This window comes from Ambystoma mexicanum, chromosome 4p, assembly GCF_040938575.1.
Source record: "Ambystoma mexicanum isolate Mex_15411 chromosome 4p, UKY_AmexF1_1, whole genome shotgun sequence".
Classification (NCBI taxonomy): Eukaryota; Metazoa; Chordata; class Amphibia; order Caudata; family Ambystomatidae; genus Ambystoma; species Ambystoma mexicanum.
Genome location: NC_090927.1, coordinates 42,600,810 through 43,687,612, shown reverse-complemented (window position 1 = coordinate 43,687,612; position 1,086,803 = coordinate 42,600,810). Strand labels below are relative to the sequence as shown.

Below are 1,086,803 nucleotides of genomic sequence, written 5' to 3'. Positions count from 1 at the left end.
CCAGTAGTGTGGGTTGGGACCAGACAGTCCCAATCCTCTTCCTAGGCACTAGTACACGTGACATGCTGGAGCCTGCGAAAGTTGCGGTTTTCACGGAGGCTGCATGCCCAAATAAGGAATTCCCGGGTCTACTCGACCTGTGGGAATGCAAAGGGACAAAATGGCCAAAGGACAGAACAAAAGACTTCCTGAACACCCATTTTCGGCACTGGCCACAGTCTTAACCATCCGTGATATGGTTCCTTAAAAAGAAATCAAAATACTATAAATGTAAACCTCTGCCACCAGTCCATCCTAGGCAAACTTGTCCAATCACCAACAAATCCTTAGAGTGTATCTAGTGTAAGGAAGGCATGGTATCAAACAGTAAAACAGACACAAGTGATCACAGTTCAAGGGTGTTTATTGAACTTCAATTGGGTTTGAAAAACGCCTATCTAATCCTAAATCTTAAGATGGGAGCAAGCTACGACCATCAAATAATAATAACACAGTCCTAGTGGTGTCTTGTCAAAATAAAAGGGCCTATACTAATAAACCTATTGCCAATCCTTACTTCTAAATACAAATAGTGTGGGAAACAATGTTATGCAAAAGAAAAGTATTCAAGAAATGATATGTCAGGATATTCAAGCTGTTGGCTTTCCTTCCCCACGTTTTCAACACGGGACAAGGTGGCACACTCAAGCTTAGCACAGTCTATGGCTTCTCTAGCACGAGGATGCAGTTCAAATCTTAGTATCAGGGCCTTCAGTGCCAAAGTCTCCTTGCCATTCAAAGTCTCTTACTACAAAGGGCCTGATATGACAAACAAACATTCAAAAGTTCCTTTCTCCTTATGATTCTCATGTATAATTTCTTGGGTGATTTCCGATTCACCCCGGGACCACCTCCTCCGGGCTCAGTACCAGTTTAACACAAAACCTTCAATTGGTCTCCCTCTGCCGGGCTCGGACCAAATTCACGTACTTTTCCAAACTTTCTCCATTTCATCAAAATCAAAGACTTTCGACTGTGCGCAGGATTTTGCTTGACTCGTCGCAGGACCACTTCGATTCACATTTATTGGTTCTTTTTCAATAGGTCTCCCTCCGCCGGGCTCTGACCAAATTTATCTACTGTTATTAATTTTCAACTGAATACCTTACAGAGACCTTCGATTGAGTACCCACGCAGTGCCGGACCACTTTGTCAAAGGTATTGTAGCTTGCATTAAAGTTCAATCACTCATCAGCAGTTTAAATTCACGTGCGTCTCTTATCACACATGTTTTAACAATATTCATTCCAGCACTCGCCATACAATGTTGTTGCTTGCAACCTTGGCTTCAACAAGGATCAACCTTGTACTGGTCTCCCCAACTCACGGGTTGTGTTGACCTCACTGATGCTCCTTTGTTCTTGGAGCCAAGGGCGGTACCACAAGGGCTGGCGATTGTTCCCACCTTGATTACCGACGCAGCAGGGCCCGGTGTCTCCGACACACAATGCAGGATTCTTTAGCCTGGTTTCCTGGTCTTGCGCTTTCTATTCACGAGGTCTCTGTAAAATAATGGTTCCTTGTCAAAAAGGTCAAGGGAATTTCCCTCCTTGCGATCACTTTTGGTTTTGCCATCTTTCCCCTCATTCTCAGCTGCCGTCTCGAAACTGCTGTTTCCTCGTGTGCTTTGCCTCGCTCAGAGTGTGCTCTCGTGCTCCACCTTTTATCCGTGTGGGGAAGTGTAATGGAAGTCAGGTGCGAGTGATTGTTGATAATTGCCTGACCTCCTCTGAACATAGTATTGAGACATGTCAGGTGCACAGCTCGAGTGTTAGTCTGATTTCCCTTATAGCAGGCTGCCCGTGAGAAAGTGTTTATGTTGTAAAAGGAGGGGGTGGGGGGGTTGAGTGCCTATATATGCTACCGGGTAGGATGGGCTAAAGGTATTATAGGGAAGGGGATACGGCATCGCATCATCCAGTGTCCCACTACCCGAATAGCCCTCACCCAGGTGATCTTCCTGCAATGGCCCACCCCCAGGAACTGGATCCAAAAGCAATGGCTGTATCCTGGCCACCTGGATGACAGATCTCCAGGGACTAGTGGGTGAGACACCTTCTGGTTTCTCACACTAGGGCCATAAAACAAAATGACCCCTATGCTCGGTACTGTAAATTACTTGGCACATAGATATAAAGTTACCAAGAAATGGCAACATAGTCAAAGACTAAGGGAAACATAGTGTCCCAGTACTGACAGTCTGAATGATCCCATGTTCTACCAACAGTATTAGGAAAAGAGCGAATGAACCACTCCGTCCAAGGGTACTCAGAAAGCTTTGAGTCAAGAGACAAACCCAATCAAGCCCCTTTTTCCATCAATGGGGTGAGGTCTATGAAAAACATGATGCAACCCTTTAAGCCCATGGAACAGAGAATAGGAATCCAATTTTTCCCCTGACCTCTCAAGCCATTTCACCTGTCCGAAGGAATGTTGAAGGCAACACTTATTATCTGTTTTGCCCTCAGGATTATTTACTACAGGGAAGGGACAATGGCTTAATCTCCTTGCAAAAAAGAGTAAGATATCCCCTGGGCTGGTCCTTCTATATTTTACTCTGCAAGGAAGGCAAAGTGAAATGTTAACCACGTTTTCTTCCAAAACAAATTAACCCTCGTTTTTCATGAACTTCTCCACAAACCCCATCAAAATCTACAGGGGGGACAGGGTAGGGATCCTAGTATATAGAAACCCCTTGGCAAATATCCAGAGAGAACCTAATATATGAGACCTTGGGAAAAAATATCATCTAATGAAACATCAGGAGGAGGCCTAGAGAACCCTTCTAGAGAAAAGAAAATCTCAGAACCCCATCCTTACTATTCAAAGGGAAACATATGGGCCGAGCAAATGAGAGAGGAGGTAAGAAACCCAAATGGGAGGATGCAAGGAGAACCCTATATTGACAATGAGGAACAAAATCTAGAGAACAATGCTTTCCTCAGAATTTCTTTTAGCCCCCTGAGTAAGGCGAGGAGTGGGTCAACATCCACTGTATCTCTAGATGAATCAGAAGCCTCTCATTTAGAACAATGCTTATTTTGTGGAGAGTGGGGACATATTATGGAGATCTGCCCTGAAAATATAGAGGAAGAGTTGATGGCAGTTCAAGAAAGAGAAAGGAGAAAACTCTTAGAATCATCTACCACGCAAGCCCCGACCAACCGGGAAAGAGTTGGGAGCCTAAGCAGTAACAATCTTTATATAGTGGAGGAGGAGACCAACCCGGATTATATTTTGGAATGCTTGGACCAGCAGTCTGGGCATTCCACAAGGAAATCTCCAAGGCATAGGGGAAGGGTATGTGAGAAACCTGAGGGTATTCTCCCAATTAGACCCTGGGAATCCCTTATTCAGATGGCCAGGGAAGGGCTGGTGTTCTCTGATCCCAACCCTGGGGGTGGACGAGCGAGAGAGGATCAACTGGGTAGGGGAGCCAGGGGGACTCCCCCTGCGCGGGTGAATGCCCCTGGTGAAACACAGTATTATATTGGGGACGATGAGGACCTAGTCCCTGAGGATTTTATAGGGTTTTCCAAATCAACCTCCCTTTCACCCAATGAATCTCCCTTACCAAAATTCAACAACCCTTCTGCATCTGGTAAACCTATTAGGAACCCAAACCCTGTTGCAGTGGGAAACACCATCTCCCAGGATCACTATTTTCCTGTTGCCTACTTGAGTACTCCCAGTTATTCTTCTCCTTGTCTCTCTAATAATTATTTCCCGAACTCTCAGTCTGCTTTGACAAAACACTACAGTTCCCACAATCCTCCATATTCATTTCACGACAATAATCCCGGTCATTGCCTCAACAGATTTCCAAACTATTATTTTATGGATTTTTCCCATTCATTTCACAAATCCTACCATTCTCACCCTTCCGAGATTACCAACCCCCCCTAGGACGAGGGCTAATTAACTACGAGGTACAAATAAATCCCATGGGAATACGAGGGCTATAATTCCCTATGAAACCCACCAGGTTATCCCAGTTTTGAGGCCAGGCAAGGTCAGGCAATTGTCAAGAACTACATACACCTGACTACACTTTTGCTTCCCCATGGGGATAAAATACAGAGCACAAGAGGACACTCTGAGCAAGGTCAAACGCATGAGAAAGCAGCTATTCCAGGACAGCAGTACAAACGGAGAAAGGCGGTGAGACCTGAAAGGACGATGAGAAGGAAATTGCCCTTGCCCTTTTCAAACCAGACCCGCAGAGCCTCAGAGAAGGGAAACGTAAAACCGGGAATTGCAGCTGGCGAATGGTGCGAAGGATGTCAGCGGTACATGGGACCCTCACACACTGATAGCCATGGCGGGGAGCAGCGGTTGCCATCGTGGTACCATCCTTGACACCAAAGGCAGGAGACGCCAACAGAGATCGGCACAGCTGGTGAGTCAGATAGAGCTGATAATAGATCTGACTCAAGATTAAAAAGAGCAACATTGTATGAAGAAAGAAGACTAAAGCACAAAGGTCTTTTGTAAGCAAAATAGCTATCAGTTGGAGTGGTCCTAACAAGGAGAATGTGTTGAAATGAGAAACCGAAGTGGTCATACGAGTGTAAAGCCAAACCCCTTGTACAGTCGAAAGTCTTTGGTTGTTGTTTAAACTACAAGTATCAGGAGGCCCTGGGGGAGGCCGGCGTGTGTTGGTCATACAAGGGTCAAGCCAAAACCCTTGTACAATCGAAAGTCCTTGGCACGTTGCAGTACTCTTTGAGCAATATGAAAGTGTAAACCCGACTAAGGAAAATGTAAAACTGGCGTTTGAGTCTGGATGAGGGTAACGCTGTGTGATATTTTAAATACGTACTTGCCAGAAAAATAACAGAGTGACCCAGCGAGATGTGAACGCCCTTTTGAAGTAGGAAACCGGTGAAGGAAGGTCTGAGCCGGGATGAGGGGGACCTAACTAAACTAGATGGTTGTTTAAAAAGACATTGAGACTTTTGAATACTACAAATGAAGAGAGTGTGATTGAAAGGCAAATGTGAACCCGAATGAGGGATGTCCACAGTGAGTTGTTGGTCTGAGCCCGAATGAGGGAGGCTAACGTTGAGAGAAGGATAGGAGCCCGGCCGAGGGGGATCCAAGGGTGAAGAGTAATCGTCCGATATGAAGATTAGTAGAAGGAACTTTTGTTTTCTTGTTTATGGCATATCAGGCTTCTAAAGCAAGAGACTTTGCATGAAAGAGATTTGGACACAGAAGGTCCTGATGAAGATAAAAGGAACTGTAACCTCGTGCTGGGAAAGCCCATGAGTGTGCTGTGCTCAAGGGTCCCGCCTTGTCCCGTGCTTACAAACGTGGGGAAGGGAGACCACGACCATAACATACTGACTTCTTATTTTGTGAACACTTCTTTCTTTTCTTGTCAACACTATCCCACACTATTTTGTAGCATAGCAGTAAGGATTGGCAATAGGTTTTCTTAGTGCAGGCCCTTTTTATTTGACTACAATCCACTTAGACAGTATTCTTATTATTGATGGTCGAAGCTTGCTCCCATCTTAGATTTAAGTTTAAATTAGGTGTTTATCTCACACCCTTGAACTGTGATCACTTGTGTCTGTCTAGCTTTGCTACCATGCCTTCCTTACAGTCCCCTCTGGCATACAGGATACAGTAAAAAATCAGGTATTCCCTCCTTATGTTATGACTTCCCGGTGGTGTGTGGTATGTTGACAAGTTATTGTGCAAGCCCAGTACAGGTTCCTAAATCCTGAACCTTTGTCATCCCTGCAGCTCTTGAGTCAGGGATCCAGAGTGCCACTAGGAAAGGGGGCGCAGCCATTTAGACGGCCCTGCACAGTGTCAATTTTCCTGTACGTTCTATTAGTAGGCAGGGGGTTTACAGCGTGTCAGAAGTGCCCTCTTTCCATGGTTCCCAGGGACACCTCAAGCAACTGAGAACCGACACGAACCAGACAGATTGTGAGACCCTCCTTATCCTTCTGAACCATGGAAGATATAGGAAAAGAATTGATCAACGCATTACAGAAGTTACATGCGGAGGTCCACACCGCTAGACAAGGAAAGTGTAGTGCTGTTCCAGACATGACAGGCCTCCAAGCAAAGGATGATTAACAGTTCTCTGGAAAGAGTACAGGGGTGGAAAACCCATGTGGAATGGCCCCGAGGCGTTGCCATTCCCCGGGCACGTCTTCCTCTAGGGGTGACGGCAAGTCAGTTATATCGCCTGCAGTATTGCAAGCACCAGGGTTGGGTCCTAACATACCTACTCCTCCCATTCCCACTAAATATGGAGGAGATCCCAGAGACTTTAAGGCTTTTTGCTCCCAATACCAGATTCACTACCTCAAAAGACCTGCCTTATGTCGCACTGATCAAGCCAGGATAGCCTTTGTGCTACTGAATTTAGAAAAAAACAGCCTTTGCATGGGCTACCCCATTCATAGACAACAATGATCCTATCCTGTTCAACTATACTGCCTTTCATGATGCCTTTCGTGCCATGTTCGATCGCCAATATGCCCCTCAAGTCATTAGGAATACTTTTATTGAAATCCGGGAGGGGAAGAGGGATCTTTTGTCCTACACAGCCTGCTTTAGAAACATGGCAGCCCAAACGTTATGGGCTGAAGAAATACAAAGAACAAAGAACCCTCTTTAACAAAGGACTGAGAGATGAATTAAAAGACGATGCGAGCCAAGTTGTAAACACTCCTGAAACCATTTCCGTCTATATCTCCTTGGTTGTTCAGATGGATCAGAGGATGGGGAGAGAAGTGGTGAAAGGAGGTGTTCTGAATACCAGCGTCCTTTCCCTAGATCCGAATCCGAAAGAACCCTCCCTCACACGGACTCCGAACCCATGCAAATTGGGGGTACCAGAGGTCCCTTAAGTAGCGAAGAAAAGGAAAAACATAGGAAGATGAATTTTTGTTTCTACTCAAGGGATAGCGGGCATTCAGTATGTTTGTGTCCCAACGTGGGCCCTTTATGAAGGGAAACAAACCAGCTCATTGAATAGAAGGAAGTCTTTGACGACTCCCCAAAACAACTTCCATGTAACCGCTCCCTCTCGGTACCCAACCAGGCACCCCACCGCAATCCCGGACCGAGCAGTGGGGTACATTCCATGTCTTTCTTGATAGCGGTGTCACCGGGAACTTCATTGATTCAGCCATTGATTCACCCTTTGCCCAGCAACATCACATACCATTGTGTAAGAAACTGCTCCTGAACCAGCGTTTACGGTTGACGGGTCTTTGCTAATTTCTGGACCCATAACCCATGAAACGATTCACCTTACCCTAACTTGTGCTCCTACACACCAGGAACCTCTTTCCTTTGATGTCATCACCACCCCAACATCCAAATAATTATTGATATACCCTGGTTGCAACATACCAACCCACTTATCGACTGGACAAACCATATGCTTCAGTTCCACTCCTCCTCGTCAAAAAGGCTTTCTCGTTCCATTAAACTGGTGCAAAGCCCAGGACCCATTTTGATACCAAAAATGCAAACAAGTGAGCACTGCACCGGCCTTGTGATTGCCGAATTGAACGAGTCCCTGGAGCTCAGATACCATGCAGATGGACATATGCATTATCCAAACAAGAAAATCTGATACTCAAAAAATACATAGAAGAGAACCTACAGAAAGTGTTTATTAGGCACTCCACATCACCGGCCTATGCGCCAATATTCTTTATACCTACAAAAGATGATGACGAACTGTGCCCATGTCTAGATTATCGCCAGTTAAAGGCGATCACTATTGAAAAAAACACCTTTTGCTGCCACTTATTCAGACACTCTTGGACTAAGCGGGGCATAGTCATCTATACACAAAACTAGATCTACGAGGGGCCTACAACCGGGTAAAGGTCTTCCCTGGGGAAGAGTGGAAGACCGCCTTTCGCACTCCTTTCGGGCATTACGAGTATCTAGTGATGCCCTTTGGCCTCTGTAATGCCCCTGCTGCTTTTCAGTATTTTCCCGATTACATTTTCCGAGATAGTCTCACAGTGTATACATAGTCATCTATCTGGACAAAATCCTGGTTTATTCTGCAACCTATTCTGAACATGTAGTACATGCCAAGAGGTACTACGTCGTCTCTTAAAGCATCAATTGTATGCCAAACTTTTGAAATTCAGCTTTCACCAGGATCCTATTGCATACCTAGGCTATATACTGTCCCCAGGTGGGATAGAAATGGATCCACAGAAGATCAACGGCTTCTTGGAATGGCCTAAACCCAGGAGTATTAAGGAACTGCAACGGTTCCTGGGTTTCGCCAGCTTTCACTGACACTTCATTCCTCAGTTGTCTTCCTTGTTGCTACCCTTGATGCGCCTTCTAAAAAAGGACCCCGGAGATTCGGAAGGCATTCCAACAGCTTAAGAAACTGTTTACCACAGCCCCAATTTTACATTTACAGGATCCCAGTCAACTGTACACAGTCGAAGCTGATGCATCCGATCATGCCCTAGGTGAACTCCTCCTGCAAAAAGAACAACTCACCTCACCCATGCATCCCCTTGCTTATCATTCACGAACCCGGTCTCCGGCCGAGAGAAACTACAGTATCTTTGAAAAAACTGTTGGCTATCAAGAAGTCCTTTCTGACATGGCGACATCTGCTAGAAGGAGCAAGACATCCCATTAACGTCATCACGGATCGTCGAAGCTTGGAATTCCTTGAGACGGCCAGAGCTATGAATCAGCAGCAGAAAAGCTGGATCAACTTTTTTGCACGCTTTGATTTTACGGTGACCTATAAACCCGGGCAGCTGAACACGAAGGCTGAGGCCTTGTCCAGGATGTTCAACGAACTAGTACAGTAAGAAGTAGGACTCCCGTTCATCACACCTGACAAGATTGTTTCAACCCTCCACCCTTCTCTTCCTGCATGGAACACAACACTCTGGCTTCTCTACACTAGGAGAAAGACAACTTCCTGAGGGACTCGTCCAAATGTACTGATACAAATGGGTTACTGAATAAGGTTGGATGTCTGTGGTTACCCACACTAGAAAGTCAACTACACGCCTTGCAATGGAGTCATGATGTGCCAGGTGCTGGACATTTCAGCGTATACAAGACACAAAAGAAACTGGAAAGATACGTATGGTGGAAAACCATGAGACGGGACATAGCCAACTATGTTCAAGGATGTACAACATGTGCTATTGCACAAACCCCCATGGGCAAGCTAGTAGGCTTACTTCATCCATTGCCTATTCCTAAAAGACTGTGGCACACATGTTACATGGACTTTATCACAGACTTACCTTTGATGGAAGGCAGCACAGTGATTTCGACAGTTATCGATTCATTCACCAAGATGGGACACTTAATCGCCCTTCCCAAGGCCCCAATGGCTCCTTTTCTAGCCCAGACATTTGTGCAGCACGTTTTTCGACTCCATGGGATACCTAGTTTTATTATGTCAGACAGGGGGATGCAGTTAATCTCGCAATTCTAGAAGACATTGAGCAGACTATTGGGCATCGATTTGCACTTCTCTTCTGATTATCACTCCTAGAGCGATGGTCAAACAGAGAGGTCGAATCAAACGCTAGGACAGTACCTCTGTTGTTCCATGAGTGAATATTCTGGGGATTGGGTTTCTTTGTTGCCCCTGGCCAAATATGCTTACACCGACGCAATACACTTCCATCCAAGAAACCCCTTTCCATGTTTCCTTTGGATTTCATCCAAATTCCTTGTCAATGCATATTCATCCGGGCACTACAGTTCCCTCGGCTACTGCTCTGATGAGGAACCTCCAGGAAGGAATGGCTCGTGCCAAAAGGTATTTTGAACAGGCGCAGGCTACTTCTAAATGGTTTGCTACTAGGAAAAGGAAGCAGAGTCCCATGTACCAGGTGGGGGGGATCAGGTCTGGTTGTCTACTCGCAACATACACATTCTCTCTTCTGTTCATAAACTCAAACCATGTTATATAGGCCCTTTTCCTATAGCCCGGGTAGCCAACCCAATTTCCTTTCAGCTCACCTTGCCACACACATAAAATCCATCCCGTCTTTCATGTCTCTTTGCTCATGCCAGTGTCCCAGTCTCAGAATCATCCGGATCGTACCCCTCCTAAGCCTTCTGCGGTTGGCACTGATGAGGTCTATGAAATCAGTCAGGTTCTAGATGCCCGACAGGTCCGGTGTTCAGTGGAATACTTGGTGCATTGGAAGGGATACGGACCAGAGGAGAGATCATTGGTTTGAGCGTGTGATATTATCGCACCTTGTGTGTTGTGCTTGTTTCATGGCTTGCATCCTGGTAAACCCAGTTGGCGGACCAGATTGTTTCCAAGTGGGGGGGCCTAGAAGGGGACATGTTGTTAGGGTTCGCCCCCGGACTGCACCCTAACTTCCTGGTTGCCTATGGCAACTAACGTTGACATGTCGGTACCAGGGTGCATTGAGGTGTGCATCTGCTTAGTTAGGTGGAAGGGTAACTTGGCTGAGGTCAGGGATGATTTCCACTCTTGTACCTATGTGCTTCAAGGTATGATTCCCACTTCCAAGATGGCCGCAATGGTAGCAATACTCCTAACACTGTAACTTGATACCCAATATGGCCACTGAGCGTCCAGTACCAAAGCTCAAGTTACGTTCTAGCTCTGATCTGGGAAGCACGCTGCGATGCGCCCCCAAGTCTTTCATTATATAGTCGCCGGAAAAGCAGAGCATGTTGTCTCGCAAGCTACTTGATGTCACATACGGGTCTGCGGTTCCAGTCCACAAGTATTCTTAGATATTGAGGCGATTTGGGTGGATTAGAGTTCCGGTCCTTATTAGCAGCTTGGAACTCCCAAGTCTGTGTTTGGTTCAAGTGTCCCCTCTGGCATATGGGATACAGTTTATTGTTTTACACGTGTGGTGTAGCAGCTTGAAGTTCCCAAGTAATTTCTTCTTCCGAGACTAGGGGTTTTATACTGAACTTTGTTTTGTGCTGCAGTGAAACATCCAAGGAGATATTCTCCTGACTTTACTCTTCATTTCTGTGAGAAGAACAGAACTGGCACCCTGGAAGGTTCTAGCCTGACACAGCAAAAGATCAGGTATTCCCTCCTTATGTTATGACTTCCCGTTGGTGTGTGGTATGTTGACAAGTTATTGATCAAAGCCCAGTACAGGTTCCTAAATCCTGCACCTTTGTTACCCCTGCAGCTCCTGAGTCAGGGATCTGAAGTGCTACTAGGAAAGGGGGCACAGATATTAAGACGCCTCTGCACAGTGTCAATCACCTGTTTTCTGGTATGTTGTATTAGGATGAAGGGGGTTTACAGCGTGTCAGAGGTGCCTGTTTTCCATGGTTCCCAAGGACCCTTCTAGCGACTGAGAACCGGCACGATCTGGACAGAAATGGATAGCCAGTGTAGTAAACGCTGTGCGCTGTGTGTTCCTATGGTGATTGAGTACTAAGAGCCCTTTCTGCTGCCTACTTCTATCATCGGATAACTGAAGTCTTTCTACTAGCTTCACTACCGGCACGCCGCGGTCTGAGGGGCTGGATTGAAATAGCCTCAGACACGCGGTTTGTGTTGTGTTCCCATGATCCAGCTGACCCCGCGGAGACGAAGAACATGAAGATACGGAAGCAGGCATTTACAATTCTACGTTGGTCTAGACATATGTTAACTTATATGTAAGAACTTTTAAATTTCCACCGAGCTGAGCTGTATCTAGCAGTCCCAGGGAAAGTGTTTAATCCTGCTTTGAACATTCTAATCCAGATCAACTATCACAGCGTTGGGAATGTGTTCTCATAATCCTTGCTGTTCTTAAACCGCCAGAGTCTTCTGCGAGTGGTTCTACTACGATAGTTCCATAGACTGTTGCCCTGCGGTTTTCCTTTGTCTAAACTGCCGGATTGAGGGGTAAACCAAAGAGACCCTTATCATTGGTCGTGGCCCGGCCCTAGGTTGCCTATAGACAACTAATGCTGAAATAAATTACTCAGTCACACAGTGCTTGGGATGCCATTTGTATTATGACCACAGAACTCCCGTTATAACTTGAGGAAAGGCAGCGAGATAGCACCGGACACGTCTCCCCAAGTAATGGCCAATGAAGGGGGGAAAAGAACTACAGAGAAGAGAAATACTAACTTACAACTAGTGACTATCCCACCATTCTTTCCGGGTCCCCACGGGACCACAGAGCCACCTGAGCTGGAAGTAAATATTGAGGCACCTGAAGCGGAGAGGGTGCCACTTGAGACCTCTAACTATGAGGACATCGATAATAACTCTCTCTTTGATCTTTGCCTCTCCATACAGCAAAGTATGGCTACGGCAGCCGAAGGACAGCTTAGACCAGGGACTGAGGCTGTGCCAGTCGAGGCGCAGGTCTTAAGATCTGCTGGGAATTCACCACAGCCAACGGCCACCTCCGGCCTCTCTGCATCGCCCAATCTTGTCTTAGACTCGCAGGGAGCGGTTCAGGTCAAAGCATCAGTTCTAAAAGACTCTCCCATAAACACTCGATCCATCATGATGTCCACGCAATTCGCCATGAAGATCCTTTTGAAACTTTGTGGGAAGATTCATGAAACACAATATCAAATCAGGAAGGTAAACACCCCCTCCAAAGAGGACACAGCTACTGCAGAGGGAGATCCTAGTGTGATTGAGGAGATGGGGGCTGGGAATGAGAATAATGACCTATTGGAAAACTCAACCACATTTTTCTCAAGAAAACAGCGTCGCTTAGCTAGAAGAGCGGCAGCCCGCAAAAACAACAATGACAAGGCGGCCTCACCACCCCTAATCATAACTCCTGCAAAGAAAACTAAGAAGGCATGCAAAAAAGCTGCACAGAACAGAAAACGTCGAACTAAGGGAATGGACAGTTTGACCAGCTGGGTAATTGCTGATAAAACAGTGGAAAGTGCCAATGACCTGCTAGACGACAGTGACAACAATAATGCATCCCTGCTGTCACAGCCTGATCTGGATAATAGCGATATATCCTCTACTCCCAGGCACCATCCACGGCCTGCAGGTAAAACCAAATCCATCCCACTGGCACTTCCATCAGCGAAACACCCAAGCCAGGATAATAATTTGGTTAGCAAGATATGCACTATTAAAAATTTGAACCAAAAAAGCAGGAACACATGCTTGACCAGAACAGCATTCTTGGGGCGCCTCCATTTGATCCCAAAATTGCGGGTATTAGTATCTGATGATTTCTCTTTTGTGGAACCACTCAAATGAATGAATCCTAATGTCTCTGCGATCCATTGCAAATATGCAACCACGATTGAGATGATGCGTAACTTCCAGTCACAATTTAGGGAGGGGGGCACTGAGATGGACGTGGATCCGGAGAAGGAAGATCCTATTCTATCCTTAACAGCTGGAGGAGCACTTCAAGGTTGGAATGGCCCAGTAATTCCCCATTCCAGGAACCCGGACCCGGCACCCGGTATGGGGGTAGCCATGCCGCTAAAAGCGGCATGGCTACCTCCATACTCGTAATGAGGCCCTATGTCTTCACAAATACAACTTTGGCTATGGGGTGGGGGACTTCTGCATAAGCACCAACACTTGGAGTGATCATGAGGCGATAAATTAAGGCTGGACCTTGACCGTATACAACTAAATACCAATTATTTGGGTGAGATGGAAGTAAACCATAGTGGCAACAGATTAAAATGGTCCGACAATAACAATATGAAGGCCAAATGTGCCACAGCCCCCTCGGAGAGACCCGATATTCATAACTTTCAAGAAATGACCAAGAATGATATTGAAGATTGGATTCAGTCCTTCTCAGGCATATATGCTAGGGGTAAGGCATCCCCTCTATTTAAAAGTAGCAAGGGACGTAGCCCTTATGACAAAGCCATTCAAAAGCCAAACGCACACTTAGACGAGATCTGCGTAGGCTAGGTAATATGCATTTACCGATAGAGCCTCTCCTTAAGCAGAGGCAAGCTCTTAAAAATACCCATTGCAATTGGGTGAAAAGGTGGCGCTGGAGCTGCAATAATTTGTCCTGTCAAAATATGGCCACAACTCTTACTTCTGGTAACACAGCCAGGATTTGGGATATTCTCGGGGAAGCTAAGGGGAACGCTAACCATAATACGATTAACCCTATTAAGAGTTGTGAATGGATAAAATATTTGGGGGAACGCAATATCTGTACTTTGACAACTGTACCTGCCAGTTGTGAATGCATGCTGCTTGGAACAGTAATAAATATTACCGACGAGGACATATAAAGGAAAATTAAGACCATGAAATCTTCCCGGGCCCAAATGGTTTGGCTAATGTGGTGCTACGGCATAATTCCTATTTTTGGTCCTCCATACTTAAAATTCTATTTGACAAATTGCTTAGGGAAGGCAAAATTCCCTCTTCTTGGCAGCCTGATAATTATCGGTTACTATCGATGCTAGACTCCACTAGGAAGCTGTTTGCTTCCTTTCTGCATAAAAAACTGCAGCACTGGGTTGAGCACGAAAACAAACTGGACAAATTCCAGAGTGGTTTTGTGCAGGGTACTCTATGATCCATAATCTTCTCTTACTGGACCACTTAGTCGAGCAGGCTCAGATGGCAAATAGACCTCCCTTATATGCAATCTTTGTCGATTTCAAAGCGGCGTTTCGACACAGTTAAGAGAGAATTGTTGTGGAACAAACTGGATCTCCTAGGTTGCCTTCCGGGCCTAATATATTTCTTGAAATTATTACACAGCAATAACACAGTCTCACATAGGCTTGATAATAATGGCACAATGACCCCCCCCGTGATTCAAAATGTGGGAGTGAAAAAAGGGTGCGTAACTGCGCCTATTCTTTACAATCTTTTCGCCTCCAATCTTCCGGACTACCTAGCTTTGATTAAAGCTTGTCTCCCTAAAATCGGTGACACCCACTGTCGGGTCCTGGCATACGCTGACGGCCTGGTCTTGTTAGACCATACATTTAATGGTGTGCAGCGTATGGTCCGTGGCCTGTGGGAATATGCAGAGAAAAATGGTCTTGTCATTAATGAAGATAAAACCCAAATCATGCTGTTCTCATCTAAGCAAGTGGCAAGACGTAGACTGTATATTCAAAATACTTCTATACTCCAATGTATACTTGGGCATAGAGTTTGAAACCAAAAAGAGTTATAAAATCTGTATTGAGAACCAGAGAAGAAAGGCGACACAGCTTACCGCATTCATCAATCAATTTGCCAAGAAAAGGGCAGGCTATTCCTTACTGGGCATCAGGGTATCACTACATATTATCCCCACCAGAAATATCGCCATATATATGGTTGTCTGGAACGGCCATGGGCAATATTTTTGGGGGGGATACATTTTGGGGTTCTTGGGAGCAGGGGTTGCGGGGGTGTCCCCCGCTCCTTTAAAAATAATGCAGGGGTTGCGGGGGTGTCCCCCGCAGGTTCCATGCCTTAATATCGCCGCAGAAATATGGCGATATTTTTGTATGGCAATATTTTTGCAGGGATATTAACACGTGGAACCGCATCAGGCAACTATATACACAATGCCTGATTCCGGCAGTCATTTATGGGTTGGTTAGCCTTATGGAAATCGATCTTGAGTGGTTACAACCTATAGAGGCCAAATTCTGGAGAAAGCTATTGAGTCTACCAAATTGTATCCCTATGGCAATCCTGAGACTAGAACTTGGCCTACACTCACTCAAATCCATGCTGATGAAGAAAAGAGCCGTTCCTGACTTAAAACTGGTGAGCGGCACTTCTAATCTGCTACTAAACACCATGGGCACTATGCTACGGAGATCAGAAATCAAGTTGCGCCTCAGTAGAGGAATCGCCTCTCTTTTTAAGGAAATAGGGTGGACTCCCACTGGGGGAACAGATAGCTCTAACTTGCACCATCGCCAAATCAAACATCTTGATCTGTGGGACTGGTGTGAACACTTCAAGCACCTGGGAACTCTCAAAAGCAGATTATACACCTATAATAAGATGCCCATTTATCTTGCACTAAAGAACTGAGGAGATTCATCTTACCCATGCAAATGTATAGGCTCCCAGTGCTGAGCGTAGTGGGACCTGCTACGGCCCTGCCCGTAGTGGAACGTTCATGCCGGACATGTGGTAAGAGTTGTGAACATGAGACGATTAGACATGTTCTTACTAGGTGAGGTAACCTGAAGATGGTTTATTTGAAATACCCTAGCAAATTTGTCCACTACCAAGATTCAATAAATAGCTCAACTTTCTGGAAGACCTGTATAAACTCGCAAAACAGGACCAAGCTCATTGCTCTCTTTAGGGCATGGAAGGTGGTAGAGACCCACCCGAACGAGATCTAGAATAGTTACTCATAGTCCTGAATTAAATGGAACATGTCTGTCGCACAGGATTAACTATCCAGTTGATGGATGCTGCTGTGTGCTAAATAATACTCTTACCACCATTAAAAATGCAAAGTTTGTGAAATGCAAATTTAAGCCTGTGAATGATTGTGTTTATCATCGAGACTATGCAGCTCGTGGGCCACTGAATTTGGCTGGGTCGCGTTGATCCTTCAATTGAATTGTACTATATTACTATTATTAATGACTTTCTATTTATTCCTTATTCTTTACTATCTGTTGTATTTACTATAATGTCGGTTTATGCGTTGGTAGTTATAAACCTTTATATCTGAGATGGGACATTAACATTAATTGTGTAAGGTTAATTATGTGTGCGTACAGTCATGATTATATGTACTGTATGATTTATGAATTCTATGAATTGTATAAATTGTAGTCAATATTAGGATGTTTAAATCTTTTATTTATGGTTCATAGTCAAAACATCGAAACACACACAAAAGGTCGAAAGTCAAAACATTGAAAAAAAAGGTCGAAAAAAAGTCGCATTTTTTTAATAAAGTTTTTTATTCAAAATGGGGGGGTTCCCCCCAAGCCCCCCTTTTTTTTACCTTTTTTCTTTTACTTTCTACTTTCGAGAGCCAAAAAATAACTATAAATAAAAATAGAAAAATTAATCGACTTTTTTTTCGACATTTTGTTTGACATTTTTGTTATTCGACCTTTTGTTTTCGACTTTTTGACCAACCACCTTTGTTTATATGTGTAAAGTTTTATTTTAAAACTTAAACACATTAATTAAATAAATAAATAGCAAGTGCAGTACAAAGGGACTAAGAAGGAGGAGGTGAGGTGGAGACTGCAGATGGATTGGCTAGTTCCTTATAGATTTTGAAGAGTGCAGCCGTGAAGTTAGAGACTCCAGAGATACGGGCCTGGATGGGGGCCCTCTTCTTAGAGTGTTCAGAGAGATGATATTTCCTTTGGAGTAGGTGGCAATTCAGTTTGTTAGAGGATGAGCCTGAGGTCTGCCATTTCTGTTCACCAACTCTATACTTGCTTTTCAGAGCGGCTAGATCAGAGTCATACCAACTGTTAAGCTTGGAGGCGGGTTTCAGGCGGATCCTCATGACAGGGGCCTGAATGTCAAGAGTGTTGGTGATAACTAGAGGAAGGTTGGCAAGGACAGAGCAGGTGGGAGAATCAAGAGGAAGAGAAGGAGGAGGGATTAAGGGGGAGGCAAATGCAGCAGGTGACACTCGTTTCATCGGTCTGATGACTGCAAAGGAGGCGAGCAGGGTTGGTGGAGGCTCAGTGAGGGGGCCAAGAGGTCCCAGATGAGAGGAGAGGAGAGAGTGATCAGACCAGGAGAGCGGGGTAGTGAGAGCGTTGGAGAGCGGGAGATCAGCTAGGATAAAGGCATCAAGGGTGTGTCTGGCAGAGTGGATAGGGCTGAAGGGGAGAATAGTGAGGAAGTGAGAGGTACAGAGATCGTGGAAGAGAGAAGACGCAAGAACAGTGGAGTCAAGGTGGATGTTGAAGTCTCGAAGGAGGAGTTTAGAGGTAGAGGTCAGAAGAGAGGAGGTGAAGTCGGCTCTTACAATATATTATACAAGGGGCCTCATTACGAGGCGGGCGGCATGGGATTACCGGCACCGGTAAGGGCACCGGTGGCGGTAATCCCTTACCGCCCCTACTACGAGTTCCCTTTGCCGGTCCTCCCTTAACGCCTGCTTTTTCCAGGAGTTAAGAACGGGACCCGCAAAGGGACTCTGGAGCTAATAACGGTACCGCAATTTGCGGTACCGTTATTAGCGCCTTCCCCATTCCCACTGAGCCCTATGGGGGCGCAAATGGGAATGGGGAAGGGCCCTGGTGAATGGGGAATTACCGGTCCCGACAACCTTGGAATGGACCGGTGATTGCTCCATTCACCAGGGCGGAGTCGGAACGAGTTTGGAGGCAGCCATGGCGCTAAAAGCGCCATGGCTACCTCCAACCTCATAATGAGGCCCAAGGTATTAAAAGGGAATGACAGTGTGTGGTTATGTCTTATAGAAACAAAATACCCCCTACCATACATACAAAGGATATTTCAAGGCACCTTGAAGTTCTGTGACCCCCCAGGGCTCCAATCTTACACCCTGGCTCTTTAACGTCTATCTCGCCCCGTTTGCTCACCTTATTTCCACTTTCTCCCTTCACTTCCAGTATTATGCAGATGACACACAACTCTTCTTCAGACTGTTGTCTGATCCTCTCTTTACTTCCTCGATCATTCCTGACTGCCTATCTGCTATCCAGTCCTGGCGTGCCTCTAATGATCTCTGCCTCAATGCCAGCAACACCGAGATCCTTCCTATTGGGACTCTGGCTCCTTCTTTCTTCCCCTCATTGTGGCCGCCCTCTATAGGCTCTCCCCCTTCTCCCTCATCGAAGCCAGAAACCTTGGAGTCATATTGGACTCCTCTCTCTCCTTCCTTCCCCATATCCTGGACCTTGCCAAGAAGGCTCACTTTAAACTCCACCTCCTCAGAGGTATTTTTCCTTTCCTCACTTTTCCCCAGAAGCTCAATGTACCTAGAGCTCTGATACTATTCAGGCTGGACTACTGCAATAGGCTTTTCCTTAATCTGCCCTCTTCCTCTCTCCACCCCCTCCAGCTTACCCAGAATAGGATTTCGAGACTTATCCTTGGCCTGAAACCCACAGACCGCATCTCCCCAACCCTAAAATCTCTCCACTGGCTCCTGGTTGCTGAAGGGTCAAATTCAAATCCCTCTGCATCAACCATAAGGCTGTCTGGGGCCGGCGTCTCAAGTTTTATGGTTCCCCTGAGGTTTCTGGATCTTCTTCTGCCTCCTCAGTAGCTACTTCCTTCTTGATTCCACATTCTTTCCTTTCTTCTTCTGGAAGAGATAAGGGTGGGCTCCCCCGGAGGATACTGTGCCTTAGTTGCTGTTTGCCAGGTAGTGGGGGACTTTGGGGAGCCGGGCACCAGCCCAGGGAAAAGCCAAGAGGCATAAAAACCCTGGTCGTGGTGGTATGCTGGTGGATGGCGGACTTGAATGATGGACGTGACCTCTTCTTATTCCCTTGACTGTAGTGTTCCGGAGGAAAGGCAGGTGCCCAAGGTTCAGACCGAGGAGTTAGTAGAAGAGGTAAGGGAGACAGAAGGATCAAAGGATAAGGGCATACGCTGTGAAGAAATTCCAGGCAAGTATGGTACAACTGCGGAGCCCACAGGGTAGTGGTGGAGACAACAGAATACACAACAGCTGATTTCACGTGTGTCACGGCACACAAGGCGAAAATGGAAGGGAAGTATCCCTTGAAGCCGAGAACGGCTAAGCAACGAAAAAGCCACGGAGCGGCAATGAGGCAGTTACTAAAGCCGCGGACGGCAATGAGGCAGTAGCTAAAGCCAAGGGCGACAAGGATACAAACCGTTAGTAGCAGAGCGGCAAAGGAAGCAATGCAGTGTAAGCCAAAAGGGTCGGCGAATGCAGAGCGCACACAAAGCAGCAGGCTAAGTACAAGGAGGGCTAGGGAAAAGACAGGGACAGAGAGCGAGACAAAACGAAGCGTCTTACCCAGGAGAGGATGAGGGTTGCAACGCCCCGGGCCGGTGGCTCCTTCCCAGTATATTCAGGCGGCGGCCATGTTGGTCTGATAAATTAGACCGCTAATGCACGTTTGGATAGCAACGTGCAAGGAAGGTCAATGGATTCTCCACTTGTTCCAGAATTTCCAAGGCTGCCGCATGATAGAGGGACCACACGGTCTACAACTTGCTCTTACTAAATACTCTCCCTCCAGATCATTACGTTCTTCCGGCTCAAACTCTCCTCATGTCAAGCGCTTTGCTAAGCAGCCAGCTGGTGGCCGATCTCTTTCCTCGGCTGGCTCTCTCCTCTGGAGCAGCCCCACCTTCCGCTCTGTCTTGAGCCGGATCGCCTCAATTTCCAGAAACTCCTCAAGACTTTCCTCTACGTCTTCTCCTTCCCCCTTTCCCTCCCATACTAAACCCCACAGTCGCTGAGATTGGTGGCCTGAACCCTTATGTGTCCTTCTGGGTCCTGGCCTTCCGTCCAATCTTCACAGCCTCCTCCCTCCCCCCAGAACTTGCCTTTGGACACCCACTAGCCTGTGTTACCCTACAGGCCTGCCCTTATGGATTGCCAGTGACCGCCCTCCAAGTGAGCTCTACCAGGCACTTACTGTTGCTTGCAATTGACTCTCTAGTACTCCCTTCTCTGTGGTACCCCCAGCACTTACCCCCCCCTTCCCTGTCCCTTCTCTCTCTCTGCACTTGCACAATTCGAATGCTCACAAAGCCTAGTCGGACCACGTCTGTCTTTGTTAATCAGTGTTATTTGTCTTTTTTCCCCCTGTTCCCTCCCCTTTACCCTGTGGGTGCTTTGAAACACAATTTCTTGATGTATAGCGCCTTACAAATGCACAATAAATAAAATAAAATAAAGGAACATGGCCACTATTTGGTCACTAAACTCCTCGATGACTTATCCTTATAAAGTATGGTTAGGGGGTAAATTATTGCATATATTATTCCATATTTGTTTTATTTACTTATTTATTTATTTATTTATTTGCATTTGTAAAGCACCTAAGCCCAAAGGCATCAAGGCGGTGTTGCGAACCAGTTACACGGTACATGTACTTGGTGGAAATAACATACAACTGTAGAGAAGGAGCCAAGTACCCCACCTCAACCGACCCGCCCATTTCATCGATAGATTGGAAGCCGAAGTATGAGACGTACACAGAACAGATGAATCGACAAAGAGCAGAGTATGGACTTAGTCCAGTACCATTGAAAGGTCCAGTACCTAAGAGGATCTGGGAGCCAAGGTTTCCATTAAGAAAACCATGCCTGCATCCAATAAAATATGATGATCATTTGAATGAAATACCTGAAGAAGCAGCGCCAATACAAGGCAAGGATGAATGCTAATGTTCTTTACCATTGCCAGTATATGATATGTGAAGCTGAAATGATGAACACAGAAGATGCAGTGACTAGAGAATGCGAATATTCTATAAGACATCAAGAAAGTATCAAGGATAAGTGACATCTTGGGATCAAGGTGAAGATGCTTATGCCACAAGACTGATGGAGATATCAAGTTGTTTTATACGTGTACAGACACAGAAGAAATGCAAGAAGCAAAGTAATTGTGAAGCTAGCTCAAAGCTTCTAGTTTAATAGACTGCGGCAAGCGCCAAACAAATGTATACATATAGGAATAACAGAACTGTGGATGGTCTTCCATTACGTGTTATAGCAGGCTGGACATTGCAAAAGGCCTCAATTTAGTGTGTCGCAGTAAAAAAGCAGAAATTGAACTACGAGTGAACTTCAGAGAGGCAAGGCTGAATGAGCCAAGAAATTAAAGTCTTATCAAACTGGAGCAAACTGACTTTGGATACAAATCGTGTGAAAGAACAAACACTCCTGTCCAGAAGGCACGAACATAACAAGTAAGACGTCAGAGGTCTATTGGAAAATAATATTAAATACACAAATAAGCTTGAATGTTGTGGTCTCTAGTCACATGGAAGCATTAAGTTGGATGAACAAGATGATCACACCTACGCAGTGAGGCAGACTGTGTGCCTGACTCCTTAATTTTCGCAGAGCTAAGAACAAGTCCAAGGCCAACTTCAAACACACTAATTGACAGTGAACTACTGAAGTGATGATGTATTAGGATGATGGGTGGTGGGAGCAAGGTTAAGGCGAACCCATCAGCACATGCATGGCCAGTCTGTGTGCTGCTAACGTAATTGGAAAAACACCGTAGAGTGTAGAGTGCCAACCAATTGTAGAAGAACTGCGTATTCAGGGGTCCTCTAGTTATGTAACCAATGGGACGCCGAGTATTTAGTGATGTTCATAGTGGTAACTTTTAGAGGGAGGGCTTAGTTGCCCCACCTGATGCTAAGTAACCAATTATATCTTATACTTTGTTTTAGACTAGTATGCATCATATACTTAGATATCCATTAATAGCCTATCCATGTTACTCAGGTTTTTGTAGTTTGCCACATAGGTCAGACGTCAATGGTGACGAATTTTGTGCATACAGTCTCAGCTTTTTATGAAATACGTTGAGTTGAAGATCGAGCGATTTCGTTGATGTTCGTTATGCTCCCTGTTTTAGAGAATTGATATTAAAACAGTCTTCCTGTTTGTCAACTTTCTGAGTTGGCTCTATTATTCTTCGATGTATGAGTAAGGCCTGCATCCCCATCCAACTCAAGGGTAATTGCTACTCATCAAAGGAGCTGGGCTATCCAGTTCACTTGGTAGCAGAGAGAGGATGGCTTAAGAGCCATCGGTCTGAGTAAACTTTTGAGTCTCAGAAATATCGGACGTCCATTGACATTCGGCTGAAAGAACCTGAAGTTCCCCGTAGATAGCGGCTGGTGTAAAAAACCAAAAAGTGTCTTGCAAGGCCAAGGTGTGACAGGTCCCTTATTTTCAAATAGAAACCCCTCCCACGTCTACGCGAAGCCGATCGGTCGGAAGGTTAAAGAAGGTGGTGAAAACTGAAAAAGGCGGACGATCCAGAGGCTCGGAAGCGGAAAAGATGATATCGGTGAGTAAAAAGCTGAGCAAGATGACAAAAGGAGTGGGAAATGAATGAAAAAAAGAGTAATGGAGGGAGGCGGGATAAAAATATAACGTAAGAGTAAAAGTATAATACAAAGGGGACTGAGAAATGTATTCGGAGTGTGACCGAGTAATATGTAAATAGCGAAAAAGCCACGATTAAGAGGATTTGCCCTGACCTGCACCTTAAAGGGTGTATCAGAAGAAGTTTGAACCCAGCGCCCGTTACGAGACACTAGGACACGAAACCGGTTAAAGACGTTTTAAAAAGGGGTAACTTAAACACCAATCGGAGGATTTCTTTTTTTTAGAGGGCTAATGAGTATTGAGAGGTGAAACAGAGGAAATGTATGTAACCAGTGATGTCTGTCTGTTTGTTTTATGTAATTTAATGAACGATGACGTCATTGTCATTATTGTCATCAGTGGAAAAAAGTTATTTGATTGATTAGAATTGAACCTGATGGTTGTTTTTGAGCAAGATTAAAGTAACAATTGTGGATTGTGGGATTGGAGCTTGCGACCATTGGTGCTTGCTCATATTATGTTATTTTTATGAAACGTGTCTTTTTAAATCCATGATTAAAATTAACGAGTGTCACAAGAAGGAAGAAACAGACGAGTTGAGAATTGAGGATGTTACTCCACTTGTGCACCTGTCAAACTCATACTCAGACACAGGGCTTATATCTGAATCCTCACCTGAGGTATCGGAGAGCTGCACCTGCTGTTTCTTTCTTCCTTTGCCCTTTGTGTTAGTTTTCTTTTGTAGAGGTAAGGTCTGCCGCGGGACGACGCCAAGGTGGTCTGTGAGTAGCCAGACAACCGATGGCCCCAGTCCCGCAGCAGCCAGGAAGGGGAAAAAAGCCTGTACGGCACAAAATAAAGCCTCGAGGATGGTCCGATGGTAGGCAGCCAAATGGTAACCCTGAAGCAGGATTCGAGCCAGTCACATCCAGAGGAAAAGGTAATTCGGCAAAAGAGACTGATGTCAATGTCCGGGAATCGGTGAGGAAAAGCAGACTCGTAGCAGAGAGCAGCGATACCAGAGGAGAGGAGGGCTGCTGCCAGAGGAACGAGCAGAAGGCTGAACAGACCGCAGGTGAGCAGTAAAGGGAGAGAGGGAAGAGGGATCCAGTGAGTAAGCTCAATCAAAGAAGGGGTGGACTGGAAACGAATAGTAAGGAGGTCCGTAGGCAAAGAGAAAGAGCCAGCACGGACACAGAGGAAAAGGGGAAAAAGATAGAGCGAGCGGAGAGAGGAGAGAGAGAGTGTGACGAGGAAAGCGAGACCATGCCAGCAGAGAGACGCAAGAAGGAATAAGCAAGGAAAGGCAGCAAAATGCCAAAAAGGGAAATTCACTGGAGCGTACACAACAAAGCAGAAAGACAAACACAGTTGCAACGCGGCGGCCGTCGGGAGTGGGAGGGCTAAGCGCTCCCAGCGGCAGCCATGTTGAAACAGAGCGTTCTAAGGCACTGCATCCTCCATCGGTCCCAGGTTCTCCAAAGGGGTGAGCGCATGACAGAACCTCTGCAAGCAATTGCCGAAGCATGCACCTAAGTTGAAACAATACAGTGCAGAATGGGTTAAAGGAACTGCAGACAAAGGGCCTCATTACACGGATGGCTGTGGACCAAGGTGCTAATAGCACCTTGGTCCATGCCGGTAAAATACCGGCACCGCCTTGGTGGAAAGGGGAATTACCGCCCTATTCCAAGGTTGGTGGGGCGGTAATTCCCCCTTCCCCCATTGCCCTTCCCCATTCCCATTTTTGCCCCATAGGGCATAATGGGAATGGGGAAGGTGCTAATTACGGCACCGCAAATTGCGGTACCGTAATTAGCTCCCTGGTCCCTTTGCGGGTTGGTTTTTAACGCCTGCAAAAAGCAGGCGTTAAATTCCCCAACCCGCAAAGGGACCTCGTAGTAAGGCGGTAAGGTTTTACCGGTACCGGTACAATACCGGTACCGGTAAACCCTTACCACCATCCGTGTAATGAGGCCCTAGGTAGTTTAGAGCTTTGGAAGATGTATCAAATAGAGCAGGAAGAACCACCTGCTGTAGACTGGATACTTAATGTATGCAGAGAGGGGGGTGAGGAGCCCACTGCTCCCCACACCCTAATCGAAATAAAAGACGACAGCAAGAAAGACAATGGGTTATACCCATTGAGGGAGCTCAAAGCATCGGCAGGGTATAGTAACCCAGCGTATGAGTCACCTGTGCAAAGCAGTGACGAAGGAACAGAGAAAAATATTGAAAAAGATGTAATCTCTAAGGTCCTGAAGGACAAGGAGAGACGCGATAAGGAGAGAAGTGATCAGGCAAGTATGAACACATCTCTAGATATAGGAAGAGAGATGAAGCGATGGAAGGGAGAAAGAGACAAGGCTGATGAGATAGCGTTTTTACAGAACAAATGGATGGGTGGTCAGATTTTGCTTAAACTCGATGGTAAAGGCATTGAGGATGAAGACAACGGGAAGATCAAGACGGGCAAGATAAAGATAAGGAAAGGAGAGGAGCGACTGAAAGACGAAGCGAAGGAGCAAAAAGGAAGGATAGGCAAAGACTAGAGCAGTTATATAGAGAAAACAGGATAGAGCAGAAGAACAAAGAAAACGCGATAACAAACAGAGGGCGATCGAGGAACAGGAGAGGTTAGAGCAAAAAAGAATAGAAGCAGAGGTTAAGAGATAAGAGACTGCAAAGACGAAAAGATGAGGAGATCCGTAGGGCAAATGAAAGAAGGGACGTGAAGAAAAAGGAAGAAGAAAGAGTCAGAGAGGAAGCAAGGAAACAAAGAGAATTTGATGATGATATAGAAATAAAAAGAAGGCAGAGAGCATGCGAACTCGATTGCCTAGAAAAGGAGATAAGAAATCCTGAACCAGAAGTAGCATGGCATGAAATAGAGGAATTTTCCCAGAACAGTGATTAGCAGGCCCATCTAGAGTAAATCTGGAAGACGAGTTTGACTCTAGGAGCATTGGTGAAACAATTGATAAAATATATCATGACATGAAGGCACAGTCCAGTTCAAAGGGGAAGGGAAACAATGATCGACTCGAGAGGACTCAGTTATATGAAATAGAGGGAACCTCATGTAACACGAGGCTGAAGGGACTGTCTTTAGATAGACTGATCCTAAATAGGGATGACGAGGAGAGAAGTTGCATGTGTTGGGCACAGGAAATGCCAGACAAAGAAATAAATATCTTCCTTTGGGGAAAGATAAGGAATGTGTGCAGTTCTATAAAAAGTCTCTCGATGGAAAAGGAAGTTAGATGGTCAGACTTAAACGTACCCGGAACCGGGACATCAGAGGTACTAATACAATTGGATTCACCTAAGGGGCAACTCCACGATGAGAGGGAGTCGCAGCCTTAAGTAAGTAGACTGAGAACGCTACCAGGTAGAAGGCGATGAAGTAACATCATCCCTGCACCAGATAGAAAGGCGATAAGAAATGAAAATGAGTTTGGGGCGTCACAGTTTCCCTTGTTAGAAAAAGGAGGGGCCAGACCACAGTATATACCATGGCTCCAGATGGACAAGGATAATTTGAGGCGCTAAGTTCCCATTTTGACTTTGGGTGCTGGGAAATGGATACATGAGCTAGAAAAAAAGACGAGTGGGAACACGTTGGCTATAGGGGACATTAAAGGTCTTTTAATCGCCATACTTGGTGAAAGAGCTGATGATATATGGACAAGAGCAGGTTATGCTGGTGTGTCTAGAGTCAACACTGCTCATGACGGAGCGCCATTCAATAATTGCAGGGCAGCAGTCTGGAAAGCGCTTCGAGTACTATATCCAGACACATCTGATATGGGAGCTATAATGACGAAAAAAGATGAAAGACGGAGATGATCCGCTTGTTTACATTCAGAATTTTCAAGAAGACTGGAGCCTATAAATGCGTGAATCTTAGGGGAAATCTATCCCTGTGTTTTATCATATATTGTGCCATGGGTTGCCAGATCCTGTACAGAATCAGCTTAAGAAGTTGGTGTGTATAGAACCCAAACCGTGGTCAGAGATTTAGCTGACCATCGCACACTATTGTAGGCTCTTACAGGAAAAGAATCGCAAAAAAGATGATGTTCGGAAAGGCGAGGAAGCAAAATTAGTGCAGAATAAACTGTCTAAATATGCAATTGAAGGGTCAATGTTGACGAGTGTAGATAGATCGAATTCGCAGTACATTACAAATATGCCGCAGGTGAATAACCAAATGCAGTTTGATCAGAATAATAATGGGTTTACTCCACAAGGAAGGGGCGGATTTCGAGGAAGAGGTTTTCAGAATAAGCAAGGAAGTTGGCAAAATAATCGGGGAAACTTTCAAAATAACCAAGGTGGGTTTCAAAATATACAGAATGGTGGTCAGAACATGCATGATGGACAGATTAGGAGGCCACCTACATGTTGGACCTGTGGGATGACGGAGCATTTTGCTTGTGGGTGTAGAAGTCAAGGGTTTGTACAAAACAACCAATTTTCAAGAGGGGGAATTTGAACCCGCCAGCGTATTCACAGCAGTATTATGATGGGTTTGCTCAGGATGAAATGATGGAGCAGCAGCAAGCGCTGAGAATGCAGCAAGGCTTGCAGACCCAGCAAGTACCAGTGGCTCCAACCCAAGGCCAATCACAACACACACCCATGCAGATTCAGCAGAGCACAAGTACAAGACAGATAACGACACCTAGAATAGGGAGTGTCACTGTCAGGGGAGGGAATTAGTTTACAGGTACAGGAATGAGGCTGTATCCACACTGGGAGACTTGATGTGTTCAGTCCTATCCGTGATGCCGAATCCTTACGAGGAACCAAGGGTAGACGTTACTATAGGGGTAAAAATGTTTCATTCTTAGTAGACACAGGTGCAAAACACTCATGTATACTTGAGGGAACGTTTTTAATGTCCGGCGATGCCATGAACACTCGGGGATTCTCAGGAGCTACAAGCAAAGTTCCTTTTATAAAAGAATTACCAGTCTCTATAGGAGAATGTGATATGAAAGTGCCTTTGCTATATTCAAGGCAGACACCTGTTAACATATTAGGACGGGATTTGATGTCAAAGCTCAATATGACGATCTCGTTTACTGACAAAGGTATAATATGCTCAACACCAGGAATCCATTGTTTAAACGTATGCAAAGTTATTCGAGCCTTTACAGGACAAATTGCTATGAGAGCAGTACCGTTAGAACCAGAGGTTTTTCATTATGGAGTATGGGTTCTGTTGACATGCCCAATACCTGATGAATGTATGTTGAGACCAAAGATACCTATGCGTGAAGAGGAAGGGAGAGCGTTTCCTTTAAAATTACAAGGAGCCATAGAGCGAGGAGAAATGGTTTTGCTTGATGGAAATGATGACGAAGCAAGACAATGGTGTGCAGTAATCGCCATTGGAGAAGGTTACAGATTGACTGACATCACTGATGAAGACCTATTTGGTGATCATCTGATGATGAAACAATATATGAGATGAGTATTACTTATTGGGTGAAGGTAATCAAACGAGAGGTGTCGCAGAAAATAATTATAGCACAAAAACATCCTGAATATTTCGATGAAGACATGGCAAAAGTACCAGCTTCATTGTGGACCACAGGCCCCTATGACGTAGGCCTGTTAAAGGGGGGTCAGAGAAGTGAAGATTAAACTGAAACCAGGAGCAATTTGACCTTGAGCAGGAATTTTTAAGACAATTTGCCGCTATGATGATCAGGGCATTTTAGTGATGGCTGAGTCACCATGTAACACTGCCGTTTATCCTAATAAAAAAATCTAAAGGGGGGTCTTGGAGACTAATTCAAGATTTAAGGCTGATAAACCAGATTGTAGAAACTGAGTTTCCCCTAGTCCCGACCCCTTCTACGATTCTATGTAATATACCTGTTGGAGCACGATATTTCACAGTGATTGACTTAAAAATGCATTTTTCTCAATCCCATTGCACAAAGACTTGCAGGATCTGACCTCATTTACGTTCAGACAAACACAATTGAAAAGCACTCGTTTGCCTCAGGGGTACTGTGAGTCCCCATCAATTTTCAATAGAGTCCTGCAGATGGACTTGAGCAATATTGGGTTGAAAAGTGTTGTCCTGCAATATGTGGATGACATTATAGTTTGCAGCACTTCAGAGGAAGAGTGCAGACGCGATTCTGTTCAGCTCGTGGTAATACTTGCTGAGAAAGGATATAAAGTTGACAAAGAAAAGTTACAGTATTGTCAACAACAAGTACTGTACATTGGCCAGTTGATTTCACATGAAGGAAAGAAGGTCGCACCTGAAAGAGCTGAGGCCATTTTGAAAACTACAAAGCCACACACGATAAAGCAAATGCAGAGATTCTTGGTATTGTGTAACTATGTTAGAGCATGGGTTTTTGACTATAGCTCATATAGAAGGCCCTTATTACAGGCCTCAAAGAAAGCACAGGCAACACAGGAAAACATTATGTGGACTGGGGAAATGGAGGAAGCATTTGAAGAGCTGAAAAAAGCAATTTGCACAGCTGCAGTTTTAGGGATTCCTAATTATGCTGAGGAATTTTTCTTGTTCTCGCATACAGATAGCACTGTTATGACAGCAGTCCTCACACAGAGAACTATGTTAGGGTACAAGCCCCTTGCATATTACAGTGGGATTCTAGACCCAGTAATGAGGGATCACTTCCCATGCAAACAGTCTTTGGCTGCCGCCGCGTTCGCCATAGAGAAAGCTTCAAGCATAGTAATGGGATGCTCTATGACGTTATTTGTAGAACACGCGCTATTTGGCCATTTCAGAGAAACCTAAAGGCACGCTGACTTCTCAAAGGGCTTCTGCCTACGGGGTTGTCATATCGAATCCAGCAATCAAAATAGTTTGATGTAGAGTAGTGAATCCTGCCATGTTTGTAGCTGAACCACTGGCAGAGGATGAGCATGCACATGATTGTTTGAACTATGAAGAGTGCTATGATGAGATTCCGAGGATAAAAGAGAATGCCTTGACAGGTGGAGAAATTGTTTTCATTGACGGTTCTTCGAGAATCGATCAAAATGATGGGCAGAGATATACAGGTGCCACTGTGGTAAAACACACAGCCAATGGAGAGTTTCAGACATTGGTAAGTGCACAACTACCGTCTCACTACTCAGCACAGGCTGCAGAATCAGTGGCGCTGATAGACGCGCTCGAGAATCATGCAGACCAGGAAGTAACCGTGTACAGTGACTCCACCTATGTGACGTCGACGGTGCCCGCAGGGCTGGCACGTTTGAAAAGGAAGGGCTACCTCTGAGCGGGTGGCATGCCATTGCAGAACGCCGCTTTATTGGATGGGCTTATTATGGCACTGCAACTCCCAGTAGCCATTGCGGTCGTTAAATGCGCAGCTCACACTAAAAGAGCAGATTTTGGGCCTCATTACACGGATGGCGGTAAGGATTTACCGGTACCGGTAAAATACCGGTACCGGTAAATCCTTACCGCCCTACTACGAGGTCCCTTTGCGGGTTGGGGGATTTAACGCCTGCTTTTTGCAGGCGTTAAAAACCAACCCGCAAAGGGACCAGGGAGCTAATTACGGTACCGCAATTTGCGGTACCGTAATTAGCGCCTTCCCCATTCCCATTGTGCCCTATGGGCCAAAAATGGGAATGGGGAAGGGCAATGGTGGAAGGGGGAATTACCGCCCCGCCAACCTTGGAATGGGGCGGTAATTCCCCTTTCCACCAAGGCGGTGCCGGTATTTTACCGGCATGAACCGGTTCTCCACCATCCGTGTAATGAGGCCCTTTATCTCACGCGGAAACCAAGCAGCAGACCATGAAGTGAAAATCGCTGCATGTTCAGAAGATATAATGACCTTTGAAACACCCGAGGTTAAAGAAAGAATGGTTGTGTTGATGAATGTGACTGAAAAATAGTGATTTGTCAAGAACACAGTTAATGGAAATTCAGGGGGAAGCACCCCAAGATGAGAAGGACTTGTGGACAAGAGGAGGGTGTTCTTTAAACCCCTCTGAAGCATTGTGGTGACAAGACAGCACTGGTAAACCGGTGATGCCTGTAGTCTTATCAAGGGTGGCGCTGGAACAGCTACACTACCCTGCGCACATAACTAGAGAGAATCTTGCTGCAACTATTGCTGAAGATTGGTTTGTACCAAATCTCTTAGAGCATGTCGCATTCTTTATGACAAATTGTATAGTCTGTCAACAGTTTACTGTTGGGCATACACTGCGCACAGCTAGGGGGGGTCATTCCAAGACCCATTGGCCCCTTTCAGCATTTGCATATCAACTATGTCGATATCATTCACTTATGCAATGGCTACAGATATATAATTGTTGTAGTCTGTCCTTTCTCAAGGTGGATTGCAGCAGGTCCCTGCACACACCCAGATTCTACCTCTGCAGCTAAATTTCTAGTACGAGAAGTGTTTCCCAGATGGGGAGTGTGCGAAGTGATGAGATCAGATAATGGCCCGCACTTTGTTAATCATACATTCCAGCAGATCAGCTTGTTGCTTGGTATAAAGCAGAAGTTTACCTCGGCTTATCATCCGCAAGGAAATGGGATCTGTGAGAAGCTCAATGGCTTGCTTAAAGAAAGGATAGCCAAGTTGAAGCTTACTCTGAAGAAAGAGTGGTCGCATTGCCTACCACTGGCATTGTATGCTTTAAGGAACCAACCAGGTTCTGACCACCATCTCACCCCTCACAAAATTGTAACTGGAAGGCGGATGAGAACAACCCTAATGCCTCCATCTAGAGTTAGAAGTGATGCTCATCAGACCGCAGACTTATTTGGGATGGAGATACAAGAATATTTGAACTGTATGACTTCCAGTATTTCTGTCATTTCAGGACAGCTGCAGAGACAAGGGTGCAGGGCAGTACAGAACACAGAAGGAGATGCTTCAACAAATCAATCTGAAAAGTTATGCCTTCCAAAATTATTTGCTGGAGATGCGGTCCTAGTTCGTAACCATACGAGAAAAAGGTGGGATGAAACTCGCTTTTGTGGTCCTTTCATTGTAGAAGACATCACGCCATCTGCTGTCAAAGTGCAAGGCAGGAGTGCTTCTGGGAGACATCAAAATCTTCACTAGAGAAACTCTTCTGCTCTCCGTACCCCACCGCGAGACAAGAGAAGCAAGTACAAGCACGTGCAGATTAGATCTATGACGAGGAAGAAGGATGCAGAAGCTGACAAATAAATAGAGAAAAAACTTTGCTGGACTGTGGCTTGGTTCCAGATACTATTTTTAAGCCATTTTTGAAAGAGTTAAGAAAAGCTGATTTGGACACTCTGGGGTCATTACGAGTTTGGAGGTAGCCATGGCGCTAATAACCCGGGTCCGGGCTCACTGAATGGGGACTTACCGGGTCATACCAACCTTGGAGGACCCGGTAAGTCCCCATTCAGTAAACCATTCCCCATTCCCATTTGAGCCCATATAGGCCTCAATGGGAATGGGGAAGGAGCCAATAACGGGCCCGCTAATAGCGGGCCAGTTATTTGCTCCAAGGTCCCTTAACGGGTCCCGCTAAGAACGGCTGATCAGACCAGCCGTTCCTGCTGGGACCCGCTAAGGGACCTCGGAATATGGCGGTAGGGGCTTAACGACACCGCCATCCTTAACGGTGCTGTTAAGCCCCTACCACCATACTCGTAATTACCCCCTCTGTGCTGTTATTTCAGGTGTTTGTTTAAAGCCAAAGAGGAGCTTGTTAAAGACTTTGGACTGAGGCATGCTTAAGCCTTGATAAGAAGAGAAATATGCCAAACTTTGATTGAGGCTTTGATAATTGGAAGCGAGTGCAGTATACTGATTCCTTTTATACCGAGTTCCTGTTTGGATTCATTTATGGTGCTACCCAATGACAACGTTCGGGAAGTCATTCTTGCTTATTTTGAGATCGTATTGTGTGTCTTTCCTTCACTGGTGGGGAGAACTAGTAGCGTTTCAGATTTTTTGCAAGATCCTAAAAATAGCCCTATCATAAAAAGACTGCTTGCAGTTATTACTGAACAGATGTTGCAACTACCATAGTTCAGTGGAAGTAGCACAGATGCCCCTCTCAACTGATGCAATTCGCAGACTTGTCATAAGAGTTTTCTTTCGTCTAATTGAAGAATATCCACACCTCGTTGGTCGGCGCACAGATGTGCGTATCCTTCATAAGGGATTCTAGAAACACTGCAAGATTGAATGAGATCTGGGAAGGAATTGTAATACAAGCAAGGGAATACTCCAAGAGAACCCACAAGACAGTGGTGTGAAACTTTCCTTCGAGGGACAGATCAAAGGATTTTCTTTTTGTGTCTTAAAAAAGTTAATCATGACGTGTGGACTTAAGCAGATTTGAGGAATTGACTGGGAGCTTGTGCACGTCGTAAAACGAGTTTAAATATTGGGAGCCGTTTTCTACGTGCTAAAGACATTTCTAAGTCGCATGATAAAAAACTGGTTCCAGAGAGGAGGTCAAGAGATTGTTCCTAACATTTAATAAGTAAACAAGTGAAGCAAGGAAGAAATTGCCGAAGCAAAACAACTGTTTTGAGAAAGTGTACAATACTGATGTATTAAAAAAGAATACTTTTTCTTCCTTAGGTGATATGATGGGAGGCATGAACAGGAACATAGTTATGCCTGATATGGAAAGAGGTTTACTATGTCCACAAAATAGATGTTTCACAACCTATTTGTGCTTCATTTATGGTTGTATGTTATTCATAATTATATTACTCCCACTCACGGTTCGCACATCCTACTATCTAGACATACATGGAGCTAAGACTCAAGTGACTGTTCCTAAGAAAGAGGAAGAAGTTATTGTGGCAACTACTAGGTACCCGAGTTATTCCTGTTCCAAAGAAAGACGACCAGTTATGCAAGGTTGAGATAAGTACCATTAGTAATCACTCAAATACAAGGAAGGTTATAGAAATCTTGATTGAACACAAAAAACAGGCTTGGCCAGATGTGCAAGTCAAAGATTTGCCAGATAAAGTGCCTACACTGATGTTGCATGGAGACATACCTGATTCCGTGATACCAGACCCAAAGATAACTCCCAGAAAGCAGACATATACGGAGCTTCTGCAAGGCTTTTTTATGCCTAAACAGATAACTGAGCAAGTGAGACATTCTGAATTTCCTCCCGTTCAAGGAACATTGATAGATGTAGCCCGTCCATTGATAAATGTGCCTATTATTGATCCAGAAAAAAGAGGTTATGCTGGGATGCTTCATGATATGATTGTAGAAGGTCACGTGAAGAAAAACAGAAATAAAAGAAATACTCAAGAAGATGATTTCGAGCTAAATGACTATCTGGACAGTACAGCTAATTTGGAAAATAACATTTGGTACCAGCATATCAAAGAAGTAGGAAGAAGGACCTTGGACGAGGAATGCTTTGTGTGTGCACGCTTGCCATACAGTATGGGAAAATCTAAAATCTTCATAGCTATTGAAATAGACGTCCAGAACATTGTCTTTTACATATAGCACTTTGCAAAACCAGAGGCCAGTTTATGGTTCGAGATGCCTACCTCAAATGGGCAACTTAATGGACAGATCCAGATGAAGATGACTATGTGCAAGATACAAAGACAAGAAACAGAGCCCACACAAAGAATCATGTGATCAGATATGAAAAGCCTGGAGTAAAAGGAGCTGAAATCAGATGGGAGGTCAACAAGAAGCTTGACAGTCCAGGAAAAACTGAGGAAAACATCAAGCATTGGAAGAACAGATGCCAAATGCAGATATGGGGATCTGTGTTGTCTCCAGACGGAAGGGAAGAAGGAGTGGTTATTTGCAGAGCATGGATGGTGTATGATACGTCCTGAATCGATTGTTTGGAATGTGCAGGTGGAATGTAAGCCCCTGTGGAAAAGCATTGCCAAGCTACTGACATGGGTCGAAGACAGAGAAGGGCCCTTGCAAATAGTACCATTGGAATATTCAAAGTTGCGCTTCAGAAATAATGGCACTAGAAAAGTTGGGGAGAATCAGAGCTGTAACAGAATCTTTGATGCACCAAGAATGAACATTGGCACTGCAGTAATCATGGATCATTATTGGGCTTGTGGAGCCAGAGCTTACATCAGATTGCCTGCAGACTGGGGAGGAATATGCACAATGGTGAAAGTCCATGTTCCAGCTTTAGTGATTCCAAAAAGTGATTTGCACATTGACAATTTCCCGAAAGCAGATGCTCACCTGAGGAAGAGGCGATCTGTGGAACTGATTAAGAGAATGAAGAGAGAAAATTAATTCTCAGCTAAGTCAATAGAAGCTTTTGATGCCATACCATATGAGCATAGGCTGTTTAGCCAGACCTCATCTGTGTTTTCACTGATCTTTATGCCAAGTAGCCAGGTTTGAGCAAATACTCTAAGTGGCTTTACCTTACCAGGTGGGAATTGCTGCAGACAATTAACACTACAATAAAGGGATTCAGCGCAATCAGAGAAGAGATGAGAGCCATAAGACTGATGACTCTTCAGAACAGATACGTTCTTGATATGATTACAGCAATGGATGGAGGTGTTTGTGCAAAAATCGGATAATCATGTTGCACATTTATACCCTCCCACGATGACGAGAATGGAACCTTGATGAACGTCAAAAGCATGCTGACAATGTTGACGAAGCTCCATGTTCAGATGATAGATGAAGACATTATTGATGACAGCTGGTTTCGAGCACTCTTCTCTTGGGTTCCGCAATGGATGGCAGACATGTTCAAGTTCCTTTGAGCCCTGATCGTGTTGATATTGCTTGGATTTTGTGTGATCAAGATGATAATCTCACAATGTAAGAAGACAGCAAAGAAAGCAATAGGAATGAAGATCATGATCGATGTTGAAAAAGGATGGGAGCCCAAAGATCTGACAGATGAAGGGATCAGAGACTTTGTGAAAACTAGCATTCATGCACCTGAAGGAACAAAGTCCTGTATCCGAAGAAAATTGATCTATTGCAGTCCAAGTGGACAATGTCAACTCATGACATGGAATAAAGATGAGCATGTGAAAACAGCAGGATGCCTGAAGGGAGTCATAAAGATATGGGCCCCAAAGAAACTATCTTTCAGGCCAAGATGTTTTGATGCAAAGAATGATGCAAAGGTGGTCGATGAATCGCCCAAACGGGGGAGTGCAGAGAAGGAGCCAAGTACCCCTACCTGAACCGAACCGCCCATTTCATCTATAGATTGGAATCCGAAGAATGAGACGTATACAGAACAGTTGAATCGACAAAGAGCAGAGTATGGACTCAGTCCAGTACCATTGAAAGGTCCAGTACCTAAGAGGATCTGGGAGCCAAGGTTTACATTAAGAAAACCATACCCGCATCCAAGAAAATATGATGATCTTTTGAATGAAATACCTGAAGAAGCAGAGCCAATCCAAGGCAAGGATGAATGGTAATGTTCTTTACCATTGCCAGTATATGCTTTGTGAAGCTGAAATGATGAACACAGAAGATGCAGTGACTAGAGAATGTGAATATTCTATAAGGCATCAAGAAAGTATCAAGGATAAGTGACATCTTGGGATCAAGGTGAAGATGCTTATGCCACAAGACTGATGGAGATATCAAGTTGTTTTATACGTGTACAGACACAGAAGAAATGCAAGAAGCAAAGTAATCGTGAAGCTAGCTCAAAGCTTATAGTTTAATAGACTGCAGCAAGCGCCAAACAAATGTATACATATAGGAATAACAGAACTGTGAATGGTCTTCCATTACGTGTTATAGCAGGCTGGACATTGCAAAAGGCCTCAATTTAGTGTGTCGCAGTAAAAAAGCAGAAATTGAACGAGTGAACTTCAGAAAGGCAAGGCTGAACGAGCCAAGAAATTAAAGTCTTACCAAAATGGAGCAAACTGACTTTGGATACAAATCGTGTGAAAGAACAAACACTCCTGTCCAGAAGGCACAAACATTACAAGTAAGACTTGAGAGGTCTATTGGAAAATAATATTAAATACACAAATAAGCTTGAATGTTGTGGTCTCTAGTCACATGGAAGCATTAAGTTGGATGAACAAGATGATCACACCTACGCAGTGAGGCAGACTGTGTGCCTGACTCCTTAATTTTCGCAGAGCTAAGAACAAGTCCAAGGCTAACTTCAAACACACTAATTGCCAGTGAACTACTGAGGTGATGATGGATTGGGATGCTGGGTGGTGGGAGCAAGGTTAAGGCGAACCCATCTATCTTACTACATTCGCATACCAGTTATAGAGTACGATTAAATAAGGAGGGTGCTCTTACTGAACCTTTCCATCTAAAATTGGGTTGAAACAGGGCTGCACACTGGCGGCTGTCTTATTTAACCTATATATATGTGATGTAGAGGATTGTTGGGCTAATGAAATTATCTACCCGATTAAGCTAGGATGTCTTAAAATCAATTATATTGGCTTTGCGGATGATATCTTAATTTTAGACAAAACCCCCTTTGGTCTACAAAATAAGATTAATGCGTTTAATAACTTTGCTGTCTCTCATAACTTAAGAGTAAATCATTCTAAATCATCGATTATTGTATTATGTGATGGGAAAAAAAAACAGTGCTCTTATAATTGGTCGATTGATGGAAGATATATCGAAATAGCATCTGAGATCAAATATCTGGGTTATCCTTTGACTGATGATTTTTCCAAATCCTGGTGGCGGGAAAAAATACACACTAGAACCAAACCATTGATATCTCAAATGCGTATAATTATGGCAAAATATTGTGAATTTTCACTTTTGCCTATTATACAGTTTTATCTCCTAAAAATTGAACCAATAATTATTTACCTAACTGACATATGCCTATATGAGGTCGATGATATATTGGATACAGTTCAAGGGACAATATGGAAAAAGGTACTTGGCCTGCCTCTTGCTATACCGAATGACATCGTTCGACATGAATTAGGCCTCTTACCACTATCTGCCAAAAGAAACCTGCGATTGTTGAACAATTATGCTAAAATACTTGACCCTCCGAGCAATTCTCTTTATGTAGACCTAAAAAACCTGCTGGAAATAGGGAATGTGAGATCAATAAATGTTTATGCGGAAAAAATGAATGATCTAATGTCAATACTGGGAATTCTAAAAGAAGACTTAATATTGGGACTACCAAGTTGTAAACGAAAATTGCACTTATTTTATTGGTGCTGTCAAGCAGACAGAATAGGGCGTTATAGTTCTTATTATGAATATGCCCAGTATAGAAGAAAGTGGGGGGAGAGGTCGAAATATATTACACAATTTCCATCCTCTGTTGCTCGAAGGTTATATCTTCGCTTCAAACTTAACTTGTATCATACCAATGAAAAGTTATATCAATGGGGGAAATGTGATGTAAAGTTCATGTCTGGCTCATGTCGATTCTGCAATAATTCAAAGGTTTTGGAGACTCTAAAACATCTAGTAATATATTGTACATTTTTTGAAGACCTACGTCAAGACAGGTTTGCTAATTTTTTGGATTCTGGTATAATTCTATCTCGTGAAGTACTATGGCAAAAATGTATGAATGGCAATAGTACCAAACTTATTATTAGACTAACACAGATTTTAACAAATATTGATATTAAATTAAATGAACTAAATTGTGATATGTAAAAAGAGAAGGGGAACAGAATGCATATAAGCTTTAAAGGATATTAATTGTTCTAAATTATTGTTTTATATGTGTAACAGTAATTTATAGGAAACTTACTGATTAATGTGTGATTCTTTTCAAATTGTTTTTATTATATGATAAATTATGTACCAAATTTGTAAAGGTTTTTTACCATATACAAATAAAAATAAAAAAAAATAAAAATAAGGCGAACCCATCAGCACATGCATGGCCAGTCTGTGTGCTGCTAACATAATTGGAAAAACACTGTAGAGGGTAGAGTGCCAACCAATTGTAGAAGACCTGTGTATTCAGGGGTCCTATAGTTATGTAACCAATGGGATGTTGAGTATTTAGTGACATTCATAGTGGTCACTTTTAGAGGGAGGGCTTAGTTGCCCCACCTGATGCTAAGTAACCAATTATATCTTATACTTTTTTAGACTAGTATGGATCATATATTTAGATATCCATGAATGGCCTATCCCAGTTACTCTTAGTTTTTGTAGTTTGACACGTACGTCAGACGTCAACGGTGATGAATTTTGTGCATTAAGTCTCCGCTTTTTATTAAATACGTTGAGTTGAAGATCGAGCAATTTCATTGATGTTTGTTATGCTCCCTGTTTTAGAGAATTGATATTAAAACAGTCTTCCTGTTTGTCAACTTTCTGAGTCGCCTCTATTATTCGACGTATGAGTAAGGTCTGCATCCCCATCCATCTCAAGGGTAATTGCTACTCATCAAAGGAGCTGGGCTATCCAGTTCACAACTATCCAAAAGCAGGTAAATGTGGAGCAAGTACGAGTCTCTTCACTCCCAATGTCTGAGGTCAGTCAAGGCAAAGACTAGGCGAAAAGCCAAGTTTTAAGGGCTTCCCTGAACGCCCAATGAGAGTTTTCTACTCTTAGCATGGGTGGGTGGTGATGGGGAGCCAGCGAGATCGCTGCTACTGGGAAACTAGCACCTCGTCCTCTGATACGTTTGAACTTCGGCAGTGTGATACAGTGGATATGGGTAGACCTTACTGGCCTAGTATGGTTGGTTCTGACGTTTTTCTGGGCCAGATACTCGGGGTGCTGTGTTCAGGAGGCATTTGTTAGTAATGGTAAGGATTTTGAAGTTAATCCTTTCCTTGGTTGGCCTCCAGTGTGCTTTCTTTCTTGCTGCGGAAATATGATCCTTTTGGAGATGTTGAGTGCAGAGCGAAGCACATTGTTTTGGATTAGCAGCATTTTACAGATATTTTCTTAGATGTGCCTGCAAAGAGGACATTGTAATAGGTATTGCTCCAGTATTGAACGTGCGCTGGTGAGGCAACTAGTCGGTATCAGGAATTGTCTGGCTGCGTTAAGAAGTTTGGCTGTGTATGTCGCTGAGGAGGCAATTGAATTGATTTGTTTTGTGAAAGAGAGGGTGGCATCTAAGTGGGCTCCCAGGGTTTTCATGGACGCTGAGATCGGGATTTTAATGCCATCGGTCAAGAACGAGGAGTATTGGGGGGAGAGTTTCTTTAGCATATCTTGAGATCCCCACCACAAGGATCTCAGTTATATTGTAGTTTAGACAAAGATGGTTCTCAGCCATCCAGGTTTGTATGGTTGAGTAGATTTTGTTGATGTTCATAGGATCCTGACAGGGAGAGGAGGATTTGGCTGCATAGAATATATGTAATTGTAATTGCATAGAATTTATTGCACATCATCCACACTATAAAAAGTATATATAGCTTGTTACAGAGAGTTTGTTCCATGATATTCTGGTCATATGCAGGATTACAGTAGAAGGCTATTGGTATCCCCAAGGATGGAGACTGAGGGAAGGAGTGCTTTCTTTGTCTGAGACACAAGAATAAGACATTAGTGGCCCGTCAAGAAGTTAAGGCAGGAGCATTTAGTCACAGAAAGTTTCGCCCCCAATGGCCATTTGCAAACATGGCCATTTTAATCGTACTTGATGTATACTGATCTGGAAAGACGCAGGGCTGAGTCTGCCGCAGATTGCTGGAGTCAGAGATCTACAGGATGCACACAAATCACAACTTGCTGCGCTATCTAGACCAGTGCGTTTACAGGGTTGCCAGAAAAGGAAACCCATGTCTAGCCAAAATGGAGTTTGGAACCCAACCTGCACCTAGATTTTCTGTGTAAAATGATTCCTATTCATCTAACACCACTTATTTAGGATTGTATATATAAAACTAAAAGAACATTTGACTGTTGACATAAAGTACATCTGCCACCCTCTGCGAGGACTCATCCCGCGAGGTCTCTTGCCCCACGAGATTGCATGTGAAGCGCGCAAAGGAACATAGAAGCGCTAGACGTGGAGCGGACAGCAAGGGCTACAGTTGTGCCCTAGCCCTCCTCCTGAGGTGAGGCCTGAAGCCTCCATCAAGCACCCACACACACCCTGGTGCTGTGGACCCCAATAAAGAGCGTGAATAGTCGTGCCTCCTCCTGAGGTGAGGCCTGAAGCATCCATCAAGCACCCACACACACCCTGGTGCTGTGGACCCCAATAAAGAGCGTGAATAGTCGTGCCTCCTCCTGAGGTGAGGCCTGAAGCATCCATCAAGCACCCACACACACCCTGGTGCTGTGGACCCCAATAAAGAGCGTGAATAGTCGTGCCTCCTCCTGAGGTGAGGCCTGAAGCCTCCATCAAGCACCCACACACACCCTGGTGCTGTGGACCCCAATAAAGAGCGTGATCCATGGCTGCTAGATGGAGCCTCGTGGGAGCTCCTGTAAATAAGTGAAGACAATAAGCCAGAGACTGTTACATCAGAGTGCAGTGAAGCCAACTATTCACTGACCTATCGAGGACTTAGCTGGGAGCACAGCCATGCCTCAGCATGCTGCAGGGGGCACATAGCACTCCTTCTCTTCCTTCATCCTGGTGCCCTGTGCTCATTCCCACGTCAAGCTGCCCTCCCCTCGTGGGAATAAACACATCTTTAGAGGGGGCTTTATTTATCCACTTCAACAGCTGTGCAAAGGGCCACATGTGTTTCCAGTTAAGTGATGCCGTTTTGCAGCGCCTCCCCTGCCCCACCCCGCCCCACTGGAGGCTGGGGGGGGGGGGGCACCTGCTCCCCGGAGCTGCGCTGAATCTAAACGGGGCTCGACGTTCTAACCCTTCAGCCCTTTAAAATGAAGACCAACTAGAGTTCCACTGCACCAAGCGCCAACCCGCACACGTTTCTTGGGCGCCGCGATTGAGCGGGAAATGGCGCAATCTGGCAACGCCGCGTTTATCTGTTTACGTCGCGACGCGCTGGTACTCGCCTGGCGGTTATGATGATCCGCGTTCTAGTACCGGCCGGGCGGTATCTCGGCGCGTGCGCACGCCCTTCAAGTTCCGGTTCCGTCACCGAGAGCGTGCGCAGATGTCACCAGTGAATGGATTAGGATTTGTCACTCAGAGCCTGCGCAGAGGCCATCAGTGAATGGACTAGTATTCTCTCTGAGAACTTGCGCAGATGTCACCCGTGAATAGACTAGTATTATCACTCAGGGCATGCGCAGATGCCATCAGTGAATGGAATAGTATTCTCTCTGAGAACTTGCGCAGATGTCACCCGTGAATAGACTAGTATTATCACTCAGGGCATGCACAGATGCCATCAGTGAATGGAATAGTATTCTCGCTGAGAACGTGCGCAGATGTCACCAGTGAATAGACTAGTATTATCACTCAGGACATGCGCAGAGCCATCAGTGAATTGATTAGTATTCTCTCTGAGAGCATGCGCAGAGAACAACAGTGAATGGATTAGAACTGTCTCTGAGAACACGCATTACCTCCACGTCCACTCTTCCTCGTCCCAGTACTTACTTCATGAGGCACCCGCCTCCGACACAGGACCTTCTTCTATTTCTTTAAATCCCTATAACTCCTCCCCCACATCCATGTCACTCAGTTTAAATTTTTCCTGCCTCCGGCAGGTTGGACTTTTTCTTCCCGGTGCGGGGCACCAGGGAGCACCGATTGCTGGCCCCCTGGGGGGGGCTGTGTGGCGGGGCCCTCGGCTCCCTCAGGTGCGGCACTGCTCCTGGGCCCCCTGCGGGGCTTGGGGTCACAGTTGAGCTGGATTGCCTCGCTCGGTTCTTTGCTGGGCTCCGGACCGCAGCGTGAGCATTGTGTCCCGGGTCCTGCACGGCCCGGGGGAAGGTAAGGAGAGGGGAGGACTGGGCTTGGTGTTTTTCCCCTCTCCTCCTGTTTTGGCCATCTTGATTCGACTTGGCAGTGTGGGCTAGCCTTCCCTTTTGTTGTGAGGCCTCTCTGCTTCTTGTTGTGGGGTGACAGTGGCAGAGAGTCTTTGGGAGTGCGGGGGCTCTGTTCTGTCGCGGGCATGTCACATACCACCCGCTCCTCAGACACACACAGCACAGGATGCACCGGATGTTGGCTGCATTATCTGGGGGAAGGTAAGGAGAGGGGAGGACTGTGCCAGATGTTTTCCCCTCTCTTGCTGGTATGGCCATTTTGACTCCTTCAACATGCCATTTTCCTCATGCTTTGTGTGCACATCTTTATTGGAAATGATGGCAAGCACTTGGCAGTATGGGCTAAGCCTTCCCTTTTGTTGTGAGGCCTCTCTGCTTCTTGTCGTGGGGTGACTGTGACAGAGTATTTGAAAGTGCGGGGGCTCTGTTCTGTCGCAGGCATGCCACATACCACCCGCTCCTCAGAGACACACGGCCCAGGATGCACCGGATGTCAGCTGCATTCTCTGGGGGAAGGTAAGGAGAGGGGAGGACTGTGCTTGATGTTTTCCCCTCTCTTGCTGGTATGGCCATCTTGACTCCTTTGAAAGGCCGTTACCTCGTGCTCTGTGTACACATCTTTATTGGAAATGATGGCAAGCACTTGGCAGTATGGGCTAGCCTTCCTTTTTTGTTGTGAGGACTCTCTCTGCTTCTTGTCGTGGGGTGACTGTGACAGAGTATTTGAAAGTGCGGGGCTCTGTTCTGTCACAGGCATGTCACATACCACCCGCTCCTCAGACACACACAGCCCAGTATGCACCGGATGTTGGCTGCATTCCTTGCGTGCTGCCTGTGAATACGGCGCAGATTTTGGACACATCTGCAAGCGGCCGGAAGGGTACCGGCCTGGTATAGTCTACACTTCGGGTTCGAGTCTCAGCGGTGCTGACTCGGTCCTTCATCCTTCCTAGACCGATGCATTGGAACGATTTAGAGCATGGGGCTACCAGCTACTGGATACAGGGCTCAAGCCACCTCTCAGTCATGTGGTGTGTTAGTGGTGTGTTTGGGTCTGTGCTAGCTATGGACGCAGACTCCTTGTCCTGTCCTCTTCCTCTAAACTGCGCAAGGGAAAGTCAAAGGAGTTGATTTGCTTTTCCCTTGTCCGGCATGGGATTATGGAAAATGATCATGGAAGTAACGGCCATGCAGGGGGTTCCCAGTGTCTCTTCTTTTAGGCCCTAGGTCCTCCGGTGCTGACGTGTTGCTTTCACGCCTCCTCTCAGACTTGTGGGAAGTGATAGGGCACATGGTGGCACATGTCTGTGCTTAGAGGGGTTCTCAGAGCCCCTGGTGCCGGTGGAGGGGGATGTCACTTCAGTGGGTTTTCCAGTATAGGCATACCTCAGGTAGGGGGTTGCCTTTGATGTCGGCTATCCGGGATGGATTGCTTTGCCCCGCTTTGTGACAGTACTCTGCCCTTTTGACGCCAGCCTGGTGGCTCCTCTGTCGGCTGAGGGGGCCATAGTCTGCTTGACTTCTGGCCTGTCCAGTATCTTCCTTTTGATAGGTCAAATCTTTTTGTGGGCTGACAAGCATGCTGTTATATTGTGGCGCAGGCCTGTTTCAACGTCCTGTGATTTCCCTCTGGTGCAAGTGCAGTAACTGGCGGTTTTCCCTGGCTCCTCGTCTCTATCTTCTCGGAGGTGTATGAGACCGGTGGGGTTCGGCTTCCTGGGTAATGGGCTCCTTCTGGAGGGGGTATCAGTTGCCGTTCCTGTCTCCTCCTGTCCAGGTTTGCATGGTTAGGACTTTGGTACCCAGCTCACGGTCCAAGTAGTTGGCCATGGGATCCGTTCTCTCCGAACGGTTGTTGTGGGTTACCGTCTTGCGCGTTCCTCTCCCTGTTCAGGGTCAAGTTTTCTACTTGCGGGTGTTCCTGGTCCCTATGCCTTCTAGGATGTGTCACCTGCTTATGGGTCTCAAGACCCTGCACTGCTTGTCCGGACGTCTGGGGAGAGCGTACTCTGGATGTTGTGCAGGGGGGGCGCTTGCTGGCTGTTCTGGGCTGGGTTCTCAGAAGGCAGTATGTCTCGACTCACCTGTTGCTGAAGTTACGGGGCACGTGGCGTCTTGCATGTTTTCCAGTTCCTTGAGCCTGTCTTCGGTTACGTCTCCTGGTGTCTTATACTCTCTCCCACTGGCTCCCGACATCTCGGCTTTCGTAGTTTTGTTTTCAGTGTCCCCAGCGCTGCGAGTGTCCCTGCTATGGTGGCGGGGGGTTTCAGGTCTACAGGCTGAGGTGTGCATGGTCCTTCCTCCTGTGACCTCTCCTACTACCAACACCAGCAGAAAGGGTATACATTGGGGGTCCTCTCAGCTCAAGGGTTGTGAGATCTGGGGAGAGCCGGTGATCATCCAATTGGCAAGAGTTGTGCCATTGTGCAAGCTCTGGTGTACTTCGAGGAGTTGCTGGACGGTCGGCGGTTTTTGGTCCGATCGGACAATACGACGGCCTTGGCATATGTGAACTGCAAAAGGGGTTCCGGCTGTTCCTTGAATGCTCTGGCAGCGCTGATAGGCACCTGGGAGGAATCTCATCTGTTGTATCTGCTGGCCTCACGTATCAGAAGGGTGGACAATGTTCAAGCGGATCTTCTCAGATGCCGGTTTTCACTCCTCTGCAGAACTGGTCCTGTTGGCCCAGGTCTTTGCGGTGACCTGTGTCAGATTAGGGTCCTTGGTTCTAGACCTGTTTGCATCCCCGGCCTCAGCAGAAGTTCCCCTCTTCTGCTCTCGGTTTCAGGTTGAGGGGATTGGGGGATGGACGCCCTCTCTGTACAGTGGCCTTGGGGTTTTCCTTTATGCCTTTCCGCCTATTCCCCTTCTGCCCCGGGTGGTTTGGCGCATCTGAGTGTCCAGGGTGACTGTGTTGTTGTTAGCTCTGTTCTGGTGCCGCCGGAGTTGGCTCCCCTCTCTGTTGGAGCTTCGTTCCTAGGAACCTTGACTGGTTCCGAGGTGGCCGTGTCCCCTTCAAGGGGATCTGCGGTTAGAATTCCACCGGATGCAATGGGCGGTGTGGCTATTGCTCAGTCTAGGTTGATATCTCAGGGGGTCTCAGATCCTGTAGTTGAGTCCAAATGGATGCTATTAGACCCTCCACTCTGAAGGTGTTAGGCAGACATTGGGGCCATTTCCGAGACTGGTATGGGCAGTCTGGGATCCCTCCCCTGCGTTCTGGCCTCTGCTATCCTTCGGTTCCTCCAGGAGGGGTTTTGACAGGGGCCTGGCAGTTTTTCCAGGCTTCGCTCTCAGCGGGCCTCCATGAAATTCCTTTTGAGGGACTCTGACGGTCACTTGGATGGGGAGGTGTTGGTGGGGAAGTTGATTCAGGGTTTTTCTTCTTCCCTTCCTTGTGCTGATAAAGGGTTTTCCTTTTGGGATCTCCCTCTTGTATTACGGTTCCTTCACGGGCCTCCTTTTGAGCCCATTTCCGAGATTGATATCAAACATCTTACACTGAAATCTGCTTTTCTTATTGCCCTCACTTCTGCCCGTAGGCTTGGGGAGATTGGGGCTCTCTTATGTCACGCTCCTTTCCTGAGGGTGCTGCCAGACTCGGTGGTGCTGGGGTGTGGTCCGAAGTTTCTCCCTTAAATTGTCTCTCGGGTTTCACACCTCTCAGGGTCTGGTTCTCCCTGTCTTCTTTCATGATCCAAGAACGCCGGAGGAGGTGGCTTGGCTTAACATTATGTCCGGCGGGACGTGTTAGAGTATTTGGCTTGGTTTGCTTTTTCCACCAATCTGATAGTCTTCTGATTGCTTGTGGTCTGGCTGGGGCTGGGCATAACGCATCTGTGGTTTCCATTTTCCGGTGGTTCCGGGTTGTGATCTCTAGGGCCTATGTGGCTTCTGGCCTGCCTGTGCCTGCGCACAATCAGGGGCGGTCTACCAGGGGTTTCGCGGCTTCCTGGCCCGATGTAAGGAGGGTTTTTCTCTGCAAGAGATTTGTATGGCTGCCGCCTTGGCTGGTCTAGGCATTTTTCATCAATCGCTATGGGTTGAGTTTCTCCCACTCGGGGGTTGGTTCCTTCGTGGTTGGAGTTTTTGTCTGTGGGGATGTGATTTAAGAGTTATTGTGGGTGTGTTTTGCTGCACTGTTTTTGGCTCTGTCTCATTGGGACCTTTTCCCCGTTGATGCTTTGGTATACCTCATGAAGTAAGTACTGGGACGAGGAAGAGTGGACGTGGAGGTAATGCTCTGATTACTTACCGGTAATCTTCATTACTCCTAGTCCTACTCTTCCTCGTCACAGTACTGACGACCCTCCTCACCCTCCCTGCGGGGAAGGTCCCATGCTCCGGCTTGGTAATATGAAACTGAGTGACATGGATGTGGGGGAGGAGTTATAGGGATTTAAAGAAATAGAAGAAGGTCCTGTGTCGGAGGCGGGTGCCTCATGAAGTAAGTACTGTGACGAGGAAGAGTAGGACTAGGAGTAATGAAGATTACCGGTAAGTAATCAGAGCATTGATGGCACCAGCGAATGGATTCGTGTTTTTTTTCCAGAGCATGCGCAGATGCCAACCCTCACGCCTCATCTTGTTCTAAGAGCATGCGCAGATGTCACAAGTCAATGGTGTTATGTTTTTTCTCAATGCGTGCACAAATGCCTCCGGTGAATGGCCAGCGGCTTTCAGAGCATGCGCAGATGTCACCAGCGAATGGGCAACAGCTGTAAGAGCATGCGCAAATGTCAGCAGCGAATGGTAACTGGCTTTAAGAGCATGCGCAGATGTCACCGGCGAATGGGCACCGGCTTTAAGAGCATGCGCAGATGTCACCGACGAATGGGTAGTGGCTTTAAGAGCATGCGCAGATGTCACCGGCGAATGGGCAGCGGCTTTAAGAGCATGCGCAGATGTCACCGGCGAATGGGCAGCGGCTTTAAGAGCATGCGCAGATGTCACCGGCGAATGGACGTGATTTCTCTCAGAGCATTCGCACATGTGCAGCCTGACGATTCTTACAATTGGAATTTCTTAAGTTTAATGTACATGAACAGACTATATTGAAAGGTATGTACTATCACACATATACGCACAGGTTCCAGTGGTGGAAATGGAAAAAATGTGGTGGGGGATCCCACAACACGAGGGAAGGGGTGGGGGATGAGTTTTCGGGGGCGGGGCGGTGCCTGAGGGGGCGTGGTCTAGAGGGGGCGGGGCTCGACTGGACACCCAGCAATGCTGGAATACTTTAACAAAAAAAAAAAAAAGAAAAGTGCCCGCGACGGCATCATTGCCTTTTACCACCGGCTTTGGCACTGGTGTGTAATGTGTAGTAGTTGCTCGTGCTTCCGCGAGCTCTTGTCTAAGGTTCTAGAAGTAGAATGTTGAGGTGTTGATGTTCGGGGGGTGGCGGTTGGTTTGGGGAGAGAAAGGAGCAGGGAAGAGATGATGTACGGAGTTCGGGTTTGAGAAATAAATACGTAAATAACTTACCTGTGGAGGTCTCGTTATTACACTGGCGACGAGGATCTTCAAACCCGACCCACGCGCCTTGCCAGCCGTACATCATCAGGAGCCTCAGCTGGTTTTCGGGGCTGCGCTCCCGGACGTGGTCGAGCGCGGCCTCCGACGTGAAACGTGTCAGCTGGCCAGCGCTACCTTGCTTTCAGCGGCCGGCCGAGCCGCGCTCCCGGAGGAGGTCGAGCGCGGCGCATGGCACGGAGTGCAGCCGTGCTTGAGGCTGAGCGGCTGCTGTCACGACGAAGAAGATCCTGCCGAGCCGCGCTCCCGGAGGAGGTCGAGCGCGGCTTGAAGGAGGGTGAGGTCGAGCCGTGCCGTGGACAAAGGGACTGAGAAGCAGTATAGGTGAGAGGCGGACCCTGGGAGGGGGCACAGCCCGGCGCTCTTCATAGCGGGAAGGCGCTGAAAGTACTCGAGGTCCTGCTGTTCGACTCCGCCCACTATATGACAAAGTGAGCGGAAGGCTTCCTGTTTAAAAGGGGTGTGGCTGCAATACCTGAACTGCAAGGAGAGGAGGTTAACTCTTTGTGTGCAGACATTAAAGGAACTGCAATTTTTGATACCATATTTTCAAGAGGAGGGAAGTGACTAGAGCCTGCCTGTGTAACATTATTCTGCAAACCATACCACCTATTTTCTGTAAAAAGGGTTTGGTGTGGAGTATTATCTTAATAGTGTGCCTAGTGGGACAAGGTGTATGTTTTAGCACCTTATTGTTCACGGAAGTGCGCAGAGAATTTCACTAATTTCATAGCATTGACCCCTGTCATTGGCTATGTCGGTGCCCGTGACCATGCAGCACAGCAATGCCCGTCCTCCCCCAGCCTTTCTCCCCAATCCGGGGGAGCCCCCCATTGCATGGGAGCTTTGGGTGGACACTTTTAAGGTATACCTCAGAGCGTCAGGTGGTTCCAGGATGTCTGATAAGGAAGCGACCCTACTCAATTGCCTTGGTACGGAGGGTTTGAGGGTGTTCAGACACCTTCCGGGCCAGGATGTTTTGGCTTTGTCTTCAGGAGAAGGAGATGGTGAAGGGGGGCAGGCAGTGATTTTGGCATTTGAGACTGCTCTTAAAAAACTTGAGACACGTTTTGGCAAAAGAGCTAAGATTGTGCTTGAGAGGTATCATTTCTTTTCAAGGGCACAAGGTCCTGGCGAGAACATTGATTCGTATGTGACGGCACTGCGCACCCTCATTTCTACTTGTAAGTTCACGGGCATGGCAGAAGAATACATTCGTGACCAGATCATGATGAGAACTAGTGACTCAAAAGTTAGGGAGAGGTTGTGGACAGAGAAGGATCCTCCGTTGGAGAAAGTAATAGAAATAGCCCGTGCCCTGGAGGAGTCAAGGAAGAGTGTCAAAGAAGTGACGGAAAAGGCGGACATTGTACACATGGTTCAGCCACGCAAGAATGAAGAAAGTCGAGCCAGGGACAAGGATCAAAGAGTCACGCCAAATAGCAGAGAATTCTGCAAGAAATGTGGTTGGAGGGGTCATGTTGCTGGTGCTAGGGAATGTCCTGCTTCTGCCGTTGTGTGCAGAAAATGCAAGGGAAGAGGACATTTTGCCCGCATGTGTAAGGCTATACCACAGAAGGAAGTGGTGCGGATGGTGGACCCCGAAGAAGATGATAGTAATGTAACGGTTGTAGGATATGTTAGTCCCTCTGTTAGGGCGGATGTGCTTCCAAAAGAAGGTGCACTGTTGAGTGTGGGACCGTCGAAAAAAAGTGCGTGGGCTACTCTTAATGTGAATGGATTTCCCCTCAATGTGTTGGTTGACACGGGTTCTCCATACACTATGATTTCTCCTGAGATGTATAAATCTAAGTTCCATAAGGAGGTGTCTAGTCTTAACCCGTCTGATATTAATCCTTGTGCGTATGGCCGTGTTCCAATTAAAGTATTGGGATATGAGTGGGTTGAAATTGAATTTCATGGCCGAAAAACCAGAGGAAAACTGTATGTAGCTTGTAAGGGTGATCCGGTTATTGGGTGGGAGGAGCAGGCTGCCCTGGAGATGGAGATTCGACCTGGCAAAGCTGTCCCGGTTTTGTGCGTAAGCAAGGAAAGAGAAGGTAGTTTGAGTGAAGGAAGTGTGTTGACAGCCGATAATCTCCAAAAGAAATTTCCGTCAGTTTTCTCCTCCGTCCTGGGCAAGTTGCGAGGTTTCTCACACAAGATCGTGCTCAAGAGGAATGCTGTTCCCGTTGTGCACAGAGTTAGGCGTGTACCCATCATGGCACGTGAAGGTCTCCAGACAGAACTTAAAAAGCTGATGGAAGCTGGTGTAATAGAGGAGGTAGAGTCATCAGAGTGGTTAGCCCCGGTTGTATTGGCACGTAAATCCGATGGTGGTATGAGGATGTGTGTTGATCTAAGAGATTTAAATTCAAGTATCTGGATAGACAGGCATCCCTTACCGAATATACAGGAAATGCTTTCACTTGTGGGAGGGGCATCTTGTTTCTCCACCTTAGATTTGTCATCTGCCTATCACCAGGTGGATTTGCACATAGAATCACGACCTCTTACATCGTTCATTACGCCATTTGGAGCTTTCCGTTTCCGGCGTATGCCATTTGGTTTGGCATCCGCCTCCGCTGTTTTCCAGCGGGTGATGCAAAAGTTGTTTTGCGGAGTGGATGGTGTGGAATATTTCCAGGACGATATCTTGGTGTGGGGCAGGTCACGTGAGGAACACAATGAAAGGATTCTACGAGTTTTGGGCATTTTGGAGAAGAGTGGTTTGACGGTCAAATTAAGTAAGTGTAAGATAGGGGTGGAGAGTGTGACTTATTTAGGACACACGCTGGATGCCAAGGGGATACATCCCAAGGCTGAGTTGGTGAAGGCGTTATGTGAAGTATCTCCACCCACCAGTAAGGACCAATTACGGTCGTTTTTGGGATTGGCTGAATATTATAGTAGGTTTATTCCCACGTACTCCGACAAAACAGTGGCCATGAGAGCGTTGCTCAAAAAGGGCGTACGTTTTGAGTGGTCAGGGTCATGCCAACTAGAATTTGAAGGCTTGAAGGCTCAAGTGGACCAGGCTCCATCGTTAGCTTCCTTTTCTCCATCTAGGAAGACGGTTTTGACAGTGGATGCTAGTGAGTATGGGGTAGGGGCAGTTCTTGAACAGTGTTTTGATGGATCGTACGGCCCCATTGCTTTTGCGTCTAGGGTTCTTAGTGAAGCAGAACGTAGATATGCTGTCATAGAGAGGGAGGCCTTGGCAGCTGTCTGGGCATCCAAACATTTTAGAACATTCTTGTGGGGAGTAGAATACACATTACGCACCGATCATAAACCCCTAGTGCATGTTTTGACATCTAAGGGTTTGTTCCAGGCATCGTCTAGAGTGATGCGCTGGATGGCAGACATGAGTGAGTATAATTTTAAGGTGGAGTACTTACCTGGCACTAAAAATATGGTTGCAGATGGTCTATCTCGTTTTCCCCGGCATGATGTAAGTGCGGAAAACTCAAAACAGGCTGTGATGAGTGATGAATATGTGTTGGTGGCCAAGGTGTTTCCGGCAGTAAATGAGCAGGAATGGGGTAGAGAATGTGCGATGGACCCTGTGTTGAACAACATCAAGGCTGCTCTTACTACCGGTGCAGGCAAGGATGAATTGGACAAGTCGTTCGGACAAGTATGGACAGAGCTGTCTGAAGGTCCGTGGGGCATTGCCAGGGGTACCAGGTTAATACCACCTGAATCTCTTAAGGCCAAGTTGGTGGAGTTGGCTCATGAAGGGCATATCGGGAGATCTATGACGAAAAGAAGGCTGAGAGAAGGGTATTGGTGGCCCAAGATGGATGAGGAGGTTGAGAAGGTAGTTAAGGATTGTATGGCTTGTTCAGTCAGTGATAAAAGTAAGACAACGTCGCCCCAACCCGTACAGCCTGTGGAAGTGCCGCAAGACGTGTGGTCAAAAGTGGCAGTAGACATTATGGGTCCCATGGACACTTTGGGTGGAGGTTTCAGATATTTTGTGGTGTTAGTGGACTATACCTCTAGGTGGGTGGAGGCCACGGCCTTGTCCTCGGTCACCACTGAGAAGGTGATTGACTTCTTGTCAGCAGTGTTTGACAGGGAAGGGGTTCCGGCTGGAATAGTCTCCGATAATGGTCCCCAATTTGTATCAGTCGCCATGCAAGAGTTCTTCTCCAAACTAGGAATTCGTCACCATAAAGTGGCTTTGTACAATCCAGAGGCCAATGGATTAGTTGAACGGATGAACAGGTTTGTGAAAGGGGCAGTTCAGTTGGCCATCGCAAATGGTCTGCCGTGGTGCAGTGTGGTGACTGAAGCTCTAAAAGCCTATAGGGTTACCCCTTCATCCTTTACTGGAGTGTCTCCTTTTGAGTGAATGAGAGGGAGAAAACCAGGATCTAAACTAAGGGTGGCCGCTCTTGGGGGTGGTGTACAAAGTTGCATCAACATGCAGGAAGTTCTTGACAAAGTGCGTGTTAAACAATCCAGTTTTTGGGAATCTCAGCTTAAAAAAAAGAAACCCCTGCGTGTACAAATTGGTGATCTTGTAGTGGTGAAAAATCCAAGATTTGTAGCCAAGGGTTTGTCCAAATTTATGAATCCAAGTGTTGTGACCAAAGTAGGTCATGGATACGTTAAATTGCAAGATGGTACCAGATGGAGTTTGAGGAGGGTGGTCCTTGTTAAGGGAAAGCTGGCGGGTACTAAGGAACCGTGTTGTGAGGGAGGTGGTGATACAATAGGAGTTGATCCAGAATGTGCCTCTGAGGATGTGGTTCCCCTAGAGAGGGATAAGGATATGGCTGTTCATGGGCAGGATGCTCGGGTGGGGCATGGAAGTAGGCAGGTGTCTGCCTCGGAAAGTGATGATGTCGTGCCATTAGAAGGAGCACATTGTGCTAAGTGGAAGGATGTATATTCTGAGTGTGATTCTGATAAAGGTGCTTTTGGTTTGACTGGTGTGGATGCAAGGGTTGCAGAGGAGTTGTCAGTGATTGCATCAGATAATGCAGGTTTAGTTCCACACGGAAGGGGACTGTGTGAAGACTCTGCCCTTGCGGAATCCTCCAACAAAGTGAATAATCGCCCAAACCGAATGAAGAATATTCCAGCGAAATACAAGGATTTTGTTTTAGAATTTGCAGATGATTAATGCTTGGACTGTAATTAATTATCAATATTCCATATAGATATATATATACCTCTTATTGCATATTAAGGATTCTTCCTGTCCAACCTTTGCCTTACCTATGTTCATAATTAATGAATGTTCATTATTGAGGTTTACAGGGGGAGATGTGTAGTAGTTGCTCGTGCTTCCGCGAGCTCTTGTCTAAGGTTCTAGAAGTAGAATGTTGAGGTGTTGATGTTCGGGGGGTGGCGGTTGGTTTGGGGAGAGAAAGGAGCAGGGAAGAGATGATGTACGGAGTTCGGGTTTGAGAAATAAATACGTAAATAACTTACCTGTGGAGGTCTCGTTATTACATAATGCACAATGCTCGCTACATGTACAACTGAAAGGAATCACTTGTACATCTAGTGAACATTCTGCATTACACAACAGTGCCAAAGCCGCAATAAAAGGCAATGCTGCCGTCGCGGGCGTGTTTTTTTTTTTGTTGTTGTATTCCAACGCTGTTCATGGGCTTGGGCGGCTGACTCTGGCCGGATCCCAAGATCCGGCTCCATATCTGGTGCCGGATCTCAGATCCGCTGAGAGCCGGCCCAAAGACCAGCATTGATTACCCACAGTACTTACCTCATGAGGCCCCTGCCTCTGACACAGGACTTCTTTTATTTCGGCTTGGCGGCTCCTATTTTGTTTGATCCACATGCTCCGGAGGTGGGTGGGCTCCGCCTCTGGTGCTGCAAGCAGTGTTGCCATAGGAATTAATTGTTGTTATTCCTATCGGTTGTTGTTCTTTCTGGCCTCTATTTGAAAGTGGGAGAGGCACGTTGGCAATTGTTTGTATGTCGAGCCTTGGTTCAGTGTGCAGAGGGCTTTGGGGGTGAAGCAGGCTTCCTATGGTCACTGTTTTTGGAAATACTCGACATGGATAAACATTCTGCAAAGAGCAGGCATCTGGTCCTGTCTTCTTCTTCTTCTTCATCATCGTAGAAGACTGTGGTATCCTGGTATGATTGTAGCTAGTGCTTGTGTGTGAAAGGGCCTCATAGAATGTTAAAGTGGAGCAGAGAGTGTTGGAGGCATGGGGGTTCCAGAGAGTGTCGGTTGGCACTTGGAGATAGACTGGGAACCAGGGCAGAGGCTTATTACTTACTCTCCTACCTTTCATTGACTATGCTATGTAACCAAGAAGAATAAAGCCTGTTTCCTTTTACACTTACCTGAGTCAGCCTGGTTCCTGATCCATGTCATCCCTGACTCAGATACATCATTTGGCGACAAGGATTATGCTAAAAGAACCCTGGAGTTGGTAGGAGTGTGAAGGAGAGATGCAGATGAAGAAGCCTGATGCCAGGCTACCAGTGGTGAAAAGCGCTGCCATGGTAAGCTGGTGGAGAAGCCCTAGCCCATACAGGGGTCAGGAGACCTGCATTTTGTTTTGGCATCAGGAGATGGAAGAAGCCCTGAGCCCATTCAGGGGGCAGGAAGAAGCCCTAAGCCCATTCAGGGGGCAGGAGATCTGCGTTTGGCACTACAATTTGACAGAAGATGGTGGCAGAAGAAGGTTTGCCACTTGTGAGCAGTTTGGCATTTTGCTCAAGATACGAGCGTCGTTGAGCTCCTGATGTGCAGAGCCTCCTTGGACCTGTAGTCCGTTTAAGACTACAATGCAGTTTAAGGTACTGAGAAAAAATATATATATATATATATTTGTATTTGTGGCATTTTCGGTGGGTCTCAGGGGGCTGTGGGTGGCGCGCGCCCATGCAAGCCCCCCCTGCTTTCCAGCCAGTGCCGTTGGCTGGAACGCGCAAGTGTTGCCCTGTACCATTGTCTCCCCATGCTCAGAGATATGTATTTGCGTGTTTCGAGTGGAGGCCGCTTTAGAGGAAAGGTCCTCGCGACGTTGGAGAGCGTGATGACGTTCTCTTTGAGGAACTGTGAAGCTGAAGGAAGACTGGAACGGAGAGGTTTACTGCATTACTCCTGGAGTAAAGTTGCTGGTGTTCGCATGGTTCAAGGAGTTCAGCGGACAGGTGCTGTTACACGGACATTTTGCGGCGGTGAAAACATTTTAACATGGAGATTTTATTTCGAGTGCATCTCGTCAGCCGGAAGTGCACATCGGAGCTATGGAGTGTGTTTGGTTTATCTTACGGGTTGAAAACGTTCAAAGATCTGAAACGCTGCAACATCTACGGACGAAGAGCAGGTACTTTGTTTACTCTAAGGTTCACGCCTGGAGTTTCATAGACAGCTGGTGTTATCCTACGGACTGGAGCAACCCGCATATTTGACAGACTAATGCTGGGCACAGTGCCGTGTGAAGCTAATTTAGTGGCTTGTGCTTGGGGGCTGACGGCATATTGACTAGCCGTGCACTTTGTTTATGTTGAATTATTAACCAGAGCAGTGGATGCAAGAGATGACTTTCTGCTGCAACATTTGGGAAACGAAGCATGTCGAGAAAGGAACATGTGTTTATTTTACAGGTGGACATTTGTATTTAATGCTGCAGTGTAATGAATGTTATGGGAATAATAATGGTTTTTTTTTTTAGAAATGTATGCCGTACTACGGGCTTGTGGAGGTGAAATGAAGTAATGTAGACGTAAATGCAATTTTGGTATGCATGAGTGTTAATGTGCAGCGGGTGTTGTAGATGAAAACAGGTGATAAGTGCATTTTAGGAAAATTTGCACGGTTTAAAACAAGAACTGCACATCATTTATTTTGTGAATGATTTAATGTTTTGTAAGAGTACAATTATGCAAAGGAGAGAAAGATTTAAATGTCCACAATATTGGTTTTGCAGATTATGCAATTTTCAAGGATGTTGTTATATTTTGAAGTTTATTCACATTATGAGTTCATTGGGGATTCACAATACACATTGTGATTTGCGCCTCCAGCATGATGACTGATCACCACCATGGCTGGTGGTGCAACACATCCTGTTTTAGGAGATGTAGAAGTGTTAAAATGCGCATTTATGAGGAGTATGTATGTTTAGAGGACAGTGTGTTTGGAGTTGCGTTGAGTTCTGCGTGTGTGAGCGCAATGTGTGGAAATCATGTAAGTGAGTGACGTATGTGTGTGCACATGAGGTGGCATGTGTGTAGTAGTATGTGTATACATGTGATGGGAGCACGTGGTAGTGGACTTGGAGTTTAGCACGTGTAGTGGAGTTGTAGTTGTTGGAGTTACATGTATTTTGTGAAGTGGCTTTCACATGCCGGCCGGGTGTGTTTGCCTGTATGTTGTAAAACCTTTTGTAGTAACCTCAATTTTTTTTTTTTTTGGGGGGGGGAATTTGGACACACTTGTTATAGTAGTGCTCCAGTTGAGGTTAACCATTCAGTAGGGTAGATATTTAGACACCAGGGCATGGGGCCCATTTTTTTGGTAGTTTGGGGTCATTATATGCATTTTGCATGGGAGTTTTGGGCAGGAGGCCCATTTTGTAGGTATGTGCGTTAAAGGTGACCGCACATGGTGGTGTCTGCTAGGAGTAGTTAGACTCCTAGAATGTTGTCTGTAATGCCAGGTGGTGCAGGGTGAGTTTGCTTGTTTAGCACGCCAGTTGATTTTTATGTCTAATGGTTTTTGGAGTGGCACACAGTTTGTATGTAGGTCAGTGTTAGAATTTTTGACTGTGGTTAAATTCATTTGGGTTGTAGTTGTGGTCGGTGGAGGACCAGTTTAACCACGCACTGACAAATTTGAATTGTTAACATTTTTTAACATCAATGTTTATTACATTTTAGTGGGGGATGTGGAATTTAGCATGACATATTTTGTTGTGCTTTAATAAGAATTCCAGCATTTTTTTCATCCTATGCATACAGTTTATTCCATCTTTGTAACGGTTGTGTTACTATTATTTTGCATGGTTTTTACCGTGTTTGGGTTTACGCACCATTTTTCTTCCTTTCTATGGTTGCGTTTTGTGGTTTTTGTGGTCTTTGTCTAGTTAGTCTTCTTGCTTTAATTTTCATCCCTTTCTATGTTTTCTTTAGGGGAGAAGGGATAAGGTGTTGAGGCGTGTTTGTTTTGGATACTGTTGGTTTTGTTGTTGTTTGCATGTTAAGATGTTTGTTAGGCCAATTGTGTATGCTTGTTGGGCTACACTATATTTTGGAAGGTATGTCGGTCTCGTTGAGACATGGTTTTTGCTCAGGTGTGGCAGACTTGAGGCCAGGAGTGGCAGTTCTAGCAAAAGGTGGTAGGTTAGGAGGGTTTATGATGAAAGTTTAGTTTTTATTGTCCATGTGGCAAGGTATGCGCTCGGTGGTGGCAGCACTGGGACCTCGGTGTGGCAGGCCGGGGTAGGAGGTGTTTTTGTTTGTTTTGATTGTGGTCCTAACATGATGGTGAGGGTGTTCTGTTTCTTGTGGTTTATTTGTTGGGGAGGGGGCTGTGTGGTATCCTGGTATGATTGTAGCTAGTGCTTGTGTATGAAAGGGCCTCATAGAATGTTAAAGTGGAGCTGAGAGTGTTGGAGGCATGGGGGTTCCAGAGAGTGTCGGTTGGCACTTGGAGATAGACTGGGAACCAGGGCAGAGGCTTATTACTTACTCTCCTACCTTTCATTGACTATGCTATGTAACCAAGAAGAATAAAGCCTGTTTCCTTTTACACTTACCTGAGTCAGCCTGGTTCCTGCTCCATGTCATCCCTGACTCAGATACATCAAAGACTTAAGCGTATTTCCCTGACCAGAAAGGAGTTGAAGAAGCTACTTAAGTATCATAGAGGGAGTCGAAACACATACTCATGGACACAAGCGCAGGCGTCTGTCTTCCTCATACTCCTCTTCTTCTAGCACTGAGTCATCAGCCTCTTCATGTGCATCATCGGCAGATGCAGAAGGGAAGTATCTAGACAGAGAGGGAGTGGAGGAGGTGCTTGCTCAAGTTGGGGATTGCATGGGTTTTTCGGAGCCCCTGGTACCGGTGGAGGGGGCCGACCCTTCTATTCACCAGTATAGGCATACCCCTAGGAAGGGTTTGCCATTGGTTTCCGATATCCAGGATAAAATCCTTTGGGAATGGCATGACCCGGAGAAGATTGCAATGCCCCGCTTCATGTCCAAACTTTACCCATTGAAGGGCAAGACTTTGCTGTCTGATCCAGTTGAGGTCTACGATATCCTCGCCAGGCTGGTGGGTCGCTCCTCTATGTCGGCCGAGGAGGCGGCCGTCCGGGATCCAGTGGACCACTGAGTTAATTCCGGCCTTAAGAAGGTTCATGCAGGGGCGCATCTGGCCCGTCGAGCAAATATCTACGGTTCCTACACGGCTGAAACAGTGCTGAATGGTTTCAGGAAGTTGAAGAAGGCTGTCAATGAAGGCTCTGATTGTGCCCCTTTTCCTACAGACATGCAGAGACAGGTTGAACTTTTGGCCGATCTGCCTTTTGATGGGGTGCATGGTTCAGCCATGGCCATGGGGGCTAGTATTTCTGCCCGGAGGCATTTGCACCTGAGAGACTGGAAGACTGGTGGGTCTCAGAAGGCGGCTGCCCTGAAACTTCCTTTCTCTGGGTCCTGGCTTTTTGTAGATTCCCTTGAGAATAAGGTGCACAAAGTTTTTAGGGCAGACAAACATGCTGACAAACTTCGACGCAAGCCTCCTTCAAGGGCCAACAAGTCTTCCTCTGGTGCTGGTCCAGTGACCAGTAGGTCTTTTCCTGGCTCCTCATCACATTGTTTTCGGAGAGCTAGGGCGGGTCGGGGTCCTCCATGCTCTTCGCGTCCTGGGCCGGCACCTAAGTCCTGACGGTTTGGAATTGCAGGTGGGTGGGCGGCTCTGGCAGTTTTTTCCAGTATGGGAAAGGTGGTGTTCCGACTCATGGGTTCTGGACACAGTGCAAAGGGGCTATCAAGTGCATTTCCTGTCTCCTCCTGTCCAGCATTGCATGGTTCAGACTGTGGTTCCCAGGTCTCGGCTCAAGAGTTTGGCCAAGGATACCGCTCTCTCCGAATTATTGTTAAAGGCGGCCATCATACTCATTCCTCTCCCTGTTCAGGGTCAGGAGTTCTACTCGTGGGTGTTCCTGGTCCCCAAACCTTCGGGCAAGTATCATCTAATTCTGGACCTCAAAGCCCCGAACTGCTTCATCCAGAAGGAACACTTCAAAATGGAGACTTTACAGAAAATTCTTCCAATGTTATTCAAGGGAGATTGAATGACATCTCTGGATCTCCACGATGCTTATTACCACGTGGCTCTCCATCCCTGGCACATGAAGGTCTTCCGCTTTGCAGTGGGATCCCGACATTTTCAGTTCAGAGTTCTCCCGTTCGGACTGCGATCAGACGCCAGAGTAGTCACCAAGCTGGTGGCTCCCCTGGTGGCGCACTTACATCTGTGGGGCATTCAGATATTTCCCTAACTGGACGATTGGTTGATCAAAGCGTCCTGCCGGCAGACTGTCATGTCTCATCTCCGATTGGTCTGCCAGGCATTACAGGACTGGGTTTCCTGGTGAACTGGCAGAAGTCTCAACTGGAGGCTTCTCAGAATCTAGTTTTCATTGGTGCACACGTTTGCACCAGGATGGGGAGGGTGTTCCTGTCCCTGGAGAGGGTCCGTCGCTTGCTGGCTGTTCTGGGCAGGGTTCTCAGGAGGCAGTTTGTCCCAGCTCGCCTATTGCTGAAATTGCAGGGGCACATGGCTTTTTGCGTGTTTCTAGTTCCCTGGACCCGTCTTCATTTACGCACCGGGGTGTCTTACCTTCTCTCCCACTGGCTCCCGACATCGCAAGCATTCGAGGCTTTGATTCTGGTGTCCCCAGCGCTGCAGGTCTCCCTGCAGTGGTGGTTTGGGGTTCTGAAACTACAGGCTGGGGCGTCCCCGATCATTCCTCCTTTGACCAGACTTACTACTGATGCCAGTGGAAGGGGTTGGGGGCTACGTTGGGGGTCCTCTCTGCTCAGGGGTTGTGGGATACGGAGGAGAGCCATCAAACATCCAATTGGCGAGAGTTGTGTGCCATTCTCCGGGCTCTGGTGTACTTCAGGAGGTTGCTGGTAGGACGGGCAGTTTTGGTCCGGACGGACAATACGACAGGTTTGGCTTATGTCAACCGCCAATGAGGTTCCGGCCGCTCCTTGAATGCCCTGGCAGCTCAGATAGGTGCTTGGGGGGAATCTCATCTGGTGTACCTGGTGGCCTCACATATCAGGGGGCTGGACAATGTTCCAGCAGATCTTCTCAGCCGCCGGTTTCCCTCCTCGGTGGAACTGGTCCTGTCGACCCAGGTCTTTGCAGAGATCTGTGTCAGGTTAGGGACCCCTGTTCTGGACCTGTTTGCATCTTTGGCCTCAGCGAAAGTTCCCCTTTTCTGCTCACGTTTTCAGGCAGATGGTGCGTGGGGGGTGGACGCCCTCTCTGTGCAGTGGCCTCAAGGTCTCCTTTATGCTTTTCCACCAATTCCTCTTCTGCCTCGGGTGGTTCAGCGCATCAGAGTGTCCAGGGTGACTGTATTGCTGTTGGCTCTGTTCTGGCCCCGCCGGAGTTGGTTCCCCTCTCTGTTGGAGCTTCGGTCCCAGGAGCCTTGGCTGGTTCCGAAGTGGTCTTCTCCCCTTCTAGGGGATCTGCGGTTGGGGGTCTGCCAGATACAATGGGCAGTGTGGCTATTGTGCAGGCTAGGCTGATATCTCAGGGGTTCTCTGGTCCTGTGGTAGAGTCCATAATGAATGCTCTTAGACCCTCCACTCTGAAGGCTTACGGCAGACATTGGAGCCATTTCCGGGACTGGTGTGGGCGGTGTGGGATCCCTCCCCTATGTTCTGGCCTCCCTTCTATCCTTCAATTCCTACGGCATGGGTTTGACAAGAGCCTGGCGGTTTCCACGCTTCGCTCTCAGTGGGCCTCCATAAAATTCCTTTTGGGGGACTCTGATGGGCTCTTGGATGGGGAGGTGTTGGTGGTAGGCATGAAACGGTATACCGGTATTAATACCGTGCTCAATGCCATTCTTATTTAATTATCGTTACTTCGTTTTCAACGGTTTACTGATTATGTAAACCTTTGCAAATGAATTAACAGTAATTAAATAAGAATTGAGACTGAACTGAAGCCTTCTTTTTAATAGATGTGCGGCATGCCCACAGTGTTCTGTGCACTGCAGTCTGTGTTCACAATGCGCAGAGTGCATTGCAGGGGGCACGGGCAGCCACACTGGATTCTGTCATCTCGGAGGCCGAGCCTGGGTGTGGAGGCAGAGTCTGCCCGGGCTGCCATGCCCTACAGCACCAGCGCACGTTGGAGGAGTAGTCAAACTGCCAGAGAGACAGTTACACGTGTAGGCAGCAGCGCTCCGTAGAGCCCATTTTAATTAAAGTGCTCAGTCCTGTCCCACCAGTGTGCCCTGCCCACTGCCAGCCAGTAGTACTACCCATAAGTGGGGACTGGGGAAACTGAGCCATCACGGCCCGCTGCAGCCCCACTGATTGCAAGCAAAGAAGATTCGAGTCACTTGTGAGTCGTGACTCACGACAGAAAACAGAAAGCTGATCGGCGGGTGCACCAGAGCACTGTAGTAATTGTAGTTGTGCGCCACACGGGCATTGGAGCCCTGCAGGTATGTCATTTGACATGTACAACAAAGGTTACAGAAATGAAGAAAAAGGCTCCTATTCCAAGGAGATTTTTTTTTTTTTGTAAAGCCAATCATGGATATGCAGCAGTCCTCCATTCAAGCACCGTTAATCCTCCTGGTGACTCTGCCTGCCTGTAGGCATTGCAAGTGGATATCTTCTATTCAGAGTAGATAAACACTTCTTTACACTATTCGCACAACTACAATAACACTTTTTAAAACTCAATTTGCGTTGCAGTAATCGTGTGCGATTTATGTCTGAAAAAGTGAAATATGTATTTCATACCGCATCTGCAGTCACTGACAATCAAGGTCCTGGAATCAATCCTTAGTCACAATAAAAAGAAGACGTTTGTTTGGAAGAGTAAGCCATCCCAAATGTCACTTGTAATTTCACTAAAGCACCCAACAGAGCGCTTTAGTGAAAGCTCCATTTGTGCATAGATATGCCTATGCCACTCAATTAAAAAGAAACTTTAAATGGTGTTTGGCCCCTTTGGAAATGTTATAACTTCACCTCGAAAAACTATCTGTCATGATCTCCTTTGGCTGACAGCAAGTTTACAAGTGAATCAGCAGACATTCTCCCCTTCATCGCGATTTCCCTAATGTATTGTGGAAAGGCTATCTCAAGCATTTCCACTCTGACGCCAGTATTTCCCTTTGCTCTCCTGGATTATCTAAGCAGGTATGTGAATGCTCGCTGGTGTGTGGCCTATACCTATTAGGGTACACTGCTTGCAATCAATTGCACGAGTGCGAACATGCGCATTATTATGATCTGCTTTGCGCAATAAACACCTTGTTTTACACAATTCGCACTCGTGTGCGATTTGCGTCTGAAAATGTTTTATTGTAGCTGTGTGAATTGTGTAAAACGAGGTGTTTATTGCACAAAGCAGATCATATTAATCCGCATTTTCGCATTACAGAGATGGAGGAGAAGTGCTGATGGCAAGCACCGTGTTTCTTTTCAATGAAAGCATGAAATGAAATTTAAAATCAGTTAATTGACTGCAGCCAGGCCCGATGCTTTAGCAATCCCCTTCCCCATCGATAGCCTTGCTTGCACTTGCAAACTGCAGGGTGCTGTGGTCTGCAAGGGGCCAGGACTTCCTATTTCTCTAACCATTCTATTAGACTTTTATAAAGGTTGTATAATTGTTTGCGACAATGGACAGTTAAATTGGACCACCAGGATACCTCTTTACTGAGTTTAACTAAAATAAATGTATGTTAAGAAGAACTAAGGCAACTTCTTGGTGGCGTCTCTTGTTTGCGTTGTGTGTCTTGGTGACAATGTGTGACTTTTCCTCGCAAAAGTATTACTTATGATAATGGTGAAACACACGTGTGTGCTGTACCGTGATAACCACGGTATACCGTCATTTTACATGAAGGTTATCATACTGTCGAAAAATCAATACTGTGACATCCCTAGTTGGTGGGAAAGTTGCTCCGGGGGTTTTCTTCTTCCCGTTTTGTACTTATAAGGGGCTTCCACCTTGGGATCTCCCTCTTGTCTATAAGGTCCTTCAGGGGCCTCCTTTTGAGCCCATTTCCAAGATTGATATGTAAACATCTAACGCTGAAGACTGCCTTTCTTATTGCCATCACTTCTGCCCGTTGGCTTGGGGAGATTGGGGCTCTGTTATGTCACTCCCCTTTCCTGAGGGTTCTGCCGAACTCGGTGGTGCTGAGGTGTGATCCGAAGTTTCTCCCTAAAGTTGTTTCTTGGTTTCACACATCAGGATCTGGTTCTCCCTGCCTTTTTTCAGAATTCACAAATGCCAGAGGAAGTGGCTTGGCATAACATTGATGTGCGGTGGGCGGTGTTGGAGTATTTGGCTAGGACTGCCCCTTTCCGCCACTCTGACAGTCTTCTGATTACTTTTGGCCTGGCAGGGGCTGGGCGTAAGGCATCTGTAGGGTCCATTAGCCGATGGATTTGTGTTGTGGTCTCCATGGCCTATGTGGCTTCTGGCCTGCCTGTGCCTGCGCACGTTCAGGGGCAGTCCACCAGAGGTTTGGCAGCCTCATGGGCCAATGCAAGGGGGTTTCTCTACAGGAGATTTGTAGGGCTGCCACTTGGGCTGATCAGAGCACCTTCATCAACCACTATAGGTTGAATGTCTCCCACTCAGGGGTTGGTTCCTTCGGGGTTGGAGTTTTGTCTGTGGGGATGTCAATTTGGAGTTATTAAAGATTTGTGTTTCTGCACTGTTTTGACTCTGTCTCTCATTGGGACCTTTTCCCCGTTGCTGCTTTGGTATACCTCATGAGGTAAGTACTGGGAAGAGGAAGAGTGGACCTGGAGATAATGCTCTGATTACTTACCGGTATCTTCATTACTCCTAGTCCTACGCTTCCTCGTCACAGTACCGAGGACCCTCCTCACCCTCCCTGCGTGGAAGGTCCCATCCTACGGCTTGGTAATATGAAACTAAGTGACGTGGGTGTGGGGGAGGAGTTATAGAAATAAAAAGAAATAGAAGAAGTCCTGTGTCGGAGACAGGGGCCTCATGAGGTAAGTACTGTGACGAGGAAGAGTAGGACTAGGAGCAATGACAATTACCGGTAAGTAAACCATGCATTTTTTTGTCTGATTTGAGGAGAAGATCTACGAACAGCGCACAATTCATACTTGCAGTCAGTGTTATCGGCATGTGTACCGCCTCAGGCCCGTGAAACACCCGCCCTGGTACAGAGGACACACACACACACACACACATGGTGCTACCTCCTTTTGTATAAGGGTAAAACATAACTGAACACTTTAACATTCGACATCAGTGAAACAACAGTTGGCATGGCACAAAACAATCCAAGTGCATTATTATTTAACTGACACCCATTAGCATAACGTAGTCAACAACACAGTCATCAAACCGAGAGGGCATCTGTAGTAGCCTGTCAATGATGACGCTTGGCTTGAGGGTTGTTGTGACGAGTGGCCCAATGTTGAGGGCGTGAGTGGTTCCGTGCATTGCAGTACGAGGAAGCGTCATGACACCGCCATGATGCTCCTCTAATAAATGGGCCTCGGCTGGCACGTTCGAGTCAGTGCAGCCAAGACCCAGGAAGTGGCAACTTGTGCCTGTGTCCCTTTACTGGGTGTGGATTGCTACGGGATCGTGGCCTGTGTGGGTTTGGCCCGGCCGGGGAGCCCCCACGGCTGAGGTCGGCAAGTGCTGGGTGCCCCCAGTGGAATCCATCGGTCCGGTGATCCGGACCTAGTGGGGTGATCCCGGCGAGCTGCGTGCTGCAGCTTGACTGTCGGTTTCGGGTGCTCCCCGCACATGCTGTGGCCCGCCACAGAGACCAGGGGTGGGCTGCCACATTGGCAATGCGGACAACGGCAGTGGACGGGTCGCCAGGTGCCTCTCTGGAGAAGGCACAAGAACGAGAAGCCATGTGGGCAGAGGCGGCGTCGGCCGCGGAGGGTGGTCCAGGGCCTGTGTTGCGCCTGGTGCCTGAGACGGCAGGTGCCGTGTGAGGAGCCTTGGTGCGGCATTGGCCGCGCGTGCGTGCATGCATGCATGCATGCATGCATGCATGCATGCGTGTGTGCGTGTGTGCGTGTGTGTGTGTGTGTGTGTGTGTGTGTGTCAGTCAGTCACATGGAGAGAGCCGCACCTGAACAAAGAAAAGGCGGCAGAGTTTAGCTGGGCCTGGGCCCGCACCGGTGAGCGCACAGAGGGCTCTGATTGGTCCTCGCGCGCGGACCGAACAGCATCAGAGGATCCTGGTGAGGGGTCCGCAGCGGAGGATGGGCCCATCGACACCCAGACCTGGCAAAGAGAAAAAAGAAACGGAAAGCGGATTTCGAGGCCTCTGCAGCAGCCCGAGAAGGGGGCGTGGCCTCAACATCGCAAGCCCCAGAGACAAAGGAAAGGGGCGTGGCCGACTGAACCGGGCCACGGCGGTGAATGAAAGCGAACATCAGGCTGCTGGCCCTGCAAAGAGGGTTCAAGGGATAGCCCGAGGATAATGGGCCAAAAGGAAAGGTGGAGAGGAAAACAACATCTGTCCTTTTTCCTTTCCACAACAGTCAACCAATAAGGCGGAGGAAGGCCTTTCCTTTGGGAGGCCTGCGAGCCCTGTGCTCGGAGCGCACAAGTGATCTTCAACCTCTCCAGGGTTTTCTGCCCTGGCCCCAGGCATTATCAAGAGTAGCAGCTCCTCAAGGAGTGCTTGTGCGCCCTAGATACATTCTACTCGATTCAGCACGCAGGCTCATCAGCGGTGAGTACCACCTGTACCACATAGTAGATGAGGAGAATGAGGTAGTGTGCCGGCCGGGTGGTCAGATGGCGCCACTGCCCCCCTTCGATGTCGTGGGTGCCCCTGCCAGCTTGGGGCCCAGGTGGACAGCCTGTGTGGAGAACCTGGAGCTGTACTTCGAGGCGGTGGTAATCAAGGACAGAGCTAAACGCCCAACCCTCCTGTACTGTGCCGGACTGGACGTCCAGAGGCTATTCAGGACCCTACAGCCCGCGAACCAGTCCTATGGCACAGCCATCACAGCCCTGAATGAGTACTTCAGGCCCATGGTGTGCCACAGCTCGAGTGTTGGGTGCTCCCGGCACATGCTTTGGCCCGCCTCGGAAACCTGGGAAGGGCGGCCACAGTTGAGTTCAGGTGCCTTTATTGTACCTTCACACGTAACACTGTTAACACATAACAATACTCCTTCAACATAATCTCAGCAACTCTTAACGTAGGTAATAATGTTCTGCTGGTAATTCAAGTGCTCAGGATGTATTATGGTCTAGAAGCAGGGGGTTGTGTGGGAGAGCGTGTGGCAGCTTGCTGCTCTGCGGCTTACCATTCTCCGAATGCCTTGTGCGGGAGCTGCTGCTCGTTATCTTGCGGCACCTCTCACAAGACTCTCTCTCTCTGGGACCTCTTGAGGTCCTTTACTCTACATATCTCCTTTTGTTGGACAAAGTTGGTTTTACCCCATCACGTAGTCAGTGTACCTTCCTGGTCTTCTTTCTCTCTGTGGTCGGCTGTTCTCTGCATTCTCTTGTTGTGGTGTTGCAGCCCTTTCGCTGATTCTCTCTTGCCTCAACGCATTCCTTCTGGGATGGTTTCCACTTGCGAGGGTGTCCCTGCGTCCTTCATCTCTGCTTGTCCTGACTGTTCTCCCGTGATCGGGTTCTCTTTGACTAGTATCGCCTCTTGACTTCTGTGTACTTGTGTTTCGGGGTTGTGTGCTACTCCTGTCCCCCTTTCGTACAGTGCTACTCTTTCTAGGTTCCACCGCTTGCCATCTTGGGTGCATACATGGTTTGTCCCCCGTTGCACTACTTTCAACGGTCTGCTGAACTTGAACCCCGTCTCTGGATCTCTGTGCATCATTTTAATTTTTATGAGATCTCCATCTCGGACTGTGCTTTGTTGTGGCTTTCTCCTCTCGTCGCTATATCTCTTCATGTTTTCTTTGCTCTTTTTAACTTGCCATACTAATTCTTCCATGTCCACCCTTTCATCCTCTGTCACGCTTACCAACCATGGCGGGACCAGGGTAGAGGCCGCCTTGCGTCCTCTGAGGAGATGGAACTGCAATGCTCCCTTGATGAATCTGTTGGTGCGTTCCACCAACCCATTAACTTGTGGGTGGTACAAAGCTGCTTTAAATTGACTGATATTGTTTTCCTTCAGACAATTGTCCATCTCTCTGGATATGAGTTGCACGCTATTGTCGGTGGCCAGTTCTCTGGGTAATCCTTATCTCTGGAAGATGTTTTTAAGGAACTGGATCACTGTGGCTGTGGTTATGTTGGGTACAAATGTAACCTCTACCCACTTCGATAAATAGTCCACCAGCACTATGCCGTACTTGCTTTCATGTTCCATGAGTTCCAACAGGCCTATAAAGTCCAATCCAATTTTTGCCACACTCCATCGGGCACTTCTGTGGGGTGTAGTGGCACTTGCCTTACTTTGAGTCATTTGTCACTATTTACACACTTGTGACACCTCTCAGTCATGGTTCTTTATTTCCAAGTCCATGCCTGGCCACCAATACGCTTCCCTTACTCTCCTTCTCGTCATGTTGTTTCCAAGATGGCCGGTGTGGGCTCTGCATATGATGGTTCGTCTCATGGCTATGGGTGGAATCACTTGGTCGCCTCTCATGAGCATCCCTTCATTCTCAAATATCTCATCTGACACTTTCCAGTAGGGACGCAAACCTTCTGGGATTGACATCTCATCGGGCCACCCTTTTCTGACCCACTCTGTGATCTTTGTTTGTTTGTTTGTTTATTAATTTGTATGGCACACCTGACCCAAAGATAGCTGGGCGCAACAGAGAACAGAGTACATGGATACTTTAAGCTTAGTTACAGAGTAAGGCACAAGGGTACATGAATAAGTAAAAGCATTGCAAATAAGTAATAGAACAAATCAAATGAAAGAATATACATATGTACAAACAGAGAGGTTAGAGTTGGGCCAGAAATCAGAGGCTGAGGTGGTTCGCGGTTAGTCTTGGGAGTCATTGGAATGTAGCCATTTGAGAATATTACATCTAAAACTGTAATAGGATTGATATGTTCTAACATCAAGCGGCAGAGCGTTCCAATACTGGGCTGCCTTAACCGGGAAGCTGCTGCCTCCTGTTTTTTTTAGCCTGAATCTCAGTATCTGTAGGCAGTAAGAGTTGGCAGCTCTGGTGGGGCGGGTTGATGTTCTTCTCACTATTCTCTCTCCCAGGTAAGGGGAGCTGTGTTATTGAGGCATTTGTAGGGTAGTTAAGCTATTTTAAGTGAGGTCCTGTCGCTAATTTTTAGCCACTTTTGTTCTCTTCTTATATTAGAGATGTGTTCTCTAGTAGGTAAGTTGAGGGCAGTTCTAAGGGCATTATTTTGCAAAATGTGCATTTTATCAATGATGTGTTTGTTGGCTCCCAGATACAGGGCATTACAATAGTTGAGTTTGGAAAGCATTAAGGCGCTGGCAAGGATGATGCAGCTTGCTTGTGTTAGGAAAGCTCGGTATGCCCTAATGAGCTTGCAGGTATAGGAGGGTGTTAGGCAGAATCCAGTGCAGTTCCCTTAGGGAGCACTACACCAGATTAGGACTACAGGTGAGAGCAATAAATCCCCTTTGGTATCAGTCTGTACCACAAAGATTTAGTTGGTAGCTGTGGTTGAGCTGTCAGACCAATCTCAAGAGGGAGATGAGCAGTATTCAGGGTTTACACATTAGGCCTACAGTACTATGGCACAAGGAAACACTGACCAAAGCTTTGTAGTTAAAAAGTATATATATATTTATTTTATACACTTCTAAGAAAGTACATGTATCACAAGTATCAAGCAAGTTAAATTAAGTCAAGGAAAAATATACACACTCCCTATATAAATTGTAGACCAAGTGAACCAGAGTGAAAACTGAGCAAAACGGCTCAGTGAAAACTACACACAAGGGATCCTCTAACAATTCCTCACAAGGGAGGGAGAGCACAAGCTATTCAGAAATAGTTTCTTATACACCCTAACAACACTTCCCATCAGTTGTGAACCAGTTCAGCAAGACAGTGCATCAGTGTAAGCAAGACTTAAAATTAAAACTGAGCAAAATGCCATTTCACAATGATTATGCAGTGGGAAGAAGGAGTGGTTATAAGAAAGGGGTGCACCACACAGTTCGAATGGAGAATCAATCTTGAGAAGGCAGATCTAACAAATATGAACAGAGTCAGTAGGCCTGTGCCAGAGTTAGTGGTACAGGGCAAGGGCCCAGGAGCACAAATGTTTTCGTCGCTGCAGTCAAGTCTTTGGTTAACGATGTTGAAAAGGTGGATGCAGAAAGCGAAAGACAATGTTAGGAGAGAGGGTTGGCCAACCCAACAGGTAGGTAAAGGATTTAAAACACCTTTAGCACTACCGCGAGGAAACGGCGGCCTGGCGGAGCAATGTACCATAATATAAAGAAGTGGCTCCTGTGGTGGCGGTTGTTCTTGGGAGTTCCCGCAATTCGGTTGATCCAGCAGAGGAAGAGAGGCTCTCGTTGTGGAGGAAGGTTCACGTTACTGCACTACCCCGGGATGAAACCAGCCGCGGTGCTGCCCGACGAATAAAAGGTACGCTCCTTTAAATCGCGGTCCGGGTGGACTGGTGCCTGGCTATCTGGCCTCCGAGTACAGGGAACAGGAGATTCGACCAAGGCAGGTCCGGGAAGGCGATGGAAAACTGGTTGGCCCCACCAGCTCAAGGGAAGAAGGCTCTTGCAGATGAAGATCTTCTCTCGTCGTGTGGAGAAAAGAGGTAAGACGCTGCAGCAGGGCTTCACCGGTGGTTCAGTCATTGCAGATGTCTTTGGCGTCTCTCCTCATAGGCTTCTTAGTTCCAGTGGCAACGTCTTGCTCTTCCAGTCCTCAGGACCCTGCTTTTATGCAAAAAGAGCCCCATTCATACAGCCTAGCTGTCACTCACACAGTGGAGTGGTCATCTTGGCGGGAGACCCTCCAGCCTATCAGGATAGCGTGCAACATGGGTTGCGGAGGCAACCCTGTCCAGGGGTCCTACTCCCCCTCCCACACAATGGACCCACCCCAGACTCAGTGGCGCCGGAAGGGGGGCTTCTGGGCAGAAGCCCGCCAAACGGACTAACAAAGGATCCCCGACCTGGGTTAGGATTGTAGAGAAAGACACGAGAAAGAAGTTATATTAAAGTTCTGGCAAATAAAACCTACCGGAGCAAAGTTAATACTAAAATGCACCGGCGGTATGTTAGAGGCTGTCAGAAAAACTGGTAGCCTCGAACAATGGGAAAATCCCATAGGAAAATATTTGCGGTTGAATATTTATGGTAGTAACCACTGCCACCAGCCAGAAACCTTTGAGAGGGGTACTGTAGGGTACACTCTCGAAAATGAACATAGGGGAAAAACTATTAACCCCTTCCAGTACCTCCATAGTAAGATGGTTTGTACTGGTTTAGTTCATAGGATTTGACTAGTAAAGTCAATGGGGACTTTACATGCCCTGGGAGACAGTAGTCAGTCCCAGGGTATGGAGTCTATGTTTGGGGGTCGCTGTGACACCCCTGTGTCACTGCACTGAGGGTGCTGTGTAACACATGTGAATAAAGATGGTTCTTATGGGGTTGAGAAAATCCCATAAGCATTAAACACAAAAATAGCCTCGAACACACATAGCAAAACTGCCTAAGAGTGGGAAAAAGAGTCTCACTCTTAGCAGGTAAAAAGAAATAAACACAAATCCAGCAAAGCTGCTGGAGGACTCTATAGGTAAGGGAAATTAGCCATAGAATGAGAATTCTCCCTAACGGAGGTGGAGCATGCTAGGGAATTAACCTGTTTCTTCAGCGTCAGGGTGGAGTCAAGGTGAAAGCCTAATGTTTTCACTACTTTGGCTACTGTAATTGTGTTCCTGTCAATGTTGAAAGCAGAGTAGTTAGAGCTAAGTTTCTTTAGGTCAGCAGCAGAGCCGAGGAGCAGGATTTCAGTTTTGTCATCATTCAGGCAGAGGCCGTGATTGGCCATCCATGCCTGAATGATGAGGTATATTTAATTTACCTCTGAGACAAAATTGCCCGAAAGGGGTATGAGGATCTGGATGTCAACTGCATAGTTAGTGTAGGTGACACCCAGTCTGTCCAATTTGTCAAATAGGGGCTAAGTAAATATATTATACATAGTCGGCGAGACGCAAGATATTTGGGGGAAGCCACAGGGTATTTTGATGGGGTCTGCTGATGCCGATGTAGAGAAAACTCTCATAGTTCGGTTGTCCAGAAATGATTGGACCCAGGCTATAGCCTCACTTGAAAAAAAGTGGGCCGCCGATGCCAAGTGTTCGCACAATACTGTGTGGTCCACCAGGTCAAAGGCCGCTGACAGGTCAAGGAGGAGTAGCATGGCAGTATTTCCCTTGTCGTTGAGCTAGTCAATTTGGGTCTTGAGATCAATTAAGGCTGTCTCTGTGCCATGTGGAGGTCTGAACCCAGATTGGCGGACACCTATGAGTTGATTAGATTCAAGATAACGCTGAATTTGTAAATAGGCTACTCTGTCTATTACCTTGTGAAGAAAAGGTACTGTGGTAATGGGCCTATAGTTGGTGGGGATAGAAGGATCTAAGGTATGTTTCTTGAGAAGAGGTAAAACCCATGACTCTTTTAAGTTACTTGGTACAGTATTAGTAGAGAAGGAGGCATTCATCCGTTTGGTTATAAAGGGGGCTAGGTACCTTACTGCATCCTTAATTAGTTGGGCCGGGCAGGTGTCACCCTTACAGTTGGAAGGCTTAAGGGATGTAATAATGTTTTCAGTTTCCTGGATGGAAATTCTGGCGAATTTGAAAGGATGTGGGCTAGGGGTGTTAGTGGTGGGGCTGGGGAGTGGCCTCTCATAAGGAGGTAGAGAGGCTTTTTGTTGGAGATTGTAGTTTGAAGTGTTGTACTTTTATTAGCTAGGGCATGTTGGATGCTGGTGCACCATTGTTTGTCTTTGGGTGTATTGTCAGGGTGGGTTACAGGGGATTCCAATTCCCTTAGGATAGCAAATCGTTCCTTGGTGTTAGAACTTGCATTAGAAATCCCCTTGTTGAAAAGGTCTTTTTTAGTGGGTAGGATTTCTTTTTGTAATTGTTGGCAAAGTTTTTAGGTTGCAATTTGTTTTCTTCAGAAGGGGTGTGTCGCCATTGAGATTCTAATTTCCTTTTTTGCATTCTTAGTTCTTTTAGGTGAGGGATGAACCAGGCATTGAGGTGAGCTTGTTGTTTGCTTTTGTGTGACTTCACAGGTGCAATAGTATCTAGGGCTTTATTCATAGCATTGTTGTAGCTTTCCACAAGGAGTTTAGGATCTAAGTTGTTGGGGAGAGCATTGATGGTGGGGAGTAGGAGTGGCAGGAGGTTATCTGGTGTCATATATTTATTTTAGCTCTGGTGGGTAGGGGAGGAGCCATGGCTTTATCTTTGGTAATCTGTTTGTCTAGAGTTAAGGAGAAGTCGATTAAGTAGTGGACTGTCCAGTGTTGCGGGGAAATTTTATTGATAGTGGTATCACAGTTCAAAGTGGCAAACCAGTCGAGGGTCCTTCCTTTGTTGTGCATAGGGGTGAGGACTTTTTGGGTTAGGCCATGTTCAGCTAGCATGGTGGCTATAGATTGGGCTGGTTTATCTTCGGGGTCATTGAAACCTAAGTTAAGATCTCATAGTAATAAGAGTTGTGATGAGTCTTTACTATTATTAGTTATGAGGCTGGATAGGTCCTCCTCGAAGGTACCGATGGGGCCAGGTGGCCTTTGTTGTGGTTTCATCTTTGGCTGCTTCTTCTACCAGTGTTTCTCGCTCATTTCAAACAATTCTCTGCTCCTCAGGTCTGTGAGTGACGCAACAATGCATTAGTCTTGTAGAAAACTGGTTTCTTTACCTTTGCGCTGCGCGAGTCTGGACATGCAGTCTGCTTGTGCATTCTTCCATCCCGCAATGTGCTGTATTTCGTATGTATATTCCTGCAGCTTGTCGGCAATGCGAGCAAGTCGCGGTGTCGCTGTGCGGGTACCTCCCAGGCTTAGTAAGTGCACTTGGGGTTTGTGATCGGTCACCAGCCGAAAATGTGTACCCCATGCGTATGTGCGGAAGTAATCTACTGCCCATGCACATGCTAATATTTCCTTTTCGATGGTGGAGTAGCTTTTGTTCTGATTGTGAGAGGGCTTTTGACGCAAAGGCGAGAATGTGTTCTTCATCCCCCTTTTATTTTGCGTGAGCGTCGCTACTATACCGTATGCGCTGGCATCTGTGGTAATCATTGTCTTCCATTGGGGATTGAAAGGTTGCAAGCTGGGTGCATGCATTATTCCCTCTTTGACATCTTCAAATGGTTTGGTTTGTTCTGCTTCCCAGTGGTACTCTGCTCCTTTCTTGAGTAACTCTCTCATGGGAGCAGTGGTCTCTGAGAAGTTCGGCACAAATTTTGCGTAGTATTCTGATAGACCCAAGAATTATCTCAGCTCTTCTTTGCTGGTTGGGGGGGTGCCTTCACTATGGCTTGCAGTAAGTCTTTCTTGAGACTGATGCCTGCCTTGGATATGGTATATCCTAGGTATTCTACTTCATCCGCCTGCAGTACACATATGTTGTAGCGTAGCCGCACCCCTGCTTCTTGTAATTTCGCCAACACTTTGCGGAGAGCTGCGTCATGTGTCGCCATGTCTTCTGCGTATATTAAAATGTCATCCTGGAAGTAGGAGACATTTCCAATGTTTTTCAGGAGGGAGTCCATCATGCGCTGGAATGCAGAAGCCGCCGAGGACAACCTGAATGGCATTCTGGTAAATTGATATGTTCCAAATGGTGTGATGAACGCCGGAGGGTCTGCATTCTCGATGCAAAGTGATTTGGTGGTAGGCATCCCTCATGTCTAATTTTGAGAATATTTTGGCCACTTTCCTGAGCAAGATCAGTTTGTTTATACTCGGTAAGGGATAACTGTCCGCCACCACCTCCAGATTTAAGCTGCGCAAGTCAATGCAAATACGTAAATCGCCTGTATGCTGTTTCTTTATAAGGACCACCGGGCTGAGCCATTCAGATGATTCTACTGTCTCTATGGTTCCTTCCGACAGCATCTTGTTGAGCTTTTCTTGCAGCCCAACTCTCGCCGTTGCCGGCACGGGTCTTACCCTTTGTTTGACTGGTATGGCCCCTTGTTTAAGTTTTATCTTGTGCACATAGTTTTTAATGCGGCCGGGCGTGTCTGAAAATAATAGCGGGAATTCTTCTTTGCTGATTGAGCTGCCATTTTTGTTTATGGACAGGACTTTTTCCTCCACGCTGGAGTCGAGCCTTATTTGCAGTTTGGCTTGGTCATCCCAGCCTAACACTGGTGGTCTGTTTTCTGCCAGATACACTTTTGTTTTGATGGCTCTGTTCTTGAATTCTACAGTGGGTTTGACATACTGCAACAGATTTATGCTGGCACCTCCATACACTGTGGGACTGACGTTCATTTTGTAGGCTTCTACTATTGTTCTTCCCACCATGCTTTTGTACAACTTAAGGGTAGTATGGTGAGGTCGGAACCCGAGTCCGCCATCACTCTTGCTTCATGACCATTAACTTTGATGGTACAGTGGGGCTTTTCTCTCCGCCTCGTGCCGCTATTCACCATGAGAACTGTGGCGCATGCTTCATCATCTGAGTAGGCCTCATCCCTGCTTTCTTTGCTCTGTTTTGCTGTCACATTTTTCTTAGCTCTCCACGTGCACACCAACACGAAGTGTCCATACTTTTGAACACTCTTTACTCCTTGCCAGGCATTCTCTGCTGTTGGCTAAGTGGTTTGTGCTGGTGCACCTGTGGCACTTCAACGGTTTGCGTTTCACTGCTTTGTCTTCCCAGGCTTCTCGTTGTCTCTTCTGCCCCTGGATTGCACCCACTGTAGTTCGGGTGATTGTGCAGCAGTTCCCCATTCTTTTCGCCTGCAGGACGTTTCTTCTACTGCCCTGCCAATCTGGATTGCTTTGTCTAACACAATTTCTTTTTCAAGAATACATTTATCTTGTACCTTTCTGTTGTTTGTGTGGACGATGAGCATGTCGCATATTCTTTCCTCAGACGTTGTTCCAAATGCGCATAACGCAGCCAGTTCTCTTAGCTTGACTACGTAGTCGTCCACGGGTTCTGCCGGCTCTTGCTTCCTGCTGTAGAGTCTGATTCTGTGTAGTACTACATTTTCTTTATATGAGAATCTCTTGGCTATTCGCCTTTTTCTTGATAGACGTCATCACCTTCTCCCGTCAGGGTCTCTGGGTGCAGGCCTGCAAAAGTTCTTTGTCCTTCCACGGCCAGCACGTTTAATAGCATGGACTTCTTGCGCGCTGCTGAATAGCCTGTTCCACCCATTGCTTCCAGATACATTTGAAATAAAGGCTCCCATTGGAGCCACGGAATGGCTGAATAGCCTGGGACTTACAGGAACAGTGGTGGTGGCGTTGCTCCTTGCATCGTGGTGCAGCTGGGCCGATCCCATGCCTCGTCGCCAATTATGTAGTGGCCTGTCAATGATGAAGCTAGGCTTGAGGGTTGTGTTCACGTGCCTTTATTTTACCTTTACACATAACACTATTAACACATAACAATACTCCGTCAACATAACCTCAACAACTCTTAATGTCGGTAATAATGTTCTGCTGGTAATTCCTGTGCTCATGATGTATTATGGTCTAGAAGCAGGAGGTTGTGTGGGAGAGCGTGTGGCAGCTTGCTACTCTGCGGCTTGCCACGCTCCGAATGCCTTGGGCGGGACCTGCCGCTCATTATCTTGCGGTACCTATCACGGGACTCTCTCTCTGGGACCTCTTAAAGTTGTTTACTCTACAGCATCTTTCTCCCTTCGCACTGAGGATAGGGGACACCCTCGACCTTCATTGCCCTCACCTACCGCCTCAGGCAATGGAGCTTCCCCCACCCTCCTGAAGAAACTTGTGTTCCTGGTCACCGTTCCCCGCTCATCCGCAGCAGTGTCATTGACCCCTTTACCTTGACCACCTCCATGGGGTGGGGTTCATAGGTGAGGGACAGTTTGCCTTCTGTATGTCTATTTCTCACCAGCACTTCATCTCCTACCACCAGGTCATTGGGTTGCAGGTTTCTCCTCACATTCTCACGCTAATTTCTTGACCTTCTTTCTTCGAACACGCTTGCATCATCAGTTTCCCTGGGACTCCTTCCCCCCTTCTCGATGATGATGCTCCTAGGGCACCTTCGAAACAGTGCTTCCCCCGGTGTCACTCCCGTTGAACTGTGAGGTGTCAACCTGTACTCTCGTGGGAACTGATAGAGGGCTCGTTTCAGGCACTGCCCTTGCCCCTGGCAATCCTAAATACCTTATTAAGCGCATGCATGAAGTGTACCACTTCTCTGTTGGTGTAACGCTCACCTGATTCTCGCAGAGGCGCCGGTCTTGACTGGGCAACTACCGTATCTTCAAAGGTGATGTGCAGCACCCGATTGGCTCTTTGGGCTGGACCTCTGTGCCCTGTATGCCTGACGTGCAGAGTAAGATGTCTGCAGATAGAAAATACGGGGTTAATGAACTGGGGTTATTGGGGTGTCCCTATCTCTTTCCTCTTCTCCTCTCCTGTAGACCCCCACAGGTTAACGCTCTCACCTTAGGTAAGTGAATGCCGAGCTCTCCATCTGCCTCGGGGCAGGGTGCTGTAGCCAGTTTCTTCACTGGATAGGTAGCGCAGGCCTCTTGACTTCAGAGGACTGCTGTCCGTCATTTACTGCACGAACGGTAAGTTTCGAGTAACTCAAATGTCTTTAAAGTCTTTAATAATGATGTCTCTTGTTTTGCAGGGTTCCGGCGATGGCGGATGACGGGCTGAAGTGAGTTGAAGATGGAGCCCGTGTGATGAATAGAAGCGCCTGGAAGCACGTAAGTAAGCGCTTGTTGCCAGCTTCACAAAGCGCTCTAACTGTCTTTTTATTTTGCAGGTACAAGTTCGGAGCGGCTGCAGGGTGCCGGGATACCCACTGGGTTAGATGTGGAAAGGAGTGATGGCACGTGAGTATTAAAGTTCCCCAATGTCTTTAAACGCACTTTGTTTTGTCTTTCAGATGCGAGATGCAGCGCCGACGGCCTCCGGAGCGTGCGAAGAGTTGGTAAGCTTTTGTCTTTCAGATGCCGGAATGCAGTGTGAAGACCTCCGGAGCGCACGAAGAGTAGGTAAGCCTTTGCCTTTCAGATGCCGGAATGCTAACCTGTTCTTTCTTGTCTTTATAGGTGTTGCTGAAGACTGGATTCAGGATGGTAAGCCTTTTTCCTTAGGCCCAGGACCGGATGCAGAAGACACGATGAGCGTTCTGCTGCAGAGGGTGCAGAATAACGCAAAGCAAGATTCATCCACCGGGTGTGGTTTAAATAGTAAGCAGCATGGTCTGCTGCAGGTAAGTCCACCCAAGCATTATGAGCCCGGCGCTTCCAGCGCTGGGACTGGGCATATTTATGAGCCTGGTGCCAATGGCGCCAGGACTGGGTCCAAAAGGTCCCAATTGGGACTGGTTGGCACTCGGAACCTGGGTTATGGATCTGCTTCCAAGGGAGTTGGGAAAACCTTGACCTTTTGGAAGCAGAGATCATGACAGTACCCCCCCTCAAGGCCCCTCCCAAACCGGGCTTCTCCGGGGGTTTTGGCTTGTCAGGAAATTTTCGGTGAAATCTTTTGATTAGGCGAGGAGCGTGGACATCTTCAGCAGGTTCCCAGGATCTCTCTTGGGGGCCGTAGCCTTTCCAGTCAATTAGGTAGAATAGTTTAGATTTGGAGATCTTGGAGTCCAGAATGCTTTTGACTTCAAACTCGAGTTCTCCATCAACTAGGATAGGTTTTGGAGATTTGGTTAGTCGGGTTTGAGGTTGCACGGGTTTTAATAGAGAGACGTGGAAGACCAGATGTATCTTCATGTGCGGGGGCAAGTCCAACTTGACCGCTACTGGGTTTACTATGGTAGTGATGGAATAGGGACCAAGGTATCTTGGGTTGAATGTGCGTGGCCCTTTTAGAGATAGATATCTGGTGGATAACCAGACTTGATCCCCTACTTGATAGTGAGGGGCTTCCTTCCGATGTTGATCTGCTCCTTTCTTGTATTGTTCTTTAGCCCTTTGAAGGTGAGAAACAGCTTCCTTAAAGGCTTGGGTGATTGTAGAATGCAGGTAGTCTACTGCTGGTGTTTCAAGATCTTGGAGGGGATCCAACTCCGAGGTTCGAGGGTGACTGCCGTACAAAAGAAAAAACGGGGTTTTCCCAGTTCCCGAATGGACAGAGTTATTGTAGGCATACTCGGCTATCCAAAGGATAGCTTTCCAAGTTTTTTCAGTTTGTTGCAGCATGCAGCGTAAATAGTGTTCCAGAGTTTGATTGGTCCTCTCGGTTTGTCCGTCGGTCTGAGGGTGGTGACTGGTCGATAGTCTCGACCGACAGCAACTTCGCCAAAAATGAGAAATAAATTGACTACCTCGATCCGAAATTAGAACCGAAGGAAAACCGTGCAGTCGGACGATGTTTTCGAGAAATTCTCGGGCCAGAGTTGCTGCTGTTGGCAAGCCTTTGAGCGGAATGAAATGCGCCATCTTGGAGAATAAGTCCACGATTACTAGAATCTTATTGTATCCGGAGCATGGAGGTAGATCGGTGATGAAGTCCATAGAAAGCGTATGCCAAGGGCGAGGTGGGATGTCAATAGGGCGTAAGAGGCCTGCTGGTCTTTCCTTTTGACTCTTGTTTTGGGCGCATACTCCACAGGACATTATAAAGTCTCTGATATCTTTTTTCCAAGACGGCCACCAGAAGTAGCGCTTGATCTTTTCTGAGGTCTTGGCTATACCGGGATGACCTTCCATTAAAGAGTCGTGATAACAAGAGATTACTTTTTTCTGTAAATCTGTGCTGGGTAGGTATAATCGTTCTTGGAAATACAATAAGTTGTCCTTTACTGCAAAGTCCTTTCCCTGCAGATGCCAATTCTGTATGTCTGCTGGAGTTACAAGTTGCCTGGCTTTATCCTTAACTTCCTCTATGGATTCTGTGGTGATTACACCCAGAATTCTTTGTTCGGGAATGATTGGTACAGGTTTAGGGTTGATCAAGTGTTCTTCCACTCCCATCCGAGAAAGGGCATCGGCTTTACCGTTCTTGGTACCAGGTCGATAGGTAATTATGAAGTCAAACTCGGCAAAGAATAATGCCCAACGGAGTTGTCTAGAGGATTGGGCTTTTGCGGTTTTCAAATATTGCAGGTTTCGGTGATCCGTAATCACAGTAACGGTGTGTCGGGCCCCCAGCAGATAATGCCGCCAAGCCTTAAAGGCAGACTTGATAGCCAGAAGTTCCTTGTCAGTAATCGTGTAATTGACTTCAGGAGGCGAGAATTTGTGGGACCAAAATGCCACGGGATGCAACTGATTGGTTACCGGGTCCTTTTGTGATAGAACTGCCCCCATGGCAAGGCTTGAAGCATCAGTTTCCACGATATAGGGGAGTTCGGGGCGAGGGTGTTTTAAGATTGGTGCAGAGATAAATTTAGTCTTCAAATCCTGGAAAGCTTGTTCCGCCTCGGTAGACCATTCAAAACGTTTGTTTTTCTTTAACAAGGCAGTGATGGGCTGGACTATTCGAGAGAACTCGGGGATAAACCTGCGGTAAAAGTTAGCGAAGCCTAACATGCTTTGCACACCTTTTACGGAGGATGGTGATGGTCATTTGAGAACTGCATCGACCTTCTTTGAATCCATACGCACTCCGCCAGGTGATAATATGAATCCCAAGAATTCAACTTCAGTCACGTTGAAAACACATTTTTCCAACTTAGCGAAAAGTTTGTGTTGACGCAATCTTTCGAGGACCATTTTCACATGTTTCCGATGTTCAGTTTCCGATGAAGAATAAACGAGAATGTCGTCGATGTAAACAACAACACACACATCTATGAGCTCTCTGAGGACATCGTTCATAAAATATTGAAAGGCGGCCGGGGCATTGCAAAGTCCGAAGGGCATCCCTGATATTCAAATAGCCCATACTTGGTGCGGAAGGCCGTCTTCCATTCATCGCCCTCTTTTACTTGTACCAAGTGGTAAGCTCCTCTAAGATCCAGCTTTGTATATATGCATGCTTTTCTGACTTGGTCCAGGAGTTCAGGGATCAAAGGTAACGGATATCTATTCTTAACGGTGATCTGGTTCAGGGAGCGATAATCGATACAAGTTCTAAGGTCTCCTTCCTTTTTTGGAACGAAGAACAAAGCTGAAGAGGCAGGGGACTTGGAGGGACGAATAAACCCATTTGCCAGGTATTGATCCAGGTATTGTCGAAGGTGAAGGTTCTCAGGCTCGGTGAGGGCATAAATTCTACTACAAGGAGGAGTAGATCCAGGTATCAGGTCTATCTGGCAGTCATAAGACCTATGAGGAGGTAGAGAGTTAGCCTGCTCCTTCCGGAAAACATCTTGGTATTCTAGGTATTCGGGAGGTAACTGGGGAGTCTCTGAAGAAATTGCTGCCAGTGCAACACCAGGTGGAGGGTGACACGTAGAGACACATTCTGGAAACTGGACCGTTCTTGCTCGCCAATCGATCAGAGGATTGTGTTTCTCTAACCAAGGTATTCCTAGAATAATCTGGAACTGAGGGGCCTTGATCACATCGAACACGATCTTCTCATGGTGTCCATCTTGACTTACTAGCGTCACCTCTTGAGTGGTGTGCGTTACTGGCCCGGAGGCTATCTCCGTACCATCCACCATAGTAATGACGTCCTTTACAGCCTTGGGACAAAGAGTTAGATTCATCCTCAAAACCATTTCATGATCCACATAATTGCCGATGGCACCGCTGTCGACGTAAGCTTCAATTGCATGTAATCGACCCGGATTATCAGGGCTAATGAGGACCATAGGTATCACGAAATGCGAGGTCACGGAACTGGTTTTCACGCTCGGCAAGAGGACCTCTATTCTTGTCGGGCGAGGTCGTTTCCCTGCTAAGAGTTTGTAACTGTGGTAACTGCAGCTCCTACTGCCTTCTTGGCAGGTTTCACCGGACAGTCTCGAAGAAAGTGCCCTCAGTTTCCGCAATATAGGCATAATTGCAACTGTTTTCTCCTTTCCCGCTCCCTTTGTGTTAGAGGACCTTATAGACCCCCTATTTGCATGGGTTCCCCGGAGTCTACTCCTTTGGAAGGAGTTGGCGGTTTGGAAAATACTCGAGCATCAAACTTGGAACGATCGGCCTTCCTGTTCTGCAGTCTGTGATCTATTTGAACGACCAAGTCTATATAATCCGAACAGTCTTGTGGGGGATTCACTACTTGGGCTAAAACGTCTTTGAGCTCTCCACGTAGACCTCTATAAAACAGCGTAATCCTTTTGTCCTCAGGCCATTGAGTTTCCACTATTAGTCTATTGAAAGATGCAATATAAGCCAAAAGGTCTTGATTACCCTGTCGCAACGAAAGAAGCTCATTGTCCAAGGCCTGCCCCTGTGCATGTCTTGCGAACAGTTTTTCCATACTAAGCTGAAAGGCTTGAAAATCATGGAGAACCGGATCATCTTGATTAACTAGAGGGATCGGCCAGTCTGCCGCATTGCCACTAAGGTACGAAAGTACAAAAGCTACTTTAGCTTGATCAGTTGGAAAGGCTGCTGGCCGGCATAAGAAGTGCAACCGGCACTGATTGATAAATACCGCAAACCTCTTTGGGTCACCAGAAAATCGTTCGGGCGGAGCCAGAGGTACATTCCCAGGTAGGTTGATCTGCACTGGATTCATAGAGGATGTTGAAGGAAGATTTGCCCCTGATGCGGGTAACGGGGTCTGTCCGGCTTGTGACTGTAGCAATTGTCTAGCAAGATCATCTGTTCTCTCCTTGGAAATAATTAGTTCCCTTCTTAGAGCGTTCGTTTCCTGACGAGCTGCATGCACTTCTGCCCTTAGTTCCCCAAGTAACCGGGCTAGGTGGTCAGTATCCGAGGTTTCCATAGCGCCTGGGCGAGAGTTTTGCGGTAGGCTTTGCGTTCTGTAACGCTCACCTGATTCTCGCAGAGGCGCCGGTCTTGACTGGGCGACTACCGTATCTTCAAAGGTGATGTGCAGCACCCGATTGGCTCTTTGGGCTGGACCTCTGTGCCCTGTATGCCTGACGTGCAGAGTAAGATGTCTGCAGATAGAAAATACGGGGTTAATGAACTGGGGTTATTGGGGTGTCCCTATCTCTTTCCTCTTCTCCTCTCCTGTAGACCCCCACAGGTTAACGCTCTCACCTTAGGTAAGTGAATGCCGAGCTCTCCATCTGCCTCGGGGCAGGGTGCTGTAGCCAGTTTCTTCACTGGATAGGTAGCGCAGGCCTCTTGACTTCAGAGGACTGCTGTCCGTCGTTTACTGCACGAACGGTAAGTTTCGAGTAACTCAAATGTCTTTAAAGTCTTTAATAATGATGTCTCTTGTTTTGCAGGGTTCCGGCGATGGCGGATGACGGGCTGAAGTGAGTTGAAGATGGAGCCCGTGTGATGAATAGAAGCGCCTGGAAGCACGTAAGTAAGCGCTTGTTGCCAGCTTCACAAAGCGCTCTAACTGTCTTTTTATTTTGCAGGTACAAGTTCGGAGCGGCTGCAGGGTGCCGGGATACCCACTGGGTTAGATGTGGAAAGGAGTGATGGCACGTGAGTATTAAAGTTCCCCAATGTCTTTAAACGCACCTTGTTTTGTCTTTCAGATGCGAGATGCAGCGCCGACGGCCTCCGGAGCGTGCAAAGAGTTGGTAAGCTTTTGTCTTTCAGATGCCGGAATGCAGTGTGAAGACCTCCGGAGCGCACGAAGAGTAGGTAAGCCTTTGCCTTTCAGATGCCGGAATGCTAACCTGTTCTTTCTTGTCTTTATAGGTGTTGCTGAAGACTGGATTCAGGATGGTAAGCCTTTTTCCTTAGGCCCAGGACCGGATGCAGAAGACACGATGAGCGTTCTGCTGCAGAGGGTGCAGAATAACGCAAAGCAAGATTCATCCACCGGGTGTGGTTTAAATAGCCTCCTGTAGTGCTTAGGTGTCTCCTTCCACAGCCACGCCTAAGTAAGAAAAGAGTTCCTGGTAAAAAAAGAGTTCCTGCCTTCCAGAAGAGTTCCAGTGTTCTGAATCTAGGGAGTGGCTCCAGCCCCACCCAACAGGAAAAGTAGTTCCAAACAGAAGAGGATCAGAGGCTCAACTGGCAGGCAAGTAAGCAGCATGGTCTGCTGCAGGTAAGTCCACCCAAGCATTATGAGCCCGGCGCTTCCAGCGCTGGGACTGGGCATATTTATGAGCCTGGTGCCAATGGCGCCAGGACTGGGTCCAAAAGGTCCCAATTGGGACTGGTTGGCACTCGGAACCTGGGTTATGGATCTGCTTCCAAGGGAGTTGGGAAAACCCTGACCTTTTGGAAGCAGAGATCATGACAGTTGGTCCTTGGCCATACTGGGGATATCTATGTAGAAAATCTGCAAAACGTTCTCCCTGAAATGGCGGGCTATTGTCTGAGCATATTTCTCTGGGTTGCGAAAACCTTCTCCACGGCTGGCAGTATGTGGTCGAATGAGGTGGAGTCCACCACCTTTGGGTATCTTGACCACTGGTCGATGAACACAAAAAAAATGGGAGGCCCACCATGTGGAACCAAAGTCAATGTGTAGTGTGTCCCATGGTTGATCACTCCTCGGCATGGACTATGTGGGGTTCAAGGTTTATGGCGCCGCAGCCTGGTACCACACACACGCTTGCACAAACTTGTCCACGTAGCTTTCCAGGTTCAGGAATGACACTTTTAGCCTCAGCCTGGCCTTGGTCTTGTAGGAGCTCTGGTGCCCATGGTGAACCAGTCCTATGACTCGCAGGATCACTGCCATCGGGAACAACATCCTGTCACCTCTCAGCAGGAGTCCCCAGTCCGTAAACATAGTTTGTGGCGCACTCTCCAGAATTGTTTGAGTTCCATCCTGGATCCTTGCATTCTCTTGTTTAGGCCCATCCAGATATTTTTCCACTCCCCATTTTGCATCACTGCTTGGATGATACCAAAACACTCGTCCTGATTGGAGGCTTCCGTTATCTCTTGTACCGATAGCAAGATAGGCGTGGACGTCTCTGTCAGATCAGTGAACCTTAACAGGATAAAGCGCCTGGTGATCGAAGAGGAGCTGTTGTACCCGTAGTGCAGTAATATATTCTTCCCACCAATGTAACACTCAGTTGTGCATAAAAACAGTCTGAGCGCTCAATTGGTTGAAAGATGTTTGAAGAAGGAACAGGACACTCTGGAACTCCGGGTGACTGCAAGTTTCTTCCAGATATGTGGCAATTGTACAGGACACACTGGGAGCTCACTGGTCGTCAGTAGGATAAGATGCAGTACATATCCGACAGGAAAACGACAGTAGGAAGGAACTAAACAGTTTCTGTAATGATACAAGAACGTACATAAGGAAAAGAAAAGCATAAGAGCCAATAACAGAAAAATGAACACTAAATGAAAATTCTTACATGTATATCCGTATGAAGGACTGCAACGAGGAAGATGTGATGAATAAGATCCAAACGGCTCCAAAAGGAATGTCCGAGAAGAACACAGTCTCAAAGATGCTGAAGGTTTCTTGAGTCCGGTGCAAACCTATTCCCGCCGGCACGAGTACGCCTAGAAAGTTCAGCGAGGTCCCAAAAGTGCTATAGGCAGTCTCTAGTCCAGCACTTGTTTCCTATTCCCGCCGGCACGCATACGCCTAAGGTGAGAGATCCTTCTTCTGAGAGACGTAAGTAGAACAATCCAAGTGTTCCGGTTCAAAACCAGGTAAGCAGACAAAATGAAGCAAGAGACATGAATCGAAGTCAAAAAGAAGTCTGGGTCGTAGCAGCTGTTCGTAGCAGTACCGTGGGCAAGACAAGAGGAATCCAATGGACAGGCAAGAGGTCGAGAAGGAGCAAGATCAGAAGTACCGTGGGCAAGACAAGAGCAATTCCAATAGACAGGCAAGAGGTCGAGAAAGGACAAGATCCAAATAACAAGCGCCACTGTAGAATTCCGAGGAAAACAATCAGAAGCACCGAAACGGCAAACGGGGCGGACTTAAATATGCGTGGCCACAACGCGAGAGTCACGTGACCGGGAAACCGGAGCAACACGTGACTGCAGACGTACTCGCGGCCAACGTCGCCATGGCAACCCCCCAATGCCTTTGAAACAAACCTTTAAAGGAATGGAAGCGATTGCTGCTGTTCCTAGCTATTTTGACTCTCGAAAGTCCGCCTGGTAAGCGGGAACTTGCAGTAGAAGTTGGTGTTCTGACAGTCTCTACTATCAGGTTCACATGTTCGTCCGCTTCGGCTGCCTCCCGGTGCCCACTTTGTTCATTGGGGTGCCCTGATAGGTAGTCCGCTGCATTGTGGGATGCTGGGCAGTATGTCAGCTTCACCCCGTATTCTATTAGCGCCAACATCCATCTTTTAATGCGTGGTGGAGGCTCAGACGATGACCCGGCCAGAATAGGTAACAGTGGCTTGTGGTCAGTTATTACTGCGACCAGCATTCCTAGTATGTATAGTCGGAAATGGCGGCAGCCCCACATTACCTCTAATGCCTCCCTTTCAATTTGGGAGGACCGCTGCTCGGTGTCAAAGAAGGCTTTGCTCGCATATACCACTGGCCTCCCTTTTCCCGCAGTCACGCAGTGTCATAACTGCTCGCAGGCCAAAAGGGCTGGTGTCAACTATGATTTCTGATTCTTGACAGGGGTCGGGAAACGTCATGGCCCATCCTTCGTAAGTGCCTTCTTGATGTTTTTGAAGGCCTGTTCCAGCAGGTCCACCTACTCGCTGTGTCTTATCTGCTTAGGTTCCTCAAGAGTTCAGACATCGTTGCTAGATTTAGAATGAAATGCCCGCAGTAGGTAACGATCCAGAGGAAACATATGTATTTCTTACACGTTTCACAGGGCAGGGGTCTTGCATCCTGTATGTCTTGTATCTTCCTGGGGTCAGGTGATATTCCTCCTTCGTGAAACACAAATCCAAAAAATTCAATTCGGCGTGCAGGAACTCATATTTTTCTTGGTGCAGTGTGAGTCCTAGTTGCTTTATACCCTGCAACGTCTTTTCCAGCCTCACCATGTGTTCCACCTCAGATCCTGCAAACACTAGAATGTCATTGCTTATATTAATCACTCCTTCCTGGCCTGCTAGTGCCCCACTGATGACATTCTGGAACACTTGGCCGCAGACGACACCCCGAAGCTGAGTTGTTTATATTGGTACAGACCTCTGTGTGTCATGAAGGTGGTTATATATCTGGATTCGGGGTGGAGGGCCAGCTGGTGGTATCCAGCCCTCAAATCTAATTTGGAGAACACTCTGGCCCCTTGATGTTCCCCTACTACGTCATACACCATGAGGGTCAGGTGTCTTTCCAGCTTGATCGCCTGGTTTGGGAGCCTCATGTACACGCATAAGCGCTCCGACCCCAGCTGTTTCAGTTTTCGCGCCACCGCGATCGGGGATAATCACAGTGTGTGGCCACCCGCCTTTTCAATTATGTCTAGTTTCGCCAGCTGGTCCAGTTCTTTGTCCACCTGTTCTCACAAGTGGAAAGGTATCCGTCTATGTTTCATTACTACTGAGCAGACATACCAATCAATGTGTAGTTTTACCAGTTCTCCAGTCATCTTCCCAATCCCTTCAAAAATATCCTGGAAACTTTGGAGCATTGTGTTGATGTCCTCCCTGTACACTCCATAAGCAAAACTTACAATGCCTACTGTTTCCGCTGCAGCTGGAAAAGGTATCCTTGCTGATATCTGTGACGAAGAACAGTGCCTTTATGGAACATCTGTCATGCTGAACTTTGGAGACGAAAAGCCCTTTTAGAGGTATGGGACATGTACCCCCAAAAGTGAATATTTTTTGCTTTGGCTGCTGTTAGTGTTGATGGGTCTGGTAGCGCCTCATAGTGCCCTTGTGCCTTCACATTACTGGGGCACCTGTGTCTACGAGCACTGGAGTTTCTGCCCCGTTCACACTGACTGTGCATCTTGGTTGTCTTCTTTTTTTCCTTGTACTGCACTTATACTGGAAATTAAGAATATTTCATCGTCTTCTTCTTCCTCTTCGGCGATGTCCTGAACCGTTAGATCCACTTCTTGGGCTATCTGTACCACGCTTTGCGGCCGTCTCTGCGCACCAGTGCTTGGTTTAACAGGGCCCTGGGACTATGACTGGTGTGGGGTCTTTGCACATCCTGGCAAAATGTCCTGGCACTCCACATCGTCCACATGTTCTTCTTTTTGCTGGGCAATGTCCTAGGAGGGAGGTCATATCTGCACCTTGGGCATGGTGAGTGTGACTCTTCTCATCTCTGTTTTCCTGGGGAACTGTTCTGATCTTGGTGATCCGCCTTGATGGTCGTGCAGCTATAAACTACCTCCGTCCCCAAGTACCGCTCGAGCAGGTAAAGAATACTGCCCTAGCAATCTTTGAGGCCACAGGTGATGAGTGGCGAGTGGCGTCGTCAATCAGACACCGGAAGGGCCCCTGAGTGCTGTAAGGCAAAGGTTAGGATCAGGAATACTATGAACAATAATGGCAGTGCAAGCAAACAAGGAAAAAATGGCAAAGCTTACCCTGGGGATGACAGGACAGGTAGTAAGCCTGAATAGACAACGAGGGAAGACCGACAGCAGGCTGGGATGTACAGCACTTCCTCCAACTCACACCGGTAGCCAGAGCGTGACCAGATAGCAAGTCCATCCAAGGTCCAGGTGGTGAACCCCAAATGACTCAGGAGACAAAACGTGATCGCCAGGAGCGTGGGTAGAAGATCGCCAAAACAGAAGGGTAATCCAGAGCAATTCCAGGGCCAGAAAAAGGGTGGTCAAGAGTTCCAAGGGTCCAGAAGATGCATCGAAACAAAAAGGGCAATCCAAGACAAGTCCAAGTAACGGTCTGTGGTCGAGATCCAAGTGTATCAAGAAGAACGAGGGTAGTGCCGAACAGGTCTCTGGTGGAAACAGCTGTGAAGCACTGAGTGTTTCCTCTCAGCTCTTTTTGAAGGAAAGGTAGATCACGTGACAGGGCACGTGACCGCACAGGAGCGTCACGTGATGGACGGACGCCATCAGTGATTGGTGTTCGTCCGATGTGGACGCCAGCGTCGGCTACAGGCGATCCCGTGACCAGTCACGTGATCGTCTGAGCGAGACGCGATCAGGTTCCCCCGTGCGCGAAAACTGGAGCCGCCGACGCCGGCGCCGTCGGGCATGTATGAGACGCCATGGCATGCGCCAGCACGGAAATGGGCGGAATGAGGTGGTTCTGCCCCCTCGGACATCCCGCCTGCCGTGTCTTCCCCGTTGGTGTGGGTGGTGGGTATGGGAACGAATGGTGCCTGGTGAGTGACGGGAGGAGGGCAGGACCGGGGACGTGACAGGAACCATGTCTTCTTCATTGGTGTAGCCCCTTGCTGGATTCCTACTACACACACTTCTTCAACCTTGAGAGTGCGAAACACTGCGTCCATCTTCAAGGCTCTGACTTCTGCCAATTCATATGACCGTCCCATCTCGAGAATAAGGGCCAAAGTCAGATCAGGCTCTCTCAACACCTGTCTCCTCAGTTTACCGGACGGGCAACCTTGGATCAGCTGCTGGCGAACCATGCTGTCCTCATTGTCCCAGGCACATATCACAGCCAGATGTCGGAGGCGCCCATAAAATTTATCCTGCTATTTATTCTCTTTCTGTTTCGCCACACACATTTGAATGGGGACTTACCGGTCCCGCCAAGGTCAGACTAGACCGGTGAGTCCCCATTGCACCAAACCGGACACGGTACTATTATTGGTGGCAGTCATGGCGCAAATAGCGCCATGACTACCACCAATCTCGGAATGAGGGCCAGAGTCTTAAGGTGCTGAAAAGCAGCTTCTGAAGTAAATGCAAACACAACTCCCTTCTTGAGTAAGGTAGTGATGGGTAGAACCACCTCTGAAAAATTTGGTATGAATCGCCTGTAAAAATTGTCAGGCCCAAAAACCTCTGCACCTCCTTGATGTTAGTGGGTTGAGGCCAATTGAGAATAGCCTTAACCTTTTCTGGGTCCATCTTGACCCCTTCAGAGGTAAGTATGAATCCTAGATAGGAAACATATGAAACTTTAAAGAGACATTTTTCTGGTTTGGCGTACAGATGGTGTTTCTGAAGTCAGTGAAGTACCTCCTTAACCTGTCTGCGGTGATCAGAGAGCAAGGGGGAGAAAATGAGGATGTCGTCGAGATATACCACCATCGACACAAATAACAAATACGCAAATATTTTGTCAACGAGCATCTAAAAGAACGCTGGGGTATTGACAAGCCCAAAGGGCATCACTTGGTATTCGTACGACCCTAGTGGTGTCCTGAAGGCTGTTTTCCACTCAACCCCTTCCTTTATCCTTAGCAGATGATAAGCTCCCCTGAGATCCAATTTAGTAAAGAATTTAGATCCTTGGCCAGCTTCCAGGATATCCCTAATCAGAGGCATTGGATATCGATCCCTGATGGTAAATTGATTAAGCCCTCAGTAGTCTATGCAGGGTCTTAATTCAGCAGAGCCCTTCTTGGAGACAAAAAACAAAGACGTCCCTCCTGGGGACTTGGATTCTCTAATAAAACCATTTTGGAGGTTGGCATTGAGGTGTTCCTTGAGGGCTTCTTTTTCAGGTATGGACAGAGGATACATCCTTCCAAACAGAATCTGTGCGTCCTCCTTGAGGTCGATACTGCAGGCTTCCCATCTGTGAGGTGGCAGGAGGCACGGTAGCCTGTCCTCGAAGACCTCCGAAAAGACCTGATACTGGACTGGTACCGATGAGACAGTCTTCTTAGAGAAGTCGACCTGTTCACCAGGCTGAGCATATGTTTTAGAATTTCCCAGGCATCTTTGGTTACAATAGGAGGAAGCAAAGCGCAAAGTATTGGCTCTCCAGTCAATCTTGGGGTTATGACGCCGCAGCCAAGGGATTCCCAGTATGACTGGGAAGTGGGCGGCTCATATGATATCGAAGATCAGAACTTCCTTATGGTCTCCTAAGACGATTTGGACAGGATGAGTTTCCAAAATGATGGGACCTGAAGATAAGGGTGTGCCATCCACTCCTTCCACCGGTATGGGCTTCTTCTTTTCCTGGAGGGGAATCTTATTCTCTCTTGCTCAAGAAATATCCACAAAGATTCCTGCTGCGTCACAGTCAAGCATGGCTAAGGTTTCCAGAAACCATAAATGATATCGAAAATACCATGAGACAACTGTTTTCATCTTCAGCTAATGACTGGGTGTTGCTGCAGGGGGCTGAGCGCTCCTCCCCGTTACTTCCCCTGCGTAGGAACGGGGTTGAGCATTTCCCTGATGCCGAAGTGGTACTTCAGGGCAAGTGCGTAACTAATGTTTAACTGAACCACAGTAGGCACAAAGACCCATCTCTCGTCTTCTCTTCCTCTCCTCAGAAGTTAGAGGGCCCCTTGTGGCACCGATCTGCATAGGTTCGTCAGGAGATACCTTTTCCCTTGGAGGAAGAGGCAAGGAGGGTAACGGAGAGTAGTTGCGTCCTCTTCTTCTTTCATGTCTTCTTTAAGTCAACCTAAACTGGATCTGTAAGGCAGCTGTAACTAGTTCCTGGAACGAGACTGGGCGGGAGATAAGGGCAAGTTCGTTCTTAATTTCTTCATGTAATCCCCTTCTAAATAGTGTCTGCTGTGCTGAGTCAGGCCACCCAGAATTGGATGACAATCTTAGAAACGTACGACTGAACATCTTGTGATCCTTGTCGGATATCCACCATGGCTTCAAAAGAGGAATACTGCACCTATGGACGGTCAAACCGGCTCTTGAAATTTAGCACAAATTGAGCATAGTTGGTCAAAGAAGGATCAGAATTGGTTACTAAAGGTGTCGCCCAGGCAAGAGCATTACCTACAAGATTGGCTACCAAAAATCCTACTTTGGACCTATCAGTCTCATAAGCACGTGGACGAAAAGAAAAATATACTTGACAAGCATCCAAAAATTCTTTGAGGAGTTTCGGATTCCCATCAAATTTCCCAAAGGGAAATGGTAGAGGAGGGAGGTCTCCACGAGTGTCGTGCCACTTGTTGACGAGGTGCTTTCGGCCTTGAGTGACTGAACTTCAACCTGTAGCCCCTGGATGGCAACCCGTAGCCCCTGGATGGTATTTACCAATTCCTGGTATTGTTCCAGTGAAGCCATGGATTCTGGTGGGCGTTGTATGCTGTCAAGACTAGAAAATCCTTCCCTTTCCCCCTCCCCACCTGACTCTTCCAGGGTGCTTTCGTAGGTTTCGGAATTCTTCTTTCTTCGAGACTTCTTAGTCTCCTTGAGCCTCTTATCCTTTTTTTGATGTAAATAAGGGCAAGCTCCTTCGAAGGCCACCTTGACCTGTTTGGGTTCCCAGGTCATGGAGAAACCCGAGGAGCAAGCCCCCAAAAGTCCAGGGAAAAAGCCCTGATGGCAGAGAAAACCCTGTTGTTGTTGTTAAGACTGACATGCAGTAGAACTTGTAAGTATTAGTCCTCATAATCTTGAACTATGTTTGAGAGCAGCAAGAATCCCACGAATCTGTGGAGAGTGGTAATCGAACAAACAAGTCCATAAAAGTCCTCTTGAACTGATCGTAACGAATACAATTGGAAGAGCTCAACTGAACAATGGACCATCCTAATGAAATCCAGGTAAGTATGGAATCCAAAACATAGGGTAGAATAAGGAGCTAAGAAGTAGCTATTAAAGAAAAGTGATACAGACATAGAAGACAGAAAAGATAGGTAAAAAAAACCTTAGCCGAAGTGTCAAGAAGCAAAGGCAGATCGAAACAAGGAAGTAGTAAGAAATCAGAGAGATAAGCGCTAGGAAAGAGTGAGCCGAAGAAGGATTGAAGAAAGTACCGCGAGAGGGAGCGGTAAGGAAAGGTGCACTGACAACTGGAGCTGGACCAGGTGCCGAGTAAATTCAGAAGACTTGTAATGTAGTTACGAGTGGGAGAGAGTACGAAGGAAACAACTAAACGGAATTAAGGTAAGGAAGAATAAGATAACCGCTAAGGTGCGGAAAGGCAAACAGACAGCACCGCAAGGCGCGGAACAATGAGAGAGAGAGAAACCGAAGTAAACAAATAGACGAAGAATGCCAAACCAATAGAATCTCCTAAAAGGTTGAAATATAGTAGAATAAGCACGAAGAAAGACAGAGGGGCAAAGCAAACAAGGTAGAAAGAAATTCGAGCTACAAGGGCTTGTACAACAGGAGCGAAGTACAAGCGAAGCGCTATTGTCATGGCTAGGTACTTGGGACGTTCCGAGCGTACATACAGGCACGGTTCTGTCAGCAGCAAACCATCACATAAATCAGGCTACAAACAAAGTGTCCGTAATGTACTGTCTACGATTAGACGTGCCTTGCAGCATAGGGGGATCCGGAGGACGTACTTCTCTGATAACTGGAGGTTGCCATGGAAGCTCAGTAGAGCATTGCTAAGGGGAAGGATCCAACGTTCAGTACGTCTATGGCAGGGTCATGTGTCCGCTTCTACTTAGTCCCGCCTTTGCTACCCCTCTTTGCTTCTGATTAGCACTTTTGGCTTTGCTTCTGAAGTTACGAGATTCCTTGTTTCCTGTACATCCTTGCCTTCTTGGAATTGCCCTTTTCAGTTCAATCTGCTTTGGTTTCCATTCCGCTTCTGCTGTGTCTGTCCTCCTCCGAACTGCATTCTTGGCAATTCATTTTTTGTACCTTCTGTTGTTTGCCTAACCTACGACCCAGACTACCAAAAAATTGGACTCCGCTCCTGTTTTCTCCACGGCTACGTTCTTTGATTGACACAGCTACGACCCGGACTGCAAATTGGACTCCGCTCTTGTTTTCTCCACGGCTACGTTCTTTGCTCGCCACGGCTACGAAACGGACTACAATTGGACTCCACTTCTGATTTTCTCCACAGCTACGTTTTTTGCTCACCGCGTCCAAAGACCCGGAATGCTTGTGACCTCATCTCTGCATAGCTCCACGGCTTCATACCTTGCTCGCCAGCTTCACGACCCTACACATTGGTGTGGGGTGCCTCGTTTCTTGACCTTGGGTGCTGCCACAACCCTGCAAGATCATCGGAATTCCTTAGATGTCACACACGGACTAGAGACTTCCTTTATGTGTGTGTTAGGCGTCCGCATTTCGTCGGGGCAGCATGTGGGACTCACTAGGTGTACACGTGCCAGTGGGAATAGTCTGTTTGGGATTGTCTTACTATTCACGAACCTTGCTTCATTCTATGGACTTCACAAAAATCAAGGGTCACTCCTGGTAAGACACGTCTCCTTTGCCCTTGCTTTCCTATTCTTTTGGTATACTTCTGATAGTGACTGCTCCTGTGTTTCCCTTACAGAGTATTTACACGGTTACTGTGCACTTGTTGGATCTCAGGAATTATTGGGTTTTCAGCTATCCTTGCACAGGTTAGTGGGTTCTCGACTTTATCATTGTTTGAATCCGTATGGGTGTCACTTAGCACTAACCTTGCATATTTTCCTTTGCAGCCACTGTCGTCTCGGGGGTATCCAATCTTTCAATTAATTGATCTTTCTGCATGTTATTTAGTACATCCAAAGGGTTACATTAGTGGGAAGAATTCTTCTTCACAACGAGGTCAAGTTTTGGAAGGAGAATTCTGACAGCTAGTTACCAAAAGACGGATACAACACGCAGAGAAACAGGAAGTGTCCATAGAAATAGAGGCGCCGGCCATTTTAGGGGAAGACTAGACCTCCAACTTTGGTCCCGTTTACAGTCATACTAACACATCCTCCACCGGCTCCAGCATTTCCACTGCCAGTGCATGACAATAAGTCTTGAATTCGCGGATGGCAAATAGTGTGATGGATGTCAGCGGTACGTGGAACCCTTCCACACTGATTGCCAGGGTGGAGAAATGAGGTTGCCATAGTGGTACCATCCTTGACTCCAGTGGCAAAAGAAACACCAATGAGTTCAGCACAGCCGGTGAGTCGGAAGAACCTGATAGGAGCCGGACTGTGTGAAGATTAAGGTTGCAGTGGGAACATTGAAGACGAACAGAGGTCTTTTTGTGCATGTACTTGGTACCAGAGATAGAAGGGGCCGGCGCCATGGGGCGCTCATTCGGAGGTCTCTGGTTGGTACCCCTGTCCTGAACAAAGAGACTGTGTTAAATGAAAAAAAGGTATGGAACCTACAAATACCAAGAGGCCATTGGGAAGGCCGAGGGGAGGTGGTCATACAAGGGTCCAGCCAATCCCCTTGTACAATCGAAGGTTCTTGACACGTTGTTAAAGTATTAAGGATTGTGAAACAGGTGTTTGCACCCGGCTGAGGGGACAAACTGTGATTTTTGTGAAGCACCCACTGGCAATAATAACAGAGTGACCCAGCGAGACGTGATCACCATTCGGAAGTCTTTGTTTAACAGTGGCAAGTGTGGGGAAGGTCTGAGCCCAGATGAGGGGGACCTAAGGGTAAAGGGAAATCATCTGATGTGAAGAATAGCAGAAGGAACCTTTGTATTGTCATTTGTGTTACATTAGGCCCTCTGACACAAGAGACTTTGCATGAAAGAAACTTGGACACAGAAGGTCCTGATATAGTGGAAAAGGACTGTAAACTTGTGCCAGAGAAGCCCAGGAGTGTGCTGTGCTCAAGAGTCACGCCTAGTCCCATTCTAAAACCGTGGGGAAGGGAGACCCCTGCCATAGCATCCCGATTTATCCTTATGTGAACACTTCTTTAGGCGTTTACCTCACCCATTTTTACAGTTCACTAAACACCCTTGAACTGTGATCCCTTGTGTCTGTCTTATTTTGATACCATGCCTTCCTTACATATGGTGTCATGGGCAGGATCTGACTCAATTGAAACTAATTGGGGAACCCTACAATTTTTAAAAACTCAGTCACCGTGCTTCTAGCCCCTCAGTTGCCATGAAGGCTATTGCAGTTGCCAAGGGAGGCTGTTATACCCCCTAAGAAAAGAGAGATGATTCCTACCAATTTGGTTTTGATACCCCCTCCGGGGTGTTACATAAGATTTGCCCCAAAATCTGGCCTAGTGTGGAATTTCGGTATAGATGTTTTAGCAGGCGTCATTGATCCCGACTTCCGGTGAGATGTAAAGGTTCCCTTACAGAATCATGGTGAAATCCCATTTGAAGTATGTCGTGGGTAGCAAATTGCCCAAGGAATTTTGGAAAGAGCTCTGTTTCCTCAGTTTAAAGAAAGTGAACCAGACAAAACAGAAAGAGGTACATTAGGTACATTAGGCTTTGGGGAAGTTGATAAACCGGTTATCATCGAAGAAAGGAAGGGAGAAGAGCCTACCATCTATCCGAACTAGCGCTCACCCAGCGAAATGATCTAGCTCTCGCTGAACCTTCCTTACAAGCTATTCTGGAAGGAGAAGGTATAGAGAACAGAACCCCCTTTTTCTTCTTAAAGCAGGGGTTGCTATATAGAAAATAAACATCTGCAGAAGGCTTAGTGAAGACGCAGGTAGTAGTCCCCAAGTCCCACCGAAAGGTTGTACTAGAGATTGCGCATTCCAATCTTACTGACGGGCACTTAAGACAATCTAAAACCCAGACACATATCAGTGGAAGTGTTATTGTCCAGGTATCCACACCGATATCTGTTACGCTCACCTGGTATCCATGGGGGCGCCACACGATACTGGATGGATGTCTAAGTGCTATCCCGGACCCCTCTCTGCTTGGTTATCTCTGCTTGGGTAGCGCCTATAACAGGAGAATGGAGAGTTAAGATACTGGTTCTGTGATGGGTGGACTCCCACCTCCCTCTGGTCCAAATCCCCTCCCTTGGGGTTATTGCTCACCTTAGGTTTTTGTGCTTTGAACTCTCCGCCTTGCGTCTCTGTGCAGGGGCGCGTGGTTGGTGCGGGCGTTCCGTGGACCTAGTTACTTCACTGGTCCGTGTGCCCTTATGTCGGTTCCAGACCGGCTGTGACTCCGACTCTGCTTGCTGTCTTCCAGGTGAGTTATAATGTCTTTTCCGTCTTTATTCTATGTCTTTCTTTCCCTCTGTGTTCTCTGTCTTCTCGGCGTCTTGCTCCACTATGCTGTTCCCTAACAATGTCTCTTTTTGTTTTCACAGGGATGGTGGCGATCTCTGAGTTGCCGCGCCGATGGTGAAGACCACAGTGAGTTATTGATGCGCAGAGCGCTGCGCTGTTTATTGGTGTTAATTGCTAACCTGTGTTCTCTTCTCTTTGTACAGGTTGCAGTGATGTACCGGAGTGATGAGCGATCGAAGCGCTGCTTGCCCAGGTAAGTGCTTTGTTAATGCTGACCTTGTTCCTTCTCCCTTGCAGGTTGCAGTGAAACTCGGAGATGAGCGAGCTAAGAGAAGCGAAAAGTGCTGCCAGGACTCGCTGCTTGCCCAGGTGAGAATTGTTATTAATGCTGTCCTTGTTTCTTTACCTTTGCAGGTTGCGGCGAACTCCGGAGATGGGCGAGGGAAGTGAAGTGCAGGATGGATTCAAGACCGGTTACTTCACAGATAAGTGTTCTTGCTCGCTAATGCTGTTCTTGTTCTTCCAGGTTATTGATGGAATCCGGATCTAGGGCTTCAGGATCGGGCTGCCGGAGAAGCAGATGAGCAGGAGCTGGGCACGGTGAGCGTTACGCTGCAGGACTGCAGAATAACACAAAGCATGTTCTGCTGTTTGGGTGTGGTTTAAATAGCCCAGTTAAATTAGTTCCAGGCCAAGTAGTTCCAGGCCCGGTGATACCCAAAACGCTACACCGCATGGCTTGGTTCTAAAGAACTGAGCTGTTTAATAGGCCTCCGTGTTGGATTAAGGTCCAAAACTGGTAATGCTTTATTCCTGATAATGAGCCTGGCGCCAAAGGTGCCAGGTCTGACTCCATGTATGTTTCTGATGGAGTTTTAAGGCCCTCGGGGCCAGTGTGAAGGGCTTTAGCCCCACTGCTGCCAGGGGGCTGTTATACCTGAGGGTCAGGGGCATGGATCGTGACAATATCAAAACCTTTGTCCAGACGTGTGACATTTGCCAAACAACCAGCATGCACATCCCATTACATGCCCTTCTGAGTCCCTTACCAATCATAGAAGTCCCTTTCTCAAGAATCGGGATGGACATTATTGGATCTTTAGAAACATCCAGGATTAGGCAACAAGTATGTCCTTGTGATTATTGACTATGCCACCAGATAACCCGAAGCATTCCCAATGCGAAACAATACCACACAACAAATCCTTAAACACCTCTTACTGTGTTTCTCCAGGGTCAGCTTTCCCAAAGAAATACTAACTGATCAAGGGTCAAATTTTATGAGCAAGCTCATGACAGAAGTTAAAGAGCTGCTCCACCACCTTACTAACGTCTGTGTACCATCTCCAAACCGATGGTTTGGTAGAAAGGTTCAATAAAACACTGAAATGAATCCTGCGGAAATTGGTAGACAAGAACGGGAAAGACTGGGACTGAATGATCCCTTGGGCACTATTTGCAGTAAGGAAAACCCCTCAGGCCTCTACAGGATTCTCTCCTTTCGAATTACTGTATGGTAGGAAGCCTAGAGATGTCCTGGACATGCTCCGGGAAACCTGGGAATAACGAGAAGAGACACCCATTCCTATCGCGCAAACCATCAATAGAATGCAAGAACATATGAGGCTTTTTCAAGATCTAGTCTGTACTCATATGAAAAAAGCCCAGAGCCAGCAAAAATCCACTTATGACAGGAAAGTGAGTTTAAGGTCATTTTCCATATGGCAAAAAATACTGGTCCTCTTAACCACCTGTGAGAACAAGCGTGTCTCTAAATGGCATGGGCCCTACGAAATATTACAACAAACAGGAACCTGTACTTATAAAGTCACCAAACCGAACAGGAAACAGAGGGTCCATCTATGTCACATACACCTCTTAAAAGAGTGGAAAGGGAATCTGTCAGCCAACCATGCCAAAGAACTATCCTGTTTGGTTCCAGAAGAAATAGACAGCTTCAAATTAATTCCCCTAGAGCTATCTATTCAACAACAAGAAGATGTAAAAGATGTAATTATATCATTTCCCAATGTGTTTTCAGAAAAACCAGGAAGAGAAAGGGCACCTACCACAATATAAGAACAACTAAGGGAAAAGTGTTTCATTTGAAGCCATATAGGCTCCCGAAAGCCGTAAACAGATAGTAGTGGAGGAGGTAAATGAAATGCTGGAAGCAAATATCATCGAGCCCTCTTCGAGCCCATGGTTGTCCCCTACCCTGTTAGTCACTAAACCTGACCGTTCCTGGACATTTTGTATAGACTTCCATCAGGTAAATGCCATGTCTGATTTTGATGCCTACCCCAACCCAGGCTTTGATGACCTGATTGATAAGCTCGAAGCAGCCACCTTTCTATCCGCCTTAGACCTAACGAAAGGGTACTGACATGTCCCAGTATATGGGCCAGATAAAGAGAAAACGGCTTTCTCAACGCCCCTAAGACTGTTTCAATTCAAAGTCCTCCCTTTCGGCTTACATTGCACGCCCGCCACTTTCCAACACCTCATGGATAAAATCTTGCAGCAGAGTTTGTCATTTACAGTAAAACTTGGTTAGACCATGGCCCTCATTACAAGTCCGGCGCTGGACCATGGTGCTATTAGCACCATGGTCCATGCCGGAGTGCGGCATGGCGGATGGCGGAATTACCGCCCCATTCCAAGGTGAGTGGGGCGGTAATTCCCCATTCACCATTTGCCCTTCCCCATTCCCATTTTTGCCCCATAGGGCATAATGGGGATGGGGAAGGCGCTAATTAGGGCACCGTAAATTACGGTGCCATAATTAGCACCAAGGTCGCTTAGCGCCTTGGACTTTAACACCTGCAAAAAGCAGGCGTTAAAGTGTGAATCAGGCATTAAGGGTTAACGGTGCCGATGGCGCCGTTAAACCCTTAACGCCTGACTTGTAATGAGGGCCCATCTCTTCCATCTTTATACTATTATGAAAGTCCTCAGAGAGGTTGGCCTAACTGCTAATACATCAAAATGCAGACTGGCCCAATCAGCCATGAAATACCTTGGCTTCTTTGTAAGGAATGCAAATGTACAGAATGAAACAGTGAAAGCTGTCCTAGATACACCAACATCCAAAACTAAGAGAGCTCTGAGAGCCTTTCTAGAGCTAATAGGATATTGGAGCCCAGATGAGGGGGACCCAAGGGTGAAGGGAAATCACCTATGTGAAGATTAGCAGAAGGAACTTTTGTTTTGTCATTTGTGTTACATCAGGCCCTCTGACACAAGAGACTTTGCATGAAAGAGACTTAGGGCCTCATTACACGGAAGGCGGTGGTCCAGGGTGCTATTAGCACCCTGGACCATGCCGGTAAAATACCGGCACCGCCTTGGCGGAAAGGGGATTTACCGCCCCATTCCAAGGTTGGAGGGGCGGTAAATCCCCTTTCCGCCATTGCCCTTCCCCATTCCCATTTCTGCCCCATAGGGCTCTATGGGTCTGGGGAAGGCGCTAATTACGGCACCGCAATTTTGCGGTGCCGTAATTAGCTCCGAGGTCCCTTAGCGGGTTGGTATTTAACGCCTGCAAAAAGCAGGCGTTAAAACTCCAACCCGCTAAGGGACCCCGTAGTACGGCGGTAAGGGTTAACGGTCACCGTTGCCATTAACGGTGACCGTTAACCCTTACCGCCGTCCGTGTAATGAGGCCCTTAGACACTAAAGGTCCTGATATAGTGGAAAAGAACCGTAAACTTGCAGAGATGCCCAGGAGTTTGCTGTGCTCAAGAGTCTTACCTGGTGCCATGCTAAAACCATAGGGAAGGGAGACCCCGGCCAAAGTATCCTGACTGATCATTTTGTGAACACTTCTTTCTTTTCTTTCTAACATTATCCCACACTCTTACTTAGTAACTTAGTGGTAAGGATTGGCAATAGGTTTTTTAGTATAGGCCCTTTTTATTTGACTAGACTCCGCTAGGACTTTATGATTATTATTTGATGGTAGTAGCTTGCTCACATCTTAGATTAAGGTTTAGATTAGTAGTTTACCTCACCCATTTTTACAATTTAATAAACACCTTTGAACTGTGATCACTTGTGTCTGTCCAGGGAGCCGGTTCTCTCTAGTCCTGGGGAAGTCAAGGGGGTGGCATCACCTCTGGGAGGTGGACCAACAACGACTTTAAGACCGTCAGCCACAGGCCTTTGCATAGCCATGCAGGCCAACCTGAAAAAAGCAAAGAGCAAACCGCCCGTGACCCCGGGAAGAAACGAACATGTGTTCCCAAGTCAAGCAAGGTAACAGGAACTGCGGTGAAACACAGGCAGTGTCTGGGGAGGACTGAGAGTCAAATATTCCTCAGGAGTGAACGCTCTCATCACAGTAGTGATATCCAAGGAACCCAGAGTCACATACTCCTTGGGAGTGAACTCCCTCATCACATTAGTGATACCCAAAGAATTAAGAGTCAAGTATGCCCCGGGAGTGAACTCCCTCGTCACACTAGTGATATCCAAAGAACAAAGAGTCAACTATTCCTTGGTAGTGAACTTCCTCGTCACAGTAGAAATACCCAAGGAACCCACAGTCACGTACTCCTCGGGAGTGAACTCCCTCGTCACAGTAGTAATACCCAAAGAACCAAGAGTCAAATATTCCGCTGGAGTGAACTCACTCGTCACAACAATGATACCAAAAGAACCAAGAGACAAGTATTCCTCCGAAGTGAGCTCCCTCATCCCAGTGAGAATTATAATATATGTGAGAGAACCCAGAAGGATAAAGAACTGTCTGAAAGTAATTTACCAAGCAAAGTATTGATAACCAGGAGGAGAGTAAATAAAGCATTGACACTAGTGTTGGAAAGTCCCTGGGTGGAACTAAAGAGGCTTTTCAAAGCGTGTGAGAAGAATCGCCAAGGCCCAGTTGATGGAACTTTTCCAGATGTGCCACAAGAAGGGAGTCATTCTCCTGGTCTGAGTCTGATTGGTAAATCAGGCCCTAAGGCAAAAGACTACTGTTGAGTTAACCTGAGACTGACGTACTTCACCAGGAGAAGGAAGTCATTTGCCTGGTAGTTAAAGAATAACTTTACTGAGTGCGTATTGGTTTACTTTCTTAGTGGCAGGGATAGAGTAGTTGGTGTGGGCTGAGAATGGTATTTAAGTTTATTTTGGCTCGCATCCTGACAAGCACCCAAATATTCCAGTTTGAGGTAGGGAAACCGGCCACCTTCTAAAAGTAGGGAGAGATAGGTTTCCTACTTCATGGTATAAAAGTCTATAAACAAAATGATATCACCTCTTCAGCGTCCTTACTCGATCTCGCCAGTGTCACCACACTCCTTTCTTGTCAGTTTATTGTCAGGTTTCTTTTCATCTGCTTCTCACCCTTGAGTTCTTGGACCCTCTAAGATCAGGTTTGAAAAGGGTCTGGACACACACCTGCACATCTGGCACAAAGATTCACCTCTCGGGCCTGGCTATGACATCAGGAGCCTTTGCAACCTATGACCACCCACGAGTGAAGAGTACCTCAAAAAGCTAGGCTTCTCTTGCCATCTCCCCCTCAAATGGGTTTGCCACTATTTCACCTCTCGCTCTGTCTTCCTCCTTGACTGTGCTTAATGTTCTGCAACTGTCTTGTTCCTAAATTCCTCTCTGCTGTTCTCTTTCCTCCTTCCTCCCGACTTTCTCTTCTCTTTTCACCTACACTCCTCCAACTTCTACAAAATGACTTTGTTGTCTTCTAGAGTAGGGACTCTAATCTTCTTCTCTCTTATTGATGGTCTTGCCTTACTCATCCTTACTCCAATCCTTCTCCTTTCTAGTCCAATCATCCTCTTAATGATATTCCTTAATGGTATTCATGTCTCCCTCTGAAAATTCTCAGATGTCGTCTTTTTTCCTCTAACACACCTTCTTATCCTCCTTCAAATCCCTTCCAAACTTCTCCCTCTCTTCACCTTATTCTCCTTCCAAGGTCCTCCAGCATTCCTCCATAGACTCCTTCTATCCTCTTTTCAAACCCATCTAGCCATCTAGACATCTTTATTACTCTTCCAGCATCCTACCAATCCTTTCCATCCTTCATCCTTTGTCCACTTCCAACCTCCTATCGAACTACTCCAGCCTTTCCCCCATCACCTCCCCCCTTCACCTCCTTCCAAACTCCTTAGAATCTCCTGCAGTCCTCCTCCTCTTCCAGCCTCCTTCAATATCATTTCATTTTCCCACATCAACACATTATCATTAGTCTACATCTAATGAGCCCTGGACATTCTTCACAAGCCTGGCATTTATTACTTCAACATTTATTAAAGGCATCCATAATTTGTGGTTACATTTACATTTTGGGAGAATGTACTGTAGGAAACCTGAGGGTATTATCCCAAGTAGACCTCAACAATCCCTAATTCAGGTGGCCAGTGAAGTGCTGGCGCTTTCAGATCCCAAACCTGGGAGCGGACGAGTGAGTGAGGATCACCTGGGTAGAGGACCCCGGCTTATGCTCAGGGTAATACCCCAGGTGAGACACGGAACTATACCAGGGACGAAGGCGAGGAGGACGAAGTCCCTGAGGATTTTGTACATTGTTCCACATCTACCTCCCTTCCACCCAAAGAATTTCCCTTTCCGACCCAGACCCGCGAAGGCTCCCAGAAAGGAATCATAAGACCGCAAACAATAGCCAACGTGTGTTGCAGCAGATGCCAACGGTACATGGAGCATGCCAACGCTGATAAGTGGGACAGAAAGAGACGTGTGCTACCATGGTACCGTCCTTGACTCCAAATTCAAAAAAAGCCAAGCAGTTCATCACAGCTGGTGAGTCGAGGGGAGAACCGATAAGAAACCTAACTGTGTTGAATGAAAGTGGCAAAAGACAAGTTAAGAGAAGTTTCAAAGAACTAATAACGTCTTAGCGGAAACCAGCTGCAGAGGGATCCAGCACCACGTGGGTGCTCATTGAGAGACTTTGGTTTGATTCCCCGTTTTGTTGAAACTACCCATACCAGAAGGCCTTAGGAGAGCTGCGAGGAAGAGGTCAAAGTGGTCATACAGGGGTCTAGCAAAATCCCCTGTACAGCTGAAAGTCTTTGACAGGTACATAACTGGAAAGCTAAGGGAGAGGAATCCTGCATAGTGAGCAAGCGAAAGAACCGTATGAATGGCAACAGTGAACCCGACAGAGGGATGCTGATATAAACGTGGAAAATCCTGATGCCTCAAGGAACATTCTGTTGACAAAGAGTGAACCCGACACAGGGATGTCCACAGTGAACTGTTTAAAAAGACATTAAGATTTGTGAATGCCATAGGTGAAATTGATCTGGGGAAAGCCGTAGTGAAGCGACAGAGGAAGGTTAATATCTGAGAAGGGTCTGAGCCCGGAAGAGGGGGATTTAGGGGTGAAAAGCCATCACCCACCGACACGTGAATGTAACGGATGAAATTGTAGTGAACCCGACGGAGGGAGGCAAACATCCAAGAAGAGTCTGTTCAATACAAGCCATAGTGTACCCGATAGAAGGAGGCTGATATTCGACAGGGGTCTGAGCCCAGAAGAGGGGGACCCAGGGGTGAAGAATCACACCAAGTGCAATCAGAAAGGAATGTTTTGTTTGTTATTTTGAACCTACCAGGCCCTCCGAAGCAAGTTACATAACCACCGAAGGTCCTGATATCGCCAGGAACTGTTTTAGGATTTGAGCCCAGAAGAAGAGGATACAGGGGTGAAAAGTCATCACCCAACATGCATACGGAAGGTAACTTGTTGTTTGTTATTTTGACTAGATCAGATCCTCGAAGGCAAGAGACTTTTTGTAGAAAAGAGACTTAACCACCGGAGGTCCTGATACCTGAGAATGGAACTGTCGCCTCGTACGGGAAAGCTCGAGCATGTGCTGTGCTCCAGAGACCTGCCTTGTCCCGTGCTCAAAATGTGGGAAGGAAGACCCCCGGCTACCGTGTCATGACTTATCATTTGTGAACACTTCTTTCTTTTTATGAGCACTATCCCACACTCTTTCTTGTATTTAGTTGTAAGGATTGGCAATATTTGTTTTTTAGTATAGGCTCTTTTTATTTGACAAGACGTCACTAGGACTGGCTTATTATTATTTGATGGTCATAGCTTGCTAACATCTTAGATTTAGGTTTAGATTAGGCGTTTTTCCAACCTACCTATACAGTTTAATAAACACCCTTGAAATTGATCACTTGTGTCTGTCTTTACTGTTGCCACCATGAGTTCCTTACAGTACCCGTGACCTTAAAAGAGCAGATTTAGCTAATATAAATTTGGGAAAAGGTGGTTTTCAGGATGATCACAGAACACACTGCCAAACCTTTCAAACTTGTATAGAACTGGAATTAGGCCCGGGGGGATAGCTCAGGAGCAACATGTTTGTTTTGGAAACAAGACCATGCATAGCAACACAGGTTCACATCCCTGACTCACACTTAGAACCCCAACCCAGGTATTAAGTGTGTTATAATAAAATGTATAATCACATACATATTGTTTACACACAAGTCCCTCGACTGACTATATAGTTGGTGAATAACCACAGGCTCACTTTGATGTTGGTTGATGTAGATACATAATTACTTGCACATATTGGGCCTCATTACAACCTTGGTGCTAAGTGCACCAACTTTACCACCATGGTGTAAACTCCGTTTACACCATGGTGGATGGCGGATTTACCGCCCCATTCCAAGGTGAGTGGGGCGGTAAATCCCCATTTCCCATTTTCCCTTCCCCATTCCCATTTTTGCCCCATAGGGCATAATGGGAGTGGGGAAGGCGCTAATTACGCCGCCGTAAATTACGGCGGCGTAATTAGCACCATGGCAGGTTAGAGCCATGGATTTTAACGCCTGCTAAAAGCAGGCGTTAAAATCAGAATCAGGCGTTAAGGGTTAACGGTGGCGTTAACCCTTAACGCCTGAGTTGTAATGAGGCCCATTGTCCTGCCAGCACACTATAAAACTTTGTGAGATGTTTTGATTGAGTTTGTTTTAATTCTGGACACACATGATGCCGCCATTTTTGAACTGTGGTGAATATATAAATGTGTGCATCTGGCTATATGCAATCATAGTTGTAAAACAGAATTTTAGACTTGCATTATTTTGCATTCTGAGACCTGTAGTATCCCATTCAGGATGTGGAAATAAAGCCACAGAGAGATTATTTTCACTTACAGTGTTTCAAGGATGTATATATTGTCAGGTTACATTACTATGTGATCTGTGTATTTTGCAAGAAGTCACTATAACACAGTATTATAGTAGTCCTTGGAAGCCAACACCTAAATATGTGTACCATTGAAAGCTCAGAAAGTATGGGTTAAAGTAATTAAATTGCAGAGTGGGTTAACATCTTCGCTACACTGCTTAACTAAAGCATGCGGTCACGGTGAAATAGTTTTATCTCACTGTGATTTAACTGCAAAAATTGGAGTCCTTGGAATTGATTAGGTTCACACTATTGAAAAAAGACTCCCTTACAAAGATGAAATGATTTTTGGGGCAAAATGGTGTCCCCTTGTGCTCCTCTGTTAGTGGCCCCTTACTCTGTCACCAGAATGGTGTTATTATTGCACGGGCCCTCGCTCAGTCGCATATCACTTGATTTGACAGGGAGATGTGTAGTATCACCAGCCAGAAGTGCACTAGGGACACTAGTATGGTGAACTGACCATGGCAGAACCAACAATAATGTCCACCCGTTGCTGCCAATCACCGAAGTCGCTAGAGCTGTGCGGCCTACTTCCCCACAGGAGAATAAGCCAAGCTCACTGAAATGCCCTGCAATGCAATATTGCGTCTTGCATAGCACAACTTCTGGCCTTTATCACTATTTCTTATGGATTCATGAAATGCTAGAGGTACTTCTTGCATAGCACAATTTCTGGCATTTATCACTATTTCTTATGGATTCATGAAATGCTAGAGGTACTTCTTGCATAGCACAACTTCTGGCATTTATCACTATTTCTTATGGGTTCATGAAATGCTAGAGGTACTTCTTGCATAGCACAACTTCTGGCATTTATCGCTATTTCTTATGGATTCATGAAATGCTAGAGGTACGTCTAGCATAGCACAACTTCTGGCATTTATCACTATTTCTTATGGATTCATGATATGCAAGAGGTGCGTCGGTGACTTAACACAGAACCGGGGGGAGGAGATGAGAAAGTTGCTTTGTTGAAATGTTGATAAGTGCAGATCTGAAAACATTGGGGTTTCTATGGCATGTAAGTTTTCGTTATTTTGTGAGCTGCCTGGAGCAGTGGTGACTACACTCCAGGTTGCTAATGTAAATTGTGTGGTCTGTGGTGTCTGTCAGAGTGATGGTTAAGAAGTGTGGAGAGTTGTGTTGGTCTATCTATAGAAGTTGGTGTGATGTAAAGAGTGATTTAGTGTAGACATGTGCCCACAGGTGTGGCACATTCCATTGTGTAACCCATACTGTTTAGATATTTGAGTTGTGTGGGAAGTAGAATAATTTGAAGTGGTTGCAATTACCATATCTTGCCGAACAAAGCACTAAATAGGGACAACTTTTTTCACTTTGCAAATATCACAGTTGGTTACATTTATTTGTTTATATCTTTGCAAAACATACTTTCTGCAGCATTTGTGCCTTGTTACGCTCTATTATATGATGTTTGGCTAAGTGCTCCTCTTACCGGTGACACTATGCCATGGCCCAAATTCAGTGCCCGCAGTTTCTATTCATTTGCCCCAGACCTCCCTTCTGTCACTCAGTCTTACATGGGATTGGCGAAATGCAGATGGACATGCACCATGAACTAGCGATTTAAAAAGTTAACCACATCACAACAATGTGCATTTTGTTTTGGGGCTATGTCACTAGTACAATGTGCTTTAAATTGTATATTTTGTGGCTAATTTTACACTAGTTATCAGAACAGGAAGGGTGCCCATATAATTAGGTTTGCCTTTGTCCAGACAGATCTGAACGTAGCCCCTGCCCCACCATTTTAAGAGATAATCTCCTTCCTAGCCCCCTGAAGTTGTTGCTCCGCTGGCCGCAGACATGTAGGAATAGCCCTTTCATCTCAAAAAGCTCAGCACTGTTGTATCTGAATAAAGGGATGCAGCCCCTTTAAGGGAAGAAACACACCAGAGCGGGAAGAGGGCGGAAGGGGAGGGACACGGGAGGGAGTGGGACAGTTGGGATATGTAAGTGAATAAAGAAGGTTGACATCAACCATGGCTCTGCGTATCATTGGTGAGAGCGTGGACGGTTGAATGAGGTGACCAGCCCATAACAACTGGCGACGAGGCAGCCGTGCCCCCACGGCGTGCATCAAGACGGGCCATTCTGCCCAGCAGTACAGCTGTGTCGAGGAGTTCTACGCGACCAGCAGCGAGGAGGAGCACACACGTGCCCAGCAGAGAAGGAAGTGCAACCGCACACCGGATGACAGAGAACCGCGTGTGCGCGTTGCAGGCATCCAGAAGACCGAAGGCGTTTATTCCGGTGTTAGGGAGAATTCTCTGTAAAGGCTAATTTCCCAAACCTAGTGAGTCCCCCAGCAGCTTTGCTGGATTTTTGGGGTTTATTTTTTTCTGCTGCTAAGAGTGAGACTCTTTTTTTCCCACTCTTAGACATGATTTGAGATATCTTTTGACTTTGTAATGTGTTTTATGGGCTATGGGGTCTTTTACTCCATAGAGTTTCATGTATTTTTGGTAAGTGTGTTACACAGCACCCTCAGTGCAGTAACACAGGGGTGTCATAGTGACCCCCAAACATAGACTCCATACCCTGGGACTGACTACTGTCTCCCAGGGCATGTAAAGTCACCATTGACTTTACTAGTCTTAAATTGTGAGCAGAACCATTACAAACCATCATATTGTGGAAGTACTGGTAGGGGTGATTAGATTGCCCCTGGGTCTGTTTTTCGAGGGGGCCCTGTGCAGTCCCCCCTCGTCGAGTTTCTGGCTGGTGGCAGTGGTCACCACGCGGAATATTCCACCAGAATATTTCCTATGGGATTTTCCCATTCATTTTAAACGCACCACTTTTTTGGTGCAATGTTAAAGATACCGACGGGTTATTTATTTAATATTTATTCCCCGGTTGGGTCTTTTTGCCAGGACTCGGTTTTAAAATGGCGTTTGTGTTCGCCTCTGTAACTCCAACCCAAGTCGAGCCCTTTGTTCCACTTTTTTGCGGGCTTCTGCACAGAAGCCTCCAAAAGTGGTGCCACTCTGTCTGGGTCTACAGGATGTGTGGGAGGGGGGTTTAGATACCCTGAACCGAGTTGCCTCGGCAACTCAAGTCACACTCTTGTGTGATTGGCCCAGTGGTGAGCTGCCCGGCTCACCACTTAGCATGTTTGAGTGACAGCTAGGACTGATGAATGGGGGTTTTCTGCATAAAAGTAGGGCTTTGGGGACTGGAACTTCAGAAGTCGCCACAGGACCAAAGAATCCGAAGAGGGAGAAGCTGAGCTGACCTGCAACGACGACACCACCGGTGGAGCCCTGCTGAACCGTCTCACCACTTCCCAACGACAGAGAAGATCTTCATACTGGAGAGTCTTCTTCCTCTGAACTGGTGGGGATAACCAGTTCGCCCTCTTTTTGCCTTCCCGGATTGTCTCATGGTTGAATCGCCCGTGCCAAGCACCCCGGCGGCCGGATAACCACGCTTCAACACTACCGCGAATAAAAGGGTAGTACCTTTTAACCGGGAAACTCTGCGGCTGGTTTCTTCCCTGGCAGTGCAACGACCTCCAGCTTTCCTCCACGTCGAGACCTTCTCTTCCCCTGGACGAAGCACATTCCGCCTTGCTCTCTCCAAGAGTTGGCCTGGCCTATGAACTTTCTTGCTCCAACAGTAGACTCTGCCTTTTCTGACGTGCTGTGGTTCTTTTTAAAGTGTTGGTATTGTGTACTTTCCTAATTCTGCCTTTTCCCTCCCTTTTTAACTAACTTATTGGAGTGCCATCTTAGGTTAAGGGCTCACCTCTGTCTGCAAATAAGTGGTGTTTTAACTAAGACTTGTTCAATAAGTAATCAGGGATGTATATATATTGATAGTGACTGTGTTTGAACTTGCTTGCCATATTAGTGTTAGAGTATTTTACAAGTGTGTTTTTAAATAAATAATTATATATTTTTATACCAAAGTTCTGGTCAGTGTTTGCTTGTGGTACTGTATCTCTGTACCTATTTTGTATACTCTATATACTGTTTAACTCTTCTTGAGAGAAGTCTGGCTGCTCAGCCACAGCTACCAGGTAAATCTGGGTGGTACAGACTGCTACCAATTGGGTTTACTGTGTGGTCCCTAAGGGAACTGCACAGGTGGCTGCCTAACACTGGTGTACAGGGGTGGGATTTGTATTGAGTATACATTTTAATGTGCTTAAAGGTACCTTAGTGCAACTAACCACAAAGCTTAGCACTAAAAAGTTTATTTTCTAACCTGTCAACTATGGAAAGTTATAGTCAAGAGTCCCTTGCTACAAAAACTGCTGATTGTTTAAGAGTTTTCTGTAAGCATAAGAATCTCCTGACTAAAAGCAAGAAAATGGAGCTAATAGAAAGGTTGTTAGCAAACCAAAGTCTGGATGGTGGTTCAGAGGAACCTACCACTCCAGCAAATGTAGATAACAGTAATGATATTGATATTGATCCAAGTATTGATAATCTTGAGTCAGAAGCAGAAGAGGAGGGTGAGGATGATGTAGTTGTCCCCCTAGGCTTCTACCTGCTCTGCCAGCTGTACCTACTGGACCTTTGCCAGGTCCCACATTTAGTCCTCAATATCTGGAACTAGAGAAACTGAAACTTGAATTGGAGTTTAAGAAACTTAATACTCAAGCAGAACAAAGACACCAATAACTGAATCAAGAACTAAGGCTCAGGGAAATGGAGCTCAAGCATGAGCTAGAGATGAAGAAATTGTCTGTTGAAAATGCTTCTCTCTCCGGATTCTCTAGGAGTTCCAGTTCCAAAAGACCCCGGATGCCTAAAGAGCTTGTGGGTATGTATGAGCCTAAGATGGATGTGTTGGATTGGTTGAGTTTGTTTGAGTATAATCATGGGCTCCAGAACATCACCGGAAATGAGTTACTTTCCTGGTTGTTCTCTAGGCTCCCCCCTGTTGCAACTGATATAGTAATGGAGTTGGGGGAGGAGGATAAGAAGGATTATGAATGTGTGAAGCTAGCTTTGATACCTAGAATTGGGAAGACCCCTTCCCAGTACCTTAAGAGGTTTACAACCCTCAAAAAGCATGATGGTACCCCTTGGGCTACCTGGGTGAGTGAAAGTTTGAAGAACTTAGAGGGATGGATTAAGGGTTACAAGGTGAACACTTATGAGGGAATGAAGAATCTTGTGATGTTGGAGTCAATTTATGATGCCTGCTCTCCTGAGCTCAGACAGCACTTGGCTGGTTCAAAGGAATTAGATTCCAGAAAACTAGCTAAGGCTGCTGACTTGTGGGTTGCCAACAGGGCTACTCACAAGGACTCTGGGGTAACTCAGAAAAAGGATGAGGGGAAACAGCCAAAAAGGACTCCAAAGAGAATTCTAATAATTCCAATCCCAAAGAGGGCCCCAAACAAAACAATAAGGGTAAGCCACAAGGGAAACCGAATTAGGCTAGTGTACCTTCTGGTGCCAAACCAGAAGGAGGTCAGAGCAAGCCTCCATTCCAGAAAGCATTTGGAAAATGCTATGTTTGTAGCTCGCCTGACCATGTGAAAGGGGATCCCAGATGCAAGGGTAAACCTTCAGGCGTCCACACTGTCTCCTTAGCCTTCGCTCCAGAGGAGGAAGTACAGATGGCCAGTGGAAACTTTCTGTTACTACCTGATGAACCCATTGGAGTCTCAGCTAGTGTTTCTTTAGTGTCTCTGGGGTTGTGGGAACAACAGAATTTAGATCTATATAATTCTATCCCGGATAATACTAAAGAGTATTATAAGGACAGTGTCCAGGTGAATGGTCAGGAGACTCCTGCCATTAGGGACACTGGGGCCAGCATAACTGTGGTGGATAAATCATTTTTTCAGGCAGTGGATGTTGCTAAGGCATACAAACGCCTCACCAAGTTAGCTGGAGGGCCTGTGCAGATGCTTCCCCAGTTACCAGTTCTCATCCAGTGTAATGAGATGACTGTGAAGATACCTGTCAGCATACAAAGTGAGGTACCAGGAAGGGTTCTGTTGGGAAATGACCTGAAGACTCTTGGAGTAGTGTCACATACCCCCAGACCGCCTAGTAAAAGGTTACAGGAGCTCACCAGACCTGCAAGGGAGAGAACCATGAGAGGTACTCCCAAGGAGATGATGAAGAAGGATATCACTCCTACTCCACTGGAGTTACAACTTGCTATCTATGAACAACAAGAAGCGAAGGGGAAACCCAAGACTTCTAGGAAACAGCCAGCAGCAAGCACTCCAGTGCTTTCAACAAGGACTTCCCCTAGGTTGTCCAAAGTTACACCTGTAACTCCACCTCCAGCTGAGGCTCAGAGGGAGGTACAACCCTGTATGGTTGAGCTAGACTCTGAAGAGGAGCTAGTGGAAGGCCAAGAACCCATTGGAGATCTGGAGCCTGTTGACCATCCTGAGCTGCAGTCTTTGCTGGCAGAAGGTGGACCCAGCAGGGCAGACTTCAGTAAGGGACAGAGAGAATGTCCAACTCTGGAAGGTCTTCGCCAACAGGCAGCTTCTCAGGCGGATGGGCAAGAGCCTGGGAAGTATAGGTTGCACTAGGAAGATGGCCTCTTCTACAGTGAACCGACTGAGTCTGCACCTGGAGACTACAAGCGGCTTGTAGTACCTCAAGAAAACAGACAACAGTTCTTGCCAATGGCCCATGAGATTCCTTTGGCTGGACACTTGAGTTTCAAGAAGACCAAGGAAAGGCTCTCACTCTACTTTTATTGGCCAAAGATGGGGGCTGAGGTAGATAGGTTTTGCAAGAGCTGCCACACCTGCCAAACCTCTGGTAAGGTTGGGTCCAAGAATGTGGCACCTTTAGTGCCTCTCCCAGTAGTGGGCGTCCCATTTGAGAGGGTAGGCATTGACATTGTTGGTCCCCTTGAACCTCCAACCTCCTCAGGCAACAGGTTTATCCATGCTACTAGGTACCTGAGGCAATTCCTATGAGGACTGTTACAGCTCAGGCTGTGGCTAAGGCCCTCCTTGGTATTTTTTACCAGTGTTGAGTTTCCTAAGGAAGTAATCTCTGACAGGGGGTCACATTTTATGTCCCACTACATGAAAGCCATGTGGAAAACCTATGAAGTTACTTACAAGTTCTCTACCGCCTACCACCCTCAGACAAACAGATTGGTAGAAAGGTTCAACAGAACCATGAAGAGCATGATAGGTGCTTTGGAAGATCCCCTTAAAAGAAAGTGGGACCTTCTAGTGCCATGCCTTCTCTTTGCTTATAGAGAAGTCCCTCAGGAGGGAGTAGGTTATTCTCCCTTTGAACTTCTTTATGGCCATCCAGTCAGAGGTCCATTGGCCCTGATTAAGGAGGGGTTGGAGAGTGCTCCTTCCCCCAAGCCAGTCAGAGTGACTGACTATGTGATAGGTCTCCGGAGGAGAATGTCACACATGATGGCAGAAGCTAGTGATAACCTAAAAGCTGGGCAAGCTTTGGTCAAGCATTGGCATGATCAAAAGGCTAACATGGTTGAGTTCACTCAAGACCAGCTAGTTCTAGTTATGATCCCAACAAGGCAGAGGGCCTTGCAAGATAAATGGATGGGACCCTTCAAGGTTGTGGGAAAACTTGGAGAGGTGAACTATCTGGTGGACTTGGGCAATCCCAAGGAGGCGCCCAGAGTCTTCCACACCAACTGACTAAAGGCGTATGTCTCCAGGCCTGAAATAGGAGCCTTGCTTCTAGCTTCAACAGAAGAGGAAGAAGAGAGAGTGAAGCTCTCCCTGATCTCCTCAGAGGCTTACCCTTGGATGAAAAGATTGAAGGAGTAAATCTCTCTTCAAACCTGACACCTGAGCAACAAGAGGAGTGCAAATCTATGTTAAATCAGTTTGCCTCCTTGTCACTTTCACCAGGCTTGACCCCTTGGGGCCAGCATGATATACTCACTGGTGACTGTCTGCCAGTCAAAAGCAGAGGATATCGAATGTCAGAAAATGTAAGGAACCACATCAAAGGGGAGGTCAAGAAGATGCTTGATCGCGGGGTAATAGAGCCCTCTACTAGTCCATGGTCTGGCCCAGTTGTGTTAGTACCAAAGGCAGAATCCAAAGAATTGAGATTCTGTGTGGATTATAGAGCTCTTAATGCAGTCAACAAGACTGATGCCCATCCTTTGCCAAGGACAGATGAGTTGGTGGTTAGACTTGGTTCAGCCAAGTTCCTCAGCACATTTGATCTTACGTCAGGCTATTGGCAAATAGCCCTGACAGACCATGCCTAGGAGAAAACTGCATTTTCTAACCCAGTTGTTTTGTACCAATTTAAGGTTATGCGTTTTGGACTGAAGAATGCACCTGCAACATTCCAAAGGATGGTAAATCAGGTTCTGGCTGGGATGGAGGACCTCTACATTGCAGTATTCAGCCAATCCCGGGAAGAGCATGTTAACCACCTAGGACATGTTTTGCAGGCTCTTGGACAGGCCAATCTGACCATAAAGGCAAGTAAATGCCAGATTGGTCAGAGTAAGGTGGTCTACCTTGGGCATGAGGTAGGAGGTGGAGAAATAAGGCCTTTGCTCAGTAAGATTGAAGCTGTGCAAAATTGGGCAACACCTACTACTCAAACCCATGTGAGAGCCTTCCTAGGCCTCACTGGGTATTACAGGAATTTCTTAGAGAACTATGGGACCATAGCTTCTCCACTGAATGTAATCTCCTCTCCAAAATTCCCTAAGAAGGTCAAATGGAATGAGGAGTGCAATCAGGCCTTTGAAAACCTGAAGAAAGCTCTTTGCCAAGCACCAGTATTGAGAGCTCCTGACTATCACCAAACTTTCATTGTGCAGACAGATGCTTCTAATGTAGGTATAGGTGCAGTCCTTAGCCAACTGGATGAGAAAGGTAGGGAGCACCCCATTTGTTTCATCAGCAGAAAGCTGAACGATCCTGAGACAAGGTGGGTAACAATTGAAAGAGAATGTTTTGCTACTGTGTGGGCACTGAAGAAGTTTAGGCCATACTTGTATGGTTCTACTTTTGTCATTCAGACTGACCACCAACCCTTGAGATGGTTGATGCAAATGAAGGGGGAAAACCCAAAACTATTGAGATGGTCAATCTGCCTTCAAGGGTTTGATTTCACCATTGAGCACAGGTCAGGGTGTCACCACCAAAATGCTGATGGTCTCTCTAGGATGTATGTCATCGACTAGAGGAATGAGATTCATCCAGGAGTGGATTAAATGCTCCTGTCCCTTAGTCTGGGGGTGGGGGCGAGTGTTAGGGAGAATTCTCTGTTAAGGCTAATTTCCCAGACCTAGTGAGTCCCCCAGCAGCTTTGCTGGATTTTTGGGGTTTATTTTTTTCTCCTGATAAGAGTGAGACTCTTTTATTCCCACTCTTAGACATGATTTGAGATATCCTTTGACTTTGTAATGTGTTTTATGGGCTATGGGGTCTTTCACTCCATAGGGTTTCATGTATTTCTGGTAGGTGTGTTACACAGCACCCTCAGTGCAGTAACGCAGGGGTGTCATAGTGACCCCCAAACATAGACTCCATACCCTGGGACTGACTACTGTCTCCCAGGGCATGTAAAGTCACCATTGACTTTACTAGTCTTAAATTGTGAACAGAACCAGTACAAACCATCGTATTGTGGAAGTACTGGCAGGGATAATTAGGATGCCCCTACGTCTGTTTTTTGAGGGGGCACTGTGCAGTCCCCCCTTGTCGAGTTTCTGGCTGGTGGCAGTGGTTACCACGCGAAATATTCCACCGGAATATTTCCTATGGGATTTTCCCATTCATTTTAAACGCACCACTTTTTTGGTGCAATGTTAAAGATACCGCTGGGTTATTTATTTAATATTTATTCCCCGGTTGGGTCTTTTTGCCAGGACTCGGTTTTAAAATGGTGTTTGTGTTCCACTCTGTAACTCCAACCCAAGTTGAGCCCTTTGTTCCACTTTTTGGCAGGTTTCTGCACAGAAGCCTCCAAAAGGGGTGCCACTCTGTCTGGGTCTACAGGATGTGTGGGAGGGGGTTTATGCACCCTGGACCGAGTTGCCTCGGCAACTCAAGTCGCACTCTTGTGTGATTGGCCCAGTGGTGAGCCACCCGGCTCACCACTTAGCATGTTTGAGTGACAGCTAGGACTGATGAATGGGGTTTTCTGCATAAAAGCAGGGCTTTGGGGACTGGAACTTCAGAAGTTGCCACAGGACCAAAGAATCCGAAGAGGGAGAAGCTGAGCTGACCTGCAATGACGACACCACCGCTGGAGCCCTGCTGAACCTTCTCACCACTTCCCAACGACAGAGAAGATCTTCATCCCGGAGAGTCATCTTCCTCTGAACTGGTGGGGATAACCAGTTCGCCCTCTTTTCGCCTTCCTGGATCGTCTCATGGTCGAATCGCCCGTGCCAAGCACCCCGGCGGCCGGATAACCACGCTTCACCACTACCGCAAATAAAAGGGTAGTACCTTTTAACCGGGAAACTCTGCGGCTGGTTTCTTCCCTGGCAGTGCAACGACCTCCAGCTTTCCTCCACGTCGAGGACTTCTCTTCCCCTGGACAAAGCGCTGACTTGCACCCGCTGTCAGGAACAACTGCCCCCGCTGGAGCTTTCTCACCATTTCAGGTACTGTGTCCCGCCTGGTCTCCCTTGCAAAAGACTGGTCAAGGTGTCCCGTAAATCCTTGACTCTCTATCCTGGGGTGACTTGGGACCTGCTAACTAACTTTTTCTGAACTGATCCAACCCTTTTTTAAAGTATTATTCAACTGTGTGATCTTGGACACATTTCGCCTTGCTCTCTCCAAGAGTGGGCCTGGCCTATTAACTTTCTTGCTCTAACAGTAGACTCTGCCTTTTCTGACATGCTGTGGTTCTTTTTAAAGTGTTGGCATTGTGTACTTTCCTAATTCTGCCTTTTCCCTCCCTTTTTAACTACCTTATTGGAGTGCCATCTTAGGTTAAGCACTCACCTCTGTCTGCAAATAAGTGGTGTTTTAACTAAGACTTGTTCAATAAGTAATCAGGGATGTATATATATTGATAGTGACTGTGTTTGAACTTGCTTGCCATATTAGTGTTAGAGTATTTTACAAGTGTGTTTTTAAATAAATAATTATATACTTTTATACCAAAGCTTTGGTCAGTGTTTGCTTGTGGTACTGTATCTCTGTACCTATTTTGTATACTCTATATACTGTCTAACTCTTCTTGAGAGAAGTCTGGCTGCTCATCCACAGCTACCACGTAAATCTGGGTGGTACAGACTGCTACCAATTGGGTTTACTGCCAACACCTGTAGTCCTAAGCCTTTTGCAGTGGTCCCTAAGGGAACTGCACAGGTTTCTGCCTAACATCCGGCCGCCCACGCCGGCAAGAAAAAGAAGGAAGTGCCCAGCAGATCATGCCATAGCACGAAGGAGGGGCCGCAGGACTGTGAGCCCAGCAGTGGAAAGAGTGGCCGCTGGACCGCGAGCCCAGCAGCAGAGGGAGGGGCACCGAACCGCAAACTCAGCAGCGGAAGAGCTGTCGGTGGATCACGGGTCCAGCAGCAGGAGACAGCGTTGCTGGAACGTAGACAGGAGAACAGGACCTACCGAGCAATGGACACGCAGCATAGGGAAGTGTCGCCGGTGATCCAAGTGCCAGCAGCAGAGGAGGAATGACATAGGAAGGGGCACCGCAAGCCCAGACAAACTGCGGAATGAAAGCTGAAGCCAGGTAATGACCCGCGACCCACTACGCACAAAAGAGGTGCATGCATAAAATCCTAGAGCGCAACAATAAATGCTCCATTTGCAATACGCAACGTGCGCACCCCGCCACGACCCACCAACCCGCAAATAGAACGCTGCCAGCAGACACTGGACCAATGACACCCAAGGCCCCCTGACTCAGTCATAAACAAGAGAAGAAATAAGTCAAGCCCTGAGTTAGAAAATAAGCCTCTCAAACCACAAGGCTCTCAGCACCCAACCCACAAAGACTGTGATACCGCACGAATCAAGAGTCAATCATCACACAAGGGGATTATAATAAAACGCTCTTTGAACACTGCTAACAGCTGCAACTAACTTGGGCACAATCATGACCGATCAAGCACAAGCTGCAGCAGTTGCAGGTGCTCCCACAGCTGCCACCGCCAGCCTCGCGTCACATGCCAGCCTCATGAGGAGACCATGCCCACTCAACCCCAACCCACACCATGACCAGGGTCAACGATGGGAAGAATGGGTCGAAGAATTCCAAGACTTTGTCGGTGCCATTGGCACCCAAGACCCTCCCAACAAAATAAGCATTTTCACAAATGTAGCGGGAAGGGAAATTAAAAACATAATACGCACGATTCCCCCGCAAGACCGCACCACTTATTCACGCCTTCTGGAAGCCATCAACGAGAAACTTATAATAACACCCAATCGTGACTATGAACGCTATACCTTCAATCAGTGTGCCCAACTTCCCCACAAATCCATCGGCGAGTTCGTCGTCCGCCTTCAAAGAAAAATCATAAAATGTGATTTCGCCAACTTCCATGATGACGAGGCCATCAGACTGCGCATAATAGAGGGATGCATCTCATCAATGTTCAGAAAACACCTTCTGAAGAAGACCCTTTCCCTAAAAGAAGTACTAGACCTAGCCAGGGTGAATGAAAGAATAGACGTCCATGCCGCAGCCATAGCAAACCCCAAAAAGGGAGACATCATTGCAGCCATAACCCCAGACACCCGATACCCGAATGCCCAAGGTAAACAAACTTCCAGATATACCACAAAGCGAACGCAAAGTGATCGACAATGCTATCTCTGTGTGTTCGAACACCCACACAGAGGACCATGCCCCGCGATTGGCCAACGATGCATGTGGTGTGGATAAGAAAACCACTTTCAAGCCATGTGCAAGGAACAACTCCCCGAGACGAGCCCAATCCACCAACAGAATGCTGGTCGCCTCCCAGAGTCACACAGAGAACAACATGACCAACGCCCCGGCGAAAGCGGAGTGACATGCCCCACAAACACCCACCAACGCCCAAACACAGTGAGGGCACTGGAAGGACTACAAATCGAACCCAACAGGAAAGCTCAGGAACGCTACGATTTACGCCACTATGACCCAATATAAATGACTGCTCAAAAGAGAACGTACACAAGGGAACACCCACCACTTCATGAACAAGAAAGCCACGGCCAACCTTTCCCACTGGATATCGACCCATATGATAACTCTCCACCAAGATATCCTCAAGACGAAGTGCAACAACTCCAATACCTAAAAGATGGATATGACAGGGAATATGTCCGACTCCTCAGCGTCAAGATTGAGGACACGCCAGCCCCCAGGGTCACGATACAAATGGGAGACACCAGAAACCAATTTATCGTTAACACCGGGGCGACAGTGAATATTATGAATGAGGAACTATACCATGAGATAGCAGCCCTCTACCCCCTGCGGAAATCAAGAACCCACAGCTTCCAATGGGGAGCAGCCCTTCCCATGACGTCCAAAGGACAATTTCAATGTGACCTGACGCACCGTGACCTCACGACAACCACCACAATACACGTCATAAGGAGTCCCTCCATAGGACGCTGCCTTCTCAGCTACAGTACGGCCAGGGCCCTGGCACTCATCCACCTGCAATACGGACAAACTGAAATAATAAAGGGACGCCGTCAGAATGTGGTGCCATTATGTCCATAACATGCCGACCCCTCACTAAAGAGGACCTCAAAGCTCGATTTCCCAAATTGTTTGAAGGGGTAGGAATGCTCAAAGTCTCGGTCGTTAAGCTGCACATCGACCCCAAAGTCATGCCGGTGCCACAACAGCCCCGCAAAGTGGGTTTCCACCTCCAAGCCCAAGTCTCAAAAGAAATCCAACTCCTCCTCCTCAATGACATCATCAAAAAAGCGGAAGGACCAACACCATGGGTATCCCCCATAGTAATAGTGCCCAAGGACAAGGGACGTCTATACATATGCGTTGATATGTGCATCCCCAAAACCACCATTCAAAGGGAGAGACACCCAGGACCAAGCTTGGAGGAAATGCTCATCAGGCTGAACCAAGCGACGCACTTTTGAAAACTAGACCTCAATCAGGGCTACCACCAGCTTGTCATAGACCCCGCTTCAAGAGCAATCACCACCTTTGCGACACACGAAGGGCTGTTTAGATATAAACGGATCAACTTCGGCATATCTTCCGCCGCAGAAATCTTTCAAGAGACAATCAGACGCCTAATATCATCCGAGGTGAATGCCCTAAACTATAGCGATGACATCCTGATCTTCGGGAAGGATCAAGAACAACATGACAGGACACTCATGGCAGTCTGCAAAGTCCGAGCGCGACATCAATAAAACCAGCCTCAGATTCTTTGGGCATATATTCTCAAACAAAGGCATAAGAGCTGACCCAGACAAGATAAAAGCGATCACTGACATTCAAGCTCCCACAACAACTGCGGAACTACGCTCGTTCCTAGGGATGGCAGGATATTGTGCACGTTACCTCCAAAACTACGCCACAATTACCGACCCACTCCGAGCCCTCCTCAAGAAGGACAAGCCATTCCACTGGGACTCACAGTGCCAGACGGTATTCTCAAACATCAAAGAAAGCCTCGCCAACCATCGCCAGCTAGCATACTTCCACCCGGAGTGGTAGACCGTCATCACAGTTGATGCCAGTCCAGTCGGCCTAGGAGCCATCCTAGCCCAAACAGACACCAAGGACAACGCACGATTGTCACAGTTCACCCTAGTAAGGGACCATCAAGCGCTCCTCTCGCTATTTGGCAACCCCAAGACAAAAATGCCTCCCCGAATAGAGCGCTGGGGGATAAGGTTACAAGAATATGATTATGTGATCCACAAGCCTGGAGGAGAAGCCAACCCTGCAGACTGCCTGTCAAGACACCCACTGATGAGAAATGATGTCTCCCTAGCTCATGAGGCCGAAGAATACATCTCATACCTATCCTCCAACACCATGCCACCAACAATCTCAACAGCAATCTTTGCAGACCGAAGCAAAGTCGACGCGACAATCAAAGCCGCCATATGTCTTACCCGCTCCAACAAATGGTGGGAATCCCAGGAAAGAAGAAACAGGGGGGTGGGGGCGGACAAGAAAGACCTAGACCACCTGACCAAAATACACTCGGAACTGGTGGCCACCAACCAAGACATACTGCTATGAGGAAACAGGCTAGTGGCTCCAAAAGACCTACGGAAGACACTAGTAGCTACACTAGTAGCAATAGCTCACAAAGGCCACAGAGGGATTGACAATACAAAAAAGATCCTAAGAAACCACATCTGGTTCCCCTACATGGATACCATAGTAGAAGACATGCTGGCACACTGCAGACCCTGCCAACTAGCAGCAAAGAAATCATCCCGAGCCCCTTACAATACTTCCAGAGAGGCCCTGGCAAAAGGTTGCAATGGACTTTTAGGGACCCCTGGAAGAAGGTGGATACCTGCTCGTAGTCTTCGACGAATTCTCAAGATTTCCTTTCATCAAACAAACACCGTCGACATCATTCCGTGAAACAGCACCCATCATAGATGAACTCTTCAGTGAATGGGCCATCCCCAACATCGTCAAGACAGACAACGGGTCTCCGTTCCAAGGACACGAATTCGCCAAACTAGCAGACCATCTCGGTTTCCATCACCAGAAGGTCACACCACTCTGGCCCCAAGCCAATGGAATGGTGGAATGGTTCATGGCCACTATACAACTAACCAGATAGAAAACCCTAGCTGAGCAAGTATCTTAATCACAGGCCATCTGCGGCATGCTCAGAAGTTACAGAAACATACCGCACGATGCGACGGGGAAAATGCCAGCAGAACTAATGGTGAGATACCGACCCCGAACGCACATCCCCCAGTGGGACAACTACATACCAGAAGAAGACGCAGCCATAAGGGAATGAGATGCCGTGAAGAAAAGGAAAGCCAAAGAGTGGGCCGACAAAAAGAGGAATGCAAAAGACCCCCAGCTCGAAGTAGGACAAACAGTCCTAGTGCGAAAAAACCAGAGGAGGGAAACGGACACCCGATATGACCCGGAACCTCGGATCATCACGGCTGTAAAAGGACCCATGATAACAGAGACAGGAGAACCAGGGGAGATAACTCGGAATGCGTCATTCTTCAAAAGATTGTATCTCGACGATCAAGAGACATCAGAAGTGGTCATTGAGGACCCAGGGCATGAAGAAGACGCGAACCCCCCGGTTGAAGCAATTGGTGAACCCAAAGAGTCTCCAGGCAGACCCCACAGGACAGTGAGGAGACCGGTGAGACTCATTGAACAAATATGACCCCGGCTTTCATGTTAAGCACGGGGGAGGTGTTGTATATGAATAAAGGGACGCAGCCCCTTAAAGGGAAGAAACACACCAGAGCGGAAAGAGGTCAGAAGGGGAGGGACACGGGAGGGAGAGGGACAGTTGGGATATGTAAGTGAATAAAGAAGGTTGACATCAACCATGGCTCCGCATATCATTGGTGAGAGCGTGGACGGTTGAATGAGGTTACCAGCTCATAACAAGCACGCCTTCAATGCTGTTTGATGTACAAATGTTGTGTGCATGATGCATTCCTTTGTGAAATGAGGACTGCAAGCCGATGAGTTTATCACAAAGGCTACTCGGATGGTGTCTAAGTCTTGAACTTATTAAGACGCGAAGGACAGTTTAATAAGTTCTCAGGTTTTCCTATGTCAGCTGTGAAATAATAAACCATTTCTGGCTTTTAGGCTCATAACAAAGAAAAAAGGTATTCCTAAAAAGGAAATGTCTGCATTCATGTATGAGTGACTGTGTTGGTGTGTGTTAGTGTGTGCGTGTCCGGGGCAAAGGTACAGTTTGTGAGCACTGAGAGAGCTGGATACAGCACAGGCATATACTGAGACAGACTACATATTTGATTTTGGCATACATTGTCGAGACAGTCTTTTTCTGGGCACTAACAGCATGAACATGTGTTTTTAAAGGGGTGATAATAGAATGTATTGTTGCAAACAGCCTCATTGCTTTTTATGGACCAAAAGGGGTGCAGAAGGCATTATCAGGGTTGGGTAGAACCTGCTTGATAGTGGTGCAATGCTGGCATATATTATTTTGAGAGCCCTTTTGTTTTTTCTCGAGGGATAGGCTACATCAACATCAGCCACAAAATGCTTGCATGTTCTATTGGTGACCTGTGTTGCCCTGCAGAGCGCAGTGTTAATTATACATCGGGCCTCATTATGAGTTTTCCGGTCCGGCAACAATGGTACCGGTAAGCTTGCTGGTACTGTTGTTTCCTGACCGGCAAACTATGAGTTCTGCGAGCGGGTGCCTTTCCCCCCCTTCCAGGTCCGAACTGGCGGGAGGAAAGCCACCCGCTCGCAGACCTTGACGGATGCACGTGCACTGTTGCACACAGTGCCGGTCCATCCGTCCTCCCCATTCCCATTGAGTCCATGAGTTGTATTCAATGTTTGATGAAGCACATCCATTTGAAACTACTACACAGCTTGGAGTGATCCAAAGATCTTATAGAGGTAATGGGAAGCACCCTTAATAAATTCAATAATGAGCAGTCAGATTTGAAAGGGGTGCTATATCAACTGTCCAAAATGTGTAACCAACATGGATCTCATAATGACAAATGTAGCAGGCTTGTAGTCTTCCCAGATTGTATTGACGTTTTTTTGTACGTTTTGAAATTGTTCTTTAAATTTGTGAGAATATAAGATTGATCATCTATGTAATGACTGTGCCATGGCCCAAGCTAATAAAAGGAGCCCCTGCAGGCATGTGCAGCAGAACGCTTGCAGACATAACCGTGCTGTCTCCGTCTCTCATTCTGGGCCTGCAGGCCTACACCATGTGACATTGGTCCTGCGGCCCTGGCCTGCAGGCCCACACTGTGTGATCATGATCCTGCGTCCCTGCTGATCTAGACCAGCCTTGTGCCCTGGGTCCAGCCCAGGCACCCACAATCCAGGATGTTACCGTCATCCAATGGGCTCTGGCACCCAGTCTGTGTCCCACAGCCTCACAGGGCCCTGCTCTGCAACTACCTATAAGACCGCCTCCGGCCCCACAATAATCTACACATTTATTTTAGAATACGTGTTTTATGACATCTGAGTGCATAATGTACTAAGGTTGCCTTGGAAGACCAAAACATGGGCCACAAAGTATTGGCTAGTTTCAAGCACTTCATGAACACGTATCCTTTACAACGAAAGAAAGACCTCCGTGCAGCAATGAAGCGTAATGACGTAATCGCACAAATGATGTCATACCGACACCACACTATGATATGCTTGAAAGAGAGTGTTTTGCTATTGTGTGGGCTCTGAAGAGGTTTAGGCCATACTTGTATGGTTTTACTTTTGTTATTCAGACTGACCACCAACCCTTGAGATGGTTAATGCAAATGAAAGGGGAAAACCCAAAACTATTGAGATGGTCAATCTGCCTTCAAGGGTTTGATTTCACCATTGAGCACAGGTCAGGGTGTCACCACCAAAATTCTGATGGTCTCTCTAGGATGTTTGTAACCAACTAGAGGTATGAGACTCATCCAGGAGTGGATTCAATCCTCCTGTCCCTTTGTCTGGGGGGCGGGGGCGAGTGTTAGGGAGAATTCTCTTAAAAAGCAAATTTCCCAAACCTAGTGAGTTCCCCAGCAGCTTTGCTGGATTTTTGGGGTTTGTTTTTTTCTCCTGCTAAGAGTGAGACTCTTTTACTCCCACTCTTAGGCATGATTTGAGGTATGTCTTTGACTTGCTATGTGCTTATGGGCTATGGGGTTTCTTTTTACTCCATAGGGTATCATCTGTTTTTCTGTATGTGTGGTACACAGCACCCTCAGTGCAGTACCACCGGGGTGTCACAGTGACCCCCAAACATAGACTCCATACCTTGGGACTGACTACTGTCTCGCAGGGCATGTAATGTCACCATTGGCTTTACTAGTCCACAAATGTGAACAGAACCAGTACAAACCATCATATTGTGGAAGTACTGGTAAGGGGTAATTTGATTGCCCCTGGGTCTGTTTTCGAGGGGGCACTGTCCCGTCCCCCCTCGTCGAGTTTCTGGCTGGTGGCAGTGGTTACCACGCGTAATATTCCACCGGAATATTCTCTATGGGATTTTGTCACCACCAAAATGCTGATGGTCTCTCTAGGATGTTTGTAACCAACTAGAGGTATGAGACTCATCCAGGAGTGGATTCTGTCCCTTTGTTTGGGGGGCGGGGGCGAGTGTTAGGGAGAATTCTCTTAAAAAGCAAATTTCCCAAACCTAGTGAGTTCCCCAGCAGCTTTGCTGGATTTTTGGGGTTTGTTTTTTTCTCCTGCTAAGAGTGAGACTCTTTTACTCCCACTCTTAGCCATGATTTGAGGTATGTCTTTGACTTGCTAAGTGCTTATGGGCTATGGGGTTTCTTTTTACTCCATAGGGTATCATCTGTTTTTCTGTATGTGTGGTACACAGCACCCTCAGTGCAGTACCACCGGGGTGTCACAGTGACCCCCAAACATAGACTCCATACCTTGGGACTGACTACTGTCTCGCAGGGCATGTAAAGTCACCATTGGCTTTACTAGTCCACAAATGTGAACAGAACCAGTACAAACCATCATATTGTGGAAGTACTGGTAAGGGGTAATTTGATTGCCCCTGGGTCTGTTTTCGAGGGGGCACTGTCCCGTCCCCCCTCGTCGAGTTTCTGGCTGGTGGCAGTGGTTACCACGCGAAATATTCCACCGGAATATTCTCTATGGGATTTTGTCACCACCAAAATGCTGATGGTCTCTCTAGGATGTTTGTAACCAACTAGAGGTATGAGACTCATCCAGGAGTGGATTCTGTCCCTTTGTCTGGGGGGCGGGGGCGAGTGTTAGGGAGAATTCTCTTAAAAAGCAAATTTCCCAAACCTAGTGAGTTCCCCAGCAGCTTTGCTGGATTTTTGGGGTTTGTTTTTTTCTCCTGCTAAGAGTGAGACTCTTTTACTCCCACTCTTAGGCATGATTTGAGGTATGTCTTTGACTTGCTATGTGCTTATGGGCTATGGAGTTTCTTTTTACTCCATAGGGTATCATCTGTTTTTCTGTATGTGTGGTACACAGCACCCTCAGTGCAGTACCACCGGGGTGTCACAGTGACCCCCAAACATAGACTCCATACCCTGGGACTGACTACTGTCTCGCAGGGCATGTAAAGTCACCATTGGCTTTACTAGTCCACAAATGTGAACAGAACCAGTACAAACCATCATATTGTGGAAGTACTGGTAAGGGGTAATTCGATTGCCCCTGGGTCTGTTTTTCGAGGGGGCACTGTCCTGTCCCCCCTCGTCGAGTTTCTGGCTGGTGGCAGTGGTTACCACGCGAAATATTCGACCAGAATATTCTCTATGGGATTTTCCCATTGATTTTAAACGCACCACTTTTTGGTGCAATGTTAAAGATACCGCCAGTTTATTTAATATTAAATCACCGGTTGGGTCTTTTTGCCAGAACTCAAACCTAAAATGGCGTTTGTGTTCGTCTCTGTAACTCTGACCAAGGTCGAGCCCTTTGTTCCACTTTTTGGCGGGCTTCTCCACAGAAGCCCTCCAAACAGTGCCACTCTGTCTGGGTTCCACAGGAGGGGTGGATGGGGGGAATAGGCACCCTGGACTGCGTGGCCTCGGCAACCCAAGTCGCACTCTACTCTGATTGGCCCAGTGGTGAGCCGCCCGGCTCACCACTTAGCATGTGTGATTGACAGCTAGGCTGATGAATGGGGGTTTTTCTGCATAAAAGCAGGGCCTTTGGGACTGGAACTTCAGACGTCGCCACAGGACCTAAGAATCTGAAGAGGGAAGAAGCTGAGCCACCTGCAACCCGACGACACCACCGGTGAAGCTGTCACTCGCCGCGTTCCTTCATGGCGTCTCTGGCCAAGGACCCGGGTTTACCATAGCCGAGCGCATAGCGCGGTCTAGTCTTTTCCCTTGGCTCATGCTTCCTATTTAGGCCCTGCCTTCTTTCAGCGCTTCGCAACCCTTTCCGTCAGCTGTTCTCTTCGCTGCCGCTGTTGTGAACGCTCTCCTTCTCTCTAGTTCTGCTCAGCCTCCTCTTTTCTGGTTTTCTCTCTTGTACTCTGCTTCCCTTCCTCCTTCCGTTCCCCTTGGCGCCTTGCCCAGCATTGCTTACCTCTCTCCTCTCCCGGTCGGCTTTGCATCCTGTAGCCGGTATTTCCTCTCGAGCAACTTCCCACGGAGCTCAGCTTCCATCAGGACTCCGGTGCCTGCAGCAGGGGTTTTTTCTGCCGCTTGCGGCTTTTTCCCCTAGTTGTCCCTCCCGGGACTGGAGTCCCAGCGGGTTGTCTTTACCTGGCCTCCGCTGTGGCTTCGTCTCGTGGGAGACGCGGTCGACCTACAAAGAGAGGAAAAGACTACTGGGCCCGGAGATCCATCAGTCCAGACTGCAGCGACCACACAGGTGAGGAGGAGGGGGAGGAAGAGACGAATACTACAGGGGCCATCAACCCGAAGCCTGACAGTTTGCAACGCCCACAATCTACAATGGCCACCCCTGAGCAGGTACAGGAACTGGTGGCAGTGGTCCAGAATCTCTCATTGGAGATGCAAAATATGAAAGCCGAGAACACCCTTATGAAACAGCTGATAGCCTCCCGGGAGCCACCTTCCATAGATCTGCCTCCCATGGCTCTCTCTTCGGGCAAGTTCGAGGGCTCACCGAAAAGGCTGAGAGAGTTTCTAGACGCCTGCACAGTATATTTTACTTTCAGGCCCCGCTCCTATACCTCCGACCAGGCCAAGGTCGGCTTTATGATTTCTAATATGTCAGGTAATGCCCTAGTCTGGGCCACTCCTCTGGTAACCAGTTCTGATCCTGTGCTACAGGACTATGGGGCCTTTTTGGGACTTCTCAAGAGTACTTTTGAAAGGCCTGAAGTTGCCATGTCAGCAGGGGAAGACCTGCTGGATGTTCCACAGGGATCCTCTGACGTGCAGTCATATATTTCAATGTTTAAAAGGCTGGCCTTGGAGACTGGCTGGTCGGAACAGTCTCAGATAATTTTGTTCCGACGAGGTCTTAGAGAAGATCTCAAAGACGAATTGGCCCGCTCTCCTCGCCCCGAATCACTAGCTGCTTTAATGACAGCTGCCCTTCAGATTGAATTTCGTATGATTGAAAGAAGACAAGAGAAACGACGAAGCCGATCTTTCTTCCCTGGGGGACCCCCTCCTCCTCCTACTTCATCCAAACAAACTGAAGAACCTATGCAGATAGGTGCTACACGACGCTCTCTTACTCCCGAAGAAAGGAAGAAAAGGAGGGAGCAAGGCCTATGTGCTTATTGTGGATCAGACCGACACTCTGTGAGGAATTGTCCTGAATTATCTTCCAAACAGTCGGAAAACGAACACCCTTGATCCTAGAAGGGACGGGATGTCGAGGGGTGCTGTATAGTCCCTATGTTACCATGTCAATCGGATCATCTGACTCCTCCCAAGATTCTCGCCTCATGGTCATCACTGTACAAATTACCATCGGGGAGAACCAGATTGAGGCTTTGGCTCTCCTGGACTGTGGAGCCGCCAGAAACTTTGCTGACACTCTATGGGTTAATCAAGTGGGAGCTAAGCGCATAGACCGACTGGAGGGTCAGAAGGTGGAGGGCGTGGACGGCAAACCCCTGAGCTCTGGCCTTATTACCCAATCTACAGAACCATTATTGCTCACCATCCACCAACACTCTGAGAGTATAACATTTGACATCATTCGAGCAGCTCATGTCCCTCTCATTTTGGGTATTCCTTGGCTCTGCCAGCATAATCCCTACATTGATTGGGCCTCCAACCGTCTAGATTTCTCCTCTACCTACTGCCAAAGACAGTGATTGCAGGGCGTCAATTACCAAACAGTGAGGACGTATTCTAGTAAGCCTGCTGCTACAGTTGGAGTCCATACAATTTCGCAGATCCTGGAGGATTTCGATGCAGTCTTTGCTGACTCTTCTCCTTTGGAGTTACCCCCCCACAGACCTGAAGATTGTCCCATAGACTTGACACCTAATGCTTTGGTACCCTTCGGTAAGATGTTTGCGCTATCGGTGAAGGAGAAGGATGTCTTGAGGAAATATTTGGATGACAATCTTTGTAACAGTCTCATCTGGCCGTCTAAATCACGTGCTGGAGCCCCACTGTTTTTTATTCCCAAGAGGGGTTCCATGGATCTGCGACCGTGTATCGACTACAGAGGTCTAAATAAAGTAACTAAGAAGGACCGCTACCCCATGCCTCTGATCCCAGATATACTAGCTGCCGTCCAAGGTGCTACAATATTCTCCAAATTAGACCTACGGAACGCCTACCACCTTCTCCGCATTAAGAAGGGGGACGAATGGAAGACTGCATTCAGAACACCTTTTGGCCTCTTCGAATACCATGTAATGCCATTTGGGCTTGTAAATGCACCGGCTGTCTTCCAAAGATTTATGGACCGCATGTTCTCCGACCTCTTGTTTATTTCAGTGGTTGTGTATCTCGACGATATCTTGGTCTTTTCCAATAACTTGCTTGACCATACCAAACATCTTACCGAAGTGCTGACTCGACTCAAATGTAACCATATTTTGGCTAAGAGAGAGAAATGCCTTTTTGGGGTCTCTTCTGTTCCCTATCTGGGATTTATTCTGTCACCTCATGGGATACAGATGGATAAGAGCAAGGTAGATGCCATCCTTCACTGGCCGGCCCCTACCTCAGTAAAGGAAGTACAGAGATTCTTGGGACTAGCCAACTTTTACCGGCGGTTCATAGCAAGTTTTTCGAACACTGTTTTACCCATTACCAGCCTGTTGAAGAAATCCTCCGGACCGTTCACTTGGAATTCAAAGGCTGAGGATAGTTTTCGTCGTCTCAAGGAGCAGTTCTGCCAAGCACCGATTCTACGGCAGCCTGATCAGACTAAGCAATTTATTCTAGAAACCGCTGCTTCGTCCGCCGCCATAGGGGCAGTTCTTCTTCAAGATCACCAAGGCGTAGAACATCCGGTGGCCTATCTGTCAAAGACGCTTACCGAGAGTCAGCGCAACTATTCTGTTATAGAGAAAGAACTATTAGCTATGAAAAAGGCATGTGAGGAATGGAGACATCTGCTCCAAGGTAACACCTATCCTTTTATCATAAGAACCGATCACAAAAACCTACAGGTGCTACAATCTATGGATCGTATTAACTCCAGACATGCCCGTTGGGCACATTTCTTTTCTCAATATGATTTTCTAATTACTTACATACCTGGAAGTCAAAACACATTGGCTGATGCCCTCTCCAGGAAGACGTACGGCTCTAAGCATCTCACCGGCTCTCTGGAGAAGATGTTTCCTAGAAACAAGATCGTGAGCACACTTTCTTCTTTCTTGCAGCAAGTCAAGGAAGCAACAGTTGGTCACCAAGAACCGTTTGGCCTAATCAAGAGGGATGGTTTGATGTTTAAGGGACACCAGCTGTGGATACCTTCTAAGGAACTTCAAAACAAGGTCCTTTCGTGGTGCCATGATCACGAAACAGCCGGACACAGGGGGCAAACTAACACTCTGGAGCTAGTCCAAAGGACTTTCTACTGGCCCCATCTTATTAAGGATGTCAGGCGATTCGTTCAGACCTGCGCCATTTATAAACAAAGCAAATGTTGTACTCAAAAACCGGTGGGCCTATTGCAACAGGAAGAAGTGCCTACTCATCCCTGGAGCCATATTTCAACTGACTTTATTGTGGATCTACTGCTCTCACAAGGCTGTTCCTGCATCCTTGTTAATATAGACTTTCACCAAAATGGCTTATTTTTCACCACTCTCGGGCCTGCCCACTGCAGAAACCATGGCTCAGGTTTTCGTCAGGGACATTTTTCGTCTTCACGGTCTCCCGGACAAGATAGTGTCGGACCGCGGGAGCCAATTTGTGTCCCGGTTCTGGAAGTCCTTATGTAAAAATCTAGGCATCGAGAGGGCTTTGTCATCAGGTTACCACCCGCAGACGAACCGGCAAACAGAGGCTAAATTCGACTCTGGAACAATATCTGCGGTCTTATATCAATGCGAAACAAGATAATTGGGTGGCTTTGCTGCCCACAGCCGAATTTGCATATAATAATTCCAAGCATTCGGCCATTAAGATGTCGCCTTTCTTCTGTTCCTATGGTTATCACCCTCGTTCTATAATCCCTCGCTCGCCTGTCCACTCCTCACTGCCACACGTGGAAGATGTGTTGTCTCGGCTGAAGGAAGCCCAGAGAACAGCTTCATTAAGCTTATCTGAGAGTCTCCAGGGGTACAAAAAACAAGCTCATAGGCACCGTCGGGATGTCCCCGATTGGAAGGTGGGCTCCAAAGTGTGGCTTTCCACCAAATTCCTCCCACGCTGGTCTCGCCCCTCCAAACTATCTCCACGGTTCTTGGGCCCCTTTTCTATCGCAGCCAGAATAAACCCAGTGACCTTTCGCCTTAACTTACCTCCTTCCTTGAAGCGGGTTCACCCTGTTTTTCATGCCTCCTTATTGAGGAGTGCGGATAATTCCCGGGTTGGCCGTACCTCTCCCGTTCCTGTACCCGGGAACATTAACAAGGAATATGAGGTCTCAAGCATTCGAGATTCCAGGTATCACAGGGGTCGCTTAGAATACCTTGTCCATTGGAAGAGTTACTCCAGTGCTGAAGACTCCTGGGAGCCTGTCTCTCATATCCACGCCCCCATCCTCCTCCGGAGGTTTCATAGGGGGCATCCAGGGAAGCCCGGGGGATCTCAGTATGGGGGGGCATACTGTCACGCGCCGCGTTTCTTCCTGGCGTCTCTGGCCAAGGACCCGGGTTTACCATAGCCGAGCGCATAGCGCGGTCTAGTCTTTTCCCTTGGCTCATGCTTCCTATTTAGGCCCCGCCTTCTTTCAGCACTTCGCATTGCAACCCTTTCCGTCAGCTGTTCTCTTCGCTGCCGCTGTTGTGAACGCTCTCCTTCTCTCTAGTTCTGCTCAGCCTCCTCTTTTCTGGTTTTCTCTCTTGTACTCTGCTTCCCTTCCTCCTTCTGTGCCCCTTGGCGCCTTGCCCAGCATTGCTTACCTCTCTCCTCTCCCGGTCGGCTTCGCATCCTGTAGCCGGTATTTCCTCTCGAGCAACTTCCCACGGAGCTCAGCTTCCATCAGGACTCCGGTGCCTGCAGCAGGGGTTTTTTCTGCCGCTTGCGGCTTTTTCCCCTAGTTGTCCCTCCCGGGACTGGAGTCCCAGCGGGGTGTCTTTACCTGGCCTCCGCTGTGGCTTTGTCTCGTGGGAGACGCGGTCGACCTACAAAGAGAGGAAAAGACTACTGGACCCAGAGATCCATCAGTCCAGACAGCATCGACCACACAGGTGAGGAGGAGGGGGAGGAAGAGACGAATACTAGAGGGGCCATCGACCCGAAGCCTGACAGAAGCCCTGCTGCAGCTACCTCACCACTTTCCCGACGACAAGAGAAGATCTTCTGCTGGAGAGTCTTCTCCCTTTGAGCTGGTAGGACCAACCAGTTGCCCTTTTTCGTTTCCAAAGACGTTACTTGGTCGAATCGCCCGTGCCAAGCACCCCGGCGGCCGGATGGCTAAGCTCACCACTTTGACCGCAAATAAAAGGACTGCACCTTTTAATCGGAACTCCGGGGCTGGTTTCATCCCTGTGCAGTGCAACGACTCCAAGTTTCCTCCTCGATGAGATCTTCTCTTCCCCTGGTCGGAAACCTGAACTTCAACCACTGCCAGGAACGACTGCCCCCGCTGGAGCTTCCTTTCTCTACAAGGTACTGTGTCCTACCTGTCCTCCCTTTCTACAGATTGCTAAAGGTGACCCTTAAATCCTTTGCTTCTAAACTGGGTTGGCTCCAGGCCTTCTAACTATATCTTTTGACTCGCCCCAACCTCTTTTGAACACACTGCAAAGACTTTCAGTGCACTTTAAACCGTGTGATCCTGGGCACATTTCGCTTTGCTCCATTTAAAGTGGGCCTGGCCTATGAACTTTGGCTCTACAGTATAACCTGCCTTTCTCCCCTTGCTCTGAACTCTTAAAAGTGTTGGTAACTGTTTTATTCTATGCTTTGCCTTTTCTCTCCTTTTTTAACCTAAACTATTGGAGTGCCATCTACGTTAAGCGGTCACTTCTGTCTTACCAAATAGTGTGCTTTAACCCTGACTTGTCTGATAGTTATCAAGGGAAGTGTGTATATTTTCCATGACTGTGTTTTAACTTGCTTTTGATTTGGAGTGCTGGTATATGCCTGAAAGTGTGTTTTAAATAAATAACTCTATACTTATTATACAAGCTCTGGTCAGTGTTTGTTTGTTCTACTGTGTTTTGGCCCTATTGTGTATACTCTGCATACTGCCCTACTCTTCTCGAGAGAAGTCTGATTGCTCAGCCACAGCTACCAGGTAAATCTGGGTGGTGCAGACTGCTACCAATTGGGTTTACTGCTTAGTCCTGTAGTATTAGGGCCTCATTACACGGATGGCGGTGAACCATGGCGTTATTGGCGCCATGGTTCATGCCGGTAAAATACTGGCACCGCCTTGGTGGAAAGGGGAATTACCGCCCTATTCCAAGGTTGGCGGGGCGGTAATTCCCCCTTCCACCATTGCCCTTCCCCATTCCCATTTTTGCCCCATAGGGCTCTATGGGAATGGGGAAGGCGCTAATTACGGTACCGCAAATTGCGGTACCGTAATTAGCTCCCTGGTCCCTTTGTGGGTTGGTTTTTACCACCTGCAAGAAGCAGGCGTTAAATTCCCCAACCCGCAAAGGGACCTCGTAGTAAGGCGGTAAGGATTTACTGGTACCGGTAAAATACCGGTACCAGTAAACCCTTACCGCCATCCGTGTAATGAGCCCCTTCATCTTTTTGCAGTGTTCCCTAAGGGAAGTGCACAGGATTTTGCCTAACATCCAGTAAAATTGTCTGCCTGCTGTGCAAGATGAGGAAAGTTTGTACCATACAACCGTTTTGGTTTTGGCACATTTTGGTGGCATAGCCACCAAAATATCGCCAAAACCCTTGCTACAGAGAAGAGAGAGTGTAAATGGGTGATGGAAACGTAACTTTGTGGTTGGCATGACAATTGAAAATGCTGTGGCATGACCAGCCGACACACTGTTATTTCTCATTCATTACACTGATGTAATCCAATAGTGGCTTGCTTTAACTAATTTTCTCCCAATCAGGAGTCCTGTACCATGTCACGTGTCTGTGTCACTTTCATAGTTGGGGCGCGCAGTGATCTTTCTTTTCACAGGCAGGAGTTGGTCTATATTTGGGCTACTTTCTTTGCCCCATTGGGCTGTATGTAGGTTTTTGTTCTGTATACTGTTACCGTACAAGCAATTCTTTTTTGGAGAGCCGCAGTACCACTGACAACATATAAATGTTGTAATACGAAATCCCAATGTGATTTCCAATGACGACATTGTATGTTGTCAATGGAACTGCACTTCTCCAATCTCAATGGTATTTCTTATGAGTACATCTGTATGTTTTCAGTGGTACTGCACATCTGCAATAAAATAAGTTGTGAGGACCTCTGTAAGTTGTAGTTCATTGGAGAGTTGCAGTACCACTGACATTACACAGGTGTCATTGTAAGAAATAACTTTGAGATCATACCTACAATATAGGACAACTACGACCAAAGGCTGCAGTTATACATACAACCAACAGATTTCACTCCCCCATCGTGCTGTCCCTCTTCCCTATCTTGCGCTTTTGCTCTTTCCCACTTGGACTATTGCTGCTTTATCCCCTTGTGCTATTGCTCCCACTTGTGATACCCCTCGTCCTCCCCTTGCGCTTTCCCACCTTGTGCCGTCGCTCCTCCCCAAATCGCATTGTTGTTGCTTCCCACTCTAACAGTCTGTCTGCCAACCATTATGCTGTCAATCCTTCAAATGTTGTACAATGATCCTGTGCAGTGTCGATGGCCTAGCTTTCATCTATTGTGTTTCCATTTATTTCTTTTTCATCCGCCCACAGTGCTTCTCTCACCCACTGGTGCTGTCATTCCTTCCCTATTGTAATAAAGTGCAAACGTAAAAACGATTGGCTTTTGGCAATACTTGTTTTACAGTTAAACACGGCCAGGCCCTAACAGAATTGATGTGTCCGCTGCATACTTGCTTCCTTGTGTAATATTAAATGTACTTTTGTGTTGTTTCTATTGCTTAGAATTTGCTCCGTAAATGCGATGCTTTGTCCAGAATGTAGTTAAGAGGCGCCCACCCTAAGATCTAGGCACTGGTGAACGGAGCACTCCCTCTCACGTAAAACTCATCTTCCGCACTATATTGCCTGCCCAGGCCGCCGCAGCTAAGCGGGTCTATGCGCTAGTGATGGATGGTCTGTGATGGACAGTGTCCAACCACCCAGAGTGCCCATATATCAGTATCTCACTCCTGTCTGTCTTCTTCTTGCTGATAGATTTTATCCATCAGCAGTGATTGTTGGATACCGAGGCTTGATCCTCATTGCTCCATCTTCTCAGATTGAGGATCTACTCGTGGGATATAATTTGTCTTGTTCTGTGTGTACTTGTCACAGTAGGGCTAGTTTCCCAAGGTCTTCTCCCCTCTGTCTTCTTCTTGCTGATAGTTTTTATCCATCAGCAGTGATTGTTGGATACCGAGGCTTGAGCCTCATTACTCCATCTTCTCGGGTTGAGTATTTAGTCGTGGGTTATAATTTGTCTTGGTCCGTGTAGACTTGTCAGAGTAGGGCTAGTTTCCCAGTCTCTTCTCCCCTCTGTCTTCTTGCTGATAGATTTTATCCATCAGCAGTGATTGTTGGATACCGAGGCTTGAGCCTCATTGCTCCATCTTCTCAGATTGAGTATTTAGTCTTGGGTTATAATTTGTCTTGGTCTGGGTGGATTTGTCAGAGTAGGGCTGGCTTCAACCAGGGTCTTCTCCCCTCTGTCTTCTTCTTGCTGATAGTGATTGTTGGATACCGAGGCTTGAGCCTCATTGCTCCATCTTCTCAGATTGAGTATTTAGTCTTGGGTTATAATTTGTCTTGGTCCGTGTAGACTTGTCAGAGTAGGGCTAGTTTCCCAGGCTCTTCTCCCCTCTGTCTTCTTGCTGATAGATTTTATCCATCAGCAGTGATTGTTGGATACCGAGGCTTGAGCCTCATTGCTCCATCTTCTCGGCTTGAGTATTTAGTCGTGGGTTAGAATTTGTCTTGGTCCGTGTGGACTTGTCACAGTAGGGCTTGTTTCCCAGGGTCTTCTCCCCTCTGTCTTCTTCTTGGTGATAGATTTTATCCATCAGCAGTGATTGTTGGATACTGAGGCTTGAGCCTCATTGCTCCATCTTCTCGGGTTGAGTATTTAGTCGTGGGTTAGAATTTGTCTTGGTCCGTGTGGACTTGTCACAGTAGGGCTGGTTTCCCAGGGTCTTCTCCCCTCTGTCTTCTTGCTGATAGATTTTATCCATCAGCAGTGATTGTTGGATACTGAGGCTTGAGCATCATTGCTCCATCTTCTCGGGTTGAGTATTTAGTTTTGGGTTAGACTTTGTCTTGGTCTGTGTGGACTTGTCACAGTAGGGCTGGCTTCACAGGGTCTTCTCCCCTCTGTCTTCTTGCTGATAGATTTTATCCATCAGCAGTGATTGTTGGATACTGAGGCTTGAGCCTCATTGCTCCATCTTCTCGGGTTGAGTATTTAGTTTTGGGTTAGACTTTGTCTTGGTCTGTGTAGACTTGTCACAGTAGGGCTGGCTTCACAGGGTCTTCTCCCCTCTGTCTTCTTCTTGGTGATAGATTTTATCCATCAGCAGTCATTGTTGGATACTGAGGCTTGAGCCTCATTGCTCCATGACTCAGATTGAGTATTTAGTCGTGGGTTAGAATTTGTCTTGGTCTGTGTGGACTTGTCACAGTAGGGCTGGCTTCCCAGGGTCTTCTCCCCTCTGTCTTCTTCTTGCTGATAGATTTTATCCATCAGCAGTGATTGTTGGATACCGAGGCTTGAGCCTCATTGCTCCATTTTATCAGATTGAGTATTTAGTCTTGGGTTATAATTTGTCTTGGTCCGTGTGGACTTGTCACAGTAGGGCTGGCTTCCCAGGGTCTTCTCCCCTCTGTCTTCTTCTTGCTGATAGATTTTATCCATCAGCAGTGATTGTTGGATACCAAGGCTTGAGCCTCATTACTCCATCTTCTCGGGTTGAGTATTTAGTTTTGGGTTAGAATTTGTCTTGGTCTGTGTGGACTTGTCACAGTAGGGCTGGCTTCCCAGGGTCTTCGCCCCTCTGTCTTCTTCTTGCTGATAGTGATTGTTGGATACCAAGGCTTGAGCCTCATTGCTCCATGACTCAGATTGAGTATTTAGTCGTGGGTTAGAATTTGTCTTGGTCTGTGTGGACTTGTCACAGTAGGGCTGGCTTCCCAGGGTCTTCTCCCCTCTGTCTTCTTCTTGCTGATAGTGATTGTTGGATACCAAGGCTTGAGCCTCATTGCTCCATGACTCAGATTGAGTATTTAGTCGTGGGTTAGAATTTGTCTTGGTCTGTGTGGACTTGTCACAGTAGGGCTGGCTTCACAGGGTCTTCTCCCCTCTGTCTTCTTCTTGGTGATAGATTTTATCCATCAGCAGTCATTGTTGGATACTGAGGCTTGAGCCTCATTGCTCCATGACTCAGATTGAGTATTTAGTCGTGGGTTAGAATTTGTCTTGGTCTGTGTGGACTTGTCACAGTAGGGCTGGCTTCCCAGGGTCTTCTCCCCTCTGTCTTCTTCTTGCTGATAGATTTTATCCATCAGCAGTGATTGTTGGATACCGAGGCTTGAGCCTCATTGCTCCATTTTATCAGATTGAGTATTTAGTCTTGGGTTATAATTTGTCTTGGTCCGTGTGGACTTGTCACAGTAGGGCTGGCTTCCCAGGGTCTTCTCCCCTCTGTCTTCTTCTTGCTGATAGATTTTATCCATCAGCAGTGATTGTTGGATACCAAGGCTTGAGCCTCATTACTCCATCTTCTCGGGTTGAGTATTTAGTTTTGGGTTAGAATTTGTCTTGGTCTGTGTGGACTTGTCACAGTAGGGCTGGCTTCCCAGGGTCTTCTCCCCTCTGTCTTCTTCTTGCTGATAGTGATTGTTGGATACCAAGGCTTGAGCCTCATTGCTCCATGACTCAGATTGAGTATTTAGTCGTGGGTTAGAATTTGTCTTGGTCTGTGTGGACTTGTCACAGTAGGGCTGGCTTCCCAGGGTCTTCTCCCCTCTGTCTTCTTCTTGCTGATAGTGATTGTTGGATACCAAGGCTTGAGCCTCATTGCTCCATGACTCAGATTGAGTATTTAGTCGTGGGTTAGAATTTGTCTTGGTCTGTGTGGACTTGTCACAGTAGGGCTGGCTTTCCAGGGTCTTCTCCCCTCTGTCTTCTTCTTGCTGATAGTGATTGTTGGATACCAAGGCTTGAGCCTCATTGCTCCATGACTCAGATTGAGTATTTAGTTTTGGGTTATAATTTGTCTTGCTCTGTGTGGACTTGTCACAGTAGGGCTGGCTTCACAGGGTCTTCTCCCCTCTGTCTTCTTCTTGGTGATAGATTTTATCCATCAGCAGTCATTGTTGGATACTGAGGCTTGAGCCTCATTGCTCCATGACTCAGATTGAGTATTTAGTTTTGGGTTATAATTTGTCTTGGTCTGTGTGGACTTGTCACAGTAGGGCTGGCTTCACAGGGTCTTCTCAGATCTGCCCGTTCCTGTTTATTGCTAGATTTGAGCCAATCAGTCACGGGGTGTTAATAGAGCTGCGCTGCGCATGCGCCAACATAGTGCCGCTACTTTTACCATTTCACAACAGCAGATGTGCGCATGCGTGCTACGTACACTTGGTGCATCTGCGCATGCTCAGAGAAGGAAGGCGTATCTACGCAGGACCCGAAATACAAAAAAGCCGAAGCTGCGACACCGCCAGAGGGACAGAGGGGCCCCAGGGCTCGCGGGGCTACCAGGTAAATAAACGCACGGGCTCGGGTAGCTCAGCGAGTCACCGCTCGTGATGTGTGTGGAACCTGCGGGTCCCCGGTTCGATCCCCCGCCGGGGACTCAGCTGTTCACCTTTCCCGCTCTTTATACCGCAGGAGGCCTTGCTCTGGCCGAGCATGAGGTGGCTCTCATTCCCATCTGGGGGAAATAGTTCTATCACGTTAGAATGAGGTCCCCTGTGTACAGTCTGGGCAATGGGCTCGTGCCCTGTCCAGATATCTGGCCTGATCCCGGGACAGGGCCTGCCTCAGCCCAGCCTTGCTGGGGGCTCAGAGAAATATGCCGCAGTGCATTCTGGTACTTGGAGTCTCTCAGGTGTGGGTGGGGGAGGGCATGCAGAGTTTCTGGTGAGGAGCCCTGCTGATTTGGACGCTGCCACTGCACCTTCATTCTATGGCTGCTGGGCCTTTTAATATTTTGAACACTCAAAAGGCAGGACATGGCGCGTCGTGCAGATGGTGGAGCGTTTGGCATCTGGCATTCCTGAACTGATCTGAACAACCTTTTTTAGACCGGGACCTTCTACGCACCGAAGTGGTGAGTGCGGATATTTTATTCGGCCGACAAGTGAATGGTATTGAGGAAGTAGGGCAGGGAAAATAAAGTGGGGCGGTGGACTGTGCTTGCCATTTGGGGCCTTTCCACTCCCCCACCCGCTGCCTCTTTTGTACCTTTCTTATTTTCTCCCACTCCGCGTACTTGCATATGAACATGGCGCCACCGACCGCATTCCACGCGGCATCAAGCAATCGGCCCAAATACTCCTCTGCTACTTTGTGAAGTTACATCGAACAGTTACCCCACGAAAAACCGGCCCCGCTGCACAGGTAAGCGACCTACACAGGCCTAATGCCGCCAGAAGAGACCACCCTCCAGACTGCACACATTCAACTGATCTCAATATCACCACACCTAATGTTAGGATGCAGCTACCATCAGGCAATTGCATCAGCTGCTCACATATTGAGTGCACCCAAGCACTCTATGATTCCCTACTCTCTCGAATGACCTGAACTACGGTCCCCGAGGGCGTTCAACCCACAGGCGCTTTGAGGTCATACCAATGATATATAGAGCGCTATATCAATGCCAAATAACATAACACGTCAAAGCTGCACACGCTATTGTGTTTTCTCTGACAAGCAGCCCACATTTTCCTCACACCAACGGGTCATTCAGACAAGTCAAATGTGTGCAAAAGTCCCTCAGCGAGCCACGCTAAGCAGCGACACCAGACTTAGGGGAAAAAGACCAGCGTTCTCAATGCAATAAAAAGCATGTTACAAGCTGCAAATAGAAGAAGGAAAACAAACCAAGCAAGGCTTACAATGGACAAGCTCTGACTGAAAATAAAGGCATTTTTTGAAAAGGCACAGTCCACCAATCCAGCTGTCCAAGAAGGCTCCACTTTCGAAGCACTTACTGGAAAAGGCACCAACGTTTCAATTGACAACAATGGCTCCCTTTAAAAGCTCTGCCATGGAGTAGGCAGGAATTTCGATGGCTGCGCCGGACTTTGTATATGATAACATTCTCCCCTCAAATCTCGATCGCCTGACCTGGAATATCTATTAATTACCTCCTAAGTCCTTGTGTAGTGACTTTGAGGAAGAATCGCTGGCAGTGGAAGTCCTGCCGCTGCATGGTTCATATAATTCTGGCACCCCTGCTCAGGCTTTGATAGGGGTACTGGAATAAAAAATGGATGCATTATTTATGCTAAGTTCAAAGATGGCGATGGAGCAACACCTTTTTAAAGGAAGTCATAGCCAATGTGAGCGACATGATTCAGGGATAAGCGCAGATCACTCTGTTATGGCTATCCAGCAGGCGGAGCAGCTCCCTCTTCCCACTGGTACCAATACAGTGACTCCTGAGTTTACTGAGCCCAATTTGACACTCGGGATGGCAAGCATGGGTGCTGCGCAGTTAATGTCATCCCTCAGTGGGAGGGGCTTCAGCAAGATACGGCTTACGTGGTGGCGGACTCGGAGAGTGTGGCCTTGGAGGCAATCTGTGCCAGAATTTCACTTCTCAACATCTCCCCTAGCCCTTCTCCCTCTCAGAGATCCAAACGGTGTAAATGCAGAGTGGCCCCTAACAGGGGCACTCCAAGAGAGAATCGGAAGTCTAAGTAGCAAAATAAAAATGGGGTCCACTCATGTCACCATATCAAAGGAAAGGACCAAGACTGTGACGAAGGCTGTGGGAAATGGCGAGGTGAGGCGGGTCCGCTTACAGGGCCAGTTGGGTAGGTGGCTTGGCCAGACTCCCCAGGCATCTGAACCCCAATCGAGATCAGGGCTCTTAGTCCCCCTCAGCCCCCTTGAGTCGGAAGTGGCATTCAATCCTCACCATTATCTGACCGAGCCAAATCTTTAGGTCATATGTCGGTACTTAACCCGAACACTGCGATTCCATCTACAGTACGCCCTCCCTGTAAATCTCAGAGTCGCTGGCAACCCTTTTATGCCATCTATTCTTTCCTGCAATTGCCAGAAGCTTACCTCTAGGGGAACCCAAAATAATCTGAGGGCAACAAAGGACGCACAACTAATGGACCCAACATCTTGGTGGCGAATTCCCAGACGAAAAACAAAAGGAGGCCCAAAGAGAGACGACTGGTTGGCTCGGCTGGAAACGTTGAGACTTAAGCCCCTTGTCACCAGGGTGCATAATTCGGGCTCCACCTGGTTCACTGATTTTTATTTTGTTGAGACAAAGCCTACAGCCCATAGCCCCTTCCTGAATCGTACTTGGCTGCTGGAGTTACTTCACCTGATCCCAGACCTCTGCACCATTTTAGCAAAGGACATACACAAACTACAATAGCTTTCCATTGAAAGTGTTGTGAATTGGGCACTAGTTACATTCATATCCCCAATAGTGATGGGGCGTATTTGTAGCAATGCCGTGGCCCTCCAACAGCTGGGGTTCGACATCTTTGTATTCCTCCCTTTTGCCCAAAATACTGCTCCAACTGTCTCCTTCCACTCAGCCTAAAAGTAAACGGGCCCTGATGAGGCAACATGGGAAAGGGGTGCAGGTACCCCAGCGGTCTGGATGACCACCCCAGCCCCTCTACCGGAGTATGATATTACCTTCCTGCTATTATGGAATAACAGGGGGTATAAATTGTTCCTCAATAATCCAGAGTCACTAGCAGCCCTAATGAGTGTGCAATGCTTCTGTTAACAAGAGACGTGGTTGAGTACTCCTTTTGTTTTGGATGGTTACACAGTAATATTCCGTCCTTCACCCACCCCACCCCTTAAGAGGGTGACCTAAAGGCAGATTGGGTATTGGGGCCAGGGCGGCTCTCAACGGTTTTGCATATCTTCCTGCCAGGCCAAGTGGAATCTTCCTGGCTGTGTGTACGAAAGATTTTGAGGGCGGCCACGTCCCCATACTAGTAGCCTGCGGTGACACATCGGCAGAATTAGTTGAAGTGATGGTGGATACCTTCTGAAATTGGTATTGCCAGTTTCCGAGGGGCTCCATCTTTTAGGAGGTTTTAATATTGATTGTCTGCCGCACCTGCGAGAAACTAAGAGGGGTGGAAAGAAGGGAAGTGTGAGCGCCAAGTCAAGGGAATGGACAAGAGAATTAGCAGAGTTTGAGCTGGCCCCTATGATGGTTAAGGATGGAGAAGATCAGACTACGTGGACCAATGGAGTCTACAGTAGCTGTATCGACTTCATATTTACCGATCCTAGAATGGCCAGATAAAAGCCTGAGCTGGAGAGCAGACCCACTAAGGCCAACGATCATGGCATGTTGTATATGAAATGCCTGGTGCCCCAAGGAAAATCTAGCGATAGCTCGCGTCTGAATCCCACAGTTAATGCTCAGGGAAACGGGCTGCACTGGACAATCGTCAATATTCAGAAATTTAACATGAGCTTGGGGCGATCCGGCCATAGGGAAGAGAATTTGTGGGAATGTGTAGGAAACCTGGGGAACTTGCAGGTCATTTTGGGACCCATTGAACATCGGCATCTAGAGTAATCATCGGGATAAGCTGGGCCTCAGATTTGATCTCGGAATAGCAAATAAGAAAAAATAACCAAATGCGATAGTTCGCAAAGTCAAGAGAAGCCCACTGATAACGGGGAGTGAGAAAAGAAGAACTATAACAATCACCAGGGCACGATGTAAGAACTGGTTGAGGGGGTACATATTTTCGAGAAATGATGCCGGCTGGAAATGTATGAATGTGCTGATTAAGACCTATGACACCGAGACATTCTGGCACTTTGTACGCAGCTACGGGGCGAGTGATCTGACTAAGGAGATCATTGCCATACCAGAGGAGCAATGGGCTCTTTTCATAAAGAATACATATTGGAGGGAAAGGGAACCGAGTATGACTGAGTACCCAACCTCCATGTCTGACACACTGGTAAGCTCACATATTGGGGAGGCAGACCTAGTTGCCTATGCTACATGGTCTTAAAGAGTGACCGGCACCTGTGGAACCCCCCCCCTTCAATACATATTTTACCAAATATGCGAAAACTGGGATAGTCCCTTCTTCTTGGAAAAGTTCAATCTTAATCCCAGTTCACACGAAAGGTGCATGTGATCTACCTATAAACTACAGGTTACTAGTCATGATAGACTGCAGCTCCAAAATATTTGCAAACGTACTATTAGAGCTACTATCTGCTTGGGTCGTGGAGAACTATCAGCAGACCGGATTTAGAAAGGGTTGTGGGATTACCCACGCAATTTGGGCACTTTTAACCCTGTTCTCGGGCACGCTGTGTTATCCGGGAACAGTGTTGTATTTATATTTTCGATGGAGTGTGGTATGACAGGGTCGGCAGCGGGTTGGCGCAATGCTTCACTGCTTTGAAGAGGGCTCTGCTTCTGCTGTGGTGTTCTGATAGTAGGAGACCTTGGCTGTGTTCATTAGTTGTCAGAGGGTTGCTCTGAGTTCCTTGAGGAGTGCCACGTCCGATGCATTCCTGGAGTGGTGCCACGTTTTCTCTTGTTTCCTGATGACTCTTTTGGAGAGGTTGAGTTCTTGCGTGTAGCAGCGTGCTGCCGGTTTAGGTTTGCAGGTGCGTTGTCAGTCGATGGAGGCTGAGAGGGTGGCATTGAGTGCTTCCAGTAGAGTCTCAGTTTGGTTGGGGGTGTTCAGTCCATGTGAGGTGGAGGTTGGCGAGGTCTTCCGTGAGTGCCTCCACTGGGAATTTCTTGAAGTACCTGAAGGTTTGTCTGATGGGTTTCTGCTGGGAGTGCTTGACTGGGGTAGTATGCAGGATGTTGAAAGGCATGGCTAGGTGGTCAGACCAGACAAGTGGGAGAGGAGAGCTGCAATGGAGGGAATGCAGTGCAGTGATGATTAGGTCAAGTTTGTTACCTTTCTCGCGCTGTGTGATGCTGAGGGTGTTGACAAGGCAGAGGAGAGCGTCCTTCATCAGTTTGGTGGCCTTGTTGCATGGGAGACTGAAGTCCCCTTGAATGATGTTGGCGTGCGTGTGGAACATGATGGTGTCCAGTTTGAAGTCTCTGTTGTGGGTGGTGTTGGGTTTGGGTGGTCTGTAGTTGAGATGGAAGGTTACTGTTCGTCGAAGAGAGCGGGACGTGGCAGGAGTGGACTTCGAAGGGGCCAATGTTGTCGACGTCAAGTCTGGTTCAGGGCCACAAGGTTTTGTGGATGAGTCCTCCGCCTCCCTTCTTTGGCCGGTCTTTGTGTTGGATGCTGTAGCTATCGGGGACAAGGACGTCTAAGAGGTGGGTGTCAGCCTTGTCTTGGTGATGAAGATTGTTGTGTGTAGTCATGAGGTTGGCGATGTCTGTTGCAGGGGTGATAGTTGAGCGGACGTTGGCGAGGATCAACTTACGTGTCGTGGACAGTGTGGGGGTGCTGATGGGCTTGAGGCTGATGTGCGTGAGGTTGTTGCATTGTGGAGTCCATGCCTTGGAGGAGGGACGATGCTGTTGCCTGATGATGGTGGGGTCAGAGGGAGAAAATGCATGTTTGCGCATGCTTACCTTTTGTCTGAGCAAGGGTTCGGGCCCTGGGTTCTCCCGGTCAAAACAGGAATTGCCCTTTCCTTCATCTGCCCTTCACTTTGTATGCCTGGGTGAGAGAAGCCCTTGATCTAAGAGTTAATAGCTGAAAGGAAGAGACAGGGGTACAAATGTGGGCAGGGCTTGGACCTAGATCCACTTGCACCTGCTCACCAACTGCAAAGGAAAAGTGGCTGGTTGGAATAAAGGTGGCAAAACAGGAAGGCACCAACAGTTTAGTAGTGATTGACAGGTGGAAGGGGCTTAGGCGCATGCCCTTTTCACATCCAGGGACTCTTCAACCTTCAGCCTCAGTACCTAAGCTTTGGGCAAGATACGAAGATAAGGAGGGCACCAAGCTGAAGTCACAAAATCACCCAACCTCCTGACTGATGAGAAAAAGCTACGAAAACCAATGTTTTGAAAGATAATAATTCCAAAGTGCAAGTCTGCAAAGGCTTAAAAGGAGACGATCACACGTCCAGCACCAGACCAAATCTAATGCGGGAATTGTCACTATTTGATGCGGGTTAAACTGCAAGAATCCTATTAACATTCTAGGCACTAAATCATCCAATAAGTCCAACATACTTGCCCCAAATATTTCTCACTAGTCTTATTTCTGACCACTGCATCTTACTTGGCATCTCGTACAGTAAAGGGTTAAGATCTCTACCCTTGTCAGGATCTACCGGCCGTTGCAGTCTTCTGTATGTCCTGGCCGAGGAACCTGGGCTGTGGGATAGATGGCGCATTCCTTGGTGCCTTGCTCAGTGACCTTCCCGGTCCCAGCGCTGGTGGTTTTCATTGCCGTACCCGGTGCAGCGTTCTTGGGAGCCACACGGCATGTGACGTCAGTGCTTTCAAACGTAACCCGGCCCAGCCATCTTCTGCTCTACACTGCACATAAATAGGATTGGTACACTGCACATAAATAGGATTGGAAGGAAGTAGCTGGTGCTGCTGACCGTTTGTCTTCCAGTGAGTGAGTCGCTCTTGTTTCTCCTGATCTCTTGGTGCCTTTTCTTTACCCTTCTCTCTGCTCTCCTGCTTAGCCTGTGAATTCCCCTTGTTGTAGCATTTGGCATTCTTTTGAACGTGTTGCTCTCTCTGCATTGTGACCCTGCCTGCTGTTTGGATTACTTCTTGTATTGACCTGTACTATCGTGGTGCTGCTGGAACTGGTGAATCTTTTGTTGGATTTGACCCCGCCTGTTTTCTGGATTGTCTCTGGATTACCCTGAACCATTGTGCTGCCTTTGGATTTGTTGTGCTCTGGATTGACCCTTCGTTTTCCGCCCTTGTGCCGTTCGGGTCAGGCCCCTGCATTTCCCTGGGGCATATTTTGCATCCACTGGCAATTGAAACTGGCGTTGGGCGTTCTTCCTTGCCTATGGGCTTCCTCTACTGGTAGGAGCTATTCTCCTTAGGTTATCGTGCCATCAAACATCTTTACTCGGGTAGGAAGGGCAACAAGGAAGTAGGTGGTGTTGCTAACTTGTTGACTCAGTATGCAGTCTTTATATAGAAGATGATATACAGAATGAACATATATCGAATATTTTATAACAAAACATTTTATGGAGAATGTACTTGGGGGTGGGGTAAAGGGTTAAATATTTTTGGGAAACGTTTGGGGTGCGTTTTTAGGGGTGGGAAACGTGAGTTTGGGGAGGGACCCCCAAATAATAATGTAGTGCATTCTCCATAACATTTTACGTTATAAAATATTTGATATGTTCATTCTTTATAAAATATTTCAGTATAAAGACATGTAACCGTTGACTCTTGATGGTTCAATAACTGTGTCCCTGTTTTCCTCCTCCTCTAGTGCTGCTAGTTTTTGTGTTCCTGCCTTTTCGCCTGAGCGCCTAGCCTTGTGGGTTATCATTACATTTTGTAGGCTGCCTGTGATTGGGGGCCACTGCCCTCCACTTGGATTTGTTCAGTGGGTATGTGGGAGACGCAGGGGATCGTGACAGATTCAGGAGCCCATAATTCTTTGCACAAATTAGTGATGCAGGCAGGTGCTGACCCTATGGCTGCTTTGCCCCTGCCCATGCATTCCTTCACCAACGCATTGATGCAGTACAGGTCCTGGTGCAGCCGTTACCTCCTGATGATGAGATTGGGGGCACCGCGGGAGCCCTGGCACTTCCCCGTATTGCTCCCCCCCCTAATCCAGGTGGTCCACCATTGGTAATGCATGCCCCTTTTCCTTTTGCTCCTCCGAGGTGACTTTTGCGGGATTGCAAGCTATACAGGACGTATATCAACCAATATAGGTTGCATTTTATATGTCCTCAGGCATTTCCGGATACCACCACAAAAGCGGCTTTTGTTTTTTCACATCTGGGAGGAACACCGGCAGCTTGGGTTAACCTCCTTTTGGAGGCTATCAATCTGGCCTTATACGATTTCGGTACCCTTCTTCGAGCCATGAATCTGGTCTTTGATGCCAGATATAAGGCTCAAGCCTCAGACCTAGATATTTTGGATCTAACCCAGGGGAAAACATCCGTACTAACATATTTGGCCCATTTCAATCAGTTTTGAGCTGAAACTACGTGGCCTGAATAGAAAAAAAAGCTGCATTTTTTTTACCAATGGTTAATCCGATGAGCTGAAAGTACTATCTGTGTTTGTTGGACGTGCTTCCCCACCCCATTGGATCTGATTTTACAGGTCGATGCCTGTATTTTAAAGCAGCATGGAGAATGGAAAGTACCTGAGATGCGTTCTGGAAAAGTCAAACTGGGCTTCCCTCTAGTTCTGGGGACCCCAAACCTATGCAGATTGGGGCTACACGAGGGCCCTGACCAAAGTGGAGGAGAGACGCATGTTGCCCAATGTATGCCTCTATTGCGGTCAAACAGGTAATTTTATCTGGGTTTGCCCGAAAAGACTGACCAAGCATCTGGGAAATGCCAAGACTCACCCATAGAGAGAGCTGTCTGGATGAGCCCTAGTAATCCTGGCTGTTGACCTCCTCACCCACCCCCGCTTTCATACCTACATTTCCATGGCGTTTAGTTTTGGCAATTCCTGGGAATTAGTTGTCCCAGTGATGATTGTCTCTAGGGCTACCGTTAATTACATGGATACCCGCTTTTTCCAAGGCCAATAGGTTCCCTATGCAGGCCAAGTCATCACCTGAATCAGTGCATGAAGTGGACGGCACACCTTTAGTTTCTGGTCAAGTTACTGAATAGACCCGTCCAATATTAATGAGCACAGCTCAAGGACATAGTGAATTATTATTGCACCGCAGTTTGGCATTATTTTGCCATGGCGAAAGCAACATAACCCTGTTAAAGATTGGATACACCAGAAAGTAACCTTCACATCTCCTTTTTGTAGTACGCAACAATGTCTTGGTTCTAGCCTTTCAACAAACTGTTCTCCCTGCTTGGCCTTATTGTCAGGGCTTCCCAGTATAAGCATGGTCGTACATGACTTGGGACAAGACATTCCTTATACGTACCATGACTTCCTCAATGTGTTTGATAAGGCACATTCTGAACAGCTGCCCCCTCACCGGACGTATGACTGTCCAATAGATTTGGAGCCTGGTGCTTCCATCCCTCACGGGTGCATTTTACTCGCTTACAGCTTACTACAATGGGAAAGCCTTGCGGCTTGGTCATATACACCATTCTAAGTCTCCTGCTGCATCACCCATCTTGTTTGTGCCTAAGAAAGACGGGGAACTACAGCTATGTGTGGGTTATAGGGCTTTGAATGCCATTATTATCAAAAACCAGTACCCCTCACCTTTGATCTGAGAGCTATTGGATCAATTAACGACCGTCGATTGTATTCACAAAACTCTACCTCAGGGCGCCCTATAACCTGGTCCGAATACTTCAAGGCGATGAATGGAAGACCAAATATAAAACCAAACATGGATTGTACGAATATTTGGTGATGTCTTGTGGGATTTTCAACACCCCTTCCAGTTTGCAGAGCTTTATTAGGGACACGCTTGACTGCTTTGTTGTCGTCTACTTGGACGATATCCTGATATATTCTGCTTCTCATACGCATGTCCCAGCAATCTTAGAGGCTACGGGAGAATGCCTTCTTCGCCAAAGCAGACAAATGCATCATCCATACCACCTCAGTGGAATTTCTGGTCTTTGTTCTCACTTCCCATGGAGTACAGATGAGCAATAAAGTGCGGGCGGTCCTAGATTGGCCGACTCCAACCACTGTTAAAGCACTACAGTCCTTCTTAGGCTTTGTTAATTTTTATCTACTTTTTATAGCCTCCTTTCCCAATATTGTAGTCCCGTTAATGCAATTGACGTATCCCTCTGTACTTTTTTTTGTGGGATGCAGAAGCACAGGAGGCCTTTCTGACCCTAAAAGATGCTTTCACGTTCGCCTCAGTTTTGCTACATCCGGATCCTTCTTTGCTGTTCATAGTGGACAACCGCGCCTCAACAGTAGCTCTAGTTGATATATTATTAGAGAGGTGCCCTACCACACAACAACTGCACCAGCAGCATACTACTTGCAAACCCTTACTCCATGTGAAAGGAATTACATGATTTTGGAATGAGAACTACTCCTAATCGGGGCAGCATTCAAGAAGTAGTGTCATCATTTGCTGTGTGCTAAACATCCAGTGACAGTGTATTTTTACCAGCGCAACCTGCAGGTCCTTACCCATGCCAAGTGAACCAATGCCCAACAGATACGTTGGCATTTGATTTTTACAATGTTTCATTTTATTCCCACCTACCGACCAGGCCGTTTGCTGGACAAGGCAGATGCCCTGACCAGACTAGGAGAGAGGGTACTGAGCCAGCACAGATTGAATATCCTTTTCTACCTAAGGATTCGTGGTTTGCGTTTGTGCTATTTCTTCTCAGCTTTTGGATAAAATCAGGGAATGGGTAAAGGAGCACCTGTCTGAGGTGGAAGCCATGAATGCCCATGTGAGCGACGGGCCTCCAAACGTACAAGAATGCTTATATGTTCCTACTGATGTTAGTCATCTGTTAGCTCTGCGCTGGTCGCATGATGCCAAACTTGTTGTCCAATCCAGGGCAACGAAAGACCCTAGAACTTCTGCAGAGGTGCTGTTTTGGTGGCCCACCAGGAGACTGGACATAGTAGATTACTTCATGATCTGTGCTGTCTGCACGCACTGTAAAAGGAGTCCAGGTAGACAGATGGGGCTTCTTCAGGCAATGCCCATTTCCCACAAGCCATGGTTTATGGCGTCTATGCACTTTGTGTTTGAATTGCCCCTTGTTCAGGGGATGTCTACTATCTTGCTGATTATAGATGCTTTTATCAAAATGCCCATTTTGCACCCTGTCAAGGCATACCTACGGCGACAGCATTGGCCTTTTTGACAACATTGTTCATCTCTTTGGTCTTCCTACCATCATAGTCTCTGATCGAGTGACCCAGTTTACCTCCCGTTTTTGGCATGCCTTAACTGGGTCCTTAGACACAGAGGCACATTTTTCCTCTTCTTACCATACTCAAACAGATGGCCAAACAGAAAGAGTCCACGCTGCTGTGGAACAGTACATCTGGTTTCTATGCCTTCACTACCAGACCCGCTGGCTACCATGTTGGGTGCTGCTGAATTTGCATATAATAACTCTGTGCACTCATCAGTTGGCTATTCTCGTTTTTTTGCTCTCTATGGTCAGCACCTGCATTCTTTGCCTCACGAACCTTCTACGCCTGTCTTGCCCCCCCCCTGCTGGAGCCTTGCTATGCTCCCTACTACAAATAGACATCACTGTTTATCGCCATATGAAAAAGGCCTAGGATGACATTTTGTGATCAGCGGCATCGACCGGCCCCTGTTTACCAACCGGCCCGATGAGAACAATGATTGGACCACTAAGGCAGGCTAGCTTTAGTGCAATCGCATGCAGGCTTTTTCCTTTAGAAGAAGGGGTCTACCACCACTCCTTAGATCCTCTCAAGATACTGAAGATTTGCTCTGAAGTAATCAAGAAGAACTCACTGCGATGACATTGGGCCTCATTACGAGTTTGTAGGCAGCCATGCCCTTAATAAGGGCATGGCTGCCTACAAACTCGGGTCCGAGTCTGTGGTCCCTGAATGGGGAAATACTGGGCCATTCCGACTTTGGAGGGGCCGGTATTTCCCCATTCAGGGAACCTGTACCATCACCATTCCCATTTGAGCCCCCATAGGGTTCAATGGGAATGGAGCTAACAACGGGCCCGTTAATGAGGGGCCCGTTGTTAGCTCCCTGGTCCCCTTGCGGGACCCGCAAAGGACGTCTGGTCTGACCAGACGTCCAGAGCGGGTCCCGCAAGGGGTCCTTGTAATAGGGCGGAATGGGTTTAACGGTACCGGCAGCTCTACCGGCGCCGTTAAACCCATTCTGCCAGGGTTGTAATGAGGCCCATTGTCTTGTAATGGGCCCATTGTCTTGTAGATATCAGTTCCATCACTGGTTTCCACCGTGTGAATGAGTTTCTCTACTTGTGTCTTTAATATCCCCCACACCCTTCATCTGCGTAGACCTAGATGGAATTTTCACTCCTGCATGAGGGGAGTGAAGTGTGCTAGCAATGCAGGTCTACCGTTCCCTTGAAAGGCTAGTAACTACAGAGTCTCCAACTTAAATGGAAGCACAAGCATTGTGCTTTGGAGAACAAGATTTGCCTGATCCCGTATGGTTTCTGAGCCTTCTCCACAACAGTCGTTGGATGCTAGACCTATGCTTTGCTTTTAACACATACACAACTGCATAGAGGGTCTGTAATGACAAATGGTGGCCTCTCTCGGAAATGTGCTGCCTTTTATCTAGGATTTTGGGTACCTGTGGCATAGGCCTCCTCCCAGTTTCAAATCAGGTGGCGTCCATGTATCGGTTGTTACAAATGTGGAAGTCTAGTTGAAGTGATTGTCTGTCTTTCCCTGGATTTCGTGACGGGTCCCAACACTAAATTTATATGTAGCCTTTATAAGTGTCTTGTCTCATCCCTGGGTTGATGCCCAGGCCATTCTTACTGATGGTCTTCTTCCTAGGTTTAGGGACTGACCACACGCAATCCCTCCTCTGGCAGTAGGCAGCTGTTATAAATGTGTTGTCCCCGCAAGATCAGGGTTTCGCAAGTGTCACTTCTCTGAGCACCTTGTCATCCGGATGGCTCCAGATATCTGACTTGTGAACAGTTTTATCCAAGCCGGGGGTCCTTTTCTCTCTCCGTTGTTGACTTGTGTGACACTTCCCGCTCCTCCTGGTAGATGCATGAAGGGCTTATGAGTACGGCTAGAAGGCCTGAGGCCACTTTTGTTTGTCCCGGTTCTTCTTCCAACTACTGTTCCTTGATTCCTGTTGCTGCAGTTTGGTCTTTTCTCATGATTCCTGCTGCTGCAGCTTGGTCTTTTCTCATGATTCCTGCTGCTGCAGTTTGGTCTTTTCTCATGATTCCTGCTGCTGCAGTTTGGTCTTTTCTCATGATTCCTGTTGCTGCAGTTTGGACTTTTCCCATGATTCCTGCTGCTGCAGTTTGGTCTTTTCTCATGATTCCTGCTGCTGCAGTTTGGTCTTTTCTCATGATTCCTGCTGCTGCAGTTTGGTCTTTTCTCATGATTCCTGCTGCTGCAGTTTGGACTTTTCTCATCCTGCTCTTAGACACTCTGCTAGGGTATCTTCCCATTTGGCCACATTCTTGCATTCAGTTATTTCTTCTTTCATAACACTCTCTCTTCTCATGTGGTCCACATTTCCTCTTCATTTGCAGGGGTTTGTTACTCCCTTTTCCCCACTAAGCTTTCCAGATCCCCCAGGCCTCTTTACCAAAGTGTCCCTGGGTTTCAGCCCCCTTATTTCTAGCTTCGAGCCTGTTATTCTTCTGTGGCTCCATGCTTTCAGTTCTTATTCTCCTCTCCTGAACCTCCATATCACCCCAGCTTGTGCTTCTTCACCTTTGTCTCCCTCTTTCTCTCTTCCCTAGTTGAGCTTTTGTCTCTCTTCTCGTTACTCCAGCACAGTGTTGCCTAACTTCTTCCTTCTCCTTGCTTGTTCTGACTGCCCTGCTGCAGTTTTTTTCTCTTCGCTTCCCGTTTACTCCTCTCCTCACGCTTCCTTCTCTCTACTAATGTCTTTCTCCTAATTTTACTTGTGAAGTTTTAGTGTTCTTGTTCTGTCCCTTTTTTGTTTCCTTTTCCTCTTGTTCCATCCCCTCTATTTCCCTTTTCTCTCCTTTCTTTGGTGCCCAATCTTCTCCTTCACTCCTACTAACTCTGTGTCTGTGTTTCCCTGCTGCTTCCTTCCTTCGCATTCTCTTCCTCCCCTTTCTCCACTACTAGACTTAAGTGTCATTTCCCATGTTTCTAAGCTTCTGTACCATCCTTTCTCCCAGCCTCCTCTGCTCTTGCCTTCTTTTGGGTCTCGGAAGCAAGTGGTATCCATGTACCCATCCATTTCTTGGCAGATGTTTGCTGGAATGCACTGTTGCTTCTGCAGAATATTTACTTTTCAGATTTTGTCTTAGGTCCATGGTAGAAGTCCACTGTTACCTTCTGTGGAAATATGAACACATTCTACTGTTCACTTTATTCCCTTCCTGATTTTTGCTCAGCCTGTGTTCTCCTGCTGCTTTCTGGTATGTTCCCAATATTTCCGATGCTCCCAGATCCTACCCCCTTGATCCAGACCCATTCCACAATCCTTTTCACTGTCCCAACTCTTCCCTTGCTTGCTGCGTTATCCCAATCCTTCCTCGTTGTCCTTCTCCAGCAACGGTGCCTTTTCACTCATCTTCCTCCAGATCCGTACAAGTAACCGCTGCCCTATCGCTGATCTTCCGTATGCTACCTTCTTTCTGCCCTTATTGATCCTCTGCGCAGAAGTGCTCAGGGGTCAAGTGCTAAAAATTAAAGTGGGGGGGACTCATCAACAAACGCAATGGGATGTGACGTCGCCAGAAATTATAATATCAAGGTGAAGTATGCACATTTCATTAAATTGGCTTTGGATAACCACGCAAATTGAACAGGACGAATGGCATTTGCCTTTCATAAAATCAGCACACACAAAAAAACAAGAGGGGATATTTTCTTCTAATAATGTTTTTAAAAACTTTAAAAGGTGTGCATGTTTTAAACTACAAGTACCAATACAAATGTTTTCCCCCAGAATTTACAGTACCGAAAATGGACATTTCACCTTGAGTTGTTTGTTATTTCTCATCAGGTGTAGTGGTGAAGTGTCCGACCTACAAATCTGCCAACTGCTGAGTACGGCTTTCATTCATAGGATATTCAATGTTTCTCATTTTAGCTGGGGGGTGACTCCGTACCCCCGCGTGTACCCTCGACTTGAGCCATGGTAAGAACTAGCAGCCTGTTATGACATTTCTGTACTGGCTATGTGTTTAGGTAACAGACCCTTGGATCTCCCATTAGTGATTTGTTGGCTCAGCTGGGAAGTGCTGCAGCTGTCCCACTTCATGCATTGCAGCGTACTCGCATAGGGCTGCAGCTGTCCCACTTTATGCATTCCAGCGTACTCGCATAGGGCTGCAGCTGTCCCACTTTATGCATTGCAGCGTGCATGCATAGGGCTGCAGCTGTCCCACTTTCTCCAGCATGGGGTCTGGCATGGATTCACATGCTCATGAATATTCCCCGTCGTCAGGCTGGGAATCCTCGGTAAAGAAAAAACCAGTATCAATTTCGTTTCTGATCTGTCTTTCGTAGTAATAACCAATCACTGGTCTCTGCGTCATACTGACCACAGCCAATGACTGCCCTCTACCTAAGCACCGCCTCTGGCAGCCATCTTCAGATTTTTACCGCACGTTCATGTGTTGGGATCCTCGTGCTTTTGCTCTCGAGCGTTAGTGCTATTTTTTTCACGTTTTTTCTCAAAAACTTCGTTTTTTCGGTCAAAAGAGCCTCAAGCTCCACCGACTCTCCATCCGATCAACGGGGACCCGTTTCGGATTCGTCTGCGCCCCTCAAGGGTGAAGATTTCATCGAGCTACGCTTTTGGAGGACTCTAGAAGTTTCTCAGGCCCGGCCATGGCCCAGGAGAAGGGAAGCTCGACGCCCGGAAAGCTGTTCAGGGTCTGCCCTGGATGCCAGCTGCAGAACGCCTTCAAGGAGGACGAACACTCTTTTTGTCTTTACTGCCTACATGAGGACAAGACGCACGTGGAGAAGAACTGTGCGTTTTGCGGCAACATGTCGGAGCGGACCATGAAGGACCGCCATCAACGTCTCGCCAACTGGCTAGAAGGGAAGAGCCCGTCCGGCGAGAAGAAGAGGAAGAAATCCGAGCGGTCTTCTAAGACCTTTGAGGACGCCCCGGCGACGGGGGTCCAACATAAGGCCAAGCACCGCGAGTCCGCTGGCACCGGGAGCGCCGAACGGTCGGGCTCTACGGGCGCCAGGCAGGGCGCACCCTCCCCGGCACCATCAACCACGAGCCAACGCTCTGGGTCGGGTAAGAGGAAGGCCGAGCACCCGGCGAAGCTCCTGGAGAGGCCCCGGTCGAGCTCGAAGGCGGAGGGGGAGCGAGGCAGTGTCCCCTCCCCTCAAGGATAAGGCGGTGAGCGCACCTAAGGTGGTGAAGGCCTTAATCCATCCGGCCAAGCCCTCTATCGAATCTGTCGCGGCGGCCCTGGCTCAGCCTGTGGAGGCTACACCAGTGGTGGTGACCTCGGGGCTCAGAGTCTCCCTGCCACCTCGGAGGGAGTCCTCTTTTGTGCCCATCGATAGGACCCCCGTGAAATCCCCCGTGGGGAAGAAAAAGGGGGGGCAGGGCGTCGTCGTAGATTCGGCCTCAACCTCGGAGGAGGAGCTGGTCGAGGTCTTAAGCCACGGCCTCGGCGTGGAAGTAGACCGGCCCGTCGGGATGGATCCCGACGCAGGTGACGACGACATCGTCGAGGGTACCGACGGGGCCCCTGATCGCCCGTCGGATTCCCCTCTGCCAGCGCCGCGAGACAACTCGGCGGCCATTTTGTTGGCTATACAGTCCTTATGCTCTGAGATAAGGACGAGACTACCGTTGCCGACGGAACCTCTCCCGTCGGGGGACCCAGAACCGGGACCTTCTGGTGTTCCCCCTACCAAGAAAAGAAGGATCCACCCTCCACCTCCTTTTCAGCCGTCGCGCCCCTTCCAGCCCTCCTCCCCGTCCACCCGAGGGGATGATACGGGGACTGACACGGCAGCGACGGGTACGGACGACGAGGTATACGACGAGGATGTACCGTCGTCGCCTCCCACCAGGGCTTCTCCGCCCGACGAGATTGGATCGTTCCACTCAATGATCGCCAGGGCATCCGAGCTTTTCCAACTCTGCCCTGAGGAGAAGAAGAAGGAAGGTTTCCTTTATCAGCGGCGCGAGGCCAAGAGGAAGACGGTCCTCGCGGTGCCTCTATTGGACGACATTTGGGATGAGGGCCTCACCCTCCTCAAGAACCCGTCCACGACGCCAGCTAGAAGAGACCGGTACGAGAAAAAGTACCGGGTCCCGGACACGGCCCCCCTGTGCCTCCGGGCGCAGCCTACCCCGGACTCCGTCGTCTCCGCAGCGGCCAGGAAAAAAGCGGGGGGGGTGCGGCCTCCACATCGACTTCCCCACCGGACGGCAAGGGAAAGAAATTGGACGCTATGGGACGCAGAGTCATCTCGTCTGCAGCCACGACGATTAAAGCTGCCAACGCCTTGGCTATCGTGGCCCGATACGACAGGGAGCTCTGGTACAAACTGCTGGACTTCTTGCCGGACGACAAGAGGGCAGAGGCCCTGGAGATCCTGCAGGAAGGTGAGGTGGCTTCGGACCACGCCATTACCGTTGCGACGGACATCGCCGACACTGGGTTCCGCCAGTTGGGCAACAGCGTTTGCCTTAGGCGGCGTGGATGGCTCAAGGCTACGGACTTCCGTCAAGACGTTCAGACCAGAGTCCTGGACATGCCCTTCGATGGGAACAACCTGTTTGGGAAAACGGTGGACGATTCCCTTCTGCAACAACGACGGACGCCCTTTCGGAGCAGCGGAGGCAAGGGCGCCTCCAAAGGTTCCGGCTGCGGTTTCTCCTCCTACCGTCAAGCGGCCCGCTCGTCATCTCAGGAGGCCTACAGAGGACGAGGCAAGCCTGGCGAACCCCGCCGTCGTCGCCAAGGACAAGGCGCTAAAGCCTCGTCGAAGCAGGATTGAACCGGCCGGGGGGTCTGGCCCCCACCGAAGCACCCCGGTGGGAGGCCGGCTGGCGAGCTTCGTCAGCGTGTGGGAGTCCATCTCCACCGACCGTTGGGTGCTGGACGCCTTGGCCCGGGGCCACGCGCTCGAGTTTCAAAGAAAGTGTCCGCGCGTCCCCCCCGTGGCCAGGAAAGAACTTCACGTCCCTCAACTTCTCCTGGAGGTGAAGGCGATGCTCAAGAAGGGCGCCATCGAACTCGTCCCAAAGAGGCTGCGGGGCTCCGGAGTCTACTCGAGATACTTCCTCGTGAAGAAGAAGACGAGGGGATGGCGCCCCATCCTGGACCTGCGACGTCTGAACAAGTTCATCAAGGCGCAAAAGTTCCGGATGGTCACCCTCCAGCACGTCCTGGGTCAGCTGGAGGAAGGAGACTTCCTGTCGTCGTTGGATTTGGAGGATGCCTACTTCCATATTCCCATCTTGAAGGGGCACCGAAAATTCCTCAGGTTTGTGGTCCAAGGGCGGCATTACCAGTTCAAAGCCCTCCCCTTCGGTCTACGGTCGGCACCCAGGGTGTTCACCAAGTGTCTCGCACCGGTGGCGGCTCAGCTCCGCCGCGAAGGGATCCACGTCTACCCCTACCTGGACGACTGGCTCATCCGAGCCAAGACAAGGGAGCTCGCCGTGGTCCAGACGGCAAGGACCGTCCAACTTCTCACGGACCTGGGATTCTCCGTGAACTACGCCAAATCCCACCTGGTACCCGCGCAAGACACTCTGTTTCTGGGAGCGAGGCTCAACACAGTGTCCCTTCGGGCCTCCCCGTCGGAGGAGAGGACCAGGACCATCCTGGGAAAGGTGCAGCGGATGTTGGTGGCCGACGCGGCCAAGGTGAGGTCCATCAAGTCCCTCCTCGGAATGATGTCTTCCTGCATCTACCTCATCCCCATGTGCAGGCTCCGGATGCGCCCGTTGCAGGAGTTCCTGGACGCGCGCTGGATCCAAACGACGGGCAACTTCGAGGAAAGGATCACACTCGACGAGAGTTTCCGACGAGCGATCCGGTGGTGGGGCACCCGCGCGCATCTGACGGCGGGCATGGCCTTCCAGACCCCAGCCCACCAGGAGACAGTGACCACGGATGCCTCCCTGGAAGGGTGGGGAGCGCACACCGAAAATCTGCACGCAAGGGGCCTTTGGCTCCCGACGGAGAAATCCTTACATATCAACGTCCTGGAGCTCCGTGCAGTGTTTTGGGCCCTCAGGTCTTTCCTTCCGTCCCTCAAGGGCAAGGTGGTGAGGATCTTCACCGACAACACCACCACCATGTTTTACATCAGAAAACAGGGCGGAACCAGGTCCCCAGCACTGTCCAAGGAGGCGCAGGACCTGTGGCATTGGGCAGTCGCCCAAGGGATGTTTCTGGTGCCGTTTCATCTGGCGGGGATAAAAAACACCATCGCCGACTCACTCAGCAGGGAGCTGCGCTCGTGCCACGAGTGGGAACTACGGCAGGATCTGGTGGATCGCCTCTTCCGACGGTGGGGCACACCCCAGATCGACCTGTTCGCGACGGCGACGAACTCCAAGTGCCGGAGGTTCGCCAGCAGGTTTCCCCAGGCGAGGAGCATGGGCGATGCTTTCTCGTTCCCCTGGGAGGGCCTGTTCCTCTACGCGTTCCCTCCTTTGCCACTGCTAATCCGGCTCGTCAACCAGCTCAAGAGGTCACGGTGCAGGATGATCCTCGTCGCACCTGCGTGGCCGAGGCAGATATGGTTCCCGGACCTTCTGGACTTGTCAGCGTCCCCGCCAATCAAGCTGCCGGTGGACGCGGATCTGCTCTCCAGGGAAGGAGGCGCCATCCTCCACCACGACCCGAAATCGCTGAACTTGCAGGCCTGGCTCCTGCAGCGTTAGAGTTTGGAGGATACGACAAACCGGCCGACTGCAGAGAGGTTCTTGCAAAGGCCAGGGCGTCCTCAACTCTTAAATGCTACGGACACAAATGGAAGAGGTTCTCTGTCTGGTGCCACGCACAGAAGATTAACCCTCTACGGATTACGGCTCCCCAAGTTCTGCCGTACCTGCTGACGCTGGCCAAAGCTGGACTGGCACACGCGTCCATCAAGATTCATCTTGCTGCGATCTCCCGATACACCAGAACCACGGGACGGACGTCATTGTGGTCTCATCGTCTGGTGAAAGAGTTCATGAAGGGACTGTTCAGATCGTTCCCGCCGGTGAAGGCTCCGGCCCCGGCGTGGGAGCTCAACATGGTGCTGACCAAGCTCATGGGACCTCCGTTCGAGCCTCTGCACTCGGCCCCGTTGAAGTTTCTGTCGTGGAAAACAGCGTTTCTTGTGGCCATCACCTCCACACGACGGGTGGGAGAGATCCAGGCCCTTTCCTGCAAGGCCCCGTACTTGACTTTTCACGACACGAGGATAGTGCTCAGGACGCACCCCTCCTTCATGCCCAAGGTACCGTCGGACTTCCATCTCAACGAACCCTTGGTGTTGCCTGTATTCTTCCCGTCGCCTTCGTTGCCGGCTGAGAGGACTTTGCACTCGCTGGATGTGGCTAGAGCGCTGAAGTTCTACGTGGACCGCACGAAGTGTTTTCGGAAGACGTCACAACTCTTTGTGAACTTTGGACCTGTCAATCAGGGGAAGGCTCTCTCGAAGGCTTCCATTTCCAGATGGCTCTCCGGCTGTATCATGTACTGTCATCGGTTGGCAAACCGACCGCTGCCCGGCCGTCCGAGAGCCCATTCCACCAGAGCGATCGCAGCTACCACGGCGTTCCTTTCTGGTGTGCCCCTGCTGGACATATGCAGGGCTGCTACGTGGAGGTCGACGCACACCTTCACGAAGTTCTACTGCGTCGATCGGGATTCCAGGGAGGAGTCCAGGGTCGGCCAAGCAGTGCTGCGCAACCTGTTCGCCTGAGGTGAGCCTGGTGAGGAGGTAAGATGCTTAATGTTGAGTTTGATGTAATGCTTAATGTTGAGCCTTTGCCACCTCCCGTGGTTGTGCATGTGTGTTCTGCTGTGTATTCTTTATTCATGAGCATGTGAATCCAAGCCAGACCCCATGCTGGAGAAGGAACAAGTTACTTACCTGTAACTGTTGTTCTCCAGCATGGGTCTGGCATGGATTCACATGCGAACCCTCCCGCCTACCCCTCTGCGGCTCTTCACTTGGTCATACTGCCACTTCACGTGCTTCCAAATCTGAAGATGGCTGCCAGAGGCGGTGCTTAGGTAGAGGGCAGTCATTGGCTGTGGTCAGTATGACGCAGAGACCAGTGATTGGTTATTACTACGAAAGACAGATCAGAAACGAAACTGATACTGGTTTTTTCTTTACCGAGGATTCCCAGCCTGACGACGGGGAATATTCATGAGCATGTGAATCCATGCCAGACCCATGCTGGAGAACAACAGTTACAGGTAAGTAACTTGTTCCTTATGCATTGCAGCGTACTCGCATAGGGATGCAGCTGTCCCACTTTATGCATTCCAGCGTACTCGCATAGGGCTGCAGCTGTCCCACTTTATGCATTGCAGCGTACATGCATAGGGCTGCAGCTGTCCCACTTTATGCATTGCAGCATACTCGCATAGGGCTGCAGCTGTCCCACTTTATGCATTGCAGCGTACTCGCATAGGGCTGCAGCTGTCCCACTTTATGCATTGCAGCGTACTCACATAGGGCTGCAGCTGTCCCACTTTATGCATTGCTGCGTACTCATATAGGGCTGTACTGTCCCATTGAACACACGCCGCAGTTCCTAAGTTTGTTGGGCTTGCCTGCTTCAGGCTAGGAGATGTCTCACTTAGAAGGGCAGCTATACAGGGCACAGGGTCAAATGTGATTTAGAATTACTCGGAGGAGGTGGGACTGAACCATACCGTTTGAATTGCGTGAGGAGCATGGACACTCTTAATTCCAACAGTGGGTTGGTCCAAAGGTGATGGGCAATGACAGTGAGACTACGTTGCCTCTTCCTTCGTGTTGTGTGTAGTACTGTTACTGCTAGGAAATGGGCCTCCAAACAGTGGCCCGGTGCGGGCATGGCGTTGAAATTTGACATGAGATATTTGGGTGCTGTGCTTGAGTTTGTGGGCCCCGCAGGTAAGACACGTCCCTGCACTAGTAACTTGTAGATGTCTCTTAGTTTGGCCACAACCTGTTGATGGTATTTTAGTCTGAGTAATCTGAGTTGTGGTGGCTGTAATATATCAGGCTGGTAGGCCAGCGTGTTTTAGTACAGGTGAGAGGTGACCAGTCCTGCCGCTACCACTGAGCGATCTGCTTGGGAATCAAGGACATTTTTCTTTAAAGCAGTGGTGGGCGGCTACAGCCCTCCAGATGTTTGGGCCTACAGCTTCGTGGGGATACCACATCAGCCCTAGCCAACATAGCAATTGGTGGGGATCCCACATCAGCCCTAGCCAACATAGCAATTGGTGGGGATCCCACATCAGCCCTAGCCAACATAGCAATTGGTGGGGATCCCACATCAGCCCCAGCCAACATAGTAATTGGTGGGGATCCCACATCGGCCCTAGCCAACATAGCAATTGAGGAGCAATCCCACATCAGCCCTAGCCAACATAGCAATTGATGAGGAATCCCACATCGGCCCTAGCCAGCATAGCAATTGATGAGGAATCCCACATCGGCCCTAGCCAACATAGCAATTGGTGGGGATCCCACATCAGCCCTAGCCAACATAGCAATTGGTGGGGATCCCACATCAGCCCTAGCCAACATAGCAATTGGTGGGGATCCCACATCGGCCCTAGCCAACATAGTAATTGGTGGGGATCCCACATCAGCCCTAGCCAACATAGCAATTGATGAGGAATCCCACATCAGCCCTAGCCAACATAGTAATTGGTGGGGATCCCACATCAGCCCTAGCCAACATAGCAATTGATGAGGAATCCCAGACATTGGTGGGGGCCCCACATCAGCCCTAGCCAACATAGTAATTGGTGGGGATCCCACATCAGCCGTAGCCAACATAGCAATTGAGGAGCAATCCCACATCAGCCCTAGCCAACATAGCAATTGGTGGGGATCCCACATCGGCCCTAGCCAACATAGCAATTGATGAGGAATCCCACATCGGCCCTAGCCAACATAGCAATTGGTGGGGATCCCACATCAGCCCTAGCCAACATAGCAATTGATGAGGAATCCCACATCGGCCCTAGCCAACATAGCAATTGGTGGGGATCCCACATCAGCCCTAGCCAACATAGCAATTGGTGGGGATCCCACATCAGCCCCAGCCAACATAGTAATTGGTGGGCATCCCACATCGGCCCTATCCAACATAGCAATTGAGGAGCAATCCCACATCAGCCCCAGCCAACATAGCAATTGGTGGGGATCCCACATCGGCCCTAGCCAACATAGCAATTGATGAGGAATCCCACATCGGCCCTAGCCAACATAGCAATTGGTGGGGATCCCACATCAGCCCTAGCCAACATAGCAATTGGTGGGGATCCCACATCAGCCCTAGCCAACATAGTAATTGGTGGGGATCCCACATCGGCCCTAGCCAACATAGCAATTGATGAGGAATCCCAGACATTGGTGGGGGCCCCACATCAGCCGTAGCCAACATAGACATTGGTGGGGATCCCACATCGGCCCTAGCCAACATAGCAATTGAGGAGCAATCCCACATCAGCCCTAGCCAACATAGCAATTGATGAGGAATCCCACATCGGCCCTAGCCAACATAGCAATTGGTGGGGATCCCACATCAGCCCTAGCCAACATAGCAATTGATGAGGAATCCCACATCGGCCCTAGCCAACATAGCAATTGGTGGGGATCCCACAGAAGCCCTAGCCAACATAGCAATTGGTGGGGATCCCACATCAGCCCTAGCCAACATAGCAATTGGTGGGGATCCCACATCAGCCCCAGCCAACATAGTAATTGGTGGGGATCCCACATCGGCCCTAGCCAACATAGCAATTGAGGAGCAATCCCACATCAGCCCTAGCCAACATAGCAATTGGTGGGGATCCCACATCGGCCCTAGCCAACATAGCAATTGATGAGGAATCCCACATCGGCCCTAGCCAACATAGCAATTGGTGGGGATCCCACATCAGCCCTAGCCAACATAGCAATTGGTGGGGATCCCACATCGGCCCTAGCCAACATAGTAATTGGTGGGGATCCCACATCAGCCCTAGACAACATAGCAATTGATGAGGAATCCCACATCAGCCCTAGCCAACATAGTAATTGGTGGGGATCCCACATCAGCCCTAGCCAACATAGCAATTGATGAGGAATCCCAGACATTGGTGGGGATCCCACATCAGCCGTAGCCAACATAGACATTGGTGGGGATCCCACATCTGCCCTAGCCAACATAGACATTGGTTGGGATCCCACATCTGCCCTAGCCAGCATAGTAATTGGTGGGGATCCCACATCTGCCCTAGCCAACATAGCAATTGGTGGGGATCGTACATCAGCCCCAACCAACATAGCAATTGATGAGGAATCCCACCTCAGCCCCAGCCAACATAGCAATTGGTGGGGATCCCACATCTGCCCTAACCAACATAGCAATTGTTGAGGAATCCCACATCAGCCCCAGCCAACATAGCAATTGATGAGGAATCCCACCTCAGCCCCAGCCAACATAGCAATTGGTGGGGATCCCACATCAGCCCTAGCCAACATAGCAATTGATGAGGAATCCCACATCAGCCCCAGCCAACATAGCAATTGGTGGGGATCCCACATCCGCCCTAGTCAACATAGCAATTGATGAGGAATCCCACATCGGCCCTAGCCAACATAGCAATTGGTGGGGATCCCACATCTGCCCTAGCCAGCATAGTAATTGGTGGGGATCCCACATCAGCCCCAGCCAACATAGTAATTTGTGGGGATCCCACATCAGCCCCAGCCAACATAGTAATTTGTGGGGATCCCACATCAGCCCTAGCCAACATAGCAATTTGTGGGGATCCCACATCAGCTCTAGCCAACATAGTAATTGGTGGGGATCCCACATCAGCCCCAGCCAACATAGACATTGGTGGGGATCCCACATCAGCCCCAGCCAACATAGACATTGGTGGGGATCCCACATCAGTCCTAGCCAACACATGGCATTTGAGCGTTCAAGAAGAAACAGACTTTTGGCCCTTTTTGTACTGGGGCAGAAGGAGCACATGTTGAGTTACTGGGGAACGGGTGACAGAACTCTGGCTTTGTATCTGTTAAGTTTGGGTCAGCAGTGGGTCATCTAATTTCCACTGGCTCCAGTCCTTCCAGATATTAGATTGAACTGGTCATGCTTGATTTGCACTTGGAAATAGATTTGCGTGTTCTTTTCATTGGCATGGGAGCAGAAGTTGTTTTCTCTGTAGGATCAACAGTGGTTCATGTTAATGTTGAATAGCAGCGGGCATAGTAGGAATGCTCCATATTTCATCTCTGGAGAAGGTGAGAGGGAAACACATTTCCATACATTATGCTGGTTAGCAGTGACCTGTTGCTGTCATCAGCTGGTGGGAGCACATGATAGAAGAGGTTAATCAGGGAAATTCAGTATCCTGGCACGATAAAAGCCATGTTTCCGTTGGTCAAGGAACTTGTGATGGTCAATTTGAGTCTGAGATCTGCTTTCTCCTTTACCTTTCATAGCTTTTGGTGTCATGCGATGGCAGGATAGTTACAGACTCCTTACGGTCAAGGCTCAAATAATAGCTGTGACATGAGTGTGGAGAAGTGATCCAAGAATACTTTGTGTGACCTGGCAAGGAGAGAAGAGAGGGACTAGCATGCCAATGTTCTGTAGCGTTTAGGGTGGTTAATGTTGCCACAGATTGCCTAAAGAACATGCCAACTCCCAGTGATGGTTCATGGGTGGTTATTAAAATGTTGAGCAAATTACCAAAGGCTGTCCCTCGTGCTCTCTCATCTACTGGAAGCAGTTTCCACCTACCTACTTCCAGGTTAGTATGTAGAGCTTATTGACCCCTACTATCCCGGGTTTACCCTGCTGCAAATTAGGGCCCAACAGCAATTGCCTTATCTCCCTCAGGAACATCATAGACTAAATCTATTTTACTGTTCAGGTTAGTTCTATGGGGTTGTGGGGTTGTGCCTTTTAGACAATCCAGACCCACTCGGTTTTCTTCCGGTCATGTTATCTCTCCATTACTCCCACGTCTCCCTCCCTTCTCCCTCCAATGTCTCATGCTCTCCTTCCAAAATCAAACTCCACCCTCAGATGTTACTATCTCTTAATCTCTTTCCTCTACACTCTTCTACTAAACCTTCTCTACACCCCTACTACTTCCCTGCCCTACCCATACCACTGCCCTCTCCACCCTACTAGTCTCACCTCTTCACCCTACTTCTACACCACCCCACCCCACCTTCTAGTCAGTCAGTGTCCTTTGACTCTCAAAATCACTTTCCACTCGGTCTCTGTACTTTCACATGGATTGTGTCCTCCCACGTATTCTTCCTCTTATGACATGTATTGTGCAGCTTAAGCTGCTTCGGAAAAGAAATTCGTCAGAGGGCACTGTGCATCAATGGCATCGACTCAAAGTCTCTCGAAGGCCTCTGTAGAGGGTGATGTAATCATTTTTTCGAGATCAAGTTGTCTTTATCATCGACACATACGACTTTAAAGTCCGGTTTCAAAAAGTGTTGGGATTGCGTTTCGAAAATGTCTCTGACCGATTTGTTTGTGGTGCCTCGGAGCAGACCATGACACCTCAGACTGCTCCAAGTGCCGGTCTATGACTGGAAAGGCCTTAAAGCAACGTAAGGAGAAGTTGAAGGTTGGCCAAATCCCTAAATCCCCTACCCGGACTGTGAAACCTTCGACTGATGAGTTGAGAGGTAACTCTCCTCGGGGGAATAAGGCCAAGCGGTCTAGATCGAGGAGTGGCTTACACCACTCGTCTTCATCCTCGAAGAGAAGGCACCGTAGGTCACCTTCGTCGTCTGACGCTTCCCTCAAGAGAGTGGCTTGTCCAACCAAAAAATCCACTTTGGGCGAGTGGGAGGCCTTCAGAGCAGAGATGCTCAAAATATTTGAGAAACAAAAGCCCCCAAGCCATGCTCGTACCGCGCCTTCGAAAGAAGCCGGGAAGGAAAGGGCTTGAGCCCGGTGCGAAGGCCCGATCCGCATCGTGATTCCTTGATCCGATGAAGGATCTGTCACAAACAGAGGTCAAGGTCGTCGATGCCATTGACATCTTTGGCGGCGCGTTCAACGCCAGGCAAACACTAGACATCGACGCCAGCTGCGCCATCATTGCCAGCTGCGCCATTGACGCTGAGTGCCCCTGTCAAACCAATGGCGCCGATAAAGAAAGTTTCGACAACTACTCCAGTGTTGAACCCATTACTAAAAAAACAGTATTCCTGTGAAAATATATAATCCTCTACCCAGGAAATACTTTTTAAAGTCTTTCTTCTTTCTATGAAGAGGAGGAACAGTCTGATGAAGAGACCCCATTTGGCCTAAAATATGGTACGCCTAATGTACCTGAGCGTTTCATTGCAGAGGAGTCCCGGATGAAGGACCTCTATGACAATTTGCAGGCTGCACGTGGGGTGAATACCTCACCTGAACTGGAGTTTGGGAAACCAGTGGCTGGGGAGCATGCCAATGCACCCTACAGGCAACTCATACCAAAGGTAGTGGACTACATGGGTTGGAGTAGACCTACATTGCCGTATGAACAAGATGACCCTACTGACATCTTAGACAAGGGTCAGCAGTCGTATCCCATTCTACCATTCCACATTGCCTTGCAGAAAAGGGTGGCAACGAATTGGAAGACACCGTAGACCAATCCGGCTGTAAATAAGAACTTGACAAAGAAGTACCGCCCTTCCAGTAGTGACCCTGACTATCTGACGAAACACCCCACTGCTGAGAGTCTGGTGGTGAAGGCAGCTAGTGCGACATCTAAACAAGTGGCATATCCTACCATCCCTCCTGATAGGAACGACAAACGAGTAGATGGATGGGCAAGGAAGGTATTTTCCGCAGGTAGTATGGCACTCAAATCTGCCAACTCCACGTGTGCCCTTGCAACGTTTATGTTCACTCTATGGGACTGCATTTCCATGGCGGCAAAGCACATTCCTGAGGCAGATGAAAGAGACGGCTTCTTAGCCATAGTTAGAGATGGCAAAGAAGCCATGTGCGAGTCTCTTAATCAGGTTTGGATTCTGCTGATCGCATCAGCTGAGCCATGGCTACCAGCACCGTTATGCGCTGGTTTGCGTGGTTGCAGAAGTCGGGTTTAGCACCGGATGTGCAATCCAGACTTCTTAACCTGCCTTTTGACGTGTCTCACCTTTTTGGCAACAAGGCTGACGATAGTCTTGAGAAGTTACAGACATCGAAGGCGGCAGCCAACTATTTAGGTGCCACTATTAGGCAATCTCAGCCTTTTCGACCTAGTGGACAACCTTGGAGGGGTAGATATTTTTGCTACTACTCCTCAGTTGGAAGGGCGAGAGGAATGGCCAGTCAAAGGGTCCAAAGAAGATTTTCTCATGGTCTCTCATGGTGGACGAGGAAGGGGTGCAAAGCCAGCTCGAGCAGCGGCTTCCTTACCATCTGCCGCTGCATCAGCCACCTCAAACCTCTGAGGTCTTGAGGCACAGTTCACCAGTGGGGGGTCGGGCGGGGCAGACTGTCGCAGCATCTAGAAGCATGGCGAGACATCACTTCGGATGCTTGGGCTTTATGCCCACGGTTACTGCCTTCCTTTTATAAGGAGACCTCCGAATAAATCCACCGGGGAACCACTCTTTGAGGATTCCAGATCCGATCCTTGGTCACAAGATTTTAACCTTGCTAGAGAAAGGTGTTTATAGGACCAGTGCCTGTAGCAGAGAGGAACAAGGGATGGGACTCCCCTTATTTGCTAATGCCCAAGAAGATACTTGAACAAGTTCTTCAGTAAGGACACGTTCAAGATGGTCGCACTTTCTCATAACCTTCGGGCCCTCCAACTCCAGGATTGGTTGGTGTCATTGGACCTTCAGGATGCTTATTTTCATGTGCCAATCCATCTCAAGAGCAGAAAATACCTGAGTTTCGCGGTTGGCGCTTCTCATTATCAATTTTGAGTTCTGCCATTCGTGCTGACCTCCGCCCAAGGATTTTCACCAAGTTGATGGCGGTAGGGGCAGTGAGGTCTCAAGAGAGGGGGGATTCACATCTACCACTACCTGGACGATTGGCTGATCAGGGCGCATTCTCCCGAACAAGTCCTGGATAATCTCAATGTCAAATGCCACTCTTCACAGACTGGGCTTCTCTAAGATCTCAATGGTCCCAGTTCTCATTAAAGATGTCGGACCTACTTCAGGATTCAAGTAGGGTTGCACAGGATCTTCTATGGTGGGCCTGCGAGGACCTCATTCTGAAGCGAGACCCCTTTTGGCAACCATGGCCAGAGATAACAGTAGTGACGGACGCCTCAATCAATCTGACAGTCAACCGTCGTTGGTCTCCATCGGAGTCCAAACTACATATCAATCTTTTGGAGCTGAGGGCAATCAGACTAGCACTGAAGGCCTTCCTGCCCTCTGTACGAGGAAAGAATGTCCTGATAATGACGGACAACACAGTGGCCATGTACTACCTCAACAGGAGAGGAGGTGTAGGGTCACTACCACTGTGCAGAGAGGCAATGCAGCTCTGGTACTGGGTAATACAAGAAGGAATCTCCCTATCAGCAGTTCGCCTAGCCGGAGAGGAGAACACGGTGGCAGACGCTCTGAGCAGACAGAGCAGTCGCCCACGGGTGGGAGCTAGCTCTGGAAGTCCTTCAGCCTTTGGGGAACCTTTCAGGTGGATCTGTTTGCGATCGGTGTCAACCGGAAGTGCAAACTGTACTGCTCCAGGGAATTTCCTGCAAGAGGAGCTCTAGGAGACGTGTTTGTGGTGGACTGGGAATTTCCACTCCTGTACGCAAAGGGGGGTGTACCAATGAAAAACATCTGTGAAGCAGCTACGTGGTCTACTATCCACACATTCACAAAGCAGTATTGCCTGGAATCTTCCCCCGGTCAGGATGGTAGCTTTGGTAAAGCAGTCCTGCACTCGGTTCAAGACAACATGTAAAGTACTATTCTACTCCCTAAATTAAATGCTGCTTTGGGAGTCTGTCAAAAGATGAGGAATACAGGGGGGGGGTAAGTAACTTGTTCTTCTCTATTAATCTCACTCCCCTTATCTTGCATGCACACTCGCAACACAATAATGTGACAAAGCAGGAGGAAAAGAGTCAGATCAGAGCATTATTCAGAGCCAGTTAGACAATTGTCAGCAAGCCATGAAGCCTGAAGTGTTGAACCCTGAAGGGATTATGATGTCAGCATGAGTCATGAGGGGAGGATCTCTGTCTCTGTAAAATAGGCATGTCTTTGGCCCAATGATGAGTGGAAGATTGAGTTAAGGTGCTTTCTTTTAATACTGTCTCTCTGTTAAGTTTTCATTTTGGGAAAATAACAGCAGCTGGAACAGGAGGAGGAGGCCGTTATACTGGAGGAAGAAGCCGTGTTTGAATGGAATGTCTTACATTCGCTCCAGAGCACCTGGTATGAATATTCTCTCGTGCTCGCCAGAGCTGATCTGCTTCGCCGGGTATTTTCGTGCTGTTCTTCGTTTCGCGCTCTCCTCCCTTATAGGTGTCGGAGTCACAGCAAGCATCGTCCGGAGACCCTTTGGGCAGCGTCCCGCAGCAATCGGGCGTTCTCCGTGCTCCCCATCTCCAGCTGGGAACACATGACACCAGCCAGTGTAGGGGCTTTGGTCCTCTCACGGCCCACTCGGGTCGAGGCACCTTCTTCCCCATGGCACACAGTGTCCACACAGTGTCCTCTCTGCTGGTCCTGCTCCTAGCCACAAACCAGCTCCTTCTCTCCAGGCCGGTTCTCCCTGCTTTGATGTGTGTGTCTGCTTTTAAGCACCTGTAGCCTCTTAATAGGCTGCAGGCAGTTTGCCTGACCCTCATTATAACATGCCTGATCTTTAATAGGCATCTTCCTCATCTCAATACTAAAGTGGTGACACTGACTAGAAGTGTGCATTGCTTCTAGTTGCCTCTTGTCCCAGTTTTAAAGGTGTGTGTGTGTGTGTGTGTGTGTGTGTGTGTGTACACGTGTACAAAACCCCATGAAGGAAGGGGGGGAGGATTCGTTCTCATATGGGGGAGGTACCATTTGTCACCTGCAGACATCTTCTCCCCAAGGTCCCTCCACCCAGGTGATCATCCATCGCATCTCCACCCCCAGGGTCAGTATCCAAAAGCGATGGCCTTTCCCTGGCCACCCAAGAGGAGGAATATCCAAGGGGTGTAGATTGGAGGATGCCCTCTGGTTCCTCACAAGCATTAATACCCTCCCTTCTCTACACCACTACTATTTTCACTGCATCACATCAGTACTATTCCACTCCCCACACCACTAATCTCAACACTACTAGCCGGTCCGATAGCACAGCGAGTAGAGCGCTCACTTTGACATCTGTCCCGAGCCTGCTGACGCAAGTTCGAATCCCGGCAGGGCCAAACTCAGCCTTTCATCCTTCCGAGGTCTATAATGACTACCACACACCGTGGGTAATAATAAGCAGTGCTCAGATACCTGAGGGTTTGTAGCGCTATATAAATGCTAAATTATTATTTTTATTATTCCTCCACCCTATTACTACTCTCCCCTGTCCACAGTGCTACTATTCCAACCCATCTTCTAATGTCACTCTTCTTTCACTCACTCTCTACACTTCCTCTACTTCTCACTTACCCGACCTTGCACACACATTCACAACACCGTACTGGTGCTCTCACCAACCAAATACCTCACCTTTTCTTTAAAGTGCCTCCACACTCCAGTTCACAATCCTTCCTCCTGCTGGTCTCTTGTTCTGCCACCTCCTCTGACCTCACCAGGATAACACACGCCTTCCTCTTTCCTGTCACCCTTCTTATCCTCCCCTCCACCTCCCATAGGACTTCTGGATCTAACAAATTTGATCCTAACTTTTCTGTCCTGGAGGTGTTAAAATAACATCTGAACACACCTATTGTGTAATGTAGGGTAAGGATCTTTTTGGAGTATATAGGTATTTGTATAGTTCAGGGTGCTGGGGAGGTAATATAATCCTGGCACAGCGGTTGTTTAGCAACTGCAAAGGTTAAGTACGCTATGGTTAAGAATCCTATCGTCCACTGCACATTATTAAGCTGGACACAGTGGAAAAGTAAGGCGCTTAACCAATCTGTGGGTATTTCACATTGTCCATATTCAGTATAATGTGCATCGTAATTTGAAGATCTTCTTCTTTTGGAAAGAAACTTTCAATATGGGTATAAGAGAACTTTTTTAGCAGACCTTGATCTTTACACGGATTTCTGCTTACACTCCGTAAGCAAAGGTACTATTCCCCCTGACGTTCTTGGACTATTTGATCTGTCTTCTATGTTTACATATTGAGTGAAACATTTCTTTATTGTACCTACATAGAGTAGGAACCATACATCTAGTACTTTAAAGGTTTGAAAGATGTATATTTATCACCAAGTCTTCCTTTGCGGAGCTGTAATATTGTTCATATGGATATTTATATATCAACACTGAGGTATACCTGCACCTTCTTTCTACTTTTATGTAACAGATTTTGAGAAACTGTCCTGATGAAGGTATTTCCATGTTTTGCAACGCATTGAGCTGAGGATTTTAAAGGATAATGGATCTAGCTGCACCTCTTTGAAACATTAAATATTTTGCTTTTTTTTAAAGCCTTATACTCATGTTGAATGTTTCTTTCCAAAAGATCTTCAAATTACTATGTACATTATACTGAATATTGACATTGTGAACAACCCACAGATTGGTTAATATCCTTCATTTTTGACTGTTTCCAAGTTGATGGTGTGCAGGGGACGAGAGCACTCTTAACCATAATATACTTATCTTTTGGGGATGTTACAGTAGTTAATATTAACAAATGGTGGTGTTGGAGAAAGAGACTCATGCTTCAATTTGATGGCAAACAGGTAATTTATTAGTTGGCTTGCACATGAAAGAGTGCAGCATCCTGCCCATTATGAAACCCATCTATTTACCCTATCCCCTCATTTCAAGTCTGTTATCGGCTTAGACCCACAGTCACCTGACTTCAGTTGGTTGAAGAAAACCTTTGCCTCTGTATTTCGGCATGTTGATCCCGCCTCCCGCAAGACAATGGGGTAATTCAAATCAGAAGTGACAATAACCATCATACTTCTGGTAGAGCATGATCTGTGGAGATTACTTCTGAGGTTGTCCTTCCGGTTCTTTCTATGCCAGGGGGGTGGAGGTCCTCCACTGCAGCGATGACTACCGTTATCCAACAATTATCCATTGTTGATACCATTTCAAGCTGGATGGATTGTAATTGTAATTGGTTATTTATAACGCTCTTAATACCCAGAAGTTTCTAAGAGTGGACCTGGGGACCAAACCTGTGTTGCCCCGCGTCGTCTTGCTTCCAAGGTAAGCGTGTTGCCCCTGAGCTATCCCAGCCCGCACATGCGTCCGTGGCCATGCTCCTTTAACCCTAGAGAGTATGAAGTGTTCCTATCACTCCATTGCATATGTCGAACAAGCATTGGCTTCAGCCAACTGTGTAAAAAAGGAAACCTAAAAGGAGTCCACTAAAGAAAGAAAAACTAGGGGTGCGCGGGGCAACATAAGTTCACATGGGACAGTTGAAATCCCTCCTGCAACAGAAATAACTCCTCCCTCATCCTTTACCCCCATATGTAAATTTGTATTTTTACCAAAATTATTGTCACATGGGATGAATTGCTATTTTTAAATTGTAGAATTAATTCTTTGGTGGATGCCTCGACTCTCCTTTTTTTTTTTTTATTTAGAGCTATGACATGTGGAAAAAAACTATTTGCTTAAAACAAATATTTAATAAAAATTGAAATGTAATGAATAGTTATATATTGTATTGATAAACCATTTGTAATTTCAACATTTTGAACCAACCTCCTTAAATATACTGACTCAATGTCCTATCAAAAAGGTTGTAAACACGTTCTTAGGTTAACATTAATTGCGAATAACAAAACTAACAATAAATGGCTCCCAATCAAAACATTTTTTTTAAAAAACATGTTCACATCAATACATTAAATCAAAAAAATTGCATTAAGTTAAATGATCATCATTGTGATAAGCTCATCATTTGTAAAAGGAGGTCCACTAGCTGAGGACACCATTGGCTGTGCCTGGACACATGCACTGTCCTGGAGTCCTTCATAAATGCTAGTTTCGAAAAGTCGAGAAGTGATTTCTTTCTGGCATTACTTCCTCAGGACCATTTATTAGTATAAATCATTTATTTATTTGTATTTATAAAGTGCACAAACGGCCCAGGGGCATCGTGGCACTGTTACAGAATGCTCAACTTGAAGAGGTAGTGTGACAGTATGGAGTAGAAACATGTTTGTACAGGTATCACATGAAGACAACGAGAAATACGTATACTAGACTGTTACTATGGTTACAGTGCAACAGCATGAGTAAAAAGGCTGATTAAGTATTTTAGCATCATGTACATTAGCATCATACATACATTAGCAGAATACTAAGGTCTTTAGTATTTTGCGGAATGTGGTGAAGGATTTTTCTTTCATTAGTTTAGTAGGCAAGGCATTCCAGTTTTTAGGTGCGAGGTGTTGAAAGCTGGGCCCTCCCGCTTTAGTTCTTTTGAAAGTGGGTTCATAAACCTGATTAGAGAGGTGGGATCTAGTTGGACGGTTGGAGGTGTTGGGGATGATTCTTTCAGATAGGTAGGGAGGGGCATCTGATGAGAGGCACCTGTGGGTGATGGCCATTGATTTGAAGAGTATGCGTTCCTTGACTGGAAGCCAATGGGCTTCTTTCCTGGCTTGAGAGATGTGTTCCCTTTTGGGAATGCTCAGCGCAGCCCTGAGTGCGTTATTTTTGGGTGATTTGTAGTTTTCTTAGGTTTTTTGCAGTGGTGCCCAAAAAGAGGGCATTGCAATAATCTAGTTTCGTGCCTACTGTAGCTCTGGCGATGGATAGGCAGCTTTTTGTAGAGAGAAAGGGTTTGACTGCATTGATCACCTTGGAGTTGAGTGCGGCTGAAGAGACTATTGTGTTGACCTGGCGGGACATAGTTAAGGAGGCGTCTAGGTAGACTATTAGAGTTTTTACAGTTGTGGAAACTGTGATGGTGGAGTTGTCAATGTTAAAGGTTTTGTATTGGTGTGGGAGTTTATTGAGAGTTTCACTGGTACCTACTAGGAGGATCTCAGTTTTGCCGCCGTTTAGGCAGAGTCCATTGGCAGCCATCCAGGTCTGGATCGCTGAGTAGATTTTTGTTAGGGCTGCCACATCTTCTTCGTAGGTCCCAGTTAGTGGGAGTAGTACCTGTGTGTCGTCAGCGTAATTGGTGTACGCTATGTTGCGACCATCAAGATCATTGAAGAGGGGGAGGATGAATATGTTGTGGAGGGTGGGGGCGGTGCATGAGCCCTGAGGGACGCCGCAGTGGATGGTGGTGGGGGAGGCAGATGCAGTGTCTGAGAAGACTTTCATGCGTCTTCCGTTTAAGAAGGAGGCCACCCAGGCGATGGCTTCTGGGGAGAAAAGCGCTTCTTTTTTTAGGTGCATGGCTAGGATATCATGGTTGACGAGATCAAATGCAGCTGACAGGTCCAGAAGGAAGAGAAGTGCCGGTTTGCCTGAGTCCATGATGTCGCCTAATTGTATTTTTAGGTCGAGTAAGTCTGACTCGCTGCCGTGCCCTGGTCGGAAGCCTGACTGGCTTTTGCCTAGGATGTTGTTTATTTCTAGGTATTCCTGAATTTGCATGTATGCAACTTTGTCCAGGATCTTAAGCAGGAATGGTACAGAGGTGATGGGTCTATGGTTATTAGCAATTTCTGGGTCCAGGGTAGTTTATTCTTTTTAGAAGGGGGCGTACCCAGGCTTCTTTTAAGCTGTCTGGAACCGTGTTAGAGTTGAAGGAGGCATTAATGAATGACTTGAGAAAAGTGGCGAGTGTTTCTGCGCAGTCTTTGATTAGTTTAGCTGGGCAGGCGTCTCCTTTGCAGTTGGAGGGCTTAATCGTTTTCATTATCTCAATAACTTTGAGTTCTGTTATTTCCCTGAATTTGAACAATGTTATGGGGACTCTGGTGGACAGAGGCACTGTGCTGGGGGTGCTGAGTTCAGAGCTGGTGGTGAGTTTGATGTGATGTGATGGATTTTTGTGATGCTCCTTGATTTTATATTGCAGGAGTTTGATTTTATTTAATAGGGCAGATTGTTTTGTTTGTTTATTTATTTGTTTGTTTGTTTATTTATTTGTATTGCGCGCCAGACCCAAGGGTAACCAGGCGCAGTGAACAGAATATACGAAGCTTACAATGTTGCATAGAAATTACAGTGTTACAGCAAATTACAATGTTGCATAATTAAAATTTACAATAGTGATAAATCTTTGATGGTACATATATACATTCAGATAAGTAACGTAACACAAATTAAGTCTTTCAAGCCTTACATGTTGTTGTCATTGATGTGTTTGATAAGATTCGTTCTAAAGTGAGGGAAAGGTTGGCCTGATCGAAGGTTGTGTGGCGGGCATTCTACCATTTAGCGGCTAGCACAGGGAAGCTTGTGCCGCCAATTTTGGCAAGTTTAAATCTTGGAATTTCCAGACAGTTGGACTTGGGAGTTCTTGTAGGTCTGCTAGAGATTTTTCTTCTTATTTTGTCCATCGGGTAAATGTGGGCAGCGTTATTGAGGGCTTTGTGCGTCAAGGAGAGCATTTTTAGGTGAATTTTATTGTCGGTGGAGAGCCATTTGTATTGTTGTCTAGTGGAGGAGATATGTTCCCTTTTTGTTTATGCCTAAAGCAGCTCTAAGGGCGTTGTTTTGTAGGATTTGTAGCCTTTTGGTGATAGTTTTGTTGGCGCCACTGTAAAGGGCATTGCAATAATCGAGTCGTGATAGTATTAAGGCTCTCGCTAGGATCATGCAGTTGTTATTAGATAAGAAAGGTTTACCTGCTCTTATTAATTTGCAGGCATAGGCTGTCGTGGGAGCTAAGGAGTTAACTTGTTTTGCAAAAGACATGGTGGAGTCGAGATAGAAGCCTAGTATTTTTACTTCACTCGAAACCTTGATGCTATTGCCATCTATGTTAAACGTGGAGTAGTCCTTGCCTAGTTTGTTGATATTGGCCTGCGTGCCCAGAATGATCAGCTCAGTTTTATCATCATTCAGGCAGAGGCCATGTGATGCCATCCATGCCTGAATAATGAAGTACACCCTATTCACCAACTACCTGTCCTTGTTGTGATCCCCAGAAAGCGGGAGGAGAATCTGTGTATCATCTGCATAGTTAGTGTAGGTGATTCCTAGAAGGTCCGGATCATCGAAGAGGGGTTTAGTGAATATGTTGTACAGGGTTGGTGAAACACAGGAGCCTTGAGGGACGTCGCACGTGATTGGAAGAGGGTCGGCTGCTGCCGAGGGGGAGAAGACTCTCATTGTTCTCTCACTCAGAAAGGATTCAATCCATTTGGTGGCATGCGTGGAGAAGTGTGCAGCAGTGTCCAAGTGTTTGCAGAGGACCCTGTGATCCACCAGATCGAAAGTAGCTGAGAGATCAAGTAAGAGGAGGAGTGCCGTCTTACCTTGATCTCTCAGTTCGTCTATTTGGGTCTTTAGATCAATGAGTGCAGTTTCAGTACCGTGGAGTGGACGGAAACCAGATTGTCTGGCTCCCAGTAGATTGTTTAATTCAATGTGTCTTTGAATTTGTGTATAGGCAACCTTGTCTAGTATCTTCAGTAGGAAAGGTACGGTAGTGATGGGCCGATAATTAGTGGGGGTGAAGGGGTCAAGAGTCTTGTTTCTTGAGAAGTGGGAGCACCCATGATTGTTTTAGGTTCGCCGGGTTATTACCTGTGGCGAAGGAGGTGTTGATCAATTTTGAAATGAACGGTAAAAGGTCTCTGGCAGCATCTTTTATTAGTTGTGCTGGGCAGATGTCACCTTTACAGTTCGACGGTTTGAGGGAAAGGATGATTTTCTCTACCTCTAAGATGGTAGTTTTTGTGAAGGAGAATTTGTTGGTTGGGTCATTAATGGTGTTCTTAAGTGGCGGCTTGTTTGTGAGGTTTAGGGAATCTTTTTTTAGTTGGATTTTGTTTTGCAGTGTGGTGATTTTATTTGCTAGGGCTGTTTGGATATCTGTGCACCAAGTCTGGTCTTTGATGCAGGTATCAGGTGTGGCAATGGGGGACTCAGGTTCTTTCAAGATGGAGAAGAGTTCCTTCATAGTTGAGTTGGCATTGGCAATGCGAACATTGTAGGAATTGCGTTTCACTAGACAGATTTCATTTTTATAATGCCGAGAGATATTAGTTAAGTTAGCTTTATTCTCTTCGGTTGGACATAGTTTCCAGTTGGATTCACATTTTCTTTTGTTTAGGCGCAAGGTCTTAAGTTCTGGCGTGAACCACTTGTTCAAATGTGCCTTGGGTTTGCTTGTTCGCATTTTGAGAGGGGCGACTTTGTCCATAGTGGTGCGCATGATGTTGTTGAATTCGTTGACCAATGCACTAGGGTCGAGGTTGTCTGGTAGTGCATTTAAAGTAGGAAGGATCAGGGGAATAATATTATCCGCTGTAATATTATTTTTGTTTCTTGTAGGGCATGGTGGAGCTGCCTGTGGGGCAGGGCTGGGTAGTTTGGTGGTTAGTAAATTAAAGGACACCAAGGAGTGGTCTGTCCAGGAGAGGGGCGTAATAGAGGATACTGTGGCTGAACAGTTGGAATCAGCAATCCAGTCAAGTATTCTACCCTTTACATGTGTGGGGGTGCTGACTTTTTGGGTGAGTCCCAAGGTGTGAAGGGTATTGGCAATAGTGGAAGCATGGGCATCTGCTTGGTCATTGAAGCCAAGGTTAAAGTCCCCTAATATCAGAAATTGGGAAGTAATTTTGGTGTTGTTGGCCAGGAGGCTGTGCAGGTCCTCCTCGAAGGTTCCAAGTGGGCCCGGTGGTCTGTAAATTAGATGAATTGAAAGAGTTTGGGTGTTGTTTATGGGAATTTTGGCAGTGAGAGTTTCACAGGATTGCATAGTTGTGGTAGGGGCTAGTCGTAGTGATAGGTTTATTTTGGATATAATGGCTATTCCACCTCTGCAGGAGCCTTCTCGGTCCTGCCTAGATATGGTGTAACCGTCAGGAATGGCCAGCATGAGCGATGGGCCTGCCGCATTGTGTAGCCAGGTCTCAGTTATAGCAATAAAGTCTAGATTGGCTTCTGTGATTAAGTCAGCAAGGTCGATGGCGTGTGCCACTAGGGATCTTGCATTAAGGAGTGCTCCCTTGAGGGAGTGTCCTTTAGGGTCCATTTTGGTCATGGCCGAGTTGGATGAGTTGGCATTTGTCTTAAGCATGTTTATATTCACTGCTGGGGGGATTGAGGGGGTGCAGTGCATATTCTAATGTGTTGGTCTTTCGTTGTGCGTTTTATAGTGGGGAGGGATCTTCTAAGAGGTTCATAGAGTTTATTAAGTCTGGCGCGTAAGGTTTCTCTCGTGAGTTGGGGTAGGCTGAGAGGTGTAGACTAGTTGGGCTGGCATGGCCTGGTGCGCGGGGCTGATGTGGCCAGGGTAGTTGGGTGTCTTGGGTGTGGTGAGTAAGAGAGGAGGCGCGAAAGCTGGCTTGCAAGGGGGAACTTCAGTGTGGCTGTTCTTGGGGGAGGCGTGCAGTGTGGCCATAATCATTAGAAAGTAAATGTTGAGTGAGCTAGACATAGTGCGAAGCTATTCCTGTTAGCTAGCAATGCCACTTGGTGTGTGTGTGGGCTAGGATAACTGGTCGTCAAGGTACTAAATGTCGGCGACTATGTCTAAGGCTGTGTCTAGATCTGTAAGGTCTAGGCACCATTCACTAGTAGGGGCACAAGTATATGAGGCATGAATGGGCAGTGTCTAGGGTGCATTGCATGGGAGGCACCTACATACGCCTGTTCCAACAGGGCTAAGATATAGAGACTGAGGGCACCTAGATGTGGCAATCAATCCGTGACTATAATACATAGCATGGTAGGCTAAAATACAGAGACTAAGGGCACCTAGATAAGGCAATCAGACAGTGACTATAATGTATAGCGTGTGAGGATAGGACATAGCACAAATCAAAGTGGTCTATTAGCGACCATAAGGCACAACACAAATCAAATGTAGTCTTATTAGCAACCCTAGGGCACAACACAAATCAAATGTGGTCTATTAGCGACCATAAGGCACAACACAAATCAAATGTAGTCTATTAGCGACCATAAGGCATAACACAAATCAGATGTGGTCTATTAGTGACCATGAGGCACAACACATAAAATGTGGTCTATTGGCGACCCTATAAGGCACAACACAAATCAATGTGGTCTGTTAGCGACCATAAGGCACAACACAAATCAATGTGGTCTGTTAGCGACCATAAGGCACAACACAGATCAGATGTGGTCTATTAGTGACCATGAGGCACAACACATCAAATGTGGTCTATTGGCGACCGTAGGCACAACAGTAGGGCATAACATGAGGAGACCGTATCGTTTGCTATCTTTTGTGGCAAGTGTGGTGATACACCCGGGAAAAAGTAAGGGAGAAAGCCTGTCAGGTGGGCCGTGAGTAGCAAAGTAAATATGGCATCCTAGGTGTATAATAGTAGTGGAGTGCTGATAGAGCGTGATGAAGGTTCAGTGAGGTGCCATGAGGCGAGTGAAACATAGAGTCACGGTTCATACAGGAGAAAAGGATTTTTCTGTTACTCACAGTTCGAATGCCAGATGTCGAATGACTCAGTAGGAGTCAAGGTGCCGTGTTTGCAGCGACAGAGCGCGAGCAGCGCTCGAGGTGATTTAGGGCCAGGGCTCTGGCAGCCTCTGGTCAGGCTCAGGTCAGGAGCCTTAGTGGGAGCCTTCGATGGGGCCGTCTCACGCCTGCCGGTTCCCCACGATAGGCTAAGGAGGGTGACTGCCCAATCAGAAGGCAGACTCACGAGCAAATCAGGAAGTGCTCCTGATTCAGAGACAAAACGAAATCCGATCGTAGGCGGCGGCCATCTTGGAGGTGTGCAACCATGCGGTTTTCAGTGCCGCATATTGTAGAGATTGCAACTATAAAGACGAAACTGCTGTGGCAAGGGATGCAGTTTCAAAGAACATTGCTCGATGCAATTGTAGTTGTAGTTGCGGGGGTCAGCTTCACGTTCGCTGAAGAGAAGGTGCAGGGGTAGATTGAGCCGGATAGCTTACCTCGCCATCTTTGGGATGGCAGGGCTGCTCCTGCAGCCTGCGGATGGAGCATCAGCTCCTGCTCAACGGAGGATGATTCATTGTGTTACACCAGGTTTGGTCTTTAACGATCTCATGAGATTTAGAAGCTGATTTGGTGAGTGCTTTGTAAATGGCGAAGGGTTCTTTGGATTCGGAACTGGCATTAGTGATTCTTTCATTATAGGACACTGATTTGGCTATAGTTATGGCATTCTTGTAATCTGTGGTCATTTTTCTGTACGAGGATAGCATGGCTGAGCAGGGTGACCTCTGCCAGATGGCCAGCGCTTTACATTTTTGAGAGCGGAGCTTATTTAGTTCTGAGGAGAACCCGGTGTTGGAGTGTTTCAATGATTTGGCTTTTTTGTTCTGTAGTGGGGCAATGATATCAAGTGCCGAGTTTATGGTGTGTTTATAGTTACCTGCTAGCGTTGAGGGGTCAGTTGATGCTTGAGCTGTTGAGAGGATGCAGAGGTGTGGAGTGATTTTGTCTTTGAGGTTTTTTGCACTCCTGGCCATGGCAGAGGGGGTGGGGGTTAGGTTTGTTGGCCGTGGTGGGGATGAGGAAATGGATGAGGCGATGGTCTGACCATGGGATGGGGGTGATGGAGCTGATGTCAGCTTCACAATTGTGGTCTGCTATCCAGTCAAGGATGCGCCCTTTGTCATGTGTGGGTGTGTTTATTTTTTGGTCAAAGCCTAGTTCCTGCAGGGCTCTGGAGAGGGATTGGGCTGGTTTGTCTTTTTTGTCATTAAACCCAAGGTTGAGATCTCCTACAAGAATACTTTTATTAAGTGATTTTCTAGGTTTTCTGCCAGGAGGTGTGTAAGGTTTTCCTGGAACTCCAATAGTGGGCCAGGTGGGCGGTAAACCAGGTTGATGGTAATGGTGGAGTTGTGGGAGACAGCGATTTTGATAGCAAGAGACTCAGAGTTGCCACCCAGATTAGATGGGGTTTGTCTGGCCTCTAGGTGATCTTTCATGATGAAAGCTACACCTCCTCCTACGGTAGTGAGACGGTCTTGCCTGATGATGGAGTAGCCCTGCGGTATGGCTAGGGAAAGGGATGACCCTGCGGCACTGTGTAGCCAAGTCTCGGTGATGGCTAGAATATCTAGGTCCAGGTTAGTTATGAGTTCTTGAATTTCAGTGGCATGTGCAGGGATGGATCTAGCGTTAATTAAGGCACATTGCAGGTACTGGGGAGTCTGGGTTACAGTGAGGGTGGTGTTAGGTGGTTCCTGTGTGGCAGGGTTAGGGTGTCTCAGTTGTGGTGTGGGAGGGGTAGGCTTGGATGTGTTTGTAGTTGGGCCTAAAACTTTGAGTGAGTTAGGGAGTGCCGGATTTAGGGTGCTGGGGTATCTTGAATGGAGACCCAGGAGTTGGTTTCTGATCTTGATGGATCTTGTGTGTGATGTTTTGATGGGTGTGGGACTGATAGCTCTATTGTTGCATTTTGTGAAGGAGGGTAGGAAGTAGGTGGGGGAATGCTGGAGGGGGGTTGGTGTGAGAGAGGCAGCTGGGGAGGAGGTTAAGAGCAGGCGTTGCATGGCGGAAGGTACTGAGCGAGCAAGTGGATGCGGCTTGCACAGGAAGGGCAGGATGGAGAGGACAGATAGTGTGGGAGGTGAGATAACAAGGGCTATCTGTTGATAATTGTTCATACAGTTGCAGTGGCAATTAAATTTCACACAAAGTGGAGACAACTTCTGTAGCAAGACATAATCAAAAACATGATGGGATAGTTGAGCTGTGGTGGGTGAACATGCTTCAGAGAGGAGGAGTAGATTCTAACATACAGATGCAAGAAATTAGTTCAACAATGCAATGCTCAGTGGCGGATATGAATAATACAGACCCCTATTAGTGTGAACAGATAAGTGGTTAAAAGTGGCAACAACAATTTAGCACTGGTTAGAGCAATAGGCGTGAATACATAGTTTACTGGTTCTAATGGGAGGGTGATTGTTCATTAGTCACTGAATGCGGGAAGAGCTTCTTGGCGATTGTGTGTATACTGTCGTAGGGGGGTGAAGCAAGGGCGAGGTACTAATTTACGGTGACTGCTTAAAGGAATAGCAGACGAGTTATGGCTTTCAGTGATAAAAGGGTGGCACTAGCTGGTACATAAGCTAGGTTAGATTGTCAGACCATACCTGGTATGTGTTCAGCGTCAGTGTGCCTCGGAAGTGTCCATGGGCGATTTCGGGCAGGATCTCTGGCTAACGGCGTGGACGGCAGTAGGACAGGCACAGGACAGGCCCTTTTACTCGGCCCTTCGGTGAGGAGATTCCGCACTCCGGCTTCCGCCTATCGGTGGCGGTGGAGGGCAGAAATAGAGGGGCTCAGCCAATCCGTCGCTAGAGGATGCTGATCAGGCAGATGAGCTGAAAAAAGCTGTGAACGACGTGGCGGACATTGACCCAGTTGATGGTAATGGCGGAGTAAAGCGGCTTCCGTCAGGGGCAATGCTTGTAGGCAATCGTGTGTGATCATTTAATTTGGCATGTATTGTTTTGACATTGAGTGAGGATATATATATGTTTTTTTTAAATCAAATTTTATTGGCATTTAATGGTAAAAAGAGGCTTCTACAGCTTAACAACTTTTGGGCAAATGCCCATCATAACTTTACAATCCAACCATACATCCCTTAAAAATTCCCACTCCCCCCAAACCCCATAGTTCAAGGCACGGGACGGAATGTCCGAAACTCTTCTCCTAGAACAACTCCGACCGGGCTAATGGCCGTCCGTGGTTAAACCGACTCCTCAAAAAGAAAACTAAGGCATAGTGTTACTTGCTACGAATGGTTTTGGGCCGGGTTATGAGACCCTGTGATTCACAGGGCGTTTCCTCTGTGTGGCCGAAAGCCTCCATAAATTGTAGCCAGTCCATCTCTATCTGGGCGTTCGAGCCCTGCGTAGCCGCTGTGAGTCTTTCCATGAAGTAGATATCCTTGGCCACAGCTACCCACTCACTTTTCGTGGGGAGGCTGGTCCTTTTCCATGTTCTAGCCCGAGCTGCTCGAGCTGCCAGGAGTAACCAGTGCGTCAGGTCAGGCAGTTTCTCCCAACGCTCCTCCCTCAGCTGAAGCCCAAACATTACTAGGATTGGATCTTGTGGGTAAACCCCCTCTCCCGCCTCCCTTAACCAGCTCAGGACTTCAGACCAGAAGGCTTGGACCTTCGTGCACGACCACCACATATGCCAGTAATCGGCTTTTTCCCCGCATCCGTGCCAGCACTCTGGGTCAATGTCCGGGAACATCCTTGAGAGGGTGATCGGGTCGTACTGCCATCTATGCAGGAGTTTGACAGCATGTGTTTTATATTGGCAGGAGATGGATGTCTTAAACGCCCTGCTGCAAATGTGCCCCCATAGCCCGTCCCCCACTCCACAACCCAGGTCCCTCTCCCATTTCCTTCTGAGGCTTTTGGTCGTTCCCTCCCGGGGAATCATAAGGGCTCCATAGAGGAGGGAGATGAGTCCTTTCATTTCTACGTGGGAGCCTAGGACTTTTTCGACCGGGGTGAGCTTTCTTTGTATGCAGGGCTTTAGTTTGGGTTGCATTAGGACACCCTTGAGACGTAGGTATAAGAGCGGGGAGAGGGTGCCAATTCCCAAGGCCTCCTCAAGTTCCTGTATGGGAGTGAAGGAGTCCTGCCGCACCAGCTGACCGACTCTGGCCAGACCAGCCTCGAACCAGGGCTGGTAGTGTTCGTGACCTGGGATTTGCTCTAGGACTGGTGTGAACCAGATGTGGCTCAGGGGCGAGGGCCAGGTGGTCACCTTTTCTCTAATTCCCTTTCCTGCAAGTTCTTTCCACATAGTTCCAAGGATGGGGTGGTCCCTGATTCTTTTGGGTAGTTTTTTCAGGGGGACCCATAACCATTCTCCCACGGTGACTGGGTGTAGGTAGGAATTTTCAAGAAAAACCCATTGTTTATTGGGGTCCTTCCTAAGGTGTGGGCCAGGGCCCAAAGCTGAGCTGCTCTATGGTATGTTCGCAGGTCTGGGAGGGCTTAGCCCCCTCTATCCTTGGGGAGTGTGAGGGTCTCATATCCTATTCTGGGTCTCCGGCCCTGCCATATAAATTTTGTTATTCGTCTTTTGGCTTCGCTAAGGTAGGATTCTGGGGCATCCAAGGGGAGCATCTGGAAGACATGTAACACCCTGGGTAGAAGGTTCATTATTATGGCATTAATTCTTCCCATCCATGAGATCTGTCCCTTTGCCCAGCCCTCCATGTCCCTGAAGAGTTTGTCAAACAGAGGGGGGTAGTTTGCCTGGCTCAGGTCTTCGTTTGGTCTTACTATATTGATCCCCAGATACTTTATACCCTCGGGGCAGACCTGGAGGCCCAGTGGGATCAACTCGGCTAGGTTCCTCTCTGCATCAGGAGCAAAAGGGAAGACCATGGACTTGCTCACGTTTACCCTGAAGCCCGAGAAACGGCCAAATTGTTCTATGACCTGCAGGGCGGCCGGGACCGATCTCGTGGTTTCCCTCAAGTGTAGCAGAATATCATCCGCGTAAAGGCCCAGTTTGAACGTGCGGCCTCCTATCTCTATACCTCTCACCATCTGGGAGCCTCTGATGCTTTCCGCCAAAATCTCCATGGTCATTGCGAACAGGAGGGGGAGAGGGGACAGCCCTGCCTTGTCCCTCTCTGTAGGGCGAAACTATGTGACAGGTGGCCATTGACTGTGACTCTGGCAGAAGGGGCCATGTATATGGCTTTAATGGCCTGTCCAATCCCCACCCCGAAGCCTAGTTTCTCCAAAACCCTGTGCAGGAATCCCCAGTCCACCCGGTCGAAAGCCTTTTCGACGTCGATGGACACCAGAACCGGGTTGTCACCCTTCCGTGCCGCCTCCCTCATGACGTGGAGGGTCTTGCGGAGGGTATCCGCCCTCTGCCTCCCCTGTATGAAGCCCACCTGGTCCGAGTGGATCAGCTCTGGCATGTGGCCATCTATCCTCGTGGCAATAATCCTGGTGAATAGCTTCGCATCTACATTAAGGAGAGAGATCGGTCTGTAGTACCTTCTGCTGGGTCCTTCCCCTCCTTTGGGATCACGGTGATCAATGCTTTACCAAATGATGGGGGTGCCCTCCCTGTAGTCATGATGTTGGAGAATAATCTTGCCAGGAATCCTGCTAGGTGGCCCTGGAATGCCGTGTACCCATCCTCCACCGGGGCCCTTCCAAGCTTGAGGCCTGATATTGCCTTGAGTACCTCCTCTTCGGTTAATGGGGCATCCAGGGCCTCCGCCTCTGCGGCTCGCAGGGTGGGGAGGGCGACCCCACCGAGGTATGCGTCAAGCATATCCTTCTCTGCCCCCCCCCCCCTTACCTCCCTGTCGCTCCCATACAGGGTTTCATAGAAGCCGGCAAAGCTCTCTGCTATGCCTTTGGGCTCTGAAGTTTCCTCCTCTTCCCCACACCCGACTCTGGACACCCACCTCTCTGCCCGTTTGCCACGGAGTTTAGCCGCTAACATGGCATCTGCCTTATCTCCTTTTTCGTAATATCTTTGGCGTAAGTGTTGGATTCCTGCCACAATCCTGCCCGTCTCTAATTCCCTCAGGTCTGCCTTTTCCCTCTTGCAATGCCCAGGTCTCTCGCTCTCTCCTCCTCCCCCTTCCCTTCGAACCTTTCCAGTGTAAGAATCTCTGACCTAAGTCTATGAGCCACAAGCATCCTCTCCCTTTTTTTGGAGGCCCCCTCGCTGATCAGCCTGCCCCACCAGGTTGCCTTCGCCGCCTCCCATACTATCCCTTGGTCAACTTCTCCAGTATCATTTAGTTCGAAGTATTCTCTAATCGCCTCTATCATCTCCTCTTTAAAGACCGCATCCCTTAGGAGGAAGTCATTACATCTCCACAGGGAGTTCCTAGGTTTTAGGCCCGAGATGCTAATGTCAGACCAGACGAGGTCGTGGTCTGACCAGCTGACTGGGCGGATCTCTGAGGCCTCTATTCTCTATTCATGTGCTGGTGTCCCGTAAAGAGGTCATCAATCCTGGTTCTCGTTCCAGGGGCGGCTGAGTAGAAGGTGTATCCCCTCTCCGTTGGGTGGAGCTCTCTCCATATGTCCACCAGACCCTTCTCCCACATTAGATCCCGAAGCCCTCCATAAGGTCGTGCCCCCCCGCCACCCGGTGCGATGGCCTCACCACTATGGTCCAACTCCCTGTCAGCCCACATGTTGAGATCCCCCCCCCCAAGAGGAGGAGCCCTTCCGCTCTAGTCATCACCTCCGCAAGGGATTCTTGGATAAATCCCAGCTGCCCTACGTTGGGGCAATATATGGCTGCTAGGGTGATTTTCGAGTTGTGCAAGTTGCCTGACACTACCATGGCTCTCCCGTCTTCCCGCTCCCATCGGGATACCTCTGTCAGTTTATGATTCCTATGCAGGCTGATTCCGACACCCCCCTTCTTAACCTGACCGGATGCCCAGAAGGTCTGTCCCTCGTGGGATCCCGGGATCACCCTCTCTTCCCCCTTCACCGTTCTAGTTTCCTGGACAAAAAGAATATCGGTTCTCGCGTTTTTCATTTCCCTCCACAGGAGTGAGCGCTTTGTCGGGGAGTTGAGCCCCTTGACGTTGAGGGAGCCTATTCTAAGGGACTCGGCCCGGCCCTTCCTCTCATTCTGTGTCATTAGTTCTATGCCTTGCCATCATCTTTTCCCCGGTCATGAGGAGATTGTCCTATTCCCTTGTTAAGCTTGGTTCGGTCTGGGACCGCGGGCCTCTAACTACCTCACCATCCCTTCCCCCATTCCCTCTCCCTTCCCAGATCAGGACGCCTGCCAACGGGCAAGCCACCAGGGCGAGAGAGTGTCCGTACCTCGCGGGGTTCTCGATGAACTCTGTGTCCCCGGCCGGGATTGCAAAACTGGTGTCCCTGTATTTTCCGGTCAATAGTCCTTGTTCACCTGGTCTTCCCCAGCCTCCGACGTGGGGGTGTTAGGTTTTCTGAATTTTCTCCTGCCCTTTGTCTTCTTCTTCGTGGACCAAGGGCCCTCGGGTTGTCTCCGGGGATCAAGCTCCCTTTGTGTACCTCCTTCGTTCCCTCCCTCCGGGGAGTCGCTCTTGAGCACTTGGAGGACTTGTGTGGCTTCTTTGCCGCTGATCACCCTGTAGTCTACACAAGCTCGCTCAAAGGAGAGGGCGAACGGGAATGACCACCTATATCTTATGTCCTGGCTGGTGAGCCACTGAGTGAGCGGGCGACAATCCCTCCTGCGGGTGAGCGTGAGGGACGAGAGATCTTGGTAGATCCTAACTGTGTCCCCTTCAAAGATGAAGCTCTCGAGCCTCTTCGCCTTCTCCAGGACCTCCATTTTATTCTCTGTACCGAAGGAAGCGCACCACTATCGACCTCGGGGCCCCTCCTGCACCCCTTCCACCTCCCTCTCCAGCTGGACCTCCTTCCCCCCCTCCAAGGCAAAGAGTTGGTTGATCAGTCCTTGAACCTTCCTTCCCACATCGGCCGCTGTCTCCCCTCTCTGCTGGGTGACGCCCATTATACGCAAGTTATTCCGGCGTTTCCTATTTTCCAAGTCATCCATCTTAAAGGTTATGTCCTTGTCTCTCATTTCAAGATCCGTCAATGTCGCCTCATATTTCATATCCAACAGGTCTGTTTGGATTTTCCATTCCCTCCATTTTTTCTTCCAAAGTTTCCACTCTTCCCCTGTGGTCCACTATAGAGGCCTGTATGTCGGTGCAAATGGCCTTAATTTCCTGAAGGATGTCCTTGAGGTCCTCCTTCGTTAATGGTGTGGGGGGCGGGTCGCTGCCTGAAGGCATGGTGGCACTGCGGGCCTCTCTCGGGGCTGAAGCTGTTCGTGGACGGCGAAAGGGTTGGAGGGAAAGGATTGCCCGAGTGGTCGAGGGCCTCTCCAGGATGTCGTTCTTCGTTGGTGACCTATGGTGCTATGCCTCTACGAGGCCAGCCCGTGGTGCTCTCAGCGTGTGGTGGTCACGTTCTATGGAGACGGGGCGTCGAGTATGTAGGCCTTGACTTGGTGCTGGGGAGGGCCTCGGGGCCCTCAGGTTTTTAGGGCTTAGGCCCACTTCGTTTTGGGGGCCTCTGCTGTGGTGGCGGGGAGGAAGACGGCGTGGAAGCTTGAGCCGCCCTGCTCCGTTCCTTTTCTTTTCCGCCTGTTTTTGGGAGGGGGGCTGTGTCCCAGGAAGGGGCCACAGGGGGCTAAGGTGGGGGGGTCGCACAGTTTCCTCAAATGTCCCCTTCACCCCTCCGTCTCCTCACCTCTTTTCCGTGTACTTAGGGAGGCTGGGGCTCTGGGCCCGTATTCCTCCTCCCGCTGGGGTGGCCACGATGCTGTATCTCGTTAGGCCGCCTCGCCCCGGGTTAGGCTTGAGGGGACGGGTGTCCACTTCATGTCATAGTCTCAGTTCCTTGGAGCGTAGGCATGGGGCCTGGGCTGTTTCGTGGGCGAGGGCTCTGTTCTGGAGTGCGGGGCCTCCCCGCAATCGTCGAATCGAAATGTCGACGTCCCCACAAGTCCTCTGCAGGGGGCTCACAGGTCTGTGCGCGGGGTAGCGGGGACTCCCTCTCCGCTCGACTTCTTCTGAGCACCCTCGTACATGGGGGGGGGGGTCCCTCCCTCTGTCGCCGGGTCCCCGCGGGGGGGGTCCCTCCCTCTGTCGCCGGGTCCCCGCGGGCCTTCGACGGGCGGCGCTTGTCCTGCTACGGCACTCGACACGGACCGCGGGCCTCGCCACCCGCTCTGGGACTCCTGGCGTGTACTATGCGTGTAGGGGGGGCCACCCACTGTCCGGGTCACGCCCCGGTCTCTGGAGGGGAGGCGGCAGTGTGGCCAGATGGTGTGCGCGTGGGGCCCCGCTCGTCGCCAGTCCACTGGTAACTCGTTGTCTTTGGTGGTCTTCAGGGGGGGCTGGCCCCTTGGCCTCAGGCGGTGCTGAATCCAGGCCCTTGATCGGGGGCTTCAGCGGGGGAGATCGCCCCGGGTGCTGGTCCTCTCTGTTCTCAATGCGAATATCCCAGCCAGGGATTCAAAAGGGCCCACTAGGCCCCGCGAGGCAGGAGGAGCGTGAGCCTCACACGATTTGTATGCTCTGCACCCCCTGGCGGTTTCCCAGGATATTTTTTGAGGTGTGTGGTCCAACATGTTGAAATTGCAAATAGTTAATTTAGACCATATATTATAACTTTCACCTGTCATAGCTCTAAATAAAAGGAGTGGAGGCATCCACCAAAGTAATTAATTATACAATTTTAAAAACAGCAATTTATCCCATGTGACGCCTCGCTCTAATCATTTTGGTATTTATTTCCCCTGTTGTCAATCGATCATGGGGACTACTTGCCTATGGCTTTGAAATGTTTATATTTATTAATTTATTTAATTAATTCAAAAGTCTCATTCGTAATGGTAGCTAAGCCTCATCCCTTTCTACCTACAGGACTGCTATCCTGCAACAATGGTGACCTCCTTTGGCTAGTGTGCCGGGTCATGTTAGGAGACTGTGTCGCAGTAAACTCCCAAGAAAGTTTTGAAGGTTTGTTGGGTTTTGTACAGGAACGCTCTGTGGTTGCAGCCGTTGTGCAGCGTAGATGTATAGAAGAATATTTATTGAGCAGACCTATTACCGGACAATCCAGTTTCAAGGCTTCATGTGCTTTTGACATTTGGCGGCTCACCACCTTTCCCACAGCTGTTCCTGTTTCTATGCTTTACGTTCCTATTTCCGCTGAACAGAGGGCTCTGCTGACTACAATGTTTGGTCTGGAGGCTCTAATGGGTTACGCTGTTGCGGCCTGTCTGCCCGGGCTTCTGATGACTGTGGCTGCCTGGAATGGAGTGTTACAACATCATGCCATTCAGATATATAAATGCACTTGGGGTGGGGGACAAGAATTGGGGCATTCTCAACTGCCAATCAGTTTGCAGCTGGGATTGATGGGATAGTCTGTGTGTCCTATTTGGACATATGATTTGTGGACAATTGTCACCCCTCCTCTATTCCAACACACCTGTTGGTGAGCTTCAATGAGTACCCATGTAGAACCGGGTTGGGGAAGCAAGGGTGCAAATGTCTCAGAAAGACAGGACTCTCTGATCATAAAGAAATAAAGATGGTTATCTAAATGAGACCGGGCCTGAAAGCGAGCAGATCGAATTTTGAGAGGCCACAGTGTTGTGAGTTGAAAGGCATGCGCGGAGTTGGTTGAAGGGAGGATGGTGGTTCATAGGATCCTATGCTTAACATGACATTTTTGCGTAAGTGTACCTGGCAGGTGCCATTGATTGGCATGCAGCGCCGGGCAGATAGATAGTGGAGATCAGAGAAGGTCACTTAAGTACAGCTGGAAGGTGTTAGTGGGTTGATTGGGTTTTCGGTGTAGACTGTATGTGACATCTTTCCTGACTCCTTCAGCCGTACCACCTTAAGAATTAGCTTGTTAGCTTGTTACTTCTTATCTAAACCAATTGCCTGCCAACCCTCTACAAAAGGAAAGCTCTGTATTCTTTCTTAAAATATTAGCCTTCAAAACTTAAACAATTACCACTTAAGCAGACTTTTGAGGGATGCTCCCTGATGTAGAAATTGGGTTGAGAGCAGATATGTCTGCAAATGTAAAAATCATGACATTAACAAATATACAAATCTAGCTAATCATGCAATTAAACGGACATGAAAACCAGTATATGCTCCATCTGTAGATTTCTCACCAGCCTTTTAATTGCGTAAATGTGGCATGGACCCTACATTTCTTAAACTGATTTGACACAGGTAGTATAGCTCAGTGGCAACACGCTCGTCTTGGAAGCAAGACGATGCAGAGCAACACAGGTTCGAATCCCGGGTCCGCACTTAAAACCTCTTCGGTATTAAGCGCGTTATATATAACTAATTATAATTATTCAACAAAACAACACCAGTACATGTGTGTCTAGATACTAACTTGGGTAGGGGAGCTTATGGATAGAATTCACATGAGCAGAGGCCTAAAATATGGTTGCATTCATCTTTAATTTCGATGTGGCTGACATCCAAAGAAGGCTTGAATTTCCCATCGCAAAGATAGGCAAAGAACATCTTCAATGGTTGGTACATGGAAATGATGTTCATTTTGACAGTAACAATAGACTTGCAAAGGTTGCTTGATTGATATGTGCACAATAATAACCCAGAGAGCAACACCAATAAAAACTAAAATCTTGAGATTTACTTTTAAGTACGAAAAACCCTTTGTAATGGCATTTGAATGACAAAAAAGTAGAAGTAGTTGAAATACTTTGAGTGTAACCTGTAATGAAACAAATGTTTTTGTTGATGACCACATTGAAATAATATTAAACACCTCCCAGATTATGGAAGCTCTCTGGTTGTTTGCTTTAATACCTGGTGGTTATTCACTTCAGCCTTATGAAATACATGGAGGGCAAACTTCGGAGAAGATCCATTGGCTTGGGGAAAGTCACCTGAATGAAATATCTGTATTCATGTTTGAGTGCTAATTCATGGGCTGCCCAAGCTACAACAGGATTCCTCATTTTTGGAGTTAAGACATTAGGGAAACCACCAGTGGATTTCTGAAATGCCTGATATTAGAGGTCTGCGTGAACTAGTTAAACAAGTCCTGGTCGTTCCCCCGGGAAAACTCTGATCATTGATCTGTAGAGTATGTAATGATAAAGGAAAGGTGGGGTTGCTGAGGCATCTGTACCTTGAATGTAGGGCTCTGCACAGATATTAGAAATGCTGAGGAGATTTGTAGAGACATAGAAGGATCAAAAAGATGGAATAGTCTGTCTTAGTGTTTTGAGAGAAAAATGCCTTAATTTTGGTTGTGCTGTGACTTTGCTTTAAAATGTGAAAAATTCAACACAAGTGAGTTTTTTTGTAAACCAATAACATGGTAATAAAAATGAAGCATCCAGTACTAGTCAAATGTACTTAGAGGGATAATCTGTCACTTTTCTTCTACAGCTTTCTGGAGCATTCACAGAAAAAGCAAGGAGGATAACTAAGTAAAATGCCCCAAAACATCAACTACGAGGAAAGGTTTACTCAGAACTGATGGAGATCTCTGGGAATGCAGCGGTTTCTAGAAACTCAGTCTGGTCAAGAACTGGTGGTGGAGAAAGCTACCCGTTGTGAAGAGGATTTCTGTTATCACTTACGTTGCATAATCAATCACAGGGTGTCCAGTGATCAGGAAGAAAGCAAGAACGATTTGTTAAAACTTAGAAAAGCACATGGGTGAAGATGAACCCAAAGAAAGTCCCAATTAGAATAAACCATTAATTCAAAAGCCATAGATCATTATTTACAGATGAAACACATGTCCGTGTGCTGTGCTTGAAATAAAAATGCCACTTAACAAGGTTGGGTACAGTAACCTGGATTAGAACTTTGGCAGGTTGCAGATTGTGAGAAGAACATCAGACATATAATGAGACACATTATGACAATGGAATGAGGTTACGTCTTCTGTGGAATCCTTGCTAAAGAAAATCCAACGCCGAGAAATGAAACCCAAAGGAAAAACGTATCGGTGCTCAGAATGTCATAAAAGCTTCAATCGGAAAACACATCTTGCTCGACATAAAAAAATCCACACAGGCGAAAAACCATACGAATGCACAGAATGTCAGAAAAGCTTCAGTCAGAAAGTAGCTCTGATTAACCATGAAAGAATCCACACAGGTGAAAAACCATATCATTGCAGTGAATGCAAGAAATGCTTCAGCCACAAAAGCAACCTGATTCACCATGAGAGGATCCACACAGGCGAAAAACCTTATCAGTGCACAGAATGTCAGAAATGCTTCAATCGGAAAACTCCTCTTACTCGACATGAAAGAACTCATACAGGAGAAAAACCATACAAATGCACAGAATGTCAGAAAAGCTTCAGTCAGAAAGTAGGTCTGATTAACCATGAGAGAATCCACTCGGGTGAAAAACCGTATCATTGCAGTGAATGCAAGAAATGGTTCAGCCACAAAAGCAACCTGATTCACCATGAGAGGATCCACACAGGAGCCAAACCTCATCAGTGCTCTGAATGTCAGAAATGCTTCAGTGCGAAAAGCCGCCTAACTACCCATGAGAGGAGCCACACAAGAGCCAACCCTTATCAGTGCTCTGAATGTCAGAAATACTTCAGTCAGAAAACACATCTTGCTCGACATGAAAAAATCCACACAGGCGAAAAACCATACGAATGCACAGAATGTCAGAAAAGCTTCAGTCAGAAAGTAGCTCTGATTAACCATGAAAGAATCCACACAGGTGAAAAACCTTATCAGTGCACAGAATGTCAGAAATGCTTCAGCCACAAAAGCAACCTGACTCACCACGAGAGGATCCACACAGGCGAAAAACCTCATCAGTGCACAGAATGTCAGAAATGCTTCAATCTGAAAACACATCTTGCTCAACATGAAAAAATCCATACAGGAGAAAAACCTTATCAGTGCACAGAATGTCAGAAATGCTTCAATCTGAAAACACATCTTGCTCAACATGAAAAAATCCATAAAGGTGAAAAACCTTATCAATGCACTGAATGTCAGAAAAGCTTCAATCATAGATGTTCTTTAGTTCTACATGTGAGAACCCACACAGGTGAAAAACCTTATCAATGCACTGAATGTCAGAAAAGCTTCAATCATAGATGTTCTTTAGTTCTACATGTGAGAACCCACACAGGTGAAAAACCTTATCAGTGCACTGAATGTCAGAAAAGCTTCACAAATAGATGTTCTTTAGTTCTACATGTGAGAACCCACACAGGTGAAAAACCTTATAAATGCACTGAATGTCAGAAAAGCTTCAATCATAGATGTTCTTTAGTTCTACATGTGAGAACCCACACAGGTGAAAAACCTTATCAGTGCACTGAATGTCAGAAAAGCTTCACGAATAGATGTTCTTTAGTTCTACATGTGAGAACCCACACAGGTGAAAAACCGTATCAATGCACTGAATGTCAGAAAAACTTCAATTCGAAAACACATCTTACTCAACATGAAAAAAAACACTGGTAAAAAAAAAACTATAACTGTGCACTGAATGTTAGACAAGCTTCAATTGGAAAACTAACCTTACTCAACATGGAAAAAACCCACACAAAACTACACGAGAAACCCCTTTTTGGTGCTCTGAATGTCAGAATTTCTTTTATTGGAAAAGCAGTCTAATTAACCACGAGATACTCCACACAGGTGAACGCCATGACCCATTAACTCAAATATAATTGGTCCCTAACTCAGACCAACATAATGATAACAAAAAACAAACTTGGGTTATCAACTCAACAGGCACATCACCATCTAATATTACAATGTAGAGGTGGCTACTTCCCCTTTTATGATCTAAATAGGACAAATGTCTTGAACATAATGGCTGACTTCCACTATTAGAGGACCTTACTTCCACAGACATTGCACAGATGGAATTCCTAGATATCGGGGACTCCTCCATCGTGAAACTATGGATGCAATCATGGATTGTGATGAACCTGGTATGGGCAGCACGCCAAGCTCTGTTCCATCTTGGATTCTTACTATTCCACGAATCCAATTCCAATTGCACACAAGTGGCACCGATTAGAAACCAACCATATGGAGTTAGATCTGCTACTCTAGGGAAAATACCACATAAAGCCACTTGCACACAAGGTGCAGTTGACTGAAACCGACAGATTACGTTTATTCTGGAATTGTAAAGACTCAATTACAAGAATTAACAATCCAATAGACTTTTTAAATCGACCAGTGTTCCTTTGCATGCTGGAACACAAGAGGCAACACACACTCGTCTACTCTCCAAAATAATCCCCTGAACCACTACGATATTGTGGCCTTAAAGTAATTGTGGCTTCTGGAACCTCCTGTGTGGGACACTCACAATTTGGTCCTTTTGCCTGCCAAAGCTCAACCAAGAAGAAGACCCAAGGAAGGCCTTTTAGTATGTATTAAGATCTCTTTCGAGCTACAACTCTATCCGTGGTTCATTCTGAATATATATATATATATATATATATATATATATATATATATATATATATATACACACACACAATTGGTTAAGATCAAATCTCCTAACCACTTTCTTGCATTAGTCAACATATACTGGAACCACGGTCACATCCAAGATAACGACTTTATACAGGATCTTGAGCTAACGCTGGATCTGATTGCAGAGGATAAAACATTAGACTCAACCATCCTGGTTGGTGACCTAAACATGAATTGTTTAATGGGAAACCTATTGAATATCCAACCCTCAAAGTCCATTATGAATGAAAGGCAGCTGATTATGGTGAATGGAATGACCAAAGCAGACAACCCCCCCCCCCCACGCTTGCACATGGAAAAAAGGATCTCAAACGGCCTACATCGACTACATTTATACAGACTGTGATCTATTTGTAGGATCAGTGACTTTCAAATCATTCAACAAACATTTAGCGATCATGAGCTACTGTCCCTAACATGGTCATGGTCTAAACTATGTATTCCCCATGTACTCGACTATTATTCTTTCCCTTTTGCTGTTTCCAATGCTAGAAACCGTTTTAAATGGACCCCGAATTTACTCAAAAGATTGAACTGCCAACTGGAATACCCAGTTGATTTCCTGAACTGATACGGTCAGATGGGGGCTATATGTAGCTGCTCTCCAGTCCTATAAGATCACAAGTTCACAACATATGCGGCTCCCAAGACACTTGCATGCCTATGACAGTGAGCTACACAGTAAAATAACTGCCTATCGTGCCGGAAAAGAGCCGCAGCAAATCTTCCACCCTCAACCAAATCATCTATATTGAAACAATTAAAGACCAAGTACAAAAATTGGGTCACAGCCAAGAAAGCCAAAATTATACAACGAGATGTGGAAATAATGCTTAGAGCTCTGGCGACAAAGAACTCTGCAATAATATGGGGGACTCTTGAAGAAAGCTAACAATATCACACAAACGTCTATTCAAATCAATGCTGTACCTGAAGAAATCTGGGCACAATGCTACTGCTCTCTCTACGCAAAGTCACCTCTATTATCTCAACATGACTCCCTCAGCGGAGGAAAATTGTGATACAATCTTCGATATAGAAGACTTCATCTTCCAGACCTCACGAGTAAGCTCGCTGAGAGCACCGGGGCCTGATGGCCTAACCAATTAAATGCTCAAACGACATCCGGAAGCATGGGCCTTGATCTTGTCTAGCGTATTTAAGAGGGTGATAAGAACTCGCCAATTGCCACCCTCTTGGAGCAAATCCATAATAGTTCCCATTTTAAAAAAAAAAAAGGTAATGGACAAGGTAATGGACAATTACCAGGGAATTATAGGCCTATCGCTCTGCTCGATATGCCAGGGAAGATTTTTGCCCGTCTCATCCTAAAGAATTCATCCTAAAGCAATTCAAATCTTGGAGATCCATATCAGACAGGCTTTGTTGCAGGACTGGGCATGGGAATGGGGTAGGGCCATGGAGAAAGGGGGAATTACCGCCCCGCCAACCTTGAAATGGGGTGGTAATTCCCCTTTTCTCCATGGTGGTACCGGTATGGTACCGGCGGCTATTAGCATTCCGTGTAATGAGGCCCAATACCTCCATCAAGATACGATTAACAATGGATGGAAGATTAACGGAGCCATCCTGACATTCAGAGGCCTCAGTGTTATTTAACTTTTTTTATTTCTGACATGCGACATTTCTTCTAAAATATTATTGCAGATTCACCCAAGAAAGGGAACCAAGCCGTCCCGTAGATCTCCTACGCGGATGATCTGACTCTGGGGATTACAGCAATTGCTCAATCAATTGGGTAAAAACCAAAGTTATGATGTCTGCAAGCAAACAAGTAATCAGAAAAACAGCATTTAAATGGTCTCTTCAAGGGATGTCATTAGAAGTGGTCAATGCATTTATCTATTTAGGCCTGAATACAAACGATGACATATCAGATTGGCCCGATCTATTAGATCTATTCGATCTGGATAAGAAAATTAGAACTTCAGCCAGTCAAGCCACAATTCTAAACGGCAACTATGGCAAATTTTCCGTTCTTCCCATCATCCTGTTTTATAATAATAATAATTATAAACAAAAAGCGGTCCCTACTGTCACATATGGAGCCGAAACGAGAGCGTGGCGTTCTGAATTGTTCTGGCTGAAGATTGAAGGTCATTTCTGAAAAAGAGTGTTATTATTACCACCAAGACCGCCAATGTGTCTAGTAGGTATGAACTAGGCTTGATATCTGTATATCTCATACATGTGGAAATTGCTGTCACTCTACAGAAAAGTTTTTTACCATCTGACTCTGGTTCACTGATGAACATCATATCTCCATATGTTGAATTTAGTGACCACAAATTGATGACAATCGGGAAACAAAAGATCACATCATTAATGAATCAGGCAGATATATCACCTGAACTTCTGAAACAAAACCCTAATAATAAGGGAAAACAAAAATTATAGAGATATGATTGGATCTCCACCAGAAAGAATTGTATGAAATACAAGAATTTTCAACACTCACAATTCAGCTGTAAAAGCCTTCATACCACAGAATCATACCAGACACAGAGATTTGTTTCTCAGATTTCGACTTAACTTGTGGAAAACGAATGATCTCCTAGCAGATCGTAGATTAATCTTGGCTGAACAGAACATATGTAGATTTTGTCTAGATAATAAACAGAGAGAAACCCTTAGGCATTTGCTGACTGTATGTCCTGCATTATTAACTAAACGGAAAATGTTTCTTCAACATCTGCTGAAACATTGTCATTGTCACTCAAACTTTGTAGAATACGCTATTTAACGCTGAACGGACCTCTATTAGAATTGCAATTGTACACTGTTTAATTTCTTTGAACCTAGATTAATTGTAGTAAGTTGTTAGTAAGATATGTACTCTGTATGTAAATAATGATATGTACATTTTGTTCTGTTAAAGTCTAATAATAACTTGTGTTTTAATCTTTTTCAATGTGTAACATCTCTTAAATGTTTTATATGAAATACTGCAAGGTTTATCTGTCAATGGTATCAATTAAAAAAAAAGAAAAAAGAAAAGCCTTATCAGTACACTGAATATCCGAAAAGCTTCAGCCGGAAAATTGTACTTGCTAAACATGAGAGTCCACACAGGAGAAAAACCTTAGTGCAACAAATGTCAGAACAATCTCTATCATGAACGCTCTTTAATATGGGAGAATGGCTTTACCAGTGCACCGAGATTCATTAAAGCTTCAGTCAGAAAACAGACGTAAACCAGCATGAAACATCTATGCAGGAGAAAGCCCATATCGGTGCACTGAATGTCGGATAAAAGAGTCCTAGATGATCTTTAATTCTTCATGAGAGAAACCACACTGAAGAATACCTTTTTATCAATACACTGAATTTCACATACGTATCAGTCAGAAACTAAGCCACAGCATGAGAGGACCCACACAGGAGAACACCCTTAACAATACACTGAATTTCAGAAATGTTTGTTACAAGCATAGTCCAATTCCACATGTGTGAGCCTATACTGGATAAAGTTCGGTCTGTGTAATGAACGTCATAAATGCTGTAATTAGTAAATCAGTCTAATTCACAGGTCGGCATCATTTGGCTCTCCAGGTGTATTAGATTACAAGTCCTTTCTGCCCGAGCGAACATATTCCATGGTGAGGGATCATTGAAAACTGTCCAAAACATCTGTAAAGCCAGAGGTTGCCAACCCCTGGGCTCACACAATGTGAAACCACCCACATTGTTGAAAAAAGTGTACCTTCCACGCCCAAGAGACCCTGCACGGAAGCAAACCCTGAATATCATACGTGCTACAAAGTTGAGTAACATAAGAGAGAGCATTTGGGATATTTATGAGAGAAGAGTGCATGAGGAGAGAGGTTAAGAAATATGAGGAAAGGCTCACAAACCAGAATCGGAATGCAGAAAGAAGGTTCGGCACCCTGCTCTTGCCCAAGCAAACTTAATACAACACTGATTCAGCATGCAGTTTATCCAGCAAGACCTTCACATGGTATTTTGATCAATAACTGATATCCTAGCTGTGATTGGAGAGCAAAATGTGCTCAAACCATAGTGGGTAGAGTAACATGACCTTTACAGTGAATACAAATTGAACTTGAACTTCTTAAGACTGATATTAAGTTGCATATTTGAGATAATCTGTAAATGATATCTTTTTTGAATGTATATTATATATGTATATGAAGGTAGGACGCCACAGCATGGTTCTTAATAAGGGTGTTTATTACGATAAAGTGAAACGACCCCCAGCACAGCGCTCTCTGCCCACAGCTGACACCTCCAACTGCGGAATTCCTAATACAATTCAACATTTAGGTTCAATGGGGTTGCTCAGTGTTCCACATTCCATTATCACCTAGAACATTTCATAGCACATCTCCATCTCTTCAATTAACACATCCCCTCTTTACCACTGCAATTCGGTTCTTATTCCATACCAGTCCCACTCTCACCCGCATTTCACCTTTCAACACTGCAGCCACCTGTATGGGGTCAGATTACAACACAACCCCCTTTCTCTTCACAACAACTTTCCTTATCCAATCACCACACTCCACTCAATTCCTTCTTTCCACGTTTCATATTTTTGTTCATCACCCCTTTTTCTTCTTCTTTAATTTCCTCCTCAACTCTTCCACTACACAGTCCCTCGCTCTCCCAAGCCATGGGGCACCACCTGTGTGTTTGCTTTGCATCCTCGTCAATTCAAAAGTACTCCCTCCTGTGACTGCATGCGATGACATACGTAATCCACACAATCTTTCTTGGATAGCTACTTTCTTATCTTTGCCACACACACCAGCCATGAGGATGGCATCCAGGATGCATCTATTCATCCTCTCCACCATGCCGTTTCCTTCCGGGTGGTGCAAAGCTGATCTCTTGTGTTTTTTATTCTGCCCCCTTTTACATACACCACAAAATATCCTCCAGTAAATTGTGTTCCATTGTCAGTCAAAATACTTCCAGGCACACCCTCTCTTGCAAATACCACTTGAATAAATGTAACAATGTTCTCACCATTGATGTCATGCACAATTTTGTATTTTGTCCACCAAGAAAGTAAATCGATCAGAACGACAACATATTTTCCTACCGTTTTGGGAATTTCAACTTCTACCACAGGTTGCTCCTTGGCTACCTCCCCTTTTCCAACATTGGCACTCTCAATACAACTTGCCAACCTCCTCTCCACATCTTTTGTCAAAAGCAGGCCACCAATATTCTCCTCGGAGTACCACCATGGTCCTTGTCAACCCTACGTGCCCTCTATGGGCCAAATCCACAATCTTCTTCCTAATTGAAATAGGAACCAAAGCACGCTCCCAATGGAACAATAAATCATTAACCACACACAACTAATCACACACCTCCCAAAAGAGCCTCCCGTCTTGGTGTAATTCTTGACCGGCCAAACCGATTCTGCATAACCTCATGCATCAGAATCTCATCACCATTCATAGCCTCCAACAACTCTTCCCTACTCGCAATTCCATCATTGTTCACAAAGACCATCTCTGATATATCCACTGTACCTCCCTCTTCACTGTGACTACCCAACCTTGACAGACAATCCGCCATTATGTGTTCCTTACCAGGAATCACCTGCACTTCAAACGGGTGGCTCTGAATTCTTGTTACTCAACTAGCTACACAACTTGATACCCTATCCAGACCCTAGCACTCAAAAATACATTTGAGGGTTTTATGATCAACCTTTATGACTAAATCTGTTCCCCACACAACATTCTGGAACTTCTCCACAGCCCAATGGCACGCCAATGCCTCTTTTTCCAGAACAGAATAATTCCTCTCAGGACCCTGTAAGGAAGGCATGGTATCAACAGCAAGGCAGACACAAGTGGCCACAGTTCAAAAATAATTGAACTTCAATTGGGTCTGAAAAACTCCTATCTAATCCTAAACCTAAATATGAGAGCAAGCTAAGACCATCAAATTATAATAACGTAGTCCTAGTGGTGTCTTGCCAAAATAAAAGGACCTACACTAATAAACCTATTGCCAATCCTTACCTCTAAATACAAATTGTGTGGGAAACCATGTTATGCAAAAGTAAAGTGTTCAAGAAATATGTCAGGATATTCAAGCCATTCACTTCCCTTCCCTGTGTTTTCTGCATGGGATAAGGCGGCACACCCAAGCTTAGCACAGTTCCTGGCTTCTCTAACATGAGGGTACAGTTCACCCGGCTCGGACCAATTTATCTATTGTAACTCCAACTTGCTTTAACACAAAGCTTTCAATTGATCTCCCTCCGTCAGGCTTGGACCAACTTTCTCTACTTTGTCATCAACTTTATTTACTGTATCAACATCAAAGTCTTTTGATTGTGCACATGATTTGGCTTGACCCATTGCAGGACCACTTTGATTCACAGTCCTTCACCACTCTTTCACTTTTGTGAACTCTGAGCTGGACACCTTAGAGACCTTCAATTGAGCATGCATGCAGTGTCGGACTACCCTGTCAAAGGTATTGTATATCTTGGCTTCACAGTCAATCGCTCATCTTCAGTTTAACTTTACTCGCATTGGTTATCACATGTGTTTCAACAATGTTCGTTCCAGCGCTCGCCATACAATGTTGCTGTTTGCTTCCTTGGATTCAACACAGACCAGTCTTGTATCTGTCTCTCCAACTCACCGGTTGTGTTGATTTCACTGACGCTGATTTGTTGTTGGAGCCAAGGAAAGTACCACAGCTCTGGCGATTCTCCCCAACTCGATCATTGACACGGGAGGGCCCCGGGTACTGGCACACAATGCAGGATTTATCAGCCTGGTTTCCTGGTCTTAGGCTTACTATTCTCGAGGCTTCATGAAAGTAACGGTTCCTTGACAAAAACGTCAAGGAAACTTCCCTCCTTGCGATCCCCTTCTGTTTCAAAGTATTTCTCCTCTTGTTAAACTGCTATCGTCGAACTGCTGTTTCCTCATGTGCTTTGCTTAGGGTGTGCTCTCGTGTTCCGCCTTTTATCCGTGTGGGGAAGTGTAATGGAAGTCGGGTGTGCGTGGTGGTCAGTAATTGTCTGACCCTTGTATTGGGACAAGTCAGGTATACGGCTCGGGTGTTAGTCCGTTTTCTCCCATAGCTGACTGTCCGCGAGAAACTGTTCGTGTTTTGAAAGGGGTTCGGGGGTTGAGATCTTAAGTATCCTACCTGGTATGATGGGGGTAAAGGTGTTACAGGGAAGAGGATACTGCGTCTCACCATCCGGTGTCCTACTCCCCGACGACAACACATCTAGGTGATCCTCCCGCACTGGTCCACCCCCAGGAACTGGATCCAAAAGCGATGGCTGTGTCCTGGCCACCTGGATGACAGATCCCCAGGGACTAGTGGGTGAGATACCTTGTTTCTAACAACCCCTCAAAGCCCTTGAAGCATGAGCAATGGTCTCCTCATCAGCATTTGTACAAGCCTGTGACAAGACAGCTCCTATACCATTGTCGCTCTCGTCCACAGTGATCACACTCCTTCTGTGTGTGTCAAAACGTTTCAGGGCGCCTGCCAAATTAATTACTTCTTTAATTGCACAAAATTCACTCTTGCAATTTTCACTCCAGACAAATTCTACATCCTTCTTAAGTAAATTCCTCATCTCGCATAATTCTTTACACATTTTTGATAAAACTCTATCATTCCTGGGAAAAAGTGTATCTCACTTTTAGACTTTGGTTTCTCAACTCTCTTTATCGCATCCGCCATTTCAGTTTTTGTTGTGCACCCTCTGCAGACACTTCATGACCCAAATATTCTACTCCGTTTCTTTTAAAAACACACTTCTCTTCTCTCAATGTTACACCTCATTGTTCCAAACTCTTCAACACTTGCTCTAGAATGATGTCCTGTTCCTTTTAAGATTCTCCACATACTAGCACATCATCTTGAAAATTAAATGCACCTTTCATCCCTCTAAAGAGTATATCCATCCCTTTTTGGAAAACAGAATATGCTGATACCTGTCCAAACGCCATTTTCCGTAATTGGAAAATTCCCTCATGTGTTATGAACGCTGTCAATTGCCTTTACTCCTCCACTAGTTCTAACTGATGATCTGCTGAAGCCATATCCTATTTAGAAAACACTCTCCCATGTCCTAGCATGGCCAATATTTCACACGTATTGGACAACGGGTGCCTTTCCACAACCACATATTTATTCAACCCAAGTAGATCAACACACAGTCTCAAATCTCCAGACGGTTTCTTTACCACCACTTACTTTGAAATCCACTTGCCCTCTCAATAATACCCATTCTGAGCAAATGATCAAGTTCTCTTTTCACATCGTCCCTCAACACCATAGGAACAAGCCGTACCTTTGTCGTCAAGGAAATACTTGTTCTCTTTATTATCATTTGGTGTCTCATCCCCTTTATATTAACAACATCCTTCTTGAATACTTTCCTGAATTTTACACACACTGATGAACCTATTTGTTTACATGTGTTTGGGTCTAGTTTTTATGCACAGTTTTTTTTTATCATGCCTTCCTAGTAAAGGTGCCGCTTGCTTTGTCACATAGACCTTTCTTTGTGCACTCCTTCCTTTAAATTAAAATTGGGCACTGAAATATCCCAAAAACTCATTCTTATCTTGGTTGTAATTGCCAGGATTCACTTCCGGCTCCACCAAATCCTGCACATCTCCGCCAATCACATACTCAAACACCTCTTTAGGTATGAGAGAAATCTTCGACCCATACTCAGCCATCATCAAAACCTCTTTGCCATTCACACTTATCAGGGCATAGCGATCCTTGTATTCTTCATGAACACCCTCAACAACATTCACAGTAATCATTTCTGTGAGACATTCTTCTTCCTCTTCTGACGATTCTTGATCTTCCCCTCCGTCACATACCACTCCGTCCTGGTCAAGCCTGCCTAAGGAGGGTGGCCAGAGAGTAGGAGGGAAGCAAGGAGACGGCGTCCCAATTTGAAGGATTTCAGTCTGACTGGCATTAAGGCAGAGATCATTAGCAGAGCACCATGCCCGAATAGCAGTCAGGCAGTCGGGTATGAAGGAGCAAGAAGAGGAGGTGAAGGAGGGAAGCTTGAAGGAGAGCTGAGTGTTATAGGCATAACACTGGAAGTGAGGAGAGAAGGTGGAGATCAAGTGGGCCAGAGAGGCAAGGTAGATAGTTTTTTTATTAAGTATATAGTTTATTACAAACTTTTACCTGTCAAATGTACAGGTCTACAAATTAAATATCAATAACATCAGCTTCCAAAGATATATAAGGGTAAAGGCAAATTTGCATCGGAAACATTCGGTGTACCATTATCATTTTTAGTTTTTAGCTCCTTTCTATGTGTCCTTTTAATTGCTTTAACTCTGGTAAAATCTCAGTTTGCTGGGCCAAAAATTAACTTAAAATCATTTCCACAGTAAAATCACTCATGCAACCCTTCCAAATCAATCCATGAAGCTTCTGATAAAATGTCCCCCAAATGTTTTGATCTCTGGGTTTTGAGAGACAGATGATGTACTTTTTCTGAATGCATACTGCAGAATCTACAAAGGGAGTCCGAAGTTCCTTCTTGCCTCCGTGCGAATAGGACTTCTTTCGTGTGAATTACGTTCATTCTAAACCTGAGAAATAGATTCTTTTGAGCGGGACTAGGAAATGTTGTCAGATATTTTGGTACTATATTTAACTATCTGCTATTTGTTTTTGCCAGTGACCCAAGTTTGGATGATCCAATTTGATTTTCCGTGAGGTTCCAGTCTGCACACCACAGTTTGTTTCGTTTTGTCAGGGTTAGTTTTCAACTGAAGTACATTGGAGTCTATGCAATTTAGAATATATGTACAGTTAGTAGACCATGTCCTTAACACTGCATCATAAGATATTTCTGCCTTATCTTCTAAGATCTTGAATTGCACTGGGCAGTGAGTTCCACATAACCCTCCCATACATGGAAGCTAGGCCCAACTCCCATCTGATCGCAGCTATAGGTAAGGACCTCGGAAGGCCTAGTATTTCTTTCCAAAAGTGGCCTTCAACAGGTCCCACGTTTCCCAGGATGTAGTGAGCGACGCCTCAGCACTGTTTGTCAAAATCGGGATGACTTTCATTTTGTAAAATTCAGTGACTGACGATAGAGAACATTTCCTGTATTCCTTTTGGATTATTTGGGCATGAACTTTTCGCTTTCCTTTTTAGTTCCATAATCCACGGATTATCATCACGGTTGCAGTTCACAAACATACTTAGGTATTTGGTTACCTTCACTGTTCGCATTATGTCTTTGCCCAGGCCCCAACGGAAAGTCTTCTTTCTTTTTCCCTGCAAGTTTTGGAAGACTAACATTTCTGATTTTCCTATGTTGATTTCCAAGTTATTCGACTGAGTATATAACTGCAGGATTGCCAGTCCTCCTTGAAGGCCAATCAGAGTTTGTGCTAACAGGACCATGTCACCGGAATAAATCATCCAGCCCAGAGGCTCTCCGTTCATTCGTGGTGGACATATTAACGGATCATTTAATACATGTTTTAAGTCAGAGATATAAAGACTGAATAATTCTGATGTCCGTGAACATCCCTGCTTCACACCTTTTTGGGTGGGCTCTTCTTTGACATATGTCCAGAGTTATCTAGCCTTATCTGAATCGTATCTGAATCGAAGTGTTCATATGAAGGTCAATTATCAGTGTCAAAAGATCTTCTGGGCACTTCCAGTATTTCAGTTTGTGCCAGAGGGAATGCCGGTTGATGCTATTGAAGGCCTGTTTTAAATCTAGGTACAATGGTCTGCCTGCTTCAAATGATCACATTTTTAGAGCATTGTGTAATAAAAGGTTCATATTGCAACCAACGCCTTTTACAAATCCTGTCTGCCGTTTGTCAAAATTGCCAGTTTTCAAGGTCCACATTTTCAGCCTTTTCATTAAAATTGTTGCAAACAATTTCCCTAGCACGTCAAGTAACACGGTTGGGCGATAGTTCACTGGGTCTAGTCGCTCTCCCTTAATAATAATTGTCCCTAAAATTGCACATTTCCATGAGTGGGGAATCCAGGCACTCATCGAGATGTATTTGAACAGGGTGAAGCAAAAGTTGGCCCACTGATCTGGATTTGTTTTCAGAATATTTATTTATTTATTTAAATTTATATAGCGCGCAAGCAGCCCAGGGGCATTGAGGCGCTGTTACTTGCAATAACTTAGTTACATGGTACAGGCATGATAGCGATTGTTAACACATTATGAATACTACAAGATATCACACTGTTGTTACAGATATTGCATTGGGACGTATATTACAACATATATGATAAGTATTCGTGCTGGTGTGTCGGGCCTTAGGTGAAGAGGGTAGTTTTCAGAGTTTTGCGGAAAGTGGTGAGGGAGACCTCACCTCGGATAGTGGGAGGTAGGGCAGTCCAGTGAGTGGGCGCGAGATAGGGGAAACTGGATCGCCCGCTTTTACTCTTTTTACTAGTGGCACCGAGAGCATGTTGGTGTACGGTGATCTGGTTGGCCTGGTGGTGGAGACAGGGTGGATCCTTTGAGAAAGGTAGGCAGGAGCAGTGAAGTGAATGCACTTGTGGGTCAGTGTCAGGGCTTTGAATACGATCCTTTCCTTTATTGGGAGCCAGTGGGCTAGTTTCCTGGCTTCAGAGATGTGTTCTCTTATAGCAATGCCTTGGGCTGCCCGGAGAGCATTGTTCTGTATTACTTGTAGTCTCGCTAAGTTTTTGTTGGAGGTTCCAAGAAAGAGTACATTGCAGTAGTCTAGCCTGGAGCCGGTGATGGCTCTGGCTATGTTGGTGCAGTTCTCTTTGGATAGAAAGGGCCTGATTGCGTTGATAAGTTTAGCATGATATGGTTTGAGAGGCCGTCTGGATCTGATGCTCGTGAAGCACTTGCATTTTTTATCAGAACGAGTATCTCATATCTATTTGTAGATTCCATGTGAGACCCCTAAACAAGGCTTCAGTTGGTTCGTTTAGGTTTAAGCTACTGAACAGTAGAGAAAAGCGGGTCACCCAGACGTCTTCCGCTATAGGATTACATTGCCGTGCTTTGTCCCAAGTTATTAAATATTTCCCAGAATTGTCTGGAGTTCTTTCCAAGCACTATGCGAAGCATATGTTCACCATCATTTTGCACAAGGGTGGATTTGTATTGTTTCAGCCAGTTGTGATAGCATTGTCTACGTTACCTTATCGATTCAGCTCTTACCAACTATGGTAGATGTCTCAATGCTTTTATCTCTCTTTAGATCTTTCCTCTGAGTTACTATTACGGAGTCATACTTGTGCTTATTTATTGCGGTTTACCTGCACCTTTACTCTGTTCCGTGTAGCTGAGCAGGAGCGGGATTTAATCTGCTGCCCCGGTCTCTGGTCCGATAAGGATTGATACATTTTAATCCAGTGTGGTAGCATCTGTGCGACTTCTTAATCGGTTTCTGTCCGGTTCTAATTTGATTTTATCGATCATCATTGGGTTTCTTGACACGTGATGGTTCCACCTTATCTCTAGGATGTCATGGTCGCTTCTCTGTCTTTATTATTCTCATTGATGAGATCTCATCTATGTTTGATAAGACAAATCCATAGTCCAACGTGGCAGAAGATTTTCCCCGCTGCCATGTCGCAGCGCCAGGAATGTCACCCACAATGTTTCCATTTTAGCATGTGCAAGTCTCGTTCATCCATGACTTGCATCCAGCTTAATCGTCGATCTCTTTTGTATGGGGTGCGAGTTGGCACTCACACTCCTCTGTCGATTTAATAATAATATGGTCCAAACAATCGATGTTCAAATCGCACATATGATGATCTTTATATTTTTTAACTTCATTTTTGCATCATCTATTAGGTCGGTTCTTTGCTCTATTATTTTTGAAGTTCCCATGTCCACTGGGTTTCAATAGTTGTTTATTAGAAGTACCCATTCACATGAAACAGAGAATCTATTGCCTAGTACGATCGTCACACATTGAATGTAGGCGCTGGGGTCAGCACTACCAATGACCGTCCAATTTAAGCTATTTTTTATGATCGTTATAAGACCAGATTTAGGATGTCCTTTTAGACCTTTGATGACTGGATTGAGGAATACTGAAAAACCAGCAACCACTGGCCTCCCTCTGGAACAGCCTTCCTGCCTCCCTGAAACTTGAGGAGAACCATCTCCGGTTCCGGAAGCACCTCAAAACCTTCCTCTTTGCTTCTGCTTTCTCTCTCCCTCTCCCCTGCTAAATTCTTCACTGAAACTGCACTGAATCTGCAACTGGGCCACTCTTTCCGACCTCGGCCCTTGGCCCAGCCACTCTCCACTTGCACTGCCTCCCTGGCAACCCCTGCACTGCGGGACTGTCTCTGTATCCCTACAGCCCCCCCTCCCCAGCACTTGTCTGCACTTACCATGCACTTGCCACCAGCTGGCCCTATTATTTATTTTTTATTCTACTTACCCTGTACTGTACTTACCCCCTCCCCTTCCCCTTGCACTTTTCCATCCCCCTTACCCCTGCACTTGCGCGATCTAAATGACACCTGGCCTAGTAGGATCGTTGTCTGTCTTCCCCTTGTTCCCCCTCCCTGCTTCGTCGCGCCTTAAAACACTTGTGTATAGGCGTGTTACAAATGCCATATCATATCATAATTCTCTGAGCCAAGTCTCCTGTAAGCAGATGATATCTGATCTACTCCACTCCCACTCTGCGTTATTGAAGAGGTGCGCAAAGCCTCTTGAATTCTATTATGTCAATATAATGTTCGAAGTTGGTTTCTTTTCCGGGCATTATTGCTTAGAACTTGAAGCTAAACTTTTTGCCAACCAATCCCAGGAATGACAATCGGATTTACTTCCTTCCTCTTTTTTGTTTGTTTAATTCAGAGGGTACTTCTGGCCCACTGTGTTTACCTTGATTTTTAAACCGTTTTTGTTAAGCAATTAGATTCAACTTCTCCTTCCAACTACACTTCCGACTCATATTGATTAGTTTGCTTGAGTGTGTGGCTTTTCATTTCAGTATGGCCGAATTCAGCGGTGGGAGGTCGCACCATTCCCTGAAGTAACATTTTTTTTTTTTTTTTACAGAGCCCAAATCCCAACGATCTTAACTCGGGTGTGGCTAATAGGATTTGATTGAACGCCATGCTTGAGGGAATGTGTATGTTCACACAATCAATTTTTACTTTTTTAAAATGTATTTATTTATTTATTTATTCTGATTTTTAGAGCGCTCAATCAGCCCAAGGACATCGTGGCGCTGTTACAAGTCAAAAAACAGTTGTCTGGTTACAGAGAGGAAAGGTTGATTAGAGTACAAAGCATTTTGTTTTACAGTCTAGGCATACAAGGTATTATTTGCAAGGCATTATGTTTACAGTAGCGTTATTTTTGTTACATTGTATTTTGTTACATTGCAGACAACAGAGCGTTTGCGGTACAGATTAGGTAGAGGGTGGAGGTGGGGGGTGGAGAGCGCAGGTTAAGTAAAGAGCGTAGTTTTGAGGGATTTACAAAAGGAGAGCAGGGATGGTTCGGCTCTGAGAGAGCTGGGGGGGTCATTCCAGAGCTTGGGGGCTATGTGTGGGAAGCCAATGCCTCCAGCTTTAGCTCTTCTTATGGTGGGAACTTGGAGTTGGTTGTCATATTGGCTTCTTGTTGAACGGAGCAAGGATTTCCTGTTTATGGTTTCTATAAGTTTGACGGAGCAGTATGATTGATACATTTGTGAGTGAGGGTGAGTATTTTGAAATTGATTCTTTCCTTGACTGGAAGCCAGTGCACGTCTCTACGGGCCTGTGATACATGGTTGAATTTGGGGATGTGCAGTGCAGCGCAGAGCGCATTGTTTTGCACTATTTGAATTTTTTTTTATTTTTTGCAGATGTGCCGGCTAGGAGGGCGTTGCAGTAGTCTAATTTGGCTCCTATGGTTGCTCTAGCGATGGAGAGGCAATTGGGCGTGGTGAGGTAGGGTTTTATGGCAAAGATGAGTTTGGTGGTCAGTGCGGATGAAGAGGAGATGGCGCTGACTTGTCTTGACATGGAGAGTGTGGCATCCAGGTAGACTCCTAGGGTCTTGACGGAAGTGGAGACCGCTATGTTGATGTTGCCAACGGTCATGTGTGAATAGTCTTGGCTGAGCTTGGAAAGCATTTCGCTGGGTACCAGGATGATGATCCCGGTTTTGTCACCGTTAAGGCAAAGACCATTGATCGCCATCCAGGTCTGGATTGTGGAGTAGATGTTGAGGAGAGCTTCTGTGTGTTTGGCATAGTCTCCGGTGAGTGGGAGGAGGACTTGTGTGTCATCGGCATAGTTGGTGTAGGCTATGACGAGAGCGTCCAGTAAGTCAAAGACGGGTTTAGTGAAGAGGTTGTAGTGGGTGGGTGCAGTGCAGGAACCTTGTGGGACTCCACAGTTTATGGTGGTGTGGGGAGCGTTGGCTTGGTCAGAGTAGACTTTCATGGCCCTGCCTTCAAGAAGTGAGGTGATCCATGTGGTTGCTTTGTAGGAGAAGTGGGCTGCATTGGAAAGGTGAGATGTGAGGATGTTATGGTCGACCAGGTCGAACGCTGCAGAGAGATCAAGTAGAAGGAGGAGAGCAGGTTTGCCTGTGTCCATTATTTTGGTGATTTGTTTCTTCAAGTCTAGAAGGGCAGTTGCAGACCCATATGCTTTGCGGAACCCCGGTTGCCTCCTGCCAAGGATGGCATAGGTTTCAAGGTATTGCTGGATTTGGCTGTGGGCGGCTTTATCTAGGATTTTGAGGACAAAGGGGACGGTGGTGATGGGACGATAGTTGTTAGGGGAGGTTGGGAAGAGCGGACGGACCCAGGCCTCCTTTAGGCATTGGGGTACTGTGCCTGAGGAGAAGGTGGCATTGATGAATGCTGTGATGATGGGGGTGAGGGCTTTAGAGCACTCTTTAATGATGGTGGGCGGGCCGATTTCCCCTTTGCACGTTGAGGGTTTGATGTTTTTGAGTAGGGTGGAGACTTCTGGCTCTGTGAATTCCCTGAAGGCAAAGAGGGGTATTTCCGGGTGTGGGTTGAGAGGGGAGCGTGGGTAAAGTGTTGAGTGCTTTACGTTGGGATGCAATTTTGTCTTGGAGTGTTTGACTTTGCTAAGGAGTGCTGTCTGGATGCCTGTGCACCAAGCTTCATCCTTAATGATTTCGTCAGGGCTGGACTCGGGAGTGGTGAGTTCTTTGAATATAGAGAATATTTCTCTAGATTTGGAGCTGGCTTTGGAAATTCTTTGATTATAAGATTCAGATTTGGCTTTGAAGATGGCGCTTTTGTAGGACCGTGCAATTTCTTTGAACTCGTCGAGGGAGGATTGGTTGGGAGTTGATTGCCAGTTGGATAGGGCTTTCCGTTTTTTGATTTGCATGGCATCTAGTTCTTCTGAGAACCAGGAGTCGGAATGCATTGATGTTTTGCCTTGTTTGGCTTGCAATGGGGCAATAGAATCGATGGCTTGGACAAGGGCATTGTTGTAGGTGTTGGCGAAAGAGGTGGGATCTTGATTAAACGGATGCTTAAGTTCAGGGATATCAAGGAGCGGGGCGAGGTTGGTGTCGGTGAGTTTTTTGGAGCTTCTGACTTTAGCGGGGGGCAAGAATGGTGGTTTTATGAGTGGGTGTGGTAGGGATGGAGAACTGGATGAGATAGTGATCTGTCCATCGAAGGGGTGCAATAGAGGTGATGGTCGATGAGCAGTTATGATCTGCTATCCAATCGATGGAACGTCCTTTGCAGTGGGTCGGGCTGGTGATTTTATGTTTGAACCCCATGTGGGAGAGGTCTTTTGTCAGGATTGCGGCAGTCTTGTCCTTGGGATCATCTAGGCCAAGGTTGAGGTCACCAAGTAAAATGGTTTTGGTGGAGTGTTTCAGGTTACTACCTATGATTTGGAGGATTTGTTTTTGGTAGTCTGGGGGAGAGCCTGGTGGTCTATATGTGACTAAAAGGTTAATGGTGCAGTTGGGGGCGAGAGCTAATTTGGCATAGAGAAGGTCAGCGTTGCTGTCCCATTGTTGGTCACACAAACTGATGGAGAGGGAGTTTTTATATATGAGGGCAATGCCCCCACCTTTGGAGGTTTTGCGGTCCTGTCTAAGGATGGTGTAGTCCTGGGGGAGGGTGAGATGTATGGATGGGTTGGAGGCCTCCTGGAGCCATGTTTCAGATATGTCTAGTTTGTGGCTGGTAATGAGATCCTTGATCTCTATAGCATGGGCATGAATGGAGCATGCTTTAATGAGTGCACATTTTAGGGTGAGTTTGGCTGGTGGTGGATGATGAACGCTGATGTTCATGATAGGCGACGTGATGGTGGCCATGAGTGAGTGAGGGGGGGTGTGGTATGAGATTGGGAGAGGGGAGATGTGAGATGTGTGTGTGGACAGGTGAGTGTGAGTGTGGGCAGGTAGTATGGGTGCAATGGCTGAGCTTCGAGTTCCTGTTGAGAGTGGATGGTGGAGAGTTGCGGAATGAGAGGGATGACTTGGTGCAGGTTCTTAGTCTGAGCCTCCTAAGGAGGAGTCCAGGTGGGTTAGAGTCGCTGTGAGGAAGTGTGTTGTGATGTATTGCGGAAGAGGTGAAGTGCATGATGAGAGGTGATGGTTTCAGGTCTGGGTGGATGGGGGCAGGCAGTAGGTGGTGCAGAGTGTGAGAGCGCAGAGGAATGGGTAGGAAAGGAGGAGGAAGGGCGGAGGTGCTGATATGTGGGGGGCTGAAGAATGCATTAGAGGTCACGTGTTAGATGCTTGTGGGGTTGGTCAGGCGGGTCCACAGGCAGTACTATCACAATCAATGAGGCGCTGTGGCAGGCAGTACATACACAATCAATGAGGCGCTGTGGCAGGCAGTACTAGTACAATCAAGGAGGCGCTATGGCAGGCAGTACATACACAATCAATGAGGCGCTATGGCAGGCAGTACATGTACAATCAAGGAGGTGCTGTGGCAGGCAGTACATGTACAGTCAAGGAGGCGCTATGGCAGGTAGTACATATACGATCAATGGGGCACTGTGGCAGGCAGTGCACAGTTGCTGGTATACACAATGGCAATGGGGTGATTTGAGAGGTAAGGTTAGGGCCGTTATGGCCGTGATAGGTCAATATAGTTCTAGGAGGTTGGCGTACTCACAGGCTGGGTTCAGAGAGCGAGACGAGTAGGGGTCCCGGCCGACAGCTCGTACGGCATTCGACAGCATAGGACAGGCCCTTTTACTCAGCCCTTATGTCCCATGATGAACGTCTCTTCAAATTTGGAACGTGAAGAAGCAACCTAAGAATGTTATTTCTATTAAGAATTAAACCATCGTCAGTGTTTATAAATCGTTACAATTCAATGATATTACAGGAGCTGTTGTTTATATTCTTTTTGTGGGGTGCGTGGGGCTTTGTTTTGACCTCATAGTCACTTTGTCTTGATTGGAGGAATTTGGTAGGGGTTGTTTAAGTGTTGAATCCATTTGTAGATTTTCATCAGACTCGTCTCTTTTAAAAGACACTTGTCTGTACTTTGGCCCTCTTGGGGGTGTGGATGCAGATTATTTTTCTGCCCTTTTCTCTCCGCTCGGCCAAAGGAATGAATAATGGACGCTACATCTCGTGCCCGTTTTTTGTAATTTAGGAGATGGGGATGTACTGGCTATCCTTGAATTGCCCCCCTTCAGCCCCTATATCCCCACTGATAGTTGAGGCACACTCTTCAACATCATAAAGTGAGCGGTCCATCAGGTCCGTCTCAGTAGTTGAAATTTCACCACTCCTTTTTCTATTTTGCGTAGCTTTGGATACCATCTCAGGCCGAACCTTATTTGCTGAGATATTTTAGCTGGCAGTCTTTGATGCGATTCTTTCTTCCACGTAGGTTCCTCAAAAAGCTCTTTGAACTGAGTTGGGATGTCTAGAAGTTTTCTGATTATTCTTTATTTTTTTCTTCTTTTTTGGGGGGGGGGCAGGGGGGTTTCTGCACTGTTCAGATTTTTGCACAGCCTTTGTGTTTTTGCTTAGCACCAAATATTTCACATTTTGAGGCAATTTGGCCGTTTGTTGCTGCTGTTGGGGGTTCAATGTCCATCTATGTTTCTGGGACAATGGCCTCAATGATCACATTGCTAACCAGGGAAGCTGACTCATCAATTGTGGCTTTAATCAATTGGGGATCAGGGCCAGACTTGAAAAGATGCACCCTGTCATGGGGCACTTTATTGTCTCCTCTCTCTCCCATCACTACTCCTACAACAGGATGCTCTGTTGGATGGACTGCCTTCACTTGCATTTGATCAACCCATATGGGGTCTCTGTTCATCCGAGGGGTCCTGTCCGTGGCACATTGAGATTTTGTAGTAATTTCGGATGCCTGTGGTTGGGGTTGCAGGGGACCGGGACCATTTATCTGAATAGTTACTTTCAAGATGTCCTTAAATAGGTTTAGTAATCAATTATTTTTCTTCTTCTCTCACTTCTTTTAACAAGGTCATGAGATCGGTCCGGGTGTTCATCAGCTGCCATATTTCCTTCCCAGACTTCTTTTATTGTACTCATAAAGGATTCAATATATAGAATAATTTAGAGTTCATCAGAGCGGTTAAGGTCACATGATCCCAAAGGTTATCATTTTACATTTCATAAAGTTTCAGGTATGGGGCCAGGGAGATATTGATGGATGACAGAAGAATGGCTTGCAATGTTACTGGGTCAAGATGACTCAAACCATTAAATTTGGGAGCAGACCTTGGTCTTGTACCGCGGCCGTAATTCCAATTCCTCCTCTCCTCCACCCCCTCAGTTGAACAAGCTTCCGAGTCCGAAGAAGACTGTACTGCTACTGTGATCCTGGTCAGTTTTGTCTTTTGATTCTTAGTAAGGGCGTGATTCGCGTCACCCTTGTGAGAGAGAATATATTCTTGCGTACAGGGGGGCTGGGTCATGGAGGGGGGTTGTTGTACCGCAGTGGCAGCTCATCTTTCAGCTCCTTGGGATGTAACTGGCGCCTCATGGATTGTCCCCTTTTCCTTCTCCCCGACATGCTCCCCTTTGTCCGTATCGTCGTCGGACTTGTTGGTATTCATAGCTACAGAATATATCTTAGTCTTGTGTTCTCTTGGTGAATCAGCACCTGCACCACCCAGGCCGGTGCATTGCTTGATTCTAGCCACTTATTTGCCATCCCTGGGGGAGGAATTGGAACCGTAAAGGGGGAGTGGGAGGGCGGCGATTTAGCAGAGTCAGTGGGTTTGCATCCAGTCTCAACGAGGGTGAGGCAGGAAGAACCCAGCTTGTCAAGGGGGCAGTTCTCATCCTGTGTTCCTCCCTCACCTACTTCCCCAGCTCCACAGGGGGTGTGGCTTTGGTGGCTTTGTCAACAGATTGCAGTTCTTAAGTCTGACACTGGCACGGTTTGATGTTGTCCTAAGGGAAACACCATCTATACCAGGGTAGCTCGCCAGAAACAGCCCCAACAGTAAATCTGTGTCTGAGATCTTACCAGCCTGCGTGTCACTGATTGTTTGTAGCCAGAGTTTTCTTTCCTGGGGGGCAGGCGATAAGGACTTTGATCGTTTGGCCGGAAAGAACTTGCAACCCGCAAACAGTGAGTTGGAGTCCTGGACCTTGATATTAGATTGTTGAGCAGTTTTGAAAATGGGAGCAATTTCCTGAGCAAAAATATTTCCACTGGTGCAGGTTTGAGGAACCTGAACACCGGTTTCACCCTCGATGACAATTTCACTCGTCCCACCTCTGGTGGTGATCAGTGGAGGGGTGCCCTCAGTGTGCGCAGTGTCTTTGATCCCTCTGAAAGGCCCCAAAAATAAACCCAGGCCAGTGGAGACATTGAACATTGACATTGAACTCCCAAGACACTGACTCCATGACCCACAAATAATCACAACATATAGTGCTTTTCTTACTACCCTTTCTTGTTTGTTTTCAACCCAACCATGAACAAGAAACCAGGTGGCGCATCCCTTGCACCCTTTATTTAGGTACGGTGCAGAGGGCCTTTCTCACCCTCTTTGCCCCAGATGGCAAATCCGATAGGTTTTTTTAATGTAGTAGATTCAATGGGGGTTGATGGGCCATGTGCTTATATCCTGGGAGCTAGTTCTCCTGCGCCCAACAGCGAGGAAACTGATGGTAATGAAGGTAAGAATTTGCCCAGTGTGGGAGACCTGGCTTTTAAGGTCCTCGTTTATTCCATTTATCTGACTTGTGTGTAAATACATCCTGGGAACCAGACATTCTGAGTGCTGCTGTATCTTGTGTATCTCTTGTGGGTCTCCCGAGTGTCCCAGTGATGATGGGACTGTCTCCTTGCACTTCTTGTAATGCTTTTCCCCAGGTGTTCTGCTGTGTGGCCTTCCATTGATATGTGTGGGCTCCTGCATGTACCCTCCTTGCTCTTACCCTCTGCCCCTCTCCCTTGACACTTATCTGACATGTATGTTCATCCCCTCCACCGCCAAGAAGGGACTGCGTTTCACTAATGGTGCATTATAAATTCACTGCAAATAAATGAATAGAGGTTCTGCTTATGTGAAGTAAGCAAGTGCCTGTTTATTGTTGTGGTGACAATAGAATATATGACCAAGACTAATATATACGTCCACATTTCTTGCATGTTCCAAAATGTGTTGGGCCTTTTAAAAAAAACAAGTGACTAATCAAAGCACTGTCAACTCAAAGCATCTGACTCTATTAAGATGGACCCCTTCCCTGGGTGTTTTATTCTTGCAGAGATGTCATCTCTACTGAAGGAGTATTGGGTGCACATTTCTTTTCTTCAACTGCAATTAATAACTCCATTTCTAGAATGGAACAATGAATAACTCTTAAGCAGCAGGAGGTGTGTGTTCTCTTCTGTGAGGCCTTCTCTGTTCTATTGTTTTAATCTGCATATGTGAGCATGGATCTAGCTTCGGGGAGCCACCGAGTCTGTGCATCGGTAGGTGGGACGGGCCTACATTCTTATTCATCCAACTATTTATTTATTTAGTACCAGGGGACCGTGCACCTACTATTCAGAAAGTGATCAAAGCACAGCCAGGTTACAGTTCCTTTGGATTTCTTGTATTAAGTCTGTAGTTTGCATTTACAAAAATAAGAGTTTTAATTTGTTTGAAAGGTAAAAATAGTATTTGTATGTATTATTAATTCTTTCCATGTTTGGTGAGGGAACCTCTGAACTTTCCCCCGTTGTGTTGGCACGTGTGAACTCTATTTCCTAAAACCGCAACCGCCCAGATTTCTGAAGCAGAAAGACGGTCAAGTAGATATTATTCAGAATAATTCCATCAAAACATTATTTTGATATCTATTAACCCCTTAAGTGCCAAGGACGAGTATGCTTGTCCTTTTTGCATAGACTTGCATAATAGCCTAGCAGTTAATATGTGGTGTACAGTTTACAGTTATAGGGCTTCTACTTTGAGTGAATTTTAAAACACATTTTTTTTTTCTTTAAGGCTTTTTTCAAGCAATGTTTTTCTGGTGTGTATATTTTCACCTAAACGTTTACTTTTAAGTATAGTGCCATGATGCCCTTGGGTGGGTGTTCGCTTCATACCTTTGTTTATTAATAATAATAATAATAATAATAATAAACCAAGATGTCTACTTTAACAGTATTCTAAAGCAAGAACTTCATGTCAACAGTATTCTAAACTGAGTCATTTCTTTTCAGGACATTTCAAAACAAAACCATCAATGTATTATAATTTGTGACGTGCGTAGTTGTGCACTTCACTTACGCAAACTTCACAAAGCCTTGTATATAACTTGGCAAACCTTACACATTTGTAAAATAGAGTTTGTGAGTGGTTGACTATGCACAAGCAATATTAGGCAGATACATGGTACTTTGGGAGGCCGAAAAGCATTGCTTAAGGAGCCGAAAGGGACTGCTCCACAGACTGGAACCAGGGATTTATCCCCACAAATAGAAGGCCACATAATGATACTCATGCCAAAAAATGGTCCATTGAAACTCAGTTTGCTTGTAAATCCGCCATTCCATAATAAGAATTACCAATAACCATTTCTTCTGGAAATACGTTTGAGGTCCAAGTGGTCTCGTGAGAGAATTAAAACTACTAGTCGTTAATGACATTGGATCTAACTTCAGGCCTTGACAACGACCAGGGGTCGAAACACGTGTCGGCTGTTGATCTTTTGGAAAATAAACATCATTCAAAATCTCACATGATTTGGACATATGCCACGTCTGTTTGAAATATTCTTCGCATTGAAAGGACTAACCTAGAGCGCAAGACACTCCCCCGAACCTTAATTCTTAATCTTCAATGTTATATACAAACTTTGTGGGAAGTTTGAGGGGGTAGTATTTGTTTTGCTGCCAGGATAATCAGAACTAATTTTATAGGCTGGTTTTGGAACCAATCGAGAGTGGTCACTAGTGCACCAACAGGAACTGATCCCACATTTACAATCATTTTACTTGGGGAGGTGCTATGTTTTTCTCGACCCCAAAATAAAATAAAATAACGGTTATTCATGTATTACTAGTTGTAACTTGCGTACAATGCGTCAATCTAGCACTCCCCTCCTCTCTCTCATTCTCACACTCTCCCTGCACTCTTTTTCTGTCTGTCTATTCCTCCATCTCATTCATTTATTTATGCATTTGCATTTTTAAAGCGCTCACACAGCCCAGGGGCATCGAGGCACTGTTACAGGTATATTTCTCTTAGTTGTGTATTTATAACGCAATTAATACATAGAAGTTTCTAAGCACGGACCCGGGGATCGACCTGTGTTGCTTGTTGCTTCGTGTCGTCTTGTTTCCAAGGCGAGCACTTTGCGGCTGAGCTATCCTCCTGGGACATATGTCTCTGTGTCTTTCTATGTGGATGAGAGTCACATAGTTAGATGCATATTTGCCAAAGCCCCCCTCCCAGTCTTTGCTAACAGCTCTACAGCCAGAGAGTAAAAAAAAAAAACAGATACAATCGAGAGTGCAGCTATTAAAAAAAGAAAATGATGTAATTATGCCAACATTGTCTCCCTGCCTCGTGTAATCTGTATGTGTGCTCTCTCTCTGTTTCTCTCTCTCTTTTTTTTATTTTTTTTTATTTTATGGTTGATAAAATCAACCTTTCAATATACAAAATGTGAAGAACAGTGAATTACAGTTATTACAATCTTTTTTAAAAAATTTTTTTACAGTTAAATAAAAGAAGAATACAAATGCGATACGTGGAAAGCAAAAATCAGAACATTAAAATTCAGCATTAATAAGACAAGAAAGGAAATACAGAATCAAAAGAAACTTACAAATGTAGATCATAAAAAAATTGCATCCAAAAACTGTACAGTTGCTATCTTAACACCCAATGAGACGGATGAGAAAATGCATTGCCACATGTTTTTTTTGTATGTTAACATTTTGCTCTTCAAAGAACTTCCCAAAACATTTTACCCGAATGGAGACCAAATTTGGGCAATGCACCACACAATGTTCTAATGTTTCTTTTTGGTTAACATTCTTACAAAATCGACACCAATTCTCAGCCTCTCCAATTTGCTTCCTTCTGGCCAAAACATCGAGAGTCGGCCAGAGATTTAAACGAAAACGAAGAAATTTCTGGCGAGTCTTTGAACAAGGAAATTTGGCCAAATAATCTGCCATTACTCTGAGTCGCTTAGGGCCAAATAAAGTGCGATCGAAGTCCTCTCTCTCTCTCTCTCTCTCTCTCTCTCTCTCTCTCTCTCTCTCTCTCTCTCTCTCTCTCTCTCTCTCTCTCTCTCTCTCTCTCTCTTTCTCTCCCTCCCTCTCTCTCCCCCCCTCTCCCTCTGTCTGTCTCAGTCTATGTCTCGTTCTCCTACTATGTGGTTCAGACTCAAGTAGTCAAGTGCACGTTTGCTAGAGCCACCCCAGTGGCTGCTGACAGGTGTGCAACCAAACGAAAAACTAAATATTTCTTGAGCTGGTAAATGCTTTTCTTTGCAAAAGGAGCTATTTAAGGAAAAAAGAACAGTGTATAATTATACAAATATAGTGAACTGTCTCTTTTTATTAATTAATGACTAAGAAAGCAAAATTATCTAAACATAGAATAACCACATAAATAATTTTCGAACAGATGTTTATCAATAATTCCAAAATGGAGAGTCTGATACACTGCTATTGTACTCTCAAAAAGAAACAGTGACAATGGAGAAGGGGACAATAGCACCAGTAAGGTTTCCTGGCTGCTTTGCATAAAATCAAAGAGTATTTTGGGAACATAAAAAGACAACAGATTTTTACATTTGACTCATGTATCTGTGATTAAAGGCTTGTATGGTGGAATCTCTCTGTACAGAATGCACACTTAGTGCACATTTCATTCTTCATAGCACCCTAATATTAAACTGTTTGTAGCAGTGAAGCATAGATACTGATTTGCACAGTTTCAGGGTGTTCATTTAAGAATAAAATGGCTGCCCATTAATCAATCAATTCAAGACGAAGAGCCATTGAGCAATAACCTTTCCTTTCCCATTGTTGAACTTATGCTGGTCTTGGGCAAATGATGGCTGTGCACAAGCTCAGTTCCCAATGCACAATCATCCTAAGAGAATTATCTATCGGATCTTTCGAACACCGGACATTTTGTTATGCAAGTCTTTATCATTTACTTACAAGGTACAAACAATGCTAAAGGGCAGCATAAGATGCACTGCAGGCAGCCTGGCAGCAGCAGTAGCAGGCTGCAGAGCATACCACTTCCACTTATGCAAGACCTGGGGAGTGATGGGGAGTGATGCAGCCATGAGGCGGCAGCATCAGGATCCAGCTTTCATTCTGCTGTGTGATCGCCATCTTTTGTCATGCTGACAAACAGGCAATTTCTAATGTGTTTTTTGGTACACTTTACACATTTCGGGAAGCTGCAGGAGTGGATGCTGCGGTCTATGCAAGTCTATGCAAATTGGACGAGCATACTCGTCCTTAGCACTTAAGGGGTTAAGATAGAGAAACATTAATATATTTCATCAATCCAAAGCATTTTTGAAAACTTTCTTTACAGGATGAATCCACAGCAACAAATTGCAGAACATTGCAGAAAGGTGTCCTAGTGTTTCCTACCACTATCACTCTAGTGATAAAGACTGGAGGCCTGCTCACTAGGATGTCAGTATTCCATCCGGTAATACTTGCAAGCATGGTAAGTATGCATGTTTGCAAGTTAGGCAGACCACACCAATATTCCCATAGGACTTCCCGGGGATCTAGCAATTACCACATGCAGTACTGGTTTTGTGTGACAGTAAAATCCACCACAGAAATACAGCTGGAAAATGAGTTTTGGAAATTAAACCCACGCGCATGAGAATACACAGTGTACCGCCCGCATTTCCAGACACCTGAGGTCATTCGCTGGGTGGCACCATCTTGATTGGGGGGGGGGGGGCAACAGAGATGGGAGATTGGGCTCCCCAATATGCACAGAGCCCAGCTCCCGGAAAACAAATGTGAAATATTGGAACCCGCACAAACCCCGAAGTGCGAATAGCTATCACCCCCTTGTCAGGGGGCGTACATGGCCAGTATTGCTAAGGCCTGCCTATATTCGGGGTGGCGGGCCGTTACCAGTGTCTGCCCCTGATGCGTCGGTGATTGCTATATTAAATTCTATCTCACATGCTTAAGGGCCATGTTTTTAGGGTTTTGTGGAACGAGGTGTGGAGTTTAGCTGCCACGTATGTTGGTGTTCCGTTCAAGACTCTTTTGTAGGTGCTATATGCAGTTTTAAATGATTGTGGTGCACAGGGGGAGCAGTGAAGCATCTGCTGTGTGGGTGGGTTATTGTCAAATTTGTAGGCGCCTGTAATGAGTCATGCTATGATGTGGTGGGTTGCCTTGATGGGGGCCATTTGTGCAGCTGGAAGCCCAGTAATCACTTTTCCCAGTCAATGTATGGGCTCATGAGGGCTTGGACCACCGTGTGAAAGTCATGTGGTGGGAGGAAGGGTTTGATTTTGTGAAATGTGGAGATCTGTAGCCACGTGCTTTGGAATCACTCCGCACAGACGCATAATCTTCCCGTTCCTCAGACACTGGTGATGCGGCGTCGTGCACATCGAGCAAACAACCAGCGAGGAGTACGCCTTGACACGCTTGATAGCGTTTGTGCGGTCCTGTCCAGCCCCCTCTCATAATCCGAAGACAAGGGCACAATACCCACACTTAGGAAGGGGACTGGCATATGAAAGATAGTCTCTTTCCCGCTGAAAGCCTGCCCAAGGGACTAATTACCACCCACGCCGCGGCTGAAGAGGTGTACATCAATACTGAGTCGCCGTCCTTCCAATTCCTTACTTCAAAGGCATACTGTGGCACACATAGATTGGACCATACTATATGAAACCTTGGAACATTACCTGAGATCACCTAATTCAACATGGGTGCTACCCTCTGACATAAAACCGTACAGCATTGTTATACTGACACGGCAATACACACATAGAACATTCCACCCTTGAAGGTTTATCCGTCCTGATGAAGGCCCACCCAAGAAAGGCTTACAACTGTAACCCACTAGGGCCGAAACACTTTTGTGTTGACCTCTTTCATCCTCAGTTCTTTGTATAGCACTAGTCTCATTTTTCAACATTATGTGGTGTATTGACATTGTATGATTGTGACCCCTGTTTTGTTCTCACAGAGTAGTAGGCCATGTACTTTTTAGAATGTTTGTATTTCTGCTCGAGTTCCATGTAGCTCGATGTTTCGTGTACTTCAGCATTTTGCACTGACCGCATGTTCGTTTGTTGGTTGTAATGTTCAATGTTGTGTATACAATTAGACCACTAGGTCTCATCATCATCTCAATATAGATAGTCATCTAACAGTTCAGAGATGTGTCTTTTGTACTAGAGAGTACAACTTCTTGGGTTGTGTGAATGGGACACATTGACCCTGTTCGTTTGTTTTTCTCAATAGTAGAGCTGAATAGGGTCTAAACCAGGAGCCCTTAAAATGTTGCCTCGTGGCTTGGCCTTTGTGGCTAATCTCACAACTTACACACTTTTGGTGGGTGTCACCTGTCATGAAATCACAGCACTCGCCCGCCAAGACCATACCTGTTCCTACAGTTCAATGGGCTCTTAACCGTTAAAAACAAAATCTGCAGTTTTCACCAACTCAAGGGGCTGAGAGGTATGCAGGTGTGGGGTTTGAATTGGGGGTGGTGGTGAGTATGAGTCGGCGGAGTGTGGAGACTCTTGTGCATTCCCCACTTAAACCCTGCCTAAAGTCTCCTTCCAGGTGGCCAGTAGAGGGCAGACGCTTCCTGATCCCAATCCTGGGGTTGGTGTACTGCGGGAGGATCATCTGGGTGGAGAAAAGGCCCAGGGTGGTGGGGTGATATCACAGGGTGGACACAGTATTTCTACTTGGAAAGGGATACTCTTGCCACTGGGTTAAAGGAGGAATTGGCTTATTGTCATTTTAAAATATCTCAACCTCCTACTAAAGATGTAAGGATAAACTCCCAGGGTATAATCCAACAAAGTACTGTATTTAAAGAACAAGTCTTTTTCCTCCATAAAAACATATATCCTCCCCAATGCCAATGCCAAAGGAATGCTGAAAGGGATGATGGAAATGTGGTCCTTCCTGTCCCATCTGTCTCTAAAAATATTAAGCCCTATAATTCTGATTCCAACAATATCAGGGGAAGTGAAAGTACTATCAAAAGTAGTAAGGAAATAAGAAAATCCAATTTCCTTAAAAAAGACTATATGTCCCAGAATCTCTCAGGCACTGTGACGAAGAAGAGGCCCAAAGAGGCATGCAAAGGTAAAGAACAGTCAGGCAAGCCTAATAGTCTTTGGTAAGGTCAGGCAATTAATATGAAGGGTGTGCACCTGAAACCAATTAACCCACTTGAGGGGCATAAAAGGCTGCAGCAGGAAGGAGTAGCAGAAAGAAGCTAAGGAAACTAGGAAGTGTGACCACAGAAAGGACGCCAGAGCGAAGGAACAGCAGATTTCACCTGCAGGATCTGCGTTGGGCCTGTGCTCACAACCCCTGTTTGGCTGTGGCTGCAGTGGAAGAGCCTGGGAGAAACTGGCAGTCTTTCCAGGTGCGCCTAATGGCTGTGAATGTAGAGCTGAGGTTGGGCGTTTACCAGAGGCCAGTGTGCAGAAACAGGCTGAGGGAAGCTGGAGACTCCCTTATCGAGGCCGGATCGGACATACCCGTACTGTGGAGGGGTGTGGGTCCAAAGAGAGCCTGTAGCAGCAGTAGCAGAAGTTAGGAGGTCAGGAAGTGGAAAGAGTATGAAGATCCGTACTACAAATCACTTCAAATAGCTTGCCGGCAACTGTAACCAGCGTATTTCACACTCACGTAGAAGTTATAGTGAGTGAAAGTGTTCACAATCGGGGGAAGTCATGTCTGACAAAGAGAATTGTAGCACGCGCTTATTCAGCGTTCAGCAAAGTGCTTGCGTGAGAAGAAATCTTTCCTTGTCCCATTGTTGCATAACAAGCATTACCGGAGAGGTCGCCTGTCTCCTTATCCAAGGCTGGAAGAGTGGTAGTACAGCTTTGGGGTAACTGCTGGAAACAGAAAGGTGTATCTGAAGCTGGGGAAGGGAGCTGGGGTGCTTGTTAAAAGCTCTAATCAAGAATCTGTGAAGCTGAGACTGGTGAAGCAGAGAGCGGGCAGTTAAAGATAATATAATATAAAGAAGAGTGACTGCCAACCTGTGGAGGTCAAAGAGTCTTGTATAAAGTTGCCTAATACATTTTTAAAGCCAGTTGCAGCAGAAGCAGCAGACCTGTGGGTGTCTATAATTTTGTCTGAACATTTGCAGTTGAACGCAGCAGAAGTAGGAGTAGACTGCGAGGCAAAAGAGCCTGCTTTCAGAGTGCCATTTGTAGAAGAGTTGCTCAGGAAAAGCAAACCCCTTAGAAGAAGCATCCTGGCAAATTGTATTCACAACACTGCAGATGGTACACAAGAAGAATTGTCATTCAAGTTGAAGTGGAACTTTTATTTTGATTTCTATCCACTCTATCCTGGAAGGGGGATATCCAGGATTGCCATTGGTACTGTTTTCTTTGGGGAACTTGGAAAGGGGATCTTTTCAGCAACTGAAGAAAGAATTGTTACCAGTGGATTTTTGTTTTTGTGAACTTTTGTATCTTTGGAACTTTGCACAAACTGATTTAGAACTTTATTTTTCCTCTGAAGAAATTAACTTTGGACATTCCTGGAGGAACGAGATCTACTCAGGACCAGTAGCAGCCATCCTGGACACTGGTTATTTGGTCATCTTTTATTTATGTTGTTTGTTTTGTTTTGATTGTTCTGTTGTTTAGAGTGAGGGCCAGTTTTCTATATGCTGGGAGATTTTCCTTTGGATCCTAGCATAGGTAGGGAATTCCCTGGTAGAGTAGCTTAGCTAGGTTTTATTTTCACTTTTTCTCAGAAACAAAATGACAAATACTGAGAAAACTACAAGCAGTTGTCTGTGTCTAGGGGAAAGTGAGTGGTGAACATAGTTGCACTACTTTATTTTTTTGTACACTTAGTTTGTCCCGTTTGTTGTCATAGGGCGGTCCTTGGGGACCCAGGCCGTCCTGATTGGTGCTGGGAGCACCCAGCAGGGACCGCAGTTGCCGTGTTCACACAGTGGATAATCAGTCACCGGGGGTACCTGACTTTACAAAGCAGCTGTGAGCACACGTCTGGATAGTGGCCTGGGAACACCCAGGCTGCACATTCAGATCCAGGATCACTCATATCAGCAGGGGGCCGCAGGACCATGGTGTCACAACGTCAACCTGCAGGCACTCAAGGAGACAGAAGTGCTAGTCATGGAGTCTGCCGGCTGGGGCTCCTTTTATGGGAGCCTGTCATGGGAGTCATGACACACATTCTTAAAGTGGACAACACCACACTCCTCCTTTTCCATAACAAACAAAACAATAACCAAATAAACATATGCATACAGCATGTTAACTAAACATGACAGCAGTGGATGCATTCCAGTCTGCGCACCCATTCTGCTATCGGGGACAACATCCTCTCCTTAAATGGTGATCCTAGATCCCTGGATCGAACTTCTCACTTTGCTCACGCCATGGATTCTTCTATTATTTTAATATGGGTATTTGAGCATGGATCTAGCTTCGGATAGCCCGAGTATGCATCGGTAAGCGCGACGGGCATACATTGTTATTCATATAAGTATTTATTTATTTAGTACCTACTATTCAGAAAGTGATCAAAGCATAGCCAGGTTACATTTCCTTTGGATTTTTTGTTTTAAGTCTGTGTTTTGCATAACAAATAAGAGGTTTAATTTGTTTGAAAAGTAAAAATAGTAGTTTTTTAATTCTTTTTCAATTTACATGTTTTTAATTATTTTTCAATATGTTGTAAGCGTGCAGAAGTAAGGCCCGGACGCAATGGTGGCATGTTTTTGCATATAGACTTTTAATAAAATAACAGGGTTGGAAAAATCGATCCCTTAAGCTTAGAGAGTTTTTCCTGTCTCAAAGGAAACTAATGAAATTGTCAGGAAGTCCCAAACTAAAGTGTCACTGCCGTATCCTAAACCTACTACTGTCCCTAACACTAACAACGTAAGATAACTGTGCAAGGATGGCCTTCTCTTGAAGTAAAACGTGTTTGTTGTATTTTCAAACAGAAAGGTTCCCAGTCTCTCTGGTAACAAAGTGATGCAAAACAATGTCCCAAAATATACAACTCCAAAGGCTAGGGTTGTGCTCCGTTCCCCTAGACCTATTCTTCTCCTAAGTTGCTGGATATCTCACAAGGACCTGTTGCTTAAATTCACAGTTCCTTTATCCTACCAGCTTGGTATGCTCTGCTACCAAGCGCAGTATTCCTTTTCCTCATCAGTCCTAGGGTTCTTGACCCTCTCAAGGCATAAATTAGTTTTGAAAATTGATTAGCAGAGTTTGCTAATTAAATTATTTTTGATTAGCAAACAGGCTCATTGGATTAGCAATTTTGTACTAATATTGTTAATGTCACCAGAAGTTATTTCTACCCAAGACATGAAATGAGCAACAATACAGATACAGCAGTTTTGCGCAGCGCTAAAATAGGACATTAGTGAGAGGAGTCAGGCCTTGAATATTCTTTAAACTTCAACTAGACCTGCAGGTTGAGTAACTTAGTTTACTTATTCACTCGACCCATAGAAACGGAGGACAACACATTTAAAGTGTGATTTCTTTAAAATGGTACATGACCCTACAAGCCCACTTTATGTTTGGCACACTGCTGCCATCCAGAGGCCAGTCATGCACAGTGAAACTTTTATTTGATATTTTTCTGCAAAGTAAATGTTAAATCAAAGTTTCAAACATCTCTTGTAAATGCTACTCGCCCTTTATAAAATCTACTTGACTATGCAGTGGGCGAAAAGACTGCGAGCCATAGATGAGTGTCTCCAAAATCTAAACGGATAGCTGCATGAATGGACACAAATAAATAGATATGATAAAAAGGCTCTGAAACAGTTTGGCCAGCTGTCTCCTGCAGATGGTAATATATAATACAATCATAAAGAAAACTGTACTCTGGAGGCAAACTACAGTGTATGGCATTGCAGTAGATCTGTAGATGTACAGACTGGATGGAACTATTGATCACTATTTTGCGTAAGCATCTAGTTCACTTTATGTATTCATTATGTAAGAGGTAAGAAAGAGACTAAGCAGAGTGGATTGCGTAGCAGGCCGAGAACTGGGCAAACTAGGTGGTATATTGTAGTTTGTGGTCATCTCACTTTCATGGTACCTGGTATAAAGTAACAGAGTGCTAGTGCAGATTTCAAGGAATATGGGCTTGCTCATGGGTTGAGCACCAGTTGCAAGATGTATGCAACCTGCAGGTTACAGAACTAGGTTTGCCATCAAAAGCATTTGATCATGTCATCATGTACATTTCCAAACGTGTTCACTTGTCAATATGATGCATCATTCCCAACAAAAGGAAATGCAGCGAACACTATGAAATTTAGATACACTAACCTAAACGTTATTGTTACACATGGAGATGATGCAGTGTGTTACAGTACCAATACTGTAATTATGCATTATGTAACAATTTACATTATAGGAATGGAATTGCATGACTTTTTCTATAAAAATATAAAGTTGATTCATACTGGTCTTTGCCAGACAGGCTATACAAAGCTTAATAAATGTATCATCCTGATTACTTCTTGTTTGCAATTATTTGGAAAATAAAAACTAATTCTTGCCTAGCACTCCCACACTTGCCTTTTGCACCTAAGAGTGAAGAAGATGATTACTACAGCACCTTCTCTCCATTAGCACTTGAAGTGAACAGAGAACAGGGTGAAGAGAGCACCATGGGCAAGAGAGGAATGTAGGGCAAGCTGTGCGCTCACTGAGGAGGGCAACTTAAATAGCTAACTTTTCTACACAAGTGTTATTTGATTAGCAAACCTACATAATTGCACAGCAAATTGCTATGCAACACTGCTTATTTAATACCTTGCCCTCTTATCCTTGACCTCTGAAGTGGGTGTGGGCACAAGACTTGCTTTACTTTACACAGCTTGTTTTACTTCCCTGCCCTAGTGTCTCTTTTCTTCTTTCAGGGACCCAAACCCTCTTGGCTTTATAAACATTGGCTTCAGATAGGGGTGTGAGTCTCAGACTTGCAAGGTTGTGTTGTGTCCACTTGGTTCACTCACCTGCCAAGTATATAATTCTCTCATTTGCTTCAGGGTCCCATACCCTTTTACATTTGGGGGTGGGTCCCAGACTTGCACGGTTTTTTTGTATTGGTTTGGTTCACTCTCCTGCCAAATATACAACTGTCTTTCTTTTTCTTTAGGGTCCCACAGCCTCTTTTCTTTTGGGTCCCAGATCCTTTTTCTTGGGTGTGCGGGACCAGACTTGCACCTTTGCATTGTATACACCTGGTTCACTCTCCTGCCAAGCATACCGCTGTCTCTCCTTTTTTCTTTCAGGGTCCCAGACCCTCTGCCACCATTTTTTAGCTCAACCCGATGATTCCCCGGATCGCTCACAGCTACCGATACCCTGCGTACCTGTTTGCTTCATTCTTGGCAGTAATGATGGTTCCCGGACAACTGTATTGTTCTTCCTGGATGCTCTGATACAGTTTGGGCATCTGCAGTGTCAAACAGAGGGGGGTCTGGGAAACTCTCTACCAGCACGAACACAGTCCATTGACTTGTTCTTGGGTGGATGGCCCCTGGGAAAGTCTCAATCAAGTCTTTAGCTCACTGTTCTTTTCACAGAGAAGACATTTCCCGACATACCAGTCTTTGTCCTGCCCAGGGGCAGTCCAGCACCCAGAATGCTAGGCAATCCTCTGAACAAGAGTACCACAGCAACCACATACACATGTTTCAGCCTAGTTGGGCATCATCAGTGAGGTGAAGCTGTTCCTCTCTAAGAGCAGTGAGCAAGGGCTCCACGTCTGGATTCCCCTGGTAACTTAGGGTGAGACCCAAAGTTACTTGGTATGCAAAACAGAAGGGGGTCTGGGAAACTCTCTACCAGCACAAACACTGCCCATTGACTTGTTCTTGGGTGGATGGCCCCTGGGAGAGTCTCAACCAAGTCTTTATCTCACTGTTCTTTTCACAGAGAAGACATTTCCCTGCATATCAGTCTTTATCCTGCCCAGGGGCAGTCCAGCACCGAAATGCTAGGCAATTCTCCTCTGAACAAGAGTACCACAGTAACCCCATACACGTGTTTCAGCCTAGTTGGGCATCATTAGTGAGGTGAAGCTGTGCCTCTCTAAGCGCAGTGAGCAAGGGGTACACGTCTGGATTCCCCTGGTAACTTAGGGTGGTAACCAATGGTTTGGTTGTGTGGACATATATTATCCCTAGCACATGGGTCACTATGAACTATAAGAGCAGAATTACAACAGACTGAGATCCAACTGCGATCAGTGGAAAACATAGACGCTCTAACATCCAGGGATGCAACGCTAGCTCCACTTCAGGAACAACTAGATGAATTTCATAGATTGGCAGACAGAGAGTTCCTATATATCACCACCCCTGCTAGAGCCAAGAGAGCTAGGGAAGGGGACCAGACGAGTAAGTTACTGGCCAGACTGGTTAAATCTGAAACCAACACTCAACCAATTGCTACTGTATGCAGGAGGGATGGGGGACATGCACGGGTGAGAAGGCGATCAATGAAGTGTTTTTGGAATTTTACTCATCTTTGTATGACAATGTGGACACTGCCACAGAAAGTGAACTCACCCAGTATATAAATGCGGTCCCCCTCCCCACATTATCTGCTGGAGCCAGAGATGCACTAGCACTCCCCCTGACTATTGAAGAGATAGGACAGGCAATAAAAGACCTAGCCGCAGGGAAGGCTCCCAGGCCGGATGGACTGCCGGTGGATCTATACAAATGCTACCTGCCAGAACTTGCCCCCAAACTATTAGCATTATGGTAAGAAGCCATTGTCACCGGAACTCCCTCCCCGCCCCTCTCTCGTGTTAGGGAGATTTCTCACCCAAGTGCTAAATACCCTCTAGCTTAGAGCCCTTCAGCTCTTTTGCTATATTTTGGGGCTTTGAACTTTTCATTTTCAGTGTGTTTTACTTTTGTGTTCTTTGGTTATGGAGTTTTAAAACAACTCCATAGGCATCATCTTTTTCTGTGTGTCACACAGCACCTTCAGTGCAGTGACACAGGGATGTCTTTCAGACTTCCCAAGGTTTAAATACCTTCTCTGGGACTGACTACTGTCTCCCAGAGCATGTAAAGTTAAATTGACTTTACTAGTCTCTTTAAATTTACTGACCCAGCACACACTATCTTCCTATAGAGGTCTGGAAGTTTTGCCTAGCTTCCCCTGAGTCAAAACACTCATGTAACAGTAAAGTGTTACCTTTCCTACTTTAAATGGCTGGTGGCAGTGATTTAGATCAAACTACCATGATTTTTCCCGACTGCTAACAACGGTAGCTAAAAATCGGGTCAGCCATGTTTTTCAATATGGCGCCCAAGACATATCTGTAAAAACAGACTCCGGTAATCTTTTTTCATAATTTCTTTTAGGAAAGGTCCCTCTTGTGTTTGTCTCTGCGCGCCAAACTAGGTTTGGTCCCTTTGTTCATTGGCCTTTGGCGGACTTCAGTGCTGAAGCCCTCCTCTGGCGCCAGGGTGTCTGGGGTGGACAGGATGTGATGGAGGTGCCCGGAACTCCCTGTGCTTAGTCTCCTAGGAGACCTGAATGCACTCTGGCGTGATTGGCCGGCTGGCTGTCCGGCAAGGACAGCCACCCTGCTGTGTGAGTGACAGCCAGGCTGGAACGAATGGGGGAAAACTGTTTAAAAAAAGGTCTCTGGGACTTGGAAAGCAGAGTCGACCACTGGAACGAAAGAAATGAAGACGAGCTGAAAGAAGATGACTGCTGCAACTCCTGGACAACCGGTGAAGCCCTGCTGCAGGACCGAATTGCCTGAAACTCCGACGACAGAGAAGCCCTTCAAGGTTAACTTCTTCCCTTGAGTTTGGTGGGAACAACCAACTCGCAAGCCACCTGGACACCGTCCCCATCTGGTCAAACTTTGAGCAGAGTGCTGTTGAAAACCGGATAGCCAGAGGGAAGGAAACCAGCTCGTGGACTTTAAAGCACTCGCACCTTAAACCGACGTCTTGCTACAGCTTTTGGCCTCTTCCCTGGGCAGTGCATGAACCTCCCGACGTCATCCTTCTTGTCCCCACGACTGAAGCTCAGGAACAGCGAGATCTGCTCGAACTTCCAGGAACAACTGCCTCAGCTACAGCTTTCTTTATTGACAAGGTACTGTGCAAAAGCAGTCCGGAAATCTTTTTGGCCATCGAGAAAGTGTGAGAAACTTTCCTCAACTACGAAGGCTTGTCCTTCCCTAAACATTTTAACTGTGTAGTACAGGCTTGTACCAAAGGTTAAATTGTACGGACACTTGTAGTCTTAATTGCCTGTAGTGTTCCCCAAGGGTAATGCAGGTGATTCTGCCTAACACCCTGTCATTGAGGGAAGCAGTCCTCTGAATTTTTCTTAAGACTAACAAACCCCCGCAGAAGGCTTCATCCTAGCGCCTCCTTTCACTGATGCCAAGGCTCTAGCAAATGGGCTCATTCCCCACATGACCCAACTGGTACGTCCCGACCAATCGGGATTTATCCCAACTAGATCCACCTACCTAAATGTACGCAGACTATTCACAATAATTTCCCAGTTGGACCCCAAAGCCAAGTTGGTTGCAGTCTCCCTTGACGCCGAGAAGGTGTTCGATTCTGTGTCATGGAAATACTTGTTTGCGGTATTGGGTCATTATGAGCTTGGACCCCAGTTTCTAAGCTTTATCCAGATTCTATACAAAAACCTGTGCGTGATGGTCAGGACAAACCACACCATCTCATCCAGATTTCCTCTACGCAGGGACACATGGCAGGGCTGTCCTTTGTCCCCTCTCATTCGTTCTTAACATTGAATGTATGGCGGCATTGATACGTCACAAACACTCCACCCTAGGTGTGCGCATAAGAGACCCTCTGCAACTTATTTTGTTGTACGCAAATAACCCACTGTTATAAATTAGGGACCCGGAAGTCAACCTAGCCCCCATCATACAAGGCATACATGAATTCTCCAGACACTTGGGTTACAGGATAAATCCCGCAAAATCCAAGATTATACCACTGACACGTGGAGCGTCCCATATGGGCTCAATGCTGGGCCTTCGTTGGTCTCCCGGCCTGATACCTTGGGCGGCTAATTGTGGCTACAGACCACCAAACCCTGTACTCAACCAATTACGAGCCATATATTGCCCAACTAGAAACCAAACTCAGACTTTGAAACAATCTACCGGTTTTGACCCACAAGTGCATAGCATTATTGAAAATGATAGTGGTACCTAAATTATTCTATCTTTTTAGCAACAAACCGATCTGGCCGTGAAACGCTTTCTTCACTAAGCTTCGCTCAATGGCATCCACGTTTGTTTGGGGTGGAGGGGCAAACAAAATGAGCTGGGCAAAATTGACAGAGCGATATGACACAGGTGGCCTTGCAAACCCAGACTTTGAACTTCACTACTGTTCAAGCTCACTTTCCAAGAGTCTGGTTTACTAGCACTGAGAACCACGCTCATCTCCTGAGTTGAAAAATACGCAGCCTCCCCACTAACGTATGGTCCTATTCATGAGAGCATATATTAATAACACTGCTGTGGACCCCCTGGGTAATATGATAAATGCTTGGTCCAGAATATTTAAAAGGGTTGGAGTCACTGCCCCATACAGCAACACATCCCCTCTCTGGCACTACCCTGGTATCTCCCCAACTTATGGCACAACACTACAAAGAACATGGAACCCCCAAAAACAACTATCAGGGACATGTTCCCAAATGGTTCCTTTGTGACACTTGGTGATTTCCAGACCAAGGTGGGACATGGACCCATCAAGGCACTACAGTACCACCGGATGAGGGCGACATTCCAATACCTGTGGCCCTTCTTCCCCTCTGAGCTGGAAACTCACCCATTCACAATCGCCATTATGACACCTCATGGGATAACATGTAGTATCTCAATGTTATACAAAACTGTACAGACCTACACCCCTACCAGCAACAACATGAAAACAGTATGGGAGAGAGACCTGGGAATGACGCTAGATGACAAACAATGGACCCGTTATTGCCAACTCACGAAAACAGTCTACATCAATGCGAATTTAAGACTAATACAATTTAAAATCCTGTACCACCTCTATTTCACCCCCAATAAATGATGAAATTCATGCAGAGTCACTCAGCCAGATGTCCAAAGTACCAGGCCGCAGAAGCTGACTCATTCCACATGTACTGGGTTTGCCCACCCATACTTGAGTTCTGGGAAATAGTAGTGGACGCCATCCCTATACCTCCTACCCGAATGAAATATTTGCTGGGTGATGTTTGGAAGGTACCCATTAAGGTGCAAAGAAGATTTAATCTACCCTGTGTGATTGCAAAACGTAACATTCTGAGAAACTGGAAAGCTAGGACTGCCTCAACTACACAGGCATGGCTCAGGGACCTGGCCTATAATAATGAGCGCGAAGATGGTTTTGTTACACTAGTCTCTCCCACAAACAGACCCAAGAACATATGGGCCCCATTCCACGCCTACCTAGTTGTACAACATGAACCATCCTAGATAACTCAGGGAAAGTCTTAGCTCTGTGACTTGTGCTGCTGTAGTGTGCTTGAATTGTATGTAAAAGTGCACGACACAACGAGATAAATGTAATGAACAATGTTCCATGATTGTACCGTCAAGTAAATGAAGGTTTTTAAAATAAATGTCAAGCTAAAGGTTTGTTAACCAGCGTTCAACCAACAGAAAGATTCTCTTCTTTGAATAATGAAGGTCCACTTCATCAAATAGCATCAATGTCATTTTAGGCGGAGATGCTTTATCGCATCTTATAAATATCAAAGAAACAACGCAGTTCCTTATCAGGTCTCGATAGATAAAACCTCTGATTAGGTTAATGACACACAGCTTCACGCTAAGTTATTGAAACACAGTTTATATCTTGCTCAGGATGAATTCACAGCACCTTTACTCCACCCAAACCACTCATATCAAGTTACCGTCTGTTAGACTTCACTCTGTGGGTCTACTCATCTGACCCATAGAGTTCCACATTTTACTGTGCTTATGAAGTTTCAAGTCGACTGACAACCAAAACTAATACCACAGCTTCAACAATTGGTTTCCTTGTGACTTTAAACAGATAAGACAAGATTCACTTCAGTGCACCTCAACACCTTCAAGTAAGCACAGCCCTCTTCTTGTGACATTCACTTTCCAGTAGGACAGCCTCTTTCCCTCTCTTGTCTGTCTGCAACAACAACCACAAAAATGCCTTGAGGATGCAATTCTCCTTTTCCCCTCTTGGCTTTGGCAATGTGAGTTATATTAACATGTAGATAACGATCACAAGCAGTAAACGTCCCTTCCCAACCTTGTCTTTGCCTCTTTGTAATTTGGCCAAACAGACTATTCAAGTCCTAGAACTTGCTGTCAATCTCTTTTGGCTTTAGACAATGCTTGTACACTCTTGGCTTCTGCACCTCTCTGTGTCTTTGGGTCACTCTTGTTTAGGCAATGCTTACTTCCCTCTCAGGTTGGGGCAATATGATATGGCATTTATAAACAAGTGTTTCTAGGCACGACAAGACAAGGAGGGGGAAACAGAGAGAGGACAATACAATGATCTTACTAGGCTTTGCGTCAAACACATCGCGCAAGCAAGTGGATGGGGAGAAGTGCCAAGAGGCCCCGGGGGGGTGGGGGGGAGTGCAGGTAATCAAAAGTGCTGCCAACGGGTGGCTCATAAGTGCAATACTTGTTCTGTTCAGTGTTAGCCCCTTTTCGTTTCAGAGTAATATTGTATTCAACCACTTTATAATTGACTCAGAGGCTGTCAGGCTGCTGGTCCTGAGAATAACCGGTAGAAGAACTGGAAGCGTCGCTGTAGAGTTCTTCCTACCAATGTACCCCTTTGTATTTTTTATCAAACTACAAAGGAGTCAATTAGCCGAAAGATGGAGATCACTGCATCCGTAGTTGGCAAGGTCAGACACCGTTATCCCTCTTGGGTTGGAGACTCCAATACCGATGGCTGCCTAAATGGAAAGACCTGAGTTCAAAACAAGGTAGTCTCCCAAGAACAATGACAAGAACATAAAATTCCAGAACCAAATGAGAACATGAAACAGCCAGGGTGCAAGAAGAACGGGAGATTAGGGATAGCTTACTTACCACTGTGGTCTACGGTGAAAACACTACCGAGGAACTCGTACACCATCCAACCTAGCCCTAATACCTCGCCGGCAAAAGAACGCCTATACGGAAGCAGTCTCTAGTCCAGGATACTACCTTGACGAAACGAGTTAGCCTAGCGGCTAAAGTGCCAATCATCACAGTCTCTAGTCAAGGTGCTTTAGAAATGGGATGGTGTAGGTTCGCTCTAGGTAGTAGTAGAGGCAATGTAAAAACACGACCACCCAATCAGCCATAGCGGATTGTAAGCTGGTACCTGGTCGATGGCGTGTGGTGGATGCAGATGATGCCCAAGGAGAGAATGCATGTCGTTGGACGGTCCAGGTCAAGCAGCGTGCAAGCAATGTAGGTAATGTCCGGAAAGAGGAAGCAGGTCGTTGGACAGTCCGGGTCAAGCAACGTGCGGACAAACAGGTAATGTCCGTACAGAGGAAACGGTTTGATGGGCGATCCAGGTCAGCAGCGTGCAAGCAAGTAGGTAGAAATCCGAGGGACAGTCCGGAGTCGAGTGCCAGGGGGAGAGCAATTTGATAAGGAGGGCAAGAGGTGGTCAAGAGCAAGAGCAAAGGTACGAACAACAGTAGCCTAGATTCAAATTCAGAAGCAACGAGTGCAGCAACCCGGAAGAGATTATAACGGGTGAGCGCGGCCTCGCTTTCGCTTGACTCCTCCCCTGCAGAACGCAATAGTGTTACGCTTGTGGAGAGGATGCCACAATCGCCATGGAAACGATGCTGTATGCGTTTTGAAGTGGTTATGGACGTAGCGGGAAACTGGATGTGAAGTGTGTTTGGAAAGGATTCTGCCGGAGATAGTGTCGGGTGACAACAGGGGTAATGAGTGCTTGTGGCCAATCCTGACAGAGGCTAACATTTGCCACAGAATCACTTTTAGTTATACACAACCAGTCTCATCTGTTTTCTGACATTTAAACATTCAATGAAAGTGTTTTTTCTGCGTTATACTTTAACGCGAGAAAAGGCTTTTAAAGTTTTACTCACGAGCAAGCGCTACTTTTCATTCTTTCCCATTGGTCAGTCATAAATGGCCATGTTATAACAACTTTCACTCATACACGAGTGATCCTGCTGGACTGTTGCCTGCCTGTATTCAGGCAAGGGTTCAGATCGCACAGTTTCACTCACCGGCTTCTGTGTTACTCCCTTTGCATCGCGCAGGACTTGAACTGCTTCAGGGTTCTCTTGGGCATACACTCTCCCTCTGTAAAGGTGCTTCCGACTCCGCCCCACAGTTACATAGCTCCTCTTGCTCACAGGACCCTCACTTATTTCCCCGACTTCATCAACTCGCTTGGGGACACCACACATAAGATGTGTTGACAATGACTCCCTATGTTCCATGTGTCCCACATGAATTGTATGTTCCCGTGCATTATTGTGATTTATTGTGAATTCATAATGCTACATCACATTGATCTATGTGTCTACATGTAAGAAGGGGTTGGAGGACGCCAGGTGACATTGGGCAGGATAGGACATGAGAGGTAGATAGCAGCTACTAGTAGGCATCAGGGTACAGGGTTGTCTCGGGTAGGACAGTATTAGGCAGTGAAGTATTTGAATGCAGGTTGAATGGATTTTCCCCAACACTCCCCCATACCCATCGATTTACGCAAACCTAATCCTCTTTCCGGTGATCCTAAACTCCCCCTAACCATCCACAACCTCCCCCTAACTCTCTTCCCCCACCCTCATTGGCTGTCTCGTGGTGTCATGTCTACTAAGTATCAGTTCCCCGTGCACTAACCAACGTAGGAGGGTCGTACTCCCTTTGGCTACCGTGGTTAGGGTGGGGTTGGTGATATCCTTTCAGGTGTAACATTATGGGACTTGTAGTCCCAAACAGCAAAATTAGGTTATTTTTATTAACTTTTTTGTTTTAAATGCAGATCTAGTTTTCTTAAAGGCATTTAAAGAAGATTCAATAGGATTTAAGTGGAAAGAGGAAGGCAGTTTGTTTAAATCATTATTTATTTTTGCTTTCACTGTACCTTTGGGAGAAAGGGGGATTTCCAATCTTAGATACTTAACCGCTTTTCCTTTCCTGGTGGTATTTATAAGTGTCACACCATCCTTGCCCACGTCAACTAACTTAATATGTGGTTTAGATACATCCTAACGACAATAAGCCATTACATGGTTTGGGATTTTGAAACCGTGTCTACCTTTCATGCAAAAATACCACGTCTCATCCACAGGATCTCCTCGCCACTCTGGGCATTATTGGAGGAGACTTTAGGCAGGGTATTAGTGAGGGATCCATTGGATTCCTCAAAACGTGCACTAAAAGGCCTAAATGCGCATTTAAATAAAAATAGCAAATATAAGAATAAGGGCATAGGGGCCTTATTTATTGAATCAAGAACTTCAGTTAGAGTGGCACTGCAACCATTCTGTGTAAATTGATAGAGATCACCGTCCAGTCACTCCAAAGCACACCAACTGTCAGAAAATATAAAAATGATTGAAACCGAATGTGAAACCTCTGTCCCTAATTAAATGGGCTAATATGATTCAAAAACCACATGTAAAGTCAGACGTGCCTTCTAGTGAGCATCAGTTTGTTAAAGTGGTGTACAATTAGCCTTCAAGATATAGAAAGGATCTCTCAGAAAACTATATTGAGCTCTGCTGGTTAGAAGGCGACCCAGCTGCTCAAGAAAGACTCACTGTGATCGGAGTCTACAGGTGTACCAGACTCACCTAAGTTTGTTTGGCATGAATCTTAGTTACCGTTGTGGGAGGCAGAACGTCCCAGCCCGACCGCAGTGTGGCAATGTTTTAATGCGAGCAGCATCAAGTGATGGCCATTTTCAGGCCAAGTTAAGATCACTTAGGTAGGGGGGCGCTGTTGCGCTCGAGCAGTATGGTCGCCTGAGTGAGTTGCTCTCGAGCAGGGGGAGATCCTTCACTCTGATCCTGCATTTCCCTTTCAAAACCTGCAGACTGATTCCTGTGGGTCGCTGCTAGTGCCCTCCGACTGGTGTGTCCCCGAGGAGTACCGAGACGCCGCCAGCTCTCCCTGCGGCATCCCGCCTCCATGGGGGGCAGACTTCTACATACTCGAGTGCCGGGGACTTGGGCCTGGCTGTGGGAGGGGTGACCACTGCTTGGTGCCTCACGCTCTAAACTGAACCGCATCACACAGCCATGGCTGCGGTTTCCGGCTCGGCCCCCTCACCCACCTGTACTGAGGACTACTGTGTGGACGCCTGGGGGCGACTATTCCTCCGACCTCCCACCTGCAATTCTTCGCTCTGGGGCCGCTGCTCAGATACTGTGGGCGGTGCGGTCTGCATCTTGCCGGCCCTCCCGACCCTGCGCTGACGGACACGGAGAGTCCCACGGCCACAGCGTTGTTCTCACAGACCGGCCCTGCTACCACCCTGAGAGCTGGAGCTCGGGCCCTGCTGGCCCATGGCAGGACATCAGGCAGAGGGCGATACCACTTTCTGCATCAAGATTTAAGGTATGAGGGGCCCCCACCTGTAACGCCACACGCTGGGCTGCCGCATGTAGCACTCTTCCCCTACTTCTGTGCTGCCAACGACTGAAGAGCATGGAGAAGGCATTTAGATTTACCATATCTGGGTAGTGCTGGACTGGCCCCCACTGCTCCACGCATTATTTCATCAGCCTGGACACTGTCAACGCAGCGTTCTCTGGCCACTGCAGCCCTGCTTACCCACTGTCCACGGATTTCTAGTGCATCGAATCCTGTGCCCAACCTATCTCTGGTCCTCTGGTGCTGGAGGAAGTCTGCGTGACATCCCCGTATGGGACCCTACATCACATGAAACCTTTTCCACATTGACTGATCCTGCACTGCCCTGAAGCTCACTACTCCCCCAAAGCGGGAATACTGCTGCCTTTGTGGTTATGGACTAACCTCGCGGCCAAGCACTACCACCTGGTGGCTAATTTGTCTGCCATTTTCCTACGTGAGAGACCATTATCCATTCAGACATAGACCAATATGACCTTGCGAGTAATGGTCTCCGCCGCCGACCCGGATGGCCCTGCTCTGCACTACAAAACAGCCCTTGTTCCCACCAAGATTATCTCCTGGGATTGGGCACTTGAGACAGTACCCTCTTCCCCTTGGACACTGGATACTCACTGTATCATCCTCTAGGCACACTGGTCCGCAGTTGCTTCATCTTTGCACCAGACCTACATAGCCTTGCAGCACATTGCGACATGTGACCCTGCGCCCCTTCACTCAGCTAGGGATTAAATTGAGCACCCTCGTCATCCACAAATACATGCTGGACAGAGTCTCCCATCCCGGCTCCGGCCCTGCGGATCCCCCGTGTGCTGTACTACTGTATTATCCATGTGACTGGACGGGACCATGACCAAAGGGGCTACCAAAAAGCACTGCTCCATCAACCTGTATGCCAAGGCAACGCTGAGGCTGAGTGAACCCCAATCGGAGCCTGGGGCATCCATGTCAGCATCCCCCGAAACCACTGAATCACAAAAGATGATGGAATACATGCGGGAGGGCTTCACAGCCCTTCATTCAAAACTAGATGGCATGAGCGGAACCATCTGCTCGATCAAAGCTCATATGGAAAAGACGGACACTCAGGTAATGGAGGTGGAGACCAGAGTTGGAGTGGCCGAGGATGATATGACCGCCCTTCGCTCCGAAGTGAGCGCCTTGTCCAGGCCAGTTCAAGATGTCGGGAAGAAAAACGAAGGCCTAGAATTGCGCTCCAGGTGCAATAACCTACGTATCATCGGGGTCCCGAAGGATGAGATCGATGGCCTCATGGAAGACTTTCTCGAGCACACTCTGCTTCACTCCTGGATTCCCCGAAACTCTCCCCGCAGTTTGCAATTGAAAGGGCCCACCGATCCTTGGCAGCAAAGCCTACGCCGCGTGCCCCTCCTTGCCCCATTATAGCAAGGGTCCTGAATTATCGCGATAGAGACTCCCTTCTTCGGATGGCGAAAGCCAAAGGCAACCTCTTCCTTGGCTCCTCCAGAGTTCACCTTTACCCAGACTTCTCAATGGCAGTCCAGCCGGAGCAGAAAACCTTCCAGGCCACCAAGAAAAGGCTGCGAGACCTGGGGGTCAAATATTCAATGCTTTACCCTGCTAAGCTCTGGATTGAACACTCAAATCGTGTCTTCTTCTTCACCATCCCTGATGAGGCTTCCAAATTCATCGACAAGCATTTTCCCGGCTGACCACATATTATTATACTTCTGTATTCACTCCGTTCTGTTCTTTGACGAACGCTAAATAGTACTGGGTGATGAACTGGGCCAGGGCGACTGGCGTGTTTACACACCACTAGACCCATCAGATTGGCTGTCAGTTCTGACCCACAGGTTTTGTTCTTTAGCCCTCATGTATTATTAACGTTTAATTATACCAAATGCGGACCTGCACCTGGATCATTGTTATGTTTGCATTCTACTATACACTTCTGGTTGACTGTCGTCCAGCTCCGATCTGCAAGTTACGCTTTTAAGCTTTTATGTATTGCTACAACATTGTGCACCACATAATGCCTAGTTAACGCCCCACTTCGGAGGTATGGCCAACGCACGGCCCCCCAGGCGATGCCGCCGATGCTTGTGGTTCAGTTAAAGTTTTTTCTCGGGATGCGCCTCTCCGATTGGGGGAGAGGTGGCGAGGGGGTGGGTTGGGTGGTGTATAAAGTTGATAAAATGCTTAACATCAACTGAGAACCCACGCAATTAATTGTATCCAGTTTAGTGTTACCTGATTGAAACCCCTGCGTGTCAGGTCCGGATCCTATAAATAATTTTCCGGTAGGGGCGATTGCCTGAAATTGCTGTTTCCCCGTTCCAATGGCTGATGACTGTATTATATGTATGAGCTGGAATGTCAGGGGGCTGGGCAATCACACTAAAATGCGCAAATTGCAGTTATATATATATATATATATATGACACAAAGTTAAACTGTTGTTTTTGCAAGAAATGCATGCTATGTCCAGGGTTTGCAAAAGGTTTGCAAGATCATGGGGCTACCAGTGCTACTACAACGATTACTCCACCCAGAACTGGGAGGGCATGGTCTTAATCCATAAAGCTCTCAAATTCCAACTTAAAGCGACTCAGATAGACCCCCTGGGCCGCTATGTACTACTATTTGGGGTCCTGTTGGCCAGAGAGGTTGTGCTTCTTAACATATATGGTCCTAACATCGATGACCCTGACTTCTATGCACACTTATCCTCCCTGCTGGCTGCGTTTCCTCTGGTCCCTATCCTCTGGGCCTACGACTTTAACACTATTCTAGACGTAGACCTCGATAGATCAGGCTCCAGACCCTGCCAACTCTTCAGGGCAGCCATAACCATCTTGGAAGTTCAGAACCAGCTAGAGGGTACTGATGCCTGGAGACTGCTACATCCCAACTCCCAAAATTATTCCTTTTACTCATTGGTGCACGATTCACACTCGCGCAGCGACAGATGGCTCATCTCGGATATGCTTGTTAGGACCATTACCCATATGTCCATTCTTAACAGAACATTCTCAGACCATTCTCTGGTGACGGTCTCCCTTGGGTGGAGTGCAGACAATCCGGGGACTCGCTCATGGAGGCTGAAACCACACTCCCTACTTGATATTGCCTTCAAAACTGAACTGGGTTCCTCCATCAATTACTTTTTTGAACTAAACACTGGGTCTGTCGAATCACAAGCCACCCTTTGGGAGGCTGTATATCAAGGATATTGCAATCTCCAAAGAGGCAGGGATTCTCAGTGCAATCCGGAGGAATATCACGGAGAGTGAATCCAGTCTCACCATTCTCGAAGCCCAATACACTTCGTCTCAATCGCCCATCAGCCTCACTGATATAGGCACGGAACTCGAAATGTTCCGCGCCCACGTGGAGCGTGAACGAACGCTCCTCGATGAGCCCCGATCTGCTCGCAGATACAGAGAGGGTGAGCGATTGGGCGTGTACTAGCTAGGCTGCTGCGTCAAGAAAATGATGTACCCCACATATGGGCTATCAAGAGGGCAGATGGCACTCTAGCCCTGTCATCACACATTATAAATACTGAATTGTGCACTTTCTACGAAACACTCTACTCCAACGTGGACAATTCTTAGACAGCCTCCCACTTTTCATCCTTTCTACGGAGACCAGAGATGCCCTAGACACCCCGATAATGGCAGGGGAAATAACCAAGGCGATTTACGCCCTAGCCTCGGGAAAGGCCCCTAGATCCGACTGACTCCCTGTTGAGTTTCATAAGCGCTATAAGAACCGTCTGGTTCCCCATTTAGCATCCTTATGGGAGGAGGCCTGCGAGACTGCCCCCCCCCCCTCTGCGGGCGGCAATAATCTCTGTACTACTTAAGCCAGGCAAACCTTCCACACAATGTGGCTCATACCGCCCCCTCTCCCTTATCAACTGTGTCAAAATGTACGCCAAGTTACTGGCCTTGAGATTAGCTCCGTATATGTCATTCATTATTCACCCAGATCAGTCGGGGGTTTATCCCGGGGCGCTTCACCTCTCTTAATCTACGTCGCCTATTCAACATACTGGGCCTCATTACACGGAAGGCGGTAATCCAGGGTGCTATTAGCACCCTGGACCATGCCGGTAAATTACCGGCACCGCCTTGGCGGAAAGGGGATTTACCGCCCCATTCCAAGGTTGGAGGGGCGGTAAATCCCGTTTCCGCCATTGCCCTTCCCCATTCCCATTTCTGCCCCATAGGGCTCTATGGGAATGGGGAAGGCGCTAATTACGGCACCGCAATTTTGCGGTGCCGTAATTAGCTCCGAGGTCCCTTAGCGGGTTGGTACTTAACGCCTGCAAGAAGCAGGCGTTAATTCCTCCAACCCGCAAAGGGACCTCGTAGTACGGCGGTAAGGGTTAACGGTCACCGTTGCCATTAACGGTGACCGTTAACCCTTACCGCCGTCCGTGTAATGAGGCCCACTGTCTCGTGTCGACCCGAGCACACAGGCTTATACTCCGCTCCAGTTGCCAGGGTTCGCACTGAGGATCTGTGCTCGCCCCAATTTCAGATATTCAGAGGCATGAGACAGGGCTGTCTCTTCTCACTGTTGATATTCGCCATAGCCATCGAGCCCTTAGCTGACAGGATACGCCAACGACATACACATTGAGGCATAAGACTCTCAGCCCGCCCCCCCCCTGTTAGGATGTGCAGTGCATCCAATGTTTTATCTGCTAAACTACAAGTGTCTAACATTTCCTTCACTTTGTCTTCTGTCACCTAGTTACCATAGAACATAGAACTGCATCTTATGTAGGAGAGTTCCAGGGTAGGTCAGTGAAGAAGCAGGACCCAAGTGGGACGGTTGTGTTCCTCCTGCTGGGGGTCGTCCTATGTTATCAACTGAACCTTTTCTTACAATAAAGGTTAAACTACTGAACGCGTGAAGACTGCTTTGTACATAACATTTGGCGATGAGGATTTGGAGCGGACCCCTGAGGAAGACCCCCGGCGCATCTGAAGGATCTGGCGTGTTAGCTGTGGAGTGGAGCCTAGCGTGCCTGAGAGAGGGCCTCGTTCTGAGGATTATTGGCGGCCCGACACAGACCCTGCTGCCTGGTGTGCAGCACTTGCCGGACGGAATTGGCGAGTGCTCAGGAGAAACCCTGAAGCCTCCGTGGTCCACGGGAGCTGAAATTGGACCCAGTGCATTTTGTTAGGCTTACGGAGGCTGGACCAGCGGAGGTACAGTAGTGGCGTTTTTGTCACTGTGACTGAATTGTCGGCCTGCACCCGGATATTGGATTAATGAGATTGCCAGGCGGCGGTTGACATCCCAGCGCCATTCTACTGAGTTGATATTTGAACGCTCGGTGCGTTCGCCTGCAGGACGGCCACTTACTTTGTACGCGGCTCATCTCTCTCACGTCCCCGCCGGGGACGCCATCCCTGCCGGTTCTTGTGCGGCCCCGTGTCTTCCGTGTGACGTCACGCGCTTGAGGAAAGCACCTAAAGGTGTGGCGGCCATATTTGTTTTGATGCCGTTTCCAGGGTGATTTGGGCCAGTACTCGGGGCAGCTCAAAGCTGATTGCTGATGTGACGGTTTGTGGGCAGCCTTGCAACCCGCATATGATTTGAAGTAAGGGAGGGGAGTGCAAAGTTGCGAAGGGAGCTGCTGCTGGTGACTTCTGTGTTGAGGTGCTCCAGGGGGAGTAGATGAAAGTTCATTATGGGAGCTGCTATTTAACCCTGCATTGTGTGACTTATGCTGAGTGGGTGAGAGTTCACGGAGTGAAATCAGAATTGCAGGTTACTTTTACAATTTCAGTTTGCACCTGCAACATTGAGACATGGCGAATGTGCCTGCTCCTGTGTTTTTTCTGGCAGTGCCAGGTGAGCCCAGGGTTAGATGGGTGGACTGGAAAGAAGGATTCAACAAGTATGCATTGGCAGTGTTTGGTGCTAACTACTCCAATGAGCGCAAGGAGGCACTGCTATTTCATTGTTTGGGAACTGCAGGCCAAGAGGTCTTAAAGAGATTGCCAGAGCCCTCTGATATGTTATATGTTGGCCCATATGAAAAGACATTAGCGAAATTGGACAGGCATTTTAGAGTGGAGGAGAATATCATATTGGAAAGATATAAATTCGCCACGAGGGAGCAGAAAAATGGTGAAAGTATTGAGGATTTTGTTACGGCTCTGAGGGGTCTAGCAGTAAAATGCAAATTCACTCACTGTCAGGATGAGCACTTGAGAGACCAACTAATGATTAAATGTTCCAATGACCGTATTAGGAAAGAACTATGGAAAGAGAGGAACCCCACTTTGGATCGAGCAATCGAGATAGCGAAAATGGTGGAACACACCGATAAGTGCATTAAGGTTCTTCAGTCAGATACTGTGAACCATGGCAAACCCAACTTGGGTGAGAGTGAGGGATCGGTGCAAAAGGTGTAAAAAGTCTTTCAGAGGCAAAGTACTGGGAATCCAAGATGTCCCTCGCAGTATGGGAAAAAGAGTGAAGAGAACAGACCTGCAACTGGCAGAGGGTGGCGTCAATGGGTTCCTGCAAAGGATAGTAGAGGGACGCCCAGAGACATGAGTTCATTCAAGATGGTTAAGGATTCTGGACCTTCCAGGGGTTTTCCAGGGAGACGATGCTTTAGATGTGGAAGCTTGTCGCATATAGCATCGGATAAGGAACGCTTTGCTGTTCATATCATATGCAATGAGTGTGGTGTGAGAGGGCACATTGCCCGATGTTGTAGAAATTTCAATGCTGGGTCAAACCAAGTGCATGAAATAAGTGCGAGTTATGAAGATGAATCATATTGTGAGGACGGCAGGGACGTGGTATTTACAGTGAATGCCGTCAATGGCAGGGTGAAAAAGCAGAAACCTTATGCTGAGGTTGTAATTTAAGGTGTACCCATACGTATGCTAATGGATAGTGGTGCTGATTACACCTTGATAAGTGTGGAGGGACAAATTCGATAGTTGTACTCTGTGGGAAAATACTGTCAAAGCAAATGCTTATGGAGATGTTCCCCTAGACATTACAGGTTGCTTTGATGCTGAACTACAGTTTAAGGAGAGGAAGGCCAAAGGTTACGTGTATGTTAACAACAGAGGGGGTGAGTTGTTGTCATGGAGTGATCAGGCCGAAATGAAGATAAGGCTTGAGGCAAGTCACCCCGAGCAGGTAATGTCTGTTGCGGGAGGAGATTCCACAGAGATGCAAACAACCTCGTCTGGGAAATTGGGGTGTCTGAAGGGTTTTGTGCATGTAATTCGCCTAAAGAAAGGTGCTGTCCCAAAAATTGCAAAACTGCGAACCATTCCACTTGCCCTTAAAGGAGATGTAGAGGAGGAACTCAAGAGAATGGAAAGTGATGGGGTCATTGAGAGGATAGAAGCATCTGAGTGGGTTAGTCCCATAGTGGTGGTCAGAAAAGGTAATGGGTCTTTGAGGCTCTGTATTGATCTTAGACATTTGAACAGCATGGTTGTGGCAGGCAGGTTTCCTCTTCCTAGAATAGACGATTTGATGATGGGAGTAGCTGGGTCAAAGGTGTTCTCCATACTAGATCTGAAGTCGGCCTACCATCAGGTTGAACTACACCCTAATTCCAGGGACCTTACCGCCTTCATTACCCCGATTTGTTTATTCAGGTGTGTTCGTATGCCATTTGGTTTGGTCTCAGCTACAAGTGTGTTTCAGAGCATTATGCATAGATTACTTGGAGGTGAGAAAGGGGTGATGTGTTATGAGGATGATGTTCTTGTGTGTGGGAGTGACGAGAAGGAGCATGATGATCAGTTGAAGAGAGTTTTAGACATTTTGAAGGAAGCAGGGCTCACTGTTGCCTTGGAAAAATGTACGTTCAAAGCCAACAAAGTGGTGTACTTGGGTCATGAGATCACCGGAGAGGGGGTTAGACCCAAGGAGGAGGCCATAAAAAGAATGGAGTAGCCCAACTCTAAAGGGGACATACTATCATTTTTGGGACTGGTTGAGTTTTATGGCAAATTTGTCAGAGGCTTATCAGAAATATCAAGGAACATGAGATTTCTTACCCGCAAGGGAGTAACTTTTAAATGGAGTGACCAGTGCAAGGAAGAATTTAAGATGATAAAAGAGGCTATTGTCAATGCTCCCATTTTGAAGGTATTTGAGGAAGGTCGACCCACATTACTCTTTGTTGATGCCAGTGATTATGGTGTTGGTGCTGTTCTGATGCAGGAGGATCAGACAGGTTTACAGACTGTGGCTTTTGCATCCAGGCCCTTGAAGGGCCCAGAATCTAGATACTGAGAAGGAGGCTTTGGCATGTGTTTGGGAGTCGAGAAGTTTAAAAGGTTTTTGTGGGGGAGGAGTTTCACCATTTGCACAGACCATAAACCCCTAGTTGGAATTTTCACGAAAGGTGGTTTGGAGGGAGTGTTAAGGCGCATTATGAAATGGGTCACGGCATTGCAAGGTCTACAGTATACCATGCTCCACGTAAAGGGGGAGGTTAATGTGGTTGCAGACGCTTTGTCCAGATCGGTCCAGAGGGAATTTTCAGATGATGGTGATTGTGCAGGTTCAGGGGAGAGTGCAGAAATATTCCAGGTGCATGAAACATTAAAGAAGAGTGAGTGGGATGTGTCTTGCACTGAGGATGATGTATATCAAGGAGTACTGTTAGGGAGAATTTTCTGTTTAGGCTGAAATTTCCTAACCTAGTGAGTCCCCCAGCAGCTTTGCTGGATTTTTGGGGTTTATTTTTTTCTCCTGCCAAGAGTGAGACTCTTTTACCCTCACTCTTGGGCATGATTTGAGTGTGTTTCTTTGAATCTAGATGTGTTTAATGGGCTATGGGGTCTTTTACTCCATACGGCTTCATGTGTTTTTGTGATGTGTGTTACACAGCACCCTCAGTGCAGTGACACAGGGGAGTCATAGTGACCCCCCAGTATAGACTCCATACCCTGGGACTGACCGTCTCCCAGGGCATGTAAAGTCACCATTGACTTTACTAGTCTTAAATTCTGAACAGAACCAGTACAAACCATCATATTGTGGACGTACTGGCTGAGGCAATTCAATTGCCCCGGGGTCTGTTAGTCGAGGGGGCACATCTCCGTCCCCCCTGATCGAGTTTTGGCTGGTGGCAGTGGATACTACTTTTTATATTCAACCGCAAATATTTTCCTATGGGATTTCCCATTGTTTTAGGCTACTATCTTTATTTAATTAATATTAATTCTCCGGTTGGTATTTTTTGCCAAAACTTGATTCTAAAATGGTGTTTGTGTTCTCTTCTGTGACTCCAACCCAAGTCGAGCCCTTTGTTCCACTTTTTGGCGGGCTTCTCCACAGAAGCCCTCCATAGTGGTGCCACTCTGTCTGGTGTACTAAGGAGGGGTGGAGGGGAATTTAGGCACCCTGGACTGAGTTGCCTAGGCAACTCAAGTCGCACTCCATCCTGATTGGCCCAAGTGGTGAGCCGGCCGGCTCACCACTTAGCATGTTTGAGTGACAGCTAGGCTGAGTGGATGGGGGTTTGCTGCATAAAAGCAGGGCTTTGGGGACTGGAACTTCAGAAGTCACCACAGGACCTAAGAATCCGACGAGGGAGAAGCTGAGCAGACCTGCCACGACACCACCACCGGTGGAGCCCTGCTGGACTGCCTCACCACTTTTCCCAACGACAGAGGAGATCTCCCGCCGGAGAGTCTTCTTCCTTTGACTGGTGGGGATAACGAGTTTCACCGTCTTTTCGCTTTCCCGACTTACCTCGTGGCCGCCTTGCCCGTGCCAAGCACCCCAGCAACCGGGATACCACGTTTTACCACGACCGCAAAACAAAGGTACCACCTTTAACCGGAAAACTCTGTGGCTGGTTTCTGCCCTGGTAGTGCAACGACCTTCATCTTTCCTCCAAGTCGAGATCTTCTCTTCCCCTGGACGACGACGCAACTTGCACCCACTACCAGGAACAACTGCCACCGCTGGAGGATCCTTCCCACTTAAGGTACCGTGTCCCGCCTGGCTTCCCTTGCTACCGACTGTACGGGGTAGATTTAGCCCCCGGCTTTCGAACTTGGGTTAGTCTGGGACACCCTGGCTAAACTTTCTAAAGCCTCTCTAAACTCTTTTTGAACCCTCTGCAAGACTTTCTAAGCCTAGTGTAACTGTGTGATCCTGGGCGCATTTGTGCTCTGCTCTCTCTAAGAGTGAGCCCAGCCTTTGGACTTTGGCTCACCAGTGACTTTTGCTCTTCTGCCTTGCTAATAGTGTTCCTGAATCTTAGAGTGGTGTACCTTTCCATATTCTGTCTTTTTCCCTCCCTTTCTCACAAACTTATTGGAGTGCAATCTAGTTAAGCGCTCACCTCTGTATGAAAATAAGTGGTGTTTTACTATGACTTATCCGATAAGGAAAAAGGGGTGTATATATTACAATAGTAACTGTGTTTAGAATATTTTACAATAAGAGTGCTGCAGTGTTTCAACTGTGTGTTTTTAAATAAATAATTATATACTTTGATACCAAAGCTCTGGTCAGTGTTTGCTTGTATTATTGTATCTGAGTGCCTATTGTGTATACTTTGCATACTGCCTAACTCTTCTTGAGGGAAGTCTGACTGCTCAGCCACAGCTACCAGGTAAATCTGGGTGGTGCAGACTGCTACCAAGTGGGTTTACTGCCAACACCTGTAGTCTTAAATCTTTTTCAGTGGTCCCCAAGGGAACTGCATAGGTTTCTGCCTAACAAGTACTTACCCTGGTTGTAGAAGGTAAAAGTAGGAGCCACAAAGGGGAGATGAGTGGTTTTGCCAAGGTAAAGGAGGAGCTATGGGTTCAGGATGGTTATTTATACAAAGGTCACCAGATGGTTGTTCCAGTTGGTATGAGAAAATCTGTTTTGGAGTTAGCCCATGTTGGGCATCTAGATCTGGCCAGATCGAAGGGTCTGGTAAGATCTGAATTTTGGTGGCCTGGTATCGACAAAGACACTGAGGAACAAGTCAAAGACTGTGTGGAATGTGTTGAGGGAAACAAAGGGTTGAAGGTGCAAAAGGTTCCCATGATAGTGAGGGAGTCTCCGCGTGTACCTTGGGATGAAATTACTTTGGACCTCCTTGGTCTATTTAACATTGGTGGTGGAAGAGATAGCTACTTATTAGTAGTCATGGATTTATTACCGAAATGGCCGGAGGTGTGTGTATCCAGCAGTAGCATAATGAGATTTTTGGAACAACTATTCTGGAGAGAAGGGTTTCCAAGGAGGTGTTTGTCTGACAATGGGCCCCAACTTGTTTCCAAAGAGTTCAAAGAATTCTAAGAGAATCATGGAATTGAGCAGGTGAATACCTCTTTATATCATCCCCAGAGTAATGGGTGTGTGGAACGGTTTAATAGGACTTTGATGCAGGCTATTAGGATAGCGGTGGCTACTGGAGGAGATTGGGTGAGAACGGTGATGGAACGAACGTTCCAGTATAGGTTAACTCCCCACAGTGTCACAGGTGTGAGTCCATTTGAGATTTTGAGAGGAAGAAAACCAAATACCCATTTATGTCCAGGTTGGATCAAAAATGGTGGGTGTGCATCTAGAGAGTGTGAAAAGGAAAATCTTTGAAGCTGGAGTTAGATCCAAGGAGAGGTATGATCAGAAGAATTGTTGTAGGGAACTCAAGGTCAAAGAGGGTGATTGGATTAAAGTCAAACTCCCCACCAAAGTTCGTAAAGGAGCCTCGTTGTTTTCTGAACCCAAGCAAGTTATGAAGGATTTAGAGTCGTCAGTGTTGGTCAAGGGAGGAAGTATTTGGAATAAGGAAAGAGTGGCTCTTTTCTTTCAATCTTAATTCTACTTCAGTTGGTTGTAGGCAGAGACATCCATGTGCAAGGACGTTGCCCAATCATTTACGGGATGTCCTATCTCCATTGTTCTCTATTTTGCTAGGATGTGTAGTGCATCCAATGTTATATTCCCCAACTTTGACGTGTTTAACATTTGCTGTACAGGTTTCTAATGCTTATCTGCTAACCTACTTGGTCTAACATTTGCTTTACAGGTTTCAATTTCAGTGGGTCCTCACCCACACAGTTGCTTGTTCTAACATTTCCTTCACTTTGTCTTCTGTCACCTAGTTACCATAGAACATAGAACTGCATCTTATGAACGAGAGTTCCAGGGTGGGTCAGCGAAGAAGCAGTTCCCAAGTGGGACCGTTGTGTTCCTCCTGCTGGGGGTCGTCCTATGTTATCAACTGAACCTTTTCCTTACAATAAACTACTGAACACGTGAAGACTGCTTTGTACATAACACCCCCCCCCCCGAGATAATTTCCCTCTACGCAGACAACAAAGGCCTATTCATCCGTTACCCTGACCAGATCTTAGCCCCAGTGCTTGAAGATGTGATTCTCTTTGGTGAGCTTTCGGGTCTCAAAGTTAACTGCTCTAAATCTGTACTATTTTCACTGACCAAAGCCACCACCCCCCCGTATATCCCCTAGGCTTTGCATGGTCACAGTCCGAGATAACCTACCTTGGAGTGGTGGTCACGTGTCAGCAAACTTCCCTGTATGAGGCCAACTTCGGGAGGTACCTAGGCACTCTCACACGAATTTGCATAGGCTGGCCCAGACTGCCAATCTCCCTGGCGGGTAGGATTGCCACCCTAAAGATGATAGTGCTGCCCCAACTTTTATACAGATTTCCTAAATGTTCCCATATGGCCAGGCCACAAATTCTTTAAAGCACTGACTCGGATCATTACCGCCTTCTTATGGCATTCCGGTGCGGTCTGCCTGAACTTGAAACACTGGCTACTCCAATGGCAAGAGGCGGCTTCGGCGCCCCCGATTTTGAGGGATATTGGAGGGATATTGGATGGCTGCTCAGGCCCACTTTGCGTCACACTGGTTCATATACACACACCCCCCTCCATGCTAAATTTGAACGCCTAGCGTAGATGGCCGCGATGTTTGCTCTTTAGTCCTCCCTTCCCAATGTAGTAAATTCGTACCTTTGGATCCCACTGGGACCACGGTACTGGCCTTGAAAACGTTGTGGAGACAGGCCAATATCTCACGCCCCTTCCATGGTGACCTCCCCCTCTGGAACTTTCTCCCGGAATCTCCCTGTGTAGACCCTACAACAACACATCTCTGGGCTGCTGCAGGTCTTGGTACGGTATGCGATGTCTTCGACCAGGGTAACTTTCTTGAATGGCCAGACCTACCGGAACCCCTGCGAAGTAGGCCTGCTTACTGGCTACACTATGCAGGTCTGCGCCGCTCTCCAAAGTGCAGCTGCCCGAACTTCCCCTCAGTCTCACCTGATGATTTGATTCTGTCGGAAATCCTGAACACCACGTCCTTCAGGGGGATGGTCTCCAGATTGTACGCCCTCCTACAGAGTAGGGCCACCCCCCCGTTCACCAAACTCAGGGAGTCCTGGGGAGAGTACCTACATATTGAAATAACAGACCAACGCTGGGACCGTATGTGTGCCCATATCCATGACATCTCATTCAACTCCCGATTTAAATTGATCCAATTTAAGGCACTCCATAGATTCCACTACACACCGATCAGACTTCACCACATGTCGCAGGATCATCCCCCCATGTGGATCGGACGAGGCAAACTTCATACGCATGATGTGGTCCTTCCCACGCCTCTCCCTGTTCTGGGAGGAGGTATGCACTTCTGTATCAGACATGTTAGTGTGCACCATTACCCCAACACCATTGACCTGTCTCTTCCATGAATTCCCCCGACTTGGGCGTGACTCCAGGAAACTGGCCGGCCTGTGTATGCTACTAGCGACTTTATGTATTCTATTGCTATGTCTCCGCCCTCGGGCACCCACACACGGTCAGTGGCTTCGGGCTCTCACCTGGGCTTCTGACACTGAGGAGTATTGGGCAGGCATGCAACCAATAGCTACCAGACCCAGGTACATTTGGACCCCTTTCTGCTCTTATATTTCCTCCTTGTCTGTTGACTCTGAGGATGACAACAATGACTGGATCTCCCCGGCTTCCAATCTCGTCTAACCTTTTTTCTCAAATGTCTTTGTCTCGCCTGTACTGCTGGATACTGTACCCCTACCGGTGCCAATTGTTCTGTATAATTCTTACCAGACTATGTACATGGAATGTAAACTCATCGCCTGTTTGTATGATGCCCGTTCTCTCTGTTGCAATGTCAAGCTTCATAAATAAAGTAAAAAAATAAAAATAATTTTAAAATCACTTTCGTTGACGTATGCATGGACGTGAAACACTCAACCATTCAATTAGATGGCAGGTTGTATCTGTTGGTCATCGTGAATGACCTGAGGTACTTTGAGCCCAGTGTTAAATGTGAGGGGTCAGAAATGTGAAGCAGACAACTTTGTGAAGGTTTTTCAAAAGATGCAATTGTATCAACTCAAAAGGTTGGATAAACACCACACTATCCCTACCCCGACGAGGATTTTCATGCCTAAAATAAACTAAGGGAAACCTTCTAACAAAAGGATTCTGTCCCTCACAATTAAAAATACACAACTTAACGGGGGACTATATGGCAGTTGAACAGCAACACATGTAACAGTTACATTCAAATCATAACAGCTGCTTCTTCTTCTAATCTGGGTGAAGTCCCCTTCCCCAGATTGAAGCAGTATTTTGTTCAACAGTTGAAAAAGGTTAAAGAACTCCTGTTCCATAACAAAGTTCCACTTCAGTTCTATCTTGATGACACAAAGTTCGAACTTGCTTTCAACCAATAATTCACAAGTGTTCAACAAACTGTTCCTCTTTATACTATCAGCAAGTCCTTGAAACAACTTCTGTTCAGTAATCCAGACTATTTCCTTACTTCATTGGTTTCAACAAAAAGGTATTTTTTTGAGCCAAGTTGGACCATTCACCTGTAAATCGGGAGTGTACTAACCTGTCCCTAAGGTTCTTCCCTCTTTTGAGAGCAAATAGAGGATATTGTGTTGAATCAGCAATGATTCCCCCCCACAAACCTGGCCTGGGACCCTTCTCATGTGGCCAGGGAAGGTCCAAAGCTTCCTGATCCCGACCCTGGGGGTAGTGTCCTGTGGGAGGATCACATTTGGGGGAGGGGGAAACTGGTCAGGAAGACTGGGGAAACCCCCTTGTTTAACCTTCCCTGCAATCCCACACCTCTAATGGCGTATTGCCAAGTAGAAGAAATAAGACCTTATTTTGTCATTAGGGGATTGTGGGACTTGTAGTCCCTAAGTACTAGGACGGGGAAGAGGGATCAAGTAGTCATCCTGTTAAGCATAATGACCCACACCTGAGGGATTCGGAGAGGCTTAAAAGACCCCCTCCGGTGCAGGACATTGGATGGAGCTATGCCTGGTTTGGTTACAACAATAGCAGAAGCAGAGCATGGTGTTGGCAATTCAAGCAGAAGTGGGTGGAAAGAAGGGATGCCATAACTTTGACCTAGCAGATTTCAGCTGCCTGTCGTAAAAGGGTCCTGTTCCCCCTAAATCTGAAGTACTTAGGTTGCGCAGCAGAAGGCATGACGGAAAACTGCTTTCCCACATGTGAACCTGATTGCAGAGATTGCGCTGCCAGAAGCACGCCGGAGGCCGTGGCTAGAGAGTGTTATGCGGTTGAGGGTCCCATAAGGGCCTTGAAAACAACAAAATTGGCGAACTCTGTTACTTTAACTCTATTTTAATATTTACTTTGTCTATTTTGTGATTTTTTTTTGTTTCAGTGAGCTGGAAGGCTTTTTATTTGTGAGGCTGCTGCACTAGGGTTCTATTCCTGAGGCTGATCAGAAAAGGATGCAATTTGTAGTTAATGTTATGAACCTTTGTTTGTGGGCGCTCAACTTAAGGATTTCTGCCTTAAGATTCACATTTCACATTTGTATTTAGTACAGTCATTTGAGTCAAGATTCCTTGTTAGTTTCCAAAGATTGGTTTATTTTTGTTGTTGCCCTCTACACGTGTTTCACTGCCATAGTATTTTTCTGGCAGATCCTCAGGAAGGATATTCCCATGTTTGGGATAAACTTAAATTTAACTGAAAGGTTAACAAACATAAAACATTGCTTGATTATTCAGCAATATGTTACAATTCATATCAGTTTTCAAGAGTGTTCAGAAGTGTTTACAAATTATAACTATAGTTAGATTTCAAGTGTTGACAGGCTCCTAAGTGCACTACCTACTGTAGTTCAGGCAGAAATAAACATTTGATTTTCTCAATAATTTCGCAAATATGCTTATCTATATGTTCTGCTAGTTTCAGTCATTTGTACCCATTAAGTAGTTTGTACTCACATTTTTAGTTTTTTCTACTGTTTTCTGTAGTATTTTGGGCACATTCGATGTTTAGTAACTCTTGTTTCTGTTGATATTTTATTAGCTGTGTCTAAAGAGAATGAGTGAAAAGATGTTAGTTCTTTTACTCCCTCTTTTTGTACTCTGTTTGCTAATAGTGAGCATATACAGAGACTTCTTGAGCTAAAGTGGCATTATTGGGGCCGCTTACCACAGTTTTCAGTAAATGATCATCTTCTGATGGAGGAGCGGCATGATAACCGTCTACTTCCTTGTCAGCGGTGTGTTTCCCGATTTCAGAATGGTGGCGCGATCACGTGTTAAGTTTGTGCACGTGATCGCGTCTGCCATTTTGAAATGGGAAGGTTTTGTCATGGTGTTCCATTCTTGTGTGTGTAGTTTCTCATAGAAGTTTTCTAGATTCAGATGTTCTTCTGCCGCTTTTAGGTATTCTGTAGTTTTCAGAAGGACACTATTTCCACCCATGTCTGCTTTTTTCACTGTGATGTCTCTATTCCTGCTGAGTTTGTCAAGTTCTAGCTTTTCTTCCCTGGTTAGATAATATTTGATTCTTGATGTTTTTCCTCTGAGGTTTTTTTGTCTTAATCTTAGTGTGCATGCTTTGAAAAAAGGTCAATCACATTGTCTTGTGTCAAATTCGGGATAAATTTGGACTTGGGTCTCAGATTGGTCTTGTGGCTAAGGTCAGGGTCAATCTCCATTTCTGCTGATACCGTGTCTATAGTATGAATTTCTTCTTCCTCTGCAATGTTCAAAAGTTGGGCTGTATTATGCATTTGTGCTACTGTTAGTTCTGAGGGTCTTGTGAATTCCTCTGTTCTTCTGATTCTAACACTATGAGCAAAGTGTTTCTTCAATTTCAGACGCCTGCAAAATCTGAAAAGATCAACATTTAACGAAAAGTAATCTGATTTATTTGAAGGGCAGAAGGTGAGTCCCTTGTTTAGAGCTCTGACGAGGTCAGGCGATGGGTCTAGATCTGTGAGGTTTATTAATATATTTTTTTGTTGTAATGCTTTTGGTTTCTTGATCTTGTTTGCATCCCTTCGCTCACGGAGGATAGAATTGGTACTATGGCCCCTGCCCCTCCAGCCCCTCCTTGTCCTTGTACTTGTACTTGTTGGGGGTTCTGGGAGCCTTGGTAGATTTTCGTTTTGGCGAAATATTGGGTTGTTCGCATGTTTTTGAATTTTTATATTCCTCTAAAAAAGCTATAGAGGTAACTGAGTCTTTTGCAGGTGCTGATTGGTTTGGTTGAATGCTCAATTCTTGGTCATTGTCACTCTGTGATTCTGCTTCTGAAGATGGTGGTGAGGTCTTGCCCAAACAAAACCAGGCAACAAAAGCAGGCAACAGTATCCAAACAGAATCACTTGCGTACGAGTGAAAGCTATATTAAACCGTCTGAAAGTAGCACTCGCGTATAAGTGAACCACATTCATTTCACTCACGTAAGAGTAAAAGGCTGTGAAACACATTAATTGAATACCAAAACTTCTGAAAACAGGTGAAAGACTGGTTGCATGTGCCTAAAAGTGATTCTGAGGTAAAGGTAAGTCTAAGAATTAATTGTGAAGTAGTTGTAACTATGCAACACTGAAGGTAAGTGACTGAACATTATTAATTGTGAGTTTAGGGAACAAGCATATCCCAAGCAGAGAGTGAAACCAGCATTGCCCAAGCCGAGAGTGAATCAAGAATTTCCCAAAGCCACAGAGTGGTGCAAGCATTGCCCAAGGCCAAGAGAGATAGTCAAACCTTGTTTCAAGCCAAAAGAGACTAACAACACTGCATATAGTTAAGCTGCTTGATTGTCAAAAAGTAAAGAGGTGAGTGCAAGGCTATAAAAGGTGAAGCTTGTTGATGGTGATTATTCCCTAAAAGTTGGTGTAACTCACATAGCAAAGCCAGAATGAGAAAGGAATAATTATATCCTTAAGGGCATTTTGGTTCTTGATGTGGCAGAAAGATCAGAGTGGCAAAGAGGCTGCCGTTCTGGAAAGTGAATGTTCAGAGGAAGAGTGCCTCGTTCTCTTGGATTGAGGTGTGCACTAAAGTGAAACATTTATTGTCTGAAAGATTGTTCAAAGTCAGAAAGGTACGAGTTGTTGAAGTTGTGTTAACACAGTTGTCAGTGGATTTAAAACCTCAAAAGCACGGTTGAATGTGGAACACTATGGGGCAGGTGAGTAGATCTGTACGGTAAATGAGCAACGCTAGTAACTGATGAAAGTCCAAGGGGAAAGGGCCCATGTGAAAGCAACTTACTGAAAAGAGGCCAAGTGTGAAAGAGTGTAACAGAAAGGTAGGGCATGAGTAAGACCACCATTAAATGAACTTTATACATGAATACAGTGTGGCAAAGCCCAAAGACTGGCAAGAGGTGTGTAACATGTTATAGCCAATCGGCTAATCAGGAGAAGCCAGAAGACTGGCACAGGGCAGGTGCAGCAGTTCCTGTGTGGAATGGAGAGCCTAGGGTTCCTGGTTGCGCGACCTGTGATGGGTGGACTGTGTGGTCTGACAACTTTGCCTAGACCAGTGCACCCTAAATGATGAAAGCCAAACACATTGAGCTGGTAGAAATAATTTGGTGAAAAGGACTCCAACCAGATGGTGCACTTGTTGTAGGTTAACAGTGAAGAGAAGTATTGTGAACTGTGAACCCTCAAGAAACTGTATATCGGGAAAGCAACAAACCAAGGAGAAGCACTGTAAGTGTACTAGTGATGTAATCCATGAGGAGGGTCAGGTTGACCTAGAATTGTGTTGAACTGCGAAAGACTGAAACAAATTTCAGGTGCTATGTTGAAGTCTTCGGAAAGGGAACCCTGAGACTTGATGAATTGCAAGTACTGTCTAGAGGACGGAGCCTCAAGACCCTTTTCGTTTTTTGAACTGCGGTGTTTTAACCTTGGGGGAAGGGAACCCCAAGGACTGTGTGGAACTGTGTAGCGTTGAGCTTGGTAATCCTGACACTTCTGTGGAACGTTCCTGAACTTGGGGAAGGGGAGCTGGAAAGAGCTGGAAGAAGCTCAGAACTTTGTGTTGATCACAATTTATTTTATTATTGACATCCCTTCACATGGTTTAGCTGTAGTTGTGAGGGCAAGGATAGCTTTTGGACACAGACCGACTTTTAAGTTGAAATCTTTGACTCAGACTTACATTCAGGTAGGGAAATCCCACCTTAGCATAGGGCAAGTTAGGCCTTCTATCATCCTGACATTTGCTTTAATAAACATATTTGTTTTGAACTCTGAATCTGTTGTCTGTGTCTTGCTTCATGATGCCTTCACAGATGGCATACATGCCAACCATCATGACTTTGCCAGGGGACTTCTGATTTGACTTTAAAAATGCTATTTTTTTACTTTCTCTAATGAAATATTTGTATTCCCAATGCAACCCAATGTGAAACTTCAGTTCTCCCGCCTTCATTGACAAAAACACCCTCCCCTATGCTCCAGAATGTTGTTACATATGGTATGGATTTTAGAGTGGGTTGGTTAGGCTATAAGGTAGTGAATTGGAGGGGCTGGACAAGGGCATAATGTTGTGGGTAGTGTGGTCCACTTTACAAAATGGTTTTGCAGGTCACCTCAGACATGGTAGCACATCAGATGCTGCCTGCAGAGCACATACAGTGTCATTCACCCCACCCCACCCCACTTTTTTGGTAACATTAATGGCACATGACATGTTAACACATGCACAGCACACAAACTATTATACATGCAGGATGCTCATCTGTTAGAGCTCTGTCCAGGCCCTGTGAGGCAAAATATATACAAACATACTAACTTGCATACGTATAGACAGCAACATAAGTCACTTCACAGAAAGGGCACTGTAAGGCGCATCATTAGTCTATGATACTTGGAGGCACCATGGGAAGTAGCTTTAAAGTTGGCAAGAGTAGGTTTAGTGTCAAATAACTTTGTGGTGTGAAATACATGAATGGCAAACCGTGAATGAGGATTTTTTTTAATAGCTTATAATAAACATGACAACACAAGCTGTGCACTGAATCACTTACAGGTGATCCAGAAAAGACACAGTGAGATTAAATGATTTTCCCAGGATCACACCCTTTGGTTAGGGCAGGGGTACACAACTGATTTGGCAGAGGGCGGAATGTACCTTACATGCTGCCGATAGTGGGCTGAAAAGTAAATGTGGGAGGGGCATTAGGCAGGGCACGGGCGTGGCAGGAGGCTTTTTCAACCCCCAATTTGTATAGAACACATTTCTGAGGTGTACTGGTCTTTACTTGTATTTTTTATATACATATATATTTATTCTAGGAACAAACGTGAGTTGCAGGGACGTTAAGGAGAGAACTTAACACAACAAAACCCTGCCGTTCAGCTAAAGCCACTGGAACTACGCGCCCCCCTGTTGTGCAGCCTATGACATCACTGGTGACATGGCTGGTGACATCACTAATGACCTAATCTATGACATATAACATGTTAATCACTTACAAAAGACACACAGAAAGAAATATACATCTATGTACATGTTTTTGTTGAATTTTAAAACTTCATTTATTTTCTATACATATATACGTTTACAGTAATAACTTTTGTTTCAATACCCATGTATGGACATCTTAAAATATATCCGAATACTTAGGGTTCCTTATTTATTTTATTTTTTCCTTTGCAAATACTTCTCCTTTTTACACTTTTTGTACAAGAGATAGGGCAAGCATCAGGTTTTGGTAGCATAGACCATTTTGATTTGATGGACTACTCCCATCTTAGTTATAGGGCAAAGTAGGAGTTTCTCCAGCCCCAACAAAGGTTTTACAAAGTGTATCACTTAACAAATACTGAACTTTTAAATTAAATTTACATGAAGGGGTGGGGGTAACTGGTTGAAATGGGGGAAGGGGTTGGGTGGGATTAAAAACATTGGGAAAAGGGGGGAACCCCCAAATAAAAAAAAGAAAACAATTAATTGATTTCTTTGGTATTATAGTCTCAGTAAAAAATGCTTCTATGTTAAAGTTTTCAAAAAAATCACATAGTACCATGGGAATACTGGCATATAATGGTAACTTGCAAATATTTTATTTTTTCATGCGTTACCCTACAAAGACAATTGCAAACTGTTCGGCTTTTTACCCAGTTTTACAGTGTGCTGTAAAATGATAAATTTTAAACTATCATTTAACAAATGTTCTAGGGAGTGGGGACAAGCCCCCTTGCCCCTTGTATGGGAGGAAAGGTCTTTAAGACCCCCTTCTCTCCATTCTTACTCTCTTGCAGGGTATGGCTCGTTCCCCGACCACCCGTGCACCTGTGGCCAGGGATGCGGGATGGCTGCGGGATGACCCATATGGATGCACACAGCTGATCACAGACCCCATTTTTGAACCACAATCGGACTCCATTTTGTACATGGTACCACAAGCCCCATGGACAAAGGCTGCTTGCAGAGCGGAAGCTCTGCCCTCTAAATTGTGCACAGCGAAGCCGGTCACCTCCCTCACCCCCTTCCCCTCTGCATGTCTCTCAGTAGGCCCATTCCCACGGGAGACCAGGCGCGAACACGCTACATGACAAACACTGTATCTTTCACCTTTCGCAGTTCATCACTGACCTGTGAATGACCGAACAACAGCTTGGGTTTGAGGAAAAAATTCATCTACACAAACATGGCCCATCCCCTGGCAGACCCCACATTTATGACATATACTGTGGATAACCCTCCAACCTTGCTCTGCTTTTGAAGTAACAGTTACGGACCCTATGTGCCACTTTGTTTAACCCATACTGCTAATCCCTCTGTGAAGGTCATACAAGATGTGTATTAAGGGGGTGATTCTAGGAAACAAAACAAGACGATCTTTACTTATTTTGCTATGCATAAAGCTATTGGTTATATGTCCAGGCCCCATGCTGTTAAACGAATCTTGTTCTTTGAAAAACACTCACATTAATTTATGATATGTTAGTTCATTTGTTCACAATACATGCAAGGTACACGATCCAGTTGCTCACTGGCTTTCCAAATATATGTATGTTCACAAACATGTTTTATTTGCATACAGTTCTAAATGTATTTAATGCAAACCGATAAAACTACAAGGCTGTTGCAGATGGAATGCATTTTGCAATATGATGATCACGATAAACGTGTAACCTCTATTATGATCAAAGATTGTGCATTATTCAATGTACCTGCAACCACACTGGCCTCGTTTTACCTCGCATTCTAATGATTTGTAGGTAACCCCGCAACATGAACCGGCTACAGATCTCACTCTCTCTCTCCTGCTGCAGCGCCGCGTGCTCATCCCCCGCCATCCTCCCCCCTCAGGCTGGGCTGACAGCTAAAGGCCCTTGTTTTACTGATGCTGTAATGATACAAATGTTCCACCTCACCCTTCTGCTGAGCCCGCACCAAGTATCCACCTTCCCCTAGCCTCCTGACACACAATGCCACCATTAAACTTGCTCTGTACCTCTATACTCCGGTTAAAGAAATATGGGCAACAAGCCCCTTACCCCACCATCTTTTGATGTACTGGCTATGTGCCCTCCGACCGAATAGTATCCCAGCTCACCCCAACCCCGACTGACCATGGTGGCAGTATAGTTACTCTTGTACTAACATACTATAAAGATGTCCCCCACTAGATCTAACAAAGCAGAATGATAGAGGTATCCCTGACATGTGCCCCTGATAAGGCACCTGAACTCATGAAGCACTCCCTTTATTGCATAGTGCTTTTTATGATGATGAGATAAGAGCACCTAGAGTTATGTGTTATTTCTTTTGTGATGTTAGATTAACCACTTGTAGGATTTACAGGGCATTATGGATTATAGGTAACACTGAATGAGTATGCGGGGCCACAAGGGCAAATGTTAGTGCAGCCAAGAGGTATCAACACAGACATCTCCTGATCAGGTACTCAGCCCCGATGAGCCCAGCTGACCTACAAGCATCTCCATGACACCACACGGAGCCTCACCAATCCTGAAGCTTCGACCCTACACATTCTATAATGCTTTTTCCCCTTTGCCCAATCTCGTCGATTCTTGTAATCCCTACCTCCTATGTCATAGGTGACGTGGTTTTCTGATGTTTAGCAGAGCGCTCTCGGAGTTTGCAGAGTTCTCTGCTTGCCCTATTTTGGTTTTGGATAAACTTACGTTTTACCTTCACCCGCACTTGGTCTTGGTCTCATTCCCTCCTGGGGTGTGTCCATTATTGACTCTCATTGGGGAGTTTTGTGTTGCATTTTTAGGAACTCTCACTTTCAAGTGGTGATCCTGGGACGTGATTTGTCCCTTCGTTCCTTTTGGCACGAGACATCCCCGGCCACAGCAGAGACCCAGGGCATGCCCCCTCAAGAGAGCTGCCCACCTACAGCATCCGGTTCACTTAGACGTGCGCATGCAGTAGGGCGAGAGGGTACAGGTCCCACTTTGCAAAACCCACCGTACCACTCGCCAGAGCTGGGGGTGGCCACTGAGTGCTGGTCAGCGCCTGGACAGACCGGGTCCGGAGGGTCTCGGATCAAGACGGACACGTGAGTATCAAGTGCGAGCGACGTTAAAGGAAGATAGAGGAGGGATATAGGGGTAGTATACGGAGTCAGATGAAGGGAAGGGGGGGCTAAAAGAGGCTAAAGGAGGTCTTGAGGGTCTAATATATTCCTTCTATTCTTTCTGCATATGGCCATGAGGACAAGTTAAGGAGATTATGAGGAGAAAGAGGAATACTGGAACCTAGCTCCGCAAGCGGGTGAAAGGCGGCGCCGCATAGTGCTAGCTCGACTAGTGCTGGGAGTAAAAAGAGAAAATAAGTGGAATCAGTAAGAGTCTCATATAAAGGGAGGCTCGGAGTAGTACAATTTAGATACGCTTTTCTTCTTCTTTCTTTCTTGGGTGGAGGGGAAATGTAAAGGGGACAGAAACGGGAGAAAACATAGAGTACCAAGGGTTGGATAGCAGGGGTCAGAGGGGACAGGCAGGAAGATCTGTGTTAAATGTTACATGTGATATGGCTTTTGGTTAATGTTATGTGAATGTCTTATTGTGGTTGTTGCAACTAGTGGCCATGGACAAGCCGTGGCAGAATAGGAGTTGTATTTCTGGTTTGTACATTTTATGTAGATTAAGTGTGACAAATTGAAGATAGATCTCGAATACTGTGACGCAGAACTGATATACACCGCCGTGGTATCCCCGGCAACCAGACATCAACACAGCCCCGATTGGGCCCTGCAGCCTGTCCGGCCCTCGTCTCCGGCTTTAAATGGAGGGGAGGTGAACGGCCAGGCAAAGCCATGCAGCGAAGGCCAGAAGCAAAGGCTGAGCTCCCTCTCTGCAGCTCTGCTGCGAGGGGAGGATCAGCTGTTATCCAGATCACACGTGGAGGAGCGTACAAGACCGGAGTGTTGCTCCAATTCCTGCCCGCTCCGTGAGACCCACGAGGAACAGAGGATCCCTAAAATGACCGCCGCCGTGGTATCCCCGGCAACCAGACATCAACACAGCCCTGATTGGGCCCTGCAGCCTGTCCGGCCCTCGTCTCCGGCTTTAAATGGAGGGGAGGTGAACCGCCAGGCAAAGCCATGCAGCGAAGGCCAGAAGCAAAGGCTGAGCTCCCTCTCTGCAGCTCCGCTGCGAGAGGAGGATCAGCTGTTATCCAGATCACACGTGGAGGAGCGTACAAGACCGGAGTGTTGCTCCAATTCCTGCCCGCTCCGTGAGACCCACGAGGAACAGAGGATCCCTAAAATGACCGCCGCCGTGGTATCCCCGGCAACCAGACATCAACACAGCCCTGATTGGGCCCTGCAGCCTGTCCGGCCCTCGCCTCCTGCTTTAAATGGAGGGGAGGTGAACCGGCAGGCGAAGCCATGCAGCGAAGGCCAGAAGCAAAGGCTGAGCTCCCTCTCTGCAGCTCCGCTGCGAGGGGAGGATCAGCTGTTATCCAGATCACACGTGGAGGAGCGTACAAGACCGGAGTGTTGCTCCAATTCCTGCCCGCTCCGTGAGACCCACGAGGAACAGAGGATCCCTAAAATGACCGCCGCCGTGGTATCCCCGGCAACCAGACATCAACACAGACCTGATTGGGCCCTGCAGCCTGTCCAGCCCTCGCCTCCTGTTTTAAATGGGGGGGAGGTGAAGCGGCAGGCGAAGCTGTGCAGCGAAGGCCAGAAGCAAAGGCTGCGCTCCCTCTCTGCAGCTCTCTGCTGCTCGGAGCTGCCATCTGCAGTAGCCTTTCCAGTTCCGAAGGTAAGTGTCTCAACGCCCCTCTCAAATGCTCAATCCCCGATGCCCGCACGTACAACCTCTCCCACCTCAATGATCTTCTCTGTCTGCACACCAAGAAGCAAACCCCACCCACATACCAGCCCAGCGTCGCCGCCCGCAATGCACGCTTATGCACAAGATATGCGACACGCCGGCGGTACATATCGCATTCGCTCAGATCCTTATCCTGCCTACCCACGGCCACCGGATGCAACCCTGTTGACATCCAGGGAGGGCGAGCCCACTCGAGTAGCCCAGATCTAATCGTAGCTATGATAACTCCACAAACCAGTCCATCTGAGCGTGCACGTAAGCCCTGCACAAGTTCCCTAACCTATTATTCTGTCGCGCCTCTTCAGGTCAGAGTCCTGGGAGAGAACAGTGCCCTGCCTCATGAAACTCCACTACGTCGCATGCTGCGCACTGATGCCCCTGACACTGTATTGGGCCCTGATGCCCATGATGTATTGTTGTGCAGTGATGCCCCTGACAATGTAGTGGGCCCTGATGCCCCTGATGTATTATTGTGCGCTGTTGCCCTTGACAATGTGCTGGGCCCTGATGCCCCTGATGTATTGTTGTGCACTGATGCCCTTGCAATGTGCTGGGCCCTGATGCCCCTGATGTATTGTTGTGCAGTGATGCCCCTGACAATGTAGTGGGCCCTGATGTATTATTGTGCGCTGATGCCTTTGACAATGTGCTGGGCCCTGATGTATTGATGCCCATGGACCTGATGCCCCTGGTGCCAATGTTACCACACTGCCCACTAGCCACCCCCTTAACTGTGCACTAGGGAATGCACATTCTATCCCTGCGCACACGCTTGATGTGCATGACCTTATCACTAGGGATAAGCTTGATCTGCTCTTTCTTTGCGAGACCTGGTTACAAGACACTTCTGGACCTGCCCTTTCACTGGCCATCCCTGACGGCTATACCATCTATAGACAGGATTGCATAGGACAAAGGGGGTGGGGTGTGGCCATTATAGCTAAGGACACTCTTGACATCAGAAGAACCCAGTCCGAAATAGGCCTCAACTCAGATTACCTACCCATCAAACTAAAAATTTCTCCTAACTCTACCATTGCATTCCATCTGGTGTATCGCCCCTCAGGCCCTTCAAATGACTTCCAAGAAGCCCTCATCCACTCTCTCTCAGACAATCTGAAATAAACCACCAAAATAGTATTGTTGGGTGACCTGAATTTAGGGCTTAACGATGCCAAGGACCTCAACGCCCACTCCTTACAAAAGGCGCTAGCCACATTAGGATTTGCCAAAGCCATCACCAAACCGACACACATCAAAGGACGCACCCTAGACTGGGCAACACAACACAACTGCCCCATTCTCCACCACACCATCTCTCCCATCCCTTGGTCAGACCACGTCTGCATCAACTTTCATATCGACACCTCATTAGGTCCTGCTAAACCTACCATCCTTCTCCCTGCCGGGCTCTCAAGGAGCTCCAAAAAGCTAACCATAGATACTCTCCTACCGCACTTGCTTATCCCAGCTATGCAACCACCTTTCCTCAATGATCCTATCCTCTTAGCCAACACATTTAGCCAAGTCATAACTACAGCTGTAGATGCCACTGCACCCCTCACCGCAAAAAAAGCAAAAAAAAACAATCACTCCAATGCCTGGTTCTCCCACGAACTTTCTGATCTCCGTACTAAAAAGAGAGCACTACTGGCCACATAAAAAAGTACCCTACCGACTCCAACAAATCGGCTTTCAAGTCCATATCTAGAGAATATAAAACAGCTATCACACAGGCTAAGGCGGATTCCTACAACACTAGGATTAGCAACGCTAACTCAGGTACTAAGGAAATCTTTGCGATATTCAGGGAACTGGAGTCGCCTTCTGATCCTCCGTCCACCCTCACCAAGGAGGAGACTTGGTGCAACCAAATTCAAGCAGCTATGCTACACAAACTAGATACCTTACACATGAAAATCTTAGCCCACCAAAAAGCCCTATCTGCTCTGGTAGATCGCGCAGCGGCGCCTCCAGCCTTTGACGCACCCAGTCAGGTACCTAAATTTGAATTTTCAGACATGAGTGAATCAGAAGTCATTGCCCTCATAAAATCCATGAAGCTCTCCAATTGCAAGGGCGACACATGCCCTGCCCACATCATCAAAGACTGCGCATCAGCCCTGGCTCCCATCATCACTGCCTTCATCAACTCCTCATTCCAATCGTCACATATACCGACTTCCCTAAAAGAAGCCTGGGTCCGACCACTCCTCAGAAAACCCTCTCTCGACCCACTAATCCCAGGGAATTACCGACCTATCAGAACAGTCCCCTTTCTGTTAAAGATTTTGGACAAAGCAGCCTACCTGCAGGTTCAAAAATGTATTGAAGACAACCACCTTCTGGGACTATGCCAGTCAGGCTTCCGCCCTCGTCATGGCACCGAGACGGCACTACTTGACCTAAAAAATCAAATAGATGACCTAAGAGACATAGGCAAACCGGCACTCCCCCTGCTCTTACACCTCTCGGCGGCCTTTGATTTGGTAGAGCATAAAACTCTATGCCACCATCTATCCGCCTAAGCCCAATTCTCCACCAAAGCATGCAAGTGGATTACTTCATTCCTTCAGGAGAGAGTAATGAAGGTCTTCTCGGACACCGCTAACGCCACACCCAGCCCTATCAAATGTGGAGTCCCACAGGGCTCCTGCATAGCCCCCACACTATATAACCTTTTCACGAGACCTCTGTTCAGGATACTTGACTCTCTGGGCATCTCATATACCAATTATGCAGATGATACACAGGTTCTCATCCCCCCCTCAGGTGATTATACGACGGACCTGAACACCCTTAACAGTATCTACTCCACCATTCAATCCTGGATGGCAGAGAATTGGCTCTGCCTAAACAGTGATAAGACCAAACTCCTACTGGTCGGCTCTCCTTCCACACTGGGCAAACTTGATAAAAAGTAGCAATCCTTCACCATTGATAACATCCACATCACAGTCTCGCAAACTATTAAAACACTGGGTGTTTACCTCGAACCCAGCCTCACCATGGACAGGCAGGTCAATGCCATTGCTTCCTCTGCAACATACCACTCCAAACTCATCAATGCCATTAGGCCTTTCCTATCCCAACAGAACTGCATCACCATAGCCAGAGCCATCATCGGATCCAGACTGGACTATTGCAATGCCCCATTCATTAGAACCTCTCAAAAAAACCTCACCAAACTCCAGATTGCCCAAAATAATGCCTTAAGGGCTGCTACAGGCATTTCGTGCAAGGAACACATCTCTGGGGTCAGGAGGCAGGTACACTGGCTCCCCATCAAGGAAAGGGTAGTTTTCAAAACCTTGTGGCCCTAACACATAAATGTCTTCATGATCAGGCTCCTCTCTATTTTGCACAAAGGTTCACCAAACAAACAGCGTCCAGACCTTCGAGGTCGCTCTATGCCAAACGCATCACGGTTCCTCACTCGCGCAGAGTGCGTGCAGGAGGCACCAGCTTCCCCACTATGGCTGCAACCCTGTGGAACCTCCCAGCTCAGAACAATCGACTCACACACAGCCTTCCGCAAGGCCCTAAAAACCAGGCTCTTTATCTAAAGAGCATTTCCCCTTGAGATCTGTACTACATCTGTCACTATGTATAAGAAACCTATCTGTATTGCAGTCTGTCACCTGTATAAGAAAAATGTCTTGAACAACTGTAACGCATCATATGTTAACAACTGTAACCTAACAAATATATCTAAGCTTTCTTTCTTGGGCCCCTTATTGTAACCCGCAAGCAAGCCTCCTTAGGTTTCCTTAAACTTGCCTGTGGGCTGTAGTGCACTCTACAAATACTAAATAAATAAAAAATACAAAGGCACAAAACACTAGACTATTGTGAAATTTGCATTACTGTAACATAAGTATCATCAGGTGAAGATAAAAGTGTGGGAGAGAGAATGGATGCAGAAACACCACTAGATCACATTTGTCAGAGTTCCAGGTTACGCCGAAAAGATTATTAAATACCATGACCAGTGGAACATGGAATTAAAAGGGGAAGGGCTACCTCAGGTATGGCCCAAAGTATGATCATTCGACAAGAATGTCTTAGACATGGTAGCAACATGTCTGTTCATAAAGTAAAAAGGCAAACAGTACTACAATAAAAGAGAGATGTTAGATCTATGGAGGCTCTTCGAAGAGGTGCCTCCAATCAAGAGAAAAGAGCTGATCAAAGAACAGATTTCATTTCCCCTGGCAATAGGGAATATTCGGAAGGAAGGGGAAGAGAAGGAAGGTCAAATAGAGGTTGCACGATTGTATCCCCTCCTGCCAAAACCAGTACCGGCCGAAGGGTACAGTGACCCAGTATATGTATCAAAACCTACACCCCCAACAACACCTCAACCCACAACACCTCCTCCATACGAGTATCCGAGATCGGGTGGACAGGTGAGTACCCCGGCAATAGATATCGAAAAATGTACACAAGACTTAGACTCAAGGTTAACAATGGCCCGAAGAGAACTATCCTGATTGAGAGATATATGCGAGTAAGGGGGAATCAGGCACCTCCAGGCTAGAACAGACACAAATGTCCCAGTCACTTGACAGGTCCACGGAAGAAGGATGGAAGAAGGGGGAGATCCTGTTCCGGATAAATGACACACCTACAAGAATAATCGAGGTAGGTCAGGAAGCAAATGAGGGAGAGGTGGAAGGAGGGGGCATGACATCAGACAGAGAGGAGGAATTTTGGTGCGATATAGAAGAGCAAGAACAAGCAGAAAGGAGACTGGGAATTGTATCAGGTGGGGCACCAGCGGGGATAGGACAGACACCCTTGGGAAGGGCAATGGAAGAAGAGTGGAAGGGGAGGTTGAGAAATAGAATGGGGAGAAGGGGAGAATGGCAATATTGGGTAAAAAGGGAATGAAGGTAAGTACAGGGAAAACAACAAAAAGTACGCTGCAATTGCCATTGATACACAGGGGGGGAGGAAGACCTAATTATATCCCCTGGGCCCAAATGGATAATGAAAATTTACTAAAATTGTTGCCCCCACTTTCAGGAGGGGCGAGTAAATGTATTTATGCATTTGAGAAAAATATTGCTGGGGTTCCCCTGGCAATTGGTGACGTCAAATGTTTATTGGTGTCTGCAGTAGGTGACCAAGCAGACAGGGTTTGGGCGAAAGCAGCTTTTCCCGGAATAACATTAGATTGCGACCGCCATGTTGGGGCATCCTTCAACACGGTAAGAGCAAGAGTATGGGACGCATTAAGAGACACTTTCCCCGACACACCAGATTTGCAGTCTGTAATGCAATGTACAATGGATGAGGAGGAAGATGCGATGGCCTTCATTTTACGGGTGCAGGAGATGTGGAGGGCAGAGACGGGCACGGCGTGGGACCAATCCACCTCCCTATTTTATTTCATAATAAAACGATGCCCCCCCCAAAGAAGTTCAGAAGGCACTTGATAAAACAGCTGGAATAGAAGCCAAAGGCTGGGCAGAAATACAGAGCATAATAGTACATCATTGCAAACGAATCAAAGAAAGAGAAAGAGAGATAGTACAGAAGAGACTGGCAGACGAGGCTAAATTAATTCAGACCAAACTAGTGAAGGTCACAGCAGCAGTAGCCGCTCTCCCCACAGACCGAGAAAGAGAGGAGGAGGAAGGGTCAATAGCAATACAAGCCAGGATGGCAGCAAACTGGGCAGGGAATGGACAAGAACAGTGGAATGGTGAAGAACAATATGGAGGGCTACAATGGCAGGCAAGTGGAGGAAGATTTGGGTACAGAGGATCTAGAGGAGGTGGATATGGGTACGGAGGGTATGGGGGACAGGGACCTAGAGGGGGACCCGGGAATCGCTGAACTGCAGGAGGTGGGGACATTTCGCAAGGGAGTGTCAAAGCCGTCCCATGAACAATTACCAAAATGAACAGCAGTATGGTCACCCCCACCCGGGAAGCCCACATGGGCTGCCAATGGGTTGTGGGAGAATGGAAGAGCAACCGGATCAGAGGTACACAGATGATCACCAAGCACCCCCACAGATTATACAACCACACCCACAGTCACGAGAACATATAGCCCCTGTTCGAGGTAACCCCTTCTCCACAACGGCAAATGGTGCCCCTGCACCCTTTGGAGGAGTAGGAGTGGTGTCAGGAAAAGTTTTTTATAACGAAGGAAACACAAGATATTAAGCATAGGACAGCCCACAGAGAGCACTTGCGTGTCCCGTACTATCAACAACCCTCAATGCAGCAGAGGAACCACTGGTGGGGGCGGAGATAGGAAACAAACAGTTTATTTTCATGGTAGATTCAGGAGCAGAAAATCGTGCCTACGAGAATGGGCGGGCGGTATCTCGGCGTGTGCGCACACACATAAAGTTCCGCTTCCGGCTCTGAGGGCACGCATAGATGGCACCAGTGAATGGATTCGTGTTTTTTTTTCAGAGCATGCGCAGAGGCCAACCCTCATGCGCCATCTTGTTTCTAAGAGCATGCGCATATGTCATCAGTGAAGTGCCGATGCCACAAGTGAATGGTATCATGTTTTTTCTCAATGCATGCGCAAATGCCTCCAGTGAATGGGCCGCGGCTTTAAGAGCATGCGCATCTGCCACCGGTGAATGGGTGTTAGGATTAGGACTTTCATATTTACACTATATTACAATGTTAATGTTTCAATGTTTTCACTGGTGATCATAATGGGGTTATAGTATTTTTCATGTACTTTATGCTATGTTACAGTTCTTGTTCAGGTAATGTCAGTGTGCATCCAGTTCTGCATTTATACTGCAGCAAAGTATATTATGAAGTCATCAGCTTCTGTGTTGGAATGTCATTATATGGAGGGAGGTTCTGGAATGGGTAGAAAGTCAGTTGAAGATTGGCAGAGTGTGTTGGTGCCTGCTCTCGCATTATCTCTAGCTTAATAAAACAGTTAAAAGCTTTCTCTGCGTTGGGATTAATTCAACATTGGCGACGAGGAAAATCTACAACTTCCTCAGCGACCCCTGCCTCTGGCCGTATCCATTTCGCTCCAGCGGCGAGCCAGCCTGCCGACGAGTGTTGTGAGTGGCGACAGCAGGCGCCGAAGATCAGGTCAGGAGATGTGGCATGGGACGGCGGGCGTCAGTGTCAGGCGGCCTCGTTCATTATTGAAACGCTGGCACCTGTTTCTAATTCAGATTAAAACAGTGAGGAGTGTTACTTACTCTGCGCCCGTTGGCTAGTGCTGAGCTGCATTCTACGGTGTGCGACTGCCTTCAGCATTTCGCGGCTGCACAAGGCCTGCCTCTACTCGCGCAAGCCTGAAATTTGTCTTCCCATACGCGCACCATATGGGGCGTGGCATATCTACAGTTCCGTAGCGGAAAGGACAGCTGACCCATGTACGTCGAAGAGGGGGTGTGGCTTAAATGCATGAGCATTCTGATGGCTGTAACACAAGATAGTTGTGACGCCAGTTGCTGAGCGATGGCAGGCACAATGGAAATCTTCTAACTCAGCATCAGCTGTGCTTTATTACACCTGCTGCCTGTGGACAGCTGTCACAAAGGGTATTTGTTCTCTTCTGCCTCAGCAGTGTGAATGACATTATAAAAGAAAGGTCCAGCACATTAAAGGTTCTACTTCTGCCTGTGCCTGCAGAACTCCTAATCATCAACTCATTCTTCACAGCCTTATAAAACAAATTTACCCCAGTGCTTCAACAGTTCCACAAATCAACCAGTCACAAGTGGGTTGCACTGAACCTGTGCGACCTTAGCATTAGCATTGCATAGTGGTCATGGCTGCAACAATACCACCTCCAACACCTTTCCTAGCTGAACCAGGTCGCCCTGTGATCAGGTGGAAGGGCATCTTCGAAAACTACCTGGTGGCTATAGGTGGCGACGGATTCAGCTCTGCTAGGAAGAAGGCATTGTTGCTGTAGTATGAATGAGGGGCAAGAGTTATAATTAATAAAGTATTTATTGTTACACTTAGGTATTAAGATATAGATATAAAAAAAGGGGATATGAGAGGAGTCTCTGAAGGAAGATGCTTCAGTCTCTCCAACCGTCTCTTCTCTGTGTTCTCCTCTCTACCTCCACATTCTCCTTCCAGAATCCTTGCAGATTCCACACTAATGTAGCAGCAGATGTTACCATGCTACACATCCCTCTTCTTTCTAGACCAATCTTTACTCTCCATAGTCTGTTAAGTACATCGGTCTCTGGTACTTCCTTCCAAACCTTGACACTGACGCTTTCATCCCAGTTGGTACATATATGGGAGTTACTGGTAAGGAAACTTTCTGGTTCTCTGTACTTCCACCTACATCACTTTTATCCACACACTCACCACCAACTCTACCATCCACCACCATGACTCTTTCCATATTCCATACTCTACCATCACTTGTTCTTACAGCATGTTTGAATAGTTCTATAACTTGGATCGGATCAGACCACCTAATCCCTCTCACTCTAAGGGCTTCCGGAAGCTTCACTCTCACAAAACAACCCACTTCCAGTTCCACATTAACCCTAAATCTTTTCTTGTCATGCCATACTTTATTTCTATTTTGTTTCTGTCTAATCATATCTACAGCATTATCAGTTACCACTCCCATATTGATCACTTCACCCATCCATCCAGGACATAACTTGGTAGTCGCTTTTCTTCCTCTACTCAATTCAAATGGTGAAACACCTGTGGAACTGTGTGGGGTAAACCTGTGCGCCATAATAACATTTCTGACTGACTCTTTCCAGTTCATACCATTGGCCCATGCCCATCTTATGGCATTTTTTAGAATCCTGTTGTATCGTTCTACTACTCCATTGGTTTGTGGGTGATACACCGCACTGGTTATATGCTTAATCGATTTTTGTTTTAAATATTCTTCCATCTCTCTTGAAACAAATTGAGGACCATTGTCAGAAAGGATAACTCCAGGATATCTTTCCCGACCACATACCTCTTCCATGAAATTGATGATGTTTTTAGTTGTCACACTAGGCAACATTTTCACTTCTGCCCACCTTGTAAGAATATCAATTATAACTACACAAAACATCTGACTGCCTTCACTCCATATAGGACCCATTATATCAATCCCAACTTTCATCCACGGTCTGCTCGGCACATCAGTCATAACCATCGGATACTCACTGCCCACACAGCCTTTATCGGACTTATTACAAAGGATACAGTTTCTTATGATCCTCTCGATTTCAGCATCACATCCCGGCCACCAGTACGTATTTCTTATCCTGCACTTAGTCTTGGAAATGCCTTGGTGGCCTTCATGTCCTAGTTCAATAATTTTCTTCCTTACATTCACAGGTGGAATTAATCTGTCCCCTCTAAACAAATATCCACCTTGTACACTCAGCTCATCTCTGACACTCCACAGTCCTTGCACATCAGCTTCCTTGATCTTATTGAGAGGAACATGTCTGCTGTTTATATTTTTTATCATAAACTGTAATTTTACGTCCTTATTCATGCCTTCCAACCATTCTTCTTTAGCAATAGCTGAATCTTGTAGCATACATATCATTTCTTGTTGGTTTTCTTCACTTTCATTTTCATTTTCTTCTTGAGCATTCGTGAGCCTAGATAAACAATATGCAGCATAATTCCTCACTCCTGAAATATACTTGACCACTACATTGAACTCCTGCATTCTATGAACCCATCTCCGTATCCTTGCAGATACTTTGTCCAGACCTTTGTTCGTAAGTAGTTCCACAAGGGGTTTGTGATCTGTGTTTATCTCAAATTGTGTTCCCCAGACAAAACTACGAAATTTGTCCACAGCCCATACAATGGCTAAAGCCTCCTTCTCGATTGTTGCATACGACTTTTCTGCTCCTTTTAACAGCCGTAAAGCAAACGCAATTACCTTCTCCTCTCCATTATGTAGTTGCGCCAACACTGCCCCCAGACCCACATTACTGGCATCTGTTGTGATTACCGTTCGCTGTCCCCTTACAAAGTTCTTCAGCGCCGGTGCAGTTGTCAGAGCACTCTTTATGTAATTGAATTCCTTCTCGCAATTTTCATTCCATTCATATTTGACATTCATCCTAGTGAGATCCGTCAATACAGCCATGTGATCAGCAAACCTTCTAACGTACTTAGAATAATATTCAGCCATTCCCAAGAATGTTCTCAATTCTTCTTTGTTGCTAGGCGTCGCCATGTTATTGATCGCAAACATCAAATCTGGCTTGGGTGTAGTCCTTTGCTCTGATATAACATGGCCTAAGTATTCAATTTGTTTCCTATGGATCTTTGATTTCTCTTAACTCAATGTCATTCCCATTTTATATAACTTCCTTAATGCTCCATCCAGAATTTTATCATGCTCTGCTTGATCTTTGGCAAATATAAGAATATCATCTTGAAAGAAAATAATGCCCTCATCACTATCAAAAATGTGGTGCATGGTCTTCTGAAACACCGAAGCTGCTGATATAAGACCAAACGGCATCCTCTTATATTGATACAAACCCTTCGGGGTTATAAACGCTGTCAGATGCCTTGAGTCTTCGTGCAGACAAATCTGGTGATATGCTGAAGTGAGATCTAAGGTCGAAAACACTTTTGCTGACCCCATCGTTGATAACAACTCTTGAATGTTGGGAAGTGGATGTCTCTCAGGGATGATGCACTTGTTCAGTTCTCTAAGGTCTATACACAATCTTACTTTTCCAGAGCTTTTCCTCACCACTACTAATGGTGATACCCACTCTGAAGCATCAATTTTTTCGATTATATCATGTTCTTCCAGTTTCTTCAATTCCCTTTTGACCTCATCTCTCATTGCTAAAGGCACATTCCTCAGCTTCTGTGTGACTGGCTTACAATTCCTTTAGAGCTGTATTCTGTGCATAATCCCTTTTGCACAGCCTATTTCATCCTTGAACACTTCCTTCTTTACTTCCTCTGTAGACATCTCATTGGATTCAATCACATAGATGGACTCCTCAGCACTGGCATCCAATCTAACCTTGAGCCATGCTTGATGTGTCCAGCTAAGTAAAGGCGTTGTTCCTTTTCTTGATACATAGACTTTCCCTTTGGTAGTTCTATCCTTGAAGGCTAATTTTGCTTCAAACCATCCAATAATATCTATTTTCACGCCACCATAAGCACTTGGATTAATGTCTGATTCATTAAGCCATCTTGGACCAATTTTTCTCCATATCCTTTCAGGCAGCAACGTATATTTCGCTCCGGAATCCGTCATCATCCTCACTGGAGCATCATTTATCTTAATGATGGTTTTGGGGCTCTCCAGTTCCGTTCCATTCTCATTATCGCTAACAGCAAAGACACATTCTTCCTCTTCATATTCCTCTGGACCTCCAATCCAATTCATGCTTCCTTTATCAACCCTACAATATTTGGCCATATGGCCTCTTCCATTGCAGTTTTTGCATATAATGTGGATAGCCGGACACTCAGGACTGTTAGCCCAGTGCATGGGACTGTCGCACCTAAAGCATGTCCTAAACCTTCCTCTGCCTCTCTGGCTCATTTGAGGGTGTCTATTACTCATGAACCGTCCTCTGTTGTATCCTCCATAACCACGTGCAACTCCTCTACTTCTTACATCATTACTGTATCTATAAGTGCTTTGCATCTTGGGCTCCTCCTTCTGTTTCACTATAGCATTTTGGTTGTTCCCATTGTCAGCTTTTGTCATTTGAATTGCATTAATAGGATTTTCCGGTTTCAGAGTGGTATTCTTCACCCTATCCTCAAGCGTTTTTACACAATTCTCTATATGTTCAACCTATACGCAGTACTACATCCAAATCAGGATCGTCTTCAGCCCAAAGTCTCTCTCTAATTTTAGCACTATTACACTCTAGCATGAATTGATCTGAGTCTTTCATCTAATTGTGGCCCAAATTTGCAATTCTTTGCTAACTTTCTCAGGACAGTTATAAATTGTTCCACGCTCTCTCCACTTTCTTGCGACCTCTTACCAAACTTATACCTTTCCAAGATTGTACTCAATTTCTTTTCATAGTGTTTATTCAATTTGGCAACACATTTTTCATATTCATTCATATCCCCTTCAGCATCGGGTAAGTTCGGCAAGTTCTCATACTTTTCCTGTCCTGCTGGTCCCAAACAGTGAAGTAACAGTGACTTTTTTCTCTCCACACTGTAGTTTGTTCTACAAACCACTGAAGCATAGTGCTTGAATGACTTCAACCATCTCTTCCATGGCAAATTAGGTTCTCCAGCTTCAAGCAGAAACATGGCTGGTGGTGGGACAGTGTGCATTGTCATATTGCCAGCTGCAGACTGGTCACCTGCTCCTCTGTTGCTAATGATTGCTGTAGACTTCCTTGTAACAGCACTGTACAGCTCTTTTATTCTTACATACAATGCAATCACTTGTGTTTTTTTTTTTTTATGTGTGTAGGTTAACTATTATCATATATTCCCAATTATTGTATGTCCTTACTGCTCACTACTGTGTTGACACTGGGACGAGTAGGAGCAGATCACTCGATCCTCATTTACAAAAATAAAAGTTTTAATTTTTTTTAAAAATTTTTTACAGTCTAAATTGGCGCTGCCACCCACTTAGCAGTTATGAATTAAATTTGTTTCATTTAATTCTTTCAGACGCTCAAAATCTATCCATGAAGTTTGGGCCTTGTTACTGCAATCACCAACCGTTTTGTTTATTAAACTTAAAATGGCCGCCCGCACGCAACGTACGTCATGACGTTGCGGGTCCTTTTCTTTAAAGCGGAAAGCTTTACACTGCGAGCTCGCGATCAGCTCGGAGCAGTGTTTTCATTCAATACGCTGCTACAGACGCTCGCGCGTATCCCCAACTGCAATCGTGAGTTTTGCTCAGCAAATATAAATAAACACAGTGACTTGCTCGTTATGGATAGGCTTGCCAATTTCCTTAATTATGCATGGAGGGGTGGGGGCAGGGATCTTTCACGCTCATCTGCAGGCTTCAATTTCTTCTCTTCATTAGAACAGTTACTGTTTCACTTCCTCGTCGCCAAATGTAGTATGAATGAGGGGCAAGAGTTATAATTAATAAAGTATTTATTGTTACACTTAGGTATTAAGATATAAATATATAAAAGGGGATATGAGAGGAGTCTCTGAAGGAAGATGCTTCAGTCTCTCCAACTGTCTCTTCTCTGTGTTCTCCTCTCCACCTCCACATTCTCCTTCCAGAATCCTTGCAGATTCCACACTAATGTAGCAGCAGATGTTACCATGCTACAGTTGCTACATAATCTAGGGCCAGAGGTATGCAGTGTTTTCGATGGTTTATCGAGAAGCCAAGGAGAGGAGGCTAGAGATTCGGATGAATATGCCACAGCCCTAAAGCAAATAGAAGAGCACTTTGAACCCAAGAAAAAAATAACTTTTGAACGGCATAAATTCTTCCAACGTACACAAGAACCTTCAGAATCCGTTGAGTCTTGCATAGGCTCCCTCAGAACACTAAACTTCGAGACATTAACAGATTCTCTGATCAGGGACCAACTGGTGAGGTGCACCAACAACATGAAAATACAAGAGAAGTTGCTGGCAAAGGATGTTACCCTAGAACAAGCTGTTGAACTAGCTAGAAGTATTGAACAGACCACCCAATCCATCAAGGAAATTAAGGAAGACAAACCAGTACCACATGCTGTATATGCGGTTCGTAAAAGGAAGCCGAGTTCTGCTGGGAATAGAAGAAACGGGTGGAACACAAAGTGCACCAAATGTGGTAGTCCCAAACACGGTTCGAATTTCCCCACATGCCCTGCCAGATTTGCTGAGTATTTTAAATGTAAGCGCAGAGCACACTTTGCAAATGTCTGCAGACACTCATCAATCAACATGGTGGAGTGAAGAGAAATTGGTGGTGAAATGAGCCAGATGACATAGAATGCGTCAATGGTGACACCCACTCAAGAAGTAGCTCACAGGCACGTTTCCAAATCTCTTGGACCATCATATCGGAGGAAACTCTAAGAAATGTGTTAAGAAAAGACCTGCAGTTACTTGAGCCTGCAGATGTGCAGCCTTGCGGCTATGGCAAATCAGCTATCGATATTGTAGGACAGTTCCAAGCCCAAGTGGTGTAAAACGGCAGGAGGTGCGCAGCCACCATACTCGTAGCCAAAAAGGGCGCCTCATTACTTGGTTGGGAACAACAAAAGAAGTTAGGTGTGAGAGTTCAAGCTAGTGCACTGGAACCAGTAACCATAGCGGAAATGGAGGACAAATGGTCTAAAGAATTTCCTGAAGTGTTCACTGAAGGGTTGGACAAACTTAAACATTTTGAACATGACATTAAGCTCAAAAGAAGCTCTCAACCTACAATTCACAAGGTTAGACACATGCCTCTAAATATGAGAGAACAATTACGTGAAGAGTTGCCTGATCTCATGAACAAAGGTGTGATTGAACCCATGGGAGGCATAGAATGGTTATCGCTGGTGGTATTGGTTACCAAGAGCAATGGGAAATTGAGACTGTTTGTGGACCTGAGGAGCTGAAACCAAAACATTCTGGTCAAGAGACATCCTCTACCGACTATCAGTGAAACTCTAGTCACTTTGGGAGAACCCAAATGGTTCTCTGTAATCGACCTATCGGCAGCGTACCATCAAGTGCCACTTTCTAGACAATGTCAACATCTCACAGCATTCATTACCCCAGAAGGAACATAAGTTTCTCTGAATGCCATTTGGTCTGGCATTAGCTGCCACTGTCTTCCAGAAAGTGATGGAGGAGGTTTTGAAGGATGTAGATAAAGTGACTGTATTTCAGGATGATATATTGGTGTATGCTGAGAATGAGAGTGAACATGAGAGGGTGTTGAGATGTGTATTGACAAGACTGAGAGGGGCTGGTTTAACGGTACAGAGGAGTAAATGCAAAATAGCAGTCAAAGTGGAATATTTATGTCACAGTATATCTCATGAAGGTATCACTGATAGATAGTATCAGCAAGGCTCCTCCACCTAAGGACAAGGACCAATTGCGGTCATTCATGGGCTTGGCAGAATATTATCACAAGTTTGTGAATGGTTTTGCATCAATATAATCCCCATTAAGAAATTTACTCAAGAAAGGAGTACATTTTAAATGGTCCGAAGATTGCCAAGTGGCCTTTACATCCATAAAGGAAGAAATTGCTCAAGCTCCATCGCTTAGTGGATTTGTTTCAGGAAGGAAAACCACGTTATCAGTTGATGCTAGCATACTAGGTTTGGGTGCCATGTTATCTCAATATGATTCAGGAAAGGTAGAACATTTGATAGCTTTTGCTTCAAGGCCGTTGAGGGGGGCAGGGAGGAATTACTCTTTAATAGAGCGAGAGGCTTTGGCAATGTCATGGGCTATTTCCCATTTCAAGTTTTTCTTATGGGGTCAGGCTTTTCATTCAGGCAGAGGCCGTGATTGGCCATCCATGTCTGAATGATGATGTATATTTAATTTACCAAGGCCGTATCGGAGACAAAATTGCCCAAAAGGGGAATGAGGATCTGGGTGTCATCTGCATAGTTAGTGTAGGTGACACCCAGTCTATCCAATTTGTCAAATAAGGCTTAGTAAATATATTATACATTGTCGGTGAGACGCAAGATCCTTGGGGTACGCCGCAGGTTATTTTGATGTGGTCTGCTGATGCCGATGTAGAAAAAACTGTCATAGTTTGGCTGTCCACAAATGATTGGTCCCAGTCTATAGCCTCACTTAAAAAGTGAGCCGCTGATGCCAAGTGTTCACACAATACTGTGTGGTCCACCAGGACAAAGGCCACCGACAGGTCAAGGAGGAGTAGCATGGCAGTATTTCCCTTGTCGTTGAACTAGTCAATTTGGGTTTTGAGATCAATTAAGGCTGTCTCTGTGCCATGTTGAGGTCTGAACCCAGATTGGCGGACACCTAACAGTTGGTTAGATTCAAGATAACGCTGAATTTGTAAATAGGCTACTCTGTCTATTACCTTGCGAAGAAAAGGTACTGTGGTAATGGGCCTATAGTTAGTTGGGATAGAAGGATCTAAGGTATGTTTCTTGAGAAGAGGTAAAACCCATGACTCTTTTAAGTTACTTGGTATAGTGTTAGTAGAGAAGGAGGCATTCATCTGTTTAGTTATAAAGGGAGCTAGGTCCCTTGCTGCATCCTTAATTAGTTGTGCTGGGCAGGTGTCACCCTTACAGTTGGAAGGCTTAAGGGATGCAATACTTTTTTCGGTTTCCTGGATGGAACTTTTGGCGAATTTGAAAGGATGTGGGCTAGGGGTGTTAGTGGTGGGGCTGGGGAGTGGCCTCTCATAAGGAGGTAGAGAGGCTTTTTTTTGGAGATTTTAGTTTGAAGTGTTGTACTTTTATTAGCTAGGGCATGTTGGATGCTGGTGCACCATTGTTTGTCTTTGGGTGTATTGTCAGGGTGGGTTACAGGGGATTCCAATTCCCTTAGGATAGCAAATCGTTCCTTGGTGTTAGAACTTGCATTAGAAATCCTCTTGTTGAAAAGGTCTTTTTTAGTGGGTAGGATTTCTTTTTGTAATTGTTGGCAAAGTTTTTAAGTTGCAATTTGTTTTCTTCAGAAGGGGTGTGTCGCCATTGAGATTCTAATTTCCTTTTTTGCATTCTTAGTTCTTTTAGGTGAGGGATGAACCAGGCATTGAGGTGAGCTTGTTGTTTGCTTTTGTGTGACTTCACAGGTGCAATAGTATCTAGGGCTTTATTCATAGCATTGTTGTAGCTTTCCACAAGGAGTTTAGGATCTAAGTTGTTTGGGAGAGCATTGATGGTGGGGAGTAGGAGTGGCAGGAGGTTATCTGGCGTGATTTTGTTTTAGCTTTGGTGGGTAGGGGAGGAGCCATGGCTTTATCTTTGGTAATCTGTTTGTCTAGAGTTAAGGAGAAATTGATTGAGTAGTGGTCCGTCCACTGTTCAGGGGTAATTTTATTGATAGTGGTATCATAGTTCGAAATGGCATCCCAGTCGAGGGTCCTTCCTTTGTTGTGCGTAGAGGTGAGGACATTTTGGGTTAGGCCATGTTCAGCTAGCATTGTGGCTAAAGATTGGGCTGGTTTATCTTCGGGGTCATTGAAACCTAAGTTAAGATCTCCTAATAATAAGAGTTGTGATGAGTCTTTAGTATTATTAGCTATGAGGCTGAATAGGTCCTCCTCGATAGTACCGATGGGACCAGGTGGCCTTTGTTGTGGTTTCATCTTTGGTTGCTTCTTCTACCAGTGTTTCTCACTCATTTCAAAGAATTCTCTGCTCCTCAGGTCTGTGAGTGACGCAACGATGCATTAGTCTTGTAGAAAACTGGTTTCTTTATCTTTGCGCTGCAGGAGTCTGGACATGCAGTCCGCTTGTGCATTCTTCCATCCCGCAATGTGCTGTATTTCGTATGTATATTCCTGCAGCTTGTCGGCAATGCGAGCAAGTCGCGGTGTCGCTGTGCGGGTTCCTCCCGGGCTTATTAAGTGCACTAGGGGTTTGTGAACGGTCACCAGCCGAAAATGTGCACCCCATGCGTATGTGCTGAAGTAATCTACTGCCCATGCACATGCTAATATTTCCTTTTCAATGGTGGAGTTGCTTTTGTTCTGATTGTGAGAGGGCTTTTGATGCAAAGGCGAGAATGTGTTCTTCATCCCCCTTTTATTTTGCGTGAGCGTCGCTACTATACCGTATGCGCTGGCATCTGTGGTAATCATTATCTTCCATTAGGGATTGAAAGGTTGCAAGCTGGGTGCATGCATTATTCCCTCTTTGACATCTTCAAATGGTTTGGTTTGTTCTGCTTCCCAGTGGTACTCTGCTCCTTTCTTGAGTAACTCTCTCATGGGAGCAGTGGTCTATGAGAAGTTCGGCACAAATTTTGCATAGTATTCTGATAGACCCAAGAATGATCTCAGCTCTTCTTTGCTGGTTGGGGGAGGCGCCTTCACTATGGCTTGCAGTAAGTCTTTCTTGAGAATGATGCCTGCCTTGGATATGGTGTATCCTAGGTAGTCTACTTCATCCGTCTGCAGTACACATTTGTTGTAGCGTAATCGCACCCCTGCTTCTTGCAATTTCGCCAACACTTTGCAGAGAGCTGCGTCATGTGTCGCTATGTCTTCTGCGTATATTAAAATGTCATCCTGGAAGTAGGAGACATTTCCAATGTTTTTCAGGAGGGAGTCCATCATGCGCTGGAACGCAGAAGCCGCTGAGGACAACGTGAATGGCATTCTGGTAAATTGATAAGTTCCAAATGGTGTGATGAACGCTGTGAGGGATCTGCATTCTCGATGCAAAGTGATTTGGTGGTAGGCATCCCTCATGTCTAATTTTCAGAATATTTTGGCCACTTTCATGAGCAAGATCAGTTTGTTTATACTCGGTAAGGGATAACTGTCCGCCACTACCTCCAGATTTAAGCTGCGCAAGTCAATGCAAATACATAAGTCGCCTGTATGCTGTTTCTTTATTAGGACCACCGGGCTGAGCCATTCAGATAATTCTACTGTCTCAATGGTTTCTTCCGACAGCATCTTGTTGAGCTTTTCTTGCAGCCCAACTCTCGCCATTGCCGGCACGGGTCTTACCCTTTGTTTGACTGGTATGGCCCCTTGTTTAAGTTTTATCTTGTGCACATAGTTTTTGATGCGGCCGGGCGTGTCTGAAAATAATAGTGAGAATTCTTCTTTGCTGATTGTGGTGCCATTTTTGTTTATGGACAGGACTTTTCCCTCCATGCTGGGGTCGATCCTTATTTGCAGTTTGGCTTGGTCATCCCAGCCTAACACTGGTGGTCCATTTTCTGCCAGATACACTTTTGTTTTGGTGACTCTGTTCTTGAATTCTACTGTGGGTTTGACATACCGCAACAGATTTATGCTGGCACTACCATACACCGTGGGATTGACATTTGTTTTGTAGGCTTCTACTCTTTTTCTTTCCACCATGCTTTTGTACAACTTAAGGGTAGTATGGTGAGGTCGGAACCCGAGTCCGCCATCACTCTTGCTTCATGGCCATTACCTTTGATGGTACAGTGGGGCTTTTCTCTCCGCCTCGTGCCGCTATTAACCATGAGGACTGTAGCGCATGCTTCATCATCTTAGTAGGCCTCATCTCTGCTTTCTTCGCTCTGTTTTGCTGTCACATTTTTCTTAGCTCTCCACGTGTACACCGACACGAAGTGTCCATACTTTTGAACACTCTTTACTCCTTGCCGGGCATTCTCTGCTGTTGGCTAAGTGGTTTGTGCTGGCGCACCTGTGGCACTTCAACGGTTTGCGTTTCACTGCTGCGTCTTCCCAGGCTTCGCGTTGTCTCTTCTGCCCCTGGATTGCACCCACTGTAGTTCGGGTGATTGTGCAGCAGTTCCCCATTCTTTGCGCCTGCAGGACGTTTATTCTACTGCCCTCGCAATCTGTATTGCTTTATCTAACACAATTTCTTTTTCAAGAATACATTTATCTTGTACCTTTCTGTTGTTTGTGTGGACGGTGAGCATGTCGCATATTCTTTCCTCTGACGTCATTTCAAATGCGCATAATGCAGCCAGTTCTCTTAGCGTGACTACGTAGTCGTCCACGGGTTCTGCCGGCTCTTGCTTCCTGCTGTAGAATCTGATTCTGTGTAGTACTACATTTTCTTTATATGACAATCTCTTGGCTATTCGCCTTTTAGCTTCTTGATAGACATCATCACCTTCTCCCGTCTGGGTCTCTGGGTTCAGGCCTGCAAAAGTTCTTTGTCCTTCCACAGCCAGCACGTTTAATAGCATGGTCTTCTTGCGCACTGCTGAATAGCCTGTTCCACCCATTGCTTCCAGATACGTTTGAAATAAAGGCTCCCATTGGAGCCACGGAATGGCTGGCTAGCCTGGGACTTGCAGGAACGGTGGTGGTGGCGTTGCTCCTTGCATCGTGGTGCAGCTGGGCCGATCCCATGCCTCCTCGCCAATTATGTAGTGGCCTGTCAATGATGAAGCTAGGCTTGAGGGTTGTGTTCACGTGCCTTTATTTTACCTTTACACATAACACTGTTAACACATAACAATACTCCTTCAACATAACCTCAACAACTCTTAATGTAGGTAATAATGTTCTTCTGGTCATTCCTGTGCTCAGGATGTATTATGGTCTAGAAGCAGGAGGTTGTGTGAGAGAGGGTGTGGAAGCTTGCTACTCTGCGGCTTGCCACGCTCCGAATGCCTTGGGCGGGACCTGTGTCAAGTGGTCTGAAGCAATGCCAATTATCACTAAACGGCCAGGCAGCAGGAAGTTGAAACAATAATACCCTCTGAAAAGCTACAAATCCTATATAAAGCCTATGTCAGCAAGTGCCTGCTGTGGAGAAACCCGTGTGAAAAGGCAACAAGGTGATAACACTTCTGTATAGCCCAAGGGAAGTGACGGCCGGAAGGGCTCCCGCAAACGCAGCTAAGGCATTAAGCCCCAGAACAAAAGTATATATAAATTGCAGTGTTATTATATAACACTGCAAACTGGCAGCATGGGTTAGTTGCTGTGGACATCCCTGAGGCTCATGGCCCTTATCAAATGAAAAGGCTGAAAGGCCTGGATGCTGTCCCTGATTGCAGGGCTTGTTGTTAGCAAGTGGCTGGCAGTAATATTTCTCCTACCCGTTCCGGGGGACAAATATTTCCAGCCACTTAAGCTCATTGCTGTGGGTAATCAGTTGCTGTTTGTCTGTTTTGTAGACATTGGAATGTGTCTGTAGAGGACGATAACAGGAAAGAGTGAACCTTCACACTGACTCTGACAACAAACGAAGAGTCACCAGAGAGAAGCATAGCCCATCTTTTTATACTAAAAAAACATCTTTTGTGTTGGTGCCATAGGCAGCGCCTTACAAGAATGGAACACTATTTAAAAGGCCTTTTGCAAGCAGGTTGTGTTATGGGGCTGTCACTTGTAGTCTTATATTCAGGGTGGTGCAAATACTCCCCCAAAGGTGGTTGCTTCGAGTGATTTGTGTTCTTTGCAAATAAACAACCATTTTGTGGTTCTTGAAACACAAAACAAATGTGTACTAATTAGAGCTTGGAGTATGTGGTAAGTTGCTGGCAAATTCTGGCTTGACCTCTTAACCAAACTGTGTGATCCTGGGCAAATCATTTGATCCAACTCAGCCACACCAGTGTGCTGGCAAGAACAGAAATGTGCATTATTTCTCCTTAGGCAGTGCTGGTGGCCTGATGGGCATTAGATTGCACATTTTGCTGCTAACCTGCCACTCAGTACTTCCCACAATGCTGTCGAGTCACAAAATGCGGTGCCTGTGCGCCATAGGTTTAAAGAAGAGATTTCCGACCTCTTGGGCACTCTGATGATTTTTCTGTTGGCTTTTAGGTGTCTGGGACGGCACTCCCTCTTTAGATCATTTATTTTGATCTTTTAAATCATCTCAGTTTTTGCTGTCTTGCAATAAGCCAGACCACAAATAGATGATTACATGGTAACTTGCTGGGCCTATTTGTCTCGCAGCTGAAACTTTATGGCCCTAGTAACTGGTAGGTGCTGAATCAGGGCCTCAATGACCTGGGCAGACCAAGAGATTGGCATCTAGCCATTTGGTTCTGCAGAATAAGATAACTAATGTCCCCAATTTGTCATAAACTCATTGTAGCTGCTGTCTTCATCTTGGGCAGTTGCTTGTGACTGTTTTATGCCAAACACTACTTAAATGAAACTTGCTAATAAAATAAAAAAGGACACACGCACAATTGCGTCTTTATTGATGTCTTGTTGAGATGGACGTTGCACTATGCACCACTGACTGCTGCATGACCCAGCTGCACAGCGTTGAACTGAAAAATGGTTACAGAGCTTTCTTTGTCAGATCTATTTATGTAGTCCATTCATGCAGTGAACCTTTACATTTTACACTCATTGCACAAATGTATTACTTCAGAGGTACATAGAAATGCTGTATTCTTGCTAATTGTATGGGCATCATTACATGGTATGCGGTAAGGGTTTAACGGTATCGGTAAGGGCCCCGGTACCGGTAAACCCTTACTGCCTTACTACGAGGTCCCTTTGCCGGACCCGACCTCAACGGCTGGTTTTACCAGCCGTTAAGGAACGGGCCCGCAAAGGGACCTTGGTGCTAATTACGGTACCGCAATTTGCAGTACCGTAATTATCTCCTTCCCCATTCCCATTGAGCCCTATGGGGGCAAACATGGGAATGGGGAAGTGCCTTGGTGAATGGGGAATTACCAGCCCCGCTCACCTTGGAGTAGGCCAGAAATTCCGCCATCCAACAATGTGGACATGGTAAAATACCGGCGTCAACCATGGCGCTAATAGCGCCATGGTTACCCCATACCGTGTAATGATACCCTATGTCTTGGGGTAAAACGAACTTCTGGTGACATTTAAAATAGGAGTACAAAATTGCTAATCAAATAGGTTTATTTGCTAATCAAAAATATTTTAATTAGCAAATTCTGCTACTCAATTTTTGAAAACTAATTTATGCCTTGGATGGGTAGGAACACCTCTGAAAGATTTGGTATGAATAGCCTGTAAAAATATGCTAGGCCCAAAAACCTCTGCACCTCCTCGATGTTAGTGGGTTGAGGCCAATTGAGAATAGCCTTAAACTTTTCTGGGTCCATCTTGAACCCTTCAGAGGTAAGAATGAATCCTAGATAGGAAACATATGAAACTTCAAAGAGCCATTTTTCTGGTTTGGCGTAGATATAGTGTTTTGGAAGTCGTGAAGTACCTCCTTAACCTGTCTGCGGTGATCAGAGAGCGAGGGGGAGAAAATTAGGATGTCGTCGAGATATATCACCATCGACACAAATATTTTGTCAACGAACCTCTGAAAGACCGCTGGGGTATTGACAAGCCCAAAGGGCATCACTTGGTATTCGTACAGCCCTTGTGGTGTCCTGAAGGCTGTTTTCCACTCATCCTCTTCCTTTATACTTATCAGATAATAAGCTCCCCTGAGAACCAATTTAGTAAAGAATTTAGATCCTTGGCTTGCTTCCAGGATATCCCTAATCAGAGGCATCTGATATCGATCCCTGATGGTAAATTGATTAAGCCCTCGGTAGTCTATGCAGGGTCTTAATTCAGCAGACCCCTTCTTGGAGACAAAAAACAAAGACGCCCCTCCTGGGGACTTGGATTCTCTAATAAGACCATTTTGGAGTTTGGCATTGAGGTATTCCTTGAGGGCTTCTTTTTCAGGTATGGACAGAGGATACATCCTTCCAAACGGAATCTGTGCGTCCTCCTTGAGGTCGATACTGCAGTCTTCCCGTCTGTGAGGTGGCAGGAGGCGGGGTAGCCTGTCCTTGAAGACCCCCAAAAGACCTGATACGGGACTGGTACCAATGAGACAGTCTTCTTAGAGAAGTCGATCTGTTCACCAGTCTGAGCATCAGTTTCAGAATTTCCCAGGCATCTTTGGTTACAATAGGAGGAAGCAAAGTTGAAAGTATTGGCTCTCCAGTCAATCTTGGGGTTATTACGCTGCAGCCAAGGGACTCCCAGTATGACTGGGAAGTGGGCGGCTGGTATGATATCGAAGGTCAGAACATCCTTATGGTCTCCTAACACGTTTGGACAGGATGAGTTTCCAAAATGATGGGACCTGAAGATAAGGGTGTGCCATCTACTCCTTCCACCCACCAGTATGGGCTTCTTCTTTTCCTGGAGGGGAATCTTATTCTCTCTTGCCCAAGAAATATACACAAAGTTTCCTGCTGCATCACAGTCAAGCATGGCTAAGGTTTTGAGAGTGATGTTTTCAGAAACCATAAATGAGATCGAAAATACCATGAGACAACTGTTTTCATCTTCGGCTATTGACTGGCTGTTGCTGCAGGGGGCTGAGCGCTCCTCCCCGTTACTTCCCCTGCGTAGGAACGGGGTTGAGCATTTCCCTGACGCTGAAGTGGTTCTTCAGGACAAGTGCGCAACTGATGTTTAGCTGAACCACAGTAGGCACAAAGACCCATTTCTTGTCTTCTCTTCCTCAACTCAGGCACTGATCTGCATAGGTTTGGCAGGAGATACCTTTTCCCTTGGAGGAGGAGGCAAGGAGGGTAACAGAGAGTAGTCGCATCCTCTTTTTCTTTTATGTCTTCTTTCATTCAACCTGAACTCTATCTGTAAGGCAGCTGTAACTAGTTCCTGGTACGAGGCTGGGCGGGAGATACGGGCAAGTTCGTCCTTAATTTCTTCATGTAATCCCCTTCTGAATAGTGTCTGCTGTGCTCAGTCAGGCCACCCAGAATTGGATGATAATCTTTGAAACGTAGGACTGAACATCTTGTGATCCTTGTCGGATATCCACCATCGCTTCAAAAGAGGAATACTGCACCTCTGGACGGTCAAACCGGCTCTTGAAGTTTAGCATAAAATGAGCATAGTTGGTCAAAGAAGGATCAGAATTGGTTACTAAAGGTGTTGCCCAGGAAAGAGCATTACCTACAATATTGGCTACCAAAAATCCTACTTTGGACCCTTGAGTGACTGAACTTCAACCTGTAGCACCTGGATTTACCAATTCCTGGTATTGTTCCAGTGAAGCCATGGATTCCGGTGGGCGTTGTATGCTGCCAATACTAGACAAATCTTCCCATTCCCCCTCCTCACCTGACTCTTCCAAGGTGCTTTCGTAGGTCTCGGAATTCTTCTTTCTTCGAGACTTCGTATTCTCCTTGAGCCTCTTATCCTTTTTTTGATGTAAATAAGCGCGAGCTCCTTTGGAGGCCACCTTGACCTGTTTGGGTTCCCAGGTCGCGGAGAAACCCGAGGAGCAAGCCCCCAAAAGTCCAGGGAAAAATCCTTGATGGCAGAAAAAACCCTTTTGTTGTTGTTAAGACTGACGTGGCAGTCCTCGTAATCTTGAACTATGTTTGAGAGCAGCAAGAATCCCACGAATCTGTGGAGAGTGGTAATCGAACAAGCAAGTCAATGAAAGTCCTCTTGAACTGATTGGAACGAATACAACTGGAAGAGCCCAACTAAACAATGGACCATCCTAATGAAATCCAGGTAAGTATGGAATCCAAAACATAGGGTAGAATAAGGAGCTAAGAAATAGCTATTAAAGAAAAGTGATACAGACATAGAAGACAGAAAAGATAGGTAAAACAACCTTAGCCGAAGTGTCAAGAAGCAAACGCAGATCGAAAGAAGGAAGTAGTAAGAAATCAGAGAGATAAGCGATAGGAAAGAGTGAGTGGAAGGATTGAAGAAAGAACCGCGAGAGGGAGCGGTAAGGAAAGGTGCACTGACAACGGGAGCTGGACCAGGTGCCGAGTAAAGTCAGAAGACTTGTAACGTAGTTACGAGTGGGAGAGAGTATGTAGGAAACAACTAAACAGAATTAAGGTAAGGAGGAATAAGATAACCGCTAAAATGCAGAAAGGCAAACAGACAGCACTGCAAGGCGTGGAACAATGAGAGAGAGAGAAACCGAAAGTAAACAAATACACGAAGAATACCAAACCGATAGAATCTCCTAAAAGGCTGAAAGATAGTAGAATAAGCACAAAGAAAGACAGAGAGGCAAAGCAAACAAGGTAGAAAGAAATTCGAGGTACAAGGGCTAGTACAACAGGAGCGAAGTACAAGCAAAGCACTAGTTACCAAGAGACGGATACAACGCACAGAGAAACAGGAAGTGTCTATAGAAATAGAGACGGCGGCCATTTTAGGGGAAGACTAGACTGCCAAGTTTGGTCCCATTTCCAGTCATACTAACGCATCCTCCACCGCCTTAAGCATTTCCACTGCCGGCGCATGACAATAAGTCTTGAAATCGCAGATGGCAAATAGTGTGATGGATGTCAGCGGTACGTGGAAACCTTCCGCACTGATAGCCAGGGTGGGGAGATGAGGTTGCCATAGTTGTACCGTCCTTGACTCCAGCGGCAAAAGAAACACCAATGAGTTCAGCACAGCCGGTGAGTCCGAAGAACCTGATAGGAGCCGGACTGTGTGAAGATCAAGGTTGCAGTGGGAACATTGAAGACAATTAAAGATACAGAGGTCTTTTTGTGCATGTACTTGGTACCAGAGATAGAAGGGGCCTGCGCCTTGGGGGTGCTCATTCGGAGGTCTCTGGTTGGTACCCCTGTCCTGAACAAAGAGACTGTGTTAAATGAAAAAAAGGTATGGAAACTACAAATACCAAGAGGCCATTGGGAAGGCCGACGGGAGGTGGTCATACAAGAGTCCAGCCAATACCCTTGTACAATCGAAAGTCCTTGACATGCTGTTAAAGTATTGAGGATTGTGAAACAGGTGTTTGTACCCGGCTGAGGGGCCAAACTGTGATTTTGTGAAGCACCCACTGGCCCAAATAACAGAGTGACCCAGTGAGACGTGATCACCATACAGAAGTCTTTGTTTAACAGTGGCAAGTGGGGGGAAGGTCTGAGCCCGGATGAGGGGGACTTAAGGGTAAAGGGAAATCATCTGATTTGAAGAATAGCAGAAGTAACCTTTGTTTTGTCATTTGTGTTACATTAGGCCCTCTGACACAAGAGACTTTGCATGAAAGAAACTTGGATACAGAAGGTCATGATATAGTGGAAAAGAACTGTAAACTCGTGCCAGAGAAGCCCAGGAGTGTGCTGTGCTCAAGAGTCACACCTAGTCTCATGCTAAAACCGTGGGGAAGGGAGACCCTGCCATAGCATCCTGACTTATCCTTTTGTGAACACTTCTTTAGGCGTTTACCTCACCCATTTTTACAGTTTATTAAACACCCCTGAACTGTGATCACTTGTGTCTGTCTTACTTTGATACCATGCTTTCCTTACATATGGTGTCAGGATTAGGATCTGACTCAATTGAAACTAATTGGGGAACCCTACAATTTTAAAAACTCAGTCACTGTGCTTCTAGCCCCTCTGTTGCCATGAAAGAATCAATAGGTTCCGATATCTGTAGCAGTGGGAGGCTGTTATACCCCCTAAGAAAAGAGAGATGATTCCTACCGATTTGGTTTTGATACCCCCTCTGGGGTGTTACATAAGATTTGCCCCAAAATCTGGCCTAGTGTGGAATTTCGGTATAGATGTTTTAGCAGGCGTCATTGATCCCGACTTCCGGTGAGATGTAAAGGTTCCCTTACAGAATCATGGTGAAATCCCATTTGAAGTATGTCGTGGGTAGCAAATTGCCCAAGGAATTTTGGAAAGAGCTCTGTTTCCTCAGTTTAAAGAAAGTGAACCAGACAAAACAGGAAGAGGTACATTAGGTACATTAGGCTTTGGGGAAGCTGATAAACCGGTTAACATCGAAGAAAGGAAGGGAGAAGAGCCTACCATCTATCCCGACCTCGCCCTCACCCAGCTAAAAGATCTAGCTCTCGCTGAAGCTTTCTTAGAAGCTATTCTGGAAGGAGAAGGTATAGAGAACAGAACCCCCTTTTTCTTCTTAAAGCAGGGGTTGCTATATAGAAAATAAACATCTGCAGAAGGCTTAGTGAAGACGCAGTTAGTAGTCCCCAAGACCCACCGAAAGGTTGTACTAGGGATTGCGCACTCCAATCTTACTGATGGGCACTTAGGACAATCTAAAACCCAGACATATATCAGTGGGAAGTTGTATTGTTCAGGTATCCACACCAATATCTGTTACGCTCACCTGGTATCCACGGGGGCGCCACATGATACTGGATGGAGGTCTAAGCGCTATCCTGGTCCCCTCTCTGCTTGATTATGTGCCAGACGTTAGGTAGCGCCTATAACAGGAGAATGGAGGGTTAAGATACTGGTTCTGTGATGGGTGGACTCCCTCTGGTCCAAATCCCCTCCCTTGGGGTTATTGCTCACCTTAGGTTTTTGTGCGTTGAGCTCTCCGTCCTGTGTCTCTGTGCAGGGGCGCGTGGATGGTGCGGGCGTTCCGTGGACCTAGTTACTTCACTGGTCCGTGTGCCCTTATGTCGGTTCCAGACCGGCCGTGACTCCGACTCTGATTGCTGTCTTCCAGGTGAGTTATAATGTCTTTTCCGTCTTTATTCTGTGTCTTTCTTTCCCTCCGTTTTCTCTGTCTTCTTGACGTCTTGCTCCACTACGCTGTTCCCTAACAATGTCTCTTTTTGTTTTCACAGGGATGGTTGCGATCTCAGAGTTGCTGCGCCGATGGCAAAGACCATGGTGAGTTATTGATGCGCAGAGCGCTGCACTGTTTATTGGTGTTAATTGCTAACCTGTGTCCTCTTCTCTTTGTACAGGTTGCGGTGATGTTCTGGAGTGATGAGCGATCGAACCGCTGCTTGCCCAGGTAAGTGCTTTGTTAATACTGACCTTGTTCCTTCTCCCTTGCAGGTTGCGGTGAAATCCAGAGATGGGCGAGGTAAGAGAAGTGCAGGGTGCTGCCAGGACTCGCTGCTTGCCCAGGTGAGAATTGTTATTAATGCTGTCCTTGTTTCTTTACCTTTGCAGGTTGCTGTGAAACCCGGAGATGGGTGAGGTAAGCGAAGTGCAGGATGGATTCAAGACTGGTTACTTCACAGGTAAGTGTTCTTGCTCACTAATGCTGTTCTTGTTCTTCCAAGTTATTGATGGAATCCGGACCTAGGGCTTCAGGATTGGGCCGCCGGAGAAGCAGATGAGCAGGAGCTGGACACGGTGAGCGTTACCCTGCAGGAGTGCAGAATAACGCAAAGCGTGTTCTGCTGTTTGGGTGTGGTCTAAATAGCCCAGGTAAAGTAGTTCCAGGCCAAGTAGTTTCAGGCCCAGCCACACCCAAAACAGTAGACCGCATGGCTTGGTTATAATGAACTGGGCTGAGTAGTAGGCCTCCATGCTGGATTAAGGTCCAAAACAGGTATTGCTTATTCCTGATAATGAGCTTGGTGCCAAAGGCGCCAGGACTGACTCCATGTATGTTTCTTATAGTGTTTTAAGGCCCTTGGGGCCATTGTGAAGGGCTTTAGCCCCACTGCTGCCAGGGGGCTGTTATACCTGAGGGGGTCAGGGGCATGGATCGTGACAGCACTCCCCCCCTAAGGCCCCTCTCAAGGTATTTCCTCCGTCCGGCCCTGGTTTGGTCAGATGGTTCCGATGAAATCGTCTTAGCAGGCGTGGCGCATGGACGTGCTCGCTAGGCTCCCATGTCCTGTCCTGAGGGCCGTATCCCTTCCAGTCCACTAAGTAATATAACTTGGACCTGGTGAGTTTAGAATCTAGGATGTCCTTGACTTCAAAATCGGGTTCTCCGTTAACAAGTACCGGATTTGGTGGTGTTTTTACCCGAGTTCCAGGCTGAATAGGTTTTAAGAGCGACATGTGGAATACGGGATGGATCTGCATATTTGGTGGTAAAGCTAGTTTTACTGCTACAGGATTTATAATAGCCTTGATGGTATAGGGCCCTAGATATCTGGGACGAAATGTTCGAGTTCCTCTCATGGGCACGTGCCGAGACGCCAACCAGACTTATCTCCGACTTGGTAGTCTGGGGCTTTTCTTCGGTGTTGATCAGAGAATCTTTTCTGTCTTTCTTTGGCTTGGATCAGCATAGTTCTGCTGCCTTTTTCAAGGCTTGAGTGATGGTCGTATGTAAAGTCTTCACCACAGGCATTTCCAAGGCCATGGGGGTATCTAATTCGGAAGTACATGGGTGCCTTCCATATACGGAATAGAATGGACTCTGCCCAGTACTGGTGTGTAGCGAGTTGTTGTAGGCATATTCGGCTATCCACAGCACATCCTTCCAGCTTTCTTCCACTTGATGTAACATGCACCGTATGTATTGCTCTAGTGTCTGATTAGTTCGCTCCGTTTGGCCATCAGTTTGGGGATGGTGACTAGTGGACAGACGAATATCGATTTGGGCTCTTCCTCCAGAAGTTATACACGAATGGACTCCCTCACTCAGAAATCATGACGGCGGGGAAACCATGTAATCATACGATTTGCTCTAAAAACACCGTTGCCAGACTGGATGCGTTTGGTAGACCCTTAAGCGAAATGAAATGGGCCATTTTAGAGAATAGGTCAACAACCACTAGGATAGTGTTGAACCCTTGACAGGGAGGCCGATCTGTGATGAAATCGAAGGAGAGTGTGTGCCAAGGAGCAGGTGGAATTTCCAGGGGTTGAAGAAGGCCCGCAGGTCTTTGTTTCTGGGATTTATTCTCTGCACAAATGCCACATGACAGAATAAACTGCATAATCTCCTTTCACCAGGTCGGCCACAAATAATTTCTTTTCACCTTGGCTAGGGTCTTGGCAATTCCTGGATGTCCTTCTATCAGGGGGTCGTGATAACCAGAAATTACTTGTTCGTTTAGTGCCTTATTCTGTAGATATAAACACCCTCTGAAATACGGGAGTTGGTTCTTTGTTGTGTAATGTTCACTTTAAGTGGTTCAGTCTTGTAGAGCTTCGGTGTGAATTAGGAGCCGAATTTCCTTTTGGAGTTCGTCCACAGATAACGTAGTTATAAGTCCTAGTAGTTTGTCACCTGGAATAATGGCCACCGGGTCTGGGGTTGATTATGCGTTCTCATCAATACCCATGCGGGATAGGGCGTCAGCTTTTCCATTCTGGACTCCAGGTCGGTACGTGATTATGTAATCATATTCTGCGAAGAATAAAGCCCATCGGAGTTGACGGGATGATTGAGCCTTTGCCATCTTGAGATATTGTAGGTTGCGATGGTCGGTGATTACTGTGATGGTATGTCTGGCACCTAGGAGGTATTGCTGCCAAGCCTTAAAGGCTGCCTTGATCGCTAGGAGTTCCTTGTCTGTTATTGCATAGTTAAATTCAGGTATAGTACATTTTCGCCACCGAAAGGCCACGGGATGTAACTGGCCTGTTTCAGGATCCCTTTGGGAAAGAACAGCCCCCATTGCCATGCTGGAGGCATCTGTTTCCACTACATATGGGAGATCTGGGAGGGGGTGTCGTAGCACCGGGACTGAGGTAAATCTTTTCTTGAGTTCCTGGAAGGCCTTCTCCGCCTCTTCTGTCCATTGGAACAGTTTGTTGTTTTTTCGTAATAAAGAAGTGATCAGGTGCACAATCTGGGAGAAACCCGGGATGAATCAGCGATAAAGGTTTGCAAAGCCGAGCATACTTTGGACACCTTTGACTGAAGACGGTGATGGCCAGTTAAGGATGGCATCTACTTTGTGCATATCCATCCGGACGCCTCTGGAAGTGAGGACAAAACCAAGGAACTCAACTTCGGTGACATGGAAGGCCCCGCGAAAGGTTGTACTAGAGATTGCGCACTCCAATCTTACTGATGGGCACTTAGGACAATCTAAAACCCAGACAAATATCAGTGGGAAGTTTTATTGTCCGATATCTGTTACGCTCACCTGGTATCCACAGGGGCGCCACATGATACTGGATGGAGGTTTAAATGCTATCCTGGACCCCTCTCTGCTTGGTTATGTGCCAGATGTTGGGTAGCGCCTATAACAGGAGAATGGAGGGTTAAGATACTGTTTCTGTGATGGGTGGACTCCCACCTCCTCCTGGCCCAAATCCCCTCTTTATGGGTTATTGCTAACCTTAGGTTTTTGTGCGTTGAACTCTCCGGCCTGCGTCTCTGTGCAGGGGTGTGTGGTTGGTGCAGGAGTTCCCTGGACCTAGATGCTTCACTGGTCCATATGCCCTTATGTCGGGTCCAGACCGACTGTGACTCCGACTCTGCTTGCTGTCTTCCAAGTGAGTTATAATGTCTTTTCCGTCTTTATTCTGTCTCTTTCTTTCCCTCCGTTTTCTCTGTCTTCTCTGCATCTTGCTCCACTACGCTGTTCCCTAAAAATGTCTCTTTTTGTTTTCACAGGGATGGTTGCGATCTCGGAGTTGCCGCACTGATGGCGAAGACCACAGTAAGTTATTGATGCGCGGAGCGCTGCGCTGTTTATTGGTGTTAATTGCTAACCTGTGTTCTCTTCTCTTTGTACAGGTTGCGGTGATGTTCCGGAGTGATGAGCGATCAAAGTGCTGCTTGCCCAGGTAAGTGGGTTGTTAATGCTGACCTTGTTCCTTCTCCCTTGCAGGCTGCGGTGAAACCCAGAGATGGGCGAGGTAAGAGAAGCACAGGGTGCTGCCAGGACTCGCTGCTTGCCCAGGTGAGAATTGTTATTAATGCTGTCCTTGTTTCTTTACCTTTGCAGGTTGCGGCGAACTCCGGAGATGGGCAAGGTAAGTGAAGCGCAGGATGGATTCAAGACTGGGTACTTCACAGGTAAGTGTTCTTGCTTGCTAATGCTGTTCTTGTTCTTCCAGGTTATTGATGGAATCCGGATCTAGGGCTTCAGGATCGGGCCGCCGGTGAAGCAGATGAGCGGGAGCTGGACACAGTGAGCGTTACGCTGCAAGAGTGCAGAATAACGCGAAGCGTGTTCTGCTGTTTGGGTGTGGTTCAAATAGCCCATGTAAAGTAGTTCCAGGCCAAGTATTTCCAGGCTCAGCCACACCCAAAATACTAGACCGCATGGCTTGGTTCTAAAGAACTGAGCTGTGTAATAGGCCTCCATGTTGAATTAAGGTCCAAAACTGGTGTTACTTTATTCCTGATAATGAGCCTGGCTCCAAAGGCACCAGGACTGACTCCATGTATGTTTCTGATGGAGTTTTAAGACCCTTGGGGCCAGTGTGAAGGGCTTTAGCCCCACTGCTGCCAGGGGGCTGTTATACCTGAGAGGGTCAGGGGCATGGATCATGACAATATCAAAACCTTCGTCCAGACGTGTGACTTTTACGAAACAACCAGCATGCACATCCCATTACCTGCCCCTCTGAATCCCTTACCAATCATAGCAGTCCCTTTCTCAAGAATCGGGATGGACATTATTGGATCTTTAGAAACATCCAGGATTAGGCAACAAGTATGTCCTTGTGATTATTGACTATGCCACCAGATAACCCGAAGCATTCCCAATGTGAAACAATACCACACAACAAATCCTTGAACACCTCTTATCGTGTTTCTCCAGGGTCAGCTTTCCCAAAGAAATACTAACTGATCAAGGGTCAAATTTTATGAGTAAGCTCATGGCAGAAGTTAAAGAGCTGCTCCACCACCTTACTAACGTCTGTGTACCATCCCCAAACTGATGGTTTGGTAGAAAGGTTCAATAAAACACTGAAATTAATCCTACAGAAATTGGTAGACAAGAACGGCAAAGACTGGGACCGAATGATCCCTTGGGCACTATTTGCAGTAAGGAAAACCCCTCAGGCCTCTACAGGATTCTCTCCTTTCAAATTACTGTATGGTAGGAAGCCTAGAGATGTCCTGGACATGCTCCAGGAAACCTAGGAATAACGAGAAGAGACACCCATACCTATCGTGCAAACCGCCACTAGAATGCGAGAACATATGAGACTTGTTCGAGATCTAGTCTGTACTCATATGAAAAAAGCCCAGAGCCAGCAAAAATCCACTTATGACAGGAAAGTGAGTTTGTCATTTTCCATATGGCAAAAAATACTGGTCCTCTTAACCGCCTCCAAGAAAAAGCGTGTCTCTAAATGGTGTGGGCCCTACGAAATATTACAACAGACAAGAACCTGTACTTATAAAGTCACCCAACCGATCAGGAAACAGAAGGTCCATTTATATCACATACACTTCTTAAACGAGTGGAAAGAGAATCTGTCAACCACCCATGCCAAATTAATTCCCCTAGTGCTATCTATTCTACAACAATAATATGTAAAAGATGTAATTATATCATTTCCCAATGTGTTTTCAGAAAAACCAGGAAGAGAAAAGGCACCTACCACTATATTAGAACACATAGGGAAAAGTGTTTCATTTGAAGCCATATAGGCTCCCGGAAGCCGTAAACAGATAGTAGTGGAGGAGGTAAATGAAATGCTAGAACCAAATATCATCGAGCCCCCTTCGAGCCCATGATTGTCCCCTACCGTGTTAGTCACTAAACCTGACCATTCCTGGACATTTTGTATTGACTTCCATCAAGTAAATGCCATGTCTGATTTCGATGCCTACCCCATGCCAGGCTTTGATAAACTCAGAGCAGCCACCTTTCTATCTGCCTTAGACCTAACGAAAGGGTACTGGCATGTCCCAGTATATGGGCCAGATAAAGAGAAAACAGCTTTCTCAACGCCCCTAGGACTGTTTCAATTAAAAGTCCTCCCTTTCGGCTTACATTGCACGCCCGCCACTTTCCAACACCTCATGGATAAACTTTTGCAGCACTATTCCGATTTCTGTGGCGTTTATATTGACGATTTTTTTCATTTATACTAAAACCTGGTACAACCATCTATTCTATCTTTATACTATTATGAAAGTCCTCAGAGAGGCTGGCCTAACTGCTAATACATCGAAATGCAGACTGGCCCAATCAGCCATGAAATACCTTGGCTTCTTTGTAAGGAATGCGAATGTACAGCCTTAACATGAGACAGTGAAGCTGTCCTAAATACACCAACATCCAAAACTAAGAGAGATCTGAGAGCCTTTCTAGAGCTAATAGGATATCGTAGCCCGGATGAGGGGGACCCAAGGGTGAAGGAAAATCACCCTATGTGAAGAATAGCAGAAGGAACTTTTGTTTTGTCATTTGTGTTAAATCAGGCCCTCTGACACAGGAGACTTTGCATTAAAGAGACTTAGACACAGAAGGTCCTGATATAGAGGTAAAGAACCGTAAACTTTCAGAGACGCCCAGGAGTGTGCTGTGCTCAATAATCTTACCTGGTGCCATGCTAAAACCATAGGGAAGGGAGACCCCGGCCATAGCATCCTGACTTATCATTTTGTGAACACTTCTTTCTTTTCTTTCGAACATTATCCCACACTCTTTTGTAACTTAGTGGTAAGGATTGTCAATAGGTTTTTTTAGTATAGGCCCTTTTTATTTGACTAGACTCCACTAGGACTGTATGATTATTATTTGATGGTCGTAGCTTGCTCACATCTTAGATTAAGGTTTAGATTAGTAGTTTACCTCACCCATTTTTACAGTTTAATAAACACCTTTGAACTGTGATCACTTGTGTCTGTCCAGGGAGCCGGGTCTCTCCAGTCCTGGGGAAGTCAAGGTGGTGGCGTCACCGCTGGGAGGTGGACCAACAACGACTTTGAGACCGTCAGCTACAGGCCTTTGCATAGCCATGCAGGCCAACCTGAAAAAAGTGACGAGCAAAGAGCAAACCGCCCGAGACCCCGGGAAGAACCGAACATGTGTTCCCAAGTCAAGCAAGGTAACAGGAACTGCGGTGAAACACAGGCAGTGTCTGGGGAGGACTGAGAGTCACATACTCCTCGGGAGTGAACTCCCTCATCACAGTAGTGATACCCAAAGAACCAAGAGTCAAATATTCCTCTGGAGTGAACTCACTCATCACAGTAGTGATACCCAAGGAACCCACAGTCAGGTTTTCCTCGGGAGTGAACTCCCTCATCACAGTAGTAATACACAAAGAACCAAGAGTAAAGTTTTACTTGGTAGTGAACTTCCCCGTCACAGTAGTGATACCCAAAAAATCAAGAGTCAAGTACTCCTTGAGAGTGAACTCACCTCGCCACAACAATGATACTCAAAGAACCAAGAGACAAGTATTCCTCCAAAGTGAGCTCCCTCATCACAGTGAGAATTATAATATCTGTGAGAGAACCCAGAAGGATAAAGAACTGTCTGAAAGTAATTTACAGAGCAAAGTATTAATAACCAAAAGGAGAGTAAATAAAGCATTGACACTATTGTTGTTAAGTCCCTGGGTGGAAGGCTTTTCAAAGCATGTGAGAAGAATCGCCAAGGACCAGTTGATGGAACTTTTCCAGATGTGCCAGCAGAAGGGAGTCATTCTCCTGGTCTGAGTCTGATTGGCAAATCAGGCCCTAAGGCAAGAGACTACTGTTGAGTCAACCTGAGACTGATGTACTTCACCAGAAGGAAGTAATTCGCCTGGTAGTTAAAGAATAACTTTACTGAGTGCTTATTGGTTTACTTTCTTAGTGGCAGGGATAGAGTAGTTGGTGTGGGCTGAGAATGGTATTTAAGTTTCTTTTGGCTCGCATCCTGACAAGCACACAAATATTCCAGTTTGAGGTAGGGAAACCAGCCACCCTCTAAAAGTAGGGAGAGATAGGTTTCCTACTTCATGGTATAAAAGTCTATAAACAAAATGATATCACCTCGTCAACCTCCTTACTTGATCTTGCCAGTGTCACCAAACCCCTTTCTTGTCAGTTGATTGTCAGGTTTCCTTTCATCTGTTTCTCACCCTTGAGTTCTTGGACCCTCTAAGATCAGGTTGAAAAGGGTCTGGACACACACCTGCACATCTGGCACAAAGATTCATCTCCCGGGCGTGGCTATGACATCAGGAGCCTTCACAACCTATGACCACCCACCAGTGAAGGGGACCTCAAAAGACTAGGCTTCTCTTGCCAACTCCCTCTCAAATGGGTTTGCCACTATTTTTCACCTCTCGCTCTGTCTTCCTTAATGTTCTGCAACTGTCTTGTTCCTAAGATCCTCTCTGCTGTTGTCTTTCCTCCTTCCTCCCGACTTTCTGTTCTCTTTTCACCTACACTCCTCCACCTTCTACAAGATGACTTTGTTGTCCTCCTCCCTACTCTAATCTTCTTCCCTCTTATTGATGGTCTTGCCTTACTCATCCCTACTCCAATCCTTCTCTTTTCTAGTCCAATCATCCTCTTAATGATATTCCTTAATGGTATTCATGTCTCCCTCTGAAAACTCTCAGATGTCGTCTTTTTGCCTCTAACACACCTTCTTATCCTCCTTCAAATCCCTTCCAAACTTCTCCCTCTCTTCACCTTATTCTCCTTCCAAGGTCCTCCAGCATTCCCCCTGAGGCTCCTTCTATCCTCTTTTCAAACCCATCTAGCCATCTTGACATCTTCATTACTCTTCCAGCATCCTTCCAAACCTTTCCATCCTTCATCCACTTCCAACCTCCTATCGAACTACCCCAGCCTTTCCCCCTTCAACTCCTTCTAAACTCCTTAGAATCTCCTGCAGCCTTCCTCCTCTTCCAGCCTCCTTCAATATCATTTCATTTTCCCATATCAACACATTATCATTAGTCTACATCTAATGAGCCCTGGACATTCTTCACAAGCCTGGCATTTATTACTTCAACGTTTATTAAAGGCATCTATAATTTGTGGTTACATGTACATTTTGGGAGAATGTACTGTAAGAAACCTGAGGGTATTATCCCAAGTAGACCTCAAAAATCCCTAATTCAGGTGGCCAGTGAAGTGCTGGCGCTTTCAGATCCCAAACCTGGGAGCGGACGATTGAGGGAGGATCACCTGGATAGAGGAGCCCGGCTTATGCTCAGGGTAATACCCCAGGTGAGACGCAGAACTATACCAGGGACGAAGGGGAGGAGGACAAAGTCCCTGAGGATTTTGTAGGTTGTTCCACATCTACCTCCCTTCCACCCAAAGAATTTCCCTTTCCTAGCCAGACCCGCGAAGGCTCCCAGAAAGGAATCATAAGACCGCAAACAATAGCCAACGTGTGTTGCAGCCGATGTCAACGGTACATGGAGCACGCCAACGCTGATAAGTGGGACAGAAAGAGACGCGTGCTACCATGGTACCGTCCATGATCCAAATACAAAAAAAGCCAAGCAGTTCATCACAGCTGGTGAGTCGAGGGGAGAACCGATAAGAAACCGAACTGTGTTGAATGAAAGTGGCAAAAGACAAGTTAAGAGAAGTTTCAAAGAACCAATATCGTCTTAGCGGAAACCAGCTGCAGAGGGGTCCAGCACCACGTGGGTGCTCATTGAGAGACTTTGGTTTGATTCCCCATTTTGTTGAAACTACCAATACCAGAAGGCCTTAGGAGAGCTGCGAGGAAGAGGTCAAAGTGGTCATACAGGGGTCTAGCAAAATCCCCTGTACAGTTGAAAGTCTTTGACCGGTACATAACTGGAAAGCTAAGGGAGAGGAATCCTGCATAGTGAGCAAGCGAAAGAACCATATGAATGGCAACAGTGAACCCGACAGAGGGATGCTGATATAAACGGGGCAAATCCTGATGCCTCAAGGAACATTCTGTTGACAAAGAGTGAACCCGACACAGGGATGTCCACAGCAAACTGTTTAAAAAGACATTGAGATTTGTGAATGCCATAGGTGAAATTGATCTGGGGAAAGCCGTAGTGAAGCGACAGAGGAGGGTAAATATCTGAGAAGGGTCTGAGCCCGGAGGAGGGGGATTTAGGGGTGAAAAGCCATCACCCACCGACACATGGATGTAATGGATGAAATTGTAGTGAACCCAACGGAGGGAGGCAAACATCCAAGAAGGGTCTGTTGAATACAAGCCATAGTGTACCCGATAGAAGGAGGCTGATATTCGACAGGGGTCTGAGCCCGGAAGAGGGGGACCCAAGGGTGAAGAATCACACCAAGTGCAATCAGAAAGGAATGTTTTGTTTGTTATTTTGAACCTACCAGGCCCTTCCGAAGCAGGTTACATAACCACCGAAGGTCCTGATATCGCCAGGAACTGTTTTATGATTTGAGCCCAGAAGAAGAGGATACAGGGATGAAAAGTCATCACCCAACATGCATACGGAAGGTAACTTGTTTTTTGTTATTTTGACTACATCAGATCCTCAAAGGCAAGAGACTTTTTGTAGAAAAGAGACTTAACCATCGGAAGTCCTGATACCTGAGAATGGAACTGTCGCCTCGTACGGGAAAGCTCGAGCATGTGCTGTGCTCCATAGACCTGCCTTGTCCCGTGCTCAAAATGTGGGAAGGAAGACCCCCGGCTACCGTGTCCTGACTTATCATTTGTGAACACTTCTTTCTTTTTATGAGCACTATCCCACACTCTTTCTTTTATTTAGTTGTAAGGATTGGCAATATTTGTTTTTTAGTATAGGCCCTTTTTATTTGACAAGACGTCACTAGGACTGGCTTATTATTATTTCATAGTCATAGCTTGCTAACATCTTAGATTTAGGTTTAGATTAGGCGTTTTTCCAACCTACCTATACAGTTTAATAAACACCCTTGAACTTGATCACTTGTGTCTGTCTTTACTGTTGCCACCATGAGTTCCTTAGAGTACCCGTGACCTTAAAAGAGCAGATTTAGCAAATAGAAATGTGAGAAAATGTGATTTTCAAGATGATCACAGAACACACTGCCAAACCTTTCAAACTTGTATAAAACTGGAATTAGGCCTGGGGGGGTAGCTCAGGGGCAACATGTTTGTTTTGGAAACAAGACCATGCATAGCAACACAGATTCACATCCCTGGCTCGCACTTAGAACCCCAACCCAGGTATTAAGTGTGTTATAAAAAAATGTATAATCACATACATATTGTTTAAACACAAGTATCTCGACTGACTATATAGTTGGTGAATAACCACAGGCTTACTTTGATGTTGGTTGATGTAGATACATAATTACTTGCACATATTGTCCTGCCAGCACACTATAAAACTTTGTGAGATGTTTTGATTGAGTTTGTTTTAATTCTGGACACACGTGATGCTGCCATTTCTGAACTGTGGTGAATATATAATGTGTGCATCTGGCTATATGCAATCAGTGTTGTAAAACAGAATTTTAGACTTGCATTATTTTGCATTCTGAGACTTGTAGTATCCCATTCTGGATGTGGAAATAAAGCTACAGAGAGATTATTTTCACTTACCATGTTTCAAGGATTTATATATTGTCAGGTTGCATTACTATGTGATCTGTGTATTTTGCAAGAAGTCACTATAACACAGTGGGACTCATTATAAGTCAGGCGGAATGGGTTAACGTGTTCCGCTGCTGGGTGCAGACCCGTTAACACCATTCCGCCTGATTACGAGGTCCCCTCGCGGGACCCGGTAAGGACGCCTGGTAAAACCAGGTGTCATTACTGGGTCCCGCAAGGGGAAGAGGGAGCTAACAACGGACTGCTGTTCACATTTATTTGTTTATATCCATGCAAAACATACTTTCTCCAGCAGTTATACCTTTTTACGCCTTATTACATGATGTTTGGGTACATGCTCCTCTTACCGGTGACACTATGCCTTGGCACAAACTCAGTGCCCACAGTTTCTATTCATTTGCCCCGGACCTCCCTTGTGTCACTCAGTCTTACATGGGATTGGCGAAATGCAGATGGACATGCACCATGAACTAGCAATTGAAAAAGTTAACCACATCACAACAATGAAATTACCAGGATTATGTTAGGCGATCCTCTGCACACCGATCCACTGCACACCAGAACACTGCTCACATTTCCCCAACACCTCCCTCCAGGGTCCGAGACTCATGTGATTCGGGTAACCCAAAGGACCGAAAGCTCCGTACCAGGTATGGTGTACGGGCTCGATTGCAACCTTTTCTGCACTGGCAGTTGCCATGGAGAACATACAGCAGAAGGGGCGGCGTTACATCTCCACGCCGATCACGTGATCCAGAGTGGCGTTCCTCACGTGACCTTGGTGGACGTCACATGACCCAGAAAGGTCACATGATCCAGAAACGCACAGTATATAAGGCTTGAGACACGGAACACTCATTGCTTCTCAGCTGTCTTCAGACCCTGTTTGGCGTTACGTTTTGCTCTTCTGTTTACCTTGACCTCGGAACTCTATCTTGGACTCCTTCGGATACTCCTTTGTACCTTTGCTTGGAACTGTTAACCTGTTGCTGGATTTTTGGACACAACCCTGACTTGCCTTTGGATTATCCCTTGGTACCTTGTTGAACTCCTACACCATTTCCCTCTTGGGATTCAAGTCACGCCTTCAGTACTACAGGTGGCTTATCCTGCATCCACGCTATTCTGCGGTTCTACTGTTCTTGGGACCGCCTCATCTTAGTCTCGAACCTCCCTCCTAGGTTTCCTGGGTTTTCCTAACACCAGACAGGTAAGACTATTCAGATCCTTTGGTTAACGTGATATATTGTAATTGCCTGGTACTTAACCTCGTTCTTTTTGACAGCAGCATCGGTGTTCCAGAGGTTCTGTGGATCCGGGAAGTAACATCTCCCATCTGTGGCCCCAAAGGTCGCACAGCGGGTTTCTTTTAGTTCCCCTGTGCGTCACTTGAGGACGGAGGTTTCAACGGTCTACACGACACTCAAGTCAGAACAGACTGAGAAGCAGGGATCCACGGAAGAACCCATAGCTGCTTTAGTCCAGGCGATTACAGTATTAAGGGCAGATATGGCCGCCGCGAATACGGTGATTCACCAAAGATTAGATTCCATACAGAGTGTTCAGCATTCTCTTCCTGCAGACCCTGAATTCGGAGATGCTAGCACTTCAACCACACCTCCTCCCTTGGCAAATACCCCAGCTCCAACTCCGGTGGTCCTCCCAACCCCTTCCCCCCTGGCCGCTCCTGAACGTTATCAAGGTGACCCCAAGAAATTCAGGACTTTCATCAACCAGTGAAAACTACATTTCTTGTGCAGACCTCTGGCCTTTCCTAATTCCACTGCTAAAGCCGCCTTTGCCCTTTCACATTTGGCCGGGACTGCTGCTGCTTGGGCTAATCCTTTATTGGAGAATAATAGTCCGGTTCTTTATGATTTTGATCTGTTAATCCTAGAAATGTCTCGAGTCTTTGATACCAGACACAAGGCACAGTCTAGGGATTTGGAGTTGTTAGAACTAACTCAGGGCAGAGGGACTTTGATAGATTACATCACCCGGTTTAATCAATTGGTTGCCGAGACATCATGGCCAGAAAGCAAGCGGGCAGTTATCTTTTATAGGGGGTTGAATAACGTAATGAAAGATGCTCTAGCAGTGATACCTTCCATGCCCACTCAGTATCAGGAACTAGTGGATCTCGCTCTGCAGGTAGATGCACGGCGTTCAGAGCGCAGAGCTGAGTTGGGGGTTTCTTCCCACCCTACAGTTGTCAGTACCCCTGCCTCCAGTACTGAAGAACCTATGCAAGTGGGAGGGTTACGTAGCCCTATTACAACATCTGAGAGAGAACGTAGAAGGGTGGATAATGCATGCTTTTATTGTGGCACCACGGGACATTATGTGAAGGAATGTACTCGACGTCCCAAGAAGAGTCAGGTTTTTCGGGCAGCTCGACTTTAGATCCGGAGACCAGGTCGAGTTTTCAGTCTTCATCTCCGGGTACTTCTCTTGCCTTTGCTCGTGTCCAGCCCATCTCGGTACTGGCCACTCTTTGTCCCTCCACAGGTATTCACAATCATCATCGATTCAGGTGCCACTGGGAACTACATAGACATTGCGTTAGCCCATTCCCTCAATCTACCTTTAGTGGTAAAAACCCGACCTGAACCTGTTCAGGCCGTAGATGGCACTGCACTAGTCTCTGGTCCTGTTAGACACCAAACTGCACCTCTATTGTTGACCATACAAGACATTCACACAGAGACGTTAAGTTTTGACTTGATTACCACACCCCAATTCGGTTTCATATTGGGAATACCGTGGTTACGTGAACACAATCCTTTGATTAATTGGCAATCAGGCACAGTGCTCTTCGAGTCTGAGATTTGTCAGAACTATTGTCTCCCAACCCATCAAGTAACCGATACTCCTTCTCGGGCCTTGGGAGCTCTAGCTCAACTCACGATGCATGATGAAGGATCAGAGGTTGTGAATACCCATACCGTTTGGGGGGTGGTCTCAGGGATTCCATCTGAGTATAAAGCATTCAAATCAGTTTTCGATCGCGGTTCTTCCGAGGTACTACCTCCACATAGACCATATGATTGCCCGATTGAATTAATCCCTGATTCCACCATTCCTTCGGGCAGGATTTATTCCTTGTCTTCCTCGGAAGAGCAAGCATTGAAACAGTGGGCCTCATTACGACCCTGGCGGTAAGGGGTTTACGCCAGCGTTAGCTGCGCCGACCCCTTCCGCCCTACTACGAGTTCCCTTAGCGCCATGGTGATTTTAACGCCTGCTTTTTGCAGGCGTTAAAATCCATGGCGCTAAGGGACCTTGGTGTTAATTACGCCACCGTAATTTACGGTGGCGTAATTAACGCCTTCCCCACTCCCATTATGCCCTATGGGGCGAGAATGGGAATGGGGAAGGGTAAAATGGGGATTGGGGACTTACCGCCCCGCCAACCTCGGAATGGGGCGGTAAGTCCGCAATCCGCCATGGCGGAATTGCACCCTCTCCACCAAGGACCATGGTGCTAATTGCACCATGGTCCTCCGCCAGGGTCGTAATGAGGCCCAGTATGTACAGAACGCCCTATGATTAGGACACATCCACCCCTCTACTTCACCAGCTGCAAGCCCTATATTTTTTGTACCCAAGAAAGAGGGGGATTTACGTCCTTGTGTGGATTATCGGCGTCTTAATGCTATCACGAAAAAGGACAGATATCCAATTCCGTTAATCACACCCCTGCTGGATCACTTATCTCATGCTTCTATTTTCACCAAGCTAGTTCTTCGCGGCGCATACAATCTAGTGCGCGTTCACGAAGGCGATGAGTGGAAAACTGCTTTTTGTACCCGTTACGGCCTGTATGAATATCTGGTCATGCCCTTCGGCCTATGTAACGCCCCGGCAACATTCCAGCGTTTTATGAATGACATATTCAGGGACATTCTGGATGTATACATGGTTGTTTATTTGGACGACATATTGATCTTTTCACGAAATTTTGATGACCATGTAAAGCATGTCCGAGAAGTATTATCCCGTCTGAGGAAACATTCACTATTTGCCAAACCCAAGAAATGTCAGTTCCATAAAACGTCTGTTGAATTTCTGGGATTCCACATTACCCCTGGGGCATTATCCATGAACGAATCCAAGGTTAAGGCAGTCCTAGATTGGCCAGTTCCTCAAACACTTAAGTCCTTGCAGGCCTTTTTGGGCTTCGCCAACTTTTATAGGCGTTTTATTTCCTCCTTTTCCACAATTGTTGCCCCACTCACGCTCTGACCAGCCCTCAGGTACCCTATCGATGGCAGAGGGAACATCAGGAATCTTTTCACGCTTTGAAAACTGCTTTCACTACCGCACCGGTGCTCCAGCACCCCAATCCCGATCTTCCGTTCATAGTTGAGGCGGATGCCTCTTCTTTTGCTCTTGGTGCGGTATTGTCTCAGACATGTCCTACAACAGGCAAATTGCATCCGGTGGCATACCATTCCCGTAAGTTCTCCAATATGGAGACCCATTATACCGTAACGGAGAAGGAACTTCTGGCTGTCATGGATGCCTTTCGTGTCTGGCGTCATCATCTTCTGGGGGCTAAGCATCCGATCACTGTATACTCAGATCACCGAAATCTACAGGATCTGGCCTCATTGAAGTGCATCAATAGCAGACAGGTCCGGTAGCATCTTATGCATCGTCCTGGAACCTCACATGGAAAAGCGGACGCCTTGTCACGTTCCCCGGGTGGGGTCGAGTTGCCAACCTTCCCTGATACTGTTCTCGGAAAGAGTCATGTGATTTGTCTCTGCACTCCCTCTTTGTCATTGTTAGATTCTGTACGATCTTGGACTAGCAATCATTCCGACCAATTGCGGGATTGGGACCCCGTTTATTCTGATGGTTTGCCTTTCGTGCATGAACGTCTGTTTCTTCCCACACCTGAGACTCGTAACTTGGCCCTTGAGTGGTCTCATGATGCTCCCTTCAATGCCTATCCCGGTCAAGAGCGCACTTTGGATCTCCTAAAGCGCTGGTGTTGGTGGCCCTCTATGAAGCGCGATGTGGAATGCTATGTCAATTCATGCGCTGTTTGTGCTCAGGCTAAACATCGAAGAGGACGACCGGTTGGGCTGCTGCTTCCGCTTCCGGTGCCTCCAAGACCTTGGCATACACTGACAATGGATTTCGTAACAGATCTCCCCAAGGTACAAGGTTTTGACACCATCTGGGTGGTGGTGGACACGTTCACAAAAATGGCTCGTTTTGTTCCTTGTAAGGGTATTCCTTTGGCCCCGGTCTTGGCAGACTTGTTTTTTGAGCATGTGTTCGTGTTATTTGGACTCCCTTTGGTCATTGTATCCGATCGAGGGTCACAGTTCACCTCTCGTTTTTGGAGGTCATTGACTAAATTACTGGGCATCGATACCAGGTATTCTTCGGCCTATCATCCTGAGACCGATGGGCAGACCGAAAGGACGAATCAATCTATGGAGCAGTATCTTCGCTGTCTTGTATTGCAACAACAGACCTCCTGGTTGACCGTTTTACGGCTTGCTGAGTTCGCATACAATAACGCGGCTCATTCTGCTACAGGTTTTTCTCCATTCTACGCCCTCTACGGTCAACACCCCAAGGTCTTGCCTGTCCCTGATGCTTCTGTTTCTTCGAACCCTGCGGCCACGGCTTGTCTTAGGGATCTGTCTGCTGTTCATGCTAGTACTGTGGTCCATCTCACTGAAGCAAAGGCTTCTATGAAGGCCCGTGTTGATGGCAAGCGTCTGGCTGCTCCTCCCCTGTTGGTGGGTTCTAGGGTGTGGTTGTCTTCACGTCACCTTCGCCTAGTGGGTTGCCGGAAACTGCTGCCTCGTTTCGTTGGCCTGTATGTGATCTCTCAGGTTGTGAATCCGGTGGCTTTTCGTCTAGTTCTCCCAAGTTCTTGGCGTATCCATCCTGTATTTCATGTCTCTCTCCTCAAGCCTTGTCCTGATTCTTCCCGCCTCCGAGCCCCTGTTGCTCCGGTGTCCCTGGCCTCTCCTGATGTTTTTGAGGTTTCGGCCATTTTGGGTTCCCGTTGGTTTAGGGGTAGGCTCCAGTATTTAGTGGTTTGGAAGGGTTACGGACCGGAGGAACGTTCTTGGGTTTCCGCCCTGGATCTTGACGCCCCTCGGTTGGTAGCTCGCTTCCATAGGGATCATCCGTCCTGCCCACGGGGTCGTGGGCCGTTGGGGGGGGGGCTATGTTAGGCGTTCCTCTGCTCACCGATCCACTGCACACCAGAACACTGCTCACATTTCCCCAACACCTCCCTCCAGGGTTCGAGACTCATGTGATTCGGTTAACCCAAAGGACCGAAAGCTCCGTACCAGGTATGGTGTACGGGCTCGATTGCAACCTTTCCTGCACTGGCAGTTGCCATGGAGAACATACAGCAGAAGGGGCGGCGTTACATCTCCACGACGATCACGAGATCCAGAGTGGTGTTCCTCACGTGACCTTGGTGGACGTCACATGACCCAGAAACGTCACATGATCCAGAAACGCACAGTATATAAGGCTTGAGACACGGAACACTCATTGCTTCTCAGCTGTCTTCAGACCCTGTTTGGCGTTACGTTTTGCTCTTCTGTTTACCTTGACCTCGGAACTCTATCTTGGACTCCTTCGGATACTCCTTTGTACCTTTGCTTGGAACTGTTAACCTGTTGCTGGATTTTTGGACACGACCCTGACTTGCCTTTGGATTATCCCTTGGTACCTTGTTGAACTCCTACGCCATTTCCCTCTTGGGATTCAAGTCACGCCTTCAGTACTACAGGTGGCTTATCCTGCATCCACGCTATTCTGCGGTTCTACTGTTCTTGGGACCGCCTCATCTGAGTCTCGAACCTCCCTCCTAGGTTTCCTGGGTTTTCCTAACACCAGATAGGTAAGACTATTCAGATCCTTTGGTTAACATGATATATTGTAATTGCCTGGTACTTAACCTCGTTCTTTTTGACAGCAGCATCAGTGTTCCAGAGGTTCCGTTGATCCGGGAAGTAACATCTCCCACCTGTGGCCCCAAAGGTCGCACAGCAGGTTTCTTTTAGTTCCCCTGTGCGTCACTTGAGGACGGAGGTTTCAACGGTGTACACGACACTCAAGTCAGAACAGATGACAGGTCCCAGTAAAAATGTTTCATTTTGTTTTGGGGCTATGTCACTAGTCCAATGTGCTTTATATTGTATATTGTGTGGCTAATTTTACACTAATTATCAGAACAGGAAGGGTGCCCATATAATTAGGTTTGCCTTTGCCCAGACAGACTGTGAACGTAGCCCCCCGCCCCACAATTTTAAGAGATAATCTCCTTCCTAGCCCCCTGAAGTTGTTGCTCGCTGACCGCATGTAGGAATAGCCCTTTCATCTCAAAAAGCTCAGCACGCCTTCAATGCTGTTTGATGTACAAATGTTGTGTGCGTGATGCATTCCTTTGTCAAATGATGACTGCAAGCGGATGACTTTATCACAAAGGCTACTCTGAGGGTGTCTAAGGGCCTCATTACACGGTAGGCGGTAAGGGTTTACCGGTACCGGTATTTTACCGGTACCGGTAAATCCTTACCGCCTTACTACGAGGTCCCTTTGCGGGTTGGGGAATTTAACGCCTGCTTTTTGCAGGCGTTAAAAACCAACCCGCAAAGGGACCCAGATAGCTAATTACGGTACCGCAATTTGCGGTACCGTAATTAGCGCCTTCCCCATTCCCATTATGCTCTATGGGGCAAAAATGGGAATGGGGAAGGGCAATGGTGGAAGGGGGAATTACCGCCCTGCCAACCTTGGAATGGGGCGGTAATTCCCCTTTCCACCAAGGCGGTACCGGTAAATTACCGGCATGAACCATGGCGCTAATAGCGCCATGGCTCACCACCTACCGTGTAATGAGGCCCAAAGTCTTGAACTTATTAAGACGCGAAGGACAGTTTAATAAGTTCTCAGGTTTTCCGATGTCAGCTGTGAAATAATAAACCATTTCTGGCTTTTAGGCTCATAACAAAGAAAAAAGGTATGCTTAAAAAGCAAATGTCTGCATTCATGTATGAGTGACTGTGTTGGTGTGTGTTAGCGTGTGCGTGTCCGGGGCAAAGGTACAGTTTGTGAGCACTGAGAGAGCTGGATACAGCACAGGCATATACTGAGACAGACTACATATTTGCTTTTGGCATACATTGTCGAGGCAGGCTTTTTTAAAGGGGTGATAATAGAATGTATTGTTGCAAACAGCCTCATTGCTTTTTATGGACCAAAAGGGGGTGCAGAAGGCATTATCTGGCTTGGGTAGAACCTGCTTGATAGTGGTGCAATGCTGGCATATATTATTTTGAGAGTCCTTTTGTTTTTTCTCGTGGGATAGGCTAGATCAACATTAGCCAAAAAATGCTTGCATATTCTATTGGTGACCTTGCTTGTGATGGAGTGTTTTATGTGTTGCCATGCAGAGCGCAGTGTTAATTATACGTTTCCATCATGTGGCGCAGCCTAGACGCCCCGCTATCTGCCTTTCAGTGCCCTGCCCCAACATCAAGGGACTAAGCCGGTGTGGCCCCTGGTGCCTGTCGGGTGCACTTTGCCGGCCTGTGAACTGCACCATCAATGGACCTGCACCTGTGGAAGTGTCTATCCTGAACGGATACTGATGGAAAGTGAACTGGTCTAATGCAGTCCTGCAATTGCTTAACGAGGACTCTAGAAAGACGTGTGTTGATGCTGTGAGCCTGTATATTAGCTACATGCTTAACGTGGTCTCAGTAAAGAACAGTTAAGTGAAGCTGTGATCCCGCAGTTTGTAGGTGTGCTCTATAAGGTGCCAGCAGCTAACAATGGCGTCATTCAGTGGTTGCCGTTCCGTACCCCAGATTAATAGAGGGTCTTGTAAAATGTGGTAGAACTGCCACCATTCCACCAGTGGTTCACCTTCCACGACTGTCACCCGCAGGGTATGTTTAGAGTGTGTTAGCCTGTGCTATGTCTATAACTATCTGAGTAGGTATGTATGTGTCGGTGGTATATCGTACTATCTGTCTACCTCATAATATCAAGTGATAAGTATTGTCGTTCTGAAACAGGGGGGTGGGGGGTATCATTTATGTCTAAGAAAAGTTTGTTTTGTTTGTTATGAAAAAGGAGGAGTGTGTTGTGTGACCCTCCCATGTGTATTACCCTTTTAAGTGGATGTGTGCCTCCGACGTTTATTGCCCTTTTAAAATGGGCCGTGACTGTGTCATGGCCCAAGCTAATTAAAGGAGCCCCTGCAGGCATGTGCAGCAGAACGATTGCAGACATAACCGTGTTGTCTCCATCCCTCATTCTGGGCCTGCAGGCCTACACCATGCATATATGCCAACCCTCCCGATTTAAGCGGGAGACTCCCGATTTTATCATTAAAAACTGTACTATTTGTTACTGTCTCCCGCCTAAAATAACAATATCCCCAATGCGTCCCTGCTGATCTAGATCCGCCAGACCAGACTTGTGCCCTGGGTCCAGCCCAGGCACCTACCATCCAGGATGTTACCGGCATCCAAGGGGCTCTGGCACTAGGGGTGTTGTTAGGTCTGGAAAAGATCTGGGGCTACATTAATGTCGGGACTGTTGGGACTCGGGGCTAGCTAGCCTTTTGCTTGTAGCTCCTGGGCTTCTATCCGGGGCTATAGCCCCCTCAGCCCCCCCTCTAGCAACGCCTCTGTCTGGCACCCAGCCTGTGTCCCACGGCCTCACATGGCCCTGCCCTGCAACTACCTATAAGACAGGCGCCGGCCCGACAATAATCTACACATTTATTTTAGAATATGTGTTTTGTGACATCTGAGTGCATAATGTACTAAGGTTGCCTTAGAAGACCAAAACATGGGCCACAAAGTATTGGCTAGTTTCAAGCACTTCATGAACACGTTGTATCATTTACAACGAAAGAAAGACCTCTGTGCAGCAATGTAGCGTAATGACGTAATCGCACAAATGATGTCATAGCGGCACCACGTTATGATATGCTGTCGCGGCCGCATGGTAGGTACATTATGACTGAATCCGCAGCTATACGGTTGCTGAGGTGTTTAGTTCGAGTTGTACAACCCAAGAGTTGACACGTGTCAAATGACTAGTTTTGGTAAGTGCATTTAATTGCATTTTCAGGTGTTTTCTTGGGAATGAATGGCCGCTGAGGCCGTGGAATAGCAAGTTGCAGACCAGTTTATAATACTTTGCTATTTAATAGGTCAACATCATACTCAAGAGGGAGTCATTTTATCAAGAAAGCAGTTCCCTTTGAGAAGGTATGCACTTTATTGGCAGGTGGTATTCAGTAACAGGCGCATGAATTTTGCACAATGGCCCTCATTACGACCCAGGCGGAAAACCATGGTGCTAATAGCACCATGGTCCATGCCGGTAACTTACCAACTCCGCCATGGTGAAAGGGGGAATGACCACCTCATTACAAGGTTGGCGGGGCGGTAATTCCCCATGCCGCCATGGCCTTTCCCCATTCCCATTTTTGCCCTATAGGGCTCAATGGGAATGGGGAAGGCACTAAGTACGGTACTGTAAATTGCGGTCCCATACTTGGCACCAAGGTCCCTTTGCGGGTCCTTACTTTAACAGCTGGTGTAGACCAGCCGTTAAGGTCGGGTGCCGCAAAGGGACCTCGTAATCAGGCACTAATGGGTTAACGGTGCCGCAGCCTTTTACGGTGCCGTTAACCCATTAGCGCCAGGGTCGTAACGAGGCCCAATGTCTTTAGTGTATGCATATTGTTGTGTTCCACATGGACCTCCTCACGCTCGGCCAGTCGCTCTTACTGCATTCACACAATGAAACGAGGACCGCAGGAGCTGGGGTGCAACACGTCTTTATTCCTTACAACACGGAATGGAACTCCCTTTCCGCGTTCCCCTGGGCTCCTCCCCTTCCCACCTCCCAATGGTCCCTGCCACGTGACATGAGAGTGTGGGACGACACGACACATATGATCAGGAGATAGTGGGTCTGCCTCTTGCATCAAAGTACAGTCCTGGCAGGTACCACATGATCCTAAGGATTCTGGTTTTGTTATATGAATTTAATGAATGTATAGTCAGTAATTCAGAGAGGTAATCTATTTGTTATCCAACTTAATATTTACAGAGATGTCCCTGATGATGGAATGAAAATTCTTAAATGCGTTAGACAAAGAATAATACCGATGTCTGCAGTTAAAGACTTTTCACGTTGAATATTGTGTACCATATTATCATTTATAGATTGATAAGTTACGGTCTTCCGCAAGGGTATACCCAGTCTTCTGAAAAGGGTTGTGCCAGAAATATATTGTGCTTATATGCCTAGTCTCCTGCATGTCCAGTTGCCCTTGCACTGCCTCCAGGCTCCCCAGCACTTAAGGGTCTGTATCTGCAACCCTACAGTCCCTTCTCTCTGCACTTATGAGCCACCTGCTGGCTGCACTGGTGAGTTAACTGCACTTCCCCCTTCGCTTCCCCCCTGGCAGTTCTCTTCTTCCCTCTTCCCCACACTTGCACGATCTGAATGACACAAGGCCTAATAAGATTGTATTTTGTCTTCCCTTGTTTTCCCCTCCTTGTCTTGTCGCACCTAGAAACACTTGTGTACAGGCGCCTTATAAATGCCACATCATATCATATAATATAACCTCGGAATTCTCAAGTAAAATTGCCTGCCTGCTGTGCGAGTTGAGGAAAGTTTGTACCATACAACCGTTTTGGTTTTGGCACATTTTGGTGGCATAGCCACCAAAATATCACCAACACCCTTGCTACATAGAAGAGAGAGTGTAAATGGGTGATGGAACGTTAACTTTGTGGTTGGCATGACAACTGAAAATGCTGTGGCATGATCAGCTGACGGCATGATCAGCTGACACACTGTTATTTCTCATTCATTACTCCATGTTACGGGTCTGTGTCACTTTCACAGTTGGGGCGCACAGTGATCTTTCTTTTCACAGCCAGAAGGAGTTGGGCTATATTTGGGCTACTTTCTTTGCCCCATTGGGCTGTTTGTAGGTTTTCGTTCTGTATACTGTTACCGTACAAGAAATTATTTTTTGGAGAGCCGCAGTACCACTGCCAACATATAGATGTAATACGAAATCTCAATGTGATTTCCTAAGAGGACATTGTATGTTGTCAGTGGTACTGCACCAAGTTGTGAGGACATCTGTAAATTGTAGTTCATTGGAGAGTTGCAGTACCACTGACAACACACAGGTGTCATTGGAAGAAATTACCTTGAGATCAAACCTACAATATAGGACAACTACGACCAAGATTGCAGTTATACATACAACCAACAGATTTCACTCCCCCATCGTGCTGTCCCTCTTCCCTATATTGCGCTTTTGCTCTTTCCCACTTGAACTATTGCTGCTTCCTCCCCTTGTGCTATTGCTCCCCCCTGTGATACCCCTCCTCCTCCCCTTGCGCTTTCCCACTTTGTGCTGTCGCGCCTACCCCCACTGCGTTGTTGCTCGTTCCCATTGTAACAGTCTGTTCGCCTACCATTACGCTGTCAATCCATCCCCATTTGCGCTGTCACTCCTTCAAATATTATACATTACTCCTGTGTTGTGTTGATGGCCTAGCTTTCATCTATTGTATTTCCATTTATGTCTTATTCATCCGCCCACAGTGCTTCTCTCACCCACTGGTGCTATTACTCCTTCCCATTTGCAATAAAGTGCAAACGCCAAAACGATTGGCTTTTGGTATTGCTTTTTTTTACGGTTAAACACGTCCAGGCCCTAACATAAATGATGTGTCTGTTGTGGCGTGGGTGGGCCTTGCTCACTGCGCACAGCGCACTTGTAAATGAGCACAGACTCCTCCCATCAGCCTCAATATCCTTTCCCCCAATGTCACTTCCCTTCCTTGGACCCGCCCCCCCATAACTATGGAAACATCAACGTGACAGTGTCCGCTGCATACTTGCTTCATTGTGTAGTATTAAATGTACTTTTGTGTTGTCTCTATTGTTTAGAATTTGCTCAATAAATGTGATGCTTTGTCCAGAATTTAATTGAGAGAGAGGCACCCACGGTAAAATCTAGGCACAGGTGAACAGAGCGCTCCCTCTCACGTAAAACTCATTTTATGCATGATATTGCTGGTCACGGCTGCCAGAGCTCAGCAGGTCTATGTGCTAGTGAGGGAGGGTCTGTGATGGACGGTGTCCACCCACCCAGACGTGCCATATATCAGTATTTCACTCCTGTTTTCTTCTTGCTGATATTTTATCCATCGGCAGTCATTGTTGGATACTGAGGCTTGAGCCTCATTGCTCCATCTTCTCGGGTTAAGTATTTAGTTTTGGGTTATAATTTGTCTTGGTCTGTGTGGGCTTGTCACAGTAGGGCTTGTTTCCCAGGGTCTTCTCCACTCTGTCTTTTTGCTGATAGATGTTATCCATCAGCAGTGATTGTTGGATACTGAGGCTTGAGCCTCATTGCTCCATCTTCTCGGGTTGAGTATTTAGTTATGGGTTATAATTTGTCTTGGTCCGTGTGGACTTGTCACAGTAGGGCTTGTTTCCCAGGGTCTTCTCCCCTCTGTCTTCTTCTTGGTGATAGATTTTATCCATCAGCAGTCATTGTTGGATACTGAGGCTTGAGCCTCATTGCTCCATCTTCTCGGGTTGAGTATTTAGTTTTGGGTTATAATTTGTCTTGGTCTGTGTGGACTTGTCACAGTAGGGCTTGTTTCCCAGGGTCTTCTCCCCTCTGTCTTTTTGCTGATAGATGTTATCCATCAGCAGTGATTGTTGGATACTGAGGCTTGAGCCTCATTGCTCCATCTTCTCGGCTTGAGTATTTAGTCGTGGGTTAGAATTTGTCTTGGTCCGTGTGGACTTGTCACAGTAGGGCTGGTTTCCCAGGGTCTTCTCCCTCTGTCTTCTTCTTGGTGATAGATTTTATCCATCAGCAGTGATTGTTGGATGCCGAGGCTTGAGCCTCATTGCTCCATCTTCTCGGCTTGAGTATTTAGTCGTGGGTTAGAATTTGTCTTGGTCCGTGTGGACTTGTCACAGTAGGGCTGGTTTCCCGGGGTCTTCTCCCTCTGTCTTCTTCTTGGTGATAGATTTTATCCATCAGCAGTGATTGTTGGATACCGAGGCTTGAGCCTCATTGCTCCATCTTCTCATATTGAGTATTTAGTTATGGGTTATAATTTGTCTTGGTCCGTGTGGACTTGTCACAGTAGGGCTTGTTTCCCAGGGTCTTCTCCCCTCTGTCTTCTTCTTGGTGATAGATTTTATCCATCAGCAGTCATTGTTGGATACTGAGGCTTGCGCCTCATTGCTCCATCTTCTAGGGTTGAGTATTTAGTTTTGGGTTATAATTTGTCTTGGTCCGTGTGGACTTGTCACAGTAGGGCTTGTTTCCCAGGGTCTTCTCCCCTCTGTCTTCTTCTTGGTGATAGATTTTATCCATCAGCAGTCATTGTTGGATACCAAGGCTTGAGCCTCATTGCTCCATTTTATCAGATTGAGTATTTAGTCTTGGGTTATAATTTGTCTTGGTCCGTGTGAACTTGTCACAGTAGGGCTGGTTTCCCAGGGTCTTCTCCCCTCTGTCTTCTTCTTGGTGATAGATTTTATCCATCAGCAGTGATTGTTGGATACCGAGGCTTGAGCCTCATTGCTCCATCTTCTCGGCTTGAGTATTTAGTCGTGGGTTAGAATTTGTCTTGGTCCGTGTGGACTTGTCACAGTAGGGCTGGTTTCCCAGGGTCTTCTCCCTCTGTCTTCTTCTTGGTGATAGATTTTATCCACCCAGCAGTGATTGTTGGATACCGAGGCTTGAGCCTCATTGCTCCATCTTCTCGGCTTGAGTATTTAGTCGTGGGTTAGAATTTGTCTTGGTCCGTGTGGACTTGTCACAGTAGGGCTGGTTTCCCAGGGTCTTCTCCCTCTGTCTTCTTCTTGGTGATAGATTTTATCCATCAGCAGTGATTGTTGGATACCGAGGCTTGAGCCTCATTGCTCCATCTTCTCGGGATGAGTATTTAGTCGTGGGTTAGAATTTGTCTTGGTCCGTGTGGACTTGTCACAGTAGGGCTGGTTTCCCAGGGTCTTCTCCCTCTGTCTTCTTCTTGGTGATAGATTTTATCCATCAGCAGTGATTGTTGGATACCGAGGCTTGAGCCTCATTGCTCCATCTTCTCGGGATGAGTATTTAGTCGTGGGTTAGAATTTGTCTTGGTCCGTGTGGACTTGTCACAGTAGGGCTTGTTTCCCAGGGTCTTCTCCCCTCTGTCTTCTTCTTGGTGATAGATTTTATCCATCAGCAGTCATTGTTGGATACCGAGGCTTGAGCCTCATTGCTCCATTTTATCAGATTGAGTATTTAGTCTTGGGTTATAATTTGTCTTGGTCCGTGTGGACTTGTCACAGTAGGGCTGGTTTCCCAGGGTCTTCTCCCTCTGTCTTCTTCTTGGTGATAGATTTTATCCATCAGCAGTGATAGTTGGATACCGAGGCTTGAGCCTCATTGCTCCATCTTCTCGGGATGAGTATTTAGTCGTGGGTTAGAATTTGTCTTGGTCTGTGTGGACTTGTCACGGTAGGGCTGGCTTCACAGGGTCTTCTCCCCTCTGTCTTCTTCTTGCTGATAGATTTTATCCATCAGCAGTCATTGTTGGATACTGAGGCTTGAGCCTCATTGCTCCATGACTCAGATTGAGTATTTAGTCGTGGGTTAGAATTTGTCTTGGTCTGTGTGGACTTGTCACAGTAGGGCTGGCTTCACAGGGTCTTCTCAGATCTGCCCGTTCCTGTTTATTGCTAGATTTGAGCCAATCAGTCACGGGGTGTTAATAGAGCTGCGCTGCGCATGCGCCAACATAGTGCCGCTACTTTTACCATTTCGCAACAGCAGATGTGCGCATGCTCTGAGGCGCAGACGTCGTACGTACACTGGTGCATCTGCGCATGCTCAGAGAAGGAAGGCGTATCTGCGCAGGACCCGAATTTAAAAAAAAGAACAGAAAAATCCGAATCTGCGACACCGTCAGAGGGACAGAGGGGCCCCAGGGCTCGCGGGGCTACCAGGTAAATAAACGCACGGGCTCGGGTAGCTCAGCGAGTCACCGCTCGTGATGTGTGTGGAACCTGCGGGTCCCCGGTTCGATCCCCCGCCGGGGACTCAGCTGTTCGCCTTTCCCGCTCTTTATACCGCAGGAGGCCTTGCTCTGGCCGAGCATGAGGTGGCTCTCATTCCCATCTAGGGGAAATAGTTCTGTCACGTTAGAATGAGGTCCCCTGTGTACAGTCTGGGCAATGGGCTCGTGCCCTGTCCAGATATCTGGCCTAATCTCGGGACACGGCCTGCCTCAGCCCCAGCCTTGCTGGGGGCTCAGAGAAATATGCCGCAATGCATTCTGGTACTTGGAGTCTCTCAGGTGTGGGTGGGGGAGGGCACGCAGAGTGACTGGTGAGGAGCCCTGCTGACTTGGACGCTGCCACTGCACCTTCATTCTATGGCTACTGGGCCTTTTAATATTTTGAACACTCAAAAGGGAGGACATGGCGCGTCGTGCAGATTGTGGAGCCAGAGTGTTTGGCATCTGCATTCCTGAACTGATCTGAACAACCTTTTTTAGACCGGGACCTTCTACGCACCGAAGTGGTGAGTGAGGATATTTTATTCGGCCGACAAGTGAATGGTATTGAGGAAGTAGGGCAGGGAAAATAAAGTGGGGCGGTGGACTGTGCTTGCCATTTGGGGCCTTTCCACTCCCCCACCCGCGGCCTCTTTTGTACCTTTCTTATTTTCTCCCACTCCGCGTACTTGCATATGAACATGGCGCCACCGACCGCATTCCACGCGGCATCAAGCAATCGGCCCAAATACTCCTCTGCTACTTTGTGAAGTTTCATCGAACAGTTACCCCACGAAAAACCGCCCCCGCTGCACAGGTAAGCGTCCTACACAGGCCTAATGCCGCCAGAAGAGACCACCCTCCAGACTGCACACATTCAACTGATCTCAATATCACCACACCTAATGTTAGGATGCAGCTACCATCAGGCAATTGCATCAGCTGCTCACATATTGAGTGCACCCAAGCACTCTATGATTCCCTACTCTCTCAACTGACCTGAACTACGCTTCTCAAGGGCGTTCAACCCAGAGGCACTTTGAGGTCATACCAATGATATATAGAGCGCTATATCAATGCCAAATAACATAACACGTCAAAGCTGCACGTGCCACTGTGTTTTCTCTAACAAGCAGCCCACATTTTCCTCACACCAACGGGTCATTCCGACAAGACACATGAGTGCAAAAGCCCCTCAGCGAGCCACGCTACGCAGCGACACCAGACTTGGGTGGGGGGGGGGAGACCAGAGTCCCCAATGCAATAAAAGCAAGTTACAAGCAGCAAATAGATAAAGGAAAACAAACCAAGCAAGGCTTACAATGGACAAGCTCTGACTGAAAATAAAGGCGTTTTTTGAAAAGGCAGAGTCTGCCAATCCAGCAGTCCAAGAAGCCTCCACTTTGGAAGCACTTACTAGAAGAGAGGACGAGTTTGTCCTAGACACCAACGTTTCGATTGACAACAATGGCTCCCTTTAAAAGCTCTGCCATGGAATAGGCAGGAATTTCGATGGCTGCGCACACTTTGTATATGATAACATTCTCCCCTCAAATCTCGATTTGCCTGACCTGGAATATCTTTTAATTACCTCTGAGTCCTTGTGTAGTGACAGTGACTTTGAAGAAGAATCACTGGCAGTGGAAGGCCTTCCGCCGCAGGATTCATATAATTCTGGCACCCCTGCTGAGGCTTTGATGGGGGTACTGGAATCAAAAATGGATGCCTTAAGATGGTGATGGTGCAACACATTTTTGAAGGAAGGCATAGCCAATGTGAGCGACATGATTCAGTGGAGAAGCGCAGATCACTCTGTTAGGGCTATCCAGCAGGCGGAGCAGCTCCCTCTTCCCACTGGTACCAATACAGTGACTCCTGTGAATACTGAGCCCAATTTCAGACCCAGGATGGCAAGCATGGGTGCTGCTCAGTTAAAAGCATGGTCTAGTAAAAAATGTTATTGTCCCTACGGGTCGGCCATGTTTTTTTTAAGCTTAAGTGGCTCGATTTTAAAAAACTTTCCTATGGACCTTACCCGAGTTTTCGTCCATTAAACGCACGCGAAAACGCACCAGGGAGCCGCCATTTTGTGATAATCCTATCACTTGCCGCATCGCCGTGGCTGACCTGCTTCTGCGGCACTAAATCAATTCCCCCGCCCCTGAGCCTGACATTATCAAAACATTCATATTCCCCGCCTCTCTCCGTGACGTTACTGTGCTGCGTAGGCAAACGCGCCCAGTCGTCTTCTACGCGACTCCACACAGAACCCGGAAACCAACACAGACCATCTCACAACACAGTGCGCCACAATTCGGAATATGAAACTCTACTTTAAAATCAAACAGCAACACGGTACATTTGGTAAAGTACATTTATTTGACATTAAATGTTTAGAGAATATTCAGCAATTGCCATATGAACTCCGAAAGCCATTTATTTTCTTTCATCTGTATCCGCCATGGTACACAGGGTGTTGCTTTTCGTTAAAAGAAGCACTTTGGAAGCACGGTGAACAGCAAGGCTGTTCCATCAACTAGGCACTAGTCCATCGTAAAGGTTGATATGTTGCTTCTAGCCATGCCCTTGGCGATCGTCCCATAAAATTGTCAGTGTGCTCCAGTTCACACGAAGCTGCAGGTGTCTCACAGAGAACCCGTCTGCTGGTGTCTCAAACCGATGGCAGTAGCAGAAGGGGAGCAAATACCTGTTATGAAAACAAAAAAATAATTAGTCTCGCCAGCCCATCTTCATTAATATTACTCATTTTATTTATTACAGCCGATCAGAAACTATTTGCTTGCAAGGATAGTTCAATGGAGTATGTTCGGCTCTAAAATCAATGCGAAAAGTAACAAAATAAATCGAGGCCAACACACAATGATAAACGACAGTCTACATGCGTGAGGAATGATATGGCATTTGTAACGCGCCTATACTCAAGTGTTTCAAGGCGCGACGGGGCAGGTGGGGAACAAGGGCAGACAGACAACGATCCTACTAGGCCAGGTGTCTTTCTGATCGCGCATGGGGAAGGGGGGCGGGGGGGTAAAGTGCTGTACATGGTTAGTTGAATACAAATTAAATAATAGGGCCAGCTGGTGGCATGTTCAAGGTAAATGCCGGGAGAAGAGGCTGAAGGATACAGAGACAGTCCCGTAGTGCAGGTAGGCAGTGCAGGGAAAAGTGGCTGGGCCAAGGACCGAGATCGATGAGACCAGTGGACCTGCATGCCCATGTGCCCACTACGAACACGTTTTCCTTGCTTTTCCTAGCTCTTCATTCATTCATTTATTCATGCATCCATTCATTAAATCTTCATTCCGGTATAAAAGCGTGTAAAGATTTACTTACATTATATTTTAAATTTCCATTGTGTCTCTTCGTAATGCAGTCTGTAAAACGGACCGTGCTCTTGACAACGATTTTTCGTATACTGAACTAAAATGAAACTCGGTCTAGTTTCTGAATTTTGTGCCTTATCGTCTCTTACGTTATTGCGCACCCCCTTCAAATGTAGTTCTTTCGGCATGGTCCCTATCTCAAGGTAAAAAAAACAATAGACCCTTATACTTCCAGTGCGACATGTGGGCCTCATCTGGGCGGAGCTGAAAATCAAAGCCGCTGTCCTTCGCCCTTCGCATTCTTTATTTGCAACATCATGTAGTATAGGCATCTGTGAGAACTTGAAGTTTAGAATCCCTCTATGTAGTGCGCCTCAATGTGCAAATACGAACTGGCTTCTCACCCAAATGCCACGGCCCGCTTGGCGTGTTCTAAGTGCCCCAATTTTGTACCCGTTGTCTGCGAGCTTTGCACCCCAAATTGAGACATTTTAATTTTTGGCGGAAGGTAAGGGAAAGTATAAAGTATAAAGTACCACAGGAGTTGAGTTAAAAGTGAGATTTATTGTTTGTTTGTTTGTTTTATTATTTGCAATACGCAAGCCTCCCCTCCGTTAACAGTGCGCAACAGTGCGCAGCATTTACATTTAGATGAGACATGAGAAAAATATATACATACACATATATGAGGTGAATAGAGAGAATTCAAAGATGACACCCAGCTTGTTCGCCACCCATGATGGTGAAGGTAGGGGTTAGGGTTACAGGTACACTGTACAATAACATTTATTTACAAAAAGACAATCGTATTGCAATTATTTAAACCAGGATTTGTACTTCACAACCAGCTGTGCTTCGGGTGGGTACGGCACAGTCACAATGTTTGGTGGCAATGGATCACTGTTCTGCACAGAAACGTCCAAAATTCCATATCTGTGCTTCTCTAACACAGCAACAATAAGGCCTTTCGCAAAGTCGAACTGCATTTCATCATAGACTGGTTTGATCACCCATTGCGAGGCATCCTTACTTTACCCCTAGTCCTAGATTGTTCACGTCCGTCATTGCTGTTACGGGCCAAGACCGCTAGTAGAGTGCGATGTTTCATGCCCCGAAAGCTAAAATGCAAGCGCTTTGGCCTGTACTTTAGGCACATATTGTGGAACACCTCCAAATCTCCTGTGTGACAGAATTCTGTCAGTCCTCTCAAATCTCTTGATAGAGTTTTGTCGAAAACAATCTTCTCAATGGCTTTGTGTGTCGGTGAAGATGGAATCAACCACTTCTTCCTTGCCTCCCCTGGGGACAAAGGGCCATGTTCACATTGGTGGAAATGTTGATTTGCTGTCCAGCGGTGAACGTTGGTACAGTGGTGCATCAGTGACCGCCATTTTTCAAGTAGTATTTCCACTGACCCTTCACAAGTTTTTGAGCTCCACCAAAGATGGTTGGTGATAGAATGGGACCACTGCAAAATACTTTCAAAACCTTTTTCAAAGCCGAGATTTTCTTACTGATTGATTTAGCAAGATGCTATACGTCAAATTGATGATTAATATGTGGGAACTGCTCTCTCATTGTCTTGGCAATTGAAACGTGTCTGTCCGTGGCTATGAGGTCGATGTGCATTCCCCTTGATTGTAGATATTCCACTGATTTTATAAATCCTAGTTTCTCCATGGCCACTGACGATGTACATTGTGTTACCTGCACGACCACCGAACTCACAATTTTCTTACTATCCATGTCCTGAAAGTGGTAGGTGCAGTACTTGGCAGAAAATCCAGGGCTGTCGCACTGTCCATCGCCGGCTAGCCTGAATCGTTTGCCTTCGAATGTACTTGCTAGAGACAATTGTTCAATTTTCCAAGCATCACTAATGGCCGGAAACAGATAATCACGTTGGTATATGTAGTACAGCGCTTTAGAAATGAAATGGAGTCCCACAAACTGAAAGAAAGCCTCTAACTTTCTAAAACTGGAGCCACTAAAAAGGGATGCAGCTCCACACAGTAGATTGCCTGCTGGCAGTTTCCCCAGCATCGGTTGTGCAGACCATGAGAACCTATGATTTAATCTACAGGCGGCATTTATTTTGACGTTACTGCCTTTTATTTGACGAGTCACATTAATCAATGGTTTCCCACATACTTTCCCTCTAATGGAATGCACACATTTCAGCATACTTATAATTTCCATCAAACAACTGTCGAATACAATGTATTTGCTCTCTTTCATTAGACTGTCATCCTGCGTCAACGTTGTTTCGGCCTGTGCTGTTGTGGAGATTTCAACACATTGGAAAGTAATATCGCTGATATCAAGTTCTGATGCGTCTATGGATGCTGCGGCTGGTTCATTCTCTGTCATTTCGACATCTATTACTTCAACATTGATGGGAGAACACAACAATGTCGACAGGTTTTTAGGTGGCAAATTTTTGGCGGGTGTAGATTGTGTGAATTGATCTGGAACTTCTTCAGAGCTATCTTCAATACATTCAATAACATCTTCTTGTGGTGGTGCGGTCGCACTGTAGCAATGGTCCAATGCAACTTTGCTGTAGTCTCCAAACACAGTTAATTCATGTTCTGGCCATTGGACATGAGCATCTCGAGCCTGAACACGCCTCGCCTCAATTAATAGTTCCTCCATAGTGTACATGGTCTGGCAAGCAACATCTCTCATTCGCTTCACTGTCTGTGTATGTATAGTTCTGACACCCACGGGTAACTGGAGGAGAGATTGGAAAAGGGATGTTCAGTTTAAACTCAAGATAAAGTGTAGTCCAATTGACTGGAAAAAACATGAAATAGTCCCCAGCACAAACATTTTTTTAAAGTTATGAACTGTGTGTAATTAACATTTTTTTGTTTTTTTTTCTTTGCAACTTTTTTGACTCGACCTTCAACATCTACACGCTGTAGCTCCGATTCGTTTCCGTATGTCCTCCCTTCCTCTTGCGCTGCAACGGCTATATTTTCTGTATCCGCTCCATCGTCTCCCTGAAACATAGTACTTTCATTACTATGTATCAAAATATTGTTAGCATAAAACACACGTGAGGACGAACACACAGGTACATCTCAATAGCCAAACACGATTTAAACATTGTGTGCAACAATCAAACGACAAATATTCGACCAGTGATGATCTATTTCGATGGAGCTGTCAGTATCCATACCTCTGTCTCTGCATGGGCTGCCATGAATGGTTGTATTGGAGAGGAGGCATCCGCTTCTCCCTGAAACACAGTACTTGCATTAGTATGGTTTTCGATATTGGAAACATAACACACACTTGGGGTCGACGGCACAGGTACAGATAAAGAGATAACCACAAATGATGCATTGTCTAAAACAATCAAGGAAAATATAAGTATGCAGATTTCATCGACTTATTTCTCCGATTCCTTTACATCTGCATAATCAAAATGTGATGTTGTGATTGTAGTGGAAGCTCCGTCGTCTCCCTGAAACACAGTACTTGCATTAGTATGGTTTTCAATATTGGAAACATAACACACACTTGGGGTCGAACGCACAGGTACATATAAAGAGATAACCACAAATGATGCGTTGTCTAAAAGAATCAAGGAAAATCTAAATATGATCACATTTCATCGACTTATTTCTGCGATTTATTTACATCTGCATCATCTAAATTGGATGTTGTGATTGTAGTGGAAGCTTCGTCGTCTCCCTGAAACACAGCACTTGTGTTTAATAGGGAAGAAAGTATAGCAAATGGAATCATGTTATATGATCACGCATGATGGAGCTGTCAGTATCCATACCTCTTGCTGCTGAAGAATATCTATGGATGTTGCAAATGTAGTGCGCACTTCCGAAAGCTGTTGCGCCGATTCGTATACGCATGGTCCCACTTCCACTTCCCCTGGAATTACTTGAATGTCAGCCTCTGCATCAAGACCACGTCAAGGATGTAGAATATTCTTGCTTCAGATTCAAGGGATAGTCAAGAAGTTGTAAAGGTAAATTAATGATTGATAATGAAATGCCAATATTAAAAATAGCCATGTAGGGCGACAGAATACTTGAGAAATGCTCCATACAGCACAGTTCCCTGTTCCTATATATATATATATATATATATATATATATACACATTGCGTTTGTGGGTTATGAAATCGAAAAAGAATATATGATAAATGTCATTATTCAAAAAACTATACACTCATATCAATATCGAAATTATTACAAGAGATAGAACACCTACAATATCAATTAATCCATTGAGCTACCTACACACTAACGCAAGGCCTAAAGCTAAATCCGGACACTTGACTCACCGGTGGCGGAATGTGGACGAATAGAGTGGGAATAGCGTTTTCGAGCAATTTCCGTGTCGTTCGCCGTTTATTCTTCTTTGTTACCCAAGATGTTGTGTACATGTCCAAGGAAAAGTGCCGGCTGCAGATGCGGTATTGATCACCCCTCTTGTCCTGTAAGACTTGTTGGACTCTACTTTCCAGCTCATCCAGTGGATATCCGCAATGTCTGACCCATTCTCTTATTCGATCAACAGTTTTCGGGAATACATGCATTGTAGTGTCTTCAGATTTCGCGTGGGTCTTCGTAGGGCAACCGCTAATCGAACAGGCAGGCATTGTTGATAAATCTGAAAAGTAAATATCGACATTATATCTTCATGAATAAAGATTTGATACAAAAGTAAATGAATCATACAATGATCAATGCAAGATTTGTTTTGGTCGCAGGAACTATATCAGTTCATTATGTGCGGCTTAGTATTTGCATAAGTTGCAGAAATGTATAAATGATGTGACTAAAATCTGAACATGTGACTCGTCCCTTGGATGTTCTGTCTTGCACGAGAAGGAAACATGCTTACATTATAGACTGGACCCCCGAAGGATGCAATTCGATGACAATAGACACAGATGAAAATAAATAGATCTATTGATAGCATAGCAATGGAAACTCAAGTCAATAGCAATGAGACCAATGAACAAAGCACTATTGTGTACTCTACTCGCAAATAGATAGAAATTAAAAAATCTGCGAAATATGACTAGGATACATGGCCTTACCTTGACCAACAAACAGTTGGATTCAGCAAGCAGAGCAGTATGTTGCAGGAGAATAGGTGGGTGGCCACAGGTAGCACACTGATGGGTTTGCTCTAAGCGGTCACAGAAGTTCACGGATAGCACGACGACGAGCAGATTAGCGTAGATCTCAGTGGTTGCCAGGTAGCACGTTCAGGAGTTGACTTGCAAAGCACAAAGATGTTCTCATGAGACATATCAAGTGGTTTATAAAGTATTAGAAACGGGGGTGTGTTTGTGAATGAATGACGTATGTATGTCGTGGTTTTAGGGGGGCGGCCTGCTTGAAGGGGAGGCCTGGCTGGAGACACGGGGTCTGAGGAGGCCATGTGAGCGATGGCCCCTGGGCGTGGGATACCTTTTGAAGTGTACATGCTGTTTGGCACCTTGGCCGTTTGCGCTCGTGACAGCCCCCCATGCCAGCGCTCATCCCCGGGTGCGACCCGCCTTTGATAGAGGGGGTGGGATGGATGGGCCTGGGGCGAGCAGATAAGGCACAGGAAGACTGCTGAATGGAGACACACTTATGTGGATTGCAGGGGGGCGGCCTGCTTCAAGGGGAGGTCATGTGAGCAATGGCCCCTTGGCATGGGATAACTTTTGAAGTGTACATGCAGTTTGGCACCTTGGTCTTTCGCGCCCCTGACAGCGCGCATCCCCGGGTGCGAACCGCCTTTGATAGAGGGGGTGGGATGGATGGGCCTGGGGCGTGCAGATAAGGCACAGGAAGACTGCTGAATGGAGACACACTTATGTGGATTGCAGGGGGGCGGCCTGCTTCAAGGGGAGGCCTAGCTGGAGACACGGGGTCTGAGGAGGCCATGTGAGCAATGGCACCTTGGCATGGGATACCTTTTGAAGTGTACATGCAGTTTGGCACCTTGGCCTTTCGCGCCCCTGACAGCCCCCCATGCCAGCGCTCATCCACTGGCGCGAACCGCCTTTGATAGTATATCGTTGCTTATCAATAACAAATGCCACATACCAGAGATTCTTGTGAGCACAGACCCACACTTCAACCGGTGTATTATAGTGGTCAAGACCCTAAGGCCTGTATAATCCAATGGTAATTGTTAGTATAGTTATATGTGTGACTTTTATAGAGACATAACCTACTGAAAGACTTTGAACAAGTGTTATTTAGTGCATGCATTATCGAGAATATGTTATGTTAGCTTAGATAGATAGTGACCACCCTGCTTCACAGCGACCAGACCTTCACCCATTCGGAGCACAGATGTCTGACGTCCATCCTTGAATGGAGACACACTTGATTCATTTAAAAAATCGAACAACAGTTGTTACAAAATAAAACACCACATATATTTTATCTTATTTTCATGACACAAAAATACAAGACTTTAAAGATTATACAGGTCAGGTTGCAGCACAGCGAGAGAAAATCCCCTGTACTGACCGCTGTCACTCGGGAACGTTTCTCTAATGGCACGAACGGCACAGGCGGGTATCACTCTTCGAACGCGGTGTCCAAGCCTCCCGTGGAGCCACCATGTAAAGGAACAATAGGCCACCAGCCTGTACCACCTGTGAAAACGAATGAAACAAACTGTTTTTTAATGACCAAGATAAGTTTAATAAACGTTTGTTGTCAATGACAATTCTTGTAACTGATGGCATTCTGCACGGACAAATGCTATCTAGACAATGCACACTATTGAACGATTTACATGCGTTACAATGATATGTAGATGTAATTTTGGATATAGTAGAAGAACATGAAATAGGAGTGGCATGACAAGCAGAGTATACTTACTCGTTACTCGGATTACGAGGACGAACAGTTGCGCGAAGTTCGTGCATAAGCACCATCATTATTCTCAACACGGCCCGTGTGAGGCAGGCTGCCCTGAAGTCTGGCAGCTCGGTGATGCATTGCGGTCGTGGCTCGCCTTCCGAAATGTAGGCCAGGCATCCCGAGTTTTCTCGGCAGCAGCAGTTCTCCTCCTCGGTTGGCATTAGCTCGCACCGATTGGATGTGCACCAGGTGGAGACGCCGTCCATGCGACTAGGCCCAGGCTCTTCATCTGTTGATTCGTCCTGCCAACTGCCGTCCGAATCCCCATCGTTTTCGCGTGCTTCCCTTTCCAGTAGTTCCTCCTCGGTATACTCGGGCTCGTACATGTAGGGCATTATTGTAGCCATTTTGTGGTAAACAAAGTAAAATAATTTACCGAGATGGTACAGGTGTTCACACGGGCTACAAGCGGCGAAGGTAGCTGACCAGAGCACAGAAACGAGTCACAAAATACTCTAAGTAACACAGAGAGAGGAATGGAATCGAAAATCTGCTGCTGTGTGTTGTGAAACGGTCTGTTTATACTTATTGAGGAAAGAGGCGTCCTGCCATTTCCATGGCGACACGTCATTAGCTGAAGCGCAGCGAATGTTGACACAAGACGTGCTTTGGCGTTGGGAAATGGGCGGTACGAGTCTGCTGATGACAGGCTCAGGGGCGGGGGATATGATTTAGTGCCGCAAAAGCAGGTCAGCCAGGGCGATGGGGGGAAATGATAGGATTATCACAAAATGGCAGCTCCCTGGTGCCTGTTTTCGCGTGCGTTTAATGGACGAAAACTCGGGTGAGGTCCATAGGAAAGTTTTCTTAAATCGAGCCACTTAGGCTTAAAAAAACATGGCTGACCCGTAGGGACAATAAACATTTTTACTAGAGCATGCCTTAAATGTAATCTACCAGTCGGAGGAGCTTCAGCTAGATGCGGCTTATGTGGTCGTTGCCTCGGAGAGTGGGGCCTTGGAGGCAATCTGTGCCGAAATGTCACTTCTCAACATCTCCCCTAGCCCGTCTCCCCCTCGGAAATCCAAACAGTGCAAAGGCAGAGTGGCCCCCTAACAGGGGCACTCCAAGCGAGAACCGGAAGTCTAAGCAGCAAAAAAAATGGGGGCCACTCATGTCGCCATATCAAAGGAGGGGACCAAGACTGTGACAAAGGCTGTGGGAAATGGCGAAGTGAGGCGGGTCTGCTTACAGGGCCCGTTGGGTAGGTGGCTTGGCCAGACTCCCCAGGCATCTGAACCCCAATCGAGATCAGGGCTCTTAGCCCCCCCCTTGAGTCGGAAGTGGCATCAATCCTCACCATTATCTGACCGAGCCAAATCTTTAGTGCATATGTCGGTACTTAACCCAAACACTTCGATTCCATCTACAGTATGCCCTCCCTGTAAATCTCCAAGAGTAGCTGATGACCCTTTTGTCCCATCTATTCTTTCTTGCAATTGCCAGAAGCTTACCTCTAGGGAAACACAAAATAATACAAGGGCAACAAAGGATGCACACCTCATGGACCCAACATCTTTGGTGGCGAATTCCCAGACGGAAAAACACAAGAAGGCCCTAAAAGAGACGGAAATGTTGAGACCTAAACACCTTATCACAAGGGTGCATAATTCAGGCTCCGCCTGGTTCACTGATTCACGGTAGGTCCGTTTGCCGGTATCCCACCAGAATTACCTGCGGAATACCAGCAAACTCGTAATCACCGCCAGTGTCTTGAATGTTACATGGTGTGGAGATTTCACAAGGAGTGACGCAAGATGGGACTGTGGATGCAGAGATGGTGTATATGTGCTGGAGCATCTTGCTGTTTTTGTTGATGAAGGTGATGACGTTTGGGGTGGGAAACAGTGGTTTGGGGGGACCCCCCCCCAAAAAATAAAATACAAAATAATGAAGTGCATTCTCCATAACCTTTTTAGTTATAAAATATTTTTGTATAAAGACGTGTAACCGTGGACTCATGGTTCAACAACTGTGTGCTTGTTTTCCTCCTCCTCCTCCTCTAGTGCTGCTGGTTTTTGGGCTCCTGCCTTTTAGCCTGAGCCCCTAGCTTGCGGGTTATCATTACATTTTGTGGGCTGCGCTCTCAGAAGGAAAGTCTGCCCGTGATTGGGGGCCACTGCCCTCCACTTGGATTTCTTGAGTGTCAGTGGGTATGTGGGAGACGCAGGAGATCGTGACAGATTCACGAGCCCATCATTTCTTGTACAAATTAGTAATGCAGGCAGGTGCTGACCCCATGGCTGCTTTGCTGCATGCCTCACGGACCTTTTCACTGATATGGCCCCTGCTCATGTGTTCCTTCATCAACGCATTCATGCAGTACAGGTCCTGGTGCAGCCATTACCTCCTGATGATGAGTTTGGGGGCGCCATGGGAGCCCTGGAACATCCCTGTATTGCTCTCCCTAATCCAGGTGGTGCACCATTGGTAATGCATGCCCCTTTTCCTTTTGCTCCTCCGGGGTGACTTTTGCAGGATTCCAAGCTATACAGGACATTTATCAACCAATGTAGGTTGCATTTTATGTCCTCGGGCATTTCCGGATACCACCACAAAAGCAGCTTTTGTTTTTTCACATCTGGGAGGAACAGCGGCAGCTTGGGTTAACCTCCTTTTGGAGGCTATGAATCTGGCCTTATGCGATTTCGGTACTCTTCTTCGAGCCGTGAATCTGGTCTTTGATGCCAGAGCTGCTCCCTTTCCATCCAGACCACCAGAGATGCTGGATCGGTGTTCTGTAATATTTGGTATCCCATACCGATCCGGTATCCCCTGTCTTCGGCTGTCTTCGTAGATCGCAGACCAAAGTAGGAGAGCTCCGAGCATCGGTATGGGGTACCAAATGTTTCACAACACTGTCATAACGCCAGAGTTCTATAAACTCCTGCTACTTTCCCCTCAAATGCAGTGCACGCAATTCCAGGTTGTCTCATTCGCGCCCACCCCTGCACCAATCTATTTTTTTAGTAACATTACGAGTGGCATCTCGCATTTTAACACAACAAAAAAAAAACGGCAGAATCATTACAAATGCAGGGAACTCATCTATTAGAGATCTGTCCAGGCGCTCTGGGGCAAAATACATGCACATCAACTAATTTGCATATGGATTACATCAACGTACATTAATTCACAGAAAGCACATTGCAAGGAGCATCATCAGTCTTTGATACTTGGAGGCAGAATGCAAGTGACTTTAGAATAAGTTGTCATAAGTAAGCCAAGTGGCAAATACATTTGTAGTGCAAAATACCTTAATTGCACTGTTATATATGGAACAAGTCAGGCTTTTTTTTTTAAATAACAGCATATATTAACACATTAGCTTTGAAGTGAATCACTTACAGAGCTGCAGATAAGACAGTCTGATTTCATGATCTGCCCAGGATCACACACTTTGGTTAGTAGTGAAACCGGGATGGAGACAATTTAAGCAACTGAGCACGTCTTCACAGTTTTAGTTTATTTAGATATGTATTAAGGTTTCCCTTTGCAGTTCATGTGCTTAAATAATACTTTATTTATATCAATGCCTTGGAAGCAAAGCACAGTACATAACAAACTTCCCTTTCATTATTAACTTTACACTATACATCATTATAGAAATATGTTGAGCAATAAGAGGATGGATTTGTTTTTTTTCTCCCCATCCTGCATGCAAAGTCACAATAGCATCATGCAGATTAATGTGAGCCTAACAAATCCCCCTTGGGTAAAGCCATAGTCATTATTTCATAAAGCCTGCAGCATTATGCAACCTTCTAACACATGATCACTCCCTGCCATGCACATTTCTAAAAGGACAAAAGTCCCTGCTAATAGTACCCCCTCCCTCTCAATAGTGCCTAATGGCTCACATTGAAATGCTCTGTTGACACAGAGCAACTTGCAAGCCCCTGTGCTGCTGCCCTGAGTTCCTTGGAACATTGTCCTGCCAAAGGTGTCGGAAAGGGTAAGGTGTCCTGCTGCCAGGACAATTACTGTGCTGAGCAGGAATTACTGAGCACACATTGTCCTGCCAGTGGGACACCTTTCTCGCTGGGCACCCTCATTGAGGTGCTGAACGGGAAGGGTAGCCCACTAACGAAAGTCCCGGTCAGGCTCTAAAAAGAGCCTGTGGGGTGGCAGCGTGCCCCCCCTAACCCGTGGCTCGGTACGCCACTTGATCAGTCGGCTGAACTGCATTGAGTTAAATGAAACTTAGTTGGTTATATGGTTATTTGTAGCTTAAAAAATCACAGCTGCCAACACTTGGTGGGTTATTTGGTTATTAGTAGCTGAATAAATCACAGCTGCCAACAGTGATGGAAATGGGTACACAAACTACGCTTGGAAATTGAAAAAATACTCCGGAATACTACGTTCTTAGGGAAATTGACCCGATAGATGGGTTCACTGTAGAGGGTGTTGTGTAGCGGTGCAGTCATCATGGCAGGCACGTTAAACACATACAAATAATATTTCATTTTACAGGGTTGACATGAAACGCAGATAAATCACACAATAAACGAGACTGACAATATATATATTACACATCTCATAGCATAGTGGGAGTATTTGTGGTGTTTCCCTTTTAAGAACATGTATTGCCCCTCTAAGGATGTCAAGAGAGGATTAGAGTCAAAACCTACCCTTGTTCTAGGCCTTTGACTCTAATCCTCTCTTGACATTCCTCTCTACACCCTCTAGAGTCAGGCCCCCTCACAAAAAAGAGGGTCTCGCACCAATTTTCTCACACCCTCTAAGGATGTGTCATGACAGCCTCATACCTGACTGGAAGAATCAGCCTCCGCATGCACGTGCAATACCACAGTGGTAGACTAAATGTAATGGCACTCTGTCTCTCTGTCTCACTGTGTAGGGCCTACAGGCCTACCCCTTGTGATCACAGGCCTGTGGCCCTGCTAGTCTGGGTGTGGTCTGGGTGCCCCAGACCAGCATGTGTAACGGGGTGCCTCCAGGCCACTGGCCCCATGTGTGATCACAGAGCAGCTACTTGCCCAGGAGCCCACGGCAGCTGCGGTCTTGTTGTGTGACCACGACGATCAGGGTGATCCCTGCCACATTAATTTTGTGTTGGTGCCCCGAGCACCTGTTGGGCTGGCCCAGAGTCACAGTGCACAGAAATTATGTACTCCCCTCCCCAATTCAAGGGATAGTTCAAGCAGAGCATTGTTAAATGTTACCCCTCAAAAATAAGGGGATACCAAATATTACAACCCTATATTAGCCAATATATTTGGTATCCCCTTCAAAAAAGGATGGGATGGCTTCCAGAAGCAGCTGTCACAGTGAAGGATTATGATGTACTCCCCTCCCCAATGCAATGGATAGTTCAAGCAGTGCGTTGTTAAATATTACTCCTCAAAATCCAAGGGGATACCAAATATTACAACACTATATTAGCTGTAATGTTTGGTATCCCCTTCAATAAAATGAAGAGATGGCTTCCAGAAGCTGTCACAGTGTAGGCTTATGATGTGCTCCCCTCCCCAATGCAAGGGATAGTTCAAGCAGTGCTTTGTTAAATGTTGCCCCTCAACATCAAGGGGATACCAAATATTACAACCCTATATTAGCCATTATATTTGGTATCCCCTTCAAAAAAAGGATGGGATGGCGTCCAGAAGCTGTCACATTGAAGGCTTATGATGTGCGTCCCTCCCCAATGCAAGAGATAGTTCAAGCAGTGCGTTGTTAAATGTTACTCCTCAACATCAAGGGGATACCAAATATTACAACACTATATTAGCTGTAATATTTGGTATCCCCTTCAAAAAAAGGATGAGATGGCTTCCAGAAGCTGTCACAGTGTAGGCTTCTGATGTACTCCTCTCCCCAATGCAAGAGATAGTTCAAGCAGTGCGTTGTGAAATGTTACCCCTCAACATCAAGGGGATACCGAATATTACAACCCTATATTAGCCATTATATTTGGTATTCCCTTAAAAAAGGATGGGATGGCTTCCAGAAGCTGTCACAGTCTCAGATTCTGTAGGTTTATCACTTACACTTTCCTTACCACTAGCCCACTCCTCAACTGATGATTCTGTGTGGGTCTTTACGGATTTGTCTGATGAGTTTTTCGGCTTTTCCCTCCAGGCTGTCTTTGTCTTTATCTTGACGATCTTATTCTTCTGTTTGACGAAATAGGAGCGAGCTCCCCCGGAAGCCACTTTGCCTATAAGCAATTAGCCCGGCAGCGGGGACTCCGGGGAGCCCACCCCAAACCAGGGAAAAGCCTTGCCGAAAAACCCTGGAAGATTGTGTAGCTGTAGTTGGCAGGAAGTTGTCGGCGTGTATCCGTACTTCAATAACCAGCATACACTGGTAAGTGTTCTTAGTGGATAAGGAAATAACGATCCAGTGCGGAACAGCACAAACAGTACAGTACTCCAAAGAATTTGGACAACGAAGTGTTCCCAGCAGACAGCGTCCGATGGCAGATGAGACGCTAGAGCAGGAGTGAGTACTAGAAGGCAGCGCAGAGCGCGGAAGCAGAAAACAAACAGGTAAGCGGAATAAACGGGAGGAGGAAACCGCGAACAGCGGTAACGGAAAGACACGGGCAGACGAACAGGGAAGGAAGGCACGGGAAACACAGAGAAACAAATGGAGGCAGAGCACAAGCGAGGTATACTCACGTAGGCAGCAAGAAAGTTGCAACGCACAGGTGTTCTCCATTTTCAGGTACTTGTAGGCAGTACAACAGAAAGACTAGACCGCACCTTGGAGTGACTCGGAGTCTAGTCCTTCTTCCATAGCGCCCATCTGCTCCATACTTTCCATGGGCGATATATGACACACAGTGAAGGCTTATGATGTGCTCCCCTCCCCAATGCAAGGGATAGTTCAAGCAGTGCGTTGTTAAATGTTACCCCTCAAAATCAAGGGGATACCAAATATTACAACCCTATATTAGCCATTATATTTGGTATCCCCTTCATAAAAAGGATGGGATGGCTTCCAGAAGCTGTCACAGTGTAGGCTTATGATGTACTCCCCTCCCCAATGCAAGGGATAGTTCAAGCAGTGCTTTGTTAAATGTTACCCCTCAAAATCAAGGGGATACTAAATATTACAGCACTATATTAGCTGTAATATTTGGTATCCCCTTCAAAAAAAGGATGAGATGGCTTCCAGAAGCTGTTGCAGTGTAGGCTTATGGTGTACTGCCCTCCCCAATGCAAGGGATAGTTTAAGCAGTGCTTTGTTAAATGTTGCCCCTCAACATCAAGGGGATACCAAATATTACAACCCTATATTAGCCATTATATTTGGTATCCCCTTCAAAAAAAGAATTGGATGGATTCCAGAAGCTGTCACAGTGAAGGCTTATGATGTACTCCCCTCCCCAATGCAAGGGATAGTTCAAGCAGTGCGTTGTTAAATGTTACCCCTCAACATCAAGGGGATACCAAATATTACAACACTATATTAGCTGTAATATTTGGTATCCCTTTAAAAAAAAAGGATGAGATGGCTTCCAGAAGCTGTCACAGTGTAGGCTTATGATGTACTGCCCTCCCTAATGCAAGGGATAGTTCAAGCAGTGCTTTGTTATATGTTGCCCCTCAACATCAAGGGGATACCAAATATTACAACCCTATATTAGCCATTATATTTGGTATCCCCTTCAAAAAAAGAATGAGATGGCTCCCAGAAGCTGTCACAGTGAAGGCTTATGATGTGCTCCCCTCCCCAATGCAAGAGATACTTCAAGCAGTGCGTTGTTAAATGTTACCCCTCAACATCAAGGGGATACCAAATATTACAGAACTATATTAGCTATAATATTTGGTATCCCCTTCAAAAAAAGGATGAGATGGCTTCCAGAAGCTGTCGCAGTGTAGGCTTATGATGTACTCCCCTCCCCAATGCAAGAGATAGTTCAAGCAGTGCTTTGTTATATGTTTCCCCTCAACATCAAGGGGATACCAAAAATTACAACCCTATATTAGCCATTATATTTGGTATCCCCTTCAAAAAAAGAATTGGGTGGATTCCAGAAGCTGTCACAGTGAAGGCTTATGATGTACTCCCCTCCCCAATGCAAGGGATAGTTCAAGCAGTGCGTTGTTAAATGTTACCCCTCAACATCAAGGGGATACCAAATATTACAGCACTATATTAGCTGTAATATTTGGTATCCCCTTCAATAAAAGGATGAGATGGCTTCCAGAAGCTGTCGCAGTGTAGGCTTATGATGTACTCCCCTCCCCAATGCAAGGGATAGTTGAAGCAGTGCTTTGTTAAAAGTTACCCCTCAACATCAAGGGGATACCAAATATTACAACCCTATATTAGCCATTATATTTGGTATCCCCTTCAAAAAAAGGATGGGATGGCTTCCAGAAGCTGTCACAGTGTAGGCTTATGATGTGCTCCCCTCCCCAATGCAAGGGATAGTTCAAGCAGTGCGTTGTTAAATGTTACCCCTCAACATCAAGGGGATACCAAATATTACAGAACTATATTAGCTGTAATATTTGGTATCCCCTTCAAAAAAAGGATGAGATGGCTTCCAGAAGCTGTCGCAGTGTAGGCTTATGATGTACTCCCCTCCCCAATGCAAGAGATAGTTCAAACAGTGCTTTGTTATATGTTGCCCCTCAACATCAAGGGGATACCAAATATTACAACCCTATATTAGCCATTATATTTTGTATCCCCTTCAAAAAAAGAATTGGATGGATTCCAGAAGCTGTCACAGTGAAGGCTTATGATGTACTGCCCTCCCTAATGCAAGGGATAGTTCAAGCAGTGCTTTGTTATATGTTGCCCCTCAAAATCAAGGTGATACCAAATATTACAACACTATATTAGCTGTAATATTTGGTATCCCCTTCAAAAAAAGGATGAGATGGCTTCCAGAAGCTGTCACAGTGTAGGCTTCTGATGTACTCCTCTCCCCAATGCAAGAGATAGTTCAAGCAGTGCGTTGTTAAATGTTACCCCTCAACATCAACGGGATACCAAATATTACAACACTATATTAGCTGTAATATTTGGTATCCCCTTCAAAAAAAGGATGAGATGGCTTCCAGAAGCTGTCGCAGTGTAGGCTTATGATGTACTCCCCTCCCGAATGCAAGGGATAGTTGAAGCAGTGCTTTGTGAAATGTTACCACTCAACATCAAGGGGATACCAAATATTACATCCCTATATTAGCCATTATATTTGGTATACCCTTCAAAAAAAGGATGAGATGGCTTCCAGAAGCTGTCACATTAAAGGCTTATGATGTGCTCCCCTCCCCAATGCAAGAGATAGTTCAAGCAGTGCGTTGTTAAATGTTACCCCTCAAAATCAAGGGGATACCAAATATTACAACACTATATTAGCTGTAATATTTGGTATCCTCTTCAAAAAAAGGATGAGATGGCTTCCAGAAGCTGTCGCAGTGTAGGCTTATGATGTACTCCCCTCCCGAATGCAAGGGATAGTTGAAGCAGTGCTTTGTGAAATGTTACCCCTCAACATCAAGGGGATACCAAATATTACATCCCTATATTAGCCATTATATTTGGTATACCCTTCAAAAAAAGGATGAGATGGCTTCCAGAAGCTGTCACATTAAAGGCTTATGATGTGCTGCCCTCCCCAATGCAAGAGATAGTTCAAGCAGTGCGTTGTTAAATGTTACCCCTCAACATCAAGGGGATACCAAATATTACAGAACTATATTAGCTGTAATATTTGGTATCCCCTTCAAAAAAGGATGAGATGGCTTCCAGAAGCTGTCGCAGTGTAGGCTTATGATGTACTCCCCTCCCCAATGCAAGAGATAGTTCAAGCAGTGCTTTGTTATATGTTTCCCCTCAACATCAAGGGGATACCAAATATTACAACCCTATATTAGCCATTATATTTGGTATCCCCTTCAAAAAAAGAATTGGGTGGATTCCAGAAGCTGTCACAGTGAAGGCTTATGATGTACTCCCCTCCCCAATGCAAGGGATAGTTCAAGCAGTGCGTTGTTAAATGTTACCCCTCAACATCAAGGGGATACCAAATATTACAGCACTATATTAGCTGTAATATTTGGTATCCCCTTCAATAAAAGGTTGAGATGGCTTCCAGAAGCTGTCGCAGTGTAGGCTTATGATGTACTCCCCTCCCCAATGCAAGGGATAGTTGAAGCAGTGCTTTGTTAAAAGTTACCCCTCAACATCAAGGGGATACCAAATATTACAACCCTATATTAGCCATTATATTTGGTATCCCCTTCAAAAAAAGGATGGGATGGCTTCCAGAAGCTGTCACAGTGTAGGCTTATGATGTGCTCCCCTCCCCAATGCAAGGGATAGTTCAAACAGTGCGTTGTTAAATGTTACCCCTCAACATCAAGGGGATACCAAATATTACAGAACTATATTAGCTGTAATATTTGGTATCCCCTTCAAAAAAAGGATGAGATGGCTTCCAGAAGCTGTCGCAGTGTAGGCTTATGATGTACTCCCCTCCCCAATGCAAGAGATAGTTCAAACAGTGCTTTGTTATATGTTGCCCCTCAACATCAAGGGGATACCAAATATTACAACCCTATATTAGCCATTATATTTGGTATTCCCTTCAAAAAAAGAATTGGATGGATTCCAGAAGCTGTCACAGTGAAGGCTTATGATGTACTCCCCTCCCCAATGCAAGGGATAGTTCAAGCAGTGCGTTGTTAAATGTTACCCCTCAACATCAAGGGGATACCAAATATTACAACACTATATTAGCTGTAATATTTGGTATCCCTTTAAAAAAAAAGGATGAGATGGCTTCCAGAAGCTGTCACAGTGTAGGCTTATGATGTACTGCCCTCCCTAATGCAAGGGATAGTTCAAGCAGTGCTTTGTTATATGTTGCCCCTCAACATCAAGGGGATACCAAATATTACAACCCTATATTAGCCATTATATTTGGTATCCCCTTCAAAACAAGAATGAGATGGCTCCCAGAAGCTGTCACAGTGAAGGCTTATGATGTGCCCCCCTCCCCAATGCAAGAGATACTTCAAGCAGTGCGTTGTTAAATGTTACCCCTCAACATCAAGGGGATACCAAATATTACAGAACTATATTAGCTGTAATATTTGGTATCCCCTTCAAAAAAAGGATGAGATGGCTTCCAGAAGCTGTCGCAGTGTAGGCTTATGGTGTACTCCCCTCCCCAATGCAAGAGATAGTTCAAGCAGTGCTTTGTTATATGTTTCCCCTCAACATCAAGGGGATACTAAATATTACAACCCTATATTAGCCATTATATTTGGTATCCCCTTCAAAAAAAGAATTGGATGGATTCCAGAAGCTGTCACAGTGAAGGCTTATGATGTACTCCCCTCCCCAATGCAAGGGATAGTTCAAGCAGTGCGTTGTTAAATGTTACCCCTCAACATCAAGGGGATACCAAATATTACAGCACTATATTAGCTGTAATATTTGGTATCCCCTTCAATAAAAGGATGAGATGGCTTCCAGAAGCTGTCGCAGTGTAGGCTTATGATGTACTCCCCTCCCCAATGCAAGGGATAGTTGAAGCAGTGCTTTGTTAAAAGTTACCCCTCAACATCAAGGGGATACCAAATATTACAACCCTATATTAGCCATTATATTTGGTATCCCCTTCAAAAAAAGGATGGGATGGCTTCCAGAAGCTGTCACAGTGTAGGCTTATGATGTGCTCCCCTCCCCAATGCAAGGGATAGTTCAAGCAGTGCGTTGTTAAATGTTACCCCTCAAAATCAAGGGGATACCAAATATTACAACACTATATTAGCTGTAATATTTGGTATCCCCTTCAAAAAAAGGATGGGATGGCGTCCAGAAGCTGTCACATTGAAGGCTTATGATGTGCGTCCCTCCCCAATGCAAGGGATAGTTCAAGCAGTGCTTTGTTAAATGTTACCCCTCAAAATCAAGGGGATACCAAATATTACAACACTATATTAGCTGTAATATTTGGTATCCCCTTCAGAAAAAGGATGAGATGGCTCCCAGAAGCTGTCACAGTGTAGGCTTATGATGTACTGCCCTCCCTAATGCAAGGGATAGTTCAAGCAGTGCTTTGTTATATGTTGCCCCTCAAAATCAAGGGGATACCAAATATTACAACACTATATTAGCTGTAATATTTGGTATCCCCTTCAAAAAAAGGATAAGATGGCTTCCAGAAGCTGTCCAAGTGTAGGCTTATGATGTACTGCCCTCCCCAATTCAAGGGATTGTTCAAGCAGTGCTTTGTTAAATGTTACCCCTCAAAATCAAGGGGATACCAAATATTACAGCACTATATTAGCTGTAATATTTGGTATCCCTTTCAAAAAAAGGATGGGATGGCTTCCAGAAGCTGTCACAGTGAAGGCCTATGATGTGCTCCCCTCCCCAATGCAAGGGATAGTTCAAGCAGTGCTTTGTTAAATGTTACCCCCTCAAAATCAAGGGGATACCAAATATTACAACACTATATTAGCTGTAATATTTGGTATCCCCTTCAAAAAAAGGATGGGATTGCTTCCAGAAGTCATTGCCTTCATTTGGCAGTGCTTCCATCTCCTGTTGTGGGAGCTCAAGTGGTGCTCTCTCTGGTTGTGGGCGACTCCTGTCGATGTCTTGCCTCCGATTCGGCCTCCAGTCACCCTCTAGGTTTCTTTCCACCCAGCTCCACGCTTCTCTGGGATCCGTGAAATGCACTGTCGTACGGTTGTGGTATATTTTCAGTTGTGCTGGGAACAGAAGTCCGTATTTTAGTAGTCTTTGATCGGGGCCCGTGATATCAGAATGTTGTTTTGCTCTCTCAAATCCCTTCAGCTTCTTGTACAAATTAGTAATGCAGGCAGGTGCTGGCCCCATGGCTGCTTTGCTGCATGCCTCACGGACCTTTTCACTGATATGGCCCCTGCTCATGTGTTCCTTCATCAACGCATTCATGCAGTACAGGTCCTGGTGCAGCCATTACCTCCTGATGATGAGTTTGGGGGCGCCATGGGAGCCCTGGAACATCCCTGTATTGCTCTCCCTAATCCAGGTGGTGCACCATTGGTAATGCATGCCCCTTTTCCTTTTGCTCCTCCGGGGTGACTTTTGCAGGATTCCAAGCTATACAGGACATTTATCAACCAATGTAGGTTGCATTTTATGTCCTCTGGCATTTCTGGATACCACCACAAAAGCAGCTTTTGTTTTTTCACATCTGGGAGGAACAGCGGCAGCTTGGGTTAACCTCCTTTTGGAGGCTATGAATCTGGCCTTATGCGATTTCGGTACTCTTCTTCGAGCCGTGAATCTGGTCTTTGATGCCAGAGCTGCTCCCTTTCCATCCAGACCACCAGAGATGCTGGATCGGTGTTCTGTAATATTTGGTATCCCATACCGATCCGGTATCCCCTGTCTTCGGCTGTCTTCGTAGATCGCAGACCAAAGTAGGAGAGCTCCGAGCATCGGTATGGGGTACCAAATGTTTCACAACACTGTCATAACGCCAGAGTTCTATAAACTCCTGCTACTTTCCCCTCAAATGCAGTGCACGCAATTCCAGGTTGTCTCATTCGCGCCCACCCCTGCACCAATCTATTTTTTTAGTAACATTACGAGTGGCATCTCGCATTTTAACACAACAAAAAAAAAACGGCAGAATCATTACAAATGCAGGGAACTCATCTATTAGAGATCTGTCCAGGCGCTCTGGGGCAAAATACATGCACATCAACTAATTTGCATATGGATTACATCAACGTACATTAATTCACAGAAAGCACATTGCAAGGAGCATCATCAGTCTTTGATACTTGGAGGCAGAATGCAAGTGACTTTAGAATAAGTTGTCATAAGTAAGCCAAGTGGCAAATACATTTGTAGTGCAAAATACCTTAATTGCACTGTTATATATGGAACAAGTCAGGCTTTTTTTTTTAAATAACAGCATATATTAACACATTAGCTTTGAAGTGAATCACTTACAGAGCTGCAGATAAGACAGTCTGATTTCATGATCTGCCCAGGATCACACACTTTGGTTAGTAGTGAAACCGGGATGGAGACAATTTAAGCAACTGAGCACGTCTTCACAGTTTTAGTTTATTTAGATATGTATTAAGGTTTCCCTTTGCAGTTCATGTGCTTAAATAATACTTTATTTATATCAATGCCTTGGAAGCAAAGCACAGTACATAACAAACTTCCCTTTCATTATTAACTTTACACTATACATCATTATAGAAATATGTTGAGCAATAAGAGGATGGATTTGTTTTTTTTCTCCCCATCCTGCATGCAAAGTCACAATAGCATCATGCAGATTAATGTGAGCCTAACAAATCCCCCTTGGGTAAAGCCATAGTCATTATTTCATAAAGCCTGCAGCATTATGCAACCTTCTAACACATGATCACTCCCTGCCATGCACATTTCTAAAAGGACAAAAGTCCCTGCTAATAGTACCCCCTCCCTCTCAATAGTGCCTAATGGCTCACATTGAAATGCTCTGTTGACACAGAGCAACTTGCAAGCCCCTGTGCTGCTGCCCTGAGTTCCTTGGAACATTGTCCTGCCAAAGGTGTCGGAAAGGGAAAGGTGTCCTGCTGCCAGGACAATTACTGTGCTGAGCAGGAATTACTGAGCACACATTGTCCTGCCAGTGGGACACCTTTCTCGCTGGGCACCCTCATTGAGGTGCTGAACGGGAAGGGTAGCCCACTAACGAAAGTCCCGGTCAGGCTCTAAAAAGAGCCTGTGGGGTGGCAGCGTGCCCCCCCTAACCCGTGGCTCGGTACGCCACTTGATCAGTCGGCTGAACTGCATTGAGTTAAATGAAACTTAGTTGGTTATATGGTTATTTGTAGCTTAAAAAATCACAGCTGCCAACACTTGGTGGGTTATTTGGTTATTAGTAGCTGAATAAATCACAGCTGCCAACAGTGATGGAAATGGGTACACAAACTACGCTTGGAAATTGAAAAAATACTCCGGAATACTACGTTCTTAGGGAAATTGACCCGATAGATGGGTTCACTGTAGAGGGTGTTGTGTAGCGGTGCAGTCATCATGGCAGGCACGTTAAACACATACAAATAATATTTCATTTTACAGGGTTGACATGAAACGCAGATAAATCACACAATAAACGAGACTGACAATATATATATTACACATCTCATAGCATAGTGGGAGTATTTGTGGTGTTTCCCTTTTAAGAACATGTATTGCCCCTCTAAGGATGTCAAGAGAGGATTAGAGTCAAAACCTACCCTTGTTCTAGGCCTTTGACTCTAATCCTCTCTTGACATTCCTCTCTACACCCTCTAGAGTCAGGCCCCCTCACAAAAAAGAGGGTCTCGCACCAATTTTCTCACACCCTCTAAGGATGTGTCATGACAGCCTCATACCTGACTGGAAGAATCAGCCTCCGCATGCACGTGCAATACCACAGTGGTAGACTAAATGTAATGGCACTCTGTCTCTCTGTCTCACTGTGTAGGGCCTACAGGCCTACCCCTTGTGATCACAGGCCTGTGGCCCTGCTAGTCTGGGTGTGGTCTGGGTGCCCCAGACCAGCATGTGTAACGGGGTGCCTCCAGGCCACTGGCCCCATGTGTGATCACAGAGCAGCTACTTGCCCAGGAGCCCACGGCAGCTGCGGTCTTGTTGTGTGACCACGACGATCAGGGTGATCCCTGCCACATTAATTTTGTGTTGGTGCCCCGAGCACCTGTTGGGCTGGCCCAGAGTCACAGTGCACAGAAATTATGTACTCCCCTCCCCAATTCAAGGGATAGTTCAAGCAGAGCATTGTTAAATGTTACCCCTCAAAAATAAGGGGATACCAAATATTACAACCCTATATTAGCCAATATATTTGGTATCCCCTTCAAAAAAAGGATGGGATGGCTTCCAGAAGCAGCTGTCACAGTGAAGGATTATGATGTACTCCCCTCCCCAATGCAATGGATAGTTCAAGCAGTGCGTTGTTAAATATTACTCCTCAAAATCCAAGGGGATACCATATATTACAACACTATATTAGCTGTAATGTTTGGTATCCCCTTCAATAAAATGAAGAGATGGCTTCCAGAAGCTGTCACAGTGTAGGCTTATGATGTGCTCCCCTCCCCAATGCAAGGGATAGTTCAAGCAGTGCTTTGTTAAATGTTGCCCCTCAACATCAAGGGGATACCAAATATTACAACCCTATATTAGCCATTATATTTGGTATCCCCTTCAAAAAAAGGATGGGATGGCGTCCAGAAGCTGTCACATTGAAGGCTTATGATGTGCGTCCCTCCCCAATGCAAGAGATAGTTCAAGCAGTGCGTTGTTAAATGTTACTCCTCAACATCAAGGGGATACCAAATATTACAACCCTATATTAGCCATTATATTTGGTATCCCCTTCAAAAAAAGGATGGGATGGCTTCCAGAAGCTGTCACAGTCTCAGATTCTGTAGGTTTATCACTTACACTTTCCTTACCACTAGCCCACTCCTCAACTGATGATTCTGTGTGGGTCTTTACGGATTTGTCTGATGAGTTTTTCGGCTTTTCCCTCCAGGCTGTCTTTGTCTTTATCTTGACGATCTTATTCTTCTGTTTGACGAAATAGGAGCGAGCTCCCCCGGAAGCCACTTTGCCTATAAGCAATTAGCCCGGCAGCGGGGACTCCGGGGAGCCCACCCCAAACCAGGGAAAAGCCTTGCCGAAAAACCCTGGAAGATTGTGTAGCTGTAGTTGGCAGGAAGTTGTCGGCGTGTATCCGTACTTCAATAACCAGCATACACTGGTAAGTGTTCTTAGTGGATAAGGAAATAACGATCCAGTGCGGAACAGCACAAACAGTACAGTACTCCAAAGAATTTGGACAACGAAGTGTTCCCAGCAGACAGCGTCCGATGGCAGATGAGACGCTGAAGCAGGAGTGAGTACTAGAAGGCAGCGCAGAGCGCGGAAGCAGAAAACAAACAGGTAAGCGGAATAAACGGGAGGAGGAAACCGCGAACAGCGGTAACGGAAAGACACGGGCAGACGAACAGGGAAGGAAGGCACGGGAAACACAGAGAAACAAATGGAGGCAGAGCACAAGCGAGGTATACTCACGTAGGCAGCAAGAAAGTTGCAACGCACAGGTGTTCTCCATTTTCAGGTACTTGTAGGCAGTACAACAGAAAGACTAGACCGCACCTTGGAGTGACTCGGAGTCTAGTCCTTCTTCCATAGCGCCCATCTGCTCCATACTTTCCATGGGCGATATATGACACACAGTGAAGGCTTATGATGTGCTCCCCTCCCCAATGCAAGGGATAGTTCAAGCAGTGCGTTGTTAAATGTTACCCCTCAAAATCAAGGGGATACCAAATATTACAACCCTATATTAGCCATTATATTTGGTATCCCCTTCATAAAAAGGATGGGATGGCTTCCAGAAGCTGTCACAGTGTAGGCTTATGATGTACTCCCCTCCCCAATGCAAGGGATAGTTCAAGCAGTGCTTTGTTAAATGTTACCCCTCAAAATCAAGGGGATACTAAATATTACAGCACTATATTAGCTGTAATATTTGGTATCCCCTTCAAAAAAAGGATGAGATGGCTTCCAGAAGCTGTTGCAGTGTAGGCTTATGGTGTACTGCCCTCCCCAATGCAAGGGATAGTTTAAGCAGTGCTTTGTTAAATGTTGCCCCTCAACATCAAGGGGATACCAAATATTACAACCCTATATTAGCCATTATATTTGGTATCCCCTTCAAAAAAAGAATTGGATGGATTCCAGAAGCTGTCACAGTGAAGGCTTATGATGTACTCCCCTCCCCAATGCAAGGGATAGTTCAAGCAGTGCGTTGTTAAATGTTACCCCTCAACATCAAGGGGATACCAAATATTACAACACTATATTAGCTGTAATATTTGGTATCCCTTTAAAAAAAAAGGATGAGATGGCTTCCAGAAGCTGTCACAGTGTAGGCTTATGATGTACTGCCCTCCCTAATGCAAGGGATAGTTCAAGCAGTGCTTTGTTATATGTTGCCCCTCAACATCAAGGGGATACCAAATATTACAACCCTATATTAGCCATTATATTTGGTATCCCCTTCAAAAAAAGAATGAGATGGCTCCCAGAAGCTGTCACAGTGAAGGCTTATGATGTGCTCCCCTCCCCAATGCAAGAGATACTTAAAGCAGTGCGTTGTTAAATGTTACCCCTCAACATCAAGGGGATACCAAATATTACAGAACTATATTAGCTATAATATTTGGTATCCCCTTCAAAAAAAGGATGAGATGGCTTCCAGAAGCTGTCGCAGTGTAGGCTTATGATGTACTCCCCTCCCCAATGCAAGAGATAGTTCAAGCAGTGCTTTGTTATATGTTTCCCCTCAACATCAAGGGGATACCAAATATTACAACCCTATATTAGCCATTATATTTGGTATCCCCTTCAAAAAAAGAATTGGGTGGATTCCAGAAGCTGTCACAGTGAAGGCTTATGATGTACTCCCCTCCCCAATGCAAGGGATAGTTCAAGCAGTGCGTTGTTAAATGTTACCCCTCAACATCAAGGGGATACCAAATATTACAGCACTATATTAGCTGTAATAATTGGTATCCCCTTCAATAAAAGGATGAGATGGCTTCCAGAAGCTGTCGCAGTGTAGGCTTATGATGTACTCCCCTCCCCAATGCAAGGGATAGTTGAAGCAGTGCTTTGTTAAAAGTTACCCCTCAACATCAAGGGGATACCAAATATTACAACCCTATATTAGCCATTATATTTGGTATCCCCTTCAAAAAAAGGATGGGATGGCTTCCAGAAGCTGTCACAGTGTAGGCTTATGATGTGCTCCCCTCCCCAATGCAAGGGATAGTTCAAGCAGTGCGTTGTTAAATGTTACCCCTCAACATCAAGGGGATACCAAATATTACAGAACTATATTAGCTGTAATATTTGGTATCCCCTTCAAAAAAAGGATGAGATGGCTTCCAGAAGCTGTCGCAGTGTAGGCTTATGATGTACTCCCCTCCCCAATGCAAGAGATAGTTCAAACAGTGCTTTGTTATATGTTGCCCCTCAACATCAAGGGGATACCAAATATTACAACCCTATATTAGCCATTATATTTTGTATCCCCTTCAAAAAAAGAATTGGATGGATTCCAGAAGCTGTCACAGTGAAGGCTTATGATGTACTGCCCTCCCTAATGCAAGGGATAGTTCAAGCAGTGCTTTGTTATATGTTGCCCCTCAAAATCAAGGGGATACCAAATATTACAACACTATATTAGCTGTAATATTTGGTATCCCCTTCAGAAAAAGGATGAGATGGCTTCCAGAAGCTGTCACAGTGTAGGCTTCTGATGTACTCCTCTCCCCAATGCAAGAGATAGTTCAAGCAGTGCGTTGTTAAATGTTACCCCTCAACATCAACGGGATACCAAATATTACAACACTATATTAGCTGTAATATTTGGTATCCCCTTCAAAAAAAGGATGAGATGGCTTCCAGAAGCTGTCGCAGTGTAGGCTTATGATGTACTCCCCTCCCGAATGCAAGGGATAGTTGAAGCAGTGCTTTGTGAAATGTTACCACTCAACATCAAGGGGATACCAAATATTACATCCCTATATTAGCCATTATATTTGGTATACCCTTCAAAAAAAGGATGAGATGGCTTCCAGAAGCTGTCACATTAAAGGCTTATGATGTGCTCCCCTCCCCAATGCAAGAGATAGTTCAAGCAGTGCGTTGTTAAATGTTACCCCTCAAAATCAAGGGGATACCAAATATTACAACACTATATTAGCTGTAATATTTGGTATCCTCTTCAAAAAAAGGATGAGATGGCTTCCAGAAGCTGTCGCAGTGTAGGCTTATGATGTACTCCCCTCCCGAATGCAAGGGATAGTTGAAGCAGTGCTTTGTGAAATGTTACCCCTCAACATCAAGGGGATACCAAATATTACATCCCTATATTAGCCATTATATTTGGTATACCCTTCAAAAAAAGGATGAGATGGCTTCCAGAAGCTGTCACATTAAAGGCTTATGATGTGCTGCCCTCCCCAATGCAAGAGATAGTTCAAGCAGTGCGTTGTTAAATGTTACCCCTCAACATCAAGGGGATACCAAATATTACAGAACTATATTAGCTGTAATATTTGGTATCCCCTTCAAAAAAGGATGAGATGGCTTCCAGAAGCTGTCGCAGTGTAGGCTTATGATGTACTCCCCTCCCCAATGCAAGAGATAGTTCAAGCAGTGCTTTGTTATATGTTTCCCCTCAACATCAAGGGGATACCAAATATTACAACCCTATATTAGCCATTATATTTGGTATCCCCTTCAAAAAAAGAATTGGGTGGATTCCAGAAGCTGTCACAGTGAAGGCTTATGATGTACTCCCCTCCCCAATGCAAGGGATAGTTCAAGCAGTGCGTTGTTAAATGTTACCCCTCAACATCAAGGGGATACCAAATATTACAGCACTATATTAGCTGTAATATTTGGTATCCCCTTCAATAAAAGGTTGAGATGGCTTCCAGAAGCTGTCGCAGTGTAGGCTTATGATGTACTCCCCTCCCCAATGCAAGGGATAGTTGAAGCAGTGCTTTGTTAAAAGTTACCCCTCAACATCAAGGGGATACCAAATATTACAACCCTATATTAGCCATTATATTTGGTATCCCCTTCAAAAAAAGGATGGGATGGCTTCCAGAAGCTGTCACAGTGTAGGCTTATGATGTGCTCCCCTCCCCAATGCAAGGGATAGTTCAAACAGTGCGTTGTTAAATGTTACCCCTCAACATCAAGGGGATACCAAATATTACAGAACTATATTAGCTGTAATATTTGGTATCCCCTTCAAAAAAAGGATGAGATGGCTTCCAGAAGCTGTCGCAGTGTAGGCTTATGATGTACTCCCCTCCCCAATGCAAGAGATAGTTCAAACAGTGCTTTGTTATATGTTGCCCCTCAACATCAAGGGGATACCAAATATTACAACCCTATATTAGCCATTATATTTGGTATTCCCTTCAAAAAAAGAATTGGATGGATTCCAGAAGCTGTCACAGTGAAGGCTTATGATGTACTCCCCTCCCCAATGCAAGGGATAGTTCAAGCAGTGCGTTGTTAAATGTTACCCCTCAACATCAAGGGGATACCAAATATTACAACACTATATTAGCTGTAATATTTGGTATCCCTTTAAAAAAAAAGGATGAGATGGCTTCCAGAAGCTGTCACAGTGTAGGCTTATGATGTACTGCCCTCCCTAATGCAAGGGATAGTTCAAGCAGTGCTTTGTTATATGTTGCCCCTCAACATCAAGGGGATACCAAATATTACAACCCTATATTAGCCATTATATTTGGTATCCCCTTCAAAAAAAGAATGAGATGGCTCCCAGAAGCTGTCACAGTGAAGGCTTATGATGTGCTCCCCTCCCCAATGCAAGAGATACTTCAAGCAGTGCGTTGTTAAATGTTACCCCTCAACATCAAGGGGATACCAAATATTACAGAACTATATTAGCTGTAATATTTGGTATCCCCTTCAAAAAAAGGATGAGATGGCTTCCAGAAGCTGTCGCAGTGTAGGCTTATGGTGTACTCCCCTCCCCAATGCAAGAGATAGTTCAAGCAGTGCTTTGTTATATGTTTCCCCTCAACATCAAGGGGATACTAAATATTACAACCCTATATTAGCCATTATATTTGGTATCCCCTTCAAAAAAAGAATTGGATGGATTCCAGAAGCTGTCACAGTGAAGGCTTATGATGTACTCCCCACCCCAATGCAAGGGATAGTTCAAGCAGTGCGTTGTTAAATGTTACCCCTCAACATCAAGGGGATACCAAATATTACAGCACTATATTAGCTGTAATATTTGGTATCCCCTTCAATAAAAGGATGAGATGGCTTCCAGAAGCTGTCGCAGTGTAGGCTTATGATGTACTCCCCTCCCCAATGCAAGGGATAGTTGAAGCAGTGCTTTGTTAAAAGTTACCCCTCAACATCAAGGGGATACCAAATATTACAACCCTATATTAGCCATTATATTTGGTATCCCCTTCAAAAAAAGGATGGGATGGCTTCCAGAAGCTGTCACAGTGTAGGCTTATGATGTGCTCCCCTCCCCAATGCAAGGGATAGTTCAAGCAGTGCGTTGTTAAATGTTACCCCTCAAAATCAAGGGGATACCAAATATTACAACACTATATTAGCTGTAATATTTGGTATCCCCTTCAAAAAAAGGATGGGATGGCGTCCAGAAGCTGTCACATTGAAGGCTTATGATGTGCGTCCCTCCCCAATGCAAGGGATAGTTCAAGCAGTGCTTTGTTAAATGTTACCCCTCAAAATCAAGGGGATACCAAATATTACAACACTATATTAGCTGTAATATTTGGTATCCCCTTCAGAAAAAGGATGAGATGGCTCCCAGAAGCTGTCACAGTGTAGGCTTATGATGTACTGCCCTCCCTAATGCAAGGGATAGTTCAAGCAGTGCTTTGTTATATGTTGCCCCTCAAAATCAAGGGGATACCAAATATTACAACACTATATTAGCTGTAATATTTGGTATCCCCTTCAAAAAAAGGATAAGATGGCTTCCAGAAGCTGTCCAAGTGTAGGCTTATGATGTACTGCCCTCCCCAATTCAAGGGATTGTTCAAGCAGTGCTTTGTTAAATGTTACCCCTCAAAATCAAGGGGATACCAAATATTACAGCACTATATTAGCTGTAATATTTGGTATCCCTTTCAAAAAAAGGATGGGATGGCTTCCAGAAGCTGTCACAGTGAAGGCCTATGATGTGCTCCCCTCCCCAATGCAAGGGATAGTTCAAGCAGTGCTTTGTTAAATGTTACCCCCTCAAAATCAAGGGGATACCAAATATTACAACACTATATTAGCTGTAATATTTGGTATCCCCTTCAAAAAAAGGATGGGATTGCTTCCAGAAGTCATTGCCTTCATTTGGCAGTGCTTCCATCTCCTGTTGTGGGAGCTCAAGTGGTGCTCTCTCTGGTTGTGGGCGACTCCTGTTGATGTCTTGCCTCCGATTCGGCCTCCAGTCACCCTCTAGGTTTCTTTCCACCCAGCTCCACGCTTCTCTGGGATCCGTGAAATGCACTGTCGTACGGTTGTGGTATATTTTCAGTTGTGCTGGGAACAGAAGTCCGTATTTTATGTGAAGAGCTTGAAGGCGTTTCTTGAGTGGGTCGAAGGACTTCCTGCTTTCTGAACCTCCCTGGTGAAGTCTGGGAAAAAGGCGATTCTGGAGCCATTAAATGTTATGGAGCCCTTAGTTCTGGCCATCTGCAGTATGGCGTCCCGATCCCTATAGTTCAGGAGATTTGCTATTACCATGCACGGGGGAGCTCTGGGTATTTGTCTGCCCGTTGGTGAGCACGTTCAACTGAGAAGAATTTTGATAGGGTCTTGGGAGTGAATAGATCCGCAAGCCATTGCTCTAGGAATAGGTCCATGCTCGGGCCTTCGGAGTTTTCAGGCAATCCAAGGATCCAGATGTTGTTCCGTCTTGCTCTGCCCTCACTCTCTTCCACTCATTCTTCCAGTGCCTTGAGGCGTGCCAATGCTCCGGTCATTTGGTGATTTACAGTCATCAGGCTGTCCTCTGTTTCCGACATGCGGCCCTCTGCTTCCCCGGTACGAGCCGTGAATTTTTGCAGCTCATGGCGCAATAGCGACACCTCAGTACTTATGCCATCCATCTTTTTTTCCATGGAGGTCCTTGAGTTGGTGATAGCATTCATGATGTCTTTAAGGGATATATTGTCATCCTTCGGTCCCAATGCATCGCCATGGTGCCCTGCTCCTGCGGGGGCACTTGGGTAGTGATTGTGTACTGCTCCATTTTGCTCTGTGTTGTCGCGTTTTTGCCCTGTCTTTCCCCATGGTGGTCAAGCCAGTGTTGATTTGCAGTTGCTCCCTTCCCTCTCAGCCCATGTTTGTGCAGCTGTTTAGGTCAGTGGGGTGCTCGCTTCGGGCACAACGATTCGGCAAGGCACCATCCAGTTGTTGCTGTTGGTTCAGGATCTTGTGGATACTGGTCAAGTGGTTCACCAGAGACACTTGTTCCGCCTTCGCAGGTGCACTGTCCAGCGTTTATTACCAAATTGTGCTGTCTGTGACCGCCCGGCTGCGGTACTCCGAAGGGGGCAGAGCCAAAAGCCTTGGCTTCTATCTCGCTAGGGAGGTGCCGTTGTAATCTCTAACACCTCTTCCCTCCTTTTGGTTTCTCTTACGGTTTATATGCACTGTCCACTTCGTGGTTTTCTTCCCAGAAGTCCGCTGCGTAATCACCTATGCCCTCTCCCTCCTTTGTATTGTTGGCCTGAGGATTGGCTTGGTCGGCACCCTATCTTTCGGGAAGGAGGTGTTTCTATTAGTCTAAGTTCAAATGTGTGTCTTAGACTCGTACAGTGCAGGATTAGGGGCCCTGTTGCCGCTTCACGCCACAGACAAGCAGGTCATTACTCCAGTTGCCTCCTTTCCTGGGAGACGTGCTTGTTTCAGTTGTCCTCAGTAGTAGTCTTTGATCGGGGCCCGTGATATCAGAATGTTGTTTTGCTCTCTCAAATCCCTTCAGCTTCTGAAGTGCGTGCTGCCACTCAGGTCGGTGCACCGGTTGTGTACAAGCTCGCCTCCCAGCAGGTGGTCGCTTTTGATAACGGTGTGGGCTCACAAGCGATTTTAAGTGTGTAAACCACGTTTATTGCTGCGTGTTATGGCGGCTAGGTGATGTATTCACAGGATATTAGTCTTATTGGGTTCACCTTGGACACTCAGCGCTCAGCCACATCACTACTTTATTGGGAGCTCGGAGCGTTGTAGATTCAGTGCGCAGTTCTCATTCACCTTATAACAGCCATGCCCTCAGCGTAGGCAGCTTACCTTCCATTCTCGGTTGTTTTGTGTAACGTGTGTTGGAATCCACGAGTCGCGTTCCACTTTCAGGGTCCCACTGTGAGCGGTTGGGGTCCAGGGATAATTCTGCTGCGTATCGTTGTTGGTAGGCAGTTAAGCTTTTTCGCACCGTCTCTGGGTAGGAGTCGTGTTTGATTTGGTTGCCCCCGCTCACTCCTTGTCGCAGGCGCTGCTCGCTTTGCTGTCGGCCTGGCTCTCCTGCAACCGGAGCGCCTTCAGGCAGCCTTACTCGGTTTGCCTGCTAGCTCGGGTCGCGTCGTTCCCAAGGGCCCACAGCAGCTTCTCGCAGCCTCAGATGGGACCGCCCCATCGACCGCCGGGGCAGCAGGTAGGAGCCGAGCCTCGCTGGCACTTGGAGATCCCATCAGGGGGAGGACCCATAGCGCAGCTCACCTTGTTGCTACAGTGATCAGGATCGTAACGTCGGCTGGTCCTCCCTCTCTATCGTCCTCAAGCAGGGTTGCTCCACCTCGTATCAGCGCAGCGGATGCCAGTGCCCGCCTGCTTTCATGGGCGCGCTCGCCGCCTACTCGCAGTGTTGTTTGGGGTCGGGATCACTGTTTAGTCTTCCTGATTTCGGCCTCAGCGATGTGATGGTAGTTGCTGTCGCGGGGCGGTTGGTTCAGTGGAGACTTTAACGTAATGCGCACCTTCCTCTTAGCTCACAGTACCGGCGGCCATCTTGTCTGGCATACGCAGTCAGCCACTTCTGGAATCCCCAGCGCGTATCTCCGGAACCACACGTCGGTTCAGGTCCATAGTGCAGCGACCCGTTGCAGAAGGGTTCCGCCGCTTTCGGAAGCTATTTTTGTGAGTTTAACAACATGAACTGTCAGGATAAAGGCAGGATCTAGCTGTTGGACTGGGAGCAGTGAGGAATCACGTCCTCATTGCCCGCTTGCTGGCCACACCCTCCTCCAACCTTGGTGATTATTGAAGGTAAGGTTACCCGGTATATCGGGTGCTTTGCATCCGTTTACCGTGCGCAGCCCCTATTCGATGAGCCATAAACACATTTGGAGACCCTTTGCACACACCCGTCCATATTTCATTGTGGGCAAGGGTATGTTCAGTGACCAGTCCTCCAGCGGATCTGACAGATCCTTTGGCAGATCTACACCCATTTTGAGGTTAAAATCTCCTCCCCATATGCATTGCTCATTACGATTCCTCCTGTTTAGAAATAACTCATCGATAAACGCCTTGACTTTGGCTAACCTGTCTGCCTCAGCCTTATGGGGGTTGTTATAGAGGTTCAAAATGATTAACGTGTCCCCCCGAGAGGGTAAAATACGGAGCACCTGTAGGTAGTCCATGTTAGTCTCCACTACCCTAAACCTACAGGTTAGGGAGGCTTCAATCAAAATCGCCAGACCCCCATAACATCTTACTCTAGCATTTTGTGTAGCCATCTAACAGTGTGGTCTCCAAGGCCCAGGTCTCTTGCAGGAGAATGACATTGTGTTTTTTTTTATTTTATTTATTTTTATTGGTTTTATGAAACAACAGAGAACCTTCGGAGCAAACATGAAAGGGACTTGCGTCCCTATAAACCTTATACAAAAAAAAATTAGATAATTCCCTGGTGTATACACCCTCCCCTCCCTCCTCCTCCTCCCCACCCCCTTTCAAGGCACAGTCTCTGATCGCTGCTTTCACTTATACTGTTCAATCCATTGTCGGCAGTCCCGACCGGGCACTAGATCGTCGGAAATGGGCCGATTCCTCTGAATTAAAGTCTGTGTTTTCCAAGTTAACTATTTGGTGGGGCCGAGTCACTGTTCTCTGGGAATTTCAACCAGTACTTTCCATGTTACTAAAAGCACTAAAGAACCCGAGCCATTCAGTCTCTATCAGAACGCTGGATCCCTGTAAAGCTTCTGTGATCTTTTCCATAAGATAAATATCCCTGGCCACTGCCACCCATTCTTTCTTCATGGGGAGGCAGGTCCTTTTCCAAGTTCTAGCTCGACAGGCTCTGGCCGCTAAAAGTAAACAATGTGACAGGTGTGGAAGATTGTCCAACCGCTCATCCCTTCTTTCAAGTCCAAATAATACTAAGATTGGGTCTAGTGGGTGGGATCCTCCGTCCGCCTCTTTGATCCAGCTCAACACTTCTGTCCAATATGTGCGCACTTTGTGACATGTCCACCACATATGCCAATAATTGGCTTTTTCCCTGCATCCATGCCAGCAACGGGGAATCACTGCTGGAAACATCTTGGAGAGTATTACCTGGTCATATTTCCACCTGTGAAGCAGTTTTATGGTGTGCATCTTATATTGACACGAAATTGAGGTCTTAAATGACCTACTACAGAGTCGCACCCATAAACCGTCCCCAATTTCACAGCCCAAGTCCCTCTCCCATCTCGTTCTTAGACCCCTGATTGCTCCTTCACGGCGGGACAAAAGCACCGTATACAGGAGGGAGATGAGACCTTTAATATCTACATGCATGTACAAGACCTTCTCTACTGGGGTGAGTGGCCTCTGTATATGCTGCTTCCATTTCCCTGCCATGAATACCCCCTTCAATCTTAGATAGAGGAGTGGGGACAGCCTGACAATGCCCAATGCTTCCTCCAGTTCCTGGATGCTTATGAATGTATTTTCTTTCACCAACTGACCGACCCTGCAAAGCCCCGCTTCAAACCAGGACTGAATGTTTGTGGCCAGGGATCACGTCCCTCACCGGTGGGGACCAAATGTGCCCACATTCACTTTCAATCCTGAAAAATGCCCGAACTCCTCTATCACCCGCAAAGCGGCTGGGACAGATTGGGCTGGCTGCTTCACGTGGAGCATTATATCATCTGCATAGAGACCGAGTTTAAAGGTTCTGTCTCCCACATCTATACCCATCTCATCAGGGGACCCCCTCAGATATTGCACCAAAATTTCCATGGTCATTGCAAAAAATAGGAGCGAGAGGGGTCCCTCGCTGAAGATTAAATCTACATGATAGCCACCCATTTACCGTAACTCTGGCTGACGGTTCTGCGTACAGAGCCTTGATCGCTCGTCGGGCACCTTCACCGAAATCAAATTTCTCTAGTACCCCATGTAGAAATTCCCAGTTGACTCGGTCAAAGGCCTTTTCGGCATCTATGGCCACCAAGACTGGGTTGCCCCCCCTGGGTGCTGCCTCCCTCATAAGATGGAGAGTCTTCTTGAGGGTGTCTGCTCCCTGCCTCCCCTGTATGAAGCCCACCTGATCAGAATGGATGAGCCTCGGAAGGAGGCCCTCTAGTCTTGTTGCAATTATTCTGGTGAACAACTTTGCATCCACGTTCAGGAGGGAGATTGGTCTATAAGATTGGCAGTCTGCAGGGTCTTTTCCTTCTTTGGGGATGACCGTGATTAATGCTTTCCCAAACGACAGAGGGGCCCTCCCTGTGGACATAATATTCGTGAACAGATCCGCCAGGAATCCGCCAGTTGGCCTGCAAATGCCTTATAGAAGCCTGCCGTGAACCCGTCCTCTCCCGGGGCCTTCCCCAGCTTCAAACCTGATATTGCCCGGAGGACTTCCTCATCTTTTATTGGGGCCTCTAGGGTGAAGACTTCTCCAGGTCTAAAGGTCGGGAGGGTCACTCCCTGCAAATAGGATTCTAATGTTTCCCCTCCTATAACTCCTTCCTTCTCGTACAATATCTCATAGAAACTGGCAAATTCTCCCGCTATCGCCTCTGGGTCCGATCTTTCCCCCTCTTTCCCATTCTTGATCTTTGCCACCCATCTATCTGGCCGCTGGGCACGGAGCTTCGCCACCAGCCTGGCACCCGCCTTATCCCCTTTTTTGTAATATTTCTGTCTCAGGTGTTGGAGGCCTGCTACAATTTTACCCATCTCCATTTCTCTAAGTTCCTGTCGCTTGGTTTTGGTGATTCCCAGGTCCCTCTCCTTCTCTTCCTCTTCCTTCCCCTCGAATCTCTCCAATAGGCGTATCTCAGATCTTAGTTTGTGGGCCAAGAGCGTTCTAGTTCTCTTCTTGGCCGCCCCTTCACTAATCAATCTACACCGCCATGTAGCTTTAGCCACCTCCCATACTGTCTCCAAGTGAACCTCACCAGTGTTGTTTAACTCAAAGTACTCTCTAATGGCTGAAAACATCCATCATCTGCTCTCTAAAAACCGCATCCCTTAATAGGAGGTTGTTGCACCTCCACAATGATTCCCTCGGTTTTAAACCCGATATAATAATGTCTGCCCAAACCAGGTCATGATCTGACAAGCTAACCCGGTGATGGTTACAAGCATCAGTTCTGCTCATATGCTGGTGTTCCAGAAATATATAATTAATCCTGGGTCTGGAGCCATGGACTGCGGAGTAAAATGTAAAGCCTTTCATAATTGGGTGAGTCTCCCTCCAAAGATCTACCAACCTGTGGTTCCACATTAAGTCCAAGAACCCTCTGTATGGCTGCCCCCCCCCTACTACCTGTGGGGTTCGGCTTCCCACTATGATCCAATCCCCGGTCCACCCACATGTTAAAATCGCTTCCCAAGAGGATGAGCCCCTCAGCCATATCCAATACCTCCCTCAGTACCTCCTTCATGAATTGCATCTGACCCATATTTGGGCCATTAATGGCTGCTATGGTAATTCTGGAGTTTTCCAGGTTTCCCGAGATCACCACCGCTCTTCCGTCTGCTCTGCCCCAAACTGACGACTCTAGCCTAAGGTTTCTGCGGAGTAGGATCCCAACACCTCCCTTTTTGGTGGGGCCTGATGCCCAGAATATCTGGCCCACATGTGAACCTGGAATGCGCCTTTCTTCCCCTTTCACTGTTCTAGTTTCTTGTACTAGGAGTACACCCAGACCTGCATTCTTCATTTCCCTCCCCAGGAGTGAGCGCTTTGTTGGTGAGTTAAGGCCCTTTACATTAAGCGATCCTAGCCTTAAAGTTTCGACCCGGCCCCTTTTCTCATTGTCTGTCATCGAATGACATTTTTGGATTCACACCTCTTCCGGCCATATGGAAGCCACTCGGCTCACTTCTTGAGTCCGATCTATGTTGTGCCTGACCCCATACATTCCCAACCCTTTCCCTCCCCTCGACCCCCCCCATCCTTGTCTGCGATGCTTGCCAGTTGGCAAGCCACTCGGGGAAGAGGTCCGTCCGTCCCTCGCTGTCCTTATCTCCTCGCCACCCCCGGCTGGGGTCCTTTAACTTTTCCCGACTCCTACAACTCTGATGCAGCCCCAATCTTTTAATCCTCCTCTAGATCATGCGTCGGGGTGTTGTTTTTTAAAATATTTTCTCTTGCCCTTCATCTTCTTCTTTTTGGCCCAGGGGCCCTGTAGTTCTCGTCTATGCTCCTGGGGCATCAGGGTCCCTTCGTAAAGCCTCCTTCCCCCGTGACTTGATAATCCACTCCATCCTATTCAAATTCGAGGGCAAATGGGTAGGACCATCTATATTGTATATCCTGTTAGTGAGCCATTGTGTGAGGGGACGGCATTACCTTCTGCAGGTAAGTGTGAGGGCGGAGAGATCTTGATAAATCCTGATTGTGTCCCCCTCAAAGGAGAAGCACCCCAGTCTCTTCGCCTTTTCTAGGACCTCCATCTTTTCTCTGTAGCGGAGGAAACGCACCACGATGGATCTTGGGCCTTTCCCTCTGCCTCCACCACCCCTATGAGCTCTTTCCAGCTGGACTTCCTTGTGCCCAACTCCAGGGTGCAGAGTTGCTTTATTAAGCCTAGGACTATCCTCCCAACGTCCGCCGCTGTCTTCCCCCTTTTGTTGGGTCACCCCTAGAATACGCAGGTTATATCGGAGTTCCCTGTTTTCAAGGTTGTCCATCTTCAAAAGCATGTCCTCTTCTCTCATTTCCAGGTTTGTCAGCCTCGCTTCATATTTCATGTCCAGCAGATCAGTCTGAAGGTGGTTATTCTCCATACCTTCCATTTTCTCTTCAAGAGTGTCAACTCTCCCTTTAAGAGCCACTATCGAGGCCTGTGTATCTGTCCTTATGGCCTTGATTTCCTGCAGAATGTCTTTAAGATCATCCCTGGTAAGTGGTGCGGGGGGGCACTTCCTGTGGCCATATTGTAGTGCGTGTCGCCAGGCACAGCTCCTAGTGTTGGTTGAGGCCTACAGAAACGCTGGAGGGATAGGATTGCGTGGGTAAGTGCTTGTTGCTCAGGGGTGCCTATCAATGGTTGCTCCAGGTTTCCGGTCCCCTGGGTTCCAATAGTTTGGTGCAGACTTCCAGGCTTCCCTGTCTGTACCCCTGGGACCTCGTTCCAGACCCCTTTGTTTTGTATGTCTTGAGCCAGATATGGTTTTGCCCTGGAGGGGCCACACTGCAAGCCCAGAGTTCTTTAGAGATTCCTCAGATGAGGTCTGGGGCCCAGTTTCTGGTGGGGCCTCCCGTGTTGAGCCTTCTGCTTCTGGCCTTAGGCTCCCTCCGTGTTCTCTGTCTCTCCCTGGCGTGGGTGGGCTGGATTGCGTGGCTCGGAGCTCCACCGAGGACTGGGATGGCGGGGCACCTGCTGCCTGCTTATTTTCTGCGCCTGCTTCAGTCTCCAGAGGGGTTCCTGGGCTCTGCGCTGGAATGGGTCGGGGTCCCATTTGTTGGCACCCCGGGGTTCGATGTGGAAGCCTCAGAGGGCCGCTATTTTATCCCCCTCCCTGCCCCCGGAGTCCACGAGCTGCCCTCCCCTCCAACGTTGGGGACCATGCACACCGAAAAAGAGGGTCTGGGAGAGTTCTCGGGCCCCCACTCCCTCCAGCGTGTCTCGGAGCGTTTATATATGCCAGGTGTGGGGGGAGCCTGGCTCGTGATTTGGCTTCCTCTGGGCCTCCTCATTCCCCCGCAACCTCCTCACCTCTTCTTCTGGATCCTTACGAGGCGAAGCGGCATTGGGCCGTGTGCTGCGAGGCCCCCGTGTGCTTTGAGGCCCCCCAGCCACCGCCCGTCGTCTGCCTCCCCACTCCGCAACAAGATGGTTTCAAGCCCTCTCTCTGCCCCACGGCACCGAGGGGTCCCCCGGGAAGGCCTCTCTCACCAACGAAGCATGGGGGTCACCTTTGCCTCTGTTCAGGGGGAACTCTCTTTCTCCTGTAGTCGGGTCTCGCTCTCGTGGTTTACTTCTCCTCCAGGCACCGGGCTACGTGCGCCTCCGAGGGTCAGCGGAAGGCCTCTGGGCCACGATGGAGCCCGCGGGGTACCCTGTTCCACTCTTGGGTCTTCTAGTTGTGGGTTTTTTAAATCTCCACAGTGACTTCCCCTTTGAATTTTCCCCTGGCCTGGCTATATTCCAGGATAACAAGCTAGCTACCAAAGGGGCTGCTTTAGATAACATGTGTACCCCCCAATCTCAGGACCCGCCCCCCCTCATAAAGCTCCCAGTCGACTGGGCTGGGCCGGTCAGCCGTACGTCAGTCCAGATCTTCACAGGAGGTTAGGGCCTCATACCGATTAGCTAGCTCAACCCCAATAGTATGCGCCTCTCCCTTCTGTGGGGTCAATCTTTCTAAATTAGGATTGGACCTCCAACCCAAGGGTAATCTGTGGCCAAGAGGTGGATACAAAGGCCCCTGTACGTGGGGTAACTCTGTGCTTCCCTCCACCTTACAAATTTGCTCAAGCGGTTCCCTGAATCAGCCACCCTCCCTGTACAACCGTAAAACAAATCCTGAGAGACAAGCCTACTATGGAGACTGTAGCTGTTTGGTTTTAGGCCTCTGGATAAATTAGAGTTGACCAAATAACAAACCATCGTTGCATCCGAGAAGGAAACCACTATGCAGTGCCCCTTCATACATTTGGGTTTTTGGCCTACCCTTCCTACCCTTCTTGCCATTAATATAAGGCTTGGGTCAATGCTCGGTCCAATCAGGTTGGTGTTGATCCAATAGGCCGTTTTATTCATTAGTGAAATAGTTAATTCAAATCCACACTTAGGGAGCCCCGGTACACCCATGATAATCCCCATAGGAGGGGCTGCTGCAGGCAGTAAATTCAAAATGCTCTTCTACAGCCCTTCTATATGCATGTTAGCCCCAGTGTCCCCTAAGAAAGTCCTAAAGCTTAAGTCGGACCTCCCAGTACCCGTAAAATTTGAATTAACAGTTACTGAGCTTAACTGTGTGGTTACTGTCTTATCCTTTGCCGGCATCACCAGCCCGCTAACCTCAGTGACCGGGCCAGGACGGTCACCACTCAACCCTCCCACCCCCGATAGTATCTTACCGGCTTTGCCCCAACCCCAACCGTACTTATTTCTGCCACTCTTTTTGTTAGAACTCTGAGTTATCCAGGATAGCCAGTGTGTTCATTACCCCAGACTTAAACATCTGCAATGACTCTAGGATGGTCTAAAGGGGCTTGAGCTTTACATCTAGAAGTGATTCCAGCCAGAGCTTATCCTCCTCTCCCCTGGAGGAGGAATTTAGATCCTGTCTCAGTTCCCTCTCCGGGCTCCCACCCATATGGCTATTCACCAATTGATCCGTTACTACACACCCTCACTGTTAAGACAAGTAATGATGGGTCCACACTGTGCAAAAGTTATAATTAACTCTTTATTGAGTTAGTAACAGCAACGACCCCCAGCCAGGGGAAATCTTCGCAACTGACCTAGTGGAATTTGGAGTCTCCCAGATCCTGAGACTGCACATTCCAGGAGGTGATGTCAGTGAACATATTATGACAACAGTAACCAAGTTATGGATGAGATGTATTGCACACACAAGCCCATCAATACATAGGCCCTCATTACAAGTCAGGCGTTAAGGGGTTAACAGCGCTGTCAGCGTTGTTAACCCTTATCGCCTGATTCACACTTTAACGCCTGCTTTTTGCAGGCGTTAAAGTCCAAGGCGCTAAGCGACCTTGGTGCTAATTACGGCACCGTAATTAGCGCCTTCCCCATCCCCATTATGCCCTATGGGGCAAAAATGGGAATGGGGAAGGGCAAATGGTGAATGGGGAATTACCGCCCCACTCACCTTGGAATGGGGCGGTAATTCCGCCATCCACCATGGCGGAATCCGGCATGGACCATGGTGCTAATAGCACCATGGTCCACCGCTTGACTAGTAATGAGGGCCATAGACATTTAAATATAATAACTTCTAATATGACAAACTGTAACCTCTAACACTCACCATCCGGTGCCCCATCCCTAGTCTCACCCCCTCCCCTTCCACTTCTACTTCCTTATCTGCCTCCATACCAGGGTGCAGAGGATCCTGAGGCATACACACCCCAAGCAACTGCTCCTGTAGAGCCATTGCCTGAACCACTGTGCTCCCTAAGGCCCCCATCCCCTCAATACAACAGTGGTGCAACCTTTGGGATTCCCTCCTGAACCTGAAATAGCATCCCATGTTGCTTTTCCAGTAACAGTAACGCGATTCACTATTTTGCTGGCCATGTCTTCCAAATACGAATCAAGGGAGTGTTGCAAAAGATGGGGCTTAACCTTGGCAAGCTCCTGGGCCGTTTTAATTTGTTTTGTTTTTTTGCCCTTTCTGTCAGCGCCCCCGGTCTCTGATCATCCCTTGCTTATGGTGGAAATGCACCTAAGAACAGTAAAATTGAGCCATTACAAAATTGGTTAAAAAGAGTAAACCGACCGCTAAAACGTCAATGTCTAAATGGTGACTATGCAGTGGGACCTTCTGGCATGCGCCAGAGCATAAGAAACAAATGGTAATGGGTTGTTGGCCACAGAGGACCACAACCATCTGCGGGACAAATACAGCCACCCGCCACCCTGGATTGATAGCTTAGTAAGGACTGTTCGGCTCCAAAGGCAGCCACAAAACCCACGGTCACAGATGGCCACCGGCATCCAGTCCTCAGGAAAAACCTCCAGAGACCCAGAGAGGGGGGACAGGGAACGCCCGATGGCTCAAGGAGCAGCCTTAGTCTGTCTGTCTCCCCCTAAACCCACTCCCATAAACACAAAACTTGAAACAGTCAGAGGCATTGGAGAGCGATAGATTTCAGCGGCAAATCAGTAGTCAACCAGTAGCACGGGAGGGATTCTAGCTTGGCACACTCCTCCTTACCCAATTGCCGGAATAAGTAAATAGCCACTCAGTTGTCTGGATGTAGAGTAGCAGGCAAAAGTGGAGGGCAGTACAAATATATTCACGTACAGTTTTTCAACAGTCTAAATTTCACTTTCCCACTTTCGGGTTACAGGTTTTCCGCACTCCACTATCATGCGGAAGTACCAAAGTGCAGAGGGGTGAGGAAACCTGGGTTACCAACGGAGGTCGGCCAATGACTTACTTGCAGACCTTAGTGACGGTGTTAGGGTTAAATGCTCCTCCTCCTCCACCTCACATGAGCATAGGCAGCAAAAACAGACTGGAAAGGCTGGCAGTCCCCCACCAATAATCACTTGTGCCTTGACTTGACTTCACCTCCGCGCCACGCTCCGCACTTGTGTTAGGGTTAAATGCTCCTCCACCTCACGTGAGCATAGACAGCAAAAACAGCAGTAAATGTGCTAATCATCTTCATACCCAGTTTATAAAGGCTGGAGATTTCAAAACTATTTTAAGCACCTCCATAGGTAGATCCAGCAGAGTTGCTAGAGCTCTTTCATTGTCTGCACAGGACATTCACAAGGGCATGTATGATTTTGAGCTTTTAGACCTGTGGAGGACACTCCATCCAAGTGATAGGGAATATTCATATTACTCTTCAGTCCATGAAATGCAGTCACGGATTGAATGTATCTTAATCGGGACGGGACTGTTACATAGGTCTTGAGAGTGTATTCTGCTCCTCAGGACTCTATCAGAACACCCCCGCTTATTGTGGGCATTTCTTCTAGAGGAGAATGCGATTGAGCAACTTCTCTGGCATTTTAAATTGCATGCACTGTCGGATGTAGCATTTAAAAGTGACATCAACGTGGTCATTAACACCTTTTTTTAAACTAATATCGTCTTGGTCCCCCTGAATATTTACTATCTGGGACACAGTCAAGGTTTATCTTCATGGTGCATAGGCATAGAGAATGGAGTCCATAAGGCCATAAGGAGGAGTTTGACGGAACTCGAGGTAGAGATCAGACAACTTGAGATTGAAATGGATCAGGTCCAGCAATAAAATCCTGCTTCCATCCATAAAAGTTCAACTGGACCAATTCCGCTCACTGGCAGATCAGGAGGTGAAATTAGTTTCTACCCAGACACAGACCCGAAATATGGAGAGGACGGAAGACCTGCCGCTTACTAGCCTTACTGTTGTGTTCTGAAAGAGCCATCACCTCTTTTGTTTTGCTGTAGTCGCCCCGAGTAGGACGGGTATGCCCAGACATGGGTCCCGTGACTGCTGGGCCGAGAGACCCAAGCTACTCCTCACTGATGAGGCCTAACAAGACCAAAACATGTTTGTCGATGCTTGTGGTCTCGTGCAGAAGGGATGTGACCTAGTAGTTCAGGCTAGACTGCCCCTTTTGGGGTAGGACCAAGCCTGATTTGCATATGGTCTTTCCCCTTTTGGAATGGCTTGGCAGGCAAAGAACAATGGCCTGGAGGGTTGCCTAGAGCAATACCAGTAGTTAAGATTAATTCTAAACCTTCCAGCCATCACCCCTTTTGTTTTGCATTCTGAACGGGGGCCTACCAACATAGCGATCATATTGAACGATGAAGGGACACTTATGTCAGAACTGAGTGATAGTGTATATGTTTCATACTTCTAGCAAGACACTGTATGCTAGGAAGCATACACAATTCCCTATGGAACGCAAAGCAAACCTATGCGATGTGCTAATGCGTAAGTTAAATCAGAGCACCCTATACTCTTAAATGCCCCAATCACAGAAAAGGATATAATGAATGCCATTGCAGCGCTACCCACCTCAAAAGTCCTGGTGTCGGATGGTTTAACGGCTGTATTTTTTAAACAAATTTAGTCCTAAAGTGTCCATGCACTTGTTGAAAGTCTGGCAAGAAGCTTTCCAGCAAGGCTCCCTCCCTCCTTCTATGGTGAATCCATGATTAGGCTAATCCTGAAGCCCAGGAAAGACCCCACTAATTGTACCTCCTATAGACCCATAGCACTACGTGTGGTGGCATATATCTAGTTGGCAGATCTGAACTCTTGTCAGGAAGTTCTGTGGATGAGGGGGCAGATAGAAAAAGGGGGAGGGCGGTGTAAGGAACTCCTGGTGGCAACAGTAAAGACAGACACAAGTGATCACAGTTCAAGGGTGTTTATTAAACTGTATGCAGGTTGGAAAAACGCCTAATCTAAACTTAAATCTAAGATAGGAGCAAGCGTCGACCATCAAACAAAAATAAGGCAGTCCTAGTGGCATTGTGTCAAATGAAAAAGGGCCTATAGTAAGAAACCTTTTGCCAAGCCTTCCAACTAATCGAAAAAGGGTGTGGGATAGTTTTAAAAAAAAAGAAAGAAGTGTTCACAAATAATATGTCAAGATATGGTAGCCTAGGTCTTCCTTGCCCACGTTTTGAGCACGGGTTAAGGTGGGGTCTTGGAGCACAGCACAGTCTCGAGCTCTCCCAGCATGAGACGACAGTTCTGTTTTAGCTTATCAGGAGCCTCGATGGCCAAGTCTCTTTTATCTTCAAAAAGTCTCTTGCCTTCTAGGGTGAGTAAAATAACAAACACAAAGTTCCTTTTCAAGTACCAATCGCTTTCCACAAACCATATATACAGTCCCCTTTCAGTGGGTCTTGGGTGATGACTTCCACCCCGGGAACCCCCTCTTCTGGGCTTGGATCCTAAAACAGTTCCTATCGATATCAAGGCCTTCAGTGGTTGAGTCTCCTGTTTCCGAGGGCCTGATAGGTTTACAAAAATGACCAACAAACGCAAAGTTCTGTTCTACGTATTCCTCAGGGGATGGCTTCACCCCTGGGTCCCCCTCTTCCGGGTGCAGACCCCTCGTTGCTTTCCGTCTCCCTCCACTGGGTTCAGTATGGCTTATTTTTCAGGTGATGGCTTTCACCCCTGGGTCCCGCTCTTCCGGGCACAGACCCCTCTTTGCTTTCAGCCTCCCTCCACCGGGTTCACTATGGCTTTCTCTTGGTTCCCAAATCTTAATGTCTTTTCTAACAGTTCATAGTGGACATCCCTCTACCAGGTTCACGTTTGTCAAAGCACTGTTTTTTGAGACTTTAGACTTTGTCCCCTCTTAGTCAGCATCACTCTTCGGGTTCACTCTGTCCAACTTCACATTCACATTTACTTTCAATGTTTGCAGGATTTCCCCAGCATGGGGTATGGCATGGATTCACATGCTCATGAATATTCCCCGTCGTCAGGCTGGGAATCCTCGGTAAAGAAAAAATCAGTTTCAGTTTCGTTTCTGAACTGTCTTTCTACTAGTAACCAATCACTGGTCTCTGGGACATACTGCCCCCAACCAATGACTGCCCTCTACCTAAGCCCCTCCTCTGGCAGCCATCTTCAGATTTTTACCGCACGTTCAAGAGTCCTCGTGCTATAGCTCTCGTGCTTTTACTGCATTTTGCGATTTTTCGAAGAGTTTACTTCGGATCAACGGGGACCCGTTTCGGAATTTTGTACGCCCCTCAAGGGCGAATTTTCGTCGAGTTTTCACTTCTCGGAGGATTCCGGAAGACCTTTGAGGCCTATGCCGCGTGGTCATGGCCCAGGACAAGGGAAACACGACTCCAGGACCCAAGCTGTTCAGAAGCTGCCCTGGATGCGGACTACAGAATGTCTTCAAGGAAGATGAGCACTCCTGGTGCGTCTACTGCTTTCACAACCACAAATCGCACGTGGAGAAGGACTGTGCGTTTTGTAAGAACATGTCGCAACGGACAATGAGGGATCGTCGTACCCGACTTGCCAACTGGCTGGAGGGGAAAGCCCCGGTCGAACCAGACGGCGACAGCCGAGGGGGAGCGAGGCAGCGATCCTCCCACAAGGTGAAGGCCTCAGGCGCGCCCAAAGTCACAAAGGCCCTGATTCACCCGGCTAAGGCCTTGATCGAAGGAGTCGTGGCGGCCCTGGCGAAGCCTGTGGAGGCTAACTCAGTAGAGACGACATCCAGGCCTAGAGTTTCCCTGCCACCCCGGAGGGAATCCTCTTTTCAGCCTATCAATAAGACCCCCGTGAAACCCCGGGTGGAGAAAGAGGGGGGGCACGGTAGCCATAATGGACACAGATACCACATCTGAAGATGAGCTGGCTGGCATCGCAAAGATCCTGGACAAGAGGTTCGAGGAAGTCCGGTCCTACGGGAGGGATCCCGACGAGGCGGACGTAGAAAGCGACGGTGGAGCCGACGAGGAGCCGCGGACTGTGGAGGAGACAGAGGACCCTACTCCCCAGCCGTCGCTCCCGTCGCAACTGGTGCCTATGCCACAGGACAACTCAGGAGCAATCTTGATGGCTATCCAGGCCCTGTGTACAGAGATAAGGACAAGATTGCCCTTAACCCCAGCGGTTGATCCAGCAGCACCTGGACCGTCGGGAAGCCCACTGAACAAGCAGAGGTGAATCCATCCTCCCCCTCCTTTCCAGCCTTCACCTCCTTCCCCTCCACCGAGGGATGAGACTGGAACGGAGACAGTGACGACGGGGACGGACGACGACGGTGGTGACAACGGGACGGATCTCCCATCACCTCCTGCCCGGGCCTCCCCTCCCGACGAAATTGGCTCTTTCCACGCCATGATCACCAGGGCTTCGGAGCTCTTCCAACTTTGTACCGAAGAACAGAAGAAGGAGGGCTTCCTCTTCCAGCGACGGGAGGCCAAGAGGAAGTGCCGTTACTAGACGACATCTGGGACGAAGGACTGTCGCTACTCAAGAACCCGTCCACGGCTCCTGCGAAGAGGGACCGTTATGAGAAGAAGTACCGGGTCCCAGATTCCGCCCGATGTGCCTCAGAGCTCAGCCGTCCCCGTATTCGGTGGTCTGCGCAGCGGCCAAGAAGAAATCGGCAGGGGCGACGGGATCAGCTTCCACTTCCCTACCGGACGGCGAGGGGAAGAAGCTGGACGCCATGGGGCGACGAGTCATCTCATCGGCGGCGACGACCATCAAAGCGGCCAACGCCCTCGCAATCGTGGTGCGCTACAACAGGGAGCTGTGGTTCAAGATCGCTTCCCTCCTGGACTTCCTTCCAGACGACAAGAGGGCAGAAGCCCTTGAAATCCTGCAGAAAGGTGAGGTGGCTTCGGACAATGGCATCCCGGTGACCACGGACATCACCGACACCGGCTTTCGCCAGATGGGCAACAGCGTTTGCCTTTGTCTGCGCGGTTGGCTTAAGGCCACCGATTTCCGTCAGAACATGCAGACCAGGGTACTGGACATGGCCTTCGACGGGAACAACCTGTTCGGCAAGGCAGTGGACGAGTCACTGCAGGCCATCAAGGCGGACACCGAGACGGCCCGGGCCTTGGGTTCTCTCCAACAACGACGGCCACCCTATCGGACCTCCGGAGGCAAGTCTCAAGGTGCCTCCAAAGGATTTGGTGGCAGTTCCTTGTCGTACCGCCAAGCGGCCCATTCATCGTCACAGGAGGCCTACGGAGGCCGTGGCAAGGCGGGAGGACGTCGTCGTCGCCAGGGTGGCCAAGACGCCAAGGCCTTGGCGAAGCAGGATTGCACCCGCCACGGGATCGGGCCCCCACCGAAGCACCCCAGTGGGAGGCCGGCTGGTGAAATTCGTCAGCGTGTGGGAGTCCATCTCCACCGACCGTTGGGTGCTGGACGCGCTGGGCCGTGGGCACACTCTGGAATTCCAAAGAAAGTGTCCCCGTCTACCACCTGTGGCCAGGAAGGAAAACCACGTCCCACAGCTACTTCGGAGGTACAAGCAATGCTGAAAAAGGGCGCGATAGAACTCGTCCCGAAGAGGCTCCAGGGGCTCCGGAGTGTACTCGCGGTACTTCCTCGTCTGAAAGAAGACCAGCGGTTGGCGACCCCTCCTGGACCTTCGTCGTCTAAACAAATACATCAAGTCCCAGAAATTCCGGATGGTCACCCTCCAGCACGTGTTGGGACAGCTGGAGGAAGGCGACTTCCTATCGTCGCTGGACTTGGAGGATGCCTACTTCCACATCCCCATTCTCAAAGGACATCGAAAGTTCCTACGATTCGTGGTCCAAGGACGACACTATCAGTTCAAGGCCCTTCCCTTCGGATTGAAGTCAGCACCCAGGGTCTTCACCAAGTGCCTGGAGGGGAATCACATTTACCCATACCTGGACGATTGGCTCTTCCGAAGCAAAGTCAAGGAAACTCACCGTTGATCACACAGCGAAGACCGCCCAACTGCTCACGGATCTGGAATTCTCGATCAACTTCGCAAAACCCCACTTGGTACTGTCGCAAGACGCCCTGTTCCTGGGAGCTAGACTCGACACAGTGGCACGATTGGCTTTGCGGTCGGAGGAAAGGACGAAGGCCATCTTGGGCAAGGTACAATGGCTGTTGACCATGGACGTGGCTAGGGTGAGGTCCATCAACTCCCTACTCGGCATGATGTCATCGTGCATTTACTGCATGCGCCTATGCAGGTTGCTGATGCGACCACTGCAGGAGTTCCTCGACGCCTGTTGGATGCAAGCGGCGGGCAGCTTCAAAGACAGTTTCTCACTCAGCAAGACTTTCCGCTAAGCGATCCGGTGGTGGGGCACCTGTGCGCATCTAGCGGCGGGCATGGACTTTCAGACCCCAGCACATCAGGAAACGGTGACGACGGACGCCTCCCTGGAAGGATGGGGAGCGCACACCGGAGATCTCCACGCAAGAGGCCTTTGGCTCCCGGATGAGAGGTCACTAGAAATCAACGTCCTGGAGCTCTGAGCCATGTTCTGGGCCCTCAGGTCGTTCCTTCCGTCCCTCAAGGGCAAGGTGGTAAGGGTCTTCACCGACAACACCACCACAATGTTCTACATCAGGAAGCAGGATCTGTAGCACTGGGCCGTTGCCCAAGGGATGTTCCTGGTACCTTTCCATCTGGCAGGAATAAAGAAAACCATTGCCAACTCACTCAGCAGGGAGCTGCGCTCGTGCCACGAGTGGGAGCTTTGGCAGGATCAAGTGGATCTCCTATTCCGACGATGGGGCAATCCCCAGATCGACCTATTCGCGACGGTGACGAATGCCAATTGCCAGAGGTTCGCCAGCAGGTTTCCCCAGCCGGGGAGCATGGGCGATGCCTTCTCATTCCCCTGGGACGGCCTGTTCCTGTATGCGTTCCCTCCGTTGCCATTGCTGCTGCGACTCAGTTAACTCAGACGGTCCCGGTGCAGGATGATCCTCGTTGCACCGGCGTGGCCGAGGCAGATCTGGTTCCCGGATTTTCTGGACATGTCAGCGTCCCCCTGGTCAAACTACCGACGGACGCGGATCTTCTCGCCAGGGAAGGAGGCGCCATCCTCCATCACGACCCAGGATCGCTGAACCTGCAGGCCTGGCTCCTGCAGCACTAGAGTTCGGAGGGTACAATAACCCGGCGGACTGCAAGGAGGTGCTTGCTTGCAAAGGCCAGGGCGTCCTCGACTCTCAAGTGCTATGGACACAAATGGAAGAGGTTCTCTGTCTGGGGCCGTGCACAGAAGATTAACCCTCTGCGGATTACGGCCCCTCAAGTGCTGCCGTACTTACTATCGCTGGCCAAGGCGGAGCTGGCACATGCCTCCATCAAGATCCATCTGGCGGCTATCTCCCGCTACACCAGAACTTCGGGGCGGTCATCTCTGTGGTCTCATCGCCTGGTGAAGGAGTTCATGAAAGGACTGTTCCGGTCGTTCCTGCCGGTGAAGGCCCCGGCCCCGGCGTGGGAGCTCAACGTGGTGCTGACCAGGCTCATGGGGCCGCCATTCGAGACTCTGCATTTGGCACAGTTGAAGTTCCTGTCGTGGAAGACAGTGTTTCTTGTGACCATCACCTCTGCACGACGAGTGGGAGAGATCCAGGCCCTCTCCTGTAAACCTCCATACCTGACATTCCACGAGATGAGGGTAGTGCTGAGGATGCACCCCTCCTTCATGCCCAAGGTGCCGTCGGACTTCCATCTCAACGAGCCTTTGGTGTTACCTGTTTTCTTCCCGTTGCCTTCGTCGCCGGCTGAGAGGACTTTGCACTCGCTGGATGTGGCTAGAGCGCTGAAGTTCTACGTGGACCGCACGAAGAGTCTTTGGAAGACATCACAGCTGTTTGTGAACTTTGGACCTGTGAACCAAGGGAAGGCTCTCTCGAAGGCTTCCATTTCCAGATGGCTCTCCGGCTGCATCTTGCACTGCATCATGCTCTGTCACCGGTTGGCAAACCGACCGTTACCCGGCTGTCCGAGAGCCCATTCAACCAGAGCGATTGCTGCTACCATGGCATTCCTGTCTGGTGTGCCCCTGCCGGACATCTGCAGGGCTGCTAAGTGGAGGTTGACGCACACCTTCACAAGATTCTACTGCGTCGACTGGGATTCCAGAGAGGAGTCCAGAGTCGGCCAGGCAGTGCTGTGCAACCTGTTCGCCTGAAGGTGAGCCTGGTGAGGAGGTAAGAGATGCTTAATGTTGAGTTGTTGAAATGCTTAATGTTGAGCCTTGCCACCTCCCGTGGTTCTGCATGTGTGTACTGCTATGTATTCTTGTATTCATGAGCATGTGAATCCATGCCAGACCACATGCTGGAGAAGGAACAAGTTACTTACCTGTAACTGGTGTTCTCCAGCATGGTTCTGGCATGGATTCACATGTGAACCCTCCCTCCAACCCCTCTGCGGCTATTCTCTTGGTCATACTGCCACTTTTCGTGCTACCAAATCTGAAGATGGCTGCCAGAGGAGGGGCTTAGGTAGAGGGCAGTCATTGGTTGGGGGCAGTATGACCTGTAAGAGGATTCAATTCAACACTACAGCTAAGTCAATGCCTAGTCTGGGATACTGAATGGAAACCCTTATTGATATATCTTTATGTCCAGTTCATGTGTTCTGGATGACTACCCCTATATAACACCCCTCTCTTGGAATCCCCCTGACCCCACTGAGCCAAGAAGTGGTTCTGTTTTGCAAGTTAAAAGGTTTATTTGAGAATTTAAACAATATATATATATATATATATATATATATATATATATATATATATCACACTTTATAATAATTAATAATTGAATATCACACTTAATCTGAGCAGTAATCAATAATGGATAGTCTGGCACTAGCACACTTGTGAATAGGAACAGAAGAATAAGGTGGTAGAGAATGCTTTATATAAGTTCAGATGGATGCAATGTTGAATGAAAGGCAGTACAGAAAATACTCAATATGATTTCAACAAAACAATGTAATCACTTTTCTTTGAAAATTCACTCCCCCCCTTTATGCAATGCAAGGAAATGGAAGGAAAGCACACAGTTCTCAGAAATGCAATCAAATGTAATTCAGTTCACCGCAGCAGCTTAGACTACAGAAGTTTGAAACACAGGCCCAAAATGCTTTTATATGTGCTGGCAATGAAGTGAAAAATATGCTAAAATGCTTTTAATTCCCTCTAGAGGTTCAGGGTGAGTGGTATCTAGTTAATATTAGTCCAGGCTCACTCTAGCAATGATTCAGGGATGGTTCTTAAGAGGCAAACGATTTTTTGTAGTTCAGGCAACAGCAGCTGTCTTTTTACAAGTAAAGAAATCGGGCCAAATCGCGGCAAAATTCTCGAATGCGAGAATCATGATTACGGAGAAAGTATAAGGAGTAGGAAGTCGGTTCTAAGCTTGTTGAAAAGCTGAGATTCTAAGCTTTCAGAGGAAAGTTAAACCACAGTTCTGCTAGGTACTCACAATATATTTAGAAATATGCCTCGCCACGGATCTGGTCAGGTTTTGGACTGAACTCCGGTTCAGCTCTCTGGTTCTGCTAACAGCGGTCTGGGTCAGCTCTACTCTGCTGGTCTGGGTCTCTGAAGGTGGATAGATTGAAGTCTCTATGTTGGCTCTCTGGAGGTTTGATGGAGGTAAAGTATGGATTTTTCTGGCAGAGCGTCCCGCAGCAGATGGAAATGAAGGTCCCTATCTGTCCTGTCTGTCTGCTTTTATGTGTTTTGAAAGTGGGTGGAGAGGCTAGCATTCTAGGCCCAACCCCTTCAGAGTTCTGATAGGTTGGAGAATTCTTTGCGTTCTCACTGGAGAGCAGGATTGTGTGTCAGAATGATGTCATTTAATGGCTTTCAGAAAGGACACTCCCCTGTCAAATTGCACACAATCTATATTTGATCAAAAAGACATATTTGCACAGGCACACATTTGTTTAAAATTACATGCACCCATCACATATCACAGGAGGTATACCCTGTCCAAATGTGCTCTTCCCGGGGGCTTGCATTCAGAAATGGCAATATTTGCACTTTTTGGTCGGTTACCAATATTGGATTTGTCCCCGAATTTACACAAATGTTCGCAAAGCATGTGGGCATTAGGTGGTGGAGTGTCAGATTTTTAACATACATACATTTAGAGTAATATCCTCTTTTCCGCTAAAACCCCCCTGAACATACCACCGGGTCCTAACACGTCTTCAAATGTGGGCAGAAAAATCACAAGAATTATGGTATCATTTATAAAATTTTCACAAGTCCGCTCTATGAATGATCCATCTTTTTAGAGTTATGTTCTGGCCCCAAAGGGGTGTGGTTTCCCCCCAGCACAAGGTTGAATTTCTGGTTTTTCCAGTTCTGCCAAGCCAGCTTGCTCTCACAGGCAGTGCTCATCCCCTTTCCTTCCCGGAGGAAGCCACATTTACGACTCCCACCAATAAAACATTTGCCTGAGTCAGGACAGGGCTTTGTTCAATTTCCTGCAGAGCCCAGGTAATTCAATCAGAGAAGTGTCATATCCCTTTTGGTGGGAACAGCAAAAGGCAGCTAGGCCTGGGAACACAGCTGTTGTGCAAGTCTCAACTCCTGTCGGGGGTAGCTGGTGGGCAGAATTCAGTTCCTTAAGCCAGGTTTCAGATAAAATGTCACTTTTTGTTCCCCAGTTTAAGTCAAGACAATTTTTACATATGCAGCTAGAATGCTGATTCTAAGTTTAAAACTATGACATTTAAACAATTGCAACCTATGTGACACTCAAAAGTAGGTCACTCAGTTAATTTAAACATTTTCGATTTTTGGTAGTTTTAAATCCAGTTTCAGTTAGGCTGCTGCAGACCTGCAGAGCTCAGCCAGTCTTGTTATGAACATTCAAGTCACTTCAGAATATAACTTTACATTGTATCCACCTCTCAATAAGTCTTTCTTTGGCCTGCTTTGGGTTCATTTATTCAGTTTTACACAAAAAAGTCTGGTGTTGTTTTAAAACGCCGGCTTTCTGATAGTGGTGAGTACTGGTAATGCACCCATTTTTGGGATTTAAGAAAATGAATTCCCCACAATTCTAGGTTGCTCTTGGCAATCAGCATTGCCATTCCCAATGGTTTCAGGCTACTGTGTGGGTAGTCCAATGGTGGTTTTAGGCAGTGCCCTTCTGTGCCCATAACATCGGCAAAAATGGGTGGCAGCCTATTCTTCATGCATTTCCCTGGGCATTTTCTGGGAAGCTCTGGCCATCATGATGTTTTCAATGCCAGTACTGCACAGTTTTTGAGGTAGGGCTCGGATGCATGGGTAAAAACATCCCACAAGCCCCCCTCTTGCGATGGCCATTCTGTTTCACTGATGGAACTCGCAAGACCTGGGATGTTTCCTCATCTTCTTCCAATAGATGGCACAGTTCAGCATCTTTTCCTCCACCCGGTACTGATCGATCGGTTCTCCTCGCCGGTCCTGATGGGAATATTGGGCGGTACCCTGGGCCCCTTGCGTCTCTGCTCCCGGTCTCCGGATCGTCCTCCTTGGCCCGTCTCCAGGTTTTCTTTCTCCTAGGACGACAAAGGAAGAGCGGCAATACCTATTCATAGACATTTCCCCCCCCCCCATTGATATAGTGGGGTGGCATATGAATTTATAGTCAAAACATATGAACATGCACATTTTTTTTTGCATTCAAAAACCAAAACACCCACATTGAGAAACTCAGAATTTGATAGGCGATATGTAGGATATTTTAAGTTAGAACTGAATTAATCTGAGACAGTACCCTCTAGGATTCCAGAGGATTCCTCCAGTTGTTGCAGAGTGTGCCTGGGATGGCAACACTTCAACTGGTTAATGTGGACCCACTTGTCTTCCCCCTCTGCCAAACCGCCTTTGGGGATGTGGATCTTGTAGGCCACTGGGGAGATTTTGTCTATAATCTCAAAGGGTCCCTTCCATGTAGGCAAATATTTTCGCTGTTTGGCCTGGTTTCTTTGGAAGTTATATAGATAGACCCGGTCCCCCACCTGATATTCCCTCCTGGAAGTTTTCAGGTCATAGTGGGTCTTCATGCTATCAGCTGATCTTTCTAGATTCCGCTGAGCATAAGCAAAAGCATGTTGAAGGTGTTTCCTTAAATTCTCCACATACTCATGAGTTGTGGAGGCATTTATCAGTGTCTGCTCTTGGGTCCTGTAGAGCAAATGCTGAGGAAGCACCATCTTGCGCCAAAGTCATCAACTCAAATGGTGACATTTTGGTTGCAGATGAAGGGGTAGATCTGATGGCCATTAGGACCAGAGGTAATCGGATATCCCAACTTGGCCCAGAATCTGCCACAAACTTCTTTAATATGCTCACAATGGTTCGGTTATATCTCTCTACTGCCCCAGAAGAAGCTGGCCGGTAAGCAATATGCAACTTCCTTTTGACCCCCAGTATCTCCCACATCTTTGTCATTACTTCACTGGTGAAGTGGCTACCCCTGTCTGACTCAATCCTTTGAGGTAGACCAAAACGGGAAAAGATGTGGTTAATCATCAAGGCAGCTGCCGTTTCTGCCTTGCAGTTTGGGGCTGGGAGACATTCCACCCACTTGGTAAACAAGCATGTCACAGTCAACATGTACTTATTCCCCCTAGCAGAGCGAATCACAGGGCCTACAAAGTCGATTTGTAAATCTGACCATGGCAGGGTCATCCCCCTCTTTTGGAGAGGCGCCCGGTGTGTGAGGGATGATGGCTGAAATTGTGCACACACAAGACACCCCTTCTGTTAAGATTCAGATTACAGAATTTATTGTGGTTACTGAATATAATTAGAACGACACCAAAAAAGGATACTCTGATGTAAAGGATACAAGTTGAGTTCCTGTAGAGCTTCTCCCGATTGACTATTCTGAGTGTCTTCTAAGGAGAAGAATTTGATGATTGAAACCTTCCAACCAATGCCACTCTGACTATAATTAACAAACACAGCCTGAAAGAGTAATTAGTGGAAAGGTCCAGATATTGGATGGATTCACCAGTCTGTAGGATAAGAATAATATGTTTTAATCACTATTCAATTTTAACCTAATTAAATGTATGTGTCAGATTAAGGATATGCACTAACCTGTAGTTGTGTGGACTGGAGGATGAAATTGAGTTCCAGGAAGAATATCCAAAATAAAAACCAACGAAGGAAAAGGGGAGGTTAGTAAGGAGACTAACCCGAACGGAACGAGGGCCGCACTAGGGACGGGTCGGTGCACACCGGATAGCGTCCATAAAGTTCAGTGCACAGTTCTTGAAAGTAGAAATAATTTGAGGATTTGGATGAGGAGGTAATCCTAGAACATGAATGTCCACAATTGACTGAGACTGGCTGGGACCTTTGGAATGAAACAGGAGACCAGAAGAACAACAGCGCGGTTCCAGCTAGCAGAAAGGAAAGGCAGTTCAGGAACCACCAGAAATAGCAGCGCGGATCCGGCTAGCAAAGGGTAAGCAGATTGGAAGCTGCTTAGAAGCAAAGTAGAACCAGGCTCCGGAACGAAGATCCAAGAAACAACGATCAGAAGCGCCGAATAGCGGGAGACTTCCGTTTAAATAAGAGTCAGCTGACGTAAAATGCGTGAGTAGCGCGTTGACGTCCAGTCATGTGATACTCACGCATACTTATCGAGTGGACTGATAATGTGTGCAGCGTGTTTGACAAAGAAGTTCGCCATGTTTTAGCGGAAATGAAGGAGTTTACCAGGAATCTTTCCCCAGAGTCGCCACCGAGTATAAAATGGTCTGGCTGATCTCTGGGCTGTAGATGTAGGGTGCTGAACTCGGACGTGAGAGGGCCTAGGAGGCATGACAGTGCCATCCCCCAAAGGGCGCGCCACCCCCCTGGAATTGTGGAACCGGCGCAGAAGAGCGGGTGCATGGATATTAGCGAGAGGTTCCCAAGAGCGGTCCTCCAGGCCGTAGCCCTTCCAATCGATGAGGTAATGTGGAACCCCTGCACGCATTCTCATATCTAATATGGCCTGTACTTCATACTCCTCGGAACCCTTTACAGAGAGAGCCACAGGCCGAACAGGCAGCCGAGTTCCGGCCACGAACGGTTTCACTAAGTACACATGAAACACAGGATGTACTCTCCAATGCGAGGGTAGCTTCAAACGTATAGCCACCGGATTCAACACCTTGTTGATCTCATAAGGTCCAACAAAACGTGGCAGCAGCTTTCTTTTCCCCGGCATTCTCAGGTTCTTGGTGGATAACCACACCGACATACCCACTTTATAAAGTGGAGACGGACGTCTGTTTTGATCTGCGTATTGTTTGGAACGTGCCTGTGCTTTCTCCAGATTCTTTTTAATAGAAGAATGCAAGGATGACAATTCCTTCAATTTATCGTCAGCCCTAGGAACAAGGCCGGAAGACTCTAGGTCTGCTGGAATGGACCTTGGATGCTGTCCGTATAAGGCGTAGAATGGAGAAGTCCCTGTTGAAGAATGTACCAAATTATTGTATGCGAATTCGGCTGCGGGCAGTACTTCCAGCCAGGTAGATTGGTACTGTAAGGTCAAACACCGTAGGAATTGTTCCATTGTACCATTAACCCGTTCCGTCTGTCCGTCTGTCTGAGGGTGGTAGGAACTAGACATGCGTTCATCCATTAGGAGAGCTGTTGATAATGCTTTCCAGAAACGAGACGCAAACTGTGACCCTCTATCGGTGATGACCACTGAGGGTAAACCAAAAAACCGGAACACATGTTTCAAAAACAGATCAGCTAGAAAAGCCGCAGAAGGAATACCCTGACAAGGCAAAAACAAGGCCATTTTCGTAAAATAGTCCACCACGACCCTTATCGTGTCGAACCCTTGGATAGGAGGCAATTCCACCACGAAATCCATGGATATCATAAACCAGGGTTTATGGGGTACTGGCAAAGGATGTAAGAGCCCCATTGGTTTCTGGAGCGATCCCTTACTTTGGATACAAATAGACTACGTCAATTCTTGCTCTATCACATTTTTGGACATGTCCGGCCACCAGGCCCACCTCCGGATTAATTCCAGTGTTTTCTTCTGACCAGGATGGGCTGCGACTAATGAATCATGACCCCAGTTTAATGCCTTGGCACGGGTGTTTTCTGTTGGTAGATACAAGAGACCATTATAGTATGGGAGACCACCACGAATATCTAGATTCAGGCGTTGTACATCTTGATGATTCTGAGATACCCAATCTATAATTTCTTGTTTCAAAGATGGTTGAACAAGGCAACTGCAAATCACTTTATCAGCCAATAAAGTCGGTTTGCTTGAATCTTCGGTAACAACCGTATGGAGCCGGGATAAAGCATCGGCTTTGGTGTGTTCTCTGGCAGGACGATATGAGATCCGAAAATCAAACTGGGCAAAGAATGAATGCCATCGGGCCTGCCGTGCAGTCAAACACTTCATCGTTTTAATGGCTTGAAGGTTCCTGTGGTCTGAATAAACACAAACCGGATATTTGGCCCCGAGTAGATGATGCCGCCATGTCAGAAAGGCATCTTTGATGGCCAAAAGTTCTTTCTCCGTGACTGTATAGTTTCTTTCATAAGGGGCCAATTTTCGGGAGAAGAAAGCCACAGGATGTTCTGCTCCAGTGGATTTGCAGACCTGGGAAAGAATAGCACCAATTGCCATGTTGGAGGCATCCGCCTCCACTATAAAAGGCAAACCAGGGTCTGGATGCTGTAGAACCGGTGCAGTGGTGAAGGATTCTTTTAGCAGATCGAAAGCCTTTTGAGCCTCTGTCGTCCAGAGAAACTCAACCTTGGAACTTGTTAAGGCAGTGAGAGGTGCTACAGTCTTAGAGAAGTCATGTATAAACCGCCTATAAAAATTCGCAAAACCAAGAAATGACTGTAAGGATTTGACAGAGGCGGGTACAGGCCAGTCTAGAATGGCCTTGACTTTGGACTGGCTCATTCTAACTCCCTGACTGGTGATATCGTAACCCAAGAACTCGACCTCAGAAGTGTGGAAAATGCATTTTTCTGTTTTTACAAATAGATGGTTTTCTCTCAATCTTTGGAGAACCTTGATGACATGTTTAATGTGATCCTGGATGGAGGTTGAATATATCAGTATGTCGTCAAGATAAATAACTACAAACTGATCGATGTAATCACTGAAAATATCATTCATAAAGTATTGGAAGGTTGCGGGGGCGTTGCACAGGCCAAACGGCATAACGAGGTATTCGAAAAGACCGTACCGGGTCTTAAAGGCGGTCTTCCATTCGTCGCCTTGTCGAATACGCACAAGATTGTATGCTCCCCGCAAATCCAGCTTGGTAAAGATGACAGAAGCACCCAATTGGTCCAGAAGGACGTTGATTAGAGGCAATGGGTACTGGTTCTTAATAGTTATGGCATTGAGGGCCCTATAATCAACGCAAGGCCTGAGGTCCCCCTCCTTTTTTGGGACGAAGAACAAAGGAGATGCCGCCGGGGATTGAGAAGGGCGAATAAAACCATTGGCGAGAGCATTGTCAATGTATTCTTTCAGGACTGCATCTTCCTTTGGAGTAAGTGAATAAACACGTCCAGTTGGTATCTTGGCACCCTCCATTAAGTCAATGGGACAGTCGTATTGTCGATGTGGTGGCAATACCTCCGCTTTACCCTTATCAAAAACATCGGAATACGCATTGTATTCAGAAGGCACTAGGACGGTGTTAGAGCGGAGTGCCCCAATACTGGGAGAATTGTCAAGGAAGGCCAACACAGGAGTGGACACCACATTCGACTCCAAAAAACAGTTTTTATTGCAATAGGCCGATGGATATTGAATGTGACCGGTTACCCAATCAACATGAGGGTTATGCAATCTGAGCCACGATAAACCCAAAATCAATGGGTACTGAGGAGCAGCTATCACGTCGAAGACCAGGTATTCAGTGTGACCATCAGGCAGAGTTACCTTAATAGGAATGGTTTCTTCCGTTACCAAACCAGAGGACAAAGCTGACCCATCAACTGTATTAACAGCTTCGGGTACTGCTTTAGTAACAATGGGAATACCTGATTGTGCAGCGAACATGTTGTCTATGTACTTGTCAGAAGCACCGGAGTCCAACATTGCTTTTGAACAAACGATGGTTCCGTTGAATTCCAAAGAAACTGCTATCTCTATGGAGGAGGCGACATATAAAGCGGAGTCCTGTTTGGTACTCGGCAAAGGAACCCCTGCTATTGCCGAGCTTTGGCGTTTCCCGCTTTTTTGAATGGTTTTTTAGGGCAAGAGGCCAATAGATGCTCAGCGGAACCGCAATACATACATAGGTTGTTCTTACGGCGATTCTCGCGTTCCGCGGATGACAAACGTCCACGTATAACGCCAATCTGCATGGGTTCAGGTTCACTAGGAATAGTTTGAGACACACCAGGGTGACCAGAAGTTGACGTAAAGGATTTTTTCTCCCCTTTTCTTACAGATCGTCGTGCATCGATCTGGAGGACTAAATCCAAAAACTCTGAATAGCCAGCAGGAACCACAGGAACTGTTGACAAAGCGTCTTTTAGTTCTTCTGTTAGTCCTTTGTAAAACACTGCCGTTTTCTTGTCTTCAGGCCATTGGGTCTCTGCCGCAAGTTGATTGAAGCGAGCAAGATAGGTCAAGAGTGTCTGGTTACCCTGTTGTAAATTTAAAAGCTCCAAATCTGTCGCCTGGTTAGCATAGCGCATATCGAATACCTTACTCATGGCAGATAGTAGTGCGTCACAGTCATAAAGTAAAGGACTGTTTGACTCTAATAACGGATTGGCCCAGGCTGCAGCAGAACCGCCTAAATGAGACAGCACAAAAGCCGCTTTAGTAGTCAAATCCGGAAAGGAGCTGGGTCTACAGAGAAAGTGCAGACGACATTGGTTTATGAAGGTACGATAGCATTTAGGATTCCCCCATAAACCTCTCGGGCGGAGCCAAGGGAAACTGTGTAGGCATCAAGACCTGTAACTCCCTGGAGGGAGGAGGAAAGCCCGAACCGGAAGCCACTGGTTCTCCACCTGTCGCTCCCTGTGGTGCAGATCGTATGGCGTCCTGCATAACGTCCATACGATGACGGAGGGTATCCTGAGCAGATATCATCTCATGTCTTAAATCAGCTATGAGTTGTGTGAGGACTTGTAAGGGATCGGTACCCTCCATCTTTTAGGGCTTCTGATTCTGTTAAGATTCAGATTACAGAATTTATTGTGGTTACTGAATATAATTAGAACGACACCAAAAAAGGATACTCTGATGTAAAGGATACAAGTTGAGTTCCTGTAGAGCTTCTCCCGATTGACTATTCTGAGTGTCTTCTAAGGAGAAGAATTTGATTATTGAAACCTTCTAACCAATGCCACTCTCAGACTATAATTAACAAACACAGCCTGAAAGAGTAATTAGTGGAAAGGTCCAGATATTGGATGGATTCACCAGTCTGTAGGATAAGAATAATATGTTTTAATCACTATTCAATTTTAACCTAATTAAATGTATGTGTCAGATTAAGGATATGCACTAACCTGTAGTTGTGTGGACTGGAGGATGAAATTGAGTTCCAGGAAGAATATCCAAAATAAAAACCAACGAAGGAAAAGGGGAGGTTAGTAAGGAGACTAACCCGAACGGAACGAGGGCCGCACTAGGGACGGGTCGGTGCACACCAGATAGCGTCCATAAAGTTCAGTGCACAGTTCTTGAAAGTAGAAATAATTTGAGGATTTGGATGAGGAGGTAATCCTAGAACATGAATGTCCACAATTGACTGAGACTGGCTGGGACCTTTGGAATGAAACGGGAGACCAGAAGAACAGCGCGGATCCAGCTAGCAGAAAGGAAAGGCAGTTCAGGAACCACCAGAAATAGCAGCGCGGATCCGGCTAGCAAAGGGTAAGCAGATTGGAAGCTGCTTAGAAGCAAAGTAGAACCAGGCTCCGGAACGAAGATCCAAGAAACAACGATCAGAAGCGCCGAATAGCGGGAGACTTCCGTTTAAATAAGAGTCAGCTGACGTAAAATGCGTGAGTAGCGCGTTGACGTCCAGTCATGTGATACTCACGCATACTTATCGAGTGGACTGATAATGTGTGCAGCGTGTTTGACAAAGAAGTTCGCCATGTTTTAGCGGAAATGAAGGCGTTTACCAGGAATCCTTCCCCAGAGTCGCCACCGAGTATAAAATGGTCTGGCTGATCTCTGGGCTGTAGATGTAGGGTGCTGAACTCGGACGTGAGAGGGCCTAGGAGGCATGACACCTTCAAGTATTGGTCAAGGTCCTGCCCCATGTGTGGCCAGTATGCAACCTCTCTTAAGATCTCCAGTGTTGTGTGAAACCCCCTATGACCGGCGGTGGCCGCATCATGGGCGTGACTTAACATCAGGCTTCGGAATGAGGTAGGAACCACCCACTGATTGTGGCCAGCTTTGGATTTCCTTACCAGCAAACCGTCTTGGATTCAGAACATTTTTGGACATTTCATCAACACTCTTAGGTCCTCTTTCCCAATATAATCGGTATCCATCAGGGGAAAGTTCTCAGGGTCCTCAATGTGCTGGTAAAACTTACCAATTATTGGATCCCCCTTCTGAACGGTAATCAAATCAGCATCAGGGGTCTCCTTACTCCATTGGGCAGTTGAAAGGTCATTGTGAGCATTTGTCTGGGACCTAGTGATAGCAGTGACCTGGATTTCCCCCAACAGGGACTCAATCTCAATTAGATCCCCTTGGATGGCCCCGGTTTTGGCCAGCTAATCAGCTAAGTCATTTCCAGTTTTGTCTGGTCCCTCTACTTTGGAATGACCCTTGATCTTTTTCCAGTAGATGGTCATCCCATTCGATGTGACCAGATCATCAATGTTTTGGATCAACTTCCCATGTTTCAAGGGTTTGTTGTTAGCACATAACATGCCTCTGGTTTTCCAATTAACCAGGTGCTCCACGAACCCGTTCCGTACATAATCCGAATCTGTGATTATGACCAGTTCGTGGAGTTGATGATGGACAGCAGTGAGGATGGCCTGATGCACAGCCATCAATTCTGCCACCTGACTACTTCGGGGACCAATTTTGTATCCAGCGGAGGGTTCTGGGGACTCATTCAACCATGCATTCCCTACGCCGGCCACCAGTTCTTTCTCCCCGTTGTTGTCAACATGGTAAGAGCATCCATCCACATAGACAGTGGGCATTCCCTCACACTTGTCCTCTTCAAAGACTTTGTGTGGGGAATTAAGGTATGCCTCCATGTTGTCCATGATTTTTAGACTTTCGTCCTCGAGACAGTTTTCTCTGGCACAATCATGCAAGTCAGCCAGACCTTGCGCGAGGGGACTCTTCTTGTTTTGGCCATATCGGACCTCCACAGGAAAGCCTTGCATTGACAGAATCCAGGAAGTAATTCGGGAATTACTCACATTTCCGGCCCGGATTCTGTCACTTTGGAGATATTGCAGAGGCTGGTGTGGAGTCTCCACTATGATGTGTTCCCCCTGGATAAACGGGCGGTAATTCTTCAATTCCCACACCGTTGCCAGGAGTGCCTTCTCACAATCGTTGAATTTTTCCTCCACAGAGGATAAAGTTTTGCTCGCATAGGAGATTACTTTATTGACCTTGTCATGCTTTTGGTATAATACTGCCGTCAAGCACGTATTAGAGATCCCCGTCTCCAGGAAGAACTCCTTGTTTCTGACAGGGTAAGCTAGGCAAGGCGCTTGCGAGAGGCTTCTTTTGAGTTGTCTTACTGCCTCGGATTGTTCTGGACCCCATTCCCACTTGACCCCCCCCTTCAGGAGATGAATCAGGGGTCTGGTGATCTCTGCATAGCCCTCAGTGAACTTTCTGCTGTAATTAGTCAGTCCAAGGAGGCTCCTTAGTTCCCGCAGAGTTGTGGGGTCTTTCAATTTTTGGAGGGCTTCCACTTTCTTTTCCTGGGGACAGAGACCCTGAGGAGTAATCTCATGCCCCAAGAAATTAACACGGGTTCGACACCACTGTGCTTTCTGAAAGGAAAGTTTTGCTCCGGCGGCCCTCAACTGTGTCAGAACATAACGGATCTCCGCTATGTGTTCCTCCACAGATGAACTTTTGATGAGGACATCATCTACATAAGCCAGGTTACCCCTCGCACCCAGGTCGGGCATGGCCTTATGTAGGAAAATATTGAACTCATTACCGGAGTTAAGGTATCCGAAGGGAGTCCGGGTCCATGTGTACTGCTGGCCCCCAAAGGTAAAAGCCAGTTTGTATTGGTCCTCCCTGCTGACAGGCACGGTCCAGTATCCATTGGTCAGGTCTATTGCAGTGAATACCTGTGACCCCTGAATCTGGGCCAGCCCTTGGTCAATGTAGGGAAGAGGCCATCGGGAAGTATGGACCCGTTTGTTGAGCTCCCTGAGGTCGGCGCAGAGTCTCCACTGGCCGTTTGGCTTCAATATTCCCAGCACCGGATTATTGAAGGTGCTGTGAACTGGACGGATTATTCCCCGGGACTCAAGGTTCTTAATTATTTCAGTAAGGGACTCCATGGATGAGAGAGGCAAACGATATTGCTTCACAAACACTGGAGTCATGCCAGGGTCCGTGGGGATTGTTGTTGTGTGGATGTCGGTGCGACCACAGTCATATGAGTCTACCGCAAAGAGATCTTGGAAATCCAAGAAAACTTGTTTCAACTTTTGCTTTTGTTCGAGAGTCACACAGGCATCAGCTAGGTTGACTCTCTCTTCCACCATCTGCCTGAAGCCTGGAAAGACTTCTGGTTTGGCTATCTCCGCGGCCTCCTCCAGCTGGGTGAAGTCCCTGGTCAGAGTGCTGATTTGGACCGGAGGCTTCAGGTGGGAAAAGCAGCCCTCATGGACCTGGAAAATCACCTCATCCCTCCTGAAGTCACAAGTCACATCTTCCTTACCATAGGGGCAGGAAGTGTACACCAGGAAGTTCCCCCCATGCCGGGTAAAAATCCTGTCTGGTGTTGTATTGTCCTCACTGTCACTGTCAAAGCAGTCCTTGGGGATTGGCCCTAACAGTTCATTACCTAAATCAATGGAAAAATGTCGGTCATCAACCGCCATTCCAATAATGGTGCCTGCGGCTAGAGTAATACTCTTTAAGTCGCTGTTATCCACCTCTATTAGAATGGTGTCATGTTCTATGTTGACTAATGGTGTTGGGTTTACCCCTAACGCTTGCTGTTGGAGAGAAGCATTTAGATGTATGTAAGCATCAGGGTTTTTCAAATGTTGTCCTCTTTTAACTTTCACTTCCAGGGAGAATTGTCGGGTCCTTTCTGGGATGGTGACTTCCTCTTTAATCTGAATTTCAACTGCATAAGGTAGCAATTGAGCTGACCTAAATGCTTTTTCTGGATCATCAAAGCCCATGGGATTATCCGCTAATCGGGACCAAGCTTTGAAGTTTATTAGGTCCAAACTAATGGCAAAGCGATTGAGAATGTCACTGCCTAAGTAAAAGGCGGCAGTGACGTCTCGCACGACCCAACAATTATGGACTATGCTCTTGTTGCCAATGGAGATTTTGAGCATACACCTGCTTGGCAGGAGATGTCTGGAATTGGGTGCTTCCAGGTCCATTTCCCATTTGTCTATCAGTTTGAATGTGGGAATGGCTGGATCTTTTGGGAGTTGGCGGAACATGGCTTCGCTGATGAAGCTCTTACCGTTGCTCACACACACTCGGGCGAGAACAGAGTCCTTCCCATCATTTAACTGAACAGGGATGAACAACCGCTCTCCAATTTGCTGAATATCAGCCAGGCTCTGAGCTGATTTCACATCTTTCTGGACTATAGGAGTGGGAGTTTCTGATTGTGGATTAGTAGAGAATTTCAGAGTGTTTCCTTCCAGCGTGGAATACCACTTTAGACTGGAAGGAAGGTTGATTTTCAGAAATAGAGAGGACCCCCCATCACCAGTCTTTTGTCCTACTGCTATTACTGTCACGTCTGGAATTTGGTTATTCTGGAAGTGGAATTCTACTTGGTCAGATTTTTGTTCAACCATGTGGCATGTGCCGTTTAAACTAACATGGTTGACACTCTGTTTTAATTTTATGGGTCGGCTAGTCTGGGTCCAGAGGACCTTGTTTACACAATCTATTAGGGGTGACAACCTTCTCAGGAGGTCATTCCCTAGTAAACAAGGGGTGCCCTCTGGAGTCACTACTATGACCGGGTGTTTCAACTTGTGTCGCCCAATTTTAATGTCCAAATCTGCCGTCCCCTCGACGGGAATTTCCTTCCCGTCAAAGTTCTGGAGTTGTCCAGGAAGTGAGATGAGAGGAATTTGGTAATTTCCTGCATTCAGTTCATCAAAGGCCCTTCTGGACAGAAGGGTAGCTTGAGATCCAGTGTCCACCAGTGCTGAAATCGTACCCTGCCCCTGTACTTGTACCGGGGCATAATATCTTCCCTCCTTCTCCTCAAGGGGGCACAGATAATGCACATTTTTGGACAACTGGTGGGCTAATTTTCTGGTTTTGGACATTACTAGCGAAGAGATTTGGGCAGAATTCTGTGGAGAACCTTGGGAATCTGAAAGGAAAAGTTGGCAACTGGAGATCAGAGCCATTGTGGGTTCCCCTGGTTCCGGTTCTGGGCCGCCCCCCGCTTTTTGGAGGCAGTCACCAGGATGGGTTTGAACCAGGGGATTTTCTTGCTGTTGGTTCTGGGATGAGATGGTGGGCGGCGGTAGCTCAGTCTCCACATCTCCCCAGTCTGGATTTGCATCCCTAGGGACCCATTTTTCTTTGGGAGGAGTTCCCCCCTCTCTGAAGGAGAAGATCCTTTTCCCAGGATCCTCTGAGGATCCCTCTCCCTCAAATTGGAAGATCTGTACCTCCTCCTCAAACTGAGTCTGTTTGGGTCTTTTGTTTCTCCTACCCCCCCTCTGCTCCTTAGGAGGCAGACTTTCAGGGGCAGGAGATTTTGTTTCCGGTTCCTGGGTTTCCAGGGGCTGTTTACAAGTGAGGAAGGAAGCTTCCTCCAAGGCTTTACACCCCCCTTCCCTTTGTGCCTCCTCCCTGGGAACCGGTGAGTTATCGGGGTGCTGCCCCCGTCATTGTTCTGGAGCACCAGGTCCAGAGTTGGGTGCGTTCTGCGCTGGCATGCCGATCTGAGGGTTCTGTTGAGCCCTCAGTATGTGACCCAGATCCCGCGCCATGTTTTGAACCTGGCGCTCTAACTGGGAAACCCGCTCAGGCTGATACGGGGCCCTGTTTTCTCCCCTGGGCTGATCCCGGGAAGGTTAACTATCCCTTCTTTGGTAGTACCCCTGGTTGGGAAGATTTGGATACCCCTCCACCCTTGGCCTCCCCTCTCCCGGATTCGGTTGTCTGGGCTCAGGGAATTGGGGAAAGAAGGGTGGAGGATTTTGGGGCTGGAAGTTGGGTGGATACCTGGGGAAGAAGTTCTGCCCAGGGTTTGGTGAGTTTCTGCCCTCCTGTGAGAAGTTGGGAGGGAAGTTCTCTGGGTTAGGTGCTTGGCTGGATCCCACCCCTTGGGCTGGAGGAGTCCACACATAACCCAGGATGGGTCTGTTTCCCTTGTAACGGGGGCTTACATAATCAGGAGAGCGAGGGACCCCATTTGTGGGGCTGCCTCCCTGTCTGTGACTGGCCCGAGGACCTTCTGGGCCTAGCATTATTAGGTGCAGGTAGGTTTTTAGGCCCCCCCATCTCCAAATCTAAAACGGGGGAGACCTTTACCTCTGCCACCTTGGCAGCAGCAGGGGTGTTGTTGGCTTTGGGGTTTTTGGGCGCATTATTTTTATTTTCTATTGGCTTCTGCACCTCATAGATCCGGGTCGCCTGTTCAATGACCCAGTCTAAAGATCTTTTCTCGTGAAAATCCCTCACGAGCTGGGTCATTATGTATTTGGGCAAGGCATGGAAAAACGTTTTAATAAATTCTCTGCTATCCGTGAGCACCCTTCTTGTGGTCTGTGCAAAAGCACGCTTTAACTCCTGCACAAATTCTTGTGGGGCCTGATCCTCCCCACATTGTAAATTGTAGGCTGCCTTGCGAGCCTCTTGAGGATTTCTATGAATAGAAAAATGTTTCAAGATGGCCGCCTTATAGGTGGACAATCTTAAATGATTTTGGTCCTCCAGCCCCGCAAAGAAACTGGAGTATTCCGGGGAGAAGGTTCACTTTACATATTGAATACAGATTTGGCTGTCCTTCAAATGGAAAGTCTCCATCATTTGCTCAAACAACTCTAAGTGCTCCCAAACAGAATACTTGGCGTTCTTATGATAAGGCGTGATGACGCTCCTGATTGCCTTAATCTGCTTTAAGGGGTCCTTAAGCAAGGTCCTTTTTGGCTTATTGGCCCTTTTGGTCCGGGTAACCCTGGTCCATTCATCTTCTGACTCAGAGGCACTGCTCCCAGAGGTTCCCGTCTGTTTTTCCAGGTTTTCACGGATTCTGCGAGCCTGGGAATGGCTGGCAGAATGTGGGGACCTGGTCTCCTGTGTCCTGTACCGCTCAGAGGAGTCTTCAGATCCCTCCTTGCTGCCAGGATTTGATGGGTACCCCCCCCACTGACCTAACTGGGCAGAGGTTTTCAGGATGCCCTTAATGGGCCTACTCTCCTGGGGTTCCCCATTAAATTGCACTGTGCTTGGGTGCCCATATCCGGATGCCCGCCCCTCCATTCCTGGGTGGTACTGGCCTATGAGCCCCATGCTTCTGGCTGGATAATAATCTGCCATCCCTGTGGCCCTGTGCTCATGTGCGCCAGGGGACATGGGGGTGGCAGAGTCCAGGGACTGAGAGAGATAAAGGCCTCTGGTACTAGGGCTCCTGGGGTTATGCTCAGGAGTTTCTCTTTCCCAGAGAACCTCATCTCTATCCGCCCCTGCTCCCTGTTGCAATGCAAGAGCCTGGGCCTTCAGTTCCTCAGTTAAGGCCTTACTAGACTCTATCAGTCTCTCCTGCATCGCTACCTGTTGTTGGAGTCTATCATTGTGCTGGCAGAGAGCCTCATTCTCTCTCTGTGCCTCCTGATTGGTCCTGGAGCACTGGGCCAGTCTTTGCTGCAGGAGGGTTACCTCCTGAGCTGTGTCCCTATTGGCCTGCTTCTTTCTTGCCAGAGCATCCTCCACCCTCCTGGTGTGTTCTAACAAGTTCTGGTGTTCTTTTTGGAGGTCACCCAGCCCCTGGAGGGCCAAATGATTTTCTTCTGTTTTTCTTTTTAAATGGCAGACTTCCTGGCCTAAGGCGTCTCTTTCCTGACTAAGAGCCTGCATTTGTGCCGCCAGGTCGTCCCTCTGCCTTTGAAAGGCACCAGCTTTCTGGCGTTCTTCGTCAATCTCTGCCTGGGTATCCAGGTCTTTCAAAATCAGCTTGTTGCTCTCTGCCTTCACTCTATCTAGATGACTTTGCAGGGTGGCTACCTGCTCCGTACATGCCCTATTGAAGTCTAACTGTTGCTCCAGCTTTTTCTGGCTCTGCAGTAGGGAGTCCAAACCTTCTTGGTACTCCTTCTGCAAGGCCAGAAATCTGGTATCCTGGTCCGCCTTTTCCTGTTGCAGCACATCCATATCCTCCTTTATTATAGTGATGTACCGTCTGCTGTCATTTTCTGACTCCTGGCTCCCCTGCAGCCTCTGCTCAGAAGAGACCAGGTCAGATTGGACCTTCTCTAACGCCATCTGTCGCTTATTCGCCAGATCTTGGCTTTCAGTACATTTATCCTGCATGTCTCCCATATATAGGTACAGGTATGCCGCTATCCTAACCATCTTGTCTTGTTCATCCTTAGCTTTAGGAGCCATGTATAGTTCACTCAGGGCCATATGTAAGGGACCCTGATCTCTCCATATATCTGACCCTTTTTCCATGACCTGTTGCGTGATGGCCTGCAACCAGACCATGCGGTCCTGGTGAGTCCACTCACCTCTCACAAATAACTTATGTAAGAAGTGCTCTCTGGCTATTTTCATATCTACCAAGGTCGTCATTCTGGAATTTGAGTTCCTTCCTGACTTACAGAAGTTTGTATTTTATTTTTGCAAAACAGACCTTTTCCTTAGAGCGTTCCTTTGAGGAGTGCTTTACAGCGTAACACAGCGTGGTGATCCGACCGGATATGTGTATCTGGTCAGCTGGCACGCTGTATTAATCTGCACAAGTGATAGATCTAACCCAAACGTCCGGCACGAGCCCCCAATTTGTAAGAGGATTCAATTCAACACTACAGCTAAGTCAATGCCTAGTCTGGGATACTGAATGGAAACCCTTATTGATATATCTTTATGTCCAGTTCATGCGTTCTGGATGACTACCCCTATATAACACCCCTCTCTTGGAATCCCCCTGACCCCACTGAGCCAAGAAGTGGTTCTGTTTTGCAAGTTAAAAGGTTTATTTGAGAATTTAAACAATATATATATATATATCACACTTTATAATAATTGAATATCACACTTAATCTGAGCAGTAATCAATAATGGATAGTCTGGCACTAGCACACTTGTGCACTAGCACACTTGTGAATAGGAACAGAAGAATAAGGTGGTAGAGAATGCTTTATATAAGTTCAGATGGATGCAATGTTGAATGAAAGGCAGTACAGAAAATACTCAATATGATTTCAACAAAACAATGTAATCACTTTTCTTTGAAAATTCACTCCCCCCCTTTATGCAATGCAAGGAAATGGAAGGAAAGCACACAGTTCTCAGAAATGCAATCAAATGTAATTCAGTTCACCCCAGCAGCTTAGACTACAGAAGTTTGAAACACAGGCCCAAAATGCTTTTATATGTGCTGGCAATGAATTGAAAAATATGCTAAAATGCTTTTAATTCCCTCTAGAGGTTCGGGGTGAGTGGTATCTAGTTAATATTAGTCCAGACTCACTCTAGCAATGATTCAGGGATGGTTCAAGAGGCAAACGAATTTTTGTAGTTCAGGCAACAGCAGCTGTCTTTTTACAAGTAAAGAAATCGGGCCAAATCGCGGCAAAATTCTCGAATGCGAGAATCATGATTACGGAGAAAGTATAAGGAGTAGGAAGTCGGTTCTAAGCTTGGTGAAAGAGGAAAGTTAAACCAAGTTCCTAGCCCAAACGGTTACGGAGTTATGAACGATTAAATAAAGGTAGTTTTTCGGATTTGAAATGTTAAAAGTTCAAAGCGACAGGTTACAGCTTGCAAGACAGGTGACAGCTTTGCAAATGACAGGTGACAGTTAGGAGGCAGTTCTACTTAGATTAAAATAGCTTGGATTAGATTATTTTAACTAAGAGATTGGTTCTGCACAGTTCTGCTAGGTACTCACAATATATTTAGAAATATGCCTCACCACGGATCTGGTCAGGTTTTGGACTGAACTCCGGTTCAGCTCTCTGGTTCTGCTAACAGCGGTCTGGGTCTCTGAAGGTGGATAGATTGAAGTCTCTATGTTGGCTCTCTGGAGGTTTGATGGAGGTAAAGTATGGATTTTTCCGGCAGAGCGTCCCGCAGCAGATGGAAATGAAGGTCCCTATCTGTCCTGTCTGTCTGCTTTTATGTGTTTTGAAAGTGGGTGGAGAGGCTAGCATTCTAGGCCCAACCCCTTCAGAGTTCTGATAGGTTGGAGAATTCTTTGCGTTCTCACTGGAGAGCAGGATTGTGTGTCAGAATGATGTCATTTAATGGCTTTCAGAAAGGACACTCCCCTGTCAAATTGCACACAATCTATATTTGATCAAAAAGACATATTTGCACAGGCACACATTTGTTTAAAATTACATGCACCCATCACATATCACAGGAGGTATACCCTGTCCAAATCTGCTCTTCCTGGGGCCTTGCATTCAGAAATGGCAATATTTTGCACTTTTTGGTCAGTTACCAATATTGGATTTGTCCCCGAATTTACACAAATGTTCGCAAAGCATGTGGGCATTAGGTGGTGGAGTGTCAGATTTTTAACATACATACATTTAGAGTAATATCCTCTTTTCCGCTAAAACCCCCCTGAACATACCACCGGGTCCTAACACGTCTTCAAATGTGGGCAGAAAAATCACAAGAATTATGGTATCATTTATAAAATTTTCACAAGTCCGCTCTATGAATGATCCATCTTTTTAGAGTTATGTTCTGGCCCCAAAGGGGTGTGGTTTCCCCCCAGCACAAGGTTGAATTTCTGTTTTTTCCAGTTCTGCCAAGCCAGCTTGCTCTCACAGGCAGTGCTCCTCCCCTTTCCTTCCAGGAGGAAGCCACATTTACGACTCCCACCAATAAAACATTTGCCTGAGTCAGGACAGGGCTTTGTTCAATTTCCTGCAGAGCCCAGGTAATTCAATCAGAGAAGTGTCATATCCCTTTTGGTGGGAACAGCAAAAGGCAGCTAGGCCTGGGAACACAGCTGTTGTGCAAGTCTCAACTCCTGTCGGGGGTAGCTGGTGGGCAGAATTCAGTTCCTTAAGCCAGGTTTCAGATAAAATGTCACTTTTTGTTCCCCAGTTTAAGTCAAGACAATTTTTACATATGCAGCTAGAATGCTGATTCTAAGTTTAAAACTATGACATTTAAACAATTGCAACCTATGTGACACTCAAAAGTAGGTCACTCAGTTAATTTAAACATTTTCGATTTTTGGTAGTTTTAAATCCAGTTTCAGTTAGGCTGCTGCAGACCTGCAGAGCTCAGCCAGTCTTGTTATGAACATTCAAGTCACTTCAGAATATAACTTTACATTGTATCCACCTCTCAATAAGTCTTTCTTTGGCCTGCTTTGGGTTCATGTATTCAGTTTTACACAAAAAAGTCTGGTGTTGTTTTAAAACGCCGGCTTTCTGATAGTGGTGAGTACTGGTAATGCACCCATTTTTGGGATTTAAGAAAATGAATTCCCCACAATTCTAGGTTGCTCTTGGCAATCAGCATTGCCATTCCCAATGGTTTCAGGCTACTGTGTGGGTAGTCCAATGGTGGTTTTAGGCAGTGCCCTTCTGTACCCATAACATCAGCAAAAATGGGTGGCAGCCTATTCTTCATGCATTTCCCTGGGCATTTTCTGGGAAGCTCTGGCCATCATGATGTTTTCAATGCCAGTACTGCACAGTTTTTGAGGTAGGGCTTGGATGCATGGGTAAAAACATCCCACAGACCCAGAGACCAGTCATTGGTTACTAGTAGAAAGACAGCTCAGAAACAAAACTGAAACTGATTTTTTCTTTACCGAGGATTCCCAGCAAATCCATCCCAGACCCATGCTGGAGAACAACAGTTACAGGTAAGTAACTTGTTCCTTACTTCCCTTGCTTTCTTATAGTTCTTAGGTCAAAGGCTTTCGACTGTACAGGGATTTTGCTTGACCTCCTGTATGACCACTTTGAGCTATCTCGACGGCTCTCCTACGGCCTTCTGGTATCTGTAGTTTCACTCAGGGATCAATCAGAGTCGACCAGAGTTTCTCGAAGCAGCACCCACGTGGTGCTGGTCCCCTTCTCCAGCTGGTCTCCCCTTTACAATTTTTCTTTGAACTTCTTTTACTTTCATTCCTCACTGCCCGGTTCTCATCAGTTTTTCCTTCGCCTCACTGGCTGTGATGAACCGCTTGGTTTTCTTCGCAACTGGAGTCAAGGCCGGTACCATGGTAGCAGGAGTCTCCCTCGATCCAGTTTCTCAGCGTCCATACGCTCGGTGAACCTTTGACATCTTCTGCAGGACACTTGGGCTATTGTCCTCGGTCTTACGATTCCTTTTGCAGAGGTTTCGCTGAGTTTTGTCAAGAAGGGCAAGGTCGTGTCGCTCCTTGTCTGCCTCTCGATGTTTGTCGCCTTTCTCCTCCTCTTGAACTGCCTGGTCTTGATAGCTGTCTCATCGTGCGGTCTGCCTCGCTCGTACTGTGCTCTCTATGCTCTCTTGCTCCCCTTTTTATCCCTCTGGGGAAGGGAAAGGGCCGTCAGGTGTGTGTGATTCTGATAAATTGCCTGACTTTTGCCTGACCCTGGTATTGGGTCAAGTCAGGTAAACGGCTCTGGTCTTAGTCCATTGTCTTTCATGTTGTGTGAAAGTGAAAGTGTCGGAAAAGGGGCGGGGGCGTGTTTTTGAATGTCCTAAGGAAGAGGATGGGGAAAAGGTGTTCAAAGAAGGGGGATACCACATCTCACCCGTCAGTGTCCCACTCCCACTCCCCGAGGACACCCCATCCAGGTGATCCTCCCTCACTAGTCCACCCACAGGATCCAATAGCGATGGCCATGTCCTGGCCACCTGGACGACAGATCTCTGGGATTTAGCCAGGGTGACACCTTCAGGTTTCTCACAGCGGTTAAACAGGCATAGGGTGCAAGCTTTAATCGGCCACTGAGTGACTACTGTATGTTTTTTATGTTGAAGGGAAAGTGTGAAAGGGAATTGTATCTGGGCAATCACAAACATTGGGGGCTCTGCCAAAACTAGGGTGAGTTGGCAGTTAGTTGACAAGTTGTTCCACTGAGCTTGATCATAACCCTGGGGAGTGGCTTCCTCTGAGGGGTTGACAACTGAGAACTAGGCCTGCCTCCCATCACAGTCTTCAGCTACAACCCAAACAGACTCGTTTTTGGGACACTGAGAATGCTAGGATCCCTCACTGATTGTTTCAATGTGTCCCTCCTCAGCACACGAGGGAAGCGGCTACATCCCCCATGCACAGCCCCACCCACTCACAAATATACTAGAGCAGCGTCTTCTGATGCTAGAATAGGAATCTGAAGTACAGGCAAGTCCCAGTTCGGTCCAGAACCTTTCTACGACCCACCTCAGCAAGCTCTACCCCATGAGGCAGACTGGCGGCTGTAAGCCCGGTCTGCCGCAGGGTGTCCCTCTGTATCTGGTGGGTGATAGGGCACCGCTGCCACACTAGCTCAGGGAAGCCTTTCAGAAGCTACCCTGTACTGGTGTAGCAGCAACGTCCTATTTAAATGAAAAGCTCCAAGCTGCTGTGTACGAGCGGAGAGCTTATCACTTAAATAGTGCGCCGCTGCCACACCAGCATGGGCAGTTTTTCAAAGGCTGTCCCATTCTGGTGTAGCAGCAGCGCCCTATTGAAATGAAAAAAGTCCTGCTCCCGTGCTGGAGCACCCAGAAGAAGGGACATTTGTTTTTATGAGGAGCAAATCGTAATATATTTTTCTGTTTTTCAGGGGTGGGCTGCAGGGGCCACAGCTCTTCCATTGTTTTGAATGGTAGGTATGTGCAGTGCATGTAACAGACAAATCAGAGCAGGCATATTAACCCTTTGTCCAATCTAACTGGGAATGGGAAATTCGGACCCGTAGGATACACGTATATCTCTGTAACAGATACATTAACACCCCAGGCTATATTACAGGGACTCAAACTTACTTTCATCTCTTATTTGATTCATTTTTTATTTTAGTAGAATTATTTGAGTACTGATTACATTTGAATTTATAGGTTTTGGCTCCATGAGGTGGTGGTTTAGTTCCCCTCTGCATGTGAGCCAAAATTAATGCCCTAAATGATGACTAGGAGATAAGGCGTCAGGTTCAGTCCTTACCTCTTTGCTTCTGGACTCCTTTGCTGGGAAGAGGTAAGGCCTGTCCTTTCAGGTAGCCACCATGCAACCCGGTTACAGGATAACAGGCAAGCACTACGGCTACCCCGGGAGCCAGGTCCCAGGGTCCCAGGGGGGAAAAAACCTTGAGGGCAAAAAAAAAGCAAGGTGCTGAGAAGACGTTCCAGGTACATTTGTTATTCTGGGAATTTGTCTTTACAGGAACCAGGAACAAGTAGAAAAACCGAGGTTGCAAGGCAAACTAGCGTTCCGCAATACTAAACAATTGCAATGCGAGAAGCCTTCTGAAAACCTCTATTTATTTCCGGGTATCAGATGTTGCCGAGCACGTGAACGCGATGATGTTTGGCTGAACTGTCTTTAGTCTTGGTTATCTGCAGTTAAAAGATTTTGCATATTACCAAACGTTTTTTAGGATCAGACAGCAGGCGACCATTGCCAAACACAGTTGGCCATTGCTGACATTCTTCAGCATCCAAACCAACCACAGTTGCCTATCCCCAAGTCAATCATTGCCAACCATGGCCCACCATCCCCAATCATAGCTAACCATTGCCAAGCATCGCCAATCATGGTCAAGTCTTGCCGATCATGGACAGCGATTATGGACCATGGCCGACTATTGCCATCTGTTGAGCCAGTAAGGTTGTTCTGTGGGTTGAGTCCCCACCACAGAGATCTGAGGAACACCTCTAGACTGCACCTTTTATACTTTCAGGGTCTATCAAAGACCTTGAAATTATATGAGGTTAATGGTCAAGGTGTATTATTGCAGTGGCAAGAGTGCATTTAGTTTATGGAGGGTGTTTTGTCAAAGATTGTGTGAGAGAGACAGGTAGAGAGAGAGATAAAGACAAACACTTATGATGATGATGATAGTTTATTTATATAGCGCCTATACACAATGTGTTTCAAAGCGCTTCAAGGCAAGGGAGGGAACAAGGGAAAATACAATGACATTCTTACAGGCCATGAACAGCAAGGATGTGAAATTAACTATCGTACTCGGCCTGACGACATTTCAGATAGTGCAAGAGCTAAGACATAGATAAGGAAGGGAGGGGGAGAATGGGAAGGAAATAGAAACAGACAGGCGACTAACGTACTAGGCCTGACGACATTTCTGGTAGAGCCGGAGAAAAACAAAAGGTGAGGGAGAGGGGTGCAGAAAGGGAGGGGAGGAACAAAACAAGCGACTATCATACTAGGCCTGACGACATTTCAGATAGTGCTGGAGGTGGAGTGGGGAGGAAAAAACAGTAATGGAAGTGTGGAGGAAACAGACGAGGTTGCTATCATATTAGGTCCAGGGACAATTCTGATAGAGTAAGTGAATAGTAGAAGAGAGTACGGGGAGGAGATAGGAAAAGGGAGAAGGGAAAAGAGGAGAGAACAGAGAGTAAGCAGCCAAAAAGAGTTAAGAAGCAAGACTGGAGAGCGAATAGAATTGCAGAAGTCAGTAGTAACGCATAATGTTGCAAGCCAGAATACAAGATGAAGATGGGAACAGCATGATTCAGGGCCACCATGAGTACAAGATGCAAAGGAAATCCAGCATGAGAGTTGAGAAAGAGTGACGCACCGTGAATGAATGAAGTCCATAAAAGTCAAATCCAGCATTGGCCACAAGACGGTGATGGGGAAACCAGAATTTATCAGGACAGACTCCTGTAGAAGTAGCCTGGAAGGGGGTAGGGGGAGCAGGGTAGAAGAATCAAGCAAACCAGGCAACACTTGTGTGCGAGAAGGGTGGGGGCACAAGGGAACATCACAGGGGGACCAGAGAGGGTGGGGATGGCCTGTGGGGACAGAGGGGGTAACACATGTTGGTGCATGCGTACCTGCTGTCTGAGCAGGGGGTCGGGCCCTGGGTCCTCCTGGTCTGAGCAGGCCCAAACAGGAATTGCCCTTTTCTTCATCTGCCCTTCGCTTAGGACGCCCAGGCGAGAGACGCCCTTGATCTAATAGTTAAGAGCAGGAAAGAAGAGGCAGGGCTAAGAAGGTGGGTGGTGCTTAGGCCAGGTGACCTAGATCCACTTGCACCTGCTCCCCATCTGCAAAGGAAAAGAGGCTGGAGGGCTCCTTAAGTAGGGAAACAGAGTGGCAAGCAGGAAGGCACCAGGTGGGCGGGGCTTGCTAAGTGGTGAAAAAGAGCAGCAGGCAGGAAGGCACCAGGTGGGCGGAGCTTAGGCCAGGTGACCGAGATCCACTTGCACCTGCTCCCCATCTGCTCCCCACTTACCATTTCAGCACCCAATATGGCATCCAGAAAATCATCATGGAAGGGATAAACACGTTATAAATATAATCCCCACCTGTGGAACACCACCAATCACTGGGGCACCCTTGAACGGCATTAATAAGCATGCCAATTAATCTGTATTTACATACTGCCTGCGCCTGCTGTATGCATCTCCTTCTTAACAAACGTATGATATACGCAGCCTATAAAAACTAGATTGGTAATATTGCTGTGGAGAGGATTAATACACTTGCTACCGTGATCTCCATGTGAGCAGGAGTAGGTACAATATTTATTTTATTTATTTAAAATATTTTCATGGTGAAACATATTCTAATGAGGCCTCACAGCGTTGACAACATTGGCAGCTTCCACGGCCGCATGGTTGATGAAATAGGAACAGTTCCACTTTCTAAGAGTGTCATCTGGTATGGAAGACTTTGCTAAACCAGGGGATTACACCAAGAACTGCACTAGAAGCAGCGAACATGCTTTAACAAGCTTGTGGCAGTGGGGTTTGAAAGGGAAGGCTGTATCAATCCTACTCACTGACAAATAATCCGGCAGGGCTTCTGTATTGATCTGCACAAAAGAGGAATACATCAGTACAGTACTCCACTCATGCTCATCTTCTGAACTAAGGACGTGAGACCAAAGGACATGCAGGAGAGAAGAGGTGGCACTTTGCAGCAGCACAACATCCCACTTATCTCCTGACTCAGGGTCTGTTAGCCCAGGCCATTGTAAAAGGGACGCAACATAATGCCTGCCTGCTGCACCCATGCACCAAAGCAGTATCCCACTTGTGTTCAGAATTGAGGGCTTCTTACCTGCAGATGCTGTAAGGGGTGAGAAGCACAACATGTATGCCTACTGCGTTGATGTTTCTGCACAGCATACTGTGTTGCCCGCATCGCTCTGACCCACGCTACAAGGGCACGCCGCTCGTGGTCGAAGAGGCGTGTGGGGGTGTTGCAGGGCACTGCACAGAATAGCACCGAGCGGCAGGCAGAGAGGTTGCTCCCATGGGTCTCTCCTGCTTGTGGAATGAACTACACTATGCACACCAGCCGGGTGTGATAGCAGCATAGGTACTTTATGAAGAATAATACTGTATCTTGTTAACAATAACAAGACTATGGGCCTCATTACGGGTCTGGCGGTAACCCTGCCGGTAAAACCAGCGGGTTGCCGCCAGATCCGACAAGAATTACCAGCACCTGATTTCCCAGTAACACCAACCCCGGTGGCCGGGAAGTCAGGCGCCGGTAATTCTGTTCGTCCCCTTTCCCATGGGAATGGGGACCAAGGAAGCAACGTCACCGTTAATAACAGTTTTGGTGCTTCCGTGAAACTCTGCGGGCGGGACGGCACCTGCCCGCAGAGTCATACTGTGCCGGTCCGGTAACAACAGTGCCGGTAGGCTTACCGGCACCGCTGTTACCAGGCCGGCACAGTCGTAAGTCAACTTTATGTGTAGAAATGCTCATTTCTACACACATCTCTCAGGCATATTACCTCCGTGTTCCTCTTCCTTGTCCCAATACCTACTTTTAAGGTATCAGCCTCTTTGACAGAAACCCTTCAGGTGTCGGCATATGAGGAGGGTCACACAGCTTGCAGACTTAATTGCTGCTGTAAACACGCTACTGGTGTAATAAAAATGCTGAAGCCAGGTCTGCAGTCAGCAACTTAATTTATAAGCACTCTGTGTTGATTTCATTGAAGTGCTGTTAAGCACAAGCATTGGCAACACCAACAGTTTTGGCTTGTGTATAATATTAGGAACTTGCCGGGCACTGCTTAGATGCCCAGGTACTGCCACATTTTGCACCTGCAACTACCAATGGGCAGTTAATACCAATACGACTGTGCCTGACAAGTGCCTTTGCCATGCCTACAAAAAAGCCCAAACTGTTCGCATTGCTAATGCTTGTTGTATCAGTGTGCTCCGTCTTGTCGATGTTCCTGTTGCTGTCTGTCACAAACACACCTTGTACCCACCGACTTTCCTTATGTATTGCTGTTTGTGGTTGTTTTTATTAGTGCCTCTTTGATGGAAAATTGTATTTGAAAGGTTGCATTTCTTGATTTATGTAAGGAATATGTGGCGGTATATGATGAGAATGTATCACTTTGTTGAAATTACTGTTCACGCTCTTTCTTGAATATAACATTTTGACAAAAAAAGTGTAGAACCTAATGGAGGAAGTCTTATGTGGTGTGTTAAAGCCCTTCAATCTGTAGGATGGGTGAAATGCACAAGGGTGGTTCATAAACTCATAGATGTGGCACCAGGGACTGTAAAGCTTCATATCTTGATCGGCTGGAGAACACTTGGACACAGTGGCGTACCGAGCAGGGGCTGGGGAGGGCACACTGCCACCCCACAGGCTCTTTTCAGAGCCTGACCGGGACTTTCGTCAGTGGGCCACCTCTCCTGTTCGGCACCTCAATGAAGGTGCCCAAACGGGAAAGGTGTCCCCCTGGCAGGACAATGTGTGCTGAGTAATTCCTCCTCAGCACAGTAATTGTCCTGGCAGCAGGACACCTTACCCTTTCCGAAGCCTCTGCCAGGATAATGTCCCAAGGAGCTCCAGGCAGCAGCAGAGGGGCTTGCAAGTTGCTCTGTGTCAAGAGCTTTTCAATGTGAACCATTAGGCACTGATGGAAGGGAGGGTGGACTATTAGCAGGAACATTTGTCCATTTAGAAATGTGCATGGGAGGGAGTGATCAGGTGCTAGACGGTTGCATATTGCTGCAGGCTTTATGAAATAATGAGTATGGCTTTACCCAAGGGGGTTTTGTTAGGCTCACATTAATCTGCAAGATGCTATTGTGACTTTGCATGCAGAATGGGGACATTAAAACTAAATCCATCCTCTTATTCCTCAACATATTTCTATAATGATGTATAGTTAAAGTTAATAATGAAAGGGTAGTTTCTTATGTAATGTGCTTTGCTTCCAAGGCATTGCTATAAAGTATGATGTAATGTGTGCAGGTTTACTAGGAAAACAACACCATTCCAAATTGAAGGAAAGGAATGGAAGATCAAACATTTCTCAAATTGTAAAACTACAAATGTGGTCTACATCATTGAATGTCCTTGCGGACTCAGATATGTTGGCCAGACCCAGAGGCAAGTCAACAAAAGAATTGGCGAACATCGCTCTAGGATTCGATGTCGAGTCCACACAGCACCACTAGTCTCGCACTTCATGGAGTATCAACATAGTGCGGATGATAGATACTGGTGGATTGCAGATACAGTAGTCAACACCACCAATGCATCCAATGCGTTGAACAATAAGGAATCATGGTGGATTTTTAAACTTAAGGCTACTACTAAGGGTCTCAACGAGGCCATGCCAAATACCTTCAGATGACCGGTTAGTCCCTACCCCTTTCACTAAACCCGTGGGGGGACCCACCACTTCTTTTCCTTCACACAAATAGGACAGTCCACTATGTGGCTGTACTCGAGCAATATGCCAGGTGTGCTATCAACGCCTGACCGCACAAGTACACATCATGTCCTCGTATTGTTAGGTGCTTTACATTTTCTATAAAGTGGAGCACTAACTAGCAATGTGCTTCCTTATGTACCATTCGTGAAAATGTACACGCAATCATTTCATGCAAAGCAATTAATGTTATGCACAATAAGAGTTTATTTGCTGATGGGTTTCATCCTGTGCCAACGTTGTCTTTCCTGCATATGCCATGGTTCACTCCTATTTGGTATCACGTGTACATATATATACTGTATCATCATACGCACACCAATTGTTGCTGAGCATAATTACTTTGAGTTTTGAAATGCTTTTGTCACTGTCTATTTTGTAAACAACACGCAGCCTACAGTCATCGCGGCAACAAACTGCCTTACTATTCAATCCATAAGAATCTACCAGTATATGGGGGATGTACATCTGTGCCCTCCGTAATCGCAACCAACATCTTCCCTATTCAATATTCCCATTCACAGCCCACACGATAGAAGCACTGATTCCACCCCACTCCTTTAACGCCATATTACGCTTCGCATAAACTGTTCGGTTACCATGCCAACCCTTGGACCGGCATGGTTCGCCCATGCGCAGGGGTACAGACACTTCTTACCTGCGCCTGCGCTGAGCGTACTTGCAACACAGCTCTGACTGTCTCTGTTCCGACGCCGGCTCTCGGAGCCGACCTCCACAGCCCAAGAAAGCGATCGACTCACTTTTCGGACACATAGGTAAGAGCGCCCTGCAGGGCTTGCCACGAAGGAGCCGGGGGTTTACCGCCCCCGCCATGGAAGATACCCGTGTCCTAAGCTCCTGTCTTCTCACGATGGCACGATCCAACCCAACACGGGCGGGCGCCTTCCGCCCCTTGCTTTCAGAAGTCTCATAGCATCAGATTTTTCTGAATCTCTTTAGAGCGTCTCCTTGATAAACTGTACCCTGGTTTCTCATTTCCAGGGTCCTGCAGCCACATTAAGGCGCGGCAAAATTCAGACCCCATAATCCTGGGAGCCCCACCAATATGTGGACCACCGCCTGATTGCCTTTTACAAGCATCATTCATAAAGTCCTCGCACAACTGAACACAGCCAAGAATCTCCAAACGGCTGCAAGACTGTGCCAACAGGTACTTGTATGTCAACTGTTTTAGTCAAGCATTCCACTACACATTAGTGACTACCATTTATTTACTCATACATATATGCTTTCTGTTTTTTTAAAATATTTTTCCCATTACCCAAGTGCATCCAGCACACCAGTTACCTAGCAGCAGAAATCCCCTCCTACTGCTTGAAGAGGTCCGCCACTCATTTATCCCAGTCCCCTGGTACCACCAACTGGAAGAAAACACCACTTTCTGATTACTGTCCAGGTCAGTAACCAAGTGCCAGCAAGCCAGTGGACAATGAGATATTGTTCACTCACATGGTCTCAATTAGATTTTATTGCATGCCAGTAAAACTAGCATCAGATTTTAACCTCCTAGACGAGCTCTACAATATTTTCTGAGCCCATTTCCCTCTTTTTCTTTTGTTTCCTTTGTTTTCCATATAGGGGAGACCAAGTCAAGGCCCATGAAGAAGGCTTTCCGCCGAAACGTCACAGGACTACATCATTTTGAGGGCTTTATTCCCCCATTCCCGCTTCACAACTCAATCCGTTTCTAGTCGTTGACCAACGACTAGGTCCCTTTCCTTTAGGAGCCAGTAACAAATCTGCCCAGTCTCAGAAAGAAAGCCTTTTCTCTGACACATGGTCTGGACTCCACACATCCCACATAGGTGTTTGCCTTGTGTTTAAATAATACACCATGTTTCGCTGCATCCATTGCACATCTAGGCAAATCATCAACGATTGTGCATTCATTTGCCTTGTTTGTTAATTTCCCTTAAGCATTTGCTATCTTTTCTTTGTTGCATTTGTTTAATAAGATGACTGTAATTTGATCCTTATGTACACCAGAAAACGAATTAGTTTCATGTTAGACTTAAATGCGGGGAAAAAATTCCCCCTGCATTCACTGACAAAGGCTAAATAAAAAGCAACAGTGCACATTTGAAGGGCTCCAAAGCTTGTCTTTTTTGTATACGTATGACAGTTAGCTTCATGAAATAGCTTTTGCCATACTAAGCATGCTGAATAACTTAGCCTTGACCAAAATGTTTAGGTCAAGAGACTAAAAGTAAGTGGCAGGACGCCATCCCTTTAGTTTCAAGTATCATTAGCTCTTAAGTCCTTCCACTTGTTCATGAGCTGACCCTCCAGTTACATAGATAAAGTATTATTTAAGCAGATGAAATGCAAAGGGAAACATTAATAAAAATCTATATAAACTAAAACTGTGAAGAAGTGATCAGTTGCTTACATTGTCCACATCCCAGTTTCACCATTTAACCAAAGTGTGTGATCCTGGGCAGACCATGTAATCAGACTGTGTCTTATCTGCAGCTCTGTAAGTGATTCACTTCAAAGCTTTAATTATATCATGCTGTTATTTTTTTTTAAAAAGCCTGACTTGCTCCATATATAACAATGCAATTTAGGTATTTTGCACCAGAAAATTATTTGCCACTTGGCTTACTTATGACAACTTATTCTAAAGTCAGTTGCATGGCGCCTCCAATTATCAAAGACTGATGATGCTCCTTGCGATTTGCTTTCTGTGAAGTAATTTCTGTTGGTGCAATCCATATGCAAATTAGTTGATGTGTATGTATTTTGCCCCACAGCGCCTGGACACAGCTCTAATAGATGAGTTCCCTGCATCTGTAATGATTCTGCCCTTTTTCATTTTTGTTGTGTTAAAATGCGAGAGGCCACTAGTAATGTTACCAAAAAAATAGATTGGGGCGGTTTGTGGGCACGAATGAGACAACCTGGAATTGCGTGCACTGCATTTGAGGGGAAAGTAGTAGGCGTTTCACCGTGGCTGTCCCCCTCACCACATCTTGCAATGCTGAATACAGGATAATATAGGGAGGCTTTTCATAACATGTAACTGTCTTTTTTTTTAAAAAACGTTATTTTATTTTGCTTGACACTGCATAGAGGGGTGCGTAGGGGGTACATACATCAACTTTTACAAAGATCATACAAAAAACCATGTACTTGCAGTAATATACATCTTCATGACAAAATCATATCGGTTAGATGTAACTGTCTTGTTATTATCACAAACCGCAGCTCGACATTTCATGAACTGTAACGAGTCGTTAATGGCTTCCGTCGAAGCCTCGTATTTTAATGAAAAGTTAAAGTTTATGCAATGCCGAGCTTCGTTCCGTTGTCGGTATAGATTAATGACTGTTTATTAATCTGAGAGAAAGCTTTACATCAGCGGCTTCCTCATCTTCAGAGGCAGCCTCGCGTTTTAATGCAAAGCTTTCTCTCAGAATGAACAGTGTTTTTATCTATTACAGCAACGTGCTCGCGCAGTGCTCTGCTGCTTATGTCTGTGACAGCTCGGAAGAGGGGCCACTGCTCAGGCGTAATACAGCCAATCAGCGATGAGCCGAAGACCAGGGGATACCGGATCGGTATGGGATACCAAATATTACAGAACACCGCCACTACCCAATCCCTGGAACAGCGCTGTTGAGAGGAGGGAGCGGGGCTAGCACGCTGTAATTTCAGTTTTACGCTGTTTGTATGGTTGTAGCTATCTGTGGTGGGCGGGGTATCCAAGTGAGCCTGGTCCTGGAGATTAAACACCGGCAGCTAAAGTATTCCCACGATTCCTGCTGCTCTTGCAGCCAGAGGCCCAGAGCCACCCCGAGTTCCATCTAGTGTTAAAATACCCACCCTAACCGCTACAACTGCAAGCCAAAGGCATGCACATCCCGGTTACCCTTTTACCGGCAACCCAGAACCTTCCCACTCGCTAAAATTGCTCCTGAAAGCCACAATGATGACGTAGTAAGCACGTAAAGGAGAGTAGGCGGGCCGTTGCTATGGCCCGTTTCTCGGATGGGAAGTAAACTGCATAGGGTGGAAAAGGATGGCGGCCATCTTGGAATGGACGACCATAGTTTGACCCCCCAGATGCAACCGTCGGCACAAGGGGTTCGCCGATAAGGAGCACTTTTCGTGGCACGCTCTGTCCACTGGCCTCCACACTTAGGTACGTCTCCGCGCCTGATAATACCGAATAATTGTGATCCCCCAAAGACTTTATTTTATAATTTTAGAAGGTATTAAATATACCTTTGGTGCACATACGTGTCCTGAAGTATTGTAAACAAACCGAATTCAACAACATTGAACTGGGTAGGGCTTGTCTTGAAATGGAAGCGTGCTGAACTAGGCAAACACTGCCATAACCTAATTAAGTGCAGGTGCCTGACACTTCCTTAGAGTTTAGCAGTCACAGAGCCCCCTTCATACCCTTTTTTCACTAGTTTTTAGCCCTCTTTTATACGGCCAACCATACTGGTCCCTGGGACCCTATGATGGAACAAGATCCGGCCCTTTGCCATAAACCATAGGATTCAGTCCCCTAAATGGAGCGCCCATACAAACACTAGCCCAGCAAGATCAGGAGGCATGCTGCCAACACATGGTAACCAGCCCATCAATCCCTCAAGGTCAAGTATGCCAGGCGGTACACTCCTGGGAAGAAACGGAGGATACCCCGGATCCAAGAGCACTGTATACACACTCTGCAGTGCACTGTTCCACACAACAGGGTCCCTTTCCTCAGATAGCATTATTGTGACCCCTTCTCACAGAGAAGTGAAGACTTTCAGTCTAGAAGATGCAAGCAGTGCGAGAGCTACAGATGATGTAGAGGAGCTATGATATGATATGGCATTTGTAACGCGCCTATACACAAGTGTTTCAAGGCGCGAGCTGCTGGATACAGGATCAAACGCAAAAGGGTGGACTTCCACTTACCTAAAAATGTCCTTCCATGCTTTTGGGAACCATAGAGTGTTGGAGAGCGCAGACTGCCAACAGTAGGGGCTAGCCTATCATGCATCCAGAGATTCACTTGGAGTCTTTGAGGGGAGAAGCACATCCCAAGTCAAAAAGGAAGATCTTCCTGGAATCATTCTTGAGTCATCAGGTGACTCCCCATGGCTAGTTCAGGGAGATCATCCAAAACTATCCTGAAGTATGTGTATAGGCCGAAATATTCAAATGATATGACTCTAGAGTTATCACAGAAACTACTCCAAGAGGAGTTCTGATTACTTCCAGTGATGATCTTGTATTACTCCAGGATGACTTCATGACAACTTCAGGATGGGTTTGAAATTGTGAACGATTATTGCAGACAATTTCAGGAGGATGTTTCTTTCAAACGATTTAGGAAAAGGGTTTTGATTCCTTGTGTGTAAGATGGGTGGTATTACTATAGGGTTAGACTTATGAATAGTGTACTGGAAAACATGGAATTTGCAGCCGTTACTTGCCTTCTTTGCTAGAGCACTCAAATGTCATTAACTAAGGTTTGCTGATTTAGTATACAAAACTACAAATCCACCCCACAATGTCACAAACCAACTTCTAAACTCCCTCATTTCATAGCTCACCTCTAGCTAACATGGCATCACACCCAATAAACTCCCACAATTACAAATCACTGCACTAAAACAAACACTTTCAGTGACCTAAACAGAATCCGTTAAAGGTCTAACTGCATGACAAGATTGCCGATCACTTCACCCAATATCACTATGAGCAGCTAGCAATTAGTTCGACCATTCACCACACCGAAGAAAACATTAGCTGACCCCCCCCACAGAAATCCAATAGCACAAAAACATGTACCATTTACAAGTTGGCACCAACCTACAAATTCACCAGATCAACTATAATAGTTCTACACACAAGAGCACTTGCATCTTCAGTTTCACAGAGCAGCATTTGCGCTACAATTAACATTGTACATTAGTAGCAGGGGCTGACATAGCAACCAAACTCAGTTGTGGGGATGTTACAATTCCATTTTTTTTTTAATCCGTAATCTGAAAGATTGCACAGGTGTGTGGTAACATGTAGGTGTCACTTCAGGCATGACTGTCATACTCTAAAACACACTGTTAAGGAGACGTGGTGATAGAGTTCAGCTTGTCAAATCAGATCTGTCCAACAAAACATTTGTAGCAGACAACTGACAGGTAACTTTATATTCCAATATTTTGCAGTTGTTGCACAGCTACATCGCCAGGAACTGCAACATTACACAGACATTTGCAGATTTAATGCTGTGTCTATCAATTGTCCAGGTGAAGTAAGAGGCAGGTTCTGAGGAAGGAATGTAGGAGGAATGAAGAACACTAGCCATCCCTGCCAAAAGACTTAGATTTTCCAACTTTTGTGAACAGCCATTAATACATTTTGGAATAGTCCGTTTTCAGCCATCAGCTTTTACAATATAATTCTCTTTTTTTCACTGCATCTTCTTTTTCCAGATTCCACCAGTAGCTGCTTTTTCTCCTCTTCCTTTCTTTTTAAAGCCTCAATTATAGCTTTTCGTTATTTCATCAAATGTTTCCTTTGTCTTAATACTGTTTCTTGGCTGCGGGTATGAAAAAGGCAAGTTGAAACTTCATAATGTGACTACCAATACAACAAACATTTTGCCTGAGCTGTACACTGGGGTGACTCCCCTTAAGCGCGATCCTATCCGCCGCCTTGGGGTTTTGCTTATTCTTGCTCTCCTTCGCGCTTTCCCTCTCTCCCCATGCAGCTACCCACAACTCAGTGTAGCTGCACACATAAAAGTGTGTATGGGTACATACCCTTGAGAGTGTGCTGTGACCACTATAATTTATAAATAGCAGCAAGCTGCGTCACCAATTCCGCATGGTCTACTTATAAAGACCTTGAATGAATAGGACAGAAAACGGATTGGTATTTGCGAATCACGCTCTACCTTGGACATCCTAGATTGGTTCCCCAACCTGTGGACTAAACTTTCAGGATTGCATGTAAGGTATATAAAAAAAAAAAAAGATAGTTTAGGAATTTCCATTTGGGGAACCAATCCAGGATGTCCAAGCACCACTAAAAACTTTTAGCACAACGCGCCAGCCATTCACAGGTCTCTCGGGACTCAACCATATGTTTATATTTACCGCTTATTGCTATTATTACTGTGTTCATACTTGTATATATTTTCCTGTCTGTAACTAAGTCTTGCAAATTCTTGTATCTGCTGCGCCTTGTTACCCTTGGGCTTTTCGGCGCATTATAAATAGTAAACAAACAAACATCTATCATCAAGTACCATCAGAAAATTGTTCAAGATATTTTCACAATCAACTTCCAAACCTGGTCACAATACCAAGCGTTCAATTTCAAGGCCTTGAAGACAGCTAAGGTCGAAACAATTCACCTACAGATGACCCGATATTGTTTTACTTTCATTCTAAAAGACAGCATACCTAACTTTAAGGAGGTAGAGTGCGATTCGCCAATACCAATCCATTCTCTGTCCTAGCTGCACACATACTCTGACCTGGACTACGGTCCCCGAGGGCATTCAACCCATAGCACTCTATACTTAGAGAGTTACTCTAGAGGAAAGAGATGCTGTAAATGAGGTGGGCATTGTGCAGCATTCATCTGTATGTGCGAAAAAAAGGAACGACTCCGCATAGGGACGTCAGATGTACCCTCCTCCCCCAAACATCAAATAGATGAACCAAACAAAAAAAAAATGTGCTTACCTAATTACAAAGCATGACTGCCTTGAAATCCTTTTCTTCACGTATTTCTCTTCTACTTTCATCGATACCCTCTATCAGCAATTTAAAATTAACTTCACCAGGAATTGCAAAGGCTCAAATTCCCGATCCTTTCAAATGCAGATAATTGTCGGAATCAAAGAGTGCCATGATTTGAGTTATTATCTAAAAGAAGAAATAAAAAAAGTTAATTTAGTATACGCCAAGTATTTGTGAACCAGGTCTTTACCCAAAACCATTAATTTATAGTGGGCTTGCTATGGATGTTCCTGCCTGATGTGTCCAGATTTATGAGTGATTGGTGCTTGGTTAACTTCCTCCCAAGACTTCCACCCATTATGGCTTTAACTAGTTGCATCTGTTTGCAAAATTAGAGGTGGGTGTTCCGGAGAGGCAATACGTTCTTAACTGCAGAGCTCTTGTACCTAGAATGCTGCAGTCATTTTGTGTGTGCCCTTTAAAAGACAAGCACCCGTTTCAGTTTCTTGAACGGACATATCAACCATAGAGGGCCCCAGCTTGCAGACAGCAACATGCAGGAAATAGGAGGGTATGCAGGGACAGAACCCATTACCAAAGTGATCTTTACTGGGGGAACCGTCAATATTACACCTTAGCAGGAAGGCCTTTGCTAATATGAGCCAGGCACTATCTCCAGAAGAGTCAGATGTCTCCTCCCACCCAGCCCCCGGGGGTGCGGGGGGAGAAATTATTTTACTCAAGGGGGGGGGTCAGCATAGGAAGGCTTGAAGACCACTTCCTTAAGGGAATAGTGACCTCCCGCTTTCAAATAGCAAAGCAATTAACAGCACTCTTTCACGCCCAGGTCAGCAAACCCCCGCTACCGCACCAGTCCTCTGATAAACAAGGCAGCTTAAAAATCCAGACAAGCATGAAAATAGCTGAACATCTAATGAGAATGAACTGGTCCCATCATTAGAGAAGAAGAAAAAACATAAAAAGCATTCACCCCAGATCATAAAACAATGATCAAAAAAGATATTTTCAAAATTAATGACATGGATCACTATCCCTAGCAAGCATTCAATAAAGTTTACAGGCAAACTATCTTCAATTAACTGCTGGGGTCAAGTGGTTGGGGGAAAAAAATGGCATTGAAGGGGCAATAAAATCCCTCCGGGAACCTCATCAACCTATATAGAGAATGTGACATAAGGATAACTAGAACATGCAGTAATCCCGAGTCCCAGAAACTTACATTTGTAAGTTTTAAATCATGTAGCGATTTCCCCAATCCCCAAAGTGTTGAACAAACTAAACGTAGATTGAGTAGAGCAGGAGTCATGGGGGGGGGGGTAAATTAGAACACCGTCCCCTGCACATAAAGGCTGGCACAACTAGCCCTACTGTGAACCAAAAAGGCAATGTAAAACGGGGGTAAACAGGCCATCATCTGCGTGGTCTTCAAAAATAAATGGCATAAAAAGCTCATGGGTATAGCATCCGTAACTTCCAGCAGTGAAAAAATATTCAAAAGCATTACAATACAAAATGAATCTTTGAATGCCAGACAGTTTGCTTTTTATGAGGGGTAGCTTTACAGAACCTCTTTAGGGGTGCTTTGACCCTGAACTTCAGAGTACCTGCCCTGTACACTTCACATTACACAAATCTCATCAATATTCCCCAGTTTGAAAGGGGGTGGGGGCGTTGAGACTCTCCTTTAATGCAAATTCAGTTGCTGGACATGCCACTTTTTTTTTAGTTGGTTGGTGTTCAGCAATGATCAGGTTGCAAGCATTGTTAAGAGAAATAAATAGATGGGGCGGGGGGTGGGGGGGGGGGGGCGGGCATCTGTCCACTGTTGGTTAGAGGAGTCTTTTTCTCTCCCTTTATCATGAGAGTTTGGATGGCCAATATTTGCAACCATTCTCTGAGCGTAGAATCACAACAACAAATCTAAGCCCAAAGCACCCTGTGCCACCAGAAAGAGGAATCGAAGAACTCATTCATCAGGGCGTTACAACCACCCCCAGCCTGAGACTACACCTGGCAGTGTGTGCAGCACACCCGTACCACACAGCGGCTCAAACAGTCTGCCACACACTTCAAAACCTAGCCAGCCTTCATGCTAGCCAAACAAAACTTTGCCACTTGGCATACTGCTTCAGAATTAAGCAATATTAAAAATGCTGCGAAAGTCACACGCGCTTCCCACAAGCCACACCTCAACAGTCCCCACACAAGAGAAATCTATGCCAGCCGGTATCTGTGCACTGGCAAAAAGCTGTCTGGGCAACTTATTGAAAATGACAAGCATTGTGCCCTCTATATAAAATAGACCAGGGGTCTCCAAACTTTATGTTGGCGTGAGCTACTTTCAGTAAGGGGCCAAGAGCTACTTGCAGGCTATATCAGGGGTTGGGGTTGTTCATAAACATTGGAACTGTACTTTTTTAGCTGTAATTTTCCCCTTTATAAATATAAGGAATAACATATCCCTTCACAATTATGTTAATAAGTTGGAAAATCTCTTTATTGCATTCTTATTTATTAGAAGTTCTCATAGAAAGACTTTCACAATGTAGGAAAATGATTGGGACATTCAGTGTGAAGGTTGACACTGCATGCCATCCACCAGTGCTCTGTAGTCTGTTGTATAACTTGATACAGCAACTCAAATGCTCATCGGTCCGGCGGGTTCGTAATTTCGATTTGATGACGTTTGAAAGGAAGCGCCCCCAAATTCAGCACGATCCTCCCCGCAATGAGAGACAATAAAGGACTCTCCCGTAGTGGGAATAAGGCCAAGACAGAGTGCGGGTGAGCGTAAGTGGGAGTTTATCCAAAAATAAGGCATGCAAAGAACTCTGCAACCTCCGAGAGCGCTCTGTCTGACAATAGCAAAGACAGGCGTATTTCTAATACAAAGAACGTCATCAACACCTAAACACTATAGGGGGCACAAGTTAATTGGGATTGGGTGGCGTCGACTAACTATAGGTGTTGCTGCAGCGTGGTTGGTCTTGGCGTGAAGACGTCACTGGTCATCCTCGTGGGTTGGGTTGGGCCTGGCAGGCCAGCTTGAGGTCATCCGCGCGGTGTTGGTACGTTGGGGCAGCCTGTGACAATGACGAATACCTTCCCTGTCTCGTTTGCCCTAGGCCATGCACACTGCAGTTACTCAAGAAACGACAGTTAAGTTCATCAATAAATCGTTTAATAGTTTATCTTATAAAATAAATGTAACACACAAGGAATGCACCTCGTGAGAGGTCTGGTGGTTGTCAGTTAGGGTGAGATTTACCTGTGTCCTATTGACCGGTATTTTAGGTCACGGGACTGGGCTCTAGGGCCTGGGCCGAATGATACATAACTGTCTGCCGCGTTAGAAGTTATTATATAAATGGGTCTCTGTGTCTTGTCCCAAGGATGGGGATCGTCCTTGCACGAGGTCAGGATTCTTGGGGGCGGGGGGGGGCTAGGGGGGTTTGTGGGATTTATGAGAGGGTGCTGGTAGATCAGTGGGTTCAAACGTAGGTTTATTACCGTGCTGTAAATAACACAGGTGGCGGGCTGTGGCCTTGGTTGCGGTGCCGGGGCCTCTGACTCTCTGAAGTAACGCCAGCTTGGTTGGGGGAGGTGAGGGAGCGCGGCACAAGTCTTAGCTTTTTATCTGGCAGGCTTGGTAGGGTGGCAGAGGGAATGGCCTTGCATATATCCACAAAGGTATTTTCCTCGTGCGTTACTGATCAGTGAATGCAGAAGTTTTACACTGTTCTGTCTTATTTCGGCGTTACTTTAGACACACACATATGCATCAATATATATATTTATCAATTTCACTATACGTTTGTTTAATACAGTCGGTTTCAGTACCTTTTCATTACCTAACATTACATTCACTACCTTGTGCGCGTATTTTATATACATTAGACGTTATACAAGGGATATCTAGGTTATGGCCTACAGAGATTGATGCTCGCCGCTTTGGGTGATTAAGAAAACATATATGAGTTCAAGTTTCTACATAATATTGAAAAAAACACTTTTACAGATAGAGGTTACACGTTTGGTCAACATCTTTCTCCGTGGTTATAGCAGCATTAGTCCAGACCTGGAGGGATATCATATAACGTTACATTTTTATAGTTTATTCACATTTTAAACAGAGGTAGTTCATTAATACCAATACTTGAGTTGTTTTCTACTTTCTTCAGATAGTGATGCTTCAGCTTTTCTCCCCGTTACCCCGGCCTCGCGGTCTGGGTCATACGGGGTGCAATATTACATTGTGAATGATAGAATGTTGCCGTGTTGGCATCTCGGGTTTAGCTCATCTCCGACTTTCTCATGGGAACGCGCTCGCAGCGGATCTGCCAGGGCTGCTGAGGCGGCAGAGATGCATGAAAGGCCCTCCAAAGGTGGGGGCCTCGTTACAGTGTGCTGAACTCACGCCATGTTCGCTGGACAAGATGGCTTCTAGGCCTGACTGAATTTTGGTAAATGCAAGGAAGGGATAAGTGTGGGCAATGTCGTCGGCGGGTGAACCCTCCTCCACCTGGGCCCGGGTGGCATGAGGGGACGCCCACTGAGTCATGGTCCTCACCTGGGGAGAAGGCTGTAGGTGAGGAGGGCCTTGTGGCCGGTCCTCCCCTACATTTCCCCCCTTTCGTTACTAAAGTAACGAATTCTTTAGCTCTTCCAATCTTCTACATTCTTGCTCCTCTATCACTGCGTTATCCCATGCAGGGGTTCCTTTTCTAGGCATCCATGCTCTGCACACCCCCCTTAAACTCTCACCTCTCCTGGCATACTCGTCTGGTGTACAGGTTAAATATATACAGTCGCCAGTTTCTTCCAGATCTACCCAGACCTCCTCATACCATTCCAGTTCTACGTCTCGTGGTTCTTTGATAGTGGTGTGCCATAGTTTATCTACTATGAACTTATCACGACACATAGGCACTAACTGGTACCTGGGAGTGTTATCTGTTCCTGTCTGTACATGTACTTCTTGTGTTGCCTTAATTGTACCACCAGAGTTGCCCATTGTCACCATCATCATTGCACCGTTAGGGACTGCGTTAGCACAACATCGGAGGCCCACCTGGCACAAGCAGAACACCACAAGGAGGATCACCACTATTGGTATCAGGAACTTCATTGTCATTCCAAGCCATGAGGGAACCCAAGAGAAGATATTGTCGAACCATGAGCTATCCTCAGCTCCACCTTCCATTTTCATCTTCTCGCCCAGGTTATGTACTGCTTCAATAACGTGGGACAGGGACCCATTTTCTGCGTCTTCGGAAGGTACGAACGTGCAGCACGCACTTCCTATTTTTCGGCAAACACCTCCATCGATCGCTGTTAACAGGTCTAGAACATACCTGTTCTGCATGGTCATTAGTCGCAGAGCTCGTAGTTCCACCTTTATTATGTTGAACCCTTCTTCAGTGTCATTGGCCAACTGGATCAGTTCCCACCGTGTGATCTGGAGCCATTTTGCATTTGCTCTTGCTTGGACACTTGAAACTAACGAGGCAAAAAATGTTTCCACGGAGCTGAACAGGCGATACCTGTCTGGGATCTGTGCCAATAAATCAGATGATGCTTGCGATATGTAGTTCGAAGCTCGCTTGTTCCGTGAGAGCTCTTCTCCTTTCCCTCCGGAGGACAGGACATAAAGGTGTGCTTGTGTAGTTGGAGAAGCCACATCCTGGTTCAAGTCTCCTTGCATCATTTTACTTCTGTCAATGTGGCTTTCTGGAATCACCATTAGGGTTGAATGCAAAGTGGCCATTGAGCAGCTGCCACTCCATGATTGGGGAAGGTGCAAGTACGCCTTGTTTCCGCATACCCAGTATGTGTCCATTAGTGCTGCTGTTCCTTTTTTCATGTCTGGGATGGTGAGAGTTTTGTTACAGTTCTTATTCGTTCCCATTGCCACTTTTCCTTCTCCCTTGAAACATAGTTCGTTTTGTATTTCACTTTGTAGCTTGAAGGGTTTCTCCATCGCTGTTACCCATGTTAGTTTAGGGATGTGTTCCTTCCATATTGGCAAGCACGTTCTTTCCATCCACCGCAGCTTGTCCGGTTGGACACCTTTCAGTGCTTCCGCTTTACACAGTACTTCTTCATCTCTCCATTTGTTTTCGGAAAACAGTGTCCCTTGTATCGCAAAGAAAGGTTCTTTAAGAAAGACCACTCCAGACGCTTGTGAATAGCATGTTTTGTTGTTCTGTATCATCCGGAAAGAGACATCGTGTGCTTGAAAAGTGTTCTTTATTCTACACAGCGTGAGATGAAGGAGACATTGGGCATCCACAATGGGCAATTCTCTTGGTAATAACACTTTAGGTGTGCCTGATGCATGGGGGATGAGCGAGCAGACATAACAGCTCTCATTGGTTGTCTGTTTGGCTGTTGTGCTCATATCTGCATACCATTTATTTGCTTGGTGAGGGTGTCGTGGGTCTTCCATTTTGTCTAACCCTAGCCCATAATACTCATCATACCCCTTTCCACCAGTCTCTCTTCTCCGCCTACTTTTCTCCCTCCTTCTGTACCTTTTAGTTACAGTAGGTGAAGAAACAGGCCCCCCTTTCTCCTTCCCACCCCCCTTTTCCAATCCTTCATATAGGGACTTGTGTTCTGTCATCATAATTACTTTTCCATCTTCCTTAATAAACAAGAGATCGCTGTTTGGGATCGGGGCGGGAAGGGTCGTGTGGTTGTTATATGTTTCAGGTAGGGACATTGTGTCATTATTTACATCTTCGTTTCTTGATTGTGACAGGACAGCAGTGGGTGGTGTAGTATAGTATCCCCATACAAAGTGTGATCCATCCCAGACCAAAAAATCACCTTCTTTAATACCCACAGTTGTAATTGTTTTCGTTCCAGGGGCAAGGGTGGTGTTATTCCCCTCTCCCCCCTCGTTCATCTCGGTAGAGATGAACGCTATCACCCAATGTGTTAGCAGGCAAAATGTTGAGATGAAGAACACAATAACACACATTGATAAACCACATTCGTATGAATATGTCACTCTAGCTACTAACATTTCTCTAAATCTAACACATCTATTAGTTGCAGGCTGCCCATTCGATGCCATGATAAATCCTGTTTGAGACACAAAAGTTCATTAAGTACAAGCATGTAAACATTTCCAACGTTGTGACCTTTCGTTGACAAAATATAGGATTGGGTGAGGGAGGGGGTGTGTTGACAGACAAGGTAGCCTTTCAATCACCATTATTCGTACATTACTTAATATATAAAAAATGACAGTTGAGAACAACAACAAAAAAAACATCTTCAAGAACACAGGAAAAACCTCACGCAAAAAACCTTCAAAAGTTGTAATCAAAAATTTACATATACACATGTACATGTTTAGTCCAGGACATTTGTTGCGCGCCAGTCGCGTTCACTGTTCATCACGTAATGCACACAAAATTCCAATCATTCATTCTGCACCACTTCATCGTCCGCTGTTGCCTGTGCCTCGTCCTGCACCTCACTCTCCGCAGCGCTGTAAGCTTTACGTACGTCTGTCAAATGCACCCAGTATCGCAGGCCCTTCACCTTTACTGCTGTGGGCGTGCAAAACACTACCTCATAGGGGCCATGGAAACGTGGTGCATTCCACCTCCGCACAAAACTTCTGACATATATAAGGTCACCAGGCATTAGCTGTAGTGGCTTTTCAGGCAACCTCTCTAACTCAATCGCGTTCCCCTCCTCTCTTGTAGAGGGGGGGGCTAGTTGCTTTGCAATTACGCGCGCTGCCCGTGTCAGTTTTTTCAAGTACTCTGTGAACTCCTCTCCTAATATTGCTGCGCTTCTGTGTGCATCAGAACGCTCACGGAGAGGCGAATGCGCTGTGTGCATTCTTCTTCCCGTGACGATCTCGTGTGGGGACAAATGGTGGTCCTTACTTGGCTGATTTCGTAACTCGAACAAAGCCAAAGGCAGGCAGTACATCCAGGTCTTTTTAAGAGAAAAACACAATTTTGACAGTCTGCTTTTTAACAAACCGTTCATTTTTTCCACAACGCCATTACTTTGAGGATGATAAATCGAACATAATTTGTGCTTTATTCCCAGTAGCGTAGTCACTTCTTTAAATAGTTCATTAACAAAATGCGTTCCGTTATCTGAGCGAATAACGTCGCAAATTCCCCAGCGCGGAAACACTTCCCGTACTAGGAACTTCGCGGCGCCCTTCGCATCAGGTCGTGCACAAGGGCCCGCCTCCACCCACCTTGAGAATGGACATACAACCACAATCATGTAGCGAGCCCCGTTACACCTTTCTCCCATATCTACATAATCAATGTGGAGCTCTCTGAACGGGCCATTTGGCTTTGGTATTGTTCCTCTTAGTGTGCGCAATGTCATTCCTGAGTTGTAAATCTGACATGTCGTGCATTCTAAAGCCATCCTGGTGACGTGTTCCTGCAGGCACGGTGCAAACCAGTCTTCTTGTATCTCCGCCATTATGTGTTTCTTTGTGTTGTGTGCGGGAAAGTGTAGTTGTTGAAATGCTATCTCTAACAACGTAATTGGCATTACCACTTTTCCTGAACTCTCTTGTCGCCACAATAAATCAGTCGGCGATTTGCTGCATCCCCTCTTGGTCCACAGCAATTTTTCTTCTGCACTTGCTCCCTCTTGCAGCTCTATTATTTCCTGTGTGGCCATCATGTTGTATCCTGTGGGGACCTCTTGGCTTGCCGTGTGGTGCAACATATACTCTCCTATTTCACCCTTCTGTAAATACGAAGCTGCTTTGGCAGCGTCGTCTGCTGCCGCGTTCCCCAAAGATATAAAATCTGTATTTGTGGTATGGGCTTGGCATTTTACGATGGCCACTGCCGTGGGGTCTTGCAGGGCCTCAATCAGTTCTTTCAATAATTCTGCATGCTGAACCGGCGTTCCGTCTGCTCGCCGAAACCCCCTCCGCCCCCACCGGGCCAACCCGCCGTGAACTGTTGTTGTCATGTATGCTGAGTCTGTATATATGGTCACTGCGCACCCCTTGGCGGCATGCAATGCTTCTATTAGCGCTATTAGTTCTGCAGCTTGCGCTGAATAGTGTGATGGGAGGCGGTGTTGTACTAGTATCTCGTATTCATCTTCCTCTAATCGTACCACTGCCATACCCACATGTTTCTCTCCTGTCTCCATGTCTATTGATGCTGACCCGTCCACAAAGTACACCTCACCCTCGTTCAGGGCGTTTTCAAAAATCACTTGATCCTGACCTTCGTTACCTGTGTACGTGGCGCAGTTGTGGTTCTGCATGTCTTCTACAGTGCATGCCTCCGTGATGAATGTGGCCGGGTTCACTGTTTTACATCTTACTATATGGATGTTAGCGCTGGACAGTATTATTTCATATGCTGTGGCGCGTTGTGTTGTCAATGTGCTCTTTGATCGCTCTAATATTGCAAAAAGTGAGTGTTCCACAAACAGTGTCACCGGACAGCCCATCACTATTGTGGCGCTTTTTTCAATCGCGAACGCGGCTGCAGCTAGGGATTGCTCGCACGCGAAATGACCTTGCATTACTGCGTCTAGGGTGCCGCTATAGTAAGCAAGTGGTTTGTGCCCTAACGATGTTTTCTGTGTCAGTACTGCGGTCATCAGTGTTCCTTTGCAGTGTGAAAATAGGAAGAATTCACGTCCATAATCTGGGTTTGCCAGTACTGGAGCGCTTGATATCAACTCTTTTAGTGAGTTGAATGCTGTGTTCATTTCCTCTGTCCACTCTATGTGTTTGTGTTCTTGTTGTGCTTCTTTCAGTGCCTGTAACAAGGGCCTTGTGTACGCCGCATAGTCCAATATCCATGCTCGGCAATAGTTGCACATACCCAGAAATTTCTGCATCTCTTTTACTGTTTTGGGCTCCCCAACTGTTCTAATCGCCTGTGCCCTGTCTGGTATAATTCGCTTGCCATCCTTTGATATCAGCTGACCCAAGTATAAGACCTCTGTCAGACAGTATTGTAACTTCCCCTTGTCCACCTTGTACCCTTTATTGGCCAATAATGTCAGGAGTGTTATTGAGTCCTTTCTACACTCTTCCTCAGTTTGTGCACAAACCAACAAATCATCAACGTACTGGATCACTGTGCTTTCTATAGACAAATTCCCCAGTTCTTCATGTAGTACCCTGTTAAATATGCTGGGGCTCTCGCAATATCCTTGCGGTAGTCTGCAGTGTTCGAACCTCCTTCCCCCCAACGTAAATGCTGTTAAGTACCTGCTCTCTTCTGCTAAGGGAATCGAGAAAAATGCATTTTTTAAGTCAATTACTGTGAAGTGTGATGCTGCTTTTGGAATGTTGCACAGTATTGTCGCCGGGTTCGGGACTAAAGGGAACTCCTTCAGTACCACATCGTTCAGTGGGCGTAAATCTTGTATCATCCTCCATGAACCTCCCTTAGCCTTTTTTATTGGGTAAATGCATGTGTTGCATGGGGAGTTTGAGGGCACTATTATTCCTTGTGCTAGTAGTGCATCTATTGTCTCGCTGATCCCCTCTTCTGCTTCGCGTGACAGGGGATATTGTTTCACCCGGGGTAGTATTGCTCCCTGTTTTAGTTTTATTACCACAGGCTGAACCCCATGTAGTAACCCCACATCGTGGGGGCCATTTGTCCATAGGTTAGTGGGCACTGAACTCATGTCCTCATCAAAAAATGTATGTGGTGCTCCTACTACCGCCATTAATTCAACTTTAGTTTTTCTGGCTGTAACTACAATGTCGCAGGGCATTGCTAGTTCCATCACTATTTCGCCATCTCTCTGTGTCAGAAAATAGCTCCTCGTCTGAGAGCTCTCTCAGTGGGATGTTTGCATTTGTACACAGTACTGTCCGCCATTCACACCCTTCCATGTCAATGCCAATCACACATATTCTGTTTGCGGATACGTGTACTGCGTGCAAATCCAACGATAGCACTGACCCAAGAGCAGTGTCGGGGCTTGCTATGGGACGAAAAAGAAATTCTGCTGGGATCCTCCACTCCACCCTTTTTAGTTCTGGTACTATGAGAGCCAATGTTCTCATACCTTCAACAAACATCTCCTCGTTTCTTGGTACCCCTCTGATCTCTTGCGTGATTGTGTGGCCATGTATTACTGCTAGTATGCGGAGGGGGCATATTCCTGGTGTCGAACATACGATACCGCTCCCTGTGAATGATATTGTCATGTTTAGTTTGCTTAGGAGATCTCTCCCCAGTAAATTAATGGGAGAGTTTTCATAGTACAGTAAGGGTGCTTTCACTGTTTTACCCCCCACTGTCACATCCAATACCTCTGTGTAAGGAACTTCAATTACAGCCCCAGAGAACCCCTGCGTCTCTAACATTCTATTAGATAACGGGAACCGGCCCTCCCTAATGCATGATTTCTCCGCTCCCGAATCCACCATGAATATGAACTGCTTGTCTCCTATCTGCGCTCCTATCAATGGTTCCTCTGATGCATTGTGGGTCGTAGATAGTACTGGACACGCAAGTGCTCTCTGTGGGCTGTCCTATGCGGGGTGTCTCATTGCCCCCCCTTGATCAAAAATGTTCCCCGAAACTACTGACACTCCACTGTAAGGTGCGGGGGCAGGCGCTCCATGAGCTGCTGTGGCGAAAGTGTTACCTGGCGTGTATTGCACATGGTCATTATTCTGTGGGTGGTTTTGTGTTCTGTACTGATGTCCGTGTAGGTGTGCGTTGCTCCTTTGTCCTACATTGTCTGGTGGCTGAAATTGTCCCATGGGGAGACCGTAGGGGCTCCCTGGGTGGGGGTGTCCGTACTGTTCTAACTCTTGGAACCCGTTGTTTTGTCTGCTCCTGCACTCTCTTGAGTAGTGCCCCCATCTCCCACAATTCCAGCAACTCCCCTGCGGACCCCTTGGACCCTGCCACCCATTTCCTCCCATTCCTCCATACCCTTGTCCTCCTCTTCGACCTCTGTACCCACCTCTTCCCCCTCTTGGGGCCCACTCTTGCCACGTTGGACCTCCGTTCTGCTCCTGCTCGGTCCACTGCCGTTGTCCTTGTCCTGCCCAATTCGCTGCAATTCTTCCTTGTATTGCTATTTGTCCCTCCTCTCCTTCTTCTCCCTCCCTTATGAGTGGGAGCCCTGCTACCGCTGCTGCGACCTTCACCAGTTTGGACTGCACTAACTTTGCCTCGTCTGCCAATCTTTTCTGTGCTACTTCCCTCTCTCTCTCTTTGATCCGTTTACAATGGTGTACTATTATACTTTGGATCTCTGGCCACCCTTTCGCCTCGACACCTGCTATTTTATCAAGTGCCTTCTGCACCTCCTTTGGGAGCCCTCTCTTAATGATGAAATAAAATAGGGATGTGGATTGGTGCCAGGGCGTACCCGTTTCCGCTCTCCACATCTCCTGCACCCGGAGAATGTAATCCATAGCGTCCTCCCCGTCATTCATGGTACATTGCATTACTGACTGCAAATCAGGGGTATCTGGGAAGGTTTCCCGCAGTGCGTCCCACACCCTTGCTCGCACAGTGTTAAAAGAAGCCCCATCATGGCGATCACACTCTAAAGTTACAGCCGGAAACCCAGCTTTAGCCCATACTCTGTCTGCCTGGTCCCCTACTGCCGATACTAGTAGGCTTTTTACATCGCCTACTGCCAGCGGTATACCGGCGGTATGTTTCTCAAATGCATATATCCACTTGCTCGCCCCTCCTGACAGCTGAGGCAATAATTTCATTAAATTAGCCTTATCCATCTGAGCCCACGGTATATAGTTTGGCCTTCCGCCCCCTCTGTGGAGTAATGGGAGTTGTAATTTCCCTTTTGCCGTTGCACCTTCCTTTTCCTTAGTCGCTGCTGACTCCAATGACGCCATCTTCCCCACCCTATTTCTTAGTCGTCCCATCCATTCATCTTCTATAGTCCCTAGTGAACATGCACCATCTATCTCCTCGCTTTCTCCTCCTACTGCCATGCTCAATCTATCACTCTCATCCACCCCTCCTCTGACATCACATAACAAATCCTCCCTGATCCCTCTTTCTCGTGACACATCACCAATGCTCCCTTCTGCTACTCCCACTTCTATTATTCTTGTCGGTTCTTCCTCAATTCTGAACAGTATTTCCCCCTTTTTCCACCCCTCCTCAATTTGTCTATTTTCGCTCGACGCTCTAGACGTGCCTCCAGATTGTGTAGGGGCGCATGCTGTGCGTTCACATATGTCTTTTATTCTCGAGAGTTCATCCCTTGCCACTGTAAGCCTCGACTCTAAGTCACTCGTTAGCTTCTCTATATCCACCCTCTGTGTGCTTCCCTGGGCGCGCTCTCTGGTGCTTTCGTATGGTGGGGGTGCAGTTGGTCTTTGTGGTGTACTGGCCGAGGGGGTAGGCACATAAATAGGGTCGCTATATCCTGCTGCAGGGGCTGGTTTAGGTAATATTGGGTACAACGTAATCACCTCCGCAGGTTGTTCTGTATTTAGCTGTTCCTTTTCCTCTCGCGGGATCATTAGTGGATTATCTGTGGTGGAAGGTAAATCAATATTTGGTGCCGGAGCTTTGGGTGGGGGTACTTCCTCAAACAATCTCCAGAGATCTAATATCTCCTTCCTATTCTGCCATTGTTTCCCCTTATACTTGAGGCGAATACATGTTCGTACCATATCAAGAACACTTTTGTCAAAAGACCCTCCCTCTGGCCAAATCTGGGGCAATCCCTCCCCTTTCAATTCTGTTAACCATTGATCATGATATTTATTTATTCGTTCAGCATATCCCGGCAGGTTCTTACAAATGTGTGACAAGGGAGTTTCAGCCCCCATCCTCTAAATCGCTAGCACTACCGCGCTCACCTTCGTTACTTTTGATTAGGTGTAGATATGCGTATGTATACCTTTATGGCACAGACAAGAGCGGACCTCTCAAAAATTATCACCCACTGTTATGCACTGTACAAATCCTTTCTCACTCACCATAGCTCATCTCCTTCCCATTCCCAGGCACTCTCATATGATCTCACTTGTAACTGATCAAGTACTAGTTAGGGCCAACACTCTCTGGCACCACCTCGCGGTCACCCGTTCGTCTCCAACACTCATACGGTGCGCGCACCCTTCACAATGCTTTCCACTCACACTTTGTCTTTTTCCTCCCTAGCCAACTGTCCCTGTTTTCCTGCTAATGTTACTGTGTTCACGTCTGTACGTGCCACTACTGAGTCCCCACTCCTCAAGATGTTCTACCTTTTTTATAGTTCTTCTACAACTCTAACTACTTTATACCCTTCTCATTTTCACCCCCTACCCCGTGGAAATGGAAAAAAGAAATAGAGAGAGCACAATCACTAAAAAATATTCCCGGTGTCTCCTTTTGCTAGACACCAATAACTTATTTCTTACTTCTTCATATATTCCCAGTACTAGTTTAGATAGCACTATGCGGCGCCGCCTTCCACCCCCTTTCGGAGCTAGGTTTCCGTCACTTCTACCACTTCACTTATTTCTTACTCCTAATGGCCATATGCAAAAGAAAGAATAAAGAAAGTTTCAAGACCCGTCTTTAGTAGACCCCCGCTATTCTCCTCCTCTACCTTTCCCCGCCCTTCTATTCACAATTCCCCTTCTTTTCCCCTTGACGATCACTCGCACTCGGTACTCACGTGCCCGTCTTGAACCGATACTCTCCGAAACTGGGTCCGTCCAGGCGGCGTCACCGGTAACTCAACGGTCAGCCCCTGGCTCCGGCGAGCGGCACTCAAAGGGGATTTTTTTCCAATCGGGATCCCGTACCCTTTCTCATTGAGTGCGCACTTCTTATCGTGCCGGTCGCCGTTGGCGGGCGGCCTCCCGGAGCCGGCTCACCGTGCGTATCCCTTCTCGACCGGAGATTCTCGTGCCACAAGGGGGTCGTTTAAAAAGAAGTTAGGAAAAATAGTTTGGAGATATCACGCTATCGGGGTCACCACTGAAAGGAAGCGCCCCCAAATTCAGCACGATCCTCCCCGCAATGAGAGACAATAAAGGACTCTCCCGTAGTGGGAATAAGGCCAAGACAGAGTGCGGGTGAGCGTAAGTGGGAGTTTATCCAAAAATAAGGCATGCAAAGAACTCTGCAACCTCCGAGAGCGCTCTGTCTGACAATAGCAAAGACAGGCGTATTTCTAATACAAAGAACGTCATCAACACCTAAACACTATAGGGGGCACAAGTTAATTGGGATTGGGTGGCGTCGACTAACTATAGGTGTTGCTGCAGCGTGGTTGGTCTTGGCGTGAAGACGTCACTGGTCATCCTCGTGGGTTGGGTTGGGCCTGGCAGGCCAGCTTGAGGTCATCCGCGCGGTGTTGGTACGTTGGGGCAGCCTGTGACAATGACGAATACCTTCCCTGTCTCGTTTGCCCTAGGCCATGCACACTGCAGTTACTCAAGAAACGACAGTTAAGTTCATCAATAAATCGTTTAATAGTTTATCTTATAAAATAAATGTAACACACAAGGAATGCACCTCGTGAGAGGTCTGGTGGTTGTCAGTTAGGGTGAGATTTACCTGTGTCCTATTGACCGGTATTTTAGGTCACGGGACTGGGCTCTAGGGCCTGGGCCGAATGATACATAACTGTCTGCCGCGTTAGAAGTTATTATATAAATGGGTCTCTATGTCTTGTCCCAAGGATGGGGATCGTCCTTGCACGAGGTCAGGATTCTTGGGGGGGGGGGGGTCTAGGGGGGTTTGTGGGATTTATGAGAGGGTGCTGGTAGATCAGTGGGTTCAAACGTAGGTTTATTACCGTGCTGTAAATAACACAGGTGGCGGGCTGTGGCCTTGGTTGCGGTGCCGGGGCCTCTGACTCTCTGAAGTAACGCCAGCTTGGTTGGGGGAGGTGAGGGAGCGCGGCACAAGTCTTAGCTTTTTATCTGGCAGGCTTGGTAGGGTGGCAGAGGGAATGGCCTTGCATATATCCACAAAGGTATTTTCCTCGTGCGTTACTGATCAGTGAATGCAGAAGTTTTACACTGTTCTGTCTTATTTCGGCGTTACTTTAGACACACACATATGCATCAATATATATATTTATCAATTTCACTATACGTTTGTTTAATACAGTCGGTTTCAGTACCTTTTCATTACCTAACATTACATTCACTACCTTGTGCGCGTATTTTATATACATTAGACGTTATACAAGGGATATCTAGGTTATGGCCTACAGAGATTGATGCTCGCCGCTTTGGGTGATTAAGAAAACATATATGAGTTCAAGTTTCTACATAATATTGAAAAAAACACTTTTACAGATAGAGGTTACACGTTTGGTCAACATCTTTCTCCGTGGTTATAGCAGCATTAGTCCAGACCTGGAGGGATATCATATAACGTTACATTTTTATAGTTTATTCACATTTTAAACAGAGGTAGTTCATTAATACCAATACTTGAGTTGTTTTCTACTTTCTTCAGATAGTGATGCTTCAGCTTTTCTCCCCGTTACCCCGGCCTCGCGGTCTGGGTCATACGGGGTGCAATATTACATTGTGAATGATAGAATGTTGCCGTGTTGGCATCTCGGGTTTAGCTCATCTCCGACTTTCTCATGGGAACGCGCTCGCAGCGGATCTGCCAGGGCTGCTGAGGCGGCAGAGATGCATGAAAGGCCCTCCAAAGGTGGGGGCCTCGTTACAGTGTGCTGAACTCACGCCATGTTCGCTGGACAAGATGGCTTCTAGGCCTGACTGAATTTTGGTAAATGCAAGGAAGGGATAAGTGTGGGCAATGTCGTCGGCGGGTGAACCCTCCTCCACCTGGGCCCGGGTGGCATGAGGGGACGCCCACTGAGTCATGGTCCTCACCTGGGGAGAAGGCTGTAGGTGAGGAGGGCCTTGTGGCCGGTCCTCCCCTACACGTTCATATCTGAAAATGCAGATTCACAGATAGGTGGAACCAAACAGACGTCACTTTTAATGCTGCTTGGCAAATGATCTCGGACACAGCCAGCGCCATCCCATGGACCAGAGGGTTGACGAGGCAGAGGGACAGCCAAAGCAGGGGGTGTTGTATGATATCTGGCTCCCCCACAGCAGATTGCTGGCGAGCTGGATAGCATACAACACTGGAAATGCGTGCTTCCGTCGCTGCTCGCCTCTTCCCCCATGGCCAAGCAAGGTGGGGGCACAGAGGGAGAGGGGTGCAGGGGGAACCAGCATGGCAGTGATCCGGCCCCCCTGCTCACCTTTCCCCACGCGTTGTCTTTGTGGGTCCAAAGGGAGAGAGGGAAGCAGAGGGACCGACAAAGACCTGAAACGCTTGCTTCCCGGCACTCCCTCCAACTGTGCGGCAGCAGTCTGAGCTGAGAAGCGGCATCCCTTACCAGGCAATAAGACGCTGGCGGCACCAGCAGGAAGCAACAACGCAGCGTGGACACGCGATCCAAATGCAGGAAAGCGCACGTCCAGGTTGCTTTTATTCCCCCGACCCCCCCCCCAAAAATCACATTGCACTGACTGAGCATGTATTTTCTCTTTTCTCGCTGTCCTGGATCACACGGCCCACGGATAGAAGACCTCTGCCTACAGTATGGCTATTTTTTTAGGGCTAAATACTCATTGTTATCTTGTTCGCAATAGATAGGCGTTTGCATTTTCACTGTATACTAGCAAAGCAACGGGCAGGCACCTAGTCAGTGAGACAACGCAGGTAAATCAAGGAAGTCGGTCCTATACAGAGAGAAAAATATTGGGGGGGGAGCGGGCGGGGGGTACTGGGTCAATGCACTGCCTGGCAGCACTGAGCAGTAAAGTCAGGCACATCTCCCTGCAATGTTCAGAACCCCTCACCTCGTAAAGGCAGTAAAGTTACAGAAATCATACCAAGGGAACTGCATGCCGTCGTAGTGTGCCCATTGCTGTTTTAACAGCGAAAGCTGTGTTGCGCAAACGGCAGCGCTGGTCATTGGGCCGGCTCTCGCCGGATCTGAGATTCCGTACCAAGCGTGTAGCCGGATCCGGCCAGTCAGCCGCCGCAAACCCATGCTCTGCGCTGGGTTACTTAAAGGAGGCAGCACAGAGTAGGGGCGGAGCAGCTCACTGCCGCCATGAGCACTCCAATGGCTCCGCCCCCCTACGTGTACACAGTAGGACTTTGATACAGGTCACAGCTGCAGGAAAAGCAAACTAACTTCCTCTGGTGACCCTGTGCAGGGTGCACAGGGTCACCAGAGGAAGTTAAAGTCCTCAACCACGACCCGATTTATGCAATGTTTGTCGGATACTTGTATCCGACAAACATTGCATGAATAAATACCCCCATTATCATTTAAACTATCCCACACAATGCAGCCACCCAACTGCTTTCAGAGGTGAGCTGCAGGAGCTGTGCAGGGTGTGGTTCAAGTAAAAGAAAATGTTGCTAATGGCGCCAAGTGCTGTCATTGCCACAGTCGACTCCTATGGTGTTGATTTGACATGAACTGAGTTTGTCCTCCCTGAAAGCGTTGAAAGAAGCGGTCTGATGCTATACAGGAAGATCATTCAACTGGCTGCGAAATCAATTCTGGAGATAATCAACAGAGCAATGTTGAACGATGAAAACCAAATGCTCACAAAATGGAGAAGAACATGAGCTTATTGAGAAAGAAAAAAAAAGAAGAAAAAAAAAATCGGAAGTTCAGAAAAGGACCTCCTCGCCAATCCAGGGAAAGTCAATAAAAAGATCCTAGAAATGGATTGGATACAGACTCTGAATGCAGCCTGACAAAGGATCTGCCATATAATCCAAAAAAAGTAAAGATTATACCATACCGCATGAAAATCCCAGACAAAGCTCTAAGAGCAAGTTTCATGAGAATTCACCTGAACTTAATCAGCACAAACGAGATCTTAGCGATCAGACGACAGGTGGACTCAAACAAATGCCGCTTCTGCACCCAAGATAATCAAATCGAGACAAGAAGGCATCTCCTATCCTGTACAGGCCTCTCAAAATAAAGATCCACATGGCTAGGCCAGCTGCTTATTAACGTATATGTTTATGATGAACAGGAATGGTGGGCCCGCTTAATAAGCGGTGAAAAGACGAACTGGGTCATCGCAGTGGTGGGTTTCTTCAAAATGATTGGCCTGGTCGCATAAGTGACAAAAAGGATCTGACCGATAAAGAAATATTCACTTGTTTGTCGAAGCTGATGAGAGAGTAAAGACGCGACTACATAGCTAATGAACTTCATAACTAAGCAAATGCACTGGAGAACTTGAATTGCTTCTTTTTGTAAAAAAATTGTTCACACAATTAAATCATGGTTTCCCCACAGACTATCTGCTCTTTCACCATTAACTAGAGTAATTGCTCTTAACAATTCTTTCACAGCCTGCTTAAAATACTGCTCTGCAGGAGCTAAGATCACAGTGTAGACTAACATTGCTGTTAGTTTAGGTGTACAGATGGCTGGTACGGTTTGCTCCCGTGTACATGTGCGGGTCTGACTGGGCCATAAAATTGTCTCGGGCACCAATGAAAAAGTGGCCCAGTTGTAAATGGCAATTCATTGCTTTTCTAACCCGGTTTGAATAGTACTCAAGGGGGGATGTTTTTTTTTTTTAATTATAAAATGGGATGCAAATTGTGCATTTTAAAGAATATTTACTCAGCAACACTGGTCAAAACTGTTATTGACATAGTAAAGTAACATCACCAGTGCCATGGAAGTGGAATTGATATATAGTTTGGAAAAGCAACAGCATGAAAGAAATTTCGACGTTTAAAACTATTATTTTGGACATTTCCTTTGATCGGAGGTCAAATGCCAGCTCCGCCCCCAAACCGCCCCCTTAACCTTCGCCCTCACCCGGCCCTTGTGGGGACCCCCGGCCCCCAAATTGTTCTCCTTTCCACCACTGTATAAGGTGGTAGATGGCGGCAGCCGAATCTGCCATGAAATTCCCTAGGCGTGTGCGGCCGCACGGCCATAAAGCACTTCTATTTGGGGGTGGGTGGAGCCGAGGATGGGGATACCAGCCAAGAAGACACACAAAGATCCGCTGTTAGTGCAACTAAAATCAAAATAGGATAAACAAACCCATCGGTCTTGTGTTCTCCCCCCTTCCCCTCCCTTCCCACTGTGAAACACCTGTGGATGAGCTCGATGTAAATAAAAATATCAAATATACCAGGCGCTTCGCCGAGATGAATAAGCGCCTTACAAATAAATACCTGCCTGCCCGTGCAATGTGTGGTTGATAACGAAAGCAATACAAGGCCTACGTTTAGCCTTCTCTTGCACACATTGCAAAGGGGTAAATGCACAATCCCCTCCCCGGGGAATTCCAAATGCACCCCCCCCCCCCCATGCAGGAGAAATAAAGAACTGAAATGCTGGTAATTCGTACTTATGTCTGCATAAAACACATATCCCCATCTGCTGGACATACCAAATCCTGCAACCCCCTCCATCGGGGAGGCTTACTAGTCGTTCCCTGTACTGTTCACTGGTACAGTGGAAGTCCCATTGGGACGGGAGGAACGCACTGTGTGTGCCCAGCCCCACGCCATAAAACACATCTCCCACGGGCAAATCGCACATCTGCACGAGAAAAGCCCAAAACCGACTGAATCCACCTGTACTTTAAGTAAATCTCACCCCCCAAAATACACAGAAATACCCCCTTCCCAATATTGCCGCTCTGTATTAAAGTAACAATCAACAAGAGATAACTTTAAGACTTACCAGAACCCAAATAACCAACTATACGCAGTGTTCTTTGCAACGGAGAAATCGCTCCGCAACGCCGCCTTGCCTTCCCTCGCGTGCAAAACAGATGACGAAGTGAAAGCTTAAACCCACGTGATGAAGCGGACGTTGAAACCCACGTGACGCATGCAGCCCACGTGATGAAGCGGACGTTGAAACACACGTGACGTATGCAGCCCATGTGATGAAGTGAAGGCGAGCGTTGCTAGGGTCCGTTACTCGAATGGGAACTAGAAAACGGGCGAAGTCCATCTTCTATGTTCATGTCTGGGCCTTTGAGACAGAAGATTCCGTCACCGGCGAGGGCTGAGGAAAGTCCGCCTCGGTTGCTAGGGTCCGTTTCGTTTCCCCAATGAGCAGCAGACGCGTCTTTTCTCGGATGCTTAGAGCCGGCTGGGCGGGGGCGTGAATGGTGTTTTGTGTGGTGGGGAGTGTGTGTTTGTGGTGCAGTAGCTGGTGGTGTGTGTTGGTGGGGGTGTTTGTTTGCGGTGGGGTTGCTGGTGGTGTTGGATTGGGGGTAGTCGGTGGTCCTGGGGGCGGTGCGAGGTGCTGGGTGCCTCGCCTGAAGCGCATGTGCAGGCGTGCAGGTCGGAGTCCCGCGTGTCTGCGCGCCGGTCTCCGGGGCTCGCTGGGTGGTGTTTTGAGTGGTGGGGAGTGTGTGTTTGTGGTGTGGTAGCTGGTGGTGTGTGTTGGCAGGGACGTTTGTTTGCGGTGGGGTTGCTGGTGGTGTTGGATTGGGGGTAGTTGGTGCTCCTGGGGGCGGTGCGAGGTGGTGGGTGCCTCGCCTGAAGCGCATGTGCAGGCGTGCAGGTCGGAGTCCCGCGTGTCTGCGCGCCGGTCTCCGGGGCTCGCTGGGTGGTGTTTTGAGTGGTGGGGAGTGTGTGTTTGTGGTGTGGTAGCTGGTGGTGTGTGTTGGCGGAGACGTTTGTTTGCGGTGGGGTTGCTGGTGGTGTTGGATTGGGGGTAGTCGGTGCTCCTGGGGGCGGTGCGAGGTGGTGGGTGCCTCGCCTGAAGCGCATGTGCAGGCGTGCAGGTCGGGGTCCCGCGTGTCTGCGCGCCGGTCTCCGGGGCTCGCTGGGTGGTGTTTTGAGTGGTGGGGAGTGTGTGTTTGTGGTGTGGTAGCTGGTGGTGTGTTGGCGGGGACGTTTGTTTGCGGTGGTGTTTGATTGGGGGTAGTCGGTGGTCCTGGGGGCGGTGCGAGGTGGTGGGTGCCTCGCCTGAAGCGCATGTGCAGGCGTACAGGTCGGGGTCCCGCGTGTCTGCACGCCGGTCTCCGGGGCTCGCTGAATGGTGTTTTGAGTGGTGGGGTGTGTGTGTTTGTGGTTAGGTAGCTGGTGGTTTGTGTGGAAGTGTGGGCTGTGTGTTGAATGGTGGGTTAGGTGCACATCATCCTTTTGGATGGTAAAGCGCCTGCCTGGGTCCGCCCACGCTTTCGGTAATTAAGAAGAAGAAGGAACTACAAAACTACCCTTTAGGAAACGTTTCCAGGCAGCATCAGGTGTGCATGCGATCCAGCTCTTGTAGTTAATTTTATATGCGTTTCTTTTAGCATCCATCAACTTAGACGTTCTCACCCCTTTGTTCTTATATTGTTAAGAGGAGCCCTTTTGCAACCTCTAGGGATGCACGTTGAAGCTGTAATTCCTTGTATTGTACTTTTCACTTGTTGAAATTAAATATTGTAAGTATGTGACTTTCTAAACATCTGGTTTTGAAATTACACGGGGCAGCCTGTTGTTATTATAGACACAGTAGCTGCTCGAAGCTCATTTAAAGTAGGGTTCAGGCTCTGCAATGCTCGCAGACGCAGTAACTGCTGTGCAGCTACTACACAGACCGTGCTCTGGTGTAAGTTACTATATATATATATATATTACATGGCCACGCTAGTGGCCATGTAGTTATGGATAAATTGGTGTTTCCATAGGAAGAGCACTTTTTGGGCGGCTTATAACTTCGCCCCCTCTGGACGAATCCTCACCAAACTTTGCAAAAAAAGTGCTTGGCCCACTCTGATTTTTTTTGCAAAGTTTGGTGAGGGTTCCTCCAGGGGGGAAAAAGTTATAGGGGGGGGTCCCAAAACTTTAGTTTTTTCCCATAGACTGAATGGGAAAAATGTTTTGCTCGCGCCTACAGCCCAAACCGCTGGACGGATTTTCACCAAATTTGGACCAGGAGCAGCGGCTTGGTCCCGAAAGCATGCTTTTGCAAATTTGGTGAAAATCCGTCCAGTAGTTTTTTAAAAAATGACCAAAAAGTAGGTCTCTCCTGTTGCCCCCCAACCCCCGATCATGCCCCGTGTCTCCCTGCTGTTTCCCCACACCCCCGCTCATGCCCCGTGTCTCTCTCCTGTTACCCCCACCCCACTGGGTGTTGGTGTTAGCAGTGCTCGGTGGCGCGAGTTATGGTTGCTTATCTTACCATAACTGCCGAATTTCAGGGGTTTGTCGGTTTTACCTGGAACCATAACGTCCCTTTAACAAAGTTTTTTCACTGAATTTCATAGGTTTTTAGTAGCGCAACTATACCTGTGCCGGATAATGCTCGCAGTAACTGCTGTGCAGCTACTGCACAGACCCTGCTCTGGTGTAAGTGACTATATATATATATATATATATATATATATATAAAATACCTGCACAGGCTAATGCTTGCAGAGACAGTAACTGCTTTATAGCTGCTACACAGACCCTGCTCTGGTGTAAGTGACTATATATATATATATATATATATATATATATATAAAATACCTGCACAGGCTAATGCTTGCAGAGACAGTAACTGCTGTGCAGCTGCTACACAGACCCTGCTCTGGTGTAAGTGACTACATATATAATAATACCTGCACAGGCTAATGCTCGGAGAGGCAGTAACTGCTGTGCAGGTGCTACACAGACCCTGCTCTGGTGTAAGTGACTACATATATAATAATACCTGCACAGGCTAATGCTCGGAGAGGCAGTAACTGCTGTGCAGCTGCTACACAGACCCTGCTCTGGTGTAAGTGACTATATATATATATATATACCTGCGCCGGCTAATGCTTGCAGAGACAGTAACTGCTTTATAGCTGCTACACAGACCCTGCTCTGGTGCAAGTGACATATATATATATATATATATATATATATATATATATATACACGCACACGCCGGCTAATGCTTGCAGAGACAGTAACTGCTGTGCAGCTGCTACACAGACCCTGCTCTGGTGTAAGTGACTATATATATATATATATATATATATATATAATACCTGCACCGGCTAATGCTCACAGACGCAGTAACTGCTGTGCAGCTACTACACACACCCTGCTCTGGTGTAAGTGTCTGTCACAAAGTGTGTAGGGGTGATGGAGTTCTTTCTGTGAATTGTTTGCCGATTCTGTGGCGTAGTATTTATTAATTTATTTAATTTTTTTTTTTTGCTTTTTTTTTTTTGCTTTGAGGACTTGCTTTGTACAGTTTGAGTTGTCTTTGGTATTTTATTTAGTCTTGTCTGGTGTATTGTTCTCTCCATTTTGTTTCCATTTTGCAGTTGTTTTTTTTTTTGGGATGTTTTTTCAGTTCTTCTGTGAACCATTTTGCTGCCAGTGTTTTTGGTGTTGCTTTGAATGTTTTAGCTGGTGCTAATTGGTTAATGGCCTTGGTGATCCAATTGTTGAGTGTGTCTTCTGTTGTATCTATGTTTGTATCGGTGGGATCTCTTTCACCTAGGTTGTTGTGGTGGGTTGATAGCATGGCGGCCTCGTCTGCTAGTTTAGTTGCAAAGTTGGGGTTGTAAGAAGATGGTTTGTAGATCAGTAGGAATACTATGTTGGATTGGTCATTGAGTTCTATCTTGATTTGGAGGGATTCATAGTCTTCCGCGTTGGTTGTGGTGATTCGAGATGCTCAGGCGTGTTTTTTGTGTATAATTGCGATTCTACCTCCTCTTCGGTTTTCTCTGTTGGCGTGTATTAATTTATAATTGTCGTGTATTGCTTCGTTCGCGATGGCTTTATAGTTATCTTATAGCCAGGTTTCAGTAAGGAAGAGCACGTCTGTGCCTCCTTCGCTTAGGAAGTCATTGATTTCTGTTGAGTGGTTTGCCATGGATCTAATGTTGAGGCTGCAGTGTAGTTTGCTGGATTTACCTTTTGTGTTGTTGTTAGTATTGTTTGTTCTGACCGGTATGGTGTTGGTTGGGTTTCCGTTCCAGGTGGGTTTTTCCCGGTTGAGTCTTTTAGGTGGGGTGGTTCTTTGTTGGTCAGTCTCTTTGACGAGTAGACCGATAAGGTTTATGGTGGGGTTGGTTCGTTTCTGGGTGGTAAATAGGGTAGCTACCCCTCTGTTCCAGTCTTGGTGATATAGGGGGTGTAGAGTGAGTGTGATAGTTTCTAATTTGTTTGTTGTTCTGGTTGGGGTATTGTCCATGGTGGAGACCGGGTTGTGATGGTTTATTAGTCGTCATCCGTTTTTGTCCTGGTTGGGTCTGTATTCATGAAGCTTGTTGGCTGTCGGTTCGTTGTTGCTGTGCTGTTTTTGTTTACCACATTGTCGTATGTGGACAGGTAGCGAGCATTGTAGTCTGTCTTTGCTCTGTTATTTGTATGTCTCCATGGGCCATCTCAGATGTTTGCCGAGTTTTTTGGGGTTGTGGGATCATGCTGGTCCGTGCCTTCCCGAGTGGTTTGGGATTTCCCTATTATTTCTGTTGTCTTTTCTGACTTCTTTGTCTTTCTTGTGGCGAGGCATGATGCATGGGTTGTGTTCCTTAGTGGGCGTCTTATTTCGATTGGTGTTTTTTATGGTCTTTTGGGTTTAGTCTTTGCTGTTTGTGGTTTCTTGTTGCTTGTATTTGGTAGGTTGTGGGTAGTTGAGACCTCAGTTGATGGGACTTTGTGGTTCCGTTTGTTTATTGCTTCTGGAGGTACTTTTCGTTATGGTTGTTGATTATTGGATTTTGCGCAAAGCAAACATGAATAATGTGTGAAGGAGTGCATGTGAATACTGCCATATATTGGTGCAGTGATGTTGGGGAGAATTCTCATTTCTGTGCTAATTCTGTTCAACCTTAGAGACCCCCAGCTCTTTTGCTGGACTGTAGGACTTTTTAATTTTAACCCTGTAGTGAGTGAGACCCTTTTCCCACTGCCTCATGTGTTTTGACCTTTTGGATTATGTTTTCACTGTAGTCTGACAAACTCCATATGCATCTACTTTTTGTATGGTGACACACTGCACCTTCAGTGCAGTGTCACTGAGAAATCCTTTAGATTTCTCATAAGGTTTAAAAATACCTTTTCTTGTGTAAACTACTGTTCCCAAGAATAGTAAAGTGAAATTGACTTTACTTACCTTTTCTTTTTTTGGGTCCAGCACGCACCATCTTAAGTGGAGTGCTGGGGGGTTACCTAGTAGCTCCTTATCCTACATTCTCATGTAACATTTGTATGTTGCCCTCCCTACTTTTAAATGGCTAGTGGCAGTGGTTTAATTTTTCCTACCATTGTGCTTTTCAACAGCAGGCTGAACCCCCCCAGCTGCAGTATAGCACCCAGAGGTGACCATTTTATAAAAACGGCCCCTGTCTTCTTTTTTTGCAATTTTCTGTTTGTGAGGTCTTTCTTGGGTTTTACTCTGTGCGTCGAACAGATTGGAGCCCTTTGTTTGTCTTGCCTTTGGCGCACTTCAGCCCTGAGGCCCGCCTCTGTTTCCAGTGTGTCTGGAAGGACAGGATGTGAGGGAGGGTCCAGAAACTCCCCTGTCCTTTGTCTCTAGGAATGCCTGAATGCAACCAGTCCTGAATGGCTGGCTGTCCTTTCAGGACAGCGACCCTGATGTGTCATTGACAGCCTAGGCTGTGCATGAATGGGAGAAACCTGCTTAAAAAGCGAGGGTTTTGGGACTAGAGGCAGAGTCGACCACTGGGAGAAACACCCGACGAAGAAACCGTGAACGAAGCTTGCTGCATCCTCCTGGACCTTTGAGTTGCCTGGTGAAGCCCTGCTGCTGTGCTGAAACTCCCTTTCCAGACAGAGAAGCTTCGGATTGGACGACTTCTCCCCTTGGGTTAGTTAGTGGGACCAACTAACACAGAGACTAACTCCACTGGACCATCTTCTCTGGCTGTACTTCTTCATTGCTGCAAGAACCAAGTGCCATGGGTCGAGTAATCCGTAGTCGAGTGAAATGTCTGAAATCCGGCTAGAAGCTCCAGGAGTCTCCTAAGGACCCTCCAGAAGCAGGACGACCCAGAGCTAGAGTCCCCTCACCAGACCCAAGGAGTGAAGGAAGCCCAACCGGTACCAGAGATCAGCAACAGTGCTGTTTACTAAGCGCTGAAACCGAAAAGAGCCCATAGCTGCCAATGACCTCCGAAGTTCCACCGCAGGAGATGTCCTCCCTCTTATCCCCACAACTAAGGCTCAGGAACACGGGGTCTGTAACGCTGTAGCAGGACAGAAGCCAGCTGGACCACTCTTCTTCAAACCAGAGGTACTGTTTAGACTTAGGGTATTTACCTCACTGTCTCGTAGCCTTGCTTTTCTCAGTTGGGAATTGCAGTGGCTTACTTTTAGAGTTGATTCCAACTCTGTTTTCACAGCTTGTGACCCTACAAGTGATTTTCTAACAAACTCTCTAACTTTGTGCAAGCCTTTTGATTCTAAGAAGTACCTCCGCTCCAAAGACTGTTTCAAATTGACTTTGGCTGTCCTGGCTCCCTGCAGACTCTGATATGGTTTGTCCCTCATAGGTAGTAACTTGTTTTAGACTGTTACTGCTGGGAAAGGCTTGTCTAGATTTCATTGGAAGATTTAGTTGTCCTCCCATATACTGAGAACCTGTTTAACCTTTTTCCTTCCTTTAAACCTTTCCTTTCTGCAACCTAGTGTGATACATAAATGCCATTACTGTCCTTGTGATTGAAGTCACCCCAGGGTGTAGCAATTGTGTATGAAGCATATCCAAAGAGTATCCACTAACTTGCTCTGATTCTGAAAAGTAATTTTGAAGTATATTTACATTGTTACATGAATTGCACGCTTATTAAAAAATTGATGTTAATTAAATAAACAACTATTTATAACTGAAACCTTGAGTGTAAGTGTTACTTGGCTACTTGTATTTACAGATTTCATTTGTACAGCTCTACAGCTCAGTTATCCCTCTTGAGATAGGCCTGGCTGCTCAGTCACACTGCCAACCTGTGTAGTTCAGACCTATACCAAAAGGTGGGCTTACCTAATACCAAGCAGATAAGTGTTGTGTAGTCTCACACAGTGTGACTACACCAATTTGTACCTAACAAGTCAGCATGGAAATGTATTGATTTTGAGGGTGCTGGGTTCCTGCTTTTGACTGGGATGGCAAAGGTTTCTCACCCAGTGGGTGCATGCTATGTTTAGGCCTCTTTCTTCCCCTTTGGCCCAACATAGTCTCAGGCTGTATCCAGGCCACATTGGGGCTTGTGAGGGTGATGGGTGCCTGCTTTTGACTGGGATGGCAAAGGATTCTCACGGGTGCATGCTATGTTTAGGCCCCTGGCTTCCACTTTGGCCCAACATAGTCTCAAGCTTTACCCTTGCCATGGTGGGGGATCATTCAGCATAAGTGCAACTAAGCAAAAGCAGAATGACAATCTGTATTGGTCTGCATATCATCCTACAAACTTACTGTTCTGAAGTAATCAGTAAGTCATCCCCAAATCATCAAGAACAAACCTGTTTCATGGCAATGCTCTTGAAGTAATCGGCAGGTCATCCCAGAATCATCCCCAAATCATCAGGGACAAACGTGCAATCTCTTGAAGTGATCAGTAGGTCATCCTAAAAGCATCAGGAACAAAAGAGTTTTCTAAAATGGGGATGATGTTAGCATATTCATTAAGTCATCCTAAGCTCATCCCCAAATCATCACCCACCATTCTGAGATATTTGCTGATGACTTTAACAGCGTGATGACGTCTGATGATGTGGGAATGACTTCTAGTGTAGTTCGATGATCATCAGATGACCCCAGGATGGTCTCTAAAGTCATCCTTTTAGACCAGGGATATAAGGCCAGAGGCTGTGATGTATGGGGCAGCAGTCAGCCAGGGAGCTGGAAGCATTCGATTCATTCCAACCACGAGAGTAAGGGACTTTAAAAAGGCATTTGTTATGGGGCGAACCTTTATTTTAGCATGATTTGCTCCCAGGAAAAGGGCAGTTTACAACAGCGGCTCGTGAGTGATTGCATATCAACCCTTCTAGGAGCTTGCACGGATATTAGGGTGCATGTTATTGCCTGAGAAAGGCACTGGACATGTAAGACGCCCACAGCAATGGGACCTTATTTTGAGGCCTGGAGACACAGTTGTTTCCAAGAAGAGTTACAGTGCAGAGTGGCAACTAGTTTGCAGTTGGATTCTCTGTGGCTCATTCCAACAAGAGTACCAATTCTGTTTTTGGTTTCATGCGAAATGGACCAATGCCCTCTGGGGTCAGGTCTTTGGTTGCCAGTTCTGTTTCTGTCAATCACGACTGGGCCATTAAATGATGATTAATGTGGGTTATTCTCAAATTAATGTGGAGCTGCTGACTTGCAAAAGAACTGCTCCTCAAAGGTCTAAGTGTTGACTCATTCAATCTCTGTCTTGAAAGGAAAGAAATTCCTCTCTCAGGAATTTCTTTTGCAAATTCTGGCCTCATGTGTTTGTGAAAAGTTGTCCATATGCGGGAACAATATTAGCTTTCATCGAGCATGCTAACCTGCAAACAATCCCTCTAATCTTTCTAAAAGTTCACAATGGGTTATTTTTACCTACTCACTCTCGCAACATAGCCTCACTTTTCCTGTGATCTGAAGGAAAGAACATGCCAAATGTCTACATATTTCATTTTCTTTATTAGAAGAATGCCTGAAAGTAATTGAATGTAAATGTTTGGCACTGTAGTGATACTTTTCTGCACTTGATTGTTGTCCCATCTGAGGTTTTTCTTATGTTGTCCTACAGTTCTGAGATCCCTTCCAAGTCACCAGGCATGGCGATGAAGCTTTTCTTTCCATCGTGCTGCTCTGCAGCTGAGAGCGGGCTCCTGATTGGTCGGTGGATCCCAGAGCAAAATTCTGCTGTGGTGCTGGCTGTCCTCCACTTCCCCTTCATCCCAGGCCATGTGAAGATGTACCTGGCTGACATCCGGAAGGTGAGCCAAGTGGACGTATGTGTCCTGGGGACTTGGAGCAACAGCAAAGAGGATAAGGAAGAAGAGCTCCAGCAGTTTCTAGGAGATCTCAGCACCATATTTTACCATGATCTCTGGGTGCAACTTAGAAGAGAAAAAGACAGCAAATTCTGGAGCTGCCGAATGCAAATGGGTAACCTTGGCGAGGCAGACTCTGTGATCCTCATTTATTACGACCAGCGGAAGGCCATGCTGTCCCTCCTGCACCCTGCTGAAAAGCAGCTGGCAGCCGGTGACGGCGATGCTCAGCCTACTGCAGCTACCCACTCCTCAGATCTACGGGCTGTATTCGACACTGTGGCCCAGAGCAAGGCACTATTCGTAAGGGACAAGTACGATGAGGGGCCCATCAAATTGACACACTGGCAATCTGAGGGTGTGGAGGGCAGCATCATTGTGGAGTTGTCAAAACAAGCTGCTGTGCCCACCTGCATGTTCCTCTCCATGCTGCTGTCTCTGGTGTCTGGAGTTTGTGAAAGCAGGTAGGTGTAGGTTCTTGGCTATCTGGTAGGCTGACAACCTATACAAGTGTGGAATATCTATTAACTTTAGTGGGCAAAATAACTTTTGGCCAGCTATATAAATGGTTCCAGAGCTTGCTCGCTGATGATTTTATAGAGCTCTCCGGTTTCTCAGTTCCATGCGTGAGCAAGCCACGCACTCCCGTTCTTTCTTGATATTCTGGGATTTGTAGTTCTAAGTTTAAAATGGAAAAGACAGAACTGCAAACCCCAGAATTTCAAGATACAATGGTACTGGATGGCTGTCGGCAGGGAACTGGGTAACCTGAGAGCTCTGGATTTAGCGTGCATCAGTGCTGTGATATGTATCCCATACCTTTTTTTTATTCAATAGTGAAATACAGTTCTGCCTGTGGCATGCCAGTTGGGTACTTCCCTTGACTATAGTGTTATTTAGCGTTCTACAGTATAATCCTCTCTATGCTATTCTGTGTCAGGCCTCAAAATATGTGCCGGCCCCTCACCGTTGGTGTGCCACAATGAGCTGTTGGTGGGTAAGAAATGGTTTGCTGAATGAACAGATGGGGTAAGTGTCATTTTGTGCCTGGCTGTTAGCTTGCAACCTGAAATATTAACCCCGGCTCTGTTCTAGAACCACACTTGCTCAGCGCAGCCCATATAAAATAAAGTTAAACAGAAACTGGTTGGAACCCTGGTCACCTAGGCGCTGGGTCAGTAATCTGGTGTATAATACTTCTGTGTGTTTGCAAGAACTCAATCAAGTCAGATGAAGTTGGTCATAGGGTAGTTTTGATAAGTTTTAGCCAACACGTGTTTTGACAATCTTGGGTCTTTTTCATGGCATGTGGTCAGATTGTGGCACATCAGTGGGGGCGATCTTTCAATTGAAAGATCCTCGTGGCTGCACTATGTATCCAGAAGGCAACCCATGACCTCCCAGGGCTGTATATCACCGGAGATTCATCGGAATACCAACATCAACGCCCCCACCAATGTGCCACAACCTGACCACATGCCTTGAAAAACGCCCAGGAGGGTCGAAACACATGTTGGTTAAAACTGTTATTAAAACCACCCTATAACCATACTCATCTGACTAGAGTGAGTTCTTGCAAACAGACAGAAGTATTCTAAAACAGATTATTCACCCAGCGTCTGTGACCAGGGTTGTAACCAGTGTTTAACCCAAATTTGAGATGGAAGGGCACTGGCTCCTTAGAACCCCTTCACTGGCAGCAGGGACCAACGCCTAATTTGCTTGATCAGCGTGGTGATCTATCTGTTCTAGTGCCCTACCTCCACTTCCCTATACCATAAAGTAACTGATATCCAGATGCCTTTTGGTTTTCCTTTCCTCTCTGTAACCCTTGTAGCTTCATGATATTAGTTTCATATTCTTCCCACTGCCTTGGAATAATTTCCCATTTGTTCTAATGTACTTTGTAAGCCCTATTTTCTTTCTAGGTCGTTTAAAGATTTTTTCCAGTTTAGGGGAAGAAGCATTTTACCCCTCCTGCTTGTAGTCACAGTCTTGAACAAAAGAAAAGTAATTCTGCTTCCTTGGATGCCATGTCCTCCACAGTGCAGGAAATGGGCCGAACAAGACGGAGCGGCGATCCATCAAGAGCAATCTTGCCGGAGTGCTGCCCTGTCCACGGATATGCTCTGAAGCCGCGTTATCGCACGGATGTGCGACCGGTGCTTCAACGAGCAGGCGGCTTTCAGGAGAGACTGCAGCGCTGCCAAGTCTTCTGAAAGCGGGCCTGCTTGTTGAAGCTCTGGCTGCTTGTATGTGTGATAACTCTGCTTCAGAACAGGATACTCCCAGCCAGCTGTGTCCTGAAGCCGAGTTATCGCATGCACGAGCAACCCACGTTTCAACAAGTAGACTTGGCACAGGAAACTGAATACAGAAGCATCCAAAGCCTCACATACTGGCAGCTGTCCAACCTGGTATATAGGTCTTGCAATGTACATGCATTTTTTTCGTAGGGTGAGTAGTGTGACCTATCAAAACTGCTGAGCCCACCTTCCATTATTCGCTACGTTATTCGCTCAAAAGGGTTTCTTACTGACTCACTAGAAGACATGTTTCAAATTTAAAATTGTGGCTATTATGTTCCCATAATGCTCTTTGCTTTTGCGCAAATTGTCAGGATTGGGCTCTTTCAAGTCATATTGACCTGGCCTTGCCCTGCCCCTCCAAGAATGAGCGAGTTCCCCCAGTAAATATTTTCAGTTTCCAGCACTGGTCCTGCAGTTTATTGCCTCAAGCAATTGTCTGCGTTGTATAATGGGTTGGACTTTGTCTCTCCCCCCTCCTCCCCCCATAATTCCTTATTTTTAGAGTGACCAGATTTTATAAATGAAAGCAGGGACAATCGTGTAAATTGACCATAGAAGAGGGACATCGGAAGATGCACACCGAAAAATATGATCTGCATGAATGACTAAGCTCACACACAGACTAGAATCACTGGTCTATCAGAGTTGTTTTTAATTCCAGCTAGATTTTGTTAGCATGCAAATCGTTTAAAATGTTTCAGGGAAATTTGGGGCCTTTTTAATGCTGAGCATGTAGTTGCACTAATGATGGTACTGTGAGACCAGCATGGCATGAAGGGAGACACAGACTGAAAAGGGTTAGTTCGAAAACCGTTATTTAGTAAGGCTTTTGGGTTGGTGTAATGCTTAACTGGCCCTAACTCTAAAGGGGCAGTTCCCTTAACTGATGTTTCTAATGGCCGTCTTTGTCTAGTAGTCCAAAGTCTTTCTGTGTCTGAACCTTTGCTAGCCATCACTCTATGCAAACATGTGATAAGGAGTCTTTCAAAAATAAGTGGTCCAACAAAAATTGGAACCAGAATTGGTTCCAGGTGGTCTTCTTACCAGGTGCTGCTTGGTCAATGTCAAACAATAGAGCTGTTTGTAGGACCTTCTTCTTAGGCCTATTGTAGTTAGCAAAGTTCTTAAATTCTCTGGGGTTATCTTCCCCACATTTCAATTTGGTCAAACTCCAGAATACCATAAAAAAGAAAATGTGTTAGTTCTTTCTGTACGCTTCTTTGGGTTCCCTTCCCCAAGCTTCAAACCTCTTAACAACACAACTAAAATGTCAAATCTTCGGGCCACTGGAGGTTCCCATCCCCTAGCTCAGGCCCCTTTCAATTCTTAAACACAAAGTCACTCCTTATCGGGATATACTCTGATTTCATAAAGTTTCAATTGTTAAACACAGATCACTCTTGGAATATGCTTTACTCAACAGTTCTTTCATACACTGTTTCTTCTTGGGGTAGGACCACAGGCTTTCGGGAATGCCAGGCTCTTGGCATTTCCTAGGCGCGACCACTCTGACCATGTAGCCCCTCTTGGCTTTTGTTTCTCTCACTTTATCTTCGTTCCTCTTGCACCTTACTGCTTTGCTTGTGCACCTGCACCTTTTGTTTCATTCGCTCCTCTGTTTCGGAGTCACTTGTCCTCTCGTGACTCCTTCGTGCACTCTCGCACTTTACTTTCTTTCACTTTGCTTATTTCTATCCGCTTTGCTCCTCTTGGGCCACTTGCCCGACTTTACTTTCAACTTGCTTTCAACTTTTGTTTCGGGCCGCTTGCCTGCTTTTAGTTCTGCTTGCTTTCTGTCCTTTTTACTTCTACCTCTGCATCTTTACCTTTTGCACTGCTTTCTTACTTTTAATTTCATGCTCACTATTTCTGCTTTCAAATCTGTCTTTAACTCTTTCTATATTTCTTTTCCCCGCTCCAGCCACCCACACGCTCCTGAGTTTCTCTCTCTCTCATGCAAAACTCACCCTGGGAAGCGCAGCACTGGTAAGCGGTTTCGTCAGGATGCTGTGGGTCGAGGTCAGGGTCTCACCACCTACCCCCCTGACTCCCTTAGCCCCTGCATACAGAACAGACCAAGGGAACAAGCACTCATACATACTCTGCCAGCAGCGTCCCAGCTGCCTTCCTCTGGCTTGCAGGAGGTCCAGCTCCCCCACACATGCTGCAGCCCGCTCTACAATGGGCCAGCGTTCCAGCACGTTGCGCTCCTCCGGATCCTTCTTCCAGCTTCTCGGGTCCTCTGTGCTTTCCCAGCTCTCTCATTCATCTGATCAGGACTGCACGTTATATAGGGAACCAGCTTGTTAAGTGGAGTCAGGTGGAAATAGTCAGTATTGGGTGCCTGATTCTATATATGGGACAACATGTTTTGTACAGTCTTTTGCCCTTTGTTTCCCCGTGTTATTCGCAGGGGTAATTTTTATGCATCTCAGTGGCCTCTTCCGCGTCTCAGTATTTCTCAAGATTTGGGAGGGGCAGATGAGGTGTGATTGTAAACACCCCACAAAGGCTGAGGGAGAGTAGGTTAAGATGTCTTTTGGTCTGGGAAAATACCATGTCTCGTCTGAGGGCATTCTGCTCCCAATCCCCCGTGACCCTCCATCCAGGTGATCTCCCTCACTTGTCCACCCCCTGGGTCGGGGCTCAAAAGCGATGGCCCTTCCCTGGCCACTTGAATGGAAAATCCCAAAGGTTGGGAGAACACGGTCAGGTTTCTCACTGTAAATTCTGATTATACTTGACACTTGGAATAATGTTGGGGCACTAGTTGTAAATGCATCCTTCCTTTTAGTCACCTTATATTGACTAATTCCTTAGTTTTACAGTCCCTCCATCCCCTTTTTTCCATCACCTCTCCACTTGCTTTTTCATCTCTTTTTCATCCTTTTCAGAGCCACCTGATCTTTTGGCAGAAATAGATGTTTACATGTACCCACTCTGTCACATAAGGCTTCCTTTTGAGCTGTACCTGAAACTCCAGGACCCTAGGGCAGAGTCTGCAACCTATGGCAGCCCAGATGCTTTGTCCTAAAACTCCACCAGTCAACGCCAATATAAACAACAGTGAGGTTTTATGGAAGTTTGAGTAAAACAAAATATGGAGAGCCGTAGGTTGCAAGTCCCTACCCTGCCGGGCCCAAGAAAAATGTGTTCAAGTGAGTAAGTATTTAAAGTGAAGTTTTCCAAGGTGGTAAAAGTTCCCCATTGGATATAATTGGACAAAATCTGTAGGCACAGCTGTGGTTATGGAGAAAATTATATGATATTATATAATTCATTTATAACGCACCTGTACACAAGTCTTTCTAGGCACAACAAGACAAGGGGGACGAAGACAGAGGGAGGACAAACAAACAAGTGCAGAGGCGAGGGAGAAAGGGGAAGGGAGAGGGAAAGGGAAAGTGCAATGAGAGAGAGAGAGAGAGAAAAGAAAAAAAGGAAGAAGTCTTGAGCTGCTTCTGCAACATCAGGTGGTCTGGCTCAAGTTTGAGAGGTGCAGGGCGGCCATTCCAGCGGGAGGCACCTGCAGAGGAGAGAGATCTAATCCCAAGTCTCTGTCTGGAGAAGCGTCTGACCCTCAGAGAGTTGGAGGTGGCTGAGCGAAGGGCTTGAGAAGGTTGGTATTTTGGAAGAGAGAGTTGTATGTAGTGCAGGCCCCGGCCCCAGAAAGCCTTGTGAATGATGCAGAGGGTCTTGAATTTGATCCTTGCAGCCACCAGGAGCCAGTGGAGGGAGTTCAGGGCTGGAGAGATAGAGTCCCTGGGCGTGAGGCCAAGGGCAAGACTTGCAGTCCTGTTCTGTATTAACTGCAGAGGGCGGAGAGTAGAGGAAGGCAGATTGAGAAAGAGGCTGTTGCAGTAGTCCAGCCTTGAGAGAACAGGGCTCTGGAGACACTGAGTTTCTGGTGGAAAGTGAGAAAAGGAAGAATAAATCTGAGGAGGTGCAGCTGGTAGTGGGCCTCCTTGGCAAGGTCCGTGATGGGAGGAGAGAAGGAGAGAGTGGAGTCGAATGAGACACCAAGGATCTTTGCCTCACAGGAGGAAGGCGCAGGAAGAGGGCCCAAGGAGGGCCGCCAGAGTGAGAGAAGGAAAGGGGGAGCAAGGGTCCCAATGAGAAGGATCTCAGTCCTACTGGCATTAAGGCAGAGATCGTTGGAGGCACGCCAATCCTGTATCGCGGATAGACAGAATGAGCGAGAGAGGAAAGGAGCCTGAAAGAGAGCAGAGTGTCATCCGCATAAGTTCGAGGAGAAGGTTGAAATAAGGTGGGACAAAGGGGCCAAGTAGACATTGAAGAGCCTGTGTGAGAAGTTAGAGCAGCAGATGTGGTGGAGAGAAAGAACCCAAGTTGGATCTCGGAGGGTCGGTCCAGGAGGAAGAAGGGCAACCACTCCAGGGCCTGATCAGTGATGACTAGGTTCTTACAGAGTCGATTGATCAGGATGTCATGATTGACTGTGGACAGAAGGAAGGCTTGAATCAAGATTAGTGAGCAGATCTTTCCGGGTGTGCAGGAGAGCATGTTCCGTGCCTCTGGCAGAAGGCTTTTTTAGGAGGGGGTGCAAGGGAGTGCATGAGGAGAGAGGGGAATGTTCCAGTGGCAAAAGAGTGTTTGCAGAAATCGTCCAAGGCTGGAGCGAGGATGTCAGTGTGGTCCTTGATGTTTCTGGAGGTGCAGGGGAGCACCTGTTTGGACCACACTCTCATAGATCGGACTTCTAGAAACCTTGTCAGGTGTCATAGGAGAGAAAGAGGAGAAGGGAGGAGGAGAGGGAGAGTCGGCCAGAGGGAGGTCAGGAGGGGGAGAGGAAGAGGAGAGAGTGGACAGGTTGTCCTGAGTTATAGTGGTGAAGTGAGAAGCCAGAGCTGTATAGAGAGGGCCTGGGAGGGAACAGGAGAGGTGGTGACTGCAGAAGGATTGGCCAACACCTCAATCTTCAACTTTATCTCAATAAATACTCTCCCTCTAGACCACTATGTTCCTCTGGCACCAACTCATTGTGTGTAAAGTGTTTTGCTAATCAGAGAGTAGGTGGTCGTTCACTTTCTTCAGCGGGCTCCCTTCTGTGTAATAGCCTGCCCCTCCCTCTAAGCCTTGAGCAGGATCTTCTCAAATTCCGAAAGCTCCTTAAGACTTTCCTCTTTTCCTCCTCGTTCCCTTCTTCTCTACTCAGCTAATCCCACAGTTGCTGTGATCGGTGTCCTGCGACCTTATACAACATTGAGGCCCTGTCCTACCACACCAATCTTCCCAGCTCCTGTCTATCCACAGCACTTGCATCTGCACACCCTCCCCCAGGAGGTTTGCACTTGCACCTCCTGCGGCCCCAGTCCGTGTAGCACTCAACATTCCTAGCACTTCATCTGTGGCTCAGCCATGGCTCAGCCATGAGCGTGGACTCCCCAGCACTGACCTCCTCATCCCTCTTCCTTGATGCACTTGCACGTTCTGAATACTCGCCAGGCATTGTAAGTTCGTCCCTTCTACCCCCACCCCTGCTCTTTAACATTGTGTTTTTTAATGTATTTTAAACCATTGCTCCCTCCCTTCCCTGTGGGCTCTTTGAAATAATATTTGCTTATTGCATAAGCTCCTAACAAGCAAACAATAAATAAACAATAAATAAAGAGTTGAGCTTTGTTATTAGAGGCCGCAGAGATGCAGACTCGGATGTGGGCTCTCTTCTTGGACAAATCCAATCTCAATCCGAATAACCAAAGCTTAGGTCTGACAACAAGCGGGAATAAGAAACAAGGCAAAGGGTAATCCAAAAGACAGCCCGTTAAGCAGAAACTGGTTCAGAGATTCAGTGCAGAGGTACGATACTGAGTAGTGGAGATCCGAAGAAAAGGTCAGGAACGTAGGCCGGGGTAAAAACAAGGAAGTCAAACAGGAATTTGAGGTTCGTGGAGTAACGCAAGCATACTAACTTCAATTAGAAGCGCTCGCCCCCTTTTTAAACAAGCGCGGCGATATGCAATGACGTACTGCTGCATGTTCTGTTTCCCAGACAATTGGGCTGCAAGCGAGGTGGACGCAGTCTGGCTAGTCTCTCCTGGAATTGACAGAACCGCAATGGCAACCGCCAGGAACGTGGGAGAGGGCATGGAGGGCTGTGCCGTTTGCGTAGCGATGAGCATATGCTGCTGTGAAGTGTGAAACAATGATACACGCTTCATGGGCCGAATGACTGTGAATGTAGGTGGCAGTGCTGGGGTGGGCTTAGCTTGGGGGACAGAGAGCGTCCAGTGAGAGGAGAGCAGAAAGTGGTCAGTCCAAGAGAGAAGAGTGGCAAGAGCATTGGAGAGGGGGATGCCTGAGGAGATGAGAACATCCAAGGTAGGCCTGGCAGTGTGTCGGACCAGGGCGTAGAATGGAAAGAGAGTGTCGCAGAGGTTGCGGAAGAACCCCGATGAGGCTTTAGAAGCATCCAGGTGGATGTTGAGGGCTTCGAGGAGGAGAAGTTGAGAGTTAGAGGCAAGGGGAGAAGTGGAGATGTCAGCCCAATCTGAGAAGAAGACGGCGACCTGGCCAGGTGGCCTGTAGATGGTGCCACAGTCAGAGAGAGGCCAGGAGAGATGGAGAGCCTGCAGACCAGGCATTCAAAGGAGGAGTAGGCCTGCATAGGAATGACAGAAGCAGGGACCCACTCCGGAAAGATCAGAGCTACTCCACCTCCAACGATTGGTTCTGGGTTCGGAGAGGATCTTGTAGCCATCAGGGAGGAGAGTGTCAAAACATGTGACAGACCTAGCCGCGAACCATGTCTCGGTGAGAGCGAGGACATGCAGGTCAAGTTCTTCGAGGAGGTAGCAGTTGGCCCGAAAACCCTCCATACTTGCAGGTTCAACCATATAGGATTTGTAATGGTCTGTCAAGGGCTAGCGACCAGTTCAAAACAGTCCAAACAACACTAGAGGGCGAAGAGCTGAGCTCGGAGTAAACCCATGTTTGCACAACAGCCATACCTTCCCCAAAGAAAGACTGGGCACAAAACCAAAATGTCCAAGAGCAGGACTGTAAAATGTCATTAGTTCCCCAATGGCTTCCAAGAAGGTATATTTGACCGGCTCCTGCCTTCTCTCACAAACTTCCTTCCCTCCCCTGCCCCTCCTCCCCTTCACCCCACCCCTCCAGACGGATGCCCCACGTTCCGACACTCTGCCGCAAAAAACCTTCAAAGGCAGCAACCGTCTCCATCTGGCAATCCTCAACTCCCGCTCGGCCATCAAACATACTGCTGACATCTGCCTTCTCCTTGAAGGCACTGACCTGGACATACTTGCACTTACGAAAACGTGGTTCAACGCCAGCTCGGTTAACTCCTTTTGACTCACTCCTCCCGGACGGCTATAAGATCACCTCTAAACCTCAACCCCACCGTGCTGGTGGTGGAGTTGCCTTAATCTTCCCAGAGTGGATTCTTTCTACCATCCTACCCACTCAGCACTATTCTTCCTTTGAGAGCCTAGTGTGCAAATTGGTCATCTCTCCTTCCCCCTCCTTGGGCATTGCTACCATCTATCGCCCCCCTGGCACTTCTTCTCTTTTCTATCTGAGTGGGCGGACTTCTGTTCCTCCCTACTCTCTACCACCTCCAACCTGCTACTACTAGGTGACTTCAACATCCACCTAGACTCTGCTTGCACAACAACGACCCTCTTCACTGACCTATGCTCCTCCCTTTCCCTCTCCATTCTGCCCTCTGGTCCTACCCATTCTGCTGGACACATGCTAGATGCCATCATCCACTCCAACCTCACCCTCTCATCTCCTCTGGTCACCCCTAACTCCTGGTCTGACCACTCTTTCCTCACCTCCCACTTAAGTCCCTATGGCCCTGTGACAACTCCTCATAAAGCTCTACCAACCTCATTCACGAACATCCGTCCGATGAAACGAGTGTCAGCTGCCACCGTCTCTTCCATCTTCACCCCCCCTTGCCCACCCAACACAGACGTTTCCGCTGATTCTGTGCTCAGCAACCTCCTATATGCCCACCACCAACACCCTTGACATCCTTGCCCCAGTCATGATGATCCGCCTGAAACCTGCCTCCAAGCGTAACACCTGTTACGACTCCAATCCTGCAGACCACAAAACGTAATTGCAGGGCCGCTGAACGGAAGTGGCACACTTCAGGCTCACCCTCTGACAAAATGCCCTGCTGCCTGTTCCAGAGACATGACAGGCTCTCCATCTGTGCCAAAAAAGAGCCCACATTCAGGCACGAGTGTCCAGTGCATCCAATAACATGGCTGAACTCTTCAAAATCTGCAGGGAACTTGCCAACCCATCTGCAACATCCTCTTCCCCTACTCCTTCCCAGGCCCTCTGCAATGCACTTGCCTCTCACTTCACTTCCAAAACCCAGGTCATACTCAACAGCCTTGTCACACACTCACCCAACCCTCCCCTTCTCCCCCCTACCGTGCACCTCCTTCTTCCTCTTTCACTCCTGTCTCCCCTGAAGAAGTCACCGGAGTTGTCAATTCCAAGAAGGTCTCGTCCAAACAGGTTGCTCCTCCAAAACCATCAAGGAAAATATTTTCTCTCTCTCTCTCTCTCTCTCTCTCTCTCTCTCTCTCTTCTCCCCCCCCCTGCTTTGGGTGATCTCTGCAATCATTCCTTTGCTACTGGTTCTTTTCCATCTTCCCTCAAGTGCTCCCTTGTGTACCCCCTCCTCAACAAAAATAAAACCTGCAGACCCTTCCTGCCCTGCCAACTACCGCCCCATTTCCATCACCCCTTCCTGGGGAAAACTGCTTGAGAAAGTTGGCCCTCCCCCCTAACTCAACTCTCATACTGAACTTGCTGGCGGTCTACATGACCACCAGTCTAGATTCCGAGAACCCAGAGGCACGGAAACTGCTCTTCTGAATACCCTTGAAGAACTGCTTTCTTCTCTTCACTCCAATTCCCCTGCTGTCCTCATCCTTCTTGACCTCTCTGCATCTGACACAGTGAATCATTCCATCCTCATAAAAAGGCTCCATGACACCCTTGGTATCTCAGAGCGGGCACCGGACTGGCTTACCTCCTTCCTAACTGACCGTTCCTCCAAAACCATTCTGTGTCCTTTCTCCTCCCCTTCTTCATCCGCTACCTGTGACGTCCCCCAGGGCTCTATTCTTTCACCCTGGCACTTTAACATATAACTTTCTCTGCTGGCACGACTCCTTTCCTCCTCCCCAACTTCCAGTGGTACGCTGAAGATACACAACCTTTCTTCAAACTTCCATTGACGCCCTTGCGACCCTCCTTCATCCCTGAATGCCTCTCTGCCATTCAGGCCTGGTGCACTGCCAATGACCTCTGCCTAATTGCAAGCAAAACAGAGATCCCTGCACCATACTTCTTCTCGTCACTCTGGCCTTCATCCATGCGCCCCCAACTCCTCCGCCCCCTCCACTGTAGCTAGGAATCTGAGTCATCTTCGGCTCCTCCCTTTCCTTAATCCCTCATATTCTGGACATTGTCAAGAAGTCCCACTTTCAGCTCTTCTTTCTGAAGGGGACCCTACCATTCCTCACCTTCCCCCAGAGACTCGATGTTACCCGTGAACTGGTTCTCTCCATGCTAGACTACTGCACTAGCCCCTCCTTAATCTTCCTTCCTCCAACCCCTCCAGCTAACCCAGAATAGGGTAGCAAGACTTCTCCTTGGCCTCAAGCCCGAGAACCGCATCTCTCTTGCCCTACCAAGCCTTCACTGGCTCCTGGTCTCAGCACAGATTAAATTCAAATCCCTCTGTATTTTACACAAGGCAATCTGGGGCCGGGAACCACTCTATCTTCAACGTTTCCTAACCATATACTCTCCTTCTAGACTCCTCCATTCCTCCGGCACCAACTCTCTGCATGTTAAACGCTTTGCTAAACTGAGAGCTGGTGGGCGATCACTTTCCTCGGCTGGCTCCCTCCTGTGGAACAGCCTCCCTATCCCTCTGTGTCTTGAGCAAGACCACCTTAAGTTCCATAAAAGCATCAAGACCTTTCTCTTCACCTCATCCTTCTCCTCCTCTCTCCCCTGCAAATCTTACAGCAGCGTGACTGATGTGCAGGGCCCTTATGTGTCCTCAGGGCCCCAACCCCCCACATCTCTCATCCCAGCCGCTGTCTTTCTACTGCACTTACATGACTCACCCTCTCATCAGTGATTGCACTTATGTTCTTCTCCTTTTAGCACTTACCCATAGCACTTCTCCATAAGCATCAAAGCACCTTATCCCTCACCCCTCCACCTTTGCACTTGCACGTTCTGAACACTCACAAGGCATTGTAGGTTTGTCCCCCCTTCCCTTTATTCTCATTATTTGTTTGTACTATTATGCAATTATTTATCCTTGCTGTAATTCATTGTCCCTTGTCCCTACCCTGTTGGTGCTTTGAAACAGTTTTGCTAATTGTATAAGCCCCTAATAAGGTGCTCAAAAAGCACCCCCTGTCGTAGGAGCCTTATGGACTACATTAGGGCCATGTATTAAAAACCAGTCCCAGTGGCAGTGGGACGTCAATAGATGTCAGGCACCCCATAAAATTGAATATGCCCTAACAGCATAGAAATGCAAGGCATACATTCGTTTTCAAAAATTGATTAGCAAAGTTTGGCAAGTAAAATTGTATTGATTAGCAAACACATCTTTTTAATTAGAAATGTTTTACTGATATTTCGAATGTCACTAGAAGTTCATTTTATGCCAAACATAAAATGAGCAACAATACAGCATTTTTGTGTACCGCTGAAGTAAGACATTAGCAAGATGAGTGTCTGTAAAATGTAAAGTTTAGCTGCATGAAGAGCGATCGAAATTAGATTTGATAAGCACGAGCTAAAAGCAGCTCCTGGGTATCCAGCATTAACCAGTGACCAGTAGCGACGACTGGAGAACCAGGAGATACCAGGAGATAGTGTTACACAAATCCAAACTTCCACATAAGATGAAACATATCACTTTAACTATTAATGACCGCTTCTGCTTTAAATATTGTATACATGTGTCCTAATGCTTATTTATATATTGTCACAAACGCACAATCCACATAGGTGTGCTTGTTTGGTATCAGTTGGCCTGGGGAGCCAAAAGTAGCATCTGGTAGCAGTTGGTGTCAACCTAGCCAGGCTCTTCTTGACCACAAACAGGAGCTAAATAGCTCGCATCTCCCCTCAATTTTGAACCCTGATGAATGCACACAAATACATAGATATGACAAATCGGCTCTGAAAATAGTTTTCAGTGGAGGGCTTTGTGTAGCTGGGTGCACAGTGTTGCACAGGGCCGTGTCCATATATTGTATGCTTGACCCATCATTTGCTGTGTAAAGGGAAGTTCAGAAGTTTCATAAATCAAAAAGTTCACAATTTTAAAGGAAAGTCAAATCCTGAGACTAAGTATATAGTATGGTGTTGTGGCAGGCAGGGTAATTGTCAAATTCAGGTGTGCAAATGGCCCATGCCCTTCATTGATCTCAACTGTTTTCAATATAGCATTCAATACCACATTTGGGGGAGGGCAGGGCTGCTAACAGCCCTCAAGCCCAAGCCAGGTAGATCCAAGCACAGCATTCCAGCCCTGCGCACCCATGGAAGCAGTATTTGTGCTATTAGCAATCTGAACTGCCATCAGGTATGCTGATACTTTTTTCTTTTTAAGCAAACCAAGCTTTGCACAATTCTTGCTTTCCTTAAAAGGGAACTAAACATATGACGGTGATTGGAAATAATCTATTTCCTGGACTTGCAGGTGGGCCAGGAGGTGTGTAGTGAGTGGGCATGGGGCGCTGCTGTGTGGCACTGCAGTGGGCATCGTCTCCAAGGACAGGGTCAAGGCTGGGCAGAGGCACAGGTGGCAGGTATGAAAGGAGGGCAACTACTTGCAGATTCTGCTGGTTTCTGGACTCCAGATTGGTAAGCTCTCTTCCGCAGGTGCTAATATATAATGCAATCCTAATCGTAGAGTGAATCAAGCTCTTCAGGCTAACTACAGTGTATGGTATGACAGCAGCTCTCTATATGTACAGACTGGATGGAACCACTGAGCGCTACTTTGCGTAAATATCTAGTTAGCGTTGTGTATTCATTAAGTAAAAAGAAAGAGACTAAGCAGAGTGGATGGCATAGTAGGAATAGGCATAATAGGCAGAGCACTGGACCAGCTAGGTAAAATATTGTAGTTTGCGGCCATCTCACTTTCAGGGAAGCTAGACTAAAGCAACAGAGTAAAAAGATAGGGTGACTAGTTTGGGATCAGCTCATGGGTTGAGCACCGGATGCACAGTTGTATGCAACCAGCAGGTCACAAAACTATGTTTGCCATCAAAAGCATTTGCCCATCTGATCATGTACATTTTCAAAAGTATCACTCGTCAATATGATGGACCTCCCCAACAAAATGAAATATAGTTGTCACTATCAGATTTAGATACACTAATCTAAACTTTACTGAAAAACGTGGATACAATGCAGTGTTTTACAGTAGCAGTACCGTAAATATGCATTTTGTAACTTAATTTGTTTAGGAATGGAATGGCAGCATTGCCTTTAGAACAAATTATTTAAAAACCTACTGGTTTGCAAATATTTGAAAAAGAAAGAACCTTTCTTGGCTAGCACTGCCACACAGGTTTTTGGGACTTTAAATAGTGAAGAAGATTAATACCGATGCACACTCTCTATTAGCACATTTGAACGTGCGTGCAGTAAACAGAGAAAAGAGGATGGAGAGTCCTGAGGGCAACAGAGGAATGCAGGCAGAGCCGTGCTTTCACTAAACAGGGTAATTTAAATAGCTAGCTTTGCTACACAAGTGTCAGTTTAATTAGCAAACCTACAGAATTGCATAGCAAATTGCTATGCGACACTGCTTATTTTATGCCTTGGAAATGTGACTAGTTAGGAAGCCTTTGCTGCCTATCAAAAGAGGACTGTTGAGGTAGCACTCTAGACTTAGTTTGTAGAACTAGGTGTGGTGTGACACTAGCAACTAGACCTGGCCATCTAACCATAGAATTGGTTATATAGCTGTAAGGAACCCATCGTGGTGACATTAAAGAAAGACATACATGATCGCAGTTTGATGGTGTTTATTAAACTGTATGCAGGTTGGAAAAACGTCTAATCTACACCTAAATCTAAGACTGGAGCAAGCGTCCACCATCAAGTGAAAAATAAGGCAGTCCTAGTGGCGTTGTGTCAAATAAAAGGGCCTATACTAAGAAAAACCTATTGCCAATCCTTACAACTAATACAAAAAGAGTGTGGGATAGGTTTCAAGCAAAGAAAGAAGTGTTCACAAATAATATGTCAGGATGCGGTAGCCTGGGTCTCTCTTCCCCACGTTTTGAGCATGTGGTCAGGCGGGATCTTGAGGCACAGTACAGTCTCGAGCTTTCCCAGCACGAGACGACAGTTCAGTTTTCAGCTATCTGGGCCGTCGAGGGGCAAGTCTTGTTTCTTCTGAAAGTCTCTTGCCTTCGAGGACCTTTTGTATTCTTGATACTTAGGATGAATATTCCTCAAATCTGGGTCCCCCTCTTCTGGGCGCTGACCCTTCTCGAATCTTGATGTCCTTCTGCCGGGTTCACTATGGTTTTACTTCACCACTTTAGAGTGATGGCTTTCCACCCTTGGATTCCCTTCGGTTGGACTCAGATTCACAAAACTCCTTAGCAATATCAGGACCTTTGGTTCTTTACTTTGGGTGAAGGTTTCACCCTTGGGTCCCCCTCTTCTCCGTGCAGGTCCCTCTCAATTCTCAGCCTCCCTCCACCGGGTTCACTATGGCTTTTCTCATTGACGATTCTCGATGTCTTTATTAACAGTTCCAGTGGACATATCTCCGCCGGGTTCACTTTTGTCAACACACTGTTTCTTGGGACTTTAGACTTTGCCCCCTTTTCGTCAGCATCCCTCCGCCGGGTTCACGCTAGCCAACCTTTACCACACAGTTCACTACAGGACTTTCAGACTTCGTCCCTTTTCATTGGCATCCCTCTGCCGAGTTAAATCTTGCCAACTTTTACCACACCGTTCACTACGGGACTTTCAGACATCGTCCCTTTTTGTTAGCATCCCTGTGCTAGATTCACTCTTGCTAACTTCACATTTGCTTGCAGTGTCTGCAGGATTCACTTCCTTTGCTTTCTCTATAGTTCTTAGGTCGAAGGCTTTCGATTGTACGGGGATTTTGCTAGACCTCCTGTATGACCACTTTGACATGCGTTGGCAGCTCTCCTACCGCCTTCTGGTATCTGTAGTTTCATCTATATGGGATAAACCCACGTGGTGCCGGTCCCCTAAGCAGCTGGTCTTCCCATAACACTTTCACAGTCTGAGTTTTTCTTCATATGCCACTTTGCGACTTTTATTCAACACAGCCTGGTTCTTATCGGTTCTCCCCTCGACTCCCCGGCTGTGATGAACCGCTTGGCTTTCCTTGTATCTGGAGTCAAGGCTGGTACCACGGTAGCAGGAGTTTCCTTCGCTCCAGTTTATCGGCGTAGGCATGCCCCGTGTACCGACTGTAAAGCTATTGTCCTCGGGCTTATGTTTTCTTCCTTGAAGGTTTCGCAGGTTTGGGTCGGAAAGGGGAAGGTCACTTCTCTCCTTGGCACTCCCTCGGTTCTCGCTGCCTTTCTCCTTCTCTTAAACTGCTGTGATAGATCAGCTATCTCGTTGTGCGTTCTGCCTTGCTTGTACTGTGCTATCTTGCTCCACCTTTTATCCCTGTGGTGGAGGGAAAGGGCCGTCAGATGTGTGTGATTCTGGTCAATTGCCTGACTTTGCCTGACTTTGCCTGACCCTTGTATTGGGAAATGTCAGGTAAACTGCTCTGATGTTAGTCTGTTCTCTTGCATGTTGTGCAAAAGTGTTGATGTCGGAAATGAGGGGTGGGGGGGGCAGTGTTTTTGAATGTCCTATTGTTGAAAGGTCAGGTTTTACTGATCAAAACAACTATAAATAAAAATTAAAAAAAAGAATGTCCTATGTGGTAGGATGGGGAAAAGGTGTTGAAAGAAGAGGATACTGCCTCTCAACTGTCAGTGTCCCACTCCCTGAGGACCCCCCTTCCAGGTGATCCTCCCTCACTGTTCAACCCCCAGGAATTGGATCCAATATCGATGGTCATGTCCTGGACACCTGGATGACAGATCCCTGTGGACTAGCTAGGGAGACACCTTCGGGTTTCTCACATAGCACTCCCTAGAAATAATAACAGTGCGGCTGTACTAGATTTTGATGGAAAATGACTGTTGTGGTTTCTCCAATCTTACGCAGTGGAAATATGACTGGTGGGGCAACTTTCACAGGCTTTTGTCATAGAACTAGGATTGATGTGCCATCACGAACGTTCTTTCGACATGGTTATAGGAGTGCTTTGACAGCACTCTGGAGACTAAGGGAATAGAAACAGTACTTTTGCGGCACAATTAACTAGCTAAAGGCCTAAGAAATAGTACATGTCTTGCAGTAATCCCCTGGCCCACAAACTATCTTGTCAGGACTAGTGTTCAAGCAGTGACTGTGCTTGGGTTTTTGAACTAACAGTGGGGTAACAACACTGTAACAAAATAACATGTTTGAGACCATTTGCAGGACAGTTGAAGGGCTACAGGGCTTTGGATTAGAGTGAGCTGCCGCTCCAAAACCCCTAGATGCAGTGTATGGGGAATCTCCCAGAGTCTGTCTCCCTTCCAACCTCCTTTGTCAAGGAATCTGACTGGAGGCAGCAGACTGTAGGGTAAATCCTCAAAGAAAACAACCCGCTAGGGGAAAAAGGCTAGGTGCACCCTTTTTCGAGAAGGACAAGAGCTTTATTTTGTATATGAAAATGGCGACACAGTATTATAATTCCACTGCCGCAAAGCTCTCTGCCTTCATCAAAGCGAACATCACTTTATAAACGTAATAATTGTCATGAATGACACATTGAATATGCAGTATTCATGATGATTGGCTACTGCCTATTTACATGCTAATAGTCACATATGGGCCCTCTCTGATTGGTCATATCATCTTCTCCATCTTCTTCACACGTGGGTAACAGCCTCTTCACCTCAGAGTCCTTTAAGGTAATTAGTTAGACTTTAAAATGCACTACCATGTCTTTACTCCTAACATGATGTGCACCTGGTCTTCCAACATGAACTTGGCAGATAACTTCGAGGTCAGCCTGGTCCTTGCAAACAAAGCAACTCTTTTCTCATCGCAGACACGCAGGTGCCACCATCATACCTGCCCACTGCAATCTTATAAGTATTGGCATCGCCCTTTGCTCTCTGTGGAACAAATCACAGACTTCATTGTTCTCTGCTCCCCCATGTATCAGCTACTCCTCCCAAGAGGTAGGCCTCGTATCTCCCTAATCCATCCAATTCATGAAGGATTTAAGAATCTTATTCCTAAGCAGCTGGTAGTTGAAATAGAATGACCATTATTCTGGAGGGTGCTGGTCTCTTTAATCTCAGCTCGTGTTTTCGCAGCTCAAGACCTGTGTCCTGTCACCCATGAGTATGGCCTGCATACCGGGCAGCAGCCCTTCTCCATGTTAGCTACTAGCATTCTTTCCTGATTGTTCAAAGGTTTGACTAGATACATTTGTATATGAGTGTACGTGCGTGTTCCCTGCAGTGCCTGGAAATTGGAATGTGCTAATGAAGCAAGAGAAGGGGCCTTGTTGTTCTATGTTTCCAACACAGCCTATGAGGATTCAGACCCACTCTCAAACGCAGTATTAGTTCATTTTATAGATGTCCCGCACATGCAATGCATTCTACATAACACTATAACAAAGCAAATTGCTAATATCCCCTGCATACATTTCCATACTACATATGTCTCCCTCATGTCACCTCAACCAATAAGGTTCTCCCTCCCCATACACCACCCTCTACACGTTCCCTGTCTTAATATATTTTCTCTTTAACTAACTTCTCCCTTTCTCTCTATCCGCTTCATCCTTGGAAACCCATGCCCTGCACACGTGACACAAACGTCCGCCTTCCTGAGCATATTTCTCTAGAGTACACGTAAGATATATACAGTCCCCATCTCCTGCTAAATCAACCCAATGCTCAGTGTAATTTTGTGGATCTGGTTGGGGAGTGGTCATTGTCCCCGGGGTGTATATGGGTCTTTCAATTCTGACCATACGTGGCTTATTTGGGCATCTAGTTTGAGCGTGCCCATCCTTTGTACCTGGGAGAGCCATTCCTGCCCCAATAATAACCATCATCATCGCACTGTTTGAGATCGTCTTTGCACAGCATCGAAACATCATCTTGCATGTGCAGAACACCATCAGCAGGAGCACCACAATCGGAACCAATATCTACACCACTACAGCAAACCAGTATGGTGCCCATAAAAACAGCGTGTCGAGCAAATCTTCAGCCTGCACACACGCTTCACTTTCCATGCCAGTCTTTAACTTGTGCAAGGCGCCTGTATGCACCAGGGACCCATTCTTTGCGTCATTTGGGGAGATCTGCGTGTAGAAAGACAACCCTATCTTTTTGCACATGCCCCCTTCCTTCACCGTCAGAAGATCCAAGACATACCGGTTTTGGAGTGTCATCAACCAGTTCGTCCTCAATTCAATCTTGATAGCATTCAGGCCTTGTTCAGTGTCATTTGCCAACTGGATCACTTCCCATCAAACGATCTGTGGCCATTTTGCATTGGCTGCAGCCTGGACCCTGTGAAGGCATTCTGAAGCAAGACCCAGACAGCAGGTTCAAAGTTGAAACAGAAATGATTTATCAACTCAAATGCCATGATGGTTGAAGGCCTGGATTTCCCTACCTAAAGAAACTTAAGGAAAGTCTGAGTCAGAAAGTTTAACTTAAAAGTCCATCTGTGTCCAACACCTATACGTGCCCTCACAACTAAAGCTAAACAATTCACAGGGAAGTCGGCAATAAAAGAATGAGTGTTCTAAATAAAGTTCTGAGCCTCTTGCAGCTTCCGGCTTATGTTTCAGCTCCTCTTCCCCAAGTTCAAGGCAGTCAGTCTTTCAGTGTTCAACAAAAGCAGCTCCAGATCAACTTGACTGCTTCTGGTTTCTTAATAGGCAATCCGATTGCTTTCTCCTGTTTTGCTTCACCAACCTCTTTGGCTTTCACAAATAGGGTTTCCCCAGTCTAGACGCAGTTTTCAGACCACACAGTCCACCCATTACAGGTCACGCAACCAGGATCCCTAGGCTCTTTAGCCCACACAGGTTCTTCAGTATCTGCACCTGTGTGATGGTTCACAGTCACTTGGCTTTTCCTTGCCAGCCTCTTGGCTTTGCCACACTCTGTTCTTTCCTTTTCCTGTCTCATGACTTTGCCACAATGTGTTTTTGCACACAGTTCACTTTGTGGTGTTCTTGTTCCTTAACCACCTTGCTTTCATACGTTCTCGCAATGTTTCATACTTGCTTTTCACTGTATTTCATGTGGTTGGTGCTTTGCTTTCAGTATGCGGTATATGTATTTCACACAAACTTCATCTGGTCATAACTTTGCCATAAGCCTTCATTTAGTTCAGTATTCAATAACTTTGGTCTTTTACTCTGTTGCTTGCACTTTATATAGTCCTATATAGTCCTCTCAACCCGTTGCCTTGGGTTCATTTCATCTTGTGGATACTTTTTCATTCAGCATCTAATTTGGGTTCCCCACACCCCCCAGGAGCGCCCAGTTCGAATGCTCTACCCTCCTCTGGGCAGCTGTTCTCTCAGCTTCTGCTCCGCCGACGCACTTTCCTCCGACCGCAAGCCCTGCTTGCTCTTTACCTTCTCTGCGGACGTTGTCAGTGACTTTGTTTCCCTTTTCTGTGCCCGTAGCTCCGGCTGTGGACTGCCGACCAATGAGGCTCGACTCCTGTGGCTATCTCGGGCCTGCCGGCCCTTGGCTCCACAAGCTTCTTGGGGTCATCTGCCGGCATACTGTCGGCTGACTCCTGGGATGCAGGGTTCTCTCTCCAAGCCAGCAACAATTGTCCTTGGCTCTCTCCTGCTGGTTGCTCCCTCGCACTTGTTGGCGCCACCTTTTATACGCCTGCAGCCACTTGACAGGTTGCAGGTGTGAGTCCATAATGTCAATTGCCTGGTTGTAATTAGTGGAGCACTCAGGACATGCCTGACCTTGACAGCCGTCTGCAGGCCTCTTCCTCTTCTCAGTACTATAGTGGTGAAATTACCTGATAGTGTTCACTACTCCTAGTTGCCTCTGTGAGAAACCAAAGGATGTCTCAGCCGCTAGTTTTCGGGGACTTGTCATCCAGGTGGCCAGGACACAGCCATCGCTTTTGGATCCAGTTCCTGGGGTGGACCAGTGCTTGCGAGGATCACCTGGGTGGGGGGTCTTCAGGGATGGGGGTGAGACGGCCGATAGCGAGACGCGGTTTTTACACCAACACTGAGCCGAGGAAGAGGGTAACTGAGAATAACCAGACTAACTCTCTCCTATCGTACTGGACATGTTAATGTCAGGCACTTTACACTAAGTGCATACACCTGATACCAGTTAGCTCTCCTCACAAGAAAAAAGGCAACACCTAAAGAGACAGTCTGAGCAAGGCAGAACAGGAGTACGAGCAGAACTTCCGGGACGAAGGCACACCTACTGGAGCAGAGCAACGGACCAAGTGACAAGATCAGCGTGTCGAAAAAACCCAAGGGATACCTACTGGAGGTTGTTGCCTCCGACAAACCACGAAAGACACGTGGAGAAGGCCAGATCTCAAAATTGAAGAGTGCATTGTATTTTAAGGATGCCAGTGACCCTCCCGGTTGAACGGCAGTGTTGGGGAGGCGAGGCCAAGCCTGTGGTACTAACCTTGACTCCTGAATTGGAAATAGCAAAACAAGAAAGAACTGCACACAGCCGGTGAGTTGGCAAGTGACCTGAGAGACCGGTATGTGTTAAAGCAAATGAAGTAGCAACATTATATCACAGGTGACGGCTGCTCGCGTGTGGATGAGACATGAAGAAAAGCAGACATGTGAATGAACTTTGAAGTAAAAGGCAGCTGTAAGATCAGCAATACTAAGTAACAGAGTGGTCCGGCGAAAGGAAGTAGCCCATTCAAAGGTACATTGTTTGTAGCTAGAAAATCAACTAACGGCAAAAGTGAATTAAGCGATAGTAAACGTGAACTTTGAGTCGAAGTGGTCCTGCGGTGGTCAGTAAAGCGAACCACGCACAGTCGAAAGTCTTCTAGATCCGAAAGGGGTCAGATCAAGATTGAGGGAGACCCGAAGTGCAATAAGTTTGGGGAAGTGAGCCCCCGGCATGTTTGTGTTGAACTGTGACGTGCGAGGTCTGAGCCCGACAGATGGGGACCTACGGGAACTGTGTGCTGTGAGGTTTGAGTCCGTCAGAGCGGGACCTTTATGAACTTTACGTTGGAATACCATTTTAAAAGTCAAGGAAGAGGCTTTAATGTGGAAGGACAGGTGGGCCTCAATCCATGGTTTGGAACTGCTTGGGGTGTTAGAAACTGAGCCAGAGTGTGTCATCCTGCCTACAGGGACAGCCGTACTCCTTGAGGTTTAATGTGAGGAAGAGAGCTGGTTCAACTACCTTTTTATGCTTTTGAACACTGATTTTTCCTTTGCATACATTTATCTTTTTTACACTTTTTGTACAAGAGATAGGGCAGGCATTAGGGTTTTGTTAGCATAGGCTGTTTTGATTTAACAGACTCCACTAGGACTGTTTTATTTATCGTTTGATGGTCGAGACTACTACCATCTAAGTCATAGGGCAAAATAGGGATTCCTCCGACCCCAACATTTTCAATAAAGGATTTACACATTGTATCAGTGTCATACTTGTGATACCATGCCTTCCCTACACCTCTTCCTCATACAGTTACTGTAGTGGTTTGACTGAGGGGGAAAAAGAGGGGAGATGGTTTGCAACAGCCCAGGTTGCAGGTGTGTCAATTGCCTGGTTGTAATTAATGGAGCACTATGGACATGCCTGACCTTTACAGCAGTCTGCAGGCCTCTTCCTTGTCCCATTACTATAGTGGTTTGTATGAGGGGAACATTTGGGAAGATGGTTTGCAACAGCCCATAAAGGTAGGGGGAGGGGAGGTTGGTTTTCATAAGGAAAAAGGGGACACCATGGGCCTCTTTAGAAGTTTGCCAGTCTGGGAACTATGGTGCCAGTAACCTTGCCGGTACTGTAGTTTCCAGACAGGCGAACTACGAGTTGTGCTTGCGGGTGCCTTTTTGCCTGCCAGGTCGGACCTGGCGGGCAGAAAGGCACCCGCAAGCACAGCATATCGGATGCACCCACATATTTATAACGGTGCCGGTGCATCCGACCTCCCCATTCCCATTCAGCTCTATGGGGCCGAATGCGAATGGGGAGCATCTTTTTTCCGGCACCCGCAAATGGGCAATTACCGGGTCCAGCGGTCCCGGAATGCCCCAGTAAATTGCCCATTCGCGGGCCCCACAAAATATTGCAAGTTTGGCGGCAGCCTGCCGGTTTTACCAGCAAGGCTACTGCCAAACTTGTAATGAGGCCCATGTCTTTCCTGTGGATATCCTCTCCCCAATCACCCTCCACCAAGGTGATCCTCCTTTGCATCTCCACCCCCAGGGTCAGGATCCAAAAGCGATGGCCTTTCCCTGGCCACCTGAGGAGGGGATCCAGGGGAAGTAGGTGTGAGGATACCCTCAGATTCCTCACCACCCCTGACAGCAGGAGAGATGTAAAGAACACTTGGTGTACAGCCGGTATTTGTCTGGAATTGCCTTGAGCAGCTTGGACGAGTCTTCTGACAGATCATTTCATTGTCTTCTTTCACAACTTCACCGACCACTTCTTCTTCGCCCCAGGGAGTTGGATTGAAGCTGGAATGGATTGTTATGCACCATGCTCGGATACTGTCCGATGAGCTCCAGGCACCACGAGGATAGCGGAGTGCAATGTTGTTAGTTCAAATGTGCCTCGACAGGAAGAAGGAAGATGCAGAAATGCCTGTTGACTGCATACCCAGTACAGATCCATAAGAGCCACTGTCCCTTTTGCAAGATCTGAAATGAACATTGTCTTGTTGCACTTAAGTGCCGACAGGAATAGTCCCATGCCCTCAAACAGAACTTCTATTCTTCTGATGGTTGAACATTTACTGGAATTTCACGTGCTTCAATCCATGTTAGTTTTGATATGTAGGCAGTCCATATTGTGAAAGCTTTTATTGATGTTCCATATTACTACTTCTCCAAACCCTGCCAACCCCCAAGCTGCACAGTTTACCACCGTTTTCTCCTGTCAAACAACACTCCATCCAATTTTAACATGGGCCGTGGCTTGCACTGAGGTGCACTATCGTCTTAGACAAAGATGGAGAAAAGTGTGCCAATCAGTACAACTTGTTCCTTGTGCCCCTGGAACAAACTGCAGACGTGACAGAGCGCTAAATGTACCAAACACTGGGCCTCCAAGAGCAACATTTCCTGGGGTACTAGCATTTTGTGTGCTCCCGACACGTGGGGGATGAGGAAACAGACATAACTCATGTCATAACTCTGTTTCCCTGCCAAGTTCATATGGCTGTACCACTTGTTACTAAATTTTGGATGGTGCACATCAGACATTGTATCAAAACCACACCTTTGTATTTTCTTCATCTAGACCCCACTTAACCACAACTTGAGTTGCCATATTAGTGTCTTTTATTCTCATTCTTTTAAAATTCACTACTGTAGTTATACGATCATCGATTGGTGGTGTAGAATCAAAAAAGTAACTGTTTTCACACCACCTTTGTTACACCCCAGGCCCTTTTTTATGACTTAACCATATAAATTTAATAGACAAATATAAAAACAGGTGAAGGAAAAAACCACACAAGAGGAAAAAATATTCTACTCCAATAGAACCTAAAACATGTAGTTTTGTACCAAAGAAAAATGCAGAGTTGCAAATACATATTAGAAAAATTCATTTTAAACCAATCACAAAACAAAGAACAATAAAAGTAATTGCATTCCCAAAAATAATACAATGAGAACACTTCTTAAACAAAAAGGAAATATTGTAAAGGTTTTTACATTAAAAAAGAACATCACTCTAAAAGCGTGCAGATAAAATACTTATTTTAGGAGGCAATGTTTGTCGTACCGTCCTAACATCAGACAAGTGCACCTAATACTGTAATTCCTTCACTTTGACAGCAAGCGGAGTAGCATACACCACTGTGTAAGGTCCGTTGTAGCGCAGCTCGCTCTGACTGCGGACATCTTTTTGTTACATAGACCTTGTCCCCCGGAAACCGTTGTAATGGTGGTGAGTTTGCAGATTCCAGTACAGAGCTGTTGTCACCCTTTTCCGTTAGACGTGGAACAATCTGTTGAGAAAAGTATTTTATAAATTTAGTTAACTGCATCAAATATGAATGAAACTCATCCCCCAAAATCGACGTGTTCATGCGTCTCCCCGTCAATATTTAATGCAAGGAGAGGTGATGGTTTTTACAGGGCTGAGTCCGCAAAATGAAAGTCCGGAGGAAGGCAATAGACCCAATTTTTCCTTAAGGCGACACATAATTTCGAATGTTTAGATTTTAACAAATTGTTCATCCTTTCCACAACGCTGTTGGCTTGAGTGTGATAAATGGAGCACTTATGTTCTATTCCTAAAAGAGCTGCAATTTCTTTGAAAAGCTTGTTGTGTAAGTGAGAGCCATTATCACTTTAAGCGTCTTGCAAAACCCCCATCTGGGGAACACTTCTCTTGCCAAAAATGGACCAGCCTCGATCCAACGGGAGAAAGGACACACCACAACTATAAGGTAACGAAAAGTGTTGTACCTTTCACCCATATCTGCGAAATGTATATGAAGATCTCGAAAAGGGTCACTCGGGCGGGGCAATGTGCTTCTCAAAGTCTTCAAGGTTCGCCCAGTCCTATATGTCTGACAGACAATACAACTGGATGTATACATGGACAGTAGTTCCTGAATGTTGGCCACGTACCAATCTTCTTGTATGACAGCACCAATCTGCTGTTTAGACACAAGGGCGAGGTAATGCAATTTATTTTATCTGTTCATTTATTTAGCGCACCTAACCCTCTGGTATCTGGGCGCATTTTCGTAAGGTTACACAATGACTTACATAACAGACAAGAGAAGAAGTGCATAGGTTAATTACAGGTACATCACAGAGATATAGGAAGTTTAACAATAAAATACAGATTAGCAGGATGAAACTTACATTTATGGTGCCTCCTAGGTAAGGAGCAACTTTTTTTCTAATTTTCCTGAAGCAGGGGAATGAGGGTTCTGCTCTTTAGGCTATGGGCAGGGAATTCCATAATTTTGCTGATAAAACAGGAAAGCTGCTGCCCCTGATTTCAGATGCTTGAATCTAGGAACCCTAGGGCAGTGTAGTTGTGAAGCCTTAGTGGGTTAGCCTGATAGGTTTGTAGTGAATTTGCAGGTCAGATATTTGGGTGCTGAGTTAGAAAGGCATTTATGGGTGAGTGCTAATGTTTTGAATGCTATTCTGTATTTAACTGACAATCACTGGGCATTGCGTCTTGCCGGTGATATATGATGAGTTCTTGGTATGTTTAAGGCAGTTCTGGGTGCATTATTTTGAAGTATTTGCAGTTCTTTTAGGTTTCGCTTGTTAGTTCCTAGGTATAAAGCATTACAATAATTAATTTAGATACAATAAGTGCTCTAGCTAGAGTAATGCAACTTGCTGTCGACAGGAAAGGTCTGCAGGCGTTTATTAATTTGCAGGTATAAGCTTTGGCAGAGGCTATCGCATTGACTTGTCTAGTCAGGTCAAGGATGAGTTCAGTAAATCCCAAGTGTTTTGACTTCCTTGGAGACACAGTTATGTTGATGCCATCTATATTGAAGGATTTAAACTGATTGTCTAGTTTGTTTAGTCTGGATTGGGAAAAAATGAGAAGTAATTCAGTCTTATCATTAAGACAGAGGCTGTGTGTGGCCATCCATGCCTGAATAATAAGGTAGATTTTATTCAACAGTTTCATGTCAGAGTCGTAGTCCCCAGGGATAGGGATGAGGATTTGGGTGTTGTCTGCATAGTTAGTGTAGGTGATACCCAAATGGTCAAGGTCATCGAAAAGGGGCTTAGTGAAAATGATATACAGCGTTGGTGAAACGCAAGACCCCTGTGGTACTCAACAAGTGACCAATGCTGGATCAGTCGGTGCGAAGATTCTCATGGTTCTGTTGTCAAGTAAGGATTGTATCCAGGTGGTTGCTTTATCTGAGAAATTAGCTGCTGAAGATGGGTGTTTGCACAGGACTTTATGATTGACTAAATCTAAAGCGGCCGATAAGTCTAGTAGGAGAAGGAGGACTATGTTAACTTTGTCTTTTTGGTCGTCCATCTGAGTTTTCAAGTCTAGTAGGGCAGTTTCAGTGCCATGTCTTGGTCTAAATCCTGATTGACAAAGGCCAAGAAGATTGTTGGTTTCTAGATGTGTCTGTATCTGTAAATAGGCTTCCCTGTCTAAGATTTTCAGCAGGAATGGTACTGTGGTAATTGGTCTATAATTCATGGGACTATCCGGATCACGGTTGTTTTTTATTTTAATAGCGGAATCACCCAGGCATCTTTCTGATTAGATGGCACTGTGCTAGTTCCAAAAGAACTGTTTATAAGTGTGGTGATGAAATGGACGAGCTCTCTCTCTGCCTCTTTGATAAAAGTTGCACGGCAGTAATGCCCCCCTGGCATCTTGATGGTTTGAGGCTAGATATTATGTCTTCTACTTCATTGATGGTGAGAGGGGTGAATCTAAATGGGCTACACGGGTTTGAAGAGGAATGCTGGGGCTCAGGTGGATGTGAGTCGGGGGTGATACTGAGTTTTTTATTTTCGATTTTTGCTTGTAGAAGCGTTATTTTACTTTTTGTATATTGGTGCACCAAGTCATATCTTTGGTACATGTTTCAGCTGGTGGTATGCGGGACTCGAACACTCTAAGGATGGTGAATAGTTTGCTGGTGTCTGATTTAGCATTATTAATTCTGTTATTATAAGTGTCGCTTTTAGTTTGGTGAATAGCAGATCTGTAGCAGCTAGAAGCTTTTAGGAATATTTCTTTGATGCAGAAGGGTGGTTTTTCCATAAGGTTTCAGCACTTCTTTTATTGTTGCATAAGGTTTTGAGGCTAGGGGTGAACCAGGAGTTTAGGTGAGCTCATGGCTTGGTGCGTTTTTATTTAGAAGTCCTACAGTATTGATAGCTTGTTGTAGCGTTTGGTTGTATAGCTCTACTAATAATGAGGGGTCTGTATTAATAGTTGGGTGATTGAGGATGGGTTGCAATAGAGGCAGTAGTCTCTACTGTGATATTCCGGTTGTTTCTGGTGAGAGCTGGAGGTGCCGGGGCATTCCACAGGTTAGGTCGATTGCTGTTCTGTAAGGTGAATGAGATGATGTGGTGATCCGACTAAGCGCAGGGTGCATTGGAGAGGATGTTAGTGTCGCAATTGAGTCTGCAATCCAGTCTAGAAGTCTGCCTTTGTTATGCGTAGCCTTAGTGATACGATGTGAGAAGCCTAGTTCTGTAATTGAGTTGGCAAGGGCTGTGGCATTGTCATCAGTTATGTCTTGGAGGCCTAAATTAAAGTCACCAAGCAACATGATTTGGGATCCTAGTTTGATATTGGCAGAGAGGAGTTGTGTAATATCTTAATCGTATGTGGAAATTGGGCCTAGGGGTCTGTACAAGAGGTGGATTTTTATGGTTCGTTATGCTGAAAGTGGTAATTTAATGTATGGGAGTTCACCTGAAGGGAATGGAAGATTGGGTAGAGCTCTTAAACCAAGTTGGGTCTTGGAGATAAAGGCAACGCCACCGCCTCTGGAGGATTCTCTATCTAGTCTAATGATGGTGTCGTTATCCGGTATGGCTAGTGAGAGTGCCGGTCCTGCAGCGGCATGTAGCCATGTCTCGGTTATAGCTAGGAAGTCAAGCTCATTCGAGATTGAAAGGTCAGCGATGTCTAAGGCATGTGCTGTCAAGGATCTTGCATTTATGAGCGCTCCCTTGATAGGTTTAGTGATGCTGTTAAGGCTACTTGATGGCAATGTGGAGTTGGTTAAAGGGGTAGAGTCGTTTTTGGCAGTGTTGTTGTTTGGTTTGAACGTCTTACTCCTTATAGGTGTGGTCTTAGTGTTGATTATGCTTCTACGGTTTGATGATGGTAGGTGGGCCTGCTTAAGTCTGGATCCTAGTCTGAGGTTCCTGATTTTAGTGGGGCATGGTTGGTTAGGTGCAGGTCGGGAGGCGTAACGCTGGATCCATTGGATTGGCGTGAGAGAGTGGGTATTCTTTGCTACTGTCCTAGCAATGTGGTTAGGTTTTGTAGGATGTAGTAGCCAAGGTGGCAAGAATTTCGTAGGTATTGTAGAGTCAGAGTGAGGTAGTAAAGTGGACATAGTAAGGGAGATACTAAGCTTGCTTGGCCTAGAATAGTGGACATTTGTAGGCTGCAGGGTGACATATTGCATTACAAGTCGTTGAGCAGCATAAGGCAAGTTTTGAGTGTAAACACATGTCTGTCAGAAATCAGCAGGCAGTTTCACATTTCAGGAAGGTAGGCAACATGAAGCAAATTTGGATTGCCAAGAAGTGGCGCAAACAGTCAGTTATACGCAAGCAGTTTCGCAATTCAGAATTTAAAACCCTTCAGAACATTTAAGAGCAGTTTCACAATTCAGCATTTAATGCACAGTTTTTGCATTTCAGGTGGGTAGGCAGCACAAGACTGGATTAGAGTGCCAGCAAATGGTGAGCAGCAGTAAATTGTCAGCAAAGGTCGTGAACTAGCAAAGAGTATGTTAGCAGAGATAGAGGCGGAAGGCCGTAGACCGTTTGATTGCATATGAACAGAACTCTACAGAAGACAATCAAATAGAGGAATGCTGAAAAATGCAAGGAGGCTTTGCCCTTATCAAAGACTAACATAGAACAAGATCGTAGTGCCAGAGGTGGAAGGCCTTAGTCCATTGGCAGCATATGGCTGAGACTGAGTGGCAGTTGTGCATGTCAAGTAGGGTATGTAGCATGCAGCAGTTTCACATTAGTATAAATGACAAGCAGTCAAATATTAACGATAGAACGTTAGCTAGCTCGGTACAGTGTCATAGTGCCGGTGCTTAGCAGCAAGCGAAAGGAGCTTAAGACAAAAAGCGAATTCGTAGTCCTGAATAAGAAGCAGCGAGTGAGGGACATAGTGTTTCACCCGGTGGAGGGAGTTTAGTGGCTGGGCTGCTGGAGTTTACTGCGAATTGCTGTTTGTTTGAAACATGGTTGTCGTATGCCCTTAGATCAAAAGCCACTATAGCCAATTCTTGGGGCAACCCCCCTTGCCAGTACTAACCTTTCCCCACACCAAATCAGTCGGAGACTGCGCACACCCCCATCTCTGCCATAACAACTTCTCACTTTGTGGCACCTGACCTTGTATTTCAATTATTTCAGTGACAGGGAGTTCAGTATATGGAACCTGAAATTGCAACTGCATCTTTACAAGCCCTGGATGCTCAGGAATGTCTGGTACTGGCAAGTACGCGGCAAGTTTTGCTGCTTCGTTCTCGAAGGAGACGAAATCTCTGCCACTTGTTTGGGCGGCACACTTGACGTCTGCAGCAAGTGTGGGCTGCAAAAGAGCAGGAATTAAATGGCCCTAAGCGCCGCGGTGGGAAACTACCCATTCATAATGCCCGCTTGTGTTCACAAACACCAAGAATGAGATACAGGCACAGAGCTTGTATGACAAAAGTTTTATCCGTCCAGAATGCGCTTGAGCGGAGACCGAACGAGAGCAACGGCTTTGTTCGGGCCTGTGTCTTTTTGTTAAAAAATCTTCATGGTATCCCGCGGATTCCAAGATGGCGGCCGGCACAGGAGGACGTGCTTGAGTGTCTCTCCCGGCCGAGCCGCGTAACAAAAGCACATTAAGTGAAGCAGTTCGGTCGAGCTCAAGCCTGCAAGCTGTTAATGAAGACGGCGGGCCAAAGGCTTCATGAGCCGAGAAGGAGCGGGGAGGCAGGCGTTCGCCGGAGCTGAAACTCCGCACGGGATAGAAGCTAGAAGAGCCAGGGGGCAGTGCTCCAGGAAAGAGCGGCCCGACCAGGGAGAGCGAGCACCCAGCGGAGATCGGATCACAGCAGGCTCTCCTGCACTGGTGGGGTTCCCCGGTGGACCAGAGAGAGATCCTCGAGAGGCTGCACCAACCTCATGGATCCCGGGCAGAGCGGCACCGGAGTCCGCGGCCCTGGAAGGACCTTCAAAAGACGCCCAGTATTCCCAGGACCACAGAGAACAGGTTGGTCCTCGCAGGCAGGGCCGGCAGGCGGAGAGCCATTGAGGAGCAGCAGCATAAGCGGAGGGGTCCAGGGGACTGACGGCGGCATAGGGGGGGGTCCCCAGAGCAGACACGGCACCTTCCCCCTACCTCCCACAACACTAGGGGACATCTCCACGGCCCCTCCCCCACAGCACACCACTCGTGGAGCGGCAAAGAAAGGAGCGGGAGCTGCGGCCCCTACACGGGAGGTGGAAAAGGCAGTAGGTTCCACGAGCGGCTAAGAAAGGAGCAGGAGCGGCGGCCCCCGCCCGGAGGCAGGAAAGGCGGTGGGTGGCAGGGGAGCGGGAGAGAGGGCCACCGCCAGCAGAAGTGAAAGCAGAGACACGTCCACCAAGCGAGGACCCCGCAGGGACAGAAGAAGTGAAAGCAGAGACACGCCCACCAAGCGAGGACCCCGCAGGGACAGAGGGAGTAAGGTTCCTCACAGCTGGGCTCAGGAGGTAAGGAGGAGGGGGCGGACCACCCCCTGAGGCCTATTTCTAGCGGCCCCATGGCCCTGCGGACCCTCCCCCTTGCTCCCTCCCCCCAGGGAGACACGAATCCGACAATTGCATCCAAGACCAAGTGGGCACACGCAGAAGGCCAGGGACGGACCGGGAGTGTTGGGGAGAATTCTCTGTTAAGGCTAATTTCCCAAACCTAGTGAGTCCCCCAGCAGCTTTGCTGGATTTTTGGGGTTTATTTTTTTCCCCTGCTAAGAGTGAGACACTTTTTCCCCCACTCTTAGACATGATTTGAGATATCCTTTGACTTTGTAATGTGTTTTATGGGCTATGGGGTCTTTTACTCCATAGGGTTTCATGTGGTTTTTGGTAAGTGTGTTACACAGCACCCTCAGTGCAGTAACACAGGGGTGTCATAGTGACCCCCCAAACATAGACTCCATACCCTGGGACTGACTACTTTCTCCCAGGGCATGTAAAGTCACCATTGACTTTACTAGTCTTAAATTGGGAACAGAACCAGTACAAACCATCATATTGTGGAAGTACTGGTAGGGGTAATTAGATTGCCCCTGGGTCTGTTTTTCGAGGGGGCACTGTGCAGTCCCCCCTCGTCGAGTTTCTGGCTGGTGGCAGTGGTTACCACGCAAAATATTCCACCGGAATATTTTCTATGGGATTTTCCCATTCATTTTAAACGCACCACTTTTTGGTGCAATGTTAAAGATACCGCTGGGTTATTTATTTAATATTTATTCCCCGGTTGGGTCTTTTTGCCGGAACTCGGTTTTAAAATGGCATTTGTGTTCGCCTCTGTAACTCCAACCCAAGCCGAGCCCTTTGTTCCACTTTTTGGCGGGCTTCTACACAGAAGCCTCCAAAAGTGGTGCCACTCTCTCTTGGTCTACAGGATGTGTGGGAGGGGGGTTTAGGCACCCTGGACTGAGTTGCCTCGGCAACTCAAGTCACACTCTTGTGTGATTGGCCCAGTGGTGAGCCGCCTGACTCACCACTTAGCATGTTTGAGTGACAGCTAGGACTGATGAATGGGGGTTTTCTGCATAAAAGCAGGGCTTTGGGGACTGGAACTTCAGACGTCGCCACAGGACCTAAGAATCCAAGGAGGGAGAAGCTGAGCCGACCTGCAACGACGACACCACCGGTGGAGCCCTGCTGAACCGTCTCACCACTTTTCCCGCCGACAGAGGAGATCTTCATCTGAGGAGTCTTCTTCCTTTGACTGGTGGGGATAACCAGTTCGCCCTCTTTTTCGCCTTCCCGGATCATCTCGTGGCCGCCTTGCCTGTGCCAAGCACCCCGGCAACCGGGATACCACGATTTACCACTACCGCGAATAAAAGGGTAGTACCTTTTTAACCGGAGAACTCCGCGGCTGGTTTCTTCCCTGGCAGTGCAACGACCTTCAGCTTTCCTCCACGTCAAGATCTTCTCTTCCTCTGGACGGCGCCGCGACTTGCACCCGCTGCCAGGAACAACTGCCCCCGCTGGAGGATCCTCTCCATCTTAAAGGTACTGTGTCTGCCTAGCCTCCCTTGCAACGGTCTGTACGGGGAGACTACTAAATCCTCGACTTACCACCTGGGCTGACCCTAGGCTGGCTAACTGAACTTTTCTGAGCTGAACTAATTCCTTTTTGAACTCTCTGCAAGACTTTTTCAAAGCCTCTTAAACAGTGTGATCTTGGGCGCATTGGTGTTCTTTTCTCTCCAAGAGGGAGCCTGGCCTCTGAACTTTTTGCTCACTAGTAGACTTTGACTTTCCTGCCTTGCTGGGTGCTTCTAAAGTATTGTGTTGTGTACTTTTCTAATTTCTGCCTTTTCCCTCCCTTTTCTAATAACTTATTAGAGGGCCATCTTTAGTTAAGCGCTCACCTCTGTCTGAAAATAAGTGGTGTTAACTAAGATTTGTCTAATAAGGAATAAGGGATGTATATATATTAATAGTGACTGTGTTTTGAACTTGCTTACAATAATAGTGCTGGAGTGTTTCTAAAAGTGTCTTTAAATAATTATATACTTTAATACCAAAGCTGTGGTCAGTGTTTGCTTGTGCTACTGTATTTTGGTACCTATCTTGTATACTCTATATACTGTCTAACTCTTCTTGAGAGCAGTCTGGCTGCTCAGCCACAGCTGCCAGGTAAATCTGGGTGGTACAGACTGCTATTAATTGGGTTTACTGCCAACACCTGTAGTCTTAAGCCTTTTGCAGTGGTCCCTAAGGGAACTGCACAGGTTTCTGCCTAACAGGGACCATAAAGAATTTGGCGGATTACATCCTGCGCAGGTCCCCCGGGTCCAGTAGGTGAAAGTCTGGGAATCCACAACCCAACGATCGGGACATTGGAGACCACCCCGTTCCTGCAGTAGTAGAGGGCCGGCCCTAAACCCCAGCGACAACTCGACCCAGCGCCAGAGCAGGGGAGCCCTCAAGTCACCATCAACAGCCTGTCCAAGACCAACACGAGTCAGGCATTGATGTCCAAGTCTAGGACGAAGACCTCTGCGCACTCCCCGCCCCATCAGAAACAAAACGGAAACCTCAAGCAGCTTTGGTCCATGCAGGACACCCCAAACATTCCATCTGAAGAAGTGCTGCCCATACCTCCCGATCCCCTACAAGAAGGCAGGGCTGGGAATTCGATGAACAGAGCGGAAATGCAGGAATGCTTCAAGGAGCTCCAGGCGCAACTAATGAACTCAGTACAAAGCCAGTTCAAAATGCTTCGGGAAGACATGAAACAGTCCATCCAGGAAATCAAGCAAGAGATAGCAAAGCTGGAAGAACGGACAGACCTGCTAGAAACGCAAGCTCAGCAGGTGGAGCAAGACACGCACAAGTCAGATGAAACGCTGGACCCAAATAGCCCAGGTCACCACTTACCTTCGAAATCAAGTGCGAGGATCTAGAAAATAGATTGAGAAGGTCCAACATAAGGATCAAGAATTTACCAGAGTTACTTGCGGACTGCAACCTCATGGTGACTGTCACACAACTGTTCACTGAGATCCTGGCAGATGAGTCGGAGCAGCAAGTGAAAATTGATAGACTTCACACGGTGGGTCCTAAAAGGTATAACTGAGCAGGGAACAAGACCACGGGACGTAATCGCGGCAATACCATCCTATACCCAAAAGGAACAGATACTCTGCAAAGCAAGGTTTGCAGCTCCTACAAGAATAAACGGGCAGGAGGTCTATCTCTATCAAGATCTTGCTCAATCGACAGAAGATGGGGCCGGTGGTCCAACATTTAGTAAACAATAAAGTGAAATATAGATGGACCGTCCCGTTGGGCCTCCTGTCCAATTGGGAGGGCTCACAACACAGACTGACCACGTGCGAAGCGGGAGAAAGGCTCCTGGGAATACAAAGCGGAACAACTTGCACACAATCTCTCCCACAAAGAAGAGTGAGGGGCTTAAATAGACAAGAAAGCTGGACAACGGTGCAGAAGAAAGGCAAAGGGGGAAACCACAAATCAGGCGAAGACCCACCAAGATCTCGCCATGCGGATTAGAGGACAGCGAAAGGCCAAAATACTAAAAACAATCCAGCAACCACAATATAAGGGACTCGACCGATATGACGTCAGCAGGTACAGACGAGGGGCAGAGTACAACGTTTGGAATCGATAGTGGGGTTTAGGCTCCCCCACGACCTTTACCTGAGGAGGAACAGGAGCCGGATGCCCCGGACAAGTCATCCCAGGGCATATAGCACCACAGCCCCCCCTCGAAGAACAGTTATGACAGGGAGATAGAGGGTGGGTTTTTGGGGGCAAAGTGGGAACAAGTTAAGGGACTCAAATTAACAGAAGGGAGCCGACGCATGGGCCCGGAGACAATGGAGCATTTCTCAACAGGAACCCCATGGATCAAGTCACAATCCTATCACAAAACATCAGAGGCATGAATACGCCAGCGAAAAGAGCTAAGTTGGACCGACAGGCTAAGAGATGGAAAGCGGACATCCTTCTGTATCATGAGACCCACATAAAGAAATGCGAGAGAGCATAGATCAAAATCGGTGGGTACGCAAAAATATTTAAATCTAATGTGGATGGGAAGAGGGCAGGAGTCCTGTTAGGCAGAAACCTGTGCAGTTCCCTTAGGGAACACTGCAAAAGATTTAAGACTACAGGTATAGCAGTAAACCCACTTGGTAGCAGTCCGCACCACCCAGATTTACCTGGTAGCTGTGGCTGAGCAGTCAGACTTCCCTCAAGAAGAGTTAGGCAGTATGTAAAGTATACACAATAGGTACTCAAATACAATGGCACAAGCAAACACTGACCAGAGCTTGGTTTCAAAAGTATATAGTTATTTATTTATTAAACACACATAAGTTGAAATCACTCTAGCAAAATATAGTAAAAATACTTCAAACACAGTTATAATGAAAGCAGTTTCAACCCTTACTCCTATCTAGACAACTCTAGGTTAACACCACATAATTCGAACAGAGGTGAGTGCTTAACGTTAGATGACACTCTAGTAGATTCAAGAAAGGGATAAAAAGAAACAGAAATAGGTTAAACACACCACTCTAAGGTCCAGAACACTTGCAATAGGCTCAAAGAAGTACAAAGTCACAGGTGAGCAAAAGTCACTAGGCAGGGCCCACTCTTAGAGTAGCCGGAGCGAAAATGTGCCCAAGATCACACTGTTATTAGGGATTCAAAGTCTTGCAAAGAGTTAGAAAGAGTTTAGAGTGGCTTAGAAAGTTTAGCCAGGGTGTCCCAGGCACTCCCAGGTTCGAAAGCCGGGGGCTAAATCTACCCCGTACAGTCGGTGGCAAGGGAAGCCAGGCGGAACACGGTACCTTAAGCGGAAAGGATCCTCCAGCGGTGGCAGTTGTTCCAGGCAGTGGCAGCAAGGCTCGACGTCGGTCAGGGGAGAAGAAGTTCTCGCTGAAGAGCAGAAGAAGAAGGTCGTTGCACTGCCCGGGAAGAAACCAGCCGCGGGGTCCTCCGGTTAAAGGGTTGTACCGACTTTCGCGGTTAGGGGTAAAAGTGTGGTATTCCGGTTGCCGGGGTGCTTGGCACGGGCAAGGCGGCCACGAGATACCTCGAGAAGCGGAAAGAAGGTGAAAACTGGTTGTCCCCACCAGTCAAGGGAAGGAGCCACTCCGTTAAGAGTTCTCCTCGGTCGTTGGGAAAAGTGGTGAGACGGTTCAGCAGGGCTCCACCGGGTGGTGTCGTCGAAGCAGGTCGGCTCAGCTCTTCCCTCGTCGGATTCTTGGTCCTGTGGCGACTTCTGAAGTTCCAGTCCCCAAAGCCCTGCTTTTATGCAGCAAACCCCCATTCACCCAGCCTAGCTGTCACTCAAACATGCTAAGTGGTGAGCCGGCCGGCTCACCACTTGGGCCAATCAGGACGGAGTGCGACTTGAGTTACCAAGGTAACTCAGTCCAGGGTGCCTAAATCCCCCTCCACCCCTCCTAAGTACCCCAGACAGAGTGGCACCACTTTGGAGGGCTTCTGTGGAGAAGCCCGCCAAAAGTGGAACAATGGGCTCCACTTTGGGTCAGAGTTACAGAGGCGAACGCCAACGCCATTTTAGAATCAAGTTTTGGCAAAAAAGTCCCAACCGGAGTTATAATAATAACTATATAAACCGGCGGTATGTTTAAGGCTACCGTAAATAAATAATTAAATGTGTTAGCCTAAAACAATGGGAAATCCCATAGGGACATATTCGCGGTCGAATATAAAAAGTAGTTTCCACTGCCACCAGCCAAAACTCGATCAGGGGGGACGGAGACGTGCCCCCTCGACTAACAGACCCTGGGGCAATCGAATTGCCCCAGCCAGTACGTCCACAATATGATGGTTTGTACTGGTTCTGTTCAGGATTCAAGACTAGCAAAGTCTTTGGTGACTTTACATGCCCTGGGAGACAGTAGTCAGTCCCAGGGTATGGAGTCTATGTTGGGGAGTCCCTAGGACACCCCTGGGTCACGGCACAGAGGGTGCTGTGTAACCCACATCACAAAAATACATAAGGCCCTATGGAGTAAAAGACCCCATAGCCCATTCAACACAAGGTTTAACCAAGAAAACACACTTCAACATGCCCAAGAGTGAGGGTAAAAGAGTCTCACTCTTGGCAGGAGAAAAAAAGAAACCCCAGTAATCCAGCAAAGCTGCTGGGGGACTCACTAGGTAGGGAAATTCAGCCTAAACAGAGAATTCTCCCTAACACTCGCCCCCCCCAGACTAAGGGACAGGAGGATTTAATCCACTCCTGGATGAACCTCATACCTCTAGTCGATGATATACATCCTAGAGAGTCCATCAGCATTTTGATGGTGACACCCTGACCTGTGCTCAATGGTGAAATCAAACCCTTGCAGGCAGATTGACCATCTCAATAGTTTTGGATTTTCCCCTTTCATTTGCATTAACCATCTCAAGGGTTGGTGGTCAGTCTGAATAACAAAAGTAGAACCATACAAGTATGGCCTAAACTTCTTCAGCGCCCACACAATAGCAAAGCATTCTCTTTCGATTGTTGCCCACCTTGTCTCAGGATCCTTCAGTTTTCTACTGATGAAGCAAATGGGGTGCTCCCTACCCTTCTCATCCAGTTGGCTTAGAACTGCACCTATACCTACATTGGAAGCATCAGTTTGTACAATGAACGTTTGGTGGTAGTCAGGAGCTCTCAATACTGGAGCTTGGCAAAGAGCTCTCTTCAGTTTTTCAAAGGCCTGATTGCACTCCTCATTCCATTTTACTTTTTTAGGGAATTTAGGAGAGGAGATTACATTCAGTGGAGAAGCTATGGTCCCATAGTTCTCAATGAAATTCCTGTAATACCCAGTGAGGCCTAGGAAGGCTCTCACTTGGGTTTGAGTAGTTGGCGTTGTCCAACTTTGCACAGCTTCAATCTTGCTGAGCAAAGGCCTTATTTCTCCACCTCCTACCTCATGCCCAAGGTAGACCACTTTACTTTGACCAATCTGGCACTTACTGGCTTTGATTGTCAAATGGGCCTGCTCCAGAGCCTGCAACACATGTCCTAGGTGGTTCACATGTTCCTCCCAGGAGTGGCTGAAGACTGCAATGTCCTCCAAGTATGCCATGCAGAAATCTTCCATCCCAGCCAGAACTTGGTTCACCATCCTTTGGAATGTGGCAGGTGCATTTTTTAATCCAAAAGGCATGACCTTAAACTGGTACAAGCCAACTGGGGTTGAAAATGCAGTCTTCTCCTTGGCATGGTCTGTCAGGGCTATTTGCCAATAGCCTGACGTAAGGTCAAATGTGCTGAGGTACTTGGCTGCACCAAGTTTATCCACCAACTCATCTGTCCTGGGCAAAGGGTGGGCATCAGTCTTGGTGACTGCATTTAGAGCTCTATAGTCCACACAGAATCTCAAGTCTTTGGATCCTGACTTTGGTACTAACACAACTGGGCTAGACCATGGACTAGTAGAGGGTTCTATTACCCCGAGATCAAGCATCTTCTTGACCTCTCCTTTGATGTGGGTTCTGATATGTTCTGACATTCTGTACCCTCTGCTTTTGACTGGCAGACAGTCACCAGTGAGTATCTCATGCTGGCCCCAAGGGGTCAAGCCTGGTGACAGTGAGAATAGGGAGGCAAACTGATTTAACATAGATCTGCACTCCTCTTGTTGCTCAGGTGTCAGGTCTGAAGAGAGATTAACTCCTTCGACTTTTTCATCTAAAGGCACCCCTCTGAGGAGATCAGGGAGAGATTCACTCTCTTCCTCCTCTGCAGCTGAAGCTAGAAGCAAGGCTCCTACGTCAGGTCTGGAGATGTATGCTTTTAGTCTGTTGGTGTGGAAGACTCTAGGAGCTTCCCTGGGTCTGCCCAGATCCACCAGATAGTTGACCTCTCCAAGCTTTCCCACAATCTTGAAGGGTCCCATCCACTTGTCTTGCAAGGCCCTCTGCCTTGTTGGGAGCATAACTAGAACTAGCTGGTCTTGAGTAAACTCAACCATGTTAGCCTTCTGGTCATGCCAATGTTTGACCAGAGCTTGACCAGCTTTCAAGTTGTCACTTGCTTCTGCCATCATGTGTGACATTCTCCTCCGGAGACCTATCACATAGTCAGTCACTCTGACTGGCTTGAGGGGAGGAGCACCTTCCAACCCCTCCTTAATCAGGGCCAATGGACCTCTGACCGGATGGCCATAGAGAAGCTCAAAGGGAGAATAACCTACTCCCTCCTGAGGGACTTCTCTATAAGCAAAGAGCAGGCATGGCAGTAGAAGGTCCCATTTTTTCTTAAGGGGTTCCTCTAAAGCACCTATCATGCTCTTCATGGTTCTGTTAAACCTTTCAACCAACCCGTTTGTCTGAGGGTGGTATGCTGTTGAGAACTTGTAAGTAACTCCACAGGTTTTCCACATGGCTTTCATGTAGTGGGACATAAAGTTTGATCCCCTGTCAGAGATTACTTCCTTAGGAAACCCAACCCTGGTGAAAATACCAAGGAGGGCCTTAGCCACAACCGGAGCTGTAACAGTCCTCATCGGAATTGCCTCAGGGTACCTAGTAGCATGGTCTACTACAACAAGTATAAACCTGTTGCCTGAGGAGGTTGGAGGATCAAGGGGACCAACAATGTCAATCCCTACCCTCTCAAATGGGACTCCCACAACTGGGAGAGGCACTAAAGGTGCCACATTCTTGGAACCAACCTTACCAGAAGTCTGGCAGGTATGGCAGCTCTTACAATATCTATCTACTTCAGCCCCCATCTTTGGCCAATAAAAGTAGAGTGAGAGCCTTTCCTTGGTCTTCTTGAAACTCAAGTGACCAGCCAAAGGTATCTCATGGGCTAGTTGTAAGAACTGTTGTCTGTTCTCTTGTGGGACTACAAGGCGTTTGTAGTCTCCAGGTTCAGACTCAGTGGGTTCACTGTAGAAGAGGCCACCTTCCCAGTGCAACCTATACTTCCCAGGCTCTTGCCCATCAGCTTGAGAAGCTGCCTGGTGGCGGAGACCTTCCAGAGTTGGACATTCTCTTTGCCCCTTACGGAAAGCAGCCCTGCTAGGCCCACCTTCTGCCAGTAAAGACTGCAGCTCAGGATGGTCCTCAGGGTCCAAATCTCCAATAAGGTTTGGGCCTCCCTCTAGCTCTTCCTCAGAGTCTAGCTCAACCACACAGGGTTGTACCTCCCTCTCAGCCTCAGCTGGAGGTGGAGTTACAGGTGTAACTTTGGACAACCTAGGGGAAGTCCTTGTTGGAAGCACTGGAGTGCTTGCTGCTGGCTTTTTCCTAGGAGTCTTGGGTTGCCCCTTTGCTCCTGATCTGGTTGTTACTGCAGTAAGTTGTTCCAGGGGGAGAGGAGTGATTTCTGTCATCATCTCCTGAGATAACCCTCTCAGGGTTTTCTCTCTTGCAGGTTTTGTGAGCTCCTGTAACCTTTTGCTAGGGGGTCTGGGGGTATGAGATACAACTCCAAGAGCTTTGAGGTCATTACCCAACAGAACCCTACCTGGCACTTCACATTGTACACTGACAGGTATTTTTACAGCCATATCATTACATTGGATGAGAACTGGTAACTGGGGACACATCTGCACAGGCCCACCAGCTAACTTGGTGAGGCATTTGGGTGCCTTAGCAACATCCTCTGCCTTGAAAAATGATTCATCCACCACAGTTATGCTGGCCCCAGTGTCCCTAATGGCAGGAGTCTCCTGGCCATTCACCTGGACACTGTCCTTATAATACTCTTTAGTATTATCTGGGATAGAGTTATATACATCTAAATTCTGTTGTTCCCACAACCCCAGAGAGACTAAAGAAACACTAGCTGAGACTCCAGTGGGTTCATCAGCCAGTAATAGAAAGTTTCCACTTGCCATATGTACTTCCTTTTCTGGAGCGAAGGCTAAGGAGGCAAGTTGGACCCCTGAAGGTTTACCCTTACATCTGGGATCTCCTTTCACATGGTCAGTAGCCTTACAAACAAAGCATGAGCCAAAGGCTCGCTGGAATGGAGGCTTGTTCTGACCTCCTTCTGGTCTGGGACCAGAAGGTACACTAGCCTGATTCGGTTTCCCTTGTGGCTTACCCTTATAGTTTTGTTTGGGGCCCTCTTTGGAATTTGTAGTATTTGAATTCTCTTTGGAGTCCTTTTTAGGCTGTCTCTCCCCATCCTTTTTCTGAGTTACCCCAGAATCCTTGTGAGTGGCCCTGATGGCAACCCACAAGTCAGCAGCCTTAGCTAGTTTCCGGGAATCTAATTCCTTGGAATCAGCCAAGTGTTGTCTGAGCTCAGGAGAGCAGGCATCATAAATAGTCTCCAACATAAACAAATTCTTCATACCTTCATAAGTGTTCACCTTGTAACCCTTAATCCATCCCTCTAAGTTTTTCAACCCTTCACTCACCCAGGTAGCCCAAGGGGTACCATCATGCTTTTTGAGGCTCCTAAACCTCTTAAGATACTGGGAAGGGGTCTTCCCAAACCTAGCTATCAAAGCTAGTTTCACACATTCATAGTCCTTCTTATCCTCCTCCCCCATCCCCATTACCACATCAGTTGCAACAGGGGGAAGCCTAGAGAACAACCAGGTGAGTAAGTCATTTCCTGTGATGTTCTGGAGCCCATGATTATATTCAAACAGAGACAACCAATCCAACACATCCAACTTAGGCTCATACATACCAACCAATTCTTTAGGCATCCGGGGTCTTTTAGGACTGGAACTTCTAGAGGAGCCAGAGAGAGAAGCATTCTCAACAGATAATTTCTTCATTTCTAGCTCATACTTGAGCTCCATTTCCCTTAGCCTTAGTTCTTTGTCAGTTTGAGCATTCAGTTTCTTATACTCCAATTCTAGTTTCATTTTCTCCAGTTCAAAGTACTGAGGACTAAATGTGGGACCTGGTAAAGGCCCAGTAGGTACAGCAGGTAGAGCAGGCAGAGGCCTAGGGGGGACAGTCACAACAGCCTCACCCTCCTCTTCTGACTCTTCCTCAGAATCATCAACATTTTGCTCCATGTTAATTTCAATACTGTCATCTACAGTTGCTGGAGTGGTAGGTTCCTCTGAACCCTCACCCAGACTTTGGTTAGCTAACAATCTTTCAATCAGCTCCATTTTCTTGCCCTTAGTCAGGAGGTCCTTATGTTTACAGAGCACTCTTAAACAATCAGCAGTTTTGGCTGCAAGGGACTCTTGACTATAGCTTTCTATAACTGACATGTTAGAGGTTTACTTTTATAGTGCTAAGCTTTGTGGTTAGTTGCACTAAGGTATCTAAAGCACACTAAAATGTATACTTAATACAAATCCCACCGCTGTACACCAGTGTTAGGCAGAAACCTGTGCAGTTCCCTTAGGGAACACTGCAAAAGATTTAAGACTACAGGTATAGCAGTAAACCCACTTGGTAGCAGTCCGCACCACCCAGATTTACCTGGTAGCTGTGGCTGAGCAGTCAGACTTCCCTCAAGAAGAGTTAGGCAGTATGTAAAGTATACACAATAGGTACTCAAATACAATAGCACAAGCAAACACTGACCAGAGCTTGGTTTCAAAAGTATATAGTTATTTATTTATTAAACACACATAAGTTGAAATCACTCTAGCAAAATATAGTAAAAACACTTCAAACACAGTTATAATGAAAGCAGTTTCAACCCTTACTCCTATCTAGACAACTCTAGGTTAACACCACATAATTCGAACAGAGGTGAGTGCTTAACGTTAGATGACACTCTAGTAGATTCAAGAAAGGGATAAAAAGAAACAGAAATAGGTTAAACACACCACTCTAAGGTCCAGAACACTTGCAATAGGCTCAAAGAAGTACAAAGTCACAGGTGAGCAAAAGTCACTAGGCAGGGCCCACTCTTAGAGTAGCCGGAGCGAAAATGTGCCCAAGATCACACTGTTATTAGGGATTCAAAGTCTTGCAAAGAGTTAGAAAGAGTTTAGAGTGGCTTAGAAAGTTTAGCCAGGGTGTCCCAGGCACTCCCAGGTTCGAAAGCCGGGGGCTAAATCTACCCCGTACAGTCGGTGGCAAGGGAAGCCAGGCGGAACACGGTACCTTAAGCGGAAAGGATCCTCCAGCGGTGGCAGTTGTTCCAGGCAGTGGCAGCAAGGCTCGACGTCGGTCAGGGGAGAAGAAGTTCTCGCTGAAGAGCAGAAGAAGAAGGTCGTTGCACTGCCCGGGAAGAAACCAGCCGCGGGGTCCTCCGGTTAAAGGGTTGTACCGACTTTCGCGGTTAGGGGTAAAAGTGTGGTATTCCGGTTGCCGGGGTGCTTGGCACGGGCAAGGCGGCCACGAGATACCTCGAGAAGCGGAAAGAAGGTGAAAACTGGTTGTCCCCACCAGTCAAGGGAAGGAGCCACTCCGTTAAGAGTTCTCCTCGGTCGTTGGGAAAAGTGGTGAGACGGTTCAGCAGGGCTCCACCGGGTGGTGTCGTCGAAGCAGGTCGGCTCAGCTCTTCCCTCGTCGGATTCTTGGTCCTGTGGCGACTTCTGAAGTTCCAGTCCCCAAAGCCCTGCTTTTATGCAGCAAACCCCCATTCACCCAGCCTAGCTGTCACTCAAACATGCTAAGTGGTGAGCCGGCCGGCTCACCACTTGGGCCAATCAGGACGGAGTGCGACTTGAGTTACCAAGGTAACTCAGTGCAAGGTGCCTAAATCCCCCTCCACCCCTCCTAAGTACCCCAGACAGAGTGGCACCACTTTGGAGGGCTTCTGTGGAGAAGCCCGCCAAAAGTGGAACAATGGGCTCCACTTTGGGTCAGAGTTACAGAGGCGAACGCCAACGCCATTTTAGAATCAAGTTTTGGCAAAAAAGTCCCAACCGGAGTTATAATAATAACTATATAAACCGGCGGTATGTTTAAGGCTACCGTAAATAAATAATTAAATGTGTTAGCCTAAAACAATGGGAAATCCCGTAGGGACATATTCGCGGTCGAATATAAAAAGTAGTTTCCACTGCCACCAGCCAAAACTCGATCAGGGGGGACGGAGACGTGCCCCCTCGACTAACAGACCCTGGGGCAATCGAATTGCCCCAGCCAGTACGTCCACAATATGATGGTTTGTACTGGTTCTGTTCAGGATTCAAGACTAGCAAAGTCTTTGGTGACTTTACATGCCCTGGGAGACAGTAGTCAGTCCCAGGGTATGGAGTCTATGTTGGGGAGTCCCTAGGACACCCCTGGGTCACGGCACAGAGGGTGCTGTGTAACCCACATCACAAAAATACATAAGGCCCTATGGAGTAAAAGACCCCATAGCCCATTCAACACAAGGTTTAACCAAGAAAACACACTTCAACATGCCCAAGAGTGAGGGTAAAAGAGTCTCACTCTTGGCAGGAGAAAAAAAGAAACCCCAGTAATCCAGCAAAGCTGCTGGGGGACTCACTAGGTAGGGAAATTCAGCCTAAACAGAGAATTCTCCCTAACAAGTCCTTATAGCAGTACGCGATTCTCTCGCCATGAAGATCCAGGAACACAGGGAAGACAAAGAAGGAAGATATATTTTCCTGAACGCTCAACTAGAGGGAAGGCGGATTACATTAGCGTCAGTATATGCCCCCAACATGGGACAGGAAAGTTTTCTTAAGGAAACATTGGCATCCCTGGAAGAATTTGCATCGGGAGACATAATTCTCAGTGGCGATCTGAACCTTGCATGGACCCCCAGTCTGGACAGGAGTGCCACAACCTGCTACGATACCAGGGCCCCGTCAGAATCGTTGAGAATGGCATTTGAGGCGTTGTCTTTACATGACCTTTGGCCAGCCAAAAAAGGAAACGAACGGGGCTATATGTACTTTTCTCATGTCCACAATGCACAATTTAGCATAGACTATATCTGGGCATCAACGGGGCTAGTAGGAAAAACCAAAGATACTCCACAGCCAAATTTCTTTTTTGGATCATTACCCTCTGATAGCGACAATGGCCTTGGGGACTCGCGGGGCACGGCTGTGGTCCTGGAGCTTCCCCGAAGACGACCTCTGAAACGGTGGTGGAAGGGATAGACGAGAAAATAAGAAATTATTTCCATGAGAACGACACAGAGGAGATGCCGCAGGGAGTGATATGGGATGCCTTCAAGGCGGTCCTACGGGAAGAGCTGATAGCGCTCAAAGCAAGGCGAGACAAACAACTTACACAATGGGAAGAAGACTTGGAGCAGAAATTAGAAGAAGAAAGGAGGGAGGTGAGGAATAACCCAAGCAGATCGTGTCATGACCTACAGAACGCGCCCCTTTTGGACTTCCTGGTCCTTGTCTCAGCGGGGCTTACACTCCCTGGTACTCCCAACATGGCCGTCCAGCGTGAAACACCTTCCTCGCTCTACACGTTGGACATAGCGTGTTCTATTAATAGACCACGCCCCCCGCGGCTGCGCGCGTCACAATGCTATTGCGAAGTAGCGACCAGACGTGTGCTCCGTAGCTCGCGGTATTGTTTTCCCTGATTATGCCCCTTCTAAAATCCATTCCTAGTCCCTCTCCTTTCCTTCTTACTTCCTGTACTTGTGTGCTGTGTAGTGCGCCCTCTTACTTTCCCGGATTCCTGGATCGTTGCATCCCGGAACTTTGAACGCAAGAACTTTGAACGCAACGTCGGAAGATACTCGTGCCGCCTTATTCAAGACCCGATTTGTCCGCAAGAAGGCATCGACCAAGAAATCCAGCAAAGATCGGACACAGGTGAGAAGGGGGGAACTCCTTGACAGTTTGAGACACCACCCGACCGAACTCGATATGGACATGGAAGCGGCCGTTCAGGACCTGATGCGTGGCATGCAAGAACTATCAACTGAGGTACAGAATCTCAAAGCGGAAAACGCCGCTCTTAAGCAATTGGTTCTATCCCGTGATTAAAGAAAGTGTGTTGCTGGGCGGCATAGTTGACAGATACGATGGGTCGGCAAAAACCCTTTGTGGATTCCTGGATTCATGTTTGGTCCACTTTACCTTTAAGCCCTACTACTTTTCGACTCCCAGAGCTAAAGTGGGTTTCATAATTTCTCACATTTCAGGAAATGCATTAACCTGGGCTACGCCCCTCGTTAATTCCGGCGATGCCCTCCTAGATGACTATGATGGGTTCATACAGGCCCTTAAAACCATGTTTGATTGCCCAGAGCAAGTCTATAGTGCCCAGGAACGCCTGTTAGACTTTCAGAAGGGATCCCAGGATATGCTCACCTTTGTAACCCGATTCAAGCAATTAGCCAAGGATTGGTTCCCTGAGGCGAGTTTTACCCTTTTCAGGAGAGGACTGAATGAGGAGATTAAGGATGAGTTGGCCCGAGTGGCTCGCCCAAACTCATTCCAGGCACTAATGGACCTTGCCATGCAAATAGACTTTTGAATCCAGGAAAGGAAGGCAGAGAAGAAGAAATCCAGAGGAAATCCTCAGAGAGTGTCCTTTGAGAGTACCACCAAGACGGAGACAAACCCAGGCTCGTCACTGAACCAGAACCCATGCAGATAGGAGCCTTCCGTGGACCTATATCCCCGCAAGAAAGGATGAGAAGGATCCATACAGGGTTGTGCATGTATTGTGCCTCAAATAAACACTTGGTTAGGGAGTGTCCTCTAGCCCCTCCTCGGCGTTCGAGAAACGCCAGCTCGCGATCCTAGATGGAGCAGAGCTTCGGGAGAGAGATGTTTGCTCCACATCAATTCCATCCTTGAACTCTCCTGGACAAAACAATATGGTGATACTGCAGGCCTTCTATCGCCCTCCAAAAATAAGACCTATTCCATCTTGGCCTTGGTAGACTGCGGAGCTATGGGAATTTTCATTGATCAAGATTGGGTTGTTAGTCATCATATTCTATACGAGACACGAAGCACCAGGCAACCGGTGGAAGCAATCGACGGAAGACCCTTCACTTCAGGGCCCATAAGCCTGCAGACTAAAGAGATCCAACTTTCTATAAACCATCATCAAGAGCGGATCAGATTCGACATCATTAAGTCGGCTCATTACCCCATGTTATTGGGTATGCCCTGGTTACAGAAGCAAAATCCGTATATCAACTGGACAGCAGGATCACTATTCCTAGGCTCAGAGTTTTGTATGTCTCACTGTCTATTCCTGTATCCCTCCTTGACACCCCCTAAAGAACCACCAGAACCACCAAGAGACCAGCAAACACCACTCATGGTTTCCAATATCATACAGGCCCTCCGAGAATACCTGGATACCAACCTCGAAAATGGCACCATAAGACCTTCTAAATCTCCAGCGGGTGCTTCGTTGTTCTTTGTTCCCAAGAAGGACACCAAGGAACTCAGACCTTGCCTTGACTATCGTGGCTTAAATCAATGCACCCTCAAAGACCGGTACCCATTGCCCTTGATCTCGGATATCCTGGAAGCTGTGAGAGGCGCCGTAATATTCACGAAGTTGGATCTCTGGGGTGCCTACCATTTGATCCGTGTCCGGGAAGGAGACGAATGGAAAACAGCTTTTAAAACACACTTTGGTCACTATGAATATCTAGTCATGCCCTTTGGACTAGCTGATGCCCCCGCAGTTTTTCAACGTTTCATGGACAGGGTGTTCTCAGACATGTCATTCCTCTTCGTCATTGTCTATCTGGACGACATATTGATCTTTTCCAAGGACCTTCTAAAGCATGAAGAACATGTAAAGGCAGCATTGCAACGACTCTGTGAACACAAACTTTTAGCCAAACCCGAAAAATGCTTGTTTCCCGTTACTTCTGTTCACTACCTAGGATTCATCCTTAGCCCAGAAGGAATTGGTATGGACCCTTCAAAGGTAAAGGCCATACTGGCATGGCCCGCTCCCACGTCTGTGAAAGAAGTTCAGTCCTTCCTGGGGCTTGCCAATTTCTACCGGAAGTTCATATCCACCTTTTCCGAGATCGTTTGGCCGATCATTGCTCTCTTGAAGAAAGACACCCCCTTTATCTGGTCTACACCACAAGATAAGGCATTCCAACGTTTAAAGGCAGAGTTTACTCAAGCCCCCATCTTAGCCCAACCCAATATAAATCGTCCATTCCTAGTGGAAACGGATGCCTCTAACTACGCCATTGGAGCAGTGTTGAAGCAGGAATTTGAGGATAAACTGGAACACCCCATTGCTTACCTTTCTTTTTTTTTTTTATTGTAATTTTTAGTTTTAAATCAAACTTTTATTACAACGTTTATTTTTTTTATCAAAAAGTTTTAAGAAAACAAACCTCTTCCAATTCAGTTCACTAGCCCAGACTTAAGTTACAGAGTCCAAACAGGCGTCCAGAAAGTTTTACTGAACAGGTCAGATGAATTGAACTTCCACCTAAGATTCTTTGCCACCATTCATCCATGTTGTCATTTATAGGCGCAAATTGACCTAGATAGATTGACCTCAAAGTCTTAAGTTCAGGGCATTCTGTTATTAGATGTTTGAGTGATTCTATATTGGACTTACAGAATCTACAACCATTGTCATCTTTTTTTTCGATATGACGTGCCTCTAGCATTTGTTTTGTCTTTACGGCGTTTAGACGCAGTCTCAGGAATCCATTTCGATGGTATCTTGAAGGAAATTTCTGCAAGTATTGGGGCAAATTGTTTAATTTGTTCATTGCTTGACTATGGTCCAAGGCAGACGAGAGATCTTTATATTTGGACATATTTAGAATCCAAAGCCATTGCTTTATCTTTTTCTTTGCGATTTGCGGCTGGTCTAACAGTGTTTCAAGCTTGATGTCACTCGCTTTTAGAACCTCCTCTAGCTTTTGTACCCAGCTCTTAAGTAGTCCTGTGTATTCCGAGTTGTCTCTTGGCGCTAATAGCATGTATGCAGGTACTGGATTAGCAATTTGCATTTTTCTTAACATCGCAAGCGATTTCTATACTACACAGCCATAGAGTTCTTCTAACGCCAATTCATGCCTTATTGCAATGATTGAGATGTAGTTTGGTAGTCTTAACACTCGCCGCCAATAAATGCCCTCTAGTTTTGCCCAGATTTTATAGTCCAAGTTCCACCCTGTTTCTGAACCATATGTGATTCCTGGGACCACCTTTTGCACATAAAACTGCCGCACTGGAATTAAGCTGAACTTTCCATACAAAGTATGGATTCTCGCCCCTTGTAGGGAGAACGTGTTCATTTGTTGCAGTAGTTGTAGTACCCAATTATTTTCTCGAATTGACTTGTTTATTGGCACTCCTAGATGACGTATTTCAGTGACAGCTTTGATTTCATCGTTATCTATCCTCCAGTCGAAGTCTCGGTTTCTTTTTCCTTTTGCTGATCCAAACTTCATTATTTTGGTCTTTTTTACGTTGATTCTTAATTCGTTTTTCTCCATATATTGATGTAGGCCCTGTAATAGCCGCTGCAGCCCTATTTGCGTTCGGTCAAGCAAAACCAGATCGTCTCAGTAGGTTATACACCAGATTTGGTGACCGTTTATTTTTGGAGAAAAATGTTGTATGTTAGTTAATGCATCCGGGATGTCAGCAATAAATAGTTTAAACAAGACTGCAGCTAACGGGCAGCCTTGTTTCACCCCTCTATTCGTAGTTATTGCTTCGGTTAATTCACCATTACCATTTATCCTTACACAAATAGAAGTTTTGGCATGAAAAGCCATTATTGGGTGTAGGATATATGCTGGGCATCCCCCGTTTTTAAGTTTTCTCCACAAAAGATCACGATTTACTGTGTCAAAAGCTTGTTGCATATCCACAAAGGCAAGATATAGGTTTGACCCTTTTGACAAGGCTTCTAATTTCAGTAGATTTACTATGGTAAGGTTAATCTCCGTCCCAACTCCTTTAGTAAACCCAGTCTGACGACAGTCCATGATTCCTTGGCCGGTAGCCCACGTTGTTAATTTTTGTTGGAGAAAAGTTGCCATTATTTTTCCAATTGTATCAAGAAGGGCGATTGGCCGATAGTTAGCTGGATCAGCCCTATCCCCCTTCTTGAATACTGGCACAACAATCGCCTCAGTCCAGGATTCCGGGAGTAATTTCTGGTTTGCAATTCTTTCAAACAGCATAGCGATAAAGATGGACCATTCAGCTTTGTATGTCTTTAGCAGTACGTTGGATATGCCGTCAGGCCCTGCTGCTCTTGAGTTTTTTAACTTGGAGATAGCGTTTTGTATGTCTTCCTCAGTTTCTGCTACTTCCCAGCGCGTTAACTCACAATTCGTGTCTGTTGATGAGACTTGTTGAGGTTGGTTGAAAACGCCTGTGAAGTGTTGTTGCCACGCTCCCTCAGAAACTCCATTAGCAAGCATGTCAGTTTGATCTGCATTGTTGTTATTTAGGATACGCCAAATCTCTCTCGCATTGTTGGATTGAATCAAAGATAACATCAACTCTCCACGTTCTTGATCTCTTATACAGGCAAATGACTTGTGCCAATTACGGTATTTTTGTTGCCGTTGTTTGATTTGTAGGGCGGCATTCACTCCCATGTTTCGCTTTAATTTTCTTATTTCTTTATTCAGCAATTTCTTTTGGTTGTTAACTAGATTGCTCCACTCGTGCTTGTGTGGATTCCTGTTGTTTAGAAACATAGGGTTGCTCATTTGTTGGTAAGGCAGTAACATAGCATAGTTTGTCGAATTTGCTTCTTTGTTAGATAGAACTCGGTATTCCTCGGTGAAACCTTTTATTTGATGTTCATTTAGGCGTAACCGATTTCGCCTTTGGTTTGCTTCAACTAGTTGCTTACAGAACACTGCTTCTGTTTTTTGACTTATAGGCCATGACATTTCCAAAATGTCATGGTCACTTCGGTCTGTCTGGATAATGCGTAACTTTGTGATCTTTGTCCAAACGTTTCTTGATGTCCAGATGTAATCAAGAATTTTTTTGTGACCAAAATTTCTCCAGGTGAATATCGGTGGAATGTCTCCAGGTATTTGTCCATTTACCAGGTCACAATCTCTTGCATCCATTTCATTATCCCAACATACTCTCCTTTCACTGCTGGTCTGTTTTTCTTTTATTTCTGATGAAATGAGCTTCATTTCGTCATTAAACCATGATAGGTTCATATCACTGCATATAATTATTGATAGGTCTTGGTGCTTCTTTTGATTTTTGTCAATTATGTATGTTATTGATTGGATGAACTTCTCAGTTGTTATCTTCACCGGATTCCAATACAAGTTAATTAGAAGCAGGTATTTTGCCACTGTTGATTGACCATTTAGTTTTCGAATTAATGTAGCCTGTACAAGGCTATTTGGGTTTTCAGTTTCACAGACTTCCCATGTAGTTCCATGTTTCACCATGGTTATTAATCCGGACTGTGGGCGACCTCGAGCATTTTTTTCTGCTGGATTAAGCAGGGTCAGGTACCCATCCTTTACAGGCGGACTACGTAACCCTGTCTCCTGTAAGCAAATTAGAAAGTTTTCAGACAAGTCAACTGGGAAGTCTTCAAATAGGTGTTGGAAGCCTCGTGTGTTCCATGAGATCAGTGTGACCAGCCCTCTCGTTTGTTGCTTTCAAGCTAATGATTTATTTTTCTTGGTTCCGCATCACTTTTTTGCAAGGGACCAGACCGACTGGTTTTCATCTGGTTTCTCAGGGTATCCCGGCGCTGTTCCAAGGACTCTTTTGCCATTTTACTGGCGTTTGTGCCTCTAGAGTTATTAGAAAGCGGTAGCTCTTCATCTGAAATCTCGAAACCCATGAACAAGAGTTCGTCTTTTGCCGCCAAGAGTGTTTTTCTTACAGCTTTGGAATTTATGTGCAGAAGAACTTGGTCTCCGCGTTCTTCTGAGACATATTCCACAATTCCTATGTCATTTGTTGTGACAGTTCTCAGTATCGGCACTGAATGCAGTAATCGAATGACATTGCCTCTGTTCAGGCTTACATCGTTTTCCTCATGGAAGATGTTTTCAATCCGTATTCTGCCAAGCTTATCATTTGGTACGGTTTGTTTGAGTTTTTCAGCTGTGAGAGATTTGATCTGCGATTGTGCACGTGTTAGTTTTGGATTTAGTGAAACGTGATGTTTTGTCACTCTGTCTTCCTCTTTGCTGACCCCTGAATCTGATATTCTATTTGATTTTTTTGTGTTTACCCATTTTTCTCTAGACTCATTTTTATTTATTTATTGTGCATTTGGTTTCATCGACAGACGTTTTTCAGCTCCTTTGTTTAGTTCTTTCGTAATTGACTGACTTGTTTCATCTAGCTCCTCGGGATCAGCCATTGATGTATCTTCGAAGTCGTCAGTGTAAGTTGAAAGATCGCAAAGATCCACCGAAGATTGTATCGATTGCACTGAAGCATTGTCTGAGTCCAATCTCATTCTTTTTTTGGGATTTGTCGAGACAGGTTTGTCTGTTACTCCTGTTATTTTTATTAACGCTTTTGCCTTTTCCAATCCTTTTTGAGGCACCTGTTTGTCTCTAATAAAGAGACTTTGTTTGACTGGGGTAGGTAGGTGGCGTATGAACTTTCGTGATCCACTAGAGTGTTTTTTTGTTGCCTCAAGATTTTTCTTTTTCTCCGTTTTTTTTCTGAGTGGGCATTGCTTTGCCAAGTTCGGTTGAGCCGGCTTGGCATCACGTATGATGTTTTTTGCCGCTCCTCCAAAGATGCCGTAAGTTAGTTTGTCTGTCGAGCCATGAGGAAGCGCTGAAGATTTTTCAGCATGTACTTCTCCGATTTATCCCGGTTTGTATTTTACTCACAGGTGGCATCTCCTCCAAATTGATGTTACACTTCAGACTTCTCCGTCGGCATCCTCGCAGAATACAACTTCTTTACATGCTCCTCTGTGGTCCAGGTACAAGCTACCATGGCGTCTGTACAAACGTCGACGCACTCCAGGTCACCTGACACGCCTTGTACGTGGAAGACGTACAGCAAGCCACGCCCCTCTTACGACTATAAAACCACCGTCTTCCAAGGGGCTCGTTGCTGCTAATTAGCGTTACCAGCTACACGCGGTTTCATCCGTTTCTTCTTCGTGTATCCCTACACGAATCCTCATCTGAACTACTGGCTTTGACCTTTTGCCTGAAAATTGGATTGCTTCGTCTCCTCCCTTGTTCTTGTTGTGATCGTCTGGTTGTTGGACTCGGAACGCTTCTGGATACGGCACTCTTCTGTGTCTTGCGGTTCTGCCTTGGTTGCCGGTCTGCACATCAATTTTGGCTGTTTTCATCCGGATCATCTCACCAACTATCAACCATAATCGTGTTCTCAGGTACATATCTATTGTCTTCCATGGACATTGTTTTCTGTTGGATTCTGGGACATTGAGTGACTTTCCTGTGAGATTACTCTTCAGTGCATTGAACGCTTTCCTGATCTGCACCAACCCGACCCTAGTGCGTCCCTCGTGCCGTCCGGGGTTACTTACCTTTACTAACTTCCCTGTTCGTTATTTTCTCCTGTCGTTGTCTTCAGAATTCTGAACTCCATATCCTGGACTCCTCCTACTCCAATTATCTTTACTCGGGTCAGTTGTTATCAATTCTATAGCTAAAGTGGGAAACAATACTGATTTAGGTTTATTCCACTCATTCGTGTTATTCTTTGTAGATTATCCCGGGGAAACGCACTTCCACTCCAATATCCATATAGGTAGTTTTCCAATCATTTACTGTTCTAATCACTTGTTTAATATCAACACATCAACACTGTCTAATATCTTGGTATTCTTTTGCAGCATTGGTATTGGCGGTGTGTGTTCTCCCCGCTCTTTTATTCAATTGACATCTCTGTCTGTTATACTGAAACAGCAGAGGTACATTGTGGAAAAGAGCCCCTCTTTGAGGAAGCCTGAGTTTTGTACTCAGGGGAGCTGGGATGGAAGGCTGAATTCGGAATTCTATACTACCAACATCTCCAAGGTCGTGTTCTCCGCATCCTTGACCTATTCGGAGTGGTGAGTAACAGTTGATCGCCACTGCCTTTGGGAGGATGCTGCCGCACGCCATACTGTTCTGTTGATCTTCAATCGGTGGGTAGTCATTGTTTTGATTTCTTTGGCCTTGTTCTTCAATCCATTGGCGTTGAGAATCAGTAGTGACACTTTTGTTGTTATATGTTGTGGGCTTATTGCCACTTCTTCTGCCATCAGAGGGCTGAATTGTCGTCATCTTTTCCGGTTCTATTAGACATACCGAAGGTTGGTTCCCATTTTTAGGATACCAAGAACCTTGCATCAGGCTTCCCCTTAGAGCATTCAGTAAGGAGCTTTTTTCCACACAATCATTCCTAAGCTGTGTTCTACCCTCTGTTCTCCCTCATCCCACGCCGGTACCTACTGTCGACTCCTGGATCGAAACCCTCATCAACGTACACCAGGAGGCCAAAGAAAACTTAGAGAAGGCCAGAACACAGACTAAGAGGTATGCGGATTCCAAAAGAAGACCAGGGCCTTCTTATGCAATTGGTGATGAAGTCTGGTTGTCCTCGAAATTACTACCCTGACATCTACGGCCAAACAAATTGGCCCCTCGGTACTATGGTCCATTTCCCATCAAAGAAATTATAAATCCAGTCTCATACCGGATTAAACTACCAGACTCCTGGAAGAAAATTCACCCAGTTTTTCACACGTCCTTATTAAAACCCTACATCCAATCCTCCCGGAAATCCTGCAGACCCCCTCCTCTACTGGTCGACAACCAACTGGAATATGAAGTGTCCAGAATATACGACTCCAGGTATAAACGGGGTCAGCTTCAATACCTGGTTGAATGGAAGGGATATCCTCCTAGTGAAAGAACCTGGGAACCACTTTCTAATCTCAAGACCCCTTGACTGCTCAGAAAATTTCACCTCATACACCTGGGCAAACCTGGAGGAACGGGTCTTTGGAGGAGGCATGCTGTCATGACCTACAGAACGCGCCCCTTTTGGACTTCCTGGTCCTTGTCTCAGCGGGGCTTACACTCCCTGGTACTCCCAACATGGCCGTCCAGCGTGAAACACCTTCCTCGCTCCACACGTTGGACGTAGCGTGTTCTATTAATAGACCGCGGCTCCGCGCGTCTCAATGCTATTGCGAAGTAGCGACCAGACGTGTGCTCCGTAGCATGCAGTATTTTCCCTGATTCTGCCCCTTCTAAACTCCATTCCTAGTCCCTCTCCTTTCCTTCTTACTTCCTGGACTTGTGTGCTGTGTAGTGCACCCTCTTACTTTCCCGGATTCCTGGATCGTTGCATCCCGGAACTTTGAACGCACGCTGGAGTCGGAAGAGACTCGTGCAGCCTTATTCAAGACCTGATTCGTTCGCAAGAAGGCATCGACCAAGAAATCCAGCAAAGATCAGACACAGGTGAGAAGGGGGGAACTCCTTGACAGATTATCGAAAAGAGCAATGAAACATATTCAGGGTCAATTAAACCTACTGCAAACAAGAAAGGCCGAGATGGCCCCACTCAGAACGAAACAAAAATACTACATGTAGGCCAACAAGGCCAACAAGCTCCTGGCTCAGCAGCTCTGCGAAAAAACTCGCAAAGGGACAATCTGAGCCCTAAAAAACACACACAAAGAAGAAATTATAACATCGAATGAAGAAATGGGAGAAGTAATGAAGGACGTTTATCAGACATTATATAGCACAGCAAACCCAAACAGGGAGGAGCAGATGGCATACCTGGATCAGATAGCCCTAACCCAACTGTCAGAGGAGACCAGAAGTCTACTGGATAAGGAAATAGAATCAGAACAAGTAGCGGAGGCCATTAAGAAACTCCCCAAAATCAAAGCTCCGGGACTAGATGGCTACACGGAAGCATTCTATAAGAAATTCCAGACATCCCTAATCCCCTGACTCGCCACTCTGTATAACACATTCAGGAATCAAGGTGACGTACACCCTCCATGAACGAAGCAAAATTAGTACTCTTTCCCAAACTGGGTAAAGACCCCTCTCAGCCGGGCTCTTACCGCCCGATTGACCTGATCAAGTTGGAGGCTAAAATATACACCGATATTGGCAAACAGGCTCTCTAAGCACCTCACAGCTCTGGTGGATCCTGATCAAGCGGGCTTCATCCGACACGTCAGACAGCAGACAATACAAGACGGGTATGCCACTCGATGGAGAAGGCCGAGCACTGAAAGCTACAAGCAACACTTGTTGCTTTGGACGCAGAGAAAGCGTTCGATAGGGTCGAGTGGATGCAACTCTTCCTCACGATGGAACGCATGGGATTCGGGAGATGGTTTATACAGAATCTTAGTAAACGGAACACTTGCATCCAAAGTGGCACTATCCAGAGGCACAAAACAGGGCTGCCCCCTGTCGCCCCTTCTCCATGCCCTCTTTCTGGAACCCTTTTTAGCAAAAATACGGATGCATCATCTCATCAAAGGGATCCCAATGGGCGACAAAGAACATAAAGCCATGGCCTTCGCAGACGACATGCTGATAACCCTCACTAAACCAGAATAATCCCTTCAAGTACTAATCCAGGAGCTTGAGGAATTTGGAAATGTCTCATGCCTCAAAATAAACTAGAACAAATCAGAAATGTTAAACCTCTTGGCTGATCCAGGGGTAATCACTAAATTAGCCGTGCTTTCGGGATGAAGATAGCAGAAGATTGCATTCCCTACTTGGGCATCAAATTGACCCCATCTGCAACCTGATTCTATGCAGCTAATTTTCCGACCCTGCTCACCCATCTTCAACATCTCTTGGAAAAATGGAACCCACTCAACACTTCGTGGTGGGGTAGGATTACCGCGTTCAAGATTACCATCCTACCAAAGGTTCTCTACTACTTTCAAGCTCTCCCATTGACACCGCCTAACTCCTTCTTCAGAGCTTTGAATAAAATGACAACCTCATATGTCTGACAACGTAAGAAACCAAGAGTGGCTATGACAACGATGACAGCACACACACAGGAGGGAGGGTTGGCTCTACCGCACTTCCATAGATACCATGAAGCGTCGCAACTGAGGGTACTGAAGGAATGGGTAGCAAACTCCCCTCAACAAATATGGACCAGGCAAGATGTCACAGTGGCGGGCGCCCCACTTTCCAACCTCCTTTGGAACAAAAAGAGTCTCGGGCACCCAAACACCAAAATCAGCATAGTGATGAGACCAGGCCTGGAGGCCTGGGACTCTGCTGTCAGGAGAGGAAACATAACCACAATCCCATCTCCATTCACTCCGCTGTTTGGAAACCCGGATTTTCCCCCAGGACTGAGTCCCAACGCATACTCTGCCTGGAAGCAGGCAGGCCTTTCCAAGATCAAGGACATGTTTGAAGGCCAAGCTATAAGAACATTTGAAGAATGCACTCGCGACTTTGGCATACCTTTTTGAAGGAGAAATTTCAACACACGCAGCTGGTACACTGGCTATCAACTCCACCATACAAGGAAGAAGGAACAAGACCACTGGCAACATTTGAGACGTTCTTTACAACCGATTCAGGCTCCACCAAACTAATTTTGAATTAATATACCCTCCTGAATGAACAAGGAGAGGGCGTTATTTGGGCATATATGAAGAGGTGGGAGCAAACACTAGGGTAAACAATACCAAGATCCCTGTGGCAGGAAGTTTGGCGAGAGATGCCGAAACTCACTGGATCAATCCGGTTGCAGGAAATGTGGCAAAAAGTTCTCTTGCAATGGCCTGTAACCCCAGCGATCAGACAATCTACCCGAACAATGATGGAATATGCTGGCGAGGTTGTCGGCAACGGGGAGAAGGGAAACACGTCTGGTGGGAGTGCCCGGCATTCACAGCCTTCTGGATGGACATCAAAACGCAAGCTGGGGGAATGGTCCAAGGAGCAGAAGAATTAGAAGAGGGCGTGTGGCTGGCGGGCATATGGGATCAGGCGCGGTAAACCTATACCAAACGTCAACGGAAAGGGGTAATGGCCCTCATCATAGCTCAATGCTGGAAAAAGAGTGACCCTCCCCCCCCACGCAGTTTCAATGGCTCCAGAAGGTATGGAACTTCCTAGCATTAGAATGGATGATGTGCAAGATACACGGCTCCCGAGAGGACTTTCAGGCGACCTGGGGGGATACCCTGCAATACCTCCAAAGCGACTACGTGCTTCAATGGTGCCCACACAAGATCCGTATCCTGAACATTCTCTGAATTTTCAATATCGTAACATTATAAATGCCTGTTCCCCCACAACCACCAAAGGGGAAAGGGGAGGAAAAGGGAGGGGGGAGGGAAGGGAAAGTTACAAGTTGTTCTATGTTGTTATATGAAAATAATAAAAATTACTGAAAAAAATAAATCTTCATATTTACAAATTTTGACCAGCAGGATTGCCACAAAAGGAGCACAGCGAACATAGTGTGCACAAGACATAGTCTCAGCACACAATTGTCAGTCAGCCATCTGGTTTGTTGCTTTATGTTTGACAGTTTGTAATGCACGTTGGTGATCAAGGTAGACAGAATTCGCCCACTGAATGTATTCCTGTCTTCTAAGCTGATAGAACTGCTTGTTCATCAAGTGGTCGTGCATATGTTCGAGCTAAGTTAACAAACGGCCCATTGAACATCAGTTCTTTCAACACCTATTGGAGCTGAGGAACTCTCAACTATGCACATAAATGGGTAGTGAGACAAGACAGTCAGTTAAATCCATGGCCATAATGTCCGTGATGGCTTTTACCCACATAATGAAGGCATTTGTGGTTGTCAGAAGTGACAGGCGGTTTGAGGCACACAGTTCTTGTTTAGCACATTGCAGGAAGGCAGTGGATACATAGACATAAAATAAATAGTATTGCTAATATCACTATGAGAATGGATGGTAACTTACATGCCAAAAGAGGTGAACATCGACCACAGGGAACCACCTATGTCCAATGTGCCAGTGGGGACATGAGCTTGGTCAGCGATGCACAAAAGGCTATCTATTGCATGACGTACAGAGGGAGAGGAGTTGGGCGTAAAGGAACAGCTGGACCCGATGAACTTGCAACCCCCCCCCCCTTTATCAGCCATGATCATATCTAGTACAATTCTGTTCTGTAGAGCCAATAAGCGTACGGTTTGTAGTTCTATATTGACATTACGAGGGCACCTGTGGTTTCTTCTATAGTGGCCTCCAGTAGTCTCGCTAGCCGGTGTATGTCTCTGGCATTAACAGAAGAGCCATACCAGGGAGTAATTGCTTAAGGATATCTCCCATTACCTGATGTCCAGTATCATCCTGTATTATATTATGTTTTTGTTGTGAGAGAGGAGTGTGAGAAACCTGAAGGTGTCTCCCTGACTAGTCCCCGGGGATCTGTCATCCAGGTGCCCAGGACACAGCCATCGCTATTGGATCCAGTTCCTGAGGTGGAGCAGTGCGGGAGGATCACCTGGATGAGGGGTTCTCGGGGAGTGGAGGTGGGACACCGATGGGTGAGACACAGTATCCCCTTCTTATAACACTTTTTCCCCATCCTACCATGTAGGATACTCGGACACTCTACAACCCCACCCCTCTTTTCCGACACAAACACTTTCTTGCACCACAAAAGACAATGGACCAGCACTAGAGCCGTTTACCTGGCATGTCCCAACACAAGGGCCAGGCAAAGTCAGGCAATTGACCAGAACTACACACACCTGACGGCCCTTTCCCTTCCCCATAGGGATAAAAAGTGGAGCACAAGAGCACACTACGAGCAAGGCATACCGCACAACGATTCAGCTATCCCAGGGCGGCGGTTCAAGAGGAGGATTAAAGCGGCAAGAACCGAAGGGGCCACCAGGAGAGAAGCAACCTTGCCCTTTTTGACCTAGACCCACGAAAGGAAAGGAATCTGTGAAGGGAATCATAAGACCACAAGCAATAACCATCGTGTGTTGCAGCAGATGTTAACGGTACACCCAGCCCTCCTACACTGAAAATCAGGGCCGGTAGAGCAGCTTGCTACTGTGGTACCGTCCTTGACTCCAGAGACAAGAAAAGCCAAGCAGTTAATCACAGCCGGTGAAGGGAGGACCGATAAAAAGATAAGAAACCGAACTGTGTTGAACGAAAGTTACAAATGGCAAATTAAAGGCATACTCTAGTAAAAAATTTTATTTCAAAAATAGATAGGCCACATTAAAATAAAAAAAATCGCATCCTCCGTTTTAAAACTTCCTATGTAAAATTTTGAGCTATTCAAGCTCAAAATTCGAAAAAGCAAGCACAGGGGAGCCGCCATTTTGTGAAATGTAGGCCCTCCTGTGCTGGCTTTTGCTTTTGCGGCACTAATGAAGGAAAAGCCAGCCAGCTGTAGTAAACAAAGTCTACCGCTGGGTGGCTTTCCCTTCATTAGTGCCGGGACTCGGAGGACGCGGACCGGAGACCAGAGCAGGAAAGCTGCAGCTGAATCTCGGTAAGTTCTATTTTTTTTACAAAAAATAAGCACTAGCTGCGTTTTTTTTTCTAAGTTTTCCGGGCTGGAGGAGCCCGGAAAACTTAGAAATAAAACCGCAGCTTTAAAAACGTTGTATTTATGTTTGCGGTCGCTTTTGAAGCGACCGCAAACATAAATACAACGTTATTGTGGTGGAAAACGCTGCGGTTTTTCGTTCCAAGTTTCTCAGGCTCCTCCGGCTCGGAGGAGCCTGAGAAACTTGGAAAGAAAAACCGCAGTGTTTTCCAACACAACCGCGTGTGTTTCTGCCTGCTGTGGCTATCACTTTGGGTCTCCGGTGCTAGGGGAGCACCGGAGACCCAAAGTGAAAGCCACAGCAGGCAGAAACACACGCGGTTATGTTTACATGCCACGTAGTGTTTCTACCTGCAGCTGATTTCCCATTTGGGGCTCTCGGGCTCCCCGTGGGGAGCCCGAGAGCCCCAAATGGGAAATCAGCTGCAGGTAGAAACACTACGCGGTTGTGTTTACATGCCGCGTAGTGTTTCTACCTGCAGCTGATTTCCCATTTGGGGCTCGCAGACACAACGCGGTTGTTTTCCGCCATGCCGCGTTGTGTCTGCCTGAATCTGCTTTTCCATTTGGGGCTCCCGGGCTGGGGAGCCCGAGAGCCCCAAATGGAAAAGCAGATTCAGGCAGACACAACACGGTTGTGTTGGAAAACGCTGCGGTTTTAAAACCGCAGCGTTTTCCAACACAATAACGTTGTATTTATGTTTGCGGTCGCTTCAAAAGCGACCGCAAACATAAATACAACGTTTTTAAAGCTGCGGTTTTATTTCTAAGTTTTCCGGGCTCCTCCAGCCCGGAAAACTTAGAAAAAAAACCGCAGCTAGTGCTTATTTTTTGTAAAAAAAATAGAACTTACCGAGATTCAGCTGCAGCTTTCCTGCTCTGGTCTCCGGTCCGCGTCCTCCGAGTCCCGGCACTAATGAAGGGAAAGCCACCCAGCGGTAGACTTTGTTTACTACAGCTGGCTGGCTTTTCCTTCATTAGTGCCGCAATAGCCAGCACAGGAGGGCCTCCATTTCACAAAATGGCGGCTCCCCTGTGCTTGCTTTTTCGAATTTTGAGCTTGAATAGCTCAAAATTTTACATAGGAAGTTTTAAAACGGAGGATGCGATTTTTTTTTTTTTTATAAATGTGGCCTATCTATTTTTGAAATAAAATTTTTTACTAGAGTATCCCTTTAAGTGGAAAACCATCTGCAGAGGGGCCTGGCACAATGAGGGTGTTCACTCGATAGACTCTGGGTGATTCCCCTATTGTTGAAACTACCAATACCAGCAGGATCTAGGAGAGTTGCAAGGAAAAGGTCAAAGTGGTCATACCGTGGTCTAGCAAAACCCCTGGTACAGGTGAGAGTCTTTGACCGGCAGGTAATTGGAAAGCTCAGGGAGAGGAATCCTGCATAGTGCGAAAGAGGAAGAAAGATATGTGTGTTTGGTAAGAGTGAACCAGACGGAGGGATGCCGACAGAACGGTGTGAAGCATGATGCCCCAATGAACATTGTGTTGACGAGTGAACCCGAGGGATGTCCACAGTGAATTGTTTAAAAATACATTAAGATTTGTGAATGCAAAAGGAGAAATCTTGTGCATAGAGGCCGTAGTGAACCCAACCGAGGTGGCTGCTGTTCGAGAGGGATCTGAGCCTGGAAGAGGGGGGCACAGGGATGAAAAGCCATCACCCACCGTATATACCGAAAGGAACATTTTGTTTTGTTATTTTGAACCCATCAGATTCTCGGAGGCAAGAGACTTTTTTGTAGAAAAGAGACTTCACCACCGAAGATCCTGATACCTCAGAATGGAACTGTAATCTCGTGCTGGGAAAGCTAGAGTGTGTGCTACGTGCAAGAGTCCCGCCTTGTCCCGTGCTCAAAACATGGGGAAGGGAAACCCCTGGCTATAACATCCTGACTTATCATTTGTGAACACTTCTATCTTTCTTGTGAAGACTATCCCGCACTTTTTTGCATTTAGTTGTAAGGATTGGCAACATATTTTTTTAGTATAGCCCCTTTTATTTGACAAGACGCCACTAGGACTGCCTTATTGATGGTCGTAGCTTGCTCCCATCTTAGATTTAGATTTAGGTTTAGATTATGCGTTTTTCCAACCCACACCTACAGTTTAATAAACACCCTTGAACTGTGATCACTTGTGTCTGTCTTTACTGTTGCCATTATGAGTTCCGTACAGGAGACAACTGGCTTTCTCTTACCATGATAGCAGGCAGCACAAATCACGTGTGGCACCGCCCTGCCAAGATAGACCGTAACCAAGAATATGCATTGGAGGTACAGATCAAGTATACTGATTCCCCTACGTAGAGAGGACCTTTGAATATGTTAGCTGTTACTACCTAAGACTATGTTGTTCCTTATATGAAGAGCAGGTGCATGCTAGGGCAGCTGAGAGGTTTCATTGCTGTACGATGATATGTTCATAAGGAAAGACCATTTCTGCTATTCCATAGAGAGCATGTCCATTAGCGGAAGGCTCCATTAGGCATAGTGACGCCCTCATAACCCTTCTTTTGTTAGTAGATTGTCTTAGAAATACTGATACAGGGTTGTAGGCGGGTTGTGTTTGGTGCTATCTATTCCAGCGTATATGCTAGCGAAAGGAGGGCCTCCCCTGACAACAGCTATGTGTAGCGCATAACATGAGGTGGAGAATGGTAATGCCGCAATGGGAGACCTTTTCGTGAACATAGGCTGGGTAATACAAACAGATATAACAATTGCTTCTATTGATAATTTTGTGTGTTTTATGTCATTTTGTGTGTTTTATGTAACAGAGAAACAGAGGCATTTAAAAAAGAAATCAATTGTATATGGTTAAATACCCTTTACAAAATCTTTCACATAAAAACAAAGATACAAACAATGCATTTCCCAAATAAACTCTAGAAGATTAACATAAAGCGAATAAAAACCTCTGAGTTTACACAATTAATTCATATTTAAAAACAAAGACATTCACATCCTCACACTAAAATGCAATGCTTAACTAATCTCTGAAAAGCAAATCTCAAAATGGATCGAATTCAAAGTCAACACTGGAGCTACCTACTATGCTTTATATAAAGGTCACATGAATTATCTATCAAATGCATGCTACCTTACACCTGTATTCAGTACTATGGGAATGGATGACTTACTTTCATTCAGTTTCAGAGATTTAAAGAAAAAAGACGCTACAGCCAAGGTTTCGGTGGTGTTTCTTCCACTTATGCAACAGTGCCAAATGTGACTCTCATGAACCCACTGGTTACCAAGGAACATTTTAGCAAGGTAACAGAGCCTTTCATCCATTAATGCCCCACAAAATGAAAAGAGGTGTCTTGTTGTTACCATGTTACCTTCCTGATGACAAAATCGGCATGTTAAGTCATCGTCAGAAATCATACCAGGCCGTGAGAGAATTTCTTTTGTTAGCAGTAGGTTCCATCTGAATTGCCCAAAAAATTCCTATGATGTTTATCTGGAAATTTGATGAGATATAACGCAACCTCGCCCCTCTTTTTATGTTCATGAGCAAGATGAGCCATCAATGTATAGCTCGCTAATTTCTCATGAGTCGCAATCATACAACTGATTCTTTACCTTGAGTGGGTTTGATAGGAAAGTATCTATATTTGAATTGATTTTTTGTAGGATTCTCTCACAGTTGGTTTTAATTTCAGTGACAAAGTTTAGATGTTTCCCAATAGCGTGCAAATTCATAGATTCTTGTAAATTCAGATAAAGTGAGTCACAGATGGGCAAAAGTAATCTCCTGAACAGCGACAACAAGTTCCATTTCACCCGAGCATGAGGCCCAGTTGATACCTTATTGCTGCGAGTGGTACACAAGTTGGACCCCCTAGAATGTGTTGCCCAAGCTTTTCTTCCCACAAGTCTAATGATTTCAATGTCACATCTTAAAACAGTTCCCGTCCCTAGATTAATTTAGGCACCACCATACAATTTCAGCACTGGCAAAATAGAAAAGGCTCTGAATCGCTAGTGCTTGCGATGTCAACATGGTAACCTTCTGATTTAGCACATTCCTACCATTAGCAGAACCCGGAGTGGCCGAAATCATGTTGCGAAGGTATGTCATGTGACAAGCTGATGAGCTCACAATGTCTTCCCAAGTCCACATTTGCTGGCGCTTTTTCACGCTCCTAGAAATAGCGAATTCTAGTCTTCTTTAGATTAATCTTTAGGCCGTTGTCTAAAGCAAAGGCGGAAAAGGCCTTAAGGAGTATTTTTAGACCCACAGGCGATTTATTGAAAAGAAGAAAGTCATCTGCATGTACAAGCCAGGAAATATGCTGAGATCCTATTTTAGGGGATATTAGTTTGACCGGGATTAATAAATCACTTGTGTGAGACACATAAAGATTGAATAAACATGCTGCAAGGATACAACCCTGTTGAAGACCAGACAGTGTTGGAATACATTGAGACATGGCACCATCACTATTCAGTCTTCCCTTTACCGATGAGTTCTGATGGAGGCCTATAATGAGCTCCAGTAAACCCCCAGTTTTTCAATTTGCCCCATAATCTGCCACGATCAACACGATTGAAGACAGATCGATAGACGCTATATATAGGAAGAAGCATCAGGTGTAGACCAGGTTGAGTGTTGGATGTACCTGATAACCATGCCATTGAGAGATGTTGAATTGGCCTTTCGGAAACCAGTCTGAAATTTTGATATTCTGGACGTGTCAACGGCCCATTTCTCCAGGTGCTGAAGTAGGATAGATGAGAAAATCTTACTATCGGCACCCAGTAAAGAAATTGGTCTATAATTCGAAGGGTCGGATCTCTGACCTTTTTCAAAGATGGGGACAATGAAGGAAATTTGCCATGTGGAAGGAAAGATCTTAGTCGAGATGATGCTTTGAAATAAAATAATTAGTACATTAGCCCAGTTTCTTGGATCAGTTTTTAAGATGGCTTTAAACAGGCCATTAGGACCGGCAGCTCTTGATGGTTTACATGAAGAGATTAAATCAAAAACATTATTTGCACTGATTTATATAGGAGCCTCTTTTACCGTTGTGTTGTAGCAGTTTGCAATAGAATCTGGTGATTTTACGGAACCCATGGCATAGAGATTCAGGAAAAATGTTGCCCATGTAGATTTGTCAGCTGCATTTAGCTGAGCACTACATGTAGACAAAGTTTGGCAGTTAATTAGCGACCAAAACATTTATTCTCAGTCAATTGGTCATAAGCATGTTGATGATTCTTTCGAATGGAGCTTTCCATATGGTTAGAATAGTACGTAGCACCAGAGATTAAAGTATCAATGAATCCTTCATAATTCCCCACATTAAACATGTCGATCTTCCAGTCAAGAGTAGAACAGGCCATTTTCACGGAACTGATAAACTAACCTATCAACATTTAGGGAGGTTTGTCGAACAGCATTGCTGCCCGGGCAAACTCTTAGATCCACAGGGACCTTTAAGATCAGTGTGAAAGCGAGCAAAGGGAAGGTTTAAAGCGGCTCTCAACATACAGTGATCGCTTCAAGTAGTCGGAGTAATGGAAAAGTCGGAGCACAGCTTAAGCATGTGAGAATCTGTGAAAATATAGTCAATCATGGTTTGGCTCTGACCACGGAACCATGTGTAAACCTTATTGCAACTATTACTAGCATGCTCATGTAAAGAATGCAAATTTAGAAAAGTAAGTGTGGTGCTCCATGCGAAGTCATTTTTAGAGTATCGGTTGGAAAAGCAGTTGCAGGATTTATAATTGACTAACAGGTCATCAAACGGAATGGTAAATCATTTGACATTTAAGTCACTGGCTAACAGAACACAACGGGTACCACATTTTACCGTCCACTTACAAACCAAGTTGACAATAGACAGCACACATTTATCTAGATCACCCACACCTCTATGCCAATAGATATTGATCAATAGAATGAAAAACGCCTGTGAAGGAAATTCAAGGTCGACCGCGAGAAGACCATATGGAAGATTCAAATTCTGGCGAGAGGCCACCAAAAGATCAGATCTTGGAGCAATGGCCAAGCCACCATTTGATCTGGCCTTACCACTACATTTTGTTGCCTGGAAAAAAAAGGTGGTTCCATCCATAGCAGACTGGTAGTAAGCCAAGTCTCTTGAATCATTAAACAATGGGCACTTTTCAATTCATCTGAGACAGCAAGATTGGTACAAAGGTGAGTGTGGCCCCTGGTGGTCCATGATGATCATTTCAAGTCTCTAAATACAACACAGTTTTTTACAGATACCTTTTCATCATCGGTAACGCCAGGCACCTTGCTTGCTGAGACCCTGAATTGCAAATGCTCTATCTGCACGGGAACTTAACTGTTTATTTTTGCCATTCCAATTGACAAAGGGGCTGTCTTTAGAGTTGAAATATTGGGATCGTTGACTTCTTCCTCCCATCTTACCACTGAGAACCCCAAGTTATGCAATAAATCTTTTTCTGCTAAGATTAGGTCGAGCACCAATTTAGATCGAAGATGAAGGTGAACTTGAGACACATCATTTCTGTCGAAAACAACGCAACCCTCTCAATGTCGGCTGAGGAGATGGCATTCAATGTGGATATTTCAGCAAGAATTAGTAAGATGTTCATGCGATTGAGACAAATTGGAATAGAGGGACCCAGGAGACTTAACATAGTATAATATTATTGGCCTCCGGAGGTTGACAGCATTACTGGATGCCCTGAGAACGTCTTCATTGATGGTTGGAGAATTGGAATAGAGATTAAGAACCTCCACCCTGCTATGAGGTATTGAATTAGGAGCAGTTTTACAATCCCATACATCCTGTTATTTGAATTCCAAACAGCCCTATGACAATCAAATGTGTGATTAGGGATTGGCTTAAAAAGAGGATACCTTCCGCCCTGTGTAGACTTGACACCGTCAGTAGTTGCCATGGCATATCTCTCTGAGGGAATGTATAATTTATCAAAACAGGCACAAAGATTGGTATGATTACCGTAAGCTAGGGAAGAGTTTACTGAACTTACAGAGGGCAAACATGGACAGGAAAGGATTAATGGGTGAGAGCCTGACTCGGAATTATGGTCAGATGTACTAGGTACATTTTTGCTCAAGCCATTTACATTCTGATCAGACTGGACGAAAGGACCAGACACACATTGGGGGGGGACTCCTACTAAAACCAGAACCTAACAAAGCATTACCAACACTGATTTGTTCTGTTGCTATAACCTTTGTATACTGATCAGCCAAAATCTGATTTGAGGCCGAATTCAACAAACTCGCGGATAGAGCCGTGTCACATCTACAATTGCACATAAAAGCCTTCACAGAAGAAGATTTAGGCAAGGTATGGTTGCTTGCAGGCGGTAAAGTAGAAAGAACTTTAGCAGATTCTGACACCTGGTCAATTGCTAAAGCAGGAGCGTCGACAAGGGAGGCTTAGTGCATTCAGGGTGAGAAATCATCTGCACATGAGCATCAATTCTAGGAGATTTAGACACATCAGATGAAGCAAGTATAGAAGGATGAGAAACAAGTCCACCACTGCCAACTTTGGCCTCCAAAGGTGTACCTTTAAGAGAGGGAATGTCTCGACGCAACTCAAAAGTCAAATTTGGTTGTAACTCCGGAGTGGATTTTAAGTTGGTTCTAGTAGTCGGCCCTTGCAAGGTACATGCGATATTGGATGTACACGGCTGAAGATCACACCCTGATCCTTCAGGCACCGGGGTTAACATTAAGGCTGTAATTTTAGATTGATTCTCATGGACATTCATCGAATCAAGTATGGACAAATTACGTAGCCACTTTAAAGAGGAGTTATTCTGTCTCTTTAACAGTTTCTGACTCTTAGATTCTTTATTTTTTTCCCCCCTCGTCCGGGAGGTCAATCGGTCATTGCACTTTGTTGCGTGTGGGATATTGCTAGTTGTAGTGGTGGACTATCTTAGATTTCTGTGATGACAGGGGGTTCCTTCTTAGTAACAGTACACAATGGTACAGTTGGAGCATCAGGGACAGCAGAGGTATCTCTAATGGGAGTATCTGTTGTAATTGTATCCACCAGAATACGATCTTGTTCAGGATCAGTATTTGCTGGTTTGTCGACCTGGATATTGCAGGAGGCCAAATGACCAACACATGCTTCAAGATCTTCAACCTTAGTATAAATGGATGCAAGCATGGAGGAGGGAACTTTTACCTCGTCCCAGATGTTGTGATGTAGTTTAACAAAGGAACATGTTGAGTGCAGAGAGACTAGGAGAAGACAGTTAATGCAGTCAGCTGCCTCTAAGTGTGTGGTGGATTTCACTGTGGGTTGAGTAGCATAATCCGGACGAGAGACTGAACAAGCTCTACATGTTTCTTGGGATATGAAATCAGTGAGTTCTGTGGGACAACCAATGAGAGAGGCATCACAAGTTTGTTGAGTTACATTCTCCAGGGTTTCACAAACCATGGGATGAGTTCTACAATCTGCGTATTCGATGATACTTAGATCATTCAAGTTATTCATTTGAGTTCGATGAATTATGGCAGTTTGCCTAATTGGCACAAAAGCTTTAATTTCGAATGGATTGTGTCCTCCCACGTATTCCACATCTTTGATATTTCCCAATATCCAGCTTGCTGATCCGGAATCTTTTTTCCCCCCAGTAGACTGCAATGCGCGTCAACGCCTGTCGAGTCGATGTCCCTCGAAGGCCTCCATCTTGATGCCAATGTCGTCACGGATATAAGAAGCTTGCATAGCGTCCGTTGCTCAGTTCTGTTTTTCCGCGCTCCACAGCTTTGGGAACGTAACGCTCGTTTACGAGAGAAAATTGAGTTTCCTGTCAGAAAATCTTCAAATCTTCGATCCGAGAATGCCCTCGTCATCGGCTCCATCTACACCCCGCTCTGGGTTAAAAAAATGCTGAGACTGTGGGGCAAAGATGTCCATGACAGATCCTCAGAGGGTCTGTCTTTGGTGCCTTGGGGCAGAGCATCCATGTTCGCAGTGCGAAGACTGTTTGGCTATGACGGCAAAGGACTTGAGGGAACATAGGGGGAAATTGGAGTGAGGTAAGCCCCAAAAGTCTGAGTTGAGACCGTCGTCTCCACGATGTAAGAAACGCTCCCGTTCTCGATCTCGGAGTAGATCCCACCGTTCATCCTCTTCTAAACCTTGCCCCCCTCGAAGATACCTAGAGGCGATACCCACAGTGAAAAACCAATGAAACACAAAAGCTGTGCGTCCTCGACCTCGCCAAAAGAAACTCCTCGAGAGAGAGAGAGAGAGAGAGAGAGAGAGTGCAAAACCCTCAAGTCGAGACAAAACCTCTGGGACGCACAAGACGTCAGCCCCCTCAACACTGTTGGGTACATTTCCTTCAACAATTTCGTCAAAGGCGTCGAAATCTCAAACTATTCTGTCGACTATCTCGAAGCCTATAATGGTTTCATCAAAGCCAATGACGTCCACATCGACGTTTTCGACACTTATAGTCGGATCTATTGCTCCTGCTCCTTTTGAGAGAAAATACATCCCTAAATATCATTCAGATTTTTTTTAATACTCTATCCGAAATTCATGAGGAAGGTGAAAATTCTGATGAAGAGAAACCTTTTGGGTTGGAGTATGGGAGACCCTCTATTCCAGAGGAACTGGTCTCGGAAGAGTCCAGATTGAAACATTTTCAGGATTCCGTACAAGAAGCAAGTGGGCTTGATACTTCACCAGAAGTTGACTTTGGCAAGCCTGAACCAGGAGACCATGCAGAGAGCAATTATAGAATGCTCATGAATAGGGTCATGGAATAAATGGGGTGGTCTAGGCCTACACCTGTATATGAACAAGACAACCTGATGGATATAATGGATAAGGGGCCACAGGAGGACCCTATTGTCCCTTTTCACAATGCGTTGCACAAAAGGGTGTCCACTAACTGGGGAATCCCCAGATGTTATCCCGGCAGTCAGTAAAAGATTGGCAGCCAAATATAGAGCCTCATCTGCAGATCCTCTATATCTCTCCAAACACCCAACTCCTGAGAGTTTAGTTGTACAAGCTGCAACTTCTTCCGGAAAGCAGAACACATAACCCACAATTTTGCAGGATCGTGAGGACAAATAATTCTATGCAATGGGCAAGACTTGACAGGCCTCGACACGCAGCGCCCTCTACTGGGGAATTTATTTTTTCCGGAGCAGCAAGCTGTAAATGCCAGTCAGCCATCTGGTTTGTTTGATAGTTTGGAATGCACGTCGGCAAGCAAGGTAGACAGAATTTGCCCACTTAGTGTATTCTTGTCTTCCAAGCGAGACGCTGAAAGAACTGCTTGATCATCATCAAGTGCAGGGTTCCAAATTGCCAGGAGCTGGGAGCTATTTAGCTCCTGGTTATAGCTAAGGGAAGGATGGTTAGCTTAAAACCAACAGCTACCAGGAGTTACTTTGGACTCCCAAGGCAGGTGGTGCCCTACAAACTTAGCTTTGTGATATTAATTGTGCAGATCTGGTCATGTTTAAAGGAGAATAAAGGCATTTAAAGCATATTGTATAAAAGGTTGTGTACAACAAGTTAGATTTGTGCAACTTGTGCACATGTTAGATCTGCTGCGCACTGTGGACTGGCTCCTGGTTCCCCAGAGGTAGCTCCTGCCTGATGGGAGATGCTAGATACCCAGGAGATGCTTTTTGCTCCTGGTCAACAGATCCTAATTTCGATCCCTGAAGTGGTTGTGCGTATGTTCAAGCTAAGTTAACACTGCATGCTGCACTGGAGACCCATCTGCCCTGGAAAACCCTCTCCTCATCCATCTGGACAACCCTAAATGAACGGTGGCTGTAGCCCTGAATGAACGGTGGTTGTAGCATAAGCCGTGTCAGAATAAAATGTTAGTCGACACCCTTGTGCTGCCTTGAGTGCTTCAATGAGGGCGATCAATTCAGTTGCCTGTGCTGAGTAATGGCCTGGTAATCTTCACTGCACAAAGACCTTGTACTCCCCGTCAACCAATGAAACCACTGCAGGGTTCACTGTTTTACGACCAACAATGTGAATGGATGGGTTTGAAATAATTACTTTATATGCAGAAGCGCTTAGTTTCATTTCATAAAACTTTATTTTGATCCCACGGATCATAAAAGTCGCATTCAAAAGTTCATCAAAAACAATTAGTGACAATTCTTAACATATTACAAAAAAGAAATCCGCGAATCCTTCAAAAGCCCTTTGTGTAGTCAATGTGGATTTAGACCTCTCCAATATCGCAAAGACGGCACGCTCAACATACAGAGTCAATGAAGACCCCATTATAATAGTGGCTGACTTCTCAATGGCGAAGGCAGCTGCAGCCAATGCTTGGTTGCAAGGAAACTGTCCTTGCATAACAGAGTCCAACATAGCAATGTAATATGCTAAGGGTTTATGACCTATAGTACTGTGCTGTGTTAAAGCTGCTGTCATTATCTGACAGTTAGAATGTGTGAAAAGATGAAACTATTTAGTGTAATCAGGAGTTGCTTGTACAGGAGCAGTGGAAATAACATCTTTCAGCTCCTGGAAACTGGTAACCATCTCTTCAGTCCAAATAATAGTATTTTCTGTCCGCTGTGCTTCTTTGAGGGCCTGCAGCAATGGTCAAGTTTATGACGTATAGTTGGAAATCTGTGCCCTGCAGTAATTACAGACCAAGAAATGTTTGCATGTCTTTAACTGTCACTGGTTGAGAAGTAGCGCACACCGTTCTGGAGTAACGTTGTTTACCATGCACTGAAATCAACTGGCCCAAATGCAGTACCTCCTGGTGACAATACTGCAACGTTGCTCTGTACACCTTTATATCCTTTTTCAGCTAACAGTTGTAACAAGGCAATGGAATCCTCCCTGCACTGTTGTTCGGTAATGCTACACACCAATATATCATCCACACATTGGATGAAAATACTGGGGACATGAATCTTCCCTAAGTCCTCATGTAACACCCATTGAAAATGCTTGGGGACTCACAGTACCCTTAAGGAAGTGTAGTGTGTTGAAATCAAGCTTCTGGCAAATGTAAACACTGTGAAGTATTGAGTCTGGATTTAAAGGAACCAAGAAAAAAGCGTTCTTTAGATCCACCACTGTGAAATGGTTGCCTCAACCGGTATATTGCAGAATATTGTAGCAGGGTTTGGAACCACACGAAACTCTGCTTGTACCACATCATTGAGCGGGTACAGGTCCTGAATCATCCTGCAACTAGCCCCCTATGATTTCTTCACTGGGTAAATAACTGTGTTACACAGAGAATTGGATGGTACTATAATACCCTGAAGCAAAAGAGCCATTATGGTGTCATAAATCCCCTCCTGCGCTGCCTTCGATAAAGGATACTATTTAACTTTGGGCAACACAGTGCCCGGTTTTATTGTAATACGTATTGGCGCAACACTCCGTAAGAGCCCTGCGTCATGCAGATTATTCATCCACAGCTTGTCAGGCAGTTAGGACAAGTCTTCTGAAGCAAAAGATTGGGCATTCCCTACGAGTAACATGGAACAGGAAACCTGCCTATATTGTATATTTATCTCCCAGGGGACGCACACTTCCAATATGATCTCCCCCTCATGCTCTTTATTCTCAAAAAGGTCCTCATCTGAAACGTCTTTCAATGGTATGGTATTATCAATAAACAAAATTGTACACCACTCCCCATTTTCAGAATCCACTGCTTTTAACACAATCCTGTCCTTCGATACTAGAACTCCTACGTCAAGCATGATAAACGTTCCTGTGACAATTTCTTGAGGTTGGGCTGGCCTAAACAAAAATTTGGACAGTACTCCCCAGTTCTTATTAGTGACCTGTGGCACTGCACTGAGGAGTATTGTAATACCATATATGAACAAATCCGGGACCACTGGTATTCCTCTTGCTGCTGAATCAATACCGAATGTGTGTAAGGTCAACATTACCCGCACGGTATACATACCAGGCGTTGAACACACCATGCCTCTTTCAGTGAACAAGATGGTCATGATGAGCTTACTCAAGATGTCCCTACCCAACAAATTGATCGGGGTTGCAGTAGAGTACAACAGTGTGGCCCACACCTCTCTATCCCCCACCTTAATGGGTCATTTTTGTATGAATGGAATCGATTGAACTGCCCCAGAGAAGCCCGGCGTATCCATTACCTCATCTGACCATGGGAATCCTCCCTCACTAATGCATGATTTGGTTGCACCCGTGTCCACCATAAAAATGAATGGTTTGTTGCCTATCTCCACGCCCACCAAGGTTTCTTCTTCTGGGTCGGCAGTGACCGATAGGACTGGTCACGCTAAGGTTCTCTGCGGGATGTCCCAATCTGGATATGTGTTAGTTCCTGAAAAAACAAATGGATTTCCACCAACCACTGTGGCTCCCTGATAGTGCGTCACTGTACAATTAGGTAGTGCGTTACTGTTCGGTATCTGAAAAACCTGCTGTTGTCCTTGATGCACTTCATACAGTGGCATTGTTACTTGAACCTGGGGCAGACAAGTGCGGAAATGATGGTGGGGCAGCGGGTAGGGCGGTGGGCAATGGCGCACCATATGGAACTGCCAGTGGTGCCTGTCCGTAATCTTGCAGCTACACTGGACCTCTTTGGGATTAATGATGCATTTGCTGTTGGGGATACGCAAACATTTGCCTATTTAGGCATTCTCTAGAAAAATTGCCCATTATGATGCATGTCCAACATTGACCTGCCCCTCCTCCTCGTGGTTCTATTCCTCTGAAACCAGCTCACCCTCCCTGACCCCCTGAAAACCCTCCTCTGCTTCCTTGGAAGCCCCATGGGAACCCCCCTTGATACTGGGGCTGGTACCCACCTGCCCAATAGATTTCACCTCCCCTCACAGGTGCCGCTGAAATCGCCCTGAGCTCTACCGGTCCTTCTGTCTGTACGGTTGCTAAAGCTCCTTCCAAAGCAACCTTTGCTAACATCTGTACTTCAGATCCCCTACGGCCAAAGTCATACGGCCGTTTGCTTCTCAAAAGCATATATCCACTTACCTGCTCCAGCAGTGAGAGACGAGAGTGCTCTTATGAGTTTATTTGTATCCATAAGGGCCCATAGTATGTACTACGCTCTTGCTGTTACCTTGTGCAATAATGTAAACTGTGCTCCTACTTTCTACCCCACTCTCTTCTTTCCTGTCACTGATCTCTATGCCACCACCATGCGTCCATATATGTTTCGTAACCTGGGGCCCCACAAACTTTCTACTCGCAGAGAAATAACAGGTGGCTGTTCCTCTTCTTCCATGCCCTCAACAGTGTCTCACTTATCTCCCCCTCGCGTACGGTTATACTACTCATCCTACCGTACCATAGTCCAGGCTTGATATGATATGGCATTTGTAGCGCACCTATACACAAGAGTCTCAAGGCGCGAATTTCGGCCTGCCTCCTCCTTTCCTCTCCCTCCTTCACCACGTGGTCTTCCAACCTATCTGTCCATTCCTCCCACATTACACATACATCACTCTTCAAGCACTCATACTCCCTCCCCGTATTCCACTTGTTTTTCTCCGAAGAAGGTGCACTTACATCTATGTGTTTTCACCCGAAGAACTCTGTCACGGGATCCCATCAACAGCCTGCATAATCCGGGCACAACGCCCCGCTCCAAAGAACAGACAGGAATTCTGATAACACGACTCCTGTAAACCTCTCAAAAGTGCGCGCAAAGGGGCCTGGTTGCTGCAGGTGGGCATGGCCCCTCCGGATGTGCAGCCAGGAATCCTCCCTTATTCGCGGGAGAGTCTGGGGATCATGTTCGGGTCACCAGTAATATTGGTTAACTCCACAACAACCAGACATAGAAAAAACAACTGCTAGGGGAAAACCCCTTTTTCGAGAAGAACAAGAGCTTTATTATGTATACAAAAAGGAAAATGGTGACAGGGTATTATTATAAGTCCACTGCTGCAGAGCTCTCTGCCTTCATCAAAGCAAACACCACTTTATAAATGTTAAAAATCGCCATGAACGACACATTCAATATACAGTATTCATTTCCCACCCTCATTGGCTACTGCCTATTTACATGCTAATAATCACATATCGGCCCCCTGATTGCTTGTATCATCTTCTCCATTGTCTTCACACATGGGTAACAGACTCTTCACCTCGAAGTGCTCTAAGGTAAGTGGTCATACTTTAAAATGCACCACCCTGTCTTTAATCCTAACCACGTGATGTGCACCTGGTGGTCAACATAAACTCGACAGAACACTTCGAGGTCAGCCTGCTCCTTGCAAACAAAGCAACTCTTTTCTCATCCCAGACACGGTTTTTAAGTATTGGCATCGCCCTTTGCTCTCTCTGGTACAAATCACAGTTCTCTGCTCCCCCCTGTATTAGCTACTCCTCCCAAGAGGTAGGCCTGGTATCTCACTAATACAATTCATGAAGGATATAAGAGTCTTATTACTAAGCATCTGGTAGTTCAAATAGAACAACCAATATTCTGGGGGATGCTGGTGTCCTAAATCTCAGCTCGTGTTTTGGCAGCTTAAGATCTCTGCCCTGGCTTCCATGAGTATGGCCTTTGTACCGGGCCGCAGCCCTTCTCCAAGTTAGCTACTCGCATTCCTTCCTGATTGTTCAAAGGTTTGACTAGATACATTTTTATATGAGTGTACGTGGGTGTTCCTTACCGTGCCTGTAAATTGGAATGTACTAATAAATCCAGAGAAGGGGCCTCGATGTTCTGTGTTTCCAACACAGCCTGTGAGGATTCATGCCTATTCACAAATGCAGTATTAGTTAATGTTATAGATATCCTGCACATGCAATGCATTCTTCATAACACTATTACAAAGCAAATGTTAATATCCCCTGCATATATTTCCATACTACATATGTCTCCCGCATGTCACCTCCACCCATAAGATTTTCCCATGCCCCCTACACCACCCTCTATACGTTCCCCATGTGTTAATATATTTTCTGCAATCTAAATCGTTTGGGAGGGACGGCAATTTGAACGTGCATCCCAACAAGGCCAAGGACTATTACACTGTGATGGTGTTAGAGATTCCTGCCCACGACTGATGCATAGCAGCACCAGGAGGACATGGAAAACAAAGTTCACACAACACTGAATGAGTGGCTCTCAAGCCAATTTCAATTTATATAGGAAATGATCAACTTAGATATGAGAGATGAGGTGGACATACAATCACTGTTTGCAGATAGTGAAAGGGGCTGGCAGGCATGACTTTTCGGTTTCATCCCATGGTGGTGAGGGTATATTTAAGCTCTTGACCAACGTCCATGTTAACTGACAGGAAATTACTTCTTGCAGAGAGGTCACATCACCAAGGAATGATGATGAGAGATTAAATGAATGATGGGGTGGTGGAACAAGGAGACACTGACCTGTGACTTGTAGCTATTTGAAAGTGGCTAATCCAATTCTGTGCATTATTGGGACATTCAGGACAGGTTGATCAGTATAAAAGGAAGTAGATGGTACTAGGATTTAAGTGAGTAAAGAAGCCGTACAGGGAGGTTGTGCTGTAGGAGAGAGTGAAGCGGAAGGCAAGGAGCTACAACTTAATGAGGGCTATAGCTCAGTCTCTTTGTGACGGGGTCAGAAACATGACAGTGTCAATGGGGGATTGGGACCCCTCTGAACATTGGACAGATGGCCTCCCAAGGTGTTTGCCAGTGTCAGGCCTTGGGCCAGTTATTGCTGCGGACTGCAGCAGCTTACCTGGCGCATTTTCCCACAATGGCGTTTGTGGAACAGGCAGGCCAGGGAGCACAGCAGCAGACTGTCACTGAGACTCTGATCCCGGCCCGGTGGTGGGGGTCATATCTGCATCCTCTCCCAGGCCGCCGCTGTTATTGGTTCTGCAAGTATGCCCTGTAACCCGCCACTAATCTCCTGCGCATGTATGGTGCCTCTGGTGTCATCGGGCACCATGGCAATGACGCCAGTTGCCCTGTACACAGCGCAGCGTACTGGAGGTTATTTAAACCCGGCATTCATTCTAGACGCATCTTATCAAGCTCTATATGTCCGTGACCCTCTTTCTGTCTGCTATTGTGGAAAATTGTGAACAAAGTAATTGTAAGCACATTGCAAAATGAGTGAACATTAGTTCTCTAATCATTTCATTCTGTACACACAACCATAGTATTCTTATCTTGCAATAAAAACACCACTTGCTTCGCACATACACATTTATTCTAGGAACAGGCTCCATGAGTGAAAATATCCCAGCTAGCAGCTGCACTAACACTACCCTGAGACCCTGACTCTGTGTTCGTATTTAGCTTGTTATTTAACGCCTGCCACGAAGAAATGTAACAAGAAGTGTATACAAGTTGTTTGTTTCCAGAATAACCTCTGAGGTACGGACAAAACCTTTGCTGTTGTTTTCTCTCCGCTTAAGCGCATTGATTAATAAACTCTGGCTATTTACCTTTGCAACCTTCTGTGCCAGTGTCTAAATCTGTTGGTTATGGTTACAGGCGAGCATTATGAAAGTTATTGCCCACACTATGCTGCCTTGTCCCTGTTCTCCTGTTCTGGGTTCTTTCTGTGCCCATCCTTAGTTTCTCTTTCTCTTGTGCCTGCTCTATTCCCTTCCTTCTGGCTGTTCCAGACCGTCCTGTTCCACAATCCTTGCTGCCTGTTTATTCCTGTGCCACAGTCTTTGCTGCCTGACCTTCCTGTGGCTCATTTTCTACTGCCACTACTACCAGTTCCAACATCAGCTTCTCCGGCTAACGTTTCAGCGCTGCCCCTGCGCCACATAAAATCTGTGGAAACTGTCTTGTGGTGTGGGGAGTCGGCTTTCGGGCTCCCTTTCTGTGTACTGTAAGGGAAGGCATGGTATCAGACAGTGAAGACATACACAAGTGATCACAGTTCAAGGGTGTTTATTGAACTTCAATGGGTTGGTAGAACGCCTATCTAAACCTAAATCTGTTACGCTCACCTGGTCTCTGCGGAGGCGTTGGGGCATGGTTGCAGCCCTCCCGGGGGTGAGGTTGCTCGGGTCCGACTTCGCCTTCTGCGCTTATGTGGTGACTGCTGGTAATAGGTGATGCTGCTCGGGACTGCTCCTGCGTGGAGAATAGGGGGTGTGCGTATGCCAGCTTGTGCGCCTGATCCCCTTCCAGACCCCTTCTCCCAAACCGTGGTTCCCGCGGGATGCGCTGTCCCTGGAAAGCTCATCCGTTGATGAGTTTTGGCGACACTCCGTCCTGCTGCTTCTGGCAGGGGCTCTTGTATGATCTGGACAAAGTTCCTTCACTGGTCCCTTGCACGTGGTAGTCCAGACCTGCTGCGACTTAGCCACTATACTTCAGGTAAGTGTTCCTGTTTGCCTTTGTCTTTCCTCGTCTGTTTTTGTTGTATTGTAAAGTTTGTTGTCTTGTATAGCTGTCCGTTCCACTTTTGATGTTTGCTCGTTTGCTTTCTTCCCTTGCAGGTGATGTTGCCGGCCCGGCAGAAGCTGCGGAGCTCGAGGCGGCAGCCGGAGGGAATGAGGAACGAAGCTGCAGCGGTACAGTAGCTGGTAAGTTGTTAACTAGGGTGCGCGTGGGATTCAAATGAGGCGCGGCCCTAGGACGGATGTTCTAACCTTGTCTTTCTTCTTCACAGGGTCCGAGTTCATGGATGCGCAGTGCAGTGCTGCGGCATCGGGATCAAGATCACTGGATGTCAGGAGATGAGTCTGCAGATGAAGCGATGAAGCACCAGTTTCTTGGAGATGAGTATGCAGGAGAACACCTGGTTTCAAAGGTAAGTAAACTGGCCCAAGTGGCGGTGAGTATCATGTTGCACGCGAGTGCACAGTAACGAGACTCACCGGCCTTAAGGATGGAGCAGCTTATATAGCTGAGCTTCTGAAGCTACGCCCACCAGGTTCAGCCTACCTGCCACACCTGATGAGTCAGCACATGAAGACCAGGCCTAGGGAGCCACACCCGATGAGTCAGCACATGAGGATGTTTTCTGGAATAAAGGCTTTCAGTACCTGGAAAGTTCTTGTAAAATAAAAGCACTTGTGCACTGAAATAAAGTGTTCCTGCTCACATCTCCTATATGAGCCTGGCGCCAAAGGTGCCAGGACTGATTCCAGCCAGGGCCCCTGTGTTTATGGGTTCCAAAGGGATATAAGTGATTCAAGTGACCCATTGCCCCCATCACTAGATGGCGTGGTCTTTGGGTTCTGGGGCCTGTGGCCATGACAAAATCTAAAGATGGGCGCAAGCTACGACCATCAAATAATAACACAGTCCTAGTGGAGTCTGTCAAAATAAAAGGCCCTATACTAATAAACATATTGCCAATCCTTGCTTCTAAATACAAAATAGTGTGGGATAACAATGTATGTAAAAGAAAAGTGTCCAAGAAATGATATTTCATTATAGTTGAGCAGTTGGCGTCCCTGCCCCATGTTTTCAGCATGGGGTAAAGCGGCACATGCGGGCTTCGCACACACTCTGGCTTCTTGGCCACAAGGTAACAGTTCAGCACATAGGCATTGATGGTTAGATGTATGAACCATGTATTGGGTGGGGACTTCAATCTATGGGCTGACCCCAGCTTGGATCGTAAGGCAGGTAACCCAGCTGTCAACAATGAAATGAGAGGAGACCATAATGATTTTGTAAGCATGATGCAGGTATACACGCTGGTTGATGCATGGAGGGAAATGCACCCTGATGCAAGGGGTTACACATTTTACTCTCCCCCACACAACACCTTCACTCGAATAGATTATGTCTACCTCTCACGGGAACTCTACAACATTACATCACACTCTGAGATCACCCCAATAACATGGTCCGATCATGACATGGTCACAGTTGCTATACGATGGGAACACTTGCCGACCAGGGGTGGGAAATGGAGGTGCAATGAGTCCCTGTGGAGGGACCCTGTCTTTAGAGAAGAGTTTGAGACAGAGATTAGTGAATATTTCAAAACCAACGACAGGGGAGATCTCCAAACAGGGAGTGTGGGAAGCGGCCAAAGCAGCCTGGAGGGGGATCCTTATACAGGAGGAACGCAGAAGAAAAGGGAGAGGACCCTCATTGAAAATAAGCTTCGGAACGAAATCTGTCGATTAGATAGGGAGGCCAGGGAAGGGAATACCATAGACCTTGATAAGATCCAAGAAGCTAAAATAAAATGGGAGGAACTTCGCCACCTGGAACGAGATCAGATAACACGCAAATTGCACTTACTGAAAAAAAAGTTCTACGAGAAGGGGGATAAAGCTGATGCACTGCTGGCTGCTAGACTCAGGATGCAGAGAGCTGAACGAAGGGTAAAGGAAATAACAATTAACGCTCCTGTTCCGGGGCAAGACAAACTGACCATCCCTGAACTCTTCGCAAACTTTTACGAAGCCTTATACTCTTCTGAAACAGACCCAGCTATCTCGCAGACACCGATCTTCCCAAACTAGCTGAGGAAGACTCGGCCCACCTTGAGTCACCCATTACGGAAGAGGAAGTACACATGGCGATCAAAATGCTAACATTGGGCAAATCCCCGGGGGAGGATGGATATTCAGCTGGCTTCTATAAGACCTTCAGCGCCCTCCTAGCCCCATTCCTGACTGAATTATTCAATGAAGTCTTGGACTCGGGAACCGCTCCCGACTCCTTCGTTCGAGCACTCATATCGGTTATCCCCAAGGAAGGTTGGGACCCCAAATGTTGCAGTTCATACCGCCCTATATCCCTGTTGAATCTTGATGTGAAAATTTACACAAGGGTGCTGGCAGCCAGGCTATAGACTCACATGCCCCACCTTATTCACACCGACCAGGTTGGATTTATAATTGGACGACAAGGGGCAGACACCATGCGGAAAACTCTTCATTTGGTCGCAGCCTCCCAGACCATGGACGAAGAACCCGCCTTGCTTTCCATCGATGCTGAGAAAGCGTTTGACAGGGTTGAATGGGAATTCCTTGCCGCAGTCCTCGGTGCCGTGGGTATAGGACCAAGATTTAGAAAAGGGATAAAAGCGGTGTACACTGCACCTAAAGCTGCAGTGTCAGTCAACGGGGAGTACTCGAGATGGGTTGAGCTAAAACGCGGTACCCGACAGGGATGTCCCCTCTCGGCCATACTCTTTGCGCTTTCTGTAGAGCCTTTGGCACAGAAAATTAGGAAAGACGCCCTGATTCAGGGAATGAGACTGGGTCAGGTGGAATATAAGGTGGCGCTGTACGCCGATGACCTACTTCTGCATGTGATAAACCCCAACACATCTATTCCCAGGGCACTAAGCCTAATAGATGCATACGGCCGAATTTCGGGTTTTAAAATCAATAAATCCAAGTCGATACTCTTCCCCCTACTGGGTTCAACGGAACTGAACAATGAAAGATACTCTTCCCTGGGCCTTACGATAGAACATGAGAAACTAAAATACTTAGGGATACATGTCACGAGATCTCTCCATGATCTATACAAGGCCAACTTCCCAGCACTTCTCCAAAAATTCCATGCCGACCTCGCCAGGTGGGATAAATTAACCATATCCTGGCTGGGACGCTTAAATGCAATTAAAATGGTTTGTCTCCCGAGATTTTTATATCCCTTTCAAATGCTCCCCATCCAAATGTCGTGCCAATTCTTTACTGAAGTCAAGAAAGCGATCATAAAGTTCCTGTGGCAGTGGAAAAAACCAAGAATTGCGTACACTAACCTGACGCTGCCTAAAGACAAAGGTGGGGTAGGCCTCCCGGATAGTCAGAAATATTATGAAGCGACCCAGTTGCGAATCCTCGTTCCCCATCTCTGTGATCAGAAAACACCCCAATGGATTGCCATGGACAACCACTATCTGTCCCCGGCGACAATCTCAGAGTGGCTATGGTCCCCCAGAAGGAGAGTGCTAAAGAAATCTAAAGCAACCATATGGGAAATATGGAGAGAAGGCAGGGACATGAAAAATATCACTACGTGGCCATCGCCACTAAGTCACCTGTGGTCCCCTGGCATCAATGACCAGATTCCTAACGTAGAGAGATTTCAATCCTGGTATGAGGCGGGCCTGGAGAGGGTAGGGCAACTCCTAAAAAAGGACTCATTTATCACACTCCCCGAATTGGAGGAGGCGCTCGGAATTGGCAAATTATTTTCCACTTTCTGCAAATTAAGGGTGCCCTGACGAAGCCCGAATGGAAGGATAAGTTTGAAAGGGACCTCACCCCATTCGAGACTATATTAGACTCTAGAACTGAAACGAAGGGATTGATTTCGACCCTATATAGAACGCTCATAGAGGCAGGGGAAGGATCGACAGAACCTCTTAGACTGAAATGGGAGAAGGACATTGGGGACAGTATTGATCCAGAGATGTGGGACAAAATATGTCGGGCGGCACCTAAAGCTTCGATCGCTTGTCAATTTAAACTGCACGCGATTAAATTACTTAATAGATGGCAATATGACCCACATAGACTCTCCAAAATGTACCAATCATCTAGCCCACTGTGTTGGAGGGGCTGTGGATCCACTGCGGATTATTGGCACATGTGGTGGTCCTGCCCCCGAATCCAAATATATTGGAACGAAGTCTTGGGATGGATTAAGGACCTAGATGGGATCCAGAGGATAGCGGACCCCCTCCTAGTACTATTTGGCTTTGAAAATATTGAGGATGAGTGGAGGAGGGTTACAGATATAGCCGCACCGCTGTTGCTAGCCGCGAGGGCTCTCTTGGCCACGAAATGGAAATGTCCCTCAGTCCCAACCGAAAGAGAATGGGTCAATGTTGCCTCTAACATGTGCACCAGGGAAAAGATCACCTCATCCATACATGGGAAATCTGCACAATGTGAGATGTGGATGGAATTCCTCAACAAATACATGCCGGAAAGGACACATTATTTTTATTTTTTTTATTTTGTTATAGCTGATTACATCAACTTTTCAAAATTTTTCCACATTTAAGCATATTAAACGTACAGAGGATAAAAACATGATAGAAAAAATAAAACAGAAGGATGCGAAAGTGATGAGTTACAACTTTCTGTCTACACAGAATACAATTGCTTGACAGTTTGTGTAAGAAATTTAAAATCATCATTATGACCAGTCGACCTAACTACAAAATCATCTTAAAAACCAATAGTCCAAGTATAGCCATTAAGTTTTACATTTATAGAATTCACATTATTAGTTGGACTATTCTAGATCCTTATAATTGTATCTCATCAAATAGAACATTTTCAAAAAAGTGCACCATAGCCTTCATAACTGAGAATCTGGTACACATTAACACCCACGGGCCCACTAGCCCTATAGCCCCACACTGTGGGAAAGCACCTGTCGATTGAATGTATGATCTAGGACAATGAAAACCCATGCCAACTCTCCACACAAGGTGGTCCCCAAAACTTGTTACATCTAATATGCAACTCGCCACGCAACAGAAAGCACACTCCTTGGTGGCGGTAGATGGAATCCTGTAGGGTGGGGGAGAGGAGGGGGGGAAGGGAAAACGGGGATTACTGTTGACAACCATTACTATTTTAAATGAAAGTTACATGCGAATGGGCAGTTCACAAAAGCAACACTGAAATCTAGAATTGGATTGTCTTATCTTTGCTTGGTCATAATATCTTTTTCTTCTCTGTTTTTGATGTTTGTTTATTTCTGACGGAAATGCTGTATCCTGTTTGACTTAAAATCAAATAAAAACGAATTAAAAAAATAAAAATCTTGGAAATACAAACTTTATTCTTTTTCTGCATACATATACGCACAGGTTTAGATCAGAGGACACTGCAAAGGGTATGCCGTGATATAACCTGGAAAAAAAGATGAATGCAAAGATAATTAAAACATGTCGAAAATATATATGGATGGGGGTGAAGGGTTAAAAGGTGTGGGGGTTCAGGGTGGGGTTGGAAGTGTAGGGAAAGGGGGGGACAATGGGAGGCCCAAACATTTTCTAAAATCTTCCCTTTTTTTCTGTTATTTCAATCGTAAAAAAAAAATGTCTTCGTTATTATTTCATTTGTTATTATTTCATTCATTTAAATCACATGTAACCAGTGCAAAGGTCGGGTCTCTTGACAGAAACCTACATGGATGTAATTACAAGCCTTGGAGAAAAACCTCTGAGAGTCATTTATTCTCTGAAGCCTTTCATAAAGAAACCACATACAGTGATATAAGTAATGGTTCTTTCTGTTCAGCTTGTGCTGTGTTTTGTGTGCAGTTGGAATAGAGAAAACAGAAGCATTGTGCATATTTATTTTCCTAGCATTTTAGGATCATATAATTTCATGAGATTAATTAACAATTTTGTTTCTAATGGGCCCTATTAATTTCCTATTTTCAAGTTTTGTCATGTTTTGGGTGCCTGTTGCATACCTTCTACACTCTTGAGGAGGCAAATCATTTTTACACTTCTAAGTTTAATGTACACTCGATTTATAAAATGAGTATGCAAGGTCTAGTTTACATCAAGTCAACCTTAACCTCCAGTCAATGGGATATATATTGAGGTGGGAGTATTTTACTCCGTATTTTTAAAGTTTGAGAGTAAACAAGATTTCAAGAGAGTGAAAATGGATTTTCTCCTTTGCAAGTGAGTAAAACGTATGTGACATCCAGCCGACGTGTACAAATACTGTATGGAAATGATTACCATAAGGCAGCTTTCTACATTGAGACAGAAAAGTAGTTTTCCCACAATTAATAGATAAAAACCTTGGTGCAGTGACACAAACACCCTCTCACAAATGGAACAGAGAGCAATAACATTGAATTTCCCTTGTATATAAAAAAAAAGGTACAGCAGCAGTATAAGCTTTTTAACACAGAGCAGGACAGTACGAGTAGAAACCATGCAGGCTTCCCCCACACAAACGGAAAAGGCGAATTAGGGAAACCCCAATGCAAGCTTTAATCATGTAGAACAGGTGAAACTCAATGCAAGGTGTGAAGCAAGGATAGACTATTCCCACACAAAGCCCAGATTAGGAATGTGTCTGCTCAGTAGAAGCTCCTCTCGTATACAGCAAGTGTAACATAGCCTTAGTAATGCACACTCCACTCCTAATATATAAAAGGTATTACATGGATCTCAGTAGATAATGCTTTCCTCACATAGAACAGGAACATTGTGAGTCTCAACAATGCAAGATTATCACACTTGGAACATATACATTGTGGGTCATAACATTAGAAGTGTCACTTGCATAGAGAAGGATCTGCATGGAATGGAGCAGTGCAAGCACCCCGACACTGAAAAGGTAAATTAAGGGCCTCCCCACAGCAGTGCAAGCTACACTCGTATATAACTGGAACATCATAGGTCTCCACAGTCCAAATTACTGTCACAAAGGACATGCCCAGCATGTGCATCACAGATGCAGCAGTGGGAGAACCCCCCACATAGAACAGGAATAGTTAATTGCCTCAGCAGTGCATGATCCTGAAAGATAGAACTAATATAATATTGATAGCGACTAGTCATAATATGCAGGCTAACTCAAATCAGAAAAGCTTGCATAGTAGGACTTCATTAAACCAGAATTAGAAGGAATTAAGCCTTAGAAAACAAAATTATTTCTATACCAATTCCCAGCCACTCTACAGCTGGATCACTTCCTAAAACATGTTGCAGAAGGGGATATTAATCTAAAACAGGGTGACAGTCACTCAATACGCCTTACATTATTTTTCTAAGGTCTGACCATTTGAACTCTTTTATATACACTTTAATTTTTAAAACTAGCCAACAATACAGTAAAGCAAACATGAATTGTATTGTGTGTTTTGAGGTTCAATAGAACTGTCTTAATGTTTAATGAAAGTCCTCATTTCCTGGAACTATTACTACCTAATTGAATGCCAGTGTTATGATACAGCCAATTTGGTTGGACAGAGTTATGATTTGTTATTTATGTAGCCCTTTTGGCAACGCAATGCGCATAGAATATATATACATACAATTATCACCCATCCAAAGTTAGTACTCATTTATCGACCTCGGAAAGATAAAAGACTGAGTTTGACTTGCCGGGATTCGAACCAGCGAACTGCAGATAGCTCATATATGGCAACAGCAAGGGCCCAACCTGCTGAGCTATCTTACCGGCTAACATCCTTCAGAGGTTTCTAAACTGACTATCGATTGAGGTATGATAATCACAGTTCCTAGAAGTTGGACGACTCATGCATGAAGTGCCACATAAAAAGTAAAATACCAATCTGGATTATCGCTACAGGGACAGGTTTTGCTGAGTTTCTACTTCAATTGCAAATGAAACTAATTTTTTTTTATCATGGTTTATTTATTCCGCAGATTCATACAGAGAACAAGCATTTGGAAATATTCATGAACAGTTATCTTTCAACTTTAACTCACAACCCCTTTGTATTCCCATGAAGTCTCTCTGCTGGTTCCGCGGGTTTTAAAATCCCCAACCCAACGTTCTCCCTCCTCCCACCTCCCCCTTTTTCCCAACGTATACGGTTCCGAGATTATTTATTGCTGAGGTCGCCAGGTATCTTGGTCCATCTAGGTCAAGCTTATTTGATATTTTAGTGGGTGTCAGCATTTCTAAGTATCCTGGGTCTGTATTAGTGAGGTTCTTTATCTTTTACCATTTCTCGGAAGTGTTCCCAAATTGCCAGAAACTTGAGATATCTACCAGCTTGCAGCGCACAGATCTTCTCCATTGCCAGAATTCCCCATATTTGTATCCACCACCACGCAATTATTGGGCACTGTACTGTTTTCCATCCCTGGCCAGAGCCAATCTTGCAGCCGAGAGTAGATGCGTGATTAGTGTGGCCTTGTGCCCCCTTGCCGCATATATATTTTCAGGTACTGCTCCCAGCAAGACGACTTTCGGGTCGTATGGCATCGTGATTCCTGTCATTGCTTTTATGTGTCCCAAGACCTCTTTCCAGAATATCTCTGCCTTAGGGCAAGTCCACCACATGTGGTAAAAGTCCCCTTTTTCCCCACATTCCCTCCAGCAGAGTATTTAGAATTTATCTTATGCAGTCTGGTGGGGGGCATGTACCTTCGATAACAAACCTTGTAGGCCGATTCTTTAACTGCTGTGCATCTAGATCTTTTATGTGCTCTTGCCCATATCCTCCCCTATTCCTCCACCATAATAATGTCCCCTAGGTCCTTTTCCCAGCTTGTTTTGTACTGCAGGACATCTTCTGGTAGGGTCCTGTCTAGTAATTTGTAGAGCATTGAGATTCCTCTCCTAGTTGAGCCCTCCTGTAGTGTTAGTTCAAGGCCTATCAGGCATCTATTAGCATCTCTTTTGACAGTTGAATGTGTAATCCAATGCCTTAACTGGGTATATCTGTAGCTTTCATTTTCCCGAATGAGAAATTTTTGTTTGAATTCATCAAAGGACAGTGGCTCTCCATCCCGGAACATGTCAGCCAGGGTCAGAGTTTCGGCAGCTACCCAACCTTCCCAGAATTTTACCTGAAGTCCCGGGGTAAATTCGGGGTTGTACACTATAGGGGAGTGTGGACTCAGCCCACGTTGAATGTTCCTCTTGCTTAACTCATAGTCCCAACTATTGAGCGCCACCCTAGTGGCTTCCAGCAGTTTTTCCCTTACGTGACATTTGTGCAGTCGAAGGGTGCGTAGTGTTTTTAGCGGGAGTGTAGTGACCACCTGTTCTATTTGAACCCAACCCAAGTTGGTGTCTTGAGCCGCCCAGTGTGTAGCATAGGTGCTATATGTGCCGCCCGGATGTATCTCTGTATGTCTGGTAATCCTAGGCCTCCGAGGAGTGGGGTGGCGCATCATAACTTTCTTCTGAATTCTGGGCCTTTTACCCTTCCACACAAAGGCAGAAATAGCTAACTGCAGAGTTTTAGAGACTCGGGTGGGATCCTTACTGGGAGGGAGCTGACGACGTAAAGCGAACGGGGGAATAGGGTCATTTTCACAGCTGTTATTCTGGCATACCAAGACAGCTCCTGGGTATCCCATCTACGCAGGTCTTCCTGCAGTTGTTTCCATAGAGGTTTAATATTTACCTTGTATAAGTCACTAATTTTCCCAGTTAAGCGGACACCCAGGTATTCTAGGCATTCTTTTTCCCAGGATAGTGGTAGTGACCGTTCTAGTTCCGAGGTCTCCCCTTGTTCTTCAGTTATATTCAGGGCCTTTGATTTTCCATAGTTTATGTGAAACCCTGAGACCCCAGCGAACTCTCGCAGTTTCTGCATTACCCTTGGCAGTGTGTCCTGGGTATTTGACATGGAAAGCATAAGATCCTCTGCGTATAATGCAATTTTATGTTTGGTTTGCCTGCATTTCACCCCCTCGATATTTCTATCTTGTCTGATTTGTGCCGCAAATGGCTCCTTTGTCACAATGAATATTAATGGGGATAGGGGGCAGCCCTGTCTAGTGCTTCTCTCTATCCTGATCTGACCAGAGCTTAGCCCGGTGACCAAAAGGTTTGTCGACGGAATCTGGAAGTTGGCCAATACCATCTTGCTAAAATGCGACCCACATCCAAACTTGTCTAGCACCAACTTCAGATACCCCCAATCCAGGCAGTCAAACGCTCTCCTGGCGTCTAACGCCGTCAACGAGAAGCGTTGACCCGTTCGGGTGCCTAGCTCAATGTTTAAGGCCCGTCTCTCATTAGCCTGGGTATTTCTACCTGTAATAATCCCAGTTTGGTCGGCATGTATAATTCGAGGGAGGACTTTACCCAGTCTAGTTTCCACAATCTTAGCATCTGAGTTCAACAACGCTATGGATCGATAATTAGTACAATCTAAGGGGTCCCTCCCCGATTTTGGTATTAATAGGGTCAAGGATCTACCCATGTCTGGGGTGACTGTGCCCTCTTCTCTGATAACATTAAAGAGTTTTACTAATGGCGCTAATAGTTGTGTGCGGAAGGTTTTATAGAATCCCCCACCAACGCCATACGGTCCAGGAGTTTTATTTGTCGGTAGGCCAGTTATTGCATTACTGACCTCCTGTGCCGTTATCTCGGCTCCCAGTGCATCGTTTTCCTCCTCTGTTATTTGGGACACGATTGTCTCCGACCAATACCTTCTTTGGGCTTGGGGATTTAATTCCTCTTCTTTTAATAGGTTTCTATGGTAATTTATCATTATTTCCATTTCATTATTTTCCCATTAGCGCAATTCCCCCTGAATGTTTCTCATTTGTGTCATATAGTTGCGGGAGTTCTGTTTCTGTAGCTTGGCCACTAGGAATTTATTCGCTTTTCCCCGATGTACATAATAGGACTGCTTGGTACGTAGCAGGGATTGCGCTACTCTATCTGCTGTGTGAGCTTCCAATTGCGCTCTAATTTTCTTAAGCGCTCTAAGTGACTTTTGTGTCTTGTCTGAGCTTATGCTGGGTTTCTGCTTCTTTCAATCCCTTTTCCAGTTTTCGTGTTACTAATGCCCGCGCCCTCTTGTACAGTGCTGCCTGCGAGATGAATTCCCCCCGTATGACTGCCTTTCCTGCATCCCAAACAGTTTTAAAGGCCACCTCTCCCTTATCATTTTCCTTAAAGTAGTTGAGGATTGTCTCTTCTATGTTCGCTCTGAGCGCTATGTCTTTCAGAATGAGCTCATTAAGCGTCCATCGCTTTGATTTATTCATTTTAACCTCCCCCCATGTCCAGGTAAATTATAACTGGCGCATGATCAGTCAGATATTGGACCCCTATATTCACCTTCCTTACTTGTGGGATCAATGTAGCAGACACCAGGATCATATCAATCCTAGAGTACCCCCGATGGACTGCTGAGGAATGTGTGTACTCCCTGTCTCTTCCGTGGAAGAACCTCCAGGTCTCGATCACCCCCAGGTCCCGTAAAAGTTTGCCTAGTGCCTGCCTATTCCTCCCGTCTGCTGTCGTTGCTGGTAGTGTTTTATCTAATAACGGGTCCATGCCGCAATTAAAATCTCCTCCTATTATTGTTTGCCCTTCGCACCACCCACCCAATTTATCAAAAAATACCCGAATGTATTTGTCTTGTTGTCGTTGGGTACATATAGTGCAATGATAGTGTATTTCTGCCCTCTGATCCAGCCCTTGAGACCTATGAACCTCCCCTCCGGGTCACTAAGCATTTGATCCCTCCGGAACCCCAGCTCTCTGTTCGGTAGGATTGCCACCCCCTTCGATTTCTTCCCTCCTGAGGCAAAATATTGTTGTGGGAACAGTCTGTGGGCCATTCGCTTTTCGTCCTCCGGGAGGAGATGTCTCTTTTAGGATCCCCACCACACCTTGTGCTCCACTTGCCTCCCTAGTATTGCGCAGCGTTTCGCTGGAGAATTTAATCCCTGCACATTCAGGGATACTATTACCGCCTCATCCATTGCGCATGACCTGTGGGGTCTGTTGACCCTGTCTGTTACCCCTAGTCTCCTTTATGTATTTCCTTAATGGGTTGCTGCTTCCCATATTCCAACCCAGAACTCGGAACCTTAATGTACTTTTCCCCAATCTACAGTAACCCATTCTTCCCATTCTCCCCCGTGTCCCGCCTCCCCTGCCCTCCCCCCTTTCCCCATCTCCCTTACATGGCCAGCGTCCATCCGGACTCTCCCTGATTCACGATCAGGGCTTTGGGCCCTTTCCTCTTCAAACAGTCTCCTCCGCCTGGACATTAGCATGTCCAGAATACAGATCCAAGAGGTCTCTCCTTCGATCTCTGTCCTCGCATGCAGATTTGATTTTTGCAGCCTGACTTCCTCCTGTCGACCATAGGTCAGGCGAGATATGAGTCCAGTATCACTCATATCCACTCATTTATCCGGTTCAGTCCGTTTTCGTGCGGGCCCCATCAGGGCCACTCCTCGATCCTTTTTCCCGGACCTCTCCGACATCAACTCCCATTGGTTGCTTGTGCTTTTCGTGGGGGATCTGAGCTGTTTCCATCCATCTTGCATCTTCCGCAATGTGCAGTATTGACATTCCCTCCTCACATGTGCTGATACGGTGAGTTTTGCTGTCCCACGTACATATTAAGCCGAAGGCATAGGCCCATTGGTATCTTATGTGTTTGGCCATCAGTTCTTTTGTCACTGGTCTCATCAATCTCCTCTTATGTAGAGTCGATAGGGCCAGGTCTTGGTAGAGTTGAACACGGCTTCCGTTGATTGTTGGCTCCATATGCGATCTGACCCCTTTCAGGATTTCTGACTTCTGTAGGTGCAGGCAACTAGTACATCCCTGGGTCTAGTTCCCGGTTTATTTCTTTTCAGGCCAATTCGATGTATTCTGTCGAAGCGGATCTCTTCTGGTAGGGTATCTTTGGTGAGACTGCGGAGGCATTGTTGCAACGTGGACCGCAGGTCCATGTCCAGTTCTGTCTCTGTTAGGCCTTTGATCCTAATATTTGATCTACGGGATCTATTTTCTAAATCCTCGGCTTGTATTTCCAGGTTAGTTGTCACTCTGGCCACTTGTTCTGACAGGATGCTATTCTGCTTAGAATCGTCTGTCACACAGGAGAGACCATTTTCCACCGACATACCTGCCTTGTTGCACTAGCTGGCAGTTTTCCACTGGCACCCGGGTCTTGGCTAGGGGTGTTTTGCAACGCCCTGCGTCCCAGGAGAAGGGAGGGCTACGTCTGCATTTCCCCGAAAATTAGGACTGCCAGTTATTGAAGATCTCCAGGATGCTAGTGAAATTGCAGGTCTGGTATCCCTGTAGTGCGGGTGAAGCCGCCGGCAGGTCCGCTGTGCCTCTCACCTCGGGGGTTCATCCCACCCCCACACTCTGGCGGCGTCCCACCAACCTTAGAGCCCGGTTGTCAGGGTGAAGCCTCTTCGTCTGCGGCCCGGATTGATTCCTTCAGCTGCGTCTGTACGGACGCACATAGCACAATACGCGACATCTTCAGCGTCTTCTCCCCCTGCAATCTGCTCTGTGGTCAGACTTCTCCAGACTGCGTCCATTTCCTTCTTTAGTATTTAGGCCCCGACATCAGTTTTTCGGGGCTGAGCCCTTTATAGCTGCTTTTTCCACCTTTGGGAGTTCCCGCTCGGACAGAGACCAGAGGAGCGCGTCTCCTCTACACGGCGGCCATCTTGGAATCAATTAAACTGATTTTTTTTTTTTTTTTTTTTTTTTTAGCAGTGCTTGCACTTCCTGGAGAGTTAGGTTTTGGATGGTTTTATTGTAGTCTTGAAGATTTGGAAGAGGCTGTAACACCTGTGATTGGTGTAATTACAATCACTCAGCCTTGAGCAAGGACTCAGCTCCCACTGACCATTTATAGTAATATACCTCATAGACTGCAAGTTAAGGTTGAATGAATGTAAAATACCTTGAATACTCATCATTTTATAACTTGAGTGTACATTAAAATCATAGTGTAAGAATGTTTTGCCTCCTCAAGAGTGTAAAAAGTATGCAACATGCACACACACAACACGACAAAACTTGAAAATTAACAGGGCCCATTAGAAACAAAACAGTTCGCTATTTTAACTCCATTTTCCATCTTAATAATTATATGATACTAAAATGCTAAGAAAATAACTATGCACAATACTTCAGTTTTTTCCATTGCATCTACACACAACGCAGCCGACGCTGAACAGAAAAAACTTTATCACTGTGTACGGTTTCTTTATGAAAGGCTTCAGAGAAAAAATGTTTGTCTCCAAAGGCTTGCAATTACATCCATGTAGATAAAAATCAAAACACAAGTTCTGTTTTCTGTCAAGTAACTTGACCTTTGCACTGCCCTCTGTACGCAGGAAAATAAAAAAGTTTCCAAGATTTGAATGCGTAAAAAGGCCTGGTACGATGCTAATCTGGACGCCCGACTACAACCCTTCAACTTGGGTTCACTTTATCTTGCACATCATATTTTGTTCGTTCAGCAATTACTTCTGCCCTGTAACAGCCCCCAGGAGCGCCCCGTTACAAGTGTTCCCTTTTTGTGTGCTTCCTCCGAGTGGCTGCTTTCCTCTTCTTCTGCTCCACATACACGTCTTCGTGGTATTGCGTGTCCGTCTCGCACTCCGATCTTCTTTCAGTGGGTTGTCGGTAGCTCTGCTCGCCTCTCGCTAACGCTGCCGGTTGCTTACAGCAATTGGATTCCTTCTGTGCCCCACAGCTCGTGCTCTGGGCACCCGACTATGGAGGCCACTATGACCCTCTCTCAGCCCACCCGAGCCTCAGCGCCACAGTCTGTCCTGGATACTTGCCAGCGTCCTGGCCTCCAGGCAGGACCCTGCTTGGCAGCCTATTCCTCCACAGGCTTTCTCTCCCCTCAGGCCCGAAACGTTCGGCCCGGCTTCTATCCTGCTGGTCTCTCTCCACTGATTGTCGGCCCTACCTTTTATACACCTGCAACCATTTAACGGTTTGCAGGTGTGTGTCCTCAAGCCCAATTGCCTGATCATAGTTACTGGAGTTTTCTGGAAATGCATGACCCTTAAAATAGTCTGCAGGCCTCTTCCTCGTCTCAGTACCAGAGCGGTGAAATTACATGTTAGTGTGCACACTCTTGGTCTCCTCTTCCTCGTCCCTGTACTATAATGGTATGAATGAGGGAAAGTGAAGGGAAGTGATTGGCAGCAGAAGGGTAAGGTTGACTACTAACGGGAAAAAGGGGATACCATGTCTCACCTGTGGACATCCTTTTCCCCAATCCCAAAGGACCCTCCACCGAGGTGATCCTTTCTCCCATCTCCACCCCCAGGGTCAGGATCCAAAAGTGATGGCCTGACCATCTGAGCCGATGATCCAAGGGGAGTAGGTGTGAGGATACCCTCGGGTTTCTCACAGTACATTGTGGGCCCACTAGGAGCATCCCTGTTGGGAAACCATTCCTGCGCTCCCCCTCTCCTCCCAATAACAAACCCACCCCTTCCTCTTTTTTCAGATCTGCTTGAGCGGCTGGGGTCCATGCAAATGACAGCAGTGTATGGTATAAATGCCATTAACATAACATGCATGTGGAGACTACTGTCTGGCGAGGAGCTATTCTCTCCACCTCACTCTTAAGACCATAACAATGGCAGTCAGAGCTCTACAAATACCAAATAATGTAATGTAACCTACAAGGGCAACACTCATTCACTCTTCTCCCTCAAGGCCAATTTGGTAGGGCTCATGGTGGGTGGAGATTTGTTTTACAAACCCTCCTCTTGTGTCCCTCAGCACTTGATATACACACAGCCAATTCCTGGCTCTGACACCTCAGTCAGCAGTTTCAATTTCAATTTTACTTTTACCAGAATCCCCACTGGCCATCAGCAACTCCCACAAACTCTTGCGTACACCTCAGAACCATCACGCATCCAGAACATGACTTAATGTAATTCCACCTCTCACTAGTAATGACCTACGTGAAAGTTGTGCCAGCCAATAAGTCCTCTGGTTCACACACTGAAGATTATACATTTATTCCAGGACTCACTAATACACATCCTTATGTTTTCCTTTCATTACAAGTTATGAGTTAAGTCTCTTATGTTTCGGTCCCCTTTTTTTTCCCACCTTCTCCATTCCTGTTCTCCTTGGCTCTGTTTCCTTTTCACCCCAGAGCCTGTGGTCTGGCTGACATCCTGTGCAGGGTCGCAATTTGCCTCCGTACAGACATTTCTCTGCGTAATAAGACCATCATGGAGGTGATATGTACAGTATAAATGACAACGAATAAAACATTGCTACAGTGACCCTGAAAGGAAAAGGGCAGGCACTGGCATGCACCTCGTCAGTTAGCAAATGCCACACTTGGTTAGAGTTGTGAACATTGGCATACGTCGCATCTAGATAGAATTGTGAATGTTGGCAAGTATCACATTTAGATAGATTTGTGAACGTTGGCCTACGACGCACCCAGATAGGATCGTGAGTGTTGGCAATGTGCCACAATTGGTTAGAATTGTGAACGCTGACCTGCATTGCATCTAAACAGGATGGTAAATATTGGAAAGTGGCACATTTAGATAGAAGAGCAAATATCATTAACATGAACCTAGAAATTGCTCCTGTTGCTTTGGTTCATAAATCCATGCAAACACTCTCATCCCATATCATTATGCTTTCTCTATACTCTACACCATCACGCAATTAAAATGCAGCTATACCCCTCGATCAATTCGGCCTAGCTCTTCACATACGAACATTATCCCATGAACACCTCATCACTCTAATAAAACGCAGCTACACCCCTAGACAAACCGGCTTAGGTGCAAACATAAGCTTTCTACGGGCCTAACGTAGCCAGAACCCGGTCCTGGTGTCCAACCGCCAGACTGCACACATTCAACCGACATCAGTACCACCACACCTAATGCTAGGACGCAGCTACCATCAGGCAAATGGAACAGCTGCACACATAACCGGTACACCCTACTCTCTCATCTGACCAGGACTACGGTCCCGGAGGGCGTTCAACCTACCAGTGCTTTGAGGTCATACCAATGATATATAGAGTGCTATATAAATGCCAAATAACGTAACATAACATATTGTGTACATCACTACTATCCTAAAATATAAATGCATATTTCTATATATTATTTTTCCCACTTCTATCTCTTAATCCACTCCACTTCTGTTTCTCTCTCTTACCCTTTTCATTCTGCCTGTTTTAATTGTACCATATTCCCATTTAAATGAGGAAGGGTTTGGACCGCCTCTTTGTGTATTTCAGATTGGCAATGTATAACTGATCTTGTGACTACATCACCTACGTGATGCCTTGAAACATCATTTGCTGTAATCTGCGTTTCATAAATAACCATTTGTCAGATTGGCACTCAGTCTCCTATGACAGTTGTACATCACTCAGGGGATGTACAGTTTATAAACATTTCTAGCACAGTGACCAGCTATGGTATAGAAGGGTTGCCAGAGCGACGTACTGTGATGGGACATATGTGGAGGATGCCTGCAATGTGGAAAGAAAGGTGTAATGGTGCTCTGCATGTTTCAGGTCTGTTTACTTCTCTAAACTCCTTTTTGTGCTCCTGCAGAATGCTGCACATCTGGCCATTGTCCTTCGTGTGGGGGAAACTCTCAACTTGCCAACAACTGGGGCATCGACTGAGCCAGCTCCGCCTTCTCAGTAGCAGCACTCAAGCCCAGGGACACATCCAGTTTATGAGGTATGTCGAATGGCTTCAGTGGTCTGTCTAGCACTCCTCCACAAAATGTAAAGACCTACCTTTCAGAAGAGCGCTTTGCCTCTCTTAAGTATAGAGCACTATTAACATCAGAGTAAATTTTCAGAGAATTCTTCACGCCTGTCCTCTTTTCAATGCAGAAAGATGGAGACTGTTAGCGTATTATAGCAGAGCTATGTGTGAACTGGTATTTCAAGATGCTGGCGCCCATGGAGAGTCTGCTGAAGCATGGATTCCTTCTAAAATCTGCAAATTGTAACATTTAATCGCTGCAAAGTGATAGAGAGAGAGAGAGAGAGAGAGAAAGAAAAAAAAAAACACACACAACAGCATGGCAAATCTGGCAGAGAGCCAACCAGGGGATGCAGTGACCTGGACAACACCGGTCACCACAGAAAGAAGACGTGGCTCCTGCTGGCAGTGTCAGCTAGAGCCTACGTAACGAGGAAACCCACTAACACACAGGGGATTATTTTTGGTTGATAAAGGCCTACAGAAAGTCCTTGAATAGCAAATCTCCATGGGGACCCAGTGCATTGTCCATATTGAAAAGGGGCAGGGCTTACATGCACTTTTGTGCCCTCCCTAGCCGTTCCCCTGTCACACCCCCTGCAAGCCGGGTAAGTGGATTAAACATAGTTAGTAACCAATCCTGGGAGGGGATGGGGTATTTAAGTTGGTGTGTGAGAATTGTATAGTGTGGGTTAGTTGGGTGAGGACAGGAGGTAATGGAGGACGTCTGAGATACCAGAAGAGGCAAGAACGATGGCAGTCTGAATGCTATGGGAGAGAGGAGGAGTATTTGTGTGTGTCGGGGAAGGGAGTGTGGGAAGTAGAGATGGAGTATGAGTAGCGTAGTAGCACAGGTAGTAGTAGTTGGAAGTGGAGATAGTGGAAGTAAGGGAGTAGTGAATCAGGGAATGGTAGTAGGCGTGAAGTATATATTTTGACATGGAATAGGCAGTAGGGCAGTAGTTTGTAGTAAAGGGTGGTAGTGTTAATAATGGAGTAGAAATGGCAGTAGAGGGAAAGTAGTAGGAGTGACAGGAAGTGGGAGAATATGAGTCGTGTAGGAGCAGAGCGAGATTATAACAGAAGAACAGCAACAGGCAAGGAAGTAGATTGGGAGAAAGGAGGAAAGGAATAACGGAAGTAACAGGAGGTAGCGACAGTAAGAAGTGAAGGAGATGAGGAAGAGGAGAAGTCAGATCAAAGGGTGGGAGGTGGAAAGGTGGAGTGAGAGATCAGAGGGACAGTATTACTGTGGGAGGAGAATATCTTGGAACATAGTGCAGGGAAGGGTCAGGCAAGACAGTGTGTGCAAGACGAGGAGCTGGACCTGGGTGGAAGGAAGCACCATCCCATAACACCCCTAGAGTACTAGGCTGGCTAGGTCAGGGATGTCTAGAAGACCCCTTGGGAGACAGGCTGTCATCGTCTTAGAGAAAACATCCATAGTCCAAGTTAGAAGACCATACAGAGAGGTGGCACCTTTCAAAAGTACTAACATCCCAATTATGGACGCCTGGGCTCGGGAGGAGGGAATAGCTGGGGAAGTCAAGCCAGAGAGGGACAGCCCTAGTGCCCAAAACCCATGCCCGTGAACCCCTGAAAGCGCCTACATTCAGTGCAGCTTCTCTGACATTGTTACAGAACTGTACTTGTAGCATGCATTTTGCCAATAAATATTTTTTGAGGTATACACATGACAGTTGCCTGTTGTGGATTTTTTTAAAGTATGAGTTCAGTCTTGATTTATTGAATATCTTGTCATTGGTGTGCATTCAGCCTGACATTGCAGTGCATTCAGCCGACGCATGTTTCGACACAGCCTCTTTTTCAAGACTGACACAGTTAATCATAATGACGACAAAAAGTGTATAACCATTGGTTTAATAACAATATTATAGATGAACATATAATCATAAAAAGGAAAAGGTAAATACCAGTGGCATGATGGGTATGTAGATAAGGAATACAAGCGAGACACAGGAGAGACAGAAACTGGTATTGAAAAGGTTGTTTCCATAGTATTCTTTAAACAGCAGAACACTGATTTATGTTTCTTAAATGTGTTTGAAACTTTCTACATTCCTGTTAGCCAGGTACGTACATGTGTGAAGCACCCTAATGCTAGTACATGCAGAAGCATTGAATTACATCGGTATACCCATTAATTGTATGTTAGACTTTCCAAAACCCTGAGTAACTGCGTGGTGATTGGCTTATTATGTAAGTGCGTATTGGCTGATACCATGTGAAAATATTTATTAAACTCCGAAAAACCATTGCCCGAATTGAGTAGCTTAAAATCAAGCTTACCCTGATCACTGGGTAAAGATGCTCTGCAAAATAAACTGAGAAGTCAAATATCTGATATTGAGCCTGGTAAATAAATTTCCCAAACTAGCGCTATCTCCATGCAGTTGTTGAATATATTTACTTATCCCATACCGTTGTAACTTGTAATTAGATGTTACAGTAGCAGTTTCTCAGCTACTATTAAAGTACTGTGTGAATTAATAAGTATCACTGTATTAGTTCTAAAATGACTGCCCCCAACTGACTATATGATAGGGGATTTTCTATCTTACCTTCATGTGGTATATTCCGTGTTCCACTACTGAGGCCCTGTTGGCCAGTGCGTACACAGATTTCAAGAATAAGTGGCTGTAATAAACAGGAGTGTCTCATCAGTAACATTATTAATCCTTATAGTCTTGCGATGTTATATGCTTGACTAAGTAGCTATGTTGCACAATACTATTTTACCTTTTGCTCAATACATAGTTTTAAGCTAAGGCCACTATCCCAAAATGAGAAAACCTTACAACTGCACTATTACAACAGTCACCTAGTAATCAGATGTCCTGTTAGGAGTCATCTGGAAAAGTAACCCGTGCGTGTAGAGAAGGAGCTAAGTACCCCCACCTTAACCACTTCGCCCATATTGCCTAAATTTTGGGAACCAGAGTGCGATACACGTGCGCGGTACCAGTGAAAATACTGATCCCAAGGAGAATCCTGGAAGCAAGGTTCCCACTGAGAAAACCATACCTGCATACGAGACCGAATGATGGCCATTTGAATTAAATTCTGGAAGAGGCAGAGCAAATGAATGGCAACGACACACAGAGCAGAGCTGGCGTACATAGAAGAGATGCAGAGACTCGAGAATGCAGATATTCTATAAGGCATCAATAAAAGTATCAAAGATAAGTGACATATTGGGATCAAGATGAAGAAACTTATGCTACAAAACGGCTGACGATATCGGGTTGTTTTACACGTGTACATATGCAAAGAAACGTAAGCAGACAAAGTATTCTTGAGGCTAGCTTTATAGTGAATAGATGGCGGCATGCTCCAACATGTACATATATATATATATATATATATATATATATATATATATATTGGAGTGAGTAAAGAATGGATGTTTCCACTACGTACTATAGCAGTGCTGGGCTAAAGAAGAAAGGCCTCTTTTCCAGTGTGTCGCATTTAGAAAACAAGTGAATTACAAAGTGAATCTCAGAAAGGCGAGGCTGAATGAGCCAAGAAGCTAAGGCCGTATCAGGCTGGGGTGACCAGACATTGAATACAAATCGTGTGACAGTACGAAACTCCTGTTCAGAAGCCATGGATAAAAGCAAGGAAGAAGTCATAGGTCTATTAGAAAATATTTTAATGCACTAGAATCTCTATTTTGTGGTCTTCAGTCACGTGTAAGGATGAAGTTGGACGAACATGACGACCACACCTACGCATGGACGCAGACTGTGCCTTCACTCCCCTGAATTCTCCAGAGCAAAGAACACTCAAAGGACAAGTTCAAAGTCCTAATTGACAGCAGACCACTGAGGTGATGATAGATGATTATGCTAATTGGTGGGAAGCTATGGTTAACACTAGCTCACCAGCACCTGGAAGCCCAGTCTTCGTGCTGCTAACACAGGTGGAAAAGTACCAATGGAGGTTAGAGTGCCAACCAGTGGTAGGGGACCGCGTGATTAAGTGTCCTATAGTTTGTGTAGCCAATGGTACATCATGTATTTAGTGATGTTCATAGTGAACTGTTTAAAGGGAGGGCTTAGTTGCCCCACCTGATAAGAAACAAATCGCTTTCTTTCACGGTCTCAGACTAGTATGGATCGTATACTTAGATATTCCCTTCGACCCTATCACAATTGCCACTAGGTTTTTGTAGTTTGCCACGTAGGATGACGTTAGTAATATGCATGTTGATGTCACGTATGGCGATTCTTTGCTATAAAAGAATGCTTTTATTCAAGATGAATAGAGAAATCATGTGCTGAGATGTCCGTGGTACTCCCTGTTTTAGATGATTGATATTAAAAGTTATCCTTTTGCCAACTACCTGAGTCATTTCGATTATTGATGTTTGAATAATTTCTGCATCCCCATCCATATCAAGGGTATTGCTTCCTCGTCTTAAAGGGTTGGAAGCCTCCAGTTCACAAATCTCTCACCACGCGGGCACCATTTTGGACTGATGTTTATACTTTCCGTGCATGCGTGTGACATCACACGCACGTTGCACGTGATGTCACACCCTTCTCGAGAGCCCGACGATTAGTGGTGGCTCTCTTCCGCGTTATTAGTAAAACTCCCTAAGTGTCACATGAGTTAGATTCTGTAAAGTGGTTCGCATTCCGGATCTAAATGCGTATAATAATTAAGTCTAGTCTAAAGCCGGCACATTGTATATTGGATCCCGTTATACCTGTAGTTTGTAGTAAATTATAAACTACATCTGTACTGGCATGAATTATGCAGCATTTGGGGTGCTTCATAAGTACACTTATTTTATTGATAACAACAAAATGCAATGTATGTATCATTATTGGAGAACCTGTTATAATAAGTGTTGTAATTATGCACAGAAACATGACACCTAATTGGATTGGATTTTGCAATAGAAGCATACATTCTGCAGATGAAAAAGAACAATGATAAATAACAGCCTAGATACCATTACAAGAAAATGTGCATTTCATTTTCTGAATTAAGACCTACAGTGGTACTACGTAATAGACATATATACATTTTGATTCCAAGCATCTCAGTAGGAGTGTCAGGTCACCCCCCACGTTTACCACATTTGGATTAGTAAGCACTATGAATCTTAGTCCAATTTTATCATGCATCTGGTGATTATTTTTTTTGCCAATGTTATGCTATGGGTAGCCTGAGGTCCTGACTACTGAGACTGTATAGGTGTTCTCTAATTCATATTCTTAGAGCTCTGACAGTGCTTCCAATGTATAGTTTTTCACACACACAAATGATAGCGTAAACTACATGCATGGTTTTACAATTAATGAAATCATTAATCTGAATTACAGTGCCTTCCTTGTATATACATTGATCAGTCTCGATAAGCATATTGCCACACTTATGGAACCCCTTCAACATTTTCAGCCAATCACTTCCTCCAGTTTGGTTTATTTTGGTATTATCTAGAAATGAGGGACACAGTACATTTCTAATCGTCGGTGCCCAAGTGAAAACATTGTCTCTGCCCAATTCTATATAGGATATGTGCATCTTTAGAATATTGAGTTACAATATCTACAATCTGATTAGTATCTGTGTTATTTTCAAAGTAAGTTGTAGCATGTCTTTCCTATTCAGATTTGATATTTTGTTGTGAGATTCAGTGATATCGATAGGTGAATGCCCCCTTCTCCGAAATCTGTTATTAGATCACATTCTTTTATGAACTGCACTTCTTCACTGCAGTTCCTGCGTGCTCTATGAAATTCACCCCCTGATATGATAATGATGGTGGTTCTTCTACTCGCATGTAGGGTAGAATTAAATTCTGTAGGCTTATGGAATGTTGTGGTCTCTATTTTACCGTTTTTAATATAAATGTGTAGATCATGAAAATCGATACTGGTAGAATCGCAGTGCCCAGTGTGAGTAATACCAAAATTATTGCTGTTGAAATAATAGGTATATTCTTTAAGGAGATCAGCTAATCCCAGCCATATGATGAGACTATCGTCAATGTAACGTCTCCTCACAATCACTGTTCGCCAATGCACGAGTGTCCTCATAATGGACCATGAAAAGATTAGCCAGCGATCGGGCATATTTGGTACCCATTGCAACATCACTTGTCTGTAGGTAGTATTTATCATTAAAAATTAATGCATTATAGTCCAATGTAAATCGGAGAAAAGCTTTCTGCATTTCCCCTTGTAAAGAATATGAATCTGAAAATCCTCTATGTATAGTCAATTGCCCTAATAGCCAGCAAATGATTGACGGAGTTGTATAATGATGTCACATCCAATGTGGCTAATAGATACTCTTCTTGCCACTCAATATCTTGCAGGAACTCGAGTACCTGAGTACTGCCCATAATGTAAGATGTTAGTTTCAGTACATGTTCTTTGATGGCATTGTCAATGTACTTGACAACTGAGGGGCATTGTCCAAGTACATGGACAGTGCCATCAAAGAACGATATAGGGCATGCAAAGAACTCTGCAAGCTCTGAGAGCGCTCTGTCTGACAATAGCAAAGACAGTCATATTCATTACAAAAATACGTCATGCATCCTGTAAGCTATAGGGGGCACATAGTCTCTGGGATTGGGTGGCGTTGACTAAACTATAGGCAATGTATCGAAGAGCTGCTCCAGGATTGGTGGACATCTGCGTGGTGCCAACGTGGGGTGGACGGGTCAGCTGGGCTCGTCGGGGTGGAGCTGCCAGGCCGGACGCGGTGTGTGTCAATTATTAGTGGCTGCACTAACACTTTGCCCTTGTGGCCACACATACATACACACATCATGTTATACCATTCCAGTTGTCCTGCAAATCCTACAATGCGTTAATCTAAGATCAAGTGGGAGACAGGAGAGACAGCATGCAATGTGAAGCTTCACCAATACATCAGTGTACAATTACTCTTGACCTAATGACCCAGTCTCATAAGTCCAGGTGTTTTGTCAGAGGGCACGGGGTAAGCTGCCTTGTCATTCTATTCTGTTAGATGTGGTGAGAGATTGTTTTACAACATGTTAGTACAGGGATGAATAACGGTCTCTATGGCCCGTTAACTTGGAGTGAACTGGAGTACTATTGGATCAGTAAGGGCACATATCTGGCCCCTCAAGGCGCTGGGATTTAGGACCATGTAGCACATAATTCACTTGGCCAAGCCATGGCGGCCTAAGACATGCAGAGGTAAATACTTGAAGTGGGTCCAGCAGAAATCTGGGGAGGCAAGGCTATGCTGTTCAAACACCACTGGAGGGATTGGGAAAAAAAAACATCACTGGAGGCACTGGAGGTTGGCAGTAGCATAGGCGATACATAACGTTAGTTGAACACATACGGATAATTCATAAGACAGACAGATGCATAATAAACGTGAGGTAGCATCAGGTTGGGTCGTGTACTCGGGAGCATGGAAGCAATGTGTTCATTTGCATTTTCGTTTATACACTACATTATACACAGGTATTCTATGTATTGCTTTTTCGCTTTATCCTTTTTCGCTTTATTCTTGGTACAATAGCAGCAATCATTAGTTAGCACAAGGTGGGATCTATTGAGAGCTTTCATTAAACCTTCAGGGCACATGGTGTCTGGCAGCAGGCGGGGGTCATCCTCGCTTTAATCACTTTATAAGTTTCATCCCTTCCCAACACCCATTTTATCATTTACAACCAACCCTTTGAACCGTTGGGGTTTGGTATGTGCAGTTAGCACTTCATCTGGGGGAATCTGGGCAGGGGTTCATGGAGGGAGGTCATGGGCACCATATATTTTAAATGTTGGGGGTTCGATGCAGGGTCGAGGCTTGTTTGATTGGGATGGTTCTTGTTATTTTCCAGACTCTGGCTACAAGTCAGGTCACTTCTAGGGCAGTGATGTACTGCGGAAGGTAAATGATACAGTTTTTGTTCTGATACTTGTTCGTGTATGGTTGCTCGTGAGAACGGACCTCCAGCGGATCTGCCATGGGGTGGAGGCGCGTGGGAAGTGCATGGCTCTCTGTGCGCGGTTAGCGGGGCCAAGCTACAGCTTTCGCATGCAGGCTGTCTCGCTTGGGCTTTGGTCAATACATCTAAAATGGAGTTTTGGCATTCTCAAAATGGTGTCTATGATACGTTACACTACGGGTCGTGTGGCCTTATGTGTCGACCAGCAGCCATCCTGCCTCCCGGGCCCAGGTGCATGGGGGGCCGCTGACGATCCACGAGCCTCACGTAGGTGGGCAATTTGGGGGAGAGGGTCCTACAGACATATCCTCCCATACATTTCCCCCCTTTCGTTACTTAAGTAACGAATACTGTAACTCGCCCAACCCCTGGCGTTCCTTCTCATTGGCAACCGCTTCATCCCATGCCGGTGTTCCCTTTATTGGCATCCAGGCCCTACATATCCCTCGAAGGCTCTCCCCCCTCCTAGCATATTCGTCCGGTGTGCAAGTCATGTATATGCATCCCCCATCCCCTTTGAGGTCCCCCCATACCTCTGTGTACCATTCCCGTTCTCAGGGCTCCTTTATTGTGGTATGGTACAATCTGTCCACTATATCCCCAACATAGTATAATTCTATACTTGGGTTCAGGGTCCTCACCTGTTTGTACTTGTGCTCCTTGAATGATCTGTGCTGCTCCTCTAGCGTTGCCCATTGTCACCATCATCATTGCACCATTAGGCACTGCATTTGCACAGCATTGAAGACCTAACTGGCGCACACAAAAAATCAGGAGTAAAAATACGACGATGGGCATCAACATTTTAACTGTCAGCCCCAGCCAAGATGGTACCCAGGAAAAAATGTTGTCGAACCAAGTGCTGGTGTCCGCTCCACCTTCGTTCCTCATTTGTTCCCCCAGGTTGTGCACTGCTGCAATAACGTGTGCTAGTGTTACATTATCTGCATCTTCAGAAGGTACGAATGTGCAGCATGCGCCCCCGATTTTTCGGCAAACACCTCCATCCATCTCCGTTAACAGGTCTAGGACATAACTGTTCTGCATGGTCATTAGCCTTAGGGCCCATAGCTCCACCTTGATCACATTGAACCCTTCTTCAGTGTCGTTGGCCAGTTGGATCAACTCCCAGTGCGTGATCTGTAGCCATTTTGCGTTGGCTCGCGCCTGGATCCTCGGGATGAGGGAGGCGAAGAACGTTTCCGTGGAATTAAATAGCCGGTACTTGTCAGGAATCTCTGCCAACAGGTCTGAGGAGGCTTTGGATATGTAGTTGGACTATCTCCGCTGTCTTGATATCACGTCTCGCGCGTTGCCCGAGGACAGGGCATACAATGGCGGTTCTTCTGTTGGTTGTGTATTCTGGGCACTATGGCAGCTGGCACTCCTTTTCCTCCGTCGATATGGCTCTCCGGGATTACCATCAAAGCTGAATGCAGCGTTGCCAGAGAGCATGTGCCCTCCCAGGATTGTGGGAGGTGCAAGTATGCCTCTTTACCGCAGACCCAGTAAGTGACTGCTGCTGTCCCTTTCTTAATGTCTAGGATAATGAGTGTCCGATTGCAGTTCTTATTTGCACCCATGTTGTTTTTCCCATCGCCATGGAAGCACAGTTCGTATGAAATTTCTTTTTGCAATTTAAACGGTTTTTCTATGGCGGTCACCCAGGTCAGTTTTGTGATGTGTTCCTTCCAAACTGGTGTACAGGTTTTCTCGATCCATTGCAGTTTTTCTTCCTCTTCCGGTAGTCCTCGTAGTGCTTCAGCTTTGCATGTTATTACTTCATCTTTCCACTTATTGTCCAAAAACAATGTCCCTTTAATCATGAAAAAAGGTTCTTTTAAACATATCCCTCCTTTTGGTTCTTGAATAGCAGGCTTTCTCGTTTTGCAGCATTTCAAAAGATACTCCGTGTGCCTGGAAGGTGTTCGTAATTCTGCGTAGAGTGAGATGAAGGAGATATCAGACATCTGCAAGGGGCAGTTCTTTAGGCAGCAAGACCTTAGGCGTGCCGGAGGCATGAGGAATCGGGGAACAGACCTAACAACCCTCATTAGTTGTCTGTTTAGCAGTGGAGCTCATAGCCACATACCATTTATTTGACTGATGTGGATGTCTAGGGTCTTCAATTGTGTCGAGGCCCAGGCCAGAATATTCGTCATATCTTTTCCTCCCCACCTCCCTCCTTCTTCTGCTGCTTCTAAGGTGGCTTTTCACATTCCTTGCTGCTTGTGGTATCATGGCCTCTCTTCCCACCCCCCCTTTTCCCATTCATCATATAGAGCCAAGAACCTTTCTGCCATCTCTGCATTTTCTTCCTTCCTATTTATGGGGAGGCCAGTTTCTGCGGATGAGTTCACTTCTGGTGTAGGCATTGTGGCGGAAGTGTCATAGAACCATGATATAACAGAGGGGTTATGATCATTTAAACCATGGGCATTGTATTTGGATGCATTATATGGGGGAGTTGGGCGTGTGGTCGGCCTATTGTTGGTACCATTTGGAGGCTGTACATGAGTAGGGTTCGTATCATAACCCCATATAAGTTGAAACCCATCCCATATCAAATAGGCCCCTTCTTTAACCGTTTTTGTTCTATTCCCCAGATTAGTTCCATTCCTCCCCCCCTCATTCATCTCGATAGAGATGAATGCAATAAACCAGTAGATGACAAGGCCAAACAACATGGTGAAAAATAGAACAGCGCACACAAACAATCAACACTCATATGAGTATCTACGTAAATCAAAGTTCTCATTAGTATTTCTAACTTCCCTAACATTATTCTTTGCGGGCTGCCCGTTCGTTGCCATGGTTACTCCTATGTTAAAACATAAAAGTGCATTAAGCATACTGAAACAGTTCTTTTTAGCATTTTCATTACATGGTGAAAGTTGGGGAAAGAGAGAGAGAGAGAGAGAGAGAGAGAGAGAAAGAGAGAGTTTTTAATATTCATAGTTCAACATTATTTACAGTCTTAATGTTCTATAAACCCATTTAGTGCAGTTTACTTTCTCTTTATCATGCATTATCATGTTCATGTATAGGATGTATTCATTTCTCTTTTTTCTTTCTCTATTGTGACATTTCTGTCGTGGTTTGTACTTCGTCTTGTTCTGGTGTGACACTATCATAGGCTTTTCGTACGTCTGCTAAATGTATCCAATATCTCAGGCCCTTCACCTTTACGGCTGTTGGCGTGCAACACTCTACCTCGTATGGGCCCTGAAATCTTGGGGCATTCCACCTACGCACGAAACTCCCGACATACACCATTTCCCCTGGCATTAGCTGACCTGTGGGGATTTCTTCTGTGATTCTTATTTCCTCATGTCCCTCCTGTTGTGTAAAAGGTGGTGCAAGCTGTCGTGCTTTGCTGAGTTTTGTCAGGTATTCATTGAATTCTTCACCTAAAACAGTGGCGCTTCTGTGGGCATCTGAGTGTCTGCGGAGTGGGGAGTGTGCTTGCGCCTTCCTGTCACTATTTCGTGTGGTGACAGATGGTGGTCCTTGCTGGGCTGATTTCTCAGCTCGAACAAGGCCAAAGGCATACAGTGCACCCAGTTTCCTGTAAGGGAGAAACACAATTTTGATAACCTCCCCTTCAGGAGGCCATTGATTTTCTCCACAACGCCATTGGTTTGCGGATGATAAATCGAGCATAGTTTGTTTATTTCCTAGCAGAGCTGTAACTTCTTTGAAAGGGTCATTGACAAAATGTGTACCATTATCTGAGCGAATCACGTCGCAAATTCCCCAGTGCGGAAATACTTCCCTCACCAAGAATTTTGCAGCGCACTTGGCATCTGGACGTGCACAGGGCCCTGCTTCGACCCAACTTGAGAATGGACAAACTACCACTATCATGTACCGTGCCCCATTGCACCTCTCTCCCATATCTGCATAATCAAAATGCAGCTCTCTGAAGGGTCCCTATTGGTTTTGGTATTGTTCCCCGCAGTGTCCTTAAGGTCATTCCTGAATTGTATATCTGGCATGTTGCACACTCCATTGCCAATTTTGATATCTGCTCCTGTAACCCTGGAACAAACCAATCTTCTTGTTTCTCTGCGGCGATATGTTGCTTCGCATTGTGTGCTGGAAAGTGTAATTGTTGGAAGGCTATTTCCAATAGTATGACTGGCATCACCACCTTTCCAGTGTTATTTTGACGCCATAAGAGATCTGTCGCTGACTGGCTACATCCCCTCTTCTCCCACAGTTCTTTTTCTGCTTTACTTGCTCCTTCCTGTAACTCTAGTATTTGTGACACGGGCATGGTGTTATAACCATCTGGGAGATCTTCCTCTACTCGTTTGTGTATTAAGTACTCACCTGTCCTTTCTTTCACAAGATAAGAGGCTTCCTTGGCTGCAGCATCTGCTGCTGCGTTTCCCAAAGAGATAACATCGGTGTTGGTGGTGTGGGCCTGGAATTTCACTATGGCTATTATGGTGGGGTCTTTCAACGCCTCAATGAGTTCCTCCAGGAGCCCTGCATGTTGTACAGGTGATCCATCGGCCCTGTGGAACCCCCTCCGTCCCCACCTTGCCAACCCTCCATATACAGTAGTGGTCATATAAGCTGAGTCTGTGTAGATTGTGACTGCACATCCTTTTGCTGCATGCAATGCTTCAATCAGTGCTATGAGTTCTGCTGCTTGAGCTGAGTAATGGGCAGGTAGACGCTGCTGTATTATCACCTCGTACTCACCTTCTTCCAACCTTACAACAGCTATTCCTATGTGCTTTTCACCTGTGTCTGGGTTTATTGATGCTGACCCGTCTATAAAGAATACTTCTCCTTCATTTAATGCATTTTCGCTCACCACAGTGCTTTCTCCCTCCTCCCCCTTGTATGTTGCACAATCGTGTGCCTGCATGTCTTCCAATGTGCATAGTTCTGTCATGAATCTTGCAGGGTTCACTGTTTTGCATCTTACTATGTGTATGTTTGCACTAGACAGGATTATTTCATATGCAGTTGCTCTTTGTGTTGAGTGTGCTCTTTGATCTTTCCAAAATTGCAAATAGGGAGTGCTCCACAAACAGAGTCACGGAGCACCCCATCACTATTGTCGCACTTTTTTCAATGGCGAACGCTGCGGCTGCGAAAGATTGCTCGCAAGCGAAGTGTCCTTGCATTACTGCGTCCAGCGTGCCACTGTAGTAGGCTAGGGGCTTGTGTCCCAGGGATGTCTTTTGTGTCAGTACTGCTGTCATGAGGGTCCCTTTACAGTGGGAGAACAGGTAGAACTCGCGCTCGTAATCTGGGTTTGCGAGCACTGGTGCACTTGAGATCAGTTCTTTGAGTGACGTGAATGCATCATCTAGTTCTGCGGACCATTGTATTTCTGTGTTTTCTCGTTGGGCTTCTTTGAGTTCCTGCAGTAATGGTCGTATATGCTGCGTAATCTAATATCCATGCTTGGCAGTAATTACACATGCCGAGAAATGTTTGCATTTCTTTTACTGTTTTTGGTCTCCCTACTGCTGTTATGGCAGCTTTTCTGTCTGGTATTCTTTTCTTGCCATCTTGTGAGATTAGTTGTCCCAGATACAACACCTCTCGTTGGCAGTACTGCAGTTTCCCTCTGTCAACTTTGTAGGCCAACAATGTCAAGAGAACAATGGAGTCTTTTCTGCATTCTTCCTCATTTTTTGCGCAGATGAGTAAATCATCCACGTATTGAATAATCTGCTGTCATATTCCCTAAATCTTCATGTAGAATGCGGTTGAATATGCTGGGGCTTTCGCAGTACCCCTGGGGTAACCTGCAGTGCTCGTAACCTTTTCCCCCCAATGTAAATGCTGTTAAATACCTGCACTCTTCTGCAAGTGGTATTGAGAAAAAAGCATTTTTCAAATCCACTACTTTTTTTGGGCTGCTGCACAGGATGGATGCTGGATTAGGGACCAAAGGGAATTCTTTTTGGATGACGTCATTGAGGAGGCGTAGATCTTGGATCATCCTCCACGCCCCGCCTTTTGCTTTTTTGATCGGGTGAATGCAAGTATTACATGGCGAGTTTGAGGGCACTATTATTGCTTGGGCCATTAATGCACTGATTGTCTCTTTTATCCCTTCTTCTGCTTCCCGGGACAGGGGGTACTGTTTTACCCTGGGTAATATGGCTCCTGGTTTGAGTTTTATTTTAACTGGTGTGACCCCATGCAGTAGTCCTACATCGTGGGGACCTGTGGTCCACAGGTTGCTGGGCACTGATTTCATATCATCATCAAAAAAGGAATGAGGGGCTCCTACCACTGCCATTAGTTGTACTGGCACCTGTCTTTCCTGTATCATGATATCACATGGTATTGCTATTTCATTATTATTTCCCCATCACTTTCCGAATCTGTGAAGAGGTCTTTATCTGATAGATCTCGCAATGCAATGTCGGCATTGATGCACAATACCGTGCGCCATTCACAGCCGTGTATGTCCATTGCAATGACTGCTATTCTTTTGGCTGAGATCTGAACTGCATGCAAATCTAATGACATCACTGTCCCGGGCACAATCTCTGGGCGTGCTATGGGTCGGAAGATGAACTTCGCAGGCACTCTCCAGTCTAGATTTTTCAATTCTGGGACCACCCGTGCCAATGTTTTTAACCCTTGAATGAACATGTCAGGGTCCACCGGTATGCTGCGCACTTCCGGTGTTGTTGCTCGCGCGTGCACCACCAGCATTACGCGAAGGGCAGATCCCTGGAGTCGAACAAACTATGCCGTGAATGATATTGTCATATTAAGCTTACTGAGAAGGTCCCTTCCCAATAAGTTAATTGGGGACTGCTTGTAGTACAATAGGGGTGCCCTTACTGTCTTTCCCCCTACGGTGACATCTAAATCTTCTGTATAAGGAAGTTCGACAACAGCCCCAGAGAACCCCTGCGTCTCCAATTTATGATTAGATAGCAGAAACCGGCCTTCACGCAAACATGATTTCTCAGCTCCCGAATCCACCATAAAGATGAACTGTTTATTCCCTATCTGTGCCCCTATCAATGGTTCCTCTGCTGCATTGAAGGTCATAGATAGTACAGGACACACAAGTGCTCTCTGTGGGCTGTCCTATGCTGGGTGTCTCGTGGTCCCCCCCCCCCTTGGCTGAAGACATTACCTGATGCCATTGCCACTCCACCGTACGGTGCAGGTGCGTTAGCCGTTGTAGCGAAAGGGCTGCTCTGTGTGTATGACATATGCTCATGGCTTTGCAGGTGCTGTTGTACATTATGTGGTTGTTCTCTTTGTTGTTCTAGGTACCTTTGCTCTTTTTGCCCTTGTCCCCTTCCCATGGGTAATCCATATGGGCTTCCCGGTTGTGGGTGACCATAAGGTTGATCATCTTGGTACATGTTATTTGGCCTGCTCCTGCATTCTCGCAAAAAGTGTCCCCACCTACCACAATTCCAACAGTTCCCTTGCCCCCCAAATTCGCCATTTCCCCCATACCCTTGACCACCCCCCCGACCCCCTGCGTCCTCTGTACCCACCTCGTCCTCCGCAGGGAGCCCACACTTGCCACTGCGGTCCTCCGTACTGCTCCGGTCCATTCCACTGTGTCTGCCCATTGCCTGCCCAATTTGCTGCCATCCTTCCCTGTATCGCTACCACTCCTTCCTCCTCCTCTCCTTCCCTATCTTGGGGGAGGGCTGCTACGGCTGCGGCGACCTTCACCAGTTTCGTTTGTTCAAGCTTCGCCTCGTCTGCTGACCTTTTTTGTGCAATTTCCTTCTCTCTCTCTCCTTTATTCTCTTGCAATGGTGCACTATTATACTTTGAATTTCTGGCCAACCTTTCACTTCAATCCCTGCTATTTTGTCAAGTGCTTTCTGTACTTCTTTTGGGAGCCCTCGCTTTATTATAAAGTAGAATAGGGACGTTAATTGGTCCCAGGCCGTACCCGTCTCGGCTCTCCACATGAAATGAAATCCATAGCATCTTCCCCATCATTCATGGTACATTGCATCACTGACTGTAAATCTGGTGTGTCTGGGAATGTTTCTATCAAGGCATTCCATACTCTTGCACGTACTGTATTAAAAGGAACTCCATCATGGCGGTCACAATCCAGTGTTACCCCCGGGAAACCAGCCTTTGCCCACACTCTATCTGCTTACTCACCTACTGCTGATACCAGCAAACTCTTGACATCACGTACCGCTAATGGCACTCCCACGGTATGCTTCTCAAATGCATATATCCACTTACTTGCTCCTCCCGATAGCGGGGGCAGGGACTATAATAAATTTCCCTTGTCCATCTGAGCCCAGGGTATGTAATTTGGCCTCCCACCACCTCTATGTATCAATGGGAGCTGTAGTATGCTCTTGGTTCCTTTTCCTGTACTCACCTTCGACCCTTTCCTTCCCAATATGGCCATTCTTACCATCCTGTTCCTTAACCTCCCCGTCCATTCCTCTTGCATGGCTCTTCCCAGAGGTGTCTCAGCTAATCTTTCTAACCTACCTCCTGCTGCTGCTCCCAGCCTTCCATTTTCCTGCTCATCATCTTCGATGTCACACCACAGTTCTTCCATTTCCCCCAGTGGCCATACCCTCCTCTCCTGTATTTTCTTCGAGATCATGTGGTCCCAATTCTATTATTCTAGTTGGTTCTTCCTGCATTTTAAATAGTATTTCCCCCTTCTTCCACCCTTCCTCAGAGGACCTGTTGAGCGTTTGCGCCCTAAGCGTTTGTTCTTTTCTTGCAACGCTCATTCCACTTTGTTCACATATGTTTCTTATTATAGATAACTCATCTCTGGCCATTGAGAGCCTGGAATCTAAATCTTCTGTTAGTTTTTCAATGTCTACTGTGGGGGTACTTACCTGTCTGCTCTGTCTGGGGCACTCCTACGGTGGCGGTGCAGTTGGTCATGGGGGCAGTGGTGGGCACATACGTGGGATTACTATACCCCTCGGCGGGCACTGGTTTCTTTAGGAGGCGGTATAGCCGTGTTAACTCTATTGACCTTTCTTTTCCCCTCCCCTCACCGTCACCTTCATTTGCCGCCAAGAGAGTGGTAGTAGTGGTGGGCTGATCAGGCGCTATGTCCTTGTTTTTGAGTGGAGGTACTTCAAACATCCTCCACAGATATAGTATCTCGCTCCTATTATGAAACCGCTTCCCCTTGTATTTTATGAAAATACCTGTGGCTACAATGTCCAGGACACTTATCAAATGACCCCCCCCCCCCTTGTGGCCATACCTGTTGTAGCCCTTCTCCTTTTAATTCTGTGACCCACTGGTCATGGTATTTGTTTATACGTTCTGCATAACCAGGTAGATTTTTACAAATGTGGGCCAGGGGTGTTTCTGCCCCCATGTTATATTCTCGTTGCTCACCTTCCTGTGTTATTTGTAACTGTCACTGTTACTCACGTACGTGTGTGTTTCTTGTCACTAACAATTCTTAAATGTTAAAACACTTGTTCACAATACTACTGTCTTAAATCTTACCGGGTCACACTTACAATGACCATACCACAAAACCTTCTAGTACCATCAATTCAACATCATTTCTTTGCAGTATAATTTTCTGAAACATGAATAGCTTAGCATATGCAACGCGGAACAGACATTCAACAAACTTTTAACATGCAACACATAACAATGACCCTCCCTTTTTTTTGCCCTGCGCTTTGTTTTTAACAAGGCTCTCTGGCCCTCACCCAATTCTCCCTCCTTTACCCTTAGACGTTATAGTACTTTCTCTAATATCGATTCACCCAGAATGAAGAAGAAAAGGCAGTTTCTAATGTATACACCGTGTCTCCCTTTTCACAGACACCTTTACTTTTATTTTCCACTATTCAACTTATTCCCAGTACTAGTCAAGATAGCACTATGCAGCACCGCCTTCTACCCCTTTGCAGAGCTAGGTTCTCGTCTTTATCTTCCCTTTCTTCACCTTATTATCCTAATGGCCATATGTAGAAAAAGAAAATCGTATTAATAGTTGAAAGTACCCGTTAGCTGACCTTGTATAATCTGGCTCCTTCCCCCTTCTCCTTTTATTATCACTCGCACTTAATACTCACGTGCCCGTCTTGATCCGAGAGTCTCCGGACTGGGTCCGTCCAGGCGGCGCTGCCTCACACTCAATGGCCGTCCGCCCAGCTCCGGGGAGCGGTACTAAAAGGTTTTTGGAGCGGGACCCGTACCATTTCGGCCTACTACGTGTGCACGTTTAAGCGTCCCAGTTGCCGTAGGCGGGCAGCTCTCTTGAGTGGGCACACCGTGTGTCTCCACTGCCGCCCGGAACTTCTCGTGCCAAAAGGGGACCATAAAAAACAACACGCCTTCGGGGTCACCACTGAAAGCAAGCGTCCCCCATAAAGCAGTAACCCCCTCAGTGAGAGTCAATAAAGGACACACCCCAGGAGGGAATGAGACCAGGACCAAGTGCGGGTGAAGTAAAAGGGTTTTATATAAATTGGTATAGGGCGTGCAAAGGGCTCTGCAAACTCCGAGAGCGCTCTGTCTGACAATAGCAAAGACAGTCATATTTATTACAAAAATACGTCATGCATATTCTTTAAGCTATAGGGGGCACATAGTCTCAGGGATTGGGTGGCGTTGACTAAACTATAGGCGATGTATCGAAGAGCTGCTCCAGGATTGGTGGACATCTGTGTGGTGCCAACGTGGGGTGGACGGGTCAGCTGGGCTTGTCGGGGTGGAGCTGCCAGGCCGGACGCGGTCTGTGTCGATGATTATTGGCTGCGCTAACACTTTGCCTTTGTGGCCACACATACACACACACACATCATGTTATACCATTCCAGTTGTCCTGCAAATCCTACAATGCGTTAATCTAAGATCAAGTGGGAGACAGGAGAGACATCATGCAATGTGAAGCTTCACCAATACATCAGTGTACAATTACTCTTGACCTAATGACCCGGTCTCATAAGGGCACGGGGTAAGCTGCCTTTTCATTCTATTCTGTTAGATGTGGTGAGGGATTGTTTTACAACATGTTAGTACAGGGGTGAATAACTGTCTCTATGGCCTGTTAACTTGGGGTGAACTGGAGTACTATTGGATCAGTAAGGGCACATATCTGGCCCCTCAAGGCAGTGGGATTTAGGACCAGGTAGCACATAATTCACTTGGCAAAGCCATGGCGGCCTCTGACATGGGGGAGGTAAATACTTGAAGCTGGTCCAGCAGAAATGTGGGTAGGCCAGGCTATGCTGTTCGAACACCAGCAAGCCCTGGCAGGCCTTGGCGGGAGGAGGGGGAGATGGCCTTGTAACTCCAAGCAGTTCTCTATTCACTGGGCTGCACAATATACCTTAGGAGGGGATGGATGCTAAAGTTAGTAGCATTAAGATGATTACATATTTCTATCGTTTACAAATTCGTATACTTCTTCATTCGTGGCACTAGAGGTTGGCAGTAGCATATGCGATACATAACGTTAGTTCAACACATACTGATAATTCATAAAACAGACAGATGAATAATAAACGTGAGGTAGCATCAGGTTGGGTCGTGTACTCGGGAGCATGGAAGCAATATGTTCATTTACATTTTCGTTTATAGCAGAAACTAGCTCAACACCCTTGAGGGCCGTCGCACTTTTAAAACGTGTTTCACTACATTATACACAAGTATTCTATGTATTGCTTTTTCGCTTTATCCTTTGTACATTAGCAGCAATCATTAGTTAGCACAAGGTGGGATCTATTGAGAGCTTTCATTAAACCTTCAGGGCACATGGTGTCTGGCAGCGGTCGGGGGTCATCCTCGCTTTAATTACTTTATAAGTTTCATCCCTTCCCAACACCCATTTTATCATTTACAACCAACCCTTTGAACCGTTGGGGTTTGGTATGTGCAGTTAGCACTTCATCTGGGGGAATCTGGGCAGGGGTTCATGGAGGGAGGTCATGGGCACCATATATTTTAAATGTTGGGGGTTAGATGCAGGGTCGAGGCTTGTTTGATTGGGATGGTTCTTGTTATTTTCCAGACTCTGGCTACAAGTCAGGTCACTTCTAGGGCAGTGATGTACTGCGGAAGGTAAATGATACAGTGTTTGTTCTGATACTTGTTCGTGTCTGGTTGCTTGTGAGAACGGGCCTTCAGCGGATCTGCCATTCGGTGGAGGCGCGGGGCAAGTGCATGGCTCTCTGTGCGCAGTTAGCGGGGGCCAAGCTACAGCTTTCGCATGCAGGCTGTCTCGCTTGGGCTTTGGTCAGTACATCTAAAATGGAGTCTTGGCGTTCTCAAAATGGCATCTATGATACGTTACACTACGGGTCGTGTGGCCTTATGTGTCGATCAGCAGCCATCCTGCCTTCCAGTCCCAGGTGCATGGGGGGCCGCTGACGATCCACGAGCCTCACGTAGGTGGGCAATGTGGGGGAGGGGTCCTACAGACCTATCCTCCCATACAAATGGCAAGATTACAGCCACTACCTTAAATTTCCGGCGGTGTGGTGTATACAGTTCGATCGCCAGTGGCACTTGTTCGAGGATGCCGAAGACACATGGCGATTTCTACAACGGCAAAATATAGTCACAGCAGACCTCCCACACACTGCTGCTCAGGGAGCTCAAGCGGTCCCATTGGCAACAACATATGTTCAGCGTTACCCCTGGAACAAAGGCAGGTGGCAAAGACCTGGGAGGGGCCTTAGGGGCCCTGATCACATGCAGAAGGGGGCCAGTGAAATGACCAGCCAACCCGTTGCTGAACAATGAGAACAGCATGCAGAGCATAGAGTGAAGGTAAACGGGGGCCACGGGCCTAGCAGCTGATTCTCGGCACCAAGATACCAGTTCAGAAGCAGCCTGGTGTGTTGCACCGGGACCTGAGCTAACGCCATCTGACGCAGACTCACTAAAGGAGATATATATATGTATATGTACGTCTGTGGCTCCAGCCTCCTGCGGCCACAGTGGCCGTGCTTGATATTGACATTAACACTAATACTGTCACAGACATTCACATTAACACTAAGAATGCTTCAAATACTGTTCAGAATGATATGTATGGCCCGACCTCTAGCTTCTGGGCAGACCCTAGGAGCGACCTTGCATGGGTCAAGCTTTTTGGATCATTGCCACAATTCTATGCCCTCCATAACCGTTTTATGTGGCAGAGGGAGGCTACACAGCTGATGACGGTGGGCTAATCCCTCCTTTATACGTAGATGTCTACACTCGCATTGATAGCCGTTAATGTGCAAGGACTGGGGCATCCCATCAAAAGAAGGCGGGTGTTGAAACATATGAGGGACCTTCAAAGGGGTGTTGTGTTTCTTCAGGAAACCCACCTGAATAAGGCAAATCGAGAAAACTGGAACGAGGGTGGGTCAGCGCAGCGGCTCACGCTCCATACCGCAGTAAACGGGGGAGTCTCCATATTGATCCACAGACGAATCCCATTCCTACTACAGAACACCATCTCAGATAAAGAGGGCAGATACATCATCATGAAGGGTCAATTGCACCATCACTCCGTCACACTCCTCCCTATATACGCCCCCACAACAGATACCCCGGCCTTCTTCACTCACACCGTTGCTGCTTGTGCACCCTACCTGGGGAAACTAACATTCGTGGGTGGGAATCTCAACGTCACTATTGACCCCACAACGTCACTATTGACCCCACATTGGATCGTCAGTGCACAGGCATTGAGGGCCCCGTGAAGTGGAAAAAACAAACCACCCTCTGCACACTATTGGCAGACTTGGGTTTAGGGGATGCATGGAGACACATACATGGTGTGCGCTTGGACTACACATTTTATTCCCATAGTCACCACAGCTATTGAAGGATAGACTGTTGGCTGGTTCCAACCAACGCTCTACATAATGTGGACGACTGCTCAATGCTACCTATTACTGTCTCTGATCACGCCCCTGTGCGGCTCCGGGTGGCTCCCAGGTAGCCCCGGAAAGCCCCATCTTGGCATCCTAATATGAGGGCATTAACATACCCTGATTTCATATAGCACATCAAAGTAGACATGGTGGGGTTCTGGATCTTGAATCTAAATTCTTCATAGGATACATACGCTTGCTAGGACGTTTTCAAGGCCTTCTTGTGGAGCCAATGCATATCTAGATGGGCATACAAACTCAAACGGTGTAAAGATAAGGAAACTCAGGTCCTCACTGACTTAACCGCTCTCGAGAAACTACACAAACACCCGACCAACATAATCTTACACACATACGCTCTATTAGGTCAGAAATCATAGATCTAACAACTAGCAGAGTCCAAAAGTCATATTCGAGCTGGTCCCAAAACTACTACCTTGAAAATGACAGACCACTGCACTTGAGGGCATTCGCCCTGAAACAACAGCAAGCGGCCCAGACGATCACCACTATTCGGGATGGACGTGGGAACTCCCTAGTGGGAGATAAAGACATCAATGCCCAGTTTGCAAAGTACTATGCAAATCTATACACAGCCCCTGAATCAATATCATATCAAAAGATACAAGAATTCTTGTGCTCCATTACTTTACCCAAAGTCACCCTGGCACAACGGGAAGCTTTAGCCACCCCATCTCATTGGCAGATGTAGACTGCGCCATCCAAGCCCTATCACCGGGGAAGGCCTCTGGGCCTTATGGAATCCCAATAGATTTTTACAGAAGCATGGGCGATGATATTGCCCCCAAACTGGAGGAAGTCTTCGCTGAAGCAGCATGTATAGGCCGGCTGCCACAATCAATGTTGGCCGCAAACATAGTGGTATTTCACAAGAAGGGGCGACCACCCCCCCTCCGATGAATGCAGCTCGTATCGGTCTGTATCACTCATAAATTCTGATGCAAAAATCCTAGCGAAATGTCTAGCGCAGAAAATAGTCCGTTCTGCCACACCTCAGGCTCATAGGACAAACTGGTTTCATCTGTAAAAGGCTTTTGGGGGATAACGTGCAGATTGCTCCATATCATTGATATGATATGATATGATATGATATGGCATTTATAACGCGCCTATACACGTACATGTTTCATTGCCAGCTATTCGGAACAGGGGAGCGCAATCCTAGCAATTGACGCTAGGAAGGCATTCCATTGGGACTTAGTTTCTGGTGCTTGCCGAGTATGGCCTCCCCCCCGCTCGTATTGATTTAATTAGCCTACTATACACTGAACCGACGGCTTCAGTGACCACTAATGGCATAACATTGGCTCCATTTGACCTCCATTTGGGCACACGTCAGGGCTGGCCGCGATCACCCTTGCTCTATGCCCTATCAATAGAACCGGTGGCAGTTAAATTGCGCACGGATCCTCATTTGTAAGGACTATGGCGGGGAAAGGAGGAACACTGGTTCTCCCTCTACGCGGATGATCTCCTGTTCTATATTGGTAAGACCCCCTCATCTCACCCACAAGATCAGTATGTCCTGCGAGGAAATGGTCCGATGGCAGGGTACCAAAAACTGGGCATAATCCGAAATGCTCCCACTAAGACAGGGCATTCCTTGGTATCCAGGAGGGGTGGCCCCCTTTCGGCTGCAATTACAACATATTGCATACCTGGGGATCAAAGTCAGCGCACTTATTGAGAACATTCGGGATCTCAATTTCCCCCACACCTTGGAACGAATCCGTGCTGATCAGTTAAAATGGGAGCCCTTACCCCTATCCCTAACGGGTAGAATAAATGCGGTAAAGATGAACTCTATGCCCAAATGTATCTACCTGGCTATGATGATACCATGTAGCCCCGTCCCCCAAGATGTATAAAGAACTGGAAACTGCCATCTCCAGATTCGTGTGGCAAGGCAAGAAGGCGCGTTTACGAACAACTATCCTTAACGCTGCTAAATCTGACGGTGTCTTAGCCCTCTCATCGTGGGGGAGCTATTATCGGGCCGCTCAAATCTGCTGGGTAAAACGGTGGCTGAATATGGGAGATACTAGCTGGAGGGGCATAGAGTTATCCTTATTGGCCTCGCAAACCCCCACCGAAAGTAACTGGTAGTAACTGGTCTACAGATCTCGGCACCCCAGTAGAGACAGGAGACATTGACTATTTCGTAGCCATACCTGGGACCTCTGTAAACTTTAAAAACAGGGAAATCCATTTCAAGATAGTCCAACAAATGTATTACACACCGGCCAGAATGGGCTGACACTCTCTCCTCTCTGTTGTCGCCGTTGCACAGAGCTAAGCACTATGGGGCATATTCTGTGGTCCTGCCCGAGACTGAAGCAATACTGGCAAATGGTTCACAGACAGGTGACTTCACATTTCCCAGACGCACATCTGTCACTATCTCCCGACTCCATGCTGTTTAGGGCCGACTACACTGATTGGCATGCAGACTCACTGGTATGCAGGGACATAAGCATTATACTTTTCACTGCCCGTAAACTCCTAGTCCTACTATGGAAATCGATGTCCCCACCCTCAAAACCGCAATGGACAGACCTGCTTGCCAGGATTTGCACCCTGGAACGAAACTCATTCAAATGGCAGAAATCGACTAATACAATGCGGGCAGACAAGCTCTGGGAGTTGCTAGACCTATTCATATAATACCTCACAAAAAACCATCAATATACATTACCCTGCTGTGGGGAAATTACCTGATAGCCAGATCCTAACATCATAGTACTACATGCCCGCCTACGAACGCCCCAGCGTCCTCACAGATAGCAACATATATATAGTAGTCAAACAGACGCTCATGCGCACCTTCTGTTTATATCTTCGCAACCCAACCCGACCATGGTTAGGATTAGGGGGGGAAGAGGGAGGGATAGGCCTGGTTGGCCCAGGGGTAGAGTGATGTGTTAAGTGTGCATGATATACCATGGCCGATCTCCTCCTTGCCTAGAAGGCGACCACATGACATCCACATGACATCCAACTGCAACTACAGAAGGCCAATCAGGCGCCGGCAGGTGAACGACGGCCCCCTCATCCAAAGGATCCTCATCACAAGGATTTTTTCCTGTCTGGATCCTGTCCGGAGGCACCTGAGGCCTGGGCCAAGGACTCTGCCCATTTTCTGGTAAGCCTGCCCTGACCCTGCAGCTTGCCCACACCTCCCCAGAACCTAACCTTTCCACCTAATTCCTTCATGCGGTACACCACGTGGGTGCCTCTGCTTTTCACTGACTTTGGACAATTGCATGCCATCACCTGGTCTATTGTTGATATATAATATCTCACTATACTATTTAGCGCATTTACCAGTATTGCTTATCCGCTTTTAATGTATCCTCTTGTGCAACCAAATGCTACCTATTATGCCCTGCCACCATTTAGCCTCTGCCTGCCCCACTTAGAAAATCAAATTTAGGCATTGTATTTTGTTGAATTGTGACCCACTTGTGACCTGCCTCTGAACTACCTAGCACTAGTCGCACAATCCCCCTGTCATTTCTGTCACATACCAGCTGCACACACAGACACATCCACTCTCCACTATCATGATGCCCAAGAGTGCACCTTCCAATCATAGCATAGTTTCACTCTCCCGCACTCTCCCTGCCACACTCCGCTCAGCCAGCCTAACAGCCATCCTTATAGCCCTCACTTTAATGGCCTCTACGCCTCCCCACATATCCCCAGCATACCTCACTCAGCGCCCGGCACTTAATTCACATGCCGCAGCACCAGACTACAACATCACACAGTCTCGGCCATCTAGCCTAGCCACCAGACTCTGCAATCTCAGAAATCGATCACTTCCTAGGTATTTACTCTGCTCACCCACACCCATCACGACTAGAAACACCAGATAAGGCACCCGCACTGCACCACTACCCCACACTAAGATGAGCATAGGCACTGCCCCTCTCCCCCTACCAACCCCAACCTGTACTAAGCCCCCTCACTACCACACACCACAACAAGCACACTTCACCCCATACTAGTACAAACAAAAACATCAAAGGCACACAACACCCACCTCTTAAATGTGCACTACTGAACGTACGCTCCCTACCTGCACATGCCCTCGAGATAAATGATATACTATCCACACTTAATCTGGATTTACTATGCATCACCAAATCCTGGCTCAATGATGCCTCTTGTCCAGCCATCGCACTAGCCCTACCCACAGGCTACACCATCCTTAGGCAAGATAGATGTGATAAGATTGGAGGGGGAGTCACCCTTATCCACAAAGACTCACTATCCATTAGATTAGCTGACCATAGTACATGGGGTGGTAATGCTGATATCCTATCAGCCAAGCTTACGCTCTCCCCCAGTAATCTAATCAACATCCACATCCTATACAGACCTCCCGGACTCCAAGCTGACTTCCAAGAGCACCTCTCCCATCGACTCAGCAACAACATTAAAAAGTCCTCAAAAATCCTTCTATGAGGAGACTTAAATTTAGGATACAATGATCCTAAGGATAAATCCGCCGCAACCCTAGCTAAAGAACTCGCAGAGTTGGGTTTCTCCCAAGGAGTCCTTCCCCCCACTCACTCCAAAGGCTGCACCCTTGACTGGGTCATGGATCGAAACTGTGCATCCAACATTACCTCAAACACTGCCCTTCCATGGACGGACCACGCATGCATCGAATTCCTCATCCCCACCAACCCTAAACCGAAGACTCTCACCCACGCACCACCTGCCACAATAAGTTCTAAAAAACTCAACTTGCGTCCCCACCTTAAAAGCCCCTGCCTAGCACCAGCTTTCTCTCAGGACCCAAATATACTATCAGCTATATTCAATGATACTCTCACCAATGCCATAAACTATATAGCCCCACTTGAAAGCAAGAAGGAAAAAAAATCATTTCACTGCAACTCTTGGTTCTCGGAAGAACTCCAAACCCTCAGATTTCAAAAGCGTCAGTCGCTTAAAAACTGGCAAACGGATCCGAGTGATCTAAATAAGAGCCTCTTCAAACAAATAGCCCTCCAATATAAAAAAGCCATTTTAGCAGCAAAATCCAGCTCCTTCAATGATAGGATCTCAAAGGCCAACTCCCAAGCTAAAGAACTATTCACAATCTTTAATGAATGAGTCACTCCCCCGGCTACCGCTGAGGAGAGTTAAGACAAAGCCTGGTGTGCCAGCATTCAGTCCGCCATAGTCAACAAAATAAAACTCCCCCAGAACAAAATCCTCAAAACCACTGCAAAGCCCTCCCAAACCAAAAAACCAAACGCCCTACACAAGACAAGCGTAGTGATCTCAATCACACTCAATTCTCCTTCAGAGACGTCACTGAACCCTAGGTCCTTAACCTCATCAAAAACCTCAAACTATCCCTCTGCAAAGCAGACATTTGCCCTCCCAAAATCATCAAGGAATGCGCCAATGACCTAGCACCCCTTATTACTGCCTTCATTAACGCATCTTTCCAAACAGGAACTGTCCCAAACAATCTCAAGGAAGCCTGGGTGCGGCCACTTCCAAAAAAAGGCCACACTTGACCCAGCGCAACCCAACAACTACAGACCGATAATGACAGTCCCGTTCCTCCTAAAAATCCTGGACAAAGCAGCTCACATCCAGATCCAATCATGCATAGAAGCTAACTCCATACTAGGCAAAAGACAATCTGGCTTCTGTGTCGGGCATAGAACAGAATCCACCTTATTAGACCTAAAAAATCAAATCTCTCAGATCATGGACAAAGGCAAACCTGCCCTGCTCCTCCTTCTCGACCTATCAGCTGCTTTTGACCTGGTAAATCACCAAACACCCACCACCTCACCCATGCAGCCCATTTCTCTAATCAAGCAGCATCCTGGATCACTTCCTTCCTTGAAGGAAGAGCCATGAAGGTCTACTCCGACACAGCTAACGCAGATCCTACCACTATAAACTGCAGTGTCCCCCAAGGATCTTGTACAGCCCCCAACTTCTATAACCTCTTCACAAAACCCCTCTTCGACCTACTTGACTCCATGGGTGTTGCATATACAAACTATGCAGACGACACTCAAGTACTTTTACCCCTATCTGGACTCTCATCAAGATGCCACGGCCCTTCACAATATCTATGCCACTATCCAAGCTTGGATGGCAATCAATGGCCTCTGTCTTAACGGGGAGAAGACTGAAATTCTCATCCTGGGCCAGACACACATTATTGAAACTAAGCCCCCAATACAACAACTTCAACATAGACAACTCAACCATCTCCGTATCATCCTCTGTCAAGACTCTAGGTGTTCACATTGATGCAAATCTATCGATGAACAAACAAGTCAGCGCCATAGCCTCTGCATCAGCATTCAGCACCAAACTCATCAATGCCATTAAACCCTACTTATCCACCCCCAACCGCTCGGCCATAGCGAGAGCAACTATATGAGCGAAACTCGATTATTGCAACACCCTCCTAGCTGGCACCTCTGCCAAAAACATTGACAGACTGCAAACCACACAAAACTATGCCCTCAGAGCCGCCATGAGCATCCCTCGAAGAGACCATATATCCCACGCCAGACGTGAAGCACGGTGGCTCCAGGTCAAAGACAATATTACTCTGAAAATTCTCACCATCACTCACAGATGCATCAACAAAACCACTCCAGCATACCTATCTGAAGCAATATCAAGGACCACATCCACTCGCCTGACCAGAGCTCAGTACACCAACCAGCTACACATACCACGCATAAAGAGAGCCACAGCAGGAGGTCTAGGCTTCTCCTATATTGCACCGAAACTCTGGAACTCACTCCCTGCCACCCTTAGAGCTGAAACTTCCATCTCCGTCTTCCGCAACAACCTCAAGGCCACTCTCCTCAACTAGCAAGTGGAGGACTGCCTCCTCCACCTCTGCCATGTATATTGTAATATAACACAAATGTAATATAACTATATTGTAACCTGTATATATACTGCTAATGACCATGTAACTAAGTAACTAAGCTTTGTACTGTTACAAGTGCCACAATGTCCTCGGGCTGTTGTGCGCTATATAAATACGAATAAAACAAACAAAACAAACAAATATGGCAAGAACGTACAGAATATTGATGCTTAGCATTGTCAAGGTTATTAAGCTTATCTGTACTTGTTTTTGTAGGAGTGACCCTATTGTTCTCTTGAGTTCTCGAATATATTCGACTGTGATGCTTTGGTATGACATGTATACTGTTGTTGACAAATAATAAACAGAAGTTAAACAGAAGTTAAAAAAAACAAAAATAAAACAAGAAATGTAGTGTCCCTCATTTCTAGATGATTCCAAAATAAACCAAACTGGAGGAAGTGATTGGCTGAAAACGTTGAAGGGGTTCCAAAAGTGCGGCACTTATATTATGTGCCAATTTGCTCAAGACTGTGATCAATTCATATACATTATAAGCATTGAAATTCAGATTAATGATCTCATCAATTGTAAAACCATGCATGTAGTTTACGCTATTATTTGTGTGTTAAAAAAAAAAAAAGAAAAAAAAAAAAAACTATACATTGGAAGCTCTATCGGACCTCTAAGAATACGAATTAGAGAACACCTATACAGTGTCTCGGTAGTCAGGGCCTCAGGCTACCCCTAGCAAAACATTGGTAAAAATATCACCAGATGCATGATAAAATTGGACTCGGATTCATAGGGCTTACTAAAGCCAATTGTGGTAAATGTGGGGGTGATCTGACACTCCTACTGAGACGCTTGGAATCAGAATCTATATGTCTATGACATAGTATCACTGAAGGTCTTAATTCAGAACATGAAATGCACTTTTTCTTGTAATGGTATCTAGGCTGTTATCCATCATTGTTCTTTTTCGTCTGAAAAATGTATGCTTCTATTGTAAAATCCAATCCAATTAGGTGTCCTGGTTCTGTGCATACTTATACCACTTGTTATCATAACAAGTTACCTAATACTGATACATGTATTGCATTTTGTTATTATCAATACAATAAGTGTACTTATGAAGCACCCAAAATGCTGCATAATTCATGCTAGCACTGATGTAGTTATTAATTTACTGCATAGTACTGGCATAACGGGATCCTAAATACAATGTGCCGGCTTTAGACTAGACGTAATTATTATACACATTGAGATCAGGAATGGGAACTAATTTACAGAATCTAACTTATGTGACATTTAGTGAGTTGTACTAATAACGCGGAAGAGAACCCCCACTAGTCACACGCACGCACGGAAAGAGTCCAAAATGGTTCTTGCATGCTGAGTGAGGCGGGTTACCTTTCCAGATGACTCCTAACAGGACATCTGATTACTAGCTGAGTGTTGTATCTGTGCAGTTCTAAGGTTTACTAATTTTGGGATTGTGGCCTTAGATTAAAACTATGTATTGAGCACAAGATAAAATAGTATTGTGCAACGTATCTACTTAGTCAAGCATATAACATCGCAAGACTATAGCGCTTAATAATGTTACTCATGGGACACTTGTGTTTATTACAGCCACTTATTCTTGAAATCTGTGTTCGTAGTGGTAGTGGAACACGAAATACACCACATGAAGGTAAGATAGGGGATTTTCTATCATATAGTCAGTCGCGGGCAGTGAATTTATAACTAATACAATGATACTTATTAATTCACGCAGTACTTGAATAGTAGCTGATAAACTGCTACTGTATCATCTAATTACAAGTTACAACGGTACAGGGTAAGTAATTATATTGAAATGCTGCATGGAGATAGCTCTAGTTTGGGAATGATATTTACCATGCACAATATCAGATATTTGACTTTCTCAATTCATATTGCAGAGCACCTTTACTCAGTGATCATGGTGAGCTTGATTTTAAGCCACCCAATTTGGCCAATGGTTTTTCAGAGTTTAATAAATATTTCCACATGGCATCAACCAATATGCACTTATTTAAAAAGCCAATCACCACTAAGTCACTCGGGGTGTGGGAAAGTCTAACACACAATGAATGGATATACAGGTGTAATTCAGTGCTTGCGCATGTACCAGCATTAGGGTGCTTCACGCATGTACAGACCTGGCTAACAGGCATGTAAAAAGTTCTGAAGTCTAATCTTTAGCACAACACATTTAAGAGACACAAATCAGTGTTCTGGTGTTTAAAGAATACTATAGAAACAGCCTATTCAATACCAGTTTCTGTCTCTCCTGTGTTTTGTTTGTATTCCCTATCTGCATTTCCATCCTGCCACTGGTATGTACCTTTTCCGTTTGATTATATGCTCATCTATATTGTTATGTTACTAAACTAATGGTTATACACTTTTTGTTTTCATTATGATTAACTGTGTCAGCTTTGAAAAAGACAATGTGTTGCAATGCATGTCGACTGAATGTACTGCAATGTCAGGATGAATGCACACCAGTGACAGGATCTTCAACAAATCAATCCACAACGGGCAACTGTGTCATGTGTATACCTCCCAAAATATTTTTGGGCAAAGTGCATGCTACACGTACAAATCTGTAATACTGTACTTTGGGGTTATGGGTAGAACCCATTTTTACTAGTTCTGCAGCTTGCTGCTAGATTGACCTCTTAGGTTAAGCACACTGGGGATCCTGCTTACCCAATTTCCAATTCCAATAAACACCCTTGCACTTGCCTTAAGTGTCAACATGGTTGTTTGTAGCAGGCACCCCGTCACATGAATCACGCTGCAGCAACTGGGTAAGCAATAATTTAACATACAATCAGTGTGAGTCAAGCTCTTAAAATAAATATGACCTTTTCCTTGCAAAATGAATAGTTAACATTATGTTGCAGTAGAAAGAAGATGATAGGTCCATGGTGTTCTTTGGGAAATATCATTTCAGTAACCTGGAAAAAGGCAAACAAAATACTCTTCTGGACAAGCAATGCAAGTTTGTGGCTCACGGAATAATGATCTATGCAATCTTTGGCTCAGTCCTTAATATTTTCAACATAAACTAAGGTTTCCTGCAAATCAGTTTCTCTCCAGTAATAAATACAATCTGGCTTTAAAGGCATTACCTTGTACATCAGATATTGCATGTGCAGGGACGGCATCCTGTAGTGTAACTCTTAGCACTCGAGCACTGTAAGCATGTTATTTTCATGGCGTGGATTGAACCTCAGTGGTTCCAGCCCCACTGGTTGCCCAGGTTTTCCCCTTTTCTCCATTGCTACCAATCGCAAAGCTAACTCAGTCGGGTTTAATTATTTGACAGTGGTCCACAGGATCCCTAAGCTCAAGGTCAAATACCGAGGGCACCATTAACCTTAAAACTCATGAATGTCTTTAACTACCATAAATGCACTAGTGGTGGTTGGCCCCTCCCTATGCTAGCTGTGAAATTTGGAAGCCCCATTTCACCTAGGTATCCGTGAAGTTGAGGTCATGGAATGTCTTTCAGTGTGCTTTCATGGGCTTGTTCATTTGCATTCTTCAGAGATTCAGCACCATGAAGATACTCCTATGGCATGTGCTGTACCTTTATACACCATAAAATTCCCTCTAGTTCCTGTGAACACTAGTACAAACTATTAAACTACTTTTACAAGGTAATACAATTCCACCTTGATCTCTTTTCTACTCTGGTCTGACAATGTGATCTGTATCCCTAGGAAGGCCAACATTCTGGTCTCACTTCTGCTGGACGTGGCACTGGGCCTCATGTTGATGTCCTGGCTCTATCAGAAGAATCGAATTGGGCAATTGGCAGACACGCTGATCCCTGTTGCAGATGTAAGTTTTGTGAGAAACTTTCTGAGTCACTCAGTTCTGCTGCTTGTACCTTCAGCTGTTTGAATCCATTTGTTCTGTAAACAATTATCCTCTTGCCTGCTTTGATATTGTAGACTCTTAGTAATTTTCAGAAAATAATAGAGGTGCACAAATTGCAAAAAGCACTGGTTTAATGCAAATGCAATAACGTCCAGGAGGTCAGCGGGTCTCGTGGCATGAAAACTCTCGACCCGCCCACACTGGGCTACAGTATTTAAAGACAAAAACCACAAAATTAGAATGCATTACTATATATTCTAGACATTAGGTGTAAGTACATTCTGGCTACAATATATAACATTCTATGTGCATCCCATTGCAGAAGACCTAACGTGCAGCCAGGGGGGAGAGCGAGACCCAGCAACAACTAGATGCAGTAATCTTGCCTTCGGCCTGACTAGACATCTTGGCAACCCCGGCGATTCCCAAAAACCTGCTGCTCTCCCTTGTTAAACGCATCCTTGTTACTATCATGTACTCGTGTTCATATGCCAAGTACACAAACCGTTATTTCATGGTGTGCTTGGCTTCCTTGGGGAAGGCTTCATGAGAAAGTATAATCAAGACCTAATTCTTTGGAAAATAACTCGTATTTGTGCTGCCCAGACATAGTGCCGGGTACTTGGAAGTCCAGAGAGACTCTATGATGTAGCAGAAACGAAAAGAAATTCAATGAAATAGCAGAAACATTCCCTGCATTAATGTTCAACAGGCCCAAACTTAATTCACTAATTAACCAGACCTGAACTTAATTTAATAAAATGTCAGAGGTGAATTCAACACATGGCAGACGAGTTCACTTCAATAGTATTCTTGCAGCTTATATTTCCTCCTTCATTTAGAACGTTGCACATGCATATTAACGCGCCCCCCCCCCCCCTAGTTGATCTATCAACTACACCACCTTTCTCCTCCATCTTGTCAAAAGGAGTTTTTGGTACCCACACTTTCACAACGTTTCTCAAATCCCCTCTATATTCTTCTAGGCTACTTGGCAAAAAAAAAAAAATTCCCATCAGCAGTAGGATCAATGCAAGTTTCAAAACATTTCTCAGGATCATTAGGGCAGTTAAAAGTGTTCCTTCTGGGCTGATTGTGTGACCAAGTTCAACTATGCTAGGCCATGTCCTTGCCAGTCCATTTGTCAGTTTGTGTATGGGCGTTTCTCCCAGGAGGGGTCTCGTAGATTGATTTTGTAGTGAGCGGCATTGTCTTTACCATCACTTTTTTGCATCACCAGTAGGCAAGTGCAAAAAAGAGCAAGCAGCAAAACAAGAACAGGTTTTGGTACTTTGAGGAGATTACTCATCCATGAGGGCACCCATGAGAACAAGTCATCTTTCTGTACCCCACCCCATTCTACATGGTGGTGCGCATAGTGTGCAAAGCTTGTATTGCCTGTGTGCAGCTTAGATTGTCAACATCATTGGAGGATATGTAAGTGCAGCAAGAAGTACTTAGTTTTGCGCAACCTCCCCTCTCCATGGCAGTTAACAGATTGAGGACAAAACGGTTCTGCAAGGTGGTTAGTTTTATGGCCAGAAGTTCTTCCCCAATCACACTTAACCCATTCTCAGTGTCATTGGCCATTTGAATGAGCTTCCATCTCATTATTTGCAACCACTTGGCATTTGCCCCTGCTTGCATCCCAGGAGTGAAAAGCAAAAAACATTTAATTACTGCTGAACAACATATGCTCCTGCAGTAGCTCATTCAGCTTGTCACCGAACTCATTTATTTTAAAATCTTTTTTTATTAAGGAATAAGTGTGTGTATATGCGGTGTGGGTGTGCATCTTTGAACACACACCCACAGTGAACAAAACCAAATACAAGTTCACAGTAACAGTATCTAACAGATATAACTTAACTTGTCACCTGATTCATGTGTTACATAGTTACCTCGGCGGTGGCGCAGCAGGCTCGGAGACCGGCGAACCTTCTGATGCAATAAATACATGTGATTGGTCATTGGATGCTTCCTGATTGCTGTGTTGTTAACATTAGGTACCAGCAGGACGGGAGCTTGAAGGGTTGCTATGGATCAAACGCCTCTCCAGGACAGCAGTAGTTGTGTGTACGCCAGTCTACCACACACCCAGTATAGGTCGATGAGAGAAGCGGTACGCCCATCAATATCAGGAAGATCGACAATTGTAGTGCAGTTAGAATTTGCTCCTACAAACATGCTGCCGTTGCTTCTGAAACACAAGGAAAACTGAGTTATCTGACTTCAGCAGGTGGTTTATGTTGATCAATCCAGGCCGAACTATTCAAGTACTTGCCCCATATGGCCTAACAAGTTTCATTTATTTTAATACCACATTTTTGGGGAGCCCAAACATTCGCCCTGCACTGCATTCAATGAGCCCTTTGACCAATTTACCTTGATATGATATGATATGGCATTTATAACGCGCCTATACACAAGTGTTTCAAGGCGCGACGAGGCAAGGGAGGGGGAACAGAGGGAAGACAGACAGCGATCTTACTAGGCCAGGTGTCATTCAGATCGCGCAAGTGAAGGGCGGAAAAAGGAAAAGTGCAAGAGGGGGAGGAGAAAGTATAGTACATGGGATAATAACAAGATAAATAAAAGAACGGCCATCTGATGGCAAGTGCAGGGTGAGTGCAGGCATAAGTGCTGGTGGGGGACTGTAGGGATACAGAAAACAGTCCCCAGGTGCAGGGGTTGCCAGGGAGGCAGTGCAGGTGTGCAACTGGCAGGGATTGGGCCTGAGATTAGATGGGTGGCTAGGTAACCAGTACAGTCTCAGTATCAGCCAGGACTTCAGCAGGGGAGAGGGGGAGAGAAAGCAGAAGGAAAGAGTAAGGTTTTCAGGTGCTTCTGGAACTGAAGATGGTTTTCCTCAAGTTTCAGGGAGGCGAGGAGGTTGTTCCATAGGGAGGCCCCAGCAAAAAGAGAGATCTACCACCAACTTTGTGCTTGGAGAAGCGACTGACCCTGAGGACGATGCAGAGGTTTTCGAACTTAATCCTCGCAGCCACTGGGAGCCAGTGCAGAGATTTCAGTCCTGAGAGATACCTTCATAGAAGACAGCACCTTTTATCTGTAAGTTACCTCCACAGTGAGACCTGCTCTGCCCTTTATCTTTGATACCCAAGTATGAGATTGTTGAGATGGATTTCTGAACTCTGGCCTGGTGGGCAGAGGTTCAGAAGGCCAGCCTAGTTTCCTGGAACAGGGAATCCTTCTGGACAAGCCAGACCAATCAAGGTAGCATTGGCGGCAGTCAAGACTAGGTCTCGGGAGGAGTGAGGGTGATCGAAAGCACACACTGTAAATGACACTACTAATTACTCTGTCAGGTGTATATATCAGAAATGCATATACATTTATTAAAGGCCTTTTAAAACAAACACAAAGCAAATAGCAGTAATAACCAAACCAACACCACTCTAACTATTAAACATATATATAGTCACCAATGGCCTAAAGGAATAGCACACAGTATAGGTCCACAACCTGCAAAGAATGGGGGCGTACAGTGCAAATATTGTTTAGGCAGTCCTTCACAGTTCAAACCCTAACTAAGAGGCAGTCCAGTCCCTAAAATGAGTGGAGCCTTGAGCTCAAAAGTACTTTCGGTGCTGGCGCACGCAATCATGCAGTTAAGTCAAAACATGGTCTCTTGCAGGGTCTGTAGCCACTCGGGAAGGTGGGTGAGGCAGTGAAGAATAAGTACCCATTATTCGAGGAGGGTCTCCCCAAGAGGGCAGAACAGGATCCAAGAGTTAGGAATAGCTTGGTAGCACAGGCTACCTTGATAAAGAAGCGTGGCCCTCAGGGGACAGTCATGCGTAAAAATGGATGGATGTGCCATGGGCCACTGCTAACGGTTGCAAGTACTCACCGACCCTCGGCGCACTCCGGATCAAACTTCGGCAGTCGAGTCCACTTCGGTTGCAAGTTCAAATCCTGCAGTAGCGCAGTTCTGCGGCTTTCAGGGGCTGCGTTCCAGGGATTATTCTGTGGCGGGACAGTGGCGATTTATCCGCTCCTGATGAAGGGATCAGGCCAATTCTGCTGCAGCAGGTCTGAGTGCACCGGGGGGTCACAGCAGCAAGGCACCCACAAAGTTTGTCACCACAGCTGGGTGACACGGTGACCGCGTATGCTCTGGTTCAGGCGTAATCTCCAAATTCCAGTCTCCAAATGCTCAAGTGTCAACTCGAGACAGCGGCAGTTCAGGGCAAAGGTCCCGTACAAGCTGGTCAGTTCACTGGGCGGCCCAGGAACACTTCCAAAGAGGCTCGCTTAGAGGTTAAGTTGGAGGTGCCGAGAATAGTTAGTCCCACTATTCCAATGGGTCGGAGCGCCTTTGCAGACCTAGGTTCGATCAGAAACAGGGGGTCCAACGGGACGACAGCGGGCTCAGGGTTGCAAACCGTCCAGCGTGTCACCAGCAGTTCCCTCAGCTCTGCTTCTGGGTGTCAGGATACTTGGATCCTTTACTAATTTTGGTGTGAACTCAGAAGATCGACCTGGAATGGGTGTAAGATGCCTTCTTTTATCCAGAATCTCCTTCGCGCCAAAACGAAGAGGATCCAATGAGGGATCTGCTCACATACAGCCATCCCAGATCACTCGAAACATTGTCCTCTGTTGTCATGTTTGACTCCACATAATTGTTATCATATACTGTTGTGTTCACTTCCATCCACTCTATCTGACTCTTATGTACCTTAAGGATGCCTTACACTTTGCATAAGGCTAGGTGAACTAAACAACTTGCTACCTGTGGTGATATCTCTTGAGGTAAAAACAACCAAGGTGCTGCAGCTAGATAAGGAATGAATGAACAGATAAAGCAGGGATTGCTCTATTTCTCTTTCCCCACTGCCTTAATGTGGCAATTCCACATGTTGTCCTCTGCACCGTGATGCACACTATTAGATCTACCTGGGATAACTCTTGGATACACAATCTCCCTTTTAACTCTGGACCTGGACACATTTACACTCCCTAACATTTTGATGTGTTTAGAAACATTACTTCTCCCTAACGATTCAGTGGTTTCAGCATTAGTAGCATTATAACCAGGAAAAAAAACTGAAAAAATGCTAATAAAACACAAGATACAAAAGAGAAGAACAAGATATAGTACATGCTGTCTGAATTCGCCTGTGTTCTTTCGATTCCGTGATGACGCCATAATATCCGTCACCCAAATGGATTTAAAGAAGAAGTCCTTGATGTTATTGGATTTTTAACAAAGTCAAGCTATACTCCCCTACTCCCCCTCTTAATCCTGCTGCTGGAGAGGGGGGGGGGGTCGAAGGAGCTCCTTGCTTTCCAGATGTCGTTACTGTGGATCCATGCCTTTCTGCCGGAGACTTTGAGGGCTGTGGGAGTAGCATAAAAAAAACCTTCAAAGTTCCCTAGAATTTTGGATCCTTTCACTTGCAGGTGAAGTTCCTAATGAAAACGGGATCGCCTGGAACAAGCTGTTGTTGCAGAGGCTTTGATGACGAATCTTGGCCGGCGATGTCTCGTCTACTAGTGAATTTATGAATTACGGTTTCCTGTTTTAGGGGTTTATTATTTTTTACTTCCGTAGGTGTTTTTTCAGTGCTTTCACAAAGTTTCAGAATCTGTTTATCAGTGTTTTCCCGTTTGCCCACTTCGAAAGTCATGGATAACTGTTTTTTCCATTGTAAAAACACAAATATTCTTTTGTTTCATTACGTGTATATGTAGGGTAATGTCGCTTACCGCAAGATGTTATGAACACTTTCTGGAGAATAACTATGAATGTGTTAATCCAGTAATATCTGACATTTCTACAAGTCAACATTATTGTAGTAAATTATGCAATATTTCGGGTACTCTTTGCCCATTCTTGGCCTTTCTTTTCTTCTCATGAAGACTTTGATTTGTGAAAACGACCTTTGCACATTTTACAGTCTTCTAATTTTAGCAGATAAGGAATAGCATAATAAAAGGATTTGCCCAGCAGCACTCACTTTGGTCTAGAAACGATTATTTTCACTTTCAAAATAAACGCCAACCAAATAATAACTGTTTATCAAGTGCTGCTCACTACAACATGAGAAGGCAGTCTCATTAATGTACCCCCTGAGGCGTGATTGGAGGGGTTGAGCAGGCCAAAATGGTTTGTGTGGGAATATTAGGGGATCCTATAGCAGAATTTCGCAAAGCCAACTCAGCAGGTTAGGTGATTGTTGCTGAGATGTTGTAAGGTTATACCTTCCTGTAAATCATAAGGTTTTTTTTCCTATTCCTGCTGCAACGTTTGTTGTACAAAGTGTTGTTTTGACTGGGGATGAGCTCAGCTCTCTCGCTTCACACTGTGTGGGAACGTTTGTCCCCACAGCGAAAATCATCATATTCATGGGTGTCAATATACGCACAGTAAGTGAACATATCTTAAAGTGAAATATACAAATGTAGTTCAATTGACCTTCCCCTTAGAATAAAGTTTGCAAGACAATCAAGCATTGTACTTTAAAAAAAGTAATGAATGCCAGAAAAATAACACGACAGAGGAAATGTTCCAATAAATATGCTGGAAAAGTATAAAAGATGCTCACCTTTTAAACCCAGCAATGTGTAGTGAAATATTTCCTAGAAAACAAAATCCCAATACAAGACAAGTGCTTGTTTTCTTGTGGGTAAGCGTTTGCATTGGGAACATGACAACCTGGGTAACATCCCGGTAGCCAAATACTTGAGTAAGCTTGCCAACCTCAACAAAAACCCTAGAGGGTTACGTCTGCCCTCAAGTTAGGCTGTCCACCCACATGTATCGCTTCAATGAGCCATCATTTATAAATCGCTCCTAATTTAAAAATCTTTACTGGAAGAAAGAAAGTGCTAAGCAGCAATTAAGGGGCTCACAGCTTCTGATGGGTTGCTGGGTGCGGATGCTCTAGAGAGCCACATGAGGTTGGGAGGAGACCATGACACCATAGCTTCACACAAGCCTCATACATGGAAGCCTCACAAGGCTCTCCTTTTAAAGCCGACAGGCAGCTGACACTTTTCACCTCTCCTCCAGGCAGATAAACATACACAGAGGGTCACTAACCACAAACTGAGACGCTGAACAATCCATGTTAAACAATTTTTTGTAAATACATATATTTCTCAGTGGTCAAAGGCTATTTTAAGACGTGAATCGACAATCATAAAAATGGCTCAAATTTGTCTCCAAATCCTCAAAATACCCCTGACCACATATGAATACATTTTTTATTTTTATTTTTTTTTACAAAGAAAACAATGTAACATTGAATGTGCAGTGTTTTTGAATAAGGTCAGGGGACACGAGGGGCAGCAATGGGAGAAAGCAAACGGCATATATGCGGGGAGTATAGCCCTTTACCTATTGTCTGCCAAGTCCCCTCTCCAGCCACCCCTTCAGCCCCAAACCTCCTCCCATCCCTGCTCATGCTAAGGCACCACTGGGAAAGGGGAAACTGTGTTTTTCAGTTTAAACCTGGAGGCACATTTTCTTCCGGGGGGGTGTTTTTCCAGTGTTTATCGGATTTCACTGAAAACAAGAAAGCCTAATTATGATCAATGCGATGGGTCCCAACCTGCCGATATATAAACCTGACCGATTTGGTTAGCCCCCTAAGGTCCCTGGAACTCTTTCCCTAAAATGTGAGAGGAGTGTGCATCCTCCTGCCTGTAATTAATTAATGCAGAGAAGGCTACTTGTTTTTGTAGCATGAAGGGAGCAAGATGCAAACAGTGCAACCATGACTTTTTAAGAAAATCACATAACTTTGGGAGTTTTTGATTCAACAGACCATGCGCTCTGCCACACCATTGGCCTATGGGCGATAGATGGAGCACAGCTTGTGTTTGCAACCCAGCAAAGAAGATATTTCCTTAATCATTTCTTAGAAAAAAGGTGTGCCATTGTCAGACCTGATAACGTCACAAATCCCCCATTGGGGAAACACTTCCCTTACCAGAAATTTGGCTGCAGATTTGATAACAGGGTGAACACAGGGACCTGCCTCAATCCATCGTCGGAAGGGGCAAACCACAACAATTAGATAATGAAAGTTACTGTACCTGTTAACCATGTCCTCATAGTCCATGTGTAGGTGTCAGAAGGGCCCCAAAGGTAGGGCAATGTCGCCTTAAGCATTCTGAGAGTGCGACCTGTGGTGTATCTTTGTCAAGTAATGTAATTTGATATGAAATCGGCAACAAGCTCCTGCAGATTTGGAATGAACCATTCCTCTTGAAAATCAGACGTGTGTGTTGGAAAGTGCAACTGCTCGAGGGCAACGCTAAGCAATTCTTGGGGCATAACTGGTTTTCCTGAAATGTCTTGTCTCCATACGCAGTCCGTAGGCGAGAGGGAGCACCCCCTCTTTGTCCATAACTTTCTCCTGCTTGGGAGCTTGAACTTTCAGCTCAATATGCTGGTCCATGGGAAGGGCATTATATAGGACTGCAATGTCTTCTTGCTGTAAGGGTAGTGCAGAGGCTATCTGCTGTAAGGGTAGTGAAGAGGACACCATGTCAATGGGGTTTTGTAAATATGCTGCTTCCTTCGTTGCCAAGTCTGCTTCGTGGTTGCCGTGAGCAAACTGGTCTGTGTTGTATGTGTGAGCTGCGCATTTTACTACAACCACTACTGTAGGGAGTGCTAATGCATCTATTAAATTTGGAGGAACGCGGCATGTTGCATGGTTGTACATTCTCAGGGTTTGAAATTGAGAGGAACTGCTATTTAGCTCCTACTTCTAGCATAGTAGAGCCTGTTTAGCTAGAAACCAACAGTTACCAGAAGCTACCTTTCACACCTAGGGCCAACTTGTGCCTTCCAAACATGTAAATGTGACATTAACTTTGTGTGTTTGAGAATGTTAATAAAAAAGAATTAGAACATATCTAATACACATTTAAACACAATGGTCCATACATAATGCACAGGTTAAAGGAGCATCTCTGGTAGCTCCTGGTTCCCCTGCGATGGCTCCCGCCTACTGGGTGATGCCCAACATGCTAATGCTGGTTTTAGCTCCTGCTCATTGAATCTCAATTTCAAAACCTGCCATCTGATTTCTTGACTCTTCTCCTCTGCCATCTGGAGAGGCCAGAGTGTACCATAGATGTGACATGAGCTGAATCTCAGTAAATTGTAATGGGGCAGCTTTGGGATAGTTCTAATGCTAGGAGGGCTACGAGTTCCGCTGCTTGCGCACAGTAGTGCACGGACAAGCAGATACATGGTAGCTATTTTACTGATTCAAGGCTCCTACTGGTGCTCCTGTGTGCCTGATTCCAGTGCTCTGATTGATCATTGACGAACCGTCAGTAAAGAGGACCTTCCCCTCTCCGGGTGCCTCCTCCCTAATGTGGGAACTTTCTTGGAGGGCTTTTACAGAACAGCCTCATACCCTGATGCTCGTTGGGTTGTGAGAGTGGATTTAGATTTTTCTTGGATTGCGAAGAGTGTTTTCTCCACAAAAAGGGTAATGGGCATCCCATGGTAATGGTGGATGATTTATGTATGGCGAATGCAGCGGTTGCCAAAACCTGCTCGCATCGGAAGTGCCCCTGCATTATGGGGTCCAGAAGACTGCTGAAATAAGCCAAGGTCTTATGTCTGTAAGGAACTCATGGTGGTAACAAGTAAGTCAGACACAAGGGATCACAGTTCAAGGGCGTTTATTGAACAATGAATGCTGTATGCACGAGATGACAGTTCAGTTTTCAGCTATCAGGGCAGTTGATGGCCAGATCTCGTTTCACTGAAAGTCTCTTGCCTTCGAGGACCTGATGTCTTCAAAAATAATAAAACAAAAGTTCCTTTAATCAAATGAAAAATTTGTTATGGTGAAAATGGTTCACCCATGTGTCCCCCTCTTCTGGGTGCTGACCCTTCTCAATTGCTTTCCACAGTTCATGTAGGGTGATGGTTTCACCCCTGGGTCGCCCTCTTCTGGGTGCAGACCCTTCACGTATGGTATTCCACAAATTATTTAAACGTTCCTTTATCAATTAACGTTTTGGTGATCGCTTCACCCCTGGATCTCCCTCAGTCGGGCTCAGACCCCTCTTCTCTTTAGGTACTTGGGTGATGGCGTCACCCCTGGATCTCCCTCGTCGGGCTCCGGCCCATCTTCTCTTTAGGTACTTGGGTGATGGCTTCACCCGTGGATCTCCCTCAGTCGAGCTCCAACCCCTCTTCTCTTTAGGTGCTTGGGTGATGGCTTCACCCCTGGATCTCTGTCGGTCGGGCTCGGACCCCTCTTCTTTTGCAGGATTTCTACTCCCTTAGTTTTTCAAAATCTTTTCAAACAGTTCATAGTGGGCATCCCTCGGCTGTGTTCACGTCTGTCATCACACTGTTTTCTCGGGACTTTAGACTTCGCCCCTCTCGTCAGCCTCCCTAGGTCCGGTTTACTCTTGCTAACTTCACATTCACAGTTGTTCAGTGTCGCTGGGATTTGCGTCCCTTTCTTTCTTCTCACTGCGGGATTTACTTCCCTTTCTTTCACACAATTTGTAGATGGTACAGGGATTTCGCTTGACCCTCCGTATGACCACTTTGACCTATTTCGGTGGTCCTCCTATGGCCTCTTGGTTTCTGTAGTTTAGCTCAGACGGGGGATCGACCAGAGTCTCTAGTTTGCACCCACGTGGTGCCTGTTTCCCTCTTGCTGCTGGTCTCCCCTTCACGGTTTTACAGTTCTTTCATAGTTCATTGAACTTGGTTCAAACATGCAACTTTGAGATTCTTAATTAACACAGCCCGGTTCTTATGGGTTCTCCCCTCGACTCACCGGCTGTGATGAACCGCTTAGCCTCTTCCTTCTCTGGAGTCAAGGCCGGTACCATGGGCGCGGGTGCTTCCCTCGCTCCTGCTTATCGGTGTAGGCTTGTCCCATGTACCATTGACATCTGCCGCAAGATACTTGTGGAATTGTTCGCACTCTTAGGCTCTCTTCCATGAAGGTTCCGCGGGTCTCGGGCGAAAAGGGCAAGATCACTTCTCTCCTTGACATCATCTCGATTCCTGCCGCCTTTCTCCTTCTCTTGAACTGACGCGCCTGATTAGCCATCTCGTCGTGCTGTCTGCCGTGCTCGTACTGTGCTCTCTTGCTCCACCTTTTATCCCTGTGGTGAAGGGAAAGGGCCGTCAGGTGTGTGTGATTCAGGTTAATTGCCTGACCTTGCCTGACCCTTGTATATGGACATGTCAGTTAAACGGCTCTGGTGTTAGTCCGTTGTACTTTGTGTTGGGTGAACGTGTCAGAAAAGGGGGGGTAATGGTTTTGAATGTCCTACGTGAGAGGATGGGGAAGAGGTGTCAAAGGGAGGGGGATACCGTGTCTCACCCTTCCGTGTCCCATGCCTCAAGGACCCCCCCCCCCCCATCCAGGTGATCCTCCCTCACTGGTCCACCCCCAGGAACTGGATCCAATAGCGATGGCCATGTCCTGGCCACCTGGATAACAGATCCTCGAGATTTAGACAGCGAGACACCTTCAGGTTTCTCAAATGTCCCAGTGAGCTCTTTTGGGTGAGGTAGGGCTGGGCGATATATCAAGTTTTGGAGATATATCAACATATTTTGAAAAGCGATATAGGATTAGACAATATTGTTAACACGAGATATATGTGTTTATATATACCTGCCACCCATTAAATTAAGATGCCAAATCAATGTGATAAAATGTCACTTAATGCCTAGTTTGATGCATATAGGGATGTGCATCCTAGTTGCATTTTTTTTATTAGTATTGCCATTATTGTTGAGATGATGTCCTTTTGAATCAATTGTAATTTTAGGCTGAGGTTAACTGACACTGTTACAGTTGTGTTTTGGATTTACAGTTCAGTATTAATACTGTAGGCATCTTACATGTTTGGCTTACAACTGAGCATTTAACCCACATAAACAATATTCATATATATATAATGCCATTGAGCCCAAAAATATCGAGATGACTTTTGGTCCATATCGTCCAGCCCTAAGGTGAGGCCAGCCGTTATCACCTGCCCGTTAGAATGTGAGAACAAAAAGAACAGTTTTTTTATAATCTGGTGTAGCTAGGACAGGGGCAGTACTGGTCAGCTTTTTGAGCTCTCAAAATGATTTGATCACCTGGTCTGTGCAAGCAATGGGCCCTTTTGCTTTCTGTACTTCCTTTAGACTTTTCAGTAGGGGTTTCGTGTATGTTGAATAGTTAAATATTCATGCTCAACAAAAGTTATACAAACCCAAAAACTGCTGCATCTGTTTGACCGAGGTAGGCTGTGGTGTGTTTTGAACTGCTGTAGCCCTTTCTGGAGTTAATATCCTTGACTGGTATGCAGGCAGGTGAATATCTGCCCTAAGTACACAACGTTCTGCTGATAATACTGCAGTGTATCCTTTTCTACTTTGTACACATTTTCTGACAATAATGTCAAGAATTTCACTGAGTCAGTGCTACATAGCTCTTCTGTCGTGCTACAGACTAAAGGGTCGTCCACATACTGTATCACTGTGCTCTGTGTTTGCAAATCCCCTAGATGCATTTACAATACCCTGTTAAAAATATTGGGGTACTCACAGTAGCCTTGGGGCAAACAAGTTTGTTGAAACCTTTGTCTGCTGTAAGTAAATGCTGTAAGGGGTTGTGACTCCGGGTGCAATGGGATGGAGAAAAATGCATTTTTTAGGTCTATTATAGTAAAAAAAACGTGGCTTACGTGGGGATGTTAAATGAGATGGTAGCAGGATTGGGGACTACTGGGAATTCTGCCTCTACAATGCTGTTGTCAAGATTTGCGAGTCGTGAGGAACAAGGATCCCTCGGTCCCTAAGCAGCCAACAGCGAGACCAAAGGACACTCACTGTTCGAAGATTAGGGCCACAGGTGGAAGAAACAGGATACCCAGGACATCCGGATGGCTGCTGCAAAGGAAAGGGTCAAGTTAGGTGATGGCAACAAGGTAAACAATGTGTTGTATGTGGAAAACCGTGGACACACCTACCAGAAGTCAGAAGATAGAGTATCCTAAATGGTGGGGTAATACCGGTTTCCTCAGGGGGCCGATACAACACACATGGGGCACTGGGAGGTAGTAGAAAAGCACCCTTACACCATGCTGGCACCACCTGTGGCTGAGGGCTGTGACTGATGGAATGTCACAGAAATGCCAATCCAGATCAGCTGTTTCAATGGGGAAAACCGTAAGAAGTCCGTAAACAATCCAAGGTCAGAACCAGAATGTCGATCAGCTGGCGTAGGAACTAAGAACAATCCGTGAGCAGTCCGTAAGCAATCCGAGGTCAGAACCAGGAGTAACAACTCCAAGACGTAGCACAAAAGGATAAGGCAAACGGGAGTCCGTAGAGCAAGGTCCAGAGGTCACAGGCACAAGGAAAATGAAGAAAACAGGAATCCGAATCGTAACGCCACACGCCGTAAGAAAACAGCTGAGCAGCATTATGTTGTTGTGTAGCGTGTGTTTTATCCCTTAACTTCTGTCACGTGAGCCGGTTGATCACGTGATGCGTCACGTGATTCGGTAACTGGCGCAGCGCAACGGGTATGCTGGTCCTTAGCAACAGTGAGCGTGGCTAGTGTCTGACTGCTATTGGCAATGATACGCCTGGAAACATTGCGTGCCCCTGGTGCCCCATGTGAGACTCCTTTCCTCCTTTGTGTGTGCAGGCGCCACGGGAGTCGCCATGCTGGATACACGTGATAGCTCCTCCTGTGGTATCCTCTTCAGTGCCCCAGCACTCCTCTGCCCACCGAGGGAGCGAACCCATGAAGCGGACGGAAGGGAAACTTAGAGGTAGCAACCCCAGATCCCGGGCATCTACGTGGGTGAGTTCTGTAACAGAGGCTAGGGACTTGCTGCAGGGAGGTGTGAGCACGTGTGCATGGACGTGAGGGTGTGATAGTTGTTCAGTGGGTGCAAGTCCTGAACCATCCTCCAAGTTGACTCCTTCGCTTTTTTGACAGGATAAATGTCTTTGTTACATGGTGACTCTGATGGCTGTTTTATGCCTTGCTGCCATAAGGGCTCTATAGTGGAGTAAATGTCCTCATCCGCTTCCCTTGACATGGGGAACTGTCTAACGTGGGGCAGAACTGCACCTGGTTTCAGCTTGTTGCAAACTGCCCCTATGCTTTTTAGCAGCCCTACATCATGTGGGCCGTTAGTCCATAAGTGACTGGGCACTGTGATGAATCCAATGGAGTCATCACTGATTCCTCAGCAGTCACCTCCTCCCATGTAGCCAGGAGATGACAGCAGCTACCTGATCCTGACCCTGGGGGTGTTCTATGAGGGAGGATCACATGAAAGGCGACATCTACAGGGGAGATGTTACGACTCTATTGAAGGAGTCAGTGCCCCCACATCCCCCTTCCCCATGAGGAAGACCTTTTAATACCAGAGTTCATAATGGCCTATTCTCGTTCTAGTCAGGCCCCCACCTTCTACACACACACACACACCCACAACCCACATATAATACCTTTTGTTTCTGATGTGCCTTTATGTGAAGTTCATTAGAAAAACCATCCCAGAGTTGAGATTCAATATGCACTTCAATTCCCGTAATCACTCGGGTAATGAGATGAGGAGGAGGACAACAGAGTTTGTGCAAAGGGATAGGAGCTTGCAATACAACACGCAGACAACTTGTTTTTGCAAACCTTCATTGAGCGGGACATTTAAAAATGGCACCGCGCTGTAGAGAAGGGAAGTGGAGGGACGAGCAGTGCAGGAGGAAGACGTTGCCATCCACGTGGGTACTTCTGAACATGAAGCACACCGGCAGAACCGGAAAAGCAGAGAAGGCCATTGGCATAGGAAGTGGAATGCTGGGTTCGAGCAAGAAGGGCAGTGGAGACGCTGGGAGCAGAGCAGAAGCTCCTGGAGGTTTGGTTGCTCGAGGATGCAGCAGACTTCATCCCAGGCCGAGAAGGAGAGCTGGTGTGTGACCATGGAGCCGCGCTGGGTGCTGGGGGAGTGTCCACACACTTCATCCTGGAAGGCAGAGTAAGAAGTCATAACGCAGAGGTGTGAGCAACGTCTGAGATGCTGGAAAAGACCAGTGAGTCTGCCCAAAGCAGTAGGGGACCCCAGGCGTTCCGACAACTAAGCCAACAAGTGATTGAATGGTACAAGATTGTCGTTGCAGAAAATATACAAAGGCAGAGTTTGTTTGAATTTCGGCACAGCAAAGTACCAAAGGTAATAGTTTGTTTGAAGGCAGCCGAGGCAAAGTACAAAGGCAAGATTTAATAAGAAGAATGTTTGAATGCAGACAAGGCAAACTATAAAAGCAAACCCTAGTCAAGCACAGATGAATGAGATGCCAATGTGGGGAAAAAGTTTGAGCAAATACATTTGAGCAAATATTACCACATATAGATCTCCCGAACAGCACATGGTATATACTATTGTGGTATACCATAAAACTGTGAAAGATATAAGAAATTCTGGCAGGCGAGTATACCTGGCAGTTGAAATTGTGCAAAGATTCTTGGCAGGAAAGCACACCAGGGGATCTGCAAACCTTAAAGAGAAGACCTGGCATACGAGTACACCAGGCAGCTCAAAATTGTATAAAGATTCCTGCTAGGGGAGTATATGAGGTAATCTGCAAAGTTACAAGAAGTTCTGTAGAAAGACTGTTATAGAACATTTTACCTGAACAAATACTTTGTAGGACCTGTGAAGACACAAAGGAACTGTTAGCGAAAGGGACACTTGTTGCCATCCTGCTTGAGGTTCCAGAGGAATGGAACCACCCTCTGGACCCAGGGGTCTTTACCTTGGAGAACATTTTCGATTGAGTCATCTTTATACTTTTTTTTTTAAACACTTTTCCAAACATCAAGTTAAGGATATTTCCTTGCACCTTTTGTTGTTTGTTTATAGTGTGAGAGTCAGGATAGGTTGTTTTGGACACGAGGACGAGTTTTCATTTACTGACATCCTGACTCCGACAGATCCTTAGTTTTAGTTTCTTGGTAGGGAAGTTCTTCTTTAGAACAGGGCTAGAGAGGTGTTTTCCCAACCCATTTTTATTTAACCTCTTAATTACCAAGGGGCGAGCTATCTCGTCCTTGACATTACCTCTGTAGTGCCAAGGACGAGATAGCTTGTCCGTTTTGGCAATGTGCAAAGCAGGGATCGCACAAAACTGTAATCCAACCCCCGGGCTATGTGAGGGGGAGGTCCCCTCTCATGGCCCGGGGGTTGGATTTATTTCAGTTTTACGTCTGGGTGCGTAATGCACACCGACATGAAACTGAGGGGTGATCATCTGCCCCCAGAGAAGGCGGGCAAACAGAAAAATTAAAAAATACATTAAAAGAAAAACAGAGTTTTGGGTGGGGGTGGGGCTGGAGCCACTAGCCACCAGCCATTTTTGGAAGGGGGGGTGTCCCTCTCCCCCCACCCTAAGTGGATGGGGGGCAACTCATGCAGCCCTCCCTGGGGGCAGATTTCTGCCCCCAGGGAGGGCTGCATGAGTTGCCCCCCATCCATTTGGGGAGGGGGGGAGAGGCCACCAGAAATATTGACACAGGCCCCCCCAAGCCTGGGGCAGTATGGTTTGCGTCCCTCTGGGGGCACATGGGCACACACATGTGCCCATCTGCCCCTAGGGAAGGAGCAAAAGAAAAGTAAAATAAAATAAAAAAGATTTAGGTGAGGGTGGTAGGGATTGGGGGGCCCACTAGACCACCAGGATTTTTTGTGCCTTGAAAGGGGGGGTGGTCCTCTCCCCACCCACCCTAAGTGGATGGGGGCACCTCATGTAGCCCTCCCTGGGGGCAAATTGCTAGCACAATCTGCCCCCCCTATTAACGGAGTACATGAGATGCCCCCCCCATCCATTTGGCTTGGGGGGGAGTGGGCGACCAGTAAACATTGTAATGGCCCTCCAATGCATAGGGCAATACGTCTTGCCCACCCTGGGGGCAGATGTGCACACTAACGTGCTTCAGTGGGTGGGCAGAGGGAAATGTCTCTGAACTTTGGTGGAAAAAGCAAATATTTCAGACATTTCACTCTGGCCACCCATCGAAACAAGCTCCCAACAACACATGTCCTACCTTCCCACGTTCCCACACGTGTCCCGATGAAAACGGTACCTCACATGTGTGGGTGCACTTACCTGGGCGCAAAGGGAAAAGGCTAACCCACTGGTAACCCCAAGCCTTTAGGCAGAGCAGATTTTGCTCATGTGGACAACCTACAGATTTGGGCCTAGGGTGTCAAAGCCACCAATTAAAACAGGGAACCCCATGCATTTCCGAAAAGAAGACACCCGTGGAATTCAGAGGTCTGACTTGCGCAAATCGCCCCAGAATTTATTACCCACAATCTCCGACAAAATGAAAATTATGTTGTTTTTTTCCATCAAATTTCAGACTTTGTCAGGGATTGTGGGTAATACATTGTGGGGCGATTCACACAAGTTGGACCTCTGTGAATTCCCACGGGTGTTTCCTTTTCGGAAATGCATGGGGTTCCCTGTTGTACTTGGTGGCTTCGACACCCTAGACCCAAATCTGTAGGTTGTCCACATGAGCAAAAGTGGTTTGACCAAATTTGAAAAGGTTTAATTGCATGAAATGTTGGTGCAATGTATATACTTCTACCTGGATGATTAGTATCCACTGTTGATGTAGGTTGTTGTAGGGCTGACTCATTCCAGCCAACCCTTTGAAGAATTGTTTCATACATGATTTATAGTATGTTAAATTTGTAAGTGGCAGTACTCCTTTCATTCCTTATTCATGCATAATCCAAAGCAATAACCAAGTGCCACATTGCATCACACAACAGCTTCACTGCCAGTGCCACACTCATGTACCCCCACCCTGCAATGCTGTCCCACTGCCCCCAGAAGCGTAGATAGTACAGGCGAAGCCCTTATGTATGCTCCAGAGGAAATAGGGAAATTAGTGCTTGTGTGTGTGTCATGCTACACAGCAACTGCATAAGGAGGAATGTACCCCTTCGCCCATACGTGGACATGCCACCCCCAGATGATGATGATGAAGAAATTCCTGAGGCAGTGGCCACAGCAGGCAACGTCCAAGATGACGTGAGGGATGGGAGACTGGCTCACCAGCCACTGATTGACAATTTCTTCGAAGTAATTTCCCTGGCACAAGCCATGCACCACTGTGTGACTGTCACTTCTGTAAATATACTCCACAATGACACAATCATGATTGTCCTCGCATTGATGTAGTTCATCTGTTTTATTCTAACTATGTGCCCTGATTATCCCCCACCCTTCTCCCGCCACCAACTCCCCAGCACACTATCCCCCACCCTCCTTCTACCACCAACTCCCCAGCACACTATCCCCCCCACCCTCCTCCCACCACCAACTCTCCAGCAAACTTTCTCCACAGCACACTTTCTCCCCAGCACACTAGCCCCAACCCTCCTCCCACCATCAACTCCCCAGCATGGCCACTCTGGGCAATAAGTGTACTCATGTCGTCTACAACCATGGCCTCTTGCCCCCCGCCCCCTTTCAAGCACCTGGTGATCTTGGACGGAGATGGCGCTAGGACTGACGCCTCGGTGTGCCCTGCTGTGACTCCTCTCTGGAGTTGTAGAAGTGAAAGGGATGGTGCCTGGCCCCTGGAGCTGTTGGCGTGTCAATTCATTGCTTTGGCGGATGGCCTCAGCGAGTGCCGAGACACCTTCGGCCATCTCTCTGACCCACTGAGCGTATACTGTCAGGGTGGCAGTACTGGCAGCTGCCTCCGCCCGGCTCCTAACCAAGTTCTGCACAATCATGCGGGTGGCCCCATTGTCACAGATTGCCTGCAGGCGTTTGGAGTGTGTGCACCCTATTGCCTCCATCTCCCTCTGTCTGCGCTCCATCTCTTCCAGCCACTGCAACACAATGCTGCTTGGTCTTGTGTGGCGTATGGGAGAGCGGCTGTGCAGTGGCCCTGGACTGTATTCAGGGGAGCCATAAGAGGGTGTGTCAATGTCCGGCTCTGGTGAATGAGCATGACATCGCTCTCCGGGTTCTGTTGACACTGGCGGCGGGGAGGACTTTCCGGGGTTTGTGAACACTCTGTCGGTGGTGACAACGGTCTGGTGTGCCCCTGTGCATCCATAGTCGCCCTGCCAGCAGGTGTGGCCTAGGTGTTTGAGCCTCCAGCTGCAGGAGTGGGTGCAGTGTGCCTTGCGCTGGTTCTGGTGGGCTGTAGATGTTGGCTTGGCCCTGCCGGGTTGCACGGCGTGACATCTGCCTTGGCATAGCCTGACTGGGCCTTTGCAGGGTGGTGGTGGCAGACCTTGAGGGCCTCGATGCGCCACTCCCAGATGGGCCTGCAACCTCCTCCTCTGATGCCTCTGGTGATATGCGAGTGGCTGTAGAGGACATAGGAAATGTTGTCCGGCATGGTTCCCCAACGTACGTTGACATGCAAGACACATTTGCTATGGTACAGAGTGGGACCCCATACATTTAGGAAAATGGGCATGGTTTCTCAGGGGAGATTGCATGTGGGCCCAGCATCATGGGGATGCTTGTAGCAATTTGTGACACATGGCCAGTTTTGTCTTTAGGCTGTGTGTGGGGAGAACAGGGTGTCTATGCTGGGGCAGCTGTTGTATCGCATGCATGCGTGTGCTCCTTCATGCCCCCACATCCCCTTCTGGGTGGCACTCGCATGGGGGGTGTGGTGGTCGTGGCTAACTCCATGACACTGGAAGGACTCTATGGGGCACTGCCGTACAGCATTTGCCAAGCTGGACACATGTCGGTCTAGGGGGATGTGCACTTCCTTGTGGCTTGTCTGTCATGGCAACATGTGGCGGGCCAACTGGGCCCGCAACATGCTGGGGTGACTGCTGCACGTTGTCGTGGTCGCTCCTGCTCCGCAATCACCCTAGCACAGGGTGCATCCGCAGGGGTGTGGAGTGCATGGGTTTTAGAATGGTCACTTGCCATCCCTTCCTGCTGCTGTGACACTCAGGGTTGCCCTTGGTGCCTTGCCTCATGGCTGCTCTGTAGCGTGGGTGATGAGCCACCCACGTCACTCCATCCTGTTGGCATGCCGAGCTTCTGGGTCTGCTGACATATGTCCCTGTCCACTAGGGCATCTTATGCTGGGCTGTCATTTGTGCAAGCACTTGTGTTGGGGACTGGGGAGCGTGACTTGCCTTCTGGCTGCTGGCACCTGCCTCTGCACCTCAGACTCCCTCTATTCCTTCTATGTCCAGCACTGTGCTGCACTTTTCCTCCCAGCCAGTGAGGACCAGTGGCTTCCCATGCCTCCTCCAGTCGCCAGGGACTCCTGGCGGTGTTACGACAGCAGTCCCTGCACCCTGACCCTCAGGTCGTTCCACCGCTTGCGGCAGTCCTCTCTGTCACGGGGTACACTTGCCACTGCAGTAACTTTCCGGCTGATGGCATGCCAGATGGCTGTCCTGTGGTCTTACGCTGCTGACTGCCATATTGTTCATCGTAGTGGGAAATCCCGCGCTGAGGCTATTTCCACCGGCGCTAACAGTGCTGGGGTCATGGCGGTATGATATGATATTATAGGTTATTTATAACGCGCTTAATACCCAGAGGTTTCTAAGCATGGACCCAGGGTTCGAACCTGTGTTGCTCCGTGTCGTCTTGCTTCCAAGGCGAGCATGTGGCCCCTGAGCGCTATTAGCACCAGGATTTCGTCAGTAACTCTTATTCCGGCACAGTATCCGCAGGGTGCGAACACTGTTACCATCGGAGTTGTCAGGTGTGTGTTCAGGCCAGGTTCTGATGTGGCACTAGTACCGATGCATGACCTGGCGGTAACGCTATTTCCACTCGGCGTAAATTGCACTGGATTCACCGCTGGACTTGTGATGAGGCCCCATAGTCTTTCAACTGGCCATCAATAGCTTTTCCCAAAGTTTCAACACAAAGTTCCTAAAGGTTCAAAAATAAGTAATCACAGTTACACAATCCTCGGGGAGGGTGGGGGGGGTTCAAGTACCCATCGCCTGAGTTTCTCAGGCTCTTTACAGTTCACAATCACAGATCTTTCCTTAAAATATGCAGTTTTCCAATCCAGGGGGTATGGCTCCGTTGCCCTGGATTTCACACAGTCCAGGGATTCTCTTCCTCTACTTGGCTTCCACAATTTACTCAACTTTTCAGTCCAAGGCGTATGGTTCCTGTCCCCTGGATTTCACACACTAAGATGTTCTCTTTCCTCTTCTTGACTCTCACAGCTCATACACAATTGGGTGCGGGTCCCAGACTCGCATTCACATTGCCTGGTATACTCTCCTGCCAGGGCTGTCACAAGGTTCACTTTATGATTGGGTGACAGGACACATGTAACAATCTGCTTCATTCAGACACTGGGTCTTCGACCCCCTTTCATTTATCTCATTCCGTAATGCACGTGACGTGGCCTCCTCTCCACAGCATCTCCTGCTGAAGGCCTCCATACGGCATACCTCTGTCCTCTGAGCTTCTCGTGACGGCACCGGTTGGAACTCTTCTTCTCCCTGCTACAGCTGTCCTCTTCTTCGCTTCCTGACCCGCATCGATCATAGTAGTTTTCCGTCTTCCTTGCGCTGCCAGAGTTTTAAATGTCCCTGCACCTATCAAATTCATCCACCCACTGGAGCACGTCTCTTATTCTGCACCTTCAGTGCTCTGTTTTGCTCTCATGCCCTTCCTCGTCCAACCCTTTTACAAAAGGTATAGGAAAGAGCCCTACTGTCAGTGCAAAGTGGATGGACTGGTTTTATATCACAATAGGCCATAAAGGCTTGGGAATTCAAAGGGTTGATGTTATACTCTGAGTGGGAAGGGGGGGATACCATGTTCCTGCCAATTAGTCTTTTTCCCACCCATGAGGAGTGTCTCCACGACCCCACCCCTCTTCCAACCCTCATATGGTCCTCCCTCAGGCAGCCACACCAGGGTCAGGATCAGGTAGTGGCTGCCGTTACCTGGCCATAGGGGAGGAGAGTTTTCCCAGAGAAGGGAGTGATGACCTTGCCAGATTCACCACATCAGTTACTGATAGTACCGGGCACGCCAAACCTCTCTGTGGGCTGTCCTATTGGGGTTGAACGTTCATCCCTGGGAGTGGAAAAGGATCCCCCCCTTCTCCAGCATGGGGTCTGGCATGTATTCACATGCTCATGAATATTCCCCGTCGTCAGGCTGGGAATCCTCGGTAAAGCAAAAACCAGTATCAGTTTCGTTTCTGATCTGTCTTTCGTAGTAGTAACCAATCACTGATCTCTGCGTCATACTGACCACAGCCAATGACTGCCCTCTACCTAAGCCCCGCCTCTGGCAGCCATCTTCAGATTTTTACCGCACGTTCATGTGTTGGGATCCTCGTGCTATTGCTCTCGAGCGTTAGTGCTATTTTTTCACGTTTTTTCTCAAAAAACTTGTTTTTTCGGTCAAAAAGAGCCTCAAGCTCCACCGACTCTCCATCCGATCAACGGGGACCCGTGTCGGATTCGTCTGCGCCCCTCAAGGGTGAAGATTTCGTCGAGCTACGCTTTTGGAGGACTCCAGAAGTTTCTCAGGCCCGTCCCGGACATGGCCCAGGAGAAGGGAAGCTCGACGCCCGGAAAGCTGTTCAGGGTCTGCCCTGGATGCCAGCTACAGAACGTCTTTAAGGAGGACGAACACTCCTTTTGTCTTTACTGCCTACATGAGGACAAGACGCACGTGGAGAAGGACTGTGCGTTTTGCGGCAACATGTCGGAGCGGACCATGAAGGACCGCCATCAACGTCTCGCCAACTGGCTAGAAGGGAAGAGCCCGTCCGGCGAGAAGAAGAGGAAATCCGAGCGGTCTTCTAAGACCTTTGAGGACGCCCCGGCGACGGGGGTCCAACATAAGGCCAAGCACCGCGAGTCCGCTGGCACCGGGAGCACCGAACGGTCGGGCTCTACGGGCGCCAGGCCTCTTTTGTGCCCATCGATAGGACCCCCGTGAAATCCCCTGTGGGGAAGAAAAAGGGGGGGCAGGGCGTCGTCGTAGATTCGGCCTCAACCTCGGAGGAGGAGCTGATCGAGGTCTTAAGCCACGGCCTCGGCGTGGAAGATGACCGGCCCGTCGGGATGGATCCCGACGCAGGTGACGACGACATCGTCGAGGGTACCGACGGGGCCCCTGATCGCCCGTCGGATTCCCCTCTGCCAGCGCCGCAAGACAACTCGGCGGCCATTTTGTTGGCTATACAGTCCTTCTGCTCAGAGATAAGGACGAGACTACCGTTGCCGACGGAGGAACCTCTCCCGTCGGGGGATCCAGAACCGGGACCTTCTGGTGTTCCCCCTACCAAGAAAAGAAGGATGCACCCTCCACCTCCTTTTCAGCCGTCGCGCCCCGTCCAGCCCTCCTCCCCGTCCACCCGAGGGGATGATACGGGGACTGACACGGCAGCGACGGGTACGGACGACGAGGTATATGACGAGGATATGCCGTCGTCGCCTCCCACGAGATTCTCCGCCCGACGAGATTGGATCGTTCCACTCCATGATCACCAGGGCATCCGAGCTTTTCCAACTCTGCCCTGAGGAGAAGAAAAAGGAAGGTTTCCTTTATCAGCGGCACGAGGCCAAGAGGAAGACGGTCCTCGCGGTGCCTCTACTGGCCGACATTTGGGATGAGGGCCTCGCCCTCCTCAAGAACCCTTCCACGACGCCAGCTAGAAGAGACCGGTACGAGAAGAAGTACCGGGTCCCGGACACGGCCCCCCTGTGCCTCCGGGCGCAGCCTACCCCGGACTCCGTCGTCTCCGCGGCGGCCAGGAAGAAAGCGGGGGGGGGGGTGCGGCCTCCACATCGACTTCCCCACCGGACGGCGAGGGAAAGAAATTGGACGCTATGGGACGCAGAGTCATCTCGTCTGCAGCGACGACGATTAAAGCGGCCAACGCCTTGGCTATCGTGGCCCGCTACGACAGGGAGCTTTGGTACAAACTGGCTCCCCTGCTGGACTTCCTGCCGGACGACAAGAGGGCGGAGGCCCTGGAGATCCTACAGGAAGGTGAGGTGGCTTCGGACCACGGCATCACCGTTGCGACGGACATCGCCGACACTGGGTTCCGCCAGTTGGGCAACGGCGTTTGCCTTAGGCGGCGTGGATGGCTCAAGGCTACGGACTTCCGTCAAGACGTTCAGACCAGGGTCCTGGACATGCCCTTCGATGGGAACAACCTGTTTGGGAAAACAGTGGACGATTCCCTTCAGGCCATTAAAGCAGACACTGAGACGGCCCGGGCCCTTGGAGTTCTGCAACAACGCCGTCGTCGCCAAGGAGGTCAAGGCGGCAAAGCCTCGTCGAAACAGGATTGAACCGGCCGTGGGGTCGGGCCCCCACCGAAGCACCCCGGTGGGAGGCCGGCTGGCGAGCTTCGTCAGCGTATGGGAGTCCATCTCAACCGACCCTTGGGTGCTGGACGCCTTAGCCCGGGGCCACGCGCTCGAGTTTCAAAGAAGGTGCCCGCGCGTCCCCCCCCCGTGGCCAGGAAAGAACTTCACGTCCCTCAACTTCTCCTGGAGGTAAAGGCGATGCTCAGGAAGGGCGCCATCGAACTCGTCCCAAAGAGGCTTCGGGGCTCCGGAGTTTACTCGAGATACTTCCTCGTGAAGAAGAAGACGGGAGGATGGCGCCCCATCCTAGACCTGCGACGTCTGAACAAGTTCATCAAGGCGCAGAAGTTCCGGATGGTCACCCTCCAGCACGTCCTGGGTCAGCTGGAGGAAGGAGACTTCCTATCGTCGTTGGATTTGGAGGATGCCTACTTCCATATTCCCATCCTAAAGGGGCACCGAAAATTCCTCAGGTTTGTGGTCCAAGGGCGTCATTACCAGTTCAAAGCCCTCCCCTTCGGACTACGGTCGGCACCCAGGGTATTCACCAAGTGCCTCGCACCGGTGGCGGCGCAGCTGCGCCGCGAGGGGATCCACGTCTACCCCTACCTGGACGACTGGCTCATCCGAGCCAAGACGAGGGAGCTCGCCGTGGAACACACGGCAAGGACCGTCCAACTTCTCACGGACCTGGGATTCTCCGTGAACTACGCCAAATCCCACTTGGTGCCCACGCAAGACGCACTGTTTCTGGGAGCGAGGCTCAACACAGTGTCCCTTCTGGCCTTCCCGTCGGGGGATAGGACCAGGACCATCCTGGGCAAGGTGCAGCGGATGTTGGTGGCCGACGCGGCCAAAGTGAGGTCCATCAAGTCCCTCCTCGGAATGATGTCTTCCTGCATCTACCTCATTCCCATGTGCAGGCTCCGGATGCGCCCGTTGCAGGAGTTCCTGGACGCGCGCTGGATCCAGACAAGGGGCAGCTTCGAGGAAAGGATCACACTCGACGAGAGTTTCCGACGAGCGATCCGGTGGTGGGGCACCCGCGCGCATCTGACGGCGGGCATGGACTTCCAGACCCCAGCCCACCAGGAGACAGTGACCACGGATGCCTCCCTGGAAGGGTGGGGAGCGCACACCGAAAATCTGCACGCAAGAGGGCTTTGGCTCCCGACGGAGAAATCCCTACATATCAACGTCCTGGAGCTCCGTGCAGTGTTTTGGGCCCTCAGGTCCTTCCTCCCGTCCCTCAAGGGCAAGGTGGTGAGGATCTTCACCGACAACACCACCACCATGTTTTACATCAGGGAACAGGGCGGAACCAGGTCACCAGCACTGTCCAAGGAAGCGCAGGACCTGTGGCATTGGGCCGTCGCCCAAAGGATGTTTCTGGTGGCGTTTCATCTGGCAGGGATAAAAAACACCATCGCCGACTCACTCAGCAGGGAGCTGCGCTCGTGCCACGAGTGGGAGCTACGGCAGGGTCTAGTGGACCGCCTCTTCCGACGGTGGGGCACACCCCAGATCGACCTGTTCGCGACGGCGACGAACACCAAGTGCCGGAGGTTTGCCAGCAGGTTTCCCCAGGCGAGGAGCATGGGCGATGCTTTCTCGTTCCCCTGGGAGGGCCTGTTCCTCTACGCGTTCCCTCCCTTGCCACTGCTAATCCGGCTCGTCAACCAACTCAAGAGGTCACGGTGGAGGATGATCCTCGTCGCACCTGCGTGGCCGAGGCAGATATGGTTCCCGGACCTTCTGGACTTGTCAGCGTCCCCGCCAATCAAGCTGCCGGCGGACGCGGATCTACTCTCCAGGGAAGGAGGCGCCATCCTCCACCACGACCCGAAGTCGCTGAACTTGCAGGCCTGGCTCCTGCGGCGCTAGAGTTTGGAGGATACGACATACCGGCCGACTGCAGAGAGGTTCTTGCAAAGGCCAGGGCGTCCTCGACTCTTAAATGCTACAGACACAAATGGAAGAGGTTCTCTGTCTGGTGCCACGCACAGAAGATTAACCCTCTACGGATTACGGCTCCCCAAGTACTGCCGTACCTGCTGACGCTGGCCAAAGCTGGACTGGCACACGCGTCCATCAAGATTCATCTTGCTGCGATCTCCCGATACACCAGAACCACGGGGAGGACGTCCTTGTGGTCTCATCGTCTGGTGAAAGAGTTCATGAAGGGACTGTTCAGATCGTTCCCCCCGGTGAAGGCTCTGGCCCCGACGTGGGAGCTCAACGTGGTGCTGACCAAGCTCATGGGACCTCCGTTCGAGCCTCTGCACTCGGCCCCGTTGAAGTTTCTGTCGTGGAAAACAGCGTTTCTTGTGGCCATCACCTCCGCACGACGGGTGGGAGAGATCCAGGCCCTTTCCTGCAAGGCCCCGTACTTGACTTTTCACGACTCGAGGGTAGTGCTCAGGACGCACCCCTCCTTCATGCCCAAGGTACCGTCGGACTTCCATCTCAACGAACCCTTGGTGTTGCCTGTGTTCTTCCCGTCGCCTTCGTCGCCGGCTGAGAGGACTTTGCACTCGCTGGATGTGGCTAGAGCGCTGAAGTTCTACGTGGACCGCACGAAGTGTTTTCGGAAGACGTCACAACTTTTTGTGAACTTTGGACCTGTCAATCAGGGGAAGGCTCTCTTGAAGGCTTCCATTTCCAGATGGCTCTCCGGCTGTATCATGTACTGTCATCGGTTGGCAAACCGACCGCTGCCTGGCCGTCCGAGAGCCCATTCCACCAGAGCGATCGCAGCTACCACGGCGTTCCTATCTGGTGTGCCCCTGCTGGACATATGCAGGGCTGCTACGTGGAGGTCGACGCACACCTTCACGAAATTCTACTGCGTCGATCGGGATTCCAGGGAGGAGTCCAGGGTCGGCCAAGCAGTGCTGCGCAACCTGTTCGCCTGAGGTGAGCCTGGTGAGGAGGTAAGATGCTTAATGTTGAGTTTGATGCAATGCTTAATGTTGAGCCTTTGCCACCTCCCGTGGTTGTGCATGTGTGTACTGCTATGTATTCTTTATTCATGAGCATGTGAATCCATGCCAGACCCCATGCTGGAGAAGGAACAAGTTACTTACCTGTAACTGTTGTTCTCCAGCATGGGTCTGGCATGGATTCACATGCGAACCCGCCCTCCTACCCCTCTGCGGCTCTTCACTTGGTCATACTGCCAATTCACGTGCTTCCAAATCTGAAGATGGCTGCCAGAGGCGGGGCTTAGGTAGAGGGCAGTCATTGGCTGTGGTCAGTATGACGCAGAGATCAGTGATTGGTTACTACTACGAAAGACAGATCAGAAACGAAACTGATACTGGTTTTTTCTTTACCGAGGATTCCCAGCCTGACGACGGGGAATATTCATGAGCATGTGAATCCATGCCAGACTCATGCTGGAGAACAAAAGTTACAGGTAAGTAACTTGTTCCTTACAGGTTCACCCCAGTATAGCGGGTAACAGTGCCCTGTGGCCAGGAGTTCTTATCTCATGATTGAGCAGGTTACTGGGTAAACTTTGAAGCCCTGGGTTGCATTTATTGTGTTACAGGGCCTGGGGCATATTGGAGCTGTGGAATAAAGGCACGCCGTATGCTGGGACATTGTAGTTAAGAGGCATAGTCGACTTGCTCCTACATTCTCATGTGAAAGTACCCATCTTTCCACAAGACCAATATTGCATCCCCATTCGGGGCCTCAATCTTCCCATACTTCCTCCCTCTGCCACTTGGAAACTTCCTCTTCTTCTTCTTCTTCTCTGAAAACCTCCTATTTCCATCATCCGAACATCTCTAGGCCCTTCTACCCATCCCTGCATGTGACCTTGTCAGGTTGGCCCTTCATGGTGCCAGTTATCGCACCTTCCATTATCAGCTTTGCTAACTTTTTCTGCACCAAATTTGCTTCTGCCCTCTGTGTTTGATCCGCCCGATGCTTGTCCTTATCCTGTTTCTGCCAACAATGTCTTATGTGCGCCTGTATTTCTGCCCATGGCTTGCATTCTATTCCAACCACTTTATTTAAATCTGCTTGTACTTCGGAAGGGCGCCCCTTGTGTAACACGTGATAAAAAACGACAATGTTTTTGTCCCAAGCCTCCCCTCTCTCTAATCGCCACATCGCCTGTATCTGCTGTATGTAAGATGCGGGGCCCTCATCTGCTGTCATTGTCTGGGACATAATGGAATTCATGTCAGCTCTGTCAGGGTACCTGCCCCTCGATACCTTCCACACGTGTGCTTGACAGCTGTTAAACGGGGCACCATCATGGGTGGCATTGCTAAACATTATTCCTGGATATCCCGCTTTTTTCCATATCTCGTCCACCTGCTCCGCTAACAAGAAAGCAAACTAACGCTTCATGTCCCCTACAGCTGACGTGATGCCTCTTGGACGTTTCTCCAAGGCATAAATCCACACGTCAGTTCCCAGCTGTAAGGGAGGGTCAAGGCGCATGCTAAATTTATCCAATCCATCTGCGGCCAGGGCACATAATAGGGTCCCCCCGGTTCCTTCTGTAGCAACGGGAACTGTGTATCCTGTTTATGGTGGGGTGCCTGCCCCTGCATCTTGGCTTTAGTTAGGGCAATCCGACCGAACTCGGGTCAGAGCCTGCTTCTCTGTGGCGTTACCTCCTCCGAATCCTCTGACTCCCACTCATCATTGTCCTCTTTGCGTTCCCTCTCCCTGTCCTCTTCTCTGGTTTGCAAACCAGCCCTTTTCATCTAGGTCTGTCTGGGCGGGGGAAATATGGGGATCGTTGTAAACTTTACTATCGATCTTAAGGAGGACCTGTCCCACCCTTCATTGATCAGTGCCTATAGGTGTGCATTGGCCCTCCCCTCACCCCTGCTGCCTGTTATGACCCTTTACTCCTTCTGTTAGCTCCCTCTCTGCCTTTTCTACTGCCGCCTCTAGTTGTTGGCTTGCCTTATTTTCAATTTCTAAAATCAACGTATCCTTAGAGGCCCCCCAGACTTCCCTGATGCACCATTCCCATCCGCTGGGGGTTGGTATACCCTACGGTAGGCCGCAAGGGGTAGGACCCATATGGGGGTGGTGGTGCGGTAGATTCTTTGCTCACCTGGCTGGCCTCCCTCCCCACCATTATTAGAAACATTCTCTTCTTCCACAAAATGTGTCCATAGATCTAGTATGCCTGGTCTATTTTTCAACTGCTTCCCCTTGTAGGTCAACAGTGACTACGTAGGCACATGTTCTAAAAGGCTCTTATCGGCCGTGTCTTCCTCAGGCCAGGGTCTAGATATTTTACTTGCAGTTCCCTGAACCCACTCATTGTGACACTTTAAAAATCTTTCCTTATGGAAGTGATTTACACATATGTTGCAATGGCGTACCCATACTGTTGGACGGCCATGACCGTAGTAAAAAAAAAACAAACACTGCTGACCTCGGCCTAGGAAATGTCAGACGTTCCTATTCCAAAATTTCACAATTCTTAGAGCAGATCTGCTTATTCACACAACTATTACCAGCACAATAAACGCCTCCACGTACTCAATTGCTAGGAATATCTGACTCCAAACAACTTTTGTCTACACAATGGCTAACAATACTTATGTACACAGGTGCTACTAATACCTGACAACAAGCACCGTTATTTACACAATCTCTAAGAAATACCTAACAAGGCAAAAACACATTATCAAACAATAAGAACACTGGTTTACACAAAGATGTAGATCCTTCCTTACCTTGAGACAAGGGTACTCAAAACCTCCTCGTGCCCTTCACTCTAGAACTGAGGGATAGCCTGTCCTTTTATCATAGGACGATCACTTCATGCACTACATTGTCTTTCCCTGCTAAGAGGAGCTTCCCCACGATAATTCATTAACACATATGCAATAACAAAATATCAAAATTGCTGTATTTTATGCAAAACGTGCATTGACTTGCTATGTGTTCTCTGAGTCCCTCCAGAAGCTGTGCCCCCATCAATGGTCTGCACAGCCCTGGCCAGGTGCCTCCAAACCAGAAACCAGGCAGACCTTTAGAGAACACAGCATCTGCTCAACTTTCTGTCTGGTGTGTGCACAAACTGCTTTCTTGGGGCAGGTGCTGCAGCCCTGGATATGCAGCAGGTGCACCAACGTTCTCGGGAGGCGCTAGAGATCACGTCGGAGTTACCAAGATGTAAACCCTTAGTACTTTTCAGGAAACAATAGAGACGTACAAATTGCAAAAAATACAGGAATAATGCAAATGCAATAAGGGCAGTTGGTCTCATAAGACCACAAAGAATGAAAACTCTCGACCTGCTCACATTGGGCTACTGTATTTAAAAACAAAAACCACAACCGTAGACTACATTAGTATACATTCTAGACATTAGGCGTAAGTAAATTCTAAGCATCCTATTGGCTCTTGCGAAGGGTTGTAAGGGTATACCGGTATAAACACAATGAACAATGTCATGATGATTAAATAACCGTTACCTTGTTTGCAACGGTGTATCAATTTTAGTGATGTTTTTATGATTTTGAAGTGCACGTGTGCAGTGCACTTTACAATCAATGCAATTGCAAGCAGAACTGGCGCTGGGCTGGCTTCTGTGTTCAGCGAGCCTGGGACTGGAGGAGGCGGAGTTTGCCCGGGCCCAGGTTGCTTGGAAGTTGGAACATTCCAGATGCACGTGTGACTGTCTGAGTAAGTAAGAGACAGGTGAGCAGCGCTCCGTTCGGGCTTCATAAAAGCCTGAATTTAATTTTAAAAATCACAGCTCTTAGTCCTGCACTCACTGCGACAGGTGGCCCCCGTGCCCTGTGGATTGGGAATCGGGCACAGCACAAAAAGAAGGGTATGTTTTTTTTTCTCTCCATAACAGCAGTGTCGAAAGTGATTTATGGTACACCTGATCTGTATTACAAGAAAGGGGTCCCTGAGGCTTCCTCCTTCTCCTGTGCCAAATAAATCAAGCGCATGCCACCAGGAGTATTTTCCCTTGGCATGTGCACTGCCAGTTTCCCAAGTCACACAGTTTGGCAATGCATACATAATGGCAGTTCTTATTCTTATATTGATCCGTGTATAATGAGTTTGTTGTAATCTCTATCACTTATGAAACAAGCCTACTACGGTAGTAGTATTCTACCAGCACGACGTACAGTAACTGTGCCTACTGTGATCCCCGGGTTTGCACTTAGAAACCTCTGGGTGGGTATTAAGTGCGTTAAATAACAAATTACAATTACAATATACAGAGGGTCCGTGGCTGGGGAGCTTCAAATACTGCATTCAGCACCGTTCAACGTGCCATTTGTTTACAAACCGCAAATAACCTCCATTTAAATTTACTGTGTGCACATTTAGCTTGTGTGGCTGAATAGTGACATTTGTGATCATATCTGTTATCTTTTTCATTAAAACAATATGAGAGTTGTGCACCCTGATCCTCACATACATTTTACCTGAAGAGTCTAGGGGGGTCAGCTGGGATTATGTGCTGTTAGAGGCAGGTAGGTTGTGCGTTAGGAATTCACTCTCTGGGGCTTTCGGAAGTGGTGTGAAAAAGACGCACCATTTAAGTCTGTGTGTTCGGGTAGGGGGGAAGAGGTGAATGTGGTAATGTGAGCTTCTAGGCTATTTGGGTTTTAAAGTTCAGGTTACCTGTGGCATTTAGAAACTGTTTTTTGTAAGAAGAACTAAGACAACTTCTTGGTGGTGATTTCTTGTATTGAAAATGTGACTTTCCCTGGCAAAATAACATAAAAGACAATGGTTATACACACGTGCGTGCTACATCGCAATAACCGCGGTATACCGTCATTTCAAACGAAGGTTATTATACTGTCAAAAAATCAATAATGTGACAGCCCTATGCCTATACAGACCATTTTATTTATTGGACATTTATATTTGTGCCTATACACAAGTGTTGCCAGGCGCTACAAGGCAAAAAAGGGGGGGGGCATAGGAAAAAAAACAGTAAACGCTCGTACTAGGCCTTGCGACATTCTTACCGTCCAAGTACAAAGACAAAGAAGTGCAGGGGGAGGGTGGAGGTAGGGAGAAGGGCTGGGAAGGAGAACGGTGGGAGGGGGAAGACGTGCAGGAGTGGGGTGCTCAGCAGCGGAGCAAGTGCTAGGGGAAAGGTGGGGAAGGGGAGGACAAGTGCAGTGGAATGTGGTGGACCTATTAAGACAAGTCTGGGAAGGGTGCCCAAAGGCAAGTGCTGATAGGGATGGAGGAGCCTGGTCAGGGAGGTCCTGGCACCTGTAAGACCTCATAAGTGACCAGGCAAGAGACACCGCGTCGGAGGGAGATGCGCACGGACAAGTGCTATTAAGGGATGCTGGGGGAGATTGGTCAAGCGGGAGGGGGCCGTAAGACTCATAAGTGACCAGGCAACAGTCGAAGAAACGGCAGAGGGACACTAGCAAGGGAGGGGGAAAGGGAAGGAGGAGGAGAAGAGGAAAGTCTTGAGAAGTTTCTGGAACTTAAGGAGGTCTGGCCCAAGTCTGAGGTGGGCAGGGAGGCTATTCCAGAGGGCGTCTCCTGCCGAGGAAAGGAATCTACCTCCCACTGTCTGCTTGGCGAAATGCCTGACCTGCAGAGAGCTGGAACTAGAGGACTGAAGAACTCGAGCAGGGAGGTATTTAGGGAGAGGGAGCTAGATGTCCCATGCCCCAGACAGCCTTGTGGATGATGCATAGGGTCTTGCATTTGATCCTTGCAGCCACCAGGAGCCAGCTGAGAGATTTTAGGCCTGGAGAGATGCGGTACCTGGGCTTGAGTCCAAGTATAAGTCTTGCAACCCTTTTCTGGATTAGTTGAGGCGAGTAAAGGGACGAAAGAAGCAGATTGAGGAAGAGGCTGTTAGCAGTAGTCCAGCCTAGAGAGAACTAGAATTCTGGAGACATTGAGTTTTTCTGGGAATGTGAGGAAAGGCAGAATGCCTCTGAGCAGGTAAAGCTGAAAGTTGGACCTCTTGGCAAGATCCGTGATGTGAGGGGAGAAGGAGAGTAAGGAGTCAAAGATTTTTATTTTAAAATGTTTTTATTGGCATTTATAGTATACACCAACAATTTGCTTCTCAATTAGCTATCCTTATTATATATGTGTGCAAGATTGTATTAAAACAACAAATAACCATAAAAAAAAGAACAAAATAGACGGTCTTCTTTACTAGTATTGCATTTAGGGTACACATCTTTCTGCTTTAAAGAGGTCCTGTTGTGCACAACAACGCTGCTGTCATCCAGGGCCAGAGGGTGTCTGCCTGGATTTCCTCGTTTCAGTAGCCCAGTTCATGGTGATTCTGGGCGTCTTAAGTGTGGGCACAATTTGTTCATGGGGTTTTATCGTCCGATGGGTGGAACATATCCCAAGTCAGCATCTTCCAGGCCTCATATGCAGGACCCACTTTGTCTCCAGCCCTGGCCACCCCATCACCCCATACCCTCGTTTCTGCAGACCTGTGCTCCAGTTCGCTATGCCATCTGGAGTATTGTGGACCCCCAGTTTGTTTCCACGCCATTGCAATTGACCTTTTGGCCAGCACACACCCATATCCATAACTTTGATCATACGCCTGAATTTGCCGATTCTTGGGTAGGCCCCCAGAAGGCATTCTTTAGGTGTCCATTCATATCTAGCCACCCCAGCTATTCTGCAGGCTTGCTCTATTTTGGCCCTGAATTGCGGCATCTTCGGACAGTCCCAGAAAATGTGCATCATTCCCGATCCCTCCGACCCGCACCAAGGGCAACATGGATTTGCGTTTTTACTGAATTTGGCTATTCTGTTCGGAGTCATGTAGGTCCTGTACAGTACATTTAGCTGGATTAGTCTAAATCTGGCCTTTCTTGACACTTCCCGGGGTCACGCTAGGATCCTCTCCCACTCCTTCTCCGTAATGACAGCCTCCAGGACTGCTTCCCACCATTGCTTTAGCTTATTGCTCTTAGGGTTGGGTCCATCTGCCAGTAGGTTGTAGAGCCTGGACACTGGTTTCCATCGGTCACCCAAGTTATGGAGTACCGTAAGTAGCGGGTCTGCCTCCTGTTCCCCAGGCCATTCACTCCCAGTACCTCTTTGCTACCCTCCTGACCCTCTGGTACCATACGAACTGGCCGTTGGGCAGTCCTTTCTCGCTAATGGATTCAAACTCTCTTAAAACGCCCTCCTCGTATGTGTCCCCACAGGTGTAGATGCCGTACTCTTCCCATTGCCTCACGGTTGCCAGGTCCGCCTTGGTTGCGCAAACTGCGGCCGTGATTGGGGTCTCGGGTGAATAGGGGTGTTTGCGTCCTGTCAGTTTTAGGGCCCTGTCCCAAACCTTTGTGCCTAATAGCACAATCATTGGAGTGTTGCTCAGGCATTTCAGTGAGACCCACACTGTTTCTTCTAGGCGCACAGGTGTTACTAGTTGCTTTATCAGTTTTGTTTCTGAGGTGGCTTCATCCGCAAGCCATTTGGCCACGAAGCTGAGTTGCGCTGCTAAATAGTATCTCTCCAGGTCTGGTAGTTGGACCCCGCCCCCCTTATACGGTAGTGTTAGTGTGATCAGGGATAGCCGAGCCCCAAAGTAATTCTCGCAGTAATTTTTCTAGTAGCCGAAAGAAGGAGGCTGGAACATAACAGTGAACATTTTGGAAAAAATATAGAAACCACAGTAAGACTATCATCTTGATGATGGCAACCCTACCCATCACTGATAGCGCGAGCTTGGACCAAAACCTCATGGACTGCCTGAGTCCTTGCACCGCCAATACAGTGTTTCCTCCGTGCTTTAGTTCAGGCGTGTGCCAGATATTCACCCCAAGGTACCTGAACGAGTGTAGCTGCCACTGAATCCCAGAGTTCTTCCTCAGGCTAAAGGAGATCCCTGACACCCTAGCATAGTTCCCCAGCACTTCTAGGATCGTTGGTACATTAAGGTGGGGGTCCCACAGATATAGCAGTACATCATCTGCATATAGGGACCGACATGGTACACCCCGCCCACTCTAATACCTGCGTCAAAGAATTGTTTCCTGAGGTATATTGCTATAGGCTCTAATCCCAGGGTAAAGAGTATTGGCGACAGCGGCAACCCTGTCTGGTGCCCCTTTGGATGTCCCATGGTGCCGACACTGTTCTGCCTGTCTTTATCCACGCCACCAGTGTTTCATACAGTATCTTCATCCACCCAATGAAGTATTCTCCTAGCCCAAACTCCCTCAAGACGGCTATCAGCCGTTCCCAGTATATGGAATCAAATGCCTTTATGGCATCTAGGGATACTACAACATATTGTTCCTGCTAGTATGTTGTTTGCGCGATAATGTGTTGCAGCCGATGTAAGTTTATTGCTGTGTTCCTGCCTGTTATGAACCCGGTTTGATCCTCGTGCACTATGGTCCCTATAACTTTCGACAACCGTTTGGCCAGTTTGGTCGTGTAAGGAGTCAAAGATGACCCCAATGTTTTTGGCCTTCCAAGAGGGTGAGGGTAGGGGACCAAGGAGGGTGGCCAGAGGGTGGTGGGGGAAATAGGGCGCAGGCGTCCCAATGAGAAAGATTGCTGTCTTACTAGCATTAAGGCAGAGATCATTAGCAGAGCACCATGGCTGGATAGCAGTCAGTTATGAGAGAGGAAGGAGAGGTGGTAGAGGATGGAAGCTTAAAGGAGAGGTAAGTGTTGTCAGCGTAGCACTGGAAGTGAGGAGAGAAAGTGGAGATCAGGTGGGCCAGAGGAGCAAGGAACATGTTGAAGAGCCAAGGTGTTAGGATAGAGCCCTGAGGGACGCCACAGGTGGAGAGTGCGATGGAGGAGTGGAAAGGGCCCAATTGCACTTGGGAGGGTCGGTTTGAAAGGAAGGTGGTCAGCCATGCCAGTGCCCTGTCAGTGATGCCAAGGGTAACACAGACGATTTATGAGGATGGCATGATTGACCGTGTCAAATGCAGAAGAAAGATAGACAAGAATCAGAACGGACGGAGAGTTAGAGTCCAGGTTTGAGAGTAGGTCTTCACAGGTGTTCAGGAGAGCAGTTTCCGTGCCTACGGATGCTCTGAAGCCAGATTGGTGGTCGTGGAGACAACTGGCAGCTTCTGTGTGGTCGGTCAGTTGGGGGATGACCAACTTCTCCATGAGTTTGCCCAAGAAATGGGTGATAGAGATAGGGCAATATATGGCTGGGCATGAAGGGTCTGCAGATGTGTTTTTTAGAAGAGGGTGCACAAGAGTGCTTGCAAGGTTGTGGGAAGGAAACATGGCAAAGGAGTGGTTGCAGAGGTCAGCCAGGGAAGGGAGGAAATGTTGTCCTTGATGGTTCTGGATGAGCAGGGGAGCCACCTGCAAGGAGGAGACTTTCATAGGGCAGACTACTCTAGAGACCTCGTCCAGTGCAATGGGCGAGAAGGAGGAGAGAGTGGGAAGGAGGAGAGAGTGGGAGTGGGAGCGGAACAGAAGGGGGCCCAGGGAGGCAAGAGGGTGGGGAGGGGTGTTGGGCAGGGGAGTCTATGATAGTGCAGACAGGATGTCCTTAGTTTTGATGGTGAAATGGGTGGCAATTGCAGTGCATAGGGCATGCGAGGGCAGCGGAAAGGAGGAGACTTTACAACAGAAATTGCCCTATCCTAATTGCCTACTGCAACAATATGTAACATTCTATGTGCATCCCATTGCAAAGGACCTAACATGCAGCCATTGAGGAGAGCCAGATCTGCCCCCCTAGCAACAACTATATACAGTGATCTTCCCTCCTGTGTGACCAGACATCTTGGCAACCCCAGGGATTCCCAAAAACCTGCTGCTCTCCCACGTTAAAAATCCGCCCTTGCTACTATCGTGTACTCATCTGTGTGTGCCAAGGACACAAACTGTTAATTCATGTTGTGCTCGACTCCCTGGGAAAGGCTTCATGAGAAAGTATAACTGAGGCCTAATTCTTTGGAAAATAACTCATATTTGTGCTGCCTAGCCATCTTGCTGCACACTTGGCAGTCCAGAGACTCTCTAGGATGTGGCAGAAGCGAAAACCAATTCAATAAAATGGCAGAAACATTTGCTGCAGTAATGTTCAACACGCCTAAACTTAAATTCACTAATAACCAGACCTGAACTCAATTCAATAAAATGACAGAGGCAAATTGAACACATGGCAAACCTGTTAACTTCAATAGTATTCAATAATATTCTCGCAGTTTATATTTTCTCCTACGTTTAGAACGTTGCACTGTATATTAACAATATTCTTTGAGGATTCAAATGTGATACCTTTTGCATGTCTCTGTGATTAATTTGGTGTTAATGCTCGACACTGTCATTTGGAATAATTTGATTCTAGTGTATTCTGCATTCTTCTGAGAAATAAAGGGCCGGAGGTGGGCTAGCAACTTTATATAGTAGGCTGAGGAGGAGACCAGACTACTAACCTGCGCCGGGGGAGACGTTAAACTGGTGCAGGGAGACTCTGTACAGGTGTCTCCAATTCACATACCCTGATTGGCATATATAGATTTGTCTTTTTATTTTCTTTATCTTTCTTGATCCTATCCCATTTTCCCATCATGGCATCCTGGATTGATGCACAACAGGCGTCATCTTTCAACTGGATGTCACTATTCTGTTCATGTGGGGTTTCCTGTTCTCTCTCAATTTCGAAGAGTTTCTTTACTTCAGATTGAGAGTTTGCTATCCTTTTGTTTAACATATCTTTCTTGGCGGCTAAAATTGCCATTTTATACTCTTTAGCCACTAACTTATATGCTTCCATGCTGATGGTACCCTGAGCTGACCTCCAGCCATAGAAGTATCTAATTTTTGCCGTTTTTATGTTTTTGCAGTTCAGGACTGAACCACAAATTATTTTTCCTTGTATGCTCCAGCTGTTTATTTTTTAAAGGTGCCAGAGTTTCAGTAATATCCTGAAACAAATGTAGGAGAAGATTCGTCATATCTTCTACTGTTTCAGATTTGATAATTTCTGCAACCAAGATGGAAAGCCATGGTTTATGAGCATCCGAAGTGAGTTTCTTTAGATTCCTAGATGAGACAGGATATTATCCTTTCCCGTTACTTCTTATAGGCAATTAACCAAGTATCATAAAGTGGACAAATGAATGATCAGACCATGGACAAGATAAAACTTGAAGATCACTTGTTTGAATATTGTGAGTAGCAACCCAGTCCAAGGTATACCCCTTGCAATGCCTAGGCAGGAGGATAGCCTCAGCAGCAACGTGTTCGCCTTAGAAGCAAGACGACACGAAGCAACAAAGGTTTGATCCCCGGGTCCGCGCTTAGAAACTATTTAAGCATGTTCTACATACAGCAACTAAGACAAAAAAAACAATTACTCAACTTTAAAAAAAAATATTCCTGTAACAGCGCCTGGATGCCCGCGGGCTGTGTGAGCGCTTTACAAATATAAATAAATAAAAAATAAAAATTGTGACAATTTGCTCGAAACCAAGTTTGCTCAGTGAGTCTTCCAACACAGTAGCTAATGTATCCATATCACACCCCAACCAGTCATTAAAATCACCCAGAGCTACAAATTTAGTGTTGGGTTTAAGGAAGAGTAATAAAAGATTACTCATTTGAATAGGGGAAATATGAGCCTAGAACAGGTGATCTATCAATAGTATATTAATGGTGGTTTCTGCATTAATACCATTTTAATGTGCTGCAATTCTGTACCAACAATGACTTGACTGTCTACCTCCCAAATTTCCAGATTTAATTTAAAGATTAAGGCAACCCCTCCCCCCTCCTCTTCCTTCCAATCTGTCTTGCCGCAGCATGCTGGAGCCCTCCGGGATAGCTATCGCCAACGAGGGACCTGCTGCGTCATAGCACCAGGTTTCAGTGAGCGCACAGGCGTCAATATTGCACTCCATAATGTAAGTAGCAACTTCCAAGGCATGCTTAATTAGTGATCTGGTATTCAGAAGCATAATTGTTAGTGCTATTATGGGATGTTTTACTATACCCTCAGTGTGGCTAATGGGGGCGGCCGGGTTTGAACCCAGCCCCCTGAGCCACTCCTACAGTTATGATTTCCTCCTAGTTCCAAATGCTTCTCCTTCCTAGGTGCACCGAAATCTCTCCGCAGAGAACGAAGTGCTGAGACGCTGAGGGCCTGAGAAGTGAAAAGGCTGCAGAAAGCATGGCGAGGGAACTGTCTCCAAGGAGCCAGAAGGGGGTTGCTCAAGGAAACAAACTCCAAAGAGAAATCATGGCACAGGTGCTCATTCCCCTGGGTGTGCGAGGTGACCCGGGAGTTGCGGAGGAGACCCCCATCGCACCAAGCGATAAAGAAAAACAAAGCCGGTGAGTTCAAACAGAAGGGAGCCCGGTTTGTGAAAGGCGTGAGGTGCAAGTGAAATACAATGTTGCAAAACGAGGACACGCATATGGCGAGAGACGACGTGAATATGAAAGCTTTGATTGTCCATTGTTGAAAGAGTGTGATAAGAAACAAAGTGAGGATGAGGCCGCGTGTACGTTTACACGAGTAGAGAGAGACTTTTTGAGATTGTGCATTACAGAAGGCTCGAAGCACGAGCGAAGAAGGCTCGAAGCACGAGCGAAAGTGAAATAAGAACTGTTATGTTTATGGAATCATCGAAGAGGGTCTGGGACCCGTAATGGGAGAATTGTGAAAGACAGTGCCAGGCGTACGACCAAGTAAAGATTGTGAAAGATGGTGCCAGGGGCACGACCAAGTGAATATTTTGAAAGACAGTGCCAGGGGCACGATCAAGTGAAGTATAATATGAGGAGCACGAACTGTGTAGGCGGCCTTCATAAGAGAGTGGTCCTGCACAGGGACGACCAAGATACTGTGTGTTTGCGAAAGTCTGTTACTATTTATTTATTTATTTGCATTTTTAATGCGCTCGCACACCCTGCGGGCATCGAGGTGCTGTTAGAGGATTTTTTTAAAATTTTTTTTTTTAGTTACGTAATTGTTTTTTGTCTTAGTTGCATATTTATAACGCACTTAAATACCCACAGGTTTCTAAGCGCCGACCCGGGGATCAAACCTATGCTGCTTTGTGTCGTCTTGCTTCTAAGACTAACACGTTGCCGCTGAGATATCCTCCCGGGACTGTTACTGTGTTATGAAGTAAAGACAGTGTGAAAGCGTCACTGATCGAGTGGTCCTGCACAGGGCTAGTGAATACTCTGCGTTTGCGACAGTCTCTGTCACGTAAACCATTAAAGGATTGTGGAACTGTTGGGGAAGGGTAGGGAATCCCAGTGGGAAATAAGCATTGAACTGTTGGGGAAGGAAACCCCCATTGCGAAACATTTGTGAGTTGATGCCTAACCAGGCGAGGGAAGCCTGAGAAAACAGTGTTTTCGGAAATGTATACCAAACTAGGCCAGGGAAGCCTGAGTGAACTGTATGCTGTTGAACTGTGTGAATTCCGAGCCAGGCAAGGAAAGCCTGGAAGAACTGTTCCCCGTTGAACTGTGTGAACTAGCCACCCAAGCTTCTAACAAACTCTTATTACTCAAGCTTGGGGAAGGGAGTGTTATCCAACTCCATTGTCATCCTGACTTTCTTTTGTTTTGACTCATTTCCCACCACTTAGTTATTGTAAAAGCGTGAGGGCAAGCATAGGTTTCGAATATAGACATTTCTTTATTTTGTCTAGACTGACTCTAACTAATTACTTTTATTTAATGGTCGAGACTACTCCCATGATCTATTTAGGGCCAGCTAGGAAGTCTCCAACCCCCATTCAATAGCTTAATAAAGGTGTTGGAACTTGCATCTTTGTGTCTGTCTAACTTATGATACCATGCCTGCCGTTACACTTTGCATGGGCACACTTTGAACAGTGATTTGTGTCACAGACGCACAGCATGATGTTATTAGAGGGTTCATGACAACCAATCGTGGCTTATCACGGATAAGCCATTTCATATCAATAATCATGGCTGCAGTGCTGCCCTGTTGGGGACAAACTGCACGGTCACTGCTGATACAAAAATATAAATTATTAATCAACTCTTAAAAAGTGGTGTTGCTTAAACTGTGAATTCTAAAGTGTGGTGTGTGTTCCCAACTCGGACACCTAACTGTATTTTGTACATATGTAAATGGTATTTTACTTACCTTTTTACTATCTGTTACTCAATGCATTTTTTGCTGATTGGAAGTATTTGTACATTGTTAAGCTCTTTTGTTTAATTGTAATTTACAGCAAACATCTGGTCTGTGACTTTTGTGTGAAATGTTTGCAAGTGTGCTAGGTTTGGCTTTCCAGACATCACAGCGGTAGTGGTTCTGAAAAACCTCCTATTCACTGACAAACTTTCTAACTTAGAGTGTGACATTGAGCAGCTTATCTTAAATGGAAGATCCAGTTAATTTACGGTCTTCAAACATCTTTAAGAACAAATTGTCTAAGACTCATTTTAGCGTTTCATTAACACTAGCCTTTTTAAACTCGCCCGAGATAACTAAAATCGCACAAGCCCTTTTAAATCCATTCCCTCCTCATGGAATAGGCATTGGTGCCTTGTGCTGCGTATGTTTGGGAATGATCTTGTGCTTTCATGATTATAAAATGTTACCTCCCAAAACTGAAAACTACACCTCTCACACTGGGTGCATAAATTGGTCTGTACAGCGTTTCCCAAGACCACATGTTATTTGTCAGAAAAATGACTGAAGTCGGAGAAAAGAGGGGGGGGGGTATTAAAAGTCCCACCCATTTAAATGCATCTCTTTACCTGGAATTTCTTTTTTTTTTTAGGTTGTTTAGGAATGTTCTCCTTAGAGATGGTACAAAGGTGAAATTTGATAACTCACAGGGTGCCAGTGTTCAGACATGCATACGTTTTTCTCAGGAATAGCCGCAGTCTTTAATCAGTAATCCTATGCTGCGTTTTTCCCATTTCTAATTCTTTGATCTTAGCATGTGGCCCATGAACTTCAAGACCTGTTGCAGTGGCTGATGGGAGTGCCAGCTGGCCTAAAAATGAACCGGGCTCTAGACCAGGTTTTAGGACGCTTCTTCCTGTACCACATTCACCTCTGGATCAGTGAGTATATCCATAAACTTCTCCTTTTGTTTAGTTGAGGGTTTGTAGTGTGCTGCTTCACCGGAGGGAAGAAATATTGTTTTTCATAGCCTCTGACCATGCAGCCCCTGCTGGGACAGGTTGCGTCAATCAGTGTGGGCTGCTCTGTTCAAATGAATTAGTCACATAGATAAGCCCCTTCATTGATATTCTCGATGTATCCATACACATGATGATCCTCTTCCCACACTGTATCACCATCTCAATTTCTTTTCACTATGTGAACACTCGTACGACGGTCTCGGAGAGCTGTGCCCCTGTTGTTTCCTTGGTTATGTTTAATGTTAATGTTAATATTAAAGGACATAGCACATTTGTACCGCGCGCTATCACCACCGGAGTGGTTGCCTGACGTTCTGGCGGATCTGAAAAGGAAAGGGGTTGAGGTGAGTTAGTAGGACCGAGCGGCAAAAGTCCAAGAGAGCAGTGATGTGCTGTTGGCAGCTTCAGTTCGTTTAACACCGATCTCTGAGCTTAGGTGTGATTTTTGGTTGGTAGCCGTCGTGTTCTGTTGTGCAAGGCTATGTGTGATTTGTTTTGTTGTTGCAGAGTAGTGAAGTTCGTGCGGTTTGGTGTGCTTTAGAGGTGTGGTTGTGTTTGGTTGCAGTTTGAGAGGTGTATGCAGAAGATTGAGATTTTTAGTGGGTTGGTTAGTGGCATCGCTATCTAGATGTGATGCATGCTAATTTCCAAATTCTTTCTAGATGTGGCAGGTAAATATCTTCAAATTTCTATCTAAACGTGGCACAGGCTTATATTCACAACCTATCTAGATATGACGCAAGCTAATGTTCACAATTCTATCAAAATGTGACACAAGCTCATATTTACAATTCTTTCTAGGAGTGACGCAGTGCTAATCTTCATAATTCTGTCTATATGTGACGCAGGCTCATATTTACAATTCGAGGGTATTGGGTCCTCCGACGTATTCCTTATCTATGACAGGTATGTGGACATTACCTGTCATAGATATGGAATACGTCGTCGGACCATCCCATCGAAAGAACGTTACCAGGTAAGAAAGTAACTTGTTCTTCTGTCTAGGAGTGGCGCAATTGCTAATCTTCACAATTCTGTCTAGATGTGATGCAATGGCAGTCTTCACAATTCTGTTTAGATGTGATGCAAGCTCATATTTAAAATTCGAGGGGATTGGGTCCTCCGACGTATTCTATATCTATGACAGTAATCACCACAGCTGTGCTGCTTCTGAAAATCCTTCGGCGTCCTGCGTCGATCACCGGATGTTATAAGTAGGACGCACGACGCCTGTAGCCTAAGTTCCGTTTTTTTCCGCGAACATGTTCGCCTCGGAGATCTCGGCGCGCCTCGATTCTTTGGAGTTTCTGTTCTTTCGGTTCTTCGAACCTGTTCGTTTGTGAAGTTATCGGGATGTCTTCCTCTTCTTCCACCCCGTGTCCGGGCTTCAAGAAGTGTGGGGACTGCGGGTCCAAGAGGTCAGTGACAAACTCGCACAACACCTGCCTCTGGTGCCTCGGGGAGGCCCACGACATGGATGATTGTGTCGACTGCCAGTCGCTTATGTCCAAGGCCTTGCGGGAGCGTAAGAAGAAGCTCTCGGTTGGTAAGGTTTCCAAACCCCGGAAGTCGAGGTCCACTGGGCTTTCGATGGACGATTCGAGGGGCGACTCTCTGCATCGTCGTCGTAAGTCTAGGGGGTCTCGGTCCCGGAGTGGGTCCCGCCACTCCTCTGCCTCTTTGAGGCACACACGGAAGCGCCGTCATCGGACGCCTTCCCCGTCCTCGTCCAAGGACTCCACCCGTCGGCAGGTTGCTTATCCCACCAAGCATGCGACTCCAGAGGAATGGGCTTCCTTCGGTAAGCAAATGCTGGCGATTCTTGAATTGCAGGGCACCGGTCCGTCGGGGCCTCCGAGTGGGGTCGGGCGTGACCATACTAGAGACACCGCTTGTACGCCTTCGGGCTCGGGTGGTCGGCACGATTCGCGGGAAAGGTACCGCTCGGACAAGGGGAATCGTTCTAGTCATGCCCGTTCCAGGTCCCGGTCCTCGACGCGCTCGAGACCGCGTGCACCTGTGAAGTCTTCGAAGAAGACGTCGACGCCTGTGGCGCCGAGGTCATCGAGGGACTCTCTCGAAGCTCCACCTCCAAGGAAGTCGTCGATGCCATCGGTGCCCAGGCTGTCGAGGGACACACTCGGGGCTCCACCCTCGAGGCCTGTGTCGATGCGGTCGACACCACGCTCGACGTCGACACCGATTCACTCGACGCCTTTCGAGGCTGTTTTGTCGGAGGTACCCCGTGGCACGGTGGAACCCCCTAGAAAGGCTCTGGCCACGGCCAAACATGTCTTGTCCCCCATTCTGTGCCCACTTTCCACCATCTGGATTATATTTCTGAGGTGGATGAGGGTTCTGAAGATGGGATGGTTCCTGATACGGTCCCGGACGAGATTATCTCTGGACATAGCCAGATTGAGGACCTGATTCAGTCGCTGCACAACGCCAGTGGTCTGGACACCTCTCCGGAGGTGGAGTTCTGTAGGCCTGAGCATTTGGCACCTATGCCGAGTCCTTGTACCGGCGCCGTATGTCGAGGGTCATCACGTACTTGGGGTGGTCTGCTCCACCAGGGGATTTTCTGCAGGATGACCTGATGGATATCCTCGACCAAGGTCCACCAACTGAGCCGGTACTACCGTTCCATATGGCTCTGCAAAGGATGGTGGCGGCGGCTTGGACTGCTCCGGAGAGTCTCCCGACAGCGGGCAAGTCTTTGCTGCGAAAATACCGCCCAGCCAGTAGCGACCCCTGCTACTTGACCACGCACCCCACTCCGGAGAGTTTGGTGGTGCAGGCGGCTACGGCCCCAGCAAAGCAGACGTTGTATCCTACCATCCCTCCTGATAGGGACGACAAGCGATTTGATGGTTGGGCGAAGAAAGTGTTTTCTTCAGGGGGTATGGCTCTTCAGGCAGCCAACTCTGTATGTGCCTTGTCACGTTTCACGCACACTCTGTGGAACTGTGTTTCCTTAGCGGCTGAACATATTCCAGAAGGGATGGTTTTCTTGCTATGATACAGGATGGCAAGGATGCCATGTGTGAGGCCACTCAGTCGGGTCTGAACATGGCAGATTGCGTCAGCCGGTCCATGGCGGCGAGCATCGTAATACGCAGGTTTGCGTGGTTGCGGAAGTCGGGGTTTGCTCCTCATGTGCAAAGCCGGCTCCTCATCATGCCCTTTGATGGTGTACATCTTTTTGGCAGCAAGGCTGACTAGAGCCTTGAGAGGTTGCAGACCTCAAAAGCTGCAGCGAAGTCGTTGAGCGCTGCAGTTCGACAACCTCTGCCTTTTCGACCTAGGGGACAGCAATGGAGGGGAGGTTCCTTTCGTTATTACTCATCCTTTAGTAAAGCGAGAGGAGCTGCTAGTCAAAGGGGCCACCGTAGGAGTGCCAGAGGTGGAAAACAAGGTACTCGAGGTGCCATGGCCGCTCGGGCAGTTGCCTCTTTGCCCTCAGGCAACGCCGCAGCCGCTTCAGCTCAGTCAAGAGGCCATGTCCCATGGTTCGCTGGTTGGGGGAATGCTGGCGCAGCATCTTGTAGAATGGCGTGCCATTACTTCAGATGTGTGGGTTCTGGAGATCATAGCCCACGGTTACTGTCTTCCCTTTCGGTAGAGGCCTCACGACAATCCACCAGGGAATCTCTCTTTGAAGAGTCCGGATCCGCTCCTTGTGCAGGAAATTCAAGCCCTGCTGGAGAAAGGCGCCATAGAACTGGTGCCTGTAGCGGAGATGAACAAGGGATGGTATACCCCTTATTTTTTGGTTTCAAAGAAAGACTGGGGATTGAGACCCATCATGGACTTCCGCGGTTTGAAGAAACTCCTCAGGAAGGACAAGTTCAAGATGGTTACTCTTTCTCAAGTCCTCCAGGCCCTTCACCTTCAGGACTAGTTGGTGTCTCTCGACCTCAAGGACGCTTATTTTCATGTGCCGATCCATCCAAAGCACAAGAAGTACCTGAGGTTTGCGGTTGGCGACTCGCACTTTCAGTTTCGGGTCCTGCCATTCGGATTGACCTCCGCCCGAGGGTCTTCACCAAGCTCATGGTAGTAGTGGCAGCGCATCTCAGGAAAGGGGGGATTCACGTCTACCCCTACCTGGACGATTGGTTGATCAGGGCGCGTTCTCCCGAGCAAGTCCTGGATCATCTGTCCGTGACCTGCCACTCCCTCCACAAGCTGGGCTTCTCCCTCAACTTAAAGAAGTCCCACTTGACGCCAACACATCGGCTCCAGTACATCAGGGCAGTGCTCAACACGTCCCTGGGGCAGTGTTTTCCTCCCCAGGTGAGGGCTCATCGCATTCAGCTGATGGTGCACAAGTTTCAACATGCCCAGAGTCTCCCAGCGTTCGAGTTCTTGAGGTTGCTCGGCCTCATGGCATCCTGCATTCTTCTGGTACCAGAGGCCAGGTTGCGGATGAGATCTTTGCAATGTGTTCTCAAACTCCAGTGGTCACAGTCCTCCGGCAGGATGCCGGACCCCGTTCAGGTGCCTCCCTCGGTCGCCCGGGACCTTCTGTGGTGGGCCATCGAAAGCAATCTGATGAAGGGGGCTCCATTTTGGCTACCCTGGCCGGAGGTGACGATCGTGACGGACGCATCCCTTACGGGATGGGGAGCTCATGTCAACGAGTTGACAGTCAGAGGTCGTTGGTCTCCGGAGTCCAGACTCCATATCAATCTGTTGGAGCTGAGGGCCATCAGGCTTGCCCTGAAGGCTTTTCTGCCGGCTGTGCGAGGAAAGAATGTCCTGATTCTGACGGACAACACAGTGGCCATGCACTACCTCAACAAAATAGGGGGGGGCAGGCTCACTTCCTCTGTGCAGGGAGGCGATGCAGCTCTGGTTCTGGGCAATCCAGCAGGAAATTTCGATCTCAGCAGTTCATCTGGCCAGAGACGACAACGAGACAGCGGACGCTCTGAGCAGGCAGAGCGCGATCTCTCACGAGTGGGAGTTGGCTCAGGAGATTCTCCTGGAGATCTTCGCCCTTTGGGGGACCCCTCAAGTGGATCTCTTCGCCTCCAGTGTCAAACGGAAGTGCGAAAGCTTCTGCTCGCGGGAATTTCCTCCAAGAGGAGCCTTAGGGGATGCGTTCGTAGTGGAGTGGTCATTCCCACTGCTGTACGCGTTTCCTCCAGTCCCCTTCATCCCGCAAGTGCTGCAGAGGTTACGGAGGTTCGGTTCCCGGATGATCCTCATTGCTCCGGCATGGGCCAGGAGGACATGGTACCCGGACCTTCTCGACTTGTCCATCTGCCCTCCATGTCATCTTCCCTACTGAGACGATCTGCTCTCATGGGAGGGGGGTCAGGTTCTCCATCCAGAGGTCAGATCCCTCAACCTTCACGCTTGGCTTGTGAAAGGTTGAGGTGTAGGGTTTTGGACCTCCCTGAAGACGTGATTGAGGTGTTACTTTCGGCCAGACGGCCGGCGACAAAGTCCCTGTACCGTTGCCGTTGGAGAAAGTTCTGTGACTGGTGCAGGGTTATGAATGTGGATCCTTTTTCATGTGACATTCCTGTGGTTCTGTCTTTTTTGCTTTCTTTAGCTCACAGGGCCTTGTAAGTGGGTACCGTTAAAGGTTACCTAGCGGCGCTGTCCATATTTAAGCGCTCGTCTGAGGAGTATTCTTATTTTAAAATTCCTTTAATTTCTCAGTTTCTAAAAGGGCTCACTAATTTCCCTCCGTCCCTTTTCCAGATGCCCAGTTGGGATTTGAACCTTGTTCTCAAGTTTCTAATGGGTGCTCTGTTTGAGCTTTTACATTCTTGCCCTTTGAGACTGTTAACTCTTAAAACTGTATTTTTAGTTGCGGTCACTTCCACTCGCAGAGTGAGTGAGTCACAGGCACTTTCAGTTAAGCCACCCTTCACTGTGTTTCACAAGGACAGGGTTGTCCTTAGAGTTCGTCCTTCCTTTCTTCCGAAGGTGGTGTCGGAATTTCATTTAGGCCAGAAGGTGATTCTTCCTGCATTTTATCCTCCTCCGCATCCTGGTAAGGAAGAGGAGAGGCTCCACAGGCTGGATCCTAGGAGAGCTTTAAGCTTTTATATTTCACGCATGTCCCGGGTCAGAGTGGACGATCAACTCTTTATTGGTTACGCTGGAAGGCGTTTGGGACAAGCTGTTACTAAGCAGACTTTGTCTCGATGGATTATCTTGGCAATTTCAGAATGTTACCGCTTGGCGGGTAAAGACCCTCCGGTAGGCTTGCGGGCCCATTCTACCAGGGGTATGGCTGCCTCTACTGCCCTGCAGAGGGGTGTTCCTATTCGTAACATCTGTGATGCAGCCACCTGGGCTTCGGTCCATACTTTTGTACGTCACTACTCCCTCGATTGTATCCGTGGGTAGGATCTGGCCTTTTGCAAGGCGGTCCTTTACTCTGCAATTTGATTGGACATTCTAAATTTCTATCTTCCAAATTATTTTTCCCACTTCCTTATGTTGGTACTGCTTTGGGAGTCTGTCATAGATATCGAATACGTCGGAGAACCCTATCCCCTCGAAGAACAAGTTACTCTCTTACCTGGTAACGTTCTTTCGATGGCATGGTCCGACGACGTATTACATATCGCTCCCTCCCTGCCTTCCCCGCTACAGAATTTCTTATGCGAGTGCGTTTCCACAAGGCTTTGTGTGGTCAGACTGGCAGAAGACTGGTGCCACACGTTCTGGGAAAAAACTACAACTGAGGCTACGGGTGTCGTGCCTCCTACTTATAACATCCAGTGACGTCGGCCGTCGGAGGAGGTCCTCGAGGGCGGCGTATCGACATCATCGACGCAGACGCCAAAAGATTTCCGAAGCAGCACAGCTGTGGTGATTAATGTCATAGATATGGAATACGTCGTCGGACCATCCCATCGAAAGAACGTTAACAGGTAAGAGAGTAACTTGTTCTTTTCGGTAAGGACACAAATAAAGGCAGGACAGCCATACTTTGCGCAATTTATTTAAAGATGCTGTGTGTAGAATAATGCATTGAGCTAATGATAAAGAGACATTACATATAAGACATATGTTGAAGCTCTTTCTTCTTTATCCTCCCAGTTGTGCTTAATCCAAGGAGGCACTTTGGTTGGAAGCACATAGAGAAACAAATGCAGAGATATTGAGAGGAATAGAAGTAGCTTGTTCATCTCAATAGATTTTTGTTTTATTCCCTTCTTATTAGGTTACATTCACCTAATGTCACCCTTCATCGAGATGATTCTCTGGTATGTTGGACTCTCCGCCTGCCTAGGCCTGACTGTGGCTCTCTCCATCCTCTCAGATATCATCGCTCTCCTTACCTTCCACATCTACTGCTTTTATGTATATGGAGCAAGGTGGGTGCATAATAATAATATTTGTTCATATAAATTCAATGCCCTTTTATACAGAGAATGGAGGAAGTGGCACAGATCCATGGTGCCAGGTTTCACAGGAGCTTGGTTAGCCGAGCAATACGGTGGCCGGGTCCTTGCAAGAGCATGATTAGCAGAACTATGTGCATTGATCCCTTTCTCCTCTACATGCTTTTGACAGCTTCTTGGTGTGCAACTGCTCTGATGATGAGCACAGTAGGTGGAGCTCTGTGAAGCAGTAAACTGCTGGGGTGTCTCCCTAGGACCTGGGAGGGCAACACTTGATTTTGCTGAGGCTCTGGCCTCTACAGCATAGATTAAGGGTGCAGACTTATTTTGGTGTCTGGGGCTCTCCTCTGGAGCTTCAATGGCTTTTAGGGAGGTCATTTCACAGCCCTCTGGCAGGGGTGTGTAGACCTGTCCCTGACTGGAAAACAAGAGTGTCCACCAAGGTAGACCAACACTCGCTCAATTTGTAACGTAGCAGGGCGTAAAGCTGTACTCTTAGGAGTAGATGGGCAGGAAGCAAACTACAATGATCCTGCCACATACACAATAAAGTGCACCACACATAATATACTGAGAAATGTACATATACATTTTTTAGTGTTGCTTCATGATTACAAATCTGGCAAAAAATGTACATAGGTACATACACTACAATGCAGCAGTATTTAAGACAACCATAGTAAATGAACAAGGCAGTGATTCTATTTCACGCCAGGGCATGCAATATAGAAGTCTAACCTAACAGTTAAGTATAAGCCTATATAAGCACTTTACACATTACAGGACACAGGCCCAAAGCGCCAACAAACCGAATGTAAAATCAGAATTGCAGTACTGGGCCTGAAGAGTTCCCACTTTACCCTTAGAAACAAGTACACACACCACTGTTACCACTGGTGGTACTGTACCAATATTACTTTCTGTAATAGAGTGAAACACAGTGATGTCTTATATTAAAATTCCATTCACAACCGGGGTAGGACGCTCAGCCAATCAGGTGGCTAGAAACGCGGGTGAGAACACAGTATACTGCTTGCATTTTCCAGCCACCCAAGCCCCTTCCCCAAGTGCTGCCATCTTGAATGTGGGAGGCAACATGGGGCTCCTCTCTGTTGCCTTGCCCCATCCCCCAAGACATCCTGCACTCTTCATTCTCTAAATACCTTGTGGACCGGAGCTTTGTGCTCCGGTCCCGGCACTCTTTCTACCCACGGCCACTACAATATAAATAGAAAAGGGACTAAGTCCCTTTTTTTTTACTATGGCGGTGGCTATCTTGTTTTTTTTCTTTTACAGTTGATTGGGCTTGTAGAATAAGTGTGGGCACCATCTCCCGTAAAATAAAATATATATTCAAACCCCGAACTAACCCCTGCCCGCAAATAGCAATCACCCCAGCCTAGCCGAGACCCTGTATGCCCCTTAAGCAGGGATGATTGCTACAATCTTTGTTGTAAATAAATCCAGGGGCTATGGTGGACCCAGGAAAAATATCACAGTTTAGGTAGGTAACTTAGTAAGAGACGTTTCCAAAGTTCTTCCATGGGAAACGGTAGGGCCAAATGCCATAGGTCTGCTGCGGTTGTATGAGAAATCAAGGTAAAATCTTCTCTTACCCCACAGTTGCAGTAGAAGGTCCAGCCAGAAGGCACACCAGATTTGGACCCCAAGGAGAGTTGTAGCACAGGGTTCAAGTAGTAGCAAACCAGGGAGACGGGTTCAAGAGGGAGCACAAAGCCCTGGAACAGACCATCAGGACCTGGGGCTGAATAGACATGGTGCTGATTGATGAAAAATCTGCCCAGGAATGGCAGATGCGCACAGGTCAGTTTGGTGTCAGGTTTAGGCCTGGCTGTTCATAGTTAGGGACTCTCGGGAGATGGGACTCAAAGGCCATGACACTTCCAGGATATAGATGACCTAAGGAGCCACAAACTAGACACCTGAGAGGATGACCCATAAGGAAGAAGATTGTCCATCCACAAAGACGAGGGAAGCGTTGAAAACCTGACCGTGGTTTCAAGTTGCAGAGGGGAGCAGGAAGGAGCAGCTAGCCAGCAAGAAACAGTTCCACAATGGGAGCAACTGTGAGAGGAGACGCACTGTATCCCAAAAATGTACTTTAGGTGGACCAGCAGCAAACAACTTGATTTCGAAGGGATTGAGTCCTCCGCCGTATTCCTTATCTTTGATAGATCATCTCCAGCTTGCTGGCCTCGGAAAAAATTTCAGTAGAGGGCGCTGCGCGTCGACGTCCCTCGAGCCGATGTCCCTCGACAGCCTCCGTATCGGTGCCGACGTCATCACGCGTATAAATAGACTCGCGCAGCGTCCGTTCTCAGTTCCGTTTTTCCGCGCTTCGTGGGGCCTCAGAATATCGTTGCTCAGTTCTTCAGCCAATATACTTGATTATTCCTCGAGAATACCGTCTCGTACTCGATGGCTTCCTCATCCGAACCGACGACTCCAAGGTCCGGCTTCAAAAAATGTCAAGACTGTGGAAAGAAAATGTCGTTGACGGATCCTCACAGGATCTGTTTGTCGTGCCTGGGAGTCGAGCACCATTGTTCGGAGTGCCAGGACTGCATGTCCATGACGACGAAAGCCTTGAAGGAGCGTAAGGGGAAGCTCTAGCTAGGTAAGGTTGTTAAAACTTCTTCGAAAGTTTCTTCGGCGGAGTCGAGACAGTCGTCTCCTCGCCATCACAAAAGACATTCTCGTTCTAGGTCTCGAAGCAGATCCCATCACTCTTCGAGATCTAAGCATTCAAAAAAGAGACGTCGAAGATCCCCTTCCTCGTCTTCTTCCATTTCCCCAAAAAGGGTCTCCTGCCCCATTAAACATAGCTCTCAGGCTGAGTGGGAGGAATTCAGGAAAAAGATGCTTAGCGTCTTCGAGAAAGCGGCCTCGACCCCCTCGAGGGTGATACCCTGGGTGAAAGACCCGAAGAATCAAAACTCAGTGAGTCGCAGCACCCAGCGAAAGAAGCTACTCGAGAGCGTCATGAACCCTCGAGCAAAGGCAAGGTCGCGTCTTCGACGCCATCGTCGAAAGTCCCTTCGACGCATAGATCTGTCTCTTCGACGCCATTATCGAAGGGTTCTTCGACGCATAGGTCAGTCAATTCGTCGTCTAAGTCAATGCCGAGAAAGGACAAACCCACGGCCACCTCACAGCCGCTGACCATACCCAGAGCCTCGATCACGAGAATTTCGTCGACAACCTCGAGTAGAATTCCAGTTCTCTCGAGTTCCTCGAGGCCTCTACCAACTTTCTAGACGCCTTTTTCGAGGGCTTCGAAGCCTTTAACGTCCGCGACGTCGACGTTTTCTCAGCCAATTTTGACGAATTTGGCCCCTTCTGCTCTGGAAATGGGATTTATACCATTTTCAAGACCTGATCATTCCAGAGCCTTATCTTCTATTTATGAAGGAGAAAATTCGGATCAGGAAAGACCTTTTGAGTTACAGGGATCTGCAACTCATGTACCAGAGGAATTTACCTCTGAGGAAGGTAGGTTGAAAGACCTCCAAGAATCATTACATGAAGCAAGTGGGTTGGACACTTCCCCAGAAGTGGAATTTGCCAGACCAGACCCAGGGGAACATGCTGACACCCCTTATAGAACCTTGATGGCAAGAATAATAGAGTTTATGGGGAGGTCCACACCCTCACCCGCTTTTCAGCAAGACGACCTCAGACATTTTGGTTAAAGGTCCACAGGAGGATCCTGTGGTGCCATTTCATGCGGCATTACAAAGGAAAATATTGGCAAACTGGGAAACACCTGAGGTAATCCCGGCGGTTAACAAGAAATGATCAGCTAAATATAGGGTGTCTTCTGCTGACCCTGAATATTTATCTAAACACCCAACTCCGGAGAGTCTGGTTGTTCAGGCAGCTACTTCATCAGGTATTAAATCGGCTTACCCTACTGTTCCACAGGACAGGGATGACAAGAGATATGACTCTATGGCCAAAAAAGTATTTTCTGCATGTAGCATGGCGTTGAAATCCATCAATGCTACTTGTACGCTCGCAAGGTTCAGCCACACACTTTGGGAGTGTGCTTCATCAGCGGCTGACTGCCTCCCGTAGGGAGTAGAAAGGGAAGCGTTCCTAAACATCATTAAGGATGGTAAAGACGCTATGTGCGAATCCCTTCAAACTGGCATCGATTCTGCTGACGGCATCAGCAGGGCCATAGCGGCAAGTACAGCAACCCAGAGATTTGCTTGGTTTGCGAAAGTCTGGTTTTGCTCCAGATGTGCAAAGCAAACTCTTGAATATGCCCTTTGACGGCTCTTCTTTGTTTGGTAAGAAGGCGGATGACAGTTTAGAAAAGCTACTAACATCAAAGGCAGCAGCAAATCCCTGGGAGCTGCAATCCGTCAGACACCATATCACCCCTCAGGAACCTCTTGCAGAGGTAACTCCTTTTGTTTCTATTCCGCATTCGGAAGAGGCAGAGGACAGCCGGTTCAAAGGGGTCCGAAAAAATTCACCCGAGGTGGACGGGTTAAAAATACAAAAGCCGCAGCAGCAGCAGCAGGTGCCTCTTTACCCTCGGCATCTGCATCAGCCGCCTCCAAACCGCTCTGAGGACTCTCCTCACAAAAGACCAGTAGGGGGCAGGTTAACTCAACATCTTCCGGAATGGCACAGATGCTTGGGCATTGGAGACAGTTGCCCATGGTTACTGCCTGCTATTTCTACGCATCCCTCAGTCATCCACCGGGGAACAGCTCTCTGAAAGTTCGGGATCCGCTCCTCTTGCAGGAAATAGTAGACCTGCTAGAGAAAGGTGCCATAGAACCGGTACCTGTAGCGGAGAGGAACAAGGGCTGGTACTCCCCCCTACTTTCTCATACTGAAGAAAGACGGAGGACTGAGACCTATCTTGGACTTACGAGAATTGAACAAGTTCCTCAGGAAGGACAAGTTCAAGATGGTAACTCTCTCTCAGATCCTTCAGGCCCTCCAGCTCCAGGACTGGCTGGTATCTCTGGACCTCCAGGATGCTTATTTCCATGTGCCAATCCATCTCAAACACAGGAAATACCTGAGGTTCGCAATTGGCGGCTCTCATTATCAATTTCGAGTTCTGCCATTTGGGCTGACCTCCGCCCGAGGGTATTCACCAAGCTAATGTCGGTAGTGGCTGCAAGTCTAAGGAGGGAAGGGATTCACGTATACCCCTACCTGGACGATTGGCTGATCAGAGCTGTATCTCTGGAACAAGCTCAGATTCAGCTAGATTATGTCTGCCGCTTCCTTCACAAACTGGGCTTCTCCCTCAATTTAAAGAAGTCACAGATGATACCATCACAGAGACTCCAGTTCATTGGAGCGGTCCTGGACACTTCCCTGGGAAAAGCCTCGCCACCAGAGGTGAGGGCTCAAGATATTCTGCAGATGGTCACCAAGTTTCAAAATGCCCAACGTCTCCCAGCCTTCGACTTTTTGAGGTTGCTAGGCCTCATGGCATCCTGCATCTTCCTTGTGCCAGAGGCTCGCCTGAGAATGAGATCTCTTCAGTGGGCACTGAGAACTCAGTGGTCGCAATTCTCGGGGAGAATGACAGACCTCCTTCAGGTTCCGGAAAAGGTGGCTCGAGACCTTCAGTGGTGGGCGGCCTGCCAGGAAAACATCTTGAAGGGAGAACTGTTTTGGCAACCATGGCCGGAGATAACAGTAGTCACAGATGCCTCACTCACGGGGTGGGGAGCCCATACCAACGACTTGACCATCAGCGGTCGTTGGTCTCCATCAGAGTCCAGACTACATATCAACCTGTTAGAGCTGAGAGCAATCAGACTAGCGCTGAAGGCTTTTCTGCCATCTGTACAGGGGAATAATGTCCTGATAATGACGGACAACACAGTAGCCATGCACTACCTCAACAAAAGAGGAGGCGTAGGATCACTGCCACTGTGCAGAGAGTCAATGCAGCTCTGGTTTTGGGCAATTCAAGAAGGAATCTCTCTTTCGGCAGTTCACCTAGCCGGAGAGAAGACGGTGGACGCTCTGAGCAGGCAGGGCACAGTCTCCCACGAGTGGGAACTAGCTCAGGAGATCTTCGCCCTTTGGGGAACCCCTCAAGTGGATCTGTTCACCACCAGTATCAACAGGAAGTGCGATCTGTTTTGTTCAAGGGAATTTCCCCCGAGAGGAGCTCTAGGGGACACGTTCGTAGTGGAATGGGAGTTTCCACTCCTTTACACGTTTCCACCAGTCCCTGTCATTCCTCAAACCAGCCGTTAAGGTCGGGAGCCGCAAAGGGACCTCGTAATTAGGCACTAAGGGGTTAACGGCGGCGCAGCCTTTTACGGCGCCGTTAACCCCTTAGCGCCAGGGTCGTAATGAGGCCCATTGTTTATCTTTAACCGACTTGTCGGTTTCCCTGTTAAGTCACTTAGTCAAGAACAACTTCGACGAAGACGGTGGGGGAATTGTCTACAGCAGTGGATTTTGGTGCCCAAGATCCGGCGGCCGCAACTTCCACGTGGTCGGGCCCTCCGGCCGACCTTTACAGTAGGGAGAGTGGGGTCGGGGTGGCCATATTTTCGGTATGTGTTTCCTCTTTACCCCTCTTTACCCTTTAGGTCTGGTTATCTTCACCTTTTGCTATGGAAAGGACTTCTTTTAGGTTTTGCCCTAAGTGTAGGGTCAGATATCCCTTGGAAAGACGAGCACAATACGTGCAATGCCTGTCTCCCCTTAGATCACGACGAGAATCGGTGTGCAGCGTGTAAACTCCTTTGGCCTAAGACCCTTAAGGAGCGCCGATTAAAACAGTGGGCCGCGTACGGTATGTCGCGAGTGGAGCCCCTTTCCCCCACCGCCACACCTGCCGAAAGTGACGGGGGGGGGACTTCTGATGACCAACCATCTGTTGCAGATGTGATAGACCTTGAGGCGGACACTTCTAGGTCTGCCATGCCCGTCCCCGACCCTTCAAGGCCTGACCCTGGTCTCGCTTCAGGGACAACACCCGGCGACAGGCGCGTACAATCGCATCTGACTAAGCATACAACCCCTACACCCATTTCGACAGGTATGTCGAAAAAGGTGAAAGCGCTAACAGGACCGTCGAAAATGTCGGCAGTTTCCTCGGACCGTACAGATCCAAAGCCTTCCCCGCATCCGCTGCAGCGTCTTGCGACTGGGCATATTAAATCAAACAAGAGCACTAACCCTAAATCATGTGCACACGTCGAAGCACGGAAATCCGACGCTACGACGATCCCGAAGGTCGCAATAGGCCCAAAAATCATGACTAGGCCTCAAGTCGAAAAACCGACCGCTAGGCCCTCTAACACTGCGGAAGGCAATAAATCTACCGCTAGTCCTTCGGAACCTTTGTCTCACGCGGATTCAGCGATTATCAAAGAAAGCATCGAGGGAATTACTTCGGCGGTTGGCCTTATTCTCATTCCGACGAAAAGCATGGGACAGGCCGCGGATATGCCATGGCATCCCGATTCCCACGATTACTGAGGACAGTCAAGAGCCTCTTTCTAACCCCCTACGAGACAATCTTTGATGTCATAGGGGGACTTCTGGGTCCTCCAAATGGACAAGGGAGAAATTTAAAGGGTGTATGGACCGCCTGGAAAGAATGTAGTTTTTCTGAGCATCCTTCCCCGAAAATATCTTGTGGAGAGCCTAATCTTCAATCAACACATCTACAAGAAGATCAGCCTTCTGTCCCCATCCAGCATGAAGACATTGGGGGTCATTACGACCCAGGCGTTAACCATGACGCCGGTATTTTACCGATTGCGCCATGGTGGATGGTGGAATTACCGCCCCATTCCAAGGTTGGCGGGGCAGTAATTCCCCATTCACCATTGGCCCTTCCCCATTCTCATTTTCACCCCCATAGGGCTCAATGGGAATCGGGAAGGCGGTAATTACGGTACCGCAAATTGCGGTACTGTCATTACCTCGAAAGTCCCTTTGCGGGTTCCTTCCTTAACGGCTGGTAAAATCATCCTACCAGGGCTGGGTTGCGTCCCTGTGGATACCAGGTGAGCGTAACAGGTACCCCCAGAACCGCTCCAAGGGGAAAGGTCTCTGGATAACATGGTCAGGGAAATTTGTCTACGCTTCCCGCTTCCCGCTCCCCCCACCCCCAACTCCCCTTCTCAACAAGATAGTGCACAAGATGCACCAGGAACCAGTTACCATGATACTGGTGGCCCCCATGTGGGCCCGCCAACCCTGATTCGCTCATCTGATGGAAATGTCCCTCTCCAAACTTCCCTGCCCGTACAACATGTTGTCTCAGCACAGGGGGGAAACCCTACACCCATGCCCACAAACTCTGAACTTAGCAGCCTGGCTCCTGAAGTCATAGAGTTTGGACTCCTACAGCTCTCTCAGAAGTGCATGGACATACTCAGGGAAGCTAGAAAACCGAACACATGTTATTGCGATGCCAGAAAATGGAAACTTTTGTCCTCTGGTGTAATTCCAAGGGCGTCAATCCCATCGATTTCTCACCTACACACATTGTGCTGTAACTTACCCATCTGTTAGATACAGGGTTGGTCTTCAATTCCCTAAAGGTTCATCTGGCTACACTCTCAGCCTACACTACATCACAACAAAAGGTGCCGTGGTGGAAGATACCGGCGATCAAGGCCTTTATGGAAGGGGTTAAGAGGATTTATCCTCCCATTTCTCACTCCGCTCCTGGGTGGCACCTAAATGTGGTTTTGACCAGGCTCATGGGAGCTCCCTTTGAGCCAATCCATAAAGCAAGTCTAATAGACCTGACTTATAAAAAGTCCTTCCTAGTGGCTATCATTTCTAGTAGAAGGGTTAGCGAACTACAGGCTCTTTCTGTTCTAGACCCCTTTGTTACAGTCCTCAGGGATAAGGTAGTTCTGCGCACTCATCCCAGATTTGCGCCTAAAGTCACCTCGAAGTTCCATGTGAACCAATCGATTGAACTACCTACCTTTTTCAGAATCCCACTAGCATGGCCGAAAGAAGCCTACACACACTAGATGTGTGCAGGGCAGTCATGTTCTATCTTAAAAGAACTAAACCACTGAGGAAAACGAACCAGTTTTTTTGTTTCAATGACAGCTGGTAGAAAAGGGGATCCTGTCTCTAAATCATCTCAAGGTTGATTGTCAAATGCATCACAGTATGTTACACTCTTTCTAAGAGAGAACTGCCCTTCAAGCCTAGAGCACATTCTACTCGAAGCACTGGGGCATCCATAGCATTCATTGCAAATGTTCCCCTCAAGTCCATTTGCAAAGCGGCAACCTGGAGTTCTGTACAAACCTTTACAAAACATTATTTCCTAGACACTCATTCTAGGTCTGATTCTCAGGTGGGACAAGCAGTACTTAGACATCTTTTCTCTACTGTTCCTTCTCACAACCCACTTCCAACTCCGGGTACTGCTCGCTAGTCTATGCACAGCATGTGATTCTAAACAGATTAGCAAGCATCGGAAAACATGCATTACTTACCGTAATAGCATTTCTGATGATTGTATCTGCTTAGATTCACATGCGCCCTCCCTACCTCCCCGCTGCTCGGGGACATCTTATTACTTATCTCTTCTTCATGTACTCACTCAAAATAGCCTTGGGCTCCCTCATGGCAGAAAAAATACAATTGGAAGGACCTCAGCACGTGAGGGATTTTGGGTACACTACACGTCACGATAGGGATAGTGTTATAGACACGCCTATGCCGACGTCCCCTTTCGGTCCCCGAAAGGCAAGATGCAATACTCCAGTGGTAACCGTGGATGTCGGACCATATGCACAGCATGTGAATCTAAGCAGATACAATCATCAGAAATGCTATTGCGGTAAGTAATGCATGTCATCTAACCCTAGCCCCAACCCTAACCCCCAACCCTAACCCTAATGTAACCCTTAATCTAACCCTAGCCGCAACCCAAACCATAGCCCCAACCATAACCCTATTGTAACCCTAAATCTAACCCAACCTTAACTCTAATGTAACTCTTAATCTAAACCACACTAGCCCTAACCCCCAACCCTATTCTAACCCTAGCCCCAACCCTAACCCCACTAATTTCAATGGATCCATCAAATTATATACAACGAAATGGCTATTCGATGGAATGGAATTTCGTTGCTTATAATTCAATGGTTTGGTATTAGATGCTTTGGTGTTCGATGGATTGACCAGATACCGTTTGTGAGATATTGTGGTTGCAGGAGAATACAAGGCGTTTCGATATTCATATATGCAGACAAGGTGGTTTGGACAGAGAGTTCCTTTCTGGAATGAGAGTCCTTGTCCCCAAGAGGGGAGTCACTCCCAGTGAGGCCCCACTTGCCCAGACCTCGGGGGAGGGTCTTGCGTAGCTGGCTCACCTCCTTAGTCTCAAAAGGGGTTTCTCCCCTCTGGGGAGAACAAACACATTTTCTGGCTTCATCACAGTGGCTACAGCCCCGGTGTAGCCAAAACTAAATCACAGCTGCCACCAGCCTACCCAACAACGTACTTTTAGAGTGACAGTCAACCCTGCAACCAAAATTAAGATGCATGAAAAACACTGCTGCCTTGTAGCCATATGAGCTAGTAAGGGCAGCACAGCACACCAGAAAAGGGGTTGCAGTGCCATGGAGACTTCATTAGATGTTGCGATGACCACAAGACAAGTAAAAAAACATGTAGGCCTGCAAAAAGTTATTGGGCCCAGAAAACTAAGGAACCGGAACCCCAAAAATGAAATCCTGCCCCAAACAATGTCAATCTATTTTTCCCTACTGTGAATGTGTGTAAATAGAAACAGATTAACTTTGTCCTCTAGAGATTGCTCTTGTTGAAACTCTGTGGCAACACTGCTGTTTAAAATTCACACTCAAAGTGAAATGTAGATCATGTAACTAGTGCTCTAGATCTGATTTTTGAAGTGGCGCTATTTTACTTTTTGTTAAAATGACTTTTAGGGAGAAAAAGTGAGCCCCATTCTTAATAGTAATATTTTATAAGCCAGTAAAAATGTTTCAACTCCAAAACAAAAATAGTTTTGTAATAAATATATATTTGCACCTTCTTATTCATGCGCATTAAAAGGTACATGTTTACCTCTTCAGATCAGGCAGTGTACTACTGGTCCAAACAAATCCATGGAGATGTGTAGGTGAAAGCAGGTGGACTGGCAGACAGGACAGACCATGTGTCGGGTTTCCTATTTTTTTATTGGGAGTATTTTTACTCCTATTTTTCCTTTTTGGGAGTATTTCCCCATTTCTAGGAAGTAAAAGTGGCCAATTCCCTTATCTGTAGGGCTTTCTTTAACCTTCAACAGTATCTCCCTAATTTCCAGCGACAGTGACATAGTCATGTACAATATGGCTGTAGATTTTCAGACGTTTCCTTTATGATAGATCCTCTGATTTGAAAGACATCTGATTCATTAATCTGCCCTCTTAATTCTTTTTTTGGACTTGAAGCTATGCAGGGTTCGAAATAGCTGGGAGCTATTTAGTTCGTGCTTCTAGCTTAGGAGAACCTGGATAGCTTGAAAGCAACAGGCACCAGAAGCAACTTTTGGCTGCCCAGGCTAGCTGGTACCTTAAACACATTAATATGTGACATTAACTTTGAGTGTTTGAAAACGTTAATAAATAAGATTTAGAACACATCTAGTACACGTTTAAACCTAATGGGTCATACATAATGGTCAAAATGTTAGTGTGCATCTCGTGTGGAAGTTGGATTCATGGTGCGCTGGGAACTCGCTCCTGGTTCCCCAGTGATAGCTCCTGCCTACTTGGTGATGCCGGACACCCAGGTTCCAAATTTAGCTTCTGATCATTGCATCTTAATCTCGAACCCTTTTATTTATTTATTTATTTTGTTATTGATACAGCGCGCCTAACCCAAGGGCATCTGGGCACTTTTCTTGCAGGTAATCTTACAGTTGTTAATTATCAAAAAAGGGCACCTAGTTAATGCCTTGCTCTGCCCAGGCGGGTAGTATCATATATAAAACAAGATTGAGCAAGGTCATGAGAACCTCACTGCTGAAAGAGGAATGAACAAACTCCTGAGTGGTCTCACCTTCACGTGGTGGACACCAACTAGTGCAAATAGTTTCTGACAAATATTTGACAGGACAATTCTGTGCACTGCAATTTAGATTTAATTTATTTATCTAAGTGGTAGTGTCATTTTTACTGAGAGTAATTCTCCCGATGGGATGGGTGCGTTTGGTGTTTCTGTCACAAATGTCGGTTATATCTTCTTCTTCTGATGAAATGGCGGATTCTCCCCCTTCCCCCAACTCCTCACCTTCCTCTTACTGCTTGATCTTTCCGTCCTTATGTCGTGGAGGCTTCTCTTTTTTCTTGTGAAGATAAGGACGCCCTCGATAGGATGCCACCGTGCCACTAAGATAGGGGCAACGGGGGTTATCCTACCGAGAGCGCCTCACAGGGGGAAAAAAGCCGGAAGGCACAAAAAAAACCCTAGACGTAGTATTTCAGGTGGATGTTCACAGAAGGTGAGTTCGCCTATGGGAGAGCAATCCGAAAGGCAGACACTGATCGGGCAAGCAAGGATACCAATGAAGAAACAAGGGACAGAACTCAGGCAGTCCGGTAAGCAGGCACAGTTCAGGTACACGGAAGTTCCAAATGGGTACAAGGGATAAATCACAGGCAGTCCGGTAGGCAGGCACAGGTCAGGTACACGGAAGTTTCAAATAGGTACAAGGGATAAATCACAGGCAGTCCGGTAGGCAGGCACGGGTCTGGCAGGAGGAAGATCCAATAAAGAGAAAAGCGATAGTAAAGAAGGAAAATGCTGGGAAGGAAGGGGAAAAAGAGAAAGGGGTAAAGGAAAAGGTATGAAGAGGCAAAAAGAAAAGGGGGAAAAGGAGAATGGGAGGTTTAGACAAAGACGAGGCAATGCGCAAGGCAGAGAAACAAGGGTGGTACACAGCTGTGGAACAGCGTAACGAAAGGCAGAAAGGCAGGAATATCACCAGTTGCGGGAGCGGCAGCAACACAGGCGGGAACCCGGAACGTTGCAACGCGTATGCGACCCGGAAGTAAAGTGATTTATACTTCCGGGTCCCGATCGCGTACAACGACTAGAGTGGTACGCGGAAGACGAGGAGTGGAATGCTACGGCGGACAGAACCGCCAGCGATTCCGCCATCCCCGCCGCGGCATGACAGTTTCTCTCATGTTCAAGGTATTTTATGCTATAATGGCTACCCTTCTGCCGTTGGCTGAAGGTCTGTCCATCCTGCAGATGGAGTAGTCTGCCATGGCTAGGGCAAGGGCTGGGCCTGCTGCCGCATGGAGCCATGATTCTTTGATTGCTAGGAAGTGGAGATTATGTGTGGTGATAATGTCTGCGATGTCTAGGTCATGGGCCGGAAGGGATCTGGCTTTGATGAGGGCACCCTGGATATTATGATCCTGTAATCTATACTTGATGGGCATAGTGGCGGTGGGTGATGGGTTAGGGCTTATCTCAGTTGGAAGTGTGGATATGTTTTGATTGGTGGTGGGGTTGACATTCCTAGGCGGTAGGTCAGATTTGTCTATAGTGTTGGTCAGGTAGTGTTTTGTCAAGAGTGTTCGGGAACAGGCAGTTCTGAGTGTTAGAAGTGAGTTCCTTCTTAGGATGTCAGGGGCAGCATTGATAAAAATATCTCTCTTGAACTTAGTTCTAGAAGCTAGCTTACTGTTTCGAGAGGTGAGTAGACATGGGCGACTGTAGCTAAGTGTGGTTTCCAAGATTGCAGTTCTGTATTTGTCGAGATGGCTGATGGTGGTATTGCTGGATTGAGATGGCTTGAGGTAGTGGTTGAGAGCTGTGGGGAGGAAGCGAGTCGGCAGGATAGAGCAGGAGTTAGGGGGGTAGAGAGGCGTGGATATGGATTGTTTGGATCTGAGGCTATTCTGAGTGACTGCGTGACTTTTGATAGTGATATTGATATTTTATTTCTATCGCGCTCATACACAAGTGTTTCAGAGCGCAACAAGGCAAGGGAAGGGGAACAGGGGAGAACAAAAACAATGATCTTACTAGGCCCAGCGACATTGAGAATGCGCAAGTGCAGGGTAGAGGGGGAGGGGTAGAAGTGCATGGAATGGGGAACATAAAAGGAGAGTGCAGAGCGAGGAGGAAAAAACAAAAATAATAATAAATTAATAAATAAAAAGGCAACAAACAATGGGAGTGCAGCCGGCAAGTGGCAAGTGCTGGGTTTAAGGCAGCAGGCCGGGTAGGTCTGATAAGTGCAGGAACAAAAGGGGATGGCTGTATGGGTACAGATATAGACCCCAGTGCAAGGGATGGCCCGGAGGCAGTGCGCGAGGGTGGCAATGTGAGCAGGTACCTGGGCCCGGAGGACTGAGGGTGGCCAGGTGCATGGTCCCGAGGGAGAGTAGAATCAGCAGGGGAGAGGAGAGGAGGGGAGAAGGCAGAAGTAAAGAGGAAGGTCTTGAGGTGCTTCTGGAACCGATGATGGTTCTCCTCAAGTTTTAGAATGGCAGCGTGGCTGTTCCAGAGGCAGGCCCCATCCGAAGACTGCAATCTACCCCCAGCTTGTTTCTTTGAGAAACGACTGAGGGATTTAGAGGTAGAGGAGCGGAGTGCTCGAGATGGGCGGTATTTGCAGAGGGATTGCTGAAGGCATGTTGGACCCAGGTCCCAGAAAGCCTTGTGGACAATGCAGAGGGTTTTGAATTTAATCCTTGCGTCCACTGGGAGCCAATGTAGAGATTTCAGAGCTGGAGAGATACGATCCCAGAGCTTGAGGCCAAGGACAAGTCTCGCATTCCTGTTCTGGATAAGTTGCAAAGGGCGGAGAGTAGAGGCAGGTAGATTAAGAGAAAGGCTGTTGCAATAAATAGTCCAACCTAGGGAGAAACAGCTTGTGAGACAGTGAGCTTCTGGAGGAATGAGAGGAAAGGAAGAGTACCTCTGAGGAGGTGCAGTAGGAAGTTTGACTTTTTTGATACATCAGCGATGTGGGCGGAGAAGGAGAGTGTGGAATCAAAGGTGACACCAAGGTTCTTGGCCTCGCAGGTGGGGATAGGAGGAGGGCCAAAGGAAGCCGGCCAGAGAGTGAGGGGAAAGGAAGTTGATGGTGTGCCAATGAGGAGGATCTCCGTCTTGCTGGAATTCAGACAAAGATCGTTGGCGGCACACCAATCTTGAATGGCAGTTAGGCAATCAGTGATGAGAGAGGTGGAGGAGGTGGCCGAGGGCGCCTGAAAATGAGTTGTGTCCGCGTAGCACTGGAAGTTTGAGCAGAAAATGGCAATACAGCGGGTGAGAGTTGCCAGGTATTGGTTGAAAAGCCAGGGCGAGAGGTTAGACCCCTGGGGAACACCACAGGTGGAGAGGAAGATAGATGATAGGAAGGACCCAAGTTGGACCTGGGAGGGTCGATCAGAGGGGAAAGAGGTCAGCCAGGCCAGAACCTGATCGGTGATGCCCAGGTTATCACAGAGACGGTTGAGCAGGATGGTATGGTTGACCGTGGCGGAGGCAGAGGAGAAATCAAGTAGGATGAGAACAGAGGGAATGCTAGATTCAAGGTTGGAAAGCAGATCTTCACGGATGTTCAGGAGAGCAGTTTCCGTGCTTCTGCCAGATCTGAAGCCAGACTGATGGTCATGGAGACAGCTAACAGATTCAGAATGAAGGTTAAGCTGAGAGATGGACAGCTTTTTAAGGAGTTTGCCCAAGAAGGGAGTAATGGAAATTGGGCGATAGTTGGCCGGACAACAGGGATCAGCTGTGGGTTTCTTGAGGAGGGGATGCACAAGGGAGTGATTAAGAGGGGTGGGGAAGGATCCTGAGGCAAAGGAGTGGTTGCAGAAGTCGGCAAGGGCCCGGAGCGAGGGTATCAATGTGGTCCTTAAGAGTTTTAGAGAAACAGGGATGAACCTGTTTCGACGAGGCTTTCATAGATCATACTTGTCTAGCGACCTCATCAGGGGGGGAAGTGAGGAAAGAAAGAGTAGGAGGGTGGGGGATGGCTGGAGGAGGGTCGGTGAGTACCGACAGAGAGGGGAGAGGAGAGGGAGTGGAGGAGAGGGTGGACAGGATGTCCTGGGTTTTTGAGATAAAGTGTGAGGCCAGGGCATTGTAAAGAGCCTGAGAGGCAAGGGGAGGGGTAGAGACTGTAGCAGGGTTGCATGATTGTAGTTTTTAACTAAGGAAGCGGGCATATTAGCCAATTTAGTTGTCATGCTTCTTGGTGTAGGAGTGCTAATGTCACCTGAAGACAAACGTTGCTTGGTCAGTCTTTGGCTAAGTAAATCTGGTCAGGGGTGCAGCGTTTCTAGCAGTGCTCTGGGCGGGAGTCTAAACACTACAATAGCCCAAGCCTTTCGTTAGAGGGTCTGGCCTATGCAGTGCTTCAATCCTAGATAGGAAATGGCACAGGGTGGTAATTTGAGTGCATTTAACATATATAGAAGGCTGAATATGGCATTGGTGAACGGCTATGGTTGGCAACAATGTAAACCGGTCTAATTTTCAAATACTATGTAAGGCACACGGCCGGTGATTAACACCTGAGGTCACTTGCAGCATAAATAGGTGGCAAAATGCATCATTGATAAACGGCTATAGTTGGCAGCAGATCAAGTTCCGACAATGGATCAGGCATACGATTAAGGCATTCTGAGCATTTGAAATCCATTTTTTCGTACGGCTGGTGTGTCCAGGAACAGCATAGGTGCTCGTATTTGGTTCAATAGGTGTATGTTCATGGATGGTAGGGGTATTAGTAACTTTAGGTCTCTACGTTTTTCACGTGGTAGTGGGCGATGGTGATGCACTCAGGGTGAGTAAGTAGTGGTTTGTTGTGGTGTCAGATGTGCTATGGGAGGAGGAGAGGTGCACGCGCCCATTGGAGGTGGGCAGGCAGTTTCAAAATGTTTACAGTTAGTGTTTCAGCGTTTCTCCCGTTCCTCTCGGCTCCAGACAGGCTTTTGACAGGGACCTTGAGCGTGGGCCTTTGGTGGGGGCCGGCATTTGCCTGCTGGCTCCTGATTAGGCAGTTTATGGGTGCAGATAGCCAATCAGAGCAGCACACTGCTGCACTGTGGAATTGTTGAAGGCACTGTAGTGCTAGATGGCGCAGTGGCCATTTTGAGAGGGATTCTCTCACTTACAGCAGCGTGGGCACAAAGAATAAACACAAAGATGCACAGCTTGTTTCTAGGAACGTGATTGTGCAGCAGAACGTATCGCAGCTATGTTGCTTATTTTCTAAGCGGATTCCGAGCACTTCTCAATTTTCGGAAATTCTTTTCATCAGTATGTGGTCATACCGCGTTTAGCCTGAGTGGGCTTACCTCATAGTGTGATGATGCAGGTGACCATTGGTGATCCCATCCATCTGCTCTGATGGTAATAGACGGCCAGCAGCTTCTTAGGATGACAAGAAACAATGTAAATTAAATTAAGAGGGATAAAATCTATAAGATGTAATGTTCTGAATTATGTCTGTATCTCTGACAATGTGCCCTCATTACAAGTTTGCCGGTGTGGAAAAAAGTGCAGGTAATAATGTTACTGGCACTTTTTTGGGAGGTAACAAAGTTACCATTGTTTTTCCCCGGGGCTGAATTATAGCACAACGGAATTGGAGCACGGTGAATCCACCTATGTTCAGAGGAAACGTGGCGGAATCAGCTCCAGTTTGTTGCTGGCAGTAAATCCTCCACTTTACCTCGAAGAATTGGCAGATACACTATGCAGTATTTCCACCAGATGCAATTTTGCCAAACGTCTCTATGGACTTCAAAGATGGGGAATTACACTGTCCTACCACCACTTGTACTCCTCTAGTAACACCACGGGAGCAAGTAGCAGTAACAGTAATTGTTTGCAGGTGATTCAGTGGATATACCACTGAATTACAACCAAACTTGCAATTAGCCCCTAAGAGTTATTTTTCGAGTATTTGAATAATAACAGTGCCATTTGCCACTAGGATTTACACAACACCATAGAACACCTGTGGTTAACTCTCTAACAGGAAGAAATTGTCGTTTTCCCTCCTTGCCAGTGAGCTGGGCCTCCTAATTTTCCCAGCCCTGAAATATGTGTCTATGTTCTTCTTTGATCTAGTATTTTGTTCATACTGTTTCAATTCCCCATATTGTACTTTACTCTCACAGATTCATTCCAACCTGTATTTCATTCTCTCTTCCAGTTTCCTGAGTCTATGCTATGCTCTCTGGTGTCCTCTGTTAAACATGTGATTGCCAAATGTTTTCTGTGCCTCATAAACTATTCTTTCCCTATAGGTCTTCTATTCATCCAGCATTGATTCTCTAGCCTTGCCTTCTCCATAGAAGTTCCTTCTCCAGAGAGATCCCAACCTTTCAGCCCTTTAATTGATTTGCCTTTTCATGTTCAAAATGAGCATCCGCATCTGGCTATGTTGAAAAATGGCTTTGCCCGCATCCTCTGCTTGTCTTTCTCTTCTCTTGTGCACATACGTTCACTTGTGTCCAGAAACACTCTTTACGCTCATATTTCCCTTGAGCTGGAGGAGAAATGCTCCTCATAGTTATTGACTGCATGTGCTGATCTTCTATGTTTGGCCTACAGATAAACCTGACAATATCAAATGCGAAAAATGCACAAAGTGGTACTATGAAGAGAGCAAGCCCAGAGCTAGTTTATCAAACTTAAGGCCTTGTTTATTGATCTGGGCTTCTTCTGATAGGGAAATTGAGCTATAGAAACAGGGAAGTAGGAAAAAAGATATTTTGAAGCTCTGTAATAAAATATTTAAGTAACAGGGGAATACATCAAAACACAAGCTTAAAGAATAACAGAAGATGGTGAAACGATGATCACATATCATATTATACCATATGCTCTAAAGAATGTGTGGTAGGAAGCCAACCGGAGCCATGAGAAAAATCAACACATTTATAACTAGGACTAGTAGCACACACAGTGATGCAATGGAAGACTAACAAAATGATATCCAATTTGGAATGGATGAGCCAAAGGTATTTATTTATTGGACCTTTGTATGGCGCCTATATACAAGTGTTTCCAGCTGTGAGAAACGTGAAGGTGTCCCTCCCACTAGTCCCCGGGGATCTGTCATCCAGGTGGCCAGCACACGTCCATCGCTTTGAGTCCAGTTCCTGGTGGTGGACTAGTGCCATAGGATCACCTGGGTGAGGGGTGTTCGGGGAGTGGGACACCGGATGGTGAGACGTGCTATCCCCTTCCCTGTAACACCTTTACCCCATCCTACCAGGTAGGATATTTAGGAACTCCAACCCCCACCCCTTTTTTACAACAAGAACGCTTTCTCACAGACAGCCCGCTAACACCCGAGCACTATAGATTCCAAATGTAAGTATACTCCCGGTTGCGCCAAACCATCAGTTTAGTAAATACTTTTGTGGTGAGAGCCAAATAATCATAATTGCGCTTCTTTATTTTTCATATGCACATCCTTTATTGTTTAACATTTTCAGAACTCTCTACATGTGTTTCACCCTTTTAGAGTCAACGGGCTCATTGTAATGCACATGTTCTCTTCTGACCCACTGCCCTCCTCTGTCTCCTCACCTGAATGGCTGGAATCAGATCTGTAGACGTCCTTACTCTGTCGGTATGTGAGGTCCTTTTCTTCTTTTCGTGGTGGTGACCTGTCTCGGTAGGAAGCCACAGTGGCCACCGGTGAGCTGTATCCCTGTGGCTCCCTCACCGAAGCAGGCAGAAATGGGGGAAAAAGTCAAAGGCTAAAAAAACAAAACCATGCGATTCACTGTTGTTGCTGGTAAGTATTTTATTGCCTTTCCGTAAAGCTGGTGATGTTTGGATGGAGCCACAGATGGTAACCGGAAAGAAACACTTCTGTTACGCTCACCTGGCATCCACGGGGACTCCACCCAGCCCTAGTTGGATGATTTGCACTCTCGAACCCTCTCCCGGTCCCTTGGTAAGGTCTCTGGTTAAAGATGGGTCTTAATATTGTGAAAGGTGGATTCTCCGTCCTGCTCCTCGTGGCAGGGGCGTGTAGATGTGGGGGGCGAGCAGCGACCAAGTTACTTCACAGGTGCAAGCCCCCCCTGTGGGAATCCAGGCCTGCTGCGACTCCGTAGGTTTGCTGCTTTACAGTCTTTATATGCAGTCCTTATGTTCCTCTTAGTTCGAATAATAATGTCTCGCTTCTTTCCTTCTAGGTATGGAAAGGTATTTGGGTGTTATGAAGTTTGAAGATGAGCATGGGCCGGTAGGCGAAAGCGCAGTGTGCGCGATGCTGTCCGGTGAGTAATGCGCGACGCGCAGCGCTGTTTCGCCTTTTGTATCGCTAACCTGTGTCTTTTCTCTCCTTGCAGGTCGCGATGTTCCTCTCCGAGCGCCGTAATATTCCAGCAATGATACTGACCAGGAGATGACTACCCAGGTAAGAATTGTGTGGCTTTCTTCATTTGGGAGAAAACGTGAGTAAACGCTTACTGATGCTGTCTTTCCTTCTCCTCTTTCCAGGTTATGGTATTCCAGGATGCATGCAGTACCGGATGATGGAGTTCGTACCTTCAGGTGAGTCGAACTGAAGTCGGCGATGGATTGAAGACAGGATACTGTTCCAGGAAAGTGTCGTAGTGTTCTTTCTCTCTCTGCAGGTCCTTGGTTTCAGGTAAGATGGCATCAAAGAACTGGACACGGTGAGTGTTACGTTGCCCACAGCAGAATAACGCAAAGCATGTTCTGCTGTTTGGGTGCAGTTTAAATAGTCTCAGTTAAAGAAGTCCAGGTAAATAGTCCCAGGCCTGCCACACCCCCCAAAGTAGTCCAGGTAAAGGAGTCCCAGGCCTGCCACACCCAAAAGACTAGACCGCATAGCTCAGTTCCTTGTAACTGATCTATGTGTGTGCCTCCATGTTGGCTGAACCCCCAAAGTTAAATAGTCCCAATCAAATAGTCCCATTCTAATGTTGGTCTTCATGATGGTTATGAGCCTGAGGCCAAAGGCGCCAGGACTGGCTCCAAGAGAGTCTTGGATGAGGTTTTAAGGCCTTTGACCTGGCCCTAACTGGAAGGCTGACTTGCCAGTGAGGGTCAGGGGCAAGGGTCATGACAAATTCTCAGCTATGAGGCAGGAATCAGCTGAAAGACGTGAGAATTCCGAGTCAACAATCAGGTAAGTGGCTTAGCTCCAGTAGATGAAGCGGAAAAAACAAAGAAAGGGAACGCAGCACAAAAAGATAGAAACTAGCATTAAGGCTTCAGAAAACAAAGAAAACAAATCATTGTGGTTGCAAAGCAAGCATTGCTGGGAGGATGTGGAATAAGAACCTCCCAGCAAGCGATGCTGTAAAAAGACTAGACCGTCATCACACTGTGCTTAGAAAACGTGATGGAACAGTTAATGGCCTCCCAACGCGTCCACAACCTCCAGGCGACCCGGACGCATGACAGTATGTCCCCTTTTATGTCCCGGAAACCTGGGCTTCCCTGGATGGGCCTGATGGAATTTGCCCGCGTGAACACAGGAAGCTGGTTCCCAAGAGACCTTGGATAACCTTTCCAACCCAGTAAGTATTCTAAAAACCCTCTGCGGTATCTAGAATCAAATATGTGGGACACTTCGTACTCTGCATCCGAGTCGCCCTGTAAGTGTTTATAGTTAGCGAGTGGTAGGCCCGAAGCATTAGGAATGAAAGACTTGAGCAAAGAAGAAAGACAGGATGAATGCGTTTGAGATTGGGTGGTAATTTGAGTTTATAGGCAACTGGGTTGATCTTGGCCTGAATGGGAAAGGGTCCCAAGAACCGAGGAGACAATTTAGATGGATGAGCCCAGCGGGGTAAGAATTTGGTTGAGAGCCACCCACGTTCCAGTCGGGGCCTTCCTGACGATGGAGGTCTGCCTGTCGTTTGTACGTTTGTGAACTGGCTTGGAGACTGATCCTTGCAGAAGCATGTGCTTCTGCGATTCTATTGAGGGATGCTTAAACTGCCTGTAGTTTCGTCTGTTTTCTTACAGTGGTGAATATGCTCCGAGGATGGATCCCATAGTTACAATAAAAAGGTGACATGCCAATGGCAGCGTGTTTGGTGTTATTGTAGGAGAACTCTGCAGTGCACAACATTGGCATCCAGTCATCTTGTTGTTGATTACAATAGCAGCAGAGATAGTGCTCTAAGGTGGCGTTGAGTCGTTCAGTCTGTCCGGTAGTCTGTGGGTGGTATCCCGATGAGAGCGCTCTTTCCATCCCCAGTTGTTGACATAACGCTTTCTAGAAGCGTGAGGTGTATTGTGACCCTCTGTTTGAAATGATCTTGTCCGGTAAACCGTGAAGGCAAAAAGATGTCTCTGACAAACACTCTTGCCATCTCTTCCGCGGTTGGGATCCCTGGTAACGGAGAAAAGTGTGCGATTTTGGTATAGGAGTCGACTGTGACCATAATACAAGTGCATGAATGGGATTCAGGGAGCTCCACGATAAAGTCTGTTGATATCAGACCCCAAGGACGTGTAGGTAGGGAAGTTGGTTCCAGGAGACCAATAGGTTTACTGGAATGGTATTTGTTCTTGGCGCATACTGGACATCCCCTGACGTATTCAGCTAACTCTTGTTTGAGGTTCGGCCAGTAGAAAGACCGCCTTATTAGATCAAGTGTTCCTGATTGACCACGGTGTCGTGACACCAGCTTAATACTTTTCTTCGGAGGATACCTGTTTTTATGTACAGACTTTTGTTTATGAACAACAGGCCTTCTTTTTCTTGTAGATCTTTGGACAAGGCCGGTTTGGACCTGTATTCCAGCACTGTGGCTTTCTTGACTTGTTGCAGAAAGGTGTTGGGCCACAAAACAATTTCTGGGAAACAGCCTTTCTGGCTGGAGATTGGGTTGGTTCTCAGTGGGTGTCTTGCGAGAGAGTGTGTCTGCCAGAGTATTTAGACTGCCTGGCAAATATATCATATGAAAGTCATATTGGGCAAAAAAATTAGCCCATCTAGCTTGGCGGGAATTGATGCATTCCATGGATTCCAGGATGTTGAGGTTTCGGTGGTCCGTAAGTATGGTCAAGGGTTGAATGCTGCCTTGTAGTAGGTGTCTCCACTCCTCACAAGCTTGTTTCATGGCTAACAACTCTTTCTCCAAGACAGAGTAGTTCCATTTTGCTTGGAGAAAGTGTACGCAAGAGGTAGGCAATGGGATGTTCTACTCCGTTTTCCTCCTGGAGAAGCACAGCTCATATAGCGGCTGCCGAGGCGTCTGTTTCCACTATAAATGGTTTGTTCTGATTGGGTTGTTGTAGAATCGGGGCCGAACAAAATAGCTCTTTCAAATGTCAAACTTTTTTCTGCTGTGTCTGTCCACTGAAATGGACCAGTACTTTTTTTAGAAGCGTAGTGATGGGCAATACCTCGTCAGAGAATTTTGGTATGAACCGGCAGTAGACGTTTGCTAAGCCTCGACCTTTGGATTTCCTTGACAGAAGTAGGTGCCGGCCAATCCAGTATAGCTAAGACCTTTTTTTTTTTTGTCCATGGCGATGCCTTGTTCGGACAAGATGAATGCTAGATATGGTATTGATAATACACCAAGAACACACTTCTCCAATTTAGCTAAAAGGTGGGGTTTTTTGCAAACGTGGGAGGACTTCCAGGACATGGAGATGGTGTTCCTCGGGATCAGATGAAAACACAAGTATGTCGTCTAAATAGACTATCACGGAGAAGAACATGAGGTCTGAAAACATTCTGTCCAAGAAGTGCTGGAAGACAGCTGGTGCGTTGACAAGGCCAAATGGCATAACCTTGTACTCGTATAATCCAAATTGTGTATGGAACACGGTTTTCCATTCATCTCCTCCTCTTATTCCGAGTAGATGGTATGCACTTCAAAGATCTAATTTTGTGAAGATTCTAGCCCCCTGTACTGCCTCCAGAATGTTGGTGATTAAGTGCATAGGGTAGCAGTCTCTTATGGTGACTCTATTTAAGCCCCTAAAGTCGATACACAGCCTCAGTTCTGAGGAGTCCCGCTTGGGGACGAAGAATAGTGAGGCCCCAGCGGGAGACTTAGAGGGTTGAATGAGACCATTGTGCAAGTTACTATCAAGATTCTCCCGAAGAGCCTGTTTCTCTGAATGAGACAGTGAAAACATGCGTCCGAATGGAACTAGAGGATTGGGCATCAACTCGATTGCACAGTCCTCAGGTCTATGAGGAGGAAGCTCCATCGGTACTTGTTCCGCAAATACCTGTTAGTACTGTACATATACTGGAAGTAAGGCATGTACACCTATGGAACCCAACCGATCCGTTGCCAGGGCTTGCAGCTTACTGTAAGTCCGAAGGGAGAGACAATATTGCTTCCAGCACAATGGATTGAATTTAATTGCATCTGTGCCCTACCATCCTCCCTGTTCCTAGTGCCTCTCCAAGGGACTCCCTACCCCATGCTCTCCCTCCTTGCTCACATTATGCAGGGGACACCCTCAGAACCCCTTCCCTCCCCACTACTCTCACCGCCTTCCCCACTGTGCCCCGGTCCGCTCGCCACTGCTCCCGAATTACCTCTCCCCCACTTGCATTGTCTGGCATGTACGGTCCCCCTTCAGTCTACTTGCATTGTGCAGAGGTTGTTTCATACTGGATTACATGCTAAACGTCCTCTGAACAATACACGCACAAAGCCCTCCACCTAATTGATACGTATGCAGTGTATTACCCTGTCTGAATGTACTGGACCGTCTTTGGTAGAGCACTACCCTTCTGCAAACTGAAAGTACCTTCATCAGTATCTACACACCAACCTCTTTTCCATTCCTCCTTCATCTGCCCTGGGGAACGAGAACTGTATTTGCCATCATAAACCAGATCAGTAATGTGAGTTACATTTTTCTGGTTATTCATCATCCTTGTTAAGGGAAAACAGACCTTTCCTCATGCCCAAACAATGAGTCAAACTGCCCTTTGTTTAGGTCAACCTTACATATATAAGTTTTTTTTTAAATATGAGATCTATACTTCTTCCTTAAAAGCAACATGGACTCACTTTAAAAGTATACAGTATCTGTAACACTTTCAAGCCTGTGGCGTGGTCCCTGGTTTGCTGCCACATATCTGGTAGACCATCATGTTTTCTCAAGATGGGGCTGGAGATGGGCCATGGCGATGGGATTGGCTGGAGATTAATCTCGGGAGGATAGCTCAGTGGCAACGCGCTTGCCCTGGAAGCAAGACAACACGGAGCAACACAGGTTTGATCGCTGGGTCCGCGCTTAGAAACCTCTGGGTATTAAGAGCGTTATAAATAACCTATCATATCATATCATGTGGTGCTGTTTGTTTCCTCTGACCATACCTATTAGTAAGCCAGAACTCAGGTTCCCAAATTTGCTTGAATGTTTAAATCGGCAATGTCACTAGCTTTGAAACCGATGTCTCTACGGTAAAAGCCATTTGATACAGGATCAAGGGGCTGGCTTGGCTGATGGGCTGTTGGGGTACTGATATATACTTCTAACTGGCAGAGCTATGTTTCTCCATTAGCACTTAAGCTGTAAAAGCAAAATCCACTACCATTGTTAACTCCCCCTGCACCCAGGCAAACAGCATGACTGTGTTTAGAGCTACTACAAGCCATTACAATTCATTACCAGGACTACTAAGTCATGATAAGTGTTATATTAAGTGCCCCATTAAGTGCAAAACTAGGCACATCCTCATAGCAGTATGGGTCAGGCAGACAAGATCCTGCCCAAGAAAGGCTGAGGCGCAGAGTAAGATCCAATGCTCTGGGAGGTAGGAAACCCCAAATGGCCCAGCTGCCCAGTGACCTAGGCCAATCCATTATTAAATGGGCTCTGCGCAGCCAGAAATGTGACACAACTGGCAGAGAAGGAGATGCAGAGAATGGTACAGGGCCAAAGAAGGGTGTGTTTGTCCATGCTTCCACAGGCTCCTCTCTGCTGGGGGTTGATGCATCCTATCTACCAAGTTCTGGCTGGTCCCCCTCAAACTTTCATCTGCTTGCACTGATCCATAACGGCCATAATGTCCCGTTTCCCCATGTACCAATGAAGGGGGGAGGCACAAACTTGTTATATCAGGTTGGTCATTGTTTCTGTCAAAGGCACCAAAAATTGTCAAGATCTGAAACCCAGAGACACCCCTAGCGACGCAAGGTCACATCAACAGTTTTCAGAAAAGGACCTTTCAAATGAATTTTGTCCTCCCACGTATTCGTCATTTTTTTTATATATCCATATCCAGCTTTAGCTGCTTCAGAAACAAATTCCAGCACGGGATCGCTGGGCGTCAATGCCTGTCAACTCTGTCCCTTGACGGAGCCTCCGTCCCGTTGTCAATGTCATCACTAGTACACATAGCGTGCACAGCGACTGTTGACTTCAGTTCCGTTTTCCCAAGAGAGCTATCGCTTCGGAAGATAGGCAGGCTTCGGTTCCTTCATGAAACCTGCTGTTATTTTGCGAAATATGGCATGTTGATCAGCATCATCGACTCCCAAATCAGGGTTTAAGAAATGTCACAAATGCGGTGGCGAAGATGTCCCTTACGGACCCCCATCGGGTGTGCCTGTGGTGTTTGGGATTCGATCATAAGACATCGGTGTGTGGATCCTGCCTTTCGATGACAGTGAAAGTGCTGAAAGAACACAAAGGAAAATTAGCTGCAGGCAGGTCAGATAAATCCTTTCCAATGACTCTGTCGAAAAAGCGATCCTCCGATGAGTCGAGGCGTGACTCGCCTCGTCGGAATAAAGCTAAAAGACGATCTCAAAGTGGGTCTCACCACGTGTTGTCTTCACAACGTATGAAGAAAAGGCATCCCAGGTCACCATCTTCGTCATAGAGTTCTTCCCCTGAACGGGTTACTTGCCCGATGAAATCGGCCTCACAGGCTGAATGGGAGAGATTCAGACTGAAAATGCTTCCGATCTTTGAGAGCAAGGCCTCGACCACCTCAAAGAAGAATAGTAAGAGTCGTGCCCCTGTCGAGGGAAAACCCAACAAATAAAGGGCATAGGACAAAATCGTGCGCCCTCGAGCCCGGGTGTCGAGGAGGAAACTCCTTGAGAACCTTCGAAGGTTCGATCGAGTCGAGAAAATACTTTAGAAAGAAAAAACTTTGATGCCAGACGGCAAAAGAGAACACCCTTGTCAAAAAAATCTTAATTGTTGAAGCCCTCGTCGTCGACTGTGTCAAAGACTTCAATGCCGTCATCGATGCAATTGACCAAATCAGCAAAGGAGGTTCAAAAAAGTAGCGATTATTTTCTTCCACTACCAAGAAAGGAATTTTTTAAGTCACTTTCTTCTATATATGAGGAGCATGAGCCTTCATCTGATGATGTTACGACCCTTTGGGTTGTAATATGGGACACAAGGTGTTCCAGAGGCTCTGATATCAGAAGAATCATGGATGAAAGATCTATATGAGACTCTGCAAACTCCAAGTGGGATAGACACTTCTCCCGAAATTGAATTTGGAAGACCAGATCCCTCAGACCATGCTGATGGGTCGTAGTAGACCTGCACCACATTTTGAGCAGGATGATCTACCAGATATTTTAGATAAGGGAGCCCATGAGGACCCTATTCTTCCCTAAGAACATATAGAAGAGAAACTGCACACCCTATATTTGTTGAGCAAGAATCAATTTAGTTGAGTTTATAGAGTTTAGAGCTATGATAGCTCACACAACTTCTTCGTTGCACAGATCAAAAGGTGTCTACAGAAGAATTGGAAAATCACTAGACTAGACCCACAACTCATTACTTTGTTCCCGAAACCACCGCTAATGGCATACAATAGAGGAAGGAACCTACGGGATTCACTAGTCAAAGTGGAGAGAACGACCACAACACAACAACGGTTATTACTAAAATCAAAGAAAGGGACATTTCCCTGTTTGAACTGCAGTCAATGCAATAATGTCCAAAAAGGTTCCACAATAAGACATCCTTATACAGGCCAAAAATTAATTTACAATATTACGCAACTTGTGAAAACAAGTGTGTGATATATGGACTAATTTGCCCTTGTGGCAAGTATTGTGTTGGCCAAACACTGAGACGTGTAAAAGATCGTATATCTGAACACAAGTCGAATATTAGAACAGGTAACATAAAATCACCAGTCACAAGACACTTTCGAGATTACCATCACACAATCTCACAACTGAAGTTTGTGGTCCTTGAGACCATTACACGACCAGCGAGAGGTGGTAACTTACAACAAATTCTGTCTTGCAGAGAGATTTTTTGGGTACACAAATTGGATGCCCTAGAACCTAGAGGCATGAACGAAGAGTATTCCTTGAATGTGTTTTTGTAAACAACTGATAACATGAAAATAACATGTTTAGACCAATAAAATGGAAACCAACAGAATATGCTGGTCAGATTGGTTAAAAAGTTGTTAAAAATTGTTTAAATATCAAAATTTTGGATATCACCATGATATATGTTGCTTTGATTGTGGGATAATGGAAAGAAGATCTGAATACAATTAGATAGCCTCCGATACAGAGACACTACGATTCCCAGAATCCTGTGTGGTCAGGTGATTAACATCACATGACCTATTACCATAACACGTATTGATAATATGTTTCAAATTTCATATTTACAAAGAAGTATACCTGGTGAAGCTACACAGAAACAAAGGTGTATTAGGTATAAATTCTGTGCAAGCATGCGATCAACATCATATGTATCAGTGCACAGACCCGAGTCTATTAGAATTGCAATAAGCATATTTGGCGAATACACTTAGAAGTTTAGGCGAGATACATACATCTATGACATACACACACAGGTCGTTTACTAATATGAACATTATACTGGAATTCACTACGATGCCCAGAATTCCGGGTGGTCATGTGATTCACATCACATGACTACTTAAAAAACTACGCGCAAGTGAATCGTTTTCCGTTCACCAGAATCGGGAAAGAAATACTGACGTTTAGCACACGGAGAGATTGAGGTAAGACTTGCTAATGCCGCACAATTAATTCAGCACATAGCAGCTAGAAACCACTGAATTTTGACAGATATCATCTTTTCTTTAGAAAATCGAACACTTGAGGGTAACTAACTCTGGAATTTGGACCGCACGACGTTACAGTTAAAGAAAGTATTAACGTTGACACCAGTAGAACGTGGACTGTATCAAACACAGCACTCTACGGAGTAGGTGAGTGCATTAAATAGTTCCAATATACACATTGTGTAAATACATCTTATTTGTTAATTAGAACAACTGAAACACATATATCTAACAAGTGGATATACTTATCTCCATAGGGCAATATTATTTGAACAATCTGGCATTTGGACACCTGAGACCTGTTGGCATATGCCGTAACACCACACAGGTATTTAAATAATTTATCTGATCACTATCAGAACCTTATTTAATCCACATATTACTAATATTACATATCAATATTATTCACAGAATCTCAGAGAATTGTGCCACAAGATGACGTTTCCATAATCCCACAATCGAATGATCTTGTTGAAGACACACAAGACAATTAAGCTGAAAAATTCTATTGTGTTTGCGCAAAGTTTGAAGAAAAGGCATTCTCTTGAATTAATGAACTGTAAAATTTTCATCCAAAGAATTTCTGTTAAATACTTTGCTTTAAATATTGTTGATTGCTCCTGAAGAAGAGAGGCTCCCTCTCGAAACGCGTAGAGCTCATGATCATTACAAATTGATATTTTTGAGTGAATAGAACTCTCATTTTGATTTTCAATTATATTTTCAAGATTAAAATATTCTTAATTGAACGTTTCCTTGAATGTTTTGAAATAATTGCCAAAAAGTAATTGCTTATATTGAAACACACGCTGTTTGAATTACTTAAGTCGTTAAAATATTGTTTGGAACATTTATTTCCAATACCAAATGGTGTGCAGGGGACGGGAGTTTCTATTGATAATAGGAACTCTGTTTCTTTCAACCCTATTCTTCCCTTCCATGTAGCCTTACAAAGGCGGGTCAATGCCAACTGGGCGACAGAGAAATTCGTTCCTGCAGTAAATAAAAAAATTGACGAGCAAATACAGGACTTCAAGCAGTGCCCCCTTTTATCTAAGCAAGCATCCTACTCCAGAGTGTCTGGTGGTACAGGCTGCCACATCTATGACAAAACAAACTCCATACCCAACGATTGCCCCACACAGAGATGACAAATGCTATGATGCCATGGCAACGAAAGTCTCTGGGAATATGGCCCTTAAGTCAGCAAATGCCACATGTGCACTGGTTACGTTTACCCTATGGGAATGCATAGAAATGGAGGCTGAATATATCCCCAAAGGAGGAGCAGGCCGTTTTGCTTTAATTCCTCAGCTGGAAGAGCGAGAGGTCAGAGACGATTCCCCTGTGGTGGACGCAGCAAAGGTGCTAAGACCGCCCAGGCAATGGCTGTTTTACCCTCAGATGCTGCATCCACCACCTCATAACTTCAGTGAGGCCTTAACCTACAAGACCCCGGTGGAAGGCAGACTCTCACAGCATCTGCAAGAATGGTGAGGTATTACTTCAGATGCATGGGTATTGGAAACAGTAGGCCAGGGTTACTGCCTTCCCTTTCTAAAAAAGCCTCAGGATCATCCACCGGGGAGCAACTCCTTCAAAATTACAGATCTGCTCTTTGTGCAGGAAATTCTGACCTTGCTGTAGAAAGGTGCTAAAGATGCAGTACCTGTAGCGGAAAGGAACAAGGGTTTGTACTCCCCTTACTTCCTAATCCCAAAGAAGGACAGAGGATTGAGACCCATCTTGGACTTAAGCGACTTTAAAGTTCCTCAGGAAGGACAAGTTCAAGATTGTTACCCTTTCTCTCATCCTTTGGGGTCTCTAGCTTCAGGACTGGATGGTATCACTGGACCTTCAGGATGCTTACTTTCATGTGCCTATCCATTACAAGCATAGAACGTACCTGAGGGTTGCGCTTGGCGGTTCTCATTATCAATTTCGAGTTCTGCCATTCGGGCTGACCTCCGCCCCGAGGGTTTTCACCAAACTGATGGCGGTTGTGGCAGCGAGTCTCAGGAGAGGGGGGATTCACATCTACCCCTACCTGGACGGTTGGTTGATCAGAGCACGTTCTCCCGAACAAGCTCAGAAACATCTGTCGATCACCTGTTACTTCCTTCACAAACTGGGCTTCTCCCTCAATTTCAAGAAGTCTCAAATGATAGCATCCCAAAAGCTCTAGTTTATCGGAGCAGTTTTGGATACTTCCTCGGGCAAAGCCTCGCCTCCCGGGGTGTGAGCTCTCCACATTCTGCAGATGGTAACAAAGTTCCAGAATGCCCAGCATCTGCTGGCCTTTGATTTTCTGAGGTTGCTCGGCCTCATGGCATCCTGCATTATTTTGGTGCCAGAGGCCAGATTGACAATGAGATCCCTTCAATGAGCCCTCAGAACTCAGTGGTCCCAGTTCTCGGGGAGTATGTCGGATCTTCTGCAAGTCCCGAGCGCAGTTACTCAAGATTTACTATGTTGGGCTTGCAACAACAACATCCTCAAGGGAGAATCTTTTTGGCAACCATGGCCGGAGATAACAGTAGTAACGGACGCCTCACTCATGGGGTGGGGAGCCCAAACCAACGATCTGATAATCAGCGGTCATTGGTCTCCATCGGAGTCCAAATTACACATCAACCTGTTGGAGCTGAGGGCAATCAGACTAGTGCTGAAGGCCTTCTTACTTTCCGTACAGGGAAAGAATGTCCTGATAATGACGGACAGCACAGTGGCCATGTACTACCTCAACAAGAGAAGAGGCGTAGGGTCATTACCAATGTGCAGAGAGGCAATGCAGCTCTGGTTCTGGGCAATACGAGAAAGAATCTCTCTTTCGGCAGTTCACCTAGCCAGAGAGCAGAACATGGCGGCAGACGCTCTGAGCAGGCAGAGCACAGTCTCCTACGAGTGGGAGCTAGCTCGGGAAGTCCTTCTGGAGATCTTCGCTCTTTGGGGAACCCCTCAAGTGGATCTGTTCGCGACCACGGTAAACCGGAAGTGCAAACAGTACTGCTCAAGGGAATTTCTTCCGAGAGGAGCTCTAGGAGATGCGTTCGTGGGCGACTGGAAGTTTCCACTTCTGTACACGTTTCCACCAGTCCCTGTGATTCCTCAAGTAATCAGGAGGTTGAGAAAATTCAGGAAAACCATGATCCTAATTGCCCCGGATTGGGCCAGGAGGACGTGGTACTCGGACCTTCTGGACATGTCCATCTGCCCTCCAATATGTCTTCTGCAAAGATAGGATCTTCTCAAGCAAGAGGAAGGTCGGGTTCTCCATCCATAGGTCAAAACACTCAACCTTCACGCATGGTTGCTGAGAGGTTGAGATGCAAGGATTCGGATCTTCCGGATGACGTAATGGAGATTTTGCTTTCGGCCAGCAACAAAATCTTTGTACCGATGTCGTTGGAACAAGTTCAGTAACTGGTGCAAAGATAAGGATGTGGACCCTTTTCAATGTGGCACCCCAATGGTGCTTTCTTTCCTATTGCATCTAGACAATCTGGGGCTCCAGATCGGAACAATTAAAGGATATCTAGCGCTCCTAGGAAGAGGTATCTTACTTCAGAATTCCACTGATAATTCAATTCCCGAAAGGGCTTACTAACGTATACCCTCCAGTACCTTTTCATGTCCCAACTTGGGGTTTAAATCTGATACTTAGGTTTCTAACTTGTATACCTTTTGAGCCTCTGCATTCTTGTCCCTTGAGGCATCTAACATTGAAGACTGTCCTTCTTGTAGCCTTAACATCAGCCCGCAGGGTTAGTGAACTACAGGCTCTCTCATGTAAACCCCCATATACTATGTTTTACAAGGACAAGGTAGTTCTTAAAGTTAAACCATCTTTCTTACCAAAGGTAGTTTCTGACTTCCATTTGTCACAAAAAATCATACTACCAACATTCTATCCTCCTCCTCATTTGGGCAGAGAAGAGGAGAGGTTTCATAGACTGGACCCTAAAAGGGCTCTGTTTTTACATTTCAAGAATGTGAAGATTACGTCAAGATGACCAACTTTTTTGTAGGTTATACAGGTCATAAATTGGGTTTAGCGTTAACAAAACAAACCATATCCCGCTGGATCATTCTGGATATGTCCATCTGCCCTCCAATACGTCTTCCACTAAGAGGGGGACCTTCTCTTCCCGAAGGCGGCTCGGGTACTCCATCCATAGGTCTAGATACTCAACCTTCACGCATGGTTTCTGAGAGGTTGAGATATAAGGATCGGTTTGTCCCAGATGACGTAATGGAGATTTTGCTTTTGGCCACACGGCCAGCAACTAAATACTTGTACCGCTGCCATTAGAACAAGTTCTGCAGCTGGTGCAGGGACAAGAATGTGGACCCTTTTACATGCAGCACACCTATGGTTTTGTCTTTCTTGTTACAGCTGGCTAATAAGGAGCTCCAGGTTGGCACAATTAAAGGGTATCTTGCAGCACTGTCTATTTTTAAGCGCTCCTCTGAAGAGGTATCTTTCTTCAAAACGTCACTAGTGATACCATTTCTGTAGGGATTGACAAATGTGTTACCTCCGATCGCCTTTAATGTCCCGGTGTGGGAACTCAACTTAGTTTTAGGAAATGTCTCATGTGTACGCCTTTCAAACCTATTCATTCCTGCCCTTTAAGTTTGTTGACCCTCAAAACCATTTTTTTTTGGTTGCTCCTACATCAGCCCATGGTGGGAGTGAACTTCAAACCTTGTCTTGCAAGCCTCCTTACAAAATGTTCTTTAAGGATGGTCTTAAGGTTAAACCCACATTTTTACCAAAAATGGTGTCTTGATTTTCGTCATTTAAATTATACTACCGTCTTTTTATCCAAGGAAGGAAGGAAGGTTGGAAAGAAGGAAGGAAGGAAGGAATTACTGTCTGGACTCTTCCTCAGCCGGAAAGGTGGATTTGGGAAGGTGGTGTTTCATTCGATACACATAAACCAATAAGGAACTCCTAAATTCTTCGTCCTCAAAAAATGCAACACTGCTTTGGGAGTCTATCAAAAGATGAGGAATACATGGGAGTACGCAATCCACTTGAAGAACAAGTTACTTACCTGTGGTAACATTCTTTCGATTAGATGTTCCTCCCATGTATGCCACATCACCCCTCCCAACCTACCCCAACTGAACACCTAAACACCCAAAAAGGTAATCAAAGGACGAGGAAGCTGGAAGCAGTGGGCATTGAGAATGGTTTACAGGATGGATCTCCACTTACTCTTTTAGCTATCTGTATAACAGTCCCAGTAATTCTGACTCTCTCCTGGATGGACAGACTAGAGATTGTGGCTCTGTCTATTGCAAATGGAGGTTGCGATTTCAGAACTCAAACAGTTAACACAGACTCTTGAGTGGATAGGCAATGTCTCCTTAAATTCTCACAGGTTATTGTTAGCATTTTTCCCATGGACCTTTCTATGTCCAAAAGAAATTACAAGCTAAACCCCAATCGGCAGAAGGGTAGCAGAGTTGATCTGTGGGGGCTCTAACTTCAACAACATGAGGGTCGGCCAATACAAAGCAATCCTTTCAACACTGAAGAGCCTGAGTGCAGGTTACTGGAGTGCCCTAGGCCCAGTGAGGTAAACTAGGCCCTCTAACCACTGCTGGTGGCTTCCCAGCACAAACTACAAGCTCAGCTCAGAATGGGCCTAACCCCTCTCCTTCATAATCTTAAGGAGCAAACAGATAGCTTCCATGGGCCCCTCTGAAGTACAGCCGGGAACACATCCAGGTAGATTGATGGACACTGATGCATGGGCCCCCATTGGATCAGGTGAAAGTACCACCATGAAAATCGAAAGTGACCTACTTAGGGTCTGGAGGAACATAAATGTCACTGTCACTTTTAAGAGGGCAGACACATGGGAACAGTAACTCGTAAACATACCCTATTTGCTGCAGTTCAGAAAACCTTAGGTTTACAGACTTCTCCTTTAAGAACGTTTCTTCAGTATGGATCCTATCAGACTGTATGTTCTGCAGGGGCTGCAAAGTTAATTTTGGATTCACATACCTGCACTTTTGAGCATGTCCAATTCAATGCAGAGATGCTCTGGCCAGGAAAGGAATTGAGCTGTATTTAGATGTTAGGTCTAATGCCATATGCCTGATTCTTGGTACGGCTGTCAATCCGGCAATGCTGCCGGCTTACGAAGTCCAAGAACGAAGTCCAAGAAGATCAAGATGGCCCACAAGTGGGGAGCGATTCTCTACCATGTAATAGCAGGTCTTGTATCTTCAACCTCACCAAGTCCGAGTTGTTAAAAACCTTACAGAGAAATAATGGGAATACCAGAATCGCTTAGTCTAACCATGCCTCTGACAGGGCGTACGAATGCATTAATTTGTAAAAAACAATCAATCTTAGCTCGTGGAGAAGCCTGTGAGCTCTGTGGAACTAGTGCTCCCCCTTCTCCTCAACCTCCCTGTCAAGGTATGCAACAAGGATAATCTCGTGGAATGTGGCTGGAGTCTTGAATAAATTGCATGATGCAGATTGGATTGGATTGGATTGTCTTAGCACTTGAAAACATTTTAATATACTTTGGCTGAAGCAAACTTGGTTGATGAACCAGTTTTGTATCCACGGATATCAATGCTAAATAGCCAAAGCAGAGAAAGGCCTGAAGGGTTACAGTAAAGGCGTTTTAGTTCCAACGATCAGAGAGTGGGAAGGGCTGCAGGTTGCAAGGCTGTGTCCTGACTGTAATTTAATTATTGTTCTTTCACTTAACTGGTCAGACTCAAAGTATCGGTATAAGCTAACAGTTGTTAACATATTGTCAAGATCCCTCGTTACCTTGGTATTGGAGGATGTTCTTTATGGTTGATGGAGGCGTCCGGCCCCCCGGGCAGCCTCTGTGAGACAGACTATGAAACTGGCTCTTGGCTCTGCCCAGGGCAACAAAGCCAATAATGTGGGAAATAACCTTTTTCAGGGAAAACCATCCGTAATCTTATGCAGTTGGCCAGGTGATACCACGAAGAACTGAAGATATGATTGAAGAGATGATTACTGGAGCCAAGGTTCAAAGTGGTAAGTTACAATCATCCTCTGGAAAAGATGGGCAAAACCCAGCAAGGTCACAGAGCCTTCAGTAATTGGGAAAATAGCTGAGTAAAACAGCAAGGCAGCAAGCAAGGACTAGCTGGGAAGTGAGAGCAGCATGCAAGAGTGACCAGGATTCAAGGGTAGGGCGAGAAAAGGTTACATTAGCAGAAAACGGGATAACCATATGAGAGGAGCAATGGGAGGAAGAAACTAGCGTTACCGCAACAGGACAGTTAAAACGTGCTGAACGGCAGACCAGCGATCGTTAAATAGAATAAAACCAAGTCTGTTTCGACTTCCGGGTGCGTGATGGCACTCTGTGCCATGTATGTAGCGCACACATGCGTCCTTGGAGCCTCCCGTGTTGCCATAGAGATCGGAACAACAATTCAAGACTTCAGCAGTGTATCCTGACACATAGGTAGCCTCCTAAAACTGATGATTTAACAATGGAGGCTCTATGAAACCTACTGCCCGATGTTATGACTCAGGGGACAAATTGCAATGTGCTGCTAATGGGTGATTTTAATGTAAAGCTCGGCTCACTCCCCTCAGTTCATAATGAATCTAGGCTATTAGAAAATGCCTACCCTATCCCACAGAGGAACCCCTTGTTTGACAACCCTGACTGGGGAGGCAGGCATCTTGATAAACTATTCAGTGAATTCTCCCTGGTAGAGCTAAATGGTAGGTGCTCAGGAGACCTACCCCCCAGGAGCACATTTAAGAGTGGGCAATATTCCTCTACTATAGATCATATGATAACAGATTGCTTTCTTTTTAACCATGTTTTTTTATTTCTGTTGAAGAACGCACCGAGAGTGACCCCTTCTCCTCGTGTTGTTGCTAGATTTACATAGGCAAGGATCGTTGCTGAACATGAAGAAAATGCATACCATATATTCAACCCAAATGGAGAGCTTATAGAAAGCTTAACTCCTCTAAAGAAAGTAAGTGAATTCTGTCAGTCAATTTTTCAAAACTATAAGGCAGCAGAAGACACAGTGCTTTTGTTTGAATCTTTAGGTGTAAACATTTGGGACAAACTATATGAGGTGCAGAAAGAAGCCCCAGTACAGGAAACCTTCCTTCACACATAATTATGCCCGCTGGTTTGATGACGAATGCAGGGAAATGAAGAAGGGCGCTATGGTGGCTTCCTCCCATAGGAAAAGGCCTCCTCCAACACCTTACGTGCCTCCTCAGGGCCCCCAACCTCCTGACACCTGAACGCGCCTGGGGCATGTCTTTCCTTGCCTTTGTTCTTGCCGCGGGCCTTGCCTTCCTCCCGCTCCTTGCGCTATCACCAGCAGTACCATCCTCCACCATCTATTTCCAAGCTGCCTGGGGAGTATTCCATCTTGTCCCTTGTTCAGCTGTGTCCCCCACTTGGGGCCTACCTTCCTCACAGGCTTCCCTCACTCGATTTTCACTGCTCCAACTGGGTCGCTGCCACACAAGTCTTTACACCCCTGCTGAGATCAGGGCCTCCTCCTAGCTCACCCCCAGTCTTCTGATTACCATAGTCCTGCTGCATTTGCCCCTCATTTACCAACTACTTTAATCACTGTTGCTTTCGGGTCTGTAAACAACGAGGCCTGTTCCTTTCATTACGGGGCGCAGAATGTTGTCCACGTGGGCCAGGACCTCATTCCTTCCTTGTCGGGGTATTTCTATTGCCCAGCCTGCCTCCGATTTTCGGATAGCGCGGCTTGCTTGCTTGGCCCAGAGCAGAGCAGAGAACAACACATCCTCACGTGCCGGCGGCCATCTTTGGAATCACGTTTTGCCTTTTTAACCTTGAGGTGATACTTGATGTAGCCCCCTGCACCTTAGGGTGAGGCTTTTCATTGTTGCATTTTACTTGTACCTGCTTACTTGCTGTAGCCCCAGCAACATGAGGTGAGGCATTCCAATGTTGCACTTTCCTACTTGTACCTGCAGTAGCCCCCTACACCATGAGGTGAAGCTTTCTCAATTTGTGCACCCACTCTTCATTTCCAGTCTTGTGCTGGGTTGAACCTGTTCACCTTGCACTTAATGTAGCCTTCTCCTGCATCTATAAGTATTGCTCGTTCCTCCCCGTCCTGCATGTCCCCTGCTCCCACTCTACCTTTCATTTCATGTTTCAGCAATTGCACGATCCGAATGTCTGAGGGCCTAGTGGGAATGTTTTTGTTGTGTTTTCTTCATCCCTGTCCTCCCCCCTCCCTTTTTGTCTTGATGCGCCTTGAAACACCATTTGCCAATAAATAAATAAAAGTGTAATAACTAAATACATTTGTATGATACTGCAGTGTTTATAGACTTTTTTGAGAAGGATGTACTGAGTTTTTAGTCTATTGATGTTCATTTTCTTAATTCTCTGTATGAGTATTAATACTATTGTTAATGGAGAAAACGAAACTAAATTAAAAGACGAGGTTTCTAAGCTTGTCTTCATTAATAACTGTGCCAAAGGCTTCAACTCTCTGGGCCTCATTCCGAGTTGGGCGGTAAGGGTTAACGGTCACCGGTAAGGAGACCAGTGCCTTTAAACCCTTAACGCACAATTCAGAGTTCCCTTAGCGGGACCCGCAAAGGACGTGGGGTCTGACCACACGTCCTTTGCCGGTCCCGCTAAGGGACCAGGGCGCTAGTAACGGGCCCGCTATTTGCAGGCCCGTATTTAGCGCCTTCCTCATTCCCATTGAGCCCTATGGGGGCTCAAATGGGAATGGGGAATGGTGTACTGATTGGGGACTCACCGGGTCCTCCAAGGTCGGAATGACCCAGTAAGTCCCCATTCAGCCACACCGGACCCGGGTTTGGAGCGCCATGGCTACCTCCAAACTCAGAATGAGGCCCTCTATCTGATTTATGTTTCATAACTTAACACACTTGCTCTCACTCACTGTCACTGAATATCTATCACACTCACTGGATCCTCTACTGCAAAAGTGTATCAAATTAAGTCACAACCCACAGGAAAATGTGGTAAGCACTGCCTAATGCTTGTGACTTTGCATTTTTAAACAATCTAATGCCCGAATCAGTTACGAATTGGCTGGATATGGCTGGGATATCAACCATCACTTTGGCTATATAACGAGCAACGGAACATCTCCTTCACAGGTAACCTACTGTTATTGTCACTGATGAGCGCCATCATCTTTGCACAGTTTCAGCGCAAGATGTTACACATGTAGCACAGACAGACTGCGGACACCAGCATGCACCTTTTCTGCACAACATGCCCAAACGCAGCCAATACATTCCCCTGTGCCAAGCAAACACCTTCCTCCCTGCATTCCTGGCTGTCCCTTCACACTGAGATCAAATCCCCAACATGCAGCAAAGAAACCTGAGTGAAACGTAGGGATTTAAAAGGGGGTGATGTAGAGGGACCACAAAGAGTTGAGAATCAATCTCTTAAGCCTCAAACTGCCAATTCCACAGACTTACAGCCCCAAACAATGACGACAGTCAACTATTTTCATGCCACAGCTCCTCCTAGCACCGAAACAGGAACAAATGCAGTGCTTGTCTTGCTAAGAGCAGAACAGGGAGAGGAATGATGATGATGATGGTGGTGATGATGGTGTGATCTATGCCATATTTGCTTAATGTGATCTTTGGTTGCTCTAATTCTGTGTATTATTCTTTACATTAAACTTTACAGTGCCCCTCTTTACAATAAAGTATAATGCATAATGTTAGCCACCATGCTTTCCAGGGCAGAAATGTTTCTGCAGCTAAGATTTGAATAGTGGAGTATAAAGTAGGAAATGTATTTATGGAGAAAAGCTTAACATGTAGATATGTGTAGACCAATAAGATGTATAAAGTACATGTATGACAACCTTTTGTTAAAAAAAGAAATACTGAAGTGACCACAATGGTTGAGCATAAAAGGGTTTATCAAGATGTTTAGAGCACACCTATGTAAATTGTAATACAGAAACTACTGTTGTATTTCACTTTATCCTGCCTGACTGTAGTTTAGCCAGAAACAGCTGCCAAACAGAACTACTCATACAAAAACTACAGTAGGGCTCGGGAAAGCAATCTTTCAATTATTGCCTCAATTGCGGTGGCGTTATTGGCACCCCTGGCTCCAGAAGTGACATATTTGGTATGTACTATGTTCATTTTTTCTGTGGCGACAGTTGCTTACATTCAAAACAACTGCACTCTTTTTAGGGTTTTTTCATACCTTTTTGCAGGGGATTTCAGATTTAAACCATGTAGAGAGTGTCACTGTAAGACAATGGCCTCATTATAAGTTCGCCGGTCCGGTAGTAACAGCGCCAGTAAGCTATCAGCGCCGTTACTACCGGAGCGGCAAACTGAGTTGTGCTTGCAGGTGAGGTTTTTATAGCCCGTAATACACCTGTATTATGTATGTGTGTAGTATTCACTCCCCCCTCTGTAGCCCCCTTCAGGAGATTGTCCTTACCACATCAGGCCCCATCCTTGCCTGCAGATCCTGACCATCATTCTCTTTTTTAGTCCTCCAGACTCAGTAGGTCTTTGGGAATCTGAATTTAATTCAGTGGTGGTAAGTATAACTCCCAATGCCCCCTTTCCCATTACATCAACCAATAAAGTTACTCACCTGTAAATGTAGTGTTTTATCTCTTGACTTTTCATATATAAAAGAAGTAGCAAAATGTACCTGTACTCCGCACGGGTTCTGCAGCCGGACATGATAACACTCATCAATTGTTGAAAATCAGTGATCCTGTAGGTCGCTGTTCCGAGTTGCTTATTGCTTGATGTGCTTTGCACTCTGAAGTAAACTGTATTGAGAACGGGCACGCAAGGCTGGCTGACATACACCGGAGCAGACGTGGAGGGTAGGTGAGAGTTGGCGTGCTGCTGCATACTGGGACCTACTGTGCGCTCTTCCCCACCTGTCCCCTCACCCTGGAGCAGTGCAGTGGGGTGCAAATATCTTGGAAGCAGTGTGTCCTAGGGCCTTGAAATGGTTCTCGAGGCCTTCAAATTTTGTTCCTCCTGTCGAAACATTTAAAAGGAGCTTTGTCCGGTACTTCTACGACCATATTGTGGTTTCGCCTATTTCAGGCAACCATCTCAATTGTGAAGGGGCTGAAATCCAGTGAAAGGGGTGGGGAGTCCAAATGTCATATAGCCAGTAATGTCCAGAGGGCCCTAACAGTTAACTATGCAATGTTTGGTGCATTTTGGTGGAACGGCATGGAATTGTATAAGGAACAAACTAGCAGATGTTCTGATATATATATATATATATATATAACGCACAAGCCCCTGCACGGTTGTAGCACTCCAAAACAAAACCCAGCAGGCATATGCAAAAAGTATTCCAGCACACAAGACTTTAGCTATTCTAAAATGTCATTTTATTTATGCATAATACAGCTCATTACAAAAACAGGAGTTAAATATTACACCCCTGTGACAGACGCAAGGTATCACAAAGCACTCACCCCACGGGTGGATGAAAAGTCACGCGTTCCGCCTGAATGCTCAGGCTTCCTCAGACCTTTTAAAATCCAAATACAGCTTGCACATCATGGAGTATAAAACCAAAAAGCAATTACAGAGTGCCTCCGTGCGTTTCACATCACGTACGTGTTGCGGTCATGTGACTGCTACAAGTACAAGAGGTGAAATCTCTCCAACTCAATGACCTCCAATTTGGAATGGTCAAGTATCTATAAAATAGATATATGTAATAGCATAATCGCAAAGACATATCTAGCTGGACAAACACTAGGACTATTTAGAGGCCACCGCAATGAAAACTGCACGGAGGAAAAGCTTGAAACTGCTTATATATAAAAATTGTCATAATGATTTAATGTGTAACATCTGCGCACAAGTGTGCTCATATATCATCAAAATGACTAACAATGGCTCAAATGGCCACTACTAGTCATCCGCCCCCCCATTTGGGGTAAGTGCTCCTAAGCCAAGAGACTACGAGCTGAACAACAGCAACCTGATAATAGAAGGGAAAACGCCCTATTGTTCCAACTTGAATACATAAAAGAAGTGGATATCCACTAATTTGTGTATGTGGAAAATAATCATAATCTTCTAGGCAAGTGCCCTTTCTCAAATCAGTGTATAAACGGAGTATAAAAAGAGAACAGCTACAAATTGATTAATCATATAATAGCTTCTTACAATGTGCAAATAGCAAATAACATTTCCTATGTTAGTACCTCAGTGCAAATCAATAGCGGCTCAATTTTGATAAATTATCATAAAGAGCAATATATAGATGTTCCTATTTTTGTCCATTCCAACATGTAAATGACAATTCCTCTATTCTACATCTGTTAGATAAAGTGCAGTGCAAAGATGTGTCGCCATTACTCTTCACAATGTGAAGATAGCAAATCCTATATTAGTAACACAATAATTCCACAATAAATGTAACAGGACTCAAAGATGTATAAAGGTATAAAATATCATCTCATTCCTGGCCGGCTCATGATTGCAAAAACACATACAATTCAGCATCTATATTCAGGCCTTTTGGTTTCAAGGTGTCAAAATTACATGAGTGTAGCTTCCAACTGTCTCAATTTCAGTTCACGGTTACCCAGTCTTTTGTTAGGTGGTACATGGGCCAACCCCGTGAAGGATAGGAATTGCACATCACCATTATGCTTGTCCTGAAAATGACTCGTCAGAGGATATGTTAGATCCACATTTTTTATGGCTCTATAATGTTGAAGGATCCGCATCTTTAAGGGACCAATTGTCGAGCCTATATAGTGGAGACCACAGGCACAGGTGATGGCATATACAACATATTTGGTGATGCAAGAAATTCTATGTTTATATTTCCAACATTGGCCATTTGCACTCTTAAAAGGAACCATAGAATCTCTCTCTCTCTCTATATATATATATATATATATATATATATATATATATATATATATATATATATATAGAGAGAGAGAGAATATTATTCATAAAAATAGTCTCTGGGCATTCTCACATTTGGTGTTTTTATAAGTGTGTAGTGTACTGTTAACAGCCTTACTCGCCTACTAAAAGTCAAGCCAATGCTGCTCTCCCACTCTACCGCTTGGAAATGCTGCTGAAACTTACGAGAATTCCTTTTAGCCAGGAAAGAGAGAGACCTTCCTATAGACCCTGACCACAGCACTTAAGGAACATCTCCCTAACATCTTTTATGATTCTTGGACTCTCTGCAAACAAGGATGGCATATATTGGTGTTTTTATTTTGTTTTATCTTGTAGCTGTACACACGGTAAAGGAGTGTCAAAGTTTCAAACGTGTTGTGTTTTGTGCTTAGAAATTACCTGCTGAGCATGACTGGAAAGATTCTGAAAAGATGGTAGAAAAATGCTCTGAAATAATACTCCTGTGTTTGACACTTTTTTTAAAAATTAGTGTGGTTTTGAGTGTTGGTCGTTTTTCATTGCATTGCTGTTTCGCTACCAGTAATAATGGTTTCCAGCCCAAATGAACAATTATTTACTACTGAAGGTACTTCTCATACACAATACATTTTTGTTTGAAAGCATCCCAGATTTCAATTTTTCGGATGATGATTGGTGCCCCCGGAAATTGGAAGTGTTGAATCACTGGTGTTGTCAGTGTACCCACTTTGTGGCCACAGGGTTTTTTTTGTTTAATTGTGAGTGCATTGAAGATTGCTAGTGTGCTAGATCCTCTTCACTTGTCTGTGGTCAATTAAAATAATTTTTGAAAAGAGAATTATACGTATGAATTGACATCGACGTGTGTCATTGATCATGAAACATACATTTTATCATGAACTATACATTATTTATGTTATTTATTTATCCATGTATAATGCGCTGGAGCCCGCAGGCATCAGGACGCAGAAAGAGACGGAAAGGAGAAAAGCCATGGATCAAGGCCACAGTGATGTCCTTAATTATTCTAATAGGACCGTTTTCAGTCGCTTCAAAGATTTGGTTCTACATGTAGATTTGCTTCTACACGTATTTCTTTCGGGAGATTGTTCCAGGCTTGAGCTGCCTGACCTGGGCAGGATCTACCATATCCCCTAACCCAGTTACTACTGCGAACGGCCATACATATTCCATTGCTTGACCTAGTAACTCTCCTGGGGATATGCACCTTCATACAGTCTTTTGTATCCTGGGGCTTGTCCATAGCAACATTTATGAACAATAGTAAGTGCCTTGAAGCAAAGCCTTGCTTCTACTGAGAGCCAGTGCAAATTTCTTCTATGTACAGAGATAGGTTTGTATCTATGCACATTTTTCACGATGCGTACGGTATCATTTTGCAGTACCTGCAAACGTCCTAGGCCTCCCTTACTGTCGCCAATATGCAGTGCCCTACAATAGTCGATCCTTGGCATAATCAATGCTCTGACCAAGGTCGTACAATTAGCTACGGAGACGTAGGGTTTGACTAATCACATTAACCTAAGGTGATACTGAGTTTTGTTGATGACGTTCTGTATATGAGCATCCAAGCTCATTGATGCTTCAAAGACAACCCCCAAGGTCTTCACTTTTGCGACCGTAGGGCTAAAGTGTTTTATCGATTGTAAATCCAGCTTAGGGATCCTTAAGTTTCCCTCGAGCCTGGGATGAGCCAAAAAGTAGCAACTGTCTTTTCTGCATTCAAGCACATTCCATTATTCACCTTCCATTTCTAGATAGCGTTGTAAATCGGAGCTACCCTCTCAGCATCTCATACACTCCGCACAGCTCGATAACAAGCTGTGCATCGTCAGCATAGTTAGTGAAACGTACTCCTAGGTTATTCAGTAAAACACATGGAGGTTGGCAGTAAATATTAAACAAAGACGGCGAGAGGCAGGCGCCCTGTGACACACCGCATTTCAACACTTCTGAGGGAGAGCAAGCATTGCCCCATACAACTCTAGACACCCTATTTCACATTTCCCGTTAAAAAAATGATTTGATTGAATTACAACTTCTCTTGCCTTTTGTGTGTTAAGCTGTGGCACACAATGTTTTGATTCGTAATCCTCATCACTGAAATATGTGTGCCCTCATGTGTTTCTCCACTCTTGACGATGGGCAAAAAAGAGTTTCTGGGTGTTAGTTTGTAATGTGCTACCTGTAGATTTAAAGCAGGACAAAAACATACCCGTCGTTCAGGCAACTACTAAGCAATTCCTCTTCTGCTAGTCAGTTGATTATGATGGCATGGATATTGGCCTGCCTTGTTATGAGACAAAGTGCTTAAACACTGCTCACCTTGTGAGTATGCACCATGTAAATGTCATCCCTCACTCTGTCAACCGTGAATATGGGGTGCAGTCCCCTTGTGCTACGTTTTTGTTTTTCAGACATCTTGGTAGAGAAGGATTTGCATTCAAGATCCCCATTCCTATATCTGTAGAAGTTGCCATCCTCAGATTAAATATTTTAGTGTTCCTCGATCAAAGCTAATTTGAGTGACTTCAAATACTTATTCCAAGTTAAGGATTTTCTTTTTCAATTTTATGTACATAGGTTTGAGGGTTCAAATGAGTTTCTTTCCAAATTCATAACTGATCGTTTGTGGTAGTTCAGTGATGCTCTCAAAGTTGACCAGGCTACAGTTTGTGCATATGCACAAGTCTGATACTGAGATTGTTTTTTTTGTCAGTTAACCTTAACTGTAGCATTAACCTCTCCTAGCAGAGTGAGTAAAATCATTCTCTTTACATAGATGTATGTTTCTTGTTTTTCATGCTTTTGATCTTCCTCTGTGTTTTGGTTCCTAAAGTAGTGGCTGGATTTCATGTAAATGTGGCAATTTCTCTTGTTATCCCTTTTTACAGAACCCCACACCTCCAACACAAGAGCATGCCACACTCTGGGTGTAGAGACAAATCTGTTAGATACATTAACATAATAAAACGTTTTAGGCTTTGAAACCGGGACGTCTATTCACCATATACACAGGGATAGCAAAGTGACAACACTCATTCAGTAATCTCACCAGATGTGTCATCACACAACCTTTGCCCACTAGTGACATCACAAGAAGTGACCTCACAGATGGAGACAAAACCTTGAGATTGATAAAATAAACATCTACAAATGCAAAAGACTGTTTAAGTCACCAACAATAGCTTAGGTCATGGGTAGGTCATATGTCGGCACAGTCTTATAAGGCCTGTTACTGCCATCATATGTCAGTTATGGCCTCTTACAACACACACTAAATAGAGCCCCACATTCTTAAGTGCTGTCTTAATATGCCTTAATATGCTGAATGCAGTCTCTTATATGCTGATACTGACATCTTATGCCAGTTATAGCTAAACATGCAAGGTACAGCTATAATATGCAGGATGGTCTAGGAGATGCAGTCATAGGCCAGGTGTAGTCTTAGACAGTTTATGTCCACTAATGTGTCATATGCCTCGAATAGATGCCATGTGTATGCTGCCTTCTAACATGACCAAGTGCTGCCATCGAATGCTAAGTGCAACCTCAAATGTCCGATCAATGTTATCCATTGCCAGATAAATACTCCTGTATTTGGAATAGCCATCATAAGTAGGATCGTCATGTGTTCAGGTGCTGCTATCATATGCTAAGTACAGCCTCAAATTCTACAGTCCTGTGTGAGATTGGCATGGTGCAAAAAGTTAGCCACAGACACAAAGGATACCGTTTTGAAAACCTTTATTTAACAAGAAAAGGGGTTGCGAGAACTCCTATCTTGCCCTAAGTTATATGGGAGTACTCTCGACCATAAAAGAAAATAAATACAAGCCTGTTGTCTGTCCGTCAAAATCAAAAAGATGTCTTTGTCTAACCTAAGCTTGCCCTCACTTCTAGATAGATACTGTGTTGGGATTTTGGTCAACATAAAAAAGGTGCTTCAGAGAAATATCAGGATAGCACTGCAGTATCTCTGCAGCTTTCTTCTTCATAGTTCGGTTCAATGTCTATGGAGTTGGCCTACAACTCCCTTCCCCAAGTTTGGTTCATTCGGGATCAACAAAGTTCCTTAATCAAAGTTCCATAACAAAAGTTCCATAGATTCAAACGGTTCTCACAACTTGCCTTTTGGGCCTCTCCGAGCGTTCCTCTTTTCCCAAACTCAGCAGCCCTCTTAGTTTCAAAGTTCACACTTTTAATATTATTACAAATGATTTTCGTCTCCAACCAGTATTCCACAAAGTTCAACTTAAAGTCTTTGCCACAAGATTCTCTTCTCTTGATTCAGCCGGGGTTCTGTTCCCCAACAAGTTCTCAACTTATCACACTTTGCCAATCTTCGTGTCAGAGACTTTCGAATTTGCACAGTCAATGCCGTTCCATGTATGACCACTCCGACACCTTTAGCTCTTTCAGGATCGTGCCCCAGGCGCTCGGTTTCTTAATTTCCACAACTCTTCACCTCAGAGACTTTCGAATGCGCACCTTAGCTACTTCGTGCGTGACCTCTCCAATGCTTTCACTCCATTAACCGTGTCTTGCTTTTAGCTCCACTTCGGGCTTCGCACAGCTCCCCTGTGCTTTATAGAAAACCATTCTACTTCCAACTTTCTTCAGCGTGTAGACGTACACGCTATTTGCCTGGTAATTACTTTCAGTTCTTTTCATATCATATTTTCATTTCACAAAGAACTTCAATGCAGCTTTGATCCCTCGCATGTCCTTCAGTGTATGCCTCTTTATCTTTCGCACTTCAGATCTTTCACCAACCGGGTTCCCCTCTGACTTTGAAACCCACCTGTTGTGATCAGCGTAGCCTTAAGTGTTGAGGTCAGGGACTCCTCGCTCGGCCCTCCGACACTCCTGGGTGGGCTTTCTGGCCCAGGCAAGCGAAAACCTTCAGGGACTCACTTTTCAGAGAGCAGCTGTCCACGCCATCCTCTCCCTGGAGACACGGCTCCCTCGCCACACTCTCTGCTCCTTACGAACCACAGCCTCTCAGCGTCTCAGCACTCCGTTCTCTGCCAACCTCCCTCAGGGTGCTCATGCCTTCTCCACAGCCTCTTAGCTCAGTCTGCGACTCTGGTTCCTTCTCTGCTCCAACTCGCTCTCTGTCTCTCATGTGGCTGCTCCTTTTATACACCGGAGGAGCGTTAAGTCTTCAGGTGTCTACCATGTTTATTCATTGCCTGACTTCGCCTGATCTCGTTAATGGAACATTCATGAAAAGAGTAACATTCCTTTGAATGTACTTGTTCCGTCGAGATAACATTGTGATGGGAAAAACAAGGAGAGTGCGGGGAAAAACAGGGATCAGGCCGATAGAAGTCTGAGGCGATGTCAGGTAGGGGGTTGTTCGGAAAGGGGGGCAGGTAGATTGTCGGGTACAGTCAGGTGACCTATTAAACCTTTCTCTTCTCATCCTCACTGTTGCAGCTAGAATTTGCTTCAAAATGAATACTCTGGCCAATAATTATGGTTCTGCCCCATCTTATCTTAGAGAGAGCTTTGTGCAACACACCCTAGTAAGAGCTACATGGTCATGTAATACTATGTATTTTACTTGCCCTAGAGCTAAACGTGTGAGGGGGAGTGGTCGCTCCTTACCCGTTCAGGCAGCTACAGCTTGGAACAAACTCCCAGTTGTTCTACATAACGAAGAGAATCTTTTCACCTTTCGGAAATGTCTTAAAACAATACTGTTTAATTGAAAGATCTGGTTATCCATTTGTCTTGTTATGATGTTTCAGGATTGTCTTTGTGCCCTCTGATGCCTGCGGGCTACGGAGCATAATAAATAAAATAAATGCTGCCATCACAGCTTATAGAAAAACACAATCGAAATGTGCCCTAGTTATAAGCATACAATGAGATGGATTCTCAGCCCTTAACAAGTAACTTTGTAAGCCAGGTGCCATGATGGTTACAAGCCTCCTATTCAAGGATTTCAAAATCTCCTGGGACGCTCTATACTCTGAGATGTGCAAATGGACCCTCCTTGTCGCATTTCTTATTTCACTAGCCGATAGAATGTCTGAAGGAGGGAACAAATGGGCCACATTAACTTCTGCAAGTTTCACCGTAACCTATTTCAACCAGAGGTTTCTCCTGTTAGAATCTTTAAGGACCAGGTATCTAATTAGATGCGGGGTCAATGCAGCCTTAGAATTGCCCTAGAGTCTGAGCCAGTGGAGAACAGGCTGTGCTGAGATTATATCACTGATGAATTTACAGCCCTGTTCTAAATTTTCTCCAAAGTTGGTGACCGAATGAGGAAGGCCCAAAACTTTCTTTAAGAAGTTAAATTCCACCATCTGAATAGAGTTGAAATTACTGCTCCACAACTCCATACCAAACCTGGCGGCCGAGACTCCTTTTCCATTGTACATCTTTAACATACCCATGGCCTGTTCGAATCTCGTAGTTTGTTTGATCACATGGGGATCAAGACTAAAGCTGTAAGAAAACCTGAATCTGAGTTAATCAAAACTATGGACTCTTGGGATCTGTACACTCTTGCAAAACAGTGCATGAAATTTCAGGGTGCGCCTCCCACTGTAAGAGGCCATCAAGATGAACTTCTGCGCGTTAACCCCAAGGTCCAAGGCATCCATAAATTAGGTATAGTCATGAATGAGCCTCAGCAGCGCTCCTGGGGTATGTGCCAATAAGACTGTATCGTCCATGTATACTAGGAGCGGCAGAGGCAGGCTGCCCATCCTAGGGACATCCGGAGTAGAATTTGGTAAATAGTCATGCAAACCATTAATATACAAACAGAATGCAGCCCTGGCGCACCCCCAGCTCCAGTGGAAGTGGATGCTAGTACCCATTCAGCCTATGCATCATCTTCAATTTCTCTTTTTCTTTTGGCAATAACCATCTTGTAAAAAGACCTAGCTCCAACAATGTGATTTTTGGAGGCCAGAGGATTTTTTAATACAGTGAGTAACCTAGATTTTGCACCTGTACATTCTGAGTGCAACCAATCCAGTCCCTTCCCTCTACCTGCCACATTGGTAAACATATCCGTTAGGTTGGATAATAGAGATGTAAATTCAGTCAGAATAATATTCTGATCACTCAATCCCGCAAACAAAATGTCAGGCTTGCAGCAGTTAGCCTGGACTACTTTCCTCAGCAGACCCTCTTGCTCACAGGGATGCCATTTGAGCCTTTGCCTGGAGACATCCAGTGACGCACCGGGAAGATGCAGCAGTCGAAACACACCTCTCTGAGGTTTTAAGTTCAAACCTAATCTGGAACTGATCACTGCAGATATAGCCCACCACTTCAAATCCCACAACTGAGTTCCAGAATGTAACCGGGATACATATATAAGTAATTGTGGATCGACCCACTGCAGAGGAAACAGTGAACTTGCCAGGGATATAATTTGGGACACAGCCATTAACTGTGTGCAACCCCCAATCAACATGGTAATGCCACAGCCTGAGCCCTTCCGCACTTGTTCTGGCATCCATCATGACATGTGTGGGGATCCCTGCCAGATCATCCTCAGAAGTCTCGTACAATGTGCTGTCCAACCTGTCACCCAACTTGGCATTACAATCCTCCCCGTGCCGCCAAGATAAGAAGCAGGTTTTGTGAGGCTATGAAGGGAGCAAAACTCCATCACAAGTGATAGAAAGGCGAGGCTGTTTCTTGCATACTGGATGTGAGGACTGTTATAGTATACCATTAAGTCATTCATGCCTGGTCTACATATTCTGACCACCTAGTGAATCAATATATTTCACACCTATTAACCTCTTCCCCCGCAGCAGAAGTGTGAGGTGCCAGCACTCTTTTTTTTTTTACTCTGCAAAGTCATACCTTGAAAGTATAAAACATGGACATTACTTCAGGAGGAAATCATTGCATTCTTTGAGCATAATGAAGGGTCGGTGGTGCAGAGAACAATTACCATATTCCCCAAAATAACCCTCAATGGTGGCCAAGGAAAAGAAAACCCTGAAGATAGTAAGTCTGATGTAACCACTAAAAGAAACAGGGATGAGAGTCTTTCTTCTTCTCTAACATCCTTAAACGAGGGGATCTCCTGCTATTCATTCAGTGAGACTGAAGAGAACCCAGTTGTCCTACCCTCCTTTAAGGAGAACACCCTAACACCTAGTAAAGATATGGGAGAACATTAATCCTCTAGGGCTTCCTCGCCTACAAGCCAGAAATTAGATCTCTTGCAGAAAAACTGTGAATACCACTCTCAAGTTAATCGGTTTTCTTCTTTAGACAACAACCCTGGAGAGATTCAGGATAAGGGCATCCTTGTCATGGTACCTTCTTCTTCCCTTAAAGAGAACTCTCAGAATTTCAACCATTCCTTATTATCATCTAGGAAGGTGGTGGCTTTAAAATATGAAGATGTAAATCAAGACGGCAATGACATCTTCCCTGCCCACATCTCTACCATTAGAACAGGAGTTTGCTTGTCGTGTAGGGGATATGGCCATAAGACAAGGTGGTGCCCCTTGAATCAGATTGACCTTTGTACGACACCATCCTTAAATAACAAAGAGAATGGGTTAGATGGTGAAACATCCCATACAAATAGTTCTTTTGTCCAAATAGTAGAGTAGTTAACAGAGGAGGGAGAGAACCCGGGAAAACATGACCAAAAAGGGAATAAAAATGAGATCAAGAAAAAGCCCCATACTTTTCATTCTATGGAAAATAAAGCCTCCTACAGAATCCGTGCCATACACCAAAATCTACTCTCTCGCGATGGAAGGGAATGTGAGAAGAATACAGAGGTTGCATACATGGCCATGTGTAAAATCACACGTTAACCCAGATCCCCTAGTACCATCTTGGGAGGAAATGTACATGTATTTGTAGCTGTGATTTCTAACCTGCCAGCTCAGTTAATTTTGGGAAGTGATTTACCTCAATTCGATCAGTGGATTTCACAGGTGGCCCAAAACAACTTAAAAACTCGGTTATCCTGCCTAAGTAAATCAAAATCTCCCAATTCTGAGCACGGTACAAATAAGGATAAAAGCACTATTTCCTCAGAGAGAGACCAGGTACATCAGGAAAAATAATCCAACCCACTGGTTATGAGGGATTTCTTAGACCGTCAGTCCTGTGCCTTCACACTAGCTCAGAAATAACAAGAACAAGGTACAGAGGACTCTTTCGTTCGACATCCGTGTGAAGCCTTTTGGTCTAACCTGCATATGGGGAGGGTCTGTGAGAAACCTAATGGTGTTCTCCCACCTACTCCCTGGTATGTTCCATTCAGGTGGCCAGGGAAGGGCCATCGCTTTTGGATCCCGACCCTAGGGGTGGACACGTAAGGAAGGATCACCTGAGTGGAGGGTGTTAGGCAGAATTGTATGCAGTACTCTTTGGGAACACCACACACAATTAAGACTACAAGTGACAGTACAAATTCACCTTTGGTACAAGCATGTACTACACAGTTAAAGTGGTAGCAGTGGCTGAGCAGCCAGACTTATCTCAAGAGTAAGTGAGCAGGATAAAATAGTTACATAAAGGGCAGCAATTACTATGATTCAGGCAAACACTGACTCAAGGTTTTCAAGTAAAAGAATATACATTTATTTCACTCTTCAGTTATATAACATTACACTATTATAAGCAGTTTAAGAATCACACTCTTAATACACCACACAGCTCCCAATAAGTTCCAGACAAGTTAAGCTCACAAAATGAAGTGGAAGCAAAATGGCACTCCAGCAATTTAAAAGGGAGGGAAAGACAAAGTTAATAGAAATTGAACCACACCAACAGGTAAGTACTCAGGGCAATTGAGCAAGAGGAACTACAGTGATAGAATCAGGTAGAAAAGGCTTAGGGCCAAAGTCAATGGGTCAAAAGTCTTTTGCTCAAGATCACACAGATCAGGGTAGTTTGCGTTGAAGTTCGTGCCTCGGATTCCGGACGAGGTTGGCAGAAAAGTTAGTTCAAAGAGAAGAGAAGGACCGGTTTGACAAAGATTTCAAACACTTTCACCACGTCTGAACGAAACGAACAACCGGATTTGCACAGTACCTTAAAACGGAGAGGAAGCTGTAACTGAGGCGGACGTTCCTGGTAGTTCCTGAAGCGACTATCGGACTGACAAGAAGTAGGAAAACTGGAGGGTCCTGCACTACCCAGGGAAGAAACCAGTAGCTGAGCAAAGCAACGAATAAAAGGTGCGCTCCTTAAAACCCAAGCAGGGTCCGACCTTCCTGGCTATCCGGCCCACTGTAGCTCTGTACAGCGAATTTGACCAGAGATGGGGTCCTGGCTTGCAGTTTGGGCGAACTGGTTGGTCCCACCAGTTCAAGGGAAGAAGTTTCCTGGAGCATCTTCTCTGTCGTCGGATTCTGAAGATCCGGACCTGCAGCAGGGCTTCACTGGACGGTTCAGTCGTTGTGGGGTCCTCTTCCATCAGCTCCTGGTTGGTTCTTTCGTTCCAGTGGTGACTCTGCCTTTCCTGTCCCAGAGACCTGCTTTTTATGCAGTTTTCCCCATTTCATACAGCCTGGCTGTCCATCACACAGCAGGGTGGCTGTTCTGGCAAGGACAGTCACCCAGCCAATCAAACAGGAGTGCGACTTGGGGTACCAAAGGAACCCATGGCAGGGGTCCTAAGACCCCTCCCTCACATCCTGCCTACCCAGACTTTCAGGCACCTTAAGGAGGACTTCTGTGCAGAAGCCCGCGAAAAGACGGCGGACCTGGTTTGGCGCGCAGAGTAAAACACGAGAAAGACATTTACAAAAAGAAATGGTGAATAAACCCAGCCGGAACCGTAATAAAATATATATGGTCAAGCAGGTTTATGTTTGAGGCTAATATAATAGCCTAAAACAATACCATACCATGGTTATTTAAGATAACCGTGGTATGACAAATAGGGTAGTTACCACTGCCACCAGCCAAGTCTTAGTGTAAAGGGAGCGAAACAATGCTCCAAGAGACACAGACAAAAAGGGATAAGAATTAACCCTTTCCAATACTCCATGTAAGATGGGTTGTACTGGGTGTGTGGTTTAATGTGACTAACATAAAGTTAATGGCAACTTTATCTTTTCTGGGGGACAGTAGTCCGCCCCAGAAAATGGAGTCAGTGGGAAGTCTGACAACCCTGTGTCACTGCACTGAATGTGCTGTGTAACACACATGAAAAATGATGCTATGGAGTAGGTGAGGCTCCATTGCCCAAGATCACACAAAAAGTAGAAATACACACAGCAAAACACATGTAGGAGTGGGAAAAAGGCTCACACTCTTACCAGGTGAAAACAAAATAAACCCTAGAAATCCAGCAAAGCTGCTGGGGGACTCATTAGGTAAGGGAAATTAGCCATTTACGAGAACTCTCCCTAACACCCCCCTCCCCCCCCCAGACTAAGGGACAGGAGGATTTAATCCACTCCTGGATGAATCTCTACCTCTAGTCGGGTAAAAAAAATCCTAGAGAGACCATCAGCATTTTGGTGGTGACATCCTGCTCTGTGCTCAATGGTGAAATCAAACCCTTGCAGGCAGATTGACCATCTTAGAGGTTTTGGGTTCTCCCCTTTCATTTGTATCAACCATCTCAAGGGTTGGTGGTCTGTCTGAATCACAAAGGTAGATCCATACAGGTATGGTCTAAACCTCTTCAGAGCCCACACAATGGCGAAACATTCACGCTCTATGGTTGCCCACCTTGTTTCTGGTTCCTTCAGTTTCTACTGATGAAGCAAATGGGGTGCTCCCTACCTTTCTCATCCAGTTGACTAAGGACTGCACCTATACCTATATTGGAGGCATCTGTCTGCACAATGAAGGGTTGGTGGTAATCAGGAGCTCTTAGGACTGGAGCTTGACAAGGGGCTTTATTCAGGTTTTCAAAGGCTTGAGTGAACTCCTCATTGCATCCAACTTTCTTAGGGAATTTTGGAGAGGAGATCACATTCAAGGGAGAAGCTATGGACCCATAGTTCTCTGACATTCCTGTAGCACCCAGTGAGGCCTAGGAAAGCTCTCACTTGGGTTTGAGTAGTAGGGTAGGCCCAGTTTTGCACAGCTTGTACTTTGCTGGGCAATGGCCTTATCTCATGTTCTCCTACCTCATGACCAAGGTAGACCACTTTGCTCTGACCAATTTGCCATTTGCTTGCCTTTATGGTCAGATGGGCCTGCTCAAGAGCCTGCAAAACATATCACAGGTGATCAATATGTTATTTCCATGTAGGGCTGAACACTGCAATGCCATCGAAGTATGCCATGCAGAAGTCCTCCATCCCATTCAGAACTTGATTAACCATCCTTTGAAACGTAGCAGGTGCATTCTTTAGTCCAAAAGGCATAACCAACTGGTAGAGGCCTTCTGGGGTGGAGAATGCAGTTTTCTCCTTGGCATGGTCTGTCAGTGCTATTTGCCAATAGCCTGAGGTTTGATCAAATGTACTGAGGTACTTGGCTGAACCAAGTCTATCCACCAGTTCATCTGTCCTTGGCAAAGGATGGGCATCAGTCTTAGTGACTGCATTTAGAGCTCAATAGTCCACACAGAATCTCAACTCCTTGGATCCTGCCTTTGGTACTAGAATAACTGGACTAGACCATGGACATGTAAATGGCTCTATAACCCCGAGATATGATATGATATCAAGCATCTTGTTGACCTCTCCTTCGATGTGGGATCTCACATGTTCAACTGATTCAACAAAACTTTGCACTCCTACTGTTCAGAAGTCAGCTGAGAAGAAAGATTAACTCCTATCTTTTCATCTAAAGGTTGGCCTCTGAGGAGGTCAGGTAGAGGTTCACTCTCCTCTTCCTCTTGAGCTGAAGCTAGAAGCAAAGCTCCTACTTCTGGTCTCGAGACATAAGCCTTTAAACGGTTGGTGTGAAAGACTCTGCGAGCCTACTTAGGTCTGCCTAAGTCCACCAAATAGTTCACTTCTCCAAGTTTGCCCACAACCTTGAAGGGTTCTATCCATTTGTCCTGAAAGGCCCTCTGCCATGTTGGCACCATAACTAGTACAAGCTGGTCTTGAGTAAACTAAACCATGCTGGCCTTCTGGTCATGCCAATGTTTGACCAGAGCCTGACCTGCTTTCAAGTTATCACTTGCTTCGGCCTTCATGTGTGACATTCTCCTCTGGAGACCTAGCACATAGCCAGTCACTCTTACTGGCTTGGGGGAAGGAGCACTCTCCAACCCCTCCTTGATCATGGCCAATGGACCTCTGACTGGATGGCCATAGAGAAGTTCAAAGGGACGGTAACCAACTCCCTCCTGAGAGACTTCTCTATATGAAAAGAGAAGGCATGGCAGTAAAAGGTCCCACTTTTTCTTAAGGAGTTCTTCTAAAGCACCTATCATGCTCTTCATAGTACGATTAAACCTATCTACCAGTCCATTTGTCTGTGGATGGTAGGCTGTAGAGAACTTGTAAGTGACACCACAGTTTTTCCACGTGGCCTGCATGTAGTGGGACATAAAATTGGATCCCCTGTTGGATATCACTTTCTTAGGAAACCCTACTCTGGTAAAAATACCAAGTAGAGCCTTAGACGCAGCCTGAGCCAGAACAGTTCTCATAGGTATGGCTTCCGGGTATCTTGTAGCATGGTCTACTACAACCAGGATAAACCTGTTCCCTGAAGATGTGGGAGGGTCAAGGGGACCGACAATGTTAATGCGCACCCTCTCAAAAGGAACTCCCACCACTGGGAGAGGCACCAGTGGTGCCACATTCTTGGCTCCACTCTTGCCAGAGGTTTGGCAAGTGTGACAGCTCCTACAGAATTTGTCAACTTCTGAACCCATCTTAGGCTAGTAGAAGTAGAGAGGGAGCCTTTCCTTGGTCTTCTTGAAACTCAAGTGACCAGCCAAAGGTATCTCATGGGTTAACTGTAGGAACTGGAGTCTGCTGGCAAGGGGCACTACTATTCTTTTGCAGTCCCCAGGGATAGGCTCAGTCAGTTCACTGTAGAAGAGGCCATCTTCCCAGCTTAACCTGTGCTTCCCAACTTCTTGCCCATCAAGTTGGCTAGCAGCCTGTTGTCGAAGACCTTCAAGAGTAGGACACTCTCTCTGTCCTTTACTGAAGTCTGCCCTGTTGGGTCGACCTTCTGCCAGTAAAGACTGCCGCTCAGGATGGCCAACAGGGCCAAGATCTCCAACTAAGACAGTGTCTTCCTCCAGATCCGATTCTTCGGATACTGGCTCAACCACACACACAAGGTTGCGCCTCACACTCTGCCTCAGCAGGTGTAGGAATCACAGGGGGGGATTTTGGACAATCTTGGTGATGTCCTTATTGGTAGCACAGGGGTGCTGTCTGACTTTTTCCTGGAGGTCTTGGGTTTCCCCTTTGCCTCTGTTTTCTTAGAAATAGCAGTGAGCAACTCCTGTGGGGTGGGAGTGATAGTTACCTCTATCAACTCCTCTGGAGAGCCTCTCAATGCTCTCTCCCTTGCAGACCTAGTGAGCTCCTGTTTCCTCTTACTGGGAGGCCTGGGGGTGCTTGACACAACTCCAAGAGTTTTCAGGTCATTACCAAACTGTACTCTCCCTGGCACTTCACTCTGCACACTAACAGGTATTTTGACAGCCATATCATTACACTGGATGAGAGCTGGTAACTGGGGAAGCATTTGCACAGGGCCTCCAGCTAACTTGGTGAGGTGTTTGGGTGCCTTAGCAACATCCTCCACCTTGAAAAATTATTCATCTTCCACAGTTATGCTGGCTCCAGTGTCTCGGATGGCATGGGTTTCCTGACCATTCACAAGAACACTATATTTATAATACTCTTTAGTATTATCTGGGATGAATTGGACATCTAAATTCTGTTGTTCCCACGAGCCCAGGGACACTAAAGAAACACTAGCTGAGACTCTCATGGGTTCATCAGCCAGTAGGTGAAAGTTTCCACTTGCCATAGGTACTTCTTCCTCTGGGGAGAAGGCTAAGGAGACAGTGTGGACCCCTGAAGGTTTACCCTTACATCTGGGATCCCCTTTCACACGGTCAGTTGACCCACAAACATAACATTTCCCAAATGTTTTGATGAATGGGGGTTTGTTCTGACCTCCATCTGGTTTGGGTCCAGATGGTGCACTAGCCTGATTTGGTTTCCCTTGTGGTTTACCCTTATTCTTTTGTTTGTGGCCCTCTTTTGGATTGGAGGTATTGGAATTCTCTATCTTTCTTTGGCTGTTTCCCTTCATCCTTTTTCTGAGTAGCCCCAGAATCCTTGTGAGTGGCCCTGTTGGCAAACCCACAAGTCAGCAGCCTTAGCTAGCTTCTTTGGATTTATCTCCTTAGAATCAGTCAAGTGCTGTCTGAGCTCAGGAGAGCAGACATCAAAAATAGACTCCAACATAACAAGATTTCTCATTCCTTCATAAGTGTTTACTCTGTAACCCTTAATCCAACCATCTAAGTTTTTCAAACATTCACATACCCAGGTAGCCCAAGGGATACCATCATGCTTTTTGAGGGTCCTAAACCTCTTAAGGTACTGGGAAGGGGTCTTCCCGAATCTAGCAATTAAAGCTAGCTTCACACACTCCTAATCCATCCTATCCACCTCCCCCAACTCCATCACAGCATCAGATGCAACAGTGGGTAGCCTAGAGAAGAGCCAGGGAAGCAATTGATTCCATGTAAGACATTGAATACCATGGTTATATTCAAACATTACCAACCAATCCAAAGTGTCAAGCTTAACCTCATACATACCCACAATTTCTTTAGGCATAAGGGGTCTCTTAGGACTGGAAGACCTACAAGCCTCTGGGAGAGAAGCATTTTCAAGAGACAATCTTTTAATTTCTAGTTCATGATTCAACTGCTGCATCGGTTCTCATTGTTCTTGATGTTTCCAGCACTGTAACTTCAGCTGGATTCCAATTATTGCTGTTATGTAACCAAGCTTCACAATCCTCTTGCTGCCTCTGCGCCTTGCTACCCTTGGGTTAGGTGCGCACTATAAATACAAATACAAACTCCATTTCTCTGAGCTTAAGTTCTTGGTGTTTGTGTTCAGTTTGAGCATTTAAACGTTTGAATTCCAGTTCAAGCCACATTTTCTCTAGAGCAATGAATTCAGGTCTGAGCGTAGGACCTTTGGGGGTCCCAGTGGACAAGGGTTGAGGTTGATGAGCAGGCAAGCGAACAGAGAGAGACCTACACTAAAAGACACAAATACCACTTCCAACTCCTCATTAACAGATACATTATCATCCTCAATACTTTGCACATTTGCTAGAGAGTCAGGCATTTCAGATCCACTCCCTAGACTTGGATTCTTTAACAATTTTTCGATCAATTCAGACTTTTTGCCTTTGGCAGAGAGTTTCCTTTGTTTACACATGTTTCTTTAATAATCAGAAGTGTAGCTAAGGAGGGTCTCCGGACTATAGTTTTCCATATCGGACATGATTAATATTGCTTTTAGTGATGTTAGCCTTGTGGTTATTGATCCAAGGCAATAGCAGCACTCTAAGTGTAATTACTATACTTTGATCCTCACTGCTTTACACCAGTGTTAGGCAAAATTATATGCAGTACCCTTTGGGAACACCACACACAATAAAGAGTACAAGTGACAGTACAAATTCACCTTTGGTACAAGCCTGTACTACACAGTTAAAGTGCTGGCAGTGGCTGAGCAGCCAGATTTATCTCAAGAGTAAATGAACAGTATCAAATAGTTACACAAAGGACAGCAATTACTATGATTCAGGCAAACACTGACTCAAGGTTTTCAAGTAAAAGAATATACATTTATTTCACTCTTCAGTTGTATAACATTACACTATCTTATAAGCAGTTTAAAAATCACACTCTTAATACACCACACAGCTCCCAATAAGTTCCAGACAAGTTAAGCTCACAAAATGAAGTGGGAGCAAAATGGCACTCCAGCAATTTAAAAGGGAGAGAAAGACAAAGTTAATAGAAATTGAACCACACCAACAGGTAAGTAAGTACTCAGGGCAATTGAGCAAGAGGAACTACAGTGATAGAATCATCTAGAAAAGGCTTAGGGCCAAAGTCAATGGGTCAAAAGTCTTTTGCTCAAGATCACACAGTTCAGGGTAGTTTGCGGTAAAGTTCGTGCCACGGATTCCAGACGAGGTTGGCAGAAAAGTTAGTTCAAAGAGAAGAGAAGGACCAGTTTGGAGAAAGATTTCAAACACTTTCACCGCGGCTGAACGAAACGCACAACCGGATTTGCACAGTACCTTAAAACGGAGAGGAAGCTGTAGCTGAGGCGGACGTTCCTGGTAGTTCCTGCAGGCTCACGGTTTCTGAAGCGACTGTCGGACTGACAAGAAGTAGCAAGACTGGATGGTCCTGCACTACCCAGGGAAGAAACCAGCATCAGAGCAAAGCAACGAATAAAAGGTGCGCTCCTTAAAAACCAAGCGGGGTCCGACCCTCCTGGCTATCCGGCGCACTGTAGCTCTGTACAGCGAATTCGACCAGAGGAGGGGTCCTGGCTTGCATTTTGGGTGAACTGGTTGGTCCCACCAGCTCAAGGGAAGAAGTTTCCTGGAGGATCTTCTCTGTCGTCCGATTCTGAAGATTCGGACCTGCAGCAGGGCTTCACCGGGAAGTTCAGTCGTTGTAGGGGTCCTCTTCCATCAGCTCCTCATTGGTTCTTTCGTTCCAGTGGCGACTCTGCCTTTCCAGTCCCAGAGTTCTGCTTTTTATGCAGTTGTCCCCCATTCATACAGTCTGGCTGTCAATCACACAGCAGGGTGGCTGTCCTGGCAAGGACAGTCACCCAGCCAATCAAACAGGAGTGCGTCTAGGGTTACCAAGGGAACCCATGGCAGGGGTCTTAAGACCCCTCCCTCACATCCTGCCTACCCAGACTTTCAGGCGCCTTAATGAGGGCTTCTGTGCAGAAGCCCGCAAAAAGACAGCAAACAAAGGGACCAAACCTGGTTTGGCGCGCAGAGTAAAACGCAAGAAAGACATTTACAAAAAGAAATGGCGAATAAACCCAGCCGGAACCGTAATCAAATATATATGGTCAAGCGGGTTTATGTTTGAGGCTGATGTAATAGTCTAAAACAATACCATGGTTATTTAAGATAACTGCGGTATGAAAAATAGGGTAGTTACCAGTGCCACCAGCCAAGTCTTAGTGTAAAGGGAGCAAAACAATGCTCCAAGAGAGACAGACAAAAAGGGATAAGAATGAACCCTTTCCAATACTCCATGTAAGATGGGTTGCACTGGGTCTGTGGTTTAAAGTGACTAACATATAGTTAATGGCAACTTTATCTTTTCTGGGGGACAGTAGTCAGCCCTTGAAAATGGAGTCAGTGGGAAGTCTCAAAGACAACCCTGTGTCACTGCACTGAAGGTGCTGTGTAACACACATGAAAAATGATGCTATGGAGTAGGTGAGTCTCCATTGCCCAAGATCACACAAAATTAGAAATACACACAGCAAAACACATGTAAGAGTGGGAAAAAGGCTCACACTCTTACCCGGTGAAAAAAAAGTAAACCCTAGAAATCCAGCAACGCTGCTTAGGGACTCATTAGGTAAGGGAAATTAGCCATTTATGAGAATTCTCCCTAACAGAGGGTCATGGGGGGATTGGGAGGAGAATATCCAAGGGCGAGACATGGTATCCCCCAATTATATACTAACGCACTCTACCTCAGTTTTAATGGGGTATTTTCAATCACAACCCATCTCCCCCCTCCCCAGTTCCAATAAATACTGTGGCGAGGAAGAGAGGATCGGGAGCAATGAGGATTCCCCATCGAAACAAAATAGGGATACAAAGTGAGGCTAATACCATCTAACACCTCTGAATTGTCTCAATAATGGGGCCAGGCAAGGTCAGGCACTTTTCCCCAACTCTGCACACCTGACTCCAATTGACTGTCACCTGCAGTTTAAAAAGGGTGGTTCTGCCAGAATCCGTGAGCGTGCTGGGGTTGCTGGACGGAACCAGGAGGCAAAGTAGCAGAAGGATGCAAGGAGAGGAGCCAAGAAGGACCGGTGGAGTGCGGGACGCCGAGACGCTGGCCTGGTGTGTGTGAGGGGCTGCAGTGTGGCGAGAGAGCTGTGCCTCCAGGAAGCCGGAGCGGGACGGAAGGCAGTCTATCTGCCTTGTTTAGGCCAGTGCTCATTTCCCTGGGACATGTGCGGGCCCCAGGGATGCCTGAGGGATAGGTGGTAAGACCCTGACCTCGACCCAAACCCATTTGACCTGCTCGCCAGTACTCTGCTACTTTTGGTGAGTTTCGTGAGCCCGAAAAAAACTCAGTAGTGTGCAGGTGGCTGGAGGAGGAGCGTTGTTGAAGGTGAATAGCCCAGTGAGGGAAAGCGGGGAAAAAAAGCAAGAGAAAGCTGGAAAGTGGTGAAAGAAAGCAAAGCAAGTAACGGATCAAAGCTAAGCGAAGTGAGCAAAAGCTGAAAAGCAGTGAAAGAAAGCAAAGCGGAATGACAGAAAAGGTGCTCTAGAGGCGCATAAGTAAAGACAGAGCAAGTGCGCTGGCAACGAGGAAACAGCCAAGAGTGGGTGCGAGTGACCCAAAAGTAAGGAGAGGGGTGCAAGTGACCGAACCCGAGAGAGACAGCAAAGAGATAGAGAGGAGAAAAACGGACAGTCAAGAGAAGGTAAAAGTAACCTGAAAGTGATGAAGGGGGTGCAAGCGACCCAAAGGAAATACAGAGAATGCAAGAGGCACGTTAAAGCAAGAGTTAAGTTTCAAGAAAGCACAGTGAGAAACTGAAGGTGCAAGAGAGCTCGTTAATAAAAGCAAAGAGAAGTGTGCTAGAGGCACAGAAAGGTGGAAAATAGTGCAAGTGTGCACGACAAGGTGTGCAGGAAGCACAGTAAAGTGGAAAAGGACAGAGTAAAAGAGACACGGAAGAGGAAGATGTGCCGGAGAATAAGGAGAGGGGTTAGAGGTCAGAGTGGTCACACCTGGGAGGAGCAAAGAGCCTGGTGTTCCCGAAAGTCTCTGATACTACCCCCGTGAAAGAACTGCACAGTGAAAGGTACATCATGAGAAGAGGAACTTTTTGTTTGTTTGAGACTAGAGGTGCCTAAGCTTGGGGATGGGAACCAGCTAGTCTACATTTCTTTTTTGAGTCACCATTTTCCCTCTAAGAGTACCCCCTATCACATAGGAGTGAGGGCAAGGATAGGTTTAGACACAGACGGAATTTGGTTTTGGACTTTCAGAGACCGACGGCCCTTAGAAACATCAGTTGAGGGAACAGTCCCTCTAGAGTTGGGGCCAGTTAGGTATTACGCCAACCCCAGAACTTTATTAAATAAAGGTTTTGAAACTGTTACATTTGAGTCTGTATCTCTTTTGATACCATGCCTGTCTCACGCAGTGTTAACGCCCCTGAGTGCAGGTTTACAGTATGGGATGGTGTTGTAGTGCAGTTAACCCAATGACTACTCGAATAACTCAAGCAATACAGGTGTACAAAAATACTATTTCATTAGTCCTTTAAATCTCTAAGCATGTAAACTAAATGGTAAGTATCCCCCCCTATTAACAAATGTGTGTGGTGTATATTTGTATATTACACACAGTCTGCATTTTCAATGTGAGAACACCTATGCTTTACACTAAAAAGAGAAGCTAAAGTTAAAGCTAATTGAAACTAGTAAAACTAGTCAGTAATGTGGACAAAATAGTGCAATGCCATCAAAAACATATACACTACCTTATAGGTATAAGGTAGCAATAATTTGAGAAGTCCTTCCCTACCTGGTAAGTAGACCTAGTGCCGCTATCTGTAAAGGGAGTTGGAAAGTCTTAGAAGTCACAGAACAAGTGGTGTCAACCCCAACAAGTAAATGTTACAGATAAAATATAAAATGATTGAAGGTACATAGAAGCAGTTTAGGGGAATTTTCCCAATGCCACCACACCCTGGGGGATCCTTGGACAGAACTCCACAGATCATGACTAGACGAGAGAGGTGGGTAATGGACTTTACACCAAGACAGTCCCCATTGGGGGGGTGGAAACAGGTGTGCATGTTCCTGCCCAGAACTCCCATTTTTGGAGGGACCACCCCTAGGGTCTTCAGAATTGCTAGGCTTATTTACTTATGTCATTGGTCTGATTGCACTCGGTTTAGAGGCAGTAGGTCCAGTGGCTGGTTTCAGCTTCAAGATTGGGTCTGTCTCTGCAGCGGTTCCACACTCCAGTATGAAGGTTCCAGATGTCTTCAAGCAAGACGGTTCATGCATTTCAGAACAGCAGCCACAGCAGGCCTCACAATAGCAGGAGAGGCACAGGAAATGACAAATCAGGAGCAGTCCGTGATCAGGGGGCGGCAGTTGACATTCAGCGTGTGGAAGAAAATTCCGCTCCAGGAAGGCCCCTCTTCATGCAGGAGAGCAGCCACTGCAGGAGGACTGGTTGTAGGTCACGAATTGATGGCCTGTAGAGTCCGAAGCTTGCACTTTGGATGGTGACCAATGTACTGGAATGCCTTGGACGACTTTGTCAGTCCAGAGAATGGTTCCAGAACACTTAGGAAGGCTTCTGGTGGTAGGCTTCTTGCGCAGGGGTCTGGACTGGTTGATCCGACTAGCCCAAGAATCGAATAACCTACGATCATTGAAGAGAGGTGGGCCTTCACTGGGACTTGGTTGGATCATTACAGAGAGGTGCGGCTTCACCGGGACTTGGTTTGAGGCAATGCTTGTCATCTGAGTACCGACATCGGTTGGGTGATGGTAATTGTATGTCACTTTTCTACTTAAAGCTCTTTGGCGAAAGCGCCATATAAAAAAAAAAATTATTATTATTTTATTTTATTGTTTAAAGCACAGCTTTGCTCCAGAGAAGCAGAGCGCTGTACATGGAGTGGGTGGCTGGCATTTTTTACCAGTAGCACAGTACTGTAATTTGCGATCTGTGTATCAGTCTGGATCCAACAGAATTAATCCTTGGTCTGGTATTGTTGATAAAGCCACATTTGGAGAGATTTCCAACATTGGAGAATTGTGGGGGTATTCCGAGACGATACCAACTTCAAGTTCCAAAGCATGGGAACGTGACAAGACAATAATTGTTTGCGAGTCCTCCCTTTGCGGACGAGTTGTGATTTGAGCTGGTTGGTCAGTTTGCGATGTTGATGAGGGATCCCTCCGTCTGGTCAGTTGAATAAGCAGCGCGGAAGAGTCGCTCACCACCCCCAACAGAGCTAATAACAACTTTGCCAGGGATAGGCAGCAACCTTCCTGACACCACGAAACAACACCACGCCTTATTGACATGGTGGCAGGACAGTGCTAGGCCCTGAACAGGGGTAATGGAAGGGACCAAGGTAGCAACAAAGGCTGTTGCCTGCAGAGTGGGGAGAGACCAGGCAACCCACAGAGTAGAGAGAAGGAGCCAGTAAGGAGCAAACTGGTAAGGATCAACTAGGTGCCAGAAATCGGACTGTAGAAGAACTAAGCACAGAAAAGTCAGGAGAAACAAAGAACAGGGAGCAAGTAAGGTAAGAGGCGTGTGTGATGATACCTGTCAGGAGGGAGTTTCCCCCATCGCGGTGCAAGGCCACAAGGCCTGAACTATGATACGCAAGCCCTGCTGCGGGATGAAGGGTTTGAATAATTCTCATTATAATCTTTAGTAGCAGTCTTGTCTTCAACACATTGCTCTTGTTCTACAGGGTCCTGGCTCCAGTTGAAGATCTGGGGGGCAGTTTCAGAACACCTATTTGTATCCCAAATTCGAGTTGGGGGCTGTCCCAGCCCTTCAATGGCAAAGGTCTGCATCGTTCAAACTGGCCAGGGCTGTTAAATCCTGGACAGCCTCTTGCCCCTCATCTGCACAGGAACAGCCATCCCCTAGTTGGCATGTGGATAGGGACCAGGCAGACCAACTTCCATATCTGGTCAGATTGCATACACCACCACTTTGCTCATGAACTCCAAGCTGGAGCCTTGGAAAGGACTTACAATGCATGTGATTTCCTTACCTGAGAGGGCAGGAAGAGGGCCAACAAACAGGATGCCAACAGATAAGGTGAAAAACATGTGGCGTGGCCATTTTGCATAAATGGTTTTCGAAATGGCATTATGTTGTAAATCATTTCTGTATAAGTGAGTGAAACAAAAAAAAAGTAGAAAATAATCTGCTGCCTCCAGCTTGTCCTGGACACACCTTAAAAGTAGCATAAATGTCACAAAATAAAAAGCTTAAAGCGATAACTTGTACCAAATGCAGCACTTCACTGTAAAGTAACTGATGCAGTGATTTATGCTTCAGTAAATTAACATAGGAATCTCGCAAACAGGATGGGGTCCCTCTTCACTGGTAACCATAAGGGCTGACCAGTGCCCCCAAAATAGATTAGTGGAGCAAGGGAAGTAAGGAGGAAAGACTTGCCTCCAAAAGTCAGCACAGGGGGCCATCCATGGCAAAAATGATGGGGTTTCCATTGATGTCAATAAAGGAAAGTTGCAAAATCTTTCATAGCAGTTGTGTGCTAAGTCATTTCGCTGAAAGGCCGCTGTTTTTTCCCAGGAACGTATATGAGGTATTCCACTAAGGAAAGGTTGTCTAGCATCAATGTTGTGAAATGTTTCTTTAGTTAAGAGCTGGAGGGGAAATTCTAGTGGTTCATCAGTCATTTCTATAAACATTGTTGGGTGGACCTGAGTCTTGGGTTGACACTCTGGTAGACCAAGTGTGTGCAGGTAGATTTGATGCTTTCATCTCTATTGAATGTAATATCATTGATTGAAGTAAAGGGTTGATAAGTGGGTGCTTAAAGTAACTCCTATGTGTAGGATATCACCCAGTTAGCAGAACTACTTCTGGAGAGCAAGGACCTAGCTGTAAATAGATTGTGTAACTACTCTACCTTCATTATCTTATTAAGAGATTAAGCATTAATGTTTTTTCCACCAAGTATAATAATGTTATTGACACATTGGGGAGGATCTCAAACACTTTTAAATCTGTAGTCCTTTCAATACAATTTTGTTTTTTTGAGAAATCAGCATGATCTCAAGTTTGTGTGCTTTTTGTATATCCCTTACAATGAATGATCATTAATGCTCTCCACATAGTGAATATCAACATAAATCAGTATGAATTCCTCCTGGTTTGGGCTGGGAGGAAAGGCTGGTGGATTTGCAACACAGAGCTTCTGGAAGAAATCAACTTTATGCCCATTTCCCCAGGTTCATGCAGCAAATGCATGAAAATGGCAAAGTTTGTCTGTGCCATTTTATTATGATGTGGCCATTTTACTAGAGCGTTTTAACTAAATCCCATATTGCCTTTCACTAATTGTTAGAAGACATGAAATGTAGTACGGTAAATATGAAGTGAAAACCTTTTTTTTAATTCTTCTTATTTATCACGTTAGGAGTTACATCAACTACTTCAAGTTGTACAAAATCGAGCATGCTCGAATCAGGAAAAGCAATGGACACAAACTGTTGTCTCGTAATCCCAGTTCTTAGCTTCCCCACCGTGGACACACTTTCATGGCAGTACTCCCAAAATATTTCTCTCCTCACACCCAATCCAAGATTGGGGAACAACAGATATGTACTAATTACACATTTAATGAGATACCCATCTCTGCTGTTGCAATTGCCTAGTTATCATGCTTGTCGGGTGACCTGGGGGAACACTTATGGCTTCTGAAGCGGTCGTTTTCAGGACTTCGTCGCTCCTGCTCTTCTCCAGTGTGGGACACCAGGAAGACCTGCAAGCCTCTCCACCCAGACCCACAGTTGGGCTAGTAGGTCATTCATATTTAAGGTCCAGGTGAGATCTGTGGGGCCCTGGTTTGTCCAGCGATTTCCTTTGCCTATAGTAAGTCAGGAAGGGAAGGCATTACAAGTCAATATGATTGTGTTTCTGAGAGAGCTGCAGTCATGCTCTGCATGTCATAAGCTTTGCAGAGCCATTCTCTGTGCGTGGGGAGGTGGGATTGCTTCCAATGCATCGTTATTTTTATTTTATTTTATTTGTTCATACAAACTTGTACAAACAGTTATGTGAACATACTTACATACATACATACATTAAATCACATCAAATGTTCTATAGTACTAATAAAATCTCCATAATTGGGGAGCATTAAAATATTAGATGAGAATTCATATATCATAACACTTAAAACTTCAGAAGCCCTTAGTTGAAATTAAATGAAATGATAGGTTATTTATAACGCGCTTAATACCCAGAGGTTTCTAAGCACGGACCCGGGGATCGAACCTGTGTTGCTCCGTGTCGTTTTCCTTGCCGCTGAGCTATCCTCCCGAGACCTTAATCGGTTCCTTTTTCAATAGCAAATTGACACGCCGCCATACATTATAAAGTGCAATGTGATTGATGACCTGGTTTTTGTTAATGCAATAGACCCAGAATTCTTCAGATTTAATTGAGTTATAATGACTGACAAACTGGCCCAGCAGACACACGTAAACTGATCCAATCCTACGGCAATCCGTGAAAACCTGTCTGGCCGTTTCCAGTTCGTCCTGGTTTTTACATAAGTGGCAGGGTATTTTTAGGTAGGCCCCCTCCACCGCCCACAAAGGCATTTGGTTGATTCTTAATCGAAAAATCAAGTTGCGGACTGAACTAGATACCCCTTCGGTTTAAGGAAAACATTTATAACTCTGGCAACATACTTGTGACTATTCAGGGAACTTAGGTGGTCGTAGTTATGTCTCCAGTACCATTACTCAATTTTCTTTTTAAGAATACATTTTAGCATCAGGAATGCCGTGCCTTTTTCAAAATCAGGCTGCCAATTTAGAAGTGCAGAACATGCTTCATTTATGTTACAAACGTTTCCTTTCCTTCTGCTGCACATTGGTGGGTCCTGGAGGGCCCCTAGTATCTTCAGCATAGGGCAGAGCAGGCGAACTTTAGATTTAATGTACAGGTTCCCTCTTTGCATCATCGCATGACTACTAAGGGAATCGAGTCTCAACTCAAGGATTAAGTATTACATATGGGTAGAAGGCAGGAGACTCAAAATATTTCTCCAGAAATGTCCCTCAAGTATGTCAAGCCATTTCAGATCTTTCATTACTAGGGCTTCTAGTTCATACAGTATGGCTGGGCAAAAGCTCTGCTTATACAGCATAATAATGCCTTCGATTGAATACCCTGCCGCCCTCTTTGCAAATTTACTAATACCCACAGTCATACTGTTCGCTTTTCTTTTTTTGGCCTCTTTGATGTTATGATAGTGCCCCCGGTTGTCAAAATCTGGGCCAAGATAGGGATAGTGTTCCACATACTCAATGGGTCCCAGTTGTGATCCCAATGTTGTACGATACATTTTCGGCTGGACACCATCATTCCCTTCGTCTTAGTCATGTTAATTGACAGATCGCTTTCCGCTGCATATCTTACAAGTTCGTCGAAATTGGCTCTACCCCCACTGATCGTACGATCCATTAAAACAAGATCGTCGGCATATAGCATGCCTGCCAGTGGAGTGTCGCCAAGTTTGTTGGGCAGCCACAGTCTTCAACAGGCGGACCAAGAGATCATTCAGGTATAGGCTAAACAGCAGGGGGGGCCAACACACAGCCTTGTTTCACCCCCCTACTGCTTCCCATTGCTCCCGAAAGGGAACCCATTCCATCTAGCCTCACCTGAATACTTGTCAATCATTACGCTACTGCACACGGACACAAGAGCCAGGCCGAGCAACCCAAGTCTCATAGCTTCTGCCAATGGGTTGCTCTATTAACAGAGTCAAATGCTGCCAAGAAATCTACGAAGATCAGGAACAGCCCTGGGTTCCCACACGTACTAACCTCCTGAATCAATTTATCGAACAGTCTAATGTTGTGGGTTGTGGCCCTCCCTGGCCTAATGCTAGTCTACATTGGATACAATACATTTGCGGTGGATACCCAATTTTCCAATTCAGCCAGCACGAAGGAGCCAAATAGTTTACTGGTTACATCAAGTAGTGCGAGAAGTCAATAGTTTTCGGGGAGTTCTAGATCACCCTTTTTGTACACGGGTAGCAGTATTGCTTGCTGCCCGATATTGGGATTTCTCTATCACTATAAACCCTATCAAAGAGAACTTTTGTGGCCCACTCCCCCGGGTCTTTTTTTTTCTTTTTTAATACCACATTGGATAGTCCATTAGCTCCTGGGGCTGAAAACTTTTCAACCCACAAATGGCTGTTTCTCCAGCATGGGGTCTGGCATGGATTCACATGCTCATGAATATTCCCCGTCATCAGGCTGGGAATCCTCGGTAAAGAAAAAATCAGTATCAGTTTCGTTTCTGATCTGTCTTTTGTAGTAGTAACCAATCACTGATCTCTGCGTCATACTGACCACAGCCTATTACTGCCCTCTACCTAAGCCCCGCCTCTGGCAGCCATCTTCAGATTTTTACCGCACGTTCAAGTGTTGGGAGTCCTCGTGCTTAGCTCTCGAGCTTTTACTGCGTGTTTCGCGCTTTTTCAGGTGAATTTTCACATTTTTTCGGTTAATCGAGCCTCAAGCTCCACCGTTCCTACTCCCGTTAACGGCTACCCGTTGCGGGATTTTCCTACGCCCCTCAAGGGTGAAGATTTCGTCGAATCAACTTCTTGGAGGATTCCAGAAGATTTGCGGCCTACTTCGAGATGGCCCAGGATGCGAGTTTGTCGCCCGGACCCAAGCTGTTTCGCAGCTGCCCTGGATGCGGGCAGCAGAATGTGTTTAAGGAAGACGAACATTCGCGATGCCTCTACTGTCTTCATGGGGACAAGACTCATGTAGAGAAGGACTGCCAGTTCTGCAAGAACTTGTCGGAGCGGACCATGAGGGACCGTCGATCCCGTCTCGCCAGCTGGTTGGAGAAGGGCTCAACGGGTGAGAAGAAGAAGAAAGGGTCCGAGCGGGCTTCTAAGTCCTGTGCGGGCGCCCCGGCGACGGGGGCCCAACACCAGGCCAAGCGCCGCGAGTCCGCTGGCTCCGGGAGCGCCGAAAGGTCGGGCTCTTCGGTCGCCAGGCAGGGTGCACATTCCCCGGCACGGTCAACCACGAGCCAGCTCTCCGGTTCGGGGAAGAGGAAGTCCGAGACCCCGGGTAAGCTTCGGGAGAAGCCCCGTCCGATCTCGGAAGAGGGGGAGCGATGCGTCGTCCCTCCCCCGAAGTAGAAGGCCCAGCACGCACCTAAGGTGGTGAAGGCCCCTACCCAGCAGGCAAAGGCCTCTATCGAGCCAATCGCGGCGACTCTGGCCAAGCCGGCAGAGACCCCGCCAGCGGAGACTGCCTCCGGGACTAGAGTTTCCCTGCCGCCAAGGAGGGAATCCTCTTTTCAGCCCATCGTCGTGGCCGCCATGATGGAAGAAGTGAGGGGGGGCACGGTAGCCTCCTCGAGCTCGGAGTCAGCCTTGGAGGAGGAACTGACCGAGGCCGTGAGGAACCTCGAAGTCCAATTCGAGAAGGTTCGATCCCGTGAGGAAGATCCTCCGGAGATAACCGAGGAAGACGACGATGGCGAGGAAGAGCAGCCTTCCCTTCCGGCGCAGCCGGAACATAGGCCTCAGGATGGCTCGGCGGCCATTTTGTCTGCGATCCAGTCCTTATGCTCTGAGATAAGGACGAGATTCCCACGGCCCAGGCCCGAGGACCCGCAACCTGGCCTGTCGGGAAGTCCTCAGAACAAACGACGGAGGACCCAACCCTCTCCTCCGCTCGCCCCCGTAAGGCCTACAGTTCCCTCCTCATCCTCCCACGAGTCGGGAGATGACGGTGCGTTGGGCTCGACGACGGGTTCTGAGGGTGACGACGACGACGGAACGGGTCTCCCGACTCCCGTCGCACGGGCCTCGCCGCCCGACGAGATTGGCTCATTCCACGCCATGATCACCAGGGCGTCCGAATTGTTCCAGCTCTGCCCGGAGGAGCAGAAAAAGGAAGGTTTCCTCTATCAGCGCCGGGAGGATAAGAGGAAGACTGTCATCGCGGTGCCTCTAATCGATGACATCTGGGAGGAGGGCCTGTCGGTTCTCCAAAACCCCTCCACGGCACCAGCCAAACGGGACCGGTATGAGAAGTACCGGGTCCCCGAAACCGCTCCCCTGTGCCTCAGGGCCCAGCCAACGGCAGACTCGGTCGTCTCGGCGGCGGCGAAGAAGAAAGCGGCGGGGTCAGGAGCCTCGACGTCGAATTCCCCGCCGGACGGCGAGGGAAGGAAGTTGGACGCCATGGGGCGGCGGGTCATTTCGTCGGCGGCGACGACGATCAAAGAGGCCAACGCCCTGGCGATCGTGGCCCGTTACGACAGGGAGCTCTGGTTTAAGCTGGTCCCCATATTGGACTTCCTGCCGGACGACAAGAGGTCCGAGGCCCTGGAAATACTGCAAGAGGGCGAGGTGGCGTCAGACCACGCCATAACGGTGGCAACCGATATTGCCGATACCGGGTTCCGCCAGCTGGGCAACGGTGTTTGCCTACGACGACGGGGTTGGCTCCGGGCGACCGACTTCCGTCAGGACGTCCAGACCAGGGTGTTGGACATGCCGTTCGACGGCAGCAACTTGTTCGGGAAGGCGGTGGACGAATCCCTCCAAGCCATAAAAACGGACACGGAGACGGCCCGCGCCCTAGGAGCCCTTCAGCAACGACGGCCCTTTCGGAGCTCCGGAGGCAGACAGGGTGCCTCCAAGGGATCCAGCGGTGGCTCGTCGTCCTACCGCCAGGCGGCACGCTCCTCGTCTCAGGAGGCCTACAGGGGTCGCGGCAAGCAGGGAGCGCCTCGCCACCGTCAGCAAGGGGGCCAGGGCGGCAAGGCCACCACCTCCAAGCAGGACTGAACCGGCCGTGGTCTCGGGCCCCCACCGAAGCACCCCGGTGGGAGGCCGGCTGACGAATTTCGTCGGCGTGTGGAAGTCCATCTCCACCGACCGTTGGGTGCTGGATACCCTGGCAAGAGGACACTCTATCGAATTCCTGAAGAAGTGCCCTCACGTTCCACCTGTGGCCAGGAAGGAAAATCATGTCCCGCAACTGCTGTTGGAAGTACGGGCGATGCTCAGGAAAGGCGCCATCGAGCTTGTCCTGAAGAGGCTCCGGGGCTCCGGGGTGTACTCAAGGTACTTCCTCGTCAGGAAGAAGACGGGCGGCTGGCGCCCCATCCTGGACCTTCGTCGTTTGAACAAATACATCAGATCACAAAAGTTCAGGATGGTCACCCTCCAGCACGTACTGGGACAGCTGGAGGAAGGCGACTTTCTATCGTCGTTGGACCTGGAGGATGCATACTTCCACGTTCCCATCCTCAAAAGTCACCGACAGTTCCTCAGGTTCGTCGTCCAGGGACGCCACTACCAATTCAGAGCACTGCCGTTCGGATTGAAGTCGGCCCCCAGGGTCTTTACCAAGTGCCTAGCACCAGTGGCGGCGCGGCTGCGCCTGCAGGGGATTCACGTCTACCCCTACCTGGACGACTGGCTCATCCGCTCAAGGACGAGGGAACTCGCCGTCGAACACACTGCGAGGACCGTCCAGCTACTCACAAACCTGGGATTCGCCATAAACTACCCAAAGTCCCACCTGGTGCCGTCGCAGGTGGCCCTGTTTCTGGGAGCGAAGCTCGATACAGTGAGGCGCCTGGCGGCCCTGTCGGAAGAACGGACGAGGACCATTCTAGGCAAAGTACAGCGCCTGCTAGCCACGGACGTGGCCAGGGTGAGGTCCATCAAGTCCCTCCTGGGGATGATGTCCTCCTGCATCTACCTGGTGCGCCTCTGCAGACTACGGATGCGCCCTCTTTAAGAATTTCTCGACGCCCGTTGGATGCAGGCGACGGGCACCTTCGAAGACAGGGTCCCCCTCAACGAGGTGTTCCGGCGGGTGATTCAGTGGTGGGGCGTTCGAGCGCACCTCACGGCGGGCAAGGACTTTCAGACGCCGGCGTACCAGGAGACGGTGACGACGGACGCCTCCCTGGAAGGTTGGGGCGCCCACACCGGAGATCTCCACGCAAGAGGCCTCTGGCTCCCGGAGGAGAGGCTCCTGCACATCAACGTCCTGGAACTCCGAGCCGTGTTCTGGTCTCTCAAATCGTTCCTCCCGTCGCTCAAGGGCAAGGTGGTGCGGATCTTCACGGACAACACCACGACAATGTTTTACATACGGAAGCAGGGAGGCACCAGATCCCCAGCCATATCCAAGGAGGCACAGGATCTGTGGCACTGGGCGGTCGCCCAGGGGATGTTCCTGGTTCCCTTCCACCTGGCAGGAGAAAGCAACACCATCGCCGACTCGCTCAGCAGGGAGCTGCGTGCGTGTCACGAGTGGGAACTGCGCCAGGATCAGGTGGATCAACTCTTCCGACGATGGGGCAAACCCCAAATCGACCTGTTCGCAACAGCGACGAACTCGAAGTGCAAGAGGTTCGCCAGCAGGTTTCCCCAGCCGAGAAGCATGGGTGATGCGTTCTCGTTCCCCTGGGACGGCCTATACTTGTATGTGGTCCCTCCGTTGCCGTTGCTGCTTCGAATCATCAACCAGCTCAAGAGGTCCCGGTGCAGGTGACCCTCGTCGCACCGGCGTGGCCGAGGCAGATCTGGTTCCCGGACCTTCTGGACTTGTCAACGTCCCCTCCCATCAAGCTGTCGGCGGACGCGGACCTTCTCTCCAGAGAAGGAGGCGCCATCTTCCACCACAACCCGGCGTCGCTGAACCTGCAGGCTTGGCTCCTGCAGCGCTAGAGTTTGGAGGCTACGATATACCGGCCGATTGCAGAGAGGTTCTTGCAAAGGCCAGGGCGTCCTCGACTCTCAAATGCTACGGTCATAAGTGGAAGAGGTTCTCTATCTGGTGCCGAGCACAGAAGATCAACCCCCTACGGATTACGGCCCCTCAAGTGCTGCTGTACCTGCTATCGCTGGCAAAGGCTGGGCTAGCCCATGCCTCCATTAAGATTCATCTGGCGGCGATCTCCAGATATACCAGAACCCCAGGACGGACGTCCCTGTGGTCCCATCAACTGGTAAAAGAGTTTATGAAAGGACTGTTCCGGTCGTTCCCGCCGGTGAAGGCCCCGGCCCCGGCGTGGGAACTTAACGTGGTGCTGACCAGGCTCATGGGGCCCCCATTCCAGCCGATGCACTCCGCACCGATGAAGTTTGTGTCGTGGAAGACTGCATTCCTGGTGGCCATTACCACCGCACGACGAGTGGGAGAGATCCAGGCCCTATCCTGCAAAGCACCATACTTGACTTTCCATGCCTCGAGGGTGGTGCTTAGGACGCACCCCTCCTTTATGCCCAAGGTGCCGTCGGACTTCCATCTTAACGAGCCCTTGGTGTTACCTGTTTTCTTCCCGTCTCCTTCGTCGCCGGCCGAGAGGACTTTGCACTCGCTGGATGTGGCTAGAGCGCTGAAGTTCTACGTGGACCGCACAAAGAGTTTCCGGAGGACATCACAGCTGTTCGTGAACTTTGGACCTGTGAATCAAGGGAAGGCTCTCTCGAAGTCTTCTATTTCCAGATGGCTCTCCGGCTGCATCATGCACTGCCACCGGTTGGCTAACCGACCACTGCCAGGCCGTCCGAGAGCCCATTCGACCAGAGCGATCGCTGTTACTACGGCGTTCTTATCTGGTGTGCCCCTGCTGGACATCTGCAGGGCTGCTACGTGGAGGTCGACGCACACCTTCACGAGATTCTACTGCGTCGATTGGGATTCCAGGGAGGAGTCCAGGGTCGGCCAAGCAGTGCTGCGCAACCTGTTCGCCTAAGGTGAGTCTGGTGAGGAGGTAAGAGATGCTTAATGTTGAGTTTTTTGTATTGCTTAATGTTGAGCCTTTTGCCACCCCCCGTGGTTGTGCATGTGTGTACTGCTATTTATTCTTATATTCATGAGCATGTGAATCCATGCCAGACCCCATGCTGGAGAAGGAACAAGTTACTTACCTGTAACTGTTGTTCTCCAGCATGGGTCTGGCATGGATTCACATGCGAACCCTCCCGCCTACCCCTCTGCGGCTCTTCACTTGGTCATACTGCCTCTTCACGTGCTACCAAATCTGAAGATGGCTGCCAGAGGCGGGGCTTAGGTAGAGGGCAGTCATTGGCTGTGGTCAGTATGACGCAGAGATCAGTGATTGGTTACTACTACGAAAGACAGATCAGAAACGAAACTGATACTGATTTTTTCTTTACCGAGGATTCCCAGCCTGACGACGGGGAATATTCATGAGCATGTGAATCCATGCCAGACCCATGCTGGAGAACAACAGTTACAGGTAAGTAACTTGTTCCATATATTTCTTCCAAGCCAATCGATAGGTGCCACCGGTCATTCCTACCCTTGGCGTAGTTTTGCGGGTGGATTGCCTTAGACTTAGCACATATGTATTCTGACCACTTTTCCTCGCTAATAGGGTTCACAATGTTCTCATGGCTATCCCCCTTGGCCATTGAGAGTGTTTGCCAGATTGTACGCGTTGAATTACTTCGGAATGCCTCAAGAATGTGTTGCCACCTGTTCTTGGCAGAGTATCTCTCTTAAGCTTAGACCGGTATTCTGATTTAATTCTTTTTGATCTTTGTGTAAGTCTCAGCAGCGGAGCCCCCAACCACTTTGGTCCGCCCAATTTGCGCATTTGCTGTTTGGCATCCCTTATTGCTTTGTGAAAGGGATTTTGGTGGTGTTTGGTCGTAATAGTCAAACCCCTTGTTATCAATTTCCCGGCATTGGAGGCCAATCATTTTAAGCGCTTTTCAAATTTGTTTGCATTTACTAGGGCCAATTCACTAAGTTCCAAAGATATCAAGGTACCCCCTAGGTCACATGCATTATCTATGTTTTTCTTGCACCATTTGATCGGGTTGCCAGCGTGATTTACTCCTATCCCACTTACACCTGTCATTCTTAACTATTCCTGGGGCATTCTAATGGTCAGCTCAGTGATCGAATGGTCGCTATATTCTTTGCCCATTACCTTCATTGATTCTACTTTTTCAGTACTGCTGAAAAGGTAATTGAGGGTTGCTGCCTTTTTACCTACCCTCCATGTGCTCTGTCCCAGGATGTCTCCTCCTGTTCTGCCATTTAGCATTATCATCTCCCATTCCTTCACAAAGTTCAGACACTGCTTTCCCTTTCTATTTCCTTTTTTCAGCATCATTGCCCTTTCTGCTATCACAAAATGATAGTTAGCACATTCATCCATGTCAACATATCCTGCGTTAAGATCCCCCCACCAAGGAGGTTTGATGTCATGACCCATTATTGTTGTCCAGTCTGCACATATTACATCAATATTGTTATCCATCTCTTCCAAGCTGGAACTATCCGGGGGAATATACACATTCAGGATCAGGATATTCCGGGCCCCTGTCCTACTGTTCAATGTTACCTCAACCGCAAAGACGTTACAGCATTTGGAAGGCAATTAATTGTGTGTACTGTACATTTTTGCTTTGTGCCTAGAAACAGACCCCCAAACGGGCGATCCCTTGGGCCTTTTCCCGCCAATTCCTGGTGCACAATGTACCCGTCAAAGACAATTGGGGAGGTTAGCCATGTCTCTTGAAGGAGAAATATATCAAAGTCGAGCAACAGGGGCAATGACCCCTCGTTGGCCAAAAAGTGTTTATGCCCCGTAGTGTTCCAGCTTGCAATCATCCAGGTTCACTTGTTTTCCCGATAGTTGCTTTACAAGGAACCTTTGGAACCATTCTCGGTCAGTGGCTCAGTAACATGACCAACCCCCTGGCTTCCATTACTTGCTCTCCCCCCTCTTGGCTTCAGTAATCAAAGTACGAGCCACAGGAGGTGGAGGGGAAAAGTGGCTAGGACAGTGAATAATATAACCGATTGACTCTATAGACGATTGCTGGTTACGTATAAGGTAGGCTACCTCAGGGGTTGTATAGTGTACTCAGGCAAAGTTTTCGTTAGCAGATTCCATCGGTTCCACAAATACAAAGTCACTGGACGTTGTGACCCTGAGTGCCAAAATGTTACTGCATACTATCAGCAAGTCTGATGATCTATTTGTGCGGTTTCCAGTAAAGACCAGTGGGGCTCAGCTTACTGTAAATATTTTGGCAACTAGAGTTGCCGGGGGAGGGGGGGGTGACTATTAACACTAAGCGCCACTCCAGTTCCTACTAACCCCCTTCAGCATCCCTTCCTCCCCAGTATGCCTGGGTACACTGGTCTCCTCGGGTAGGGAGACCTCCAGGACCCCATTAACGATTGAAGTGTCATCTGCCCTATTCTGGCTCTGATCATTTATAAGCCAGCTTGTTAACACTCCAGATGGTTTTGCATTCATCTTTCATCTTTTACTTCTCTTCGATGTTTTCTTCGTGAATACGTTCATCTCTACATTAGCCTGTCGTTTTCTGGTTATCTGGCCGGCCTGGGGTTGTGGACACATATTTGCCCGATGGTTGGGCCGCTTCTGCAGTCTGTGTTGCCTCCTTGTGAAGTATATGGAAGAAGTTTTACTGTTTAATTGCTCCTCATTTTCCTCATCTATCCCGCTTACCTCCCAACCATTATTGGGGGATAGGGACACGTTGTCCCACTGCTGTCCATCAATGTCTGTCAGCTGATTGGCGGCTTCAATGAGGTTGTCCAGTTCTGCACTGCCATCTCCGTGCTCTGCTTTCGATGAAGATATTTGTTGTACCTCTTCTAGAATTTTTCCACTGAGTCGTAGGAGCACTTTCATGGCAAACTGGAGAGCAGTGATTTGCGCTTGTATTTCATTTTGTGCAAGAAGCATACTGGGGGCAGTATTGGGGGCTCCCATGGCCTCACTCAGGGGGCACAGGTTAGGGGGTGCAGATAGTCTCTGTGTGTTAGTGGCTCACAACAATGGCTTGTTCTCTGCATTAGAGATATTTGTGCTCCCTGCTTCCTCTATTGCACTCTTGTCTCCTGCTTGCGTTTCAAATTCGGTGGATTTTTGCATCCCCAGCGTGTCTGGTAGGGTATAGCAGAGAGAGTTGTTGTTTGTTGTTGCTAATGTGGGGTCCGTAATGTTTAAAACATCATTTGGTACAAGTTCCTGGGCCTGTGGGTGTACTTCACACTCAGCAAGATCGCTCGTCCTGCTTGGGGGTTCCACCTGGAAAAAGGACTTGATAGAGCCCCAGCCCCAGTGGCTTTTGTTGTAGCCTTTTGCTGTGCTGTGTTTTTATTAGGGTGATGAGGTGTTCATGGGGTCGTGTTCGTATGTGAACAGCGTGGCCAAATTATCAGGGGTATAGCTGTGTTCAAGATGAATGATGGTGTATAGAAGACAGTAAGCGTAGTGGTGTTATATGGTGGTTATCAGTAAAAGTGCCTGAGACAGGCACTTGAGCAGGACAGTGGGACGTACATAGCGACATACAGATATATAGCAACATCCACAGCATCGGCAGCATCTGTGACATCCCTATCAATCGCGACGTCCGCATCAATCGCGACATCTGCATCAACCGCGACGTCCGCACCATCTGCTACGTCCACACCATCTCTGCACCATCTGCGATGTCCGCACCATCTACGACGTCCGTACCATCCCCGACATCTGTAGCATCTGCACCCTCCGTAGCATCTGCACCCTCCGTAGCATCTGCACCATCTGTAACATCTGCACCATCTGTAACATCTGCACCATCCGCACCCTCCATAAGATCCGTAGCATCCGCACCCTCCGTAAGAGCCGCACCATCCTCACCCTCCGTAGCATCTGCACCCTCCGTAGCATCTGCACCCTCCGTAGCATCTGCACCATCTGTAGCATCTGCACCATCTGTAACATCTGCACCATCTGTACCAACCGTTCCATCCGCACCAACCGTTCCATCCGCACCAACCGTTCTGTCCACTCTCTCCGTTCCGTCCATTCCCTCCGTTTCGTCCCCTCCACTTCCTCCATCCGTTCCATCTCCTCCATCCGTTTTATGAAGGCACGGTGAGCGGGCATCTGGTGACGGGTGTCCACTCCATCCGTTCTATCCATCCGCTTTAACCTAGCCAGTGGTTAGGAGCTGAGGTTTTGACAACCAGGAGGGTAGTTTCATCCTCATTGGGTTACCGGGAAGTTTAATGCGCATCTTTGGAGTGATCTTTGGAGTTATGGGAAGAGACATGTTTTTAGTAGTTTGCGGAATGACAAATAGTCTTCGGCATGTCGGATGTGAGGAGGAAGTGAGTTCCATAGAGTGGGGGCAAAGGCTGAGAACGAGGGTCCTCCGATCCTGACCGAGTTGGTGGTTGGGATCACCAGAAGGAGTGCGGATCTTATGGTGCGGCGTGGGTGGTGAGGTTTAAGCTTGTCTTGCAGGTATAGAGGGCCAGTCTTGTGCACTGCTCGGGTAGCAAAGATCGCAAACACTCCAATTACCCATCAATATGCATGCCCTTGCCACAAGCAATATGTTTCTAGGCATATGTGTGAGTCTGGAGTAAGTTTCCCCATCATCGTGTAACCCAAAGAGGATCAATATGGGGTCAAAAGTCTCTCAACACCATCTATGCCTTTTATCCAGGCCAGTACCTCCTTCCAATATGACTGCATTTTGGCCAGTCCCACCAGACATCCCAGTAGGTTCCAGTGTTGCTGCATCCCCTCTAACATAGTGGGCTCGAGCCCTGGTTCACCCTGGTCAGCCTGTCTGGGGTGAACTGACAACGCGGCAATAGTCTGGGAAAACCTTTTAATCCAATTCTGTATTAATGTTGACCAGTAACAACAATGGGAACAAATGGGTAACTGCTCAGTATCTTTCATATTGTTTACATCTGACTTTGACATATTTTAAATTCCCAAAAAACACACATTTTAACTTCTTAAACAGCTTGCATAGTTTAAAAAGAAGCACCATGTGAAATGGGATTAAGATACGTATTTATTGGAATCCAAAATAGACAGAATAGCGTTTATATGTGTATGGTATGTGATGTGTTTTTATGGCAGTTATCGAGGAGTAAAAGGTAGTGCTTTTGTTGCACTAAGCAGGCTCTTCTAAGCTGCACCTAAGAGCGAACTTGCCCCTACAGTAGCTCAGTTACTTTCTCTAGAAGACTAATGCTGGGGAATTACCATTTACATCCTTATACCAACACTGATTCACTGGTATTTTTAAAAGACTTGTCATCTTTCACCCATACCTGATGGTTGTGTTCAATTCCATCTTTGTACCTGTCAATACTAATCTAAGCGTGGTGTGGGCTTTTGGATTGTCTCTGTGACATAATTAGGAAAATCAGATACTGGACCCTGATGACATGGAGGATTTACCAACATTCTATTCTTTGGAATTGTTATGACCGGCATAAGACCTCATTTTAGCCATGTGAATCTGTGGAAATGACCGCTCCAGTGAAATATTGTTACAGTTAAGTAACAATTTCTTTTTGACCATGTGCAGTATTGATACAATCTGTGATGGTTTCTAGCGGCTGTTCTGTACTCTGACCAATGTTTCTTCTTCGCTTATCACTTTTGTCATATTATCCATAAACTGGTTTGGACTCATTGAAGGTCTTTTTCTATACACAGTTAGTTCCTATTTTGCCTGTTCTTCTGATGCCATACTGCACTCCATGCAATTCTTTTTATTTGCCATGTATTTAACCTAGACTTCTCACTACCTTTGATCTCTGTGGCACTCAAGGGTATTGTCCCCTTTTACTTTGTGTTCATTCCTGCTTAGTTTTATTTTGCCGCAAGCTGTTCCACACCACCTGATGTGATCTGTCTACATCCCCTATTTATTTCTGTTGTGCTTCCTCCATTGGCATGGCATTGCTATTTTTGCTTTCACCTTGTTTCTTGTGCTCTTCTCTCCATAGACTATACTGTGCTCATTGTTATCCTCCTTATTCACCTCTCATGAGTTATTTTCTCTCCTTCCATAGGTTGTAAAGTGGTCATTTATATTTTCCTTATTCTCAATGCATTGATTTTCACTTTTTGGTGCACCTAGGCAGCCGCGGCGAGTGATTAGAACACACAAATGCCAGGAATGTACAGCTCAAAACTGTTAGACTTTGTCAGGATGGATGGGGTAACGCCCAAGGTTCTAGGGGAATAACACTGCAAATTATAAAGAACACTAGTATGAAGGTGTCCGTGTGGGTTTTACTTAAGGTGTACCAGTGCCTAACTATTGCAATATTGTTTTTCCCCGGGTTCGCTGATCTAGTATACAGTCTGAGATGTAGCACCCAGCTTGCTTTTTGGAAGTCTCATTCTTAGGGATATCGTGCCCTGCCTGCTGCTTCTTCCCTGGTTTCTCTATTTCTTGAATCTGTTTGGTTATTCTCTCTTCTCCTTCTTTTCCCTCTTAAGTGTTTCCCACCTTCATAACAAGCCTTATGGGCACCATTCTATTGTTGTTTCTCTGTGGGCAATTAGGCTTAAATACCACCAGTATGGGGTCAACTGAAGGCTTAAAGAACTATCCACCATCTTAGTTGAGGTTGAAATTGGGTGCGATCTTCTGGCCTTCACAAAGCATGTAACGTCTCATTGTGGACTTTGTGTGGGAACAAAACAGTTCAGGGGGCATGAAATTGGGTGCAATCTTCTGGGCTTCACAAAGCGTGTAAGTCTCATTGTGGACTCTGTGTGGGAACAAAACAGTTCAGGGGGCAAGGTAAGTTTTCGTTTTCCTAGATAGCGATCAGGCAGATGAAGTGCTGGACTTGCAAACAATGAAGTTAAAATCAGCATGTACATTTTCCAAACAACATTCCCTATGGGAATGGGAGGTTGCATGTAGCAGATACCTGAATGGAAATGTGCCTGGGTGGTGGGAAAAAAGGTTCACTTCCTCTGAAGGGCAAATCTCTATAACGGAGGCTGTAAATGGAATCCACTTTTGCTGACATTCCACAAGAGGATCTAGGACAGGAGGAGCTCTTGCTATTCCCCCATTTACGTCCTCCAGGTAGTGCATCACATAGTAGGTGAGCATTCCTGCTCGCTGCAGGCCATATTAGAACAAAAGGAGTGGTGCTCGATGTCACAATATTGAGCTGCATTCTGATCCTGCAATGATTCCTCCCTTCTTGTTGCTTAATCTGTCTGTACTGTCCCCTATAGTTTATTTTCATCTTTCTATTTACTTCTCCATCGATTTTCCACAGGGCTGTACTTGAAGTTAGTTTTCAACTTACTTAATTTCTCTCCTCTTCTTGTTCTTCCTCAGAAATACTATATTCCACTGTATACCCTTTTTTGCACTGCATTGTATTCTTTGTTTCGTGTCTGTGTTCTAGGCATTACTGTTTTCCATCACAGGTTTTCTTTTTTACGCTGAATTGACTCCTCTTTTCCTCTTCCTCTTCACTGTAAACTGAGTTTCCTGTTATGTACTTTTCTTGCCCTGTATTGACACTACATTTTCCTCTTTTGTCCACTCTGGTATATCTTGTTGCTAACCCTTTGCTGATTCGTTTTTGCTGTACTTTCCACCAGGCTGTACTGCTTGAAGATCTATGGACTGTCATCCTTGTGGCGACTCTTCAGAGGCAAGAAATGGAATGTCCTTCGGCAGAGGGTGGACTCCTGTTCTTACGACTTGGACCAGGTGCGACATTTGGAAAACACTTACTTTCAGGGATGATCTAAATATTAGTTTCCTACCCCTCTGCATTCACTGTTGCTGATAGTCTACCAGTGCTCTGTGATTGCAGGAGCACTATTACACATTCAGCAGCTGTATTTTCCCGCTCAGGAGATTGACTCTTATTTGAGCGCTATGCGTCTTTTCAAACCTTGCTTCCACTGCAGCCTTCACCTTGTCAAAAGTCCGGAATAAGATGCACAGGGGAGACTTTTACATGAAGCACTGTTTGTGAGCTGCCTCCTGCCTACCGGTCATTTCTTTTCTCATGTTATTAGGCCACCAGTCGTGTTCTAACAACAGAAACTTAGAAACTAGTGATAGATGGTGACCCAGAGGTCTATCCATTGAGCAAGTAATACCCATCAGGCTCATCGGGTTAGGACAGTTTTGGAACACCAGTACCAACTTTCTACAGATAAGTACTACTAGACGTAGAGATGTACTATCAGAGCTTTGGCATGACAGATGAAGACTACTTATCGGCTCGTTTAGTTTGAAGAAGAGCCTAGTTTTAATTTGCAGATAACCTAGTCTGTCAACATCCCTGGTCTGCTCACATTTTTCAAAAACATTGATCAACTGTGCTTTCACTATATTATTACAAGACCCTTTGCTGCTGTAATTGTACTCTAACATTTAGCTAAGCTAATGCCCAAATCAAACCTGCCAGCTCAACGCTGCACTTATGCAGCATCACCTGAATGTCTGCACAGCTAGCCAACCTTACCTGATCAAGTGCGTTTTGTTTATTGCAGTTGTTTATTGGGACGCTTCTCTTCACAATCCTGCTCTTCCTTTTGCCCACAACAGCACTGTACTACTTGGTGTTCACCATGGTGAGTATGACACTAAACCCATGACTTGTTTGCAGAACTTGATGAATTTGGCATGGTGGGGGTGGCATGTTCCATTGGGTATAAACTGACAGCAGCGTGTGCTACTCGAGATAGGGTGCACAAACAGTTTCAGAAAAAACAAAAATCTAGGTCACTTCTTGGATTACCTGGGCTCCAAAAAGTCAATACATTTTTGTTTGATCGATAGCTCTGTAGACATTTTAGTTATGAGAGACTAGGAGGTCAATGCTGGACCATAAACATTGATGACCTGTGGGCCAGGAAGGGTGAACTACTGTGTATTTTAACTATGATGGGTTGCATAAGCCTCAATATTTGTCAGCACTGATCTAGGGTTGAAATCTATATGCATAACACGTTTAAGTGATGCCCGATGGAGACATCATTCTTGAAATAGGAATCCTATCTTTTTAAATTTTGCGTTTGTATTCCTCTACTTGGAATAAATGTGCATATCTAATCAGTGCACATTTACCTAACCTTCAGAGCAACTAAAGACGAATCTCACCATACCAAAACAACTAATACTAAGTAAATTATAAGAGTATAACTTGAGATAACAAACTTTTATTATCACCGATACAAATAGAATCATTCTAGTTCTTTTTTAAATGCATCTTATTAATGTTTTGAAAGCATAACACAAACCAGAAGTTGTCCTTGAGCCAATGTGTCTGATGATTGAAAACACCCCGAAGGACGGACAAGGACTATTGCAGATTCAGAATATACTCACCATTGAGCTCATGTTTATCATGGAGTAGAGGGAAATACATGCATAAAATGCATGCATAAACATTTTATGCACAGCTTTTCCTCTACCACAAATGTTCATTCATTTGTATGGCAGAGAAGGGTCACGCAAGGGAATATCCCCCATCCTCTCCGCCATACAAATGTGATCGCATTTACCCCAGGATGACATGTTCATGCTGGCATAAATGCTATGGATTCCTATTGAATCTGCCGTTTTCTTACACATTCAAAAACAGGTGGTTTCCCTATGAATCCATTGTAAATGCTGCTGCTCATGCATAAATGGTAGGTGGTGTTCATTCTATTTTCCCTGCGAAGTGCAAAAACTAAGACATATAGTTGAGTACACCTGCATTTACACCTTTGTTTTTCACTAAGCAGTGCAAATGATACATTGTATGGAGGGGACCTAAGCGCAAACATAGGCAGTCCCCTCTGTGCAATTTACAAGGATTTAAAAATGAGTACCATAAATGTTTCATTGTTAAAGGAATGGGGATGAGGTGGGCATAGAATTGATTTCAACATAGGGCTATTGTCCAGTCCATAGCTAAGCCCCTGTTTAAAAGGACATGCTGTGGGACTACACATGATCTTTAACCTATGTTCATACACACTTAGACTGTTTAATTCTAACAAGATTCTTGTTGTGCATCATTTTAACTGAGGTTAGGACATGGGGAACACCCAGCCCCTAAAATGGAATACTCTCTCTGCTTGTCAGTTGTCAATAAATTATCTCGCTGCATATACCCTTGTAAAAATGAAAGTACTTTCTTTACAGACAGCTGTGATGAATCAGAGATGATACACCCAGGAAAACTGGCCTGGGACCCTTCTTGTGTGGCCAGGGAAAGGCAGAATGTCAGTACTCACGAATGGAACAGGTGGTGGGACGAACCGCTCTTCTCTGTGAAAAACCCAAGTCAGTACAGAGGGAGTCTCCTCAATGAGGGTGAACTTTTCCATGAAACACGCCCCTGTCCTTTCCCATGAAACACGCCCCTGTCTATTTGACGAATACAGGTAGAGCTGTGGTTCACATGAAAGAGCAAAAATACCACCAGGTATGCGCTATGCTGCAAAAATAAGGCTAGATATTGCAAGGAACACATGGTGGCAACAGTAAAGACAGACACAAGTGATCACAGTTAAAGGGTGTTTATTGAACTTTATAATGGGTGAGATAAACGCCTAATCTAAACCTAAATCGAAGATGGGAGCAAGCTACGACCATCGAATAATAAGGCAGTCCTAGTGGCGTCTTGTCATATAAAAAGGGCCTATACTAAAAAAAGAACTATTGCCAAGCCTTACTTCTAAATTACAAAAAGAGTGTGGGATAATGTTCACCAGAAAAGAAAGAGGTGTTCACAAAATGATAAGTCAGGATGGTATGGCGGGGACTCTCGAGCACAGCACACTCCTTGGCCTCGTCAGCACGAGGTTCACAGTTCCAACTCAGCGATATCAAAACCTTTAGAGGCAAAGTCTCTTTTCCTGTAAAAGTCTCTTGCCTGGCTGCTAGTTCAAAACAACAAGCAAAAGTTTTCTCAATGATCTCGCACTTGGGCGATTGCTCTTCGCCCCAGGATCTCCCTCGGCCGGGCTTGGATCCTCCTTGCCAAAATGGGTCTCCCTCGGGGCGCTGTGAAGTGGCAAGCCAAGGTGGCGGACCTCTCTTGAGCTCCACGCGCAGATGGACCGGATGAGCCATTAGCTTTTTCAGGAACCCGCCAGATATTCAATACAGTCATGCTGTCCTGTTCCTAAGACCCCTGGGGCTCAGCGAGGTTAATACTGGCTTGTGCGGTACTCATTTTGCTGGGTAATACTGCTGTTTAACACCAGAGCCGACGTGCCACGCATGCCTGATTGATGGTGCAGCGGAGCTGCTGCGCCGTGAGGGGCTGAGCTGACTTGTTGCGATGGACGCACAGTGAGGAACACGAAGCTTACCTCCATTGCACGCGGAGGTGACACTGCTGAAGAGACGAAGGTTGGACGCCAACTCGATCTGGCTGTGGTGGCGGAGTGTGGCAGCCTGACCGGGACACGGCAAGAGCTACCTGGGACTGTGTCGCAGCTGCAGGGACGGTGCTGCCACACACGTCGGGTGGATAAACGTGGCTGTGCTCGCCACCTGGGTTGGGGGAGGCCGCATTGGGTTACATTGATCTGACCCTGGTCGGATCCACATAAAGCCTACTTCCGCCTCATGCTGGGCGGTCCGGGCGTTGGCCGCAGTGGTGTGAGGCTGCTGGCTGCAGCCGGGGGAGAGAAGCAGAGCCCCCCGGAGTGACTCCTGTGGTGCAGCGTTGTGGGACCAGCTGAATTGTGTGCCACTGGCCGATGCGGCGTGCAGTACCAGTAGGTGAAAGCTGGGAACACAGCGAACGCTGCGGCACAGGTTGGGAGGCAGCAGATGGCACAATTACTGCCAGTGTTCGTGCTAAGCTGAGGAGGCATGAGCACAGGGGCTCCTAGCTGTCCAATAGACTTCTAAGGAGTGGCGCATTGAAAACGGAGGAGACTCCTTAGGGGCCATGCGCTGTTACATACCCATCAATACAACAGTAACCAGTGGCCAAGACAATGACGATAGGATCGAGTGCGATGAAAAGGGCACCATGGACCGCTTCACCACCCCAGCGGCAAAACAACCTGTAGGCCCTGATGACCATCCTCCGCTACCGGGCGATGCGGAGACTCCACAGAAGTCGAATGCCCTTCACCTGCACCGTGTTTTGGAGACGGTCCAAAGAGGTTTTCAGTTGCTTAACACTAAACTAGATGGCATTACAGCGGATGTATCCTCTATCCGGGTGCAGCTCGAAAGAGAAACACATCACGAAGGCTGAAGGTCGCATCAGCAACACAGAGGATAACGTGGCAGCATTACAGACAGCGGTGTCTACTCTAACCAGCAACATGAGGCAGGTGAAGGCCAAATGCGAAGACCTGGAATCCAGGTCATGAAGGAACAATATACGCATTACCGGGGTCTCAGAGGATGCACTACATGGTAAAATGGAGCTTACTGTGGATGGCCTGCTGCGGGAACAACTGTGGGATCCCGGCTGGTTACCTCACTTCATTGTAGGACGCGCCTGTAGGGGCCTGGCGGCTAAACCTAAACCCGGAGACTACCCCCGCCCCATCATTGCCCACATAATGAACTATCAAGATCGAGACCTAATACTGTGGGCAGTGCGCGAGAAAAAGGTCCTTAAGATGGGGTCGAATACCATCCATATTTAACCTGACTATACGGTAGCGGTGCACCGCAAGAGGCACACATTCCTCAGAGTCAAAAAGCTACTGAGGGAAAGAAATGTGCAATGCACCATGTTGTACCCGGCACAATTCAACAGCAAAAATTATTTCTTCACAGTGCCGGAGGAAGCGACGTCATTCATTGAATCCCGAATCCCGCTCCCGCAGAATGGCACAGGAGCTGCCGATTTAAAACTCAGAAAGGAAATTACAATGGCATTTACTGAAACTTATTTTGGTTGAAATTACGAGGAAAGGGCACCAATCTTGGCTAGAGGGTTCACGTAAACATGTTGGACCTAGGTCCATTATGTCGTTCTGGCTACATCCTGCCCGGTGACTGCAGCCCCCATGCAGGTGCGTCTGGGTGGACATTAGTTTGGCAGGGGCTGGGTGGGTAACAACATGACCAAAGTTTGGGGGGTCCTGAGGGTGGGGGTGGGCGGGTTGAGTTTGTTGGCTCTGTGGGGGAACAGAAAATGCACCTGGTGGAGGCGCACAAAATGTTGTTTGAAACAGGACATTCTCCAGTAAATAATAAAATGTGAAACTTACAAAAATGGCATATGCGACCGGATTAACTATGCAGGTGACTTTGCTATCATGGAATGTGCGAGGGTTGGGCAACCCCATTAAAAGACGCAATGTAATCACATATGCCAGTAGCAAGGGGGCTAAGATCCTCTTCCTTCTGGAGATGCACCTGCTGAAACAAACGTAACTAATTGGCAGGACTGAGGGCAAACATTAGAAATGTAACAAACAAGGGGGTCCTGCCATTTGTAAATTTACCATACCTTTTGTTGTGTATGTGGTATTAGTCCAGAGTGTTGGCTGAGATAAATGTGCCTGAAATACCCATCCACAGTCTAATACTGGGTGTATGTAGTTACAGAGCAATTGAAGTAAGTTATCTATAACATATACTAGTAGGAATAAGAGCAGCCTTTTCAAATTGGCTGTGCCATTGGCTTTATTCTTATTTTTGATGGCAAATGAAAAACATCATCATGGTGCTATGTCTACCAATAACAGCTGTTTAGCATAGATATTACTAAACATCCTTTGAAAAAGAACACCGTCAAACCGCAACAATTTTTAGACCGTGCATTGTGTGAGTACCGCAGATTGCCTTAAAGCAGTACATATGTACATTGTTGTGGTGACTGATAATTATTGAAACATAAAACAGTGCAAAACATGGCCTGACATGATTATGAACAAAAACAAAAGCATAAACAAATAATGCATCAACAAAATATTCATATACATGTTCCCATAAATGACCTAACGTAGGTCTGGCTGCAGGCTAAAAGAGACCAAGCCTGGGTCTACGTCGGGGTGGGTTTCCCTGGGTGTAAAATGGACAATCTAGCTTGGTGTTAGCTGGGTCCTCGGACGTTTCGGCTACAGTTCATGGCGCCTTCTTCCAGGCCGTAGATGGTGTTTCGCTGTGAAAAGAGCACATGTGGTAACTTAGAGGAAGAAAAAACATTTGGGATAAAAAGAAAACTACTTGGTGGGATCTGGACGGCCGGGTAGAGTAATCAATAAAGATGAGGAAGACTGGGCTTCCTAAGTAAGTATCACTGACCTTGTGCAAGTGTCCTGGGGGTCAGAGTAGCTGGTCAGGTCAGTTCTGTAGGGCAAGGGGGGCTGCGAATGCACCACTATGGGACAGCGGCAGGGTGTCATCAGGGGGAGGTCTTCAAGCCAAGAATGGAGCATGTGTGGCCATGCAGGGCACAACTGGAGTCCATGTTGTCAAAGGAAATCTGTTGGAGTGAAACACATGGGTTTTAATGCGGAGGGTTAGCTGCGGACACGTATCCCACATACTTTTGGTTTGTAAGAGTGCCCTCTCCATGGGGGAGAGTGGAGAAGGAGGAGGGCACTACTTGTGCATACTAGCACGCTGTGCTTGCCTTAGCACGCGTGTTGCTGTGCGCATCAAGGCTCTGAGCGGGTGCGTGCTGGGCCCATAAAGATGCGGAGCGCGTCTCAGTTTGAAGCACTCTGTAAGGCACGACGTGAATGAGGTTGTGGTCTGAGAGCTTCGTTGGCTCTGAAATGGTGGAGGTAGCAGGAGACTGCTTACCTGCGCTGTGCGTAGCAGCTGCATAGTTTGAAATGCTGGCGGCTCGAGTGTGGGCCACTGTATGGGAGCTGCTCGCCATGGACATTGTGCTTCCACGCTAGAATAGAGTCTGAAATAGCGGGTGGGCGCGCATGCGGGAAGGAATAATGCTATCATTCAATGTTTACGGGTGTAACCACGGATGTGCTGTCCCATCGGACAGAGCTGTCAGGTTGGGAACGCTATACGTGCCAGGACATAGGAGAGAAGGGGAGATCCACTCCAAGTGGCAGAGGGCTCAGATATGGGATAAAAAGGTTATAATTGGTCAATGATAAGTAATGGACTCAGGTGGAAAGGGTGAAGCATGATAATGCTTGGTGGCAGTAAAAATCGTGGAGTGGCTAGGTGGAACACTGAAGTCACTACCAGATTTGTAAAGAGCTAACAAAGTGGCACAGAGCAATTCAGCTATATGGGCCCGCTGGGTGGGCCTTGTTCAGACCAACGGAGATGGATTGGAGTTTGAACATCCAGCATGCCTCCTTATGATTGAGGGCATTGCTGACATTGGTATTATCTAGGACTCTATCTAGAACCCACCATTTAAAGTCGTCTTGACTGTGTTGTATGCAATCAAGTGCAATACCAGGGGCGCAGTTAGTGACCTGCAACATATCCTGTGTAATGCATTTATTAACGGATCTCTTGGTCTGGCCCACATACCTGAGACCTTGATTTTACTTGTGAATGATATATGATAGGTTATTTATATACCCAGAGGTTTCTAAGCGCGGACCCGGGATCTAGCCTGTGTTACTTCCTGTCGTCTTGGTTCCAAGGTGAGCATGTTGCCACTGAGCTATCCTCCCAGGAATCTACAAACAGTGCAGGTACCACAGGTCTGATGATCCGATATATCCCTGAGGTTCCAGAGTGTAGTTCTTTATGTCTTTATGGACAGCCTAGCATGAGTGAGATAGTCGCTGACATTTTTGGAACGTTTGAGTGCCATCATAGGGCTTGGTTCATCGGGTAGGCTGAGTTGGACCAGCAGCCAGTACTGTTTGATTATCCTCTTGATCTTCTTGGTGTCTGGACAAAAGGTGGTGACGCATGTAATGATGTTCTGTTCAGAGATCATGGTATTAGGTTGTAGTAGTGTTTCCCGGAGGGTGCAGAGAGCTCTCTTGCGGGTGTTCTTCAAAAGCTTTTTGGGGCTGCCCTGGGCTTGCAACCTGGACTCCAATTGTTGAGCATGTTGTCGGTATTGTTGAACTTCAGAGCAGTTTCTCCCTAGTCTCAGGAATTGTCCGAAGGGTAAGTTATCCTTTACGTTCTTAGAATGGCTGCTCCTATAGTGTAGTAATGTATTTCGGTCAGTGTCCTTCTTGTATAGGGTGCACATCATTTTAGCGTCTTGTACCTTAATAGTGAGTTCCAGAAAATTGATGGCAGAGGGGCTGTTGGTGATAATGAATTTTATTTTCATTGTTTGGATGTTCAGCCAAGCATAGAATTTGTTAAAAAAGTTCCAAAGAGGTCCCTTTCCAAATGAAAATAATGTTGTTAATAAACTTTCTCCACATGTTATTGTTGTAGAACGGGTTAGTCATATTGAGGACGTACGTCTTTTCATACTTTGCCATGTAGATCACGGCAAGGCTGCGGGAAATGCGGCCCCCATGGCTGTCTGTTACGTTTTCTACCCGGAATGACAGTGCCGGCTCATCCGCGGCCTTCACGCCTTGAAGAGCATACTCACAAGCTCCCCTCTGAAATCGATACAGGTTGCCATGGCGCTTGTTTACACGCCGGCGCGTCTCGTGTCAGCTGACACCTTGCAGGCGTAAGGAACGCGCACCTAAACCACGCCCTCCTGTACTTTAAAGCACCGCTACTCTTACAGCTCTCTGCTGCTAATTGTAGCGTTACTCTCCTTGCGGTTACGTTTCGTTTTTCCCTTCTGACACCCAGTCAGTGCTCTATTTTGATCTTCTAGTTCCCAACGCTTGGCTATTCTATTTGGATACTCCTTTGGTTTTGGTTACGCCCGCAGCTTTACTGACCCGGACTCCTTCACGGACTGCCTGCCTTTTTCCTCAGTGACTTCCTGGTCCTACGGCCCACTAAGGTGATTGGTTGTCCTCGGTACTCGTCCACGGTCTCTTTCTTGTTTCTGAGGCCATTTCACTTGCTATTATCCTAAACTGTTCATACTGGATTCCACCGTTCTCCTTTACTTTTGAACTTGGTTTCTACATCCTTTGGGACTTCTACATTCTACAGTGAACTACTCACCAAGTGCATAGTGACGCTTTCCGGTACATGCACCAACCCGTCACTAGTGCGTCCCTCGTAGAGGCTGTCTTGTGAATATCTGTGGAAACTACTGTCTCCAAGGTCGCCTTTCTACAGGCAGTGATCGATTACCGGAGCGGTGAGTAACACTGTCCCACTGATTTGAAGATAGAAAGTCTCATCGAATGTGAAGCAATTTTTGGTTAGAGCCAATTCGAGGAGCTCTATGATGAAATTGATTGGGACCCTTTGGGTCATATGATGGGTGAGGTGATCCCTTACACACTCTAAGACTGCTCCTTGGGGGATGCTAGTGTAGAGTGCCTTAATGTCCATGGTGATAAGGGTGTCCTCGAATGTTGTTGAATGGTATATCCTTGAAGGTAGTAATGGTGGACATTGTGTCTCTGAGGTAAGTGGGGGTGAGTTGACTCAGGGGTTTGAAGAAACGGTCAAGGAATTTGCAGATGGGCTCGAGAATCGAGCTGCATCCAAAGACTATGGGTCGGTCTCCCAGGAGGATTAACTGCGTCCTTGTGCATTTTAGGTAGCGCATAGAACGCTGGAATTCTGCCTTCAGAGTTGTTAAGAAAGGCCTCTTCTTTGTCAGTAATCAGTCATGTTCAAGGGCATACCTGGTGATGTCTTGCATTTGGTGCTTAATTTCCATGGAAGGGTCTTTCCTCAGTTTCCTGTAGTTGGTCTAATTGTCTAGCAGTGTAGTCACCATCTTTTTATATTTATCGATATTCTGGATGACGATTCCTCCTCCTTGTCAGCTGTATTCACAACTCTGTCCTGCTTGTCAGTAAGTTGTTTAAGTGCTTGCCGTTCATTGTTGGTCAGGTTGTGCCTGAGTGGTTGGCGGGATTTTTGTAGTTTAGAAATCTCGTATGAAACACACTTTTCAAACGCGATTATGGCCGGATTGGTCTCATTTTCATTTGGACAGAAGGATTACTTGGTCCTAAAGCCAGTGTCTTCATCTGGCACGGTGTAGTTGGAGTCTTTGAAATGTGCTTTTAGGTGTATAGTCCGGAAGAAGCCCTTGAGCTCGTTGTCGGGATTAAACCAGTTAGTGGAGTTGGTTGGTACATAAGAAAGTCCTTTCGAGAGAACAGACAGTTCTTCTTGGGAAAGGTTAAACCCAGAGAGGTTGAATATGGGTAACTCATTATGGTTTACTGTCTCCGTTGGTTGCGTCTGTGGCCTCTCGGTTGTCACCAGTTTGGGTAACCAAACATTTGCATAGGTGTGGGACCCCAAAAGGTGCCTTTGGGGTCCGCTCTCCCTAAAAAAAGGAAGGGGCTGCGGATGGTATGATCTTTGGTTAGCATGGGTTAGCAAAAACAAAGAGGTGATGGCTGGAAGGTTTAGAATTAATCTTAACCACTGGCAAAGCTCTGGGCAACCCTCCAGACCACCGTTCTTCGCCTGCCAAGCCATTACAGAAGGGAAAAACCATATGCAAATCAGGCTTGGTCCCACCCCAAAAGGGGCAGTCCAGCCCGAACTGCTAGGCCACATCCCTTCTGCACGAGACCACAAGCATCCCCAAACATGTTTCGCCCTTGTTGGGGCTCATCAGTGAGGAGTAGCTTGGGTCTCTAGGCCCAGCAGGCACGGGACCCACGTCTGGGCATACCCGTCCCACTCGGGGTGACATAGCAAAAACAAAGAGGTGATGGCTGGAAGGTTTAGAATTAATCTTAACCACTGGCAAAGCTCTGGGCAACCCTCCAGACCACCGTTCTTCGCCTGCCAAGCCATTACAGAAGGGAAAAACCATATGCAAATCAGGCTTGGTCCCACCCCAAAAGGGGCAGTCCAGCCCGAACTGCTAGGCCACATCCCTTCTGCACGAGACCACAAGCATCCCCAAACATGTTTCGCCCTTGTTGGGGCTCATCAGTGAGGAGTAGCTTGGGTCTCTAGGCCCAGCAGGCACGGGACCCACGTCTGGGCATACCCGTCCCACTCGGGGTGACATAGCAAAAACAAAGAGGTGATGGCTGGAAGGTTTAGAATTAATCTTAACCACTGGCAATGCTCTGGGCAACCCTCCAGACCACCGTTCTTCGCCTGCCAAGCCATTACAGAAGGGAAAAACCATATGCAAATCAGGCTTGGTCCCACCCCAAAAGGGGCAGTCCAGCCCGAACTGCTAGGCCACATCCCTTCTGCACGAGACCACAAGCATCCCCAAACATGTTTCGCCCTTGTTGGGGCTCATCAGTGAGGAGTAGCTTGGGTCTCTAGGCCCAGCAGGCACGGGACCCACGTCTGGGCATACCCGTCCCACTCGGGGTGACATAGCAAAAACAAAGAGGTGATGGCTGGAAGGTTTAGAATTAATCTTAACCACTGGCAATGCTCTGGGCAACCCTCCAGACCACCGTTCTTCGCCTGCCAAGCCATTACAGAAGGGAAAAACCATATGCAAATCAGGCTTGGTCCCACCCCAAAAGGGGCAGTCCAGCCCGAACTGCTAGGCCACATCCCTTCTGCACGAGACCACAAGCATCCCCAAACATGTTTCGCCCTTGTTGGGGCTCATCAGTGAGGAGTAGCTTGGGTCTCTAGGCCCAGCAGGCACGGGACCCACGTCTGGGCATACCCGTCCCACTCGGGGTGACATAGCAAAAACAAAGAGGTGATGGCTGGAAGGTTTAGAATTAATCTTAGCACCATAGCTACTGTAGTGGTCGTGGGGTCCAGAGTCTGAGCTCAATGTATTGGAGAAAGCGACCCATCTTTTTCTTTGTCTTGTAGCCCCTACAGTATTTTGTATCCTTTCTTTCTTTCTTTGTTCTCTTTATAGTCTGGGGCTAGGTAAGGGTACACATTTTCTAGCTTGAAGTTGTTTATATCCTTGGCTAGTTCCTTGTGCTTTTTTTCAATGGTATTTGCCATGAATTGATCCATAATGGTGTTTATCTCCTTCCTTTTTTCACGTGCATTATCGAGTGCGGCATTGTTAAAAAAATGTATTTTCTCCGCCCCCAATGATTTTTAAGTGTATGCGTTGGGCTGGTGTTATTGTAACACCAAGCAGAAACGGTTGCAAAGGGGTGGGGGACAAGGTCTTGGGGAGTGTTGATATTGGTCCATCGGACCCTGCGATTCACCCACATTGAGAATGTGATTGACGATGGGGGGCGCTATGTCCTGGTACACGGGATGCTCAATGTTCTGTTGGTAAATGTCTATGGCCCTATAGTGGATGATCCTGGGTTTTTACAAAGGGTTATTTGGTCTCTGCTCTAACTACCCAATGGCGCACGTGACACTTGGGGGATAGTGGGGGTACTTGAACACCATGTTAGATGTCGAATGAACCGGACCTCGACCGCTCCCAGAGTTCTTACAAATTCAGCAAAAATAACACACATATATGGAGGACCTGGGCCTCTCAGATGTGTGAAGGGCACTACATAGAAGGGAGAAAGGGTGTACGTTTTACTCGACTGTTCATGATATGCACTCCACGATAGATGTATGGTTGGTGTCTGGGCTCTTGCTGTTGGTAACTGAAGAGTGTCGGATCCTCCCACGTACTATTTCTGACCACTCTCCCTTATTGCTGACATTACGCCTGGGGACAGAGGGCCAGGGGAGGGGGCACTGTGTCGATTCAAGCCTGCAGCACTGGGTGACCGTGTGTTCAGTGCTAACCTGCGGGATCAGATTGCGCTGTAATTGAGGCCAATGTGGGCTTGTTTGAATCAGCAGCCACGCTGTGGCAAGTGTTTAAGGCATATATACAGGAGGTGATCCTATCTACTGAATTTGGGATACTTCAGGACATTCGGGCTGAGCTGAGGCATCATGAGGCCACACTAGCCGATCTCCAATGGGCATATGCCATATCCCCTATGCCTCAGTTTAGGAAGGACATGAAGGTGAGCCTTGACGCATACAGAGATGTAGATGATGGGGAATTAAAATACTTGGACAGACCTATGATGGCCAGACGCTAAGGGGAGGCAGACAGGCCTGGCAGATTACTAGCTAACGCATTAAAGAGGGACCGGGGGAGTGCACACATCCCTTGTATAGTGAGCGTAGATGGCGATATGGCGCACTCGGACAGAGATATAAGCGCTGTATTCTATACATTATCTACAGATGTATACTTGCACAAGGGCGTAACGTCCGAGATTGAGATAGCTGAATATTTGAACAAGATTCCTACTACACTATTGTCTGCGGAGACCAGGGAGTTACTTGAGGCCTCTTTGTCCCTTTAGGCTGCAATATCGGACCTGCCCAATGGGAAAGCACCTGGGTCAAACGGTTTTGGCACAGAATTTTTATAAAGAATTTAAGAGTGAGTTGGCCCCTTACCTATTAGATGTGTGGAATGGGGCTTTAGAACCTGGGGATCTTCCCGAGACTATGCGGGAAGCAATAATTATACTCCTGAAACCAGAAGTCATACAGGCCCTTATCACTGATTAACACTGATGCAAAACTTTTTGCCAAAATAATAGCAAAAGAGTCTTTCCCTCTTTATGCCATATCTGGTCCACGGGGACCAGTTCGGTTTTATTCCAGGGCGCCATACAGCATTAAATATACGCAGACTCTATAATGCTATGGTACAGACGCCACGTGACACTTTAGCTGTGGCCGTGGCTCTCGACATGCAAAACGCCTTTGGCATAGTCTCTTGGGCCTTTTTATTCCAGTTGCTGTCGAATTACGGCTTCGGGCCCAACTTCATTTCGTGGATCCGCCTGTTATACTCTCACCCATACGCTAGGGTTTGCACAAATGGCATCTTCTCCCCAACTTTGTCTCTGGAGGTGGGTACGTGACAGGGATGTCCCTTATCGCCCTTGCTTTTTGCTTTGGATATCAAACCCTTGGCCGATCTCATCCGTGCATGGTTTGGGGGGGAGGGCGGGCTTGTGACCGGGGGGTACTCCCGAGATAATCTCACGATATGCCGATGACATATTGTTGTATGTCAGAGATCACCAGCTCCATCTGAATAAAATCCTGGAAGCGGTCATGGAGTTCGGATGTCACTCAGGGCTACGATTAAATTCTACCAAGTCAGAGATGTTTACACTGAGAGAAGATACACACCAAATAGACACTACAACTGGCCTTAAATGGGCTCCACTCAGATATCTGGAGATTAGGGTGGCCCGCACGGAGACCATGGCCTTCGATTGGAATTATGGTAGATACTTAACCAGCCTTAGAGTGAAACTGCAGAGATGGGGCCGTATCCCGATTTCAATGGCTGGGAAACTAGCTCTGATCAAAATGGTTATACTACCCAAGCTGCTGTACTACTTTCACAACATTCCTATGTGGCCGGGACGGGCATTTTTCAATGAGCTTCTGGGCATGTGTTCGTCTTTTGTATGGGCACGGGGGACTGTACGCAGGAAGTGGGAAAGGCTGGCTCAACCGTCCGGGGGAATGGGGGACGGGGCGGTGCTGGGGTCTCCAGATTTTGAGTTGTACTTTATAGCGGTTCAGGCACATTATGCATCATACTGGGTTAAGGAGCACCTGGAGCTTCCCCCATGCCGACCTGAAAAGCTAAGGGTGCAATTGGCCCCACTGATTCTGCTTCTGGCAGAAAATAAATATTGAAGGGCACAGACATTAGACCCAGTGGAAGCGACATGGAAGGCTTGGAATAGGTTGTACATAAAAACAAATACACAGGCACCTTATGATCGTAATTTACCGTTATGGAGACTGTCCGGGGTGAAACCCACCATGGAAAAATTTATTGAGAGGGTGTGGGAAATGACTGGAATCCAAAAGGTTGGGGATTTGTACACGGAGGGCATGTTTATAGACTGTGAGACTGTGGGACCGCACATTGGGGACTCCCCCTTGCAGAAACTGAAATACTTAAGCATCAGATCCGCAGTGGCAGCACACTGGATGGGATTCCCATCTGAACCGGACTCGCATGCTTGTTTGAGATGCATACTTGCTGCAGGGGGGCAGTAGAACGACAATCTCGGCCCCTACATAAGCCAGCAATGGCAATGACATCATGCAAAGGCCCGGACATTAGAACACAGTGGGAAACTGACTTGGGGGTAGAGATTCCTGAAGTGCTATGGGAACGTAAATGCCAACTGATAAGGGAAGTGTCTATGAATACAAGACATTGACTTGTACAATCAAAATTGTAAACAGACTGCATTACATCCCTGCAAGAGTCTCCAAGTTTAGCCCCCTAGGCACAGGGCAATGCCCACGCTGCTGAAGTACAGACGCTAACTTGGTACATATGTTATGGGACTGCCCCAGGCTGGTGGTCTACTGGGGAAACATCAAAGACTCCTTGGATGCAATACTGGGGCAATCACTGCGACTCAAATGTGCAATGTATACTGGGGTTCACAGAGAAAATTAGTGCTACGAACCACAGACTGTTGAATCTATGTCTGGTGCTGGCAGAGAGCTATTCTGCAGTGGTATGAATTGAAAAATTCCCCCTCGTGGTCTGTTTGGCTACATGATGTAATGTGGGCCAACACAGCGGAGGAGTTATATCTATCCCTAGTGACTGGGCCTAGCCGCCCCAAAGACATATGGCAAAACATCTGTCAGTACTTGGCGACCTCAACTGAGGATGTGGACTGAAAACTGACTTGCGGTCTGGTTGTCAGAGCACTGGGGGGGGCATGAATGTATAAGTGTCACCTCTGACCCCAAAAAGTGAATGCTGTCTGAAACTGAATAGATGTATGCTATATGGAGTTCTGCATTCACTACTCTGTCAATGTTGTTAAAATAAAAAGAAATGGGGCCCCCCTCCGTCGGGTTCACTATGGCCTTTTTTTAACACAGTTCACGTTTTACTCATTTTCATCAGAAAGCAGGGTTTTCCTTCTCCTAGCTTTCTTTCGGCATCCCTCTGTCGGGTTCACACTTGCCTTTTTACACAGTTCACAATCTTATTGGAAAGCAGGGTTCCCTTCCCCTAGCTTGTAGGACCACTCTGATGCCTCACTCCACCCTTTCCTAGGGCCTTCTGGTACTTGCAGTTTCAAAAACAGGTCCCAGTCAGAGTCTTTCGAATGAGCGCCCACGTTGCGCCGGACCTCTCTGCACCTGACCTTAACTGGGATTTCTTTAAAGTTCACAAACACAAGTTCTTTGTTCATCCGTTCATTGCTTTCATACTATGTTGCCAATTGGAGCCTTGGGCTCAACACAGTTTGGTTCGCTATCAGCTCTTTCTGACTCACTGGCTGTGCGGGACCCGTTGGCTTGTCTCGCCTCTGGAGTCAAGTATGGTATCACAGCAGCAAGCGTGCCTCCATGCCTGGATTATCAATACGGGAGGCCCCCGTGCACCGTTGACATCTGCTACTCCACACACCAGCTGTATTTCCCGGTCTGAGATTTTCTCTTTCGGAGGTTTTGCAGGTCTGGATTGAAAAGGGCAAGGGCATCTCCCTCCTTGTCATCCTTTCAGGTTTCGTCACTTTGCGTCTCCGTTTAAAGTGCTGTCCTGGATTAGCTGCTTCCTCGTGCAGTTGGTCTTGCTCGAAGTGTGCTTTCGTGCTCCGCCTTTTATCCCTGTGGGGAAGGTAAAGGGCCATCAGGTGTGCATGGTTATTGTCAATTGCCTGACTCTGCCTGGCCCGCCTGTTCGGACATGTCAGGTAAACGGCTCTGGTGTTAGTCCGTTGTCTGTTACAGTGCAAGAAAGAGTTTGTGTTGGAAAGGGGGGGTGGAGCTTCTAAATATCCTACAGGGTAGAATGGGGAAAAAGGTGTTACAGGGAAGGGGATACAGTGTCTCAACCCTCAGTGTCCCACTTCCACTCCCCGAAGACCCCTCGCCCAGGTGATCCTCCCCCACTGGTCCACCCCCAGGAACTTGGATGCAATAGCGATGGCCTTGTCCTGGCCACCAGGACGACAGATCTCTGGGGACTAGCGGGTGAGGCACCTTCAGATTTCTCACATACCCTTCCTCCATGCGATGTAGCTGCATCTGCTTCACTGGGGAACCCGGGACAGGACATCTACATTCCCCTGGACTTTTCCCTTCCAGTGTTTCACCGTGAAGCAGTAGGGCTGCAGGTCTAGAAACCATTGCATGACACGAGAGTTTGAGTCTTTGCGTTGGCTAATCCAAACCAGGGGAGAATGATCAGTGATTAATGTAAACTTTTTTCCTAAGAGTTAGTATCTCAGATGGATAATGGCCCCCTTGATGGCCAGGGCCTGGGAAGGGTTTGTGGCTCGTAAAGAGAATGGGATGTTATAATCCGTTGGAGACTTAAGATAGGACTGCTCCTAATCCAGTAAGGGAGGCGTCCGTCTGCAAAGACTTTGGAGAAGTCTGCTACCTTTAGGATTGGGTTTTGGCACAGAGTTTGCTTTAAGGTGTAACAACCTTTCTGAGGCTTGTGGCATCTGCTTAGATCACATGCTGTGCATAGGCCGACAGCTAGTGGAAGCTGCGGAGTATTAGTTTGTTTTTCGAAACTCGAAAATGGTCGTCGACACAGGGCGTGCCAGTAATACTATCCCCAGTGTGACGTCCACTGTACCCATGATCCCTCACGCGTCTAGGACCCTCAGATTGTTTTTTTCCGCCATACTGGTCGGAAGCATCCCACGGAGTTCCCTGGCCTTTGGCATAATTTTGCTAAATATCGTAATATTTCACCATTTTCTCCACCCCAACGTCAAGTCACCGACCTTCGACACTCGACGCCGGTGGAGAAGAAAAACAACCGTTGAGAGCTGCACGACGGAATTGGGCCTCGGCCCTGCAAGTAGGGAGAGTGGGGGGTGGTACATGCTCTACACTCTAAATATATATAGGCTTTTCTTATATATTCCTACACACACTAGCCCGCTGCCACAGGGTGCGTATGGAGGGTACCCCTTTCCAATTCTGCCCCAAGTGCAACCGCAAATACCCTTGGGTTGACAGACACGCCACGTGTAACCTCTGCTTGCCGAGGGACCACCCTGAGGCCAACTGCAGAGCGTGTAGTCGGTTTAAACCGAAAACCCTTAAGGACCGTTCGACCAAACGTTGGGCCCACCACGCCAGGCAACAAGAGGTCCTGGCAGCGGAGGGCGCCTTTAGCGAGGGCAGCGACGCCGTGCTTTCGGATGGCGAGGGCAATGTGGCGTCGAGAGACAGCCAAGCGCAAGTCCACAACCTCGGAAGGTTGTCCGGCAGGGCAGCTATGGAGAAAACCCCCGGCGACACGAGCGCTACCCACAGCACTTCCACCAAACACGCGAAGTCTCACCGAGACTCGACGCGCATGTCGAGTTCTCGGAAAGAGGCACACAGAGAACGGTCCACCGAATTGGTGTCCTCTGGGCGTTCTCAATCTAGATCACCGCATTACTCCAGGCAGCCATCCACTGTTGCCAAAAGTGCTTCGATCCCTAAAGTAACGGAGGTTCAATCGTCGGAAGACGAAGCCGACCTCTATCCCCAGGCCGCACTCTAGGAGTCGGCGTCAGTAGACCGCGTGACGGCTGTTCCCAAGTCCCGACCTCCACACTCGAGAGATAGGGACACTACCCCCGAACCTCGACGCCAGACATCGAAAAGCTCCGAAGGGGCGAAAACACCGGGGAATCATTCTTCCACCCACGGGGAGGGGGGAAAACAACAAAAGAAGCATTTTCAACCTTGTTCTACACCACAGAAGCAGTCAGACAGGTCACAGTCTTCTGCTCCACAGAAACAGACAGACAAGTCTCAGTCTTCTGTCATTTTACCCAAGACCCCTGCACAAGGCCATAGGTCCAGTCAAGATAAAACAGGGAAATTCTCCCAGGAAAGAGTAATTCCCAGCTCTAAGGAATGGTCTAGTGACGACATAGACAGAGTTATTTCTAGGATGTCATCCTTGGCAGACTTCTATGCCAAGAATCCTGAGCACTTCCTCTCCTATACCCCTGACGGGGCTACACCCTCAGGCTCTAGGGACCCGATACCCACAAGTAAGAAGTCCCGGGTTGAAACACCAACACAAGCTCGGTCTTCGGACCCTTTCTGTATACAGCCCTACACTCAATATAATGAGGATCCACTTTTTATTGAGGATCCAGATTTGGGCACGTTGGGAGACCAAACTGGGACGAGCTACTATGGGGATGACGACCCAGAAACTTACAGGGTAGACTCCCCAGTGGACAAAGAACCCCTGGTTACCAACTACCCTGTCGACAACCAACCTCTCTTGAATGAAGTTTTGTCCAGAGCGGCAGAACACTTCCACATTGACACCCAGGGAGCGCAGGAAGAGAGGGACTTTGCCGAGGAATTAGTGGGAGAAAGGAGACCTGTTGCCCAGGCGATCCCTATCCTCAAATCTATACAAAGGAGAATAGACCCTTCCCTTGTAATTCCGAACCTCACCAGGGGGGTAAAACCAGGATCGGAAAACTATTCAGGGCACCCCAATCGGACCCGCTGTACATAAGGGGGCATCTGAAACCGGACTCCCTGGTAGTGACAAACACCCGAAAGAGGGCGGGAACGCCCCTATCATTGTCTGAAGCTCCTCCCGACAAGGAGAGCAAAAAGATTTTTGGTTTGGGTAGGAAAGTAGCCTCCACTTCCGCCTACAAGGCAAGGATTGCCAACTCCACCACCCTACTGGCGAGTTACAACTGCCACCAGTGGGAAGAAGTCGCGGCACTCATCGACTCCGCCCCAGAACCCTTAAAAAGCCAGTTGGCAAGGGTTGCGTCAGAAGGAAGAGCCGTGTCCGGTTGCATCTTAAAAGCAACCTTTGATGCCGCTGATAACGCCGGCAGATTGATAGCAGAGAGCACTGTTATCAAAAGACATGCTTGGTTAAGGCAATCTGGGTTCAAACCCGAGACCCAAGCATCTTTAATAGACAAACCGGTGGAGCCTGATCTACTGTTTGGCAAGACGGTAGAGGACGTGCTAAAAAATGCCAAGGATGAGTACGAGACTCTTAAATCCCTGGGCCAATTAACCAACAAACCCCCGAATCAAAGGGGGAATGGCAATTTTCGTCGCCCACGCGGCCAAAATCCCAGAGAGGCTCCAACTATTCCCAGGGGCAGGGTACACCATGGAACAACAACAACCAGCAGTCTACCCAGGGTTATGGCAGGGGTAACAAAAGAGGTTGTGGTAAGGGTAGAGGCAGCCCCAGTAGAGGCGGCGGCACGCCTCCCCTGAAACAGTGACGTTCCGTTCAGGGTCCCTTCTCACGCATCCCCAGAAGGGGGAGAAGGGGGACGCATTTCCAACTTCACCCAAGCTTGGGAAGGGATCACATCAGACAGATGGGTGCTGTCCACAGTGTCCGCAGGATACTGCATAGAACTGTTAGAGCGTCCCCGAAACCACCCTCCACGACATAAAATACACTCATTAGACCACCAGAAGATCCTCTTTGAAGAAATCGCCAATCTTCTAGCAAAGGACGCGATAGAACTCGTCCCGGGACAACCAGGTAAACAAGGGTATTTATTCAACTTACTTCCTTGTGCCAAAATTTGACAATGCGCCCAATATTGGACTGACGGCCTGCAAACAAGTATGTCAAGCCCCAAAAATTTCGCATGACTACTCTCCAAGAGGTAATCCCCCTCCTAAAAAAGGGGGATTACATGACAACATTGGACATGAAAGATGCCTATTTTCATATTTCCATGTTCCCACCGCACAGAAGATACTTGGGCTTCAAGGTGGACAGTCAGCACTACCAGTTCAAGGTACTGCCCTTCGGGATAGCCTCGGCTCGAAGGGTATTCACCAAGGTACTGGCGGTGGCGGCAGCACACCTACGCAGGTAGGCAATCCCAGTGTACCCTTACCTGGACGACTGGCTCATCACGGGGGAGACCCCAGTAATTTGCAGTTCAAACATTCAAAGAACGATCGACGACCTCTTCGAATTAGGTTTCTCCATAAACGAGAAAAAGTCAAGTCTGGTGCCAAGCACCTCCAAAACAGTTCCTAGGAGCTGTCCTAAACACACAAGAGGGGTTGTCCTTTCCATCAGTGGAAAGAATTCGGAATATACTGCTGCAAATTCCTCAATATCAGGCAGGTCACCAGATAACGGTACGCAAAGCAATGCGTTTGCTGGGCATGATGGCGTCATGTATTTACCTGGTCCCCCACGCCCGCCTGCGCATGCGTCCCATGCAGGAATGGTTGGCGAAACAGTGGTCTAAGGCAAGTGGTCAGTGGGATGATCTAGTGGTCGTTTCGCCAACACTTGTACAAAGCCTTCACTGGTGGACAAGAGAAAATCTGTCCAAGGGGAAACCCTTTTACGATCCCGAGATACAGGCGGTAGTCACAATGGACGCATGCCTGTCAGGGTGGGGAGCACACCATCTCCACCACATACCTCAGGGTCTCTGGTCTCACTCAGTGGCCAAGAATCATATCAACCTGCTAGAGCTTCTTTCAGTATTCAGAGTGCTCGAAGCGTTCGAACCCTACCTGTTGAACCTGTCAGTGCAGATTCGGATGGACAGCACTACAGCCATGTTTTACCTGAACAAGCAAGGGGGGGGACTCGTTCGCCAAATCTGTCCAAGCTTGCCCAGAAAATGTGGATATGGGCACTCAGACGGAACATCTTCCTGTCATCTCAACATGTTCCAGGGGATCTCAATTCTCTGGCAGACGCCTTGAGCAGAGATCCCCTCCCAGAGGAACATGAATGGTGTCTACACAGATATCGTAGAAGATATCTTCTCTCAGTGGAGTTTCCCCACTATAGACCTATTTGCCACAAGCGAAAACAGACAGTGCCCAGGATTCGCATCCAGGTTGCCCCAGCCAGACTCCCAGGGGAATGCCCTGTGGATGAACTGGTCAGGGATGTTTGCGTACGCTTTTCCACCAACACATCTCATCAGGAAGGTGGTCAACAAGATGAACAGAGAATCGATGACGCTTGTCCTAGTTGCTCCCATGTGGGCGAGACAACCGTGGTTCCCACACTTACGCAGACTAGCGGTGTGCGAACCCATCAAACACCCGTGCTGGCGCAACCTACTGTCCCAGCACCAAGGTCAGAAAGTGCATCCTCTACCCAACTCAATGAGCCTGGCAGCATGGCTCCTGAGGTCATAGAGTTTGGACATCTCAATTTACCGCAGAGATGTATGGACATCCTAAGCGAATCTAGGAAGCCAAACACCAAGGCACTGCTACTTTGACAAATGGAAAAGATTTGTTATCTGGTGCCAGAATAAGCAAATCAACCCAGTTGATTGCACTCCTTCCACAATTGTCACATAGATGCTCCACCTGCTGGACGCAGGGTTGGTTTTTAATTCACTGAAGGTACACCTGGCAGCTCTGTCAGCATAGACCACCTCCCATAACAAGGTTTCATGGTGGAAAGTACCAGTGGTTAAAGCCTTCATGGAAGGAGTAAAGAGACTTCACCCTCCAATTTCTAACCCACCACCAGAATGGGACCTTAATGTGGTGCTATCTAAACTCATGGGCCCACCTTTCGAGTCCATGCATAAAAGCAGTCTCAAACACCTGACTTATAAGACGGCCTTCTTAGTAGCAATTACATCTATAAGAAGGGTCTGCGAAATTCAGGCTCTGTCAGTGCAGGATCCTTTCTTTACGGTTCATAAAGATAAACTGGTTTTACATACACACCCTAGGTTCTCATCTAAATTTATTTCTAAATTCCACGTGAACCAGTCCATCGAGCTTCCGGCTTTCTTCCAAGACCCTCAAAGCTCGCCTGAGGTGAACCACACACCCTAGATGTGCGTAGGGCGGTCCTATACTATGTAAACAAAACCAGACCGCTAAGGAAAACAGACCAACTGTTTGTCTCCGTAGCTACAGGCAAAGAGGGAGATCGCGTCTCTAAAGGTGCCATCTCTAAGTGGATTGTTAACTGTATCCAGCTGTGTTACTCCCTTGCTGAAAAAACTTTGCCTTTCACGCCAAGAGCCCACTCTACAAGAGGCATTGGAAATGTACCCCTTGACACCATTTGGAAAGCAGCTACTTGGAGCTCTATTCACACCTTTACTCAGCACTACTGCATTGACACCCATTCCAAGAGAGATAATCAAGTGGGACAAGCGGTTCTAAGACATTTATTTGCTCATGACCCTTCTCACATCCCACCTCCTTCTTTTAACACTGCTCGCTAATCTATGCACAGCATGTGATCTAAGCAGATTCCACAAGCCTCAGAAGGGATACATTACTCACCGTAATCGTATTTCTGATGCTTGTATCTGCTTGGATTCACATGCAACCCACCCATCCTCCCCTGAGAGAAGGCGCATGGATGCTTCTAGTCTTAGCTATCTGCTTGGATTATCTGTACTCGCGCTACTCCTCATGCTACCTCATGTCTGAAAAAATACAATCTGAGGGTCCTAGACGCGTGAGGGATCATGGGTACAGTGGACGTCACACTAGGGATAGTATTTCTGGCACGCCCTGTGTCGACGCCCATTTTCGAGTTTCGAAAAACAAACTGTAATACTCCGCAGCTTCCACTAGATGTCGGCCTATGCACAGCATGTGAATCTAAGCAGATACAAGCATCAGAAATAGGATTACGGTGAGTAAGGTATCCCATAACATCCTCTTCAGACCACTGAAGTTTCTGGGGTTCAGCGTTCTTAAGTTTATCGGTCAGCCTCACTGTTTTGTCTGTAAAATTTGGGATAAACCTACGGTAATATCCTATTAACCCTAGAAAGGCTCTGAAATACCTTATAGTTTATGATGTAGGTGTATCTAGGACGGCTCTCACTTCCTCATGTTGGGGCTGTACGTGCCTGTTCCCTAACAAAACAGATATTTTACGGCTGATTGTGCCAATCTACATTTAGATGGATTAGCAGTTTGGCCGGTTTGTCTGAGGACTCTCATAATAATATGAAGGTGGAAAAGGATGGTCTTCTTAGGTTTTACTATAGATGACAATATCATTAATGTAAGCTCCACAGAAGTCTGAATGGGGGCGTAAGATTTTATCCATTAGGCGTTGGAAAGTCGCTGGCGCGCGGTGTAAGCCAAAAGGGAGGACTTTGAATTGAAACAATCCTAAGGGTTTTGAAAATGTTGTCTTTTCTTCATCTGGCCAATACACTGGTACCTGCCAGTACCCTTTTGTTAAGTCTAGGGTGGATAGAAAAGTGGCTGCTCCGAGTTGATCAATTAGGTAAATGATGCGTGGCATGGGATAGACATCGAAATCGGATATTGCGTTGACTTGACGGAAATCTATACAGAACCTCCATTAACGGTCAGGCTTATTGACCAACACGGTAGGGGAGGACTATGGGCTCGACAAGGGTTCAATGATATTAGCTTGCAGTATTTTGTTTTACTTCCTCGACCACTATCTGTTTACGGGCCTCCGGGAGTCTATAGGTTTTAAGTGAACTACCTTTCCCTTAGGTGTTCTGATATAGTGGTAAGTGCCTTTTGATTCTTCCTGGTTTGTCTGAAACTACATCAGGGAAAGATGTGATTACATCTTTTAGATCTTCTTGTTTTTGGGTAGACAATTCAGGAGGAATTAGTTCAAAGTTGTCTATATCTTCTGGAACCAAACAAGATAGGACTTTGACATAGTTGGCTGACGGTTTCTCTTTCCACTCCTTTAGGAGATTCACGTGATATAAATGGACCTTTTTGTTTTCGGTCCGGTTGGGCTACTTTATAAGTGCAGGTTTCCGTTTGTTCTACTATTTCATAGGGCCCATGCCACTTAGAAACAAGCTTGTTTTCTGAAGTTGGTAATAGGACCAATACTTGTTGTCCTATAGAAAATGATCTTAAGCTTACTTTCTTATTGTAGTTGGACTTTTTTTGACTTTGGGCTTTTTCCATATGAGTGCTGACCAGATCTCGGACAAGTCTCTGCATTCGGGTAGCGGTTTGGGAGATGGGAATGGGTGCCTTTTCTTGTTCCTCCCAGGTTTCCCGAACCATGTCCAGGACATCTCTGGGCTCTCTGCCATAAAGTTATTGAAAAGGTGAAAATCCTGTAGAGGTTTGTGGTGTTTCCCTCACTGCAAACAGTGCCCAAGGGATCATTTGGTCCCAATCCTTCCCGTCTTTATCTACTAATTTCCGCAGGATTCATTTTAAGGTTTTATTTAATCTTTCTACCTAGCCATCGGTTTGTGGGTGGTACACAGAAGTTTGTAGGGTGGTAATGTGGAGTAGCTCTTTGACCTCTGCCATGTGCCTGCTCCTAAAATTTGATATGATATGATATTTTATTTGTATCGCACCCATGCACAAGTGTTTCAGAGCGCGATGAGGCAAGGGAGGGGAAACAGGGGAAGACAAAACAACAATCTTACTAGGCACAGTGACTTTGAGAATGTGCAAGTGCAAGGGAGAGGGGGGAAGTGCGAGGGGAGGGGGGAGTGGAAAGCGCTCAACACTTGATAGAACAACAGGTAGTGCAGCCAGCAGGTGGTAAGTGTGAGGATAAGGTGTAGACCACGGGTGTCTAAGTGCAGGAAGGGGACTGTAGGGTTGCAGATACAGACACAAGTGCAGGGGTTGCAGAAGGCAGTGCGGATGTGTGGCTCGGAGGGCAGGGATCTGGGTCTGAAATCGGAGGGTATCCTGTTGCCCTTGATCGGTAAATATTTCCTTGGGAAAGCCAATCCTGGAAAAATACGTTAGGAGAGGTGTTTAAGGATTTGTTGAATGGTATTATTTCGCATTGGGAATGCTACTGGGTATCTAGTGGCATAATCAACAGTTAATAGGACATACTTGTTGCCTAATCCGGATGTTTCTAGAGGTCCAATAATGTCTATTCCAATTCTGGAAAAAGGGACTTGTATGATTGGTAAGGGATACAAAGGGGCAGGTAAGGGGACATGTGTGCTATTTTTTTGACATATTTCACACGTCTGGATAAAGGTCTTTATAACGGCGTGGATACCTGGCCAATGAAACTTCCAGCTGATGTGTGCTTGGGTTTCTGTCTGTCCTAAGTGACCCCCGGTAAGATGCGAGTGTGCGATCTCCAGTACAACCTTTCGGTGGGTCCTGGGGATCACCAACTGCGTCTTTATCAATCCTTCGGTTGACGTTTCCCTACTATACAGCAATCCCTGTTTTAAGAAGAAAAATGGCCTTCCTTTTTCTATACCTTCTTCTTCCGGAATAGCCTGTAGGAAGGCCTCAGCGAGAGCAGGATCGTTTTTCTGGGTGAAGGCTAGATCGGAATAGATACTGGGCTCCTCTCCCTTTGTGCCATCAATATCGGAAAGGTTTACCGGCTTCCCCAAACTCTAATGCACCTCTTTCTGTTTTATCTGGTTTGCTTTCTTGAAAGTGAGGAAATTATCCCTTTTCCAAAACTCCCTGAGCAATCTGATCCCCACGATGTACCTCAAATGGGACTTTGCCAAGATTCCATAAGAGAACCTTTATGTCTCCTCGGAAGTCGGGGTCGATGACGCCTGCTAAAACGTCTATACCAATGCTAGGCCAGATTTTGGGGCTAACCTGATGTAACACCCTGGAGGGGTTATGCGAACCAAATCGGTATGAATCATTTCTCTTTTCCCAGGGGGAATTATAGCCTCCCTACTGCTACAAATATCGAAACCTATCGATTCTTTTGTGGCAACAGAAGGGCTAGAAGCTCGATGACTAGTTTTTGAAATTGTAGGGTTCCCCAATTTGTTTCAATTGAGTCACATCCCATTTCTGACACCATATGTAAGGAACTCATGGTGGCAACCGTAAAGACAGACACAAGTGATGACAGTTCAAGGGTGTTTATTGAACTTTGTAATGGGTTAGATAAACTCCTAATTTAAACCTAAATATAAGATGGGAGCAAGCTACGACCATCAAATAATAATAAGGCAGTCCTAGTGGCGTCTTGTCAAATAAAAAGGGCCTATACTAAAAGAAAAACGATTGCCAAGCCTTGCTTATAAATTAGAAAAGTGTGGGATAAGGTTCACCAGAAATGAAAGATGTGTTGACAAAATGATAAGTCAGGATGGTATGGCTGGGTCTACCTTCCCCACGTTTGAAGACAACACACTTCTTGGCCTCGTTAGCACAAGGTTCACAGTTCCAACTCACTGATATCAAAACTTTCAGAGGCTAAGTCTCTACCCTGTAAAAGTCTCTTGCCTTCGTCGGGCTGCTGGTTCAAAACAACAAACAAACAAAAGTTCTTTCTATGATCTTGCACCTTGGGCGATTGCACTTCGCCCCAGGATCTCCCTCCGCTGGGCTTGGATCTCCTTGCCAAAATGGGCCTCCCTCCATCAGATTCACTACTGCCTAATATATATATATTTTTTTAACTCTTTTTATTAATTTTTGCAACAGACATAACAATCCCCATACTCCCCACCCCCCCCCCCCTTCGGTGCCGCCTCAGGTTTTCTACCGCGTTCCTTTCACCGTCAGCCTCATTATGTCTCTTCAGGGTCACTGCAGATCTAAGAGTTTTAAGCGTTGCGGGTGCCATCCGATCCTAATCTCGTCTCTGAGAAAGGTTAACACCCCCCCCCCCATTCGCCTGCAAATTTCTGCAATACGTTGTTCATGGCGTAATTAGCCCATTCCATTGCCACAATCTCCCACACTTTACGCAGCTAGTCTTGGAACGTCGGTGTGATTGAGCTTTTCACCTTTGGCCAATAATTGTCATTCCAGCTATGGTTAGCATCACACATGCTCTTTCTTTGCCTCTCGGCTCTCCTGACATTCCTTCAGGTCGGAGGCCTAGTAAGGTTCTTTCCGGAAGTATGTTACCCCCTGGTCCGAACACCTGTTCTTGTGCTTGACTGACTTCCTTCCAGAACGGAACTATTTTTGAGCACCTCCACCAAATATGTTCCGCTGTACCCTCCTGCTTACATCCTCTCCAGCAAATTGCCGTTGTCTCAGGGTATATCCTACGCAGGCGAGCTGGAGTATAATGCCACCCAAAAAGTATTTTATACCAGGCTTCCTGGGTTTGTGAGGCTCTAGCTAATTTGGGGATTCTTCTCCAAAGTTTCTCCCAGTCCCTCTTCTCTATGTCTCTGCCCAGAATATGCTCCCATCTCCCCATGTACGCCCACTGCGGCCTCAAGACTGCCTCATCCAAGATCTTGTATAGCTGTGAAATTAATCCTTTCGAGCCATCGTTAGTCATAAGGAATTTCTCGAAGGGAGTCAGTGACCTTGTGGCCGCTTCCTTGTTCGACGGATGTAGGAGCCAGTGGCTCAGTTGGGAGTATCTCATTCTCTCACCCTCCCCCAGTGCGAAGTCCCTCTTGCAATCCACAAAGGTGCTGATTTCCCCCCTATGAATGTCTCTCCTTCTCCTGCCTCCCCGTCCTTCCAGACCCTGAATGCCCACCTCTCCAACCCAGGGGTAAACTCTTTATTGTTGAAAAGAGGAGAGAAGGGGGAAGGGAATGTTGTGATTTCCCCATGTTTGATCAGCCTATCCCAGTTATCCGCAACTAGTTTGGTGATTGAGCTCTTGCACATGTGATCCGGTCGGTGCTGCTTAGGCAGCCACAGAACCTCCCCCAGGTCATGTTTTGTAACCACACTATCCATTTTAACCCAGTGTTTTCCTTCCCCTTCGTTAAGCCATTCCCTAATAACCCTCAGCTGGGTTGCCTCATAGTATTGGCAGAAGTTAGGTAGGGCTAGTCCCCCTTCTTTCCTCGGGGCCATGAGTTGCTGCCTGCTAACCCTTGCTCTTTTCCCCTCCGATATGAATTCATTCGTTACAACTTGGAGATCCCTGAAGAAGCTTGCCGGGACTGCTTGGGGGATAGCTTGAAATAGATAGAGCGTGACCATTTTTATAGCCGCCAGCCTCCCAAGCCAGGAAATCCGAAGATTCCGCCACGCGTGGAGGTCCTTTTTGATACTTTTCATTATGGGGGGGGTGTAATTTGCAGCATAACATCCTGAGAGACTAGGGGAAATCCTTACCCCCAAGTAAGTGATTTCCCCCCCCCCCAGGCCGCCATGCGAATGGTGTCACTCGTTTCAGCTCCTCCCTCTCTTCTTTCCCCAGTGTCTGGTCCATCAGCTCGGATTTATACATATTTATGCGTAGTCCCGACGCTTCCCCAAATTCCTCAAGTAGAAATCTACTCTGCCTACTTGATTCTATGGGATTAGTCAGGGTGAGTAGCATGTCGTCAGCGAAGGCCGCTACTTTGTGCTGTCTGCCACCAAATGGGATTCCCTGTATTTCCTCCGACTCCCGAATAGCCTGAAGGAGGGGCTCTAAGTAAATTGCAGAGAGCAGAGGCGAAAGGGGGCATCCCTGCTTTCTGCCTCTTTCGAGTTGGAACGGCCTCGGTGTCGTTCCGTTCACAACCACTCTCGCTCTGGGCCCCTCGTAGTTTGCCTTGACCATTTGTAAATAAGCGCCTCCTAGCCCCATTTGTTCCATCACCTTAAAGAGGAATGACCACTCCACCCGGTCAAATGCTTTTTCAGTGTCAAGAGATAGTAAAGCTGCCGGAGTGTGAGTTTTTTCCGCCTTTTCTACCAAGTGTGCCACCCTTCGTATATTATCCGCCATCTGCCTACCTTTTATAAATCCCGCCTGATCTTGATGAATCAGGTCTGGGAGGAGTCCCTCTAGCCGATTGGCCAGGATTTTTGTTTATATCTTGGCGTCTACATTAATGAGCGCTATTGGCCTATAGGATGATCTTTCTTGAGAGTCCTTACCCGCTTTAAGAATCGGGGAGATCTTCGCTTCTTTCATGGATGGGGCTATTTGCCCCTATCCCTAAAAGAGTTAAAGAGGCGGGTCAGTTGTGGCACCAGCAGCCCAGCAAAGGACTTGTAGAACGACGCCGAGTACCCATCTGGCCCTGGGGCTTTGCCCGCGGGCAGGTTCCTGATAACCCCCCTCACCTCGTCTTCCATTATTTCCTGATGTAGACCGGTCTGGGCATCCCTATCTATTTTGTGCAAGTCTATCTTTTCCAGGAATTCCCCCTGGGCGCGAGGATTTTATGAGGTATACAATGCCTCATAGAATTCGGCCATAGTTTCTTGAATATCTTCTGTTTGTGTGACCCATTCGCCTGTTCCCGTCTTTAAGGCCGTAATTGTATTTCTTGACGCCACTCCCCAAAGAAAGGCGCGCTAGTAGAGCGCCTGCCTTGTTCCCTCTAGCATAACATTTTTGCCTAACGCGGAGCAGGGCCCCCTCCGCTTTTTTGGTTCGAAGGATCTCCAGTTGACCCACTGCCCTACTGTATTCCCTCTGATTGTGTCTGTTGGGGGTCACAGATACCTTGTTCCGTGCCTCCTCCACCTCTGCCTCGAGCCTGGTCTCCAGGGCCAGCAATTGCTTATTTCTTTGCGCCTTAGCTGCAATGAATTCCCCCCTCATCGTAGCTTTAAACGCATCCCACCTTGTGTCTTCTCCCGTGTCTCCCCTCTTATTATTTTCGAAGAACTCTCTCATCTTGCCCTCTATCTCCTCCCTTATTATGGGATCCCTTGACAGGTATTCCGGGTATTTGCATCCTCATACACCTCCTCCCCTCCTTCCCAGCTCCAGCTGCATAGACAGTGTTTTGTAGTCTGCTATTCCCATGGGGCGCAACTCCACCCCCTCAACCCTTTCTACTAAGTTTGCTGGGACCCAAATATAGTCTATTCTGGACTGTGTCCCATGGACTTCAGATAGGAAGGTGTAGCCCTCCGCATTCCCTTTCGGTTCCCTCCAAACGTCCCTCAACCCCATGCCCGCCATTTTGTCCCTCAATCCCGTCGAGGCCACCGCTCCCCCACCCATGCTCCTGGCCCCCCCCGATCTATCTTTGGCCCTATCCCAAGCTATGTTGAAGTGGCCCATTAAAATGATCTGGCCCCTTGCACATTCTTCTAGTTTTCCTAAGAAGCCCCGCAGGAAGGAGTCCTGCCCCGAATTTGGCACATAGATGACCCCTATCGTATAGGTCACCTCTGCGGTATTGCCTCTCACTATTATGAATCTGCCCTCTTTGTCTCCGAGAGTCTCCTCCACCCTAAAGTTGACTGAATTCCTTATGGCCAGCGCCACTCCTCCTGATTTTGTGGGCCCCGATGCGTGAAACACTTGATCAAACCCCCTTAGCTTGAGTCGACTCTGGTATTTACAAAGCAAATGTGTTTCCTACAGCCCCAGGAAGTCTGGTTTCCCCCTTTTTGTGTATTGCTCAAGCTTCTTTCTTTTCAGCGGGGAGTTGAGACCCCTGACGTTATGGGTTACCCATTTGAACGGTACAATGACTCCTGCTCCTGCTGATTGTGTCCCGCCCACCTTACCGCTCCATTCGTTCCCTCTGCTTCGAGAACCCGGGCGCGTTTGATGTGTCTACACTTTGCCCCCTGGGCAACACCTGTAGGACCCCCGTCACCCCTGCCCCAACTCCCTCCCCATCCCACCCCTGAAGACCGCCCCCCTAGGCCTTCCCGCCTCCCTCCTCCTCTCCTCTGGCATCCTTGCCCTTACCGATCCCAGGATGTTTGCTTGCTTCTCCGCCTCCCCTCCTAGCGAAGGAACCCTTTATGTCCACCACCCCTTATGATTATCGACCCTCCAGGTCTGTCCTCTTCCACCCCTGCCCACCCTTCCGCTGCTGGTTCAATTTCTTTCCCCTTACCAGTGGGCCCCCGCCACCCGGGTTTTCGCCTTTTCCCCTCACCCACTACAATACACTCCCATGGTCTTGGTCTTGGTCTCGCCCACGCTCCTGCTTCCAAGGATTTGCCTGTTCTGGTCACCCTGGGTGCCTGGTCCAATTCCTGATCCAGTTCGATTTGCAGGATGTCCGCTCCTTCTTGCATCGTGGCTATCCGCTTTTGTGTGCCGGCCCACTCGAACAAGAGCCTGAATGGAAAGGTCCACTTGTATTTGATCCCTTGTTCTTTGAGTTTAGAGGTAATTGGGTTCCATTGGCGCCATTTAAGTAGGGTTCTGCTGGCGAGATCCTGATATAATTCGATGCGTCGGTTGTTATAGAGTATCGGCTCCTTCTGTCTGGCCGCTCTGAGAACTGCTTCTTTTTGGGCATACCTTGTGAATGCGGCCAAGACGTCTCTAGGTCTGGCCTTCGGGCCCCTGTTGAGGTAGCCCACTCTGTGGACCCTGTCCAGTTCTATCTTTTCGGGGGAGGACTCCCCCAGCAGCTCCGCGTAGATCCCTTGAACAGTCTCCTTTAAGTCCCTGTCGTGTACCGTTTCCGGCAGTAATTTCAGCCTAATATTGATCCTTCGGGACCTATTTTCCATGTCTTCCATTCGGATTTCTAGGTTTTGCGTTGCCGTGACAAGTCTCTCGATTGCCTCGCTATTCTCCGTCGCTTCTCTACCCACTTCCTGCAGGCCTTTTTCAACGAGGTCCGTTCTCTCACCCAGCTCACCTACTTCCTGTTTGATTTCTGCCATTGCCTGGTTAATGTCCGATCTCATTAATTGGAATTGCTCCTGAAATGTCTTCCCCAGTGATGTTTGGAGGGAGAGCAACTCCCCCCGCAGGTCCTGACGTGAAATTTACGCTGCCGGATCATGGGTCTCGGGGTGCCCCTGCCCCATGGTTTCCTCCTGTGTACCCCTGCGGTCTTCGTTGGTGTCTTTATTAGCCCACATGGCAACCAGAGGGCTTGAGGTATCTGCTTGTGAGAATGTGCTTTTATTTGTCCTGCTCTTACTCTTGGCTGCCATGATTATAGGATACTGTCAAGTGTGGGTGGATCGGCGCCTGCGCTTTAGAGATCCGGCCCCAGCTGGAGGACCCCTCTGCGCCTGGGAGTGATCCCCTGCAACCAGCCCCTCTGGTTTTGGCTCCAGGAAGGAACCCTTGGTGCCCCTTGCTTCAGTCCCTCGTAAAGCTATGTACTTCAGATAGTAGTCTCTTTGCCCCCCTGGATTGGGCTATATGCCTGTGTCCGGGTTGACAGCTGCCTTGTCTTATGCCTTGTTTATGCCAGGTAGGGGTGACCGGTGGGCCGGAGTGCGCCGGGCGGACCTTCTCCCTCTTTATGCCTTGCTTTGTTGATGCAGTTGAAAACAGCCGGTGAGCCGTAGTAAGCTGTCCGGCCGGGAAACCTTACGGGTTGCCCCTGCTATAGGTCTATTCAACTGTGGGGCTCCGTGTCGTGGCTGCCGAGTCCAAGAGGGGGCCACCAAGCACATATGGGGGGGGCTCCCCAGCCCCGCTCCGGGACTCCGCTGCGCGGGGGACGGCCCTCCCAGGTGCTCTTCGGGGCCGGCACAGCCCGAGCCCTGCTCTCACAGGCGCACCCCGGCCTCCCTCTTCGTAGAGTTTTGTGCCCACTCACCTGGACGCCCGTGGAGCAACGCTCTCCTGGGGCCGTCTGTGTGCCCACTGCTCCAACCTGAAGACCTCCGCTGCCCGGGGGGTCCTCCAAACTCCACCGCCTGCTGCTGGTGTCAAAGTCCTTGTCCGCTGCGGCAGGCACAGCAGTGGAAGCTGTGGCGCCGCCCGGGGGGGGGGCCAGGTGCTCGCCCGCGGGCTGGACCCCCACAGGTACACTCCCTTTCTTTGGGTCTTTCCCCTGCCGTCAGGCCCAGCAGTCCCCTCCAACCCGGGACGAGCGCCGGGGCCGCACCTCTGCGCCAGGCGATGGAGCAGGCGGTAGCCAAACCCTGCTCCCGCTCACTTTCCTGGGGGCGACTTTCTCCCACAATCCGCTGTCTTGGGTGGTGGGGACGGAGCCGTGCCCCCCCCCCTTGCCCCGGCGCACCTCCCCCGCCGCAGCTGATGTTAACAGCCCGAGACGCCTCCCGCCTTCTGAGGGCCTCCGATGTCTTCAAGGGTTTGCCGTCCATTACTGGACATTTTCACGGCCCCAGTTCCTGGTTAGTGCAGGGGTCACAGAGCAATTTAATCTGCCACTCGTAAGCCTGCTAGGGGGGGTGGAACCGCTGTACTTGGCTGGAGGGCTACGGAGCGCCGTCGACACCTGTCTATCTGGTGTAGGCGGCCATCTTGGAATCCACTACTGCCTAATTTTAACACAGTTCATGTTTTACTCATCTTCATCAGAAAGCCAGGTTTTCCCTCTCCTAGCTTTCTTTCGGCATCCCTCTGTCAGGTTCACACGTGCCTTTTTCCACAGTTCACAATCTTATTGGAAAGCAGAGTTCCCTTCCCCTAGCTTTCCTCTGGCAATGGGTCAAAGACTTTGGATTGTACAAGGAATTTGATGTAACCCTTATAGGACTACTCTGACGCCTCACGCCACCCTTTCCTAGGGCCTTCTGGTACTTGCAGTTTCAAAAACAGGTCCCGGTCTGAGTCTTTCAGATAAGCGCCCACATGGCGCCGTACCCCTTTACACCTGGACCTTAACTGGGCTTTCTTTTAAATTCACAAACACACAAGTTCTTTGTTCATCAGTTCCTTGCGTTGATACTATTTTGCTGATTGCAACCTTGGTCTCAACACAGTTTGGTTCGCTATCCGCTCTTTCTGACTCACAGGCTGTGCGGGACTCGTTGGCTTGTCTTGCCTCTGGAGTCAAGGATGGTATCACGGTAGCCAGCGTGCTTCCCTGCCTGGATTATCAATACGGGAGGCCCCCATGCACCGTTGACATCTGCTACTCCACATGCCAACTGTATATCCCGGTCTTAGGTTTTCTCTTTTGGCGGCTTCATAGGTCTGGGTTGAAAAGGGCAAGGGCATCTCCCTCCTTGTCCTTTCAGGTTTCATCGCTTTGCATCTCAGTTTAAACTGCCATCCTGGATTAGCTGCTTCCTCGTGCGGTTGGTCTTGCTCGAAGTGGGGAAGGTAAAGGGCCATCAGGTGTGCGTGGTTATTGTCAATTGCCTGACTCTACCTGACCCACGTGTTGGGACATTTCAGGTAAACAGCTCTGGTGTTAGTCCGTTGTCAAAGTGTAAGAAAGTGTTTGTGTGGGGAAGGGGGGGGGGGTAGAGCTTCTAAATATCCTACAGGGTAGGATAGGGAAAAAGTGTTACAGGGAAGGGGATACCACGTCTCAACCCTCAGTGTCCCACTTCCACTCCCTGATGACCCCTCGCCCAGGTGATCCTTTCCCATTGGTCTACCCCCAGTAACTGGATCCAATAGCGATGGCCGTGTCCTGGGCACCTGGATGACAGATCTCCGGGGACTAGCGGGTGAGACACTTTCAGGTTTCTTACAGTATTTAGTACCAGTAACTTAAGCATAAGCATGAAATGCAGAAGTTGAGGGCCGACACTGACCTGGAAAGACTGGAAACTAAGTCGATCATCAAAAGGTTGTCTGGTGGCAAAAAATAAAACTGTGTACTCACCCTAGTAGGGAAAGGTAAAAACAAGATGTGGAACAGATACGAGATAGCTAGTCCAGACTGTAAAGGATATGAAGGCTTACCTAATATGAAGAGAGTGGGAATCCTGGAAAGGTAGGTTGAGCAGAATAGGAGTCCAGGAAGATAGGAATGAAGAACAAATTCAGAAGGGATAACTAGATGCGGAAAAAGGAAGGGAAGTTAGTAGGGTTAAGGGACCTGATCCAGGGCAGCACAAAGACGCATTAACGACAAAATAAAGTGCACAGTTAACCAACGCTGGAAAGGATCCAAAGTCCGGTGCACTAAGCTAATCCCAGGGTAAGACAATTTCCCACTTTCCCAATTCTCACAACATAAAGCACCAGGAAACTGACATCCATAGGAACACGCAGAAGGGTAACCCAGAAGCAATCTGTATAACGCAAGCAAAGTTTGTTACCACGAAGTCACAAGGCAAAGGTTTCCAAGACATTACTGAAGCACAGCAATGTGCTGACGTCGCGTTTCGCGTCGGGTAACCATCGCAACACGCAGCGCTACCCGATGTGAATGTGCGATAGCTGGAGTATGTTGCGCTCGTTCCTGGCGTCGGTATAGGGCCATGGCAACCGCCAGCGACGAAGAAGGGGAAATGAAAAAGTATGCTGTTTGCGTGTCAACCGTGCTTCTTTCCCCGAATCATGACACAGATGCTCTCTGATCCTGACCCTGGTGGCAGTGTTAGCCAGGAGGATCACATTGGAGGGGAAACAGGTCAGGAGGAATGGGAGTACCAATTTTCTCCAAGACCCAATCTCCTAATAGCCTATTGTAAAATAGAAGCTGTTGAAAGGAGTGACTTTTGTGTTATGGTCTTCGAGTCCTAGAATACCCAGAGTACTGGGATGAAGAAGAGGGCTGCAGAGGCACATGGTGCAGAGTGCAGCCCATTAAGGTTGATGGCCCACACTTGAGGGTGGCTGAAAGGCAAAAAAGTCCCCCTAAGGTGCAGGCCAGAAGAAGGTGAGGAAGCCGAAGCAGCAGGAGGGCAGTAGTAGTGGAATGTGAAATCTCCCTGGAGCAGCAGAGGAAGAAATCACATAAGAGCTAGGACACAGAGACCAGAGTGGCAAAAGAAATTGATGCCAGTACTGAGAGGTCATATGGGCTTGAGATTTCAGCTGCAGAGGTTGTGCAACGGAAAGTGCACCTTTCAAATGGATTGTGTCCTCCCACGTATTCCTCATCTTTGATATCTCCAATGTACAGTTTCAGCTGCTTCGGAAAACATTTTCGGCAGAGGGCGCTGTGCATCGATGCAGTCATCTCGATGTCCCTCAAGGTCCTGCGTCTCGAGGGTGATGTCATCGAAGGCATATATAGTACGCACAGTGCCCGTTGGCTTCATTTTCGTTTATTCTGAGTAAGCTTACACTTCGAGAACTACGGCGCGCTTCAGAAATTTCCTTGAGAAATATCTGAAAATGTCTTTGTCTTCGACACTGACTACCCGGAAGACCAGGTTTAAAAAGTGTGAAGTCTGCAATGTCAAGATGTCGATGACGGATCCGCATCGAGTATGCTTGTGGTGTCTCGGTATGGAGCACAAGTCCTCAGCCTTTTCAAAGTGTCAATCGATGACCGGAAAAGCTCTGAAAGATGGTAAGGGGAAATTGCCGGTAGGAAAGTTCCCTAAGAAATCCCTGTCGACTATCCTGTCGAAAAAGCCTTCTTCTGACGAAGTGAGAGGCGACTCTCCTCGACGGAAGAAGGGCAAAAGGTCCATGTCAAGGAGTGGCTCCCACCACTCCTCTTCGTCGAAGAAGAGGCATCATAAATCGCCTACTTTGACGTCCTTAACCAAGTTCTCCTGAGAGGACTATAACCCGTGCCACTAAGGCCTCCACTCCAGCGGAATGGGAAGCATTCAGGCAAGAAATGCTTAAGATATTTGAGAGCCAGAAACCCTAGAAGCAGGCAGGCCATGCTCCTACCGCGCCTTCTGAAGCCGGTAAGGAAAGGTCTCAAGCCAAATCTGCGTGCCCTCGAGCTTGGAACAAAGGCCAGATTCCATTTGAGAGCTGTCGAGGCCTCGACACAATGAGAAATCATCGAAGGATCCTTCGAGTCATAACTCGAAAGACAAGTCGCGGGCGTTGACACCATCAACGCCAGTGGCACTATCGACGCCAGCGCTGCTATCGAAGCCTGCAGTGCCATAGACGTCGAAAATGTCTTCCTCGACCGCTCCACGGGCATCTGGCTTGAAATTTTCAAAGCCTTCAACGCCTTTACCTGAGATACAGAAAACATTCACTCCTTTACTATGGAAGGATTTATTTAAATCTCTGACCTCTATTTATGAGGACAACGAGGCGTCTGATAATGATGCACCCTTTGGTTTGCAGTATGGCACACCAAATGTCCCTGATAGTTTCATATCCCAGGAATCCAGACTGAAAGACAGCCAGTGGAGTGGACACTTCACCGAAATTGGAATTTGGAAAGCCTGAGTCAGATGAGCATGCAGATGACTGATACAGGCAGTTGATGACCAAGGTAGTGGATTACCTGGGATGGAGCAAATCTGCCCTGCCTTTCGAACAGGATGACCTTACAGATATCCTGGATAAAGGTCCTCAAAGGGATCCTATTTTACCCTTTCATATTGCTCTTCAGATGAGAGGAAGTGACAATTGGGAAGCACGGGAGTCAAGTCCAGCAGTAAATAAGAATCTGACAAGGAAATACCGTCCATCAAGTAGTGACCCCAGCTATTTATCGAAACACCCTACCCCAGAAAGTCTTGTGGTACAGGCAGCAACCGCTACCTCGAAACAGGCAGCTTACCCGACAATCCCACCAGATAGGGATGATACAAGAGTAGATGCCTGGTCAAGAAAAGTATTTTCTGCTGGGAGCATGGCTTTTAAATCAGCCAACTCCACACGTGCCTTGGCACAGTTCATATACACTCAATGGGACTGCATTTCTATGGCGGCTGAGCATATTCCGGAAGGGGAGGAAAGAGACTGTTTCTTGGCCATTGTTAAGGATGGCGAAGAGGCCATGTGCGAGTCAGTCGGTTTGGATTCTGTTGACTGCGTTGTTATGGATTCACTGCCTATCTCATGGAACCCAAATTCTCTCAAAATCAATTTCCAAGGGCTGGTATATCTAATACTTTGTTTTCCATCATACAATTCAGTTATTTAATTAAAAACGTTTTTATTGTGTGCGGATTCTAAAGATTATTAATCAAACCAATTTGTCGATGGTACAAACGTAATCAGTACATACATTCAAGGGTAATGCAATGGCAAGAGTGCAAAATTAATTTAACAAAGACACAAAAAACAAGCAAAAACATCTATATAATAATAAATCAAAAAAGCAAGTGTTTATGTCTATCTAACTAATGAATATTGTTAGAGAAAGTCCTGCCCATAGATATGAATGATGGGCTCAGGGAAATTGATTTTCATAGAATTTGGGTTCGATGAGATAGGCGGTGAATCCATAACAACGCCTAGGACTAGCACACCTCTCCTATTGCATAAGTGATTCAATTTAATTCAAAAATAACTTTCTGGTTGGGACACCATTTTTTTATTATTGTTGATTCTACCTTAAGTCAGGACTGAAGCTTTGGAAAAGCTGTCCTCCATTCTGTTCATGGAAACCATTGATGGCAAAATTCTTACTCCCACCACCAAAACAAACACTGCGTTGGGAGTCTTTCAAAGATGAGGAATACTTGGGAGTACACAATCCATTCGATGAACAAGTTACTTACCCCTGGTAACGTTCTTTCGACTGGATGTTCCTCCCACGTATTCCTCATCGCCCTCCCAACCTACACCTCAGTAGAATTTCCCATGTTATTGTAGCTTTTGCTCCTTCAGAGCCGAGTGTGGTCAAATCCGCGTTGAAACGGGTAGTTCTACTTGAGAATGACACGAAAAAACAGAACTGAAGCCAACGGGCGCTGTGCATGCTATATATGTCTTCGATTACATCATCCTCGAGGGACATCGAGTCGACTGTATCGACGTACTGCGTCTTCTGCCGAAAAAATATTCTGATATTGGCGATATCAACGATGAGGAATAAGTGGGAGGAACATCCAGTCGAAAGAACGTTACCACGGGGTAAGTAACTTGTTCTTCTGTAGCTTTCCCCATTGTGAAGCATTCAGCAGTGGCAGGCGAGCACCATCGCTGCGAGAGGTGCGAGGGCTCTGAAAGTAGCAGACGTGAGACGTGGGAAGCCATGCAGGAGAGGTTGCCGGGTTGCGCAGAAGAACTGAAGCAGACAAGCTGGAAGCAGTGAGGCATACAGACGCACACGCCAAACCCGATGAGTTCACTGATATATTGTGTTTTGTGATTCACCGCTGCAGCCCGGCAGTCTGAAATTGGTCACTATAGAGACGTTGGTGCCGCGTTCGCCCATTTCAAGATGGCCACACGCATACGCCGCACACGCAATGTGACATCACGGACCCAGAATACCAACATCCATTCAATAATGAAGGCTCCCTGCCCGGCGTTTGGTGCGTTGCAACTTAGCTCTTAGTTGCGAAAACACTAGTTTCCTCCAGTAAGCCTTACTGTGTTTACTACTATGCCTTCTCTTCTTGCCTTCAGTCACTCTTCCTTGCTCCTTCCTGGTTCACTCTTGCCTGCTTGTTTTCTCTGTGTTACTACTTCTATAGTCCTGGGACTTCCATCGACATCCACATTGCCTTACCTAGTGCTGAAACCTTTAAAGACCTCCTTGGCTGTTATTTCTTGTCCAAGTTTTTTCTCCCGCCGATTGGCTCCGCATTCCCTGGGCAGAGCCAAGCACCTAGTTCCATCAACTGGGTCATGGTCGCTCCCCACTGGATGATAGGACGCTGCAAGCAACTCACTGATCCGCCTGCTGACCACAAGGTAAAGCGTGATCTTGATATATTGTGACCCTGTAACGCTCTGTGACTGCCTGTTGTCTGAATCTAGACTCCCTTTTGAATACCAAACAGATGTAAACCAAATTAATGATTGTGACGCATACCAAGCTGATATAAACCAAATCAGTTGTCACAGATGGGAGGGGGCTCCTACATTGGTAGAAATTGGGGATATCAAAGGAAAAAACAGGAGGTGTTGCTACCAGGATAACAGTTCCCAAATTAAGTACATTTTCTATGGGTCTGTTGTTTCAAAGAAGCATATATCAAATATAATTTCTCGGGTATATTCAGCACGCACATTATTTGAGCACATTCTTAGCATTTTGACTTAATAAGAGGATTTCTTATTTATTTTCTTTTTATTAAAACAACATTAGTGTTTCATAAAGCAAACACTCAATCACATTGTGATTTACAGTATCAAAAGGGAAAAAATGGAAAACAACCCATCAATGGATATCATATGTGAGGAGACACAGGACAAGGTGACAAACAAAGCCTAAATAACACTAAAAACAATGTTTCTTAAAATAAAACACAACTAAATTGTGACTTGGTTGACACAGAGGCACAAAACTGCATTTCGGTGGGACTTACTGTATCGCTTTCTTCAGGACAGGGAACCCTGATGGAGAAATGGGTGAAGAAGAAAGGATTTTCTTATACAGTTGGCTGTAACTTGATGAATGGGGTCCCCATTTTAAAAGGAGAAAAAGGGCTGGATATGTCATCCGTTTCCTAGGGGTTCCAAGCGACCCAGAAATGGAAGGAGCTGGTAATATGATTGTAGAACCAGTTGATCTTCTAGACGTGAATCTCTCTATATGTAATTACTGGAGATATAGGATTTGTAATATTTGGATTAAGGAGGGTGAGAACCATTTTTACAGAATATGTGCATGTATCCTTCTTATGAATGCAAGCATAAGCTTCGGAAAAAGAAAATTCGGCAGAGGGCACTGTGCTCAAGGTCGTGGCGTCGATCGTCCCTCGACGGGCTCCGTACCTTGTCGACGTCACTGCTGGTATAAATAGCTCGAGCCACGCCCGTTGGCTTCAGTTCCGTTTTTCCGATTGCTTTGCTCTCAAGAACGGCGCGCTTCGAAATTTTCTTCTGAAAATGTCGTCTTCTTCAACACCCAAGACTGGGTTTAAAAAGTGTATCACTTGACGGAGAAGGTCCTTCGTGAGAGGAAAGGTAAAATGGCGGTGGGGCGGGAAGCTTCTAAAGCCTCGAAGGCTTTGTCTAAAAAACAAAATAAATTGAGCGATTGGAAAGAATCGGATTGTCATAGACACTCTAAGATATCTCGTAGTAGATCGAGGCGCTCTTCATCTTCCTCTTCTAAGAGAGCGAAAAGGAGACATAGATCTCCTTCGTCATCTTCCGATTCATAGACCGAAATGGTACGATGCCCGACTAAGTCGAATTCCCCTAGAAAATGGGAGAAATTTCGAAGGAAGATGATGGAGGTCTTTGAGAATGCGGCCTCGACCCCCTCAAAGAAACCTCAGAAGAGCCGTATCGCTGTCGCTCCATCGGACGACTTAGGGAAGTAGGCAACTACTGTGGTAAAACCTGGTAGTAAAGATGAAACTCGAAAAAACTTGAGTCAACGCCAAGTCATCGAAGACTCCTCGAGAGTCGAGTATTTCTCTGATACCACATAAGAAACAGAAGTCATCGAAAACATCCACAACTTCGTCAACGCCATCGGCGCCGGCAGCTTTGACATTGAAGCCAAAAGCGTCTTCAACGCCTGTGTCGAAGAAGTCATCGAGGTCGTAGAATATTCCTTCGGCACCTTCGAAGAATCCTTCCATTCCTTCGTCAAAAACTCAGGAGGAAGAGAGGATATTTACTCCATTACCAAAATCAGACTTTCTTTTAAGTCTGTCTTCGATTTTTGAAGAAACTGGCTCTGAGGATGAGGAGGATGAGGAGATCTCTCCTTTTGGAGTGCAATATGGCACTAGACAAGTTCCAGAAGAATTAATAGACCCAGAATCTAAGATGAGAGACCTGTGCGAGACTCTGCATTCTGCTAGTGGCATTGACACGTCACCTGAATTAGTTTGCTAGACCTGACGCTGCAGAACATGCAGATTCAGGGTACAGGAGTCTGATGAATAGTGTGGTAGAATATATGGGTTGGGGTAGAACTTCACCCACTTTTGAATAGGACGATATGACAGACATAATTGTTCGGGGCCCCCAGAAGGATCCAGTTCTCCCCTTCCATAGGGCACTTCAGAGAACAGTGGAAAAGAACTGGGAAATCCCCGACAATATTGCTGCAGTAAAGAGTAATTTCCCTAAAAAATATAGACCGTCTAATTCTGATTCTGAATATTTAAACAGACATCCCACTCCAGAAAGTCTGGTTATTCAAGCTGCAACTACTTCAAGACAGACCGCATATCCTACTATCCCCCCGGATAGAGAGGATAAGAAAGTGGATGCTTGGGCCCGTAAAGTTTTTACTTCGGGTAGTATGGCTCTTAAGTCAAACAATGTTACCTGTACCCTGGCCATGTTTACCCATACCCTGTGGGACTGCATTTCGGGAGCAGCTGATCATATTCCGGAAGGCGAGGAAAGGGAAGGCTTCCTGAATATTGTCCAAGATGGAAAGGTGGCAATGAGGGAATGTCTGGACTGGATATTGCTGATAGTATCAGCAGATCCATGGCTGCAAGCACTGTGCAACGCAGATTTGCGTGGTTGAAGTCGGGGTTTGCACCGGATGTGCACGCCAGACTTTTCAACATGCCTTTTGATGGCTTGAGACTGTTTGGTAGTAAGGCTGATGAAAGCCTAGAAAAACTACAGACCTCAAAAGCGGCAGCTAAATCTCTTAGCGCCTCCATGCGACAGCCTCAGAAACTCTATTCGGGCTCATCTCCCTGGAGGGGTCGTTCTTTTCGGTACTACTCCTCTTTTGGTAGAGGAAGAGGACAGGCTTTTCAAAGAGGCAAAAGAAATGTCACTCGTGGTGGACGAGGAAGAGGTGCAAAGTCAGCCTCGGCAGCGGCATCTCTGCCCTCAGCCATCAGCCACTCCTGCAGCCGCCTCCAAATCACTCTGAGACCTTGTTACACAAAACCCCAGTGGGAGGCAGGATCTCACAGCATCTGAAGGAATGGTGGGGCATTACCTCAGATGCTTGGGCATTGGAAACAGTAGCTCAAGGTTACTGTCTTCCCCTTTCTAAAAAGGCCTCAGCACCATCCACCGGGAACCAACTCTGTCAAAATTCCACATCCGATCCTGTTACAGGAAATATCTAGAGAAAAAGGCTCAGAAAGATGTTGTTGTACTGCTGTAATACAAACTTATTAATACAGCAGATACCCCCTGGTGGGGATGAAGACAACATGTAGGCCACGTTAACCAGTACTATAGAGTGTTTAAATGGTAGGAAGGGACGTGAGACTACATTAAGAGACATATAAAAGGTTGTTCATGGTAAAGGTAGAATATGTTTTGGTTCTCCACCATGTAGCAACCACTGTCACTGTCTACCGGTTTCAGTGGTGTATTTTGGGTGTAACCACTTTCATCAGGACAGTCTTCTAAAACAAGGGGGGGGGAAGTACCACCATAGAATACTTCCCCCTTGTTCTCATGTCCCTTCATACCATTTAAACACTTTATAGGACTTGTTAACATAGCCTACATGTTGTCTTCATTTTGTTTTCACTTGGAAATTGGCTCGTCCCCACCAGGGGGTATCTGCTGTATTAATATGTTTGTATTACAGCAGTACAACAACATCTTTCTGAGCCTTTTTCTCTAGATTTTACTTGTAGAGTCACCTTGGGAAGTCTTGATCTGTCTGTGGGATAGTAAAAGTGTAATGTACCCACAATAGACAGCTCAGATTTGTTATCATCTATATGTGTTTTCAGTCCAAGCTGTAAACTTTACTTTTACACCTCCTTTCTCTGCCTATTCTCCTCTGTGAGGACGAATGGTGACCAAGGACAGGAGTCTAACAACCTTCATGTTATTGTTTTTCAAAAATGGATTCTCTTTGACTTCTTTTACTGTCCCGCCTCCCCCCCCTTTTTGTAAGCGGCACATCAGCGTTTCCTAGGGAAAGGTTTTTCCTAAACAATAGGGTTAGGACAGAGCTATAGAACAAATACCTGTAGCGGAGAGAAATAAGGGTTGGTACTCGCCATATTTTCTCATCCAAAGAAGGACGGAGGATTGAGACCCATCTTGGACTTAAGAAACTTGAACAAGTTCCTCAGGAAGGACAAGTTCAAGATGGTAACCGTTTCTCAGATCCTTCAGGCTCTCCAACTCCAAGACTCGTTGGTATCATTGGACCTTCAGGATGCTTACTTTCATGTGCCAATCCATCTCAAGCACAGAAAGTACCTGAGGTTTGAGATTGGCAATTCTCACTATCAGTTTTGTGTTCTGCCATTCGGGTTGACCTCCGCCCCGAGGGCTTTCACCAAATTAATGGCGGTGGTGGCAGCGAGCCTCAGGAGAGGGGGGTTCACGTCTACCCCTACCTGGACGATTGGTTGATCAGAGCACGTTCTCCCGAACAAGCTCAGGAACATCTTTCGAGCACCTGTCACTTCCTTCACAAATTGGGCTTCTCCCTTAATTTCAAGAAGTCCCACATGGTACCATCCCAAAAGCTCCAGTTTATCAGAGCAGTCTTGGATACTTCCTCGGGCAAAGCCTCGCCTCCCGAGGTGAGAGCTCTCCACATTCTGCAGATGGTAACAAAGTTCCAAAATGCCCAACATCTGCCAGCCTTCGATTTTCTGAAGTTGCTCAGCCTCATGGCGTCCTGCGTTTTCCTAGTGCCAGAGGCTAGATTGAGAATGAGATCCCTTCAATTGGCACTCAGGTCTCAGTGGTCCCAGTTCTCAGGGAATATGTCGGATCTTCTGCAAGTCCCGAGCACAGTTGGTCAGGATCTACTATGGTGGGCTTGCAACAACAACGTCCTCAAAGGAGAATTTTTTTTGGCAACCATGGCCGGAGATAACAGTAGTAACGGACGCCTCACTCATGGGGTGGGGAGCTCATACCAACGATCTGACAATCAGCAGTCGTTGGTCTCCATCGGAGTCCAAACTACTCGTCAACCTATTGGAGCTGAGGGCAATCAGACTAGCGCTGAAGGCCTTCCTGCCTTCTGTACAGGGAAAGAATGTCCTGATAATGATGGACAACACGGTGGCAATGTATTACCTCAACAAGAGAGGAGGCGTAGGGTCACTACCACTATGCAGAGAGGCAATGCAGCTCGAGTTCTGGGAAATACGAGAAGGAATCTCTCTATCAGCAGTTCACCTAGCCGGAGAGCAGAACACGGCGGCGGACGCTCTGAGCAGGCAAAGCACCTTATCCCACGAGTGGGAGCTAGCTCAGGAGGTCCTTCTAGAGATCTTCGCCCTTTGGGGAACCCCTCAAGTGGATCTGTTCGCAATCACGGTAAACCGGAAGTGCGAACAGTACTGCTCAAGGGAATTTCCGCCTAGAGGAGCTCTAGGAGACGCGTTCATGGTGGACTGGAAGTTTCCACTTCTGTACGCGTTTCCTCCAGTCCCTGTGATTCCTCAAGTAATCAGGAGGTTGAGAAAGTTCAATCCTAATTGCCCCGGATTGGGCCAGGAGGACGTGGTACCTGGACCTTCTGGACATGTCCATCTACCCTCCAATACGTCTTCCACAAAGAGAGGATCTTCTCTCGCAAGAGGAAGGTCGGGTTCTCCATCCAGAGGTCAAGACACTCAACCTTCACGCATGGTTTCTGAGAGGTTGAGATACAAGGATTGGGATCTTCCGGATGACGTAATGGAAATTTTGCTTTCGGCCAGAAGGCCAGCAACAAAATCCTTGTACTGGTGTCTTTGGAATAAGTTCAGTAACTGGTGCAAAGATAAGGATGTGGACCCTTTTCATTATGGCACCCCAATGGTGCTATCTTTCCTATTACATCTAGCTAATCTGGGGCTCCAGATCGGAACAATTAAAGGATATCTGGTTGCGCTATCCATTTTCAAGCGCTCCTCGGAAGAGGTTTATTACTTCAAAATTCCATTGATAATTCAATTCGTGAAAGGGCTTACTAACATATACCCTCCAGTACCTTTTCATGTCCCAACTTGGGATTTAAATCTAGTACTTAAGTTTCTAACTTGTATATCTTTTGAGCCTCTACACTCTTGTCCCTTGAGGCTTCTAACATTAAAAACTGTCCTTCTTGTGGCCTTAATATTAGCCCGCAGGGTTAGTGAACTACAGGCTCTCTCATGTAAACCTCCATATACAATTTTTTACAAGGACAAGGTTGTTCTTAAAGTTAAACCTTCCTTTTTACCAAAAGTAGTTTCTGACTTCCATTTGTCACAATCATATTACCAACATTCTGTCCTCCTCCTCATTTTGGCAAAGAAGAGGAGAGACTACATAGACTGGGCCCAAAAAGGGCTCCCAGTTTTTACATTTCACGAATGTCAAAATTACGTCAAGATGACCAACTCTTTGTAAGTTATACAGGTGATAAATTTGGATTATCAGTGACAAAACAAACCATAACCCGCTGGATCATTCTGGCTATAATTGAATGCTACTGATTGGCGGGAAAGGATCCCCCAGATGGGCTTTGAGCCCATTCCACTAAGGGGATGGCTACTTCTGCGGCTCTGAAGAGGGGAGTTCCTGCAGCCGATATGCAGACCAGTTATGGAAAATACACCTTTAAAATGTTGCCCCAATTGCAACAAAAAATGTCCCTGCATGGACAAGCACCGGGTGTGCAACCTCTGTCTTCTGAGGGATCATGATGAGCGCCACTGTAAAGCTTGTCAGCTTTTCAAATCCAAGACCCTAAAGAACCAAAAGACTAAACGTTGGGCACACCACGGCATGCAGGCCTTCGGATTCCCACCTGCTAGCCCCTGACCCCATCAGACAGGCCTCACGACAAGCCCTCAAAGTCACGAGATAAATCTGACTCGGATGCCGTGTCCAATATAGCAGGCGAAGACCGAGCATCGAAAGACGCGGCTCCGGCACTCTCGTCTGCCGAAATTCGACAATCTTCAATAACGTTGAAATCGGCAAACCGCCTGCTGACTTTGAAAATGTTGCATCTAGTGCAAAAACATGTCCCTGAAACACTTCTTAAAGGGAAAGCTTCGAAAAAACAACTCTTCGAAGAATCACCATTCCCATAGTGAGAAAGAGAGTGCATCACATAAAGAGAAAGCGTGTTTCCCAAGGGGAGGCTACTATGGCTGCAACTATGGAAAAAAAACAGCCTACTCCAGAATTGCCTCCCACTCCTGTAACTATATGGTCTGCTAAGGACATTGATAGAGTGATGAGACGCATGTCTTTTATGGCAGATTTTTTAAATAAAAATCCCCAGGCAATAGAAAGCATACAAAACATGCCACCAACTAGTGGTGCCACGTCTTCACAACCCCAAGCTAAAAGGGCACGTCCAGACACCCATCAAGTCACCCCTCAGCAAGACCCAGACCAATTTGATCTGTATGATCCCCATACAGACTCTGAGGAGCAAGATACCCTAGGGGAGGTAGATAGGTAGATCATTACTATGATGAAGATGAAGAAGACCTTTACATCTTACCCTCTCTAGATCAGGTAGACCCGCCAGTGGCACTAGATCAGGTAGACCCGCCAGTGGCAGACTCACTGGTGGATAACCAACTACAATTTAATGACTTGCTCATGAAAGCTGCAGAGCATTTCCAAATTCAAACTCACGAAACACAATTGGACAAGGATTTTGTAAAGGACGTATTAGGGGATAAAAAGACTGTAACCCAATTTATACCCATTCTACAGTCAATACAGAGAAGAATTCAACCCTCTCTAGAAACACCAAATCAAACGCGGACGGTAAACCAGCGCATTGAGAAAATGTTCCGCCCTGCGCCCACAGACCCCCTTGACCTCAGGGGGCAATTGAAACCACATTCACTGCTAGTCACCACGACAAGGAAAAAGGCGGGAACACCTCTAGTTTCATCTGCTAAGGCGAGCTAAGGAGAGCATGAAGATTTACACTCTCAGGGGGAAAGTGGCCACCTCAGCGGCCTTTCAAACAAGAATTGCCAACAATACCACTTTGCTGGCAAGTTACAACTGCCATAAGTGGGAAGAGATTGCAAGTTTAATGGCCTCAGCCCCAGAACCACTAGAGTCCCAACAGTCCATCTCAGTAGCGGAAGGAAAGGCAGTCTCTAAATGCATCCTAAAAAATAACTTGGATGCAGCAGATAATGCTGGTAGAATCATCGCAGAAGGGACACTCATAAAGCGCCATACATGGCTACGCCAATCAGGTTTTAAATTAGAAACACAGGCAACACTCCTCAATATGCCTATCGAACCTAATGTCCTGTTCGGCAAAGTGGTTGAGGATGCGTTAGAGTTCTAAAGAGGAGTATGACACACTCAAGTCTTTAGGCCAACTCACTAACAAACCATCAGGCCAAAAGAGGCAGTAACAAATTTCGTCGCTTCAGGGGACAAAATTTGCAGAGGGGTTTCGGATACAGCTTCAATCGGGGCTCATCGTGGGGTTCCAATCAAGGACAAGCCTCTCAAGGCTTACAAAGGGGCCAGCGTAGACCTCGTGGCCGGGGGAGATCCTCCACTTCTAGAGGTGGAGCAACACCTCCAAAGCAATGACTGCCCGCTTCAGGTCCCCTTCAGGGAATCACCTCGGACAAGTGGGTGCTTTCAACCGTGGCGAGCAGTTATTGTGTAGAGTTACTGCAGCGACCCTCCAACCATCCCCCGCGTCAAAGATCCACCACAACGCTACTGCTAAAGGAAGCGATCGAATTTGTCCCGGCAAACCAGGTTAACAAGGGTATCTATTCAACATACTTCCTTCTTCCAAAGAAAGATCTAACAATGCACCCAGTATTATATCTGCGCCCTACAAACACCTATTTCAAGCCACAAAAATTCTGCATGACAAGGCTACAGGAAGTAATTCCACTGCTAAAGCGGGGGGAGAGGGGGGGAGGACTACATGGCAACCTTTTATATGAAAGATGCCTATTTTCATATTTCAATGTTCCCAGCGCACAAAAAATTCTTGCTTTTCAAAATAGCAAACCAGCACTACCAATTCAAGTTGCTACCCTTTTGAATAGCGTCTGCTCCAAGGGTATTCACCAAGGTACTGGCGGTAAATCGAGCTGTTATAAAAACCGAAGAAGGGCTAGTCCTTTATGGGATGGGACCTGGGTACCTGATGTGGGTGAAATTACTATACAGCTCACCGGTAGCCAGAGTCAAGACGGGTGCGATCATCCGGCAGAGGTGGCAACTCAGTAGGGGCACTAGACAGGGATGCCCTTGGCCCCCGATGCTGTACATTTTCGCACTGGAAACCCTGGCGATATACCTGAGACAATAAGAGGAAGTGGGGATATACACAAAAGGGGACCGCACTTGATTTCATTATACGCAGATGACATGTTGTTAAACTTGAAGTACCCTGAGGAAAATCTGCAATACATTTTAGAAGTAATGGAGCGATTTGCATTGCTCTCTGGCATTGCAGTTAATCCTAAGAAATCGTGCATATTCCCCCTGGGGAGGTATATAGGGGTCCCGCGGGAACAACTGCCAGTTTTACAAATGCCCTGGGAGTCCAGTACTTTTAGATACCTGGGGATTGACATCTATCACACGGTGGAAGCAGAATACAAACATAATACCAAGAAAGCGATAGCAAACATTGAGAATAGCATGAGGTTCTGGACTAAGCTCCCCTTGGCCATGATGGGGAGGGGGTCGCTGTTGAAGATGGTCGTATTGCCTAGGCTACTACACTTTTTTGGTAATATACCATACATGATACCCAAGCAATTCTTTGTCAAACTCCAGAGTATATGCAGGGGCTTCATCTGGCATGGAACTAGGAACAGAATAGCCATATGGAAACTACAGAACACATATGACAAAGTGGGTATAAAACTGCCTAACTTTGAGATCTATCATTTGGCCAGTCAACCATTTAGCCACGTATTGCAGTTAAGGGAAGACTCGACGTCAGAGTCCAGACTGTTGAGATCTGAGTGTGCCCCGTTTTTTTGTCGTTGAAAGAATTGATTTGGCTTCCCAAACCTGAGCTAAAAGGGCGCCCGGGGATGCTGGAATTGGGATGGAAGATATAGCGTAAGGCTTGCCAGGCCATAGAAAACCCGACCCTGTGTTCTCCGCAAGTGCCGTTAGTGGCGTTGACCGGAGGAGACGTGCAACTGAGGAAGATGATTCATAGTCATTGGGAATCTGTGGGAATTGCAACAATGGGAGACATATGGCAAGAGGGGGAAGTAAAGGAATTTAAGGCGCTGGTAGAAGAAACGGGTTTACACTTAGGGCAGTATATCACTTATGCCAGATTGGTACGGCGGGTGAGAGAGACATGGTCTGAAATAATGCTGGAAGATCAACCCGATACGGCCATTGAAACGATGTATGATGTCGCAGAGGGAGGGCACAAGGTTTCCTGAATCTATGAGCTGCTGATGTCCAGGGTGGGAAAGGAAGCAACCCAGTTAAGACGGGATTGGGGGGGAGGAAGCAGGGGAACCCATGAATGACGGGTTATGGGAGCAGGTCCAAGGGTATCACAAAAAAGTGTCTAGGAACGCGAGGCTACAACAAATACAACTATATGTAACCCACAGGGCATACATGATGCCCCAGAGGATAGCTCGATTCAAGAGCGCTGAACGACAAACATGCCCCAAATGCAGGGAAGAGAACGCAGGGATGATGCATGTGTTTTGGGCATGTCCAGAAATTGGGAAGTTTTGGGGAGAAGTAGCCCAGTGATTAAATGAGAAAGGGATCAAGCTAAACATTGAATCAGTGTGGGCATGCATGGTAGGGGGGGTTCCCTAGACCGCGTCAATTAAAACATGTGAGCAAACTTAAGGACTTGGCTTATATACTTGCCAAGCACAGAATTGCCATGGGGTGGAAAGCATGCAACAGACCTAGGGTAGAGGTCTGGTGGAACGATCTCCAGAAATGGACCGAAGCGGAAACTGCAGAATTGAGTGAAGCAGCCAGTAGGGGAGGGGAAGAGGAAGTGGAAACCCTGACGGCCTGGAAACACTTAGTGGCCACACTGTCGGGGTCCACCCAGGACTGCTCAAGCAACCATGATACTTCTGAGAATACTGATGGGGAGGTACCCCCGTAGGGGAAATAAACAGAGTGCGAAGTGGAGTAGGCTTGAGTTGGGGGGTGGGTAAGGAGTAAGCAGTAGATACTTAACAATATGTACTCAATGCTAAAGTATTATGACAAGCACTGCTGGGTTTGTTGAATGTTGATTGTTGTAAAAACTAATAAAAATTGTTTTAAAAAGAAGGGCTAGTCTTTCCATCAAAGGAAAGAATCCAAAACATACTGCTGCAAATACCTCAGTACCAAGCCGGTCACCAAGCTATGCGTTTGCTCGGCATGATGGCATCTTGCATTTACCTGGTCCCACACGCACGAATGCGCCCGTTGCAGGAGAGGTTGGCAAAACAGTGGTCTCACGCAAGCGGTCAGTGAGACGATCTAGTGGCTGTTTTGCCAACACTAGTACATGCCCTTCGCTGGTGGACAAAGGGGAATCTGTTAAAGGGAAAATCCTTCAACGATCCGGCAGTGCAAGCGATAGTCACAACAGACGCATCACTTTCCAGGGGGAGGGGCACATCACCTTCATCTCACAGCACATGATCTGTGGACTCACATCACAGAACCATATAAACCTACTGGAACTTCTAGCAGTATTCAAAGTGCTTCAAGCCTTCGAAGCGCAGCGGACAAATCAATCAGTACAGATCCTTACAGACAGCACCACTGCAAGGTTCTAGATCAACAAGCAGGGGGGCACACATTCTCCAAGTCTGTCCAAGCTAGCACAGAAAACATGGAAATGGGCACTCAAACAGGGAATGTTCCTAACTTCGCAACATGTTGCAGGGGAACTCGACACACTAGCCGACACGCTAAGCAGAGATGCACTACCAGAAGATCACGAGTGGCGACTCGACACAAGCATTGTAGATCACATTTTCTCGCAGTGGGGTTACCCCGCACTAGACTTGTTCGCTACAAAAGGAAACAAGCAATGCCCAGACTTCGCGTCCAGGTTTCCCCAACCAGACTCCAAGGGAAACGCCCTATGGATGAGTTGGTCAGGGAAATTTGCTTACGCTTTTCCCCCAACTCCACTAATGAACAGGGTGGTGAACAAGATTCACAGAGAACAAATGACGCTTATCCTAGTTGTTCCCATGTGGGCGAGACAACCCTGGTATCCACATCTGCGCAAACTGGCAATGTGCGATCCCATCAAACTCCCTTGCCAGACCAAATTGCTATCTCTGCACGGGGGAGGGCAACATTACACCCACAACCTCACTCAGTGAACTTGGCAGCACGGCTCTTGAGGTCATAGAGTTTGGATATCCTAATTTACCACAAAGGTGTGTGGATATCCTCAAGGAGGCCCGTAAACCAAACACCAGACACTGTTATTTCGACAAGTGGAGGAGATTTGTAATTTGGTGCCAGTCTAAACAAATAAACCCCATAGAATGTACTGCATCCCACATTCTGCTTTACATGCTCCACTTGTTAGACTCAGGGTTAGTCTTTAACTCTATAAAGGTTAACCTGGCGTCTTTATCAGCATACACCACCTCTCACAATAAAGTATCATGGTGGAAAGTTCCCGTCATTAAGGCATTTATGGAGGGAGTGAAAATACTCCACCCTCCGATTTCTAACCCACCACCAGGTTGGGATCTCAACATAGTACTTGCAAAGCTAATGGGACCCCCTTTTGAGCCGATGCATAAGTCAAGTCTAAAACACCTCACCTACAAGGCTGCTTTCTTAGTGGCTATAACCTCAATAAGAAGAGTCGGTGAACTTCACGCATTGTCAGTGCAAGACCCTTTCTTTGTCATCCACAAGGATAAATTGGTATTGAGAACACACCCTTGGTTTTCACCTACGTTTATTTCAAAATTTCACATAAACCAATCCATTGAGCTACCGGCCTTCTTTCAGAACCCAACAAGCTCAGCTGAGATAAAACTTCATACACTAGATGTAAGGAGGGCGGTCCTTTACTATGTAAACAAGACCAGACCGCTCAGAAAAACAGACCAACTGTGTGTCTCCGTCGCACCAGGCAGAGAAGGAGACCGCATTTCCAAAAATGCCTTATCCAGATGGATAGTCAGTTGCATACAGCTGTTACTCTTTATCAAGCAAAACATTGCCTTTCACACCAAGAGATCACTCCACAAGTGGTACAGGAGCTACTTCAGCCATTATCGCAAGTGTCCCGCTGGACACCATTTGCAAAGCAGCTACATGGAGCTCAGTACACACTTTCACCGGCACTACTGCATTGACACACACTCTAAAGCAGATACCCAGTTGGGACAAGCGGTTCTAAAACATTTATTTGCCGCTGGACCTTCTCACAACCCACCACCTTCTCCTAACACTGCTCACTAATCTATGCATAGCATGTGATCTAAGCAGATTGTACAAGCCTTAGAAGGGATGCATTACTCACCGTAATCATATTTCCGATGCTTGTATCCTTTTTGATTCACATGCGCCCACCCTTCCTCCCCTTGGAGTAGAAGGTGCATAGATGTTTTTTCTGAGATTTATCCGATACATATATGCTTTAATACACCTGTACTCACGCTACACTTCATGCAACCTCATGTCAGAAACAAAACATTCGAATGGATTGTGTCCTCCAACGTATTCCTCATCTTGTGATAAATCGTTATCTCCAGCTTCGCTGCTTTGGAAAAACAAATTCTCGGCTGAGGGCGCTGTGCTCGAGGTCATGGCGTCGATTGTCCCTCGACGTACTCCGTACTCTGTCGACGTCACCGATGGTATAAATAGCTCGAGCCGCGCCCGTTGCTTCAGTTCTGTTTTTCCGATCGCTTCGCTATCGAGAACGGCGCGCTTCTATTTTCTGTGAAGAAAATGTCGCCATCTTCGACACCCAGAACTGGGTTTAAAAAGTGTGCAGATTGTGGATCTAAGATGTCGATCACCGATCCCCACCGGATTTGTCTCTGGTGTCTCGGTTCCAGTCACCGAACCGACGACTGCGGGTCCTGCAAATCGATGACCGAAAAAGCTCTTCATGAGAGGAGAGGTAAACTGTCGGTGGGGAGGGAGGCCTCAAAAAAGGTTTTGTCAAAAAGACACAAGAAAGCGACTGATTCTAAGGAATTGGATCGCCATAGGCACTCGAAGAGATCTCGATCTAGGAGTAGATCGAGACACTCTTCGTCGTCATCGAAAAAAATGAAGAGGAGACATAGATCTCCCGCATCATCTTCTTCTTCAGAGTTGACCGAAGAAATTTGTTGTCCGACTAAATCAGATTCTCCCAGTAAGTGGGAAGAATTCCGCAAAAAGATGGAGGTTTTCGAGAATGTGGCCTCGACCCCCTCAAAAGACCCTCGAAAAAGCCATACCCCTAAAGTCGCTCCATTGGACGACAAAGGGAAGTCCAAGGCTAATATGGCCAAGACCAGAAGCGTTGAGGAATACAAAAAACCTCGAGTCGACGTAAAACCGTTGAATCTTCGAGAGTCGAGCACCTCTCCAGTGCCGGCCAAGAAACACAAGTCGTCGAAGACTTCAACAACTTCGTCGACGCCCTCGAAGTCGATAATTTCGACACCAAAGCCAAATGCGTCATCGACGCCATTATCGAAGTCATCTTCGAAAACTTCGAAGACACCCTCGAAAACATTGAGGGATTTGCCATTTCCTTCGAAGCAGATGGAAGAGGAAGAAAGGAGATTCACTCCTTTGCCCAGATCAGACTTTTTCAAATCTATGTCAGCAATCTATGAAGAGTCTGCTTCAGAAGAAGACGAGGTTACTCCTTTGGGAGTTACTTATGGTACAAGACAAGTTCCTGAGGAACTTATTGACCAGGAATCTAGAATGAGAGACCTGAGTGATACTCTACATTCTGCCAGTGGAGTTGACACATCCCCAGAATTAGAGTTCGCCAAACCTGATCCTGCAGAGCATGCAGATGCTGGGTACAGGGGTCTTATGACCAGGGTAGTTGAATATATGGGTTGGGGTAATACTTCACCCATTTTTGAACAAGATGACATGACGGATATTATCGTCAAGGGACCTCAGAAAGATCCTGTTCTCCCTTTTTACAGGGCCCTTCAAAGGACTGTGGAGAAAAACTGGGAGAAACCAGAAACTATTGCTGCTGCAGATCGCACTTTTCCAAGAAAATATAGACCAGCTGGCACGGATCCTGAATATTTGAATAAACATCCGACTCCAGAGACTTTAGTCATTCAGGCAGCATCTACTTCAAAACAAACTGCTTATCCAACTATCCCTCCAGATAGAGAGGATAAAAAAATGGATGCCTGGGCACGTAAAGTTTTCACGTCAGGCAGTATGGCACTTAAATCGGCAAATGTCACCTGTACCCTAGCCAGGTTTACCCATACCCTGTGGGACTGTATTTCGGCGGCGACTGATCATATTCCGGAAGGCGAGGAAAGGGAAGGCTTCCTGAATAAAGTCAAAGACGGGAAGGAGGCAATGGGGAATGTCTCCAGTCTGGACTGGATACTGCTGATAGTATCAGCAGATCCATGGCTGCAAGCGTTGTGCTACGCAGATTTGCGTGGTTGAGGAAGTCGGGATTTGCACTGGACTTGCAAGCTACACTCCTCAACATGCCCTTTGATGGCTCGAGGCTCTTTGGAAGAAAGACTGATGAAAGCCTAGAAAAACTTCAGACCTCAAAAGCGGCAGCTAAATCACTTAGCGCCTCTTTGCGCCAGCCTCTAAAACTCTATTCCGGCTCATCTTCCTGGAGGGGTCGTTCTTTTCGATACTACTCCTCTTTTGGTAGAGGAAGAGGACAGGCTTCTCAAAGGGGCAAAAGAAACTTCCCTCGTGGAGCACGAGGAAGAGGTGCAAAATCAGCCTCAGGAGCGGCATCTGTACCCTCAGCCACTCCTGCAGCCGCCTCCAAATCCCTCTGAGACCTTGTTACACAAAACACCAGTGGGAGGCAGGATTTCTCAACATCTGAAGGAATGGCGGGGCATTAGCTCAGATGCTTGGGCACTGGAAACAGTAGCCCAAGGTTACTGTCTCCCCTTTCTAAAAAGGCCTCAGAATCATCCACCGGGAGCCAAATCCGCCAAAATTCCGGATCCGCTCCTGTTGCAGGAAATTTTAACCCTGCTAGAGAAAGGTGCCATACAACTGGCACCTGTAGCGGAGAGGAACAGGGGTTAGTACTCCCCATATTTTCTCATCCCAAAAAAGGACAGAGGACTGAGACCCATCTTGGACTTGAGAAACTTGAACAGGTTCCTCAGGAAGGACAAGTTCAAGATGGTGACTCTTTCTCAGATCCTTCAGGCTCTCCAACTCCAAGATTGGTTGGTATCATTGGACCTTCAGGATGCTTACTTTCATGTGCCAATCCATCCAAAGCACAGAAAGTACCTGATGTTCGCGATTGGCAATTCTCATTATCAGTTTCGAGTTCTGCCATTCGGGTTGACCTCCGCCCCGAGGGTTTTCACCAAACTGTTGGCGGTTGTGGCAGCAAGTCTCAGGAGAGGAGGTATTCACATATATCCCTACCTGGACGACTGGTTGATCAGAGCAAGTTCTCCTGAACAAGCTCAGGAACATCTTTCGATCCCCTGCCACTTCCTCCACAAACTGGGCTTCTCCCTCAATTTCAAGAAGTCCCACATGATACCATCCCAGAAGCTCCAGTTTATCAGAGCAGTCTTGGACACTTCATCGGGAAAAGCCTCGCCTCCCGAAGTGAGAGCTCTCCACATCCAGCAGATGGTAACGAAGTTTCAGAATGCCCAACATCTACCGGCCTTTGATTTTCTCAGGTTGCTCGGCCTCATGGCATCCTGCATTTTCCTAGTACCAGAGGCCAGGTTGAGAATGAGATCCCTTCAATGGGTACTCAGAACTCAGTGATCCCAGTTCTCAGGGAATATGTCGGATCTTCTGCAAGTCCCGAGCGCAGTTGCTCAGGATCTTCTATGGTGGGCTTGCAACGACAACATTCTCAAGGGAGAGTATTTTTGGCAACCATGGCCGGAGATAACGGTAGTGACAGACGCCTCACTCACGGGGTGGGGAGCACACACCAACGATCTGACAATCAGCGGTCGTTGGTCTCCATCGGAGTCCAAACTGCACATCAACCTATTAGAGCTGAGGGCAATCAGACTAGCTCTGAAGGCCTTTCTGCCCTCTGTACAGGGAAAGAATGTCCTGATAATGACGGACAATACAGTGGCCATGTACTATCTCAACAAGAGAGGAGGTGTAGGGTCACTGCCACTGTGCAGAGAGGCAATGCAGCTCTGGTTCTGGGCAATACGAGAAGGAATCTCTCTGCCGGCAATTCACCTAGCCGGAGAGAAGAACACGGCGGCAGACGCTCTGAGCAGGCAGAGCACGGTCTCTCACGAGTGGGAGCTGGCTCGGGAAGTCCTTCTGGAGATCTTCGCCCTTTGGGGAACCCCTCAAGTGGATCTGTTCGCCACCACAATCAACCGGAAGTGCGATCAGTACTGCTCCAGGGAATTTCCTCAAAGAGGAGCTCTGGGAGACGCATTCGTAGTGGAGTGGAAGTTTCCACTGCTGTACGCGTTTCCCCCAGTCCCCGTGATTACTCAAGTAATCAGGAGGTTGAGAAAGTTCAGGAAAACCATGATCCTAATTGCCCCGGATTGGGCCAGGAGAACGTGGTACCCGGACCTTCTAGACATGTCCATCTGCCCTCCAATACGTCTTCCGCAAAGAGAGGATCTTCTCTCGCAAGAGGAAGGTCGGGTTCTCCATCCAGAGGTCAAGACACTCAACCTTCACGCATGGTTTCTGAGAGGTTGAGATACAAGGATTGGGATCTTCCGGATGACGTAATGGAAATCTTGCTTTCGGCCAGAAGACCAGCAACAAAGTCTTTGTACCGATGTCGCTGGAATAGGTTTAGTAACTGGTGCAAAGACAAGGATGTGGACCCTTTTCAGTGTGGCACCCCAATGGTGCTTTCCTTTCTGCTACATCTAGCTAATCTGGGGCTCCAGATAGGAACAATCAAAGGAAACCTTGCTGCGCTGTCCATTTTCAAGCGCTCCTCAGAAGAGGTTTCATATTTCAAAATACTGTTAATAATTCAATTCTTAAAGGGGCTCACTAATGTATACCCTCCAGTACCTTTTCATGTACCAACTTGGGACATAAATTTAGTATTAAAATTCTTGACTTGCATACCTTTTGAGCCTCTGTACTCATGTCCATTGAGGCTTTTGACTCTAAAAACTGTCCTCCTTGTGGCCCTATCATCAGCCCGCAGGGTTAGCGAACTTCAGGCTCTCTCATGCAAACCACCATATACTATTTTTTTATAAAGATAATGTAGTCCTTAAAGTTAAACCTTCTTTTTGCCAAAAGTAGTCTCGGACTTCCATTTGTCACAAAAAATAGTACTACCAACTTTTTATCCTCCTCCTCATCTGGGCAAAGAAGAGCAGAGATTACACAGATTAGATCCCAAGAGGGCTCTTAGTTTTTACATATCTAGGATGGCTAAATTGAGACAAGATGACCAACTGTTTGTGGGTTATACTGGTCAAAAATTAGGCTTATCTGTAACAAAACAGACCATTTCCCGCTGGATCATATTAGCCATAGTTGAATGCTACAGATTAGCGGGAAAAGAACCACCAGATGGGCTTCGTGCCCATTCTACAAGGGGAATGGCTACTTCTGCGGCTCTAAAGAGGGGAGTCCCGGCAGCAGATATTTGTGCAGCTGGAACCTGGAAAACAATGCATACTATTGTTAAACATTATTGTTTGGACACTGCCTCCTCTAGCGAGGGTTTATTTGCAAAGGCAGTTCTGCATTCTGTCCACGAAAACTGAAATTGGTACTCCCACCTCCAAAAATTGATACTCCTATGGGAGCCTATCACAAGATGAGGAATACGTGGGAGGACACAATCCATTCGAAGAACAAGTTACTTACCAACTGTAACGTTCTTTCGACTGGATGTTCCTCCCACGTATTCCTCATCGACCCTCCCATCCTACCCCACAGTACAGTTTACGTTTTCTTACACCTTCCTCTCACGAAGAATGTATCGGTCATGGGACACGCCTGGGTGTTCCTCCTATATATACATGGGCGTAATTTTATTGACATCCTTGACACTCGACGCCGGCTGGAGAAGAAATCGACCGTCGGCTGCTGCACGACGGATTTGGGCCTCGGAAGGCCGCTGGCCTCGGCCCGGGCCTGGTAGGCCGCTGGCCTCGGCCCTGCAAGTAGGGAGAGTGGGGGGTGGTACATACTCTACACTCTTGGTATATAGGTACACCTTATACATTTCCTACACTTAACAGCCCGCTGCCTCAAGGTGCGTATGGAGGGTACCCCTTTTCAATTCTGCCCCAAGTGCAACCGCAAATACCCTTGGGTCGACAGGCACGCCACGTGCAATCTCTGCTTGCCGAGGGACCACCCCGAAGCGAACTGCAGAGCGTGTAGTAGGTTTAAACCTAAGACACTTAAGGACCGTTCGACGAAGCGTTGGGCCCACCACGCCAGGCAGGCGGCCATGGCAGCGGAGGGCGCCTTCAGCGATGGCAGCGACGCCGTACTTTCGGACGGCGAGGGCATTACGGCGTCAAAAGACAGCCGAGCGCAGGTCCCCGACCTCGGAAGGTCGTCCGGCAGGGCGGCTATGGGGAAGACCCCCGGCGAAGTAAGCGCTTCACATACTACACACACTAAACACACCAAGTCCAACCGAGACTCGACGACGTCGAGTTCTCGGAAAGAGGCACAGACAGAACGGTCCGATTCGGTGTCCTCTGGGCGCTCTCGATCAAGATCGCCGCATGACTCCAGGCAATCATCCACTCTTGCCAAGAGTGCCTCGCTCCCTAGGCTAACAGAAGTTCGATCGTCGGAAGACGAAGACGACTTCCACCCCCAGGCCGCGCTCCAGGAGGCGCAGCCCGCAATTAAAGCCAGCGAGGCCCCACGCTCGAAGGACAGGGACACCTCTCCCGATCCTCGACGCCAGGCGTCGAAATACTCCGGAGCCACTAAGGGACAGGGAAAACATTTTTCTACGCACGGGGAGGGGGGAAAACAGCAGAAGAAACTACCTGTACATTCTTCCACACCTGTGAAACACTCCACCCCCCCTAAACAGACAGACAAGCCCAGGTCTGCTGATAGGTCCACAACCAGCAAAGCTACTCAAGATAAATCCCATAGACTTGCTGAGAGAGTCATTCCCAGTTCCAAAAAATGGTCCAGTGAAGACAGATAGGGTCATGTCAAGAATGTCTTCTTTGGCTGATTTTTATGATAAAAATCCAGAACATTTCCTCTCGTATGATCCACAAGGGGCCACACCCTCAGGCTCTACTGATCCTATCCCCCCGAGTAAGAAGGCCCGGTTTGAAACCCCGATGAGGTCTGAACCCTTCGAGGTACAACCTTACGCAACACCATACTCACGATATCAAGAAGAGGCTTCCTTTTGTGGAGACCAAGAATTTGGTATGATAGAAGAGCAAACCGGGACGGGCTACTATGGGGATGATGAGGAACAGGAAGAAGAGGATGATAACCCGGAAACATACAGAGTAGATTCCCCGGTAGAGAACGAAGCCCCGGTTACCAACTCCCCGGTCGATAATCAGCCCCTCCTAAATGAGGTTCTCGCTCGCGCAGCAGAACATTTCCACATTGACACCCACGGTGTACAGGAGGAAAGGGACTTCGCAGAAGAGTTAGTGGGAGAAAGAAGGCCGGTTGCCCAGACCATCCCTATCCTTAAATCCATTCAGCGGAGAATAGATCCATCCCTGGTGAACCCAAACCTCACCAAAGCAGTCAATCCCAGGGTTGAAAAACTTTTCAGATCAGCTCAGTCTGACCCTCTCTATATAAGAGGGCATCTAAAGCCAGACTCCCTAGTTGTTACCAACACTCGTAAGAGGGCTGGAACACCCTTGTCTTCGTCAGAAGCTCCTCCCGACAAGGAGAGCAAAAAACTATACGGTTTCGGCAGGAAGGTAGCCTCAACGTCCGCCTATCAAGCAAGGATTGCTAACTCCACCACCCTGTTGGCCTGCTACAACTGCCATCAGTGGGAAGAAGTCGCGGCTCTCATAGCCTCTGGGCCAATTAGCTCGGATTTCCGCAGAGGGTAGAGCCGTGTCTGGTTGCATTTTGAAAGCAACCTTCGACGCCGCGGATAACGCAGGCAGATTGATAGCAGAAGGTTCTGTTATCAAGAGACATGCGTGGTTACGGCAGTCTGGTTTTAAGGCAGAAACTCAGGCATCATTGTTAGACAAACCGGTGGAAGCCGATCTGTTGTTTGGTAAGGCGGTCGAGGACGCACTGAAAAATGCCAAGGACGAATACGAGACACTCAAATCCCTTGGCCAGTTAACGAATAAACCCCCTAACTAGAGAGGGAATAGTAATTTTCGTCGCCCACGCGGCCAAAATTCCCAGAGAGGATCTAACTATTCCCAGGGGCAGGGTACACAGTGGAACAACAACCAACAGTCTACCCAGGGTTACGGCAGAGGTAATAGGAGAGGTCGTGGTAAAGACAGAGGCAGCCCCAGCAAGGGAGGCAGCACGCCTCCACCAAAGCAGTGACGCTCAGTTCAGGGTCTATTGTATAGAGCTACTGCAGCGTCCCCGGAACCATCCTCCACGACAAAGAGTACACTCCTTAGAACATCAGTAGATTCTCCTCGAGGAGATCGCCATTCTTCTACAATAGGACGCGATAGAACTCGTCCCGGGACACCAGGTAAACAAGGGTATTTATTCAACTTACTTCCTTGTGCCAAAGAAAGACTTGACAATGCGCCCAGTATTGGACTTACGGCCCGCCAACAAGTATGTCAAGCCCCAAAAATTTCGTATGACCACGCTACAAGAGGTAATCCCCCCTCCTAAAAAAGGGGGATTACATGGCAACCTTCGATATGAAAGATGCTTATTTTCATATTTCCATGTTCCCAGCGCACAGAAAGTACTTGCGCTTCAAGGTGGACAGTCGCCACTACCAATTCAAGGTACTGCCCTTCGGGATAGCTTCAGCACCAAGGGTATTCACCAAGGTACTGGCGGTGGCGGCTGCACACCTACGCAGGGAGGCAATCCCAGTGTACCCTTATATGGACGACTGGCTCATAACGGGGGAAACCCCAGGAATTTGCAGGACAAACATTCAAAGGACTATCGACCTCCTCCACGAATTAGGCTTCTCAATCAACGAGAAGAAGTCAAGCCTGGTGCCAAGCACCTCAAAACAATTCCTAGGAGCAATCCTGGATACCCAGGAGGGGTTGACCTTTCCTTCAGAAGAAAGAATTCGGAATATACTTCTGCAAATTCCGCATTATCAGTCCGGTCAACAAATAACGGTACGCAAAGCAATGCGTTTACTGGGCATGATGGCGTCATGCATTTACCTGGTCTCCCACGCGCGCCTGCGCATGCGTCCCATGCAGGAATGGTTGGCGAAACAGTGGTCTCAGGCAAGTGGTCAGTGGGACGATCTAGTGGTCGTTTCGCCAACACTGGTACAAAGCCTTCACTGGTGGACAAGAGAGAATCTCGCAAAGGGGAAACCCTTTTACGATCCCGAAGTACAGGCAGTAGTCACTACAGATGCATGTCTGACAGGGTGGGGAGTTCACCATCTCCACCACACAGCTCAGGGTCTCTGGTCTCACTCAGTGGCCAAGAACCACATCAACCTGCTAGAGCTTCTGGCAGTATTCAGAGCGCTTCAGGCGTTCGAGCCCCATCTACTAAACCTGTCAGTGCAAATCCGGACGGACAGCACTACAGCCATGTTCTACCTGAACAAGCAAGGAGGGACTCGCTCGCCAAATCTGTCCAAGCTTGCCCAGAAAATCTGGATATGGGCACTCAGACGGAACATCTTCCTGTCATCACAACATGTTCCAGGGGAGCTCTATTCCCTAGCGGATGCTCTGAGCAGAGACTCCCTCCGAGAAGAACACGAATGGGTTCTTCACAGAGAGGTCGTAGAAGATCTCTTCTCTCAGTGGGCTTTCCCCACTATAGACTTATTCGCCACAAGCGAAAACAAACAATGCCCAGGATTTGCATCCAGGTTCCCCCAACCAGACTCCCAGGGGAACGCCCTGTGGATGAACTGGTCAGGGATGTTTGCGTACGCTTTTCCACCAACTCCTCTCACCAGGAAAGTGGTGAACAAGATGAACAAGGAATCAATGACGCTCATCCTAGTTGCTCCCATGTGGGCAAGACAACCGTGGTTCCCACACCTACGCAGGATGGCGGTGTGCGAGCCCATCAAACTTCCAGCCTGGTACAACCTACTGTCCCAGCACCACGGTCAAACAGTGCACCAGCAACCCAATTCAATGAACCTGGCAGCATGGCTCCTGAGGTCATAGAGTTTGGACACCTCAAATTGCCACAGAGGTGCATGGACATCCTAAAGGAATCTAGGAAGCCAAACACAAGGCACTGTTACTTTGACAAGTGGAAGAGGTTCGTTATCTGGTGCCAGAATAAACAAATCAACCCGGTTGATTGCACTCCTTCCAACGTTGTAACATACATGCTCCACCTGCTGGATGCAGGGTTGGTTTTTAACTCTCTGAAAGTACACCTGGCAGCCCTCTCGGCTTACACCACATCCCATAACAAGGTCTCGTGGTGGAAAGTACCAGTGGTTAAAGCCTTCATGGAAGGAGTAAAGAGACTTCACCCTCCTATTTCGAACCCACCGCCAGGATGGGACCTCAACGTGGTGCTAGCTAAGCTCATGGGCCCCCCCTTCGAACCCATGCATAAAAGTAGTCTCAAACACCTGACTTATAAAACGGCCTTCTTAGTAGCCATTACCTCCATAAGAAGGGTCAGTGAAATTCAGGCTCTGTCAGTGCAAGATCCTTTCTTTACTATCCACAAGGACAAACTGGTTTTACGCACACACCCTAGGTTCTCACCAAAATTCATATCCAAGTTCCATGTAAACCAGTCCATCGAGCTTCCGGCTTTCTTCCAAAACCCACAAAGCTCGGCTGAGGTGAAACTACACACCCTAGATGTGCGTAGGGCGGTCTTATACTATGTAAATAAAACCAGACCGCTAAGGAAAACAGATCAACTGTTTGTCTCCGTAGCTACAGGCAGAGAGGGGGATCGCGTCTCTAAGGGCGCTATCTCTAAGTGGATTATTAACTGTATCCAGCTGTGTTACTCACTCTCTGAAAAGACTCTGCCGTTTACGCCAAGGGCCCACTCTACTAGAGGCATTGGGGCCACTCTGGCTTTCATTGCAAATGTTCCCCTCGACACCATTTGCAAAGCAGCTACTTGGAGCTCTATTCACACTTTTACTCAGCATTACTGCATTGACACTCATTCCAAGACAGATACACAAGTGGGACAAGCGGTTCTAAGACACCTGTTTGCTCATGACCCTTCTCACATCCCACCTCCTTCTTCTGGTACTGCTCGCTAATCTATGCACAGCATGTGATCTAAGCAGATTCCACAAGCCTCAGAAGGGATACATTACTCACCGTAATCGTATTTCTGATGCTTGTATCTGCTTAGATTCACATGCGACCCACCCTTCCTCCCCTCCGAGAGAAGGCGCATGATTGCTTGTAGTCTTACCTTTCTGTCTATCTGCTTGGATTATCTGTACTCGCGCTACTCCTCATGCTACCTGATGTCAGAAAAAATACAATCTGAGGATCCTAGACGCGAGAGGGATCTTGGGTACAGTGGACGTCACACTAGGGATAGTATTACTGGCACGCCCTGTGTCGACGCCCATTTTCGAGTTTCGAAAAACAAACTGTAATACTCCGCAGCTTCCACTAGATGTCGGCCTATGCACAGCATGTGAATCTAAGCAGATACAAGCATCAGAAATACGATTACGGTGAGTAATGTATCCCATATATTTCATCGAAAAAACAGAACGGAAGCAACGGGCGCGGCTCGAGCTATTTATACCATCGGTGACGTCGACAGAGTACGGAGTACGTCGAGGGACAATCGACGCCACGACCTCAAGCACAGCGCCCTCTGCCGAGAATTCTTTTTTCCGAAGCAGCGAAGCTGGAGATAACGATTTATCACAAGATGAGGAATACGTGGGAGGAAAATCCAGTCGAAAGAACGTTACAGTTGGTAAGTAACTTGTTCATCTAAGGGACCTCGACGCGTGAAGGACCATGGGTACAGTGGATGCCACACTAGGCATAGTATTACTGGCACACCCTGTCGACGTCCCTTTTCGAGTTTCAAAAACAACTGTAATTCTCTGCAGCTTCCACTAGATGTCGGCCTATGCATAGCATGTGATCTAAGCAGATTCCACAAGATATATATATATTTCTGAGGCTTGTGGAATCTGCTTAGATCACATGCTGTGCATAGGCCGACATCTAGTGGAAGCTGCGGAGTATTACAGTTTGTTTTTCGAAAATCGAAAAAGGGCGTCGACACAGGGCGTGTCAGTAATACTATCCCTAGTGTGACGTCCACTGTACCCATGATCCCTCACGCGTCTAGGATCCCCAGATTGTTTTTTTCCGCCATTCTGGTCGGAAGCACTTCATCGGAGTTCCCTGGCTTTGCCATATTTGCACTTAAAACTAATTCTAATTTGCCCCGTTTTGTCACCCTTACGTCGATCAGCATCTCGACGCCGAACCGGGGAGGAGATCAACGTCGACACCCGACGGATTGGGCCTTGAGGCTTCCGCCTCGGCTCGGGCCTGGGCCGCTGGCCTCGGCCCTACAAGTAGGGAGAGTGGGGGGTGGTACACTTCCACACTCGGTTATAGACACCTTCTTACCTACACACACTTGCCCGCTGCCCACAGGCGCGTATGGAGGGTACGCCCTTTCAGTTTTGCCCCAAGTGTAATAAGAAATACCCTTGGGTAGATAAGCACGCTACGTGCAACCTTTGCCTGCCCAGAGACCACCCCGAGGCGGGTTGCAGGGCCTGTAGCAGGTTTAAGACCAAAACTCTTAAGGACCGCTCCACCAAGCGTTGGGCCCACCACGCCAAGCTAGCAGCTATGGAGGCGGAGGGTACCTTCAGCGACGGCAGCGACGCCGAACTTTCGGACGGCGAGGGTACCAAGGCGTCGAAAGACAGCCTAACGCACGTCCCCGGCCTCGGAAGGTCGTCCGTCCCGGCGACTATGGGGAAGTCCCCGGCGACAAGAGCGTTACACATACACACGCTAAACACAAAAAAGCCACCCGAGATTCGACGTCGTCGAAACCTCGGAAAGAGGCACAGAAGGAGCGGTCCGAAAGGACGTCCTCTGGGCGGTCCCGGTCGAGGTCGCCGCACGACGTCAGGCAAGCCTCCACACTTGCACATAGTGCCTCGCCCATTAACATCACGGAAGATCACTCGTCCGGAGACGAACACGGCTTCCATCCCCAGCCTGCACCCCAGGGAAAGGGTACATCACTTGGGAGTAGGAGAGCCCAGTTTCGAAGCCTAGTTCGAAACACAGGGATTCCACCTCCGATCCTCGACGCCAGGCGTCGAAAGATAAGGGAAAGGGTAAACACACTTCCACCCACGGGGAAGGGGGTAAGCAACAAAGGAAACAACCCTTGCAATCCCCCACAACAATAGAACTGACTTCCCCGTCCAAGTCTTCTCAGGGACAGTCCATAGAGAGTTCCAGCAAGGTCACCCCAAGCTCAAAACTCTGGTCATGCGAGGACATTGACAGAGTAATGTCAAGGATGTCCTCCTTAGCAAATTTCTTCGAAAGACACCCTGACCAACTACTAGCTTTAAACCCTCAGGAATCTTCTCCCTCAGGTTCAAGGGACCCTATCCCTTCAAATAAAAGGCCCCGGGTCGAGACACCATTAAAGGCTTCAGACCCCTTCGAGGTCCAACCCTATTCTTGCCTTTTCCCTACAGGCCAAGGAGACTCTTCCCTTATAGAGGGCCAGGATTTTGAGACACCAGAAGATCTCGCAGTGTCAGATTATTACGGGGAGGACGAGGACGAAGACGAGCCAGAAAATAGCCCAGATATTTTCAGAATGGACTCACCAGTCGAAAGGGAAGCCCCAGTGTCTGATTCCCCAATAGATAATCAGCCCCTCCTGAATGAACTGCTCTCTCGGGCAGCTAACCACTTCCACATAGACACACAAGGTGTCCAAGAATAGAGGGACTTCGCGGAGGAACTAATAGGGGAAAGGAAGACAGTAGCCCAGACCATTCCCATCCTGAAATCTATTCAACGCAGAATAGCACCATCCCTTGTCAACCCAAACCTGACAAGACCTGTAAACCCGAGAGTAGAGAAGCTGTTTAAAGCAGCCCAGTCGGACCCTCTATATATTAGAGGCCAACTTAAGCCAGACTCTCTAGTCGTAACTAACACCCGCAAGAGAGCTGGAACCCCATTATCTTCCTCGGAGGCTCCCCCCGACAAGGAAAGTAAGAAACTCTATGGTTTTGGTAGAAAAGTAGCTTCCACGGCAGCCTACCAAACCAGAATCGCGAATTCCACCACACTGTTGGCCAGCTACAACTGCCATCAGTGGGAAGAAGTGGCAGCACTAATAGACTCCGCTCCCGAACCCCTTAAGAGCCAGCTATCTCGCATTTGTGCAGAGGGAAGAAACGTCTCAGGCTGCATTTTAAAAGCAACTTTAGACGCCGCAGACAATGCGGGTAGAATTATAGCAGAGGGGACTGTCATCAAAAGACATGCTTGGTTAAGGCAGTCGGGATTCAGAGCAGAAACACAAGCTGCACTCTTAGACAAACCAGTGGAAAGTGATCCAGGAAAAACGCAATCTGGGGATCCTAGACGCGTGAGGGATCATGGGTACAGTGGACGTCACACTAGGGATAGTATTACTGACACGCCCTGTGTCGACGCCCTTTTTCGATTTTCGAAAAACAAACTGTAATACTCCGCAGCTTCCACTAGATGTCGGCCTATGCACAGCATGTGAATCTAAGCAGATACAAGCATCAGAAATACGATTACGGTGCGTAATGTATCCCATATTCATTCACACCTTTTCTTCTCCCCTCCTGGAGGATCTATCAGATATACTATAACCCAGTCTATTCCTTTCTCTCACACATGGCCACCATAATAATATTTAACCTTTTCTACATCTAATAGGTACACCAATGGCTTACGACGCATAGTACTTTCATCAGCTCGATGATGCGTATGATTTCAACATAGATACTTGCTAAACCGCTGGCCACCCTCTATTTTTAGTTAGATGTATGGATAAAGGCTACCGCTTTGCACCATCACCCCAGGACCTTCGATCACGCGATTTGGACGCTATTACGTCACAACGCGATTGCCTTCACTTGACTATTGCCTAGGCGACACACATACATTACTGTGCCTTTCGCTTTCGCCTCAGTACTCCTGCTTCTGTACTCTTCGCTGCGAACTGATTTACCCAGCGATCCAGCCAAAGGACGACTTCACGGCTCCTGGCTTTTTTCCTGACTAGAATATTAAGTGCCTCACTGGAAAAATACTGTCCGTGAAGCCTCTCCTTATCCTTTTTGCATGGAGGTCATTATACTGTCAGTCAATGCATAGCATGTGAATTTAAGCAGATACAACCATCAGAAAAACGAAAACAGTGGGTATTGCAGATTATTTGATAAGTTTGACAAGTGCAATTTTGTGTTTTTTAATATGTTTTAACCGGTCGCTGTCCCTGAATCCAAGATGGTGGGCGTTTCCAAAAATCTGACGCACTTCATGCGTTTCACCATCCAATCAGGGGGCGCATCCGATGTCCGCGGACACCACATTGCCCTGTAAGCCAATCAGTGTCCTGTCCGCGGAGCGAACAGGGAAGTGTGCCCGCTCCTGCTGCGAATTTGGTGAAAATCCGCCAAGCAGTGTGGGCTGTAGGCATGAGCAAAGCTTTTTCTCCATTCAGTCTATGGGGAAAAAAAGAAATTTTAGGACCCCTCTATAATTTTGCAATGCAGAGAGGGCCATATACTTTTTTTCTAGAGTTTGGTGAGGATTTGTCCAGGGGGAGCTTAAGTTCTAAGCCACCCAAAAAGTGCTCTTCCTATGGGTTTAGCAACTTAACCATAACTACATGGCCGCTATCGCAGGCCATGTAATATATATATATATATATATATATATATATATATATATATATATATATATATATATATATATATATAGAGAGAGAGAGATGCAAAAAATATGTAAATATAAATAGGAATGACAGTAAGGTGCTATCACTATAACGTGATCTGTGTATTGTTAGACAGACTGTAAATTAGCATTATTCACGGAGCATAAACCAAAAAGTTGGTGTGTAAAGGATAAATAACCTATGTAAATTTGGCGTGGGAGAAAGTGACTGAGCTGATTAGTGGAGTACAGACTAGACTCAATACAGACCAGTAGCATACAAGTAATAATTATACATTGTTCTAGGACCATAGGCAGTGAAGATCATATTACATAGAATTATATAATGAAGTATAGAAGTAATTAATGGTATCACTAGGGGTACCGACAGTTGTAAAAATCAAATGATCAATAGTATAGCTAGTGTTGTACAAAAAAGATGATATGGTAGATCATGATATTTGTTAATGGTATTTATCAAAAGTACCATGGAATAAAGCAATGAATGTAGACACAACAGATGGTGCTTAAAAGGTGAGTTGTTAGTTGTGGCCATTAAGATGAGTTCCCATTCTGTGTATCAATCTCGATTCCTTTTGTAATAGCTGATCTGTGGCATTAATGGGGCATTTTACTTTGTAAAGTCCCCAACACAAGATGTTATCAGGAGAGTGTTTTTGGAAGTACAAAATGTTCCACCATTGGAGCTATAAGGACCTTACCTTGAATTCTTGGCCTGTGTACTGCCACACAGGTGTTGACACATCTGGAGGTTTGGCCTAAAAAGCGAAGGTGACAGGGGCATTCAATGCAATGTATAACTCTCTTGGTCTTACAGTCGTGAAGTTGGATTTTTTAAGTCAGGGAGCCCTACCCCACCCTTGTCTTTGGGAAGTGTCAGTGTCATATGGGATCCTTGCTTTTTTCCCCTGACCAGAGGAATTTTACAATGGTTTTCTTGGCCTCAGAAAAGAAACTGTTTGGCATCTTGACGGGTAACATTTGAAAGGGATATAGGAACCGGGGTAGGCATACCATTTTGACAGCGTTAAGGCGCCCCAGCCAAGATATCGTTAATTTGTTCCATCTTGCTAGGTCGGTACAAAACCGCTGGAGGAGGGGAGGGAAATAGGCTTCATACAGATCAGCCAAATTTCTGGTGATCTCTATACCCAAGTATTTTAGTTTAGAGTGCTCAATCTTATGGCCTAATGAGGAGAACTTGGTTTCATTCTCTTTTGTCTGTCCCTGTAAAGGGAAGAGTGTGGACTTTGCTTTGTTTACTTTAAACCCTGAGAGCTGACCATATTTCTCTAACATGAGGAGGGCTCGGGGTATAGATGTCATGGGATTGGTGATGTGCAAGAGTATGTTGTCAGCGTAGAGAGCTACCTTGTACTCCGTTGCTCCTAAGTGGATGTCTTCTACCATAGGGTCTGCCCTCATTGTCTGTGCCAAGGGTTCTAGGGAGAGTGCGAAGAGAATTTCAGAGAGGGCGGCATCCCTGGCGAGTTCCACGTTCTAGTTTGAACCATCTGGAGTATTCTCTGTTCACAAATATAGATGCTTTGGGTGCTGTATATACCGCGTGTATTGCCCTTCCAAACCTTGGGCCTATACCCACCTTGCGTAAACTGCCTTGAGAAATCCCCACTCTACCCTGTCGAAGGCTTACTCTGCATTGTTTGAAAGGAGGGCTGGCTCATTAAGCATGGTTTGGGAGGTATGAATAAGGTGGAGTGTCTTGCGCATTGTCTGCTCCCTGTCTCCCCGGTATAAACCCGACATGATCGGGATGTATAAGTTGCAACATTAATGTCTCTAACCTCGCGGCCAAGACTCTCGTGTACATTTTTGCATCTAAGTTGAGCAAAGAGATAGGGCGGTATGATCCACATTTTTTGGGGTCTCTCCCTTCTTTGGGAATCACTGTAATTAGTGCGTGGGTGAAGAAGTCTGGGGCTTTCCCAGTCTCCATTATTTCATTAAAGAGTTCTGCTATGAATGGTGTTAGTTGTTTACTAAAGGCTTTGTAGAATCCGGCTGTGTAGCCGTCTTCACCTGGGGCTTTGCCTATAGTTAATCTCTTTATTGCATCATGGACCTCTTGTTCAGATATGGGGGATTCTAGCAGCACTGAGTCTACACTTGGTATCTTGGGCATAGTGATCGAGGACAAGTAGGTTTCTAATTCTGATTGGTCAGAGTTTGTTTCTGAGGAATATATGCTCTCATAGAAGTTAGCAAAGCATTCTGGGATGGTGGGGGGAGTGTGTGTCGTGGCGGGATCGTCCCCAGTGATTTCTAATACTTTTCGTTCTGCTCTTTGTTCTTGGAGCCTGGCGGCAAGTATTGCGTCTGCCATGTCTCCTTTTTAATAAAATTGTTGTTTCTGAAATCTGAGCTTGCGTACTATTTGCTTGTGTTCCAATAGTTTCAATTCCTCCCTTTTCCTTTTTGCCTTGTTGATTTTAGCGTGGTCAATCTCTGTATCCCTCTTAATATCCTCCTCTAGTTGCCAAATTTCGGTTCTCAGTCTATGTTCTATAATGTTTCGCTCCCTTTTCTTGTTTAATCCCTCCCTTATTAGGATCCCTCGCCAAGTGCCTTTCGCCGCCTCCTATGCTATCTGTTTGGGCACTTGATCAGTATTGTTTATTTTGAGGAATTCATTAATTTCGGTCTCCATTTCTTTCTTGAAGACTGCATCTTTCCATAGACTCTCGTTACAACGCCATTTTCCTCCTCTTGCCGGTAGGCTCTCCCACTGAATTGCAGCCATTACCATATCGTGGTCTGACCACGTGATCGGGGCTATCTCTGCATGTGTTGTGGTATCGGTGAGATCTTTGGATAGGTACATGTAGTCGATTCGAGTATATGTGTTGTGGGGGGTGGAGAAGAAAGTGTAACCTTGTTCGTTGGGGTGCATGTCCCTCCATACATCTCTCATTCCATATATTTCCATCATTTTTTGCTAACTCAGTTTGGTCGCCCTTATTTTGGTATATCGTGTCGGAGTTGCCAGGTTTTCTATCTTTGACTGGGTCTGCCCACTGATTGAAATTGCTGCCTGGGATGATGTGGCCTGAGGCTTCTAATAGTATTTTGGGAATTGTTTTGGTAAGGAATCTAGTTTGTCCTGTATTAGGGGAGTAGTGTGTTGCAATCGTCCCATTCACTTTGCGTATGTTTCCCGTTACTAGTAGTACTTGTCCTTCTACATCGGACCACGTCTTGGTCTCGACAAAATCTATACCTTTCCTGATGAGGATTGCCACACCTCCCTTTCTGAGTGGACCAGATCCACAGAACTCCATCCCGACCCGTTTCCCAAGGATTCGCCGTTCTTCCCCCTTTACATATTTTGGCTCCTGTAGTAGGAGGATATCTATTTTGGCTCTCCGGAATTCTCTAGCCACAAGGGACCTTTTAGTTGGCGAGTTGAGGCCATTTACGTTATGTGTCCCTACCCTCACGGAATCCCTCCCTCCTGTATCAGCGTTCGGTACCATTAAGAGATTTACAAGGAGGTGGTTTTGTTACATGACCGATATTGCATTTTCACGTTGTATTTCACACTGCATTGATTGCTTCGAATTGTTATAAGAGCTGTTTCGACCTTGTCCCTTTTTCTGTCCTCCCTTTCCCTCCCTCCCCTCCCCCTCACATTCCCTGTTGTTGGCGTTCGATCGAGCCCGACTGGTTGCGCCAGACCTGCATCGAACCACCTGTGGGGGCCGTTACTTCACGCCCCTTGACCAAGTGTGATATCTCAGTTTCAATTGAGCCCTTCTAGTGTCCCCCCTGATGTCCATGCCGTGACCTTAGAGATGTCCGCAATTTGACACCTTTTCCCGGTCACATCTTCAACGTTGAGTGAAGTTCTGTCTTACCAAGTTCGTGAGTGTTCAGTTGTCCCCTTCTGGGGAGAGGTTGCCTCTTCGGTACTTTCTTGACCCTTTCACCCGTTTTCTCCTGGGGCCTTGAATGCGCCATTCTTGACCTTCCTTCCTTGGTTCCACTTGGTTGCTTTCTTCTTCCTGGGGGCCGAGTATGTCCGAAATGCATGCCTTGATTTCTTTTTCGGATCTGTCTAATCTTGGTTCCCTTGTATTCAAATGAGAGGGCGAAGGGGTAGCCCCACCTGTACCGGATGTTTTTTTCTTTTAATCGTTTCGTGAGGGGTCTGCACATTCACCTGAGGGCTAGTGTCCGGGAGGATAGATCTTGAAATATTGAGATTTGGGCACCTCCCAAGGTGATAGTCTTACTTCTCCTGGCCTTCTCAAGTACCCTAGCCTTGTCCTGGAAGTGATGGAATTGGGCACAAACCGATCTTGGTCCCCCCCGGGAGGCCACCGGCCCTATGGATCCGTTCTGCTATAAGCTCATCTATGGCATCATCGGCAGCCAGGAGCTTGATAATGTCATGAAGTATTTTCTTCAGATCTGTTTGTTTCCCCTTCTCTTTCCGGAATCCCAAAAATGCGTATATTGTTCCGTCTTTTATTTTCCTCTATTTTCCAGGTCATCCAGCTTGAGCTTGAAATCCTCTTCTCGTTCTAGTTCTGTCATCCTCTGATCAAGTTGCGCTTCTGGAGTGTCTGTGGATGCTTGTTTATTTTCCACTCCTTCGAGTCTTTCTTCCATGTTGTCCAGCCTTTGCGTGATTTTGTCTATCTTGCCTCCTATATTAGCTCCCATGTTTTTAATTCTTCCCAGAAGGGCCGCGATGTCTCCTTTTGTGGCAGCCAGTTCGTTTCCCGTGGTGTTACTGGTCGCCATGGTGGTCTCGTATGCTCCGATAGGTATGGGGGTATAAGCAAACAGGGCCAGCTTTTGTTTCACACTCATATAGCCTTTGGGGGGCAGCCCTAGTTGTGCTGTGTGGGCTTTATAAGGACGGACAGAATTGTCTGTATGCTGGAGGTATGGGTAGGGTGGTATCGTATTTCCCTGAGTTGTGGAGAGGTAGGCCCTTCGTTCGGTCTCTTTGTTGTGCACTACAGTGCTATTCTTTTCGGTTATACAATTGCTTTTCCTCCACTGTCTTTGGGTTTAGTTGATATTGGATATCCCTCCCTGGAGCGATAATCCGTAATTCTGCCTTTTCTCGTTGATTTTACACTGTACTCTGTTGTGTAGTGGGCTGGATCTCCCATTGAGCCACTCAGTATATTTGGAGACAGAACACGTTGCCACGAGGTATAGGTTTGCTAGAGGATGTCTTCATGGTGATTCCAGAACCCGGGTACTGCAGTAAGATTCCGCTGGGTCCACTCCGAGCGTGTTCGTAGTCAGGACAGAGTGCTCTGTTTGTTGTGCTTTCTGGGGGAATCCGGGGGTGGTTGCACTTTAGGCAGATCTTCTTTTGGTCCCGTCCGTTAGGCCACAGTGGTAGAAGGTGGCCGTGCAATCTATGCGTGTGCACAATGATGAGGGGGCTTGCAGCGTAATGAGTGCCTTATATTAGGCTTGGCTTAGGGCTGCCCAGCCACCCTGCTTCAGCTCTTTCAAAGTAAACAAATTCCTACTTTATTCATGCGTATAATTTAAGTTAGTGATATCGGTGGCGAGACCACATGTACGTTGTTTCTTGGAGAGTTCTCTAGGGAGTCTGGGCCGTCTGTGGCTGCACGGGGTTAATATCTCTTTGCTCGGTAGTGAGGTGTTATGCTGGGGCAGTGTGTATGCGCTGCAGCTGTGGTTCCATCCGGTCCTTCAGCGGTGGCCCCCAGCTTTGGTACCACAATGTGAGGTTGGTTGCTCTCTGATGGTTTTAGGGCCTGAGCCGCAGGGTGCGGTGGTCCGTTGTTGGAGTCAGGGTGCTATTGCTCTCTTTGTGGGTATGAGGAGTGTGGCTTCCCGGAGTTAATTGTGAGCGTCGGGTGACTAAGGTCCGCTGTGATTTCACCCGCTGTGTCTGTGTGGGCCCGTGGGTGGGTGCTGTTCATCAAGGGCAGGGTTGGGGTTCATATGGAGGCAAGTGAGCCTCGGATCACCTCTGCCAAGGTTGATGACTGAGTGTAGGAGCAGGGGCGCAGGCTGGGATGGTGGATTTGAGTGCCCTCTCCAGTCCCAGGCGTGCCGTGCACTTACCGCCTGCCTTCTTTCTCGCCGTCGTCAGCTCTTCAGCGCCTATTGCGCGTTGCTTGTCTGCCTTGCCCACTGGTGCTCCTCGCGACCCTGGGGGCATCTCTCCGGTGCGGTGTCCCTGGCGTGCGGGCTATTGGAGGGCTGCTCTCTGTGGCGTTCCCTCACACTGCGGAGGCAGACTTAATGCTTTGGTGCCCCGCAGCAGGGCCGGGGTCCTCTGCGTCGAGAGTATGAGCAGAGTCGTGGTGGGGGGGGCCAATGACTGAATGCGCTACGGTGGTGGAGCGGGTGCTATCCCCGTTCTCAGATCTTCCATTGCGTAGTTCACGCCTTTTTCCCCCCCTGCTGCAATCTGGTGTTCAGCAGGTCCGTTCTCCGTTCTTTTGCAGCAATCAGCCTGAGATTTCCAGCGTTGGTAGCGGGATGTTTCTCAGACTTCGGGACTTCCTCTGGTTTCGGTGCCTTGAGGATCGCTTCGGGGCCTTCGGTCCTGGTCGGGAGCTGGTCTCCGTCCTGTCACGTGTAACTGCGTGGTTTAGTTTCACTTTTCAGGTCCGGGGAGCTCGCACTTTCGAGCAGCTTTTTCTTATCGATTTCTGGTCCGATTTTCCCTGGGATTTCTCTCATGGGGCGGGGGGGGGACCTTCCAACGTCAGCCACTCGATTGCCTTCCAGGGGAGGGGTCTCAAGTAGGGGCTCAATCCACTTAACGGGCCGCTACGGCGGAGCTCACGCATGGACCATGTTAGTCTCTGCGCCCCTGGTGGCCCTCCAGTCTTGGTTTTTAAACCGTGTTAGTTTCAGCATTATTTTGACTTGCAATACTTGAGAGAGTCTGGGTGTACTTGGCTGCCAAGACCCAGTTGTTTGATATATTCTCCTTCTTTCTTATTAGTGTAGGGCTCCAGCCCCTGTTATTCCTGATTTTCTTTGGGGTCTCAGACACTTTTATCCTTAGTTTCTCTTTTGGGTGCGTGTCCCAGACTCACAATGCAACTTTGGGCTCGCTTGATTTACTCTCCTGCCAAACGTAGCATTTCTTGTTTTTAAACCTGCTTTCATGCAGAGTGTCTGACTCCCTCATTTGTGCTACTTTAATTGGGTGCAGGTCTCGGACTCGCAGTTGCAGTCCACAATAGCCTTATTCACTCTCCTGCCAAGATAATGTTTCTCTTATCTTGCGTTTACTTGTCATGCATTTATTTGCTATATATTTATTATTGCTTGGAGTAACCACCCCCTTGGGTTTCTGTATTTTTCTCAAGGTTTTAGGCCAAAATGTTCTGGGACCCTTCTTTGGTCCTTTGCATGTTTGTCCCGGCTGCCCCAAACCTCCTGTTACCTCCAATCAGCCCACATACCTTCGGTCTCGGTTTGCGTTCTCTGGGCACTAGGATTCCTTCCTGAAGCCTTGGTAACCGGTGGGCTTGTTTTTGCTTCGGTTTCTCATTTGCAGCGTTCCGCGTCCTTATTGCGGTCTTCTCTCATCTTGGCAGTGCTGTGGACACGGTTAGACGCTGCGGCGTCTATTTGGTAAGTGAACTTCAGGGTAGCCGGCTCCCGGGCTATGTCTGATCTCTCTCCTTCCCCAGCGGACTGTGTCTCGTCCCTGTGTCGATCTCGTGTCTCTGTCTTTCGCTCTCCAACTGACCGCTCTGTTTCTCTGGTCACAGCTACCCGAAGGGATTCTTCTTTGGCTCTTAGCTGTTCTACATTTAAACTCCCGTGTTAGGAGAGGGAGTTCTTTTGAATCAATCCAATCTGTGGAATAACTAGACTGCTCTCTTCGATTTACCCGTGTGATCTTCATCCTCGCAGTTTTCTTCCTCGTCTCAGTACAGGGTTTTAGATGTAACAGGTCAACTTCCATATGGTTTGGCTTTTTACTCTGCATAACTGAACTAGTTGGATTGGTTTCACAGAACAACATCTCAGTCTTATCAGCGCAGATGGGAGGGAAATGTAACTCCTGAAAAGCAATTGAAGGACTTTCAGCAGGGTTATACCACGTCTCCTGAAGATGATCGTTCATAGTCCCATAAGGGGCTTCCCTTCCCAGGTGATCCTCCTGCTGTGCACTGCCCCAAGGGGATTATTGTACTGTGGACGCACCACCCTGGCACCCTGCACTGTCAAGCAACAGTCTGTTGAATCTTTCCTGCATTCTCTTAAGTTGCCTGTATATTCCATTGTTTTGGGAGCCCGCACATTGTTTCTAGTTGTTGAATCTTCTGTTCCACACCCACTATGTCTGTATATTTATCTTTTATCTTTTTGACCATCAAGGAAATGGCCCTGCCATGTATTTGTCAATAGTGGAACTTGCCCGAGTTGACTGGTGCGTGGTTTTGTCGAAACTGAAGAAGCTACAAGGTCTGGGAAAACAGACAGGTGACTCCCCCCCGCCCCCCAAAGACAGGGACGAACTCCAGGAAAATAAACCCGAAAGGAAAAAACCATGTAGCAGACAGGAGTAGTCCAGTGAAGTCGTAGACTGGATCCAATAGAATAGCGAAGAAGTCAAGACTCGGGGAAACGGGGTCTGGTGAACGCGAGGAAGAGCTGTCCTGAGAGTAGGAGGGATGCAGGAGGAAACCAGCACCAAGCAAAGCAACAAGATGAAGTGAAGCAAGCTAACCACACAGGCAGCAGAAGGAAGATACTGAGGCATGAAGAAGGCTAGCGGCAGCAAGAGAGGTACGAACACAAGCGCAATAAAGCGCAAGCAACGAAGGAACTACATGCCCTTTATGCAGCCTCCGATGTAGAGACAGCAAACCAGAACCGGAAATGACGACCAGAGCCAGGAGAAGGCATTCAGTCTATCCCAGGTGCCATTTTGGAATGGGAAACAAACCGCACATGGAGCCCAGTGTTGCAGCCACAAAGAATACTGTAAACACGGTAAGTAGGCAGGTGTTGGCACCAGCGGGCGAGCACTCCCCAACAGGCCATGACAGTAATACATTTTATAGGCCCTGCAAATGGTCCCTTCTTCTGCTACCCAACTCGCATTGTTTTTTAAATGTATCAAGTGGTCCTCAACTTAAGACATCCTGGTCCCGTAGGTGCAAGTCCCTAGGTGCTAATGGGTCATGAGCCGAATAGCTGCAATTTAACCAACGGTGTGGAGTGATCTTGGCATATACCTAATTTCAGTGGGCATTGGGATTGCAGCGCTAGGTACAAACATGTAATCAATACTCCCATCTTGCAATTTCAAAACAAGCAAACCCTCTTCCTTCAGTTGCCAGGTAGGCCCTCTTCCTCCAGTTCCCGGGACCACGTTGGAAGGAGCTTCACTGTAACTTCATGCTATTTCCGCTCTACATCATATGGTTCAACTGAACATCCTCTTCCCTCCAAGATTAGGGAGCCATTGTTGGGAGACCCCCAACCGGCCCATAGAGTCAGAGTTTGCTCAGAAGCACTTTAAGACAAGATAGCGGAACCCGTGAGATGGATGGGGCTGCAGATTTATTACTTCAACACCAATCAATAAGGACAACTCAACAGTTTGGCAAAGGGACTCTGTTTAATGACAGGTACAAAAAACGGGGAGTTATGAATATCAGCAATGGCGCGATCTTCCATCTCGCTTCAACTCCAACGAACTTCATAAAAATTATAGCATTTATACTGAAAACTCGTCATCATAGATGTTTAACACTCAAAAGTTGCAATGCAATTATATTGGTTAGGAAAAGGTAACTTTAATATAGGTTACTATATCTGCATATGGTAACGGAGTGAAGGAATTGGGTAAACGCGGTCAGGTGGGCATCTAAGCCCTTCCTCCAAAATGACTACTGCAGACGTCACTAAAAGTATGACGTCCTATTGGTTCTACTGAATATAGGATCCTAGATTATTTGGTCCATTGTGATTGGGTTGGCACCAACCCCATGGCTACTTTTCCACTTTGTGGTCGGCCAGGTGTGAGGTGCCCCTTAATTTTCCGGCCTTCCTCCAGTCATTGTTACAATCAATCATCGCTTTAGTAGCCATGTGTCAATTATTTCACTGTGGTTGGCCTCGAGACGCATCTTCTGTTTGGAAAAGTTCTGATATCTTTGCCTGGCCTTGTGCCATGCGTAGGTGTGAGCTCTCGTTTTGTATTTGTATTTTGTTTTTATTGTATTTATATAGCGCCTTAATCTAAGGCGCTTTACAGTTTAACAACAGGAATACACAAAACATAGAACAGTAGAAGCAAACAATATACATGAATTAGACAAAAAAACAGTATGTAGAACAATTTGCATATAAGAAGGGGAGGGAGATGGGGAAGGAAGGATGAGGGAGAGAGATAAGGGAGTAAATTACATAGTAGGAAGAGACATAGGGAGGAAGGGGGAGAGTGGATAGAGCTGAGATGGGGCAATAGAGGGAGAGAGAGAGAAAGAAAGAAAGGGAAAGAGAGAGAGAGAGAATAGTGTGTCAGTGGGGAATGAAGGAGTGATTTCAAGTAGGAACGGAATGAATATTAGATGGGGATGGAGCGGATAGAAAGGCAGGGAGTTCCAGTGTAAAGGGGCAAGGAGCTGAAGGGAGCGGAAACGAGAAGAGGCACAAGGGGGTGGGGGAACAGAAAGTAAGAATAAATCAGCAGAGCGAAGGGAGCGGGAGGGAGTGTGGAATGAGAGAGGAGAGATATGGAGGGGCAAGGTCATGGAGAGATTTAAAGACAAGACAAAGGAAGTGAAATTTAAGTTTGGAGTGGATCGGAAGCCAGCCTAGTATGGAAAGTGAGTAAGCGATGGAGTCAAGGGGAGAGAGAGAAAACAAAGGGTGCGGATAGCAGAGTGGTAGATGGATTTGAGGGGGGGCAAGGTGGGAGGCAGGGAGACCAAGGAAGAGGGAAGAACAATAGAAGAGGCGAGAGAAGATGAGGGAGGAGAGGTGGTAGCGACATGCACGAGAAGTAAGGGATATAGGATTATATGATGGGAAAAACATATAATATATATATATATATATATATATATATATATATATATATATATATATATATATATATAATTAATTACTGGCACGCCCTGTGTCGACGCCCATTTTTCGAGTTTCGAAAAACAAACTGTAATACTCAGCAGCTTCCACTAGATGTCGGCCTATGCACAGCATGTGAATCTAAGCAGATACAAGCATCAGAAATACGATTACGGTGAGTAATGTATTATATAATATGAAATATATGATGTTTTCGTCCGCTCGGCTGGTCACGTGGTTCAGACACTGTGCATTTGCCTCTTTTCCATCAATTTGTGTATTTGATTCTCGTTTCACCCACCACCTGCCTTCGTCTTCTTATCTCGACCTTTCAGAGGCAGGATATTCTGTTCTTAGTTTCAATTAAATGTAGCTACTGTTAGTCTCTTCTATTGGTACGACCTTGGCTTTCCTGGCACGAGTTGCTTCTGCTGAGTTTCGTTTCAGCCGTCTCTGCTCGTTTTTGCTAAATATGAAGCTTTTCTCGTGTGGCCTTTAGTAACATGGGTTGATTCTGCTTCTTGTACAAAGTAGAAATACACTTATTGTTAGGCTCACCTGGCTCCCACAGGGGCGTCGGTCGGACCCGGAGTACTGCGGCCTCCACCCAGGTGATGCGTAGTGCAGCAATGACTGAGTGGATCTGCCCTCCAATTCTTGTCTTCTTGACCCGTAGAAATATTCTCCTACAAGTGGAGAGATGAATTTAGCCACTTGTGGATTTAAGTGATAGCACCCCCGCTGTCCTCCCCTCTAATCACCTCTGAAGTGCCCTCTCAGCAATCTCACCTTATATTCTTGAAGGATGAGCCCTCCATCCTGCGAAGTACGCAGGGGGCGTTGATGACCAGTTACTTCACTGGCCTGAAGATATTGGAAGAGTTGTAGACGAATCCTGACTCCAAAAGGTCCTGGCGAAGAGCCGTAAGTATATAGTTCGTAAGAGTTCAAAATGTCTTGGATTCACTCCTGTCCAATTCCTCTTTTATCTTGCAGCTTTGACCCAATAAGAAGATTGACAGCTGAAAAGCGCTCCGGTAAAAGTCTGTGTTACCCAACACTGTCCGGTAAATAATAACCACAGGTTAATCTTGCTAACCTTTGCTTCTTTCCTTCTGTCTAGGTGCTCCAGGTTTCGAGGCGGGCGTGGCAGAAGGCTGGATGCTGCTGTTGGCACGGTGAACGTTACGCTGCTGGATGCAGAATAACGCGAAGCGTGTGCTGCTCTTCGGGCGTGGTTTAAATAGCCTCCAAAGTAGTCCCAGGTAGGTATTCCTCCCTGACCACACCTGAGTAACAAAATAGTCCCTAAGGTAAAGTAGTCCCTTCCAGGCCTCACATGGGCTTGGATCTTCTTGCAGCATGGTCTGCATCAGGTAAGTGTGCACTTATGTGCCTGCCGCATATGGCGCCAGGACTGATGTCCCATATGAGCCTGGCGCCATTGGCGCCAGGACTGAACCCAGACAGCCCCTAGCAGGGGTTGCTGGGTTTTTTCAAGGCAACATGATGCCTGCTCCTGGGGCTGATGGACGTGGTCTGGATGCCCGGGGGTATGCATCATGACACTTATAATAATGTGCTTTGTTTGAGGTAGATTATGTATAGTGGCGCTTGCCGCACTATCCTTCTACTAAGCATAGCAAGCCACACTGTTTTCTTAGCTTTCTTGCGGTTCTAAGCATATGTACAGGTGTAAACTGGCCAAATATCTTTGCCATGCTTACAGATTAAGCTTCATACATTTTGACATTGTCCTTTCACTTTAGGTACGCAATATCCTTGTTCATGGTGTTTCGTCTCTTTGCGTCGTTCTCTGGTCGTCATTTCCTCTATATGTGAGTCAGTCCGGGCCCTAGTGACGTCACCATTCGGCTTCCATTAAGACCTTTTTGGTTTCTTCAGGGACTGTACTCGGACGATCTTCATTTCGTTTCATTTGTTGATATGGTTTTCTCAATGGATACCTTACTGTTCATGGTTTCCTTGGTATTGGTACTTCAATAGGTGATGTTCTTCTAATTGGTACTGGGCAGAACCCTACCGCAGCTCTCTGCTGGTTTATTTGCTCATCATACGTCACATATCTTGGTGTCAACGTTCCTGGCACTTCAAAATGGGCGATTGGAGTGCAGGCTTTATTTGGGACCTCCTCTACACTCCCCCCTCTGGGCGATCCATCAACCACTTTCACTTCCTTCTTTGGCCTGGTCCATGGTGCAAGCCTTCTCACCTGTGCCATTTGAATAGAAAAAAGTCTGGCAGCTCTTTCCTTGTCCTCGTATATCTTTTTCTTTCTGGTTAGAAATGCCCATATCCACGCTGGCATTGGTCCGGTATATGGTTGTACTATATGACTTGTACTTGTCCATTTCACTGGAACATATATGCTCGGCACTGTTGTTTCTGTGGGTTTATTCTTCAACTCCTCTTGTCCTTTTCGTGCTCTGGCTATGAACAGCCATAATGAATCTGATATCCTTTGTGCTTGTGCAGAGATCTTCTCTGGTTTTCCTCTTGCCTTTCCTGGTATTGGATCAAGAATTTCTATTACTGTGGTTTCTGTTGGCTTTCTTTCCGACTTATCTTGTCCCTGCATGACATCCGCTTCCTTCATTTGGATCTTTACTTTGCTTATGGTGGGATTTCTCATAGTAGGCAGTCTTTTCTTCTACCATGCTTTGGATTGTGGTTCTGCAGTTATTGACACTAGGCTTGGTGTATGTGCATTCAATGTTTGCATGCTTGTGGTTGTCGGTAACCTTTTCACATTCATACTTTGCCGACCCTGTCTCCGGCTTTTTGATTTGCTTGTTACCACAAGTATGTGTGTGTCATTGCTAATCACATCCATCTCAAGTTCATTCATTCCACCATCAGATCTTCTAGGGACTGGAATGACTATGTAAGGTTTGGGTACTTTCGTAGGTTTAATGCGTGCATCATTAGGTGGGTGCACTGGAATCGGAACGCTTTGTGCACCAATACAAAATGCAGTTCTGATCATCAATGATAGCAAAACAATGATGAATATAATACATATATACATTATGCTCTGTAGGTCAGGTGGCAGCATTTACTTCAAGAAAAATTTGGACGTCTTTCCTCCTGGGGGAGGACGAGGTTGCTGCTCTGGATCCCCATCTCGATCATTCGTCAAAATGTTAACTTTTAATATCCTTTAAACAATATTGTCTTCCGGATTCTGTGTGTGAGTTGTAGGTATTACACAATTGTCCTCTTTCGTTTGAATAATGAATTGTCTATTATCTCGGGATACAGTTCTCTTACTAGGTTATGGGAAGTGTCAAAATCGAGCAATAATTCAGCAGGTCTCTTTGCTGTGCATGTTCAAAATATGTCCGCTGCCAGTCTAGGCCTCTGATCAGCTTCATTCCCGAAGACATGTGTCCTTGTCAATATAAAAATAAGAAAGAAATCTCTGGCAATGCTCTATCAATCTGTCCCTCGGCGGAACGTCTAAAATCTTCTCAAATAGTTCTGTTGATGGTTTGAAAGTTCCACTTGCATCACTATTCCACGCAAGAGCATGCCCATCTGTGTAGAATTAGCTGGGTCTCTGATGAATGTGAGGACGTCAACATCTACAGATCTCCCCACTAGCTCTGGAAAATCTGTGATTAACCGGAAGAAGACGTTGCTGGTCAACCTACTGACTTCTGGTGACAGGGACATTTGTCCTGTCTTGCTGAGGTCCAGGACTGTAGGCTTTCACTTTACTGTGAACAGTGTTTGCACTTTCCGTTTGCGTGGCGAGCAACTAAGATCGCATTGCTGTTGAGGATTATGCTCAGACGGTCTGTATTTGCTGGATCTCGAAGAGTTACTACATCTGTCGTTCTCCTGACAAGATTTGGACAGTCTCCGATTAGGCGAAAGAACAATACGTTGACAAGCTCATTTACTTCCCTCTCTGCTTGGGACATTTGGCTTTTCCTTGCTGTACTACGGAAGTAGGAGGAACTGCTCTGCAATCACAGTAAGCAATCGCTTTATAATCTTTTCGTTTTCAGGATCTTGAAGAAAGTCAGTGACACTTGTGAGCCTCCCCACTAGTGACGGGTACGATCTTAGCACTAGATCGAAGTATGTCACCACGTCTTTGGTGATGTTGCTACTGCGGGACATCATAAGTGATTCCGAACAAAGTCTCTGTGTGGAAGGAATGTGGGGACTGTATTTTCTTCCAATTTATGTGTCCTCGGTCAAAATTTGGCATATTATTTTCTAGTCAAGGCTTCAGTGTGCCTCAGTCCAAAGTTTAAAGTTAACAGACTATGTTGTGGTTTATAAATGTAGTTTTCTTCTTCACCCTGCAACTAGGATGCACAGTGTATCCAGTTTATCTGTCCTTAGCCTCTTTTTTGCTCAGAGGAATGTCCAAAATGAAACCACAACTATCTCACAAAAGTTCTTTGTCTTTACTTTGCTGCTGCTCATGAGCCCTGCTTCCTTGTCATGGATCTAGTCTGCACGTGCAGTGGTTCTTCCCCGTCGTTCGTAGTCCCTCACGCTGGGGTGCAGGCAGGGGGCCTTCTCTGATGTTTGCTTTGATGTCACCCAGGAAGATCCAAGCTCTCCTTCCTTGTAGTTCCACTGCAGAGGGAGTGCAGTCTTCCACTGTAAAGAGACGTTAAACCTTGGCTTGTCCCACCTTTTTCTCATATGGTTCTTTACCAGCACGGTATCTCTAGGAAAAACGGATGGAACACAAAGTTTTTGAGCTGTGCCTGAAGTAGTATCTCCTCCTGTGTTCCGTGCTGCCCTGCACCCTTTTCGTCTTTGCGGCTGGTCTGAAATTACAGTAAGGCAAGATGTCATGCAATTCAGGTAATTTTGTGTTTCAGACCCTAAGATTTCTCCTGTTGAATGGGCATCACATCTAGCTCTGTCTCGGGGGTCAGGGGAGTGCGCATTCTTCTTCCTGTAGCTATTTCATTCGGCATAAGATGGTCGGAACCTGGTTGATTCCTGAGTGCATACAGTGCCAAAGGAAGGCAGTGCAACCATCCCTTTCTTGGAGTAAGCTTCAACTTGGCTATCCTCTCCTTTAATAGGCCGTTGAGCTTCTCCCATATCCCGTTACCTTGTGGGTGGTACGCCGACGAGAACTTGTGCTTTATACCAAGCAGCAAGCTAATCCGTTGGAAAACCTTGTTTACAAAGTGGGTCCCGTTATCTAATCTCATGACTTCACATACCCCCACCTGGGAAATACCTCTCTTACTAAAAATGTGGCCGCACAGGTAGAGTCTGGGTGTGTACATGTACCTGCCTCTATCCATCTAGAGAATGGACACACCACAACAATTAGGTATCTGTACCCGTTACATACTTGAATCATGTCGACGTAATCGACATGCAAGTGCTGAAAAGGCCCATTTGGCCTTGGGATGACTCCTCTCTTTTAATGTGTGCCCAGCTGTGAATTGTTGGCAGATGATACAGTTCACTATACAAAATGCGACATGCTCGGTTTAGTTCGGTATGAACCAGCCTTCTGCAAGCGTTGCCGCTAGATTCTCTTTTCACATATGTGCAGGATAGTGTAACTGGTCCAGCGCTAATTTGAACAGGGCTATAGGCTTTACTGGTTTACCAGTGCTGTCTTGTCGCCACAAGCTTTCGGAGGGGTTTAAAGAACACCCTCGCTGTTTCCATATGTTTATTTTCCTCCTGTGGTGCCTCCCCTTGGAGTTCCATCAACTGTGTTTGTCCCAGATTATTATAGCTTTCAGGTGCAATCCGTGCAACCATCATTTTCTCATTTGTGTGGGTGACTTCCACTTCCATGATCGCCTCACTCTTGGATGCCATACATTTGGCTTCCGTGTCTGCTGCTTGATTTCCGTGTGAGATCAAATCTGTCCCTTTCATGTGGGCGGCGCATTTCACAACCGCTATGCCCACTGGGAGCTCTAGTGCCTTGATCAGCCTGTCCAATAAGGCTGCGTGCTGCACTGGTGTGCCGTCTGCTCGGAGGTAGCCCCTCCTTTTCCAGCGCACTAGGCCTGTGTGCACTGTCAACGTCACATAGGCGGAGTCACTGTACACAGTCACTTCCTGGTGTGCGTGATTATCAATGGCGAGTATCAACGCCAATAATTCTGCAGCCTGTGCTGAATAATGTGATGGTATTCTCGCACTAAGGAGTACTCAAAATTCTTCATTTGCGGTGTCTCATTACAGCGACGCCTGTATATCTTTGCCCATCGCTTTGGTCGATTCTCGAAGAACTGTCAATGAAGACACTTTCTCCTTCTGCCAATGCATTTTCTTTCAGTCTGGGAATCTCATCATAGTATTCTTCATAATTTGCACAGTCATGTATTGGTTCTCCTTCAGTGACTGGCTCTGCTATAAACATAGCAGGATTCACTATCTTACATTGGTCTATTTTAATCAATGGATTTGATATGATCACTTCATAAGCAGAAGCTCTCTGAGATGTTAGTGTGCCCTTTGGTTTCCCTAGAATAGTAAATAGCGAGTGCTCGACGTACAACGTCATGGAGCATCCAATTACAATGGTAGTAGCCTTTTCAATGGCGAACGCTGCAGCAGCTAAACTTTGTTCGCACAGGAACTGGCCTCCTCACTGGGTCCAAATTTCCACTATAATATGCCTGGGGCTTATACCCCAATGTGGTTCTCTGTGTGAGCACTGCCGTCAATAACGCTGCCATTTGTGTGTGAGAACAGAAAACATTCCTCTGCATAACTGGGGATTCCTAAAACTGGTGCTGTGCAAATTGATTTTTTGAGTTCAGCAAATCCTTCCTCCATGGTCTCAGACCATTCAATCTTTTCTTTCGTCACTTGGGCTTTCTTTAGGGCCTCAAGCCAAAGGCTTGGTGTAAGAGTTGTAGTCAAAGACCCATGCCCTGACATAATTGCACAGGCCTAAGAAACTCTGCATTTGCTTTACCGTTTATGGCTTGGCTGTGTTTAGTATGGCTTCAGCTCTTTCTGGGGTAACATTTTTCCCCTCGTGCGAGATCAGCTGACCTATGTATAGCACTTCCAGTTGACAATATTGGAGCTTTTCTTTGTCAACCTTATATCCTTTCTCAGCCAGTATAGTCAATAGCTGAACAGAATCGTGTCTGCATTGCTGCTCTGTCGTGCTGCAAATTAAGATGTCATCCACATATTGCAGGACAACACTTTCTAATGCAATATTGCTTAGGTCCATCTGTAGGACTCTGTTAAAGATAGAAGGAGACTTACAGTGCCCCTGGGGTAGCCTCGTGCTTTTCAGACGCATCTGTCTGAACGTGAATGACGTCAGATCTTGTGAGTCACGGTGCAATGGGATTGAGAAAAATGCATTTTTCAAGTCAATCACCGTGAAATATTTTGCATCAACGGGTATATTACATAGAATTGTAGCCGGTTGGGGACTAAAGGGAACTCGGCCTAAACAATATAATTTATTGGGCATAAATCCTGAATTAAACGCCAAGACCCTCCCTTTGATTTTTTGATAGGGTAAACTGCAGTATTGCATGACGACTCTGACGTCACTAAGATGCCCTGCTCCATCATAGCCGAAAATGTCTTAAAAATCCCTTCATCTGCCTCCCTGGACATGGGGTATTGCCGTGCTTTTGTTAAAATTGCTCCTTGCTTCAGTTTGATTTTCACTTCTCCGACTCCTTTCAATAAGCCTATGTCATAGGGGCCTGTAGTCCATACTGAGACAGGCACCTGGGCCATGTCGTCATCAAAATATTCGGGACGGTTCCATGCTAACATCATTCTCTGAGGCACTGCTCTTTTGATCATTCTCACCCAAAAGGTGAGGCTCACCTCAACTGCTGTCTCTCCCATATCTGCTTGCTCATCAAACAGATCATCATCAGTGACGTCAGTCAATCGGTATCCTTCCTCAATGGCGATTACTGTGCACCATTGTCAGCCTTCATCGTCATAACCATCAATCAAAGCCATTTTCCCCCGTACTGCAGCTGTGTGCATCACCAAGGGAAATACTTGTCCCTTTTCCTCGTGCATAGTTATTCTTAGCCTGAATAGAAATTAATCTTGAGTCCTCATGATTTTGTCTGTAAGGCCTAGCAGCCCTGCCATTAGCACATATATTCCATACGCGAATATCTCGGGCTCTAATGGTACAGCCTTCATGGCTGTGTGTCCTGCGTATGTTCCAATCATTTCGCATACGTTTGAATTGTGCATTCCTGGAGTTGAACATACTATGCCCTCCTCCATGAACGAGATTGTCATATTTAACTTTGTCATCAGATCTCGACCCAAAATGTTTACTGGGGTTTGTCGTGAATATAATAGAGGCACATTCATTTCACATTCTCCTATAGAGACTGGAAGTGCGTTTGTAAAGGGAACACGACTTGTAGCTCCTGTGAAACTCTGAGTATTAATGGCATCGCCCGACAAGGAAAACTTGCCTTCACGTATACATGAATGTGTTGCACCCGTGTCAACGAGGAAGCAATGCTCTTTATCCCCTATAACAACATCCACCCTTGGTTCCCGTGAGGGTCTGGTGTCACTGATGGGATAGAACACATCATGGTTCCCAGTGAGCTGTCCTAGTCCATATATAGTTTTGGCCCACCTTGTGCTGACGGATTTCCCCCATTACCAGTGTTACCTCTCATTCCAGGGTTCACAGCCTGTTCTGTACTCACCGTCTGTGACAGTTGCATAGGCGACTGTTGAGACTGTCCTTGTGGAAGACTCGCTATATTTTGAGGTTGTGGGCTTTGCTGTGCTCCTGGCGTTTGCTGTTGCACAGTGTGATTCTGTGCAACTCCCTGCTGTAAAAACGCAGGTGGATTCACCATGCCTGCTCCTATTCCTTGGCCGTTTTGCATCATGCCTTGATTTCTGCAAGGGCGCGCTAAATGCCCTGTCATCCCACACAACCAACATACTGGCGGTGGTCGGATCACTTGCCCATTTGACCTATCTTGATTGCAATTTTGCATATTTTGAAAACCTCATTGATTATTCTGGAAACCTCCCTGATTACTCTGCCATCCTCTTCCTCTAAATCCTCTTCCCTTGGGGTAAAACCCTGTACTGCCCTGATTATTCTGCTGTGGATTATTGGCTTGTTGCATGTTTGAGCTGTCTGCGCTAGTTATCATTGCTCCTTCAAGAGCATATTTTGATAATTTCTTCTGCACTAATTTTGCCTCTTCACCCTTTTGTGCAGCTTCATTTTTGCGATTCTTTTCGTGCAGCCCCCTGCAATAGTGTGCCATGGTCAACTGTATTTCTGACCATGGCTTGGCCTCGATTCGTACCAATTTCTTGAGCTGTTTCTGTACCGGCTCTGGCAGCCCTTGGCACAATATATGGTAGTACACAGGTATAGATTTCCCCCAAGATTCACGCGTCTTGAGTACCCACGCGTCTTGAAAATTCTGTATATAAAGTAACGGATCTTCCGACTCCTTCATTTTACGTGTCATGATAGCTTCCATGTTGGAAGTATCTGGGTATAGCACTCGTAGTGCTTTCCAAACCGTGGCTCTACAATTGTTAAATGGAGCTCCGTCATGCGCGGTATTAACTGTGGTCACACCAGGGTAGCCTACCCGTGTCCACACATCGTCTGCTCTCTCACCAAGTATGGCGATTAAGAGACCCTTGATATCACCTATAGCTAACGTGTTCCATCCCGTCATTTTTTCTAGCTCGTGTATCCATTTTCCGGCTCCCGATGTCAACATTGGAAACTTGGAAGCTTGTTTCTCAAGTTTTCTCGATCCATGTGTGGCCATGGAATATACTGTGGTCTCGCCCCTCCTTTCTCGAGCAACGGAAATTGGGATGCATAGCCCTCTCTCTCGTCTCTCATTGTTCTCCTGTTTATCGCAGGGGTAATATTTCTGCATCGCCGCCTGCCTGGCAATGTCCTAAGCCGGCTCACATAGGGTGGTGGAGACACCCCGCTCTGACCGTGAGATACTTCTTCGTGTCGGTCTGATGGTGTGGCAAACTCTGATGCCCTCAGTGCAGATTCATTAGTGTCTGACCATTTTATCCCTTTTCCCCTTCGGAATCGCCTTCCGCATCTCCTCTCTTCCTCCTTTTCCTCAAGCTCCTCCCTTTCGGTGTAAGCCATTGTCTGCCCCCAACTCGTGCAACTTCTTGCGTCCTCTTTGTTCTTGCTTATTTCCAGTCTATCTAGGGACAGTTCTCTATTCCCACTACTTCGGGAGACATCCTCAGGGTCGTAAAGCTGATTGCTCTCCAGGCGCTCGGCTTCCCCCTCCAATTGGGGTACTTGTTCTAGCCCCATTTCGTCATATATTCTATCGATCATTTCTCCGATGCTTCTGGTGTCGAAGTCATCCTCAATATTCACCCTAGACGTGCTTGGTACTGAATCAAACTCAGGAAAAAATTCTTATATATCTTCCCAATCTACTACTGGCTCAGGTTTTTTAACCGCTTTCCAGATATTCAGGATTGCGTGCTCTCTGTCTTCGCTTACGTTCTACATCGTCATCGAATTCTCAGCGCTTCCTCGCCTGTTCTCTGACCCTATCTTCTTCCTCTTTCTTTGCGTCTCTACGTTCATTTGCCCTTCGGATTTCCTCATCCCTTTGTCTATTTATTCTTTTCTCTCATATTCTTTGTTCTTCCTCTAACTTTCGCTGCTCCTGTCTGTCCTGATCATTGGATGCTCTGTTTGCGATCAAGATGCCTTTCTTGCTCTTCACAATATAACTATTCTCATCTTTGTCTATCTTTTCCTTATTTTTTCGTCTCTCAATCCTTTCTCCTTTTCCTTCTCCTTTGTCTGTACATTGTCTAATCTCTCCTTTTGTTTCGCGTCATCAATGCCTTTGCCATCGAGTTTCAATAAAATCTGCCCTCCCATCCATTCGTTCTTTGCGAATACTATCTCATCAGTTCTATCCTCGCTTCCTTTCCATCTTTTACCTTCTCTCTACTTGTCAAGAGATGTACTTGTCTGTGTCAGGTCTTTTTTCTCGTCATCTTGTCTCTCCTTGTCCATTGGGACTTTGGAGATGATATTATCTCTATCCTTATCTTGATTTTCGTCACTACATTGCGTGGGTGACTGGGTTGCTATACCCCGTAACTGCTTTAAGTTCTCTAAGTGGGTATAACCTTTCCTCCTTATCATTTTCAATTTTTGTTTCAGACGGGGCGGGTGGCGCTGAGGGCGTCTCACCCCCCTCTGTTCATACATTAAGTATCCAATCTGATGGCGGTTCCTCTTCCTTGTCTTGTTGATACATTTTCCACAACTCTAGACTAGCTAGGTGTTTGTCTAACTTTTTACCTGTGTATGTGGCGTGCAAGTATGTCGTCATGTGTTGCAAAACAGCTTTAGGTAATGACCCGCCCTGTGGCCAAGACACAAAAATGTTGTGGGCGGTTCCTTTAACCCACTCTGCACTGTATTTTTTCAGCTTAGGTGCATGTTTCGGCAACTGTTTGCACAGGTGTGCTAATGGAGTTATGCCTTCCATGCTTAAATATGTTCCCTTTCCCTTTATATAACACTTGTCAAATCTTCACGTGACTTAAACAATTTCAACAATATGAACGAGCACCACTCAACGCAAGCTCCAATCCCGTTTTTTCCACAAATTTTATATTTTCTATTTTACTCAATAACCATCAATTCATATACTACAATATCTCAGTTATTTAATCGCGTAAATCTTATGTCAGTTCCTTCAAGATTTTATTTTTACTTATGACGTCACAACAAACAAAACATAAGACGGACGTTAACAGACAAGACGGATTCCAGCTGGCCACATGTACCTCTGCCTCTAGTATTACCCCGACATGGAGTTTAAACTCATCCCTTTCACAGCGTATTTAATCGCTGTGGTAGCCTATTCGTTCCCCTTTATTTGGGACTCTGGATACAAGTTTCTTCTAGCCGCTTGTATAAAAAGCGTAGGAATAAGGCGGATCCTCTGTTCTAAACTTGATGGTCGTGAAGATTATAAGAACCTCTGTCCCCAAGTACCACACGAGGAGATAGTAAACAACTCCCTGTGCAATCCTTGAGGCCACAGGTGTTGAGTGTCAAAGAACAGGAACCGGGAACGCCGGCGACTCCCCTGACCATTGTAAGGCAAGCAAGGGTTAAGAATCAGGAAATGACAATGCAGTGTTTATTTTAGTATCAAGGGCGAAGACGTAACCAGGCTTACCTAGGTGGAAGACAGATGACAACCAAAACCCCAATAAGGGTCAAAAAGGGCAGGGACAAGAAGTTATCCGGCGGCAGCAAGAGGCGTAAGGGTCCTGTAGTACTCTGGATGGAACACTGTAAGTACCAGTAAGCACCTGAAGGGTTGGGGTGCCGAGAGCAAGGTTTCAGAATGGAGTGATCCGTAAGCAGTCCGAGGAGCAATCCGAAGTCAAAATCCAGGCAGTAGAACCAAGTCCAAGGGAAGTCCAGAGCAAAGGTCAGTAGGCAGGCAGAGGTTGATAATCCAGGAAATCAGTGCAAGTTAGTCCGTGATCCAAAGAAGAAACGTCTGTTAGCTTTCCATAGTCAAGAGCCAAGGGTGAGTTCCATGAAACGCCAGACAGTCCTCGAAATGAAGTAGCTGTGAAGCACCGTATCAGCGTACCCTCGCTGGTTTTAAACGCAGCGATGTATCATGTGACAAGCATCACGTGACGAGTCTCTTGCCGTTTCCGTGTCACGTGTTCAGCGTGAGTCGCATGTGATCGTCTTTTCCCGATCACGCGACGCGGAAGCCAGCTGAGTCGGCAGCTCCGACGAAGGGGTGTGTGTGTGTCTGTCTGTCTGTCTGTCTGTCCTCCCCGGTATCTTCCCTCTATCTACTTAATTATTCTTGAGTCATTATTCCCTTCACGATATATATATTCTTCTCTAATTCAAACTATATTTTGTTTTCCCGCCTCGCTCCGTTACCTTTTCCCTCACTTGTTCTAAGGCATGCACTTATGCCAAAGCATTAGTCTTTTTCACTCACCGTTCGTATGCTTCCTCTCTGGATCCTCGGGATCACTGCCTTCGTCACCGCCTTCTTCGGCTTTTCTCCCGCTCAGCTGCCCGAAGGAGTGGGAAGGGGTTATGTGGATAACACTGGTCCCTTCAGACCTCGTTCTGCAGATTTTTATTTTTATTCTACCACTGTCTACAGGGAGCTTCACGGTCTACTCAGCTGACTGGCAAAGAACTCGTGATATTGCCCAGGACCTAGAGTTTCTTTATGTCGACGGTCAATGTGTGTCTTATTCTAACGATAATCGATAACCATCAATCTCTGCTACCAAGTGTGCTCCGAGACCCCCAACTGGCCCATAGAGTCAGGGTTTGCTCAGAAGCACTTTAAGACAAGATAGAGGCACCCGTGAGATGGATGGGGGTGCAGATGGATTACTTCAACACCAATCAATAAAGACAACTCAACGGTTTGGCAAAGGGAGTCAGTTTAATCACAAAAGTTATGAATCAAAAAGAGTTATGAATATCAGCAATGGCGCGATCTTCCTTCTCGCTTCAACTCCAACGAACTTCATAAAAATGATAGCATTTATACTGAAAACTCGTCATCATCGACGTGTAACAATCAAGTTGCAATGCAATTCTATTGGTTAGGTAAAGGTAACTTTAATATAGGTACAGGTGGGCATCTAAGCCCTTCCTCCAAACTAACTACTGCAGACGTCACTAAAAGTACAACGTCCTATTGGTTATAATGACTATAGGACCCTAGATTATTTGGTCCATTGTTATTGGGTTGGCACCAACCCCATGCATACTTTTCCACTTTGCTTAGCAGCACACAGAATGGTCGGCCAGGTGCGAAGTGCCCCTTAGTTACCCGGCCTTCCTCCAGTCATTGTTACAATCTATCATCACTTTAGTAGCTGTGTGTCAATTATTTCACTGCGGTTGGCTTTGAGATGCATCTTCTGTCTGGAAAAGTTCCGATATCTTCGCCTGGCCTTGTGCCATGTGTAGGTGTGAGCTCTCTTTTTCGTCCGGCTAGGCTGGTCACGTGGTTCAGACACCGTGATTTGCCTCTTTTCCATCAATTTGTGTATTTGATTCTCATTTCACCCACCACCTGTCTTGTCGTCTTATCTCGACCTTTCAGAGGCAGGATATTCTGTCCTTAGCTTCAATTAATTGTAGCTACTGTCTGTCTCTTCTATTGGTACGACCTTGGCTTTCCTGGCATGAGTTGCTTCTGCTGAGTTTCGTTTCCGCCGTCTCTTCTCGTTTTTGCTAAATATGAAGCTTTTCTCGTGTGGCCTTTAGTAACCTGGGTTGATTCTGCTTCTTGTGCAAAGTAGAAATACACTTATAATAATGTGCTTCGTTTGAGGTAGATTATGTATAGTGGCACTTGCCGCACTATCCTTCTACTAAGCATAGCAAGCCGCAATGTTTTCTTAGCTTTCTCGCGGTTCCAAGCATATGTACAGGTGTAAATGGCCAAATATCTTTGCCATGCTTACAGCTTAAGCTTCATACATTTTGACATCGTCCTTTTACTTTAGGTTCACGATATCCTTGTTCATGGTGTTTCATCTCTTTGCATCCTTCTCTGGTCGTCATTTCCTCTATATGTGAGTCAGTCCCGGCCCTAGTGACGTCACCATTCGTCTTCCATTAAGACCTTTTTGGTTTCTTCAGGGACTGTACTCAGATCATCTTCATTTCGTTTCATTTGTTGATATGGTTTTCTCAATGGATGCCTTACTGTCCATGGTTTCCTTGGTATTGGTACTTCAATAGGTGCTGTTCTTCTAATAGGTACTGAGCAGAGCCCTACCGCAGCTCTCTGCTGGTTTATTTGCTCATCATACGTCACATATCTTGGTGTGAACGTTCCTGGTACTTCAAAATGGGCTATTGGAGTGCAGGCTTTATTTGGGACCTCCTCTACAAGAGTCAAGAAAACATTGAATTGAAAAATGGAACATCCAAATGACCCAGGAGTGGGCAGGCTCGAGAGAGCGAAGTGGACCACAGAATACGACCGAGAGAGATAAGTCCAATAACCCACTGGATGCTTGCAATGAAAGCTTTGGTGTATTGAATAAACAAGGACTTAGTGACTTTGCACCTTTTTCTGAAAGGAATATTGATTTGATTTGGGTTTTTCTTTGTGGAAACTACTGTGGAGATCCAAGCCAGGAACCGTGTGACGGGAGGAACATTTATGTTGAAGATTGACCAGAGCAGAGGGGGGCAGCTAGGAGGTGTTGACAAACCCCAAGGTGAAACCAGTTTTTTTGTTTTGTTTCTTTTTATCTAGTAGAAGGGCCAGGAATTTGGACAGGTTAGGAAAGAGGACTGATTTTGGTTATTCTGACATGTTGATGAGCACCTTAGTTTTATTTTATTTGGAAGGAAATCCTCTTTTAGCAGTAGAGTAAGTACATGTTCTTTTTATTTCAATAAAGAATCATGTCCTCTAGCTGGAGTCCTACTTCTGGTTCACCACAGGCCCCAACCAGACCTTTCTGCCGTTGAAGCAGGGAGTGCGTTTCACTTCAGGCCACCACATCTAGCCTGCAAACTAATATCAGACACTGCCTTGGCACATAGTGTTTACCATGGTGCCCACCACAGTCATTTAGTTTGCTGCACATTCTGTCCCTAGAAGTATAATCCCTCCTGCTTCCCACCACCAGCAATTGGAGGTAAAGTTTGCCAGGAGAGAAAAGTTAAAGACCGTCAATGATAGATTAATTTAGCCGATCTAGTTCATGTTTCATTAGGTTAACAGGCTATAATGGGCACTGGCAATATCTGCTAAGTGGGCATAATGTAAATTGATAACTGGGTATAATCTAAACTGGTAATGCTGTTCTAAGAGGGTATGATGGAAACGGGCATTGATGAGCTACCTATGTATAATGTAAAATGACAATGATGTGCTAGCCAGTATGGAACCAAGCCCACATATATTTTAAAAGAATAGCAAGGAAGTCAGTGTATCACTGTCCAGTGCAGTAACGAATCTGGTAGCATACCCCTTCTAAACTTAACCTTCCAGCAGCATCCTAACCGTCACTTGTCCAGATCATTCTTTTATAGAAAAATACATGCTGAAAATAAGGGAACCTTATAAAAAAAAACTGCATATCGACTTGGGATGGGCCTTTCTCCACTTCGGGAGCGGGATCTCTTAAGTTTTTCTTCTGTTTCTCAGTCCGTCATAATCCCTTTGTGCATATGCAGTACTCGATCACATGACAAGAATCTTCTCGAAACGTCCAGACTGAGAAGTAACCTTGAGGCTTACTTGCTGCCTTCCTCCCATCCCGGGTAGTTCGTATCTTTCCACTGTTCCACATTCTGTATAAAATATCCCATTATCCATGCATTCAAGTCCCACACTGCTTGCAAGCGCCAGGGCCCTACTGCAAACTCAACAGTTCATCTTGCCAGCAGCCCTACTGTCTAGTCCTCATAGTGTACCATCAACCTTATGGTCTATACCATCAGCCTTACAGGTTGTGGTCTCGTGAATGTAGAAACGACCCTAATGGCAGTGGTCTCATAATATTACTTGTTTTTATTCACTCACACCTATATTAACAAATGTCTACAATAAACGCCTATATAGAAGAAACATAAAAAATGTAATACCTATGCCTGCTAAGGAAATCAACATAAACAATGGAATGAAATTGCGTTTTTACGCTAAGTTCAAATGTGCATGAATAAATAGAGGGAATAATGTTACTATTTCGTCCAGTTGCTCTCCTTGCTAAATATGCTGTATAAACATGCTTTTGGACCAGGCCTGAAAACTGCTCTAAACATGCTGCATAAAGAATGTGTAGCACAGGTACATGAATCCCTCCATATGTTCCTGGATACCATGCTCCATAGCTCAGGGGCAACGCATTTGTCTAGGCAGCAAGACAACGCAGTGCAACACTGGTTTGAATCCTGATCCTTTGCTTAGAAACCAATCTCTGGTATTAAGTGCCTTATAAAAGAATAATTATAATTATGTAATCAGCCAAAACTGCCAGTTACTCTTTTTTCCACATATTGGTCAGGGTAGAGAACTGTTTGTTTGTGGGTGCATGTTTTTATGACTCTTTGTGATTTTTTTTTCTTTTTTAAAGGAGACCTTTTTTCTTTAAAAGTGTCTGAACCCTTTGCCTCATATCCATTTTTTCATAAGCAAAAACTTGAATTCATATGTTTTTCCATACTTTCGGTACACATGTTTTCTTATATTTCTAGAACTGTTGCCAATACCTGTGTTGTTTCTGTTATGTATAAGATTGTATTGGGTTGCAGGAAGAGCGGGAAAAGGACTTAGAATGTATAATCGATAAGGAAACTGCATGAAAAGGTATCCATCCAAACCAAGAAAGTGTCCATGCATTTTATACATATTAGCTACATGAAGGTGCATACATTTGCTCCCATGGCTTCCGGGTTGGGACCCAAATGTAAATGTGAGGATACCGACTTTGTACATTAAGCTTGGTTTTGTCCAGGTATTCGAAAACTTTGAACAGAGGTTGCCAACAGATTGTCTGAGATAGTGGAAGCTCTTACACACCCTGGACTGCTAACTTGCCTGTTGGGGGCATCTTTTGACTACTGGCAAAACCTTGGGGAGATTTATAAATGCGCCTCTACTTTTAGCTCGTCTGCAAATTATGATGACCTGTCTGCATTCCTTTGCCCCCACAGTCGCAATATGGTTTTCTGGTTTGATTTTGAAAAATAATTGTGAAGAAATGTATAGAGAATTAGGCCCACTTAAGTCGCGCTCTAAAGTCATATGGGCACTTAGTCACTTCTTGAAAGTTATGGTACAGTAATGGAGATTTGGGAATATTTATTTGAAAATCAATGAACAGATTGAATCACACATTACATATTTTTTTATAATACCTTTACTGCCGAGGCTCTAGGCCAAGTATCCAGTGCATGCACACTTTCTTGGCCACCAACTTGCAAAGAGCTTGCTGCCCATTCTAGGCAATTTCCACCTGGTGCAGCCTTGCGCAGTCTGTGTGGGAACCACTCCTAGATTCTAAATTTGTTGGCTTTCTGTATGCTGTTCATACTGTTTCGTGTGAATCTTCCGGCACAGAGGTACCTTCCAGGCCTTCAAGTGTGTTCAGTCTGACCACTAGCAGTCCTTTAGCACCTATACAAGGCTCTTTCGGTACCATAGAGGGGCTGGGGGCCACTGCTCTGGTCCACAAAGTTCTCTGTGACCGGTGCTGTTTATCATGGTTTGGCCTAATCCCTCAAACAGGCAGGGTTAGAACCACAGGTCAATCCTTTGGAGATAGAGAAGCACTACTTGGTTCTTTGGTACTGGAGTCTTTGGTGCCACGTGATAAAGCTTCCTTCACCTCTGTTAAAGTTCTGTATGCGTACATAAAGAGCAAGAAGAGGAAGCATGACTCAAAGCATAGTACTAGACCTGCCTCCCTGTACCAGAGTCATTTAGCTTGAATAGACAACATCACAGAGACAAGTGAGAGTCCTGTAAGCAGCCCACAACTTATTTTTCTGCCTAAATGAATTATCCTGAGGATGTTTGGGATAATTATCCCTGAATGTGGATGGAATCCCTTCCAGAGACGGATGATCAAATTCCACATTTTCCAGCTTTTTTTTGCTGGCTCTAGGGTTGTCTTTGCCTTAGCCTAAGGCGTGGAACAGATCTTTCAGCCTGTGATTATAATATCTAAAAGCTACCATTCCTTCTGAGCTGGTCATACCTCCTACATGTTTTCTCAGTCCTTATCCACATTACGTGGGCTCTACCTGCTCTCCAGTGTATTTCCATTATTCAACTGAGGAAGGGGTTGGGCCCCTGACCACCCACATATTGGAATTGGACCAGCTCCTGTAAGTTTCCTCCTCAGACCAATTCCTGGACCTTTTCACATAAATACTCGGAGATAGTCACTCATAACCTGGTTAATCTGTAGGTTCTGGTGCCCTTGCATACTCAGGCTATCCATTCTGCAGTAGCTCCAGTGACAAAAGTACTCAAGGACATATCATCTTTTAAGGAGGAGCTGCACGGTCAGCCTGACAGGATATTTAGGACGTGATCCGGAAGGCTTTAACCTTGGCTTCTCCTGAGAAGCCACCAGGCTTGGAGCTTTTGTCCAACATCAAAGAGTACACTTATTTTGTACCTCCTAGGTCATGTTTGTCAAACTTTGCAGCTCACCCATGGAAAACACCTTACTCTGAGCCTGCTTCCTCAAACGTCTTGTATAAAAAATGTACGGCTTCAAAAGAGGACTTGTTTGTCCAAGGCCACTTGTCTGACCAATCAGCTGTTTGCTAAATTTTGGGAGAGGGACGTTCATAGCTGCCTAGGTTATATACTCTCTGGGCAAGGAGATCAAGTCCTGGGACGTGTCGGATAAGGAGAGCAAGGCCTGTGACTTGGCTGGTAAGAACATTCATCTGATCTCATGTTCTGCCTTTAGACAGGTCAAAAATACCTATGACTAAGTCCCCTGTCTGGCCCTTACGGCGGGTGAGAGTGTAGCCACTTTTTGGAAGGTGCAACTACCTACACCGTGATACAATCGCTGGAGTAGGTATGGGGACAATCCCCAGCCTACCTGCCTCAACCCACATGCGGAACACAGATGATCGCCACATGAACCTGTGTATGTCTCTGCCCCTTTACCTTCACGACTGATCCGGTTTTGCTACTAGGACTATTGGTGAGGACCAGGGGCTTTGCAATGGTTCTAGAATATCGGAAGCTAGCATTTTCTCCACTTCTTGTCGGTCTACTTCTCTACAGGTTTCCGGAAATCGATAGGGTTTTAAATTCTGTCAGAAACATCTGGGAAATGATTTAACAGGGTCTGAATGGCCCGTTTCTTGTTGGGTGACGGATCAGCAGGTACTAAGTCGATCCCATCTACTTCATCTGCCGGGAGACTGCCATTAACATAGAATTTGTCTCAACTGGATCCTTCCTCCATTCCTTCAATAGATTGATGTGATAAATCTGTGTTTTGGCCCTTCTATCTGGCTATGATACCCGATAATTACAGGGTCGTGTTTGTTCAAGAATCTTATAGGGACCATGCCAACGGGAGAGCATTTTATGTTCAGAGGTTGAAAGGAGTTCCAACACTTTCTGATCAACAGAAAAGGAACAGGTGATGATGTTTCAATCATAGCTGGCCTTTTTTTTTTAACATGTTTATTTTAAATAGGTTGCACAAGTGATAACAATACAGGGATATAGTAGACCCAGAATGGTCTTATGTTCTAATCCAATATGACTGAGTGAGCGTAGTCCGGATACCCCAGAGAGCATTCCCCCCCTCACCACCCTTCGCCCCCAATTCAACTCCCCTCCTGGTCCGGTTAGGTGGGCTTGTCTGTATTTGGCGCCATGCTCGCATGTAGGGCCCATTCAGTAGATAGAGGTTTATGGGTCATTGCTGGGAAATTCTGAGTCTAGGAGTGGGGCCCAAGTGTCCGCAAATCGGTGTAGGAGGCCTGCCTTGGCCACCGTAACTTTTTCTGCGACCAGTACATCCCACAGTTTGATCCACCAAAGAGTCAATGAGGGGCCCTCGGTTGTCTTCCAGGTAGGGCAATTGTGATTTTCCCTGCCAGTAAAAGCTGCGTAAGGAGGTTAGCTGTTCTCCCCGATCTTGGGTAAACCCCTGGTGCTGGGGCACCTAGCAGAAGGGTTTCCAGCACACTCGGGAGCACCACGTGGGTAATGTCTTTTATCACAGAAATGCATTGGGCCCAGAAGGATTGTACAGTGGGGCATGTCCACCACATATGAAAGTGTGATCCTTGTTGTCCACATTTGTGCCAACACTGGGGGTCAAGGGCTTGATTAAAGCGATGGAGGCGGGCTGGAGGGTGGTACCATCGCAGAAGTAATTTGTGGGCACGTTCCCGATTTGTAATACAAAAGGAAGAGGAGTGAGTTCTAGACCATATGTCCACCCACGTTTGGTCTTCCAAGGGGTGACCTAGATCCACCTCCCATTGTGCCATGTAGGTGCTCTCATGGTAAGTGTAGCAACCTGCAACAGTTTGTAAAGCGTGGAGATTTTCCTCCGCAGAGGCAGGTCCAGTAGGGTGAGTTCAAGGGGGCTGGGGGCCCGCGTTGCTTGTCGAGTTTGGGGATGGGAGCACCAGTGTTGAAGTTGCACATAGGAAAACCTGTCTGTTTCAGTTAGTTGAAAGGCCGCTTTGCATTGTTGAAAGGAGCGAGGTTGGCCATCTTCAAAGAGCTGTCCCAGGGATTCAAGCCCCCCAGTATTCCAGTTTTTAAAGTTCAGTGGGTGAAAGTCCAGAGAAATAGCTGGTTTGTGGAAGATCAGGGAGGGGGTACCCAAGCCGCAGGGGATGCCTTTATATTTAAGCGCCCAATCCCACGTTTTGAGAGTGTGCTTAGTGGAAGCTAGGATCCCAACCCAGGTCCGCCGCAGCAAGGGCAGGACATGTGGGAGAAAACAAAGGTGGAGTGTGAGGCGGGATTGTTGTAACTCTACCCATTTCGGACGCCTGGAGATTATGGCCCACGCCAGAACATGTGCCAGTTGTGATGCTACTTGGTATTTGCGTAGGTCGGAAACCCCCAAGCCTCCCAGTCTAGAGCTGCCCATCATAGTCTTTGGGAGATCCTCGCTTTCCTACCTTTCCTGATAAAGCCAAGCATTTTCCTCTGCATATGTAGGCCGGGGAGGGGCAGTGGATTCGAAATGGGGAGAGAGGAGCCGGCATAGAGAAATCGTGAGAGGAGATTCATCTTGCAGGCGGTGATCGGCCCAATGAGCGAGATCTCCTGTGAAGTCCAACACTCAAGGTCTTTCTCTAGCTCTTTGAAGAGCGGGGGGGAAATTCAATAGATATACATCTCTAGGCTGGGCTGGGATCGGACCCCGAGGTAGGGAATAGAATTCTCACTCCATTGGATTGGGCATGACGGTTCTAAGGCCGCTCGTTCCCCCGATTCCAGGTCTATCCCCAAGGCCACCGATTTCCCAAAATTAATAGCAAAGCCCGCCACCCTTCCAAATCTGCGGAGCTCTTTAAGTGCTGAGGTGAGGGCGAATGTCTGTTATGGAAAGCATCATGTCATCCGCATAAAGTGAAATCTTGTGCTGGGAGGCGCCAATGGGAAGGCCCTTGATGTCCGGATCCGACCGGACCCTCCGAGCGAGGGGCACCATTACCAGGCTAAAGAGGAGAAGGGGACAAGGGGCATCCCTGCCTGGTTCCACAGGTTAAGGGAATCTGGCCTGGTAGATTGTGATTAACCCGAAGGAGTGTTTTAGGGGACCGATATTTTGCCAAGACCAGTTTGTGAAACGTTTGGGCCAAAATGAAAGGTTTCCATGGTGAGTTGTAAAAAGGTCCAGTCTACCTTGTCGAAGGCTTTAGTAGCATCCAGAGCCAGCAATGCTAGTTTGTGAGTCTTGGGTTGCGATATCCACTAGGTTCAGGGTCCTGCGGATATTGTCCCCAGTTGACCTATGCGTTATGAAGCCCGCTTGGTCTGGGTCTATCAAGTTGGGCAAGACGCTCGCCAAGCGATTCGCTAAGACTGTTGAATAAATGTTTGTATCAATGTTCAATAGGGAGATGGGTTTATATGAGCTATTTTCCTTGGGGTCTTTGCCGGATTTAAGCAAGAGCACAGTTATGGATTCTTGCATTAATGTAGTGATGGATCCCGAGGCACCAAATTAATTACAGAGGGCTGTTAATGGGGCTACCCGTTTGGGGTGAAATATTTTATAAAATCTTGTTGTGAAACCGTCTGGACCTGGTGCTCTCGGTTTCAAGGACTTAATGGCCATTTCTCCAGCATGGGGTCTGGCATGGATTCACATGCTCATGAATATTCCCCGTCGTCAGGCTGGGAATCCTCGGTAAAGAAAAAACCAGTATCAGTTTCGTTTCTGATCTGTCTTTCGTAGTAATAACCAATCACTGGTCTCTGCGTCATACTGACCACAGCCAATGACTGCCCTCTACCTAAGCACCGCCTCTGGCAGCCATCTTCAGATTTTTACCGCACGTTCATGTGTTGGGATCCTCGTGCTATTGCTCTCGAGCGTTAGTGCTATTCTTTCGCGCTTTTTCACAAAAACTTCGATTCTTTCGGTCAAAAGAGCCTCAAGCTCCACCGATCCTACATCCGATCAACGGGGACCCGTGTCGGATTCATCTGTGCCCCTCAAGGGTGAAGATTTCGTCGAGCTACACTTCGGAGGACTCCAGAAGCTTCTCAGGCCCGGTCTCGGAGATGGCCCAGGAGAAGGGAAGCTCGACGCCCGGAAAGCTGTTCAGGGCCTGCCCTGGATGCCAGCTGCAGAACGTCTTCAAGGAGGACGAACACTCTTTCTGCCTTTACTGCCTTCATGAGGACAAGACGCACGTGGAGAAGGACTGTGCGTTTTGCGGCAACATGTCGGAACGGACCATGAAGGACCGCCATCAACGTCTCGCCAACTGGCTGGAGGGTAAGAGCCCGTCTGGCGAGAAGAAGAAGAAATCCGAGCGGTCTTCTAAGACCTTTGAGGGCGCCCCGGCGACGGGGGCCCAACATAAGGCCAAGCACCGCGAGTCCGCTGGCACCGGGAGCGCCGAACGGTCGGGCTCTACGGGCGCCAGGCAGGGCGCACCCTCCCCGGCACCATCAACCACGAGCCAACGCTCTGGGTCGGGTAAGAGGAAGGCCGAGCACCCGGCGAAGCTCCTGGAGAGGCCCCGGTCGAGCTCTAAGGCAGAGGAGGAGCGTGGCAGTGCCCCCTCCCTCAAGGATAAGGCGGCGAGCGCACCTAAGGTGGTGAAGGCCTTGATCCATTCGACCAAGCCCTCTATCGAAACGGTCGCGGCGGCCCTGGCCCAGCCTGTGGAGGCTGCACCAGTGGTGGCGGCCTCGGGGCCCAGAATCTCCCTGCCTCCTCGGAGGGAGTCTTCTTTTGTGCCCATCGATAGGACCCCCGTGAAACCCTCCGTGGGGAAGAAGAAGGGGGGGCAGGGCGTCGTCGTAGATTCGGCCTCAACCTCAGAAGAGGAGCTGATCGAGGTCTTAAGCCACGGCCTAGGCGTGGAACAAGACCAGCCCGTCGGAATGGGCCCCGACGCAGGTGACGACGACGACATCGTCGAGGATACCGACGGGGCCCCTGCTCGCCCGTCGGATTCCCCTCTGCCAGCGCCGCAAGACAACTCAGCGGCCATTTTGTTGGCTATACAGTCCTTATGCTCCGAGATAAGGACGAGACTACCGTTACCGACGGAGGAACCTCTCCCGTCGGGGGATCCAGAACCGGGACCTTCTGGTGTTTCCCCTACCAAGAAAAGAAGGATCCATCCACCACCTCCTTTTCAACCGTCGCGCCCCGTCCAGCCCTCCTCCCCGTCCACCCGAGGGGATGATACGGGGACTGACACGGCAGCGACGGGTACGGACGACGAGGCATATGACGAGGATTTTCCGTCGTCGCCTCCCACCAGGGCTTCTCCGCCCGACGAGATTGGATCGTTCCACTCAATGATCGCCAGGGCATCCGAGCTTTTCCAACTCTGCCCTGAGGAGAAGAAAAAGGAAGGCTTCCTTTACCAACGGCGCGAGGCCAAGAGGAAGACGGTCCTCGCAGTGCCTCTGTTGGACGACATTTGGGATGAGGGCCTTTCCCTCCTCAAGAACCCTTCCACGACGCCAGCGAAAAGAGACCGGTACGAGAAAAAGTACCGGGTCCCGGACTCGGCCCCCCTATGCCTCCGGGCGCAGCCTACCCCGGACTCCGTCGTCTCCGCGGCAGCCAGGAAGAAAGCGGGGGGGGGTGCGGCCTCCACGTCGACTTCCCCGCCGGACGGCGAGGGAAAGAAATTGGATGCCATGGGACGTAGAGTCATCTCGTCGGCGGCGACGACGATTAAAGCGGCCAACGCCTTGGCTATCGTGGCCCGCTACGACAGGGAACTCTGGTACAAGATAGCTCCCCTGCTGGACGACAAGAGGGCGGAGGCCCTTGAGATCCTGCAGGAAGGTGAGGTGGCCTCGGACCACGCCATCACCGTGGCGACGGACATCGCCGACACTGGGTTCCGCCAGCTGGGCAACGGCGTTTGCCTTCGACGTCGTGGATGGCTCAAGGCTACGGACTTTCGGCAGGACGTCCAGACCAGGGTCCTGGACATGCCCTTCGACGGGAACAACCTGTTTGGGAAGACAGTGGACGATTCCCTTCAGGCCATCAAGGCGGATACTGAGACGGCCCGGGCCCTTGGAGTACTGCAGCAACGGCGGACGCCCTTTCGGAGCGGCGGAGGCAAGGGCGCCTCCAAAGGTTCCGGCGGCGGTTTCGCTTCCTACCGTCAAGCGGCCCGCTCGTCGTCGCAAGAGGCCTACAGAGGACGAGGCAAGTCTGGCGGACCCCGCCGTCGTCGCCAAGGAGGTCAAGGCGGCAAGGCCGCGTCCAAGCAGGATTGAACCGGCCGTGGGGTCGGGCCCCCACCGAAGCACCCCGGTGGGAGGCCGGCTGGCGGGCTTCGTCAGCGTGTGGGAGTCCATCTCCACCGACCGTTGGGTGCTGGACGCCCTGGCCCGGGGCCACGCGCTCGAATTTCAACTTCTCCGGGAGGTAAAGGCGATGCTCAGAAAGGGCGCCATCGAACTCGTCCCAAAGAGGCTTCGGGGCTCCGGAGTCTACTCGCGATTCTTCCTCGTGAAGAAGAAGACGGGAGGATGGCGCCCCATCCTGGACCTGCGACGCCTGAACAAGTTCATCAAGGCGCAGAAGTTCCGGATGGTCACCCTCCAGCACGTCCTGGGTCAGCTGGAGGAAGGAGACTTCCTATCGTCTTTGGATTTGGAGGATGCCTACTTCCACATTCCCATCCTAAAGGGGCACCGAAAATTCCTCAGATTCGTGGTCCAAGGGCGTCATTACCAGTTCAAAGCCCTTCCCTTCGGACTACGGTCGGCACCCAGGGTTTTCACCAAGTGCCTCGCACCGGTGGCGGCGCAGCTGCGCCGCGAGGGGATTCACGTCTACCCCTACCTGGACGACTGGCTCATCCGCGCCAAGACGAGGGAGCTCGCCGTGGTCCACACGGCAAGGACCGTCCAACTCCTCACGGACCTGGGATTCTCCGTGAACTACGCCAAATCCCACCTGGTGCCCGCGCAAGTCGCACTGTTTCTGGGAGCGAGGCTCGACACAGTGTCCCTTCTGGCCTCCCCGTCGGAGGAGAGGACCAGGACCATCTTGGGCAAGGTGCAACGGATGTTGGTGGCCGACGCGGCCAAGGTGAGGTCCATCAAGTCCCTCCTCGGGATGATGTCTTCCTGCATCTACCTCATTCCCATGTGCAGGCTCCGGATGCGCCCGTTGCAAGAATTCCTGGATGCGCGCTGGATCCAGACGACGGGCAGCTTCGAGGAAAGGATCAAGCTCGACGAGAGTTTCCGACGAGCGATACGGTGGTGGGGCACCCGCGCGCATCTGACGGCGGGCATGGACTTCCAGACCCCAGCCCACCAGGTGACTGTGACCACGGATGCCTCCCTAGAAGGGTGGGGAGCGCACACCGAAAATCTGCACGCAAGGGGACTCTGGCTCCCGACGGAGAAGTCCCTGCATATCAACGTCCTGGAGCTCCGTGCAGTGTTTTGGGCCCTCAGGTCCTTCCTTCCGTCCCTCAAGGGCAAGGTGGTGAGGATCTTCACCGACAACACCACCACCATGTTTTACATCAGGAAACAGGGCGGAACCAGGTCCCCAGCGCTGTCCAAGGAGGCGCAGGACCTGTGGCATTGGGCCGTCGCCCAAGGGATTCTTCTGGTGCCGTTTCATCTGGCAGGGATAAAAAACACCATCGCCGACTCACTCAGCAGGGAGCTGCGCTCGTGCCACGAGTGGGAACTACGGCAGGATCTGGTGGATCGCCTCTTCCGACGGTGGGGCACACCCCAGATCGACCTGTTCGCGACGGCGACGAACACCAAGTGCCGGAGGTTCGCCAGCAGGTTTCCCCAGACGAGGAGCATGGGCGATGCTTTCTCGTTCCCCTGGGAGGGCCTGTTCCTCTACGCGTTCCCTCCCTTGCCTCTGCTAATCCGGCTCGTCAACCAGCTCAAGAGGTCACGGTGCAGGATGATCCTCGTCGCACCTGCGTGGCCGAGGCAGATATGGTTCCCGGACCTTCTGGACTTGTCGGCGTCCCCGCCAATCAAGCTGCCGGCGGACGCGGATCTACTCTCCAGGGAAGGAGGCGCCATCCTCCACCACGACCCGAAGTCGCTGAACTTGCAGGCCTGGCTCCTGCAGCGCTAGAGTTTGGAGGATACGACATACCGGCCGATTGCAGAGAGGTTCTTGCAAAGGCCAGGGCGTCCTCGACTCTTAAATGCTACGGACACAAATGGAAGAGGTTCTCTGTCTGGTGCCACGCACAGAAGATTAACCCTCTACGGATTACGGCTCCCCAAGTACTGCCGTACCTGCTGACGCTGGCCAAAGCTGGTCTGGCACACGCGTCCATCAAGATTCATCTTGCTGCGATCTCCCGATACACCAGAACCACGGGCCGGACGTCCTTGTGGTCTCATCGTCTGGTGAAAGAGTTCATGAAGGGACTGTTCAGATCGTTCCCGCCGGTGAAGGCTCCGGCCCCGGCGTGGGAGCTCAACGTGGTGCTGACCAAGCTCATGGGACCTCCGTTCGAGCCTCTGCACTCGGCCCCGTTGAAGTTTCTATCGTGGAAAACAGCTTTTCTCGTGGCCATCACCTCCGCACGACGAGTGGGAGAGATCCAGGCCCTTTCCTGCAAGGCCCCGTACTTGACTTTCCACGACACGAGGGTAGTGCTCAGGACGCACCCCTCCTTCATGCCCAAGGTACCGTCGGACTTTCATCTCAACGAACCCTTGGTGTTACCTGTGTTCTTCCCGTCGCCTTCGTCGCCGGCTGAGAGGACTTTGCACTCGCTGGATGTAGCTAGAGCGCTGAAGTTCTACGTGGACCGCACGAAAGGTTTTCGGAAGACGTCACAACTCTTTGTGAACTTTGGACCTGTCAATCAGGGGAAGGCTCTCTCGAAGGCTTCCATCTCCAGATGGCTCTCCGGCTGTATCATGTACTGTCACCGGTTGGCAAACCGACCGCTGCCTGGCCGTCCGAGAGCCCATTCCACCAGAGCGATCGCAGCTACCACGGCGTTCCTATCTGGTGTGCCCCTGCTGGACATATGCAGGGCTGCTACGTGGAGGTCGACGCACACCTTCACGAAATTCTACTGCGTCGACCGGGATTCCAGGGAGGAGTCCAGGGTCGGCCAAGCAGTGCTGCGCAACCTGTTCGCCTGAGGTGAGCCTGGTGAGGAGGTAAGATGCTTAATGTTGAGTTGATGTGATGCTTAATGTTGAGCCTTTGCCACCTCCCGTGGTTGTGCATGTGTGTACTGCTATGTATTCTTTATTCATGAGCATGTGAATCCATGCCAGACCCCATGCTGGAGAAGGAACAAGTTACTTACCTGTAACTGTTGTTCTCCAGCATGGGTCTGGCATGGATTCACATGCGAACCCTCCCGCCTACCCCTCTGCGGCTCTTCACTTGGTCATACTGCCACTTCACGTGCTTCCAAATCTGAAGATGGCTGCCAGAGGCGGTGCTTAGGTAGAGGGCAGTCATTGGCTGTGGTCAGTATGACGCAGAGACCAGTGATTGGTTATTACTACGAAAGACAGATCAGAAACGAAACTGATACTGGTTTTTTCTTTACCGAGGATTCCCAGCCTGACGACGGGGAATATTCATGAGCATGTGAATCCATGCCAGACCCATGCTGGAGAACAACAGTTACAGGTAAGTAACTTGTTCCTTCCACCTCTCGCGCCTTGAAACACTTGTGTATAGGCGCGTTACAAATACCTTATCATATCATATCATATCACCTCCTTACCTGTGACTGGGGCATCCAGATTCTCTCTGTCGGGCTCTTCAAGGTGTGGGAGGGCGGCACCCTGCAAGTACCGCTGTTGTTCTGCTTTGTCCCGATGTGTCACCGACATTGTTTCGCAGAGATGGGCCGCTGCTAATCGTAGCTTGTCTCGGTCCGCATATTGGATCTTGCCCTTTGGCTCGCGGAGGCCCACTATTGTGTTTTTCCTCTGTGCTTTCGCCAATTTCTCCACCAGGAGTTTGTTTGCTTTATTGTTCCTGGCATAATAGCCCTGCTTGGGTTTAGCCAGCAAGTGTGCCGTGTCCTCAGCGTAATGGGGTTCTAGCTTCCTCCGGGCTAGTTGCAGGGCGCGTTGGGTTCTCGGGGACCAGCCCTTTTGTTTATGGTGAGCCTCAGCTATCTGGACCTCTTCTTCAAGGTTCCTGTGGGTCTGCTGCTTGCATTTATGGAACACTGCTCAGTGTGCAATTAGTAGTCCCTGCACAACTGCCTTCATGGCGTCTCACGTATTAGCCAGGAAAGTGTCTTCCGTCGTGTTTTCCCGAAAGAAGTTTCTGATTACTGTGGCTATGGCATGTCATTCAGGATGGGGTCAAATAAGTTACAACTGCGTTGAGGAGATGGATCCGGATCATGAGCTTGCAGCGTCAACTTGATCGGAGCATGATCACAGAGCACCTTTGATCCTATGGCCACATTGTCGACAATGGCAAGGATTTGTGGGGAGGCCAGTATAAGGTCAATGCGGGATAAAGTTAGTTGCGCATGCGAGAAGAAAGATAAGTCTTTTTTGCCGTGGTGAAGCACTCTTCACGTGCCCACCACCCCCAGAGTTTGCAGCAGATGGAGAAGACTTATAGCAAGCTTAAAGTCTTTGGGGGTCAGCAGATGTGATCTGTCCCAGACAGGGTCTCAGACCCCATTTAAGTCTCCTCCTATGATAATGTGGCCTTCAACAAAGGGAAGGAGGGTCTCGCCCAATGCCTCATATAATGCCTCCTGTCCTTCATTAGGGGCATGAACCGAGACCAAGGAGTATAGCTGTCCATATGTAAAGCCCTTAACCGCCGTGTAGTGTCCCTCTGGGCACTGTAGGGTGTCTAATATTTTGGGTCGGACAATCCTGGCAAAGAAGATGGCAGTACCCCATTTTTTGGTTCCATGGGAGGCCAAATATTGGAGCGGGAAATTCCTGTCACGAAGACGTGTGACGTCCGAGGGCAGTAGGTGAGTTTCTTGCAAGAAGACCACTCAGCCTTCCATGTCCTGAAGCCGTTTCAGTACAGATTTCCGTGTAGAGGGGGAGTTCAGGCCTTTAATGATAAGCGAGATAAAATACAGTTACTGATGTGGTGGGGGTACTCCTAGGGTGTCCGTACTCTGTGGATGCAGGGCCAAGTGCGAGAGTGCCTCAGTCGCCATCAAGGGCTTTTATCATCTTGCTGTCCTAATACAACCAGGGTTTTAACATAAGCTTCCAACGTGAAGCTACAACATCAAATTTGTGGGAAGCCGACCTTTTTCTGTCAGCGTATCCCCAGAGCTGGCCTTTTGATGTTCTTGGGATTTACTAAAATGTGATTGGACTATAGACCCAACCACCGCCATATGTCCCTTTAAGCTCTGAGCAGTCTGGCATAGGGGTAATATGGCCTCTTTCCATGTTTCTCTCAGCATATCGAGAACATCCCTAGGGTCTCGTTCATAGAGAAGCTCAAATGGGTAGAAGCCTAGGGGAGGATTGGAGTGTTTTCGAACAGCAAATAGGGCCCACGGTAGCATAGTGCCCCAATTTCTCCCAACAGCCTCTACTAACTTCTTAAGGACAGTTTTTAAGGTCTTATTAAATCGTTCTACTAACACGTCAGTTTGTGGGTGAGGCACCAAAGTCCTGAGGGTTTTGATCTGTAGGACAAACTTCTTTTACTTCCGTCATAAGCCGGCTCATGAAAGTGGTTCCCTGGTCAGTCAGGATTTCTTTAGGGACGCCCACACGGGACAAGAACGGAAGCAAATGTTTGAGGATTTGTTGTGTAGTGTTAGACCTCATAGCGAAAGCCTCTGGATATTTAGTGACATAATCCAATATGACTAAGATGTATCGGTTTCCTTGTTTGGAAGGTTCCAGAGTCCCTGCAATGTCCATTCCTATTCTTGAAAAGGGTATATCAATAATAGGAAGTGGTTGTAGGGGAACCACTCTCCTATTGCAACGTGGTACTACAATTTGAGAGCGCGAGTCCCATCCATTCCAAAGTCACCCCTGTAGTAAGCCATGTTTGAGGCAAGAAAAGGGACCCTCCTTAGTTCTTCCTTTTTCCTCAGGAATAACTTTGAGTAAGGCATCTGCTAACACTGGGTCATTACGGTCTGCAAAGGCCAAATCAGCAATTATTTCAGTATCATCTTCACCAGGGGAAATCTTTCTTCGCTCAGGGGTGATATATGGTTCTCTATCTGCCTCCCCAAAACCCTTTGTTTCTCTCTTTGTTTCGTGAGGATAGCTCAGGGGCAACGTGTTCGCCTTGGAAGCAAGATGACACAGATCAACACAGGTTCTATCCCCGGGTCTGCACTTAGAAACCTCTGGGTATTAAGCACGTTATAAATAACCTGTCATAGCTCTCAGTATCTTCTAGTTTGGTTTTTTCTCTTATTTTGGGGAACAGTGCTTTCTCCAAAATAGCTTGAGCTGCTTTGTCGCTGGCCTTGAAGTGATAGGGTTGCTTACCATTGTTTTGTAGCATTATTTTGACATCCCCTCTAAAGTCTGAGTCTGACACCTGCCATTACATCTAGCCCACACTTCGAAGCCAGACCAGACTTTGAGGCCAACCTGTTGTCAGTCCCAGAGAGGGGGGGGGGGATCAGTACTAAATCCGTTGGTATTAACTGTCTTTCGCCTGGTTCTATGACTGCTTCCCTACTACTGGAAAGATCAAATCCTATTGGCTCCTTAGTGGTGACTGAGGGAGAACTAGCACACTCACTAATTTTGGTAAAAGTAAGGTTCCCCCAGTTTGTATCAACCCGGTCTGATCGCATTCCTAACACCATAAGGGTGCAGAAGTAAGGCATGTTTTAAATTAGAAACTATTATTATTCAAGAAAGGGTTGGAAAAATGCCTCTCTGTCCCTAAAACTAAGAGGTGTTTCCCTGCCTCAAAGAGAATGAAGGAAATTGTCAGAATGTCCAAAACAAACAGTTTGCCCCCGTCTTGTCTCAAAAGCCTACCTTTGTCCCCAACACTAATAACTTAAACCAACTGTGCAAGTATGATATCTTCTAAAGTAAAGTGTTCATTGTGGTTCCAACCAACAGAAAGGTGTCCAGTCTCTTATGTAGTTAAAACTGGCGAAATAAAAAAATGTTCACAAATGTAGAACTCCAAGGGTACGGTCCTGGTCCTTTTCCCTATGTTCCTTCCTGTTCTACTTTCTTCCCTTGTGGGCCTCTCTGGCCTGTATTTTCGTAAGCAAATGGGGTATACTGCGTTCTCTGAGAATGGTTGTCTCCAATCCCATAAGGGGCTTCCTCCCCCATGTGATCCTCCCTCAGTGCACCATCCCCAAGTTCACTTTTGTACTGTGGGCGCACTGCCTGGGCCATGGGAAAGGTCTCCCCTTATGGCAGAAGGGAAGACATTACTCAGATTAGTCACAGCTGACAGTTATATATGCCTTCATTTCCCTAAAGCCAGAGCTTTAGACAGCTCAGAAACAATAGGTTTTCAGAGAGAAGCCATCCTCAGGGAGCTAAAGGTCTGGCCTTTGTCTATGTAGAAGTCAAGTAGAAGGGTAGTATTTTGTCTTTTGTTGGGGGAGGATTTCCTTTAAACCTGTAGGTATGAGAGGATTTGTTATTACTTTGATACATGCTAGTCAGGATGAAGGATTTGTCATTCAATCCCATGAAGTCTTGTTTTTCTCTTCGTAGCTTCGGCTCCTCGTGGTGCTGGTGCAAGGTGTTATTCATCTCCTGGTGGACCTCATTGTTTGCCTTCCACTATATTCAGTTGGGCTCCGTCTTTGTCGCTCCTACAGACTAGCAGGTAAGTGCATCACTTTGCCAAATGCATCTGTCATCCGAGCGCTCCTGTCCTATTGCCACTGTAAACTGCTCCTGCCAATTTTCTCTGTCCCATTTGTCCAACTTCTGGTTCACAATTACTGTATCTGTTCAGGTCACATTCTCTCTAGCCTCACCAAATATGCTGGCATCATTTTCTGAGAAGTTTGGTGATCTTGTACAGTGTTGCACTCGAATTAATAACCTGTCAAGGAAAAAAATATATATATATATTTTTTTTTTTTTTATTTGTTTTGGCTTAAGCCTTTACAAAAAGAAAAACATTACAAAACAATTTGCATTAAGTATAAAAAGGACCAAACTTGTGTTGAAATTTCTTATATTCCACCAACCCTGCCAAATTTTCTAGTCCTATGAATACCATGTTTAGGTACATTTATCCTTTTGGATCGTTGTGTTAGATTGTCACACCACTTTCTATTAGCACCTGGATTGCTGCAAACGTAAGTGCAGCATTCTTTCCTGAGATAATTCTGTCCCAGAGGAAGTCTGTTACTATGTCTTCCTCCCTCCGTACCAGATCTCTAAAGAATCTTAATCGCTGTGGCCAGGTGCCTTCGCAATCCATTAGAATATGCTTTAACGTTTGTTTTGCAGGGTTTGAGCAGATTGAGCATAATTTTATTGCCATGTGACCTTGATTACGTTTTACCAGAACAGCCCCACAGTGGACGAGATTCAGTCTCATTCTGAGGAAGACTGAACGCAACTTTCTATTTGGAGATTTCAGTAGATAGCATGAGAGAGATCCTAGTTTCTTATCTACCCTCAAAAATGTGTTTTGATTTGGGTCCTCTCTTACTTTCTCCACTGTTTCAATCCAGTCCCATTCTTCTAGTCTGCATTTTACTTTAAGTGGATTTAGAGCCAGAGTCTCTTCATTTAAATCCAGTTTCTTTAGCATTTCCAACGTTTTCCTTTCCAGTGAAATGAGAATAGCAGATTTTTTCAATAATGCTTCGTGTTTAAGGTCTCCATACAACGTCGAGTCCTTGCTTAGTGTTATTTCCCTGAACAGTGAAATGAGCTTCCAGTCGGCCATACAATTTAGAGATTTTAGGCCTAGTTCGAATCTTAGGCTTTTTAAGGTTGCACAATTTGGGAGACCCAGAACTCTTTTCCAGAGGCGACCCTCATAGTTGTCCCAGTTTATGAACCAAAGATCCGGTTTTGCTTCAAGTCCGTATAGAACAACTGGAACCACTTTGGCGAGATAGAACTTTACCAAGGGCAAAATGGAGAACTTACAAAATTTATAATTTAACTTAATCATCTGTGATGTAAATTGTGTTATTTTAGCTGACACTTCATTTTCTACTTTGTATGTTGCTGGATGGGCATAGATGTTATATCCCAGATATTTTATGGTTTCTACTGTTTTAATCCGTTCTCCTCCCATATTCCAGTTTATATATTTTGCTTTTGACAATGGGTGTTTGAAAATCAAAATGTTCGATTTAGATGGATTAACTGTCAATTTATTTAATCCTACGTATTCATCCAGTTTGTCAAGTAGGTGTTGTAGCCCAATTGGTGTTCTGTCGAGGAGAACTATGTCATCTGCATACGCCAACCAGCAGATTTCCCTCCCATTTAGTATTGGGCGTATCAAAGCAGATGTTTCTAAAAAATGGCCCATATCCGCCAGGAACAAGTTGAAGAACAGAGGCGCCCCCAAACACCCTTGTCTTACACCTCTATTAACTTCAACTAGTCTGGACAGATGACCCATCGCGTCGAGCCGTATTCTTAGATTGGTGTTTTTATGAAGTTCCACTAAAATTGATAGAAGAGATTCTGGCATTCCCCAGTTCCGGAGTTTGTCCCACAGTAGGACTCGTTCAACCTGATCGAAAGCTTTAGATAGATCTATCCAGGCTCCGTACAGCATTTGTTTTTTCCCCCCTCTTTTTTGCTCATTCAAGATGTTTAACATCAGGCCATTAATAGATGTTGAGTGGCCTTTGCGGAATCCTGTTTGAAAGCGTGATAGAATGTTACAGTCTTCGACCCATTTCGAGACATGAGTTAGTAATAGTCTCATGAAGACTTTGCTTTCAATGTCCAGCAATGCTATCGGTCTGTAGTTCATTGGAATACGACGATCCCCAGATTTAAAGAAGGGTATTATAAGGGCCGTTTTCCAGGAAGCTGGAAAGGTTCGTTGCTTTAGTATTTCTTTAAAGAGAGCGGATAGTAATTTTGACCACAATGTTGGTTCGCTTTTCAGTGCCTGATAGGTCAAGCCATTTAGACCCGAGGCTTTTGATGTTGAGGAGTTGGCTATAATTTCCCGTATGTCTTCTTCACAGAAATTGAGTTGCCAATGGGTATCTGGTTTGGGTATAAATTCACGGGTCTCGTCGCTCTTAAATGTCTCTGTCAGGTAGCTCACCCAGCCATCTTCTGAAACTAAGTTACATAATGATTGTGCATGATCCCCTTCAAACTGGTTCATTACTTCCCAGAAGTTCTTGCTATTTTTTTCTCTGAGTGTTTTAAGTATGTGCTCGCCATCTGTTTGCATCCGAAGAGCATTATGAGAGATCGACCATGATTTGTTGGCTTTTTGGGTTCTTATTTCAGTTTTCATATCCTCCGCTGAAAGTCCTGCCTTTTTGATGACTCTTAACGTTTTCCTATGCTCTCTTTTTCTTCTTTGTATGGATTCGTCAAAGGCATGCAGATGTTTCTGTTTGGCTTCTCCCGCTAAATATTTGGGTGCTAGGGTTGCCCATAGGAAGTTGGTAAATCTGTGTGGATCACAATGTGATTTCCATATGTGATCAGGGATCGTTTTGAGTTTTCCATTTAGATTGGTTCCCCCATCTTTATATTTTACGACTCTAAGTTTTCCTTTCTTCCCCTCAAGCAACTGTAGTTCTCGTTCAGCTTCTGTCATTAGAATATTTTCGAGTGACAACTCCAATCTACTGTGGTCACTGCCAGGCTCCTGTTTTATTTTTAATGTGTATGGCAAGGCATGCAGAGTTTTTGAAACAAGGATATAGTCTAAAGCTGAAGATGAGTTCCCTCTTCTCCAGGTTATGTATGGTTCTTTTACACCCTCCTGTGAGCCCACTACCATGTGGAGGTCCCATTGTTCCATAAAATCCTGCCATTTTTTTCCCCCCCCGAGTAGTTTTCCTATGGGTTCCTCGATCTCGGTCTCCTTTTAGGGGATATAGGCAATTTGTGTTGAAGTCTCCAGCTACCACGATCTTACTAGAAACTAGGGTTGTTTTTAATAGTTCGAATAGAGATGCTAAGTTCTCTAGAAAACAGTCTAGTTTCGATGTTGCAGGGTTCCAGTAAATGTTTACAAAGACCCAAGTTGTCGTAGTTTCTTGTGTAGATACTTCGGCTCTGCATGCCTGAATGCCCTGTGGATTTTTCCATAATTCCTTTACATTTTTAAAGACTTGGTTTTTTAGTGCTATTAGTAAGCCTCCTGAGGGCCGGCCCAACGGTTTTTGTACGGCTGACAGACAGTGAACTATATACCCTTCAATGTTTAGCGGATTGACCAACCAGGTTTCTTGTAAAAGAATCGCATCCCCCTGATTGAATAAGTGTCTCCTTGTTTCTTTATCTCTGATGACACTAGAGCCTCTTGTGTTCCAACTAAAGACGTTGACATGGTTCTTTCTAAAGTCGTTGTGTGCCCAGGCCCGACTTCTTCAGAACTTCTGAAAATATGTCTGAAAGGAACATGGGGGTGTTTTCTTTTGTTTTGAGGTCTTTTTCTAAATTTCCTTGCTTTGTAAGGATTGCATCATTTTGATATATTGTTTCTTTGTTTGGGCGTGGGAGAAAGCAGTGTTTGGCCATAGTGTTGTTTTTCTTATCATTGCATGAAACTTCCAGTCCATAGGATTCCAACTCAATTGAGTTTCGCAAGACATCCTTTTTTGCGTTTGCTGAGGTCATAATGAGTTCAACCAGGAATGGATCACTTGATAGCGGGAATTTCACGCTTTCGATGTCATTGGATTTAAAAGAGTGGAGGTCTCCTATTTTTTGTATTATATTCAGAATCACTCCCCGATTTAAGGATTTATAGTGGCCGTGGTTTGAGCGCAGTCTCAACCAAATCCTTTCATTGGCATTGGCATTTCCCACTGATGTATTTTCTGTTGGTTTGTCACATATTTCGGAGAGTAAATGGATACCTGCAGCATTCTCCTCACAATGCATCTGGGTATCAAGTTTGATGGATTTCCCTTCTCCGTTTTTGGTTTGGTTGTCATTTATTTCAGGTGTGTTTTTCCCCAGCATGTTTGCTGGAACAGTTGCACCTGGAAGGGTTGTGCTTGAGTCCTTGAAAGCCAACGGCTTCTTTGTTAGAAAAATGGGGGCAATTTTCCTGTTGGTTTATGGCAGTGACATTCCCATAAGGTCTTTTTGCTGCTGACTGCCTTCTTTTCTGTGTAAAAATTGGAGCCCATTTGACTACTTTGGCTATATTCTCTTTTTGAGGTTGAGCGACTAGTTTTTTTATTCTTGGTGTTTCCTCTTGATTTATCTGTTTTTTCAGATCCTTTCCGATCTCTATGCTTTTCTTTTTTAGATTGTTTTTTTGTCCTATCAACTCCTCTGTTTGTAAGCCAATGCTTGCTTTTGTTATTGGAACTATATCGTCCAATTGTTTGTCTTTAGTAAAATTGGCCTTTGTCGGGATGTCAATTTTGACCTTCTGGATTCCTTTTCCTATTTTGGATTTATTTTCTTTTATGCCAATACGAGGGTTTTTAGAGTCGCCCACAATAGTGTCCTGCTCCTCACTAATCCCAACGGATTGTTTTTTTTCTTGGATCTTACCTTTTTCTTTTTCAATTTTGTTTTGCTTCAACCCTTTGTTATGTTTACTTTTGTTTCTAGACTGTAAAGATTTAGAACTCTTTCTCTTTGCCAAACGATTTCTCCTTTTTCTTCTGCCTCTTGATGTTTGTTCCCCTTGTTCTTGCCATTCCTGAGGTTTTTCCGCCTGACTGGCTTTTGGGTTTTCAGATTTAGTATCTTTTATATTTTTTCCGGTATCTGCCTCTTCCTCTAGTACTGTAGCTAGTCTTAAGAATTCTTCCATTATTGAATCTGAAAGTGGGGTGTCCTCCAGTGAGTATTCCTGAATTTTTTCTGGGGTTTCTTCTGTTTGAGCTGGGGGCAGTTGTCCCTTTAAGGCTGAAAAAATCTCTTTCAAAAGTGTGTTTTGGTTTTCAATTTGATTTTTTTCTTTCAGTGATTGCTGAATCGAGGAGATGTCGAGTCCTTGTTTTACAATCTCAATATTCAGTGCCTGAATTGGGGTGCTCAGTTTTGTATTCATGGCATTTGCCAGGCCCACTAGAGTAGAGTCACAAAGAGAAATTTCTTTAGTCATTTCTAGCAATGTCCCGTTTTGCGATTGGACCTCTCCTTTTAGCATCTCAAAAACTGAAACCAATGAACTAAGAACAAAGTTCAGTGCTTTCAATGTGTCTGTATTTGGATTCGTTGTTGTTTCTTCGTCATCTTTTCTTTCTAAGTCCCTTTGTTCCAGCATTAGCTGTGCAACAGTTGATGAGGATTGTAGATTTTGTGGGGTTGGGATGAATACATTATCTTCCTCAGGTGAGGTACATATTTCTTTTTCCAGATGTGCTGCAACAATATGTATTTCTGTACTAGAAGTCGGGGATTGTGAGTAAAAGATTCGCCTTCAATGTCACTGTGGCTTTTATGTCGTTTATTCCCGAAGTGGTTTTCTATTTTACTTTGTATTTTTCTTGTTGAAACAGTGTATTCTAACCCTTTTTTCCAGTTATTCATTATAGCGATATTTGGATTTTTCTTTGTCTGACTTTTTGTTGGAGTACTATGTTTTTCACCAGCATGTACCAGAGCTTGAGTTTTTTGTCCATTCATCAGATTAGCATTCTCCTGAGCGAGTTGAGCAGTTGGTATGATCATTTCACTGCTTTGGTTTAAGTACGATCCATTCCCTGCCCCTTCCATGTCTTTAGTGCTGCGAAGTTTCATCAAGTTTGGTTTAATCAACAATCTGTGATTTCTACACCGTTTGTTGGTAGAAAGTTGGTAGAAAGTGATAAGCGATGTGTCTACAACTTAAAATAAGTCAGGGGGTAGTTAGTCACTTTGCCTCAGAAGTGCTTACTACCGAGGATGAAGATGTGGTGCTAGATGGTCGCTTTAGATATTTCAGGTCTGAGGGAAAAAGGCCTTTATCAAGTCGTACTTAGAGGAAACAGCGTGATCAAAGGATATAATTTCCCGCAGTCTCACGTTGCGTGAACAAGCATTGTAACGATGTAGACCTTACCTCAGGTTCACCTCGGCTATTAATGGCTGCTGTTGATTCTCATGCAGGTCACATGTAGTTTTTTGCGCCAACTGCGCCAAACAGCCGCACAACAGCCAGAGGGCTTGTCTCCTACGGGCTTAACGCCGCGAGGGTGGATGGCTCGGCGTTTTGTTGGTAACAAGGTCACGTGATACGTCACGTGACTCGCAGAAGCCCGCCTCCTCCAGGAAGCACAGGCACCGGCAAGAGCCTCCTCACGGCTCGCAGTGCTGGGTTCTCAAAAAGCAAAAACGTTTGTCCTGCAAAGCACAACTGAGTTCACCAAGTGCTGCAGTATTCGCCCCTCGGGCGGATGGCTCGGCGTTTTGTTGGTAACAAGGTCACGTGATACGTCACGTGACTCGCAGAAGCCCGCCTCCTCCAGGAAGCACAGGCACCGGCAAGAGCCTCCTCACGGCTCGCAGTGCTGGGTTCTCAAAAAGCAAAAACGTTTGTCCTGCAAAGCACAACTGAGTTCACCAAGTGCTGCAGTATTTAAATATATATTTAAAAGAAAAACATGTGATTCTATTTGACCCTGATGAGTAAAGAAAATGTAATTTGTTTCCACATTTCTTGTTTTATGTATTTGTTCATTAACTCTCATTGTTGCATATAAAAATACTGAGTTGCACATGTGGTACATTTTTTAAATATATATATTTAGCCTGAATGTGCTACTACCTCATCAAGCTAATACCTAATAAGAGAAAATAGACATTTCATACAAATCAAAAAACGGTTTATACAATTCAAAGGGTAGGAGCGCAATGCACTGGTCAACCAACTTGACACTAGCCTAACATCATGAATGTATAAGTAAAATAGAAAAAGGTGACCATCCTACAATTATCAATCAAATCTATACAAAACTGAAGCAATGTTCCAAAGTTGTAGACAAGCCGTTCTATTTAATTGATTGCTGCCAACACGTGTTTCAACCTTTACTATCAGGTTGTCTTCAGGGCCACAATCACATGCTATATTTAGCACCTTGTACAGTGATGGCCTGCTAAGAGAGGACTTGCAGGGTGTGGAAACCAGGAGAGACAGGATTCCTTCCTAGCAATGTTATTTATTATGTGCCTTGGTGAACTGAGGTGGTAGCTTCCAAGTGAGGTTGCCATGCTTTTATTCCAGTCACAGTTTGTTCGATAGGTGATAGACCTTACACAGCTAAGCTCTGAACCCCCACCCCCTCCATCTACACTGCTAAAAGTCTGGATTTGGTATATTTTGGACTTGTTTTAAGTCAAAGCAGGAAGCGCTAACTGTTCATTATTCTCATACATGGCAGTGCAGACATTGCAGCTTTATGCCCAAAAATCTCTGGACATGAGAGGAACCTGAAGTTGAATAATCCCGAAATAGGAAACCTGATATGGCAACAACGAACAATACAATGGTTGTCTGCCCCAGGGTTTAAGTAGACAGGCTGTATCATTGCATTAGTTTGGACACGCTGTTTCATGCATTACTTCAGCAGCTATTGCTAATTGGAGTGATAATATCACTTTTTTTTTAAAACTGTTTTTAAATGTTATTCTGTTTATTACAAACTTTTAAAATATGTCTACATACATCTTTCCTCTCATTAATCATTTCATGAGGTCACATTTGTCATTTGATGTTAACAGTTCATCTTCAACAGTCAATCTTTACAATTTCATGGAATAAAGAGTGAGTCCTTTTTTTTGTTTTCTACAAGTTTTTAACTCTGTATCATCTTTTGTTAACCGGTCACTCACTTGAACTAGATAAAGGTTAGTGCATAGGTTAGTTTTTTGTTTGTTCCATCTGAGAGCACCGACCACCAATCTTCACCGCACATAGATGATCTTTCTAGTATATAGACTTCCAAGTGCCTAGTTCTCAATATTTTAAGTGCAGCAGGGCAGAATAAAATGAAATGCTTCAGGGTTTCATCTGCGCAGTTACTTAGTCTGCACTTAGGATCAACTGGTAGGTTGTTTTCCCTCGAGCATTGTCTCTTTGGTTTCAAACACGTTTAACTGAAATTTCATAAATATGGCTCTTTGAAGGTTGTTTGGGAACTTCTCCAAACTACTGGGTAGCTTATTCAGTGCTCTTGTCTCCAAAGCAACATATTGCATGAATCTGTGGCGTGATCTCTGATCAACAGTGTTCACCAAATCCTGTAGCCACAATTCTTTTTTAACTGAATTTGGATTTGCTAATAGTGTGTTATCAGTGTTAAGGTCGTCGAGGAGATTTTCGCACCTATCAGCCCATTGACATAGAATTGTTTTGTTCCTATTGCTCTTGGGTTATGCAGTATGTCAAATTGTGGAGGCCGGTCTTCAGCAATCATTTTTCTCTACGGCCACAGCATGTTCCAGGCCACTCTGGCATTTATAGAAGTGAGCCCCATCTCGTATCGAATGCACGCAGTCGGAACACCATTAGGAAGTCACAGCACTGTCCGCCCAAATGTGTTTTCAAAAAGATCCCATAATGAGTGCTAGCTGCCCAGTGCACATTCTGCTCCATGAATCGGGGCTGGCACGACCTTTTGCTTGTAAAAGTGGACTGTTGGTTTTAATGAAAATGTGCCATATTTTCTGTTTATTGCTAGGCCTTGGGCAGATAGTTGTTTACATTTTACTTTTGCCATTTTCACCCATGGAGCATCGTTAATACTGCTGTTGATCCACATGCCAAGATATTGAATTTGGTTCACACATCTGAGGGTTTCCTTCCCCAAGTGCCACTGTGGCTTCTTTTTGGACACTCCTTTTTTTTTCTTAGATTTTGGAGGATTAAGATTTCAGATTTCGTGGCATTTATCTTAAACCCGTTAGTGGTCACATACTTTTCCAGCGCAGAGAATTTTTGTTGAGGCCAATAGGTGTGACATCTAGAAGAACCAGGTAGTCTGCTTATAACATCCAACTGTTAGGGAGAATTCTCTGTTTAGGCTGAATTTCCCTACCTAGTGAGTCCCCCAGCAGCTTTGCTGGATTTCTGGGTTTATTTTTTCTCCCCTGCCAAGAGTGAGACTCTTTTACCCTCACTCTTGGGCATGTTGAAGTGTGTTTTCTTGGTTAACCCTTGTGTTGAATGGGCTATGGGGTCTTTTACTCCATAGGGCCTCATATATTTTTGTGATGTGGGTTACACAGCACCCTCTGTGCCGTAACCCAGGGGTGTCCTAGGGACTCCCCAACATAGACTCCATACCCTGGGACTGACTACTGTCTCCCAGGACATGTAAAGTCACCAAAGACTTTACTAGTCTTAAATCCTGAACAGAACCAGTACAAACCATCATATTGTGGACGTACTGGCTGGGGCAATTCGATTGCCCCAGGGTCTGTTAGTCGAGGGGGAACGTCTCCGTCCCCCCTGATCGAGTTTTGGCTGGTGGCAGTGGAAACTACGTTTTATATTCGACCGCGAATATTTTCCTATGGGATTTCCCATTGTTTTAGGCTAACACATTTAATTATTTATTTACGGTAGCCTTAAACATACCGCCGGTTTATATATTTATTATTATAACTCCGGTGGGGATTTTTTGCCAAAACTTGATGCTAAAATGGCGTTGGCATTCGCCTCTGTAACTCTGACCCAAAGTGGAGCCCTTTGTCCCACTTTTGGCGGGCTTCTCCACAGAAGCCCTCCAAAGTGGTGCCACTCTGTCTGGGGTACTTAGGAAGGGTGGAGGGGGATTTAGGCACCCTGGACTGCGTTACCTAGGTAACTCAAGTCGCACTCCGTCCTGATTGGCCCAAGTGGTGAGCCGGCCGGCTCACCACTTAGCATGTTTGAGTGACAGCTAGGCTGGGTGAATGGGGGTTTGCTGCATAAAAGCAGGGCTTTGGGGACTGGAACTTCAGAAGTCGCCACAGGACCTAAGAATCCAACGAGGGACGAGCTGAGCTGATCTGCTACGACGACACCGCCGGTGGAGCCCTGCTGGACCATCTCACCACTCTTCCCGACGACCGAGGAGAACTCTTAACGGGGTGGCTCCTTCCCTTGACTGGTGGGGACAACCAGTTTCACCTTCTTTCCGCTCTTCGAGGTATCTCGTGGCCGCCTTGCCAGTGCCAAGCACCCCGGCAACCGGAACCCCACCACTTTTACCCCAACCGCGAAAGTCGGTACAACCCTTTAACCGGAGGACTCCGCGGCTGGTTTCTTCCCGGGCAGTGCATCGACCCTCTTCTTCTGCTCTTCAGCGAGATCTTCTTCTCCCCTGACCGACGCCGAGCCTTGCTGCCACTGCCTGGAATACCTGCCCCCGCTGGAGGATCCTTTCCGTTAAGGTACCGTGTTCCGCCTGGCTTCCCTTGCCACCGACTGTACGGGGTAGTTTTAGCCCCCGGCTTTCGATCCTGGGATTGCCTGGGACACTTTGGCTAAACTTTCTAAGCCTCTCTAACTCTTTTCCGAACTCTTTTGCAAGACTCTGAATCTCTACCAACTGTGTGATCTTGGGCACGTTTTCGCTCTGTCTGCTCTAAGAGTGGGCCCTGCTTAGTGACTTTTGCTCACCTGTGACTTTGTGCTTCTTTGAGCCTATTGCAAGTGTTCTGGACCTTAGAGTGGTGTGTTTAACCTAATTCTGCTCCTTCTCCCTTCTTTTTACCTACTAGAGTGTCATCTAACGTTAAGCGCTCACCTCTGTTTGAATTATGTGGTGTTAACCTAGAGTTGTCTAGATAGGAATAAGGATTGGGACTGCTTTCCATATAACTGTGTTTAGAGTGTTTTACTATATTTTTGCTAGAGTGTTTTCAACTCATATGTTCTTGAAAATAAATAACTATATACTTTTGAAACCAAGCTCTGGTCAGTGTTTGCTTGTGCTATTGTGTCTGAGTACATATTGTGTATACTTTGCATACTGCCTAACTCTTCTTGAGGGAAGTCTGACTGCTCAGCCACAGCTACCAGGTAAATCTGGGTGGTGCAGACTGCTACCAAGTGGGTTTACTGCTATACCTGTGGTCTTAAATCTTTTGCAGTGTTCCCCAAGGGAACTGCACAGGTTTCTGCCTAACACTGGTGTACAGCGGTGGGATTTGTATTGAGTATACATTTTATTGTGCTTTGAATACCTTAGTGCAACTAACCACAAAGCTTAGCACTATAAAAGTAATCCTCTAACATGTCAGTTATAGAAAGCTATAGTCAAGAGTCCCTTGCAGCCAAAACTGCTGACTGTTTAAGAGTGCTCTGTAAACATAAGGATCTCCTGACTAAGGGCAAGAAAATGGAGCTGATTGAAAGATTGTTAGCTAACCAAAGTCTGGGTGATGGTTCAGAGGAACCTACCACTCCAGCAACTGTAGATGACAGTATTGAAGTTAACATGGAGCAAAATGTTGATGATTCTGAGGAAGAGTCAGAAGAGGAGGGTGAGGCTGTTGTAACTGTCCCCCCTAGGCCTCTGCCTGCTCTACCTGATGTACCTATTGGACCTTTACCAGGTCCCACATTTAGTCCTCAGTACTTTGAACTGGAGAAAATGAAACTAGAATTGGAGTATAAGAAACTTAATGCTCAAACTGACAAAGAACTAAGGCTAAGGGAAATGGAGCTCAAGTATGACTTAGAAATGAAGAAATTATCTGTTGGGAATGTTTCTCTCTCTGGCTCCTCTAGAAGTTCCAGTCCTAAAAGACCCCGGATGCCTAAAGAATTGATTGGTATGTATGAGCCTAAGTTGGATGTGTTGGATTGGTTGTCTCTGTTTGAATATAATCATGGGCTCCAGAACATCACAGGAAATGACTTACTCACCTGGTTGTTCTCTAGGCTTCCCCCTGTTGCAACTGATGTGGTAATGGAGATGGGGGAGGAGGATAGGAAGGACTATGAATGTGTGAAACTAGCTTTGATAGCTAGGTTTGGGAAGACCCCTTCCCAGTATCTTAAGAGGTTTAGGAGCCTCAAAAAGCATGATGGTACCCCTTGGGCTACCTGGGTGAGTGAATGTTTGAAAAACTTAGAGGGATGGATTAAGGGTTACAAGGTGAACACTTATGAAGGTATGAAGAATTTGTTTATGTTGGAGACTATTTATGATGCCTGCTCTCCTGAGCTCAGACAACACTTGGCTGATTCCAGGGAATTAGATTCCCGGAAACTAGCTAAGGCTGCTGACTTGTGGGTTGCCAACAGGGCCACTCACAAGGATTCTGGGGTAACTCAGAAGAAGGATGGGGAGAAACAGCCTAAAAAGGACTCCAAAGAGAATTCTAATACTACAAATTCCAAAGAGGGCCCCAAACAAAACTATAAGGGTAAGCCACAAGGGAAACCAAATCAGGCTAGTGTACCTTCTGGTCCCAGACCAGAAGGAGGTCAGAACAAGCCTCCATTCCAGCGAGCCTTTGGCTCATGCTTTGTTTGTAAGGCTACTGACCATGTGAAAGGAGATCCCAGATGTAAGGGTAAACCTTCAGGGGTCCAGCTTGCCTCCTTAGCCTTCGCTCCAGAAGAGGAAGTACATATGGCAAGTGGAAACTTTCTATTACTAGCTGATGAACCCACTGGAATCTCAGCTAGTGTTTCTTTAGTCTCCCTGGGGTTGTGGGAACAACAGAATTTAGATGTCTATAACTCTATTCCAGATAATACTAAAGAGTATTAGAAGGACAGTGTCCAGGTGAATGGTCAGGAGACTCCTGCCATTAGGGACACTGGAGCCAGCATAACTGTGGTGGATGAATCATTTTTCAAGGCAGAGGATGTTGCTAAGGCACCCAAATGCCTCACCAAGTTAGCTGGTGGGCCTGTGCAGATGTGTCCCCAGTTACCAGTTCTCATCCAATGTAATGATATGGCTGTAAAAATACCTGTCAGTGTACAATGTGAAGTGCCAGGTAGGGTTCTGTTGGGTAATGACCTCAAAGCTCTTGGAGTTGTGTCACATACCCCCAGACCACCTAGCAAAAGGTTACAGGAGCTCACAAAACCTGCAAGAGAGAAAACCCTGCGAGGGTTATCTCAGGAGGTGATGACGGAAATCACTCCTCTCCCACTGGAGCAACTCACTGCAGTAACTACCAGATCAGGAGCAAAGGGGCAACCCAAGACTCCTAGGAAAAAGCCAGCAGCAAGCACTCCAGTGCTTCCAACAAGGACTTCCCCTAGGTTGTCCAAAGTTACACCTGTAACTCCACCTCCAGCTGAGGCTGAGAGGGAGGTACAACCCTGTGTGGTTGAGCTAGACTCTGAGGAAGAGCTAGAGGGAGGCCCAAACCTTATTGGAGATTTGGACCCTGAGGACCATCCTGAGCTGCAGTCTTTACTGGCAGAAGGTGGGCCTAGCAGGGCAGCTTTTCGTAAGGGGCAAAGAGAATGTCCAACTCTGGAAGGTCTCCGCCACCCGGCAGCTTCTCAGGCTGATGGGCAAGAGCCTGGGAAGTATAGGTTACACTGGGAAGATGGCCTCTTCTACAGTGAACCGACTGAGTCTGAACCTGGAGACTACAAACGCCTTGTAGTCCCACAAGAGAACAGACAACAGTTCTTACAACTAGCCCATGAGATACCTTTGGCTGGTCACTTGAGTTTCAAGAAGACCAAGGAAAGGCTCTCTCTCTACTTTTATTGGCCAAAGATGGGGGCTGAAGTAGATAGATATTGTAAGAGCTGCCACACCTGCCAGACTTCTGGTAAGGTTGGTTCCACGAATGTGGCACCTTTAGTGCCTCTCCCAGTTGTGGGAGTCCCATTTGAGAGGGTAGGGATTGACATTGTTGGTCCCCTTGATCCCCCAACCTCCTCAGGCAACAGGTTTATCCTTGTTGTAGTAGACCATGCTACTAGGTACCCTGAGGCAATTCCTATGAGGACTGTTACAGCTCCGGCTGTGGCTAAGGCCCTCCTTGGTATTTTTACCAGGGTTGGGTTTCCTAAGGAGGTAATCTCTGACAGGGGGTCAAACTTTATGTCCCACTACATGAAAGCCATGTGAAAAACCTGTGGAGTTACCTACAAGTTCTCAACCGCATACCACCCTCAGACAAACGGGTTGGTTGAAAGGTTTAACAGAACCATGAAGAGCATGATAGGTGCTTTAGAAGAACCCCTTAAGAAAAAGTGGGACCTTCTACTGCCATGCCTTCTCTTTGCTTATAGAGAAGTCCCTCAGGAGGGAGTAGGCTGTTCTCCCTTTGAGCTTCTCTATGGCCATCCAGTCAGAGGTCCATTGGCCCTGATTAAGGAGGGATTGGAAGGTGCTCCTCCCCTCAAGCCAGTCAGAGTGACTGACTATGTGATAGGTCTCCGGAGGAGAATGTCACACATGATGGCAGAAGCAAGTGACAACTTGAAAGCTGGTCAAGCCCTGGTCAAACATTGGCACGACCAGAAGGCTAACATGGTTGAGTTTACTCAAGACCAGCTAGTTCTAGTTATGCTCCCAACAAGGCAGAGGGCCTTGCAAGACAAATGGATGGGACCCTTCAAGATTGTGGGAAAACTTGGAGAGGTCAACTATCTGGTGGATCTGGGCAGACCCAGGGAAGCTCCTAGAGTCTTCCACACCAACCGACTAAAAGCATACATCTCCAGGCCTGATGTAGGAGCCTTGCTTCTAGCTTCAGCTGCAGAGGAAGAAGAGAGTGAATCTCTCCCTGATCTCCTCAGAGGTGTGCCTTTAGATGAAAAAGTTGAAGGAGTCAATCTCTCTTCAGACCTGACACCTGAGCAACAAGAGGAGTGCAAATCTATGTTAAATCAGTTTGCCTCCCTGTTCTCACTGTCACCAGGCTTGACCCCTTGGGGCCAGCATGAGATACTCACTGGTGACTGTCTGCCAGTCAAAAGCAGAGGATACAGAATGTCAGAACATATCAGAACCCACATCAAAGGAGAGGTCAAGAAGATGCTTGATCTCGGGGTAATGGAGCCCTCTACCAGTCCATGGTCTAGCCCAGTTGTGTTAGTACCAAAGGCAGGATCCAAAGACTTGAGATTCTGTGTGGACTATAGAGCTCTAAATGCAGTCACCAAGACTGATGCCCACCCTTTGCCCAGGACAGATGAGTTGGTGGATAAACTTGGTGCAGCCAAGTACCTCAGCACATTTGACCTGACGTCAGGCTATTGGCAAATAGCCCTGACAGACCATGCCAAGGAGAAAACTGCATTTTCAACCCCAGTTGGCTTGTACCAGTTTAAGGTCATGCCTTTTGGACTAAAGAATGCACCTGCCACATTCCAAAGGATGGTGAACCAAGTTCTAGCTGGGATGGAAGACTTCTGCATGGCATACTTGGATGACATTGCAGTCTTCAGCCACTCCTGGGAGGAGCATATGAACCACCTAGGACATGTGTTGCAGGCCCTTGAACAGGCCCATTTGACAATCAAAGCCAGTAAGTGCCAGATCGGTCAAAGTAAGGTGGTCTACCTTGGACATGAGGTAGGAGGTGGAGAAATAAGGCCTTTGCCCAGCAAGATTGAAGCTGTGCAAAATTGGACAACACCAACTACTCAAACCCAAGTGAGAGCTTTTCTAGGCCTCACTGGATATTACAGGAATTTCATTGAGAACTATGGGACCATAGCTTCTCCACTGAATGTAATCTCCTCTCCCAAATTCCCTAAAAAGGTAAAATGGAATGAGGAGTGCAATCAGGCCTTTGAAAAACTGAAGAGAGCTCTTTGCCAAGCTCCAGTGTTAAGAGCCCCTGACTACCACCAACCTTTCATTGTACAAACTGATGCTTCCAATGTAGGTATAGGTGCAGTTCTAAGCCAACTGGATGAGAAGGGTAGGGAGCACCCCATTTGCTTCATCAGTAGGAAACTGAAGGATCCTGAGACAAGGTGGGCAACTATCGAAAGAGAATGCTTTGCTATTGTGTGGGCACTGAAGAAGTTTAGGCCATACTTGTATGGTTCTACTTTTGTTATTCAGACTGACCACCAACCCTTGAGATGGTTAATGCAAATGAAAGGGGAAAATCCAAAACTATTGAGATGGTCAATCTGCCTGCAAGGGTTTGATTTCACCATTGAGCACAGGTCAGGGTGTCACCATCAAAATGCTGATGGACTCTCTAGGATGTATATCATCGACTAGAGGTATGAGGTTCATCCAGGAGTGGATTAAATCCTCCTGTCCCTTAGTCTGGGGGGGGGGGGCGAGTATTAGGGAGAATTCTCCGTTTAGGCTGAATTTCCCTACCTAGTGAGTCCCCCAGCAGCTTTGCTGGATTTCTGGGTTTATTTTTTCTCCCCTGCCAAGAGTGAGACTCTTTTACCCTCACTCTTGGGCATGTTGAAGTGTGTTTTCTTGGTTAACCCTTGTGTTGAATGGGCTATGGGGTCTTTTACTCCATAGGGCCTCATATATTTTTGTGATGTGGGTTACACAGCACCCTCTGTGCCGTAACCCAGGGGTGTCCTAGGGACTCCCCAACATAGACTCCATACCCTGGGACTGACTACTGTCTCCCAGGACATGTAAAGTCACCAAAGACTTTACTAGTCTTAAATCCTGAACAGAACCAGTACAAACCATCATATTGTGGACATACTGGCTGGGGCAATTCGATTGCCCCAGGGTCTGTTAGTCGAGGGGGCACGTCTCCGTCCCCCCTGATCGAGTTTTGGCTGGTGGCAGTGGAAACTACGTTTTATATTCGACCGCGAATATTTTCCTATGGGATTTCCCATTGTTTTAGGCTAACACATTTAATTATTTACTTACGGTAGCCTTAAACATACCGCCGGTTTATATATTTATTATTATAACTCCGGTGGGGATTTTTTGCCAAAACTTGATGCTAAAATGGCGTTGGCATTCGCCTCTGTAACTCTGACCCAAAGTGGAGCCCTTTGTCCCACTTTTGGCGGGCTTCTCCACAGAAGCCCTCCAAAGTGGTGCCACTCTGTCTGGGGTACTTAGGAAGGGTGGAGGGGGATTTAGGCACCCTGGACTGCGTTACCTAGGTAACTCAAGTCGCACTCCGTCCTGATTGGCCCAAGTGGTGAGCCGGCCGGCTCACCACTTAGCATGTTTGAGTGACAGCTAGGCTGGGTGAATGGGGGTTTGCTGCATAAAAGCAGGGCTTTGGGGACTGGAACTTCAGAAGTCGCCACAGGACCTAAGAATCCAACGAGGGACGAGCTGAGCTGATCTGCTACGACGACACCGCCGGTGGATCCCTGCTGGACCATCTCACCACTCTTCCCGACGACCGAGGAGAACTCTTAACGGGGTGGCTCCTTCCCTTGACTGGTGGGGACAACCAGTTTCACCTTCTTTCCGCTCTTCGAGGTATCTCGTGGCCGCCTTGCCAGTGCCAAGCACCCCGGCAACCGGAACCCCACCACTTTTACCCCAACCGCGAAAGTCGGTACAACCCTTTAACCGGAGGACTCCGCGGCTGGTTTCTTCCCGGGCAGTGCATCGACCCTCTTCTTCTGCTCTTCAGCGAGATCTTCTTCTCCCCTGACCGACGCCGAGCCTTGCTGCCACTGCCTGGAACAACTGCCCCCGCTGGAGGATCCTTTCCGTTAAGGTACCGTGTTCCGCCTGGCTTCCCTTGCCACCGACTGTACGGGGTAGTTTTAGCCCCCGGCTTTCGATCCTGGGATTGCCTGGGACACTTTGGCTAAACTTTCTAAGCCTCTCTAACTCGTTTCCGAACTCTTTTGCAAGACTCTGAATCTCTACCAACTGTGTGATCTTGGGCACGTTTTCGCTCTGTCTGCTCTAAGAGTGGGCCCTGCTTAGTGACTTTTGCTCACCTGTGACTTTGTGCTTCTTTGAGCTTACAAAAAGTGTTCTTAACCTTAGAGTGGTGTGTTTATCCTAATTCTGCTCCTTCTCCCTACTTTTTACCTACTAGAGTGTCATCTAACGTTAAGCGCTCACCTCTGTTTGAATTATGTGGTGTTAACCTAGAGTTGTCTAGATAGGAATAAGGATTAGGACTGCTTTCCTTATAACTGTGTTTAGAGTGTTTTACTATATTTTGCTAGAGTGTTTTCAACTTATGTGTTCTTGAAAATAAATAACTATATACTTTTGAAACCAAGCTCTGGTCAGTGTTTGCTTGTGCTATTGTGTATTGGGTACATATTGTGTATACTTTGCATACTGCCTAACTCTTCTTGAGGGAAGTCTGACTGCTCAGCCACAGCTACCAGGTAAATCAGGGTGGTACAGACTGCTACCAAGTGGGTTTACTGCTATACCTGTAGTCTTAAATCTTTTGCAGTGTTCCCCAAGGGAACTGCACAGGTTTCTGCCTAACACCAACCAAGGTGGTTCTCGTTGATGTTTGGTGTGAACACAGCCACATCTCCCAAGCTTGCTCCAATGTCTGATATGAACAAGTTGAACAGGATGGAGGTCAATGAACACCCTTGTTTGATGCCTCTAAGTCTTAATGGGGGTAGACAGAGTTCCTGCACAATCAAGTCGAATACTTATTTCTGTTCCCGAGTGCAGTTCTTTAAGAGCTCCAATCAAACTTGCTGGACATTTTCAATGTTTCAATTTTGTCCACAGGAGCTCCCTGTCAACACTGTTGAAGGTGTGGGCCAGGTCGACGAACACAAGATATATTTCCATTCCTTGCCGAATTGCCTTCATCTTTAGCAAGTTGATTATTAGTAGGTTCAGCCCACACCCCACGCCTTTAACAAACCCGGTTTGCCTTGAGTCATATGTGCCGGAGGTTTTTATCCATGATGTTAAAGGGTGTGGCAATTGGGTGGCAAAGAACTTTCCTACAACATCGAGGAAGGAAATTGGGTGGTATTTCTTTGGCTCTGATCTTTGGCCTTTTTTAAATATGGGGACCAAGATTGCGCACCTCCACGACTCCGGAATAGTACAATTGTCCAAAATCAATTTGAAGAGCAAGGAGCAAAAATTGGCCCACTTCTCTGGCTTTTCTTTGAGCGTTTTGTTTGTAAGGCCATCAGGAACTGGAGCTCGAGAGTAGCTGATTTGGGAGATGTTCTTCAAGATGTCTTCTCTCTCCATTTGGATCTTCCATCGCTTCAGGACTGGAGGTTCTGGGTCTTGTATAGAGCCGTGCTTCGCAAATAATGCGTTACAATGGTGGATCCACTGGGTCTCTAGACCATATTGCTCACAAAAGCTTTTTGCAGGCATTAGTGTAGTTTTGGAGCTTCCAAAAGTCCCTTGTGTTTTTATGCGTCAGGATATTCATCATGACCTCTGCATCGCACTCTTGTAGTATGTGTCTATGTGCGATTATCCAGTTTTTGTACTGTGGTTTGGACTTTCTTAGCTCTTTTTGTTTGCTCTTTACACCGCTCTTCATAATGCATCTGAATTTTTCAAAAGTTCTCTTTTCTTCGTCAGGATCTCGATGTCATAGACATGTCGTTTTTTAAACATCATTTGGCGCAAACCTTGCATACTCTGTGTATTGGTCTAGCAAGGCGCAGTACTCGATTTTATCTCGGTGATTTTCATTTGTGTCATTTTGCAAAGATCTTGTGATGTGATCCACTTTATTAGCGTCCATCTTCAATCTATTTCTACCGGGTTCTATGATTATTGGTTGGGTCCATGTGGCTCTGCCACTGTTAAACTTTCCTGTGAGTTATTTCTACAAGGTTATGATAGCTCTGGTCCATGCAGATGACATGCAATGCAGCAACCCATTGGGCATTTTGGTCCGACACAAAAAAGTGATCAATAATTGATTCTTGTTGATTTATTTCCCCAAGTAGCTTGTGGAGGAATATCGCCAGAGATGTTTCTATTTAGCAAGGACAGGCCCCTTGCCTGCATTTCTTCCAACCATCGAGTAGCCACTTGATTGATACTATTAGCCTTTCCTAGTTTGTGTTTTTCCGATGTCATTGTAAATTTGAAATCAAAATTTAGATCACCGCATAGTATGATGTTTGAACGCATATCCGTGGACTTGATGTCAATTATCTCAGTTATCTGGCCGATGAACGTCAAAGTGCCGACCTCTTGATGCTGCCAGTACACATTTAAAATGTGTATTTTGTTCCCCGTGCTTTCCAGTTGAGCTGGTACTTCAATCGTGGTCAGTTTTATATACAAAGAGAAGTTGTCTGTGCTAATGACACAGCATCCACTCTCTTTCTTTACCAGTGTGAGCAACCAGCCATGGGACGCCCTTTAGTTCTTTTTATTGCAGGGATTATGGTTATTTCGTAGCCTTCCACTATAGGGGCCACAGAAAGCCAGGTTTCTTGCAGGCACATAATGTCCATCGACTTCAGTTTGTGAGAATCTTTATTAAACAGATGTGAAAAACCCCTTGTATTCCATGTCCCAATGTGGTAGGTATTTTCTTTGGAAGCTGGTTGACATTAGCTGTAATTACATCCACCCAGCGCACCAGTAAGCCAACACCAGTTGTCACCTTTTTCTTCCACAGTTGCTCGGTTTTTGTTGTTTTTTGCATCACTTGCTTTGTTGCCGCCTGCTATGGTTATTCTTATTCTGTCGGACATAGGCAAACATCCAGTGGGGACCTGGGCTTTGCTGTTCTCAATATCTTCGTTATTCATTACGTTAGCTGTTCCAGATCTAGGCATGTTCGCACGTTCCTTTGAACGTTCCATAGCCTTATTAGGTTTTTCATGTCGGTTGGGTTCAACACTGCACGGTGAATTATGACGATTTTCCTCCAATCCGCTGTATTCTCTGGTTTCCAGAATGTTGAACCCATGTGGATTGATGGAGGGAACGGCACCCAATAGCATGGGGTGAATCATGGTGAACTGGATATGTAACCTCACCCGATCATGCATTGCTTCTTCCAGAAATTACACTTTCTGATGTCATCCAATATTATTGTTCTTAGATTTGGGACATGATGTAATAAACGTAAAACGTTTTTTCTATTCAGGATAAAACCATCCTTAGCTGGTAAGATGCGTTCTAGTGGAGGGAATAGTTTGAACTGGCTTTTTGTTTTTCTCTTTTGTTAGTCAGAAGAATGTTGCAATTTTTGTTTATCATCCCGCTTTGTGTCCTTAGAAATGGCGATACAATCTCGTGGTCACTAGACACTTGCTACAGCTTTCGAGTATGTGGCAGTTTTTTTGATTCATCTTTGTCTTCATTCACCTCGTTTCTACATTGAGATGAGTGATCTTGTTGTAATAGGAGTTCATTTCGAAGGTTTTGTGCCCCTAATTCTGCCCTCTTTTTCCCCAGGGTGCAAAAGCTGGGAGGTTTCAAATTTGAGTTGCTCTTCTCGTCATCGTTTCCAAATCCAAGATCAGATTTAGGGATGATTTCACACACTCTCTGTGAGTCATCTTCAATGATCTCGATTGTATCTTCACAACAAGATGAATCTTGGTCCCCTTAGGGTTCAATGCAAATGGCCTTTCTGGTGTTATTCTCGAGGCCGACAGTCTCCTCTTCTTTGTCTGATCTATAAGTTGACAGATTTAGTAGCTCTGACATGATTTCATTGTTTTTAACCTCTTGGTAATTTGTTGGGATTGCAGGTGTTATTTTTACAGCTCTAATTGCATTCTGCACTTTCGATTGATTGGCAGATATTTTTTACGTATTAAGAGGGTTAATTGTGACATTCAGGGACTTGATGTTTTCGAAGACATTTCCGAGAGTTGTTAGCATTGTGACACCTGCCTTTGGGTTGATTTTGTTTTTTTTCTCCTTGTAAGGTAGTACTTGCTCGAGACTTGCCCACGCTTGACTTATTGGAATAAAAGATGGAATAATTTCCCTCGTCTTCGGTGGCAGCCATTGATCAGTCGTTCACAGGGCTCGGAGGGTTGCCCACTCGGCCCTTTGCGTTCACTGACGTAGAGGGTTGCGTTGATGGTCCGTCTTCAGCTATCTTGGTGCCGAAAGTTGCTTCTACAGGTGCCTGTAGCTTGGCGCTTTTTGTTCTTGTGTTTGTTGAACTCTTAGAGTTGATCTATCGACATGCACGGGTTACTGTCCCAGATGATGGAACAGCATTTTCTGTTGGCGCAGACCGTACTTTTTCACCATTAGGGATATCACATTGGGTTGCAATGTGAGAGAGGGAACGAGCTGGGAGGCCGTTGCAGGTGCTTTTCGTTAGACATATGTGTCACTTGATTCGCCAGTGCCTTGCTTTTGTTTTGATAGAGCTAGGGCTTCTCTTACACCTTCAGCAAGGAGCCTTTTATCTTCTGTTATTTTTCAGATGTTCCATCAAAAGGTTGGCCGATAGTTAAGCTTTTCCATTTTTATTTGATATTTGTGTTTTGGTTGCATTTATTCCTACTTCGATATTGACAAGTTTGGAGTTCATCATAACAACCAGGGTGCACTGATCTCGCAAGTTGTCATTGAGTTTTTCATACAATTTAAGGAAAGGGGCAACTGGGATTTAATTCACGGATCACCTTTTCAACAATGTCTTCTATAGTGGCGTCTGTTGTTAAGGATCCGTTGCTTCCCTCCGGAATGCATCTCCTGATTTTTAGGTATTCACGAGCTATAAAAGATGAATCAGAAGATGAATCGTCGGCAGACTCTGCCTGATTTTCCACAGTAAGCTCTCTTCTGCATGTTGGGCCCCTGAGCTTGTTTGCAGGGCCTAGGGTATTTGCGCTTTGTGTCCAGGCAGCAGACCCTCTGCGTTGGGAGCAAACTATTGGAGGCGAGCAGCTGGAGCCCACACATCTTCGTTTTGGCGGTTGATTGTCTGTAGGTCTGTAGTGGCCCTCGACTCTGTGCCTTGGTGGTGTATGGCACCATTCAGCAGTGCGTTCAGTGATGAGCATGTGAAAGATTCTCTAACAATCCCATCACGCGGCTTGCTGGTGACATTATTGGTCAATTGCGTCAAGTCTCAAAATGGCTTGTCTGCTACTGCTAAAGAGTTGCGCCATTGAGGAGTACCACAGCCTTCTTTGGGCTCTTCCATCGTTAGATGTGGGTGTGCCAGGTTGCACGTCATCCAGATGGTTAAGTTGTTGGTGTAGAGGCACCGGACTCTCTGAGTCAGTCAGTACGTTCTAAATGTTCAACATGTTTACAATGGATACCGCATTTGTGGAAGTCAGGGATGTCTTTCGAGTCCTTGGCTCATTATATTGTGTCTTGAGCACCTGTTTCGCTTGGGTCCCAGTGTCCGTACTTTGGAGATGCATTTCCTCTCGTTCTGCTGCTGGATTCATTTGGCCTTCGTCTGCATATAGCAGAACGTCAGAAACTGCTTTGGCACTCTGCCAAGTTTCCTGCATGTCATCAGAGGTTTCGCGTCGCGTGTGCAGTCAGTGCATTTTTTTGCACTCTCTGAGCTGACAGTTCATCATTGAGAGCTAGCATGCCCCGAGTCGGGCATCCTGGGGCTTCGGACGCACGCCACACCAAGACACGCAGCCGAGGGACCACAAAAGAATCGGCCGTAAATAGAGAGCGGTCAACAGCAAGGTTACCACCCCTGACACGCCCCTCGTTCGCCCTTAAAAGTTGAAAAAAATACACAGTATTCCCAACACAAGAAACACTGCCCGCACTCTGCCTTATGTAGCATATTGGGACTGAATTAATGTGTGACTGCTTCTATAACTTGGTGTATGATGCCTTAGAGCCTTATTGCCACATGAGTCTGTAGTGACTCTGTTAAGTGATCTTCTGGTCTGCTTGTCCTACTGGCTATTTTGTAGGAAGCTTGCAATGTTGATGGGTGATGGTGCATGGGAGTCCATAGAAGGTTGAGTGAATGCTTTGATGAATATTCCATGTATGTGACAGTTGGAGAATGGATTCTGAGGGAATGAGGTGGATGGTGGGTGGCTCCTGTCCCAATGTGTACGTAAGGCTTCTAAGTGAACCGTTTACTACAACCTGATGACTACCAGAATAAACCCTTTATGCCTAAATCGCATGCCTCCTGAGACGACATTGTGAAGCCTCCAGTCTTACGTTAATACTCCAGGCTGGAATTGTCTTCCTTCTGACTTCTGTAATAGTTGGTCTTTTAATACCCAATTTACTAGTGCAATTAAATAGTAAAGAGGATTGTCAGTAGTAATGCTCTGGCCTGACACCACAAGGGCACATATTAGCAAGTCAAAAGTATTCAGATGTAAATTTGAACTCTTTGCAAAAGTGTCATATGGCAGTTGGCTGTTTAATGACTAATATCATTTGATTTCCATGGGACACATTTGAGATTAACATCTGTGATGCTTCCTAGATTCTCTACTGTTTGTGTTGCTTATGCTGCTATAGGATTGTCTAGGTGCGGGTGGGGTTTGTAGGGATTGGGAAGAGAATGTGGGAACTCGGATAATAGTAGACCATTGAATGGATACATTTGTGGATGAAGTCGACTTGGGTGATTACTATTTGCTTTGTCCTCGTTCCATACTGTTTTTGCTTGGGACTCTAATGGGACTCTAAGTTACCCTCCTTTGTCATTCTTCCACTCATGGGAAAAATAACATTTGAGAATGTGACATTTTAAAATTGTAACTATTTGTAACGTTGGCAACATATGACTTATTGGAGTGTGATGTAAACATTGTCACTTCTTGGACTGATACATGAATATTCTGACCAGAACTATATATAAAAGTTATAAACATAATAAATGAATTGCCTAGAATGGTAGAAGAAAAACCTCTGACCTCATTTGTATTTTATTCTTTTATTTGATTGCTTATAGTCCAAATAGAGCAGCAGAGTGCTTTACAGCGGGAGGTTTTCAGCATAGGGCTTGCCATTTTGTACAGTAGCTCAGTACTTTTGGTGGAAGGATGGAGGTATTTTTATTTGTCCTGCAGCTATTGTTCAAAGAGCCACAATTTGTTTTGTGAGACCGGAGGATGATGGACGCATTTTAGGCCTCTGTCAGGATTGAGTTTCAGATGGTAGAGCGGGCGAGGAGAAGGACTGCTTGCAAGTATTCTTTTTGTGGCCTAGCTCAGACACCAACCGTTTGATAGTTTTGCTATGTGTAGCGAGAGAGCCTTCAGAGGTGTGGAGTTTAGCCACCCAGTATGTTGGTGTTCCATTCGAGACTGCTTTGCATGTGATGCATGCAGTTTTGAATAAGATCCTATTGGGGAGGGGGAGCCAGTGAAGCTCATGCAGTGCTGGGGAGATATGGTTGAATTTACGGGCGCCTGTAATGAGGTGGGCTGTGGCGTAGTGGGCTTCCTTCAGGGGGGTCAGATGCACAGCTGGAAGCCCAGCAAGGAACGGCATTCCTCCCGTCGATGTGTTTGATTGCGATAGCTTGAGCGGCCATGCAGAAGTAATACAAGGGGATGAAGAGTTTTGCAGAGTGTGGAGATCTGTAGCCATGTGGTTTGCATTGTTTTGTCTGTGTACTTTTGGAAAGCTATAAACCATGATGCCAATGGATTTGGCTGGGTTTGACAGCTGTGGGGTGAATCCTTTCAAGCGCATGTCGTCTATCCATTGTTGCACAAGTTGTTTGATGAGTGACCGATGATAATGAATTAGGTCGTGGTGGGGTTCTGTTTGAGTTCGGCATGTGACATTCATGTTTGGATGGTGGCCAGGTATTCAGAGGTGAGCGATGTCATGGGGACACTGAGCTTAAGGTACGGCTGAGTGTTGTCAGCATACTGATGGATGGTTATGTTGGTGGGCTTTGAGTGAGTCCCTGGATTTGCTCTCTCACTTCCTGTGGGGTTGGCTTCGGCTGAGTGACAGACCCAGTGACCAACCAGGATAGTTGGTCTTCTGACCCTCTGCCGCCAGCACCTTTTTGTGATTGGCTGCCTGGCCTGTGGTGAACAACCTTCACAGGAGTATTTAGGTTCTGCCCTGCCCCTAACTCACTCTATTGCTTGCTGGTCCCTATAACTTGGAGGTGGCAGGTCTGCCGACTTGCTGGTGTTTTCCACAGATTCTCTAATTTTTACAACTTTCAAAGCCCTCGCTTGGCAATATTTGCTAAGTGCAGTGGCTTGACTGAATCCTAGTTTGTATCTTTTGCTGCTAGAACTTCATTCTGTATTTCTTGGAGACTCCATGTGACTTCACCAGTGGTCGAAGTGAGCAGGAGCGGTCTGGAGCCGTGCTCCTCTACTTTTTAAAATTATGTTTTACTGTTCCTATAATTTTATTTTTAAAAGAAACCATTCCGTAGTGCTTTTGTTTTTAAAATAAAAGTGTAGGAAGAAGTTGAAACTTGCACTTTCAGTGCACTGCACTCAACGTTCCCTTAAACAGCCTGTGCATTTGTTTGGCGGATTGTATTGTGTGTGGCAGGGGGCTTGGTGATGAGGTTTGTGGGGAGTGGGTGCAGGCCAACATGGAACATAGTTCCACTACTTCTTTCCGTACACTTCGACCACTGGACTTCACAAATCTGCAGGGTTGAGCCCTCCACTTTGGTACAGTTTGTGGGCCGTTTTACACCCATATCATGCTATTTACCTACAGGAAGTTCATCTTGGTCGTGGCTTGCTGCAGTAGTCCAGATATTGAGTCTGGATCGTCACAGGGTGCCACCGGCCATTGTCTCCATCCTGGGGCCATTTGCTGCAGTGCTGCGGCCGTCGGTTCGCCCTGCTGCTGGGAGCGGTCTGTTCGGGTTCTTTGTTCTTCCTGGAGTCTTCTTCATGGGATCCTTTACTCCTGGATCGAATGTAGATGTCCTAGGAAGAGCCTTTGTTCATCTCCTGTGTCACAGGGGGCCATTGTTGGTTCAGAGTGCAAACCTTCAGATCCTGAAAACTGCACCTGTGGAGAAGAGCCATATACTTGCCAGGTTGTTTAGGGTCACTGGGAGAGCCAAATCTACGGATGTGAGTATCTACCTTTTTTTTTTTAATTTATTTTTATTTTCAAAACCAAACAAAACACCACACAATACAACTGTTTCAGTACGTATAAACATCGTTAAACCATCACATTTCACAGTGTAATTCCCCAACCTCCCCTCTCCCCCCTTAAACTAGAGCCGGCTCACTCGTGTCATCTGCAGGAGCATCATCAGGTAGCGCAGTACTTATGCACTCATCATCCGAGTCCTCCGATTCATTATTACCCTGGTGAGGGTTTGCCATAGAGGCCACCAATTGCCGCCAGGCCAGCAGGGGCCCTACTTCCTCCTCACCACCCCTGTGACCGCTTCAAACCACGCTACGGATTCCGCTTCCGCCCATTTTAGGAGGTCCGCCCACCACAGCTCCACCCTGGGTCTGTGGGCCACTTTCCAGCCCATAGCAATCCTGCTATCCTAATCCTGCGCTTAGCAATCCTAATCCTGCGCTTAGCCAGGACATAAGCTAAATCCTTCATCTTGCTTATGTGCTTTAAGTCCCGGGGAAAATTCCGAGCATGCATGACCAAGCTGATCCCACGTCCAACACCACTCCCCCACCAGCCAGTTTCGTTTTAACCTCATCCCAAAATCTGTGCACCTCCGGGCAAGCCCAAAACATGTGTAGCAGCCCCACTTCCACCTACCCACACCTGGGCATTTCTGACTAGCCGAGCCCCCAAACCTTGCAATTTTCCCGGGAGTCAGATAAGCCCTATGGGTGACATACAGTTGAAGTTGTTGGAGTCTCGCGTTCCGGGACACCTTTTTATGGTACCTCTGGGCTCTCGCCCATTGCCCGTCTGTCATGGGCCCAGCTACCTCTTCTTCCCAATCCTGTCTCAATTGGAGCAGCTCCTTCTCAGCCCTCACACTCAGGAGCTCGTATATCCTCGATATTTCGTGCCCACCCTCCGAAACATCATACATAGTTTCCAGGGAGACATCAGGGTCATCATCTAGCACCGTCTCGGGCCATCACTCTCTAACCCGTTTCATAAGCCTAGCATAGGTTATATATTGGCCTCTATGCACCCCTGTCTCTTCTTGCAACCTCTGAAAGTCCAATGCCTCCCCTTCCTGCCATATGTCTCCAAGGGTGGCCAAACCTACCGGTTCCCAGTATCTACGGACCGACTCAAACAGTTGAGTCGTTCCCGCACAGCGCCACCAATGGGGCCTGCTGGGAGAGTGGCTCCGAATCACCCATCATTCTCCATGTTCTGTGCCAAACCTCCCAGCCCAGCCTCAATAGCCGCCCCCTTCCCACTAGTTTGTCCTTTCGCAACCACACCACTTCCCTCAAAAAGTATGGGGCTGAGTCTCCCCACAGAAGCCTGGCTTCCGCCGAATCTTCAGCCGACAGCCACCTGGCCACATACAACAGCTGCCCCACCAGATAATAGAGTTCAAAAGTTGGCAGGCCTATGCCCCCCTTGTCACACGGGTTCTGGAGTTTCCACAGGGCCACCCTGTTTCTGGAGTTGCCCCACACGAAACCCCTACACACACTATGAAGTCTCACAAATAGGGTCCTGGGAATCAAAAACGGGACATTCACAAAAAAATGCAAGAGTCTAGGCAGGACCACCATCTTGAGCTAGGCCGCCCTCCCCATCATAGTCGGGGGCAGTTTAGACCAAAACACCATGCTGTTCTTGACCTCCTCTATTGCTTTCTCTGTATTATGTTTGTGCTCCGCCTCAATCTTGTGATAAATATTTACTCCCAAATACCTAAATGTCTCGGTCTGCCATGGTATTGGCAGGATAGGCAGCCTCTGTAACGGGACATCCCTGTACCTACCCAAGGGAAACAGACTAGACTTTCTAGGGTTTACCGATAAGCCCGAGAGGGTGGAGTAATGGTCCATCACCTCCAGCACATACTGCAAGTTCTCCTCCGGATAACGCAGATAGAGGAGCATGTCATCCGCATACAGTGATACCAGGTGTCTCCCACTTGCCGTGCTAATACCCACCTCCCCATATTGTTGCCGCAGGCATATTGCCAGTGGCTCTACTGCTAGTATGTATAGCATGGGTGACCAGGGGCATCCCTGCCTGGTCCCCCTGCTGAGTTGCCAAATATCTGAGACTATGGATCCCGTCTTGACCCTCGCCATTGGGGTGCTGTACAACAACTGGACCCACCTGATGTATCCAGGTCCCATTCCGTATCCCCTCAGGGCCGCTTTCAGCCAAGGCCACCGTACCGAATCGAAGGCCTTGACCGCGTCTAGCGACACGATAGCCAGCTCACCCTTATCTCCCTCAGTTTGGTCAATAATGTGGTGTAGCCTCCTATGGTTATCGGTGATATTCCTACCTGGGACATAGCCCGTCTGATCTGGGTGTATCAGTTTACCGATCACCCTCTTAAGCCTATTAGCCAGCACTGCCGTAAGTATTTTGCTGTCCTGATTGAGCATGGACAAGGGTCTGTAGGACCCGCACTCTACGGCTGGCTTGCCTGGTTTCAGGAGCGGGATGATCACAGCCTCGCGAAGGGACAACGGAAGTTCCCCCTTCTCATAAGCCTCGTTAAACATGGCAAGCAGTGGCTGGAGGAGCTCTTGCTTGTATGTCTTGTAAAACTCACTAGGCAACCCATCCGACCCGGGCGCCTTGCACGTGGGCAGGTCCTGAATCACCACCTCCAGCTCATCCGAGGTGACCGGAGCATCTAACTCCGCGCGTTCTAGGTCGTCCAGGGTGGGCAGCTCTATGTCCTCTAATGTGTCCAGTATGTCTTGACCCACATCCTCCCCTGTGTCCTCATACAAATGTCTATAAAACTTGAGGAACTCCTCGTTTACCCCCTCTTGGGTGTTGCAGATGCGACCTCCCTCGTCCCTAATCTCACTGATCACTGAGCGGGCCCGGCTTGTCTGCCCGGCTTGTCGCCCCCTGCGTGTAACCTCGCCATGTATTTCTTGTAATTTAATCTACACAGCCTATCCCAGAGTGCACAGCAGGTTAACTGTAGATCCTTTATCTTTGTCCTATTATCACGGGCAAGGTCCTCATGTTGTGTTAGGCTGTCCAGCTCCCTTTCCGTTTCCTGCAGTTCCCTTTCAATACCCCCCTGGCGCCCTTTAGACTTGGAAATGGCTACTCCTCGCACCACCACCTTAAACGCCTCCCACAGCGTTCCCACAGAGCATACGCTGCCCGTGTTTATATCAAAGTATTCTTCGATGGCATCCCTCAAATCCTCCCGGAACCCCTCGTCCTGCAGTGCCTCTGTCCTAAGTCTCCATGTTGGGATCCACGATCTGGGGGGCTGGTCTAGCCACTCTACCACCAGAGGCGAGTGGTCAGATAATACCCGGGCCTTGTATTCCGCTCCTACCATTTCTCCCGCTATCTCAGCCGCTACGAACACATAATCTAGCCTCGTGTGCAAGTCCTGTGGCGCTGCGTAGTGCGAGTACTGCCTGTCCGTAGGATGCAGCCTTCTCCACACATCCTCCAGGCCCAGGTCTTCCAACAATGTCCCAAGCGCTTTGGCCGCCGGCGCCATTCTCCCCGCCTTGTCAACTGACCTATCCAGTTTGGGATTCAGGGTGCAATTAAAGTCCCCTCCCCACACCACCGCACCCCCAGCCAGGGGGCCAAGTTTGCCATAAAGGGACCTAAAATAAGCAGCAGTGTCGTGGTTAGGGGCGTACAGATTAATAATGTGCACCTCCCTGTTTTCCAGGAGCCCTGTTACCACCACCATTCTGCCATCCGGGTCTACCGTTGAGCTAAGCACTTGAAACGGCACGTGCGGCGCCACCCAGGTGATAACCCCTCTAGCGTACGCTGAGTAAGTAGCCCCCACCACATTACCCCTCCATTTTCTCCTGACCACCTCTAACTTCTCCCTAGTGAGATGAGTCTCCTGCAGCATGGCTATGTCAATGCGCATCCTCTTTAAGTACAGCATCACTTTATTACGTTTCAGGTAACTATTTAGGCCCCGTACATTCCAGGTCACAATTCGGAGATTACCCGATGCCATCTACTCGGTCTGTTCCCAACCCACCGCTCCCTTCAATGCTCCCCTTGATGGTTCGTTTTCCGACTCTCCCCCTTCCCTCTATCAACAGTTCCTCCCCCTCCCTGTTCCCCAACTACACACCACGGCATACAAACCAACCCCCCCCACCCTACCCCAACAAATGCCCAGCTCCATCCCTGGATCTCAGGCCCACCCGCGTCTGGTCCTGTCTCTCATCCGAGGACTAGGACCCCGCGGGGCGTCACCAATCTAACAGTGACCTAACTAAGTATACAACTATTGGGGTCAAGAGGTGCCTCTCAGGAGCTCCCTAACATCTATTTTAGGAAAAGTGCGTCCAACGGGTCCAGCCGGCTGATACCACGATTCACCCCCACAAGCATAATACAACACTATATTCAAGTCCCAATGTCTCAGCTATGTCACCCCGGGTGCCGCAGCAGCGTGCTACTTATCTTCTGCAGCTTCCTTCTGGACATCTGATTCCTGAGGTCGGCCCTGCGTGTCCAGCCAGTCCATCGCCTCAGTCTGCGTCTCAAAGAAAAGGGATCTGTTCTTGTAAAACACCTTCAGCTTGGCTGGGTAGAGCTTGGCTGGGTAGAGCAACATGTAGCAGTGGCCTGCTTCTCTTAGCCTTCTTTTTACCGACCCAAAGTTCATTCTACTATGCTGTACAAGCAGCGTATAGTCCGGGTACGCTGTGATCTTTTCTGACCCCCTCTCAATCGTTCCTCCCCTCCGGAAAAATTCGAGAATCTTCTCTCGATCTGATAATTCAGGATCTTTGCAATCATCGGCCGCGGGGGGGCCTCCTGGGGCCGGTCTCCTTGTCAGGACCCTATGCGCTCTTTCCACCGTGAACCCCTGGGTCAGCACCCCACCCGTTATCTCCTGTAAGAGCAAGGTTTCCACGTATTCTGTGGGGTTTGGCCCTTCCATCCCTTCCGGTAGGCCCACTATACGGATGTTGTTGCGCCTGGAGCCCCCCTCGGCTTGCTCAACTCTGACCTCCTGATTGCCCACCCGTTGCACGAGGGCATGGAGCTCCTTAGCATGCGCGGCGCACGCCTCCGTGGTCGGGGCCATCTCCTTCTCCAAGGCCCCAGTGCGCTCCGCAATCGTCTGCCCATCCTGTCTCAGCAGGTTCACCTCCTCCTGGACCGCTCCGATTTTGAGGTCCAGGCCCTCGTGCAGCTCTTTCATGGCCAGGCCCAACTTCGTCTCCCAGGCCACTTTTAAGTCTGCAATCGCTGCCAGCACCTCCTGGATCGTACCCAGTGTTTCCGCCGCTACCGCGGGGGTCTCCTTACTTTTGCCCCCCTCCGCGCCCGGGGGCGACTTGGTATAGGCCTCCATCGTGGGCTGTTTGTTCCTGGGTCTAACAATTTTAGAGGACATCATGCACTGGTGCCCTGGCAGAAGCCAGCCACGTCACCCCACCCACAGACGTCCGCGTGTCGTCAGGCCACTGTTTGCGGGACTATTGCATTCGTGTTCAGGTGTGCCTTTGTTACTCACCCCCACCAAGCGTGGGTTGCGTTCTTCTCATAAATCTGCGCTCTCGCAGTGTCGTGTCACCGGGCTCTTCCGTGATCCTTCAGTGGCCAATGGGCATGTGCCCTCACTTGCTCTTCGCTCACCCGCCTCAGCACTCTGTGGGCCTCGAGGCCAACTGACTCGCAATGTAGCCCAGGATATTATGTCCACGCTCCCAAGGCAAAGGGGGCCACTCCACACACCAGCCGGGGGCCAACAGTTAGGGTTGTAACGGTATTACGGTATACCGTTAAAGATACCGTGAACCACTTAATTGAACAATAATAACCGTCACATTGTTTATACCGGTATACCGTTCATACCGTTAAGTGGGCTTTTCAATCTGATTTGGAAAGGCTGCAGTAAGCAAGTGCTGCACAGTCTTGGTCTTGCACTGTTTAATGTGCCATCTGCTAAGTAGTTTCAGTTTGAGCAGTTTTTAATGCCATTCCATAAACCACACGTGCCTGACACAAAAGCAATATGTTAGCAATAGGAAGAATAAATACAGTGCCAAGAAGGAAGAGGGGTTTTTTTTTTATGTACATTTTTTTTAAAGTGCTCATACAGCCTGCGGGCATCGAGGCGCTGTGAAAGAAATTGGTTTTGTTTATTTAGTTGCGTAATTGTTTTTGTCTTTGTTGCGTATTTATAACGCACTTAAGCACCCAGAGGTTTCTAAGCGCGGACCCAGGGATCGAACCTGTGTTGCTTCGTGTCGTCTTGCTTCTAAGGCACGCACGTTGCCGCTGAGCTATCCTCCCGGGACTTTGGGTTGGTGGCTTTGGGGTTTATATATTTATAATGGATAATGTTTTCTAAACATATGACAATGGGGGATTTGCCTGGTTCTTTCAATAAATTTACATTTATTAAGTCACACTGCGAAATGTAATCATCTCTGTGGATATTCCCTGCTGCCATACCAAAGGGTAACATGTCTGTGATTACTGAACACCTTTTGGCCCGGAAGTAAACCAAAGGCTGTAACATAAAGAGAGAGTGTGTGTGCGTGTGTGTGTGTGTGTGTGTATGCGCACAAGCGTATACTACCATCAGACTCCATTGATCTGTGGCATGCAGATTATCAAGATGGCAACATGTTCATCTTCACCAGTAGCCAGTGGGGGGAGCTAAAAGCCTAAAGGACCATTTAAGAAAAGCTATTCAGTTTGCTTTGCCAGTTGCAGCAGGCCCCCCCCCTTTCCAAACGTGTTTGTGTTTGGTGGAAGCAAGGGGTGGCATTTCACTGGAAAGTATGTTGAAAAGCCCAATTCTGGCCCTGGGTGCCTGGTTTTGTTTGTGATGATAAACCTGACAATTGATGACCTTTTAGAAAATATTTGTTAAGATTAGTTAACTCCACCTGCTATACCGCGATAACCATGATATACCGTCATTTGGCAAGAAGGTTATTGTACCGTCATAAAACTAATACCGTGAACCCCTACCAACAGTTGCCTCAGGTCAGCTTCTCTTGTTGTCTGACAATTGTGGTAAGATCCCACCAGTCTTTGGCCCAGGTCGTACCTCTCTGTGTGTTCCGTTATTTTTTCGTTATTTATTTATTTATTTTTATTTTTTGTTGGGGGGGGGGGGGCCCGCAGAGTTAGACTCTCCACAACCCCCAGTGCCGTGAGGAGGCAGCCAGTTAAAGCATGCTTAGTTCCAGAAATCCAGCACACTCTCCCCTCCCTGGCAGCCCAGCTGGCGGTGTTATAGAATTTACGGGGCTGCGGTCTAAGATGTTGCCGCCGTTTGTTCCCATTCACCCAGTTACATAGTTGTCTGCTCGCTTCATGTAGAACGAGCGTGATGCTCGTCTGTGTCCCCGCCGATACAAAGTATCCCCCTCGGGGTCCTCCAACGTTCGGTCGCGCTGCAGCACTGTCCCAAAGTCCACTGGCTGTTTGCTTGTACTCGGCGGGTCCAGTCAGACACCCGTCCTGCGTGCGCAGGCTCTGGGCGCTCGCTTCATTGGTGCTCTTCTGCTCGCAAACCCGACTCGCGGCCCGGGCAGCCTGCCTCCTTCAGCCGTTCCTCGGCGCATCAGCACCTGCGCATCCGTTGCCTGGAGCTGGGTGCGGTAATGACATCGGGATCCCGCCGGGCCCTCGTTTCGTCGCTGCCACGGTGCCCCTCTGTTATTCCTTTGTGCTCACCGCCATTTTGTTTTCGTTCCGCAGCAGGGCTCGCGATCTTCAAAGAGCTGCAACTTTGTTTCCGTGCATCAGCCATGCACCAAAAGTTCAGCGAGTGCGCTCGCTATATTCATAGTTAAGTGCGTTTAATCTCAGCGCTGACAGGAATCCGCACACGCACTTCACCATAGGATCATCGACGGATCGAGGGAGGCCCTCCGGAGTGCTTCCTCTTACATGGCCGTCCTGGCCACGCCCCCGATGTGAGTATCTACCTTTGGGTCCTAGAAAGGTTGATTATTCATGATGCTCACACCTGGTGTTGCCCTGGTCTGCTGTAGAGATTCGTGGGAGGGGGGTCTTAACCCCATTTCACCATAGACTTTCATTGGGGTGGTCCTGTTGTGCACCTTCTTTTAGGGTCCATCTTCTGACCTCTGGAACTCTTCCTTGGAGTCTCCTGTGGTCTTACCTAGGGTTGATCGGTGCAGCATCCACACCTGTGGGGTAGATCTGTACTTGCATCCTTCAGTGTGGATGGGCCTTTAACTTTCCCCATTATATCCTATGAAACTATGAAGTGACACTGGAACGCTCCTTAAAGTGACTCTGGGGTACTTCACTCCCCTGGCCATTTTTGCTGAATCCCCTAGGGGTACAGTGAGCTCTGGGCTAAGAGTCTCCATTTCTGTACTTACCTGTGATTCTCTATCCATTTTAAATCCCTTTAAAACTGCAACTGGTAACAGTGTTTATTTAGGCATGAAATGTATCTGGAAGGTAACTGCTACTGAAATACTTTTTGAGTCTTGGAAGCTGTTGCTAAGGTTCACTAAGTTTCCATCTTCCTTGTGGCTTGAATGTATTATTCAGTGCAATTGGGCAGTAATACTGTTATAAGGCCGTAGGTGGTCTAACGTCCACTCGGGAGGATAGCCCAGGGGCAACACGCTCGCCTGGTAAGCAAGACGACACGGAGCAACACAGGTTCTATTCCTGAGGTTCGATTAGTTATAAATAACCAATTATAAATGATTATATTATATATTATTATTATTGTATTATAATTATGCAGAATTGTGTTTCAGGCATAAGGGATTGTACATTTTTTTTTCCTCAGGAAACAGTTATGTTTTGCTTCGTAATCGCACTCCTTGCCATATGTGTTAGGTGCTGGTCACAAGGTCTCGGGCTTCCCAAATGTACTGGCGATGGAATTTGTTTTAGGACACTGCACTTAGTTGTGCAGGCTACTAGGTATTTAACCACTTGTTAGGGCGTATGATATCCAGGTTCTCCCCAGCCCCTTGTTAAAGTATGTTTGGTTCTTTCCCTTGGCGAAGAATCCACATATAGACATGTGGGGTTAGGAGAGTTCTTGTATAGGCCTTCATATTTTTGTAAATATACTTGCCATTTGTTTAATTCTGTGTATTATTCTCTAGCGTACTAATTTGACCTGGTAGTTTTATATATGTGACTCTATGAATGTATATATTATTCAGTATATCAGTGTTGTGTATTTTCTAGATTTATGTGTGGTACTAATTGTACCTCTGTATGAACCTACTATCCCTACCTGAGAGTTGAGCCTTGTTGCTCTGACCATGCAACCCACATTAAAAAGAGGTTTCGCTTTCCTTTCTTGTTAGGAGTTTTAGCCTTCCCCCATGGGTTAGTTGTTGTAGCATCCTCAACAGGGGATGGTACAAAACAACTGTGTTGAATCGGTATCAGGTAATAATATCCCCATATATATATGGTCGCCGTAAATGATATCGCCGGGTAAATGTTGTGGCGATATTATTTGGGTGACCATATATGGGGACAGGGGCAAAAAAAAAAAAAAATAAATAAAAAGACAAAAAAAAAGTTTGGGGTTTGCGGGGGTGTCCCCCGCATGTTCCATGCAATAATGTCGCCACAAAAAATGCCCATTTTTCGGCGATATTTTTGCATGGCGACATTTTTGTGGCGACATTATTACATGGAACCGTTGAATCCAAAGGAGTTAGCTTTGTTTTCCTGGCAGTGACCTCTTCCCATGTGGCCAGGGGACGACAGTCGCTACCTGATCCTGACCCTGGGGGTGGCTACATTGGGGGGGACACAACCTCTGGGGAAATTCCATGGCAACATCGGATGAGACATGATATCCACCTTTTCCCTTACAGTATGAATCTCCCATTTGTAACACTCTAATGCCCTATTGTGATTCTTTCCCTGCTCCCTTAAAGAGGAGTGCTGAATCTCTCTCATTCCGATCTTCAAACCAACTTTCGAACACTGCCTTGCCTTCAAAACCTATTAGAAGCATTCCCCCAATGTTTTCGTGCAATCTAGCTAAAAGGGACTGCTGTTCACGGAAACACCTGAACACTGCGACGAGGAAGAGTAGTGGAGGAATGCAGATCAAGGCAACCCCCGAGAACAGGCAACATTCTAGTTGCTGAGAACACATACCTGTGCCCGGGATATTTAAAACAGGACCACTTACCGGACACCAGTGCGAAGCAGAGAAGCCCAGCTGGGACTGCGGGAAGCAGTGATGTCGAAAGGCAAGCTGTGTGTGGAGAAAATCAACCGAAGGTGATTCTCGGCAGCCTACGAGAAAGACAAGTAACGCCATGAAGAGCCACTGAGTCCACGCTGGGACGAAGGGAAAACCGGGGCATATTGGCAAGCACACTGCATGTGAGTATGTCAGTATGTGAGTAATTGAACAAAACATAATAAAGAAAGACGTTTATTAAATTTGAAAGAGAGAAAGAGAAATTGCATTTGTTAAAGAAGGGAACCTTTGAAGCTTGCCCCTTTTGTTATGTAAGAAAATGTAACAAGTCAGCATATAACGAACAAAGTGAATTAGCCAAAAGGGCTAAAGTGGTGAATTACCAAAAGTGGAAGTGTGGGCAAAACACTAACAAGGCAATATACCATGGACAGAACGAATTAGCCAGAAGGGCTAATATAGTGAATTGCCAAGAGGGGAAGTGTAGATAAAAGCACATGAACAAGAAGACCTGGCAGAAGAGTATACCAGGCAATTACAAGTGTGTGAATACAAGAAGCCCTGATAGGAGAGTATACCAGACAACTACAAGCGTGTCAATATAAGAAAGCAGAGAAACCCTGGCAGAAGAGTATACTGGTATCCTGAAAATTCAAAGGCCAAAGATTACTGTGTATGGTTTCTGGTATTGATGAAGAGGAAAGACCAGAACGGTTGTGTAAAAGGAAATGTGAAAAAGGATCCAGGGGACAGGAGATACCCTCTGGAGTAAGGAGCAATATCCCTAAGAGACTTTTTTTTATTTATTTATTTGGGAGTTACATATTGCTTTACCCATGTGAACATTTCTAAAACACTGAAGGCCCAAGAAAGTATCCTTTTCACTTTAAAATGTATTTCCTTAGAATGTGAGGGTCAGAATAGTACTTTAGACACAGGACGGTTTTGTTTTGAACATTGACACTGACAGATCCTTAGTTTTGAGTTTAGGTAGTGAAACACCTCTTGCGCAGGGACAGAGGTGTTCTCCCTAACCCATTTTATTTATCAAAGTCTTTAGCCAAAACCATTTCTAACTTGTGTCCGAGTTTTATCCCTGACTCCTCACGTGTTACCTTAACAGAGAACTATGAGGTGCATATCCTCTGTGTCAGTGATTTGCAGCGCATCGTCTACCACTTGGATGGTTGCTGTTTCTGTGCTGCATTTGGGACAGAAGCCGGTCTGGTACTCGCAGAGGCGGCCAAGCCGTTTGATTTTGGCAAGTAGTTGGGTTTCAACCACTTTCTTGATAAACTTCCCAATCAAGAGGCTTGTGATGGGTATTTTGTTGGCTAGGACCTCTGTCTGGTTTTGACACGTTGATGACCCCTCTGATAGTATCAATTTTGTTCATGAAGAAGGTATTCATTCCAAAACATTTCTCTTGTGAAGCCAGGACCTGTGGTACAGGAGCAGGCTTAGCGCAGTGCTCGACTACTTCGAATAAGCATTTGCCAATGTTAGAGGCTGTATCAGTGGTAGAGGTGTAGTAAGCCGACTCTACCTTGGACATCCTGTATTTCCGTTGGGTGTACAGGGATTTGAGCGATCCTCTTAGCTGCAGTCCTTGCACCACTGCTTTTCAAGGGATCGGACCTAGCATCACGGTGCTGACAGTTTGACTTTGGTGCAACTAGAATTTAGGGATGTGTGGGCCTCCACTAGTTCTTTGGTGAAGTGGTTGAATGTATTCAGAAGGGTTGACGCATTCCTGGTGGTGCAGAACTTTGCAAAGATTCCCTCTTGTGTGTCTAGCAGGAAATTCTTGAAGAAGCGGTGCTCAATCACAGGGTGCTTAGCCTGGCCTTTGTGGACAGCAATGGGCCTCACATGTACGCCAAGGCGTCATTACTTCTGAATAGTGCAGTGCCTAGACTCTACACAGTAAAAGTTTAGACCTGTAAAAACGATCAACAAATCTAATAGTGGCAAGGCAGCAAGGAGTTGGTGAGTAAGGTGCAGAGGCGATTAGGAGTGGAGCGAGGAGAAAGTGGAGAGCGTTATAAGGAAAGGAATGGAGATTGGGGTGGGAGGGAGGAAAGAACCCAGAAAGGCAGTGAGGACAGAAGGGAATTCTAAAATGGGCAAATGAAGGAGGAGAGAGGTGAAGGGAGAGGAGGCTGGAGAGTTGAAAAGATACCAAAACCTACTTGATCAGAAGTAAGAAGAGGGGTAATCTGAATAACCAAAAAGGGGGGAGGCAATAGGAGTATAGGATGGATGAAGTGACCAGTAAGAGTCAACAGATGAAGGTTAAAGGAGACATTAGGAGAAGAGGACAAGCAAAGAGGATGGTGTAATGGGTTATTTAGAACCCGCTTAATATCCAGAGGAACTTGTGTTGCTCCACGTCGTCTTGCTTCCAAGATGAGCAGTTGCCCCTGAGCTATCCTCCCGAGACTCCCAAGGTTGGGAGAAGGAACCCAAAGGAGAGAGGAGGAGTCGGTAGGAGATGGTTAAAGGCAGGAAAACATGAGGTGCCATACCCCCCACTCCTGACAAGTATGGGAAGGGTGGATGTATGAGCATGTGGGAAAGCATTGGGGTGGTGCAGGACTAGAAACAGGCTGTAGAGAATAAGGCAGGAGATGTAGGAGAGGTTCACTTAGGCTGGAGCCCTTTACTGCCCTTTGAGAAGAAGAGAAAAACTGAAACCTTGGGGAGATGAAACAGGGACCCTGAGACAGAGAGGCGATGTGGAAGCAGAAGTCAAGCCTCTGGGTAAACCTAACCTACCAGCGTCCTGGTCTTCCTGGTGGGAGAATTGGGGATTTGCCCCCCCCCCCCACTATAGTGACCCAGCATATCCCCTTGTGAAGGCCTAGCAGGCTGAAGTATGTATGCACGAAACACAGAGCTGGGCCTACTGAACACCCACAGTGAGAAGCAGACCACCTATGCTCCCATACCAAAGCGGGAAGAAAGAAGTATGGGGACACTTAATACCTCAGACTGTCTGTGACTGAATTGATCATTTGTTCCAGGAAGGAAGTCCAGATTAGGACACATAAGCTTTAGACTTGAGCCACTGAAAAGCCATCCTGTTACTATTGAAATGTTGCTTTGGATTTTCCCTAGTATGGCCCAAAACCTGTAAATAGTCCTAATAAATATTTGTTTCAAAGTATTGTCCTGTTTGCACGTCTTGTTGATCTTACTGTGGCACATCACAACACTTTTAGAATGCCCCTGACCAGTTTGAGGTATACACCTTATCTCTTTTCACAAGTCCTGTATAATGTGTGATTAGGTGCCTCAGTTTTATGCTGGCATATGTGGTTTCTTCAATGGTGCACAACAGTAGCAAAGTTATGGTTGTATTTCATAGCAGTGACATAGTCTGTCAAATCTAAGTATATTCAGTGACAAAGTACCCTGCCAGAACTTGCTTATGGATGCTGAGGACACCAAGTGGGTAGGGTGCCACTACATGAAATGTGATGCTGGGTTCAGGTGCAGCATGGGGTGGATCCACTGGCTACATCCACCATAGCAAGCGTGAGGCAGGAACTAATCACATTGCCACCATTGGACACTCCTGCCCCTTTAAGGAAATCGAGAGCAGTGGTCCCACGAGTCTGGCCGCGGCTACACACGCTGCACCCCTTGCATATGTACAGATATCCAATATATATCCACAAGGGAAAAGGGCAGCACCTGAACCACGAGATAGAATGCAAGTCATCCACCAGTTGTCTCCAAAGGGTTACACACTCCTCAACTAAAACAGGTTAGTCTGAGGGAATCAGTCTCAAGGGCAGAGCGAGGGTGTGGCAGGGAGAGCGAGGACCACCTATAGAGAGGGCAGAGCCAACCCTGAGTCCCACATTAGGACTGTAATCCCTCCACAGGGGTAGGCTGGTCAAATAATCCCAATCCCAGCTACTTAAACAAGCACACCTGAGTTCCCTTAGCAAAGAGAGGTTGAAGGTGGTGCCAGAGCCCTATAAAAGGTGGGGCATGTAGCAGAAGGGTGTGAGAGTTAGAAGGAAAAGCTCATTCTGAGATACCTGGACTGGTGAACATAAGTAGCTGGAGCAAGAGCAGGAGACACAATTCTACAGATAGTAGGCAGCAGCAGAGGCTCAGAAATATGGGGATGGCATACCTTGGAGGTGGAGAATTAATAGACTCTGAGAGAAGAAAAAGAAAAACCCTGGGGACTGTTGTGGGAAAGGCCCATATGAGGAGAGTGACCCAGAGGGCTGGGGGCAGACAGATTGAATCCTGAAGGTTGTCGGATGAGGAGAAAGACCCAGAGAGCTAATGGGAAAGGGTGATCCAGAGGGGAAGGGGGAGAATTTATTGGAGGTGGACCAAAATGTAGCACTATCAGACCAAGAGGAGTAGACCTGAAAAGAGCAGGCAATAGAGAAAAGAGATAAGGAGCAGTGGACGAGTTCATGAAAGAGGTGGAGAAGAGCAGAAACCTCCAGAAGCCAGAGGACAAGGTGAAAGAGATAAGTGTGGGGAAGATTTGGAATATTATTGAGGAGGAGCGATACTGTGTCAGCTGCAAGGGGGGGAAGAACTGTCAGGAGGAGAAGAAGGTGGTGGACCCGGAGATACAAAGGGGCACACCTTGGAAGGGTGGAGCAACGAGGGTGAGACATCCAATTGGGGCAGGAGAAACTCCGAATGAAGAGAGCGAGACGGGAAGCTCTTGGAGTCGAGCCTCTAGACCCAAGACTTGAGGGCAAGCTCTGAAGGTGAGAGGGACCCGAGTAGGTGACTGGAGAACCAGGATGCTGAGAGGAGCTTGTGGTAAGAGGCCTAGTGAGTACTGTGGCAAGACCTTATGGGGGCCTCCAAGCTTCCTGTCTCTCAAAGCCAGCTCCACTGTGATTTAACGTACAGAGCCTGCCAATAGGCTCCAGTATGGAGCTGAGACCTGGTAGGAGGCTCCCCTTAATGCTGGAATAAGAGTGTGGGACCCTTTAAATCCAAGGTTGTGTCAGGAGGTTACCAGAAAATTAAGGAAGAAGGGTGCGAGACCCATTACACCCGAGACTGTACAGGTGCTCCTGGAAAAATAAGTAAGAATGGTGTGGACCCGCTTAAACCCGAGACTAAGCCTACTGTTTATTTTTTTACATTTTCTTTTATTGTGCTTTGGCTTTTTGTATAAACCTTTCACAATACATATATAGTAATCGCGTTAAAAAAAAAATCAGTACAATAAATGACAACATGCTACAAGGATACAAGAATATATGTACACAATTAAGATCAAGTAATAATATCACAAAATCCATCAAGTAGGTTTAGTAATAAATCCACAGTTTTAGGTCGATTTAAAATGTTTCTCCAGAAGAGGCCTTCTCATTTTGCCCAGATGACATTTTTTATAAGGGTCAAGTACATCACCACAATATGTCAATATTGATATAACATTGGCTTTATAGAATTTTATAATCGGCAAAAAGGAAAAACGTCCATAACGAGAGTTTAATCTTTTAGCCTGTATTGCCAGAATTAAAAGCCCTCATTACAGTTTTCCCTGTATCCTGCCTGTAATTCCGATGGAATACCGGGGAAACTGCCTTGCTCTTTCCGCTGCCCGGTATTACTGGTATATTATGGGTGGCGGAAACGCTGGTAAATTCCCATTCCATGGAGTTCCATAGGACTCCATGGGATGAGATTGCTGGAAATTCCAACATTTATTTGCCGGTAGGGGCCTGATCTACCCACAGGTCAGCCCTGCTGGCAGATCACTGCCCCCACCAGCAAACTTGTGTTTTCTGGAAAGAATACCAGTGCCAGAATTACCACCATTTTTACCAGACCATGGAACTTATAATGAGGCCCAAGTCTTTAGCCTGAAATTTGCATTCAAGTTTTTTAAAATAAAATCCCCAGCTATATGGAAGCCCAAATATACTATGGAGTTAAAAACATCCAAGTTAGATTACCCTAGTTTCCAAACAAAGTTCAACTGAAGCAGACATAATTAATATCTTGGTTTTTAAGGTATTAATCACAAGATCATTGCTAACATTACGAGTGTGGCGGTCCGGGAAACAAGGGTGCCTGTAAGTTCACCGGCACTCTTGGTTCTGGACTGCCACATTACGAGTCTGCGTGCAGGGGCCGTTGGGACTGTCAGGGTCAGACCTGCTGGGCGCAATGGCGTCTGTAGGTGGACTTTTCACTGAAGCACTGGCACCGTTAGCAATGGTGCTGGTGCTTCCAATTCCCCAATATTAACGCGGCCTGACTTCCCGGGCCGACCAGACTTGTAATGTCCTGGTGGCACCGGGAACAGGCAGAAATTGCTCAGTGGAAAATACACTGAGTTTGGAGACGCCTATTTTGTAGTGAATACTACTTTAGAGTAGAGGTGGTGTTATAAATGGATCAAATTCATGGTAGTAGTTATGCAGTCAGTCAACAAGGAAAACGCATTGACATAAATGCTGTACTTAAAGTTCAATCACTTTGTCATTTATTTTCCAGATTGTAGTGTTCAATCATTTAACCAGCAGAGGCCCTTGTCGATGCATTTCAGACTATGTCCTTCTTAAGGGCGGGCTCTAAAAAAAACATTAACAGAATGGGGTTAACTTCACCTCTAATATCTTGAAATTCAAACAAACATAGTATATCACATTGCATAATCTTGTACAGAATGAAGAGGCACATACCTGCCAACGAATAGTGCACTCTACTTGTTTTAACAATTTTACAACTCTAGTTCAGTGCAAAGTTGTTTGTTGGTGCAAATCAATGTAGTCTTACACTCTTTAATTATATTCCCAATCATCATATTTGGTTGTAGTTAAAGCACATACAATATCCATGGCAGATTATGCTCGTTCATTTCCCAACATTAATCGCATATTGTACAAGTCTGTTTCTTCTAGGAATGCTAAAGTGTCGTGTTCTAAAGGCACATACAATATCTATGGCACATTATGTTTGCTCATATCCCAAGATTAATCACATGTTGCACAAATCTCCTTTCAAGGAGTACTAAAATTGCATGTTCTAAAGTACTTGATCCTCCTTCATGGGCTAATGTTGCATTTTAGCAATTGTTCACTTTGACACATTCTCTTCATCAATAGTTCATAGAAAACAGTGTAAATCACGCTCTTCATTCAAACCTAATGGCGCAACAGTTTCAAGCCTGTCCATCCAAAATGACTCGCGCTGTTGGAGTTTTTTAGTTGCATTCATTTGTAGATACTTGGTTTTGATGACTTGACTTCTAAAATTTGGAACCGTATCTGTGTGATCTGGTGCTTGCGGTCTTGAAAATGTCTGGTTATGGGTGAATGGTGGTTGTTGGTTCTTACATTGGACTTGTGTTCATTGCAGCGAATATGTGCTTTGCGGCTGGTTTGTCCAACATATGTGAGACCACATGGGCACTTGATTGCGTACACCACGTTTTGAGATTCGCATGTGGCATGGTCTTTTAATTGAATCTTTTCTCCTGTGCGTGAATGTGTTATGATATTGCCCTTGATCACATTATTACAATTGTTGCAAGAAAGGCATGGATAAGTGCCTGGGTGTTTAGCTTGTTGTTTCTTTGGTTGATTTGGATTAGTCTCAACAAGAAGATCCTTTAAATTTAACAGGTGGCACCGGGAAGTCAGGCGGCGGAAACAGTGTTTCCAGATTGGCGGCCCTGGCGGGTTACCGCCAACCTCGTAATAAGGCCCATTGTCTCTTATGTAATTCTCAAGGGCTGTTGACGCTGAAGCCCAATAGGTGTATAGTCTGAAAGCATTAAATGTCTGCATAGGCCAAGCAACCCATCAACAAGGCCCCCAACTTTGGAGGAAAACTTCCGATATTAACAAAGACCTCCCTAATATCTGAAACAAATATATTAAATAGAGTTGGGGCTGAAGACGCAGCCTTGCTTTAGACCTCTAAAAGTAGAAACAGCACATGACGTAAGGCTTCCGATGTTCAATCTAACTTGGATTGTTGTATTCCAATTTAAATGCCTTAGAACTAAAGAAGATGGGCAACCCCATTTCTGCAGCTTCTGCCAAAGTAGAACTTGGTTGACACAGTCAAAGGCTGTTGCAAAATCGACAAAAGCCAGATAGACCAGTTGTCATTTGCTAACTGTGCTAACTCGTAGAAGATTCAGAATAAATCCATTTAAGGAAGTACCTAGACCTCTCATACAACCCGCACGATGCGTACCATATGTACCCATCTTGATAGCCCACCAGTCCAGATGTTTTAGAAAAAGTGATGAAGAAATGTTGCTAAGGATGTCCAATAGGGCTATTGGTAGTAGTTATGGGACAAAGATCTACCACCCATACTGCTTATTGTCTTAATATTCCGCGAGAAACACGGACCAGGGTTTACTGAGAACGGGAAGGAAATTTGTTTCAACCCCCTTTAAATTCCTTTTGAGAAATGTGTCCTGAATCACAGCCAGCATCCAGGAGAATACCCTTACTGACAACTTATATTTAATTCAAAGCCATATTGCTTACTAATTTGTCCCAGTCTATACCAGATCCTAATAAACCTTTGTTTCTAAAGCTGTTGGTGGCAGCCTATGTTGATCACTGTCACCTGCGTTTGCACAATCCTAGTATATTCAGGGATTGTCTATCCACCCTCCGTGAAGTTAATTCATAGAGGTGGGCAAGGATTGTCGTTTGCAAAGTTCAGTATCTTGTTGAGAAGAGCAAAGGTCTCACAGATGAGGCAGCAGCAGTAATCCATCTTGCTGAAGATCAGAGTAGTGATAGAGTGAAAGGTCAGATGAGGACCGACTGTGGATTTCAGGAGATTAAGATTGACACCTGCAGTTCATCAGTTCTACTGCAGCAAAAGTTTCAGGGCCATGTCAAAGAAAACCCTGCAATCGAAATCCTTGGGGCTTCGGTAAGGTGGGAGTGTGGGGGGCGAGGGGGAGAATATGAGGTGGGAGGGTGGAGGAATGTGCCAGTGAATGCCAGAAAGAAAATCATTAAGGTATTGGAGGAGTTAAGAATCAGTCAACACCACTCCAACCAACAACAGATAGATAAATTGCAGTTGGAGATGGGAGAGGACAGGTCAGAGGTGAAGTACAGAAAGGAGATGATGATTTGGAGTTAGTTGGAATAAGGATCCTATGTGAAGCCAAACAAGCAGATGTGTTTGCTTAGAAAGGAGGTGTAGAGTATGAGTATGAGGAGGAGGGGTTTGTGGACTGGTCATCACAGGAACCCTACATGGAGGGGTCAGCAGAGTGACTGGAAGTTTTAGTGGAAGAGCTCTACGGAGGAAGATATTAAAATCATGCAAGCAGAGGACGAGGGTGTTAAGAGGCTGGTAAATGAGGTTGATGGAGGACGATAGAAGTTGAACAGCAATGTGTTTGAAAGTAGAGGGTAAAAGGTCAGTGGGGTGCGAGAGTGTTAGATGGGCTGACTGTTGATCATGAGGCCAATAACACTACCTTTCACACATAGGTGAGGAGAGTGTGAAAATGTTGCAAATTCAATGTACATAACTGCAAGAGTGGAAGTGTCATGTGGAGAGATCCATGTTTCAGTGACAGACGTCAGAGTAACAAAGGGTCTTGGAAGTCAGTGCTCAGTGGCAAAGGAGGTCTTGTTACTGAGGTATCTGGCATTCCAGAGTGTCAGATTGAGTTCCTTGGGGGAGCAGGAGGAGTTTGTAGGATGATGAAGTGTTCCTTGATAGATGAAAGAGGTTGATTGGAGGTTGAAATGGTTGCATGTTATATCCTGACATAATAACTTGCCTATATTTGAATACAACCTTGGCTGACTCACTGGTGCATGTCCTGATGTAGGCTGTTTTGAATGTTCTACCCCAGTGTTCCAGCTTTTTCAGTTGGTCAATGAGAGCTGTCTTCTGCTGGTGCTGGATCCCCGGTGTCTGTCAACAGCAACATCTGCTTCTCCTACCTGCCTTTCTGTTGTCTGTATATATACTGATAAAGTACACATATCGATAAACATGCTGCATGTGATCCTTGGCCTCCCATCTTAATATTGGTATTGGTAATGTAATATTGGTTACAGCTACATGGGTGTTATTGTGCGAAATTGAGGGGGGTCGATATAGTGTGAAAAGGGGGAGGGAGGAGGGCATCAGTGGGAGGGGGGGGTCATGCAGTGGAGTGGATAGATTGCCCAGGTCAAGGGGGTGGGTGTTAGGATTAGGAGGAGGGTGAGGTTAATCAAGAGCATAGTCCTAGAGCAATAGGAGAGGACAGATAGTGTACCTTGATGGTCAAATACAGGCAGGCACAGAAGGGTGGTCCTTGGAGGTTCCAGAAAGGAATAGGGCAGCATTGAGCTGGGGATGTTTTCGGTCCGAGCATAGCCAATAAGGGTGTAGTACGGTGACATGTTGCCCTTTCTTCAACTGCTTTTCTCTAGAAGGCGCCACAGGGCTAGGGCTGTGTCAGGCATGGCGTCAGACATTAGTACGCCCAACAGGAATTTTTCCCCTGGTGTCTCTCATTGCTGCTTTTGGCAAGAGGCTTCACCCAGCCCTTCAGTGCCATAGGGCAGGTTTAATGTCACATGCATTTGTGATTGCTGCTGGTACACAGTGCCTGCAGGTAAATGCACATGTTTAATCTTCTGCACCTCTGGTTTCAAACGTAATAATTGTATGTCTTTCATTCTTTGATCACATCTCTTTTTCGTTATCAATCTCCTTATTCCGTATGCCTCTTACAGAGATAAGCATTCCACCTTTACTCGTTCCAGGTATTCGCTTATCTAAACTTTAGGTATATCCCTATTTAGCAAACTATAAAACTCACTAAGGCCCTCATTACGACCCTGGCGGATTTTTTCCGCCATCGGCGGACTTTTCCGCCATGGCGCAAAGTCCCTTTACGCCATGGCGGATGGCGGACTTACCGCCCCATTCCGAGGTCGGCGGGGCGGTAAGTCCCCATTGACCCATTTACCCTTCCCCATTCCCATTTCGGCCCCATAGGGTATAATGGGAGTGGGGAAGGAGTTAATTACGCCACCGTAAAATACGGTGGCGTAATTAACACCAAGGTCCCAGAGCGCCATGGATTTTTCCGCCCGCAAAAAGCGGGCGGAAAAATGACCATGGCGCTCCGGGAACTCGTAGTTGGCGGTAAGGGGTCGGCGCAGCTAACGCTGGCGCAGACCCCTTAGCGCCAGGGTCGTAATGAGGGCCTAAATCTTGATGTTGAGTTGCCCATCTAGACCATCCCTGACTCATCTTCTAATGACATAATTAAACTTGAATCTTCCATTTTGTTTGGGCTCCATGCTGGTAGTTTACTTGCTTTCTCCCCATATTCCCAGAAAAGCTTCTCTGTTAAGCAGTACTGCTCAGTTTGTTAATTGGTCATTTAGCACATTCCTAGCCCGCACCAGTTGATTAAAGTCTTTTCCTTTCCCTGGTCTTCTAAAGGTGCTTTCCTGTGCCCTTAGTTCCTTCGCCTCTTTTTCCTTGTTCCTCTTTACTGCTGTTCCTATACTAATCCGTCTGTCCCTCAAGAAGGCATTCACGGCGTCCCAAGCTAGTTTCCGCGTATTAACTAAGCCAACATAGTCTTCCCAGATATGCTGGACATTCGTACCCTGGCTGTCTTTCTTGTGTTCATTGAGCAATGCACTGTTTAGGCTCCAATATCTTTGGCTGAACACCTCTCTCACAAGTAAAGCGCTCTCCATTGAGATCACTGCGTGGTCCAAAATACAGATACACCCAATCTCTGCCCATTGTACCTCTTGAACTTTGCGACACCTATAGGTAGCCAATTCTTGAGTAGGTTGAGTGAGTGCTTGCAAAGAGTGTGTTGCTCCTTGCTCTCAGATGAGTGGTCCTCTAGGATTCTACTAAGCCCAGCTGGCAAACTAGTCTTCTAAATACTGTGACGAATTTAGCAAAATCATCACTTATTCTCTGGAGGGGAGCTTCTCTTATGTGGCCAGGGAAAGGCAGAAGCTACCCGACTGACCCTGGGGGTGGCTATCTGCAGGAGGACCGCACAGGGCAGGACAACCTCGAGAGAGACAGGAAAATGCTGTATCAAAATAAACGTTCAGAGGTTATTCTTAATGACACCCATGTGCATTTTCAACATGCATGTGGTTTATTGTGACGCAGATTAAGAATTCCTAAGTTATCTTGACCAACAACCTTATTTACCCCCACCCCCATTTTCTAGTGCTGAGACACGGAAGAGGGCTGGAACAATGAGGATGAACAGAAGCAGTAAGTAAACACTGCGTTCTAGTCTTTGGAAAGTGTTAACTAATGCCAGGAAGTTGAACAGCTGATTAGAATGAGTGAGAGGCAGAGACTTCAGCATAACGCATCTTTTGCGGACGCGGGTTGGAACACCAGGGTCGAGTACACTGTGAAAGGCAGCACAGAGGCTGACGAGAATGATGTGCAGAGAGACTGGGCCAAGAGAAGCTCACCACTTTATTGCTATAGGCAGCTGGAGCAGCCAGAAGCAAAGCAAGATAAAGCTGGAGCCGAATGGCTAACGGGACGCACCCCCAGTCAGCGAACCAAAGGAGAAGAAGACGGAAGGACGCAAGGAACGCCAGAGCTGCCCAGTAAGCACAGCGGGGGCAGGTGGGTTACTGGAGTGCTTTAGAGCAAGTGTCCCATATCATTAATGGCACAAGAAAGTCCAATTAAAGTAATTGGAGGAACTGATACAAATATGAACAGTTTTAACAAAGGGTCAGTGACCCAAATCTTGGAAAGAACAATTGATACAAATACCAACAGTGTTAAGAAAGGGTTGATGTCCCGGAAGGGGGCGCTGCTGCGCAACAGGATGGCCGCTTGAGTGAGGAGCTCCTCTCCGGCATGAATCCTGATTGAATTATCCCCTGTTTCCGGATCGCATCGAACCTCGTAAGCTACCCGCGCTGTTCCCGGAGAACATCCTGACCTTGCAGGCGAAATCCCGACTGAAAACGGACTTCCCTAGCCTGGCAACCCTGGCGGACCTTGAGGACACAGGCCTGTGCCACTTCGCAGCTCAACGAGAATCTACGAGGGCGCCGCAGCTCCATCTTACGCTGGGCCTCGCAGTGGGCGGAGCGGGACCGGCGGACTGCGGCCACGACACTTCGCGCCACACGTTCTCTGGACATATTGTGCCCTGCCCGGCATAGGGCGCCCTGCAACGTCCCTCCCTCGGTGGAAGGTGCTCGCGGCGGAGCCTCCCGGACCACCGTTGCTGCGCCCTGTGCCGGCCCCCGGGCCCTTCGGCAGATCTTTACGGTGACCACGGGGCCTGGATTGGACCTTCCCGACCCCGTTCCTTGTTCCCGAGGTGAGGGCTACGTGGGACTAGGCTGGCGCGGCGGCGGGGCGCGGGGCACGTGTGGGGCTCTCTTACCCGAATCAAACATATCTTGTGCCCCCCCTACATCTGGCTCGGTGCTTCTACCATCAAATTACACCGTGAAAATTCACGCCTGTCAGCGCTTGCGGTCATTGCCCCGCTTACGCCACGGAACACGCCATCTTGGAACAATCGCCGCTTCGGACGTACCGGGATCCCTGCGGACATTGCGCCCTCCTGATCCCTCCTCCACCACACCTTAACACGCGGCCCTCTCATCCAACCAGCCCCAGGCCGTTTCTCCACCTCCACAATGCCTGGAAAAAACGCAGGCAAGGCCAGGAAGACTGGACCGGTGGACTCCTTTACTAGCTCCCAATCATCTCCTGAACGCCCGGACCCTCAATCTCCGGCCTCACCCCTAAATGCAGAAGATACGAAATTTGCTCACCTGCTGACAACAGTTCAAAATGGATTCCTGGCCATTAACGTCAAACTTGACGACATTGTTTCCATGATAGGCTCCCTAAAAACTCGCCTAGACAAGGAAAGTGCCAGAATCACAGAGGCTGAAAACAGAAGTGGCACGAATGAGGACTCTACTCAGCAAAACACCCAGGACATCGCACTCCTTAGAGGGGAAATTAATAAACTCTGCGATAAATGCGACGATTTGGAATCCCGATCCAGACGGAACAACATCCGCATAGTCGGCCTCGCAGAGACCTTCTGCAAAGGCCCAATGGAGTCCCGAATCGAAGACCTTTTGAAATCTCTCCTCGGGGAAGAGGCACTCACCCCAGTTTCTCAGCGAGCGGGCACATCGTGCCCTCGCTTCACCACCCAGACCAGGGGCTCCTTCCCGCACAGTGACTGCCAAACTGTTGAACTACAGGGACAGGGACGCCATCCTCAAACTGGCAAGAGAGAAAGGAGCCCTTAGGTTTGGTAACGACAACATCCATGTATATCCGGACTTCTCTGCAGGGGTCCAGACTCAAAGACGATCTTACGAAACTGTCAAGCGCCAGCTACGTTTGAGACCGGTCCCCTACGCCCTTCTCTTTCCAACGAAACTTTGTATACAACATGCTGGAAGAGCACACTTTTTCGAATCTCCTGCCTCAGCTTTGGCCTACATAGAAGCCTCGATACCCCTCCCGCCCGGGAGACAGGAACTTGACCAGATTGACTTGCAACAACCTGTATAACCTGTTTTCCTACTCATTGAGCCCAGCCGCAGTCAGGACTGGGCTATGCTGGCCACTGTGAATGCTGGAAACAGGATGCAGCAGGGAGAACTCCCCTGCTCTTCATCCTTTAGTAATGCCGGATGAGATGCGCTCAACCTCGAAGCGGAGTTGCTGCACTCGTCCCCTTCTCTGGGAACATCCACAAGTTAGTTAAAAGGGTTCATCATCAAGTTGGGCACGATGGTGTGGGAGGGGGTGGGTAGGGCAACAGGGGACTGTTTCACTGTTCGAACACTACGTTAATGCTGCTGGCAGCCCCTGTTGGGCACCAGGCACAATGTTCGGTTGGCTTAACCATTGGTAAAATTGCACTCACGGTTTCACTTGCTGTCCTCCACTACGAGAAAATCCACTTGCCCACGCTCTTATATGATTGAGGAGGCATGCCCGCCCTTCCCGATGTAGCAAGGAAAGGGGAAGCCGCCACCGACAGCCGCGCTGCTGGCGGCCGCGGCAACGCTGCGGACAGAGCCGCTATTGACAGCCGCGGCAAAGCCGCGAGAGAAGCCTCTGGGGACAGCCGCGGCGGGCCCACAGAACACTCACCTGGGTTCCACCCCGGCCCGGGAAAAGGGGAGTCGTGCTCGCGGTGGTGCCGGGACGCGGAAGAGCAGCGACCGGATCGCCGCCCCCGTGCTCCTACTGATGGTGCCAGGACCGCATGGGGACGGAAAAGGACGCCCATCGTCCGGATGCGTCCTTACACCACGCGGCCACAGCCGCCTGGCCGGCGTGAACCCTCACCACCTCAAGGAAATCGGGAAGGGGGACAGCCCGGGGCGGTAACCTTTAAGGGAGGCGGGACAACGTCCCAGGAACCAATGAGAAGGGGGTTAGCCCAGGCTCTCAGTGATTGGAGGGGGTTTGAACCCTCCTGTTATGATAAAAGGGCGCCAAACCAAACTAATGGGTTGCTCTCATTCCACAGGACACGGAGAAAGGAGAGAGGGGAGAACCAGAGTGGTGGGCCTATCCGGACACCTCAAGATAAGACCAGACCAGGACTAACAGCGTTATATTTTGGAAGACCAAGACACCGGTGAAGTCAACCGGGAGGACTTGAGAGTTATTCCCTTAAACATAACGCTATCCTTCAACCAGTGATTAAAATATTGTTTCAGCATCCACCTGTCTCCGAGCTTCATTTCACAATGACACACGGAAATGGCGCAGAAAACTAATGCACTCGGGGGGGCTTAAACTAAAACTGCTCACCTGGAATATCCGGGGGTTAAACAACAGGGCGAAAGCCAGCAAAGTAGGCGCCTACATTAACAGACACCACCCACATATCGCTATGCTCCAAGAGACTCATGCATTAAAATCCACCAACGAAAGTATCCTGCGACAGTGGGGAAACAATAGGTGTTACACGGAATACTCCTCCCAAAACAGAGGCGTCATCACGCTAATACACCCCTCACTAGGGTTCTCCACCGAGAAAAGTATAATTGATCCACAGGGCAGATATGTTGTGGTCTGGGGCACCGTGGCTGGCAGAAAATTTATATTGGTCAATACATATGGACCAGACCTGGATGAGCCAGAATTCTACACACACCTCCTTGCAAAGATTGGCCCTACAACGGAAGCCTGGGTATTGTGGGGGAGGAGATCTTAACACTATCCTTGACACTACGTTAGATAGGTCCTCAAATAAGCCTACAACTCTTACTAAAACAGCCAACGTTATACACCAAGCCCAGGAGGAACTAGCTTTGTCCGATGCGTGGAGAGGGACCCACCCCACAGATAGAAAATACACCTTCTATTCCTCGGCCCATGATTCCGAATCCAGAATACATTACTGGCTCATCTCCTCCCCCCTCATCAACCCCATCGAATGCTGCGATATTCTTCCGCGCACACTCTCGGACCATTCCCCCGTCATTCTAAATATACTGCTCCCTGACATCCGTCGCCCTGCATAGCGATGGAGGATGCCACCCAATATACTGAAGGAACCGAATGTGGTGGAGGCTCTATACACTGAGACGGAGGAGTTCTTCCAACTAAATAAGGGCTCTGTGGGCAGCTGGGCTTCCATCTGGGAAAATTTAAGGTGTGGGTACGAGGCAACCTTATGTCCAAGACGTCTGGTCTCCTCAGAACCGTTAGAACCAACTTGGGCAACACAGAATCAATCCTGCAATCGCTCGAATCTGCCTATAGTAGGACCCATGACAAACGTATACATGGCCATCCCGTCCAGGGCACGCAAATACGGGGAGGGCAACAGGACGGGCCACCATCTGGCCCGTATAATTCGCAGTGACCACAACCCTATTGCAAGTATTCTAACAGATGGGGGGACGGCTGTGCATGGGGAGGATGAAATAAACTCTGAGTTCACGGACTATTACATTAATCTTTACGCCAACCACGATAGATCCACACGGGACAACGTGAAGTCGTACTTAAGTAAGATTTCCCTCCCTAGCTTAACTTTAGAGGATAACTGGTCCCTTGAACAACCCATGACGGCCGAGGAAATAGCTGAAGTGATCAAGGCACTAGCAGCGGGTAAAACTCCAGGGCCGGACGGCCTAAACGCCGACCTGTATAAGGCATGCTCTCCGATACTCGCCCCAATATTGTCCTTAGTTTGGGAAGAGGCTATGAACGCTGGTTCACTCCCTGAGTCCATGTCAGACGCAGTCATTACGGTGCTCTTGAAACCTAGACGCCTGGCATATGAACGCTCCTCCTACCGTCCCTTGTCCCTGATTAACACGGATGCCAAGATTTACACAAAGGTGCTGGCCACTAGACTGCTCCCCAAAATGACCACCTTAATCCACCCCGATTAATGCGGATTTATCCCTACGAGATCCACGGCCCTGAACCTGCGCAGACTGTTCAGTGTTCTAGCGCAGATCAAACCAGAGGCACAAGCAGCAGCCATTTCACTTGACGCCGAAAAAGCGTTTGATTCGGTATCGTGGCTTTACATGTTTGAGGTTCTTCATAAATTCGGATTCGGCCCTTACCTGATAGGTTGTGTCAAATTTCTCTACTCCTCTCCCAAGGCCAGAGTTCTAACCAACCGTACCCTATCCAATCAATTTACTCTATGCAGGGGAATGAGGCAGGGATGCCCCTTCTCACCCATCCTTTTTGCCCTCACCATTGAACCAGTGGCGGCTGCATTCAGAGCTGAACAAGACCTTACGGGTATAAAAATGGCTGGGGTATACCAAGCAATCTCATTGTATGCAGACGATGCTCTACTATATGTTCGGGAACCAGAAAAGAACCTGTCCCCCATTTTAGCTGTGATTACCGAATTCACTACACACTCAGGCTACAAGATCAATACATCCAAATCCGAGATCTTTCCGTTGACGCATGCCACTAATTGCCCCACAAACACTTATGGCCTGTCGTGGGCTCCCGAGCACATTCGATACCTGGGGATCCTTGTTTCCCACGACAAGAACTCTCTCTATATAGATAACTATGAATCCACGCTACAAACCATACACTCTAAGCTTCAAATTTGGTCCAGACTCCCCATATCTCTTGCTGGCCGGATAGCGGTCCTCAAGATGACGGTACTCCCTAAGCTCCTATACATCTTCTGTAATGTACCTATATGGCCGGGTAAACTCTTCGACAACCTGCGTTCCATGGCCACCACCTACGTATGGAACGGTGGCGCGAATAGAATGAAATGGAACAAATTGGTCGAACCCTATGATATGGGAGGCTTCGCCGCCCCTGATTTCGAATTGTACTACTATGTGGCACAGGCACACTCTGCAAAGTTCTGGCAGGACCCCTCGGATAACACACCACATATACCCATCGAGCGTCATTCGGTCCGCCCAACCGATTTGAGATCCATCATATTTACGAAGTCACATAAAGACGATTGCAAGTTTGACCCCGCCTCTTGCACAGTTGCGGCATGGGCTGCAATAAGCAAGCGTCTGTACATAGACTGCGCTTATGATTCCCAAGCCCCGCTCTGGAACTTCCTGGGCATTAAGCCGACGTATGACATTGCCATCCGGAAAACCTGGCTACCCGAATATGAATTCACAATGAAAACCATGTTCCCCAATGGTAAATTTGTAACTCCTGAAGACTTCGCAAACTCAGTGGGGAGCAGTCAACTAGCCACCCTACAGTTCCATCGTATGAAAGCCACGTTCAAAGAAAGGTGGCCATCATTCCCAGACGAACCCCCCGAGCATGTATGCTACCAGTCATTGTATTCTCAGGCAGGCACTGGGGTGTCCAAATTATACAATATTGTGCAGGCTCACAGAAAATCATCGAACACCATCAAAGCATCGTGGGAAAAAGACATGGATATTATAATCGAGGAGGGGAAGTGGGCCAGATATTGCCTCCTATCTAAGAAAATCTCACTCAATGCAGGCCTGAGATTGATACAATTCAAGGTTCTGAACAAACTACATTACACGCCAGCCAAAATGGCAAAGTTCTACAAGACCACTCCCGACAATTGCCCGAAATGCCACGCCTCTGGTGCGGATTCGTTTCATATGTACTGGGCCTGCCCCCAGATAGCAGGTTTCTGGCTCGCAGTGGCCAACATCCTTGAAGAAATAACACAAATGCCTGCACACCTCAATCCACCTAAATACCTGTTTGGAGATATTGGCAAGGTCCCGGAAAAAACGAGGAGACTATTCAACGTCGCCTGCGCAGTAGCGAAGAAATGCATCCTCCAGAAATGGAAGAGCGGCCAGGCTCCAACAAAAGAACAGTTCCTTGCGACCCTCACTTACGTGAATGAATGTGAGGAAAACTATGTTAATATGATATCTGCTCCATGTAAACCAAAAGACATTTGGGCCCTGTTCAGGGCATACTTAGATGAAACCTCCACAGACACTGAAAACTCGGACAATGATAGCGTGGATGATGGGCCATGCCACACAGCTAGCTATATGTAAGCTCTCTCTATGGGTATATACGTGGACATGCACCTGATGTAAAAATTTACAAGGGGAGTTGGGTTGTCAATTTTGTAATGCGAATCTGTATTATGTAGATGTGAGATAAGCAAAGTGTACTGTGACATGCAAACCAAAAATACAGTTCTTAAAAAAAAAAAAGAAAGGGTTGATGTCCCAAATCTTGGAAAGAGAGATTGATACAAATACAAACAGTGTGAAGAAAGGGTCGGTGACCCAATACTTGGAGAGAAAGGTTGAAACGAATACGAACAGTGTGAAGAAAAAGGGTTGGCGGCCCAATGCTTGGAAAAGGACATTGACACGAATACGCCAAGTGTTAAGAAAGGGCCGGTGACCCAATACTGGAAAAGCATTATTTCTTATATTAGAGAAATAGTGAGTGGAGAACGGAAAAGCCTGGCAGGATAGTGAACCAGGCAAACGGTGAGTCTGGGACTCACACCCATAAAAGGATATAAATTCCTGACAGGAGGCTAAACCAGGGGCTGTGCGATTCTGGAAACTGCACATGAAACAGAATGATATCCTGGCAGGAGAGCAAACCAGGCACTGTGCGAGTCTGGAACCTGCACCCATGAAACAGAATTGCGATATCCTGGCAGGTGTCATGGGGAGCGATTCCTGGAAGCTTTGGTCGAGGTTGAGGATCCGCCATTAACGTGCCGTCACGTTTACCTGCAGCATTCTAGTCATCCTACTTCACTTCAGCATTCTAGTCATCCTACTTCACTTCCCATAAATACCTCTTAGCCCCGCCCAATGGTGCATTGCAACTCTAGGAGTTTATGCGCACCGTGACTGTTCGATCTGTTTACGTGCTTCTTGTGCTTTTGCCTCGTAATTTTCTCCCTTTGCCGGTCTCGGCCGACCCTTCCTTGACTTGCATTCTTTGCATCATTGCTCCGCTGTTATTTCTTTTGTTTGCCTTGCCGGCCGCGAGTCTCGTCTCGCATCCCTCCCCCCCCTGCGGGCACTCTCTCTCCTTTCCTGCCTTCATTTCGGTGCTCCACTTATTTCTATTTCATTTGAGCAAAGTCCTGCTTCGTGCTGTTTTTTCCATTCCTGCACGGCACCGGCACGCTCTCTCTCTCTCCTTTTCCTTTGGGTGGTGGGGTATTGCATTAGTTTGCTTCTTGCATTCCGCACGTGCTTCAGCTATTAGCGGGTGCTTCCTTCCAGCATCGCTACGGGTTGGCTGTAGCATGGTGTTCTGTGCCTGATTGCTTTTTCCTCTACTATCTTTCTATTAGTCAACCCTTTCCTTGCTCTCTGCTTTGCGATTGCTGCTTACCTTCTTCTAGATTTCCCTGCCCCCTCTGTATCTCCTTCTCACAGGACTCCCCCTCCCGCGCCTTTGGTCACATCCTCTGCATCCTTGTCAACTCCTCCAGCTTGGTGCCAATAACTGCTATAGTTTTTGCATCACCTGCTTTTTCCTGAAGTCATCTAGACTGCGCTTCATTGCCTTTTGTGAAGTAGGATTCTCTTCGCCCTGGACTTCGGTGCTTCTCGTCATTCACCCTGGAAAATCTCCATCTCATCACCTCTTGGAGTCGCCCATCACTCCGGAATACCGACCAGGGTTTTTTTTGTGCCTTTGGGCTGTTTCCCCTTCCTGGGCTGTGCAGGGGGGACGCCATTATTGTTGGTACTGTTTCTCAGTCTAAACAAGGTGGCGAATTCCCGGAACAGACCCTATCTCTTCAAAAATAAGGGTACTCCTAAAGAAACTACTGCAGACCTCTCGGAATCCGACACATCCTACAGCGACTTCTATGTGAGACCCCCCATCGGTGACAGCAGGAGACTAAACCAGGAGTAAGAAGAGTAGTAAACATGAAACCAAGAAATAGTGAGAACGAATACAAAAAGGGAATACCCATACCCCTTTTTAAGGACGAGTAATAAAGTCACAATACTCTGGTAGGAGAGCACACCTGGGGTAAAAAGAGAAACGGTCAAAGGAAAAGGTAAGAACCATACTCCTTTAAGATTAATTGAGATACACTAAAGATTGAAGAAAGCTCTGTGTTTAAAAGAGACTCAAGGGCAGGTATATTCCCTCTGGAATACATTGGATGGTGAAAAACAAAAGGAACAAATGGAAAGAGTTATTTTTCGCAAAACTGTGGACGCATAATAAGTGGAGAAACGCAAGGGAGAAGTCGCCCCTTTAAAACTGTGAAGTGAAATATTGTATAAAGAAAGAAACACAAAGGGAGAGCCCTTTGAAACAGTGGAACGTTATTTGGCCTTTTCTACATACATACCTACGTTCAGAGGCGGGCACTCACATCAGAAGGCAAAGGAAAAAAAGAGGGAAGGTTGGGATTGTGAGGGCATTGGTTGTAGGAATTTTCAAGACATTGGCGGCAGGGATGAACTTTGTGTGGTATCGCTCTTCTAATTTACTAGAACTGTGATAGTATGCCTGATGTGATCCACCATATATGGGTTCCATGTCATTTCATCGGGGATGTTTTTTCGCTTGGCTTTTTGCCGCGATTTTTTTAATGAAAAAAACCCATTGAATCTTTTTTCCATTATTTTTTGGGGGGGGTTAATCCCGCCCCCCCACACCCCCCCCCCAGGGCCCAATTTTTAAAAAATTCGATGGGTTTTGATATGTCGGCGTCAGCAGACCGCTCAACGCCTGCACCCATGTCCCGACGTCCTCACTCTAAGGAAAGGGACACTACCCCCGAATCTCGACGCCAGAAGTCGAAAATCTCAAAAAAGGTGAAAACACCAGGGAAGCTCTCTTCCACTCACGGGGAGGGGGGGAAAACAGCAGAAGAAACCTTCTCAGCCTTCTTCTGCACCACAGATACATAAAGACAGTTCGAAGTCTTCTGTTAAACAGCTAACCAAGACCCCTGCACAAACCCATAGGTCCAGTCAGGATGTAGCAGGGAAATCCTCCCAGGAAAGGGTAGTCCCCAGCTCTAAAGAATGGTCCAGTGAGGATATAGACAGAGTTATGTCTAGAATGTCATCCCTAGCAGACTTCTATACCAAGAATCCAGATCCTCTCTTATACCCCTGACAGGGCTACTCCCTCAGGGTCTAGGGACCCGCAACCCCCTGGTAAGAAACCTCGAGTTGAGGCACCAACGCAAAGTCGGTCTTCTGACCCTTTCTACGTACAGCCATACACTCAGTATAATGAGGATCCACAACAAGATGAGGATCCAGAATTGGCAACGTTGGACGACCAAACTGGGGTGGACTACTATGGGGATGACGAGGACCAAGAGGAGGACGCCAGTAGACAAGGAACCTCTGGTTACCGACTCTCCTGTCGACAACCAACCTCTCCTAAATGAGGTTTTGTCTAGAGCGGCAGAACACTTCCGCATAGATACTCAGGGAGCTCAGGCGGAGAGGGACTTCGCCGAGGAACTAGTGGGAGAAAAGAGTCCCATTGCCCAGGCCATCCCTATTCTCAAGTCTATACAAAGAAGAATTGATCCTTCCCTTCTTAATCCAAACCTCACCAGGGCAGTAAACCCCAGGATCGAAAAGTTGTTCAGGGCAGCCCAGTCAGACCCGCTGTACACAAGGGGGCAACTGAAACCTGACTCCCTGGTAGTGACTAATACCCGAAAGAGGGCGGGAACGCCCCTATCATCATCTGAGGCTCCCCCCGACAAGGAGAGCAAAAAGATCTATGGGTTGGGAAGGAAGGTAGCCTCCACTTCCGCCTACCAGGCAAGGATTGCCAACTCCACCACTCTGCTGGCTAGTTACAACTGCCACCAGTGGGAACAAGTTGCTGCACTCATCGACTCCGCACCGGAACCTTTAAACATCACAAGAGGCACCAGGCAGGGCTGCCCCTTGTCCCCCCTCATATTTGCACTCTCGATGGAGCCTTTTGCGGATAGAATTCGAGCGAACCCAAGGATCCACAGCCTCTCGGTCGGCGGGGAGTCCTACAAAATCTCCCTGTATGCAGACGACGTACTCCTGACAACCACTCAACCAGAAGAGTCCATGCTAGCCATCTGGCGGGAATTAGAGCAGTTCAAAAAAGCAGCTGGATTCCAAGTAAACTTCACGAAATCTGCAGCAATGAGTGTCAACATGCAGAAGATACGCAGGGCCTCCCTTGGGGCCAAATACCCGATCCCATGGGTAGAACAGCACCTCAACTACCTTGGTGTCCAAATCCCAAAGAAACCGGAAAGAATCTACAAAATAAATTTCCGCCCATTATTTGCAGATCTCCGAAGGGACCTGGCCAGATGGCAAATGCAGGAAATCTCCTGGTTTGGCAGGATCACCGCCATCAAAATGAATCTAATCCCAAGACTACTATACCACTGCCTGGCCTTCCCAGTAACAGTCCGTAAGAAAGCTATCCACAAACTACAAGCCGACATCCTAAAATTCATCTGGGAAGGGAAGAAGCCGCGGATACCAAAGCGCATCATGCTCCGAAGCACAGCATTAGGCGGCCTTGCGGTCCCAGACGTGGGCCGGTACTGCCTGGCGGCCCAGCTCTCCCACGCCTTCGCATGGAAACTGCAGGACCCCCGTCCTCGTTGGCTGATACTGTAGGAGAACTGGTGCCTGACGCCAATAGAAGGCCTACCCCACACAAGAAGCCCCATCTACCCTCCTAATAAGGAACCACTAACAGCAACAAAAAACACAGTGGAAGGCAGCCTGCCAGTGGAACCGCAGAACCACAATAGGCCCGCTCACTCCCATCTGGGACAACCCTGACTTCTCCCCAGGCATATCCCCAAACAGCTTCGGCAAATGGAAAGCTGGAGGACTGCGCGTCATCGCGGACTTCTTCGAAAACGGCAACTCGCTCAACTTTGAAGCCTGCAAACCCAAACTCTTAGTCCCTGAAACCGAAAGGTTCCGATACGCACAACTTAGGCACTGGCTGTCAAACGAAGGAGTCAAACTAAGCGGAAGTAGAGAACTATCAGCCCTACAGAAAACCCTTACTGCCACCACTCCCAAAGGCAGGGTGGCAACCCTGTACAGGCTCCTGGACCGAACGGACCCAAACAAAAAGGAGCCCTACATGTTAAAGTGGGAAGAGGACATCGGCAGAGAGATAGATCCGGAAGAATGGAACGGCATCTGGACCCGCGTGCACAAGAGCTCCAAATGCGTAACCAACAAAGAAGGAGCATATAAGGTGTGTTATAGATGGTATCGAACCCCTGAGATCCTCAACAAATGCAACCCCTCAATCCCATTGCACTGCTGGAGAGGATGCTCCGTCAAAGGCACGCTATTCCACCTACTGTGGGCCTGTCCTAAAGCAACCCAATTCTGGCGGGAAGTCATCGACCAAATCAAACTAATCACAGGCCTCACTATCCCATGGGACCCGGGAGTGATCCTCCTGGGAGCATCAGGCGAAGGCCGATTCCCCCTAACCGGCCGCCTAGCGGACCTCTGCTTGCATCTTCTAACTGCAGCAAAAATATCAATCGCCAGGCTATGGAAGCATCCTGAGTGCCCTTCCATACCTATGTGGTGGACTAAATGCTGGGAAATAGTGGCCGCAGAAAAAATCACTGCGGTGCGCTTCGACAATAAGTAAATTCCAACAAATATGGGCCCCTTTCATAGATTACACCCAGCAATTCCCGGGAGTAGCAAGACAACCCCCAACCTTACGTTGGATGGAGAAGCTTGACTAAGGACCCCAAGGGAAGGGGAAACAAAAGCATACCCCCAAGACCTCAACGAACACCAGCATCAATAATCCGCCAACTTCCTTGTCACCACTCGGACCTGAACCCAGGGGTCAGCCCCCGCTACAAAGTACTGCAGCAGAAAGAGACTCCCACGACAGTTGAATGTGAATACTGATGCTCCCTTGTCTCCCCTCTCACCCCCCCAATGTTTCCTTTTGAACTTCAGTTTTTCTGTTTTACTTGTTAACCGAAAGACGCCTCAATGTCACTTCAGATACGAGGACTCACTGGAGACTAGACATTTCTTTTTATTTTATGTCTGTTACTCTAGTAAAATAATAAAAAAAAGCTTTTTGAGAAAAAAAAAGCCAGTTGGAACAGGTTGCGTCGGAGAGGAGGGCCGTGTCCGGTTGCATCCTTAAGGCAACCTTTGATGCCGCGGATAACGTCGGCAGGCTGATTGCAGAGAGCACTGTTATTAAGAGGCATGCTTGGTTAAGGCAGTGTTATGACCGGCTCTTGGTCATAGGGATGTCTCCAAGGGACACTCGGGATACACAGGCCAGGTACGCATAGTGGTTACTTTATTAGGGTTCTTCTGTTACAAGGATCAGACGTCATCATAGTTATTAGGAGATAAAGAGGAAAGGGACAGGAGCAGGAGCCCACTGGCTCCCACCACCCAGGCTCACATAATCTAACTGCCTGGATTGGAACCCATTCAACTGTAAACAATCTAATCTCACACTCCACACTCACAGCCTACATTCTGATGGTGACATCAATCCTGGCCCAGCACACATGCAAGTATAAGAGCCAACCCTAACACCTCCTTTCCTACAACAAACACACACCTCAAACACACACGGAGGAAACAACCCTAACACCACCTCCTCTTGCATAGAGAACACACTCTTTCAAAACAACAAAACACCCTCACTCTCAGCAGAGTTCCGCTAACCCCAGAGATTGAACAAACAGGCGTAACTAACATCCTAGGACAGTCCCAGCCGCCACAACTAACGGTCCTAACCAATCAAAACATCACAAATCGCCTTCCGTTCACCCCTGCCACAAAGGAAACTCGAACTGCCACTTTCGAGCACTAACCGCCCACCTCGGCAAACAAACCAAAACGCTACCAAGACCAACCAAACACAAAGCTCCTTCCGTTCCTCCCTGCCACAAAGGAACCTCGAACTGCCACTTCCGAGCACTAACTCCCAAAACCGGGAAAAACCAGGTACTGTCGTAACAAGGCAAGATACTTACAACCCAACAATCTACCTGGGTCACCAAGAAACCACAGTCACAACTCATACCGCTGTCAAATCCAATCCGAAATTCAAGCAACGCAGACACTCCAAAACACCAATCACTCGCCTCATCACACCAATAAAGGGAAGGCAACCAGCCGTCACTAAACAACCACCACCAGCATAACGCTACAAATGTTGGCCAGACAAATGTGCCCATCAAACCAATCACAGCCCCACAACGAAGACAGCTGCAGATGAAACGTTTGCCAGACTTCTGAAATTAATCAAGAGCGGACTCGAGAACAATTCCAGAAGTCACCTAAAGTTAAAAAAAACACAGGATGCAATGTCACCTGCATCTTCAGAATTTGAAGAAATCCCTGGACCTTAACAACTCCATAAGGTCACCAAAAAAACATAAAAGCTTCCCACAGCTTCACGTGAACTCTGCAGAGCCACACATCACCAAAAACAACATGGAAGCTTCAGGCACAAGTCCCCTGCTAGATGCCTCTGGGCTTCGCAGAGCCACAACCAAAACAACATTAAAGCCTCACCACCCAGGCTCACATAATCTAACTGCCTGGATTGGAACCCATTCAACTCTAAACATTCTAATCTCACACTCCACACTCGCAGCCTACATTCTGATGGTGACATCAATCCTGGCTCAGCACACATGCAAGTATAAGAGCCAACCCTAACAGGCAGTCGGGGTTTAAACCCGAGACACAAGCATCCTTAATAGACACGCCGGTGGAGCCTGATCTACTGTTTGGCAAGGCGGTAGAGGACGCATTAAAAAATGCCAAAGATGAGTATGAGACTCTGAAATCCCTGGGACAGTTGACCAACAAACCCCCTAATCAAAGAGGGAATGGCAATTTTCGTCGCCCACGCGGCCAAAATTCACAAAGAGGCTCCAACTATTCTCAGGGGCAGGGTACACCATGTGGTAACAACCAGCCGTCTACCCAGAGTTACAACAGGGGAAACGAAGGGGGTCGTGGTAAGGGTAGAGGCAGCCCCAGCAGAGACGGCACGCCTCCCGCAAAGCAGTGACCCCGAGATCAGGGTCCCTTCCCACTCATCTCCAGTAAGGGGACGCATTAAAAACTTCACCCAAGCTTGGGAAGGGATCACATCAGACAGATGGGTGCTGTCCACAGTGTCCGCAGGATACTGCATAGAACTGCTAGAGGGTCCCCGAAACCACCCTCCACGACAAAAAGTACATTCCTTAGACCACCAGAAGATCCTCCTCGAAGAGATCGACAATCTTCTAGAAAAGGACACGATCGAACTCGTCCAGGGCAAACAGGTAAACAAGGGTATTTATTCAACTTATTTCCTTGTGCCAAAAAAAGATTTGACAATGCGCCCAGTTTTAGATTTGCGCCCTGCAAACAGGTATGTCAAGCCCCAAAAATGTCGCATGACTACTCCCCAAGAGGTCATCCCCCTCCTAAAAAAGGGGGATTACATGGCAACATTGGACATGAAAGATGCCTATTTTCTTATTTCCATGTTCCCAGAGCACAGAAGATTCTTGCGCTTCAAGGTGGACAGTCAGCACTACCAGTTCAAGGTGCTGCCTTTCGGTATAGCCTCGGCTCCAAGGGTATTCACCAAGGTTGTGGCGGTGGTGGCGGCACACCTACGCAGGGAAGCAATCCCAGTGTACCCTTATCTGGACGACTGGCTATTCACGGGGGAAACCCCAGTAATTTGCAGTTCAAACATTCAAAGAACGATCGACCTCCTCTTCGAATTGGGTTTCTCCATAAACGAGAAAAAATCAAGCCTGGTGCCAAGCACCTCCAAAGAGTTCCTAGGAGCTGTCCTAAACACTCAAGAGGGGTTGGCCTTTCCTTCAGAAGAAAGAATTCGGAATATACTACTGCAAATTCCTCTATACCAGACCGGTCGCCAGATAACGGTGCGCAAAGCGATGCGTTTGCTAGGCATGATGGCGTCATGTATTTACCTGGTCCCCCACGCGCGCCTGCTCATGCGTCCTATGCAAGAATGGTTGGCGAAACAGTGGTCTCGGGCAAGTGGTCAAGTTGGTCGTTTCGCCAACACTGGTACTAAGTCTCCACTGGTGGACAAGAGAGAACCTGTCAAAGGGGAAACCCTTTTACGATCCAGAAGTGCAGGCTGTAGTCACTACAGATGCATCCCTGTCAGGCTGGGGAGCACACCTCCTTCACCACACAGCTCAGGGTCTCTGGTCTCACACATTGGCCAAGAATCATATCACTCTGCTAGAGCTTCTGGCAGTATTCAGAGCGCTTCAAGCGTTCGAGCCCCACCTGGTGAACCTGTCAGTGCAGATCTTAACAGACCGCACAACAGCGATGTTCTACCTGAACAAGCAGGGAGGGACTCGTTCGCCAAATATGTCCAAGCTTGCCCAGAAAATTTGGATATGGGCACTCGGACGGAACATTTACCTGTCATCTCAACATGTTCCAGGGGATCTCAATTCACTAGCAGATGCCTTGAGCAGAGATCCTCTCCCAAGAGAACACGATTGGTCTCTACACAGAGAAGTCGTAGTAGACATCTTCTCACAGTGGGGTTTCCCCACTATAGACCTATTCGCCACAAGCGAAAACAGACAATGCCCAGACTTTGCATCCAGTTTCCCCAATCAGGCTCCAAGGGGAATGCCCTGTGGACGAACTGGTCAGGGATGTTTGCTTACGCTTTTCCACCAACTCCTCTAATGAGGAAAGTGGTCAACAAGATGCACAGCGAATCGATGACGCTCATCCTAGTTGCTCCCATGTGGGCGAGACAACCGTGGTTCCCACACCTGCGCAGACTAGCAGCGTGCAAACCCATCAGACTCCCGTGCTGGTACAACCTTCTATCCCAGCACCAAGGTCAAACAGTGCATCCTCAACCCAACTCAATGAACTTGGCAGCATGGCTCCTGAAGTCATAGAGTTTGGGCACCTCAACTTGCCACAGAGGTGCATGGACATCCTAATGGAATCTAGGAGCCAAACACTAGGCACTGTTATTTTGACAAATGGAAAAGATTTGTTATCTGGTGCCAGAATAAACAAATCAACCCGGTTGATTGCACTCCTTCCAATATCGTCACCTACATGCTCCACCTGCTGAATGCAGGGTTGGTATTTAATTCATTAAAGGTACACCTGGCTGCGCTATCAGTCTACACCACCTCCCATAACAAGGTTTTGTGGTGGAAAATACCAGTGGGTAAAGCCTTCATGGAAGGGGTAAAGAGACTCCACCCTCCAATTTCTAACCCACCACCGGGTTGGGACCTTAATGTGGTGCTTGCTAAGCTCATGGGGCCACCATTTGAACCCATGCATAAAGTCAGTCTCAAACACCTGACCTATAAAACTGCCTTCTTAGTAGCCATTACATCCATAAGAAGGGTCAGTGAAATTCGGGCTCTGTCAGTGCAGGATCCTTTCTTTTCTGTTCATAAGGATAAACTGGTTCTACGTACACACCCTAGGTTCCCACCTAAGTTTATTTCTAAATTCCACGTTAACCAGTCCATTGAGCTTCCGGCTTTCTTCCAAGAACCCAAAAGCGCTGCTGAGGTGAAACTGCACACTCTAGATGTGCGAAGAGCGGTCCTCTACTATGTAGACAAGACCAGGCCACTAAGAAAAACAGACCAACTGTTCGTCTCCGTAGCTACAGGCAAAGAGGGAGATCGCGTCTCTAAAGGTGCCATCTCTATGTGGATTGTTAATTGTATCCAACTGTGTTACTCCCTTTCAGAAAAAACTCTGCCTTTCACGCCAAGAGCCCACTCTACAAGAGGCATTGGGGCCACTCTGGCTTTTATTGCAAATGTACCCCTTGACACCATTTGCAAAGCAGCTACTTGGAGCTCTATTCACACTTTTACTCAGCACTACTGCATTGACACTCATTCCAAGACAGATACCCAAGTGGGACAAGCAGTTCTAAGACATCTGTTTGGTCAGGACCCTTCTCACATCCCACCTCCTTCTTCTAATACTGCTCGCTAATCTATGCACAGCCTGTGATCTAAGCAGATTCCACGAGCCTCAGAAGGGATACATTACTCACCGTAATCGTATTTCTGATGCTTGTATCTGCTTAGATTCACATGTGAGCCACCCTTCCTCCTCTCTGAGAGAAGGCGCATGGATGCTTGTAGTCTTATCTTCCTTTATCTGCTTGGATAATCTGTACTCGCGCTACTCCTCATGCTACCTCATGTCAGAAAAAATACAATCTGAGGGTCCTACACGCGTGAGGGATCATGGGTACAGTGGACGTCACACTAGGGATAGTATTACTGGCACGCCCTGTGTCGATGCCCATTTTTGAGTATCGAAAAACAAACTGTAATAATTGTAATGTAACAATTGACCTTCACAATTCGGTCATTTGTGCAAAGGTCAATTATAAATCGAACAATTGTAGTTCAAACAATTCGTATACAACCGAAGAGGGTATGTGCAAGGGACATGAAGGGGCTGTCCTTCTTGTAACAGTAGGTACAAGCAGTCCCAGCGAACTGATTTCCCCTCGTCATATCCCTCTGGCATCACATTAGCTGTTGTGGCAGGATTATGGGTCTGACCTGGTCAGGGAGGCCCAGGCACCTCTCTCTCAACCTGTGGTAGGTGGCCTACTAGTGTAATACCAGAACTAGTCCTGCCCCAGAGTGGGTGGTGTGAGGGAGTTGAGAGAGCCCCCATCACAGGCTCCACAGAATATGTAGTTATGTATGCTCATTGGCATCTCTTTTCATGTCCCAATGCATAACAGCCTCCGTCCTGGTGAGGTCTCTCTTTCAAATGGTACAGGTGGTTTCCGGGAGGCAGCACCATCCAGAGAGAAGCAGGGACTATGAGTACCACAATGCACCTGGGTCCAACCGCAAAGACTCTGTGTGGACCAGAAGGAGAGATGTGGTTACTCTGATGAAGATGGCCTATCCTCCCCCACTCAGTATCTGAGTGGGAGGCTCAAAACCTACCACATGGCACCCAGTCATGCTACATGTGACAGTGACGCAGCAGTGGTGATGTTGGAACTAGCTACACAGCACTAGGCAAGACCAGGGAACATTCCCCCAAATTGTTTAGGACAGTGACTTACCGAATACAGGTGAAGAACAGGGGGTAAGCTTGGCAGGCTGAGAGGACATGGGGGCCTAAAAGGGGAAGGGGATAAAGGCCCTTATGAAGACTCCCAAGAGGCATTCCAGCCTACAAGAAATGGAGAAGGGGGGGATCAGCACAGACAAGATAAGAGATTCGCCCACGTAAACAGCTGACCCAAGGGCCCAATAGAGACTTAAGGACCATTTGTACAGGAAGGGGAGGACTGTATAAACCCAGGAGAGTCAGTTAGCCATGGAATGTGTTCGAGTGAGGTTGGAGGAGGTGAAGGATTGAGAGACCAGAGAGAATTGTGCAGCAGGTGGAGGAGAATTTAGATGATAGTATTGTCATCTTTGGAAAAGGTGAATGTAAGGTATTGGGATTCAGAGAGTGATGCCACTTTTGCTGTGTGTCCGGATGTGTCTGGAGAAAGGAAGAAAAAGGAGTAGAATCAGTAAAGTGGAGACGTGCAAGGAGAGAGGAGGAGGAAGCTCAGGAGGGAGGTAGAGAGTGGAGGTAGAAGTAAGGGAAACGATAAGACCAGGAGGGGGAAGGGGGCTAGAGAGGTGGAGTGAAAGGCAGAGCAAGAGGAGAGTGTCAGGAGAGATTGAGGATGAGGACTGAAAGGGTACGGCAATACAATCATGCTAGATCGGTTTAGTTCACTTAGGAAGTCTCTGAGGGAGATAGAGAAAGAGCTTTTGGCTTTAGGTGACACACGATCTGGGTCATCCTAGATAGCAGGTGTACCCTGAATATAGTTAACACATCTTGTATAAAGGTTTTTACGGAGTAGGAACTCAGGTTAGGGATGTGGGATCCCGCTTCAAGGTTGAGGGCAAGCATAGAGGGATTTCCTCTTTTTATATGTTGTTTTCTAATGAAACAGAACCCCTTTTCATATCATCACGTGACGTATTGACAAAGTTAGCACAATGTGCGCTTTCCAAGCCAGTCTCCCGCCCCCCATTGCCTCATCGATAGCACCTCTCCTCAATCCAGATCAACGTCTGGACGGTGTTCTGAACCTTACATAAATAGTATGCTCAAATAATATCTATATAATCCACTTTAGCAAAATAATACTAACGGGCGCTTTGAACCCTATCCATGCCTCTTGGTTACCACCACCTTAATCATCTTGTGCTTCAAAGGCATTTTGCATGGGAGAAGAAGGGTTAGCCGGTGTTCCTGTGGACCAGGTTTTTACACACATTTTGTATAGGATGAGTAGAACCTGCCATCTAAAAACAACCTAAATTACTGGGCAATCCCGTTCAACTAGTCATCTGATTTCTTAAGCGGAGTGGTGCGTACTACAGTGATGGTGGTCCCACATTTAAATGCATTATCAAGGGTCGCAGATAATACAAAGCTAACATTTCGTATGCAACATATTGCAGCCATGCCTTAATACATCATCTTGGGCCAGATAACATGAAGTGTGCAAACCGCAATGATTGTCCAAGCTAGGAGTAAGACGTTTCCTGCAGGCTGATGGGGTGGCACTAAAGCTGCATACAAGCAGAGGAGCCCCCACGGCACCCCCATGGCCTGGAGAAGAGGAACCAGGTATTAAAGGAGTGTACAAGATAGGAGCTCTTGGGAGCCAGCGAAAGAGCACAGGACAGCGTTCTCGCAGCAGGGGCCGCTTCCGCTCAGCTGTAACCAAGTATAGGGAGTCAGCGCTGGTCATTTGGCTGGATTTTCCCAGATCGTGGATGCAGCCAAACATTTCTCCTTGGGTCTCGGTTCCTCAAACTATTTTTGCCAAGCAATGGGTTTCGAACTCGGATCATCAGGACGAGTGACGCACCCACTAGAAGTCTGGTTAGAACATGTGTTCATAGTCCTGTCAGTATTGTACTTTGCAGAAAATATTCAAGTCCAACTTTTTGAAGATGTGCACCTTTTCTTATTTGCTTGCAACATCACGAGGGCGCTGCTGCTGTTTGGAGCTGTTCAGGATGTGTTGGGGAGCAACTTGGTACGAATAACGTGTATTTGCTGGCTTGAGACTTGTGTGACAGCACGCCGGTGTATTATCATTTCATCCAACAATAGACTTTGGATAAGTCAAGGCATGATTATAGGCGTGTAGCCGTGTCCTAGAAAACCCAAGAAAGCGGTAGTTGGACACCTCTTTGTTTCTCCCTGGCCCATGCCAGTTGCTGCCCGTTTCCGCGATTTAAGTGGATCGCTGATGGGCTTGGGTTTGGGCTGTGATGGACCTGGCAGAGCCCTCTTGGGGGGCATTATGCATGCCCTTTCAACAGCATTAAGTACTAACAGCGCACAGACTTATTGACTCATGAACGCACTGTGAAGATATAGTTTGTTCTCGAAACGAAGCTCCAGGTGTCATTCATTTGATCTGAGCCGGACGTGCTTTATGAGGAGCAAGGGGGGAGATGGCTTGTGGCGGCCCCCTAAGCTAGTTGAGCATTCCTTGCTGGCATGTGATTGAATGGCATTTGAATTCTTGATCAATTGACTGATTGACTTTTAAATCTCTTTTAAATGTATGGTTTTATTGTTTTAATATTGGTTTTCCTTTTTAGTTTTCTGCGTAGTGCTACTTATTTATCAGGGTGGAATTTAGTGTAATCTAGTGTTTAAGTAGGAGGCCATGACTAATATACATATTGTTCATCATGACAAAAAGGAAGACCAATGGTTCCATTCCACTTCCGGACAAATCTAAGGGAGTCTATAAAATGTTTAAATCTATTAACAAAGTGAACGTGCTGATAACTAATCCAGGGTTTACTGGAGGACATCTTGGTCCCTAACATATCTAATAAGCAGATCAACAATTGTAGCTTGCAAAGTTCTAATGCAGTAAATGTTGTTAATGTTGCCATTCTGAACGAAGTGAGTAATCATGCAGGTTAAATTGTGTTGTTCAGGGTAGAAATACAGACTCAGTTGTTGCATTGCCTTCCACCCCACCACATGACTTAGCCATGAAGCCCGCTTACAAAGGCCCAGTAAAGGGTCCTTTGAGAGACCCCTGGGTGATTATGAAGTGGGAAAGCGGCTAAACAAGAAGGGGAAAGAAGTTTCATCTTGCCGGCATCTTCGGCTGGTTGAGATGGGTGTATGGAAGGAAAGATAGCTGGGAATATAATTGAATTACACCCCCCAAATGTGCATGGATGCAGTAACCCATCTAAAAATACACCCCACGCTAGGCCCCTATCTCCACAACCCATCCCCCTTCACACCAAGTCCACATTGTAATTAGCCTGAATGTTCCCACCTCAAATAGGTTTGCCCCTTTGAGTGACATAGACCTTGGAGAAACAGTTAAGAGTGGGCCAGGGCTCAGGTGAAAGGGTGCACATCTGTCATGTGTCATTAGGAAAGGGAAAGGAAACGAACTTCCCACTAATTTGAAACCCACCACTGTTAAAGGGAAGAAGGAAGTGACTGGTAGAGAAGTGCCCCAGATGCTGTCAACTCAGAGCTGGTTAACATTCTATTATCTCTGCTGGCAGAGATAAGCACACTCACTAACATTGTGTCTACACTGGTGAACAAGGTAGGCAGATATAGCCAGTTACAATTGAGAAGAGAAAGGACAGCCCTCTTTTGACCCAGGGGCACGTTGGGGCCACTTTTTGGTGGTAACGTCGTGGGGTATTACCCAATGGCCAATGAGCAGAGAGGCATAATTCTGGGGAAAAGGGGCCCTTATATTTATCCATCGAGGCCTAAAACCACAGCAGGCCCAAGTAATTACAGGTGGGTTAACGACCTGCATAGTCACACAGGGAGCAGGTTCCTTGGTGGCCTGTTCTGTGGCGGGAAAAAACAGGTGAGGAGGGCTTCCACTATGCTGGGTGGGGACGATCAGCTAGGGAAGGGTCTGTCGTAATGTACAATGTGCCAAAAATCCCACAAGGCGCATTTGAGGATCAGGATTCCCAGGTCAATAAGTGCATCCATTGGATCAGGTCAGTCAAGGGTTGTACCTCAATAATTAGGGAGGACATAGTTAAGGAATGCATAATGGCAGTGAAGACAGCATCCAGAAAGTCTTCATCTTGATCCCTAGCCAAGGGGCTGCTTGCTACTGACCAACAAACCGCTCCAACCCAGGGCTCTAGAATCTCCCTAAGAGCACCTCCCCTGCAGTAAATGCTCAAGCTAAAACAGATGGTGCTGGAGGGGTTTGTCAACGGGGCGATCTGCCAACCCAATTGAGACCTGCGACACCATCTTCGTATGTAAGGAAGTCTGAATCATTAGTATGTTAAGGACTCAAAAGTATAGACTGACGCTCCCCTGACACCAGGGTTGTACCTTGTAGCCCACAGTGCAAACTGGTATTTTGGAACATTGCCAGACTAGCCAATCATGTGGATGACCCGAGTTGGTGTACCTTCCTCCGAGGTTTTAGCCTGTTATTTTTACAAGAAACATGGGCCATTGACAGTATTGATTTGCAGTGACCGGAAAGTGTAGCGGCCTGCGATTGTGCTGTTCTGCTGCTCCTACCTGGTTTTTTGCCGATGACGACGACGTCCTGGGGAAATATGAAGAGATGGGGCTTACACTGAACCTGAACAAAACAAAAACAATGGTGTTTGAACCAAGATTAGTGAAAAAGTCTATCTTGAATGTCACGAAAAATGGTTCCAGGCTTGAGCAAGTTCCCTTCTTTGATTACTTAGGGTTAAGATTCCAAGATAATTGCTCATGGTCACCGCAAACACTGAAGGCGTGTGTTAATCTTGAAAAACGTATTGGTGCTCCAAAAGTGTTTCATAACCGTTGTAGATGTGGAGCAGTCTCGTACGGCCCTGGAGCTGTACAAGGAAACAGGCTATCCCTTTTCCCCTTTTTGGAGCGGATTTATGGGGACGTGTTAAAGCAACTAAGCTCTCAGTAGCAGAGCATGTGTTTTTAAAAAATTGCTGCTGCTTCCCCAGTGTTCACCAAATGATATTATTCACTTAGAAACAGATCTGTGCTCAATAGTAGATCAGTTTACATCTAGACCGTCCCTGTATTGGCTTAGGTTATGGACAACAAAAGAACTTCAGTGTTATTGCGATGCCCTGAATCATTTATTGGAGCAAATGGGGGGGGTGGTGGGGTCTCCCATTGGTTACTCGAGTGAAGGAAACCTTTAGGAGGCTGCAATTGCCAGAATGTGGCCTGTCCCTAACACTGTGGTCAGAGCATCAAGGACAATGCTCAAAGAAGCTGTCTTACATGAATCTAGAAGGAACATGGAGGATGTTTGCCAGTACCTAAGCTTGGGGACAAGTTATCTTGGATTTAAAGGGGATTTTGGGTATGAGGAGTGCATGAATGCTATCACCCTGGCTTTAGCGAGTTACCTATATTTAGAATATAGAATGGGCACAAGTGCATGGAGGGCAGGCAACATGAGGACATGCCCACTGTGCGACTTTGGTGATGAAACGGTTGAACACTTTCTATTTTTTGTGATAAATTACAATCCCTCATATCGCAATATTTGAAGCCTATTTTTAGGGCAAGAGGCATTGCTACTATCGCAGATGTGATGCTTTGTTGCCGATGTACATCTGAACCGTTGGTGGTGAACTGTTATCCAAATATATTCATCAGGCCTGGTTGTGCAGGGACAGTCTGGTCAAAGCTTATATTATAGCTGCAGAACAAGTCATGGCAGCTATTTAGAAAAGGCTTTAGGGGCTCATTCTAAGAATGGTGGTGCAGGAAACAATTGGCGATAACGGAATTACTGCCACTTTTCCCGCAATGCCATACTAGGAGTATGGGCCTGGAGTGCGGGATTTAAATCCTCCCACTTTCCGCTGAAAATCAGCGGAATTACCGCTGCAGTAATTATGCTAAAAACGCACCATATAGTCCAATGAACTATCAGAAAATGGGGATTAACTCTGCCACCACCACTTGTAATCCGGTGGTAATTCTGCTGGACAAAGTGGCGGTAACGGTAATGCCATTGGGTGGTATTCCGGCAGATTTACCGCTGGAATACTGGCCAACTCGTAATGAGGCCCTTATACAATTGTAATTGAGACCGCAGTTTCCTTCATTGTATTTGAGAATTTATCTTCATAATTAATCCTGTGATTTGTTCTTTTAAAGATTTTAAGATTGCTCGTTTTTAACCATTATATTTTATATCCATGATGAATTGAAAGTGAACATTTGTATATGGTTTTACATGTAAGTGATTGGTTTTATGGCTTATGCCGAATAAAACCTTTGATGATGATCATCATCATTTATGAATTAACCTCCTGAAATGTATATGTTTATTTATGGTGATGGGGCGCTGAGAAAAATCCCCTGAGTTTCACCGTCCTCACCCTCCTGAACATCCCATCTCCCCCTCCCCAGTGCTGAGGGGATCTGTGACCAATCTAGCAAGATTGTCGCTGACTCTCTGGAGGGAAGCTTCTCTTAGGTGGCCAGGGAAAGGCAGAAGCTACCTGACTCTGACCCTGGGGGTGTGTGTCTGCGGGTGGACCACATAGGCGAAGACCAACTCCAGAGAGGTAGGAAAACACTGAACCAAAATAACCTTGCAGCCATAAGTCCTCATGACACCCATGTACCGTTACAACATACATGTATGGCCTATTGTGACATATATACTCATTTCCCAAGTTTTCCCAGGCAATTACCCTATTTAACCCCCCTCCCCCGCCAACAGTTTAGCAGTGAGACGAGGAAGAGGAATGACACATCGCCACTGATCTGGACATCCTCCGGGCACTGACTCTCGGTAGGCCTCCTGCTTCTTTTCAGAAGATGATGGCCAGGGTGGTTGGGATTTGTGAGCACAGAGGCTGTACCAGCAGATCCTAAAAGGCTTGCCTCTGTTTTATTAGATAAGCAGAGGTCCAAAGATGAATCCAATACGGAACCGGTTTTAGTGATATTTCTTCCACAAAGCATCCCTGATGTAGATCAGCCAGCTGCATGTACTTTGGTGTTCTTACTGGAAGGCGCAGACCTTTCTTAAAATGTTTTTGTTCAGTTCATACCAGCTTTGTGTGATGTTGGCAACCCCATATCTCAGAACCATATAGGGCCGCAAGTTTTGCTTGTAGATTATATGCATCCTGTGTTGGCAAGAAGGCACTGCCCCTGTAGTTGACAAAGAAGCACAATATATCTTTAGAGGCATGTTCAAGCCTCAAATCAGCCTTGTCAATTTGCCTCGTCCACCTGCAGCTATCTTGTAAACCAATACAAAGATACCTGAAGCTATCTACTTGCTCAATGGGCATCCCCTCAGTTCCCACAGACGATCTTAAGCTTTTGGCCCTTTTAGTTAAGCCGAACATCATACTCTTAGTCTTCCCTGTGTTAATCTCTAAGGCCAAATCTTTTCAACTGTCATAAAAGTTATTCATTTGGGTCTTTACGCCAATAGGGGTCAAAGATAAAATAACAGCATCTTCTGCTTAAAGAAGAATGGCAACATTTTTTGGGGCCAAAATCGGGGCATCTGTTTGGAGGGCACAAGGTTTTGTGACAATTCTATCCATCGGCACGCAAAAGAGGGTTGGGGCCAATGCACGCCCCTGCCTGACCCCTATGTTGATATTTATTGGATCTGTAAAATCCCCTTCAAGATTCCAACAGACGACTGCCTTATTATCTCTATGTAAACAGTAAAGGGCCGGTAAAAGTGCCATGGGAATATCTACCTCCAACAGTGAGTCCCACAGTGTAGCTCCGGGGATCCCATCAAAGGCCACATTTAGGACTATAAAGACAGCGTAAACACTCATCTTCCTAAGGATTCCATACTTTTGGAGGATAATGAACAAACAGAAACACAGGTCCGTTGTTCTCAAGCCTTGCTGGAATCCGGCTAGGTGGTGTTTAATAATAATCCCATTTGCAATTGTGAGGGGTCAGAAATGAGAGACCGACACAAAGTTGTAGGGTTCTCTACATATGCCATGTTTATTAAAACAAAAAGGGTGGGATAAAGGCCTATCTGTCCGTATCCTAATGAGAATGTCCCTACCCACAAAACTAAAACTAAAGTAAGTTGACCTTGTATCCTATTTATATCTGTCCCTCACACTAACATATGGAGTGCACGGAACACCCGTTCGCCTGTTTCCATTCATTCTTGAAAGGGACGTGTCTTGCATTATATTTTCTGTATCGAGACTGCATCCTAAATCAGAATGGATGAATTTGATATGCAGCCCATCGGATCACAATCACTTTTTTTCGGAATTAGATGCCTCTCTACCGCTTTGACTTGGGCAGGGAGATGAGCATTATTGCATCTGTTTTCAGATCGAGCTTGGTTTATTGAAGCTGTTGTTTGACAAGCTCCCATTTGGCAGCAATTAGGAATGTATGTTTCTATTCTACTGAATATTGCCAGAGGACCACCGTACAGGACAAGTTGGGACCTCCTAGTGGCATCCAATGTTGATTTGAATGTGTTATTGTTTTATATACTATTTGCAGTGCTTTGTCCTGAGGAAGGCGACTATCAGTCCTTGTTTTTTACTAGATTTAACCAATCGTCGAAACTACCCATAGTAAGATATTTGGGTGGCATGTCAAATAGCGTATTTTATCCCGAAATCTGTAGTTGATGCATAGCACTAGTTTGATTGTCATCAAAACAAAGTCTTGCACTAGCTTTGCACTTTATTAGATAGCCTGGAGGATTACATTTAAACTGTATGTAAACCATTGATCACATGGTGATAGTTTTTCTCCTCCCTACGTAACTCATCGGTATACATTGAACAGTTTGTGTGTACACCTAAAACTCAGAGAAAATATGTGTTTTCCTGTTTACTAAGGATGTTTTTTTTACCAGTGCTAGCCAATAATTGGAATGTTTTTATATAATACTGGATGTTTTGAATGAATTATGGAATGAACATTTGAGTATTTTTTAGCATGATGTTTAAAAGTATGTTTGATATACTAATAAAATTTGAATATATATCGTTTTCTATGTCTTTTTGACCCGGTCCGCTATTATCAAATTCATCAGTAGCAGTCTGCTATCTATATACTATACAGTTTTGTCCCGTGCGACATAAAGCCCCTTGTGTTCTGGCCTCACACTAACATATACAAAAAATGTATAGGTTAAATGTCTCTGGCTCGTGCTTAATAAAAAAGAGTGTGAAAGTTCAAATAGGTAACGCCAACAAAGCAATCCTTATGTGCAGGAGTTGGCTCCCTTCCCCTGAGCCAATTTAGGAAACCTGTTGGATATATGTTGTTCCAACAATGTTCTGTCCAAATTACTGAAAATGTTTTTCACGACAGAGAAACGTCTTCCTTGGTTTAGCAAAGCAAACATGTCTCATCTATAGAATACTGTTGTCAGAATGGCAAAACAGATATCTTTTCCACAGAACACTTTTCTTAGGATGGCAAAACCAAATGTCTCTTTCATAGAACACTTTTCTGAGGATGGCAAAACCAAATGTCTCTTTCATAGAACACTTTTCTCAAATGTTTGGATATCCTGGTTTACTCTCGTGCCAGGAATGTCTATTTGACTGAAAACGAAACTCTTCATATCCTGGTTTACTCTCCTGCCAGGAATATATCCTTTCAGACTTGCACAGATCTCCTACCAGGTATCATTTTCCAAAAAGGACCCTTGTCTGATGCTCTTATCAGGTCTTTCTGCAATCTTCCTCCTACTTAAATTATTATACAACCACATTTCTTCAGTGTCCCTACTTGGCTACTTGCACCAATTTCCCCCATACAGACATCTCACACATGAGGGGTTGTTCAAACTCTGTCTGTCAACCTTTCTTTCACTCTCTTGGCAATGCTTGTTCCATATTTACCCCAACTGACATATCATGTCAGGAGAACTGCACAAGTTGTTTCCTTATCTTTCTCTCAGCTGTCTTTTGGCTTATGACAATGTTGGTTCCAGGTTTCCCCCAACTGACACCTCATGTCAGGAGAATTGTTCCATGTATGCCTTCTTTTAATTCCGTTTGGTCGATATTCAGAAATATCCTTCATACATTCTTTAACGTTTTTGCAAGTTCCGGGGCCCCTCTCACTCTCATGCTGACTCAACGGTATGCCGTGCTGTGGCTGCAAGAGTTTATTGTGAGGCCAGCCTCCCCGTCTGAGTCGAGGTTCGTTTGGTTGTCGCGTCAGTGTTTGCCTCCTTCGCTGTCAGAATCTGCACTGCTCTGCATGGCCTAGTCTCCCCTGCCCCTGCTGCATTCACTGTTTCTCTACCGGGGTCCTTCTTCTCCAGTTTTGAAAGCGGTCAACCTGCTGCAGGAAAACGTTCACTGCTCTCCTTGCGGCTCTTCTCCCTAGGACTCCCTCTGCTACCGGTCTCGCTTTCCCCACTGTGTACTCTGCAGCCTCTCCTTGTTTCTTCTCAATCCTCCTGCTGTAGGTAACATTTGGGTTTAAATGTCCTGCGCAGCTGATTTAGCTTGCGTCAACTAGACTGCACTTCACGTTGAAGGTCACATTTTCTCCCCATTGACTCTCTGTTGTTCTTCTGGTGCAGGATGGCAGAGAGGTGGCGCACCATATCCTGCATTCCGGCTTTGGCTGTGTCTCGCATGCTATGGCCAAGGGTACAGTCATCAGAATGCACTCCTAGATGAGGACCTCCGGGTTCGCTCCAGATGTTCAGCTTATTAGAAAGACATGAGCATATAGTTAGTATCTGACCCTTTAAGAAATGCACGAAATATGTTTATGTCCCAGATTAGTGCACCAAAACCCACTGGTTTTTTTTAAAATCCTGGCCAGTGATTGGGAATCCCATGCTGCGTTTTGCAGAAGTGTGATTCGCAGAACATGATAATCCACTTACCGAGACTGAAAGAAGCATTTGGTTTCCCAGGAGCGTCGCAGGCAGTGCAAGACCAGCCCTCGCTGCATGTGATGGACCCAACTCATTTCCATTTTGGCGGACCAACTCTGTAGCTCTTACCACTAGCTATGCCTATTCTCCCACTCCCTGGCGCTCTTCTTACTCCGTTATTATCACTATCCCTTTACTACCCTTCCGTCCTCCAACTGCTGTCAGTCTACTGATGCTTCTACTCACTAACGCTCGGTATCTCCCTCTACAACCAACTACCGTCCTACTGCCTTTTCCACTTACTCACTACCTGCTGTCTCTTCTCCGAACTACTACTACCACCTCTACCACTACTACCATGACCAGTCCTCCTACTCTGCCTGTACTCCTCACACTCTCCACACAAACGCGCCACAGACCCCCTCCTTATAATAGCACTCCTTTTGCTTCCCTCCTCTGGTCTCTCGGGCGTCGTCCTCCACCTCCTGTCCTCGCCAACTAACCCACACTCAACCATTTGCATGCACCTACTTAAATACCCCGCCCCCTCCAAGTATTGGCCCACTTACCTTAGTGAATCACTTACCTTCCTTGAGGGGGTGTGACAGGCAAAGTCTTCAGAGGCTTCAAAAGGGCTTGTAAGCCCTGCCCCTTCTGTCTGCCTTTCTCACATAGACCCTGATGGAGTTCAGGAGGGTCAAATGATTTAAGTCCTTTCTGTAGGCCTATGCTTGCCCCTAATATCCCTGGTGGTGTAGTGGGTGTAAAGGCCTTTGTGGAGGCCACAAAAATTGTTCAACAAAAACTTCTCCAGCATTGGATCTTTCATAGACTTGCATGCTGTGAATATTCCCTGGCGTCAAGCTGGGAATCACTTCCCTGGTACTTTAGTGGTGTAAAGGCCTTTCGGGAGGCCTTTATTTAATAATGAAAAAGTCCATGGTGGGCTACTGGCTGTGTTTGCATGCTCCAGCAGACTCTGTGCTGGAGCCACATTCCATTTCAGGACGCCACGCCGGTGTTGCTGTGTTTGTGGCATCCCAAGGTTTGCGTAGACTGCTTTCCATTGGTGGTCCGACGGCCTTGCTGCAGCGATCTTGCTACTTGCTTCCCACTTCAGGGTAGGCTCGGTCAACGTTGCAGCTCCTCGGGGCCTGGATGCTGTCCTCATTTTGGTGGGGTCTTCCTGGCCCCACTGCCGACATTTGCCAGGTGAGAACAGGTAGGAGGGGGCCTGCCTTCACTCCAGCACCTTACTTGGGTGTTGGGGCAGACCACTGCTCCCTCCCTCCCCCTTTGACAAGGCCTGCTAACAGGCCTTGCCACACATATTAAGCCGTGTTTGTTTCTATTGGTTTCCCTTTCCAAACCAAGTGTTTTTAAATCGGTTAATAAAACTGTGTGTCAGAACTCTACATTGTGTCACAGCTTTGATTATCCCCTTAGTGCTTCATGACAGCTTGATAAGCCTAAAACTGTTTCGAGAAACGTGCTGAGCACTTTAACTCTGCTTCTGTAAGTGGGAGCTTAGAAGTATGCTGGCCACTATATAGACTGTTCGATAGTTGGGGAATATTAGAAAAAAAACAGAATTCCCATAGTTAGGACTTGGATTCACAGTGAGTTAAGCCACCCTGTCACCTTTATGAATTCTAGACCAAAATGCCGTAGGCTTGATAGGCATTAACCTCACCCACCATGATAAAGTGAATAAAACTGTTGAACATCACACACGACTGTTGTCTGTTCTTCTGATTGCTGAATAAAAGAGATTAGGTCATAAATCAAAATGCGTTTCATCTTGCCCTTTTCTCTGTTTTCAGTAACTGAACACTTTAGGTCTGAGAGTCACTGGAAGTCCACTTTGTAAAATTCTCCTTGTGTGATCTGAAATTGTGTGTTCTGAGTTGGGAAGTCTCTTAATGAGAGAAATGTTATTGGCTGAAATATCGTCCTCAATTCATGATACAGATGTCTAACCAAAGCACCTTACTTATTGGTTACTGGATCTAGGCAGACATTCACTCTCTCTCTCATTGCGAGAGAGAGGAATTATGCAGAAGTGACACCTATTTGTATTTGTATTTTATTTATTTGTATAGCGCACCCGGCCCTGGGGCAGCTGGGCGCATATCTTACAGCTATGAAGCTCTTAGGCAATACAGTTACTTAGGAGAGTACGGTTACACAATTACATAGTTACAACAAAAATAAACAAGACACAAGGATGAGTGCAATCAAATGCAAAGTGCATAACCGCAGCCATGCTAGTAAGTACCCCTGGTCGCCTGGCGGTCCAGTTCATGCAACCAGTGTGTAGATTTTCTTTTGAAGATATGGAAGGATGGTTCCGATCTGATGGACGTCGGCAGTGTGTTCCATAGTTTAGCCGCCTGTACAGGAAAGCTAGAACCCCCTGAGTTCTGCAGCTTAAATCTAGGAATGGACATAGTGTGGGCTTGGCCCGATCTTGGGGGCCTTGAAGTGTGTGGTAGGATTCTGTTAGAAAGGTGAACTGGGGCAAGGTGGGCTCTGGCTTTGTGTGTTAAGGCTAGAGTTTTGAGAGCGATTCTGTGTTTAACAGATAGCCAATTAAGGTTACGTCTTGTATCGGATATATGTGACTTCTTTGGGATGTTAAGGGCAGCCCTGATAGCGTTGTTCTGTGTCACTTGTAATTTGTACATGTTTCTAAGGCTAGTCCCTATAAGGAGTGAGTTACAGTAGTCGATTTTGGACATAACTAGCGCTCTAGCCAAGGTGATGCAGTTGGGTGTCGTGAGGAAAGGCCTTCACGCGGTAATAAGCTTGCAGGTGTAAGCGGATGCTGCAACAATAGCATTGGTTTGTCTATTGAAAGAGAAGGTGTCATCTAAATAAATGCCGAGAGTTTTAGTAATATTGGAAGCTGAGATGGTGTTGCCGTCAATAATGAAGGATTTGAATGAAGGGTCTAGTTTGTTCAGTCTGGAGCGGGAGCCAAGTATTAGTAGCTCAGTTTTCTCATCATGATGCGCCATCCAGGCTTGGATTACTGAGTAAATACCTTTAAAGACTTTGGAATCTTCAATGTGATTTCCTGAGATTGGGATTAGAATCTGGGTGTCGTTGGCATTAGTATACGAGACATCCATGGAGTCAAGAATATCGAATAATGGCTTAGTAAAGACATTATAAAGCGTAGGGGAGACGCATGATCCTTGAGGGACCCCACAGAGTACAGGAGATGGTTCAGCAGAGGCTGAGGGAGAGAAAACTCTCATAGTTCTATTAGCAAGGAAAGAGCTAATCCAAGAGGTGGCGGAGTCGGAGAAGTGTGCAGCTGATTTTAGGTGTTGGCATAGTATTTGGTGGTTGACAAGGTCGAAGGCCGCTGGTAGGTCAAGTAGTAATAGGAGTGCTAGTTTACCATTGTCTTTGATGTCATGCATTTGTGTTACAAGGTCAATCAAGCCCGTTTCTGTGCCATGTCTAGGGCGGAAACCAGATTGTCTGAGGCCCAGGAGATTGTTGGTTTCTAGATAAGCTTGAATTTGTAGGTAAGCGGCACGATCCAATATTTTTAGTAGAAAAGGCACTGTCGTAATAGGTCTGTAATTAGAAGGATTGCTAGGGTCAAGTGAGGGTTTTTTGAGGAGTGGAATGACCCAGGCATCTTTTAAGTTTATTAGGTATCGTGCCTGATTTGAAAGAGGCATTGATAAGACGAGTGATGAAAGGGGCAGCCGCTTTAATGATAGGAGCTGGGCAGGAGTCACCTTGACAATTGGACGGTTTTAATTTTCCGATGATGTTTACCACTTCCCAAGTGTCTAGTGGAGAGAAGCTGAATGGTTTGATAGATGGATCAGGGTCTGTCTTAATGTTGCTAGATGTCTTGTGAACAGGGTTGGTCGGCAGGAGTATTTTTTTTGGGTTAATTTTAGTTTGGAGCATCGATATTTTGTCTAGTAGTGCCTTCTGGATGTTAGTACACCACGCAGCATCTGTGCTACAGTTGTCGATAGGGGCAATGGGAGATTCAAGTTCTTTGAGGATCTTAAACAATTCTTTTGTATTCGATTGAGCGTGAATGATACGTTCATTATAGTTATTGTTTTTGGCTAGAATGATAGCTTCTTTATAGTTTGAGGAAGCTATGGTCAGGGTGGTTTTGTTATTAAGTGATTGGCAGTTTTCTCCAGCATGCTTCTGCATTTCGTTTGGTTTTGCGTAGTTCTCTCAACTGTGGTGTGTACCAGGAGTTAAGATGGGAGTGTGGTTTGGCTTTGCGCATTTTTAGTGAGGCGATGATGTTTAATGCTTTCAGGATAGCCTGATTATAAGCGTCAACCAAAACTCTAGGGTCCTCAGTGTGTAGTGTATTGTTGAGAATAGGAAGAATGAGAGGGAGCAGTTCATCTGTAGTAATGTTTTTCTTATTACGAGTGAGGGTCGCTGGTGCGGTGTTAGTAATGGGACAGTGAGGAGTGGCGTTGATGGCGAATGTTATCTTGTGGTGGTCTGACCAAATGCATGGTGTGATGGTGGTCAAATTGATATTGCAGTTAAGGTCAGCAAGCCAATCTAAGGTTCTACCTTTGTTATGAGTTGGTTCATAAATATGATGGGTATAACCTAGATCTGAGAGTGTACTAGCTAAGTCATTAGCATTAGTGTCTGCTGGGTCACTAAAGCCAAGGTTGAAGTCTCCAAGTATTAAACTTTGCAAGTTATGTTTGGCATTGTTGGTAAGGAGTGACAGAATGTCCTCAGAGAAGGTTGAGATTGGATCAGGTGGTCGGTAAATGATGTGTAATGTGACCGTCTGGTTGGAGATAGAGATTCAGCTGAAGAGATCTGGAGGTTAGGAATGGCTCTGATGTCAAGTGAGTTCTTGAAAATAATGGCGATTCCTCCCCCTTTAGCTTGGGCCGTATTTCTGTCACATCTGATTATGGAGTAGTTGGCTGGGATGGCTAGAGATACTGATGGACCTGAGGCTGCATGTAACCATGTTTCTGTGACAGCGAGGAAGCCAAGGTTTTCAGTGGTTATAAAGTCAGCGATATCCAGTGCATGGGCCGAGATAGATCGAGCATTGATAATAGCTGCCTTGATCAATGTGTCCTTTGGGATGTTTTTATGAGTTGGTGTGTGACTTGTGTTGACAGTTGTGTTAGAAAGGGTTGCGTACAAGGCCTTCGGGGCAAGATTTTTTTTTTTATCTTATTGCCTGTAGGTGTGAAGTTAATGTACTGAATCTGGATCTTAATCTGAGATTTCTCAGGAGAATAGATTGTTGATTCGGTAGTAGTTTGGTTGATGGGAAGTTCTTGGTGGTAGATGAAGGGTGGATAGGGATCTTGCTGAGCGTCAGCGTCCGAGAGCTACTAGTTAATAAATGAGTTCTTAGATCTCAATTTAGAATTTCTGGAAGCTATGGGGCATGGTTGGTTAGGTGTGGGTTTGGAGCCGAAATGTTGTAGCCATAGTGCCGGGTCGTTTAGGTGCGGGTTGTGTGGTGACGCAATGTCCGTCGTCCTATGTAAGTGAACGCTAGCTGAGGTCCCTGTAAGGTAGGCCATGTGAACCATGGGGCGTGTACAGGATGGAAAAGAAGGGTGTTGATAGTATGATGAGATAATAGGGAAGGGTCTGGGTGGGTGGCTGACGTGCAGTATGTAGAGGAGCGTGGTCAGAGTCATATACATAGTGAGCTAGAGTAGATGTGCGTGTATGTCACTATAGTATCACAATGGAAAACGTTCCGGTTGTGGTAGGGTGGAAGGTCCTAATAATGGCACAATTGCATTGACTATTGGATACGAGTACAAGTATGACAGTGAGAATCACCCAATCAAGGAGGTGTACAAATATAAAATAGCACAGTGAGATTTCCCCGAGCAATGGTAATATAAGCCCAGTGATATCACGAATCAATTTTATGGAGGCAGTTGAGTGTGTTAAGCGAATGACTAATACAATCGTCTCGTGGGTCGGCATGCGAACTGAGGGTACAAAGCTGCGACCAAAGTAACTATCACCCTCGTAATGCTACAGAGAGGTGGTAGAATGACGGTTAGAGGAGTACAAAACGCATGACGTTCTAATCAACTGTAATGAGATGGCTAAGACAAAGTAGAACGGATAGAAATAAGTTATCTACAATGACACTCGGCTTGTGCAAAGAACACACAGTGGATGTTATGCAAATAGGAACATTCATGCATGGGTTCCAATGAGGAGGCGAGGTTATTTAGGCACCCTATCATGAGATTACATGAAGGGGAAAGCATAGCAATTAAGGCCGTGCAAATATAGCAGGGTCAGAGTGATAGGAATCCAGGTCCAAAAGTACAAATAAGCAGTTCACGGGATGGCAAATGTTCCGAGAGCGCTCAAGTGCAGTACTTACAGGATTGGCAAGGTGCTCAAAGGGTACTAGCAAACGGATCAGTGCAGGTGCGCAGCGAGCGGGAAGAGGTTCTTGCCCTGGCCCCTGGAAGACACTGGACAGGCACAGGACAGGGATACGTCCTTATTTGTCGTCCTTAGTAGTGGAACGGTTCACGCCTAACGGCTCCGGCAGGGTAAACATATGGCGCTGCTCATCTAATCTGGATGCAGCGGTCTGCGGCGATGTCACAGGGGTGTTTATTACGATCTGCAGGCAACTCACTTCGGTAGAGTGGCCATCTTGGCGTGGTTTTTACCACATGGAAGGTAATGGCGGCATCATGAATGTGAGCACAAATATGCTGGCAGGTTGAAGTAGTAAGGAGCAAATCAAATCTCTGTTGTATTTAATAATACAGGAGGGGCGGCATCCAATTTCACAGATGCGGCAGATGAATCGGGAAGTTTGCGCAGCTTTTTACCTACAATAGCAGCATGGTCTGCGTGTGTTCCTGGAGGCTTTGTGCTGGGAGAACTGCTCCGGCAATGCAATAAGCGGTCATACTCCTTACGGCTGGGCAGCTTGTCTGGGGGAGACGGGCACAGGACAGGGATACTAATGAAAAGTGTGTCATTGCTAATGAAAGTGTGTCATTGACCAAGGGTATGAACATTGTAATAATAGTGATCCGGAGTATTCCTTTCCATTCCATGAGATCCTTTTTCATGCCAGTGAATGTAAATGGAAGTTATTTACATAGTCAGTGGTTATACAGAGAAGCTGGCATGGTTTCATTTCTCTAGGGAAAGAGTTGAATGGCCCCTGTCTATATGATCCAATCATTTCTCAAAATATAATATGGTATGCTATTAAAAAATAAAATAGATATTTTGAATAAAAGCAAAATGACATTAGTGTACATACTTGAGGGGACATGGAGTCTGTAGTGCAGTCTCTAGGCTGTAGATGTTTGTTATAGTGGCTTGTGAGCATTCAACCTGGGGAAGCAAAAGATAGATGGCCTGCAGAAAAACAGCATTCTAATTTCACTGGCTCGGCTTCTAAATCATTATGGGTAATATGAGTATGGGATTGTAGTATGAGCGACATTATGAATTTTTAATCCAACTACTTAAAAAATCTGAGAATGCCAGCCTGGTTAAAAGTTAAAGGGCAAACAAATGCATGCACATGCGTGTGCATACTGTAAGAAACCTGAGGGTATTCTTCCAGGTAGACCTCAAGAATCCCTTATTCAGGGAGCCAGGGAAGGGCTGGAGCTCTCAGATCCCAACCCTGGGGCGGACAAGTGAGGGAGGGTCACCTGGGTAGGGGAGCCCAGGGTTATGCTTGGAGGAATACTCCAGGAGAGACGCAGTATTCTACCAGTGACGAAGTCCCTGAAGATTTGGTGCGTTATTCTGCATCCATCTCCCTTCCAACCAAAGAAGCTCCCTTAATAAAATCCAACCACCCTGTTACACTCAAAAACCCCAACTCCCAGAATCCTTGTTTTTTGTTACCTCCCCGAATACTCCCAACTATCCTTCTCCACGTCTCTGATTATTCTTTCCGGACACCCAACCTACCTTGACAAAACCCTACCAATCCCGTCCCTCTAATTGTTATTTTCTGAACTCTCAAACGGCATTGACAAAACACTACCATTCCCCCTGCTCCTTTCATGATAATAATCCCGGTCAGTCCTGTATGTTTCACAAACCCTATCCAGCTCATCCTTCCGAGTTAACCAACCAACCCCAGTCTTATAATACTCTTTTCCCATTTTACCATGGAGGATACTCAGATACTCTAACCCCTCCCTTTTCCGACATGAACACTCTTACACCACACGGAAGACAAAGGACTAAGTCCAAACATGTTTACCTGCATGTCCCAAACCAAGGGCCAGGCAGAGTCAGGCAATTGATCAGAATCACACACAGCCATTTCCTTTCCTCACAGGGATAAAGGGTGGAGCACGAAAGCACAGGACGAGCAAGGCAGACCGCACAACGTGAGGGCTAACTTAGCACAGCAGTTCAAGAGGTGACAAAAGACGGCAAATACTGAGAGGGTGCTAGGAGAGAAGTGACCTTGCCCTTTCCGATCCAGGTCCATGAAACCTCTGCAAATGGAAACACAGGACCGCGAACAAAGGCCAGTGTGTGTTGCAGCAGATGTCTACGCTACACAAGACCCTCCATCGCTGATAACCTAGCCAGGGAGAGATGCTTGTCTCAGTGGTACCAACCTTGACTCGATGGAGAAGAAATCCAAGCGGTTCATCACAGCCGGTGAGCTGAGGGGAGAGTCGATAAGAAACCGAACTGTGTTGAATGAAAAGTAGCAAGAGGTGATTTGAACTTTGAAAGGAACTATTGAGAAAAGAGGGGGGACAACCTGTAACAGTGGCGACCGGCACCACGTGGGTGCTCATGCAGGAAACTCTGGGTGATTACACAATGATAAGAGACTACCGTAACCAGAAGGCCTTGGGAAGAGGCGGAGAGAGGTCAAAGTGGTCATACAGGTATCTTGTAAAATCCTCTGGACCGTCGAAAGTCTTTGACCGACAGATGATTGTGAAAGAACAGATGATTATGAAAGAAAGGGAAATGAATCCGGCATGTTGAAAATGAGTACATGAACTGTTTGTTAAAATTTACCAAGAGTGAACCCGGCGGAGGGATGCTAACAAGAAGGGCCGAAGCCTGAAGTCCCATAGTGAGCTGTTTGTTAAAGGTTGGCAAAAGTGAACGCGGCGGAAGGTTGCTAATGAAACGGGGCAAAGTCTAAAGTCCCATATTGAACTGTCTGTAGAAGATGGCGAGAGTGAACTCAGCAGAGGGAAGCCGACAACCAGAATAGTGTGTTAAGCGACCGACCAAGAGGTGTCCACCGTGAACCGTCTGTAAAAGTTGGTGAGAGGGAAGCCGGCAATCGGGGACGAAGCCTGAAGAACTGTTTAAAAAGACGTTAAGACTTGTGAAAGTAAGAAGCATTCGAAGACCAGGGAAGTGAATGGTTTCCCTTGTCAAGTGGGTCTGAGCCCGGTCGAGGGAGATCCAAGGGTGAAAAGTACTCACCCATAGTTCATTTGCAAAGGAACTTTTTGTTTGTTTGTTTGTTGTTGAATACATCAGGCCCTCGAAGGCAAGATACGTATCCATCGAAGAACCTGATAGCTGGAACGGAACCGTCAGCTTGTGCTGAGAAAGCTAAAAACCCGTGCTAAAAACGTGGGGAAGGGATTTATTTGTGAACACTTCTTTCTTTATTGAACCTTTATCCCACACTTTTTTTTGTAATTAGTTGTAAGGAATTGGCAATAGATTTTTGTTAGTATAGGCCCTTTTATTTTGACACAACGCCACAAGAACTGCCTTATTTTTCAGTTGATGGTCGACACATGCTCCCATCGTAGATTTAGGTTTAGATTAGGTGTTTTTCCACCCTGCATTTACAGTTTAATGAACACCCTTGAACTGTGATCACTTATGTCTGTCTTTACTGTTGCTAGCATGAGTTCCTTACAGCACGCACACACACCACATGCACACACAGACACACACACACACACACACACACACACACACCTACACCTTATATAAGCAGGGAACCCATTGAATTCTATGACAAGACTGGAGGCGAGCATTATGCTTCATCTTCATTTATTCTACTCTTCAGCAGTTCAACAAAACACAAATAACTGTGAAAAGTGTTAGAACAAACTTTTCTCTTTTTTTTTTTTCTTTTTTCAACTACAACCCCCATGAGTCTCTGTAGTCCATGCTCCATCTACCAGTCACAACCCACTCCTCTTCTTTTACTGCTCTTCAAGCAGATAAGTACTATTTCTTTCCTCTCCGTATGTCCGCGCAAAGAGACTGAGTGAGAGGGAGAATTTTTAGTCTAAAGAGTGAAATAGTGAGCTGAGAGTGAATGCACTTTAGTGTGGTCGTGAGAAAGATTATTTAAATCTCTGTAATGTGGTCCTATTGGTATTTATCACAGGCGCGCGTCCACGCATCAAATTTAGATGTTTTAGTATTCTCAAGCCGCAGGGGATAGCCGCGGGAACTCAGAGAAAGTTTTTCTTGGAAAGAGTTTTAGGCATAATTTCGGCCGCTAGGCCGTCGGCCCCGTGTCGTATGCCCGACACCTTTGGGGTTTGTTCAGTCAGCAACTGCGCTCGCGACCAGTGGCAAAACCCTTAGTGGGGAGGAGCCGGCGCCCGCGAGGCCCGCAGCGAGCCGAGCTCACAACAAGCGCGCAGCCCCCACCCTCGGGTGGGCGGAGCTAGCGCGCAAAGCACGGAGCTTTACGCTCCCACAACATGACCCCCACCCACGGGTGGGCGGAGCTAAACGCGAAGAATCGCGTATTACCGCCACAGAGAGTGCCGGTGACGCCTCTACACACAGCTAACAAGCAGTCGTAGGAGCCGAGCAGGAAACCGTGTGAGTCGGAAAACAGACGTTAAGAAGATTTCAGCGATCTTTCGGTCGCGTGCGTCGTGCTTAGATAGAGCACTGTCCCTGCAGTTCAGCAGCCCGCGAACTCAAGGAGGACACGGGTCTGTAGACCCTGACACTGCCGAGGAGCAGTATATATGACGCAGTGAGTGTGAGGTCCCTCACAGGAGCCGGAAGGCGATATACAGACGAGGGTGCAGCCACTGGATATAAAAAAAAGAATAATAACATCATAAGAGAGCAGTGGGCGTGCTTGAGACACCTGATCAAGGTAACTTTAGGCACACAGCACAAAAAATGTCTGAATTTGAATGGAGCGAGGAGGAGCAATCCCATGACCTCGCTGCCACCTTTAAGCAAGTGCTGGGTAGCTCTCTTACGGATGCAGTGGCGGAGGGGGTGAGACCCCTGCAGGAGAGGCTGGAGACATTGGAAGCTATGCTTTCTCAGCCGAATACCAGCACCAAAGTCGATAAGCGCACGCCCACAGAACCCTTGAAGGAGGGACATAAGGGGAGTAAGCTGGCCCTCAAGAGGAAATCCTCTGACGACCCCCGGGGCTCATTGGAAGAGGCGACAGATATGGCCTCAGAGGTGCCTGACGCTTTCGCGAAGCTTAAAGAAGCTTATCTACAAAGGCAGGCAGTGCCGAACCTCACAACCCCCGCTCCAGGGGATGACAACATCGGAGAGGACCCTGGCTCGGAAGAGGAGCTAACTGAGGATCAGGCCTCATTCGGGGAAGAGGAGGCCGAGGAGGAGGACTGGGCTAAGCCCAGCGGGGGCAAGAGAGCAAGGAAGGAAAAGCACCTCCTTGAAGCACAGGATGATATGTTCGACCCAGACACCATCCACAATCCTAGATCCACTGATTGGCAACCATCCCCCCGAGTAACGCAGTATATGGCGGCAAGGCTACGCAAACCACTAGACAAAGAAGTGCGGCAGCGCCTACGAGCGGAGTGCCCACGCCCCCAACTGCCAGGGAAGGTGGCGGAGGCCCCTGAGCTTGACCCGAAAATGCTGACTTTTGAGTCAAAAACGAGCAAAGACCCCCGCAAGGGCATCAATAGATCCTGGAAGAGCTGCCAGGAGAAGGTCTTGGATCTAGCAGGCCCTCTCGCCAAAATTATGGACCTCGCGGAAAGAGCAAAGGACACAGGGGAAGAAGTGGACCCAGAAGCCCTCGCAGGATGGGCCCAGAGAGCTGTCTGCCTGCTCGGAAATGCAAACTGTGCCATCGCGTCGGAAAGACGTAAAGGCCTGTTACTCAAAATAGACTCGAAGCTTAGCGATTTATCATCATATGAAGCGGGGGAAGGAGCCCAAGGCCTACTGTTTGGTGAGACCTTTGGAAAGGAGATGGGCCGGTTTGTCGGCACTTTCGCTTCCCTAGAGAAGGCTCAAGCATCGATCCGAAAAATCTTCCCTAGTAGGGTTTTTGGAGGGACCAGCCGCTCCAGGGGTCGTGCAGCTGGTCGCAGTCAGGGAGGAAGAAGACCCCAGAACCCCAGAGCGCAATACTGGGAGAATAAAAGTCAAGACTCCTTCTTCCCATCCAGAGGGGGATTCCAGAGAGGCCGCCGGTCCAGAGGTTCAGGACGAGGCCAGGGATTCACACCAGGTGAGAGCGAGTTACTACGCGCCAGTTGGGGGGGAGGACCCGCACATTTTTAGAAAATTGGCGCAAGCTTTCAAGCGATTCCTGGGTTTTGCAAACCGTCAAAGGCCTACAGATAGATTTTATAGAGGCTCCGGTGCAGCAGCACAAGCCGCAAGGGCAGAAATTAGCACAAGCAGAGCAAGTGTGCCTGGACAACGAAATAGCGCAGCTAGCTCTCAAGCAGGCGATAGAAAAATGCGAGACAGCCACAAAGTTTGTGAGCAATATGTTCCTGGTGCACAGGAAAGAGAAGGTTCGACCGGTGATAAACCTCAAGGAACTAAACAGCTGGATTATATACCGGCATTTCAAGATGGAGGGCGTCCATCAACTCAGAGACTCCTTAAGAGAAGGAGACTGGCTTACACGGTTAGATCTGAAAGACGCCTACCTTACGGTTCCTGTTCTCGAGGAGTTCAGACCGTTCCTAGCTTTTCGTTGGCGGAGTCAATTCTGGCAATTCAAGACAATGCCATTCGGGCTTGCTTCCGCACCCTGGGCATTTACGAAGCTGATGAAGCCAGTAGCAGCAGCAATCAGGGAGAAGGGCGTCAGGTTAATTGTTTATCTGGACGACCTCTTACTTATGGCGGAGGATCGGGAAGTGCTAGTATACCAAACGAGATGGGTGCAGGACCTTCTGACCTCTCTAGGTTTCCTTGTGAATACAGAGAAGTCGGATACCACACCAGCACAGAGGCTGGACTTCCTGGGGTTTGTACTAGACACCAGGAAAGCGACACTGGAACTTCCAGCTCGGAAGATGAAAGATATCAAGAGAGAGATCAGAGTATGTTTAGAGAAACAACAAGTATCTCTCAGAACTTTAGCGAGGATAGTAGGGCTTCTAGCAGCATCTATTCAGGCCATATTTCCGGGCCCCTTGCACTACCGAGCACTGCAGAGATTGAAGATAAAGCACCTGCAGCAAGGGCTGAAATACCATCAACAAGTACCTCTAGATCAAGATTCCATTAGAGAACTAGAGTGGTGGTTAAAGAATATGGATGCTTGGAATGGACGCGCCATATTCGGGGACAAGCCAGATCTGCTTATAGAATCAGACGCCAGTCGGAAGGGCTGGGGAGTCAGAGGCGGACAGCTGCAGACCGGAGGCAAGTGGAGCGAGGAGGAGCTCCGGCTGCACATAAACTGTCTGGAGCTTCTGGCAGGATCGTTCGCGATCAAGGTTTTTACGAAAGAGAGAGTAAGATCTTGTGTCCTGCTGAAGATGGACAACATATCAGCAGTGCGATACATCAACCACTTAGGCGGGACGAGGTCCAAGATGTTAGCGGAGCTAGCAAAAGACCTGTGGCATTTCTGCCTACAATCAGGGACGTCGGTGACGGCAGAGTACCTGCCAGGGTCACTGAACGCAGTAGCAGACTGGAACTCTCGTTACCTGACGGACTCCAGCGATTGGAAACTGGATCCAGCGGTGTTTCAGAGGCTGATCGCAAGATGGGGGCCGCTGCAGATAGACCTTTTCGCATCCCGGCTCAATGCTCAGAAGAGCCGCTATTACAGTTGGAGGTTAGATCCAGGAGCTCTAGGAACAGACGCGTTCCTTCAAGAGTGGACAGGAGGCCCGCACTACGCTTTTCCTCCCTTCGTGATGCTGAGCAGAGTACTAGCGAAATGCCGGAGGGAGAGTGCAGAGCTGGTATTGATTGCACCGTTATGGAAGTCTCAAGTGTGGTTTCCCACCTTAATGGAGTTAGTGACGGACATTCCCAGAATTCTCCCCGAAGGAGAGGGACTCCTCACGGACCCAGCTGGGTCGTGTCATCCTCTGAGAGTGAGAGGGACACTCCCGCTAGTCGCGTGCAGGATATCAGGAAGCGTTGGGCGCTGCCGGGAATTTCGGATCAGGCTGCTCAGCTCATCGCGGAATCCTGGGCTCCATCCACTAGGAGGAGCTACGACGCAGCTTGGGCGAAATGGACGAGCTGGTGTAAGAACAGAAGTGTTCATCCCGTTTCTGCACCTGTAGTGGAGATTCTGAACTTCCTAGCGAGCCTATTGCAGAATGGGAAAGCGTTTCGTACGATAGGAGTATACAGATCGGCAATTTCAGCCGGTCACATACCGATAGACAACGTCCCAGCAGGGGAACATCCGGCGGTGGTGAGGCTCATCAGAGGTGCAAGATTCAGAGTACCTCCAGAGCCCAGGTATAAGACAACCTGGGAGGTAGCTACGGTGTTACACCTACTATCAAGCTGGCCGGCAGATAGGTTCCTGTCGCGCAAGCAGTTATCAGGAAAGCTAGCTATGTTGCTATGTTTGGTGTCTTGCAAAAGAGTATCGGATGTAAGAGCACTAGAGATTAATAGACGGTCCTTCGGGCCGGAAGGCGTTACGTTCTCTATAGTAAGAAGGACCAAGACGGGAACATCCACAGTGCACTATCCTTATTTCCCGAACAATTCAAAATGGTGCGTAGCACGATGTATTAAGGAGTATGAGAATAGAACCGCTGAGAACAGAGCAGCGAATACTACTCAGCTATTAATAGCGCGCAGAAAGCCTTTTCATGCAGTTACGGCAGCCACCATCGCAAGATGGGTTAGGGAGATCATGCCGGCAGCAGGTGTGAATGTGGGCATGTATGGAGCTCATTCAGTGAGAGGAGCAATGGCCTCATCAGCCGCAAGAGCGGGAGTGCCTTTGAGCGAGATAATGCTAGCCGCAGATTGGTCAAGTGAGCAAACGTTTAAAGAATTTTATTTTAAGCCAGCTGAGAGTCTAGCAAATACAGTGATGGGGAAGCTTTGAACAAGCATAATGCTCGCCTCCAGTCTTGTCATAGAATAAAGATTACCCCTGCTAGCTGCGCAGGGAGTATTAATTCTATTAAAGACTAAGGAGGCGAGCATTAAATTCCCACCCAAGTTTTCTGTACTTGTATAAATGTCAGTGCATTATATGAACAAGTACGTTCGTACACACCACCCTAATATCTCCTATTGTTATTTCTTCGCATAGGAGAAGACTAGAAGAATAACTGAAAGCAGTATCGCAGCCGAGAGCGACAGAAGTCCGGAAGTGCACCGGCGGTTGAGTTTAACAGTTCTAGAGGACCTTCGCTACGTTGGCAAGGACAAGTTAAATACCATGAGAAGCTGTCAGAGCAAGTAAAAGCAGAGGAGGAGTCCAAGCACAGGAAGTGGGTTGTGACTGGTAGATGGAGCATGGACTACAGAGACTCATGGGGGTTGTAGTTGAAAAAAAAAAAAGAGAAAAGTTTTGTTCTAACACTTTTCACAGTTGTTATTTGTGTTTTGTTGAACTGCTGAAGAGTAGAATAAATGAAGATGAAGCATAATGCTCGCCTCCTTAGTCTTTAATAGAATTAATACGCCCTGCGCAGCTAGCAGGGGTAATCTTTATTGCTGTGTTGTTTGGGAAAGGGATATGCTGCGTGAATGTGCACAGTCCAAATGAGTTGGATGCTAACAGTCTCATTATTTGAAATCTTTCTTTGCAGCAGGAGTAAAGTTCCACGTTCTGGAGCAGCAAGCCGGGAAACCTCTACGACTTCTGATGCAGGTAAGAACATTCCAGACCCTCTTTGTAATATCGGGCTTGCAGAGCTCACAAAATCTACTAACCACTCACATTGGTGAGGAGATTTTATGAAGAGCAAGTACCATTTGCATGGTACTCGACCTTGCTGGCGAGTATGGGGATGTTTGATACTTGTATTTGACGTTTACTGCAAACAAACTTTATTTGCAGTAAATGGCAACTATGTTTGACTGTACATGGCTGTCCTTTGGGTGGCAGCATTGCACCAAATATGAAGTGGGTGAATTTTTCTTAGGTTGAGTATGTAACTAATGAATTCACCCGAAGATCTAGTGGGATTTTTATGAATTTGAGCGTCCTTCTCTGTGCTGGGATGTAGTATGACATGGCTGATGGTGCAATACGAGAGGGTTCAGGGCATTGTTTGAAACCTGATTTAGCAATGAAAAGGGGTCAACAACACATTTGAGACATGCTGTTTGCGATCTTGAACTGGCTGGTTAGGCTATATGTTCAAACCTGCAGGCAACAATCAACTCAGCATTACAAAGCTTCAAATGAAAATAGCAAAAAATGGGTATGCTTTAGGAAGAGCATCAAGTATGTTGAAACAGGGAGGATTAACAAGAGTGGTGTCAAGCACTCAATAGACCACGGTGAGGAGATTTTTACTGTTAACTCTACTGGCAACTCCTTTTAACGGAGATCCAGATAAGTACAGGAGACTGGAGATTTTCCAAGAAATGTTGACGGGAAAATCAAGATTGAGGAAAGGCACAGAGGGGCTTATTACACATGTACACTTTATTTACAACTTAACAGCAGCAAGAAAGATAAACATTTATATCTATTAGTTTTTTAATATTATACAGAAAAAGATAGATTTGACATTTGGTAGAGGTATACATCATCAATGAAGAAATACTCCTAAAAGCCTCAAACCCCCACTCCCACCCAAGCCTAAAGTAATTGAAACATTTTCCAAATGCAAACCGAACTATTACAAAGAGGGCAGAAAGGGAGTCTCATGCCTCAGCTAATCAACATAGTATAATAAAGGGAGCGTATCAATAAAAAGAGAAAAACAGTAAAGTACCATTAATCCATGGCATCACATGGTGAAAAAAATAAAAAATAAAATTGTTGTATTTTATTTGAATTTTTGTTGAGTATTGTCCCTCCCCAGTGTGTCTTGGAGCCGCCTTAGATGGTTCAAAGGTTGAAACGATAAGAGGTGGAACAGAAATTCCAAAAGGCTTTTAGGATAGGAAGATTAGGATAGAGTAGTGGTTGCAGGGGAGGGAGGGCAGTGTTATGTGTGGGGAAATAGGTATGTTTTGAGGCTCTTTCTGAAATTGAAATGGAGGGTGCAGTGCTGATGTGAAGATGTAGGCTATCTCATGCTCTGGGTGCCCACTGGGTCCACTGGGTAAATGCTTGTTTTTGCGTGCATGTTAGTTTTGAGAGTGAAATGTTGGGCGCGTAGTGTCAGCGAGTGTGGTCTGTGGTGTCTGTTGCTCCTAACCTCGTTGGAAATCCCTTTGGCAGTCTTTCTTCATCCTTTATGGTTGCAGCAGCAGGAGCTCCGACTGGAAAATAACAATTGCAGAACCCATGCGGAGTGTTAGCAAGTGTGGTCTGTGGTGTCTGTTGCTCCTAACCTCGTTGGAAATTCAGTTGGTCTTTTTTCTTCCTCTATTCTTGGAGCAGGAGGAACTCCAACTGGAAAATAACAATCACAGCACGCAGGAGGTGCGCGGCGCAGAGTGTCAGCGAGTGTGGTCTGTGGTGGTCGGAGGCTGCCGGACTTCCTCCACATATTACCTGCATCAGCTAGTAAGGATCTTTGCCAAAGGGTGGACAAGGACTTGATTGAGGAGGCGAGTCACTGCTGCCTGCAAAGGATTGTTGCTTTACTAAATCAACGCTTCGTGCACAGTGTGCGCTGAACTCAAAAAGTATTATGTCGCAATAGGAACTAAGGACACGGCTTGTGCCATGTACCATTGCAGCAGTCTGCTCTACCCTTCCTTGTCAATGAGGGGGAGGTGGGTCCCCGACTATGGACTCAAACCTTTTATCCTCACGGGTGGTGAGGGATGAGTCTAATCTGAGAATTAAGACATTTGGGTTGCCGCTGACTCCTTTAACCAGTAATGACGATGTCGGGTTTGGAGAGCAGGGGTATAGTAACCCCCTGCCGCCTGTCATTAGCAAATAAGATAAAAGAAGTGCCGCAAGCTCTCCCGCAGCAGCAGGTCCCAACCGCTAAGCTTCGTAATATGCTTGTGGACCCGAATGCTACCCCCATCCTTGAGCAAGTTTGCTTCCAGGTATCCCTTACGGCATCTACACCTAAATTGCTTTCATCATCTTTTGGCGGCCCGAAATCTGCCCCCCACCCCACTCCACCCGTGGTTCTTGAACAAGCAGCCATAGGCTGATACATTTCTATTTGGCAATCATCAACCCCACTCTTTTACCTTCAAAGACCCGGTATTGGGGTATGAGTGAGTTACTTGTAGTCCCACCCTCAAGACCAAAGAAATTGGAACAGATGGAAATGAGCTTCACTCCAGCGTAACTCATGTAGCAACCCAAGATCCGTTCAATTACTCATTTTTGATTCTCCTGACTGAAAGTAGGGAGATTTTAAGGGAAATCGCAGACCTGGAATTTGTTTGCTGCTGTGAAATGGATGGTGCTTCCTATAAGTCAGACCATGTGAAAAATTCTCAGGTGGTACAGAAATCTGTTACTCCCCTACAACAACAACAACGTTTATTGTTCGAGGAGGCCTAAAAATCAGTCCAAAAGACAATACCTCAAGTTTGAGGGCCCCCTGTGTGTGAAGGAGGTAGTCCGCGTAACCAAGGGGGCTCCCTGACTGGGTCAATTCCAGCCTGCCCATCAACTCTATTCTAGATAGGGTACTGTGTGAATGCATGGATAATGGCTCGCCACCTTCTGCAGAAAACAGAAGTAAAATACTGTGGGAAGCCTTTTCACAGACATCTGACCCACAATGTATAACTACAAACACTGAATTTGACTTGTCTGATAGATTAATGTCCGTTCCCTAGCCAATTGTGGAGGGAGGGGGTGACCTACCTGCAAGTGCTTGGATGGATAATGGCAGATGATTTGCCACCTTTAAACCACCCCAATACATGGTTAGTTGAATACAAATTAAATAATAGGGCCAGCTGGTGGCAAGTGCAAGGTAAATGCTGGGAGAAGGGGCTGAAGGATACAGAGACAGTCCCGTAGTGCAGGTAGGCAGTGCAGGGAAAAGTGGCTGGGCCAAGGACCGAGATCGGTGAGACCAGTGGACCTGCATGCCCATGTGCCCACTACGAACACGTTTTACTTGCTTTTCCTAGCTCTTCATTCATTCATTTATTCATGCATCCATTCATTAAATCTTCATTCCGGTATAAAAGCGTGTAAAGATTTACTTACATTATATTTGAAATTTCCATTGTGTCTCTTCGTAATGCAGTCTGTAAAACGGACCGTGCTCTTGACAACGATTTTTCGTATACTGAACTAAAATGAAACTCGGTCTAGTTTCTGAATTTTCTGCCTTATCGTCTCTTACGTTATTGCGCACTCCCTTCAAATGTAATTCTTTCGGCATGGTCCCTGTCTCAAGGGCAAAAAACAATAGCCCCTTATACTTCCAGTGCGACTTGTGGGCCTCATCTGGGCGCTGTCCTTCGCATTCTTTATTTGCAACATCACGTAGTATAGGCATCTGTGAGAACTTGAAGTTTAGAATCCGTCTATGTAATGCACCTCAATGTGCAAATGCGAACTGGCTTCTCTCCCAAATGCCACGGCCCGCTTGGCTGGCGCGTTCTAAGTGCCCCAATTTTGTCCCCGTTGTCTGCGAGCTTTGCAGCCCAAATTGAGACATTTAATTTTTGGCGGAAGGTCAGGGAAAGTATAAAGTACCACAGGAGTTGAGTTAAAAGTGAGATTTATTGTTTGTTTGTTTGTTTTATTATTTGCAATACGCAAGCCTCCCCTCCGTTAACAGTGCGCAACATTTACATTTACATGAGATGAGACATGAGAAAAATATATACATACACATATGTGAGGTGAATAGCGAGAATTCAAAGATGACACCCAGCTTGTTCGCCACCCATGATGGTGAAGGTAGGGGTTAGGTTTACAGGTACACTGTACAATAACATTTATTTACAAAAAGACAATCGTATTGCAATTATTTAAACCGGGATTTGTACTTCACAATCAGCTGTGCTTCGGGTGGGCATGGCACAGTCGAAATGTTCGGTGGCAATGGATCACTGCTCTGCACAGAAACGTCCAAAATTCCATATCTGTGCTTCTCTAACACAGCAACAATAAGGCCTTTCACAAAGTCGAACTGAATTTCATCATAGACTGGTTTGATCACCCATTGCTTACTTTGTTTTGAAAACACCTTAGTGTAGCGAGGCATCCTTACTTACCCCTAGTCCTAGATTGTTCACGTCCGACATTGCTGTTATGGGCCAAGACCGCTAGTAGAGTGCGATGTTTCATGCCCCGAAAGCTAAAATGCAAGCGCTTTGGCCTGTACTTTAGGCACATATTGTGGAACACCTCCAAATCTCCTGTGTAACAGAATTCTGTCAGTCCTCTCAAATCTCTTGATAGTGTTTTGTCGAAAACAATCTTCTCAATGGCTTTGTGTGTAGGTGAAGATGGAATCAACCACTTCTTCTTCCGTGCCTCCTCTGGGGACGAAGGGCCATGTTAACATTGGTGGAAATGTTCATTTGCTGTCCAGCGTTGAACGTTGGTACAGTGGTGCATCAGTGACCGCCATTTTTCAAGTAGTATTTCCACTGACCCCTCACAAGTTTTTGAGCGCCACCAAAGATGGTTGGTGATAGAACGTGACCACTGCAAAATACTTTCAAAACATTTTTTTTTCCCTGCAGCCGAAATTTTCTTATTGATTGATTTAGCAAGATGCCATACGTCAAATTGATGTTTAATATGTGGGAACTGCTCTCTCATTGTCTTGGCAATTGAAACGTGTCTATCCGTGGCTATGAGGTCGATGTGCATTCCCCTTGATTGTAGATATTCCACTGATTTTATAAATCCTAGTTTCTCCATGGCCACGGACGATGTACATTGTGTTACCTGCACGACCACCAAACTCAGTTTTCTTACTATCCATGTCCTGAAAGTGGTAGGTGCAGTACTTGGCAGAAAATCCAGGGCTGTCGCACTGTCCATCGCCGGCTAGCCTGAATCGTTTGCCTTCGAATGTACTTGCTAGAGACAATTGTTCAATTTTCCAAGCATCACTAATGGCCGGAAACAGATAATCACATTGGTATATGTAGTACAGCGCTTTAGAAATTAAATGGAGTCCCACAAACTGAAAGAAAGCCTCTAACTTCCTAAAACTGGAGCCACTAAAAAGTGATGCAGCTGCACACAGTAGATTGCCTGCTGGCAGTTTCCCCAGCATCGGTTGTGCAGACCATGAGAACCTATGATTTAATCTACAGGCGGCATTTATTTTGACGTTACTGCCTTTTATTTGACGAGTCACACTAATCAATGGCTTCCCACATACTTTCCCTCTAATGGAATGCACACATTTCAGCATACTTATAATTTCCATCAAACAACTGTCGAATACAATGTATTTGCTCTCTTTCATTAGACTGTCATCCTGCGTCAACGTTGTTTCGGCCTATGACGTTGTGGAGATTTCAACACATTGGAAAGTAATATCGCTGATATCAAATTCTGATGCGTCTATGGATTCTGCGGCTGGTTCATTCTCTGTCATTTCGACATCTATTACTTCAACATTGATGGGAGAACACAACAATGTCGACAGGTTTTTTGGTGGCAAATTTTTGGCCAGTGTAGATTGTGTAAATTGATCTGCAACTACTTCAGAGCTATCTTCAATACATTCAATAACTTCTTCTTGTGGTGGTGCGGTCGCACTGTAGCTATGGTCCAATGCAACTTTGCTGTAGTCTCCAAACAGTTAATTCATGTTCTGGCCATTGGTCATGAGCATCTCGAGCCTGAACACGCCTCGCCTCAATTAATAGTTCCTCCATAGTGTACACGGTCTGGCAAGCCACATCTCTCATTTGCTTCACTGTCTGTGTGTGTATAGTTCTGACACCCACGGGTAACTGGAGGAGAGATTGGAAAAGGGATGTTTAGTTTAAACACAAGATGGAGTGTAGTAGAATTGACTGGAAAAAAACATATAATAGTCCCCAGCACAAACATTTTTTTTAAGTTATGAACTGTTTGTAAGTAACCTTTTTTTGTTTTTTTTTCTTTGCAACTTTTTTGACTCGACCTTCAACATCTGCACGCTGTAGCTCCGATTTCGTTTCCGCATGTCCTCCCTTCCTCTTGCGCTGCAACGACTATATTTTCTGTATCCGCATAGTACTTTCATTACTATGTATCAAAATATTGTTAGCATAAAACACACGTGAGGACGAACACACAGGTACATCTCAATAGCCAAACACGATTTAAACATTGTGTGCAACAATCAAACGACAAGTATTCGACCAGTGATGATCTATTTCGATGGAACTGTCAGTATCCATACCTCTGGCTTTGCATGGACTGTGTCACACCGCCCCCCGCACAAAAGACACGCCTTTCCACGTCCACACTCTCATCCCAAGCAGCACTCAAAAACACACGTCCCGATAGAGGTACCTTATTACCTCAGCAGGTTTCACGTTGTAGGGCACGACATGGCATACCTGACAAAACGGGAGTTTATTGCCCTTCACGTTTATGGCAAGTGAGTTGGAGGCTCCTTCATCACAAAAGATCACACCATCCACGGAGAACTGTCCGACACAGCACGGCAAGGATCACGTGACTCGTTGTCTAGCAATACGGCAACGCTTTAGTAACTTTCGTCACGTGACCGTTGTCACGTGTTTTCCTTAACTCGGATAAAAGGAGTCCAGTTACTGAAGGCGTTGCTTCACAGCTGTTCTTTTGGATCACGTGTTGCTATCGCTTTGTTCAGGACTCTTACTTTGATCACGGCCTTGTACTACGGATTGCTTTTTGTCTAGCCCTTGTCTGCTGTTGGAACTTTGGATACATTCGGCTGCCGAACTGGTTTTCCCATAACGGATTGCTTCGTGTCTTGCCATCATTGGTTTTGGAACTTTGATCAGCTGTTGCCGACCTACGCTCTGCTTTACGGACTGCTTTTGCTTAGCCCTCCTCAATCTTGGATCTCCTGTTTTTTTGGACCTCGGACTGCTCCAGTATATCCTACGGATCACGTGTTTCATTGGGACCTCGGTCCTACCTTAGGTGGTTGCCTGCCAGGAATTATCCTCACGCTCTACACAGCTATACAGACCACTTGCCACTAGAACCCCTATCTGGGTCAACACTTACAGGTATTTCAGTGTTTCAGACGTTTATACTTTGATAACTGCACACTGTACCATTTCATAACCATATACTTTCACTTGCAGTGCTCCAGGGGTTCTTCCGGTTGTTTCCGCGTCCTGACTCCACGGACTACCACCTTTGGCCCTAAATTTCATTCTGGCAGGTGTTGTCGTGGATGTCAGTTTGATACTTGGGGACAGAGGGATAGCCCATACTCTGCACGACCAGCAACTGTGTAACAGACTGCCATGAATGGTTGTATTGGAGGGGAGGCATCCGCATCTCCCTGAAACACAGTACTTGCATTAGTATGCTTTTCAATATTGGAAACACAACACACACTTGGGGTCGACGGCACAGGTACATATAAAGAGATAACTGCAAATGATGCATTGTCCAAAAGAATCAAGGAAAATTTAAATATGATCACATTTCATCGACTTATTTCTCCGATTTATTTACATCTGCATCATCTAAATTGGATGTTATGATTGTAGTGGAAGCTTCGTCGTCTCCCTAAAACACAGCACTTGCGTTAATAGGGAAGAAAGTATAGCAAATGGAATCACGTTATATGATCACGCATGATGGAGCTGTCATTATCCATACCTCGTGCTGCTGAAGAATATCTATGGATGTTGCAAATGTAGTGCGCACTTCCGAAAGCTGTTGCGCCGATTCGTATACGCATGGTCTCGCTTCCACTTCCCCTGGAATTACTTGAATGTCAGGCTCTGCATCAAGTGCAGGGGTTGACGCTCCATCAACTGCCTGAAACATAGTACTTGCATTAGTTAGGATTACAATAGTGAAAACATAACACACACCTGGGGTCGACAGCACAGGTACATATCAACGGCTAACCACGAATGAAACATTGTGTAGACCAATCAAACGACAAGAATTCCAGCTCTGATGATGATGCTCGATGGAGCTGTCAGTATCCATACCTCCAGCTGTTGAACATTTAGAAATGTTGTAGATGTGGCGGACGCTTCAGCATCTCCCTGAAAGACAGTACTTGCATTAGTATGGATAACACTAATTATAACTGAAAACAAACACCAGTGGACGATAACTAAGGTGTATATCAATTGGAAAGCACTAACCAAACATTCGGTAAAATGATTACACGATAAAATAAAAATATTACTTGACATGCATAAAACAGGTCTGTAGCGGATTAGCCTAGTAAGATTACCTGATACGCGCTAGAAGTGGTTGATAACTGCGACCACGTCAAGGATGTAGAATGTTCTTGCTTCAGATTCAAGGGATAGTCAAGAAGTTGTAAAGGTAAATTAATGATTGATAATGAAATGCCAATATTAAAAATAGCCATGTAAGGCGACAGAATACTTGTAAAATGCTCAATACAGCACAGTTCCCTGTTCCCATATATATATATACATTGCGTTTGTGGGTTATGAAATCGAAAAACAATATATTGGTAAATGTCATTATTCAAAAAACTATACACTCATATCAATATCGAAATTATTACAAGGGATAGAACGCCTACAATATCAATTAATCCGTTCGGATACCTACACACTACCGCAAGGCCTAAAGCTAAATCCGGACACTTGACTCACCGGTGGCGGAATGTGGACGAATAGAGTGGGAATAGCGTTTTCGAGCAATTTCCGTGTCGTTCGCCGTTTATTCTTCTTTGTTACCCAAGATGTTGTGTACATGTCCAAGGAAAAGTGCCGGCTGCAGATGCGGTATCGATCACCCCTCTTGTCCTGTAAGACTTGTTGGACTCTACTTTCCAGCTCATCCAGTGGATAGCCGCAATGTCTGACCCATTCTCTTATTCGATCAACAGTTTTCGGGAATACATGCATTGTAGTGCCTTCAGATTTAGCATGGGTCTTCGAAGGGCAACTGCTAATCGAACAGGCAGGCATTGTTGATAAATCTGAAAAGTAAATATCGACATTATTATACAATCTTCAAGAATAAAGATTTGATACAAAAGTAAATGAATCATACAATGATCAATGCAAGGTTTGTTTTGGTCGCAGGAACTATACCAGTTCATTATGTGCGGCTTAGTTTTTGCATAAGTTGCAGAAATGTATAAATGATGTGACTAAAAACTGAACATGTGACTCATCCCTTGAATGTTCTGTATTGCACGAGAAGGAAACATGCTTACATTATAGACTGGACCCCCGAAGGGTGCAATTCGATGACAATAGACACAGATGAAAATAAATAGATCTATTGATAGCATAGCAATGGAAACTCAAGTCAATAGCAATGAAACCAATGAGCCTAGCACTATTGTGTACTCAACTCGCAAATAGATAGAAATTTAAAAATCTGCGAAATATGACTAGGATACATGGCCTTACCTTGACCAACAAACAGTTGGATTCAGCAAGCAGAGCAGTATGTTGCAGGAGAATAGGTGGGTGGCCACAGGTAGCGCACTGATGGGTTTGCTCTAAGCGGTCACAGACGTTCACGGATAGCACGACGACGAGCAGATTAGCGTAGATCTCAGTGGTTGCCAGGTAACACGTTCAGGAGTTGACTTGCAAAGCACAAAGATGTTCTCATGAGACATATCAAGTGGTTTATAAAGTATTAGAAACAGGGGTGTGTTTGTGAATGAATGACGTATGTATGTCGTGGTTTTAGGGGGGCGGCCTGCTTCAAGGGTAGGCCTGGCTGGAGACACGGGGTCTGAGGAGGCCATGTGACCGATGGCCCCTTGGCGTGGGACACCTTTTGAAGTGTACATGTAGTTTGGCACCTTGGCCTTTCGCGCCCCCGACAGCCCCCCATGCCAGCGCGCATCCACCGGCGCGAACCGCCTTTGATAGAGGGGGGTGGGATGGATGGGCCTGGGGCGTGCAGATAAGGCACAGGAAGACTGCGGAATGGAGACACACTTATGTGGATTGCAGGGGGGGCGGCCTGCTTCAAGGGGAGGCCTGGCTGGAGACACGGGGTCTGATGAGGCCATGTGACCGATGGCCCCTTGGCGTGGGACACCTTTTGAAGTGTACATGTAGTTTGGCACCTTGGCCTTTCGCGCCCCCGTCAGCCCCCCATGCCTGCGCGCATCCACCGGCGCGAACCGCCTTTGATAGAGGGGGGTGGGATGGATGGGCCTGGGGCGTGCAGATAAGGCACAGGAATACTTCTGAATGGAGACACACTTATGTGGATTGCAGGGGGGCGGCCTGCTTCAAGGGGAGGCCTGGCTGGAGACACGGGGTCTGAGGAGGCCATGTGACCGATGGCCCCTTGGCGTGGGATACTTTTTGAAGTGTACATGTAGTTTGGCACCTTGGCCTTTCGCGCCCCTGACAGCCCCCCATGCCAGCGCGCATCCACTGGCGCGAACCGCCTTTATATCAGTATATCGTTGCTTATCAATAACAAATGCCACATACCGGAGATTCTTCTGAGCACAGACCCACACTTCAACCGGTGTATTATAGTGGTCAAGACCCTAAGGCCTGTATAATCCAATGGTAATTGTTAGTATAGACATATGTGTGACTTTTATAGAGACATAACCCACTGAAAGACTTTGAACAAGTGTTATTTAGTGCATGCATTATCAAGAATATGTTATGTTAGCTTAGATAGATAGTGACCACCCTGCTTCAGAGCGACCAGACCTTCACCCATTCGGAGCACAGGTGTCTGAATGGAGACACACTTGATTCATTTAAAAAATCGAAACAACCGTTGTTAAAATATATGTGGTGTTTTATTTTGTATCTTATTTTCATGACACAAAAATACAAGACTTTAAAGATTATACAGGTCAGGTTGCAGCACAGCGAGAGAAAATCCCCTGTACTGACCGCTGTCACTCGGGAACGTTTCTCTAATGGCACGAACGGCACAGGCGGTTATCACTCTTCGAACGCGGTGTCCAAGCCTCCCGTGGAGCCACCATGTAAAGGAACGATAGGCCACCAGCCTGTACCACCTGTGAAAAGGAATGAAACAAACTGTTTTTAAATGACCAAGATAAGTTTAATAAACGTTTGTTGTCAATGACAATTCTTGTAAATACTGGCATTCTGCATGGACAAATGCTATCTAGACAATGCACACTATTGAACGACTTACATGCGTTACAATGATATGTAGATGTAATTTTGGATATAGTAGAAGAACATGAAATAGGAGTGGCATGACAAGCAGAGTATACTTACTCGTTACTCGGATTACGAGGACGAACAGTTGCGCGAAGTTCGTGCATAAGCACCATCATTATTCTCAACACGGCCCGTGTGAGGCAGGCTGCCCTGAAGTCTGGCAGCTCGGTGATGCATTGCGGTCGTGGCTCGCCTTCCGAAATGTAGGCCAGGCATCCCGAGTTTTCTCGGCAGCAGCAGTTCTCGTCCTCAGTTGGCATTAGCTCGCACCGATTCCATGTGCACAAGGTGGAGACGCCGTCCATTCGACTAGGCCCAGGCTCTTCATCTGTTGATTCGTCCTGCCAACTGCCGTCCGAATCCCCATCGTTTTCGCGTGCTTCCCTTTCCAGTAGTTCCTCCTCGGTATACTCGGGCTCGTACATGTAGGGCATTATTGTAGCCATTGTGTGTTAAACAAACTAAAATAATTTATAGCGGTGGTACTGGTATCTGTTCACACGGGCTACAAGCGGCGAAGGTAGCTGACCAGAGCACTGAAACGAGTCACAGAATATTCAAAGTAACACAGAGAGAGGAATGGAATCGAAAGTCTGCTGCTGTGTGTTGTGAAACGGTCTGTTTATACTTATTGAGGAAAGAGGCGTCCTGCCATTTCCATGGCGACACGTCATTAGCTGAAGCGCAGCGAATGTTGACACGAGACGTGCTTTGGCGTTGGGAAATGGGCGGTACGAGTCTGCTGATGACAGGCTCAGGGGCGGGGGAATTGATTTAGTGCCGCAAAAGCAGGTCAGCCAGGGCGATCGGGGAAAAGATAGGATTATCAGAAAATGGCGGCTCCCTGGTGCTTGTTTTCGCGTGCATTTAATGGACGAAAACTCGGGTAAGGTCCATAGGAAAGTTTTCTAAAATCGAGCCACTTACGCTTAAAAAAACATGGCCGACCCGTAGGGACAATAAAATGTTTTACTAGACCATGCCTTTAACGACGTAAATAATGCAGACGTCGTTTTCCCGGCAGTGCATCAAACAATCTCCATTTAGAATAGAACGGTCTAGCAGTTCTATGAGCATAACTCGTTCTGCGTGAAGATGTTGTTCCAGGTCCAGAAGTACTATGTCCAGCACGCATGACACTATAGCAGCAATGGCCTCTGATAACCCCTTTGTGCAGGCAGTTGAATTGGAATGAGAGAGGCTGACATACCAAAATGAGTTTCTCTTTAATTTCAAATCTATATTGGAACTAGAGTATGGTGGGTCAAGCCTCTTTCTTTGATTGCATCGAAAAGCTGCTCTTTACCTGGCAGACAAAGAGAAAGAGTAATTCGAAGGGATTGGTTCCTCCGACGTATTCCACATCTATGACAGTAATCACCACAGCTGTGCTGCTTCGGAAAATATTCGGCTCCTGCGTCGATGACGTCGATATGCTCTCCTCGAGGGCCTCCGTCGAGCCGACGTCACCGGATGTTATAAATAGGATGCACGATGCCCATAGCCTCAGTTCCGTTTTTTCCGCGAACGTGTTCGCTTCAGAGATCTCGGCGCGCCTTGGTTCTTCTGAGTTGTTCTATCGGTTCTTCGAACCCGTTTGTTTGTGAAGATTTCCATGATGGCTTCGTCTTCTTCTACCCAGCGGCCGGGTTTCAAGAAGTGTCGGGACTGCGTTTCCAAGATGTCGCTGACTGACTCGCACGACGCCTGCCTCTGGTGCCTCAGTGAGGACCATGCCATGGACGATTGTGACGAGTGCCAGTCGTTGACATCGAAGGCCTTGCGGGAGCGTAAGAAGAAGCTTTCTGTAGGTAGGGTGTCCAAGCCCCGAAAGTCGAAATCCACTGGGCTTTCGACCGCCGATTCGAGGGGTGACTTTCTGCATCGTCAGCGTAAGTCCATGGCGTCTCGGTCCCGGAGTGGGTCCCGCCATTCCTCTGCCTCTTCGAGGCACTCACGGAAGCGCTTTCACCGCTCGCATTCCTCGTCCGAGGACTCCGCCCGTCGGTGGGTTGCTTGTCCCAACAAGCATTCCTCTCCTGCGGAATGGGATTCATTTCGTAAGGAGATGATGGCGATTTATCAGTCGCAGGGCTCCGTTCCATCTGCGCCGTCGAAAGACGCCGGCAGGGAACGTGCTAGAGCCACCATTCGCACTCCTTCAGGCTCGAGCGATCGGCGCGATCACCGGGAAATTTCGAGGTCCCGGTCGGACAAGTTGGATCGCTCTAGCCATGCCCGCTCCAGGTCCCGGTCCTCGACGCCATCGAGACCGTCGGAGCGTGTGAGGTCTTCGAAGAAGACGTTGACGGCTTCGGCGCCGAGACCGTCGAAGGACTCTCTCGAGGCTCCGCCTCCGAGGAAGCCATCGGCGCTGAGGCTGTCGAAGGACACGCTCGGGGCTCCGCCCTCGAGGCCTGTGACAAAGCCATCGGCGCCACACTCGACGCAGATTCCGTCGACACCCTCGACTCCTTTCTAGGAGGATTTCTCGGAGGTGCCCCAGAGACCGGTGGAAACCCTGAGGAAGGCTCTGGCCAAGTCAAAAAACGTGGTTGTGCCTTTTTCAGGTGCCCTCATCCAGGGATTTATTCCAGCCTCTTGATTATATTTCTGGGGTGGATAAAGGGTCTGAGGAAGGGTTGGTTCCTGATGAGATTCCTGACGACCACTTATCTGGTCATAGCCAGTTGGAAGACCTGTGTCAGTCTCTGCACGACGCCAGTGGTCTGGACACACCTCCGGAGGTGGAGTTCGGTAGGCCTGAGCCTGGCACGCATGCCGAGTCTTCGTACCGGCGGCTTATGTCGATGGTGACAGAGTATTTGGGGTGGTCTGCGCCACCAGTGGATTTTCTGCAGGATGACCTGACAGATATCTTGGACTAAGGTCCACCAACTGACCCGGTTCTGCCATTCCATATGGCCTTGCAAAGAAGCATGGCAGCGGCTTAGACTGCTCCGGAGAGTCTCCTGGCTGTGAGCAAGTCTTTGCCGAAACAATACCATCCATCCAGTAGTGACCCCAGCTACTTGACTACGCACCCCACTCCGGAGAGTTTGGTGGTGCAGGCGGCTACGGCCCCAGCAAAACAGGCGCTGTACCCTACCATCCCTCCTCATAGGGTCGACAAGCGTTTTGATAGCTGGGCGAAGAAAGTGTTTTCTTCAGGGTGTATGGCTTTACAGGCAGCCAACTCTGTGTGTGCCTTAGCACGTTTCACTCACACTCTGTGGAATTGTGTGTCTTTGGCGGCTGAACATATTCCCTAAGGGGAGGAACGGGATGGTTTTCTTGCTCTCGTTCAGGATGGCAAGGATGCCATGTGTGAATCTGTTCAGTCGGGTCTGGACATGGCCGATTGTGTCAGCCGGTCCATGGCGGCGAGCACCGTAATGCGCAGATTTGCATGGTTGCGGAAGTCAGGGTTTGCTCCTGATGTACAAGCCCGGCTTCTCAACATGCCCTTTGATGGTGAACATCTTTTTGGCAGCAAGGCTGACGAGAGACTTGAGAGATTGCAGACCTCCAAAGCTGCAGCGAAGTCGTTGAGCGCTGCAGTTCGTCAACCTCCGCCTTTTCGTCCTAGGGGACAGCAATGGAGGGGAGGTTCCTTTCGATACTACTCTTCCTTTGGTAGATCGAGAGGAGCTGCAAGTCAAAGGGGCCACCGTAGGAGTACCAGAGGTGGAAAACAAGATACTCGTGGTGCCAAGGCCGCTCGGGCAGTTGCCTCTTTACCCATCAGGCAATGCTGCAGCCGCTTCAGCTCAGTCATGAGGCCATGTCCCATGGTTCCCCGGTTGGGGGAAGGCTGGCGCAGCATCTTGTGAAATGGCGTGCCATTACTTAAGATGTGTGGGTTCTGGAGATCATAACCCACTGCTACTGTCTTCCTTTCCGGCAGAGGCCTCACGACAATCCACCAGGGAATCTCTCTTTGAAGAGTCTGGATCCGCTCCTTGCGCAGGAAATCCAATCCCTGCTGGAGAAAGGCACCATAGAACTGGTGCCTGTAGCGGAGAGGAACAAGGGATGGTATTCCCCTTATTTTTTGATTCAGAAGAAAGACGGGGGATTGAAACACATCATGGACTTGCGTGGTTTGAACAAGCTCCTCAGGAAGGACAAGTTCAAGATGGTTACTCTCTCTCAAGTACTCCAGGCCCTTCAACTTCAGGGCTGGTTGGTGTCTCTCGACCTCAAGGACGCTTATTTTCATGTGCCAATTCATCCCAAGCACAAGAAGTTCCTGAGGTTTGCGGTTGGCGACTTGCATTTTCAGTTTCGGGTCCTGCTGTTCGGATTGACCTCCGCCCCGAGGGTCTTCACCAAGCTCATGGTGGTGGTGGCAGCGTATGTCAGGAAAGGGGGGATTCACGTCTACCCCTACCTGGAAGATTGGTTGATCAGGGCGCGCTTTCCCGAGCAAGTCCTGGATCATCTGTCAGTCATCTGCCACTCCCTTCACAAGCTGGGCTTCTCCCTCAACTTCTTTAAGTCCCACTTGACACCAACCCAGCGGCTCCAGTACATCGGAGCAGTGCTCGACACATCCCTGGGGCAGTGTTTCCCTCCCCAGGTGAGGGCTCATCACATTCTGCAGATGGTGCACAAGTTTCAACATGCCCAGAGTCTCCCGTCATTCGAGTTCTTGAGGTTGCTCATCCTCATGGCATCCTGCATTCTTCTGGTGCCAGAGGCCGGGTTGCGGATGAGATCTCTGCAATGGGCTCTCAAGCTCCAGTGGTCGCAGTCCTCCGGCAGGATGTTGGACCCCTTTCAGGTGCCGCCCTCGGTCGCCCAGGATCTTCTGTGGTGGGTCGTCCAAGGCAATCTGATGAAGGGGGCTCCATTTTGGCTACCTTGGCCGGAGGTAACGATCGTGACGGACGCGTCCCTCACGGGATGGGGAGCTCATGCCAACGAGTTGACAGTCAGCGGTCGTTGGTCTCCGTCGGAGTCCAGACTCCTTATCAATCTGTTGGAGCTGAGGGCCATCAGGCTAACCCTGAAGGCTTTTCTGCCTTCTGTGCGAGGGAAGAATGTCCTGATCCTGACGGACAACACAGTGGCCATGCACTACCTCAACAAAAAGGGGGCGATGCAGCTCTGGTTCTTGGCGATCCAGCAGGAAATTTCGCTCTCGGCAGTTCATCTGGCCGGAGACGTAAATGCAGATGCTCTGAGCAGGCAGAGCACGGTCTCTCACGAGTGGGAGCTGGCTCAGGAGATTCTCCTGGAGATCTTTGCCCTTTGGGGGACCCCCACGAGTGGATCTCTTCGCCACCAGTGTCAACCGGAAGTGCGAAAAATTCTGCTTGCGGGAATTTCCTCCAAGAGGAGCCTTAGGGGACGCGTTCGTAGTGGAGTGGTCCTTCCCACTGCTGAACGCGTTTCCTCCAGTCCCCGTCATTCCGCAAGTGCTCCGGAGGTTACGGAGGTTCGGTTCCCGGATGATCCTCGTTGCTCCGGCATGGACCAGGCGAACGTGGTACCCGGACCTTCCAGACATGTCCATCTGCCCTCCATGCCGTCTTCCCTACCGAGACGATCTGCTCTCACGGGAGGCGGGTCAGGTTCTCCATCCAGTGGTCAAGTCCCTCAACTTTCATGCTTGGCTTCTGAAAGGTTGGGGTATAAGGATTGGGACCTCCCTGAAGACGTGGGAGGTGTTGCTTTCGGCCAGAAGGCCCGCAGCAAAGTCCCTGTACCGTTGCCGTTGACCGTTGGAGAAAGTTCTGCGACTGGTGCAGGGTTAAGAATGTGGATCCTTTTTCATGTACTATTCCTGTGGTTCTGTCCTTTTTGCTTTTGTTAGCCCACAAGGGCCTGCATATGGGTACCATTAAAGGCTACCTGGCGGCGCTGTCTATATTTAAGCGCTCGTCTGAGGAGTGTTTTAAGATTCCTTTAATTTCGTAGTTTCTGAAAGGGCTCACTAATGTGTTCCCACCATCACCTTTTCAGGTGCCCGGTTGGGATTTGAACCTCGTTCTGAAATTCCTAATGGGAGCTCCGTTTGAGCCTTTACATTCTTGTCCTTTGAGACTGTTGACTTTGAAAACTGTATTTTTAGTTGTGATCACTTCCGCTCGCAGAGTGAGTGAGTTGCAGGCACTTTCCATTAAGCCACCCTTCACAGTATTCCATAAGGACAGGGTTGTCCTTAGGGTTCGTCCTTCTTTTCTTCTGAAAGTTGTGTCGGAATTTCATTCAAGCCAGAAGGTCATTCTTCTGGCGTTCTATCCTCCTCCACATCCTGGTAAGGAGGAGGAGAGGCTCCATAGGTTGGATCCTAGGAGGACTTTAAGTTTCTACATCTCCCGCATGTCCCGGGTCTGAGTGGATGATCAACTTTTTGTAGGATACGCTGGAAGGCGTTTGGGACAGGCTGTTACTAAGCAGACTTTTTCTAGATGGATTATCTTGACAATTTCTGAATGTTACCGCTTGGCGGATATGGACCCTCAGGTAGGCTTACGGGCCCATTCTACTAGAGGTGTGGCTGCCTCTACTGCTCTGCAGAAGGGTGTTCCCATTCGTAAGATTTGTGAAGCAGCCACATGGGCCTCTGTCCATACTTTTGTCAAACACTACTCCTTGGATTCTTTCCAGTGGCAAGATCTGGCCTTTGGCAAGGCGGTCCTTTACTCTGCAATTTAATTGGGCATTCAATTGGGGGACGCCAACAGCACATCACTGCTCTCTTGCACTTTTCCTGCTTCGACCCACTAACTCAACCCCCCACCTCCCCTCCTCTTTCAGAGCCGCCAGAGCGCGAGGGGACCACTCCGGTGGCGATAGTGCGCGGTACAAATGTCCTTTAACATTAACATTCTAAAATTCTAACATTCTTTCCCACCTCCTTACATTGGTACTGCTTTGGGAGTCTGTCACAGATGTGGAATACGTCGGAGGAACCAATCCCTTGGAAGAACAAGTTACTTTCTTACCTGGTAACGTTCTTTCGATGGGATGTTCCGACGACGTATTCCACATCGCTCCCTCCCTACCTGCCCTCTACAGAATTTCTTATGCGATTGCAGCTTTTGCTTCCGCAAGGCTTTCTGTAGTCATTCTGGCAGAATATTGGTGCCACACGTTCTGGGGGAAAAAACTACAACTGAGGCTACGGGCGTCGTGCGTCCTACTTATAACATCCGGTGACGTCGGCTCGACGGAGGCCCTCGAGGACAGCGTATCGACTTCGACACAGGCCGCAAACCCCCGAAAATGTTCCGAAGCAGCACAGCTGTGGTGATTACTGTCATAGATGTGTAATACATCGTCGGAACATCCCATCGAAACAACGTTACCAGGTAAGAAAGTAACTTGTTCTTCCGTGATAATCCATTGGGATCTTAATGCAACATGTATAGATTAGATTAGACTAGATTATAATTGCTCTTTTATAACACGCTTAATACCAGAGATTGGTTTCGAAGCGCGGAATCGGGATTTGAACTTGTGTTGTGTTGTCTTGCTTCCAAGAAAAACACGTTGCCACTGAGCTATCCCCCCCTCATCCAGAATTGTAGTTGATCCCCCCCCCCTTATTAACCAAAACAAGGGTTCTATATCAAGGGGTAATGCATGGTTTAGCATTGATGGAAGCATGGGCACTTAACATCCTTAACTATTTTGTACCGGGTGATTGTCCTCCAAATTACACTTGGCAGCGTGCAGAATCTAAAAGTATTTTGGATAACTTTTTTGTGTCTGGGGAAATCCTTGAAGATGTGATCTCCTCGACAGTGCTCTCCTCTGACAAGAGTGACCACTCTCCTGTTCTGCTCAACTGGAAAGTTGAAAGCTCTGTGTCAGAGGGGTTATTCTATCCTGCTGAACTGGAAGTTAATGGGGGTAAAAATAGTGTGCTGGAATAGGGGGAACATGCAGTCATTCTATCGTACCCTGGGAAAATTATATCATCACAATGAGCTTCTTGAGGGTCTAAAAAGTACACCCATATTATTCTATCCTTGACCAAATATATGCAGGGATGCCCCAGCAAATCAAGAGAAACTGCGTAGTGCATAATCATGAGTATGATCATGAGGTGCAACGACAAAATTAGGCAAAATGACGTATCCATAAGTATATGAATGAGGCTGAACAAAAGGTAATCAAACAGGGTTATCGTTTCTGGTTAAAAATACATTGCTATGCAATGCTGCAGAGAGATTCTTGTAGGATGCTGGTGCGGATTGTGGCAGGCGACTCTTGACAATTTTGGAGAATGATCAATCAGGTTGCAACGTCTGTCCCCTATGTACAACTGAACCCAGTTTCAGAACTGGGATGGATTGACCATTTCTCCAAAGTGTACAGGGTGGAGGGGGAGAAGGGACGCCATTAATAGAATTGGGAGTTGATCCTGGCATCTGAATTATGATGAAGATGATATCATATGCATAATCACTCACAGTAAGAACTCGCGAGCGCCTGGCCCAGAGGGTTTATCGAATGTTGTTCTTAAGGAAGATCCTACCCTCTGGATCGGACTATTAAGAACTATATACCAAAGAAATATGGTGCCTAAAAGTCTCCCTAGTTCCTGGACGAAATCGATCCAGGTGCATGTGCAAAGGAAAGGTCCTAGAACTATAGTTGCTAACTACTACCCAATCGCATTATTGGACATCCTTCCATGTGAAAATCTTTGCAACCATGTTTTTAAGAGAGTTGACCGAATGGGCAAAAAAGATGGCTAGACTTGACCTGTTCCAGACGGGTTTCTGTAAGGGCACAGGTACCCATGCAAATGCCTCTATTTGGGGTTTGTTAAAATAGGAGTCCATGGTGAAGTCAGAACCGGTTTATATAGCTTTTATAGACCAACATCATCATGCATTACTTTATTCGGCCATAGGGCCATCAAAGCACAGCTTATCAAAAACATTACTACAATTACCAAAGTACATGACACCAAGCAAAAGTGAGGTAGATTCCTTGTTATGTAAGGATGGCACAGTTCTCAAAACCACGGGTCTGATAGCACGTTAGTTCCATATTTGCCTTATCCTCGAGGGTGTGAGGTTCGCGCCATATAGAACATTGTTGGATGGTTTCATTCCGGGGCAGAGGGGGTATCCATTCCTGGGAAGGGGCGGGAACTAACACAAATCTCACTATTGGGGGGTCCGACCAGAGCACCCAAATCTTTCCAGAACATCGCTAGCCATTCTCTCATCCCAGAAGACCAACTTTACAGAATCAAAGGGGTTGGCTATGTCACCGGACACTGTTATACACCCCACCATAGCATCTGTTGACACAAAGGCACAATCCCCAACAGTATACGAAGCCAGTGAAGGAATTTATTTGAGATGGCATCCCTCGGTTCATGCCTGTCAAAGGGCAGTTTAGGTACCCTGTGAAGAAATACAGTGGCTCTACTTCGTCCCCCATAGGCATTACGCTTAAAGGTGCACACCCTTGAACATTGACTAGATGCACTGGCTTCCCTCTTCCCAGTGCTTTTAGTTCTCTGTGAGCTTGGCACACAACCCACCAATGGGGTCGACGTAGCACAAGGGAAAAAGACCCTGGGGGCTTCCAGAGTATATTGGAGTCTGACTGTGTCTCGCCCTGGGGCTGTCTCAAGGTAGGAGCGTTAAGATCAGATGAGGCAATGGACGCGGAAAGGTCCCAAAAAGTGGGGATCCGTGATAACAGCAAAGAAACCAGAAGGTTCCCCAGTTGGTCCTTCTCTTCCCCTCATCGTTTCCCCTCTCCCCTGACCCTCGATCAGTTCTAATAGTTTTTTTTATGCCTGCCAATTCAGAGAGCAACTGGTCACAGGCGGATCCCTGAGCAGTATTGGCTTCCTTATGCAATGGGTCAGAGAATGCCTGGTTTTCTTGCGTAGTGTGCATGGGGGCCCTGAAGGGGGTGAGTCGAAGGAAAGAACTGGTCCCTAAAAGCATAGTTAACATGTTTTTGCTCCAAGAACTGCTAGCAGAGCTAAGGGCATCCTTGTCCACAGTTTATCGTCCTATCTCAGTGTCCATTGGGTCCAAAGGAAGGAGTGGATGGGTGGGCAGAGGATGGGCCAGAGCAGGACCAAATGCAGACAAGGGGGTCCATAGCCAGGCGAGTTCGCTCGGGAGGGGGCTTTGTTGGCATGGGAGGGATGGGAGCCAAAGAGTAGACCAATAAAGCACAAGCCGGAGGGCTTTCAACTTGGCTTGAGAGCGTTCTCTCAACTTCATTAACAGATAAATTGGCAGTAACCGCATAGACTGGATGCCCTGCGATGGTAGACGGGTTTCCATTGATGGGCATTCCTCCTTGGGACATACTTGGGAATCCATCCTCAGGGCTCAAGGCAGATGGATGGCAATATTAGCCACCAAAAGTCAGGGCTGACAATCCCCTCTCCCCCCCCCCCCTTGCCGTAAGCCCAGCTCTTGCTCTGACTTGTTCTCACATCGCCTCACAGTCTTGATGAAAGATCCTTTTTTCCGAGTCCAGCATTCCAGGAAGAGGCCCTGCGAGCTGCTAACACCCCTGCGGGACACCAACACCCCGCGTTCTTGACCCCGCGGGCTTCACTCGTGCGGGGCAGGGCTTGGGACTGAAGGCTGGAGGGGGCGTGGTCAACAGGATACTGCTGATGCAAGCCCTCCTGGGCCAAAACAGATGCAGCGCGGGACACAACACCCCGCGCCCTTCACCCTGCTTGTCTTTGAAAGACTTCACCATGGCCTCCGACAGCATAGACCGGCATCTTTTGTGGAGCAAGTTACGAGAGTGGGGTTGTCCAGGAAACCTACTGGTAAAAGCATTACACACAAGAACAACAATGAGTTAGGCTGAATCATCAGGGCAAGTTAACATCGCCCATCGCTGCCCGTCGTGGCCTTAAACCAGGCTGCACTGGCACCAATGCTTTTAACCCTGTTTCTCTCAGATATTAACAAGGCTTTCAACAATGTAAGCTGTTTTTCCCTGCGCTTCCCTTACTCCCACTTGCATTATTTGTTCTACACGGATGACCTGGCATTGTTTGATTACACACCAATTGTCCTGGAACGTAAACTGAAGGTGTTGAATGTGTATGCCAGGTCAAATAATCTGATGATAAATGCTTCAAAATCTAAAGTGTTTCAGTTCAGACCCGGAATGAGGCAAAAGTATAAGACCTTTGTATGGAACTTGGGGTTGTCCAAGCTAGAGTCTGTCTCAAGTTTTACTTGGGGATTTTTTTGACAGATTTTAGAGCTTTGAAAAACCTGAATGTGTCCGCCTGACTAGTCCCCGGGGGTCTGTCATCCAAGTGGCCAGGACACGGCCATTGCTATTGGATCCAGTGTCCTCGGGGAGTGGAAGTGGGACACAGTAACCCCCTTCTTATAACACCTTTTCCCCAACCTACCACGGAGGATACTCAAACACTCTACACCCCCCCCCCCTTTTCCAACGCGAACACTTTCACGCGCCACGAAAGACAATGGGCTAACACCAGAGCCGTTTACCTGACGTGTCCCAATACAAGGGTCATGCAAAGTCAAGCAATTGACCAGAATTGCACACACCTGACGGCCCTTTCCCTTACCCACAGGGATAAAAGGTGGAGCACCAGAGCACAATACGAGCAAGGCATACTGCACAACGACAGAGTTATCCAAGTACGCCAGTTCAAGAGGAGGAGAAAGGTGGCGTGAACCGAAAGGGTGACAAGGGGAGAAGCGACCTTGCCCTTTCTGACCCAGACCCGTGAAACCTCCAGAGAAGGAATCGTAAGACCGCAAACAATAGCCAGCATGTGTTGCAGCAGATGTCAACGGTGCACAGGGCCCTCCTCGGCTTATAACCAAGCCAGGGAGAGACACTTGGCACTGTGGTACCGTACTTGACTCCAGAGACAAGAAAGCCAGTCGGTTAATCACAGCCGGTGAGTCGAGGGGAGAGCCGATAAGAAAACGAACTGTGTTGAACAAAAGTAGCGAATGGCAAATTGAAGAAAGTACAAAGAACTGTTAATTTGAGAGGGGAAAACCAGCGACGGAGGAGTCCGGCACCACGTGGGTGCTCACCCGAGAAACTCTGGGCGATTACCATATGGTTGAAACTACCGTTACCAGAAGGTCTTGGGGAAACGCGACAAAAGGGTTAAAGTGGCCATGCAGGGGTCTAGCAAAATCCTCTGTACAGTTGAAAGTCTTTGACCGGCAGATGATTGTAAAGCTACGGGAAGTGAATCCAACATTGTAAGAAAGTAGAAAGAATTGTGTGATTGGCAAAAGCTGGCAAGTGTGAACCTGACTAAGGGATGCTGATGAAAAGGGGCAAAGCCTAAAGTCCCAATTGAACAGTGGGTTGACAAAGTTGAACCCGACAAAGGGATGTCCACAGTGAACTGTTTAAAAAGACATTAAGATTTGTGAATGCCATAAGTGAAGCTGATTTGACGAAAGCTGTAGTGAACCCGACGGAGGGAGGCTAACATTCGAGAAAGGTCTGAACCCGGAAGAGGGGGATCGAGGGGTGAAAAGGCATCACCCAACACGCAAGCAGAAAGGAACTTTTGTTTATTATTTTGAGACCCATGAGGTCCTCGGAGACAAGAGACTTTGGGCCTCATTACGACCTTGGCGGAAGACCATGGTGCTATTAGCACCATGGTCCATGCCGGTAAGTTACCGACTCCGCCATGGAGAAAGGGGGAATTACCACCCCATTACAAGGTTGGCGGGGCGGTAATTCCCCCTTCCTCCATGGCCCTTCCCCATTCCCATTTTTGCCCCATAGGGCTCAATGGGAATGGGGAAGGCGCTAAGTACGGTGCCGCAAATTGCAGCACCGTAATTAGCACCAAGGGACCTCGTAATTAGGCGCTAATAGGTTAACGGTGCCGCAGCCTTTTACGGCGCCGTTAACCCATTAGCGCCTGGGTCGTAATGAGGCCCTTTATGTAGAAAAGAGACTTAACCACCAAAGGTACTGATATCTGAGAAGCAGAACTGTCGTCTCGTGCTGGAGAAGCTCGAGCGTGTGCTGTGCTCAGGAGTCCCACCTTGTCCAATGCTCAAAACGTGGGGAAGGGAGACACCCCGGCTACCACATCCTGACTGATCATTTGTGAACACTTCTTTCTTTCTTGTGAATATTATCCCACACTCTTTGTATTTAGTTGAAAGAATTGGCAATAGGTTTTTCTTAGTATAGGCCCTTTTTATTTGACAAGACGCCACTAGGACTGCCTTATTCTCCAGCATGGGGTCTGGCATGGATTCACATGCTCATGAATATTCCCTGTCGTCAGGCTGGGAATCCTCAGTAAAGAAAAAAACAGTATCAGTTTCGTTTCTGATCTGTCTTTCTTAGTAGTAACCAATCACTGGTCTCTGGGTCATACTGCCCCCAGCCAATGACTGCCCTCTCCCTAAGCCCCACCTCTGGCAGCCATCTTCAGATTTTTACCACACGTTCAAGTGTTGGGAGTCCTCGTGCTATAGCTCTCGAGCTTTGTCTGCGTTTCGCGCTTTTTCAAAGAGATTTATCTAATTTTTCGGTTAAATAGAGCCTCAAGCTCCACCGCTTCTACTTCCGATCAACGGGGACCAGTTTCGGAATCTTCTATGCCCCTCAAGGGTGACGTTTTCGTCGAGCTACGCTTCTTGGAGGATTCCAGAAGTTTTCTGAGGCCTACCTCGTGGACCTGGCCCAGGAGAAAGGAAGCTCGACACCGGGCAAGCTGTTCAGGAACTGCCCTGGATGCAAGCTACAGAACCTGTTCAAGGAGGACGAGCACTCGAAGTGCCTCTACTGCCTTCATGAAGACAAATCACACGTGGAAAAGGACTGTGCGTTTTGCATGAACTTGTCGGAATGAACCATGAGGGACCGTCGGACCCGTCTCGCCAACTGGTTGGAAAGCAAGAGCCCAGCAGGTGAGAATAAGAAGAAACCCGAGCAGTCTTCTAAGTCCTGTGAGGGTGCCTCGGCGACGGGGGCCTAACAAAAGGCAAAGTACCGCGAGTCCGCGGGCACCGGGAGCGCCGAACAGTCGGGCTCCTCGGCTGCCAGGCAGGGCGCACCTTCACCGACACCAACCGCGAGCTAATGCTCTGGCTCGGGGAAGAGAAAGTCTGAGAACCCGGCTAAGCTTCTGGAGAGGCCCCAGTCAATCCCGAAGGAACCGGCCGAAGGGGTACGAGGCGGTGACCCTCCCCCTAAGGTGAAGGCCTCAAGCGCACCCAAGGTGGTGAAGGCCTTGATTCACCCAGCCAAGGCCTCTATTGAGGGTATTGCTACAGCCCTGGGGAAACCTGTGGGGGCTCCCCCAGTGGAGGCGACCTCTGGGCCCAGAGTTTCCCTGCCCCAGCGGAGGGAAGCCTCTTTTAAGCCCACCGAGAAGACCCCTGTGAGGACCCCGGTGGAAAAAGAGTGGGGGGACCGGTGGCCTTAACAGACACGACCTCGGAGGAGGAACTGGTCGAAGTCATAGTGGAGGCCCGTCCCCACGGGAGGGATCACGACGAAGGGGACTACGAAAGCGAGGTTGACGACGACGAGGCTCCGGTGGAGGAGGAGCAACCGTCACGTCCATCGCAGCCCGGGCCACAAGACAACTCGGCGGACATTTTGACAGCAATCCAGGCCTTATGCACAGAGATGAGGACCAGGTTGCCCCTGCCTCCGACGGACAACCCGACAGAGCCGAGTCCGTCGGGAAGCCCCCATAACAAGAGGAGGCGGATCCTTCTCAGCCCTCACGGCCCTCTCAGCCTTTGTCTCCTTCCCCGACCCAGAGGGAGGACACAGGGACGGATACGGCCATGACGGGGACGGACGACGACGACGGTGGTGACGACGGGACTGATCTCCCGTCGCCTGATTCCTCGGGCGTCTCCTCCCGACGAAATTGGCTCGTTTCATGCCATGATCGCCAGGGCATCCGAGCTTTTTCAGCTCTGCCCCGAAGAGAAGAAGTAGGAAAGCTTCCTTTACCAACGGCGTGAGGCCAAAAGGAAAATGGTCCTCGCGGTGCCGTTGTTGGATGACATCTGGGACGAGGGACTTGCCCTCCTCAAGAACCCATCCACGACACCTGCTAAGAGGGACCGGTACGAGAAGAAGTACCGGGTCCCCGACGCCGCCCCTTTGTGCCTTAGAGCGCAACCGACCCAGATTCGGTCGTTTCAGCAGCAGCCAAGAAGAAAGCGGGGGGGCATCGGCCTTGACCTCTACTTCCCCGCCGTACGGCGAGGGAAAGAAGCTGGATGCCATGGGACGAGTCATCTCGTCGGCGGCGACGATGATTAAGGCGGCCAACGCCCTAGCGATCGTGGCCCGCTACGACAGGGAGTTGTGGTACAAGATTGCCCTCCCGTTGGACTTCCTCCCGGACGATAAGAGGGCAGAGGCCCTGGCAATCCTGCAGGAGGGTGAGGTGGCCTCTGACTACGCCATAACGGTGGCCACGGACATGCCGACACCGGTTTCCGCCAATTGGGCAACGGTGTTTGCCTTCGGCGGGGATGGCTCAAGGTGACGGATTTCCGCCAGGATGTGTACAGGCCAAGGTTTTGGAAATGCCCTTTGACGGAAACAACCTGTTTGGGAAGACAGTGGATGAGTCCCTTCAGGCCATCAATACCGACACGGAGACGGCTCGGGCCTTGGGAGTTCTACAACGACGACGTCCACCCTTTCGGAACTCCGGAGGCAAGCAAGGTGCCTCCAAGGGATTCGGCGGCAGCTCCTCAGCGTACCGTCAAGCGGCCCGTTCCTCGCCGCAAGAAGCCTACAGGGGACGAGGCAAGTCCGGAGGACCTCGCCGTCGTCGCCAAGGAGGCAAGGCGGCCGCCAAGCAAGACTGAGCCGGCCGTGGTGTCGGGCCCCCACCTAAGCATCCGGGTGGGAGGCCGGCTGACGTGGTTCGTCAGCGTGTGGAAATCCATCTCCGACTGTTGGGTGCTCGAAGCCCTGGCCCAGGGGCACACACCCGAATTCCTAAAGAAGTGTCCCCGCATTCCACCCGTGGCCAGGAAGGAAAACCACGTCCCTCAACTACTGTTGGAAGTAAAGGCGATGCTCAAAAAAGGTGTCATTGAGCTCGTCCCAAAGAGGCTTCGGGGCTCCGGAGTTTACTCAAGATACTTCCTCGTCAGAAAGAAGACGGGTGGATGGCGCCCCATCCTGGACCTGCGTCGACTGAACAAGTACATCAAGGCACAGAAGTTCCGGATGCTCACCCTCCAGCACGTGCTGGGACAGCTGGAGGAAGGCGACTTCCTATCATCGTTGGATTTGGAGGATGCGTACTTTCATATCCCCATTCTAAAAAGGCACCGAAAGTTCCTCAGGTTCGTGGTCCAAGGGCGGCACTACCAGTTCAAGGCACTCCCGTTCGGACTGAAGCCGCCGGCTCCCAGGGTGTTCACCAAGTGTCTAGCACCGGTGGCGGCGCAGCTGCGCCTGCAGGGGATCCACGTTTACCCCTACCTGGACGATTGGCTCATCCGGGCAACAACAAGGGAGCTCGCCGTCGAACACACGGCGAAGACCGTCCAGCTGCTCACGGACCTGGGATTCTCCATCAACTTCCCCAAATCCCACCTGGTCCCGTCGCAGGTCGCACTGTTTCTGGGAGCCAAGCTCGATACAGTGGTGCGATTGGCCTTGCCGTCGGAGGAAAGAACGAAGGCCATCCTGGGCAAAGTACAGCGTCTGATGGCCACGGACGTGGCCAGAGTGAGGTCCATCAAATCCCTTCTCGGGATGATGTCCTCCTGCATCTATCTGGTGCGCTTGTGCAGGCCTCGGATGCGTCCTTTGCAGGAGTTTCTCGGCGCCTGTTGGATGCAAGCGACGGGCAGCTTCGAGGACAAGATCTCGCTCAACAAAGTATTCCGCCAAGCTGCTCGATGGTGGGGCACCCGCAGGCATCTCGCGGCGGGCACGGACTTTCAGACCCCAGCATATCAGGTGACGGTGACAACGGATGCCTCCCTGGAAGGATGGGGAGCACACACCGGGGATCTTCACGCGAGAGGCCTATGGCTCCCGGAGGAGAGGCCGCTCCACATCAACATACTGGAGCTCCGGGCGGTGTTCTGGCCTCTCAAATCTTTCCTCCCGTCCCTCAAGGGCAAAGTGGTGAGGATCTTCACCGACAACACCACCACAATGTTCTACATCGGGAAGCAGGGAGGAACCAGATCCCCAGCCCTGTCCAAAGAAGCACAGGACCTGTGGCACTGGGCCGTTGCCCAGGGGATGTTCCTGGTACCCTTTCATCTAGCAGGGATAAAAAAACACCATCGCCGACTCACTCAGCTGGGAGCTGCGCTCGTGCCACGAGTGGGAACGATGCCAGGATCAAGTGGATCAACTCTTCCGGCGATGGGGCAAACCTCAAATAGACCTGTTTGCGACGGCGACAAACTCCAAGTGCCAGAGGTTCGGCAGCAGGTTCCCCCAGCCGAGGAGCATCGGCGATGCTTTCTCGTTCCCTTGGGACGGCCTGTTCCTTTATGCGTTCCCTCCGTTGCCGTTGCTGCTCAGGCTCATCAACCAACTCAAGAGGTCCCGGTGCAGGATGATCCTCGTCGCACCGAAGTGGCCGAGACAGATATGGTTCCCGGACCTTCTGGACTTGTCAGCGTCCCCACCAGTCAAACTGCCGACGGACGTGGATCTTCTCTCCAGAGAAGGAGGCGCCATTCTTCATCACGACCCGGAGTCGCTGAACTTGCAGGCCTGGCTCCTGCAGCAATAGAGTTTGGAGGATACGATATCCTGGCTGACTGCAGAGAGGTCCTTGCAAAGGCCAGGGCGTCCTCAACTCTCAAGTGCTACGGACACAAGTGGAAGAGGTTCTCTGTCTGGTGCCGTGCACAGAAGATTAACCCTCTCAGGAGTGCTACCATACCTACTGTCGCTAGCCAATGCTGGACTTTCTCATGCTGCAATCAAGATACATCTGGCAGCGATTTCCCGATACACCAGAACTACAGGGCGGTCATCCCTGTGGTCTCATCGCCTGGTGAAGGAATTTATGAAAGGACTGTTTCGATCATTCCCGCCGGTGAAGGCGCCAGCCCCGGCGTGGGAGCTCAACGTGGTGCTGACCAGGCTCATGGGTCCACCATTCGAGCCGTTGCATTCGACCCCGTTGAAGTTTCTGTCGTGGAAGACCGCGTTCCTTGTGGCCATCACCATTGCACGAAGCGTGGGAGAGATTCAGGCCCTATCCTGCAAGCCTCCATACCTGACCTTTCACGATACAAGGTTAGTGCTGAGGCCGCACCCCTCCTTCATGCCCAAGGTGCCGTCGGACTTCCATCTCAACGAGCCCTTGGTGTTACCTGTTTTCTTCCCGTCGCCTTTGTCGCCGGCCGAGAGGACTTTGCACTCGCTGAATGTAGCTAGAGCGCTGAAGTTCTACGTGGACCGAACGAAGAGTTTTCGGAAGACCTCGCAGCTGTTTGTGAACTTTGGACCTGTGAACCAAGGGAAGGCTCTCTCTAAGGCTTCCATTTCCATATGGCTCTCCGGCTGCATCATGCACTGTCATCGGTTGGCAAACCGACCGTTGCCCGGCCGTCCGAGAGCCCATTCGACCAGAGCAATCACTGCTACCACGGCGTTCTTGTCTGGTGTGCCCCTGCTGGACATCTGCAGGGCTGCTACGTGGAGGTCGACGCACACCTTCACGAGATTCTACTGCGTCGACCGGGATTCCAGGGTGGAGTCCAGAGTCGGCCAAGCAGTGCTGCGCAACCTGTTCGCTTAAGGTGAGCCTGGTGAGGAGGTAAGACATGCTTAATGTTGAGTTTTGATGTAATGCTTAATGTTGAGCCTTTGCCACCTCCCGTGGTTGTGCATGTGTGTACTGCTATGTATTCTTATATTCATGAGCATGTGAATCCATGCCAGACCCCATGCTGGAGAAGGAACAAGTTACTTACCTGTAACTGTTGTTCTCCAGCATGGGTCTGGCATGGATTCACATGCGAACCCTCCCGCCTACCCCTCTGCGGCTCTTCACTTGGTCATACTGCCACTTTACGTGCTACCAAATCTGAAGATGGCTGCCAGTGGCGGGGCTTAGGGAGAGGGCAGTCATTGGCTGGGGGCAGTATAAGCCAGAGACCAGTGATCGGTTACTACTAAGAAAGACAGATTAGAAACAAAACTGATACTGATTTTTTCTTTACCGAGGATTCCCAGCCTGACGACGGGGAATATTCATGAGCATGTGAATCCATGCCAGACCCATGCTGGAGAACAACAGTTACAGGTAAGTAACTTGTTCCTTATTATTTGATGGTGGTAGCTTGCTCCCATCTTAGGTTTAGATTAGGCATTTTTCCAACCTGCATGTACAGTTTAATAAACACCCTTAAACTGTGATCACTTTTGTCTGTCTTTACTGTTGCCACTATGAGTTCCTTACAGAGCCCAGATAGAATTGGTTGCTCCCTATCGGTCAAAAATGTCGGCATTAGCAGACCAAGCAACTTTGATAAACCGAAGGTTTGGTCAATTCTCCCTCGCCCCGAGACTAGAATTTTACAAGAAGAATGTTTTTCCTGTTATTACGTATGGTGTGGAAAACGTTTGTTTGCCACTAACTATTGATTGTGCTGCGCTAGAGAGTTCTGAAATTGCCATGGGGGTCCGGCCTCCGTAATGTTTTGGTTTTTTTATTTGGTTTTATTGAGTTTTCAACATAACATATTAATCATCATACAGTTACTATTCACTACATTACTATCAAACCGAGAAAGGACATTCTTCGTACCTTTCCTCCCACCAATGTTAGAACTCTATTTCAAAACCATTTCCCCCCTCCCGCCTCCCTATCAGGAACAGTGCCACATTCAAGATGAGTCCAACAATAGGTCTTTTTTCTTCAGACTACAATTTACATTCAGATTTGGGTCTCTTGCATTGTTATTGGTTAATGAGCAACAAACAAACAAAGGTGCCCTCCAGAGCGTTGTCTCATGTGCTGGATGTAACCCAGCTTTCATAACTCTTCTTCCCTCACCCCCCGGCCATCTACATTGTACCATTTCAGGTTGGAATTCTGATATCTGTATTGGTCTGGGAACAGGTAATGTATTTTTCAATGTAATCCTGCCACAGTACCTCATACTGCACGGATCTCCCAAGTAGAGCCACAGTGATCCTTTCCATCAAACATATGTCAGCGGCAACCTTTTCCCAATCTTTCTTATTTGGGGCCGCGACTGCTTTCCATTTGATCACTACACATGCTTGCGTCACTAACGGTAGAGGGGCGATCAGCCCCGTCGCCCTCCTAAATTCAACCTCATCCCTCTCCAGCCCAAACAAAACCAGAAGAGGTGCGCACTCCTGTTGAATTCCCTCTATATCCTTGTTCCAACCGAGGACCTCATCCCAGTATACTCTTATTCGGGGGCACCCCCACCACCTGTGCCAGTAATCTGCCCTTTTGCCACATTGTCGCCAGCATCTTGGACAATCTATGGGGGTCATATTGCCACCTATGAAGAAGTTTAGTTGCATGCAGTTTAGACTGGGAGTCGATACCAGGGAAGTCCCCTGGCACATCTTGGGGGTGGCCACGTTGTTATGTCCCGCATGTCTGCTCCCTCCCTCCATGTTTCCCAAATAGTCCCCAGGATAGGATGCTGAGAAATCCTGCGAGTCAATTTGCTCCTTGGCACCCAAAGCCACTCGGATAGGGTTGCTGGGGCAAAACTGTGGTTGTCAAGACTCGACCATTGAAAATGCGTTTGGTTTCTCAAGTGTGGTATTAAAATCCTTAGCTGTGTCGCTATATAGTACTTTTCTAGGTCTGGCAAACCTACCCCCCCCCTTTTTCCTTGGGCAGCGTCAATATTTCATAAGCAATTCTCGTTTTTTTCCCCTGCCATAGGAATCTCAGGATGGCCTTTTTCACCTCCCCAAAAAATTATTTTGGTATTTTAATTGGAAGCATCTGGAATGGGTCTAGAAAACTGGGAGACACACCACCTTGATTGCATTTAGTCTTCCCATCCATGATATTGTGAGTTTCTGCCACCTGGTCAGGTCCGACTGGAATTTTTAAATTTTTTTTTTTATTGTGTTTGGTAAAATTACAAACCTTTACAATTTAAGAAACAAAAAATACATATAAGAATAACTACATTTGAATCATACAACAAAAAATGTCAACAAAATTCATTTCATACATAATACAGTAAGATGATGACTCATAGTTAAGAACAATCAAATTCCAAATTCATTAAATATTATCAGTTTAAACATGATCAACCTTAATTCCAACTTATAATCTTTTTTTTTTTTAAGACCTATAAGCATAAAGAATTGATTTCCTTCAATTTACTATCTAGTACACCCAAAAATATAGTCAATTTAATAGTCCGCTGAGAGCTGTTGCCCCACATGCACCAAGACCATAGTCATTCTTGACAGTGAGGAGTACGAATTGAGATAAGTCCCAAAAATATAACGTCTCAAGGACTCAAAATAGTCACGAAAGATACCCAAATGTTAAAGGGATTCAATCACATTTTCATTTTAGCAAAATCTACAAACACCTGGTCAGAATAATTTGTTACATCTTCCCCATTGAACCAACCTTTCATATGTATGGAATTGGTTCAACCTAAAGCGAAGGTATAGATTAGGTCCCAATAGAAATGGGAACTGTATAAGATAACTAGGGCAAGTTCCCCATTTCCTTCGAACCAAGGCGTACCCATGATACGAGTTATACAAGCCAATTCGGTCGGATTGACAACACCAATAATAGATTTGCATTTTTCATTTGCAACTTGATAGGATCAAGATTAAGTCTTCTTTCGAAATAACCTTTAGGGCCAAGATGGAATTCATTTTTACAACGAAAGCTAGTAGAGAGAGTGGGTACCCAAAGGATGCCTGTTTATTCAGGTCTTCGTATAGGGAATTTGGGGGTGGTTTAAGGATCTTGACATAGTTGGCAAGCATCCTCCAATGCCATTTTACGGATAGAGGAAGAAGCCCCAGTTCATGTCGAACTTTGTCATTGGGAATTGAAGATACCAATCCCAAAACGTGTTTCCATACACAACCTTGTAAGGAATCGACAGTGTCTTCCATTTCGTAAGCACACATATCAAGGAAGTAAAGGATACAGGGTTCAACTTTCAACAAGTAAAATTGGAAGACGGGTAATATGGAAAAGCAACAATGTTTCCTCATAATTATTCTCATCTGTGAGATTAAGGGCCTAGATTTTTCATGCAATTTATTCTTCCACCAATACAGAGAATACAAATCAGATAAGATATAACTGAGATATTTGATTGCTTTTACCTTCTCGATGGAAACCCCATCCATAGACCAACTAAATCGGCATATCTTTTTTACCATCTGCAAAGGCAATTATGTTGGACTTGGACTGATTCACCTTAAAGTTGTGGGCTGCCGCAAATTGTGAAAAAGAATTAATCTTATTCTGAAGCCCGTAATTGAGTTTCAGCTGGCCCAATTTAACCGGAAAAGTAATTGCATCAGCCCAACAGTCTTCAATATCACAGATGTATAGATTAAATAATACCGCTGCAAGGGTGCAGCCTTGTTTAAGCCCAATTGCAGTCGGTATTGGATCTGTGAGAGCGCCTTCCCTATTTAGTCTTACTCTATAGTAAGTCGATGTATGTAAAAGAGCAATAAGCGACACCAAATAAACAGGAAAGCCCATATGCGGAATTTTTCCCCACAGTATTTCTCTCACAACCGAGTCAAATGCTGCACTCAAATCGAGGGCAGCCATATATACTGGACCTGTGTGATTGTTTGGTGTTCCATTGAAAGTGGGATACTAAGGTGGCATTAAGGGGGCAACCTATAGAACGGCAAAAACCCGTTTGATATTTAAAAAGGGTAGCGTTAGCGTGCATATACTCCAATAGCTCCTTCAAAATAAGGTGACAAAAAACTTTGGAAAGTTGTTGGGATCATATATAGGGCCCTTCTTATAAATAGGTATCATAGTGGCCGCGCACCACAATCTAGGCATTACTTGGGTGGAGAACACTGTATCAATTTTATATTTTATGATTTTTGCCCATAAAAGTGTGTCAGATTTGAGAAGGCACGCTGGAATTCAATCCGGGCCGTCCGCTCTAGATGCCTTTAGTTTCGTAATTGCCCTAACAATATCATCAGAGGACCAAGGAGAGCTGGCTAGCCATATAGTTTGAAGGTCTGGTTGTTTTAGCATGGCAAAATTAGTAGGCATTTTATATTTTGATTTAATATGGTTTACCCATTCAAAAGCCGCAATTGCATTTTCCTTTAGACCCACCTTTTCCCCATTTAGGGAACTTAATATTGCCCAGATGTTGCGGGTGTCGCTTTTCAATAAGTGGTAGATCATATTTTGATTATCTTTTAGATATAACTTAACTTTTAGGCTTTTGAGTGCATTTTTATAGGTCTGGAGAATACCCAGTTTTAGATAGCGGTACAGTTTCCTATCAATATTTGATCTTGCTAGGCGTCTCAACTTTGCATTTTTAACTTTCTTTAAGTTGGAGATCTCTAGGTTAAAACTATGCTTATGCATTTTAGAAACATAAACAGGAACACTCTTCCTAGCCAAGGCCAATAAGTGGAAGTTGATTCTCTTTGTTAAAAGGGCATCCATAAATGATGGATCATTATATATCAGTAGCATCTTGTTTATTAGTATAGGGTCATCTTTAATCCGCCAGATAAGCTGATAACAAATAGATGCAGACCATCTAACAGACAATCCCGGTCTGTCTATTTCCACCATTTCGAGAACTGGGTTAGGATTATATCCCCAGTCGTCGAAATGAAGTTTAAGTAAAATTGCACGGTGGTCCCCAAAGCCTAAATCCTCAATTATACAGGGTTGCAGGATTTATAAAGGGGGTGGTCAAGAAAAAGTGGTCACTGTGCGACGATAGCCCCCCCGCGACCGTGTATGTGGGGAAACTAAGTCTCGCACATCTACCACCTGAATGTCCCAACTTAAAAAGAAATCTACCAATTTTTTGCCATTCCTAACTGTAGGGGCAGAGGGCAGCAGCTTCAGACCCAAGCTCTACCTATTATATAGACAGGAAGAGTTAGTCTCCTCCCACCAGGACCCCTACGTGGGTATGACGAAACAGAGCATCCTCTAGGATGGAATCAATTGTGCCTTCAGGCTCATTATATGGGGTAACCACCTTTTTCCAATAGACACATAAAATCAATAATGGGTTTACATGTACCAAATCAGACGTCATCTCGACAGCTATCACAGCAGCATCCTTATATACAAGCTTCGAAACTAGCTTACAGGAGTTGTTAATAAGAGTAGCAAGGCCGCCAGAGGGCCTCACCATCTCCCCTCTTTCGGCAGGTTGTGAATAGCACATAAATCCTTCAACATTAAAGTGAGACATATGCATTGTCTCCTGCAGTAAGATGACATCTGGATAACTTGTGGATTCAGCTATACCCCACCATCGTAAGAAATTTGCGAGTCCACTGCTATTCCATGAACGACACACAAAATGGGACTCATTACTGTGTTGGATAGGGGGTTGGTACAGTAATCGGGGCAGCAGCATTAGTGGGTACATTATTCGAACCATTCAAACCATTGAGGGCTGCTGCTAAAGCTAGAATTTATTTGATCATATCATCATTAACATGTAGTGGTACACCCGTTACAGAATTAGGTTGTTTGCTAATAGTCTTGACAACAGGCTTCTCAAGAAATATTTTAGCCTCTAAATCATTTTGAAACGTGTAAGGCATTAAGCCTACATATTCAAAGGTATCCTTCTGCTCCCAAACCAATTTCATGATCAACATGGAGTGGAAACCACAAATCATCCTATTGTTATAGTTCGTGGTTAATCTCACCCAGTCGATATAATCGGAGCAGAGCGTTCTTAAAGAGGGAATAGACTGGAAGGCTTTTAGCAGGAAGGATCGATTTAGGTTAGTTTTACTATTTACCTTAGGATTGCTCTCCCATCCCAGGATGAGTGGCATCTCTCGGGTAACAAAAATTTCTCGAGTTTCGATGGAATTTACATCTGCAGTCTGGACATATTGCCCCACCTCTTTTCCAAGGGCTTGATCGGAGCGTGCTTGTTGAGGCACCTCCCGTGCAACTTGTGGTGGAATCTCATTGTTTTTAACGATCGGGACAATAGGTGTGGCCTTATTGGGAGCCCTCATTGGGTCTGTATGTATGGTGAATACAGATGATTGTTCATCTTTACCCAGTATCCCCAGCATCCACGGCTCACTGTCTTCCTGCTGCACATTTGGAGCCAATTTATTGGGCAGGTGCTCCTCCAATACTTTGTTTTATTTTTTCATGGAAGTGCTCTTAAGAGCCATAGGATAAAATTGGGAGAGAGATGATTAGAGGCTATCAGACGCCACACCGGGTTGAAGAGATAATTTTTTTGTTTGATTTTTACTACTACCATTTAAATTGGTACAGCTATCAGCCATAGGTCCAGAGACTTTCTTTTCTTTTTTAAACTAATGTTTTTCGGGACCTTTAAATCTCCCATTTTGTCATCTAAATTATGGTCTACGAGAACCCTCGATTCTTCATTTAATTCTGATAAATCGATAACCACCTCGTCAACATGGATGACAGAAATTTCTTGAGAAGGGGTCTCATGTATGATCTTCCCCACCTCTTTAGCTAGTTTTATCTTTAGGCAGTTGGCTTTAGCCCTTCTTTTCTGGGCTCTTCCAGCAAGCCTTTTTCCTCTGCGGGTGAGCACAACTGTGGATTTCACTTCAGGATCAACCTCCCTTTGATCCCGTACTTGAGGAATGTCAGCTGTTAAACAATCGTCAGTGAGGTCAATCAGATCTGTCAGGGGGGACCGACTATCAGGTCCCTCCTGTCTTGTAATCGTCTCCTGCGCAAAGGGAACAGCAGACCCCATATGTCTGAGACCCAAAGCACTCCCTCAATTCTTCAATGTCATGTTCAATTTTTAGAATTGAGCTAGTCACCTTAACAATCCCCTCTTCATTACAAGGTAAATGGGCAGTCTGGCAATGAACAGCTCTCATCACTTTGGGGGCAGTAACCTCCGCAAAAGTTATTTTCCCTGTCTGTAATGCCCGAATCACCATAGGATTGAGTGGAGTTGTCAACCGTGACTTTCTCTTTAAGCATCGCGGATAGGGCAGCCACAACATCACATGTAAACAGTAGCCCTTCAATACGATTAGTTTTATTCACAAGTTCTCCGATTACTGCCCTCAATGTTCCTATCTTGTAGTGTGAGCGTTCATGACCTTTATCTAGTAGGTGTAAAATTCTCGCTATCACTGGAAGTCCGTATTCGGAGATGGCCCATCCAATATGTCTGTTTCTACCACAGGTGAAGAAAACTCCTTGTCTTTGTCATTTAAACTTGACTGAAACTCTTGAATGTCGAGGTTCATTCGAGCATTAATGCCCGTTTGGGGGCTAGACATCTTGGGTGAGCTCATCTTAGGTATTTCTACCATATAGTCAGGTGGATGATCTGGCTCCCATGATACAGCTGTCTTATCAGCTTCCTGTAACTTCAGATAAGGCAAGGGTGCCTTCAATTTTCTTCTTGGGGGGGGGGGGGGTTGCTAAGCATGAATACATCTTCACAACCTACCGTTCGATGATTCACTGGCATAGAGGGGCCGAGAAACAGCCGAACTCTCTTCCCCAATTCATCTTCTATTGTGGGACCCATCATAGAGCAGTCTATAGTGTCATCCTTCAGTGACTTGTTTGTTACATCAGGCATGCCATTCAGAATCTGTCCGTGGAATTCCTCATCCTGGGCCTCGAATGACATATCTGAATGTAAAATATCGTTCAAGTCCTTTACTGCAAATTTGTTTACAGGAAAACATGTATCATAGCTGAAATTGGGATTATGGACCATAGCGGTTACCAAATTTCTTGGTACAATTCCCATTTCATTCAAGACCCTCTCCTCACCATCTACCGGCAGACATTTTTCTTTACTGTCGGACTCTCCGTCCACACCACACAACGGATGTGATGGCAACACTGCATCGTCCTCAGATGTGGACATTACAGCCACATTAGTAGGAAACAGCACCGTAGGGCATTGTTTCCTCCCACTCCTCAATCCATTTACCATACTGCCAATTAAACACTAAGCTGGGTCAATTTCCACCAGAGAAAAGGATGTACCGGGGAGAACAAACTCCACAACTCGTTTATATATGGTGGCACCCAAAACAATCTTAATCTTTAATGGGGTAAGTACCCAGACACTGACGCCAGTACAAACTCCTTGGAATTCAAATAGATGACACAAAGGGCATAAACAGTAGCTGCTAAGTAACCACCCCACCAAAACAGCGTGTATACCGTTAGTAATGAGTTTCAAAGCATGGGTTCCGCGCACCCGCCACGCAGCCGAACAGCAAAACGGTCACTTGCAGGCACTTCCGGGTGCGCATACACCTATGTTCTTATACTATAGGTCGCACCACGATAGCGTTGTCAGCGAGCCGGGGGGGGGGGGGGGGGCTGGCGGAGCCAAAAATCACAATCTGCAAAGTATAAGAAGCCAAGCACTGTCAAAGCTAAGAACATGCAGTGCAAAGTACTTGGCACAGTACACAAGTCTTTCAATCTTTCAAATGAGAAAGATAAAATAATAACTTCAAAATGTCAAATAACACTCGCAGCACCAGGCGAGTTACAGACTTGCAGGGAGGTTCAAGGATTTCTCTTGCTAACGCCGTGAAGGGTGAAGTACAGTCCACAAAGCAAGTAGACGCTGAGCCAAGCAAAGCAACCAGCCAAACAGTCACTTGCAGGCGTGACTCGAATTTGTCAAGCAGGTGGGGGGTGGGGGGGTTGGCTTCATATAGGGCATATAAGTGTTTTACCAGATTAAACCCTAATCCCTAGATATCGCAAGGTGGTATCCCTTATCGTGAGGCCCAGGACCGAATACCTTGCTGTGTCTTACTGTGTGGGTTCGTTCAGGGGGAACAGGATGGATTTAATTTTGTTAATTTTGAACCCAGAGAGTATTCCATACCGTTCTATTACTTCTATAGCTCTCGGGATGGAAGTCGATGGATTTGTGACATGTAGTAACAGATCATCAGCGTATAATGCCACTTTATATTCTTTCCCCTGCACCTGCATTTCGACCAAATGATCAGACCTGATTTCACGCGCAAGAGGTTCAAGCGACAAAGCAAATAATACTGCAGACAGAGGGCAGCCCTGTCTAGTGCCCCACCGTGAGTGGTCAAAATTGACCGACAGTTGCTCTTGGAGATGTATAGACCACTTTCACCCCTCTTTTAAATCTCTCGCATATGATATGATAGGTTATTTATAACGCGCTTAATACCCAGAGGTTTCTAAGCGCGGACGCGGGGATCGAACCTGTGTTTCTCTGTGCTGTCTTGCTTCCAACAAGAGACTGTTGCTACTGAGCTATCCTCCCGAGACCTTAGTGGTACCTTCCTCAAAACCGCCTCTAGGAATCCCCATTCGACTCTGTCAAAGGACTTCTCTGCGTTGACAGATAGAAGAGCAGGTTCCCCTGTCATCGTCTTGTATTAGGTGTAAGGTTTTGCGCATTGCGTCTGATCTCTGCCTTCCCAGAATGAATCCCACCTGGTCTTGATGTACGAGCCGAGGGATATATATCTCTAGTCGAGATGCCCGGATTCTCATGTATATTTTGGCATCAACATTGAGTAAGGATATTGGCAGGTATGAGCCACAATATTTGGGGTCTCTTCCTTCTTTGGGTATGACGGAGATCAAGGCCTCCAAAAAGGAATCTGGTGCTTCCCCTGTCTCTAGTATATCCTTAAACAGGTTGACCAAAAAGGGGAGGAGGGGGGGTCAGGAAGGGCTTATAAAAACCAGCTGAATAGCCGTAGTTTCCGGGAGCCTTACCCAGAGACAACCTCTTCACTGCGTTTTCTACCTCCTCAGACGTCATTGGGGCATTCACTGCGTCCGCCTCCTCACTTGTGAATACTGGCATTCCTACCCCATCTAATTATTCATCTATTTCAGCACTACCTTGAGTCATTTCCGATTCGTATAGGTGTTCACAGAACCTCACAAATGCCTCCGGAATGTTTGCCCCCTGTGACCCATGAGTATCCCCTTCTCCTTCATCTATGGCTGCCACCCGTCTGTCTTCTCTTTGTCCCCTTAGTCTAGCTGCCAATAAAGAATCTGCTTTGTCCCCCTTCTCATAGTGCTTCTGGTTGAGGAGTTGAGTTTCCGGACGATCTGAGCTTCCTCCAGGAGGCGGAGTTCGTCTTGCCTCTGCCTGGCTAGGGCAATCTTCTCCACCCTGTCCCCAGTGGCGGTCCGTGCCTCCCAGTCTAGCTGTGTTATCTCCTTCCTTAATCTGTTTTCTATCAAGGCCCTTTCTCTTTTCTTGTTGGCGCCCTCTCTGATCAATATCCCCCACCATGTCGCTTTCCCTGCATCCCACACCACTCTTCTTGATACCTCGCCCGTGTTATTAGCTTTGAGGTACTCTTCTATTTCGGCTACCATTTCCGTCCGAAAGACCGGGTCCTTCCAGAGAGTCTTGTTGCATCACCACTTGTTTCCCCTACGCGGCAGAGCTCCTAGGTCTAATTTCACAGAGACCATGTTGTGGTCTGACCAGGCAACATGCTCGATCTCCGAGTAGGCCGTCACCTCGGCCAACCCCTCTGATGTGTGTGTGTGTGTATGTATGTATGTATGTATGTATGTATATATATATATATATATCTGAGGCTTGTGGAATCTGCTTAGATCACATGCTGTGCATAGGCCGACATCTAGTGGAAGCTGCGGAGTATTAGTTTGTTTTTCGAAACTCGAAAATGGGCGTCGACACAGGCGTGCCAGTAATACTATCCCTAGTGTGACGTCCACTGTACCCAAGATCCCTCACGCGTCTAGGATCCTCAGATTGTTTTTTTCCGCCATACTGGTCGGAAGCATCTTGCGGAGTCCCCTGGCCTTAGCCATACTTTTGCTAATAATTGAAATTTATAAATCTTTTATTGACATCCTTCCCCACCCCAACATCGACACTCGACGACGGCTGGAGAAGACATCGACCGTCGGCTGCTGCACGACGGATCTGGGCCTCGGAAGGCCACTGGCCTGGGCCTGGTAGGCCGCTGGCCTCGGCCCTGCAAGTAGGGAGAGTGGGGGGTGGTACATACTCTTCACTCTTGGTATATAGGTACACCTTATATATTTCCTACACTTACCAGCCCGCTGCCTCAAGGCGCGTATGGAGGGTACCCCTTTCCAATTCTGCCCCAAGTGCAACCGCAAATACCCTTGGGTCGACAGGCACGCCACGTGCAATCTCTGCTTGCCGAGGGACCACCCCGAAGCGAATTGCAGAGCGTGTAGTAGGTTTAAACCTAAGACACTTAAGGACCGTTCGACAAAGCATTGGGCACACTTAAGGACCGTTCGACAAAGCGTTGGGCCCACCACGCCAGGCAAGCGGCCATGGCAGCAGAGGGTGCCTTCAGCTATGGCAGCGACGCCGTACTTTCGGACGGCAAGGGCATTACGGCGTCGAAAGACAGCCGAGCGCAGGTCCCCGACCTCGGAAGGTCGTCCGGCAGGGCGGCTATGGGAAAGACCCCCGGCGACGCAAGCGCTACACCTACACACACTAAGCACACTAAGTCCAACCGAACCTCGACGACGTTGACTTCTCGGAAAGAGGCACAGATAGAACGGTCCGACTCGGTGTCCTCTGGGCGCTCTCGATCGAGATCGCCTCATGACGCAAGGCAATCATCCACTCTTGCCAAAAGTGCCTCGCTCCCTAGATTAACGGAAGTTCAATCGTCGGAAGACGAAGACGACTTCCACCCCCAGGCCGCGCTCCAAGAGACCGAGCCCGCAGTTAACACCAGCGAGGCCCCACGCTCAAAAAACACAGATACCTCTCCCGACCCTCGACGCCAGGCGTCGAAAGTCTCTGGGGCCTCCAAGGGGCAGGGAAAACATTTTTCCACGCACGGGGAGGGGGGAAAACAGCGGAAAGCACATTCTTCCACTCCTGTAAGACCATCCTTTCCCCCTAAGCAGACAAACACAAGTCTACTGGGATATCAACATCCAGCAAGGTTACCCTTGATAAGTCACCTAAATTGCCTACTAAAGTCATCCCCTGTTCCAAAGAATGGTCCAGTGAAGACATAGACAGGGTCATGTCAAGGATGTCTTCCTTGGCTGATTTTTACAACAAAAATCCAGAGCATTTCCTTTCGTATGACCCTCAAGGGGCCACACCCTCAGGTTCCACTGATCCTATCCCCCTAAGTAAAAAGGCCCGGTTCGAAAGACCTGAACCCTTCGAGGTGCAGCCTTACTCTACTCCATACTCTACTCCACACCCCAGGTACCAAGGACAGCCTTTCCCTGAGGGGGACCAGGAGTTTGAAATTATGGAGGAACAAACCGGGACTGAATACTATGCGGATGATGAGGACCAGGAGGAGGGAGAAGATTAACAGGAAATTTACAGAGTAGATTCCCCGGTAGAGAGCGAAGCCCCAGTTACCGACTCGCCAGTTGATAACCAGCCCCTCCTTAATGAGGTTCTCGCTCGCGCGGCAGAACATTTTCACATAGACACCCACGGTGTACAGGAGGAAAGGGACTTCGCGGAAGAGTTGGTGGGAGAGAGGAGGCCGGTCGCTCAGACCATCCCTATCCTTAAATCCATCCAACGTAGAATAGATCCGTCCCTGGTGAACCCTAACCTCACCAGAGCAGTCAACCCCAGGGTCGAAAAATGTTTCCAGGCAGCCCAGTCTGACCCTCTCTATATAAGAGGACATCTTAAACCAGACTCCCTAGTTGTTACCAACACTAGGAAGAGGGCTGGAACACCCTTATCGTCGTCAGAAGCTCCTCCCGACAAGGAGAGCAAGAAACTGTACGGGTTTGGCAGAAAGGTAGCCTCAACGTCCGCCTACCAAGCAAGAATTGCTAACTCCACCACCCTGTTGGCCAGTTACAACTGCCATCAATGGGAAGAGGTCGCGGCACTCATAGCCTCTGCTCCTGATCCGTTAAAGGGCCAGTTGGCTCGGATCTAGGCAGAAGGGAGAGCCGTGTCTGGTTGCATATTAAAAGCAACTTTCGACGCCGCTGACAACGCAGGAAGATTGATAGCAGAAGGTACTGTTATCAAAAGACATGCGTGGCTACGGCAGTCGGGGTTCAAGACAGAAACTCAGGCTTCTTTAATAGACAAGCCGGTGGAACCCGATCTATTGTTTGGGAAAGCGGTCGAAGACGCACTTAAAAACGCCAAAGACGAATACAAAACACTGAAATCCCTTGGCCAACTAACCAACAAACCCCCTAACCAGAGGGGGAACAGTAATTTTCGTCGCCCACGCGGCCAAAATTCACAAAGAGGCAACTATGCCCAGGGACAGGGTACACAGTGGAACAACAGCCAGCCGTCTACCCAAAGTTACGGCAGGGGTAACAAAAGAGGTTGTGGGAGAGGCAGAGGCAGCCCCAACAAGGGAGGTGGCACGCCTCCACCAAAGCAGTGACGCTCAGTTCAGGGTCCCTTCTCGCGCAACCCCAGTAGGGGGACGCATTTCCAACTTCACCCAGGCTTGGGAAGGGATCACCTCAGACAGATGGGTGCTGTCAACAGTGTCCACAGGATATTGTATAGAATTACTGCAGCGTCCCCGGAACCATCCTCCACGACAAAGAGTACACTCCTTAGAACATCAGAAGATCCTTCTCGAGGAGATCGCCATTCTGCTAGAAAAGGACGCGATAGAACTCGTCCCAGGACACCAGGTAAACAAGGGTATCTATTCAACTTACTTCCTTGTGCCAAAGAAAGATTTGACAATGCGCCCAGTATTGGACTTACGGCCTGCCAACAAGTATGTCAAGCCCCAAAAATTCCGTATGACCACGCTACAAGAGGTAATCCCCCTCCTAAAAAAGGGGGATTACATGGCAACCTTGGATATGAAAGATGCTTATTTTCATATTTCCATGCTCCCGGCGCACAGAAAGTACTTGCGCTTCAAGGAGGACAGTCGCCACTACCAATTCAAGGTACTGCCCTTCGGGATAGCTTCCACACCAAGGGTATTCACCAAGGTACTGGCGGTAGCAGCTGCACACCTACGCAGGGAGGCAATTCCAGTGTACCCTTATCTGGACGACTGGCTCATAACGGGGGAAACCCCAGGAATTTGCAGGTCAAACATTCAGAGGACTATCGACCTCCTCCACGAATTAGGCTTCTCAATCAACAAGAAGTAGTCAAGCCTAGTGCCAAGCACCTCAAAACAGTTCCTAGGAGCAATCCTAGATACTCAGAAAGGGTTGACCTTCCCTTCGGAAGAGAGAATTCGGAATATACTACTGCAAATTCCACATCATCAGTCAGGTCAACAAATAACGGTACGCAAAGCAATGCGGTTACTGGGCATGATGGCGTCATGCATTTACCTGGTCCCCCACGCGCGACTGCGCATGCGTCCCATGCAGGAATGGTTGGCGAAACAGTGGTCTCAGGCAAGTGGTCAGTGGGACGATCTAGTGGTCGTTTCGCCAACACTTGTTCAGAGCCTACACTGGTGGACAAGAGAGAATCTCGCAAGGGGAAAACCCCTTTACGATCCCGAAGTACAGGCAGTGGTGACTACAGATGCATGCCTGACTGGGTGGGGAGCTCACCATCTCCCCCACACAGCTCAAGGTCTCTGGTCTCACTCAGTAGCCAAGAACCACATCAACCTGCTAGAGCTTCTGGCAGTATTCCGAGCGCTTCGGGCGTTCGAGCCCCATCTACTAAACTTGTCGGTGCAGATCCGGACGGACAGCACAACAGCCATGTTCTATCTGAACAAGCAAGGAGGGACTCGTTCGCCAAATCTGTCCAAGCTTGCACAGAAAATCTGGATATGGGCACTCAGACGGAACATCTTCCTGTCATCGCAACATGTTCCAGGGGAGCTCAATTCCCTAGCGGATGCTCTAAGCAGAGACTCCCTCCCAGAAGAACACGAATGGGTCCTTCACAGAGAGATCGTAGAAGATCTCTTCTCTCGGTGGGGTTTCCCCACTATAGACTTATTCGCCACAAGCGAAAACAAACAATGCCCAGAATTTGCATCCAGGTTCCCCCAGCCAGACTCCCAAGGGAACGCCCTGTGGATGAACTGGTCAGGGATGTTTGCGTACGCTTTTCCACCAACTCCTCTCATCAGGAAGGTGGTGTACAAGATGAACAAGGAATCGATGACGCTCATCCTAGTTGCTCCCATGTGGGCGAGACAACCATGGTTTCCACACCTACGCATGATGGCGGTGTGCGAGCCCATCAAACTTCCAGCCTGGTACAACCTACTGTCCCAGCAACAAGGTCAAACAGTGCACCAGGAACCCAACTCAATGAACCTGGCAGCATGGCTCCTGAGGTCATAGAGTTTGGACATCTCAATTTACCACAGAGGTGTATGGACATCCTAAAAGAATCCAGGAAACCAAACACAAGGCACTGTTACTTTGACAAGTGGAAGAGATCCGTTATTTGGTGCCAGAATAAACAAATCAACCCTGTTGATTGCACTCCTTCCAACGTTGTGACATACATGCTCCACCTGCTGGATGCAGGATTGGTTTTTAACTCTCTGAAAGTACACCTGGCAGCCCTCTCGGCTTACACCACATCCCATAACAGGGTGTCGTGTGGAAAGTACCAGTAGTTAAAGCCTTCATGGAAGGAGTAAAGAGACTTCACCCTCCTATTTCGAACCCACCGCCAGGATGGGACCTTAATGTGGTGCTAGCTAAGCTCATGGGCCCCCCTTTCGAACCCATGCATAAAAGTAGTCTCAAACACCTGACTTATAAAACGGCCTTCTTAGTAGCCATTACCTCTATAAGAAGGGTCAGTGAAATTCAGGCTCTGTCAGTGCAGGATCCTTTCTTTACTATCCGCAAAGACAAACTGGTTTTACGCACACACCCTAGGTTCTCACCTAAATTTATATCAAAGTTCCATGTAAACCAGTCCATCGAGCTTCCGGCTTTCTTCCAGAACCCGCAAAGCTCGGCTGAGGTGAAACTACACACCCTAGATGTGCGTAGGGCGGTCCTCTACTATGTGAATAAAACCAGACCGCTAAGGAAAACAGATCAACTGTTTGTCTCCGTAGCTACAGGCAGAGAGGGAGATCGCGTCTCTAAAGGCGCTATCTCGAAGTGGATTATCAACTGTATACAGCTGTGTTACTCTCTTTCTGAAAAAACTCTGCCTTTTACGCTAAGGGCCCACTCTACTAGAGGCATTGGGGCCACTCTGGCTTTCATTGCAAATGTTCCCCTCGACACCATTTGCAAAGCAGCTACTTGGAGCTCTATTCACACTTTTACTCAGCATTACTGCATTGACACTCATTCCAAGACAGATACTCAAGTGGGACAAGCGGTTCTAAGACACCTGTTTGCTCATGACCCTTCTCACATCCCACCTCCTTCTTCTGGTACTGCTCGCTAATCTATGCACAGCATGTGATCTAAGCAGATTCCACAAGCCTCAGAAGGGATACATTACTCACCGTAATCGTATTTCTGATGCTTGTATCTGCTTAGATTCACATGCGACCCACCCTTCCTCCCCTCCGAGAGAAGGCGCATGATTGCTTGTAGTCTTACCTTTCTGTCTATCTGCTTGGATTATCTGTACTCACGCTACTCCTCATGCTTCCTCATGTCAGGAAAAAAAAATACAATCTGAGGATCCTAGACGCGTGAGGGATCTTGGGTACAGTGGACGTCACACTAGGGATAGTATTACTGGCACGCCTGTGTCGACGCCCATTTTCGAGTTTCGAAAAACAAACTGTAATACTCTGCAGCTTCCACTAGATGTCGGCCTATGCACAGCATGTGAATCTAAGCAGATACAAGCATCAGAAATACGATTACGGTGAGTAATGTATCCCATATATCAATTCTAGTATATGTGCCGTGGGGTACGGAGTAAAAGGTATAACCTGTGGTGTGGTGTTTGGATGTAATTCCCACCATATATCTCGTAGTCCGTATGTTCGCACCCTCCCCACTACCGCCGTTCGGCCTGCGTCAGCCGGTTCAGTCAAATCTGGAGCAGATACCTGCCTGTCCCTTTTAATGTCTGCCCATAGGTTGAAATCCCCTCCCAGTATCACATGGCCTGCGGCCTCCATCATTATCTTGGATACTGTGCACTGTAGGAACCCGGCCTGTCTTGTGTTAGGGGCATATAGGGATGCTAGCGTAATCGTTAGACCTCTGATGCTACCTACTACCATCAGAGCTCTCCCCTCCACATCCATCCATACCCTGGAGACCTCTAAATTGAGGCCCTTTCTAACCAATATCCCCACCCCCGCCTTCTTAAGAGGACCAGATCCTCAATATTCCTTCCCCATTTTGGACTGTAGAATCCTACGTTCTCCACCCCGTGCATACTTAGTATCTTGTAGGAATAGCACATTTATCTTAGACCTCCGAAATTCCCTGCACACAAGGGATCTCTTCGTAGAGGAATTGAGGCCCTTGACATTAAGTGTGCAGATTCTGGAGAGCACGTCCTGCACTGTATTAAGTGTTGTTGCCATTACCTATTTGAGGTTACTCGCGTGCTTAAAATAGACCTTAACAAATCTGTTTTCTTCATGTAACACAATAGACCACACATTGCATGTCTGCGAAGCACTTTGCCCCATGTTACCCCCTCCCCTCTATGATCTCCTGAATTGTTGCATATCCCCAACGGGACAGTTTTGCCTAGGCCCAAATGCCAATACCGCTTGGCCTCACTCCATTCCCGTGCCTTAAGCCCTAGTTCCCCACTGGACTATACGACCTCCAACATACCATCACATAGTTCTTTGCCAGATACATCAAGGTGTTTTTGTCAATTGTACGTTTAATTAAGGCGGTTTGCGGCTGTTATATCAGTATCATCAATGGTCTGCTCGAGGGGAGTCATTCTCCTGACTTTCCTGGGCCGCCTACACGCTCCCGCCTCGGGTCCTGGATACGCCACTGCCTGTCCTCATTCCGTCTCCCGTCCTCGATCGCCTCATCCTCTTGATTTCCCAGCATGTCTGTCGTGCAAGTCTGAATGTCCCTCTTCGTTTTCAATCTCATTGTCGTTCCCTCCCACTCAAACGTGAGCGAGAATGGGTAGCCCCATCGGTATCAGACCCCTTTCTCTTTGAGCCATTTGGTAAGCGACATACACATCCTTCTCATTGCCAGAGTTAAGGACGACAAATCTTGAAAGATCAATACCCTTGCGGTGTCAAGGGGAATCCGTGGGGTGCGGATGGCCTTCTCGAGGACCCTCGCTTTATCAGCGTAGTTATGGAACCGCGCCAATGCTGTCTTCGAGCCGCCTGCCGTCCCTCCAGCTCTATGTATGCAGTCGGTTTTAGGTACATCGATGGACTCACCTTCAAACAAGATCTTCATAATCATGTGTAGGGTCGTCTTCAAGTCTTGTTCCGTTTCTCCCTCTTTGTCCGGAATACCGAAGATGCGCATGTTGTTCTGCCTTTCTCGATTTTCCAAATCGTCCATCTTCAAGCGAAATTCTTCCTCCCTAGCTTTTATCCTTAAGTCCATTTGGGACTCAAGTGTTCCCAGAGAGGTTTGGTTATGTTCAACCTCATCTAGTCTTTCTTCCATCTTGTCGATTCTTTGTGTTATTTTATCGACTTTCCCACCAATATCTGCCCTCATGCTCTTGAGTTCACTCAGCAAGGCCGCCACGTCGCCTTTAGTTGCTGCCGACTCTGTCTCTGACGTCGCCATTTTGGGGTATGGGGAGTGGTTGGGTTCAATGCAGTGTGGGAGGAATTTGTATGTTGCAAGCTTCTGTTTCATGGCCCTGGGCCTTTTGATCAGTGCCGCATCTTTAGTGTTTAATACCCGTCCTGGGGCACGGCCTTTTCCGATTCAGTTCTCCCTTTCTCCTTATGTGCTGTGAGGGAACTTTAGCTCTGAAGCATGCTATGTATAGAGGAAGGCACATGCCCCTGACGAGGAGGCCCAACGCTCTCGGCCGCCCATGGTGACCAATACCGCCACAGTTTAGCACCTGCGTTTTGGAATGCTCTGAATGGGAGAATGGATATTCCATTTGCCTTTCCCCACAATTCTGTTAATGGTCAATATGTGGAGTCCACAGGCACAAGTCCCTAGGGTCTTCGCAACAGTGTGAAGGGTCAACCTTCTGATCAGTGTGCCGCTAGGTGTCAGAGGAGGGCACACGCCCTGAAATCATGGGCCAAACTCTCTGTCGAGATCTTGTATGTATGCCTATGTCAGATACACAGGCTCTGCTTCTCTCACGTGTCACGAAACCTTCCCCTGTTTTGTCTCTCTATCCGGAGGGCCAGCAAGCTTCACATGTATAAGGAGGGTGCACATCCCTTCAGTTGAGACTGTCTGCGAGTGCCGTCTCTGCCGAGTCGTGAGGAGATCTTTGGGAACTTCAGTATCGGTTCCACATAATTAAGGGCATGCCAAAATTGCTGTTACTCACCGAACGGGAGTGGACAAGACAGGAGGCCAAACCAGCGAGACTGTGTGTTGATTGAAGAGCTCGGGTTGGAGCCTCCACCCGAGCCTCCTCTCTATGAGGGAAAAACGACCTTTCTGATGATATGACCCACTGCTGATATGTATGCCAGACAGAGGGACCGATCACCCGAAAGAGCGGGGAGAAAACGCAGTCCCGGGCGGAACGAGGGACGCACTAGATCCGGGTAGGTGCACAACTGCAAGGCGTCCCCAAAGTGCACTTAAAGGGCGGAATCCGAAACAACCAATGTCCTTGAACAGTTGAGCCAAATGGAAAGATTCGGTACACAGGCGAGCAAGAGGGTAACAGAATCAGCAGGCAGACAGTCCTTATAACAATCCACAAGTCGGTACACGGGCGAGCAAGAAGGTAACAGAATCAGCAGGCAGACAGGCAGTCCTTAGTTCAAAAGAGGGTTCGTTACCTGAGCACGGAATGAAGGAGAAGGAACAGGAATCCGCTTCAGCAGAATAGAAACAGTAAAGAGGAGCTTCAGAAACAGGGCGATAAGAAGGAACTTAAGCGCCGGTTGTAACTTTCAAACAGAAGCAGCGTCCTCCGGGCTGCAGCCGCTTAAATCAATGAGGAGGTGGAGCCAAGTGAGTGGAGACTACGTGATGTTAAGGACTACGAATTCCCTTAGGTTTCATGGGAATCGTAGTTCGGAACCGTCTGACTGGAGCACTAGTCGTTAGCCTCCAGGGCATTTTCCACTTCATCAGGAATGGCGCTGCAGAATGCCGAAGAGAACGGCGCAGCGCAATAGTTTTGTCAGATGTCCTTTTCTGCAGCCGGCCCTGAGGTAAGTATGAAGCACGATGTCGTAGTGTAGAACGGAGCCGAGGTGTGACAATTGCAAGTATGACTCGGTTCCATTATCCCACAGCCTAGGTGCCCTCAGTGATGCCAGGAATGACGCCTCTTTCAGTACCTTTCTCTGCATCAGATTCCCTTCACTCGGGTCGACTTCTCTCTGGTTCCCTCTTTCTTATCGGATCCTATTTCCAGCACGGGACGGGTCCTTTTCTTGCCCAGTTCACTTGGCCTGTGCACAGTACAGTGTGTGGAATGGTGTGTAGGCCGTATCATTAGGGGGGGTTGTGTTCACTCCCCAATGCCTCAGCGGGTGATCGGCGTTGTGCTGTTGCTACAGGGCAACTGGTGTATGAGCTTTATATTAGGCAGTCTAGGACTATCGTGTGCCAGATTATAGCCCTTACTCACTGAGTTCCGTAGCAATAAGCACGCAGGAGGGGTCTCATGCCTCACAGATTGCAGGCCAAGTATCCGCCGGGGGGTCCTTCACTTGTTCCTCGGCGACTCAGAGCTACTGGGCTCGCTGGAAGGTTTGACGTGCGTAGCTGTTATAGCGTTGCTTTCAGTTTCAGACGCACAGGCCGAGGTGGGCCAAGAGCTCACAACGTGACCAGAAAACAAGTGATTTCTTGGTGAATTCGGCTGCGATTTTCTTCAAATTTTCGAACTGCTTTGGGAGGGCATGTTCATATTGAAGGTTCACCAACATTTTCCGGGGTCCAGTCCGTAATTTGTTTTTTAAATGTGTTTTATTAACTTTCCATAACTTACATTTCCTTTAATTGTTTTGCAATGCACAAAACAAATACCTGTGTCCCATTTCTCCCCCTAGCCCCCGAACTCCCCTCTCCCGCTCCTCAGCCTGCGCCACCAGTTTACTTCCAGCACCTCTTCCCTTGTGGTCCAACAGAATAATCATGTATGTGTTGTCTTGCCTTCAGTGCCATCAGGGTCACACCTTCCACCTAGTTTTGGTCCTGTGCGGTGGCCAGCAATGCCTGAAGCATGTGTCTCCAAGACTCTAAGTCTGTTCTTTGTTCGCCTCTGTTTTGACGTGCTGCTTCTTGCCACACTGAGGTCTCCGCTAACAACCATTTTTGGAGATCCCTCCACCACAGTCGTGCTTCTGGGCGTTTGTGTGTTTTCCAGCCCATCGCTATCCTAAGTTTCGCCAGTATAAATGCCAGGTCTTTCAGTTTGCTTACGTGTTTTGCCTTTGGGGACGTACAAAGCTACCCAGCAGGCAGGCCTTGGGAGATCTTATGTTCAATGATATGTCTGATCTAGCTAGTGCTCGGGCGATGTCCTCCCAGTACTTCTGTATCTTGCCGAAGGCCCAGAACATGTGCACCAGATCTGCATTAATCAGGCTGCATTTTGGGCAATGTTTTTCTGTTGCTTCGCTGAATTTCGCAGTTTTCTGTGGGGCCAAGTACGCCCTGTGGGTTACATATAGCTGTATTAGTTGGAGTTTCGCATTCCTTGACACTTTTGTATGATATTTTATCGCTTTCTCCCATTCCTTGTCTGTTATTGGTTTTTGTAGGTCCTCTTCCCATCTCCGCTGGGTGCTCGCCAGTTCTTCTCCTGGCTAGGACATCAGTAACTCGTATATTCTCGATACTACGGGCCCTCTCACCGAAATGTCATTGAGCGTTTCTATGGTTTCGTCCTGGTTTAACTTCTCAACCATTTCTGTTTCATTCTATTGAGGAGGAAGGCATGTGTTATATATTGCCCCATGTGTAATCCAGTGTCGGCTATGAGTGCGTTAAAGTCTCTTGGTCTCCCTTCTTGTAGCAAGTCTCCGATTGTCACCACTCCGTGCGGTTCCCAATATTTCCCTACATTTAGTCTGATCTGTGGGTCCTCGGCTCTCAATGCCACCAACTGGATCTGTGGGGGAATAAAGTGTCTTTTTTTCCTAGAAAACGACAGGCTTTGTGCCATATCGCCATCCCCAGTGACAGTAGGAGTGAGGTTTTGAGCCGTGTGGTACCTGCGTCCATATCACTTCCTTCAGATAGAACAGGGTGTTAGCAGGCTGCATTGGCGGTGTCTCCTGAGTCTGGTCGTTTGCCAGCCACCTCGTGATGAATTGCAATTAGCTCGCCACGAAATACACCTCAAGGTTTGGCACTTTAATGCCTCCTTGACCATATGGTTTTTGTAATTTCGTGAGCGCTAGCCTGCTTCTGCAGTTATGTCACAGAAACCATCTGCATGGCCAATTTCTTGAAGAAGCTCCTAGAGATGTTGTACGGAACATTGGTGAAGAAGTGAAGAAGTCTAGGGCGCACCACCATCTTCAGTAAAGCAGTTCTGCCCATCAATGAAAGGTGTAGACTAGCCCACAAGTCCATGGATGTCACTACCTTGTCAGCCGCCCTTTGTGTATTTTGTGTGTGTTCAGCCTTGGGGTAGTGATATATTTCCACTCTCGGGTATCGTAATGATTTTACCTCCCATTTCACTGGCAGCTCTGGTAGTGTGTTTTGCGTTTTTCCTCTATAACCCGCCAATGGGAATAAGCATGATTTCTGTTTGCTAACCGTGATGCCTTACAGGTCAGTATAGTGCTCAAACACGTCTAATATGTATTGCAGGTTAGTCTATGGGTGCTGCAAGTATAGAAGCATATTATCTTGCGTATAAGGAGATCCGATTCTGTTTACCATATAGATAATGATAATGATGTGTTCTTTATATAGCGTCTTTCTCCAAAGCGCTTTACAGAGCACATATTTACATATATTATCACTCAACTGAAATTGGTACTCATTTATTGACCTTGGAAGGATGAAAGGCTGAGTTGGCCTTGCCGGAATTCGAACCTGCGACCTGCAGATCACGCTCAGATCGCAGCAGCGAGCGCTCAACCCGCTGAGCTACCTTACCTGCTTCTAGGTACTCCTTACGTAACTACGCTGCCAGGGGTTCTAAGGCTAGTATGAATAACATAGGGGACCATGGACATCCCTGTCTCGTGCATTTTTCTAACACAAATTGCGCTGACATTTGATTCCCTGTCTTGACTCTTGTGACCAGTTTGCTATACAGCAGCCGTGCCCGTTTAATGTATGTGGCCCCCATGCCGTATCTTTCCAATGTGGCTAGCATCAATGGCAATCTAACTGAGTCAAATGCTTTGACCGCGTTTAGTGAGTCTATTGCGTATTGCTTTGTGCTTTCCCTGGTATGGTCGATAATGTGATTCAACCTACGTAGGTTCCATGTGATGTTCCTGTCTGGCAGGTAACCTGTCTGTTCCGGGTGTATAAGCTTAGATATTACCCCTCTGAGCCTGTTGGCCATTAGGGCTGTGAGTATTTTCCCATCCTGGTTCAGCAACGACCGGGTTCTGTACGACCCACAGCCATTGTCATGTTTATTCGGTTTCAGTATTGGTATAATGATGGATTCTCTAAGTGACATTGGGAGTGCCTCCATATTGAATGATTCGTTCAGCATTGCTAGCAGTGGAGGGTGATGTCTGCGATATATTCTTTATAAAATTTGCTGAGTAACGCATCAGTCCCTGGTGTCTTGCCTGATGGTAGCCCTCTAATAGTTTCTAGCTCTTCTAATGTTATAGGGGTTTCGAGTCCCTCAGCTGCCTCGTGATCTAATCTCGGGAGGTCTATCTGTCTTAGTGCTTTACCTTTCTGCGAGGGGTGTATCTCAGTTGTCACCGCATATAAACCTCTATAATAGTCTAGAAAACATTGATTTATCCCGTCTTGGGTCACATTTTCTACTCCGTCGCTTCTGTTAATCATGTCTCGCTTGGATTCATTTTTGTATAGCCAGGCCAACATACGTCCTGGCTTGCCCCTCTGCATGTTGCTTTTCTACATATTCCACATAATTCAGGGTACCTAATCTATCCCAGTGCCTCAAACATTCATGTTTCACACTGGTGGCCTTTTGAGCTCGATCCCTTGTCATATTCTCTGTGTGACCTATATTTTCGGGTTTAGTTTCCGCTTCTGTTCAGTCCCTTTCTATCGTGGCTTGTATTCCTCCTGCTTTGGCTACTGCTATTCCCCTAATCACCACTTTAAAGGCTTCCCATAACATCCCTGCCAACGTTACACTACCAGTGTTGTTTTCAAATTAGTCTTTTATGCCTTCCCTGAGGTGTTCCGGGAACTCCTCATCTTTCAGGGATTCACTTTTAAGTTTCCAGGTTGGAATACGTGCCATGCGTGGGAAAACCCACCATGTAACTATCAGCGGTGCGTGGTCCGTCATTACCCGTGCTTTATATTCCACAGTCGTAAATTGATTCAGGGTTTCTTCTCCTGTAAAGTGATAGTCTATTCTAGTATATAGGTTGCTCGGCTACATAATGTGGCCCCTTCGATAAATTAGATGATCTTGTTGAAAAACCTCTCTCTCCAAAGTAAGATCTCGAGCGCGGAGGATTCTCTATCGAATGATATGATCACAAGAACCCCAATGAAAGCAAAAAAAAAATATATGAAATGGACTGGATTCACACCATTGAGAAGGTCAGGTCATACCATCGGTATGGGGATCTTCTCTTGGATGTGAGGCCGTATGGGGGTGATTCCTGCATATTTATCTAAATCATCAAGTTTAAAGTGGCGTGCCCAAAGAATGCATCTGTGATTAAATCGTTTGCCAAAGAGGGAGATCACAGGTGCTAGAGACAAAATCCCTTGGGGGTGAAAGGACCTGTAGATTTGGTCTTCAAAAAGATCAAGTGGAGACTTTAAGGCATATTCTGTTACATTGTGAATATTTGAATGGCCGAAATTGTTTTTACTTTGGACAATTGACGCATCGATGCAAATTGTCTGTTGAAATAGTTTGGGAGACCATGTTTTCTTAAGCGCTGAATCACTGGATGACTGCTGCAGTGCTTTTCATAAGAAAAATGTTATCTTTCTTTTACGGATGAACTATGAAATAAGTGTTCTTTTAATTAATTGTTACGAATTGTGAATGTTGTTTAATGAATTGTTATTTATTGTGTATTTTGTACATGTTAAAGTTAATTTTTATAACCATATAACAATAAAATAAAAACATTTAAAATAAAAATGTGAAGAAGATGCTGGCTGGATTGTCTGTTTGTGTAGGTTATGGGTTTGAGTTGCCATGAAGCTAAGTTGTGGTTTTGTAGTGGATGGCTTTGAATGCAATGCAGAGTCCTTTGAAAGCAATTCTCTGGGTATGGGGGCCAGTGTAGCTGGGCGAGAGCTGGGATGATGTGTGAATGTTTGGGTAGGTGGAGAATGAGTCTGGCTGCTGCGTTTCGTATGACTTGCAAGTGTGCTGTTGGGGCATCCAGTAAAAATAGCATCACTGAAGTCCAGCTTGGGACGAAACAGTGCCTGGAACGTGGTGCGGAAGTTGTCCGAGGGAAGGATATGCATGATCTTGCATAGGAGGTGTAGTTGTAGATTACATGTTTTGATGACAGCAACTGTGTGGTGTGTGAAGGAAAGGTGGGGGTCGATAGTGAAGCAAATGGTTTTGACGGGTGTGGAGAGGGTTCCATGTGATAATGTCCCCGCAAAAATATCGGTATGCAAAAAATGGTGCTTTTTTGCAGACATATTATAATTTTTCATTTTTTTAAAGGGAGTGGGGTGGGACACCGGCCGCAACCCCTGCTCCCATTTACCCCATATATTGTCACCATATATAATGTCGCCTATGCCGTTTCCCGGCAACTATATGTATGGCAACATTATATATGGCAACATTATATATGGGGACAATATTACCTGATAACGTGGAGACCGATATGTGTTTGTTGTCCTTGGTGAGTTCTTTGATCCAGCAATGAGTTTGGGTTTATTCCTGGGGCGTGAAAGTATTTTGGAAGGGATGTGCTTGAGAAAGTGGGTGGCCATCCAGTTGGTGATGGTGGAGAGACAGCTTTTGAAGGTGTGGAGTTCATGTGTATGTTCTAGTTGCATACTGATGTGGAAGGTTGGCATGGTGGTTTGGAGAGGGATTTGACAATGTTGAATAGTTTCTGCATTCCATTGCTGGCTGATTGGAGTTCTTGGAGGTAGTGTATGGCTTTGGAATTGCTTATGGGGGTTTTGTATTTGTTGCAGCTTTGTCTGAGGGATGCCCTGTTTGTGGGGTATGGGTTCTTTAGCTATGCTCTTTCGAGGTGTTTGCCTTCCTGCTTGATCGAGTGAGGGAATTGTTGAACCATGGTTTATGGTGGTCGTTATGGGAGTTTTGTTATTGAGGAGGATCATTTTGTTGAGTGCCTGTGTGATGATGTATTTGTAATTGTTCAGGAGAATGGGGGGATGTGTGTATGGAAAGGAGGGGCTGGTATGCGTGGTGCTAAGGCTGTGTCTGTAATGTTTTTGGTTTGTCAGCCTGGGGGTTGAGGGTGGTATGTGGCAGGTAGGGGGATGTTGTGTTGTAGAATGAACGTGAAGGGAATTGCAAAGTGGCGAGACCCTGACACGCAGAATAATGAAGAGTAGTAGTGAGGGTCCATTGGTTATCTGTAAATTCAGGGTGGCACATTTTCTGTAGCTTATATGCTCCAAGGAACATATTTGGGATTGAATTATTTCTCAAATAGAATCATCCAACATGCCCACCGCCTTCCCTGTGGCCAGCAGGGTCTTCCTGGCAGCTATGCAGACTATATATATTCACTTTTTTCTGATGTTTTTGTAGGCAGAAGTGGACACATCACCAAAAAGTGTTAGGGTGGCTGAGCTTTTTTTTATAGCATATGCTACTATTGGTGCTTGATCGTTCAAAATGTCTGTCCAGAAAGCTTGAACTATAGGAGAAGACTGGAAAAGGTGTCCCAAGGTCTCCCTTGTCTCAGAGCTCCACATTTGGGGATTCTAATGAGCCCATAGCCGCCAATGTAGATGGGGAGAGGTATATGCAGTGTGTAATTTTATTTTGGAACTCCCTATTTCTTATACAGGACACATCACCAATAAGATCCCAAAATGTCATATCCGCAAAACAAATAGTTAGTTCCAAGTCCTTCGACTGTTGTGCCACAAGTGCTTTGTTCCTCCCATCAATAGGCAGTAGTTTATAAAATATGTTTATATTTGGACTTTTGTCATTCCGTCCACTCATCTGTTGTTTCTAGCAATTACTGGGCCTTGATTGAGTCTCCGGGAGGTCCACAGTGTTCAGGTCAGCATAGAGTCTGCAACCGGTTCCAATGCAGTAGACCCAACCTCTCATGAACTTTGGGGAAAAGCAGAGGCCCCTTGACCCAAAAACATCAGTAATTGTGGCCTCCGCCAACTCTGCTGAACTGTTCAGCAAAGAACGATATCCGCCACTGGCAAGTGAAACTACTCTTTTCACAGACAACTAATGTGGTATAATCTTGACATCAAACCCACTTGTTCTTGACTTTTTGTGCCAACACCTCAAAGCTGATCCCACCGTTGGGAAGATTTTCCTTATGTCATGAGTTCAGGTATGTCTTCCTTTCCTATGCACCAGGGATTCCGTTAAGCTCCACTGGGCTCTGTAAGTGGTAAAGTTACAGAACAACCCAAGCTTAACACTTCGGAGGCAAGAAGGATGATTAACAGGTACACTAGACATAAGCACGCAGTGAGACATTGCCTACACATACACACTATATTTTTATCAACATACATACATATAGAAACCCACAATAAGCACTATACTAGGAGCTAGTTAAATGTTACAAAACCTGTGCAACACTGTAGCAGGTAAGTAGCACGTTTTCAAGAGTTCTAAGAGGTTCAATAGAAAGTGCTTCTTATAGGAAGAAATACAGTTACAGACAAGTAAAATCTTTTTCCTATCTGGGGCAGTAAAGTCATTTTAGAAAGGCCAATGGCAACCAGTCTGTGGAGTTTTGGGACAGTTTCGCAGAAAGTTACTTTTTGCAGAACAATGTCCAAAGCGGCAGTTTATGGAGTTCTGGTGGAGTTTATGGCAGAGAAGAACCTTGGTATGGAAAAGGGAATCCCCAGAGAGAGGTCCAGCTGAAGAAAGGGCTGACTAGCAGCACCAGAGAGTTGGGAAGCAACTTTACAGCCAGTGGTTTTGCTGGTTCATGGAGCCATCACTGCATGTTTGATGACCAACAGAGATTCCAGCCACATCACACCAGGTTAGGGGGAACCACAAGGTCTTTGGCAACGATATCTCAAGTTTGTGTCCCCTTGGGTCAAGAGTCTGAACCAGAGTGGGGGGGCGTGGTCAGCAGCCATGCAGTGAGCAGCAGCTTCACTGTGCTCCCGCATGATCCTGCGAAGTTTAGCCTGAAAACAGACGCTCCTCTCATTATAGACTACTTTTCAAGCATCACAGCCTATGCTGATAATGTTGAGGGAGAGGAATACCCAGTACCCGTCACATAAATACGTTATAAGAGGCTGAGTGGGGATTCTAACATGGTGCCCGCCATCCTCTGGAGCTTGGAGTGAGGCCAGACTTCGCTGTGCGTGCTTGTGTGATGAACAGGTGGAGGCCCTGCAGTACTGAAGGGAGAGGGGTGAGCCCTGGTGGACTTAACCGGGTGCTAGTGGAGCTGCTTAGTGTGCCCCCAAACCCCTACGGAGCCGCTATGGCGGGCACCCAGTAGACTGGAGATGTGGAGGAAGTGGAGCTGGCCAAGGAGATTAGAGACACAGTGTGGGCCAGAGGGGTGGCAAGGCGCTGAGAGCGCAGCTTCTGGCGGTACGGGGATCCCAGTGGGCGCAGAGCTTGCTCCAGGATACTGGGCAAGCCGGTGGAGACACCCGGGGCGTGGAGAGTTCCCACCCTTTCTCCAAGGAGACGCCTGGAGACCCGTGGCTGCACAGGGTAACTGACAGAGCATTTTATAGATGCAGAGGTGGCTGGGGAAATCTTGCCAACAGGAGGTAGTGCCATTGCTGAGGTGCAGGAGATTCCTCCCTGCTAGGACACCACATTTTGGCAGTGTGAGAGGATCAGCAAGGTGGGTGCACACAGATTTCTCCCCTCCCCCGCCGCACAATGAGTCACCAGAAGAAGGGGATCCTAGTGTTGAGAAGGGCACAAAACTAAAGGGCCAGGAGTGCAGCACGGCCACCGGGGCAACTGGATTTTGAGCACACTTTCAGCTTTGACTGGTGTGCCCTAGGCGTGGACTCATGTGATGAGGAGAGTTTTGCCTTTGACCTCAGCTGCATGTTGAAGATGCAAACCCGGAAGCAAGTGGACACAGGTAGTGCCTGTAGGCGGCACCGCTAGGAAGGGTAACCAACAACTAGCTTTGTGGTGCACTGCTCAAACTTAATATCGCCAGTCGTGGAGCACAAAGTGGTTGAAACAGAACCTCACGGCTGCAGGGGTACGTGCATCCGAAACCCCAAGCCACACACGTATACAGCGAAGGTTTGCAGGGTCAACCGCTGCTCGCCTGTTGCTCTTAGCAGGAAGTCTGCAAGTGAAAAGAGCCAGGGGTGCTGTTGCGCTGTGGGTGCTGGACACCGCAGGCTACCCGCGCAAATGCCTGACAAGAATAAAAGAAGCAAAGCCAGACCGACAGTCATGGAAGCCTTTGCCTGGAAACATGAGAAGAATGCTGTCCCCATGTCACCAGCTCCAGAAATGGGACTGATGCCCACGTCCCTGCATGAGAGGGCCAGATCCTGGCAGCCATTGCGGCATTACAAGCGACCCTCAAACACAAAATTTATTCTGTCATCGTAAATGTCAGCCATCTCCGGCGGATGTGTGCTCACTGGCGGACCAACTGGGCATGATGGAAGCTAACACGGGAGAGCAGTGCCAACATCACCAGGCAACAATCGGAGATAAACGCATTGACTGAGATGGTGCGAGCGGTGGAACGTAGGGCATCGGATGCTGAAGCAAGGAGGAATAATGTTAGGATCCTGGGGCTGCCTGAAGGCGAGCAAGGCACTGATCCTACTTCATATGTTGAGAATCTGCTATTGCAAGAGGTCGGCCCAGTCACCCTCCCTCAGGGTTTTACTGTGGAGCGTGCTCACAGGTCCCTTGCTAAATGACCCCTGCCAGGTGCTCCCTGAGACCGATAATTGTGAGGATCTTGAATTGCAAGGACAGGTATAGGTTACTGGCCTTCTTGGGGGAAGGGAGCATCATCGAGCATGCATCTTCTAAATTAACAATATACCCTTATTACACCCAACTGGTGGAGAGGCAAAGAGCAGTGTTTGGCCCTAATGAGGAGCAGCTACGTCTCGCTAACGTGCGGAACATGTTAATTTATCCTGACAAGCTCAAGGTGCTGTAAAACGGATGATTGCATTTCTTCGATGATACGATTGCATCATGTTCCTGGATGGACTCGATTGGGATCGTTCGGTTACCGGCTAGAAGGAATAACGTACTCTGATGGCAGCATTGGCACAGCGACAAGGTACTCTTTTGCAGCATTAACTAAGGGCATTTTCTTTATTGAACAGTGAACTGCGGGAGCAGTAGAGGGCAGCACTTAGCCAGAGGCTGCTGGGGCCTACTGCATCCGCTGCAGCTGCGTCACTACGGACATTAAACTTTTGGATGCCAGCTTTAAGGCATCCCGCTGCTGTATGTCACCCAGAGGGTTTGGGGGCGGGCGTGGGAGGCAGTTGGACCTGAATAAGCTGTATGCTAATGGGCCAGTTTTACACAGTTTAACAGTGTGTTTTTGCCCTTCAGGTCGCTTTTTTTTCTTGTTTTGGTTGCTATTATTGCAATGTTTATATTGTTTGCTTTTTTGATCCTGCTTGTGGAATGGTCTGAACCCTCCAGTTGACTCGAAATTGTGGTTGGCGCTGCGGCTGGCGTGGTTTGTGTGGTTACCTTCCCCATGAAGGTGGGGGCGCAACCCCCTCTGGTATTACAAACACTCTGGGCCTCATTACACGGATGGCGGTAAGGGTTTACCGGTACCGGTAAGGGTACCAGTGCCGGTAAACCCTTACCGTCTTACTACGAGGTCCCTTTGTGGGTCCCTACCTTAACGGCTGGTTTTACCACCCGTTAAGGACGGGACCTGCAAAGGGACCTTGGAGGTAATTACGGACCACCGTCCCCATTCCCATTGAGCCCTATGGGGGCAAAAATGGGAATGGGGAAGTGCCATGGTGAATGGGGAATTACCGCCCCCACACACCTTGGAATAGGGCGGTAATTCCCCATTCACCATGGCGGACTCGGTAAAATACCGGCGGCAACCATGGCGCTAATAGTGCCATGGTTACCGCCTTCCGTGTAGTGAGGCCCTCTGGCTTGTAATTGAGGGTGGGCCAGTATTACGTGGGGGAAGGAGGTTTGGGACTGGGGGCCGGGATAGCCTATGGTGACGTCCGAGACCCAGATTACAGTGGGCATGGTGAATGGCATGCACGTTTTAACTTGGAATGTTTGGGGGCTCAATGGCTATATTAAGTGGATAAGAGTACATGCATACCTGCGCAGGCTGGGGGTAGGGATCCCCTTATTGCAGGAGACACACTTCACCAAAGACAGGCAGAATGCGATTGCCAGGAAGTGGGGCGGGCAGTTGTATGGTTCCCTATTCTGCAGATATACAAGGGGTGATCTTGTGTGGGTGGCTCCGTCCCCTTTAAACATTTGGATATCATAAGCGACAACAAAGGCAGGATGGTACTAGTGCATGGGTCTCTGGAGCTATGCATTATCAATACATACGCTCCCAATCATGATGCCACAGCATTTTTCATGTCACTCTACTCGAGATTAGCATTTTACAGAAAGGCCTTGTGGATATGGGGTGGGGATCTCAATTGCACTTTGGATCCGTTGGTAGATAGATCTGATAGCAAATATCGGAAGCCTGTGTCCCCTGGCAAGGCTTTAAGCACACTGTTGCGGAAACTCAACCAGGTAGATATATGAAGGCTGATACACAGGAAGGATTTGCATGATCTGGCCCTACAGAGAGTACATACCCTCCTTGACTATTACTTCACGGACGTGAGGCGTTGACAGAATTCACAGAGGCTGCTTATAAAGCTAGGGCCTCTCTGATCATGCCCCAGTGCTGGCCACATGGAGGAGAACAACAGGTCGGCTTCCTATCCCTAATTGGAGGCTGCGGGCGAAGCACTGCAAGACAACATGTTAAGAGAGCATTTGGGTGAAGTGATAGACAATTACTTTCAAAACAATGTGGGTAGTGTGAGTAGGATTGGCACTATGTGTGAAGCCTTTAAGACGGTGATACGAGGAGAGGGATCTGTTGGACTTCCTGGCCAGCACAGAAGCTCAGATTGAAGCTGCTGTGCGCAGGGATGCAAAAATAGGGGGCAGAGACGCAAGATCTGGTCAAGTTGTGGCAAAAGTGCCTTTCGAACTGGGAGCGACTTTGCCAAATGCACGCAGCAGGTGCAGGCGGAGGAGGATAAAGCAGGGCGACTATTGACATGGCTGTGTAGCAGAGAGGATAGGGGAGAGGATGACCAGGGGGGCATTAAACAAGAGCATAGTGAGATAAACAATGTTTTCTCCCATTACTACAAGACCCTGTACACGTCTGTGGCGGAAACTAGTGGTTCTGACATTAGCGAAGCGATATCTAATATGATATGATATGATATGGTATTTGTAACGCGTCTATACACAAGTGTTTCAAGGCGCGACGAGGCAGGGAGGGGGGGACAAGGGGAGACAGACAACGATCCTACCAGGCCAGGTGTCATTCAGATCGCGCAAGTGCAAGTGCAGGGGTAGGGGAGGGGAAAAGTGCAAGGGGAAGGGGAGGGGGGGGAAGTGCAGTACAAGGTAAGTGGCGTACGTAATAAATAAATAAATAGGGCCAGCTGGTGGCAAGTGTGAGGTAAGTGCAGAACAAGTGCTGAGGGAGGGGGGGGCTGTAGGGATACAAAGACAGACCCGCAGTGCAAAGGGGTTCCAGGGCATCAGTGCAAGTGGAGAATGGCAGGGCCCAGGACCGAGGCCGTTTAGAGTGGTCCAGTTGCAGGATCAGTGCAGTTTCAGTGAAAATTAATTAGCTGTTAGCAGGGGAGAGGGAGAGGGAAAGCAGAAGCAAAGAGGAAGGTTTTGAGGTGCTTCCGGAACCGGAGATGGTTCTCCTCAAGTTTCAGGGAGGCAGGAAGGCTGTTCCAGAGGGAGGCCCCAGCCGCGGAGAGAGATCTACCCCCAGCTCGTTGCTTCGAGAAGCGGCTAACCCTGAGGGAGTTGGAGGCGGATGAGCGAAGGGCTCGGGAAGGAAGATATTTGGGAAGAGAGAGTTGAAGGTATTTAGGACCCAGGCCCAAGAAGGCCTTGTGGACAATGCAGAGGGTTTTGAACTTTATCCTCGCAGCCACTGGGAGCCAGTGTAGAGATTTCAGTCCTGGAGAGATACGGTCCCTGGGCTTGAGGCCAAGGACAAGTCTCGCAGTTCTGTTCTGGATGAGTTGCAGAGGGCGGAGAGTGGAGGCAGGCAGATTAAAATAGAGGCTGTTACAGTAGTCCAGCTTCGAGAGAACCAGGGCTCGGGAGACAGTGAGCTTCTGGGGGAAGGAGAGGAAGGGAAGAATACCTCTGAGGAGGTGCAGCTGGTAGTGTGACCTCTTGGCGACGTCAGAAATATGAGGAGAGAAGGAGAGTGTGGAGTCGAAGATGACCCCAAGGTTTTTTGCCTTGCAGGTAGGAGCAGGGAGGAGGCCAAGGGAGGCAGGCCAGAGAGCTACAGGGAAGGAGGGAGTGGGAGTACCGATGAGTAGAATCTCAGACTTACTGGCATTAAGGCAAAGGTCATTGGCGGCACACCATTCTTGGATAGCAGACAGACAGTCAGAGATGAGGGAAGGAGAGGGGGAGGCTGAGGGTAGCCTGAAAATGAGCTGGGTATCGTCCGCATAGCACTGGAAATTAGGGCAGAGAGCGGCGATGCGGTGGGCAAGGAGTGCCAGATACTGGTTGAACAGCCAGGGAGAGAGATTAGATCCCTGGGGGACACCACAGGTGGAGAAAAACATGTCGGAGAGGGAGGACCCCAGTTGGACCTGGGAGGGTCGATTTGAAAGGAAAGAGGTCAACCACGCCAGAGCCTGACCAGTGATACCCAGGTTTTCCCGGAGACGGTTGAGCAGGATGGCATGGTTGACAGTGTCAAAGGCAGAGGAGAGATCGAGCAGAATGAGAACACACGGAGTGTTGGAATCAAGGTTCAAGAGCAGGTCTTCACGGATGTTCAGGAGAGCAGTTTCCGTGCTTCTGGCAGCTCTGAAGCCAGATTGATGGTTGTTAGGCAGAAACCTGTGCAGTTCCCTTGGGGAACACTGCAAAAGATTTAAGACTACAGGTAGAGCAGTAAACCCCTTTGGTAGCAGTCTGTACCACCCAGATTTACCTGGTAGCTGTGGCTGAGCAGTCAGACTTCTCTCAAGAAGAGTTAGGCAGTATGTAAAGTATACACAATATGTACCAAAACACAATAGCACAAGCAAACACTGACCAGAGCTTGGTTTCAAAAGTATATAGTTATTTATTTAAAATACACATAAGTTAAAAACACTCTAGCAAAAATATAGTAAAAGCACTTCAACACAGTTATACTGAAAGTAAATTCAATCCTTTCTCCTATCTAGACAACTCTAGGTTAACACCACTTAATTAAAACAGAGGTGAGTGCTTAACGTTAGATGACACTCTAGTAGTTTCCAAGAAAGGGAGAGAAAAAGCAGAAATAGGTTAGACACACCACTCTAAGGTCCAGAACACTTGCAATAGGCTTAAAGAAGAATAAAGTCACAGGTGAGCAAAAGTCACTAGGCAGGGCCCACTCTTAGAGTAGCCGGAGCGAAAATGTGCCCAAGATCACACTGTTAGTTAGAGATTCAAAGTCTTGCAAAGAGTCAAAAAGAGTTTAGAGTGGCTCAGAAAGTTTAGCCAAAGTGTCCCAGGCACTCCCAGGTTCGAAAGCCGGGGACTAAATCTACCCCGTACAGTCGGTAGCAAGGGAAGCCAGGCGGAACACAGTACCTTAAGCGGAAAGGATCCTCCAGCGGGGGCAGTTGTTCCAGGCAGCGACAGCAAGGCTCGACGTCGGTCAGGGGAGAAGAATATCTCGCTGAAGAGCAGAAGAGAAAGGTCGTAGCACTGCCCGGGAAGAAACCAGCCGCGGAGTCCTCCGGTTAAAGGGTTGGTACCGACTTTCGCGGTATGGGGGTAAAGTGTGGTATTCCGGATGCCGGGGTGCTTGGCACAGGCAAGGCGGCCACGAGATACCTCAAAAGGACGGAAAGAAGGCGAAAACTGGTTGTCCCCACCAGTCAAGGGAAGGAGCCACTCCGTTAAGAGTTCTCCTCGGTCGTCGGGAAAAAGTGGTGAGACGGTTCAGCAGGGCTCCACCGGGTGGTGTCGTCGAAGCAGGTCGGCTCAGCTCTTCCCTCGTCGGATTCTTGGTCCTGTGGCGACTTCTGAAGTCCCAGTCCCCAAAGCCCTGCTTTTATGCAGCAAACCCCCATTCACCCAGCCTAGCTGTCACTCAAACATGCTAAGTGGTGAGCCGGGCGGCTCACCACTTGGGCCAATCAGGACGGAGTGCGACTTGAGTTACCAAGGTAACTCAGTCCAGGGTGCCTAAATCCCCCTCCACCCCTCCTAAGTACCCCAGACAGAGTGGCACCACTTTGGAGGGCTTCTGTGGAGAAGCCCGCCAAAAGTGGAACAAAGGGCTCCACTTTGGGTCAGAGTTACAGAGGCGAACACCAACGCCATTTTAGAATCAAGTTTTGGCAAAAAGTCCCAACCGGAGTTATAAAAATAAATATATAAACCGGCGGTATGTTTAAGGCTACCGTAAATAAATAATTAAATGTGTTAGCCTAAAACAATGGGAAATCCCATAGGGAAATATTCGCGGTCGAATATAAAAAGTAGTTTCCACTGCCACCAGCCAAAACTCGATCAGGGGGGACGGAGACGTGCCCCCTCGACTAACAGACCCTGGGGCAATCGAATTGCCCCAGCCAGTACGTCCACAATATGATGGTTTGTACTGGTTCTGTTCAGGATTCAAGACTAGCAAAGTCTTTGGTGACTTTACATGCCCTGGGAGACAGTAGTCAGTCCCAGGGTATGGAGTCTATGTTGGGGAGTCCCTAGGACACCCCTGGGTCACGGCACAGAGGGTGCTGTGTGACCCACATCACAAAAATACATGAGGCCCTATGGAGTAAGAGACCCCATAGCCCATTCAACACAAGGTTTAACCAAGAAAACACACTTCAACATGTCCAAGAGTGAGGGTAAAAGAGTCTCACTCTTGGCAGGAGAAAAAAATTAAACCCCAGAAATCCAGCAAAGCTGCTGGGGGACTCACTAGGTAGGGAAATTCAGCCTAACCAGAGAATTCTCCCTAACACTCGCCCCCCCCAGACTAAGGGACAGGAGGATTTAATCCACTCCTGGATGAACCTCATACCTCTAGTCGATGATATACATCCTAGAGAGTCCATCAGCATTTTGATGGTGACACCCTGACCTGTGCTCAATGGTGAAATCAAACCCTTGCAGGCAGATTGACCATCTCAATAGTTTTGGATTTTCCCCTTTCATTTGCATTAACCATCTCAAGGGTTGGTGGTCAGTCTGAATAACAAAAGTAGAACCATACAAGTATGGCCTAAACTTCTTCAGTGCCCACACAATAGCAAAGCATTCTCTTTCGATAGTTGCCCACCTTGTCTCAGGATCCTTCAGTTTCCTACTGATGAAGCAAATGGGGTGCTCCCTACCCTTCTCATCCAGTTGGCTTAGAACTGCACCTATACCTACATTGGAAGCATCAGTTTGTACAATGAAAGGTTGGTGGTAGTCAGGAGCTCTCAATACTGGAGCCTGGCAAAGAGCTCTCTTCAGTTTTTCAAAGGCCTGATTGCACTCCTCATTCCATTTTACCTTCTTAGGGAATTTGGGAGAGGAGATTACATTCAGTGGAGAAGCTATGGTCCCATAGTTCTCAATGAAATTCCTGTAATACCCAGTGAGGCCTAGAAAAGCTCTCACTTGGGTTTGAGTAGTTGGTGTTGTCCAATTTTGCACAGCTTCAATCTTGCTGGGCAAAGGCCTTATTTCTCCACCTCCTACCTCATGTCCAAGGTAGACCACTTTACTTTGACCAATCTGGCACTTACTGGCTTTGATTGTCAAATGGGCCTGTTTCAGAGCCTGCAACACATGTCCTAGGTGGTTCACATGTTCTTCCCAGGAGTGGCTGAAGACTGCAATGTCATCCAAGTATGCCATGCAGAAATCTTCCATCCCAGCCAGAACCTGGTTCACCATCCTTTGGAATGTGGCAGGTGCATTTTTTAGTCCAAAAGGCATGACCTTAAACTGGTACAAGCCAACTGGGGTCGAAAATGCAGTTTTCTCCTTGGCATGGTCTGTCAGGGCTATTTGCCAATAGCCTGACGTCAGGTCAAATGTGCTGAGGTACTTGGCTGCACCAAGTTTATCCACCAACTCATCTGTCCTGGGCAAAGGGTGGGCATCAGTCTTGGTGACTGCATTTAGAGCTCTATAGTCCACACAGAATCTCAAGTCTTTGGATCCTGCCTTTGGTACTAACACAACTGGGCTAGACCATGGACTAGTAGAGGGCTCTATTACCCCGAGATCAAGCATCTTCTTGACCTCTCCTTTGATGTGGGCTCTGATATGTTCCGACATTCTGTATCCTCTGCTTTTGACTGGCAGACAGTCACCAGTGAGTATCTCATGCTGGCCCCAAGGGGTCAAGCCTGGTGACAGTGAGAACAGGGAGGCAAACTGATTTAACATAGATTTGCACTCCTCTTGTTGCTCAGGTGTCAGGTCTGAAGAGAGATTGACTCCTTCAACTTTTTCATCTAAAGGTACACCTCTGAGGAGATCAGGGAGAGATTCACTCTCTTCCTCCTCTGCAGCTGAAGCTAGGAGCAAGGCTCCTACATCAGGTCTGGAGATGTAGGCTTTTAGTCGGTTGGTGTGGAAGACTCTAGGAGCTTCCCTGGGTCTGCCCAGATCCACCAGATAGTTGACCTCTCCAAGTTTTCCCACAACCTTGAAGGGTCCCATCCATTTGTCTTGCAAGGCCCTCTGCCTTGTTGGGAGCATAACTAGAACTAGCTGGTCTTGAGTAAACTCAACCATGTTAGCCTTCTGGTCGTGCCAATGTTTGACCAGGGCTTGACCAGCTTTCAAGTTGTCACTTGCTTCTGCCATCATGTGTGACATTCTCCTCCGGAGACCTATCACATAGTCAGTCACTCTGACTGGCTTGAGGGGAGGAGCACCTTCCAACCCCTCCTTAATCAGGGCCAATGGACCTCTGACTGGATGGCCATAGAGAAGCTCAAAGGGAGAATAACCTACTCCCTCCTGAGGGACTTCTCTATAAGCAAAGAGAAGGCATGGCAGTAGAAGGTCCCACTTTTTCTTAAGGGGTTCTTCTAAAGCACCTATCATGCTCTTCATGGTTCTGTTAAACCTTTCAACCAACCCGTTTGTCTGAGGGTGGTAGGCGGTTGAGAACTTGTAGGTAACTCCACAGGTTTTCCACATGGCCTTCATGTAGTGGGACATAAAGTTTGACCCCCTGTCAGAGATTACCTCCTTAGGAAACCCAACCCTGGTAAAAATACCAAGGAGGGCCTTAGCCACAGCCGGAGCTGTAACAGTCCTCATAGGAATGGCCTCAGGGTATCTAGTAGCATGGTCTACTACAACAAGGATAAACCTGTTGCCTGAGGAGGTTGGAGGATCAAGGGGACCAACAATGTCAATCCCTACCCTCTCAAATGGGACTCCCACAACTGGGAGAGGCACTAAAGGTGCCACATTCTTGGAACCAACCTTACCAGAAGTCTGGCAGGTATGGCAGCTCTTACAATATCTATCTACTTCAGCCCCCATCTTTGGCCAATAAAAGTAGAGTGAGAGCCTTTCCTTGGTCTTCTTGAAACTCAAGTGGCCAGCCAAAGGTATCTCATGGGCTAGTTGTAAGAACTGTTGTCTGTTTTCTTGTGGGACTACAAGGCGTTTGTAGTCTCCAGGTTCAGACTCAGTGGGTTCACTGTAGAAGAGGCCATCTTCCCAGTGCAACCTATACTTCCCAGGCTCTTGCCCATCAGCTTGAGAAGCTGCCTGGTGGCGGAGACCCTCCAGAGTTGGACATTCTCTTTGCCCCTTACGAAAAGCTGCCCTGCTAGGCCCACCTTCTGCCAGTAAAGACTGCAGCTCAGGATGGTCCTCAGGGTCCAAATCTCCAATAAGGTTGGGGCCTCCTTCTAGCTCTTCCTCAGAGTCTAGCTCAACCACACAGGGTTGTACCTCTCTCTCAGCCTCAGCTGGAGGGGGAGTTACAGGTGTAACTTTGGACAACCTAGGGGAAGTCCTTGTTGGAGGCACTGGAGTGCTTGCTGCTGGCTTTTTCCTAGGAGTCTTGGGTTGCCCCTTTGCTCCTGATCTGGTAGTTACTGCAGTAAGTTGCTCCAGTGGTAGAGGAGTGATTTCTGTCATCATCTCCTGAGATAACCCTCTCAGGGTTTTCTCCCTTGCAGGTTTTGTGAGTTCCTGAAACCTTTTGCTAGGAGGTCTGGGGGTATGAGATACAACTCCAAGAGCTTTGAGGTCATTACCCAACAGAACCCTACCTGGCACTTCACATTGTACACTGACAGGTATTTTTACAGCCATATCATTACATTGGATGAGAACTGGTAACTGGGGACACATCTGCACAGGTCCACCAGCTAACTTGGTGAGGCATTTGGGTGCCTTAGCAACATCCTCTGCCTTGAAAAATGATTCATCCACCACAGTTATGCTGGCTCCAGTGTCCCTAATGGCAGGAGTCTCCTGACCATTCACCTGGACACTGTCCTTATAATACTCTTTAGTATTATCTGGGATAGAGTTATAGACATCTAAATTCTGTTGCTCCCACAACCCCAGAGAGACTAAAGAAACACTAGCTGAGACTCCAGTGGGTTCATCAGCTAGTAATAGAAAGTTTCCACTTGCCATATGTACTTCCTCTTCTGGAGCGAAGGCTAAGGAGGCAAGCTGGACCCCTGAAGGTTTACCCTTACATCTGGGATCTCCTTTCACATGGTCAGTAGCCTTACAAACAAAGCATGAGCCAAAGGCTCGCTGGAATGGAGGCTTGTTCTGACCTCCTTCTGGTCTGGGACCAGAAGGTACACTAGCCTGATTTGGTTTCCCTTGTGGCTTACCCTTATAGTTTTGTTTGGGGCCCTCTTTGGAATTTGTAGTATTAGAATTCTCTTTGGAGTCCTTCTTAGACTGTTTTTCCCCATCCTTCTTCTGAGTTACCCCAGAATCCTTGTGAGTGGCCCTGTTGGCAACCCACAAGTCAGCAGCCTTAGCTAGCTTCCGGGAATCTAATTCCCTGGAATCAGCCAAGTGTTGTCTGAGCTCAGGAGAGCAGGCATCATAAATAGTCTCCAACATAAACAAATTCTTCATACCTTCATAAGTGTTCACCTTGTAACCCTTAATCCATCCCTCTAAGTTTTTCAAACATTCATTCACCCAGGTAGCCCAAGGGGTACCATCATGCTTTTTGAGGCTCCTAAACCTCTTAAGATACTGGGAAGGGGTCTTCCCAAACCTAGCTATCAAAGCTAGTTTCACACATTCATAGTCCTTCCTATCCTCCTCCCCCATCTCCATTACCACATCAGTTGCAACAGGGGGAAGCCTAGAGAACAACCAGGTGAGTAAGTCATTTCCTGTGATGTTCTGGAGCCCATGATTATATTCAAACAGAGACAACCAATCCAACACATCCAACTTAGGCTCATACATACCAACCAATTCTTTAGGCATCCGGGGTCTTTTAGGACTGGAACTTCTAGAGGAGCCAGAGAGAGAAACATTCTCAACAGATAATTTCTTCATTTCTAAGTCATACTTGAGCTCCATTTCCCTTAGCCTTAGTTCTTTGTCAGTTTGAGCATTAAGTTTCTTATACTCCAATTCTAGCTTCATTTTCTCCAGTTCAAAGTACTGAGGACTAAATGTGGGACCTGGTAAAGGTCCAGTAGGCACAGCAGGTAGAGCAGGCAGAGGCCTAGGGGGGACAGTTACAACAGCCTCACCCTCCTCTTCTGACTCTTCCTCAGAAACATCAACATTTTGCTCCATGTTAACTTCAATACTGTCATCTACAGTTGCTGGAGTGGTAGGCTCCTCTGAACCATCACCCAGACTTTGGTTAGCTAACAATCTTTCAATCAGCTCCATTTTCTTGCCCTTAGTCAGGAGATCCTTATGTTTACAGAGCATTCTTAAACAATCAGCAGTTTTGGCTGCAAGGGACTCTTGACTATAGCTTTCTATAACTGACATGTTAGAGGTTTTTCTTTTTCAGTGCTAAGCTTTGTGGTTAGTTGCACTAAGGTATCTAAAGCACAATAAAATGTATACTCAATACAAATCCCACCGCTGTACACCAGTGTTAGGCAGAAACCTGTGCAGTTCCCTTGGGGAACACTGCAAAAGATTTAAGACTACAGGTAGAGCAGTAAACCCCTTTGGTAGCAGTCTGTACCACCCAGATTTACCTGGTAGCTGTGGCTGAGCAGTCAGACTTCTCTCAAGAAGAGTTAGGCAGTATGTAAAGTATACACAATATGTACCAAAACACAATAGCACAAGCAAACACTGACCAGAGCTTGGTTTCAAAAGTATATAGTTATTTATTTAAAATACACATAAGTTAAAAACACTCTAGCAAAAATATAGTAAAAGCACTTCAACACAGTTATACTGAAAGTAAATTCAATCCTTTCTCCTATCTAGACAACTCTAGGTTAACACCACTTAATTAAAACAGAGGTGAGTGCTTAACGTTAGATGACACTCTAGTAGTTTCCAAGAAAGGGAGAGAAAAAGCAGAAATAGGTTAGACACACCACTCTAAGGTCCAGAACACTTGCAATAGGCTTAAAGAAGAATAAAGTCACAGGTGAGCAAAAGTCACTAGGCAGGGCCCACTCTTAGAGTAGCCGGAGCGAAAATGTGCCCAAGATCACACTGTTAGTTAGAGATTCAAAGTCTTGCAAAGAGTCAAAAAGAGTTTAGAGTGGCTCAGAAAGTTTAGCCAAAGTGTCCCAGGCACTCCCAGGTTCGAAAGCCGGGGACTAAATCTACCCCGTACAGTCGGTAGCAAGGGAAGCCAGGCGGAACACAGTACCTTAAGCGGAAAGGATCCTCCAGCGGGGGCAGTTGTTCCAGGCAGCGACAGCAAGGCTCGACGTCGGTCAGGGGAGAAGAATATCTCGCTGAAGAGCAGAAGAGAAAGGTCGTAGCACTGCCCGGGAAGAAACCAGCCGCGGAGTCCTCCGGTTAAAGGGTTGGTACCGACTTTCGCGGTATGGGGGTAAAGTGTGGTATTCCGGATGCCGGGGTGCTTGGCACAGGCAAGGCGGCCACGAGATACCTCAAAAGGACGGAAAGAAGGCGAAAACTGGTTGTCCCCACCAGTCAAGGGAAGGAGCCACTCCGTTAAGAGTTCTCCTCGGTCGTCGGGAAAAAGTGGTGAGACGGTTCAGCAGGGCTCCACCGGGTGGTGTCGTCGAAGCAGGTCGGCTCAGCTCTTCCCTCGTCGGATTCTTGGTCCTGTGGCGACTTCTGAAGTCCCAGTCCCCAAAGCCCTGCTTTTATGCAGCAAACCCCCATTCACCCAGCCTAGCTGTCACTCAAACATGCTAAGTGGTGAGCCGGGCGGCTCACCACTTGGGCCAATCAGGACGGAGTGCGACTTGAGTTACCAAGGTAACTCAGTCCAGGGTGCCTAAATCCCCCTCCACCCCTCCTAAGTACCCCAGACAGAGTGGCACCACTTTGGAGGGCTTCTGTGGAGAAGCCCGCCAAAAGTGGAACAAAGGGCTCCACTTTGGGTCAGAGTTACAGAGGCGAACACCAACGCCATTTTAGAATCAAGTTTTGGCAAAAAGTCCCAACCGGAGTTATAAAAATAAATATATAAACCGGCGGTATGTTTAAGGCTACCGTAAATAAATAATTAAATGTGTTAGCCTAAAACAATGGGAAATCCCATAGGGAAATATTCGCGGTCGAATATAAAAAGTAGTTTCCACTGCCACCAGCCAAAACTCGATCAGGGGGGACGGAGACGTGCCCCCTCGACTAACAGACCCTGGGGCAATCGAATTGCCCCAGCCAGTACGTCCACAATATGATGGTTTGTACTGGTTCTGTTCAGGATTCAAGACTAGCAAAGTCTTTGGTGACTTTACATGCCCTGGGAGACAGTAGTCAGTCCCAGGGTATGGAGTCTATGTTGGGGAGTCCCTAGGACACCCCTGGGTCACGGCACAGAGGGTGCTGTGTGACCCACATCACAAAAATACATGAGGCCCTATGGAGTAAGAGACCCCATAGCCCATTCAACACAAGGTTTAACCAAGAAAACACACTTCAACATGTCCAAGAGTGAGGGTAAAAGAGTCTCACTCTTGGCAGGAGAAAAAAATTAAACCCCAGAAATCCAGCAAAGCTGCTGGGGGACTCACTAGGTAGGGAAATTCAGCCTAACCAGAGAATTCTCCCTAACAATGGTCATGAAGACTACCAACAGATTCAGCATGGAGGTTAAGCTGGGAGATGGCCAGTTTCTCCAGGAGCTTGCCCAGGAAGGGAGTGATGGAGATAGGGCGATAGTTAGCCGGGCAGGAGGGGTCGGAAGAGGGTTTCTTGAGAAGAGGGTGCACAAGGGAGTGCTTGAGGGGGGAAGGGAAGACTCCAGAGGCGAAGGAGTGGTTGCAAAAGTCAGCCAGGGCAGGAGCCAGGGAGTCGATGTGGTCCTTGATAGTTTTGGAGGAACAGGGGTGAACCTGTTTAGACGAGACTTTCATAGATCGGACTTGTCTGGAAACCTCGTCAGCAGAGAAAGGTGGAAAGGCAGAGAAAGAGGGAGGAGGGGTGACCGCAGGAGGGCCAGAGGAAGGGCCGGGTAGGGAGGGAGGGAGGTGAAAGGAGGAGAGCGAGGACAGGATGTCCTGAGTTTTAGAGATGAAGTGAGAGGCCAGTGCAGTGCAGAGGGCCTGGGAGGGGACAGGAGAGGTAGAGACTGCAACAGGGTTGGCCAGCTCTTTGCAGATTTTAAAGAGTTCGGCGGAGTTGTTTGATGCCGCAGAGATGCGGGCTTGGATAAGGGCTCTCTTCTTGGTGAGAACGGAGAGCCGGTACTGCCTTTGGAGCAGGCGGCAGGCCAGTTTGTCAGAGGATGAACATGAAGCACGCCATAATATCAATTTACCCCGCCTCGATTCGGCACAGAGAGATATGATGGACGCCCCTATCACCGTGGAGGAACTTATGGTCACCATACGCGCACTAACAACGGGGAAAACACCTGGGGCTGATGGAATACCTGGGGAATTCTATAAGGAATATACTGAAGTACTTGCCCCTAGACTCCTTGAGGTGGTAGAAGAAGTGTACGAGATAGGTGCCTCTGTCGATACTAGGAAGAGCGGCACTCTTGAAGATGGTTCCTTCCACGTTTAGCATACCACTTTGTCAATATGATATGGCATTTGTAACACGCCTATAAACAAGTGTTTCAAGGCGCGACGAGGCAGGGAAAGGGGAACAGAGGGAGGACAGAGACAACATCTTACTAGGCCAAGTGACATGGAGATCGCGCGAGTCCAGGGCAGAGGGCGGGGAAAAGTGCCAGGGGAAAGGGGAGGGGGCAGGGCTGTACATGGGATCAAAACAATAACAAGAAGCGCGCTCGGCAGGTGCAAGGATAAGTGCAGACAGCAGGTGTCCAAAAGTGCAGGTAGGGGGACTCTAGGGTTACAGATACAGACCCAAGTGCCGGGAGGCAGTGCGGGTGTGCAACTGGGCGGGCAGGGACCTGGGCCCGAAATCAGAGGGTAGCCAAGTGACCAGTGCGGTATCAGACAGGAAATCAGCAGGGGAGAGGAAGAGAGAAGGCATAAGCAAAGAGAACGGTCTTGAGGTGCTTCTGGAACCGATGGTTCTCCTCAAGTTTCACAGAGGCGGGGAGGCTGTTCCAGAGGGAGGCCCCAGCCGAAGTAAGAGATCTACCACCAACTCGTTGCTTAGAGAAGCGACTGACCCTGAGGGAGTTGGAGGTGGAGGAGCGAAGAGCTCGAGTAGGAAGGTATTTATGAAGAGAGAGTTGGAGGTTTTGAGGACCCAGGCCCCAGAAGGCCTTGTGGACAATGCAGAGGGTCTTGAACTTAATCCTTGCAGCCACTGGGAGCCAATGCAGAGATTTCAGTGATGGAGAGATACGATCCCTGGGCTTGAGGCCAAGGACAAGTATGCAGTCCTGTTTGTTCTGGATGAGTTGCAGAGGGCAGAGAGTAGAAGCAGGCAGATTTATAAAGAGGCTATTGCAGTAGTCCAGCCTAGAGAGAACCAGAGCTCTAGAGACATTGAGCTGGGAAGGAGAGGAAAGGAAGAATACCTCCGAGGAGGTGCAGTTGGTAGTTTTACTTCATAGAGACGTCCGAGATGTGAGGAGAAAAGGAGAGTGTGGAGTCGAAGATGACCCCGAGGTTCTTAGTCTCACAAGTGGGAGCAGGAAGAGGGCCAAGGCAGGCCGGCCAGAGAGTGACAGGAAAGGAGGGCGTAAGTGTGCAGATGAGGAGAATCTCTTGAATACCTTTCAATATCCCCAAATTATTTTTTAGCAAGCTTGATACTATTGTCAGGGACTTTATTTGGGGTGGGAAGGGGAATAGGATTGCTTTGAGTATGCTATAGAGAGACTATGGGGCTGGGGGAATTGGGTTGCCCCACTTTGAATAGTATTATCTGGCTGTGCAGCTGCTGTTTGTCTGGTTTTGGCTGGCAGACGAGCCTTCCCTAGACACTTGCAACGTTCCATTTAACATTTTCTGAAGGAGGTGCTGTGGGTACATGAGTCTCGATTCACGCATCTGTCCCGCCTGGTAGCATTGGGCAAGATTCTGTGGCATAGAGCCTGGCGAATAATGGGGATTGCTGATCCATGCTCTCCCAACATTCCCCTGGTAGAGTTATTAGACAGCAGACCCACCTTGGTAAAAGTGATTAGGAAGTATTGGGAGACCTGCGGGGTGGTGACAGTGGGAGACTTGTTGCAGGAGGAAAGTGTCATTGGGCCTCATTACACGTTAGGCGGTAAAAAATGCGATTTACCGGCATGGCGCTATTAGCGTGTCCGCCCTCTCAGGAGACCGCTAATAGCGTTCCATTACGAGTAAGCGGACACGCGCATAGGGCCATGCCGGTAAATGACCCTACCGCCATGGCGCAAAAGCACCTTTCCGGCTCCGACCAAAGTGCTGATGGCACCTCTGCCCTCATGCTGCATGCTATTAGCGGTCACCGCTATTAGCGGTCACCGTAAAACACCGGAACCGGAAATAGCGGCATCACACAGGAACGGGAAAGAGCCCGGCGGCCATCTTTAAAAACACAATCCATTGCCATCCCCTGCACTCAGGACCTGCAGCAACACCACAACTGGCAAAACCACTTCCCACAATAACAAACAATGCCCAAGGCCCTCAAGAAAGCCAATGTGCGCCAGCGCAAAGAACGCTTTTCAAACGAGGAATTGAAAATGCTGGCAGACACCCTGGCTGCAAATGCAGACGTTGTGTTTGCTAGCGACATGCGGCGCCCTGCACTCCTGAGAAAAAAGGAGATCTGGGACTAGGTGGCGCAGAAAGTCAGTGCTGTGGGCTCCACCCCCCGCACCGTAAAGGACGTGCGCAAGCGGTGGGATGATCTGCGCCTCCGTGTACGCAGCATATTATCGGCCAACAGGAATCTGGCCATGGGCACAGAAGGCGGAGGAGGATCCTCGATGAAGATGCAGGAGTGGGAGGAGACATGTGCCAGCACCATTGGCATTGAAACCATCGAGGGAGTGGGCCGAATGGAGTGCGGTGTGGCAACAACGTCAGACGGAGGTGAGTGTCCACGCAAAACACTGCAATGCAAAGCATGAGTTCCTCCCCCAAATGTTAAATGGGAATTAGCTAATGGATGGGGTCATCACACACACATGTACACAACCCTGCATATATGCCGTGCACATCCCCACACAACCACATGCCTGCAGCACCTCACACACGTGTCACCCTGACTCATGTCCGGATGACCCACCCATCTGGCCAACAACCTGCATGTCCAAACTAGATGTCCAAATCCAAAGAACTGCAGCAACAACAACATATGCATGATGCACGTTGACCCATCACTGATGTTATCCCTGTCTTGCTCCCCCACAGGGTCACATTCTGACAGTGAGGAGCTGGACTCTGCAACGCAGGCCCCACCACCCAAAAAGCAGGCCAAGGGAAAGGATGCAGGCACCAGGCCCAGTACATCGAGGGGCACTGGGAAATCTGGAGTGGCCCAGCGTTCACAAGCCACACACGCACCGACCACACCAAGGGTCGAAATGCCATCCGACACTGTGGTAGCACCCACACCACCCACCCCCACCACCCAGGAGCCAGTGCCAGAAGGCACGCCGTCCGCACCCAACAGCTCCGTCGGGGAAGCAGCAGCCACGGCACCCATGAGTGATGTGGACGACCCATGTCCGACACCGGAAGGGCAGCGTACACCCAGCACCCAGCTGTCCCCACACCACAGCCCATGCAACACATCCAATGGCAGCATCCATGAGGTGCATGCCGGAGATTCAATGGATGGGTCATTCAGTCCCGTGGCGAGCTCACCTGATGTCGGCCACATGCAGCACGCTGCGCCGAGGAGTAACAGGGGCAGGGCCGCAGACGACAGCATGAGCCTGATACGACAGCGCCAGGAGAAGTTCAATGCCCTGGTTGCCCGGCAAGTGAGCGAGGCTGCCTCGACCAGGGAGGAGATCCGGGGGATATCAAGGGACATGAAAGCTGCCTTGGACAGCAACACGACGCGCCTATGTGACGAGATGGCCGCTGTGAGGCAGGTCCTAACGCGCATTGCTGAGGCGATGGAGAGCATGCGTCACAGACAGGGAGCAGATCAACCAGCCACCCCCTCGTCTACTAGCTCCAACCAAACAACCATCCTGTGCAGGTCCAGCCGGTCCTTGCGGCGGTCAGACTCACAACCCCCCAATGGTGGTAGTGGAGGAGGGAAGTAGGGCCAGCCTGTCACTGTTGACACTTGGAGACTAATGCAGCACTGATGTGCACACCATGTTTGGTGGAGTTCTGGGGGCAGGGGGGTGAGGGTGTTTGGTGGAGTTGTGGGGGGAGGGGGGTGAGGGTGTTTGGTGGAGTTGTGGGGGGAGGGGGGTGAGGGTGTTTGGGGTGGAGGGTACATGCACGTTTGAATGACATAATGCTCAATACACACGTAATGGCATGGATAATCACATGACTGGACATTGATTATTGTGTATGTGTGCTTGATTGTTGAAGGGTGCACTGTGTTAATGTCCTCCATACACCCTGTGCCCTGAGCTCCACATCAATTGCACCCTCCTAATCCATGTGCATCAGAAACAATGGTCTATCAGGTGCTGCCGCACAGCACGTCCCTCATGGGCATCGCCACCTGCATGACCTGCAGCCCCCTCTCCTCCATCCTCATCCCCGTCATCATCCTCAGACGGTGGTTGCAGTTCAATGTCAGGGGGCATTGGCACATTCCGTCTGATACACATATTGTGCAGCATGACACATGCCATGGTGATCTTGGCCACCTTCTCATGCCCGTACAGGAGTGCCCCGCCCGACCTGCTGAGGCACCGGAAGCGTTCCTTCAATAGGCCGAATGTCTGCTCGATCACCACGCGGGTACGGGTGTGTGCATGATTGTAGTCCTCTTCGTGCCTGTTCTGTGGGTTCCGCACAGGGGTAAGGAGCCACCTCTTCAGGGGATAACCTGCATCACCTGCATGGGTGCAACAATGGGTATGTGTAAGTGTCTACATAAAGTGGAGCCTGCACATATCACACAAACAAACATAGCATTTTCAACGACATCCAGTGATCCAAGCACGCATGGCAATCAGGGTAACTGCAATGTGGGAAGGTGAGGTGGTCCTTGCGAGTGGAAATGCACCATGCATGCATACGGCAGGGATTGCCATGTCCCGCCTGAGTTTAAGTAATTTGTGTTTCCTGGCCCTGGCAACGTTAGTGCCACACTGCTAGTACACTGCCATTCCTTAGTTGATGTCCCCATGCTGTTCAATGGCAATTCAGTGGTGTGGTACGGGTGTGGCTCACTACAATGGCTACAGGAGATCCATTTGTATGCACTCATGTGCGCGGATCATTTCTGATGTTGTTCAGCGTACATTTCAGATGTGATTTTTACATGCATGTTGCTGATTTGTGTAATGGGGGGAATGGTGTGTTGTGCGGTGTGCATGTTGTTTGGAATGGCCTGTTTGGCGTAATGGATTGATATGTTTGTCGTGGCACTCACTTTTCTAGCATGTGGTTTTGTGTCTGGTCCATTGTGGTCTGCCTCACTGTACAGTGATGCAAATATGTATGTCCATTCTTCTCCTGACACCAGTTCACGCCCAGTTGGAGTATGCATCTCCCCCCCCCCCCAATCACGCCCAGTTGGAGTATGCATCTCCCCCCCCCAATCACGCCCAGTTGGAGTATGCATCTACCCCCCCACTCACAATCCACATCACACTGCCATGTGGTTGGCCTGCTACTCACCAAGTAGCCACGAACGTTGTCCAGCATGTCGCTCCATGTATCGTGGTATTGTCGAGTTCCGCAGGACCATTGCATCATGGGTTGAACCGGGATATCGGGCACAGCAATGTGTGATGATCTTGTTGGAGTCACATACCATTTGGACGTTGATTGAGTGGTATTGCTTTCTGTTACGGTACACTACCTCATTGGCATGTGGGACCACCAGTTCAACATGGGGACAGTCGATGGCCCCGATGCAACTTGGGATGCCTGCCAGTGAATGGAAGCCAACTTTGGTGTTGGAGATCTCCTGGGCAGTCCGTGGCATGTATATGTGTTGACTTGTGTGCTTCAGGAGGGCATCGAGCACCTGGTTCAGTGCCTGTGGCCAAGAAGTGGAGCACAGTTACCACCTTCAGTAGAGGGGGGATGGCAGTACGGATGTCAATGAGACTCACAATGTCGTTGTATATCATGTCTACAATGGTGGTGATGGTATCCCGGTCCAGACGGTACAGGGTATGTATCTGCTCAGGGGTTAGTTTGAATGGACTGGCTCTGATCCTGGGAATTGGTGGCTGCCTCTGTGGTATCACTAGGTGCACTGGTGGTGCTTGCTGCGCCTGTCTTGCCCTCCTGCGTCTCCTCTGTGCTGCCTGTTGTTGTAGCTGCTGCACTGCAATCATGTCCTCTAGCCCATGTAATGCTGCTAGTATTGCATCCATCTTGGTGTGGGAAGGGGTGTGGTGTGCTCTTTTGTGCTGCCAGTCTCCATTGCCTCCACCTGTGCTGATTTTGTCAACCTGTGCCAGGTAGGAACACTGCTGTGCTCTTTTAACGTGTGGTTCGCGATGCCGGTATTAGCGCCTTGCCGGTAAGGGGTTTTTGGGTCTACTACATGCCGGTATTGCCATGTCCGCATGGCTCGTGATGGCGTGCTATTAGCGCTATGCCGCTATTTCCGGACTGAGGGGGCGCGCTCACGGACTTGCCGCTAATAGTGCCACCGTACTTAGCGGTGCCGCTAATAGCGGTATGTCCGGGTCGTAATTGGGGAGGGGATTTACCGATACCGGTAATCCCTTACCGGTAACGGTAAATCCCTACCGCCTACCGTGTTATGAGGCCAATTGACTTTGTCCCTTGCACAGTATGCAGTTATACACTGGGAACAATTTCTAATGGGTTATAGGTCAATGGTTCGAATCAAAAGGACCGAAAACAAAAGGGTCAATTTTTAATTTTTAAAATTTTTATTTTTTGTGGGCAGGGGGGGTGTCGGGGTCCCCCCCAAAACCCCTATTTTGAGGTAAAAACCACTTTTTTTTCTCCTATACGGAAACCCCCAAAAAATATATATATTTAAAAAAAAAAATTCAACCCTTTTGTTTTAGGTCCTATTAACGCGACCCTATGGCATTCGATCCTTTTGGATTCGAACCTTTAACCGGACACCTTTCTTAATGTATGCAGGTTTGCTTAAAGAGATTGAAATCAGATGGCCATACTTTAAGGGGGGCATGTAAGTGAACCAAAGCTGGAAGCCGTGTATATGCCAGAAGGAGGCCACATGGTCTCCAGAATATACAAGGTGGTCTCAGAGAAATTGAATAAAACCATTCTGAAAGCACATATGCAGTGGGAAGCTGACTTGGGGAGGACCTTCACTGATGCGAAATGGGCCCATACCTTGATTTATACAAACCAGTCTCTAGAAACGCCTGATTTGAGCTATTGCAGCTATTGCAATTGAACGTTACACATAGGGCATACATGACCCCACAAAGAATATCTCAGTTCCAGGGAGCGGGACAGAGGAGTTGCCCTAGATGTGTGAATGACGAGGCAGACTTAATGCACATGTTATGGACATGCCCTGTGGTCCGGGAGTACTAGGTGGCTGTCGCAGGCAGGATACCAAAGGGTGGAATTGAGCTGCAGAATTGGCACCCAGTGGCCTGCCTCCTGGAAATGTTTCTGCGGGGAAAGAAACACACTATCCACCTCTGCAAGATGAAAGACCTGATTAGTGTGCTTGCTAGGCGCAGGATTGCGATGGTTTGAAAGTCGAGGGAAGGACCCAGTATTAATGCTTGGTGGAGGGATTTGTAAAGATGATTGATTGCGGAAACTGCTGTCTGGCATAGGGCAGTATATAGGGCAGTATATATTGGTATGAGAGAGGTGAGTGATGATCTGAATGCATGGAACTCCTTGACGCAGGCACTGTTTGCCCATTGGGATGATCTGCCTCCATAGTCATCGAACTATGCATGACATGCGATGTCGGAACTTACAAAGTACCCACGAACTTGACCGGTGTACCAGGCAACGCCACTAAAAACATGGATCAGGGAGGTGTAGGGCCGTATTGGCACAAGCAGGTGGTATCATTTGTTTTTCTTTGACTGATTTCATTTATTTTTTAGTGTAGTATTTGCAAAGGTAATTGTGAAAAGACAGTGAACTGTAAGGTAATTAGTTGTTTACAAAAATAAAAAAAGTGTCTGAGCCAGAGTAGCAGAACAGTCAGAAAACTGTAGTCAATGATTCAGAGTTTCGCCATTATTCTTGGCCTCAAAGTTATTTTTCTAAGAATGGGATTGACTTGCGAAGAACCAAGGGAAGGACAGTTGTTAAAGATTCTGACACAAAGGAAAAGATCTAGCCACAGGAGCACTGGGGTGCTCCAGCCTTTGAAACATTCTTGATGGCAGAGACAAGGCCAGTGAGGTCGCCTGATGCCCTTTGGTGAAGAATCTCAGGTCCAGGCGGTGCAGGGAAGCTTCTGAGCTTCAGCAGTAAAGGGGCGTCTGATTTTGAATTCAGCGATGTAGGTCAGGAGCTTCAGGAAGACGGAGCCTTTGAGCAGGAGAAGGAATTCAGATGTCCCTACGGGTCAGGGTGAAGGAGCACCACAATCTTTTTTTTAATGGTATTCTAGAGAGGCAGAGCTTTGCCATATGATTTGGTAATGAGTAAATGGTGCTGATGCAGAGCTTTTGCCCTTCCTTGTAGAGACAGGACTTCTGTAGACAATGTGATAGAGTAAAGGGTTTGCTTATATCCCCCTGGTGAGGCAGTTAGTGAATACAGCATCCAATCACACTCAGTGCAACAATCAAACAGGGAGCTGCCCAGCCAGGGCCTCCAAACTCACCCTGGCAATTGGGAATGGCACACACATAAAGGAAGGGAAGCCACCCTATTCTAGAAAGGCATCTGGATTTGCCAGTCAGAACTGGATTCGGGTTGCCTACAGCCCTCAGTCCTGGGATAAAGGTACCTCTGAACAAGTATGTTCCCTACACACACACAGACAGGCAAGGGATTGCCATGCATTAAACAAAGACCATCTCCATTTTGTGGAGTGGGTCGGAGTGGGTCAAAAAGGCCCACAGCCAGGTAAAAGGTGAGAGCCAAATTACACAGGCGAAAATGGCAGTTCCCGCCTAGCCACATGATTTACAGAGTGAGAGCACCCTCTCTGCAACTTTATGGCACACCTTCGTTGTACCCCCAATTTAGGAGCCTGTAGGACTCTCTGGCAGAGCACCAAAACCGTACCACTCTCTTTAAGGCTTTGGATTCAGCCTAGCAGGTAAGGAAAAATACAGTCCCAAACCCAGAAAATTCAGCAAAAGGTACAGGAAGCTACCAGACCAGGCAAAAAGTGGGCAGAGGTATACCACTCGCATCAGCTGTAGATAGAGAAGTTAAGGGTTGCTAGCTTGAGTTCTACATGTTTGCAAACCAGGCAATCTGTCCATATCATCCATCTCCGTACTTAACTTATTTGACCCACCAGTACATTACACCATTAGTCCGGCATCGCCAGTCCCCCTTGGACTTGGCTGCTTTAAGGATTGTACGTTTATGGAATGGACTTCTTGTGCCTCCAAATGAATTTTATAAACAGTTATTCAGTCTCTTTATAGAGCATCTGAGTCAGGTAGATCGATGTTGGCATAATATTGAGCTTTCTGATGTTAATTCTACCTGTTAAAGCTAGTGCAAGCCATTGGAGCATGTCTGATTTTCATATCGGAGACGACAGAGGTACAATTCTAATGGACTCCTTTCTCCCACAGAGTCCTCCTCTTTGATATCTATCTCCCAGCGCAGCTGCTCTTCAGAAACTTTTCTGCCGCCGGGGGCACAGCACAGATCCACATTGGCTCCGCCCAATGGCTCCATGCGTCCCATGCCAGACATGATGTTGGGGCCGCGCCCCGTAACCACATTTCAAACACTCTCGCTTTAGGAAAACCTTGTTCATTCTATCAAATATTTAGTCTACGTTCTTCTAATCCATCATGATTCCAAATCTGGCAAGGTCTTCAGTATTCAAACCCTGTGTGGATTGCGGATGCCAAATGTCGGTTTCGGACCTGCACATCATTTGCCTTTACTACCTTGGTGAAAGCCACAACATGCAGAACTGTGCGTCGTGCCAATCGATGCACCCAAAGGCGATTTGAGAACGTGAAGCAAAACCTTTTACCTTCCTCTACAAGGAGAACAGTGATAAGTGGATCCAATTGAGGTCACAGGGCACTGACCACGGCACTGAGGGACGGTCCCCAGTCCGGAAGGACATAAAAAAGCCCCACAAGTGCTCAGAAGGGCCTTCATTCTTCTTAGTCATCGAAGAATAGGAGCCACCACTCCAAGGACATCCGAGAGGAAGAGGCACAGCAGGTACCTTTTCCCACCTAGTTCTTCCTGGTCCGGCTCCACAGCTCCTTTCTCGGTCCGGCTGTGCACCTGTAGAAACAACAAAGGAAGCAATTAGAGTGTTTTACATGCCGCACAGCGCAACAGCTGAATGTTCCACAACTGGTGCGCACCAGGCAGCAGAACATTCTGTACGCTTAGCCAAGCAGAAAGGACATAGTTATAAGACAACAGAGAACATTTGAGAAAGTAAACATAACGAACATTAGAAGTGAACATAACGACAGGACCACCAGGGGGCGCAGAGATGAGCTAAAGCTCCTGTGCTGGTCCCCACCACTGAGGATGAAAAAAAGGTTGGAGCCCCCCCTGTAGCCCTTGAAGAGCGGAGTCGACCTCCCATCCCCCATCAGCTGATCGGAACCCCTGGGGACCCCCTAGGAGAAGATCAGAGTTTGGAGCCCCCTGGGTGGCTAAGTAACACTGTGATATGGGGGAAGCAGAGCGCCGAGCAACTGGGCGCAGGCCTGTAGTCCCGCGCAGCACCGAAGCTGACCCCGAGGGTGTACTGCAGGAGATAACGCGCTGGGCTGCAAGGAGCCAGGCAGAGACCCCGAGGGAAGGTGAACCCCCCCGCCCCCTTGATGGTGCTGCTTTGAAGGAGCTTCCCAGGAGGGGTGAGTGAGGTGGAACCAGTTTGCCGTGAGCCCCTCCCACCCCTGTGCAGAAGGAACCTGGCGTGCTCGCCCAACACAGAGCCAGCAAGAAGGAAGAGCAACCGAGCGGAGGAACCCGCGGCTCCCCCTCTGGTCTGCCTCTCCTGTCCACGCAGAAGAGAAGGGGTGAGTGCGCGGATGGACAGATGGACCCTGCATAAGGTGCCCTTGACATCTGAAACATCTCCGGGCTTGAGGTGGTCAGGAAGTACCCCCCCGGGGACGAGACTGAGGCATCAGGCTTGGCAAACATTAGAAGCGGGGCACCCGGGCTCAAGAGCAGAGGCCGCCGGTGAAGAAGGAGCGGGAGCAAGCTCCAAGGGGCCGAGATCAGTGCTGGCAAGGTTCCATTACTTTGCCGAGAAGACAAAGATCCTGGAGCTAGTGAGAAAGAGGGGCCCGATTGAGTGGGGAGACTCCCGAATAACCATCTACAAAGATCTGTCAACATTTACCCTGACCAGGAGAAGGCTGTGTGGCCCCCTAACGAAGTGGTTTCAGTCGAAAGGGGTCCGCTACAGGTTGGAGTTCCCTTTCTCGCTCTCCTTTGAATACAAGGGATACAAATATTCCCTCGTCACGGAAGACGACATCCACTGTGTGTCACAGGAGCTCCAATTTGAAGCCGCCCGAGCCTCCGATAACCTAGAAAACTGTGGGAGGGTGTTGACGGAATCTCAGAAGGCAGATGGCTTCACTTTCATAAAGTTAACGATGAGCTGGGGCTATCGGACACGCACGCAATGGAGCAAGGGTGTGAACCCTTATTTACATACTTTGTGCATGCTACGTTCTCTAGAATTGATTATGTCCTTCTCGACTCCTCTATGCAGGAGAGAGTAGCCGAGTTTACGGTGGAGACTATTCCGTGGTCAGAGGACGACCTAGTGAGAGTCCAAATAGGTGTCCCCCCGAACCCCAAGACAAAACAAGGTGGTCATGCAATGACTTGCTATTACAGGATAAAGTGCTATCCCAGGCTCTCCTTGCAGCGATAAAAGAATATTTTGAATTCAATGACAATGGGGAAGTGGGTGTAGTGGGGGTCTGGGAGGCATTCAAGACTACTATGAGGGGGATCCTCATTGGAATGGGTGCAAAGAGAAAAAGGAAGAGGGAGAACGAGGAGAAGCGGCTTGGAGAAAAAATTGAGGCCATCCTGCCGGGGGGGTAAACCAAAGTCTCAGATTTTCTGGGGGAGATGGGCGGAACTCCAACAACATAAAGAGAAACTAAAGGCACTCTTAGCCGGTCAAACAGAACAGAAACTGGCCTTCTTGAAACAGAAGTAAATGGAAAAAGGAGAAAAGGCCAACAAGATATTAGCATGGAGGTTGAAGGAGCTCAGGAACAGTCGTAGGGTAGATGTACTTTACACGTCCGAATACAACAGAGATGGGTCTGACGCTGACCGCTTCCTCGATTCCCTCCCAATCCCATGTCTCCCTTCGGAAAAAGCGGATCCTATGAAGCGCCCATCACTCACCAGGAAATAATAGATACCATTAGTGAAATGATAGGGGGCACCACTCGCAGGGACGATGGTTTCACACTATCATTTTATAAGGCATTCCGCTCCCACTTGGCACAGTTCATGGCCAAGCTGTTTAACACAGCTCTGGAAACGGGCACCCTTCACCAGTCAATGCTAGCGGCCCTAATCATAGTCATACCTAAAGAAGGGAAGGTGCTCATCTTACAGGCCCATCTCCCTTCTGAACACTGACGTGAAAATTCTGGCAAAAATCCTGCCCATTAGGTTGGCCCAGAATCTACCCTTGTTGGTGCATGGGTACCAGGTGGCGTTCATTCCCGAGAGACAGGGAGCGGACAATATAAAGAAGACCGTACATGTAATCCACGGGGCAACACACAACCTGCCAGAATCTCTCCCACGCCTCCAAGCCCAGATTCAAACTTTTGGCAGATTGTCGGGCCTGAAAATAAATCTTTCCAAATCAAGTGTGATGCCAGTGGGGGAGACGACCGGGATACCGCTGGCAGAAAAACAATTGTTGGAATGAGAGTCGAATAGAAGTCCTCTCCGTACCTGGGCGTTCATCTTCCTAGGGACCTGGGATCATTATTTGCCCTCAAGACACCCCAATCCTGGGAATAATTAAGGCCGATCTACTACGCTGGGGCCCACTTACCCTATCGTGGTTTCAGTCAAAATGAATGTTCTCCCCCCGCCTCTTGTATCTTTCCACCTACTAGACTTCTTCCTCGTGACGCTCCAGGGATGATCCAACAGTTTATCTGGAAAAGAGAAAAAGCTGAGAGTTAAATATGCGACCCTGACTCTCCCTAGGGACCTAGAGGGATTTGGTCTTCCTGACTTTAAATTATATTATAAAGCAGCACAGCTATGGGTAATGATGGAACACTTGAGGGATGATATGGGCACCTATTGGACATATATAGAGGATTCCCACACTCACCCAAAGAAAGTGAGAGACCTCCTGTGGTCTCCTCTCAAGGATATTCCCACCCATCGCCCAGGTTAGATCCCACCCCACAATTGCAGTCCTCTGGGAATTATGTAGACGTAACAAGGCAAATACACTCCTCTCCTCCTGGCCCTCCCCCCTGAGCTCGCTGTGGGGCACCCCACTCGATCTGGGTAACATAGGGCTTCGAACACACAGCAATGGTCAGACATGGGGCTTGAGAGAGCGGCGCAACTGTTTAGAGGGATAATAGCTTCATTGGTTACGAACCATTAGTTCAGTCCATGGGTATGTCCCCACTGTCAGTCATTGAATACCTCTGCGTGAAGGGCATCTTGACGGACCCCAAGTGGTGTAAGGAGCTCTCCTGCCCCCTTTGAAAAGATAATACCTGAAGCCCCCAAAAGAAAGGGAGCTCTTTCCAGAATTTACAGAGTTTTGGTCACGGCAGACCTTACGGGGAGAGAGAATTTTAATTGTTTTTGGGTGGAAAGGGTGGGCTCGGAGATGGATGATGAAACCTGGGGAACAGTGTGTAAATTGATGCTGGCTGGGTCTCTCTACACGGCAGCCATGGAACACAACTTTAAAATACTACATGCTTGGCACCTGCCCCCGACTAGGTTATCTAAAATGTTTGCAGGAATTTCTCCTCTCTGCCCGAGAGAATGTGGCCAACAGGGAACATGGTACCATATGTGGTGGGAGTGCCCATCCATTCATGTTTATTGGGCTGAACTTTTGAGCTGGATTAAGGACATGGTCGGTATTTCCTCGAACTTTTGCCTGGCGTCCCGTCCCCCGGACCCAAAACAACTAGCTTCCCGAGAGTTGTGGGAGCCATGCTAAGGGCAGGGAGGATTGCCGTGGCTCAGAAATGGAAACAAACAGCTGCTCTTACCAGGAATTGGTGGCTCTCTAAATTGTGGGGTATCTTTACTTATGAAAAACCCTCAGCAATTGTCACTGATAAGTTGCACTGCTTCCTGTTCGAGTCGAGTGGGGTATTGTTAAAAGAAGAGTGTGATGCCCTGAAACTGTGATCTGTGTCTGTCTCATGGTTGGTGTTGATCCCCAGGCCCAAGAGGTCTAAGGGGGTCTGATGTAAGGTGTAAACCACGTACGTTGATCCCACCGTGTCAGTTATCTCCTGAAGGCTTGGTCTCAATTTCATCTATGTGTTTGTCCCCGCCTCATAGTCGGGCTTGGTAGCTATAGTGCAGGGGGAGGGAATCAGAGAGGGGTGGGGGTAAAATTGTTGGTGACATTGGCTGTGTTTGATTGTTTTACAAAGTATACTTTAAAGACAAATGCTCAATAAAAATTAAAGTGAAAAAAATGCATAAACATGAACATAGCGAGCATTGGAAAAACCGTGAACATAACGAACTTTGGAAAAACAGTGGACATAGTGAACATTGGAAAACAGTGAACATCAAAGCAAGCCGACAAATCATTCCAAAAAAACAGGAGGATATTCGCTTTTCTCATAATAAGCCACAGCAGGCCTGGGCTTATCCAGGGAGGTAACTAGAACAGAGACACTAAGCCAGAAAATAAGCACCCCTGCAGCAGACAGCAGGAAGGAGAACCTCCTATCCTAAGCCAACAGGTGAGCCAGACTTCTTAGGAAAGGGGAGTTGGGAGGGAAGGGGGGGACCACACAGGACACATTCACTTCTAATACACGTGTTCTTGTTTTGGAAAGGTCCAAAGGCCAGACCTGCAGTTACAGCCCAACCACACCCCAGCACGCAGGGTGGAAGCTATCACAGCACAGCGAGGCAACAGGAGATATCAGAGGGTCCAAACGCTCCTGCAAGGTAAGCGTTACAGCAGCTACGGGCGCTGATCCTATGAGGGTAGTTCCCATGGCTCAGAGTGTCCCTGCCCCCAAGGCGCGACACTGCTGCAGTGAAAAAGTATGCAGGCACGCCAGCAGGGGTGAAACCGGCGCAGGCCCCGGTTCAAAACCCTGAGGGGGGAAAAGGGGAGGGGGCGAGGAGGACCCAAAACGGGCCCTCCCAGCCCATCGCCCAATCCATGGAGGTCTTGTCCACGGACAACGAAGATCAGGAGTACTTACGTTGAAGAGGACGATGACGCTGACAATGGCGCAGGGCCTAGTTTTCCTGTTATGCCTTTTCAGCCGAGGGACATTTCCTTGAATATGCTGTCGACTCTGCACACCTTGGTGTCAGAGATCCAGATGAAGACGCCTCTGTGTGATCCCCCAGGACCCCGAACAGCCTCCAGCGAAGAAGAGGAAGCGTCATTTGACACCCCCATTTAAACCTCTTCCACCACGTTGCGCCCCTTCTCGCCCAGCAGACCCAGACTCTGGTATGGGAATGGATTACAATATCAGGATTACAAATATCATCAAAACCACTGTGGATAAAGCACTTACAATGGACTGGATATCTGAGAAAACAGCAGAATTTCTGATCCAGAAATATCCAGTAACCCCAGTATTTTACGGCTTACCCAAGATACACAAAAATCTTCAGGACCCACCGTTTCGTCCTATAGTTGCTGGAACGGAAAGCATTTTTCAACCTCTTGCTATATATCTTGACGCGGCTCTCCAACCACTGGTACAAGCTACAACAACCTACCTCAAAGATACGACTAACTTTTTGAAAATTCTACAGACACTACAACTTACAGATAACAACTTGATCCTGTTCACTATGGACGTCAACAGTTTATATACTTCGATTCCATGAAGGCATTGAGGCTCTGGAATGGTTCTTATGAACACACAGACGAGTGGAAATTCAAAAGGTCTTTGCATTGGAATTACTCAACATCATCCTTTACAATAATTACTTCAGGTATAACGGCCAATTCTACCTACAGATTTCCGGAACGTCTATGGGGTTCTCTGTGGCCCCGTCCTATGCAAACATTTTTATGTATCATTATGAAAAAACTCATGTATTGGACAATCCACTTTGGAAGAACAAGATCAAATGTTGGCAGAGATACATTGATGATATTTTAGGGACACGTGAATTTCCTGGATGTCACAGTTGAATTAACAGGCACTACAGTCAAAACTAAAATATATAGAAAACCCATGGATGTGAATAGCTGTCTCCACCACACAAGCCACCATCCTAAACATCTGAAGGAAAATTTACCATATAGTCAACTTTTAAGGCTAAAAAGAATCACTTCGGAAACACACACTCCATGAAGAATATAAAACAATGAAGAAAAGATTCCTCGATAGAGGATTCCCACCCGAAGTTGTAGACCGAGCAATAGCACGTACAGAAACTCAAGAAAGAAACACACTACTGGAAGGTAACCCCAAAAGAAATGAAAAAGGGCTTATCCATACATTGAGATACTCAAGTCAAAGTTTCCAGATCAAAAGAATTATACACAAAAATTGGGACTTAATCAAATTTGACAGCACGCTCACAGAATTATTCCCGGATCCACCGATGATGGCCTACAAAAGAGGAAGGAACTTGAGAGACCAATTGATAAAAGCAGAAAAACCAAAACCATCACCCCAGACAACTCTGAGCAAACAAAAAACAGGCACTTTTGCCTGTTTACACTGTCAACATTGTAATAACGTGATTAAAGGTGACAACATCAGACACCCCCACAATGGCAAAAAGATCATGCTAAGAAACTTTGCAACATGTGATACGAAAAATGCTATTTACGCCATCCGCTGCCCATGTGGCATTTATTATGTTGGCAAGACCAACAGGAAAGTTAAAGACAGGTGGACAGAGCACACATCCTGCATCAGGACAAAAAACTGCAAATCCCCAGTTTACAGACATTTTCGAGACATGAAACATAATGTTTCACAAATGAGATTTGTAGTACTAGAAGTATTACGACCACTAAGCAGAGGAGGTAATCTTCCTAAACTCCTGTCACAAAGAACTTTTTTGGATAAACAAACTGGATGCTATGACCCCCCCCCAGGGATCAACGAGGATTACTACGTAGGGCCATTTCTATAAATCGTACCATATCTCAAATATCTAATACACATTTTTTAACACCCATTAGAGTCATCGAATACAAGCAGCCTCGGCTGGAATATTGGCTTTTGATGCCAGCCAACTAATAGCATCAATATGTACCCCCCCCCCCCCAAGAAAACCCAGCCTATGTTGGCTAGTTCACTACTGCTTAGACTTTGCTATAACAGGAATGTATATATCTTGTGTCCATGTGAGCCACTAGTTGGCAAAAGATTGTGCACCCATTTTAGTTGGGACAGTTACTATGTTTATCTTCTGTATAGTTCTACAACATCTGTATGTAATGGTTTAAGAACATGTAAGTTCGCATTTGTTTACTTTACGGCTATATAGTGCATTTGACACTTCAATATACACTTCCTTCACCTACTCACTTCGTATTTTGACTGCAAGTGTCATCTCGATATACCCCCCCTTTCACCATGTAACGGGCATTTTTGGCTTGATACATTTTAGCTCAATACCGCCATAGAATAGCCATCTTTTCTATAAGGTCATCTGGCCTTCCTTTAATACATAACATTTGCCTTCACTCTGCCATTTAATTTTTTTTAAAACGGCACTTACATTCGCCTTTTTTACTGTTTACGTCGATTCCCGTATGCGCAAGTGATGTCATGACATTGTCTGACGCATGCGCGAATGATGTCATAGCCGCGATTAGTTTAAATGCGCGGCCTTACGTCCATCTAGCTCATTCATTAGCGGTTCCTGACCGCATCTGGACACATCTCCTTGCCGGTGAAACTAAAGTAAATTAGACTACCACGCATATACTTAGACATCCTCAGTCTCTTAGAAGCCGATTTTCAACACACAAGGATAACTTTCTGGACTTCCTCCAGCAGTCTCCATGCGCCATTACAAACAGCCATTGCTGTACTTTGAATCGTTTTTGGTAAGAATACGACCTTTTACGCTTACTATTCCACATTATGTCATGCTTCCCCGATGGAAGTTATGGCATTCCTGGAGACTCCATTGAAAGTGCCTTCACGTTACACTACGTTCTCCTGTGAGCGGTCTAGTGTTTTTCAAGATGGCTGCCCGTTGTTTATACTGGAGGAATTGCTGGCGTTCGAATGCGTTGCACCTTCGGTCTTTTCACCGTCCTGCCAACGCTAGTAACTTTCACTCTCAGAGCTAACGCTCCATTGTTATCTTTTCTGTCTTTCTCTCCCGCGATCGTCCCTTCGATCGTTGCCTACTGTTCTGCCCTCTCGCCTCTTCGAGCGTACTTACTTCAGTTTTCTTTTTGTTCTTACCTTCGTTTCCCGTTCCGTTGCTTTCCGTGTTGTGTCCTCCTCGCATCAGGCACATTCTGCAGCTCCGGCTTCTCCGCTCTCCATTACCTTGTCTCCCTCCGCTCTGCTGTTCCGTATTCCTTACCTGTTTTCTTTTCTTTCTCCATTGCATCTCCAAGCTACTCCGTCTCTCTCTCACACTCTCATCCTCCTCGTGTGGACTACGTACCTTGAACGAAGCCATTCTTGTGAAACATCCGTAAGGAACCAATACAGGGTTTTTTCAGCCACGAGGCTTTTTCCCTGTTGGAGGACGGTCTCCCGGGGAGCCCCGCGGTTGGGGGTTTACCTCCCGACAGTGTGGCTTCCAGCAGAGACCGACCTTATTTACACGATAAGAAGAAAACCAAGGAAATATGCAGACGAAGAAAGACAGCACCACAAGAAGACGACCTAGACGATAAAGGTGAGGAGGAAGGAAGGGAGGTTTATTGCAAATCTGACACATTATCTCTAATTTTGAGCACCATCTTGCTTCATCTCTCTTTGCACCTAATGCAATTCTGCTTATCCCACATGGAACGTTAAGGTTGGACACATTAAGCCTCTATTTTTTTTTTTGAATGTGTAGAAATTTCACATCAGAAAATTCCAATTGCTCATACAATGACACACCATACCACACTACCATTGGCTCCTCTCATGATGAGTTTTTAATGGGTTACTGGTGAAGACAATTGACAGGTTGTTCTTATTTAAAAAGGCATTTGTGCCTTACAGATGACTACTATGATTTCACAAATTGTTGACAGATATATGTTAGATTGCATCACAAAAATCAGCTATTGATGCTTTATTGATTTTGAAAAATTGTTTTCAAGGGAATACTAATACAATTTTGTATGTAGATTTTCCTTTTTATTGACTATAATGGTTGAATATGCTGCCCCTGATGAAGAGTGTTCATAACTCGAAACGCGTTGGGCCTATCAAGATACTAATAAAAAGAAAATATATTTTTTATGTATCAACAGAAATCTTCAATTGAATTTTTTATCATAATTTCCTTCATGTGTGAAGTTAAGAGATCACAAGTATTCATAGAAGTGTTGGTCCAATCTCCATTAGGCCATTTTTGGCCTTTCAGAAAGTGTGCAGGCGACGTAGCTATCCTCATTGGATTCCTCTTTTGTTCTTTGTATATATCCAGCCTAGATACCAAGGCTGTGTGTTTCTCCCCTGCTCCTAGAACTATTTAACATTTGTTTTATTTATATATTCTTTCGTATATCTTTCACTGAACTATATTTACGCTGGTGTGCAAGTGTATTTACTGGTGATGGGAATGGATGTGGCCACAACAGCGGATGACGAAGACATTGTTGCAGCGGACAGGAATCTCCACATTTGGATGCTCCATATTAGGGTGTCCCCACCAGATGAGATGAGATAGTTCCACTCCATGCTCGCCAGGGCCTCTGAGCTATTCCAGCTGGTTCCCGAGGAAACCAAGAAGGAGGGCTTCTTGTATCAAAGGCGCAAGGCCAAGAGGAAAACTATCATGGCAGTGACATTTCTGGACGATTTTTGGGAAGAGGGGCTGGCCCTCATGAAGAACCCATACACGGCTCCAGCCAAACGGGATAGGCTGGAGAAGAAATATAGGGGGCCGGACTCCGCACCCGAGGGCCTGAGGTCACAGCCATCGCCGCATTCAGTGGAGTCGGCAGCTGTGAGGAAACGGTCGGCAAACCCATCCTCATCGTCTTCTGTCCCTCCGGACAGCAAGGGGCCGCAGCGTCCACTATCAAGGCGGCAAATGCACTGGCAATCTTGGCCAGGTACGACAGGGAATTGTGGTTCAGGCTGGGACCTATCGTGGAGTTCCTCCCCGATGGTAAGAAGATTGAGGCCATCGCTCTCTTCCAGGAAGGGGAAGTGGCGTCAGATCACGCCATCGCAGTGGCATTGGATGTCGCTGACACAGGATTCTGTCAACTGGGGAACAGTGTTTGCCTTCGTCGACAAAGGTTGGATGAAAGCCACTAGTTTTTGACATAAGGTCCAAGCGAAGGTGCTGGACATGCCCTTTGATGGAGAGAATCTGTTTGGGAAAGCCAGGCCATCAAGATGGATATGGAGACAGCCCGTTCCCTGGGCCCTCTCCAGCAGCACTGCTTGTCTTCTTTTTGCTCCTCCATGGAAACTCGAGCAGGTCGTCAAAAGGGTTCTCCACGTTGTAGCGACAACCTTCCAGATCCCCAACACAAGAAGCGTAGGCATTCTCTCGGGCAGAGAGGAGAAATTCGTTCCCAGGCCTACGGTAATGGAGGACAGCGTCGCCGTCGCCTACAGGGCAGGAGGCCGGCGCAAAGCAAGCCTGAACCGACCGGAACGTCGGGCCACCAGTCGTGCACCGCAGTGGGAACCCGGCTGATGTGGTTCGTCAGCGAGTGGAGAAAGATCACCACCGACAGATGGGTGCTCGACGCTCTCACACAAGGACACACCCTGGTGTTCCAACGCAGGTGTCTGTGGATCCCTACGGTTCCATGTCAGGAGCAGCACATCCCTCTACTGGAGAAGGTACAAGCCATGCTGTGAAAAGGGGCAATAGAGCTGATTCCCCAATGGCTCCAGGGCTTTGGAGTCCAATCCAGATACTTTTTAGTCAGAAATAAGACTGGGCTGGAGGCCCATCCGAGACCTACAACGTCAAAACAAATATCTAAAGTCCCAAAAATTCAGGATGGTTACGTTGCAACACGTGCTCGGCCAACTGGAAAAACGAGACTTCTTGGTGTCGTCGGACCTGGAGGACGCCTATTTCCACATCCCCATTCACAAGAAACATCGTCAGTTTCTACATTTCGTGGTGCAGGGACATCACTACCAGTTCATGGCCCCACCTTTCAGCTTGGAGTCGGCCCTCAGGGTGTTCACGAAATGCCTGACATGCAGGAAGTAGGTGGGCACCACGTGGTTTGCTTAATTTCTTTATATTCACACTCTAAATATAATACATTTCTGTGGTTGTTTTAGCCTGGAGCTACCAGTAAAAGGTGGTCCTATGGCATCAGGACCAAAAAATACATACAAAAAAGAAAATACGGTGACTCCACCCTATCTAAACTGGTGCGCTCAGTTGGCCCCTGTCAGGGCTGCACAAGTATATGGTCTAGTGCTTGTATAGTTTGAAAAATTATTTGCTTACAAAAAAAGTTTGCATTTTTCATAGGAATTGTTTATAACCATTCCTCTTTGTGTACTCTTTTAAGTACTTCAATTTGATATCTCATGAGGCCAGGCAAACATAATGGTTGGCTTTTCCATGTACATGTGCCAATGCATTTCGGTTATAAACCATCTTCAGGGCTGTACAAATTGTATAGATTCAAAATTATGCTTTGCCCAACATCCACTTTCATTGCCAAACGTAATTACAAAAGAACAAAGTTAAGCAGAATTCAATTAAATTCATGAACAGAAGTAATGTTAATCACATACCATATCGTATTCACATCCACGGATGTGTCCAAAAGTGTTGATTTAGAAAAAAGAGGAAACTTAATTTCAGCAATGTTATATAAATGCTCATGGTATACATGCTAATTCGGGTAAAAAGAAAGAAAAGTACCTCTTGTGTCATGTAAGTCTTCAAAAAACATGTGGATCACACGTGTTATCGCAGCTACTGCTAAAAAGATAGGAGCGTATAAGTAAACGGTAGTATCCTTCTACGTTTACGAGTGTCCGAATGGATCGGGCGCTTACCTCTCTCCTTTGTGCTGAACCTCCGGAGTCAGACGCATATGCGAAATCACGAGTGCGTGTGACTCTGTCAGCATTTATACGTTGAAATGCCTGGCACCAGTGGCAGCCCATATGCGTCTACAGGGCATACACATATACCCTTACCTGGACGACTGTCTGATACGCGCCCACTCGTGGGAGCTGGCCATCGGGCACACGCAGATGACCGTCCAGCTATTGACAAATCTAGGATTCTCTGTCTACAATCCAAAGTCCTGCTTAACACCATAGCAGAACAGGCTGTTCCTAGGTGCCAGACTCATTACAGTATCTCGCCTGGCGTCGCCCTCGGAGGAGAGGCTAGCAGCCATTCAAGGAAAGGTGCAACAGCTGTCGGCTACAGTGTGGGCCATCAAGTCATTACTGGGCATGATGTCCTGCATTTACCTCTCTCGTCTCTGCAGGTTGCAGATGCGACCCCTACAGGAATTCCTGGACGCCCGCTGGATACAGGTGTCTATAAGCTTCACAGACAAGATCTCTCTAAACGAAGAGTTCCGTCAGGCGATAGGATGGTGGGGCTTCCGCTCCTACATCGTCCAAGGCACAGGATTTCAAACCCCCCCCCATACCAGGAGACGGATACCACGGATGCCTCCCTGGAAGATTGGGGAGCGCACACGCGACGTCTGCACGCCAGAGGCCTGTGGCTGCCGGAACAGAAGGATCTTCATGTCAACATCCTAGAGCTACGGGCAGTGTTCTGGACCCTCAAGTCGTTCCTACCATCTCTGAAAGACAAGGTAGTGAGGCCCTTCACAGACAACACCACCACCATGTTTTACATCAGGAAGCAGGGAGGCACTTGATCCCTGGTGCTAACCAAGGAAGCGCAGGACTTCTGGCACTGGGCCGTCGGATGGGGGGGATGTTCCTCGTCCCTCTTCACCTGGCGGGAGTCAAGAACAACATCGCAGACTCCCTCAGCAGGGAACTGCGCTCCTGCCACGAGTGGGAGCTTCATCGGGATCAGATGGACCGCCTATTCGTTAAAGGGGGCAGTCCCCAGACCGATATGTTTGCGACAACGGCGAATTCCGAATGCCAGAAGTTTGCCAGCACATTCCACCAATCGAGGAGCCTGGCGGGCGTGTTCTCCTTCCTTTGGGAAGGGCTGTTTCTGGACGCATTTCCTCCATTGCCTCTCCTGCTACGAGTCATCAACACACTCCGTGTCAATGCAGGATGATACTCATTGCCCTGGCCTGGCTGAAGCAGATTTGGTATCCGGACCTTCTCAGCCTGTCGGCTCCGCCTCTGGTCAAGGTGTGTATCTTCTCAGAAGGAGGCGCAATCCTTCATCACGACCCAGGATCGCTGAGCCTGAGGGCTTGGCTCCTGCAGACCTAGAGTTTGGAGGATATGAGTTGCCAGCGGACTCCAGGGAGGTCTTTACCAAGGCCAGGGCTTCATCGACTTTGAAGTGCTATGGTCACAATTGAAGTATTACGCTGCATGTTGCCGGTCACAGAAGATTACCCCTCTGAGGGTCACAGCCCCACAGATCCTTCCATACTGGCTATCCTTGGCCAAGGTCAGACGGGCGCACGCCTCCAACAAGGTACATCTGGCGGCTATCTCCGCTACACCAGGTCCCCAGGAAGATCTTCACTTTGGTCCCACCGACTCGTCAAGGAGTTTCTCAAAGGACTTTTCCGATCTTTCCCGCTGGTGAAGGCTCCTGCCCCAGCATGGGAACTCGACGTGGTTCTGGCGAGGTTCATGGGGACTCCCTTCAAGCCTATGATTCAGGCCCCACTCAAGTTTCTCTTGTGGAAAACTGCTTTCTTTGTGGCCATCACCTCTGCCAGAAGGGTAGGTGAGATCCAGGCCCTATCCTGCAAGCAACCGTACCCGACTTTCCACAAATCATATGCATATGCACCCCTCTTTCATGCCGAAGGTTCAGTTGGAATTCGACCTCAACAAGCCTTTGGTGTTAATAGTTTTTTCCCAAAACCTTTGTCGCAGACGGAAAGGGCTTTGCACTCGCTGGACGTTGCTCGTGCCCTGAACTTCTACATGACACGTACAGAGTTTTTGGAAGACTTCACAACTGTTCGTGAACTTTCGTCCTGTGAACCGTGGGAAGGCCCTGTCCAAGGCTTCCATTTCAAGGTGGCTCTCCGGCTGCATCATGCACTGTCACCGGCTGGCGAACTGACCGCTGCCCGGCCGTCCGAGAGCCCACTCCACCAGATCGATCGCTGCAACCACAGTGTTCCTGTCTGGTGTGCTCCTGCTGGACATCTGCAAGGCTGCTACGTGGAGGTCCACGCACACCTTCACGAAGTTCTACTGCATCGACAGGGATTCCAGGGAGGAGTCCCGAGTCGACCAGGCAGTGCTACGCAGCATGTTCGCTTGAGGTGAGTCCGTTCCAGGGGTAAGGATTATTGCTTCTGTTGAGCCTTGACACCTCCCGTAGTTGTGTAATGTTGTACTGCTATGTATTTGTTATTCATGAGCATGTGAATCCATGCCAGACCCCATACTGGAGAAGGCCTAAGTTACTTACCTGTAACTATTGTTCTCCAGCATGGGTCTGGCATGGATTCACATGCAAACCCTCCTTCCGACGCCTCTGCAGCTCTTCTTGGTCATACTGCCACTTTACGTGCTTACCAGATCTGAAGATGGCTACCAGAGGAGGGGCTTAGGGAGAGGGCTGTCATTGGATGGGGGCAGTATGACCCAGAGGACAGTGATTGGTTTAGAGGAGGAATACACTTTTTAAGTGAAAGTAAAATTATTTTTTCTTTTACTGAGGATTCCCAGCCTGACGACGGGGAATATTCATGAGCATATGAATCCATGCCAGAACCTTGCTGGAGAACAATAGTTAGAGGTAAGTAACTTAAACCTTGGAGACCCCTGTTCTAAGGAAACCACTAAGTCGTTGAAGCTGGCAGTCCAGCAGCTTTCTGCAAGCCTTGCGGGCAGGGGGAGTTTTTTTTGTCCCTTTGCCACTTATGCCCAAAGAGGTTGAAGTTAAGCACCATTGGGAAAGCAAGGACAGCGTTGTCCCTACAGGAGTAGGGATTGTGATGAACCCAGAGGAGGCATTTCCACCCCCACTGTGCCCTGCATGACCCCTGATGTGAAGTCTCTCTTAAGTGGACTTCTACCACCAGTCCCATGTGGGAGGCAGGATATACCTGTTTGGCAAGGAATGGAAAGGTACCACCTCGGATGCCTGGGCCTTACAGGTCATAAAACAGGGATTCTGCCTCCCTTTTGCCCTTCAACCTCCAGAGCACCCCCCATGCAACCAACCCTTGCCTCTGGAACCTCTCGTGCTGGAGGAGAGCCGTCAGCTTCTGACAAAAAGGGCCATTCAACTGGTACTGTGCTCAGGAGGAGGGAGGGGTTGGCACTAAACCTACTTTGTGGTGCCAAAGAAAGACCGATGGTCTGAACCCATACTGGATCTGCGGCTTCTGAATTTGTACTTGCGCAAGTACAAGTACAAGATGGTCAGTGTAGCTCAGATCCTCCAGGCTCTGTGCATGAACAACTGGCTAGTCTTCCTGGGTCTACAGGATACTTCCATTTGGCTGTCCACAAGAAGGCACAGGAAGTTCCTGAGATTCAAAATAGGAAACTGTCACTACCAGTTCAAGGTCCTAACATTCGGTCCTTCTTCGGCACCCAGGGTTGTCACCAAACTGCTAGCTGTAGTGTTGGCTCACCTCAGAAGGGAAGGCATTCATGTCTTTCCCTATCCGGATGACTGGCTTGTGTGAGGACTCACACGGTGTTGTCACTTTTACCCAAGGTGGAGCCCTTTGCCATGAGGCTAGCGACGTGCGGCTACTACCTAATAGTCTCCCTAGGGGTGTTTTAATGCTCGAGGACCCTGGGGCGGGGGTCTCCCCCCCTCTGGGGAAAAGACGATCACCTAGGGTACAGCCCATATAATTTTGTCACTCCCCGACATTTTCTAGCCTTCTCTTATGTTTAGTACCACTACATTGAAAGCAAACCTATGTATTGTTGTAACATAGGTGATAAAGCCAAAAGTACTAGGATGCGGAAGAGCACAGGAGACATGAATATCATTGACTGTGCTAACACTGGTACGATGTGGCCCCAAGGAGGTATGAGGATTAAGTCGTTAACAAAGACGAAGGACTTTTACAATCCTCATGGGAGGAACTGGATACAATTTATAAAAGGGAACAAAGGACTATCAAATTGGTACATCCCAGCCACAGAGCTGAATGCAGCTGTAAGAAGAAGCAGGTGTAGCAGATCTCCAACGTTGGAGATTCAAATCCTGATGGCTGACCAGGGAGAGGAAGATGAGGAGAACACTGCTGAGCAGCTGTGGTAATTTGCCATTGGGTCTCCCGGTGCAGACCCAAGCACACGACCGAGCGAGGGAAGCAAGCTGGGCCATGCAGGGAGACGCTGCGCTGCAGATCCTGACAATGAGGGAAGTCTGAAGAGCTGACGGAACTGATCCCGGTCCCTGGAAGCCCCAGTGATATACCAAAAGCCCCCGAGAAGCTACTTGGAGACCCAGAGGGGACGAGGGAGCAGGTGGGAGAAATGCTTGAACAGCTTTCCCTCGGCCCAGTGGGAGTGGGTCAACTATTGGGCCTAGCCAGTCTCAGTCATACCTCTAGCATCATCTTCCTCGTGTCAGTGGCAGACAGAAACCCACTGACCACCAGAGAAGGGTCTGGGACCCGAAAACAGCTACTGAGAGCATGAGAGGAAATCTTCCTTCTCACAACGGGAAAGAGAAAACCACTGACCACCAGAGCAGGGTCTGGATCCAAACAAGATTTGGGACTTTGCTAGCAACAAACCAGAGTGACAAAGTATACTTGTAGCTTAAAGTAGTAATAAAAAACTGTGCCAAGTAAGACCAGGGAATGGTAGTAATTCTCATGGTACAGAACCAGGAGTTATGTTAAAGATGCCAGGGGAAGGGAGTCATTCCCCCTGGCCTTGTTGTGCACTGTGCCAAACACGATCAGGAGAAGGAAGGCATTTTCTTGGTCCTAAGCTGGGAGTTGTGCTGGATACACCAAGGGAAGGGAGTAATTTCCTCTGGTTTTATTGGAAACTGTATAAATTTACACCATGAGAATGGAGACATTCTCCTCGACGTGAAACTATATAAATACTGGCAAAACCTGCCAACCAGGGGAAGGGAGTCATTCCCCCTGGCATTTTTTGTTGCAAGAGAATATTCTTTTTTGGACACTATCCGAGAGCAGGAGAAGGGAGCCATTCTCTTGAGCAAGGAACTTGCTGTTAGTTTATCCTTTAGTTGTAGTGTGAGGGATAGAAGTAGGTTGTGACACAGGACGGTGGAGATTAATTTGAGGGACATTCTGATGGACCCTTTTTGTATTGTTTTGATGCAGGGAATCCCCTCTTAGAAGATAGGGATAGTGAGGATCTTTTTCCTATTTACCTTAAGTCTGTAACCAAAGTCATGCCACCTTTGTGTCAGCTTCCTTCTTTGACACCCTTACACCTGTCTAAGCTTGCTCACCAGACCTAGCATTGGCATACCTGTACCAGGTATGCAGCCTATTGCACAGCTTGGGCTACTCCCTGAATATCAAAAAGTCTCAGGTTTCGCTGTCCCAGTGTCTCTGGTTTATCAGTGCAGTCTTGGACACTCGCCCGAGGGCAGAGTGGCGAACATCTACAAGCTGATCCAAATTTTCCAGCATTGCCTTTTCTACGCTTGCTGAGTCTTATGGCCTCCTCCATCCTATACTTTTGTTCAGCCTATAAACGACTGATCATCCTGGATGCTTTGTTCTCCAGCATGGGGTCTGGCATGGATTCACATGCTCATGAATATTCCATATTGTCAGGCCGGGAGTCCTTGGTAAAAAGAAAGCACTCTCGCTTCAATCTTGAAAAACTGCTATTCTCCCATAAACCAATCGCTGTTCTCTGTGTCATACTTCACCCATCCAATGGCAGACGTCTTCCTAAGTCCCACCCCTTGCGGCCATCTTCAGAGTTTTACTGCATGCTTCAGTGCTGGGAGTCCTCTCGAGTTGCTCTTTGAGCTTTATTCATTTTTTCTATCGTTTTTTGTGGATACAGTGTTTGATTTTTTTTCCAAACTTCTCTCTTTCGCTGACAGTTGGTCAGTCGCCGGCAGCGGGGACCCGTTGTCAGCGAAGATCTGCTGTTGCATCCTCAGATCTTCTTTTCCAGTGGCAAGGCTTAGTTGAGGCCTTCTTCGCAACTCACCGTGTCCGAAGAAGGCAAGAGGAGTTTGTTCAAGCTCTGCACCAGATGTGGTTTGGGGAAAATCTATGTTGAAGATCGGCACACGACAAGGACGGATGCCAGCTAAAACAAAGCAGGACCGTTATTGCAGGTTGGTGTCGTGGCTGAAAGAAGAAAGGGCACAAGGCAACGCCTCTGGGCTCACACAAGCCTTCTCCGAGTCCGGCAGGCCTTTGTGGTGTTCTCCCTCAGAGAAGAGGTTGAGATCTGCCAATAATGTCCCTTCGCAGGGTGTCCATAAAAAGGCTAAGCGCACACGCTGCTGACCCGACATGGGCCGCCGCTGCTGCGGGTCCCAGTTTGGATCAGGCACGCTTCCCTTCGCCGTCCACGTCCACAGTGATCCTGCCGGTGGGTGGTGTGACTTCCGAAAGACCGATCCTCTCGTCGAAACATGGCTCTTCGTTGAAGGATAAACCGAAGAAAGACGACAAGGAGGGCGCTTTGAAGATCTTAGTTGATGCTTGCATCCAAGGCTTTACCTATGACGACACCAGCAACAACTCAAAAACCAAGGTCCTCGTCTATGAGATCGTCCAAGGGACGGTTGTCTGCCGCGGCTTTGTCCACGACCAAAGCCTTGTCGACGATTGCTCCGTCGACGATAGTTTCTGCTGCTCTGTCAATGACTCCATTGCCTGCCCTGTAGACAGCCCTGTCAATGGTTGCCCCGTCAACAACCACAGCGGTGACAATGACAAAATCTGCCCAGAGGATCACGCTGCCTCCCCAGACCGCGGCTGCGGCCGCTTCGGCCACGACTACTACCGCCTCGACCACGACTACCCAGTCTGTGAAGGCTCCGGTCATCTCCTCCTTCCCGAAAGAGGCAGGTAGGACAAAGGAACTGTTGCTGCCAATGGATTTTCTTCCCAGTCCTTCGGCAGGTCAGAGGGAGGTTGTAACAGAAATCTACACAAGTTCAGATGAGGAGTCTTTGCAGGAAGGCTGCTGCTCGGATCACGGAGCCTTCAGCCTGGTGAGTGGGGAGATTCCTCCTGTGGAACAGGACTGGACATCAGCTCCCACCATTGTCAACCCTGACTGCACCTCCACAGGGCTCTAGAGTCATGTCACTGGACATTCTAATGACGCTTCACACGTTGGTGTCAGAAATAAAGCAACAGCTGCCTCCTCCTCCAGTGGACCCCACAGGACCAAGGCATCTTCCTACACTGACACGGCCAACACTGCCTCCCACCCCAGCTGTACCAGTGGTGGACCCAGCTCAGACTGGCACTGGCACATATACGGCCAGTAAACAGACCGATGAGTTTGATGACTTTGTGCCGCCGGATGGAGAACTGCTGGGTGCTGACGAGCCCTCCAGGGCGTCGCCACCGGATGAGGTGTGGTCCTTCCACTCCATGATCTCAAGGGCATCTGCCCTCTTCGGGCTGGTGCCCAAAGAAAACTAGAAGGAGGGGTTCCTTTTTCAAAGACGTGAATCGTCCAGGAAAACTGTGACATCCATCCCTTTGCTGGACGACGTTTGGGATGAAGGTCTGGCTCTTATGAAGACTCCCAAGTTCTGCGCCAGCAAAAAGGGACAGGCTTGAGAAAAAGTATACAGTGCCTGACTCGGCTCCTAGATGTTTCAGATGGCAGCCGTCCCTGGGCTTTGTGTTATCCGCTGCTGCTAGGAAGCGGTTAGCAAACCCATCTTCTGCATCCATGGTACCCCTGACCAGGAGGGGAAGAAGATAGACTCAATGGGCAAGCATATCATCTATACCGCTGCTTCAACAGAGAAGGCCGCCAACGCCTTGGCCATCCTGGCCCATTATTATAGGGAACTATGGTTTAAGCTGGGCCCCATACTGGACTTCTTGCCTGAGGGCAAGAAAACAGTGGCCCTAGCTCTGTTTTAGGAGGGCAATGTGGCCTCCGACAACGCCATCACGGTGGCGTTGGATGTCACAGTCTATGGCTTTTGCCAGATGGGTAACGTTGTGGCACTCAGACACCAAGGTTGGCTGAAGGCCAATCATTTTCAGATCAGACGTCCACAAGCCAGTGGATATGCCCTCTGATGGGGATAACCTGTTCGGCAAAGTTGTAGGTGGAACTCTACAAGCCATTAAGACAGACACTGAGATGGCTCGGTCGCTGGGGACCTTATAGCAGCGCAGGCCTTCTTCCTTTTGATCCTCCAGAGGGAAGTTCGGCAGGTCCTCTAAGAGCTGCGCATCCACCTTGTACCGTCCGCCCTCCTGGAGGCTTCCAGGGGCTGGTCGCAGGTCTTCGTAGGAGGGACACAGCGTCATTGTCGCCCGCAGGCCAGGACGCAGATGCCCAAGCAGGCCTGGCCAGGCCCAGGACCCGGGCCCTTGCTTTCGCACCCCAGTGAGAAGCTGACTGTCACACTTCATTGACAGATGGGAAAACATCACCACTGACAAGTGGATGCCGGACATATTTCATCAACGGCATACCCTGGAGTTCGAGCACAGGTGCCCTTGCATTCCTCCCATGGCAAAGAATGAACTACACATTGCTCAACTGCTGCAGGAGGTCCAGGCCATGTTGGAAAAAGGTGTACTCCAGATACTTTGTGGTTCGAAAGAAGTCAGAGGGATGGTGTCCAATTCTGGACAAATGACGCCTCAACAAATACTTGCGGTCCCAGATATTCAGGATAGTCACGTTGCAGCATGTGCTCGGCCAACTGGAGGGATGGGATTTCCTGGCCATGTTGGAGCTGGAGGATGCCTACTTTCACATTCATCTACACCCCAAGCATCGGAAGTTCCTGTGCTTTGTGGTTCTGGGTCATCACTAGTTCAAGGCTCTAACCTTTGGCTTGCAATTGGCGCCAACAGTGTTTACAAAATGCTTGTCCCCAGTGGCAGGGTACCTACGCCTCAAGGTCATAGAAGTTTACCCGTACCTGGACGGCACAGCACACTGAAGAGACCATACGTCTGCTGACGGAGCTCAGGTTCTCCAGCAACTATCCAAAGTCCTGTGTGGTGCCATCGCAGAACGCTCTGTTTCTGGGTGCTCGCCTCAACACAGTCGCATCTTTGGCATATCCCTCGGAGGAGAGAGTGACAGCCATTTTGGGGAAGGGGCATCGTCTGTCAGCGGCTCAATCCGCGACCGTTCGGACCATCAAATCGCTGCTGGGCATGATGTCCTACATTCACCTAGCCCTGTTCTGCAGGCTACAAATGAGACCTCTGCAGGAGTTTCTGGACGCCAGGGGGCTCCAGATCATGGGTAAGTGGATGGACAAGATTGCCCTCAACCAGGAATTCCGACAAGCCATACAGTGGTGAGGAGTGCGTGCACACCTCGCTCAGGGAGCCCCGTTTCGGATTCCCCTGTTCCAGGCTACAGTCACCACAGACGCTTCCCTGGACGGGTGGGGGCTCACACCGGACAACCCACGCCAGAGGCCTCTGCCTTCCGGAGGAGAACAGGATCTGCACAGCAATGTACTGGAGCTGTGGGCTGTGTTTTGGGCCCTCACGTCTTTCCTGCCTCTCCTACGAGGATCGGTGGGGAAGGGTAGCAGGGCGGGAACCACTCTTTCGATCTTTCTCTGGAGGCACAGGCCCTGTGGCACTGGCCCATTCTTCAGGACATGTTTCTCGTCCCGTTCCACTTGGCGGGCATCAAGAACACCATTGCAGATTCCCTCAGAATGGAACTACGATCCTGCCACGAGTGGGAACTCCAGCAGGCACAGTCGTCGCATTTCTTCAGCATACTGGGCTGACCCCAGATTGAACTCTTCGCGATGGCGGTGAACTCGAAATGCCAGGCGTTCGCCAGCAGGTTTCCCAGTCCAGGGTACCTGGGACAGGCCTTCTCGTTCACATCGGAGGGCCTCTACCTGTACGCTTTCCTGCCTATCCGGCTGCTGCTACGTGTGATCAACACATTAAAACGCTGTCGCAGCAAGATGATACTCATTGCTTCAGCTTGCCCCGCCAGATCTGGTACCCAGACCTACTACTCCTGTCGGTGGCCCTGGCCATCTGGCTGCCTCCTCTTCTCGACCACCTCTGCAGAGAGTTTGGGCATTATGATATTCCCCTGGAATGGACAAAGGTCCTAGTTAGGGCCAGGGTGTCCTCTATGCTTTTGTGTTACAGCCACAAATGGAAACGTTTCTCAGTGTAGTGCAGGAATCAAAGGATTACACCTCTGGACGTCATGGCCCCACCGCTTCTGTCGTACCTGCTGTCGTTGGCCGGATTACCCCACGCCTCCATTAAGGTGCATTTGGCAGCCATTTCCCAGTACACACGGTCTCTGGGCAGGCCCTCGCTGTCGTCTCACAGGCTTGTCAAGTCGTTTCTGAAGGGCCTTTTCAGGACATTTCCACTGGTGAAGGCGCATGCTCTGGCTTGGGAGCTCAACGTCTTTCTAACTAAGCTCATGGGGCTTCCATTTAAACCATTGCATCAGGCTCCTCTGAAGTTCCACTCATGGAAGACTGCTTTTCTGGTAGCCATCACCCCAGCAGGACGGGTCGGGGAGATTCAGGCCCTTTCCTGCAAGCACACATGCATGTCATTCCATGCTGCGAGGGTGGTGATACGGACCCACCCCACCTTTATGCCCAAGGTTCCTTCTGAATTCCATCTCAACAAACCCTTGGTTCTCCCAGTCTTCTTCCTGAATCCTTCTTCGCCCACTGAAAGTTTGTTGCATCTGCTGGATGTTGCTCATGCCTTGAAATTTTATGTGAAACGCACGAAGGTCCTTCGGAAGACATCTCAACTGTTTGTGAATTTTGGACCTGTGAATCATGGGAAGGCCCTATCGAAGGCTTTCATCTCCAGGTGGCTCTCCAGCTGCATCATGCAGTGTCATCGTCAGGCCAACAGGCCTCTTCCAGGACGGCCGAGAGTACATTCCACCAGAGACATTGCAGCTATGACAGCGTTCCTCTCTGGTATTCTCCTGCTAGACATCTGCAGGGCTGCTATGTGGAGGTCTACGCACACCTTCACGAGATTCTACTGCGTCAACAGGAATTCCAGGGAGGAGTCCAGAGTCGGCCTGGCGGTGCTGCGCAACTTGTTTGTTTGAGTTGAATCTGTTCCAGTGCGAAGTGTTTGTACTTCTGTAGAGCCTTGCCACCTCCCATGGTTGTGTATATGTACTGCTGTGTATTCGTCTTCACAAGCATGTGAATCCATGCCAGACCCCATGCTGGAGAAGCAACAGGTTACTTACCTGTAACTGTTTTTCTCCAGCATGGGTCTGGCATGGATTCACATGCGAACCCTCCCACCTTCCCCGCTGTGGCTCTTCTTGGTTCATACTGCCACTTTGCATGCTATATCAGATCTGAAGATGGCCATCAGGATGGTGCTTAGGGAGGCGACGGTGATGGATGTGTGCAGTAATAACCCACAGAATAGTGATTGGTTTATGGGAGAAAGACAGGTGCTTTTCAAGCTTAAAGCAAGACTGTTTTCTTTTTACCAAGGATTCCCGGCCTGATGACTGGGGAGTATTCATGAGCATGGGAATCCATGCCAGACGCATGCTGGAGAAAAACAGTTACAAGGAAGTAACTTGTTCCTTAATTTACATACTTGTGCACCTAAACCAGACATTTCACATTTAGGTTGGCTAGCCTATGTGGAAGGCATAATTCTCATGGATCACATCCAAACAGCGTTAGCTAGGATGTTATTTGCAATAAAAATAATGCAAAAATAAATCTTTTACATGTGAACCATCTTCTAGTAAAAATAAGTATACTTTCTTTCGGAAACATGGCAAATTTTTTGAAAATGTTAAGGAAACATTTTTTTCTAGTTCAACTGTTTGGGAGAAAAGTGAAACATAATATATGTGTATAATAAATAATCTAAAGCCTTTGATTGGTGCTAATCTAGGCTTTGATAAGGTAAGCCTTTGATTGGTGCTAATCTAGGCTTTGATAAGGTAAGCCTTTGATTGGTGCTAATCTAGGCTTTGATAAGGTAAGCCTTTGATTGGTGCTAATCTAGGCTTTGATAAGGTAAGCCTTTGATTGGTGCTAATCTAGGCTTTGATAAGGTATTGTGACGAATCTGAGGATGTCGTCCCTTTTTCCCTAATAGGAGACCTTTCCCATGAGGCCAGGGCGGTGCGTCCACAGTACAATAATCCCCCTGGGGGTGGTGCACCGAGGGAGGATCACATGGTGAGGGAAGTCCCCTATGGAATTAGGGACAATTATTCACAGAGAATGCGGTATTCATCCACCTTGGTAACCCTTCTTCAATACTGAATCGAATATACTCTGTTGTAAGGTTGACAATCTAAACACCATTGACAAACCTGAAACATCCAAAGACTTTAAGCAACCCGCTTCAGAGGGAAAAACTAATACTGGGACGGGGAATATAACTTCAAAGTAATGAAGTGAGCGGTCTAGTTTATTCCAATATGTCAGTTGCCAGAATGGAAGTAGCTGTCCAGGGCTGGAGTTTAGAAGAAACTCCGCTATCAAACAGCTGAGAGAGAGAAGCCTGAGCGAGACGAGTCACGAGAGAAGGGGTCTCTGAGAAGGCACAGCTGGTTGCCTGCACCAAGCGAGCAGAGGGACGCCGAACGGGAAGCCACAGAGTGAGGTATAGGAAAGGTTGACTAAGGTCAAAGCTCGAGGGACCGAGTGCATTGGTGCCGGTACTTACCTCGAGGCTACCCAAGCTCCGGTGAACAACCTGCGCAGCTGGGAGAGGAGAGACCCCACCTGTAGCGCTGCAGAACCTGCCTCTCTCCAAAAATCTATTGGAGCATCAGCAAGCAACACAGTGACTGGGGAAACGCTGGTACTGTTCAAGAAGGAGAGAACAGGTACACAGGTTTACCAGAAGTTGTTAGAAGTCTGGGGAAGCTTAAGAGAGTGTCTGGGACCCGAAAAAAATAGTTACCCACTTGGCAGGAGAGTAAAGCAAGTGGCAGTAACACTACTGTGCGAGTCTTGGACCCACACCCAAAAGAGAGGGTCTGCGACCTGAAAGAGAATCAAAACCAGTTGCTCACTTGGGAGGAGAGTGAATCAAGTCTGGGACCTGCACCAACATAGAAGATTGGAAACCAGGGGGACAAAAGACGCTGGGAATAATAAAGTGAATCCTCCACTTGTCGGAGAGGAATCCGGAGTCAATAGGATATAAAGTCTGGACATATAAAGACTTTATCTTATTTGTGATCCAGACTCTTCAAAGAAGAATAAGTCTAAGGCAAAGGAACACTACCAAAATCTTGGAACTTTGAGGGCTTTGAACATTTATTTTTATCACCTTATTACCTGCTAATCTGTGTACTTTTCTGTGCATTCAGAACGCTAAGAACATTGTTTTATTTAGTAAAGAATACTTGTTAGGGAAAGAAGTTGGTTTTTGACACAACAGTGACAGCATTTTTTTCTTTCAGACTTCCTGACATTTTCATTAGTTTACTTTGAGGCAGGGAAACCCCTCATAGTGTTTAGGGATAGAGGGGCATGTTTCCAACCTTTTGGTGTTAATAAAAGTCTTTGCCCAAAATATGCCACCACTGTGTCCGACTCATACTTTGCCACCCTTACAGTACATGGAGGTTTATCTGCTGTTACTTTAGCAAACAAACAGAAAGTTACTTCGACAATCCAATATGAGTTAATTTAAGGTTATTTTATGAGCTTGACTGTTAAAATAACTTAGAGGGTTGTCTTTGGAGTCCAGCATTGTCATTAAAGTCTTGCACCCTGTATGGAAGGTATGGTTCTCAGAAGTACAACAGACACAAGGGGTACAATCCAAGGCTTTTTAGTGAACTGTATATGGGTGAGAAAAATGCCTAAGCTGTCCTAGTGGTGGTGTGTCAAAACAAAATGGCCTATACTAATAAACCTATTGCCAAATCCTTACTCTATATAACAAAATGGTGTGAGACAATGATATGTATAACAAAAGAGTGTAGCGCAAACTGAAATGTCCAAAAGGGTTTAGGGAGTTCAGGACTAATGAACTAATGCACTCTCTTCCCCACGTTACATCATGGTACAAGGCAGAACAGTGGTCTGATTCTGAGCACCCCTTGAGTCCATAGGCATCAGGAAGTAGTTTCTTCAGAAAAGGCAGAATCCCTCGAATCAATGGGCCTCATTCTGAGTCCGGCGGTAAACCCTGCCGGTTCTACCAGCGGATTGCCGCCTGACTCAGAATAATTTACTGGCGCCTGACTTCCCGGTAACACCAGGGCATTATAACCCTGTGGGAAGTCCGGCACCGGCAAATTGTAAGTCCCCATTCCCATAGAGTCTGATGGGAACCACGGAAGGTGCTCCGTGGCAGTCTGCCTACCGTGGCCGCTGTGCCCGGCAGTGTTAGACCTGTTGGGCACAGCGGCTCCGGCAGGCAGACTTGTACTTTGCCAGTACGGAAACAATGGTGCTTGTAAGCTTACCGGCAGCGTGGTTTCCGGACTGGCAAAGTTATAATGAGGCCCAATGTCTTTTGCTTGGCATCACAAGACTTTTCCCAAGCTCTCACCATGCAGGATTTCCCTTTTCCCAGGCTTTCTCGTGATACCCCTTTGTTGACTTCACCTTTGTCTTTTCACCACTGTTCAGTCACTTTATCAACATGCAGGATTCACTTTCCCTTGCTTTCACTTGGCATCCCTTTGTCAGGTCACTGTAGCATTCAAATCACAGTTCTACTAGCTTATAACATTCAGGAGCCCTTAATGTCTTTTTAAACCAATATTTGGTTCACTTTCACCGATTCACTCTGGTCCCCCTCCTCCGGGCTCAGACTGTCCTCTGTCGGCAGTTCTGGGTGCCCCCGATCGGGCGCGAGCCTTCAAACCGCCAGCATCACACTTGTTACTTTGCAATCTTTCACGCCTTCACTTCATTACTTGCAAGTTCGATACAGAGAATTCTGATAGGCGATCGCGTCTTGCTGGGCCACTCTGTTATATTGAAGTAAGTGTGTTTACTTTCAACAATCAGGCTTCTCTTTCTCACAGCAACCCACAATACTGGATACAGTTCAATGGTTTATACCGGCCACGGGTGGCGCTGTTGCGCGGCTAGCAAAATGGCTGTGGCCTGAAAGTGCTCGGGCAGAGGCTCAAGTATATGGCGGAAGGATAAACATTAAAATCGAGTTGCCGTCCCGGGGAAGCTGGGTAAATTGTTTCAGAGCACTTGCTGTACTCAAAGACTGAAGCTTGGAACCGGAGGACCGCGTAGCACTCGACATTCCATCGATCGTCGTGTCCTTGTTTTGGCGCCAAGCCCATCCCCCACCAACGGTCGCTGATACCGGGAGGCTCGGTAAACTCGTGGCCGCGCACATACCATTGTTCATCCCTCCCCTGCCCGGGGAGAAGCCGGATTGCATTCCGTGGCTCGGGCCCCCCGGGGGTCTGCGACAATCACGCGGTTGCCCCAGGGCCCGACAACCTGAGTATTGCAGCCCCTGGTCACCTACCAACTGCGCACTGGGAGTGCTGGACATCCTCTCCTGTGCCGGGACTCCGGGCGGCCGCGCCAGTTACTCTGTGTGGCTGCTCTGCCGGAGGCTTTGCCGGATTGTCTCTTCGGTCCTGATCAAACACTTACCTGAGGTCCCGGCTTGGAGTGGCGCCCCGTCGGGCGTCGTGCGCAGTCCCTGCTCCCTCATGCAGCCTGCAATCTCTTTGCTTGCCTGTGGGGCGGGGATATGGAACTGCAGTAGTGGAGGCCTCCCCGAGGATCTATCAACACCCAGGCGAGACCCCCAGGCGGGGGGGCACCCGGTCTGGGGTGCGGGCACAGACAGGCGCCACATCAGCATACTGCGCTCGGTGAGTCGGGGGTTGGGAGCGGGGGGACCCTGTCAGCTGCTGCCCCCTCCCCGGCTTGAGCATCGGGGCGCTGAGGTTCCTGTACTCCATCTGATGGGCCTCGCCCTCTCTCCGACTCCGAGCTGCCCCTCAGCGGGTCATATGGAGCTAGCTGAGCCGTGGCTCTGCTGACCTCTGCTTCCTCGGCGTCTCTGATAATTCTCGGCCCGCGGGGCTCTGGCCTGGGGGAGTGCTCGGGCCCGCCCTCTTCACCCCCTTCTTCAGCTGCATATCTCTAAAATGCAGACACAACACGGATACCTTCCATAACCACCACGCCTGAGGCACAGAGGGCGGCGCGCCTATCTCTGCTGCCGGGATGGCGTCGACAAGGGCCACTTACCCGGGTTGCAGTACTGACATCCTAGGCAGCCCATAGATCCTGTGCCTCAAGATTTGGACCCCGCATAATTTCTTGCAGTGCACTAATTAGTCCCGACTAACGCACCCAGGACCTTGCAGGGGCTTGCTACCCTTTTTCTAGCCTGGGTCGTGCTGCAAGCTACAGTCTACTTGGGTGCCGCCGCCTTATCAACCCGGGGGGCACCAAAGGTTTCAGCATTGCCAACCTCCCACTACCTGCAGGCTTCTTCGGCATCTCCCCCTGCTCCTCCAACTCGGTCACCTCTGGGGCTCCCGGAACTCAAAGCCACAATCCTTTGGTGGGGGCCCCCCGAAATAGGGAACCAGAAGAGACAGTCAAAGATGGATCAATATGCTAAGTCTGACCCGCCACAACAGGGAGACGATGCTGGTCCCTCCGAGCTGTATATTTTGTCCCTCAATCAAACATTGCTGGCGCTAAAAAGTAGCACGGACAACCTGGACGCTAAAATTGACGCACTAACTTTCAAAGTGGACGTCTCCGCAGTCCAAATTGAGAAACTGTGTGGCAGGATGTCGAAGCGGAACACCGGATTGGGGACGGCGAGGATAAAATAGCAGAACTTCAGCGAGAAGTAGCCTCCCTACAACAAACGAGAACGATGATCTAGAAGGGAGATCAAGAAGAAATAATATAAGGATAACTGGGATTGCTGAATCCACCTCGATAGGTAATATGGAGTTAATCGTGGAGAAATTGCTCAGAGAGGTCCTTGATAACCCACCAGTCACAGATCTGTCATGGTGGAGCGGGCCCACCGGTCCCTGGCAGTCAGACCTCCTCCTGGAGCGCCCGAGAGGGCTATAATTGCCCTCATCTTTAACTGTCGAGATCGGGACACTTTGCTGCAGGCTGCGTGGGACAAGGGGACCCTACGGTGGGGATCTGCAACAATTAGACTATTTCCAGACTTCAGCCAACATGTTCAAGACTTAAGGAAATCCTTCCAAGCAGCGAAAAACACCCTGAAAAAGAAAAACCTACGTTAATCAATGATTTTCCCTGCTAAACTCAGGGTGGTGCATCAGGGGAAAACCTTATTCTTCACATTGCCTGAATGAGCGGCGAGATTTTCTTCTGAAATCCTCACCCCATCACTCTCCCTAGTTGACCTTGTGGGTCCTTGCTCTCTGAATGCTCATATTTCCGTCCTGGGTCTCTGTTAGGGGTCGCCTCGGGCACCGCCTGACATAGGCTGGATCTTTAGTCGAGGATGGCAACGCTAAGCAAATATGTCGTACACGAGCCTCTCGCCTAAGAGAGGCACAGCGGCCGCCAGCACCTCCCATGCCGAGCGGCATTTGATCAGGTTAAAGTTTTATATCTGATGTTATGTGGATGGGGGGGTGGGATACGATGGCTGGTAGGTTGGCGTTTCTGGCGTGGGTGGGGGGGTGAGTGGGGATTGTTGGAAACAAGTTGGTGTGTTTAGTTTGGGGGGGTGTGATAGGAGGGAACCTTCTTTCAGGACTACGGAACTTAATGCACGTAATATTCTGCTAAAGTGTCTCAATTATCATGTACCTAGTGATTCACTTGGGGCTTCATATTGGGCTAGTACTCGCAATCCAGGCATAACGTGACTCTCCCTCAGGAGCATGCAGCTCCCGTAAAGACTAACATCAATTTGCTCACATGGAACATTCGGGGTCTCACCAACGGGAAAAAGACACGCCTCATCTCCAATTATGTGAAGAATCACCATGTTATTGTACTGTGCACACAGGAGACTCATTTAGGGAGGGAGCATAAAATCCCCCCCTTGGCTGTTTGGGGCATCCCCAGGTATGGGTCTTATCACTCCACTCACTCTCGGGGTGTTACAGTCTATATACCTCGGTCACTGGATTTTAAATTGCATAGACAGGTTTCTGATGCTGAGGGCCGGTTTATTCTGGTGGTTGGAGAAATCGCATATTCTCCAGCGAAATCGCCTGTCCTTTTCATAAATATATATGGTTCTAATTACAACTCCCCCGATTTTTTTCAAACATGTTCTGAACACCTACGGACATTCCCGGGGTATGACGCGGTCTTGGCGGGGGACTTTAATTTCTACCTCTTTTCGCAATTGGACAGGTCCACATCAGCTCTGAGGCCACTCGCTCCAGCGGCCCAAAAATGGCAGTCCATAGCAGCGGATTATTCCCTGATTGATGTTTGGCGATTACACCACCCTAATGACTGGGAGTTCACCTTCCACTCCAGCATACATGGTAGTTCTTCTAGGATAGATTATATTCACATGACCCCAGAATTGGTCCGTACGTCCAGCAGGGCGGCGATACTCCCCCGATACTAGTACAATTCACAGGTCTATCTCCGCCCCCCCCCCCACCCCCCCCCCCTACGCAACTCAGATGGAGGTTTCAGGCTCTGGCACTTGTAGATGTGGCGTTCCGGGAGGAAGTGCGCAAAGCCATCTTGGAATTCTTTCAGCTGAATAAAGACTCAGTCCTAAGCCAGGGGGTTGTGTGGGAGACGTTTGAGGTGTACTTGCGGGGCTGGTGTATTTCGCAGGAGGGAGGTGTCTTGAAAAGTATTTGTCGTGCCATCGCAGTTAAAGAAAAAGAAATTAAAAACATGGAGCTATTCCAAGCCGGGATGGACTCCCCCCACACTCCAGGCTGCCCTTTTAGCTAAAAGGCGCAAGGTTCGCTCGCTAATGGATAGCGAGGACAGATTCCTAGGTGACCTCATCGCAGCGGCAAGATATGGGGAGGGGGGATCGTCCGAGTAGAACCCTTGCCTGGGCCATTAGACAGGACCGCCACCTGAACCCTATAATAGAAGTAGAGTCCCCCGAGGGGGTTCCCACTAGGGATGCAGGAGGGATAAACAATATTTTTCGGCAATATTATGAGAGGCTGTATGCTACTCAAAGCACCGCAGGGCATGACAATATCACCCAATATCTCGATAGGATTGCTCTGGGATGGTTGGATCCGGCGAGAGGAGTGCTTCTCAATGATCCCCCCCTCAGAGGAGGAGCTCCTTAAGAAAATTAATTCGCTCTCGAACGGTAAGGTGCCGGGTACAGACGGCATCACGGCTGAACTATACAAAGTCTTCCCGGACCTGCTCATCCCCCATCTGTGCAGTATGTCCGAGGAAGCTGCCTCCTCTGGGGTACTCCCGGAATCCGTTAGGACGGCCCTTGTTACGGTACTGCTTAAACCCAATAAAGACCCTAAAAAAATGCTCGTCCTATCGGCCTCTGTCGTTGATGAACACTGACAATAAGATCTTGGTGAAATTGCTTGCCGACCAGCTTCTCCCCCATATGCCCGCTTTGGTCCTTCCAGATCAAGCGGGGTTTATACCAGGTCATTCTACTCAAAACAATCTGCAAAGATTGTTCACCCTGATGCATAACGTGAACCCCGAAGTCCCTATAGCGGTGGTGGCCTTGGACGCGGAGAAGGCGTTCGATTCTGTCGAATGGCCCTTTCTGTTCGAGGTTCTCTGACGCTCCACGTGCTTTGATTTACACTAACGGGATTCAATTGGCTCCTATCCACCCTACTCGTGGTACTAGGCAGGGATGCCCATTCTCCCCTCTCTTGTTTGCTTTGGCAATTGAACCGGTGGCCTGTGTCCTGAGGGAATTTCACTCCCATCGTGGGGTGACTATACGTTCACATACATCTGTCTCTCTCTCTCTCTCTCTCTCTACGCGGACGATATTTTGCTACAAGTTAAAAACCCTCAGATCAATTTGCACCCCATAATGGAAGAGATATCCACATTAAGTGGCCTATCCAGCCTTCAAATAAACTGGACCAAATCCGAAGTGCTCCCGCTCACGGTGGGGGTGTGCCCGCAGGATGTGGGGGAGGCATTTGCTTGGTGTCCGCAGGGAATTCGCTACTCAGGTATACGGGTGTCCACTTCCCCATCTAAGCTATACGAGGAGAACTATGTTACTGCCCTGCAGCACTTGGAGCACAGAGTAGACACGTGGGTGCGTCTTCCTATCTCCCAGGCAGCCAGTATTTCCTTATCCAAAATGGTCATCCTACCGAAATTATTATATATTTTCAACAATGTCCCGATATGGTCACCCGCGGCCTTTTGGAATCGCATAAAGTTCACGATGACCAAGCTAATTTGGGTCGGGAAACAACCCTGTATCTCTCTGCGTACAATGCGTAGCCTATTCTCCCAGGTGGTCTGGATGTTCCCAATCTCTTTTTATACTATTTAGTAGCCTAGATTCAATTTTCTATTTGGTGGTGGTCCCCCACGAGTAGTTTCCCTCACTCGCATCTCAGAGGTTACCCTTAGGGCGTGGGATCAATTGGCAAGGTGGGCAGGGTTGGGACCCTAGTACTCACCCTTGATGGCCATATACAGAGTTTGTGGCATTCCCCTTAGACATGAACACATTTTTATTCAGCAATTTCAAAGCCATCAGATCCACACATTCGGAGACGTGGCCCTGGGCGGCAAATTTATAGGCTGGGAAGATCTTAAGGTTAGGGGTGGATGTTCCCTGGTCACCCTGCTGTTATACTTCTGCCTTCGAGAGGTTTTAAGAGCAAGATGGCCCGACTTTCCGAACGCGCCCCAGGTATCCTCTGTGATGGAATTTGCTATAGCACCAACGTCCCCCAGAAAGGTGATTTCAACCTTATATGGTTTGGCGCGGTCACTCAGACCCCAGTTCAAGGTTAAATGGGAGGGTTGCATGGCAAAGACACTATCGGAGGTCCAATGGTGTTCTATTTTCACCCAGACCAAAAATGTCTCTATTAATAACAGGTTCCGTCTGCTTCACTTCAAATTTGTGCACCAGTTATATTACTCTCCTTTGTATTTGCACAAACTGTTCCAATTTAAGTCCCCGGACTGCAAGAGGTGCCATCAGGCCTCTGCTGACTTTTACCACGTGGCATGGTCCTACCCTCGGATTCAACCTTACTGGTCAGCTGGAGCAGAAGTCATGGAGAGGATAGTGGAAGACCCGATCCCATTGACCCCTGAGACATGGCTAGTGGCATTGATCGAACTGGATTCCCGTTGTGAAAAACGCTTGGTTGGCATGGCCTCCGTTGTTGCTAGATCTTTGGTGGCGCATACTTGGGGGGGAAGTGGGGGCGGCTGCAGCTCCTACTTTACAACATTGGCTCAATGTAATGTCGATTTGTGAGCGAAGGGAGACACAGTACAACCAGACATTTCCACCTAGCGGTAGACCCAGAGACTACTGGGTGGCCTTCAGAAGTTACATGTCCAATGAGACGGCCCGTATGAGTCTTTCCCCGACACGGGATAACTCGGAGGACACTCCGATGACCCACGCTGGGTTGTAATCCCCAGGAACTGTCCATGAACAATGTATTGGAGTGGTTATGGCGGGGTATGGTTGCCCTATAAAGATTGGTTTGATGTTATGGGTCACAAGGTAATTGATGTGGTGACGGTACACTGTTCTGCAAAAGTTCACTAAATATATAATATGGAAAAAGATGGGGGGGCAAGCGGGGTCTGCTGCCCTACATTGGGGCATGGATTTGTATTTTTTTTTCTGTACTGGTTGCATTGCAAAAGTTAATAAAAACAGTTTAAAAAATAAAAATGTTTATACCGGCCTCCTATACCGAGGCCTTATGGTACCTGCAGTCCTTAGTTAGCATCACAGGGCTAATAATTCCTTAGGTTGGCTTTATAGTTCGTTTCACTTTTTGTCAAAGACTTTCGACTGTTCGAGCAAGGGGGTTTGTACCCTTGGCTTAACCCTTCTGTGACCACTTTGACTATTTGGCCTCCTTTCTCAGTTATTTTCTTTCGTGGCTTTTCTCACACATACAATCTGGGCATTCTTCCTTCTTGCTACAATGTGCTTTCGCCCGCGGTTTCTTAACAACCCAACGAGTACTTCAAACGTTAATGTCCTTTTCATTTATCAACACAAGCCGGTCTCCCATTTCACTCACCGGCAGCGGCTGATAGTTTATCAAGACCTTCCGTCAAGTCAAAGCTTTTGACCCAGCGCAGCTAGCCTCCTTTCAAGTCCTCATACTGCACATGAAGGAGGTACCGCCGTGACCTTCTGCAGTAGCAGGGAGTTGTCCCTTTGGAATTCTGCAGCGACCTTCACCCCACAGCTGGTAGGACCACAGCCTTTTATTCGCCTTCTGCTACTGTCTATTCTGCTTCCATGGTCGGGTCGCCTTATCGAGATTTCCTGCCCTTCCGTTCTGCTGGTCTTGCTCGCTTCGCTTGTCCTTCTCGTCTCGCTCTCTGGATGCTCTCATGTTCCGCCTTTTATCCCAGTGGGGAAAGGTAACAGGATTCAGCTCGGAGTCATTAAGGTTAAGTGCCTGACTCTGCCTGACCCTGATGTTGGGACATGTCAAACGGAATGGTTGTGTGAGTCTGTCTTTCCCTGAAGCGATTTGTCCGTTCAGTAGTGTGTGTGAAGGAAAGGGGGGTGGGGAGGGGTAAAGTGCCTAGATAGTACATGGAATGAGGGTGTTCTACTGGAAAATGGGAACAGGTATCGTGTCTATCCTCCAGGTGCCCCACTCCCCAAAGACCCCTCATCCAGGTGATCCTCCCGCACTGGTCCACCCCCGGGGTCTGGATCCAATAGCGATGGCCGTGCCCCAGTCACCTGCATGACAGATCTCAAGGGACTGGTCGTTGAGACACCCTTGGTTTTAAACAACCCATATACAATATATTCGGAGTGAATTGGTCTGATCTTCCCTCACAATCACCGGAACAATAAAGATAGGTAATTCCCTAGAAATTAAACAATTGGCCAAGGTCAAAGGATGTTTCTTTAATTATATTTGATGAAAGATTGATTGGTCCTTGAGTTTGTGAATTTTAATGAAGCAGCTAAAGGTCAAAGAAAAAAGATGGGATTGGCTAGTAAATAGCAATTATTTGAAGGGGACGTGATTATAAATATTTCCAAGATGTATGTCATACTAACCCTATATTCAAAAAAATCCCCTGATTAATGATTGAGATGTGTATTTAAGATGGTTAGAATAAATGTATTGGATACTCAAGATAATGTTTCCAAGGAAAAAAGTAGGCACTATTAGATGCAGAATGTGTGTGGATCCTAAATCATTTTTGAAACAACTAATAGACTGTAATGGTTTGGATAATCTTAGTTTGTTGATTTTAGGAAGATCTGTATATAACGCTTTCATGCTAAAAATGTAAACGTTTTGGTTATGTTGTATGAATGGTTATCAACTCGAATCGATCTTTGCTAAAATTTTGGGAGATTAAAATAACTGTTTTAAATATATGAATCCTGTTATGGGAAGTTTGAAAGTTTGTTTTAAACTGTAATACACCTAATACAACAAAATAATATGGCTGTTGCTAAGATCGTGATTGCAGTCCTTTTAATCTTTACTGCTAGAATTGGAAATACTTAGCAGGTTCATAAATTCAATCCCTTGCTTTCACCTCTTTGGCACATGTTGAATACATGAATAGGCATGTCGAAGGTACTTTAATGTTTTGACATTTGTTATCCGAGTCCTCGTTTGTTTGCGCATGGCTCATGTGTACAGATAACTTGTGTTCTTTTCCCGTTTTTTTTAATTTTTTTTTTTTACTTTGAATAGTCATGGTATCAGTTTCTTCTTTTAGTGCAGAGCTGGTGGCAATTACGCTAGTTGATGATTCAGAAGAAGTCTATGCATTTTTGCATGCTTTATATAGAGCACTTGGGGCCTAATTCACAGAAGCGTTTTATAATGACAAAACCCCATTGAAAAACGCTCTGTGAATCAGGGCCTTAGTGTTGAATAATCTACTATAACGTGTTTTGCATTTATGCATCCTTTTATTATCGGAGGTTAATTAGGATTGAGATGCCTTGTATAGACAACACAACTGTATAGACAACACAACTGTGCCATCTTTTATTTGATGGTAGCCAAGGACGCTCTGAGATTCTTGCTTTATCAGCTTGTCTTGTGATTTATTTTTCAGTTCAACCCTCTTTCGTATGGTCGTGTGGTGCAGACTTACAGGTTACCGACCTACTGCTGCTACCCGAAGGACTCCTGGGGCTCACTGTGCAAGAAGCTATTTGTTGGAGAACTCATCTACCCCTGGAAGCAGAAGACTGAGAAACAGGACTAAAAGAATAAGAGGAAGATACAATTGTTCTTCGCAGGTGTATATTAACCACCAGCCTGTCTACTCCTGCTGACCTCAGAATAGCCACCATTGTGCTTGTGGACCAGCCTCATTAGGAGCATTATGATGTTTGACACAACGTCACTGCCTTCATGTAAGATGGAAGATGAATTCCTCAGATATGTACTACAAAAAGATTATCAATTAATTTGCCTTTATGAAAAATGCCACCCGCCCCCCATAACAACATGATGCTCCTCAAATTAGTCATCCTTTAAACAGTAGCATTACTTCCAAGCGTGATGTGGTTTAACATCAACCAGTCAGTATTTTCAGGTAGGTGGTGTTCTGTGCTCACTGCAAAGCAGTGTAACTTAAGGTTAGGAAGGTCAGTTCATAAAATATTGCTTAGAGCATCCATTGATTTTTATTTTTATATTCCGGTAGAATGGGAAAGAAACTTTTGTCAGAACTGTACTTCATGCATTCTTTGACCCATGAGGCTGAACCTTTTTGACTTCCTAAAGATCTCTGAAGAGGTTCTCTCGGTAATCATAGGCCCGACTCTTAATGCGCCCAAACGTTTTAAGTCACTATTTCTCCAGCATGGGGTCTGGCATGGATTCACATGCTCATGAATATTCCCCGTCGTCAGGCTGGGAATCCTCGGTAAAGAAAAAACCAGTATCAGTTTCGTTTCTGATCTGACTTTCGTAGTAATAACCAATCACTGGTCTCTGCGTCATACTGACCACAGCCAATGACTGCCCTCTACCTAAGCCCCACCTCTGGCAGCCATCTTCAGATTTTTACCGCACGTTCATGTGTTGGGATCCTCGTGCTATTGCTCTCGAGCGTTAGTGCTATTTTTTCACGTTTTTTCTCAAAAACTTCGTTTTTTCGGTCAAAAGAGCCTCAAGCTCCACCGACTCACTATCCGATCAACGGGGACCCGTGTCGGATTCGTCTGCGCCCCTCAAGGGTGAAGATTCGTCGAGCTACGCTTTTGGAGGACTCCAGAAGTTTCTCAGGCCCGGTCATGGCCCAGGAGAAGGGAAGCTCGACGCCCGGAAAGCTGTTCAGGGTCTGCCCTGGATGCCAGCTGCAGAACGTCTTCAAGGAGGACGAACACTCCTTTTGTCTCTACTGCCTACATGAGGACAAGACGCACGTGGAGAAGGACTGTGCGTTTTGCGGCAACATGTCGGAGCGGACCATGAAGGACCGCCATCAACGTCTCGCCAACTGGCTAGAAGGGAAGAGCCCGTCCGGCGAGAAGAAGAAGAAGAAATCTGAGCGGTCTTCTAAGTCCTTTGAGGACGCCCCGGCGACGTGGGTCCAACATAAGGCCAAGCACCGCGAGTCCGCTGGCACCGGGAGCGCCGAACGGTCGGGCTCTACGGGCGCCAGGCAGGGCGCACCCTCCCCGGCACCATCAACCACGAGCCAACGCTCTGGGTCGGGTAAGAGGAAGGCCGAGCACCCGGCGAAGCTCCTGGAGAGGCCCCGGTCGAGCTCGAAGGCCACATCGGAGGGGGAGCGAGGCGGTGTCCCCCCCCTCAAGGATAAGGCGGTGAGCGCACCTAAGGTGGTGAAGGCCTTAATCCATCCGGCCAAGCCCTCTATCGAAACTGTCGCGGCGGCCCTGGCTCAGCCTGTGCAGGCTACACCAGTGGTGGCGACCTCGGGGCTCAGAGTCTCCCTGCCACCTCGGAGGGAGTCATCTTTTGTGCCCATCGATAGGACCCCCGTGAAATCCCCCGTGGGGAAGAAAAAGGGGGGGCAGGGCGTCGTCGTAGATTCGGCCTCAACCTCGGAGGAGGAGCTGGTCGAAGTCTTAAGCCACGGCCTCGGCGTGGAAGAAGACCGACCCGTCGGGATGGATCCCGACGCAGGTGACGACGACATCGTTGAGGGTACCGACGGGGCCCCTAATCGCCCGTCGGATTCCCCTCTGCCAGCGCCGCGAGACAACTCGGCGGCCATTTTGTTGGCTATACAGTCCTTATGCTCAGAGATAAGGACGAGACTACCGTTGCCGACGGAACCTCTCCCGTCGGGGGACCCAGAACCGGGACCTTCTGGTGTTCCCCCTACCAAGAAAAGAAGGATCCACCCTCCGCCTCCTTTTCAGCCGTCGCGCCCCTTCCAGCCCTCCTCCCCGTCCACCCGAGGGGATGATACGGGGACTGACACGGCAGCGACGGGTACGGACGACGAGGTATACGACGAGGATGTACCGTCGTCTCCTCCCCCCAGGGCTTCTCCACCCGACGAGATTGGATCGTTCCACTCCATGATCTCCAGGGCATCCGAGCTTTTTCAACTCTGCCCTGAGGAGAAGAAGAAGGAAGGTTTCCTTTATCAGCGGCGCGAGGCCAAGAGGAAGACGGTCCTCTCAGTGCCTCTATTGGACGACATTTGGGATGAGGGCCTCACCCTCCTCAAGAACCCTTCCACGACGCCAGCTAGAAGAGACCGGTACGAGAAGAAGTACCGGGTCCCGGACACGGCCCCCCTGTGCCTCCGGGCGCAGCCTACCCCGGACTCCGTCGTCTCCGCGGCGGCCAGGAAGAAAGCGGGGGGGGGGTGCGGCCTCCACATCGACTTCCCCACCGGACGGTGAGGGAAAGAAATTGGACGCTATGGGACGCAGAGTCATCTCGTCGGCAGCGACGACGATTAAAGCGGCCAACGCCTTGGCTATCGTGGCCTGCTACGACAGGGAGCTCTGGTACAAACTGGCTCCCCTGCTGGACTTCCTGCCGGACGACAAGAGGACAGAGGCCCTGGAGATCCTGCAGGAAGGTGAGGTGGCTTCGGACCACGCCATTACCGTCGCGACGGACATCGCCGACACTGGGTTCCGCCAGTTGGGCAACGGCGTTTGCCTTAGGCGACGTGGATGGCTCAAGGCTACGGACTTCCGTCAAGACGTTCAGACCAGAGTCCTGGACATGCCCTTCGATGGGGACAACCTGTTTGGCAAAACAGTGGACGATTCCCTTCAGGCCATTAAAGCGGACACTGAGACGGCCCGGGCCCTGGGAGTTCTGCAGCAACGACGGACGCCCTTTCGGAGCAGCGGAGGCAAGGGCGCCTCCAAAGGTTCCGGCGGCGGTTTCTCCACCTACCGTCAAGCGGCCCGCTCGTCGTCTCAGGAGGCCTACAGAGGACGAGGCAAGTCTGGCGGACTCCGCCGTCGTCGCCAAGGAGGTCGAGGCGGCAAAGCCTCGTCCAAGCAGGATTGAACCGACCGTGGGGTCGGGCCCCCACCGAAGCACCCCGGTGGGAGGCCGACTGGCGAGCTTCGTCAGCGTGTGGGAGTCCATCTCCACCGACCGTTGGGTGCTGGACGCCTTGGCCCGGGGCCACGCGCTCGAGTTTCAAAGAAGGTGTCCACGCGCCCCCCCCGTGGCCAGGAAAGAACTTCACGTCCCTCAACTTCTCCTGGAGGTAAAGGCGATGCTCAGGAAGGGCGCCATCGAACTCGTCCCAAAGAGGCTTCGGGGCTCCGGAGTGTACTCCAGATACTTCCTCGTGAAGAAGAAGACGGGGGGATGGCGCCCCATCCTGGACCTGCGACGTCTGAACAAGTTCATCAAGGCGCAAAAGTTTCGGATGGTCACCCTCCAGCACGTCCTGGGTCAGCTGGAGGAAGGAGACTTCCTGTCGTCGTTGGATTTGGAGGATGCCTACTTCCATATTCCCATCCTAAAGGGGCACCGAAAATTCCTCAGGTTTGTGGTCCAAGGGCGTCATTACCAGTTCAAAGCCCTCGTCTACGGTCGGCACCCAGGGTGTTCACCAAGTGCCTCGCGCCGGTGGCGGCGCAGCTGCGCCGCGAGGGGATCCACGTCTACCCCTACCTGGACGACTGGCTCATCCGAGCCAAGACGAGGGAGCTCGCCGTGGTTCACACGGCAAGGACCGTCCAACTTCTCACGGACCTGGGATTCTCCGTGAACTACGCCAAATCCCACCTGGTACCCGCGCAAGACGCTCTGTTTCTGGGAGCGAGGCTCAACACAGTGTCCCTTCTGGCCTCCCCGTCGGAGGAGAGGACCAGGACCATCCTGGGCAAGGTGCAGCGGATGTTGGTGGCCGACGCGGCCAAGGTGAGGTCCATCAAGTCCCTCCTCGGAATGATGTCTTCCTGCATCTACCTCATTCCCATGTGCAGGCTCCGGATGCGCCCATTGCAGGAGTTCCTGGACGCGCGCTGGATCCAAACGACGGGCAGCTTCGAGGAAAGGATCACACTCGACGAGAGTTTCCGACGAGCGATCCGGTGGTGGGGCACCCGCGCGCATCTGACAGCGGGCTTGGACTTCCAGACCCCAGCCCACCAGGAGACAGTGACCACGGATGCCTCCCTGGAAGGGTGGGGAGCGCACACCGAAAATCTGCATGCAAGAGGCCTTTGGCTCCCGACGGAGAAATCCCTACATATCAACGTCCTGGAGCTCCGTGCAGTGTTTTGGGCCCTCAGGTCCTTCCTTCCGTCCCTCAAGGGCAAGGTGGTGAGGATCTTCACTGACAACACCACCACCATGTTTTACATCAGGAAACAGGGCGGAACCAGGTCCCCAGCACTGTCCAAGGAGGCGCAGGACCTGTGGCATTGGGCCATCGCCCAAAGGATATTTCTGGTGCCGTTTCATCTGGCAGGGATAAAAAACACCATCGCCGACTCACTCAGCAGGGAGATGCGCTCGTGCCACGAGTGGGAACTACGGCAGGATCTAGTGGATCGCCTCTTCCGACGGTGGGGCACACCCCAGATCGACCTGTTCGCGACGGCGACGAACTCCAAGTGCCGGAGGTTCGCCAGCAGGTTTCCCCAGGCGAGGAGCATGGGCGATGCTTTCTCGTTCCCCTGGGAGGGCCTGTTCCTCTACGCGTTCCCTCCTTTGCCACTGCTAATCCGGCTCGTCAACCAGCTCAAGAGGTCACGGTGCAGGATGATCCTCGTTGCACCTGCGTGGCCGAGGCAGATATGGTTCCCGGACCTTCTGGACTTGTCGGCGTCCCCGCCAATCAAGCTGCCGGTGGACACGGATCTACTCTCCAGAGAAGGAGGCGCCATCCTCCACCACGACCCGAAATCGCTGAACCTGCAGGCCTGGCTCCTGCAGCGCTAGAGTTTGGAGGATACGACATACCGGCCGACTGCAGAGAGGTTCTTGCAAAGGCCAGGGCGTCCTCGACTCTTAAATGCTACGGACACAAATGGAAGAGGTTCTCTGTCTGGTGCCACGCACAGAAGATTAACCCTCTACGGATTACGGCCCCCCAAGTACTGCCGTACCTGCTGACGCTGGCCAAAGCTGGACTGGCACACGCGTCCATCAAGATTCATCTTGCTGCGATCTCCCGATACACCAGAACCACGGGGCGGACGTCCTTGTGGTCTCATCGTCTGGTGAAAGAGTTCATGAAGGGACTGTTCAGATCGTTCCCGCCGGTGAAGGCTCCGGCCCCGGCGTGGGAGCTCAATGTGGTGCTGACCAAGCTCATGGGACCTCCGTTCGAGCCTCTGCACTCAGCTCCGTTGAAATTTCTGTCGTGGAAAACAGCGTTTCTTGTGGCCATCACCTCCGCACGACGAGTGGGAGAGATCCAGGCCCTTTCCTGCAAGGCCCCGTACTTGACTTTTCACGACACGAGGGTAGTGCTCAGGACGCACCCCTCCTTCATGCCCAAGGTACCGTCGGACTTCCATCTTAACGAACCCTTGGTGTTGCCTGTGTTCTTCCCGTCGCCTTCGTCGCCGGCTGAGAGGACTTTGCACTCGCTGGATGTGGCTAGAGCGCTGAAGTTCTACGTGGACCGCACGAAGTGTTTTCGGAAGACGTCACAACTCTTTGTGAACTTTGGACCTGTCAATCAGGGGAAGGCTCTCTCGAAGGCTTCCATTTCCAGATGGCTCTCCGGCTGTATCATGTACTGTCATCGGTTGGCAAACCGACCGCTGCCTGGCCGTCCGAGAGCCCATTCCACCAGAGCGATCGCAGCTACCACGGCGTTCCTATCTGGTGTGCCCCTGCTGGACATATGCAGGGCTGCTACGTGGAGGTCGACGCACACCTTCACGAAATTCTACTGCGTCGACCGGGATTCCAGGGAGGAGTCCAGGGTCGGCCAAGCAGTGCTGCGCAACCTGTTCGCCTGAGGTGAGCCTGGTGAGGAGGTAAGATGCTTAATGTTGAGTTTGATGTGATGCTTAATATTGAGCCTTTGCCACCTCCCGTGGTTGTGCATGTGTGTACTGCTATGTATTCTTTATTCATGAGCATGTGAATCCATGCCAGACCCCATGCTGGAGAAGGAACAAGTTACTTACCTGTAACTGTTGTTCTCCAGCATGGGTCTGGCATGGATTCACATGCGAACCCTCCCGCCTACCCCTCTGCGGCTCTTCACTTGGTCATACTGCCTCTTCACGTGCTTCCAAATCTGAAGATGGCTGCCAGAGGTGGGGCTTAGGTAGAGGGCAGTCATTGGCTGTGGTCAGTATGACGCAGAGACCAGTGATTGGTTATTACTACGAAAGTCAGATCAGAAACGAAACTGATACTGGTTTTTTCTTTACCGAGGATTCCCAGCCTGACGACGGGGAATATTCATGAGCATGTGAATCCATGCCAGACCCATGCTGGAGAACAACAGTTACAGGTAAGTAACTTGTTCCTTTTATCATCTCATACGTAAAAGTAATTTTTAAAGATGGGAATGGTTTCTGCTCTATTTTATCTCCCCCCCAACCACTCCTGAAGCTCCTGACCCAAAGGTGCCGTTAATGTGATTGTTAGTGAAAGCTGTGTACTGGTTCCTCAGCTAATCTGTTGACCTTGTAATCTCAGAAAACTGGCTCGTCTCTGTAACATTTCCAGTAAGAGTCAATTGTAGTACTGTTTGCAGCTGGGCCTTAATTAACTGCTAGTGCTTGGTGCTGCCAGCCCTATGGCTCTATTTTAGTAAATGGTGCTGTCGGCATCTTGATTCAATAATAGCGCTAGGTGATGCTGGCAGTGTGGCTTGACAATAGTTCTGTAGAATGCTGCTAGCTTTATGGCTAAGTGCGATGTGTGCCCAAACAACTAAGTGACAGTGTGCATGCTGCTAACACACATCTTGATTGTGATGTTCTGCAATGCTGCCATATAAGAAACCTGTGTTCATGTCTTGTGTCCAATCCGAAGAAGTGCCTGCAGGTCCACTAGGGTGCTGAGTGTCATGTTCAAAGAGGACATTTCCATGACTGTCTGCAACTACATGCAGCTTACTAAATCACTTCGAAGTGGCATAGACATAAGGAGAGAGTTGAGAGCACTAATATGCTTTCTTAACAAGCTTTGCACAACTAACTAGCAATGTAATTTGTTGTGCTTCTTCTTATAAGTGTATTGTATAAGGCTCACAACGTCTGTGCTTGTAAAACAGAATATGGATAACCATTTGGGAGATGTTAAAGATTATCTATAAAATGTATTTGTGCAATCAGATAAAATCCTTCTTTTCCAAAAAAGATGAAGTATCTGGAAAGAAATCAATTCCATATTCTATTTGTCTCCTTAAACCATAACAAGACCACTGACATCCCTCAGTTTACCTGCTAGGCAATCAAAATTATGTTTTGAATGGTGATCTTGGTTACACATAATTGCCTCCACTTTTGTGTCATTTACTGCTGTTCTCCTGATTCGCCTGACTTTGAATTGAGAAATATACACATCTCTAAAGACCTCCTTAGAATCCTAGTCCAGCACTAAAATAAAAACATAATCTTAGTTACCTGTAGTCTTTGTTTGATTGGTAAAAGCTGCAAAGGCTTTGAAGAGACGCAAAGCAACTGCATAGGTAAATATGTTAACATTCTAAGTGAATACATATAAATGAACTCTTTTGAAGATTTTTCATCTTTTTGCTTGTCCACAGGATTAACAACAAGAATGATCGCTGAGCAGGTCTGAAGCTTGTCGTCAGACAGAGTTAGGTTAGCTCAGGTTTTAAATCGCCTCTTTGTGATATCCCAGGAGCTAAGGCTCTTCTGCTTTTTAAGAGCAGTTGTCATATTATGATCCTGTAAAAGCCCAGGAAGTCCAATCTGAGGCTCCCATTGAAGGAACTTGCCAAACTGACAAACCAGCAACAGTGCCTGAAGGCCTCTGCGCTCACTGTGACATTTTCAAGAAACCCTCTGGCATTCCAGAGATGTAAGACAGACTGTTTGCCATCACAGTATCAACTGCTGTAAATGCAGATGTAACTTACCTGCTGTACATTCCACGGCTCAGTTTATTTTATAAGACCTTTTTTAAATGTATTTAATATGTATTAACTGTAGTTTTAATTCCTGCCAAACCTTTTAGATTAAATATGATTACAAATAAAATGTGGTTTTGTTTTCTTTTATTGAGCACATTTGCCAATATGAATGCTTTTCCAGCAGGAGGAAGTGTGTTGTAGGCTGCAAAGAGGTTTAGTTACCAGACAGTTGATACAGGTAAAAGGAGAACACTGTTGTTCTATGGACCACAATGCACTGCACATACTTACAAAGCCAGTGCTGTTAGAAATTCCAGCTTCAACATCTATCATATCATCTATCATTGATCAGCAATATACTTGACAAAGATATTTGCTCATTAGTAGAGTGCTCACAGAGAGATTAAACTCACTGGCCCTCATTACGACCCTGGCGGAATTCGGAAAACGATGGCGGAAATGCAATACCGCCATCGAATAGCGCTCGGTGCGACTATGACCCGTCGCCGCAAAGTACGATGCCATTAGCGACACCGTAGTGAACGCCAACGCTAACTGCACCAAGCACGCGCGCGCGCGCCATGCCAAACCGTAAACACCACCATGGCGCAACGGTACGCCAATTCCGACCCCAGCGGACATGTACCTAACGCCATCAAGCATGGCGGAATGCACCATTCCGCCATGGTGAGAAGTACGGCATCGCGAATCAACCGTAAACGGCCCCACTGACTGCCCGTACACCGCTCCCTGCCCACAAAGTACAACTCCCTGTAGGTGCAACGAAGCCACAATGCAACCAGTGAAATGCACAAGTCACCCATGCATGCCAACGAACAAATGAACCTCAAGAGGGGCCAATGGGAGCTGCAGGGCACAGATGGCACGAATACAGAAGCCATCCCAATGGACATGACCACAGTCCCCCACCAAGAAACGCACGCAAACACAGGCACCTGTGACCAGCAATATTCAGAAAATCACAACATTCCACCAGTCCACCTGGCTGACCGGCATCTGTCACACAAAACCCAATCCCCCGCCCCTGAGCATGACAACATTCAAACTGTCATATTGGCAGCCCCCATCCCTGACCTCACGGGCTCCGTAGGCAAACGCGCCCAGTACAGGACCACGCAACAAAACTCCGAAGCTGGAACCCAATGCAGATCCCCTCACAATACATCGCTCCCCAAATAGGAATATGCCACATCACTTGCAAAGAAGAACGCTACACGGCCCATATCAGAATAGAATTTTAATGCACATCAATATCACCAAGCCCATACAGCCATCAGGCCATGAACTCCAAAACACATTTCACCATTGTGGGCTGCATCCGCAAGAAATGACCAGCCACTACTTGTGTGACGCCCTGTTCCCTCATGGTACACAGAGCCACATTCACGTACGAAAAGGCAACATGGAAGCGCACAGAACCGCAGGGCCGTCCCAATGGGGAGGCACTAGTCCAGCTGAAAGGCCGAAATGTTGCTCCGAGCCACCAGTACTGCGTAAGGGCATGTGGCCCATTGGCGATCGTCCCATAAGATCGTAATGCTGCTCCACTGATTAACACGAAGCAGCAGGTGTCGGGAGTAAAACCCATCTGCAGGAGTGGCATACAGATGGCAGTGGCAAAAGGGGAGGAGATACCTGTCAACCAAAAGAAAAGAAACAGAATAGAATGGCCATCAGAACTACATTCGAACAACTCACTTCAATGATCACACTAGATCCACAGCCATATGCATGCAAGCCCACTCCAAAGGATCATCACCACCCCAAAACCACTTGCGAATCATAACTATCTATAACGAGGTGAAAACACCATCACAAACGAGTGTACCTGTGCATGCGTCTGTGAAAACAGAATCCTTCAGATGGGATTGGTAACGTGCATGGACACAAGTGTCTGAAGGCGCGTCGAGACAGGGAGGGCTCAACAAGGCCAGATAGACGATGGTCCCACCATGGCAGCCCTGCATCACATAGCGCAGGGGGGGCGGACAGATCCCAAGAAGCCCTGTACATGGCAAACTCTGTATCAAATCACCTGCCCATGCATCCATTCATCATTCCCTCATCCCGTAATGAAAACGCCTGAATATTTACTCACATAACATTAGAAATATCCATTGAGTCTGTGCGTTATGCAGCCTGCAAAATCCACAGTGCCCCAGCACGTAATTCCAGTCTAGTGAAGTAACATGTATTTGGGAACGTCCTGCCTTATCGTCCACTACGCAATTGCGCATCCCATACTATTCATATCAATCATAGCATTCTCGCCATGGCCCCAGTCCCAAGGACATTGAACAATAGAACGTTATATTTGCAGTCAGACCTGTGGGCATCTCCTCGCCGCTAGCTGAAAACCGAAAGCGCCGCCCTTCGAATTCCTCATTTGCAACATCACGTCGAAGAGGCATCTGTGGCCGTTTGAAAACACTAATTATTCTCCAGCATGGGGTCTGGCATGGATTCACATGCTCATGAATATTCCCCGTCGTCAGGCTGGGAATCCTCGGTAAAGAAAAAACCAGTATCAGTTTCGTTTCTGATCTGTCTTTCGTAGTAATAACCAATCACTGGTCTCTGCGTCATACTGACCACAGCCAATGACTGCCCTCTACCTAAGCACCGCCTCTGGCAGCCATCTTCAGATTTTTACCGCACGTTCATGTGTTGGGATCCTCGTGCTATTGCTCTCGAGCGTTAGTGCTATTTTTCGCGCTTTTTCACAAAAAACTTCGATTCTTTCGGTCAAAAGAGCCTCAAGCTCCACCGATCCTACATCCGATCAACGGGGACCCGTGTCGGATTCATCTGTGCCCCTCAAGGGTGAAGATTCGTCGAGCTACACTTCGGAGGACTCCAGAAGCTTCTCAGGCCCGGTCTCGGAGATGGCCCAGGAGAAGGGAAGCTCGACGCCCGGAAAGCTGTTCAGGGTCTGCCCTGGATGCCAGCTGCAGAACGTCTTCAAGGAGGACGAACACTCTTTCTGCCTTTACTGCCTTCATGAGGACAAGACGCACGTGGAGAAGGACTGTGCGTTTTGCGGCAACATGTCGGAACGGACCATGAAGGACCGCCATCAACGTCTCGCCAACTGGCTGGAGGGTAAGAGCCCGTCTGGCGAGAAGAAGAAGAAATCCGAGCGGTCTTCTAAGACCTTTGAGGGCGCCCCGGCGACGGGGGCCCAACATAAGGCCAAGCACCGCGAGTCCGCTGGCACCGGGAGCGCCGAACGGTCGGGCTCTACGGGCGCCAGGCAGGGCGCACCCTCCCCGGCACCATCGACCACGAGCCAACGCTCTGGGTCGGGTAAGAGGAAGGCCGAGCACCCGGCGAAGCTCCTGGAGAGGCCCCGGTCGAGCTCTAAGGCAGAGGAGGAGCGTGGCAGTGCCCCCTCCCTCAAGGATAAGGCGGTGAGCGCACCTAAGGTGGTGAAGGCCTTGATCCATCCGACCAAGCCCTCTATCGAAACGGTCGCGGCGGCCCTGGCTCAGCCTGTGGTGGCTGCACCAGTGGTGGCGACCTCAGGGCCCAGAATCTCCCTGCCTCCTCGGAGGGAGTCTTCATTTGTGCCCATCGATAGGACCCCCGTGAAACCCTCCGTGGGGAAGAAGAAGGGGGGGCAGGGCGTCGTCGTAGATTCGGCCTCAACCTCAGAAGAGGAGCTGATCGAGGTCTTAAGCCACGGCCTAGGCGTGGAAGAAGGCCAGCCCGTCGGAATGGACCCCGACGCAGGTGACGACGACGACATCGTCGAGGATACCGACGGGGCCCCTGCTCGCCTGTCGGATTCCCCTCTGCCAGCGCCGCAAGACAACTCGGCGGCCATTTTGTTGGCCATACAGTCCTTATGCTCCGAGATAAGGACGAGGCTACCGTTACCGACGGAGGAACCTCTCCCGTCGGGGGATCCAGAACCGGGACCTTCTGGTGTTCCCCCTACCAAGAAAAGAAGGATCCATCCACCACCTCCTTTTCAACCGTCGCGCCCCGTCCAGCCCTCCTCCCCGTCCACCCGAGGGGATGATACGGGGACTGACACGGCAGCGACGGGTACGGACGAGGCATACGACGAGGATTTTCCGTCGTCGCCTCCCACCAGGGCTTCTCCGCCCGACGAGATCGGATCTTTCCACTCCATGATCTCCAGGGCTTCCGAGCTTTTCCAACTCGGCCCTGAGGAGAAGAAAAAGGAAGGCTTCCTTTATCAGCGGCGCGAGGCCAAGAGGAAGACGGTCCTCGCAGTGCCTCTGTTGGACGACATTTGGGATGAGGGCCTTTCCCTCCTCAAGAACCCTTCCACGACGCCAGCTAGAAGAGACCGGTACGAGAAAAAGTACCGGGTCCCGGACACGGCCCCCCTATGCCTCCGGGCGCAGCCTACCCCGGACTCCGTCGTCTCCGCGGCAGCCAGGAAGAAAGCGGGGGGGGGGTGCGGCCTCCACATCGACTTCCCCGCCGGACGGCGAGGGAAAGAAATTGGATGCTATGGGACGTAGAGTCATCTCGTCGGCAGCGACGACGATTAAAGCGGCCAACGCCTTGGCTATCGTGGCCCGCTACGACAGGGAGCTCTGGTACAAGATAGCTCCCCTGCTGGATTTTCTGCCGGACGACAAGAGGGCGGAGGCCCTTGAGATCCTGCAGGAAGGTGAGGTGGCTTCGGACCACGCCATCACCGTGGCGACGGACATCGCCGACACTGGGTTCCGCCAGCTGGGCAACGGCGTTTGCCTTCGACGTCGTGGATGGCTCAAAGCTACGGACTTTCGGCAGGACGTCCAGACCAGAGTCCTGGACATGCCCTTCGACGGGAACAACCTGTTTGGGAAGACTGTGGACGATTCCCTTCAGGCCATCAAGGCGGATACTGAGACGGCCCGGGCCCTTGGAGTCCTGCAGCAACGACGAACGCCCTTTCGGAGCGGCGGAGGCAAGGGCGCCTCCAAAGGTTCCGGCGGCGGTTTCGCTTCCTACCGTCAAGCGGCCCGCTCGTCGTCGCAAGAGGCCTACAGAGGACGAGGCAAGTCTAGCGGACCCCGCCGTCGTCGCCAAGGAGGTCAAGGCGGCAAGGCCGCGTCCAAGCAGGATTGAACCGGCCGTGGGGTCGGGCCCCCACCGAAGCACCCCGGTGGGAGGCCGGCTGGCGGGCTTCGTCAGCGTGTGGGAGTCCATCTCCACCGACCGTTGGGTGCTGGACGCCCTGGCCCGGGGCCACGCGCTCGAGTTTCAAAGAAGGTGCCCGCGCGTCCCCCCCGTGGCCAGGAAAGAACTTCACGTCCCTCAACTTCTCCTGGAGGTAAAGGCGATGCTCAGAAAGGGCGCCATCGAACTCGTCCCAAAGAGGCTTCGGGGCTCCGGAGTCTACTCGCGATACTTCCTCGTGAAGAAGAAGACGGGAGGATGGCGCCCCATCCTAGACCTGCGACTTCTGAACAAGTTCATCAAGGCGCAGAAGTTCCGGATGGTCACCCTCCAGCACGTCCTGGGTCAGCTGGAGGAAGGAGACTTCCTATCGTCGTTGGATTTGGAGGATGCCTACTTCCACATTCCCATCCTAAAGGGGCACCGAAAATTCCTCAGATTCGTGGTCCAAGGGCGTCATTACCAGTTCAAAGCCCTTCCCTTCGGACTACGGTCGGCACCCAGGGTATTCACCAAGTGCCTCGCACCGGTGGCGGCGCAGCTGCGCCGCGAGGGGATTCACGTCTACCCCTACCTGGACGACTGGCTCATCCGCGCCAAGACAAGGGAGCTTGCCGTGGTCCACACGGCAAGGGCCGTCCAACTCCTCACGGACCTGGGATTCTCCGTGAACTACGCCAAATCCCACCTGGTGCCCGCGCAAGTCGCACTGTTTCTGGGAGCGAGGCTCGACACAGTGTCCCTTCTAGCCTCCCCGTCGGAGGAGAGGACCAGGACCATCTTGGGCAAGGTGCAACGGATGTTGGTGGCCGACGCGGCCAAAGTGAGGTCCATCAAGTCCCTCCTCGGATGATGTCTTCCTGCATCTACCTCATTCCCATGTGCAGGCTCCGGATGCGCCCGTTGCAAGAATTCCTGGATGCGCGCTGGATCCAGACGACGGGCAGCTTCGAGGAAAGGATCAAGCTCGACGAGAGTTTCCGACGAGCGATACGGTGGTGGGGCACCCGCGCGCATCTGACGGCGGGCATGGACTTCCAGACCCCAGCCCACCAGGAGACTGTGACCACGGATGCCTCCCTGGAAGGGTGGGGAGCGCACACCGAAAATCTGCACGCAAGGGGACTCTGGCTCCCGACGGAGAAGTCCCTGCATATCAACGTCCTGGAGCTCCGTGCAGTGTTTTGGGCCCTCAGGTCCTTCCTTCCGTCCCTCAAGGGCAAGGTGGTGAGGATCTTCACCGACAACACCACCACCATGTTTTACATCAGGAAACAGGGCGTAACCAGGTCCCCAGCGCTGTCCAAGGAGGCGCAGGACCTGTGGCATTGGGCCGTCGCCCAAGGGATTCTTCTGGTGCCGTTTCATCTGGCAGGGATAAAAAACACCATCGCCGACTCACTCAGCAGGGAGCTGCGCTCGTGCCACGAGTGGGAACTACGGCAGGACCTGGTGGATCGCCTCTTCCGACGGTGGGGCACACCCCAGATCGACCTGTTCGCGACGGCGACGAACACCAAGTGCCGGAGGTTCGCCAGCAGGTTTCCCCAGACGAGGAGCATGGGCGATGCTTTCTCGTTCCCCTGGGAGGGCCTGTTCCTCTACGCGTTCCCTCCCTTGCCTCTGCTAATCCGGCTCGTCAACCAACTCAAGAGGTCACGGTGCAGGATGATCCTCGTCGCACCTGCGTGGCCGAGGCAGATATGGTTCCCGGACCTTCTGGACTTGTCAGCGTCCCCGCCGATCAAGCTGCCGGCGGACGCGGATCTACTCTCCAGGGAAGGAGGCGCCATCCTCCACCACGACCCGAAGTCGCTGAACTTGCAGGCCTGGCTCCTGCAGCGCTAGAGTTTGGAGGATACGACATACCGGCCGATTGCAGAGAGGTTCTTGCAAAGGCCAGGGCGTCCTCGACTCTTAAATGCTACGGACACAAATGGAAGAGGTTCTCTGTCTGGTGCCACGCACAGAAGATTAACCCTCTACGGATTACGGCTCCCCAAGTACTGCCGTACCTGCTGACGCTGGCCAAAGCTGGTCTGGCACACGCGTCCATCAAGATTCATCTTGCTGCGATCTCCCGATACACCAGAACCACGGGGCGGACGTCCTTGTGGTCTCATCGTCTGGTGAAAGAGTTCATGAAGGGACTGTTCAGATCGTTTCCGCCGGTGAAGGCTCCGGCCCCGGCGTGGGAGCTCAACGTGGTGCTGACCAAGCTCATGGGACCTCCGTTCGAGCCTCTGCACTCGGCCCCGTTGAAGTTTCTATCGTGGAAAACAGCTTTTCTTGTGGCCATCACCTCCGCACGACGAGTGGGAGAGATCCAGGCCCTTTCCTGCAAGGCCCCGTACTTGACTTTCCACGACACGAGGGTAGTGCTCAGGACGCACCCCTCCTTCATGCCCAAGGTACCGTCGGACTTCCATCTCAACGAACCCTTGGTGTTACCTGTGTTCTTCCCTTCGTCGCCGGCTGAGAGGACTTTGCACTCGCTGGATGTAGCTAGAGCGCTGAAGTTCTACGTGGACCGCACGAAGGGTTTTCGGAAGACGTCACAACTCTTTGTGAACTTTGGACCTGTCAATCAGGGGAAGGCTCTCTCGAAGGCTTCCATCTCCAGATGGCTCTCCGGCTGTATCATGTGCTGTCACCGGTTGGCAAACCGACCGCTGCCTGGCCGTCCGAGAGCCCATTCCACCAGAGCGATCGCAGCTACCACGGCGTTCCTATCTGGTGTGCCCCTGCTGGACATATGCAGGGCTGCTACGTGGAGGTCGACGCACACCTTCACGAAATTCTACTGCGTCGACCGGGATTCCAGGGAGGAGTCCAGGGTCGGCCAAGCAGTGCTGCGCAACCTGTTCGCCTGAGGTGAGCCTGGTGAGGAGGTAAGATGCTTAATGTTGAGTTGATGTGATGCTTAATGTTGAGCCTTTGCCACCTCCCGTGGTTGTGCATGTGTGTACTGCTATGTATTCTTTATTCATGAGCATGTGAATCCATGCCAGACCCCATGCTGGAGAAGGAACAAGTTACTTACCTGTAACTGTTGTTCTCCAGCATGGGTCTGGCATGGATTCACATGCGAACCCTCCCGCCTACCCCTCTGCGGCTCTTCACTTGGTCATACTGCCACTTCACGTGCTTCCAAATCTGAAGATGGCTGCCAGAGGCGGTGCTTAGGTAGAGGGCAGTCATTGGCTGTGGTCAGTATGACGCAGAGACCAGTGATTGGTTATTACTACGAAAGACAGATCAGAAACGAAACTGATACTGGTTTTTTCTTTACCGAGGATTCCCAGCCTGACGACAGGGAATATTCATGAGCATGTGAATCCATGCCAGACCCATGCTGGAGAACAACAGTTACAGGTAAGTAACTTGTTCCATCCATCGAGTGCGGCTGTGTGTGAAAATGGCAACTGCCTTCACCCACGAATGGGACGCCCCGCCCGTCGTTGCAACTCGGTACAGTGATGAATGAGGGCCCACCGTCACTCGAGTACTACGTTCCACTGACCCTTCACAACTCTGTTCGCGACTGCACAGATAGTATGTGAAACAATGGGACCACAACAGAATGAACATATCAACCAATGTTACACGGCCATCGGGTACAAATACAAGATTGCAATAGCAAGATGCCATTCCACGAATTGCAGCGTTGTGTGCGGGACGTGCTCGGCCAAAGGGGAGAGCAGTTTGCACAGGTGGAATGAATCACCACAGGTGGAGGCCATTCAGCCTGGAAACACATAAATTGCACAGCCAGTCTCCTCCCACAACCACACCGAAATGCTACCGGCAGGACTCGCGATGTTGGCCCTGGGGGACCTGATAGCACTGCAAGTACTCCAACTCCAAGAAGAAGACGAACACCAACTACAACCGGCCGCACGGAGGAGACGCAGGAGGAGCAGGAGGCCAAGGCAGGGCCAGCAAGGGCCGCCAGCACAGCCACTACCACCACGCAGGCAGCCCGCAATCCCACGCCTCCGAGCACATCCGTTCAACCTCACTGATGAGCAGATCCACACCCTCTACCGTCTGGACCGGGACACCATAACCGCCATTGTGGACATGACACAGGCTGACCTTGTCAGCATGATAGATAGCCCAACCGCCATCCCACCCCTACTGAAGGTGGTGTCTGTACTCCACTTCCTGGCCACAGGCACCTACCAGCACACAGTCGGACAGTTGCATGGCATTTCTCAGCCACTGTTCTCACGGACACTATTGCAAGTGCTCGATGCCCTCCTGAAGCACGCAGACGACTACATCTCCCTACCACGCTCGGAGCTGGAAATTACCAACACAAAAGTGGGATTCCATGCACTTGCCGGCATACCGGGTTGCATTGGTGCCATCGACTGCACCCATGTGGAATTGGTCGTCCCACATGCCATGGAGGCCCAGTACCGCAACCGTAAACAATTTCATTCTCTGAATGTACAAATGGTGTGTGACTCCAACAGGATCATTACACATTGTTGTGCCCGATTCCCTGGATCAACCCATGATTCTATGGTCTTGAGGAACTCTACAATACCACGCTACATGGAGCGACACGCAGGGAACAGATCCTGGCTACTCGGTGAGTCTCATTTCATGCATGATGATGTGGGGTATGTGATTCGGCAATGACCTGGCAGGAAGGGGGCGGGGGGGGGTGTGCGTACGTAGCAATGGCATTCCACATCATACGTTTATCGTCCACATACAGGTGATGCTGGATATCCACTGAAGAGATGGCTCCTCACACCAGTCCGGAACCCACGGGACCAGCATGAGGAGGACTACAACCATGCCCACTCACGTACCCGTGTAGTCATTGAACAGGCATTCGGCCTACTGAAGGGTCGTTTCCGCTGCCTCAGCAGGTCTGGCGGGGCACTCCTGTACCGCCATGAGAAGGTTGCAAAGATGGTGATGGCATGTGTCATGCTCCACAACATGTGCGTACGTAGAAATGTGCCCATGCCCCCTGACGCAGAACTGCAAGCACCTGAAGATGGTCATGATGAGGGTGGGGATGTGGCAGCACCTCAAGGAGTCTGCGAGGCACCGGAGGCCCGTGACATTCGTCAGCATCTCATTGATGTATGCTTCTAGCACTCACGCCTGGTGGCTGATACATGGACACGGGACTCGTGGCACTGTGTGTGTCTGGGACATGCACAATATGGACTGTACGCCTATGATGGCCTAGTACACAAAGATCAATGTCCACACATCTCATTGGTTGATCGTGCACTTTTTATGGCATATGTGATATCATGTTGTACACCCTATCGACCCGCCACCCAAGTGAGCCCAACACACCCCCTCCACCCTCCCACCTCCCCCCCGAACACCAGTGTCCAAAGATGCTCATCGTCAGTGGGCAGTCGCTATTGCAAGCCCCCTCTGCGGGTATCAGGGGCACCCCTGCCTGTGGAGCGCAGGTTCCTCCCAGATCTACGTTGGGGGCTGCCCTGGACGGAACTTGCAACGGATGATGTCTCTGCCTGCTCACGTCCATGCATGTCCCTAAGGGTTTGCGAGAGCTCAGTGAGCACACGGCGCACTGCGGCAAGTTCAGCACATACGTCTTTGGACGTCGCATGCAGTTCCCCCCTCAGGCTCTCGGTGCTTCTCTCCATTTGGACTCTCAGGCTCTCGGTGCTACTCTCCATTTGTGCCCTTAGGGCAGAAATGGAGAGAGGTACAGAGACACTAAGTGTCTCAGTTGATGTTTCTATGTCTGCCTTAGTGCACCCACATTCATCGGCATGGTCCTTGAGGAGCGTGGCCAGTTGCTGCTGTTGCACTATTAACTGGTCGAGGGACTGTTGCCTCTGCTGGGCCATGGCCATTTGCGGGGGTGTCACAGAGGGGCTGTTGTCCTCATGTTGCCCTGCCACAGGGCTTGTGGGGGATGGCCAGTCGTCGTCTTGTGGGTGCCCCTGCGTGGTATCCTCATGTAGTACGGGATGGAACAGACAGGGGGATTGGGACAGGTCATGGATGGATCTGACTTCGACATCCCCGTCTTCTGTGTCGGAGCATGCTGCCATCAATGGGGTGTCACCTATGGTGCTGCTGCCACCGGAGGCAGTGCCTTCTGTGGCATCCGTTGGGGGGACCTGTGGTGGTGGTGTTGTGGGCATGCTGGCTGCTGGGGTGCCTGTTGATGTTCCCTCCTGTGTGCTGCCACCTGATTTGTGCTGCTGCCGTGTCTTGATGCGTGCAGCTGAGGTGGAGGGTCTTTGGCCGTTGGTCTTGGCCCTCTTTGCAGGTGTGCTGGTAGGGGTGTCCTGCAGCTCGTCGTTTGGATCGGACCCTGTGGTGGAGTAAAGGAGGGCGAGGGTTATTGGTGGGTCTGTGGGAATTGGAATGGCAATGTATCACATGCATTGGGGTGGTACCTTAGGGTGATTTGGGTCGGGGCCTTGGAGGTGCTTCCATTTGTGTGTGGAGTGAGGGTGCAGTTGTTTGGCAGCCTGCAGTTAGGGTGTGCCTGCTGCACGTGTAGTGCGTGTTTTAGGGGTTTTTAATTATTTATGTATTTATTGTGGGTTTTAACGTGCGCTATCAGGACGATGTGTGTGGACGTTCTCCTGGACATGTGTTTCTGTTGCACTATGGGGACACATGGTGCTTCACATGGATGGACTTTGTGGTTTTGGCATTGTTTCATTAGGCCCACCTACCTGATTCTTCGGATGTCTGCACTCCTTTCTCCATCCCTCCGACTCCCTCTATGCTCTCCATTCCGATGGTGGAGGCACAGATTTCTTCCCAGGGGGTCAGCTTGATGGGTGATTCCGACCCTCCCCCGGTGGCTGTGGCAATGTTGCGGTTGGCAGAGAGTATGCTGCGGACGCGTATCCGCAGGTCGTCCCATCGCTTACGGCATTGCTGTGGGGTGCGGGGTGCGGTCCCCACCGCACTTACCCGCTGTGCCACCAGAGCCCATATGGCCTTCTTGTTTGCGAGTGCCGTCCTGGTCATTTGCGTGGAGAAGACGACGGCAGCATTCTCCTGGAGGGTCTCTGTTAGCACGGTGAGTTCCTCACGGGAGAAGTGGACCTGCCGCTTGCGGTCGCACGCTTTCTTCGCTACTTTTCCCATTTTTCTTGGTTTCGCTAGGGTGGATGACGGGTTGGGTTGTGTCTCAGGGTAGTGATTTTAGTGGTTGTGTGGTTTTAGTGGTTTTATAGGTGTACGGCGGGTTGTTTCCCGTTCCGGGCCCGTGTTTTAACTTCCGTTTCCGTATATTTCCGGTCACCGTACTTTACGGTAGGCGCACACTGCGGTGTCCGCTGTGATGGGTGGCGGTATTGCACCGAGGGCGCCGTACGGCGGCGGTGTGGGCCGTTTTGGGTTCATTTCCGCCATCGCGGACTTTGCACTTCCGCCATGCCGTGGTGCTCGTGCCCGATGGGTCGGAATGGGCCGCACTTTGCTCCTTCTTGCAATGGCGGAAACGCTATTTACGCTGTGGCGGTCCGGTCAGTCACTTTCCGCCAGGGTCGTAATGAGGGCCACAGACTTCTCTGAGAATGGATACATGTTATATCATTATACAATGGAGAATGGTAATTGGCACTGCTATTTTAGGCACATATTATATGCTCCTTAGCTGCTAGTGTAGTCACCTCTTTAAATAAATTGACACCGTGGAACATTTGCTGTCTTCACATCAGTAGATCACTCCAGCCCTTTATCAAAGCATTTCATCTCAAAACCAAGGAACAAGCAGCGGTCCCAACATGCTTTTGGTTGAACGCCCTCGGACGGACCACAGTCCAAAAATGAAGGAGAATTTGGTAGGTGCTATTGTGCGTGTGTGCATTTCAGCCATTAAAGTTATGCAAGGTTGGCCAAGACCCTGCTAGTCACCCACGTCTAAATGAAGTGTGTATGTGCGCAGATGAGATATACTATGGACTGAATTGGGGGGGGGTTGTGTTTAAGGAGATGGAGAGTTGTGTGGGAAGCTACAGTTCCACATTTTGTTGTTAAAAGTAGCTTCATTCTTATGGCAGATGTGATGTTGCTATAGTGTTTGTGTTATATGTGAGTGCAAGGTGTGTCTTCCGCTAAATTGCGAAGGTGCAGTGTGCGAGAGGAGGAATTGGTTAACTGCACAAACAACAATGTTTCCATCCTGGTTTCCATCTATGTACCTTGCACAATCGGGCTAAATGCAAATTATGGCTGACTAACACAAAGGGGTTAAAAGCAAGGTAAGGCTACCATACACAATTAGGCTAAATGCGTGATATAGCTGACTAACACAAATGGGCTAAAAGCAAGGTAAGGCTACCTTACACAATTAGGCTAAATGCGAGAATAAGATTGGCTAACACTAAAGGGCTAAAAGCAAGTGTAGGGAAGGCATGGTATCACAAGTATTGACACTGACACAATGGATACAATTTGCAAAACCTTGATTGAAAATGTCGGGGTTGGAGAAACTATTTTGCCCTATAACTAAGATGGGAGTAGTCTCGACCATCAAACGATAAACAAAACAGTCCTAGTGAAGTCAGTCAATCAAAATGGCCTATACCTGCCCTATCTTTTGTACAAAAGTGTAAAAAGGAGAAATGTATGCAAACGTAAAAATCAGTGTTCAAATGATAATGTGGCTGACCCAGCTCTCCTCCACACGTTAGGCCTCACGGGGTAAAGCGATCCTCGTAGGCAGGATGATACACTCTGGCTCGGTTTCCAACACAGTACACAGTTCAAACACTGTGGATCGAGGCTCGCCTGGCCTTCCACCTGAAAGTCTCTTTCTCTGACTTCAAAATGTATGTTTCAACCAAAGTGTTCACAAAGGTCCCCCTCTGCCGGGCTCAGACCTCTCATGATAAAGTTCAACACAGAGTTGCAAGGTGGGGCTCATTTCCCCAAGTTTAGCGTACTTTGGATCTCCCTCAATCAGGCTCGGCCCCCATTCGGATGTCGAAGTCTTTCGAATGTGCGTGGTTTTCTTACAGACCACTGCAGGACCACTTTGACTCAACGTTTACTATTTTACTTTCACTCTTGCCGTTTATTTGTCTTTTTGCTTCAAACAATGTACCTTTCACATAGACTTTTGAATGGGCTACTTCCTTTCACCGGACCACTCTGTTACTTAGTATTGCTGACCTCGCAGCTGCATTTTACTTTTACAGTTCATTCACAGGTCTGCCTTTCTTCACGTCTCATCCACATACGTGCAGCATTCACTTGTGATATGATTTTGCTACTTCATTCACTTTAACACACAACAGTCTTTCAGGTCGCTTGCCAACTCACTGGCTGTGTGCGCTTCTTTCTTGTTTCGCGGTTTCCAATTTTTGAGTCAAGGTTAGTACCAGTGGCTTGCCCTCGCATCCCCAACGTTGCCGTTCACCCAAGAGGGTCGCTGGCATCCTTGAAACACAATGCAATCTTCATTTGTGGGATCTGGCCTTCTCCACGTGTCTTTCGTGGTCTGTCGGAGGCAATGACCTCCAGTAGGGAAACCTTGGGGCTTTCGGCCCGCTGCTCTCTTCCCTTGGTCCGTTGCTCTGCTCCAGTAGGTGTGGCTTCCTCCTGGAAGTTCTGCTTGTTCTCCTGTTCCGCCTTGCTCAGAGTATGTCTGTGTTGCCTTTTATTCGTGTGAGGACAGCTAACTGGTGACAGGTATATGCATTTAGGGTAAAGTGCCTGACTTTGCCTGACCCAATTAACGGGACATGTCCAGTACGATGTGAGAGAGTTAGTTTGGTTACTCTTAGTCACCATCTTCCTTGGTCCAGTGTTTGTGTAAAAAGGGGGGGGAGTTGGGACTTCAGTAAATCCTAAAAAATAGGATGGGGTAGATGAACAAAAGCGGGCTATCGGCTATCTTACCCCCACTCTCTGAAAACCCTTCACCCATGTCATCCTCCCACACTGGTCCACTTCCAGGAACTGGATCCAGGAACTGGATCCAAAAGCGATGGCCGTGTCCTGGCCACCTGGATGACAAGTCCCCGAGGACTAACGTGTGAGACACGCTTTTGTTTCTCACACAAGGTAAGGCTACCTTACACTATTAGGCTAAATACAAAATTTGGCTACCTTACACAAATGGGCTAAAAGCAAACTACGGCTACCTCGCACAATTAGGCTAACTGTGATTGGGTTAACTGTGAGATATGGCTTACTAACACAAATGGGCTATATTATAATAGGTAATAAGAGTGGTGGGGTTTTACTGCAGTAATGGCAGTGTTGCCTGCCCACACAACACTTACCTTCTCCAGCATGGGGTCTGGCATGGATTCACGTGCTCATGAATATTCCCCGTCGTCAGGCTGGGAATCCTTGGTAAAGAAAAAATCAGTATCAGTTTCGTTTCTGATCTGTCTTTCGTAGTAGTAACCAATCACTGATCTCTGCTTCATACTGACCACAGCCAATGACTGCCCTCTACCTAAGCCCCGCCTCTGGCAGCCATCTTCAGATTTTTACCGCACGTTCAAGTGTTGGGAGTCCTCGTACTTAGCTCTCGAGCTTTTACTGCGTGTTTCGCGCTTTTTCAGGTGAATTTTCACATTTTTTCGGTTAAATCGAGCCTCAAGCTCCACCGTTTCTACTCCCGTTAACGGCTACCCGTTGCGGGATTTTCCTACGCCCCTCAAGGGTGAAGATTTTGTCGAATCAACTTCTTGGAGGATTCCAGACGATTTGCGGCCTACTTCGAGAAGGCCCAGGATGCAAGTTCGTCGCCCGGACCCAAGCTATTTCGCAGCTGCCCTGGATGCGGGCTGCAGAATGTGGTTAAGGAAGACGAACATTCGCGATGCCTCTACTGTCTTCATGGGGACAAGACTCATGTAGAGAAGGACTGCCAGTTCTGCAAGAACTTGTCGGAGCGGACCATGAGGGACCGTCGATCCCGTCTCGCCAGCTGGTTGGAGAAGGGCTCAACGGGTGAGAAGAAGAAGAAAGGGTCCGAGCGGGCTTCTAAGTCCTGTGCGGGCGCCCCAGCGACGGGGGCCCAACACCAGGCCAAGCGCCGCGAGTCCGCTGGCTCTGGGAGCGCCGAAAGGTCGGGCTCTTCAGTCGCCAGGCAGGGCGCACCTTCCCCGCCACCGTCAACCGAGTCCCCAGGTAAGCTTCGGGAGAAGCCCCGTCCGATCTCGGAAGAGGGGGAGCGAGGCGTCGCCCCTCCCCCGAAGGAGAAGGCCCGGGACGCACCTAAGGTGGTGAAGACCCCTACCCAGCAGGCAAAGGCCTCTATCGAGGCGATCGCGGCGACTCTGGCCAAGCCGGCAGAGACGCCGCCAGCGGAGACTGCCTCCGGGACTAGAGTTTCCCTGCCGCCAAGGAGGGAATCCTCTTTTCAGTCCATCGTCGTGGCCGCCATGATGGAAGAAGCGAGGGGGGGCACGGTAGCCTCCTCGAGCTCGGAGTCAGCCTCGGAGGAGGAACTGACCGAGGCCGTGAGGAACCTCGAAGTCCAATTCGAGAAGGTTCGATCCCGTAAGGAAGATCCTCGGGAGATAACCGAGGAAGACGACGATGGCGAGGAAGAGCAGCCTTCCCTTCCGGCGCAGCCGGAACCTAGGCCTCAGGATGGCTCGGCGGCCATTTTGTCTGCGATCCAGTCCTTATGCTCTGAGATAAGGACGAGATTCCCACGGCCCAGGCCGGAGGACCCGCAACCTGGCCCGTCGGGAAGTCCTCAGAACAAACGACGGAGGACCCAACCCTTTCCTCCGCTCGCCCCCGTAAGGCCTACAGTTCCCTCCTCATCCTCCCACGAGTCGGGAGATGACGGTGCGTTGGGCTCGACGACGGGTTCTGAGGACGACGACGGAACGGGTCTCCCGTCGCACGGGCCTCGCCGCCCGACGAGATTGGCTCATTCCACGCCATGATCGCCAGGGCGTCCGAATTGTTCCAGCTCTGCCCGGAGGAGCAGAAAAAGGAAGGTTTCCGCTATCAGCGCCGGGAGGCCAAGAGGAAGACTGTCATTGCGGTGCCTCTAATCGATGACATCTGGGAGGAGGGCCTGTCGGTTCTCAAAAACCCCTCCACGGCACCAGCCAAACGGGACCGGTACGAGAAGAAGTACCGGGTCCCCGAAACCGCTCCCCTGTGCCTCAGGGCCCAGCCAACGGCAGACTCGGTCGTCGCGGCGGCGAAGAAGAAAGCGGCGGGGTCAGGAGCCTCAACGTCGAATTCCCCGCCGGACGGCGAGGGAAAGAAGTTGGACGCCATGGGGCGGCGGGTCATTTCGTCGTCGGCGGCGGCGACGATCAAAACGGCCAACGCCCTGGCGATCGTGGCCCGTTACGACAGAGAGCTCTGGTTTAAGCTGGCCCCCATATTGGACTTCCTGCCGGACGACAAGAGGTCCGAGGCCCTGGAAATACTGCAAGAGGGCGAGGTGGCGTCGGACCGCGCCATAACGGTGGCAACCGATATTGCCGATACCGGGTTCCGCCAGCTGGGCAACGGTGTTTGCCTATGACGACGGGGTTGGCTCCGGGCGACCGACTTCCGTCAGGACGTCCAGACCAGGGTGTTGTTCGGGAAGGCGGTGGACGAATCCCTCCAAGCCATAAAAACGGACACAGAGACGGCCCGCGCCCTAGGAGCCCTTCAGCAACGACGGCCCTTTCAGAGCTCCGGAGGCAGACAGGGTGCCTCCAAGGGATCCAGCGGTGGCTCGTCGTCCTACCGCCAGGCGGCACGCTCCTCGTCTCAGGAGGCCTACAGGGGTCGCGGCAAGCAGGGAGCACCTCGCCGCCGTCGGCAAGGTGGCCAGGGCGGCAAGGCCACCACCTCCAAGCAGGACTGAACCGGCCGTGGTCTCGGGCCCCCACCGAAGCACCCCGGTGGGAGGCCGGCTGACGAATTTCGTCGGCGTGTGGAAGTCCATCTCCACCGACTGTTGGGTGCTGGATACCCTGGCAAGAGTACACTCTATCGAATTCCTGAAGAAGTGCCCTCACGTTACACCTGTGGCCAGGAAGGAAAATCACGTCCCGCAACTGCTGTTGGAAGTACGGGCGATGCTCGGGAAAGGCGCCATCGAGCTTGTCCTGAAGAGGCTCCGGGGTGTACTCAAGGTACTTCCTCGTCAGGAAGAAGACGGGCGGCTGGCGCCCCATCCTGGACCTTCGTCGTTTGAACAAATAAATCAGATCACAAAAGTTCAGAATGGTCACCCTCCAGCACGTACTGGGACAGCTGGAGGAAGGCGACTTTCTATCGTCGTTGGACCTGGAGGATGCATACTTCCACGTTCCCATCCTCAAAAGTCACCGAAGTTCCTCAGGTTCGTCGTCCAGGGACGCCACTACCAATTCAGAGCACTGCCGTTCGGATTGAAGTCGGCCCCCAGGGTCTTTACCAAGTGCCTAGCGCCAGTGGCGGCGCGGCTGCACCTGCAGGGGATTCACGTCTACCCATACCTGGACGACTGGCTCATCCGCTCAAGGACGAGGGAACTCGCCGTCGAACACACTGCGAGGACCGTCCAGCTACTCACAGACCTGGGATTCGCCATAAACTACCCAAAGTCCCACCTGGTGCCGTCGCAGGTGGCCCTGTTTCTGGGAGCGAAGCTCAATACAGTGAGGCGCCTGGCGGCCCCATCGGAAGAACGGACGAAGACCATTCTAGGCAAAGTGCAGCGCCTGCTAGCCACGGACGTGGCCAGGGTGAGGTCCATCAAGTCCCTCCTGGGGATGATGTCCTCCTGCATCTACCTGGTGCGCCCCTGCAGACTACGGATGCGCCCTCTTCAAGAATTTCTCGACGCCCGTTGGATGCAGGCGACGGGCACCTTCGAAGACAGGGTCCCCCTCAACGAGGTGTTCCGGCGGGCGATTCAGTGGTGGGGCGTTCGAGCGCACCTCACGGCAGGCAAGGACTTTCAGACGCCGGCGTACCAGGAGACGGTGACGACGGACGCCTCCCTGGAAGGTTGGGGCGCCCACACCGGAGATCTCCACGCAAGAGGCCTCTGGCTCCCGGAGGAGAGGCTCCTGCACATCAACGTCCTGGAACTCTGAGCCGTGTTCTGGGCTCTCAAATCGTTCCTCCCGTCGCTCAAGGGCAAGGTGGTGCGGATCTTCACGGACAACACCACGACAATGTTTTACATACGGAAGCAGGGAGGCACCAGATCCCCAGCCCTATCCAAGGAGGCACAGGATCTGTGGCACTAGGCGGTCTCCCAGGGGATGTTCCTGGTTCCCTTCCACCTGGCAGGAGAAAGCAACACCATCGCGGACTCGCTCAGCAGGGAGCTGCGCGCGTGTCACGAGTGGGAACTGCGCCAGGATCAGGTGGATCAACTCTTCCGACGATGGGGCGAACCCCAAATCGACCTGTTCGCAACAGCGACGAACTCGAAGTGCAAGAGGTTCGCCAGCAGGTTTCCCCAGCCGAGAAGCATGGGCGATGCGTTCTCGTTCCACTGGGACGGCCTATACCTGTATGCGTTCTCTCCGTTGCCGTTGCTGCTTCGACTCATCAGCCAGCTCAAGAGGTCCTGGTGCAGGATGATGCCTCGTCGCACCGGCGTGGCCGAGGCAGATCTGGTTCCCGGACCTTCTGGACTTGTCAACGTCCCCTCCCATCAAGCTGTCGGCGGACGCGGACCTTCTCTCCAGAGAAGGAGGCGCCATCTTCCACCACGACCCGGCGTCGCTGAACCTGCAGGCTTGGCTCCTGCAGCGCTAGAGTTTGGAGGCTACGATATACCGGCCGATTGCAGAGAGGTTCTTGCAAAGGACAGGGCGTCCTCGACTCTCAAATGCTACGGTCATAAGTGGAAGAGGTTCTCTATCTGGTGCCGAGCACAGAAGATCAACCCCCTACGGATTACGGCCCCTCAAGTGCTGCCGTACCTGCTATCGCTGGCAAAGGCTGGGCTAGCCCATGCCTCCATTAAGATTCATCTGGCGGCGATCTCCAGATATACCAGAACCAGAGGACGGACGTCCCTGTGGTCCCATCGACTGGTAAAAGAGTTTATGAAAGGACTGTTCCGGTCGTTCCCGCCGTTCCCGCCGGTGAAGGCCCCGGCGTGTGAACTTAACCTGGTGCTGACCAGGCTCAGGGGCCCCCATTCGAGCCGATGCACTCCGCACCGATGAAGTTTGTGTCGTGGAAGACTGCATTCCTGGTGGCCATTACCTCCACACGACGAGTGGGAGAGATCCAGGCCCTATCCTGCAAAGCACCGTACTTGACTTTCCATGCCTCGAGGGTGGTGCTTAGGACGCACCCCTCCTTTATGCCCAAGGTGCCGTCGGACTTCCATCTTAACGAGCCCTTGGTGTTACCTGTTTTCTTCCCGTCTCCTTCGTCGCCGGCCGAGAGGACTTTGCACTCGCTGGATGTGGCTAGAGCGCTGAAGTTCTACGTGGACCGCACGAAGAGTTTCCGGAGGACATCACAGCTGTTCGTGAACTTTGGACCTGTGAATCAAGGGAAGGCTCTCTCGAAGTCTTCTATTTCCAGATGGCTCTCCGGCTGCATCATGCACTGCCACCGGTTGGCTAACCGACCGCTGCCAGGCCGTCCGAGAGCCCATTCGACCAGAGCGATCGCTGCTACTACGGCGTTCTTATCTGGTGTGCCCCTGCTGGACATCTGCAGGGCTGCTACGTGGAGGTCGACGCACACCTTCACGAGATTCTACTGCGTCGATCGGGATTCCAGGGAGGAGTCCAGGGTCGGCCAAGCAGTGCTGCGCAACCTGTTCGCCTGAGGTGAGCCTGGTGAGGAGGTAAGAGATGCTTAATGTTGAGTTTTTTGTATTGCTTAATGTTGAGCCTTTTGCCACCCCCCTTGGTTGTGCATGTGTGTACTGCTATTTATTCTTATATTCATGAGCATGTGAATCCATGCCAGACCCCATGCTGGAGAAGGAACAAGTTACTTACCTGTAACTGTTGTTCTCCAGCATGGGTCTGGCATGGATTCACATGCGAACCCTCCCGCCTACCCCTCTGCGGCTCTTCACTTGGTCATACTGCCTCTTCACGTGCTACCAAATCTGAAGATGGCTGCCAGAGGCGGGGCTTAGGTAGAGGGCAGTCATTGGCTGTGGTCAGTATGACGCAGAGATCAGTGATTGGTTACTACTACGAAAGACAGATCAGAAACGAAACTGATACTGATTTTTTCTTTACCAAGGATTCCCAGCCTGACGACGGGGAACATTCATGAGCATGTGAATCCATGCCAGACCCATGCTGGAGAACAACAGTTACAGGTAAGTAACTTGTTCCTTATAAATCGCTGCTGGTTGACTGCGGCAGGCGTCCCAGGCTAACACGGGTAAACACAGAGTGGACGGAGCTCATGAGGGAGCTGCCCTTTTCCTTTGGCCCTTATCCGAGGGCTGCCCTGTGGCCATGGGTGAAGAAGGCTGTTTCCTGATCGGGCCACCAATCGCAGTCCGTCTGTGCGGGGAGGAGGAGGACAGAGGAGGGCTAGAGGGGTCAAAAAAAGGTGCAACGGTGCAGGGCTGGAAAGGGGGCCTGACAAGGTTGAAAAGAATAAATGAAGAGAAATGAATGGCGGAAGGTGGCCAGGGTGCAGCAGGATGTGAAACCAATCAAGAAAATAAAGGTTCCCAAGATGACCACCGAGCAGTAAAGACACAGCAGATTGAGCTCCGTTCTCCACATGAAGGTGGAACTGTGGAATGAACCTTAATAAGCATGTATACAGAGCTCCTATTTCTGTTGTAGGCGGCTTACATTTAGGGAATTTGAATCCTGAAAGGGAAAACCGAATAGGAGGAGCAGCCTCACCCGAGGAATATATGGAATCCACCGACCCGCTCTGCTGAGGGACGCCACGCCCAACGGAGAGATATCGCACAGAGAGCACAGCGTGAGCATATGAGGCAGAATGTACGGCGACACAGCAGATTTCTCCCCTGCATGAGGTTTGGTCGGGAGAATCTTGAACGAGCTACGTGGAACTCTGAGGGGTCAGAGCTACTGTAATGGCACAGAACTCACACCGAGCGTTGACAGACACCCTGGACCCGACTGACATCCTGCTCAGTTAAACGGTGAGTGATACCCTGCCCCAAACCGCCGCCCAAAACAGCATGAAGCTCCCAATGCACATAATTAGCGCACAGACTACCGCAAAGTGCATTTAGAGAGTAGCTCCTCTTAACATCTCAGTGAGACCCACTAGGAACATGCAAAGTGGGAATCGGAGGAAGCAGAACTCGGGTGTTGTCTTGTGCAATTGACGCCCCCTCAGGTACCGGATATATAAATAGCAGTATATGGGTAACGGGCGCAAGGCAGTGGAACTGGGGAAGGACAGGGAGACTTTGAAAGAAGCAGCAAAAATCTATACACACTGCTGAGGTGGGCTAATCTGAATGTCAATTGAATGCATTTGATGAGATATAGTTTAAACAGCACCCACAGGAAGTGTTGGGTCTGAAGAGATTCACCCCTGGAAAGGAGTGTGAGAATAGAAGGCTACTGTGCTTTGCCAACTTGAACCAATGAGCCTCAGAGAAAGCCCTGCAAGCTACTACTGCTGCTAATCTCACTACACGTCTGGGCGAAAAAGCGCTTGTGCTAACAAATCTGGGGGAAGAGGAGAAACATACTCTCATCAGGTGACTAGGGGTGAAAGATGGAGAAATCCCCCCTTTATTCTCGATAGAGGGGATCTATGTGCCATATTACCTACTAGGATATCTATGCGAAGATCTGAAGCCCTAGGTTGAAGCAAGAATACAGAGGGATATTTAACCACAACATATAAGTAGGAACCATCCTAGAGGAGCACTTCGTAAATGCCAGGGACCAGGGGGAAAAGAAGAGCGCGCACTTCCTCGCTTCCACCCACTCCGAAAGAGAACCCAATAAGAAGCTACTGGCTCAGGTCTAGTGGGGCTCAAACACATCCAGATCACAGTAGCAAGTTGGCGGTGGTACAGAGGGGCACTGAGAACGTCGACATGGCAACCTCCAAGGAAGATGTATAACGGTGCTTCCAAGTTTTTCAGTATAAGCTTTCCGCATCCTTGCAACTTCAATTTGATACCTTCACCGCAGAATTTAAATCTGCCCTGTTAGACGTACGAAAAGACATTGGGCCTCATTACGACCCTGGTGGAATGGGTTAACGGGTTCCGCTAATGGGTGCGGACCCGTTAACACCATTCCGCCTGATTACGAGATCCCCTTGCGGGACCCGGTAAGGACGCCTGGTAAAACCAGGTGTCGTTACCGGGTCCCGCGAGAGGGGAAGAGGGAGCTAACAACGGGCCGGTCGTAATCTGCCCATTGTTAGCTCCCTCTCCCATTCCCATTGAGCCTTGTGGGGGCTCAGATGGGAATGGGGAAGGCCCAGGCCCAGGTTGCCAGAGGGAGGAATTACTGTGCCCTCCGTACTCGGAATTGCCCGGTAATTCCCCATTCTGGGAACCCGGTAAAGGAGCCCGGTTTGGCGGCAGCCATGGTGCTAATAGCACCATGGCTACTGCCAAACTCGTAATGAGGCCCATTGCCTCTCTTGAGGAAAATACCTATACTAATGCGAAAGCACTACAAGATCTAGCTCAAGACACCTCAAAGTCAGTATAACTCCTCGAACAGTTGGCAAGGGCAACACAAAATCTGAAGTTGCAAAGTGAAGATCTGGAGAATGGATCACGAAGGTCTAACATTCGGGTACGAAACATTCCAGAACCAGTCAATGTCTCAACTCTGAAAGAGGAAGTCAGAGGAGTATTTAGAGAATTACTGAATACGGACGCAGAGGTAACAATTCCAATAGACAGAATACACAGGGTTGGTCCAAAACGTCAAGATTCGGGCCCCCGGCCCAGAGACACCCTGGTTGCAATAGCATGTTAACCTCGGAAGGAACAGATCTTAAGGAAAGCCGGAAAAGCTACACAGATTACACTTAACGGAAACAAACTACAACTGTACCAAGACCTTTCACCGTTAACGCTACAAAAAAGGAGAGATATGTGGGAAATCTTACAACATCTGCAATCGCACAAGATACTATATAGATGGACTCCCATTTGGCCTCTTGTTTAATTGAGTAGGTAAAGTGTATCGAGTCACAACAAAGGAGGAGGCAGCCCGAATCATGCACTTGGATCATGAAGATCATGTAGATACAAATTTCAGGTTTCATGCACAAGCTCCCAGAGGCCTGCGATATTGGGAACTCACCCGGTCAAGAAATCAAAAAGGCACTCCTTCCACTGAAAAGCCTCCAGAACTCTGAATGGCTTGGGATTCAATATGCCGGTAGGCAGATGATTTGGAGAAATAAGGTACATTTTCACAGATCACGAAGGACATTTTCTGAAGTGGGGTTTCTTAGAGACTCATCTTGGCACCCAATAAAGAGGGTTTTGGTATACCCTGCATTTATTCATGGGCTAGGGGGTAGGTCACCTCCGAGGACAGAGTCAGAGGAAAGAATAGCAAGGATGATCTACACCAGGGAGAGGGGAAAGTTGTTGGGGGAATGAGGGAGAGGGTGTAAATAGGGAGTAAAGGGAAAACTAGTGGGGGGAGGGGTAGTACACAGGAATGGAACTCGCGGGTTACAGATATGTCCCGGGAGATGCATCCCCAATGTAGTGACTTTGTAAAACGGGCTTACCTTCCCTTGTTTGACACTTAATATACCGAGGCTTAACACCCCCGTTAAGAGGAGGAAGTTGGAACGACTATTACATACAACCTGATCTTGTCGCTTTACAAGAAACCCACATTAAACATCAGGATCGATATAAGTTAAAGTTGAAGCATTACTCAATAATTAGGCAGGCTAATGCAAAAGGGAAGGCGGCGAGGGTACCGATTGCGTTTAAGACTGGGACACAGGTCTCTATTAAGTTACAACGGGATAAAGAGGGACGTTTCCTCTGTCTCTTAGTGCAGATGGGTTCGATAACTATAACATTGGTCTCTATATATGCCCCAAATACAGGACTAGACAGGTTTTTGAAGACTGTATTATCCAACCTGGAACAATTTGGGCAGGGTGAAATGATTCTGGTGGGTGATTTAAACATTGCATGAAACCCTGTAAGAGATAGGAGCTCTAATACCAGATGTGCTCGCCTCCGCCCTCCCAAGCACTAAGACAAAAGTTTGAGCAGTTGACACTTAAAGATCTGTGGCCAACTCTGAAAGAAGGGGAAAGAGCATATACCTATTATTCTCATATGCACAAATCCTTTTCAAGGATAGATTATTTTAGGGTCACTGTTCAACTGATAGGTAGAGTAACACGAATCAACACCCACACCATCACTATTTCGTATCACGCCCCTACGACTATTGAAATCAACCTCCCTAAAGTCGTTCCCACATTTTGGAGCTGGAAGTTTCCGAAAGGAATATTGTCAGATCAAGTTCTCTGTGATGAACTAGACGGACAAGTTACTTACCAATGGTAACGTTCTTTCGACTGGATGTTCCTCCCACGTATTCCTTATCTTTGATATTTCCAATATCCAGCTTGCTGCTTCGGCAAGAAAAAATGTCCCAGTAGAGGGCGCTGCGTGTCAAAGCCTGTCGAGTCGATGTCCCTCGGAGGCCTCCGTCGCGGTCTCAACGTCATCATCGGTATAAGTAGCGTGCGCAGCGTCCGTTGCTCAGTTCTGTTTTGAAGTGTTATGCACTGTCCAGGAAGAGACGGTTACTACCCTTGAGGGAGAGCCGGCTGTAAACACAAGGGAAGTTTTACTGTGGGGAAGGATGGGAGGGGCGATAAGGAATACGTTGGAGGAACATGCAGTCGAAAGAACGTTACCATGAGTAAGTAACTTGTTCTTCGAATGGATTTTGTCCTCCCACGTATTCCTTATCTTTGATCGACTCCCAAAGCAGTAATGATTACAGGAGGAGGGAGTAAAAACCTCATTTGTTTTAAGTATGCACAGAATGCAATACTGCCTTCCCAAATGTAGTCTCTTGAGTAGTGGAAGAATCCAAACTATAAAATCTTGTAAAGGTGTGTGCAGACAACCATGTAGCAGCTGCGCAGATGTCTTTTAATGGAACTCCCCTTTGAAGAGCTGACGAAGCTGCGATACCCCTGGTTGAATGAGCCCTTATGTGCTCTGGAGGGTTCTTACCGGCCAGTTTATAGCATTCTACAATAGTTAGAATAATCCACCTAGAAATGGTTTGCTTGGTGATGGCTAGGCCCAGCTTATGACCTGTATACCCGACAAATAATTGGTCAGTTTGCTTTAATTTTACCAGTCTGCTAATATAGAAACTCAAGGCACGCCTTGGATGAAGTCTGTGTAGCCTTTCTTCCTCTTTCCCCGGATGAGGAGGGTAAAATGAAGGCAAGGTTATTTTTTGGGCGATATGAAATTCCGAAACAACTTTGGGGAGGAAGTTAGGCTTGACTTGTAAAACCACCTTGTCCTTGTGAATGACAGTGTAAGGAGGCTTGCAATAAGAAGCCTGCAGCTCACTCACCCTTTGGGCAGATGTTATTGCCACCAAAAAGACAGTTTTGAGGGTAAGAAGTCTTAATGGGCACAAATTAATGGGTTCAAAAGGGGTACCCATTAGAAATTTTAAGACCAAATGTAGGTCCCACAAGGGGACTTGAAAAGGAATTGGGGGGTAAACATTAGTTAAACCTTAAAAACATGGAATTACCAAGGGTATTTTAATGTAAGAGGGTTCCTCAGCAGTGCGTTTGAAGATGGACAGCGTTGCTAGGTAACCTTTTATTGTGCCAACCTGGAGTCCCAGATTTGTTAAGTGCAAAAGGAAGGATAACACCATTGGTGTATTACATGTGAAAGAGTCAACATTCTTATCTCTACACCAGCTGCAGAACTTCTTCCAACGGCAGCGGTATAATGATTTGGTTGCTGGCCTTCTGGCCGAAAGCAAAACCTCCATTAGATCCTCCGGGAGGTCCCAATCTTTGTATCTCAGCCTCTCAGATCCATGCGTGAAGGCTGAGAGGCCTGATATCCAAATGAAGAACCTGACCTTCCTCTTGCGAGAGAAGATCCTCTCTTTGTGGAAGACGAATCAGAGGACAGATGGACATGTGTAGAAGGTCCGTGTACCACGTTCTCCTGGCCCAATCCGGAGCAATTAGGATCATGGATTTCCTGAACCTCCTCAACCTCCTTATTACGTGAGGAATGACGGGGACTGGAGGAAACGTGTACAGGAGTGGCCAATCCCAGTCCCGCCACAAACGCATCTCCTAGAGCTCCTATTGGGGGAAATTCCCTTGAGCAGAATAGTTTGCACTTCCTGTTGACACTGTTCGAGAACAGGTCCACTTGAGAGCTTCCCCAAAGGGTGAAGATCTCTTGAAGGACTTCCTGAGCTAGTTCCTACTTGTGGGAAACTGTGCTTTGCCTGCTCAGAGCGTATGCCGCCGTGTGCTTCTCTTCAGCTAGGTGAACTCCCGACACAGAGATTTCTTCTTGTATTGCCCAGAACCAGAGCTGCATTGCCTCTCTGCACAGTGGTAGTGACCCTATACCTCCTCTTTTGTTGAAGTAGTACATGGCCACTTTGTTGTCTGTCATTATCGGGACATTCTTTCCCCGTACAGAGGGCAGAAAGGTCTTCAGCGCTAGTCTGATTGCCCTCAGCTCTAAAAGGTTGATATGTAGTTTGGATTCTGATGGAGACCAACGACCGCTGATGGTCAAATCGTTGGTATGGGTTCCCCATCCCGTGAGTGAGGCGTCCGTCACTACTGTTTTCTCTGGCCATGATTGCCAAAAAGGTTCTCCTTTCAAGATGTTTTCTCGACAGGAAGGTCCAGTGAGATTCTGTTTGGAATTTGTAAAAGATCGGACATCCTTCTTGAGAAATGTGACCACTGGGTCCTAAGAGCCCATTGAAAAGATCTCATTCTCAGGCGAGCCTGTGGCACCAGAAAAATGCAGCATGCCATCAGGCCGAGCAACCTCAGAAAGTCTAAGGCTGGGAGATGTTGGGCATTTTGGAATTTTGTCACCATCTGTAGAATGTCTTGAGCCCTCACCTCTGGTGGCGAGGCTTTTCCCAGGGATGCATCCAGGACTGCTTCGATAAATTGGAGTCTTTGTGATGGTATCATGTGGGGCTTCTTGAAATTGAGGGAGAAGTCCAGCCTGTGGAGGGAGCGTCAGGTATGGTTTAGATGTTCGAGGGCCTGTTCCATGGAACAGGCCCTGATTAACCAATCATCCAGGTAGGGGTAGACGTGAATCCCCCCTCTTCTGCGACTCGCTGCCACAACAGCCATTAGCTTGGTGAAAACCCTCTGGCGGAGGTTAGCCCAAATGGCAGAAACCGAAACTGATAGTGAGAGCGGCCAATGGCAAACCTCAGGTACTTTCTCTGCTTTTGATGGATTGGCACATGAAAGTAAGCACCCTGAAGGTCCAGAGATACCAACCAATCCTGAAGCTGGAGGGCCTGAAGGATCTCAGAAAGGGTAACCATCTTGAACTTGTCCTTCCTGAGAAAATTGTTAAATTCTCGTAAATCCAAGATGGGTCTCATTCCTCTGTCCTTTTTCAGAATTAGAAAATAAGGGGAGTACCAACCTTTGTTCCTCTCCGCTACAGGTAGCGGTTCTATAGCACCTTTCTCTAGCAGGTCTAGAATCTCCTGCATAAGGAGCGGGTCTGGAAACTTTGAAGAGGTAGCCCCTGCTGCTGCGACTTTAGTACCTGTGCCCTGTCCACCACAGGGAAATAATCTCTGGCCTCTTTGAGCTGGCTGTCCTCCGCCTTTTCTGAATGCAGAATAATACCCTGATTCTCATACCGCTTACCGGGGATTATGATAAGGATTTGGCTCAGTGAATAGAATCTACCTCATCATCCAGGCATGGATGGCCAACCTTGGACTATACCTGAATGATGACAAAACCGAGCTTCTCCAGCATGGGGTCTGGCATGGATTCACATGCTCATGAATATTCCACGTCGTCAGGCTGGGAATCCTCGGTAAAGAAAAAAACAGTATCAGTTTCGTTTCTGATCTGTCTTTCGTAGTAGTAACCAATCACTGATCTCTGCGTCATACTGACCACAGCCAATGACTGCCCTCTACCTAAGCCCCGCCTCTGGCAGCCATCTTCAGATTTTTACCGCACGTTCATGTGTTGGGATCCTCGTGCTATTGCTCTCGAGCGTTAGTGCTATTTTTTCACGTTTTTTCTCAAAAAACTCGTTTTTTCGGTCAAAAAGAGCCTCAAGCTCCACCGACTCTCCATCCGATCAACGGGGACCCGTGTCGGATTCGTCTGCGCCCCTCAAGGGTGAAGATTTCGTCGAGCTACGCTTTTGGAGGACTCCAGAAGTTTCTCAGGCCCGTCCCGGACATGGCCCAGGAGAAGGGAAGCTCGACGCCCGGAAAGCTGTTCAGGGTCTGCCCTGGATGCCAGCTACAGAACGTCTTTAAGGAGGACGAACACTCCTTTTGTCTTTACTGCCTACATGAGGACAAGACGCACGTGGAGAAGGACTGTGCGTTTTGCGGCAACATGTCGGAGCGGACCATGAAGGACCGCCATCAACGTCTCGCCAACTGGCTAGAAGGGAAGAGCCCATCCGGCGAGAAGAAGAGGAAATCCGAGCGGTCTTCTAAGACCTTTGAGGACGCCCCGGCGACGGGGGTCCAACATAAGGCCAAGCACCGCGAGTCCGCTGGCACCGGGAGCGCCGAACGGTCGGGCTCTATGGGCGCCAGGCAGGGCGCACCCTCCCCGGCACCATCAACCACGAGCCAACGCTCTGGGTCGGGTAAGAGGAAGGCCGAGCACCCGGCGAAGCTCCTGGAGAGGCCCCGGTCGAGCTCGAAGGCCACATCGGAGGGGGAGCGAGGCAGTGTCCCCCCCCCCCTCAAGGATAAGGCGGTGAGCGCACCTAAGGTGGTGAAGGCCTTAATCCATCCGGCCAAGCCCTCTATCGAAACTGTTGCGGCGGCCCTGGCTCAGCCTGTGGAGGCTACACCAGTGGTGGCGACCTCGGGGCTCAGAGTCTCCCTGCCACCTCGGAGGGTGACCTCTTTTGTGCCCATCGATAGGACCCCCGTGAAATCCCCCGTGGGGAAGAAAAGGGGGGGGCAGGGCGTCGTCGTAGATTCGGCCTCAACCTCGGAGGAGGAGCTGATCGAGGTCTTAAGCCACGGCCTTGGCGTGGAAGATGACCGGCCCGTCGGGATGGATCCCGACGCAGGTGACGACGACATCGTCGAGGGTACCGACGGGGCCCCTGATCGCCCGTCGGATTCCCCTCTGCCAGCGCCGCAAGACAACTCGGCGGCCATTTTGTTGGCTATACAGTCCTTATGCTCAGAGATAAGGACGAGACTACTGTTGCCGACGGAGGAACCTCTCCCGTCGGGGGATCCAGAACCGGGACCTTCTGGTGTTCCCCCTACCAAGAAAAGAAGGATGCACCCTCCACCTCCTTTTCAGCCGTCGCGCCCCGTCCAGCCCTCCTCCCCGTCCACCCGAGGGGATGATACGGGGACTGACACGGCAGCGACGGGTACGGACGACGAGGTATACGACGAGGATATGCCGTCGTCGCCTCCCACCAGGGCTTCTCCGCCCGACGAGATTGGATCGTTCCACTCCATGATCACCAGGGCATCCGAGCTTTTCCAACTCTGCCCTGAGGAGAAGAAAAAGGAAGGTTTCCTTTATCAGCGGCGCGAGGCCAAAAGGAAGACGGTCCTCGCGGTGCCTCTACTGGACGACATTTGGGATGAGGGCCTCGCCCTCTTCAAGAACCCTTCCACGACGCCAGCTAGAAGAGACCGGTACGAGAAGAAGTACCGGGTCCCGGACACGGCCCCCCTGTGCCTCCGGGCGCAGCCTACCCCGGACTCCGTCGTCTCCGCGGCGGCCAGGAAGAAAGCGGGGGGGGGGGTGCGGCCTCCACATCGACTTCCCCACCGGACGGCGAGGGAAAGAAATTGGACGCTATGGGACGCAGAGTCATCTCGTCTGCAGCGACGACGATTAAAGCGGCCAACGCCTTGGCTATCGTGGCCCGCTACGACAGGGATCTTTGGTACAAACTGGCTCCCCTGCTGGACTTCCTGCCGGACGACAAGAGGGCGGAGGCCCTGGAGATCCTACAGGAAGGTGAGGTGGCTTCGGACCACGCCATCACCGTTGCGACGGACATCGCCGACACTGGGTTCCGCCAGTTGGGCAACGGCGTTTGCCTTAGGCGGCGTGGATGGCTCAAGGCTACGGACTTCCGTCAAGACGTTCAGACCAGGGTCCTGGACATGCCCTTCGATGGGAACAACCTGTTTGGGAAAACAGTGGACGATTCCCTTCAGGCCATTAAAGCGGACACTGAGACGGCCCGGGCCCTTGGAGTTCTGCAACAACGACGGACGCCCTTTCGGAGCAGCGGAGGCAAGGGCGCCTCCAAAGGTTCCGGCGGCGGTTTCTCCACCTACCGCCAAGCGGCCCGCTCGTCGTCTCAGGAGGCCTACAGAGGACGAGGCAAGTCTGGCGGACCCCGCCGTCGTCGCCAAGGAGGTCAAGGCGGCAAAGCCTCGTCGAAACAGGATTGAACCGGCCGTGGGGTCGGGCCCCCACCGAAGCACCCCGGTGGGAGGCCGGCTGGCGAGCTTCGTCAGCGTGTGGGAGTCCATCTCCACCGACCGTTGGGTGCTGGACGCCTTAGCCCGGGGCCACGCGCTCGAGTTTCAAAGAAGGTGCCCGCGCGTCCCCCCCGTGGCCAGGAAAGAACTTCACGTCCCTCAACTTCTCCTGGAGGTAAAGGCGATGCTCAGGAAGGGCGCCATCGAACTCGTCCCAAAGAGGCTTCGGGGCTCCGGAGTTTACTCGAGATACTTCCTCGTGAAGAAGAAGACGGGAGGATGGCGCCCCATCCTAGACCTGCGACGTCTGAACAAGTTCATCAAGGCGCAGAAGTTCCGGATGGTCACCCTCCAGCACGTCCTGGGTCAGCTGGAGGAAGGAGACTTCCTATCGTCGTTGGATTTGGAGGATGCCTACTTCCATATTCCCATCCTAAAGGGGCACCGAAAATTCCTCAGGTTTGTGGTCCAAGGGCGTCATTTCCAGTTCAAAGCCCTCCCTTTCGGACTACGGTCGGCACCCAGGGTATTCACCAAGTGCCTCGCACCGGTGCGCCGCGAGGGGATCCACGTCTACCCCTACCTGGACGACTGGCTCATCCGAGCCAAGACGAGGGAGCTCGCCGTGGAACACACGGCAAGGACCGTCCAACTTCTCACGGACCTGGGATTCTCCGTGAACTACGCCAAATCCCACTTGGTGCCCGCGCAAGACGCACTGTTTCTGGGAGCGAGGCTCAACACAGTGTCCCTTCTGGCCTTCCCGTCGGGGGAGAGGACCAGGACCATCCTGGGCAAGGTGCAGCGGATGTTGGTGGCCGACGCGGCCAAAGTGAGGTCCATCAAGTCCCTCCTCGGAATGATGTCTTCCTGAATCTACCTCATTCCCATGTGCAGGCTCCGGATGTGCCCGTTGCAGGAGTTCCTGGACGCGCGCTGGATCCAGACGACGGGCAGCTTCGAGGAAAGGATCACACTCGACGAGAGTTTCCGACGAGCGATCCGGTGGTGGGGCACCCGCGCGCATCTGACGGCGGGCATGGACTTCCAGACCCCAGCCCACCAGGAGACAGTGACCACGGATGCCTCCCTGGAAGGGTGGGGAGCGCACACCGAAAATCTGCACGCAAGAGGGCTTTGGCTCCCGACGGAGAAATCCCTACATATCAACGTCCTGGAGCTCCGTGCAGTGTTTTGGGCCCTCAGGTCCTTCCTCCCGTCCCTCAAGGGCAAGGTGGTGAGGATCTTCACCGACAACACCACCACCATGTTTTACATCAGGAAACAGGGCGGAACCAGGTCACCAGCACTGTCCAAGGAAGCGCAGGACCTGTGGCATTGGGCCGTCGCCCAAAGGATGTTTTTGGTGCCGTTTCATCTGGCAGGGATAAAAAACACCATCGCCGACTCACTCAGCAGGGAGCTGCGCTCGTGCCACGAGTGGGAGCTACGGCAGGATCTAGTGGATCGCCTCTTCCGACGGTGGGGCACACCCCCGATCGACCTGTTCGCGACGGCGACGAACACCAAGTGCCGGAGGTTTGCCAGCAGGTTTCCCCAGGCGAGGAGCATGGGCGATGCTTTCTCGTTCCCCGGGGAGGGCCTGTTCCTCTACGCGTTCCCTCCCTTGCCACTGCTAATCCGGCTCGTCAACCAACTCAAGAGGTCACGGTGCAGGATGATCCTCGTTGCACCTGCGTGGCCGAGGCAGATATGGTTCCCGGACCTTCTGGACTTGTCAGCGTCCCCGCCAATCAAGCTGCCGGCGGACGCGGATCTACTCTCCAGGGAAGGAGGCGCCATCCTCCACCACGACCCGAAGTCGCTGAACTTGCAGGCCTGGCTCCTGCGGCGCTAGAGTTTGGAGGATACGACATACCGGCCGACTGCAGAGAGGTTCTTGCAAAGGCCAGGGCGTCCTCGACTCTTAAATGCTACGGACACAAATGGAAGAGGTTCTCTGTCTGGTGCCACGCACAGAAGATTAACCCTCTACGGATTACGGCTCCCCAAGTACTGCCGTACCTACTGACGCTGGCCAAAGCTGGACTGGCACACGCGTCCATCAAGATTCATCTTGCTGCGATCTCCCGATACACCAGAACCACGGGGAGGACGTCCTTGTGGTCTCATCGTCTGGTGAAAGAGTTCATGAAGGGACTGTTCAGATCGTTCCCTCCAGTGAAGGCTCCGGCCCCGGCGTGGGAGCTCAACGTGGTGCTGACCAAGCTCATGGGACCTCCGTTCGAGCCTCTGCACTCGGCCCTGTTGAAGTTTCTGTCGTGGAAAACAGCGTTTCTTGTGGCCATCACCTCCGCACGACGGGTGGGAGAGATCCAGGCCCTTTCCTGCAAGGCCCCGTACTTGACTTTTCACGACACGAGGGTAGTGCTCAGGACGCACCCCTCCTTCATGCCCAAGGTACCGTCGGACTTCCATCTCAACGAACCTTTGGTGTTGCCTGTGTTCTTCCCGTCGCCTTCGTCGCCGGCTGAGAGGACTTTGCACTCGCTGGATGTGGCTAGAGCGCTGAAGTTCTACGTGGACCGCACGAAGTGTTTTCGGAAGACGTCACAACTTTTTGTGAACTTTGGACCTGTCAATCAGGGGAAGGCTCTCTCGAAGGCTTCCATTTCCAGATGGCTCTCCGGCTGTATCATGTACTGTCACCGGTTGGCAAACCGACCGCTGCCTGGCCGTCCGAGAGCCCATTCCACCAGAGCGATCGCAGCTACCACGGCGTTCCTATCTGGTGTGCCCCTGCTGGACATATGCAGGGCTGCTATGTGGAGGTCGACGCACACCTTCACGAAATTCTACTGCGTCGATCGGGATTCCAGGGAGGAGTCCAGGGTCGGCCAAGCAGTGCTGCGCAACCTGTTCGCCTGAGGTGAGCCTGGTGAGGAGGTAAGATGCTTAATGTTGAGTTTGATGCAATGCTTAATGTTGAGCCTTTGCCACCTCCCGTGGTTGTGCATGTGTGTACTGCTATGTATTCTTTATTCATGAGCATGTGAATCCATGCCAGACCCCATGCTGGAGAAGGAACAAGTTACTTACCTGTAACTGTTGTTCTCCAGCATGGGTCTGGCATGGATTCACATGCGAACCCTCCCTCCTACCCCTCTGCGGCTCTTCACTTGGTCATACTGCCACTTCACATGCTTCCAAATCTGAAGATGGCTGCCAGAGGCGGGGCTTAGGTAGAGGGCAGTCATTGGCTGTGGTCAGTATGACGCAGAGATCAGTGATTGGTTACTACTACGAAAGACAGATCAGAAACGAAACTGATACTGGTTTTTTCTTTACCGAGGATTCCCAGCCTGACGACGGGGAATATTCATGAGCATGTGAATCCATGCCAGACCCATGCTGGAGAACAACAGTTACAGGTAAGTAACTTGTTCCTTATCATTCTAGGAACTGCTTTCAACATTAATAAACTCAGCTGTAAATACACCTTCTTTAATATTGATGGCAACATCATTAAAGTAGCTAAAGAGGTATAAACCTTGGGCTTCTATCTCGACTCCACACTATCCCTAGCGAAACGGGTCAATGCTATGGCATCTGCCACAGCATAAACATGTAAACTGATTAGAGCAGGCAAACCATTTTTATCCAAGACCAGCTGTACCACTCTAGCTCGAGCATTAATTCTGTCCAAATTGGACTACTGCAACACCCTATACCTAGGTGTCGATAAGTACATCATTAACAAAATACAAATTCTTCAGAACAATGCCTTAAGAGCAGCACAGGGTATTATTAGAAGAGAGCCTATCCCAAACATAAGAAGACAAAATAAATGGTTGTCCACAAGTGACAAAATCTTGCCCAAATCTGTATCCTTAATCTATAAATGCCTAAACAACGCAGCACCCCGCTACCTGACTGAGAGATTTATCAGAAGGAACTCCAGCAGTCCCACTAGGTCAGCCAACACCAACTGCCTAGTTGTACCTAGGTTTAAACTGTCCAAAGCCGGAGGGAGCAGCTTCCCAGTCAAAGAAGCTCAACTATGGAACTCCCTCCCCACTCACCTGAGGGCAGATCAAACCTTCCAGAACTTCAAACATAATACCTCGAAATGGCTCAATGAAAAAGACTTCTAACTTTCTCCTATAGACAAACCCTTCTTCCAGGCATCACCCTATCTGCCTTATTGTAATAAGACACTAAAAAAAGCATTCTGCTGTTTTACAAGCTGCCAATTTTTGTAACTACATGTAACCATTTATGCATATGTGCATCTACTCATGTAAAACATTTTATGACATCCTTGTAATTATGTAACCTGAAGTTGAAAGTATTCCTGTATCTCCTGTGCCCTGATACCCTTGGGTCTGGCGTGCATTACAAATAAAATAAACAAACAAACAATAGCGAATGGACCGGCCCCTCCAGGGCATATCTGTGGGGCGGTTTGGAGTTTGTCTTATCGCAGCTCCAAGGGATTTGGCCGCCACCTTGGAACTTTGCAACTTCTCCAAACTGTCATCAGCTTTCTTACCAAATGGTTGAGTGCCGTGAAAGGGCATATTCAGAAGCCTGGGCTGTACATCTGGGGCAAATCCCGACTTCAGCAACCAAGCAAATCTGCGGATTGTCGTACTAGCCTCCATGGCTCTGCTGATGCTGTCAACAGAGTCGAGACCGGTTTGGAGGGACTCGCACATGGCGTCCTTTCCATCCTTGATAAGGTTCAAGAAACTGTCCCTTTCTTCCCCTTTCGGGATATGGTCAGCCGCCATTGAAATACAATCCCAAATGGTGTGGCTAAACCTCGCCAGCTTGCATGTGGCATTAGCAGACTTTAAGGCCATGCTGCATGCCGAGAAAACTTTCTTGGCCATGGCATCAAACTTTTTATCATCACGATCCTGCGGGATTGTGGGGTGTGCATTGTGCTTTCGAGAAGAAGCTGCAGCTTGTACAACCAAACTCTCTGGAGTTGGGTGTTTTGACAGATATATAGGATCTGCATTTGATGCCCTGTTCTTAGCTGTCAGTCTGTTACTGACTGCAGAGGTCACATCTGGTGTCTCCCAGTTGGTAGACACCTGTTTTATGCAAAGCCTTGTGAAAGGGGACAATAGGGTCCTCCTGTGGTCCCTTGTCAAGTATCTCAGTTAGGTCATCTTGCTCGTACACAGGTGTGAGCCTAGACCACCCCATATATTCCATCACTCTATTCATGAGCAATCTGTAATTGCCTTCTGCATGATCCCCTGGATCAGGCTTATCGTAGGCAATCTCTGGGGAAGTATCAATCCCACTTGCATCATGCAGGGAGTCCTGCAGATGTTTAATTCTGGATTCTTCTGATACCAGTTCTTCTGGGATAGAAAGTCTTCGACACTCCAGACCAAAAGGTCTTTCATCATCAGATGTTGTACCTTCCTCATAAATGGAGGATAGAGTTTTGAAAAAATCTGAACGAGATTGAGGAACATGTTTTTTTCAAATGAAGTAGGAGCTATTGATGTCACGGTTGGTGCAGAAATAGTCAAAGTCGTCGATGTTGATGTCAGTGGCCTCGAGATTGTCGACGAAATTGGCTGTGATGTCAACGCCTTCGACGAAGTTGTCGAGGGTAATGTCCTGAATGGCGTCGAGGGGGTCGACGCTCGTGGCGTTGATGATCTTTCCTTTGATGGAGTTGCCGATGGTGTCAATGATGCAGTTTTAGGCTTCAACGGCTTTGACAAATGAGTCGATAGTGATGATGTCTTGTGCGTCACAGAGGCTTTTTCCTCAACTCGAGAGTTTTTCACGCTCTCGGAGTATCTCTCGCCGAGGTTGAAGACTCACGGCTTTTATGTTTGCCAGGCATTTCTCCTGGGGTATCGCCTCTAGGTGTCTTCGAGGGGGGCAAGGCCGCATTCTCGAACACCTTTAGCATACTTTTACAAAATTCTTCCCACTATGCCGGGGAACTGTATTTGGTAGGACATATTATTCTCTCTGGTGAACTGGAGGATGAGGTGGATGGCGATCTATGGTGCCTTTTCATACTATGTTTCGAATCGGAGGAATGGTGTGACCTGCTTCGAGAACGTGACCGGGAGTGTTTTTTGCGACGAGGAGACGACGGTCTTGACTCATCGAAAGTGTGTTTGGAAGGGGTAATGGACGTTTGGGGCTTACCTCTCTCCAGCTTCCCTCTGCGCTCCATCAAGGCCTTCGCCGTCATGGACATACACTCGTCACATTCTGTACAAGGATGCTCTGCCCCAAGGCACCGCAGACAGGCCCTGTGTGGATTTGTCATGCACATCTTAGCCCCCCAGTCCCGGCATTTTTTTAAGCCGGGCCGGGGCTTAGATGGAGCCGATGAAGATGCCATCTCGTATCGAAGATTAGAAGATTTTCACAGAAAAACTGGAGGAATTTTGATTTTCTCACAGAACAGAGCATTGCGTTCCCGAAGCACATGAAGCGCAGAAAAACGGAACTGAGCAACGGATGCTGCGCATGCTACTTATACCCATGATGACGTTGACGCAGCGACGGAGGCCTCAGAGGGACGTCGGCTCGACAGGCATCGACGCACAGCACCGTCTAATGGGAAAAAAAAAAATTCCAAAGCAACAAGCTGGGTATTGGAAATATCAAAGGTAAGGAATACGTGGGAGGACACAATCCATTCAAAAGTAAGATTACAGAGTTTTTCAATTCTAATCTGAGTGAGAAAGTGAGCCTAGATATAGTTTGGGACACGTTCAAGGCAACCCTTAGAGGGGAGATTATCACAATACAAGCGTACAGGGAGAAGCGTATTCATAAAATCGAAATTGACCTGGAAGGGAAGGTAAAGGATACGTTAAAACATATGTAGGTAGATTCATCATTAAATCTCCAGAAGCAATACCGCAATGCTAAGGGTAGACTGGAATTAATACACACTAAACAAGCAGAAACAAAGCCTATTGTATTTAAAGCATAAGATATATATTGAGGCAAACAAAGCACAGAATGTTAGCCAGACAATTAAAATAGAGAATAGCAGCTCAAACTATACAGGGTGTGCAAGATTCAGTAGGGAAGAGGGTAACGATGACGGAAGAAATTATAACCCAGTTCCATGCATTTTATTCAGCACTATTCAAATCAGATTGTCCGGAACTGGCAACTCAGCAGAAATATTTGCAAACACTCAAGCTAGGGAAAATCTCTGAGGCATATAGGATAAGTTTAGACAGACATTACCCGGGAGGAAGTACTATTTGTAATAGCTAACTTGCCCTTAAATAAAGCACCAGGACCAGATGGCTGTGTGGCCGCTATTTATAAAATGTTTCGAGCAGGTTTTGTCCCCAAGATTAACCGACCTCTTCAACTCCTTTATTAGAAGCAGTAACATTTCAGCTTCTATGGAGGAGGCCAAAATAATGCAAATTAACAAGGGGGGGTCCTGGGAGTCTCTCTGCCAGACATTAGTCCTGGTTACTAGAGACTTACCCAGATTCTTTAGCTCACTATTTTTCACAGAGAAGAAATATCCAAAACATATCAGTCTTTGTCCTGCCCTGGGGCAATCCAGCCCCAAAATGCTAGGCAATTCTCCTCTGAACAAGAGTACCAACAGCAACCCCAGACACGTGTTTCACCCTCCCCTGCAAGGCCCCAGATCCTTCACCATGGCCTAGCCTGGGGCCTCTTGCTGCACCAGACTCTCCTGGCATGGCCACACCCCGCCTTGGCTCAGCAGGCCACAATCTAATGCTGCCCTCGGGACCCACGAGACACCAGCTCCCGTACCTTTCCCTAGCTTTGTACAAATACCACCTTCTAAGGAGTATTCCGGTGTTCACGCCAAAGTTGCGTACTGATCTTGTGACACAATATACCGAGCATATAACTGCCAGGTTTATTCACAAATGTCTGCTT

General features: G+C 47.3%; 2 protein-coding genes and 1 long non-coding RNA gene across 8 annotated transcripts; 2 read left to right on the top strand and 1 right to left on the bottom strand.

Annotated features, from left to right (window-relative positions):
- Positions 1 to 42,604: 42,604 nt before the first annotated feature.
- Positions 42,605 to 198,725, top strand: LOC138452948 (zinc finger protein 84-like). 4 transcript variants are annotated; one of them, XM_069605318.1, is made up of 3 exons: positions 42,605 to 42,848; positions 154,323 to 154,457; positions 192,700 to 198,725. In XM_069605318.1, exon 3 carries the CDS (start codon positions 193,242 to 193,244, stop codon positions 194,763 to 194,765), a length of 1,524 nt encoding a protein of 507 aa, XP_069461419.1. In that variant the 5' UTR covers positions 42,605 to 42,848; positions 154,323 to 154,457; positions 192,700 to 193,241; the 3' UTR covers positions 194,766 to 198,725. The 4 variants fall into 4 exon arrangements, with proteins under 4 accessions (XP_069461419.1, XP_069461420.1, XP_069461421.1 ...); XM_069605319.1 differs by lacking the exon at positions 154,323 to 154,457; XM_069605320.1 differs by lacking the exons at positions 42,605 to 42,848; positions 154,323 to 154,457 and adding an exon at positions 55,374 to 55,764.
- A 122,729-nt stretch (positions 198,726 to 321,454) lies between these two features.
- LOC138452946 (phosphatidylinositol N-acetylglucosaminyltransferase subunit Q-like) lies at positions 321,455 to 1,039,535 on the top strand. 3 transcript variants are annotated; one of them, XM_069605315.1, is made up of 11 exons: positions 321,455 to 321,567; positions 442,804 to 443,514; positions 540,564 to 540,695; positions 573,201 to 573,321; positions 615,606 to 615,732; positions 623,009 to 623,162; positions 706,656 to 706,767; positions 707,562 to 707,642; positions 820,683 to 820,797; positions 916,595 to 916,656; positions 1,038,721 to 1,039,535. In XM_069605315.1, the coding sequence occupies exons 2-11, from the start codon at positions 442,832 to 442,834 to the stop codon at positions 1,038,871 to 1,038,873; spliced, it is 1,740 nt and encodes a 579-aa protein (XP_069461416.1). In that variant the 5' UTR covers positions 321,455 to 321,567; positions 442,804 to 442,831; the 3' UTR covers positions 1,038,874 to 1,039,535. The 3 variants fall into 3 exon arrangements, with proteins under 3 accessions (XP_069461416.1, XP_069461414.1, XP_069461415.1); XM_069605313.1 differs by lacking the exon at positions 321,455 to 321,567 and adding an exon at positions 434,063 to 434,157; XM_069605314.1 differs by lacking the exon at positions 321,455 to 321,567 and adding an exon at positions 434,167 to 435,321.
- LOC138452950 (uncharacterized) lies at positions 408,406 to 433,920 on the bottom strand. The gene is made up of 3 exons (XR_011260332.1): positions 433,800 to 433,920; positions 413,079 to 413,261; positions 408,406 to 411,925 (listed from the first exon to the last, which is right to left on the bottom strand). It is a non-coding gene; the product is annotated as an uncharacterized lncRNA (long non-coding RNA).
- Positions 1,039,536 to 1,086,803: the final 47,268 nt, after the last annotated feature.

What these genes read in the sequence shown, in the direction of transcription:
- LOC138452948 (XM_069605319.1), top strand. Translation starts at nt 193,242, where the DNA reads ATGAAACCCAAAGGAAAAACGTATCGGTGCTCAGAATGTCATAAAAGC.
- LOC138452946 (XM_069605313.1), top strand. Translation starts at nt 434,081, where the DNA reads ATGTTCATGTCTGGGCCTTTGAGACAGAAGATTCCGTCACCGGCGAGG. An exon ending in AGTCCGCCTCGGTTGCTAGG is followed by an intron (nt 434,158 to 442,803) that starts GTCCGTTTCGTT and finishes GTTGTCCTACAG; the next exon opens with TTCTGAGATCCCTTCCAAGT. An exon ending in CCACATTCACCTCTGGATCA is followed by an intron (nt 615,733 to 623,008) that starts GTGAGTATATCC and finishes CCTTCTTATTAG; the next exon opens with GTTACATTCACCTAATGTCA.